The sequence below is a fragment of the Stegodyphus dumicola genome, chromosome 2 (genome assembly GCF_044657685.1).
Source record: "Stegodyphus dumicola isolate Sdum_Otavi_A_Nest chromosome 2, ASM4465768v1".
Taxonomy (NCBI): Eukaryota; Metazoa; Arthropoda; class Arachnida; order Araneae; family Eresidae; genus Stegodyphus; species Stegodyphus dumicola.
In genome coordinates this window covers 100,485,510-101,638,942 of record NC_140769.1, presented here as the reverse complement: position 1 = coordinate 101,638,942, position 1,153,433 = coordinate 100,485,510, and the positions used below count along the sequence as shown (strand labels likewise).

General features: G+C 33.0%; 8 protein-coding genes and 2 long non-coding RNA genes across 20 annotated transcripts; 7 read left to right on the top strand and 3 right to left on the bottom strand.

The window, feature by feature from the left end:
- Positions 1-12,641: 12,641 nt before the first annotated feature.
- Positions 12,642-14,760, top strand: LOC118198598 (uncharacterized). Its single transcript, XR_015039511.1, has 3 exons — positions 12,642-12,798; positions 12,957-13,040; positions 13,672-14,760. It is a non-coding gene; the product is annotated as an uncharacterized LOC118198598 (long non-coding RNA).
- A 2,208-nt stretch (positions 14,761-16,968) lies between these two features.
- On the top strand, positions 16,969-25,163 carry LOC118204127 (uncharacterized). Its single transcript, XM_085810207.1, has 8 exons — positions 16,969-17,758; positions 18,510-18,692; positions 19,413-19,475; positions 19,743-19,808; positions 20,309-20,377; positions 20,505-20,573; positions 23,350-24,348; positions 24,580-25,163. The coding sequence occupies exons 1-8, from the start codon at positions 17,606-17,608 to the stop codon at positions 24,946-24,948; spliced, it is 1,971 nt and encodes a 656-aa protein (XP_085666333.1). The 5' UTR covers positions 16,969-17,605; the 3' UTR covers positions 24,949-25,163.
- A 9,204-nt stretch (positions 25,164-34,367) lies between these two features.
- FucT6 (alpha-(1,6)-fucosyltransferase 8) lies at positions 34,368-109,713 on the top strand. Its single transcript, XM_035371504.2, has 10 exons — positions 34,368-34,650; positions 44,767-44,978; positions 56,142-56,245; positions 57,808-57,985; positions 67,850-67,964; positions 71,372-71,609; positions 74,695-74,932; positions 78,820-78,996; positions 87,604-87,754; positions 93,857-109,713. The coding sequence occupies exons 2-10, from the start codon at positions 44,779-44,781 to the stop codon at positions 94,175-94,177; spliced, it is 1,722 nt and encodes a 573-aa protein (XP_035227395.1). The 5' UTR covers positions 34,368-34,650; positions 44,767-44,778; the 3' UTR covers positions 94,178-109,713.
- Positions 109,714-150,431: 40,718 nt separating this feature from the next.
- Positions 150,432-151,037, bottom strand: LOC146998527 (uncharacterized protein F54H12.2-like). Its single transcript, XM_085810206.1, has one exon. The coding sequence runs from the start codon at positions 151,035-151,037 to the stop codon at positions 150,432-150,434; it is 606 nt and encodes a 201-aa protein (XP_085666332.1).
- An 18,304-nt stretch (positions 151,038-169,341) lies between these two features.
- RNaseX25 (Ribonuclease X25) lies at positions 169,342-296,271 on the bottom strand. The gene is made up of 9 exons (XM_085810967.1): positions 295,898-296,271; positions 276,188-276,281; positions 231,591-231,637; positions 229,486-229,555; positions 214,070-214,137; positions 205,157-205,270; positions 183,459-183,507; positions 174,993-175,064; positions 169,342-174,864 (listed from the first exon to the last, which is right to left on the bottom strand). Exons 1-9 carry the CDS (start codon positions 296,023-296,025, stop codon positions 174,724-174,726), a joined length of 783 nt encoding a protein of 260 aa, XP_085667093.1. The 5' UTR covers positions 296,026-296,271; the 3' UTR covers positions 169,342-174,723.
- Positions 275,824-282,619, top strand: LOC118187278 (uncharacterized). 2 transcript variants are annotated; one of them, XR_004757910.2, is made up of 3 exons: positions 275,824-276,158; positions 276,995-277,137; positions 282,134-282,619. It is a non-coding gene; the product is annotated as an uncharacterized LOC118187278 (long non-coding RNA). The 2 variants fall into 2 exon arrangements; XR_004757909.2 differs by lacking the exon at positions 282,134-282,619 and adding an exon at positions 279,341-280,895.
- Positions 296,272-296,615: 344 nt separating the features above from the next.
- On the top strand, positions 296,616-395,737 carry LOC118202583 (transmembrane protein 39A). The gene is made up of 8 exons (XM_085810966.1): positions 296,616-296,905; positions 319,880-320,075; positions 355,881-355,964; positions 362,293-362,447; positions 381,741-382,017; positions 388,699-388,883; positions 390,795-390,915; positions 395,429-395,737. Exons 1-8 carry the CDS (start codon positions 296,838-296,840, stop codon positions 395,660-395,662), a joined length of 1,320 nt encoding a protein of 439 aa, XP_085667092.1. The 5' UTR covers positions 296,616-296,837; the 3' UTR covers positions 395,663-395,737.
- A 78,151-nt stretch (positions 395,738-473,888) lies between these two features.
- LOC118203104 (uncharacterized) lies at positions 473,889-701,370 on the top strand. 7 transcript variants are annotated; one of them, XM_035375344.2, is made up of 15 exons: positions 473,889-473,978; positions 610,874-610,939; positions 621,824-621,898; positions 623,400-623,644; positions 628,561-628,825; positions 635,947-636,183; positions 639,049-639,648; positions 649,364-649,624; positions 653,304-653,476; positions 655,222-655,991; positions 669,746-669,926; positions 677,691-677,804; positions 688,324-688,835; positions 695,854-696,107; positions 700,432-701,370. In XM_035375344.2, the coding sequence occupies exons 1-15, from the start codon at positions 473,933-473,935 to the stop codon at positions 700,443-700,445; spliced, it is 3,813 nt and encodes a 1,270-aa protein (XP_035231235.1). In that variant the 5' UTR covers positions 473,889-473,932; the 3' UTR covers positions 700,446-701,370. The 7 variants fall into 7 exon arrangements, with proteins under 7 accessions (XP_035231235.1, XP_085667090.1, XP_085667087.1 ...); XM_085810964.1 differs by having other exon boundaries at positions 473,930-473,993; positions 639,049-639,174; XM_085810961.1 differs by having other exon boundaries at positions 473,930-473,993.
- A 12,266-nt stretch (positions 701,371-713,636) lies between these two features.
- On the bottom strand, positions 713,637-945,344 carry obe (activating signal cointegrator 1 complex subunit obelus). The gene is made up of 39 exons (XM_085810960.1): positions 945,192-945,344; positions 924,386-924,599; positions 922,932-923,041; positions 914,313-914,887; positions 902,973-903,131; positions 899,412-899,536; positions 893,908-894,055; positions 887,228-887,353; positions 880,654-880,854; positions 879,357-879,497; positions 861,776-861,940; positions 861,434-861,679; positions 853,182-853,319; positions 845,107-845,298; positions 833,839-834,063; positions 831,918-832,037; positions 814,790-815,056; positions 802,265-802,438; positions 798,606-798,837; positions 781,571-781,824; positions 774,706-774,877; positions 773,140-773,360; positions 767,795-767,880; positions 767,488-767,654; positions 767,006-767,151; positions 763,814-763,934; positions 763,231-763,373; positions 759,466-759,603; positions 759,180-759,300; positions 746,417-746,549; positions 746,207-746,332; positions 741,868-741,979; positions 739,636-739,826; positions 739,364-739,532; positions 726,300-726,451; positions 720,430-720,568; positions 720,233-720,344; positions 717,779-718,008; positions 713,637-713,884 (listed from the first exon to the last, which is right to left on the bottom strand). Exons 2-39 carry the CDS (start codon positions 924,526-924,528, stop codon positions 713,714-713,716), a joined length of 6,591 nt encoding a protein of 2,196 aa, XP_085667086.1. The 5' UTR covers positions 924,529-924,599; positions 945,192-945,344; the 3' UTR covers positions 713,637-713,713.
- A 261-nt stretch (positions 945,345-945,605) lies between these two features.
- On the top strand, positions 945,606-1,039,633 carry EndoB (SH3 domain containing GRB2 like, endophilin-B). 4 transcript variants are annotated; one of them, XM_085810956.1, is made up of 10 exons: positions 945,606-945,871; positions 957,342-957,483; positions 963,998-964,156; positions 973,294-973,427; positions 987,503-987,595; positions 988,975-989,010; positions 1,014,689-1,014,778; positions 1,015,383-1,015,483; positions 1,026,016-1,026,190; positions 1,031,092-1,039,633. In XM_085810956.1, exons 1-10 carry the CDS (start codon positions 945,800-945,802, stop codon positions 1,031,197-1,031,199), a joined length of 1,110 nt encoding a protein of 369 aa, XP_085667082.1. In that variant the 5' UTR covers positions 945,606-945,799; the 3' UTR covers positions 1,031,200-1,039,633. The 4 variants fall into 4 exon arrangements, with proteins under 4 accessions (XP_085667082.1, XP_085667084.1, XP_085667083.1 ...); XM_085810957.1 differs by having other exon boundaries at positions 945,609-945,871; positions 964,031-964,156; XM_085810958.1 differs by lacking the exon at positions 988,975-989,010 and having other exon boundaries at positions 945,607-945,871.
- The last annotated feature ends 113,800 nt before the right edge of the window (positions 1,039,634-1,153,433 follow it).

The following is a 1,153,433-nucleotide window of genomic DNA, read 5'->3' as shown; positions in this document are numbered from 1 at the left end:
GGTTCTTGCGTAGAGTTGGTGATCTTGAAGAATCATGTGCTTACATATTTAGGAAGATTTCGGGTCCGCTTAATTTTTGTTTCAGATCTAAAGGGTATTTCTTAAAATGATCGATCTGATAGTCGTTTTCGGGACTGTAAGTCTGAATCATGGTTTCCGAGATAGACATCGTGATTTTCGTATCTTCTCGTAAAATTTTCAGGGTATTAATTTCTATTTGTCTTCCATACTTTCTATCAATCGTGATGGGTTTGCGCTTAGAAAAAGCTCTTTTCAAGAGACCAAAGAGACAACAGTCCATAAGAGAAATGTCAGGAAACTTCTCAGGAATATGTTGAAAAGATATATATGCAATACCTGTATCAGTCACGTAAAACTTTTCTTGATATAGTTGATTTTAACATTTTTCCCACTCTTAAAATTTTTAATTTCTCATTGTAAGAGAAACCTAAGACAATCATAAACTTATTACTGAATCTTTATTCAGGAACCATTCTTCTTTTATTCATGAACCAGGTTTTTAAATTTAAATAAAAACGAGCGTGAACATTTCTTCGGAAAATCTAGAAATGGAGTTAATTATATTCAAAGATTTGAATATACAAAGTTTATTAACTTTTATTAGCATTTGTCAGAAGATAAACATCTTCAGTTACGAATTTTTACAATAAGAATACCCACTTTATTTTTGAGTACATTACAGTTTTATTTATTTGTTTATTTTTATTCACAGTTGTGAACAGTTTTTTTTTTCCCCTCCGTTGTTGAAAATTAATAAGTCTACGAAAAGAACCAGACTCCGATGATTACGTACAATTTGTAATTGTACTTTCTAACAATTTCCCTCCAAGATTACAAACTTCGTCAAAATCGAAACGACATGATGTGTTGTAACTGAAACGTGTAAATAACATAGGAACATAACAGAAACAAATATGTTTGCAATAATTTACACGCAAATATTTTTTTGGATTCGTCATGGAAAAAATCTAAGAAATTTTAAAAAGAGACTAGATTGCCGTTATTTATTCTCCAGTTTTCTCCCTCTTGAGAAGTTTTCGTATATTTATTTTTATTTAAAATTAAAAGTACGTTATTTATTAGTTATTTCAATATATTACAATTATCTGAATAAATGCTAATCTGAAAATTGTAATATTTAGCACTAAAATTTTAATATTTATATAAAATTTAATATTTAATATTTAGCACTAAAATAAACTAAAATTTTATTTGTTTGAATTACGAATTGTGAACAACAGAAATTTGTCGCATATATACCAACTTTTAAATTTATAGAAAAACATAAGTATAAATTTGGCATTTTTCTTTGCGTTATTTTTATTTGTATGTTTTGACAAATATCTAGTAACAAGTTTGAATTTAATTTTAAAAAAATTATTTTGGTAAAAAAAAAAATTCCTCTTGCCTCCCTTTTTTTTTTTTTTTTTTTTTTTTTTTTTTTTTAATTACTGCACATCAGCTACTTTCAGGTTGTGCATTGGCCCGTGTGCAGTGTAAGTTTAAGATCACTGTTGAAAAGTATCTTTTATGTAATAAATGTCATCTTGCACTGTAGCAAAGTGCTATAAAACTCATGGAAATGAGAAAGGCAGGATTGTATGTCAGGCTTTTCTAAAGGACAATTTACTTTTGGCAAAAAAAATGGATACATGAAGCCAGATTCTTAGTGAAGAACGCAAGAATTTTCAGCGAACATTATCTATGCAATGATTATGAAGATGACATGAAAATTCGCCAGTGCAGGATTTACGTATAATCTACATAAGCTACAGCTTAGGGCCCTTGCTTTGTTGGGATCCCCCCGAAAAAACCCTGTATGTGTTCGAAAATCCTATTTGACATTGACATATAATATCTGGACTTATAAAGGGCCTCATATCTCAAACAGCTTACGGCCTTTATCAAGTCTAAATCCGGCCCTGAAAATCGCTTACTTGGATTGCCGCAGAAGAAACTGTTAAAAGCCAGGTACTGCGCCGATAACAAAAATAATGCAGAGTGCTTTCGCAAGACTAAACGTAATTAATTTGAAGAAAATTCATTTTGAGGCCGATTACGAAAATGATGATAGGCATAATAAATCAAATATGAATGACATTAAAACAGAACTCAAGAAGTAAATTGCTTACTTGCTCTATCTGTAAAAAAAATCAAAGAAATGCATTGATAATTTGTTAAAAACAAAGCTAGCTCAGCATTTTAGGTAATTTAAATCGTATAAAACATCAAAGTTCTTTCGCATAAACAAAAGAATTTCCTCCTTTGCTCTCTTTTCAAAAATTAAGTAATTCTCTTTAGATACTGTGAGAAAAAGTTTTTTTGTCAAACTTCAGACAACCATCTTTTGTTTATTTAAATATAATGTATGTGTATAGATGTGAGTATAAGTTAGACAATTCTTTTAGGTATATCTGTTATTACATCAAAGCGGAAGAGAAACACGCCAATGTAAAATTTATAATTAGGCCAAAAGAAAAACTATTTTAATTAACTTTTGAATAAAACTACAGATTTCAAGGGCAATCAAATATTAATCTCGCTTCTCTAGTTGCAGGAAAAAAACAAACATATATATTCAAAACTACTCCAATCTAAGGTTGCTTTTTAGCCCAAAGGGCTTTGCCCCCCCCCGAGGAACTATTGTTTTCGTTTTGCAATTTTGCGTTGAATCACTCTAAATTTCCGTTTCACTTTTCAAACTGTTGCCACCAAATATTATCGCTCTGTATTATATTTGAAGAAATTAAATAATGAAGATTTTGCATAAATGTATGCCTTTTTCTCGCATTGTGATAAAACAACGGTACCTACAATCATCCGGCCCACCAGCGGCCGAGCGGTAAAGTCGCTGAACACTGGTAGTTCGGTCCGAGGTTCGAATCCCGCGAACGGGCTGGTTGCATGGGCGTTTTCGTGGTTTTTCCCCATGTGTAACGTGTATACGAGCCAGTTTCCCTTAGAAAGTCCTCCACGAAAGGCATCCCTCCCCTTAGGCAGATAGCCCTCGTGTGCTTTGCCATAATACACACACCTACAGTCATCCAGTTTTGAATGACATAATCCTATAGTGAATATGGGCATCTGAAAGCTCAAATTTGATTTATTATCGATTTCAGATTTTGTAAAACTTAACGAATTTTTGATTAACAAACTCAAGGATTTCAAAGCGAGCAATGGCGATATTGCTCTTGAACTGAATTTTACGGTTCAAGTGCGAAGAACATGATATTTAATAAATAAAGGTAACACACAAAATGTTAAAAAACGCCCCTTTGGACGTAATTTAAAATCTGAAAACTTTCACGTTTTCTTTGCTTTTTTTCCCTAACTTTAAAAAGTTGTTGTTATAGTTATCTTAAAAAGAGTAATATAATTTTTACACTTAATATGTAGATGAACAAATGATAATGAATGCCATATTTTTTCCCTTCATGTTTTAATAATACATGCATAGGGAAATGAACCTGCAATTCTTAAGAAAACGATACTGTAGCGTATTTTATCTATTATTTTAAAATTATTAAATAAGTATTATTAACTTTTAAAACGTTAGAAATATATTCTCTAATAACATTTTCTCTTCTAAATTATAGCTATTTTTTTTACTCACAGTTTTCCAAGGCTATTTTTTCGAATTTAAATCGTTAATTTCTTTGCTGCGAATTGCGTCGTTGCAGTCAGTGTGAACATGACTATGGCATCATTCCTCACTTCCTGTTACAGGAAGAAAAGTTCTGTAGATTAGCCCTTCGCTTTAAAGTCCTGTTATTCAGTCAAACAAATAAGCATGTAAACCACATCGAACTAAAGATTAATAATTTCTGCTATAAAGTACTTAATTGCCATAATAAAAACAGGATGCGCATTCTTTGGTTTATGCAGTTTTATAAAAAAAAAATCGGGTCATCCAAAAGTAAAAGAAAAAGTAAAATTTCAGTAAAACGAGAAATTATAGAATACATTGTGGTTTTTACATAAATGCACTGAAAGACATGGAATTTGTTTTAGTAACAAAAAATTGATAGCCTGAATATGATATTCTAGAGGAAATGCCCGAAGAAAATGATCTGCAGAAATGGCTTTCCTAGAGTCAGCTGTTTCGGTCCTAAAAAAAACGGCTTTTCGCGCGGGTCTCTGAGGAACATCCTCGAGTTGTGTTCTTTCAAAATTCAATATGCTGTAGGAAATTATAACAGCATAGTTGTAAGTGCTTGTTGGAAGTAAAGAAGTGTCCAAGGCTGAGCTTTTGACAGAAATTAATTATACATTCAAAGCTTTACAAAATTTGGAACGTAAGCAAAGGCAAACTATTCTCACTTAGATAAACTGAAAATTAAAATTGTTGCATTTCAGCATTTAATGTTCTCAGGCTTAAGTGTCCGCAATCTATCACAGGCTGCGAGTCATAAGCAGAAGCATGCTTCTACTGTTAATATATTAATGTGCAAACCTTAAGCAATTTTTCTAATTTTGGCCGTAATTCGTCAAAAACCAATCGGACGAAATGAAATTCATTCCATAGAGGCACAATTTTGTAGCTAAAGGATAAGGAAAGCACATTAGCAAAAAGTGAATTATGAATAATGAATAATGTACATTAGCAAAAACGACGCAAACAGTACGGAACAAATTGTAAAGAAGCTTTATTGTAAGAAAGACGTTGGTGCAAAAAATAAACTATCTGGCTAAGAGGGAGAACAATAGCCTTAGTAAGCGTATTATTACCTCTCCTGGATTGCGATGGTTGCCTTGCACCGGCTATCGGTACTCAGCACCAGATTATCTAACAATTCTTAGAGTAAGAGTTTCCATTCTTCAAGGAAAGTGCGTTTCAGTTTGGTATTCTCTGGAGGGTAAGATCGTGCCTCTAGGCGTCTTCCTAAAGTACCACACACATGTTCAATGGGATTTAAATCAGGGCAGCATGTTGGCCAATTCATTTTGTGGATATCTTCATTTTCTAAAAGCTCCTCAACAGCATGAGTCCTGTGGCGCCGTGCATTTTCATCCGTAAAATCAAAGTCGAGACCAACTGCATCCCAAAAAAGACACATGTGGTAGAGGATAACTTCATCACAATAAAGATCTGCGATCAGCAAACCTCTGCCGAAAATGTGGAGCTCCGTCCACCCGTTTATTATAATGCTTCCCCATATAAGCACGCCAGGACCGCCCGCCCCAACTGTCTCTTTCCCTGATGTAGTGGGACGAAAGCGTGTCTCTACCTCTTTCCATATCAACTGGCGCGATAATCGTTTGCCAGACTGAAACGACTGTCTGCGATAAAAAGGACGTTACTCCACTGATGAGGTGTCCAAGCTTTGTGTTCGCTACACCACTATAAACGGTGCCACCGATAGACTGCTAGCAATGGTATGCATCGTTCAGGGCGGAGAGCGAACCGGCCACCTTTATGAAGTTGTCTGACCCACGGAGGAAGGAACAGAAGGAGACGCCTTCCTTCCACCACGGCTCATGCAGTGCTGCCGAGCTTTGCTAGTTTAAAGAAGGTGGCACTTTTGTTTACATGTAGAGAACATTTCCTTGACAGTGGTTCCGCCCGCGACAGTTTCTCACCAATCGAAAAGCAGGCATGCTTTCGCAAAAAGAAAGATTCGTTGTTGAATGGGTTGTTGAATGGTCATTTTATATAATTTTGTGGCATTTCCTCACAAATAACGTCTTGGTTATCTTTCGATAACATGTAGCAGCGACTTCGTTTGACTAAGGTGGTTGCGATCATTTGGCGTTTTAACAACAACGTCTTAATCAGCCCAATTTCAACAGCAACTGCGATTATTAATTTGTTTATAAAATTCTAAGCTACTGAACTGCATAAATATAAGTTTTAGCAAAATGTTTATACCACTTGTAAAGAATGATAAATACTTTAAGGTATCATTGAAATGTTAAAATATCACAAAAACTTAACACTTTAGTTTCTATATAACTGGTATACTTTTTCGATGTTCTTGATAGTGCACTTACTACCTTTATTTTATGTTAAAAAATTTTTAAATATTTCAAATCAAATACATTTTCTATAATCCCCGCAGTACTGAAATATGCTCTGCGATCAGCATCATAGAAAAACAAATCGCTGTTTTTAGGGGGTTTTTTTTAGTAAAAAATAATATACAGTAAAAAATGACCTACGCTAAAAATAATAGAATTACAGTTTTTTAAATAAATTTTTTTTTAATTTTTGGATACTCCATAATCGGCTATTTTTCATGATATTCATTTTTGAAGCGATTTTTCTCTTCACTTCCTTGTACGAAGTAATGGAAGCATTGCAATTGCGGAAAATTTCGGGTATCATATTTCAACGGAAATATACATTTTTACTGTTCCTGAATCCACGTTGACTATGTTTTTGCGCAACATCTATACGTACGGACAGAATAAAGGATTCGTTATTCCAAAACGGACTGAAAATGGATTCAAAATGCTATTTTTCCTCACGTCTGTAAGTACGTATATTTCTCGCATAACTCGAAAACATTTTGACGTAGAACCTTGAAATTTTGTATAATACCTACTTTTTCACCTCCCTTTCTTATGGCAATCGGCACTACCAAAGGTATACACATATAAATATATACAAGGTGTCTCAATACCGCGTTCTAGAACTTCTAACAGCAGTAGGGTGCACCTTGGTGATTCGGAATCATATAGCAATGCAGAGTCGGAAATGCTTTTCTGGCGCTGATGTACACGTAAGCATCAGAAATTGAAAGGCGCCAGTTAAAATTAAACAAACAAAAAATGCTAACGTATTAGAAAAGTTAATATTCGTTTTAATGATTAATTTACATGAAGAAAAGTAACATGAGTCAAAGATAGTGTTCGAAGTTGCGGCCACCGACTTCAATGCACGCCTCACATCTACGGCACATGGAATTCCGAATATTCTGAAATATTCCAGGCAATCTCGAATTTTCTCGGCAGTTACTGCGATTCGTGCAAACAGCTCATTGACATTGTAAACGGGGGTCTCATAAGCCAATATCTTCATATGCCCCATAAAAGGAAATCAACACGCGGTAAGTCCGGTGAATGCGCCGGACCACCACGTCTGATCTACTGTTCGCCAAATCTGACGCTAATTGGGTACGAACGTTATGGCTGAAATTATGAGCAGCCCCATTGTGTTTTAACTACATTCTCTGCCGCATCGATGCAAAGGTTTTTTCGTCATCTAAATGTTGTGGCATGACTTGCTGCAGAAAGATCAAGTAGTTACAACCAGTTGGACAAAACGGCAGTAGGTAAGGTCCGATGAGGTGATCCCTCACAATGCCGACCCAAACATTAACCGAAAACCGATTCTGCGCAGCATGACGTCCTGTTATATGAGAGTTTTCTATCACCCAGAGATGGGTGTTATGGGCGTTGAATATTCCTTTCATTGTGAAGGATGCCTCATCGGTGAAAACACAATAGCAGAAAAACGGTGTAGCACACTTTTCAAGAAACCATTGTGCAAAAGCAATAAGATTTGCAAAAGAAATACGGTTGAAATGCTTGGATACGCTGCACGTGATACGAATTAATTTCGTTTTCTCTGAGTATCCTTCAAATGCTCGAACGTGGAACCCCGACAATCTTGCACTACACTTCGTTTAACTTGGAGTCCCCTGTACGTGACTTAGCACATTCTCTTCGATATCCGGAGTCCGAGATGGTCGTGCCCGATTCATGGCAGCTCTTTAAAAGGAACCTGTTTTAGTTAACCTCCGGTGCAGCCTTGCAAAGAAATTATGGCTGGGTGCAAGCCTCATAGGATATCGTTCCGCATACAGGCGCTGTGCGGCTGGCCCACTGCAGCTGCAGCCCCATATGCCTATCGGCTAACTCCGCGTTTGTACAATTATTTATCCTACTAACTTTGCGTTCTTGTGCGAAATGACGATTCCCTGGAAGAACTCTCAGAGCTTTCACGCAACGTCATCTATCGCGTCAGAAAACCATTTCAGACCCTGCATTGCTCTATGATTCCGAGTCGTTGGGGTTCACCCTTTGGTGTCACACGTTTCGTATCTTCCTTTTGAGGAACATTTTAACTGTATGCTTGTAAAAATTTCATATCATTTTTTACTGTTAGTTTAGAATACCTATTGGAGGCCACTCGGAAACCTCTTCGTGTTTTAATTTTATTGTAAACGTTGACCCAAGCATCAAAGTTCATTAGTTCCTCCCAGGTGGTCAGGCGATAACTTGCATTAAAACTTTACTATCTTCTCTCGTAAAGATGGTTGCTGAGAATGCTTTCTTGCGCCCCAGGTAAAACATGCTGCCCAAGATTTTTAAAGCTAGGAAGAGGTTTCCTCCGTAGTAGTGAGAGAGATGCTATAGAGAAAATTCAGAACCAGCCGAAAAAAAATGTCTCCAATAGTTCCGACCGATACAATGTAGAATGTAAGTTGAGCAGAAATACGGAAATAAATTCGAAACTTTATAAATTGATTGCTCCAGAGAAACTGTGAATGGAAATAATTTACATGTTAAGTTAAAGTCAGCGGCTGATCTAGAAACTACAGTTCGCGAACTTTAAAACAAAGGTATTCACATTATACCATGATTCTTCTTACATCTTATTACATCTAAACATGATATTCATGTTTAGCTGTAACAAGACTATTCAGATGTTTAAAGTAGTTTTAATGAAGTAATAGCATCATCAAAATAATTATTAGTAATATATCATGGAACGTCCTTATATTTGAAAATGAAGAAGCGTTCCAGGAATAAGCCAGAGTTTTTAAAGTTATGCAAAATGCCCAGAAAGAAAGATGACTAGCACATTAATCTACCGATCGTTTTTGTTGATTTATCGCGAGGTGAGTCAATAAAAGAATTTATAAGTAACAAGATTTCTCAGCCTCGTAATTTACATCAAATAATTCAAAAGAAAAGAACTTGGGTTTACTCAATACTGAAACGCGAAAACATCTTCGTCCAGGTTTGTTTACTGTATTGAAATAGTGCCTATCATGGTGGTTTGTTTTATTTGAGTATGGCAAACCACGCTAGACAACTATCTAACCAAGGCGAAGGATGCGTTCGTGGAGAGCTTTGTGAAGGAAACTGGTTCGTATCCACGACACAACCACTAAAACGACCATTCTGCCAGCCAGTTCACCTGAAATCGAGTCCAGGTCGAACTATTAGTTTTCAGCAACATTACGGCTCTAACCCTTTCTGTTAAAGCGCCTTTAATCGAATACAGCCTGCATAACTGCAGAAGGAAGCCCTGCTAATTGGTGAAGGAATATGGAGTTTTAGTAATGCAACGCTTTTTACTAAGTAGTTGCTCCTGACCTAAATGCTGGGACACGTAAAGAAAAATTCATTACTAAACTGAAACCCTGAACTGTAGGATAGACCTCCGACCTCCTTTTAAGTTATTTAACCTTCTACAAATAGCTATTTAAAAGGACATTTGTGAAGAAATAGGCAAAGAAAATATTCTTTGAAAGCATATCAAGTTTTTATCGTACTATCGATTTCTATATTTCGTTTTAGATTTCTCTCTAGCAGGCAAAAGCATTTATGTATGCCTCTACGCAACTTTTCACGTATGCGCTAGACGTAATGCATCGTATCACATACCATTTGCAACAAGGAGGTTAAAATAAACTCAAGGAGGCTATTCTAACCTCCTTGATTAGCAAGGAGAAAGATCAAAATTAAAAAGAGTATGGTACGCTTTCTTCTGGGCGTGCGAAGCTACTACATCATCGTAACTTTAAAAAATCGTCAAATTAAAAAAGGGATCTCAAATCTGTATAGCTATTTGTATATAAAATATTAGTTAGTTCCCTCTACTCCATTTAACATGAAATCTTTATTTGTATTAAATATCAGAAGAAATATATTACCAAACATAAACCAAATTTCGTACAATAATAACCAACTAAAAAAGTTACTTGCAAGCAGTATCTCTGGCTAGTTAGAAAAATTCCTTAAATATTTTATTTATCTTGATTTTTAAACAAAATATTCTGATTTCTCTTCACCTCTTTTGCGAAATTTTCTGCTACATGCATACAAAAAGTCACTTAATTAATTTTAAAAAAATCTATCCTAAATTACTACTGTAGTTCAATTTGAATTTTAATCACATCCTTCTAATTATATTCTTTAGACAGACAGACAGACAAAGTAGACAGATGTCTTTTGTTGCACCCGCTAAGTCTTTCTGCACCGATGGGCGAAAAATCAAGCATAGGTGCGAAGGAAAGGTATATAGAAAGGGGGGCAATTTCGTATTTCAGAGGAGAGTAAAAAGGAACTTCGTATATTTTATACGAGTTCGAAAGGCCAGGAAGAAAAGATGGGACAAAATAAAGTAAAAAATAAATGGCCCAAAAGTAATGGAGAGGAAAAAAAATTTATTTATAATTAAAAAAAAGGGCCTATAGAAAGAAAAGGAAAGGAAGTAAGAGAATTTTGTTTAAAAAAAAAAACACGATTGTGTTCATTAGTGTAGTCAAAGTTGTTATCATTTACATTAAATACAGTCTTCCAGGTGTGTGTAATGAGTGTGTTTTGTAAAGCTGAATAGAGGTAAAGATGGGGAAAATTAATAATAAAATAATAAATTTTGGGGATCCAGTCACATAACAGTATAAGTCAAGTTTAGAAGCTAACTTTTGCTATAACAAGGAAACTAAAATTTAAAATTTTTTAAATTTAAACTTTTATTTTTTTACATGGAAACCAATATTAGCCTCTACCTTGAGACACAGTAACAGAAGACACATAAGATCAAGATACATATAATATCATGCAAAGTTATACATTAAACTAAGTAACATCATCTATTGCGGTTTCCAACATATTTATATATTCAGAAAACACCATCAGATAAAATCATAAATCCAAAACAAGGCGAGAACATATCAGCAAAAATAAATAAGTAAATAAATTACGGAGTTTTTTTATTATTATTATTAATCAATTTTTTTTAAAAATAAGCATTTTATTTATTTATTAAGTTAATGGTCATAATTTATTATATGTGTACTATTTTATCAATTTGAGGCGCACTGTATTAATATATGCTTTTAATTTAAATAGATAGGAAATATAGATTAAAGGAGCAAAAACTACAACTCTGTACATTCATTGAGGCCCGAGATCGTGTTTTTAGCAAGGAGGTTAAAATAGAAGGAGGGAAGGTTCAACTCAAACGGTGAAGCTTGGCGGCCATGTTACTGTTATCACTCTGACTTGTGCAAGGAAGTCTGTAATTGTAACATTTTTTTTTTCCTTTCCTTTTTGAAGCATGTCTGCTTATATTGCATATGGATGCACAAATAGATTTTCGAAAAATATTCCTGGGATTACTGTTCACTCGTAAGTATTTTCTTTTTTTATGTAATTTCATAAATATGTTAAAAAAATGTCACAATGTCATGTTGTTTTCTTTCCAGATGTGACAAAAAAGACTTAATAATAATCGAAACATGTTAAATACAATACATTTTAATGCTTTTGCTTACAGCTGGTATCTTCGTTCCTTAACATACAATGATATATGCTAGGATTATATGCTTGCTGTATAATTTGAACGCTTAGATAATTCGTTTTATAATTTTCATGAAAAGTAAGAAATCAATTATTACTATTTTTATGAATTGTAAAGGTGTTAAATAAAGCAAAACTTTTCTTTATGTATTAATTATTATTCATTCTTAAGTTTTCTGAACTGTTACGAATATAATTTGTGCATTTGATCAAGATAAACTGTTCTGTTGTTAAAATGTTTTTGCATAAGCTTACAAATTTCTGGGCAGTATAGCGATAAACGTAAGTAAAATATTTACACAATTGAACATGTGAAAAGATATATCCAAAAATTTATATAGGTATATTTCTGTAATTCAGCTTAATTCAAGGTAATTTCTTTGAGATTCATAAATATGAAACGCGCATAAACTGAAATCATTGAATTCACATAAATCTGTTTTATTTTATTAATATTTATTTTCTTGTTGATATAAGGTTGTTGATTGTGAAAAGAATCTATTTAAAACTTTCATTTAAAAAAAAAAAAAGCAACATGTTACCATTTTTTTAGATAATTATCTGCTATTAATTTCAGGTAAAAATGATTCTTTAATAAATTATAATAATATTGCGAATAAATCAGAAATATCACTTCTTAAAGAAACAATTGGAAAGTATACCGGAGAAGTTGCTAATAAAACCTAAACAAATTCTTGAAATTATGCAGAAACCTAATTTGTAAAAGCTTTAATGTTATGCACATGCATTTAGATTTCGAAATATTTCCTAATGATTTTCTGTACTTAGTAAATTACAGATATCATCTTTATAACTTTAAAACAAAAAACTAACAATAGCGAAACATTTCATTATAAATTTAACATATTTTTACTGGAAAATTCATGCATAGAACAGCTTACAAACACGTACGTTTCACTACCGTATTGCAATGTTTTGAAGTAACAAACATGGACGCCGCTTGTTCCGTGGAGTTTCATTCCCCGATAGTGGAGGACAAGGAGGTTAGAATAGATGGAGTAAGCATGACGTCACAAAATTGAAGCCGAGGAAGGATCGACAGCGTGACGTCACGACTGATGAGCCAGCATGGCTGCCGTGTAGCGTACGGATAAGACGAAAGCTTTGTTTATGATTGTATTAAAACTGCTCAGCCAGATAAAATTGGTGAATGTAGTGAAGGATGTCAATCATTCCCGCTGCTACGCAGCTAATTTCATAAGTAAATGCCATAAACAGGTATTTTAGTATTTCTATTATTCTGACTTTATTGCTACTCGCTATTAGTTCAGCATTGCTTTGTTGATCGTTTCGACCTGATTTTGAGAAATATGGATAGATGTGCTGCACCAAATTGTCAAATCATTCTAGAAATAACTTTAGGATGTTTTGTTTAGCAAAAAATGAAAAAAGACGAAGAAGAAGTAATTCTTTCTGGTCGAGATCAATGGATTTCGGTCGCAGGAGCGTGTTTTTGTGAAGTAAGTGCAACTTCGTATTTTTTCATAGCATATGAGAAAAATTCCCTTATTATTTTTTTTCAAAATGTGTACTTTCATTTAGCTGTCACTTATTGACGCTGAAATGATTTTACAAATATAAAATCAATTGTGGAATGTGTGTGCATTTGTGCAGCAAAATATCGCCAATACTGTTTTTTACTGTTGCTAATAGTTTATACTGTTTGTAAAATTGTATTCTATATTTCATGTAAACTTTGTCTCGGTTGGGATTGTAATAGGCGTTTTTTTATTTAAATTTTACTGTACGAATAGTGTATTAAAGGTCTATGCTGTATTTTGATTCTGATGTATTGTCGCCAAATATATCAGTTGGCGCCAGTCTTAAAAATTGGTAAGTATAACATAAATTATAAATTGTTTAGGTTATTCTGTATAGTGAGGTAAATATATTCTGTGTCCTTCAGGAAGCTTCATAAACTTAATTATTTATTCTTAATTTTGTCCTATTTTCATACAAAAGTTAAAATTTTTCACAAAATTTCATTCTTAATAGTGTGATTAAATTCATTTAGTACATGCAACTGTAATTAAATACTAGTGTTTTTGATTTTAATGTTAAACTTCATACATGCTTTTGTTAAATTTGAAGGTGCATTTTGAAGAAAACTAGTTTGAATGTTCTAGGAAAGATGGGTTTAAAAAACTAAAGCCTTGTTTAATGTGCCTAATCCAACACAACTGTTGACCCCACAGCATGTAAAAGGCATTGGGTTTACCAAAGTACCATTCAATGATATCCAGTTTTTAAAATGTATGTTTTTTTAAGTTTTATAGTTTTCATAAAAAATGTTTCATATTAAAAATGGATTAATTTGTTTTATAAATAAATCAAAATATTGAAATTCAGGCATTATATGATTAAGCTTTAATTTCAGTGCTTAAGAATAGATTAAAAATTGAAATTTTTAATAGATAATAATTCATAATACTGTTTAAATTTTGCTGTTATATATATATATAATTAAATGTGTATTTTATTATAATAATCATATTTAAAATGAGGCATAAAAGCAACCTCAATTTGATATAGTTTTTGATTAAAATTACTGATTTCGAGGCCTATCAGACACAGGTCTCATTTCTTCAGATTTGCCCCTAAAAAAGAGAAACCTGTATTTGATTGCCTTCAAAGTCTACAGAGGTTTGTTCAAAATCAGGATTAAACTAAAATAACTTTTTTGCTTAATTTTAAATTTTACATATATATAGGAATATGCATTAAGTAAGCAAAAGAACAGTATTATTGAAAGTAATAATTTTGAGTAATATAATAATATGGTAATGTATGTTTTAATGTCCTATATGTCTTGTCTAAGTCCTCGCTTTCAGAAGTGGGGCTTCATTGTTTAAATAATGTAAAGTCCTTCACCTATTATAAATTTCAGATTTTACATAGAAATATCATACAAAGTAAATTTGCAGTACTCAATTACATTATTGTTTCCATCATTATTGGATTAATTTGAAGTTAGTCATTAAGGTTAAGTATTTATAAAATGTTTGTATTTTGTTCACAAAAACTTCCATCATGTAGCAGTTACTTTTATGTTATGGAAGATATCAAGCTCTGCTAAATCAAATTTACTTTTTTGTGACCTTAAATCTTAAGCACCAATCGTAAATTTGTTTTGGCATATTTTTAAGAATTTGAATGAAAAATTTATTGCTACTGTGAAAGAATGATCAACTGATGTTTACCTTACTAATCAATGTCTTACAGTGTTGTAATGATTCGCAGGATTTTAATTAATGTGATGTTGCATATATGTTTTGATCTTATCAAATAAATATAAAGAATGTATTCCTAATCAGATATTTCTTCTTACGTAAGATTATTATCTATCATGATGTGATGCTTAGGATTTGTTTTTAGAAGCCAAAACACTATTTTTTGAGATGCTAATAAAAGCAATGTATTTTATTTATTTACTTACTGCTTTAAAACAGGTTTTGAATTAAGGCTTTCCCCTTCCTTACAGTATGCACATAAAACTCACTTAAGCTATATTTTTAACATATTAATGAGATATATGTAAATAAAATATGTCTCTTAGGGTAGCTCCTTTAATAGGGGGGAAAACTGAACTAAAATGGTATACCTTAAAAACATTTTATTGTTTAAATTGTTATTAACAAAAATACTATCATAACAGTGTCGGCTAAGATTTATTCAGATGGTTTTTTTGCATTTATTCCGGCATTTCCCCATAAATTAATATAAATAAAATTTCAGGTAAAGTAGGTCTAGCATTATATCATTCTATACAAAGCTGTTGACTTTATGTATATTCTACATAAAGGTGTTGACTTTAATGGAAAAAATCCAGTTACTGTGTTTTAATAAAATTTGATTATAATGGAATGACTTGCACTGTGTTAGAAAAAAAGAGTGAAAAATAACAATTTTTGTTTTATTTTCACTATAAGTACAAGTATTTTGCATATGTTTGTTATCAAAAGATGTAGATTTAAAGCTAAATAATACTTTTGTTTTTACTTATGCAAATTAATTAATAAGGATATTAACTAATTATAGAATTATTGGTACTCTTCTGTTATCGGGACCGGATTCAGAAATCTCTATATGGATGTATATTGAATGTATGTATATATGAACCATGCATATGTATGTGTGTATACATACATTTTTGATTTCCATCCCGATAACAGAAGAGTACTGAATTATCATTAAATATTCAGATATGTGTAATAATATATTAACAACATTGTTTCACGAGAAAATAGTAAAATTTAATTAATTTTAATAATTTTCTTGTGCCATTGCTTCAAGGAATGAAATTTGAATTTAACAAATATTCACTATTTCTATAAAGCAAATATAAAATTCTCTACTCATATAAAGCAAATATAAAATTAAAATTTTAAATTTTATGTATGTTTTTTCCCTTGTTTAATTCATAAATTTACCAGTTTTTCTATGTACTGTATAAAGTATTTTCTCAATAGCAAATGTATCGGTAAATAGTGTCTAAATTTTGTGTGGAAAGGTATTCTTTTTATTTTTTATTTATTAATTTTTAAAATTTTCTTTTTAGCTAAATAAAGAACAAAAATAGTATTTTTGATATGGAATTTTTACATTACTAAATTTATATAAAAATATATTTTTAAAATATAGATTCCCACAGCCATTAGAGCATTGAAATAGTTTTTATAGCATTCTGCTAAAACATCAAAATTTAAAGGTGTATATCTCAAATCAGTATTTAAAATCATAAAACTTTTAGCTACCTTTTTCTGGATATGCACACAAAATAACATTTTTAACCAAATTGTTGCAATAATAAACATTCGATTCCATGTGAGCAAACTTTAAACTGCATATTAAAAATGATAAACAAGAAGTAGATTAAAAATGAAAAACAAGAATTATTATGCAGACAAGCTATTAAATTTTTCAGAAGTTTAAAATGCGAACTTGCTAGATATATTAAAGCATCAGCATGTATTTATCCACTTATCATATAAAATTTGCTTACAATTTTAGAAAAGTAACTTTTGATTCAGAAAAGCTTTAGAAACTTAAAAATTACTGAAGTTTTCTTCATACAAATTTGTAGCCACAGCTTTAATGTTCTCTAAATAATTTAACATGTAATGTAAATAAAAGTAATATGCTTAACTCCATCAGTACTGAAATGGTATAGTTAAGATATTAAGAATTATCATACAAATACTGTATTGAAAGGCTTATAATTTTTATATAATACATGAAACTACCTTGAATTATAAAAGAAAAGTAGTTACATAAATATGAAAACGTGATTTCAAACCCATTATAACCTCATGGAAATTAAGAATACAGCTGCGGGAAATCTCTTGTCAAAAAGTACCTTTTTAGTTGTCTAACATTATGCATGTATGTAAAAGTATAAACTGAAAATTCAGAAGTAAGTTGACAAAAAAGTTTTTGTAACTTATATATGAATTTGAAGTATATGTGAAAATGTTTTAAAAACGCATCATGAATCATATGAGAAATTCGTCATTTTAAAAAACTACGAGAGAGAAGTCACACATCTTTATATGAGTGCGAAAAATCGGAACTTAAGATTCTCTAAAAGGTCCTCTAAAATGTTAAATAATTAAAGTTTTAACTAATACGGCTAAAGAGCCAAAGATTGGCCCCCAACCGAAATTGCAACCCTAAAGGGTCGCAAAAACATGGCTGACGACTCACACATATCAGTCGTGACGTCACGCATCGTGACGTATCATGGCTTCATTTTCATTGCATGGGAACATACGGGGAAGGCTTACTCCATCTATTCTAACCTCCTTGGTGGAGGAAACTGCGAACCATCCCTCCTTGGTTTTTAGTTCTCGAGACATTCCTCAAAGGGGCCCCAATGGGTAGGGCTAACACTACTGATAAGTAAGGCTACTATAAAGGGGAGCTGAATCATCATCCATTTTGAAGCTAACTCGTTGGTATTCGCTATTGGATTTGCACTGATTTGTTGACATATTTGTGGATCGATTCCGACCTAATTTTCAGAAATATGGGTGGTTGTGCTGCACCAAATTGTTCGAATCAGTCTCAAAATAACTTTAGGATGTTTCGTTTCCCTAGAAATGAAGAAAGACGAAGAAAATGGATAGTTAATTCTCGTCGAGATCAATGGATCCCGGGCCCAGGAGCGTATCTTTGTGAGGTAAGTTCAGCTTCGTATTTTTCCATAAAATGTTAGAAAAATTACTCTTCTTGGTACTTTAAAATATGTATTTTCATTTAACTGTCACTTATTGACGATCAACTGATTTTATAAGTACAAAATCAACTGCGGAATGTGTATGTGTTTGTGCAGTAAAATATCGTTGTTTTTTTTGTTATCGTGAAAAGTTTATACCGTTTGTAAAATTTGTATCATACATTTCATGTAAACTTTGTGCTCAGTTAGAAATGTGATGTGCCTTTTTCTTTTCTTTAATTTTACTGTACAATTGGTTATTTAAAGTAGCGATCTATGTTTTGATTCTGATGTATTGTCGCCAAATATTAAAAACTGGATGGTATGATCCAAATAAATAAATGATTTTGTTTTTTCTTTATAGTAAGGTAAATATATTCTGTATTTTTAGACATTTTTAAGAAGTTAAATATTAATTTAAATATTCGATGAATCGTTTTGATCCCATTATTATCCTTTATTGTAGTAGTAAATCTTAATGTATTTTTAACTATAGGTCCTTTAAATTTATTTTTAGTGTGTGAGCAGGAAATATGTTTTAAGTAGTTTTACAAACATGATTACTTTTTAAAAATTTTGTTTTATTTTCACAAAAAAAATTTAATTTATCAGAAAATTACATTCTTAAATTAATATAATATATGTAACTGTAATTAAATACTAATGCTTTTGATTTTAATGTTAAATTTCATGCATGCTTGTGTTAAATATGCAGGTACATTTTGAAGAAAATCAATTTGAATGCTCTAGGCAAGATGGGCGTAAAAAACTCAAGCCCAATGCTGTGCCAACTCTTTTCAATGTGCCTAATCCCCCACAACTGTTGACCCCACAGCGTCTAAAAGGCATTGGTTTACCAAAGCACCGTTCAGTTACATCCAATTTTTGTAATATATGTGTTTTTTATTTTTATAGTTTTCATAAAAAAATATGTTTTTATTAAAAATGGACTAAGTTGCTTTATAAAAGAATCAAAATACTGAAATTAAGGCATTATGTGATAAAGCTGTAATTACAGTCCCTAAGATTAGATTAAAAAATTAAAATTTTGCTGTTGTTATATATATATAATTAAGTATGTACTTTGTTATTATAATCATATATTGAAAATTAGGCATAAAACCTCAATTTGATGTAGTTTTTGGATAAAGTTTTTGTAGTTTTTCAAGGACAGTCATACATGGGTCTGGTTTCTTCAAGTTTGCTCCTAAAAGAAAGAAACCTGTATCTGATTGCCTTCAAAGTCAAAAGAGTTTAAATCAAAATTTGTATTAAACTAAAGTTGCTTTTTTGCTTAATTTTAAATTCCAGATAAATAGAGAGAAATATGTATTCCAGATAAATAGAGAGAAATATGTATAAGTAAAAGAAATAATATTGAAATTAATAACTTTAATCTTGAGTAATACAATAGTATAGTTATAATACATTGATTTAAATGTATATTTTAATGTCTTATATGTCTTGTCTGAATGTTGTTATTTTTTGTTTAAAGATTTACAAAACTTATTAGGATTATTTATATTATTTATTATTAAAATTACATTAAGTATATTTTATTTATCAGCATTTTCAGGTATCCTTACTTATATGTGTGTCATAATTTTTGCATCTTCAGGGTGGCTTGCTGCACAGTTTACCTTTATTAACTGAAGCGATTTCTGTTGCTGAACCATCTGTTGTAAGTCTTCATTTGAACAGTTATTAAATATTTAGTATTATAAACTTTTTCTAAAAAGTATTAACGCTGTTTCTAAAATTTAAAAATATGTTAACGTAATATTTACTTATGTTTAAGAAGTATGAATGCTATGAACAGTCCAATGTATTTATGCTTTTTTATAAGTTACTTTTAAAATGGTAATGATTATTTGTATTTATTTTTATCCGATCAGAGTTTATAATTTCTTTCACTTCCACATATTTCATATATTATAATTTCTTTTAGATTCATTTGCAACAACCTTCAGCTTCATATTTTGGAGAAATAAATTTTGCTGCCGAAGTATTTGATGTAAATTGCCATTTTGCACTTCTAAAAAATTTTAATAGTTTTTTAACATCTATTCGTAAACTGTACTATGTTTCTTTAAATGTTTCCATCTTCGTAGCCATGCACTTTGTTTCATTTCACCAGTGGTTGCAAATGTGTACATTACAGTACATCTCAGGTGTGTTTGCAACAACATTTAGCATTACCTTCTGATTAAATAACAGCTGCTAGTAAAGAATCTATGCTATGTGATCATTTGAGCAGCTATTAAATGTCATATGTTTTACATATATTGATGAATTTTTATACGATTTCTGAAATATGAAATTGTTTGTCTTATGGTTCCTAAACAGCTGTACTATATCTGGCTGTTGTGCTATGGAATTATTTTTGAATTTTGAGTGTTAACAATTTATTATCTATTTATGAATTATAAAATGTTATGTAAAATAATTATTTCTTAAAATGAATGTAGTTTATATATTATCTGTATTTCTAAATTTCTTATATATATATTTCAGGTTTGTTTGCAAGAACAAGCTTCAACTTCATCTTGTGATAAAATGCCATCTATTTGTGAAGGATCTCATGTAAGTAGATAATTAGTGTATTATTAAATTGCTTGCTTATACAAAACGTTTCTATAAACTTTTTGGGGGGGTAAAAGGAATGTAATTAATTTCATCAGCATTTACAAATTCTTTGTGTACATTTCAGGTTTGTTTGCAAGAACAGCCTTTAGCCTCATTTTGCAATGAAATACCATCTATTTGTGAAAGCTCTGATGTAAGTTGATAACTAATGTATAATTAAATTGCTTCCTTATATACATTTAAAATGTTCTATAAAGTAATTTTTTGGTAAAAGGAATGTAATTAATTTCATCAATAGTTGCAAATTCTCTATGTAAATTTCAGTTTTGTTTGCAAAAACAACCTTTAGTCTCATCTTGCAACCAAATTGTAATTAATTTTAATTAATTTCATCAGCATTTGTGAAGGCTGTGATATAAGTTGATAATTTGTGTTATTAAATTGCTCATGATTATGGAGTGTAATGCTTCTTTGGCGAAATGAAGCAACTCCAATGATGGAACACAGCAATAACTTTTATTTAACACTAAAAAAAAAAAAAAAAAAAATGGCGACATACAAACAAGAAGAGAAAACATATTCTATAAACTTATTTAAAAAAAAAAAATAATTACATGCTTCGTGCGAGAAAATGCATGCAGCTCTCGAGCCTGCATTTCAATATTGCCAGTAATCTGTACATTATTTATTATTTATCTATTTCAAATGCACAAGAGATTAATAACGATATTAAAGCTGTTACAACCTCTCCCCCAACGGAGAGACTTTTTCCGAAGGGAAAAGTTCTGTAAAATTTGACAGTTTAATAAGCTCGGCTTGCTCAAATGCTTAAAGAGAAAAGGTAATTTCTCTTATAAATTTCCAAATTTAAGTTTTAAACAAATATTTTTACACCACATTTAAATAAGAAGAAAATGGACAGTGTTCAAATTAGTCTTCCTTTTTTTTCTTGACGGCGCCTAGATCTCTTCCATAGTAGACCAGTTCCTTGGCTATAATTCACAGCAAAGCCTTTCCTTAGTTCATCTGTGCCTTTCGAATAATATTCATTTGTCATTTGCTTTCGACAATTGTTTTCTTCGTGTGTTAGTATCGGCTTTGATATTAAATCAAAAGCCGAAAGATGATGATAACGCTGCATTGCAAAATGATTCTCAATATTAATTTCTTTATCGTTTTTCAAATTTTCATGAACATCTTCCACGTTTAATTCTGGTGATTTAACTTTTTTTTCAAATACATCTCTGGATGCTTTATTTTCTTCCTTCATCGGTTCCAAGATCTGCTCTTCAGCTATTTTTCTTTTCCTTTGAGCTCTAGTAGAAACGGCATTAAAATGGTATCACTAAGTTTACGTTCAAGTGATAAACGATTAAAATAAGGCAGTTCAGTGTTAACAGGAAGTAATAACCTGATATCACTAATTACGTTCAGTGATGAACTAATAAAATAAGGCAATTCAATATTAACAGGAAGTAATAACCTGATATCACTAATATTATGTTCAGTGATGAACTAATAAAATAAGACAATTCAATATCAACAGGAAGTTACGTTCAGTGATGAACTAATAAAATAAGGCAATTTAATATCAACAGGAAGTAATAATCTGGTATCACTAATATTACGTTCAGTGATGAACTAATAAAATAAGGCAATTCAATATCAACAGGAAGTAATAACCTGGTATCGCTAATATTGCGTTCAGTGATGAACTAATAAAATAAAGCAATTCAATATTAACAGGAAGTAATAATCTGGTATCACTAATATTATGTTCAGTGATGAACTAATGAAATAAAAATATGCACGATTATTCGATCTCGGTCGGTGCCTCCAAAATAATTAAGACTGTGATACTTCTTTGGCGAAATGAAGCAACTCCAATGATGGAACACAGCAATAACTTTTATTTAACACTAAAAAAAAATGGCGACATACAAACAAGAAGAGAAAACATTCTATAAACTTATTTAAAAAAAAAAAATTACATGCTTCGTGCGAGAAAATGCATGCAGCTCTTGAGCCTGCATTTCAATATTGCCAGTAATCTGTACATTATTTATTATTTATCTATTTCAAATGCACGAGAGATTAATAACGATATTAAAGCTGTTACAGGAGATAATCGATCCCTTGAAAAGCTGGAAATAAATTTTAAAAATCTATTTTTAAGTGAAATAAATTTTAAATATTAGAAAATAAAACAAAAATAATCTAGAAAATGCTGAAAACAATAGAGTCAAATTTAAAAACCCACCACAGTATAGGGAAAGAGACCTGGAAGTTTCATTTTTATTTTGTGGATTTATTATCTGTTTAAGTTTGGCATTTAATCCAAAGGGGCTTTGTCCCTGAAGGACTATTGTTTTCGTTTTGTATTGAAACACTATAAACGGTTGCATCACTTTTCAAATTGTTGCCACCAAATATTATCACCCTGTACTATATTTAAAGAAATTATATAGTGAAGAATCTGCATAAATGCATGTATGTTTTCGCATTCTGATAAAACAACGGTACCTAGAGCCATCAAATTTTGAATGACTTAATTCTACTGTGAATATGGACATCTGGAAGCCCGAATTTGAAATTCGGAATTTGTTTTAATACAGATTTTATATGTTGTAAAACTTTAACGAATTTTTGATTAACAAACTTGAGTATTTCAAAGCGAGCAATGGCAGTGTTGTACAGAAAAGACACTTTTATCTCCAGCGCGTGAGACAATGAATCGGGAATTCTGAAGATATGCTCATTTTAAAATTATCTTGCAATATTGCTGTTGAACTGAATTTTATAGTTTAAGTGCGAAAAACTTGATATTTAATAAATAAAGGTAAAACACAAAATGTTAAAAAAAGCCCCTTTGGGTGTAATTTAAAATCTGAAACCTTTCAGATCTTTTTTGTTTGTTGTGTTCCCCCCTTCTTTGATGATTATTCATATAGATTTTTTCTTTATTCCAGGATGTTCTTTTAAGGAATTTTATAAAACAGCAGACTGAATTGATCTCGCTTCTGCAATGCCAGAACAAAATATTACTGAAAGAACTTACAGCAACCAAAAAAAAAAAAAAAAAAAATGAAATTATTGTTTTAAAAAAATGGCGTAGCACTGAAATTCAACTTCATGACCTTCAAGTACAGCATGAGGAATTGCTGAAAGGAGTGAAAACATTTCATTCAGATGAACAAATAGCAATGTTGAAAATTCCTCGTAGAAGCATTGCAAAATGGTCTAACGAGGGAATAATAAAAGGCCTCAAAGTTAGATTTGCCTTGGGCAAGCATGGTTATAATTACTTGCACAGAATAGGTTTTCCTGTGCCTTCATACAGCACTTTAAATAAAAGACTTCAAGGTCTTGAAATGAATTTTGGAGTCATCAGTGACATGATTGAATTTTTGAAAATTAAAGGAGAAAAAATGAATGCTAGTGATAAAGACTGTATTTTATCATTGGATGAAATGGAGATTTCTGGCAATCCTGATTTTGATATTTCAAAACGTAAATTTATTGGTAAATGTACATTAGGAAATCAAAAGGATGCAGGAAATCACTATTTAGTTATTTTACTAAGAGGTCTGAAGCTGAAATGGAAGCAAGTGGTTGTCCATGAGATAACTGGACAGGTAACAGGATGCCAGCTGAAACAAATTGTTGTCAATGTTATCGAAGCTGTCATTTCTGTTGGATTTAATGTTGTTGGTATTGTTAGCGATATGGCAGCAGTAAATAGAAGCCTGTGGAATTCTTTGGGAATATCTGTTTCTCGAAACCAAAGAAATAATTTCACTACTGAAATTAAGGGCAAAATTATTTATGTATTTGCAGATGTGCCACATCTTTTAAAAAATCTCTGGTCTGCAACTCTTAATCATAGTATAAAACTGCCCAGTTATGTTTGCAGTAAAGAAAATTTCGTTACTTTGCATGTATCTGCAGGATTTATTAAAAGATATCTGGTTTACTGAAACAAACCAAAATTGTGGTTTGAGAACTATGCATCATCTCAGTAAAGAAGACCTCTTCCCCTCACATTTTGATAAAATGAATGTTGCTTCTGCTGTGAGTTTTTTTAAATTAAAACAGTTGTGGGATTGGAGAAGGCAGTAGCTTTAAAAGAGATAAGCCCTAATGCTCTTACAACAGCATGATGGATAAGATTTATATGTTAGTGGTTTCAAATGCTATCCTCTAGATGTAGAAAGAACTCAATTTCTGTGACAAATAAAAGCAAAAAAATTGAGTTACTTTTTGAATTTATTAATGTTATACAGCTTATAGAAATTGGTAAAGGGTGGAAACCATTACATACTGGTTTGATTCTCTCTACTTTATCAGCCATACAGTTAGCAGAGGCATGTTTTCTGAATGATTTTCAGTTTATTTTGACGAGCAGATTGACACAAGATGCTCTAGAAAATGTATTTTCTCACATACGCAGAAAAGCTGGTTTGAGGCCAAGTGCTTTGCAAGCTCTGAAAGCATTAAAGCTTATCTGTTTATCTCAGTTTGTAACAGACCTATTTAAATGTAATTCAACTATTTTATTCACGCCATGAACTCATGAACTGTAACCGAACTATTTTATTTAAACACCATCTCGTGGGGATATGAAAAAAAAGTCAGTCGACCTCCAGCCACCATGATGATAGCTTACTATGTTATGTTATTCTCAATGTTTGATGTTCCATTTCGTTTATGTTTCATTTTTATGTATATTTCTTTTGTTTGTAACCGTTCCTGTGTGCTCTGTTAATAAATCCTTTTAAAGCTAGCCGGCATTAGTGTCTATTGAGGAACGGCTACATCACATTGGCGCCCAACTAAATTTAAATCCAAAATGGCGCAACAAAATGTTTAGAATTTCTGTTTGGCTTTAACAAGCTCTTACTCCCGAATTTAACTTTTAGTTGCTGGAGATCGGCTCAGTTTCTTTTCAGGTGTGGACTACTGGTCAAATATTCTGGAAACGAATTCTGGAATTAAAATTGTCATACCGTGCTGCTAGCACATCAAATCATCAACTGGACAATTTCAACGGAAAAGATAAGTTTCGTTTACATTATCGTTTAATCTGAGTTTAAAGTTCTTCTAAACTGATTATTTATTATAAGCTGCTTCTTAAAACAAATATAAATTCTTTACTGAAATCTCATTTATTGAGACTACATAAGAGTACTAAACGAAAGCAAACGGCTTTCTGTTAACCAAACGTTATTTCTTGAATTGTAATTTGTTATTTTAAAATGTTAATGCGCATATTAAATTAATTTGTAGATAATATTGTTTCACTGAATACATGTTTTGATGTTAAAGTTTGAATATATTCATGGACGTTGTTCATTAGAATTTATTAGTTTCGATTCTGATTTACAGCAGCAGATGTTTTCCCCCCGCGGAAATGTTTAGACTAGCGATGATTTATGATGTGTTTACGTCAAATCTTTTATTATTTTTATTTCCTTTGAGTGCTGTTGTTCCTCATTAAATATTTTATTCTACATAAAATAAAATATTGTACTTGTTGATTTATCTTTCGACGAACATTTTGAGAAAATGATTATAATATACTACTTCAGGTAAATATAATTGTTTTCAATTTAATGAATGCATGTCTTAAAAATATTTCTTGAAGCGAAAGAGAATAATTATGAATAAAAATCGAATGACAATTTAAATAAAGTAAAAGAGTTACTAAGTGTGTGTTGCTTAATCAGCTTAATATTTTGTTAAGATTAAGATTTCGAAGAATTCAGCTTAAATATAAAAGCTTATGGTAAGACATTTATGTATGTTTTGTATGTTTTGCTAAGTAGTAAACAATTTTGGACAATTTATTATATGTTATTTTCTTGATACAAGTTGAATTTATGAGGGCATTTTATGATATTTTTACGACTTCGAAATAATAAACTTTGTGAGTATTATTGTTTACATTTATAAATACTGTTTAATAGTGGTATATAAATGTACGAGTAACATTGTTTACATTCATACATGCTGTTTAATAAGGGTATATACATTTTACTTAAAGGTATAATTATTAATTCTAAAATACTGTATTGTGAATAAAATCGAAATAACAACAAATTCAACTTCATCTTTTCCCTCCCCCCTGACCTCTCATATAATTATGGCTTACCTTGCCAAAGCACGAAAAGAGGATTTAAAAACTCTCGCTGCAGAACTGGGTTTCACTGTAAACGACACTATGCGAGTAATAGATCTTAAAGATCTTATTGTCAATTCTGACACTTATTATGAGGCTTTTACCAGGAATCTTCTGGAAACTTTAATCGAAACTAGACAACAAAAACGTGAAAGCAACGATCTGGAGACACGTCAAAGAAAAGAACAAGAACTTTTATTAGAATTGGAACGTTTAAAAATAAACCTGGCAGCTGCTCAAACCCTAACTATGCCGCCTTTGCTTCAAATGCAGCATCTGAAACAAATATTCAACACCTAATCCCTAAATTTGCAGGAACTTCTGACATTGCAACCTACCTGCAAATTTTTTAAAGACAATGTGAGAAAGTTAATATAAAACAAATAGATTACATCACTCATCTCCTACCTCTTCTGCCTATAGACATTTCGCAAATTATTTTAAGAGAACCAAAAGACAAATTAGAAGATTATTCTTACATCAAGAAGATTCTGCTACAAAAATTCAAATTAAATGCTGAATCATTTCGAATTAAACTTACTACACACCAAAAACACCCTGGGTCTTTATGGAAAGATTTTACTTACGAATTAAACAATTATCTCGAAGAGTGGCTCCATAGTCTCGATGTAACAGACTTTGAATCACTCAAAGACTTGGTCCTGACGGATCAGCTTAAAAGAAGAGTCAGTAGTGACGTTAAGGAGCATTTTATTGATACTTGGGGAAAAATAAAGAGTTCATCTGAATTAGTACAGAAATTGGATGATTATGAAGCTGTACGTGTTAAAAATACGAACTATAAAACTGAACTTCCTGGCAGGCGGAACTATTCTTACAAATCGACTAATCCATCCAAACACAAAGTGGAAAATCGAACAAGTGACATACAGGGAACTCATAAAACCTTTTTAAATCATAGTCAGCAACAAACAGAGGAAAAGCGACCTCCTTTAATATGCTATGGGTGCGGAAAAACTGGTTTTATCAAGTCTAAATGTCCAGACTGTAACCCCCCAAAGACTTCAAATTCATCAAATTTTGGCACTATCCAAATCCGATCCTGTTTATCTTCCACTCGGACTGCTGTATTTCCAATTAGTATTGGTGGTGTTTCCGGTACAGCTTTTGCCGACACTGGTGCTAGTCACTCAATTGCAAGTGAATCCCTCTATCATATTCTGCAGAAACAAGATGCAGTATTTGAAAAGACAACACTAGAGGTGTCTTTCGCTGATGGTTTGGTATCTGAAAAAGAGGTACTTCGCACCGAACAAATCATTCTTCTCGAAGGCAGAGAGTTCAAAACTCCGCTCCTTGTGTTGCCTGATGCCAAAAATAACTCGACTCTGTTAGGAACTGACTTTCTTCAAAAAGCTAAAATTGTTTTAAATCTTGCTGAAAATAAGTGGAACTTTTCTGATGAACCTCGAAGAAAATATAGCTTCGTGAAACCTCATCAATCCCAAGTACTGGAAGAAAACCCAGTTGTTGTAAACAACTGCCGACTACGAGAAAATGAAGGACAGCAATTAACTACAGCCCAACGGCTTGCAACTGATGCATTGCTTAACAAATATCACACTGTCTTCAAAGTAGGGGGAGAAGCCACTAATCAAAAGCCATCTGGTTTACTTCAAATTCCAGTCTATGCTCAACGTTTTGAAACCTTGTCAATTGATCTTTTCGGTCCCCTTCCTAAAACACCGTCTGGTGAAAAATGGATTTTTATTGTGCAGGACTGTGCTACGAAGTGGACAGAACTATTTGCTTTAAAGGAAGCCACGGCCAGAGAATGTGCCACTATTCTTTTGGAGGAAGTCGCCCTTCGATTTGGGTTACCCAGGAAAATAATAAGTGATAATGGTACCCAGTTTACTAGTGCTGTTATGCAACAACTATGCTATATCTTGAACATTGATCAAAGTCTTACTCCTGTCTATCACCCACAATCTAACCCAGTTGAAATGAAGAATAGAGATCTGAAACCACGTTTAGCAATACTTGTTGGTAACGACCATCAATCATGGAAGGATAAACTGCCATTAATAAGGTTTGCTTTGAATGCAGCCAAATGTGACTCAATTGGACATTCTGCTGCTTTTCTTCAATTTGCACGAGAGTTACGAACCTTAGATGATGTAAAGCATGATATAAAAGCCGTAATTGAGAACGATAATTTTGTTCCCGAAATTACTCCATATTTGAAACGTTTTGCAAGAAATGTACAACAGGTACGAGAAAGAGTCGAAATGCATCAAGATAAACAGAAACGTTATGCTGACAGAAAACGAAGAGAAACACCGAAATTCGTTCCTGGAGATAAAGTTTGGGTCACCCTCCACCCAATCAGCAAAGGTCCACTGAAGAAAACTGCTAAATTCATGCCCAAGAGAGATGGTCCTTTGATAGTGACTACAAGATCTCCAACCACTTATGATATTGCCGATCCTCATGAACCAGACAAAATTCTCGGCAAGTATCATGTTTCAGCCTTGAAACCATATCAAGATCGAAATAAGCAAAACTCAGCTCGTGTAATTCCAGTGGTTCCCTTAAAGAAAAGAGGACTCCCGAAACGTGTAATACCATCCGAATCTGCACCTGTTGCACAAGGTGCTGGTGACGCAAAATCTACTCCTCGTCAAACTGGAGCCCGTCCATCTGATTCTCCGCCCGCTGCACAAAGTAGACAAATGTCAGTTCCTGACTTCTTGCCGAGACGTCTACGAAGTCAGAGGGGGAGGATGTAACAGACCTATTTAAGTGTAATTGAACTATTTTATTCACGCCATGAACTCATGAACTGTAACCGAACTATTTTATTTAAATGCCATCTCGTGGCGATATGAAAAAAAAGTCAGTCGACCTCCAGCCGCCATGATGATAGCTTACTATGTTATGTTATTCTCAATGTTTGATGTTCCATTTCGTTTATGTTTCATTTTTATGTATATTTCTTTTGTTTGTAACCGTTCCTGTGTGCTCTGTTAATAAATCCTTTTAAAGCTAGCCGGCATTAGTGTCTATTGAGGAACGGCTACATCACAAGTTTATATCTGACATTAAGAACTCCAGTTATGCTGCTGATTCAGATATTTATTTATTAAACTATGCGAAAGGTGAATTTGAATTTCTGAAGGAGAAAAAAGCTTTAGAGCCTGTTACCATACCAGAAGTTTCTGATGCATCTCTACAGAATCTCACCCTTAGTGAGGAAAATCACGTCTGTTATATTGCAGGAGCTGCAATAAATTCTGTTTTGAAAAATGCTTGTAATTCATGCTCACAGTTTCTCTTAGTTTGTGAGCAAAATACTCCTTCCATTGATGAAAATAAGCAGTACATAATTAATTTTGCAAATTTAGGTGGGCTTAAATGTCCTTCTCCAGAAATTTTTAAATTGTGCCTTCTGTGTGAAAAAATAATTCAAAATTTTCGAGACGAAATAATACTTGGAAATGTAACTATGGATGTGGAATTTGTTAATATGATTTGTAAGAAAGCAGGCGAGGTAAATATTCCCTCCTGTTGCAATATCAAAACAAAGATAATAAAATATTATTTGACTGCCCGTGGAATTGGTCTCAAGAAGCTTCTTCAAAATAAAAGGCAGCAGCGGCAAAGTTTTGCATCTCCTGCTTTTAAAAGGAAGAAAGTAAATTAGAATCTAATCAAGAGTTTAAGAAGTTTTTGCTGTTCAGTTCTGTCTGTAAAAAAGTAGAGTAGTTGTCACTGAAAAATTGCTGCTTGTCTCTTCGAATAATAATTAGGCCCACCAACAGCTGAATGGTTAAAGTTACGTAATGCTGGGAGTTCCATCTTCTGTTCTATTTCCGAACAGGCTGGCTGCATGGTTGGTTTTTTTTTTGTGGTTTTTCCCCATGTGTAATGTGAATACAAGCCAGTTCTCCTTACAAAGTCCTCTACAATAGAAGATCTCATAGTCAGCTAAATCGGATTTACTTTTGTGTGACCTTAAATGAGGCATCAATTGTGAATCTGTTTTGGCATGTTATTAGGAATTTTGAATGAAACATTTATTGCTGTTGTGAAAGAATGATCAACTGATGTTTACCTTACTAATCAATGTCTTATAGTATTGTAATGGCTTGCAGGATTTTTCATAATGTGATGTTGCATATGTTTTACTCTTCTTTGTTACCAAATAAATAGAGTATGTTCCTAATCCGACATTTCTTCTTTTGTACCAGGGTTATGTAGTATGATGTGATAATTTGGATTTGTTTATAGAATACATAACAGTATTTTTTGATATTCTAATAGAACCAGTGTATTTTATTTATTTACTTATTGCTTTAAAACAGATTTTGAATCAAGGCTTACTTCCCACCCCCTTTGAGTATGCACATCAAACATGTTTAAGCTATATTTATAATATATCAATGAGATATATATAAATGAAATAAGTCTCTTAGGTTAGCTCCTTTAATGGAAAAAGAACAAAATAAAAATGATATACCTTGAAAACAAGAATACTATCTGAATAGTGTTGGCTAAGATTTATTCAGATGGTTTTTTGCGTTTATTCAGACATCTTGCATATAAATGACAATTAATTATATTATATTAGTTTTAAAAGTAAAACTAATATAATATCATTCTATATAAAGCTGTTTGATGTATAATGGAAAAAATTCAATTACTGCAGTATGTTTTAATAAAATTTGAATATAATAGACTGAATTGCACTACATTAGACAAAAAAGCAAAACATTTTTATTTATTTATCTTTATTTTCACTATATGTGTTTGTCATATGTTTGTTACTAGAGGACTTATTTTATAGATTTGAAGCTAAATAATATATTTATGTTTTTACTTATGCAAATTAATTAATAAAAAGAACTGTGATTTAAGTATTGTCTTTGCTGTGATATAGATTGAATCTTATTATGTTATGGAATTATCATTTAAATATTCAGATACGTGTAATATTAAGAGCATATGTATGTAAGTATAATTTTTCCAAGTGTAATAAAAAGTAACTATCAACAACAAATAAACTTATAAGTAAATAGTATCTGTAAATTCTGTATGTAAAGGTATTATTTTTATTTTTATTTATTTGTGTGTGTATTATTTTAATATTGTTTTTAACTAAATAAAGAAAAAAATATATATATTTAATGGAATTTTTTACTCTATTAAATCTATGAATCCCACAGTCATCTGAGCATTGAAGTAATTTTTATAGCATTCTGCACTTCATTCTAAAAGCATTATAATTTAAAGGTGTATATCCTGAATCAGTATTTAAAATCATAAAGTGTTTAGCAGCTTTTTCTGGAAACACACACAAAATAACATTTTTAACAAATTTGCTACAGTAATAGACGTTTGATTCCATGTGAGCAAAATTCAAATAACATATTAAAAATAAAAAACAAGAATTAAAGATTAAATCTTGTCCTAAATTAATGGAGGTTGAGGGATTTCCCTCAACCATATTAAGAATGTGGTTGAGGGAAAGCTCTTGTCAAAAAATACATTTTGAGATGAATAACATTATGCGTGTATTTAAAAGAAAAAATTGAAAATTCAATAAAGGAATTCAAAAAGAAAGTATTTTTAACTAAAAATACAAATTTGAAATATGATATGTGAAAATGTTTTAGAAACTTTTAAAATAACTTGAATCATACGAGAAATTTGGAAATTAAAAAAAAAAAAAAAAATACGAGAAAGAATCTGCACTTCAGACAAAAGAAGGGGAAAAAGCCAAAGCCACACATCTTTATAGGAGTGCAGAAAAAAGCTGAAATTCGGATTCTCTAGAATGTTAAATTTTAGCGGACAGCGCTAAAGAGCCAAAGTTGCCGCTCCACACCTAAATTGCAACCCTAAAGCTTAGATTCAAAATGGCTGACGAGTCAGCCTGTATCAAGGAGGTTAGAATACATGGAGATGCCCTGCGCGCAGTCCAAGTGAAGCCAAAAAGTGGGGTAAAGCATGCCCTTAGTAGTCGTGGCTTTAGAAAGATTGACGAGCTCTTCAGCCAATGAGGCAGAACCTAGCCACACCCAGTTTCGTAAATTAAAGACCGTGGATTCTTCGCGCGCTTTTTCCTTCACTTTTTCCCGCCATTTCATTTTATTTCTACATTTTCTATCATCTTGTAGACGGCTGCAATATTGTTCCGAGAAGCAATTTTTATTCCTGCCAAAATGGTAAATTCCTGCGTCGCTTTCGGCTGTACAAATAGAAGAATAGCAGGATCCGGTATTACATTTCACAGGTAAATATTCTTTCAACATATATACTATCATTTATTTAATTATACTTTGCTCAAAGTTAGATAAAAATTTGCTGTGCATGTTTAAAACATATCCAAGGAAACGGCTGCAAGTGCTGATAATTGTATCAATTCTAATGATTATCAGGATATGCAGAGGGAAAATATATGTACAAAGGGACTGATTCCATTAAAATGAGTTAAATGAGAAATGCATTATGTAATTACAGGCTGTCATTAATGAATGCTAGCAATAAAGGTATTGTGAAAATAAATAAATAAATACTCAAACCATTAATTGATTATATTTTAGTTATTCTAAATATATACAGGTATAATTCTCAATTTTCCATGTTAGAAATACTACTTACGTTTTGAAAAATATTAAATTGCATGAACAATGATAAAAAATAATATTTAAATCCTGCATTGTTATTTTTAAAACTCCCACAAATTTCACCCCAAATTAAATCCTGTTATTAAATATTTACTTGAACAGAAAATAAAATTAAATACATAAAATATGACTTGTAATGTAATATGATCACACCTTTAAAATAACGCGTTTTCTTTTCCACGATGAGCTGACCACTCCCCCTTCCCTTGTTTACTTACCGTTTTGCTTTTACAACTCAGTTAATTACGAGTATAATACTCAAACCATTAATTGAAGAAAAATCTGAGAATTATAGATGTTTCTTCGCGCACGTCACACCGAGAAAATACTCAAACTCTTTTCTGACGGCTTTTCAAACGCACATTTCAATTATTCTACTTATTTATGCATGTTAAAAAAAAAAACATTCTTTTATATGGAAATGAAATCCGAAATGTAGACATTATTTCAATGTAACCATTCAGTACCTTATAACCCTCTCACGTCTTCACATAAGAAATCAGAAAACACACTCAAAACTTCAAACAAGCTGACGTTTAACCTCACTTCACATAGTAAGGGAAGCGTTTTCTTGCCCTCACGAGGCGTGGCTTATTTGCTTCCCCCGGCTTCACTCTCCTCGTATTGCTACAGCAGAGACGCCATCTCCATGTATTCTAACCTCCTTGGCCTGTATCTCTAGTAGCTCTACTGATAAGGATAGCGTCCTTACGAGATGGTAACCAAAAAAGAACCACATGATTTAAAGCAATTACTAAGTATTTAATGCCAAAACATAATAAAATGAGCATAATAATAATAATGATCATAATAAATGAATGAATTTAAAGGTACTTTAGTGACAGATATTTGATTTAGCTTAGAGAAAAGAAGTTCTACTTATCTGAACGCTCCGTCTTAGTGCTGCAAAAGATTGCAAGGAAGACAAGACCCCCCAGGTACAGGAGAACTCCCAGCTTTGAGAAAGAGACAATGCAGAGGATATTTGCGAAAATTTTCTGAAATAAATGAAGATTTTCCGGAAAACACCTTTGAAAATTCAGGAGCTCTTCCAAGATCCTGCCTCCATCGTACGTGATCACAGCGCCCTCAATTATATTCTTTTGTAAGTGATCTCTACAATTTGTAATAAATAATAAACTCTAGTTCTCAAATATTAAGTATATATATGTGGCAATAGTAAGAAACGAAAACAAAGTTTGTAAATAATAATGCCAAATGCTCCAGCATGTGAATTAATTTACCTTGTGCTACGCTTTTTTATTGTAATATTATAAGAGATACCATTAGCTTGATTTAACTCCTTGTGTGAACCAACTACACCTGTTGCCTATTTATGCAAACACTTTTAACCTATCCGGAGACTGCAGGATCTCCATTTCTTAAAATAAAATTGTTTTTCCGATAATTATATTTACGCTTCTTGGTAAGAAAAAAAGGTATGTACATGTCTGTTACGTGGGCGATCCTCAAATACGAATAAATATTCTAGGCATTTTTGAGAATGCTGAAATGAATATATACACGTATTTCATTTTTATTATTATTTTCTGTATATTTTGGGTGTGATTTAATGTGTGGTGTTTCATCATGGCTATAAAGAGTATTATATTTAGAAAAAAAAAAGTTTTATCATTTTTTCTTGAATGATTATATGTAAGATGAAGCTTGGCGCTGTAATAAAGCAACGGCTAAAAATGCAATGTAACTATTGAGCAAATGAGTAAAATTAGCAGTGACTCCGCGGAACGCTGGAAACTTTGATCTCTTGTTGCTTCCATAAGTGTAGATCTTTTCTGATGCTTAATGCAAAGCTTAAAAAATGAACTAAAATGAGAAATTAGCACCGAATTATCTGACAGCATTGCAATTTTTTATTTTATTTCTTATTTATTTTTGGTTGTTTGTTTCACTATATATATAGAGAGAGATTGAGTTCAAAAGGATTAAAAATTTTGATTACCTATCTGAGGAAAAAGGTGTAGGTCAATAGGCTTTAAAACAAAAACTGAAGCAGCCGTCAGTCAGATATAAGTTCTTTAGCAGTAACCATAGAATTGTGCAGCGTACGATATCTCATTTCTGGAATAACAAAAAACACAAAAAAATGTTCTTTCCTGCATTTTTTTTTTTTTTTTTTTTTCAATTACAATGTTAGTAGTTGTACAAAAAGGACGTTTCCCTAAGCTAAAACTGACAGTTCTATTAGGTCACATTTACATCAAGGAAAGTTGAATTTCTTTTCTACTGTCAATAGAAAATGATTTTATTCGAAGATTACAACATATTACTATGAACAAATTTGCCTTTTGAAAAGCCTGTAAATTTCATTTTAATATGTTGCAAATCTCAAAAGTATTGGTACTCCTCTGGGTAAAAATATATTTCAGGGTGCCCCTTCGCAAAAATTGGCGATTTTTAATGCCACTCCTGTTTACATCCAAAGCCCTCCAAAGTAAAATGATGTCTAAAACATAATGCAATAAAAATTAAAACAAAATGCGATACAAAAACTTTTTTTGTATTGCAAATAATTGAATTTTGTGTTTTGTATTGAATTCAGTAATAAATTCTCTTTAAAATGATATATACAAGTTTGCATTTTGCAAAACATAACATTTTCTATAAGCGTACAAAGTTCAAAAACATAAAAATTTTCAAAAGTGTACACAATTTTGGCCACATCAAACTATTTTTACTTTAAAAAAATCATGGGAATGATGACATCATTTAAGGTTAAAACAAAGTTACTTATTGCCAAAATTGAACAAAATTTGTCACCAATTGAAGGGGCACCCAATTCTACACTAGAGCCAAACAAAACATTGCATTTTAAATTAAATAATGAAATAACATAAAAAAGGAAGTACATGTTTCCTCATGTATGCTCTACAAAAAGGAAATATCAATTTACCTTATTTAGAAATTTTCTACGTCTTCAGTCTGTGGCACACAAAATTTCTTAACAGCATCAAAAAACTTTCTAAAATTATCTGAACTAGAATATGCATACTGCCATCGCCACATAAATTCACAAAAATAAGAGTAAAAAATATCCTCCATAATGCTGAACTGTCAGTAGCATTTCTTCCAAAAATCCCTTTTTGTTACACTCCACATACCTTCTATAGTGTTGATATGAGCTCCGGTTTCTGGATCTTTAAACGTTACTGCGTGATTTACTGAGAAGTGAACGAAGCCATTATCAAAACGACGGTTATATGACTTCCAGCAGTTGCACATGATCGTTATTCCAGGTAAAATATTCTGTTGAATTACATCCAACAAAGTTTCTTTTTTTCTGTCCTCAACCACTTCTTCCACTCTCTCGTTCTGTATCACCAAATACCCAGTTTACCACTGGCAGCCATTTTACGATGTAAAGCACAAAATACACTACATATTTCCTAACCGACATCCAATGCAGAAAGGAGCTCTTACAAATATTTCCTCATCAGTCAAGTTCACAAGACAGTCGTACGACTTCCAGCAGTTGCATATGATAGTTATTCCAGGTAAAATATTCCTGGAATAACTATCATATGCAACTGCTGGAATTACATCTAACAAAGTTTCTTTTTTTCTGTCCTCAACCACTTCTTCCACTCTCTCGTTTTGTGTCACCAAACACCCAGTTTACCACCTACAACCATTTTACGATGTAAAGCACAAAATGCACAACATATTTCCTAACCAACATCCAATGCAGAAATATTACAAATATTTTCTCATCAGTCAAGTTCACCTCAGTCATGTCATAATAGGGTTTCCATAACATTCAACTACTCAGGTTACCATAAATGAAACAACAATTTGGCGATAAATGAAACAACAGCTTGGCGATAATCCAGTTGACACCCTTAAATATAGACTAACCCTCCACTGTTATCAGGACTGGATTTGGAAACGTATGTATGTGCATATGTGTGTACACACACATATACTGAAGAGCCAAAGCATTATGAGCACATACTCAATAACATGTGCGACCTCTGGCCTGCAAAATATCTGTAACTCGCCTTGGCATGGACCAAATGTCTAAGCAGCAGTCATACAGAGATATTCTGACTTGTTAATGTTTGAGCTCTGAGCTGCCGCTCCATGATATCCCAAATATGCTTTATCGGGATAAGATCCAGTGAGTTAGGTTGCCAGGACATTAATTGGAATTCTTCCTTATGCTCCTTAAAACACTCCAGCACAATTTGAGCTTTGTGACATGGGCATTGTCCTGCTGGAAGACTCCATTTCCAGTTGGGAAGACAGATGCCATGTAAGGTTCCAACTGATCCATAATTATGTTTAAATAATCTGCATCTTTCATGGTGTGTTTTACCACAAGTAAGAATTCCAGAGCTGCCCATGAGACACTCCCACAAAGCATAATACCGTCACCACCAGCCTGTGTGTGACTGCTATACAGAGGGGGAGCAACTGTTCACCTGGAAGACGGTGTACGCTGTGTGACCATTGATGTGATTGAATGAGAAATCATGATTCAGTCGACCAGGCTTTCTCGATGTTCCCAGACCCACTGTAAGTGCAGTTAACAGTGACACTTGGTCAACACAGGCACATGAATGGGACATCTTCTGTGCAGTCGCACATCCAACAATGTTCACTGAAATGTGTGTTCTGAAACACTTGCACCTCGACCTGTATCATATTGGGCTATTAGCTGAGCCAATGGCTGACACCAATTTTGCTGTACCAAGTAAGACCTTTTCTAACATATTTTCTCTTTGATGACATGTGGACGTTCAACATCATGGCATTTACAGTTCATAATTTTCATAATACAGTCATTCCGGTAGCGTTTAATTTTGTTCATATATTGAATCTCTTACTAGCTTTTCCATTAAATGCAAGTCCAAAAATCAGTCCTAATATTTATTCAATTTAAAATTGAATTTATTAATGTGAATGATTCTTAGAATTTAATATAACATGTATTTCATTGGTTCGCTATAAACGGCGTATCACTTTTCAAATTGTTGCCACCAAATAACCTCACCCTGTATTATTTTTAAAGAAATTAAATAAGGAAGAATCTGCATGTTTGAATGTATAGTTCTCACAATGTAAAAAATGATGGTACTTGCAGCCTGTGCAGTCGCACCAAGGAGCAAGATAAGGGACAGAAACATTTTGGATTTAGAAGCACGACTGACATTACAAAATGTCAAAAAGATAAAGACGGATCGATTTTTTTCCTCTGTTTTTTACATTAATGAGCTGGAGGGGAGAATCATTCGTAAATATCAATTGATAACTCCAGAATACATGCATTTCTTTCTTAAGGACACAAAATCATTAACGTAAGTTGAGCAGTTGTGGCATGAAAGGACTTTGCCCCACCCCCATGTCGAAATGCTGTTCTAAGGAAACGCTAAGAATTTATGACACCACATTTGGACAGGAGAGATTTCCCATCTGGCATAGGGATCTTTGAATGAATTCAAGGTCCAAAAAAAAGGGGGAAGTTTTACGACAGGCTATGAACACACAGATGCTCAAACATTAAGCGGCAAATATTTCATTTAATTTCCAGAATAAATTTAATGAAATTGTTTTCATTAAATTTATCAAAATTTATTACTTTTTCACTCGTGGGGGTAGGATATGGAAATGGATGAATATTTTTACTTGAAATAATGAGTAATTAAATATTTATCAAAATTTTCAAAATATTCGCACATTGCAGAGAAAATGCAGGTTAGGAATTCTTTCAAATCCCTAATTGAGAATTAAATCTGAAAGCACAGAACTCGTTTGAGGATTTACATGATTTGCTTTAGAAAAAAGAAGAGCTGTAGTGTTTTTTAACCTGTAAATTACCCATCTCTACCAAAAATTCACACTTATCCGTAAAAGATAATTCTGAAGACATTAAATTTGTTTTGAAAGTAATATATTAATCTCTCTTCATTTGAAACAAATATCATAAATTATAACTTTTTTTTAACAACGTGAAACATTTAAGCATATAATTAAGTAATGTGCAATACTTTGTACGTTATTTAAACAGAATTGAATTATTATATAATAATAAAGCACTCGAGGACTATTTGCCTAAGGGGAAAAACGCCTTCATGGAGTACTTTCTAATCATTATTTGAAATGAAATTTTACAATTTACTTTACTTTTGCTTTTAATTTACTTTCCACAGCTTTCAGTATGTGAAATCATCAATAATAATAAATTAATGAAAATAAAAATGGCATCACACAACTAAAAGTATATACTTCTTCGTAAATTTCGATAAATTAATTGCTGAAAATATTAAACATATCAATGTCAGCGTTGCCCTAATAGTTTTCAGTTGAATTTCAACATCTGAAAGAACGCGAATTATATTGCTATTTTCACTACACAAACGAATGGAATATTTCCGAGAAGAATGCTCCCCCGTTATTGCAATATTTCAATAATTTTTGCAAATTAAAAAATTTAATTAACACTTTTTAATAGTAAATGATGCGATTTTCACTCATAAAATCCCCTTGTACATTATTCTCTTTCATTTCGACATCACTGCATAACTTTTCTAAGACATAAATAGCTTCCGTTAATATATGTTCCCATACATTATATTTATTTTTTATATTTTTGTCATTAAAAAATTAATGATTAATATAAAAAAATTGATACTGCTTAATTTATAAGCAATGTAAGGACTGGGAATCTGAGGTCATTAATTTCTGAGACATAAATAGCTTTCTAAGACGCAAATAAAACATAACAATAATCATAAATATTAATACTTCTAAAATAAATCTGCTTTTCTTAACTGATTTTTCCTTTCTGATCCACCTGGGTACAAAAAACCTATTTTCATAAATGAAGTTTTGCGCATTTCTCTACAAGTACACAAAACCTGTTTCATACAATTTTATTTTTACTAATTATGAAGAAACTTTCTACTTGTTTCCTAAATAAATATTTATGTGTACTACTTTTAGAATCCATGCGACAGAGTGTGAGTACTCATCTTCAAATATACGTTAGTATCAATAAGCTTAACTCTAAATTATTAAACATTTCTGGGGCCTTGAAACTTGGAAGGGAATTGTCATATTTTGCTAGAGTGGGTATTTAAATTTAGATTAATTTTAAAATTTCCATTTTGTATTACACGATAATTTTCAAAGCTCTTTGGATACATATCAATAAAATTTGTTTCTACCTGTTTATGATTCCATAGTAAACTTGCGAAGAATTTCCTAAAAATATTCGAATATCCATGATTTTTACTGTTAAATATTTAATAATTATACATTAACTGAAATGCATTTATAGTACAGTGGAAATGTAGAAAGATATTGCAGGTGATGTATTATGTATCATTGGAATATGACAATAATAATAGTACAATTTGACTGAAGGAAAAAAGAAAAAAAGAACAGATATTTCAGTGTTTTAAAAGGGAAATGGACAATGGACATCTTTAGAGTATCTTGGATGAAAGTTTTACTGTGACTCAACTTGGGGAGACACTGGAAATTTATAGTGGAGGCGGGGTTCCTTTCTTCGTTAAACAGCTGCATTGAAGTGTGAAACGCTACCCCCTCAAGTATACTTGTAAATTGGCTGATGACTCAGAACAGTAAACTGAACTTAAACTTGCTCTTATTCTAATGCCACTTCTCTAGTCTATGGCAAGAACAAACAGAAGTTTTTCTTTAAAATTAAATTTCAAAGTGATTTCAAATATAATTCTTCATTATAAAGGTAAGTTATTGATTTGTAATATCTAAATTAATCATAAACTAAATTCTTATAATTTAAAACTTGCTAAAACTTCAATTCAGCTAAACTTTTAATACATCTATCTGAAAAATCCAAAATTATCACCATTAACAATGCAAATGTCTACTAATATTAATAACGTATTGTTATATTAACATGAAATATTTTTATGATAAATATGAAATATAAATATAATCTATGTTTCCTTACATTAAGAAACATCATAAAAGGCCAAAATTAAAACAAAAATTTTTAAACACGTCCTGCGCTATAGTGCAGGATCGATCAACCCATCACTCGGCTCGAAAATCAATCAACTTGAATGGAGCTCATCAACATCTAAAAAGCATTTCTATTAATATGCAAGTTATGAGAAACAAGTTTGAAGACATTATGAAAGAAGTTAAGTTTATTGCAAATAAATGGGGCATAGAAATTAAATTTGAAAAATAAAAGAGAAATAAGAAACCTAAAACACTGTCATTGTTAACAAATACGGAAATTATTAATAATGTTTCAAAAATACAGAAAACATATAAAGAAGACTTGCACTGGAAGTACAACTTTTATTATTTATAAATACTTTCAGAACAGAAATCCAAAATTTGAAATCCTTTAAAGATTTAGCTAAATTTGCAATGGTAAAATATTATGACATGACAAGCAGTTATTCGGGAGTGTGCAATTTACTTATATTGTATTTATCATTACCTGTAACCACAACCACGAGTGAGAGGTCATTGTCACTACTGAAACTAATAAAAACATATTTTAAAAACATATATAAGAAACAGCATGACACAAGATCGGTTGTCAAACCTTTCAGTATTGAGCGTAGACGCTGAGATGGCTGAGAAAATGGACGTCCAATTATTGATAAATAATTTTGCGGAAATGAAGGTTAGGAGACGCGAATTTTAAAAGAAGGATGTTTTTCTTTATGATGAATTTTGGCTACCAATGTTATCATTAGACCTTTTGAGGGAGGAAAAAATTAGAGAAGAAGAGCAGTACAGACTGAGGAAAATGAAAAGGAAGCAGTAAAAACTTTATTATTCTTTTAGCATTTTTTTATAAAAATCATGTATTCAAGTAGTTTAGTGTACCAAAAGGTTATTTAAAAAGACAGAAAAAAACTTTACCATACATCTTTTCTACAAAAATTGTATGTTCAAATAGTTTTCTTTATGAAGTTTATGATAAATATGTTTTATATTTAACAAATGTATCATTTACATTATAAAAGTTCTTATTTATTACTTGTATATTGTTGCATAAATCATGTTCGAAAGGTAGGGTACGAACTGCGCCAAATTTGATATCACAGAGTACTATACATTAATGTAATAGCCTTTCTGTACATTTATCAATTATCTTGTCTGTCAGTTTTTATAATATAACTAATTATTTTTAAGTTTGCTAACTTAAGCGAAAAAACTTAGATAGGTGCAAATTTTATATAAAATTTTAAAACATTAGTATGTAAAACTTCTTGGATTTTATATAGAAATCTCCGCAAATCTAGGCTTTCTTCCTTTTCTTAATTGCTATACGTCGACATGTTCCTTTTTTTATATAAACTTATTCGTTTATTATCAGTATGCATCTCAGTGAAAGGAGAGAAAAATCTGTCTCTCGCACTCACACAAAAAGTCTTAAGTAACAATTAAAATCATCTAACGTCAAATACCCAGACTAAAGCAAAATTTTCATTTCACCAGTTGCTCAAGGGAAATTATTTTCCTTTTTATTCTTTCTTCATGCTACGTACCTTTCAACTAGTTCCCTGAGAACGTGCTTTCATTTTTTAACAATTAATCCAGATGTGATAAAAATCATCATGCAAACATTGGCACCTGGAATCCTTGATTTTTTTTCTTGTTTGTTTTTTTAAGCTCATTAAATTTATTGGGAAAGGGGCCCATGAAAATGTTTTGCATAGGGGCCCAAGAGTTCTAGTTACGCCACTGCTTCTCACATATAATTTATAGCTGTTATATTTCCATGTGGTTTTTAATACAGCATCAATACTTCCATCATTCAGAAGTTGAATTTACAAATTTAAATTTGCTGCCTCTTCTTAGAAATACTGGCCATTTGGCAATGCTTTTTAATTTGTCATTTAAATAACTAGGGTTGCAATAATAAAGAAGCACTTAACTTCTGTCTTGCTATTTGCTTATCACATCTACTTGATTCTTATTGCTATTAAAAAATTGAAAGATAACTACTATACCTATTCTTGAACTTAATTCTGTAGAGAGTTTCATAGCTGGAAATACTCTTCAGTTTTTTTCAACTGGAATTTTGATGTCTCCAAGATGCTTAAAAAGATGGAATTTTATGTAATTTGCAATGACTGCTTTAGGAAGTTTGTCTCCTGCTTGTAACAATAGTCATTGCATGCAGATGAACTTACTTCTAAGATGTGTTACCTGGCAACAAAAATGGAAGGGAAAAAACAAATCTTATCTTCATTCAGAAGTGAAGTGTAATTCATTGTGGCCTGTCAGTTAGGAGACGATACTGCTTAATTAGGTGAGACATTGCTTGCTCTATACAACCATATTTTGTCCTTCAGTTTTGCAAAGGTTCATTTTTTTCAATCATTATTTTCTTTGGTGTTGTTCTTTCTTTTTTCTTTTTCTTTTTTTCCTGTGTGTGTGTGTGAATTATTTTTTGTTTCGATACTTATGTATTAATGCAACCACATTAATAGAAATTGCGAAATTTTCAGAATGTGCCAAATGTGTCAACCATATTCATAACTTCAGTCAAGCATTGCCACCATTTTTGTATGAATTCTTTATTGTTGTATTCCATGTTCCAATGGTTTTTATAAACAAATCATGATATTTTTTACCTTGAACTTCGTTTTAAAATAAGAGCTTTTGGAATTTGACAGCAATGGAAGCAACTGAAGTAAAATTTCTGCAGTATTAGGAAATTTTCTAAAAGGAACAATGAGAAAATGCATTTCCTACATAACCGCTGTACCCAAGGTTTGCAAGATAACTGCTGTACCCAAGCCAAGTCTCTGCAATTCTCTGATGCTTTTTAAAGTGAAAACAGATCAAAAGAATAGTTAAAAAAAAATTACAGAAAGTCTTGAGGAATATAAGTGTTTTACTTTTTTAATGTACTACGTAATCCTTATTTAATAATTAAAATTTGTATTTTAAATTGCTAAAGTATGTTTCCTTTTCATATGTTGATAATGTTTACCAACTTAACAATAAATATTGATGGTTTGAAAATCTTTCTAAAAAATGGATCAAAAACCACCAACTTGCACCTGGTAAGTAACTTTTACCATTTTATAAGAAACTGCCAGATTGCACCAAGGTAGTTGCATTAATACATAAGTACCTAGAAAAGTAATTTAAATCATTAAATTCCTTTGCCAAGTGGAAAGAATAGAATTATCAGTGATGGTAAAGGAATGACATGAGTGCTATTTAAGTTTAGAAGGAGGTATAATTTTCAGGAGACAAATTCTTTACTGTTGGGGAAAAATATATATATATATATAAATTTGATATTAAAAACATTCTTAGCAAAGTTTTCAAATTTTTTGAAAATTTTTGGACGGTTACATTCATTAGGTTAGGCTGTGCTATGTATCATTTGCTTTGAAATTTTCACCGAGCGAAATATCAGCTTTTTTATCTTAATATGTATGTATACTTTATATTTACATATATCTTTTTATAAAAAGAAATAAATGTGTCACTAATTCTCAGTTATGTTGTTCTTTTGCTGTTTTCTTTCATGGTTATAAAAAATATTATTTTTTTGTGTTTAGAAGACTCACATAATGATGGTATTCAGCATTGGAAGGCTAATTGTAGGTTTCTTGGCTGCATGGCTGATTGTTATAATATTATTGAGTGGTCCAATGTTCCATAGCAATGAACCAGATGAGCAAATACTTGTTCGTTTATCTCGTGCATTGGGTGAATTGGAAGCTTTAAAATTACAAAATGAAGAATTGAAAAGTTTATTAAATTCTTTAAAGTGAGTGCACATTTTTTTTAATATGAATTCTTAAATACTTCTCTGTAATATTATTTCAAAGTGTCATGATAATATGTAACATATGCAACATGTATATATGATTTTGCTAAAAAGGATTGTAAAATGGATTCGGAAGAGAATTTTTTTCTTGACAACGAAATTTTGTCTTGACATACGTATCTCTGATAACTCAAGAACGAGTACCCGTAGAAAGTTGGAATTTTGTATATGGGACTGCTATAACATATAATCATCCTCCTTTTTTTGTTGCAATCTGCTGCACCAATCATTATATATATATTTTTTTTCCATCCTACTACAAGCCAAGTGCCATTTTTGAGATCTTTACACGTTTTTCCGAGGTTTCCGGCCCCCTTCGATAATAGGAGACGAGTTACAGATAACGAAAATCTCTTCGTATTGGCTAAATGCCCACAGAACTTCGCTCCCCCCTACATACGTCATCCGAATGAAAGACACCGAAAGAATTGCAGCCATTTTTCAACAAGTTTTAAGAGGGACAGCTTTGCATCGCCACAGGTCAGTTTTTGTTTCTTTTGTTACAACTTTTTCTTGGTCTTAGCAAGACCCACTTAGTTTGTTCTCATCTTAATTTTTGTTTTATTTTATTTTAATTACAGGTTTTCATTACAGATTTCTAAAATCTATAATTTAAAAATTAAATTGTTAATCTTTAAGCTTGCAGGCCCAGCCCGTATGTTTTTGTATTTTTAGGACTAATAGCTCATCGCTATTTATTTTCGTTTTTATTTTGATTTTAATTTTGATTTTAGTCTAGATTTAGGAAGTTTAGGTATTGTTTAACATATTTTAACACCTTAATGTGTCATTCTGTGCGGACGTGTCGGGAAATTGGAACAGAGAATTGAGACTATTAAAATTTCCAAGATACTTTGTCTAAATTTAAAAAATTTTTTAGCAAAAAAGTTTCAAATGTCTGTTTCGGCGAAACGCGTAATGGGGTTAGTTTGATTTGACGTTCAAATAAATGAAATTTTCCTTGAAAAGCCAGTTTGGAAGTCGAATTGGGCTAATTTACCATTTTCCGCTTACTTTTTATCTGTTTCTGTTTTTTTAATGTTTTACATGTCTAATGGTTTGATTTTCATATGTATTAATTTTTTTAAAACATGTTGAACCTTTTGGAGCAGCAGCTCTTGGTAACTTTTAGGCGAGCTTACTACAATTTATATATATATATATATATATGATTCTGAAACATTTTTTTTAAAACAAAATATAAACATGCCTAGTATTTTTGCACATTAAGCTGCTGAAAAATTATCAGTAAAGACATAAAGTAAGAAATTTAGAACCAATTTTTCATAAAGACCAAAAATTGAACTTCATAATTAATAATTAATAGTTTTCAAATAATCCTATAAATGCAACAAAAAATTTCAAAAATGTAGAACCAGATTGGGTTTGAATTGGGGTATTTTTGAATATTTTTTAATTGGGATATTGCTTTCCAAACAAGCAATACCCCAATCCAAAAAGTTAATGAAATTTAAAGAAAAATGAACATAACAGAAGAGGAATTCAATCAACTTTAATGCCACTTCATCGGGGGGGGGAAAGAAAAATTGAAATCCATTGAAATCTCTCTTCTGCGAAAATCCTTGCTTTTCTGTATCCAGAATTAGCTAATGAACCATTTCAATGTATTTTAATTATAATAGTTCACCCAAAAATTCGGGCCTTTTCCCTAAGCAAGAAAAAAACAAAGTAAATTCTAATTAGAATCGTGTACTTTAAGTAAATAGAATTCTATTTTATTTAAAGAATTGAAAACATAAGTGAAATAATAAAATACTCCAGTGAAAAATTTAAATCAAAATTTTTACCTTTAAACATATAGCATATAATCCAAAGAATTTTAAATATTAGTAAAATAATGAACTTAGGTGAATTATGAATTTCAATTTATGGTCATTGTGAAAAATTAGTTCTAAATTTCTTTATTAGATTTGGGAGCAGGAATTTTGATGTAGTAGACGTGTTTTTTGTATAAATTTTTGATAACTTTCTAGCAAGAAAGCAGCAGCAGTGTAGGTAGGCCAAAGCGTGGAAAGAAATGTGGGTAATGTTCAGGATGAAATCTTAAGTCAAACTAAGTTAGTTTTGGTTCTCAAAGCATTTTGATTGGATAGTTAATATTGCTGTAAAATTATTATTGGCTGCTTTAGTTCTATTTACATCATCATAATTGCATAAAAATCATGTGACATAGAGTAGTCTCGAAATGACGCAGTGCAGAGAGGGATTACTCTTTTTAGAATAGAGATGGGAAATTTACGTTGCTAATTTAATCTTTTATATATTCTTTATTTTTCTTACATATCCCCCCTTCAAGAAGAAAAAGGCTTAATGACAGAGAAGCCTTTTTAAAGAGAAAGTGTTGAAGCTCTAACAAATGAAAAAAAAAGAAACATAAATCATAAAACTTTAATCCTGTAAAAGTACAATTTAAATATATCAATTTTCTGAAATAAATTTTAATTTTTAGAGTCCTGTTGAATTTTTCAGCATTTCAGTCCAAAAGTCTTTTTGTTTGAGAGTTCACATAAATCATAATTCTTCAGGGAAGGTTCTTGTTATCCTAGATATCACAAAATAAACTTTTGCATATTCATTACTTATAATTAAATGTAACAAACATAAATTTTGATGATACTAATTTCCATATTGATATAATTTATCACCACAAATAATAGGAGTAAGATTTTCAGAAATTATGGTTTCACCATTATCATCTTTCATTAATAATTCCTGATTTTACCAAACTGAAAGGCCTAACAATACTTCTGAACAAACATATCCATAACCAGTGTGTTCTCTGAACTGGTAGTCCAGGGTGCCTAGGCAGTTACTTGAAAAGGCCTCCGTTCCTTGCGTAACTGGCCTTTGAGAACTGCACTAGTAATACATTCCATAATTAAAAAAAGGTATAATAAAATTTTTAAAAAATTACATACACTCATAAAATGAGAGCCTCTAACATTATCTTACATGAAGAGGGTAAAAGGAACAACTGTACAGAGGTAATTACAGGCCTCTGTTTAGTAACCCAGTACTCCTTCAGCATACTCTACAACATACAATCACCCATAAATTTTAGCATGCATTTACCATAATTTCATATTACTTATTTGTACTAATTTCACTTACTTTTTATATCTACTTCACTTTTAGAATAATTATAAAATTTGTATTCAAACTTTTGAACAAAATTTCAAAAATATAAAAACTTATCTTAATAGCCTTCCCTAAAAATAATTAAAAATCTGAGAATTTTTTATGTACTTTACTAAATTATTAGAATTCAAATTTCTAATATCATTAAATTACATTTTTTATATCATAGTGTTACATTTTTAATGTCCAATTTATTAAGAAAAAATATCAGTTCCCAATGTAAATTCAATTACGCAAAAGCAGAAGTGAAAATAATTTTCTGCCACCTACTTTAAGTGTATATTTAATCCTATAACTGCAAAATATCCTAATTTATTCGCATGAGAGCCAGATCAAGATATGCAGTTTGATGACCTTGAAAGCACTGGAATGATTTGAAACATCAGCACTCGGAGAACATTCGTCATTTTACTATAGACAAACGCTGAATTAATTTTGAAAAGCTGGCACTAGATTTCATTTTTAAGCACTCGCAGAAAATCTGTTATTCGATTTTTTTTTTTCACATTTTTATATTGCTGTGGAATTACAACGCTGCACTTATGAAAAAACCGTATATGCTAGATTAAATTTCAAAGAATGAATTTTGACTTAAAACTTTTAACACGACTTGCTGATTCCAGGTTGCGCACATAAATTGACGGAGCCATAATTAACTAATTCTCTTTCACAGTCATAGCCACAATTTGGATGATAACACTTCTGTGAAGAACAGACACACTTTGGTGATTTAAAACACTTTTTTTCATCTAAACATTTAAGAGATTGCTGTACACTTTGTTTTCACTGGCATTAGCACTTTTGGACTTGCAGGTACTCGATATCAATTAAGAATTTCCGTTACACAAGGAAGTTTGAAGAGATGGTTGGTTATTGCAGACACATGACATTTCCTCTGGAATTCCAATGCACAGGACATGTATCCTATTGACTCATTTTAATATATTCAGGAGCAGGAATTTTGATGCCGTAGACGTGTTGATCCATAACAACAAGGAAATTGGAGGCGAAGGCAGATTAAATCTTCAGTTTTATTTTCAACAACATGTTGCGGCTACACACAAGTCGACACATTAAATGGGCCTGTTCCAAAATGCTTACATTTTTGATAACTTTGTAGCAAGAAAGCAGCAGCAGTGTAGCGTAGAAAAAGTGTAGAAAGCAAGTGTGTAATGTTCAGGATGAAATCTTAAGTCAAACTGAGTTAGTTTTGCCTCTCAAAGCATTTTGATTGGATAGTTAATAATGCTGTAGAATTATTATTGGCTGCTTGAGTTTTAGTTCCATTTATATCATCATAATTACGTAAGAATCATGTGACATAGAATAGGCTCGAAATGATGCAGTGCAGAGAGGAGTTACTCTTTTTAGAATAGAGACGGGAAATTTACCTTGCTAATTTAATCTTTTATATATTCTTTATTTTTCTTACGTATACATAATTAGAAAACTTTTTATATACCATCTCCCGGGATCAGAAATTCAATTGAAACCATGAATTATTAAATTTTTTATTTAGTATTTTAATAATAATTTAAATTAGTATTAACTAGACCTTATTTCTTTAAAAAATAAAAATTTTTAAAGAAAATTTCTTAAATGCAAGAATACCAAAATCAAAAGTAAAATTTTAAGTATTCAAAATGTAGCCATTGCTATTGATCGCAGATTAATTGACTTAATTGACAAGGAATAAACCAATTTACCATCAATTAACAACTAAATTAAGTGAGAGTGTTTTGGCTTTCTTCCAAGTAAGCATCAAATTATATTTCTGCAAGTGCCAAATAATAGATCATGAATAGTACTCAAATAATACATTAGTCCATTAAGTCAAAAGAATTTTCAAAAACAAAATTAGTGAATAATCATTTAAATTTAAGTTGTTCATTAAGACTGCTTACTTTAGAAGATGTATCCCCAACACTCTCATTTTCAAACTCAAATTTAAAGGGAAAAACGATAATATATAATAATGTTTCATTAAAAAATTTATGTTTTAATTGTTTGAAAACAAAATATAATCATGTTTAGTATTTTCACATATTAAACTTCTGAAAAATTATCAGTAAAGACATAAAGTAAGAAATTTAGAACCAGTTTTTCACAAAGACCAAAAATTGAAATTCATAAGTAACAAATGTAAAATAATCTTATAAATGCAAAAAAGAATTTAATAAATGTTAAAACCTAAACTCTTCAAACAAGCAGTACCCCATTTAAAAAGTCTATGAAATTAAAAGAAAAAAGAACATAATAGAAGGAGAATTCAATCAACTTCAGTGCTACTTCGTCAGGAGGAGGAGCATTGAAATTAATATAAATCTCTCTTCCACAAAAGTCATTGCTTTTCTGTATCCAGAGAAAGCCAATGGACCATTTCAAAGTATTTTAATTATAATACTTAACCTGAAAATTCTGGCGCCTCTCCAAAGCAAGGGAAAAAACAAAGTAAATTCTAAATAAAATTGTGTACCTTAAATAAAAAATCTATTCAAAGAATTAAAAATGAAAGTGAAATAATAAAACTTTAGTGAAAAATTCAAATCCAAATTTTACCTTTAAACAAAGAGCACATAATCCTAAGAATTGAAAATGTAAGTGAAATTATAAAACTTTACTGTAAAGAACTGTTGAAGTCTATTAAGTTAGTCTTTAGTATAAAGACTTAGTTAAAATACTTTACTGCAAAGACTTTTGATTACTTCTTCTTGTGAGTTATTATTTAAGTTTTTGCACTTATTTGGTGTTATTTTTTATTTATTTATTTATTTTTCAGTTAAGTGGTGTTTCACCAAATGCTGCATTTATAACTGGTTAATAACTTTTGAAATCAAAGCTACATGTTTGATGTAATTTGTTTACATCTTTTCTTGTTTTTGTATAGTGACTCTCTATTTGTATTTTAATGTGTTATCTAAATGTTAATACATTGTGTTTTAACAGAATAAAAGAAAATGCCACACATATTAAGATTTATATTACAGGCCGGAAATTTAGAAATTTAATGTGTTATCTAAATGTTAATACATTGTGTTTTAACAGAATAAAAGAAAATGCCACACATATTAAGATTTATATTACAGGCCAGAAATTTAGATAAAAGAAAAAGAACAACTTAAGTTATATTGCATAATTAATAGTTTAAACCTTAAAAAATTCAACATTTAAATGTGTATGTGTGTTCAAATCAAAATTTTACCTTTAAACAAAGAGCACATAATCCTAAGAATTGAAAACGTAAGCGAAATTATAAAACTTTACTGTAAAGACTTGGTTGAAGTCTATTTAGTTAGTCTTTAGTACAAAGACTTAATACTAAGGCATTAAGGTTTTAAACCATTTTTTAATATTTATATGTGTTTAATTTGTGCTTATAATATTAATTAGGTTAATTAGGCAAAAGTAAAATCAAAATCAAAATAACAAATTCCAAAAAAATAGGAGATGGGTGGGAGAAGAATGGATGTATGAAGATTTTATTTTGAATAAAATTTAAATAATAAATATATGAAATTTTTGCCATGACTAAAATTTTAGTCACAAAAATATGAAGATTTTACTTTGCTTTAAAAAAAAATAGTGTCATAGACTAGCCTATAGTGATACTAAATAGATTGTAAATTGATTTTTTGAAATCGAATCGTAATTAAATTGCATGATAGTAATTTTTGCGAATCCTAATAGCTAAATAACTATAAGAATGTTTGTAATATTTTAAGTTGTATCATTAAGTTTTTAAACTGAACAAAAATAAAAGCATATTTTATGTAATTGTGCATGTTTTGCATTACTTTGATTAACACAGTTAAACTAATTTTTGCAAAACATGATACGTAAATAAATTTGAAAATGTTAATCCAATTTTTATAAGTTGTGTCATTGCCTTTTAAAAATTAAATAAAAATAAAAGCATATCATATGCAATTAGTGCATGATCAGGATTATTTTAATCGGTATGTTTCTCTTATATGAGGTTCATGAAAAAATATTGCTTAAATGTGTGATAACATGCCAAAGGTAGCATCAACTAAGTGATCTGGGTTTTATGAATGAAATTGAGCCAAATATTCAAGTGTTATGGGTTGCAACCTTTTTTAAAACTGCATGAAACATGATATGAGAGATGACTTTCTTCATATCTATTATTTGACTAAAAGCACTTTTTTAATAAAAAACAAAGAAAAAAGAAAGTATATTTCACAATCTGTGGTTACCTAAAGAGGAGCAGGAAGCATTGAAGCTTCTACAGGAATTCTTCACAGACGAAAGTTTTGTAAAATTAATAGTGAAATGATGTTGTGTTTTACCAATTATGATATGTCAAAATGGTATTGCAACCTTAGATCTTGCCAAGAAAAAGCAGGTGCCATATCTCACACTTGGTTTGAAGGATCATGCCTAAATTTCCTTACAGCTGTAAAATTTTTGTATTCTTGGTGCCATGAATTGACATCATTTGAGTTTTGTAATATGCAATGAAAATAAGCTGCAATACTGTCATCATCTGGAACAGTTGTATAAGGGAGGTTTGGGGCCATGCCTTGTTATGTAGACTTGAAGTTAAAACTGGGTTGAAATGATAGAATAGTAGAAATTATGACAAAGGTCTGTATTTGAAAAGAAAGAGTTATGTTGGATGTGTTCTTCTTCAATGGTGGATTTTTAGAAGCCTTTGTAGAGAAACAAAATAAGGTTTTCTTGCAGCTGTTCTGAATTGCACAGCTAAAATTTTACTTGTTGTGACTGAAAAAAATGTCACACATGGTAGTAAAATTTTTTCTGATTGCTGGAAAGGGTATAAAACATAAGTTTTGACAGAAGCAGTATATGATCATCTTACAGTTCACCCACAGATACAGTTTTGTAGACCCAGCATTGGATGTCATACAAAAACAGTTGAAAGAATGTAAGGCAGTGCAAAATGCATAATAAATGATAGTGGGGCACCTCATGTGACTGTCTGAAGTTATACTTATTAGAGTTTATGTGACAATTATTACATTATAAAACTTATTAATATTGTCATAAAAAATCGTATATATTTATTTGTGACACATATATAGTGGAAATGTACCTTTGATTAGTAATGCTGTTAAATTAATCACAGACACTTTTTTTAAAATTATATAGAGGGGTTCAGAATGATTTATTTGATTTCAAATAACCATAATTCCATATCTAGTAGCCATGTATTAATTTAATATACTTCAAATGGAAAGTTAAAATCAGAGTTTGAGAATATCATCAATATGTTGGTCATTCAATTGCAGTAAACCTAATAACTTGATTTTACCAGCTAATCTGAATCATGTGTTTTGTTCCTTTGGATTTAAGATGCTGTGCAAACTTAGTTGCCAAAATATTGACAAAGCTATATGACCTCAGATCTCCTCCCACTGTGGACAACAACTCCTACAACAATCCTTGCTGGAGAGGGGACAGCAGAAAAAAATACATTATAATAAGTGTGTAAAGAATGTCTTTGTATGATTGGTATGATTAAAAGAAGTCATACAAAATGTCTCCAGTAAAACTTGGACAATTTTCTTTTATTTCATGTATTACTTGGTTGTAAATTGGGGAAAGAAAGTCAGTTGAAATCACTACAGACCTTTGAATCACTCTGTACTTATCAAAATTTGCTTTTTTTTTTTCTTTCAATTAAGTGATAAGGAATTAGCCCATTTGAATTTGTTATTAAATAAATGCATTATTTTTGCTACTAGTAATACTGATATTTTCTTGATTACTTTGAATATTTACCTTTTGTCATCACAACTAGGATTAAGAGTGATGTTACTGTGCAAAAGATAGATAGATAAATAAATAAATAAACTGTGTGGTTTGAATAACATGATGCTATGGATATTATAAATAACATATTCATGCTAAGTGAAAGAGTGTGATGAGGATGAGAATGTTCCAAAAGAGATTATATTAAAAGAGTTTCATGCATTGTTATCTGTCAAATAACAATTAATGAATATTGACTCATTCTTACAGAAACAGATGTATACATGCAACAATTATCAGTGATAAATTTCTTACCAAAGTGTGTATGCACTATTTGTGTTTGAATATTTTTCATTAATTTGTTATTGTTTTAGATCAGTTTCTTGTTAGAGAAAGTTTACAATGAATAAAACTAAAACTGTATATTAGCATAGCCAACTTTTTCAAATCTCGCTTTTATTGTAAATTTTCTTTATATGAGTATCATTAAATACTTAAACCAGTTATTTTAGAAAACTTATGTTGGCCTAGATCAGATATGTTTTTCCTCATAGACTAATTTATCTATAATCTGAAATAATGCTAGAAACCAAAGCAACTTTGATGTGATCTGAGTACTGATCGTTTTCATTGTTCTGGTGCTGTCTGTGGTTGTGGTCTAGTTGACTTGTTTCTTATTTGTGGTGGATCAAACCTATCACCTGTGGTATTGTTAATAATGCTGGTTACTTATATTGAGTTTCATAATGAAAAACTGAGCAATTATTAAACAGAAAAAGATTTTTTTTTTTTTATTTATTTTATTTTTTTATTTTCAGAATTTACACATGAGAATATAGAAGTTAAAAGAAAAGTGTCTCAATATGTTTGCCATTTAAGAAGACTGCAGAACGAAGTCTTAGCTCCAAAGTTCTTGATAACCTGCTTGAGTTTGGTCTATTGAAACCAACTGTATGACACTAAATATCATTGTTTTCAGCTCTTCTACGGTTTTTGGTCAATATTTCTAAACTTTAACCTAACCCAATAAGAAGACATTAAGTGACAGTAAGTTACGACTGTAGTGGGACCAAACACATTTTTCAAAGCAAGTCTAGGATGTCAACTGCTAAATGTGGATGAGCTCCATCCTGTTGAAAACATGCATCTTAGATCTAATGTCTATAGTAAAATCAATAACCTCATTCTCAAGAACTGGATGTAGCATTTTGAATTTACTTCCCGGTCAAAAACATATAAACAAAAGATCTTGTTAGCTTACAAATCATACCATATGGTGATTTTTTTGTGGCTAAAGAGGCTTGACAAATATTTCAAGGACAATGAAGATGCTTGACAACACCCAGGTTTCTTGCTGCCCTAAGTCTGATAATTTTCATAATTGACAGAGCCATTTACCAGAAATGTGTCTCATTGGAAAAAGTGGTATTACCAGGATTGAAACCAGCATTGATCATTTAGCATATGATATTAGCAAAAACCAATCTTTTTGCAACTACATCTGGCCCAAAATGTTGTTCTAGCTGGATTTTTTAATGGAAAATGTTAAGATCTTAGGCTGTTGATGATTATTTTCCATGCTGTGGATGGACTGATGCAAAGTTACTGAGCCAGATGTTGAGTTGGCATTCTCCATTATTGTTTTGGCAAATATGATAATTTTGATTATCTTTGCTGTCTTTTGTTTGGTCTGCATGCTATCTTTGTTTATCTTGCTCTGAACCTGTTTGTTCAAGCCTGTAATAATGCAAATAAAGTGCTTGATAAATTGGCCTATTTTTAAAGGTACTAGATTCTTTCTGGGTATTTTATCATATCTAAAGATAAAAAGTTGAGTACTGGTCTATTTTAGTCAGGCGAAAAATAATAATAATCAGGCCTCATAAATAAATTTCCTTTGGACCCCTGTGCAAGCATTCAAAATTTGCCAGTACTAGCTCAATCATTTAAAGAGTTATTTAAATAACAGTTTAACAAGGCCCATTGATGCACCCTGTATGTGTAGTATAAATTAAATTTCAAATACAGTTAAAAAAATTTTGCTTAGTAATTTATTATTATATTGCTTTGTATTTTATATTATTTATTATTGTTATTAATTGCATTTCATGAATTTTAAGTTTTTTCCCCCTTTGAAGTTTTTTTTTTTTAATTATAAAAAGAAAGCAGGCTGTTGTTAAAATATATTTTTGTTAATTTTTATTGAAGGTTATCACCATCCTCTGGAAAAAAAGAAAAATTAATATCTATTCCCGCGAAGGATCAAGAAATAAAAGTAGAGAAAATTAAAGGAGAATTGGAAGCAAACCAGGGTAAGGAAAATTTTCTATTAGGCCTTTTTTTATAAAATTTCAAAACTTACACTAACTTATTAATTTTTTTCTAAGTAAAATTTTATATGAGTATGTGATGTTTGAAATAAATGTGCATTGGGAAGAATATTTTTAAAGGTATTAGTGAGTTGTCTACTGCTGGGAGCTTATTGGGCTTAAAGTAACTTTGATGTTGATATCAAAATCTTTTATTGACAACTTGGGAGCCAGGAATTTTTATTTTCCCTTTCTTTCAATAATGCAATTTTTTATGATAATTTTTCCATTCTGTGACATTTTATCCAATATATGTAATTCTAGTTAAAATTTGACTGATGTTAACTCCTGTAGCAATTGTAAATAAATCATATGGCTGCTGTAAATTTGATTGGGATTCTTTTAAGTAAATTACCTACTTACATTCTAATCATCTTTCTGCACATTTTCTGAATTTCTTGATGATTAAAAAAGTTTTGTGGAGATAATTGCTCCATTCTTTGGAATTTTATATCCTATATACAGTAATTAGCACATCTTTTTTTAATGGCCCTTATTATTTAAATGGTGTCACGAGCTTTGTTATTAATGGAATCTGCAAAAGCAGCAACCCTTCTCATAAGTGATCTTGGTTAGGAGTACTGGTCATTTTGGCAATAGGTTGGCAAAAAACTAACAGGGAAGCATCTTGTCCTTCTAGGTAAAATTTGAATAATATTAAATCCTTGTAGTAACAGTCATATGGTTGTAGAGATATAAGGATTTTTGGAAGCAGGCAAGATGAAAAATTAGCAATCGTCTTCGCCGGGAATAGAACCACAGACCTCTGAAATACCGGCTCAGTGTACTGACCACTACACCACGAAGCCGGGAGAAATACCTTACATACTCCTCCTTTTAAAGGGCAACTGGGGTTTTAAGGGGACCCAATTGCCAAATCCTGGGTGAGGAGAATTATCATCTAGCACCCTTTTAGTTCAGGCGCCACTGTAGAGACATTAGGATTTTTGGAAGCAGGCAAGATGAAAAATTAGCAATTGCCTTCACTGGGAATCAAACCACGGACCTCTGAAATACTGGCTGAGCAGGCTGACCACTACACCACGAAGGCATGCTATGCTAGGAAGGCGGGAGAAATACCTTACATGGTAAATAAGTCATATAGCTGCTGTAAATGTAATCAGATTTCTTTCGAATAGATTTTCTTCTCATATTCTTACTACATTTATGCACTTCTTGAAACAATTTTTCTATTCTATTTTATTTTATCTATCATATAGTTTTCACCATCTGGTGTTTCCAGTGTTATACATGCACACTATGTTTCAGTGAGAACTTAATTTCTGTGAGAATTGAAACATTCTGTAATTCTCAGGAATATTCTATGATTCTGAAAAATGCTGATATTTGAGAAAACTGGAGAGTAAAACCTTCCATTAGTGCAGTGATGATACAATACTTAATAATATTGTGAATAAAAAATAAGTAAAGTTTCTGTTAATAAATTTCATAGTTAAGATATTTTTGTTTAATTATACTATCAATATATTTTACTTCATATGCAGAATTTAGAGAACCCAGCAAAGAATTTGAAGAAACAAGAAGAAGACTGGAAAATGGTGTTTTTGAAATGTGGTACTATTTAAACTCAGAGTTAAAGAAATTAAACAAAACTTTACCAACTGATGCAGCCACTAGACAAAAACTTTCTGTCATTCTTGAAGATGCAAATGACCATAAGAGGTGAGACTTGATATTATTATATGAAAAATTTTCTCATTTGTATCTTCTCTCACAACATCAAATTAAATTAAGAATGTGTGCTTCTGAATGATTGTGTTTAGAGACCTCAATCCCTTACATGCTAATGGAAACATATTGAAAGCATTCCAGACCTTCAAAGTCATAGATTGTATTCTTTGCATAGGAATATACTCAAATCAAGGAAAAGTTTATTTAATTTTTCTCTTTCTTTTTTTCTTTCTTCTTCTTTGTCATAATTGCTAGTTTCTTCTAGTGTTAACAATAAAGCTGTGGGAACTCTATAAGTCTTATTTATATTGAAAATTTACTTCATGATAAACTTAAGTCCCTCTTTCTGTGTGACTGTAAGACTTTTTTAGTTTTATGAAAAAAATGGGATATTGGTTAGTCATTTAAGGAATTGTATCGGAATTTGCTTTAAAGCTAAGAAATTAATATAAGTACATTAAAATTAAACTAAATTTTTTCGTGTAACAATTTGCATCCTACTATTCATAAATAGGGACATTATTAAAAAAATAAGTAAAGTGCAAAGTCTAATCCGGACTCGTCAGGACTTCGGCGATTCTGGATTAGGGGTTTTTCCGGATTATAGATCATCAATTTAAATGTGGCAAGATGGCATGCAGAAATTATAAAATTAAAAATATGAAACCATAATTTATGAAATAAAGAACAATTATGATCTATAGGGTATCAAAATTTACAAAAAAAAGCATAATATTTATCTGTTTACTTTATCAAACATTTCTTTCAACCTGCGCATGCATAAAGCACACATTATGCATAGTCGAAATTAGGAAATTGTAAGCGGAAAACTAGTTGATGTGTATTCATGATATTTATAATGACGAGGAATCTAATTAAAATCATATCAAAAATGGAGTACATCGAGATAAAATACTACATTTAGTAAAAAATTATAAGCCAAATAAAATAAAAACATCTGCTCTGAAGATGAGGATATTGCTGAGAGATCAACTTCCAGTTAATTGTGCGCCATGACGTCTTCCCCCCTAAGAGCAGCGTGAAATTGATAAACAGATTTCGGAATGGTTAGAGAAACAAAGGATATGCCTTTGTCCATTTCTTGCAGCAATTCCACTTTTTGTTTGATGGACATCGAAACATGCTTTCGCTTTGTAGATCTTTTGGCAGCTCCAGAATCAGAAACTCTTTTTGGTATAATTGAAAGTTCAAGCTTACTTTTTATAAAATTGCTCAAACAGTCTGCAAAAAATAATAAGCCGGATCCAATTAGAAGATTAAGGAACAACGCAATCTGCAACATTAACTGAAATAGATAGTTAGATAATTTTAGCCTAGCTTATACTGTCCGTTATACATTAAATGCGCATGTGTAAACTCATATGCGCATGCATAAAGGTATTATATTATGTGCATGAGTATGCGTTTACGCATGTGCAGAAAGTTTGTGGCTTTGAGGTCCGGATTATTGATGTCTGGATTAAAGACTTTATACTGTGTCTATTTAAATAAATCAGTAGTCCTCACACTTTTCTTACTGTCAACCTTTTTAAGAATTCCTCATTTCACTTTCTTTTCACATTTTTACACTTCCTTTACATAGATATGATGGGATAAAAAAGTACTAACGTAATTTTTAGATTGTGTATTTTACATTGTTTATAAGTTTTTAGATTACATGTAAAATCTAATATATTTATAATTGTAATGAGAGGAATTAAAGTAAGACTTATTAAGTTAGTAGCAATGACTGACTGTGTAAATACCTATTTGATTTTATATCTAAGTTATTTCTCTGTTTTGTTAATATGGAATTAATATGGCTAAAACAGCTGTTCTTTTTTATATGTGATAAATTATATTGTATATAAACATTATCAAGTTGTATGTATATATATATATATATATATATATATATATATACATGACAGCAGAGAGCAATGCGAAGATCACAGCAGTGAGCACTCTGCACAGTCCTTGTTCTCCGCTCTGAACTGAAGATATTTGAAGAACGTAGTTCCCCAGCTTTTCTTCCGACATATTTTTTGTCTTTTGAACTTGAAGCACATGACACTGTTTTCATAGATGTCCTTCTCTATTATAGTTCCAGTATTTTATCTTACTTTTATCGTTACTCGATTTCATCTCATATCCTTCCATGGACTCCATTCAAGGCCCATCAGCGACCGAGCGGTTAAATTGCTGAACACTGGTAGTTCCAAACTTTGTTCAAATCCAGGCAAACAGACTGGCTGCATGGGTATTCTCATGGGTTTCCCCGTGAGTAACATGTATATGAACCAGTTTCCCTTAGAAAGTCCTCCCTGAAGGCCTTGCTCCCCTTAGCAGGTAACCCTACTGTTCTTTGCCATAATAAAATAAACCAGTAAACCATTGCTTCCACTCTTTTTGTCAATTTTGTTCAACATTGTGTCTTATGTGCTTTGAACACCCTTTACAGGACAAATATTTCTTCTACTGGCCTTCTGGGCCACTTTGGCATAGGCAAGAGAGCTTTCCAGATCTTTTTTGTCTGCTGTTTGATCTCTGCTGAATTTCAGGGTTTCTGATAGCATCCACAAAATAGTAGGAACTCAATGTGTGTTTAATTTCATGTCTGCAATCCAGAAATGTGCAAACTTTTTAATGTCAATTGATTTTAATGTCAATGATGATTGATTTCAATTAAAAGAAAACTAAATTAATGAAATATTAAGTCTGTTTAGTTATTCCTCTTTTTCACTCAGTTATCTTCTATAGTGATTTTATTTTTAAATTATATTAATTTTTCCTGCCTTCCATACTACGATGGCAATCCCAAAAAAAAGGTCTCCTATTTTTTGGGGACATAGAGAAAGTTTTAATACGGTTGTTGGCAACACTGTTGTGAGTGGTGCCTTCTCCGCAACCACATAAGCATACAGCCACTTCGCTCGGATGCTCAGTCTTGGCTTGGCAGCTATTCAAAATGGAGCTCCCGGTAAACGTTACCACCAAGTGCGAAGTGCACGCAGTTATTCGATTTTTGAACGCAAAAGGCGTTAAACCGGTTGAAATTCACTGCCTATTGACAGAAGTATATGAACAGTCGTGCATGGATGTCAAAACGTTTGCAAGTGGTGTAGAGAGTTTACAGCCGGTCATACTGAAATTCATGACGAAGAAAGGAGCGGGAGGCCATCAATTGCCAACGAGACAATCGCGAAAGTTGAGGAACTCATGCATAAAGATTGGACGATCGCTCTGGATGCTCTCTACATTTTGGTTTCTGCGGTTTCCAGAAGCACCATCCACAGGATTTTAATGGAAAAGTTGCAATATCGGAAGGTGTGTGCAAGATGGGTGCCGCACATGCTGACAGAAGGTCACAAACGGCAACGGGTTGATTTTTCCCGCGAATGAAGGAACATTTGTCTGGACAGTGGTTCTGCTCCGATGATGAGGTGAAAGATGAGGTTCAACGCTTCCTGAAGGGCATGACGGCAAGCTGGTATGACATGGGCATTGTAAAACTGTCACAGCGTCTACAAAAATGCATCGACCGAAATGGCGATTATGTTGAAAAATAAAGCATTCTTCAATCTTTAAAGTGATGTAGCAATTATGTGGGGAAAGGCAACGACCATAGTTGATAACACACATTTATTACTATTTACAAATATAGATTACATTAGGATTACAATTAATGAAAATGGTATACGAGCGATCGAGCGACGTCTGCTCCGCTCGCCAGCTAATCCTCGTCTTCTTCCGAAGGCGGGAAACACATGCTGACGCAATGCATATGTCATACAGTAGGGGATTAGGGAATATCATGACATAACGTTTCCCACATTCGGCCATCATGACCGGACAGGCGACCTCGCCTGAAGCAACATAGTATATCATCAAATTAAAAAAAAAATATTATAATATAGTAACATAGGTATGGAAAAAATAATCTGTAGATACAAAGCTGAGGATACTTACACAAATGGAGCAAAAAAATAGTTTAAACACACCACAGCAGTTAACTAAAAATAAAAAGAACATTAGTATGACAAAATGAATTAAAAAGTTGATATGAGGAAAAAAATTATTAGAAAGTTCTCAGGTGTCATCTGTCCAAACACAGGAGGACCTATAATGCTGACAGTTGTATAAAAATAAAGTGATACGTTCAATATTGTTGGACCAGGGTTTCATGTATTCAGCACAAGTAGATGTTTTGGATGGTCCGTTGAAAAATGCACACTTTTCCACATCATATGTGTCATTTTGTTTGAGCCTGATGACTTTATAAGGTCCGAGAAATTTCTATTTGAGTTTTAGACCAGGGCCATACTGAGTTCGTTTGATAGCCACAAGGTCATGAAGTTGAAATTTTTGTGCCTGTTTTTGTCGCAAATTATAAGTACGGCGATTTTCGTCTTGCACTTTAGAGATTTGCTGTTTTGCGTCCTTACGGAGATCATCACGTTGCTGAATAAATGCAGATTTGATCTCCTCGTCGATTAGAGCAGCGGTGTTTATGTCGTTTTGCGATTTCATTTTAGTCCCAAAGAGAAGTTCAAAGGGAGTGGAATTGATGCTACGTTGAAAAGTTGAATTAATAATTTGTTGCACGGAGGGAACATAACGGTACCATTGCTCAGGGTTGGTTATGGAGAATTTAGAAAGGACAGCAATAATAATGGAGTTCAAACGCTCAACTTGACCGTTCGATCGTGGGAGGCCAGCTGTAATAAGAACATGCTTTATTCTTTGTGTGTCACAATAGTTTGCAAATGCAGTGGATTTGAATGCAGGGCCTCGATGGATGCCATCAATGGATGCGTCGGTATGAATTTCGATAGGACTCTTTTGATTAAAAATACTTAAAACTGGTTGGTGAGAAAGCAAATATTTTAATCTGTGAAATGCGGCTTTCTGATCAGCATGAAATTGAAAGGGGGTGTCCTTACGAAGGAGATCACTAAGGGGTTTTGCAATGCTAGAATATGAAGGGATGAATTTCCTAAAATATCCCGTGAGACCGAGAAAGCGTTGGACGTCTTTCGTACTCTTAGGTTCGGGGTAGTTAATTACAGATTTTGTTTTCGAAGGGGAAGGAAAAATTTTACCACCTTCAACGATATGTCCAAGAAATTCGATTTTTTTGTGAAGAAATTGACATTTACGAAAATTAACTTCTAGACCATATTCACTAGCAACTTTGAGTACTTGATTGAGACGATGAATGGCCTCATTTTCATTTTTGGCGGGAATAACTACATCGTCCATGTAGGGTAAAACATAACCTTTGAGAATTAAATCACGAAAAACATAATTTATAAAGCGCTGGAATACTGAAGGGCAATTTGAAAGACCAAATGGCATTCGAAGAAACTGGAATTGTCCATTGTGAGTTACAAAAGCTGTATATGGTTTAATTTCGTCCGCTACTGGCACATGAAAAAATCCGTTACGTAGGTCAAGAGTACTAAAAATTTGGGCGTCTTGCAGTTTATCCAAAATGTCATCAATAAGAGGAAGAGGAAAATGATCCTTAATTAAAAGTCGATTAAGTTTCCTATAATCGATGCAAACACGGGGTGTACCGTCTTTTTTACGCACCACGAGAACTTGACTGGCATATGGAGATGAACAAGGTTCAATAATTTTAAGTTTCAACCATTCATTTATTTGTTTGTCAACAATTTCCCGTTCAACAAAAGGAAGGCGTCTAGGAGGGTGAAAAATCGGTTTATCATCGGATAGAGTGATATTAAGTTTAATATCTGTCGTCTTTGTTTTATTTGGGACATAAGAATTCAGCAAACGTTCTGCCGCAGCACGAGTTTCTTTGGAAACATTTGAACCAATATCAAAAGCTGGAACATCGTCATTTATTGCAAAAATGAAAGATTCAGAAGCAGTTTCAAAGCATTGCTCGGGAGGCTTTGAAAAATATATACCGTCTGGTGTAATAGTTAATTTAGCATTTTTAATTACGTCACAGCCTACAATAAGAGAAAATTGCATAGAATGATTTGGAACAACTCTAATATTAGCCGGAAAGTCCTGATTATCAATGTTGATAATGGTTTGAAAATAGCCAATAAGAGGAATTTTCGAGAATCCGAGACCAGTTAACACTCCAGAATTATTTGAAAGTGGTGGGGAACCAAGTTGAATCCATGTGTTTTCGTTCAGTAATGTGACCTCACTTCCAGTGTCAATTAATCCAGAAACTGTGCTATTGAGTATAACGACAGTTTTACACATATTACCATGAGAGGTTTGTACTGTATTTACTTCGGCAGGTGGAGTGGAAGTCTCATTTGATGTAGTGGGGCGGCAATCCATAGATTTATGTCCAAAACGACAAGTTAGACACTTTGGGCCAAGAGAACGATTAGGACAGGACCGTGAGAGGTGTCCGACCTCATCGCAGTTAAAACAAGTTTGTGGTTTAGTTTTAGATGACCAGTATTATTAAATTTCGCGTCGTGTTGTTGGTCTGAATTTTTTCGTCCAGTACTACGTCTGGGGCCATTATTCGTATTTTTAAAATTTGATGGATGAGAGATATTTGTATGTCTAGTCGTAACTACAGATTCATAAGTGCGTAGCTTTTCCTTGAATTCAGAATATGATTTTGCACCGTAGAGAATAATTTTATCGGATGGGGTACCTAGTATTCCTTGAATGGTATACTGAATGACAGAAGCCTCGTCGACAACACCGTCACCACGATTCGCAATTTCGCGCATTGCGATAAAATATTGCAAAGAGCTTTCATTCGAGCGCATTTTTCTTCTTTCGAGTTGTTTATGAATTTCAATAGAAGTAATTTTATCGGAGAACTCATTAAGTAATACTGTTTTAAACATGTCGTATGAATTGAGATTCCGTTGTGAAAACAAAAAAGTTTTAGCAGTACCCACAACAAGTCTTTTTGCAAAAACTAATTTTTGCTGGTCGGTAAGATTTGGGAATAATTGGAAATTATCCTCTATATCGTTGAAAAAAGCGCGGACTGAATAGAAATCATTGCCTGAAAAGTTTCTGCAAGTGTTTGAAAGATCTCTCAAAATAAACCATAAATCATGACTCATCTCGCGAATCTCGGTGTTCGCCGTCATATAAACACCGGAGCGACTCGAATTCAAATTCATTACTTCCGCGTCAGAAGAAACAACGCGATTTGGGCTTGGCGCCGTGGAGGGAGGGGAAGAGGGAACAGAAGAACTTAGACCTACAGGCGTCGGTGCACTGTCGGTGTTTGAAATTGAATGATCATCATCGGATAAAAAACTAACGTCTAGGGAACTTTGAAAATCCGTCAGATTAGTGAGGGCATGAAAAATTTTTTCACATAAAACATCTTTATTAGTGGAAGCTTCCAAATGCAATAAATTCGCCACTGATATAAAATCTGATAAAGAAAAATCTTTTAATAGAAGTTCTTTATGTTTTGCCAAATCGAAACTGTCCGGGAACGCGGCAAAATTTCGCATTCTCTTTCGCGAAGAATGATCAAAATCGGAATATCCGAGCACGGTATTAAATAATTTAATAACTCGTGTTGTGCCATATTTAAGAGAATTCGCTATCAATGGGATATCACCTAATTTTAGGGCCATAGTTCGTTAAACAGTAAAATAGGACAATATGAATATGAAATAGGGTATGTATGAATGAGAATTAAACAGTATAAACACAGCTTAAAATCGTAATACTAATAAATTATGAATGAATCAGGGAAAAATGGGCCTACCTAACTTCGGGGCAGTCCTTATAATCCAATATTTATCTTGGCCAATCCAATGTAATCCAAAATCGAATTTCGATTTAACGCCCAAAATCAGAAGAACGGACAAGTAGCATGTAACATCATTCACATATGTCGTCCAGGTTGAAGAATATTAAATTGTCATAAAGGCACGTCTTCATTCACATACGTCGTCTGGCTTGAAGAAGAATATTAAATCGTCATAAAGGCACATCTTAATTCACATACGTCGTCTAGCTTGAAGAAGAATATTAAATCGTCATAAAGGCACGTCTTGCCTTTGTTAGCTTTCTGAACGTCTTTAGTGATTGCTGGTGTCTAGGGTTCGATTATAACGCATGCACAAAAAGCACGGTCGAGCCCCCAAAATGTGGGGAAAGGCAACGACCATAGTTGATAACACACATTTATTACTATTTACAAATATAGATTACATTAGGATTACAATTAATGAAAATGGTATACGAGCGATCGAGCGACGTCTGCTCCGCTCGCCAGCTAATCCTCGTCTTCTTCCGAAGGCGGGAAACACATGCTGATGCAATGCATACGTCATACAGTAGGGGATTAGGGAATATCATGACATAACGTTTCCCACAATTATAGAAAATAAACAGTTCTTTGTATATCTAAAAATAAAGGAGACCTTTTTTTGGGAGGATTGCCCTCGTACTATAGTATCATGCTTATTAGAAATAGAATGTAGTATAATTTATGCTAAATCTTTAAAATGTATTTAATTAATATTAAAAAAATTGAGAGGGAAAGTTAAGGGAAGCATTTAAGCATATATATTTTTAATCTATTAATGCATAATTAGTACTTAGTTTCTGCTCTAAAACTGCTATATATCAATAGAGAGAACATTTTCTTTTGATGGAAAAACTATTAAAAATGTAATCTTCTAGGTCAGTGATTCTCAGCCACTGTGCCGCCAAATATTAGGAATGTATATAATAAAAATTACAATGGGTTTAATCTTAGTATACGATACGCATGAGAAATGGCAAAATTCGGTTTTTAAGACATTAAGAAGCATGCCAATTTTGGTATCGAAGCCAATTTTAGTACCGAATACTTCTGTATTTGAATTAACTTTGAACGAAGAGGAAGAACTAATTTCGCTTTCTAATAATTGAGATTTAATTTTAAAATATTCAGAAGAATCAATTAATCTTTGAATTAACATTAGATGTGATTAACCCATGATAGCCAAAAATGCTTTAAAAATATTATTACAGCTTTCAACATCTTATTTGTGTTAATTTGGATTTTCAGTATTAACCAACATAAAAACGAAAAAAAGATTGAGACTTAGATGTAGAAGACAATATGAGAGTAGCATTGTCTTTTTTAAAAATAAATATAAATGAAATTATCAAATACATCAAGCTCAAATTTCTCATCAAAAGTATTCTTATTATTAACTTGTAATTAATGCCTTAATAAACATACTGCTGATTTTGTAGTACATATTATTTTATTTTACATTCAGAATCATCATCATAAACTATTTTACACAGTGTATTATAGGTAAGTAAACAACTTTTAAACTTACCTTTTTCTTTGTGTGCCGCCAAATTTTTAAATTGGTAAAAGTGTGCCGTGACAAAAAAGGTTGAGAATCACTGTTCTAGGTTGAACAAAATAAATTTGTTAGAAAAAAAATTTTTTTATTAAAATTTTGCTGATCAAACTTAAATATTTAGTAACTATTATATGGGAATTCTGTGTTAGAAATGAAAATAATTTGTGTGTGTGTCCATGATTTAAAAATTGTGTTTCCCCCAGTATTTAAATGAAGAAAAAAATTATTTTTTCTTTTTCTGAATATCTGAATGTGTTTGACCTAATGGAATATGTACAAAAGTTTGCTGTGTTGTCTCAGTAATGCATCTAAATATTTCTATGCTTGTTAAAATTGCATTAAATATTATTTAAAATTTAAAGGTTTAAAATGCTTTCAGTTGCATAAATGTTTTGTTTTGTGGTAAATGCAGTCTGTGGTTTATTCTTCCACTGTTTACTTTTGCCAGTACTTAGTGTATTCTTTAGTTTTATTCAGTTGGTATATATATTAATTTTTAAAAAACACATAGAGCTATTTTGTCTGACATGAAAAAATTAAAAGACATGGATGGTCTTGCTGAATGGCGCAGAAAAGAAGCTGAAGAGTTGAGCAACATTGTACAAAAGAGACTCTATCACCTTCAAGTAATGTATTTAAAATTTGTATAGTAAAATTATATCTGTCATTAATATTTTTCTATGTAAAATAAATTTTCACATAAATTTATGTCGGTTTTAATATTTTATATTTTTTATCATAAATTTATTCAGCACCATAACTGTTATTGATTATTTTAAAAACAAAATTAAGCAGAAATTAGCCTTGCATTTATGCTGATTTTACAGAATAGTGCTGTTGTGGCTATGTGTTTTTCTTATGAGATCAGGGTGGGAAAAGATTCTTGCTTGGGGAAAAAAAGCATAAGACCAGATTTATAAAAAAATACACTGGGCAAAATTTCATGGGAAGGCCCCTTCTGTAATTATTTCCTCTGATGCAAATTATATAAAGTACTTCCTGAAATAATCTAGTAATATGCTCTATTCTTTTGGTTTAGAGTTATTTAAACATAAAATACATTTCAACATTTATATTTATTTTCATTCTCATGGTTTCACCTTATTAAATACAAAATTTAGTTCAACATTTCTATGTATTTTCATTCTCATAGTTTCAGCTCATTAAATACAAACGTATACATTTAAACCAAAGTCTTATTTTTCTGGGGGAGAATGAAATAAAGAAAAGAATCTAGAATTTTTACTGATTGAATATGAACCATAATTACTTATATTGCAGAGAAAAGACCTTAATGTAATTAATTTGTTTTTCAGTTCATAATCAACTTGAATGAGCATGCCTTTGATGGTAAAAAAGTCTTCATGTGACATCATGAGCTTCAAATGTATTCACACACTAGTAGATATTGTTAGTGTACAAATTAAGGCTTCACTAAACAAAGTAAACGACCAGCATGAGTGCAAGACAGTAATGTAAGACCTGATTTTTGAAGACATAAAAATGCGAAAATATGATATTTAAAATTTTGTTTCCACTTTTAATTTTATATTCTTAAGACCTTATTATTTTTTAATTTTAATTCTTAAGACTTTATTTCTTTAATTTTATATTCTTAAGTTCAAATTCTATGTATTTTAAATATTGTAGAAAAATTTGGTGCCCTTCCTTGTCTATATCAGGCCCTGAAAAAATGTCTGAAAAGCACTGAAAAAAATGTCACCTCTTTCATTTGAAATGAAAGAAATTGATTTTATACTTATTTCATATTTATATTATTATATTTATATTTACATATATATATAGCATTATTAAATTATTAATTAGTTTAATAATTTTCATTTTATTTGTAATTTAATCTCACTTGTATACCTACAGTAACGTGTTTTTGTTTCTTTTGTTTATATACACCTTGTCCATAAAAGTTCTTACATGACCATTATTTTCACAACCATTGGTTGTAGACATATACTTTTAATTACAAAAGTATTTTAAATGATTAACATATTCATGTTTTGGGATTTTTAAATTTAAAAAAAAAAATCGCAAAAAGCACTGGTTTCCAGATCCCTGTATTTACGTTTAGGAAAATTTTATACTAGTTATAAAAATGAAATATGAGAATTGTGATTTCCAATGGAAAAAATTTGGCTGAGATATTTAATTTCAAAATCTGAGATCATGTTCAGGAGTTGTAGAAAAAATAAAAAGTAAACTTTGCATCTGCAATGAATAAAATTCCAAGTTATAAAATGTTTTTTAATGTTAGCGGATTAAGTGATGAGATTTTTTCTGTCAATTGCCTTAAAAATATTAATCAGTATTTTTTTTTTTTTTTAGCAGGTGTTTTCATGGTTTTCCTCATGTGTAACGTGTATACGAGCCAGTTTCCCTTAGAAAGTCCTTCACGAAGGCATACCTCCCCTTAGGCAGATAGCCCTAGTGAGCTTTGCCATAATTAAATACACCAACACCTTTTTCTTTTTTTTCAAAAAGGAGTTTTAATTATAGAATTCTTGTTCTTCATTAGCACTTCAATATTGGCTCATAGGCAACGCATAACCTTATTTGTACTAATTAAAAGGATCAGCTATTTATAGTTTAAGGAAATTCTTTACATGATTATTGAATTACGATTCTAAACCATGAGGTGTTTGCAGTGTTTGAAAAATTATACATTACTTGTGTGAAAATTCTTTCAGCATAACAATTGTAACAAAATTATAAACTAAATAATGTTACAGTCTAGTAAATTGATTAAAAGATTATCATTCAATACTAATTTTATTAAAAAAATCAACCTTAAAATATTTTTCGACCCTTCAGGGCAATTTGAAATTAGAATCAAAAATCCTAAATTTTGAACTTAAATATCTCAATTAATTTTTCTCATAAAAGAATCAAACTGTGTTTTATTTTTTCAGAACAATGTATAAGGGAATTTTATATTTATTATACTTACATAAAATTATGAGTATGAAATTTTCATAAATATGTGCATAGGGGGCAAAAGATTATAAAACAAAAGGTTAAATTTCATAATTTTCACAAAATTCAGTTTTTAATTGTAAAAATGTTAAAATTTGCATCATTTCAAAATTTTTTTTTAACTGCAAGTGTATGTCTATGACCAGTAGTTGCAAACATTAGTACCAAATAAGGTCTTCTGTGGGCATGATAAGATCGCTTTTAACATTTTCATGTGTGCTGTAAAGACTCTTTTTTTTTTTTTCCTTTTGAAGCTATTTAGTAATCTATTTAGTCACCAAGGAACAGTAAAACAAGTCAGCTGAGTCTCTCATTTCCTGCTCCGCATTAAGTAGCATATTTTCAATCCCCATAATAAACTTAAAAATTTTTTTAGCTTTATTCAATGTAGAGAATGTGTGAACATACACTGAAGAACCAAAACATTATTACCACCTACTCAACAGGGCCATTCCTAGGCCATTGGCTGCCTGCATACTTTCCTAAAATTGCCACCCCCAAATTTTAAAAAAACACGCATTCAGTGATTAATAAAATTTTTATTTCATGTTCACAAAGTACTTACATATGACAAATTGTATAAAATGTACTTATATTGGCCAACTAAAATAAATTCATTAAATTAATTTTAATTTAATGAATTTAAAATATTTAGGGGTAGTATCGCAAGAGTCTGGCCGCCTGCATACTTTTATATACTGCACCCTCGCTAGGAACGGCCCTGCTACTCAGTAATGCATTGTGCAACCTTTGGTCTGCAAAACAGCTGCAACTCACCTTGGCATGGATACCACAAGTTCTGGGTAGATGACTAGAGACAGTCAATAGTCACGCAAAGTCAAGATATTCTCACATGGTGATGTTTGAGCTCGGAGTTGCCGCTCCATGACATCCCAAATAGCACCTGTAGCAGCATTCATTTTCCTTTTTCTCCCTCTCCCTTTGGTTTTTTCCCACAGGTTTGGGAAAAAACTTAACTTTGTATAAAACTTGCACCATTTTTAATTAGCTATGTATTTATTGCCTACTATTTCCTTTTCTGAAGAATCCAAAAGATTGTCAGACTGCTAAGAAAATCCTGTGCAATTTGAATAAAGGCTGTGGTTATGGATGTCAAATTCATCATGCTGTATACTGCTTTATAGTTGCATATGGTACAAAAAGGACTCTCATCTTACGTTCCCATAACTGGCGTTATGCTCAAAAAGGATGGGAATCTGTATTCTTACCAATAAGTGAGACATGCAAAGATGACAGCGGTTCATCTAGAGGTCCTTGGCCTGGTATGTATTGAAGTTAACATTTAATAATATTATGAAACATTTTACATTTTCTTTTATGCATTATTTTAGTTTTGTAAAAAATATGTATGTGAGTAAAATTGTTTAAATTTAAACATAATAGACTTTATTACATCTATCAAACTTCTAAATTTGATAGATGTTATAATGTCTCATATGATTAAAATACAAATAAATATGAATTTATTAGCTGTGTCAGATTTATAAATTAATACAATTATCAAATTCATAAGTACAAAAATCAATAGACATTATTACATCATAATGTATGCAACTATTATTGTGATGTGATAAGGATTATATGTTTACATATAAACTTCCTTTTGGGGGGGGATTTACACTTCCACATTTAATTCCCCCCCCCATAATAAAATATGCGGAGAGTCCTGATTCTGAATTTCATTTCGCCACTAAATAAAATAGTTATTATTGAAGAAATAACCATTTCAGCATAAATTTGTGTTTATGAAATTTTAGAATTGCATATAAATTGGAAAATCTATTGTTTGTAGTAAAAAGAGAAATTTTCCATTTTTGTGAAAAGGGAAAATTTGTTGATTGTTGTCCTTTCTTTATTTTTGAAAATTAGATATGTTGTTGAATTATGAAGTTCTTTTTCAGTAAGAGAATTAGAGTACTTTTTTCATAAGATACTAAAATTATTGCTTACTTTAACAATTTTGGTAATAGTAAATTTTTTTTCAGTCACAGAAACTCTGAAATATTTCCTTCCAATTTTTAATTCCTTTAAATCCTTTAATTTCTACAATATTCTCTTTGCTCTGTTCTAATATTTCATTTTTCCATTCTTTAAAATGATGAGTAGGTAAAGTAGTAGAGAACTTGCTTCCAATATGAGCTATCTACGTCTATGAACTATCTATATCTACAAAAATACTTTTGAAACAATTTAACTGGACTAAATTTTCTACCTTTTTTCATAAGTTTCTTGATTTCTTAATCTTGTGCAATGCCTAGATTTCCTGTAATTACATGTTTTTGTTGTTCATCCACATATGGCCAAAAGTTTTTCCTTCTCTGAAATATCAAGTTGCAGAAGAATCTTCTTCATCAAGGTTGATAATATAACTACAGTACAAAGTCTGCAATTCGGACATCCATTATCCGGAATAATCTATAATCCGGACCTCAAAGCCACTAACTTTTTTTTGTATGCTTTATGCATGTGCGTAGTGCGTTTACGCATGCACATTTAGCACAAAAAACGAAGCAACTTAAAAACTTACATTGAAAAGAAATGTTTAATAAAGTAAACAAATAAATATTAAGCTTTTTTTTTTTTTTTTTTTTTTGTAAATTTTGATATCTTTTAGATCATAATTTCTCTTTATTTCATAAATTATGGTTTCATATTTTTAATTGTATAATTTCTGCATGCCATCTTACCAGATTTAAATTGATGATCTATGATCCGGAAAAACCCTTAATCCGGAATCATTGAAGTCCCGGCGAGTCCGGATTACAGAATTTGTACTGTACTCAACTTTTTGTTGTACTTGAAACAAACAATTATTGTAGACTCTATTGTAGGAAAGTTTTGTTGAGCTTGTTTATGTAGATTGATATCATCAAAACTTCTAGGACAAAAGTTGATAGTACAGAAAATTCTTTTATCCTGGGATGAATTACAGTACAGAAAATTCTTTTATCCTGGGATGAATTACAGTTAAATTAAAATTTTATAAAGTACTAAATCTTTGATGATGTTATTTCCTATAAACTTATTTTTGAAGAAAATTTGAATTATAAGTAGATGTCTGTGAGGAAGTGAGTAAAGGTAATCAAGAATATTTTTCTTAAAAGTGGGCATTTCAAACATTTGCTGCAATTTTAATTATAGTAAATTAGTATTTAGAGAAGTTTTAACTTTCATCTTTTGTCCTCTGGTACTTCTTTGTGTTTTATTTCTAAATAGACTGAAACTGTTGCATAAAAAAGTCAGATTTTTTATTGATTGAAGAGTTTTATCCATAGAGTGTTCCAAATTGTAATATATAGAGAGATTCCTTAAAAAGTATATTTTTAAGATTAGGAACAATATCTTTATTGCTGTATTGATGAAATCATGAAATTTAAAATGTTCTAGTTCCTTGGTAGTAGAATTTGTACCATTTTTATTGACTACAGACTTTTAATATGTGATCTATAGTTTTTGATTCTTATATTAAAATTACTTAAGTTTGCCATATGTAAACAAAACTGCAGGTATTACATTTTATAGAATAAATACAATTAAAGAATTTTAGCAAGTGGGTTTGGAGTTTTATTATGTCTACAGGATAATCAGTTGGAACCATGACATTGGTTTTAAATTTCTTTCATCTCTTTGTGGATTTGGTTCTAAAATTTCTTTCTTTTTGTCTATAATTGACTAATTAAGTATAATATACAATCATTGGATTTTTAATTTCTTTCTTTTATCTTTCACCCTTTGAAAAATTGAAGGGAGATACTCTTCTCTAACTTACTTTATTTTATGAATACTGCATGTAATAGTGTATGCAAAATATGTATTATGTGTATGTTATAAGTCAGTAGCAGCCCAGTTATGTTTCTGGGAATAAAAAAAAATTATTCATGGACTTAGTTGCACAGTCCCCCCTTCTGAAATATTTGCATAATTCAAAGGTCAAATTATAATTTGAAAAAATATTATTATTATTGTTTTTACCGTAAATGTAAATTCTGGGAATTAAATTTGGCTGAATATTGTTAAAGAGGTGATGTCTAAGCATAAATATAAAGTAAACTATGTAGGCAGTAAAGAGGATGCCTTTTCTAAACTATATTTAATCAAATTTGTGTTAAAAAATGGTATAAATTTAGGTTATGTTGGTAACATTTTATTTTTAACTAAATGAAGATTATTATATTATTTCATTTTATATATTTCAGTGCATTATAAATTAAATTAAATATGTATTTTGAAGGTTATAAACAAATTGCATACCTATTGTTCAACTGATGAAATAATGGAATATTTATTTTTATAGCATTTATATATTTCTGTCTTTGGCATAACTTTTTCTTATTAACGTTTTTCTAGCAACAGAAAATACTCAAGTCATAGATCTTCCAATTATTGATAATGTGAGACCTAGACCTCCGTACATACCTTTGGCTATACCAAAAGATTTAGCTGACAGAATAATCCGTTTGCATGGCAATCCTATTGTTTGGTGGATATCACAGTTTATTAAATACCTTCTTCGACCGCAAGATTCTATGAAAGTCCTTTTAGACAGGGTGGAAGAAAAAATGGATTTCAAACATCCTGTTGTGGGGTTTGTTCATATTTTTTAATAATTTAATAGTTAATTCATAATTATTTTATAATTGAGTGTGATAGATACTAAATGTTAAAATACAGTCAGATCTTTTATGTGTTACTTATATCATGTTTTTATTGCTTCAATGATATTGTAGTACATGTAGTTTAATTTTCAATTATAATACTGCATACCACTGATTTCAAATATCATAATTGATAAAAGAATGGAATTCAAGGGAGAATCATGAACTGTATAGTGTCAGGCATAGAAATCAGTAAAAGATAGGGAAACAGGTTAAGTTTTTGTGGTTTATGAAAAAAATGATATGCAACTGTTGAGAAATTGCCAAAAAGAGGTAATTCATCATCATTGCATTTCCATTTTCGTTTGAAGGACCTTAGAATTGTGTCTAATCTTTGCCGATGGATTCCAATAGACTTAATTGAAGAGAATGCATAAACATTTGCAAGGTTCTTCATTCAATGTGAATTTTTTCTTTTTTTAATTGCCTAGTGACTGGTAGTTTGAAGCTTTAAACATTTCATTGATGGAAAAGAATAAAATTCCCATGAGGTACTTGAAATGTACCTTCAAGACTCTTTCTGCAGTAAGCAGGCTGATTTCCGTAGTAATAGCATAAAGAAAAACCCTATGCTAGTATTTGGAAAATGTTATTGATTCAGATGGAGAAATGTATAGTTGATTAAATTAGTGTCTTTCTTATTTTTTTATTTCTTCAAAATATCAAGTTGACCAGTATATTTATAGGGAAATTCTGTTTGAAATATAAAAATTTATAACTCGGTCACTATCAAAATAACGGCCTTTGGAGAGCGGATGCTTAATATTTCTAATATTCCTGGAAGTGCTGGGAGAAGAAACTTCTTTTTAGCTTCAGTTGTTTGAAAATAATAACTCTATCTTTATAAGAGAGAACAATAAAATCAGAGAGTAAGAAATTGGCCAGTAAGCTGATAGTGACATGACAAGAATCTATTTCAGATCAAATTGTTATTTCTTCCCTAACTTCTGTCTTAAAAATATGAATTGTGATGAATGATCAAAAGTTGCTTTAAATTTGTTTGCACTACAATATAAACTGGGCTGTTGTGAATGATACCATTTCTCACATTTTTATAGAGAGCCTTCTATTGCTTTCTAACAAGTAAATTCAAATATTGCAAATTTCACACACATGACATGACTTCTCTGAACATGTTTTGAACAGAGATGTAAATCATTCTAATTATAGTGACATTAATTAGTTTGCTGTATATGTTGATGTGTGATGTCTGAAGGATGTAGTGCATTAAGTTCAGAGTTAACAAGTTCCTCCTCCCCCCATAGAAAAGAGCAGAAGAAATAGGTCTTTTCCATTAAAATACAAAAAATTGAAGAAATTAAGTTTTAAATTTATATTTAGTATATCTGTATTTTATTGTAGTTAGCAGTTAGCACTGTCATATTACTAATTTAAATATTTTTTTACCTGTTAAATTTAATTAGCTTGATTTTTCATGCTTTGTATAGCCTTTTATTGTGGGGGGCATTAATTATGGAGTTATCTCTTTTATTCATGGTACAGTGTAAAAAATTTACGCAATAAAGATTTAGTGAAAAATACTGTCTTTTCTGACACTGAAGTAAAAATTATGAGGTACTGATGTCAACAAGTGCTCAAAAAAAGAAAAGTAAACATATTATTTGTTAGCTAATTCTGTATCAGGATATATAAATGCAGATTCATATGGAGCTCCAGTAAACATTTTGTTAGAAAAGAGGGTTATATTTCCTTTGCTAAAAGTACCATTAAGGAAAAAAGAAGAAACTGCTGGATAAGAAAGAAGTAAAACAAGCTATAGCAGCATGTTTAAAATTTTGAAATATTTTTAAAAAAATATTTTATAAATGTAATTTTTTTTTAAATTTTACATATAAAATCTTAAATTGTAATGATTATTTTTTATTGGACAATATATTTAAGAGGAAAAATTTCACAAAATACATCAGTAAATGAACAAGAATTGTACCTTAATTTTGATTGTTTTTTTTTGGGGGGGGGAGGAGAAAATTATTAAGTTTAATTATTTTGCATTTTGTTATTTTGTAGCAGAAATAATAAAACATTTTTTTTCAAATAAATTAAACTTTTATTGATAATTGTATCCCCATTAGTATCCCCACAGATGCATCATTGTTCACTCCTTCTATTTTTTCCTTTCTCTATTCTGGAAGAACATATTTTTTCAGGAGGAAACCCAACCTTGATTAAGTCTATACATATGCAACTGAAATTCACAGAGGAAATATTTGTCATGCAATATTTTCCTTATTGATTAAGAGTTTTTACTCATAGGCATTTATGCACTTGGAATTTTTTTTTTTTTTTCCCCCAATGTATTTTGGTTGTAGAATAAGTTAGCAGTGTACTTACGGATATGTTGCACTTCTCTATGTTGAAAAACTCAGAAATGTTAAGAGAGTCTGTGCATGAATGGACATTAACATTATATGATCTTTATAATTATAAACTTACACACTTAACATTATATGATCTTTATAAGTTAAATTACATTGTTGAGATTTTAGATACGTAATTTTTTAATAAATATTCAAGAGCTGGTATTTGCTTTTCATAATTGTCATTTTTCCTGCTAAGCTTAAGTATATTAACATATGAATAACAAGGCTTGTATTTCATTTCCAGTTTTTCTTATCATTAAACATTGCTTTTCCATTTCTACAACATTTTCTATTTTGAAAACTTCAGGAATTAGTTATTTGTAACTGATGTAACCTCAGTTATTTGTAACTGATGTCTGAACACTCTTAAAATGATTGAATCAGTCCATAATCTGTGTAGCATGTAGTTTTATCCTAAAAGCTTGTCCAACCTTTGTAATGCTTTCTGATTATACTTAAGTTCTGAGGAAAGGTGAATAATTTCCGCCTAGAATAAAAGGCAGTATGTACAGGACTTATGCTTGCTATCACATACTAGAAGATTAATATATGCTAATTTTTCTGGTTAACTAGATCAAAGTTTTGCGACACTATGTTCTGTTGCAGAATGCTTTCCGATTTGTTAGGGAAAAAAGTAGGGCTGAATATTTTTTGTCAGACATAGTCAATTTTGTATTTTTGTTTTTGGGTTTCAGTCTTTTTAAGCGTAGTTTGAATAGTTTAATTAATGAGTCTTGCTTATCTACTTTATCCTGTTGTTAGCATTCCATATGACCAGATACTTTTAATTTAATGTATTCATTGATAATGGCCAACACCAACAATCATTTAACTATCTCATCACCAAGAACGTTTGCCCAGGTTTATCACAGTTATGACCAAATTACAACCAGGAGAAAGAGAAAGCTCTGTTCCAATTTTGATGGAAAGTAAGTAGGGTTCAGATGTGTGGGTCTACTTCCCATGTTTCCCTCTCATTGGTCTTTTAAGACCTTTGACTGGACAGTACCCTTGGCACAAAGATGTTATGTTCTTACAAACATCTATGCTTTCTAAGGATTTGAACACGGGCCCATTGCAGCTGCTTCCCTGCCACCTTGCAGATAGATGGCTCTTAATCTAGTGCTAATGATTTGTTCATTTTTTCAGTATCATTTACATGTGTTAACTTGCCAGTTGTATTTTGTATATTCATTGTAAGTTATGTACATTTTAATTCTCCATAATATAAAAGGAGACACAAAGGAATTGCTAGTGTATACAGACCATATGAAGAAGGCCCTTTCTAATCTGTTTTGGAAGTGAATTCTAGATACAATATATTTATTCATTTGTTTTTAATGATAATTACTTTTATAGTCAGTTAAAAGCTTGCTCTTGAATTTATAGGCATTATGTCATTTAGCTTATCATATTTCTCATTTATATTTGCTTAGCGTTCACGTTCGGAGGACAGACAAAATAGGCACAGAAGCACAGTTTCATTCCATAGAGGAATATATGGAACACGTAGAAGAATATTATGAGCAATTAAAATTTGATGGTTCTGTTAAAGAAAAAAGAGTTTATCTAGCTACTGATGATCCTAATCTTCTGACAGAATGCAAAAAAAAGTAAGTAGGATTATTTGTTCTCAGTGTTCTCTGTTGTTGTTAGCCCGAACGGACTATTAGTCTCAAAGCGAGATATTTTGTCCGCTTTAAACACTGTATCATTTTTCAAATTATTACCATGAAATATTATCACTCTGTATTATTTTTAAAGAAATTAAATGATGAAGAATCAGCTTTTATGTATGTGTGTTCCTCATATTGTGAAAAAATGACAGTACATGTGGCCATCACATTTTGAATAACGTAATCCTCCACTCAAACATGTGCACCTGGATGCCCAAATTTTCAATTTTATTTACATATTTTGTAAAACTTAAATCAGGTTTTTATTAACAAGTTCAGCGATTTAAAATCAAGCAGTGGCAATGCTGTATGGAATAAAACATTTTTCTCTCGAGCGTGCGAGACTGTATATCCGAAATTATAAAGATATGTGTTTAAATATTTTGTGATTTTTCTGTTGAGTTGAATTTTATGTGCATAAGTGTGAAGAATATAGTATTTAATAAATGAAGTTAACACAAAAACATAAAAAATGAAAAGACAAAGAAAATGTTTTGTGAGACATTTTTCTAAGAAAACAGAACAGTAATATGATGAACTGAGAAAAGACTAGAAAAATGTTTAACTTAACACTGTATTGGGAATTTTAGACATATGCTGCTTTTAAAATGTTGTTGAATTGTGTATGGCATAAGTGCAAAGAAATTATGCTTAATAATAAAGCTAACACAAAAAAAGGGCATAGCAAGAAAGAGTGCAACAGCATACTGGTATACTGTGATCTCAGCAAAAGCATTAAAAAAAAAAAAAAGAAAAGAAAAGAAAAGAAAAACTTAACAAACCCTTTTAGGTGAAAGTTAAAACCTGAACCATTTCAGATTTTTTTATATTATTATTATTGTTTCTAATACTCTTGATCTGAACCTTCTAGATCAAGTCCATCATGGTAAGAAAGTAGTGGTTGAGCCTTCTGTTAGTTTAGGCTTTGGTCACCTTATAGGTGACAGTATGAGTTTGTCCAATCTGTCCCAGTATTAATCAAGAATGCTCTGGAAGGTGGGTCAAAGTATCTCCTACCACCTCTTTTCCTACTACCAACCTCTCGAGAGAGTTTCAGCTCAATGGTATTTTAAGTGGCCCATGCCCTAGAGACTTACAGATATCTTATGCCTTCCCTAGAACTCAAACCCAGAATTATAGTAACTGGCTACCCTACAACCATACCAACAATGCAGTCTCAAAGTAAGAAGGGAAAATCCATAAAATATTAAAAGTCTTGAATTATAATTTTTGTTTTAGTATTGTGGAATTCACTTTTTTGAATTGTTGTTTAATATGTAATGTTAATTTTATTTATAAACAGTTACAGGTAGCTTTGATATAGCATAGCAGTAGTGCAGTAGATTTTTACTGTAACAAAGGTAAGGATTTGGGAAAACCTTGTGTAGCAGTTTTATGATATGTTTCAAGAATAGGGTTGCTAGATTGATATTTTAAGTCATTAGTGACAAGTCATTTTAATGATCAGTTTAAAAGTAATTTAATGTACAAAGATTGTAAAAGTGTTGTTTACCGTTTATATACCCACGTATAAGTCGATACCGCGTATAAGTCGACTCCCCACTTCGACATAAAAAATTCATAGAAAATAAGAAACCCACGTATAAGTCGACCCCCCACTTCCGAAATCAATCGAGAAACTTCGAAAAATTTTTTTTAAGTACTACATTTATTCAAAATCATCTGAGAAAAAAAAAGTAAATATACGATAAAAAATACTTTGGTAAATAAACAAAATCAAAATCCTTCAACGTCCGATTCATGGTCAGATTCACCAAACATTTCATAGAACTCTTCTGTCGTCATTGGCTCATCATCATACATATTTTCAGTCTCGAACTCTGTATTGTTACAATCACTACTACAGCCTTCGAAGTCATTTTCACTTTCAAAAACAGCATCATCTTCCGTGCCGTCTAGTTCGTTGCTAATATAACATTTTTTAAATGATTTTATAATCATTTCAGAGGGTATTTCGTTCCAAGCATCTTTAACCCACTGAGCAATTAATGTAATATCAGGCTTTTTATTGTTCGGAGGCCGAAAATTCTTTGGTTTAATCGAAACTTACTCTAGTTAAAGTATGAAACTCTCTGATTAGTTAGTTCGCCACATAATTTAAGTCATGAAATTACTTCAAGTAAGTGACTTATTTGATAAGTTGTCCAATTTGAGTGCGGGAAGAAAACAACTGCATTATATAAAGAAATTTTTTAACTTCCGATTCTTTTAATTTTTGATGGCCCCGCGTATAAGTCGACCCCCCACTTTGAAGTCTTTTTTTTGTCAAAAATATCTCGACTTATAACGTGGATATATTTTTTTTTCATGTAATAGTAAATAAAAACAAAAAGTTTCTATACAAAGTATGTAATGTGTTGCATTAGAAATATCTTTTACTCATTATAATAATGCTGCAAATTTTCATAAAAATTGCCAGTTGGATGATTGTTTTAATTTATTTAAATTAGATTTATTCTTAAAAATCAAATAAAGATTTAAATTATTAAGATATATATTTGTTGCTTGTAAATCACTCATTTTCTTAAACAATTAATGGCATTAAATTTGGAAGATAAATCAAAAGTTTTCATGTTTTGTTGCATAGTTTGCCATCAGTAATTTGGTTCTCCGACCATGGGCATATTGGTTTTGTCAACGGTATTGTGTCATTAAACATTTTCTAGATTTCATGGTTATTAAACAGCCTTTCTTTAGCTTAAAATTCAATGATGGCATATTATTTTTAATTTATCCATTATCTAATTGCAATCATAAAAAGGATTATTATGCACTTGGCAGAAGTCTTGTACAGAAGTGTGAAATTTGGATGATTTGTGTCAGTTAGCAGGAAAGGTAGGTCAACTGTTGCAATAATATTGGTACAGCAATCATAAATGCTCGGTTGCATAACATAACAGTCTGTAACTTTTGCAGGGAGGATTTTTGAATGTAAAGTTACCTTAATTACCAATGTTTTATTATTTAACTACTCATCTTTCACTTAAAATGAGTGCTATTCAAGAGATAATATTTAGAATGGAAGGGAAAATTGATTATAAGGAATATATAAAAACTATTGGTAACACATCAACTTCCGAAAAGATTTTATTATCACATGTACAAGCACATACAATCCGTCAGTGTAATGTAAAATTAGCAAAGCAACAACTTTGTGTTTGCCATAGATTTAGTAAAGATTTCAGTTAGAAATCTGGGCAGAAGGCAGTACCCATGGCAGGTAATTATTTTCAGGAACTGTGAGTGTTTGTAACCATGCTAATGAAGTCTTAGAGCTATCAATATATTACCACTGTGTTTTATCCAACCATTGAATTTTTGTATCATAAAATTTTAAAAAAAGTTGTCAAGAAAATTTAAAACAAACAAAATTAGTAAATTTTTGGAAAATAGAAATCAGCATTCTGTTAAACAAGATTAGAAGATTGGAATATTTTGCTGTGAAGAGAACACTTTTATTAATTACAATTAATATATAATATCATACTAAATGGCAATATTTTATTGAATATACAAGTACTTCAGATAGCTGTAAAAGAAAAATTTTGCCATATAGCATGGCATTGACCAAAATTTTTGGTGTAAGATTTCACTAAAAATTTTGCTCATTGGTGTAGCATAACTAGTAGATTTAAAATTCTATATAGTGAAAACTGTAGTAAATTTCTGTATAGAACATAAGAAGTTTTATAGAAAAAAAAAAATATGTGAATATAATAAAATATATTATTACTCAAAATAAGTAATCAACACATAATTTTTGTTTACTAGTGAGGAGTGATTATTATGTTTTCTTTCTAGTGGATGTACAGGATTAAAAAAAAAAAAAAAAAAAAGTATGCATAAAATTATTCATAGATAATGTACACTAAAAACTGTGATAAGAGATTAAAAATTTGGGGTATGAAGGAAAAAAGTATGTTTCAATAGCTATTTAAAATATATATTATCTGAATTTAGTTTGAAAAGAATTTATTCTGTATCTTTATATTATTTTAATGTATTAAAATTTTATTTATGACACAACTGTAAAATCATATTATTGTGTATAGCATGTTTTAGCAAAAATACAAAAGTGAGCTGAAAGTTTTCAAAAATCCTGATTAAAAACATTTTTAACATTTTGTGTACAAATAGCATCAGTTGAGTTAACTGGAAAATGGCATAATTTGTTTTCTGGAAGTTGAGCTATGGGCATTTTGGGATACATATATCCCACACTTTTTTTTTTTTTTTTTTTTTTTATATATCTCCTTTTTCAGGTCATTAGCTGTGCATTTTCTATCATCTGCATGTTAACAGGGTTCGTACGGTCCTTAAAAGTCCTTAATTTTTTCAAAAATTATTTTTGGTCCTTAAAAGTCCTTAATTTTGCTCATTTGACATTTCTTATCATTTCTAATGATTGCCATTCTAAGTGTGAATTACGATTTCTCATGAATATGGAATTAAAATTACACGGCTCTTAACCAATCTGTTGGCGGATTTGCGTTGCAAACAATTAAAAAAAACAATTAGCTACCCGAACGAAAGTATCGGTGTCTGATTGGCTATTCACGCAATCTTTCGAAACAGGTGTTATCCATAAATTTAGGCAGACTGTGACAAAAGCGTGAAGCCGGAAGTTCTTTAAGAGGAGAAAGTGATGATGAAGGTGCTCGAGAAAAAAAAAGGGGGGAGATTCTGAAAATATTTGCCAAAATTAGAGCAATCCCAACCTGGAAGGCCACAACCCTTCCGACGCCAATAAGAACGAGATGCCTGGAAAGGGCAGATTTCCGAGATGCCTGGAATGCATTTTCAATAAACTGTGGCTTCATCAAGCTGACTACAAAGACTGGATATTGATGGATGGCAATCCTTAAATGTGGTCTTTGTCTGAAACAAATTGAAATTTCTAGAATGGGAGAGTCAGCGCTGAAAGTTCACATGAAAATTAAGTTTCGTTTTATCATTTCAATTTGTTTTTACACGGTTTTGCTTAGCTTAATTTTTGTGTTTGTTTCAATCAAGCCATAAATTAATTTTTTATCACCTTCTACGGAGTTTATTCTCTTTTGCACATACTATATGTATGGGATATCGGGATTATGAGTTTATTTCTGCAGAGGGTCTGTTATCGATTTCGCGGGAAATCTGTTGGCTCCATTTCGATTTAGGTCGCCAAGGGCAAATTCGGTAACGCTAGCCGAGAAAAAGTGAAGTTCGGAAATACGTTTTGAAGCTTTAATAGACAATTAAGTATTTGGTTTAAACCTATGTTGTTGATAGTAATGCATAATTTTTGCTAATGGCGATACAATTATTAGTTGAAAATAACTAATTAAAAATTTTTTAATATTTTCAAAGCTGAAAACAACTAATTGAAACTAATTTTCCTGAATTAACTAGATGCAAAATTAACTTTCATGAATTACTAAAGTTATTGGGTAGAAGTTTAACTGAAAATATACATTCCGTATTATATATATATATATATATATTTATACAGTACAAAGTCCGAGGTCTGGACTCGTCGGGACTTCGGCGATCCCAGATTTGAGATTTTTCCGGATATTAGATCATTTTAAATCTACTAAGATGGCACGTAGAAATTATAAAATTGAAAATATGAAATCGTGATTTATAAAATAATGAAGCATTTATGATTTAAAGGGTATCAAAATTTACAAAAGAAAAGAGCTTAATATTTATATGTTTACTTTATTAAACATTTCTTTCAATGTGAGTTGTTTGATTTGTTTTCTCTGCTAATACTTTAGACTAATACTATAGACATATAATTTCTTGTTCAGTTATTAAGTTCCATTGTTCAAGTCCTGTAATTGCTGTGTCGAGAATTCGGAATAACTTGTCAATCAAAATTTTTTCTCGTTCAGTAACCTCTCTGTTACTTTCTTCACTATCGGTAGCTGTATTTTCTGGATTTAGAACCATACTACAGATTTCGCCCTCCGTTAATTGATTGATGATTGGGCATTGTCATCGCAATGAAAAACTTCGGTTTAACTTCGCTAAATTCTGCCGCCTGGTGCGGCCATGCGAGCTCTGGCGCTGGTTCTGGCTTTATGTGAATAACAAATCAGTTATTCTTAATTCAAATAGCACTAAATATAATCGTTTGTCCTATGAGTATCATTAACAAAATCTATTTTTAGCATAAGGAAAGAAATTTCTGCTAAATCTCCCCTTGTCAACATTTTAGCGCATTAAACTTAAATCTGTAATCGGATAATACTCTGTTATTTGGCGTCGCTGCATGATTCATCACTCAAGTTGTCATCCGTTGATAAACATGCGGTGATGAAAGCGAAATACAATAAATAATGATTCGCGATTTCGGCATCAAGGATAAATTAACAAATGTTTCGGTTTGAGATTATTCCAAGCAGATACGCAGCTATGGAGTCAAGTTACTAATCACACAAATTTATGCTAAAATAATTATTTCTTCAATAATGAGATATTTTATTTAGCGCCAAACTGAGATTAAGAATCGGGATTTCCGGCATGTTTTTTTATGATGAGGAAAAAAATCTACTGCGCAATTGGTTGGTTGTGGCTTTGAGATTCTAATTTTAGATCATTCCAGATATTAGATGTCCGGATCTACTGTATATATATATATATATATATATATATATACATCTTTCAAAATATAACTTACCAGTATGGATTCACTCTTTTAAAATAATTCTACTTTAATTAAACTTAGGAGATAATATAATCAATTAATCAATATTGTTTAGGAAATAAATTATATATATATATATATATAGTAAAAAATGTATATTTTCACTATTCAAGTATTCACTGTGACAAGTATTCTTATCTTGTCACATGAACAGGCCTCTGTGGAAAGGGGCTTCTCTGTAAATAAAGCAAATGAAATTGAAAATTTAAGTGACTCATCATACATTTTTCAACGCACAGTATTTGATTACATAAAATTTTCTGGAGGTGTTCTTAATATCGAAATTAATAAAGAAATGAGATCAGCAGTAGCAGCTTCTGCAAGAAGTGGAGTTCGTTATTTAAAAGTTCAGTATTTAGAAGAACAAAAATATTTTAACTAAATCTGAAAATTCAAAGAGGAAAAGAAATATTATTGAGGAAGAAATTGATTATATGAAGCAGAAGAAAAAATTTCTTCAAAGGGACATTAAAGATATTAATGAAGAAGTAGATGCTTTAGCAGATGAAGCTGAGACCAGCAGGAACATTGATTTGTTTATCAAAGCAAATGAACTTAGAAGAATAGTGAAAGAAAAGGAAGATTTCAGATTTAAAAAAAGCACAAATGTTTTGTATCTTTTATTGTACAGTTTATTATTCTAGTATCTTTCAAAAAACCAAGGAAATAAATTGTATGTTTACAAATCAGTTATTTTAATCTGCAAAATATTCTCACATTGTGATTATAATAGTAGTTGACTGTGTTTAAATAAATATCAAATAAGTTAAATAATAATCGTGTAAATCTCTAAAATAGTGACTGTTATTAGTGTAAAATACACTTATACATGTTTTTCAAGAAATTATGTTCCTAATTTAATGTTATCTACTTCATAACTTGTAGGGAGTTAGTTTAATTTTCAAAATTGTTTTATGGTAAGTATTAAATTGAATTTAATAATAGTGCATAATACACACTTCTGTTAGTTTTTTAAAGTGAAATCACAAGCATGAAGTCGGTTGTATGGATAATTGCTTTATTCTATTCATTTTTTTGTTTGCTGATAGGTTCTTAATTTTTTCTTTGATGGTCCTTAAAAGTCCTTAATTTTCATATAAGGAAATGTGTACGAACCCTGGTTAAGTTTCAAGGTCATTGTACAGTTTTTTTACATGCTCATTTTTCTGGAGAGGAGAGACACCAAATATGTAAATGAATTCCATATATTCTCACAATTTTCTAGTGTTGCTGCATATTTTAGAAAGCTTCTGAACAGTACTCTGATTTATTTTTAACCTTTTGTTTGTCATATTTTTTATCTGTTGCGTGCTTAGGGAAAAAAAGACCGACATTGTTTTCTTCACACACACAAACACACCCTTTTTTAGTAGATGTTTTTATGACTTTTTTAAATATAGTTTTCATTGGTGTAATCCCTTTTGTCTCCTGTAGCTTCTGTGCAGGCAAACTATTCATATTGAAATGTAATTATAACCATACTTATTTTTATTCTAAATCTAGTCTTCATTTTAGATGTATAAGAAATGTTGTTAATAAAAGTAAAGTATAATTATACTCTCCCCCCCCAATATAACGTGAAATTCGTAGAACAAAAGGAGATTAAATGCAAAAACTTTCTTCAACATAAAAAAATTGAAGTTTTGTAGACTTCAAAATTTTAATCCAAAATAATTACAGTCTTTTGTTTATAAGTTTTTCTGATTATCTGGGATGGATTTTTTTTGGGGGGAGGGGGGGAAGGAGGAGGTATATGTGCATGTGAAACATTTTTCTTATGTGTGTTATTCATTTCTAGTAGAGAGTATGATTTATGCATTTATTTATAGATTTCCTAATTACATATTCTATGGAGATCCTAATATAGCTAAGAGTGCATCTGTTGGTCAGCGTTACACTACAGAGTCACTGAAAGGTGTTATACTGGATATACATATGCTTTCTAAATGTGATTATTTAGTCTGCACATTTTCGTCTCAGGTAATTATTTTGAAAAGAAATTCTTCATTCAGTATCCTATTATATCTGGTTCTAATTAAAATTTTCCACCAAAAATCATTCTGAATAAAGTTAGAAAAAACATGAAAGCAGTACCTTTAGTGTATTTAGTGATGACCACCAAAATCAATGATTTTCTGCCAACATTTTGGTACGTTTTCAGAGCTTTCGGCTCAGAAATTTGGCCGTGAGTCCAAAAACAGGTCAACCTCATTTTGGACATCTTGTGTAGAATGGAAGATAGCACCAGCAAGATGTAGCTGCAGGTGTGAAAAAATGTAGAAGTTTGAAGGAGTGATGTCGGGGCTATAAGATGGGTGTGGCAAAATATCCCATTTGAGTCTGTATGGAGTCCAGCTGGTGAATGCAGACACATGTGGTCTTGCATTATCTTGATGGAATATTCCTTTTTTGCACCAGAACTCAGTTTAAAGTTTTTCTATGATAGTAACATCAGCAAGGACTAGCATCTCTTTGTACACCTTACTGTCAAAGGTTTTACCTTTTCCCAGATATACTTTGTGGATAATACTGCAACAATCCCACCAGATACAAAGCATAATCTTTTTGTTAATCATTTGGCACTTGGCAACGCTGCTGACAGACTGACTGGGTGCAGACTAGCCCCCTTTTCGGCCTGTGTTGTATAAGTAAATCCACTTTTCATCACATGTGGCATTCTGGTCCAGAATTTTAACCTTTCAGTGATATTTGAGCAGATTAGTGCAGGCCCAAGCATGTCTGTCCTTATCTGCTCGAGTCAGCTCATGTGGCACCGAGCAATTAAACTTGTACATCAAGTTTATGTGAAGCATAGTATGACTAATGAAGAAATGGCACTAACAATGTAACTCCTTAGCAAGCTGTCGAGTGGTTGCATATTGATCTTCTTCCACAAGTTCTCACAGGCAGACCTCATCAACATCAGTATGCCAGCCAGAGCACTTTGCTTCTTGAATGTCATAGTCCTTGTCTTTGAACTTTCGTTACCAAACCTTCACAGTGTCATATGATACAGTGTTAGTACCTAAAGCTGTAAACATTTGGTGACACTCTGTAGCTGACTTTTTTTCCCACAGAAGTGGATGTAAATGATGGTTCTAATCTGGTAGCATGATAGTTCCATTTCAGACATCTTAATAATAACAATACTTTTTTACAAATTTCACAACACAGTGTTCTTAAGCAAGTCTCTTTCTTTCAAATGCTAAAAATTGTTACACAAAATATGATTAAACAGGCCGACGCAAACTGTTAGTGCAGAGGATATTTGCGGTGGCGGGAAACTTAAGTTAAAACCTGATAGATTGCTTTTGTGATCATATTTTCATGCATTTTTGCACGAGTAATTTTATAACTTTTTCAGCAATATGTTAAATGTGTGTAAAATAATCTGCATATCAGCAATATTATTTTTATATAGATTTTTAAATGGATATATTATCAAAATATGTGATTATATTGCTAAACTTATGTCAGAATGCATGATGTAGCTAAAAATAATTGTGAAGTTTTTAATAAATCCTGTAGTATTAACATTACACAAATTGATCTTCGGGAGGTTAAATGTCTTTTACACTTGACACTTTGTAAGCTGTCCAAATGAAAATTTATTCAGATTAATGAAATTACAGCTCAGAAAAGATTTTTTCTATGTAGTTTTGGTTTTTACTGTTAAAGAGGAAATCTTGTAAATCTCTTTCATTTGCTTAAAATTTCACATGCACTTGTGATCAAGTGCACGTGAAATTTTACTGAATAATTTTTGGAAAGTTAAAAATTTTAGAAATCCCAGTTAAAGAATAAATATATCATGCTTGCCTGTAATCTATGGCAGATACATATCATTTGGAAGAAGTCCATCAAAAGTTTTGATGTAACTTTCACAGGGTAGATCTAGTAGATCAGACATCACATATGTATCTTCCAAGCAGAAGTATTGTTCATCTTATTTTCTGGAGGCATATTTCAATCGGAGAGAGTTTTTCTCAATACATCTTATATCCTATTTCTAACTGAGATCTGAGAAACCTCTTCTTCAATTGATACCATTAATATCTTATGTCATCAGTAGTTTCTGCACTGTTTCTGTAACATTCATTCATCCATAAAAAAATATTAAAAAAATATTACCTTATGGCTCTGCAAAACAATAAAAAGATCTTAGCACCTGCATAACTGATGAACTTGCAAGAAATTACACTTGCAAGTCACAGCCACTTTTATAGCAGCAGAAACTCACTGCTTTCATTCATCTTGATTCTACATCAAGTACCTAGTAATCTAGCAACATTCTTAACACTACTGAAAAACCTGCATGTATGTTTTAGTTAATAGAACACACTTTGGAAGACACTCTCTACAATGTGAAATGTGTTTTGCTGAGCCAGCAAACTGAGAATAACAAGCATCATGAGAAAACTTCTAGAAAGCCATTGACTTTTCATTGTTCATATCAAATTTAACTTAACAGAAAATTTTCTTACAGTATTAATTAAAAGATTTTTCATTTCATTAAGTTGGATGACTTTTAGTAACTAGAAGCAGTGGTATGCTGTAGGTGGTTCATGCAGGCTTTTTGTTAAATTTGTGTCTAATTAGCAAGCTCCGTATTCTTTTTGTTTGCTAGTTTATTTTTTCCAAGAATGCATATCTTGCATCTTGTAATCATACTTTAAAAATTTTAAACTTTATATTAAAACATGAAATAAAAATTAATTATTTTTGATATTTCATTGAGATGATTTTAACATCATTAAACTGCATGATGAAATTTATAATAGTATAAAAGAAAATTCAAGTTCATAAGACATAGCTGCTAAGCTCTTGTAGCTTACATGAAGACTCTGTGTTTTCAACACATTTTCTGGTGTCCCGTTAAATTACAGAATCTCCCAGTTTGTAACACTTAATGAGGAAAATGTTTCCCAGCAATAAATAAAATTTATTGAAATATTGAAATTTCAATTGTGCAAATTCCATTCCCCACCCTTGATGATTGTCAGCTTAGTTTCCATTATTAAATTTTAATCTGGTCTGAATTGTCTTAAATGAAGATTCAAATCATGTTTAAGCAGTTAACATTTGCATACATATATATATATTTTTCATTGCATTTAAAAGGTCTTCATTAAAAGAAAAGCTTTCAATATAAAAATGTAAGAAAATTACAAAATGAAAATAATCCAAAGACCATAAAATTTAGAATATTTTATTAAATAGAAATATGTTTTACATGAGAATCATATGATAAATATAATAACCTAAATTATAAATACAGGGTGTTTATAAAGTCCCAGACCCATTTTGATGTTTAATAACTCATAAAATAATAAAGATAGATTAAAAGTAAAGACGCAAATGATTAGATAGACTCAAAAAGTTTCATGAACCTTGTCAATGAAATTCCCATGTGCCCCCTTCGTCACACGGAGAATATCAAGTTAATACTCAATTTCACGCCAGGTACCGGCAAGCATATCGGTATCCACAGAGGCTATTGCTATTATTCTCCTTAATATCCGATCGAATAAAACATCACATACAAACGTACTAGAACAAACACATCAAAAGTAAGCATAACATTGCAATAGTTGCCAAAAACAAAAGAGAGAAAAATGCAATTAATAAGCAGACAGTATTTAGAAAAGTACAGATATTTAGACTGGAAAATGAAATTATCGGAAATTAACCACACGCGCAGATGATATTTACAAAAGTAAAGATGTTCAAACCTGAAAAGGAAAATATAGAAGTTATTCCATCAATAAATGCCATAAGTTTGTTTATATCTTCATTATTAAATGAGTTATTAAACATCAAAATGGGTCCGAGACTTTATAAACACCCTGTATATTAACCATATTATAAATATAATAACCTGAAATTTCAGTTTTTGCATGAAAACATACAGGTTTTTTATATTCCAAGTTTGGCAGCTATTGTATAGAAACATCACTTATTCTCTGCTGAAGCTAAATGAGCTTTCAGCTCAGTGAACAGTATTTTCACAAGAAGAAGAAAGATCAATGATAATTTTTGACAGTATATTTGAGATTTAATGAAATATTTCCTTAAATAGGAAAGTTAAAAGAAATTAATCCTAAAGCTTATGTAAAAACTTTTTTAAAAAATCTCTGCGTGGCCTGGGCTTAAAACCTCCCAAAGATCAGCTGAGGTAAAAGAGGAAGGGAATATGTGGTAGCTTCAGATATAAATTTTGCTGCAAAATTAAATTTACTAGTTATTTTATGTAATTTTTTTTTTTTTTTTTTTTTTTTTTTTTTAAGACTAAAAAAAAAAAAAAAATTTGTGCAGAGTTTGATATTTAGTTTTTACAAGATAAAATGCCTATCCTTATTAAAATTTCCAAAGCTCATTCTGTCTAGAAACAACCTCATACAACATACTTATATTACACTGAACAAATTTCAAGCTGTGTAGATGTAATTAATCAAATTCAGATTGTTTGTCATGCTATTAATGTCATCTGATTTGAAATTTGTTGGAATAGCTTCCTTACAGTACATTTGCAAAAATCCATGCCTTCTCTGTAGTTCAAACACAAGCCCTGTGATGTGACAGGTGGTCCCCATACTGAACAGGTGGCTTCAACCATACTGAACAGGTGGCTATATAAATTCTGAAGCATTTAAAAAGAGGAAATAAAAGCTATTTGTACATTAGCTCAAATAACCACCTTGCCATAGTTCAGAAATTTTTAAAGAAGAAAAAAGAATGATGACGCATAATTTATCTTAAAGAAAAACCTCTTTATTACAAATACACATCTTAATTATATACATATGTTGTATTTTAATTAGATAATCCCAAAAATTGATCAATAAACAAGTGACTTTTTGTTCTGGTAAGAATTTCATGCCAATTGCTTTGAAAAAAGGCTCCTACCAATTGTTATGCTTAATGATTTGTGGCAAAATTATGTATTCATGCATAAATATTGCCACAATTTGTTCTGTTGTAATCAAGTCCCATACATGCCCTTTCAAAATTGAATTTAAGAAAAAAAAAAATATATTCATGATTGTCTATACACTTGGAATTTAGAATACAACAAGGAGAATGCATGCAAAAATGGCAATGTTGCTAAACTGCAGAATTGTTATACACATAACTGACAGAGTTTCACACAATCTAGATATTGGGTGGGTACTAATAAGATAATTGCACTGATATATGTAAATACCAAAAAAAAAATTAGCAGTTTTCCTTTATAACAAGTATAGAACAGAAGCTTCTGCAATAAGTTTTTGTATGTATATAGTTTATGTAGTTATGATACTTTTATTCGAATGCATAAAGTATATAAAATATATGTATGGATACATAAAAACTATACATTAGTTTTTTATGCATTTATTTAAGGAATTTATGAAAAAAGAATATTAGTGTTAGATCACTATGTAGTTAAAATTGGTAGTCACAGAAAAATTTATTGCATTTCTTCAGTTTTAAAGTACACTTTCCCCCATACATATACTAGTATATATCACTAAAAACAAGATGCAACTTAGAATCGCAATTTTTTCAGTATTAATGTTAATTATTTAAAAGGAACTTTTTTATTAATAATTTGAATAGATGTAAAAAAATCATTCATTTTCTAAAAATTCAAGTTCATTTACTAAAAATATATAATAATTATATTTTAGCACTCTTCTGCAATTACTTTATTTGCTTTGAATCAGTTTCCCCGTCCCAGTCAATGAGGTTGAAATTAAGAGGTACAGCTTAAAATGGATGAAACAGTGCATTGCACTAAATGAGCATTAAAATTCTCTTCCTTATCCTTCTTCTTAATTAGATTAATGACTTGTAAATGTATTTAAAACAAATATTCTCTCAAAAATAATAAATTTGATTAAAAAAATTCTCTCTTGCGAATATTATTATTTTTATTAATGTTATTTTTTAATCCTTTTTTTAATGCAAAAAATTAATAAATTCAAATTTGTAATTAATAATTTATTGAATATCCTGATGATCCATCATAGTAATACGTTGTATAGTATGATCTTCATTTCTTTCATGCTAGTGATAATCTGATTAATAATTATTTTTCAGGTTTGTCGTCTGGCATATGAGATAATGCAAAATTACCATTCAGATCCTTCAACCTATTTCCGTTCTTTGGATGATATATTCTATTTTGGTGGTCAAAATGATCACAATCAAGTAGCATTTTATAATCACACTGCAAGAACTTCTCAAGAAATTTCACTAGTAAAAGGTGATATCGTAGGCATAGCTGGAAATCACTGGGATGGTTTTTCGAAAGGTATTAATCGTAGGACTAAAAAGAATGGTCTCTATCCATCCTACAAAACTATTGAAAAAATTGAATTGGTTGACTTTCCTACATATTCAGAAGTAGATGAACTATAGCCATAATTACAGTTTTAGAAATATAAGAATATAACTCTTCATTATTTATTTAAATAAAAGTTTGAATGAGCCTAATTTATACATATCCATTCGTAATAAATGCTCAACTTTGCATAGTTTCTGTTTTGAAAATTTTCAACAATAAAAAAGTGAGAATTGTTCCAAATTTCAGATGTTGAAAATAATGTAAATTATTCTTTATTCATGTTACTTTCGGCTCTTAATTTTTGAATGGCTCGTATAAGCTTGGCTCTTCGAATTAACTTTTGTAAAAAGAAAAAAAATAGAAAATTCATTTCCCTTTCTTAACTAAAGAGTGCATTTAAGAAGTATTTTGTATAAAGAATACTCATATTTTATTATTCTCTCTGATGGAACAATTCCCTTAAAAATGTTTTAGCTGTAATAATAGAAAATGTTTAAAGTGAAATGCTTTTCTTTTTCCTTTAATGCCACATGAGCAGTGATAAGAATTTTAAGTATTGTATTTATTTATAGTTCCTTTATTATGTTTTCTGGACTGTGAAATTTTTATAATTTGTTAATTATAAGTGATATCCATACTTGGGTATATTTTTAGGAGTACATAACCACCTCCAGTGACTGTGGGGTTTTTTCCCTCCCCCCCCCAATATTATATAAGTGTTAAATATTTTAAGCCTTTTTTTTTCTTTTGGTAGCAGAAAAGTTCTCAGATCTTTCAAATGGTAATAATAATAATATTTTTTAAATTGATATTAAAATTTTTAAAGCAAATATGAAATTTGCATTTAACAAAACAAAAGCAAAAAATTTTTTTTAAGAATGATGTTTTTAAGAATACACCTATGTTACTAAGAAAACACAGATGAAGTTTTTAAAAAGAAATACATAATAAAAGCTCTTGAATCGTAAGGTTGATTTTTCTAAACATTGTTAGACAAATGATTTTGATTAATAACTCAGATATGAACATCTGTGGTATATATTGTGAGTGATTCATGTAGTAGGTATGGAATCATTTAGATGCCTTAATATATATCCTAAACTTCTAGATCAGGGTTTTCCAACAGTTTTTCTTGCATCGACCACTTTTAAAACAATTGTTTTTTTCATTGCTTAACATTTTCTCTATTTTATATATTACATACAGCATAATCATAATACAAATAATTGCACATAAATAAATCAAAGATAATTAGACTAAGAATATGAATAAGTTCAATTTTAATTAATGTGATAGCTGGGCTTGGTGTATAGAAGCAACATTTTTAATAATTGGCATAAAATTGCTTAACTCTTAAATAACCTTGTTCAGTAATACTCAAAAATCTACTTTTTTTCTGTAGTAAGTAATTCATTTGATTTGATAAAGTTTGCTTCTACTAGGTATCAATAATTTTATTGTGAACAGTTTTTGCACTTACTGCATAAAAAATTTATGTATTTGAATAAGTATTATTATTTAAAAAATACATGAAATAATTTTTGTGTATTTTTACCTTATATGTATTTTATATAACTTTTTTACTACATGCTGTGACTTTATATAATATATATATATATATAATTTGTTAATGATAAGTGATATCCATACGCATGCATGTTTTTAGGAGTACATAACCCTCCGCCAGTAAAAGTTTGTTTTTTTTTTTTCCTCCATAATATATGAATGTTATATATATATTATACTGCCGACATCTTGGATCATCATTGAGCCTCTTTAAATTATCATCGAACCCTAGTCTGTCAGTACTGACCATGTTGGGAGCCCCTGCTGTAGAGATTTCATAAAACAATTTGAAGAACTTTTGAGAAAGCTCAGCTTGAAAGTTCCATCAGATTTTACTAGATAGCTTACTGAAACAGCATCTCAAGATCATATTGGTGTAAAATGTAAAAGTCAGCTCAGAATAATATTCATAAGCTATAAACATGATTGAAATTATAACATTTACATTTTCTCCCCTCTTCTTTTTAAATAAATTCTACTACTGAGTGTCAATAAGGGGGAGGGGTCTTAAAATAAAAGTGTAAGTTTTTGAGTAAAAGTAAATGGTAAATATGTTTAAGTTAGGATTCCTGTAATGAAAAATTCACAGATGTTCAAGCTTTCGAATCGCAAATAGTTTTCATTTCTTAAGATTTGAAAATTCAAGGATTCAAGTATCCTACCCCTAAATTGCATATTCAAGTGAGAATTTCAGAAATATGGAATGCTATATTTATGCACAGTTTTGTTGGATTATTTTATGCTCTTCCATTTAAAATCATTTTCACAATGTGTTTTTTTATATTTCCAGTATAATTTTGTCAATCAATTTTATTAACCACTTTTAATACTGGAAGCCTTAACTCTTGTAAAAGTTATAAAAGTTAAATTCATTTTAGGAATTTTGCTTAGTTATTGAATAAAAATTCATAATACAACTGCAATTTTTTAAATTCCCTTCCATTCAAATCTAAATAAATTTAAGATAAATGTTTGTAAAAATATTTTTTCAATATATTATAAATTCTCTAACACGGTATGATTTTGCTCTCATAAAAGAAAGGAAAATAAGGGCCACTAATTAAAATTGCTGAAGAGAATTCATCATTTATATAACTAACTGTACTCTTGGAATGGAAATTTAAGAGCAGTCTATACATTAAGTCAGAAATATAGCTATGTATTTGGTTTCATCATGTGATGATAGTATTGTGTCTAGGACAATGAAATAATGATATTGGACAGTGAAGTTTTCAGAACTCAAATACAATACATAATAGTACAAATCTAGATTCTTTTTATTACCAGTTTGCTTCCAGTTTTGGACGTTTCCGTATCTGATGTTACTGTATTCAATACTACTGTGAATTCCTTCAGAAGATTCCTTCTGCTCCCCCCCCCCTTGTACAATCCTTTCTGATTGTAAACTGTCATTTTCTGCACTTTCCCATGGTTGATAACAACAATAGTACATTAAAATAATATATGTTCATTCTTATGCCTTCTGACATGTAATCAGTCCCACTGCAGTTCATTGCTGCATTGGCGGATAGTATAAGTTCAAGCACTCTTATTTTTTATTGAAATAGTTAGTTTGTAGTATTTACTTTCAAAAAAATGGTAGAGCACATTTAAAGCATAATTACTGATTTATTTTTACTAATATTAAATAAATGAAATAGAAGATAAAGAGTTAATTGTTCAACTGGTAATCTCATGGTGAAAGCAAATCCAACAATCCGATCCTATAGGGATCATATAGCGATGGCTAATACACAGTCTTCGAAATTACATTCAAAGCCCCATCTGCCCTTTTGGATACTATGGACAAACATCTTGATGGATCTGTGGATTGTCTGTCCACTTCCATTCCATCTCAAAATATCCGTTTGTCTGGAATGCGTCTCGTCTCCAGCACTTCCAACGCTTGTCAGTCTCGATTGCTCCGCACTGTGCTAAGCAATGATTAAAATTTAATGTTTCATTCATCATTTCCTTTTACTAAATACAGTAATATACTACATTACTTCAAATGTGTAGTCATATTTCATATTCACCGTATCTTAAAATAATCCATTGTTTACTGCATCATTGATAACATTTTTGAAATTTCCAAATTTCTGATTCCGTTGTGCCTTAGAGATATGCAATTCATGATTAGTTAATTGATAGGGACAGCACAGATAAACTTTGGTTTCAAGTACAATTTATGTGGTACCCAAGAAAGTAGCATTATATAGTATTATTACGTTATTTTCTTCCTTCACGTTCGTATGGGGTTTGTAAATTTGGAGTGAATAATGCCGACACTTGATGAAGTATTGAAACACACTTTATTTACCAACCTTCTCAGGACAGCTCCAAAATCACTTTAGTCGTCGAACTGTTGTAAACACGCTGACACATTCAGCGACACAGCCTTCACACTGTCAGTCAATAATGGTGAAGACAACTTCCTGCAAAGCACCCGACTTTGCTTTCTGGAGTACAGCTCCCAACTCTGCTTGGTCGTTCTCGGAACTCCACGTATTCTCAAGACTCTCCACACTACAACTCGCGATGCACTCGACGACATGTGAGCACGGCTCCCGACTCTTCGGTTCAGTCGTTCCTGGACAGTGGCGGCTCGTAATAAGCACTGCGGAACTGCAGCACCCCCTATTTCCACTTATTATTATTTTTAATATTTAATATAGTGTGCCCTTTAGTCGAATTCTTTCTTTACAATACATAATCCTTAAACTTAATGTCAGTAGCCATCCCCCACTTTGTGAAAAAGGTACAAAAGTCTTTGTTTGGAACTGCGCGCTTCACAGTTCCAGCGACGTGGTGTTTGGAAGTTCTGCGCACGCGCACACAGAAAATAGCACGCGAGCCGGGTAGAGAGAAGAGTACTGTCGCTTTTGCAGTGCCGAAATTCTGGCATGTTGTTGAAAACATGATTTCTTTTTACTCCGCGCGTGTGGTATTAACAGAATTCATGAAAATTTGCAACTTTTAAAAAATTGCCTTACTGAAATTCACTCAACATTAAATGCAGATCAAACTATTGCAAAAGCAACAGGAATTTTAAAATATCTAAATGATGAAAATTTCAAGTTCTGGTTAGAGCTTTTTTATCAGATGCCTCATGTTGAAATAATATACAACTAAATGCAATCCAGAGAAATTAGTGAGTTTAAAGTTAATGAATATATAACAAATTTCAAAGCTGCTATTTGAGATATAAGAAACTGAAAGAACTGTGAGAATTTTTCAAAGACACTGATGGCAGAAGCTAAGGAAATATGTGACTTTATACTATGTATTGATATAATGCACATATATTCTTCCACTAAACACTTAGCAGCTGCTAAATTGTTTAACAAGAAATGCTTAGTTTTAGGAATGAATGTTCTACAGAAGAAATAGTACTGACCACTGAAGTATATCCAATGATTGGCAAAGAAAAGCTTGAAACTGAACTAAAAGTATTCTGTTATAGGTCTGATATCCATAAATACTAAAAATTAATTGAGCTACTGAAATGTATCTTTGAAAACAATCTATATGATGTTCTAAATGAAATTACGAAACTGATAAAAATTCTGTTGAGAGTTCCCATGACTACATCAGAGGCAGAACGCTGCTTTTCAACATTGAAAAGAATGAAAAATTTTCTAAGACGCACTATGAATTCGGAAAGACTAAATGCGCTTGCATGGCTTTCAATAAAGAAAAATTTCCTCGGTTTTCATCCAGAGATCAAGGAGAAAATTATTGATATTTTCGCACAAATTAAAACAAAAAGAATGGATTTCATTTTTAAATGAATAGGCAAAGATTGAACTGTAACAGTTTGGGTTAAAGTAATTAAGAAATGTTTTAATTTTTTCTTGTAAGATTTCATGAAGTTTCAAAATAAATTTTCTTTTTATATTTCTTTTACACAATTTAAAACAAAGGTTAAATTTTTCTGGAACAGCACCCCCACTAATTTTAGCCACGAGCCGCCACTGTTTCCGGAGCTCAATACGCTCTCTCAACAATGCACTAACTGCGATACACTAACAGACTCCTTCCGTGCACTCGACGACCCACTCGGGACTCGCTGCCCGGCTGTCAACTCGTTTGACTCGCTAGACGAGACACCAATTCGATACTAACTATCTCGCACTCTCACTCGCCCTCTCGACGAAGCATTTACTCCCAATACTAACTGACTGCGGACCAGCAGGGTTTATATAACTTTTGGCTTGTGTTCGAGAACATTCTGGGCTAAACCGGTAAGAATTCGTTCCAGAAGGTTCTCCACCAGTCCATGGAATACCGCCAAATGTGGCAACCTTGCCTTCCTTTGCCATTTTATGGCAACTCTAAAACTGCTTTGCGGGAAAGCCATCTTACTGTGCCTGTACATTTCTTAACAGTATGTTTTAAAAAAAATTCTTAACTAAATTTTTGTTTTTGAAAACTGTCATAAACCTGTTGTTCTAGTTTGAGAAATGATTGAAATAAGACTTCATAGTTTTAAAAATGTGATTATATAAATATTTTTAATAAAAATTAATTAAATTTTTATATGGGCCCATTACAAAAGAAAGTACCAACTAATAAGTTTTCCTTTTGTTTCATTAAATATTTTTTTCAAAGTTGACATATTATATGAATCTGACTTGAAATGACTTTGAAAATAGTCAAAATTTTAGACTTAAAAATTCATTTTCAGTCCATGGACCTGTATAAAGTTTAATTTCAGCAGATATTTTTGTTTTATTTTACTTATTTTCTAATATAATGTTTCTACAGATGAGAATTTCAGTTATTAATTGATTAAGGGAAAGCAACTGGAGGGCTATTTGTCAGTGAGAATGGATGCCTTTGTGAAGGACTTTCTAAGGGATGCCTTTGTGAAGGGTTTTCTAAGGCTCATATCCGGGGGGATGGGGGAATGGATTAGTCCTAGGTCAAAGTACCAGTGTTCAGGGGTCTTGCTGCTCAGTCACTGGTGAGCAATGAATATTTCAAACCCATACTTACTTCCTTAATATCTCTATTAATATTTGATATTATATTTGATATATCTTCTCTATTATCATAAAAGGCATCTTTTACAAATTTGCATTTAAAAAAGTAACATGCTTAGTTATTTTATAATTGTCCTCAGTCTTTCAGTACATTTGAAAATTTACATGCATAACCTGTCTTATAAAAATTTACATTCATAGCTGTCTTGGCAACATTTGTAAACTACCTCTAGTAAATTTAGTGAAAATGGTATCTTGGGTAATTATGTTAATATTACATTTGGAGTGTGTTTTATTCTGCTTATTCAATTGGCTATGGAAAGCACTTTTTTATTGAGTTTTTTTTCCATATAGGTAATGTAAAAACTCATAATAATAATATCCAGTCATGAGATTTTTTTGTCACTTGGTATATATATTAGCTTATAATGTAAAATATTTTGCTTTCTTACTTTCTTTAATAAAATACATATCATAATGACTGGAAGCTTATGAAAACAGAGGCTAAAGGGGAAAATTATTTGCAAGAACTTTATGCAAATATAGCTAATAAAAGCTGTTTAAATCCAGGTCTTCATGAGCAGATTACAAAAGCTGGACCATTCAGAGAGTTAATAATACTAGACATCAAAAGGAAATAGTAAAGTTTAGTGCATCAAATATTCTATGTTTACAGAATTGATAAATCAGCACTGTGCTGACTTACTGGTGTTGTAAACATGCTAAGGGTAATCATAAGTTTCTGGGGATATATGTTCTTAGATTTGTAACAGTTATAGAATTTGCTGTAAACTTCTTATGCAGGATGCCTTCATTACTGTACCCTGGCCACTATTCTAAATGGAAACTTCAGTACCTGCACCTTTTTATAAACCAGTTTCTAAGTTTTAAAAAGCAACTTTTGTGCCAGGCCTCTACTACTTTGCATGTGAAACATGTTTTGCTTGCTAATCAAAGCAGCAGATTAAAACCCTACTTGCATAATCATGCCTCAGCATAACGCTAACCCTACTGCTTTTTGCAAATTAGAAATGAATTTTCACAAGAATGTGGGCATATTTTATGTTAGGACTCTCTTACGAAGGTATCTTTTTGCGCAGTAACATGCATAATGGTGCTGACGCTTTTGTTACAACAAACTGTATGAAGCAGTCTTTGTGGAATATGGATTGCACACAGTGTCTCTGATAAATCTACTGTGGAAAAAAATCAAAAAAGGATCAGGTTATGAAACTTGGGAAGTTCAAAATGAAGCACACTGTCACCTTGAACACTCCAATTATTGATCTAGTGTTGATCAGCAATTACATTCAAATAATGTATTGAAAGTCATTGAAAACAACAACAACAAAAAAAAAAAAAAAAAAAAAACTTATGTTTTTCATCATTTCTCTTATCAGGCCCATCAGTGGCCAAGTGGAAAAAGTCGCTGAACTCTGGAAGCTCAGTTCAGGCTTCCAGAGTTAATCACAGTGAACAGATTGGCTGCATAGACATTTTTGGGGTTTTCCCCATGTCTAATTTGTATATGAGCCAATTTCTCTCAGAAATATCTTCACAAAGGCATCTGTCCTCTTAGTCAGATAGCCTTAGTGTGCTCTTTCGTAACCTAATTACTAAACCAAATCTTTTCTTTTATCAACTGATGTAAGACACATTTTGTTAATGCAATAAATAATAATTTGTAAATAATTAAAATTTGCTTGGCCTTTTTAAAACTTTCTGTCTTAGGTTAGTTCTGAAGTTAATATTGCGTAATCATGGAACCAATCATATGACTATGTTTTTGTAGATACCTTTCCTATTAAAGACGGATCAAATCAAAGCCTTTTAATTTAAAAAGCCCTGCAGTCATGGCAGCATCATTTTTCAGTTGAGGAAAAAATTCTTCTATGATAATAAAACAAGTAGCAATATAAATTTGAATGTAAAAATATCATTCTCATAATGCATCTAAAAGTTATATTATTTGAAATATAATTTTAGAAACTAGTAAAATTAAATTTGAATGGAAATTTTATAAGTATGTCAAATTAATTATTGTTTATTATACTATGAGGAACATGTGATTATTAAATCGTAATACCAACAAAAGACATTATAAGCTAATAAAGAAAAACACTAGAGTTAAAGACACTACAAACATCTTTTGAAGACTGTAGTCTCTAATTATTTTGAACTACACAAAATTCTGATTATCCATGCTGATTAAAGTATAGATATGCATGGATAACTGGATAATCTAAAAATAGTACTAAACTAAACTCAGTGGCACAACAGCCCTAGCGGACCATGGCCTGCAGTGCCCCGATATCTGCTTTCCTGACCATCGGTCCCGAGGTGCACAAGCATATGCCCTGTACAAATTAGTCAGCTTTCGCAGCCTGGTGTTTAGACCCCAAGTGAACTTGGTACTCATTCTATTGACCCATTCAAGGGATGAAAGGCTGAATCAACCTTGCCCACCCCGGGGATCGAACCCTGGAAAAAGTAGTATTACACGCTTGTAAAAAAATTGAATCTGTTAAATGAACAACATACAGTCTATTGTTTAAAAGAGGATTTAATTAAAATAATAATAATTTTTTTACAGATATTTTATTCTTCTACTGCAGAAATGTCTGTTATATCTTTTTCTTCTGCAGCCATACTGACATTCTATCAGATAGTAGGGCAAATGCTGCATAAAGTATGATATTTTAATTCAAATCCAATTTATTAAATTAATTAAATTCAAACAGCTTATCTATACATTCAGGTGCCCCACTATAAATGGCTTCTCTTTTCTGCTTCACTTTCGCTCAGCAATGCTTCTACCATCTTTTTTCTAAGTTAATGAATTAAGAATACCTTGGTCAGATGTGATCTTACAGTTTTTACTTAATGTTACGGACTTTTTTTTTTTTTTTTTTTTTTTTTTTATCACAAGGGACGTTAGCCCAGAGGGACTATTAGTCTCGAAACAGCATTTTGCATTTAATCATTAAAAGCGTTAAATCACTTTTCTAATTGTTACCACCAAATATTATCACCCTGTATTATATTTAAAGAAATTATATAATGAAGAATCTGCATGGATGTTTGTATGTCTCTTGCATTGTAAGAAAAAAAAGGTATCTAGAGCCATGAAATCTTTAATAATGTAATCACCCATCCAATATGGGCAGCTGAAAGGCCAAATTTTGAATTTCAAATTTGTTTTATCATCTATCAAATTTATAAAAATTTAATGATTTTTTTATTTAAAAACTCAATGATTTCAAAGCACACTGTATGGAATAAAAAATTTTACCTCTAGCACACAAGACTGTCTATCCAAAACTCTAAAGATATGCTGTTTTTAAATATTTTTAGTCCAAAAGGGTGTTAGCACAAATGCTGTCAAAACGTGTATGTGTGTGTAAATGAAAAAACACCCCTTTGGGCATAACATAAAATCTAGAAGCTTTCAGTTTTTTTTTTTTTTTTTTTTTGTTAATTTTTATTCTCATTTACTTCTGTGTATTCTACTGATTAAATTCTTGAATACCAGATATATTAAATTTCAACAAAGAAAAATGCTGTTATGTCTTCAGCAGTAAAACAAAACCTTCCCCCCCTAGCTGTGAATTGATCTTTATTCCAACTCTTAAGATTCAGCTTATCAGAAAACTGTCTATGTCTTCTCAAAATGTAAGTTTTTTGGGGGGGGCCTTCCCCATGTTCTAGTCCGAATATAGTTTCTAGGATGATATGGAGATGGATGAGAAGGGACAAATGGATAATCAGAAGTTAAATGTTAAGTTCAGCCTGAAAATGTCTGTTGGGCACAGATAATTCACTCGTGGATAAACAGGAGTTAAATGTAATATTTTTGAAAAAGAAAGTTTAAATGTGACTTAAACTTCATTAAAAATTATATAAATATATTGATTAATATCCCATACTTTTAGAAGGCAAGGATAGGTATATGGCATTTGGCAAAAGATTTATTCTAATTTTATATTAAAAAAAAAAATGCTCTTGGCATTCTAACCTGTCAAATCAGATTTCTGCAGCACTGAAATTTACCTCATTTTAAAGTTCATTTGTAATGCTTCTCATTCATCCATTAGAGATATGTACTACTGATATGAAATTAATAAACTCTAATTCACTAATTTAAGGATAATAAACTTAAATTCTTAAGTGGTGCCATAATATTTTCCATGCAAGTCAAACTTTATGATATATGATAATATAATTTTTAACAAAAAAAGAATCTAAATTTATATAATAAAATAAAATAAAAGTTATTTCTTAGTAAAAACAGAATACTTAAAAGTCATTTTAATATCTTATGGAACAATGTTAACGAAAGACGTTTTCAGCAAAATAAGGAATATAATGATAAAATGTTTTAATGTTTAAACACAATTTAATTTTACAAATTTTAACTTTAAAATAAAATTTTGAAATTATTAAAAGGTTTTTATTTTGTGTTGAAATTAATAAAAGGAGTAAAAGGAAATAGGTGATGTAGATTTTCTTGACTAACAAAAGAGTACAGTTTGTCTGTCGTAAACAAAACCCAACCGAAAAGTACGCTAATCTGATTTATGCTGATACAGTTAGAGACACTGTGTTTTTGTAGCAATGTTATATGTTATAATAAAAGCAGCGTTGCCCTAAAGTTTACGCTAATTTTTATTTGGGACACTCTGTAGTACCCTATTAGATTCTTGAAATATATATATTTTAAATCAACATTAGTATATGATTAAATTTTGGCTTATTGATTGATTGTTTATTGCAAATTATTTAAGAAAAAGGAATGCTTTCATGAAGAAAACTCATCATATTTGCATTATATACATAGGGAAATTTCATACTACCAGTTTATTTAGTCACCAAGAGCTAAACTCAAGACCAAGTAACAAGTGTTTTACAGTTTTATAGTCATTTAGCCAGTGATAAGCCTGAATTCAAAATTAAAGTTAATGCTTTAATGAATTTAGTAATTTTTCTCTGAGTTAAATGTGTTTTTATATATGTGATCTGGCCAGTCAATTTTGTTAAATAATGTATTGAATTCCATTTATTCCTGTCATGTAGATATTGTAAAATTGTATCTCTTTGTGTGTGTCGCATTATAACATTGCTGTTTTTACTGTGATGTACACTATATAGCATGTAATAATTGGATTCATTGCTACATTTTTATTGTATTGGTCTAGTCTGATGTGTTTTAGTAATGATAGATAAGACTTTATGTACATGGATGTGTTAATTAGGTATTTTAAAAGTTTGTATAATTGATCTACTTTAATTTTCTACATCACAAAAAAAATTACTATTAAAGATTTTTGTAAATAATTATCGAGAGAATAACTTCAGTATTCTGTTAAAAAATAAGGTCAGTATGTAACTGCCACAAGACAAGAAGCCTGAGCAAATTTACTTTTTTTAGATATGTGAAAGATGTTAAACAGTTTTTAATAAACCCACAAAAATGAAAAAATGAGTGTTAAAATTCAGTGCATAATTATTTCCATAATAATATACTTTTATAATTTGCCTGTTCCATTTTCAAAAGGGGGCAGAAAAAACAGATATGGGATAATGAAAAATTAATTTTAAAAATTATAAAAATAAATAATTATTATTATCATTAATTTATTCAGATGCACTCTGAAAACTATAGTTGTGTATAAAAAAGTTAACATGTATTAATTTTATTTTTTAAGTTTCCTTTTATTTATTGCGTTTGCAAGTAAAATTATTTTCAATGTGATTTAAATATTAAAATGGTAAAAGACTTTTTATTGATCTGAAATCTTTCTTATTATAAATGTTGAATCGGTACTTCATAGTAAATTAATTTCATTTGGTTGTTTATGACAAATGATGTGATGATTTATAATTATTTTCCCTTTTGAAAGAAAAATTCACTGTTTAAGTAGATCATAAACACACACATACATATGTGTAGCAGTATTGTATAAATCTTTGCTAAGTTGGAGGAAATAAGTGAAAATCTTCCAACAGAGAGGAAAAATTTTACGTTGGTAATCAAAATTAAAGGATAATGACAGAAATAAAAACCAGTTGATGCTTAATGTAAAATTATTAATAGAAATTAATACAAAAGCATTAGTTAACATAAATCACAATGTTTCACAGTTGATTATTTGCAAAATGTGGAAATTGGGAAATGATGGAAAAATTAAGTTACCTCTTCCGGAAAAAAAAATTTTTTTAATGTGGTGTATGGTCACTTCACAGATATGCATGCCTTAGATCTTGATTTCATAGACTTTACCAAAGTGTTGATCAAGTCTTGTGCAGTTGCACACTACTCTTCTAAAAATGTATTTTTCAGTTCTGGAGGTTCCAGGGAAGAAATTGGTGCTCTCAAATTCGGTGCCTTAATCCCACACATGCTGACATCCCACACATGCTGAATTGGAGTGAAGTCGGGTGATTAAGGTGGCTAATCCATTCGAGGAGTATCTTTTGTTTGCAAATATTCTAACACAACATATGCTGTATGAGACCAAGCATTGTCATCCATTAGCAAAACTCTGGGCCAACAGCACCCCTAAACAGTCTAATTTGGGGTTCCAATACCTCGTCTACATATCTCCGAGCTGTTACAGAATCTCCTTGAAAGATATGCAGCTCAGTGCAGTCATTTGTCATGATTTCCTTCCCAAACCATTAAACTTTGGTCGCGGAAACGGGAAATTTCACGGACAAGGAGAGGCAAGTTGTGTGTTTCTTCCTCTCTCCAGATCAAAACATGTCTAGAATCACTTCAAACTATATGTGGAATTTTTCAGTGCAGCAGTAGAATGGCTAATTCGAGCTCTGGCGGCAGCCAAAAGGTCTAAAACCAAATCTTTTGTAGTCGCTTTGCAGTTTCTTCGACCCGACAATGACAGAAAACTGTCTTCTGATGCATTTATTGCTCTTGGGTTGCCATTGACCAGGCTGTTTATCAACTGATCAAATGCTTAAAAAGCGGCTCTTGGTATGGCACTTTGAGGAATAATCAAATCTTGGGTGACCTCCATTTGTGTTTGACATCCCTCGATTCTATCAATTATTCACCACTTTTGACCTTTGCTTAAATGATGCTTTTGAGCCATAACTACTGAATACTGATCACGCTCAGAAACCACATTCACTTTAAATAACACTACAAACCTTTTCCAACATGCGTCCATTGTGCACCACATTGTCAGTCGCCGAATTTGCATATTTCCAGCGCTAATGTATGCGCAGAAGTGCAATTTTGTGTTCAGTTGTGTCGAATTAACATATATAATTACAGAATTGTGCATTGGTTGTAGCATTAACGTAGTGAATATTTTTTTCCCTCATTTTCCTTAATTTTGATAACCTGTGTAAATATTCTGAAAGGAAATTTATGCTTTAATGATTGTAATTTGTCTCTAAGTTAGAATTATTACTGTTTTTCTTAAATCCACAACCATCGTGAAATGATAAAAATTACAATATAATGAATACAGAAAAGTTTTAATAATCAGTTTTAAAACTGTGAATTTACATTAGCTCAAGTTAATGATTACACATTATATAAAAGGATAAAATGTTCCCCATTCAATGGCAAATTTTTTTCCTTAGCCTTCATTGCCATGAAATTTATTATAGAGAATTAGAAACATACTTTAGATTTAAGAAATACTTATAAAACATCTTAAACTAAACTATCATTTTGTCTTTTACTTTATGCATTTAGATTATTGTGAGAAAATTTCATAAATTGATTATAATTTGTAAAATGAATGAAATAATCTAAAGTGGGCATCAGAAATTGAATGCTTAAACGAAATATCTTAACATTTGCCCTAAAATTTTAAAATCTATCTTTATAAACGTCTTCATTTTTTATATTGTAGCAATAAATATTAACATCAGTTTAGACAATATTGAAAAAATTGGCAAAATTTGTATTTGTCTCATTACGTATTACTTTCAGTTAAAAAAAACATTAATAGTCATTTCTAAATATTTTTTTTTTCAAACTTGTTAGATATCAAACTGAATCCATCAATTAAAGTTTGAATTATTACAAAATTAATGCAGATAAAATGTACTTACATAAGTACAACAGCCATTTAATTATCCCAATTAATTCAAACCATATAATCTGAAAATCCGAATCTCCCCCCTGCGCCATTGTAAGATAATTATAAGTTTACAATAATAAAAATGATGACAGAATTTTATTTCATGAAAATTAACAGAATAATAAAATATCTTTTAAAGTTAAAATTCATCATTAAATTAAAATTATTGGTCTGAAATCTGTTACATTACGATTGTTGAATTGGGAAGTTAATTTCATTTGGCTGTTTATGACAAATGATTACTGCAAGCTGAATTTACTTAGTGTATGAAGACTTTCTGCAGGTAAAAACCAGTTGTTTTTCCCCGTTATTTTTTCTTTGGTGTGTTGGTACGTAATGCAGTATTAATTGAGTCTATTTATTCAGTGCTAGGGATTATACAAGTGCATTATTGCATTCCTTTTAAATATGTATAATGTGTACTTTCTCTGTATTCGAAGTTTTCAAATTATAATTAATGGACATAGAAAATATTATATGGAAAAATAAATTCTAGCATGTTTTTAATGAATTTAATTTTATATGTAATCTAATAAATGTACTAAATTATGTGTATATATTATAAAAGAGAAATGATTTCATCTTGCACAAAACGAAAAAATAGAATCCCACGTAAATGTTTTTCTTAATTTTCTTGTTTCTTTCCGATTTAGAATTTTTTAAAGCTCTTGGTGCTGAAAAATATATTAAGTAGTTTATGAGTAATTGATTTGAAAATTCCAGAAACATAAAAGTTTATAAATCGAAAAAAAAAAATTGTACTGCAAAATGATATCATATCAATAATGTTCAAACCTGCTCAAATACATGTCTATTCAAATTAATATTTTTTTTACGAATATTTGTTTGTAAACTTTGTGTTAAAAATTACAGTATTTAGCGCTGTATATATTTTTAAAATATGATCATACAGAAGATGTTAATAAAGAAGAGTAAAAACCTGTACTTTTTTTCATAAATTTGTTTTATTGGTTGGGGAGGAAAATTCGGTTATGTAACATAAAAAGTTTATTTTTATTTAATATTTATCATTTTGTAACATAAATACAGCATCTGTATATTTATATAAGCGGCTAAAGTGTGTGTCGCCGATAGTTTATTACTGCCACTCGGAAAAATGAGCGCAGAAAATAACGTTTCAGCAGTTTTAAATCAATATCTCGGCCAGTTTAAGTCGTACGAAGATGAGAACGGTATTAATGGATTCGGAGAATTTTTTGGAATCCGAGAATACGCGTCTCGAATTTCAACTCGGCGCCGTTCAGTAGATACTCGAGAAAAAACAATTTGTCACGTAGCCAAATCCCTCTAATAGGGAAAACCCAAGAAAGAAAGTGGAAAAAGCAGGGGAAACGTAGGGAAAATTTAGTTTTCAATTAATATCTCGGATAACTAAAGTCCCACGAAGACGTGAATGGTCAAAATGGCGTGCGACGGACCTGCGGAATCCAACGGTGTGCTTCGCTAAGCCCGGGAGCCAGCCGTTTTGGAAGAGATGACTTGGACAGATCTATATTACCGAGCTATTGCAGGCGCAACATTGCCGGTTCCTTAAATTAAGCCGAAGGGCACATGACATAATGAATTCAGGAAATGAAAGGCATCTCGGAAGACAAAACGGGGAAAGAAAAAATGAGATTGGTACTAAAAGGAACAAAGCCAAAAGCATCTGGCGGGTGAACGGAACTTGACAAGATGAAGAAAATCCGAATGGATCCATGACAATTCAGAGAAATGACAAAGGGGGATATGATATTACTTCACCCCATATATATATATATATGCTTAAGTGTCTGTTTGTCGCCGATAGTTTATTGGTTGCTTGCGCAAGTGTACTTAGCCAATGGGGTGAAGTTGCCACGGCACAAAGTTGCCGTTTTAGTTAAGACGTAAACAATTTCCTGTAAAACTTGCCATTGCTATGACCATCAATAAGTCTCAGGGCGAAACGCTTAAGCATGTTGGCATTTTTTTACCTGAGCCTGCATTTGGACACGGTCAACTTTATGTTTCCTGTTGAATTAAACTTTATGTTTCCTGTTGTTGTTATTCGTTGAAAGAACGGACGTAAAGTTAAAAATAATCGATGGTCCTCTGAAGGCCAACTTAAAAATGAGGGAAAGATCTACACAAGAAACGTTGTGTACAAAGAGATCTTTGACATGTGAAATAACATTTTATTATTTTGTAGGGTTTATATTTATTTTAACTAACATTTATTTTAAGCTATCTTTCCTGTCTAGCCTTTACTTTCCCCTAGAATTGTCAATGCCAGAGTATGTAAATTAGTAGAACGCGCAGAGTATTTAAATTTTAGCAGAAGTAAATTGAGTTAAATAGAAGGGAAACGAGATTGTAAGTGTGCTTCTTGAATCGCGAGCGTGAAGGTTGCTAGGTAGAAATTTTAAGAACCGCGCGTTTCGGCCTGTGTGCCTATTTCGGCAGTTCGTTGAATCCAGTGGCGTAACTAGAACTCTTGGGCCCCTATGCAAAAAAATTTCCTGGACCTCTTTCCCAATAAATTTAATGTGCTTAAAAATAAATAAAATAAAATAAAAAACTCGCGAAAAGTTTTAAAAAAATCAAGGATTCCAGAAGCCAATGTTTTCATGATGATTTTTATCACATCTGGATTAATTGTTAAAAAATAAAAGCACGTTCTTAGAAAACCAGTTGAAAGGTACGTAACATGAAGAAAGAATAAAAAGGAAAATAATTTCTTTTGACCAACTGGTGAAATGAAAATTTGCTTTAGTCTGGGTATTTGACGTCAGATGATTTTAATTCAGTTACTTAACACTTTTTGTGTGAGTGCGAGAGACAGGTTTTTCTCTCCTTTCACTGAGATGCATACTGATAATAAATGAATAAATCTATATAAAAAAAAGGAACATGTCGACGTATAGCAATTAAGAAAAGGAAGAAAGCCTAGATTTGCGGAGATTTTTATATAAAATCCAAGAAGTTTTACATACTAATGTTTTAAAATTTTATATAATATCTGCGCCTATCTAAGTTTTTTCGCTTAAGTTAGCAAACTTAAAAATAATTAGTTATATTATAAAAACTGACAGAAAAGATAATTGATAAACGTACAGAAAAGCTATTACATTAATGTATAGTACTCTGTGATTTACTCAGCTTACGAAAATGATTTATGCAATAATATACAAGTAATAAATAAGAACTTTTATAATGTAAATGATACATTTGTTAAATATAAAACATATTTATCATAAACTTCATAAAGAAAACTATTTGAACATACAATTTTTGTAGAAAAGATGTATGGTAAAGTTTTTTTCTGTCTTTTCAAAAAACCTTTTGGTACACTAAACTACTTGAATACATGGTGTTTTTATAAAAAATGCTAAAGTTTTTTACTGTTTCCTTTTAATTTTCCTCAGTCCGTACTGCTCTTCTCTAATTTTTTCCTCCCTCAATAAGTGTAATGATAACATTGGTGGCCAAAATTCATCATAAAGAAAAAAATCTTTTTAAAATTTGCGTCTCCTAACCTTCATTTCCGAAAAATTATTTATCAATACTTGGACGTCCGTTTTCTCAGCTTCAACGCTTAATAGTGAAAGGTTTGACAACCGATCTTGTGTCATGCTGTTTCTTATATATGTTTCTTAAATATGTTTTTATTAGTTTCAGTAGTGAAAATGACCTCTCACTGGTGGCTGTGGTTACAGGTAATGATAAATACAATATAAGTGAATTGCACACTCCCGAATAACTGCTTGTCATGCCATAATATTTTACCCTTGCTAATTTAGCTAAATCCTTAAAGGATTTCAAATTTTGGATTTCTGTTCTGAAAGTATTTATAACTAATAAAAGTTGTACTTCCAGTGCAAGTCTTCTTTATATGTTTTCTGTATTTTTTGGAACATTATTAATAATTCCGTATTTGTTAATAATGTTTTAGGTTCTTTATTTCTCTTTCATTTTTCAAATTTAGTTTCTACGCCCCATTTATTTGCAATAAACTCAGCTTCTTTCATAATGTCTTCAAACTTGTTTCTCATACCTTGCATATTAACAGAAATAATTTTTAGATATTGATGAACTCCATTCAAGTCGACTGATTTTCGATTGTCGAGCCGATTGATTGGTTGATCGATCCTGCACTCTAACGCAGGACGTGTTTAAAAAATTTTGTTTTTAATTTTGGCCTGTTATGATGTTTCTTAATGTATGGAAACATAAGATTATATTTATATTTCATATTTATCATAAAAATATTTCATGTTAATACGTTATTAATATTAGTAGACATTTGCATTGTTAATGGTGATAATTTTGGATTTTTCAGGTAAATGGATTAAAAGTTTAGCTGAATTGAATTTTTAGCAAGTTTTAAATTATAAGAATTTAGTTTATTAATTTAGATATTACCAATCGATAACTTACCTTTAAAATGAGAATTATATTTGAGATCACTTTGAAATTTAATTTTAAAGAAAAACTTCTGTTTGTTCTCGCCATAGACTAGAGAAATGGCATTAGAATAAGAGCAAGTTTAAGTTCCGTTTACTGTTTTGAGTCATCAGCCAATTTACAAGTATACTTGAGGGGTAGCATTTCACACTTCAGTGCAGCTGTTTAACGAAGAAAGGGACCCCGCCTCCACTATAAATTTCCAGTGTCTCCCCAAGTTGCGTCACAGTGAAACTTTCATCCAAGACTCTACTGTAAAGATTGTCCATTTCCCTTTTACGACGCTGAAACATCTGTTTTTTCTTTTTTCCCTTCAGTCAAATTGTACTATTATTATTGTCATATTCCAGTGATACATAATACATCACCTGCAATATCTTTCTACATTTCCTCTGTACTATAAATGCATTTCAATTAATGTATAGTTATTAAATATTTAACAGTAAAAATTATGGATATTCGAATATTTTTAGGAAATTCTTCACAAGTTTACGATGAAATCATAAACAGGTAGAAACAAATTTTATTGATATGTATCCAAAGAGCTTTGAAAATGACTGTAATACGAAATGGAATCTAAATTTAAATACCCACTGTAGCAAAATATGACAATTCCCTTCCAAGTTTGTTTAATAATTTAGGTCCCAGGAATGTTTAATAATTTAGAGTTAAGCTTATTGATATTAACGTATATTTGAAGATGAGTACTCACACTCTGTCGCGTGGATTCTAAAAGTAGTACACATAAATATTTGTTTAGGAAACAAGTAGAAAGTTTCTTCCTAATTAGTAAAAATAAAATTGTATGAAACAAGTTTTGCGTACTTCGTAGAGAAATGCGCAAAATATCATTTATGAAAATAGGCTTGTTGTACTCCAGGTGGATTATAAAGCAAAAATCAGTTAGGAAAAGCGGATATATTTTAGAAGCATTAATATTTATTTATGATTATTGTTATGTTTTATTTGCATCTTAGAAAGCTATTTATGTCTCAGAAATTGATGACCTCGGATTTCCAGTCTTTACATTGCTTATAAATTAAGCAGTCAATTTTTTTATCTTAATCATTAATTTATTAATGACAAAATATAAAAAATAAATATAATGTATGGGAACATATATTAACGGAAGCTATTTATGTCTTAGAAAAGTTATGCAGTGATGCCGAAATGAAAGAGAATAAAGTACAAAGGGATTTTATGAGTGAAAATCGCATCATTTACTATTAAAACGTGTTAATTAAATTTTTTAATTTGCAAAAATTATTGAAATATTGCAATAACGGGGGAGCATTCTTTTCTGAAATATTCCATTCGTTTGTGTAGGGAAAATAGCAATATAATTCGCGTTCTTTCAGATGTTGAAATGCAACTTAAAACTATTAGGGTAACGCTGCCATTGATATGTTTAATATTTTCAGCAATTAATTTATCGAAATTTACGAAGAAGTATATACCTTTAGTTGTGTGATGCCATTTTTATTTTCATTATTATCTTATTATTGATGATTTCACGTACTGAATGCTGTGGAAAGTAAATTAAAAGCAAAAGTAAAGTAAATTGTAAAATTTTATTTCAAATAACGATTAGAAGGTACTCCATGAAGGCGCTCTTCCCCTTAGGCAAATAGTCCTCGAATGCTTTATTATTATATAATAATTCAATCCAATTCCTTTAAATAACGTACAAATTATTGCGCATTACTGAATTATACGCTTAAATGTTTCACGTTGTTAAAAAATTGTAATTTATTATATTTTTTCAAACGAAGAGAGATTAATATATTACTTTATAAACAAATTTGATGTCTTCAGAATTATCTTTTACAGATAAGTGTGAGTTTTTGGTAGATGGGTAATTTACAGGTTAAGAAACACTACAGCTCTTTTCTTTTCTAAAGAAAGTCAAGTAAATCCTCAAACGAGTTCTGTGCTTTCAAATTTAATTCTCGATTAGGAATTTTAATAATTCCTAACCTGCATTTTATCTGCAATGTGCGAATATTTTGAAAATTTTGATATGAAAAATTGGATAAATATTTATTTACTCATTATTTCAAGTAAAAATATTTATCCATTCCCATTTCCTACCCCCATTGAGTGAAAAAGTAATGAATTTCGATAAATTTAATGAATAATATTTCATTAAATTTACGCCGGAAATTAACTGAAATATTTGGCCGCTTAATGTTTGAGCATCTGTGTGTTCGTAGCCTGTCGTAAAACTTCCCCTCTTTATTTCGAACATGGAGGTAGGAAGTAAGATGGAGTAACCCTAAACAAGTTTCTCCCGTATCCTGATCTGAAGCACCGGTGATCCCTACGTGGTGACCAAAACATTGGGTCATTTACCATTGAGTTCTATGGGATTTGACGCGTTCGGATGTAAATATTTTGTAATTACGTCGTAAATATACATATAAATGTATATATTTTCTTTTTCTACAACACTTCAGAGTCCTAAGTATGTGAAAACAACATATTTTTAAACAACATTTCATTCTGAACGGAATTAAATACTATATTTTTCACAGGACAGTTTTCTCAGAATGGTTTAATTTGAATGAAATATTTTCACAAGTTTTCGTTAATTACATTAGAAAAAAAAATTAAGGTAATTCGATTTTATTCGGTTAAGGTACAAAAATTAAGATCAAAGTTTATTGTATTATTAATATTAAAATTATGCATTATTTCTTTTCTATTTATAGAGCTTCTTCCTAAAATACTTTCTTAAATATGACATGATTTTTTGGCTTCTTTTAAATCGAAAAATGTAAGTCAATTTATAATTAATGCTCTATTCGGTTCATTTTAAATTAGAGAATTATTAGGAATTAGCGAAATACTTATTTAAAGTATTTCGCTAATTCCTAATAATTAAATAGGTATTAAATAGTATTTGACTTTCTCTGAACATTTCTGAAAGGGAATAAAATAAGTTTTTTTTTTTTTTTTTTTTTTTAATATTATTTAAAACTTGTAACTGAGTTATTATAAAATGTAAAGGGAATAATTCTTTTAATTATACTTATCAGATTTTTTTTTACCCTTCATTTCAACAATACATATTCCAAAACTCTTTATTACGTTCTTAAGTGCGCATCTCATAGCATTTGCTTTACAATACCTTTCAACAGATTGCTTTCCAATACGAACAATTCTTGCTTAAATAGTTTTATAACGTATTTGTCAACAGGATTTCAATTTATGTTTACAATTCAATATTAAGGTTATTATATATTTAGATAACATTTATAATCATTATAAATTAGATACATTTAATCATTAGATTTCTTCACAGTACTTTCACAGTTGTTTATAAGTGAATAAATTCTTCATTTCAAATACATTTATAAATAATTTAATGAATATTTAAGTATTTTGTCAAAGGCAGATACATGCTTTTTGAAAACACATGCATAAATACCCATACATATTTCCTATTTTTCATTTCCGGCATGTGCAAATCTTTAATTTCTGTGCATTCACTATATTTTTCGTGTAAAGTAATTTACACTAATTTAGCATACGCCCGAAAGTTTTACATAAAAAATATATATGAATATAATTTGAATGAAAATTATAAGTATTATTTTTAATACCCACTCAAAGGTCAGTTTTTCTTCAAAATTCCACCACGATGGCATCTCTTTCTTTAGGCAGATAGCCCTTGCATGCGTTACTCTATTTAATAAAAACTTAATCTGACCTATGTGCCTAATTACAAATATTTTAACATACATAATTTTATATTTATAAAACGTGTAAGCCCAAAGTGATTATTTTTCAGATATATAAAATTAAAACGATGGGTTTAAAGTGAGCAGCAGTAAAGCCTCTCCTCTAAAAAATTTTAAAAGGTACATGTTACGATAATATATGGATGTGAAAAAAAATTTGTTTTATTTAAAACATTTTGACTTTTGGAAAATAAAATAAAAGTAGCGAATACTCTATCAAGGGTATCGAAAGATGTATACAATTTTAAATGTACCGTAAGGTATTTTTCATTCTTTAAGCATAACATTTTTCTTAAAATCTATATTTTTGTAGTGCAACAACTTATAATTTTATAAAACAAATTCATAATCAAAATCGCTGTTGTTAGTTATCGAAAAATAACCAAGATGTGATTTTTGCGTAAATGTCACTAAACTATACAAATTGCTATTATCCATCACACTATGAATGTTTCTTTCATGCGAAAGTGTCCCTTTTTCGATTTCTATGGAACTGTGTGTCGAAATACTATCAGAATCTTGTCAAGCGAGCATCTGAATGTAAACAAAGAACACCCCATCCGGTGACCCAAGCTTCAAAGCAGTGCTTCACTTTTAGCGCGGGTTGGCCCCTCCTCCCTTTCCTACCTCCATGATTTCGGACCTTGAATTCATTCAAAGATCCCTAAGGCAAAGGGAAATCTCTCCTTTCCAAATGTGGTGTCATAAATTCTTAGCGTTTCCTTAGAACGGCATTTCGACATGGGGGTGGGGCAAAGTCCTTTCATGCCTCAACTGCTCAACTTACTTTAATGATTTTATGTCCTTAAGAAAGAAAAGTCTGTATTTTGGAGTTATCAATTGATACTTACGAATGATTCCCCCCTCCAGCTTATTAATGTAAAAAACAGAGGAAAAAAATCGATCCGCCTTTAACTTTGCCATTTTGTAATGTCAGTCGTGCTTCTAAATCCAAAATGTTTCTGTCCCTTACCTTGCCCCTTGGTGCGACTGCACAGGTTGCATGTACCATCGTTTTTTACATTATGAGAACTATACATTCAAACATGCAGATTCTTCCTTATTTAATATCTTTAAAAATAATACAGGGTGAGGTTATTTGGTGGCAACAATTTAAAAAGTTATACGCCGTTGATAGCGAAACAACGAAATACATGTTGTATTAAATTCTAAGCATCATTCCCATTAATAAATTCAATTTCAAATTGAATATTAGGACTGATTTTTGACTTGTGTTTAATGGAAAACCTAGTAAGAGATTCAATATATGAACAAAATTAAACGCTACCGGAATGACATATTATGAAAATTACGAGCTGCAGATAATATACCACGATTTCTCTTAACTTGCAAAGTTCATTCCAAAGTACCAGAATCCTGCCTAGTTACTTCTTTGATTTATACTTAGAAAATATGTCTACTGATTATTCGATCATAATGCGAATTATACAGAAACAAATTAATATATAAAATAAGTACTTTATAATAAATAATTACAATTAATTTCCACTTCCACCGCTTTTTGATTTGGGATTACAAAAGGAGAAACCTTTCCTTTAGGGGTCGCCTTTAATAACTTTCAGGTTTGAGACTTAGGAATACAAAGAAACTTTTCCTATTTTCTTCTCACTGCTGTCGCTAAACTGGAGTAGGTCATGAAGTTATTATTTCATAGACGAATGCTGGAATTTTAACTTTTGCAAACACTTGAATTTAGCTATTTCAGGTGCTTCCAAGGGCCTCCTATCTGCGTCATTCAGAGAATTGCGTTACTGCGCCATATAGGTAGGGGCCCTTAAGAACTTAAAAAAAAAAAAAAAAAAAAAACCGAATTCTATTATCTACATATACTTAAAGATTCTAAAGTTAAAAGTAAATTGGAGTCAAATCAAGGCTATTCCTCAACTATATTAACAATCGTGTAAAAGGGGTTTAACACAAAATCAAAACATATCAAAATTAAAATAAGAATTTATAGTAGTACAAATTCTAAAAATAAAAAGGAAAAGGAAAAAAAAAATACAAGATAAAAAGTATAAAAATAATAATTAATCTTCTTTTATTGAAATTCTAATTCCGAACTCATCAAGGGAAAATTAATTAAAGCTTCTTTATATATGTAATGCAATCCGTCTTTTAAGTTTAAACATGTAAATGTAGTTCAGCAGGACATTTAAGGGCCCCCTAAGCCTTCGGGCCCCTATGCGATGGCATTCCTTGCATACCTTTATTTACGCCACTGGTTGAATTTTTCAACTTCTTAATCAGTAAGTTTGCTGAATCTCAGCTGTATCTTAGAACGCGGTTAAGTTAGTTACGATTATAGAGCCTCGTAGATAGTGATTTCGTTGTTTATTCATCCTGTCATTTATTTTTTAGTTGTACTTTTCTATTTTGTTATACCGCCGGATCGGCGTAGTTTGTGAGCGTCAAGTGAACGCAACTGTGATTTCTAAAAGCCCCGTTCACAAGAACAGATTCGACTGGTGGCGAAAACTGGTTTTTCCAACGTGTCCCGTTCGCATGTTCCTAAAACGTACTCGCCGTACCCCCTGCTGTGACAATGCTGAACCACTATTGGCTGACCGACTTGCTACGTTAAAAACGTCACTTGTTTGGTCACGTGACAAGCCGATTGCATGGATTTTGAACTGTTGTGAAAGTGTAATTTGTAGTTTGCTGTATAAGACGTAATAAATTTTGTATGCATATACAATTCTGAATTAATAATAAACCGTTAAAAGGTACAGCTGGTAAAGAATATAGAACACAAACCTTTTCAGACATAACGCTTGAAGTATTTTATTTGGACGGCATAAGATATGTTTACTAGGAAGACAAATTTCGGCAAACAAAATATATAATTATGCAAAAAAAATTTCGTTACCGGAGCATAAAAGTATTTATTATTGTACTTTAGATTTTCAAATATCAGAGGTTGTGATATAATGTAAGAGAATTTTGATTTAACATTAGAGATTCAATTTTGAGGGAGTTGGAGCTTGGCATGAAGGGATTTTTTATTTATTTTTTAATAAAACAAGATTGGTTTTGTATTTTTGAAAATTTTTTACAGAAGAACAGTTTAATCTTTTAATATTTCATTGGTATGTTAATATTTTCTGGAACTAAAATTAAAAAATGGAGGACTGTTACTATTTGCAGTAATAACCGATATTCTGAAAAAGAATATTGTTTTCGATTATTTAAAAATATAGAGCAACTTCTGATGATGTCTGTCTTTTAAAAAGGTACAAAAAGGCAAACTAGAACACTACTTTGTCATTGTCACAAGTAATGTATCAAAAAACATTATTTCAGTTTTGGATGTGGGTATTCAGTTGCATACTAATTTATGTGAATCGCAGGAAAAAAATAAGCATTCAAAAACTTGGAAACGGTCATTATGGTATTTCTAGGCAAAGTTTGGCATGGTGCATTAATAATTTCAAAAAGTTGTGTAGTGGATTTGTCATTCGGAAAGCACTTTGCAAGGTTGGAATGTGCTGAGAATATCATGGTATGCCTTGAATAATAAGAAGAAATGCTTACCAGCAAGGGTCAGAATTCAATAGAGCCAGGATTGTTGCCTATAGAGTGTGTGGATTATCGTTCTGTGATATCGCCCGTTGCACTAGTCGACATCCAACCACTGTTAAGCGAATATGGCATGTATGGAATGCTGAGGATTATACTGAACGGCATGCAGGATCTCATTGCCATCCCATGATTAATATCCGAAAGGACAGGCATATTGTGAGGTCAGCCCTCCAAATTTACAACCACATCACAGACCATTAGTCAGAAAACGGGCATATTTGCAGCATGCCCAGTATCTGTTCGTACGGTATGTCAACGTTTGCATCAGCATGGACTATCAGCACAGTGTCCATTACTTTAGCTTTCCTTAACAATGCAGCACAGAGAAAGATGGCTACTGTGGTGTGTCCAACAACAAAGCTGGATATAGGAGGCGTACAATGTCGTCTTTTCAGACGAGTCCCGTTTCTGTGTGCATTATTCTGATGATCGTATAAGTGTCTAGAGGCTCCAAGGAGACCGCACATCGCCTGGTTGCATTCAGTATCAGCATAAGAACCCTAATGTGATGGTATAGGCAGCCACTGAGCACATGGCACACACATCTTTAGTTCGGATCGATGGTAATTTGAATGCCAGATCGGTACATTTGTGACATCTTACATCCAGGGGTTGTGCCCTATCTTTGAGGCCTGCCAAATGCAATCTTCCAACAGGATAATTCAAGACCACATGTTGCACATTGTGTTCTGACCTTCCTGGGTATGCAGTGCATTTGATTGCTGCCCTGGCCTGTACGGTCTCCAGATCTGTCACCCATTGAAAATACCTGCTCGTGGTTTGCTGAGGACTGGCCTAGCAACCCTCTCCATCTAATACGATTGTGGCATGGACTTGAATCAGAATGGAATGAGATGCCGATTTCTGTCATTCAAGTGAAATTCTACTCAGTGCCTAACTGGATAAGGGCCGTTTTTAGCTGCCAGGTGGAGCAGTTGTTTCGACTGATTTCGCACCCTTGTAAACCCCCAAGCTGCTTACAAATTCAATCATTTTATCTTCATGCCATACTATTTATGCACAACAAATATTTTTTTTATTTGCTTTCCTTCATGCTATAGCAATTTTAATGGCTATTAGTGTATTATTGATTAACAGTTATCTAAGAGACTTCAAGAGTAAGTACTTTACATAGTTTATAAAACTATTGCATATTTCTGTATAAAAAATTATTGATGCAGGATAGATAGCGCCTAAAGACTTCATGCAGCCATCAATGGAGTTGACAACACATTCATATTAGATGATTTTCTTTTATACTTTTCCCAACCACCAGTAGATTGCAAATAAAAAACAAAGTGACTTACAATTACAACATAGCCAAACTGTCCTGAAGTAAACATTAACAATATATACAAAGCCAAAATAATTATATTCGCATAATATGTGCATGACACTTTGTTACTAATAAATATCAGATTGTCTTGGATCAAATTAATATTTGAATATATATTAATTAGGGATATCTTTGAAGATATAATTAACAGCATCATTACAACAAGGTAAAGTATAGTAAAACCACCCACTACTAGACAGTTACAGGATTGCTATATATGTGTACAGTGGTTCTCTGCTTCGAAATCAGGAACTCTCTATGTAATGGGGTATATCTGATAATGTGAAGTGTGCATTGCTGGAGGCTCGACTTATATTATCATCATGTTGGGAAAATATTTTGCATCATGACATAATTTATGTGCATGATAAGATACATAAAACTGTTTTGAGTGATATCAGCTGTAAATTTAGAAAGACACTTGGTACACTCCCTTATTAAAGTGGCTTTTCCATAGGTCTTAGGCATTGTTTAAGATTACACAAAGCAGTCAAGTTGATTCATGATGAATTACTAACTCTATCTCAGATTTTATTATACTTATGAAAGCTACAGATCGTGTTTAATAAAAAACACCAGAAATAATCACTGTCTTATTGACTAGCCATTTAGTCGCTCTCATACCATTTGCCATTGTGGCATAATGGTATAAAACTAATGCCTTAGTAGCATTGCTCAGTCAACATCATGATATTCATGAAATTTTCTAAGGGATAAATCAAACAAAAATGTAAGCAAAAGTCTTCTAAAAGATTATCTTCCCTAGAAAATACCAGCCAGATTTAAGACAAAAATACAGCATGTCTTCTGAGAAGAAAATAATTACTTACGAAATCATGTTTCCAACACTAATAAAGCACCTAATTATATATTAAAATTTCAAAAGATCTACACAATTGATATTCAACTAAGTCTTGTATATCTATTATTTGGCTTCATAAAGTAATATGTTGTCTAAAATGAAGTAGTCATATAAAAACAATATATTTTTCTTAATGATGGTTATATAAAATTTCTTAATAGAATGGTTTTTCTGAGTAAATGAATTAGAGTTTAAAACAATAAATATAATAGTGCTATAATAAAGCTTCGTAGGACTAAGGCTGGATTTCCTGCTAATTTGTAATTTAGATTTTTTTTCTGCTTTGTGAAACTTTTCTCTTCTTCATAACATCATGCTTTTAATGTACCTTTAAAAGCTAATTAATTAATTTTGACAAGTATTTTGCTTGAGAGATGCTCTCATGGAAGCTACTAAATGATATTTGTCTCATACCTGCTTTTCTGAATAGAAAATACATGAAAGACCAAGCCAGCCATGACCTGCCTGAGATCAGTGTACAAATGTTTTGTGTCTTTAAAATATGAAGCTAGGTTAAGTGATGTATGTTTAGTAAAACTCTTAATCTTTATAATAAAATATATCATAAATATATTATACCTTATCAGGTTCAATGTTTCTTCTAACCTTCTTCGGAAACATACAAGGACCTGACTAGGAACAGAGAGCTTACTAAAGCTATGTTCACTAATTGTAGTAAGTAGACAGGATACAGACGAAGGGTATACAAAACCCTTTATTTTTCTTTATATACAATGACTTCCGTACTTCGGAATACAATGACCCTCCACTCGGGGTCTAACGTAAAAGATATCAAAATAAAACTAAACTCTAATTTAACTTTAGAATAAGATTGGCCTTATAATAACAGGAAGCGTATGTAGCACAGAGACTGTGAACACTACAATACGTTTAATTTATCAAAAGGATTAAAACCTCTGGCCTGGAAGGCGAACAGCAACTGCGTAACTTCTAAGGTAAGCGGCCTGCGTTGACTTACTGCTTCCTCTCTTCTGCTTGGCAAAAAGGCCACACTTAAATACTTGGCGTTCGCCAGACAAACTTTGCATAAAATCCTTAACGCTTATAATTCTGGCCGGAAGTAGAAAATAAGAAGTGATAGTAAAGATTTAAAATAAAATAAACGTTAGTAAAACTTAAGATCCTTACATACTTCCCGCCAGAGTTAATTAGTTTGAAACTGAGGTCTAAAACGACCTTGTTGAAAACTTTTAGCTCTAGAATATAACGCGAGGCCAACCTTTTACAATCATAACTTCGTTAGAAACTAGAAAATTTAAAAGAAAGAAATTTGTTACAATAGCAGCTCCCAGGATCTACAACAATCTTTTTTTTTCATCTGTACTGCATCTAAACAGGAGCTTTATTCAATTCTGGTTCCTTCCAGAGATCTGGAAGGAAAACTAGTTTAATGAAATGTTACACAATGACATTGCAAATAACATATAGAATATACTTCTCTTAACATTCTTATTTCATTCATGATTATTTTAATTATCTCTCCCCTTGCTCTCTGACATGTGTTGTAAAAGAACACCAAACACGAATGTGTTTATGTCTATGTGTTCAACACTTCCTCCTACAATCAAAACACTAACGTGTTAAAATTCAACATAACGAGACCTCTTAACACACCCTACTTTCAACTCTAAACCCTGAGGTACTATTCTAAAAGTGGCTAACTCTAAAGTGTAGCGTCAGAGAGCCTAACTACATCATTCAACCTTTAACATATATTCGCCATGATTTAGTCTTTACAGTCACACGAATAACAAATTTTTAACATTACTTTCACTTTTACCATATCACGGTATTTCTTAACATTTAAAATAACAGAACACATGTATATAAGAACATATCAACATGCCGTTAATTTTACACATTTGAAAACATACATTAGTAGTACATTGTTAACTTCTATTCTTTTCAAAGCAAGTGCCAATTCTTTCTACATTGAAATAATACTACATTTCAAAAAGTCTTTCAGACTAAAACTTCTTTCTTGCTAGAATGTTTTAAATAAAATTTATACAATAACTTTTTACAATATTTAAGTCTTTACACAACGCTATTATACATCAACTTTAGTTTTACGCGCGAGTAATTGAAAAACATAATAAGAAAATCGGTCACAACTCATTTCTCGCCCTTTTGGCGATAAAGGTAGACCTCGCATGAGGTAAAACTTCTTGAAATCTGCCACTTGCAGTAAGAATGAAAGATTAACTTAAGTTTGCAAAGTAACATAAAATTTTACTTATCTTTGTAATATTCGGACATCCTTTTCTGGGCCCAGTCTTTAAAGGTATAGCAGATAGTAGCTTGGTTGATCTTCCTTCTTGTACGGGCTCGCCCTTCAGTGCTTTCCTCTGGAAGCTTCCGTTTTTCACCAGTACGGCCACCCTTGAACACCTTCCTTTTGTCCTCTGCTTGTGGTCTTGGCCGTTTGAAGGCAGCTGGTCTTGGTGGAACCGGGAAACTTCTGTCGTGATCCTGCTTGGACCTCGTTGTTGGCCGTTCAAATTTTTCTTGTACTTTTTCCTCCGCCGCTGATGGCCCTTCCGCAGTTCGGCGACTTTTGCTGCGGAGAGTTCTGTCGGATGAGTCAATCTTCCGTTTTAAAGCCGGGTTATAGTTGCCGTCATTTCTCCTGGTCCTCTTCACATACGTCGTCCTTCTCTCTTCTTCATTCTGGGGGTGTTCGTGAACTCTGTTTCCTGGACGGTGGAACGGCTTCTTTTTCTTTTTACCTTCAATTTTTCCGCGGGGCAATTTTCTTTTCACTTGCTTCTGTCTCTCATTGGCTTGCCCTTGTACTTGTCGTTTTCCCACATCTGGAACTTGTACCTGCGGTGTCTGCCGTGCCGGATCCTGCAAAAGATCTGAAAAGATTTGCATTTTATTACGATCGAAATAGGGCTTAATTTGATCAATATTTGCGGAACAGATTTCACCATTTCTGGCCTTTAACACTACAACAGCGTGAGTTATTTTCTCTATAACATATGGTCCTTCAAATCGTGGAAAAAATTTGGCAGTTTTATCTTCTGGTGCTGAAGAAAGTGAATGCTTAATTTTTAGTACTTCATCCCCTACTTTATAAGTTACTCCCCGTCGTTTCAAGTCATAATACAATTTTTGTTTTCTCTGTGCTACTTCAGTATTCTTCTTTGCCTCCTTAATTAGTTTTTCTATATCACCCATTTTAAATTCTGGGGCTCTTTGTTGCACATAAAATAATTTATCTAACGGTGTTATAATCTTTCTGCCTAGAAATAACTCAGCAGGAGTTTTTCCCGTTGTATCATGTTTTGCGGTCCTAAGGGCGAAAGCAAATTCATTGACATAGTTATCCCAGCTTTTATGAAAATTTTTAACATAACTACGGATAATTTTCACTATATTTCTGTTGACCCGTTCCGCTATATTTGATTGCGGCCGATACGGGACCATTTTTAAATGACGTATGCCCAGTTTTTTGCACATGTCTTCAAATATATTACTTACAAATTGAGAACCATTATCCGATATAACTTTTAGGGGCGCCCCGTATTTTAAAATATATTTATTTAAAATAGAATCAGTAACTAATTTCGCGGAGGCTCGTTTTAAGGGAACAATTTCGGTCCATTTACTAAAATGATCAACCATAACAAGGAGATAGCGACTTTTATTTAACTGACTTTTTGGGAAAGGGCCCAATAAATCGATGCCGATTATTTCATTTGGAAATTCAGATTTAATACTATTTAGAAACCCGGCCGGGCGGAAATTAATATAATTAACGGCTTGACATGTTGGGCAGGACTGGACATACGCCCTTGTTAACTTTTGCAGTTCAGGAAAGTAGACTGCCTCGCGTACGCGTTGGATAGTTTTTCGAATACCAGCATGAGAAGCTAAAGGGCTGTCATGGAGCTCTTGCAGGATATTTAATCTAAGACTAGCTGGGATAACAGGTCGAAATTCGTTGTTGGAATTCGTAGTTTTTGTATAAAATAATAGACCATCTATTAGTTCGTAATGGGCCGCCCTATTTCTTATCGCCACAATATCTTGGTGGCTAAAATTTTTAGGATCCTTCAAATACTCATAAATACTTCCAAACTCAGGATCCTTACCCAGTTCGGTTATTACAGTTTCTCGGGAATTTATTGTACACGCTGTCAGCATTGCAACTTTTACGGTATTACCCTGTTCGTCTAATTTAATTCGTGATAGGGCATCTGCTACGATATTTTCCTTTCCGGGGGTATGCTTGATTACCAGATTATATTCTTGCAGCTTGAGTGCCCATCTTATTAACCTTGGGGATAAATTTTTCCCTGAGTACAATCTAGTTACCGCCGCATGATCAGAATATACTGTTATCGGCGCCTTTCCAAAATAGACTCGGAACTTTTGCACTGCTAACAGAACTGCAAGTGCCTCTCTCTCGGTCGCGGAATAGTTTCTTTGTGTTTGATTTAAAGATCGGCTAAAAAATGCCACGGGCTGCTGATTTTGCGAAAGTACCGCTCCTACCGCATAATCCGAAGCATCCGCTGAAATTTCTAAATTTTCATCCTTTTCAGGAAATTTCAACACAGGGGCTTGCGTTAATGCTTGTTTTAATTTTTCGAAAGCACTATTGGCTTCGGCCGTCCACGAGAATCTATGCCTTTTTCCTTTTTAATTTTAACAATGGCTCAGCGATAGCCGCAAAATCTTTTATAAAGGACCTATAATATGAACAAAGTCCTAGAAAAGAAGAGAGCTTCTTTGCCGTGTTTGGAGTCGGATACTTTTGTACAGCGATTATTTTTGATTCATCTGTCTCGATCCCTTTTTGCGATATTTTGTAACCTAAATATTTTAATTCAGGGGCTGCAAATTTGCACTTTTCGACATTAACTTTTAGACCGGCCTCATTTAATAAAGAAAACACCTGTCTTAAATCCTGTATATGTTGGTCGAGATTATCACTAATAATGATATCGTCTAAATAGATAAATGTGGACTTTCCAAGAACAGGTCTTAACACAATGTCCATGCATCGCTGAAATGTTGCTGGGGCCCCAGAAAGGCCAAACGGCATACGCAAAAATGCGTAAGTGCCAGACTTGGTTATAAAAGCAGTCTTAGGCACGTTCTCAGGCCTGACCCCTATTTGAAAATAACCATTCGTTAAGTCTAAAGTCGTCATAAATTTGGTTGATTTTATGTTCCTTAAAATTTCTTCTATGATCGGTAACGGATACACCGGATATTTCGTTATGGAATTTAATTTACGGTAATCAATAGCGAATCTCCACCTTTTTGGATGCTCCAAAGGATAATCATTATTTTTCTTACATAAAACCACCGGGCTAGCATAACTACTTGAGATGGGCGTTATGATCTTTTTACGTAGCATATCGGTAATATGCCATTCTATAATTTTTTCCTTATTCTTATCATACCGGTATGGTTTTTGACGAACCGGCAATGCATCTCCGGTGTCAATACTATGGTTAGTAACCTGAGTAAATCCTGGAATATCACTAAATAAGGAAGCAAATTCACTTACCACTTGTCGGATTCTATCTTGCTCGTCATTAGGCAGGTGGTCAAGATTTAACCTTGGCGGTTCAACCTTTTCTACACACACTGGTTTCATTGTCAGCCTAAGGGACGCTTCATTAAAATCCAGTGTAGCTTGTGCGTCTGAAAGAAAGTCTATTCCTAGGATTAAATGTGCTTGCAAATTCTTTACTATAAAAAACATCACCTTTACTTGTTCGTCCTTGATACGGATATATAAAGGTACTTTACCTACGCACTTACATTCTTCTCCTTGCGCCGCTAATACTGTCGTATTATCCGCATTATATATGCGGTATTTGCGAAAATACTTTCTAAAAAATACTTCTGCCACACAGGAACACTGCGCGCCGGTATCCAGGAGTGCGGTGGCCGGGATATTATTTACCAAGACTTCAATCTTCGGAAGAGTTAAATTTTTCACCATTACTGTATTTAACTTGTAGGAAGAGGGGTTTTCGTGGCCTTCGGATTTCCGCACCCTCTCGTCAGCAGAAATCCGTTTTAGTTTAAATTATTTTTCCTTTCCGTGCTTTCCTTCTTTTTCCCCTGGCCTTGAGACTTTTTTCCTGGGTTGCTATTGACCTGTCGACGTTCGCCGGCTGTTTTTGAATGCTCGGGTTTCCTTGCCCAGTGATTCGCTTTTTCTCCGTAGCCGTATGCTTGAGTTTGCTGTAGTCTTGGCGTATCAAATTGGTTTCGCTGTTGATATTGGCGTCTTCTTTCGACATCCGCCGTTCTTCTACTTTCAAACTGGATTGCTAGCTCAAATAACTTTTCCAGTGTAGTCGGATTTCTTAATTCAATAAAGTCTTGCACTTGGGGTAGTAACCTCGGCAAAATCACTTGAATTATTTCAGGATCCGGACGGTTTCCATACAAGAGCTTGAAAACGTGAATTTTTGTTAAAATAAAGCTCGAGAGGTTTTCCATTCTTTGTTGATATATACTGAAAAGTTCTGTTTCTAATTTCGCACGATCCCTTACAACAGGGAAGGCTTTTAGTAGGGCAGTCTTGAAATTTTCGTAAGTATAGGTGGGACTTCCTGCTTGACCCAAGAGACTTCTGCCGATACATTTGAACCAGTTAAGCGCTTGGCCCCTCAAAGCGCTGGTAGCTAAGGTAACTTTTTGAAACTCGTGCACGGGGTAGAGCATGAAGTGGTCATCCAATTTTTCCAAAAAACTGGTTACCGGTGAGTTTCCATTAAATGTTGCTTCTGGTTTCATCGAAGCGCGCATGGTCTGGACGATGTACCCAAATCCTTTCAGGGCGGCAGCTGGCATTTCTGGATTCTGAGCCGTTTCTGCAGGCAGCACAGGTTCTTCTTGAAACTCGGCCATGGTTATTCTTCTACGTTGGGCGCCACTATCAGGTTCAATGTTTCTTCTAACCTTCTTCGGAAACATACAAGGACCTGACTAGGAACAGAGAGCTTACTAAAGCTATGTTCACTAATTGTAGTAAGTAGACAGGATACAGACGAAGGGTATACAAAACCCTTTATTTTTCTTTATATACAATGACTTCCGTACTTCGGAATACAATGACCCTCCACTCGGGGTCTAACGTAAAAGATATCAAAATAAAACTAAACTCTAATTTAACTTTAGAATAAGATTGGCCTTATAATAACAGGAAGCGTATGTAGCACAGAGACTGTGAACACTACAATACGTTTAATTTATCAAAAGGATTAAAACCTCTGGCCTGGAAGGCGAACAGCAACTTCGTAACTTCTAAGGTAAGCGGCCTGCGTTGACTTACTGCTTCCTCTCTTCTGCTTGGCAAAAAGGCCACACTTAAATACTTGGCGTTCGCCAGACAAACTTTGCATAAAATCCTTAACGCTTATAATTCTGGCCGGAAGTAGAAAATAAGAAGTGATAGTAAAGATTTAAAATAAAATAAACGTTAGTAAAACTTAAGATCCTTACAACCTACATAAATATGTATCACAGAACATTTGCTTAGATACAGCTAGGATAATTTCTCTTGTTAAGGTTATTTTGCACAGATTTTTTAATCAAAATTGTCTCTAAAGTAACGTGCTATAGATTTGTTTTGAGATTTAGAATGATGTCAGACAAAACTGGACAAACTTTATATTTTCCTAGATCCAAATTTTCCAACTTAATGGAAATAATGCTTATACATCACATGAAGTAAAATTCTGAGAAGGAAAAAAATTTTATGAAAGCATTTTAATGAAAAATTAGTAACAAACAGCAATACCGGTTTCTAGGAAATGATGATTTAAGTGAAAGGAATATTAATTAGAAAATATGTAAACTGACGTTTAACATGTATGTTACAAAAGTGCATAAAAGATAAGTTAAGTAAAATGTATTTCATCAAAGAGTAAAATCTTCTATTAATGATTTACTATGAATAAATTATTAGTAGTTATGTGTACATTTGAGAAAGAGTATGAAAATCATCAGTACAGCGAATATGTTCTACTGATATTATCACTTAACGCAGTTACCATTTGACTGTTAATAGACAAAAATATAAAAATTTCCTCAATTTATTTGCAGAATGATTGTGGATGAATCTAAACAACATAGGAACATTTCTTTAGATCAGGGGTTTTCAACCATGGTATACAAAGAAGCAAAGTATTTTTAACTATTAAATTAAAAAAATAAAACCCAACATCCTGATTGAGTTTTTTTTCTAACACTCGTAAATTTATGTGATTTGAGCTTTGTTCAGGAGTGGTGGTGATATTAAAGGTTTTCAATTTTTGTTTAGATGGTACGCGTTAGTCAAAAGGTTGAGAACCGTTGCTTTAGATTAAATATTAGAAGAAAATGATAATTGCACTTTGTCTAATTTGTAGATTTCCACAATGATTTAATATTTTGGGGGGTTAACATTAATATAAATAACTGTTGTAATCTTAAAACACTGATGGCCCTTAAAAGCATAACATTATTGAAGACGGGAGATAAAGCCATATTTATTATACAAATAAATTTTAATACATGGTTTAACTATACATGTGTAAGCAAATCAGTTAGACTTAAAGTACATGGTTTAAAAAACAGTTAAACTTGGAGTATACCACCTCGTACACCCATTGCATGAAGATAAACAGATACTGGATGTGCACCTAGAATATGTGAGAAAAGTAGATTTCAGTTATTACCAGTTTTCAGCTGATGTAGCCATGGGTAGACTGTGGTACGTTAGTTTTTTTATAATCATAGACCTGATATATTCAGTGGATAACAGATCTGATGAAATCATAGATCAAGGGATTAATAGATCAATAAAAAAAAATGGTGGGAATTTAGGATTTGTTCTCTGTTATGTGCCATACATTCCTTGTTGATCACTAGTTCTAGACAACCTCTAAAGATAGACAGCAGTGAGCTTTGAAAACCTCAGAGTAATAATAAATGATTCATCAGATTTAAAAAACACTGCCTTTTCATAAATGGTATACATACAATAATCAATTTTTGGAAATGAACTAGAAACTAAAAAATTACCTCGCATGCTACATACATTTAATGAACATTGATCACATAGCACACTTCCAAATGGCTATTGATTTCACATTTTTTGTACGAGTTTCCATACTGCATCATCTATCACATTTGAAGTCTTCGATTGGGCAAACATTAAGGAGTGCATTTTTGTACATAATGTACTGTTAATATGTTATGTACAAAATGCACCTGGTGCTCACATTGTATTTTTGTACATAATGTAGATGGTGCTCACATAACATACACAGCAAAACATTTGTTGTACGTAAAGAAAATTTGGATAATTTCTCATTCTTTACTTGGATTCAATCATTATAATATGCATAATATTTTCGATATTAGAATTTTTAAATCTGATAAATCATTTACAGTAGCCCTAAACAATGGCGCCTGTTCAACTGCACATTAAACATGGAGGCTGTTTTTTTTGGGGGGGATGTTTAATTTATTTGATTACAGTATAGTAACTTGGCTAAGGGTAGAGGTACTTTCAAAGAGAAGTTAGCTTATACATATTTCATATATGCAGAAAACTATGAAAACACACGTGCAGCCAACCTGTTCGCTAGAATGTAAACCCAGGTCGAATTATCAGTATTCAACTACTTTACTGCTTGGCTGCTAGCGAAGCCAGAGCTAGATATTTTATCACCTAAATAGAATAACTGCTGCTTGCAAATTATGCCTTCCAGTTCCTGCCGAAATTCTAAAAATTTTGACGCTCCTATGTCTTGCTGCCCATTCCACTCATACAGGTTGCCCTGGCCACCGATGAGCATTAAACGTGAAGGCAACTGGAATGTAATGGACCATACGATTACACTTGGTTTCAGACCTGTATGGGGATGCATAATGCATTACATAATGCATTTAACGTGAAGCAACTGCAAGCATTAAACGTGAAGGTAACTGGAATGTAATGGACCATACGATTACACTTGGTTTCAGACCTGTATGGGGATGCATAATGCATGACATAACGTGGCATTTTTTTGATGCAGACCATGGATGTGATCCTTGATGGTGTTGATGTATTAAGATTCATCTGGAAAAAATTCATTTATATTATTTATCCTTCTATTTGCAAAGTTCTATGCACAACTATAGCTGTAGTCACTTATAATGTTCTAACGAGGGTTTGGTTAGGTTACTTGAACATGGCAAAGCATCTAAGGGCTGCTAATTTTTTCTACCAAAGTTAGCTGAAACAATGGTCACTTTAAAAAAAAAAACTACTTTAACTTTTTGCTATGTAGCACTTACTTAGTTCTGAACTGAAGAATAATATAACTGTAAAAGCCATACATACAGATTATGTTATCTTAATCAATGAGTCAAACTAGTGAGTTCATTCACCAGCTCAGGTAGGAAAACCAGATCAAGTAGGATAGTGCTTTTTTTTTAACATAATTAAATATAAAGTATAAAGCATATGTGCTTTAAAAATGATAATTCAAATTGTGACAAAGGTAACTATTTATTATTAATACATGTCAGATTTTTAGAGATAGTTATTTCCCAGCAATGATGTCTGTGCGTTTTCTTTGGTGGTAAAGTAAAAATCTCATAGATTGAAATAATAATCATTCCAAAAGCATATGCTTTAGTAAGTTGTAAGTGCTTTAGTAAGTGCTTTAGTTGCAATAGTAAAGTTCTGATATATGCAAATAAATCATTGTGGAAGAAAGAAAATTGGTTTGAGGGAAGCACAGCTTATTAATTTTTGTTCATCACAGTTCACAAAGTGTATAACTTACTCAAAATAATTCTAAAATGATGAATTTTGATACTTTCTAATTTTCTGAACCTCACCAGAATGCTGTGAAAATGTATTGATGGTCTAAACCATGATGCGAAGAAAAATTTATGTGGCTACACATGTCACTAAAAATCATCTATATCGCAACCCAAGTATACACATAGCATTCTCCCATACAGCACTTCTCCAGATATTTTCACCAGTGTGGTTGCAGATTATGATCCCTCCTATGGGAATTTCAGTACTTCAGCATTCGGGTGGACCACATACCGCAGTTTCTGTTGTCTCTGGTAAAATCTTTGGCGATGTTGCTTTCTGCATGCATACAACATAAAAGGCATCACATGCCTCTCTTTCCTTTCTCATTTTAGGATTCTGGTGCCAAAATTTTGCAATTTTCTGTTTTTTATTATTATTATTATTATTATTAAAAAGATTTATAGGGAAAACAACGGTGAAAAAAAGCCTAGAATTGTGCGTGTCTTGTATTGAAGAAGAAAAATGTAAAACAATAGGTGGTGGTGGATGCATCGTTGAAATAAATTTAAAGATATGGAAACAAACATCCCTCTCCTAACTCACCAACAAATTTGCAAATGCTCTTCAAAGTTGCCAATGAGTTCATGACTTACCACATCTGTGGTAAGAATGTAAATTCCATATATTTTATGGCTGTTGTTAAAGATGGAATTAAACACAGGAATTTTAATTTAAATATAGGAATTTTAATTTAATAACTTATATTATTATATTTGTTTCCCTTAATGGGAGAGCAAACATAAATATTGGTGCAAAATGTAGTTTAAAATATTAATGGTAAATTTAAAATACATTCAAAATGCAATTTGTCACACTAGATCATAAAAAAGGTAATGAAGTAGAAATAGATAATGGAAACGACACTGTGTATTTTAAAATATAAATGAAAATTTAGGATAATCCAAGCAATGTTTATGTGTCTAAAAAGTATATTCCTTACTACCTAATGCATACTAAAGGTTACTGATAGAATTAACTGACAATAGTTACTTTTAAAACAAGAATAATATTAAGAGCGATTCAAAGGTTACATTTAATTTAATGGACATTAGGCAATGTAGGCATTATTATTTTGCTGTAAATTGACTGGCAAATGTTATTCAGTAAAGGCAAAGATCCCACGTGTGCTTTCTCTATATAACTACTTTGATCTAGTCCATCATTAAAAATATTTTTCCTGGGATTCCATCTCAGAGTGAAAACTGAGATAAATTTAGGTGTATAATTGTAAACTTTCTAATCTTGTTCTTAAAAATGTGGTTGTATCACGATAAAAGATTAATAAACTATGTTAAATATTGTTTTTACAACATTTTATTAGCAAACTGCTATATGGATATAACCCTCTCAAGCAAATAACCCATTTTCCTTCCTTTGTAATGATCCGGTATTTCTCAAGTGTGTATTGCATAAAGTGAAAATATATATTAATATATGAATTAATTCAGTTGTACATAAAAATCACCTCTGACTTAACTGATTTTTTTAAAGGATTAAAACATAACCGCTCTAATCCGAACAAGTATGGCTGGAGTACGAGAAGCTTTACCACGTGACAAAACAAATGACGTCGAAAGCTCTATGTTACGTCTAAATTCTTCTAACCAATAGCAGCGAAGCAGCTCTCACAGCAGGAGGTACAGCGAGTACGTTTTAGGAACATGCGTCCCGTTCACACGGCAACAAGCGTTAACTGCTTCTCCGAATTGGAAGTAGAACATTCCTATCTCTCGGCAGCAGGGCAAATGTGGAGATATCCCATAATGCACTGCCTGATTGCGCGGTTCACTTAATGCAAAGAATATGCATTGTTAAGAAGGAAAGCTTCGCAGCAGCAGTAGTGGCTCCCTCCGAACGAAAAGGGACACAACTGCGCATGCGTGAAATATGTGTCGCCAAAAAGCGCCAAAGCTCGAAGCTGATGTCGAAGTTCAAACAGGTTCGACGGTCACATTTATCAAGATTTTAAAGCTGTGTGACTCCATTTTTTCCCCTACATATTGACAGATATAAAATCAGACATCAAACTGCGATATGGGTAATACAAGTTCAACTAGTAAAGCAAAAAAGCACGAAAATTCGAGTTTAAATTATCGCGAAAATCAGAGAACGATTCATTTCCTGTACACGTGACGGAGTTGGAAAATCTCGGTGCATCGCGAAGGGGGGGGGGAAATTCTCGCCAACAGGTTCCATCGCCAAATTCCTTGGCGAATTGTCCCTCTTCTTTCTAGCGGCGTAGAAGACAAACTGGTTTACATTACGTCTATGGAGCCTTTCCCTCTTTACATAGACTTTCTTTGCTTAATGACTGCTCGCTGGACTGTCAGCGAAACAATCGCGTTGGTAGATATCTGAGGACGCGTTATCATCCAAAAAAATTACATAGAACCTTACGAAATACGGAAATTTGTAAACAAGTACGGACAATGCTATCTGATGCTGGGTATTCCAGAAATACCGTTCAAATAAAACTAAAGACGCGCATATCGGCTTCAGTTTACTAGAGGACTTCATATATTTTGAATGATTTTTTTTTTTTTTTTTTTTTTTTTTTTTTTTTTTTTTTGTTTTTTTGTTTAAGAACTTTCATCTAGTTTTACGAATGTTATTAAATGGTTTTGTAAGACAAAATAATTTTAAGCTGAGAAAAAAAAAATTGCCAGTTTTTTTTTAATTAAAATTTTTGGGAGAAAAGTTTAACAATTAAAATATTATTCTTCTCTCACAATTTTGAATGATTTTCCACCAATTTTCTTATTCTATTTATTAGAAAGTTCTTAATAACTTTAAGGATAGATTTTGCAATTAATGAATTAGTTTCTGAGAAAAATAAAAACATATTTTTATGCAAAAACTTAAAAATGAAAAAAGGCGAACTGAGAAAACGCATTTTAAAGAATATAAGCTGTCTATATGTTCATTAAATCATTTAAAATTGCTTAAAAATTTTATTACTGAATTCCATTGCATAGATATAAAATAAAACCCAGTGCTATTCAATTGATTAATATAAACGTAAGTTACAAGCTTTTATTTAAAATCTTCATAAAACACGTTCAAAACAATTTTAACAGATGAATTAATTATAATATATTCTCTGAAACGTTTATAATCAATATTAACCCGTAACAGGGGACGTGCGGTCTGACGGACCGCGCCACATGTTCCTCCCATCAACCCTATTGCATGCTTTGTCCAAGTGAATGGATTCTTTCCCTAGCTTCACGTTTCGTGACCTTCTTTCTGACTCCTTCTTATCGGAATGCTTTGGCAAGTGTATCTGTTGAAATTCTTCTAGAGCGGTCTGTGAGACCTCACCTCCCTCTCAGTGTTACAATTTTCGGCAGTAGTGAACACATGGCTCTGAAGTTAGGTCCGCGGAGATTCATTTATCCTTCTGATCCACGTTATTCAGAAGAACTGAAAAAAAAATTCCAGACGAAGTTGGAAGTGATTTTAGTGACGAAGATGACTGTGAAGAAAATTTCTGCGAAAAAGGCGAGCAGTGGTTTTGATGTCATCATTGCATCATTCGGTAGAAACTGACTCGGAAACACAGAAACCTGAAATAATTGGTTTTTATAACAGAACCAAAGGTGGTGTTGATGCTTTAGATGAAAAATGTTCTGTCCATTCCTCTAGTAGGAGAACAACGCGTTGGCCTATGGCTCTTTTCTACCGGTTAGTAGATATGAGTACAGTAAACGCATACATTTTGCACCAAGGTTATAACCGAAACCCTGTTATGACCAGAGTGGTGTTTTCGAAAGAATTAGCGAGAGAATTAGTCCACCCACTACTACACACGAGAGGGAAAAATCCAAGAATAAATCGAGAATTGCGATTTATTCTTGGACGATAAAGCGGATTTTAGAAAAAGAAGCTGAGTCTAAGGATGTGGAGCAGTGCACAAGAGAAGCAAAATTAAAATCAAGGAAAACAACCGAGCAAGAAAAGAAAGACAGTATATTTATGTTTATCTTGCCAAGACCCTGTTTCTTTGGAATGCACGCAAAACTTATGCAATGAATATGATAAAGGAGACGAAAACTAATCTGTTTACTATCAGAAAATCAGTGAGATACTGATATTTTAGGTACTGTCAAAATTTTTCTGTATTGTGCTACATACAATTTTCTGCGGTTAAAATTTGCTTTGAATATTAACTAATATAGATAAAATAGTTAATTCAAAATAGATGCATTCTTATTCTTAGTTTTATAGAATTTAGTGCAGCATATGATTTTCATCGAAAAATTTGAGGCTGTGGGGAAATTTTCTGGGAAAACTTTAATTTCACTTTAAAGTGTAAAAACATATTTTCTTTTCAGAGTAAAATGTTCAAAGAACATCTAAGTGAAATATCATGATGATATTTTAATTAGACGATTTTTAAAAATTTATTATAATGCGCGGTCTTTGAGACCGCACGTCCCCTGTTATGTTCAACTTTTTCACCTCCCCTGTTACGGGTTAAAACATTTATAATTAATATTAATACCATTAATTTGACGTTTTATTCCTTTTTTCAAAAAGCAAAGTTTGAAATTTTAGCAGCCACAAAACATTTTAATTAAAACCGCTCAGTAGCATATGAGGTTTCTTTTCTTCTTTTAATCATTTATCCTCGTATATAAATTGCATTTTAAATGAATTTAGGTGTATTTTAATTAATTAAAAAGTTAAACTCCGATGGCGTTCTATAGCAATAGTAAACAATGTCAAAAAAAGATGTAAGTAAACGTTAGAAATCCGCCAAATCTGATTCGCGTTTGTGACATCATTCATTGCTCGCAGTGGCTTATGGGTTAAGGGCTAAAGACTATGTGCATCTGAACCGGTCCTGAAGGCGAAACTGCTTCATATCCCCGTTTCTCCCTAAAATAAACGGTGGCTGTGCGAAAGAGCGTTGCATGTGAAAGGGTCTTAAAGTGGAATAAAAAGGGATTTAAACCCTTCTTACGAGTTTGTGTACTTTACAATTCATAGCAGTCACTACTACTGTTGCTGACAAGTTGGGGCCACGCAACATCATATTGGCGCCCGAACACTTTACGAACTGAGATGGCCGAAAACTGGATGAAAGCTCCTGTACAACTCCAACGACAAGAAATGGCGAACCAGTTAGAAGGATTTGGATACCTGGTCCAAACGATGAGAGCATCGATCAAGCCAAACGTCAATTTCGACGGAAAAAATTCGGTGGCGATATTTTTAGAAGGCCTCGAAAATCACTTCCAGCTATACTCTGCCTGAAAGACAAAAAGTTGCCATTGCCACGTCTGCACTAAGAGAACAGGCCTCACTATGGTGAAAGAGTATAGGGAAATTTTTATTAGGAGAATTCGGAGGCCAAACATATACCTTTGAAAGTTTCAAAATATCATTATTAAAGGCCTTCCCCATAGTGAAAGACCGAGCAAAGCTAGTAGCCGAACTGTATAGTTTTTATCAACGTAATATAGAAGATTTGACGGACTTCATTCTGCGAAAAGTTAAGCTTATCAGGTTCAATGTTCCTTCCAACCTTCTTCGGGAACATGCAAGGACCTGACTAGGAACAGAGAGCTTACTAAAGCTATGTTCAAAACTGTGGGAAGTAAACAGGTAACACAAGAAGGGTATACAAAACCCTTTATTTTTCTCTATTTACAATGACTTCCGAACTTCGGAATACACCGACCCACTACTTGGGGTCAAAACGTAAAAGTATAAAAATAAAACTAAACTCTAATTTAACTTTAGAATAATAAACGTGGAAGATTGGCCTTATATTAACAGGAAGCGTATGTAGTACAGAGAACTGTGAACACTACAATACGTTTAAAATTTATCAAGAGGATTAAAACCTCTGGCCTGGAAGGCAACAAGCAACTGCGTAACTTCTAAGGTAAGCGGCCTGCTTCGACTCACTGCTTCCTCTCTCTCGCTTGGCAAAAAGCCACACTTAAATACTTGGCGTTCGCCAGACAAACTTTGCATAAATACCTTCACGCTTATAATTCTGGCCGGAAGTAGAAAATAAGAAGTGATAGTAAAGATTTAAAATAAAATAAACGTTAGTAAAACTTAAGATCCTTACAAGCTGACAAACATGCTGTATGGGAAGAAACCCGACGCGGAGATTATTGAAATAATATTACCAAGATTACCTGCTGTCCAAGATTACTTAGAAATCCGAAATCCAAGCACCTTGCAGGAACTCTTCGAGTTGGCGGTCAAGTTCCAAAACCGCAGAATAGCGGAAAAATCTAGAGAGGCATCGTATTCTCAAGGTCTCCGAAAGCAATCCTCAAATCAACGGACCAGAAACACAAATCGCTCTTATGGGGGAAAGAGCTATTAAGCTAACTCATCGAAGCTCAAAGGTCAAGGCCCAAAAAGGAAATTTGAAAACAACCGTCCGCGTACCCAGAAGACTGAAGTTGAAAGGAAAGCATTAAACGAGTAGAGGGGCCTGTAAACGCGAGGGTCCAGACCCCGGAAGTTTCGAAAAAACCCTCAAGAAGATACCTAAATACGGTCGTGGTAAAGAATTCACAATTACCGATTATACAAGTCCTGGTTGGCGATGTACCAGTAGAAGCCCTCATTGATACAGAGGCATTATGGTACAGAAGGTAATTTTATGAGTGATACATTTTTCAAGAAGAATTTTAGTAGGTTACGATTATTTAAAAATAAAAACGCAGAAATTATAGTGGCGCAAGGAAAAACCTGTCAATGTATTGGGAAATTATCGTTAGAAATACAGATAAAAGATGAAAGCCTTAAAGTATTAATTTTTGTGGTGAAAAATTTTCAGAGTCCAGTCATCTTAGGCACGGAGTTTTTAAAGGCCGCGAAAGCCAAGCTGGATTTTCAGGACAATTCGATCATGCTGGAAATGGACGGAGTAGTATTGGCTCCACTGCGGAAGCGGAAGTGACGTCAGAGGTCACGTGATCGGAAGTGCCACCATTTTGTTGAGTGGAGTTGAGTTGTTTCGAAGTGAAAGTAGAAGTGTTTGTTTTGAAAGTGGAAGTAGAAGTGCATGGAGATTTTTAGGATTTATGTATTTTGGATGGCAACGAGGATTTGAGGTGAAAGTTTCGTTTTGATTTTGTAGCAACGACGATTTTACCTTGAACCACGTGTTTGGGGAAATATCCCTGTTTAATTATTTAAATCTAACAATTGAATATTAATTTATTTTTAATCTAACGATTGAATATCTAACGATTGAATATTAATTTATTTTTAATGGTTTGATAATAGTTTAATTACCGTAATTGCTTAATTATAAAAATATGTTTTATCCAAGGAGGTTAGAATAGAAGGAGGGAAGGTTCAACTCAAACGGTGAAGCTTCGCGGCCATGTTCCTATTATCGCTGTCACTTGTGCAAGGAAGGAAGTCTGTAATTGCAATATTTTTTTCTTTTCTTTTTGAAGCATGTCAGCTTGTGTTGTATATGGATGCACAAATAGATTTTCGAAATGATTCCTGGGATTACTTATCACGCGTAAGTATTGATTTTCTTTTTTTGTGTGTAATTTGATAACTATGGTAAAAAATATCACAATGTCATGCTGTTTTCTTTTCAGATGTGAAAAAAAGGACTTAAAATAATCAAAATATGTTAAATAAATTTTAATGTTTCTGTTTATAGCTGGTATCTTTGTTCCTTAATATACAATGATGTATGCTAGGATTAAAACTGTATAATTTGAACGTTTTAGGTAATTCGTTTGATAATTTTCATGAAAAGTAGGACACCAATTGTTACTATTTTTATAAATTATAAAGGTGTTAAATAAAGTAATACTTTTCTTTATGTATTACTTAATATTCATTTTTAAGTTTTTTGAACTGTTAAGAATATAATTTGTGCATTTGATCAAGATAAACTAACTTTTCTGTTGTTCAAATTTTTTTGCATAAATTTACAAATTTGTGGGTAGTATAGCGATAAAAGTAAGTAAAATATTTACACAACTGAACATGTGGAAAGATGTGTCCAAAAATATAGGTATAGACATATTTCTGTAATTCAGCTTAATTCAAGGCAATTTCTTTGAGATTCATAAATATGAAACGCGCATAAGCTGAAATCACTGAATTCACATAAATCTGTTTTTATTTTATTAATATTTATATTCTTGTTGTTATAAGGTTGTTGGTTGTGAAAAGAATCTATTTAAAACTTTCATTTAAAAAAAATGCAACCTGTGACTAATTTTTTAGATAATTATCTGCTATTAATTTCAGGTTAAATATATTTTAAATGATTCTTTAATAAATTATAATATTGTGAATAAATCAGAAATATCACTTCTTAAAGGAAAAAACTGGAAAGTACACCCAACAGGTTGCTAATAAAACCTAAACAAATTCTTTAAATATGCAGAAACATTATTTTTAAAGGCTTTAATGTTATGCACATGCATTTTAGATTTCGAAATATTTCTTAATGATTTTCTGTATATAATAAATTACGGATATACATCTTTTAACTTTAAAACAAAAAACTAACAATAGCGAAATATTTCATTATAAAGTTTACATATTTTTAGTGGAAAATACATGCACGGAGCAGCTTAACGTATGTTTCACTGCCGTAATGCAATGTTTTGAAGTTACAAACATGGACGCCACTTGTTCCGTGGAGTTTCATTCCCCGATAGTGGAGGAAACTGCGAACTCTCTCTCCTTCTATTCTCCTTGGTTTTATCATTCTTCTATCTGCCGCCATTTTTTAATCACACGGTCTTTGTCCGCCATTTTGAATGATTCACTTCGTCTGCCATTTTGTTTTCTCCTCGTATTCCGTATTGTACAGTAACTCATGCTTGATTTTATTTTTAATGGAAGAATTATTTTTCATTTACGTTTAAAGGGGTAATTTTTAAAATCTATTTATTTCTTAAATATATGTTATGTACTACTGGCTCCATCTAGTGTACAAAATGTTTAATAAAAGTTAACATGATCTTAAAAAAATTAAGAGGTAATAAATTTTTTCTCAGATTCGAACTCGCTATCTTAAGGATTCATAAAAAAAAAGAGACTGAGGGGGACCGCATGAAAATTCTTTAAGCGATACCCCACAATCTCTTGGTTGAAAATTCTGTTAATTATGTCCATAAGGTTTTTACGTGTATCGCCATGATGATTTTCTGAATCCGCCATTTTGAAAAAAACACGACATCACACTCAAGAATGCAATTTTTAAGTTCTTTGTGACAGAATTCTTTCTTAGGGCTAACAATACATGCTGACCTTGGACATTTTGCTTTGACATAGTTTCGTCAAGGCCGTAAGCGACCAAGTTGAGGCTTGGAGAGATAGTTTTGTCCTTGTTGAAAAATATCGCTTTAAACTAACTGCTGGTGATTGGCAACAGTTGCAGTTCATTATTTAGGATCGAATAATGGCAACATGATGTTTTGCATATATAAATGCAGCAGAGACTGCAACAGCGTGTTCATAGATTTTTAGACTACTTTTTTTGCGTGAGTAGGTAATTTTGTACCAATAATGGCTAAACGATCGTTTGATGAAGTAAGTGGAATTTTTTGTGCACTTGTATTTTTAATTTATTAATCAATTTAATTCCTAATTAATAAACACAGTAATTCCTTTTTTGCGCAGTTTAAAAAAATCAAGATTCTATTGATTATGAAGATTACTTGAGCGATAGCGAGGTAAATTTAAAATAATATTTTATTTAAAAAAGTATTAAGTTAGAAATGCATATATGATGTTTTAAGTGAATACAATGATATTTCTGCATTTAGTTGTTGAGTGAAACGTCTCAGGAATTTATTGAAAATCCTCTTGATGGCATGGAAAACTGTTTGTCTGATTTAGAAAATGAGGTTAGTTTTATGATCATTAAAATGGTAGATAATGTACATTGTTTGGATAAAGATATTTTACAATCATGAGTATACTTTTTTTTTTTTTTTTTTTTTTTTTTGTAAGATACCATGCGTTTAACACGTGGTGTCCATACAAAAATCTGTTTAATTCATTTACGATACTGCGTGTTCAGCACGTGGGAGACATTAGAAAATATGTTTAAGTTATTAATTTACGATATTATGTATTCAGTACGAATTAAAATTTGTTTAATTAATATATAATTTGAATTTAGAGCTAAATCTAGTCAAAGTTTTTTCTTAAACCTTATTTATACTGTATGATGTGTTGTGGTTAATGAAAAGAATGTAATTTTTTCGTTTGATAATCTGGGATGCCTGTTTAACAATATGGTTAACAAATTTTTTTTTCATCATTTGCGTGCTTATTTTTTAGTTATGTAATAAGAAATGCCGGACTGATATGGATGTAGCAGGCCATCAGGCGTTAATGTTTTTCATGGAAAAGAAGATGAAATGATTGATTCACGTTTTTCCGATGACGAAATAGTAAGTTTACTCTTTAAAGCAAGAAAGGATTTCGTTAATATCCTTAAATTAGTTCAAATAATTTTGTTAAAGATTTCGTAATGAGTTCTAAGAATCTACTTGCTGATATTTTTTTTAGTTAGGTGAATCGACCCAGTTCTTTCTAGAAAATACATTAGCTCCCTATCCTAATCAAAGTGGATTGGGTTTGGAGGTAATTATCACCTTTTCTCAAGTAGTTAATTTTTTCCTAAAATATATTATAGAGATTTCGACACATGATACTTTTTTTTCAAACTTACTTTATTCAAATTAGGATATTTCAAATGATTTTGCTATAGAAGATACACTAAATGCAGGAAATAATATGGCTGAAGATTCTTCAAGGAACGCTTCAGTAAGTCTGTTCTCACTAACTTTTCTTCTAGTATGTCTAAATTCCATTGCAAATAATAAACCAATGAAATACTGCGGAAAATGCATACTGAATGTAAATTTTATCCTTAGTTAAACCAGCCGTATATTTTGACGGAAGCAAGAAGAAAAACGAATCGTCGCTTTAATGCTACAGAGGTCACTTACCAAGCTAGGATAAATCATTCAGAACTTCCAGAACCCTTAAACCACGGGTTGTTGAGAGAAGAAATGATTTTTTTTACCACATCTATTCAATATTCCTGAAAACGAATTTTATAGAGGTCCATTACCTGATGCCAAGTATTATAGCCCGGATACAATGACTGTTGAAGGCCGGCGGGAATTTCTGTTGGGGTACAAAAGCAGGAAAGAATACTTTTTCGACTTTCGGGAAGAAATTTACAAGTATTGCACGTAAGTAAACTTTACAGTGTATAATATTTTTATTTTATTTTTATTTATTTACTTATTTTTAGACTTCTTTATCTATTTCTACATTTTTAGAATATTCTTTTTTTATAGATCTGATGTAGACATTTTGAGACGGTGTTGTCTCAGTTTTAGAGAGGAATTTATTTCTGCAACGAAGATCGATCCCTTTCAGTACACTACAATAGCTTCAGCTTGTATGGCTACTTACAGATCACAATATATACCTCCACAGACAATTGGACTGGTGCCAGTTCATGGTTATGTAAATCGTACAAATCACAGCATATCAGGAATTCAGTGGATAGATTTTATTGCTTTAAAGGAAAAAATTCAGATCAGACATGCTCGAAATGGTTTTGGCGAGCAAAAGATTGCAAACATTTCTGTGGACGGCTTCTGTGAAACCAATAATACTGTCTATCAGTTTTACGGTAAATATCTTTAAAATGCTTTTCATTTTTTCAGTTATTTTCTAATTTTTAAGATACCTCGATTTAGACTGTAAAAAACTGATTTTATTTTAAGAATGTTATTGGCATGGATGTAAAAGCTGTTATCCTCAGCAAGATGCCAGAAATGCTGTAAAGGGGTGTTTCATGTGGGAACTTTCTCTCAGCACAAAGAGAACATCGAAAATCATTCAACGCATGGGATATAACTTGGTAACCATTTAGGAGCATGAATTTAATACCATGAAGAAAAATGATGAGGAGCTGAGGAATTTTTTGAAAGATCATAGTTTAGTAGAGAGGTTAAATCCAAGAGACTCATTTTTCGGAGGGAGAACGAATGCTGTAAAACTAATGCATGAAGGAAAAATTAAGTACATAGACCTCACAAGTTTATATCCGTGGGTTAACAAGTGTTGCAGGTATCTGTTTTCTTCCTTTAATTGTTAGAGCGATTCATGTAATTAAAACATTGATTTATTATAAAAGATGTGATTATGAATGCATGTATATATATGTACATAGTGTATTTATTAATCCTCAGGTATCCAATTAAACATCCTGATATCATAACGGAAAATTTTCAAGATGTATCAGAATATTTTGGTATAGTAAAATGCACAGTACAGCCTCCCAAAAAATTATATTTTCCTGTTTTACCTTATCGGTATGTATTGATCATTATCTTGCCTTTAATCAGAATTTCAAAACTGTATCCTTGTACGTGTGTTATAACACATTTACGTTTCTTTAAATTTAATTTACCTCTTTTATAGTGCTTGAAATAAACTGATGTTTCCGCTTTGTAAGTCTTGTGCAGAATCTTTGCAGCAAGAAAAGTGCATGCATACAGATGAAGAAAGAATGCTGACAGGAACATGGGTTTCCCTTGAAGTTCAGAAAGCCGTGGAAAAGGGATATAAAATTATTAAAATACATGAGGTGTGTATGTGGGGGTTTTGTTTTGCTGACTTGATGAGAGAATGATTTTTGACTGGGTTGTTTAAAATTTTTTTTGGTTTATTAACAGGTTTATCATTTTAAAGAGAGCATGACTGGATTATTTGCTCCGTATATTGACAGTTTTATGAAATTAAAACAAGAGTCAAGTGGTTGGCCAAAAGACTGTATAACTTCTGATGCTAAAAAGAGATATATTTCTCAATACTTGGAACATGAAGGTATTTTGCTGGATGAAAATTCTATTAGCTATAATCCAGGGCGATGACAAGTAGCAAAACTTTGTTTAAACAGGTAAAGCAAAAAAAGTACAAAGAATTTTTGTTGTTGTTATTCCTGTTGATACATAAACTGGATGTTTATAAAATGTTTTTTAAATTTTTAACAATTTATTTTAAGCTTCTGGGGAAGATGGGGTATGATGGAAAATAAAACTCAAATACGTTACGTGACAGATCTGGCAGATTTTAACAAACTCTTAACGGATAGTACTATAGAGGTACATTTTTTATTGAATTATATTATACTTTTAGTTTTTGAAAATGCATGATATTAAAAGGATAAAATATGCTATTCAATCTATGTTTTAGGTTAAGCATGTATATTTACCGACGGAAAAAGTGGCAGCAGTTCAGTATGCTTACAAATCTGAATTTGCTCCTCAGACGGATAAAACAAATATATTTATAGCTACATTGACTACAGCCCATGCACGTTTGAAGCTTTACTCAGAATTAGAAAAATTAGACAAAAATGTCTTGTACTTCGATACAGACAGGTATAATATTAGGGTTAAAATCTCTATTTCCTGTATTATTATTGTTATGCAAATATTTGTTTATATAGGATAAAAAAACGCTTATACTTTTTTTTTTTTTTTTTTTTTTTTTTTTTTTTATATTCCTTTCAGTATTATTTATGAATCCAATGGCAAGAATGACCCACCTTTAGGTCCCTATTCGGGAGATTTTACTGATGAATTAGACGGCAAATATATAACGTCTTTCATTTCTGGTTAGTATAAGTTCACTCTGGTTAATTCACTCTAAATTATCAATGTATACATTCGAGAAAATTGTAATGCATGCAACATTATTTTATTCACGGCTCTTACGGTTTTTCAGGTGGTGCAAAAAATTATGCTTATACATCTTCAGATGGTTTAACAGCTTGTAAAATTAGAGGATTTACTTTAAACTACAAAGCTTCAAGCAAATTGAATTACGAAGCGATGAAGGTTTTAATTTTGAACAAAGACTTCGATACATCCATCAAAGTTAAAGCGACAAATAAAATATGCCGAAATGCTAAGACGAGGAAGGTCTATAACAAGAAAGAAGAAAAAAATTATCGATACGATAAAAGTATATCGTATACGATATCGTATACGACGTATACGATAAAAGGGTGATATTACCAGATTTTACGACGCTACCGTTCGGCTACTGATGATTCTATCCAGTGAAGCATTCAAAAGTTAAATTTTATCGATGATGATATTTTACATTTACTTTGGGTAATGTAGTATTCTGAGATAAAATATAAATATATATAAAGTATTTTACAGATAAGGAAAATTCGACAACTTATAGTTAAATGAACATTTTTATTTAGTACTTTATCCATGGCTGTTTTCTTGCGTACATGCTTTGTTTGATTCTAGAAACAATTAAAGATTTCTTTTCTCTTAACAATTTTTCGTTATGTCCGAATGCGTCAGGCATTTCCTCCAAAACAGATCGAAATAAATTTCGTCCGATAGGCCCTTTTTCCTTATTCCGCAATAAATCGTTAATTAAATGAACAATATTGGATCTAGGAATTGTTTCCCCTTTATACAGAATTTCACCTTTAGAAGTCCACGACAAAATATTTTGTTTATTTTTTAAAAAGGAGTAAATGTCTTTGGCTATATGCTTCTTTTTCACTGGAACAACAGCTAGGATATTCTTTTCGATGACGTCTTCTTCTTTTTCTTTCTCTGCTTCGGTTTCAGGCTTAACAGAATTATCTGCTTCAATCATGTTTTCTGACTCTGGCATTGCCTTCACAGAAACATCTTTCTCCGGGTGAGGAACATGAAGAAATTTTTGAAGTGCTTGTGAATATAACATTGCTTTATCACTTTCGTTCAAATTCTTATTTCTTAATATAGAGTACATTTGTTTATCTATTTCTGATAAATACTCTTCTGTCATGTTTTCTAACCGATCTTCCGGTATAAGGCGATATTTTTTACTGTACTCCATTAATAATAGAACTGATCACAGATATAGCTGCAGGTAAGAGAAAACTCAGAAAAACATCACTTCGTTGAACGAGCAATTCTCGTTTTTTGTACAAAGGTATTTTACGGTTCGCTAACTTACGTATACTTCTCTTAAAAGGAGTGAGTTTACTTTTCAGAGTTTTAGATACTGGTATATTACCCCGAATTAAATTGAGTGCACACTCACACAAAAATTTGATGATACTATTTGGAACTTTTTGAAGTAGAAATCTTTTTGATTTACTCTTTGCTAATGTTTTCAGTTGCTTTATTAAATGCTGCTCGCATTCTGACATTTTTAGTATTCAATGAAGCTACGAAATGAATTTTGTAGTATTTATAGGATTCCAAATCCAATATTTTATCCTTTACTTCTTTTCAGATAAACGTGGAATAATAAGCGGATTTTTCATTTTATAATAAAGTAAGAAAAAAGATAATGCATTCTAAAATTTGAGTTTTGTATCAGATTTCCGCTAAGCGTCTTCTTATCGCGGTAAATACACGTAATGTTTGTCTTCCGAAAATATTCCTGTTCGTAAACGTAAACTCTCTTCTGTGTCAGGTTTCAAATCAATCAACAGATAGCTGTAAACTAGCATAGTTGCATCCTGAAACACTTCTTGAAAAAATTTATTTCTTGTTGGGTAAAGTTGTCTACCCAAGTGCATGATCTGAGACTTATCTCGCGGATTTTTAAATAAGACCATATAATGGCAATTAAGAGGAATTTCTCTCATTTCTTTACCTTTGTGTGTGTGTGTGTAATTATGGCAAAGCCTCGAGGGCTATCTGCCTAAGAGGAGGGATGCCTTCGTGGAGGACTTTCTAAGGGAAACTGGCTCGTATACACGTTACACATGGGGAAAACCACGAAAACGCCCATGCAGCCAGCCCGTTCGCGGGATTCGAACCTCGGACCGAACTACCAGTGTTCAGCGACTTTACCGCTCGGCCGCTGGTGGGCCTTTACCTTTGTGAAATAAGTTTTGAACGATGAAAATGATGCTTAAATTTTTATGGTGGCTTCCTTTGGTAAATAGTTTTGTTAATTTTGATTCATTGTCCAGTTCGGACATTAAATCATCGATCACGATTAAAGCATTTGTAATGTTATTCAAATGAGAAGGAAATCCTTCGTGAAACTGTACGTCGCGCATTTGGGTATACAATGGCTGATATGCTCCGTAGCACCACACTGTTTTAGTAGGAACAGGATCTATGCTTTTATGTTCAATCATTTTTTTAACAATTATTGTTTTTCCTGAAGATGTAGGACCTGCCACTATCATTGTAAAAGGATGTTTTAACTTAGGAAACTCCATCGTAAGTGAACTTTTCTGTATTTAAGTTATATATAGTTATTCCGTACCCCCTCCCTCCCTCAAAAATTACATACTTTAAAAAATGACCTAGATTAAAAAAATGAAGCATAATAAATTATTATTATTTGTTAATAACAAAATGAGTGGGAAAAAATGCAGACACAGTATTTCCAAATCAAAATCTAACCTTTATTTTTTAAATGTCATTCTAAGACCATATTTCTCTTTAACAAATTGTTATATTCTAAAATCATTGCTTTTGCACAAAGAAAGATTATATAAAATATCATACATAGATTTCCCTTGGCATCTTTTTAAGAAAAAATAAATGCAGTATTGTCCACATACATTAGATGTTAAACTTTGAAATCGAATTTTATTATAATGAGTTACGCGAAAATGTGACACAAAATTCTCGATGTTTTTTCCATAAAACTCCGGAGGCTCTCCGTAAGAATCGAAAAATTCCAAGGCTTTATCTTCTATAAACAGGGCAAGCCAATGCGTTCCATTTTCTGTAGAGGGTGATACATTTATTACCATAGCAGATCGTTTTCCAGGCATAGGTATCATGTCAGAAGGAAATACTCCTTGGAAGTACGGAGCAGTGTCCATGTCTTGAAACAATATGTGATGAAGCTGAAGGGCGTACATCTTAATTTGCAAAGTCGTAAATAACAGTTCTGGTTAATATAATTATTTTCATCAAAATTCGGCTCGAGAGGATTGTAAGGCACAGGCTGACCGTCCACATAGACTCCGATAAAATTTAAGTGATAATGATTAAATTCGAAAGGTGACTTCTTATAAGTTCCGTGAAAAGCATCATTATCTACGCATCCAACAATCACCCGTTTTGGCATCTGCCCGACGAAGACGTTATCTTGTACGATAAAGATGCTGCCTTGCGGTACAGAATATACTTTGCACAACACTCTGTTAATGGAGTATTTTGCTGTTGCTTTTTCTAAAGCTTTGGCATGTCCGAGAGTAATACCTGGACTGACGCGAACTTTTCGAACGAAAAGGGAAACATGATCCAATACCACTTTGTGTCCTTCGTTACCATGTAAACAAAATTCGGGTTTACTCCGTATAAGTTTTAGTTTCAAATCTACAAGGTTCAACATTAGTCTATCTTGATGAAACAAATCGCAGTGGATGCCCCCTATCATATCTATTGTATTATTTAATTAAAAAAATTCGGAACGCTTAATCCAACCTTCGTTATCTGTAAATATTTTACTAAATGTATCTTTGTAGAACATTTCGCATGTAAGTTGCGAAGTTTTACTCTCAAACCCATGATTTAATAGAGTTTCTATATAAGCTCTATATGGATACGTATTGCTCGAAGAAGAGATTAATCGATCGTTTAGAGTGACGTCCACTTGAGAAAACAGCGAGTGAAGGAAAAGATTGACGGGACCAATCTTTGAATCTGCTACTGTAGGTTTTCCATCCGTTTTTATTATTTTAGCTTTTACATAAAGAAGTGTTTGGGACAAGTCCATATACTCCTCTCCACTACCGGAAACAAGGAATTCAACAGGTCCTCCATCAAATATATTCGAAAGTGGATGAAACTGAATCCATTGCCCATTTTGAATGACAGTCTGAGTTCCAGGTATGTGAAAAAGTTCTAATTCTGATTTAGTACATTCGGGAGAATCTTTTAACATAAAAGCCATTTCCGTTTTTATTTTTTTTTAAATATGTTGTTTAGGTTAGTCAAAAATATCTCGTCGACGTAGCTTTTTGGCTTTCGAAGAACTAATACGTTGTCGAGTTTTACGCTTTCTTTTATACTTCCCTCTACCTAACATCGATTCTGCTTTCTTAACAGCTTTTCCAGCCAATAATTTTCCAGCTTCTCTTGATCTTTGTTGCGCGGCTATCTTTAAATTTTTCCCCTCCATGACATCAGAAGCTATACGTGTCCCTGTCAGCAAGGCTTCTTTTCCTACGGTTTTTGCCCCTTTCCAGAGAACAGGTAATGCCAATCGAAATATTTTCTTAAAAAATCCACCGATACCATAGCCTCTTTGATAAGCTATCTGTCCGCGATAAAATGGACGGCCAGATCCTAACTGGCCGACATAATGATCTTCAAACTTTTTTGTACAACACACATAAGGAACACGGCTCATACTGTATGTAACGTGTCAAATTTTCAAATGATGTGTTTCATGAAATGTATTATCCCTTTTACAGGACATGCCGCAATCGAAAATGCAGAATAATGATCACTTTTCCTCTTTCGAATGGAACAAATTCCCCAGAGTTTAATCTTATTTCCATTTCAATCGTTTGAAAATGATTTCGAATAACAGGAACATAGTGTGGTCTGTCATAATGAGTACTGATGACTTCTCAATTTATTTTTACAATACGCAATAAGGGAGCTTGAATGTTTCCTGCTATTTGTGGTTCTACGATATCTGTATAGATATAAAAAAATGGGAAGGAAGCACGTGGATCAGCGACGAAGGAACTTTCAGCGATATCTTCTATTACTTGCGGTTCAAATCCTAAGATTGCAAAGACCTTTCTCAAAAATTAGTTTTGCTCCTTTCTCGGTTTTAATATTCCCACGCTTTGTTACAGGACTGTATTTAAATGTAATTTTGTTTCTTAAAGGTGGAATATTCATTTCGTTCAAAATATTTTGTACACTTTCATAATATTCAGGTGGTAACCTTCTTCCCTGGAGTTCTCCATCTTTTAAAGCAAACCCGAGCAGATTATTTTCTTTATTTATATTACACCATTCGTGCAGTTAAATTATTTCGGTTAATCCAACTTCCCATAGACCGTTTAATTTAATTGGTATAGGTAGCTGTGTCACAAAATGCGAAAGTGTATTTTCTGAGAAATGTTCTTGACTACTATCAGAGGGCAGCGTCACGTAGAACAACATCTCTAACTGATGAAATTCAGAACAGAATGTTCTCTTTTTATAACATTTTTACATCGGATACCCAAGCATTAAATTTATCCGGGTATCCCTGAAATTTGACAAAATACTGCATTTTTCCAGCCACTTTTTTTTGTTTTAATATTTTTTCTACCGGATAAAATCCCGAATCAGATACTTTTTGTAGTTCATTTTCATAAAAACTACCTTCAATCACTTCTCCAGCTAAATCTCTTAATTTATAAACTACAGGGTTTCGGGGGATCATTCGATGAATTTTAAATATTTCTCGAGTCCAATTATTTTCGTAACCCTTCTCAAAAGGTCTTTTCAGTTTACTAATACGCACCGTATCGCCTGTTTTAAACTGGGGCTTCGTAACAGATTTTATCATATCATCATATAAATTCTTCCATACCACAGACTGATTATTTATATTCACTGATGAAGGTTCCATTTGAATACTGCGATGCCAACTGTGATTGTAACTATAGATTAATTTATTCAACACATCTATATAGTAATGTGTTACTTAAAATAGTTGAATAAATAATAATTAAACTCTCAAAAATATTTCCACATTTTTGTCTTTAGAGCCCTATTAAATCTTTCAATAATGCTCGCTTTTGTTTCGTTATTTGTTGTAAAATAATGAACGCCCTTTTCTTTAAATAAATTTTGCACTAATTTATTTTTAAATTCCGAGCCTTTATCTGTTTGTAATGAATCTGGTTTACGCTCTTTAAAAATGTTTTCAAATGCCCTTTTCACACTAGAGCCCTTCTTGTCTTTCAAAGGTATAGCCCAAGCATATTTCGAAAAAATATCTATGCATGTTAACAAATATTTATACCCTCTATTAAATCTGGCTAAATTTTGTAAATCTACTAAATCAGATTGAAATTGTTCGTCGATCCCCCCTACAATGACTCGGTTGCGTTGGAACTTGTGTCGCAAAGGCTTGTGAAGCGTATAAGAATCCCTCTTCTCTAACCATCTTTTGATCTCTTTGCTCTTTACTCCAGAAACACGACGTAAAGCATTGATACCACCGAAGCTTGCCAGTTGCGCTGGATTCCGATAAGTCAGATCCAGAATTTCTGACATTACAACATGAATTTTTATCAACGGAAAATGTGATGTTCATCCTCATACAACCGCTATCCAAATAAATGATAAATCAAATTTAAATTTATTTATACTTTTTATAAGCCCCTTACCTAATCTTCATAACAACCTGTTCAAACATTAGTTTTATAGTTTCATCAAAGTTAGAAAATTATTATTATCATTTCATTTCTTAAAATATAAAAGAATAAGAGACTAAATATTTCAATTGTAAACTCTTTTATATGCACAAAAAAGTATTTACAAACATTAACAAAATAACTTAATAGGCGATTATTCACACGCATATATATATATATATATATATATATATATATATATATACATATACATTTACAATAAATTTAAAAAAATGAACCAACTAACCTGAAACATATAAATCTTTAGCATTATTTAACAACATTTCATAATCAATATTTTTTAGAAATGACACTGTAATATAATTTGCAATATTCGAATTTTTACTCACAAATTCAGCATCAATCAATGTTCACAATATTTATTTTACACACAGCAAGATCTCCATATTTCCAAAGTTTATCCGAATTGGTCATTGTGACACGATCATGGCCAAGCTGATTGCCGTATTCCATAATGCATCTACTACACTCGAAAATGTCCGCTATGTTTGAACTTATAGTCTCTTTTAAGAGTTCGATAAGAGATGTCGAAAGACACATTTCTGCATCAACAGGAGCGATTTGGTTGTCCTGATGCGATGGCAGTTGCTTGAAAACTTCGTTCAAAACGTAGAACTGGAAAGTAGGCCCAAACATTAATGTAACCACCTCCATTGTTATTTGTTTTCTTATTCGTATGAATTGCTCCCATTCACATTTTGTAAGAACACATACACTTGGCAAAAATTCACAAGTCAAATCTTTGCGCACAAAATATCTGAAACGAAACACACGGGGAATTTTCAACTGTCACTGTTGAAAGAAACAAAGAGACTTGTATAACTGCAGACTGACCTTCTCGCAAAGAGGGACTTAGTATATCCTTATATTCCACTTTGTCCGAAAAGGCTTGCCACAGGTAAGGAGAGAGAGAGTGATTCCGCTTTTCGTCGGTATAAACTCGTTGTTTTCGAAGCGCACATATTTTCTTAAGTGTACACGTATTACACGAGCGAAATCTGTTATCACAACAAAATTTTCACCACAAAGATAAAAATGATGAGCAAGTAAGGAATACAACTTAAACGTTGTTATACTTGCATCGTTAATCATATTACTTTGCCTCGAAAATCTAACTCTCTTGTTCGAAGTCGTAGGTTTCTCTGTTGCAACAGCACGCTTCATTTTCAAAAAAATCACAAGACGATATTTCTTATAAACTACTTTCTTCGCAACAAACAAGAGGCAACTGAATTCTTTCCCAAGAAAAATGACTCTGTTGCTTTCGATGTGACGTCAAAACAAAATGGCTGGCTTAGAACCAATAGAAAAAGCTTGTTATCTTATAACACACCTCTTTCGTGACGTATTCCATTATACGTCAGACAACATGAACAAACACGAGATACTTTCATCGTTGCCGCAAAGAAAAATAAAATTTTGTTAAAAACATCGTTGCCACAAAATTAAAAAAATTATCTCTGACAATATTTCTCACATATTTTAGAAACAAACACTTCTAATTTCCCTTTCCAACAACTCCACTCGATTTCAAGATGGCGGATTAAAAAATGAACACGTGGAACAATCGTCGTTGCCATAAAATCAAAACGAAACTTTCCCCCCAAATCCTCGTTGCCATCCAAAATACCTAAATCCTAAAAATATCCATGTACTTCTACTTCCACTTTCAAAACAAACACTTCTACTTTCACTTCGAAACAACTCAACTCCACTTTACAAAATGGCAGCACTTCCGGTCACGTGACTTCTGACGTCACTTCCGCCACCGCAGTGGGGCCAATACTACTGACCGGAGGGTTGTGGAGGCAGTAAAACAACTGCAGGTAGATCTTAGCCATTTGAATGACCATGAAAGCCAAGCCATCCAGCAAGTGGTGAGTACTTTTTCAAACTTGTTTTCAGAACGGCCTGGTAATTGTCAAATTGTAACGCATGATATACAACTAACTGCCGATAAACCCTGTAGGACTAAACCCTACCGGTATGATAAACAGAAAGAGCAAATTATCGAAGAACACATTCAGGAAATGCTGCACAACCAGATAATAACGCCCATAAATAGTGAGTACGCGAGTCCAGTCGTACTATGTAGGAAAAAGAATGATTTCCCTCCTTCGGATAAAAGGGCTTGGAGGTTTGCTATCGATTACAGAAAGCTTAATAGTATTACTAAGTTCCCGGTTTACCCTTTGCCGGTAATAGAGGAAATTATTAAAAAGATTAAGTCTACGAGATACATGACTACGTTGGACTTAACGTCTGGCTACTATCAAATAGCTATGAGACCTGAAGACATACATAAAACCGCGTTTATCACAAAATCGGGCACTTATGCATTTTTACGCGTGCCCTTTGGGTTGTGTGGGCCCCGTCAACATTCCAGAGAGCTATGGACATTGTTCTAAAGCCTGTCCTAGGAAAATCGACTTTAATCTATCTAGATGATATAATTATAACGAGTAGTACGTTGGAACAACACATTAAAGACTTGGAAGAGGTTTTTAAATTATTAAAAGAGGCCGGTCTTACAATTAGCGCATCAAAATGCAAGTTCGCGACTAAAGAACTTAAATATCTGGGTTATAAAATTTCGCAAAAGGGTATAGAAACTCAGGATTCAAAAATAAAAGCCATCGAGAATTTCCCACCTCCCAATACCGCCAAAAAACTTTCTTCTTTCCTTTGGTTATGTTCTTATAATCGGTCGTTCATAAAAGATTTCGCGAACATTGTTGAACCGTTGCTAGTAATTAAAAGAAAGAAAAGTAAGTTTACGTGGACAGCAGAAGCTAATACAGCATTTGAAAGGTTAAAAGAAGCACTCATCAATGCCCCTGTTTTGAAATTCCCGGAAGGGGACGAAAACCTGGAAATTGCAGCAGATGCGTCGGACTATGCCGTAGGTGCGGTTCTCGTGCAGAATGACCATCCTTTGGCATTTTTTAGTAAAACTTTGAACCCTACGCAAAGGAATTATACAGCTACAGAGAGAGAAACATTAGCCGTATTAATGACTGTACACAAATTTCGAGTTTATTTCGGCACAGCGCCAGTAACAGTCTTTTCGGATCATGCGGCTGTTGGTAGACTTTACTCGGGGAAAAACCTAATGCCCAGGTTAATAAGATGGGCTTTAAAACTCCAAGAATATAATCTAATAATCAAATATAAACCGGGTAAGGAAAACAATGTAGCTGACGCACTTTCTCGTATAAAATTGGACGACGAAGGCAATGAACTTAAATGCGCTATGTTGACTTCAAAAAAATTAGGTTCTAGAGAAACAATTATTGCTGAATTGAAAGCTGATCCTGAATTTGGAAGTATCTATGCGTATTTGAAAAACCCCGAAAGCTTTGAACACACAGATATCGATGCGATAAGAAGTAGAGCAGAAAACTATGAAATAATAGATAATTTATTGTTTTCTACGAAAGCAACAAACGAAAATTTCGAATATAAACCAGCCATCCCAGCCTCGCTTCGATTAAGCATTTAGAAGGAATTACACGAAGCGAAAACAGCCGGTCATTTAGGGGTCAGAAAGACTATAAAACAGGTACGCGAGGCGGTATATTTCCCGCAATTATTCAAAATAGTAATACGTATGTCAGGTCCTGCAATCAATGTCAGTTAATAAATGATATTAATTACAGCCCGGCCGGGTACTTAAATAGCATTCGCGCTACATTTCCAAATGAAATTTTAGGCATAGATCTTCTTGGTCCTTGTCCCCAGAGTGAGTTAAATAAAAATCGTTTTCTTTTAGTAATTGTAGATCATTTTTCAAAATGGACAGAAATTGTTCCACTTAAACGCGCGTCAGCCAAAACAGTCGCAGATGCATTCTTACACAGGTACAGTTTAAAATACGGTGCACCGATAAAAGTCATTAGCGATAACGGTAAACAATTCGTTAGCCAAATATTTGAAAACATTTGCACTGGACTTGGCATACGCCATATCAAAATGGTTCCGTATAGACCACAGGCAAACATCGCAGAAAGAGTTAATAAAAATATTGTAAAAATAATTCGAACTTATGTTAGCACACATCACAAGCGCTGGGATGGCTACATAAATGAGTTAGCTTATGCTTTAAGAACAGCAAATCATGATACTACGGGAAAAAACTGCAGCAGAATTATTTTTAGGACGTAAGTTAATTACGCCACTAGATAAATTATTCTTTGTGCAACAAAGAGAAGAAGAATTCAAACAGAAAGATATACAGAAACTTATTGATCAGGTGGTTAAAAGTTCGGATACGGCAAGAAATAGACAGAAACTTTACTATGATAGAAAACGCCGTGAAGCAGATTTTAAAGTAGGGGATAAAGTTTTAAAGCGAAAATTTTCTTTATCAAGTGCCCCAGATAATTTCACTTAAAAATTGGCTCCAAAATTTGAAGGCGCCTATGTAATACAGGAAATCAAGGCAGTCGTATTGTACCTTAAGAACGAGAGAGGGGAAATCTGTAAAGACCAGGTGACCAGGTCCCGAACAGGTGAAAAAATATTATAATCAAAATGATTTTGAAATCCTTAAAAGTTTCTTGCAGGACTCAAGCGTAAAAGAAGTGGAAATTCCAGAATTAACGCCACCCGCTCCACCACCCAAGAAGCAGAGAACAGAAGAGGAACCTAACCCTTCTACAAGTTATTCTAGGGCCCCGAAAAGAAAGAAGGAAAACGGTCAGACTCCAGCATTCAAGAAGTGAAGAAATCAACGCCGCTGCGTAAAGAATCTTTGGTAAATAGGAAAAGACCAGATACAACTTTCCACAATAGAAATTCTGCGTCGAGGAAATCACTTCCAGAGCCAGATAGTCAGGAGCAAACAAGGCCGCCGTTCACGAGAAGAAAAAGACAGAAGGAGGAACGAAAAGATTGGCACCAACAGAAAAAATTCAAGCAAGAATCCAGACCGGAGGCCGCCAAGACCAGCCGTCCAGGAGCCAAACGGAAAAGACAGGAACCCGAAGACTACCACCCCAAGAGGCCGGTGTACAGAGGGCGAAAAATAAAAACTCAAAGATAAGTTAAAATCTTCTAGAAATTTTTTTCTTTGGTTCTGAAATGTTATGTGTAAATACGAAGTTCTATGTTTTGACGGAAGTCAATTTGTCTCGGTTGAGATTTAATTTTGTTTTACTTTATTTAGCTAAGGCAAAACCATTATTTTCTTTAAGTGTAAAATCTAAGAGATTTTAGATGCTAAAAGTAAATGCTCAGAAGAAACGAATTCAAATTTAAGTATTAAACTGTAGATAAAAACATGCTTTAGAGCGAAAGCCTGCATGTCTAAAGATGAATGAGGAGGAATTTAGAATGAATGTGTTTTGTAGGGTTCTCCACCTACACTTGAATTTTAAGAATATTAAACATAGCTCATCGAGTTTCAGTATGTCGGATTAAGGTGTGTCAGATTTGGTTGTTGGAATTCTAACAAATCATTGTGGTTAGGAGAAGTGTTGTAATACAAAAACACGAAGATTCCCGTTTGACACTACACATGGTGGAGAACCAGGGTAAAGTTAAATTCATGTTTGAATATTTGAATGATTGTGAATTAAGCAGTTAAATAAGGAAAAGAAAAGGATCGAAAACGAAAACTTATCCAGTGTTAAGAAAGTGTAAATCATAATGTATTTAGAATATACTGATACTTATTCCTTCCAGATGCTGGAAGGAAGAGAAAAGATTGATTGCTGAAAACCAGAAAGGATCCTGTAAGAAGATATGGTAATTTATTCATCTACAGAAATGATTGTAATTTTTGAGGAAACAGTTTGTTTTATGTAAACGGAGCTCTTGAGTTTTAGGTCAGAATATGGAAACTTTTTCAAAAGGTCGTTTCTAGGACCTGCTTCCAAGTTTACCAAATTCTGGCAGCGGCTAATGTAGGGTTTATATTTATTTTAACTAACATTTATTTTAAGCTATCTTTCCTATCAAGCCTTTACTTTCCCCTAGAATTGCCAATGCCAGAGTATGTAAATTAGTAGAACGCGCAGAGTATTCAAATTTTAGCAGAAGTAAATTGAGTTAAATATAAGGGAAACGAGATTGTAAGTGTGCTTCTTGAATCGCGAGCGTGAAGGTTGCTAGGTAGAAATTTTAAGAACCGCGCGTTTCGGCCTGTGTGCCTATTTCGGCAGTTTGTTGAATCTTTCAACTTCTTAATCAGTAAGTTTGCTGAATCTCAGCTGTATCTTAGAACGCGGTTAAGTTAGTTACGATTATAGAGCCTCGTAGATAGTGATTTCGTTATTTATTCATCCTGTCATTTATTTTTTAGTTGTACTTTTCTATTTTGTTATACCGCCGGGTCGCCGTAGTTTGTGAGCGTCAAGTGAACGCAACTGTGATTTCTAAAGCGGAATAAAAAGGGATTTAAACCCTTCTTACGAGTTTGTGTACTTTACAGTTCATAGCAGTCACTACTACTGTTGCTGACAAGTTGGGGCCACGCAACATCATAATTTAAATCACCTTGATTTATTGAGCTAGCGGTGGCTCTTAAGAAATGTACCGCCAGTGGTTTCCTTCATTGCACTCTACTCTAAGCAATTAAGCAAGTAGAAAGGGGAAACCCCGTGGGGCGGTAAGCAAAGAGGCGTCCTCGCCGCCTGCCCTGTGTAATTCAGTTTAAATTAGTAGACACCTTTGTATAAATAATTTTAATTACAATTTATAATATCTAGAACAGCGGTCATTTCGTATGACCGCCGGGCTTTCTACGTCAGAATATGGTTATGATTTTATATAAATTTTTGCGATCTACGGGCCGGCTGATATCTCTTGAAATAAGCATTCCAAAGAAGTAGGGAGAAATTGACAATTTACTATGAAAATAACGACACACAGCACAATAAATATTTGCAAATAGCTCAAGGAAAATGCGAGAGTTAAGCAATTTCTCCTTAGCGCATGAGAAACATCGTCATTCCAAAAACATTCTAAATTGCAATTCAGCTAATCAGTCTTCATTAAACCGCTAAATCTCATAGCTGATCAATAACTAACTTGTCCTAGCTCTCAAAGCCATATTTACATGGTGTTTGTTGTTCAGGTTTCTGGAAACTTAGGGGCGAATCAGTCGCAGGGCTTCGAAAATATTCTAGAATTCCCGAATCTAGAAAATCGCCAAGGCCCTTCAGGAGCGTATTTTTCCATATCACGCCTTCCGCTGGATATATTTCCCTCTGAGCAGCCAGGGTTTTCGCTAAGAAAGTACAAATTTCCCAAAACTACTATAAGAAAAAATTATTTTTTTTTTATCCTAATGTAAAAAACTCTCCTGGTTTTTCATACCTGGATTTGTTTTCTTTTGATATATTGCCTTAATTTCTTTGACATATTTTAATATGCACGCATGTATACGTTTTTACAGATATCATAAAAAATATTCTAGGCCGTATATATAAGGCCTTGCCACTTACAGGGTTAAAAGATCTATAATTCTGCATTAGAATTAAACACTTGTACAGGAAACATATTGCCACAAATTCAATAAATCATGAATTTATCACCCTCAAGGCAACAAATAAATAAATTATTAAGTAAAGCAATTCGCAGTATTACAATTATGCAATATAAAGAATTTAAATATTTAGAAAAATTTACAACAATGTATGTATGTCTGTTGTATGCAAAATGCTAATTTTAATCTAGAATGTAATGATGAAGTTGATGTATAGTAATATAGTTACAGTTCTAACTAGTGAAAACTTCTTTATTCTTAACAAGACATTCTTGAACAGTTGACGCAAAACTCGCGCCGATTCTTTAAACAGAGTTACCATATATATTTGAATTGTGGAAAGAAAAAAAAAAAAAAAAAGCGGATATGTTAGCAAGGTAAAGAAGAAGCTAAAATACAATACGGAGTTAATAAAGAATAGTTTCTTATTTTATTTCTATTGGTCAATTAAGTTTTGGTTTGTGAAATGTAACATTGTTCTTGGATAACAGGCTTTTCTTTTACGTTAAGTTCATGGATCATGAGTGCTACATCAGAATCATATGATTGGGGAATGATTTTGAAATGTCGGAGTTTAAAGGGCTTTCTTATAAACATGTTGAAAATGGAACTTAGGGCTATTACAAATTAAAGTTAGATTTTTTTTCATATTTTTTATCTTGCATACACACATTATATTTGTGTTCATGAAAATTGAAATACCTAAAAGAATTATCAAATCTCTACGAAATTGTTTCACATGCGGCAAGTAAAGGAAACAAAGAAGAGAATAATTTACAAATCAGTACAAGAATATCAATAATAGGTCATTAAAAGGTGAAGCCTCCATGCACTGCATTAAGAGCTCTTTGCAGCCTTAAATCAAACAGGTTTTTAATGTGTACTTGAGAAATAATATTCCACTTTATTATAGGGTTTCGTCAGGTGGGTTATCGAGGCACAATAATTAAATTTTAAATTGCCATACAGAACAGAATTCAATTGAGAAAGATTCTTTAAATAACGTATTCAAAATTACCGCACGATTTCAACGTCTACATACTTTTGTTATACCTTTTTTTTATTTCGTCGAAACTTTTGAATGCAGATGACGAATAACAAATTATGACGCCGTTGGTATTAATAAGGAAGAATTCCTTGTTAATAAAAGATGGTTTTGGTGTTTTATTTGGTAATCGATAGGGAAGTCGAAATGCGAAATGTCTTTTGAATTTTTGCAGTTTATTCTAAATTGCTAGTGTACCAGTCTTCCTTTCAATTGCTGTTACTAGTTGTGTGAAGCGTTTTCTAAATAAATTCATTTAAGAATTACACATGTATATTTTGCATTTAAGAATACTGTCTACATAACAGCAAGAAGAATGAAATAAGACCTCCACAATGTCATTAATGGTTTTACGGGAAGGGGGGACAAGTAAAATAAAAGTATAATTTTAAAATTTTGGAATTAAAGTTTTTCTCCGAAATTAAATGTTAAGTTTTGTTTTCTTATATGTCATTTTTGGTACTTATTTGTGTATCAAGAGGGGTAATTTCAGGCAGCGAACTCAGGGACCGCCCTGAGCGGCAAAAGTTTTAGCTACGCTACTGCATATTGCTTCTATAAAGCCGAGTTTGGTGATCCACATTTAAAATGTATTCAGAATCAGATTTGATTCGGGTAAATCTAGGTAGAATTTTTAATGGATTGTGGACGTGATTGTTCTGCATACTGTACACGTAAGCTTACTCTGAGTTATTCTCTCGTTTTTTATAGATATTTAGTTCGTTTGCTCAGTTTTTCTTTATGCACCATATCGATATCAGGTATTCCTGATCTGGTAAATCTCCCACAACTTAATAGGGATACATCTTCAACGTCTTCGGATACATAGTTAAGTGGCCTAGTATTAATCACTCTCTCACAGCCGCACAGTACTGTAAACAGTTCCTCTTAATCCAAGGCAGCACAACCTAGGACTTGTCTTTGAATCTGTTTCACCATTTGAACTAAACCTCCCACCAAGGTACTGAGGCAGGATTAAATTTCCACGGAATACTTTATTCAGCGGTTTTTGAATACAAATTTTCCTAATCTAGTGCATGCAGAAGGCTCTCCATCCCTTGCATTCGACCGATACTTTGTTATGCTGCTCCTGCTTGGAACACGGTCACTCAAACTCAACTGCATCAATTACAAGTAGTGCAAAACAAATTTCTGCGCATTATTACTGATTCTCACTATCTTATCCGCAATAAACTTTTACACAGAGACTTAAAACATGAGACGATTCCAGATTACATCAGAAGATCTAATGAAAAATTCTTCAACAAAGCTGTGCAATGTGACTTTGTTAATTACTGCCAAGTTTTTAATTATGAAATTCTCTTCGAAGATAGAAGCGTCAGACCACTTGCAGCCCACACCTTCATGGGAGGAGACGACAACTTTTTCACTTAGATCCTCAATTGTTAGCTATTTACACTTCCAATGCATCTGATTTTGATTGAAGTCTTCTGTTGCTTCGTTGAATAATTGTATTTAAATTGTGTTGTATAGTTGTTTTGTATTGTGTGATATTTAGCACTACTGATTGATGTTGTTTAATTATATTTGAATTTGTCATTGGAACTATTGCTGTAGTGCATCTTCTCGTATTGTTGTCATTGATTTCCATTGTCTTGGGTCCTCCTTGAAAGCTATGATCGCTCGTCACCTTTTGCGAACTTGTCCGATTGGATTGTCTTGCTCCGTTTGGTACTTCTCTTCTTCCCCTTATCTCCGTTTTCTCATCTGAGATTTTCTCCACGTCCTGATTTATTTATGTCAAGTGCCCTTGGGCTTTAATTCTGGAACCGGCAACATTGCTCTTCGCAATAGCTCGGTCAATTATAGAGTCTAAGTCTAAGTCTCCATCCCTTTAAAATTACTGCAATTGTCTAAGTATATTGTAGATGGTCTTCCGCGATGAGATATGAAACGTCTCAATGACAGGAAAGAAGCCTTAGTTTTCAAAGATGTTATGAAATCCACATGGCTATCCCTAATACAATATAAGCTTTTCGACCATCTCTAAGGTAAAGGGGTCCTGCAAGATCGACCTCCACGATTTCAAAAATATCGGCATGACGTATTCTATATTTTGGCAAAATTTCTTGAGTTGCATCAGAACTTTTGGATTTAAATCTGACATTTCACACACTTTCTAATGCAGTTTAGTATCGTATCATAAGCCTTGAGGATTCAATACTTTTTTCGTACGTGGGACATCATCATAGAAGTACCAGCATGCAGCAACTCATTATGTCCATTCACTATCAGTAACTTTACTACTGCATGATCAGATGGCAAAATAACAGGAAACTTAACGTCATCAATCAGTATTGTCCCAATAGGCAATGTTGATCTCAGCTCTAATCAGACCATCACTATCGACTATAAATCTGAGGTCTTGAATTTTATCTTCGTTCACACCCTTAAATGATTATTATTATTTTGAATTAATAACATAAGAGCAATCTCAGCTCTTTCAATTTCCGAAAGGGACAAAATTTTTTGACGTTTCGTTTGTGATTTTTTTGTAATTTAAAGCGAAAGCTAAGATTGCAACGAAACATGCGTACAATTTGTTTTACAGATGAAAAGTACTTATAATAAAAATTATCAGGTTTAGAATCTTTTTTAATAGTTGTCAATTACTGATTTACTCTTTTCTGAATCTATGACTTCTTCGTCCGACAAATCGGTGCTTTTTTGGTCATGAGGATTCTGATTCTAACAGCCATGCTGGGCTCTCCCACCATTTCGACTGCAAAAACTGTTTAACCGAACAGCATGTAGAAGGAAGACCAGCTGTATTTAACTCTGAAGCTATGTGCCGCCAATTCTCTATTTTTGAAAGTGTTCTGATTTCTTGGACACGATTCCAAACAGCATGTAGAAGGGAGACCGGCTGCATTGAACTCCGAAGGGATGTGTCGCCAATCTTTTATTTTGAAAGTGTTCTGATTTCTTGGACACGATTCCAAACTAAAGTTACCATCGTGCGTCTCGCTGAATCAAGGACAAAGCAGTTGTTGAATCGGTCCGAAAGAATGTTCTTAAATTTGTCATGTTCAAATCTGAAATTACCACACTTTCCAAACGTGCTCCGATTAAGCAGGACAATAATTCCAAACGAAGGATTCATGCATCCTTTAAAGACGCGACTCTAGTGCGTCTTGCACAAAATTTAGGTAAAGCTCATTTTCGGTCTTCCATCTTAAAAAAGTCCAGGTAGCATATTCATGCTTTCTGGTATCGCTGAAGATATGGAGATTAGTGATGGGCAACTTCGGTACATCCTTGTACCCGGTACGAGAGTAACGGGTACAGACAAGTACCCGGTACAAAATACCCGTTACTCAAGTAACCGTTACTTTGAAAAGTACCGAAAACCGATTTGGAGTACCGAAGTAACGGTTTGCTGTACCGGAGTACCCTAGTAACGGTTTACTATACCGGAGTACCCTAGTAACGATTTGGAGTACCGAAATACGCAGCTGACGATTTTGCGCACTGAAGGGACTCTGCCATGTCACAACGTGTTTCATTTTATCTGTACGGAGTAAGATTGTGAATATCAGAAAACATGTCAACTACGGAAGTGTCTGAGGAGCAGACCATTCATGGACACAAGGAGCGCATATCACAATTTCGCAAATACAGCCAGATACTACTGTCCTCGTACCAAAACCGAAGTGAGCTGAACCCTCATCGAACCTCCAGTAACGAAATACCTAGAAGAGACGCATATTTTCGTTACAAAGTAACGAATACCGAAAAGCACCCGTTTCGGTACAGAAGTAATGAATACCGAAAAGTACCCGTTTCGGTACAGAAGTAACGAATACCGAAAAGTATCCGTTTCGGTACAGAAGTAACGAATACCGAAAAGTACCGATTTCGGTACTGAAGTAACGGGTACTTGGATGTACCGATTTTCAGTACCCGTTACAAAATACCCGGTTCGGTAGTACCGACTCATCACTAATGGAGATTAACTTCCTCCTCAACCATCTTTCAATATTAAACCATCTAGGGACTTTGACATCAGACAGCAGCTCCAGTTTTTTTTATCCATTCATGGACTTCTTTTCTAAATATTCAGTTTTCTAAAAATAGTTGTCAATTACTGATTTATTCTTTTCTGAATCTATGACTTCTTCGTCCGACAAATCGGTGCTTTTTTGGTCATGACGATTCTGATTCTAACAGCCATGCTGGGCCCTCCCACCATTTCGACTGCAAAAACTGTTTAACCGAACAGCATGTAGAAGGAAGACCAGCTGTATTTAACTCCGAAGCTATGTGCCGCCAATTCTCTATTTTTGAAAGTGTTCTGATTTCTTGGACACGATTCCAAACAGCATGTAGAAGGGAGACCGGCTGCATTGAACTCCGAATGGATGTGTCGCCAATCTTCTATTTTGAAAGTGTTCTGATTTCTTGGACACGATTCCAAACTAAAGTTACCATCGTGCGTCTCGCTGAATCAAGGACAAAGCAGTTGTTGAATCGGTCCGAAAGAATGTTCTTAAATTTGTCATGTTCAAATCTGAAATTACCACACTTTCCAAGCGTGCTCCGATTAAGCAGGACGATAATTCCAAACGAAGGATTCATGCATCCTTTAAAGACGCAACTCTAGTGCGTCTTGCACAAAATTTAGGTAAAGCTCATTTTCGGTCTTCCATCTTAAAAAAGTACAGGTAGCATATTCATGCTTTCTGGTATCGCTGAAGATATGGAGATTAGTGATGGGCAACTTCGGTACATCCTTGTACCCGGTACAAAATACCCGTTACTTTGAAAAGTAACGAAATACCGGAGTACCCTAGTAACGGTTTACTATACCGGAGTACCCTAGTAACGATTTGGAGTACCGAAGTACCCTAGTAACGATTTGGAGTACCAAAGTACCCTAGTAACGATTTGGAGTACCGAAATACGCAGCTAACGATTTTGCGCACTGAAGGAACTCTGCCACGTCACCACGTGTTTGATTTTATCTGTACGGAGTAAGATTGTGAATATCAGAAAACATGTCAACTACGGAAGTGTCTGAGGAGCAGACCATTCATGGAAACTAGGAGCGCATATCACAATTTCGCAAATACAGCCAGATACTACTGTCCTCGTACCAAAACCGAAGTGAGCTGACTTGGATGTACCGATTTTCAGTACCCGTTACAAAATACCCGGTTCGGTAGTACCGACTCATCACTAATGGAGATTAACTTCCTCCTCAACCATCTTTCAATATTAAACCATCTAGGGACTTTGACATCAGACAGCAGCTCCAGTTCTTTTATCCATTCATGGACTTCTTTTCTAAATATTCAGGCAATTTTTTTATCCCAATTTAATCGTAATTTCCAGCACTCTTGCAATATCAATTTTGGGGATAGGGTAACGGGCTACTGGGTCAATTAATTTATGTGCGCAAGAAAGGAGTGTTCGTTTACTCGCGATAATCTCAGCTTTCTTTAGTAACTCAGTTTTACAGGAAAAACTACCCCTACAATTGAAAATGTAATGAAAAGATCAAACACTTCATCACAATTCTGCATGGTAAAATTCGTCATTTCAAAACTGCAGTACTACCTCAATTCGCTTTCCCATGAACAGATGCGGTACGTTTCACGAATCCATCTACTGAAATTATACTCCTTCATATTTATCACCTGTAGACTTCATTTTTCGTCATTTCTGACAAATAGAAATAGTGCACTTAAAGTTCCAGTTATCCAGAGTGGTTCTAAGTGATTCTGATTAAAACTACTAGCTCCTGAAATTTATTGAGCCAGGTGCTAGGAAAGAAGCGAATTTGTTAATTAATACCCTGAATTTAAATGGTGTTTGTTATTTTCACGAGAGGCGGAGGTAACTCTACTTCGAGCTGAAATCTACAGTAATTATTATTATTATTATTTTACTGTTATGTTACTTCAGCATTCTGAGATTGTAGCAAATATCCGGATGAATATTCATCTGTCAAGTTTAAAAGTTAGAGCAATTTTAGTGCAAGGAAAAAAGTACAGCCATTTGGTTTTATAATATTTTATTTTTATTCACAAAATATTTTAAAATCCTTTCAAATTTACAATTAAATTAATTACTAGAACTGTAACACATTTCTTTAGTACAAATAACAGAGATACAAATATAATTTTTAGAAGTCAAATTTTTTAAAAAATTTGAAATTTTACAATTTCATTAAATTAGATGAATTTACATCTGAATTCATTTTTTACAAATTTAATACATGGTTTTACTATAAATAAAAGATATAAAAACAAACAGAAATATTTTTAGATGAAATCTTTAAAAAAAAAAAGAAAAAGAAAAATATTAATTGTTGCGACAATTTAAAATCAGAATTTAATTCAATGGCAATAGGCATACAGAAACTGCTCTTTGTTCTTTGATATGAAGCAGTTATTAAAAAGGAAAAGAAAAATAAACTTTCAGTAAAATGCCATTTAATAAAAAGCTCTTAAATTATCACTACATTTAACTGATCCTTTGATAGTACGATAAAAATATATGTGCATACAAAACAAGGGATAAAGACAATACATATAACTTCAAAACTTTTTTTCCAACATACAATGCAAGCAGGGAGGAAAAAAATACACATTTGGATTTAAAATAACTTCACGTGCTAACTTTTACATGTTTTTTGGGAGTTAAAAAATTCAACGTTTTACTCTTTGAGTTTTACGATTTTACATGCTAAATTTATGCTTTAAATATTTCGCACTTTTTATAAAACTACCACAAATGGGCAATTTAGTTTGAATTTAAAGCAGGTATTACTGACAGGCATCCCAGTTACCGTTTGAATCAATTCTCTTTACTTCATCGATATCTTTCATTTTTTGGAGTATGAATTTTTTTGTTGTATGTCGTCAAGTTTAGAGATTTACCAACATTTTGGAGATTTTAAGACACATTCTAGTATAAAATTTTTTTTTGAAGATTCCTAAATTTTCGAATTTTTAAGAAGTGTAATAATGTTATAACTCTACGACTAAATTAACAATAGTGTGCAAACTTTTTTTTTAAAAATAATGTTGTATTAAAACCTTTTAATTTTCAGTTTCTGTTACATTTTAGAATATCTTCACCTTTCTTTACCTTCCATTTTGGCGATTTTTGAACACCTTCATTCTGAAATTTAAGCAATTTAATGAATGTTATAAAGTTAGAATGCTTCGAAACATTCTCTGTAAAATTCAGTCTAGCTTTTTTATGAAGTTGTTTATAAATCTTCTGATTTTCAATTTTTTTAAGTTTGCAAGTAATGTAAAACTATTGGTTGATTTGTAAACTTTCAAATGTACATTTAATGCACCGTTTTTTGATATTATTTACATATATGTTTTTGTACTCATAGTTATTCCCACAAATATGACTAATCTGTCAACACAAAAGCTAATATACTTTAATAAAACGAAAAATAAAAATTTTTTGAAGTATTGATTTCCATAAAAAACAACAAAAACGTCACATTTTTTAACAAAATTTATACAACTTTTAAGAAGAAAACTATGCTTTATTACTAAATGAGACAGAAAAATCATTTAACTCATTCATCTTTTCCACATAATCACCAGAAATACACCGGTTTATGCTGCCACATCTTGTACAGAATGGTAAAAGTTACACACTAATTTCATTTTAATGTTATCATGGACTAATAGAGAAAACATATTTACCTTTCAACATCATTATCAGTATCATGCAAAATAATAAGGATTTGCAGGTAGAGATTTTTTAAAAAATCATAATCTGCCCTGAAACATCCAGCATCTTGTCAGTAACATTGTAATAAAGCTCATGATATCATCTAATAGTCCAGTTTAATTTTACTGATTAAAATTTGCTCAAGACATACAAGATTCTTTGTGAATAATTTTCAAAAAAAAAAAAAAAAAAAAAAAAAATTCAAAACAACAACAAAAAAGGGGGGACAAGATTGCTAGCAGGACTATTTAAAACAATATTTTGATCTCATATTTTATTAGCAGGGATATTCTGTAGTTTTGACAATCAAAATTATTTTCACAGACCTCAAAAGATATTGATTATAACCAGCACTTTCACATTTAAGTATAGAAGATTTCCATTAAAAGCTACATACTGAAAAAGAGCAGAATAATAATAATAACAATTTTTTTTTTTTTTTTTTTTTTTTTTTTTTTTTTTTTTTAAGAACAACACTTTAAATTAAGAAATTTAGTATTTTCAATCATCAAAGTCATTTCACAGTCCTAATTTTTAATACTCTTTTGAAAATACTGAATGTTTTTGCATCTATATAGATAAAAAATTAAAGTGATATATTAAAGGAAAAAGTCAAACTTAAAATTACACATTTTCAACACACACTTATAACTTTTAAACCAAAAATATCACATTCATCAAAAAGAATAAAATAAAGCAATAATTATTATTATATAATAAATATTATAACATCTATGTACAGAGCTCAATAAAAGTGGTATTCTAAAGGAATAAATAAATAATAATAATAATCTTAAACACATAACACTTACTGCAGATTTAGAATCTTTAAATAAAAAATTTCTTATTTGGAAAATTCATTTTTTAAAATTCAAAATGGTTTTACTATCCTTAAAACAAACAGAATAAAAATATGTATTCTAAGATATACTTCTATGTACAAGAATTCTTTCACTAAAAGTGATACACACACAAATAAATTACTACTCATAATAAACTTAAAAGAATATATTTGTACTATATTCAAGACTTTTTAAACAAAAAATTTTCTTAACTAAAAATTCATTATTATTATTATTATTATTTTGTTCAAAACTGTTTTACAGTCATCAATTATGTATCATAACAAGTACTTTTACATTTATGTACAGACATCCTTTCATTAAAAGTTATATATTCAAAGTATAAATAATAATCTCAAAAATACACATTTCTAATCATTTTTAAAATAATAATTTTCTAAACTGGGATGTTAATATATTAAAAAAGCAAAATTCTTTTTAAATCCCTCAGAAAGAATACGACAAAGTACATAAAATATTTTTAGAGGAAAATAACTTTGTGCATTTAACAGTAAACAAATACAGAAGTTAAATGTAAAAATAAGCATAAATAAGCATTTATTTATCCCTGATTGCAATTTCATCGGAAATCAGGTCAACTGTTTAATTTATATTATAGCGAATGAGGTAGAAGTTGTAGTGCTATACAAGGAAGTCCTCTCCCTTCTTGGACAAACTGATTATAAAATAAGTTAACTAATTTTACATGTTCATGAAATTGTTTCCTGTTTCCTTATTATCATAAACTACCTCTGTTTATCTATATAAAATTTTCTGTCTTACACATTTGTTTATTTATGAACTGTTCATATTTTATGCAATTCATTTTTGCACCCTTCTTTCCCCTTTGATATAAGAACTTCACATTTATAATTTAAATTTATTAACAGTTAGCTTTAATTTCTTTCTTATGTTCTTTGTCTCATCATAATACTCACTCAGACCAAAGGTTTAAAGAAATGACATCCTAGTTTTAAATTATGCACAAGTGGCATAATTTAAAACTAAGATGTAAATTTAACTGTGAACTAATTGCAACTTGTAACATAATACTGCTGTATTGCTGTAGAAATTGTTCATGCTGTGCATACAGCTACTGGTAGTTTGGTGCAGTTAGATAAGTGTTAGAAAGTAATCTACTTTCAGGTTCTGACCTGATATAAATTGTACCTCTGTAGCGATTTTATTGTTATAGTCATGTTTTGATTTAAGCAGCTGTTACTGTAAACTGTCAAAAAGTCACACAGTTTAGTTTGTTTCTATTATCTTATTTCGATTATTCATAGATCATGGCTAAGAATATTTCATGTCTTTTACCTGAAGTCTTTTTTTTTTTTTTTTTTTTTTTCCTTTTTCTTTTTTTTCACAGTGGTACTAGTTAAACAGTACCAAGTGTAACTTTCCCTTATGAAGGTTATATATTTAATATTGTGAAATACATTGCTGTTTTTTGTGGGTATCCTTTTATCATCATTGGCATTGTATACAAGAAATTTTCCAAATTCCAATTCCTCTAACCTTTAGTCTTCAAACTAAGCACACTTCCAGTTTCTATTATTCATCTGCCATTCCCCTTCAAACTATGCTTTCACCATTCTCAAATGTTTCAAGCAGTATGTTGTTCAGTTTCCATTAAAACTGTCAATAAAATCAAATTCTCTTTAATACAAAATAAAACACCAGGCCTACATTCAAGAAACATTTATAAAAGTTATTTTGAATATAATTTTGTATATATGAGATAAATTCCCAGACCTTTAAAATTCTGGATGAGTGAACATATTTCTGAAGTTAGATAGAAAGAAGTAATAGAGTCCATCATAGCACTCCTCTATTGGAATAATAAACATAACTTTTCAATTTTCAGAGGCCCCTCAATTTGGCCCTGAATCAAATATACATAGCATACACATAATATATATATATATTATGTGTATGCATATATATCATGTGTATGCTAATTTGGTCTTGGAGCTGGATTTCTTTGAAACTTTCACAATTTTCTTGTGTATCAATTTTGCGAATGATGTAAATTTTAGTACATTTCTGTTGGAAGTTTAGAAAAAACAATTATTAACTTCCACATAGTACAACTTCAGCATAATACCAATACTTTGAAAGAGTTGAACTCATTCCAATGAAAGTGCAGTCAGCAATAATTTTATGTTTGTTTTTGTTAATTTTTATGCTGAACTTCCTCACTTGTTTACTTTATATACAAGGTATTTAAAAAAATGTGACCGTAGGAACTGTTTTCATAAAATACTAATACAAGACATATACTTCCTATAACACAACTACAATGAAACTTCCCAAAATGATCATTTCTCTAAACTGCCACACCTAAAAGTGACCAATATTTCTAAGAATATAATTAAACAATTGTACTGGACATATTGATAAACAATTGTACTGGACATATAAGTGACCATATCCACAGTTAATGACATTCATCTGGAATTTTGGGTCATCATCTTAGAAAAGTTTCACTGTACAAAGATTTTTTAAAATAAGATGCATATGTTTATGAAAACCATCTGTACAATAGGGGGAATGAATTTATAAATTAAAATCTTTTTTATGACATATACCCAGAGTCAAAATTCCAATTACTAAACTAATCTTCATGCTTGAATAAAATCAAAATACTTCTTGATATGCAAATTTTGGAAAAGTATTCGAGAAGAAATTCATTGACTGGAGTCATTTTTCTATGCTCATTACAAATTTAAAGTCTACACTTTTGAAAGCAAGTTCAAGAAGTTCTTACAAAAAACTGTTGCTGTATTTGATGATTAATAATAATAATAATTCCATCCTGAATATGGTTTCTTCATTAGATAAACAACATTCATCATTAAATTTGTTGCTATAGCTTCTAATATGGAATGAAAAGTTTGTTAACCATACTTCCGAGAAATTTTGCATATAAAAGTGTGCAACTTTCCCTATTTTGTTTTAATTATATTAAAGATTAAATTTATTTCTACAGAAGAGACTTTATCCACAGTGTTGATACTAGTTTCCTACAACTCTACATTTTGTTTAAAAACTTTGTCATTGGAAGTATGTCTGGGGGATCAATATTTAGGCAAAACATTAAAAAAAGGCTACACCCATTTTTTAAACCCTTGTATATTATAGCATATATATATATCCACATTTATATACAGAAATTCTTTCATTAAAACTGAAATCACATTTTTTTTTCTGCACATTTCTTTGATTCTAATGCATGCCTCCTTAATTTCAGTGCTACCAAAAGAAAACAGATTTTTGTTTTTAAGAAAATAAACTAAATGCAATAAATGCTAAAATATATTTAACAAATATGATTTAATAACTGGCTTCCATTCAATAGTAACAACAGTATTCCTACTTACATTAATAATTTAAAAAAAGATTCTTGAGGATATTCGGCAATTGAAAAATCTGAGATTCTAAGATACCATTGATTTTAAGGTGCACCTGATTCTGAGCATTACTTATGCAGGAAGATTAAGACACATGTTAGAATCAAAGAAATGAGGAATTAAAAAATACTTTTAAAAGCATTCAGTTGAAAACTTTATGACTTAAAACGTTTGATTTGAGAAAGGTAAATAATATACATATGCCTTGTCACAAGTTTTTTCAGTAATTTCATCACAGTCAATAGGATTTAATTTCTTATCTGTGCAGACATACATAGAAGTAAGTACAGGACTGGAATAACCCTAAAAGTAAAGAAAACAAGTATTTGGTAAAACTGTTAAAGAATAATTTTGAAAATTTTAAATACACACACACACACACACACACACAAAAAAAAAAAAAAAAAAAAAAAAAAAAAAAAAAAACATACCTTATGATTTTTGCAGAATAGTTTTACTGTTTTGTTGAGATGAAGAGTAATTGAATTTTCAATAAGTTTCAGCTATTAAAAAACATATATTGTCACACATTTTGTAAGAATATAATTATACAATATTTTTCAAAAATGCTTTTTGTTATACATATAAGTTCCAGGTTTTATAGAGAATTCATAATTGAAAGTTAGAAAATTTATTCTTTTTAAAATCAGAAGTTTTTAACAAAGATTTTAGGGCAAAATACATATTTTTTCTGCTTTAATGATGAAAAATGAGTTCAAAAAGAGAAACTACATACCTATTTATAGACTGCTTCCAGTAATTATTTATTAGTTGAATGTAAAATAATTTTGTGGTGTTTAAAAACAAAGAATCAATGTGAAACAAGAAAGTTGTCAAATATGGCTTCTCTTTAAATGCCATATTTGAGAACTTAATATGCTTAACATGCAACTTATTTATATAATTCAAATATGGCTTTTTCTTTACAGTTAAGAGCAGAATTTTATCTCGTAAAATGTTTACAAGTACATAGGAAAATTATTTCTTAAAGATATTTTCGTATCTAAAAACTAAATCAGTTAAGTTTTAATATCACACAATACTTGTTCACAATTAATACGTTTAAACTGCTAATTACACACAAAAAACTATTCCTCATTCATAAGTGAAATTTCTGTACACGCAGAGAATTCCTAATACAAAATATACTTCATACATTTTGTTATTCTTAAATAAATTCACTTACATTTTTATTCAAGCAATATTTTAAAATTATTGCTTAATTTTTATGTTAAACACTTAAAAATGTCTACAAAATTCACCCAGTATAAAAATTTATACAATTGTAAAAGTGAATTAAAATTAATATTCAATTTACATTTAAATTAATTTCTGCATCTCTAATGAACTGAATTTCTTTTCCTTTGCAGCATTTCCCAATTAGATAAAATTCACATCCTGTAAGCATTTTTTGCATTGTACAGTCAAAAGTCGTTAATCCGGACTCGTCGGGACTTCGGCGATTCCGGATTATAGATTATCAGTTTAAATCTCGTAAGATGGCATGCAGAAATTCTAAAATTAAAAATATGAAACTGTAATTTATGAAATAAAGAACAATTATGATCTAAAGGGTATCAAAATTTGCAAAAAGAAAAAGCTTAATATTTATTTGTTTACTTTATTAAACATTTCTTTCAATGTAAGTTGTTTAAGTTTTGCTTCGTTTCATGTGATAATATTTTCTCTTTAATTCTATTAAACAGACATAATTTCTTGTTCAGTTACAAAGTTCCGCTGTTCAAGTCCCATAATTGCAGTGTCGAGAACACCGACTAATTTGTCAATCGAAATTTTTTCGTTTTCAATAACCTCTGTTACTTTCTTCGCTATCGAAAGCGAATTATAATGATGAGGAACTTGTTTTAAATCATATCAAAGACGGAGCATATCGAGATGAAATACTACATTTGGTAAGGAATTATAAACCAAATAAAATAAAAACATCTGCGCTGAAAATAAGGATAGTGCTGACAGATCAACTTCCAATTCATTACGCGCCCGCCGTGGCGATCTCCCCGCCGAGCAGCGTGAAATTGATAAACAGATTTCGGATTTCAAAACATACTACTTTCGCTTTAGATCCTTTACATATTAACAAATATATATCGAAAATTCTATTTGATATAATCGAAAGTTTAAGCTTACTTTTATAAAATTGCTCTTACAGTCTGCAAAAAATAATAAGCCGGATTCAATTCGAAAATTAAGGAACAACGCAATCATCAACATTAACTGAAATAGATAATTAGATAATTTTAGCTTATATGTCCATTATACATAAAACGTGCACGCGAAAACGTATTCCGCACTTGCGCACACTCATATGCGCAGTCGTAAAAGGTCTTACGCGCACGCGTAAATGCCTATGCGCATGTGTCAACGCGGCGCATGCGCAGAAAGTTTTTAGTTTTGAGGTGCGGATTATAGATCATTCCGAATTATGGGTGTCCGAATTAACGACTTTTGACTGTATTTCACAGAAAGCAGAAGGTCTACCCATGCACTTCTGTCATTCAATTAGTTCTCAGAACCTGTTAAAGCACCTCATTTGATTTTTTATCTTAATTTTATGCTCCTGTGCTTATTTTGTATCTTTTTTTTTTTTTTTTTTTTTTTTTTTTTTTTTTTTTTTTTACATAATGACCGCTTAGTATATGTGCCTTAGGTTCTAAAAATTGAGTGAGAAAAATAAGAGTAAGAGAAAAGCTGTTAGCACTTCTTCTGAAGTTAAGAAAGATCTCGTTGCTAAGCATGAAAATGTTATATGTATATGACTGATGTCACCATTCTGTTCGTGATGTTTAAATTGACTATGTATGATTCTGAAAAACGAAAAAGATATCTAGGTAACTGGAGTGGCAAAAGGGATAGTGACACTGACCACTTGGAGATCAAAGACTATGGAAGAGATGGAAAAACTCTTCTTAGTTTGGATTAATGAAAAAAAGCTGACTGATTATGTAATTTCTATGATAATAATTTGTGAGAAACCAAGATTTTCTTCCAAGATTAAGTGAAAGGCATGCTTGATACTAGTGCTCAAAAGGAGGAGTTTGAAGCCAGGAGAATGTGGTTCAAGAACTTTAAGAAAAGGAATTTAATCCATATTGCTGTTATGCATGAATAGGATACTGGTTTTAATTCAGAAGCAGTATAAAAGTTTGTAAAAGAGTTTAAGGAATTAACAGACAAAACTATGTGTTGACCCATTGTTCAGTGGTGGTAAAATAGACTACTTTTGGAAAAAGATATTCAGGCGAATATACATCTCAAAGGAAGAAAAGTCATAAGCCATAAGTCAGTGAAATACCACTCTACTACAGGAATGTCAAACTAGCAGTTTGTAGGCTGCATGCAGTCCTTATTTTTCTGTTGCCATCTGTTCATCTCAATATATATATATATATATATAATTATGATATATAAATGAAAACTGGAATTTCATTGAACACTGAGGCATATAAAAACCTTGGTTGCTAAAAAGGACTCTCACGACAAACTTTCTACAAAAATACTTTCTCAAGAACGACTCTTGAGAAAAATTACAAAAATACTTTTTTAATGTTCACTTTGTAAGGATTATGTTAATTTTGTTAACAGTTAAAATTTTAAGTTAAAGTCCTTTTCTGTCAAATTCTTGCCTTCAACTTACTACTTCCGGCCAGAATGTAGTTTTTAAATCACGTCTGAATACTTAATGAGGAGAAGCAGTATTTAAACTGTGAAGTTCTTTGATCTGGGAGAGAGAGATTCCAGATTTCTAGATAGCACGCGTCTGCCTTTCTAGGCTACTCTCTCTTAAGCTATTATTTCGCCTGGTCGTACTTTAGGCCCTTAATAGCTCCGCAGGATATTAAACATTAAGGAGCCAACTCTGTTAGAATCTTGATAGCTTTGGCTATATCTCTTTAGTTTAGATTAGTTTGAGTTTAATTCTTAGTCTCTCTTAAGTTCAAGCCCAAGTGGCGGCTTTACTGCATTTCTCCAAGGCAGAGTTTGTTAAATCTTAGTTGAAATAATAAAGGGATAATTAACCCTTCGTATTTGTTGTTTCCTGTACACGAACTCAAGCGATTATTCGCTAACTAGTTCTTAGGATTCTTCATGTCAATGGGAACATATTATTAAAAAGTGAGAAACCCTACAACTTACATATGGAATTAACAGAATTTCATGCAACTTTACTCTAAAGCTGAAATTCATAAAGTGAGCTTCTCAATTTCACAAACACTTAATTGTATATTTCTCATAAGTTTGCATCATGCATGATTTCCATGTTCAGTAATGTATATCAGTATGAAAAACTTTTTTCTCTAAGGAAAAGGAATAAGTCCACAGGGATATCCAGCTTAATAGACAGTCATCTCACCTCTCTTCTGAAAATCACTAGTCTAAGACATGCCGCTCATGCTAGTGATCAGAAGGCTAGGCTCAGCAAAAAGATGCCACGTGTCAAGAAACAACATGCACTCATCATCTGCCATCTGGATTTCCTTACGCCTCTTCTATATTTTTTAAAAATATAATATTTTTATGTAGTTACTGAATTTTTCACTCACTAAATCATGAAAACGGCTCTTTTTTTTAAATATACCTCATACTGATGATTATTTGGCTCACATGAGATACTGAGTTCAACATGCCTGCCTAATTATTTTGCTGTATGCTAGAGAGGTATGCAGGATCAAAACTCTCCTTATGTACCGTTAGAATCTATGGGTCTTTAAGAAAACTACATGATTAAGAGCAAATTTAATACTAAGTGGAGATCAGATATGAAAACATGGACCACCATGCAGTTCTTTGCTGAAATGGATGTTTTCTCTTTCAGTAACGGATTAGCTGCAGTAGATAATTTTCTGATGAAGGCTCTTCTTGTCATGAACAAAGCTTTTGCACATCCTCCACGCTTAGAAGATGATTTCGTGGACAAATATAGTTCCAATGAGATAAAATATTTACCTCCCCCAATACCCCTCCACTTACCCAGCCTATGGGGCAGCAAGTAATTTCCATCTTCAAAAAATTATATCCCTGTGTTATACTGAAGGATGTTTGAAACTGCAAATGAAAATGGAGCTGGCTGTAAGGAAGGAAGGATCATTACTATATTTTCCATTATCTACAAATTATCAGGGAAGTATGGAAGTATCTTTGAGAACAAATGATTCTGAAAAACAGTCTTTGGCCTGAATTTGTTGCTGCAAGGGGGCTTCAAAGACTATGGAGAATCACCTGTTGCTTCTGGCAGGAAATCATAGAAATGGAGGTCAACGAGTGATCACAGGATTGAGCTGACAACAGAAGAGCTTTAGGTTTTCAACAAGTGATAGCAGAAAGAAGTCTCAGAGGAAACTTATTTCATGGGAAAAGGAGGAGATGCTGGAAACAATCCTGCTGCAGAAATCAAAGACCTTTTTACTATGTCATTAAAGACTTATGATAGCCACGGAGAAGTGACACTCTAATAGAGCTCTTGTTAATTTTAGAAAGCTCACAAATGTCAAACTATTTAGAATGTTGGTTCTCAAAAGGCACTATGACCAATGACTCCAAGCTCTCACTCTCTATACAAGTAGTACTTGGCAAAGGCATCAAAAGCCAAAGAATGCAGACACTAAATCCACCAGATGCAAGTTACCTGGTGTTATTAAGATGACTCATTTTTCAAGCAGAAATTCTCCTCTTCCTTCTGTTCTAGTTTTTACATATGCCAACATTCCTTTTTAAGGTAAATATAGGCTTTACTTTTTAACTTTATTAATTTACATTTTTATTTAATTATTATTATTTAAAATTTTTACTATAAAATCCAGGGTATTTATTATTAAAACTATTTTTAAATTACAATTCACAGGATCCAGGAATGGATTAATCCTATTTCTGTTATTTTAAAGGACTAAAATTACCTTGGAACTCAAGTGATTTGGAACTTGAATGGGGTTTTTGATGAATTAAGTTCAGATTCTGACTATCTCATTGTATTAACATCATCATTGGGCATGTTCATCAGTTAACCACCTTTAAAAAAAATCTGGAATGGTTGTTTAAGTACATGAAGTTCTACATTTCTGTGAAATACCATTAATATATACTTATTTCTGCATTAGCCACTGGTTTCTAAATACAAATAAACATGAAATCAGGTACAAATCATAAGCAATTAAAACTACTTATTAATCAAAAATATGAATTTAATATTGATTTACTACATTCAAGATAAGATCATTATGTCTTATGAGAAACATGAATTTAATACAGTCAAAAGTCGTTAATCCGGACTCGTCAGGACTACGGCGATTCCGGATTATAGATCATCAGTTTAAATCTGGTAAGATGGCATGCAGAAATTATAAAATTAAAATACCGTAATTTATGAAATAAACAACAATTATGATCTAAAGGGTATCAAAATTAAAAAAAAAAAAAAAAAAAAAAAAAAAAAAAAAAAAAAAAAAAGCTTAGTATTTATTTGTTTACTTTATTAAACATTTCTTTCAATGTAAGTTGTTTCAGTTGCTTCGTTTTTTATGTGATAATACATTCTCTTTAATTCTATAAACAGACATAATTTCTCGTTCAGTTACAAAGTTCCGCTGTTCAAGTCCTATAATTGCTGTGTCGAGAATACTGACTAATTTGTCAATCGAAAGTTTTTCGTTTTCAATAACCTCTGTCACTTTCTTCGCTATCGGAAGTGAATTATAATGACGAGGAATTTGATTTAAAACATATCAAAGACGGAGTACATTGAGATGAAATACTACATTTAGTAAGGAATTATAAGCCAAATAAAAACATCTGCTTTGAAGATAAGGATAGTGCTGACAGATCAACTTCCAATTCATTGCGTGCCGCGCCGTTAAAGATAAACAAATGTTAAAGTTTAGATAAACAAAGGATATGCCTTTATCCATTTTTTGCAGCAGTTCCAGTTTTTGTTTAATGGACTTCAAAACATACTTTCACTTTGTACATCCTTTACATATTAGTAAATGTATATTAGAAATTCTATTTGACATAATCGAAAGTTCAAGCTTACTTTTATAAAATTGCTCTAACAGTCTGCAAAAAATAATAAGCCGAATCCAATTCGAAGATTAAGGAACAACACAATCTGCAACATTACCTGAATTAGATAATTTTAGCTTAGCTTATACCGTCCGTTATACATTAAACACACATTCGTAAACGTATTTTGCGCACGCGCACACACGTATTCGCAGCTGTAAAGGTCTTACGCGCATGAGTAAACCCGACGCATGCGCAGAAAGTTTGTAGCTTTGAGGTCCGGATTATGGGTGTCCGAATTAACGACTTTTGACTGTATTAGTTCATTTCTTGGAGATAACAAATGTTTCTTTTTTTACGTACATAAAACAAAAACAGCACACATTTCATCACTTTCTACGCAAATACATATGAAGTGCTAACAAACAAACAGTCCTACAGTACAAGCCCACTTAATCACACTTTGCAATCAAACTTGAATATAATTTTAAACTAACTTTATTTTGAATAATCAAATATTTATAAAATAACTGGTTACATTTTAACATGCAATTAATTTATGATGGAATAACATCATAGTGAACTTTCTCCCTCCTTTAGGATTTGCCATTGCTTTATTGAGCAATGGTTTTAAATACCTGATTTTACTTATCTATAATTTCTGCAGTTATTCAAATACAACAAAACACTCAAAGGCTATTTGCCTAAAGAAAGGGGGATTTGTGGACGTTAGAGACAGAAATTCACATTTCTCCCATTCGCGACTGCGCTGAGCAGAAAAGACGAACTATACAGTTCTGCGGATGGTTTCTGCTGAGAAGGAGACGAACAGAAAAAGGGTTATATTTCCGATTCTGATAATGTTGAAGTCTAAGCCTCTCTGCTATGCCTATCTGATGATGTTTGCCGATGCGACCAACCGCTGTGATTCTCTCAAGCATTTTGCAGAAACGTGATGTAAGGAGCTCTACTAAGGAATAGTTCAGTGGAAACAAGAATCTACTCAAGCATTCTGGATTATCTATCTACATTGCCAGATACCTGCCTATATGAAAAGAACTCTTAAGGAGGATCAATTCACATTGTACCAATCTAGTACATTTCGTACATTATCTATCATATAAGTTCATTAATGTGTCAAAGTCTGACACGTATGTTAATCTATGTTATTAAATCTTAAGGATAGAAGACCCTGATTAAATTTTACATTTAATTTTTCAACTTGGTGCAGTTTTATACTTCTATAGCAGAAAACCTTAGCTCTACACCCACCACTACGCATAACTCTCAAGATTCTTCAAAGAACACCAAATCTTTAAATACAACAGTGGAGAACTTTTTAAGGGAAACTGGCTTGTATTTATGTTACACATTGGAGGGTGGGGGTACAATGCAGCCAGCCCATTCACTTAGGCGTGAAACACAAGCCAATCTACCAATACTCACTGGTTCTAATCACTACGAAAAAATTATAAAATTATAAATTAAACTTATAAAATTATATTTAAAATTTATATATTTTTTATATACAAGCATATTAGTATTTTTTATATACAAGCATATTAGTATTTTTTATATACAAGCTTGACCCATCAGTAAGTCATGCCGGTCTGCTGAACAATCAAGCATGACCCAACAATGGGTCATGCCGCCCCATGGAACAGACAAGTATGACCTACCGGTGGGTCAGGCCGCCCCACAGAACAGACAGGTATGACCCTCTGGTGGGTCAGGCCAGCGTAAACATGTTAAAGCAATTATAAAAATCTTTCAAATTCATTTCAGTGATCATTTCAGTTTTAAAAAATGAATGATAAATAATCGGGGAGAATTAAGACAGAAATAATTTAACTTTGTACAAAAATTTGCTTTTTGTCCCTTACCAGATGGGGTCTTTTTCCATCAGGGCTCAATCCAGCTCTCCGAATGTACCTAAGATCCATTAATTAAAAAAATTATTACATTGCAAAAATAAAGTAAAAATTAAAAGTTAATATATAAAACATAAAAATATCATGATGAGGTTATATGTTAAGTTTCATTTGATCATATTTTTTAATATAATTAAACTGTACTCTCATGCTACATGATGTCTATTTACTTTTTCACCTGCCTTGTGATGGCAACTATTCATTTATTTGTTCTTCCATTTCTGCACCACATTGTACTATTTTTATACTACTCAAAATTTATACAAAAATGCATGTCATCTGTATATAGTAAATAATTCATCAAAAATATGTATGTGTGTATTCAACAACTGAGTTTCTGTTGTGATATATATAGAGTTTACACCTGTATTGCATTTTAGAACAAAAGCTTACTATATTACTCTAGTGAAAATTATTTATTCAATATAAAAACTGATAAATACCTAATAATAAATCTAACAAATGATTTCTTGTTTTTTTATGCTTACATTTATTATTTTAATTAATCACTAAATATGTAAACTTCAAGTAACTGAAAGAAAAACTATATCAGGTAACTAAAGAAGTTTAAAAAAGACAGTAATTTAAACAGGGTTGCCACTCAAACAGGAGAATGAAATTCCCTGACTTTTTCAGGTTTTCCAGGTATGTTTCGAGAAAATTCCAGTCTATCCGCGTAATGTACGTTGGCTGTGCTAAGAGGTAAATTAAATATGGTATTACTTGTACTGTGTAGCAAATTCACTTAATTATTCAATAAATCCCAGAGGACATTTATTCTTAATTATTCTTGGTACACTTTGTTTGATAATTTTGTTTACTTTTCCACTTAAAAAACTTAATAAAATTTAAGATATATACATTGGATAACAACTGTACGTTTTATTTAATTATTACTCATGATCACCCCCAGTTCAACACGAGGCTAATCCGGTTCTTATAAATCACAACGCAAAGCTAAAAGTTAGGTTAGATTTTAGGTAAATTTAATTTGTGTGAGGTGTATTCTTAAAAGGCACCTTAACACTTGAAAACACAAATATAATTATAATAGGAGTTGTTTTCTCCACTGAAGATTGAGATTAGAATCTGCCCAATCTGGAATAAAATAAGGCTTTTTTTTGCAGACATTCTGCAGCTAAACGAAAGAAAGAAATCTATTTAATGATATTTTTTTACTAAATTGAGGTATTTTATATTTATTTCGCAGCATACATAAGGAAAAAATATGTGCATTAAATTTCGTGATGTCATCATACTGCTAGAATTAATTTCAGGATTCTGCCAGAGAAAATTTCCTGAAATTTGGAAATATTATTTACTAATGATACATAAATTTAGAGGGAAGAAGCAACATTAAATGATATGAATAACATAAAAATAAAGATAATTACTTAAAAATTTAATTAGAATAATCAACGATATTTTAGCGAATTAGTTATATTACATGGTTATCCTAGATGATTGATTACTATTTTTTTATTTTACTGCAAAATGACAAGGTATTTATTTAAAAAAAAAAAAAAAAAAAAAAGATTTTGCGGTAAAATCCTAGTATACGATACGGCCTTCGCATGATTTTGAAAATTGTCGCCAAAGAAACGTTCTTTGACAAAAAAGAAAACCGCGAAAATCCGTTTTTAAATTATTGTGAAAAATCCAAGAAGAAACGTTTTATCAAAGAACGTTTTTTCTTGGATTTTTCGCAATAATTTTAAAAACGGATTTTCGTAGATTCCCCCCCCCTCAAAATAACTAATCCATGAATTAATTTACTTGCGCCAAAAAATATTTTCTTTTCCTTGAGAGTTTAAAGACATTTTAAACGATATTCATTTTATGAACTCTTGATAACGTGACCTTCGAACTTCGACACCGGTTTCGAGCTTTGGCGACAGATATATCGCGCATGCACAGCTGTTTCCCGCTATGATGGAACCGAGCCACGTCTGTTGCAGAGAGGTTTTCCTTCTTTACAATACATATTTTTTTAATTCTAACCTTCATGGTATCGTATACTAGGATTAAACCCATTTTGTTTTATACGAGAACAGGTACTTTCATTAGTTCATGCACTGCACATGCGATTTTCGAGGTTACTTGAAACCAAAAGTTGCGGGAAACTTGCTTTGCCTTTCTAAAAAGACAATCAAATTGGAGCTGCAAAAATTGGCTCTATGCCAGCTGTCCGAATGATACTCACGTGATACACAATTCGCCAAAAAAGTGATCTCTTCCGACGTCGGCACAAAACTCGCCTAAAAAATTTTGATTATGAAAAAATGAAAATCCTGACTTTTCCAGATTTTGACTAAAACACTTAAATTCTCTGACTTTTCCCTGAATTTTTTGGTCAATTTCCGAATTCCCTGACTTTTTCCGGTTTTCCAGGTAGCGTGGCAACCCTGTTTAAACAATGCTGTTAACAAAATTTTAATATTTTTAATGATAAGAAATAGATTGTATATGAGAATAAACACTTTTACATCAACATTAGGTTATAAACTTACATATATTATTATAATATCTCTAAAATGGAAAAAAAAATAGCATTATTAATACTCAATAATTCTTTACTACATAGTTTGAAACTTGCCATCATTATCACCAAATCAATGTTTGATAGCAACCTATCTTACAGCATGCTGGAACTCTCTGGCTAAAATGATTCTGTACTGCAGTCAACTTCCAATTAATTAGGAGCAGATTAATCAAAATAAATTATATTTATTCTAGTGGTATGATGGGAATATTACCATCACAGACAACTGGCATAAGAGAAAACTATATATGGAAAATACGAGCACAAAAAGGGGGAAAAAAAAATTGCATGGGATGATGATGCAACCATTTATAAATTTCTTTATTCTAGTGATGTTTATAACAGTAATCTTTTCCACTGTGTTTTTTTACTATCTTCAGATTGTGATTTTAAATTATTAACTATTATTATCTCAGTATTATCCTGATAAACTGGAAACTGACTATATTATGTTTCAGACAGAAATTTTAATTTCTGCTGGGGCAATATCATAGCCTATGTTCAGATCAGCTTTTCTTTCATATTTGAGTAAATACATTACAGTATTGAAATACAAAATATATTTCACGAATATAAGCAAATATGAATTATGTATACTTCGTTAATATTCTTTAAATCTCTTTTGAATCTTTAAAATATATATATAAAAAGAATACAATTCTTTTAATTTTAAAGAATATATATTTTTAATACATCATTGTAGCAACCCTGGATGCCATTCTGGAGAGAATTTATTTTCATATTTAGCATCTATCCACTCTAGAAATGATCATCTTTCCTTTACACCTATTTAATTAAAAAAGATTTGGGGAAGATTCAAAAACTTGAACTCTTAATATGTATTTTTAGTCAAATTAAAAAGAATAAACAAATCTCAAGACTCAAGAGTAAATTCCATCTGTATTTTATTAATAATCCGGGCAGATTTTTAAACTATATTTTTAAATCATTTTTCTACAAACATAGGACCACCAGCAGCTGAGCAGAAAAACCACTCAACAATGGTTGTTTGACCTGAATTCAGATCTTATTGAATAGGTTGACAGAATGATAGTTTTCTAGGTTTTGCCATATGTGATGAGAATGAGAGCTAGTTTTCCTTAAAAAAGTCCTCCAGAAGAACATCTTTTCCCTTAGGCAGACAGACCTTGTGTTATGCTTATATGAAGTATTTAAGATAACTAAGATTTGAAAAATTTAGAATTTTCTCATCCCTAATTTTACTAAAAAAACACTTGCTTTGATGAAGGTTTGTAAACAATGTCTCCCCAGAAAAATCACAGAAAGCACCACCAAGAAATTTCAATTTAAAATAGGATGTACGGTCAAATAAAGGATTTAAAATTTAAATGACAGGATGACGAATTCTTTATCAGTAAGTATATTCAGCAAATTCAGCCATTGCATTACCTATTACATAGCCCTCTGTTCTGCATAGAAAATGCAGTTAAATTTAATACATTAAAAAAAGAATAGTTATTTTAAATCAACTTAAATGAGACGCATAAACTGTGGTTGTAAAACAAGTGAAATGATGGAAAGAATATAGTATATGCATTTACTTTATCCTCAGTATCATATTCTGGCAACGATCCATTTACTTTTTTTCTTTTATATATTTTAATTTAATATTTTATTTTGAAAATGTTTGCATTTAATCGAAGTTAATTAAGTTTTTTTTTAACTCATTTACTTTCTTTTCATTTTATACATTGAAATTCAAAAATTTATTTTAATAGTTTTCCATATTTACATTAATTATTATTACTTTGTATGTTTCATTGACCACTCTTTAATATATTCTTACAAAATGCCATCCATTAGAGCTGTGGTACATTTTATTTTAACGTACTAGCTGCAACAACAAATTTCAGGATTCTAATCTCAGAAGCCAATCTGATTTAACCATATATAGTGACAACTATGATTTCTTGTATTTGGTGCCCTGGAGAATGCAAACTACGAGTTTTCTCGAATCAAGAATCATAAAAAAAGCCCTACAATACATTAATAATATAAAGCTTAAGAGCTTAATATTTAAGTCTTCTAAATGTTATGAAGTACCTGCTTTTATAACAGTACATCAAGGCATCACTTCTTGCAAAGAGGAATAGGTCCAAAGGTATGTTACCCTTGTTTCTCAACCAGCAGCCTCTTGAGAGGACTTTTAGCTTGCTGGTACGTTAAGTGCTCCCATGCCACAAATACACTGAATGCTTACCTGTAGATCTATCTTTGCTGGTTATTCAAACCTGAGCTTAAGGCTACAGTAGACAGGTTACTTACCACCATTCAAACAAGCAGCATTATTATACAACATATAATTAATTTATGCTACCTTAGAAAATATAAAATTTCAGATTTCTCTCTGAAAACATGCCACAAAATTGCTATCAAGGACCACAGAGTTGAATTTTAATTATTTGTTTCAAAACTGTAATGATAAATTAATATTACATTATTAATTTACATATTGCTTTTATTACTTAAAATTGAATTGCTATTAGTGTAGTGATTTGCTAAGAGCTTTCGTTTTTTAAAAATACAAATCTATCCCCATTTTTTTTTTTAGTTTAAATTTTTAAGTACACATGATGTTTTGTTAGAGAATTTTATAATTTATAACATAAATGTAAGAAGTTACTTGCATAATAATTGGCTTCAAGTGTGTTTTAATAACTTAAAATTACAGCTCTCTTCTTCCTGATGTGCAGTTAACATACTCAACATTTATGGTAAATTATTTAATCATAAGCATTAAAAATTACAATGAAATTTCAAATATCCCGTGAGAAGCTATGAAAGAAAAAAAAAGAGGGAGCTTTGTTTTACAAATTAAAAAAGATATAAGCCAAAGATTCTCAGATCTTTTCAATTTTGTACTACATAAATAAGAATACAAAGTGTATGTGCCTTCTTAAAAGCATTTTCCAATTACAAGTTAATGCATCTCAAAATCTCAAATGGAATGTTTGTAATCAATCAAGGAATTAAAATGCACCTTCATATTTCCTAAAAGGAAGTAAACACAATAGTCTCTTTTTTTTTGGGGGGGGGGAGATTTTAAGAATTTAAGGTAAAACAATTATAAAGAAACACTATCTGGGTTAATATTTAGTATTATTCATATCAAATCGAAACCATTTATTTGTATCTCATTATCTCAAGCTATCACAGCTCCATTAGAACAAACGAGAACAACCACCATGGAGTCACTATAGCATAGCTTCAAATTTATTATTTTAAAAAACAACTTCAATCAAATAAACTAAAAAAATAACTATAATCTTTTTTTCATTTGCTTCAAAACATCCTTTGAATATTATAAAATGAAAAATTATAATAAAATTTGTGTTATTATATGAAAAAAAAATTATAATCTTATTATCTTCAAAATTACAATTGAAAAGTTGTTTTAGATTACATCTTAGAAATGTACAAATAATTTTCTAGATACCCAATTCTTCCAGATTTTCATGAATAATGATTCCAAGCTTTGTAGCACTCAGAAAAAAAGAGTTATCATCAAGTAAACAATGTACGGATTTTGTTTCAATCATTAATAAAAACTCGAACAACTGTTTTAACAAAAGCATTTTGAGCTACTGCAGTCAATTTTTGAAATGAAACAAATTTGCATGGTTACAGAATTTGTATAAGGTTATTCTCATGAAAATTAATCATTGCAGACACTTGAAAACATTGCTTGTGTCCAGGAGGAAATATTGTACGAGTGACAAAAGATTATAAATTAAAAAGGTAATAGTAAGACTGTATCTATCTAAAACAGGTGTTCTGCATATCTTCACATGAAAAAAGTCTCTCCAAAACTGGTACCCATACTCCTTTCAGCAATTCAAAAACTGCAATTTGGCTAGCTTCCTTTAACCACCCAGATTTAATTTTAAGTTGACTTCATGAAAAGAGATTTATATGATGATGATAATTTGAAAAGATCAGTTATTGAATATTTTGAGGATTAAACCTTAAGATTACTTTTTTAGAGGCCTTTTTTTATATATGAGTGCTCATTAATTGATCTGAAAAGTATATTGAGTTACAAGAACATCATATTGAAAAACAAAGTATTAAAATCCCCTCCCTTTTTAAGAAGTATATCAGACTGGAAACTTTTGATATATTTATGTTATTACCATAGAATATCAATCTTTGTATCACTTCATAAAGTAACTTTATTTTTCCAAACAAAGTTGTTTTGCACTTTCTAACATAATTTGCTAAATTTTGCTGGGTTTTGAAAAATAATGATTTTTTTAAAACTATCATGTAGCTGCTAACAATCAAGCAGCTTCATAATTTTAAATGATGACAGGATTGGATTTTTAAACCAATTTAAATTAACTGACACCACATATAATATATGGCTTCTGAGCGTTATGATCGGTTTAGGCTGTCAAGGTGACTTACATCAAAATCATTACGGATGTTTTTAGGTGGTCTTCAAAAGCGTTATTGATGGTTTTACACGGTCAGTGGCGACAATATCGAAAGCGTTACGAGTGCCTTAGAGCGGCCATGCAAATGTCTCAGTGCCCAATTTATTTCTGGAACCCTGGAGATCTCTAAATGACAACTCTCAGTAAGAGTCTCAGAGGGTTGCTCTTCTTCATTTTAGACCACTACATTTTATCGCCAAGAAAGTGTTTAGACATACGACAAACTGACATGAACATTCTTCGCTAAATATATAAACAACATGTACAAATTTTCCAATACTATCTTTGAACAGGTAACATTTTCATAAAATATCTTTTAGATTTCAAACTAAATGTTCAGAAATATGCAAGATGCTTATGAATACAATTAAAAAATAGCATTTGAAAATATTTACATTATTTAAATAAATTTACATATGATTATATATATGCATAAAACCGGCAAGTTAAAAACTTTTAATTAATTTGCACGAAACGAGTAGTACTGCATTCAAGTAGCCTGAATTACATGCAATTGCATATAAAGAATAACATTACTTAAGTAATAAGTCAGATAAAAATTAGAAAATCAATAGTCTATTTTAATAAGTTATAATGAGGGTATTCTTGATATGGGTTTACAAAACACAAACTGATTTAATAGTAAATATAATAATGGTGAATTAATTATTCTTTTTGGAACAAAACTTGTTGCTTATACTGGTTTGCTGAAGTTTTGTTCTATAGCATTTTAAATAATCTAATGCTTTTAATGTACATTGATTTGAATGCGATTTTCATTAGAAAAAATTTTAATAAGTTTTATTTTCTTGCATGCTCATGCTTTACATAATATATATTACTTTGCTCAATGCAATGTAACTGCAAGCAGCAACAAAGAGTTGAGTTAAAGTTTCCATATTTTTTACATAAATTATTAAAATAACCTACAGCGTAACATCTGAGTTTTCAAAATGTAACCTGCAACTTTTCTAGGAGTTACAAATTTCAATTAAAAAAAATAGTAGTAATTAAATAATAAAAAAAAATCCTAATAAGAAAAGAAGGACAGAAGTTTTTTTTTATGTTTGTTTAGTTTATTTTATTGTTTTGGGGTATATATTGTTGGCGAATGGTGCAGTTGTTGTTCGCAAATGACACATAATAAATAAGAATGATCTATATTATTTATTATTTAATAACATAGAAATTTCTTCTAAAATAGTATCAGTCTTAGACTGAATGTTGACTAGACAGTTGCAAAGATATTTTAAATTGATTAACATATCAAATACAGTTTCGTTTTAAATAATTTCGTCAGCAATCTGAAGAACTGTTTCGAATCACTACATGATTTTTAATAAAACTTGGATTTGTCCAATTTTTAAAATATTTAGAATTACCAAAATATTAAAAGCTAATCTTATTTTAATTTCTTTGTCAAAGTACTACATCTTTAGTCAGCAAAAACTGATCATAAAATCTGAGCATTATGCCCAAGATTCATAGGTCTAAGCAGTAAAAAAAGCTCGTCCCTCTGGAGAAAATCGTCACACAGGGTTTGTACACATTTCCTTACATGAAAATTAAGGACTTTTAAGGACCATCAAAGAAAAAATTAAGAACCTATCGGCAAACAAAAAAATGAATAGAATAAAGCAATTATCCATACAACCGACTTCATGCTTGTAATTTCACTTTAAGAAACTAACAGAAGTGTGTATTATGCACTATTATTAAATTCAATTTAATACTTACCATAAAACAATTTTGAAAATTTAACTCCCTACAAGTTATGAAGTAGATAACATTAAATTAGGGACATAATTTCTTGAAAAACATGTATATGTGTATTTTACACTAATAACAGTCACTATTTTAGAGATTTACATGATTATTATTTAACTTATTTGATATTTATTTAAATACAGTCAACTACTATTATAATCACAATGTAAGAATATTTTGCAGATTAAAATAACTGATTTGTAAACATACAACTTATTTCCTTGGTTTTTTTTAAAGATACTAGAATAATAAACTGTACAATAAAAGATACAAAACATTTGTGCTTTTTTTAAACCTGAAATCTTTTCAGCTATTTTAACATCTAATTTATTTATGTCTATTTCCTTTTCTTTAACTATTCTTTTAAGTTCATTTGCTTTGATAAACAAATCAATGTTCCTGCTGGTCTCAGCTTCATCTGCTAAAGCATCTACTTCTTCATTAACATCTTTAATGTCCCTTTGAAGAAATTTGTTCTTCTGCTTCATATAATCAATTTCTTCCTCAATAATATTTCTTTTCCTCTTTGAATTTTCAGATTTAGTTAAAGATTTTTGTTCTTCTAAATACTGAACTTCTAAATAACGAACTCCACTTCTTGCAGAAGCTGCTGCTGATCTCATTTCTTTATTAATTTCGATATTAAGAACACCTCCAGAAAATTTTATGTAATCAAATACTGTGCGTTGAAAAATGTATGATGAGTCACTTACATTTTCAATTTCAATTGCTTTATTCATAGAGAAGCCCCTTTCCACAGAGGCCTGTTCATGTGTCAAGATAAGATAAGATTACTTGTCACAGTGAATACTTGAATAGTGAAAATATACATTTTTTACTATATATATATAATTTATTTCCTAAGCAATATTGATTAATTGATTATATTATCTCTTAAGTTTAATTAAAGTAGAATTATTTTAAAAGAGTGAATCCATACTGGTAAGTTATATTTTAAAAGATGTATATATATATATATATATACAGTACAAAGTCCGAGATCTGGACATGCAATATCTGGAATGATCTAAAATCCGGACGTCAAAGCCACCACCAATCAATATTTTAGGGCTTTTTTGAAGGGAAGGGGTATGCTTTACGCACGCGCATTAGATTTTTTTCCTCATCATAACAAAACATGCCGGAAATCCCGATTCTTAATCTCAGTTTGGCGCTAAATAAAATATCTCATTATTGAAGAAATAATTATTTTAGTATAAATTTGTGTGATTAGTAACTTGACTCCATAGCTGCGTATCTGCTTGGCATAATCACAAACCGAAACATTTGTTAATTTTACACCAACTAATATTTTATATCCTTGATGCCGAAATCGCGAATCATTATTTATTGTATTTCGCTTTCATCACCGCATGTTTATCAACGGATGACAACTTGAGTGATGAATCATGCAGCGACGCCAAATAACAGAGTATTATCCGATTACAGATTTAAGTTTAATGCGCTAAAATGTTGACAAGGGGAGATTTAGCAGAAATTTCTTTCCTTATGCTAAAAATAGATTTTGTTAATGATACTCATAGGACAAACGATTATATTTAGTGCTATTTGAATTAAGAATAACTGATTTGTTATTCACATAAAGCCAGAACCAGCGCCAGAGCTCGCATGGCCGCACCAGGCGGCAGAATTTAGCGAAGTTAAACCGAAGTTTTTCATTGCGATGACAATGCCCAATCATCAATCAATTAACGGAGGGCGAAATCTGTAGTATGGTTCTAAATCCAGAAAATACAGCTACCGATAGTGAAGAAAGTAACAGAGAGGTTACTGAACGAGAAAAAATTTTGATTGACAAGTTATTCCGAATTCTCGACACAGCAATTACAGGACTTGAACAATGGAACTTAATAACTGAACAAGAAATTATATGTCTATAGTATTAGTCTAAAGTATTAGCAGAGAAAACAAATCAAACAACTCACATTGAAAGAAATGTTTAATAAAGTAAACATATAAATATTAAGCTCTTTTCTTTTGTAAATTTTGATACCCTTTAAATCATAAATGCTTCATTATTTTATAAATCACGATTTCATATTTTCAATTTTATAATTTCTACGTGCCATCTTAGTAGATTTAAAATGATCTAATATCCGGAAAAATCTCAAATCTGGGATCGCCGAAGTCCCGACGAGTCCAGACCTCGGACTTTGTACTGTATAAATATATATATATATATATATATATAATACGGAATGTATATTTTCAGTTAAACTTCTACCCAATAACTTTAGTAATTCATGAAAGTTAATTTTGCATCTAGTTAATTCAGGAAAATTAGTTTCAATTAGTTGTTTTCAGCTTTAAAAATATTAAAATTTTTAATTAGTTATTTTCAACTAATAATTGTATCGCCATTAGCAAAAATTATGCATTACTATCAACAACATAGGTTTAAACCAAATACTTAATTGTCTATTGAAGCTTCAAAACATATTTCCTAAATAGATATGGCCTAGCAAATGGTCGAGGGTAATATCGCTGAACACTAGTACTTTGGTCTGGACTCAAGTTCTGGCAAAGAGGTTGACTGCATGGATGCTTCGGTGGTTTTCCTTCTGTCTAACGTCAATACTAGCCAATTTCCCCTGAGAAGTTCTCCATGAAGACATACTTACATTAGTAATATAACACTTTCTTGCTTTGCCATAATCAAATAAACTAAACTAAACCTAAAACTGACATACGTTTTCCCACCTTTTTAAAGGAAGTTTCACATTCAACATCTCTCACAGTAATGAAATAATTTTACTTGTTCGCATATGTCATATTGATATATTTTACCCGTTTGAATATTTAAGAGCATAATTATAATGCTATTTTGTCTGATCCTAGATGACAGAAATGGATGTTTATGTAGATCTTGTACAGTTGTTATATTGTGTTAACTGACTGCTTATATATACATTTAGATAACATAACTTTAAGAATATCAAATTCATGTATAGAAATATTGCTTTAGATGAATTTTAAAATGAATATTACAAAAATATTTTTCAGAAAGACAATTTAAGGCAGAAATTATTGTGCGATATTCATTTTAAAACAATACCTACTTCCTTAAAATTATAAGGTATTTTCTCCCTCCTTTCTGCATGCCTTTATGATGTAATGTAGCACATTCGGCGTATATTCGAGTCCCAGCTAGGGCTTTGCACATTCGGAGTCTCCTCCACATATAACCTAATGTTCTACAGTGGCGCCCGAGCTAAAACAAAAGGGCATGAATGATGATTCTTCACCAGGATTTAATAATTGGGTCTCCTAATCTCCCGTCGGCTTTTAAAAGATATTTTCTAATTCTTCACTGCATCCTTCGTGGTGTTATGGTAGCACCCTCAGCACATATTTGAGAGGTCCACGCTTGAATCCCGGCGAGGGCATTACTCATTTTTCATATCCTTAGAATCAAAAAAACCTAATAACTCTAAAAATTGTCTTTCTGAAAACAATATCTGGTTTCATATATAATATTTTACAGAAGGGATTTAAAGAAAATTTAATCACTTATTCTTTAAATTTTGCTTTAAAAGAAACTGTAATGTGTTTCTCTTCAAAGTATGCTATTTAGATTACGTCTTATCAATCTTGTAAAATATTTACAAACAAATAAAGCTTATATATTTGAGATCGTTTGATATTCAAACCATATATTTATTTATTTTGAACATCTTAAAAAATCTGATAAAGAAACCACATGACTTCTTTATACACCAAATAAATTAAACACACTTTTTGCTAAACTTCATTTAAACCTATTTCGTTTGAATAGTATATGAAAATGAAATATGATCTTCCATTTCAAAATGCCTCTTTGGCACTGTCGATTGCAATGAAAAAGGAGAGGTGCACAATTAGATGTTATAGCAATCCCATACAGAAACTTTCAACATTCTACGGTTAATCGTTTTTGAGTTATGCGAAATACGTGCATACATATGTATGGTCACATGCCGCACTAAAACTAGTCATAAGTTCCAAAATTTCACCATTTTATGGTGCAACATATGTACTTGTAAACATCATAATGGAACTAATCAAAATAGAAATTTCCTTTGAAATATGAAAATCGAAAATTTTTGCAATTACAATACTTTATTTATTTCTCACAAGTCAAAACGATGTCATAAATAACTAACTAATAATAAATTTATGATGCAATCTAAAGAATTATTTAGATCTAATACTTTAATCTGGAATAAACTTAAAATATTTGAAAATTAAATATAAACATAATATTAAAAAATTCTCACAAATTCCCTTTGTATATTAAAAAGTATTTTCTCAGAAAATAACTGTAAAGAATGCAAGATTAATTTTTCCCCATTATCAAAGCAATTCCTTAAAGAAACTGGAAATTTAAAGCATTTTACGTAGTTCCTATTACTGATGCATATTGACTAACTTTCTGTATTCAGCACATATCTTGATTAAGGTACAAGTAATGTACAGCATATGTGTAAGTATGCAAACTATAGCCTAGCCAAATAGGAGATAAAATACCATTTTAGCAATCAATCCTGTACACAAAGATACTATTTGCGCCTGCGCATCTGTAATGTAATCCACGCATGCGCATCTGTAATGTGATGATCAGGCGAGTTTGAGAATCGCCATCGACGGTGTAAGATGGCTGGTCACAGCTGTGAGTTAATGAGTGATTGTAATTAATTGTGAGAATTAATAAAGAATCGAACCAGCGAATTTATTTAGTGTGTGTTATTTGGGACGAGACCCAAACATATCTGGTCGTAGTCGACCGGAGCGTGAGTAAATAGTGTTTCGTTTTTGAGAACACAGGAGTGTTTGTGTTTGCCAGTATTCCAAGCTTGTTCTTTTCAACGAATATCGCTGATTTTGGATACGGATATTCATCAAAAGTGAATCACTGTAGAGGTAAGTGATTCCTCTCTTGTTAATTCTGTACTTTCTGTGCTTGTTCTGTTATAAATAACAATGTTATTTAAGGGTGCTAAAAAAGAAGATTTAAGGCTTATTGCCTTAGAAATAAATCTAAATGTTGACGAAAAAATGACTATAGCAGATTTGACTGATATTATTGAGAATAGTGAAATTTTTAAAACTAAACAAGATTTAGTAAAAGAGATAGCAAACTCTATTATCGAAAATAGAAAACAGGAAGAGCTAAAACTTGTCGAGTTAGAAAAAATAAAACTTGAGAGATCAAAGAATGAGTTAGAGTTGGCTAAGCTTAAAGCAGAAACAAAACTTGGTGGTGTAAGCGAAACCGAAACAAAATCAGAGTCACTAGATCAATTAATAAAAAGTATCAGAACCTTAACTGTAAAAATTCCTATACGGCCTGAGAGTTGGGGATTTTTCTTTTCGTCATTAGAACGAGCGTTTATTACAAAAAATGTTTCGGAGGACTATAAAGCAGAAATTCTGTTAAATCTGTTAGGAGACAAAGCTTCGAATATAATAACCTATTTACATGATAAGGATATCGCGAATTATGAAAAAGTTAAAGAAGTAGTTCTGAAGGAGTTTCAGCCAACACCATATTCGTGTTTAGAAAACTTTAGAAAAATTGTTAAACAACCACATGAAACTCATGTGCAGTTTGCTTCTCGCTTAGTAACTACTTGGGATTATTATTTAAAATTAAGGAAGGTAACTGACTTCGAGACTCTCAAACAACTAATAGTTTCAGATAGGTTATACCAATCTTTAGATACGGGAACAGCTTCTCACATTGCTGTGAGGCAAGGTGATTCATGGTTTTCACCTAGTGAGTTAGGTAAAGAAATAGATTTATATTTCACGTCACGAGGAAAACCTCTTACTGAGAATTCTCATGTTAATCGTAAGTATAATAGCTCAAAAAGTGTAGCTAAAGTGTTTTTATCAGATGTTAAAACAGAGAACTGTATTTTATGCCACGAGAATCACGGATTGGGAAAATGCCCATCGTATTTAAAATTACCAGTACAAGAAAGAGTACAGGTTGTAAAATCTAATAAATTATGTTTTAACTGTCTACATATGCATTCAGTATCAAATTGCCCATCGAAATATTCTTGTTTTTGTCAAAAACGGCACCACAAAACTATTCACTTTCCGAAAGCAAATAATATCGTAAAGGTGAAAGAATGTTCATCGGAACAAAATAAAAACAAAACAAATGTATCTGACTGCAACGTTCCCAAACGAGATGACTCATCGACCTTGAATGTTAATGCACAGGAGTTCGTTCAAAAGGCATTTATTAGCAATTATTCGAATAAACAGAATACAGTTCTGCTTTCAACAGTCGTATGTTTTCTAATTGATAACGAGGGGAAAAAACACAGAGTGAAGTGTCTGCTGGACGGGGGCAGTATGTCGAACTTTTTGACACGGAATCTTATTGAGCATTTGCAGTTAGAGAAAGAAAAAACAAACATTTCCGTTTCGGGAATAAATGATGCTACTTTAACAATAAAGCATAAAATTAATGCTTCGATATGCAATAAAGAAGGAACTTTTATAAAGAATTTGGACTTTTTAGTAATTCCAAAAATAACTGCTGATTTAACACCTTCGCGCAAAATTAAAATTTCAGTGCAAGATCTTCCTAATTTAAAATTAGCAGATGAAGGATTTAATGTTCCAGAAAGGGTAGATATGTTGTTGGGAGCGGGAATTTTTTATGAACTTTTGAAACCGAGTCAAATTCGAATGAATAATCCTGATCTTATTTTTCAAGATACAGTTTTTGGTTTTATCGTGTCTAGAAGTATTCCAACAGAGACTGAAAACAGGGTTCATTGTGGGTTGATAAAGGAAGAAGATAACTTAGATAAAACTCTTAGAAAATTTTGGGAATTAGAAAATATTGAAACTGATAAACCCAAAAACAAAGAATTTTTAATTTGTGAGAAACACTTCGTAGAAAATTATACACGAGATAAAACCGGTAGGTACGTTGTTAAAATGCCATTAAAGAAGGATCCGGACACTTTAGGAACGAGTAATTGCAACGAATTGCAACGAGTAAATTAAATTCCTTATGGAAACGCTTAGTAAAGAATCCCGAATATTTAAAATTATATTCAGATTTTTTAAAAGAATATCAACAGTTAGGACATATGGTTGAGGTGAGTGAAAGCGAGGAGGAACGAGGTTCATATTACATTCCTCATATTGGAGTATATAGGGGAGAAGAGAAAAGTAAGTCGACTCCCTTGAGGGTAGTATTTAACGCTTCTTCTTTGACAACCAAAGGAAACTCTCTAAATTCTATACAGTATAATGGAGGTGTGATACAAGATGATTTATTCTCAATTATGCTGAGATTCAGGAAATATATTTTTGCTTTCACTGCTGATATACAAAAGATGTATCGAGCTATTTCTATCCATCCAGATCAGTGGAAGTTGCAAAGGATTTTATGGAAAGAAGGCATTGATAAGCCAGTTAAAAACTTTGAGCTAACCACCGTTACCTATGGAACTGTGAGTGCGCCATTTTTAGCAATGAGAACACTTGTACAGCTGTCAAAGGACGAAGGAGATAAATTTCCTTTAGCAACACCTGTACTGAGAGAAGACATGTACATGGACGATATTCTATCTGGAGCTGAGTCGCTAAGTTCTGCGTTAGAACTTCAAAATCAATTAATAGGCATTTTGAAGAGTGGAGGTATGTTACTCCATAAGTGGTGTAGTAATGCTACTGAACTGTGTCAAACAAACGACAAAACATATCCCTTTGGTAAATCAGAAGAATCTAAAGCATTAGGTATTTTATGGAAGTCAAAAGGAGATTGTTTGAGCTTCAACGTTAAAATCGAAGACAACGTAAAGGTTACGAAACGGCAAGTGTTATCCGTCATATCTCGCATCTTTGGCCCATTGGGTATAATTTCCCCAGTTATAATTGTAGCAAAAATATTTATGCAGAAATTATGGCTGTTAAAATTGAACTGGAATGATGTTTTGCCAGAAAAGGAAGCTAAAGAATGGAAAGAATTCTCCACTACCTTGCAGCTAATTAACAACATTGAAGTCCCTAGATGTATTTTATTACCGGATAGAATCAAGATTGAATTACATGGTTTCTGTGATGCCTCAGAGGCTGCCTATGGAGCAGTTATCTACTGTAAAGCAACATCAGCAACAAACCATACATCAATGAGGTTGGTGTGCAGTAAATCGCGTGTCTCCCCCCTAAAGAAGACTACAATCCCAAGACTTGAGCTTTGCGCAGCAGTGCTATTAGCTAAACTGATGCATCGAGTGAAATCATCATTAAAATTGGAGCTTACTGCTATTCACCTTTGGACCGATTCTATGATTGTGCTGTCATGGATCAACAAAGAGCCACACCTGCTCAAGACATTTGTTGCAAACCGGATTTCAAAGATACAGGATCTGACTGAAATAGCACAGTGGCATCATATCGCTTCTGAAGAAAACCCATCAGATCTCATATCTAGAGGTATGTCTGCCAAAAAACTGCAACTAAGTCAACTGTGGTGGAACGGGCCTGACTTCTTAATGAAGGATGAATACCCTATAAGAGTTATACCTGCAGCAATTACTGAAAGGGACAGTAATGAACTTAAAAACTTTGCTGATTCTGAACTATCTACATGTTTAAATCTGAATGTGAATAATTTCATTAATGATTTATTGAATTGCAGTAATAAGTATTTAAAATTAATTCGTATTATAAGTTTTTGTTTTAGGTTTTACAAGAATTGTAAGCAAGATCAAAAGCAGGTAGGTAATTTACAAGTGGGAGAATTGAGAGCAGCTGAAGAAACTTTAATAAAATTAGTACAGGGTGAGTATTTTATAAAAGAGATAAATGATCTTAAAAAATTAGGTATTGTTCCAAGAAATAGTTCTATAAAAAGTCTTAACCCTTTCATTGACAGTAATGGACTGTTGAGAGTTGGAGGTAGATTAAAAAATAGCAATTTAACTTATGAGAAAAAATTTCCTATTATTCTGCCTTCTAAACATAAATTAACAGAGTTAATAGTTAATTACTATCATTTAAAATATTTGCATGTGGGTCCTCAATCTTTGTTATATCATATAAGACAAAAATTTTGGATTGTAAGTGGTAGAAATGTTTGTAGAAAAATTGTAAAAAATTGTATAATATGTTTTAAAGCCAATCCCATTGTAGCTCAGCAAATCATGGGTGATTTACCCAAGGAAAGAATCACAGCTAATCTTACATTCAATTGTACTGGAGTTGACCTCTGTGGCCCATTCTTAATTAAGTACAAAAACCAGAGAAAAGGTACATATCAAAAAGTTTATGTGTGTATATTCATTTGTATGGTTACTAAGGCCATTCATTTAGAGCTGATAACAGACCTAACATCTGAAGCATTAATAGCTACCTTGAAACGTTTCTTTGCACGAAGAGGTAAAAGTTTAACACTTTTCAGTGATAACGCTACGAATTTTGTAGGTGCAAATGCAGAATTAAAGAGGTTAAACTAGTGAACGAACAGGATGAGCTTTTAGCTGGTTATTTGAGTTATGAGAATATCGAATGGAAATTTCTGCCTCCCAGAGCACCTAATTTTGGAGGCCTTTGGGAGGCTGGAGTTAAATCTTTTAAGTACCACTTCAAACGTGTCGTAGGTAATGCAAAATTGACATTTGAACAATTTTTAACAATTATGATTCAGATTGAAGGAATTTTAAATTCCCGACCATTGACACCCTTGTCTTCGGACATTGATGATTTAGAGGTTCTAACACCTGGGCATTTTTTAATTGGTAGAGCAATTAATTCGATCCCTGAGCCAGATATCACGGAAGTTAACATTAACAGGTTAAAATTGTGGCAACAGATCACAAGATTAGTACAAATTATCTGGAAAAAATGGAACTCCAATTATTTAAGTCATTTGCAAAATCGATCTAAATGGCAAAGTTCTAAAAACAATATACAAGTTGGAGACATGGTCTTAATTAAAGATAATTTGCCTTGTTGTAATTGGGCGGTTGGTCGTATAATAGAAGTATTTTATGGTAAAGATGGAAAGGTTCGCGTGTGTAATGTAAAAACTCAAACTGGAACTTTCAAACGACCAATTACCAAATTATGTGTCTTACCAATACAAAAATGAGTATTGTCTTTATAGTTATTGTACAGTATTGAATGTGTTTCACATAAAATGTCATTATGTAACTGAAATGTTATATTGTATTGCTTTGAGTTGTACGCTAATGTATATGGTAAATGTCTAATTATAAAAATGATTTTTATGTAATAGTACTTATTCAAAATTGTTTATGATATACTTGTTTAATTTTTTTATGCTATATCTTAATTACAATAGTTGAATGCTAAGCATTGCAACGCGGGGCGGCATGTTTGCGCCTGCGCATCTGTAATGTAATCCACGCATGCGCATCTGTAATGTGATGATCAGACGAGTTTGAGAATCGCCATCGACGGTGTAAGATGGTTGGTCACAGCTGTGAATTAATGAGTGATTGTAATTAATTGTGAGAATTAATAAAGAATCGAACCAGCGAATTTATTTAGTGCGTGTTATTTGGGACGAGACCCAAACAGATACCACAGGGAGAAAAACTAATTTCACTCGCTAAATTCAACGAAAAGGTAGAATTAGCTTAATTATATCCACATGGTAAGGGGGGGCCTGCTTTTGAAGTAGTATGAGTCAAAATACTTGCCGGTTTTGTGACCGACCAGATGATTACACACAATTATTTTCCATGCCATTTCCTGAAAAAGCCGAACTGCTCAGGGGGTTAAAAGAAATAATTTTTCTGTGTTCAGATATTTATTTTCTTTACTACTTATCTGCACTGTATAAATTTAAAGTATGAAATAAAACATGCAATTTTTGTTTAATTACATGGTTTTAGTCAACTGCAATAAAAATTAATTCTTTTAACTATCATAATATTCACTGTTATAAAAATAACTTCTAGCAGTGCCTATATATGAACTTTATTAGAACATTTACATAATTCAGTGGAATGATATACACAGGGGTGATTGGAAACCCATTTTAAAACTCCTCAAAACCACCTTGTAATAAAAATCCGACATGATTAACAATTTTATTAGTGAAGCAAATTTCTTAATATATTAAATGCTTTTTAATTTCTTAAATTATGCTTCTTAATTTATGTTTGACTATATTCTTTCACAAAGTTACTTAGCTTTCTAGTTTCTCTATAATTCTTAAAATAATTGCTAAATTTAGCTTGTCTTTTTTTTTTTTAAGAAGGGATTTAAGTTCCAAAAAGTGCTCCACTAATATTTTTGTTTGCCATCAATTTAAAAATTAGTTCATATCAGCAAGCCACTTTAATGCAAACAATGATTTTTCACTTAACCCTTCAAGTATCAAGATTAGAACCTGAAGTATGCATCTTAATAAGCGTTGGAACTATACTAATAAGTGAGGAACTGCTAGTAGGACAAGAATAATTTTTTAATGAAAATAATTTAGGCAAGATGTCCAGCTACTCAGTAATTATATCCAAAATCTTTGCCAATAGTTTCCAAAATGACAAAAATTCCACACATATTTTTGTTTAACAAGAATAAATAATATTTCTATCTTCACAGTACCTAGGCTGTCAATGATCACTGATGTTCTATATTCTGTCGTAACATCAATGTAAATAAATGTACTTTTAATAGGGGGTAAAAAAAATTAATTAAATATGTCACTACTGTTCTATTTTTGCTTATTTCTGTTTTTCATCTTCTTTCAGTATCAGCCTAAATGTTTACAGTAACAGTAACTCTTTTTTTGTTTTTGTTTTGTTTGCTGGTGTATAAGAGAAGTCACTATGTATTCAATAGTTTTGGACTTTTTGGTGACACAGAAATGTTTTCATCTACTGAAATCACCTTTGGCAGATCATGTGCTTATTTCTTCAAGGTAATGAATGTTGTTTCTCAATGCAGAATAGGATTCATAATATTGAATTTGATAAGACAGAGTTCTTGTATCATTTTTTTTTTTATATACAAGACTATAAATTATACTAAAAGTTATATTCAAGAAAATTATTCTTGTATAATTGAATTAATTTTTTTTCATATAATCAGAAAATTCTATATATGCCTCATTAAAAATACATTTAAACTCTATTTTTATAGATTAAACTTTCCAGAATTCCTAATAATTTTTATAAACTTCTGTACAAAAAAACAAAATTTATGAACACTAATCTTCAAGATTAATTTCCGTGAAGATTACCGTGCAATTCTGAAATCTGGAAATTCTGGATTTGAGAAAATAAAAAATTTGGAATTTTAACAATATTCGGACCACAATCACTCCTCTATACATAAGAATGATTACATTTAATTCATTTAAAACTACTATTTTTATAGATTAAACTTTCCAGAATTCCTAATAATTTTTATAAACTTCTGTACAAAAGAATAATTTATGAACATTAATCTTCAAGACTAATTTCCGTGAAGATTACCGTGCGATGCTGAAATCTGGATGGATTTGAGAAAATAAAAAATTTGGAATTTTAACAATATTCGGACCACAATCACTCCTCTATACATAAGAATGATTACATTTAATTCATTTAAATTTTACTTAGACAATTTTTATTCAAAATCTACCACTATAATAACAGCTACATAATTTTACTTTTAATCACACATGACAAAGAATATTACTAAAGGCGGGAAAATTTCACTTTTTTTGTGCATTTAATTAAAACTATTAAAATCATGAACTTTTTTTACATTCTATTTAATATGCAACATGTAAATGAAAATTTCTTTCAAATATTAAAATTTTTAATATTCAAGAAACAAAGAATACTACATATTTTTTTCATATTAAAGAATGAAACTAAAGTCTCACTGAAACTCACTCAAATATATTGTATCCATCATGAACTTTCAAAGCGTTCTTAAAATATTTAAGTTCGGAATCAAATTCTTCTACACTTGCTGCACATGTTCCGTGTTTTGTCCATTCATGCTTCCTTAATAGAAAAAACAAATAAAATTTAATAAAACGATAAAAAATATGAATACAACATATTATAATTTCATACTTTAGATCATTGAAAAGTTAAATATTTAGCAGTGATAATCAACAGTTTCAGCATTACTAGACACTAGAAATACAGAAAGTAGTTTATTTTCGCTTTAACATAATTAATTTATGATTTTACTGTGATAATAATATAAAAAGTTTTCTAATATATCACAAAACTGCACGATTTTTGTGCTATATGAATATATTAATCATAATACTCAGCAAAGCATAATATCTGTATGAACAATTGATGACAAAATGTACACTAAATATAAAGTAATTTATTAGTAATTATTATCAATCACAGTTATCAATGGTAACATCATAAAAGATATTGATGTAATTAATTGAAAATTATCTTTTATGTAATAAAATACATGCAATAAGACAAATGCAGGAAAATGATTAAGCCAGGAAACTATTACACTATGTAAATAAATAACATTTATTAACCTTAAGTACGAATATATGGTCTTAATTATTTTTTAATAAAAAAGTTATTTGCTATATCTTGGTTGAATGTTACTTCAACTGGAAATATGACTTTTCAAGATTCATAATATTTTTATTGCCCACATTACTTTTAATTTCTCATTAAAAAAAAAAAACTCTTCAATTTTTTAAAACTTCATCAGAGCCTGATTTACAGATCTTTCTATAATAATTAAGACACAATAACTTTCTATAATATTCAAAATTATACACTTAAGTGAAATTTTAATTAATTTTTCTCAATTCTAAGGTTTACAATTATAAAATTAGATATAGAAACATAATTTTGATTTTCTTTTCAGCCAGTGTCTGGTTTTTGATTATTAAAAAACCAGACACTGGACTAATGTCTTGCTCTCTAGTTAGCAAATGATACTGTTTAGCTAAATGTGTGAAAAATCAGATGCAGTGAACTTTATAGATATCTTCAGCTGAAACTTTCTTGTATTTTTCTAAATTTCTTTTCAAAATTTTTGGAAGTTTTACCTGAAAATTAATCATCTATGTTTAAGATGTTAATATCACATTCATAATTAATTGTAAGCCAGTGGTTACTGTTCCTTTATCTTCACATCCACATTTACTTGCATTCTAAACAAGAATTATTCAACCGGGATAGTGGTTAGTCTCTGACTGCCGTATCTAAATGTCTGGGGTTCAAATCCTAGAAGACATCGATCTTTGTAAATGTATACTGTCTGTGTGGCATAGAGGCACTCAAAATATGCAACATACCTGGTACAGGAAGAGGGGTGGGACACCCTCAGACCAGTCCCCCCTGGGCTGCTCTCCTTCAAAATTGGGGCAGAACTGAGCAAAGTCATAGTGTCACCTCTGTGGTGCTAAGCCTCTTGCCAATGACATGTGCAATCTTGCCTCCTTGCCACAATGAATTTTGTGGGCTTGTTCTGATGTCACACAAGTGAGATTGAGCAAAGTCATGGTGTCACCTCTGTGGTGCTAAGCCTCTTGCCAATGACACGTACAATCTTGCCTCCTTGCCACAATGAATTTTGTGGGCTTGTTCTGATGTCACACAAGCGAGATTAGTCACAACAACAACAACAAAATTATTCGAGGTGGGTGTAAGAGAACAAGATGGAGAACAAGGATGTACAATAAGCATCTAATTAGGATGCCATATGATGTCTGCACTATATCAAATTACTTCAAAGAGCTTTCTGATTCCAATCAAATTCTTTACCTGAGCTTTAGATAGAGCTTAAGGCTGATGATGTGATGATAATTTTGAAATTTTCACTGCTCAGTGAAAGAAGAAGCAGTGAGTAGATTCTGATGATTTTAGGCTATACAGGTCATTCATGTTTTAAGGAATAGGAATTTGCTTTTCATATTTTTTAGAAGGCAAAGCTTCACACATTCTTTTAACTCCATTCACTCTGTATTGGGAAAACATTTCAGTATCAAAAATCCATCCTTATGCTGAGCTGTAAATGTAAACCATTCTGCAAAGAAAATATAGCAAGTATTATTCAAAAATTACTAAATGAATGTAACCAAACTAATGTTTGCTAGGAATATAATTTAGCTAAATTTACAGTTGGTACCTAATGGAAAAATTGGATTTTAATTATTTCTACTTAAAAATTTAGGTATGAAGAAAAAGGCTAAGGTCAAGCATAAGGATGTTGCAGAAGAATTGCTGAAACAACACCATTAAAAAAAAAGCTGCCAATTTCTGGGAAAATGCTCCACACGAAAGCCAATAAATCTGCCAAACACTCTGGGTGACACTGCTTTTATGTGCTCAAATGGGAGGTTGGGTAGGTTTAAGAAGCAGATCAGCATTTCATTAGGAAAAGTTGTTGAAGAATCAGGATTAGTTTCTAAAAAAGGTGTTTGAAACTACGTCTCCTGACAGTGGGGGGGGGGGGGACATATTCAATGCCAATGTGCTATTTTTATTTTACAAGATAAGGTCAAATCAAACACTAAATATAAAGACCAATGATGGAAAACTATCAAATTGCAAATCCCAGTGTGCCAATATGAGCTGCCTTGAATATCATAGCATTTTGGAAATTGGAAAATCTCAAAAAGAATGTTTAAAAAATATTAAAATTCTTCCAGTTTTTTCCAAATATCCGATATCCCACATTGCTACATGCAAGAACTGAAGTGATAAAAAAATTAAAATACAAAATACTACTTGCATTAAAGATTCTTCTTCTGATGTAATGAAAATGTTAAAGAAATGCAGTATATGGAAAATGAATTTTTTTATCACAGGGGATGCCAAAGCTGTAATGCATGTCATTCATGTAATTTTTATTCATAAAAAGCACAGAACCAAAAATGAAAGAAGCTTACCAATTTTGGACAAAATACTAGTTTAGATAATATTTTCTTATAAACTGTATCATGCCCATGTAAATGATTATTTTTGAACTCAGTAGTTATGTCAAAGTTAAAGGTAAATTCGTGAATATTTTTTGCTACTCACATTTAGTGTTTTTTATTTTTTTATTTTAATGGATGAAATGATTATTCATAATTACAGATGTGTATTTTAGACAGAAATAAATAATCACAGGAAGAGATCTGAACCATGTTTTTTATGTCCCCCCCCACATAATTTATCATGTAAAATTTTTAGTATATGGTGAACTGAAAAATAACAAAAAAGAAATTTAGCATTGTTCATAACAATAGTTGCAATTAAACCTTAATATTATTTTTTTAAATCAGAATTATGATTTACTTTTAATAGAAGTCTTCTAATAGGAAATGCCACATCTTTAGCATTCTGTGTGGCATAGCATTATGAGATCTCCTAATAGATGTCACAATGCTAATCAGTTTTCTTGTGATTCACTGATCAATTTTTTTACACCATTTCACAAGGTGATAAGTTTTTTGTTATTGCATTGGATATAGTGAACCACAGGATACAGCAAACCAAGCTTTTGAAGTTCAAAAACAATACAAGCAGTAACTCTTTTGTAGGGTTTTCTCTTCAGTTCAGGGGAGGTATGATGATTTTGATTTAAAAAGGTATAAACTCATATTTTATACAATATGTAATTAACTGAAACTAGGGGAAAAAATATGGAAAATAGAAATGCATTTTTTGCTTAAATTCATTCAGAATTCAGTTGGAGTCAGTGAGAAACAGAAAATTAAATTAGGTCTAATCTATTTTTATGATTTAGCAATTAAGTTTTAATGGATGATTTAAACTGTTTATATATTCCAGATTATAAACATTAAATTATGTACTGCTGTGGATAAAACTAATTTCTAAATAATGTGACTTCATTTGCTATCATTGCTGTTCTCCCATGCATTTCCTTTTTTGTGTTTTCTGTAGAAGTTTGCTTTATTCCGATAGTAATTTTTTCATCATTCTAAAATAAACAAACTTAACTTTTTTAAGACAAAGCCTAGTTAATATCTAACCTGTTTAATTCACTCCCCCCAGTTAATTGGGAGTTGAATGTACAGTATTTTTTTATATAAATCAAAGATGCAGAACTATGAATTTGTAGCAAAAATTGCTCTTTTCGACCGAGCTCCTTATAGCCTAGCAGAGAAGATGCAGAACTCGAAACCCAAAGGTCCCGGTTTAGCTAAATTTCTCGGCAAGAAACCCATCAACGGCAAGATGCCTGATAATTTTGTTTTTATGTAAATTTCCTTCTTGTTAATGTTATCTTATTTATGTAAATTTCTTTCTCATTCTTCCAGAACATTTCAAGTCTGGAATGTTCCAGCATGTTCAACAGCTGTATATATAAGTAGTTCTTCATTCAGTTTGAGTTAATAATAAAGTCTTGAGTTTAGACTTTGAGTACTTGCCTGTTCATTTGTAGGATCCCTTCATCTATGCGACAATATTTTAAAGTTATCTTCAATAATCTCCAGTTCTATTGAATGAAGACAAATGGCATATTGTAAATTTACTCTAATGTTTGAGATTGAAAATGTATTTAAAATATAATTTGAAAATAAATATTATTGACAAAATACAACACTATCTTCGTCAGCCAGCAAACATAAATACACTCTGGCAATATCATGGATTGCCTATATTGGCAACATGGCATATTGCCTCATCAGTACTCTTCATGGGGGGTGCAAATAATAAAAAAGTACTGATGAATCATTACCAATTTTTCATCTTGATATTAGAGGAATAAAAAATAAAGCATCAAGGAATATCAGAAAAAATATCACTGAACCATTACTGTTTCTTATCCTAATATTTCTTTATAATTCAACTAAAGTGAAAAATTATCATGAAACTAAAAATAATAAATTAGGGATTTCTCATAATAATGTCTGAAGAACAGGAAAAGACAATATAAGAATAAATATCACTGAATCATTTGTCAATGTTTCTTGCTCTAATATTACTTTATATTCTCTTCACCCTGATCCAATTTTATTTTCCTCTAAATGCTTTTTACATTCATATGCATCCTTGAAAATGCAAAATGAAATCTTCATTAACTTATATACATTCTGTGTACTTTAAATATGTAAATAAGAAATTTATTGTTATTGGAATATTAACATCATTTGCAAGAAATTAAGTTCATACATACTTTTAAGTCAAATTAGTGATATAAATGCATACTCATGTATTAGCATGTTCACATGCAGACATATGACGTGGTGGTATCATCTAATAGCCAACCATACAGCAACATTTGGGGTATACATTTGCAAACTGTTTCTCCATTCAGCTTCTGGTGAAGTTTCAGATATTTGCCCTGACAGTGAATGTTTTAACACATTGAGGACAGCATGTACCACCGGTGGCTCACATGCAAATGGTTTATCTGGCGGCATGTACCACCGGTGGCCCACATGCGAATGGTTTATCTGGTGGCCACTAGTGGCTCACACACAAATGGTTTATCTGGTGCACGCAATTGGTTCAACTGGCAGCGTGTACTGCCGGTGGCTCATATCAGCTATAGTTTTATAATACAGTTTTATTTGATGAAAAAACCTTCACATGGTTAAAAAAAAAATAACTTTTTTATTGAAAAATTGAAAAGCTTATGTTTACAGGTAGACTATAGTAGACTTAATGTATTTACATATTTATTTGTTTTTGTGGGTTTTTTTAAAAACATTTTAGACATACTGGTGGTTCACCGCAAAATAGGCAAAACGTTGTAACCCTTTTCGATTTATTTGCAACAATATTTTTACCTCGTCGAGCAGATAAGTATTTATAACATTCACAGCATTGATGCCATGACTTTCTTGCAGTTCCAGAATACTTCCCAAGATAACGTGTAGTTCTTTTAGGTGTTTGTGGTTCTGTAGGCATTTCATTTAGGAGACGATCAATAATATTTTCTCTAAATTTTAAAATATTAAAGTGCTTAGTACTCCACTTCTTATGAATATACCATGCATTAATAACTGGTGTTGCGCAAATCAGTTCTATGATAAATTTTCTGTATCACTTAACGATTTTGTGTAAGGAATTGTAATATGATTGGATACATTGTTTTTTTCTGCATTATTGTAGTCAAAAATGGCATCAGGTTTTAGTTTACCACTTGTTCCTTCAATCATAGTGCAAGTATGATTGCTGCAAGTAGTTAACACGCAAACTGACCATTTATCTATTTAAAAAATTTAACTCCTTTAGGATTTTCAACATTCCCAATGTTACATAGTTTTTGTTTTAGTTTTGATTCTGCTGATAGAAATTTTCTATTTACTTTTACAGTACCACATAAATTTGTTTGATTTATCTAAAAGTTCTTCAGCTAAAGGCACAATAGTAACTATCTGTATACAAAGTGCGTCTCTCAAATAACAATCCATTCATTCATAAATCGCATTACAACGTCATGTGCATGTCCTTTTGTTGTGGAGTTTACATTCTTTCCAGCATAAATTTCAACATTATAGGCATAGACTCCAGTCAAACACAATTTGTATAATTTAACACCATATTTATGCCATTTCCCTGGAATGTATTGGCGAAACAGGAGTCGCCCTCGCAAACAAACCATGCTTTCATCTATTACAATGTTTTTTCCAGGTTTCACTGCATTTTTGAATAAATCAATGATTATTTTCACAATGATGTGAATTTTGTTCAACTGATCGTCAATTATAACTGTTTCATTATTAGAAATGTGTAAATATTTCAATATAGTCAAAAAATGATTATGTCTCATAACTTTTTTTTATATGCGCGTTTGAATACACTGTATTTTTCGACCAATATAACTTAATAATTTCTAGCAATCACACTAGACCCATAATAATAAGTATGGCAATAAACTTTTTTATTTCTTCTATCGTAACAAACATCCAGGATTATGGTGTTTTCTGGTGGTGGATAAAGAACTATTTTCCACACCAACATTGGATTGTTCAGCGTATCTATTTGTTTCATTCACTATTAATTCTAGAACCCTATCTGACAAAAATAACTGGTACAACAAAAAAGGATCCTCACAATTAACATTTTCGTGCAAAATTCCTCGTCTTCATATACTACATATCACACTGCTTATTACTGTGACCTGCTGCCATTCTGTCTCCTCATCACTTTCTTCCAAACCAGTTTCTAAAAACTCTAGCATCGTAGTATATTTATCAGATGTCTTAAACGAGGCACATTCCTCCAAATCATAAGTGTCATTGTTATTCTCCTCTGAAGAAGATGAAAGTATCATCTGCCTTGATCTTTGTCTGTGGAACACATTTGTAGACTCATCTGATGAGTCATCTATTAACATAAAATCCATTTCCTCTATTTTCTAGGGGTGAAAATTCTAATATATTACAAATTTTACTGACTGTGTCTTAACTGACTGACTGTTTACCAGAAGAAATTAACTTTTAATTTTGTTAAATTTCATATTCTTGAGTACAAAATGAAAAACAAAGTTGCATGCCAACAGCTGTTCACTATCTGTTAGTAATCCGTAACGAATGAAGAATTATTCATCAACACTCAACTTTATATTTACAGAACCAACTAAGTGCAAGTGCTTGACAAACAAAATAAGAGTAAAAAGAAACTCCTCTTGTAAAGAATACTCTAAACATATAGTAAAGGGAAACTACACTTATGTGTCTGAAGTTTTGCTACACAACATTGATGCATGGCGCCGCCAGGTAAAACATAGTAATATTTTTACTGTCATCCGGTGGCCCAATATAGCAAAATTTGTGCCGTCCTCAACGTGTTAAGCAATGTTAGGAACTTTGCTTAGTACCAAACGGTACCAACCAATACATATCTTTCTTCTTAGAACAACCACATCTTCAACTTCCAATGTATTGATTTAAACACTTGTTTAGTCTTGTTAAATAGTTTTAATATGTTCCATCCTTGGACATATTACTTCTTCTTCTTTTTTTGTTTTTGAGATTTGTCTTATAATGAAATTTAAGTTGACAGCTTTCTTCAGAATCATGCAATGTTATAAAGGAGTTCAGTATGCTCTTATTCTCATATAATGAAATTATACATCAATAAAGAAAATGTGTTATGAAAGAGTAACATCAAAATGAAAAGATATGTGATATAAATGAGAATAAGAAGTTGATTTGAAGGAAGCCGGGTCACATTTATAACACCCTATAATATTATTGTTCAAGAATTTAACAACAGTAGGATTTTGCAAATAAGAATATGTAACAGTCAATACTATCACACAACAGAAAAATTATTATGGAGAACCTCACATTACCTAAACAGAGGGAGATTTCATATCAAGCTATGCAAAATAGCAATTAAAATTACACTGATATCAAACCAAAGTTCCTTTACTGTTACTCAAATAGTTAGCACCAGTTAAATTTGGCCACGAAGAAGAGATGGCAGGTAAAACTGTTGTAGAATAGGATTATTATCTTTGAGAAGCTTAGCAAAGCAGATAGACAACTGAAATCCTGGCATGAAAAGCAACAACCAAAATCCTCAACCTGGATTGCAATCAAATTTACTTTAACAACACCTACAGTGCCAGGTTTCTCAAATGAGTTAATACCAGCTAAATTTTGGCAAAAAATAGAGACAGGTAAACTATGATAGAATGAAACAGTTGTCTTTGAGGATTTTGCATTACTTAAACATAGGGAGATCTGGTATTTTAGCATGCAAATCAGAAATTAAAGTCTCCAGTATCCAAACTGCACCCCAAATTACCAAGCTAAGTTTTCGTTAGTTGCTCAATACATTAGTGATTATAAATAATGTCATTCCATGAATAAGTAATTAAAATTTAAAATAAGAAATACTCACCAAAATGTATTTTCAGAAGCATCTGCATGTATGTTAGGCCATTTGACTTCTAGTGCTAGCAGTATAGGCTGTTAAAATTTCACATCTTTATTCAAAATCTTGTAAGATTGTATATTTTAACTATGGCAAAGAATAATTTATGAGCAATTTTTTAGAACTGATAACACATTTTTAGCATTAAACAGTACAAGTACAGGCAATAATAGAAAAAATTACACAGAACAAAAACAGAATATTACAGGCACCTTGACATATTGCAATCTCAGTTCAATCCAATTTCCAGTGTCTGTAAAATCAATGCTTATGCTGACTCATCAGCAGCTGAACAATAAAGTTGCAAAAACTGATAGTTCGGCTAGGGTTTGAATCTTGGCAAATGGGCTGGCCTGTATGGCCATTTACAAGGCACCCCTTCCCTTAGGCAAATAGCCCTCAAGTGCTTTGCCATAATTAAATAAACCAAATCAAACCTATGCTTATGCTACATAAACTTTAGTCTTTAAAGTTTTCCCACTTTCTTGTTCTTACTGGTACAACGTTTATAATCATCTTCAAAACTTTTCCTTTTTCTTAGCAAGACTAATTATTTGATGCAAAAAGTCTAGTTCTGACCCTAACAACAACTAAATACTTTCTTGGTAAGCTTTTTTTAAGTTTTGATGCATCATTTTTAGCTTTTGATTTAGAAAGAAAGATGGGTGGTTCTTCCTATCACCTGAACACTTGAAGGTTTGTAAGATTCCTAATTCTAAGTGATATCATTAAAATATTAGGGAAAAAGTTAAATTATTGTAATTTTTTTATTTTTGAATTTTTACTGCAAAAAATTAACAAATGATGTATTAAAAGTTTTAAAAAAATACCAAGAAAAATCTTTTGCCCAGGTCAGCATGACTGGAAGGCAAAGTACAAAACGGAAAAAAAGTTCAAATGGAATTGCAATAATGCAAAAAATAGAAATTTATATGAAAATATTTTAATAATATCTTAAAAGCTTTTAAGATCAATAATTAAAAACTAAAATTCATTCCAAAATCAAATATACTCTAGAGCAGTTTCAATATGTAATTACAGAAAATAGAGCAAAACCAGCAGTTATAAAAAAGGTACTTTGTGCTTTGCCTTCTAGGTATGCCAACCATAAAGAACAATAAAATTTTTTTACAATTTCCTCATAAATTCATATTACATGCACAGCAATTTCTGCACAAGTAATGACTTTATTTTTGATTTTTGAATTTTCCTTTCTGTTTTATGATATGTAGATATTGTAAGAATACTGCAATATTTTGAATACAATAGTAAGAGAAATTAATAAGGTATGTAACTTTAAAAATAGATAAAATTTATTAACAATCCTCTGATGACTTGAATAATAAATATGGCATTATTCATTAAATATTTAGTGACTATTATTCAGTTATCATACAATTTTGATATAATAATAACAATGAAAAAGGTCTGAAATACTGTGGGATTTAATAAAATGTAAGATAAAGATATAAAGAAAATAAATTTGCTTTGCAAATCAATAACAAGTGATTGACCTGATATAGGAATATCAAAATTTTTAATTTATAAAAAAGCACAGTATCTGAGAAATTCAATAAAATGAAATATGCCTGTATAACAAAAGAAAAAGCTTACATCTGGAAATTAAATATTATTAAATAATATACATTGTTGCAATAAATTTGTAAAATTTGACTTTTTAGTACTGATTTCTAGTATCCCTAAAATAATTTCATAGAAAATAAACATACTGAAATAAAATGATAATGCATACTAACATATTATTGCTACATTCATTGCAATAGCAAAATGTACTCAAATTACTTACAAAATACTTACTCAAATTGTTGGATGTATATTTAATATTTGCTTTTCGGCTTAATCCTAGTATACGGTGCACATGAGGGTTGGCGAAATTCGGGTTTAAGAGACTAATAAGCGCGCCAATTGTGGTAACCAAGCCGATTTTGGACGCTCTGGAGGAGAGTGCATTTGGGAGCATTTTCGCGCATGCTCATTCAATATTTTAAAATGAGAAATTTTGATTGGTGCAGATGGAAGAGAAGAATTATTTCAAACCACTGTTTGAAGTTCCGTTAATCTGTCTTCGGCTGAACTGAATGAGAAAGGATAACGCATGTTCAGGTAAAATTTATTTATCTTTTATTTTTTTGTATTTTTTAAACTAATAGTAGTGGTTCCGCCGAGTTTCTGATTGGTTAATATTTTTTAATTAATCGGTTTTTGGTCAGATACTGAATATGATTTTAGTTTGATAACGTCTTTTATTCTTCATTTCGAGTTGCTAACGTATTTTGTTCTAGAGTTGGATAACGTTACCTTTCGATTATGATGTGCAGTGCTATGAATTGCGAATATTTAAACACGAAATTTTTTTGGAAGTTAGAACTGAAAGGAAAGCTTGCTGTAATTCAATAGGCAGTAGATGCCGGATTGCTGCCGAATTTTAAAAATCGCGCCATGGGCGCACCGTATACTAGGATTTAGAAAGAACGTGGAGTGCTGTTAAGCGTGGGATGAAGGGAACGAAAAAGGTAAGCGACGTGGAATATATGTGGCGGCGCCTGAAAAATAATAAATCGTCATCTGAAAAAATGAAAGACTTTATATTTGCAATAAAAGCAATATATCCGCCACCCGAGTTTGAGGCCCATGGCATTTGAGTTATGACATAGACCCTAAAACATATGTGACACTGAGCCATGGTATTTAATTTATTATATTTGATATGTAAATGTTTTGTATTTGTTGCGATGCATTTTGAAAGTTATATTTTTATTTGTTATAAAGTCTGTTAAAAATTATTTTCAATTTCTAAATGCTTGCTTTTTTTCTTGTGTCTCACCGTATGCTTAGGATTTATTATCTTATGATTATCATTTTGTTTACTCTTTTTGCCAACTCAAACTTGTGGTGACGCTTTACTTTAAAAATTTGGCGACAAACGTAAACGCATCATTTTGGTGTTGGCGACAATTTTAAAAATCGCGCCAAGGCCGCACCGTATACTAGGATTTTACCCTATAAAATGATAATGCATACTAACATATTATTGCTACATTCATTGCAATAGCAAAATGTACTCAAATTACTTACAAAATACTTACTCAAATTGTTGGATGTATATTTAATATTTGCATTTCTTTTTTTCTTTGTATATTTTATTTTCTCACTGTTTATTTTATGTTATGATTTGCAATAATCTTGTTACTGGCAACATGCTTTATTTTGCTATTAAGTTTGCGTGAATGGCAACAGTTGTTCATGTTTATGTTTCAGTAGAATAGCGTTCTTAGCCGCACTGAGCTGCAAGCAATTTTTTCTCTTAAATATTTCATCTTTTAGAATAACAATAAAGTTTATTATACAAAGCTGATGCTTTTTAGTACAAGGCAACTAGGCACGTTTCAGATAACCGGACCTTGGCGATTTTTCGGCCGCCATCTTGGATTTCAAAAATGCGCTTTCCAGGATGGTGGCCAAAATTGTTATCCCTGTCCGAGAGAATTTGAAGAGGGAAAACAATTCTGAACTACCAAACATGCAACATGCAAAGAACAAGACAAAATTTAACTTACCCCAATTTATGCTGACATACTGACGATTATAATATTTTTTGCTGAGCACAAGTTTATGAGATATAAATTAAATTACTTAAATTGCATTCAATGCGATTAATTTAATGTGGATGATCAAAATAAACTAAACATTAAAAATTTAATATTCTTGTTTTTTCAATTATTTCTTCAATTCTTAATTGATCTACATGACTATAATATATGTAATATTTGCTTTAAAAAAATATTTTAAGCCTGAAATCACTTTAGACTTTAAGTTTCATTAAGTATAGTTCTTATGTTTAAATGTTAAGATCGAAATACAGAAAGTGCAAAAAATTAGAATTTTCTGCAAATCGCATATTTGAAAAACATTAAAAAATACAGTTTCATACATTAAAACTAAAAGAAATATGTCATAAAAACAATCAAGAACTGTACCCTTATATAAATAATAAATTTATAAACAATTTTGATAAATCTAGGAAAGCTGTGAGCTTTAAAACATACAGTAAAAGATTTTTAAAAAATTCTTTTAGTATCGTTAATAAAAGATTAAGTAAGGATGTTAAGTATTTACTTTATTCTGGTATCATCCTCCAACAATATACGGAATTAAAGTTAATTTATATTAGAATATAATTTAAAATAAAAACAATCAAGAACTGTACCCTTATATAAATAATAAATTTATAAACTATTTTTATAAATCTAGGAAAGCTGTAAGCTTTAAAACATACAGTAAAAGTTTTTTTTTAAATTCTTTTAGTATCGTTAATAAAAGATTAAGTAAGGATGTTAAGTATTTACTTTATTCTGGTATCATCCTCCAACAATATGCGGAATTAAAGTTAATTTATATTAGAATATAATTTAAATACATACAAATAAAATGTATTAAAATTAAGGCTTACTTTAGTTCACAGGCTCGCAGCAATTTTTTTCCACCACGAGGCATAGTTCGCGCAAATTTAGCGCCAAAAAGCAGGTAACGACTAGTTACGGTTGCAATGAACAATGAATTCAGATCGTTAAGTTAATAATTTTGGGCAACATTTATTTTTTAGTTTGCATAATTTTTCTGATATTCAGACGCTTTTGTTTATTCACAATCTACCTTTGTACTCATTCTAGAAACAAATATTTAAGGTCTTATCTGTACAGTTCATAATTAATAATACTGCTGTTTAATAACCCTTAAAAGGAAGCACTTCCGCAGAGAATCCGGTAAATGTAAACATCGCCAACTTTGGCGATAATAGTTCAAACCTGGTAACTCAGCGCATTTATCATATTCGCTTGTTCGAAGTTTGTAACCATTCCTCTTGGGTTCATTTTGTTGAATTATCACTGTCGTTGTTCGCATTTGCAGATTTATATTATTATTTATTCTGAATTTTTTAATAATGAATGGATAGAAATATTTTCGTAGATAGATGCCGGTTCTCGGTTCGGGATGAAAGGAAGAAAATACGGCGTGAGGGGTGAATGCTAATTTGTAACACGGCTGTTCACGTTGTGTTCTTAATTATTAACAGCTCTAAGAACCAGCAATTTAAATAACTAAGTAATGCTTTTATTTTTATTATTGGTTATTGTCATCTAAAATGAGAATAAATCAATTTTCTGGCTTAAATTTTAACAATAACCTTTCAGAGGATGGCTGGTGTGACATAAATAGATGATTAAATTGAAATAAAAAATATCATCGATTATCTAAGATGACAGAATAGTTTGATGCATCACCATGGTCATCAAAATTAGCAAACACTGCTGGTGTAAGAAATATATTGTTTTTTATATTAACTGGAATTTAAGACAAATTTTTTTCGTTTATCACGTTTAACCGGTTAATTTCAGTACATTAATACTAATTTATATTTTTCAAATGAATTTTTATTTCCGTTATAAATGTTTATATATTGTCTTATACTTAATATATTCTTTTCTGTGCTAACTTGAATTTAATACAAATTTATTTAGTATATCACGTTTAACCAGTTAGTTTTACATCTACATGCTTATTATCTGTGAATTTTTACTACCATATGCTTAATATATTGTTTTGTCTGCTAACTTGAATTTACATGCACTAAAAATCACGTTTACAAAATATCACGTTTGCTGCCGATGAAACGAGAGCTTGGCGAGTAAAAATGCAACGGCGCCAATTGGTTCTTTCCGAAGCGCCAACGGGTTCTCTGCGGATGAAAACCCTTAAAATAAAATAAATAAAAGTATTTCAAACAGAAGATACAGGTTATTTCGCTCCAAACAGTTATACTAATTAACCCTTTGCCATCCGGAACGTATTTGCGGTTCTACTTATGTGAAGTGCCCCAATAACATTAAATTATAAAGCAGGGCACTTCGTGTAATGCGCAGTTACCGCGACGATACTTTAAGTAGATACCTTTCGCAGTTGAGAATTTAGTGCCGATCAGTAATTAATCAACTATTTGCAATTTCAAATTACAATTTTGGAATAAAAAATTTTAATTTTAAACTTTAAAATCTTTTTTAAGGAAAACGTAATTTTTTTAAGTGCCATTCTAGCTAATAACCTTTTTTAACCATTCCAGCTCCGGTTTTTTTATTATATCTGTCTCATTTATCACAGTATAAATGGAGTCTTGGCCCAATCAAATAAATCTATAAGGTGATCAATTAAGAAAACCTATAGACATATATAATAGTAAGGTTGTTGTGTCCAGGTGGATTAACTTCCTTATCAGTTTCAACCCTTCTTCTGTGTACAGAAGAAGGGTTCAAACCCTTTATTAACTCTTTAAAATTTACAATGCGTGAGCATCAACTCGACGCTAACAAACTTCGCCTCTACTTGGGTGGTAATTGAAAGTCAGGTAATTGAAATTAAAATTTGAGATGTTTAACAAGTGATAACTAATTGAATAATTGAAATTAAAATTTGAGATGTTTAACAAGTTACTTATATGCATGCAGGGCCCAGTTTACTAGCTAATATTTTAAAGCAAAACTATTGGATTGTAAATGGTAAGAAACTTATTCAGTCTTTTATTCATAAATGTATTGTTTGTCACAGATATAAATTGTCATCTAATAATCAATTAATGGGAAACTTACCAAAACAAACAGTAACATTTGAGAGACCATTTTTTAGCACAGGTATTGATTATGTCGGTCCTGTAATTTTGAAATGTTACAAAGGTCATTGCTTTAAGACCACTAAAGGTTATATAGCTTTGTTTGTATATCTAGCTACCAAAGCTTACCATATAGCTTTATATATATAGTTAGCGACTTAACTGCAGATTCTTTCATTGCTGCTCTTAGGCGATTTGTATCAAAGCGTGGTACACCTCAATACTTATGTTCTGATAATAGTACGAACTTTGTTGGGGCAAAAAGGAAATTGTCCGAATTGCACACTCTGCTACTTTCACTTAACAGCAATGAATTGATTTTAAATTATTTGGCTGAAACTACTATGGAATGTAAAATGATTCCACCTGTAGCGAATAGTTTATCCAACAGATGGCAGTATCTGCCAAGCTCCTTTGGTAATTGTCAATGCGCAAGCAGAGTGTAAAAAGAAGTATGTTATTAGGAGAATGAGCTTTCATTAACAATGTTGCTGCGCGTTTTCGCTGTGTAAATAAAAGTATATTTTTATATCATAGATGTTCTTTACTCTCTAATGCGAAGCACTAGGTTAGTGCACGAATCTCTTCTGATTCAGAAACCATTTTCAAACCGTGGATCACCACAATAAAAAGTGGCGTCCGCGACAGGACGCATTAGTTAGGTAAAGGACACTTTTGATGGTTTAATAGCAGAAATGGAAGCCTTGAAAGTAAGAAGAATGCCACTGCGTGCAGCCTTCACGAAAGCATATAATAGCCTACATGGACATTTGAATGAGTCAGAATTGAACAGTGATGTTCTATTATCGTCCCTGGAAATTCTGGAAGATAAAGGAATTCGACTACAACAGTTGGATGAAGAAATATTGGATCTCCTATCAAAATTGAAAGAAGTCTCGCAAGAAGAATATACTAAAGAATTTGAGTCATGTGAGACTTACAAGGAGAAATTAATAGCAGCCAGGATGAAAGTGAAGCAAATCACTGTGAAACTAGAGAAAAATTTGCTGACTCATGCATCGGTAAATGAAACCAGAACTGTTGATTCAAGAACAACGGCAACGAATTTGAAGCTTCCGAAAATAAATTTGATTGAATTTACAGGTGATCCACGACAATGGTTGAATTTCTGGAATACCTTTAGTAAGATACACGAAGATCCAGTGCTAGATGATCATTTGAAATTCATATATCTGATCCAGGCTACTGCTGCCAAATCAAAAGCACGGGAAATAGTGCAGAGTTTCCCGACAACTAAAGAAAATTATCCGAAAGTCATCGAACATTTAAAGAATCGTTTTGGACGTGAAGATATTCTTATACCAGTGTACGTTCGGGATTTATTAAATCTTGTGTTGATAAATAATAATGCAACCAAAAAGGACTTTGCGCTATCATCGTTGTACGACAGTTTAGAAACAAAACTGCGTGCTCTGGAATCTCTCGGTGTGACTGAAGATAAATACGCTAGTGTTATTTTTCCGTTAGTTGAATCTTGCCTGCCCCCTGACATCTTACGCGTGTGGGAGAGCGAACGGGAGAGCTTGTCACAACAAGGTAAGAGCGATCTTGAATCTATTCTTCTGTTTTTGAAAAATGAAGTGATATCTGAAGAGAGAATTAAATTAGCGCTTTTTTCTTTTGATAAAAGTAGAAAATCTAAAAGTTACATTAATGATGAGTCTAATATTCCTACTTGTAATGATTTGTATACAGAAGACAAATTTAAAGAAAATGCTCCTATTAAGAAAGTTGAGGAATCGTGTTTATTTTGTGATAAGCCACATTTAACAGAAAAATGTTTTAAAGCTAGTACGCTTACATATCAGGATAAAAAAGATTTAATATTTAAGAAGGGTTTATGTCTATTATGCTTGAAGAAAAACCATATTTCTCGTAACTGTAAGTCCACAGTTAAGTGTTTAATTTGCCAGAAAAGGCATTTGGCAGTAATGTGTCAACAAGTTCCTTCTCAATTGAAAGAGACTAAACAAGTAGAGCCTGTGGTGAAAAATGAGGTCAATGTTTTGGCTAGCAGATCCGGAGCTGGGATGTGTTACTACAAACATTAATCGGATGTGTTACTACAAACATTAATCGTAAGGGTAAAAAATGGCAACAAGGAAAGGATAGTCAGAGGGATTATAGATACGGGTTGTGAGAGAAGTTATTTAACGAAAGATATTACAGATTCTTTGAAATCTAACAGTGTTGGTGAAGTGAAATTAGTTCATAAATTATTCGGAGGTGTAGAAACAAAAGAAAAATTGCATTCTAAATATATAGTTCATTTGAGTAGCCTTGATAATAAATATGTATGTAGTGTGCATTGTTTAAGTGAATCTGTTATCTGTTCTGATGTTAAGAAAATACCTAAAGGTCCTTGGTTGAAAGAACTTCGTAAATTAAATATTCAAGTGTCAGATGTAGAGGGTAATGCTCCCGAAAACGAAAGTGACATTAAATTGTTGATAGGTTCTGATATTGCTGGAAAATTATTCACCGGAAATATTAAATGTTTACAAAGTGGTCCGGTCGTGATGGAAACAAGTTTGGGATGGATTTTAATGGGTAAAATTCCAGCGAAGGAATCTTCGGGTATAAATGATTCTCTTGCATGTGTTTCTTTATTGCTAAACGAAAGATCAGCAGAAAACTTGTGGAAGTTAGACGTTATTGGTATAAATGACCCAGTTGAGTCTAAAAAGAAAGCTGAAATTCATGAGGAGACCATGCAGTATTTTGAGGAAAATTTGAATTTGGATTCAGACTGGAGATATGAAACTGCATTACCTTGGGTACTGGACCCCTCTTGCTTGTCTAATAATAAAACGTTGGCAGAAAAACGCCTGACTAATACGCGAAGGAAATTATTAGATTCGAATCAAATTAAAGTTTATCAGGAAGTATTTGATACTTGGTTGAAGGAACGAATTATTGAAGAGGTAAATGAAGGCGAAGTAGATAGAGAGCACTATTTGCCTCATAGGCCGGTTTTTAAAGAATCTAGCCAAACTACGCGAGTAAGGCCAGTTTTTGATGCTTCGGCACATGCCAAAGGAGAACTTTCCTTAAATGATTGTCTTGAGAAAGGTCCCAACCTAATAGAAATAATTCCAACATTGTTGAATCGTTTTCGGAAATACCCTCTTGCATTTTTTCATAATTTCAGACATTGAGAAAGCCTTCTTGCAGATTGGTATAAGAGAGAAGGATAGAGATTATTTGCGTTTCTTTTGGAAAGGTGCAGAAGAAGAGAATACTAAAATTTACAGACGTCGCGTGGTTTTTGGGCTTAACTATAGTCCATTTTTGTTAGCCGCTACGTTGAACTATCATTTAAATCGTGCCCCAGATCAGTTTGCAGTTACAGCCAACATTTTGAAGGAGTCCTTCTATGTTGATAATTGCCTGACTAGTTTTAAGAATGTTGAAGAATTGAATAGATTTGTACTAGAATCGAGAATGTTATTGTCACTGGGAAAGTTTAATCTTAGAGGATGGCAGTCGAATTGTGAAACTGAAATAATTCCCAACTCTAAATTAGATACATTCGTTTGCGTTTTAGGGTTAAACTGGGATTTGAAGGATGATACTCTTTCCTGTAAAATTGAGTCACTAAAGAAAGAGGAGATTGTCGCGAGTACACGAACACTCCTTTCTTGCGCGCATAAGTTATTTGACCCAGTAGGCTTCCTTTCTCCCGTTACCCTGTTCCCAAAGGTGATATTGCAAGAGTGTTGGAAATTACGATTAAATTGGGATCAAAAATTGCCAGAACATTTAGAAAAGAAGTCCATGCAATGGGTAAAGGAAATGAAACTGCTGTCTGATGTCAAAATTCCTAGATGGCTTAATATTGACAGATCGGTTAACGGAGATGTAAGTCTTCATGTTTTCAGCGATGCCAGCAAGTATGCCTATGCTACCTGTATTTTCTTAAGAGTGAAGACTGAAAATAAGGTTTATTTAAATTTTGTGCAAGCACACACTAGAGTTGCGCCTTTAAAGAGTATATCCATTCCTCGTTTGGAATTATTATCCTGCTTAATCGGAGCACGCTTGGGACGTATGGTCTTTTCAGATTTGAACATGCCAAATTTAAGAACATTCTTCTGGACTGACTCAACAACCGCTTTGTGCTGGATCCAGCGAGACGTACGGTGGGGAACTTTCGTTTGGAATCGTGTCCAAGAAATCAGAACACTTACAAAAATAGAAGATTGGCATTACATCCCTTTGGAGCTGAATGCCGCCGATCTCCCTTCTAGAGGCTGTTCAGTTAAACAGTTTTTGCTGTCGAAATGGTGGGAGGGCCCATCATGGCTGTTAGAACCAGAATCGTCATGGTCAAGAGGCACCGATTTGCTGGACGAAGAGATCATAAATTCAGAAAGGCGTAAATCAGTATTGACAACTCTTAACAAAGATTCTAAACCTGATAATTGGTATTACAGGTACTTTTCATCCATAAAGAAAATTGTACGCATGTTAGGTTGGATTCTTAGGTTTTACTTTAAATTACGAAGAATTACAAACGAAACCTCCAAAATTTTGTCAGTTTCGGAAATTGAAAGAGCTGAGATAACTCTTATGTTATTGGTTCAAAGAGAATCATTTAAGAGTGTGAACGATGATAAAATTAGACCTCAGACCTATAGTTGATTGTGATGGTTTGATCAGAGCTAAAACCAATATTTCTTATCGCGACGATACTGATGACTTTAAGTTTCCTGTCATTTTGCCATCTGATCATGCAGTAGTAAAATTACTAATAATGAATGCACATAATGAGCAGCTGCTTGCTGGTACTTCTATGGTGATGTCTCATTTGCGGGAAAAGTATTGGATCCTCAAAACTCGTAAGACAGTACGAAACTGCATTAGAAAATGTGTTAAATGTCAAAGATTTAAATCCAAAAGTTGTGATGTAACTCCAGGAATTTTGCCGAAAGATAGAGTACGTGATGCAAATGTTTTTGAGATAGTGGGTGTCGATCTGGCAGGACCCCTCTACCTTAAAGATGGTCGAAAAGCTTATATTGTTCTTTACACATGTGCGGTTTATAGGGCCATTCATCTGGAGTCAGTAACATTCTTGACAACTGAAGCTTTTTTCCAGTCATTGAGACGTTTCCTTTCTCGTCGCGGAAGACCATCTATAATATACTCAGACAATGGCAGTAATTTTAAAGGAGCGGAGAGCCTTCTGCATACAATTGATTGGGAGAGTCTGCGATCAAAGGCCGCTGAGCAAAGAATTCAGTGGAAATTTATTCCTCCCTCCGCACCTTGGTGGGGCGGTTGGTGGGAACGTATAGTTCAAATGGTGAAACAGATTCTGAGAAAAGTTCTAGGTCGTGCTGCCCTGGATTACGAGGAGTTGCTTTCAGTACTATGCGACTGTGAGAGAGTAATCAGTACTAGGCCACTTACCTACGTGTCGGAAGACGTTGAAGATTCATCCCCATTAACTCCAGAAATGTTCCTGCGGGAGATTTCCAAATCAGGAGTACCTGATATCGATACAGTTGATAAGGAAAAACTGAGTAAATGAGCTAAGTATCTACAAAAGGTGAGAGAACAACTTAGAGCAAGATTCCGTGTGGAATATCTAGGACAGTTACGTCAGCAGTCCATTAAAAACTCTATAGCTAAACCTCTCCAGGTGGGTGAAATTGTTCTACTTGAAGATAACAACAAAAAATGGGCTTTTTGGAACCTGGCGCGTGTCATAAAGCTGCTACCTGGTCGTGATGGACAAATAAGACTTGCTCTCATAAAAACAGAGACTTTTCAGTTTCTGAGACCAGTGCAAAGACTGTACAGACTTGAGCTGGATAACCCAGTCCAAAAGGATATGACTGAAAATATTCCTATGACTACCAGCAGTGGTAGAACTGTGAAACCAGTGATACGTCTGTGAAATGTTTTGTACTTGTTTGAATACTTTGTAATAATTTGATTTATTTTTATTTTTCTAGGTTTAGTATTATCTGTTAATATGTCTAGAAAATTATGGAATGCTGCATCTCCAGGTAAATTTGTATTTCAATTTAATTAGAACATCTTAATAGGCATAATTTTATACTTCAATATTGTATACTGTACTATTATGCATATATTATACTTAACAGATGTGTGAATTTACCTCCCAGTAAATTCAGGTGGGAGGAATATGTAGCGAATAGTTTATCCAACAGATGGCAGTATCTGCCAAGCTCCTTTGGTAATTGTCAATGCGCATGCGCAAGCGGAGTTCAAAAAGAAGTATGTTATTAGGAGAATGATCTTTCGTTAATAATGTTGGTGCGCGTTTTCGCTGTGTAAATAAAAGTATATTTTTATATCATAGATGTTCTTTACTCTCTAATGCGAAGCACTAGGTTAGTGCACGAATCTCTTCTGATTCAGAAACCATTTTCAAACCGTGGATCACCACACCACCTGCTTCTCCCCACTTTGGTGGTTTGTGGGAGTCAGGGATCAAGTCCATAAAATTTCATTTGAAAAGAATGATAGGAGAGACAAAGTTAACATTTGAAGAATTAACTACTTTACTAACTCAAATTGAAGCTGTGTTAAATTCCCGCCCCTTATCTAAAACTAATCACAATGATGTAGGTAATTTAGATGCTTTGACTCCATCACATTTTTTAACTGGGGATGTTATTACTAGCATCCCAGAACAGGATTTTTCTAATATTCCCAAACCCACTTTATTAAAACAATGGGAATTATTACAGCAAATGAAACAAGGCTTTTGGAAGAGATATTATAAGGAGTATTTAAATTCTTTACAACAAAGATACAAATGGAAGCAACAACTTCCAAATTTGTCTGTAGGTGATATTGTATTAATTAAGGAGGACAACATGCCTCCTGGTGTTTGGCCTTTAGGTCGCATTGTTGAAATCCATCCAGGAAAGGATGGCAATGTTAGAGTTGTTACAGTAAAAACTGTTAATGGTTATTTTAAAAGATCTGTAGTAAAACTTTTACCATTGCCATTGCATCGGAAATGATCTATTGTTAATGCAATGGCAAGGGTGGAAGCTAATGTTAGATGTATATTTAATATTTGCATTTCTTTTTTCTTTGTATATTTTATTTTCTCACTGTTTATTTTATGTTATGATTTGCAATAATCTTGTTACTGGCAACATGCTTTATTTTGCTATTAAGTTTGCATGAATAGCAACAGTTGTTCATGTTTATGTTTCAGTAGAATAGTGTTCTTAGCCGCACTGCGCTGCAGGCAATTTTTCTCTTAAATATTTCATCTTTTAGAATAGCAATAAAGTTTATTATACAAAGCTGATGCTTTTTAGTTCAAGGCAACTACAAATTGTAATCATTCCATTAAATTTCTAGACATATGATGATAATAAACTATTATTTCTAATAAAAAATTGTAAATAATTTTGGATACTTCCTTATTAAATCTATCATTTCGGACTGATGATAAAGTATAATGTCTGAGAAATTTCAGTAAGCAAATATGATTTATTATATTTAGTACAACTAATTGGAAAGTAAGCATAACCACTGCAAAATGCGATTAATTAACAACATATGAAAAAAAAAATTATATAACATATCAAGATATTATGCAAAAATTGACCATTATGTTTAATAATGTTAATCTCTTTTCCATAATGCTGGATTATTAACAAATGTAATGAGTCTGGACAAGGACTCAAGTACATCAAACATAAAACAGAAACCCATGGTCTTGAAATAATCTTGTACTGACAGAATTTCCAATATGTAAGGAATTACAATGCAAAAGTAATTATAATCTAAAAAGATGTACTCTAGGTTTGTGGTGTGTTGTTACATTTTGGTTATTTTCAGTATTTTCATATCATGTTTATAACTCATTGTCTGTTATTGTCTTATCAATAATATATCTATATATCTGTTATCTGACTATATATCTGTTATTGTCTTATCAAGGCACTCCTGACAATGAGGTCACATATCCATACACAATTTGAATTATTATATTAATTAAATAAGGTAGATAAACATGATTTCTGTAACACAGTCTTTTTCATGTCCCCCTTTTCTTTTTGCAACAATGTAGGCAATGATGAGAATAAAATAACAATTTATAATAACCTTGTAACTATTCTATAAACTTATAAAAGCACATTTTTCTACTTTACATACCTATTGAACAATTCTAAGCATTTCAAACATGTGCCAACAATGAATACACCTCTCAAGATTACAGAGTATTTGTGTCAATATAGCCTTTTTTAAGACTATTTAAAAAATCAGATTTTAAAATTATGCACAGATGTATATTTTAAAATTATGTAAGGATCTACATACACATGAATATAATAACACAAATTAAAATAATATATAATATAACAAAGGTTTAATTTCTAAAATTAGAAGTGTCAAAGCCCTACGGAATGCCCTCAGTAAAAATGAGCAATGGAATAAAATAATTAATAATTAAAAAAGTACAGAGACATATAAAAAATTCATTAAATTTAATCAATGATATTAGTTTAATAATATATTAAAACAGCAGACCTCATTATATTTTTAGCAAATTACAATTTTATCCCAAAACTAAGGAGTAAACTGTATGCCAGTGGACTCCAGTGTTCCAGTAACTGAATTTAAGCCCTAAATATAAGAATAATAATAATAAAAAAATTAATCTGAAAAATTAGAGGCCTACCTTTATAAGCTCTGGTTTAAAATGCCATGAACTATTACAAAAGCTTGGATATCCTTTTTTACTTGTAGGCCTGAAATACATTAAAATTAAACAATTTGTTAATTCGTACATGAAATTTTAGTGAAAAGTTTCTACCAATATTTAATTTTATGTTCCGTTACTAATAATTATATTGATGGATCAGATAATGAAGCTCTCATAATTTATAAATGAATTGCTCATATTTAGTTACAAATACATAAGCAATTAATAAATATACAACAGAAAATCATTCTTCAAGATAAAATCCCCAATTTAATTTTAAACATAAATTATTACCTATCATACAGGGTTAAGCCAAAAGAATCAGACACTTTAAATTTTTACAGAAATAATAGTTTTCATAGGATGGCTAAAACACAGTTGGAAGAATAGTTCCTGAAGTTTACATGGCAAAGTTACAAATATTCTAAAACTTAGTCCTTGATATATTTTCATACGGAGCAGTCACACAATATTGATTTCAGACTTCTTAGTGATCAACATGCCACAACACGTTCTGGTTTCCTAAATGGCTAATTTAATGCTGAAGCAGATTTTAGTTCATATCTTACTCTAAAATGACATGTTACAACAATAAGAAACCTAGCTTTTGCCCATTCAAATACATAAAAATCTTCTACCTAGCAGCCATCACTTGAATGATGTCAAAGGAGCTCATACGATGTTGGCATCACTAAAACAAATTAATGGAGGAGGTCGTACACTACAAAACTTCCTCCATAAAATGGCACTAAATGCTTCTTGAGAAAAAAAAAAAAAAAAAAAAAAAAAAAAAAAAAAATTAATTTATGAGTATTTAACCTATTACTTTTAGACTAACCCTGTTTAATAAACCTTTTTTTAGCATAATCAAGAGAGCAAGAGTTTTTTCAATACAACTTCTATACTAAAAAATTATTCTCGAATCTTGTACAAAAAGCAACAAATTATGAAATAAAAATATTTTTGGTTAGTCTATATTTTAAGGTGCCCTTTGGATTATCACTAAGTTGTTGTTTCATTTATTGCGAAATTGTTGTTTCATTTATGGTAACCTGAGTAGTTGAATGTTATGGAAACCCTATTATGATGTGATTGGTTGTGTGACTGCGATGAATTTGACGGATGGGAAAATATTTGTAAAGGCTAATTTCTGTGTTGGATGTCAGTTAGGAAGTTGCTTATTTTGTGCTGTATGCTGTAAAATGGTTGTATGTGATGAGATTAATCTGAAGTTTCTGTACAAAGTGGAACAAAAGCATTAATTGACTGGTGTGTAAATGAAGGTTTACATAGTAGTCATTATAAGTGTCCTGTTTGTATGAAGGGAATGCATATTGTTGAACTTAAAAATCATTCAGATGGGTTTGTTGCAAGAAAGGTTCATGCAAGAAATGCCACCAACAGTCCGGCACTATGGAGCATATTTTTGACTCTTTTTGTGAATTTATGTGGTGATGGCAGTATGCATATTCTAGTTCAGATAAATTTAGAAAGTTTTTGGACGCTGTTAAGGAATTTTTTGTGCCACAAACTGAAGACACAGAAATTTCTAAATATGGTACGTCGATATTTCCTTTTTGTAGTGTGTATATGCGATAACATGTATTTCCTTTTTTGTGTGATTTAAAATGCAGTTTATTGAGCTTAAATTGGCTACAAATTTTGTTCAGTTTTGGTGATGAGTAACGTTGTTTGAACATTATTTGACGTCATCATTCTTCAGGTTTTTTAAGTGAAAATAGATCAATGTGTACATGAACAAAATCATGGGCGTGTGCAATGCCGAGTTTGTGCAATTATTTGACTTATTATTGTGGTTTTGTGTAACGGCCACCTGGAAATTGTGCCTTGCTGGCCAATCACCAAAAATCAGCAATTTTCACCAAGGAGCACCATGAAATATATTTTTACCATATTGTGTGCTAATATATTTTCAATTGGAATAACTAGAATACCCATAAATAATATTTTAAAAGAAAGAATACAATGCAATTCAAATTTACTCATTATACATGCTGGAAAATACAAAGCTTCTATTTCTCAGTTATTAAAAGAAGAAAAAAACACATTGTTATACTTACCACAAGCCATGTATTGTCCATTCTGTAACTCCCTTAGGTATGAGGCACTGAAAAAAAAAATTCCTTGGATATCAAAAGTAAATATTTTATGAAATGAAATTGAAATACTGCACACTGCTGTTTTTTTCACAAAATCTGTTTTAATTTATTGTTTCATTCATAATGATATTAATGTAGCCCTATTTGTTTCCTCTAAAAAATTTTATCACAGTTTTATACTTTAAACCAGCGGTCGTCAACCCTTAGAACGTCACGAACCACTACATAAATAATATTTGGCGGACCACTTATATGAAAGGAACTTTACGAAAAGCAAGAATAAACTGGCAGATGCAAAGCAATATCAATAAACTTATAGAGTTATGCTGCAAATTTTTAATTACTGTACACATAATAATCATCGCTTACTACTCAGCAATGGTACCATCCATCAACAGTTAGACAAAACAAAAACGGAAACTTCCAGTGATGCAATTATAAACAAAAATGTGGATGAACCATCTGCATTCTTGTTTATAATTCCATCAAGTTCCATCCATAAAAATCAAGTTGCCTATTGACAAAGAGAAGAACTGTGTTATCAACGACTACAATATCATATGTTTGTAACTCGAAAGAGAATTCTAGTTCGTGCTAATATTGATAACAATAGCAGCATGTCCACGGATGCCAACTCTCACTTTCAAATGTATCTTAGATACGCCTGCAAAGGTAGCTAAAAAGTCGCTAAATTCAGAAGGAATTTTGCGAAAAGTAGTACAGTCAAAAGTCGTTAATCCGGACTCGTCGGGACTTCGGCGATTCCGGATTATCGATTTTTCCGAATTATAGATCATCGTTTTAATCTGGTAAGATGGCATGCAGAAATTACAAAATTAAAAATATGAAACCGTAATTTATGAAATAAAGAACAATTATGATATAAAGGGTATCAAAATTTACAAAAGAAAAAGCTTAATATTTATTTGTTTACTTTATTAAACATTTCTTTCAATGTAAGTTGTTACAAAGTTGCTTCGTTTTATGTGATAATACTTTCTCTTTAATTCTATAAACAGACATAATTTCTTGTTCAGTTACAAAGTTTCACTGTTCAAGTCCTGTAATTGCTGTGTCGAGAATACCGACTAACTTGTCAATTGAAATGTTTTCGTTTTCAATAACCTCTCTGTCACTTTCTTCACTATTGGAAGCAAATTATAATGACAAGGAACTTGATTTAAATCATATCAAAGACGGAGTACATCGAGATAAAATACTACATTTAGTAAAAAATTATAAGCCAAATAAAATAAAAACATCTGCCCTGAAGATAAGCATAGTGCTGACAGATCAACTTCCAATTCATTGCGCGCCACGGCGTTTCTCCCCCCCCTGCCGCAAAGCAGCGTGAAATTGATAAACAGATTTCGGATTTCAAAACATACTTTCGTTTTGTAGATCCTTTACACATTAGTAAATATATATCGGAAATTCTATATGACATAATCAAGTTCAAGCTTACTTTTATAAAATTGCTCTAACAGTCTGCAAAAAATAATAAGCCGGATCCAATTCGAAGATTAAGGAACAACGCAATCTGCAACATTAACTGAATTAGATAATTTTAGCTTAGCTTATACCGTTCGTTATACATTAAACGCGCAGGCGTAAACATATTATACACTTGCACACACGCATATTTGCAGCCGTAAAGGTCTTACGTGCACGCGTAAACGCCTATGCGCATGCGTCAACGCGACGAATGCGCAGAAAGTTTGTAGCTTTGAGGTCTGGACTATAGATCATTCCGGATTATGGGTGTCCGAATTAACGACTTTTGACTGTAGCTAAAATTAAAAAAAGTATAATCCATATTCCATTGTAGGTTTTGTTACCCATCATTTTTTAAACTGAATCTTCATAAAAATATAAATAATGTCCCAATTTTTCTGCAGATCAGCAAAACGTTATCATGGACCACCAGTTGGCAACCGCTGCTTATGAGTATTTTAATCATAATTTACAAAATAATTTACTTTTGTTTCATATACAAATTTATTACATACAGCAGAAATATAACTGTTAAAAAAGTCTGAAATTTGGAAATATTTAATCATAAGCAGAATACAGTTCAGCATAAATACTGCAAACTACCAAAAATGCTTATTTAAAATGAAAGAACTTGTGAACACATATCAAATTTCATAAAATATCAAATGCCAAGTGGAAAAATATTCAAAAATTTCAATTGCTGCTCCAAGCTTAAAATCAATGAAAGTTTTTGTGGTTTTCTACATAAATATGAAAAGAAGCCAGTTTTCCTTAAAAGTCTTCTAAGAAGGAATTTATTCTCTTAGGCCTAATCCAAGTAATCTTAATCCCAATTTCAATCTCTGCTTAAACGTGATGGAGCATTTGAGTAATACAATCTCAGTTCAAGTACATAATTTCTTTCTCTTCACATTTAAAAGTGTATCCAAAATAATTACATATACAGTTCAATATAGATTTCGCAAATCACTGATAAAACAAAGAATAATAAATCATCCAATATAAATTTGTAATGTATAAAAAATACAAAGTCTATGTGTACATTAAATAAAAAAACTGCAATTTTGTGTATATGATATATTTACTGTAAACATTTAAATAATTACAGGATACTTTTGTTCTTAATAGCACATGTCTAGTTACCAGTGTTTGGTAAGGGCAGAGAGGCCAATAAGTTCTTCCTTGTGTATGCACAATCATTCACATATTGTTATTTGAATTTTATCATTATCCCAAAATATCATTCCATTCAGAAGTGTACACAAGTCTCATTTCTGAAAATACACTGCACATATGCTTTGGTATCAGCCTCATACTGATGAAGAAGAGATAAACATCATTCATATCAAGTATCAAGCCTTTATGTACCCATCTTGCCTACAGTTTGTGGAATTACAACTTATTATAAATGATACAATAAGCTGAATTGACATTCTGTCTGTAATCCAAGATTAAGATGTGTTGGTTTCTTCCACATCACATTTTCCATAGCTGCAAGGTTAGCTTTTATGACAAGTGGACTTCAGCCAGGAGAATGCACCATAAGTGATATCAGTTTTGATCTTCTCAGTCCAGACGATTTTGTATAATACATTCCCTTGCAACATTACATATGACACATATGCCCGTTAAATTCTGATTTGATGATGAACCTGCAATAGGCCTGATGACAAACCTTCAAAATTTCACTAAACAAAAATCTCATAATACATACTTCCCTGTTCTTGTTTGATGCTCTGTCACAAAAGTATCACCGAATTCTTTTCCATGTTCTTTTGGCAGAATGTTCACTCACTGTCACTGCTTTGTGGTACCACCATCGTTTAGTAAGGAAGTGCTGTACTTGAGAGTGGTAAATGATCTTGGGAGTTGAACTGCTGTCTGTAGCATAAAAGTTAAACTTCATATCATCAGTGCAAAAGTGCACCTTTACATTCACTGTTTAATATTTGATTCTTCCTGCTACACAATCTGACTGCTCACTGAACTGAGTCTTCTAGTGGCATTTTAAATGTGACACTAAAGGATGCAATTAACTGTTCCGTTCACGTCCACAATTCAGGTTGACTACTAGCCTTGAGCACTGATGTGGTTGATTACTGCAAGGGTGGCTGTGGATACAATGCTGGGAATTCCTAACTGGAACCTTTGTTGCATTGCAGAGCATGATGTGTTTGAAGTTACTCATTATTTTGCTCCATGTATTTAGAGTTAGATGCCCTTATCATGTCAGTGGTCATTAATATGATGGCAAAGTAAGTACCATTGCCACGGTTCAACTTTACCAGTCTCGTGGTACCATCTATATTAGGAAATCAAAATAATTTATAGTTGCAGAAGCCCGCTTTGGATTTGTTAATGGTGATATCCACCAGTATATGGAACCACTGAAGACTGATGTTCAGTGCTACACAGCTAGGGTTTAAACCAAAACAGACTGTGGTATGACAACTCGAATAATCAAGGCAAAAGTATATTTGAACTTCAAGCATTAAGGAAGGCATGTTATTGTAGTTGCAAATAAAATTCCTCATTTCTATATCTGTTTTCTAACACCATCTATTAATAACTCATTGTATTGCATATCCAACACAACACATCAGCAATAAATACAATGTTTAACTTAACTTTTTTGAATGCCTGATGAAGAATACAAGCCCAAAAATAAAGATCTTAATGAAGAAAGTAAATGAACAATTCTTTAAAGTATGAATATGCTAATGCATACTACTTTATATTTTGAAAAGTAATGATGGATTTTTAAAGATTTATTTTGTACAATAAATTATTACTTAGGAAAGAAATACGATATTAAAGATCTATATTTGCTTCAAATATTTCACTCTTCAAATTTACACTTTTCTAATAATTATTACCTTTCATCTTCTATGTCATATTTCACTGAGTGCTTCCTCCCCCCAATCCCTAAACTGAAAAGAGAATTCAGCAATTCAATTTGTTTCACTTCCTCCCCTAGTTAACAATAGGCTCACTGCTTCTTTCAATGTCATCATATAGCACCCAGAAGATGCAAACACTCACTGAGATCTGAGAAATCTGCTTTTCTGAAAATAATTTCATTTCTATGTGACAATGAGTAAAATGTCTTTAGATTAATCACGAATTCTGCTTTTTTACAGTAGATTATTAGTGTTTAAAGTCACTTTATTCCACTTAAAAAATGCCAGGTCGAAGGACTTAAGTCTGAAAGAAAAGGATAAATTGTTGAAAGATTTTGATGTACTTGCTAACAGCATGAAGAGAAAAACTACACTTAAACTGAGAACTTTTCATAAAGCATTATGCAATTTACTTAGTAAATTATAATTAGTGAAGAACTAATAAAAAATATAAATATCCCAGTGAAGCTAAAAAAAAATAGAAAATCTCAAAAGAGATAGAACATTGAATCTGCTTTTCTAGCACGAATTCAAACTATATAACTAAAAAACTTTTTCTGTCTGAAGAGTTTTTCATTAATTCACTAAATACTAGGAGAGAATTTGTATCAAATGATGATGGCTCACAAGTTGGAGAAAGAGAAATCCATCAATGTTCATCAGAAACTGCACTGTGAGAAAAACAGGCAGATCATCATGCAGCTGATAACTGGATAAAGGGCATTTTACTTGGGCTGTTAAATGTATGCAAGTCATAGGAAATACAGTACAAAGTCCATAATCTGGACTCGTCAGGACTTCGACGATTCCGGATTAGGGGTTTTCAGGGTTCGTACACATTTCTGCACACGGAAAATGAGTACTTTTAAGGACTTTTAAAGACCATTAATGAAAAGAATTAAGAACCAATGAGCAAATGGGAACTGAATAAATTCAATTAAAAATATTATTCTAAGCTTGAATTTCACTTTTGTAATACCATCCTCAAAATAAAATAGATCCCTAAGTACTATCTGAAAGTAGTATGCATTATTACTAAATATGAATTAACTAACATAATTATTAATAAGTTTGAGAATAAAATAAACTTCATGCAGTTTATCAAGTAGCATTAAATATATTACACTTATAATAGTTGGACATATTTAAAAGAAGATAAGTGACATTTACGTTTTACTAATAATTAGCTTTATGTTTTTTCTTTTTCTTTTTTTTTTTTTTTTAATGTCTCATTTTGTCACATACTTGGTCAGTCTAGAGGTTTAGCAAATAGTAGGGAGATTTTATGTCAATTGGCATAGGTTAAAATGAGAAGTGAGATCATAATCAGCATGATTCATGACAAAAGACAGAATGTTGTCCCTCTGCTGCTTGTCAATAGAGAGACCTGGTGATTGGAACAAACCTGAAAGGCCTGATGTAGGCATGGTTGGCAAGTATTGAAAAGTTAGTCAAGCTCTGCTTAATGCAGTTAATGTCATAGCTTTGTATAGAGTCCCAGGGGTTGTAACCCAGTTAATAAACTTTAAGGTTCCAATAAGCCATTAAAGCACCAGAGATGATAAGTTGTTTTATATATAAGTCTCAGTAGATGCAAAGTATATTTACTTGATGGTGTTGATGATTACTTGATGGGTGTTGGATGATGGTTCGCCACACAAAGGATTTGGCGATTGGATTCCCTAAAAACCCCAATCGCCCTTTAAAAGGGGGGAATATATAAGGTTATTTCTCCCACCTTCATGGCAACCCTTCGTGGTGTAGTGGTTTGTACACTGGTAGCGATATTCCAGAGGTCCGCGGTTTGATTCCCGGCGAAGGCGTTGTTAATTTTTTATCGTTCCTGCTTTCAAAAATACCTAATGTCTCTACAAGCCTTCCCAAACATTTTGGCTAGTTTATATCGATTTCCTTCTCTTTAATTATCAATCTTTTCTGATAATAATTAGAAATTTGCCTCAATATGCAAACCAACGTTCTCGCCAGTTTCTGTGTGCTTTATCTCCTAACTTGTCAACCTCTCCACAATGTACCTATGAGGGTTTACTTGATCTGGCAAAAGTTAAGTAGTCCCCCCCCCCCCGATAGACGTGAAGCAAATTATCACTGTATCTGAAAGTAACTACAATATCAGACAAAGAACTTAGAACATAAAGGCATGTTCTGATGCTAACAAAGTCAGATACAGCTCACGGTGACATAATTAAACAAGAACAGTGAAATTCAAACTAAAAATGTGGACTAGTGGTCAAAGATAATACAATTTAATTTTAATTTAATCTGGCTCAGTAACTCTATCATATGAGGAAACAGAAATGGGAAGATATACTAAAGGCTGAAATGATAAACAATTGGGTAATTAACATAATAATAACTGCACATATCTTTGAAGAATAATTTTCTTTATGTATTCGGTTTCTTTCTTCAACGTGTTTCCTTTTAATTTTAGAATTTTTGGATTTAATTAAGGATTTCTGTTATTCTAAAAAACACTAAATGCATTTAGAATATACAGAAAAAGCGGCTAATTTTATTTCTTTAGTAATACGAACATTCAGAAGAAATATGAAATATATATGGTAAAGGCCAGTTACAGAGCAGGTGTGGCCGAATTTTTAGAATTTAGTGACACACAGAACAACAAAATCTAGAAATGGCAAAACTTTTAGAATTTAGAGCAGGCATTGGAAGCAGAATTCAGATAGGCACTATGCAGCAGAATTTAGGATACACAGAGATTGCATCAGGTGGGAAAATGCATAGCACCAGCTCTGTGTACGATGCATTTAGACATTAGATGAATCTTTTAAATTGTAAGTTTTCAATTTCTTTATTAATAAAAAATCTCTTTCTATAATGCCTGCCCAAGTGATAAGATTAGAAGCATTTTTGATATTTTCCATGTTTTGTCTACTGGAAAGTAGAGAAAATAAAGGGAAGATAAACATGTTAAGAAAACAGATTCTAGTATCAGGAGTAAAACATTCAAACATTATGTTTCCATTGTTCTTCCAGATGTTCTACAAAAAGTAAGAAATTCATCGCAAACTTTCTGTAAAATGCATCCATTACGTGTTGATATGTTGATACCATGGAGACATTTTACATTTTGTCACATATTTCTCGAATCTTCTAGAATTGTGGGTGTATAAATCTTGCCTTCAAATCCTTCTAAACTTTCCATGCTGCAATGTCGAAAATACTAAAGAAAAATTATCCCAACCAATTCTGTAACAGCAAAAAGCCAGAAATATTTTGAAGAAAAAAAGGAAGGGAAAATTGTAAAATTAATTTTATAGAGAAAACTGATGCATATTCTAATAATTTTGAACAATCTGAGACAATTACATGGGAAAAACGCTTACTATGAAAAAATTTTAAAAAAGATATTGTAATTAATTACACAGCTAATTTTGCTTTTACTAAGAGCTGTTTCGTAAATTATGCTTTATAGCTACATACCTTGTTTATTTTACAGATTTAAAATATTGTATAATAAGTTGCCAAAATCAAACTTTATAATATGACAGCGAAAAATAAAAATGTTTTATTTTAATGTTATTTTTTAAATATAGTTCTAATATATTATTATTTTAATGAAATTTATCAATGTTATCATGTTTTAAAAAAATCACTGAAAAATTCAGAAAATGCTTTATGCGCATGCATAAGCTTGTGTCTTTGAGGTCCGGATTATAGGTCATTCCGGATAATGGACGTCCGGATTACGGACTTTGTACTGTAGTAGTTTTACGAAACTGAGAATGCAATTAAAAAACTGCTATATGAAACAAGCAGACAGAATAATTGTTCTAAAGATAAAATTTTATCAGGAACATAATTATATTTTCATTAAAAAAAAAGCAAAAATTTAAAGGGTTTAGATTTTAATAGTCACTAAAAAGGTTTTTTAAGGTTTTTTTTTTTTACACTTTCGCTGAGTTTGCAGTCTACCTACTCTTGATAACCCAGCTTGTTTTTCTTTTCTACTTTATTATTAAGCGTCATTTTCTTCACACTTGCCATGTATAATTCAACAACAAAATTGCAAAAATTTTAAAAGCAGCATAGCAGCTTGTGTTTGAATTCCTGATGCAATGTTACGTATTGGCATACATTTTTCTATTTTTTTTTTCAGTCTTTTCATCATATCATTTATAAGTTATCAGTTTATCATATCAGCATTCAGTTTTCATAGTAAAAGATTGTCTGCAACACTCTTTTTGTCGTTTTATTATTAACATTTTGTGTCTTGAATTTATTAATTAAATATCACGTTCTTCGCACATAGCCCACATACAACTGAACTCAACAGCAAAATCATAAAATATTTAAAAACCACATACCTTTAGAAATTACAATAAACAGTCTTGCAAGCTGGAGGTAAAAATATTTTATTCCGTACAGTGTTGCCACTGGGTGCTTTCAAATCATTGAGTTTGTTATTCCAAAATTCATTAAAGTTTCACAAAATATGAAATTTAAAATTCATAACTTGGAATCCCAGGAGCACATGATTAGATGGAGGACTATGTTATTCAAAATCAGATGGCCCTAGGTACCAATTTTTTTGCACAGTACGAGGAACATACATACTTACATGCATATTTCACAACTTAATTTCTTAACCCTCCGAGTGTTACGAGTTTATCACTGAAATTTCAAAGTTTCTCAAAATGTCTTGAATAAGTGGTATTTTCTTGATTCTAATTAAAAAATGAATCTCTCATTTTGTAACTTGATTCCTTTTCTTCCAATATACATCCAAACCGAAATCAAATAAATTAAAAGCTAGCAGAAATTTTCATGCGTAATAAATATAGAAGGCAGCTTTCTATACAGAATTTTATGGCCGTTACACTAATAGGGTTAAAAAATATTATAGGGTGATAATATTTGGTGGCAACAGTTTGAACAGTGATTCAACATTTATAGTGCACAATGAAAAATTCCCGTTTCAAGACCAATTGCAAATTTGGGGTAACACATTTTTTGGCTAAAAATTTTTAAATAAATTTTTAAATTTCACAGTTAGATTTATCATCAATTTTTAATTATTATTTTATGAATAATTATTAAATTAATTATTAGCTATTATTCTTCAAGAAACACTTTAATCGGATATTATAATTTGCAATGCACAGGTCAATGTCTATTAAACTCAGCACTTAATAATTTCAAGTACATTTCAGAATTAAAGTTATTTTAATAAGCAGTAGCTACTGTGCTACATAATCGAATAGGCATTCTGACATTGGAAATTATTATGTTATCCAGCTTTCATAACACTGAGGTTATCATTTGAGGCACACAAAACTTGCCTATTAACTACAATATTTCATAAACCAATATTAGATTAATCCTAGAACAGGCATGTTAGTGCATATGCGTAATGTTTGGCATTTTTCACCCCAGATGGTGATACTAATTCATCTAGAATAGTTTATCACATATGAGAAGTTAACTTTTTTGTTACTACAAAACCTTTCAGTGACAAACAATTTGACTAATTTTACTTTATATTTTCCTAACAGAATTTAAATGGTACAAGCTAGTGATACACACATGTTATGTGTTGCGAGTTTGATTTCCCTTAATTTTTAATTTTCCATCTTTCATTTACCATTCTTGTTTTTTTGCCCCCTGATATTTTATAGCAACTTTATATCACTATTAGCAACATTTGTACCACATGCATAAATAATACACTAGAACACCCCACACATATTCACATTCTTCAATGCAGTTTACTTTTATAAAAAATAATGGTGTAGAACAGGCCTCGGCAACAGTACGAGGAACATACATACTACTTAATTTCTTAACCCTCCGAGCGTTACGAGTTTATCACTGAAATTTCAAAGTTTCTCAAAATGTCTTGAATAAGTGGTATTTTGATTTTAATTAAAAAATGAATCTCTCATTTTGTACCTCTCATTTTATTATGCGCAAGCGCATAATACGTTTACGCATGCGTGTTTAATGTATAAATGACAGTATAAGCTAAGCTGTTAATGTTGCAGATTGCATTGTTCCTTAATCTTCGAACTGGATCCAGCTTATTATTTTTTGCAGACTGTTATAGCAATTTTATAAAAGTAAGCTTGAACTTTCGATTATGTCAAATAGAATTTTCGATATATATTTACTAATATGTAAAGGATCTACAAAGCGAAAGTATGTTTTGAAATCTGTTTATCAATTTCAGGCTGCTCGGCAGGGAGGGGGGGAGAAACTCCGCGGCGCACAATGAATTGGAAGTTGATCTGTCAGCACTATCCTTATCTTCAGGACAGATGTTTTTATTTTATTTGGCTAATAATTGCTTAAATAAATTCCTTAATGGCTAATTAAATGCAGTATTTCATCTCAATGTACTCCGTCTTTGATATGATTTAAATAAAGTTCCTCGTCATTATAATTCGCTTCGGATAGTGAAGAAAGTGACCCAGAGGTTATTGAAAACGAAAACATTTTGATTGACAAATTAGTCGGTATTCTCAACACAGCAATTATAGGACTTGAACAGCGGAACTTTGTAACTAAACAAGAAATTATGTCTGTTTAATAGAATTAAAGAGAAAGTATTATCACATGAAACGAAGCAACTTACATTGAAAGAAATGCTTAATAAAGTAAACAAATAAATATTAAGCTTTTTCTTTTTGTAAATTTTGACACCCTTTAGATCATAATTGCTCTTTATTTCATAAATTACGGTTTCATATTTTTAATTTTGTAATTTCTGCATGCCATCTTATCAGATTTAAACTGATGATCTATAATCCGGAAAAATCGATAATCCGGAATCGCCGAAGTCCCAACGAGTCCGAATTAACGACTTTTGACTGTATATAAAATTAAATTATAAAACATAAATATGAAAGGAGCACTTTAAAACATACATTAAAAAATAAATCAAAAATGAAAACAATAATAATATTTTTGTTTCATTACAAGTTGCAGTAATGAACATACAATTTTATTTCTAAAAAATAAAAATAATAACATAATTTCAAAGAAAAAATTAATAAGTTTTGCAACGCTGACTCATAATCTATAATTAAAAAAAAAAAAAAAAAAAAAAAGCCTTCTCATTTTGTTTACATTCAATTCAACTTATAAATGGAACCAAAATATTTTCACACCTGAAATTTATTTTAAGAACAGGAGAAGCTTAACTACCAAAGATTCAGATGCTTGTATTCATCTTAAGATAACTAACTATAAGTCAGCATTGACTAAACTGATGTCACAAATACAGCATCATGGAAGCCACAGGGACATACTAGTAGCTAGAGGAGGGCAAAGGGGAACATCTGACCCCAAGCGAAGGATCCAGGAGCCACCGAAGTGATGTAAGGAATTTTTGTCTCCAGGTGTTGAAAACCAGCTACAGCTTTGGGAAGCCATTAATATCACAGAGAAAAATAAAGTTTATTCAGTTAGGTTTGTTTTTATAATAATTATAATTTTTACATTTAAAGTTTAAAATGCATTACAATTATTTTTTAAATAAAATTTATTACAAGAAAACCAAGGAAGACTATTCTAACATAAAAATACTGTTGACCCAGAATATCTTAATACACACATTTGGTTAATTTTTATCTGCAGCCAGAAAAGGTTATCTATGCCTGGTGTAGAGGCCTCAATGAAGAAAAAATGTTTCGGCTTTTCTAATTTAAAATTAAATAAATTCTCCAAATGGGTACAACAATGAATCTGAGCAAGATTTAACCCATTGCCGGTTTTCACTTTGACGGCAAAAACAGACCAAAATGTCTCACAAAAGTTTTCACTTTTGTCCTCAAAACGGGCTTGCCCCCAAGACTCAGGGTGTCTTAAAATGGTTTTGCCTAGAGCATACATTTCTTCCCATTATTCCTTTTCCGTCTGTTAAGCATTCAAGAAGAGAGAGTTGTAAAACTGAAGCGTACTCAAAGCTTAGATCCTCCTAATTTTCCCCTCGGGTTATTTGGGGCAGGGATGAACCATAAAGCCTTCAACTTGTGTTCTGTTATTAACAACTTTTAATAAGCAAGCAATCTTAATGCCATCGTTTAAATATTTCAGTGTCAGTTGCTGTATAAATTTGAATGAAATGATTTTCGAGTTTCTTTCCCTGCTACTGTAAGTTAATATACAACTTAATGTACATTATAAACGATATTTCTGTTTTAAAAATTAGTGACAGTAAACTTCTAGAAACTACAGACTATGTTTTAATGTTACATGCAGCCTTCTTTCCATCACATTCACGAAATATTAAATTTTAAACATTCCACAGAAAGTTAATATGAAACATTCTGCGCTTATAATAGAGAGAAGCTTATTGTCCGCGTCAAGTTGCGGCTCATGGATATGAAAACTCTCCAACACATAAATAAATAGTGGAAAAAATACGAATTCACGTAGATTTTATGTAAAGTAACATCGATTGATCGATGTGTATTTTTTGCATTGAAGAGGGGGGAAAAAAAAAAGAAAACTACAGTTTTTGACACCATTAGGAGTCATACATTAAAAAAAGAGATTCTTCTTTCTAGTAGAAAAGGTTATGCTATTAGAATATGACAGAGTAGATGAGGGCTATTTGCATAAGATGAGGAATGCTTTCGTGAAGGATTTTTGTAGGAAAACTGACTCGTATTCGCATTCCACAGGTGGAAAACCACGAAAACAAATCATGAGCTTAATATTTTCGCCTGGGATCGAATACCGGTTGAACTACCAGTATTCGGCTGCCACATGTAGGACCTTTACACTTACAAAGAGCCTTTCGCTTAAGAACTGTTTATCACCTCTTTCCTTCCCCGATGTTACGTTTTTGTCGGTATTAGGGGACGTTGCTTACTGTTGTTTGATTTCAATGAATAAAGGCAAATCAGAGAAAGCCTCTCAACCTGAAAGATAAAATGCCTTCAGGCAGGATTTATAGGAAACTGGTTTGCGTTCGTTTCATGCATCAGGGAATTGCATGCATCCGAATTTTGTTTACGTTTCTTTCATTTAGCTCAAAACATACGAGGACTCTCTGTTTTAAGAAAAGAATGTTTTGGGGGGTTACCCTTATAAATTTATAAGGGTAAATTACTTGTATTAATGTTACACATGGAGGGAAAATCACGAAAAGATCCGTACAGTTAGCTCGTTCATCAGTATTCGGAGCCATATTTAACTACTGTGGTCAATGACTTTAATCACTTGTGTTCTAATGGGCCTCATGAGCACTGCATTTTTGTTGATCAGGCTATTTTATGTCAAAATCGCACGGAATTTACCAAAATTTAAAAAACTGCTTTCTGACGAAATATTCCAGTAATTTTGATTTATCTTAAATTTCGAAATGTGTCAGGTTTCTGGAGTATGTGTACATGTGAGAATATAACATTTAAATTTAGTCATTTTAAAGATAAATCAGATAGCATATCTTTTATGTTACATTGAGTAATCTTCAGTGCTATGTAATTAATTCCCTAAATATGAAAGTATGTGAAACTTAAATTAACTATAGCAAATCATTCCATAGAAATATGCTACGCTTGTATTAGTCTAGAAAGGATCAATTATGCTTAAATATTGTATTATGCATGTCAAGTAACAATTTGTCAGCGGTATAGATATCATTAATTTAAAGGAGATAATTACAATATGTGTGGCTTTTGTTTTAGCACAGTTTTGCTCCCGTTACTTTTAAGCTAAACATATCACTTGAAATAAATTTCTTTCTAAATTCATAGGGATATTATTAACAATTCTTCTTTATAAATATAAATTTTATCCTTTATTATATAAATAATTGATATGATTAAATTTGACATTCTAATAAATATTTTATCTTAACTTATCAGGTTCAGTGTTTCTCCTTACTTGCTTGGGGAACATTGAGGAACCTGACTCGGAACAGGGAGCTTACTAAAGCTATGTTCAATAAATGTGGAAAGTAGACATGATACACAGGAAGGGTATACGAAACCCTTTATTTTTCATTCTTTACAATAATTTCCGTACTTCGGAATACAGAGACCAACTACTTGTGGTCTGAACGTAAGAATATAAAAATATTTAACTAAACTCTAACTTAACTTTGGAATAATAACCAAGGGCCTACGTGGAAGATTGGCCGTATATTAACAGGAAGCCGTATGTAGTACAGAGAACTGTTAACACTACAATATGTTTAAAATTATCACGAGGATTAAACCTCTGGCCTGGAAGGCAACCAGCAACCGAGTAAAACTGCTAAGGTAAGCAGCCTGCTTCGACTAACTAATTCCTCTCTCTCGCTTGGCAAAAAGCCACAACTTAAGTACTTGGCGTTCGCCAGACAAATTTGCATAAATAAGTTAAAGCTTTTAATTCTGGCCGGAAGTAGAAAATAAGAAGTGATAGTAAAGATTTAAAATAAAAATAAACGTTAGTAAAACTTAAGATCCTTACATACTTCCCGCCAGAGTTAATTAGTTTGAAACTGAGGTCTAAAACGACTTTGTTGAAAACTTTTAGCTCTAGAATCTAACGCGAGGCCAATCTTTTACAAACATTTCTCACTAGAAACTAGAAATTTAAAAAAAAAAATTGTTTTTACAATATCAGCTCCATTGACAACCAATTTTTCATTTGTACTGCATCTAAACAGGAGCTTTTATTCAAATCTGGTTCCTTCCAGAGATCTGGAAAGAAAACTAGTTTAATGAAATGTTACACAATGAAATGGCAAGTAACATGAATATTTATATTTCTCTTAACATTCTTATTTCATTCATGACTTTATTTTAATTATCTCTCCCCCTGCTCTCTGACATGTGTTGTAAAAGAAAACACCAAACACGGATGTGTTTATGTGTACGTGTTCAACACTGCCGCCTACAATCAAAACACTAACGTGTTAAAATTCAACATAACAAGACCTCGTAACACACCCTATCTTCAACTCTAAACCCTGAGGTACTATTCTGAAAGTGGCTAACTCTGAAGTGTAGCGTCAGAGAGCCTAACTACATTCATTCAACCTTTAACACATATTCACCATAATTTGGTCTTTTTACAGTCACACGAATAAGTTTAAAATTTTTTTTTTGCATTACTTTCACTTTTACCATATCACAGTATTTCTTAACATTTAAAATAACAGTTCACATTGTATATAAGAACATATTAACATGCCGTTAATTTTACGCATTTTAAAACATACATTAGTAGTACGTTGTTAACTTCTATTCTTTTCCAAGCAAGTGCCAATTCTTCTACATTGAAATACTACATTTCAAAAGTCTTTCAGACTAAAACTTCTTTCTTGCCAGAATGTTTTAAATAAAATTTATACAATAACTTCTACAATATTCAAGTATTTACACATTCCTATTATACATCAACTTTAGTTTTACTTGTGAGTAATTGAAAAACATAATACCAAAATCGGTAACAACTCATTTCTCGCCTTTTTGGCGATAAAGGTAGACCTCACATGAGGTAAAACTTCTTGAAATCTGCCACTTGCAGTAAGAATGAAAGATTAACTTAAGTTTGCAAAGTAACATAAAATTTTACTTATCTTTGTGATATTCGGACATTCTTTTCTCAGCCCAGTCCTGGAAGGTAGCGAAGATTCTAGTTTGATTTATCCTCCTTCTTGTGCGGGCTCGCCCTTCAGTTCCTTCCTCCATGTGCTTTCTTTTCCTTCCAGTTTGGTCACCCTTGAAGACCTTCTTTTTAGCCTCTGCTTGTGATCTCGGCCGTTTGATGGCAGCTGGTCTTGGCGGAACCGGGACACTTCTCTCTCGTTCCTGCTTGGACCTCATTGCTGGCCGTTCAAATTTTCCTTGTATCTTTTCCTCCGCCGCTAGTGGCCCTTCCGCAGTTCGGCGACATTTGCTACAGAGAGTCCTGTCCGATGAGTAGATCTTCCGTTTCGGAGCCGGGTTATAGTTGCCGTTATTTCTCCTGGCTCTCTTTGCATTCGTGGTACTTCTCCCTTCTTCATTCTGGGGGTGGTCGTACTCTTTCTTTTCTGGTCGGTGGAACGGCTTCTTTTTCTTGTTACCTTCAGTTTTCCATCGGGGAAACTTTCTTTTCAATTGCTCCTGCCTCCTAATGGCTTGCCCTTGTGATTGTCGTTGTTCCACCTCTGGAGCTTGTGCCTGCCGTGCCGGATCCTGCAAAAGATCTCGAAATATTGGCATTTTATTACGATTATAAAATGGTTTTATCTGGTCAACGTTTGCGGTGAATGTTTCACCATTCCTGGCTTTTAACACCACTACAGCCTGAGTTATTTTTTTCTATGACATATGGTCCTTCAAATCGTGGATAAAATTTGGCAGTTTTATCTTCTGGTGCTGAAGAAAGTGAATGCTTAATACTTCATGTCCTACTTTATAAGTTACTCCCCGTCGTTTCAAATCGTAATAAAGTTTTTGTTTTCTCTGTGCTACTTCAGTGTTCTTTTTTGCTTCTTTAATTAATTTTTCTATATCGCCCATTTTAAATTCTGGGGCTCTTTGTTGAACATAAAATAATTTATCTAACGGCGTTATAATCTTTCTGCCTAAAAATAACTCAGCAGGAGTTTTGCCCGTCGTATCATGTTTTGCGGTCCTAAGGGCGAAAGCTAATTCATTGACATAGTAATCCCAGCTTTTATGAAAATTTTTAACATAACTACGGATAATTTTCACTATATTTCTATTGACCCGTTCCGCTATATTTGATTGCGGCCGATACGGGACCATTTTTAAATGACGTATGCCCAGTTTTTTGCACATGTCTTCAAATATATTACTTACAAATTGAGGACCATTATCCGATATAACTTTTAGGGGCGCCCCGTATTTTAAAATATATTTATTTAAAATAGAATCATTAACTAATTTCGCGCAGGCTCGTTTTAAGGGAACAATTTCGGTCCACTTACTAAAATGATCAACCATAACAAGGAGATACCGACTTTTATTTAACTGACTTTTTGGGAAAGGGCCCAATAAATCGATGCCAATTATTTCATTTGGAAATTCGGATTTAATGCTATTTAGAAACCCGGCCGGGTGGAAATTAATATAATTAACTGCTTGACATGTTGGGCAGGACTGCACATACGCCCTTGTTAACTTTTGCAGTTCAGGAAAATAGACTGCCTCGCGTACGCGTTGGATAGTTTTTCGAATACCAGCATGAGAAGCTAATGGGGAGTCGTGTAACTCCTGCAGTATATTTAATCTAAGACTAGCTGGGATAACAGGTCGAAATTCGTTGTTGGAATTTGTAGTTTTTGTATAAAATAATAGACCATCTATTAGTTCGTAATGGGCCGCCCTATTTCTTATCGCCACAATATCTTGGTGGCTAAAATTTTCAGGAGCCTTTAAATACTCATAAATGCTTCCAAACTCAGGATCCTTACCCAGTTCGGTTATTACAGTTTCTCGGGAATTTATTGTACATGCTGTGAGCATTGCCACCTTTACAGTATTACCTTCTTCATCTATTTTTATTCTGGATAGGGCATCTGCTACGATATTTTCCTTTCCGGGGGTATGCTTGATTACCAGATTATATTCTTGTAGCTTGAGTGCCCATCTTATTAACCTTGGGGATAAGTGTTTCCCTGAGTACAATCTAGTTACCGCCGCATGATCAGAATACACTGTTATTGGCGCATTTCCAAAATAGACTCAGAACTTTTGCACTGCTAACAGAACTGCAAGTGCCTCTCTCTCAGTCGCGGAATAATTTCTTTGGTTTTGATTTAAAGTTCGACTAAAAAATGCCACGGGCGAATGATTTTGCGAAAGTACCGCTCCTACCGCATAATCCGAAGCATCCGCTGAAATTTCTAAATTCTCATCCTTTTCAGGAAATTTCAACACAGGGGCTTGCGTTAATGCTTGTTTTAATTTTTCGAAAGCACTATTGGCTTCAGCCGTCCACGAGAATCTTGCCTTTTTCCTTTTTAATTTTAACAATGGTTCAGCAATAGCTGCAAAATCTTTTATAAAGGACGTATAATATGAACAAAGTCCTAGAAAAGAAGAGAGCTTCTTCGCCGTGTTTGGTGGCGGATACTTTTGCACAGCGATTATTTTTGATTCGTCTGTCTCGATTCCTTTCTGAGATATTTTGTAACCTAAATATTTTAATTCAGGGGCTGCAAATTTGCACTTTTCGACATTAACTTTTAGATCGGCCTCATTTAATAAAGAAAACACCTGTCTTAAATCCTGTACATGTTGCGCCAGATTATCACTAGTAATAATGATATCGTCTAAATAGATAAATGTGGACTTTCCAAGAACAGGCCTTAGCACAATGTCCATACATCACTGAAATGTTGCCGGTGCCCCTGAAAGGCCAAACGGCATACGCAGGAATGCATAAGTGCCAGACTTGGTTATAAAAGCAGTCTTAGGCACATCTTCCGGTCTAACCCCTATTTGAAAATAACCAGTCGTTAAGTCTAAAGTAGTCATGTATTTGGTAGAAGTTATGTTCCTTAGAATTTCTTCGATAATAGGTAACGGATATACCGGATATTTAGTTATGGAGTTTAATTTACGATAGTCGATCGCGAAACGCCACCTTTTTGGGTGTGTTAATGGATAGTCATTATTTTTCTTACATAAAACCACCGGGCTAGCATAACTACTTGAGATGGGCGTTATGATCTTTTTACGTAGCATATCGCTGATGTGCCATTCTATAATTTTTTCTTTATTCTTATCATACCGGTATGCTTTGTGGCGAACTGGCATTGAATCTCCGGTGTCAATACTGTGGTTAGTAACTTGAGTAAATCCTGGAATATCACTAAATAACGAAGCAAATTCACTTACCACTTGTCGGATTCTTTGTTGCTCTTCATTAGGCAGGTGGTCAAGGTTTAACATCGGCGGCTCCGATTTTTCTTCTCGAACTGGTTTCATCGTCAGCTTAAGGGACGCTTCATTAAAATCCAGCTTTGCTTGTGCCTCTGAAAGAAAATCTATTCCTAAGATAATATGTGCTTGCAGATTCTTTACTATAAAAAACATAACCTTTACTTGTTCGTCCTTGATACGGACGTATAGCGGTAATTTACCTATGCACTTACATCTTTCTCCTTGCGCAGCTAACACTCGTATTATCCGAATTATATATGCGATATTTACGAAAATACTCCCTAAAAAAATCTTCTGCCACACAGGAACACTGCGCGCATGTATCCAGGAGTGCAGTGGCTGGGATATTATTCACCAACACTTCAATCTTCGGAAGAGTCAAATTTTTCACCATTACTGTATTTAACTTGAAGGAAGAGGGGTTTTCTTGGCCTTCGGATTTCCGCACCCTCCCGTCAGCAGAAATCCGTTTTAGTTTAAATCTTGTTTTTTCCTTTCCAAGCTTTCCTTCTTTTTCCACTGGCCTTCAGACTTTTTTCCTGGATTGCTATTGAACTGTCGACGTTCGCCGGCTGTTTTTGGATGCTTGGGTTTCCTTGCCCACTGATTCGCTTTGCTTCCGTAGCCGTGTGCTTGACTTTGCTGTGGTCTTGGCGCACCAAATTGGTTTCGTTGTTGATATTGGCGTCTTCTTTCAATGTCCGCCGTTCTTCTACTTTCAAACTGGATTGCTAGCTCAAATAATTTTTCCAGTGTAGTCGGATTCCTTAATTCAATAAAGTCTTGTACTTGGGGAAGTAACCTCGGCAAAATCACTTGAATTATCTCAGGATCCGGACGGTTTCCATACAAGAGTTTGAAGACATGAATTTTTCTTAAAATAAAGCTTGAGAGATTTTCGATTCTTTGCTGATATATGCTGAAAAGTTCCGTTTCTAATTTCGCACGATCCCTTACGACAGGGAAGGCTTTTACTAGGGCAGTCTTGAAATTTTCGTATGTATAGGTGGGACTTCCTGATTGACCCAAAAGACTTCTGCCTATACATTTGAACCAATTAAGCGCTTGGCCGCTCAAAGCGCTGGTAGCTAAGGTGACTTTCTGGAACTCATGTACTGGATACAGCATGAAGTGGTCATCCAATTTTTCCAAAAAACTGGTTACCGGTGAGTTTCCATTAAATGTTGCTTCTGGTTTCATCGAAGCGCGCATGGTCTGGACTATGCAACCAAATCCTTCCAGGGCGGCAGCTGGCATTCTGGATTCTGAGCCGCTTCTGCAGGCAGCACAGGTTCTTCTTGAAACTCGGCCATGGTTATTCTTCTTCGTTGGGCGCCACTATCAGGTTCAATGTTCCGTCTTACTTTCTTTGGGAACATGCAAGGACCTGACTCGGAACAGGGAGCTTACTAAAGCTATGTTCAATAAGTGTGGGAAGTAGACAAGATACACAGGAAGGGTATACAAAACCCTTTATTTTTCACTCTTTACAATAATTTCCGTACTTCGGAATACAGAGACCAACTACTTGTGGTCTGAACGTAAGAATATAAAAATATTTAACTAAACTCTAACTTAACTTTGGAATAATAACCAAGGGCCTACGTGGAAGATTGGCCGTATATTAACAGGAAGCCGTATGTAGTACAGAGAACTGTTAACACTACAATATGTTTAAAATTATCACGAGGATTAAACCTCTGGCCTGGAAGGCAACCAGCAACCGAGTAAAACTGCTAAGGTAAGCAGCCTGCTTCGACTAACTCCTTCCTCTCTCTCGCTTGGCAAAAAGCCACAACTTAAGTACTTGGCGTTCGCCAGAAAATTTGCATAAATAAGTTAAAGCTTTTAATTCTGGCCGGAAGTAGAAAATAAGAAGTGATAGTAAAGGTTTAAAATAAAAATAAACGTTAGTAAAACTTAAGATCCTTACAAACTTTCTGAAAAATTTAATTCCTTTTAAAATGTATAAAAATGAATTAAATCCTTAATTTTTTCCAGTCTTCCAGTTTGCATATCCGTATATATTATAAGAAAGTATCTCATTCTTTTTTGAGGGCTGTTGTGATGTAAATGATAGTAGATCAGACTAGCAGTCGGAAGGTCTGCGGTTCGTATCCGTGAGAGAGCATAGAAAATTTTTCGTATTTTCTCCTCAGAAAAACGGAATGTATGGAAACGTGATAGACAATAATTCGTGAACACATGAATTAGGCCAACAGAGTCTCGTGCTTCTTGTCTTTCGCCCTATAAGTGGGAAAAAATAAGGAATTATGCCATTCTACCTATCTTCCAATTAGAATTTGGAAGACTTTGGTGGTAGAAGAATAATGACAGCCCTGCTGAATTTTTGCATTTCTTGCTTCAAAAAAATCCAAGGTCCGCCTATTATTCCGCCTTTCGCAAATTTTTCAAATTTACTTTTTGTGGTATCGCTTTTCCATTACAGTATGTTGATAGGTGAAACAACCCCGTAAAACGCTTTTTTACATAAATTACATTCAAGTTACTTTGAAACACAATTTTCGGAATTAAACTTCCTACATACGGGTTCCCTCTTTTTGATACTTCTAGTAAATTTATATTAAGAGATAATATAATCAATATTTCTTTAGTAAATAAATTATTATTATCTTACTTTGCGCAAGTATTAGAAAAACTTGTTTTGAGCTAAGTGAATTTTAGATCATTCAACATTATACCTCAGAGAGTATATCTTTTCTAGTAGATTTTGTATTGCTTGAATTTTGAGGGAAAAGGAAAGTCCAGATTTCTACAAATTAAAAAAAAAAAAAAGAATATACTTTCCTCCGTTCAGTGCTGTATCTATTTACTGACAAATTAACACCAATAGATAGGCTGTTTTCTCTCGAAAGTTCAGCCTTTGTGTAAACGATTAGGGGAAACTGGAAAAGAAATAAAATAATTTTTCACTCATGAATCGGCATCTTCAAGAAGCATCGACTCCCAGTGAGTAAAAGCGACCATCTGGGAAGATGTATTTTAGCATAAAATGGTTTGGAAATCCAAATAACATTAATTTAGAGAACTTTTTATGGATGCAATATATAATTCTTAGATAAAAGTATAAAAGTAAGTAAAAGGGGGCGATGTAGGGTGTTTTTCGCTACTTTTAATTTTTAGAATAGGGCTCCAAACATATTACTGTCGACCCTGTATTTAGATTTGCTAACTTTCTCGATAACCTACCGAGTTCAAATTTTGTACTCGGTAGCACGCGATATCTATCTTCTAAGGTAGAAATAGTCCACTTCCGGTGAACTTTCTAAGGAAAGCTTACATGCATTTAGGTTTACATATAGACAAAGATCATGAAAATTCCATGCAGCTGATCTATTCCGTCGCTGAAAATAGAAGCCTACAAAAATTGATAGTGTTGTGTTGCTTCAGCGACTAGATTTCTCACTTTGATGTTGGAATTAGAAATATAATTACAAAGATTTCCACTAGAGAAGATCATAATTCATTATTTTTTTCACACATATAAAATCTGGTTAAATATGTTTCCTCGTTTATAAATTACAGAAGTTTTTTTTAAATAATTCCTGATATTTTAAGGGAAAATTTTCATGTATTTATTTCTTGTAGCAGGTTTAAATAATTGTTGATTGAAACCACACTAATTTTAACTAACAATCTGAAAATGACACAAATGGCGTGAACTCTTTCATAATCATATTACTTACTCATTAGCATTAAAAAAAACTTAACTTGGGTTGAAGATTACCTCAGAAGATTTTCTTTTTAATTTCTTAATTTAAATGCCATACAGTCTGGTAATACATAATAATAAGTCTGGTTATACTATAGCCATACTAATTCAGAAGTCAAACAACAAAAATCAGCCTTATACCTACAAAATTTTCACAGGACTAGTTTCGATGGTTTTACCAAACCATCATCTTCAGCTGCAAAACCGCAAATGAACAAGATAGGAAATAATGATTAGATAAGATAAGAAAGCCTGGACAAGAATAAGCAAGTGGCGCCATCTGTTGGCGAAACCAGAACTAAAACATAATTTCTGTAAAAGCCGAAGGCAAATTTGGATTGGAATTAGGATCGTTAACTAGAACAGAAAGATTTTTATGAATGTGAAATGCCTCTAGAAAATCCAGTTCTCCAATGGAAGATGTTTTTTGAATAATTTTGGCAGCAGAAAAATTGAAAGTGTGATTTTCGGACCAACAATGTTGAGCAACAGAAGACTTCTGTGTTTCCTTTTTTCTAACATATGCCTCATGTTCTTTGACGCGAAATTTTAAGGCTCTCCTAGTTTGGCCAATGTAAATTAAACCACACTGGCAAGGAATCCTATAAATACCCCAGGAATTCATATCCGGAATGGGGTCCTTGAGTATAGAAGTTGGAATTTTATTGATGGGAGAATAAACAACCCGAAAGTTAAACTTCTGCAAAATATGTGCAACTTTATAGCTAATTGATGGAAAGAAGGGAATGACAACAGAATTTTTATAATCTCCTAAAATAAGAGTGTGGCTTTTAGTGTGTTGAGATGAGAATTTTTTAACTGCTTGATTAATAATGTTGGGTGAAAAGCCCCTGTCAATAGCTATTGCTTTTAAATAATTTAGTTCTTCATCAAGGGCTAGTTTGGAGGAGCAAACTTGAAGAGCACAGAAAACATAGGAATAAAATGAAGCTAACTTTTGTTTAGTCGGATGACATGATTTAAAGTGTGGTGGAAGGCAAACCGATGAAGGTTTACGGTAAACTGTAGTACTGAAGTTGGATGTGTTACGTGTGACCAGAATGTCGAGAAACGGAAGAGAATTGCAAGTCTCAAGTTCAAAAGTGAACTGAATAGCAGGATCAATAGAATTCATTGTTGAAAGAACTTTATTTAAATCATCTTTATTACCTTCAAACAGGGTAAAAGTATCGTCTACGTAGCGGAACCATGCCGGGAAGTTTAAAGTTTCAAACAATTTTGATTCATAATAATGCATGTAGATATCAGCCAGGATGGGACTGAGGGGGCTTCCCATGGCTAATCCCTCAGTTTGCTTGTAATATTTATTTTGGAAAACAAAATGTGTTTGTTTCAAACAGAGTTGAGTGAGAGAAATTAGCTCATCAATTTCGATGCAAGAGAAATGAAATTCGCGAAGTCTGGTTTCTAGACATCTTAATGCACCCTCCACTGGGACATTGGTGAATAATGATTTTACATCAAAAGAACCATGAGTAAATTACTAGGAGAAATGTTTTTAACCTTTTTTACAAACTCTATTGAATTTTTTATGGTGTAAATGTTATTGTCTAAGAGAGTGGAAAATCTAGAAACTAAATATTTAGCTAAAGGATACGAGGCAGTACCTAAATTTGATACAATAGGGCGGAAAGGAATACTACTTTTATGAATTTTGGGAAGAGCATATAATCTGGCACAATTCGCAACAGATGGGATAAGCTAATGTTTTAAGCTGCTTGAAATGATTTGCGAAGATTTGATCGCAGTAATCATTATTCACCAATGTCAATTTTGATGTAAAATCATTATTCACCAATGTCCCAGTGGAGGGTGCATTAAGATGTCTAGAAACCAGACTTCGCGAATTTCATTTCTCTTGCATCGAAATTGATGAGCTAATTTCTCTCACTCAACTCTGTTTGAAACAAACACATTTTGTTTTCCAAAATAAATATTACAAGCAAACTGAGGGATTAGCCATGGGAAGCCCCCTCAGTCCCATTCTGGCTGATATCTACATGCATTATTATGAATCAAAATTGTTTGAAACTTTAAACTTCCCGGCATGGTTCCGCTACGTAGACGATACTTTTATCCTGTTTGAAGGTAATAAAGATGATTTAAATAAAGTTCTTTCAACAATGAATTCTATTGATCCTGCTATTCAGTTCACTTTTGAACTTGAGACTTGCAATTCTCTTCCGTTTCTCGACATTCTGGTCACACGTAACACATCCAACTTCAGTACTACAGTTTACCGTAAACCTTCATCGGTTTGCCTTCCACCACACTTTAAATCATGTCATCCGACTAAACAAAAGTTAGCTTCATTTTATTCCTATGTTTTCCGTGCTCTTCAAGTTTGCTCCTCCAAACTAGCCCTTGATGAAGAACTAAATTATTTAAAAGCAATAGCTATTGACAGGGGCTTTTCACCCAACATTATTAATCAAGCAGTTAAAAAATTCTCATCTCAACACACTAAAAGCCACACTCTTATTTTAGGAGATTATAAAAATTCTGTTGTCATTCCCTTCTTTCCATCAATTAGCTATAAAGTTGCACATATTTTGCAGAAGTTTAACTTTCGGGTTGTTTATTCTCCCATCAATAAAATTCCAACTTCTATACTCAAGGACCCCATTTCGGATATGAATTCCTGGGGTATTTATAGGATTCCTTGCCAGTGTGGTTTAATTTACATTGGCCAAACTAGGAGAGCCTTAAAATTTCGCATCAAAGAACATGAGGCATATGTTAGAAAAAAGGAAACACAGAAGTCTTCTGTTGCTCAACATTGTTGGTCCGAAAATCACACTTTCAATTTTTCTGCTGCCAAAATTATTCAAAAAACATCTTCCATTGGAGAACTGGATTTTCTAGAGGCATTTCACATTCATAAAAATCTTTCTGTTCTAGTTAACGATCCTAATTCCAATCCAAATTTGCCTTCGGCTTTTACAGAAATTATGTTTTAGTTCTGGTTTCGCCAACAGATGGCGCCACTTGCTTATTCTTGTCCAGGCTTTCTTATCTTATCTAATCATTATTTCCTATCTTGTTCATTTGCGGTTTTGCAGCTGAAGATGATGGTTCGGTAAAACCATCGAAACTAGTCCTGTGAAAATTTTGTAGGTATAACGCTGATTTTTGTTGTTTTACTTCTGAATTAGTATTTATTCGGCGTGTTATTGTGTCTTAATACTATAGCCATATCAGTGGCCGATAAGACCGCTAAATATTAGTTGTTCGATTTGGATTCAAACTCAGACGAATGAATGCGATGGCTGTAAGGTATTTTTCTATGTATAACATGAGTATGAGCTATTCGTTAGAAAGTCCTCTATGAAGGCATTTTTCTCCTTGAAAGCAAATAGTCCTCGTGTGTTTTGCTGTATTCAAATAATCCTAACCTTCAAACAACGGCACCTATCACTCTAAATCAAGATGAAAGCTTTCTAAACAAGATTTTTAAATCGGGCTGTGGGGGTTCCAGTGGCCAATCGCTAAACCCGCTGAATACTGGTAATTCGACAGGGGTTCAAATCCTGACGAACGCGCTTGTTCTATGAAAGTTTTCCGGGGTTTTTCTACGTTCAGTGTGGATGAGATCTAGTTCCTCTTAGAAATTCTCTCCATGATAGTTTCAGTCCTCTTGCGCAGATTCCAAATCCATTAAATTTTCTTTATTAAATACAATTATAATTCTTTCTTTTTAGAGAAATCGCAGGGAAAAAACTGTAAACATCAAGTCGAGTGTGATTACGAATATTTTAAAACAGTTAAAATTTTGAGCGGAAAAGTTTTTTTAATACGCTCATAAGCAACTGAAAATTAGGGAAAGAAAAAAATTTTAAATTGGTATAAAATTTTGTCGATTTCTACAACAACCTATATAAATGCGTTTTCAAAAACTTCTGCTGAAATATGAAGAGTTGTATTTGTAAAGCATTTATTAGTGAGATCTGTAATTATATCTCAGCTTTTAGTTTTCATAACTTCCATTCATCAGAATAAAGTCATTAAGCGTAAGAGGGGGGGCGAAAAAGGAATTTTAAAGAAAAGATTATTTTTTAAATGACTCAAAATTTTCTAAACTAGTATAAGTAATTATGTAACTCAAATAATTAAATATTTGCGAAAATTTTGTTGATTTCTCTCGCTCTTACCAATATTTCTGTATAGATATAAAACATAATTACATATCGATAATAAGTATCATAGACAGTGGAGGATGTAGAACATCACATTATATAATTGTGCTTGTCGCAAAAGCAGCCACTTTGATAAATGAACATAACTGTCGAGAATCGCATATGAATGTCACATACATGCTTTATAATACCAAGAATGTTATAAAAATGACGGTTATCTGATATCAACATTTACCGAACTTTCCAAAATGTTTAAAAATATAATATTTAAGAGTCGGCAAGTTTGTTTAAAAAATTGTATGCATTTCAATCACGGTGTTTGATGCTATAATCAGAAGCTCGTCATCGATATTTAGACTATTTCTCGATAACCTACCGAGTTCAAATTTTGTACTCACACCGTTTACAGATGGAAATACGTGTGGTAAACCGAGTAATAAAAATAGAGTTTTATAAAATTCGATTTAGAGGTCTTAAAATTTAATGTTGAAAAAAATTTTTGCGCATATTTCCATTTAAAGAATAAACTAAAAATCTCACAGATTTTAAGTTTGCATCACTTTACAGAGCGTAAAATAGTTTTTGAAATAAAATTTGCATAAAATCAATATAATTTCTGATTTTGGGCGAATTTTTCAAACTTTATACTTTTATGAGGTAAGAGGAATTTCGGAAGTGAAAAACTGTACCAAAAGGAGAAAAATAATTTGTCGTACAGATTAATGGGAATAAGAGCCCCTTTGAAAAATTCCTGTACAGTTTTATAAAAAGAATAATAGATTCTTAAATAACGAGATCAAATATCGAATCGCATTGTCAAAAGTATAAGATTTATAAATTTATCAAGAGAACCGCACGTTTGTTATTTGTGATATAAATTTGTCGAAATTTGTTTAAAGATAATTATTTAATCACGTGTTCCCAGTAAATTATATAATACATTATTTTTCTCATTTCAATTCATTAATAATTTTATGAGTCATAAATAAAAGTTTATTTTGTAAAAACTTCTTTATTATTCAATAATTGTTCTAAAACGAAAATTCTTAATTCCTTTTATATATAGATTCACTTTGTAACTGGTAATAAATTTGTTTCCTTAAAGTCAGTGTAAAGCCTTTATCTCAAAACATCAAGAGGTAGGGTACGAACTGCGCCAAATTTGATCAAAAATCCCCGTCCCCCACTTTTTTAATACACGAACTGCGCGACGTTTCCTGTCCCCCATTTCTTTCCAAGAAGACTAGGTGCTACAAAAAGTCGTTTATCGCCATTAATGGGACATTCTATTGAGACTGCAAGCCTTTATTTTCGTTTATCAATATTGTAAAAATTGTGCATGTAAAGCAAATATTAATAAGTCTGGCATGTGCTAAAAAATAAATTTCTTTTACACTCATTTTAAAGTTTTATGATGCTTAAAGGAATGATGAGCCAGATCTTTTTTATTCTCTGTAAGAATTAAAAACTTTCCAAATTGTAGATTTTAGTCGCTGATATATATATCAGTTTTGAATAGTAAAATTGATAGATTAATGACATACACAAAACTGATACATAATCAACGTATGAAATATCGGATTTGTAGCTTAAATAAGTTTCTTGTCTAGATAAATATTAACAAATCTTCTTAGATAGCAGAATGGTTTTTAACTTTCAAATTTACCATTTTAGGTAAACAGTTCTAATTTAATTATAAAATTATCTTTATTAAATCTAAAAATTGGACTTCTTAAGTCGTTCTAAATTCACACTAATATTATTGCAATATATTCCCGTATTAAGCTTTCCATTTTTAATCATTGAAGTTATTTTAAGGTTATTTAACTTTGTTACAAATTCCATATTTTAATACTAGAAACGTTTAAATATTTATTATGTTTTCCACCTGATGTACTTTGGCATACATTTAATTTCTAATACACATTTAATTAATAAATTGATAATTATGAGCGTCATCAGAATTTTTATAATTAACATAAAAATAAATAAATAAATAAAAAATAAATCTGAAAATTTTCAGATTTTAAATTACGTCCAAAGGGGTGTTTTTTAACATTTTGTGTGTTACCTTTCTTTATTAAATATCATGTTCCTCGCACTTAAACCACAAGATCCAGTGCAACAGCAATATCGTAAAATAGTTTTAAAACGAGCATATCTTTAGAATTTCCGATACAGAGACTCACGCGCTGGAGATAAAAATGTTTTTTCTGCACAACGTTGCCATTGCTCGCTTTGAAATCCTTGAGTTTGTTAATCAAAAATTCGTCAAAGTTTTAAAAAATAGGAAATCGATCATAAAACAAATTTCAAATTTCAAATTTGGTCTTCCACATGCTCATATTCGTTAGAGGATTACGTTATTCAAAATTCGATGACTCTATGTACCGTTATTTTATGACAATGTGAGAAATATACATACATTTACGCAGATTTTCATTATTTAATTTCTTCAAATATAATGCAGGACTCTAACATTTTATGGCAACAGTTTGAAAAGTGAACCGACATTTATCCGTCCGACGCAAAATGCCAAAACGAAACTAATAGTCCTTCGGGATTCAAATCCCTTTGGACTAAAAAAAAATTCAAACTCCCTTATATTCATATCCTGGGATTTTCAGTCTCCCTTTTAATCCATTCCTTTTTCACATATTGTTGCACTGTACTCAAGTTTTCATGTATGTAAAATTAATATAATTTGTATTGTATTTATGCCAATTTATATTTAAATGATAATTTTTACAAATTCTTGCTTCATAACTCTAGTTAACAGAAGATGTTTCTAACACCTTGGCAAAGCTTAATCTTCAGCATGTAGCTTATTTTCTAACCTAGTTTCAGGCTGAATTATTTGTAAAATTAGTTACTTGAAATTATTTGTTAACAAAGATGGTCGCTAAATCACGCTAATAATATTTCTAACTGTTGTAATTTACAATGCAACGAGTTCATACGATTTATAATATAATTCATTTATAAATTTTTCAGCAGTATTGAAATTAATAGCAGCTACTGATAATGTTATACATTTAGATTACAATGATTTAGATTGCCATTGCCTTCTTCACTCATGCTTTTATGCTACTTCCTAATATTTCATAATGGCATACAGGTAAGTTTAACTTATTCATTAAACATGTAAATCTCTAATTCAGCCCACTTTTGTTCTTACGTGTCCTGTATCTTCTATTTTCTTTAATATATTTTTCAGCCTAATTTCAAAAGGTCTTATGATCAAGCGGAAAAGTCACTAAACATTGGTAAGTTCGACCAGAGTTTCTAGTCCCAGTGATCCCCTAGCTCTTTCTTTTTTTGTACTTATTTACTGTGTAAAAATCTATAGTAAAAATTTCAGTTCATGAAGTAAAAATACTTTTAAAATTTATTCTTTAAAAATATTTCAAAATTTTTCACCTTAGCGTATCTTTTTACAAATCCTTCTAATAAGAAAAAGTAAGGAAAGAAATTAACTTGGTTTCGGTGATTGATACCTCAGTGCAAATTATGTGTAACTTTTTCCAAAAGCATAGAGTTTATATGGATATCAATAAATTATGGATTATTTCTCATCTAATTTTCTTTACATTATTCCAGAATTTTCCTTTCACACTGTAGTGTTTAACTTTATGGGTTTTCTATAATAATTTACATTTGTTCATAATTTTACGCGAATGAAAGTGATTATTTAATTGTATAAGCTTTGCTGAAAGATAAACGAGAAAACTAAATTCTATCACTTGCAGTCAAGATAGTGTTTGATGTAATAATTCTTATATATTTTCTTTGATAGTTTTTATTTAATTTCTTTCATTTATGCATTACTACATAGTTCTTTTCAGAAAATATTTTTCTGTGCCGCTATGTCCATATTTCAGTTTCAAGGAATGCGTGCTCTGTGTAGGGTATATAATGTTTAATAAACTTATGATATGAAAGAGATCTAAATTCTCTTCTCATTTCTACTGTATTTTTAAAATTTCAACCCCTAAGAAATTTACTCTAGAAATCGTTTTCATGATTTAATATTTTATACTTATTTATTTTATTCATACTTTAGCATTTATAAAAAAATATTTCTTTATTTTTATTTTCCTCTTGGCTACAGTTGGCTTCGAAAAATAAAATTGTAACCCTGTACGCAACAGGGGAAAGAAATTTTGATCGGCGCAGTTGGACTATAGCAGGACGAGGGGGGGATTTTCATCAGCGCAGTTGGAGTACACCCCATCAAGAAGACTTCTCCCGGCGATAATGACAGCCATTACCCATTGTTGTCAGGGGTGCGTGGACCCTTGTGCCCTTAGGCAATGGGGGTTGGAAGACGTACAAAAATATGGGATTCCGAGTATGGACGCGGACGAGGACGGTCGCCAGCCTTCATCCATGGAATTTTGTGATTCTTCGCAAACAAATGCTTTACCTTTGGATACTCCAAACGTGCAATCATGTACAGAGAGCAATCCATCTGATGATAATACCCAAGACGACCAATCTAATCTTATCACTGAATTTTACGGACTCAAAACTCAGTTCGAAGCCATTCAACAGCAGAAAATGTTCCTAAAACGAACTGGAGCCCCCCCTGGATACTTCTGGATACCAACAACTAGATCTAGCGGGTAAGACACTCCTTAATAAGATCAACGACATTGCAAACCGACTTAATGTACAGATATTCCAACTCCCTGCCACCTTACAAGAATTTCAGCAACTATTAGAAAACGAGAAAATTGGCAAAATGGCCGCCGAAAAAGAAGCTCTTCTCCGCAAGGAGAAACTCAAGGACAATTTGAAACCTGTTTCTCGCACGCATAGCGTAAAGAAGCAAGCAGATAGACCAGTTTCGACTCCCTCGGCTCAAGATACCATTACTGCCTCCAGCAGAAAAAGAAAGACTGCGAGCGTAGATTCGGAGCAAGGTTCTTTAATATACTAAGGTTAGGCCAGGAACGGAAAAAGCGTGCCATTGGTTGCTGGTAGTGACGTCACCCGGGAGACAGGACGCATCGGCCGACGCGTCTGCTACATGATTTTGGTAATGGAAAAAATGTAAACTAAAGCAAAATGATCATTTTATATGTGGTAGATACACCGGAAATACCGGGTATATACTTTCCGATTAAGTATTTTGTTAAAGAAAATGTTTATTTTATGCATAGAATTCGTACGAATGCTGAAAATAATTATAAACATTAAATTCTTTTCGTAAAGGGAAGCCTTAGAAAATGAAAAACGATATTTAAGTTAACTAAGGGAAATAAATATTGTAAAACAAGGTATTTTTCAATATTTTTCGTAGTATTGTTTGCACTAAATAAATTTTGTTGAACAGAACACATGACGGCATAACTGCTAAGACCATGGTAAAAACATAATAAAAAAGTAATGTTCTATTTATTTTCATTGCTCATGCACTTTTTTTAATACAAATGAACTTTGACATTCCATGAGAAAGATATGATCGTGATTTTCAGTTTAATTTACATATCTCAAGCAAAAATATATATAAAAAGATTTGACTTAACAAATTCATATTTAAGTACCATAAAATTCTACAAATTTCTTAATATCCGTCATTATACTTTTAAATAGTATACTTATCACATTCTTTTTAAAGTGAAAAGTCACTTCATACTGATTCACTTCAGATTTTAGCAGAAGTGCATATTTTTTCAGTATAATCTAAAAGTACTCTTATAACCCCTTACACTCCCAAGATTTCTATATAACATTTATCCTGACGTGATTATTTGCTATAGTAAATAATCTTCGATATCGGCATCCTATTCTTCCTTCCATACATTAAAAATGGAACAATTAAAATACATTTTCTTAGACATATACGCATAATAATAATAATAATAATAATAATAATAAACTTGCCATACATCTTAGTTTCAGCCCACCAGCAGCTGAGCGGTAAAGTCGCTGAACACTGGTAGTTCGGTCCGAATCCCGCGAACGGGCTGGCTGCATGGGCGTTTTCGTGGTTTTCCTCATGTGTAATGTGTATACGAGCCAGTTTACCTGAGAAAGTCCTCCAAGAAGGCATCACACCTATTACGCAGATAGCCCTAGTGTGCTTTGCCATAATTAAATACACCACCACATCTTAGTTTCAATTCAGCCTGTACACAAATTAAATATTTTTAATTACTAATGTATTTTTATCAGGTTGTTTCTTAAAATACTTTTGTTATACTCAAAATATGTGTTCAATATTAAATTATTTTTCTTTCTCTTATAATTAAAAACAAGTTATATGGAATCAAAATTAAAACATATGCAGCAGTTAAATAACACTGAAGAGTATCTACTTACTCTTTCGCTATTTGTATTCTAGCATTATACACAGATTTGTTTTCCTTCAGAGTCAGCTATGTGTAAGTTCATTTAGTTATATCAATTAAATTACATCAGACATATGCATCAGTTAAACAACATTGAAGGAAATATGTTGCTCGCTCATCGATGTTTGCATCATAGTGTGGTCGAGAAATTGTTCTTTCTTCTGAAGCATGTATCAGTTTACTTAGTTCTCAATGCTTAACCCAGACATTGCTTCAATACATAGAATTACTTTTGGGATGTAAAGAAAGTAACCAAAACATGTGAATTAACTTGGATAAGCGAATTTATCAACTAATCATTCAGGTAGTCACTATTGGTAAACACGACACTGAGATTAAATATCTCGCTATAAGTCTACTTCATAAAAGGAAAATTATGATAAAATGAATAGCACATATTCTGGCATTTTCGATGTTGAAATTATCTGCTCTTTTGCAGCGAATAGTCCATAACTTACGATCACTTGGAAAACGATGGTATGTGATGCCTTGACTTTTAGTTTTCCTTCTATAATTCTGACACAACGCTATAACACAACTTGCCATTTCCGACTAGGTATAAAAGCAAATTAACAACACAAATCAAATGTATCCCAGATCAAATGCAACGAATGTAAACAAACGCCGAGAACTAACGACTGTCACCCACATGACGTCATGCGCAGGTGGCATAATTTTCTCCCTGCACTACGCATCGCTCTTGGGCCCCCCCTGGATTCGGAGGGCTTTATTACCCCGCATCACGCAAACAGGGAAAACCTTCAGAAATAATTACAATTGATGATAGTAACCCCACTGAAGTAATTGCAAATTCAAAAAATATTGTTTCTAAAAACAAATATGAAAGAATTAAAGAAAGCCTCTTGGACAGCGGTCGCAGTCCTGCCAAGGGAAGCTCGATAATCACCCCCCCTGTTAACGGGGAAACTTCAGGAGAAGAAACTAGTACGGCGCAGTCACAGAGCGCCCCCCCCCCTCCACAGCAACCCTCCATTCCGGCTATTCACGTTAAGAGCAGCAAACAGTGGAGAACGCAGATGACTTTCCTGCGAGAAATTGCCCCTAATATCAAGTGCATTCTCACTGGACCTTTTTTAAAATTATTTGTTCAAACAGAACTAGAATTTAGGGAGGTTACACGATGGATGCGGCAGGCCGGCATCCAATTCAAGACTTTTGATCTAAAGCAGGACAGGCCTATCAAAATTGTTATCAGAGGCCTCCCTAAAGAAACTGAAATCGAGGACGTCAAAAATGAAGTGGAATCATGGGGTTTCCAAGTGCATAGGTGCGCCCGGTTGACTAAACCGCGCACTAGACACCCTATGCCACTTGTTTACATACAAGTCCGACCTCATCCCTTCATAGACCAACTGTACAGTGTCACCGATATGTGGGGCGCTGAGGTCAAATTTGAGGCTTACAGAGGCCGTAAAGGCCCTACTGATTTCTTTAGGTGCCAAGGATTTTTTCACTCCTCTGAAACTTGCACCCTTAACATTCGTTGTGTGAGATGCGCTGGCCCGCACTGGGCAAAAGATTGCACATTAAGTGACGATCAACCTGCTTGCTGCTGCAACTGTGGAGGTAGTCACCCAGCGTCCTTTAAATCTTATCCTCGTTACCCAGGTAATAACAAAAAGAGCTCAAAAAAGAATGCCCCTAGGGCAGCTGCTCCTGCAGCCCCCCCTCAGGGAACTACAAACACCCCAGCAAAAGCTGTACAACCAGCAACTGTGACTGCACCTAAAACCACAAGCTCGCTGTCTTATGCAGCGACCCTAGGTAAAGGACCTACAGAGCCCCGACCCAAAAATCAGGGTCCAAATCCGGCGGCTATGGCGAATGTGCCTCAAATAGCTTCCCCGGTTACCCAAGTAGAAAGTGGAGACTCAGAGGATGTTTTCTCCTCTACTTTAAAATGCCTAATTGAAATCTCCCGCGATCCTGCGGTAGATAGGCATATTCTACTACAAGCCTTCCAAAGGGCCCTGCCAAAGCTTAGGCAGGCAGACGCTCTTACGAGGGCCTTCCTAATTTATGAAAGCTATATTATGCTTTCAAATTAGGATTTCTCGGCTATTTTAGACCCGTGTCTTAAGTTTTTCAGAGCTGTAACCTTTTACCACGGCCTTAAATTCAACTGTTTAAGACAAAGTTCAGTTACCAACAGAGAACTTACCATGTGCACATGGAATGCAAACGGCCTCATCAATAAGATCGATGAAGTCAAAGATTTTATCGTAGTGCACGATCTTGACGTGTTATTAGTCCAAGAGACTCATCTTACCCCAGGGAGAACTCCCAAAATTGGGAATTATGACATGTACTCGACTGACAGGGTGTCATTAGCCAGGCGTGCAAGTGGTGGCACCTGTATCTACGTGCAGCGTTCGATTAAGCATCACATGATACCCCCTCCTGATTTAAGTATTTTGGAAGCGACAATTATCAAAATTTTCCTCCAAAATTCTCCCCCACTAACAGTCATCTCGGCGTACCTGCCTCTACTATCAACTGCACGTGGAAGAGGTACTTTTCCTGTCAGTGATTTTGATAAACTTTTATCATTATCAAATCACCTAATTATTGCTGGTGACCTAAATTCACGTCATACCGCATGGTTCTGCCCTAACAGGAACAGGTATAGCATTAGTCTAAATTCATGGTGCCAGAGAAACCATATACAGATCATAGCTCCTACCCTCCCGACTTACTACCCTGTTAGAGGGTCCCCTGCAGTTCTTGATCTGGCTGCCTTTTATAATGTCAATTTTAGACACGAAATAAAAGTGATTCAAGACCTTGACTCTGATCACTATCCAGTTTTGATCACCCTAGATATCCAAAATCGTTACTCAAAATTACAGGAGCAAGTCTCTACAAATTGGGACGATTTTAGATTTATCTACCCCCCTATCAAAATTACCAGCAATTCGGATTTTGACAGGTGTTTACTAAATTTGGAGTCCATTCTCAAAGAAGCGAGAGCTGCGGCTTTCTATCCGAAAACCAATTTTCTATCCGGGTGTCAGACTCCCACCTGAGACTAAATCCAAAATTAAGCAGCGGAACTTTTTGCGAAAACTTTGGCAAAGGTCGCGTGATCCCAATATCCGCGCCCAATTTCGCAAAATACAGAACGAGATAAGGACTGAAACCCGTCTCTTCAAACAGACGGAGTGGAAACACTACATTGAGTCCCTAACGACTGAAGAAAATTCGATTTGGCGGGCTGCCGCTCGAATACGCAAACAATCCAGACACATTCCGCCGCTCCAAACGGCCGATGACGCACGGATGGCTTACACAGACACTGAAAAGGCAGAAGTCTTAGCCGACAGCCTTGCTACTCAATTCGCTCCTAATAACGACGCCTACTGTAACCGCCCGGTTACTCAAGGGCGCATACATTCACGTGTTGAAGAGTTTTTAACACAACCTTTCACGCCTGAACTTAGGCCCACTGATCCTAAAGAGGTGATGGAATACATCAATAGACTGAAACCCAACAAGGCTCCAGGCATGGATTCTATCTCTAATCGCATGATTAAAAATTTCCCTGTAATGTTTATTGTTTGGATTACGGTCCTTATTAATTTTATGCTAAGGAGAAGCTACTTCCCCGACCGCTGGAAAATTGCAACGGTCGTCCCCATTCCCAAACCGGGGCAAAATCTAAACTTACCCGTCAACTACAGACCAATTAGTCTGCTTTCCTCACTCTCAAAAGTATATGAATATGTCTTACTTAATCGCCTGAATGAATTCTGTCGAGATCAAAACTTAATCATCCCGGAACAATTCGGCTTCCGACAGAACACTCCACGGTACACCAGTTACTACGTGTAGTGGAATTCATTCATGAAGGCTTTCGTAAGCGAGAGAATACTGGAATTGTCTATCTTGACATAGCTAAAGCCTTTGACAGGGTTTGGCATGACGGACTTATTTACAAGCTCATGCGACTTGGATTTCCGGCTCACATCATTAAAATTATTAGCTCGTACTTAGCCGGACGAAGCTTCCGCGTACGAGTTAACCACGAACTCTCCTCTCCCCGCCCGATCCATGCTGGATGTCCTCAGGGCAGTCTTGTCTCACCTCTGCTCTTCAATATCTATATCAACGACGTGCCTAAGGCACCTAGTATCGATTTAGCTTTATATGCAGACGATACGGCCATCCTAACTCAACATACCAACATCACCACAGTAATCTCTACATTACAGAGTTACCTTTCAGCCTTAGAACTCTGGCTCGGACTGTATAAAATCAAAATTAATGTCGCTAAATGTGCTGCCACTTTATTCATCCGAAGAAACATCCCTCGTTTAGATAATCTAATTTTCTTCGGTGAACCTATTCCCTGGGTTACTACTTACAAATACCTTGGTATTCTACTAGACTCAAAATTAACTTGGCAACATCACATTCAAAAAATTATTGCGAATGCGGAAGCTGTCAAAGCCAACCTGCGGCCCTTTTTCGCTAAAAATAGCGACCTGTCACTTGATAACAAGATCTTGCTTTATAAATCTATCATAAGGCCTATTCTCACTTACGCGAGTCCCATCTGGGGCTCAGCTGCTCTGACTAACCGTAAACACGTCCAAATTTTTCAATCAAAATTTTTACGGCAGATATTAAACGCTCCATGGTTCATAAGGAACGATGACATTCATAACGACCTCAAAATTATGCCCATTAATCGCTTTATACAGCGACTTTCGGAAAGATTTTTCAAAAACATCCATCTTGTTGGAAATCCAGTATTACATACCCTGCCGGTATATGATCCTGCGGTTGCCTCTTCTAAAAAGCGACCCAGAGCAATCTTACAACCTGATTATGCTCAACTACCTTTTAAACGGCGTCGGTATTGGAATACAGATGCCCAAGTGGATGCTTACCTCTTGTTCCTAAACCCCAACCGCCCCCGCGTTAACAATGCGTAAGGGCATTGACCGGAGGAATCCTGTTCTTTAACTCTTTAAGAAGAGCCTTCTAACGTTTCTTTAACAAGGGACAACCTATCTCCGCAGCCGCACGCGACTGCACTTAATTTCTCAATAGCTTCTTAAAAGCTTCTTCTCCACCCGCTAAACGGGTTGCTTTCGACCCCCTAAGGGGACCTTTTAACGTCGCACTAAATAGCGACCAATAATTTTCTTCTCCTCCTTCAGTGTATCACACTGAACTGCTACTAGAACCCGCCCAACGGGTTTCGCCCCCAGCCCTTTTTGCCCAACTCTCCGGATTGCTTGTCCTAAGGATTTTATTTTGCTGTTGATATCAAGAATCAAGGAAATGTATTGCACCTTTTTATTCTTTTCAAAACTTTTTGAATGTTGACTCCTCTCTCAAAATTTATTCCTGGCCCTTTTTAAACACAAAATTTAATTTAAAGAATTTCTAAGAGTTTTCCTTTTTTTCTCATGCGGAAGGCATTATCTGAAAAGCTTTTATTTTTATAATTAGGCTTCAAAATCTTCCCTTATTAGATGAACCCCTCTTTTGATGTAATTATTCTATCTCTGATGATGTGGAGTTAAAGGCCTAGCCTAGCGCACTCCGTAAATTAACTTCCTTGATCCTTGATCCAAAAATATGGGCTAGTCGTTTTTGGCGCATTTTTTCGCTTATACAAAAACACGGGACAATCCGTTTTCGAGGGTACATTTAAACTTACAATAATCCGTAACGAACCGTTAAGAGACCTGCATAAAAGAACGAGATAATCCGGGTCAAACCGTTAAAGGACCGTTAAATACTTACAAATACAAACCGTTAAATACTTACAAATAGAAAAAATTACTTATTGGCACCCAACATATAAAAGGTTATTATTAAAATATTGTTCTGAATTTTTTTAAGATATATAATTTTAGTGCAATTATATGTAAGCTGTATTTCTTTTGTATAATGTAACATGAAATACCTAAATACATAGACAAGCTATGCAGAAAAAGTAAGAATACAGGGGCATGTCTATTTAATGCTGAATAAATAATGGGCATCTCGGTAATTGGGCGAGATATCAGCAAGATGGCAACGATTTTGGCAACACATTTTTGTTGCCAAATTTGGCGAGAAATTGCCAAAAGTTGTTGAATTTGGCGACCTTTGGGTCCAGTTCCTATATCACTCACTATAATAGGTATTTTAATTGAATAAATGCAATTGTTCACTATATTAGCTGTAACCATAATTCAACCTCATATTGCCTTCCAGTAATTTCAAGAGGCAGAACGTATTAAAAATATCTCGGTGGGTGGGTGAAAACTATATAAGGCAGGAAAGAGCATCTGCTCTCAGTTGTTGTTTTAAGTTAGATTAGCATGAGTTCGGAGTACTGGGATATCTCCAGCTCTGCTTTTTCTTTAATGTATTTAATGTAATTGTATTTAATGTTCTTAGTAGTTTGAACTGCAACTACTGATTATACTCTGTGATACTGTGAACATCTGTACCAGTATTTATGTAGAAAATTCCAGAACTCTGAAATGTTTCTTTTGATAAAATACATTTTATCAACCTATCATCAGACCTGTTTGCATTCAGTCTTTTGCGAATCCATATGCACGCAACAATATATTAAAATTTATTACTGTACCATGTTAAATTTTTTTAATAAACATGATTTTAAAGAATTAAATATTTATGAAATTCTATTGCAATAACAAATATTATCTTAATGCATTTCTATCCGAAATTTTCAAATGCGCATTTTATGCATCGTGCCTGTTTAAGGGTAAAGCAAATCTGAAGTGTTATTGAGTAGCCTGTGCTCTTAATAAAATTTGTTAGAACAGGAATATTTATACTTATTTACACATCATTTAAAATATAATTGGTCCTTACACCCCAATGAAGCATACCTTACTTCATGAACGTGGCATACAATGAACACCACATTCATACAAAGGATACCACATGCTTGGATATGCAAATGATTAGCATTCCAGTACAAACACACAAAGCATATACGAGTAATGCCATTAAATTAATAAATGGGAAGAGAGCACAACAGGTTTCTCATTTGGAAATAGCAGTTGGTTGGTTGTGTAAAGATTCTGTTATGTTGCATGTAAGAGAGACAAATTTCTACTAGCAGAAGTTGGAATTCAACCATGGCAGGTTCATTACTTATCACGACTGTATTTTATCGTGTCACAACTTTGCTGCTCTTGTTGGTCAGGATCTCATGACTGTGACACAAATGTAGAATAAATGGGTCCAAAATGGCCATCCAAGATAACAGAGGCACTTGTCTTCATGGCCTTGCAAAATCGTAAAGCTACATCCCATATCCTCAGCCAGGAACTTAGCTCGAATACAGGCAAGAAGACAAGTGTATGTCTGCATGGACAGTGTGATGATGCCTGCTGTATTCTGGATTGTCAGCATAATGACCACTCTTGCAGCTTCCCTCAATGCTACAACAGAGATAAGCCCAACTACAGTAGTGTGATGAATAACAACAGTGGACACAGAAAGTGCCTTTTCAAATGAATCTTGGTTCTGCATACAGCATCATGATGGATGTATCCATGTGTAAAGGCACTACAAAAAATGAATGCTGACAGCTAGCATTCATAATTGCCCTATGGGTGCAGCACCTAACGTACTAGTATGGACTGCAATTGGGTACATATCTTGCTCTCCTCTTGTTCACACAGCCGGTAATGTGGACAACTAACATTACATTTCTGACATGTTAAAGCCTGCTATTGTTCCCTATCTTAGAGACCAGCATGATGCCATTTATCAACATGATAATGCACAACCACACACTGCCTGTGCTCTCTTGACCTTTCTTAATACAGAGGGTGTTCTATTGTTGCCCTAGTCAGCATATTCTCCAGATTTCTCCTCCGCTCAGAACATCTGATTGTGAGTTGCCAAAAGACAAGTATACTCCCACTTGCCAGCCACTACAACTGATGTACTCTGGCATAAAGCAGCATGAAGTGAAGCAACCATATTTCTCATCCAAGCTCAGTTCGAGTTGATGCACAGCAGAATTACAGACACTGATGCTGCTAGAGATGACAGCTTTGTAGACTGGATTCTGCATTATGTGTATTCCAAATGACTTACAAATTTAACCATGCCTCCCTCCCTAGCATACTGTATATATGTACAACAAATAAGATTCCGCTATTTGCTTTCCTTCCTACAGTAACAATTTTAATAGCCAGCAGTGTGATTAATGAAAGCTAAATTAAGTAAAATAATGTCTGCAAGTTGTACTGGCAAGAATATTTTTAATATTTCTAAATTTTTAATGATATCTCTTTCAGAAATAGGAACAAGTTTATAGCATTGCAAAATATTATAATGGAATAATTTTAGAGTATGAAGAGATAAATTGCCTATTTTGCAGTAAAGATAGTTATAAATATTATGGCAGCTGTGAGAACCCTAAGAAGTACAAATTAAAAAATTAATGCTCAATATAAGTTGGAATCACAAGAATTACATTGAATTATCTCGCTTCAAATTATCAAAATTATTCATTTGAAGGAAGCTTTTGACACATTTAAGGCTGTTAGAATAATCAGAATTATATAATTATTTATAATCATTATTCCAATAAATTATGTTAATCAACCATTACTGCAATTTAATACCTGGAAGAGATCAAAATAATATTGAATATAATAAATAAATTCAAAATTTAAAACAGTAAGAATATTGAGCAAAATGGCCTTGATACAAAAGCAGTTCAGTAATTTCAAACAACTTCAGCAGCAGTGAATAAGAACTGCTTTCCTAAGATCCACAGAAACTACTTTACAATCACAGTAAAATCAAAATTATTTATCAATGGTTGCACAAATAATTCTTTAATATTAAAAAAAAAAGGCTACAGAAATGATCACACAAACAAGCCTCCCTGAAGAACACCAAGGAGTAGAGTAACCAAGTAAGTAGAGTCATATCTTTGGGATGATGAGAAATATTAACAGAACAAGTTCTGTTTAATGAAGAAAAGAAGCTCAAGCTCTAATATGACTATGGTTCATTCAATGTCAACTACTAATTTTATAATAAACTATGTTTTGCCCGAGATAATAAATCACAAACAAAAAATTACATTAACATGGCACTAAAATGTATATGGAAATGTATTAATGTTACTCAATGTTACACAACAAACATTACCAGCATAAAAATAACTCTAAATAATAATTAATCTTAATAGAAAATGACAATACTGATCTAGAACAAGGAACTAAAGTAGACATCAAGGTAACTTCAGCAGCAGTCTCAGAATCAGTTACTGCACAACAGCTGGTATGACACCAGATTGAATGCCTCTCTATCACTGCATGACTGACATAGCAACTAAAAAACCAATTTTGATCTGATGTCATTTTCAATCCTATACAGGTACTCTAAAAATTAATAATTTAATAATTCTTACCCTTTTAGTTATACACCATTGTTAATTATAAACCATGCCTACATGTCAAATATTAATTGTTAGCCAATAATGATACAATGCAATATTTCCTCGAAGCTTCAATTTTAAGCTGATATTGATTCTACACAGTGTTTGTTGAATACTTGAGTCAAATCTATGTCATGCTGAATGCATGCTGGTGTTGACCCTAAGCAGTGATGCCTGGGGTCAACCAAATCTTTACCAAAATTTCTTTTTTATAACATGGATCACATGCAATAACTAGTTCTATACCAGTTAAATTTTATGCAATTTTGATTCTGTGAATATAGTACCTATAGCAACAGACTAGACAATTTCTTTTTTAACTCCAAATGGATGTTAGCTTAGATGGGCTATTATACTCAATGACATTTTACTTTGAATCATTTTAAATGTCCGAATCATTTTTCAAATTGCTGCCACTAAATATTATTGCCCTGCATTATATTTAACGAAACTAAACAATGAAGAAATGATGAATGTATGTATATTTTTTGCACTGTGAAAAAACAACGGTATCCAGAGTCATCAAATTTTCAATATGTAATCCTCCACAGGAATATGGGCACCTGGAAGCCCTTTATTGCCTATTTCAAGTTTCCTAAAACTTTATAACAGATTTTTTTATAAAAACACTCACCGATTTCAGAGCGAGTAGTGACAACACTGCAGAGAATAAAACATTTTTACCTCCAGTGCACGAGACTGTCTGTTGGAAATTCTAAAGCTATGCTGTTTTTAAATATTTTTAGCACAATGGGGCACTAACCCAAATGCTTTCAAAAGGTGTATATGTCTGTAAATGAAAGAAACACCCCTTTCAACATAACATAAAATCTGAAGGCTTTGAGATTTTTTTTAAAAATATATCTCCCCCTTTTTTCCTTTTTTAAATTATTGGTAATTAGTAATTGCCAGCAATATATACATATAATTTTTGAGAAGATTAAAAAAAAAATACTTGCAGCAAAATTAGATTTATCTCCTGTTGGGGTTTCAAAATTTTCATCTGTAGGGTTATAATTCTGTAGCTTACCTGCTGTACCATCAAGATGAGGTTTAAAAAAAAGGTCTTTCAAATGCTACAACAGGTTTTGGGCTTCCCCGTTCCGAGAACTAGCTCACTACAGGTCGACTCTGCCTTCGGGCACGTCGTGGAGGTTCAACCTCCACTATTACCCTCTAGCAGAGCCGCGCACCACCTGGATACGTCACCAGGCAGCACCGGTCGTCAATTGCTCCTGCCAGTCGCTCGGGCGAGCCCGTCGCGGCGGGACATTACCCAGCGACCCCGGGGGAAATCCCCACGGGTTACTAAATGCTGCAACAGGAAGGCAAATACAGCAGAATATTCCATTAATGGGCACTTTTAAAAATAATTCCTCAATTTCTTTCGAAGTAAAAGCCCAATATGGCCCAATTTAGCAGATACTGTCTAATTATAGACAAAAACTATAATTAAATTAGTGCCTGAAAACATGAGGTTCAACTCTATTTATTGGCACCTATCCTAGCTCTTGGTTCCAGATAATAGTAATGATAAGTATCAGTAGTAAATGGTAAGTACCAGTCTGTGTTATAATTTTACCTTTCCATGAGGAACTTCTAAACACGCAGCAGGAGGCCATTTTTGAGCAAAAACAAAATAGCTCCAGTCTTTTTTCTTAGTAGGCTGTGCAATTCTGAAATGATAAATAAAAGTGAAAATGTAAATAGATATTTCCATTTAATGTTTTTCTATCTGCACTCAGGCCTAGCTCTAATATTTTTGTACCCGAAGTATAATAGATATTTTCATTTAATGTTTTTATATCTGCACTCAGACCTAGCTCTAATATTTTCATACCCTAGGTACAACCGGCATCCCACAAAAATTAAAAAATATTAATAATTCAAAGCAAAATAAATGCTTTTATTTAGAAGTCACTTAAAAAAAAATTTAACTAGTGCCCTCCAAAAATCGGTGCCACAGCTGCCACTGTTATCTATGCTTAGAGTCGGCCTGCCTGAACTTCAAAAGCATTAAAATATCAGATAAAATTATTATTAAATACAAAATTGAAGAGATGTTTTCAGGGCTGAAAATACACACTATTTTCTAAGAACAAGAATTAGTCAATCAGTGCCACAGCTAGAAATTTTGGGCCTTTTGAAAAATCTTAAAATAAGTATATATATATATATATATATATATTGCAAAAAAAATAAAAACATAAACACGTAAATACATGCAATCTAACACATAAAAAAATATAAAAATTTTGAAACTATGCAAGCCAGGTTAAAAATTGTAGAATCAAAAATATATACAAACAAGCTTTGTTGCTGCCTTCTGCATGAAAATGTAGCAGGTTTTGAACTGCTTTTTACTTTGTATTTATTCAATTATATGCAGGATGCCTCAGTTCAACATTTCAGAACTTCTAGCAGGGGTAAGGTGCACCCCGATGATTCGGAATCATATAGCAATGCAGGGTTGGAATTGCTTTCCTGACGTGCTGGCACACATAGAAACATCAGATATTAAAAAAATGCCAGGTAAGTTCATATTTATTTTAATAATAAATTTACATGAACAAAAGTAAAATGAGTCAAAGATAGTATTTGAAGTTTTGTTCATTAACTTCATTGCATGCTTCACATCTACAGTGCATGGAATTCCAAATAATCCAAGCCTATCTCGAACTTCCACGGCAACTACAGCAATTCATGCAATAGCTTCTTTATCTTGTCAACAGGGTGTCATAAAACAATGTCTTCATATGCACCCATAAAAAGAAATCATGACTTATGGCATGACTTGTTGCAGAAAGATCAAGTAGTTACAACCAGTAGATGAAAAAGTAATAGGTAAAATATGATGAAGTGATCTCCACACAATGCCAGCTCAAACATTAACTGAAAACAAACTCTGCGCTGCAGGACGTCCTGCTGCATGAGAGTTCTCTACTGCCCAGAGATGAGCATTATGTGCATTGAATATTTCTTCCCTTGTGAACGATGCCTCATCGGTGAACAACACATTAACAGGGAAATGGCAGTACTTTTTTCAAGATACCATTGTACAAAAGCAATATGAGGTACATAATCACTGCACTTTGGTAGCTAAAGCAGATTGTTTGGTAAAACCAACGAAACTAGTCCTGTGAAAATTTGCATATATAAAGCTGAGTTTTTTTGTTTGACTTCTAAACTAATATTTGGTGGGTGTGTTATTTTACCTTAATTATGTTTTGCATGATTCTCATCAACTTATAACCACTGAATACTTGAATAGATGCTTTGTGCTTAGATATTTTAGTAATATTGTCTAGACGCATTAGAACCCCAAGAACTGATACTCTTGAGCAATAAAATTTAGCATTTGTAAATATTTCTATGAATAATTAAGTGAAAATTCGTTTTCCATAATAAATTTCTGTACTTTTCCATTTTGCCGGCGCAAACGATAAAGTTGCCAATAATGGCACAACTGATGCCAAATGGAATATCTTTGCTGGTAACCTTTTACTCTTCATTTTCAAAACAAGTCGCAGCCATTTATCAGATTGATTGTTTCTTTCAATACTGGTATACAATTACATAGAATTTTTACTAGTTAAATTTTATGCCCTAAGACCATTCGCGGTAAATAATTAGGATGCAATCATACCACTCACTTGAAGGCGAAAATATAGAAAAGGCAAAATCAAGGGTTAAATTCATCAAACCTAATGAGAATACACTAGCGAAGTAAAGCACTGCGGTTTTACATAATTTCTGAGTAAGCTATTCGTACATATTGAAATAATTCTTGCAATTAAACTTGTATTCCATAAGATTTAATTTAAGATTTAACTTGAAATTAATCTGTATTTATGTTTTAATCTAAATTAATCTGTATTTATGTAATCTGTTTTTATGTAGATAATTACTGAGAGAATCAGATTTTTGTGGCGTAGTTTACGTGAGAAAAGATCACTTGGTGTCACGTGATACGAACCGGCGAATCAGGATGTTAAACAATGAAAGCATAGTAAATTCTTAAATTAATGTCTTTTTACAAATTTATTGTCTTTATTTATTGGCTTTTTACAAAATTTTAAACCATATTAAAATGTTTATGCCTTCAAAATAAAAAATTCTTAGAACTTACATTTGTTAACATTTTTTATGTGTATACTGTATGCTGTCGGCAACAAAGTCTGCTTGGCGAGATTTGCGCCGGCGAAACGGAAAAGTACCTAAATTTCTGTCAAATTTTCAGCACATTCAGTTTATATAAATAAGAGTTTATGAAAAGAAAGTTTAGATTTGAGCTCAACAAGCAAATACAGAGGAGAGAGGTTCAGGTCTACTTCATACAGATATAGCCATAAGTTATTTTTCTTCATAAAAATGCATTGCTACCCATTAAAACCTAAACCTTTGCTACTAAATAAAATTTAAATTTCACCTAAAAAAGACTTACTTTATAAAACTTTACATTATAAAATTGGATATTTTATAATGTAAAGTTTTAGTATTCATTCTGCACGCCATTTTTTTTTCAAGCAGCAAACGGGAAAATTTAAAATAAAATTACTGTTCATAAAAAATCACTTTTTGAATGAAATTAAATATAACATGTCAATCTTATATAGGGTGGGCCATATTTATATTTTGAATACTGCGAAAATTAACAATCATGCAATTTTTCATATAGCTTAACAGGAAATGCAATGATAGGAATTACTGATACTTGTATCTTCCACCACTGCAGGGAATCAACATCATGTGAGTCGTGACTGAAACTTCGTACACTATGGAGGTAGCGGTCCAGTGCTTGCTAGGTCTTCAAACTCACCTTCTTTCCAAACTGACACTGTAGAGGCATTCTTCAGTATCGGAAACTCCATCATCACCGCGCAACAGCATTTCAAATACATTAGCAAACAGGTAGCACCATAAGATTATACCAAAAGATTATACCACCAAAGGATTATACTGCATGCTGTTCACAAGTTTCATGAGACTATAAATGCAGATGTGCATCTAATGTCAACGATCAAAGTCCAAAGGAATCAACCTGGCAATTGTGTCATCAAGTCCATATTCCATGTACCAATATGTGGAGAATCCTTAAAAATAACTTACAGCTGTATCTGTACATGCTACAGATGGTACATGAATTATTTGACTGAGATTCAACTAACCATATTCTGTGATTGGCTAATCAGCAAATGTGATGACTTTGTGCGACCCATTATCATAGCTGGCAAAGCTTAATTTCTGCCTTGGTGGTTATGTCAATAAACAAAACTATCAACTCTGGGCAGACAAAATCTGCATCTGTTGCATGAAACACCACTGTACAGTGCCAATGTTCATATGGTTTGCAGTGAGTCTTGCCTGTGTGATGGATTTCCTTTTTAAAAAAAAAGATGAACATAATGATATCATCACGTCACCACTGACTGGTACAGCACAATGTCATGAACATTTTTTGAATCGCAAAATGAGACAACTTGGCTTAATGAACATGTGGATGCAGCAGGATAGTGTCACCAGTCATACTGCAGTAGTGTCGATGACAACCTTCATCAGTACTTTTCGGGATGTCTCATCTCCAAATTCAGTGATATCTAATGGCCATTCACATCCTCCAGTCTAATTCCACTATTTCCTGCGGGGTTATCTAAAGCAGAAGCTGTACACCACAAAATCCACTGCCATCACCACCTTGCACCACTATAAAACTTTATTATTGTCATAAAATTTTAGTTTGGACATAGAAAATCATTTACAATGAAAAGCAGAACTAGAAACTTTGCAGCTGCATAAAAATTATCGGGTTGTCAGGAAAATAATGCAGGTTTTTGCAATTGTTTATCTTTGCTGTAAATTTTTAGCAACAAAAATATTTTGAATTACATTGGTTTATATATAATTTTGAAGCTTTATTTCTGCTCTACATTTATATAATAATCATTTTATTCTAAAATTATTTTAAATTTTTGGCAAATTTACTCTCATGAGTACAAAATAGGTCGCAGAGCAGCACAAACGGCTTGAAATGTCAACGAAGTATGGAGCAAGAAAAGTGTTAATGAATCTACAGCTCAACGGTGGTACCAAAAGTTTTGTCATGGAGAATTTGACCTGGGAGATCAAGAACATCGTGGACACTCTTCAGCTGTTGATGATGACGATTTGAAGACTTTAGTTGAAACAAACCCATGCACAACTGTTCAAGAGCTTGCGGAGAAGCTTGGCATAAGCAAAACAATGATTTCTGATCACTTGAATCGTATAAGAAAGTCAAAAGAAGCTCAATAAGTGGGTGCCTCACGAATTGAGCAAAAATAAAAAAAGTTGCCATTTTGAAGTGTCGTCTGGTCTTCTTCTCCTCAACAAAAACTTGCACTGTACTGAGTAATCTTGATCGAATTGTTACGTGCGATGAAAAGTGGATTCTCTCTAAAAACTGGCGACATTCGGCTCAGTGGTTGGACCGCGGTCAGACACCACAACATTTTCCATAGCCGAATTTACACCAAAAGAAAACTATGGTTACTGTTTGGTGGTCTGCGGCCGGTCTCATCCATCACAGCTTCCTAAATCTCTGTGAAATGATTACGGCAGATAAGTATTGTTAGCAAATCAATGAAATGCACCAAAAATTGCAATGCATGTGTTCAGCATTGGTCAACAGAAAGGGGCCAGTTCTTATCCATGACGATGCTCGGCCACATGTCGTGCAACTGACCTTACAGAAATTGAACGAATTGAGATACAAGACACTCCCTTTCCTCCCATATTCGCCTGACCTCTCACCAACCGATTACCACTTTTTCAAACACCTGGATAACATTCTGCAGAAGAAATGCTTCAGAAACTTAGACGCGGCCAAAAACGCCTTTACCAACTTTATCGCATCCAGAACTCCAGAACTTTATTTTATTAATATATAAGAACATTATTTTAGAATATATAATAGAAATTTATTATATAAATAAACTTTTATTTCGTTACCAAAAATGCATTGATTTGGCTGGTGCTTATTTTGATTAATAAAATTTTTGAGTTCAGTTATGATACTTTAAAGATATAGGTTAAAAACCTGCATTATCTTCCGAACAACCTAATACATGGTGTTTGAAATATATTTTATTTATTATACAAATGGTACAACAAAACATTTGTTGCAAAATATGATTGAAACATCCACATAAAATTACTTTGAATGGTTAATGCACAGTACTGAGTAATGCATGCTTACAATATTAATGAGGAATTTTAAGATCTTGTGCATAACCATGTCTATTTACTGTGCATACAACTATACTGAAATTGAGAACAGTAATGATTTGAACATAATTCAAGAAGGTGTTAGAAAAAAATTGCAATATGAAAATTTCAGATTACAGTAAAGCGACCGGACGTCCTGAATTGTATTAAACAGTTATCCATTTCAATGTAATGCCCATTTTGTAAATATAGTTCACATGAATTTCATAATTGTCCTTTTCCATTGATTATTAAGTTTTTTTTTTTTTTTTTTTCATTGGATCAGAAATACACTACCTGACATTGAAAATGCAACAGTGAGAAGGAGTGGCCAGAAAGTGATGAAACTCGGCAAACAGAGAAAGATAGCAACAAACAGTACGTGATCTGTATTTCAAAGTGATATGCATACAATACAGAGCCAGAAAAGCATCATCTCAGTAAGTTGTAGGACCACCTTGGACAGCGGTATACGAAGCAACACATCTAGGTACGGAGTCAATGAGACTATGGATGGTGTTCTGAGAAATGGCTCTCATTTCCCTATCAACCATTTGCCACAATTCGTCTTCTGAACGCAGCAATGGCAGGGTCTGCAAATGGTGTTCAATCACATCACAACTGTGTTCAATTGGTGAGAGATCAGAAGAGACCAGTGGCCAGGGAAAAATCTGTATACCTTGCACAGCACATTGGCTGACACAAATAATATGTGGTCGAGTGTGATCTGTTGAAAAGGGCATTGGGAACTCTCTGAAGGTAGGTATTGACCACAGCTCATTATCCATGCATCACTAGGCTGCCATAGTGCCCTGAACACCAACTGGTAACCTGAAATCATATGCAACTGCACCCTAAAACATGACGTGCTATCGCGTGGTGTGGCGTTCCACAGTTGCTGACGGATTGGAACTGTCTCCATATCGATGCCCCACTTAGTACGTAGCAATTATCCTTGGAGAAACAAAAGCATGGCTCATCTGAGAACACAACCCTGTGCCGTTCCGTCATCTACATCACTCGAGGCCGGCACTATTGCAGACATTGGCATCTATAATTTGGGGTCAAAGGACAGTCTCCTTAATGGACGCCATGTGTGGAGGCCACTAGCCGCCAATCAATAGCAAATGGTTATGGTAGATATGGGAACATCAATAGTGTCTTGAACATGCTGCAGAATGGAGGTAGAAGTGGCTTGCGGGTGCGCCATCGCTTGTCAACGGATGCATCAATCCCCGCATGCTGACGTCACTCTGGCTGCATGGCACTCCTCGAATTCACTACGTTTCCTTATTCCAACCATCAACACCACAGCCAGTGCACTGTAGACATGTCCAGATATGTGTCAGCTAAGATTTCCCGCATGGACGAACCTGCTCTCAGTCTGATCACCATGCCCCTCGTAAAATCATCTGTCTGCTGGAACTGCCTCTATTGATGACGGCCTGGCATTCTTTGCTATTACACACTGTAAGGATCCTAAGTTTTACTAACGTTTATTTTATTTTAAATCTTTACTATCACTTCTTATTTTCTACTTCCGGCCAGAATTAAAAGCTTTTAACTTATTTATGCAAATTTGTCTTGCTAACGTCAAGTACCTAAGTTGTGGCTTTTTGCCAAGCAAGAGAGAGGAAGGAGTTATTAGAAGCAGGCCGCTTGCCATAGCAGTTTTACTCGGTTGCTGGTTGCCTTCAAGGCCAGAGGTTTAATCCTCGTGATAATTTTAAACGTATCGTAGTTTTAGCAGCTCTCTGTACTACATACGGCTTTTTGTTAATTAACGGCCAATCTTGGAGTTAGGCACTTGTTTATTACTCCAAAGTTAGTTTAGTTAGAGTTTTAGTTAATATTTTTATATTCTTACGTTCAGACCACAAGTGGTTGGTCTCTGTATTCCGAAGTTCCGGAAATCGTTGTAAAGAGAGAAAAATAAAGGGTTTCGTATACCCTTCCTGTGTGAATTGTCTACTTCACAATTTATTGAACATAGCTTCAGTAAGCTCCCTGTTCCGAATCAGGACAGTTCATGTTCCCAAAGCAAGTAAAGACGAATACCAGTCCTGATAGTGGCGCCCAACGAAGAAGAATAACCATGGCCGAGTTTCAAGAAGAACCTGTGGTGCCTGCAGAAGCGGCTAAGAATCCAGAAATGCCAGCTGCTGCCCTGGAAGGATTTGGTTACATCGTACAGACCATGTGCACATCGATTAAACCAGAAGCAACATTTAATGGAAACTCACCGGTAACCAGTTTTTTGGAAAAATTGGATGACCACTTCATGCTCTACCCCGTGCACGAGTTCCAGAAAGTCACCTTAGCTACCAGCGCTTTGAGCGGCCAAGCGCTTAATTGGTTCAAATGTATAGGCAGAAGCCTCTTGGGTCAAGCGGGAAGTCCCACCTATACTTACGAAAATTTTAAGACTGCCTTAGTAAAAGCCTTCCCTGTCGTAAGAGATTGTGCAAGATTAGAAACGGAACTCTTCAGCATATATCAGCAACGAATCGAAAATCTTACCACCTTTATTTTAAGAAACATTCATGTCTTCAAACTCTTGTATGGAAACCGTCCGGATCCTGAGATAATTCAAGTGATTTTGCCGAGGTTACTTCCCCAAGTACAAGACTTTATTGAATTAAGGAATCTGACTACACTGGAAAAATTATTTGAGCTAGCAATCCAGTTTGAAAGTAGAAGAACGGCGGACATTGAAAGAAGACGCGAATATCAACAACGAAACCAATTTGGTGCGCCAAGACCACAGCAAAGTCAAGCACACGGCTACGGAAGCAAAGCGAATCAGTGGGCAAGGAAATCCGAGCATCCAAAGACAGCCGGCGAACTTCGACAGTTCAATAGCAATCCAGGAAAAAAGTCTGAAGGTCAGTGGAAAAAGAAGGAAAGCTTGGAAAGGAAAAAACAAGATTTAAACTAAAACGGATTTCTGCTGACGGGAGGGTGCGGAAATCCGAAGGCCAAGAAAACCCCTCTTCCTTCAAGTTAAATACAGTAATGGTGAAAAATTTGACTCTTCCGAAGACTGAAGTGTTGGTGAATAACATCCCAGCCACCGCACTCCTGGATACAGGCGCGCAGTGTTCCTGTGTGGCAGAAGATTTTTTTAGGAAGTATTTCCGTAGATACCGCATATATAATTCGGATAATATGACAGTGTTAGCTGCGCAGGAAGAAAGATGCAAGTGCATAGGTAAATTACCCTTATATATTCGTATCAAGGACAAGCTAGTAAAGATCATGTTTTTTATCGTAAAAAATTTACAAACACATATCATTTTAGGGATAGATTTTCTTTCAGAGGCGGAAGCAACGCTGGATTTTGATGAAGCGTCCCTTATGCTGACAATGAAACCAGTTAGAGAAGAAAAAACAGAACCACCGACGTTAAACCTCGACCACCTGCCTAAGGAAAAGCAACAAAAAATTCGACAAGTGGTAAGTGAATTTGCTTCGTTATTTAGTGATATTCCCGGATTTACTCAAGTTACTAACCATAGCATCGACACCGGAGATTCACAGCCAGTTCGCCACAAACCATATCGATATGATAAGAATAAAGAAAAAAATTATACAGTGGCACATTCGAGATATGTTACGTAAGACGATCATAACGCCCATCTCAAGTAGTTATGCTAGCCCGGTTGTGTTATGTAAGAAAAATAATGACTATCCGGTAACACATCCGAAAAGGTGGCGTTTTGCAATTGACTATCGTAAATTAAACTTGATGACTAAATATCCGGTATATCCGTTACCTATTATTGAAGAAATTCTAAGGAACATAACTTCTACCAAATATATGACTACGTTAGACTTAACGACTGGTTATTTTCAAATACGGATTAAACCGGAAGATGTGCCTAAGACTGCTTTTATAACCAAGTCTGGCACTTATGCATTCTTGCCTATGCCGTTTGGCCTTTCAGGGACACCGGCAACATTTCAGCGATGTATGGACATTGTGCTAAGGCCTGTTCTTGGAAAGACCACATTTATCTAGTATTTAGACGATATCATTATTACTAGTGATAATCTGGACCAACATGTACAAGATTTAAGACAGGTGTTTTCATTATTAAATGAGGCCGGTCTAAAAGTTAATGTCGAAAAACGCAAATTTGCAGCCCCTGAATTAAAATACTTAGGATACAAAATATCTCAGAAAGGAATTGAGACAGACGAATCAAAAATAATCGCTGTGCAAAAGTATCCGCCGCCAAATATGGCGAAGAAGCTCTCTTCTTTTCTAGGACTTTGTTCATATTATAGGTCCTTTATAAAAGATTTTGCAGCTATTGCTGAACCATTGTTAAAATTAAAAAGGAAAAAGGCAAGATTCTCGTTTGCGGCCGAAGCCAATAGTGCTTTCGAAAAATTAAAGCAAGCATTAACGCAAGCCCCCGTTTTGAAATTTCCTGAGAACGATGAGAATTTAGAAATTTCAGCGGATGCTTCGGATTATGCGGTGGGAGCGATACTTTCGCAAAATCAGCAGCCCGTGGCATTTTTTAGTAGAACTTTAAATCAAACCCAAAGAAATTATTCCGCGACTGAGAGAGAAGCACTTGCAGTTCTGTTAGCAGTGCAAAAGTTCTGAGTCTATTTTGGAAATGCGCCAATAACAGTGTATTCTGATCATGCGGCGGTAACTAGATTGTACTCAGGGGAAAACTTATCCCCAAGGTTAATAAGATGGGCACTCAAGCTACAAGAATATAATCTGGTAATCAAGCATACCCCCGAAAAGGAAAATATCGTAGCAGATGCCCTATCCAGAATAAAAATAGATGAAGAAGGTAATACTGTAAAGGTGGCAATGCTCACAGCATGTACAATAAATTCCCGAGAAACTGTAATAACCGAACTGGGTAAGGATCCTGAGTTTGGAAGCATTTATGAGTATTTAAAGGATCCTGAAAATTTTAGCCACCAAGATATTGTGGCGATAAGAAATAGGGCGGCCCATTACGAACTAATAGATGGTCTATTATTTTATACAAAAACTACGAATTCCAACAACGATTTTCGACCTGTTATCCCAGCTAGTCTTAGATTAAATATACTGCAGGAGTTACACGACTCCCCATTAGCTTCTCATGCTGGTATTCGAAAAACCATCCAACGCGTACGCGAAGTTTATTTTCCTGAGCTGCAAAAGTTAACAAGGGCGTATGTCCAGTCCTGCCCAACATGTCAAGCAGTTAATTATATTAATTTCCACCCGGCCGGGTTTCTAAATAGCATTAAATCCGAATTTCCAAATGAAATAATTGACATAGATTTATTGTGCCCTTTCCCAAAAAGTCAGTTAAATAAAAGTCGGTATCTCCTTGTTATGGTTGATCATTTTAGTAAATGGACCGAAATTGTTCCCTTAAAACGAGCCTGCGCGAAATTAGTTAATGATTCTATTTTAAATAAATATATTTTAAAATACGGGGCGCCCCTAAAAGTTATATCGGATAATGGTCCTCAATTTGTAAGTAATATATTTGAAGACATGTGCAAAAAACTGGGCATACGTCATTTAAAAATGGTCCCGTATCGGCCGCAATCAAATATAGCGGAACGGGTCAATAGAAATATAGTGAAAATTATCCGTAGTTATGTTAAAAATTTTCATAAAAGCTGGGATTACTATGTCAATGAATTAGCTTTCGCCCTTAGGACCGCAAAACATGATACGACGGGCAAAACTCCTGCTGAGTTATTTTTAGGCAGAAAGATTATAACGCCGTTAGATAAATTATTTTATGTTCAACAAAGAGCCCCAGAATTTAAAATGGGCGATATAGAAAAATTAATTAAAGAAGCAAAAAAGAACACTGAAGTAGCACAGAGAAAACAAAAACTTTATTACGATTTGAAACGACGGGGAGTAACTTATAAAGTAGGACATGAAGTATTAAGAATTAAGCATTCACTTTCTTCAGCACCAGAAGATAAAACTGCCAAATTTTATCCACGATTTGAAGGACCATATGTCATAGAAAAAAATAACTCAGGCTGTAGTGGTGTTAAAAGCCAGGAATGGTGAAACATTCACCGCAAACGTTGACCAGATAAAACCATTTTATAATCGTAATAAAATGCCAATATTTCGAGATCTTTTGCAGGATCCGGCACGGCAGGCACAAGCTCCAGAGGTGGAACAACGACAATCACAAGGGCAAGCCATTAGGAGGCAGGAGCAATTGAAAAGAAAGTTTCCCCGATGGAAAACTGAAGGTAACAAGAAAAAGAAGCCGTTCCACCGACCAGAAAAGAAAGAGTACGACCACCCCCAGAATGAAGAAGGGAGAAGTACCACGAATGCAAAGAGAGCCAGGAGAAATGACGGCAACTATAACCCGGCTCCAAAACGGAAGATCTACCCATCGGATAGGAGTCCACGCAGAAAATGTCGACGAATTGATGAAGGAACACCAGCTGCGGAGGCAAAGAAACAAGAAAAATTTGAACAGCCAGCAACGAGATCCAGGCAAGAACGAGAGACAGTTGTCCCGGTTCCGCCAAGACCAGCTGCCATCAAACGGCCGAGACCACAGGCAGAGGCTAAAAAGAAGGTCTTCAAGGGTGACCGAACTGGAAGGAAAAGAAAGCTCATGGAGGAAGGAACTGAAGGGCGAACCCGCACAAGACAGATGATCAACCAGACTGTAGTCTTCGCCACTTTCCAAGCCTGGGCAGAAAAAAGGATGTCTGAATATCACAAAGATAAGTAAAACTTTATGTTACTTTGAAACCTTAAGTTAATTTTTCATTCTTACTGCAAGTGGCAGAATTCAAGAAGTTTTACCTCATGTGAGGCCTACCTTTATCGCCAAAAAGGCGAGAAATGAGTTGTTACCTATTTTGATATTGTTTTTCAATTACTCGCGAGTAAAACTAAAATTAATGTATAATAAGAATGTGTAAATACTTGAATACTGTAAAAGCATTGATAATCTTTGAGAAAGGTACCTTAAGAAAATTGTAAAAAATTATTGTATAAAATTTTATTTAAAAGATTCTGGCAAGAAAGAAGTTTTAATCTGAAAGACTTTTGAAATGTAGTATTTCAATGTAGAAGAATTGGCACTTGCTTGGAAAAGAATAGAAGTTAACAATGTACTACTAATGTATGTTTTAAAATGCGTAAAATTAACGGCATGTTAATATGTTCTTATATACAATGTGAACTGTTATTTTAAATGTTAAGAAATACTGTGATATGGTAAAAGTGAAAGTAATGCAAAAAAAAATTTTTAAACTTATTCGTGTGACTGTAAAAAGACCAAATTATGGTGAATATGTGTTAAAGGTTGAATGAATGTAGTTAGGCTCTCTGACGCTACACTTCAGAGTTAGCCACTTTCAGAATAGTACCTCAGGGTTTAGAGTTGAAGATAGGGTGTGTTACGAGGTCTTGTTATGTTGAATTTTAACACGTTAGTGTTTTGATTGTAGGCGGCAGTGTTGAACACGTACACATAAACACATTCGTGTTTGGTGTTTTCTTTTACAACACATGTCAGAGAGCATGGGGAGATAATTAAATAACATCATGAATGAAATAAGAATGTTAAAAGAGAAATATAAGTATTCATGTTACTTGCCATTTAATTGTGTAACATTTCATTAAACTAGTTTTCCTTCCAGATCTCTGGAAGGGACCAGATTTCAACTAAGAAACTCCTGTTTAGATGCAGTACAGATGAAAAATCTTGTCCATGGAGTTGATAATATAAAAACGACTCTTTTAATTTCTAGTTTCTAGTGAGAAATGTTTGTAAAAGATTGGCCTCGCGTTAGATTCTAGAGCTAAAATTTTTCAACAAGGTTGTTTTAGACCTCAGTTTCAAACTAATTAACTCTGGCGGGAAGTATGTAAGGATCCTAAGTTTTACTAATGTTTATTTTATTTTAAATCTTTACTATCACTTCTTTTTTTCCACTTCCGGCCAGAATTAAAAGTTTTTAACTTATTTATGCAAATTTGTCTGGTGAACGCCAAGTACTTAAGTTGTGGCTTTTTGCCAAGCAAGAGAGAGGAAGGAGTTATTAGAAGCAGGCCGCTTGCCATAGTAGTTTTACTCGGTTGCTGGTTGCCTTCAAGGTTAGAGGTTTAATCCTCATGATAATTTTAAACGTATCGTAGTTTTAGCAGCTCTCTGTACTACATACGGCTTTTTGTTAATTAACGGCCAATCTTGGAGTCAGGCACTTGTTTATTAATCCAAAGTTAGTTTAGTTAGAGTTTTAGTTAATATTTTTATATTCTTACGTTCAGACCACAAGTGGTTGGTGTCTGTATTCCGAAGTTCCGGAAATCGTTGTAAAGAGAGAAAAATAAAGGGTTTCGTATACCCTTCCTGTGTGTATTGTTTACTTCACAATTTATTGAACATAGCTTCAGTAAGCTCCCTGTTCCGAATCAGGACAGTTCATGTTCCCAAAGCAAGTAAAGAGGAATACCAGTCCTGATAACTCATCCTCTGAGACAAGAACAAATTCTGGAGAGCTGTGCATTTCCCATCATTAGCATAACTCGGTGACATGTGTTTACCATGAAATTTGCATAATTTAAGGGCCACTCCTTTTTGGTGTTCCATTCTCAGTGTCGGGTAGTGTACAACTCGATAATCAAATAATCATGTTTTCTATGCATATATTTTAGTGTAAATATACAGCAATATTTGTAGTTTGCAAATATGTATATGTACAACATTTTCAATTTATTGTATACATATTAGTAAGGTGGTCAAACATATGGCTTTAGGGAGTTCTATACTCCCTAGTCAGTAAGCTGTATTCTTTTAAAACATTTTCGTAAGCTGTATTCTTTTAAAACCTGTACTCTCAAAATACTCTTTTTCATTATTTTCTACTCCTAAAAACATAACTAGAAAGATTTTTTTATGTAACCTTTCATACGATCATGTATATAAAATTGTTTATGACATGCATAAGCACATACATGACTGAATTCAAACAGTGAGTACAAGAGGTCACTACAGTCTTTCTAGTTTGGTCTGTGTATGTCCAGTATATGATTTCAGCACAGGTTCTATAGACAGGTATTTTCAAAAGACTATTGATTATTATTGTTAAACGAAATGTTGAGTTGCTTGTGTTAATTTTAATTTTAAATCATTAATGCTCCATCAAACTTATTTGACATTTATTCACTTACATTTAGCCTTTTATTAACCTACCGAGCGGCCAGGGTTTTCGCTAAGCACAAATTTCCCCATACTACTATGAGAACAAATTATTTTTTTTATCTTATGTAAAAAAACTCCTGGAATTTCATACCTGGATTTGTGTACTTTTGATATATTGCCTTAATTTCTTTGACATATTTTAATATGCATGTATGTATACGTTCTTACAGATATCACAAAAAATATTCTATGCTGTATATATATGGCCTTGCCACTTAGAGGGGGAAATAAATGTAATTTTAATTTTGCATATGTTTTTTTTAATACAATACGAGTGTTTCAAAGGTGCACAAAAATTTCCATTTATTATAAGCATTAAGAATAAAGAAAATGATGATTCTATGGTTAAATGTTATGATGTGCAATGAAGAACTTTCTACTACAATTGGTGGACGAAGTGCGATAACAAAACATACTGATTCTAATAAACATAAAACATATCTTATTGCAGCCGTTTTGATATCCTAAACAACTAATTTTTTTAAAACCAATACTTTTAGATAAAATAAAAAATTAGCAATTATTACTCTTACTTTCCATACAATTGTCCATGATCAAAGTTTTGGAAGTATGGACTTTACTTCCAAATTATTAAAGAAATTTCATAATGTAGAATTTTCTTGGGGAAGAACTAAATATGAGTCAATAATAATTGGAGTGTTTAATGAATACTGCAGGAAAATAATATTAGAAAATTTAAGGATCTGTATAATTTGTATCTGTTTTATCAAATGTGTCAAACCACAAAGAAATAAAATTATACCCAATTTTAATTAGACATTTTGATATTAAAAGTGGTATTCATCTCCAGATTTTAAATTTACAGTTTGTTGAAGCAGAAACTGTAAAAATGTTATCAAATTACTTATTTTGCATTATATTAGAAAACAACTTAAAATTTTAGCATAATCAGCAGGTAATACTAATATAAGTTTTGTGAATATAATCAAAGAGTACAATAATATAATAAATAATATAATTAATCAATAATGTACATGTGAAATTAAGTCATCTACTCAAGAGAAAAAATTTGGAATTTGGTGGTCGTGCATGTGACAATACAGCTTCTAATTTCCTGCCAATCTGATGTGGAAGTTACCATACATTTCCAAACATAAACCAATCTGTACATAAGCCTAGAGTGCACTTTTTATCACAAATTTACAAACAATTCAAATACCATATAAGCTAAAATGAAAAAAAAAAAAAATAATAATAATAATCCTGTAATATTCAGAAAAAATGTTGCCACACAGGTAAAAGAGCTGAAATATTACCCAATCAAATCCCTGTAAAGGAACAAATGTCAATGATGAAAGTTTTAACTCTAATAACCCTATCTGTTGCTGCTAGCATACTTTTCTCATTCATTTGTTGTCATGCATATGCTCTGTAGTATATGTGCCAGTCATTTTTTGTGTTTCTTTTTTTTCTTTTTTTAAATCTGAAGGATAAGTGGGAAGAGAAATTATTATATAGAAAATTTCAAAATACAAATGACTGCAGTAAATTCTAACAATATTATAGTTGCATGGCATTTCTCCTAAGTTTCAGAGTGCAAAATCTAAAAAGTTAGCATTTTATCTTTTTCCTTCAACTAAGAGCAAATTTCACAAACATCAGACTTGTTTTCACAATAGTGCAACAAAAAAGCAAGGTAAACAGTTTTGGAAACATGACAACTCATTTTCACAAAACGAATATCTCATTCTATTTAAAATGCATTTTTTTCATACACTTAAGAAATATAAACTAAAGAAATTAAAACTGCTATATTTAATGATTTATTCCTTGTGCCCGGCAAATGGAAAGGTACCTACTTTTTCAGCGAAATACGCAGATCCATACATAAGCTAATCCTTGTAATTTAGCTTTAGAAAAAATTACAAAAATTCTCAGCTTATAAATGGAAATACAGGGTATATTTATAGTTTAGTCACTTCCCGGTTCAAGTAGCAAGTCTTAAATAATTTTATGAAGGGGTTATTGTTCAATATAAAAAATGCTTCAGTCATTCAACAGTCATTCAAAATGTGTCTTGCTTTGAGCCCAGCAACAAAGTGCATTTTACAACTATATGATCTGCTCCAACCATATCTTTTAAGTTTGAAAAATGTCCCATACTTCTGAAAGTGTTCTTTGAAAATGATACATCAGAACTTATGCTGTATATCGTCCACAGCCACGCAGTGTTTTTCCATAAAACTATCCTAAGTTAAAGAAATTAGTGATATTTTAAAAGAATTTATGGCTGATCTTTGGAATATGGTAACTGGTAGTTTGGCGACATTTTGGAGGCAATAAAGGTTACTACCTAGGACTTTGGTAATAATGTGAGAAGTACTCAGTTCCGATTACGCATTATTTTGTGTGAGGGAAATGAGAGATCATGAGATATGTCATGTGACATTAATGGACGAATTACAGTTCTTTAATCGGAAAAGGGGGGGGAAATTTGGAAAACTGTAGTACTATATTATTTTGTATTAAGCTTCATTGTGTGTTGTGTGAAATAGTGGAAGTATGCGTGCCACGTAACGAAGATTCTGAAGATTAGGTAAGTTAGTATTTTTAATCATTTGAGGATATTATTTTTATGCATTGTTCTAAATGTAAGGAGTAAATAAATTAATATGATATTATTGGAAAATTGTTATTAGCAATGATTTAGTTTAAAGTAATTAGGATTGTAATCTAATTTTTATTAATTTAATGTATGTGCTTATTTATATTTTAAGTAGTGTTTTTTAATTTAATTATATTTTAATTTAATGATCGTGATTTTGTGAGCTACATGTTTGTAGTATTTTGGAATACGTTTGAGTAGAATACGTTGAATATTTTCATGCATTTTCGTGAAATTTTTCTAATTTATGAGAAAAAAGCAGTGTACATGGAACATAAAATTACATAAATAAAAGTTACATAAAATTTCTAGCATAAGTGTAATTCGGCTAGTAGATTGTTGGAAAAAGTGTTCAGTAAATAAAAAGAAAAGAAACATGTCTTTACTTCGTGAAGACAAAATGGTGGTGAAAAAAAAATAGAGTGTTGCTGTAGCAGAGTTGGTCGCCAAATTTTAGCCAAAAAATCGCCAAGTTACCATAATCCAAAGATCAACCGAATTTATTTTACAATGTACAATAAGATACTACAATAATGGATTTGTATGGCTAATGCTAAAGAATAAACTAACAATTTCAGGAAAATCCAATTTGGAAATTAAAACTACATAAAAAATTTTTAAAAATTATAAAATTTGTAATGAATATATTCAGGAATGATTGATCTATTTCACTGAACTAAAATGCTTTAAGTGGATTTTCAAAGGGCAAAACTGAATGTTAAGATGTCTTCAACAGTCATAGTCATGAAATGAAAGAAACAGATATTTATTTGAATATTGATATAGAAATGAAAGAAACTGATACTGATAATAATTTTCTGCATGAAGAAATTCAAGGAATAAACATATATTTAAATGAAGAAGGAAGAAATGGATAGATGAAAAGTGAGAGTGGATAGGAGATGGGAGAAATATTTTTGCATTTTAAACAAGAATGCATCTCCTACAAAAACTAAAATTATCTGGAAAAGATTACTTTTCATTTTTGTAAAAAAATTTAAGCCTATTGCAAATTGCATGACTATGCATAAGGGGAAAGTGCAGAATCACCCACTGCTTGGCTCATTTTCAAGAATTGCACATATTCGGTATCCATGTACACATCAACCTAGTTTCACTTAAAAAAGCATCCCAGAATTGCACAAAAATGGCATTGCACACTCCCCTGACTTTATCCATGAACACATCGACCTATTTTCACTTAAAAAGTCAAAGAAAATTGACAAAAATCCAATTCTTCTTACTCTTGTAAAATGCGCCAAATAAATGCCAAACACATAAGTGGGAGATTCTGCACTTTACCCCATAATGCTGCTGTAGAAAGGGTATTTTCACTAAGTAATGATTACTACTACAGTGAAAAATTTCAGCTGTTCATAAAGACACTAGCTGCAGTTTTAGCAGTTAAATTCAACATGGAAAATGCATGTTGTTCTGATGTGTGAGTGCTTTTGGAAGAAAATTGATCCCAAAAAAATCATATAACTTGAAAATATGATTTCAATAATAAAAAATTATATAAATTTAAAATATCAGAAATACATCAATTTTTACATTACTTCAAAAATACATAGTCGAATGGAGAAGACTCAGTTCCCCCCCCCAGCCTCAATCACTATGTCCAATGAAATTCCATCTGCACTCCTGAGACAAAAAGTAGTTGATCACCTTAATATTGCCATACATTTTACAAACAAAAAAGATAATTGACCTGAATTTCATTATTTGCTATGCATTAAAATACATAGAGTTATAAAGAGCTTAAAATTACAAAATATCTCTTTCCTTAAGTGTTGTTAAGTCTCTTTGTTAAGTTTATCTCTCTTTTAAGTGCATTTTCACATATATTTGAGCTTTGCTTATCAAGTAAAATTTATAATGCTCATGGCTTAAAATTATAAAAAAACTCACTATGCATGACTGGACAACTTAAAAATCGCAGTTAAAACGTTTCACATGAATTTTTTAAACCCAACATTCTATTTCTGCCCAATACCTTATGCAAAATACATCATTTATTTATGATAAAAGACTATATTAATTTCAAGACTTCTTCTCCAAAATCGTTTTACATGGAATAAATACAATTATATAAAATAATGAAAGTTCAATAGTTGCTTTGAAGAAATACAGACTTACAGAATCGTAAGTGTAAAAGAGCAAAAGGTAAAATTATAAAATGAGATGGTACTCTTACCCTAGTTGTAACAGCAGAAATATCGTATATAAACACAGCATACTTCGGACAATTTTCATACAGAAATGCATCAAAAAATAGTTTTTCATATATATGCTAAGAAGGAATTTTGCTTTCACTCTACACATTTCAAACTGATATAAAATACTTGGTATTGAGCAGTTTAATATACAGGAGAAAAATACTTTCAAAGAAACAACTACATATATAATCTGACGTCAGATTTTTCATAAGAGCCACGTGGAAAAAAAAAAAGAAAGAAATAAACTACTCTTAAGACACGGAAACGGAATTCATACTATTGTTTATTTACATCCGAGTTCAGATAACGATATTTCACATATCGTGTGACTGTTACGTGATTAATAAACTCCTACTCTCGAAAATTTTTACACGCCCTCAAAATGAGTAGAATCTAAAAATGGAACAATAAAAATAAATTTTAAACGTAATTTAAACATAAATTGGAAAGGAAGTAATAATTGCTGTCGTTTGCTGCAAAATGAAAATTATCGTTATCTATAACAACTGCAGACTTTTATCACTTAAAAATCATACGTTATGAATCATATTAGCATTTCTATTTTTGCGCTTAAAAATGAATTAAAATATGCTAAATTCTTTACAAGAGTTTATCTCTCTCTCTCCCTTTTTTTTTTTTTTTTTTTTTTTTTTTTTTATTCCCAATGCCAGGCTTCATAGAAGACTGTTAGCAAATCCCTTTGTCTAGGGATTAACGTGAATTGAAAGGATTTTCTGAGATCAGAGTTGGAAGCGGAAGCTGTTTGTTATTTTCCTCTTTTTCAAGTGAATCGTGAATATACCTGGTTGGATGTATAAGGTGGCGTAAGGATTGCAAGAAGAAAGAAAATATTACATTAATCAAATCTAAAAAACACTGTACTGTTGCAAGTAACTTCCATATCACATATTTATCATAATGCCTGCTGGTCGAAGAACTGCTAAATCTAGTTCTTTCAAACATCATGCACATGCTGCTGATGACAGGTATAACAAGTAATAATTTAAATTTATTGGAGGGAGAACATATTTAAATTTCTTGACATTTCTGGTATTATGGTGCGTTTTTTACAGGATTAAGAAAATTTCAGTTCCTGTATACTACGCTTGCATTTGTATGAAAAGTATAAAACAAAACAGTTTTATAAGTAACTATTTTCATACTATGTATACCTTTAAATGTAACAAGTGAAACTTTTTTTAAAAAATCGTTCTAAATATGGTTGTGAATGTCTTGCGGTTAACTGAAACTTCACAACTAAAGAGGTTTAATTTTTGTTACATTATATAATTTTATAAAATTCCTGAATAGTGCTATATGCTAATTCTAACGTATTTATACGAATGGAAATTAATGTATTAGGAAGATACACAGTCTCTAATACAAGTGATTAAGCATTAATGCCTTTTGTAAAGGTAAACCAAATTAGATTAGTATGGAGTGGGAAGGAGAGGATTTTTCTTTTTCTGATATTTAATTTTTATAAATACTTCAGGTTTTTATATAAATTTCGTGCATATATATAGCGAAGAGTAAAGTAAATATAATTAGTTTAATACATACTGAAATAAAAAGTAATGCTTAGTAAGGTACTTAAAAATTCCAGCAAATAAAGATGGAAGTTTTTTAAATTTCTTAGATTATTCTCTTTAAAATATTGTTTAAACTTTATGATGGAGCTCAAGTGGATTTTTTACAACTTTTGGCCCAGTTTTGCTTCACACTCATCTTAAATGACTAATCTGAACAGTTATTTTAAAGAAACATTTTTTGTGTGTGTTTCCTTTAAGCCGAATGTTTTGAATAAGATTTAAGTTAGGACAATAACAATGTGTTTTTATCATTTCAGGGTAATTAAGAAATAGCCAGTCACTCATTTATAGCAGTATGTTTAAAATTATTACTTAGTAGAATCTGGAATAATTTTATAGGTTAAGTGTTTATGCTGACAATTTCAGAATATCAGGACATTTATGTTAACCTATTACACACCACAAATAAGTTTAAAATTATGGTTTTAACAGTTGACACATGTTTGTAATTACTATGCAATACTGGAAAATAAGGTAAAAGTTTACAATTGGGTGCCCCTTGTTTTTTTGGCGATTTTTTTACGCCAAGGTCGACGCCAGGAAGGCATAATTTCAAGAAGGTCGCTACACAAAACCAAAATAAAAGTCAAAGAATTGCACAGACTCTGTCCACGTACACATCAATCTATTTTCACTTAAAAAAATCCTAGAATTGCACTAACTAGGCATTGTGCACTGCCTTAAATTTGTCCATGCACACATCAATCTATTTTCATTTAAATAAAATCAGGAAGCTAAAACAAAGTTAAAACTATCTTGGTGACCAGAAGTGAGGTTTCATCACCAAAATTTAAAAAAATTTTCGCTTATCGAAGGTGCACCCAATTCTACACTAAAGCAGAAAAGAATATGTAACAACATTTTCTAGATGGATTGATCTTTACATTATGGTAACTTGGCATTTTTTTGGCAAAAATTTGGCAACCAACTCTCCTACAGCAACCCTCTATTTTTTTTTCCCGCCGCCATTTTGTCTTCACGAAGTAAAGACATGTTTCTTTTCTTTTTATCTACTGAGTACTTCTTCCAACACTCTACTAGCCGAATTACACGTATGCTAGAAATTTTATCTAACAAAACTGCTTAATCATGACAAATATTCACTGCAAAATTGGGAAAAAGTGCACAATACCATACTCCTTACGCGTTTTTCAAAATAACACATACACATAAACCATGTACACGCCGACTTATTTTTACTTAAAAAAACACCCCAGAATTGCACAAAAATGGCATTGCGCACACTCTTCACTATATCCATGTACACAGCTTTTTTCTCATAAATTAGAAAAATTTCACGAAAATACATGACAATTTTCTCAATCTTTAAACCCGGTAAAAAGAACATATATGAAAATACCTGATCGCGAAAAAGTATTTACCCTTTCCAAATATGAACATTTCCACATATAAAATAAATAAAATATCCAAAAACTTTTACCTCTAAATCATCTATTACATTATACACGTCACCAACGAATTCATACCGCAACCATTACAAATACTTAGTGTCAGATATTTAAATTATTTCCATGCACGTTTACTTCAACTAAAATGTATAACAAATTCCTACAAATATAAAATTCACAAAATAACTATCATTTAATTAAAATATAATTAAATTCAAAAACACTACTTAAAATATAAATGAGCACATACATTAAATTAATACATACATAAATACCCATTTCGAATTCACTTTAGTTACGGCCATGGGATCCAAAAATTCACGAACACTGTTTCACACAACACAGAATAATGCCAAATACAAAATTTCCAGATTTTTTCCCGATTTCCCCCCTTTTCCGATTAAAGAACCGTAATTCGTCCATTAATATCACATGACATATCCCATGATCTCTCATTTCCCTCACACAAAATAATGCGTAATCGGAACTGAGTACTGCTCACATTATTACCAAAGTGCCAGGTAGTAACCTTTATCGCCTCCAAAATGTCGCCAAACTACCAGTTACCATATTGTAAAGATCAACCTCTAGATGTTCATTGAATCTACCCTTTATGACTTTTTCCAGTTACTGAGTATTGAGTATGAATACTGTCTTTCTGTCTTTTTAGTAGTACCAACCATAGAAGATCTTAAATTGCACTGGAACCTGGCTCTGGTACTTTTCAATTTTTTATATAAACCATCATTCTACCGGGCGTGCACCACCAAAGTCCGAAATAACACAGGCTTTGGCACTTTTTTTGTGTGTGAAACTGAATCACAATTTCAGCAGATAATTCTTTTGGTCCCATTAAACTTTATTTTAGTAATTTTTGTAAGTGAAAATAGGTCGACGTGTACATGGATACCGTGTATATGCAGTTCTTAAAAACACGGCAAGCAGTTTGCGATTCTGCACTGGGCAGCTAATCTTCGTCATGATTAAGCACTTTTGTTCCATAAAAGTTCTAGCATAATCGTAATTCGGCTAGCAGATTGTTGAGAAAAAGTGTTGAGTAAAAAAAAAAATAATAATAATGCCTTTACTTCGTTAAAACAAAATGGCATCCAAACAAAAACTAGCAGGTTGCTGTAGCAGGGTTGGTCGCCAAATTTTCACCAAAAAATCACCGAGTTACCATAATCCAAAGTTTAACCAAATCATATCAAAGACGGAGTACATTGAGATGAAATACAGTCAAAAGTCGTTAATTCGGACACCCATAATCCGAAATGATCTATAATCCGGACCTCAAAGCACAAACTTTCTGCGCATGCGTCACGTTGACGCATGCGCATAGGCACATACGCGTGCGTGTAAGACCTTTACAGCTGAGAATGTGCATGTGTGCAAGCACATAATACGTTTATGCATGTGCGTTTAGTGTATAACGGATGGTATAAGCTAAGCTGTTAATGTTGCAGATTGCGTTGTTACTTAATCTTTGAATTGGATCCGGCTTATTATTTTTTGCAGACTGTTATAGCAATTTTATAAAAGTAAGCTTGAACTTTCGATTATGTCAAATAGAATTTCCGATATATATTTACTAATATGTAAAGGATCTACAAAGCGAAAGTATGTTTTGAAATCTGTTTATCAATTTCACACTGTTCGGGCCCGGGGGGGAGACACGCCGCGACGCGCAATGAATTGGAAGTTGATCTGTCAGCACTATCCTTATCTTCAGGGCAGATGTTTTTATTTTATTTGGCTTATAATTCCTTACTAAATGTAGTATTTCATCTCAATGTACTCCGTCTTTGATATGATTTAAATCAAGTTCCTCGTCATTATAATTCGCTTCCGATAGTGAAGAAAATGACAGAGGGGTTATTGAAAACTAAAGCATTTCCATTGACATATTAGTCGGTATTCTAGATACAGCAATTATAGGACTTGAACAGCGGAACTTCGCGTATGCACATGCGTAATCCTGTAGCAAACTGACACTACTGACACAGTGTCAGTTTGCTATAACACGCGTATGCACATGCGTAAATGCCTGTGCACATGCGTGATCGCATTATTCATTGATGCATGAGCAGAAAGGTTGTAGCTTTGAGGTCCGGATTATGGGTTTCCGGATTAACGACTTTTGACTGTATTAAAAATGATTATGCAGTCTTATCACTGATCCTGTATTGATGGTTTGTTACTCAAATTAACAATAGATTGGGAAAGGGGGGAAAGTGTTTATGTTATAATTGTCTTAATGTAATGAAATACTGAGATAAACAGATCAAATACAATCAAAAGTCGTTAATTCGGACCTCAAAACTACAAACTTTCTGCGCATGCGTCGGAGTGACGCATGCACGTAAGACCTTTACTGCTGGGAATATACTTGCGCGCATGCGCAAAATACGTTTACGAGTGCGTGTTTAATGTATAACGGACGGTATAAGCTATGCTAAAATTATCTAATTATCTATTTCAGTTAATGTTGCAGGTTGCATTGTTCCTTAATCTTCGAATTGGATCCGGCTTATAATTTTTTGCAATATATTAAAGTAAATTAGATTTTTTGCAATTTATAAAAGTAAATAGAGCAATTTTATAAAAGTAAGCTTGAACTTTCGATTATGTCAAATAGAATTTCTGATATATATTTTGGTACTTTTCCGTTTCGCCGGCGCAAATCTCGCCAAGCAGACTTTATTGGCGACAACATGTAGTATACACATAAAAAATATTTAAAAAATTTTAGTTCCAAGAATTTTTTATTTTGAAGACATAAACATTTTAATATGGCTTGAAATTTTATAAAAAGCCAATAAATAAAGAAAATAAATTTGTAAAAAGACATTAATTTAAGAATTTACTATGCTTTCATGGTTCAACATCCTGATTCGCCAGTTCATATCACGTGACCCCAAGCGATCTCATCTCAAGCAAACTACTCTACAGAAATCTAATGCTCTCAGTAATTATCTACATTAATTTCAAGTTCAATCTTCATTTGGAATACAAGGTTAAATGCAAGAAATATTTCAATTCGTACGAATAGCTTACTCAGAAATTATGTAAAACCGCAGTGCTTTACTTCGCTAATGCATTCTCATTAGAATGGATGACTTTACCTTTTCTATATTTTCGGCTTTGGGTAAGTGCTGTGATTGCATCCTAATTGACTTAATTACCGAAAATGGCCTTAGACATAAAACTGTACTATCTGATAAAAATTCTATGTAATTATATGCCAGTACTGAAAGAAATAATCAATCTGATAAGAAAAAGCTGCGACTTCTTTTGAAAATGAGGCGTATAAGGTTACTAACGAGAATATTCCTTTTGGCATTGGTTTTACCATTATTGGCGACTTTATCGCTTGCGCCGGCAAAACGGAAAAGTACCTATATTTTTTCATATGTAAAGGATCTACAAAGCGAAAGTATATTTCACAGTTCATTAAACAAAAAGTGGAATTGCTGCAAAAAATCGATAAAGGCATATCCTTTGTTTATCTAAACTTTAACGTTTGTTTATCTAAACTTTGTTTATCTTTAACGCCGCGGCGGGCGTCGCGCAAAGTATTGGAAGTTGATCTGTCAGCACTATCCTTATCTTCAAGGCAGATGTTTTTGTTTTATTTGGCTTATAATTCCTTATTAAATGTAGTATTTCATCTCGATGTACTCCGTCTTTGATATAATTTAAATCAAATTCTTTGTCTTTATAATTCGCTTCCGATAGCGAAGAAAGTGACAGAGGTTATTGAAAACAAAAAAATTTCAATTGACAAATTAGTCGGTAGATACAGGAATTATAGGACTTGAACAGCGGAACTTTGTAACTGAACAAGAAATTATGTCTGTTTATAGAATTAAAGAGAATGTATTATCACAAACGAAGCAACTTAAACAACTTACATTGAAAGAAATGTTTAATAAAGTAAACAAATAAATATTAAGCTTTTTTTTTTTTTTTTTTTTTTTTTTTTTAATTTTGATACCCTTTAGACCATAATTGTTCTTTATTTCATAAATTACGGTTTCATATTTTTAGTTCTATAATTTCTGAATGCCATCTTACCAGATTTAAACTGATGATCTATAATCCGGAAAAATCGATAATCCGGAATCGCCGATTTCTCGACCGGAGTCTCGATGAGTCCGGATTAACGACTTTTGACTGTACAACCAATGCTAGTTACTCATATAGAAAAAAAACATGTGAGACTTTTTGGAATAATCTGACCAAATATGGAGGATGAAAAGGGTCGATTGTACGAAACTTAAATTTGTGTTCAGAATACATATAAACAACCTTTGTATTTTGGGAAAATTCCCTCCCCATCACATTCTGATTGACAGCTAAGATTATATGGTAGGGATTTGTGGTCAAAAAGTGTTGGATTCATCTGTTTATTTTTATACCTGCACTTCTGTTAAAATTTTCATCCATACTCTTATACTGCTTCTAGCATTCTCTCTATTCAGAGTTGAACATAATTCAATTACAGTGTAATTGATTAATATTTGATTTACAATGAAATTTCAAGTACAAGTAATTCAATTATAATGAAATTAAATGTTGTATACTTTTAAATTACAATGTAATTGTGACAGCAATTACAAGGTAAGTGCAGTTAAAGCAATTGCAACGTAATTGTAATTTGAAAGCCTTCATTTACAGTGTAATTATAAATCAAGCAACTGCAATTACAATTCAGTCCTAAAGAACTGTAATATAAATTGCACACTGTGCAAAAAAAGGGGGGAACAGTTCTGTATCTCCCATTCTACTGGGCTGATTGACGAAATTCAAATTGCGTTTTTTATGTCTCAAAAGCGTGACTTAGAATATATATTAGATTTATTTATAGCATTGTTCTAATATAGGTATTCTGACACAAAATCGGACTTTTTCTAAAATAACATACCAAATTTTTTCCATATTTCGATTCGACTCAAATTATGCCTAAATATTAAATTCTGTAAAACTTAACGTGAAATTTACGGAGAAATGCAAAATTTTATCTTGTTTTTTTTTTTTTTTTTTTTTTTTTTTTTGCCAAGAATAATTTACTTGGCTGTCTTCTTAATATATGGCAACCTATTTTCCTTTCCCTTAGGTTGTACAGGAGCGGAAAAAAAGTCACATCGCTCCTAGCTTTTTATATTGTGCATGAGCGGAAAAAAAGTCACATCGTTCCTACTTTAAAATAATTTTAACAAAGTGCCTAAACCACATGTGATGTTTTATCGTTTTTAACAAATATGCCAAATTTTAAAATGCACCAATATATAAATTCACTTATATTTTCGGAAATTTTGAATAAAGAAATCTAAATTTTTTGCAGGTATGCTTACAAATACATCTACTGTAAGATGATGGTAAAATTTTATAATTCAATTTTTTTTTTAAATTTATAAAAAAAATATTTAAAAATAAAACAAAAAAAGGACGAATTTTGTTTGGAATGAACCTAAATTTCAAAATGTGAAAGGAAAAATCAAATAAAAAAAAGAGAGAATAATAAATATATACCAAAATTCAATTAACATGGAGGAGCTAAAATTTTAAGAGCTTATTTTTTAAAAACTACTTATGCGATTTTTACAAAATTTACAAGTTTAGTATAATTTGAGTCATAGAATCGAAATATGGTGGAAAATGGCATGTCATTTCAGAAAAGGCCAAATTTTGTGTCCAAATACCTATATGAGAATAATGTTATATATACATCTATTACATATACTAAGTTGTGCTTTCGAGACATGATAAACACAAGTTGAATTTCTTCAATCGGCCCAGTAGAATGGGAGTTATAGAACTGTCCCCTGCCCCCCCTTTTTTTTTTTTTTTTTTGGTTGCAGCGTATAATAAAAAAAATAATTGTAATTGCAGGCAATTTAATACAATACAGTGTAATTGCAATACAGTACAAAGTCTTCAATCCGGACTCATCGGGACTGCGGCGATTCCGGATTATAGATCATCAATTTAAATCTGGTAAGATGGCATGCAGAAATTATAAAATTAAAAATACAAGGTTGTTCAATAAGTTCGCTGAGCGCCATCTATTCGTCAATATTAGACCTAAAACTTCGACGCCATTTTCATATTTGTTCTTTCTTAGGAACATGTCAAAAGTTTCATTTCGATCTCTTAATTTATTCATTGTTTAACCGCCCTTTATATCTAATGTGTTGTGCCTTTTTTCAGGTATGGATAAAATTGAGCAACGTGCAGTTATCAATTTTTTTGTAAAAAAAGGTTTAAAGGCAATGGAAATTCATACCGAAATGGTGAATGTGTTGGGTGAATCTGCTCCTTCAAAAACAATGGTTTGCAAGTGGGCTAGTTAATTCAAAAGTGGTTGTACCAGCCTTGAAGACGATCCGCGACAGGGACGTCCAAAAACTGCATCTACACCGGAAATCATCGGAAAAATACAAGATATGGTATTAGAAGACCGTCGATTGACTGAAAGAGATTTAACAGAGGCTTTAGGCATTTCATTGCCATAGTGAGCAATATTTTGAGTGTTAATTTGGGTTTCAAAAAACTCTGTTCAAAATGGGTGCCGCATTCTCTAACGATGGAGCAAAAACACATTCGGATGCAACTTTGCCAGCAACATTTGGAGCATTTTAAAAATAAAAGCAACTTTATCTGTCAATTTATCACAATGGATGAGACTAGGGTCTACCATTATGATCCTGAATCAAAACAGAAGGCTAAGGAATGGTGTGAACTCAACACTTCGGTGCGAAGCGAGTTCATGTGCAAAAATCAGCCATGAAGGTGTTAGCATCAGTTTTTTGGGATGTGAAAGAAATTTTGTTTATAGATTACCTTCAAACTGGCAAAACAATTAATTTGAATTATTACTGTAACCTTTTGAATCAATAAGATGAAAAAATTCGTGAAAGAAGACCCAGATTACAGAAGAAGAAAATCATTTTCCACCAAGATAATGCACCTGGGCACACAGCTCAAAAAAACATTGCTAAAATAACTGAATTGAAGTACGAATTGTTGCAAAATCCAGCCTATTCGCCAGATTTAGCTCCCTCCGACTTCTGGCTCTTCCCACACCTCAAACAATGGAAAACAATTTTCTTCAAACGAAGAGGTAATAGCTGCCATGGGGGTATATTTTGCAGAGCTGCCAAAAAACCAATACAGTCAAGGGATCCATAAATTAGAAGACGGTTGGAATAAATGTATTGAAGTCGAGGGAAACTTCGTTGAAAAATAAAGACATTTTTAGAAATAACAATTGGTTTCTTCATTTCCGTTCCGCAAATTTATTGAACAACCTGGTATGAAACCATAATTTATGAAATAAAGAGCAATTATGATCTAAAGGGTATCAAAATTTACAAAAAAAGCTTAATATTTATTTGTTTACTTTATTGAACATTTCTTTCAATGCACGCATGCGTAAAGCATACAATACGCATAGTCGAAATTAAAAAATTGCAACCAGAAAACTATTTGATGTGTATTCGTGATATTTATAATGACAAAGAATTTGATTTAAATTGTATCGAAGCCGGAGTACATCGAGATGAAATACTACATTTAGTAAGGAATTATAAGTCGAACAAAATAAAAACATCTGCCCTGAAGATAAGAATAGTGCTGACAGATCAACTTCCAGTTCATTGCGCGCTGCGATGTTCCCCCCTCCCCCGCAGAGCAGTGTGAAATTGATAAACAGATTTCAGAATGGTTAGAAAAAAAATTAAGGATATGCCTTTATTCATTTTTTGCAGCAATCCCGCTTTTTGTTTGATGGACATCGAAACATGCTTTTGCTTTGTAGATAGATCATTTGGCAGCTCCAGAATCGCAAACTCTTTTTGACATAATCGAAAATTCAAGCTTACTTTTTATAAAATTGCTCTAACAGTCTGCAAAAAGTAATAAGCCAGATCCAGTTAGAAGATCAAGGATCAATGCAATCTGCAACATTAACTGAAATAGATAATTTTAGCCTAGCTTATAGCGTCCGTTATACATTAAACACTCATGCGCAGAAAGTTTGTAGCTTTGAGGTCCGGATTATGGACTTCTAGATTAAAGACTTTGTACTGTACAATATAATACAACCATAATTGTATGGTTTCTAATTGTAATTACATTACAGTTAGAACTACAGTAAAATTGTACTGTATGTACACTGGTTATCATAAATTAAGAAAAAATCACGATTACTAAAAAAGTTACATGTAGAATTTAATGAAACTTACCCACAATATATAACACATAATAAGGTATCAAATAACATAATATCAGACAAATATGATAGTATAGAAATTAGCACATGTATAAAATGAACAAATTGAAGGTGTCAGTTTGCTATAGGAAAAATACCTTCAATATGGAATATGATCGCCTCTAGAAGCGCTACAGCACATACAGTGATGTGTGATGCTTTCAATTATGCGGCCTATCAGTTCCATAGGAAGCGAGAGCCATTGCTCTTGCAAAGCAGTTGCAAGCGCGACAAGGGTCTGAGGGGGCGGATTGAGAGCATCTAGACATCTCCCTAAAGCATCCCAAACGTGCTTGATAGGATTCAAGTCCGGGGATTGAGGTGGCCACTACATGCGCATAATTGTTTCCTGTTGAAGATAATCATCTACGAGCGAGCCCTATGGGGTCTTGCGTTGTTGTGTCCTGTAACAGGAAAGCATCACCTATTGCCCAGGCATATGGGCGCACATAAACATCAAGGATGTCATCTCTATAAATCTGAGCATTCACGGTTCTCCATGGAAAGACATGGAGGTCTGTGTGTCCACCCAAAGAGATGCCACCCCAAACACAGACACTGCCCCTTCCGTATGCATCTCTTTCACGGATGTTTGACGGGTTCTAGGTTCTCTCCATATCAAATAACACCTACTGTCACTTTCTAGATTAAGCTTGGACTCATCCGTAAAGAGAACTGCCCTCCATTGATCAGACGTACAGTGGACATGTTGTCGTGCCCACTGAAAACAGTCCCTTCTATGTCATGACATGAGCTGCACACAAATGGCTGGTTGCCTCACATACAGACCACCTTCGTGAAATGTCATATATCGGTCATCGGTGCTCGTCGTAGTACAGGGTTGCCACGCTACCTGGAAAACCGGGAGAACCGGGAAAAGTCAGGGAATTCGAAAATTGACCAAAATATTCAGGGAAAAGTCAGGGAATTTAAGTATTTTTGTCAAAATCTGGAAAAGTCAGGGAAGTTCATACAACGATCCCGCCAAAAAAAGCGATTTTTGCGTCGACGTCGGAAGAGATAACTTTTTTGGCGAATTATGTATCACGTGAGTGTCATTCGGGTAGCTGGCATAGAGCCAATTTTCGCAGCTCCAATTTGATTGTCTTTTAGAAAGGCAAAGCAATTTTCCCGCAACTTTTGGTTTCCAGTATTCTCGAGAATCGCATGTGCAGTGCATGAACTAAAGAAAGTACCTGTTCTCGTATAAAACAAAATGGGTTTAATTCTAGTATACGGTACCATGGAGGTTAGAATCAAAGAATATGTATTGTAAAAAAGGAAAACCTCTCTGCAACAGACGTGGCTCCGTTCCATCATAGAGGGAAACAGCTGTGCATGTCTGATATATCTGTTGCCAAAGCTCGAAAACGGTGTCGAAGCTCGAAGGTCACGTTATCAAGAGTTCATAAAATGAATATCGTTTAAAATTTCTTTAACGACTTGCGCTAAAAAGACGTACCACGCACGTCGAGATGCTTTTGTGTCAAACTGTGAGCGATGTGAACACCACGTCGATAAGCATTTATCGCAAAAATGAAAATAACGTGGTGCACACGTCGCCTAACAACGAGATTGTTTATTTCTCGAGTTACAGCTCTGGATTGCACTCGCAGATGCGGAGCGGCGTAAATGAGACACTTTACCGCTTGTTATATTGTAGCGCACGGCACCGCAACCGTGAAGTTTAGTCTTAGCGCAAGTGGTTAAACTCTAAAGGAAAAGAAAATATTTTTTGGCGCAAGTAAATTAATTCATGGATTAGTTATTTTCAGGGGGGAAAAAAACTACGAAAATCCGTTTTTAAAATTATTGCGTGGATTTTTCTCAATAATTTTAAAAACGGATTTTCATAGTTTTCTTTTTGTCAAAGAGCGTTTCTTCTTAACACGTGTTTCTCAATTTCCTGTACACATCGCGGAGAGGGAAATTCTGGCCGTCAGGTTCCGTCGCCAAATCCCTTGGCAAATTTTTCCTCCGCATTCTAACGGCGTAATAGCATTTTACTTGTATGGAACCTTTTCTTCTTTACATAGACGTTCTTTGGTTAGAATAATAATGAGATTTGGCGACATCATGATGCGCAGTAAACGGGTCATTTTGGTCTTGGCGACAATTTTCAAAATCGTGCAAAAGCCTTACCGTATACTAGAATTTTACCGCAAAATCTTTTTAAACCTTTTTTTTTTTTTTTTTCTTTTTAATAAATACCTTGCCATTTTGCAGTAAAATAAAAAAATAGTAATCAGTCATCTAGGCTAGCCATGTAATATAACTATATTCGTTAAAATATCGTTGATTATTCTAATTCAATTTTTAAGTAATTATTTTTATGTTATTCATATAATTTAATGTTGCTTCTTCCCTCTAAATTTATTTATTATTAGTAAATAATATTTCCAAATTTCAGGAAATTTTCTCTGGCATAATCCAGAAATTAATTATAGCAGTATGATGACATACCATCACGAAATTTAATGCACATATTTTTTCATTATGTATGCTGCGAAATAAATATAAAATACGAGGGCTATCCAGAAAGTAGATTACGTTTTGGAATAAAAAAATAAACAAAGTATAGGAAACAAATTTTATTATATACAGATGAAAGCCACACTCAAATACTACTTTTCTACATAGTCACCATACAAATTAAGGCATTTATCGTAGCGATGTACGAGCTTGGAAATTCCTTCGTCGAAAAATTCGGCCGCCTGCGCCTTCAAACACTTCGTTACCTCTTCTTGCTTTTCGCTGATGATTTCGTGCAACAAACTTCGCGAAATTTGTGGAAAACTCAAAGAAAGTTCCGTTATTGTGAAATTTCGATTTTCACGGACTTTAGCATCGACTTTTTCGAGAAGTTGGGCGGTCACTATGCTGGGTCTCCCACTTCGATCTTCGTCGTGAACATTGGTTCGGCCATTTTGAAATCTTATGACCCACTGACGCACTCCACCTTCAGTGATAATGTTGTCCCCATACACTTCACGAAGCTGCCGATAGATTTCTATCGGTTTACAGTTTTTTGCAGTCAGAAACCTTATTACTGAGCGCACCTCGCAGCTCGCGGGATTTTCAATTAACGCAGACATTTCAAACCGTCACAGTATCTGAACGGAGCACAGCACGAACCTCTCACTAGCACGGCTAGATGCAGACTGAGCTGCGCAACGCTCTGACCCCAAGATGGCCGCGCTAGCCCCGCCCCTAGCGGACACAGACGGAAACGTAATCTACTTCCTGGATGGCCCTCGTACCTCAATTTATTAAAATAGATTTCTTTCTTCCGTTTAGCTGCAGAATGTCTGCCAAAAAAAAAAAGCCTTATTTTGTTCCAGATTGGGAAGATTCTAATCTCAATCTTCAGTGGAGAAAACAACAACTATTATAATTATATTTGTGTTTTCAAGTGTTAAGGTGCCTTTTAAGAACATACCTCACGCAAATTAAATTTACCTAAAATCTAACCTAACTATTTAGCATTGCGTTGTGATTTATAAGGACCGGATTAGCCTCATGTTGAACTGGTGATGATCATGAGTAATAATTAAATAAAACATACATTTGTTATCCAATGTATATATCTTAAATTTTGTTAAGTGGAAAACTAAACAAAATTATCAAACAAAGTATACCAAGAATAATTAAGAATAAATGTCCTCTGGGATTTATTGAATAATTAAGTGAATTTGCTACACAATACAAGTAATACCATAATTAATTTACCTCTTAGCACAGCCAACGTACATTACGCGGATAGACTGGAATTTTCTTGAAACACACCTGGAAAACCTGGAAAAGTCAGGGAATTTCATTCTCCTGTTTGAGTGGCAACCCTGGTAGTAGTTGGCCGTCCTTGGCTGAACCTCCTAGATGCCGAATCTGTGGTTTGAAATTGCCTCCAAAGTCTATGAACCCCAGAAGAACTCACATTTAGCCATCTGGCCACTTCTGTTTCATTTTTTCCTGCCTCTAGTCTCCCAATGGCTCTCCATCGCAGTTCTGCAGGCAAATGATGCCTGGAGGTCATTGTTATGAATTGGCTATCTCAGATTTCTGATGTCACTGTCACAGTGAAATATGTGGGCTTGCTCTCAAACATGGACCTTTATGCTCCTCGTAGATGATGTATTCCGAAAGCAGCGCCACTAATTTGCATATCGCAGATTTACTCAGCTACTCTTACTTGGCAACATATTCAAATTTTACACGGTTTGGCCTATTTTTGAGGGATTTATCGCTACTTTTGTGATTTTTCCTTAATTTATGATAACCAGTGTATATTTACTAGAATTACAGTGTAATTATAATTAAATTTATTAGTACTAATGACTTATTACACCTTGAGAACGGTACACTATTTTTATATATGATATAAAACATTGTCATTTGAAAAAAAAGTTTGCAGATATGATCATGCCTCAGGAATTGATGGAATTGCAACAATCTAAAAGCAGCTTTGGGGAAGTGCTATCAGTACATGAAATATGAGATATTAATTAAGTTTTTGTATGTTCTTGCGTGTAGCAGTTTCTCAGTACATTATTCAACAAAGCATAATACGAGGGTTGGAACTTTAATAGTGGCAACGCAGCTGAAAAAACGCTACGCAACAAAACCAAAGAATATCACGTATACCACACGTAAACTACATACCTACCTTACCTCTCAGCAAAAAGACTCGTCCTGCCTATGTCATACGCATGCGGAATGACGCGAAGAAGGGATCCTTGTATTGGCTTGCGGTCTAAAGTAAGTGTTGTTAGGATGTTTTCAAAACAAGAACAACAATGTTGGATAAAAATTGAATGTGCCAGAGGTCGTACAGCATAACAGTGTCATCAAGGGCTTCAAGAGTCTTGCGGGGAATCTGCATTGCCTTACAGAATTATAGCAAGATGGGTGAAAGCATTCAATGAAGGACTGCGGCCAGGTCATCCGAGTGTCAGCGATGCAGATGTGCAAGCTGTTGCCGCACTAATGGACAGTGATTGCCGCCAAACGATTCGTCAGCTGGCCGGACAAACAGGATTAGCACATACGACTGTGCTGCACATTCTGAAGGAACGCCTGTCCATGAGAAAAATTGCTTCATGATGGGTTCCACATCAATTGACGGAAATGCAGAAATGGCTACGATACGATGCTGCCCGAACCCACCTGGAGTGCTATGAGTGCGAAGGAGATGCTTTTTTATGCCGTATCATTACACTGGATGAGACTTGGGCCCGATGCCATATCATTACACTGGATGAGACTTGTTCCCAATCGTACCAGCCAGAACTGAAATGCCAATCAAACAAATGGCGTCATCACGGGTCACCACGACGTTTGAAATTTTGTCAGAACCCCAGCAATGTGAAAGTTATGGTGATTCTCCTGTACGACTGTGATGGTGTCATCCTAATGCATACCGTTCCCCCACAGCAGACTGTCACTGCGCAGTATTACTGCTCATTTTTGGAGCACAATCTCAGATCAGCTTTGAGAAAAAAATGGCAACACTTTCTGCAGAGTGTTCCTCTCATTTTGCATGACAATGCTCGGCCGCATGCAGCGCAAGCTGTGACTGATTTGTTCAAGCGATGGGGCTGGGAAGTGCTTTACCATCCCTCATGCTCCCCAGATCTAAGCCCCTGTGACTATGACTTAATTCCTGAGATGAAGGAACCACTTCGTGGCACTCGCTTCCAAACTGTTCCTGAGATTCTTGTGGCAGTAGACTGGTCCATTCAAACTATCAACAAAACAGGCGCTGCTACAGGTATTCTGAGAGTTCCACATCGTTGGAAACGGGCTGTACACAATGCTGGCGACTATATTGAAGAACTGTAAAACATGGTGACATGAATCACTTTTGTATTCCTTGTAAATAAATACAGTCAAAAGTCGTTAATCCGGACTCGTCGGGACTTCGGCGATTCCGGATTATAGATCATCAGTTTAAATCTGGTAAGATGGCATGCAGAAATTACAAAATTAAAAATATGAAACCGTAATTTATGAAATAAAGAACAGTCATTATCTAAAGGGTATCTAAATTTACATAAAGAAAAAGCTTAATATTTATTTGTTTATTTTATTAAGCATTTCTTTCAATGTAAGTTGCTTCATTTCATGTGATAATACTTTCTCTTTAATTCTATTAAACAGACATAATTTCTTGTTTAGTTACAAAGTTCCGCTGTTCAAGTCCTATAATTGCTGTGTTGAGAATACCGACTAATTTGTCAATCGAAATGTTTTCGTTTTCAATAACCTCTGGGTTACTTTCTTCACTATCGGAAGCGAATTATAATGACGAGGAACTTGATTTAAATCATATCAAAGACGGAGTACATCGAGATGAAATACTACACTTAGTAAGGAATTATAAGCCAAATAAAATATAAAACATCTGCTCTGAAGATAAGGATAGTGCTGATAGATCAACTTCCAATCCACAGCGTGAAATTGATAAACAGATTTCGGATTTCAAAACATACTTTCGCTTTGTAGATACAAATTACATATTAGTAAATATATATCAGAAATTCTATTTGACATAATCAAAAGTTCAAGCTTACTTTTATGAAATTGCTCTAACAGTCTGCAAAAAATAATAAGCCGGATCCAATTCGAAGATTAAGGAACAACGCAATCTGCAACATTAACTGAATTTTTAGCTTAGCTTATACCTCTGTTACACATTAAACGCGCATGTGCACAAACATATTCACAGACGTAAAGGTCTTACGCACACTCTTAAACGCCTGTGAACATGCGTGAACGCGACGCATGCGCAGAAAGTTTGTAGCTTTGAGGTCCGGATTATGGGTGTCCGAATTAATGACTTTTGACTGTAGTTGCCACTATTAAAGTTCCAACCCTCGTATCTTTAATTTATCATCAAAATTTAAGCTATCTTTTATCCTGAACAAAGTTGCTAATTCATTGTAGTTGAAATTATAATTGCGTTAATAACCTAATGACATTTAGAATAATAGTGGTAGGATTTATTTAGTTTGAATTTTGGCAAACAATGTATTTAGATATCTTCTCAGTTGTCCTTCCATGAATACAAAACAGTTTCCCTTAGAAAGACCTTGCCAGAGGCCTACAAGTCCTTGGATGCATTGCAATGTTCAGTTAAAGAAAAAATCAGCTCCTATTTTTCCTTAACAAATGTACACATATTTATTTTTATCTGAAATGTTTCCTGCATAAGCAATTTACTTGCAGTAAAACTTATTTTAGCTATTTATTGCAAAGATGCAATGTATTTAATAAAGGTCTATTTAATATTTAATATCATTACTGCTAGTTGGACTTCACTCGATAATTATGCATGATGGTTTAGGATAGAAAACAATGCTCATTTTGTATTAACAAGAGCTCTTTTTGTGTTAGCTTCAGACAGTTCTTAGTAATATCATTCTTTTTTATTTCTACCTGAAGCTATGGAAAGTAGTTTGACAGGTACATTCAACTGTAAAAAAAAAAGTTTTGACTATTTAATAAAAAAATATAGGTTATACAAAGACCTGTTCCATAGTTAGCATCATTACTGCAAATTAGGTTTCACTCATTAATTTAATCAGGATGGTCTTGAATGGAATTTAAATCCTTTTTTTTTTTTTTTTTTTTTTGCATTCAACATCGACCAGTGGCCGAGCAGTAAGATAGCTAATGTTGTGTTCTTTGCTATAATCCATATAACCCAACAATCTGTCAGAACAGTCACCTATAGGCACTTATTCCCCCCACCTAACTTGAAACTGTGAAAAATAGATCGAGCATTACGAAAAGAAAACGACAACTGTATATCTTCCGTGGTACTAGGCCAGTTGACAAAATTCAAATTGCATTTTTCAAGTCTCGAAAGTGTGACTTAGGCTATATATTACGTTTATATATAGCATTGTATTAATATAGACATTTTGACACAAAATTGGATTTTTCTGAAATGACAATTTTTTTTCCATATTTCAATTCTCTGACTCAAATTGTGGGCTAATCTTTGGAATATGGTAACACGTAGTTTGGCGACATTTTGGTAAGGCGATAAAGGTTACTAGCTAGGACTTTAGCAGTGTACATGGATAAAGTCAAGAGTGTGCACAATGCCATTTTTGTGCAATTCTGGAATGTTTTTTTAAGTGAAAATAGGTCGACGTGTACATGGATGATACTGTGTATGTGCAATTCTTAGAAACGCGGCAAGCAGTAGGCGATTCTGCACTTTCTCCCAATTTCGCATCTAATCTTCATCATGATTAAGCACTTTTGTTCCATAAAAGTTCTAAGCATAAGTGTAATTCGGCTAGCAGATTGTTGGAAAAAAATGTTGATTAAAAAAAAAAAAAAGATGCCTTTTCTTCGTGAAAACAGAATGCCGTCCAAAAACAAACTAGCAGGTTGCTGTAGCAGGGCTGGTCGCCAAATTTTTGCCCAAAATCGCCAAGTTACCATAATCCAAAGATTAACCAAATTGTGCTTAAATATAAAATTTTGTGAAATTTGGCACGAAATTTAAGGAGAAATTCAAAAATTTATCTTGGCACATTTTTTTTCAGTTTGTGCAAAGAATAATTTACTTGACGTTCTTCTTAATTTATAGCAACCTATTTTCCTTTCCCTTTTTTCATTGTACACAAGCAGAAAAAAAGGACTTCGTTTATACTTTCAAGTAATTTTAACAAGTGTAAACCACATTTGGCATTATTTTTTCTTGTAACAAATATGCCAAATTTCAAAATGCGCATCTATGTAAATTCATGTATATCTTCGAAAAATTTTAATAAAAAAACTAATTTTTTGCAGATGTACCTAGAAATACATCTACTTTTAAGATGATGTTAAAAATTTTATCGGTTATAATACAAAAATTTTTTCTGAACATTTATAAAAAATATTTTAAAATAAATCATAAAAAATGTGCGAATTAAGTTTGGATTAAGCCTAAATTTCGAATTCTTGAAGAAGGAATCAAGTAAGTTTAATAAAAAATATATTAATAAATATATTCAATTATATTCAATTAACATTGAGGAGCTAAAATTTTGAGAGCTAATTTTTTAAAAACTACCAGTGTGATTTTTGCAAAACTAGGCAGTTTGGCATAATTTGAGTCGTAGAATCGAAATATGGAAAAAAATTGCCATTAATTTTAAAAAAGTCCGACTTTGTATAAAAATACCTATACTATGTTATATATAAATCTGATACATATCCTAAGTCGTACTTTTGAGGTATGAAAAACCCAAGTTGAATTTCGTCAATCGGCCTAGTAGAATGGGAGAAACAGAACTGTCCCCCTTTTTTTTTTGCACAATGTACAAGTGCATTCACTTGTAAGTAAATAGTATTTTTTAAATAATTATTGAATACATATGTATGTAAGTTAAAAAGCCCACAAATCAAAATATTTAATTTAAACTATCAATAGCCTCTTAATTTCCCCCTCTCCCCATTCTAAAAATAATAGTAATACTTTTTTTCTGCACTTCTTAATGTGCAACTAATGCAGAACTTAAACCAAAACTTTGAAGTAGCTACTTCAGAACTTGAACTCAAAATTTTTACCAAAACCTTTCTTCTGGTAAGCTTCCATGTTGGATTAATTATGCACCTCTATTTCTGCTCTTGTTATCGCTAAGATACTTCTGTGCTCTTTTCCTGTTGCAACAGTATAAAAAATGTAAATGTTCTTAAATAAGCACGATTAGAGTGCCAAGTCAATTGTGGCTGCAAATATCAATTGAAATTGCAGTTTTTTGCATTGCATTTTCATTAAATTTGGTTGTATGTGAGTACATCTTCATCGAATGTGAATTTTGCATTCTTTATTGTTGGCCATAATGTCACAGTGTTTCTTTTACATCAAACGGCAAACTCCCACCAAAAGAAAAAAAAAAAAAAAAAAAGACTCGATGCAAAAAAAAAAAAAAAAAAACCACTAATTAAAAAATTATGTCTGAATTTCAAAAGTGCAAATACACATATACATAAAATGGCATGTTTGCCGTATAAATGCTTTTTGGTGATATCATGGGTTGCCACATAAATATTTTGGTGTTGTACTATGTTACCTCATGATTACTTTTTTATAAGGGTGCAGACAATCGGATAAGTTACCAGAAGTAGATAAATTTTCACAAAGTGTATTATTATGATTTTTATGATTTCAGTTATTTTCCAAGCACAATTAACATATTCATATATTAGTAAAAATATATTTACGGGTACCCCTTGGCGATTCTTGGCGGTACATGGATACCAAGATTGTGCAATTCTTTGGCTTGTGTAGCAGCGATTTTTGCGCCAATAATTGCCGCTACACAAAACGAAAATAACAAGGCAAAGAATTGCACAAGCTCGGTATCTATGTACACATCGACCTATTTCCATTTTAAAAAAATCTCAGAATTGCACAAAAATGGGCATTGCGTACTCCCTTGACTTTATCTATGTACACATCGACCTATTTTCATTTAAAAAAAAAAACAGAGAATTGCACAAACTAGCCTTTGCGCACTCCCTTGACTCCAAGAACACATCAAACTATATTCTCTTAAAAAGCCAAAGGAGCAGGAAAAAAAAAAAAAAAAAAAAAAACTACATTTTAAACCAAACAATGTAATAACAAAAAAGGAAATTCATCTTTGCACTACACAAAGGAAATATCCACTTACCTTATTTATGAATTTAACACATCTTCAGTCAAACAAAATTCCTTAACAGCATCCAAAAACTTCCTAAAATTATCTGAACTAGAAACTGTATACTGGCGTCGCTACGCGCATTCACAAAATAAGAGTAAAAAATATCCTCCGTAACGATGTTCGACCATACGCATTTCTGACGTTCGACCATCCGCATTTTTTTCCTACAAACAGGACGCCTAGTAATGTAAGTAACCTTTAAGTAAACCTTCATTTACACACCGGTCAAGTAATGCTCTTTTCCCCTTTCTTTTCAAATTGTACAGAAACTTCAAGTTAATCTTATCACATTCAGCTGTTTTACCGTCTAAACCACAAAACAAGCAATATACTTCCTAACTAACACACACACATCACAAGCTCTTACAAATTTACCGCAATCATGCATCCGATCAGGTAATAATAGGGTTTCCATACCATTCAACTACTCGTGCTACCACAAATGAAACAACAACTTGAAGATAAATAAAACAACCTTACGATAATACAATGGGTACCCTTCTCTCTACTAACCCATATAAAAAACAAAGTCTTTAATCCGGACCTCAAAGCTACAAATTTTCTGCGCATGCATAAACGCATATACATTTATGCATGCACATAATACCTTTAAGCATGCACGTTTAATGTATAACGGACGGTATAAGGTAGGCTAAAATTATCTATTTCAGTTAATGTTGCAGATTGCATTGTTCCTTAATCTTCTAATTGGATCTGGCTTATTATTTTTTGCAAACTTAGAGCAATTTTATAAAAAGTAAGCTTGAAATTTCGATTATGTCAAAAAGAGTTTCCGATTCTGGAGCTGCCAAAGGGTCAACGAAGTGAAAGCATGTTTCGATGTACCTCTTCCGATAGTGAAGAAAGTGACAGAGAGGTTATTGAAAACGAAAAAATTTTGATTGACAAGTTAGTCAGTATTCTCAACACAGCAATTAAAGGACTTGAACAGTGGAACAGAACAAGAAATTATGTCTGTTTATAGAATTAAAGAGAAAGTATTAGCACAAAAAACAAAGCAACTTAAACAACTTACATTGAAAGAAATGTTTAATAAAGTAAACAAATAAATATTAAGCCTTTTTTTTTTAATTTTGATACCCTTTAGATCATAATTGCTCTTTATTTGATGAATTATGGTTTCATATTTTTAATTTTATAATTTCTGCATGCCATCTTACCAGATTTAAATTGATGATCTATAATGTGGAATCGCTGAAGTCCCAACAAGTCAGGATTAAAGACTTTGTACTGTATTTTATTTGAAGGATTTTCTCTGTATGCAACATATATATATGTCTGTGTATGTATGTTATTTATTTCCCTTTTGTTATTATAAATATGCAATATCTCTTGATAATGATGTAGTATGTGACCTACCAATTTGTAGGTTGTTTGAAGTTTATCAGTTCAGTTTGTTAAATCAAATACCAAGGGTCCTTCTATTCATTTGCTATGGTTTCTTTGGTTCATGATGCTTTCTGCATTAGAATCATCTGAAAATAAATCCTCACCTCATTGCTGTGCAGCATGCAACTCTTGTATTTTCGCTTTTCTCATAGAAGTGAATTGTCGATTTGCAATTGCATGGGGCCGTCGAATAATTTACAGTCATCATTTTCATGTGTACATCTTCACACAAATTGAACTTGCACAGTATGATTTGTTACACGCAGTACGCATAGTATGATGTGTACATGTCCTACACAGTACAATTTGTTTTTTCAGTAAAATCTGGATAGTCACTAAAGCAGTATTATAGCTCCCATAATGCACTATTTAATTTGATGGATGGTTACATTGATTAAAGAAATTTTCATTTATGTATTAATTTTATGCAGTTTTGTATTTTGAAAACAGCATTTTAGCGGCATTGTCTGAGAAATACCAAACTAAAAGCAAAAGATTACATACTATATCATTATCAATCATTTAAACGTAAATTTAAATAATTTTTCACAAATACATTCTTTTTTAGGCATGCTTGTGAGATGCCTACGCAGCCTCAAGTGGTTCCTCCCAAACATATACCTTTACCTGATTTGCCAACTTCAAGTGACCTGTATTTTGAGATAGATGCATTTACGTTTTGTCTTTTAGCTATGGCTGGCCAGTACATAAATTTATATCGAAGTGTATTTTGGTTACCATATTCACACACGGACTATGCTTTAGTAAGTTCATTGTTGGTAACTATAGATATGTTGTTTTCTATTAATTTATTTATAATATGACATGACGAGAAAATTTAATTTGAATTGTATTAAGAAAATAATATTTATCTTTATTATATTTGATAAATGTTTATACAGTGGCTCACATTTTTTTAAATACTTGAATTGCTGAATTTTACCTGCATTGATCTGGTACAGTCAAAAGTCGTTAATTCGGACACCCATAATCCGGAATGATCTATAATCCGAACCTCAAAGCTACAAACTTTCTGCACATGCGTTGCGTTGACGCATGCGTGTAAGACCTTTACGGCTGCGAATATGCTTGTGCGCATGTGCAAAATACGTTCACGAATGCGCGTCTAATGTATAACGGACGGTATAAGCTAAGCTAAAATTATCTAATTCAGTTAATGTTGCAGATTGCGCTGTTCTTTAATCTTCAAATTGGATTCGGCTTATTATTTTTTGCAGACTGTTAGAGCAATTTTATAAAAGTAAGCTTGAACTTTCAATTATGTCAAACAGAATTTCTGATATATATTTACTAATATGTAAAGGATCTACAAAGTGAAAGTATGTTTCGAAGTCCATTAAACAAGAAGTGGAATTGATGCAAAAAATGGATAAAGGCATATCCTTTGTTTATCTTTAATGCCGCAGCGCGCAATGAATTGGAAGTTGATCTGTCAGCACTATCCTTATCTTCAGGGCAGATGTTTTTATTTATTTGGCTTATAATTCCTTAGTAAATGTAGTATTTCATCTCGATGTACTCCGTCTTTGATATGATTTAAATCAAATTCCTTGTCATTATAATTCGCTTCCGATAGCGAAGAAAATAACAGAGGTTATTGAAAACGAAAAAATTTCGATTGACAAATTAGTCGGTATTCTCGACACAGCAATTATAGGACATGGACAGCGGAACTTTGTAACTGAACAAGAAATTATGTCTGTTTATAGAATTAAAGATAATGTATTATCACATAAAAAATGAAACAACTTACATTGAAAGAAATGTTTAATAAAGTAAACAAATAAATATTAAGTTTTTTTTTTTTTTTTTTTTTTTTTTTTTGTAAATTTTGATATGCTTTAGATCATAACTGTTGTTTATTTCATAAATTACGGTTTTATATTTTTAATTTTATAATTTCTGCATGCCGTCTTACCAGATTTAAACTGATGATCTATAATCCAGAAAAATCGATAATCCGGAATCGCCAAAGTCCCTACGAGTCCGGATTAACGACTTTTGGCTGTACTACTAAATATTGAAAAGTTGACTTCAATTTTTTTTGGAAATATTATTACTTTCCTTAATTATATTATAAATATTGTTATTTTTTCTCTCTAGATTAAACCTTGCATATTTCAAAATAAATATCATCAAAATTTCCTCATAATAAAATTTATTCGAAAAAGTATTAACATAAAAAAGTATTAACTAGTTAAGACACAATAACACGCCTATATCATTATCAATCATATCAAGAGATATTCAGCGTGTTATTGTGTCTTAATTATTAACTAGTAACTTGCATAATAATTCAGACACTCAAAGTTTTGTTCAGATGAACTATAAGTTCTAGTCCTCTTCGCTATCATGATGTTAACGTGATCTTGCTAGAAAACCAGCACAGAAGAAGTGTAACACAAACTCTCTTTTATTCGTCAGACTCTTAACATAAGTGCATGTACTTGTGCTTACAATAACATTATCTACTTGTGGTGGGAACTTAAGAAAAATTAAACAATAACATCAAAGATGAGTACTCATGCTGGACTAACAATTTATGTTAAGGCTAACTAGGTTGACACAAAAACCTATATGGCAATAGACGTATTAAATTACCACGAGACGTATCAGCAACTCAGTGTAACAACAGCAAGGACAAAATAGTAACGGGCACTGGCTAGCGAACATCCTGGTGAGGATATGTGAGGGGAAGTAGAGGAGTTTAAAAAAGCTAACAAAAATTTGAATAATTGGTTAATTGAACCCTACAACACTAGTCATCAAAATTAAAGGGTAATTGATTAAAAATATGCTCACAAAGTTGACATTGCAACCAATGTCCAGTGCTGTAATTATTTATCCAGTGCTCTAATTAAATACAATTGAATACAAAATTGCACTTCTGTGCGTATGTTAATGTCAGAAATATGCAAATTTGGTGATTGACAATGTTGTGCACAATGGACATATGTTGGAATTCTTGTCTGTAGTGTTGTTTAAAGTGAATGTGGTTTCTGAGAGTGATCAGTATTCAGTAGCTGTGACTGAAAAGCATCATTTAAGTGAAGGTCAAAAGTGGCGAATAATTGTTAGAGGGAAGTCTAACATAAATAGAGTTTGTCTAAGATTTGAATATCCCTCAAAGTGTCATATCAAGGGTTTGGAACTGCTTTTAAGCACTGGATCAGTTGACAAGCAGCCTGGTCAAGGGCAATCAAGAGCAACAATTGCATCAGAAGACCATTTGTCTCTCGTTCTCGACTCAAAGAACCTGCAAAGTGACTACATGAGATTTAGTTTTAGGCCTTCAAGCTGCTACAGGAACTCAAATTAGTTCTACTACTACATGAAGGCTAAACGAGATTGGACTGTATGCTGGAAAACCAGTGGTTTATGTCTCACTCACTTCAGATTCCTGAGGGGCTTTTAAACTGGTGCTGTCATCATGTTCAATGGAGCCAAGACAACTGGGTCCGAGTATTGTTTACTGAGGAGTCCAGGTGTAGTCTAAAAAGTGATTGTAGGCATGTTTTGTTGTGGAAAAAGGAAGGACTATGCAACATTCCTTTCCTTGTCCATGAAATTTTAAATCAATTACTCATAAAGTGCTTAATATATTTTTCAGTACCAGTATCTAAAAAATCTTAATTGGAAAGAAATAAGAAATATTCATACATGTTATCTACTTCTTTGTTTTCTGTAAGATTAAATAATTTCTCTTCTATAATATCTGCTGCATATTAAATTGAAGTCATTAAAACATGCTAGAATTTCTTTTTCTGTATAATATTTTCTATGTGTATTAGTTATAATTTGAAAATGTTTGAATATATAAAGCACACATTATATACATTTAAAAGGAATGCAATAATGCACTTGTATAACCTTTAGCATTGATTAAATAGACCCATAATGGTGGCGCTTCCTTCTTATTAAAAGAAGGAAAAAAATTTAGCCAATGTTGCTCGTTACTCTTCCGCCATTTGGACATTTAAAACAAAAATTTTAAATGGTTATTCCCGTGTAAGGTAGATAGTAAATAAGTATATAAGATTCCAAACTGCCACCAAATATATAATATTAGTAAAAGATCCCATCTCTAAATTCGGAGGGTCGGTAAAATTGTTAAAACATCCCAATTGGATGAAGAGTTGATTCAATCCCTCTCAAACCACCAAACGCCAATTTTTGACCAAACAAGGGTGCGATGGTGAGCCTGAAAAATAAATTAAATAAGGAGAGACAGAGGTACTTCCTTGAGCCAGGTGGTGTATATAGATTTGATATCTGTATTTATATTCCAAAACACAGCTGTGAGAGGGAAATCCCTGCATAGTTTCTTTTATCAAAAAAAAAAAAAAAAGACTCACAGGGCATCTCATTGCTTGTTTCTTGTGGTTTTAAATTCACCTTACCTGTAGGTATTTAGTGTACATTAGGAACCCTATTATGCCAGACGGCCCTTTGTATAGAAGGGCCTGATCGAAGCTGATGTAGGGAAACCCAAGGAATTTGTTTCTAGGAACAGAAAACACTGGATATCGTTGCAGGAAGTGAATAGGTGTTCTTCTCCTCTTCTTCTCCACAAGCCGGGCAGAGAGGAGATTCGGCAAGACCGCATTTGTTGAGATGCTTGGCCAGATAAGCATGTCCGGTAACAATTTGAATTGCCTGGCATAAGTTAGTTCTACTGAGGTGTATGAGTTTACCTGATAAGTTGAGTGTACTGAGCACCGATTTAGAATGAGTATAGTCTGGTGGTTTAGACCATATATCATCATGTTTGTTCTTTATTCAGTTTCTTACTTCTTTTTTAGCAGTTTGATATGAAACTGGGTAAAATGGTTCTGGGCTAGATATGGGTAGTTACGAAGCATCTTTAGTTACTTTATCGACTAGTTCATTTCCAGCAAAATCTCAATGACCTGGGACCCAAACTAAACTATTGGTGTTATGGGCCTGAGCCAGAGAATTGATATCTTGAGTACAGTTCAAAACACATTTTTCTAACTTGACATGATTATCCAGGACAAGGATGGCTGATTGGCTGTCAGAGAGAATATATATATTCTTGTCAACCATATTTTTTGCTAAGAGATCCCTGGTGACCATATTGATCGCCAGAACCTCGGCTTGGAAAACAGTTGTTAGTTTCTCCGAGTATAGATGAAATTTAATGAAATCTTCTCCAGATCCCTTGGTTCTTACAATAGCTCCAGCTCCAGTGAAGTTGGATTTTAATCCATCTGTGTAGCATTCAATTGATCTTGTTGGTATTAGGTCAATAAGAGATTCTATCTCATTCCTTTTTGGTATATAAGTTGAGAATAGTTTATCTGGAACTATTGTTTTTAGTAATTGCATCTTTGGACATATAGATTGTAGGGATCTCATTGCCCAAGTCCAGGCATATGTCAGTGTGGCTTTTCAGGTGGTTTTTATGACCGAAACCTGGCTTTTGGCACCATGTGCCATTTTTTATTCAACCTATACATGGCAACAGTTTCAAGGGTGGAATTTGCAGTAAAAATTCTAATGCGGCAGTTGGGCAAGCAAGTCTTTGCACCTTCTATAAAATGTTTACATGTGTGCTTTTGTTAATAGCATTGATCCAGACCATGCATCCGTAAGAAAGCATTGGCCGGACTATGGCAGTGTGATAAGGTCACATAAAAGAAGAAGAGACTGAAGATTTATATGGACAAGGATGTCTCGTGAGCATAAGCTGAAAATTATTATTTTTTAACTTACAAATGCGTTTTCAATAGTTGTTAAAATAGTCTTTATTAAAATAATTAAATTGTTGGTAATGTTAAAAACGCAAGCTCGAGAGCCACAAATTGCTCTCGCACGCAAAATGTATAGAATTTGATTTTAAGGAAAAGATTTAGGTTTTTCTCTTCTGAATTGTATGTAGCCATTTTTTTTGGGGGGGGGGCATTCAATAAAATTTTCATGTGGTGTTCCGTCATTAGCGTTTTCATTGGAGTTCAACATCACACCGTTGAAGCATTAACACTATACCACAGCAGTAAATATTAAAAATTGGTGGCAGCATTTAGGGATTGTTTCTGAGAGTAAATTTGGGAACGGACTTTTTCGCCTGTGAACTTGAGTTTTATGTGAACAGTAAAGACTTTCTTCTCTTCAAGAACGATTTAATTTTGCATGCAAGGACAGTGCGCATGGTGAAGCCTCTTCAGTGACAAGTGACAGTCTGTCAGAAGGGAACGCCGGAGGAAGTGTGATCTAGTGCCGCAAAATAGTGAAATTTCCCAGAAGAATATCCAAGTAGTGCCAGGAGAGTCAATCGAAGGCGTCTTCAAAATTGGTGAGTACCATTTTTGTGATTTTGGAGAAGTTATGCCAGTTATTTGAGACTAGGTTTATTTTGGATATAGTTCTGTTTTTGGGGATCAAAAGTTTTCTGGTGGTTATTGAAAGTTAAGCTTGTGGTTACTGTTGCTAATTGAAATTAAATTGTTTGTTCTATTGTTTTAGTAACTGTTTAAATTGCACGAAGTATTGTAACAGTATGCTTTAGAAAAATTTAGTTTTTAAATCAGTCCAGAGTTAGAGGACAATATTTATATAGTTGATATAGAGCAGGAAAAGGTTGCCTCTTAATTAGCATTTTTTTATATATGCTTTGTATGTAGGCATAGGTATTATCATTAAGTGTTGTAAGGCAATTTGTGTTCAGAATCTTAGGGAATTATTCAGTTTTGGAGAGATAGACCTGTTGTTGTTTTTGTGTTATTGTATTTTGGGGTAGGTTATTTTTCTTTAATTTTCCATAATGGGTGAGTTTATGAGGAAATTTACTAAAGCTCTGCTATTGGAGTTAGCGAAGGAGTTTGAAACAAATGCGTCTCAGGTAAATAGAGTAAGAGAAATTAGGCAGGCTATTCTAAATGCCGAGGACTATGAAGAAGAAGCTGCGAAAGAATACGCGGCAAGAATTTGGGCTGCGGCTGAGCAGAGAAAAGCAGAAGAAATAGCCGAACAAGAGAGAGCAGAACGGGAACAAGAGAGAGCAGAGCAGGAAAGTGAACAAGAGAGAGCAGAATGGGAACGTGAACAAGAGAGAGCAGAGCGGGAACTTGAACAAGAGAGAGCGGAGCGGGAGCGAGTTTTTGAATTGGAAAGGTTAAAACTGATGAATGTGGTTCAGACTAATAGCGTAGCTTCCACAGTTTCCAAAGTTGAACAATCTAGAGAAAAAAAGGTTAATTTGAAAGATCTAGTACCGCGTTTTGAACCGAGTAATATAGATATTTCATTATTCTTTATGCTATTTGAGAAACAAGCTCAAAAAGAGAACGTTAATGAGATTGATTGGGTCTCGCAATTAATTTCTTTATTACCTCACCATGTAGCCCAGTTAATAGTGAAAGAACCAGCGGATAAAGGGGATGATTATCAGCATATTAAGAAATTATTCATGCAGAGATTCAAGCTTAGTTCTTGGGCACTAAAAACAAAATTTGAAGAACATTCTAGAAAAAACGGAATGTTATGGGTGGATTTAGTGTATGAATTGAGAGTGTATTTAGAGAATTCATTGGATTCGGTAGAAGTTCAAGATTTTGAAAGTCTTAAGGAACTTATGCTCACTGAGCAAATTAGGCGGTGAGTCCCTCTAGAAATAAGAGAGCACTACTTAGACAGTTGGGAAGAATTTAAAACAGCTTCCATTTTAGCAGAGAAATGCGACAAGTATGAGGCTTTGCGAAGAGATACGAGGAAGTTAGAACAGAGAGCGGGGTTAAAGAAACCATTTGAGAAAGATAAAGAGCGGTATATAAATTCTAACTGTAGTTATAATCAGAAAAGTAGTGGCCATCAAAGAATTAAATCAAAGGAGCATAGAAAAGTGGAGGCTCCTAAAAAAAAGCAAGTTTTCAATGAAGCAGGTTTCGAGAAACAGCGGAAAATAAGGTGTTACCAATGTGGAAAGGACAGACATATCCGACCTAACTGTCCATCGCTGGAAAAGAATAAGGCTAATCTGGAGAATAATCTAGGAACGGAGAGTTTAGGAAAATGTTTTGAGCCGTATTTCAAGAAAGCAGTAATTAATGGGATAGAGAGAGAATATCTGAGAGATACTGGAGCTGGTATAGATCTGTGTAATAGATTATAGTATTCTGTGTAATGGATTAATACTAGTGACTTATTAGGGGAAACTGTATGGGTGAAACAGCCTTTGGACACAGAATGTAAATGTTTACCTTTGGCGAAAGTCACCATTGAAGGTGATTTTGGTGTGGTCACAGCAAAGACCGGTTACTCTACTGGTTACTACGGTAGAGTTAGATAAAGAGTACTATTTGTTAGGGAATAAAACTGCACAGTTGATTGAGGAAATTAGGGAACGACCAGTTCTCATGAATGTTGTGGAGACTCGTAGTCAGGCGCATGCGCGCAGGAGTTTAGAGAGAGAGACTGCAGAAGACTTAGATATGAGATCGGAAGAAGAGAAAGAGATAGAAATTGAAAGGGTCGTTACAAATGAGCATTCAGAAGAAAGGAGGTTAACCAGTAATACGGAGGAGGACATTAAAATTCCAGACATCAGTTTAGAAGAAAGGACTATCCTTGCAGATGTTTCGCCAGCAGAATTCTCGGAAGCACAAGCAACAGAAACTCATGATAATGTTCAACACCAAACAAAATTTATTATATCGCATACTGAAGGAACGCAAGATCTGCAGAATTCGATATTCGAAAAACCCACTTCTATCAAAATGTTTTCTTCTGAGAAATTGCTTCCAAATAACCTTGCTGTAAAAATGATGTTCAATTATAATGCTAAATCAAATGCATATGCTATATGGTGTGCAATGTATAAGGAGAAATTACAAGCCATTGGCGAGTTTTCTTTGGATGAACTGACAAAACATAAAGTCAGGAAAAAGAAATGGGACCTCATTCAAATATAGATCTAAATGTTGAAGAGTGTCCTATCTCAGTGATTGATTATTCAAGATCAGATCTACGGACAGCAGGAACTTTAGCATATGAAATATATGGAGGAGCCAATCCTTTTTGTTCTGTTGTTTGAAAAATGATTAGCATTTTGGAATTATATTTTTGTAGATTTAAATTTCTTTGCATCGTGTGTTTCATTTTCAAAATGGTTAGAATCAAATGTTTAAGTATTAGCATTTTGTAAACTGAAAAAGGTACTTTGTGCAGATTCAAAATTTTAATCTTTTTGTTGTATTTTTGCATTTATGTTACCTAGAAATAAGTGCAGGGTAATGTGACTGGCTTCTCTATTATCACTTAAATGGTTACCACTTGTGTTTTGAAAGCAGTGAAATGTATTTAGAATTTTTCCTTCCATAGTCAAGAAAAATTTCTTTATGAAGGGAGGAGTAGTTGTGATAAGGTCACATAAAAGAAGAAGAGACTGAAGATTTATATGGACAAGGATGTCTCGTGAGCATAAGCTGAAAATTATTATTTTTTAACTTACAAATACGTTTTCAATAGTTGTTAAAATATTCTTTATTAAAATAATTAAATCGTTTTAAAAACGCAAGCTCGAGAGCCACAAATTGCTCTCTCACGTAAAATGTATAGAATTTGGTTTTAAGGAAAAGATTTAGGTTTTTCTCTTCTGAATTGTATGTAGCAATTTTTTTGGGGCGTTCAATAAAATTTTCATGTGGTGTTCCGTCATTAGCGTTTTCATTGGAGTTCAACATCACACCGTTGAAGCATTAACACTACACACAGCAGTATAAATCCATAAAGTAGATTATGGGTTTGTTAATGATTTGCCTGCAATGATTTGTACATTTGTGGTGGTTTGTGCCTTTTCTTTTATATGGGTAATCCATATGAGTTTACTGTCCAAGTAACATCCTAGGTATTTAACACATTCCTTACATCTGATAATCTGGCTACCCAGATACAAATCTGCCAGTTTCCATTTCCTGTTCCAAATGAAAACTATGACCTCTGATTTTTCAGCAGAGAAAGATAGGCCATTTGTTTCACTCCAGTGGGATACTTTATTCGAGATTTGCTTAGCTTAATTGTATAAGGTTCCAATATCGATACCCTAAAGTAACACAATAAGGTCATCTGCATAACCCTGTGACAGGCCGGGCTCCTCCCGTAGAAGTACTAAGAGTGAGTTGAATACCAGGTAGAATACCACCCTGCAGACACCCTTTAGTAATATCTCTTTACTTCACAGTCAGTGAGACTAATGCAGATATTCCTGTTTTTATTCATAAAGATGACCCATTTATTTATCATAGGGTGACTATGACTTCCAATGAGAGCTTTATGTATTTCCTCGAAGCCGATGTTGTCAAAGGCTCCTACAATATCCAGTAGAATCCCAATGGCAAAGCGTCCGTCTATAATCGTTTTTTTTCTATTCTCCACACCAGTTTGTGTAATGCCGACTCGGTGGAGAAGCCAGGTCTAAAACCGCGTTGGTCTAAGCCAAAAATATGGTTCAGATTGTTATCTGACTGGAGGTATAGTTCGACCACCACATCCGTGACCATGAGCGCAAACACACATGCGCCATTTGGACTGAATTATTTTCAAAATAGGGTGGAAGGAGGGGAGACTTTCTTTCCTTCCAGCATAGCTCTTTCCGGAGAAGAGAAAATCTTTCACGTCGTAGCAAGTAATACCACCTCTTTTGGACGAGTCTATGTGTTTTGGCAGAATGCCAACCAGGGTTGCACTTCAGACAGTCGAACTATACCAGAAAATCAATCGCTTCAGCAGGTTAAACTGGAACATTCTAAATGAGTTTGGTTTCTCATATGTATCTTTCCCTGGTTTGGGAAGAAACACACCTCGTGAAATTTTCCATACCTTAGGAACATATCCTAAAACCAAGCTGGATTCGAATATGTCCACAAGAATGGGGCCAAAAATGTCCCAGCCTTTCTGGAGCAAAAATCGGTAAACGCCAAACGCCATCATTCCCTGGAGATTTAAAGGGAAGAAATATATCTATCACCGCTTTAGCCTTTTCGAAGTTCACTATTTATAACTGAGGGTTTATAGTATAACTGCCATCTGGTCGCTTAACCGATGAGAGTTGAGATTCCTGAGACCTCTTAAGAATCTTATGTACTCTGGCGGTCTTATGATAGGACTAAATATCTGTGCAGAAGGATCTCCACGAGTTGGATTTGGTTTTCCTGATTTCACTTTTAAATTTCCTTTGTAGGATATTAAAGTTAGACCAGTTAGCTTCAGATTTATTTCTGACTGCTTTCCTGTGAGCCCTCCGAACCTATAGGCGGAGGCTTTCAAGCTCATTGGTCTACCAAACTCTCTTCCTTCATTTGAGAGGGCATCGTGCATGATAGGATTCAATAATGATATTTGTCAGGTTGTTTGCTTGGATAATAAGCTCCTCGACTGAATTATTGTCTAAAGCCTGAAGGTTAAAGACATTAGAAACCAGGGAGTCTTTATAAAGGTCCCAATTTGTGTTTTTAATGTTTCTGAAAATTTCAGCTGGAATTTCATCCCTAATACAAAATTGTATGAGGCAATGGTCTGAAAAGGAGGGATTGTTACTTACATGCCAATTCTCAATAGGATTATAGATATCAGATGAAGTTAGTGTGAGGTCAATGACCTCTTCTCTTCTTTTGTTGACAGGTGGGGCGATTTTCCCTGTTAGCCCAAGTTAGGTTGGTGTTCATTATAAGTTCCATGAGTTTTTCTCCTCTAGGATTGGTATCAGAACTGCTCCATAATAGGTGGTGAGCGTTCACATCACCACCAATAATCATATAAATATTGTTGATTTCACAGAAACTCGCAAGATCTATAAATTCTTGTGGAATGTTGAGGTCATAAGCCATGTAAACCAAGCAGAAACAAATGTTTCCTCTTAGTGAACTGTTTATGTCCTCGGTTATAATAGCATTCACATCCTCTAATGCGAATTGAGATAATTCCATAGCCTTTATATTTTTAGAAATGTAAATGCTAGTTCTAGGTAATTTATTAGGTCCTTCTGACGAAAACAAGTGTGCGTTCATGGGCCTACCAAGGATAACACCCTTGTGGACCCAATGTTCTTGAATTAAGGCAACAAAAATGCTTTGTTTATCTAATTGAGGAGCTAAATTGTATGAAGCTGCTCTGCTATGTTGCAGGTTTAGTTGACTAACATTAACCATTAAGACAGGTTAAATGAGAGTTAAGAACTTACCCTGAAGTATTTTAGAAGAGACTTAGTTAAAAGCTGCCTCCTTAACCCACGACCTCCCTTGAAGTCGTGGCAGGGAAGACCTATTCAGAGGTCTTTCCCTGAGCCTCCAAAGAAAGCTGTGGTTCTGACTCCTTTTTGGTCTCCCCTTCTTCCATCAGCTGTTTCCTCGGAGGATCCTTGGATGGAGGAATTGACTTCCCCTGTTGCCTTGGCTCCTTCAGTTGTACAGAGCGGCAGGCACCACAGAAAAGCTTGAAGTTCTGCTCCTCCAGATAATCCATGAGCTCAGGATCCACTCCCAGGACCAGAGTGTTACCTCTCTTCAGTGATGACTGCTTTAATGGCGATCTTCTTAACATCCAGGCCCTTGTTGCAAGCTTCAAGGAATTTGGCGTTTTGGTGACCTGTTGCCAGGAAAACAAGCGAAAAACCTCTTCAGGGAGGGTCTGTCTCTGGGAGCCATGGTGGTTTTCTCCAGGGGCAGGTAGATCATTGATTAGGTCTTTAGGATGTCTACAGTCTCCTGGTCCTCACACGCAATGTTGAGTCCATTCGGCTGCAGGACTGTCTTGTGTGGACCCTACAGGTGGTAATGGAGCCGTTGATAATTCGGTCATCAATCACAGAAGTGATGAAGTTTGCATCCGCTGACGTTATGTCTCTGGAGTCATCCTTGCAGACGACCCGCAGAGTGATTACCTTCTTCGCAGCTTGATTATAAAGCTGTCATTTCTTGAGGGCTATTTACGAGGTGTCACCAGCAATGAGTCCTCTTATGAGAATCTTCATTGCTTGGATGACTTTCACCAGAGAAGTCTTTCACCTTTTTGAAGGTCACTCTAGAGGTCCCAGCTTTAGCTGTTTTCTCCATCACTCCTTTCTCTCCGGTGATCGAGATCCCTTCCAGAACCCTCTCCAGCCGTTTCTGCTTCTTCTGGCATTGTCTCTTTTCTCTTCTTTTATTTACAACCTCCATCATTGGTGACTGGTCGCCCGCTTGCACATCTGACGCAGCACTTCTGACAGAGGAGTTGGAATCCATCCCCACCGCATTCAAAGCGTCCACACCTGAAGGCACATTCACCCCTCAGCCAGCGGTTCTGGTTTCTGTAGTCCTAAAGATAAGAATGTTCGCACCCAAAGGCGCATTCATTGCCTCAGAAGGAGCTACAGTGGTTAAAGTGGGAATTTTAGAGAATCCTTGTTTGTCTGGTTCTTTATTTTAGACATCCATCTTGGTAGTTGATTGAAGAAAGGGGGAATTCCTTCTGATTTTCTAAGAGCCAGTTTGTTGGGGCTAGCCCTGGATTCAGCAACTAGCGGTGACCTCGGAAGAGCCCCGTTCTACCACGCAGGACACCACCCAGTCACCACCTAGAACTACAAGGCAGGCGAGATTATACACCAGCTGCTAGAGCAGCCAGGACATGCTGGTTAGTCTGCACCGAACTCCTGTACTATCTGGTTGTCTGAGACACAAAACTCAGTTGTTCTCCTGTATCCTCTACATGGCTGCTTCCTCCAAGACCCCTCCTCTCCAGACCAAAGGTCCTCGGAATTTCAAATCCTCCCTCCGAGCACCAGTTTTCCCAGGGAGGAGCGATCCGTTGGGTTGTCATATGTAATTCATCATCAGACTGAACCTCATCCCTCTAAATCCTGGTATGCCACAGGACTTTGTGGCAGTTACCCATTTAGCACATCCAGGGGGCACATGTGACTTAAGGATGATCACGGATGTGGGCAACATTACCCACCCCATTAAATAGACCCAATTACTATTGCATTATGTACCAACACACCTAAGAAAAAATAGGCTGTGTGGGTGTTTTTGTGGTTTTCCCCATGTGTAACGTGTATACGAGCCTGTTTTCCATAGAAAGTCCTCCACAGAGGCATCCCTCTCCTTAGGCAGATAGTCCTCAAGGCTTTGCCACAATAACATAAATCAAACCAAACCTAAGAGAAATAATAAGAAAAACCCTGGTTTTTATATCTACAGAATGACTTCATCTAAGTAAAACTCCATTTATCTGTACTGTTTGCTGTTCGTTTTAAAGGGCATAAACTAAGCAAAATTCAACTTTTTCTTAATTTAATCATAAATTATAACTTTTCAGCTCAAAAATAAAACAAAAAAAATATTTTATTAGTCTGTCAATTTTTGTAAAATAAAATTCTTTTCATCATTTTGATTGCTGTAAATATACAACTAGCTTACAATGGTAAGAAGGGTAAGAATCGAGATTTTCAGGTTATATGGTTTCAGTTTATATGGATAATTAAATGGCTGTTTACAGTAAAATTTATCTGCATTTATTTTGTAATAATTCAAACTTTAATTGATTGATTCAGTTTGTTATCTAACTGTTATGGTGTTTTTGAAATTTTACCTTTAAATTTTCCTAAGTTACCAAAAGGTACCCTACAAATTGACCATAACACCAGAATACTCTTACCACAGAAAAATACTAGTAACAATAAAGTGAAAATTTTTGCGTTGTGTTTATTCCGGATTAACCCTTAAAATCCATTTGAGTAAAGACTGGTAAAAATCATGAACACACAAAATAAATTTAACCATTGAATGATCTAGAAAAACTTATTTATTTAACTATTAAAGCAAATGACTGATATATCCATTAGCAGATTTGCCAACTCTCCCGATTTAGGCGGAGACTCCCGATTTTCGACCGCTCTCCCGCCAACCCGATTTACAACATATTTCTCCCGACTTTTTCTTATTCTTAAAATTTCTTACGATTTTTATGGAACTTGGCTTAATACTTTGTTATATGAACAAAAAAAAGTGATTTTGGACGTCCGAAGCAAATGAATTTTCTCTAGATTATATCTAAAACAAAACCTTGTGAATTAGATAACTTCTGCTTTGTGAGTGAGAGCATATACGTATCCAGAAACATCCTTCTCCAGTTCTCCAATGGGCATCGTGCTCCACTGCGTGTCATCTGGCATATATTAGCCAATTAGGACAAAACAAGCTGTTATTTGGATGTTCTTTTAGTTATTTCTGTCATTTTGTCCTGAGTTGTGTGAGTACGTGCCTTCGGGAAATAGTTTTAGAAATTATCATCTTTTGTTATGTCTGCGAGAAAGGTGAAATACTCGTGTATGTTTCAAAAATCATACACAGTTGACTTTCCTTCCATTGTTTCCTCAAGGAAATGTAATAAATTTGCTATGTGTACCGCCTGTCGTGGCGATTTTTCGATTTTGCATGGTGGAAGGGTGGATGTTCTCAAACATGTGCGTACACAAAAACACAAGGGCAACATGAGCTGTTTTGAAAAAAAAAAAAAAAACGAAAAATTAAATTTTTCTTCGAAAACAAAGAACCAAAAAGTTATTAATGCAGAATGTCTGTTCTCTGCCGTTTTACTGGAGCACAACCTGCCACTGAATGCATCGGATCACGCTGCAGCTTTATTTAGAAAAATGTTTCCCGATAGTGAAATCGCTAAGAAATACTTAAGTGCAAGAACCAAAAGCGGTGCAATTGTTAAAGAAATGAATTTGAAAATAAATCTTCAGTTATTGATCACATTAAAACAGCTCCGTTCTGCCTCTCTACGGATGGAAGCAATAATACCGATTCAAAACTGTATCCAATTGTTGTTTCTTTTTTTAATCCAGAGTCTTCAGAAATTGAGTTCAGTTTACTTTCTGTCCCCACTTTAGAAGGACATTTGACAGGCTTTAATATAGCACAGCTAATTATTAAAACTTTAAAAGAAAATGCAGTCCCTCTGGATAATTGCTTAGCACTTGGTGCCGATAATGCACCAGTATTGGTAGGCTTGAAGACTGGTGTTGCAGGCATCTTCAGAAAGGAAAATTCAGATTTGCAGATTATGAGGTGCACCTGTCATCTCTTAAATTTAGCAGCTGAAAAGAGTAGCTTCTTTACCAATAAATGTGGATGAACACATTGTTGATATTTATTATAATCTTGAAAGGAGTTCATAAAAGGAGGAAAAATTGAAACAGGTCCAACAGCTGCATAATAGCAGTTTACAATTAGAAAACTTGGATGAAGTTATAAAATCAGCTAGGATTGACACCCAGTGGAGTTTAATTGGAAAACTGAAAGATGCTGATGGAATTTTAAAATATAGAGAACTGTCTAGAATTATGTTGGCCATCTTGACAATTCCCCATAGTAATGCAGAGTGTGAGAGGATTTTCAGTGTTGTTGCGAAAACGAGGACTAAATTTAGATCTAATATTAGTGATGACACATTAGAAAACTTTTATTAGTGAAAGCAGGCCTACGTGGCAATTGCTATGAACAAAATTATGAAGTTTCTTTCTTAAAGAAAGCAAAATCTGCCACTGTTTATACCATTTGTACAAAAACTGATTAAAGCTGGTTTTTTTTTTTTTGTTTTGTTTTGTTTTGTTTTCTTAAACAATACAAGTAATAAAAATGTTTTTTATGTGTAAGGTACTTTTATGTTGCTTGCATTTAAGAATTAGTTACTATTTAAAGTTAATTCATTATTAAAAACTATATTTTCCTCATTTAAAATGTCTTTTTAACATTGTGAAAAATCTCCCGATTTCTCCTGATTTTTGAGTGTCATAGGTTGGCAAGTATGCATTAGTTAAAAAATTTAAATATATTCAACAGAAGTTGTACTATTGTGTTCACACATCCAACATTTCTGAGTAATTACTTTTTCCTTTTATGCATAACATCCTTGTAGTTATTATTAAATTTAATATTGCAACAACAGGTAAAACATACCAAAAGAAAAATTATACTATAAATTTAAGAACAGTACCCTCCCCGGGGAGCAAAAAAAAAAAAAAAAAATTTAACAAGTTACACTTTCCAAAAAAAAAAAATGAAACACTTCACACAGAATAATCAATTCAAAAATATATTGCATACTATTGCACTCAATCACATCAGTTATGATACTGCTATTGCACATAATAATTTTCTCTTTACTCCTTTTTTTTTTTTTTTTTTTCTTAAAGTATAGTTTAACCGGATAAATGTTAAGTATTTACGCTATTACGATCCTACCAACAAAGTTAATCCCTGAGAGTAGCAGAGAGGCTCAAACAAAGATATTACAAATCAATCCTCACCAGGCAGGCACTCCAAAGTGTAATTACATAATTTCATGAATAACTTATTTTTCCTTTACAATTCAGTTAAGTTACAATAATAAAAAAAAAATTACAATTTCCAATTAAACTCCACTGGGTGTCAATCCTAGCTGATTTTATAACTTCATCCAAGTTTTCTAATTGTAAACTGCTATTATACAGCTCTTGGACCTGTTTCAATTTTCCCTCCTTTTTAGAACTCCTTTCAAGATTATAATAAATATCAACAATGTGTTCATCCACATTTATTGGTAAAGAAGCTACTCTTTTCAGCTGCTAAATTTAATACTGTACTTAATCGACACACAAAAATGATTTCTATAGAGTTAGGTTAACTTGGTCAACTACAAAAAAAAATTTAATGCTCAACACATCAAATTAATTGAATCATTTAACTGCAGAATCCTATATCATTTATCTAACCGGGAAAGAAAACATAAAAAAAAAACTTATCTGGACAACAGGCAAGCAGTTTCTGAGTAGCAGGCAAAATCAAACCATATGAAGAAAAATTGTCCCTTGAAGCTCAGGAGTAAAGCCGGCAGCAAGTTGCAGGAAAGGTGTTCGTCGATTATATGGAGGTTATCACGGGAGCCAAGGAGGTTTTCTATTTGATACAGGATGAACAAGGAAGTTCCCATAATTGCAGGATGGTTGAAATACAGTCCAGGACTTGGAGACAACAGCTGTCAGCAAGGAGAAAAATTTCAGCTCAGGAATCTGTCGGTGGAAAAGGCGAGTCCGACTTCTAAGTTCATAGAAGCAGCGGGTGTTGACCAACCAAAAAAAAAAACTACTGTCGGAGAAAGCAAGAAGCTAATGAAGCATTTCTATGGTAGAGAACTACGTAGAGACATCGTTCTAGACGACAATTTTTAGCATTATATTTCTTGAGAACTGAAATGTAAATACACAAATGCATACACAAAAAAAAAAAAAAAACTGATGCAACGAAGAATTAGGTGGAGACAAAGATACCCGTAAACCAGGGCCCGCGCTCAAGGTGCAGAGGCACGAGGCCCGTAACTCTATCGGGTAAGAATATCATTTCCTCGGCAGAATCTGCTGCCGTCGCGTACAGCATCAGAAAGGAATTTAAAAAAAGCAGAAGACGTGTCAAAAAGTGTGCTCGTCCCCCAAAACAACCCATTAAAAGGGAGGATGCTGGACTGCCAAGTTGGCACAACCCACTCTTTGCCAAAAGTTAAAATAGTTGCAACAACAGCATTCCCTCATGTAAGCAAACTCGCCAAATCCACTACTTTGGAACCTCAATGGAAATTCTATGTCGCCAAACCCTCGCCAAAATAACCCCACCTTGTGGAAGGGGAAATAGGAATTTCAACAACCCTGTAAGCGGTCCCAACGAAAGAATGCTGAAACTCGCAAAAAGTGACTTTTCAACCGGAAAGAGGGCATTTCATCCCCCTTTAACGAAATCACAAGCAAACGAAGAAAAATCTACTAATTAAAGCTCATAACTGAAATGCAATTAAAGTTAGAAAAACGAAAGTTATGTCAAATTAAAGAGCTAATTTTCTGCAACTAATGATATTAAATACTAAGAAATCAAATTAATTTTTGACATGAAAATCTGAGTTTATTACGTGAAAAAAATTCACCTAAATCCATTGTTTGCTACAAGATTGAAGACGCAGTTCGCATAAACTCGGAAAGCCAAAATATATTACACTAGAATTAATAAGCCAAAAAGGAATATAACCAAACTTGTGTAGCTCAAATTTTGAATAATTACAAATTAAAATTTTGATTTTTATGAATCACTTAATTAAATTAAATTTGCTACACAACATCCCTCCTATGATCGGGAAAGGACCCACAGACATTGGAAAAGGTTTACATAAGTTACTAAATACGAAGAGAAAAAAAAATCAGAGTACATAATGGTACCACATGTTAATCACAAAGAAGGATACCTATACCTATTTACAATTAATCCTACCATGAGTCATGGTTAGCAAATATAAATCCTACCAAATCAATGCTTAGCAAATCCAAAGTCCTACCATAATTGGTTAGCAAAATCAAATCCTACCATAATTGTATGGTTAGCAAAAATCCATTAGTGAACCGAGTAAGAGGGTCAAGAAGTGTCCCTGGCACACAACAAGCATACATCAAAACAAAGTAAAAGTGTTGTCAAACAACACGTGACACGCCCTAAAATAAAATGTGTAAAGTAAAATGTAAAATCACGAAACCCCCCAAAGGCAAATCAAGTGAAAAGTGTGTAAAAAACAAAATATATGTAAATAAACAAACACCACTGAGTATAGAGTGTTCAAAGCAAAACAATTCAAGAGCTACTGGCGCTTGACACAAAAATGTAAACAAACTAGTTCTTGCAATCACTCATTGAAGTGAGAATATCAACTCAAAAGTACGCTTAAGGAAAAGTGTACCGTATAAATCCTAATTTTCCCTAACACACAGAATTTCACTTCCCTAAGAACTGACACCCCAGCAACACGAGAGGGCAAATGAGTAAACACTGTGACTGTACAGCGCAAACTAAACTAATACTAATAAATTCTTGGCATAAGAAAATTAAAACGAGTTGCACTAATATGAACAGAAGACAATCACCACGAAGTGTTGGCTGGAAAACTATCTAGTCAAAATTCTAACCGAAACAAATCCCGACTACCATGGCTATGGGATTTCAAGAGAGAGAGAAAAAAATTTTTTGAACTTAAGAAGAGGAGAAAAGCGGGGACCAGCCCAGCAAAACCTCCAAAAAAAAAAAAAACAAACCCAGGCTATTGAGACTAGAAAGTTCCAAGCCAAGACAACTTGATCACAACCTCACATGCCAAAACATGTAAAATGCAACACTCGACCAATGATAAACCAAGAAGACTACACAACTATACTAATTGATTATAAAATTTAGCTACAAGAATACAATTACCAGAAACAAATAATAATTTAACCAAAATTGTATACAAAACACACTATATTCTCAAAATATTTCATTTCACTTTTTCGACACAAAACCATGTGTATCTCTAGGCCTTAGATGGTAAGGTGAATCGTGTGACGAGTTCTTTACATCATCTGTCAAAATTGAGTCATCCTTTTGAAGTGTGGGAAAAGTAATTCTCTCTGGTACCTTCGTGAGTCTGTCCACGTGTATCGTCTGAATCCGATCAGGATTTGTAATTGAAGAGATTTTATAGTTGACTTTAGTCACTTTCTCAATAACTCTGAAAGGTCCCTGATTCAATTTAGAGAGTTTTCTAGCCATACCTAGCTGAACTACTGAAGTGTATAAATACACCAAATCTCCCACTTTTATGTCCTTATCATGAGAATTCTTTCCACGTAAATTTTCTTGCTTATCAGCAGCCTTCGTTAAATTCTGATTGACTAATTTAAAAGCCTTTTGTAATCTCAAAACCAAATCTTTAGAATAATTGTTTGTGTCATCATAAGTTCTAAAATTGGTTTGCAATAATAAATCAATTGGTAAGCACAAATCCCTGCCATATAAAATAAAAGCTGGACATTCCTGAAGTGCACTATGACGACCAGTTCTGTGTGCCAATAAGGCAAAAGGCAGATGTCTATCCCAATCCTCCTGAGTTTGAGAAACTAAGTGGCTAAGTGAATTAATTAAAGTGGCATTTAATCTTTCTACTACGCCATCAGACTGTGGATGATAACTCGTAGTAGTATGTTTAGTAATCCCCAATTTCTTATAAACTTCTATTATAGCTTGAGAAATAAAATTAGTACCTTTATCTGTAACAATGTGTTGAGGTATACCATGAGTTGAAATAAATTGTTCTAATTTCTCAATTATGGATATGGATGTGGTGTCCTGCAAAGGATAAGCTTCAGGCCATCGTGAAAAATAGTCAGTTACGACCAAAATATATCTGTTGCCAAAGTAACTGGAAGGGGACCCACTATATCCATCGCAATTCGCTCAATGGGACGGGTAGCCATAAGCATTCTCATAAGGGGAGCCTTATGAGCAGGTCTATGACCCCTCCTCTGGATACAGGAGTGACAGGACTTAATGTAATTGTGCACCTGTTTATGCATACCCTTCCAGAAAAAAGACTTTTGAACCCTATAAAGTGTTCTGTGATAGCCTGAGTGTGCAGCAGTAGGAGAATCATGATGCTCCTGCAAAATTCTTAATACTAGTGTTTTAGGAACAACTAGTCTATCTTGTGTCTGCCAACGTGACTTGGGTTTCTTGTATTTGCAATACAAAACATCTTCCTTTACAAAAAATATCTGAGAATTAGGTGTAGGAGACTTATTATTCGTAAGATCATTTACAATCTGTTGGCAAGAAGGATCAGAAGCTTGTTCTTTTTTGAATAATTCGAACAATTCAGGAGTAATGGAAGTTTGAATTAACTGTGTAACATTTACTGCTCTAGATAAATAGTCTGCTGTTAAATTTAATCTACCTGGTTTGTGAATAATCTTATAATCAAACTGGGATAAACCCATAATCCAATGTGCAATTCTAGAAGTGGGATCTTTAAGTTTTAAAACATGAGATAATGAAGCTTGATCAGAATATACTGTAAATGGTTTACCAAGAAGATATTGTCTAAAATGTGCTGTGGCCCAAACAACTGCCAAAATTTCCCTCTCTACAGTACTATAACGTGTTTCAGGACCTTTTAATTTTCTACTAGCATAACAAATTGGATGTTGGAAACCGTTAGAATCTTCTTGACACAAGACAGCACCCAGTGCATAATTAGAAGCATCTGTACACAAGGAAAAAGGTTTAAGAAAATTAGGTAAAGCCAAAATGGGTTCATTCAGAAGTTCAGCTTTTAGAATATCAAAGGCATGCTGAGCTTCATGTGACCAATAAAATGGAACTTTATCTTTAGTGAGCTGAGTTAAAGGGAAGTGCCTTTTGGGAAAAATTTGAAATGAACCTTCTGTAAAAGCCAATAAGGCCTAAAAATCGCCTAACTTCTTTCCTATTTTTAGGTGCAATAAAACTCTGAATGGTCTTTAAATTTTTATCATCAGGCTGTATAATACCCTTGGTAACTTTATATCCCAAATACGTAATTTGTTCTTTCAGGAAATGACATTTAGAAGGTTTAAGTTTTAAATTATGCTGTTTTAGTCTATCAAAAACTAACTTCAATTTTTCCAAATGTTCATCAAAAGTTTTAGAAGCAATGACAATATCATCAATGTAAATCCCTATTTTTAATGGTGAAAGATTGGCCAAAACTATAGACATCAACCTTTGAAAGGAACTAGGAGCATTTCGCATGCCAAAAGGTGTTCGTAACCACTCATAGTGCCCAGAAGGAGTCGAGAAACCACTTTTGAAGGTGTCATCAGGATGAATTTTCATCTGGAAAAACCCTGAAGTTAAATCAAGCGTGGAAAAATAATTCGAATCTCCTAACTGTTCTTTCAATTCAATCATGGAAGGCAGAGGAAAACTGTCTTCTATCGTTTTCTCATTCATCTTGTGGAAGTCAGTGACTAAACGGTAGGTGTTATCCGCTTTCTTAACAAATAAAACAGGAGAACTGTAAGGGCTGTCATTTTCTTGAATGATGTTGGCTTCAAGCATCTCTGCCACCTCTCTATCTAATTCATCCCTGAGATGGTAAGGTACTTTGTAAGTCTTTTGCCTAACAGGAATATTATCACGCAAGTTGATGTTGTGTAAGATGGTGTCACACCCTGTTAACTCAGTGACTGAGGCAGCAAAGATGTTACTATACTGATTGAGAAGGTGTGATAAATGTTGTTGTTGCTGCTCAGGTAAATGTGTAAGATCAAATTCACCACCCCAAGACTCAAAATCCTCACCTGTTTCTATGGTGGTATTGTTTACAAGTTCATAGTTATGTGTGATGACATTCACAGGTTGGGCACTGGCCAATTTCATTCCTTCATTGAGATGTAGTGTATTCGGTGAAAAATTTGCAATTTTGACATAAAATTCGGTAGATGAAGAAGTCTGATTAACTAACCTGGCTATGGAAAATTGACTTTGAGCATGTTCTCTTAAAGGTTCAATTAAGACAGTATCAGTAGTAAAATTTTCAGAAGGAGCAGTGAGCTTAATGATATTTTCAGAAAAAGGTGGTAATTTATGTTTGGTTACAGAGTAACAAAATGACTGAGAAACTGAAGTTGAGAAAACATTACTATTCATAGCACTAGGCTGACTTAGATTCCATTTAAGAATTACATTTGATCCTAAGAGTTGAGAAGTGGAGAAATCCAAATGCATATTGTTGTCTGCAAGAAATTTAGTCCCTAATAAAGCACCATACTGAGACGAAAGAGGTGTGTCAGTAATTAAAAATTCTGTTTCAAAATATTGTTGTTGAAATTCTATTGTTAAATTCATTTTCTTATTTATTTTTACTTTTTCTGCAGCAATACCCTTTAAATGTATGTTACATGAATCCAATGAGATTTTATTTCCAAAACATTTAATGTATTTAGCTTCTATGATGTTTACAGTTGCCCCTGAGTCCAATAAAAACTTTACTTTATTCCCCAAAATAGATCCCTCAACAATAGGCAAAGATGCCTCACTAGTGGATACTGTAAAAACCAATGGTACCTCCAAAAGGGTTTTAGGAGACGAAACGGAGACTGGTTTCTCCCCACCCTGAATTTAAATTAAAACTTGGTGCTTGGGGATTCAAAGCATTTGTAGCCACACTTGTGGTATTTGGAGTACCTGAAACAGCTGGTGTGGTGTTATTAGGATGTCTCCTGGCTGTTTGGTTATTTCTAAATCTCTGTTGACCCTGTCTAGAGTGCTGATTAGGCACAATATTCGCATAGCAGTCCCTGCTAACATGCCCTATTCTGTTGCATCTGTAACAACGAGGCTGTATGGGTCTTGAACGAGTACCTTGTGATATTAAACTCTGCACCTGCGTTTGGAGAGAGCCCATCATTTTTGTAAGCTGAGCTATATTTTCCTGCTGCATCTTAATACCTGTAGTGAGCTCTGAGTTGGTTACTGATGGTGCTGTAACTGACTTCTCGACTGCTGGCTTAGCAGCATTCACTGCTCTAACCTCAGCTGTTGCAAAATCACTACTAGCATGGCTCTTAGCCCACATGTCTTCCTCAATAATTGCATGCTGTTTAGCAGATGCAAAAGTTTTGTGATTCTGTGGCAGCAACAAGCGTCGCAAATGCAACTGCAATCCTTCGATAAACACTGACAGAAGTAAATCCTGCCTCTGTGCTTCTGCTGCAGGGTCACTGCTTCTTTCCACTGGTACAGTTTTGTACGAAAGAGCCTCTATACGTGCTGCAAATTGTCGCACTGACTCGTGTGGTTTCTGAAAAGCCTGAATAAGAGTACGGATGTTAGAGTGCAAATTGTGTACTGAAATGAACCTCTCTTTCAATGCTTTCACGACATAGTCAAGACTGGCTTCTTTCTTTAACCTAGGATTATTCCTAATTAATTCAGCAGCCTCACCTGCCACCTTGACTCTGATCACTGTTAACTTGTCGTCATCTGTCAAAACCCACGAGTGGCAATGAGATCAATCCTATCTAAGAAGTCATTCAGACTAATTCCCTTGTCTGCACCTGAGAACAGAGGAACAGAATCCAGAGGATCAGAACCAAAAACTGATAGAGCCATTACTTCTTGACTCTCCTCCCAGTCTATTGCACTATTACTAGCCGCTCTGGCTGCTCGTTATGACACTTTCTTTGGCATTTTAAACTGCAATCAGCAATTGCCAGCACAAAGAGTAGGGATATATCCCAATGTGTGATTAACACGCGTGCCTTTTAACCTTATGTTGCAAACATACAGTTGCAAAAATAGTGAAACACTAATCCTCAAAATCAATATGTAAAAATGCAATACAAAATTTTGCACAAAAAGAAAATACTTAAGTAAACAGGTACTGCGTGAAAATGTTTGTGTTTGGATAAAATAGTTTCAAAGTCCAAATGTGTATCAGTAGTACATATCTGGTATGCAACCTCAAACAATAAGTATAAAATAAGCACAGTAATACGACCACTGTATAGGCCTGTCACTGTAACTAACTAATGAGTAGGGTTTCAGTAAAAAGCCTAGACATGTGGAAGAAAACTTTCACATAAATATGCAATAGTACACATGACAATCACCAGTCTCAAGTCAAAATTAAGTTCAACTATAAGAGCAAGCCAAAAATGGTGCAAAAAACACAGCACAACAAAAATTGTAAAGTGCTAAGTTTGGTTCGAAGGGTCACGGCACCAAAAATGTTACGGTGTTTTTGAATTTACCCTTTAAATTTTCCTAAGTTACCAAAAGGTACCCTACTAATTGACCATAACACCAGAAATACTCTTACCACAGAAAAATACTAGTAACAATAAAGTTGAAAATATTTGCGTTGTGTTTATTCCGGATTAACCCTTAAAATCCATTTGAGTAAAAAGACTGGTAAAAATCATGAACACACAAAATAAATTTAACCATTGAATGATCTAGAAAAACTTATTTATTTAACTATTAAAGCAATTGACTGATATATCCATTAGTTAAAAAATTTAAATATATTCAACAGAAGTTGTACCATTGTTTCACACATCCAACATTTCTGAGTAATTACTTTTCTTTTTATGTATAACATCCTTGTAGTTATTATTAAATTTAATATTGCAACAATAGGTAAAACATACCAAAAGAAAAATTATACTATAAATTTAAGAACAATACCCTCCCCGGGGAGGGGGGGGAAAATTAAAAAAAAAATAATTTAACAAGTTACACTTTCCAAAAAAAAAAAAAAATTAAATACTTCACACAGAATAATCAATACAAAAATATATTGCGTACTACTGCACTCAATCACATCAGTTATGATACTGCTATTGCACATAATAATTTCCTATTTACTCCTTTTTTTTTTCTTAAAGTATAGTTTAATCGGATAAATGTTAAGTATTTACGCTATTACGATCCTACCAACAAAGTTAATCTCTGAGAGTAGCAGAGAGGCTCAAACAAAGATATTACACATCAATCCTCACCAAGCAGGCACTCCAAAGTTGAATTACATAATTTTATGAAGAACTTATTTTTCCTTTACAATTCAGTTAAGTTACAATAATAAAAAAAAATTAAATCCTTAGTCAATTTAATACTTTACTTAATCGACACACAAAAATGATTTCTATAGAGTTAGGTTAACTTGGTCAACTACAAAAAAAAAAATTTAATGCTCAACACATCAAATTAATTCAATCATTTAACTGCAGAATTCTATATCATTTATCTAACCGGGAAAAAAAACTTATCTGGACAACAGGCAAGCAGTTTCTGAGTAGCAGGCAAAATCGAACCATATGAAGAAAAATTGTCCCTTGAAGCTCAGGAGTAAAGCCGGCAGCAAGTTGCAGGAAAGGTGTTCGTCGATTATATGGAGGTTATCACGGGAGCCGAGAAGGTTTTCTATTTGATAGAGGATGAACAAGGAAGTTCCCATAATTGCAGGATGGTTGAAATACAGTCCAGGACTTGGAGACAACAGCTGTCAGCAAGGAGAAAAATTTCAGCTCAGGAATCTGTCGGTGGAAAAAGCGAGTCCGACTTCTAAGTTCATAGAAGCAGCGGGTGTTGACCAACCAAATAAAACAAAACTACTGTCGGAGGAAACAAGAAGCTAATGAAGCATTTCTATGGTAGAGAACTAGGTAGAGATATCTTTCTAGACGACAATTTTCAGCATTATATTTCTTGAGAACATAAATATAAATACACAAACGCATACACAAAAAAAAAAAAAAAAACTGATGCAACGAAGAATTAGGTGGAGACAAAGATACCCGTAAACCAGGGCCGGCGCAGAGGCCCGTAACTCTATCGGGTAAGAATATCATTTCCTCGGCATAATCTGCTGCCGTCGCGTACAGCATCAGAAAGGAATTAAAAAAAAGCAGAAGACTTGTCAAAAAGTGTGCTCGTCCCCCAAAACAACCTGTTAAAAGAGAGGACGCTGGACTGCCAAGTTGGCACAACCCACTCTTCGCCAAAAGTTAAAATAGTTCGAACAACAGCAAATAGTTGGAACAACAGCATTCCCTCATGTAAGCAAACTCGCCAAATCCGCTACTTTGAAACCTCAACGGAAATTCTATGTCGCCAAAATAACCCCACCTTGGGGAAGGGGAAATAGGAATTTCAACAACCCTGCAAGCGGTCCCAACGAAAGAATGCTGAAACTCGCAAAAAGTGACTTTTCAACCGGAAAGAGGGCATTTCATCCCCCTTTAACGAAATCATAAGCAAACGAAGAAAAATCTACTAATTAAAGCTCATAACTGAAATGCAATTAAAGTTAGAAAAACGAAAGTTATGTCAAATTAAGGAGCTAATTTTCTGCAACTAATGATATTAAATACTAAGAAATCAAATTAATTTTTGACATGAAAATCTGAGTTTATTACGTGAAAAAAATTCACCTAAATCCATTGTTTGCGTGTACAAGATTGAAGACGCAGTTCGCGTAAACTCGGAAAGCCAAAATATATTACACTAGAATTAATAAGCCAAAAAAGAATATAACCAAACTTGTGTAGCTCAAATTTTGAATAATTACAAATTAAAATTTTGATTTTTATGAATCACTTAATTAAATTAAATTCGCTACACAACATAACAAGTTTGTGAAAAATGTTTAGAAATGATAATGTATTAGGCATATAAGTATCTTACTAATGTAATAAATTACCATTTTTTTATACAAAGTAAAGGAAGCATTGTAATCACGAAAATTTCTGGGTATCACATTTCAATAAAAGTATCCATTTTGACCGCTATCGAATGTAATTTAATGATGTATCTGTGTGGCATCTCTACATAAGAACAGAATAAAGGACTCTTTTTCTCAAAATAGGTTGCAAAAAAAGATTTAAAATGAATTCAGAAGAGATTTTTTTCATGATGTCTGTATGTATCTCGCATAACTAAAAAATGAGTACCTTTGAACGTTGAAATTTTGTATATAGGAATGCTATAACATATAGTTGTGCACCTCTCTTTTTGGTTGCAATCAGCTGCATCAAAAGTATGTAAATACAGTAAAAGTCCAGAAATCCACAAAGCTTGGGACCAGAGGTTGTGCAGATTTTAGGATTTTGCGAATTTCAGGATAGAAAAGATAACTCATAATATTCAGACTAAAATTGCAAAATAAATAAGGCATATTAGATAAATTTATTAAATTGTTATATACATTATTGCAATAACATAATATATGCATTAAATTAATTTTACATATATAAATAGATTATATTGTATTATATATACACAGCATTGAGGTTTGCCGATTTCGCCCCATGCAAAGATTTCCGATTTTGGATTCTGGTGTTAGAATCACTGTTACTGTAAAATTTCAACAGCTTTTCTTTATTTTTACGTATATCATACACAATCGTATCGCAATTCCATATGATTCTGCTATAAACCGAGGAGTAGCACCTGTATACAGCTTTTGCAGAATTTGCACTTTTTGCATTACCCTTAATGCAACGTGTTTACGTTTTTCAGTGTTGCAAGCAGTATAATCATGAGTGCGTTTCTTATTTGTAAATGTATTAAAAAGGGCTGAAATTTAAAATAATCCTAATTTAACTAGAAAATATACGGATAAAAACAAAAAGGCAGCACTAAATAATCTCGTGAAATAACAAAGCTCGGAAAATATAACAATGTGAATCGTGAACTTGAAAGAAGAGTTGAGTTAATCGTCTGCTTTTTTACCTCGGTGCAGATTAGAGGGGAAAAAACTTTTATCATGATGTCAATAATTTGATATTTCTGTTATGACTCATTATTATTCAGTAATTATGACGTTGTTATTCGGTAAGTATTTTTGCTTCGATATTTCGTACTCAATGTTGTAGTTTCCGGAACCTATAAACTGAATGTTTATATTTTGAGACGCAACATGGATTTCAGGAGTTGGCAGATTTCAGGTCGGCATATTTTCGGTATTTGACTGTATATATATGTGTATATATATATATATGTTATATATATATGTGTGTATATACTCTCTTCTTCCCCCACTCTGCTACTTGGCTTCTTGAGGTCAAATTTTTTTTAGTCTTATATGTTGGTAAATTGTGCCCTTTTTGCTTTAAAAATGATTGAATTATGTTGTTCTTATCTTCCAGTTAAGGTTTTTATCCGTTATTTAATCTACATGCAATAGTTGTAGAATTATCAGCAATTTAAAGAGTCTTAAGTATGGCTAATCCTAATTTTTGTTTACCATAGCAACCATATTTGTGTACATTTGAAACTTAGCAGAATAGTGAATTAAGTCAGTTTCTATACCTTCTGTGTCTTTCTGCCGAATGGGACTAAAAGTAAACTTTCAGTTTTGTGCACCAAAAAAATGTGCCTTCTTGCCCACTGACCGAATTGTTTGTTTTTGCATAGAAACTTTTATTTGTTTTAACTGTATTTCATGTTTTATATTTTTCAATTTTTAATGAAGATATTTTATGTAGTTTTGCCTGGCCATGAATTAAGAGCTGAATTAATTGAATGAGATGTATATCACTAGAGTTTAAATGAAATGCCACAAAAAATTTGTATCATTTAATATTCCGTACAAGGAAGTCTTGTGGGTATGCATCAGATTTTTTTTAACTGAAACTAACATTAATGAGACAGATACAAATTTTACCAATTTTTGCAATATTTTTTAAATTTATGTTAATTTGCTGTTGCAATATAATGAACATTTATAACTTTTATAAAGATAGCTTTTAAAATTAAAAAAAAATAAGGTATTTTCTTTAAATATTCAATTTTTGATCCCATTTTAGATTGTTTCATGTGTATTACAAAATCTTATCAGTTTATAAAATGTTTTCACAATCATCTAAATACATAAAGTAAAAGGCAAAATGTTGGTTTAGTTTAAGGTGTTAATCTAAAATATGCTTTTAATTCTCCATCATAAATTTCATTCCAGTGAAGGCTAAGGAACAAAATTTTGCCATTAATTTAGTGGGGTGCATTATACTGCTTTTGTATAATCTGTGTTCATTAACTTGAGCTATATTTTAAAACTGTTTATTAAATCTTTCAAAACTTTCCTGTATTCATTATATTATAATTTTTATCTTTTCATCATGACTACGGCTAGTTCTAGCTTAAAGACAAATTACGATCATTAAAGCTTAAATTTCCTTTCAGAACATCTACATTGGTCATCAAAATTGAAGGATAATGAGAAAACAAATTGCTTAGTAAGTGTTAATCTTGCAACCAATGCCTAATATTGTAGTTATTTATGTTAACTAGCTACAATTGAATACAAAATTTCACTTCCGCGCATATGTTATGTTAGTGCTGGAAATATGCAAATTCAGTGATGGATAATGTGGTGTACAATGGACGCTTGTTAGAACTCCAGTCTGTAGTATTATTTAAAGTGAATGTGGTTTCTGAGAGTGATTAGTATTCTACAGGCATCATTTAAGTGAATATTTAATCTTAAAGGCATTTAATCGCAAAGGCATCATTTAAGTGAACATGAAAAGTGGTGCTCACCCAAGATTTGAATATCCCTCAAAGGTATTATATCAGGAGTTTGGAGTTGCTTTATAAGGATTGGAGTAGTTGATAGACAACCTTTCAATGGCAATCAAGAACAATAATTGCATCTGAAGACATTTCTGTCATTGTCGGCTCAGAGAAACCACAAAATGACTACAAAAAATGTGGTTTTAGACCTTTAAAGTTGCCACAGGAACTCAAATTAGCCATTCTATTGCTGTGTAAAGGTTTATTGAGGTGGAACGTATGCGAGAAAATAAGTGGTTTGTATCTCGCTCACTCCAGCTTCTAGACGGGTTTGTATAAACTGGTGCCGTCATCATGTTCAATGGAGCCCAAATAACTGGGCTTGAGTATTGTTTGCTGATGAGTTCATATATAGTTTGAACAGTGATTCTAGATGTGTTTTGACCTGGAGAGAGAAAGGAATGCACAACTTGCCTTGCCTGTGAAATATTCCATGAATGCAGTATAATTGTTTGGGAAGGAATCAAAATAAATGGATGCACTGAGCTGCATATCTTTGAAAGAGACTCTGTAACCATTCAGATATATGTAGAAAAGCTATTGGAACCTCAAGTTTATGGCTGCTATTGGCTCATAGCATTTGCTAATAGATGACAATGCTTGGACTCATCTAGCATATGTGGTGCCAGAACACTTGCAAACTGAAGATATAACTAAAATAAATTGACCACCTTCTCAGCCGACTTAAAAAAGAAACCGTGAACTTTTCTTTGTATTTTTGCCAAAGCTTATCATGTTGTTTGATTCAGGTTTGTGTGTACCGACTTTCAGGTGTCATTTTTCCCCCAGAGCCATTTTAAAATCCACAGCTAGATGAGGCCTTTAAAGCAAGATTTTTTGAAAACCTGTGTGAGGATATAGGAAACGAACACTCGTCTTTGTTGTACTACAGCAGTGCACGATGGCTTTCTTGTGGTAATGTTTTATGACGTACCTTTGAATTGCAGCGAGAAATTTTTTTTCCCTCAAAAAAGAAGTATACAAAGGTATAGAAGATTTTGCTGATGCTGATTTTTTAGTAAAACTGGGAAAAACATGCACCTTTTGAAATCAATGGGAAGAATATCAGCTTTTGTAAAATAAAACTCGAGTGAATTCATGGTGAAGAAAATTGAATAAGGATGCTGGCAAAGATTGTTTTTTTAATATTGTGGCTTTTTTTAAAATTAACTTGATCTTTTTCCAGATGTAAAAACATTGTTTGAAGGCCATTTATCACAGCTAATTATTCGATTTGATAAAAATTTTCAAAATGAAAATTTCGATTGGTTTGAATGGATTCAAGATCCATTTAATATTGGTGCTCCATCTGAATTTACTTCTGTGCAAGAAGAGAATCGAGTTATCTTGCGAGAACAGTTTGAAAGTAAAATCTGGCAGCATGGAATTGACAGAATTTTGAATTTCAATAAAAGATGAATATTTCCTTCTAAGTGATAAAGCTCAGTGGATTTTAATTCCATTTTCAATGTCATATTTATATGAATCTGGTTTTACAGCGGTTGCTGTAATAAAAAAGCAACTATAGAGCAAAAATCTGTGTGGAAAAGGAAATGGGGATGTCCATGTCCAGTCTAATTCCATGATTTGATAAAATGCACAGTGATAATTGGGAAGAAACAAACGCATTTTGTTTTCCAAAATAAGTATTGCAAGCAGACTGAAGGATTAGCCATGAGAAGCCTTCTTAGTCCCATCCTGGCTGATATCTACCTGCATTATTATGAATCAAAATTATGTGAAACTATGCATGCGCAGAAAGTTTGTAGCTTTGAGATCCGGATTATAGATCATTCAGGATTATGGATGTCCGGATTAAAGACTTTTGACTGTATTTTATATAGTTTTATTAATTGATGATATACAATAAATTGCCTAACTCTTAAAGTTATAATACATAACTTTAAGAGTTAGGCAATTAGTTGATAAAAACTGCCTAACTCTTAAAGAGTTTTTTTTTTAAAAGGGGTGGTGGTTATTTATTTAATTTGAAACAATACAAAATATGTTTACCATGCCTAAAATTTTTTCTTTTATGGAAAAAAGCTCGAATCAAACCAAATATAGTCAAGTTTCAGTAAGACAAAACTAAAAGGACACACCCCTCAAAAAAGAAATATTGAAAATTCAATTTTGAATACTATGTTTCGATATTCACTTTGGCTTACCTTCAAATTTCTAGTTTCAACAACCATTCCACCCTAAATTTCAAATTATTGAAGTTAATGTAGTCAAAGTGTATAACAAAAGATTGGAAACTTTATAGAGCAACTGATGCAACTTCCCAGTATGACAGGTATCAGATATTTTTATTTATTTCATATAATTTATAGCTTGCATTTTGCTAATGACTAAAAATTTCATCATCAGTAATGTATAATTCAGACTAAAGTATAATTGAAAAAAAGAGTTTTGATACAGTACTTAATCCACATTGGAACATACCACAGCTTTATGAGCTCTAAACCACTCAAGAACTGGAAACAGCCCTTGTTGAACTCTTGGCTGAACCATCTAAAGGTCATTTAATGAAAGTCCTGATGATGTTTTAGCCTGAAGCATCAAAAAGGACTTAAGACTTGATTCCTTCAACACGACTTGAAACCCTCACACACAGACTCAGTAAAAATCTCTTTCTCAGGCACTTTTTCCATATGTCTCCGCTCAAGGTATTCTTTTATGAAATCCGTATATTGTTCATGTATCTGAGGCCTTTTTAAATTGCATAATTAACTGCTTTAAATCTCCAAAATGGGAGGGTGAAGAATGAAAAGATAAACTTTACTGTATGTGCAGCACTTTTCTCTCTTGTAAATGTAGATTTGAAGTAATTTATTTGTTTGAATATTTGAATATATTAAGGCAAACTTGACACCCTTCAACAGTGGCTGTATTGTGATATATTTTTTCAAGCTTCAAACTAGTTTAAAATGTATAACTGTAATTTCTTGCTGAAGATGACTCATTTCAACAACTTCTTAAATGTGGCATATGATTTATTAATATTTTGCAAACTTCTTTGGATAATTATTTTTTCTGTATGATTTTGAATAGCTCTATATATTCATTTTAGTAATATCATCAAACAGATGAAAATAACAATTTTCATATTTGCAAGATTGATATCAGATTAGATAAGCATCAGATTTTAAAAAGCCACTGTATTGAGTGAGAAATAGAGTGGTTCTTCAGCATACACGTTTAATTAGTTCCATGCTCGAACATGTAAGCTGATTTACATCGTATCCTGAAACAGTTTTTCCCACTGAAATGCATTCAAAACCATTAATTTGTTCCAGCTCCCTAAGTAAGCACTTCAATGTATTTGATATTTTATTTTTAATTTACAATAATGCATTGTATTTTAAAGAAAACTAATCAAAACTTGGTGCTTACATCCTGTTGACTGTTACACTGTCACCAAGCAGCATGATTTAGTGCCAGTTATGGATAGCACACTAATAGCATTTGCACTTCCATTTGATGATGTAATCAATGATTCTCATTAAGCCACTTTTTGTTTTTATGAACAAGGATGTAAATTGACTGTTATTGATATTTTTTCCCTGCATTTTGAAAAAAAATATTAAAATTTGAGATCCGACTTCTACACAACAGAGGCAGTCGATTAGTTTCAAAGTTAACCTACCTTAACAAAAGTGTGTATTGATGAACACAATATAGTCAGCTGAATATGGCCTGCAAAACAGTAACATATTGGAACAATTACCTGCAGAAAGTTTGTACTGATAAGGTTCTAAGCTGTGTTTCCCAACGTATGTCCCTTGCCCCAAAGGGGGCAGTTTTATTGTTAAGGAGATTGTATACATATATGTTAAATAGAGGGCATCAGAAATTTAAGGTTTATTATGGGGGGGGGGAAGTTTGAAAAAGACTGTTCTAAAAATAACTTCTAATAAAATTGGAAGGCCTAGCAAAATAGTAGGAATCAACAAGACTTTTTAGGAAGCACAACTCCTAAAAAGGTTGCAAATTGAATACTGGTTTTTATTTAATAAAGTTACATTAATTCCTTTAAAATTCCTCCGGAATAATTGCCTCAACTTTGATGGGATTTCCGTCAACTTTCACAATTGACAGGATAATACGTAAGTACTGAATACTTTATGAAACAGAGTGAAAACATATAAAAGATAATGTAAAGAAATAAATACTGGGAATGTACCCTTCAGCTTCTATCAGTCCCGCAAATATTCTGAGGAAATTCTGTGCTGCCTTCCTATCTGAATTTGCTGCTTCACATGCCTGACAACAGAGTGAATTCCAGTTCAGCTTTTAAACTTTTCAAACCAGCCACAACTTGCCTGGAATGTCTCTTCAGATTCATTGTCTGAAGAACTTGGAGTCATCTCCAACAAATTAATGTATATAACTTATACCACTCTTCAGATGATTGCTTCATTCGCAGTATCTCCTTTGAGCTAATTTCTTTCAGCCACACAGTAAGTAGTTTCCCATCTTTTCATTTATTGAAACCCACTGTTTTGATATTAAAAACATGCCATCATTCTTTTTAATGCCTTTGATTGGTGCTTTTATCTCTTTTTTTTTTTTTTTTTTTTTTTTTTTTACTTCATACATATTATAGAAGTACTATGCTGTTACTGCTAAGTCAATTATATGCACACCTTGCTCATATTTATCAGTGATTCCATGCTTTAATTGTAGAGACTGATCAATTTCTTCATATTATTCACTTTATTAGGTTATAAATATTTCTTAATAATAATTAAAAATATATATTTATATTAGTTATAAATATGTTTGCACAATCAACATAAAAAATGCAAAGAAGCAGGCACTTTCATTTCATGTGTAATGATATAGTTTATAAAATTGTATACAGGTGCATTTTATATATTATTCAAAAGGTTTTAATGCAAGGAATTTCCTGAAATGTAAATGTCAACAAGCCATCTGTTTCCTTAAATGGCAAAAGTTTAGAAAGATGTTTTACCATAACTTCGCAAATTTTTTGCATGTGATTTGTTTTAATATGCTTACTAAATATGGAGTTTTAACTTAAAAATGAAATTGATTTTTTAAATGATATAAAGACAATATCCTGAAATTTTATCTTATAAATGGTCAACTTATTTGGAAATCTCTAAATAATTTCCCTTATATTATGAATACTATATTATATTGTTTAATTTTAATATTAGACTTTATTTCATTATTATATATTTTTATAATTATATTGTATTTCATCTTAGTTATGGATGCTTTTAGTTATTGATTTGAATTTGACTAAATAGTGCATATCATTTATGAATTTATTATTTTAGTAAATCAAGAAGATACAAACACCCTTTTTCTTTTAAAATTTAAGACAGCCAGAGGTATTCAGTAGGTAAACAAGATAGATATACGCCACTGATATTTTCAAGTTCAGATAATGCATTGTTTCATTTTTGTCTCCATTTCATGTGGGAGCAATGAATCCACATGCTTTTAAGGTATCTTGTGAAAAACAGCTGTTGAAATACAAGTTTCTTCATGTATATTATAAGAATTTTTTCCCTTCATGTTTAATAAATAATATGTTTGTTTTATTAAGTATTTTTTTTTTTTTCCTTTCAGAACTACTACCTTATTGATTATTACGTGTTGACTATTAATTTAATTATGACTGGAAGGAGACTGCCAGTTTGTCTTTTTAAACAAGTAAGTTTTATATCTGTGTTATTTCAAATAATTAATTGTATGTTCTTTTCTTTCATTAATGTAAGTTTGTAGTAATATAGCATATTTCATTATACTGTATTTCAATTTTTTAAATAGATTTTCAAGTTAATGAATTTGAAAACTTTTAATGTTTATTATATTAATGAAATAGCACCACTTAAATAATTTTTATGGGGAGATATTCGTAAGTTGGTAACTTCTAATTACATCATGTGTCATTAGCAGACATTTCAAGAAATGCAAATCTATGTTGTTGATTAATTTTAAAAGAAGCAGATAATAAAATTGTAGCATTTTTCCAGCCATTAAGCTTTATTTCTGAAAACCTGTTTTTGTTTAATTGCGGCTGATTACATTTGCAATCATGGGTCTGTCAAAATGTGCACCAGCTGTTGGTGATAAACTATGAGTACCATACTGGCAGTATGACTTCATTCACTTTCAGCCCAATTTTGATTAAAATTGTACTGAAATGGGAATGGAATCTGGGGGGGGGCTTTTACCCCTTTTTGTGTACCATTCTAGTAAATTTCTTCATCTGTGGCTTTAAGTGTCTTCATTCCACAAAAACATTACAGATGCAAACATTCATACCATTTCCAGCCTTTGGGCATGGTGGCCAATCTCTGTTAGTCTCTATATTGGCTGAGACAGCTTAAAGGATTGTTTTGTTCTTGCCAGATATTTTTAAATCTTGAAAATTTCTTATTAAATGCTTCAAATAATTTTAATGGATAATTTTGCTGATGGATTTGCTTGAAGAAATGTCAGACATAATTTGAAAGCTATAAATATCTTAGCTAAAACGGATTTTGGGTCTTGATGGATAAATAACTTTTTTGGTTGAGCTGTGTTGCATGCTTTTCAATATTATTTTCTGTCTTCGTGCAATAAGTTATTGCAAAATAGTATACAAGGTCAGTCTGAAGTTTTTGAGATATAGCTAAATGGTAAGTTAACTAAACCTGAAGTCTATTCAAAGTAATTTCCACCAACATCTATGTGTACTTTGTTTGGCAAATTTTCCAAAGATGATATGCTTCAGACTGTCCATTTTTGGGGACTGATGAAAGAGATGCTTTTTTAACTCATCAGTCACATCTTCAGATTGAAAAAGACAGGCACATAAATTTTGTTTCAGATTAAGAAATGGTCAAAGGCCACACAAAGCAAAATTAGGAAAATAAGATAAATATTTTGTCATGTTGACGTGCTTCTGTTTGAGAAATTTCACTGTCAATCTTTGCTGAATATGAGAGGAACATTATCATGGTGAAGCATGAGTCCCCTAATAATCACTTCTTGAAGAATTCGAAAAGATTTAGTTGCAACTGTCTTTTGTTCCTTTAACTTAATGGTTATGCCTAGTCCTGTACTTTTGTGGAAAATGCCATACATTACTTTTTTCATTGCCTCTACCTTTGTTCATAAGTGGTCATCTTCAAAGATCCATACTCTACTTTCTTGATGCATTGGAATGCAAAAAAAATGCATGTATGTTTCATTACCAGTTATTATTTTAGAAATAACGCAGTGTCCACCATCGTTAATTTCAGTCCCTTTACTAATTCTGACATTCTCCTTTTTTAATATCTTAATTTATAGGGAACTTAATAAGAAACTAATTTTTTCATATGCAATTTTTCATGACTAATATGATGTATAGCAATTTTTCATGACTAATCTTATGTATAGTACTTATCAAAGTTATTTGATAAGTACAACAATTATCATTTGTTAACATAGTATGGCCGATATGCTTTTGGCACTATTACTGACAAAAGACTTCTTGTATGTTCTTCATCCAAGAGAGAATTTTTATGTCTACAGAATTCTGTAAACCATCTGGATACAGTGGTATGAGACAGAGCTTTATTTCCATGTGCTAACTGTAGATGCTGAAGGCATTCTTCTTGATTTAGCTATGCTTTAAAATCCTAGAAAATTATTGTACAAAAATGTGCTCGCACCAGCTCCATTTCCTTTCTTTCAAAAGTTATTCTATGATAGATAAATTGCTGTTATTGCCACAAATTATCTTTTGCAGACATTAAAAAATTTAACTTTAATTATATAACAAATAATTGTTTTTAGCATATATTGTCTGTTTGTCTCAAAAATTTCAGAATTACCTCTGTATACGTAGGGTTACCAACTGTAACTGTGCTTATTATAAAAAGAGTAAGCATTGGCACACCAGCTCTGCTTATTATAAAAAGAGTAAGGATTCACACACTAACCATTTTATAAGAAAAATGTTTAGGTTATATCATAAACAAACAAATAAAAGATTTTAAATATTTCTTTCAAGAAATATTCAACCCACTTTAACCCCTTAACTGCTGTGAGCGTATGTATATGCCTTGCTCAACTGATGCGTTAACTGCCCCGGGCGTATATATATACACCCTTCCAAAATAAAATCATTTGCTTTGTGCTGGTACCCATAAAATTATTCGCAAAGCTTTGGAATGCAACACCACAATGACCTTGACAAAGTATGCGAAGGAGGATACTATTTCAGAGAAGTGTGGGGAGAAATTGGAGAGAGGGATGTGTCTAAAGCAGTGAAAGTAATGACTGTGTGGTATTGGCTGGTGTTGTTTGAGTAAAACGTATTTTTTATTATTCTGTGTCCTCCGTTTTTGTTTACTTTTTGTAGTAGGTTCCAGGAATAAAGAAAGATATAACGGATGTTTCAAACCCATTTATCTTTTGAATTATTTTTTGATGAACTGCTCGTGCTTCATATTGTTACTGAAACTAACCGTTTTGTAGATGAGTATAGGAACTAACACCTTGCAAACGAAAAATCAGGAACAAGATCGTGGCATTCAACCAGTTGAGAAGAAATATATGTTTTTTTAGGCGTACTGATTTCACAAGGTATAACATTGAAACCTGATATTACACTTTACTGGTCTAAAAATGAATTGATCGAAACTCCATTTTAGGGATCTTTTTTATTATAAAAGCATCATTTTTATTATACTTGCATCTTTTTATTATACTTTTACTCAAAACATTAAATTCTGTGCATTAATTTTTTTCTTTTATTCTTTATTTTGTGAAAGTAAACAGTTTTTAGAAAGTAAAACTTGCACTTATTTTCCCCCTAATGCTCGCATAATACGCGTGCCTGTGTGAAAAACCGTGGCACTGGGAAATGAATCGTTTACGTTTTCCGCAGCAGTTAAGGTGTTAAATCAATTGAAAGAGTTGAATATTCACCATTGTCTTCCATTTCTTGAATATTATTCAAATTTAGTGGCTGATCAAATAACAGAGAGTCATTAAGTTGCAGCCTTGTTTCATTTAAGTATGCAAAGCAGTGTTCAATATCCCTCCAAGAAGGTATCTTTTCCAGTAACATTCAATCATATTCAGTTATAAAATTCCCCATTCATAAATGTTTATAAAATGTTTCATAACTGAGCTTCTTGGATACTCTTCATTATTGTTATAAGGTATTTCTCTAACCTTCTTAGCAGGTCTTTGTGGTGTAATGGTCAGCACGCTCGGTGCATGTTCAAGAGGTCTGAGGTTCGAGTCCCAGCAAGGCCATTGCTCGTTTTTCACATCTCTAACTTTCAAAAATACCTAATGTCTCTGTAGTGGTGCCCGAACTAAAAAAAGTGGTGGATAATGATTCTCCACCACCAGGATTTGGTGACTAGGTCCCTTGATCCCCAGTCACCCTTTAAAAGGGGGAGTATATAAGGTATTTCTCCCACCTTCTTCACATGCCTTTGTGGCGTAATGGTCAGCACGCTCGGCATGTATTCAAGAGGTTCGAGTCCTGGCCAGGGCATTGCTAATTTTTCACATCTCTAACTTTCGAAAATTTAAACTTCAAAATAATTTCAAAAATTCTGTCTTGTTTTTAATTTTGTATTTTTGTTTCATAGTGCCTTCTGTTGATTATTCTATGCTTTTACATAGTTTCTACATTGTATAGAGAGCATTTATACAGTTTTAGAATGATTTCAGGGCCGTTTTATTAATGTTTAAAATGTAAAGAATATTTTTTTAATGTTTCATCTGATAGCCTCTTTTTGGAACTTTCTCTGGAAGTCTGCATTGTGATTTCCGTAGTAGAAGGGCTTTTCATAAATTTTCCTGTTGTATTGATTTCCATTCCTCTTCTACTATTTTCCAGAGTCATAGTGGGGTTGTGTTTGGAAAGAGCTCTTTCTAAAAAACCATCAGGGGACTTCACAAGAATATGTTGAAAAAGTGTATATACAATACCTGTATATTTCATTTTTTTTCCTAGGAATGCAGTGGTACTTTTCGAAGTATAACTTTTCGCTTTGTCTTTTCACTCTTTGAAAGTCATTGGAATAAGAAAGTGCAATTTTTTCTGTAAATATCCAACATAAAACTTTCTCTTGATAGTCCATTGAGTTGATTTTAGCATTTTGATTCCCCAATCTTCTTATTTTTACTTTCCCCATTTGTAAGAGAATCTTGCGACAGTCATAAACCCCTTTCTGAATATTTCTTTGCATTGATGGAACAAGCTCTGTATATAATTTTCTATAATAAACTGACTTTTTATTGTTGCAGTCATTTAGGTAAATCCATGTTTCACCAAGGGTTACAATGGTTCATCAAGGTCTCTGTTCATCTCCTTTTTAAATAGTTTTCATGCAGAGTTCTACAAACTGCTCTGCCTTGAGCCATATGTCTGAGCAAAAGTTGAACATTGATTTTTTAGCTTTTTTAAGTTGTAAACCTTTATGATTTTATATTTTATTTATTGTTGCTAGAGATATATTTAAAGACTTTGCAACTGATTTCTGCATTGATAAATTTTCTCTTGTTACTAATGATTTAACTTAAAATAAAATAATAAATATAAATTAAAAAGCATAATATTTCTGTTATTACTTCTACATAGAAAGAAGAATCTAAATGAATACCCAGAAGCATACCTTTTCTGGGTATTCATTTAGATTCTTCTTTCTATGTAGAAGTAATGACTGATGGTTTTTCCCCTTTCCAATTAATAATGAAACTTATTTTGCACATAGAAATTTTAACCCCATACATTTCACAATGTTTCTAAAGTATGAAATAAGAATATTTCTCTTTGGAAAGCATAAAAACATATCCAATTCACAGTTTGTTTACATGTGACGTTTTGAAAAAAAAATAAAGGGGAGAGGGGAGATGATATTTCTCAATTCAAATAATAAGCTGTTGCCAGAAATTTTTATTCCAAAACATTTTCTTTTCTGTCTTTTTTTATTATTATTATTTATTATTCTTTATTGAAATAGTTCTAAAATTATGTGAACACCGTCTGTATTTTTATGTTTTCTGTGCATAGATTGAGTTTCTCTTGAAATGCTTTCTAATTAGTTTATAAGATGTAGTGTATGTCTGCTTTCAGTTGTTTGGTAATCTTGTATTCAAGAGACTACAGCCCCCCCCCATCTATGTACCTTCAATTTTCCTCTCTGGAAATATTCACCTTCTTACGCTCTTTCAATCTAACTCATTTTCTAAATAACATATGGCCCTGCTGGGCCATATAAGTATATGGGTAATGTATGGATTTCATTGTGCTTTTGAAACTGATAAAATTTTATTCACAATTTATGCCAGTCTAAGGTAATTAAAAGGATTGAGCTTCTTTTAATTTTATGATAGTGTTTTGTGCTGCAAAACAAAATCATAAGTTAATTGTTGTGTTTAGTATCCGTAGTTAATTCAACTAAAAAAGTATCCACGGTTAATTCAAACCATTCATAAAGATAATTTTAACTCGGGGTACAATTTATTTGTTGAATGCAGAAGTTTGTTATGACATCAGCCACCTTTAGTTTTGTGACTCCTTCTTTTATAAAGGAACAGAATATGGTGAAATTTCTCATACAATAGCCAAATCATCTGTGTGTGGTCAGCGCCTGAATATATTTTATTTTCTGTTAAGTTTATAAACATTTAGCTTTTAATTTTATTTCTTATTGCTATATTTATGCCATATATTACTCAATATAAAATAATAATCTGAAAATATTTTGTTATCATTGTGAAGTATACTTCTAAAACTTCATACTAAGCATTTTATTCTGAGAAAAATCAAGTATCTTCTATTTTAATTAAATATGAATTAAAAAGTATTCTTATTCCCATTCATTTTAGTTTCTGTCTTAATACTGTAATTTCTTGATGCAATTTTTTTTTTTTTTTTTGTTTTGTTTTGTTTTGTTGTTGTTGTTGTTGTTGTAATTTGCAAGAAATGTTTTGCTTTATTCTTATAAAGTAAATTGATGAGTCATTTTAAATTTCATTTTAGATAGCCTTCTTGTTCTTACCTGCTTCATACCATGGTACTTGTGCTCTTTGTATAAGAGTTATAACTATCATACTTCTAAGTCCAGTTTTATCATTTTGTTTTTATCATGTGATAATTGAACATGGGATCTCGAGCATAATATTTCTGTTTTATCCGTAAGTAACTTATTTTACACACATTTATGTGATATTGTGAAGTAGAGTGTAAAATGTGTGTGTGCATGCAGAATTTTTTTTTTCCCCAATTTACTGACATAATAATATAGTTAATTTCCAATTTAGTAGGCTGTGCCTAAAAAAATTAACTTTGTTTATTGCATAAAGGTGGGAATGTTAACACAAGTATAAAATAAATTAGCACAAAAGCAAACTGGCTATGGAAAATGCGATAATAGCAGTATTAATAAATGATGTCTCAGTGTAATCAGCAATATATAAGCATCATCCATTAGAAGTAAACTGATCAGTCATAAAATTAAATCAAATGTACAGCCATTAGTCTTTTATTATGGTACTTATAACTGAGGTTCTTCATTTCTAGTCTTCCACTATTTAAACTAAACTCAGTGGTGCAACAGCTCTAGAGGGCCACGGCTTGCAGTGCCCCAAAATCCTCTTTACATGACCTTTTGCCCCAGAGTGCATTAGCATATGCCCTGGACAAGTGGTCAGCTTGTCACAGGACCCCTGGTGTTTAATCCCCAAGTGAACTTGGTACTCATTTTATTGACCCATTCAAGGGATGAAAGGCTGAGACACCCTTGCCCAGCCCAGGGATCGAAACCCAGACCTGTGGTGCAGCTGGGCAATGCGCCAGCCACTTCAACACCGGGCAGTCTCCAACTATTTTGAATTCTTAGAGGTACATCTTGCATGGCTTGTGTAATGCTACGACATAGTTATTTCGGAAACTAAACTCTGAGATCTGAAACTATTCTAACCTAAGCCAAAACCTTTTTTTAACAGACTGCCATATTGAATAAATGCATACTTTTAGCTTAAACTTCTGTGCTGCTTGGATGTTTCACTGCCCTTTCTTTCTATCGCCATATCAAAAATGTAATTGTTCTGGAAATAGGCACAAGTAATTGGCCAAGTTGTTTGTGGCTGCAACATAATTACTGAAAATAGCTGCCAGTTTCATATTCATTACAGATAAGCATTCTATGCAATCAGGAATTCTTCCTGTTCAGTAGGCCACCTACGTTCTACACAATCAACATTTGCTGCTACTTTCTCTTATTTAGCAATGAATTGACTAGACGTCATAAGTGTGAGTGTAAAATTTCCCCAATGGAAAATTTATTCAACTGCCTTTCATATATTTAGAAGTGATAGAAATTGCCATTGTTCTGCTGTGGTGTTTTACAAGTGCTTCAAAAAATATTTGCAGAATGAAGGTAATCTCCTGATAAATCCAAAAGGTCGAATGTGAAAAGGAATATTGAATTTGCTTCAGCCATCCCTACAATATTATAAACAATACAAAAAGAAAAAAAATCTTTATAAATCAGTAGTGATTTAATGCTTAAGAGATCCAGCATTACACCAGGTTTAAGGTTGTCGATCTGAATTTGTGCTTGCAAGCATGTGTGACAGAAAATTATTATTTGCGTTTCCAGTTTTCCTAACAACATTTCGTAATTCGAAAGCTCAAAATTGTTATCTTTGTGTGAACTAAGTTTAATTTTCCAATGAGCCAAAATTATTAAATGCGCTGCGGACTCCAAAGTTTGCTTAAAGTTTCTGCAATTTGATGGTGCTGTTTTGCAAAAGTATGAAATTATTGTTCATTAAATTTTTTATAATTGTGCATGATAAAATTATTAACGTAATTTGTGACATACAGACAAAGTAATGAATGAAGTACATACATAGACGAACATAACAAATTTTAAGATATTTAAAGTATTTTTAGGGAAGCATATTAAATAATACAATTTTTTGAATTTATGCTGAAAATTTTAGTTTGTTGATAAGAATTTTATGTGAATGGAATAATTTTAAAATATTAGTGTAGAATATGATAAACAAATAGTGTGTTTGATTATTACTATAGAAAATATATGTTTTGATATAAAATAGTATAATAACATATAAAAATATGAGTAATTTAAGAAACTGGTTAATTATCATAAGTAGTATGTGATCTTGAAGCACTCAAGAACTTTACAAATTTATCTTCAAACCTGAACTCTAAATTTAATTCACAGATTATGTAATATTTTAGATATTGTTTTTAATATGTTTTTAGATTTCTAAATTAATCTTGAAGCAAATCATTTGTTTAATCAATAGAATTGTGAATATTATACAAAATTTTTCTTCTCTGCTATCACTAATGCTTTTTCCTCAAAAGGCTTCTTTATCACTAAGCCTTTTTCTTCTTGAAGAAAGGCTATGTAAAATTTTAAAAAAATAATAAATAAATAAACTTAACTTTAGATGAATTTTACTTTAAATTAGATCTTAATTCTCTTAATTCCTTGTTTTTTAATTTGAGAAATTCATATCTGAAAATCAATTCTGTAACCATCTGCATTGCGCATAGTTCCTCGGCCAATCAGATTAAAGCAAAACTTCTAATATAAATAGCTACTAACTGCATAGTTTCTCTCTTTTTTCTTGTCATCGCTTTCCTACTGACAATGTGTCGCTTAACCTCTACTAGTTATTCTCCATTATTTGAGATGTAAAGGCTTGTCTAAAATTGTGGGGCGCATTTAGCATCCTTAGTCTTTTACCAGTTATTAAGATATGTGCTAAGCAATTCATCATCCAAAAATAAATTATGTTTAACTATCAAGCTGGTCTTCTAAAATTCCATCTGGTCATCTGCTACACCACAATTTCCAGTCACCTGTGCAGTAGTTTTTTTTTTTTTTTTTTTTCCATGACTAAAAGTGAATTCTTTTATAATCCACCGAAATAACAATATACATATATATATTTATATATATGTATGTAAGATAAAATTATATGAATCAGAATTATAATATAACTATAAACATTAATTCTTCCTCTTTATTCTAAAATCGTAATAACTTCTCTGCATTGCGTCATTTCTAGATCACTCTATGGCCCACGCAGCTCTGATGACATAATAATTGGGAACTGAAACCGCCATTGTAAACCAAAACTTTTCTCTTCGCGTGCTTCCATCTTTCATAACTACGCACTTCAGCTTTTGCTCTCTACTGTGCTAAGATGTAATTTCGCTGGCGTGCTTTCTATCTCAACAATATCAAAAATGTAAATCTTCTGTGGAAAGGCACGACTAGAGTGCGAAGTGATTGTGGCCACAAATATCAGTTGCAAATAAAAATGGAATTAAAACTGCCTCGACTGCCAAGTTTTATCAAAATTCGTCTTCAATATCTAATCACGCATCGACACTGCTCCGTCTTTTGATTTGCTCTTATTATGACAATTAGCCGGTAGGATAGTTTCCTACAGCCTGAAGCCTCAATGGAAAAATTCAGTTCTGCTCTTCAAATCATCGTTTTGTGATAAATCCAAGATAATGTGAAAGAAGTGAATCATCAAGTTTGTTTTTTCAGTGTTTAAAAAATAACAGATCATTCTTCTGCTGTGGTGTTTTGCAAGTGCTTCAAAAAAATAATCACGCGTAGTGTTTACAGATTGAAAGTAATCTCTCGATAAATTGAGAAGTTCGAATGCCTAGTGAAAAGGAATCATCAGTGAATTACCGTTTAGGAATTAAGCATTACAGCGGGTTCAAGGTCGATCTGAGTTAGTGTTTGCAAGTATGTGCGACAGAAAATTATTTGCACTTCCGCTTTTTCAACAGCTCAAAAATTATTACATTCATGTGAATCTAGCTCAGGAACTAAATTATTTAATGTGCTACGGATTCTATAGTTTTCATTTCAACTTTGGTTAAAATTTCTGCAATTTGTTTTGAAAAAATCTGAAATTCTTGTTCATTAATTTCTCTATTTTTTCATAATTATGTGTGAGCAAATTAAGTAACGAATTTTAAGCTATTTAAATTATTCATAGGGAAGGATATTAAGATAAGTTTTTATGTTTTTGAAATTTTGTTGAGAATTTTGAATGTGAATTTTATAATTATTCGAAAAATAAAGTAGATGTTAAAAATAAGTGAAATTAGTACAGATAAGTAATATGAAATTATGGTAAATGCATGTTAAGATTTATGGGTTATTGTGTGTTAAGTATAGTATGATGAGTGTGTACTGGTTCCTTCAACAGAGGCCTGTAATTACCTCTGTACAGTTGTTCCCTTCTCCCTCTTCAAGTAAGATAATGTTGGAGGCTCTCTTTTTATGAGTGTGTAATTTTTTATATTATTATTATTATTATATTTTTTTTATTATGGAATGCATTAGTGCAGTTCTCAAATGCCAGTTACCTTATGCAAGGAATGGAGGTATATGCAAGGAATGGAGGTGAATGCCTAGTACCTTTTCAAGTACTAGGCACCCTGGGCCACCAGTGCAGAGAACACACTGGTTAGCTCAAGAGGATAGCCCTATTGAAGGATACGTTTGTTTAAAAGCATTGCGAGGCCTTCCAAATTGTAAAATTAGAAATTGTAAATGAAAGATAATAATGGTGAAACCATCCTATTATTATATGGTAATAAAACATAATTTATCAATATGAAAATTAATATCATAAATATTTATGTGCATTTAATTATAAGTAATGATTATGTAAAAGTTTATTTTGTGATATTCTGTGATAACAAGAACCTTCCCTGAATAATTGGGATTATGTGAACTCTCAAACAAAAAGACTTTTGGACTGAAATGCTGAAAAATTCAATAGGACTCTAAAAATTAAAAATTTATTTAAATTTTTTTTTTTTTTTTTTACATTTGCTAGTGTTTTAACTCTTTCTCTTTAAAAAGGCTTCTCTGTCGCTACGCCTTTTTCTTTTTGAAGGGGGGGAATATGTAAGATAAAATTATATGAATCATAATTATAATATAAGTATAAACATTAATTCTTCCTCTTTATTCTAAAATCATAATAACTTCTCTGCATTGCATCATTTCTAGATCACTCTATGGCCCGCGCAGCTCTGATGACGTAATAATTGGGAATTGAAACCGCCATTGTAAACCAAAACTTTTCTCTTCGCGTGCTTCCATCTTTCATAACTACGCACTTCAGCTTTTGCTCTCTACTGTGCTAAGATGTAATTTCGCTGGCTTGCTTTCTATCTCAACAATATCAAAAATGTAAATCTTCTGTGGAAAGGCACGACTAAAGTGCGAAGTGATTGTGGCCACAAATATCAGTTGCAAATAAAAATGGAATTAAAACTGCCTCGACTGCCAAGTTTTATCGAAATTAGTCTTCAATGTGAAACTAATCACGAATCGACACTGCTCTGTCTTTTGATTTGCTCTAATTATGACATATATATATGTGTATTCATTGCATGCACACTTCAATTGTAATTTGGTATTTATCCCGAAAGCCTTTTTTTTTTTTATTACGAAGCTCTCATAATTTCAGTCTATGCATAATTTCAGTCAAAGTCAGCAAAAGGTCCTTAATTTTACTCATTGGACATTTCTGAGACATTTTTTGCCATTTTGAGTGTATGCAGAGTCGTTAGGTTTTTTTGAAGCAAAAAAAAAAGAAAAATGAGCAATGCTCTTGCTGGGACCTGGACCTCTCGAAAACACACCAATTGCGCTACTATTACACAATGAAGGCATGCTGGAAGGAGGAAGAAAATACCTGAAAGTGAATAACCATTTTGGAGAAATACTTTTTGGTGATTCATTGACAGTTACGAATTTTATGGGTTATTGTTTGAATTCATTCCTACTTATAATATAAATGGTGCAGTACTCAAGCTTCTGGACAAGAAGTGAAACAAGCATTTCAAAATTATTTTTTTTTTTTTTTTTTTTTTTTTTTTTTTTTCAAATGAAGAGTTTATAAAATAATGCATCTTTTAAACAACTTTTACTTCCCATTTTAGCAATTTGAAAATATTTTGAGTCTGAAAAATAAACAAGATAATAAATTCTTCAAAACACAGCTTCTAAAACACTTCTTAGCAAAAGCAAAAAAAGTACTGTAATTATTTTTAAATTAATATCGTTTGTCTTGCCATATATTTTTTCATTGTAAGAATTTTTTTCCCTATGGCTCAGAATATTCAAATTTGTATTAGTTTCCTTGTAAAATTCACTTTATACTTTTCTTCTCTGTGCCCCCTTTTTACTTCTTTGTACAAAGTAAAAAAGAAAATTGTAATCGCGAAAAGTTTCATGCAGCATATTTCAATGAAAATATCCATTTTGACCGCTATTGAATGCAATTTAATGATGTGTTTGCGTGACATTTGTACGTAAGGACAGAATAAAAGACTCTTTTCCTCAAAAAAAATTATAAAACTGCTTTAAAATGAATTCTGAAGAGAATTTTTCGTGGCATCTGTACATAAACTTAAAAACAAGTAGCTTCAGAATGTTGAAATTTTGTATATAGGACTGCTATAACATGTAGATGTGAATCTCGTATTTTGGTTGCAATCGGCCACACGTAATGTATGTAATATATATATCCGCTCTGCTACCCGGCTCAATCATCTCAATTTCTTTACTCTTATATGTTTGTAAATTGTGCATTTTTTGCTTTAAAAATGATTGAATTATGTTATTCTTATCATCCGGTTAAGATTTTAATGCCTTTAGTAAATCTGCATACAATATTTGTAGAATTATCAACAATTTAACCCATTCAGGACCAGCTCTGCATATACGCGACACAACGATTCCAATCCAGCCCAGTGTCCTGTATACGCGACGCAAGGATTCTACTCCTACTAGCACAGCGTCATGTATACGTGACATTAAAATGGACGGATTTATTTGAATTTTTTAAAGCCAGTAAATGGAGCTAAGTGGTAATTGTTTTCACATGGCTTGATTCATACGGCATTTGATCTTCATGTACTGGCAATTAGCTTCTGGTTTTGATTTATTGGAATAAACAAACTGGAAATCACTTCTCTTTATAAATGTGCCTGTGAATTAAAGGGTAACAGGCATTTTTGTTTATCTCGTTAGGATTTCCTTTTTTTTTTTTTTTTTTTTTTCCCTTTAATTAGTAGATTTGAAACTTAACATAAGCTTTCTTGGTTAATTAAAAAGTAACATTACAACATAATTACAGATGGGAAAAGGCTATCACCTTTCTTGACCATAATGCGTCTTGCTCGCATTTCTCGGGAAAGAGCCAGCGTTTTTGTTTTTCTTACTCGATTTTATAGGTCATTATATATAATGCCTTTACAGGTCATTATATATAATGACATAGGCATTATATTTTGGTATGTAATTTACAGTACAAAGTGTTGTGTAGCGAATTTAATTTAATTAAGTGATTCATAAAAATCAAAATTTTAATTTTTAATTATTCAAAATTTGAGCTACGCAAGTTTGGTTATATTCTTTCTTGGCTTATTAATTCTAGTGTAATATATTTTGGCTTTCCGAGTTTACGCGAACTGCGTCTTCAATCTTGTACACGCAAACAATGGATAGGTGAATTTTTTCACGTAATAAACTCAGTTTTTCATGTCAAAAATTAATTTGATTTCTTAGTATTTAATATCATTAGTTAAAAATTAGCTCTTTAATTTGACATAACTTTCGTTTTTCTAACTTTAATTGCATTTCAGTTATGAGCTTTAATTAGTAGATTTTTCTTCGTTTGCTTGTGATTTCGTTAAAGGGGGATGAAATGCCCTCTTTCCGGTTGAAAAGTCACTTTTTGTGAGTTTCAGCATTCTTTCGTTGGGACTGCTTGCAGGGTTGTTGAAAATCCTAATTTCCCCCTTCCACAGGTGGGGTTATTTTGGCGAGGGTTTGGCGACATAGAATTTCCATTAGGGTTTCAAAGTAATGGATTTGGCGAGTTTGCTAACATGAGGGAATGCTGTTGTTGCAACTATTTTAACTTTTGGCTAAGAGTGGGTTGTGCCAACTTGGCAGTCCAGCGTCCTCCCTTTTAACGGGTTGTTTTGGGGGACGAGCACACTTTTTGACACATCTTCTGCTTTTTTTTAATTCCTTTCTGATGCTGTACGCGACGGCAGCAGATTATTCCGAGGAAATGATATTCTTACCCGATAGAGTTACGGGCCTCGTGCCTCTGCGCCTTGAGCGCGGGCCCTGGTTTACGGGTATCTTTGTCTCCACCTAATTCTTCGTTGCATCATTTTTTTTTTTTTTTGGTGTATGTGTTGGTGTATTTACATTTATGTTCTCAAGAAATATAATGCTGAAAATCGTCGTCTAGAAAGATGTCTCTACCTAGTTCTCTACCATAGAAATGCTTCATTAGCTTCTTGCTTCCTCCGACAGTAAGTTTTTATTTGGTTGGTCAACACCCGCTGCTTCTATGAACTTAGAAGTCGGACTCACCATTTCCACCGACGGATTCCTGAGCTGAAATTTTTGTCCTTGCTGACAGCTGTCGTCTCCAAGTCCTGGACTGTATTTCAACCATCCTGCAATTATGGGAACTTCCTTGTTCATCCTGTATCAAATAGAAAACCTCCTCGGCTCCCGTGTTAACCTCCATATAATCGACGAACACCTTTCCTGCAACTTGCTGCCGCCTTTACTCCTGAGCTTCAAGGGACAATTTTTTTTTTTTTTTTCATATGGTTTGATTTTGCCTGCTACTCAGCAACTGCTTGCCGGTTGACCAGATAAGTTTTCTTTTTTATGTTTTCTTTCCCGGTTAGATAAATGATATAGAATTCTGCAGTTAAATGATTCAATTAATTGATGTGTTGAGCGTTAATTTTTTTTTTTTTTTTTTTTTTTTTTTTTGTAGTTGACCAAGTTAACCTAACTCTATAGAAATCATTTTGTGTGTCGATTAAGTAAAGTATTAAATTGGCTAAGGATTTAATTTTTTTTTATTATTGTAACTTAACTTAATTGTAAAAGAAAAATAAGTTCTTCATGAAATTATGTAATTCAACTTTGGAGTGCCTGCTTGGTGAGGATTAATGTGTAATATCTTTGTTTGAGCCTCTCTGCTACTCTCAGGGATTAACTGTTGGTAGCATCGTAATAGCGTAAATACTTAACATTTATCCGATTAAACTATACTTTAAGAAAAAAAAAAGGAGTAAATAGGAAATTATTATGTGCAATAGCAGTATCATAACTGATGTGATTGAGTGAAGTAGTACGCAATATATTTTTGTATTGATTATTCTGTGTGAAGTATTTAATTTTTTTTTTTTTTTTTTTTGGAAAGTGTAACTTGTTAAATTATTTTTTTTTAATTTTCCCCCCCCTCCCCGGGGAGGGTATTGTTCTTAAATTTATAGTATAATTTTTCTTTTGGTATGTTTTACCTGTTGTTGCAATATTAAATTTAATAATAACTACAAGGATGTTATACATAAAAAGAAAAGTAATTACTCAGAAATGTTGGATGTGTGAAACAATGGTACAACTTCTGTTGAATATATTTAAATTTTTTAACTAATGGATATATCAGTCAATTGCTTTAATAGTTAAATAAATAAGTTTTTCTAGATCATTCAATGGTTAAATTTATTTTGTGTGTTCATGATTTTTACCAGTCTTTTTACTCAAATGGATTTTAAGGGTTAATCCGGAATAAACACAACGCAAATATTTTCAACTTTATTGTTACTAGTATTTTTCTGTGGTAAGAGTATTTCTGGTGTTATGGTCAATTAGTAGGGTACCTTTTGGTAACTTAGGAAAATTTAAAGGGTAAATTCAAAAACACCGTAACATTTTTGGTGCCGTGACCCTTCGAACCAAACTTAGCACTTTACAATTTTTGTTGTGCTGTGTTTTTTGCACCATTTTTGGCTTGCTCTTATAGTTGAACTTAATTTTGACTTGAGACTGGTGATTGTCATGTGTACTATTGCATATTTATGTGAAAGTTTTCTTCCACATGTCTAGGCTTTTTACTGAAACCCTACTCATTAGTTAGTTACAGTGACAGGCCTATACAGTGGTCGTATTACTGTGCTTATTTTATACTTATTGTTTGAGGTTGCATACCAGATATGTACTACTGATACACATTTGGACTTTGAAACTATTTTATCCAAACACAAACATTTTCACGCAGTACCTGTTTACTTAAGTATTTTCTTTTTGTGCAAAATTTTGTATTGCATTTTTACATATTGATTTTGAGGATTAGTGTTTCACTATTTTTGCAACTGTATGTTTGCAACATAAGGTTAAAAGGCACGCGTGTTAATCACACATTGGGATATATCCCTACTCTTTGTGCTGGCAATTGCTGATTGCAGTTTAAAATGCCAAAGAAAGTGTCATAACGAGCAGCCAGAGCGGCTAGTAATAGTGCAATAGACTGGGAGGAGAGTCAAGAAGTAATGGCTCTATCAGTTTTTGGTTCTGATCCTCTGGATTCTGTTCCTCTGTTCTCAGGTGCAGACAAGGGAATTAGTCTGAATGACTTCTTAGATAGGATTGATCTCATTGCCACTCGTGGGTTTTGACAGATGACGACAAGTTAACAGTGATCAGAGTCAAGGTGGCAGGTGAGGCTGCTGAATTAATTAGGAATAATCCTAGGTTAAAGAAAGAAGCCAGTCTTGACTATGTCGTGAAAGCATTGAAAGAGAGGTTCATTTCAGTACACAATTTGCACTCTAACATCCGTACTCTTATTCAGGCTTTTCAGAAACCACACGAGTCAGTGCGACAATTTGCAGCACGTATAGAGGCTCTTTCGTACAAAACTGTACCAGTGGAAAGAAGCAGTGACCCTGCAGCAGAAGCACAGAGGCAGGATTTACTTCTGTCAGTGTTTATCGAAGGATTGCAGTTGCATTTGCGACGCTTGTTGCTGCCACAGAATCACAAAACTTTTGCATCTGCTAAACAGCATGCAATTATTGAGGAAGACATGTGGGCTAAGAGCCATGCTAGTAGTGATTTTGCAACAGCTGAGGTTAGAGCAGTGAATGCTGCTAAGCCAGCAGTCGAGAAGTCAGTTACAGCACCATCAGTAACCAACTCAGAGCTCACTACAGGTATTAAGATGCAGCAGGAAAATATAGCTCAGCTTACAAAAATGATGGGCTCTCTCCAAACGCAGGTGCAGAGTTTAATATCACAAGGTACTCGTTCAAGACCCATACAGCCTCGTTGTTACAGATGCAACAGAATAGGGCATGTTAGCAGGGACTGCTATGCGAATATTGTGCCTAATCAGCACTCTAGACAGGGTCAACAGAGATTTAGAAATAACCAAACAGCCAGGAGACATCCTAATAACACCACACCAGCTGTTTCAGGTACTCCAAATACCACAAGTGTGGCTACAAATGCTTTGAATCCCCAAGCACCAAGTTTTAATTTAAATTCAGGGTGGGGAGAAACCAGTCTCCGTTTCGACCCTTTTGGAGGTGCCATCGATTTTTACAGTATCCACTAGTGAGGCGTCTTTGCCTATTGTTGAGGGATCTATTTTGGGGAATAAAGTAAAGTTTTTATTGGACTCAGGGGCAACTGTAAGTTCGGGACTTCAGTGATTCCGGATTAGAGGTTTTTCCAGATTATCTGGATTTAAATCTGGTAAGATAGCATGCAGAAATTTTACAATTAAAAATATGAAACTGTAATTTATGATATAAAGAGCAATTATGATCTAAAATATATCAAATTTTACAAAAAAAAAGCTTAATATTTATTTGTTTACTTTATTAAACATTTCTTTCAACGCACACATGCATAAAATTTGGGGCTTTGAGGTCCGGATTATAGATCATTCCAGATAATGGACGTCCAGATTACAGACTTTTGTACTATATTTGTTTTACATATGTAATTATATATAATGTATATACTGACGTCATCAGTAACAGATATCCCGCCAGTGGGGCTCTTTCCTTGATCACTTTCCGGTCATCTTGGACGCTGTTTCTGATTTAGAAAAACAGGAAGTTTTCTTATATAAACCTGATGTCACACAGTGTTTGAGGATGAAATATTTATGTGTGTCTTTTGAAGAAGTTTTGGACATGTGTTGGGGTTATATTCAGTTTCATTCTGTTAGCCATGGCTAAGAGACCAACTTAAAAACTTAAAATTTTGTCCAAAATTACCAGGCACTCAACCTTTCCGTCTAACTGGAAGACAGTTTCCGAAAATTTACGTTGACAGAAAAGGTAATAAAGATAAGAGAAGATGTGTCGCGTGCTAAAACCAAGGAAAAGCGAAAGCAAACGATGTACAGTCAAAAGTCTTTAATCCGGACGTCCATAATCCAGAATGATCTATTATCCGGACCTCGAAGCTACAAACTTTCTGCGCATGCGTCAATGCATATGCAGAAAGCGTGTAATCCGGATGCGGATCTTTCAGGGCGTAATACCTTTATGCAAGCGCATATGCGTTTACGCATGCACATAATACGTTTACGCATGCGCGTTTAATGTATAACAGACGGTATAAGCTAAGCTAAAATTGTCTAATTATCTATTTCAGTTAATGTTGCAGATTGCGTTGTTCCTTAATCTTGGAATTGGATCCGTCTTATTATTTTTTGCAGACTGTTAGAGCAATTTTATAAAAGTAAGCTTGAACTTTCGATTATGTCAAAAAGAATTTCTGATTCTAGAGCTGCCAAAGGATCTACAAAGCGAAAGCATGTTTCGATGTCCATCAAACAAAAAGTGGAATTGCTGCAAAAAATGAATAAAGGCATATCCTTTATTTCTCTAACCATTCCGAAATTTGTTTCTCAATTTCCCGCTGCTCTGCCGGAGGGGGGGGGGGGATGTCGAGGTGCGCAATGAACTGGAAGTTGATCTGTTAGCACTATCCTTATCTTCAGGGTAGATGTTTTTATTTTATTTGGCTTATAATTCCTTTCTAAATGTAGTATTTCATCACGATGTACTCCGTCTTTGATATGATTTAAATCAAATTCCTCGTCATTATAAATATCACGAATACACATCAAATAGTTTTCTGGTTGCAATTTTCTAATTTCGACTATGCGTAATGTATGCTTTACGCATGCATGCGTTGAAAGAAATGTTTCATAAAGTAAACGAATAAATATCAAGCTTTTTTTTAAAATTTTGATACCCTTTAGATCATAATTGCTCATTATTTCATAAATTACGGTTTCATATTTTTAATTTTATAATTTCTGCATGCCATATTACCAGATTTAAACTGATGATCTATAATCTGGAAAAACCGATAATCTGGAATCGCCGAAGTGCCAACGAGTCCGGATTAAAGACTTCTGACTGTATTTTTGAATGCGAAATATGCAATGCAGGACTGTGTGTTGATCTGTATTTTGAATAATTTCACACACAGAAGAATTTTTAAATTAGTATTTGTAAATTTTTTCATGTTTATAGTATTTATTTCTGTGTGTATAGTTATGACTTAAGTATTTTGCCTGTTTATTTCTATTAATGTGATATTCTTTATATTAATACACATTAAAGACAAGTACATTAAATATGCAACTTCAAAAAGTGAAGTCATAATATCAAAATGCTGATTTTATACCTTTTTTTTTTTTTTTTTTTTTTTTTTTTTTTTTTTTTTTTTTTGTTAAATTAGTTTTAACTGCTGGAAATGCATGGGCCGGTGGCGACAGTCCATTTCAGTGGGTCCGGTCCCGTGACTGCGCTTCGTTCTCCCAGCACTGGTCCTTAAGACTGCGTTCAGACGGTGGCATAAAGGGCATAGAGGCATAGTCATAAGGGCATAAAATACGGGAATTCCTTTCACACTTGCGAGAACAGGGTGTAAGCCATGGACAATGACAGAAGCTAAATTTGCACATGCGTGGATGTGTTTACAACTTTACCGCGCTGTTCTTCTGCTCAATTGATTCCCCGTGTTCGCTCTACTTGTTTTGTAACAGCGCAATCTTCTGTAAAACACTGCTTCATTTTAGCTTTGCTCTGATTGGTCGACACTTATCCCAAACTCGGCGTAAAGTTGAAAACTTTGAATCCTATGCCACGAGCCTTCAACCAGATTTTGTGACATAGCATAGACTGGTTGCCTTGGCAACGTAGCTCATCTTTAACCACTAATGCCCTTTACGCCCCCATCTGAATGCAGCTTAAGTGGTTAAAAGCTGTTTAAGTGCATTTAAGCCTGATTTTTAAATAACATGGCAGACATGTTTGTTTACATTTAAAACAGCAGAATGGTAGATTTATTGCCAATCTAGAGAGACTAAATTTCGCAACAACAAAGATAACGCCTTCATTTATTATTGTGAATTAAATCATGCTTAATCTATGCTAATGCTGTTCTAGATTTAGTATTTGAATAGAAGATGTGGCAGTGATTAGATAATTCTTCAAATGATATAAATTTTAGGCATTCTGAGTTGTAATATGAACGAAATATAACGCTGTTAAGTGAACCCAGCGCCAGAATGTCTCTATAGTAAATAAATATAGTGAATTTTAAAGAGTGCATTTATTCTGTTGTAGTTTTTGCGCTATCGATGAGGTAGATTTAATTCAATCCAATAAGTTTAAATGAAATACAGTCAAAAGTCTTTAACTCAGACTCGTCGGGACTTCGACGACTCCGGATTATAGATCATCAGTTTAAATCTGGTAAGATGGCATGCAGAAATTATAAGATTAAAAATATGAAACCGTAATTTATGAAATAAAGAACAATTATGATCTAAAGAGTATCAAAATTTACAAAAAAAAAAAAAAGCTTGCTATTTATTTGCTTACTTTATTAAACATTTCTTTTACCATGTGCATGTATAAAGCATATGTTCCTCATAGTCGAAATTATAAAATTGCAACCCGAAAACTATTTGATGTGTATTCGGGATATTTATAATGACGAGGAATTTGATTTAAATCATATTGTTACATGTTTTTTTTTATTCTTCTGACACCAGTTTTTACGTTATTTTCTTCCTTTACGTTCATACGGGGTTCGTAGATTTGGAGTGAATAACGACGACACTTGATGAAGTATCGAAACACACTTTATTTAGCCAATATTATTCAGGACAGGTTCAATAACACTTTTTACAGTCATTGAAGACCTACTATAAACACACTGGAACAATCAGCGACACAGCCTTCACACTGTCAGGCAATAATGGTGGAGACAGCTTCACCAGAGTACAGCTTCCGACTCTGTTTGGTCGTTCTCGGAACTCCACGTACTCTCAAGACTCTCCACGTACTCTTGAGACTCTCCACGTGATGCATTCGACAATACACAAGAGTATAGCTCTTTACTCAGCACTGTCTAAGACAAAACTCGACGATGCACTAATTCACAATGCACTAAAAGACTCTCGATGCATTCGACGACCAACTCGGCGCTAGACTTCGAGACACTCGCTCAATTACTATCAGCTGGCTAGACAAGGCACACACACTCTCTCGATACTACTGACTGACTACAGACCAGCAGGGTTTATATAGCTTTCGGCTTGTGTTCGGGCTTTCTTTGCTAAACATTCTTTGCTAAACCGGTGAGAATTCGTTCCAGAAGGTTCTTCAACCATCCATGGTATATTGCCAAATGGGTGATTTCTCACCAAATATGGCAACTCCTTTGCCATTTTATCGCAACCCTAAAACTGCTTTGCGGGGAAGCCATCTTACTGCACCTTTACATTTCGTAACAATATCAAAGACAGAGTACATCGAGATGAAATACTACATTTAGTAAGGAATTATAAGCAGAATTAAATAAAAACATCTGCCCTGAAAATAAGGATAGTGCTAACAGATCAACTTCCAGTTCATTGCGCACCTCGACATCCCCCCCCCCTCCGGCAGAGCAGCGGGAAATTGATAAATATATTTCGGAATGGTTAGAGTATCAAAGTATATGCCTTTATCCATTTTTGGCAGCAATTCCACTTTTTTTTTTTTATGGGCATCGAAACATGCTTTCGCTTTGTAGGTCCTTTGGTAGCTCCAGAATCGGAAATTCTTTTTGACATAATCCAAAGTTCAAGCTTACTTTTATAAAATTGCTCTAACAGTCTGCAAAAAATAGTAATCCGGATTCAATTAGAAAACTAAGGAAGAACACAATCTGCAACATTAACTGAAAAAGATAATTAGATAACTTTAGCTTAGCTTATACCGTCTGTTATACATTAAACACGCATGCGTAATATATTATTTAAATATATTATGCGCATGCGTCAATGCATAATGTGTTAACGCATGCGCAGAAAGTTTGTAGCTTTGAGGTTCAGATTATAGATCTTTCTGGATTATGGACGTCCGTGTTGGAAAATATGACTTATTGTAACCCTTTTTCTGCATCATCTCTCTTCCTTGAAATATTTATTAGGCTTAGTTCTTATTTTAAAGGGATATAGTAGTTACTTCTACTTCTTTTTTTTTTTACTGCCACTGTTCGTGTTGAGAACGGACTGTTTCAGCCTAATTAAGATGCAAAAACGAAATGTGATGTTACGTCATCTGGAAAGCCGAGTCGTGCCGATAGCTGATTGTTTGCCGTGAGATGATGTCATGCCTACTTCTGGTATAAGTATGTCGCGTCGCTCTGGCTCATTCCTTCTAGTTCCTGCTTTCTTGGCTCTTGGGTGTGCGGTTTCCAGCCCCTATTGAAAGACATCTTGTGATGCATGCAGTCCGGGGATAAGTTCCGAGGTTCCTGTCTACAAGATGACTTTTCCCGAATAAGTTCCTTGGTTCCAGTTTACAAGATGACTTTTCCTGGATTCTCAAAAGAGGCTACAATGTGAGTGACTGCCGTGGGCGGCATCCATGTTCTTCATGAAGGCGGCATTTAACATAAGTTAGCGGTGATTTTTTTCTGAGCTGTGATTCCTCGTGTTCAACTACAGTGAGCGGAGTTAGGCCGGATTTAAGTGCTCTCAAGGACTTAATTTAATTTTCAGGTGCTTTCTTCATCATTAAGCATGGACCTATTGACAGTGTAGCTAATTTCATTTGAAACCGCATAATTTCTGTTTAGGATACTTTTTTTTTTGCGTATTGAATGCCAGTATTTTGGAGACCAGGTAAAATATTATTTGATATATGAGATTTTTGATAATGATGGTTATATTATAATTTCTAAGTTACTGATATTGTTTAAATTTATTCATTGTGTTTTTATTTTTTTATATATTGTTAATAAATTGGTTAAGTTTGAAACCTTTTATTGTCTTCAATATCTGCACAGCACATAGCCTCAGGGAGCTTCTATTGCTACTCATGTTAAATGTTTAATTTTATAAACTTTAAACTTTGCTTTTGCATCAGTCCGGATTAAAGACTTTTGACTGTACAAGAAAAAATGTGCATAATTTAATATTCTGTACAAGGAAGTCATGTATTGTACAAATCAGATTTTTTTTTTTTTTTTTTTTTTTTTTTTTTTCCCTAGCTTTTTGCTCTTGCAGAATTGATAGGGATAATTTTTCTTTTGGATTTCAGACCTAGCATCTTGGAAGGATTTGAAGGGAAGATTTATGGGCCTAAGATTCCAGAAAAATGACAAAATGAAAAATGTATTCATAGTATTAGCATGTAATGGACATATTTTACAAGACGTTTATGGTGAATTATTTATTTTTTGGGGAATTTTTGAATAAACAATGGAAACATAATTATTTGTATTTTCTACTTTTGATCCTAGAAGTCTTTCTTAAAAGTATTTATCTTCTCTTTATTTTCTCTTCTTTTCACTAAACACAAGCAGTAAAATTAACAAAAATTATTCTTATCTTGTCGCATGGACAGGCATCTGTGGAAAGGAATTTTTCTATTAATAAAGAAATTGAACAAAATGAAACAAGAAACTGAACAAGAAATTAAGTCTGCCTATAGAATTCAAGAGAAAGTATTAGCACAAAAATTAAAGCTACTTACATTGAAAGAAATGTTTAATAAAGTAAACAAACAAATATTGAGCCTTTTTGGGGTGGGGTAAATTTTAAAGTTCTTTAGATCGTAAAAGCTTCATTATTTCATAAAGCAAGATTTAATTTTTTAAATTTCTACTTACCATCTTAAGATTTAAACTGATGGTCTAATATCTGGAAAAATCCCAAATCTGGAATCACCGAAGTCCCGACGAGTCCGGATCTTGGACTTTCTACTGTTGAAGAAATTTCAATACACTTTCAAATAGTCTTATTTCTGCGTAAGAAAGCCTATGACTTGTAAGTTATATATCACTAGAAGGAAAGTATTAGTTGTATGAACTGAGAAACGATAATCCGAAAAAAAAGTTGATTAACAAAATGTAAAAACGTATATATTCTGCCATAAGTTCACTGTGAAGATATTGATGAAGCAATGGTATGTTCATGAAATTTTCTTCTCTGAGCCTAAAAAATAATTGATTTGGTTTGAAAATACCTGCATACTAGTAAAAACAACTCTGGGGTTTTGAGGGCTCTGACTTCTTTTCTTGTACAAATAATATCTTCTACTGTAACTTTCTAATCACTAATTTCAGTCCTGGACTTCTTTGTAATTATAGCCCCAGATGTACTTACAAATCTAGTATTGTCTCAGTTAATCCCAGATTTCTGATAATTTTGCATACATTTTATAAATTTGCATAAATATTTGAATATTATTTTATTGCATTTTGGTTTCGGTATATGTATTGTTATAATTTTTTTTATTTATTTGTTTGCTGCATTTTATGTAATAAGTTTTAGGTGTATTTTGTTTGATGGAATTTATTTCCACTTATTTCATATGTAAATGCTTATTTCATGTTTAGAGTTGTGGTTCTTATGATTTTGAATGCATTAACATTTAAGTTGGGAAAATAGCTTAACTAGAAGTTGAAATATAGACAGAAAATCTCCTGTTAGGGCTTGGCAACTATTTTAATTATCAACTTAATGACATTTGTCGATTTCATTATTTCTAGAAAACTGTGGAAAACACATATTTGAAGCCATAAGAGTTGTTTTTTCCAAAACCTTCTAGAAGCCCAAACAATCGTATTTAATTACAACTTTGAGAATTGGTGAATCAGTTACTTCAGAGTTAAGCATTAGTTAAGTGAATAATAAATTTTGTTTTTGAGTTTACTATGTGAGTGATATTGGTAATTTACAATATTTCCCATCTGTTAAATAGAATTTTTCTTATTTCTGCTTTCTCCTTGAGCTATTTGCAGCTGTTTATTTTGCTATGTACAGTTATAAACTGAAGGAAACTGTCAATTTCTTCCTGCTCATTTGGCAGAATTATTGGAGAATTCTCCACAAACCCTTATCTTGCCAATTGAATGTAGTAAATACTGCCCATATACTTAATCTTTAATAAGTGCTTGATTGCTGATTTTATTAACTCATAGTTAATTAATGTAATAACAGATTAATGTATAAGGCTGTTATAATAACAATATATTATGTATACCTTTTTAGATTTATTGTTAGTGCTATAGTGTTTGGACAGAAAGCTTATAAATTTTTGGAACTTAAATCATATTTACCTGAGCGTGCAACTGGTGCAAGAAGCAAAAGTGGAACAAATGGTAAAAACAGTTCTAATGTTGCCCATGTTTGCTCTATGTCTGCTGAAGCTATCAGAGAAGAGGTTGAAGTCCTAAAAAATGATTTTAATGACAGACTTACCCAAGTTCTTTTCAATTCTCTCCTTGTTGTATACCATGCAGCTTTTCTGCCATGCTATTTCGCTACGGTGAGAATAATTAAATCATATACAATTATTGAATATATATTAAGTGTTTGTTTTATCTAAATATGTATAATTGCCATGTTATATTGCCAAATAATTTTTTTTCCCATGTAAAAGTTCACAAAACAGGAGGTGCTGTAATTAGAATACAAAATAGTATCCAATTATTAACTTTCTGATAAAAAATTTTGAGATCAAATTAGTCCTGAAAATAAAAAGCTAATATGGAATTATCTGAAATCCATCTCCTTTGATAATATCCCTATAGTATAAAGAAATACGGTTGCATTCAAACATTTCAAGTTGATTGCTTGTTACATGAATGATATAAAATTCTTACTGTGTAAGTTCAGTGCTACATTTTAGTGCCTATGAGGTACCTAAGGTTGCAGTTTCAATTGTTTTTAACTTTAGAGTTTTATTTACACTGTATTTTAGGGGTTGGAATTTATTCTTGTTTTCAGAGGTTGAGTATTCATATCTTCATTCTCTTCTGCTTTTTTCCTTGCTTACTTCTGTATTCATATCTTTGTCTGCTTTTATCCTTGCTTACTTTCGTATTTCCATATTGTGCTTTAAATCTTTATAAAGTTCAAGTTTTTGTTACTAACAAAGTTGAAAGAAGACTAGAAAGCATAAAATACTTAAAGGTCTGACCTTTCTAAATCTAGCTTTTTATAAGCTGATGTTTTTGCAGTTTATAATGTGTGTACTTAACAATATAAGTGTAGGAAGTATAGTAAACTCTGTCTTAGTGACTGCCTCCTGTAGAAAACCACTAATGATCAATATTTCAGGAAACATAAAAGAACATTGATGATGCTAATTAAAATTGCATTGGTGCCGCTAACTGTTTTCTAACACTATGGACTGCACATATTTTGATTTAGTGAAATTTTCTGGGGAGATTTTTGACAGAGAAGCAAGAGGAATTTTATGATTTGGGAACTGCTAAATGATGAAGAATCTGTCATTATATTTGGTCAGGTACAGAATTATCTGTGAAGCTTCATTCACATGATGGTTTTATAATTGTAAGAAATTTAAGTCAACCTTCATTTCTAAGCAACCAGACTTTGATACGTCACAAAAATTGGTTTAAGGATTTTGCCTGAAAGTTCTAACTTTTTATTTTTATACCAACTTGATATACAAACTTGAAATCATAGCACAGCAAACATCAATCTGTGGTTTCGCTGAGTCAGCCATGCATTTTCACATGCATAACTTTTCCCTCCTTGATTGGCTACGACTTAAACCCTGTTAAATAGGTAAGAATGGACTTGACTTTTATGAACCACAAAGCTTTATGATGACAAAACCTAATCTGAACGAAACCTGATGAAAAACTTTGCTCATATAACCGTGGTTATATTCTTGAGCAGGGATGCATCTTGAATGTATTATTAGGCTTTTCATTTCTACAAGGCGAGACCAAAAAGTAAGGTGGCTGATGTCATAATAATAATTGTATTATACAAGTATATTTACATATAAATACATCACTGTCTTTCAAAGTAGTTCCTGCCATCTACAATACACTTCTGACAATGTCCATACTAGTTCTGGAAGCTTTTGAAAGAGTCCTTTGAGACTGTGTTAAGTTCCTTGGTAACAGCAGCTTGAAATTGGTGTTCTTTTAGTGGCAATTTCAGTCGGGAAAAGAGGAAAAAGCCTGCTAACGCAAGACCAAGGGAATAAGGAGGGTGAAATAACTCTGTAACCTTTTGCTGCACAAGGAACCATCTAACACACATTGCAGTATGAGGACATACATTATCATGCAACAGAAACCACTTGCCTGATGCAGCGAGATGGGGCTAAACACAACGAATGCGAACCAGGATTTGCTTCATAACATGGCAATAAAATTCACCATTAACTGTTTGACCTTCCGGTGCATATTCTTTATGGATAATTCCCTGTGCGTCAAAAAAGGTAATCAACATTGTCTTGACCTTTGATTTTTCAAAATGAAACTTTCTCGATTTTGCCGATGAGGGACCTCGCCACTCCATGATTTGGCATTTCGTTTGTGGATCATACGCAAAACACTACGTTTCATCTCCTCTGAAGATTGATTGTAAAAACATGCCATCTTTATCTGCTGCATTCATGAAGTCGCCACGGGAGTCCAATCACTGCTGCTTTTGTTCATCATTTAAGTAATGAGGGACAAACGTTGCACAAAGTTTCTGTTTACCCAAATCCTGCGTCAATATTGTTAGGACGATTTCACAAGAAAGATTCAGTTCATTCCTCATTGCTCAAATGGACAAACGGCAATCTTGCAGCAATAACTTCCTAACCCTTTCAACATTTGCCATCGTTCTGCTCATCAATGGTCTTCCACTGCGATGCTCATCCTCCACGCTTTCACGACCTTCATGGAAAAGTTTGAACCACTGAAATACTGTCTTGTGAGATAAAGATTCTTTGCCATACATACTTTGAAGCATTTTCAAGGTTTCCATAGCAATATTACCTATTTTAAAACAGAATTTCGGATTCATTTTCTGCTCTATTATACAATGCACTAATACCTTTCACATTTAAGCGACTGCACGAACAAACAAAAACTTTGCAAATGACCCTGAACTTTAACTTCAACATTGCATACCAAAGATCACAATGCACATGTGTCAGGTCATTGGGCTGTTCTCGTTTTTGAAAGGAGGGGTGAGTCACCTTACTTTTCAGCCTCACCTAGTATTTCAAGTCTTTTTTCACACAAAAATAATATTTAGTGATAAATGCTACTTTCCCCCCTTTTTTTTAACATTTTTTTCCTTTTCTTTTGAAAAATTCTACAATATTTTTCCCTCACTATCTTGATCATCAGTAAAACTGAAAAGTATAACTCCCCCCCTTTCTGAACTATTATCTTGGCCTAAATTAGGCTTTACAATTATTTTCAAAATTAATGTTATTGTTTTTGTATATCATAATATTACTGAAATTTTTTTTAAACTTAGCTTCTCAAAATGCCATTTTTTAGCTTTTTTATTATTATTATTATTATTATTATTATTATTACAAATAAATAAAATTTTGTTTCTGTTTTGAATGAAGTTCCAACAAATGCATATTTTTTTATTACAATTAATTTTTCCACTTTTATCCCATATTTTTGGGGGGAGTTGAGATGATTAACACTATTAAATTATTTAATTATTTAGTTAAGGGAATTCATAATTAAATTATAAAATATACTATCAGTTCAAAAACAAATATGTATATCAATTAAAAATAAATATACATAGTATGTTTGGCATGCTGTATACAAAAACAAGAATATAAGACACACAAATATGCATACATCAACTCAGAAAATTCATTTTTCATTCTATTCCAGGCGGAGGGGCAAATCCTCCATTTGCTTTACTGTCTCAACACCTAAGCCATGTCTCTGTTAATTTTAACAAAGGATTCAGAAGAACATCCCTTTATATAATAGTGTTAGCAGTGCTGCATTCATCACGCCTACATTCTGCAAACATTTCATATGAATATCTATGTGACATTACCGTGTTATCATGGTCTGATAGATCTGATTGTATCATGGTCTGATAGATCTGATTGGTTTGAAATTGGAAGGCATTAAAATCTTTTGCTAAAAAAGAAAAAGGCCATGCTGATCTTCTTTTCAGATCATACATTTATTATTTTCTTCTGGAAATATTATGTTTAATCAACTATAATATTAGTAAATTTTAAAAGAAAACTGCACTCTATATCCGTAACTACAGTTTCAGTTTTGCTCTTTATATGCAAAAGGTAAAGTAGTTTTTCACAATTTAAATTTGATTATGTAGCAATCCTAAAATGTTGTAGATCCACTGGGTATAGTAGTCAATATCACAGTTTCATACTAGTAGCATGATATATTTTAATGTGTGAAGAAATACAGCCATGTTATTTAATATTTATAGTCTGTAATGACTCAGCATATGCAATTTCATCTCTTTAAAGTTGGAATTTCTGTGCAAAGAAATCACAAACCAAATTCCATGAAGGATTACTACTGTAATTTAAAATTATATAATAAATTCAATGATTTTGGAACAATATTTGTCAACAATTCATGCATCCTGGAATGATCTCAAAAAGCATATGGTTATTGCTGTAAAGTCGGTAACAAAATGCCTGTAGGAGGCTGCATGGGATGTATTTGAATATTGAGCAAGCCTTGCTTGTATAACTGTAGGAAATAACTTAGATTGCTTAGAATATAAGACTTAAAATCTGGACATCTTTTGGAGATAGTTATGACTGATATAATATGTGTATAATTAACCTTAAAAATTTATGACGTGAAATCAAGTGAATCATTTGATTTACCAAGTTTTAAATTCTAATTATATTCAAATATGTTTACATATACAGGTTGTCTATAATTAATCCTATTTCAAAGCTGTCTATGAGTGAAAACAGTGATCAGAAAACTGCGAAATTTTGTGGGCGACTTAATGAAGGAATGAGAATGTGTTTCAGAGGGAAAAAATTAGTTACAAATAGCATCACCAGAGGCATTTTACTTTGAAAACCTGTAATGAAAATGTAAATCTTTGGCGGTGTCATAGAGCAGTTGCTATAAAACCTAGAAAAAATTGTGGAGACTTTGTTTTCAATGTGCTTGTTGTTCACAATGCCGATAAATTTGCAAGATCATGCTTTGTTAATAAAATTGTTATGCCAAAACAGCCGCACTTTCATAATGTGTGGCTTCCCCAATCCCCAGACCTCAAGCCATGTAATTTTTGGCTTTGGGGGCATTTGAAACAAGTGGTAAGTAGTGACAATCCAAGACCTTTACCTGATCTTAAAGCCAGTTTTTCATGCCACATGCTGAACATTTCCCACGTTGTTTGGTCAACTGTGAAACATGCCATCTTGCAATTTCAGATGGTAGCTCAAAATGATTGTCATCATTTGGAACATTTTTTTTTTTTTTTTTTTTTTTTTTTTTTGTGACAAAATTTTTGAAATTGTAAAACTATTGTAAAGGTGTGGCTTCTTGTGATGCTATTTGTAACAATTTTTTTAATTATATTCAAATATGTGTGTGTGTAATTAGAATCCGCACAAAAGTCTTGCAATTTCAGATGGTAGCTCAAAATGATTGTCATCATTTGGAACATGTTTTTTGTGACAAAATTTTTGAAATTGTAAAACTATTGTAAAGGTGTGGCTTCTTGTGATGCTATTTGTAACAATTTTTTTTTTTTTTTTTTTTTTTTTTTTTTCACTGAAAAACATTTTCATCCATTAATTAAGTCTGCCTCAAAATTTCACAATTTTCTGATCAGTAGTTTTGGTTGTAGGCAATTTTGAAATAGGGTTCTTTAATTATAGACACCCTATATATATATATATATATATATATATGGTTTTATTTATTTACTTTACCTCAAAGGAGTTTTTTTTTTTTTTTTTTTACTTAATATATAAAATCTTGTCATGATAAAATAAAAATCTGTACATGTGGTCATACCTTAGCACTTTAAAGGATGAGAAGACTGGAAGCATTAAAAAGCAGAAGCAGCCCTTTGCAAATGTTGCCACTGCAAGAAACATAAGATTTTTGATCTATCTTCTACAAGTTCTTCTATTAAATAACTTCTCAAAGTATCGCTGTTCATCAAAACATGCAATTCTCTTTAATTTCTGTGTTAATTTATCCAGTGTTAATTTTTAACCAATTGGTTAACAGTCTAAGAGATGAAAAATATATATATAGTTCTTAATAATTAAAATCTTCATTTTAATTTTTTAATAAGGATATATCCTGACTACTCTAAATCTAAGCTGTGGGTAACTGCTAGATTGCCTGACAGTACTCAACCTGTGTGTAATTAGAATCCGCACAAAAGTCTTAACAACAATCGTATAAATACAACTACAACATTTATTAATATTTCTACTTGAAGTTCCACAATTCAATCAATTAACAAAAAATTTACTTTCCTCTGCTTAACAGTTTAAAAATACTACAGCAATTTATTCATTTACAGATCAAATAGAAAAGATTAATGATCTGGCCCTGATTCTAACATGCCTTTTCTTGTATGAAAAATGAACGCTAACTCAACAACAATCAGTGCAGAATCAGAATTAAGCACTCATTCATCATAAGTTGCCAAGGCATACATTCTAAATTAATTGATTAGTTTATGTAATGTTTTTAATTTATAATATATCCAACTTATATATTTTTTAAACATTTACAGCATTGTTGAAATTGATAAAAAAAAAAGTGTTTCTAATACTGTATGTTGCATGACTGTTAGAGAATCACATGTAGTTAATTTTTAATTAATTACACATAATAGTATTGCAATAATTAATTTTTTATGTTTTACTTTTTTATTCCTTTAAATGTTTTTGAATTTTTAGGATGTTTTATTGTAAATTGATTTTTGTGGTATTAAATTGTTCCACAAAAGTATAATTTAACATGAAAAATTCTAGTTTTGAATGCTTGAGATTCTCCCCATCTCCCCCTCCCCTTTGTGTGTGTGTCTCTGATATTCCAGTAAATCATTCTGAATTGTCATGTGTATAATAATTCCATCATGTGTATTATGTATATAATAATTCAGTCGTGTGTATTATTAATGATTTTATTTATTTGAATTATCTTGAATGGTAATTTTTAAAAGTCATATTTTGAAATTATTTCAGAATGCATTATATTATGATGTGAACTGGGTCACACAACATGCTGTCTTTACTAGTATTAGCTGCTTCACTTTATATGCATCTCATTGTTTTCCACCCCGTTATTGTGACACACTGCACAGAGCAGCTCTGCATCTAGGCAGATGGCAAAAAGTGGAAATTAAAAATGTGCATGTGCCCTATAGCACGTAAGTAGTTTTCCCATCTGCATGTATGTTATATAAATAGATCTTAATGTTTTGAATATCATGTTTGCTTGAATAAGGAAATATTTCCCCTTTCAATGGTCTTCCAGAATCCATAATTCTTATTATATGCAATTAGCATATAAAAACTATAAGCATAATTTTTAAAATTAAAAAACATTTACTTAATTTTGCTTTAAAATATGATACATAGGCTGACCATATTTCTGTGTATCTGAAGACTGGATACTAGCAGCATATAAATGGGAGAAAGGTTAATCGTGACAAATATGACAGAAAATGTTGTATGATGTAAGCATGTTGAGTTTGCCATTATTCTTCAGTAACAGAAGCTACAAAAAAAATGGAACCTCATTTATTAGAGGTGAAAATTATTTTGCTGCAGTTATACTATGACTATGTCTCTGATGATTCTTACGTAGCACTTTGGTCATTCTACACATTCTGAGACACTGTTTTGTATTATAATGTATTATTTAACTCTCTCATTGCTTATTGTAGATTACTTCTTTGACCTCATATAGTTCGTTATAGAAAACATTCTTTTAGCATTTTAGAAATGTTTTATCGCTAATACTTTCATACATTCCAAAAAATTCTGTGCCTATCATACTGCATGCGTTACTCAGGGCCTGATGGAATATAAAAGTTTCCTGATAATATGAAGCCAACAGAGGTTGCTGTATTTCTGAAAATGAGTTAAATATTCTGCTATGTCTACTGCTTACTGTCTGATCTGCCTGCTTCCAGCTGTGAGAAAAGTTTTTGTGCCTCAACTATCACTTAAAATAGTCTGTTTTAATGTATCTTTTGTCTGTTTTAATGCACATTGCACCAGACATGCTTTAAATGTGCTAATGGAAAATATTGCCACATGGCAAAACCATCAACTGTCACTCAGAAAAAATAGCATTGTAATCATGCAGCATTTGATTCACTCTGTTGGCCAAACGTGATCAACAGCCCATGCCATCGCAGAATGCCTAATTCTATATTGTGTGCCTATATGAAGCAGCTAGCTAACGAGCCATGTGTATTATAATATTATCTCTGCAATGGCTACAAATTTTGAGAATTTGCCATACATATAGAACTATATCCATTGCAGCATAGCAGGTATTAGCAAGACAACCGCCACTGGACAGAAATTTCATGATCTCAGTTATGAGAGACATGTCGTAGTCACACACGGACACCTAACTATGATATGCACAAAAAGATTCATACCACTGGCTGCAATATGAGTCTAGATAACTTTTGCAAATATATGTATTGGTTCAAAACAGAACTGAAAATAGACTGCAGCTTTTGTCATCCAGAAATATCCAGCATCACCTTTGTATTGAAGCAAAGACACAAATAGCTCAATTTATCAAGCAGAATTATATGTGCCCTAATTACAACCATAAAATATGTTAAACATCCTACTCTGAACACTGCAATTTATACAAACTCTATTTTTAATGGCAGCACTAGCTGGCTGCAGAACAGAAGAAGAGGATTTAATAACACTTTTTTTTACATATTGGTTTGTGTAAAGCAGATGGATCTTTGATAATTCTTATTAAAAGTTTAGAGTAGTGTAATTCTATTTTATAAGTTTTATTGAATTGAGTTGCTCCTCTTAATTAATCAGTAATATGAAGATTAAACTAAATTCTTTTGAAGAGGAAGTCAGAACTATTTACAAAAGGAATAAATAAACTGAAGTCATGTATTCCTAGTCTTGGACAATTAGGATGTAATTTTTCATGTTTTTAAATTCTCAAGCAGTATAAATGCTTTGAATGTAAAATACCAATGTCCCCCTTATGTTTATCTACTTTCTTTAGAACATTAACTTTTTTTTTTTTTTTTTTTTTTTTTTTTTTTTTTTTTTTTTTTACATTATAGATGGTCAGAATCTACTATGTGGAATCAAGGTGCTTTAGTAAAGCATTCAAAGGAACTTTTTAAAGCTGAAGGTATATCAAATGCTGCAGAACCAGGACATGCTGCACACTCGAGATTTTATGTAAGTATGTCATTCAAATACTTACCATTGTGATAAAAATAATATTTAAAACTTTATATAATAATAATATTTTAATATGCAAAGTATAACAATAGCGTTTGATGAATAATGTCACAAGATACACATGAGCAGTCATGGATGAAAGATAACTGTGTAATGTCCTTATATCTTAGCATGGCACAGAAATAGGCATTACAGATTTCTTTTAATATCACTCTAGTGTGCGAAAGTGTAGAAGCAACTGTTAAAATGGAACAGCAAATGAATTCAAAGTTTTGTTTCAAGCTTGGTAAATCTGAAAAATTAAGTCATGACACTGAAGCAAGTTTCTGCTGATGAAGCTGTATTTTGAAAGTGTATTTCTGAATCATTTAGTTTTCAAGATGGACACGATTCTGTTGAAGATGCTATACAAAGTGGTGAGCCTATGACTTCTCGTAATGACAGAAACATTGAAAATATTAAGAAGATTTTAGCCATCAACATTGTAGAGATGGGGGAGGGTCATTACAATTTACTGGAATCCAGCTTAGACTCACATTTTTTTAAATAATATCTCAAGAAGCTTGACTTGGAAGCCAATTATTTTTTGTACATGAAATTCACAAATTAAAAACCTAGCAAGTAGAGTTAAATAATAAACTTGTAAAAGCCAAGTTAAAATAATTAACAAGTAGAAAAACTATCTGTATTAGAATTCAGTGCACAATAAAATTTTCTGTTTAAGATATTTCAGTGGTTTTATAATGAAATATCTCTAGCTGCAGGGCTTTTGACTGTCAGTTTTATTTATTTTTCTATTATTTGCTAAAATAGCACTTTTTAGTAAAGTAAATTATTTATCAAATTAATATTCTTATATAGTTACTTATGATTCGGATCATAATCACTGCTAAGACCCATATCATAATCCTAGACAAAGCCTGCAGATTCTGTCTATGGCATTGTTAGCCAGAAAGAGCAACAATAAATGCTGACATGTTCAAGTATATTCTAGTAAATTTACTGCAAAAGATCTCTCATGTATGTTCAGAGCATGCCAAAGCAGGCATTTAGTTCTTTCCTCCATGATAATTCCCTGCTGTATTTGACTCTCATCATGGAACAATTTACAGCCTGTCAAGGAGTTTTAGCCCTCGATTATCCACTATATTCATCTGTACTCTTACTCCAGAATTTTTTTTTTATTTTTTTGTTTGTGTGTGTGTGCGCGCGTGCGTGCGTGCGTGAGTGAGTGAGTGAGAGAGAGAGAGAATTTTTTCCGCAGTTTTTAAGAACTTTACAATCATTGTCAAAACTGTATTGCAAATGACAGACATTATTTCAAAGCACTATAATTTTTTTCCCCCTGATTTAGGTAAGAATTCTTTATTTATGAACACATTCCCCAAACTTTATTACTGTACATTGTATATACTTATAAATGCTGCTTTATGTAATGCACTGATAGCTAGATAGTACAGGTATAACAGAATGAAATAAATCATTGTAAATGTAAAAAACTTTTATATTAAACAATTATTGAATGTAGTAAAGCAAATATATTCATTTTAAAATGTTATAAAAAAATAAGAAAAAAGATCAGAAATGGCCTTTATATTATAGCATAATTTAAAGATATATTATCAATCAGAAATATATAAGAACATATAAAGTGCAAGAAAAATATAAAATGCATTAAAAATTTTAAATGGTCTTCTTTTATTATCTCCCCCCCTGGTGTCATCCTAATCAGTATAGCCCTTAGTGATACTGGCTACCTTATGTTTGGGTCTGAGTATATATTCCTGAGAAGGCTTGGACGTCTTAGTGTCTTTATGAGATAGGAGCACTGAAAATACACAGCAAGATGAAAATCTTGAGTAGTTTGGTGGTAGGGAATGGGAGAGAAAGTCTCTTTCAAAATTGGGACAGAGTTGGGCAAAGGCATACGTTCACCTATTGAGTAAATGAAACCCACTTTTAAATTTTAAATGGGTTTTTATGTTTGCAGTGTTTTTAAGGAATTAGGAAACAAATGTATAACTAAAGAAATCTGGCCTATGTGCAAAATGTGTCAGGCTGCACTTTGTAAAGACTGCTTTATGCTGTATCGTACTTAACTTGTACTGTAAGAATAAAATGTTTGGTACATTTCATTTAACTTTATAACTTATTCACATGCAGTGTAAGGTTGTTATCAGAATATCCTAGACAATTGGGACATATTGTCCCTGGAGAGTTCCAGGAAATGGGAAAAATTAAAACTTATATTACATTTCTTTTAGTATGTCAACATTAAATTAAACTACTTTTCATAGTTAAATTTTAATCATGCAAAAGTCAGGTGGAAAGGGTTAAATTGTCCATACTCCATTCTTCAATTTACTTTTAAGCATGCTATATTCTTGATATATTTTATTTGATCTGAATTATTTTAATCTATCATAGATATTTGTACAACTTTTTACAGATTCAAGCAGTTTTTAATTGGTTAATATTTAGTTTCATTGTACATTAATTATTAATTTTATTTTCATTGTGTTTAAAAGCACCTGAAAAATATTCAGGATTTTCTTATTATAAAAATTTGAGAAAGTTACGTAATGAAATTAGCCCAAGAATATAAAATTTAGATAGCTAATTTAATACAGTACAAAGTCTGAGATCCAGAATTGTTGGGACTTTGACGATTCCAAATGTTGCAAATTTCTGGGTTTTAGATCATCAGTTTAACTGTAGTAAAATGGCAAATAGAAATTATGAAATTATAAGTATTAAATAGTTGTTTATGAAATAATAAAGCATTTATGATCTAAAAAGAATTTTTTGGGAGGTAAGTTATCTAAGCTGCTTCATTTTTTCTACTTTCATACTTTCTTTTTAATTTTATAAACAGGTATAATTTCTTGTTCGCTTACACAATTCCATTCTTCAAGTCCTCTAATTGCCGTTTTGAGAATCCTTACTAAACTGTGAATCAAAATCAAATTATTTTCGAGAAACTGAATTAGTGATATTTTCTGATTTTAAAACTGTACTATAGATATCCCTGTATATTAATTGATTGCTAATTGGGGCATTACCATCTCAATTAAAAACTGTTACAACATCTTCATTTATTATCGCTTGTCCACAAATTACAATAAATGAAAAATTTCATCTTCTATAGCATTTAAAATATGTGCCAAAATAAGGTTATTATTTTGCCTACTTTTGAAATCATACCTTCTTAAGCCCAAATTGTGCTCATTATAGAAGGTAAGTAGCAAATATGTTTTCATTTTACATATCCTGTTACAGCTCCAGAATTAGAAACTCTTTTCAGTGCAGGCAAACTGTAATTTTGCTGAGATAGCTGTAATAGTAATAGCCTGAAAAATAAGCTGGATCAAATTGGAAAGTTTTAAATAATTTTTAGAAAAACGGCATACGTTTTAAGATCTAGCAATAATGCACTAATGCTGTTAGAGATTGCTAGAAATTAAATACATATTTTTCCTCTTTTTTACATTGTCCTTAAAATCAACTACAGTACAAAGTCCGTAATCCGGACTCGTCGAGACTTTGGCGATTCCGGATTAGGGGTTTTTCCGTATTATAGATCATCAATTTAAATCTGTAAGATTGCATGCAGAAATTATACAATTAAAAATATGAAACCGTAATTTATGAAATAAAGAGCAATTATGATCTGAAGAGTATCAAAATTAAAAAAAAAAAAAAAAAGCTTAATATTTATTTGTTTACTTTATTGAACATTTCTTTCAATGTAAGTTGTTTAAGTTGCTTTGTTTTTGTGCTAATACTTTCTCTTTAATTTTATAAACTGACATAATTTCTTGTTCGGTTACAAAGTTCCACTGTTCAAGTCCTGTAATTGCTGTGTCGAGAATACCGACTAACTTGTCAATTGAAATTTTTTCATTTTCAATAACCTCTGTCACTTTCTTCACTATCGGAAGTGTGCATGGGTACACGTTTTACACGAATGCGTAGCGGATGTGCACATTAAGCACGCATGCGTAAGTTTGTGGCTTTGAGGTCCGGATTATGGATCATTCCAGATAATGGACGTCCGGATTACGGACTTTGTACTGTATTTCATTTGCAACTTGTTCATACTTAACAGCAATGAACAACTTGTATTACATTCTAAACTCATAAGTAGTTTTAAACTTCATTAACATTTTTATTTACATTAATTTATAATTGTTATTAATAATATAATTTATAAATGTGTCTAAATGACCATGGTAAATTTAGAAGAAAATTATAAAAATTCTTGAATCTGAGATGCATTAAACAAAACAGAATTATAACACCTCTACAATTAATTAGCTTACAGAAACATGCATGATTATACTAGCTTCTTTTTATTATGTATAAGTATAGCTTTATTTTTTAAGCCTTTATAAAAAAATTTTAAAAAAAGAATATTTTGTTTTTACTCTTAAAAATTTTTGAGACATTATATTGCATTTGTAAATAATCATTTAATCTAACTTTCTGATTCGTATCTCTTTTATTGCAGATCATGTTCAAAAATCCAAGTTCACCAATAAAACTATTGTGGATTTTACAGCTTTTACTTATTGCAGTCCAGATGGTTGTCCTTTTTCAATCATATGCATGGAATGATTTAATATCTAACCAGTTACTTATATTAATGAACTGTAAAACCTTGTATGGAATAACTAAAGTTTACTTTGTTGTGAGGAAAATATATTATGAAGAAAAAGTACTGATATCTAAATTTAATAACTAAAATTTTTGTAAATAAATTATGTATTATATTGTTATGTATATATTGTAAATAAAACATGAAAATGTTTTACAAATATCTTATGTGTGATTTTCTTATCTGCATTATACCTTGTATGTATATAAAGATAGTTAAAATTTATGTCAGCTAAGTGGTATATAAATATTTAAAATTTTAACATTTTTAAAATCCTTAAAGATATTCAAATAATTAGTCAAAAATTGTCATATGATATTGTTATGTGCTGCAAGTTCATCAGCAGCTTATGTAACCAGGCTAAAGTGTACAAATGGCAAGACTGCTGAACACTTGTCACTTAACCCAGTTTCAAATTATGCTAAGTAAGACTGGCTGCATGGGCATTTTCTTTTTTTCCCTATGTCTGATACAAGGCAGGTTTTCTCAGAAAGTTCTTCAGGAAGGCATTCCCTGAGCTTGATAGTCCTAGTATGCTTTACCATAATCCAGTCTCATTCAAATAACCAGGCCAAATAAAGCTTTATTTTTAAGTTTACTCAAAATTTTATTTTAATCTGTGGCAGTAATAGTTTTTACAGATGAGAAGAACAAAAAAATAAACTGAAATTCTTAACAGAAGATGAACATCAAAATGAGCAATGCACTTAATAACACATTTGTACATCAGATTATTAAATAACTAGATGATTCTTCATACCTTTGCTCAATGGAAGCTTCTAGAAAAATTGCTTCTAAGTCTTATTAATACCACATTTACTGTCCTTGCATATACGTACCGGTTTTTTCAGCATATGATATGGAAACTTCTGATTTATCGTAACAATATAAAATGTGTGCACAAATAGGAAATTATTTTGGGTAAGAATTGTGTATAAAAAGAATATCATTGAAATTGATAAGTGCTTTGAAATGCATAATGTAATAATAGTAGTGTGTCTTTATGTGTACTTTTTAAATGTGCTGTGTTTATCATTTAAGCAATGTCTTTAAAAACTCCATGTATTTTTCTCTCCTGGTTTTTGAATGGTGAAATTAGTAGGAGAGAGGGGGGGATACATGACTAATATGATATATTATCTGGAAACAAACAAAAAAAATCATCAAGTGCCAAATGTTATTGTTTGGCATGCTGTCTTCAATCGGTATTTCCAGCTAGTGTCTTTAAGCTAATTCAGTTTATTATCAATGGACTGAATTAAAGCTTGACAAAATCATATGTGCAGAAATATGCATATTAACACAATAATTAGCTAAATCAAAGTTTTTCAAAATATATTTTAAATAAATAAAGTTACCTAAAAATGTACTACATAAACAAATAAAGAAAAAACAAAATATAAATATGTGCATAAAGTATACCATTGCAGATACGAACTGCAAACAAATTATTTAATTTTTTTTTTTTTTTATAATTTACATTGTTGTAGTCGGATACTTGTTTGTTACACAGGCATTCAGCCGCTGTTTCTTCACAGCTCTTTTCTGTTTCTAACAAAATTATCCCATATTGGGGCTTGATCTTGAGTGTTGATGGTGTTGAGCTCTAAGAAGTATCAAAAGTAAAAGAAAAAAAAAAAGGAGGCAGTTAACCTCGCAAACCCAAAATCATGAATTGAGAAGTAGAAAATGAAGCATCTGTCCTGATCACAAAGAAGTGTCAAGTCAGCATTATGAAGAGGAAATAGGTCTTTGCAAAAGGCTGTGCAGAGGAAAAGGTAGCTGTTATCGTAGACAATTCAACAAAGTCCATAAAATTCTTTAATTTTTAGCTGAAAAAACACTCAAAGTTCTTTTCTGATGGGGAGTACTTGTGATGCCATCTAATGGCAGTGAGTGAGACTCAGTAAAGCGCCAGGTAATTCTTACTGAGAAAGCAACTAGGCAAGAATCGCACCACGTGAGTACTGAGGCAGGAAGTACTGTTTCGCATGCAACAGGAAGAGGCTAACAGGGCATAATGATTCTGTGTAACCTTATAAAAATCATTTGCATGGATTTAATACAGAACTGATCTCTGCGGCCTTCCCGCCGCGATGTGCTCAGTGTCTGAGCTGTTATAACCACATTCCACAGTGTGCAAGTCCGTTTTGGAGGAAAGATGAAATTCTGATAGTTTGCTTGAGAAAATTTATTAAGTTGATAGTTTAATCCCTCGTGCCAGATGTGGTCGAAACCTTTGGCGACAGAAAACATAAGTTAGAAATAGTCAGTTTGTTGTGCAGTGCAGTGACAACAAACTTGCAGATCCTCACAAACTGTCTGATTGTCGATAATTCATTTCTGAAGCCGCATTAATCATCAGCCACGATTTCAAGACTTCCTTGAATTCAAATGAGTCATTCCATGAATTTTTCTAGCGTGGAAAACAGGCTGATAGGCCTGTAACACGTTATCAGCTGTGGGGATTTAGAGAGCTTAGAAAATAACTGCATTTTTTGGGGGGGGGAAGTAGTAATTTCACAAAAGAAATATTTAAGGTATTGCAGGTGTGCACGATGTATTTGTTTAGGATTTTTTTAACATACGGCTGATCACATGATCACTTCTTAATGCTTTTCTTGATTGGCGAAATTTAATGGTATTTCTGATTTCTATGGGAGAGCCAAAATTAATTGAAACTTTTACGAGCAGTTTGGTTGACCAACTAGATGAAGATTTTAAGTGAATCCTTTATATGCTCATCAGGGCTTGATCTATGGGAAATTCGTTGTTTTAAAATTCTGACTACAAATGTTTGGTGAACGCAATTGCTTATTCTTGATCAGCGTACGCTGCACTGTTTTCATTCCTAATTGGACGGGAGTTGTCTCTATGATTTTTCGGGTGTTTGAGAAATGTTCAAAAGTTTTTATTTTTTAAGAAGTCATCGATGATATTACTCCACTTTTCAGCTCTGTATGCCTGGCTGTTTTCTTTTATTTTCTTGATCAGCTGTTTTTTCTAGTAATTTTAGAATTTGAAATCCTGTTGAATATTTTACGGAGACGATTTTCGCTCTTAATGTTCTCTTTAGTGTAACCCACAAGCTGATTGTACCCAGAACTTTTGAGGGAAAGACTAGGTCGATTGCTTATGAATTTGATGAAGTTTATGTTAAATTTCTCAATTTCACCGATGATTCTGAGATTTCCTACTTGAAAATGTGATAATTGCAGCATTGTAAATTAGCCTCCAAATCGTGATCTTTTATGGCTGACAGACATGTGATAAAGGTAAAAACATTATCAACATGAATGTTTAGTAGGATGTTCACTGTGGTGATGAAGAAGTGGAGTATTATTTCATGTCTTCGATTTAAAATGGTTAGTCTGTATGTGATTTTCTCAAGTAGACTTGTAGACTGGACTAAAGCTCACGTAATTACGAATTAAGTGTCCATTGCTAATAGAATTTTTGAAACTCCAGTCCATATGCTTGAATTAAATTCCCATCTATGATGGTAGGGAAAAGGTCGCTTAGCAGGTTATGCATATCTTGCATTGTAGGGGGAGGACTGTTAAGTGAGCAGATGACAATTTTTCCATTGGTAAGCAGGGCAACTAAACTATGACCACTTCGTAACTTTGGTATTGTCAATGGTAAGGAGGCTAGAGTCAAGGGATCGTCATAGGTAAAGCGCGACACTACCTTCGCGATTCCTGAAAAGCTTGCATTTGTAGCTGGCAATCTTAATGTTGTGACACGGAGTAGCATGAGTTTCAGTGATCATATCAGCATTATCCATCTCTTATAAAATCATGAAATGAATGCTTTTTTTCTTATGTTGAAAGCATTGCATATCGTAAAAGAGTTTCAGAAACCTTATATAAGTCATGGTTGCACGATTATTCACGTTGTTGATTGATTTGTCGTTAGTCTTAGAGCATATGAAGAAGCTGGGCTAGTCCACAGTCGTTGAAAAAGAAAACAAGTGCTATTAGATCTAGAATTTTCTTGGCTTCACTGGCTATGACTGAAGTTTTGTATTCCTGGGAATACAACGTATGGAGGCTTTTTTTGACGATAACTCGATCAGCATAATTAATGCCAGCACTCTTGTTGGTCTGTTGTTTTGTGAGTAATACGCACATCCCTTGAAGCTCGCAGTATGAGGTTGTAAGCAGTTTGCACAGTGTGTGTGTGGAGGGGGGGGGGTCTTCCCTAAGTTTTTCACCAAAACAGTATTCATGGCCTTCGTGGCTTTGGATTCATTCCACATTAAACTTTGCAAGGTATTTTCTCCCTCTTCTCAGCGTGCTTTCGTGGTGTAACCACACTCAGCGCGTATTTCGAGAGGTCCAGGTTCGAAACCCTGCGAGGTTATTGCTCATTTTTAATGTACTTCTTCTTTAAAAAATCCTAATGATTGTACAACTTCATAATACGGAGGATTATCGGAAGACAAAGAGCTAAGAAATATCGGTATGCAGTTTTATACCTATATTAAGAAGTCCGAAAAGCCTAAAGACAGCAATCAACAAACTTGTTAGACGTTCTAATTTTTTATATTGAAGATGAGGTAAAAACTCTAAACATTCTCTATTACAAAGTAAACCAGTTAACAAAATACAAAAACGGCTGAGTGACCCACCCACTCACGTTTCTGGTGGAAACTCTCAGAACAGAGAAGGGCAAAAATATCTATAAACGCACTTATTTTCTATCGGTGAGAGTTGTAGTAGAAGTCTACCGTTGAAACCCTGATCCCGTACAATGTCATGGGTGCCAGCGTTACGAATACAACCAACAAATGTGCTTTAATAAAGACAGATGCATGAAATATCCTCAGTATCATCCAGCTTGGCATTATGGGAGCATGTTAAAGAAAAAGGCTCGGGTAAATGCATCCTGTATGGTGCGGACCATATCTCAGCATATAAAAGATGTTCAGCGCGTCTTAAATATAATTAACAAATAACAAGTTTATTCAAATACACTGCCACTTTTAAAAATAATGATAATGATTTTCCGAAACTTAATCCCCTACCAAGACTACAGAATTGGACCCAGAGTAGAAAAAAGCGAAAAGAAAAATCCCAAAACAAAGCCAAATGAGGAGAAAATTCTTACTTTTGGAGAAAACTCAACATTCTGGTTAATTAAGGCTATTAACAAAATATAAAGACTCTCATTCTATCATAGAGAAATTGCAGCTCAAAATTGAGATCACCGAAATTTTAAACATGTTCGAACATGGCTTGGGCAACTAATTCGAATCAGATACCCCTTTGCGGAGCACTATACGTTAACATCGGAATTTCAACAAAAAAAAAAAAAGTTTTTATGCAGTCTATTTAGTCCTAAAGGAGTGTACAGGTAAAATTTTGTAAAAATTGCACTTACCGTTTTAATTCTGTGGGTGTTCCATGAGGTGGAACACTGCGCCGCCAGAGCTTTTAAAAGTGCGACTAAGCGGTGAACTCGCCCATTTCGCCTTTAGCTCGAACGTAGGATGTACGAATCCTTGTATAGTAGTTTTCTGTTGTGTTATTCTGTTATGTTAGTTGTGTTAAAATATGGTGTGTGTGAATAAAGTTATGTTTAGCGAAGCGGAGTAATGTCTGTGAATGATATACACCGAGCCATAACCCTCACCCACCATAAATTGGCAACCCGGCTACTCGCATGAAGCTGCGTACTGGTTATTCATTCAGGAGTTTGGTTCCAGAACTTTCATGTTTTTCTCTTCAGCAACTGTCATGAAGGAGTCTGCAGCTATTAATATACCAATTTACAATCGACCCGGTCTTGTGGTTTGCTATGTGCGAATCAACTTTTGCTTTAGCCGCGCCTAAGTCTGTTACGGATCCAAAGACTAAATTCAACTACTGAGTCGCTCATTAGCAGCCAGAGATTGCTTCGTTGGTTCGAGATATCATACTCCAGGAACGCACAGATTCTTCTTATGAAGACCTCAAAGATGCCATTACTGAAAGATGTAGTAAAAGTAGTACCAATGGAATCCGGAAATTACTCGCCAGCGAGCAACTGGAGACAGGAAGCCATCAGAATCGCTTCGTGACAGGGCGTGCTGAAAAACACAGTGTGTCTCATTCATTGTTACTGTAGTTATTCATGCAGCAGATGCCGCCAAATGTCCAATCTATTCTAGCGTCGGTGGAGCCGCTTGATTCGTCGAAAGCTGCAGCATTGCTGATAGAATGTTGGAAGTTACACTGAAGGTGAGCGAAGATTCTTCACCTGTATCTGTCAATGTATCTAATACAGTGCAAAGTCCGAAATCCGGACGTCAATTATCCGGAATTATCTAAAATCCGGACCTCAGACCCACCAACAACGTTTTCTCGTAGGCTTCACGCATGCGCATTCCCCCCCCCCTCCGCGCATAATAAAACATCAGGAGAGTCCCGATTCTTATTTTCACTTCGACACTAAATAAAATACCTTGTTATTGAAGAAACACTCATTGTAGCTTAAATTTGTACGATCAGTAATTTGGCTCCGTTGCTGCATATCTGCTTGGCATACAACCCAAACCAAAACATTCCACACAGATACATCGTTGATCTGACGCCAACCTGGCGAATCATTATTTATTATACTTTCCTTTCATCACCGTATGTTTATCAAAACATGACAAAATGAGTAATGATTCATGTAGCGATGCCTAAACAAGTTTTTATGCTAGTAATTGAATAACAAAGGAGTATGGTAACCTTATATGTTAACATTACGCTTGACGATGATTACAGATTAAAGGTTAAATGTGCTAAAAATGTTGACAAGGAAAGATTTAACAAAAATTTCTTTCTATATGCTAAAAATAGATTTTATTGATGATACTCATAGACACAAAGATTACATTTAGGGCTATTTGAATTAAGAATAACTGATTTGTTATTCACATAAGCCCAGAATCAGCGCCAGGACTCGTATGGCCGCACTGGGCAGCAGAATTTAGGACACACAGAGACTGCATCAGGTGGTAAGATACAGTGGATGGACAAAAATATGGAAACACCTTGTGAAATGCATATTTGAAAAGAAAGATTGACTTTAATGAAATATGTAGGTGGCGCTGGCGTTTTTGACTACTGACGCCACCTATACAACTTCGTAAATGTGCTAAACAGTTCAGTTGTTGTCGGATTACTGTTATGTGAGGTTGTCATTGCATTATGTCAGATTTAACAGTCTTCGAACGTGGGCAAATTGTTGGAGCACGTATGGTAGGTGCTACCGTAAGCAAGGTAGCCGAGGTGTTTAGTGTTTCAAGAGGTACTGTATCGAAGATTTATTCCGCATATTTGAAAAGCGGAAAAACATAATCTGCTAAATCACAGCGCGGACGAAAGTGTGTCCTGAGTGATCGTGACAGACGATCAGTAAGGGCAATTGTGACGAAAAATAAGAAAACCACAGCTGCAAAAGTTACTGTTGAAATGAATGTTGTGTTACCGAACCCTGTGAGTACCAAAACAGTTAGAAGGGGGCTTCATAAACGGGGAATTGCTGGCCGTGCTGCAATTGAGAAGCCACTCATCAGTGATGCTAATGCCCGTAACAGGAAAAGGTGGTGTTTAAGTCATAAAGCCTGGACTATAGAGTAGTGGAAGCGAGTAATATGGTCTGACGAGTTTTCTTTCACATTGTTTCCCACTTCTGGCCGAGTTTACGTCTGGAGAACCCCATCTCAAGCCTATAATACAGACTGCTTGTTGCCAAGAGTGAAACATGGCGGGGTTCTGTTATGGTTTGGGCAGCCATATCGTGGTTCTCTGCTAGCCCCATGATAACTGTGTCAGGGCACATGACTGCCGAGACTTATGTGAACATTTTGGCCGATCAAGTTCATCCCATGGTACAAACTTTGTTCCCCGATGGTGATGGTGTCTTCCAAGACGACAAAGCCCCTGTTCACACAGCTCACATTGTCCAGGACTGGTTTTCTGAGCACGAGGATGAGTTGTCCCATCTCCCCTGGCCACCACAGTCACCAGACCTGAATATTATCGAACCTTTGTGGTCTACATTGGAACGGAAAGTGCGTTCTCGTTATCCATCGCCAACATCGTTATCTGAACTTGTCACCGTTTTGCAGGAAGAATGGTATAATATTCCCTTGGCAAACATACAGGAACTGTATTTATCCATTCCGAAAAGACTGCAAGCTGTTTTGGATGCCAATGGGTTTACTACACCATATTAAGCAAAGAAATATGTTTTTTTAAAGGTGTTAAAGAAAATACCGCTACCGGTGGTGAAGAAAGTGACAGAGAAGTTACTGAAAACCAGAAAATTTCGATTGACAAGTTATTCGCAATTCTCGAAGCAGCAGTTACAGGACTTCAACAATGTAACTAAACAAGAGATTATGTCTGTCTACAGAATTAAAGAGAAAGTATTAGCACAAAAAACGAAACAACTTAGCAACTTTACATTAAAAGAAATTTTTAATAAGGTAAACAAATAAATATTAAGCTTTTTTTTTATAAATTTTGATACCCTTTAGATCATATACTTTATTATTTCATAAATCACGATTTCATATTTTTAATTTTATATTTTCTACATGCCATCTTACTAGATTTAAGATGGCATTTTACTAGATTTAAACTGATGATCTGTTATCCGGAAAAATCCCAAAATCCAGAATCGTCAGGCATTCGCGCTCCCAAGTGGGAGATTTAATGGCGACTGTATAGTTACGGTGCAACAATTTTTTTTTTTTTTTTTTTTTTTTTTTTTGTGTGTGTGTGTGTGTGTGTAAAATGAGCGGATGTGCAGCTATTAATTGTTCAAATCATTCACGGAAAGGTCATACATTGGTAAAATTTCCTAAAAATGAAGAAAGAAGAAAAATATGGGTAAATAATTGCCGAAGAGACAATTGGAAACCTGGTCCAGGCGCTGAACTTTGCTTAGTAAGTATAATGTTAATTACGCCTTCATTTAGAGTTTATATCTTCTCTGATGTTTATAATGTGCAAGTAAAGTGAAATTCTTGTGTACAATAACCTGAGTATCTGCTAATTTCTGTAATAATAGCTACAAGCGTCTAGCCCCTCAGATACTAGTTTCCTCCCGATTCCTCCCTGATCATTTGCGCAGATTCACGCGCAGCGTGTTTACTCCAAGGAGCTCGGCGTGGTCAAAGCATGGAGGTAGGAAGTAAGATGGAGTCGCCCTAAACAAGTTTTCCGTACCCTGCTCTGAAGCACCGGCGATCCCTACGTGGTGAACAAAACATTGGGTCATTTACCATTGAGTTCTATGGGATTTGACGCGTTCGGGTGTAAATATTTTGTAATTACGTCGCAAATATACATATAAATGTATATATTTTCTTTTTCTACAACACTTCAGAGTCCTAAGTATGTGAAAACAACGTATTTTTAAACAACATTTCATTCTGAACGGAATTAAATGCTATACTTTTCACAGGACAGTTTTCTCAGAATGGTTTAATTTGAATGAAATATTTTCACAAGTTTTCGTTAATTACATTAGAAAAAAAAATTAAGGTAATTCGATTTTATTCGGTTAAGGTACAAAAATTAAGATCAAAGTTTATTGTATTATTAATATTAAAATTATGCATTATTTCTTTTCTATTTATAGAGCTTCTTCCTAAAATACTTTCTTAAATATGACATGATTTTTTGGCTTCTTTTAAATCGAAAAATGTAAGTCAATTTATAATTAATGCTCTATTCGGTTCATTTTAAATTAGAGAATTATTAGGAATTAGCGAAATACTTATTTAAAGTATTTCGCTAATTCCTAATAATTAAATAGGTATTAAATAGTATTTGACTTTCTCTGAACATTTCTGAAAGGGAATAAAATAAGTTTTTTTTTTTTTTTTTTAAATATTATTTAAAACTTGTAACTGAGTTATTATAAAATGTAAAGGGAATAATTCTTTTAATTATACTTATCAGATTTTTTTTTACCCTTCATTTCAACAATACATATTCCAAAACTCTTTATTACGTTCTTAAGTGCGCATCTCATAGCATTTGCTTTACAATACCTTTCAACAGATTGCTTTCCAATACGAACAATTCTTGCTTAAATAGTTTTATAACGTATTTGTCAACAGGATTTCAATTTATGTTTACAATTCAATATTAAGGTTATTATATATTTAGATAACATTTAAAATCATTATAAATTAGATACATTTAATCATTAGATTTCTTCACAGTACTTTCACAGTTGTTTATAAGTGAATAAATTCTTCATTTCAAATACATTTATAAATAATTTAATGAATATTTAAGTATTTTGTCAAAGGCAGATACATGCTTTTTGCAAGCACATGCATAAATACCCATACATATTTCCTATTTATCATTTCCGGCATGTGCAAATCTTTAATTTCTGTGCATTCACTATATTTTTCGTGTAAAGTAATTTACACTAATTTAGCATACACCCGAAAGTTTTACATAAAAAATATATATGAATATAATTTGAATGAAAATTTTAAGTATTATTTTTAATACCCACTCAAAGGTCAGTTTTTCTTCAAAATTCCTCCACGATGGCATCTCTCTCTTTAGGCAGATAGCCCTTGCATGCGTTACTCTATTTAATAAAAACTTAATCTGACCTATGTACCTAATTACAAATATTTTAACATACATAATTTTATATTTACATTTAGCCATCAAGTTTCAAACTTTTCAAATCTTCTAGAAAATAAATTTTGGCAGATCTCTTTTAGCAATTTTCTTAAAATCTATATTTTTGTAGTGCAACAGCTTAGAATTTTATAAAACAAATTCGTAATCAAAATCGCTGTTGTTAGTTATCGAAAAATAACCAAGATGTGATTTTTGCGTAAATGTCAGTAAACTATACAAATAGCTATTATCCACCACACTATGAATGTTTCTTTCATGCGAGAGTGTCCCTTTTTGGATTTCTATCGAACTGTCGTGTGTCGAAATACTATCAGAATCTTGTCAAGCGAGCTTCTGAATGTAAACAAAGAACACCCCCTCTGGTGACCCAAGCTTCAAAGCAGTGCTTCACTTCTAGCGCGGAATGGCCCCTCCTCCCTTTCCTACCTCCATGGGTCAAAGCCGATTTTCTTAAAATGGCGTGCTTTTAAAACGTTCTGAACTCGGTGCGCATTACTGAGTGTAAATTAATTTCTTTTGTTAGTTTTTCTGAAATAGTTTTCTTTTTAATTGGTATACATATTTATTTGTTCAGATGTTTTATTATAAATCTTTACTTAAAGAAAGAATTCATGAATTATTCATCTACAGATCATCGCCCAAAGCTATTAGAGATACAGATATCAAAACTTAAGAGCTTATTCCTTTTGTACCGAAGATGTCATTTAAGAAGCGATTTTTTAAGAGTCGGTGGCCAAAACGTGTTTTTATGCATTTTCATATAAGGAAGAAACAGTACATAAGGTTATTGCTTTAAAATGTATGGAATATGAATACCTAAAAACCAATTTCAAACGTTTTCAAAATTCGGCCCCGAAGGGGGGGGAAACGTGTACTTCACATATTCCTTCACACATCAGATATCCATAAGACAAACGTATGAATTATTGCTGTAAAATGTAAGGAATACGAATAAATGCTGACATCAACATGTGTGGGGAGGGGGACTGATTGGCATAAAATACAAGTTTATATAATGTACAAGTAAGCCTTATTAAAGGTACACACCAGGTATATAAAGCTAGTTAGTATAAAAAAAAACTTAAGGTTTCTATTATTTAATGTTATTAATAATTCAAACCCCAAAATAAAAATGTAGCAGCATGTGGCAATTCAAAAAACTTTGATGAGATTGTTACAATGTTCAGTTAATTTTAAACAATTCTACACATAATAAAATGGCCAGTGCACAAATGTACACAGGGTTGAATAATTAGAAAATAAAAAACTTGATAAATATTAAATAGTAGAAAATATTGCTTACTGTTCAAATTTGGGATTGACTCAGTTTCTCCAAAATATATTTATCTACATTAAAACGTTTGGTAATAATCTATTGACTGAATAGTATAAAAGTCAATGAATGATTGATTATATAAACAATATTTGGTATTGTTGAACTTGGGGGGGGGGAAAGAAGACAGTAATGCAAGGAGGATGAACAAAAATAGACTTACTCATTAATCACAGAATACATCAGCCTATCACGAGGACCTGAGATAAAGGTTCAAAACTCTGTTCTGACCTTCTACATCTGTTCCTGATCATTTTAAGGATCAGAATTGGAATTATCTTATTATTAAAGAGAAGTTCTGAAGAATGAGAGAGAGAAAGTATTGTATAAATAAGAAAAAAATATCATCTGACACATATAAAACACTTACAGGCATTCATTATTGGATGTTCAGATTTTGAGCGTGAAGGTGCATTTGCCCCTCACTCCCTATTTTAACTTCTCTAATTTTTCTTGTTCTTTATGCTTGATCAGATAGCCTGGCTCAGTAAAAGTAGGTGGCCAGTGCAACTCTGATTAAAAATCCAGTTATAACCACGTGCAGTGCTGATAAGGACCACGTGTTTCTGAGACTTCTCCTTTATTTTCTTCTTTCTAGGTATTTCTTTCTCCTGATCAGGAGGGACCTTTAGCTGCCCTCGAAATCGATTGAGTGTTTCATTATACTTGCGCTAAATACAAGGTTGTTTTTACGATTTTGATTCACTTACAGGCAGTTGAAAGAAGATATTTTAGATCATAAATATGGACAAAAGGAATTGTGAATAGGTACTAATGACTATTGTTAAAATACAGTAGCTCCCAAAAGTGTTAGTACACTTATGATTTTCATTGAAATAGGGCTCTATCCTTTAATCAAAAGTAAACTTTCTGAATGAGACTTTAATAATAAGATTTATAGTAACAAAATTACATGAAATATTTTTTTAATTTAGCAAAAATTTATTTTTAAGAAATTAATAATCTAAAAATAACAAACATTTTATCTCACAAGTCTTCGTTCACTTCAAAAAAAAAATCTTGACATATTAGTAAATATTTTCATTTTTTGTTAAATTAATATTAGTAGGATATCATCCACAACAGCTTTTAAGCGTCTGGGAATAGATTTTACTAGTTTTTTTTTTTTTTTTTTTTTGGTAATTTCTGTAATTTTTGGTAAATTGGTTCACCCATTCTTTCCATCATGGCTGTTTTGAGTTCGCTTTTCGTTTTGATGTCGTGATTTCGTACTCTAACCTCCAGCTCTTTCCAAATGTGTTCTATGGGGTTTAAATCTGGTGACTGAGGTGGTGTTTTCAAAACCTGTGGACAATTATAGAGACACTACTGGCAAACGTTGAGAGCCGTATACTTAGGATCGTTATCATGATTAAAAATAAAGTTGTTTCCAATACCCAAATTTTGGGCTGATAATTTTAAATTGTCTCTTAAATATTTAAATAAAAAGAATGATTCATTATGCCATCATTAAATACCAAATTACCTAGTCCTGATGCTGTCATGCCCCCCCCACAAGAATACCTCCACCGCCATGCTTAACTGTTCCAACTAAGTTCTTAGAATGAAGTTCCTCATTTTTTCTTCTCCATACAGTTATTCGACCATCGGAACCAAAAATGTTAAATTTGCTTTCGTCAGCAAATAGGACATTATTCCAGTACGTTTGGGTGTATTTATCATTGATTTTTGCGAATGAAAGCCTAAGCTTTCTGTTTTTCTCACTAATAAAATTATTTTTACGGGCAGAACGTCCATGTAATCCAGTTTCTCTGAGAACTCGTTGAACAGTTTCAGGTGAAATTGAAGTAGAAAACTTTGCATTAAATTCTGCAGAAACTTTTACAGAACTCAAACGTAGGTTTTTTACAAATTTTCTAAGAATAAATTTCTCATCACGTTTAGTTAAATTTCTCGGTCTACTTTTTCTTACCTTGTTTTCAATCCGATTTTCTTCTTTAAAGCATTTTATCACATACTGCACTGTAGAATGGGGTAAATTAACTAATTTATTGATATTGCAAATTTATTTACCACTACTATGGTGAAAAATGATCAATTGCTGTAATTTCTTTACGACTGTACTTCAAATGCTGTAATTTCTTTACGACTGCGACCCATTTTTTAATAATAAATAGAATATTATGAAGTAAACAGTAAACAATTAAAGCAAACGATTTTTTAAATGCCACCAGAATGTAAAAATTTAAAAAAGCGACAAATGATTATTCTAATTTTGATTTTATCGAAAAATATTTCAGTGTATGATGACTTTTGTGAGATAAAATGTTTATCATTTTTTTATTATTAATTTCTTAAAAATAAAGTTTCGCTATATTTTAAAAATATTTCATGTAATTTTGTTACGAATATATTATAGATCTTATTATTAAAATCTCATTCAGAAAGTTTACTTTAAATTAATGGATAGAACCCTATTTCAATGAAAATCATAAGTATACGGACACTTTTGGGAGCCACTGTATATATTTTTCACTAGATGTGTTAAGTTTCTTCAGTGAAATTATGTGTACAATTTTTGTGATCCAAAATAATTTTTAGAACTGTATTTTTGTCTTCATTCTGTGAAGTTACTGTAGAAGTTTTTGTCAGTTTCCTTTTCGTTTTGTATTTGAGAATCTTTTGGGTATTATATTTTTATTAGGTGAAATATCTTTATTAGCAGTTTGGGAAATGTATTTCTTGTGCATTTAACATATCAGCAGCTTCTAGTTGTAGTGGTGCTGATTTTAGAATCTTGTTTAACACATCACATTGTTTGTCAGATTTTAATGAATCTACTAATTCTAAGCATGTTTGTTATACAGTCAAAAGTCATTAATCCAGACTCGTTGGGACTTCGGCGATTCTGGATTAACGATTTTTCCGGATTATAAATCATCAGTTTAAATCTGATAAGATGGCATGCAGAAATTATAAAATTAAAAATATGAAACCGTAATTTATGAAATAAAGAACAATTATGATCTAAAGGGTATCAAAATTTGCAAAAAGAAAAAGCTTAATATTTATTTGTTTACTTTATTAAACGTTTCTTTCAATGTAAGTTGTTTAAGTTGCTTTGTTTTTTATGTGATAATACATTCTCTTTAATTCTATAAACAGACATAATTTCTTGTTCAGTTACAAAGTTCCGCTGTTCAAGTCCTATAATTGCTGTGTCGAGAATACTGACTAATTTGTCAATCGAAATTTTTTCGTTTTCAATAACCTCTGTCACTTTCTTCGCTATCGGAAGCGAATTATAATGACGAGGAACTTGATTTAAATCATATCAAAGACAGAGTACATCGAGATGAATTACTACATTTAGTAAGGAATTATAAGCCAAATAAAATAAAAGCATCTGCCCTGAAGATAAGGATAGTGCTGACAGATCAACTTCCAATTCATTGCGCGCCCGCCGCGGCGTTAAAGATAAAAAAAGTTTAGATAAACAAAGGATATGCCTTTATCCATTTTTTGCAGCAATTTCACTTTTTGTTTAATGGATTTTGAAACATGCTTTCGCTTTGTAGATGATTTACATATTAGTAAATATATATCAGAAATTCTATTTGGCATAATCAAAAGTTCAAGCTTACTTTTATAAAATTGCTCTAACAGCCTGAAAAAAATAATAAGCCGAATACAATTCGAAGATTAAGGAACAACGCAATCTGGAACATTAACTGAATTAGATAATTTTAGCTTAGCTTATACCGTCCATTATACATTAAACGCGCATTCGTAAACGTATTTTGCGCACATGCATATTTGCAGCTTTTACGGCTCGAAGTCTCGACGCATGCACAAAAAGTTTGTAGCTTTGAGGTCCGAATTAAGAACTTTTTACTGTAGTTCATTCGGCTAATCTTTGGAATATGGTAACAGGTAGTTTGGCAACATTTTGGTAAGGCGATGAAAGTTACTAGCTAGGACTTTAGCAGTGTACGTGGATAAAGTCAAGAGTGTGTGCAATGCCATTTTTGTGCAATTCTGGGATTTTTTTTTAAAGTGAAAATAGGTCAACGTGTACATGGATGATACCGTGTATGTGCAGTTCTTAAAAACGCGGCAAGCAGTGGGCGATTCTGCACTTTCTCTCAATTTCGCACCTAATCTTCGTCATGATTAAGCATTTTTGTTCCATAAAAGTTCTAGTATAAGCGTAATTCGGCTAGCAGATTGTTAGAAAAAATGTTGATTAAAAAAAAAATGCCTTTACTTTGTGAAAACAAAATGGCGTCCAAAACAAAACTAGCAGGTTGCTGTAGCAGGGTTGGTCGCTAAATTTTCGCCAAGTTACCATAATCCAAAGATTAATCGTTCATTCTTTCTGTGTTCCACATCACATTGTTTGTCAGATTTTAATGAATCTACTAATTCTAAACATGTTAGTTCATTCTTTCTGTGTTCCAGTGAGAGGGTCTGTGATTTTTTTTTTGGCTACTTAATTCAAAATTCATTTTCATCATCTATACTAAGTAGATAATTCATTATGCATTGTAGTTGTAGTATAAGTAGTACAGTCAAAAGTTGTTAATTCATACACCCATAATCCAGAATGATCTATAATCCGGACCTCATAGCTACAAACTTTCTGTGCATGCATCGCATTGACGCATGCGCATAGGCGTTTATGCATGCGCGTAAGACCTTTACGGCTGCGAATATGCGTGTGCGCAAGCGCATAATACGTTTACGCAAGCGCGTTTAATGTATAACGGACGGTATAAGCTAAGCTAAAATTATCTAATTCAGTTAATGTTGCAGATTGCATTGTTCCTTAATCTTCGAATTGCATCCGGTTTGTTATTTTTTGCAGACTTAAGAGTCCAGATTAACGACTTTTGACTGTAGTATTTCTAGTGTGCTGATGTAAGTAATGTATTTAATAAATAGCAGTATTTCTAGTGTGCTTGCACATACTCCACCTAACTTATAAGGTATTTCTCCCGCCTTCTTGATGTGGTGGTCTGCACACTGGGAGCATATTCCAAAAGTCTGTGGTTCAATTCCTAGTGAAGCCATTGCTAATTTTTCAATCTCTCTTGCTTCCAATGTAAAATTCTAATGTCTGTACAGTGGCGCTCGAACTAAAAGGGTGTTAGATGATTGTCCTCCACGCCCATGATTTGGTGATTAGGTCCCATAAAAACCTCAATCATCCTTTAAAAGGGGAAGATAAAGTATTTCTCCCACCTTCTTGGTGTGATGTGTATCCAGAGGTCCACGGTTTGATTCCCGGCGAAGGCGCTGAATATTTTTCATCTTGCTTGCTTCCACAAAAATACCTAATATCTCTACAAACTGATGAATCAATACAGCTGCATACATATCAATGAATGCATATATTACACTCGGTGCACTGTACGTGACATGTACAAGTTTTGTTACTTTCATGTATAGTGCATATTTCTGTATTATGTGTTTATAAAACAGACCACCCATTCTTATTCTGTATTACTTTTAAACATAGTGTTTCATTTGTTTTATGTCTGATTCTTAAATCCCAAATCTTACTTGTTAATTTACCTTTATTTGCTGTAATTAAGCGATTAATCATTTTATCTCTTACAAATCTCATAATACCATATATAGTGTTATCCAATCTCTTAAATTTTTTTCCATGAAGATAAATATATTTTAATGTTCGGTGCATTCATTCGATGTGCATGTTTGTGTTAACACCACTGTGAAGTCTATAACAGTATGCCCAGCTAGATGTATTTTGTAAATAATATGTTTCAAAGTAATTTGCAAATTCAATAGTGTCAGGATCTTAAGTAATTTTATTGCTGCTTCTGTCAGTATATGAAAAGTATGAATGTCTTGTTCTTCTAAGAGAGATCTAATAATTTTATATGTTTTTGCCTGTTTTTCAACACCATTGATTTTTTTAAAAATTGTTTCTCCAGGCTGTATCAATATGCCATGCACAAAAAAGACGTTTCTGTAGTAAACCCATTTCAGACTCCCAAACATTAAAAAAGATTCAGCCATATCAGACATAAATATTTGTGGTTGTATTTTCCCAACGTTTTCTTTAATACATGAAAAAAAAAAAAAAAATGATAGCACTGGCTGATCACATCGATTAGAAATTAAAAATGCACACAGGAATCTTTGGTGTAAATCATCTATTGTAAGTAAAGTTATGAAATCTGTATGCATTCACCCCATGTGTATCATCAATACATATACAAGTCAGAACAAAATTTTTTCAGTATCTCTCTTTGTGCTTCTGTCATCATTATCAAAACAAAATCATTTCCTTTTAGAAATGAATATTGTGTACAATATTCACTCATGCTATCTTGATCCCTGGGTTTTATAAAATGAAATGCATGGATGTTCAGGATTTTGCATTTGAGGTATCCACGTATCTACACAAACCTGATCATTTTCATGTTTAACAGAATTAGAAGACAAATTGAAAGATTAGCTTTAGTGTAGAATTGGGTGCTCCTTCGATTGGCGACATTTTAAAAAAAATTTTGGCGATGAAACCTCACTTCTGGTTACCATGATAGTTTTAACTTTGTTTTAGCTTCCCGATTATATTTAAATGAAAATAGATTGATGTGTACATGGACATATTTAAGGCAGTGCGCAATGCCTAGTTTGTGCAATTCTAGGATGTTTTTTTCAGTAAAAACAGATCGATGTGTACATGGACACAGATCTGATGCAATTCCTCGACTTCTTATTTTGGTTTTGTGTAGCGGCCATCTTTAAATTGTGACTTCCTCGCGCCGATCTTGGCGTCAAAAAAGAATCGCCAATAAACAAGGGGCACCCAATTGTAAACTTTTACCGAAAGATTTTTAATGTTATGTAAATCTTGTTTTGCAAGTAAATGAACCCTCTCAAGCCCAGCATCTAATTTCATCTAAAATATTATCCAGAGAAATTTTTGCTGCTATCTTTGATGCAATATTTTTTATTTCATTTGTTAAAAATAAGTGACCTAAATCATTCCAATGGCCAATATGTATTTTATGATATGACACTACACATTTGCCATCTGTATGTTCTGTTACTTTTAATGCAGCTGGGCAATATGCATTTATTTTATTGCTACCCAGGATTTTTAAGTGACGCAAACCTTTACTTTAATTATATTTAAATGAAAATAGATTGATGTGTACATGGACATATTTAAGGCAGTGCGCAATGCCTAGTTTGTGCAATTCTAGGATGTTTTTTTCAGTAAAAACAGATCGATGTGTACATGGACACAGATCTGATGCAATTCCTCGACTTCTTATTTTGGTTTTGTGTAGCGGCCATCTTTAAATTGTGACTTCCTCGCGCCGATCTTGGCGTCAAAAAAGAATCGCCAATAAACAAGGGGCACTCAATTGTAAACTTTTACCGAAAGATTTTTAATGTTATGTAAATCTTGTTTTGCAAGTAAATGAACCCTCTCAAGCCCAGCATCTAATTTCATCTAAAATATTATCCAGAGAAATTTTTGCTGCTATCTTTGATGCAATATTTTTTATTTCATTTGTTAAAAATAAGTGACCTAAATCATTCCAATGGCCAATATGTATTTTATGATATGACACTACACATTTGCCATCTGTATGTTCTGTTACTTTTAATGCAGCTGGGCAATATGCATTTATTTTATTGCTACCCAGGATTTTTAAGTGACGCAAACCTTTACTTTAATTATATTTAAATGAAAATAGATTGATGTGTACATGGACATATTTAAGGCAGTGCGCAATGCCTAGTTTGTGCAATTCTAGGATGTTTTTTTCAGTAAAAACAGATCGATGTGTACATGGACACAGATCTGATGCAATTCCTCGACTTCTTATTTTGGTTTTGTGTAGCGGCCATCTTTAAATTGTGACTTCCTCGCGCCGATCTTGGCGTCAAAAAAGAATCGCCAATAAACAAGGGGCACTCAATTGTAAACTTTTACCGAAAGATTTTTAATGTTATGTAAATCTTGTTTTGCAAGTAAATGAACCCTCTCAAGCCCAGCATCTAATTTCATCTAAAATATTATCCAGAGAAATTTTTGCTGCTATCTTTGATGCAATATTTTTTATTTCATTTGTTAAAAATAAGTGACCTAAATCATTCCAATGGCCAATATGTATTTTATGATATGACACTACACATTTGCCATCTGTATGTTCTGTTACTTTTAATGCAGCTGGGCAATATGCATTTATTTTATTGCTACCCAGGATTTTTAAGTGACGCAAACCTTTACTTTCTGATATAAAATTTCCTAAACAGTGGCATTACACCATGTATATTAAATATGCTTACTCCATAAGAAATTTTGTCTTCATATTATTTTCAATTTCTGCCTTCCATGCCAAAAAATCATTAAATGAATTAAATTCTAGCTCAGTATGATTCAAATCAACATCATGAACATTATTGAAATGAAATATTATTTCTTGCTTTTCAAAATTAGCATAACATACAGGACACACATAATTACCTGTTAGAAGTACGAATTTTATTTTGATGATATTTCCAATTTTTTATGTCACTAAATTTCAGATGGCAGTCCTCACATTTGTAGCTTGGTGATCCACAACTTTTTAAAGAATCATTAATGTAGTATTATTAGAGTGTAATGTGTTGGTATGCCGTTTCAAACTGCATTTATTTTGGTACGTTTTTAAGCAATCAGAGCATACAAAATTACTCTCAGCCACACTAAAATTATTTGCACAATCAACCATACTATTAGAACTCTTAGTTTTCAGAGACTCAATTAATGTAGTATTATTGTAATGAAATTTATATGCATCGCGTTTCAAATTGTATCTATAGTTGAAAGTTTTAAACAATCACGGCAAACAAAATCACTCTGAGCTATACTAAAATCATTTGCACAATAAACCATATCACTCACAACACAACCAGAATTATCGCTCACTATTACTCCTTCCTAATTTTGATTCGATTTAAAATCAAAAATACCTTCTGAGGAATCAGAAGTACTTGGCCCTGAAAGGGGCAGTTTTTATTGATTTTGTGCAGAAGATATAATAATCGAAGCAAAATAAAAAAAGAGAACTGTATCTGCAATCACTCGCTACAATACATAATCTTTGCTACTACAGCAGATCAAAGAGCAGAGTAAATAATAGTAAATACGAGCCGCCTTCAGGGAAATGACGACATGCGCAATAATCTGCGCAGATGTTCAGGGAAGAACCAGGAGGAAACTAGCGTCTGAGGGGCTAGACGCTTGTAGTAGCTATAATTAAATTAGTCTAGGGTTAATGTACCCGTCGCCAAACATCGCCAATGTAGATGTTTTGAATGTGGAAAGAAATTTCTTTTCTAATATAAAGCGCGGATTTTGTTTTTCTGTGCTAATTGTGGAATTTATACACAGTTAGCATGAAAATCATTAGCATATTGAAATTTATTAAAAAATAAATAATAATTTGGAAAGTCAAGATAAAATCTGAATGTTTGCTAAAGATATATGTAACATTATACTATAGTTGCAATATCGTTGGAATGATATATAATTTTTTTCTTTATTTTATAATCACTATTGTTAAAAAGTTAGATGAGTTGTTTATGCACGGTGCCCACTACTGTTTCTTGGTTAAAATAACTTCCAGAATTTTGACATTGACATCTGAAGTCAATAGAATAAATTGAATAGTGTGAGACAAAATATATATAATCTGACTTCAATAATTGCAAGGATTGTGCAAGTTTATTTATAATCACAGTATTATACAATTTGGCAATGGAGTAAAGATTTAGAAATGAATGCAGAACATTCAAATTAGTATTTTCTTGTTTCTAATATATAGAAATATAGTCTATTTTCCAGTATAAAAGTTTTACTTAAAAGTATGGAAAAGCAGATTTGTTTCATGCATGATCTTTATAATACTGGTATGAAATGAATGAATTTTAATCTGTAAACAATTTTTTGTTAATATTGAAATGCGTTTCTTTGGGTACATTTTTAGGCACTTGTGGATCATGTCAGACAACATGCAATAGAAAAAAGATGTCCGTGTGCATAAATTTTCCCATTGTGTTACTTTATTTTATGTAAATTTCAAGGATAATTCTTTTCATTTTTATATGGCATGTTATCAGTATAAAGGCTAGTGAAAATAAATTGGTATGTGTATCTGTTTTTGAAGTGTAATGCTTAAATAAAAAGATGGTGTGTGTTTCTTCATTTAAACAAAATTTCAAGGATAGTATTTTTCAGTGTTTGTTATTTCTCAATGTAAAGGGTAACAAGGGGAAAAAAAAACTGGTATGGTATATCTGTTTTTTAAGCATGATAATTTTATTTATTTCTTTAGTGATGCATATATATAGAGAGAAGGTGTTTGGTCCAACTGAATAAATATAAATCCAACTGAAAGTTATAATAAATCTAATTTTACTAGATCTCTCCCTCCCCTCAGGTGTAGAAAATTTTCAAGTGCAGAAAGTTTATTTGCAGAATTAATTCATTTCTGATAAACTTATTATCATTAATTTTTTATATAACATGTTATTAAGTTACACATTTGACTACTGTGTAATAAAATTGTATTTATGGCAAAAAATTAACTATAATTTTGCATCTGGTGACTAATATCATATGCTTCTAAGAATATTACTTTAACTTTTTCCATAATTTTTGTATTTCAGGAACATGAAACTGTTATTTTGATATACTTAAATAATAAAAGTGTGTATCTGAATCAATTAATGGATACAAATATTTTACAGTTATTTTTAGAAAATATTTGCCATATCGCTTCTAATAATTCATAAAGTATGTTAAAGTATAGGTAAATAATTTGGTGCAGAATTCAAATTTAGGGTTTAAAATATAGTGAATCATAAGACTAAATGATTTTTATTGTCATGATTTGCCTGGGCTTAAGAATGTACTTTTCGCCCTGTGGAAATTGTCATCAAACTGTCCTGAACAGGCTTTTTGTTGATAATAACTTCCAGGCTTATCAGTACCTCCTTTTGAGTGGAGGGTATGCAAATATAGTACCCAATTGAAATTACATTGTGATTGTAATAATATTGTGGTATTAAATAATTAATTATAATTACAATTTAGGTAATTGCATTGTAATTATATTACAGTGTATCTGTGAACTCTTAATTTCATTACTTTATGCAATTATGTTGTAAGTGCATAATCTAATTGCAATAATATAATCTATTCGCAATTACAAAATAATTATAAATGCAGTTACATCTTAAATAGAGGCCATTTTAATACTTTTAAATTTTAGCAAGATAACTTCCCATTAAGGTTCATTTGGAGGAAACTATGCAAATACTAAAAAAGAAGTTATGCAATTTACATATTTTGTACAGTACTTTCTTGTTATAATGCTGTTCAATATATCTTCAATACTTTTGTAAATTTAACAACATTCTTTGCAATCACTGTGGTGTTTTAAAAAGAAGTTTCTTAGTTATGCTTTCTGATAAGAATGGGTTTAAAATTAAGTATTATGTATAACTAGCAGTTAAAAAAACTTGACTGCATGAAAATGCTGTTGCAGTGTAAAATAAAAAATAAGCTTTCTTTTATGCTTTGAAATGAATTATTTATATTTATTAAACTATGAATTATTTTGTAACATAACTCAAATTACAAAATTCATTCTATATACGTTCAAAGTTATTATCTTTTATGGAATAACTGTTTTTTAATTAGGTAAAAATTGGATTTTTAGAAGTATTACAAATACAATGCAACACAAAGGTGATCTGACTGAAGAGGAAGGACTTTTTATTACGGTTTCTAGTTCGTATTTATATTACATTTGATGAAAAGCATCCAAAACACAGAATGCTGTACTTTCTTCTTCCATATATGTTATGAAATATTCACACATTTAAAAGAAAGTGTTTCTTCAGAATCTTGCACAATTATTTCCATATACCTCAGACTTAAATAACAACATATTCTTAAGTTATTTTTTTAGTATGAATTTACAGTGTTTTTATGGAAATTTTTGTTAAAATGCCATTAAGATAAATTTATTTGCACACTCTACGCTTTAACTATTTCTCCATTTGACACTATTGAAAGTTTTTATTCATATCTTATTTATTTTAGTCTGCTAACGAAACTGAAACATCTAAAGAATAAGTTATTTTGAATATGTTTACAAAATATACGCGAAATTTTTATTTAAGTGAAAACGTCTATATACTATTCGAGAATTAATAAATTATCCGAAAAGTTTATATGCGCTGAATGCCGCGCGTCTATAAAATAAATCTTTAAAAAACAGCAGACATTCAGCCAGCGTGTGCGATAAACGCGCCAAAATTGGCAGCGCGTTCACTCCCTCGCCAAGAGAGAAAAGTTGGTGATTCAGCCTGGTTTAGAGGAGCCTTAGGATTCCCTACTGGATGGCGTATTTCCAAACCCCATGGGTTAACCCACTTTTCGAATTTTTGACGTCATGGACAAATCGACTAGTTCAGTACCTCCTATATACGTTTATAGGAGGTACTGACTAGTTTCGCCTGGATGGTTATTCTTGAGCATGCGCTGAAGGGCGAGAAGTAACATAAACAGAACTTTGGCTTGCGCTTGTAAACAGTATTAAGTATATTGTCTGAAAGTGTATTCGTTTATGTAATTGCATAATTTTACTGTTTTTTTAATAAGAAAACTTCATTCAGATAAAATTTATTTTAATATTATTATTATCTGGTTATAGGATTATACGAAATGCTGAATACTCTAGGTACATCGTAATCTTCGCATAACCTTTCACATTGGATTTTGCCTTATCATTTTAAAATAAATTGTATTATAAAGATTAAATCAAAGCAAATTACTTTGTTAGAGATGTGAATGTTCTAACTGAATTTTCTTTTTATCACTTATTATTTATTTCCTCTTTGAAAACACATTCATATATGACAAATAATTATCTCCGCTGAAAATTTTTTGATTGTTTAAAAACTATATTTGTCAATAATGTAATAAAAACTCACTAATCTAGTGCTTCATAGATCAATATGACAACAAATTCAAAATGTTTTAAAAACAGTTCTTTAATCTTTATTTTGTAGTAGATGCAACTAATGTCACAGAGAAAAAATATTTCAATAAAAAAGTTCTCCATGTTAATTCAATAGCAAAATTATTTCTATTTCAGTGAGAAATCCACTTTCAATGCTTATATAACAGAAAAATGTAACATAAGCAGGTTTAATCGTATTATCCGGTGCACACGGGATTTGGCTACTTTTGGCGACTTTATGATGAGCAGTAAAAACGGGACATATACGATGAGTAGTTAACGGGTCATTCAAAGAAAATATACAGTTAAACATAGTATATACTATGTATATAGTATATATACTATGTGTGTATAGTATATATATATAGACGTTATTTGGATCATTTTTGGTGTTGGCGAAAATTTTCAAAGTTGCGCCAAGGCTGCAACGTATACTAGGATTTTACCCATAAGCATTTTAGAAGTTTTAAATATAAGCTTAAGGTACACTGCTCAAAAAAAAAAAAAAAAAAAAAAATGGGACAGTCCTATATCTTCCGATCTACTGGGCCGATTGACAAAATTCAAATTGCGTTCTTCATGTCTCGAAAGCGCGACTTAGGATATATATTAGATTTATATATAGCACTATTCTAACATAGGTATTTTGACACAAAATCGGACTTTTTCTAAAATAACATACCAATTTTTTTACATATTTCGATTCTACGACTCAAATTACGCCTAAATATGAAATTTTGTAAAATTTGGAATCAAATTTACGGAGAAATTCACAAATTTATGTTGGCACTTTTTTGTCAGTTTGCGCCAAGAATACTTTACTTGGCGAACTTCTTAATATATGGCAACCTAGTTTCCTTAGGAAAAAAAGTCACCAAAACTGCATACTATATTAAAGGAGAAAATACAGTAAAGCACAGTTTTACACGCCTTTCAATGTTCCATTCAGAAAAAATATATATAAATAAGAGAGATGTATAACCGATATTTTAACTTAGGATGACTTGCATACACTGCTTTAAACAGTTTTATCATTGTTCCCATTGCTTTACACAATTTTATCATTTGGTTTCTTAAAATGTTATTCATATTTTAGTCAAATATTTTATTTTTGAAATCGCAAGAATCAAATATCATAAGATTGAAAAGCTTTAAATTAAAAAAAAATACGAATACTAAATTTTACGAAAAAATTTATTTTTCTTCTCTGTTTCTTTAAGCATTCTGAAAGTATATTGAAAAGTATTCAACTTTTCGAAATATTTTGGTATTTCTGACAATCATTTTAAATAAAGTTATCGCCTTCCATTTCATAAAGGCCCACAAACGGCCGAGCGGTAAAGTTGCTGAACACTGGTAGTTCACTCCGGGGTTCGAACCCCGGTAAACGGGTTGGTTGCATGGGCGTTTTCGTGGATTTTCTCATGTGTACCACGTATGACAGCTGGTTTCCCTTAGAAAGTTCTTCACGAAGTATTTTGTCAGAGCCTTTATCAGTCTTTAGAGGCTAAACATTTTGAAACTATGAGATGAAAGGAACGACTGGTTTCATCAAAAGGTTTTGGTTTATTTTATTATGACAAAGCACACTACGGCTATCTGCCTAAGGGAAGGGATGCCTTCCTGGAGGACTTTCTAAGGGAAACTGGCTCGCATACACGTTACACATGGGGAAAACCACGAAAACGCCCATGCAGCCAGCCTGTTCGCGGGATTCGAACCTCGGACCGAACTACCAGTGTTCAGCGACTTTACCGCTCGGCCGCTAGTTCATCAGGAAGGGGAAAAAAACATCTTTAAGTGACATCCACATACATCACTGGATAAACTCCTGAATCTTCAAATAATTCGACTGAGGAAATCATGGAATTCACCATTTATGATACGATATGATGTTCTATAACGTAATTTACACAACCATATAGTTTAAAATCAGTCGCTCTTCACTTTAATCTACAATGATATCGTTTTGTCTTTTCTGTTAACACAAGCTCAATTGATGGTATTTGCTGGTGTACTCGTCCAAGTGTTTTCTCTTTGAACACCTAAATTCTTTGAAGTATCCTGAAAGTATATTCGAAAGCGTCCAACTTTTTGGAACATCTTGGTACGTCTGACAGCCAAATTTCCCTGCAAATTTTTGCTTACTTTTCTCCCTAATTTTCTTCTTTCCTTCTACAGTTATTTTCAGTGCTCACACAAGAAAATTAAGATTTTTCGACTGCTAGACTTCCATACATTTTGCATTCTTGTCAATTTTTTAAAATATCAATTATATGAATTGCGTTTCAGCTAAAGACAGCTTTTCATTTTCTAGTCATTTTAGCTATAAATAAAGTTTAAAGCTAAGTCCAAAGGATAAATAATTTAATTAAAAGATTTTTGCTAAATGACAAAGAAATAAAACAGTCCAGCAGGGTTTATTCTGTACCACAGAGTAACCCGATTCTTATATCGGCTGAAACAATCTAAATCATATTAAAGATCATGTTTTTTTATACAATCTATAATGCGAGAGAAAAAATTAGCTTCTTAAAACATGCTTTCTAAGAGAATTAATATAAAAATTTATATTTATGTATATATTTTTTAAAGTTGGGACTTGAACCAAACTGTCAGACTTCTAAAGCTTATTTTACATGGTGGTTATTATTAAAGTTCCACTTTGAAATGGTCATAAAAGGAAAACTACCGGACCAAATGTTATCAAACTTGGGAATCGTGTAAAGGAGGTTATGAGAATTTATTTTCGGCGGAAAAAAAAAAAAGAGTTCAAAAACTCACCATCAGGGGAAAAATGGCGCTGTATACAATATTGTTAAATGAAATAAGACACGAAAACATCTGTTTAAAATGTGTTTAATATTTTCCGAAACGTGTTACAAAGCATGTTCAATGTAGCGTCCAGCATTTTCCGAAAGCAAGTTAAATCATGTTACTGCATTCTCAACAGCAGCTCTTAAAGGATTACAGATTCTTTGTAGTTTTACCTGGCAAGACGCCTACCCCACTTTTGACTACTACGGCGCGCTTTCGAAAGAATTGTGCTGCTCAATAGTGTGTTTAGGTGCTAATTGTGAGATTTTTGCAATTTAAATTATTATGAGTGGGAATTTACGCAAAATCTTTAGTGAATGATTATTGTTTATCGCCGTAGTGTATTTGAGGAAACAGGAGAATAATTCGAAAAATCTGGAAGGTGATACTCGGCAATAAATGTGCTGCATTTCATCGCAAAAATTCGGCGACGCCAGAAAAACAAACGAAAGTGTTCGAAAAACTTATCCACATCTGAAGCTACTATATAAAAATTGTATGTATGCCAATACAGCAATTTAAATTAAAAAAAAAAAAAAAACAATTGCAGAAAACTTCAGATCAAGGAATAAGAAAGAATTGCAGTGCCTCTATGTGCTTAAGAACTAGGAAGCATTCTGCAGACTTTCGTGCCAAAATCAAGGTTGACAAATAGATTAATACATTTTATTGTTTCTTTTAGTGTATATATTTCAAAATTATTAAAATAACTTGAACACTTGTTTAATTGCTTAAAACAGCAATAAAGTTTATTTATAAAGATATACAAGAAACTTCATAATTCTTTGGTGAACAACTGAAATTTACTAAATTACCTGACTTTATAGCATTAAATATCTTCGTAACTGTGTTATTATGCTCTGTTTTATAAAAGCTTAACTACTTCTAAAAGCTAACTACTAACTAAAAGCTTAGCTACTTACTATTCATTTGTTGTATATTAAAATATTTTCTGATTTATTTACTAAATGCATAATCAATTATCAGGATTACTAAATGTATTAAAAATTTCCATACATGCTTGTGCAGTGTGAATGCATGTTTGTGTAATGAACTTTGATTTTCATGAACGAAAAAGAAATACAATCTCCGAATAAGTACTTTTTGTTTTCCAGTTCCTGTGTTTAGCTGTAAAAGTAAATTCACTTCAAGTATGTGTCTGTGCAATTTTGACGTAAAAACTCAACAAAAAAAGTATCCAGAAAGCTCTTGAAATTTTTAATAGCCGAGCATATAAAAAATGAAATATTGTAATAAGTGAATGGAAGAATAAACTACTAGTCTAAAATCATAAAAACAGTTCATCTTATTTGTATCAACTTGACTATCAAAAGCCAATATTTAATATTATGCACGATTTTGAAAAAAATGTATGCTGCTGATCTTAGGAATATGATAACAGGTGATTTTTACAATGGTTGTTATGTGGATTAAGACTGCAAGTTGAGACTTTAAATATGAACAATAGTAATCTGAAAATTTGAAGTAGTAATTTCATTTCCAACAATCTCTGCCAAATAACTTCCATGGGGTTTTCATCCGCAGAGAACCCGTTGGCACTTTGGGAAAGAACTCCTTGGCGCCGTTGCATTTTTACTCGCCAAGAGCCGAGCCGTTAACGTTATATTTTGTTAACGTGATTTTTAGTGCATGTAAATTCAAGTTAGTAGACAAAACAATATATTAAGCATATGGTAGTAAAAATTCACAGATAATAAGCATGTGGATTTAAAACTAACCGGTTAAACGTGATATACGAAAATAAATTTGTATTAAAGTTAGCACAGAAAACAATATATTAAACATAACGGAAATTAAAAATTCACTTAAAAAGTAAAAATTAGTATTCTTATACTTACATTTACATTATACTTATATGTATTTTCTCTAATTCATATAGAATACTTATATTTCTATTATAAGTGTCTTTCTTTCATTTTTAAGTACTTTGCTTGTTTACATTGCAACAAATACCTGTCTTTTTCATAATATATTTCACAATACAAATAACTTTCAACAGTAATCGAATTATCTTCAGTAGCATTGTTAATAAAACTAGAACTTTATACATTTTATTATTTTTCAAGAGTCATTTGAACTGTAATTCTTACACCAGCAGTGGTTTGCTAATTTTGATGACCATGGGGATGCATCAAACTATTCTGTTATCTTAGATAATCAATAATATTTTTTATTTCAATTTAATCAGCTATTTATGTCACACGTGCCATCCTCTGAAAGGTTATTGTTAGTAAAGCATTAACAATATAGTATCTTGTTAAAATTTAATTTATTCTCATAATTTTAGATGACAATAACCAATAATAAAAATGAAAGCATTACTTAATTATTTAAAATGCACATGCACATTTTTGCAGCCTACGAAAACGAATTATTTTAGGGGTTGGAAACCTCATTGTTCTGCATGCATACAGCTGTTAATAATTAAGAAAACAATGTGAACAGAAGTGTTACAAATTAGCATTCACCCCTCCCACCATATTTTCTTCCTTTCCGAGAACCGGCATCTATCGACAAAAACTTCTTCAATTATGCGAAAATATTTCTATCTTTTGGTTGTTAAAAAATTCAGAAAAAATAATAATAAATCTCCAAATGCGAACAACCACAGTGATAATTTAACAAAATGAATGCAAGAGGAAAGGTTGCAACCTTCGAACAAGCGAATAGGATCAATCCGCTAGGTTACCAGGTTTGAACTATTATCGCCAAAGTTGGCGATGTTTACATTTACCAGGTTGCATATAAGCAAAATGTACACTGCTAGAACAACGGCTTAAGTTTGGCCAATGACAAACCAGATAAGGTTCACCATTAACTCCGCCCACATGAGTGTGTCACATTTCTGACATTTGTTTACATTCTGTTATTCGGCGTTAGGAAGTGCGTTGATTGAATGAAAAACATTTTTACTTTGCAGCGTAAATCTGTTCTAGTGACACTATTTTTTAAATTTTCCTTTAAAGTATTATTTCCTTACTGTTCCAGAAGGAATATAAATTTATGTCTCAAACATTACAAAATTTGTCACTATATGCGTGAGTGTGTATACACACGCATGCTCACATACATATATTTTCAATATATAATTAATCATATGTGAATTATATCTATCAATATGTGTGTGTTTTATGCATAGAAATATGAGTGTGTGTGTATTCAGTTTTCAGAATGTCAGATTTCTAGCAAATAATCTACAAAGCTTTTTTCTCTTAATTTTTCCCATCTTCACATTCAGTTTTTTAAATAATTAAGATGAATATATTCATACTTAATATTTCTGCACAACTTGATTTATCACTTATAAATGCATTTATTTAATTTTGGATAACGTGGGATGTTAATTCCAGTAGTATATGGTTTTTAATAGTAGAATAATTTCTCTAAAGAAGCTTTTGTTTGTTTTTATTTTTTAATTCCTTTATAAGAAAATTCCATAATAATATTAGAAATAATTAATCTGTTACTCCTTACACATGTCTGAAATATGTTAACAGAAAATTTTCATTCAATAGCTTTATAAATTTATTTTAAGCAGTATTTTAATTTAATAAAGAACTAGTGTTGATAAGTGAATTTCCATTGCTTTCTTTATACATTTAGTTTAGAATTCAGTTTTCAGTGCATGTAATTATTCTCCTTCATGGTCCTTGAGCCCTCCAGCGGCCGAGCGGTAAAGTCGCTTAAAATTGGTAGTTCGGTTCGAGGTTCGAAGCCCGTGAATGGGCTGGCTGCATGAGTGTTTTCGTGGTTTTCTCCATGTGTAACATGTATACGAGCCAGTTTCCCTTAGAAAGTCCTCCACGAAGGCATCCCTCCCCTTAGGCAGATAGCCCTCGAGGCTTTGCCGTAATTAAATAACCTAACCTAGCCTTCATGGCCCTCCCCACACAGCCCAACAGCGGCTGAGTGGTAAAGTGACTGGAATGCTGATAGTTCGCTCTGAGTTTGATTTCAGTTAGACAGGCTGGCTGCATGAGCACTTACCTGGTTTTCCACATGCGTAACGTGGAGAGTTTTTCCCTTAGAAAATCCTCCACAAAGACATACCTCCCACATACACCTTGTATGCTTTCCATAATCAAACAAACCAAACCAACCCTCCAAGCAAAACAGCTCCTCAAAAGAAATTCTTCATATCTGTCAAGCAAATGACATTCGTTAATGTAACAAACTGTAATCATACATACTAAATCAAACTCAGAAGTTGTTATTAATTATGCTTACAGAAACAAAGTACAGATTTTGTTGATTAATTTGCATTTTTAGAAATAGTTGAATAAATTTCTGACCTTTATTAAATACAGTGAACTCTCTCTAAGATGACCACTAGCAGTTCTACATGATTTTAATTTTGTGTAAAGCTTGTCATTTCAAAAAGAAGATGTTTGATTTGGATTATGTGATTTATAGCAATTTATAGCTCGAGGGCTATCTGCCTAAGCAGAGGGATGCCTTTCTAAGGGAAACTGACTTGTATACATATTACGCATGGGAAAACCATGAAAACGTCCATGCAGCCAGCCTGTTCGAGGGATTCGAACCTCAGACCGAACTACCAGTGTTCAGCGAATTAACCGCTTGACGCTGGTGGGCTTTATCTAAATAGTCCATGTTAAGATTTAATCTAGGAAATGAATAATGTTGAAGCTGAAATTAAAATTACATAAATTTGAATATCATGTAATGTTAATCTCAAATTTCGTTTCCTGTGATGTGATTTTTTTTTAATGTAAAGACCAGACTCTGGTATATTGATATATATATATATAAACTTTAAATATAGTATGTATGAAGCCTTATATTTGAGTATAATACTGAAAAAGGTTCGACATATGAGAAAATAAATATATGTTTTCTTCACATGTTATGGAATATTCATCCTTGACTTAAGGGAACATGAAGTTACACAGTTTTAAATTTAAAGTTTACAGAAAAATGTATGATAGTCAAAAGTTTGACAAAAGATCCTTTGCTCAAGTGATAAAAGGCTTTGGAGGGAACATAGATTCTAATTAGAAATGTGTGCTAAATACGAGGCAATTGGCATCCAAAAAAATCCAGTGTATTAATTTTAATACTGTTTTAGGTTCTTACATATTATCCCTTTGACCGGCCAAGTAGCATGATCGGTTTGGTTTGGTTTGGTTTATTTAATTATGCAAAGCACTCGAGTGCTATCTGCTTAACAGGAGGGATGCTTTTATGGAAGACTTTCAAAGGGAAACTGGCTCTTAAACACATTACACTTGAGGAAAACCATGAAAGCGCCCATGCATTCGGCAAAATTGGAACCCTGGGCTAAATATCTAGTATCCAGTGACTTTACCACTCAGGTGCTGGTGGTCTGGCCCTCGATCCTATTAAACTAAAATTCATCTATATTTATAAATGGCTTATCAAAAAAATGCACACACTTTAATAATAAAAGAAAATTCGATTAATCTTCGGATTATGGTAACTTGTCAAAAATTTGGCGACCAACTCTGCTACAGCAACCTGCTAGTTTTTTTTTTTGTTTTTGTTTTTGTTTTTTTGTACGATATTATGGCATTGCGCACACTCTTGACTTTATCCATGTGCACTTATTACTCATACATATAATGTATAAAATCAGGCAGTAATTGTAAAAAAATACTTTTAATGAAATTGGAAATAAATGAAAATATAATAATCTGCACGTCATTACAATTTTTAAATGCACAAACTTCACAGTTAAAAATACATACTAATGTAAGAAAATCAATATTAAATGCTTTTTCTCAAAAGAAAAAAAAAAAAAAAAAAAAAAAAATTGCCTGTTCAAGACATATTTTATCAAGTGCAACCATCAGTGGAAACCCAGGTAATCAGTCTTTAATACGACAAAATGTAAAATTTGAAATACAACTTTAAGTTATTTTTTTTAATCCATTCAGTTTTGGCTTATGTAAGTTTCACTGTATTTAACTAGATGTAAAGAACTATAAACACACATTCACACAATTCACTTGAAGGTATGTTTCCAGGAAATAAAAGTATACTTATTGGATTCAATTCAACATTACACCTTAGAACACGTAATGATACCTCATTGTTAGACATTTCCGATAGTCTTGAAATAGCATAACTGGTAAAATATCTTTCTAAATTCAGTTCTTGTTAAATTATGTTCAGCATCATTTAGCATTTGCAGTTTTATAACTAAATTAGATTTCAGTAGGTCTATTAACTAAGCACTTACAGTTATTCACTATTATTTTCTTAACATTTCAACAAAACAATGAACTTCCTTTCTGAGAATGCATACTGAACAATGAAAATTCCAAATATTATATATGCTTTATCAGAACTATAATGTCAGTTAATAGTGGTTTTTTTAAATTGAATTTGATTAATTCAAGCAATTCACTTGAAGGTATGTTTCCTGGAAATAAAAGTATACTTATTCAATTCAGCGTTACACCTTAGAACAGGTAATGATACCTCATTGTTAGGCATTTTCAATAGTCTTGAAATATCATTACTGGTAACATATCTTACTAAATTCAGTTCAGCATCATTTAGCATTTGTAGTTTTATAGCTAAATTAGATTTCAGTAGGTCTATTACACTAAGCACTTACAGTTATTCAGTATTATTTTTTTTACATTTCAGAAAAACAATGAACTTCCTTTCTACGATTCCAAATATGATATATGCTTTACCAGAACCATAATTTGTCAGTTAATAGTGATTTAATCTTCATAGATTAGCATATCCAACAGTCTTGAAACAGCAGAGCTGGTAACATATCTTAAATATATTCAGTTCTTATTAAATAACATGTTCATCATTTAACTTCAGTAGTTTCACAGCTAAATTACATTCCAATATGTTCATTAGAGTGGACACACTTTTTCATCTTTTATACTCTTTACGTTCTAATAATGAAATGAGGTTTATTTCTAAGAAAGCATATTGAATCCTGTAAAGCATATTGATTTCTTAATCAAAGCACAATTAATGTTGTAAATATTCAGATAAATATAAATGAAATGTATTTTAAGGATTTCTTGACACACACTATGTCAATTCACTGCAATAGTTACTGGTGGCATTTTGATTCAAAATATTTACTGCATTAATTACTGACACAAAATAGCACTTGGATTCACTAACTTAATATTAACTTCACTTTGTTTAATTCCCGCAGGTACATTTTATATAGTAGATGATTTAAGTCATTATCACTTAAAAGTTTCTGATTATCAATATGCAGAATAATTTGTAAATCACACTTTACATATAGTATCTTCCAGCCATCAGTTACTTCTATCTGACTAGATCTAATTTTGTATTGGAACAGTAGAATAATCCTTAATATTCCGAAACAAACATTAAATCGTTATATACAGATATATACGCATATATATACACTTTTATTCCGAAAAACTAAATGTACATTCAAAAAACGCACTTCGTAACTTCCGAACAGTAGAATGTAAACAAACGTCAGAAATATGACGTCAGTCATGTGGGCGGAGTTAATGGGACCCTCATCTGGACTGTCATTGGCCAAATTCAAGCCGTTGTCCTAGCAGTGTACATTTTGCTTATATGCTACCGGGTTCTCTGTGGAACTGCTTCCCTTATATGTTTTAAGTAATTAAAAAATATATTTTTAACCATTTATTATTAATTTTATGAAGTACATTCTATAATTTAAATTTTATTTACTTTCATCTATTTTTAATGTTTGCTATTATAAATTTCATACTATGTACTTTTTTAAGATTTCATAGTTGCTAATTAAACTTCCTTTACAATTTATTTAGTTATTCTATACATACATTTATATTTTATGTAAGAAAGGGATTTATGTGCAACAGATATACATAGAAAATCATTTAACACAAAACTGAGGGGACTGAAATATTTTTTCGTATGAAAGAATATTGAAAGGAAAAAAAAAAAAAAAAAAAGCAGATATTCAACAAAATTAAGCTTATTAAAGTACATTTTATTTACATAGATATGTATATATGCATGTATTTAATAAAAATCAATGAAAGAAAAACATCCACAAGAACTTAATGGAATTTAATACAAAATTTTCAAGTTTTTGAAAAACAAAACATTTATTGAGTTTTGAGAAAATAATCTGATATTTTTCTTTGCATTGTCTTTTTTAGCATCAAATTGTTCAACGTCAAACATTTTGTTATTCATTTCACCATTGGAATGTGCGTCTAAATAACTGTCCATACTTATTATGATATTCCTCATTTCGGATGATGTGGGAACAGGAACTGCATTCATTTTATTTTCGTCATCAGAATCTGCATCAATGATATCTTTTTAGCTTTGAACAAATTCCAAAATAACTTTGTCTGCTATAATTGGGGCTGTACACACATTATCATAAACTACTGCAACAAATTCTTCCAATAGTACAGTAGGACAGTTCATTAATACAGAAACTCTCTCAAATATTTCATTAAGTGTCAGCTCAGTTTCAATATCCTACTTCTCCATTTCTTTCTTCATTCTTAGAACTTACATTTCTCCATTCTTAGAACTAACATTTGTTAACATTTTTTATGTGTATATTGTATGTTGTCGTCAACAAAGTCTGCTTGGCGAGATTTGCGCCAGTGAAACTGAAAAGTACCTCAGAAACTAAACATAAAGATTAAGTAAATAAATCTGACGAATTTTTTTAAGGAATCAGCTGAGAGCATGAAAAATTAAAATGTATTTTTGAAAAAATATACAACAGTTCCTGAGAATGATTTACAGGCATCCTTAAAAGTTTCATGTTCAATTGCAAAAAATTTAAAGCCTCATACAATTGGAGAATCGATCATTCTTCCTTCAGCAATTAAAATGACATCATTTATGCATGCAGAAAAATATAGTAACAATTTAAAAACAATAGCATTAAAAAAAGATACTGATTCTCACCAAATTTTTGTCATATCAAACACTATAGAATACAAAATCCAGTCTTTACTATAAAACTTGATGAAACTACAGACATTACTAAAATGTTTCAATTCATCGTTTATGTGAGATATGTTTTTGAAAACAACACAGTAGAATATTTTCTATGTTGTAATATTTGGGAAGGAAAAGCAACTGGAGAGAAAATATTTGAAATTATTAACAGACATTTTGAAACAAATAATCTTACCTAGACACACTGTGTCGCAGTTTGTACTAATGTAAGCTTTTAAAACTAAGCCAATACTTTGGCAAGGAGAATTGAACAAAACAAAACAAAAAAAAAAACAGAAACATGCTTTTTTTCACAATTTACTAAAGAAAATAATACAGATTTCTTGTTTAAAACAACATATGATAAAATTGACAGAAATGTTTTTGAAAAATTTCCAAATAAGGAATTAGGTTGGATCTGTGACCCATTTTGCCTTTGGTATTTTCAATTCCAATGTATCTCTAAATGAAAAAGAACAATTAATTCATATTTTAAGTGACGGAATACTGTGTGTTAAGTCTCTAATTTGCCAAAAATTTTAGTTGATTAGAAACTAATAAGTCGATTTAAAAGGAATGAAAGTAAACTATTACATTTCTTACATAAAATTGTACACTGCTCAAAAAAAAAAAAAAAAAAAAAAAAAAAAAAAAAAAGGGACAGTGCTATATCTCCCGTTCTACTGGGGCAATTGACAAAATTCAAACTACGTTTTTCATGTCAAGAAAGCGCGACTTAGGATATATATTAGATTTATATATAGTACGAGTACTATTCTAACATAGGTATTTTGACACAAAATCGGACTTTTTTCTGAAATAACATACCAATTTTTTTACATATTTTGATTCTACGACTCAAATTATGCCAGAATACCAAGTTTTGTAAAAATCGTACGATTAGTTTTTAAAATATTAGCTCTCAAAATTTTAGCTCCTCAATGTTAATTGAATTTGGCAAATATTTATTAATATCTCTTTTTTTATTAAACTTTTTTGATTTTTTCTCTCACATTTCGAAGTTTTGGTTCATTCCAAATAAAATTTACCCATTTTTTGCGTTTTATTTTTTAAATAATTTCTATAGATTTTTCGAAAAAAGTTTTGAATTATAACCTATAAAATTTTTACCATCATCTTAAAGTAGGTGTATTTTTAAGCATATCTGCAAAAAATTAGACTTTTTTACTCAAAATTTTCTAAGATATACACGAATTTACATAATTTCGCGTTTTGAAATTTGGCACCTTTTTTTTGAGCGATAATAACGCCAAATGTGGTCTATGGATTTTTGTTACACTGAATTGCCACAGCTATTTTTAACCTTAAACTTCAAGTAGAATTTTACGGCGAATTAATTATATGACATTTTTTCCCTCAATGATGCGTAATAAATATTTATTAATACTATATGAAAGGCTATTTTTTAAATTATAGATGATATTATTCAAATTTTTAACTATTTTTTTTTTAATTTCTCTCGTATCTTTTCTTTTTTTAAAAAAATTTAAGAGTAAGTTTTTGTAAGAGTAAATTTTTACCTTCGGCGTTTTATCGTCTGCTACTTTACTTCGTTTAAATCGAATTGTCTAAAACTGAGAATTTTCGTTTGATATTTATTTGAATTTTATGACATTAACTGCATAATTTATTTCTAAACAAACTGTTGCTTTTGAATTGGCTGAAAGAGCGGCTGATACTATTATCCATATTTTTAAAGCACAATATATTTTTATAGAAACATAATATTTAGAATAATCATTTTTTATAAAAGTCAAATTATGATATAAACATACATACAATCCTCTAGAGACTGAATTAATGGAAGTTCAGTGGTTATGTAGAAATGATCTGCAGCTACTTAATGGCTGGATAAGTCAGCAGATTCTGTGGACAAGTAAGAATAATTATATAAACGACACCAACATTCTGCATTCAATAAACAACGAGGATACGATGTTTACTAAATGAATTAAGAAATTTTAAAACATAAAAAATCAACTCATTTTTTTCCTAAAATGTATTTTTGTGCGTAGCGTATTTTCATTATATCCTTAAAATTCTAATTTAGAATGTAATTGTCAAGAACTGAATCCTAATCATCAGTAATATAATAAGTAATTATTGCTGTTATTAATAAATCCTTCTTATAAAGTAATTGCTAATATTTCAAAAAACTTTGTCTGAATGCAAACATTTTTCTATGCAAATATTTTTAATTTTTTATTAATCAAGATTGCACACCTTATTACTTATTTCCACTTCAATTCTTACCGTCAGTTCTAGTAGAATTTACAAATCAATTATATTTAATTAAGGATTGAATTGGATTATTTAATTATGGCAAAGCACACGAGGGCTATCCGCCTAAAGGGAGGGATGCCTTCGTGGAGGACTTTCTAAGGGAAACTGGCTCGTATACACGTTACACATGGGGAAAAACCACGAAACCGCCCATGCGGCCAGCCCGTTCGCGGGATTCGAAACTCGAACCGAACTACCAGTGTTCAGCGTCTTTACCGCTCGGCTGTTGGTGGGCTATTTAATTAAGGAATGACCATCTAAGTTAAGAAAAGGCGTACCGTAACAGCATTTCAATTATTGGTTCCGTATCTTTCATGTTACTCCCGATTGGCTAGCTACAGGATTTTTAATGAGTACTCGGATTTTACTAGTAACTTCACTTGGAAATCGCGCTTAAACTAGGTTAGTTGGTTATTTGAACATAGAAAGAACATGGGAGCTATTTGATTAAGATGCTTTCATAGAGAATCTTTGTAAAGAGAACCTAAAAAACTACGAAAACCAACCATGCAGCCTGGGTTAGACTGAGCAGCAAACAATTAGTATTTAACAATATTTTCTTTTTCAAATGCTAGGCAACTGATGAGGCTCCAATTAAATCTCCAATTTAATATTTTATTTGTAAATATTTAAAATATTTTTGTATTCTTTGACACAAAAAGCAGAATTTAAGTTTTTTTAACTCGTTAGTAAACTACCAAGCCGTAGTGCAAATGAATATTCAATTTCTTTGGCAATAATTGTATTCACTTAATATTCTTGGAATATGAGCTAAAGAAGGAACGTTCTCAGAAGATTAAAGAAGTGTTTAAATCCAGTGATATTAGGTTTGTCTTACAAGCTCAGGATCAAAACGATTCTGCAATTGCCCAAGTAGTTGACTTGTAAATGGATGTGAATTAAGCAGATGACTTTTAATCTTACGTTATTCAGCCAGAAAACGTATTCCAAATGTTTTGTATTGCATGACAATGCGTCTTTTCATTATTCAATAAGCAGTCGGACAACCGCTTGTGTTCGGAAAATAAGTATGTATATTCAATCGTCCTGCATGTTCTTCAAATTTGTCTTCTTGTGATTTTTTTTCTTTCTCAAAAACTAAAGTTGCCTCTCAAAGGAAAGTTTTTTGACATTGAAGAGACAAAATTAATATGACATCTACTTTTAGAGGCATGTGAAAAACAGATCTCTACAAACCTTCTCTTCCATTACATGTTGTGCAGTCAGACAAAAAGTTACATCAGCGTAAATTCTATAATCTATTTTTATTACACTCTGATTACTTTATTAACATATAGTGAATATATACTAAATCTTTAACTTTAGTTTAAGTAATTCGGAATTTTTGACGGAATTGTTGTCGGAACTAGGACTTAGAAGATAAGTCAAATTAAATATTTCGATAACCCAGTAAATTCAAGTTCGAAATTTCAATATTTTATTTTCGGAGGGAGGGGAAATGTTTTCAGTTTTGGTCCATTATACTAAGTATATTTGCTTCGATTTTTTATTTTTCCATAAAAGCGAAAATTTTACGCATGGTACACATATAACGCATAGCTTCAAATTAAAATTTAACAATATACAGAGTGGTTATAATTAAAGTTCCACATTGAAACGGTCATAAAAGGAAAACTACAGGATCAAATGTTATCAAACTTGGAAATCGTGTAAAGGAGGTCATGGGATTTTATTTTCGGTGAAAAAAAGGAAGTTCGAAACCTCACCACCAGGGAGGGAAATGGCGCTGTATGCAATATTGTTAAACGAAATATGGGTCGGAATCTAACTTAACCTTTTGTTAAACGGGTTTAATATGTTGTATACCCTTAAGAAACTTTGAAGTAGGCAAATTATTATTTAAAGACGTTAAATTCGATAAATGTCGATTGCGCCATCCCTGTAAGTGAGAATTTCGTCCGTGAAAACCACGAATTAGCGATTAGAAAATGTGAGATCGCAAATCACTCTCACAAGTGCGTACAATCTGGAAGTCGTTTTCTTACAGATCGCTAATTTGTAATTTTTTAAGCCTGAATTCGGCACTAAAACATGAAGATACTGATTCAAAACGCTTTTAATCGATTTGGGCCAAAGAAATCTCTCATGTTATCTATCTAGTTCCATTGCATTTTCCTACTGCATTCGATTGCATAACAGTCATTTCACACCGTTTACTGTTGAATGACAGCTAGTTTTATAACTAAACCATTTTTTTCTGAAGAGCAGTCGACAGCTGGGCCACTGCGATTGCAGTTCCTTAGAGCCAATATTAAAATGTTTCGTGATACATGAACTGCAGTAACGTGGCATTTTAGATACTACGATTTTTATGCAGGGCTGGGCACCACCTCAAGAGTGTCGCATAGTTACTTAGGCAACATTTCACAAATGAACGTCTTATAGGCCAACACTTCCCCTCTTCCCACCAGACCTCAACCTCTGTGACTTTTGTCTATGAGGTTATCTCAAAAGCATTGTTTATGGTGATAATCTAAACAATTTGGCAGAAATGAAAAATGTGATACACTGATAACATTCCTCCTGATATGTTATGTGTAACGTGTATACGAGCCAGTTTCCCTTAAAAAGTCCTCCACGAAGTCATCCCTCCCTTAAGGCAGATAGCCCTCGAGTGCTTTGCCGTAATCTAATAAACCAAACCAAAACCAAACCTGATATGCTAAGAGATTCTTTGAAAACTAGTCGATATTTCCGTGACGTCAAAAATTCGAAAAGTGGGGTAGGGTTTGGAAATACGCCTACTGGATGAGGTCTGCAAATTGCGTGGTGAGGTTTTATCTCTACGACGATCACGCAGTGTTTCCAAAAATCGCTATTACAGGAAGCGAAGCCTTCTTCGAATTGTTCCTATTACTAGTATCATCTCAAATTTAATGATAAATTGGTAATTCTAAATTGGACTCCCTACTGGATGAGGTCTTCAAATTGTGTGGTGAGGTTTTATCTCTACGACGATCACGCAGTTTTTCCAAAAATCGCTATAACAGGAAGCGAAGCCTGCTTCGTATTGTTCCTATTGCTAGTATCATCTCAAATTTAATGATAAAGCTAAAAAGTGTGTTCCACCATGTACGTTCCAGGGAAACGAACCAGGGAAAGTGTAATGGCGACTTGCGCTTTACTCTCTGAGTCTCGTCGCCTTTATATTAGAGACAGAAAATCAAGTAAAATATTTCTGCGCGACACTGACTCAGATGTCAGTCTCCTTTCAGCAACCAAAGATGAAGCGCGTCAAACACCTATCATGACGTTTTCTGCAGCGAAAAGTACTCCTATTCCGGTTTACGGACAAAAATCTCTATATATTGACCTTGGACTTTTAATTTTATTTTTTATGTGTGTAAAGTGTCGACAAATATTATTAGATCTGATTTTTTGCATTACTTTGATTTATTACCTGATTTAACAAACAAAAAGGCTTGTTGATTTAAAAATTAATTGCAGTGTAATTAACACACATTTGTGTTCTGTTAAAACAATTATTATAAATTGTGTTTATAGTAAATTACTGTCTAACTATCCTTCACTATCAAAGCTTCCTGATCTTAATGAGACTGTTAAACATAATACTATGCATTTCATTGAAACTTTTGTTCCTCCTGTTTCATATAAGCCTAGGATAGATTAAAAATTGCTAAGCGTGAAATTTAAAAAATGATCAATTTATGTCACATATGACTCTCTAAAAGTAATTACTCCTCTCTTCTTCACATGGTGTCGAAGAAAGGCACAACCTTCAGTGTTGTTCAGACAGTGAAGGATAAATATCCTATTCCCAACATTTGTGATTTTGCAGCAGAGTTGTATGGAGCAGGAACAGGAACAGTTGCATGGCTAGGTGGCGTGTAGCAGCCTCCGCTGCTTTAACCACCGCTTTTGAGTAAATGCCCTTAGGCGTTGGTATAATTATTATTAAATAAGGCGTATAACGCCATTATTGAGGCGGCGATGAACAGAACGCGGAAAACTACCCTTATTTTTGGTCACTCTACCCAAAAATGAGCAGAACAAGCGCATACACCAATTGAAATTTCTCATGAGGCTGCATATCAAAGTTGAGAGATATAAGGGATGTAGAGGCCCCACATACTGCTACAGATTTCAGCGATATCATCATGCACAAGCGGCACCCACCAAGCTGCTGCAAATGTGCGGGAGACCACGAAAGCCGAGATTGCCCCAAACCCAAGCACTCTGAACCCACGCGTGTTGTAACTGCCTTGGAAAACATACTAGCAACTGGAGAGGTTGTGATGCATTTCCAACACAGAAACCCAAAGCTGACACTATCCCTAAAAATGAGGAGAGATTTGTGGTAAACAAATCCTATGCTCAGGCTGCTTAGTTTGACATATTTGCTAAAAAAATTACTAAGGCAGTTTTAGAGGCCCAAAATGTTATGCAAAACTTACAGGACCTCATTTCCCTGTTACATAACTCTCAGCACATGATCGCTGAACCCAACTTAGTGAGGCCCCACTCTACCACTAGTTATGAACCTTAGGCCGCAATTAAAAATAAATTCAGTGACGGTCTTAACCTGGAATGCCCATAGCCTCACAAACAAACTGGTTGAACTACAAGATTTCCTTCATACACATAACATTGACATTGCCCTCATTACTGAAACACATACCACACACGCACACTCACTAAGCATCCCAAACTATCGCAGTTACAGGTTTGATAGAATTCGGCCCAGAGGAGGAGGCGCCCTTATTTACGTAAAGAGCAGTTTTATCTCAAGCTATCATTCTTCGGATAACAATAATGGATTTGAAGAAGTAAGGGCTACTGTCCACATTCCTAACTTGGGAGGAATCACAATATGCGCCCTTTACAACCCCCTCTCACTCAATCTCCAAGATTAACATCTTCTCAATCTTTTAAATAATCCATTTGCCACTTTATTAGGCGGTGACCTAAATGCCGAACACACCATCTGGGGATGCCGTAGGACCGACAAAAACGGCGAAATTCTTTATAATTTCCTTTTCAACAACCCATTTTACATTCATCCCCCAAATGAGTTCACCTTCCGACCGACTAATACCAGACAGTACCCAGATATTCTGGACTTATTTTTATCATCCACGAATTTTCCACAAGCCACGGAAGTGATAGACGATTTATCATCGGACCATGTTCCCGTATTAGCGCACTTGGGAATCTACAAGGAGCACATTTTTAAAAACACAGACCTTTGGTAATTTATTCAAAAATTTTGTAAACATTCAGATCCCAAGCACGTATCCACTAAGCACCACAGTGGATGTTGATAACGCCATACAAAATATTACTGAACATTTAAATGATGCCTTCAAGAATGCCACTGTGGAAATAAAAACAAATGAAGATTATTTAAAAATTCCCTCCAGCATGAAAATATGATCCGAGAAAGGAACAGACTTCGTTAGCTCTACATCTATTCACGTGACCCAGCTGTTAAGTCGCTGGTCAATAAAATGAACAGACAGATTAAAACTCTCATTGACGAGCACCAACCACACGATCGATAATCTTAACGTTGAAGATGGTGCATTCTGGAAATACATCAGAAGGCAAAAAGCAAGCAAAACTAAAAACATGCCACTGAAAAACAACACTGAGCACTTATATACGGATGAAGAAAAAGCAAATGCTTTCGTTGACCACTTCACAGAACAATTCAAGCCAAACACAAACCCTTCCGATCCTACTTTTATAGAACATGTAAATAACACTATCGAAAGATGGCTACTCCAACCTGCCGCTCGAAACATCTAAAATTTCACTGTCCTCACTGAAGTAAACACCATTATTTCAAAGTTGCATAATCGCAAAGCACTCAGCAAGGATAATATCTCAAATAGAATGATTAAAAATGTACCGAGTCGCTACACCCCCAAAACTATGTGGGATTTTTAACGCCTGCCTGTATTTGAGCTACTTCCCGACTGCATGGAAACATGCAGCGATTATTCTTATCCCTAAGCCCGGGAAAGATCTTACACGGGTTGAAAGCTACCGTCCGATTAGCCTTTACCAACACAAGGCAAAATTTTCGAAAGAATTATTTATAAACGTCTGGATTCTGCACTGAGCTCACTGCCTGATCAGTAGTTCGGATTTAGAAGAGGACTCTCCACCATCATGCAGCTGGTTAGGATAGTAGAGTTCATTAGTTCTGCAGTCCATAAACATCAGACGACGGCGTTTCTTAATGCTAGACGTGGCCAAAGCTTTTGACCGCGTCTGGCATAATGGGCTTATTTATAAAATGCTTCCTCTCAATGTCACCAGGGAGATGATTCTATTAATTTATTCTTTTATCACCAATCGCACATTTGCCATCAGATACGGTAATTTCTACTCCCCCGTCAGACAAATTCAGGCCGGCGTCGCCCAGGGCTCAAATTCAGGTCCTCTCTTCTACCTGATTTATGCAATGGATTTTCCGCTTTTTGACGATAACATTAAGCATCACAGCAACATCACAGCATGTTATGTTGATGATACAGCCATTCTGTCCTGTTCCTTAAATCCCGACCATGCAATTAAATGCATACAGGGCCACATGCGAGAAATTGAGAAATGGTGTCGTACCTGGAGAACCTGTATCAACGCCACCAAATCACAGATTTTGCTTATCGGGTGACATAGAAGGAAAAACGTACACACTGAACTCACACTATTTAATGATAAAATTCCGAAAGATAGCAAAGCAACCTATTTAAGTGTGCGATTTAATATATCGCTCACTTCGAACCCCCATATCTCAACTGCTGTCGGCAAAGTAACTGGTATTGCTCACAAACTCAAACCGATCATCAATGCATCCTCAAAACTTGATCTCGCACGGAAAAAGCGTATTTATACATAAATTCTTCGCCCTGTGCTCACGTATGCTTCACCGGCCTGGTGTACCGCATCTAAGACTGATTTCCCAAAACTCCAAACATTCCAAAATATCTTCCTTCGAAAAATCACGGGCGCGCCCTGGTTCATCCGTAACGAGGATTTACACAAAGATATAAAAATCGAAGATATCAAAACGCACATTGGACATATTAACTATAACTTTTTCAACAGATCGATCAGCAACGACACAGTTCATTTTGCCGATAACTTTAAGCATGAACTCTTAGAAGAGGATTTCAACCTCCGCCCATATGCCACCCATCTATTAACATTTGATATCTGATTTCTGTCCTTTGCACAGTCACTTTTTATTTCTCATCTTTTCATATTCACAAAGGCCCTAAGGGACAATGCTGGTTTCACGTAGTAATTTCACACACATGCATCATACATAGAACATATTATGACACCCTCACATCTCTGTGTTCTTGCAACACAATAATTGCAGGCAAGGGCCTATATTTTTTTTCCTCCACTTAGTTCACCCATTAGTGGCAATCAAAATAAGGTCTCGTACGCGTGGAATCCCTGTTAAGGGGCTCCTGACGTGCTGGTAAGAGCGCGATGAAGTTCGCGCTGAGACCAGCCTAAGTAACAGTATCACAGTGCCTACTAGGCGAAGCTGGAGCAAATACATTTAAGTATGTGGTGAAGTGGGGAAGCATTTGGAAGCCGTACAAGCTGTGACAAATTGTACCGAACAGACTGGTTGGCCGAGACCAATCACGTGGGTGGTCATCCACCCGCATACTGTCCCGGAGATATGCAGCTTAATTAGCGTGCATTGAAAAAATTTAAATATCTTAATTGGAAAATTTAGACAGAAGTTTTGAAACAAGTTCGTAATGGATCTTAAGGTACACTAGTTATTCTACTGATAAAGAGCGGCACGGTGAGGAACTCTCAGCTGAGTTACTAACTCTATTACACTAAATTACGGATGAGCATCACACTGATTGGACCGTGGCAGTCACGTGGGGAGTCATCCTTCCGTGAAATGACCACAGCCAATGCTGCTTGAAGAAATGAATTCTCAACTGAGAAGTGCTGGAAGTGTACACATTCGAAGGTAAACAGTTTTAAAGTAACACAAACAGTTCACACTAAATAAAGGCACAAAAGTAAGAGCGAAACACGCGATTTGTGAACACTTGCAATGTAAAACTAATCACACATCATGGCAGATGACACATTTGCGGTAAGGGAAGCGGAATGGTGAAAACACACACATAAATCATTATACACTTGAGTAACCGAAAGAGCTTTTCAAGTCCAACCAAAAGGTTCAATTTTACGCAAAGTCTCTTGTGAGGTAACACAAAACAAAATACTTGAAAAATAGTGAAAAATACTTGTAAAAATAATAAGGTAATAAATAATAAGAAGATAAACCACTTGAGTTTTTAAAATCCTAATCAACTATAAATACGCAAAGTCTCCAGTGGAGTACTATTTACAATATTTACACTATGTACATCGTTTTCACCATTCTGGATTATGAAAAATGCTCTTAGGACGTTTAACAGCATTCTCCAGTGTAGGATCGTAACTGGCCAGTTCTTTAATGTGATTATACTGGGACTGTTCAATTTTCCTGTAGAATTATGCTTGTTGTAATAATCTGGTCAGCAATCGGTCTAATTTTTATTTCTTTATGGATTTGCAAATTTCTAACGAACCAAGGAGAATTAACAATTTCTCGCAGAATCTTGTTTTTGAAAACTTGTAGTTTATGTCTGTAGGTTTTAAACACCGTAGCCCATATAGGGATAGCATAAAGCCGGATCGGTGTGATCAACATCGTATAAACTCTTTTCCTAGTTTAATATTTAGGTTAGAATCTCTTTTAATTAGTGGATATAAGGCCATTTTGCGGCAGTAGATACACGTAGGGCGTGAGTAGTCTGCTCTTTCAAGAGAAGTTGTGAATCGAAAGTAGCACCCAGGTACTTCGTACTACTAACAACCGGGAGTGGCTGATCATTTATCTTGATATTAACGTTAACTGGGGTGAATTTCCTATGTCTTCTGAAGAGCAGGACTTGGCATTTGGCGGAGTTAACTTTAAGTTTCCAGGAGTTATAGTTATCTGCAATGGTTTGGTTTGGTTTGGTTTACTTAATTATGGCAAAACACACTAGGGTTATCTGCCTAAAGGGAGGGATGCCTTCGTGAAGGACTTTCTAAGGGAAACTGGTTCGTATACACGTTAAACATGGGGAAAACCACGAAAACGTCCATGCAGCCAGCCCGTTCGCGGGATTCGAACCTCAGACCGAACTACCAGTGTTCAGCGACTTTACCGCTCGGCCGCTGGTGGGCTAGTTATCTGCAATGATATTAACTGCTTCTTCCAGCTTGTCCACGGCGAGCTGCGGCTTTAAGGATCTTGTAAGAATAGCCATGCCATCTGCATATTTCTCAATTTTTGTATTAAGAGGGATAGGCATATCATTGGTAAATATATTAAAAAGAAGCGAGCCTAGGACACTTCCCTGAGCAACGCCGCTTTTGATTCTTTTTCTGGAGGAGAGAGTATTATTAATCTTGACGTGAAAAGTGCGATTTTTTAAGTAACTCTGCATGAGTTTGACAAAGTTAATAGGCAAATGAGCAAGGTACAGCTTATAGAGGAGTCTTTCATGCCACATCTTGTCAAATGCCTTTTCTAAATCCAGGAAACAGCTTGCAATTATATTTTTCTTCGAAAAGGAATCAGCTATGAATTCAGTAACATTGAGAAGTTGATGCATTGCACTATGCCCTGGGCGAAAGCCGAACTGCTCATTTCGAATAATTTCTTTATCTTCCAGATGTTTTATCAGCCTTTTATGAAGAACACGTTCGAAGACTACTTAGGCGGGGAAGTAGGCTCCTTGGGCGATAGGAGTTAACATTTTTTGGGTCCTTTTCCGGTTTAACAAAAGTTATGATGTGTGCCGCCTTCCATTGCTGCAAGAAATAATTTAGCCTTATACAGGCGTTAATTATATTGGTAATCAGAACAATATAGCATCTGGGAGGATTTTGAGTACACTATTCGTGATCCCATCATAACCTGGGGCCTTTCTGTTCCTTAAGTTCTTGATAATATTTTTAACTTCTAAGGGAGAGGTGAAACCAACGTGTTGGGCATCAGTCCTGTTGTGTAGATGGGTAATGAAGTTATTTACCTCTTCATCAATGTCCTCATTCTGGGAGCTATTATTCGTAAAATAGCTTTCTAAATGCCCGGCGAGAGCATCAGCCATGTCATTTTCGGAATATGCTGTAATGTTGCGCGGCCCCAACCTGCACGCAACAATAGTGGTGTCTGCTATTAACTGGAAAGTACACAAAGTCTTGAGAAGGGTTTAAATCCCTTTTTATTCAACTTTAGAAATTACAGATGCGTGCTCTTGACGATCACAAACTACGCCGACCCGGCGGTAAAATAAAAATAAGAAACTAAAAATGAATAATAGCAAGTGACTACCTACGAGGCTCTCTAAACGTAATTAACCTAACCGCGTTCTAAGATACCGCTGATAATTCAGCAAACTTCTGAATATTACGTTGAAAGATTTAACTATCTGCTGAGGCAAGCACACAGGCCGAAACGCGTGGTTCTTCTATTCTAACTAGCCACCTCCACGCTCGTGAAGCAAGAAAACACACTTTCGAACTCGTTTCCCTTCTATTTAACTCAGATTACTTCCGCTGACAATTTTGAATACTTTGCGCGTTCTACTAAAATTTACATACTCTGGCATTGGCAATTCCAGGGGAAAGTAAGGCTTGACAGGAAAGATAGTTTAAACTTAAAATAAATGTTAGTTAAAATAAATATAAACCCTACATTTGCCGCTTCCAGAATTTGGAAAACTTGGAAGCAGGTCCTACAAACGAGCTGTTGTAAGTTTCTCTAATTCTGAACTAACTCTCGAGAACCTCGTTTACACAAAAAAAATCTTATGTAACAAATTGTATACTAAATTTCTGTGGATACTTATAACTCTCTCTTCTTACAGCAACCTTTCCTGGACTTCAGCAATGAATTTGTTCTCTTCCTTCCAGCATCTGGAAGGAATAAGTATCAGTATCTTTCTAAATACATTATAATTTACACTTTCTTGACACTGAATAAGTTTTAGTTTTTGAACGATTTATTTTCCTTAGTTACTGCTTAATTCACATTCATTCAAGTATTCAACCATGAATTTAACTTTACCCTGGCTCTCGACCATGTATGTTGTCAAACGGGAATATTCGTGTTTTAGTATTGCAACACTTTCCCTAACCACAATGATTTGTTAGAATTCAACGACCAAATAGACGCACCTTACTCGACATTCTACAACTCGATGAGCTACTTTAACATTCTTAAAATTCAAGTGTAGGTGGAGAACCCTACAAAACACATTCATTCTAACTTCCCCCTCATTCATCTTTAGACATGCAGGCTTTCGCTCTAAAGCATGATTTTATCTACAGTTAATACTTAAATTTGAATTCATTGCTTTTGAGCATTTACTTTTAGCATCTAAAATTTTATGCTTCTAGACTAAATTCTACTTTTACACAACTTTCAAGTATTTACGTATATTTACAAAATTCTAATACATATGATTTTTACAATTTACCATAAAATGAATAAGAGAAAAATAAATTTTTACTTTACGCATTCTTCGCCAAGCTGGCGGCACTGAAACTAAAGTTCTTATTAATACAAGAATACGAAGTTATTTTTATCTTCGGCCAAATTTTGGCTTTAACATAACAGAATTAGTCTTTCGACCAACAGAAACTGCTTGTTCTTAGATTTTATACTTAAAGAAAATAATACTTTTGCCTTAGCTAACTAAAGTAAAACAAAACTAAGTCTCAACTGAGACAAATTGACTTCCGTCAAAACATAGAACTTCGTATTTACGCATAACATGTCGGAAAAAAAGAAAAAAATTTTATAGAAGATTTTAACTTATCTTTGAGTTTTCCATGATTGGAACTCCGACATCCTCTTCTGGCAGAACTGCTCCCACGATATGGAATTCATCGACGTCAGTCGTCTCCTTTGTGTCCTTCGAGTGTCGTCCATGTTGATATTTCTTTTTTGCCCTCTGCATTCTGGCCTCTTGGAGTGGTAGTCGTCGGGTTGCTGTCTTTTCCGTTTTTCCCCTGCACGGCTGGAATCATGCTTGAATTTCTTCTGTTGGTGGTGGTCTTTTCGTTCCTCCTGCTGTCTTTTCGTTCTCGGGAACGGCGGCCTTGTTTGCACCTGACTCTCTGTCCCTGGAAGCGTTTTCCTCGATGCAGAATTTCTACTGCGATACGTTATAGTGGTCTTTTCCTCTTTACCAAAGCTTCTTTACGCGGCGGCGTTGCTTTCTTCTGTTTCTTAAATGCTGGAGTATGAGCGTTTTCATTTCTTCTTTTCGGTACCGTCGCATGACTTGTAGAAGCGCTAGGTTTCTCTTCAGTTCTCTGCTTCTTGGGTGGTGGAGCGGGTGACGTTACTTCTTGACCTTCCACTTCTTTTACGCTTGAGTCCTGCAAGAAACTTTTAAGGATTTCAAAATCATTTTGATTATAATATTTTTTCACCTGGTCGGGAGGACTTGCTTTACAGATTTCCCCTCTCTCGTTCTTAAGATACAATACGACTCCCTTTATTTCCTGAATTACATAGGGGCCTTCAAATTTTGGAGCTAACTTTGCAGTAAAATTGTCTGGGGCACTTGATAAAGAAAATTTCTGCTTCAACACTTTATCCCCAACTTTAAAATCTGCTTCACGGCGTTTTCTATCATAGTATTATTTTTGTCTATTTCTTGCAGTACCCGAGCTTTTAACAGCCTGGTCAATGATTTTTTGCACATCTTTTTTTTAAATTCTTGCTCTCTTTGTTGCACAAAGAATAACTTATCTAATGGCGTAATTAACTTCCGTCCTAAAAATAATTCTGCTGGAGTTTTTCCCGTAGTATCGTGATTTGCCGTTCTTAAAAAAGCATAAGCTAACTCATTTATGTAGCCATCCCAGCGCTTGTGATGTGTGCTAACATTACTTCGAATTATTTTGCAATATTTTTATTAACTCTTTCTGCGATGTTTGCCTGTGGTCTATACGGAACCATTTTGATATGGCGTATGCCAAGTCCAGTGCAAATGTTTTCAAATATTTGGCTAACGAATTGTTTACCGTTATCGCTAATGACTTTTATCGGTGCACCGTATTTTAAAATGTATCTGTGTAAGAATGCATCTGCGACTGTTTTGGCTGACGCACGCTTAAGTGGAACAATTTCTGCCCATTTTGAAAAATGATCTACAATTACTAAAAGAAAACGATTTTTATTTAACTCACTCTGGGGAAAGGACCAAGAAGATCTATGCCTAAAATTTCATTCGGAAATGTAGCGCGAATGCTATTTAAGTACCCGGCTGGGCTGTAATTAATATCATTTATTAACTGACATTGATTGCAGGACCTGACATGCGCAGTTACTATTTTGTATAATTGCGGGAAATATACCGCCTCGCGTACCCTTTTTAAAGTCTTTCTAACCCCTAAATGACCGGCTGTTTTCGCGTCGTGTAATTCCTTCAAAATGCTTAATCGAAGTGAAGCTGGGATGACTGGTTTGTACTCGAGATTTTCGTTTGTTGTTTTCGTATAAAATAATAAATTATCTATTATTTCATAGTTTTCTGCTCTATTTCTTATCGCATCGATATCTGTGTGCTCAAAGCTTTCGGGGTCTTTCAAATATGCATAGATACTTCCAAATTCAGGATCAGCTTTCAATTCACCAATAATTGTTTCTCTAGAATCTAAAATTTTTGAAGTCAACACAGCGCATTTGAGTTCATTGCCTTCATTGTCCAGTTTTATACGAGAAAGTGCGTCAGCTACATTGTTTTCCTTAACCGGTTTATATTTAATTATGAGATTATATTCTTGAAGTTTTAAAGCCCATCTTATTAACCTGTGCGTTAGGTTTTTCCGAGTAAAGTCTACCAACAGCCGCATGATCCGAAAAGACTGTTACTGGCGCTTTGCCGAAATAAACTCGAAATTTGTGTACAGCCATTAATACGGCTAATGTTTCTCTCTCTGTAGCTGTATAATTCCTTTGCGTAGGGTTCAACGTTTTACTAAAAAATGCCAAAGGATGGCCATTTTGCATGAGAACAGCACCTATAGCATAGTCCGACGCATCTGCTGCAATTTCCAAGTTTTCGTCCGCCTCCGGGAATTTCAAAACAGGGGCATTGATGAGCGATTCTTTTAACCTTTCAAATGCGGTATTTGTTTCTGCTGTCCACGTGAATTTACTTTTCTTTCTTTTAATTACTAACAGGGGTTCAACAATATTAGCGAAATCTTTTATGAATGACCGATAGTAAGAACATAACCCAAGGAAAGAAGAAAGTTTCTTGGCGGTGTTGGGAGGTGGGAAATTCTTGATGGCTTTTATTTTTGAATCTTGAGTTTCTATACCCTTTTGCGAAATTTTATAACCCAGATATTTAAGTTCTTTAGTTGCGAACTTGCATTTTGAGGCATTAATTGTAAGACCGGCCTCTTTTAATAATTTAAAAACTTCTTCTAGATCTTTAATATGTTGTTCCAACGTACTACTCGTTATAATTATATCATCTAGATAGATTAAAGTCGATTTTCCTAAGACAGGCTTTAGAGCAATGTCCATAGCTCTCTGGAATGTTGACGGGGCCCCACACAACCCAAAGGGCATGCGTAAAAATGCATAAGTGCCCGATTTTGTTATAAACGCGGTTTTATGTATGTCTTCGGGTCTCATAGCTATTTGATAGTAGCCAGACGTTAAGTCCAACGTAGTCATGTATCTCGTAGACTTAATCTTTCTAATAATTTCCTCTATAACCGGCAAAGGGTAAACTGGGAATTTAGTAACACTATTAAGTTTTCTGTAATCGATAGCAAACCTCCAAGCTCTTTTATCCGAAGGAGGAAACTCGTTCTTTTTCCTACATAGTACGACTGCACTTGCGTACTCACTATTTATGGGCGTTATTATCTGGTTCTTTAACATTTCCTGAATGTGTTCTTCGATGATTTGTTCTTTCTGTTTATCATAGCGGTAAGGTTTAGTCCTACAGGGTTTGTCGGCAGTTAACTGAATATCATGCGTAACAATTTGACAACTACCAGGCCGTTCTGAAAACAAGTTTGAAAAAGTACTCACCACTTGCTGGATGGCTTGGCTTTCATGGTCATTCAAATGGCTAAGGTCGACTTGCGGTTGCTCCACTGGCTCCACCACCCTCTGATCCATCTCCAACACAATAGAACTTTCCTGAAAATTCAGTTTGGCCTTCGCGGCTTTTAAAAACTCCATACCTAAAATAAGTGGACTTTTCAAGTTTTTTACTACAAAAATTAATACTTTAAGGCTTTCGTTTTGAACCTGTATTTTTAAAGATAATTTTCCAATACATTGAAAAGTTTTTCCTTGCGCTGCTATGATTTCTGGGTTTTTATTTTTAAATAATCGTAACCTATTAAAATTCTTCTTAAAAAAATATCACTCATAAAATTACCTTCTGCTGCTGTATCGATGAGGGTTTCTACTGGTACATCGCCAACCAGGACTTCTACAATCGGCAATTGTGAGTTTTTTACGATGACCGTATTTAAGTATCTTCTTGAGGGTTTTTTCGAAACTTCCGGGGTCTGAACCCTCGCTTTTACAGGCCCCTCTACTCGTTTAAAGCTTTCCTTTCAACTTCTGCCTTCTGGGTACACGGACGGTTGTTTTCAAATTTCCTTTTTGGGCCTTGACCTTCGAGCTTCGATGAGTTAGCTTGATAGCTCTTTCCCCCATAAGAGCGATTTGCGTTTCTGGTCTGCTCATTTGAAGATTGCCTTCGGATACTTTGAGAATACGATGGCCCTCTAGCTTTTTCCGCTATTCTGCGATTTTGGAACTTGACCGCCAATTCGAAGAGTTCCTGCAATGTGCTTGGGTTTCTAATTTCGAAGTAATCTTGAACAGCAGGTAGCAATCTTGGTAAGATTATTTCAATAATCTCCGCGTCGGGTTTCATCCCATACAGAATATCCGTCAGCTAAATTTTTCGCAGAATAAAGTCCGTCAACTCTTCTATATTCCGTTGATAAAAACTACATAGTTCGGCTTCTAACCTTGCTCGGTCTTTCACTATGGGGAAGGCCTTTAATAACGATTTTTTGAAATTTTCAAATATATATATTTGGCCTCCGAATTCCCCTAATAAAAATTTACCTATATTCTTCCACCATAGCGCAGCCTGTCCTCTTAGTGCAGATGTGGCAATGGCAACTTTTTGTCTTTCAGGCACAGGGTATAGCTGGAAATGGTTTTCGAGGCCTTCTAGAAATATCGCCACCGAATTTTTTCCGTCGAAATTGACGTTTGGCTTGATTGACGCTCTCATCGTCTGGACCAGGTATCCAAATCCTTCCAATTGGCTTGCCATTTCTTGTTGTTGGACTTTTCCCGAGGCTTCCATCCAGTTTTCGGCCACTTCAGTTCGACAAGTGTTCGGGCGCCAATGTAATGTTGCGCGGCCCCAACCTGCACGCAACAATAGTGGTGACTGCTATTAACTGGAAAGTACACAAAGTCTTGAGAAGGGTTTAAATCCCTTTTTATTCAACTTTAGAAATTACAGATGCGTGCTCTTGACGCTCACAAACTACGCCGACTCGGCGGTAAAATAAAAATAAGAAACTAAAAATGAATAATAACAAGTGACTACCTACGAGGCTCTCTAAACGTAACTAACCTAACCGCGTTCTAAGATACCGCTGATAATTCAGCAAACTTCTGAATATTAAGTTGAAAGATTCAACTGTCCGCCGAGGCAAGCACACAGGCCGAAACGCGTGGTTCTTCAATTTCTAGCCACCTCCACGCTCGTGAAGCAAGAAAACACACTTTCGAACTCGTTTCCCTTCTATTTAACTCAAATTACTTCCGCTGACAATTTGAATACTTTGCGCGTTTTACTAAAATTTACATACTCTGGCATTGGCAATTCCAGGGGAAAGTAAGGCTTGACAGGAAAGATAGTTTAAACTTAAAATAAATGTTAGTTAAAATAAATATAAACCCTACAATGCAATTCTTGCATCTGTGCGTAACAGACCGATGTTGTCACTATGGGTTTTTCTCAGCGCTTTGCCAATACTCCACACGGTGTTAGGGCTAAAGTCCATTGAGTCTAGAAGGTTATTCCAGCTATCCGATCTGTACTCTCTCAGAAGATTTTTGATATTTCTATTTTTCCTATTTAGATTTATTTTAACAACTGGATCAGTAGTTCTGCGCGTAATTTTTGCGGTGCGGCTCTTGTCTTTAATTTGGTCAATAATGTTGTCCGGTATTTTAGCTTTTTTGAATTCTTCGTATCTCGTATAGACTTGTCGAGGGCACTTTTAATACACCTGTTAATTTTGGTAATCTGGTATTCAATGTCGGAAATATCTGCGAGAGCCGGATGCGCGGGAGATTTTTCGATTTTTCCAAGGAAAGACTAAACCTGTGCCAGTTAATAATTTTTCTGAGAGGAAGATTTTTCTCAAAGCTGTAGTATGTAAACCTGACAAGCAGATGATCTGAAGTTAACTGATGAGAAACTTGTAAGAAGGGAGTCTGCACTATATTTTTGGTGATAACTATATCTAGAAAGTCAGCACTGCCAGTGTGGTGGTACCTGGTCGGATCCGCAGGGCCAAAGATATTTAAATCATTTGTGAGAGCGTAATTATGCAGGAAGTTTCCATTAACATTAGTACGGTGAGAGTTCCAAGAGTGATGCTTGGAGCTTAGATCACCAGCGATAATAATGGAAAGCGTAATGCCGCTAAAGATGCACATATCACTGCTGCTGATATTCCCCCTCGGGGGTTGACTCAGGCAACGCCTGGGAAGTACTGATTAGGATCTGTATCTAGGCATTCTCAACCACGGGTAAATAATTTGACTTCACAGGACTAGAGGCCGAGTATTGTACTCAGGTTGGTTCAGGCTTGGCAGGGACCGTACTGGTACTGTCGTGTCTGTTCCTCCGGCTGTGGTAGAGCTATATTGAAGATCGTCGACTAAGTCCCCGGGGCTTGACCCCACTCAGTTCTCGCGGCGGGGACTGACAGAGTGGACAGAGCACCGACTAACAATGAAATTTTGCCGAAGAAATGGTCCACGGAGGCAAGGTCACAGAGGTTTTGATTTTGCAACGCTTTAGTTCTGCCCAATGCTTTGTAAAAGCCGGGCGGGGACTGCGGGGGTTGCGCCTGCGAGGATGTCCTTTGTCTGGTGTGCCAGCTGCTGATATTACTACCCGGGGTGTTGTAGGCAGAAATAATCACAATTGGTTCGTTAATGCGAGAGTGGGCGATGATGGCGGTAGTTTCTATATTACTAGTACCTGTGAGATTAAAATAGGTAGCCTGCAAGTGCCTTCTGATGAGAATCAGAGTGCCGCCGCCCCTATTGTCTCCTCTGTCTTTCCTAAAAGTTCTGTACCCTTGGATGTTAAATTTGTCACTAGCACGAAGATGTATCTCGTTGACTAGGAAAACAGCTATATCATGATGATTAAGAAAGTTGATGATCTCTGTGTTCTTGCCACGAACTCCGTTGGCATTAGAAAAGGCGAAGTTTAAACTGCTAGAGGCAGTAATTTGAATTCTTGCATTATTATTTAAGGGATTAAAATCCATAATTTAAACTTGATAAGAGTTCGAAGGCTTCCCAGCCAATTTGGAGCTTTTCCATTATTGATTTAGCTTTAAAAAAGAGTTCAAAAAGCGCTTTGTGTTGGGTGAATAATTTTTTGATCCATTGCAGAAAATCCGGGACGGAGCCTATTTGCTTCTATGCGCTGCCTGCGTTCTGCAGGCAGCGCATAGAAGGTTGGCTGGCGCAATAGGGTTGGCTGGAGTGGGGCTAGCTTCATTAACATTTTCGTTAGTAGTTTGAGTATTACTTCTACTCGCTAAGGGAGGGAAATTCTTCAAGTTGACTTCGGGTGCGATATTTCTGGACTTTTTCCAAGCATCTCTTTGATTTTCCTTAGCGACAATTTTACGCTTAATATTATCTGGGTGCATTTCGCAACCCCTAAATGAGCTCACGTGGGGGCCTCCACAAAGGCAACACTTTCCTGGGAGATTTTTTGCCTTTTTTGCAGACGGTAGTAATACGATTTTCCCACATTTTAGGCATCTTGTCTTATAACTGCAGTGAGAGTGACTATGGCCATATCGTTCGCAGTTATGGCACTGTTTGTGGCCAGGGGGTGGTTTGAATGAGATAATTTTGACCGCAAGGTCCAAGATAGGAGTGACTTGATAAATCTTTTTTCCTTCTAGAGTCCGTGGAACTTCTAAGAGGAAAGTTGGCAATTTAACAATTTCGTTGTCTATCTTTTTGGTTATTTGACGAACAGATTTAACTGGTATTTTCATTTCCTGGAGTTCGTCTAAGATTTCTTTCGGTTTGGCGTGCACAGAGAGTTTCTTTATCACTATTCTCAGGGGCTTGTTCCTAGAAAGGGGAAATGTGTGGTATGGTATTTCCTTATTATCTAAAAATTTAGTGACTGAGCGATAGTCGTCGTCTGATTTAACTTTAATGCGAATATCTCCACCTTTTTGTACACATTCCATAGCAGTAGTAAATTTTTGATTTCATCTCTAAGGAGCTTCCACGAAGTAAATTCCGAAATAATGATCGGCGGAACACGGTTAGCAGTTTTGCGAAGAGTTATGAATTCTCCTTCTTCTGATTGGTCTATTTCCTGGGGGTTTGTGGTGGGAGTTTGATTGATTTCCATGCCATCGTCTAATCTAAGGTTTGAATATATAGTTTTTAACTGAAGTAGCATATGAGTTACTGATATCACTTAAAGTTCGCTTATGCGTCGGGCTTAATCCATGCTTCATCCTGATTAGGGAAGTTATTATCTTGAGTATTTACACTATCCATGTTTTGTTGGGTCAGAATATGACCTATTCCTAATCACTCATCAATTTCTTTTGAAGTGTTTATATCCTTTAACTGTATTGCATTGAAAAGTTTGGCTACCATTACATTGAATAGCTCAACAGCTTCTGGTTCCACTACTTTCTGACCATTGTCAATTAGATTTTTCTGAATATACAAATAGCTACTAATAGCGTCTAATTCCTCACTAGCCACTTTTAATAAGGTTCTCTAGGCACTTTTAATAAGGTTTTCAATTACATTCCTATCATTAATTATATTTAACGTGTGAATATACTCTAAATTTGGATTCATCTTTAAAGCCTAAAAAAAACCTATCGTTCCTACCGTCTAGTGAAGTCCACCAAGCAACCAGCTCAAAGCAACTCCAAAGCTCGAATGGATCGTGTATGGAGCAAAGGTATTTTCTCGATTAGACTTGGTTAAAGCCTATCATCAAATACCAATTAATCCCTCTGATATCCTTTCGGACATTTTGAGAGCACAAAAATGCAGCTTGGGCTATGCAACGCAGCTGCAACCTTTCAACGTTTTATTAATAAATAACTCGTGAGCTGCCAGAAGTATTTACTTTTGTCGATGATATATTGATTGCGTCAAAGGACGAAACTGAGCATTTGATAAACTTGAAAGCTCTTTTTGAAAGATTCAGTAAGTATGGGTTAAGAATTTATGTATCTAAAATGCAATTTTGGTTTAACATCTTTGGAGTTTTTGGGTTTTCATGTATCTGAACGGGGTTTAAAACCTTTACCGGATAGGGTAGAAGCCACACAAAAATTTCCTAAACCAAACACCTTAACTCAGTTACGGAAATTCCTTGGGATATTTAATTTTCACAGACGTTTTGCCCCAAGAGCTTCCCGTGTTTTAGCTCCCTTGAATTATTGAAAAGCCGCATTAATAAAAGGAAAACTTCACAACCAAGCAAAACAAAAGAATACCCTCTCGAATGAGACCACAAAGCATTCGAAAACGCAAAAAAGGCAGTTGCTGTGGCAACCCTTCTCAGACACCCAAGTTCTGGTGCAACCTTGAAACTTTGAACTGATGCGGTTGGTTGCTTATTAATGCAATTCAGTTTGGGAATCCATTGCTTTTCTATCCGTTAAACTCATCAAAAGTCAAAGGAAAGGGTCAACTATTGACCATTCATTTGTCTGTTAGGAAGTTTCGGCACATACTTGAAGGCTTTGGAGTTTCGGCACATACTTGAAGGGTTTTACAATTTACACTGACCAAAAGCCCTTAATATATAATTTTAAGCAGAAGCCCGAAAAGTGTTCTCCACGACAATTTCGCCATCTTGACTTTATAGACTAATTTTACACTGACATACGATACACCAAAAGTCGTCATAGTATCTTCGCTGATGCCTCATCTAGGGTAGAAATAGATGCAGCATCTGATAATCAACACATTGATTATAAAAAGTTATCCGAAGCACAAACTCAGGACTCTGAAATTCTGGACTCTTTATCTCAATCTTCACCAGTTTTTAAACTAGAGATACATTATTTCAGCTTTAGGAGATGGGACCGCCAGTGGCCGAGCGGTAAAGTCGCTGAACACTGGTAGTTTGGTCCGAGGTTCGAATCCTTCAAACGGGCTGGCTGCATGGGTGTTTTCGTGGCTTTTCCAATGTTTAACGTTTACAGGAGCCAGTTTCCCTTAGAAAGTCCTCCAAGAAGGCATCCTTCCCTTAGGCAGATAGCCCTTGAGGCTTTGCCGTAATTAAATAACATAACATCCTTTAGAAGATGTTACTCTTTACTGTATTATGGACACGGGTATACCTCGTTCGTTCATTCCTGAATCTTTTCGCTTTACAATTTTTCAGCAGATTCACTGTCTTTCTCAAGCCGGTATTTCAATTCAACAAAACTAATTACTAGGCGCTCTTTTTGGCCTAATACGAAGAAATTATTAAAACTGCAGTTCAATCATGTCTACAGTGACAACGTTCTAAAATTCATAGACATTTAAAATCACCGACAGGTACCTTTTCCTTGTCTGATGCAAGATTTGCACATATCAATATTGATTTCATAGGTCCTCTTCCACCGTCTGAAGGTAACCGTTATTGCATGACAATTATTGACAGGTTTACCAAATGGTCGGAAGTTATACCTACTGCCGACATGTCAGCTCAGACGACTTGTAAAGTATTAGTGCATAACTGGATAGCTAGATTTGGCTGCCGGGTATCTATAACAACTGATCAAGGCCGAAATTTTGAATTACGCTTATTTAAAGATTTACTGAAGATTTTGGGTACACATCGCATTAGAACTACTGTTTATCATCCTCAGTCCAATGGGCTCATTTTGAGGTTACACAGGCAACTTAAAAGTGCAATAATGGCTCATAACAATACAAAATGGACTGAAATTCTGCCTATAGTTCTGTTGGGCATCAGAGCTGCCATTAAGAAAGATATAAATGTTACTTCTGCGGAACTGGTCTACGGTACCACACTTATATTACCCTCAGATATGCTGAATGCTACTAATTTCGTATCTCTTCTGAATCTTATGTGTCGCAGCTTCGATCAGTCATGCATTTAGTTAAACCTATTCCAACCTCTAAACATATTCAACCATCAGTTTATGTACACCCGGCACTTCAAACCTCGTGTATTTCTGCGTATCGATTCTGTAAAACCTCCTCTAACTCCACCTTACAATGGTCCTCATGCCGTGATTAAACGCATGGACAAATATTTTATTATTGAGGTAAATAACAAAAAGATTACAGTTTCAATCGATTGTTTAAAACCAGCATATATGCTGTCAGAATGTATAGATTCACTTGTAATTCCTCAGTTTCCACAGGAAGTCTGCGAAAACTTAAATATTGCTCCAAAACAAGTAATTACCGGCAGTATCATTTAATTTGTTGTCAATAGAAAGAACGCTGTTCCGAGAAATTCAAGGGACGAGTGTACGTTTATGCACTCGGAACTTAGCAATAAGCTGTGTGATATGTGGTGTCCATGAGAGACAATGATCGAGAGTAATACCAAGATATCGGGCCTGCTCGGTCTATGGGATTGGGGTATTGAGCATGTTGACATGGATGCTGTAGTCGATATTCTTTTTCCTTGTGAAGAGTATCGCATCCGACTTCTCCACGTTGATCTTGACTTTCCACGCCAGAAATCAGGACTCTAGTGTGTGGATGTGATTCTGTAATGTTTGGATGACTGAGCCGTAAGATGCATTTTGTGATAGAATTGCTGTGTCATCAGCATACATAGCTTGGGTGGTATGTGGTGTTTGTGGGATGTCGTTCGTGTAAAGAGTGAAGTAATGGGGGCTCAAAAGGGACCCCTGTGGGACCCAGACCTAATGAGCCTAGGGGAGGAGACTGTGTTGTTGACACGAACGACAAATTGTCGATCCATAAGATAAGAATAGGTGATGCGTGTGATGTAGTCTGGGAAATCCAGGTTTATGATTTTGTACATGAGGCCCTCCAGCCAGACACGATCAAAGGCCTTTGCCACATCCAGGAAGATGGCACCAGACCAGTAATTGACTTGTCTTGTAAACCTTGGGAGATGAGCTCTGTTACACGGTATAACTGATGAACTGTTGAGTGTTTTTTTTCTCTGAACCCATGTTGTTCAGCTATTAGTAGGTTGTTTTCATTAACATATCTGAGTAGTCGCTGCTGTATTATATATTTAGCTACCTTGCTGGTTGAGGATAGCAGGCTAATCGGTTTGTAAGACACAGGATCTGATTGTGGTTTGCTAGGTTTCTGCGATGGAATCCAAACATAAAATGCTATAGAAACCACAATAATTTTCCCCAGAGCTTAATTTTTCGTCGATTACGGCGAGGCTTCGCGATTATGTATATATAAAGCAAACGGCCTAGACAATTTCAGTTAAAAACCAAACTAGTTGCATACGTGGAATACTGCAGTTCTGCTCGAGGTCATGTGCAGACGCTTGCTCCTTGTAACTTGTTTTTATTGAATATTAAAAGTTATTAACGCTGTGAAGGTCACTAGTAATTTGATGTTATTAAGCGAATTACTCTCTGTAATCAATTAATCTCTCGCAGTGTAACAATATATATTGTGATCGGTTACCTAGTTACTACAGTTGTGGCTCATAAGTGAATAATCGACCACGCTTTATTCACTAAGCATCCACATGTGAAAGAATGCAGAGAACATGTCCTCAGTTTTTTAATTACAAACGTAAATTCATCAACAGCGATACAGAGATGATAAAAGGCATATTTTCAAATATTTTTGTTATTTTGGTGTCTGCTCACCACATGAGTGTGTGCGGGCCGTGTTTGTGTCATAGTGTTTTAAATGCACATGTGGCGGGAGACTTGAGGGAATTTTTACAACGATGTCATGTACATGAGCTGTCTGAACATGTTTTTCTCACTTGTTATATACAGTAATCAGTTTTGTAAATTTTCATACATCTTTTCTGTATTTTTATTAATTATTAAATTAATTTATTTTGAATTATTTCAAGTGCCATACATTACAACTCCCTAGCTACAATGTCTCTATTACGGATGCTCTTGCTTCGTTCATTACATACTCGTGTTTAGGCCAGTATTGTTTATTATTTTTGATTAACCTTCCAGCGGGCGCGCGTATGTGTGACATACACTAGATTTTAATTTCGCATTTTTTTCGTAGACCAGAAGGCGCTATGACCGCGTGTGCTTGGCTATTCTCTCCTCTTCGTTCGCCCTTCTTTCAGTCGTCTGCTGGATTTCGAGGGGTTAATGCGAGTCTGCAGATTTACTATTTGTATTCCAGAAATACGCGCGACCGTTGAAGTAAGTTTTTGCTATATCTAATTTCCTTTTTTATTATAGAAAATCTTTATTCTTTTGCATCTAAATCTTATAATTTTGTATAATTTGTGTGCATAATTACTTTTAATGATAAAATAGAAGCACTGTATGCGTCACATACGCGCGACCATGTATGATATTTTTGTTCTTTTCTTTTCAGTTATGGCGAATAAAAGTAAAATACTCGACATGAATGATCCGAAGGATCTTGAGATTATAAGAAATATGCTTTTATGTGACAGTGATGACGATGAGGACATTATTTTAGATGAAAGCATTACAGATGAAGAAGAGCGAATTTCAGAAAAAGGTGATTCAGAATCGGAGATAAGTGCAGAGGGCAATTCTGAAGAGGGAAATAATGATGATAATTCTTCCGAAATGTATATAGTTCATAAAACAGGAAAGTCATCGATTCTTGGACATGGCATAAAAAGAAAACTAAACGAGCGCCTCGTAACATATGTGTTCATGTTTCTGGAGTCATTGGTGAAGCTAAATATCTAACAAATATTTTGGATATATGGAAATGCCTCTTTACTGATAGTTTGATAGAAATCATCGCTGAAGATATGAATAAGTTTATTTCTTCTGTGAAGTCTAATTATTCTCGTATAAGGGACAGCAGAGAAACGAATGGGCAGAAATAAGCTTTTTTGGGCTTACTTTACTTAGCTGGTATTTATCATGGTAACAGAGTTCTGGAATCTTGAGGAACTGTGGAGAATGGAGGAATTTAAAGTAGTAATGAACTTGAAGAGAGTTTTGTTTTTACTAAGAGCTTTACAGTTTGATGACATAAACACAAGAGCAGAACGAAGAGAAGTCGACCGCTTGGCTCCAATAAGAAACATTTTTGAAAAGTTTGTCTCTAATTGCCAGAAGTGCTATTCACTTGGAGAGAATGTCACAACCGATGAGAAATTAGAAGGATTTTGAGGAAGATGTGGTGTCATTCAATACATTCCCCCCAAAAAAAAACCGAACAAATATGACATAAAAATTTATGCCATGGTAGACGCTCGTATGTTTTACACATACAATATGGACATTTATGTTGGAGAGCAGCCAGATTGTCTTTTACATAAGCAACAAACCACAAGATGTTGTAAAAAGGTTGACAGAACCTATTGATAACACTGGAAGAAATGTAACCACAGACAACTGGTTTTCAAGTTTTGAATTAGTATGAGAAATAGATGAAAAAAATTGTCATTTGTAGGTACTTTGAAAAACAATAAACCTCAAATTCCGGATCAGTTCAAGCTGATGAAAACTCAGGAACCCAATATGAGTCTTTTTGGATTTAGAAAAAATATGACACTTCTCTCCTATGTACCCAAACGTTATAGAAACGTCATATTGATTTAAAATCTTCATGATGATGTAGCAATAGATGAAAATACCCAAGACCAAATAAATCCTGAGATTATCACATTTTACAATCGTACCAAAGGAGGTGTGGACTCTTGTAGTTTTGTTCTCTATGCTAAATATAGCAGCAATCAATAGCTACATAATTCATTCAACGAATAATAGTGAAAAATTACTTAGAAGATAATATCTGCGAAAGCTAGCAAATGCTCTTGTGAAGGAAAACGTTGAAAGATGAATCCCTAACTCTCTTCAAAGTGAGCTGAAATTTAAATTGTTGAAACGAAAAGCAGAATTAGCTGTTGTTGAAGAAATGACTTCAGGGAAAAAAAGATGCAAACCCTGCCAAAATGACAAGCATACTGGAATTACGAGGTTCATCTGTGAGATTTGTTTAAAATTCATTTGTCTAGAGCACTGTAAACATATTTGTTCAGACTGCACCGATGCAATGAAGTGACGATGAAATTGATTTGTTATGTAATATTTAATGTGTTTTTCACTTACTGATTAAAAATATAAAAGTTCAATTGAAATATTGGCAGTTTAATTTTGTTTTACTTTCAAGTTAGTTTGATAAGTCTTTAGTCCATTTTATATTGTTTTTTTTCTTTATACTTATTTTATTTTCCTTAATTTAAAGTTAATATTGTTTAATTCAATTGTACTTATTAACATTTAACTATTTACAAGCTAATTTTAATATTTTTGCTCTGGAAAATTTATTTTTTATAATAGCGTATCTAAGAAATACGCGCGACCTTTCTTGTTGGTGCAGAAGGCGCGCCCGCTGGAAGGTTAATTACTAGCTGTTACCCGGCATGCATTGCGATGCTACTTAAAAGAAAGAAAATGCTTGTGTTTTAATTCGGTAACGAAAACTTTTTACGCGCATTTTTCATGTTTTAATTGAATTGTTTCACCTGATACCAAGGTTGATAGTGGTTCACGTGATGAATTTGGAATGGAAATGAATCCATTATTGGAAATCATACTTGATTAATTTACTAGTATTTAGAAGGGAAAAACTGAAATAAATTTACGTATTTTTTAAAGTTATTTAAAAGGAAATTGAATTTAATTGCTTTTCAACATTCTGTTAATTTTCCTGTCTGCTAACCTCATTCTTTTCTTTTTTTAAGTACCTGAGCTACATGTATTCATGGCTGATGAGGGTACAAAGTAAATACAGCGGATTTCTTTTCTTTCTAATGACATCTTCATTCGAACTGTGGAAGGAGTTCTAAACGCAATCTGTTTCACTTAGAAGTGACTCTCAACTGTAGAAAGGATACTATCAAGTGTCACTTAGAAGTAGCAGTTGCATTTCCTTTCTGCAGTTGTATTGTTTACTGGCAAACTAGATTAAACAAAGCAATCAATCAAACGCTTGAAAACAGCAAACTGCTGCTGAAAACTGTTTGCTCCTGCTCTATGATTTCAAGATTACCAGATGCCAACTTCGATTTAAGGCTAAATAAATTGTTTTGATTATTTATTTATTATAAATCAATTTTTATAAATATATTATCTTAACATATAAGCGTTTTATGATATGAAAAAATTTTAAATTGCAAAAAGTAGAACAAGGAAATGAGGGAGTAGCAAAAATATCGCAAAATTGCGTACACATAAAGCATGAAGTTTAGTTGCCCAGGTTTTGTTAACAATAGCAAATTTGCGAAAAATCTCACCATCTGGTAACAATAACACCGATCATTAGGTCAACGAAATCATCAAGCGAAGTATCATGACCGGTTATTTAGTCACTACAAGTTCTTACTGTATATCACCAATTTACGTATAGAATGGTAAGCTCCTTATCACAGCTTTTAAATTCTTGTCTTCCGCAGAAAATAGGAATGGTGCGATATTTTTTTTCCTAAAAAGGCAGTCACTTTCCATTGGGTGTCACTATTTAAGACTTTGATTTCAAAGTCTAACTTCATTTCAGTTTTGCATTCCTTGAGATTGGAATCATTGAGGTTTCCAAGCTGTTTCCATGTCCTGAGTCTTTGACAATAATAATGAGAAACATCTTTGAACTTCTGAGATATCCAAAATCTTCCATGTCATCAATGGAATTAGTCTCTTGTTTCCGATTGGCTGAAGGAAAGCATACTATCGGCTTTTCGTTTTTGATTGCCTGTTCCTGGTCACATGGTTCAGGTGAGGGTTCGAGAACGACGTCATCTGCTGGAGTGCTCTCTAATTCAATTCGCTTAAATCACTCGCCTAACGAGTTCCCGCTTCTCCTCTCCTCCCAGACCCGAAGCACTTGCGACATGAAATTTTTCGCGAGTGTTTCCGCTCTCGTGTTGTTAACACCACATGACTATTGATCAAGGAAACGTCGATGCTTGTCAAAATTCATGACGTAACCCACTCAAAATTGATTCTGGCTCTTTTCCGACACAAAAAATTTAGTAATTTTACCTCTTTGCGGTACCCTCTTTTTGGCGATAAAAATAATTATTTGATGATGTGGGGATAAAGGCAATAAGCCTAAGTGCCTTGTAATAGAACCCTGGTCCTTGGTCTAATTAAATGGGGGTATGCACGGGTCAGTCACATGATTTGGAGTCTGCTCGGAATGTGCTACGATAAGGGAAATCTTCGTCAGTTTCAGCTGATTTCTTTTCTTTGAAGTTTTGGCCAGGGATTTGTTTCGGGAAAAAGAAGGGTTGTTCGGCTGTAGGATATCAGAGGGATTATAGTCACAGTTATTGTGCAGATTAGCGTACTTATTCAACATTTCAGATTCCTGTTTCTCTTTCCGCGAGAAGCACTAGCTACGGTACCAATTTCCATGGTTGCAGTGTCGGAAGTATCTGTATCACGGTTGAGGAATTGTGTTGAAGGCTTGATTCATCCGATGAAAGCAAATCTCTCAATTGTAAGAAATCTTTGAAGCTTGCTTCTTGTGGTCATGAAGTATGCAAGAAGCTTGCATACTTCATGACCACAAGAAGCAAGCTTCTTTGAGAAGACTTTCTAGTCGGCTGATTTCACACTCAGTTACCTTCAGTATCAAATTAAAAGCAGTACCCATAATTTCAAATTTCGAAATTCGACAAGTACAAACAATCAAAAATCACTGATCAAAGAATCAAAGAGCAATGAAATTTAAACTACATGCACGATATCTCAAACGAACTTAAATGTTATTAAGTGTTGTAAGAAATGGAGAAACCTATTTAACTTAATCCATGAATTACGCCTTAGGATGCGCATACGCGGTAGTGGGTGAACGATGAATCATAGAAAAGGTACTACATAACGTGTTTGTTTGAACCACAGTGTATAAGACCTCCACGAAGCATCCCTCCCTTTCCGTGTAGTACTTAAGGGCGAAGCACGTAATAAGCCAAAAAAAAAAAAAAAAAAAAAAAGAGGAACCACAGAGTATAAAGATGGTGAAACTCGTATTTCCATTTTTCCCGAAATGATGCTCATTTTGTCGCATTATTTAAAGAGGGCGCTGCAATCATGACCCGTTTACCTTACCGTAGTAGACGTTGTTGTTGCCTGTGCTCACTTGTCTGACGTAGTCAGCTAAACTCACGAAGTTCCTCGTGGCAAAGAACGTAAGATTATGCCTGTCTTTGGCAAACAGCCTTGAGCACCTAACAGGTGACAGTGCGATTTGGCTCATTTCTGCAATTTTGATGCAGAGCACCTTGGGGGAACGTGTCCGACGGTCTTCCCTTCCACTAAACCACCTGAGAGGACTTTCGGCTCGCCGCATATTTAGAGTGCCGCCATTTCGCACCGATACTAACCATTTACAAACGTCCATACCTTCTACGAGATTCGAACCCGGGCCCTTCGGCACAGCAGTCAGAGACGCTAACCACTATATCGGTTGAGCAACACCATAGTAGATATAAGCAAGAACGAAAATGCTGATTTAATATCTATGTATTTTCGTTTTGAATAAGGCATCTAATGGATCTTGTTCCGTCCTTGTATGCAGCAGTGGCTATAGAATTTTAAAACACAAGAATAAAAATTTGGGAATAAAGAATCCAAGCTTATTTAGAACTCAAAAGGTAAGCAACATTTAATCAAAACTAGACGAATTTATATAGCTTGTCAAAACGTCTGGATTCTAGTAAATAAAAAGGATATTTACTGTATGCTTATAAAAAGGTAGCAAATTTGAAAATAATTAAATATTGCACATAACTTATGTGAGCTAATGTGCATTTGAATTTCATGCATGAAAGTTGGCAATCTTTAGATCCTTATATGTTATATGTAATATGTAAAACTCTCCTCTCTATCATTTGATGCAAAAATCTTACATAAAGCTGTATATTTTTTACAAGCTTTCTTAAACAGCAAGAGCTATCCATAAATTGTATGCTGCCATCATGGTTCAAGCACATCGTCAATTATCAATGGTTCGGTACATACTTCTTTAACATAATTTAATTCTTGCTGATTTGGTGGATGATGAATAATTCAAAATGATTCCTTTCATTAATCTTCTAATTGTAATGTTGATTAAACACAATAAGTTGTGGCGTGCCAAATTAAACGATTAAAAAAAAAGTAGAAGTTTGATTGCAACTTCCGATTTTCTTTCTGACATTACATTTCAGAACAAATTGCAATTAAGTGATTTTCTAAATACTTTTCAGAAGATCCATGTGAGTTAGAATTCTTAATTATACAAGCATGTTTGCATTCCGCAGCACCACTTTCTAGTTGCAACGAATAGAGCAAGTGGTTTGGTTTATTTAAACACGGCAGATTGCTTTGCCTAAGGGGAGTAATACCTTCGTAGAGGACCTTTCTAAGGGAAACTGGATTGAATACACATGGAGAAAACCAAGAAAACTTCCATGCAATCGTCTTGTTAGCCGGGATTAGAAACGCGGACCGAACTCCCGGTGGTGGGCTTGCAAATTGAGCACAAATATAACAAAGGGGTCACTCTAAAGTCCTATAGCTCACCACTGTGTATAACAGTGTAAAACAAAGCTGTTAAGATTTTTTCAGGGTTATTTACGTAATTACTGTTATATTTTTAATACATTGTTACGAAATGTTCAGGCGCGGTAAGATGGCTTCCCCGCAAAGCAGTTTTAGGGTTGCCATAAAATGACAAAGGAAGGCAGGGTTGCCACATTCGGCGACAAAATTGGCGATATACCATGGACGGATGGAGAACCTTCTGGAACGAATTCTTACCGGTTTAGCTCAGAATGTTCTCGAACACAAGCCGAAATCTATATAAACCGTGCTGGTCCACAGCCAGTTAGTTTGTGTGTGCTTCGTCTAGAATGCGAGTTAGTTAGTATCGAATTGGTGTCTCATCTAGCGAGTCAATCCCTGCGGAGTCGATCGAGTTGACAGCCGGGCAGCGAGTGTCGAGTGGGTCGTCGAGTGCACCGAAGAAGTCTGTTAGTGTATCGCGGTTAGTGCATCGTCGAGAGAGCGTGTTGAGCTCCGGGAACGACTGAACCGAAGAGTCGGGAGCTGTGCTCGTGTGTCGTCGAGTGCATCGCGAGTTGTAGAGTGGAGAGTCTCGAGAGTACGTGGAGTTCCGAGAACGATCAAGCAGAGTTGGGAGCTGTACTCCAGAAAGCAGAGTCGGGTGCTTTGCAGGAAGCTGTCTCCACCGTGATGGCCTGATAACCTGAAGGCTGTGTCGCTGATTGTTCCAGCGTGTTTATAGTAGATCTTCGACGACTGTAAAAAGTGTTATTGGAGCTGTCCTGATTAATATTGGCTAAATAAAGTGTGTTTCGATACTTCATCAAGTGTCGTCGTTATTCACTCCAAATCCTCACGAACCCCGTACGAACGTGAAAAAAAGAAAATAATGTAACAACTGGTGACAGAGAAGAAAAACGCAACAATATTTTTGGAGGGAAAAAATTATTATTTAGTTAAACTTGTTTCTTTCATTGCAAGTCTTTAATGGTTGAAAAAGAGATATTAAACTGAGAATAAAAAAGTAAATAATTACTGAAAGAGAAAATGGACTTAGTTTTATATATGTAATGATATTTTTTAAATACAGCAGCAAGTATAAATTAGGTATTCTGATATTAAACTGGCAGTTTTGCTACTAATGCATTAGATACTAACAGTAAATAATTAATTCAATAAATGAAAGTTAAAAAAAATAGATCTTTTCCAGTAAAAGTTAACACACGCATAACCTTTTTTTCGAAAATGGTACATGTACCAATTTGAAACTTAATAGCAAGAAAATATCAGATTCAAATATGGTAAAATTTTTCTAAGCATAATACACTTTTTAGCTTATTGAATGGAATAGAAAAATTTACTTTGACAAAATACTGACTACGCTTAATTTGGGGAGGGGGAGAACATTGTTGTAGGTAACGAGAGTAATGCATAGTTTAATTGTGGCCAACAACTGCATACATATCTTTTGGAAAAAAAAGTTTGTCATATGCAGTTTTAAAACACGAAAGATGTACAGTATTTTTTAGTTGAAATGTTGCATTTGTTCGATAGGAGTTGATTTTAAATTTTATTCATAATTTGGGGTAATAAGTTAATTAATTTTAAGTTTTTCATAATTTTGTAATAAGAAATAGAAACATTTCCTTCGCAACATTTTATGCAATATATGAAGTTAAAAACAATAGCATGAGAGTATTATATGGTTACTTATTTTCTGAATCTCCTACATTGCAAATAAAGCTAAATAATTTTTATGTAACAGAAATTAAATTCCCATTTTTTTCTTATTTCAATGTATATTAAAATTTATTATTCGATTTTTTATGCATATTATGCTCAAGTAGATAAACTACCAGTAACATCAATTCACAAATTATATTAAAATATTCATTTATAAGTAGAATTTTAAGAAGTTAAATCTTGCAGATTATAATACAGGTTTACTGACACAGCTGTTTATGATCAGCTGTTTTAACACATTCAAATTTTCTTGATTATAAAATTTTTCAAGAAGTATTTTTAATCAATTAATTTTACGACGATTATGATTATTTAATGGACAATTTAACTTACATGATTACATGTTCTAATCTTGTGAATGAAAGTTATGAATAAACACATTTTTTTAAAATTAAAATATGTATACAAAATTCAGAATGTATATCACTATGTATATGATTTTTTAAAATTTCTTTTATGAAATTAAGCATTTTTGATTTCTCAAATCAAATTTTGAAAATTTCTGAAATATTTATTCAAAGTTTTAAGTACCTGAAAAATCTTATTTTTATTCAAAAACCAAGTTTTCAGTCCGAATTTTTTGCTATTCCAGTTTTTATGTATAAGTTGCATTGATTTCCTTATTTTTATTACTAACTACACATAGATAAAGGCAAAAACCATGTTTCTGTAAAATATAGTGATAGTGTTAAGTTTAAGTGCTAAATTTTGTAACATGACACCGAATTTCTAATATTTTAATGTGGATGTAATTTTCTTAAATATATATTTCATTAGATTTGGAAAGAAAACTATATGTCCAAACAATGAAGATATGATTGTCCTAAAACAGTGCTTTTTATTTGAGTGATGGTCTACTTTGATTCAAAACTTTCTACATCATCAATAAATGTTTTTGGAAGTACATATGTAGCAAATCTAAAACAGATTAGTATGTCAGATATTTAAAATCACAATAGCATGTTAAAAAATAGTGTAAAAGATAGAGATTCAAGAGATAATATTAACCAGAAATCTAAAACTTTACCTCAGCCATAAACTTTACATGCAGCAAATACTAATTTTCAGTTTGCAAATAAAATTAATATAAAATAAGTATATAAAAATCGCACCATCAAGGAGTGAGCACACTATCATAACGCATTGTAATATGTGTGGTTTAACCCGAAGATCGGGCGATATCTCGCTATTGACAAGAGCGAACGCAAAAAGGGTCACTCCTTTTTTTGTTTGTGAGAAGGGACCGCTTTTTAACTAGAGCGAAAAGTCGTTCCTTCGAGGTTCGCTCCTTCCCTCTAATGCCATTTTGGCATTGGAGAGAAGTGGAATGTCACTCCTTTGGAGTCGGATACGACTCTTTCGAACTTAGAGTGTAAATTAATAAAACTTATTTCATCAACAGACACACTTTAAAGTTCCGAAATTTTCCACAGGTGTTCACACTATTAGAGGGTACAATCAGTAGTTACGGTTCAAATTAAACACAATGCAATGCAAAGTGTATCTAAAGAGAAAGCCAATTTGGAAATTTCTCCAATTTTAAAGGAACTAACAACTCACAACAATAACAACTAACTAACTAACAGAGAGCAGATGCTCTCTCCGACCTTATATTGTTTTCAACCGGCCACCGAAATATGTCTACTACTTTCTGCTTCTCGAAATTAAAGACAGACAGACAGACAAAGTAGACCGATGTCTTGTTTTGCACCCGCTAAGTCTTTCTGCACCGATGGGCGAAAAATCAAGCATAGGTGCGAAGGAAAGGTATATAGAAAGAGGGGCAATTTCGTATTTGAGGAGAGTAAAAAGGAACTTCGTACATCTTGTACGAGTTCAAAAGGCCAGGAAGAAAAGATGGGACAAAATAAGATTTAAAAATAAATGGCCCAAAAATAATAGAGGGAAAAAAAGGGCCTATAGAAAGAAAAGGAAAAGAAGTAGAAAATATCCTAAAATACGATTGTGTCCATGAGTGTAGTTAAAATGAGAAGAAACTGTCTTCATTTACAATAAATAGTGTCTCACAGGTGTGTTTGTGTAGTGAGTGTGTTTGGTAATGGTGAATAGATGTGCTACTGGGGAAAAAACAAATATTGACGGTGTTAAAATTCTTCGTATCAAGGTATTTAGCACGGAATATAAAGTAATATGTACGCTTGCATCCTGAGATATCAACAAAGGTCATCAAACAAAAGTATATATTAATTTAACCAAAGTAACTTATGCTACTTTCATTCTCAACATTTTCATACATTTTTCAAAAAGCAGCAGCAGACTAACAACATAGAACCATATACAATACAAGACCACAACCGCATACACCCAAATAAATAAATAAATAAATAAAATAAATAAATAAATATATATATATATATTTATGTGTGTAAATTACTGAGTATATGTATTAAAAACACAAATTAAAGAGTATTTATTAATTTAACTATTATAATTTATTACAAGATTAATTATTTTACTATCATAATTTATTACTAGTTAAATAATGTTAATATAACACAATGAGGCACACTGTTATTTATATAAGCTCATAGTTCTAAAAACTCATTTAAGGCGGTGAAGAATAAACCATCCCTTACATATGGACATTTAACAGATAGCAAAGAACAGTATGAGAAAAAATCGGTGAGGTATAATATTATTTAAAGGCGAAACTATATTCAAGCGATCTAGAAAGAAAAGAGAATCCAGAAGATCCGAGAGGGAAATAGCGCGATGCCCAAATTATCCCTCTCATCCCCAAATTTTCCCTCTCTCGAGATTCCTTAAGGGCTTTGTAAGTGTTGACAGACGTGAACTGATAACCCTGGCGTCTGTTTCGAGTTGATACACAAAGGAAGCCACAAGCGATGGCAATTTCAAGTATATTTTAATGCTTCAAACTGATGAAAAATTAAGATTTATTGATTTAAAGGCACTTATTTATAGAAATTTGATTTAGTTTAGATGAAAGAAAGGTACTTATCTTAAAATTCCAGGCTTTTGGAGTATATCCTTACATTGTCCGCTGTTTTATTCTCGTCAACATCGGAGCCGAAATTCATTGGAATGATATAGGTTTTGTAGGGGAAAAATAAACATTTTTCAAAGAAATTTAATTGATAATCACCAAGAGGAAAGGAAAAATTTTCACTTTTTTACGGAGCGCAGCGATTGTGCTGCCGCTTGCCTCGGTGATCACACAGCCCTCTCTCGGATCTCTTGATCCGCTTCTCGAAATTACTGGAAAGCAATATGCGGGTGAAATTACGGATGCAGTTAATATAGTGGTCAGTTACATTTTTTTCAGTTACAGTACCTACTACGATGATACAGGGACCGTACAAAAATGTCGCTAAATTACCGAGATACCCATTTACTCAATGTTAAATGCACTTGCTCCTGTATTCTTATTTTTACGGAATAGCTTGTCTCTTTCAGATTTTTATGTTACACTATGCAGCAAAATACAAAAATTTCACAAGTGGTCGCACTAAAATCACCTTTCTATGTACAAAATTCGTAACAATATTCAAGAAGTTGTTTCAAATGCTTAGTTTTACAACTAAAAGAAATTTCCAGATTTAAAACAATAATGAATCGAATAAAACGACGTGGGACAGATATTCAAGCTGTACTGAAACTGTTATCCAAAATACTGAAGAGAGCACACTTTGAAGAGTTAAAAACCGTAGAACAGTCAGACTTTTAATAGCCATTGATAGCTTTTAATTACAGCTCTTCCAAATTCAACTAAAATATACCCTATATTATTTGCTGTTATATGCCTCAGCAACAGTTGTTAGCAATTGATTTTTCAGCGGTATTGTTAATGAAGTTCAAGGAGTAACGGACTTTGCCTGGCAAAACTTTCACTGTGGTCACCTTTTTAAGATGATTTTCTCTGACAGCAATCAAGTATTCTAGAATTTAACTAAATAAACTATTTAATAATAGTAGACATATTTTCTAAACTGGTCACTTTCACTGAAGCCCGAAATGTTCGGGAATCGAAAGAGGAAAATGTTTCGATATGCAATTTCTGAGACTGGGAAAAGGTAACGAGAAGAAAATGATTTGTTACTTCACAGCTAAAAAGATTGACGAATTTATTACTTAGTAACTTAATTGTAATAAATGTGATGTAGGATGTAATTTTTCGCAAGTGACAGCCCGCTGTCTGGGAGAACTATTAGGGGGGGGGAAACACGCGGAGGGCGCCATGACAAAGAAAAAGATAACTGACGAAAAGATAGTCTATGCAGTGTTCTAAAGATGAAAGGATATTTTTCTATTTTACTTAACTGTCCCAGTTTTCTTGTAAATATTCATGTTCCTGCCGTATAGTTTCAAATGTTCAGTTTAAAATATTAGTTGGATTAGTCGATTATGATTATTTCCCCCTAGACATGAAATTCTCCAACCATTTATGAAGTAAGTTTTCAGGAGTCAAGGCGAGAATAATAGGTATTTCACTGTAATATTTTCATCATCTTTCTTTAATTACAAAATCTTGAATCTTCAAGTGATTCTGTTGCTACGGGACCCTTTCGGAGCTCAGCACGCCTAGCATTCTCCAGATCTGCCATTCGCTTAATCCGCTTGACTTCTAATGAACATCTGGCTAGAGCTTTCTTTGCAAATTTACTAGAAAAGTACGTGACACTGAACATATGTGAATTTATCTTGAAATAACATTTCAAAAACATTTGTTCCTAAAGGTTTTAGAGGTTGTAACAACATCCGTTTTATATGGAAATCAATGGGTAGAATAAAAAGAAAAGAAATATACCATAATCTATTTGGCTCTATCGAGGAAAGTAGTAGCGAAATATGATTAAAACTTTGAAAGCTTACTTAGATTGGAATTAAAGTGATTTGCTAAGGAAGATAATATTATGTGAATGTGAAAGGCTTCATAAAAACCCAGTTCCCCATTTGACAAAGTTTGTTTTGATAGGTTTCTGAGAACCAAAGGAAAATTTCGATTAATTACTCAGCTATGATTAGATACGGAAAATTTGTTTATTTTTCATTTTCAAACATAAAGTCCCGGTTCTTGACTTAGAATTTTAACCTTCTTTTAATTAAAAAATTATATTAAAATTCATTGGCAAATATGCCATAAATTCTTGAAGAACCATAGCATTAAAATCAGTAATGAAGTTCATTAAGGATTTAAGAAATTTTACTGATAGGTGAGAAAATGTTTTAAAAGTTGAACTTGTGGAAAATCTGAACAATTATGTATCCGATAGAAGGATGAAAGGACATGACAACAGAGTTGTCATGCTTATTTCTAATAGCGGAATGTCTTATATAACGGCAAAAGGAAGATTGTCTTAAAGACTTTATCAATGAGTAAGGAAATTTTGAATCAATAAAAAATTGTTTCATATAATTGCGTTTCTGAGGAAGACAGGATTCTCAACAAACTTTGAATGCACAAAATACATGAGCGCAAAATGAACACATTTATGCAAGATCCCATGAATTCACATGGAGCAGCAAGTAAACAGAAATATGTTTCCAGTGAACAGTAGTGCTGAAATAAAATTCATTGTGGATAATTATCATATCAAGGAAAGAAATGGGGTAGTTAATTTAGTTTGAAAGGTAAACTGGATGTTTGAATCAACTTTAAAATTTATTAACTTTTCTAATTAAAATTCTACTATATCAGGGCTCTAGTGGTCCTGTAAGTTCGACCTGGGTTCGATTCCAGGATTAGCTATTTTATTAATTTTTCTATTCGTGTAACGTGAATATGACGCAGTTCCTCTTAGAAAGTCATTCCAGATGGCATCCCTCCATCTAGCAGGTAGCCTGCTTGCACTTTGCCATAATTAAACCAATCAACCAAATGTAAAGTTTCGGTTTCTTTTAAATAAACTCACTGAATTTGGGGATCTCATATCTTTGGGAAAGCTTGAAAGATATTACAGGAAGTAAGAAAATATTAAAAATCTTACTGGTCTTAACTAAAAATTTCATATTATTGAAAAGTTTTTTAAGTACAAGCTCCTTTTTAAATAGTTTAGTTTTTAGGGTACTTTTCTGTTACTGGGACGGGATTGAGAAACGTGCTCATGTATGTATGTATTATGTGTATGTATACGCTTATACATACACAAACACACACACAAACAAATATACATTCATAAATTTCTGAATCCGATCCCGATAACGGAAACGTACGGATTTTAGGCCTTACTTTTTGCTTTCATATTCTAAACGTTTTGCTATACTTCAACAGACTTTATAAAATATATACTTGAGAACTGTTATAATGCTGCCATTAATGCATTGCGCAAAACTTCCGCCAGATTTTTAAAACTGAATACTGTATATTATTATTCAGTAAGAATATGGCAGTAAATTTTAGCGCATGCGTTAATATGTATACATAGTGATGGCGAGTGTGCCAAGTTTTGTAACTACCAGTGAGGAAAAAAAAGGTAAGCGCGTAAAATGTATGCCACATTTATTAGAGTTATAGTTTTAGAAAAGTCAACAAGCTTTCAGCAAGTGATTTAAGATGAAGTATTTGTTATGTCACGAGAATAAAATAGTTAAAGCCATAATCACCGATTCCGTGTAGGGCAAATCCTCATATGCGTGCGCTCCTTTCTACTGCTGTCATAGAATAGTGATAAGTTTGTTTACCATGTTTGCGACAGGAGGGTGAACTCTGAATATTATATTCGTATGTCGGTAATATTGATTCAATATGCCTGAATTATGTAGCTGCCGAATCATATAGTTTGTTCAAGTGCTTTATATTTTGGAATAAATAATGTTTTTTCACACAACTTAAAGAATTTGTAGTTTTAAATTATTTTTGCTTAGCATTTATTCAAGAAATCTCATTGTGAAGGGAATTAAAGATTTGTAGTAATTTTTATCAATGATTTTTCATCATTTTTGAGTTCTGATAAATAATAGCTTTTAGCACATTTTGTAGCCAGAACTGTTATTTCCAGTGCTGTACCACATTGGAAAAATTTATTTTTTAAAGATTATACTTAATCATGTTTCTTTGTTTAATCTAAGTTAAACTTATTTAAACATTGTGTAAAGAGATTTATATTACTATTTTCTTTAATGACTGTAAATTTTCATAACTATAGTAATATTTTTAATTAAAGTGTAGTAGTATGTAAAAGAGAAGTAAATACCACAGTAACATTTGTTGTTTGTAAAAAAGATCAGAATGAGAAAAGAATGGAAGGTAGCAGATGTAAGATCTCTATTGGTAACTGTTTTAAAATATATAAATGAGAAATAAATAATTTAAATTCATAAATTAGAAAATAACTAACTATCAATATTTTTAGAATAACTGTTTTGTGTTTTCTGATTCAGAATTAAGGAACAAATAAAAATAAACTGTTATTCATATGATTCTATTTGTCATTGCTAAGGTAAAACTACCATATCTGATGTATTATTTTCCATGATCAGTCTAATTTAACATAATAAACTTTTTTTTTATTGATTATTATGTTTATTCTTTTTATTTAAAATTATTGAAAAAAGATTTTCGGATTTGAATATACAATCTAAATGCAGGGATTACATACTTATCTGAGCTTTCATATTTAGCAGAAATTGTTAATTGTCAGGTTACATTTTGCCTATTGTTAACTCTCTGGTGGTTTCAAAATTAAGCAATTCTTTCTTCCCATATATGCATGATATCTGTGTCAGTCTTAAATTTGTAATGCGAGCTGTGTGTGTTTGCACTGACTGTAGTGCATAATTGGAGTGTGAGCTGAGCTTGTTGATCATCAACAAAATGGTAATGCAATTTTTGTTTGCCTAAACAATAAGAGTTTTTTACACTATTTTGTTTTATGTAAATAATGATAAAATATTTATTTATAATTTTTTAGAATATTCATAGTTATGCTTTTAGTTATGTTTAAAAAAGGAAGATCTTTTTAAAAAGTTAATAAAAAAATTAATTAAATATTGGCTGATCTTTGGAATATGGTAACTGGTAGTTTGGCGACATTTTGGAGGCGATAAAGGTTACTACCTAGGACTTTGGTAATAATGTGAGAAGTACTCAGTTCCGATTATGCATTATTTTGTGTGAGGGAGGTGAGAGATCATGAGATATGTCATGTGACATTAGTGGACGAATTACAGTTCTTTAATCGGAAAAGGGGGGGAATTTGGAAAACTGTAGTACTATATGATTTTGTATTAAGCTTCATTGTGTGTTGTGTGAAATAGTGGAAGTGTGCGTGCCACGTAATGAAGATTCTGAAGATTAGGTAAGTTAGTATTTTTAATCATTTGAGGATATTATTTTTATGCATTGTTCTAAATGTAAGGAGTAAATAAATTAATATGGTATTATTGGAAAATTGTTATTAGCAATGATTTAGTTTAAAGTAATTAGGATTGTAATATAATTTTTATTAATTTAATGTATGTGCTTATTTATATTTTAAGTAGTGTTTTTTAATTTAATTATATTGTAATTTAATGATCGTGATTTTGTGAGTTATATGTTTGTAGTATTTTGGAATATGTTTGAGTAGTATACGTTGAGTATTTTCATGCATTTTCGTGAAATTTTTCTAATTTATGAGAGAAAAGCAGTTTACATGGATATAGTGAAGAGTGTGCGCAATGCCATTTTTGTGCAATTCTGGGATTTTTTTTTTTAAGTAAAAATAAGTTGACGTGTACATGGTTTAGTGATATTGTAATTAAATGATAGTTATTTTTTGAATTTTATGTTTATAGGAATTTGGTATACGTATCAGTTGTAGTAAACGTGCATGGAAGTAATTTAAATATTTGACACTAAGTATTTGTAACCATTTGTAATGTTTGCGGTATGAATTTGTTGGTGACGTTTATAATATAATAGATAATTTAGAGGTAAAAGTTTTTGGATATTTTATTTATTTTATACGTGGAAATGTTCATCTTTGGAGAGGGTATATACTTTTTGCGATCAGGTAATTTCATATATGTTCTTTTTACAGGATTTAAAGATTCACAAAATTTTCATGCATTTTCGTGAAATTTTTCTAATTTATGAGAAAAAAGCAGTGTACATGGATATAGTGAAGAGTGTGCACAATGCCATTTTTGTGCAATTCTGGGATGTTAAGTAAAAATATGTCAACATGTACATGGTTTAGTGATATTTTAATTAAATGATAGTTATTTTGTGAATTTTATGTTTGTAGGAATTTGGTATACGTTTCAGTTGAAGTAAACGTGTATGGAAATAATTTAAATATTTGACACTAAGTATTTGTAACCATTTGTAATGTTTGCGGTATGAATTCGTTGGTGACGTTTATAATATAATAGATAATTTAGAGGTAAAAGTTTTTGGATATTTTATTTATTTTATACGTGGAAATGTTCAACCTTGGAAAGGGTGTATACTTTTTCGCGATCAGGTAATTTCACATATGTGCTTTTTACTGAGTTTAAAGATTCACAGAATTTTTTTGCATTTTTGTGCAAATTTTTGTAATTTATGAAAAAATAGCAGTGTAGATGGATAAAGTTTGGAGTGTGTGCAATGCCATTTTTGTGCAATTCTGGGATGTTTTTTTAAGTAAAAATAAGTCGATGTGTAAATGGTTTATGTGTATGTGCTATTCTGAAAAACGTGCAAGGAGTTTGCGATTGTGCATTTTTTCCCAATTTTGCAGTTAATATTTGTCATGATTAAGCAGTTTTGTTACATAAAATTTCTAGCATAAGTGTAATTCGGCTAGTAGATTGTTGGAAAAAGTGTTCAGTAAATAAAAAGAAAAGAAACATGTCTTTACTTCGTGAAGACAAAATGGTGGCGAAAAAAAAATAGAGGGTTGCTGTAGCAGAGTTGGTCGCGAAATTTTCGCCAAAAAATCGCAAAGTTACCATAATCCAAAGATCAACCTAAATATCTATAGTTAATAAAAAAATTAACAAATTAAAATTAACCAGTTAACAAAAAAATGTTGGAAAATGTACTCAACAATATGATTAATTGTTAAATGTGAGCAAAACTCATTTTGGGAAAATAAATAGAAGTATGGGAAGTATTTATAGGGAATAGTTAAGTATATAAAAGGAATTATAAGCAATATTTAAAATATTTATAAAGAACAGTAAGTAGCTTAGAAAGCAGTATTGAAAGTATATGTGAAAATATACTGGTTTATGAATTTTGTTTTATTAGGAGCGAAAGAATAAATAGATTATAGTTTTTCCTTTAAAATAATAATGAAAAAAAAAATTTATTAGCTTCTATAATTTAACTGCACTCTTGTTTGGTCAAGAATTTGCGTTTGGTGGTTTGGGAGGGATTGAATCGGTTTTCCATCCAATAGGCAAGTTTTTACGATCCAGCCGACACCTTGAACTTAGAGATGGCATCTTTTGCTGATACTATAGATTTGGTGTCAGTTTGAGATCTTATCTATTTATTATTTACCTTTTACGGGAGTTACCATTTAAATCCCTTGATTTAAATGATCAAATGGCGGAAGAGTAATGGGCAATTTTGCCTAAACTCCTTTCCTTCTTTTCATAAGAAGGAAGCGCCCTATTGTTATTATTGTTATTATTATAATTTAACTGAATAAGCTTCCATTACCTTTCATCATGTTGGAAAGACAGCAGAAGTTGGATGATCTGGCATGCTCAGGACTTAAAAGCGCTGCCATATTAGATTAAAATTGTATATTGCTGCATAAATGTTTATTCAGTGCAATAAGAAAGGAAAAAATTATGTATAGTAAATTTTCAAACACGTGTAATGAGTAAAACTTACTAGTAATTGAATGTGTTCTTAGTTTAATTATATTTAATCCATCCTTGCTTTGAAATCATTGTTATTGCCCGTGCAGAAAGTCTTTCAAAATAAAGCTCAAATCTCCATGTCCTTAAAAAAAAATTTTTTTTTAAAGGTAACACTACAGAATATGAATATTTGTTATTTTTCCAGGATAATATTTTTAAAATCTTTTCTGACAAATTTCACAAATGTATTTGATATTTTAGCTGCCTAATTTGAAGTGATCTTCATTAAATTTTCTTTTTCATCACCCTATATTTTATTTGCTACCTGCAGATTCAATCATTTTGAATTATGAATTGTAAATTATAAATAACTCACTGTTGGTTCATTTCATATTCAAAAACAAATTATAATTAAAAATTACAATGGTTATTAATTATTTACCATTTTATTTTCAATAATTTATTTAACAAGGTATAATAAATTATTTTCAATAGTTTATGTTATGGGATGTATAGGAAAATAAATACAATTAAAATATTCAGAATTTTTTAATTTCAAAATTAATTGTATTTACGTGCCACCCAACTGCGATAGTGGTTAGTGACTTTGACTGCCATACCGAAGAGATCAGGTTCGAATCCCAGAGAAGGCATGGGTGTTTGTAAATGAACCCATGGGAGTACTTTAAATATGCAGTGAGCCAAAAGTCTTGAGAATTTGTAGGGAAAGAGGGATCGGAGACCCTTGGCTCCATCACCCTGCGGTTCTCTCCATCAAAATTGATGGTGAAACTGAGTCCTACTATGCTTGTATGGTGCTCAAGGCTCTTGCCAGGAACAGGTACGATCTTGCATTCCTTGCCGCGATGAAGTTTTTGGGTTTGTTTTGATTTTTCTCTCAGACAAGTGAGATAAGTCACAACAACCGAGTATTTAACATTTATAATTAAATATTAAATTACTTCATGTACATGAAATTTCGAATTTTTATGTTTTTTGAAAAAAAAAAAAAAAAAAAAAAAAAAAAAGACAAGCATATATATATTTATATAATTATGTAGTATTTTAAATTAAAACAAAGCAGGTAAAGTATGATAAAAGTTGAAAAAATTCAAATTATGAGTTAGTGGAAACTATTACATTAACTTTTGGATTCAGTTGGTAAAGTAATTCAGGAAAAAATAAAAGCAAGCAAGAAATATAAAAAACGAAAAGTAATAGTATCATTGTCAGATTCAAAACTTTATCAAGAGGAGGAAGAGTCGTTCAATGACATATTCCTTTTCTGGCAAAACAGTTACATTTCTCTCCATTTTAGATTAGATGAGGCACTGAAATTAATTATTTTAAATTATTTGTTTTGAAAATTAGAAATAGGTCCTCTAGTTAATATAATTAAATAAAATGAATTAAAACTCCCAGGATTATTATTATTATTTTTCAGAAATGTAAAAACTATTGTGGTACAGCAGTCAGAGTCACAACCACCTTCTCAGGTAGGCAGTTTTGTTCCCGAAACTTGGGTTACATATATTGTTGGTATTTATTTTTTGGGGGGAGAGAGGAAGATGCAAATGACATAGCTTAAAGAGTATTAAAACAGAACAATGTTTAAAAACTGTCTGGCTGTAAAGTTCTGGAATATGAAAATAGAAAAATAAGAGTAGACTATCTTCGCACTACCACTAGCTGCTGTATCGAGTTATTGAAAAGAAATGAGACTTCTTAGTCATAATAGAGAAGCTAGATAAATATATACAGAAATATAATTAAAAATATACATTTCTTTAACTTTTAAATTATTCATCTTATTCTTCTGGTGGTTTAAAATCGAGCAGTCATTATTTAACTGAAAATTACAGTTTTTAGCTTGTGCCAACTTGTTTTGAGAAACAACAGGTTACAAAAAACTGCTATGAATTGTAGAGTAATATTTTAGTACGTATATCCATGAAAATAATTTTTCGAAATATGTCAGTTGCACTAGAATTTGTGTATGTCATTGTCTACAGCATCAGCTGAATGCAGCTTTTCCAAGCTAATAGTAGTAAAAAGTTATTTATGGTTTTTAATGAATGAAGGATGATTAAGAGATATTTATATTAACAGAAGAAAGACAGTGCATCTTCACTGGACGTAGGCAAGTTAATTAAGGAATTTTGTGCTCAAAAAGCCATGATGAAGATTTTAGAAAGCAGTTTTTTCTTTTCCTTTGGATAAGAAACTTATCCAAAGGAAAAGAAAAAAAAATATTATATGATTTTATGTAACAATAAAAAAAAAAGGTATTTAAAAAACAAACTAGACTACTGACTTTTAAATAACTTCTTATGGCATAGTCTAAAACTTCGAAAAGTATGTTAATTTTTTCATAATTTTCAAATTCTACATGTTTAATTGTTGTTCGTTCATAGGAGGCAATGGTGGCCCACCTATTAGCTGTCTCCATAATAAAGTGAACGCTGCTTTCGGTCTTAGTAGCAGCCAATTCCTGTAATGGTTAGTGCTTGCCATTAGGGAAAAAAGGGAGAAAATGCTAAATATTATGCAATTTTGAATTTTATGAAACTGTGCAAGATTAAACTCAGATTTGTTTTATTGAAAATGTTGTGCACTTTAATTAACACTGTATAAGTATTGCAGCAGAGTCATAGCTAGGGCTTTCAGCACCTGTGGACAGTTGAAGATGTCGCATCCCCTCCTGTTTGCTAAGAATAGAAATAATTTAATTATAAAATTTCGTAATACCAGTTTGGCTTCCCCTGGGTGCTGCACCCAGGGACAGATGTCCTCCCCCTCTAGCTACACCCCTGTATTGCAGTGCTATTTTTTAATATTCTTGTAATCTGTTTGTTATAGAATAAAACATGGAAATTGTTAATGTGCTATATAGCACGCATATGCGTAATTTTAATTTTTGAAATAATATGATTAGTTATAAAATATTGTGTAATAATCCGAATCTTCTACAGAAAATACAATTTTAAAGCAGACCCCAATGGGGGCTCACATATCCCAGTTAGCAGAAAGGTCCCCAAAATTTTTAAAATTGTCTTTGTCCTGAAGCCCGAGAGCCTTAAAAGCTGTCCATGGACGACACAAAGCACACAGGTGTTATCTTGTTTAAGTTTCGTCATTGTTTTGTCTGAAAGCAGCACTGTAAATTCAACAGAATCCAGCTATGGTAGTTCTTTGTCTTTGAGTTTTATCATAGTTCCAGCTTCATTGGGGAGCTCCAGTGTTTTAATGTATTCTTTAACTATTTGTTATTCATTTAATTTATTAATTTTTTATTTATCATTTTACTTAATTTTATTATTCATTATTGTATTTATTTAATTTTGTTTGACTATTCTAATGGACTTCCATAGGACTATGATACTTCTAATTACAGAAATACAGGCCCTGTGGAGAAGGAATTCGTTATACCGACTTTTCCTTTTTAAAACTTTAATTAGTATTATTCTTTGCTTTGCTTATTTTCTGAACGAATAAGTTCAGTGGTCTGTGTATTTTCCTAAAAATGGCTGCAAAATTTTAATTCATGGAGAAAAATCATGGCAAAAATATGGCACATTTAAGTGAAAAAGGCTGGATATAAGACAGCATCTACTTTATGTAAAAATTCAGTTTATGTGGGAAAATTCTGAAGCTTTTTATTGTAGATCCTTTTGGAATAAAAAATTGAAAACGCGATTAGGTTGTTAGAATTTTGAAACTTTATCTGAACCTTTTTTTTTTTTTCTGTCAAACTTTGTTATGCTGTACAAACAGTAAACTGTAGGATCATCAGCATTGAACGTAATTTTAATACAGTTCTTAATGAATTGTACTATATTAGCAGTGCTGTACAGTTTATGGTTCTAAAAACTAGGTTTTATTTTTTTAGGAAGCAAATTTTAAAATGTAGCTCATTTGTTTGGTTTTCATAAAAAATTGGCCCAAAGAGATGGAAAGTATATATTAAATATAAGAAATTCAGGCTTAGTATTGTTAAAAATGTTAGTTTTTTTTTATTTCTGAATCTGGAATCCAGTTTTATTTAAAATGAAACGACATTTTTGTAAATTTTTTTGAACATGTATTGAAAAAGGGCTTTTCTAGAAACACTACAATTAATCAAATTACAATTTTTTTAAATTGCCTGATACATTTTGTGTATATTTGTATGTATACCGTAGCACAAACTATAATTTCATACATTTATATATAAACTTATTTTAAAGCCATTTAATTATTGGTAAAGAAAGAAGTTAAACAATGGTAGTTTTTTAATCCCCCCTCCGAAAAAAATGGTCTGTTTCCATTAAACTTTAGTTATCTGCATTATTCGCATGATTCCAATGAAAATTATTTGAACTACAAATGGAACTGAGATGATAGACAGAATTAATAAGAATTATTAATAACCATTCTTATAACACTTGTCTACTGATTATAAAATCTTGGTCTATTTAACAATTGAAGCAGTAGCTTTTTTTGGGAAGGATTTTATCTGATGCTGTTAAAATCTACGCGCAATCCGTTTGTTTGTTTGTAACATCATCTCCGTAACTCCCGGATTCCAAAAATTCGTTGGAAGCCATTTCGACCATTCTCAACTTCGTACGACTTTAATCAGCCGAGATATTAATTAAAAACTGAAAACGGTAATTTTCTCATCCAGCAAGTTGCTTTTTTCTCTGACCTTCATTGCTGCTCGGCGTGCTGCGTCGAAGGGCGTACGAGGTGGAATTTGAAAATTGCCATCCGTCGTTTCTAAAAGAGGTAGACTAAAATTTTTTATGGGATCATGCCGGCCCGTTTATTCCTCCGTCTCTCTTTTTTGATAGTTATGTTTTTTATGAAATTTTCTTAAAAATTATGGATTTTAAAAGTATTTTTCTGCTTTTCGTTTAAATATGAAACAGCTCCACAAATTTCATACATTTCTTTTTAAAAATCTTACGGAAGCTCTTTTAGACATTAAAAATGTAAAACTAAACATGCAAAATCACAACTTAAAAATTTCGCACGTTATGGTATAATTTTAAATCATTACATTTTCTTTTCAGGGGTACATAGAACTTATAAATTTTGCTTTGGCAGCAGCCCGCTAGTAAATAAATAAATTCTGATTTAAATTAATTCTAACTTTTTCTAATTTTATTGACTGAAATGTAATTACATCCTTTCTCACGTGGTGTAAATAAATCTCTTCTGAATTTAACAAAACCGTGAAGCTGCTGCAGCTGGTGTTCTCTTGGTGTAACGGAGTGGGCGGTCGATCGGCAGCGAAGCCGTTTTGATTGTTTTCCAGATGTTTTCACCTCATTTTCGATTTGTTTTCAATAGATTTCCTCAGGATTTCCGTTAGCGCAATTCTGTTCGGGAATTCTAGACAAGGTCTGCGTCAGCTTGTTTCGCTTTTTTAACGAAGGTCGGACTTTCTCTTATTTGCGGTTTCAGAATTTCTTTTTTTAGCATTTTGTTATAACATCACTGCAGTCGGTTACAATTAGAATTTTACAGTAACTGAATTTGGCAGATAAATTTTTTCTCGCCAAATTCAGTTGCAAGGAAGTCTTTCGAAAAAGTTTTGGACCGTTACATAACCCAGTCATATATAGATATCATATACTTACTGTCTTTCGCAGATATTACTACTACACGAAACGTAGTCTTTTAATTTCTTTTGCACGTGTACTACTGCATTCTCAATTCTCAGTGTGTTGCCATTCGGTCAAAAAATTTCTCGAATTTAATCCGTGTATAACCGCTTTAATAAATGAACGATTTAAAAGCAGTGCACTCATATCTCATAATTTAAAGCTGTATTTTATGTTTAAGGAATTTTAGCAATCTAAGCAGATGCAATTTTAAATGTATTTAACGGAATATATGCACAGTTAGTAGTTTTTATGAACATTTGCAACATTATTTTAGTTAATAAAGATGTTTCTAATGCCATATAACTAGTATAAAATTCTTTCATCAGTGCTATTAATCTCGAATTTCGCTTTCTTGCCAGTATTACTTTTCAAATGTATTGCCATTCGCAAAGCCTAAGATATTTGTCTTTCAAATATCTATTAGTAAATAATGAAGAATCTATTTATATGATGTATGTTCCTCGCACTGTGGAAAAACGACGGCATCGAAAACCACCATATTCAGATCACACATAGTCCTTCATTCGAACATGTGCCCCTCGAAGCCCGCATTTTTAATTTTTTAAAATTTATTTCTTGTTTTGTACGAATTTAACGAATTTTTGATTAACGGACTCAGCAATTAAAAAGCAATCAGGGGCAACACTGTTCGAAATAAAATTATTTTTTTATTTCCACCGCTCGACTGTTGTCATTTGGCAAAATATAATAAGATACCACAGCTTTATTCAAGAAATTGGGCTATTTAAAAGCAATTTGTGCTGCCACTGCCTAAAATAAAATATTTCTAACGTAACGCAATATATATGACTATCAAATTCATTCTTGAGTATTTTTTCTGCTTTTTAATCTAGGAATCTAGTAGAAGGAATTCTAAAGATGTGCTGTATTTAAAAATTTTATGATTTTGGTGTTGAATTTTGTGTGGTGTAAGGGCGAAGAAAATGATATTTAAGACCAAAAAAATGTTTTGTCAGCAGAAGTGAGTCCGCAGATTGCGGAAATCCAAGAGAGAATTGCGATCTCAGGGAGAAAAATCTTAAGAAACCCTATAATGCCAAGTTAAAATCTGAATCTTTTTAGATTTAAAAAAAAAAAAAAAAAAAAAAAAAAAAAAAATTCCATTACTATGTGTAGTTATCAAGGAAAAAAATTGGTTAGTCGTAATTATGAGCCAAAACGCCAGATGTGGTAAACTGTTCATTTATTTACTTCACATGTAACTATGTAAATGATAGCCTTAGGAATAAGCAAGGAAGAATAAGTATCGGTCTACTTTTCCGTTGATCTGCATTTTTTCGAGGTGATAGGGTGGGAATACCACCCTTTGGCAATAATTGGCAAGTTCCCCGAACAGTCGCAATTAAATACTTCCAGTGCAAAGGTAACTGAAAGATTTTGTTCGGAAAACCCTAAAATGAAATTTTATTTTGCTAGTAAGGAAGCATTGAATTATCGTTGCAACGAAAGATCTTGCCGCGAGAAGAAATAATTTACAGGGTGTATGCTAGTTCAAAAGTTCGCATATACCTTTTCAGACAGCAATTTGATTTACTTATCTTCTTGTGTCAGAAGATCACGTTGGGATACCCTCAGTAAGGAATGAATCACTGCCCTGTTGTCGATTAGAATAATTATATGCCTTCTGATGTTTGGTTTCGATATTTATCGTCTTTTTGTTTTGAATTTAATGAAATATGCTGTATATCATTAAAGTCGCCATGCACCAACAATTATATATGCGTTTTATTGGCATTTTGCAATTTGAAATATCATATAGCTTTGATTAGTCTTTCAATCGTGAACTCATTTTTACTCTTCGTTCGCAAATCAGATTTCTAGAATGTCATTACATAATTACATTTATGCAAAACGCTAAGAACATCTTCCGAGAAAACAAAGCGCTGAACGAAACAACATTAACGATCCACTTTATGCCCAATAAATAGGAATAAGGTGAGCAAGAATGTAGTTCATTCTTAAAGGCCTTTCGTTGTCCGAAATCTTCGTAAACCGAAACTACTTCCACATAGGAAATAAAAGAAAATGTGTTAACCATTTCCTGAACTATGAACGATTGCTTTTTTAAGCTTAACAACAGTACTTTGTACAAGTTCATAGTACAAAACTTAAATAAAGCATTAAATTTTGAGGGAAAAAAAAAATAGCAGAATATCACACGGATGAAGTAGACGAATATATAATTTTGCCATGCTTTTGGGAAGGAGAGTAGATGGCCTAAGTGAAAAATGACGAGGAAGCGAAAGATATGTTACTTATTTGGATGTGCCTTTCCTCAGGCATCTTCTTTTATCTTTTCTCCGTCTCTTAGCACCGCGGTTCATTGGGCTCCTGTTTCATTCGAAATCAATCTAATATGATTTGTTGTTGTCCGAGTTTTAAAATATTTCTAAAGCGAAACATGGTATTAGTATACCATAGAAAATATTTATGCTGTAATGGTTTGCTACTCCATTATCAGGGGGATATATCGTTACCTGAAAACTTTGCATTGTACCCCATTTTGTACAAGTTTCGCTAATCATAGAACTAAGGTAATCTTTTCTTCCTTCCTCTCTATCCGAGAGTATTTCATGCATAGTTACATTTCGTTGCTACAGTTCCTTTTTATTGAACTCATTTTTATGGTACTACAGCAATTCTTTCACATCTTCATTATTAATTTCTAAGTTCATGATTTGCCTAATGACAATATCGCTGATAACAACAACAACAAACAAACAACAAATGTTCTAAGTGTCAAACCCCTCAAAGTCTTTCTCTAGAACACAATCTGTCCATAATTTACTCCAGGCCAAATGCGTAGCCTGTAAGTTATTTGCTGCCTTTGTTAATGAGAGTTAAGCAATGGAAAATATTAAAATGAAGTTTCTAGAAGTCCGTAAGTCTTAATTATGTAGTATAAGTTACGTCAAAACAATCTTTAAAAATCATTAATCGCCGACTTGAGTGTTCATAACTCGAGATACCGTTTGTAATCCGAGGCATTTTTTTTTGTGTCAGAGTTCGTTTTCATTCATTTATTATTTGATTAGGGCAAAGCACTCGAGAGCTTGGTTTATGTGATCACGGGCTATTTGTGTAGGAGAGGGATAACTTTGTGAAGGATTTTCTCATAGATTATTGACTCGTATACACGTTACAGATGGGGAAAACCACGAAAACGCCCATGCACCCAGCTCGTTCGCGAGATTCAAACCTCGGACCGAACTACCGGTGACTTTACCGCTCGGTCGCTGGTGAGCTTTTTTCTTTTGCTTAGATAATTTGCTCGGGATCCGAGGTTGCACTGTATTGTTTGTGTTGTGTGTTTCATATTAGCTCGACTAGTTTTATACTTTTGTGTGGACGTTAGAAACGTTTTTAGCTCAGTCTTTCCAAGCTCCGTTACGTCATATTGCATCACGTTATTCGTCACCATTGGAAGAACTCTTTCGGTGGTGGGTGACGCTTTACTATGGCAGGTATTGCCACTATGAGGGGGGGACTTTAGTTTCTTGTGAAATGGCGATTCGCCAGTCTTCGAAATGCTGCCATTCATGTTTCATAAAATCTTTACATTTTTTTGACTTATTAGTAATGTATCTAACTGATATATTTCAAACATGTGGATTACTTTTATTGTAAAGCATTTTCTCCCTTCTTACCGCGTGCTTTCATTGTGTAATTGTGTACTTTCATAAGCACGTGTGATTGGTAGCAACTGAAACGCCCGGAAATCGAATCCCGGCGAAGATGTTGCACATTTTTCGCGTTTCCTACTTCAACAAACCTGATAAACTCTACAAGGTGGTGTCCGAGCTAAAATATGGTGGATAATAATTAGTCACCACCAGGATGTGGCGTAGATCCTTTCTTTCCCAGTCGCCTTTTAAGTGAAGGAGAGTGTATTTTTCCCTTCGTTACCGGTTAGCAGCCGGAAGATCTAGAATTCGAATCCCCAGCGAGAGCAGTGCACATTTTTCATATTTTCTTTCTCGAAAAACGTAATGACTTTCATTAGTATATTCAGTTATTAATTTTATGAACGCATGTAGCAGATTTGTAATTAATAAAATGCTTCTGACGCTATATGTTACATACCTAGTACATAGTTTTGTATATGGGAAAATTATTTGCTGACAGAAAATTCCATCAAATGTTATCGCCACCTGTTATTTTTAAAGAAATAATATAACGTGTTTAAAAAGTGTATGGCAACACTTAACAACTCTATCGGCAATTCTAGAGACATACTCCTTTAAATATTTTGTAATATTGCTGTTAAGTTTTATATGATGTGTGTGCGAAGAAAGTATGCTAAATAAATAAAATTCAAAAGTTAATAATAAAAAGACAAAGTTGCGTAAGTCATATTACTGAGAAAACACTGAAAAAAAAGGGGGGAAGATATGGCAAAACTTAACACAGTGTCAGAAATTCTAAAAAAATTGCTTTTAAAAATTTAAAAATTTTACTATTGAGTTTTATGTAGCGTAAGGGCGAAAAAAGGAATGTTTAATAAAAAAGTTAAAAAGGGGAAAAGGTGTTAGTAGGAATGAATCCTAGAGATTAGTAAACTGCGAGCTTAACGAGAACATAAAAAAAAAAAAAAAAAAACCTCTTTTACAAAACCTCTGATGTGACGTTAAAATTTGAACCCTTTCAGTTCCTTCCTCCCTGTTTACAGATTTAAGGCAAGTGTTTGCATGTTACCTTAAATTTGAAAAGTTGGAAAAATAAACAATTATTTTTTGAAAAATTCGGATTAGTATTCAATAATAATAAAATTAATTTTACGATGTTCTATAATATTTACGAGATTACATAAATGAATTTCCCGGGAAATTCGATATTAAAAAAAGAATAAATTCTTCCACCAGCGGCTGAGCTATAAAATCTCTGAGCATTGGTAGTTCCAGCGGTTCGGTTGAATTTCGGCGAAAGGGCTGTCTGTATGAGAGTTTTCTTGTTTTCTCTACGTGTAATGTGAATTATTTTCTCTTATAAAGTTCTAAACTAAGGTATTTCTCTCATTAGACAGATACCTTTGTGCTATAATTAAAATAACCCTAATAATAAATACATTGACATACTCTGACAACTCTGACGTTAAAATTCCAGTTAATGAGGAAGTTTTTGAGGCTAAGCAGTTATTAATTTTAAGGAACAGTTTATGTATTGGTTTCATCTGTTCATTTTTTAAACGGTATCTAGTAATAAAAATTTTCTGATAAAATTTCTTTGCGAAATATATGCCAACTAGCCAAAAAAATCATCCGTCACCTTGGATGTAAGATTTCTTCTAATTTCTAAAGAAATGCTTGACGAATTATTCTGTAAGTAATATGCTTGATTTTGCATTTCCAGGCAAAAAATTCAGTCACGAGGGCATTTAGGAGATGTGAACAGAATAATTAAGGGAGCAATTAATTTTAATTACCCTGTATCATATATTTTTGAATTCTAATTTTTTCGCATTCCCCCGCCCCCCCCCCCAAAAAAAAAAACACACAGGCAGAATTTTCAAATTTACAGAAACATTACAATTTCAAAAGAAACTTAAACCGAGATTTGAAATGAAAACTGCAAACATAAAGAACGCGTAGATTTGAACTCTGATTTAGTTTTTAAGCATTGTTATTTACTTTCCTCCTATCACGAGCTTTTGCTGTAGTGCAGTCTTCTCATACTCGTGACCCTCGAAGCGATTTTCTTGCGTCTGCGAATGTATTTCAATAATATATTTGTTGGAAATGTGATGCGTATAGATTTAGAGACATAAATATATATACTGAGCTCATGCGTGATTGCTATTGAAGGTAAAAAGATAAGAGTTTGAGGCTCTGTCATTATATGCTTGTACACTGAAAAGCCAATACATTATGATAACCTCCTCAATAACGCGTTGCACGACCTTTGGCCTTGCAAAACAGCTGCAACTCGGCTTGGCATGGATGTCACAAGTTATTGGTAGATGACTGCTGACAATTTGTACCAAACGTTGAAGCAGTGATCACGCATAGTTGATATATTTTGACATGTGGGTGTTTGAGCTTTATGTTTCTGCTCCATGATATCCCAAATGTGCTCTTTCGTGTTATCTGCCCGGTTAAGAACCGGCGAGTTAGGTGGTCAGAACATTAACTGGAATTCATCCTTATGCTTCTTGAACCACTACAACACAATTCGAGCCTTGTGGCATGGAGCGCTGTCAGATGGTATGTAAGGGTGCAATTGATCCGCAGTTATGTTCAGATAGCTCGCAGCTTTCATGGTCTGTTCTACCACACATAAAAGTCCCAGAGCAGCCATGAAAACGTACTCCAAAACATAATGCCGCCACCACCAACTAGTGTATGACCTGCTATAGGGAAGGGAGGGACAACTGTTTGCCAGGAAGACGGTGTAGGCTGACACGACCATCGACGTAATGAATGAGAAATCGTCATTCATCCGACCAGGCAAGTGCCTTCCACTTATCCATGGTCCAGTCTTGATATTCCCATGCCCACTGTAAGCGTAGTTAACAATGACGCTTGGTCAACAGTGGTACACGAGTGGGACTTTTACTGCGCAGTCCCCATATCCAACAGTGCCCTCTGAATTGTGCGTTCCGAAAGACTTTGTCCTGAATTGTATTGGGTCGTCAGCTGAGCCACTGTGTGGTGCCGATTTTCCTGTACCAAGCGGGACAGTCTCCGACGTCCCTTTTTCTTCAATAACGCGTGGACATCCATAACAATAACACGTGGACACCTATTTCTTTAATAACACGTGGACACCTTGGCGTCTACTGTTGGTTTCACCGTCATTTATCCGCTTTGCATAAACACTAACAACGTTAGATCGTGAACAACCTACCAGTCGCACAGTTTCGGAGATACTCGTTCCGAGTCTTTGGCCATTACAATCTGCCTGCCCTTTATCAAATTCGCTTAGATCAACAGCCTTTCCCATCACTCGCAAAAGTAAGTGCAAGAATGATTCCTTACCACAGATCACAGATAATCATTCATTGAAAAGGCGTACGGCCTGTGAAGGCCTTTACCAGTCTATATTACGTAGATTCTGGTGGCTTAGAAAGATGTGAGAAAATAAACCCGGACAAGCGGAAAGTCTTAAAGCTACTCTTGTAATATACTGGTTCAGAGCAGGAGATTTCCTTTGCTGCTGTTACCAGTTCCTTAAGAAGTTCCAAACGGAGGCCTGCCAGAGGTGAAAAGCATCAGCGACGTTTTTTCTAGGAGAGGCAGAAATAGATGGAGCAAAGAGTGTGAAGCACCTTTCTTCTTTTAAAGAAGATGCCTGACTGTCTATGTGTTGAAGTACTGAATGAATTCGTAGAATGAGTAGAAAATCAGAAAATGAAATCTACTATTGAGAGAAGTCAGTTCGTGAGTTTCGCTTTTTGGGTTACGAAGATCATAATACAAAGCATGGGCAGCGAACGGTCTGATTTTCTTATCTTCTTGTAAAATTTCGTAGACTGACTTAAATGAATCGAATACTATGAAGCTATGAAATCGAATCCAACCTTAATATTCCTAAATACCATTTCCACTTAATCACGTGTTCTCCACGTAATCGATACAAACTCATTGAAAAATGTGGGGCGGTCATAATGTTATGGCTTGTCAATGTATGCCATGCCACGTAACTAGGGAAAGGTTGGAGAATTTTCCACGTTGGTATATTTAATGTATTTAAGTTGCTAGCCGACAGTTGAGTAAGGATTCTGATATTTTCTTTTGAGGTTAAATAGTAAGTTACTTAGTAATTAATTCAGCACATTAGAATTACCTGAAATAAATTAGGACTCTTTTTCCCAAAACGGATTGTAAAATGTATTCAAAATAGACTTTTTTGTGACGTACGTATGTATCTCGCATTAAAATCTAAACCGATTAGCCGTAGCACGTTGAAATTTTGTATATGGGACTGCTGTAACGTCTAGTTGTATCGTTCGTCGTAGTCATATACTTCTGATTAGAAGTGTTTTAAATGACCGAAAAATATTCATGTTTTGGTAATGTCAGATATATATATATGAGGTGGAAAAAAAGACGGCGGCAAATAACGAAATTTAACGCGGTCTCCCGGTCCTTGTACTTACATTTGATGGATTTAAAACTATAAGAAGTTTGACTCCCATCCGCCAAAAGTTAAACGAAATATTTAATTTCAAAATTTGAAATTATTGGTGTTATTTTCAAGTTGCCTTGAGGGATCAATTAATTAAATTTGAATAATACGAGGAAGTAAGTTTGAATGAAGTGCAGTAAACAACGTTATAATTTAATAGGCCATACAAGGGAGTCGTGGTGTCCATATCAGACTTTTTCCTTTGTGTTAGTAGAGTTACTTTTTGTTTTGATAAATATTCATTAGGTGAAATTTAAAATTTAGTGTAATATATATATATATATATTTGTTAAAAATGTTTTTACGTTTTGTTAAAAAAAATTTCTGGCTCGTCAGCTGCTTTCAGATCATGCATTCCCCCACATGCTGTTTGGATTTGAGACCACTGGTGTAATGCACTTGTGCTAGATTAAAATAAAAATATGTAACTCTGTTCCTTGATTAGAAGGATTAGACTTTTGTTTATTCCTTGAAAGCTAGAGTGTAAACTTAACTGATGTAGGATATGTTGTTGCAAAATAACTATATCTCATTTATTGATGAAATTGATATAATGCTATTGTTGACTGGTGTTATAGTCGATTTAGATGGTATGACTGCTTTAGAAGCCGAGATCGGAGTCTATTTGGCCAGCGTAATATGGTTAATAACTTCTTTACATTAAACACATTTACATGCTTGAATGCTGAAATTGGAGACTGTAGGAAGTAAAGATCCAATGGCATTGAAAATAAAGGAAAACACAGAAGATGAAATACTGAAATTCTTTAAGGAAACTGTGAAGTTTAATGCAGAAGGAAGCTATGAAATCGGCTGCTTTTCAAGGACGGCCACCTTTAGTTAATGAGTAACATAAAATCACTGTGTAGTTAAAAGGAAACAATAAGTATGAAGAATACAATAAGATTTTCAAAAACTATTGAATATGACCATTAAGAAAAATACCTGAGAAGGAAATAAATGACTGTGGACAATACATTTACTATATCAGTGCTGTTATTAAAAATACTAGCTTGGCAATAAAGCTCAGACTTTTTTGATGCTTCAAGGAAAGATGAGCAGGGAAATTTCAAAATATCACATTTGATTCTGAAGATATCTCAAATCTGATGGAATTAAGAAAATCCGGCATTGGTGCTATATCTCATTTAAAGTAGGCTTTTATGTAATTTAAATTATCCGAGGAAGATTAAGATTATTTGCGATTTCTACGGTGGGAAAATGATAAGCTGATCAGCATGAGACACTACATCATCTAGCCTCTTCCTACTAGGAACGGACATACAGCATCTGTAGGATAACTTTCGTGGGATTGTTTAATCCCATAGGATGGACCAGCAGCTCTAAGTAATGTACTAAGAAAGGCCATGTTCTCTAGGCCATGTTCAAGTATTGGGTTTTCTGTGGGACGTTTCCTGTGCTGAAATGTTCTATAGTGTAAACTTCATTTTGTTGTTATCTAGTCCAGTAACTAAAAGATAGTTACTTTAATATTGCAAAAATATTTGATACTATTGGATTTACCTGCCCACGGACATTATTGCCGAAATTATTATTCGAAGAAATTTGGAAAGAAATGTATAAATGGGATGAAGATTTAACTATTTGGTTCGCAAATAAATTAAAAAATAGCCGCTAAAACAGATTTATTGGATGGGTACATGTCGCATGCCGAAAGTACTTACTCCTCATGAAAATCTCAGAACAGCTTGACTTGAATCTTTCTGCGACGCAAGCAAAAATGTATATGCCGTCTGTATATTTCTATTAGATAAAGAAAGATATTGAGGTTTATATTCAGCTGCTGCTGGCCAGTGCTAAAACTTCTCTAGTCAAGACTATAACTGTTTCAAGATTGGAATTTTTTAGCAGTTGTTATAATAACACAAATGTTTTGCTATTTAAAAGAAGCTATGGAACTTGGAGAATACAAATATGTTTTTGGAATGATTCCGCTGTTATATTAAATAAGATTTAACGCAAAACTGATTGGAGTATTTTTTTCAGTAATAGATGCAAAGAAATACTTCAATATTATAACCCTGATAATTAGTATAATTTACCAGAGGCTTTGAATCCACCTGAACTGCCGTTCCGTAGATTCAATCCCAAAACTTCTTTCTTCAGTAAATGGTAGAGACGTCCTCAGCGGCTCAAAAAAGAAGAACACAGGGGCTTCAAGACGACTGCAAAGTCTCAATACGAAGTCAACGTAGAGAAAAGGAATACTGTAGTTACAAATACAAATGTTGTTCATCATCATAAAATGTTCACAGCTAGATTGTTGTATTTCTCAAGATACTACCCACCCTAAAAAGTTCAGATCTTAACTATCGTCCAAAAGGATTTGTTAAGTTTTTTTTACATTGTCGCTAAGCTCGCAGTCTACCAGTCTGTTGCGCTGACTCCTGCTAGCTTTATTACTAAGCACCATTTTCTTCGCACTTACGCCATATACGATTGAACAACAAAATACACTACTGGCCATTAAAATTGCAACACCATGAAGGAAAGCAAAGCCAAAAAAGATATTTTTTGCAAGTATGGCATGAAGAGGAAATGATTAAATTTGTAAGCATTTTGGAGGTTTACAGGGGTGCGAAATTAGTAAAAACAGCTGCCACCCTTGGCATCTAAAACGGCCCTTACTTGGTTAGGCATGTGAATCGAACTGGGCTTGGATGACTGAACGGGCAACTCATTTCATACTGCAAATCAATGCCACACTTCATTAACCATATTAGCTGAAGAGGAGTGGCGGGCCAGTCTCTCAGCAACCCATGACCAGATGTTTTCAATGGGTGACAGATCTGGAGACCGTGCAGGCCAGGGCAGCAATCGAATACCCTGTGTATCGAGGAAGGTCAGAACACAACATGTAGCATGTGGTCTTGCATTATCTTGTTGGAATATGGCGTTTGGAGGCCTCGAAGATAGGGCACAACCAGTGGACGTAAGATATCAGAAACGTACCCATCTGGGTTCAAACTACCGTCGATCTGAATTAGAGATGCACGTGTCGTGTACCCAAAATCTGCCCAAACCATCACACCAGGTGCAGGACCCCTACGCCGATATCGATTGCAAGCAGGCGACGTGATGTCTCCTCGAAAGCTCCAGACAAGTATACGGCCATCAGAATAGAACCGGAACTGGTTTGAAAAGACGACATTGTGCCAGTCCTGTACCAAGCTTTGTCGTTTGGCGCACCAGAGTCGCCGTCTTTCTCTATGCTGAATTGTTGAGGGAAGCTGAAGTAATGGTCGTCCTGCTGACAGTCCACGCTGCTGTTAACGTTGACCCACCTTACGAGCTGATACTCGCCGTGCTGCAAATATACCCATTTCCTGACTAATGGTCCGTCATGTGGTCGCATGATTTTGCAGGGATGACCTCACATTATGTCTTTCTTCTATGGCGTAGTCATGGGAGGGCATTGAGATTCTGCATGCCGTTCAGTATGACCTTCAGCAATCCATTAATTCCATATTCGAATGATAGTGGTTGGATGTCGACCAATGCGATCGGCGATATCACGGAACGATAATCTACACTTTCGATAGGCAACGATCCTGCCTGTATCGAATTTCGAAACTTGCTGGTAAGTATTTCTTCTTATTCGATGCACAGCACGATGTTCTGAGCAAACTACAACCTTACAAAGTACTTTCCGAATGAGAAAGCCACTACGCAACTTTTCTTTTATGCAGATGTTGTTTCTCCCTCCTGCGTCGTCTACATGCGCCGAAATACTAATAATTTGCATATCGCAACTTCTTACTTTCACGTGATTTTGACGTTCATCAGATCTTTCCCATGGACCTTATAAGAGATAGACTAACCCAGTGGGCGGGGCGCGCGTAACCGACATGTCGGCAAGAAAGAGTAGGGACGATCTGGTTTACTTTAACGCTGAAACCTATGGCGTTTGTATCACATAACTCATTTTAATTATTAAATGTGATACGTTGTATAGTGATGAGATTATGAAAGCCACAGTTTTTTCCAAATAGGATTTAATATATCTCATTAAAGCACTTTTTACTGCATTTCGCGCATTTTTTTCACGCGTAATTCTTGTACAAACATCTTTACTTTGGTAAAACGATAAAAACTCTTAAGCACAAAATTTATGAACTTAATTTTGCGTAAAATTAAAGTAAAATTAAATAAGATTGATAGTACGCGATGCTTTGAAATAAATAAGGTAAAATTAAACAAGATCTGATTTTTTTTTTTTTTTTAAATTTAATGAACATTTTCAGGCAGTGATTTTCCAAACTATAATAACATTACAAAACGGTCATATTTATCTGATTATATGATCATTAAATTATTAACATTAAAATGGATTAGTTATTTTAATAATTCATAAAATTCGGAGCATAAAATTTTCTGAGCGTAATGAAGGAAAAAACAAAAAGATAAAATAAAATCTAGTAGCACTCAGATTTTATATTACGCCCAAAAGGAACCCTTTTTTAAACTTTTGTATGTTACCTATATTTATTGAATATCATGCTCTTCGCCCGTAAACCACATACATTTGAAAACAGCATATCTTTAGAATTTTCGCACTGAAGATAAAACTGTTAATTTACATGCAGTGCTTGCTCTGAACTCTTTGAGTTTGTTAATCAAAAATTCGTTAAAGTTTTACAAAATATGAAATAGATTAAAACAAATTCGAAATTCGGTCGTCCAGATGCCCTAGTTCGGGTGGAGGATTACATTATCCAAAATTTGATGGCTCTAGATACTGTCGTTTTTGTCACAGTGCGAGAAACATACATGTATTCATGCAGCTTCTTCATTATTTAATTTCTTTACATATAATACCGGGCGATAATATTTGGTAACAACAATTTGCAAGGAGACACGGATATTTATAGTAAAACAGCGCAAAATGCCGCTTCGAAATTAACAGCCTTTCTAGGCTACCGCCCCTTTGGGCTAATAAATTAAATTAACAGTAAATAAAAAAAAAATCTTATGCAGAACTAAAAATAAATTAAAAAAAATAATCACTATAAAATACAAGCAAAATTAATTATTATGGTTAAATACAATTTTAATATTAGAATTAAATGTATAAAAATTTTTAAGGAGTCAAAAGTGTTTATCACTATGATGTATTATGAAATATAATTGAAATAAAATTCCTTTATAGAAATTGTGCTATAATACTCATCTATAATTTTAAAAAAGCAGCACTATTTAGAATTTTAAACAAAACTTTCAAAAATTCGTTTTTAAATATTTTAGTATTTTTTACTTATTTACACCAATAAAAAGCATAAAAATTGCAAGAGAAAATTGCTTGTTTGAAATTTTCTATTAGTTCAGATTTAAAATATTATTTTCTAAAAGAAGTAGTTACAAATTTCCTTACAGCATAGGAAAAGCTAGAAAAATATCCAGCCCTGAAAGCATGCAATAGCTTCATAATTATTTGGAACGTTAATTATGCTTGATAAATATGCTAAATTTTTAAAAATCAATCTCAATTTCAAAAATAAAAATATGTAGAAATTCTAATTTGTGAAATGAGGCGCTACAATCAGCTTTTTCTTGAGAACTATACACGCTGCAATAGGCAACCAATGTTAAATTTCTGCAAGTCGTCCCTACCCCTCCGGATGTGATCAAGGTGACAGCCGGCAACGCCTCAGGCGAGGAAGAAAACTCGTTTGGGTTAGTCTATTATAAGGTCTATGATCTTACCTTCCTGGTGTTGCAATTTTAATGGCCAGCAGTGTATTTAAAAACAGGATAGAAGCATATGTTTAAAATTCCGATGCAATGTTAAGTAATGGCAGTATATTTTTCTTTTTTTTTTTTTCAGTCTTTTCTCTGCTCATCATATCAGTGTTCAGTTTGTTAGTAAGATGGCTTACAAATTTTCGTTTGTTCTTTTTATTATTAACGTTTTGTGTGTTTATTTGTTAGATATGACATTCTTCGCACTTACGTCACATAAGCTTCACTTCAACAGCAAATCTCAAAATATTTAAAAACAACATATCTTTAGAATTTCGGACATACAGTATCGCGCTTTGGTGATTTTAAAAAAAAAAAAAATCATACCGTGTTGCTACTGCCCGCTTTTAAATCGTTTTCAAAAATTCATTAAATATGTACAAAATAGGAAATGTAAAATTCGAAATTCAAAATTCGTGCTTTCAGATTCTCATGTTTGGGTGGAGGACAACGTTATTCAAAATTTAATGGCTTTAGATACCGTCGTTTTTTCACTATGCGAGGAACATACATGCATATTCTTCTTCTTCATTATTATTTAATTTCTTTAAAGATAATACAGCGCGATAGTATTTGGTGGGAACAATTTGAAAAGTGATTCCCCGTTTATAGTGGATGACGCAAAATCCCGTGTCGAGAGTAATAGCCCATTCGGGCTAATTCCCTTTTGGGCTAATAAGATAATTAGGATGATTGGGTGGATCTATAGGTTCTACAATAACTGTCAAGGGGGGGGGGAGGAAGAGGAAAAAAAGTTGTTTTGATATACAGTGACGTCTGAAAATTTTGGAGAAAATAAAACCTTTGCAAATATACAAGTATTTAAGGGATGGTCCAGACCAGACGTTTTCAATGCGATGGAAGTAAGGAATTGAAGCTCTGATTTTACTGCTATCTGGACATATTGTATGTTAAGTATAATAATCTGGATATATTGTATGCTAAGTATTGTATGTTAAGTATACTTTTTCAATGTTACGTATAAGAACTGCATTATTAATCCCTTCATGCACACTTATAAATTCTTGCTTCCAACACTAAGAAAAAAAATTACTGAATTACTAAAATTTGGAGCGGGGGGGGGGAAGAACAGGACTCTGTGATTTCTAGTTGTGTTGTATGCAAAAGATATAAAGTTACTTCTTCTGAAGTTATGTTTGCACTTCTGCTTAAAAATCGCATTAGTCATAAACAAGAATTTGAAGTTTGTGAGCTGGATTATTCAGGTCCACTTTACCTGAATTTGAGAGAAAAGGTGTGGATAGTGTTAATATGCTTGCATTCTTTGCCATGCAGTGCATTTAGAAGCCGTGAAATCCTTGACGAATGGTGCTTTATAATTTCAAAGAAGATTTATATCCAGAAAAGGAAGAGTATCTATTCTTTATTCAGGCTTCATAGACACAGATAATGCTCTGAGTGAACTGTATTTTTCTAAACCTTCGCAAATAACGTATAAATTTATCTCTCCCTTATGCGGCATGATGCGCGGCTGGCAGGAGCGGAAGATTAAGATGCTTAAAGAGCTATTGAAATGATTCCTCGGTTAGCTTCCATTAACTGTGGAGAACTGTGTACAGTACTTTACAACTGAAACCATTACTAATTCCAGACTTTTGATTTATGTATCTAATGATAAAAACGATTTAATTCTATTGTCGCTAGCAGTGTTTGCAGATGGTTCGTAGATGCCAACAATACATGCACTTTAATCCGACAGTTTAGATATTTACAAACATTACTTGAAAATTTAAGGCAAAAATTCAGAAATGAATATTTGACGTGTTTGATTTGTCCATTATGGCCAGAGAAAGAGTAATGATATTCGTTTCGGCAATGTAGTCTTAATGGGACGCAATTCTACATTCGATGAGCTATGAGCATTTAAAGAAAATTTTTACTTGCACGTGCACGAAATAATTTCTAGGTGAATATCGTGCCATTTCAGGAGGTTGTGTTATAAATACTCTGCAGACTTCTGGAAATAGCTGAATGATAAAAGGATTTAGCAGAAATTGCCGTTTTTTAAATTTATCAGAACCACTTTTCTGTAAGCAGACTAGTGTAATGCTATGCAAATAGCAAAAACACATGTTTGATGCTATAATGTAGAGTTATTAGGTTTATCAGACCTGGAACATAGCGGGACGTGCTTCTGTAAGCACCACGAAGGCATGCGGTAAGGAAAAAGAACACGCGTTACATGTTACAATATAAGGGATGAGAAAAAGTGCTTTAGCATAAAACATATATTTGACGTCAAAATGAACAAACGTGAAAACTCCAAAATCAATTTTTATGTTGAAGAAAATTTGAAGGGCTTTTGAACGTTCCGAGGAACTTGATTTGAATATTATTGGCCTAGCCAGTCTCTTAGCAATCCTTGTAAAATTACACAATTACATATAATTATACAATACATTATATAATTATACATATATAATTATAGAATATTTTATGCAGAGAATTATTAAATGATAGAGAATCTATGAAGGTAAAAAAGGTCTTCGTTTTCTCCTTCTCGTTTAAAAAAAAAAAAAAAAAAATAGCTCTTTGTGTCGCTAGTTGTCGAATCAGTGGCTGCGTTGGTTTTCCATTGTTTTTTCTTCTTGTGTCGTGAAAAGGGTCGAGAATATTATTCCGCTTCTTTCTCTGAAACAAATGCATCTTTTGAAAGATAATTACAACTGCAAAGAAGGGTTTTACCTTTAACCAAGCACTGTGTCGAGAAGATTAATCTAAAGTTATATAAACAATTTCGTATTTCAAAATTCTGTTTAGGATGTAGGAGCTAACATTGGGAGTTATTTTTATGCATCATTTCTGTCTTTTAAAGAAAAAATTTGAGAAGTATTTTTGATGGCATAAAATGTAACAATATCTGGAGAAGAAGTAACTCTGAACTTTATAAATCCTTTAAGGAAATAGATATAGTAAAATATATAAGGATTCAGAGAATTAAACGGGCAGGACACCTGTGCAGAATGGATGAAAATCGAGTAACTAAAAGTATCTTCTCAGCCATGCTATTCGGCACCCGAAAAAGAGGGAGACGTAAACTTAGGTGGCTCGACTGTTTGGAAACAGATTTAAGAATTTTAAAAATAACCAAGTGGATGTCCATGGCTAGGGATAGAAGAGCTTGGAATCGGGTTCTGAGGAAGGCAAGGGCCTATCCTGGGCTGTCTGGCCATTGAAGAAGAAGGAATATGAGACCATTCATTATCAGAATTGACTTTTGGGTAAAGTACTGAACATCCATAGATTCTTCTCATATTCGATTCCCTCGGATGGAGTGAATCGTCATTACGATGTCAATGGAGCTACAGTAGATAATATGTATGTCGCTGCAGAGGCATCTATAGATTCGAAAGGATTACATAATTTATTCCGTTTCCTTTTGCCGTAGTCATTGTCAGATGATAAACAAAAGAAAGTCACTAAAGTATGAGAGATCAACACCCCTTTAACCGTTGGCAACCACCCAAAAGGATTGTTTCGCCCTGCAAAAGAATAGGAAAAACTTTGCGGTAATATCGATTCTTGAAATTTTGTTCCATCGCATTTATGTCTAATCCTCAGTTACTGAAAATGAATTTTTAACGCGTTGCGTGCTGTGCAACATAACAAGTTCTTGCGTCTAGAACTGAATTATCGTTAAGAAGTTTTCCTTACTATTCAATTCTTCATTATTAATATTTATACATTACTTTACGTCCAATCTAATTTATTCAGACATTTTTATTATTTTGGAATTAGGTTTTAAATTCGACAGTTTTAATATGTTGCTATTTTTTAATTCATATCCTGTCGTCTAAATTAAGTCGAAATGGTGTTGTGGTGGTGTATTGGGAATACCGCAAAGCACACTAGGACTATCTGCCTAAGGGAAGGTGTGCCTTCGTGGAGGACTTTCTAAGGGAAACTGGCTCGTATACACGTTACACATGGGGAAAACCACGAAAACGCCCATGCAGCCAGCCCGTTCGCGGGATTCGAACCTCGGACCGAACTACCAGTGTTCAGCGATTTTACCGCTCGGCCGCTGGTGGGCCTAAGTCGAAATGAAAATTGTAAAAGTACATATCTGATCGATGTAACAGAACGAATTATTTAAAAACAGTATGTATTTCTTAATGATATTTTGTAAGTTTTATTTACATTTATACTACTGATATCACTAATAAAAAAACGTTTTTTACATCATATATTATGTGCAAATATGAAATTTCTCTTTTGCACAGTAAAACCTAATGATAATCATGATATTCTGTGATAACACGTAGTTTTCTTGCTGAATGTTACGAACGCTTGTACTTTTAGAATTAGGAAAAACTCTTGAGTTGAATTTGCTATTGAGGTACAGTAATGCTATTGAGGTATCTAGTAATGCAGCTGGTAGACTTAGACTTTATAATTGACCGAGCTATTGCGAGGAGCAATGTTGCCGGTTCCAGAATTAAAGCCCAAGGACACTTGACATAAATAAATCCGGACGTGGAGAAAATCTCAGATGAGAAAACGGAGATAAGGGGAAGAAGAGAAGTACCAAAAGGAGCAAGACAATCCAATCATACAAGTTCGCAAAACGTGACGAGCGATCATAGCTTTCAAGGAGGACCCAAGACAATGGAAATCAATGACAACAATACGAGAAGATACACTACAGCAATACTTCCAATGACAAATTCAAATACAATTAAACAACATCAATCAGTAGTGCTAAATACAACACAATACAAAACAACTATACAACACAATTTAAATACAACTATTCAACGAAACTACAGAAGAACTTCAATCAAAATCAGATGCATTAGAAGTATAAACAGCTAACAATTGAGGATCTAAGTGAAAAAGTTGTCATCTCCTCCCATGAAGGTGTGAGCTGCAAGTGGTCTGACGTTTCTATCTTCGAAAAGAATTTCATAATTAAAGACTTGGAAGTAATTAACAAAGTCACATTGCACAGCTTTGTTGAAGAATTTTTCATTAGATCTTCTGATGTAATCTGGAATTGTCTCAAGTTTTAAGTCTCTGTGTAAAAGTTTATTGCGGATAAGATAGTGTGAATCAGTAATAATGCGCAGAAATTTGTTTTGCACTACTTGTAATTGATGCAGTTGAGTTTGAGTGATCGTGTTCCAAGCAGGAGCAGCATAACAAAGTATTGGTCGAATGCAAGTAGTATATATATGTTTTTTGGTACGCAAGCTAAGATTTGAATATTTTCCAATGACCGGGAGATATCTGCATATTATGCCCATGGCTTTGCTCTTGACACTATTAATGTGATTAGACCATGTGAGCCTTTGGTTCAAAATAATTCCTAAATATTTGGCCTTTATGACCAGAGGAATAGCTTCCTGAAAAAGGTAGAGATCTTTAAAAGCAATGTTTTTCTTAGTTTTGCTAAGAATTAAAAGTTGTGACTTGCTAGCATTGATTTTTACGCGCCAATTTGTGCACCAGTTTTCTACGGCATAGAGGTAATTTTGCATTTTATCTATTGCATGATTAGCTTGGATGGATTTAATTGCAATCGCCGTATCGTCGGCATAACATGCTAACAGAGAGTAATTGTCCAAACCAGGGTGAGGAAAATCTGATATGTAGAAAAGATATAGTACTGGACCGAGAATACTTCCTTGTGGAACGCTGGATCTTATAGGTCTTGAATTGGATTTTTCATTTCCTTGAGCGACGAAGAAAGTGCGGTTCTGCAAAAAGAAGAAGATCAGAAGAATGAGTTCTCTAGAAAGTCCCAAGTTGATAAGCTTGAAGACGAGCCCCTCATGCCAGACGCTGTGTCAAAGGCTTTTGCCACGTCCAGCATAAGGAGCGCAACACTTTGCTTGTTATGGAATGCAGATCCCACAAATTCTACAATTCTTATTAGTTGTCGAGTAGTACTGAAGTTTTTTCTGAATCCGTACTGATCATTAGGTAGCAGGTGAAGAAAAGGTTCCAATCTAGTGAGAATAAGTCTTTCATAAATTTTACCAAGGCTGGATAACAAACTAATAGGACGATAGCCATCAGGCTTGGTCACATCTTTACCCGGTTTGGGAAGAAGGAAGATCTTGGCTTGCTTCCAAGGATCAGGGAAATAGTTGAGAGTAAGACAAGCGTTGAGAATACTAGCGAATTTACTGATAAGTTTTCTAGGTAAGTTACGAAGCATTTTATTAGTAATTTGATCACTTCCAGGAGCTTTTTTGATGTTGAGATATTTAATAATATTAGTAATTTCCATAGGAGAAGTAAGCCTTGGGATGTTATAAGCCGAAGAAGAATGAAGCCAGGAATACACATAGTTTTCGAGAACATTTTTAAAGGACTGATTCATGGGCTCCATATTAGGAGTAAATTGCTTTTCCAGGTATTCAGCGAAAATATCAACTTTATCTTTGAGTAGGCAATTTTAGTATCCGTATGAATAGGTCTATTATTAATACTACTTCTTTTAAGATTTTGAAGATACTTCCACAGAGAACCATCATTAATATTAAGTTTAGATATAAAATCTTCCCTTGTTTCCTTTTTAAAATCAGTGATAAGCTTCTTGATTCTTCTATTAAAAATATTGATTTCTCTTTTAAGGGCAGAATCCCAGTTACGGTGCCAAAGCTTCAGCAATCGGTTTCTTTCTTTGATAATGTCTTTGATACTGCGAGGGAGTCGAATATTATTGTTAGTTAATTGAATGGTAACTGTAGCATCTCTGAAAGCTTTCAGTGAACAGTCAGTGAAGATTTGAATGGCAAGATCGATATCCTGTTTGGTAGAAAGTGAAGTCAAAATAGGAGGATGTTTGATTAAGATATTATGAAAAGTAATCCAGTCAGTATTATTTCTGGTAATAGGAGGGTCTTCTTTAGAAACACCAAGAGAAGCAATGACAGGTACATAATCAGATGTAAGTTCTGCCTTTACTTCCAAGGAAATAGGGATAGAAGTATTTGTAAGGATAATATCCAAGATGTCCGAGAGATTTGGAGAGGCAGGACGATAAGTGGCTTCAGAAGGTACATGTAATGCGACAGGATGATTGCAGATAAAATTATGCATAATACGTCCATTGGTGTTAGAACGACGACATCCCCATTCGAGGTGCTTAGCATTCATGTCTCCGGCAATAATAACTTGCTGATCTTCAGGAAGTAAGTTTTTTAACATATTTTCAGAAAGTCGATTTCGTGGTGGATTATAAATAGCCGTAAAATGGATGGTACCAAATTGTGGGAGTATAACAGCAACAGTCACACTTTCGAATCCAGAAGCAGAGTTTGTCGAGACAAGACAGAATTGCAGAGAGTTTTTAACAAAAATTGCAGCTCCTCCTCTTCTTTGTGTCTATCACCTCTGTAGGTGCGATAGTTAACAATATACAGTCTATCGGCAGGAACAACATGTGTTTCAGAGATCATGCCAATATCTATGTTATATTCTATAAAAAAGTCCGAAAGTTCATCAATTTTGTTAACAATGCCAGCAGCATTCCAATAGCAAAGCGAATCTGACTTATTGAATATGCTGGTCAGAATTAGTTTCATCTGATACTGTATTAGTGGGATTTTGACGGATGTTTTGCGCAGCTGGTATCTCACCAGTGCGCTATTTATTGTACTAGAGCTCTTCGTGACGGAATATAAAAAAGGAATAGATTAAGTAAAAAAAATTCAATTTTAGTCCAGATATTTAATTGTAATTTTGGACAGTTAGAGATCTTTTACTTTACTCAACGACTGCCACCTTTTACGAATTATTATTTTTACGAAATTCCTTCAGTTTTACAATTGTCTGCAGGATTTATTTTATTTATTTATTTGTTTATTTATTATTATTATTATTTTGAGGAAGATAAAGATGCCATGAATCAAATCAATCTGACAATATATCGGAAGAAAATTGATTAAAAAAATGTATAGTGAAAGTAAAAGTAAAATTTAAAGCTGAATCAAAACTGCTAATATGTTACTCTTCCGGCTTTTGGTATGTGGGATTCTGTGCTTTTTCTTTCTTTTCCGTTTCATCTTTCTGTGCAAAATTCAAAACTGGAAGTTCTTTTAAGAAGGCGTTGTTTTGATGTTTATGAGTTTTCAACAAAGCGCACAAGGGCTATATGCATAAGGGAAAAAATGCCTTCGTGGAGGACTTTTGAAGGAAAACGTGCTCGTGTTCATGTAACACACGAGGAAAACCATTAAAATGACTACGTAGCCAAACCGTTGCGCGAATTTGAATCCGGTTCGAACTACCAAGTGTTCAGCCGTCTAAAACGTCTCGGCCGCTGGTGGGCTCTTTTAGATAATAGCAAAGCTTATGAGGGGTATCTACTTAAAAAGATGGATGTTTTTATAAAAGTTTTTTTTTTTTTTTTTTTTTTTTTTTTTTTTAAGGCAAACTGGCTGGTATTTATTTTACACATGCCGAAAATTCCCATGCAGCCGTTCAGTTACCTGGGATTTGAAACCCAGTTTGGGCTGAGAATAAGAGACTATTTATATGAAAAAGAGCAGAGAGCTTTTCAAAACTCTTTCTAAACCGGACAGTTTCAGTGGTAGTTAGGAAGATGATGTAAATGCTGATCACATCGATGCATATCGTCTTTGGTATTGGTATCAAATAAACTAAATTGCCTCATTTTACGCGAAAAAGATGACTTTATTTTAATGACTACAGGAAAAAATTCGATGTTACGTGATTTTTGAGAAATTTTCGCTATAACATTCTCCTTTAATTTGGGCTGTTGTCTGTTACCATTATAAATCTACCACGCAAACTGCGGTCAGGCTCTTGAATGATATTTTATTTAAGGTGAAGTAGTACTTACGTTGCTGAACTTATGATAGAAGTCTTTAATAGTAACAGGAGACTTCATTAAACTCTAGTTAAAGCAAATTCACTTTGCAGAGCCAAAACCTTGTAACGTTGTCGTCCCAGAACTGGTTGTTTACATATTCTGGAGAACGTAGGCCGGCTTTGAGAATATTCAAAATGGCTTGTAGGTGTTTTACACTGGTGGCCTCATCATTGAGCTCTTTGGCTTTTCGCAATAACCCAAGACCTGGAAAAAAATAGAGGTCATCCCGCCTGCGAAAACGACTCCTACATTTTGTAAGGTTCCCCCCCCCCCACTTTTCCTCGAATGCGAAGGACAGGTTCATCCTTAGGAAAGATGAGTCAAAAACACATAGCAGATTCACTCCCAACTTCATACGTCAGGTCCCTCTCTTGATTTATTTTTCTGCAAGATTTTTTAGGCATCCACCTTAGTTTATCTACAAATATTTGCAGATGAGTGAAGTGCTATATTTTAGGCTGGAGTGGAGTGCACTTAAGAGGAATAACACGGTTTTGACAACGAAAATTTACATTTACTTTATAAATAAGCTAACTATTTTCTTTATAAAATTTAATGCATAGTCAGGGCTGGGCGCTGTGCATTTTGCCCCCCTCCGGTTCAAACTCCGCGACTCCCAAACTCTGCCGTCCGTTTCTTTTCTAAATTCTAAAAATTTTGCCGCCCCTAGATTTATTGTGATTGCTTAAGGATTGCTTAAGGTGCCGCCGGTGTGCACCGGGCGGCACCTTAAGCATATTTAAAATATTTTATTTGTAAAAATTGCGCATATCTAATATTAATAATGATTAAAATAAAAATTTAATTTTTTATTTTCTCTAGTATATTTTTAGGATGAAACTTAAAAGGGCCTTGAAACGATAAAATTCAGTTACACGATAACTCATAGGTTAAAGATTTTCTTCGTAGAATCATTTTGAATTTACCATTCAGAATTAAGAAATTCAGGTGAGCTTAATTTTATTCTAACATGAAGAACATGTTTTTGCTAGCCTATGAAGGAAAGCCACTAAACAGAGTTGACCTGTGGATAGATGAATAAATTTTGCATCTGTAAAATTCTAAAATTAAAGATTAGGAACACAAAATAACTGGTTAATTAATAAATAAACCTTACAATTTTAAGAAAAATGCAAGCAAGTCGGGAAAATTTTTCAAAATTTTCAGTGCGATTTATTCAGAATCTACAGCAGTTCTGAAGCAAATATATCAAGAAGAATTTGAAATTTTTTTTTCTCGCAATTAGGTAAGCAAGCAAAGATGTTGTTTTAGTGCTATTAACTGAATCCACTGAATCCTATTTTCGAATGTCAATTTTTAATCAATTCTTGGATGGTGTGATTTTTTACTTAAAAGAATATTTGATTAAATAGGAAGAAATATCGAATTCTTTCAATATTTTAATTTATCAAAAGCATTAATCCCTACTCCATTCTGAATATGAAGGAAAACTCGGAATACTTTAAAATATATATTTTTCTGATTTGTGGGATTATAATTAATATTTTAAATGCTGAATGTCATCTCTGGCAACGATTTATTTGCAAGAGAAGATTGAAAGGCCTGCAATACAGAAGTTTTTCCTAATATTTGCCAATATTTTAATTATCTTAATAGTATTACGATTTATCACGTGGATAGTTGACAGGTCGTATCCTATGCTAAAATATCTGGAAAATTATGTGCAAAATAGTGGATGTGAAATATGTTTAAATAGGTATATTTATTGTTTATATACATAAAAATTTACTTGTAAAAAGAATCTTTTTTAAAAAATATTAATAATAATAATCTGAAAGCTTCCAGATTTTATATTACGCCCAAAGAGGCCTTCTTTTTTTTTTTTTTTTTTTTTTTTTTCCATTTACACACACATATACATTTCGAGAGCATTTGGTCTAATGACCCTTTGCGCTAAAAATATTTAAAAGCAGCATATCTTTAGAATTTCTTATAGACAGTCTGGTGCGCCGCTGTAAATAAAAATGTCATTGCTCGCTTTGAAATCGTTGAGTTTGTTAATAAAAAATTCGTTGAACGTTTACAAAATATGAAATAGACAATAAAGAAATTTGAAATTCTACATTCGGTCTTCCAAGTGCCCATATTTGGGTACAGGACTACTTTATTCAAAATTTGATGGCTCTAGGTACCGCTGTTTTTTCACACTGCGAGAAAAAAAGTCACATTCTTTCATATTCTTTATTATTTAATTTCTTTAAATATAATACTGGGCGATAATATTTCGTGGCAACAATTTGAAAAGTGAAACGAACATTTATAGTGAACCGACGCAAAATGTTGTTTTGAGACTAATAGCCCCTCTGGGCTAACGCCCGTTTGAGGTAAAGATCTGAATGAAAATTAACCTATAATTTGTTGTAAATCGAAAACCTGCTTTTAGGAATATCTTTGACCTGATAAAATAATGTAAATATTTTCTTATTGTTGATTGATGTTTTATTAAACTTTCGGAAGCTGTGTATAAAGAGATTAACTAAGATATGACTTAAAAACGTAATATTATATATATATTTGGAGAAGACATATTTGCCTTGTCTTTTGACTGGTGGCGTGCTAATGTAATCTTTTTATATTCATACCTTACAAATGATGATGCTGTCAAATAACGTTAAACTCCTGACAGTTTTTGTTGTAATAGCAGATGCATGTCAAATTCTTCCTTCTTCTACTTGTTCTGCAACAATAGCTTAAGCAATGTGTTCGGTTACATGTAAATATAATGTTATTTAACGTGCTCAAGAGAATGGGACATGAAAACAAACGTGTAATATTTCTTCTGCATTTTGTGAATTAATACTTGGATTGTAGAGTGCTTTCAAACCAATATCCCGAAAGTTTTAAAGGTGTGGGTCGTCATACAAGCCGGATCGGAATCTACATGATTATTAGCGCGTATTGCTCTTGGAGAAAGGATCCACGATTATAACCAAGAATAATCAAATCATGATTTTCGAAATGGAAAACGTTATTACAGCTGCTATGTGAGAACATTCCAGACAATTTCACTTATTGTTTTTAAAGGATGCTAGATTATAAAAAGATCACATGTTGAAAATGTAATTTTTATTTTATTTGTGATTTGAATTTTCATAGAGGAGAAAACTTCCAGGTGAATTGTTTTATTTAATGCCTGCATCATTCGCGTAGGTGCAAATGTCTGAAAAGCTGTTTTCATTAAAAAATACTTCATCTTTTTTAGTGATCCCATATTTGGCGCTAGCAAGACGTATTGGTTTTCAGTGCGTTTTTGCTTAAAACTTCTTTTAAAGTTAGATTATCTGAGCTTTAGTCGAGGTTCTGTTTCTTCGTTTGCTATAAAATAAGAATCTCCGCATTGTGTATCGTAAAGCTTATTCTATTATAGCAAGTCAACCACCCTGAAATCCAGATCTTAGTTTTCGACCTTCCTTGTTGACCTAAGCTTTGGTGAATGGCTTTGGAGATATGCGTGTTTGTTGGAAAGTATGTGAGTTGAATATCTGACTAGCTTTCTTTCCTTTGTTGTAGCCCCCTACGCTCTGGTCTAGTTATTAAGAGTTGACAATTAGGTGGTTGTTCGGAAGGCGCTGATTTACTTTTTGTAGGATTCATTTTAAATGAACATTGTCATGGCCATTGTAGTTCGCAAGACCGGCAGAAAATAGATTCAATCAAACATGCTGTAGAAAGGAAATGGATTTTCTTTCTGGTTGATAGACTTTCTGTAATTTTTTTTTTAAGTTTCAAGATTGCTGAAATAACCCCCAAAAGTGGTTTAGTTGGATCTGAAAAATAGAGTAAGGCAATGTGTGACCAGAAGGAGTTAATTTAAATTGTAGTATCATCATAAATTAGTGAAAAGTTTATTGGTCGGGTATATTGTAGATTCCAGCAGACTTGCCAACTCTCCCGATTTAGGCGGGAGACTCCCGATTTTCGACCGCTCTCCCGCCAACCCGATTTACAATATATTTCTCCCGACTTTTTCTTATTCTTAAAATTTCTCACGATTTTTATGGAACTTGGTTTAATACTTTGTTATATGAACAAAAAAAAGTGATTTTGGACGTCCGAAGCAAATGAATTTTCTCTAGATTATATCTAAAACAAAACCTTGCGAATTAGATAACTTCTGCTTTGTGAGTGAGAACATATACGTATCCAGAAACGTCCTTCTCCAGTTCTCCAATGGGCATCGTGCTCCACTGCGTGTCATCTGTCATATATTAGCCAATGAAGACAAAACAAGCTGTTATTTGGATGTTCTTTAGTTATTTCGGTCATTTTGTCCTGAGTTGTGTGAGTACACGTGCCTTTGGGAAATAGTTTTAGAAATTATCATCTTTTGTTATGTCTGCGAGAAAGGTGAAATACTCGTTTACGTTTCAAAAATCGTACACAGTTGACTTTCCTTCCATTATTTCCTCAAGGAAATGTAATAAATTTGCGATGTGTACCGCCTGTTGTTGCGATTTTTCGATTTCGCATGGTCTCAAACATGTGCGTACACAAAAACACAAGGGCAACATGAGCTGTTTTGAAAAAAAAAAAAAAAATTTTTTTTTTCGGAAACAAAAAACCAAAAAGTTTTTAATGCAGAATGTCTGTTCTCTGCCTTTTTACTGGAGCACAACCTGCCACTGAATGCATCGGATCACGCTGCAGCTTTATTTAGAAAAATGTTTCCCGATAGTGAAATCGCTAAGAAATACTTAAGTGCAAGAACCAAAAATGGTGCAATTGTTAAAGAAATGGATTTGAAAAATAAATCTTCAGTTATTGATCGCATTGAAACAGCTCCGTTCTGCCTCTCTACGGATAGAAGCAATAATACCGATTCAAAAGTGTATCCAATTGTTGTTTCTTTTTTTAATCCAGAATCTTCAGAAATTGAGTGCAGTTTACTTTCTGACCCCACTTCGGAAGGACATTTGACAGGCTTTAATATAGCACAGCTAATTATTAAAACTTTAAAAGAAAATGCAATCCCTCTGGATAATTGCTTAGCACTAGGTGCCGATAATGCACCAGTATTGGTAGGCTTGAAGACTGGTGTTGCAGGCATCTTCAGAAAGAAAAATTCAGATTTGCAGATTATAAGGTGCACCTGTCACCTCTTAAATTTAGCAGCTGAAAAAGGAGTAGCTTCTTTACCAATAAATGTGGATGTCACATTGTTGATATTTATTATAATCTTGAAAGGAGTTCTAAAACGGAGGAAAAATTGAAACAGGTCCAACAGCTGCATAATAGCAGTTTACAATTAGAAAACTTGGATGAAGTTATAAAATCAGCTAGGATTGACACCCAGTGGAGTTTAATTGGAAAACTGAAAGATGCTGATGGAATTTTAAAATATAGTGAACAGTCTAGAATTATGTTGGCCATCTTGACAGTTCCCCATAGTAATGCAGAGTGTGAGAGGATTTTCAGTGTTGTTGCGAAAACGAGGACTAAATTTAGATCTAATATTAGTGATGACACATTAGAAAACTTTTATTAGTGAAAGCAGGCCTACGTGGCAATTGCTATGAACAAAATTATGAAGTTTCTTTCTTAAAGAAAGCAAAATCTGCCACTGTTTATACCATTTGTACAAAAACTGATTAAAGGTGTTTTTTTTTTTTGTTTTGTTTTCGTAAACGATGCAAGTAATAAAAATGTTTTTTATGTGTAAGGTATTTTTGTGTTGCTTGCATTTAAGAATTAGTTACTATTTAAAGTTAATTCATTATTAAAAACTATATTTTCCTCATTTAAAAAGTCTTTTTAACATTGTGAAAAATCTCCCGATTTCTTAAAAAAATCTCCTGATTTTTGAGTGTCATAGGTTGGCAAGTATGTTCCAGTAAATTTTATTATCACAACATGCATGGTGTTCAAAAGAAACGCTTTTTCTTTTCTTAAATGTTGAGATCGATAAAGTTTTTTTAAATGTAGAACTTTATGCTAGTACACAAACATCAGTTGACAGGCCGACTGGAAGTATTGCACGTAGACTGATTTACTAGTTCATAATGGGTTGATTACTGTCAGTTAGGCATAATTTCAGTACCGCTTCTGAGAGATATCTGAAAAACTGTTTCAGCAATTTTACTTAAAACGTCCAAGAATATTTAATAAAAATAACAAAGCCCACTCGTTCTTTATTCACGTTTATTGCGATGCTTCGCTAATGTAAAATATGAGCAGTAGAAATAATATTCAGGTAATATCTTAATATCTCCTCGGCAGTGAATCTAAAATGTGCATTTTAAATTATTCTGTTGGTTAATCGTTAGGGGATAAAAGTAATTGAATAATAATAATAATAATTGAAATGAGTTAAAAATAAAAATAATCGAAATTTTGAGTAAAAATTATGGAAGCAGAAACTAGAATGCTTTAAGAAAATTTACTTTTTAAATTGTTCGGCATGCTTAATTTTTTATCATAGTCGTGAACCATGATCTCAAGAAAGCTTGCGCACGCAGCTAAAAATCTTCTTTTGTAACAATTGGCATCATTTTAAGGGAGGAGTTTGCTGTCTTTCACACACGCAATTTAAAGCTACTACTTATGATTAATCTTTCCAGGAATAGGAAAAAGATACAGCTTTAAGATTCAATAGATCAATGGTTGGTTTATTTCATTATAGCAAAGTACACAAAGACTATCTGCTTAAGGGTGCATGCCTTCGTGGACAACTTTTTAAGGAAGGCAAACTGGCTTGTGCGTACGTTACACGTGAAGAAAACCACGAAAACGCTCATCGGATCCAGAACGAACTACCAGTATTCAACGACTTTACCGCTGAATAGACCGATGAATAGCAGTTGCAAATGTAATGAAAGAGTTAAAAAAATACTGGTTTTGTTTTCGCATCTTGATGTTCGATGAATGGTTTTTCTGGGCGGATATGGATAACATAGCAAGAATGGAAATGGTTTCTGAATTACTTCAAATTCGAATCTTAAAAAGTTGTGGAATTTCTTAAATCTGCTTAATCTCGAATCTACTTTATATAGTAATAATAATAAAATTTTATTTAATATTAAAAGTTTTAAATGAAAGTGAAATTTTATATTTACATTTAGTGAAAAATAAATGTGAGAGCACAGTTTTTAAAGAATATTTATATTTATTAAAAAAATACAAATCGAATTTAGTAAGTATCATTAAAGCTCTTGTATCTTGACGTTCATTTTTCATTGTAATTGAACATAAAATATTTAACTAGCAGCTCAGTTTTTACCATTTTTCGAGTATCTTTTTTAAGAGGAGAAAGAATTTTTTCAAGCCTTAATATAAATATACACCAAGCACAAAAGCTCAATCTCTTCTGATAATTAAGAGTGTGGTACTCGGACCGACACGAGGAGATCCTGACGATCGAGGTCCCTCGGCATTGCAGCAGTCGTATTCTGTTCTTAATAAATACTTTTGTTGGATGTCAATAAAACTATTTTTAGCAGAATTTTACTCTAAAACAGAGCTTTTTTAAGTTAGGATAAAAAGAAATTTGAATAATGAAAAAAAGAGCGAAGCTTCGAGTTTTCGAATTTTGAATGTATTTCAGGATTCGTACGTTGGTGTGGTTAGAGCAAGGCACGCGAGGGCTATGAACCTAACTCGTGGAGGACTTCTTAAGAAAAACTGGCTCGTATCCACATTATTCATGAGGAAAACCATGAAAACTCCCGTGCAGCGACGCCCGTTGGCCTGAAATCAAACCCTGGTCGAATAGGTTTGATTCAATTATTTGTAAATCTTTCTGATGATTAAAGCCGACTTCAAAAGCAAAAAATATACTAAAAATGCTCCGCTCATACAAGAACATAGATGTTTTATATAGAACATAATTATTTAAAAAGAATTTTACGTTTTCTGCCATAAATACAATAAGTCTCAGAGAGGACGCAGATTGCCGATTTTGGGGAATCTTGCCCAACATCCATCCTTAGTTTCCAATTGTTAGTTCCTTGAATTTGGAAAAAGAAAGACGCTTCACTGGATTTCCCAAACACCCACCACTCCACCATCCACCGACCTAACAACAGAAAATCTGCTTGTTGTAATTGTGTAACGATGAGTTTCGATGCAACGCAATAGAACAGCGGTTGGTTAAACAAATGGAGCGAAAATCGCAGTTACTTTTTTGGCAACGAAATAAAGGAAGAAGTAGAAAGGGATGGCATTTTACATGAAGATCACCCTTTCGATAACCGACGGAATTAGTGATGCTCGGGGAAATTCTTAGAGCTGACGCTTCACTTGATGCAGATTCAAAATGATATTCTTTAACCACAGATCACATAAAAAAATGCGATAAACGAACAACGATTTCTGTGTAGACAATGTCAAAAAGCAGCAAACTCATTGTTTATGTGATTTGTATTGTGGTCCTCATATTTTAACGAACATTAGCTAGTCTCCGTTCAGCCTTAAACGGCGAAATGGATTTAAACCTTTTACTACCAGTTTATTTTTATACCTGATGACCAGTTTATACCTATTAATGAATGGATGACTTCACCACTATTTTACGATAAATTATTTGCTATTCCTCCTATTCGACTTGTGTCAATTAGGCAAATATGATTAACTATGAGCGGAAAAATCATAATGTAATTATATAAGCAAACATTTTCCCATTAGAATTTTTTAAATGTTGTTCGGAAAAGTACGAACCATTGATATGAAAGAGTTAATGAAAGTCAGTCATTTTTACTATCTTCATAGAGAAAAGTGTGGCATTCTCTTAGTTTCTTTTTGAAAAGATCATCAGTATAGCAAATTTTAGAGAAACATGGAAGATATATTTGAATTTCAAATTGAAGAGGACACACGAGGGTCGTCTTGAAAGTAGATGATATCTCTTCACTCTGACTTCGAATATGAAGGTCTCGAGGGAACACGCAAGGCGATGTACACTGCTCAAAAAAAAAAAAAAAAAAAAAAAAAAAAAATGGGACAGTGCTATATCTCCCGTTCTACTGGGCCGATTGACAAAATTCAAACTGCGTTTTTCATGTCTCGAAAGCGCGACTTAGGATATATATTAGATTTATATATAGCACTATTCTAACATAGGTATTTTGACACAAAATCGGACTTTTTCTGAAATAACATACCAATTTTTTTACATATTTCGATTCTACGACTCAAATTATGCCAGAATACCAAGTTTTGTAAAAATCGTACGAATAATTTTAAAAATATTAGCTCTCAAAATTTTAGCTCCTCAATGTTAATTGAATTTAGCAAATATTTATTAATATCTCTTTTTTTATTAAACTTTTTTGATTTTTTCTCTCACATTCGAAATTTTGGTTCATTCCAAATAAAATTTAGCCATTTTTTGCGTTTTATTTTTTAAATTTCTATTTTTAAATAATTTCTATAGATTTTTCGAAAAAAATTTTGAATTATAACCTATAAAATTTTTACCATCATCTTAAAGTAGGTGTATTTTTAAGCATATCTGCAAAAAATTAGACTTTTTTATTCAAAATTTTCTAAGATATACACGAATTTACATAATTTCGCGTTTTGAAATTTGGCACTTTTTTTTTGAGCGATAATAACGCCAAATGTGGTCTATGGATTTTTGTTACACTGAATTGCCACAGCTATTTTTAACCTTAAACTTCAAGTAAAATTTTACGGAGAATTAATTATATGACATTTTTTCCCTCAATGATGCGTAATAAATATTTATTAATACTATATGAAAGGCTATTTTTTAAATTATAGATGATATTATTCAAATTTTTAACTATTTTTTTTTTAATTTCTCTCGTATCTTTTCTTTTTTTAAAAAAATTTAAGAGTAAGTTTTTGTAAGAGTAAATTTTTACCTTCGGCGTTTTATCGTCTGCTACTTTACTTCGTTTAAATCGAATTGTCTAAAACTGAGAATTTTCGTTTGATATTTATTTGAATTTTATGACATTAACTGCATAATTTATTTCTAAACAAACTGTTGCTTTTGAAGTGGCTGAAAGAGCGGCTGATACTATTATCCATATTTTTAAAGCACAATATATTTTTATAGAAACATTATATTTAGAATAATCATTTTTTATAAAAGTCAAATTATGATATAAACATACAACCCTCTAGAGACTGAATTAATGGAAGTTCAATGGTTATGTAGAAATGATCTGCAGCTACTTAATGGCTGGATAAGTCAGCAGATTCTATGGACAAGTAAGAATAATTATATAAACGACACCAACATTCTGGATTCAATAAACAACGAGGATACGATGTTTACTAAATGAATTTAAGAAGTTTTAAAACATAAAAAAATCAACTCATTTTTTCCCTAAAATGTATTTTTGTGCGTAGCGTATTTTCATTATATCCTTAAAATTCTAATTTGGAATGTAATTGACAAGAACTGAATCCTAATCATCAGAAATATAATTAAGTAATTATTACGGTTATTACTAAATCCTTCTTATAAAGTAATTGCAAATATTTCAAAAAACTTTCTGTCTGAATGCAAACATTTTTCTATGCAAATATTTTTAATTTTATATTAATCAAGATTGCACACCATATTACTTATTTCCACTTCAATTCTTACCGTCAGTTCTAGTAGAATTTACAAATCAATTATATTTAATTAAGGATTGGATTGGATTATTTAATTACGGCAAAGCACACGAGGGCTATCTGCCTAAAGGGAGGGATGCCTTCGTGGAGGACTTTCTAAGGGAAACTGGCTCGTATACACGTTACACATGGGGAAAACCACGAAACCGCCCATGCGGCCAGCCCGTTCGCGGGATTCGAACCTCGGACTGAACTACCAGTGTTCAGCGTCTTTACCGCTCGGCCGTTGGTGGGCTATTTAATTAAGGAATGACCATCTAAGTTAAGAAACAGCATACCGTAACAACATTTCAATTATTGGCGCCGTATCTTTCATGTTACTCCCGATTGGCTAGCTACATGATTTTTAATGAGTATTCGGATTTTACTAGTAACTTCACTTGGAAATCGCGCTTAAACTAGGTTAGTTGGTTATTTGAACATAGAAAGAACATGGGAGCTATTTGATTAAGATGCTTTCATAGAGAATCTTTGTAAAGAGAACCTAAAAAACTACGAAAACCAACCATGCAGCCTGGGTTAGACTGAGCAGCAAACAATTAGTATTTAATAATCTTTTCTTTTTCAAATGCTAGGCAACTGATGAGGCTCCAATTTAATATTTTATTTGTAAATATTTAAAATATTGTTGTATTCTTTGACACAAAAAGCAGAATTTACGTTTTGTTAACTCGTTAGTAAACTACAAAGCCGTAGTGCAAATGAATATTCAATTTCTTTGGCAATAATTGTATTCACTTAATATTCTTGGAATATGAACTAAAGAAGGAACGTTCTCGGAAGATTAAAGAAGTGTTTAAATCCAGTGATATTAGGTTTGTCTTACAAGCTCAGGATCAAAACGATTCTGCAATTGCCCAAGTAGTTGACTTGTAAATGGATGTGAATTAAGCAGATGACTTTTAAAAAAATCAACTCATTTTTTCCCTAAAATGTATTTTTGTGCGTAGCGTATTTTCATTATATCCTTAAAATTCTAATTTGGAATGTAATTGACAAGAACTGAATCCTAATCATCAGAAATATAATTAAGTAATTATTACGGTTATTACTAAATCCTTCTTATAAAGTAATTGCAAATATTTCAAAAAACTTTCTGTCTGAATGCAAACATTTTTCTATGCAAATATTTTTAATTTTATATTAATCAAGATTGCACACCATATTACTTATTTCCACTTCAATTCTTACCGTCAGTTCTAGTAGAATTTACAAATCAATTATATTTAATTAAGGATTGGATTGGATTATTTAATTACGGCAAAGCACACGAGGGCTATCTGCCTAAAGGGAGGGATGCCTTCGTGGAGGACTTTCTAAGGGAAACTGGCTCGTATACACGTTACACATGGGGAAAACCACGAAACCGCCCATGCGGCCAGCCCGTTCGCGGGATTCGAACCTCGGACTGAACTACCAGTGTTCAGCGTCTTTACCGCTCGGCCGTTGGTGGGCTATTTAATTAAGGAATGACCATCTAAGTTAAGAAACAGCATACCGTAACAACATTTCAATTATTGGCGCCGTATCTTTCATGTTACTCCCGATTGGCTAGCTACATGATTTTTAATGAGTATTCGGATTTTACTAGTAACTTCACTTGGAAATCGCGCTTAAACTAGGTTAGTTGGTTATTTGAACATAGAAAGAACATGGGAGCTATTTGATTAAGATGCTTTCATAGAGAATCTTTGTAAAGAGAACCTAAAAAACTACGAAAACCAACCATGCAGCCTGGGTTAGACTGAGCAGCAAACAATTAGTATTTAATAATCTTTTCTTTTTCAAATGCTAGGCAACTGATGAGGCTCCAATTTAATATTTTATTTGTAAATATTTAAAATATTGTTGTATTCTTTGACACAAAAAGCAGAATTTACGTTTTGTTAACTCGTTAGTAAACTACAAAGCCGTAGTGCAAATGAATATTCAATTTCTTTGGCAATAATTGTATTCACTTAATATTCTTGGAATATGAACTAAAGAAGGAACGTTCTCGGAAGATTAAAGAAGTGTTTAAATCCAGTGATATTAGGTTTGTCTTACAAGCTCAGGATCGAAACGACTCTGCAATTGCCCGAGTAGTTGACTTGTAAATGGATGTGAATTAAGCAGATGACTTTTAATCTTACGTTATTCAGCCAGAAAACGTATTCCAAATGTTTTGTATTGCATGACAATGCATCTTTTCATTATTCAATAACCAGTCGGAGAATCGCTTGTGTTCGGAAAATAAGTATGTATATTCAATCGTCCTGCATGTTCTTCAAATTTGTCTTTTTGTGATTTTTTTTCTTTTTCAAAAACTAAAGTTGCCTCTCGAAGGAAAGTTTTTTGACATTGAAGAGACAAAATTAATATGATATCTACTTTTAGAGGCATGTGAAAAACAGATCTCTACAAACCTTCTCTTCCATTACATGTTGTGCAGTCAGACAAAAAGTTACATCAGGGTAAATTCTATAATCTATTTTTATTACACTCTGATTACTTTATAACCATTCAGTGAATATATACTAAATCTTTTACTTTAGCTTAAGTAATTCGAAATTTTTGACGGAATTGTTGTCGGAACTAGGACTTAGAAGATAAGTCAAATGAAATATTTCGATAACCCAGTAAATTCAAGTTCGAAATTTCAATATTTTATTTTCGGAGGGAGGGGAAATGTTTTCAGTTTTGGTCCATTATACTAAGTATATTTGCTTCGATTTTTTATTTTTCCATAAAAGCGAAAATTTTACGCATGGTATACATATAACGCATAGCTTCAAATTAAAATTTAACAATATACAGAGTGGTTATAATTAAAGTTCCACATTGAAACGGTCATAAAATGAAAACTGCTGGATCAAATGTTATCAAACTTGGAAATCGTGTAAAGGAGGTCATGGGAATTTATTTTCCGCGAAAAAAAGGAAGTTCGAAACCTCACCACCAGGGGGGGGGGGAAATGGCGCTGTATGCAATATTGTTAAACGAAATATGGGTCGGAATCTAACTTAACCTTTTGTTAAACGGGTTTAATATGTTGTATACCCTTAAGAAACTTTGAAGTAGGCAAATTACCATTTAAAGACGTTAAATTCGATAAATGTCGAGTGCGCCATCCCTGTAAGTGAGAATTTCGTCCGTGAAAACCACGAATTAGCGATTAGAAAATGTGAGATCGCAAATCACTGTCACAAGTGCGTACAATCTGGAAATAGTTTTCTTACAGATCGCTAATTTGTAATTTTTTAAGCCTGAATTCGGCACTAAAACATGAAGATACTGATTCAAAACGCTTTTAATCGATTTGGGCCAAAGAAATCGCTCATGTTATCTATCTAGTTCCATTGCATTTTCCTACTGCATTCGATTGCATAACAGTCATTTCACACCGTTTACTGTTGAATGACAGCTAGTTTTATAACTAAACCATTTTTTTCTGAAGAGCAGTCGACAGCTGGGCCACTGCGATTGCAGTTCCTTAGAGCCAATATTAAAATGTTTCGTGATACATGAACTGCAGTAACGTGGCATTTTAGATACTACGATTTTTATGCAGGGCTGGGCACCACCTCAAGAGTGTCGCATAGTTACTTAGGCAACATTTCACGAATGAACGTCTTATAGGCCAACACTTCCCCTCTTCCCACCAGACCTCAACCTCTGTGACTTTTGTCTATGAGGTTATCTCAAAAGCACTGTTTATGGTGATAATCTAAACAATTTGGCAGAAATGAAAAATGTGATACACTGATAACATTCCTCCTGATATGCTATGTGTAACGTGTATACGAGCCAGTTTCCTTAAAAAGTCCTCCACGAAGGCATCCCTCCCTTAAGGCAGATAGCCCTCGAGTGCTTTGCTGTAATCTAATAAGCCAAACCAAAACCAAACCTGATATGCTAAGAGCTGCTGTTGAGAATGCAGTAACATGATTTAACTTGCTTTCGGAAAATGCTGGACGCTACATTGAACATGCTTTGTAACACGTTTCGGAAAATATTAAACACATTTTAAACAGATGTTTTCGTGTCTTATTTCATTTAACAATATTGTATACAGCGCCATTTTTCCCCTGATGGTGAGTTTTTGAACTCTTTTTTTTTTTTCCGCCGAAAATAAATTCTCATAACCTCCTTTACACGATTCCCAAGTTTGATAACATTTGGTCCGGTAGTTTTCCTTTTATGACCATTTCAAAGTGGAACTTTAATAATAACCACCATGTAAAATAAGCTTTAAAAGTCTGACAGTTTGGTTCAAGTCCCAACTTTAAAAAATATGTATATAAATATAAATTTTTATATTAATTCTCTTAGAAAGCATGTTTTAAGAAGCTAATTTTTCTCTCGCGTTATAGATTGTATAAAAAAACATGATATTTAATATGATTTAGATTGTTTCAGCCGGTATAAAAATCGGGTTACTCTGTGGTACAGAATAAACCCTGCTGGACTGTTTTATTTCTTTGTCATTTAGCAAAAATCTTTTAATTAAATTATTTATCCTTTGGACTTAGCTTTAAACTTTATTTATAGCTAAAATGACTAGAAAATGAAAAGCTGTCTTTAGCTGAAACGCAATTCATATAATTGATATTTTAAAAAATTGACAAGAATGCAAAATGTATGGAAGTCTAGCAGTCGAAAAATCTTAATTTTCTTGTGTGAGCACTGAAAATAACTGTAGAAGGAAAGAAGAAAATTAGGGAGAAAAGTAAGCAAAAATTTGCAGGGAAATTTGGCTGTCAGACGTACCAAGATGTTCCAAAAAGTTGGACGCTTTCGAATATACTTTCAGGATACTTCAAAGAATTTAGGTGTTCAAAGAGAAAACAGTTGGACGTGTACACCAGCAAATACCATCAATTGAGCTTGTGTTAACAGAAAAGACAAAACGATATCATCGCAGATTAAAGTGAAGAGCGACTAGTTTTAAACTATATGGTTGTGTAAATTACGTTATAGAACATCATATCGTATCATAAATGGTGAATCCCATGATTTCCTCAGTCGAATTATTTGAAGATTCAGGAGTTTATTCAGTGATGTATGTGGATGTCACTTAAAGATGTTTTTTTCCCCTCCTGATGAAACAGCGGCCGAGCGGTAAAGTCGTTAAACACTGGTAGTTCGGTCCGAGGTTCGAATCCCGTGAACGGGCTGGCTGCATGGGCGTTTTCGTGGTTTCCCCATGTGTAACGTGTATACGAGCCAGTTTCCCTTAGAAAGTCCTCCACGAAGGCGACCTTCCCCTTAGGCAGATAGCTGTAGTGTGCTTTGTCATAATAAAATAAACCAAAACCTTTTGATGAAACCAGTCTTTCCTTTCATCTCATAGCTTCAAAATGTTTAGCCTCTAAAGACTGATAAAGGCTCTGACGAAATACTTCGTGAAGAACTTTCTAAGGGAAACCAGCTGTCATACGCGGTACACATGAGAAAATCCACGAAAACGCCCATGCAACCAGCCCGTTTACCGGGGTTCGAACCCCGGAGTGAACTACCAGTGTTCAGCAACTTTACCGCTCGGCCGTTTGTGGGCCTTTATGAAATGGAAGGCGATAACTTTATTTAAAATGATTGTCAGAAATACCAAAATGTTTCGAAAAGTTGGATACTTTTCAATATACTTTCAGAATGCTTAAAGAAACAGAGAAGAAAAATAAATTTTTTTCGTAAAATTTAGTATTCGTATTTTTTTAAATTTAAAACTTTTCAATCTTATGATATTTGATTCTTGCGATTTCAAAAATAAAATATTTGACTAAAATATGAATGACATTTTACGAAACCAAATGTAGGATAAAATTGTGTAAAGCAATGGGCACAATGATAAAACTGTTTAAATCAGTGTATGCAAGTCATCCTAAGTTAAAATATCGGTTATACATCTCTCTTATTTATATATATTTTTTCTGAACGGAACATTGAAAGGCGTGTAAAACTGTGCTTTACTGTATTTTCTCTTTTAATATAGTATGCAGTTTTCAAACGCATCGTAGTTTGGGTTACAAAGTATTCTTCCGAAAAAAACGCAGTTCAAATAAATAAAATCAAATTCTGGAAAATTGATATTAATAAATATATTTAAAATGCTCAGTTCGAAGGAATAAATAGAAAATTTTAAAACAATTATCTGAAGAGACAATGCAACACAAACAATTAAAATAAAAGTATAAAAATTTAAAAATGACCTAAAATAATAGCTATGACGAAAAATATATATAATGAAAACTATTTGAAAAAAAAAAAAAAAATAAATAAACGCTGCACCTTTATTTACGCAGTTCGAATAGGTAAATAGAAATTTTTAAAACAGTTATTCGAAAAAAAAAAAAAAAAAAAAAGTGCAACTTAAACAATTAAAATGAAATTCGAAAAGAAAAAATTACTTAAAATAATAAATTATAATTAAAAATATAATATAAAGAATATTATTTGGAAAAAAGGAACGATGGTGACTTTTTTCCTAAGGAAACTAGGTTGCCATATATTAAGAAGTTCGCCAAGTGAAGTATTCTTGGCGCAAACTGACAAAAAAGTGCCAACATAAATTTGTGAATTTCTCCGTAAATTTTGCTCCAAATTTTACAAAATTTCATATTTAGGCGTAATTTGAGTCGTAGAATCGAAATATGTAAAACAATTGGTATGTTATTTCAGAAAAAGTCCGATTTTGTGTCAAAATACCTATGTTAGAATAGTGCTATATATAAATCTAATATATATCCTAAGTCGCGCTTTCGAGACATGAAGAACGCAATTTGAATTTTGTCAATCGGCCCAGTAGATCGGGAGATATAGGACTGTCCCATTTTTTTTTTTGAGCAGTGTACAAGGTCTCACCGCATCTTAATACTTCGTAACTTAATATTATGTTTTTATTTCGCGTGTGCAAATAATTGCGTAACAGATAACTAATAAACGAACTTAGGGTATATAGGGAAAGTGGAAATGAATAATCCATTTTCAGTTTTTATGTATTTCATTATAAAAAAAATAATCTGTAAGGCCGAAGTACGACAGGTAAGATATAAAACTTTAATGTATATATGCACATATGTAGCTGAATAGAGATGTTAGACATAAAACTGCTTTTGCTAAATATGAAAAATCTACAAATTTCTGGACGCTACAGGAATGTACACCAAATCCTCGCTTAACACGTTAATTAAACTTAAAATACCGTTTTTATTGATACAGGGTCAATTTAATATAAAAATACATAAAATATCCTGCACTTCATCTAACTTTCGAATATACTTTCAGGATACTTCAAAGAATTTAGGTGTTCAAAGAGAAAACAGTTGGACGTGTACACCAGCAAATACCATCAATTGAGCTTGTGTTAACAGAAAAGACAAAACGATATCATCGCAGATTAAAGTGAAGAGCGACTAGTTTTAAACTATATGGTTGTGTAAATTACGTTATAGAACATCATATCGTATCATAAATGGTGAATCCCATGATTTCCTCAGTCGAATTATTTGAAGATTCAGGAGTTTATTCAGTGATGTATGTGGATGTCACTTAAAGATGTTTTTTTCCCCTCCTGATGAAACAGCGGCCGAGCGGTAAAGTCGTTAAACACTGGTAGTTCGGTCCGAGGTTCGAATCCCGTGAACGGGCTGGCTGCATGGGCGTTTTCGTGGTTTCCCCATGTGTAACGTGTATACGAGCCAGTTTCCCTTAGAAAGTCCTCCACGAAGGCGACCTTCCCCTTAGGCAGATAGCTGTAGTGTGCTTTGTCATAATAAAATAAACCAAAACCTTTTGATGAAACCAGTCTTTCCTTTCATCTCATAGCTTCAAAATGTTTAGCCTCTAAAGACTGATAAAGGCTCTGACGAAATACTTCGTGAAGAACTTTCTAAGGGAAACCAGCTGTCATACGCGGTACACATGAGAAAATCCACGAAAACGCCCATGCAACCAGCCCGTTTACCGGGGTTCGAACCCCGGAGTGAACTACCAGTGTTCAGCAACTTTACCGCTCGGCCGTTTGTGGGCCTTTATGAAATGGAAGGCGATAACTTTATTTAAAATGATTGTCAGAAATACCAAAATGTTTCGAAAAGTTGGATACTTTTCAATATACTTTCAGAATGCTTAAAGAAACAGAGAAGAAAAATAAATTTTTTTCGTAAAATTTAGTATTCGTATTTTTTTAAATTTAAAACTTTTCAATCTTATGATATTTGATTCTTGCGATTTCAAAAATAAAATATTTGACTAAAATATGAATGACATTTTACGAAACCAAATGTAGGATAAAATTGTGTAAAGCAATGGGCACAATGATAAAACTGTTTAAATCAGTGTATGCAAGTCATCCTAAGTTAAAATATCGGTTATACATCTCTCTTATTTATATATATTTTTTCTGAACGGAACATTGAAAGGCGTGTAAAACTGTGCTTTACTGTATTTTCTCTTTTAATATAGTATGCAGTTTTCAAACGCATCGTAGTTTGGGTTACAAAGTATTCTTCCGAAAAAAACGCAGTTCAAATAAATAAAATCAAATTCTGGAAAATTGATATTAATAAATATATTTAAAATGCTCAGTTCGAAGGAATAAATAGAAAATTTTAAAACAATTATCTGAAGAGACAATGCAACACAAACAATTAAAATAAAAGTATAAAAATTTAAAAATGACCTAAAATAATAGCTATGACGAAAAATATATATAATGAAAACTATTTGAAAAAAAAAAAAAAATAAATAAACGCTGCACCTTTATTTACGCAGTTCGAATAGGTAAATAGAAATTTTTAAAACAGTTATTCGAAAAAAAAAAAAAAAAAAAAGTGCAACTTAAACAATTAAAATGAAATTCGAAAAGAAAAAATTACTTAAAATAATAAATTATAATTAAAAATATAATATAAAGAATATTATTTGGAAAAAAGGAACGATGGTGACTTTTTTCCTAAGGAAACTAGGTTGCCATATATTAAGAAGTTCGCCAAGTGAAGTATTCTTGGCGCAAACTGACAAAAAAGTGCCAACATAAATTTGTGAATTTCTCCGTAAATTTTGCTCCAAATTTTACAAAATTTCATATTTAGGCGTAATTTGAGTCGTAGAATCGAAATATGTAAAACAATTGGTATGTTATTTCAGAAAAAGTCCGATTTTGTGTCAAAATACCTATGTTAGAATAGTGCTATATATAAATCTAATATATATCCTAAGTCGCGCTTTCGAGACATGAAGAACGCAATTTGAATTTTGTCAATCGGCCCAGTAGATCGGGAGATATAGGACTGTCCCATTTTTTTTTTTGAGCAGTGTACAAGGTCTCACCGCATCTTAATACTTCGTAACTTAATATTATGTTTTTATTTCGCGTGTGCAAATAATTGCGTAACAGATAACTAATAAACGAACTTAGGGTATATAGGGAAAGTGGAAATGAATAATCCATTTTCAGTTTTTATGTATTTCATTATAAAAAAAATAATCTGTAAGGCCGAAGTACGACAGGTAAGATATAAAACTTTAATGTATATATGCACATATGTAGCTGAATAGAGATGTTAGACATAAAACTGCTTTTGCTAAATATGAAAAATCTACAAATTTCTGGACGCTACAGGAATGTACACCAAATCCTCGCTTAACACGTTAATTAAACTTAAAATACCGTTTTTATTGATACAGGGTCAATTTAATATAAAAATACATAAAATATCCTGCACTTCATCTAACTACTTTTCAAAACTTCTATTTAGAATTTTTTAAAATTATTTATACGATATTTTTAATGTATACATAAATTTAATCTTTTTCTTAGAAAAAATAACATAGTTTTAACTTGCTCTTATAAATAAACAATTTCATTAATGCTTTGACTAAAAATATAAAATATGCACGATATTTTCCCAGGTTTATTAAAAAAAATCATTAAGTAAAACATGCTTGCTTTGGTCTGCCAGATCGATAGCATACAAATTAAAGATCACGAAATATGGATACTTTTTTGCCTCCATATTTTTTCAGGAAGCAGTGTAGCAAATTATGTCATTCATAGTATGCGTCCTTTAAGAGAAAGATCGAAGTCAAAAACTATCACTTCACTTCACTTCAAAAATTCGTTTAAATAAGCAAGTATTATCCCACTAAGGGGCAGGAAGCCTTCGTAGAGAACTTTCTCTGACATCTTGGTTCATATTTACGTTAAATATGGAGAAAGCCAAGAAAACAACCACTGAATTAATACATCTACAAGGATTCCAACTATTAGCGCTCGACAGGATTATAAAGTTGCTCATTAGTAAAAAGCCTGTTCAAAAGTTCGAATCATTTTCTGAAATTGTATTAAACTAATTGTTGGTCAATGTGAAAGAGTTCTTTATCCTCCAGTCTTCACAATATTGTTACAATTTTTTTATAATGTAATATGAACGGTCTCGAGAAATAGAAAATTTTGCTGAAAAAACAAGATTACAGAGGCAAGTCTATTTAACATCGGAGTAAATGGCTATCTCGCTTAATGGGCTAGATATTGCCAAGACGGCGATGATTTTGACAACTAATTTTTGTCTTCAAATTTGCTGAGAAATCTCAAAAACATTTGGTCCGGTATAACGGTAATTGATCCCTATATGTAACTGTAACCGTGTCCGGCTTTTATATGTCACTTTCACTGCATATGCCTTCCAGTAATTTCGAGAAATGGAAGATACTGTAAATTCCTCGGCGATCAGGAGAAAACAATATAAGCATGGAAAGAGCATCAATTCTCAGTTTTTAGTTCAGAGTCGACTTCGGAGTACTGAGAGATCTCCGTGTGAGCTTCCCTCTTTAGATGCGCTTTGTAATGCGTTGTGTTTAACGTTCTCAATAGTTTGAAGTGATAACTACTGACGTGCTCTGTCATATTGAGAAGAGTTGTACGAGTATTTTTAAAGAAAGTTTCAGAACTGTAAAGTGTTTGCTTTGTAAAAATAAATATTATCAAGCTATCATCGGTTCTGTGTGCATTTACTCCATTACGAATCCGTACGCACGCAATAATATCAACTCGATAACTCCTGCGCATTCGTGGATTCTTCTTCACTGAAGTCTAGTTTATGTTTTGGGAGATTAGTCACTTTCTTTAACAACTGTAACTATATTTAAGCTAAATTCAAAAAATTTACTCGCATATTTAGATAAAGTTCTTTCAATATTAAAATTTCATATAAAATTAATACGTCCATGTGCCTTATTTCACTGACCCCCTAGCACTCCAATTTTCTTGTTCGCTAATCTGTCCAAAACATAAGCCTTTTCTCAGCAAGTCAGAAACTCTGCAAACAACAGAGAAAGAGGCAACAAAGAATGAAGAAATTAGTATATACTGGTGTGTATAATTCTAGCTATGGACGAGACATTCGAATCCTACCCTGCTAATCTTGGTGCCTGCCAGGCACCGAACAGTAACGTCGCAAATACTGGTAGTTCGACCCAGGACTTAAAAGAGAAGGGCTAGCTCATAGAGCTTTTCCCCCTGAAACAGGCAGTGGGGAGTGATGACGTAGCCATGATGACACTGAGCGCGGAGATGCAATTGACAACATAGAAATTAGCGTTTTAAATCTGAAGAACCAGCGTTTAGAATGAGCTGTGTGTGAAAGATAGCTATAATTGAAAACATACAATGTTACAGTATGCATTTTACACTGAACATTAAAAAATTTAATATTACTTACTCAATTTTAAAATAACAGATAAAATGCGCTACTTTTAGCATAAAGTTCCTTTTTTTTTAATTTGCAGGGATTTTTTTTCTTTAAATGCTTGTTTCTTTCTAATCATTTCTTTTATCTGCATGTCAACTAAGAGAACTGTACTACTGCTTCTAAGATAACTATAATAACAGCTATTTAAAATTAATCAAATAACAACCTTAAATTGGCATAGTTTTCAAAATTTCTGTTAATCTAAGTTTGAGTTTCAGCCTAATTGTAAATTTTACATTGGCAAATTTTTCTCCCGATTCAATATATTTTATTTTTACATATTTTTTTAAATAATTTTATAACTTAGGCTTACATCAATATTACATTTAAATAAATGCATGTAAGATTGTTATCTTAATTTAGACAAAACAACTTTACTCACAGTACCTAAAAAAATTATTTAATTTTTCAAAAGTGGGGTTAAGGAGGCAGGTTTTCTTATGCCAATTACTTTAATGTTATACTATTATATTTTATATAGAATGCTAAGCTAGCACAAAATCGAATCAATAATAACACAGGATACAATAAAAATAACTTTAACAATAACTTAACAAAATTTGTTCTCATTTGAAATATGCTTTACGCTATTAACTTCTAAAATGTCATCTAGAAATATTTAAAATCGAAACATATTATACATTCTTACTTGTACAGTCGCAATGCAACTACAAGTCGTTGAAATATTATTTATTGGCTGCCATATTCGACGCAATCCAGTTTTTCTGTCTTTTGGGTTGCTTTTCTTTGGGAAAAAACATATGCATTGCTATTTAAGAAACGTATTCTTCAGAGCTCTTATGACAATGCAACGTGAAATATCTTCACTAGTCCACCTGATTTTTTCCTACTTTTCTAGGAATTCGTTAATCTGCGTATTTGTAAAAATATGCTTTAGACGTTTTTCCAAATTTCCGATCTGTGCTGTTTTTCTTAAATTTCTCTGTTTGGGATTTTAATTTCTGAATTTCCGTTACAAATTTCTTTCTAGATGTCGTCCACCTTCTTTGTCGCTGAGCAAACATTCTATAAAGTTTTTCTTTTCTCTATTTTTCAGTATTTTATTACAATTTTCTAAGGATATTATTTTGTTCTTCAAATTATCAATACATTCTTGTTTATCTTTACACTTAGGTCATTCAGGGATATTGTCACTTAGGGCATTGTCACTTGTGAATTTTATTTCAAAATCATTCAAATTTGATTTATTATTGTCAGCTTCAGTTTCGTTCTCGGCCTCAAAATAAATTTTCTTTGGGCTTAAATTCGTGTAGTCTTTCAAAAGCACTCTGCATTAGTTTTCTTTTCAAATGTCTCCGATTTCTTGGTGTTATTTCGTTTACTGCACACGATAAATTTACTTTCGGCACAGTATTGCATTTCAACAGTTTCTTTTGCGGCAATCCAAGCAAGCGATTTCTCATGTCATCATCATAATCACTGAAAAAAAAAATGTTCGCCGCAAATTCTTGCGTTTTTCACATTAATAGAATCATCTCTTCGACATTTATGTATCCATTCTTTCGACAAACGCAAATTGTCCTTTGGGAAAGCATGAAATACAATATCTCTTCCTTTCGTATTTCTATAAGTGTTGCGACACAAGAAGCCATATTACATAAAGGATACTTCAAATATAGAATTTAAAAGGAAAACTGACTAAAACTATATATATATATATATATACACAAATTATTAAATATTTGCATTATTAGAAAACAAATATGTATGATTAAAATTAATTTGGGATATGCGACCTCCAGAAAATCGTCTCGCAACTGAATGAAACTGTTTAAAACTGTTTTAAACGCGCGAAATCAGAGCAGGTGCTGCAACACAGACACGTCACAATACTTCCAGTTAACCCCCTCCATGAGGCTCGCGTCGGCGAGGAGTCGAACAAAGGAATGACCTAGCCCTTCTATTTATCCCTGGATCAAACTATTGATTTTATAGATTAAATAATTGGAAACACATATTTTTATTTAATTCTGCTATATATGCTAACTCAATTTTTCAATATCTGTATATAACTTGAATTGAAAGTCCACCAGCGGCCGAGCAAAAAAGCTGCTGAAAAAGCTGCTGAATACTGGTAGTTCGGTCTGTGGTTAGAGTCCCACCGAACGGGCTGGCTGCATGGGTATTTTCGTGGTTTTTCCCGTGTGTAACATGGTTTCAAGCCAATTTCCCTTAACAAGTCCTCCACAGGGCATCGCTTCTCTTTTGTATAGTGCCTAAAGACGGAGCACGTAATAATAAAGCTTAGCCTTGGAATTGTGTAGCAGTTCTGGGAAGTCTCTCTTTGCCAGATGTCATCTTCCATTTCATTATTAATATATAATTATAATGAAATGGAAGAAAATTAATATATAATTTTCGCAATTAATGTATAATGTAATCATGTAATAAATCGAGGTGAAACTGATATTGTGAGAATCGCAAAGGCATTTTGTATCAGATGGCTATGCTATGTGTTTAGATATTATGATGCATTTCCAGCCAGAAAGATAACCTTTTCGAGAATTTGAGGGAGTAAGACGAAAAGGACGCCCACCCACTAGGTAGATAGATGTCGAGGAAGATATAAGGCTGATTAAAGTTAACCGATCGAGGGTTACTGCTCCGAATGGGGTCAGGTGGAGTAATTTTGGAGAGACAGCCTTGGCCTGTACTTGACCCCATTCGGCTTTGGAGCTTATGAAGAAGAATATCGAGAATTAGAGAATATCATCTTCAAGTCCGTCCATAATTTTGCTCAGCAAAAGTGATTACTTTTAGCTTACAATTAGCAGAATACAGACTTTTTTTTGTCCGGGCATCTTTCTATAGACAACAGTAGTGAATAATTGCTTTTTACATGTAGTAGGAAGAGCGCAAATAAGGAGGAAAAAATTTTTGTGATTTCTTGAAAATGAGATAGGATATTGAGAACGAAAGTAAAATTCTCCATGGGTAGTATTTTAAAAGCGAGTATAATTTAACAGGAGAGGAAATATAGACAGTTTGAATCGCATGTCATCCTGTATCTATGACTTTGTGAAATACACAGTGAAAGTCTTTAGCACCATCCACACAATTCACCTGTTGTTTCTTGCTGCTGCATCGTTCTTTGTTCTGCTTATACATAGTTCCTTTCTCATGTAGCTTATTGTGTAGTTTCCTGATTACTGAACGTACATGTGGCGAGGTTGGTTTACGTTAGTTTGTATATTCTGTTTGGCATTGCCCCGTGAAACGGACAGCACCCAACGTCCGAGAGACACCGAGAGCATTAACAAACAGCCACATGTGGCGGGGTATCAAATTTTATCCTCTGTCAACTTTATTCTCAACTTTCCGATAACGGTTTGAAATTCACTCACATAGCTTGAAATTGAATATGCGCTCACTTCTTCTACACCGAATTAAGCAAGAAATTGAAAAACTGTTATAAAACGGCTAAAATTAGTTCGAAATTCTAGAAATTTGGGTACGTTACAAATAAAAGTAAGCTACATCGAGCAGTAGTATGTAAAAAATTAGCGCTGCCATCGCTTTACGTAACTACGATACAGTTTAAAACCTGCTGTTAAGGAGAGAATCTCTATTCAATGAATGATGGTATATTAAACAGTTTCGAGATAGCCAAAGTGTAAAAATGAATTCGAGGCTACATTTGTTGGAAGAATTGTGTTATAGAGCCATAAATCGATTAGAAGCAAGTCAAGGATAATCTAACGTTGCAACATGGCTAAATGTAGATGGTTCTGAAGTAAGCCGGTTGTGGATCTAATTTCTAACCCCCAGTTCAACCTCTCGAAGACTTGCCCCCCCCCAGGAAGATCAATAGTTACAACTTCTTCCAGATGACCAGTATTTGCAACTGAACTCCACCTCAGCTTATAGATCCGCGCTTACTTCTGCTACAGGAAGGACAATATCAGCCACACCAGTACGTAGAAGGCAGCATGAAAATGATCTCTGTATACTAGGCGACGGTATTGTGCGTCTCGCTTTCTTCCTGCCATCGGAGAGAGTGTTTGAATTGCGCACATAATCTTGTAAACTGAACTGAATATCAGTGAAGGTCTGTTCTATTTACTGATAAGTCCTCATTTGCTTTACAGAGGTATTCTCAGCGTATTTGTATATGGAGAGAATCAAACACTCTATGTCTTCCGTCTAACAGTAGTGAATAATTGGAAAAGGATAAGGGATACCAATAGATGTTCTTGTATGGGAAGGAGTATTTTGAAATGGGCGCACAGACCTGTGTCTGCTACCACATGGAATTTTTAATGCTCAAATGTACAGAAACTACATACTGGATCCTATTGGTCATCCGTGTGCGTCCGCAATTGGCGATAACTTCATTCTGCAGATAATGCATGCTGTCTCACTGCTCGTCTTGTGCACCTTTTTTAAGAAGAATTTATAGTACAAATGGAATGGCCAGCACTCTCCTCTGATCTTAATCCTACAGAGCAGCGGTTCTCAACCTTTTGATAACGCGTACCATCTAAAAAAAAAAAAAAAAAAAAAAAAAAAAAAAAAAAAAAATGAAAACCTTTAGTACCACCACTACAAATTACTAATGCCACCGCCACCACTCTTTTACAAAGGTCAGATCGCATAAATTTACGAGTGTTAGAGAAAAAACTCAATCAGGATGTTGGGATTTTTATTTTTATTTTTAATAGCTAAAAACACTTTGTTTCTTTGCATATCATCTATTGTTCTCTTGCGTACCACTGGTTGAGAAACCCTACTATAAAGTATGTGTGGATAGAGTATGTAGCTGTTATAGAGTATGTAGCTCTATTGTTTTTTTACTTCCTTGTACGAAGTAAAAAGAAAGTATTGTAATCGCGAAAAGCTTCAGGCAGCATATTTCAACGAAAATATCCACTTTGACCGCTTTCGAATGCAATTTAACGATGTTTTTGCGTGATATCTGTACGTAAGGACAGAATAAAAGACTCTTTTCCTCCAAAAAAACTAAAAAACTGCTTTAAAATTAATTCTGAAGAGAATTTTTCGTGGCGTCCGTACGAACGTATGTACGTACGTATCTCGCATAACTCAAAAACGAGTAGCCTGAGAACGTTGAAATTTTGTATATAAGACTACTATAACATGTAGATGTGCACCTCGTATTTTGGTTTCAATCGGCCGAGCCAAACGTATATAAATATATTTATAAATATATCCACTCTGTTACCCGGCTTAGTGATCTGTTTCTTTACTCTTATATGTTTGTAAATTGTACATTTTTTGCTTTAAAAATGATTGAATTATGTTGTTTTTATATTCCGGTTAAGAGTTTTATGCCTTTAGTAAATCTGTATGCAATATTTTTAGAATTATCAACAATTTTAAAATTGTTTAAGTGCCGCTAAGCCTAATTTGATGGCGGCCATTGATGTTTACATTTGAAACAGGAGACTAGTGGATTTGTTGCCAATCTAGAGAAACTTAGCTTCGCAACAACAAAGATAACGCTTTCATTTATTATTGTCAATTAAATCATGCTTAATCCTTTCTTGAATTATTTCGAGGAAATAAGCGTTTAAGATTTACTTCGTAATTTTTAATACAGATATTTTGAGTTTTTATGTATTTTTGCCTTGTCGCGAAGTGAGAACTGAATTAATTGAATGAGAAATACTCAATCGTCTGTGGAAAACTGTTTCTGTTTTGTTTTGTTTGCTTAATTTCTTTTATACATCATTCTAGCTTTATTATAGTATTTGAATAGAACATGTGGCAACGATTAGATAATTCTTTAAATGATATAAATTTTGTGCATTCAGAGTTATAATATGATCGACAATGAAGGAAGAAATAATTCAGGCAGATCTGGAGAGAAGGAAATTCCCGATAAGTAAAGTCAAGCAGTTTTTCAGACGAAGAGGAGACGCTATCGAGAAACTTCCGATTTTCCTGTTGGAGCTGCAGAAAACGAAGGAAGGACGTGCAATTCATGGACTCAACACTATGTTAAGTGTTAATGTCAAGATCGAGAAGTTTGCCCCGAAAAAACGCGTAATTCAATGCTATAGATGTCAAGAATATGGACATTCGCAACATCTTTGCTCAAATCCTGAGCGATGCTGCAAGTGTGGACAGCACCATAGAAGTAAAGAATGCCCTCTAAAGCCAGAAGAAAAACCTAAGTGCATCTTCTGCTCAGTTAATAATATTATTACATATCATATTTTGTTGTAAGGTGAAGTGGTCTGAAGAACAACTTTCGCAACAACTTTGAAGTGGTCTGAATCACAGCTTGTACGGCGGCCAGATGCTTGTACGGCGGCCGCATTAAGTTCATACAGGGGTTGCCCCGTGTACAAGAAGCGATATGAAGCAAAGAAGCAGCGGGCGAAACCAGCATCTAAGATCCCTACGCCGGCAGATTTTCCGAAATTCATCGAAACAGAGGAAGACAGCAGTAAAACCCAGATGAAACCTCTCTACAGTGATAGAGTAAAGAAAAAATTGGAAAACCCACCCACAGAGTACAAGGATATCATAAACTGGATCCAAGATCCTAAAATCAAAAAATTTCTGAACAGTATGGTTGAGCACGTTGAGAAGATCCGCGCTGCAAAAACCATGGCTGAGAAGTTTACTGCCGGGTTCAAAGCAGCCATGACACTGATGAGATTTGCTGAAAGTGAATAGTAATCACCAGCTTAGAAGCATTTGAGGGAATTTCACTATGTTTACGATTACTTTTTACTTTTTCAACACACAGGTTCCCCTGTTTACAGCAGCAGAGCTCGGGGTCAGTACTTGGATGGGTGACCACCCACGTGACTGGCCTCGACGTATCATCTTTCTTCAACTACTGAAGATACATCACAGCTTGTACGGCGGCCAGATGCTTGAACCCTCCTTCTCCAAAATCTACTTGACCAACTCACGTGCATTAGCACATGTTCCTGCTTCACCTTTGTCGGTGCGGTGTAAATCACCTTAATTTTTAATTCTTCCCAACGCCTTAGGGCATATCTCCAACAGAGACGGTTAAAGTAGCAGAGGCTACTAAATGCCGCGTGACCATTCACTCGATTTCGTTATAATATGAACTAAATATAATACTGTTAAGTAAACCTAGCACCAGAGTGTCGCTATGGTAAACAAAGTGAATTTTAAAGAATGCATTTATTCTATTGGGGTTTATGCGTTGTTGGCGAAGTAGGTTTAATTCAATCTAATAAGTTTAAATAAAATGCAAGAAAAAATGCGTATAATTTAATATTCCGTACAAGGAAGTCATGTGGTGTACACATCAGATTTTTCTTATATACCGTATGTACTTTTATGAATGCTTTAGATTAATATTTCGTATATTGTTCCATTTAAATTACGGTAACAAGTAGAATACATTAAATTATTATTGTGTTTTTAGTTGTTTCGTTGTGTTTTGTTGCAAACTTATTAGTTCAATCACTTGTGCTTAATTTGATATCTAGTTCACTATATATGTTCAAAGAAATTATTCGTCTTTGTCGCGGAAAATCAAGGAAAAGCAGAGTTCTGTCGAATTTTATACTTGACATTTTAATTCTTTTTGCATTCCAGACTCATATTTTTATTTCATGTCTGTCGAAATAATTAAGTTTATTGCCAAGAGTTTTGCGCCCACTAACTTGTTCCTAGCCAACTGGGAAATGGGCCCAGTGTTTGATAGTGAAGGGGGAATGTTGGCAAATTTAAGGAAGAGTTTTTCACGTTTGTGAGATCTACAGTGAGAAGTAAATCAAAAAGGCCGTAGATCTGCTACATTCTCAAAAACTGTCTGACTTATTATTAAAAGTTCATGTGAAAGATATATTAGATATGCAGCAAATCTGTTTTATCAGCAGAAGGATCTTATACATCGTCAAAAGTGTTCATGCAAAACAGATTAAAAAGTACAGCATCTAGTTAAAATATGTGTGGTATTTTTTATATTAAAAATCATATGTGGTAACAAGACTTCGTTGTACGGCTTATTAAATTATACACATTTTTTGCTGTACTTCAGTTAAACATATTTCCTCGAATTATCCTAACTTAATCGACCACTCAAGTTGAAACTGATATAAAAAATTGCAAATTTTAAAGTTAAGTGTCTAGGTAAATTTTTATTGTGTGGTTGTCAAACTTGTTATAATTTTAATTTTTTGTTGCGAGTGTAACCCAGATATAAGTAAAGGAACCAAGAGACCGCATTCAAAGTTAGATTTCGTTATTTGTTCAAAATTAATGTATTTTTAAATTTGAAATTGGCAAAACATGAATATTTTCGTAATTTGAAACACTTTTTTTTTTTTTTTTTTTTTTTTCATTAGAAGTATACGACTACGACCAACAATTGCGAGAACAAAAAGGCCTTGTAATGGAGTTATGTATTGAAATACTTTTGGTACTACCGATTGCAATAAAAATTTGAGTTGCACAACTAGCATTTCAATATTCTGCGGCTAATCGTTTTTGCTAGGTTATACTAGGTACATACCTACATACGTACGTACAGACGTGACGTTACGAAAAACTCCATTTTAAATCCATTTTACAATTTGGTTTGGAAAGAAGAGTCCTTTATTCTGTCCGTACGTACAGATGTCACAAGAAAAAAAAAATTAAAATAGTGAAAATGGATTCAGGAATGGTCAAAATGAGTATTTCCTTTGAAATATAATATCTGAAATTTTTTGCTATTACATTACTTCTTTTACTTCGTACAAGGAAGTGAAAATAGCTGAGAGATCTTTTCGAGTTAAATAATTTTGGTAAAAAATGTTTTTTTCTTTGATTTCATGTAATAATAATTATTTTATTAAAACAACTGAATATATTTTGAGAGAACTAATAATTTGCCTTATTCAGAGCAAGCGATTGAACCTAAATTCTTATTTGATGTTAACGCCGAGTAGGGGTTCCGACCTACCAAATTTCAAAAACCAACAGATTTTCCTAATAAAATTAGGAAAATTATTTCATTGACCAAAGTAATTTTTAAAGGATAAAAATATCCAATAAAATTTTAATTGTATCATGTTGCATTTAAAAAATTGCCTCATATTATACGAGGATATCTCTTTATCGAGTTCTGTTGTATTATTTTGGGGCTGGATGTGCCAAATACCTCCATTTTTGTTTTGGTCTGTTTGCTCATGGCTATGATACGCTTTCGGCTGACTGCAGACTGGCATAGGGTTGATATGTAAATAATGTTATATCTGTATTATTAATGTTTGAAATCCGTGCGGCAAACAGATTTGAGGTTTGGCTCGCAGTACTCTGTTGCTTAATTTATTATGCATGCTTTGGATGCGTCGAGGGCAATGGAATGGAATTCATCTTCTTTGGGATACTTTCCAAGTTAAATGGTTAAGGAATGCGCCATGTAGGTGAAGGATCTCCTAAACTGGTCGCCCACGTGGCTTCGTTTGGGTTTGAAGCATTCAGCTGTCTTGTTTGCGATTTCGTGAATTTTTCTTTGTTTGGGTTTCTCGTTTGTTTATTTTTTACGCGATTTAATTAAACGTGCGAAGTTTATTCATAATTTTTAAAATCACGCAAAATAGCAACCTTATTTTATCGTAAATTTTGAATAAAAAGTTAAAACTTCATCGATTTTGGAGAACAATCAGACGCACATCCTTCTCCTTCAGCAGTTTTTTTTTTTTTTTAAAATTTGATTTTAACGTGTATCTTTTCCATTTGATTTAATCTTACGTTTTATTAACAGTTAGATTTTGCGTTAACTGTTTCTTAGCTTTCTTGGTTTATGCACAATATTCTCCCAGACTGGAAAATTATGTAGATTTAATGACGCATTGTCTGGTTTAAAAGAAGGACATTTATTTTAACCGTAAGATTATTGAGTTTTCGCCACTTCACCGCTGTTTTTTACTGAGCTTGTGAGCAAATTGTTAGTGAATTGTTCAGTTAATTAATCTTTTAGTTAATTAGTTGTGCCGCGGATTTTACGGGATAGTTTAAAAGACCATGTGTAAATTTTAAGTTCGGATGTTGTAAATAATTTGTATCTTAGCGACTAGGCCAAGTAGCCTGATCTTGTTGATTTAATGCAGTGCTAAGTTAGCCGTTCTGCAGTGGTTGGATAAAAAGTGTTGGGGAAAGCGTCAGTAGTTTGCAATAGAAATTATTACCATAGATGCAAACACTTACAATCAATCCCTCAGGCTCTCACCTTTAGCCTTTCACCGGCTAAAGCTGACTTTTGGCCAAATTTGACACCACCAGCACGTCCTTCCACTTCTGTTGATGCTGTAGAGCGACTTCCCTAAAACACGGCGAATTTTCTCTGTACTGTAATGTTGTAATTGATCTCTCAATGGCTCTTTGATTTTGGTCACACCGATTAATGTCTATTAGTATGGCGGAAATTTCAAACCGCCCATCGCCACCGTCGCCGGAGATCCGTGACAGCGCTTACATTATGACACGCGCATTGTCATGAATGATGATGCAATTCGTCACCTGACGCATTATCTGCGTCCTGTACTCCGGAGAAGACGACACTTGCTGGTGACGAATCGCATCATCGTCTATGACAAAGCGCGGTTTCATAATGTGAACGCTGTCACGGATCTTTTGCGACCGTGGTAAAATTCTCGCCATACTTACCCGATACGAGTCCGCTTGACTATTATCTCTTCGCCAAAATGAACGAACCACAATGAGGGATCCAGTACTATTCTACAGTAGAGAAAGGAGGTTATTCGTGCTTTAAGGCGGTGGTTATTTGTTTACGCGTCAATTTAATTTTTATGCTACCAGCGTATCACGGACTTTAGAAATTAAGCATAAAGTATCATTTATGTTTGAAAAGTGGTTTGGATTTTAAATAAAACATCACTCATACGAACAAAAAACATTCTTTTAACCCTTTTAGTGCCGAACATCTTCGTTCGCAACGCTTACAAAAAGCGCGAAAGAATATATCGTTGCATATCCGATGACGCCGTACTATTCGCATTGCGAGAGAACTCTTTTTAAGATTAAGTTATAAAACTTGACAAATTTCATTGCAAAAGAATAATAATAAAAGTGTTTGGATTTTCATAATGTTTTATATTGATGCTATTCGTATGATTTCCAACAAATATTGAAATACAATTGCTTTATCCTTTCTTTATTTCGTAATAAAAAGTATAATCGTTCTTCATTACTTTATTCTTTCTTTATTTCGTAGTATGCTGCTTTTTGAATTTTCTAAATAAGATTCTTAGTTTGGTTTTTATGAGCTTTTACCCAAACCTTAGGAAACTCATTAAATTGGCCCGGTTTTCTTCCTATGCTTATTGTAGATACTTTCGCTCGGCACTAAAAGGGTTAATAAACCACACGTACATATTTTAAATCATTCAAAAAATGTTTTTCCACTTTCAAGAAACAAAACTAACAATACTTGTTAGTGGCCAAAAACATTTAAGAAATAAAATTAAGTGATAAAGCGCATATAATATACAAACTACACCTCACCTGAAATCCAATGATCGCTGTGGCCATGAGCAAAAGTAGACATAATATACTGATAGTGTACGATGCTTTACGTTAACTTGTCAGAAGATGTTAGACGTGGCTGACGATTCTATTGAGAGACTAAGTTATTTATGCATATGGTAATAAAGTCCTTTCAGAGTTAACGACATGTTTGTAATTTTTATCCAATCCTTGTAATTTTTAAACCAGCAGGAGTACATAAATAAATATCTATTTGATTTTAAATTGTTTTGGGTTTGTGCTGACAGTTAAGTAATTATAAGGATGATAACTCTCTAGCAAATTAAGATAACCCTGTAATTATCCATGAGGTTGAATACTCAATTTAGTATCGCCCAACAGAAGTTATAACTTTTTCTATGTTTATTTATTGATTTGTAGTTTGTTTTGGTCAAATCTTGAAGAAATAATATTTAACCTTCTTCTACTCACTTTTTTTTTTTTTTTTTTTAATGTTTCAGACGTTAATGTTTACTATGACAATGTAGTATTCATAGGAATTTTCTTCCAGTTCGATATAGGTCTGTTTTTATTCAGACTGAATTTTTCTCGCAAGCCGTGTTTAATTGTCAAAGTAGCAAGTAGAATTTTGAATTTTGGCTTATTTGGTTATGACAAAGCACTTGGGCTATCTGCGTAAGAGGAGGGAGGCCTTCGTGGAGGATTTTCTAAAGGAAACTCTGTCGTATACATGTTACACATGGGAAAAACCACGAAAACGTCGTACAGCAAGCCCGTTTGTTGGGATTCGAACCCCGGACCGACTTTCCGGTGTGCAGCGACTTTACTGCTTAGCCGCTGGTGGGCCTACCATCGAATAAATAAAGAAAAACTTCGAATTTAAGGTTCTTTAGGAATTTTTAAGGTATTCTATTTTAAATTTTGGCATCTTTTTCAGAGATTATTCGATCTTTTTAGTTATCCTACAACTCTTATCCAAAATCGAGTGATTTCCTCAATCATAAAATATATTTGAAGCTCCATAGGGGAAAAAAAAAAAAAAAAAAAATATTATTTTAAAAATTTTTTCGCAAATCGATCGATCCCTTTTTTTAGGCGACAGTGGTTAAAATATATCGTAGTCAATTTAGTACAACCACACACAAAAAAAAAAAAAAAAAAAAAAAAAACTGGTACGATTTAACAACGCTTGAGTAGTACATCCCTTCCTTTCAAAGATCACTTCACACTTGCTTGGAAACCTTTAAAACCTTTAAAAGATAGATTGTGCTGGTTAGAGAGAAAATTCTTCAAAGCAGAGCCTTAATCACCCAGGTCTACAAAAGCCAGATTTAAGCTAAGGTTCCGAAATCATCTTTAGTTTCTCATAATCCAATTTTTTTCGTACAAGGGAAGTGAACGTTGAAGAGCATTTGGGTTACAGTCTCTTGGCAAAACCGATCACTTGATTTATAGTCCAAGGGAAGAATGACATAATTTGTTACAAGTATGTGGTGTATAGGGCTACAATAATCATAAGACATGCGCAGAATGTAGTACATATAAACATGTATGAATTGATTTATTCCGTAACAAACTGACATTACCAGCATATTAGTGTTTGAGGTGTATTAGTTATATCAATAGAAAACCGAATTTTCGTATTCCGGTCACGTGAGAAATGACTGCTCTTAACGTAGCGTAGCTGGATAGTCAACACAACAGAATGGCCAATCGATTGAATATTTTTCATCTCCGGAAAAAAAAAAAAAAAAAAAAAAAAAGTTTATTAAACTAGTAAAATTTCGTAAATATTCGTGTTTTTTTTAAGAACATAGGAAATTTTTGGTGTCATGGAATTTGATTTCTTATAACCGACTTTTTACCTGCTGTAATTGATCAGCGCCTTGAAAAACCATAAATGGCGTTGGAACGATACAGGTATGACGAAAATTCCCGGCGTAAAACATTTGCAAAGAAGAGCATTGTAAAAGCCGAGTGACAACACATGAGACGAGAAGGGAAAAAAATTTACAAGTTTTCAAGAACGTGCCCTCCTTCGCAGACGATAACGCATTGCGTGCGGGGATATCGAACATAAACATCGCTGGAGGAATCTGTGTAACTTCACGTTTACGGCATCTTTAAATTCTGACAAATCTCATGGATTTGATGTGTACATCTTTGATTTCAAAGGTTTAGTAGGTTTTTAGAAATTCAAACTATCTATTTAACCATACATATATTTTTCTCGCCTTTACGAAATGGGATCAAGGATCGACGCACAAGCTCTGTTTCGCCTTCATTGACAAACCCAAATTCTTTCTTCTCTATTTCACTAAAGCGCATTTTTTTTTTTTTTTTTTTTTTTTTTCAAACATGACCTGCGATCCGTGAGATTGTTTATCTAACTACCTAAGTTTATGAAACCGTAATGATATGCTTACTTGAATGGTGAAGTAAAAAGTAGAGGAAGAGGGGGGGGGGAAGAATGGGACTATGTTGTTAAATGGGCAGTGAGTGTCGTAGAAAATTATCCGTTTGGGTGAGTTTTCATCTTAGATGCTTTAACATGATATATTAAAGAAGTGATATGTCAAAAGAATCATTTTCGGAAGTAGGTAATGTTATTGGAACAAAAACTGTACATGGAGATGATAAAAATTCGTGTCGTTGAGATTCTTAGCAGGACTGAATGCAGCGTTCTTAAATTATCTGATTTGGGACTCGTGTTTAAATTATGGTGTTGTTGAGATTCCTAAAACGGAGTATGAATTCTTAACCTAGGTCTACTCATTGGCGTTGCTAGAAAGGGACGGTCCGCCTCAAGCGGCACATTTTTCACGCGACACACAATTTTGTAAAGTATAAATCGTCGAAACAGAAAAAAAAAAAAAAAAAAAAAAAAAAAAAAAAAAAAACTGATAATAACTGAAGATGAGTAACGAGGTGACAGTTGTCTAACAAAATTAACTGATATGATAGTATTTCGAGTGAAAAATACGAATGCCAACTAAATTATGATCACGATGACATTAATAAGGAACAATTCCTTGTTAAGAGAAAATGCATCTTATTACTGCTTTTGCTAAAAAGGCAGAACAGAAGCATCGAGTTCATTTGAGCTTTTCCAATTTATTCTAACACTTAATTTTCTGACTACAGATAAAATTATTGTCATAATAGTCTAATTTTTCTCGTAATTGCTGGAAGTACGTATTATGAACTGTGAGGGGAGTTTTCCTGAATAAATGTTGATTATCTATGTTATTATTGATTATATATTTAAAAGTATCTAAGACCTACTTGAAATAGACTTTAACGAATTTTGCCCGCAGCATCTAAAGTGTGAAGTAAACTTTCCCCATGAAGATATTCGTTTATCTGGGCATATAGACTTTGTGTGCTTTGTTGTAATCCAAATAATCCTAATCTGTTCCAAAAATAAATAAAAGCTAAATCTAATTAAATAAACACATAACTGCATAAATTTGCAGTAGTAATTCGAAATTCAAAGCTGCATGCTGAACGAAATATTTCAAAAATCACCAGTGGCGGCGTGGTTAAGACCGCCGGCCAGTGAGAGTTCGACCTAAGATCGATCCCAGGCAAATGGGGCTAACTGCTATTTGATTTTATCCATGTGTAAATGTGAATACGAACCAGTTTCCTATGAAAAGTCCTTCACGAAGGTGTTCCTTCACATAGGCAGAGAGTTTTTGTGGGCTTTGCCATATTTCAGTAACCATAACTATTTTAAAGCAGTCTTTTATTCATATTAATTTGCATTCTGCTATAATAGAACATGAAACTAAGAGAGAGTTTTCTTGAAACTAATTTTTATGCAAGAGGACTTATTCTTTTAGCATACAAGTTCATGTTAAATCATAAATTACCTTTGTAGAATATCAATGAGAAAAAGGAACAACTGTGAAAAGTTTTTCTCTCGTTCTTTCGACACATGGAGGTAGGAAATGTTTCGACACTTTGGGGGGACACTTGGGGAAGCGGCGTGCTTTATATTCTACTTTCAAGGATTGTGCGAGTAGCTGGATAAAACTCTCACCCATGGAAGGTAAAATACGCGTTGAAAAGGCATCTGACGGATTGTGAGGTATGACGTGCGACTGGGAGAATCGAAGCAGGACCATCGCGCTGCTCTGTTGACTGATTATCTTGAGGTGAAGAAATTCAGCGAATGGAGTGCCAGCATAGTCCTCGAATTTAAATCCGATAGAATATGTGTGGGGAAGTGGAACGGTGTTTAAGAGACCCGGGGTATCTGGGGAATCCCTACCCCGAATCGAAAAAAATATAAAGCTGCGAAATAATATTTCAACCAACTTAAGATTGATTAAATTATATATACAGATAAATTTGTCTTTCTAATATAACAAGTATTAAAATTTGTACTCAAAAATCTATAAATGGGGAGAAGCATCAGAAAACCGTCGAGCAATGGTGGAAGTGCGAAAAGTCATACCAGCAGTGGAAAGGTAGAATAAAAATTACATATAACATAAGTAGGAAGAGAAATCAAAGTAATAATGCATTAATATTCCATAATTCTAAAAGATTGAGAATAGCCATAGGCCGTCTTATATTTTGCACATCATTATAATCGTAATTGTAAATTCTCAGTTCAGTGTTGTTACGATTTCTCATACTACAGCGAAAACATTTATCAAGTTGGTAGTAAAAGGTTCTGAGCTTGACAATGCCAAGCTCCTCATGAATAGCGTTATTACGAATGTACCATGGTGCGTCCGTAATCTGCATCAGAACACTGTTATGGGCATTTTGCATTTTTTTTCCTGTAAGATTTACATGAGTATGCCCAGACCGGACAAGCATATAACAGAACATGGGCCGCAAGATGGACTTATGAGTAGTTTGTTATCAATAGATAGAACGCTGTTTCGGGCAATTAGAGTCTAGCTTTACGCACCCGAAACTTCTGGATAGTAGAATGTATGTGTGGATACCATGTGAGAGAATTTGTGAGGATCGCGCCAAGGTAAGGGAATATGTATGGGGCGCGACGCCGACTAGCATCACTGCAGCCTCCGTCTAGCTCTCTCTAGGAGCATCAAAGGCGCTATTCTTCGTGAATAAAATTTGTTACGATAGGAACTCCTGGACAATCTATGCATTTCGATCAGGAGTGACCATATTAATTTTGTCTAATTAATCTTGTTAATTCCTACTCTATTTTATATCGCATTTACTATGTTCTTATTTAAAGGTAATTTTTCAGAATTTTTCTGAATTTCGACATATTGAAAATATATCGGGCATGGCAAAATAAAGATTTTGTGCAGGTTTCAATAGTTGCAAAATCATTGTTCCTTTGCTTTTTTTCCCGCTAGTGCATTTTTAAATAGGTTGGCATATAATACATGTATGTGCATGTTTTCAGCTGAGTATTGTAAGGAGTAAAAAAAGCGTTTTGTTATATTTGAGCCAGCAAAAAGGTTTTTTTTAGGGGGGAGGGGAGGTAAAAATCATTGAAAATCAACTGTACTTTCGTAAATATTAGCGAAATGTCACAAAAAGCTATAATGTTCTAATTGAATTGAGTAAGAAAAAATTTCATCATTAATTATTTTGGGATCAGATTTTGCGACATATTTTCTCAGTGTTGCTAATTTACCATCGCAAAAAATGACTGAGTTTTTTCTAGTTAGCTACACTAAAAATGATTTGGAAAATAAATATTTTCCTCAATAAAGAAAACGCATTTTCTTCTTCCTGTATAATAAAAATTTATTCAGATCACATTAACATTCAAATTTCCCCTCATTCCGAATAGAAAGTATGCTTTTCCTAAGGCTTTTCTGTACATGGCTGTCATTAATTACGTAAACTAACCTCATTCTAAACAAGATTCGGCCGTATAGTTTCAGTGTGCTATGTTCGATGCATTTTCATGCCACTTTTCTATCGATTCTTCATGTTTCATCGAAACCTTCACTTGTTTTTTAATTGCTATGGATTAGTGATAGGATTTATATTTTCGCCATCTGTTTTCAAATTCCCCATCAACAAAAACACGGTATTCAATTTGTAGCTTTTGCTTTCTCGTTTTCTTAATATATTTGGTCTACCGTTTTTATTATAAAATAATTCGTATCTTTAATTAAGTTACCGGTTTTTAGTTTATGAAAAAACTAAATATATCTTAAATTACCATTTTTTGTTATATGAAAAATATTGGTAGAAACGGATTGCGCTTTAGAATCTTAAATTTTACCGTGTAACAAATTTTGTCGAAATAATAAATTTCTCCGAATTACTAATATAAATAAATATACCAGTAATTTAAATACTCTACTCAATAAATCAAAGTCGATTTTATAAAAATATTTGCTCCATGTATTTTAATGCGCGGTTCCGTACATTTTATTTTCTTAGAAGCAAAGTTTTTTTTTTAAACGAATTCCAGCAAACCTTCCAAAGTATTTAATTACTATGGTATCTTAACTTGCTTTACTGATGGACTATATCATTGCTTTATAATCCGGTAAACATCTGCCAACATGCGTTCAAAAAAAGAGCAAAGAATAGCCATAAACTTGTATTATAGAGCAGGGTAATACGCGGATTGTTATAGTGTGAAAGACTAAGAATTAAGAATGCTGTTTTCTTCAGCTTTCGATTTTGTATGAAGGGAGTCATCAACCTGTATTATATTTGCATAATAAATATGAATCCTATTACTAATTCATAACAATTAAGAAACAAATGAAGGTTTCGGTGGAATATGATGAATCAACAGAAAAGTGACATGAAAATGCACTGAAACATTAGAACTTCGTAAACATATGCTGTATACCTCATTTCTGATCTTAAAATTGCAATCGAAAAATAAGATTGCAATTTCTTTTTTCTTTTCTTTTTTAATAAAGTATACAACCTTTACCGCAAAAAGAAATCTTTTTGTATAACGTTTAAAGATCAGACATAGATTGTGCATCCGCAGATCAATTAGCAAAGAAAAATTAAAATGCTTCTAAATAACTATTAAGAACTCATTGTTCGCCATGTTTCTTTGCTCGCACATATCTTCTTTTCTTCAGTTCCTGGTGGCAACATAGCAACGACCACAGACCGGATGCTGCAGCAAACACACATCACCGAGAAATGACAATAGTGATATAGTCGTGCTTATCTTGTACTACCTCCTAGTAGGTACCTCCACCTTAGAGGTTCTAGTTGCCGTAACATCATTCACAAAACGCCCAATGATTTATTATTGCAAGCAAAGTTAACAATGCACGCCTATCTGTAGCCGGAGGACATTGTACTTCTTCCGTTTGTTTTTGCTTTTGAAGAAGACTATATGTATTAGATATGTTTCATGTTTATTGGGTTGGGTATTTGAAACATTCATAGTTCTTATTTGCAGCGTTGCCAGATATTTTTATTATTTACAGCGTTGCCTTATTTTTTTACAAAAAATTTGAAAACTTTTTTTTTAAATGTGGTGATTGCCTGAGAATTCAGCTGGCGTTTTCTTGGCTTTTTTCACAGTGAAATCCTTTAAATTGGTGATCTTCAAACTTTGATTATTAAAGGAACCCATAATTTTTTTTTTTTCTTTTTCTTTCTGTGTATGTGGGCGGAACCACAGCCATCTCCAGAAAAGTAATTAAAAAAAAACATTGACATATCAGGGTTGTAATGTCTTTCTATGGAAAATGAAAAGAAAATTGTAATTTCATTGTACTTTTTTCAACTATTTGAAGTTTCATAAATGTAGTTATTAATTTAATAATCAATAAAATAATACTTGGTTAATACAACGAAAGTAAAAGCTATTATTTAATTCATTATTTTAGAAATGAAAATATTATTTAATTAATTATTTTAGATGTTCAGCTTTTGCGATCTACATAATATTAAAAACCCTTTCAGATTTTTACTGTGACTAGCAGAGCCCCTAAAGGAACTACGTTGAAGCCCAGAGTTTTGCATAGTATAGTTTGAAAACCACTAGCTTAAAGAAAAATCGCACAAGCAAAATTTTTTTTAAATCTTCCTATAACTTCTTTTTTAACACCTCTAAGAAAAATTTCAGTTTCGATAAAATCACGTCCGTGAGAAAATAGAAGTTTTCTCTCGTCATTATTGCCAACCGACGACAGAAAAGATTTTTCATTAATCTTAAATATCGTAAAAAAATATTAATGGATATAACGTATGTTAATCATTTAAAAACTTATTTTTTTCTGTATCTCCTGAGTACTTTTGATGTAAATGTTAATTTTATATCATGGGTGTTGTAAATAAAGCAAGTTTTAAACACAATATAATAGGTGTATTGCAAAATATTTAATTTGTGTACGCTTTATAAGGTATTTCTTCTGCATTCTTAGCATGCTTTTGTGGTGTAGTGGTCAGCACACTCGGCGCGTATCAGAGAGGTCTGTGGTTCGAGCCCTGGTGAGGGTATTGCTCATTTTTCATCCCTCCTGCTTAAAAAAAAAAAAAAAAAAAAAAAAAAAAAAAAAAAAAAAAACCACTAATATCTCTGTAGCGGTGCCCGAACTAAAAAAAGGCGAGTATTCGAGAGATCCGTGGTTCGAGTCCCAACGATGGCATTGCCCATTTTTCATGTCTCCTACTTCGAAATAACCTAATGTCTCAACAACGTTGTTGTTTGTATCTAGTGTAAAATCTAATGCTTGAGATGAAATTTTATAGTAATATATAAATAGTAAACTTCTATCTATATTACTTTTAAAATTTTATTCAAACAGTTTTTGTCACTCTTCATATGCTCTATTAATAGTGGTTCTTTTCTTATGGAAATAAAGCAATGGCTATCTTTATAAGCAGAGGGATGCCAACACTTCCTAAGGTAACTTTGTTACACTTGAGAAAAACACCTATGCAGCTAGCTTGTTCGTCGATATTTCAACCCGTATTGAACTATCAGTGTTCGGCGGTTTCCAGCTGGCTGACGAGCGTGAAGTTGTATATATTTCTAACGTCAAAAATCTTTGTTCCGTATTCCCCTCCTTTTAGTGGATGTTGTATAGACTAAAAGCATTTTTATAGTTCCTTTAGAGGCTTCCTGCAAGTCATAGTAAAAATTCGAAAGTTTTTAATATTAGGTAGATCTAAAATAATTAATTAAATAATATTTTTATTTCTGTTGTATTAATAAATTATTATAGTATTTTGTTAATTAAGTAATTTTACTTATTAATAAAATTGAATTAATTGAATTTTAAAATACATTAATATCTTTACTACGTAATCAGATATTTTTATTAATTAAATTTGTATATTATTTAATTAGTTTAATGCAATGATTGAAATATTTTTATCAATTAAATTTAATTATTGAATAAAAACTACTTACTTACTTAATTAAATTTGTCTGCCTAAGTGTTTTATATTTTTGATCGTCACTTCTGCTTTCGTGGGTTCCCAGTAAGGTACAGATTAGTTAATGTATTGGATTGGCAACTAAGTAATTGCGGATTTTTTTTAGAAAATCAAAGACAATTTTTTCATGGAACTAAATAACTTTATTCTGTAATGTATTGCCCATTTTGATCAATGACCTTTTGCCATCTTTCAGGCAGCATCATAATCCCACGTTCATAAAACTTCTGGTTTTTATTAGCAAAAAACTGAATCAGGTACGATTTGACATCATCATCATTATTGAAATTTTTACCATGCAAGGAGTTTTGTAAAGATCGAAACATAAAGTAATCAGATGGTGCAAGGTCAGGACTATATGGTGGATGTGGCAAAACACCCCAACCAAGCTCCAATAATTTTTGCCGAGTGACCTTTCATGTGATGAGTGACCAAGATGTGTGTAGCCTTGCATTGTCATGATGGAATACAACACCTTTTCGATTTGTCAATTCGGGCCGCTTTTCTTCAACTGCATTGTTTAATTTCGTTAGTTGTTCAATGTAGACATCAGAATTGATCGTTCGGTTGGGTGGTAAGAGTTCAAAGTACACAATTCCTTTGTAATTCCACCAAGCTGATAACAAAACCTTCTTTTGATGAATATCAGCTTTTGATGTTGTTTGAGTTGGTTCACCTGGCCTGCTCCACGATCTTTTCCGCTTGATATTGTTGTAAACAACCCATTTTTCATCGCCAGTTATCAGTCGTTTTAAAAATGGATCATTTTCATTACGTTTCTTTAGCAAATCGCAGCTTTTAATGCGTTTCTTTCAGTTCGTGAGGAACCCATGTATCGAGTTTTTGAACATAGCCAAGTTGTTTTAAGTGATTTTCAATGCATGTATGTGATACATGAAGCTTCTCTGCAATCTCACGTGTTGTACTGTGACGATCCGAATCGATTATTGCTTTGATTAGGTCGTCGTCAACTTCAACTGGACGACCAGAGCGTTTTTCATTTTTGAGTGAAAAATCACCAGAACGAAATTTAGCAAACCAATTTTGACACTGCCGTTCCACCATAAACAGCACATATCTTTTTATGAGCTTGCGATGCGTTTTTCCCTTTGCGGAAATAAAAAAGCGAAATATGACGAAAATGTTCCTTTTGATTTTCCAGTTTTCAACGAACGCCAAACGAAAACTACGCAACCGATCAAAAAACGTTTTTTTACTGATTGACAGCTGAATTGCCAACTATTAAATAACAAAATGTGTTTTACATTTGTACTACGTCTGCAACCCTAAAAAATCAACTGAAGCCATCGATGAGTGAAATCCGTAATTACTTAGTTGCCAACCCAATACAAAGTCCGAGATCTGGACTTATCGGGACTTCGACGATTCCGGATTTGGAAATTTTTCGGATCTTAGATCATGAGTTTAAATCTAGTAAGATGACATAGAAATTATAAAATTAAGGGGTTGCAACAAACTGTCTCACATTGGTGAAGGAACTTACATGTCTTCTTCAAGCCGAGTGAAAAAAAAATGCTAATAGCCGACTTACAGAAAGTATGCTGTAGAAGCATGTAATTGCCGCTTGTGGAGGCTCTAACATTTAATAATGAATTAATAATGAATATTTGACTCAGGTGTCCAAATACTTACTGGTAGACAGTGTATAAGAACAGAGTTCTTGAAATTATGAGAGAACTTCTGGCAGCGACCGCTGACCTTCATATTATTTCTCGCCCAGTTCTTTATATACCCAAACTGGCTCGCGTAATTAGAAGGCCTGTCGTTGCCGCGTAAATTGCAGACCTAAACTGTTCTTCTTTGGTAATTATGTTATATTTCGCTAGCAGAGGTGATTTTTTTTGTGACGCACAAGATGTGTAGTTGTTAAGTTGCAATAGAAAAGGTTTATTTGAAACTTTCTTCGGAGTTAATAGTTACAGTGGATAGACAAAAATATGGAAACACCTTGTGAAATGCATGTTTGAAAAGAAAGATTGATTTTAATGAAATATGTAGGTGGCGCTGGCGTTTTTGACTACTGACGCCACCTATACAACTTCGTAAATGTGCTAAACAGTTCAGTTGTTGTCGGAGTACTGTTATGTGAGGTTGTCATTGCATTATGTCAAAGTTAACAGACTTCGAACGTGCGCAAATTGTTGGAGCACGTATGGTAGGTGCTTCCGTAAGCAAGGTAGCGAGGTGTTTAGTGTTTCAAGAGGTACTGTATCGAAGATTTATTCCGCATATTTGAAAAGCGGAAAAACATTATCTGCTAAATCACAGCGCGGACGAAAGTGTGTCCTGAGTGATCGTGACAGACGATCATTAAGAGCAATTGTGACGAAAAATAAGAAGACCACAGCTGCAAAAGTTACTGCTGAAATGAATGTTGTGTTACCGAACCCTGTGAGTACCAAAACAATTAGAAGGGAGCTTCATAAACAGGGAATTGCTGGCCGTGCTGCAATTGAGAATCCACTCATCAGTGATGCTAATGCCCGTAACAGGAAAAGGTGGTGTTTAAGTCATAAAGCCTGGACTATAGAGCAGTGGAAGCGAGTAATATGGTCTGACGAGTCTTCTTTCACATTGTTTCCCACTTCTGGCCGAGTTTACGTCTGGAGAACGCCATCTCAAGCCTATAATACAGACTGTTTGTTGCCAAGAGTGAAACATGGCGGGGGTTCTGTTATGGTTTGGGCAGCCATATCGTGGTTCTCTGCTAGCCCCATGATAACTGTGTCAGGGCACATGACTGCCGAGACTTATGTGAACATTTTGGCCGATCAAGTTCATCCCATGGTACAAACTTTGTTCCCCGATGGTGATGGTGTCTTCCAAGACGACAAAGCCCCTGTTCAGACAGCTCACATTGTCCAGGACTGGTTTTCTGAGCACGAGGATGAGTTGTCCCATCTCCCCTGGCCACCACAGTCACCAGACCTGAATATTATCGAACCTTTGTGGTCTACATTGGAACGGAAAGTGCGTTCTCGTTATCCACCGCCAACATCGTTATCTGAACTTGCCACCGTTTTGCAGGAAGAATGGTATAATACTCCCTTGGCAAACATACAGGAACTGTATTTATTCATTCCGAGAAGACTGCAAGCTGTTTTGGATGCCAACGGGTTTCCTACACCATATTGAGCAAAGAAACATGTTTTTTTAAAGGTGTTTCCATATTTTTGTCCAACCCCTGTATTTCACTAGTAATCTAAGACTTTGCGAAATCGTCCTGACGATCTATGAAATTAGTAGGTTCCGTATACGCTCATGAAATAAAATTAACTCTTACTTCAAAATGTTGTAAAATATAAGCATTTTATAATATGCTGAGTTTCTGATAACATGAAGAACGTTGCTGAGTAGTGTCAGAATTGTACACTTTATAAACAATTCATAAACAGTGTGTAGGAGTTTAGTTTCTAGGAAACATATCTTATCGAAAACAAAGGATTATTATTATGTATCTTTTACGAAGGAAGAATTAGCGATAAGATTGCAGTTTCAGTCATATTTGCCTTTCTTATCTGCAAATCGTATAAAAGGGAAATCAGTGTAATTGTTAACAGTTTATTACTTACAAAATCTTAATAAAACCACCGTGAGCGTTCTAATAGGAAAAAGCACACAATCTGCACTAATTAAAGTTGATAGAGAACATGAAGAATTAAAAAAAAAGGGGGGGGGGAAGAAGGGAGCATTTATTACGATGACATTATCTATATATGTTAGTTACCAAAGTCATCAATTCTGTTATAAATAGTAAGAAGGCTCTTTGCTTGTTTTCTTGCACTGTTTTCTATCATCCTTACTCTTTGGTTGGTTGAATATTTATCGTTTACGAAAAATTAAATTGTAAATAATTCAGCTTACAGTTTTCTGAATGTTAAATCAACTCATCGGAATTTTTTCCTAAAGAGTTTTTGAGACACATTTAGAACTCGGTTGCTTTTTTTAACAACGCATTTGATGCTGATTCTTTAATTATTAAAAAACAAGTCTTCATACAAAAATTATTGGTCGTTGCATTATAGTAAGCCTCTTTCTCTCGCTCTCTCTTTTTTTAAGTGACTTATTGCAAAATTGCTCACTGAATCTTCATTTTTGAGAAAAGTATGCAGAGAAATATGATGAAAAACCCTCGAATGTCTAGCGAGAAATTTTTAAAACTTCATTGCTTTTAATGGCTATTTTTTAATGACTGAACTCATTATAGTCAACACAAAAGACATTATAATCTACATTACATTAAAAAATAGTATGTTGTCTTTTTGTGGAATTTTTTTTTTTTTTTTTTTCTAATAACGAAATGGAAGGTCATTTGAGTTTTCATTTCTGAAAAGGATTATGCAGAAAGGTATGAGGAAACTGTGATTGTCTGGTATATGGCAATTTGTTAGTGTGCGTAAGTTGTGCAGTATGTACGGGTGATGTGAAATTGATTGAAAGAAGAGATGGTGTTTTTCTTTGTGTGTGTTTCTTTTGTGTGTTTTTCTTTGTGTGTTCGTTATTTTTGTGTAAAGTTATTAAAAGAAATATGTTAATCCTTAAGTAAAGAAATGTGAATTCTTTATAAATTTGCTAAAAGAAATCTTTCAAGTTTTTATAACCTAGCCTCATGTGCAGCCAGCCGTCTAAAATAATTATTCCAAAAAAAAAAAAAAAAAAAAAAGTATACTTTAATGGTTTTAATAAATCCAACTAATGTAATTTCACCGGTCCAGCGAGTAATTAATAATAATTGAAATGAATGTGCATTTATTGCTTTGAGATCGTTTAGTTTGTAAATTAATAACCGGATAAATTTGAAAGAACAATATTATCTTAAGTTTTTCTGAACTGCATCACACTGCCGCTTGGAGGACAAAAATATTTTAATTAGGGATGTGGCAACACATTTCTTTTAAATTGCTGAGTTTCTTGATTAAATTCGAAAGAGAAATACATAGAATTTTGCAGGTTGGCAACACACCTTTTTTATCTCTTGTGTTATCAGATTTAAATTTTAATACTTACATTTTGCCGAGTGGCAACAGAAAGCTTTCATTTTTTAATCAAATTTTTAAAATTTGCATAAAGTATGAAATAAATGAAAAGCAATTTCGGAAAACAAAATTCGGTCTTTGAATTGCACATGCTCGTCTGGAAAACTTATGTGTATACAAAATTTGGTGGCTCAAGGCGGTGACTTTTTTTCTCACTGCGATTAAATTCGAAATAAAAATTTATTGCGTTTTGTCGTGGCGACACTTTTCTTTTATATCGTTGAATTTTTGATTAAATTTAAAGCATAAATAAATATTAAGCTTTGCGGCGTGACAACACAAAGCTGTTAAATCACCAAGTTTTTAATCAGAAGTTTATAAAATTCGCACGAAATAGAAAATACATTAAAAAATTTTCAAAATTCAAAATTTGGGTTTCGAGGTGCACATATACTGGTAAAAGACTACAAAATTTAGTGGCTCAAGGTGCCGCCGTTTTTCCGTAATGCGAGAAACCTACGTACACGCATGCGTGCTCATTTTTCAACATTTAATACTAGAGAAGAGATAAAGATATTTTTAGATATATTAACTTAAATTTTGTTGCGTGGGGCATACCAGCGTACGAACGGTTGAAGAACACTGGTATTGGGTCATATTTTCGGATATCGGCTGGCTGGCTGGCCGTTTTCGTAGTTTTCTCAATGTGTAACATGTATACGAGCCAGTTTTCCGTAGAAAGCCCTCTACGAAGGCATCTCTCCACTTGGACAGGTAGTCCTGCAGTGCTATGCCATAATGAACTAAATCAAGCCTAATTTTGTTGTGATGGCTGAGTAATTATTAAAATACAATTAAAAAACAAGGTTTTTGTACAGTAAGCTTTTTATCTAAAATCGGTATGATAATTAATGCACTAAAAGGAGAAAAATATTGTATAGTTTAATGGGAATAATAGATTAAATTATTCTGTTTACAGAATTAATCTATAATTTTATATCGCGAATAACAAAAGTCTGGAGCGCCGATGATAAATAAAAAAGATGATAGCTTATGCATTTGACAGTGCAGTTAGATAAATAAAAAAAACTGATGTGTGCATCACATGACTGCCTTGTACGGAATATTAAATTATACGCATTTTTTCCTGCCTTTCATTTAAACTTATTTCCTCGAATTTCGTTACAGATATATTTCTTATTCAATTAATTCAGTTCTCACTTTGCGACAAGGCAAAAATACATAAAAAGCTCAAAATATCTTTATTGAAAAATGAAGATATAGAAAAACAAAAAACACCAAATACACTTAAAACAATTTAAAAAAACAATGTTTACAATTAAAATTACAGTTTCTACGCAAAAACAAGCCATTCGGGCAGCGGGCAAGAAGGCAGATTTTTCAGTGCACAGAACTGAAAGTTTACTTTTGTTCTCACGCTGCAAAAAGACACTAAAGGCGTAGAAACTGATTTAATTTGTTGTGGATGCTATACTGAGTCAATATATGCGATAATTTAATAACTTAAATGATAATTCCAGAATGGATTAAGCATAATTTAATTCGCAATAATAAAAGAAGACGTTACTTTGTTGCTGCGAAGCTTATTTTCTCTAGATTGGTAGCAAATCCACTATTCTGTGAAGTTTCAAATGTAAACAAATGTGGCTGCTATGGTAAAAAAATTAGGCTTAGCCGCACTTAAACAATTTTTAAATTGTTGATAATTCTACAATTATAACATGCAGGTTAACTAAAGGCATAAAGGCCTTAACCGGAAAATAAGCACAATATAATTCAATCATTTTTAAAGCAAAAAATGCACAATTTACAAACATATAAGAATTAAGAAACTGAGTTCACTGAGCCGATTAAGTGTGGATATATATATGCATATATTTATGTACTTTTGGTGCGGCTGGTTGACAACCAAAATAAGAGATGCACATCTACATATTATTGCAGTCCTATTTAGTTTAATAACAAAATTCCAACGCTCTGAGACTACTCGTTTTTGAGTTATACGAGATACGTACGTACAGAGCCACGAAAAAAATCTCTTCTCAATTAATTTTAAATCAGTTTTATAGTTCGTTTAAGAGGGCTTTATTCTGTGCTTACTAGATGTCTTATTAGATGTCACGCAAAAACATCGTTAAATTGCATTCGAAGTCAAAATGGATATTTTCGTTGAATATGATACCCGAAATTTTTCGCGATTGCCGAACTTCCTTTTTATTTCATTCAAGGAAGTAAAAATTAAAAAAGATAATAACTGATACATTTCACAATGTAATTAACTTAATATATTTCGTTATTTAGGCGCTCCATTTTTATCACTCGTGATATAAAATTGTAGAATTCTGCAAATAGAATTATTTAATCTATTAGTCTCATTAAACTATATAATAAATTATTTTTCTCCTTTTAGTGCATTAATTATAATATCTGTTTAAACTAAAAACTTATTGTATAAAAATCATTTTTTTAATTCTGTTTTATACGCAACATAAATAATAAATAAGAAAATTATGAAATAAAGAAAAACAGCTGAACGTCCTTCAGAGAAAGATGTGTATTGGTGTATTGAGAATATAGCAAAGCACACTAGGGCTATCTGCCTAAGGGAGGGATGCCTTCGTGAAGGACTTTCTAAGGAAAACTGGCTCGTATACACGTTACACATGGGGAAAACCACGAAAACGCCCATGCAGCCAGCCCCGTTCGCGGGATTCGAACCTCGGACCAAACTACCAGTGTTCAGCGATTATACCGCTCGGCCGCTGGTGGGCTCCTTCAGAGAATCAAGAAATAGCTTTGAATATTCAGTTTGGGAAATCGTCTGTGATAATAACAATTTGACAAGCAGAATTTCTCTTGAAGCTAAAATGGCAAAAAAGAATATATCTAAATATTTGTGCTTATATGACGGTATTTTTAGTTTAGTATTTTTTATTGTATTATATATTGCTTTTAAAATTAGTATTTTTTATTGTATTATATATCTTTTCTTTATTTATTTGGTAAATTTTATTGCACATTCTTATTTAATGGGATTTGTGGCTGTTTTTTTATGTTTGTAAATTATTATTTCATGTGTTATGTGCTTGATTTTGTAATTCTTAATGGGTTGGCATTTAAATTATAATGCGGGCAGAAACTTTGCTGTTGGGTTTCAGTGATTGCTCTCCCGACCTACCGATTTCTAGCCAGCTTAGCGACACTTTGGAAGGCCCACCAGCGGCCGAGCCATAAGGCCACTGAACACTAGTACTTCTGTCCAGGGCTCCGAATCCCGGTGAACGGGCTGGCTGCATGGGCGTTTTCGTGGTTTTCCCCATATGTAACGTATATACGAGCCAATTTCCCTTAGGAAGACCTCCACGAAGACATCCCTTCCTGTAAGCAGATAGCCCTCAAGTGCGTTGCCATATTTAAATAAAGCCAAGGAAACTTTGGAAGTTTCCAGATAGCGCGTTTTCAAAGCACTAATAGTGATTATATTGAAGCTTTCAAGAAGTGCTAAGCAATGCCACCAAATATGCCTACATTTCAGACGTGGGATTTAGTTCAGAGGGTTCAATTGAAATTGTGGTATTTTGAGCTTCTACTTATTGTTACTGTTAAGGAGAATTCGCCTTATCTCTGTTATTCTTTCTTGAATTAATTATAGCTGTTTACGTTGTTGTTCGAACTATAATTTACTTCAGTAATGTGTAAATTTCTTCTTGTTAGGCTTGCGTAATTAGGAAAAGATCTAATAAACCTTAAGCTTGCAGCAATGTATATGTGATTTGGTAAAATATTGCCGATAAAAATATTTTACATTATGATGCATTTCTAGAAATATATATATATATATAAGGACACTGAAGCCCCACTGCAGCTGATGCATAAATTCTGCCGCGTGAATTTCCCATTTTTGTTCAAGGAATGTCCACGAAAGATGAAGAAAAGCCGCTGTATCTCATGTAATCAGATTATTTTCAACTCACGCATTTGTTACGTATGTGTATGTATACTGAAATCTGATACCATCTGAGATATCTTTTGTCCGGATGCTATCCTCTCCTCTTATCTCATCTGAATTTAAGAATTATGCAAAGCCGATTTATTCCGTGTTAGGGAAAATAAGTTCTTCTTTCCTTGAATACATTTTACCTTCTGTTTGAATATCCCACTGCTCTTCGCGGAAGAAGTTGCGTGACATGATTGTATGTTGTTATATGCATACAAAACTCCTTCTTTTGCTGTTTTATGTGCAGTGTTTATTGCAAATACACAGTAATGCCACTGTAGTTAGAAGTGTTATTTGCATCTTTCATTTAAAGCGTTAGTTAGGTGTTTCTAAAATTTATTTCTTTCCAAAATGTAGTATGTTTATTGAAATAGGTTTCTATTAAACTTCATTTCATTCAGAGATTGGATGTTCTTTAAAATAAAATGTGACATTGTACTTAACTGCTTTAAATATTACTATATTGGGTGGCAATAAATTAATTTTGGTTCGCACGAATGGGTAGTATTATGTTCGTTTTGTTATTCTTTTGTCAATCTTATAGTTTCTTTTTCTCTTGAGATATGGCAGCTAACACTTTTAGGCCTGCATAAACAAATTCTGTGTGTTTTTATTCGTAACTGTTAGTTTACGGTTAGTTTTAACATGGGGTGAAAAGATGAGCATTTCGACGTATATTGCTTTTTTTTTTTTATAAAGAAAGCGGCTGAGGCTCACAAAGAGATACATGAAGTTTATGGTGTTGATAGCTTAACAAAGTGCGTGTGTTAGATAGATTTGCTTTGACATATTCCGTTTCTGAGATTTTTCATTTAAAGATGACCAACGTTCTGGTGGAACTTGATGATGACAAAATTAAAGCCATGATTGAATCTAATCGTCATATAACTGTGCGATAGAATGCAAAAGAGTTAAATGTTTCACACACAACTGAAAATCACAGAAGGTCTTTTGGACTCGTTAAGAAGCTCGATATTTAGTTTCCTCATGAATTGAAAGAAATTAAGGATTAATTATTTGCGATACGCAATTCAGACGTAGCGCAACTGACCCTTTAAAAAAATAAAAAGAATTATCAATAGTGATGAAAAATGTAACGTCTGTAATACCATTTATCGAAAAAGATCATGGTCGAAGCATGAGGAATTATCACAAATCATATAGAAAGGTAAATTGCATTAGAAAAGAATCACGGTGTCAATTTGACGGGAGATTACAAGGTTGTTGCTTATTTTGAACTGCTTCCAAGTTACCAAAAGATGAACTCAGTTGTTTTCCTCCTGTAACTTATGAAACTGGAGAAAGCAATCAAAGATCAATGGCCAGAATTGGCAAATCGCAAAGGAATCCTGTTCCACGATGACTATGCGAAGCCTCACACATCTTTCGCTACACGTACGAAATGATTGCATCTAGGTTGGAAAGAGATGTTGCATCCCCCATATGGCCCCGACCTTACACCAATGGATTACCATTTATTTTGAAGTTTACAAAACTTCTTAAATGGTAAAAATTTCAGTATAAACGATGACTCCCCCCCAATCGCTCTTGTTTGAACTGATAAAAGTCCAGAATTTATCATGAAGTTACAAAACGGCAAAAGGTGGTCGAAGAGAATAGAAGATATTTGAGTAATTAAAGTTCATTTTTTGAATAGGAAAAAAAAAAAAAAAAAAAAAAAAAGTTTTATTTCACACTAAAAAACGAAATAACTTTATCCGTGCTAACCCGATATCTTTATCCGTGTAGTCAGTCCGACTTATCTCTCCGTCTTTAGTGATATGTTTCCTCATGTACACGGACTGGCGTTTAGGTGCCACGGACCCATCGGGATTGACTTGTTCGGTTGTGTGTTGCTTTATGTAGGCGGGATAGTCTTCCAGTTGAATAACACCAGCCAGCCACAGAGGAAAGTTAAAAACAATAATTATTATTAGATCTTCATTCTAACAGTTTACACAGCTCATGAAATGACAGGAGACCTCTGCTTGCGAGATTAGCAGAACTTAAAGTGAAACTTAAGTATTTAAGAAATGATATATACACAAGTTTGCGTCAATAAAGCGAAATATCTGGGCATAACTATCAATAATCGACTTACCTGGACTGCACATATTGAGAATGTTCGTAACCATGCACTAAGAGTCATGAAATGTCTCTACCCAATTATAGGAAAATTTTCAAAATTGGATCTGTATAAGAAAAGACTAATTTATCTTAGTACCATCAGACCAATTATGACATGTGCGGCGCCAGCCTGGTCTACCGCCACTGAAAAAGATATAGAGAAACTCCAGAAAGTGCAGAACAAGTTCCTTAGGATTATTAGCACAAATACCCACTATTATGTCAGAAACGAAGTATTGCATAGAGACATGAAAATTGAACCACTAAATCAATTTATTCGCAAGATTAATGCAAGTTTCTTCAATGGTGCGGTAAATTGTGAACATCTTATGAACTTTAACTTGTTTCACTACGAGATACTTGCCAAAGATAGGTTTCTCAGGCCTTATGCTGCTTACCTGATTAAGGAAAATCAAGACTTTCCCACTTAATTAGTGTCTATTAAATAATGATCACGATAGTATCTACTTTCAGTGACACCAAACTCAAGCAGCAAGCGTTTGAGCCAGAGTCGTAGCTAGGGTTTTCAGCGCCCAGGGACAACTGAAGATTTCGCGCCCCCTACTGCTTGGCCAAGGATGGAAAACATTTAATTCTAAAATGTCATAACATCAGTTTGGCTCCCATTGGGTTCTGCGCCCGGAGACAGATGTCCCCCCTTGCCCCCCTCTAGCTACGCCCCTGGTCTGAGCCTCATCTTAGTTTACCAGCTCTTCTTCCCGTGCCGTGTGTTTATCTCCTGACGTACTTGAACTAATATGCATATGTAAATAATTTAGAAGACTGATTTATATAATTAATTTTATTATTTCTACTTTCATATATGTTTTGTACTGTACTTAGTTGCAATTTTAGCGAGGTATTCCTCAGAAGACTCGCAACCAATGATAAGTCAGCTTGCAGCCCACGTGACAACTGGTCACGCCCCTTCGCCATTAGCTCCTGCCCTTCTGAACTCACACTTCGAACTTATTCTCTTTTCAGCGCCCAAAGAGCAAAACATCTGATGACAGCCGGAACGCATCAAGCAGAATGCTTGATAATCTCGGCATAAGTGTAACTTGGAACAAGTTTGCGTGGTTTATCAACTCACGCTAGCAAACATAGCTAACACAAGTCACAGCCGATTCAAAGAAATTTTTAAGTTGGACAGAAATGATACGAGATTATCAGCGATCGCCTCCAAATGCTGTCTCCTATATTCAAGAGCTCTGTTTTTATATTAACTAATGCGGTTAAAGCCGACAAAATAGAAGTGATAACGCTGCCAAAATAATAAGGTAATCGGTTTTTTAAACACAAAATCTTATTGTACATTTCCCTCATAGTTTATGATAATATATTGCTAGTTTGACTACCAACTCCGCGACATTTGTTTGCGTTTTATCAATCAGTTGCTTGTTTGATAATCGACAGTAGTAATCAGCATTCAATCGACATGGTAAAGAAATTTTGATAATGGTGTAGTATTAAATAAGAGTCTAATTCACATCTGTCATTTGAACAGAATCTTTATGGCAAATTCATAGGATCAACAATGTATATCATCAATACTAGCTTAGAATCGACATACGACAGACACAATTTGCAGCAGGCGATCGACACGATAAGAAATTTTAATAATGGTATAGTAATGAGTAAGAGAATTAATGGAAATTTTATCACCTGTTATCACAGGCATATCATATCCCTAGCCGACACTGCGTAGAATCGATACTGGCATAAATTCACAGACATATCGAAGAGTAGATCTGTAATTAGCAACAGTGTATACTCACAAGGGAAAATGTTTGGTTCCGTTATTATTTTCAGGGTACCTTTGTAGGATCGACACCGACTAGGATGGAGATCGACTTTTGAGTTCCTTTGTCGATTGTGTGCCAACAGACAATTTAAATTTTAAATTACTGAAAAATTTCAAAAGTCCTTCATAAGAAAAGTGTCTTTGTCATCTCGAGAAGAAACACTACTATTTTAATTACGTCATTAAAAAATATAAATTTTTATAACTTACAAAAATTCATAAATTTACAAAAATTCATAAATTTACTTATGTTTAGTACGCTTTAAATTTTATATTAAAAAAGCATTTGGGATATTAAATTATTGCATACTTAGTTTTTAGTCCTCTATGTATATTAAAATAGTCTAGAAATTTCCAAAATTCTCGAGATACGGGAAATTGAATGCATTATTTCCCCCATCCTCTCTCGAGAAATTCTTGAGAAGAAAGGTTACTTTTGATGATTCTTTTGATATCGTTTGAGAATGCGAAGACGGCTTTCTCAAAATCAGTACTCGGCAAGAGAGCCAATGCTTTGAAGAATGCATTTTCGAAATAATTTATTCTGAACATCTTCCTTAAGGGAGTTTTTTCAGTGCCTTTATATTTCTGACTTCATGGAAGAAAAGTTCACGAACCGTAATTTCTAATATGTAAGAATTTGTTCAACGATCATCTTTGATTACCTATGATACGGTGGATTGGACTTTAAATTGGAAATTTGGGAAGAATATTATGTGTACCCGATCTCAGTGTGTGAGAAATTTGCTACCTATGCATTTGCTATAGCTTGAGGAATGTTGAGATAGGTAACTTACTCAAGAAAATTCGCCTTAGAATGAAGGTACATTAAGAAGAATTAAAAGTGGGATAAAGAAAAATTTCTAGTTAATATTTAGGAAATGTTTGTGGAAGTATTTTAAATATGAATTTATTCGTAAATCGTAAACACTGTAAAAGCTTATTTCATTCGATGGTTAAAAAGTAATTATTATCTTTCAACTAGACGGTTGTCGTCTTACTACCACAAAGACCATTATCAATATCATCTGCGAGAGTATCTCGGTTAAAATTTCCTTTAAAGACCATTTGCGAAAGTATCTCAATAAAATTGTGCCACTGAAATGGATAAGACGCTCGGGACGAAGAGCTGGCACGCGTTGCGGCGGCTGTCCCAGTCTTGAGATTGAATTCTACACGACTTTTCCTGGCGTGGATTTATTTTTGTGCCTTCACTTCGCACTGATTTTCTAGAACATCTCACCTGTATTACCGATGGTGTGGTTATGATGGATCGTGATTACAGCGAAGGATGTGGGATGAAGGTATTTATCGCTAGATGCCCACAATCTCAATAAAGGTGGATATGCGAAGTTTCCATTTCAGTATCATCAGTTTCAAAATTTATTTGTTATGTTTTTTTCTGAGTATTTCATAGAACTATGAATTGCCATGTTTTCTAAGAACAAAATTTAGTGTATATGTTAGCAACAATTGATTAGCTATTGAGATATAGTAGGAGTTAAATGATAAGAAAGAAAGTTACAGTGTGGGATGGCACGTGATCCACATGACGTCTTAGACAGGTTCTGTTATAGAATTTAAAAAGTACATACTGTTTTCAAATGTATCACTTTATTGATGAGAAATGTAGTTTTATAATTTGAACGGTAAGGGAAAAATATTTTGCTGCATGGAATAGCAACAGCTTCATTTTGTCTTCGGACGTGATCTGATCTAAATGTAAATATTAGTGTAAAAAATTACACATGCAGTTCTTTAATGTATTTACGAGTACATTAAGAAAAATTCAAACCTCCATTCCATCATCTCTTATCTTTTATGCTAAAAATAATTATTTTCTGTTGGCATGGAGAAAAAGGGGTGTGTCTTTATCGGTGTTCTGCATCTTCACCTCATTCAAAGAGATTATGTTGTAAGCGACGGAGGAGTGATACTGTTAATGGTACTTTCGGCATAATTTTTAGCTGTCATAACATTTCTATATTTTCTGTTGTACAAAGGTATAAGAGATTTTCTGGTGAGCGACTGAAAGCCAAACGCTAGGCGGGAAGATCTTTAGCTTTCGTTCGGAGAGCCGTAACAATTTCATTGTTCTCGTAGAGTGTTCTAGACATACCGGCCACCGTAATGACCATTATTATTGCAGCCACTAAACCGTGACCAAAAAGCAGACGATGAGAGAGGCTAAGCCTTTCAAAAAGACGATTCGCATTAAAGCCATGGAAAAGAACAAGTCATCGCCATTTCGTCTTAATTAGTTCTTTGGTTTTTACTTGATATGTATCTTTCTCGCATCCTTATTCCACTATTAGAGCGCAACAAATATGTTTTTTATTATAAATATATGTAGTAATTCTCACCAACATGGAACCTGAAGAATGAGATCTGGATAGAAAAAGCATAGGTCTCATTTATTTGAAAATAATCAAATAAAATTCTTCATTCCCCTCGTCTCTTAAATTATCCTTTGGCAATGTGTTTGAGTGTTTTGATGTATTTTTAAATGTGAATGTTGAACTAGTCAACGACGTTGTTCTATTACCGTTTTCAAGTTCATGATTCTCGAACTCTTGGCCTAAAATATTTTTATTTTTATACCTATTTCTGGAAAGGAAACATTTCAGTCAATCCATCGATTAAATCCTATTCGTTGAGTATATCCTGGAAGCAGTATTCGCGGAGAAGACCAAATCAAATACAGAGTTTTTAACAATCCAAATATACAGAGTTAATAATCCAAATATTTTACAAGAATAATAGTTGTTATTAAACGCAATAATGTATATTAATCAGTGCATTAATGGATACTAGTTGTAATGAATTTTCTCCTTAATTACTGTGTGCCTTCTTGGTGTTGATAGCATGTCCGGCTGGAAATCAGAAGGTCCGGAGTTCGAATCCCAGCGAGGGCGTAGTTGCTTTGTCACGTTTCTCGCTCAAAAAATTTCTAAATTACTTTACAATGACTGAAATGTAGTGGGTCTGAAGTTCGAATGCCGGCGAGGGCGTCGCAATTTTTTCTATTCGTTACTTCGATAAATGTAATCATTGTACAACAGGGATGTCTAACTCGTGGTCCGCTGAACACATTCTCTTCTTTATTAATTTGTCTACGGCCCTCGATTCAACCTGAAAATTAGCAAAAAGCATGTAATTATAATATGACATATTTCAATTATTTATATTTCTTCGAGTTTGTGATGCGGAATTCCATGCTTATGAGGAACTTCTGAATATTGTGCCTTTTACATGACACTGCGATTGCAGAGAGTATACTTACAGCGGTTTTGGAACTCCTAGAAGACTTTCATTTACCTCTATACAGTTTTGCATAGTAACAAAAGAGCTTCTTCAGTGGCTGAGAAAAATTCAGAGACATCAGTAAATTTTGTGAAAGACCTATTTACATCAAGAGTTATGTGCACGAGCGATTAACATTGAAAATATTATGAAACCGGTAAGAAAAAGTAATCAGCTTCATAAGATATCATTGCTTATAGCGATAATTTATTGCTTTCATGAACGATTTAGAATTCGAATATTTCCTGTTACACAAAAGTGTACTAGCTATCCTGCTGCATGGTTTTCAAAATGTTCTGGAACATGAAAGGCGAATTTCTCTACTTTTTAGTAATCAAAGAACAAGACACCAACTTTCTGACTTATCCTTTATGGCCACGAGATCTTTCTTTTATGACTGATATTATCAAATATTTGCCAGATTTGAGTTTGAAACTCCAAGGAAAAGATGCCATTATTACGAACGGTGACCAGGTAAAAGCATTTGAACGAACTTACTGTTGTAAGAATTACTGTTGAAAACGAAGACTGGACACACTTCACAACTTGTACTATGTATAAAACAAGTTCAAAGGAGCCAGTTTTGTCCAAACCTACCTTGAAATGTTATAAGCCCTGAAGAGCAACATGAATTTAACTGACTGCTTATTTATTATTTCATATTTGCACATTTCATCCCCTAGAGTCTAACAACATGAAATAATAATGTGCCATCTACCGTTTTTAATCCTCACGCGACTTTTTGTATCTTCTAATACATTAAAAATACTTGTGTACCTTGAACCTGTTGAGGATTAAGCATAAATGCCAATATACACTGGTGTGCTAAACTTAAGCAATAGGTGTTCCTTTTGGCATAACTCCACGAGAAATCATCTGAGAGACTTGAAATTCAAAAATGAGAGACAGCATTATGTATTTAAACGATGACGAAATCATAGTTGCGCAAAAATGAATACAATGCACACATTACAGAATTAAACAAAAACAAAAACAAACAAAAAAAAAAAAAAAAAAAAAAAAAAAGCTTCCTTGAACTCATAGTATCGTTACACATGATTGTCTGTTCAAGTGGAAGAACAACAAACATATGTTCCTTAGTATGGAATATGCCCTTCTGTTATTGCAATGGTTGCTTCGCACCTTCTCTTCATACTCAGCACCAGATTGTCCAACAGATCTTGAGGTGCCCATTCCTCAATCAGCATCTGTTTAAGTTTTTAGGTGTTACCCGGAGGATGTAATCGGGAAGCTAGGCGTCTCCCGAAAACATCCCGCATATGCTCTATGGGATTTAAATCAGGGGAGTACGCTGGCCATTCCACTCGAGTGATATCTTCACTTTTCAGTAGCTTCTGAACAGCATGAGTCAGGTGTAGCCGCGCATTACTATCCATAAAAACGAAGTCTGCTCCAATATCACCTCGGACAGACGCACATGGGGAAGGATCACCTCCTGACAATAGCGATCTCCGGTTACAGAACCTCTGTCGAAAACATAGAGCTCTGTCTTTCCGTTCAGCATAATGCCTTTCCAGACGAGAACTCTAAAAACACTGTAACGGTCTCTTTCCGGGATGTTATTGGGATGAAACCGTGTTCTGACCTCTCTCCAAAGCAAATGGCGTTGAGAATCGCTTGTGCCACTAAAACGACTCTCATCCCTAAAGAGGACACCATTGATGAGTTGTCCAGTTTTTATGCTTTTTAGACCACTCTAAACGATGGCGCCGATGGCCAACTTTCAAAGATATGCAGCGTTCAGGACGGTGGGCGAATAGGCTACCTTTATGAAGGCGTCTGGACACAGTAAACAGCGACACTTGTCTCCCCATTGCTGTATACAGTAGCTGAGCTATTGCGCTTGCTGACTGGTTTCGAGCTCTTTTCGCCTGTAGGACGATGTATCGGTCATCCACTGCAGTTGTTTTCCTGGCACAGCCATCACCAACTTTTCTAAAAGCTGTAACCTTTGCTTTGGAAGGTTTTCCAAGCGCGCGAAACGACTTTTGTTGATTCCGAACTCTTCAGCTATACTGTTCACACTACGCCCCTCCTCCAGTTTTCCGATCATTCTTCCAGGTGATTTCATCTAGCCATATTTCAGGAAAGAACTCACCTACCGTTGCAGCGAATGTCTTTAATTGCGTCTCCGTCCTTCCTTTTATTGTAGTCTTGAGTTGAGTGCGTCGACCACACGCGTTTTGCGTACGCTCACGTCGCCTGTGACGTTTTGTTCCTGATATTTACATACGCACGACCTTGCTATTGAATTGGGTGTTCATTGTACTGATCGCAAGATCCTCTTTTCTGCAATTTCATAGCTATCTGATTAAAATTTACATTGTTGCTTAAGTTTTTTTACACCATTGTACGATAAATACATTGGAGCGACACAATAATTTCGCACAGGGCGCTGAATTCTCCTGAACCCGGCCCTGGATTTTAATCTATTACTCACATATTTTTTTTTTTTTTTTAAGAACTACAGTTTTAATAAGATTTTATATATTTTCTGAATGCATCATTAAGTATGAAAATGGCTTTCGTCTCTCCTTGTGACTTTCACGGTGATAACTCTATGGCCTGGTTGACACTGAGTGGAGTTTAGTTTGACATGCATGCTTTACAAATAGAACCAATGGAAATACACTAAAATTGAAAAATTGAGTAGGGTCTATCAGCTAGATGACATTCTAAGAGTACTGAGAACGAATATACATGCTATCTCTCGTCTGAAAGTCATTATGACGTCTGCATTAGAGCTGTGATTTTGATGCTTGGGAGACTTTTCTTTTTTCACGAAGTCATGAATTTTCATTGATGAAGAGCATTTTAAACTGGTGAATAGTGTAATGTACAAAGACATCATTGCACAGTTTATTGCACTTCTTAAAGTCGATCAACATAAGTGTCGGCAACAGTATTATTTGAAAAGCATTGCGGCCCCCATGCTTACCCACTATTATGACCCACAGATATTGCTCGCGTGTGTGGGTGGGAGTATTTTAAAAGAAGAGTTTCTACAACCTTGGAGGACTTTAAAAGAAATATTATGACGACGATTAACAGCGGCAGTGTACAGATGCTTTCGCAAAGTATCTTTAACTATAAAAAGTAGCATGTGTATGCATTACTGAGCTTGGCTGCGATTTCAAGTATATAAGGTGAATCTGAACAAGTGGGAAAACTTTTGGGGGTGGTAGAAGGCTGCTATACTAGCAATATTTGTCGTAGAATGTATGGTGGGAACGTAAACGGCGAGCCGCTAGGGGGCATTGTAAATGGTATAAAAAGGGTCGGTCTTCGCATCCAATGGCATTTCTAAGAACAATTGACGAGAGAATGGTGGTTATATGAACCACGAAATTTCCAGGGTGATGGATTAATCGAGGTCGTCCCATAAGCTTGACCACCAAGATCACCGGATCTCTCGTGTTTGGACTTTTTCCTGTGGGGCCATATGAAAAGCCTGATCTACGAGTGTCCCATTGAAATCCAAATGGATCTAGTCGCCAGAATCGCCCTTGTTACCGGCGATACTCGGCAAATGCCTGGTGTCTTCGCTAATGTGCGTCAGTCTCCTATCCCGCAGGTGTGATACCTGCATTACAACTGCCGGAAGGTCTTTTGAGCAATTTCTTTGAGAATGTACATCTGTGTTAATTCTTTAAATGTGACAGCGCCATTTAACTTCTCACCGCTTGCCTTCCGACCATGCATTCTATTACGAGTATTCCTTGTATAGCTGCCTCCTATCCCCCCCTAAAGTTTTGCCCACTTGTTCAGATTCATCCTGTATGTTTTTAAGACGTTGCATTTTGATATTGCATTTGTACGAAGAAATGTAATAAACACTAATAATGAGTATATTATATCTTGTAATTAGTGCATTAAACCGGCAAACTATACTTGCTTACTGTGATGTGCGGGACTATACAGCCATCCTGTAGGCTTAAAGTGAGACAGAATTCACACTTAAAGGAAGACAGAATCCTCAAAATTCCTCGCTAACGATAATAATAGGTTCCCTTAAAATGGCTTGGAATATTTTTGCTCTGGGAAACCTAGATGTATATTAAGTTTTCTTCAAAATGTGTAGAGCTTTTCTTTAAGACCATCAATTTAAATTAAATTGAATTTTAAGTTGATTCTATATAAGAATTGCCAATGAATGTTGTTTTGTATTTGAAATACATTTGCATGAATTATAAAAATTTCGCGCAAATTGTTTGTTCTAGCTTTCATTAACTTGAGATGTACCAGAGTATTGCAAAGATTATTTGTTTTCATTTTATTATAAATCATGAGTATGATTTTTATGTAAGAATTTTTTAGTTGGTATTTACTTTTCACCAACTGAAGAAGATTTATGGATGATTTTTTTAAATTTCAAATCCAAAGTTAAAGTTGGGATTAAGTGCCTAGCTGTGATTAGCTATCGAATATTTGTTTGTTTGTCCTTTTCAAACATAGAATTTGTATGCCTTGACTCGAAATTTGAAAGTTATTTTAGTTAAGCGAATAACGCTGACAAGATATGTTATTAGTTCTCAAAGAGTTAAAATCACAGACGGGATCTTAAAAAATCGAACGACAGATTTTAGGTGAGAAATGACCAAAAAATTGGACTAATGAAAAATCCCAACAATATTGCTAAGAGTAAAAGAATTAAAGTGATCTAAAAGTTGAACTTAGTGAGAATCCGAATAATTTTATAAGGGGTAAAAAAAAGAATTAAATGATCTAAAAGCTAAAACTTACGGAGAATCCGGGCAATTTTGTGAGGGGTAAAGTGATATGACGACAAGGTTGTTAGGATTATTTCTATTAGCGCAATGTGTTTTATGATGGCAGGAGGAAAATTTACAACTGCTTTGTCTATGACCGTAGAAGAAAATTCCTATCAGTAGCAAGCGATGTCATGTAAACGAGTTTTGGAGAAAGCCGATTCTAAGGACAGGAAATTCGAAGAGTGTTGCTCATCTAGTTTGATTTGAAAATGTCTTTAAGAGAGTTTTTAAAAACTTTTGAATAGTTTCGTTATGTTACACTATTATGGCGATATCATGAGCTCGCTTTACACAAAATGTTAAGTATTTATATTCCACGCATTCAGTGTTGCCATTCAACGCAACTTAAAATCTCTAATTTATCTTTCAAATTTAATATACTTTTATATAATTTAATCTCTCTCTAAATATATAATTTTTTTTGTGGTGAAAAATTACCATAGAGGTACTATTCGGTTTCGAGGGCCGTAAAAAAATTGCAGTGAAAATGTATGCGCAAAAGCGCCAAATCTAGCAAACGCGCTAAATCTAGCGTACGCGCTGATTTCAGATTGCGTAAGTTTATATTGTTCTATATTTCTTAAGACGCCATTGAAATACTAGTTTAATTTTTAAATTCTTTTTTGATTTTAAATCCTTTTTTGACATCCTATGAATTTAACAATTTGGGAATTGCCCATGACGAAAAGTCGGCAATAGAATTTTGGGTAAAGTGCAGAATCACCCACTGCTGGACGCGTTTTTAAGGAAATACTCCCATATGCGGTCAGGTCGTAAATTTGGAACCCCTTTTTTCACGGGGGTCGCTGAAAAGTAGGGGATAATCTTGCTCCTGCTCTTGACAAAATGTGGGGGTCGTTTAAACATCTAACTTCTCTACATTCAGTTTTATACAGAGGAAAATACAAATTGAATTCTTCGAATGAATGCAATTTTGTACAATGAAAATGTATTACTTAACGATAAACTGTAAGATAATAACATTTTTTTTTTAAAGCCACCGAAGTAGCTGAGTATGTGAGATAATAGTCATAACCGAAGGGCTTTCAACCTTTTCACGGCTAAGGACTGCTTCTCAATTACATTGTGGTCGCTGCTTTTTGGTTAATTTTCTAATGACATATAAAGAATAACTGTTTTTATTTGAGACTTATGAATAAAATAACGCAAACTAGACTGCAGAAAATTCTTAAGAATGAAGTTAAATAATACTGAAAAATACATTATTGATGCACTTTTGTGTTTTATATGTAGTAGTATTAACTACTACTATAATCCTTAAACGGAATCCTTAAATTATATATATCTATGTATAGGTATATAAATGGAACCAAATATAGAACAAGGTATAAAATATCTTTATTATACAATGTTCATTACCATACGTATATTTACGTAATATCAATATAAATAGTTAGTAAGGTTTCGTACATATATAATTTATTTTTATATTTTGTATTTTTTGTATTAGATTCAGTATTGTATACGTATCTGAAGTTTAATTTGTTCTCTTTTTGGGTTACGACTTGTAAGTGAGAAAGAATTGTTAGGGCCTTCATAGGGATTACATTATATACAATCAGTTAGGATCCGACTTTTCCTTTCTTTTAATCATTATATATATTGAAATACTACTTCATAAGTATACGTAAAATATAGCAGTTTTTTAAGCTACTTATTTATATATCTATTGTTTGGTCTGGTTTGTTTGATTATAGCAAAGCATTCGACGGTTATTTGCCTAAGGGTAAGTTGCCTACTTTCTAAGACAAACTGACTCTTATGCACGTTACACGTGGGGAAAACCTCGAAAACGCCAATACAGCCATCCCCGTCGATCCGGATTCGAACCCCGGATCGACCTGCCAGAGTTCAACGATTTTACAGCTCAGCTGCTAGTGAGCCACACACACACACACACACACATCCACACATATACATTAAATAGTATTTACATGTCGTTTATAAAGTATAATTGAGTGCAATTTAATCATAAAGAGAAAATATTCTACGGAATTACTTCACTTCGTAGACTTTTTGCTAAGCTTCACCATATTTCTTAAAGAGAATCGCAACGCTGATTCCATTTCCTAGCCCTTTATGTATCTTATTTTTTTCTACACTGAATTATATTTAGAAAATTATTTCACTTGGTTATAGCTCAAAATGCAGTTTTTTTATTGAAGAAGTTAAGGGTAAGAAAAGAATTATGCCCTTTTCTAATTAATTATTCTTGAAGCATTTATATTTTTTTAAAAAAAGCGCACATTAATACGGATCACTGAACTAAAGTGGTCGACACGGGACAGATGAAAAAAATAAAAGAATTACAAAATATTGCAGAAATTACATAAAATAGCGAATAAACTTATTCGGCAGAAGCTCGCTAATTGTAAAACAGATTGTACAGTCAGAAAGCTCGCCTTGTCACAGAAATATACTGTTCATCGGGTTTAAAGGTTATTCAGACTAACGTGCGAAGTTCAGTGAGTAACTTGTATTTTCCTTTGAATGTATAAATTAGCCAAAAAAATTGAGCACTTGACAATTAGATGCAAATTTAACAGATGGGAGCACTTGACAATTAGATGCAAATTTAACAGATGGATTGAAGGAACCCTACTGCAACGTACCACTTTGTGTAAGCATTTTCGTGGATTTCCTTAAGGTATGTAAATATGAGCCCATTTTCCTTAGAAAATTCTCCATGAAATCATGCCTAGCCAACCCTCATATGTTTTGCCATATTCAACACAAAATCATTCTTAAGATGATTAATTAATTAATTTTATGTTAGATGATACGAAGCTTTTCAAAAACTAGGATGCTTTCCGTAAACAATTAGTATTAATAAGCTCTGTTCATCTGGAATTGGGTTGGATTATTTGTTCATAGCAGTGCTTTTCAGCCGACTTACATGTACCTGTATGTATTGCCCAGAGGGTGGTGGAAGGAAATTCCTGAACGAAAACAATGTAATAATGAAATGTTAATAAACAAATAAATATAACTTTTCGTATCGTATGTAATTTGTCTCCATTCTGATACCATGTGCATCATTTATTTCTGATATACTGATACTGAATGAGACCTAAAAACACTTTTTTTTAAAATATATCTCCTCTTATGATCCCAGACACAGCCGTTTACTTTCCCCTTCCGTAATTAACGTCAGTCTCCTGCTGACCGCATTTGCAAGCCACCTCTTTAAGAATTGCACATACTCGGTATCCATGTGCACATCGACCTATTTTCACTTAAAAAAAAAAAAAAAAAAAAAAAAAAAAATCCTAGAATTGCACAAAAATGGCACTGCGCACACCCTTGACTTTATCTATGTACACATCGACCTATTTTCACTTAAAAAGTAAAAGAAAATTGACAAAAATCCAATTGTTTTTACTCTTGTAAAAAGCGGCAAACAAATAAGTGAGCGATTCTGCACTTTACCGATTATATTTTCAAAGAAAAGGCATAATTCATTATAGAAAATTACCTTTAAACAACCAACGAGATGAAATTATGCTTTAGCGATAAGTCGGTAGCGAAAGAGCGATGCAGGCATCCGTTCAGTTATGTTTAGCAATTTTTATATAAATTATAACAATGATCTGAAATAGTTATTTACTCTTATGCTTCCATTCAGTCATGTTTAGCCTTTTCATATAAATTATAATAATAAAAAAAGTATTATATGAAATTAACCTTTCATCTAAATTAAAACATCAATCTTAAATAGTTATTTACTATTATACTTCCTTTCTTGCCGCAATTATTAGGGTTGCCGCAATTATTTTTGGCAGCATTGGCATCAACAATAGTTTGGCGATTTTTTACGGCCCTCGAAACCGAATAGTACCAAAATAGAATACATCATTATTACAGTTTATATTATTATTTATAAATTAACTGTAGAACCGTTAAACCTTTATGTCTATACGGTAGATATCGCGTAGTGTGATGGCGGTTAATGATACTGTTATCGAATTAGTGAAGTCCCGCCAGTTTGTATACGCAGACATGGTAAATGCGTTGCTTATTGTAATCAACATTTCAGTTTAACATTATCAAACTATTATAAATACTTTTTCTCCTTCTTTCCGCATGGCTTTGTGGCGTTAATTGGGTGGGACTTTCGACACATAATCGGGAGGTCTGAAGTTCGAATCCCGGCAAGGAACATTTTTCTTATCTCCTGCATCGATTCCTCTACAAATATCAAAAGTGTTTTATCTTCCTGATCGCTTTTTGAGACACTGTATGTTTGCAAATTTTTGGTCCTAGAGTTCGAATTCTTCTTTATTTTACATATGGTACAAATGTACGAAAAAATGTCTATGTGTATATACAAAGTGTAAAAATTTAAGTGAACAAAGAACTTGAAGAAAATGATGTGCCTTCAGAGCAGTAGTATAGACATAAATTTCAATAAAAAAAAATTGCATGAGAATGTGAATGAATAATATTGTCAAAATTTTAGTGTAGCTGGAACAACAAATGCTGGTCGACTCTGTAACAACCGTTCGAATATGAAGCACGCGAGTAAAAGCAGTGATTTGCAAAGTGAAGAAATAATTAAAAGGAAAAAACCCTTTTGATAGTAGAAATTCCCTATCATATATTGTATCATTGGTGGAGGGTGGGGGCGTAGGGCAATGTTTATACTTCCGAGTGTACACCTTGAACCTGACGTAATTTAGAAGATAAGAGATTTAAACCAAAAAATCAATAATGCCAGTATAAGGTTAAGTTAGTAAAAGAACTTCACAATCCTATAATAATGTCACAGGTTCATTTTAAAAAAACAAAGAGTTAAAAAATAATATTCCTTATGAATACACACACAAAGAACAGGTTGGATATTATGAACTGGCATGTTTCGCACTGTCAGCATATCCCATTGACATTTTTAGTGTTAAATTGTCATCTGATTGCCATTTTGATTTTTGCAGTGAAAAACTGCTACATTTTTTTAAATCTGATTTTCATGAATGAACTTCATCACTTCCTAAAATAAAAGTGAAGGAAAAAAGTAAAATATCATAGTGGTAAAAGCGCAACCGGTTCCACGAACACCAACCATACTTTTTCTTTTGTATTTTTTATGGCTACGCTCAGCTGAACTTGCTCATTACTCCCGGATTCCACAGCTACCTGTCTGGGAGAGAAAAGAGTGAGATGCCTTTATTATTTATTATTCAGTCTCGTTATACATAGCATCCTTTTGTGGTATGGCGATCACTCTATGCTCTGTGTACGAGGTAACGCTCACTATCGTGGCTCTAGGAATCTCACGTAATCGCTACTAACGCCGTAGAACTCTTCGATTCTCTCGGTGATATCAAAAACAGCGCTGTGGTGTATGTATACTTTCCAACGAATTTTCACTTTTTGTTCGTCTCCGCCGATGCTTCTACTTCCCGCCCTTGTCACATGACGCTGGAACGACTTTTCCGAAAGGATATTTCGTAAGCAGGTAAGAGAATTTCTCGTTTTATTACGTCATCGTTCCTTGGAATATTGAGGTTAAATGCATGTTTACCGATGGTTTTTTGCTTTAATTATTATTTTAGGCATTTACCTGAGTGAAAGTGTGGCGCATTGAATATATATTTTTTGCCTCTAGGACCTTTTTTAAAAATAAGTTGTATAAACCTATTTAAAATAGATAATGTGTTGTACAGGTAGCACTGATCTTTAATTTTCTTTCAAATCTGCGTGCTGCAACAGAATCATTTACCTGTCAATGATTCCATCAAGGATTTATAAAAAGAAATCTGCCAAACAATTTGCGAAAGAATTATTTAAGTTAAATATTTTTTAGGATTTACATAATAACTGATTATTTTGATTATTGTTTGATTATAATTAGTTTTTAAAATACTACGTTATTATGCCGTGAATTTTAAAGAGTTCATCATTTGTAACTGAAAAAACTATACATATTATTTATTTAGTGCCGTATTGATTTTGGAAACTGTGTTTTGATTTAAAATCAGTGTTTTACTTAGAAAATATATAATCCTTATAAAATTTTATATTTTTTGCAGTCTTTCTAGAATAAACATGTTGAAAATTTCAAAATATGAAGAACGGTGATAATTTTGTAGGTTTTAGTTAGGCCAAAGTCAACTTTACGCTTATTTTTCTCAAATTCATGTTTTTGAAATTAGTGACCATGGTATCTCGGAAACTAAAGGAACGCGGTTTTTCAACTAAGATTCAGTGGATTCATAATCAGATTCTATATTAAACGGTTGAATAAAGTTAAGCCATTCATTCTCCCCCTTCTTTGTAGCCGATAAAAATTCTAAAAGTATTTTTTTCCGCAGCCATATTTTACGATATATATTTGCAGATCATACATTTACAGCCTAAACTTATGAGCTGTTTGCTTATTTAGTCAATAGATTTTTGGATCAGTTTATTTTAGTCAACTTTTCGGATGGTGTGTGGTGTGGTGTATTTAATTATGGCAAAGCACACTAGGGCTATCTGCCTAAGGGGAGGGATGCCTTCGTGGAGGACTTTCTAAGGGAAACTGACTCGTATACATGTTACACATGGGGAAAACCACGAAAACGCCCATTCAGCCAGCCCGTTCGCGGGATTCGAACCTCGGATCGAACTACCTGTGTTCAGCGACTTTACCGATCGGCCGCTGGTGGGCCCAACTTTTCGGATGAAAAAGAACGTTAGTTTTTCATGTGAAACGTGGTCCTACAATCGTGGTTATACTCATGTTGTACCCCAACTTTAGTTTGAAGAACAGTTTTGTATTTTTTGCACTCAGATATTAAAAAAAAATCGTTAAAAACTTCATAATGATGTAATGCAAATTAAAAAAATCTGATGTGTACACCACATGACTTCCTTGTATTGGAATATTAAATTATACGCATTTTTTCTTGCATTTCATTTAAACTTATTGGATTGAATTAAATCTACTTCGCCGACAGCGCATAAACCACAATAGGTTAGGTTAGGTTATTCAATTACGGCAAAGCCTCGAGGGCTATCTGCCTAAGGGGAGGGATGCCTTTCATGGAGGACTTTTTAAGGGAAACTGGCTCGTATACACGTTACACATGGGGAAATCCACGAAAACGCCCATGCAGCCAGCCCGTTCGCGGGAATAAACCACAATAGAATAAATGCATTCTTTAAAATTCAGTCTAGTATTTGTTTACCATAGCGACACTCTGGCGCTAGATTCACTTAACAGTATTAATAATTATATAACAGTTAACTTATATAATAATTATGTAACTGAAACTAAGTTAACTGTTATATAATCCAATAATTATATAACAGTTAACGTATATATTTCGTTCATATTAATAACTCATAATGCACAAAATTTATATCATTTAAAGAATAGAATTATCTAATCGTTGCCACATGTTCTATTCAAATACTATAATAAAGCTAGAATGATGTATAAAAGAAATTAAGCAAACAAAACAAAAAAGAAACAGTTTTTCACAGATGATTGAGTATTTCTCATTTAATTAATTCAGTTCTCACTTCGCGAGAAGGCAAAAATACATAAAAATTCAAAATATCTATATTAAAAATTACGAAGTAAAGCTCAAACACTTATTTCCTCGAAAAATTCCAGAAAGAATTAAGCATAATTTAATTGGCAATAATAAATTAATGCGTTATCTTTGTTCTTGGGAAGCTAAGTTTCTCTAGATTAGCAACAAATCCACTAGTCTCCTGTTTCAAATGTAAACATCAATGGCTGCCATTAAAAACAGGCTTAGCGGCAATTAAACAACTTTAAAATTGCTAATAATTCTAAAAATATTGCACACAGATTTACTAAAGGCATAAAATCCTTAACCGGAAGATAAAAACAACATAATTCAACCATTTTTAAAGCAAAAAATGTACAATTTACAAACATAGTAAAGAAACTGAGATTACTGAGCCGGGTAACAGAGTGGATATATTTATAAATATATTTATATACGTTTGGCGCGGCCGATTGAAACCAAAATACGTGGTGCACGTCTACATGTTATAGTAGTCTGATATACACAATTTCAACGTTCTTGAGGCTACTAGTTTTTGAGTTATGCGAGATACGTACGTACATTCGTACGCACGTACGTACATACATTCTTACATACGTTACGCCACGAAAAATTCTCTTCAGAATTAATTTTAAAGCAGTTTTATAATTTTTTTGAAGGAAAAGAGTATTTTATTCTGTCCTTACGTACAGATATCACACAAAAACATCGTTAAATTGCATTCGATAGCGGTCAAAATGGACATTTTCTTTGAAATATTCTGCCTGAAACTTTTCGCGATTACAATACTTCCTTTTTAATTCGTACAAGGAAGTAACAATTAAGAGAAAATTTCATTTTAAAAATTTCTGTTTGTTTCTGAAATTTCTTTTTGAACACAATATCGTATACATGGGTCACATTTGTTTTTGGCCACGCGTTCTTCAGTTTTTGTGCAATTATTTTAGTTTTGATCATCTTTATTAAAACTGCTTGTTTCGGGGGGTATATGTTCAAAACGTTTTCGTCAAATAGAATAATTTGTTCCGAAATTTCTGAAAATGAACTCATATAAGTATTCGGGCACTTCGAATAAACAGTTTTTACTTAACATGAAAATAACGGGACATCCAATATTTCGTTGGTCATTTCTCAGCTAAAATTGCACTCTTCGTACGCATTGGCATGGATTCATTTAATTCTTTTAAATTTTTCATTTTGTTCGATTCCGTCGTAAAAATTACTTTTAGTGTAACTTTCGAAGAAATATGTTTTCTTATTCTTTTCTCCAGCTCACTGCATACATTTTCGATAGGCTTAACAGGGCCAGCCCTATAGTTACTTGCGCCCCGGGCAAGTTAAACTTTGGGCCCTTATTAAGCATAATTATGAAAATTTTCACTAGGAAAAAAGGAAACTAAAAATATAGAAATGGGGGGTTTATTATGTTGGTTATGTATTGATCGTAATATAAACAATAAGGTTTTTCTCAGAAAAACTAGCTTAACCAAAACATTTTTTCTGGCCTATAGATCAGCAAATTTTTCATAGTACTTTCTGCATTTATTTTCTTTGGAATACCATTTTCTGCATACAAAACTGCCAAAGAATTCAATCTGTTTTGATACGTGGGTGACTGTAAATATGTTTTTATAAGCTTTAGTTTATTAAAGCTTCTCTCGGTAGCGGTCTTAGTAATAGGTATTTGAAGCATTATTCTTAAAACAACTCACAGACTTGGCATGACATCCTGTAACTTACTAGTGTTTATGAACCTAGCGGGCTTCTATTAGAAGACTAGGTCTTCAGAAAATAATTCTTTAGCTATATCTAGTTGAGTCAAGAGATAAATTCCATAATATCACTATTTTTTCGGTACCTTAACTCACACTCCAAACCCTGACACGCTACTTTGAGTTTATTTTTATATTGCAGATCATTTAAAAAATTCATGGCTTTAACTTTTTAACTGTTAAAATCTCTCTGATAAAGAGTTGAGCTCTATCCTGTATTACATTGAATACGAGATTTTTAAATCTTTTTCCTGGGTCATATGCACTCTCGTTCAAACTGAAGATTGTTGGTGCATTTACATTCTAGCATAGTTTCTGTACAGTTTTACTAACAACATTTACATTGCCAAAGATATTATACCAGGCATTCATTATCACAAAAAAAGGGGGGGGTCTGTTCTTGTTACAAAAGAATCTCTACTTCATGTCGCACTACAGGATCAGACTGATGCATTTAAATTCATAAAAAGTTTCGCGAATTCCCATGATTTCCTTTTTTATGGTTTTGATAACACATTCTGTTTCTCAGTCCCATCTAATCTCGCATAAAGGTTGCAGTGAGGCAAGTAGGATGCGTTTTCAGTGCATGCCATCGCTCAGGAGAGGCAAAAAAGAAAGCATAGATGTGCTGTATAGTACCAAAAGAATAAGTTGATTCCAGACAAATCTTGCACAAGAACCAACCATTAAGTTTAGGATAATGACATCCACATGGCATATAAGCCCATGAATTTTTTTCATGATCCTTGCCTGAACCCCTGTATTTTCTCGTTTCGTTCGTTTGCTCTCGTTCTTTTCTCATTTGTGACTTATGCTCCTTATCATTAATTTTATTAGTCTTTTCATACCCTTTGTTTTGACATTTCATGTGATGTACTGAATTTTCGTGTAACTGTATGTAAACATGAGATGACTGCCGGCCATTAATTCCAGAATTTCCTAATATAGACTTAACTGGGGAAGCCAGACATTCTGTAACAAAAGCAATAAACTTTTCCGGTGCTCTCTGAATACATAGGGCACCTTCTAAGACGATTCTCGCTATTGTTTATTTTCGCAACTACATTTATCCTCATCTTTTGGAAAACTGTGCAATTTATTAATATAATAAATAGGATGTGTCCTATTCATAATGATCTATCTAATCACTTTCATCTGTTGATAATTCATCTGGCCAGTATGCTTGATCATTTTAATTGTAATTTATTTTCATTGAGATTTCAAATTTTCTTTCAACATTCTCAGTCTTCTCCGGCTGTGAGTGTGATATTATTACCTAAGACTAAGCATTTAGCCTCATTACAGTTGGGATCTTTGATCTTTTAATTCATGCATGCAGCTGTTTTCTTCAGAAAATACAGCATTTTTAGTGGGTTTGACCTCACAATTATTAGATAACATATCTGCATATACACTATTTACCACTAAGTATTTGGACACCTGTGATGGAAAAGAAAAGAAAATTTGTTCATGTTCTATAGTTGATAGAGCTTGCACGAGGAGCAGCTACAGCCTCAATCTTCCGGGCATGCTTTGCACAGTTCGTTTGTATGACTGCTATTGGTATTTTTTTCTACTCGGCTTGGTGAAGACTTGGCTAAATTCCTTCACCGATGTTGGATGGATGTTGCACTCCTTAATTCGGCACTACAACTCGTCCCAATGGTTCTGGATAGAGTTCAGATCTGAGCTCTGGAAAGGCCAGTCCATTCGATTAACCCTATTTGTGACCCTACCGAAGATAGTGGACCTCTCCACAGGGCAGCTTGCATTGTCTTCTTGAAAGTAATATGGGCCCAACCCGTAAAACCATCAGAACGTAGATGCACACTGTAATCCAAAATAGTACAGTAGGCGCCAGCACTGAGCTTAATATGAATTTGGACTAAGGTTCCCAGTCCATACCATCAGAAAACATCCCCGTACCATAATTCCACATCCGCCGAAATTTATTGTGGGCCCAATACATTTTGGCAAGAGGCGTTCTCCAGACCCAGATCCTGCCATCCGGACGGTAGAAGGTGAACCCTTAATTCGCCGTTCCAGGGAACCCGTTTCTATTGATCTGCAGTCGACTGTCGACGTGCTTTGCGCCACATTAACCGAGCAGCGCGATTGAACTTTGTAATCAAAGGCTTATGGGCTGCAGAAGAAACCAAGCAAATGTGCTTCCTTATGAATGATTATTCATAGAAACTACACTCCCGGATGCCTGTTAAAACTTCTGGAGTATGTGAGCCATCGGTTGGGTGCGTTTCTTCCGAATTTCTCTGAGCAGCCCCTTCGTTCTCTAAATCCCAGTTTCGCGGTTCTGCCGACTCGTGGCAGACCTTCCACTTCTGAACCATATAGGCCACTGTCGATTTTGGATATATGCGCCTTAATGGTCGGCCATTTCTGTGAGATCTGACGATAACATCTTTATCGGTATCTGATAATGCACTTCGTAGCATGCGACTAATTCCAATGCTGTTTCATACACGATATTTAATGGTGGAGGGCATGCCTTATATCAGGACCGCAGATATCGACATTTACATAGGTGTTCAAATACTTTTTGGTAGATAGTTTATATGCAGCTGAGGAAGTTGAGCTTGTATTGCTCCCACTGTTTGACTTAAAAAAAGCTGATAGCTTGTGTTTCTTGACTGTTTCTGCTCATTGAAGTCATCCTTTTCTGTTTTCAAAGCCGGATAACTTTTTTGGAGGCAATTCTGAATTTTAGGAGTAGGAAAAATGACAAATTTTAACTACCTACCGAAAACAAATAAAAACATTACGGTGATTATAAATTGCGGAAAGCAAAAACCATAAGAAAAATATCAGAAACAATTAACAGAACTCTAATTTTAGCTCGAGATCAATTCGGTTAGTCTTCTCTATATTCTTTTCAAGTAAAAAGCATTATCAAAAGAAAGAAAAAAAAGAAAGTCAGAGGGTCAGAAGTTAAACCCCCCGAGTGACACTTAGAAAAAAAGTTAAAACGTCAGAAAACATTCTTAAGTCTCAGATTAAGGAAAAAAATTATTTATTATTGTACGAGGGCAATCCCTCCAAAAAAAAAAAAAAAAAAAAAAAAAAAAAAGGTCTCCTAGATTTTTAGATATACAAAGAACCGTTTATTTTCTATAATTGCTACATCACTTTAAAGATTGCAGAATGCTTTATTTTTCAACATAATCGCCATTTCGGTCGATGCATTTTTGTAGACGCTGTGGCAGTTTTACAATGCCTATGTCATACCAGCTTGCCGCCATGCCCTTCAGGAAGCGTTGAGGAGCTTCAGGAGCATCCAGATGATCCTCCGATCTTTACGCATTTTACGAACTCAACAATCGCGAAACTCAACGAATACGAACTCAACATGTCTCGTCGGCAATTGACGGCCTCCCGCTCCTTTCTTCGGCATGAATTTCAGTACGACCGGCTGTAAACTCTCTACACCACTTGCGAACGTTTTTGACATCCATGCACGTCTGTCCATACACTTCTGTCAATAGGCGGTGAATTTCAACCGGTTTAACGCCTTTTGCGTTCAAAAATTGAATAACTGCGCACTTCGCACTTTGCGGTAACGTTTATCGGGAGCTCCATTTCGAATAGCTGCTAAGCCAAGACTGAGCATCCGAACGAAGCGCCTGCGTACTTATGTGGTAGCGGAGACGGCACCACTCACAACAGTGTTGCCAACAACTGTATTAAAACTTTCTCTACGTCCCCAAAAAATAGACCTTTTTTTTTGGGATTGCCCTCGTAACTTTTTTTTTGGTGGAGAATTTTTTATAATGCCCCTGGCAACTGCCCGTTTTGCCGATACTGGGCTTTAAATCCGGAGAATATAGAGAAGGTTTGATGATTTCAAGATAGTTATATAGTAACCACAAGCGAATATTTAGGGCTATATGTGTAGGATCTTTATCTTGACAATACTTCAAAATCTATTTTTCATTCCAAGTTCTCTTGTAAATGCTTTCAGGTTTTCATTAAAAATAGTTATATGTATTACTTTCTGTAAGAACTAAATTTCTAAGCCCAGTGTTAACAAAATATTCCGAAAGTATTATGTATCCACCCCTTTGCTTAACAGCTGGCGATAAGTGTTTTGGATTCAATTGTTCATTCGGCTTTCGCCACACAGTAATTCGTCTATAGGACAAAATATATTCAATTTGGACTCGTCTGCATGTATGTCATTGCTCCAATATAATAGATCTTTCCTTATTGTGGATTTTGTAAATTCTAGACGTATTTTTCCTTGTTTTCTTCACGAAGAATTTCCTTTGATGATCGCCCATTATATCCGTATGCCTTAGTAACTATTATCACTGTTTCAAGGTTAATTGTTGTCGTGTAAACCATACTTTTTAAATCTGTTGCAAGTTTTACAGCGTTAATTTTTGGGTCTTGTTTGATTTTTAATGGGATGAATCTTCGAATCCTTGGTGTTTGGGACGTCGTCTAGACTTCAGTGTATTTTCAGCAGTTCCAAGTAAATTCCTATCGTTTTATAACACCACAGATTTTTTTTTGAAATTTTCGAATACTTTTACCATTTTTAAAATGATAAATAATTAAATTTCTAATATAACTTTTCGTTAGTTTATAGTGACTTGTCATGTTCCTATCAGATATGAAATCTTTAATGTATTTTGTAAAATAAATAATAATTTTCAAATGCAGACTATAATTCTTAGGATGCGCTTCCATTTAAAATAAAAAAAAATATGAAACGTTATGGGCCAAATATTTCAATAAAAATTTACAGTATCTGAATTATTATTGTGTTACTGATTAACACTTTTTGAATAAAAATTATATACGGAAAATACAAAAAGAAAATTGCATGGTGGGCTCGTCAATAGCTCAGTAAACTCATAATTAAATAAATCACTTTACACAAAAACTCAAAAATGGACTGTATACTAAAATTTATTAATTACTCAAAAAGCCGCATAGTTAGTTCACATCTCTCGGCGGCGTCTCAGAACACACTCAAAGCTCAATACAAGTGGCCGCAAGGTGGCGCTATAAAAAACATCAGCGTCATCGTTTTAGAACACAAATATTACATATTTTTCACAGATGGCGCCTCTGCCGGCAACACATGGGATGACAGCAGTGATGTTATAATCATTTAATAAACTTAGTTTGAATATTTTGCGTTTATTTTCCCGTTATTTACACTGTGTTCTTATTGTTTGGATTAGTGATTTAATTTTCGTAAGCAAATAACTGGATTTTTCAAATTAAACAGTTTGAGAATGCAGGTAAATTGTTAATAGTATATTTGTGCAAATTATAATATGGATTCTTTCTCTATTCCTTTTTCCCCCAGTGATTTTGAGTTAATTGTGGATATCGTCTCTGGTCTTAACTTTGGTTAAAAACGACTCCGCCTAATCCAGAATCGTCTGTGGAGGATAATGAATTGAGCAGGAAATTATAATAATAATGAAAAAAATTACGTAAATAACTGTGGCCAGGAGACGCATAAACTAACTGAATAATTAAATAGGATTATAGATTATATTTTGCGATGATCTTTATAGATTGCATGGGAATGTTTTTAAGAGTATTTTTAGACTTAGATGTTACTTCGGGCGTGGTATTGAATAATGAAGTTAGTGATGCGCCAACTTTATTTAAGATTTATTAATGTATTTGTTCTGGAACTTATCGGTAACATTTTGTTAGGGGATAATCTTTGGAATATGGTAACTTGGCGATTTTTGGCGAAAATCTGGCAACCAACTCTGCTACAGCAATATTCTACTTTTTATTTTCGTCGCCATTTTGTCTTCACGAAGTAAAGACAGATTTCTTCTCTTTTTACTTACTCAACATTTTTTCCAACAATCTGCTAGCCGAATTACGCTTATGCTAGGAATTTTATGGAATAAAAGTGCCTAATCATGACGAATATTAACTGCAAAATTGAGAGAAAGTGCAGAATCGCAAACTCCTTGCCGCGTTTTTCAGAATGACACATACACGGTAACCATGTGCACGTCGACCTTTTTTTACTTAAAAAAACATCCCAGAATTGCTCAAAAATGGCATTGCGCACACTCTTAACTTTATCCATGTACACTGCTTTTTTCTCATAAATTAGAAAAATTTGCACGAAAATGCAGGAAAATTTTGTGAATCTTTAAAGTGGGTTAAAATGACATATATGAAATTACCTGATCGCGAAAAAGTATATACTCTTTCTAAGGATGAACATTTGCACGTATAAAATAAATAAAATATCCAAAAACTTTTCCCTCTAAATTATCTATTATAAACGTCACCTGCGAATTTATAACGCAAACATTAAAAATGGTTGCAAATACTTAGTGTCAAATATTTAAATTATTTCCATGCACGTTTACTTCTACTGAAACATATTCCAAAATGCTACAAACATATAATTCACAAAATAACCATCATTTAATTAAAATATAAGTAAATTAAAAAACACTACTTAAAATATAAATAAACACATACATTAAATGAATAAAAATTAACTTAAAATCTTAATTACTTTAAACTAATTCATTGCTAATAAAAATTTTCCAATAATAACACATTAATTTATTTATTCCTTATATTTAGAACAATGCATAAAAATACTAACTTACCTAATCTTCTACAGAATCTTGAGTGCGTGGCGGATCACAAAATGTCCATTCTCACCAGATTTCTTGCACCACCATTCAAACTTATCTGTAATATCCTTCCTTTCACACAACCTCATTTCATTCCTACACAACACACAATGAAGCTAAATACAAAATGCTAAACGCAATAAAAATTTCGGATTCACTTTACATAAGGCCATGGGATCCAAAAATTAAGCAACGCTTTTTCACAAAACACACAATGAAGCTAAATACAAAATACTTAAAGTACTGCAGATATTTTTCCAAATTTCCCCCTTTTTCCGATTAAAGAACTGTGATTCGTCCATAAATGTGACATGACATATCTCATGATCTCTCATTTCTCTCACACAAAATAATGCGTAATTGGAACTGGGAACTTCTCACATTATTGCCAAAGTCCTAGGTAGTAACCTTTATCGCCTACCAAAATGTCGCCAAACTGCTTGTTACCATATTCCAAAGATTAGCCTTGTTTGGGATTCATTTCGTTCTGTAAAGTGTAGGGATATTTTTAATTTAAGAAAGCTTTATATGTAGTTTTAAAAAAGTAGAAGTTGGATGACGTATCTATTTTGTGTATTCATATTGTAAAGCAGTAGTCTCAAACTGGCGTCTCCCGAAGCAATTTTAGATGGCCTTCGAATACATTTCAATTATGTATTGGTTGTAAATATGGTGCTTATAGTAGTTTTAGATACAAAGAGATATGGGCTGAGAGTACGCGCGATTGCTGTTGAATGGAAAAGAGATAAAGGGGTAGGGTACGAACTGCGCCAAATTTGATCGAAAATCCCCGTCCCCCTCTTTTTTAATCCACGAACTGCGCGACGTTTCCTGTCCCCCATTTCTTTCCAAGAAGATTGGGTGCTACAAAAAGTCGTTTATCGCCATTAATGGGATATTCTATTGAGACTGCAAGCCTTTATTTTCGTTTATCAATATTGCAAAAATTGTGCATGTAAAACAAATATTAATTTAAAGTCTGGTGTGTGCTAAAAAATAAATTTCTTTTACACTCATTTTAAAGTTTTATGATGCTTAAAAGAATGATAAGCCAGATCTTTTTTATTCTCTGTAAGAATTAAAAACTTTCCAAATTGTAGATTTTAGTCGCTGATATATATATTAGTTTTGAATAGTAAAATTGATAGATTAATGACATACACAAAACTGATACATAATCAACGTATCAAATATCGGATTTGTAGCTCACCTTAAATAAGTTTCTTGTCTAGATAAATATTAACAAATCTTCTTAGATAGCAGAATAGTTTTAACTTTCAAATTTACCATTTTAGGTAAACAGTTTTAATTTAATTATAAAAATTATCTTTATTAAATCTAAAAATTTGACTTCTTAAGTCGTTCTAAATTCACACTAATATTATTGCAATATATTCCCGTATTAAGCTTTTCATTTTTAATCATTGAAGTTATTTTAAGGTTATTTAACTTTGTTACAAATTCCATATTTAATACTAGAAACGTTTAAATATTTATTCTGTTTTCCACCTGATGTACTTTGGCATGCATTTAATTTCTAATACACATTTAATTAATACATTGGTAATTATGAGCGTCATCAGAATTTTTATAATTAAAAAAAAAAAAAAAAATTCAAACTCCTTTATATTCATATCCTGGGATTTCCAGTCTCCCTTTTAATCCATTCCTTTTTCACATATTGTTGCACTGTACTCAAGTTTTCATGTATGTAAAATTTGTATAATTTGTATTGTATTTATGCCAATTTATAATTAAATGATAATTTTTACAAATTCTTGCTTCATAACTCTAGTTAACAGAAGATGTTTCTGACACCTTGGCAAAGCTTAATCTTCAGCATGTAGCTTATTTTCTAATCTAGTTTCAGGCTGAATTATTTGTAAAATTAGTTACTTTAAATTATTTGTTAACAAAGATGGTCGCTAAATCACGCTAATAATATTTCTAACTGTTGTAATTTATAATGCAACGAGTTGATACGATTTATAATATAATTCATTTATAATTTTTTCACCAGTATTGAAATTAATAGCAGATACTGATAATGTTATACATTTAGATTACAATGATTTAGATTGCCATTGCCTTCTTCACTCATGCTTTTATGCTACTTCCTAATGTTTCATAATGGCATACAGGTAAGTTTAACTTATTCATTAAACATGTAACTCTCTAATTCAGCCCCCTTTTGTTCTTACGTGTGCTGTATCTTCTATTTTCTTGAATATATTGTTCATTTGTATAATAATTTACATTTGTTTATAATTTTACGCGAATGAAAGTGATTATTTAATTGTATAAGCTTTGCTGAAAGATAAACGAGAAAACAAAATTCTATCACTTGCGATCAAGAGAGTATTTGAAATAATAATTCTTATATATTTTCTTTGATATTTTTTATTTAATTTCTTTCATTTATGCATTATTACATACAGTGGATGGACAAAAATATGGAAACACCTTGTGAAATGCATGTTTGAAAAGAAAGATTGATTTTAATGAAATATGTAGGTGGCGCTGGCGTTTTTGATTACTGACGCCACCTATACAACTTCGTAAATGTGCTAAACAGTTCAGTTGTTGTCGGAGTACTGTTATGTGAGGTTGTCATTGCATTATGTCAGAGTTAACAGACTTCGAACGTGGGCAAATTGTTGGAGCACGTATGGTAGGTGCTTCCGTAAGCAAGATAGCCGAGGTGTTTAGTGTTTCAAGAGGTATTGTATCGAAGATTTATTCCGCATATTTGAAAAGCGGAAAAACATCATCTGCTAAATCACAGCGCGGACGAAAGTGTGTCCTGAGTGATCGTGACAGACGATCATTAAGGGCAATTGTGACGAAAAATAAGAAGACCACAGCTGCAAAAGTTACTGCTGAAATGAATGTTGTGTTACCGAACCCTGTGAGTACCAAAACAATTAGAATGGAGCTTCATAAACAGGGAATTGCTGGCCGTGCTGCAATTGAGAAGCCACTCATCAGTGATGCTAATGCCCGTAACAGGAAAAGGTGGTGTTTAAGTCATAAAGCCTGGACGGTTATTCTACGCTACGAGAGTCGACAGCAAGTTGTGGGCCGCCAGATGTCGCTGCTAGTAAAAAACAGGTCTGCCCGACATCCTATATTCTCTGAGTACGGAAGTTGTCGAAAGCGCGTGAAAAAGTGTTGCCGCGCCGTCAATCAGGGTTGTGCAGTTGACGTACTAAGTAGACAATGGCTTTGTATGTGTTTTCGCTGCTGATTTTTTCATATTTAAACGAAGAATACGGTCGTAGATCTCTGAATCGGTGGCGAATTTATAGAAAATATATTGATGCTTTTGCTCTGCCAAAAGATGTTTTCATTGCGTATTTCAGATTGCCAAAATTTATAGTTATTTTAATTTGCGATGAACTGAGAGAGTATTTGGAGCCACATTCAGAAAACAAGAACGCAATTTCTACTGAAAGAAAAGTTATACTATTCCAGAAATTATAGATATAAATTGTAATTGTATGCTTTAAAAATGTAGAAGATGATAAGTTTATCAAGCACATAAACTTTCTTTATTTAATACAAATATAGACATCCGATAAGCTTCTACTCGATTTATGTACAGCAAGAATTACGTTTACTTTAAAATCTAACAGTTGAATACCTTACCAATAATACTGCGAACACAAAAAGGAATGTCGTTCATTATTACGCGAAATTCACACTACTGTAAAATAAAAATTAAAAAAAAAATTATAAAACTATAAAATAGCTTTATAATATCTTTTTCAGTAGCTGTACTACTGTAATGTGTAATGTGATACTTTCAAAAATAAGTTTTAGCTCAGAGGGGCTATTAATTATTAATTTCGTTTTGCCATTTTGTGGCGTTTCACTTTTCAAATCGTTGCCACCAAGTATTATCGCACTCTGTTATATTTAAAGAAATTAAATAATGAGGAATCTGCAGAATGTATGAATGTTTCTCGCACAGTGATAAAACAACGCTACCTAGAGCCATGAAATTCTGAATAACGTAATCCTCCATCCTAATATAGGCATCTGGAGGCCCAAATTTGGAACTGAGAATTTGTTTTATTATCTATTTCATATTTTGTAAAGCATTTATGAGTTTTTGACTAAGAAACCCAACGATTTCAAAGCGAGCAATAGCAACATTGTACAGAAAAAAACATTTTCATCTCTAGCGCGGGAGATTATGTATCGGAAATTCTAAAGATATGCTTTTTTTAAATTATATGATATTGCTGTTGAATTGAATTTTATGGTTTAAGTGCGGAAAACATGATATTTAATAAATAAAGATAACACGCAAAACGTTAAATAATGGCCCTTTGGAAGTAATATAAAATCTGAAGGCTTTCAGATTTATTTATTTATTTATTTATTTATTATTATTTTGTGTGTAATTTTATTACGTTTTAAAACTGGTTTCTAAGTGAGGACTTTCTAAGGGAAACTGGCTCGTATACAAGTTACACATGTGGAAAGCCACAAAAACGCCGGCTAGCTCGTTCCCGGGATTCAAACCTCGGACCAAACTACCTGCGTTCAGCGACTCTACCGCTCGGCAGCTGGTGGGCTTGTTAGTAGAATTATACTGCATTATTATTGTATTATGCTATAAAGTAACAATGCTATAAGACTGAGGGTTTATTCATGGAATAGTACTTTTGTAACCTATTATAGTATTAAAAAATTATTGTTTCTTTGCAAATTTAACAAAAAAAAAAAAAAAAACTGTTCATAGCATTCTTATTTTTATATTGTAAAAGAGATATTGATTATTATTAGTTTTCTATTTAAAATGTGTCGAAACGCTTGTTTGACAAGGACTTCAACTGCAAGAGACCTACACTGATTATTTTTACTTTAGTACTTACACTGTGAAAATATTACTATATTTTAAATATTTTCAAAGAATAAAATCTTTTGAGAAGGAAGAATATTTAAACTGAGCAGTTCTTATATATATAAAAAATTCAAGTAACAGCAATGTAATATTAAAAAAAAAAGGTGTTAGTAATTGTGTGACAAAAATTGCAAAACGAATTAATCACACATACAGGATAGATTAGTTTAATTTTGGTTATATATTTTATATTGAAAAAATATTTTCTTTCATGTTAATTATAGAATAAATTATTTAAAATAAAGCATTTTGATGCGTGTGTGATAGTTGAATGCAGCAGCAATCGGCCATACTGTAATAGCGAATGAATTTTATTTCTTTTCCTGAAAGAAATAATTTTCATAGTAAAAGAAAATAAAAAAAAGGGAAGAAATATTAAGAAAGAAATATTTTCTTTAGAAATATTTTTCCAATAGTAACTGTAAAATAAATTGCGGGAAAACAGTTTTAATGTAAGCATGGGAAAAAAAAAAAAAAAAAAAAAAAAAAAAAAAAAAAAAGAAAGAAAGAAAAAAAAAACTTAGTTTGCTATTAGATTGTAATGCAAATTAATCATATTATAAATTTAAATGATTAAAATTGTTTATTTCTAAAAGGATTTGAAGTAAGCTTAATTCATTTACTTTTATCCATTTACCATTGCTTTCGTGGTATCCCATATCACTCTTTATTTCTTAGCTCTAAATTCCTGAGTTAAGTTTCTCCTTAAAAAACGGAATTTTCCTTAACATAACACAGCAACATATTCCGCTGCGTGTTGGTCATAATACTGTTTTGTGCAATTTTTTTCGAACTACAAATGCAGCGTGTGAGTTAGTGAAATAATGGGAGGATATTCCTAGAACTTCAGCCAGCGCGCGCTATAAATTTTGTCACTCGTCTGTACTGCGATTGGTCTAAAGCTCCTTGAAGCCTTGTCCCGTTTCAGTAAAGTTAAATGGACCCACCCGCCCACCAACTGAGGACCACAGAATGGCTTTCTCCGATAAGTTGTTGATAGCTGTCCATACCGGTTTCTTTGAGTCAATATTGTTCGCTTAAGTTGTAGACAGATCCAGTGATCATAGAATAGGCGTCCTGGACTGTAGAGCAGTGGAAGCGAGTAATATGGTCTGACGAGTCTTCTTTCACATTGTTTCCAACTTCTGGCCGAGTTTACGTCTGGAGAACCCCATCTCAAGCCTATAATACAGACTGCTTGTTGCCAAGAGTGAAACATGGCGGGAGTTCTGTTATGGTTTGGGCAGCCATGTCGTGGTTCTCTGCTAGCTCCATGATAACTGTGTCAGGGCACATGACTGCCAAGACTTATGTGAACATTTTGGTCGTCAAGTTCATCCCATGGTACAAACTCTGTTCCCCGATGGTGATGGTGTCTTCCAAGACGACAAAGCCCCTGTTCACACAGCTCACATTGTCCAGGACTGGTTTTCTGAACACGAGGATGAGTTGTCCCATCTCCCCTGGCCACCACAGTCACCAGACCTGAATATTATCGAACCTTTGTGGTCTACATTGAAACGGAAAGTGCGTTCTCGTTATCCACAGCCAACATCGTTATCTGAACTTGCCACCGTTTTGCAGGAAGAATGGTATAATATTCCTTTGGCAAAGATACAGGAACTGTATTTATCCATTCCGAGAAGACTGCAAGCTGTTTTGGATGCCAACGGGATTCCTACACCATATTAAGCAAAGAAACATGTTTTTTTAAAGGTGTTTCCATATTTTTGCCCAACCCCTGTAGTTCTTTTCAAAAAATATTTTTCTGTGCCGCTATGTCCGTATTTCAGTTTCAATGAATGCGTGCTCCGTGTAGGGTATGTAATGCTTAATAAACTTATGATATGAAAGAGATCTAAATTCTCTTCTCATTTCTACTGTATTTTTTAAATTTCAACCCCTAAGACATTTACTCTAGAAATCGTTTTCATGATTTAATATTTTATACTTATTTATTTGTTTTATTCATACTTTAGCATTTTCTTTAAGTTTATCCTTTATCATGCTAACCTTTTTTAAATATTTTTCTCAGCAAATATATTTTTCACCAAGATAGTCAAAGAATCGTTCGGAACTGATTGAAAATTTAGCTATTTAAGTAATATGCACTGACTTCCCGTTGTAGGGGTGAAAAAGGTCAGAGCCAATAGTTGTGCTCATGAAGAATGCCTTGTAGCCCCACATGTTGTTACAAAGATGAATTTAATGCTTGCAAGAGTATTACGAAAGGCCTCTGAAAATTTCTTTTGTGTTACAGAGCAATTAACAAAAGTAAATCTAAAGCGATGTATAAAAGAAATTAAACAAACAAAAAAGAAACGATTTTTCACAGACAATTCAGTGTTTCTCATCAGTTAATTCAGTTCCTACTTCACGACAAGGCAAAAATACGTAAAAACTCAAAATATCTGTATTAAAAATTACGAAGTAAATCTTAAACATTTATTTCCTGGAATAAATTCCAGAGAGGATTAAGCATGACTTAATTCGCAATAATAATAAAAGAAGGCGTTATCTTTGTTGTTGCCGACGCTTAGTTTCTCTAGATTGGCAACAAATTCACTATTCATTTATAAAAAATATATTTCTTTATTTTTATTTTCCTCTTGGCTATAGTTGGCTTCGAAAAATAAAATTGTAACCCTGTAGGCAACGGGGGAAAGAAATTTTGATCGGCGCAGTTGGACTATAGCAGGACGAGGGGGGGGGATTTTCATCAGCGCAGTTGGAGTACACCCGATAAAGGAATAGGTAGTGGCTTTGTCCAAGAGTGATTGTGGTCCGGATATAACCGGAACTCCGGATTTTTTTCGTTCTCAAATCCACAGTTTCCGCATTGGTGAACTATAACTCTGTAATTCATAAATCTGTAAAATCAAAATTTTGTTTTAGAACAAATATATCATTCAGAGATTACATGAATTTAAAACTTTTAGACTATATAAAGCTCAGTGAGAGGCCAGTCTTTTTGTTAGAGCAAACTAAATTGATCTTATACAAAAAAAAAAAAAAAAAAAAAAAAAAAAAAACACCTGTGTAAAATTTTGGGTTAAAAAATTCCCAGCTTGATGGAAGATGGAAAACGGAAATACCCAACATTGACAAAACTGATTAAATCTCTACATGGAACCGTTATTGAAAGCTAATATGCCAGAATAAAGAACATCTCCTTAAACAGCAATAGTTAATGTGATGTACAGACTGAAATGCTATTTATTCTCAAACGCTCTCAGAATGCAAAAGAACATCTAAAGGTTTTGAGTCAAAAACTCCTTTTGATGACTATTGGTAAAATATTTAGGGCTAATTTATGGCATAACTGAGCCATCTTATTAAAACTCTTTATATTCCATGAATCATTCTTTTCTTTCTAGCATTTCCGTAACTTCATCACCTTAAAATGCGTACTGCAAGTTCTAATGTAATACTGAAAGAATTGGATGAAAAGCCATTGTCTACATAAAAATTCTTACTGATTGTATTGATTTTTTAATTATTAGCAAAGAAAAGGATAAATGCAGTAGTTCCCAAACGCCCCCTTTCGAAAAAAAAATAGTCAAAATGAATTCGATAACGATCGAAATGGATATTTCCATTGAAGTATGATACCCGAAAATTTTCCCTATAACAGTGTTTCGTACAAGACAGTAAAAACAATTTTTATTTTGTTAAGAAAAATTTTCATTTTTTAAAGGGAGAGAGAAAGATTCAATCCCGTCAGCTGCTTTTAACTCGCCTGCATGCAGTTTGAATTTTAAGAACTATTGTAAAAAAACACTTAGATTTGAAATCGAATTTAGCTTTTAGAAACTAGCAGCAGCTTGGTATGCACTGGCAACAGCTTTATATGAACTGGCGACATCTGCATGCATTTTGAATTTTAAGAACTGTTTTAAAGAACACTTAGATTTGAATTGCAGTTTAGCTTTAAGTACTGACAACACATTGTTGTTTTTTTTCTTTCCCCTTCTATCAAGAAGCTTGTAGTATCGTAATAATTGTATTCTTCGCATAGTAAGTCTTGTTACGTTTACTCAGTGTTCTGATTCATCGTATAGGAATTAAATGTGTTTAAACTTCTGTTTTACTACTCTAGCAAATTGTGACAGGATAATTTAAGTACTTTATTTATTTATTTTATAAACGAGTGATGCAACACTAAAAATAGAGGATTTTGCATAATTTGATGGCAAAATAAATTAACAATGAATTTTAAGTTTCTCTTTACTTTCTTTGTCTTCTTAAAAGTAACTCAAATTTGACATTGTAGCTGGGGCGTGACGGGAGGGGGTCATTTGTCTTTGATGATAAAATTTCCGAATCTTTGCGCATTAATTAATTTTTTAATTTAATTAATTTTAGATGTTTACTCATTCTTGAAATTTGTGTCAGTTGCCGAACATGCTGTACTTTCTTATGTAATCTGATTAAGAAAAGTATCTTCACAGTTTCTGTCTGCCCACCAGTGTCCGAGCGGTAAAATGGTGAGCACTGGTAGCTCCAAATTCCAAGTGTACTGGGCCTCGACTCCAGGCGAGTGTACTGGCTGCATGGGCGTTTTTGTGGCTTTCTACACGTGTAACGTGTACAAGAGCCAGTTTCTCTTAGAAAAGCATCCCTCCACTTATGCAGATAACCGTAGTGTGCTTTGCCATAATCAACTAAACCAAACCACAATTTTTGTCAAGCCTTTTTAAGAAAAATCTTTATTTAAAAGGCCCACAAGCAGTCGCGTGGTGAAGTCGCTAAACACTGGAAATTTCGTTCCGAAGGTCGAGCCCCACGAACGAGCTGGCTGCATGGGAGTTTTCGTGGTTTTTCCAATGTGTATCGTATATACAAGCTAGTTTCCCTTAGAAAGGCATCTCTCCCCTTAAGGCAGATTTGCCGTATTTATATAAACTAAACCAAATCTTTGGTAAAGGTTTGGTTTAGTTTATATAAATTTTACCAAAGTTACTTATTTATAGCAATATAATTTATATAATTAAAACTCAAATTGCCCCTTATAAGTAACTTTTCTTTAATTTGGCGATGTTAAAAATAAAAAAGTAAAATAAAATTAAAAAAAAAAAAAATCAAGCTATTGATATATATCGAAACTCGGCAAACATTATCAGCGATTCCTCGTATGCATTTAGTATAGAATTTCCTGAAACTAGGGTCTCTTATTTCTAAAATGTATTAGGTCCTTGAGGAAGCTCCTTGAGGTTTTGACGTGTAGTAACACCGCTCGGGGATTATCTGAGGTGCCGGAAAAAGCAAGATATATTTCTTGCTAATGCTTGGAAAACCCAAAGTATTATCAACAATAATATTCACGCATAGTTTTCATCTTCCTCTCAGGAAATTTCATTTTTTTACTGAACATTTAGTGTCCACAGAGGCTAATTTTTATTACGGACCTCAAAGCCAAATAAGTATATCTGTAACATATCAACAACATAATCAACATATCAAAAGGAAACAGTTAGAAATGCACATTATTACATTATACAGGGTGTTTATAAAGTTCCGGACCCATTTTGATGTTTAATAACTCATAAAATAATAAAGATAGATTAAAATTAATAACATAAATGGTTAGATAGACTCAAAAAGTTTCATGACCCTTGTCAATGAACTTCCACGTGTGCCCCTTCGTCGCACGGAGAATATCAAGTCGATATTCAATTTCACGCCAGGTACCGGCAAGCATGTCGGCATCCACAGAGGCTTTTGCGGTTGTAATTCTGGCTTTTAAGTCATCAATGTTCGACACTCTCCTCCTGTAAATGTTGTCCTTTACAAATTCCCAGAGGAAAAAGTCCAGCGGCGTTATATCAGGTGATCTGGATGGCCAAGGAATTGGACCTCCTCGCCCAATCCATCTTCCTGTAAAATGGTCAAAGAACTACGAACGATGGTACCGATGAGGTGGTGCACCATTTTGTTGCAAAAAGACATGTGGCTGAAGCTCTTCTAGTTGTGGAAATACGAAGTTTTCCAACATGTCTAAGTATACGACTGATGAGACCGTCTTTTCTGTAAAAAAGAAAGGCCCAATGACTCGGTCGTGCATTAGTCCACACCACACTTTGGGAAATCCCTTTGTGCCTCACGGTATTCATGGGGGTTTTCAGATCCCCCATATGCGCACGTTATGGCGATTAACATTGTCAGAAAGATGAAAGGATGCTTCGTCGGAGAACATTATGCGCTTCAGAAATTCAGCAGCATCTTCTATCCTCCTTAGCATATCTATTGAAAAGGCCATCCTCCTACGCCTATCGTCCGGTTCCAAAACTTGAACAATTTGATTTTTATAGGCATGCAGTCTTATTTTTTTCTTAATAACCTTGTAGACCATCGAAATTGGCATATCTCTTGCCGCTGATCTCACAGATCTTCTAGGATTGTGTAAAAATGTCTCTCTGACACGCTCAACATCAAAATCACGGTGCTACTTTGGTAGACGGTTGCACGGATTTTTGGCGATTTACGTTGGCGCGATTTTTACAAACGTCAGCCATCTTGAAAAACGCTGTTTTTACGCATAGTAAAGTATTCGAAACTTAAAAAAAAAAAAAAAAAAAAAAAAAAAAAAAAAAAAAAATATCGTTAGAAGTAATGGATTAATTTTTTGTTGAAAATGCCGTTTTTTAAGATGGCAGGCAAATGTAAATAAATACATTTGCTATGAGTATAAAATACTAAAGTAAGGTTATTATTACTTTCGGTTTTGGTTTGGTTATTACTTTCATATAGCGAAGAAGAGAATAAAAACACCGCTATAAAAAACATTGTGCCAACGTTTAATTAGATTAAAATATTACTGAAATTGAATATCGAATTAAAAACCATCATCCAACATTTAAAAGAAATTATTAAATTCAAATACTTTAAAATACGTTATATAGAATATAATTAACATAAAAACATATGTGACAATAATTATCTCAGCAATTTTTGAAAATAGTGTATTAATTTTTTTAACAAAAATTGAAGTATACAATTATAAAATAAAAGAAAAATATGTACTTACATTTTTTTTGAATAATTTAATCTGTCGTTTATTGATAAGTACCACAAAAAAATCGGAATCATAATTTAGATATCAATGAAAAAAATTTGAAAAATGTAATATCATCGACAGGAATAAAAAAAAAATTATAAATAGATAAAGCAATTTAGAGCCAAATTAATGGATCATGAAGATTAAGAATAATAATAATAATAAAAAAAAAAAAAAATCCAATAATATGTATTGTTTTTAAGATTTCGAAGATCCTTTAACCGCCCCTCCCTGAAGTACATGCCAATCATCCCAGTCTATGTCTCTAATAATTTCGAGAAATTTAACATATGGATGCTCATTCAATGCAGAGCAAAATTTCCTAAACAAATACCAGGCTATGTATCCTTCAAAATCTCCTCGACGATTGTAAACCGGCAAAGAATTTTTGAAGTCACGTCATTGTCTTTCAACTGTGTTAGTATGAGCTCCGGTTTCAGGATCTACGAAATGGAGCGAATGGTTAACTTGCAAGTGATTAAAACCTTCTTCGCTCAAACGGTCATAAGCTTTCCAGCAGTCCGAAATCTGGGTTCCCGGTTCGATCCAATCCTTAATTAAAGCGAGAAGAGTATCCGCTGTTCTGTCAGGCACAGCAACTAAAAAACAGCTACCTGACTCGCGCTCTATTCCCCCAAAAAACCCACTGCCCTTCAACAAATCGACCCTTGTTAAACTTTCGTTTCCCGATTTTAGACTCATCAATCTCCTCGATTTTCCCTGGCCCTCCGATCTTCTCCGTTTTAGTTTCTACAAAATTAATTAAAACGTCGGTTACATAACTGCGTCAGTCGGCTACAGCTTCTGAAAAAATACCGAGCTCACATTGAATTCTACCGTACGAAGAACCCATGAATATTTCGTACACTAGAGCTAAAATGACAGCAATTGGAAGTTTACTGCCGGTAAAAAAGGAGGAATGTCTAATACTTTTTTTTACCGTTACAGCGATTATTTCTTCCACCGTGACCACAATACCATATACGGCCATCCTCGGAATCGGCTCTTTTAACCGTCTTCATCTGTGATCCACATTTCTCGCACTTCATTGAAGAAGCAATTAGCGAGGTTTCTTCCAAAAATTTAAAATAAACTTCCTCTGACCCTTGTAACAATTTGTAAACAAATCTTTGATTAGGAAAGCCAGGCTGGCCCAAATAAGGTCTCAAAGGACAATTTTTGATTCCGATACCAATAATTCTTGGTACTTACCAATAACAACATTCATCTTAGAGAGAGACATCTTTGAAGGAATTCGAAGATATGAATTAAATTTTAAAATGGCGCGGAAATGCACAAATTTTCAGTAACCAATCAGGGAGCTGATTACAGCTCGTTAATGCACAAATATTCTATAACCAATCAGAGAGCTTATTACATCACGCCTAGAATTAAATTTATTTAAAAATTCATACATAATAAAATCATTTTAAAAAAAATGCAAAATTAAATTGTATTTTAATATTAAACAGCCATAAATAATGTTTAAAACATTAGATTAAATTTATACATATTAAAACCAATTACGTTTAAAGTAAGGTGACGTCATTGATTACATCATCCACAACATAAAATTTCATAGAATATGATTAAAAAAAATATATATATCAAATAAAAATGCAAAATTAAATTGATTTTTAATATTTAGAAGCCATAAATAATATTTAAAACACTTAATTTATGCATAATAAAACGCATTATTTTTTAAATAAAATGACAAGTATCGGCTACCATAAATAACATCCAGCAATGGGTTTACCATAAGTTGTATTACTCGCCAAAAGAAAAATCGCCAAAATCCGTGCAACCGTCTACCAAAGTAGCACCAAAATCACTTGTGCAGGGACGTCCGGAACATTTCTTATCTGCGATACTTCCAGTTTCTAGAAAATTATTTTTCCACCGCAAGATGCTGCTTTTGGATGGAGGATCTTTTTGGTAAATTCTTCTGCAATTTCTCTGTGTTTGCATTATGGATTTCGTTTCTATGAACCACCATAAAATCTGTGCTTTTTCTTGTGGTGTATGCATTCTCCTTAATATCCAGTCGAATAAAAAACATCACATACAAAAGTACTAGAACAAACACAACAAAAGTAAACATAACATTGCAATAGTTGCCAAAAACAAAAGAGAGAAAAATGCAATTAATAAGCAGACGACATTTAGAAAAGTACAGATATTTAGACTGAAAAATTAAATTATCTGAAATTAACCACACGCGCAGACGATGTTTACAAAAGTAAAGATGTTCAAACCTGAAAAGGAAAATATATAAGTTATTCCATCAATAAATGCCATAAGTTTGTTTATATCTTCATTATTTTACGAGTTATTAAACATCAAAATGGGTCCGGGACTTTATAAACATCCTGTATAATACATTACATTATTCTCTCCTTGTACATCATGATCTTTTTTTACTTTAAACGTGCAAAGAATTGTAAAAATTCGGCATCAGGCACCTGTAAGTTATATTATAAGATTAAAATTATTATATAACAACGAAATCACTAAATTTGGGTGATACTTCACTACTTTACTTTAGCCAAAGCGATGCATTTTTTTATTTCCCTCATTAAGGGAGATAAGATACATAATAATCTGTGTGTAGCTGATGTTTATGTTGTCCTTTCAGCCTTGCAGAACCATGTAATTTATTGCAGGTGACGTTGAAATATATATATATATATATAATATATATATATATATAGTGTTACGAATTTGGTATTTAAAAAAGCTAATGTTAGTTCAATTATAAATTAAATGGTTTTATTTCTCGCGCAGTGCAGCGCGTGACGAATATTAAAAGAAAGCTAAGCCGGAAAAATTAAAAATACAAGAGCGCGTGCGTTAAATAAATAAATCTCTCTTTTTGATTTCGAGAAAGTACTGGAAAATTCTAGCGCGTGATTTTAAAATCTTATAAAAGGAGGAAAACATCTCAGTTTGTAGTAGTTGCTTAGTTTGTTGTTGTTTAGAAAACTGCCGTTGTTGATTATAGCGAATTTGCGGATTAGCGTTCTTTAGCTGTTTTGAATTACGTTCTATTGTACATTTAAGTAGTTAAAAGATAACTACTGTGAGATATTGTGATACTGCATGATAATTTGAGAAATTTTAAGCATTTCTGTTGTGATAATAATAAATTTTTGTTCATTTTTCATCGGACTTGTGCATTCATTTCATAACGAACCCGTACGCACACAACAATATATTAATACTACTGATTGTGCAGTCAACTTTCGGTCTGGCATGCATTTGATCTCAGTCATGTATTTCGAAGGTGTTGGATTTCAATCATATATCCCGGAACTCTAAGGTGGTAAAATTCTGGCACGATATGTAAGACGATAAAAATATAGCATGCAGTATATCTAAATTAAATTCAGGCATGTAAAAAATGTGCAGCATTTTATCTTTGGAAGATAAAGCTTCCACTATGGTGATCTCAACAACAATCACCCCCCTCCCCCCAAAAAAATCAAGGGAAATTAACTTGAATTCCGATTACAATTTTCAAAAGTGGATTTTAAAAAGTTGGAAAGTCGCCAATAGACAGCCAATCTTGTTCTGGCTTCACAGCTTTTTAACTGCTTAACTACAGTATAGTTACCCTGATTATACATACAGTTAAATTTTCCTCGGTTATATATTTCTAAATGAACAGATTCACATATATAGAAAGTTCAAGGTTGGAAGATCTTGTTTGTGCAAGAATTACAGATGTCGACGGCTCGCTACAGCTGGTCTAATGGATATGGAATAGGTGTCGTTATGTGCGGCATTAACAAAAGTTTTTACAGATATAGATAGATCTTTATACAGCAAAATATCAGAATTATATTAAAAAAAATAAAATAGGAGAAACATTATCTGCTAGCTTTCAAGAATTTTTCATAATTTTCGAGAAAATGATTTTTTAGTTTAAAGATCTTATTTAGGCAAAAAATTGCATTTTTTTTTCAAAGTTTGCTATTTTTAGCAAAGGCCTCCAAAATTATGCCAGTTTGGCTGTCTGTCGTCAAATTTTTATTATTATTATTTAACTATTCTTGTAGACATTCATGTTAGAATCCATTATCTGTGGTTGTGACTTAGATCACTTGTCTGAGAGTAACATCAGACGAAATTCATCGTGGCCATGAATTCAAGATTGCGCTTGTCATTGGCAAGAGTCTTCAGCACCATGCAAGTGACAATACGACTTTGCTAAGTTCTGTCCTTAATTTTGATGGAGACCACTACGGGGAACCGACTACGAGCACTACGGGGAAAGGGACCGAGGGTCTCCCATCCCTCTTCCCTTACCTTCAACCTCTCGAGAGGACTTTCACTTCGCTTCAGATTTAGAGTGCCCCCATGCCGCACGGACACTATACATTTACAAACATCCATGCCTTCTCCGGGATCGATACCTGGGGCTTAGGAATTTGTTGTTTATTTTTCTAATTAACTAATTCAATTGCATTTCGAATTAGAATTATTGGTATTTTTCCGTTTTGCCGGCGCAAGCGATAAAGTCGCCTGTAAGGGTACAACCGATGCCAAACGAAATATCCTCTCTGGTAAACTTTTACTTTAACTTTTACATTTTCAAAACAAATCTCAGCCATTTCTTATCAGATTGATTGTTTCTTTAAATACTGGTATGCAATTACATAGAATTTTTACCAGATAGTTCAATTTTATACCCTATGGCCATTCGCGGGCGGTAATTAAGTCAATAAGGATGCAATCACACCGCTCACACGATGGCGAAAATATAGAAAAGGCAAAGTCAAGGGTTAAATTCATTAATTCTAATGAGAATGCACTAGTGAAGTAAAGCGCTGCGGTTTTACATAATTTCTGAGTAAGCTATTCGTACGAATTGAAATAATTCGTGCATTTAAACTTGTATTCCAAATTAAGATTTAACTTGAAATTAATGTAGATAATTACTGAGATAATTAGATTTTTATAGCTTAGTTTACGTGAAATGAGATCACTTGGGGGTCACGTGATATGAACCGGCGAATCAGGATGTTGTACCATGAAAGCATAGTACATTCTTAAATTGTACATAATAAGTACATAGTACATAATAAATTTTTACAAATTTATTATCTTTATTTATTGGCTTTTTTACAAAATTTTAAACGGCATTAAAATGTTTATACTTTCAAAATGAAAAATTCTTAGAACTAACATTTATCAACAATTTTTATGTGTATATTGTGTGTTTTCTCCAATAAAGTCTGTGTTTGGGTCTGATCCCAAATAACACACACTATAATAAATTCGCTGGTTCGGTTCTTTATTAATTCTCATAATTAATTACAATCACTCGTTATTAACTCATAGCTGTGACCATCCCTCGTACACCGTCGATGGCGATTCTCAAACTCGTTTAATCATAACATTACAGATGCGCATGCACGGATTACATAACAGGTGCGCAGGCGCGAACAGTCTGCTTGGCGAGATTTGCGCCGGCGAAACGGAAAAGTGCCGAATTATTTTTCCCGTTGTTAAATAGTAATATTAGAGTATCCTCTATAGTAAGTTGTTTATTCGCTGTTACATTCACATGCGTGTATTAAACAATGGAGATTGTTCTACAAATTCTACTGTACTAAATTTTTAATGAAGGTAGTGACATAAATCATGAATATTGGAGCACAACTTTATTCATGTGTGAATTAGAAGCGTTTTTTGTATGCATAATTATATCATATAGGTTCTTAAAGTAGGATACGCTAGGGGGAAAACTTGAAGTATTGAAAATAGGATTTAATTTTTAACTTGGGTGAATTCTTTTTTTTTTTTTTTTTTTTAATGTAAATAAGATCCGTTTCTTTCGGCGCTTCTATATTGTCAAGTAACTCAAGATTATTGATTAAATTTTTGACTAAGTTTTCAGGTTAGACTTATTAAAGCGAAGTATGTCTTTTTTGGCGCTTATCTTTTTTTTTTTTTTTTTTAAATAAAGGAAACGTTCAACGGAATTCCGCCTTATAAAACCTGGGTATAAATAGTTAATCTTTTGGAGGGATTAAGTATGTATAAAATCTGAACGTGTTCAGATTTTAATTCCTGCCCGAAAGGGCTTCTAGTTCTAAATATTCTTCTAATTCTTCTAAAAGTTTAATGTGGTTTATTAGTAGAGATTATCAATAGAGATGGCCTGGGTGGAATAGCGAAACATTTTATAAGATACTAACTAGATGAATATACATTAAAACTAACATGATAACGTTACATTTTTTTCTGTATATTTCAAAAGTGAAAAAGTGGATTAAAAATATTTAACATTTTTAATTACTAGATATATCATGAATTGGTACTTTTCTGTTATCGGAATCGAATTCATAAATGTGGGAATGGATGCATGTATACACACATTTCCGAATCCACCTCCCCCAATAACAGAGAAGTATCCATGAATTAGACGCATTTTTTTTTAAACCAATCAGATTAAAAAGTAAAAAAATAATATTCTTAAAACTACATCTATTGCTTGTAAATAACTGAGTTTGTTAATCAGTAGCAAACAGATTAAATCTGAAAGATCTTGCGTTTTGAAGAATTGCAACAGATTCGAATGAAAAGGGAAACAATGCAAAATCGTGTTTCGGAATAAATGGCCATTTTGGGGTAAAAGTATATTGTAAAAGTGAAAAATATATAGCATAGTTCTATAAAAATGTTTAACGTTTTTCATTAGGTACGTCATGAATTAAATGTATTTTTATTTAATTGATTCGGACTCAAAAGTAAAAAAAAAAAAGTACTGTTTTTAAGAACTGCATCTATTGCTTTTAAATAGCTTATTTTATGAACACGGAGTGTAATGACTACTCCTTGTTTATGAATAACAGACAGGTTAAATTCGAAAGGAAATCTTACAATTTGCCGAATGGCAACAGACTTCTATAAAAAATGAAATGAATCACATGTCGTCACGTTAAAGAGAAAACGCAAAATCGCATTTCGAAATTAAGTATTAAAGAGAACAATGCAAAATTGCGTTTTGAGACTAACAGCCCTTTTGTGTTAAAAGAAATCTGAAAGGTTTCATATTCTAACAGTCGTCCAAAAGGGCTGCTTTAAAGAATTATATGTTTTTTTTTTTTTTTTTTTTTTTTTTTTTTTTAAGGAGAAAGCGTTTTATAAGATACTAGATGAATATACATTTAGACTATAATCTGTTACTTTAAAGTAGGAACTTCAAGATTATTTTCCCTCAAATGAAAGCTACGTGAGTGAAGCTTGACTTGAATTATAGTCTCAAATAACGTGGAGAAAATAAATGCTGTGCGGAAATGATAACACGAGTTATGATAGCAAATGGTGTGTGTGTGTGGGGCAACGATCTTAAATTAAGTACTGAAGAACCCGACTTACTGGGCTTCAAGTGCCTATTTTAAAGGAACAAACTTTAACATGGTTATGTATCTTCTGTATATAAGAAAAGTGAAAAATTATGCAATGTAATTCTCAAAAAATATTTAATCTCTTTAGTGAGATATATCATGAATTAAATGCACTTTTATAAAAATCAATCAGATTGAAAAGTAAAAAATATTCTTAAGAACGAACTGCATCTATTCCTTTTAAATAGCTTAGTGTGTTAATCAATAACAAGCATATTAAATTTGAAAGATAAATATCTTAAATTTTTCTGAATGGCAACTGATTCCAATCAAATGTGAAACAATGCATTCAAAGTGAATCAATGCAAAACCATTTTTCGAGAATATCTGAAGGTTTGCAGATTTTATATTACACGCAAAGGGGCGGTTTTTTTTTAAAACATTTTGTGTGTTACCTTATTAAATTATTTGTGTTCTTCACACTTAAACGATAAAATTCAATTCAACAACAACATCGTAAAATAATTTTAAAATGAGTATATCTTTAGAATTTCCGTTTCGCGTGTTCTACACAGTTTCGCGTGCTGGAGATAATTTTTCCCCCCCCCGCCCCATACAGTGTTGCCATTTTTCGCTTTGAAATCGGTGAGTTTCTTAATCAAAAACTCATAAATGCTTTACAAAATATCCAATAGATAATAAAACAAATTCCAAATTCGGGATTCCTGATGCCCATATTCTGGTGGTAATATACGTTATTCAAAATTAGATGGCTCTAGGTACCATTGTTTTATCACAATGCGAAAAACGTTTATATATTTATGCAGATCCTTCATTATTTTATTTCTTTACAACACAGGGTGATAATATTTGGTGGCAACAATTTGAAAAGTGAAATGGACATTTAAAGTGTTCGACGAAAAATGCCAAAACAAAATTATTAGCCCTCCTGTGTTAACACCCTTTGGGCTTTAAAAAGAAAAGGTTTCAGATTTTAATGGTTTCCGAAAAGAGTTTGTTAAGGTTTTTTACACTCTCGCTGAGTTAGCTGTCTACTAATCTATTGCTGCACTCATTCCTGCGAACCCCCTTTTTAAAAAAAAAAAAAATCTTTTTAGCTTTATTATGAAACATGATTTCTTTGCACTTTTCTGCATACAGTTAGATAGAAAAGTTACAAAAAAATTAAAAGTAACATAGCAGCATATATTTAGAGTTCCCTGTGCAGTGTTAAGTGGGATATATTTTTCTATTTTTTCCAGTCTTTTCTCAGTTTAGCATATCAGTGTTCCGTTTTTAGTGAGATGGCTATACAAAATTTTTTCTTTGTCTTTTGATTATTAACACTTTGTGCAGTAACTTTATTTATTGAATATAATGTTCTTTGCAATCACGTTACATAAAATTCAATTTAACTAATTTAATTAAATTCAATTAATTCAATTGAAATATTTTAAAACAACATATCTTTATTAGAAATTTTGATAGAGGAGGATCCTGGAGATACAATGAATAACACCCTGTAGATAAAAATGTTTTATTCCATACTGTGTTGCCATTGCTCACTTTGAAATCGTTGATTTTTTGTCAGCCAGAAATTCATTAAAATTTTACTAAATGTAAAATAGATAATGAATTTGAAATTCAAGATTCAGGCTTTTGGATGCACATGAATTCAAAATTTAATGGCCTTAGGTACCATCGTTTTTTCACAATGCGAGAATATGCCCTTCATTATTTAATTTCTTTAAAAATAATACAGTGTGATAATATTTTGTGGCAACAATTTGGGGGAGGGTGGATAAAACACCACCTTTTTTAATGATTAAACGCAAAATCCCATTTCAAGAACTAATAGCCCATTTGTGCTAATGTCCCTTATGGACTAATAAATGTTTAGCCTGTAAGTAAATAAAATGCAGATCATAAAACAGTTTTAAGAAATTTTTCTGTATGAGAAGTTTTATCGCAAAGTTCCAGATATTTTCCTATTTTTACAATGCTCAATTTTATCTCGTAAAAACATTTTATTTTAAAAGATTTTCCTGCTTAAGAAGTTTACACTAATCTTTTGGGAAACTTTTCTATCCTCCAGAAAATAGATTTTTTCTTTATTTTTTTTTTGGGGGGGGGGGAAATATATATGATTGTAAGCTTTATTTCTTATTTTGAACTACAAACAGAACTCATGAATCTCCTTTTTTTAGAGGAAAAAAGGCATGTTTTTGGCTTTTTATCTATTATTTTCAGTGCTTCTCCCCCAACTGCCTTTATATTATTTACTATCATCATACTGGGTAGCAAGATCCCTGGGAGAACAACCCATTTAAGGTGGAAAGAAAAGCTTCTAAATTTTGGTTCATTTCTTTTTATTTTTCTTTTGCAATATGTAATATGAAAAGAGGACTTTTAAATACGAAAAAGATAATTAGTTTACCTTTTTAAAACTTTTTTAGATGGTATCATCCATTCCTGATGCATTAGATAATTCTTTAACATAATAGCAGCTCCATGGAAAACATTGTTTAAAACACAAGGTGTCTTAGAACTGATGGTATCTTAGAATTACTTTATTTTATTGTATTTTATTATAATCAATGACATCTTAAAATGGAAGGCATACCATAAATGATTAAAATTAACTTTAATTTCTAATTTTTTATCAGAGGCAAGTAACTTGCTTGCTACATTCTTCTCATTTCTATGCTTCTTTGTTATCAATAAAGCCTCCCAAACAGTGTATAATGGTTAGGGGAACTGACTGGAATGCCCGGACTTAAAAAAATTAAAAATAAAAAATAAATAAAAAAAATTATCTATAAAAGATCTATGAAAGTATTTTGAAGTTCATGAAGTAGAAAGGTAAGCATTATTAACTATGCAGAAGGTGGCATACTGTAGCATATAAATTTTTCATTAATTGATTATGGCAAACTATTTATGCGTTGGTACAGGTTCATAATACATTGAATGCACAAGTCTGATAATAGTCTGATAATAGGTTAATAAAAATAAGTTTTTATCAAAAGAAATATTTCAGAACTCTGGAATTTTTTTACAGGAATATCTGTACAAATGTTCACGTATCACACAGTATAATCAGTAGTTACACTTTAAACTATTAAAAACGTTAAACACAACATTATGCAAAGCGCATCTGAAGAGAAATCTAACTCGGATATCTCAGTTCACGCAGAACAAAACAACTCGCAACAACAATAACTAAGTAACTGAGAGCAGATGCTCTCTCTTTAGCCTTAAAATTCTCTTTGGCTTCTTTGGTCTTAAATAGTTTTCAACTGGCTGCGAGATATTTCTGGTACTTTCTGCTCCTTGAAATTACTGAAAAGCAGTACAAGGGGGGAATTATTGGTTACAGCTGACATAATGGTCAATTACATTTATTCATTTTCAATACATATTGTAGTGATACAGAGTCCGGACCAAATGCCACCAAACGGTCGCCAAATTTAGTTACTTTTGGCAATTTCTCGCCAAATTACTGAGAAACTCATTTACTCAATGTTAAATGCTCTTGCCCCTGTATTCTTACTTTTCCAGCATAGCTTTCTCTTAAAATTTGTCTTGTGCTTCATTACACAGAAAAATAAACTATTTTACTTACAATTATCCTAAAATTACCTATCTAAGTACAAAATACTAAGCAGTATTATTTATATATATTTCATTAATAAGTTCTACACTTGGGTCAGAAATAATTTGTTGAGGACTTTTTAAGGAAAATTGGCTGATATTTATGTTACAAATGTTGAAAAAACATACAAAGACTCATACAGTTAGCTCACTCTATTACCAAGAATTAAATCCAGTATGTTACTGGTATTTCATCAACTTACTGAATTCACGCATGGCAATGGTTTTCAAACTTTGTTGAATTGGCAAACTTGTTAAAGTAAACTTAATATGAAATGTAATTTTTTCGGTGAAAATCTTACTATCCTCTGAAAACAAGCAAACAATAACAAGAACAAACAAACAAACAAAAAACTTAATATGTATCTGTTACATTCTGTGTATTTAAATAAAAAGAAAATAATTACTTGTAAAAACAGATTAGCTTCATACTATTTTAGGTACTTTCTAATTATCCACATTTCTACTGAAAAGTTGCAAACTGCTTGTTGCCTTTTGAGAGGAAAAAATGTTTATATGAGTTCTTTATCTGTTTTAGTGATGCATTTAGAGTCACCTATTTTTCTTTTACATTTTTCTTTTCCCATTCAAAGCATGTACATTTCTTGGATTTTTGTGCTATTCTTCTTCTCTTTATGCAGCAGTCCGTTTTTTTTGGGGTGGGGAGCCCATGAAGAACTGCATGAACTTGCATGCTCACAATCTGAGCATGAAAGTCATAAAAGGAGAATTGCAGTTAATCAGAAAGTAACCTATTTTAGGTGATCATAACTGTAGGAATTAAAAATATGATTTAAGAAATTATTTTAGATGGTTAGTTTTGTGGTTAGTGCAGTATTAAAAATTCTACAAAATTATGATTTTAATTTGTGTAATCCATGGAGGTGCCTGTAACCTGAAAGTTCTACAGAAAACAGTTTGAAAACTATTGGCACATATCATGCTGCATGATTAGTTTTATATTATTTTATGTTCATTATATCTAATTTATATATTTTATTTTCAGTTGAGAATGAGAAACTGTCATCAATGTCTGTAGAAACAAGTGTGCTCAATAAAACTCCACCAAGAGGTATGTTTTATTCATTTCTTTAAAATATATTATTCATACATATCTGTTTATTTATCCCATATCTTTTACTTGTACACTTTGTATAGACACCACGAGGTGCAGAAATGTTTAAGAATTAAACAAAATCATTCTTTTTTCTAAGCATTTGAGTAATGGCAATGAATTAACTTTTCTTCAAAACCAATTTCTTCCTAATAGTTGCATTAGATATTAAAAAACATTTAATTTTTAATTGCATGAACTAAACCTTCAATTATTTTTTTGTGAAACTATCAGGTTCTATGTTCCTCCTTACTTGCTTAGGGAACATTTAACTGTCCTGACTTGGAACAGGGAGCTTACTAAAGCTATGTTAAATAAATTTGGGAAGTAGACAATACACACAGGAAGGGTATACGAAACCCTTTATTTTTCTCTCTTTACAATGATTTCCGGACTTCGGAATACAGAGACCAACCACTTGTGGTCTGAACGTAAGAATATAAAAAATATTAACTAAACTAACTTTGGATTAATCAAACAAGTGCCTAACTCCAAGATTGGCCGTAAATTAACAAGATGCCGTATGTAGTACAGAGAACTGCTAACACTACGATACGTTCAAAATTATCAAGAGGACTAAACCTCTGGCCTTGAAGGCAACCAGCAACCGAGTAAAACTACTATGACAAGCGGCCTGCTTCTAATAGCTCCTTCCTCTCTCTTGCTTGGCAAAAAACCACAACTTAAGTACTTGGCGTTCGCAAGACAGATTTGCGTAAATAAGTTAAAGCTTTTAATTCTGGCCGGAAGTAGAAAGTAAGAAGTGACAGTAAAGATTTAAAATAAAATAAACGTTAGTAAAACTTAGGATCCTTACATACTTCCCGCCAGAGTTAATTAGTTTGAAACTGAGGTCTAAGACGACCTTGTTGAAAACTTTTAGCTCTAGAATCTAATGCGAGGCCAATCTTTTACAAACATTTCTCACTAGAAACTAGAAATTAAAAAAAAAAGTCGTTTTTACATTATCAACTCCATGGACAATTACTTTTCATCTGTACTGCATCTAAACAGGAGTTCTTAGTTGAAATCTGGTTCCTTCCAGAGATCTGGAAGGAAAACTAGTTTAATGAAATGTTACACAATTAAATGGCAAGTAACATGAATACTTATATTTTTGTTTTAACATTCTTATTTCATTCATGACGTTATTTAATTATCTTCCCGTGCTCTCTGACATGTGTTGTAAAGGAAAACAACAAACACTACGTGTTATGTACAAGTGTTCAACACTACCGCCTGCAATCAAAACACTAACGTGTTAAAATTCAACATAGCAAGACCTCAGAACACACCTTATATTCATCTCTAAACCCTGAGGTACTATTCTGAAAAGTGGCTAACTCTGAAGTGTAGCGTCAGACAGCCTAACTACATTCATTCAACCTTTAACACATATTCACAATAATTTGCTCTTTTTACAGTCACACGAATAAGTTAAAATTTTTTGGCATTACTTTCACTTTTAACATATCACAGTATTTCTTAACGTTTAAAATAACAGTTCACATTGTATATAAGGACATATTAACATGCCATTAATTTTACGCATTTTAAAACATACATTAGTAGTACATTGTTAACTTCTATTCTTTTCCAAGCAAGTGTCAATTTTTCTACATTGAAATACTACATTTCAAAAGTCTTTCAGACTAAAACTTCTTTCTTGCCAGAATCTTTTAAATAAAATTTTATACAATAACTTTTACAATTTTCTTAAGGTACCTTTCTCAAAGATTATCAATGCTTTTACAATATTCAAGTATTTACACATTTCTATTATACATTAATTTTAGTTTTACTCGCGAGTAATTGAAAAACATAATACCAAAATAGGTAACAACTCATTTCTCGCCTTTTTGGCGATAAAGGTAGACCTCACGTGAGGTAAAACGTCTTGAATTCTGCCACTTGCAGTAAGAATGAAAGATTAACTTAAGGTTTCAAAGTAACATAAAGTTTTACTTATCTTTGCGATATTCGGACATCCTTTTTTCTGCCCAGTCCTAGAAGGTAGTGAAGATTACGGTTTGGTTTATCTTCCTTCTTGTGCGAGTTCGCCCTTCAGTTCCTTCCTCCATGAGCTTTCTTTTCCTTCCAGTTTGGTCACCCTTGAAGACCTTCTTTTTAGCCTCTGCTTGTGATCTCGGCCGTTTGATGGCAGCTGGTCTTGGCGGAACCGGGACAACTCTCTCTCGTTCCTGCTTGGATCTCATTGCTGGCTGTTCAAATTTTCCTTGTTTCTTTGCCTCCGCAGCTGGTTTTCCTTCATCAATTCGTCGACATTTGCTGCGTAGACTCCTGTCCGATGGGTAGATCTTCCGTTTTGGAGCCGGGTTATAGTTGCCGTCATTTCTCCTGGCTCTCTTTGCATTCGTCGTACTTCTCCCTTCTTCATTCTGGGGGTGGTCGTGCTCTCTCTTTTCTGGTCGGTGGAATGGCTTCTTTTTCTTGTTACCTTCAGTTTTCCAACGGGAAAACTTTCTTTTGAATTGCTCCTGCCTCCTAATGGCTTGCCCTTGTGATTGTCGTCGTTCCACCTCTGGAGCTTGTGCCTGCCGTGCCGGATCCTGCAAAACATCTCGAAATATTGGCATTTTATTACGATTATAAAATGGTTTTATCTGGTCAACGTTTGCGGTGAATGTTTCACCATTCCTGGCTTTTAACACCACTACAGCCTGAGTTATTTTTTTCTATGACATATGGTCCTTCAAATCGTGGATAAAATTTGGCAGTTTTATCTTCTGGTGCTGAAGAAAGTGAATGCTTAATTTTTAACACTTCATCTCCTACTTTATAAGTTAGTTACTCCCCGTCGTTTCATATCATAATAAAGCGTCTGTTTTCTCTATGCTACTTCAGTGTTCTTTTTTGCTTCTTTAATTAATTTTTCTATATCGCCCATTTTAAATTCTGGGGCTCTTTGTTGAACATAAAATAATTTATCTAACGGCGTTATAATCTTTATACCTAAAAAAACTCAGCAGGAGTTTTGCCCGTCGTATCATGTTTTGCGGTCCTAAGGGCGAAAGCTAATTCATCGACATAGTTATCCCAGCTTTTATGAAAATCTTTAACATAACTACGGATAATTTTCACTATATTTCTATTGACCCGTTCCGCTATATTTGATTGCGGCCGATACGGGACCATTTTTAAATGACGTATGCCCAGTTTTTGGCACATGTCTTCAAATATATTACTTACAAATTGAGGACCATTATCCGATATAACTTTTAGGGGCGCCCCGTATTTTGAAATATATTTATTTAAAATAGAATCAGTAACTAATTTCGCGGAGGCTCCTTTTAAGGGAAGAATTTCGGTCCACTTACTAAAATGATCAACCATAACAAGGAGATAGCGACTTTTATTTAATTGACTTTTTGGGAAAGGGCCCAATAAATCGATGCCAATTATTTCATTTGGAGATTCGGATTTAATGCTATTTAGAAACCCGGCCGGGCGGAAATTAATATAATTAACTGCTTGACATGTTGGGCAGGACTGGACATACGCCCTTGTTAACTTTTGCAGCTCAGGAAAATAAACTGCTTCGCGTACGCGTTGGATGGTTTTTCGAATACCAGCATGAGAAGCTAATGGGCAGTCGTGTAACTCCTGCAGTATATTTAATCTAAGACTAGCTGGGATAACAGGTCGAAATTCGTTGTTGGAATTCGTAGTTTTTGTATAAAATAATAGACCATCTATTATTTCGTAATAGGCCGCCCTATTTCTTATCGCTACAATATCTTGGTGGCTAAAATTTTCAGGATCCTTTAAATACTCATAAATGTTTTTAAATTTAGGATCCTTACCCAGTTCGGTTATTACAGTTTCTCGGGAATTTATCGTACATGCTGTGAGCATTGCCACCTTTACAGTATTATCTTCTTCATCTATTTTTATTCTGGATAGGGCATCTGCTACGATATTTTCCTTTCCGGGGGTGTGCTTGATTACCAGATTATACTCTTGTAACTTGAGTGCCCATCTTATTAACCTTGGGGATAAGTTTTTCCCTGAGTACAATCTAGTTACCGCCGCATGATCAGAATACACTGTTATTGGCGCCCTTCCAAAATATACTCGGAACTTTTGCACTGCTAACAGAACTGCAAGTGCCTCTCTCTCAGTCGCGGAATAATTCCTTTGTGTTTGATTTAAAGTTCGACTAAAAAATGCCACGGGCTGCTGATTTTGCGAAAGTACCGCTCCTACCGCATAATCCGAAGCATCCGCTGAAATTTCTAAATTCTCATCATTTTCAGGAAATTTCAAAACAGGGGCTTGCGTTAATGCTTGCTTTAATTTTTCGAAAGCACTATTGGCTTCGGCCATCCACAAGAATCTTGCCTTTTTCCTTTTTAATTTTAACAATGGTTGAGCAATAGCTGCAAAATCTTTTATAAAGGACCTATAATATGAACAAAGTCCTAGAAAAGAAGATAGCTTCTTTGCCGTATTTGGCGGCGGATACTTTTGCACAGCGATTATTTTTTATTCGTCGGTCTCGATTCCTTTCTGAGATATTTTGTAACCTAAGTATTTTAATTCAGGGGCTACAAATTTGCACTTTTCGACATTAACTTTTAGACCGGCCTCATTTAATAATGAAAACACCTGTCTTAAATCCTGTACATGTTGGTCCAGATTATCACTAGTAATAATGATATCGTCTAAATAGATAAATGTGGACTTTCCAAGAACAGGCCTTAGCACAATATCCATACATCGCTGAAATGTTGCCGGTGCCCCTGAAAGGCCAAACGGCATACGCAGGAATGCATAAGTGCCAGACTTGGTTATAAAAGCAGTCTTAGGCACATCTTCCGGTTTAATCCGTATTTGAAAATAACCAGTCGTTAAGTCTAACGTAGTCATATATTTGGTAGAAGTTATGTTCCTTAGAATTTCTTCAATAATAGGTAACGGATATACCGGATATTTAGTCATCAAGTTTAATTTACGATAGTCGATCGCGAAACGCCACCTTTTTGGGTGTGTTAATGGATAGTCATTATTTTTCTTACATAAAACCACCGGGCTAGCATAACTACTTGAGATGGGCGTTATGATCTTTTTATGTAGCATATCGCTGATGTGCCATTCTATAATTTTTTCTTTATTCTTATCATACCGGTATGCTTTGTGGCGAACTGGCATTGAATCTCCGGTGTCAATACTCCGGTGTCTTTGGAAGAGTCAAATTTTTCACCATCACTGTATTTAACTTGAAGGAAGAGGGGTTTTCTTGGCCTTCGGATTTCCGCACCCTCCCGTCAGCAGAAATCCGTTTTAGTTTAAATCTTGTTTCTTCCTTTCCATGCCTTCCTTCTTTTTCCACTGGCCTTCAGACTTTTTTTATGGCTTACTATTGAACTGTCGACGTTCGCCGGTTGTTTTTGGATACTCGGGTTTCCTTGCCCACTGATTCGCTTTGCTTCCGTAGCCGTGTTCTTGACTTTGCTGTGGTCTTGGCGCAGCAAATTGGCTTCGTTGCTCTTACTGGCGTCTTCTTTCAATGTCCGCCGTTCTTCTACTTTGAAACTGGATTGCTAGCTCAAATAACTTTTCCAGTGTAGTCGGATTCCTTAATTCAATAAAGTCTTGTACTTGGGGAAGTAACCTCGGCAAAATCACTTGAATTATCTCAGGATCCAGACAGTTTCCATACAAGAGTTTGAAGACGTGAATTTTTCTTAAAATAAAACTTGAGAGATTTTCAATTCGTTTCTGATATATGCTGAAGAGTTCCGTTTCTAATCTTGCACAATCTCTTACGACAGGGAAGGCTTTTACTAAGGCAGTCTTAAAATTTATTAAGTATAGGTGGGACTTCCCGCTTGACCCAAGAGGCTTCTGCCTGTACATTTGAACCAATTAAGCGCTTGGCTCCTCAAAGCGCTGGTAGCTAAGGTGACTTTCTGGAACTCATGCACTGGATACAGCATGAAGTGGTCATCCAATTTTTCGAAAAAACTGGTTACCGGTGAGTTTCCATTAAATGTTGCTTCTGGTTTCATCGATGCGCGCATGGTCTGGACGATGTAACCAAATCCTTCCAGGGCGGCAGCTGGCATTTCTGGATTCTGAGCCGCTTCTGCAGGCAGCAGAGGTTCTTCTTGAAACTCGGCCATGGTTATTCTTCTTCGTCGGGCGCCAGTATCAGGTTCTATGTTCCTCCTTACTTGCTTAGGGAACATTTAACTGTCCTGACTCGGAACAGGGAGCTTACTAAAGCTATGTTCAATAAATTTGGGAAGTAGACAATACACACAGGAAGGGTATACGAAACCCTTTATTTTTCTCTCTTTACAATGATTTCCGGACTTCGGAATACAGAGACCAACCACTTGTGGTCTGAACGTAATAATATAAAAAATATTAACTAAACTCTAACTAAACTAACTTTGGATTAATCAAACAAGTGCCTAACTCCAAGATTGGCCGTAAATTAACAAGAAGCCGTATGTAGTACAGAGAACTGCTAACACTACGATAGGTTTAAAATTATCAAGAGGATTAAACCTCTGGCCCTGAAGGCAACCAGCAACCGAGTAAAACTACTATGGCAAGCGGCCTGCTTCTAATAGCTCCTTCCTCTCTCTTGCTTGACAAAAAGCCACAACTTAAGTACTTGGCGTTCGCAAGACAAATTTGCATAAATAAGTTAAAGCTTTTAATTCTGCCCGGAAGTAGAAAATAAGAAGTAATAGTAAAGATTTAAAATAAAATAAACGTTAGTAAAACTTAGGATCGTTACAAAACATGCAATATATTTAACAGAAGAATAGAAAAGTCCTAACAGGGTAATTTTTTTTTCTTCTTATTAACAACTAAGAGACCTAGAGTTTACTTTAATGAACTTGAAAGTATTCAGCTACTCGAGACCAAGATTTAACCTGATAAATTTAGTAGTGTAGAGATATTCTTTTCTTTTTTGCAGAAGATACTAAGAGTTGTTTAGTAAACTTGATACTTGAGAGATACTTGATACTTTGAAAGCGAGAACAAGAACTACCTGATAAATGTAGAAGTGTAGAGATAGATATTCTTAACTTTGCAAAGAAGACCAAGAGTTACTTGATAAACTGAGAAGATATTCCTTGATTTGCAAAACTTTGTTTTACCTTAATTCATGTTTTGAAAGGCCTACATTAGTTTCATTATAGTTCTCTAAACCAATGTTTATAAATTAAATTTAATTACAGAACCCTTTTTATATACTGGAAAAACCTATAAACCATGATTAATTAATCAATCAATCTAATGCATACTAAGTGAAGAGTAATTACAGGTATAACTCATGGAATAAATCATGAATTAATTATTAAAAATAAAATGTGTAATGTTTTACTTTAAGCCTAAAGATTAAATTGTTAGTCTGGTACATTTATCTTTACCATGTTGACAACACCAAGTCTCTCCTCTGTGTGCGAGCTATGGATGCCATTGTAATGTTGTGCACATGTTGTTAAGTTTCAATAAAAAATGTGAAAAGATATGTTTCTTGTTTTTTGACTTGCTTCTTGATATGATATCGTTTTATTTAACATGGTAGCAGAGCGTGGTTTGTGAATATGAATGAAGAATTTAGTAGTTATAATTTGTTTTAAAACTTACCGGTACTAGCGTAAAAATGGCATGTACAAGAAGTAGGGATATCGGCATACCGCTATTTGATGGTTCGGACTATTTAATTGGAAAGTGCGTATGATGAAATTTCTTCAATTTAAAAAGTGTAAAGATGTGGTTCAGCGAAAAGTCAGTGAAAACGAAGACGTGGAAAAATGGGAAGAAAAAGATATCCAAGCTACAAATTACATTTACGGCACCATAACAAACAAGCAATTGGAATATATTCACAAGTATGAGACTGCATTTGATATAATTACGAAATTTCATGCAATGTATTTAAAAACTTCAACATCTCTAAAAATTGTTTGTCGAAATAACTTAGAATGTGTGAAACTGAAATTTATCCTGATGTAAATATATTTTTCAATGATTTTGAAAAGTATGGGAACAAACTGAAACATGCCGGCACCACCGTGACGGAACAAGAAAAATTGAACTATATGCTAACAGCATTACCTTCAAATTACAGTCACATTGGTGACTAAATAGATGTATTACCAGAGAAGGACTGAACAGTCAATTACCTAAAGAGCAAAATCAAATTAAAATTACTTGAAGAGAAAAATGATTATGAAGATTGCGCACCAGCAGAAAAATCAAATGTGTTCAAAATTGAAACAAGCAAATCAGGCCCACAAGGGAATGTCTGTTATAATTGTGGAAAACCTGGTCACATTAAAAAGAATTGTTGGCATGTCCATCAAAGGAACTATCGTGGTAATGGCTCCACTAATTATCGTGGTCAAAGTTCTTCAAACAATCGAGGACGTAGTCATGCTTTTAGTAGACATTGTGAACGTGGAGCATACTCTAAGCATAGAATAAACAGTCATCAAGGCAATAGTTTTCACACCATTGTTATCGAAAGTAACATGATAAGTTCCAGTGCAAATACTGTGACGAATAAAAATGAAATCAATTGGTTACTGGATAGCGGATGCACAGACCACATTATAACCAGTGATGAATATTTCAAAGAGCAAGTCACTTTGAAGGATCCTATTCAAGTGAAAGTCGGTGATGGAAGGATTTTGAAAGCTACAAAGGTTGGCAATATAATAGTTTCTTTTCCTGTATATAACTCTGAATCTATCGTAACATAAGAATGTATTTTGTGTAAAAGAAATGAAAGCAAATTTATTAAGTTATTCGAAGATTACTGATAATCATAAAATAGTTTCAAAAGAAAAGTTCTTTAAAATATATGATGTCAATGGTTCATGAGTAGCAATAGCAAAGAAAGAAGAAAGATTATATAAAGTAAAGAGTTATGTTAAAAATAGTAAAATATTTGCAAATTTAACCAACAGTAAGTTAACATTAAAAGAAAAATTGCACCTTTCATTTGGACATGTAAATTTTAAATATCTGGATATTATGTGCAAAGATCAGCTATTAGAAGGAATCCCTAAAGAAATAGAAACCGAATATATGAAGTGTGCCATATGTATTGAAAATAAAATGCACAATTTTCCATTCAAGAATAATAGAAGAAAAGCAGAAGATATTCTGGAGATTATACATACAGATGTAAATGGATCTCACAGAACAAGTGGATGTAATGGTGAGAAATACTTTGTGAGTTTTATTGATGATTATAGCAAGTTGGCAAAAATCTATTGTATCAAATCTAAGGATCAAGTCTCTGATTGCTTAATTGAATATGTAAATGAAATTCAAAATTTAACAGGGAAGACTATTAAAGAACTAAGATGTAATAATGGTAGTGAATATATGAATAGCAAGATATACAATTTGCAAGAGAAAAAGGTTTCATGCCCACCAAATGTACATGAATTAAATGGTACTTCTGAGTGTTGCAACAGAACTACATATTATGAATTGTTATATGTTATTATATTATGAATTGTTATGTTGATGCTGATTGGGCAGGTGATATTGTTGACAGAAAGTCAACTACTGGGTTTGTTATTGAATTATTTGGTAATCCAATTTACTGGAAATCCAAAAAGCAAAATTGTGTGACAAAATCTTCCACTTTTGCCAAATATATTGCTCTATCTGAGGCTGTGACAGAAATTAATTTCTTAAAAAATGTTGTGAATGATGTTTTTGCTGATGTAACTCATCCCATTAAAATTTATGAAGATAATTCAGGAGCTTTGGCCATTGCTAATTATGGGAACTTCACTAAAAATTCAAAACACATAGAAATTCAATATCATTATGTTAACGAAAGTGTTCAAAATGGAGTAATTGAAATTGTAAAGATTAATTCAGAATCAAATATTGCAGATATCTTTACTAAGTCTTTAGGAAAGATTAAATTTATGAAATTCAGAGAAGGTTTGAAATTGAAATAAATTTTGTATACTGTTTATTTAAGTGATGTTTACTTAAATATTTTTCCTTGAAATGAAATAGATTTTGGTAATGTCCTTATGTAAACTAAATTGTATTTAACTTTGATTTTAACATTTAAGTTAATGAAAGAAACCTTTTTTAAAATAATTTGTGTTAAGTGTTGAATGTTATTGTTTATATGTATGCTTAATTGTAAATGGTAAAGATGAAAAGGTTGTTTATATGTATGTTTATTTGTATAAATGTAAGGAGGCGTGTTAGTTTGGTACATTTATCTTTCCCATGTTGGCAACACCAAGTTTCTCCTCTGCGTGCGAGCTATGGATGCCGTTGTAATGTTGTTAAGTTTCAATAAAAAATGTGAAAAGATACGTTTCTTGTTTTTCAACTTACTTCTTGATATGATATCGGTTTATTTAACATAAATTGAGTTATTGTTTTACAAAAGTTGCTGAATAAAAAAAATCTAATTTCAAATTTGGGCACTGGAGAAAAGAAAGTAAAGGAGGATAATTTTTTCTACTGACGGCAGGTGATTTTAGTTTTTAAAACATAGATTTCTGTTCTTATTAAAATTCTTATTGAAAGTTATTATTCTTATTGAAAGCTGGGGGTAGGAAGGAATTTTACAGTTTTATTAATATTTGTCTCAATGTTAATAAGTTAACATAAATCTCTAAAACTAAACTGTCATTCTAATGATGAGTGTTTTAACAGTTTCTTAAAAAACTTCATTTGCCAATAATCTGCATTATTGCCTTTTAGATTTTTTTTACTTATTTTAATAGCACACTCACATAATAGATTATTATGCTTGTGTGAACTTAGTTGCTGTATAGAATGTAATATCATTGAAACATTTCTTTTTAGAATCCTACTGGTTTGCACATGGAGGAATTGAAGAAATATCGCCAGGAAATCTACAGAGTGGATCCAACTCTGCGGGTATGCTTTTTATAGCTGAAATTATGCTGAAGAATGCAGTCTTATAGATTAGTTATATTTATTTTGAAAAGTAATTTGTTTCTGAATGGTGGAAAGTTAAATAGAGAAGGGAGCTAGTTTTTATTTCTTTTTCATTTTGTTTATTTCCTTCCATTTTAGCTGTTCTTAATTATTTACAATGTATAGTTATTGGGAATGTCCAAATTCACTCTTACTTTAAAGCAGTAATTTAGCTTGCTGTAGTATGTTACTTTAAAAAAGGCATGCTATTCTCCCACATTCATGATCATAGCCTGTATTGCCATCATCACACAGCATTTATTTTCTCCACCTCATTTAAGACTGTATTTCAGATCATCTTTCATTATGTCTTTTTTATGAAGTAAAACATGCTAAATGGATATGGTGTGGGAGGAAAAAATATATGTCAACTTGTTTTCAGCAACTTATTGTTCCAATGGTTACAAGTCAAATTGGGTGGCAGGAAACAGCCTTTAAGTTGCTAATTTATTATTGGTTAATCATGCCTATGGACTGTACTCTGATTTTAGAAACAAAAGAGCAGTTTAAAGCCTTTACAGTTGTGCTGTTTCTCACCATAGTTTAGCTGCAACATCTGTTTCTGCTTGGCTTATTACCAATGAAAACAGAATGCAATGAATTGTTCAACTAGGCTTTGAAAATTATAATTCATTTTGCTTCTATGTATCTGTGTGAGAAAGGGTTTTCATCACCAACTTAAATAAAAACAAAGTCCTGAAATTGACTTGATGTATGTGCTGATCACAGACTTAAGCTTGCCAGCATTATACATCTAAACGTAGAAAAATTGTGCAAGAATCAGCATGCTTATCCATTTTGTTACTGTAAGTACCAACATTTGTTTAATTTTTTAGTTAATATCATAAGGATTATCAAACTCTGATATATTTAAGTTATAAAAAATGAGTATAGATCTTTTTCTATTAACTTAATTACTTTAATATTAATATAAAATTAAATGAATTGTAATTAATTGTATTTTAAAAATATAAATGTACCATTAGTAATATATACTAAAATAATTCCTTTTAAAGTGAACAAGAATAAGATGGTCCGCAGAACATTCTAATTTATAAAAGTAGTCTCCACTTGAAAAATGTTTTAAGAAACACTGTTTTAAGCCATTGACATGCATCATGATCCAGTAAAAAGTTTGTTTGCTCACAAGACATGTGTATACCAATTATTGTTTTGAACATGAATCTATGTCATGATCATTGGTGTGCACCAATTTGGTCATTCCATCCATTTGGCAAACATTGCCATTAATTTTTAACTGCATAAACTAAGGGACAGTTGATTCACAACACCAATTATTAGATAGAACTGCAGGTCTGGCAAGGTGTAAAGCTAACTTGTGGCAACAATACCAAGCAAACACATGCCTCAATACTATTAACATAAAAATTTGGGTTTGTGTAAGTGACTAGTGATTATTATATAGATGCATTATTTACAGGTGATGCTAAAGAAATTCAACTTCAGAAAGATAAAGAGGAAAGAATTAGGCATTTTAGGGAACAGCAAGAAGAAGAACGTTTAAGAAAGCTGAAGGACTTAGAGCAACAATTTCTTTTAGCTAAGAAGCATCGCGAACAGCAAGAAGAGGAGAGGAAGCGAAAGATAGAAGAAGCCCGCATTAGAGAAATGGAACGAAGGCAGCAAGTTGAAGAAAGGAAAAGGCAGATATGGGAAGCAGAGCAGGTATATTATTTTTTAATGTTCCTGAATGTAATTAAAAATTTGAGAATAGATAGATAGATTGTTAATCTACTTTCTCCTTATAAACCCTTTTCACTAAATAATGATATTTATTTAGTTAAATAATTTTATTACAGGTAATGAGACTTATAGGAAAAAAGAATCAAGGGAAAAAGGATGGGAAATCTTTAAACCAAAGAACTTAGAATCTTTAGAACTTTTTTTTATTTTCCCTGCCAGGGGGTGGGGAATCTTTACCTTTTGATTAGTCATGTATAATTAGTAATCAAAATATGCACTAGTTCTCTATTCACAATAAGAATTCACTTTTAACCTTTCTGCGATGGCACACCTTTGTTTAAGATGCTCATGCGGGACGGAAGGCAATCAAAGGCAGTCACCGTACAGGACAGGGGTTTTGCGTCGCTAAGCCTAATTTTATAAAAAAATGAGAACAAAAAAAGTTTCACTTCTAGCATTGTAATTTTTGGTATCATTTTAGATTTTTACTTTTTTCTTCATTTTACGTGAAAATATCTTTAAAAAATTGCTTATCTTGTAAAATAATTTTCGGAAGCACTATTCAAATTATTTCAAAGTTTTAATTGATAAAATCAATCAATAAAGTTTAATAAAGCAAAACAGTAAAAACTATTTACAGTAAGAAGTAACATAATTTAAAATGAAGACTGAGTGTGGTAAATCTCGAAGCATGGAGAAGTATCACTTTCTAACTCTTTAGAAAATGAATCATCACTCTCATTTGTGTTAGTAAATGGTTCATTAACCATACAAGTGTATTCTTCCTCTGAAAAATATCGCCTTCATGCCATAATAGACTGGAGGTGAGGCTTTCCAAATTAAAAAGAGAAGAATCCGAAATATGTCTGATGGCAATGCAAAACATAATAAAGCTCCACATGGTAACCCTAAAAGACCATACATGGTAGAGGAAAAATAGAATAAAAAAAAAGGAATTTGATATAAATCAGACATGCCAAGAATGTGTATATTAGCACATGACGATTTAAAGAGCCCACCTCTGTTTACAGTTCCCCCCACCTTCGCAACAGTTGACGAGTAAAATACCAAAGTCAGGCAGAATATATCAAACTCAAGGTCAGAAACCTAAAACTGTGTTCATTTCAAAAGTAATGGACATAGGATGCCATCTAGTGGTCTTCAGAAAAATGTTCCAGCTTAAAATGCATATATGCATCACCCATCCTCAGAATGCAATCTCTAGTGATGCGTGGATGGGACACCCAGCTGTAAAAGACGTTCTTAGGGAATGTGTATATGGGACACCCATCCTGAAAGGGTTAAAAATTCAATCCAAAAATATAATACCCTTCCACTTCTTGTCATGACAGGTGTTTAGTTCATAGGTGGGGTAGAGAGAGACTGATCAGGTAAGAAAATTTTACCTTCTTTGTTTGAATAAAAAATTGAATTAAAAAAAGAAGGGAAAGTATTTCCCTTCTTTGGAAATATCTGCATCTTTTCAGCTGATGTAGATATTTCCAAGGGGGGAATTTTCTGAATGGGTTGCACCATATCGCCATAAGCTGTTTGATGCTGAATCATTTGACCAAGATGCTCACTTGTGAATCTCTCTCTTAGAATTCCCCCCACCAAAACTTGTTGATGTCTTAACCTTTTGTTAAGGTTCATTTTATCGATTTGTTCTAAGTCAGGTAATCCAGCTTCCCTAGTTTCACCCAAAAACATTGTTGGAGCTAACGGGATAAGGTCCTAAGAATCATTGGAGACATACACGAGTAGTCTATAATTTGCTACAGTTTTATAATCATATAAAACGCTCATTGGTTCTGTGTATGTTGGAGATGGCGTCTCTAAAAATTAATGTAGAAGTTTTTTAATCATTTGAATCGTCCTGTCCCCAAACCCTCCCCACCAGCCAGCTACAAGGGGTTTAAAATTATGTTAGATTCTCTTTACCGAGACTTAAACGTCAATGACATCCTAGTTTATGAATTTGAAAAGATTGCTGGCTCCTGCAAAATTAATTCCATTTTTTCTGTAATTAACCCAGGATTTCCTATTCTTGCAATAAATCTGCACAATCCAAGTAAAGAGAGCTTACTAGGTCTTAGTGAATGACCCTGTACACAGCACAAATAAACAAAATAATCCAGGGCTTTTCCCATTTTTTTGAAAAGTAGAGGACTTGTTAAATCCACTCCACAAATCTCAAAAACAGCAGCGTCTTGAACTCAATTCTAAGCTAAAGATACTGGAATACTCTCCATTCTTTTAGCTTCATGTTTTCTACATCTGATGTATCGGGATGTAACTCTTTGAATTGTCTTCTTACTTTTAAGTATCGATTTTTTTTTTTTAAATTTTGACATTAAAACATGTAAGGCAAAGTTGTGTATCTTTAAGTGCATGTCTTAAAATGATATATTCAACAAGTTTATGATTACTTCGAGGCAGCATGGGGTTGTAACGTTTCCTTTCTCTGAAGAACACTTGATCACCCACCCTAAAGGAAGGGACAGAAAACCCTCTTCTCACCTCGGTTTGTTTAAATTAAATTTGCTGTTTCTTTTTTTTTTTCTTTATCTTTTATAAAAACATTCTTGTTTTCAAAATTTGAATCACCATTAAAATATTTTTTACAATGTGTCATTCTATTTTGTTTATTGAAAAAACTAATATAAGCAACAAATTTTTTACATTTAGAAAAATTTTACTGTTATCAAAAGGAGCTGCTGTTGAAGGTGCATTTTCTTGCTGGAAGCATCGAGTATGCGCATATATTTATTGAGAGAAAACGATTTGGTGTATATTGTTTATATGAAAAGATGTAGAGATTTTTCAATGGGGAAATAACATTATTAATTTTATTAAAATTTGTAGACTATTTGTATTCTGAGGTAAGAGACAAAACATCAGATATATAATGAATTTGAAATAAGGATATATATAAAAAGGATTTTGGCACTAGATATTCCTGGCGGAATATGGTAAAACTTTTTCTCTGCAGAGAATTAATGTAATGATTAGTATTTGAATTTACCAGTACTGTTACTCTTCAGTTTATTAGTGTAATTATGTATTGTATTAAGATTTATTTGTGACAGATAAGCATTTTATTTTGTTTTTATAAATCTGGTTCATTTATTAATATTATATTTATTAAATACTGTTTTTCATTGTTTCAAATTGTTAAAGCCCCACTAGTGGCCACCTGGCTAAAACCACTTATTACTACTGGTTCAACTTGTATTCGAACTCAGGTGATGAACTTGCTGCATGGTTGGGCTTGAGATGATTATTATTTTTAAATTTTTAAAAATTTGACTTTAAATTCAATATTTTAAAATTAATCTATTTGCAAGTGTGGTAATTTTTGCTGCATAATGCTTTTGTATAATTGTTTTTCAATCACTTTTCATTAAGTAACAGTTAAATTTTATTCATTAAGTAAAAATTAAGTCTGTATTCTTTAATTTGATGAGTAGTGTATTTGTGTGGGATATAAATAAATCTTTTATGAGATGCAGTAAAATTGGAAGCTAATATCTGAAAAGTTGTGGATAGCTGAATTGTGTACATATGTCAATCATATAAGCTCAAATTAATTTTGAAAGGCAACAGTATACAGTCAAAAGTCATTAATCCGGACTCGTCGGGACTTCGGCGATTCCAGATTATCGATTTTTCCGGATTATAGATCATCAGTTTAAATCTCGTAAGATGGCATGCAGAAATTCTAAAATTAAAAATATGAAACTGTAATTTATGAAATAAAGAACAATTATGATCTAAAGGGTATCAAAATTTACCAAAAAAAAAAAAAAAAAAAAAAAAAAAAAGCTTAATATTTATTTGTTTACTTTATTAAACATTTCTTTCAATGTAAGTTGTTTAAGTTGCTTCATTTCATGTGACAATACTTTCTCTTTAATTCTATTAAACAGACATAATTTCTTGTTCAGTTACAAAGTTCCGCTGTTCAAGTCCCGTAATTGCTGTGCCGAGAATACCAACTAACTTGTCAATCGAAATTTTTTCGTTTTCACTAACCTCTCTGTCACCTTCTTCATGTCTTTATCCATTTTTTGCAGCCATTCCACTTTTTGTTTGACGGACATCGAACATACTTTCGTTTTGTAGATCTTTTGGAAGCTTCAGCATCGAAAATTCTATTTGACATAATCGAAAGTTCAAGTTTACTTTTATAAAATTGTTCTTACAGTCTGCAAAAAATAATAAGCGCATCCAATTCGAAGATTAAGGAACAACGTAATAATCAACATTAACTGAAATAGATAATTAGATAATTTTAGCTTTAAACGCGCACGCGAAAACGTATTCTGCGCTTGTGCACACGCATATGCGCAGTCGTAAAGGTCTTATGCGCATGCGTAAACGCCTTTGCGCATGTGTCAACGCGACGCATGCGCAGAAAGTTTTTAGCTTTGAGGTCCGGATTATGGGTCCGAATTAACGACTTTTGACTGTATAACTTAAAAGTAACAATATATCTAAAATGAAAAATTTTTAGATCCTGTTGTATATTTAATTATAAATAGAAAAGCTAACATGTGCACAGAAAATGCTAAATAACTTCATTTAAAAACTCACTTCTTTAATCAAACTATTTCACAAATATTGTTTTGTTGAAAAAAGTTTATTTGCATAATTATATAAAAATAAAAAATTATAGTGTTGAATTTTCTAAAAAACAACATTTTGTATGTATAAACACCCACAATTTGAACATAATTCCAAAAATGAATGTGGATTACAGGTATTAACAGAATAAGGAGAAGTGAATTATCAAAATGTTGCTGTAGTAGGTTTGCTAAAAAAGTTAAATGAGAATACTAGGATGATTAAATCATTCCTTTTTTTTTATTACAGTATGATTTTTCTATTGTTTTTAGGAAAGAAAAGAAGCAATTCTTAGACGAAATATGGAAAGAGAAGCAAGGATAGAAGCTCGTCGCAATGCTCAGAGGAATTCTCAGTGTTTTGCTTTTGGTAGTTCAACACCTCGGACATTTGATCTTGATCTTGCAGCTATAGGAGTAGGCAGAAATGTGAACCAGGGTACTGTTTTGATGTCTTCAGTCAGTGGAAGGCGGTCAGAAGAGCGAGATTTAGGGCCACCTCGAGCAACTTCAGCCTGTAGTCTCGATCGAAAGTTTGGTTAGTTTTCTTCTTCTTTCTTTTTTCTTTCTTTCTTTTTTTTTCGGAAGTATTAAACCTTTGTAAGTTAGATATATCAAAAATCGGTAAAATTTGTGGTATTTTTGTGATTTTTTTTTTATTTATTTATATTTTTTTATAAACATTGAAGTGATAATATTCTGTTGTTATTTCAGAAACAGCACATAGTTATTTTGAGAAGAATATACATCCATGGGAGAAAAGTGCTGTCATTTATTATTTGTTGAAAATAGTTTGAGAATTTTTTTGCATTTATTTATAAAGTTTTTCACAGCTTTCATAGTGCCGTATAGAAATATATATAATATTCAGTTTAGGGCCTGATTTACCCATCGTGAAATGAAATGTGCACTTTGTTCTTCTACATCAGGGTTTTTTAAATTCATCTATCTATTTAAAATACGTGAAATTTTACAATCTTACATTTGTCAATACTAACCTTCTGTTCTGTGTCCTTTAGTAACAAAGTTATTTTCTGGAGGGTTTCTTTGGTGTCTGTGATGTAATAATTAACCCATCAAAATAGATGAAACTTTTGACCAACACTGGCAGTAGGATGATATCTATGTTCCCCTGAAAAGGGACTGAGCTATCACACAGCCCTAAAGGCAAACTCAAGAAGGTTCCAGATTTTTAAATAAACGGAATTTTGCCTATAATCTTTGGGCTTGCTGAAATCTGAAAATATTCTAAAGTTAGATCTACAGTTGTCATAAACTGCATACGTTTGGCCTTACTAGTAATCTCCTTGGTAATATGAGCAGTGAATAAACTTGTAATTTTGTTTAGTTTATGGTAGTTGACTGCATATGTGCACTATCGGTACTGCATTACTAAATGGCCATTTTTTTCCTTACCTAATACCAAAGAAAACTTATGTAGGCACTTGAATTCCATATTATAATCTTGTTTTTTGGCATTTCCTTAATGTATCTGTCAATTATTCCTTAACTGCATCATACTGGTAAGGCTTTGATCTACATGGCAGAATATACTCTGCTTGATTTCATGCTTTAGCTCCAACTTATCTCAAAATAAGTCTGCAGACTTCCGTATGAACTCTAGGATTTTTTCTTTTTCTTCATCTGGGACATATTCTAACTGAACTTTTGGCAAAAATGCAGTACTCCTTGTCAACCTCTTCTATCTCTAATATTATTGTGTTTTCTTTAAAATCTACTTGGGACCTGAATTTTCAGATCCCTCAAAATAACATTTATTTGCAGTCATTCTAAAAAACAAAAATAGTGTCTTGAGACTTATTCATGACCTTTATGTTTAACTTTATGTTCCCAGCAGTGTACATCATTGCTGTCCTGGAGTTGCTCCTACTTCCAACCCTTGTATTTTGAACAACCAGAACTTAAAATACCTGAGAAAAAGGTCTGGCAACAAAAAGCTTTGCATGTTGCCACTGTCTGATGTTGCCATCATTGTTATTTTATTTAACTACACCTGAAGGTGTGGCAGTTCTACATTTTTTATTGTGAAAGTATTGGGCAAAATTTGAAAGTGTTTCAGACTTGCTGCAATATTTGACCACCTTCTCAACGTCTCTTTTTAGTGAACATTTCCCCCATTTTCACCTCCCATGCACTTACTGATACTCCACTTCCATCCTTCTACTCTCATACTTCAACACCAACTGAAAAAACTCATTTAAGGATATGAGGTTTCTTAATTCTACATCTTGTATCTTAGGTAATAATTAAGGAACAACCACCATCCCCAACGTTTTACTTTCTTGGCGATCACCATACAACAATTTACAGATTTCCACTTTCCTTAACATGAACTTAGTTACTTCTAACAATTCTAAGCTGAAATCTGCAATACAACTCATTTTCTAGGTTGACCCTATTTTTCACTACCAGAAGTGCTTTAAATGTCTACTTAAATATGTTAAAGGTACAAATTGGTTATAGGACCTAACAATTCCTTGCTAATATACCATTTTAATGTCGGATCCTGTAAAACAAATGGCCCTAACATGTATTATAGCTGAAAACCTCCAAATTTTGAAATTACATGTGGCAGTGATGTATCACATTTTTCTCTCAAGACTGACATTTTTAAAAATTTGTTACCAGCTAGCAACAAAAACGAAATTTAAAGCACTTGATTGTGATGCTTCTCACCATTGTTTTTCTAAATATCTAGTGCAACCAAGCCCACTCAGTGGAAATGGAATATAGTGAATTGTACAATTATGTTTGAAAAATTATAATTCAGTTTGCTTTTACGTATCTCTGTGAGAAAGCATTTTTGTCATGAATTCAAATAAAAACAAAGCTCTTTATATATGCAGAAGATATCAGACTTAAGCTTAATTATACATCCTAACATAGAGTAGTTGTGTAAGAATTGGCATGCTGATCTATCTCATTTATATGAATACAAACATTTATTTAATTTTTAGTTATTAATATAAAAATCATCCAAACTCTAATAACTTTCAACTATAAGAAAGAATTAAAAATTTTCTTCTGTTAACTTAATTACTTAACATCAATATAAAATTAGGTGAATTTCAGTTCATTGTATTTTAAAAACATAAGTATACTGAAAGTGACATAAACTAAAAAAATTACTTTTGAAGAGGATATGAATAAGGTGGTCTGCAGAACATTCTGATTTATAAAAGTGCTCCTTACTTGAAAAAAAGTTAGAGAAATGCTGCTCTAATACATCAGAACCTCTCCTGGGATCGGGGCCAGCACATTCATTTTAACATTGCTTCGTCACTAGAACTTAACATCATCTCCATTATAGTTTTCACATAACCAGCTACACAAAAAATTTAGATTTTACACAACAAATTTCAACTTTCAATAATTTTCAAATAAGTACTCAACATTGGAGGCCACTATAATGATTGAGGTATGACTTACTTTGTAATTGATTTATTCCATCAACCACTCACCCCAGTATGTTATCTTTATTGTGTGTTGGAGTTACTTCCCTTTGCTTAACAGACTATGAAAAATAGATAACATGAAATGTAAAATTTAACTTTTAGTTCCTCACTGCTGGTAAATTGAACTTAATACAACCCAGAATTTAAAATCTCCTTGGGCATAACCAATAATGGAAACATTTACAACAAATTAACTGGCTACAACACCAATGATCCTTCATGCAGCTACTGTATCAATTGGGTCAGACAAACTAAACTGTTCTAATAGTTACCAAACCATGTCAAATGCCAGGCATTCACATTTATTTTGATTAGCAGCTTCTGTTGTAATTTGCAAATAGGTGGCAAAAGTCAAACCTCTGCTATCTAGTCATGTTATTCTGATTTTTTGTGCTCAATTTAAACAATGCCATTTGCCAGAGAATCTGCATAAATCCTTGGACTGACTGAGTATGCCATGAATTGTAGCATAAAGGAAAACATTAACTTAATCTTTAACTTTTAGTAAAACTTAAATGCATTACTGCAACTTGATAAAGTGGAATTATAAAAGCAAAACCTATAGAAAGGAGAAATGTGTTTTCTGTTTAAAGATTTCTAAATAAAAAATGGTAAATTATGAGATTATTTCACTAAATGATTTATATATACTTTTCAACAATGATATGGTTATATTGAAAGGAATTATAGGAAATGGACATTCTTTAGCACTAGGTGTATGGGCATTTTTGTATACCTGTGTTTGAACCACTTATTTTCTTAAAAAATGATTAATTTAATTTAGAAACATTTACAGTCTTAACTAGAACTACAGACAACCATCAATATGACAAATTTGTAATTTTTTTAATTGGTGTAAGAAAAGTTACAGTAATTTTAGTGTTTTACAGACTTTTACGAGAGCAGTCTTTCCTAGTACTATCTCTAGCAATTCAGTAACTCTTCGTGAATAACTCTTGATGATGAAAGAAGGGTATTTATTCAAAGTAAAATAAAAAGAGTACTTTCCTCTAATTGTATAATGCTATTGTTAATATTTTCTTTTCAATTATCTGTACGTGCAGTCACTGAAACTTTTCTAAAAAATCTTGACAGACTGACTGGACCTCAATGACTGATGATCATTACTTAGTTTTTAGCCTAATGCTTTATGTTTATATAATGATATTATGTTATGTAATCACACGTGACATATCCCTTGCTGTGGAGAGCCACGGTGCATTTATATTGTGTTCAAGGTTATTGAAAGATATTTCTGTTGAATTATGATTTTTTATTTAGTTTTACCTTCTAACTACTTTTACTTTTGTCACCAGAAAAGTAATTTCATAAAAAAAAAAAAGTTTTATAACAATTAACTATGAAACTAGCTTGCCTGTCATTTTGACGAGTATCTGTAGAGATAGGTATACATCATACAGAAAACTGAAACTGAAGGGCTGTAGGAGAAATAAATATTAGTATGTATTCATCTCATTACCCCAATAAATGTCGGTGTAAATTAGAAAACTATAAAAATAGTGTTTCTGTAATTTTGGTCATGAAGTCCAAAAAAATGACGAGTTCCATAAAAGTGTTAAGAGTCTCCTGACACTGACTGAAATATTCTGATGTTATTATACTCTTAAAAAAGTGAATGAATGCACAGAATTTATTTCTTCCATTCTGCTTAAGAGTGATTTCAGTATTGAGTCATCATTCAGAAGAGCCAGAATAAAATAGCAGCAACATGTATGTTTAAAAATATATATTCATAAAATTTTAATACCTGGCCATGAAAGGTTTCACCAACCTGGTTTGATGTGCATGCATATTCTGATTTCCACAAGTATTTTAATTATATGTGTAAAAACCAAAAGCATGTTTTCATAAGGGTTAAGTCAAGAATTAAATCTGTCCTTTAAGAAGTACATTACACTCATGTCCATTAATTAAGGATAGTGCAAAATCAGGCAAAGAAAGAGTTAGAAGCAAAACAAATTTGACTTATTTGTAAAGCTTGTTTATTAAACAAAAGGTAAAGAGCAAGAAAAGATGCTATATATTTGATATTATTAAAAAAATTAGCGATTTTTTCTCCCTGGAGCAAATTTAAAAAAAAAAAAAAAAAAAAAAAAAAAAACTATTTACAAAAAAACAATATTACATGGTTGATATGATTATTAATGCATTGTATGTCTCCCAGATGATGCAATACAGTCCGTACAATGCCTAGTCATGCTTAGTATCAAATTATCGATCTGATCTTGGGGGATATTGCACCACTCAAAAAGCAATGCTCTCCGAAGTTCCGGTAGACATGTAGGAGGAGGTTGACAGGCTGCAACTCATCCGTAAAGCATGTCCCACACGTGCTCTACTGGATTCAACTCTGGTGAGAATGCTGGCCAGTCCATACTGGTGATATCCTCCGATCGAAGGCATTCGCTTACGATGTTTACACAGTTGTCATCCATAAACACAAATTGTGCACCCATGGCGCCCCGAAACAAACGTACATGTTGTTCCAGAATGACATCCCGATAGATTCCAATTTGAACATGCAGGTCAGTTCTGGAACCCAGAATAATTCCACCCCAAACGAGCACTCCTGTGACACCGTAACGGTGTCGTTCAATGATGTTTTCTTGGTGGTTACAGGTACCTGGAGCTCTCCATATGAAAGTCCGGTGAGAATTAGACTGCAAGCTAAACCTGGACTCGTCGGAAAACATCACACAAGCCCACTGTTACGGTGACCACAATGCATGCTCTCTACTCCAGGCTAACCGCAGCGACAGTGAGTTGCAGTAAGTGGAACGCATCAGACAGGTCTACGAGCCTATAGACCAAGCTGCCGTAAGCATCTGTACATGGTCTGCCTTGAAATTATTGTACCAGTGGCTGAAGAGAGCTGACGAGACAGGTCTGAGGCTGTGCTCCGCCTATTTCTTTTGGCAGTAACTGCCAAATACCGGTCCACATTCGGCGTTGTAACTCTGGGGCGACCTGTACTGTAACGTCTACTCACATTACAATCATCTTGAAATCATTGCCAAAGCCTGGAGATGACACTCTGGGCAATTCCAAGTTTGTCTGATACTTCCAGTTGGGTACGCCCACATTCCAGACGACCGATAATTCTACCACGTAAAAAATCATCCAAATGCGTCCTTTGTGTCATAACTATTCGGTTATTGCACTGAAATGTTTATAAAGTGCCTGCGAACAATTTTACTTCTTTGCCTGTATTCCTTATATATCACTCTCTTACACTCTCATCATTGTGACGTACCATCGGCATCATCTGGTTACTTCCTGAAATTTGCATATGATTCTTGAAGACGTGTGTAGTGATTTTACAGGTGATATATTTATTTTAGAGTTCGATTTCCGCGTGACTCCGAATTATCCTTAATTTATGTACATGAGTGTATTTTTGTTGTAATGTATTCTGTAGTTACCCTAGTACATATGCTGGTAACATTCTAGTAATAATGTATAGACTAAGACAAGAGTTCTCAACTGAGGGGGGCAGGGGGAATGGAATCATTGTTTTGTTTAAATGTTAAATATTTAGTTTTAGATTATGAATATAAAAACTACTTTTATTCAAGTTTTGATATTTGTCAACATTTTCTATAATTTTTCTTGTTTAATTTACAAAGCACATGAAAAAAAAAGTATATGTCTTTTTTGGGTTTAGCATGCTCGTTTAGCAATGGTGAAAGGGGGTGTATGATGCAGGAAAGGTTATAATACTATCATTGTTAGAAGTCCCATGATTTTATTTTTACTTAGTTATAAACAAGTTATTTTTAACAAGGTTAATGCTAATGCCAAAAAGTAAATAACTTATAGTATGTAACTTATATTGTCTTTTATTTTGAAAGACTAAAATTTCATATTTCATTTTGAACTCCAGTTTTAACTTTTTTTTTTTTTTTTTTTTTTTTTTTTTTTTAATTTAGACGTATTTTATAATTTAAAGAGGGGAGAAAGTGAATGTTTTTATTTCAGTGTTATTGCAAAATGTTTAGTTCCTTTTATTTGTTGCTGATTTATTGTTTTAGGATTTCTTTTTTTCTTTTTTCTTTTTTTTTCCTTTTCTGCTTAATTTTACTTGATACCAAAACTGATATCAGCTTCAAGAATTGACTGACTTTTAGATTGTAATTACAGATCTAAAATTCCTATTTTCCAGAAAATGATATATCTGTTGATGACTTTTCTAAAGACTACAGAGAATTCTTTCGATCTTCAAGCCTCGAACCATTTGCCGGGAGAGTTAGTAATCTCTCTAAGCAAATTGCTATGCAACATAAAAGCTCTGACAACATGAAAGCATGTCTGTCGATGTGGGATGGTGATGTTAACAATCAACCAGATTTTTTTGATAGTGTGACATCTGGCTGGCTTGTGGGTTCTGGGGTATTAATTGGTGAGTAAGGGATAAGATGGACAATTTTAAGGAATGCTTGCAGACTGACCTCTTTCAGTAGCTACATTATGGAATGATATAGCTTTGCATGGTGTGAGGTCAAAAATGCTAACACTGGGAAATAATTTTGAAGTCCTAAATTATATTAGCAGTATAATATACTGATATGTTCATTATGTGGAAATGTTTTGCAGCATCATAATTGAAGAATTATTAAATGTAAAATTGTGTGTACTCTAATTGCTTGTAGCTTTTACATGAAAATGTGAAATATTTAATATTAGTCTCATTAAATGGATCAGAAACATTAAAAAAATTAGTGTAAACTTTTTAGTATGAGTAGGAATTAAATTCCAATCTAGAACTGCAGTTTTTTTATCCTGAGAGGCAAGATTTGTTTTTAAGATGAATGAAAATAAATAAATAAATAAGTAAATTAGAAAAAAATTGGATACAATATAACTAGTTTACAGTTGACGGCAAAACAAGTTTGTTGCTAATGTGCAAAGTTAAGGTGAAGAATTTGCTAGAACATTAAGATAATTTTTTAATTTTATTTGATGTTTTTTTATTTTGAAGAAATAAATTTTGACATTATTATTTTGAACAGATAATTTTCACAGATCCAGAAACTAAGAAAATATATTAAAATTTTTGTTAGAATAAAGAAATAGTTTGTAATTCATATGATTGTTAAAGGTATTCAGAACATGCTAAAAATAAGACAGAATCTCATTTAATTTATTAAAGAAACACTTTATTTTTTATTTTATTATTTATTTATTTATTTATTTTGTGTGTGTGTATTGCATCTTTGTTTCTCTCTTCATGTATGTTTTTAGATGATGCAATAAATTCACATAATGGATTAATTTTATTTGATTATGTAATAAATTCACATAATAGAATTAATGAATTATACATAACTAAACGTAACATATAATTTAACATATTACTGAAAGTTGGTTTAAAAATTCCCGTGTATATTACTTTTAAGCAACATTGCCCATAGAATTTTGAAACAAATTTTAAAGTGTTTTTATTATATATGGTTTCATTAACTGCAGATTGGGCTTCTGTGTAATTAAGGTTTAAACATTAAAAATGATCTTCCAAAAGCATTTAATTTAATAGGGCTAAAAATTTACTTTTTCGTAAGTGTAAATTAAAAGCTAATTAAATTAAAATTAATATTAGTAAATAAAATAAAAATGCATAAAAATAATTTTTATTAAACATTTGATTTTTTTGTTCTTAAAGGTATTTTCAGATAGATTTCTTGTATGCATGGGGGAGATCATTTAAAACTGTGGAAATTATCTGCAGAAACTAAAAAGAGAACATTGCACTACTAATTGCAGTAAAAGCACTTCCCTACCCATAATGCTAATAGCAGTTTGTTTTCTTGCTTCTGCATAGTAAAACATAATAATAGAAATGTTATTATTATTTTCATCATTTGCATGCAGTACTTTTAAATTTCTCAATTTAAAGAAGAATGCATAGTTTAGAAGCTTATGTACTTGTATTTAACATGCCAGTGTGATTATTTGCTCTGCTTTATAACAAATATACTTTTAAAACATTTTTATTTAATTGATTTGCTTTTCTTATTTTCTTATTGTCTGCATGTTAAATTTTAAGTTATGATTTGTTTTAGTTGCACAGTTTATGATACTATTTTGCCAATTTTTATGTGCTTAAATAAGTCATCCTTTGATGTATATAATTAGGTTTTTAAAAATATCTCATAAAAATAAAATTGAGGTAAATCAAGCTTATATTTATCACCCAGCAAATTGGGCTGCTGTTAGTGAAATAGATTTATGTCATGGTAAGTGCTTGCAGAGTTTCAATTCTTCTATAAAATAAAGTACTAGCAATGCAATTTTATAACCTATTATACTTTGCTGGTATTTACACCTTTAAATTGGACTTTTAAAATTGGCGTACAATTAAAAAAAAAAAAATGTTTTAAAGGTTTTTTTTTGTGTGGGGGAGGGAATACATTTTCAGATGATTAATGGCATACTGTGATTTTTGTTCAAAAAAGCATGTTAATAAACTGATTAACTTATTCTCTTTATGTTATCAGTTTGAGTTGAAGACTAATGTTTGAGTACATTGTTTACCAACATATGAAATGAAAATGACTAAAACTTAGTGCCACCATAAAAATATAAGGAAACAGGCCCCCCTTTTTTTTTCTTTTTCAATTGAAACATGATAAAGTATGCCTGCAAATACAGAATCAATAAATTTCTGAACAAAAGGTCATCAATAATCTTCATGGTATCATAAAAATGTCAACATTATTTTAGACCTGGACTGTCTCCTTTAAATTCACAAGTGGATCTTAGAAACTAAGTGAAAAAGAATTATCCCATTTACTGCCTGTTACCTTGTAATAATTTATTTCATGCTGTGGTCATTTTTTTGATGCAGTCTTTAAACCCATATGTATTTGTGCTTTGTTTTGAATTTACATTGCTTAGTAGGTATGTATAAAATATCAATACAATTAGAAGCTAATCAGATGTAAATGTGCAATGATTTTACTGCATTATACTAATAAAACCTCTTATTCATAAGCTTCCCATTTACAGAAATATTTGTATAATCACTGAGTCATATGTCTAGGATTCTTAAGACACAGAAGATACAGCAATAATTTTTTTCTGAAGATCACTGACAAGGTTTGTGGTAGGCTGTGTGTTAAAAATCTGTGAAAATTTGATTTTTGCAAGATGATTAGGAAAATAAAATTCATTGTATCAGAAACCAAATCATATTTTCATTTTTTGAAAATAATGGTATTTGTTTCATAACCAATAATTTAATTTCTTTCTTTTACTTTTTCTGCAGGAGATGATTGTATGTCCCGAAGTATGGTTTCCTTATCATCATCAGCTTTTCGGGGAAGAAAAAGGACCGACATAATGCCAACTCTGACGAGAGAGCGCAGCATCACACCACACATTACACCAAGAGGTAATCAGTCCATGAGGGCTGTCAGCATGACCCGACTTGATCAATTGGCACAGCCACGGCGAACCTACCGTGACCTCAGAAACCATGCGACAGGCACCACCACTATGAATGGAGGCCCAAGGACTGTTTCACCCAGTATGAGCAAAAGCATGTGCAATCTTGCTAATTCTGCAGCTGCTAGCAGGGGAGCACGTGCACCTGTTGCTCAACAGCATGGCAGTGGTAACATGTCCCAAAGCATGATGCATTTGGCTGATATATCTTCTCAAAAGGATAATCGTCGTTTGACACCTTCCCCAACTTTTCCTAAAAGTAGCATGCGATCAGCTCAGAGTATGATGCATTTAGCTGCTGCACCGAGACTTACTAGGGCTGCTCGTTTGAGAGCTCAAGCTCTGGCAGGAAATCGGGCAGCATCTGCATGGAATTTGAACAAACCAGACAGTTATGCACCTGGACATTATCTATCGCCAGGTATGCTTCTGCATGGCTCCGAATTCCAATTATTGTTATTATTTTCAAAGTACCCTCCCTCTTCATTAATACTGTTCATATTAACTTTAAATTTCTTCCCTTATTAGAAATTTAGGTATTAGAAAATTGGGAATAAATTGTTATATTAAATTATTGCCAAGAACATTTTATCATATTTGTGAATAATTTTAAGATTCTAATTCAGAAGTCAAACAACAAAAATCAGCGTTACATTTTGAAAATTTTCACAGGACTAGTTTCGGTGGTTTTACCAAACCACCATCCTCAGCTGCAAAACCGCAAATGAACAAGATAGGAAATAATGATTAGATAAGATAAGAAAGCATGGACAAGAATAAGCAAGTGGCGCCATCTGTTGGTAAAATCAGAACTAAAACATAATTTCTTTAAAAGCCGAAAGCAAATTTGGATTGGAATTAGGATCGTTAACTAGAACAGAAAGATTTTTATGAATGTGAAATGCCTCTAGAAAATCCAGTTCTCCAATGGAAGATGTTTTTTGAATAATTTTGGCAGCAGAAAAATTGAAAGTGTGATTTTCGGACCAACAATGTTAAGCAACAGAAGACTTCTGTGTTTCCATTTTTCTAACATATGCCTCATGTTCCTAGACGCGAAATTTTAAGGCTCTCTTAGTTTGGCCAATGTAAGTTAAACCACACTGGCAAGGAATCCTATAAATACCCCATGAATTCATATCCGGAATGGGGTCCTTGAGTATGGTACTCGGAATTTTATTGATGGGAGAATAAACAACCCGAAAGTTAAATTTCTGCAAAATATGTGCAACTTTATAGCTAATTGATGGAAAGAAGGGAATGACAACAGAATTTTTATAATCTCCTAAAACAAGAGTGTGCCTTTTAGTGTGTTGAGATGAGAATTTTTTAACTGCTTGATTAATAATGTTGAGTGAAAAGCCCCTGTCAATAGCTATTGCTTTTAAATAATTTAGTTCTTCATCAAGGGTTAGTTTGGAGGAGCAAACTTGAAGAGCACGGAAAACATAGGAATAAAATGAAGCTAACTTTTGTTTAGTCGGATGACGTGATTTAAAGTGTGGTGGAAGGCAAACTGATGAAGGTTTACGGTAAACCGTAGTACTGAAGTTGGATGTGTTACGTGTCACCAGAATGTCGAGAAACGGAAGAGAATTGCAAGTCTCAAGTTCAAAAGTGAACTGAATAGCAGGATCAATAGAATTCATTGTTGAAAGAACTTTATTTAAATCATTTTTGTTACTTTCAAACAGGATAAAAGTATCATCTACATAGCGGAACCATGCTCGGAAGTTTAAAGTTTCAAACAATTTTGATTCATAATAATGCATGTAGATATCAGCCAGGATGGGACTGAGGGGCCTTCCTATGGCTAATCCGTCAGTTTGCTTGTAATATTTTTTTTGGAAAACAAAATGTGTTTGTTTCAGACAGAGTTAAGTGAGAGAAATTAGCTCATCAATTTTGATGCAAGAGAAATGAAATGAATATTCTTGTCCAGGCTTTCTTATCTTATCTAATCATTATTTCCTATCTTGTTCATTTGCGGTTTTGCAGCTGAGGATGGTTGGTGGTTCGGTAAAACCACCGAAACTAGTCCTGTGAAAATTTTGAAAATATAACGCTGATTTTTGTTGTTTGACTTCTGAATTAGTATTTATTCGGCGTGTTATTGTGTCTTAATTTTAAGATTATTAAATGGCATTTTCATAGTGCTAGAACTTTTAATTATACAATTATTTAAAAAATTTAGCTAATTATAAAATTATTTTTTTATTATAAATTATAAAATTATTTTAAAAATTGGATAAGCAATTTTAGGAATTCATTATTATTTGTTATTAAGTATTTGAAAAAGTAAAAAACATTTATTATTAAATATTTAAAGACCTTTTAATGCATGTTTGTACAGTATTATGGTTCAGGGTTTCTCAATTCACATTGAAAATCATGGAAAGTCAGGGATATGAAAAATTATCTGAGACAATTAAGGAAAAATCCCGCTTTTAAAAAAAGTCTGAGAAGTAAAAAAATACAAATCAATGCTATAAAAAATTAAAAAGTTAATGTTTTTAATAGTAACCAATAAACAAAACCTGCTAAAATATGAAGAATAATTATAATCTCTATTTTTATTATGGGAAGTATTTCACTTGCTACAATTGTGCCAACTCGTAGCAAGTGAATTCCACCTGTAAGTGAGGATCATTACACCTTTGCATTAGAAATGTAACTGCAGTCAAAAGTCGTTAATCCGGATTCGTCGGGACTTTGGCGATTCTGGATTATCGATTTTTCCGGATTATAGATCATCAGTTTAAATCTGGTAAGATGGCATGCAGAAATTATAAAATTAAAAATATGAAACCGTAATTTATGAAATAAAGAACAATTATGATCTAAAGGGTATCAAAATTTACAAAAAAAAAAAAAAAAAAAAAAAAAAAAAAAAAAAGCTTAATATTTATTTGTTTACTTTACTTTCTTTGCTATCGGAAGCAAATTATCATGACGAGGAATTTGATTTAAATCATATCAAAGACGGAGTACATCGAGATGAAATACTACATTTTGTAAGGAATTATAAGCCGAATAAAATAAAAACATCTGCCCTGAAGATAAGGATAGTGCTGACAGATCAACTTCCAATTCATTGCGCTGCAACGTTAAAGATAAACAAAGTTTAGATAAACAAATGTTAAAGTTTAGATAAACAAAGGATATGCCTTTATCCATTTTTTGCAGCAATTGCACTGTTTGTTTAATGAATTTCGAAACATACTTTCGCTTTGTAGATCCTTTACATATTAATAAATATATATCAGAAATTCTATTTGACATAATCGAAAGTTCAAGCTTACTTTTATAAAATTGCTCTAACAGTCAGCAAAAAATAATAAGCCAGATCCAATTCGAAGATTAAGGAACAACGTAATCTGCAACATTAACAGAAATAGATAATTAGATAATTTTAGCTTAGCTTATACCGTCCGTTATACATTAAACGCGCACTCGTAAACGTATTTTGCACACGCGCACAAGCATATTCGCAGCCATAAAGGTCTTTCTGCACATGCGTCAATGTGACGCATGCGCAGAAAGTTGTAGCTTTGAGATCCGGATTATGGGTGTCCAAATTAACGGCTTTTGACTGTATTCTTTTATTTGCTTCAAAAGCATGAGGGAAAAAAAAAATTAGATTTTTGTAATGTCTATAGTTATTTCATTGTATTTTATAGAGAATGTGTAAAATTATTTAAGTATTAATTCTAAGTTTGTTAACTAGTTCATTATGTTTGATCAGAGAAGTGTTTTAGTTTGGCCACTGACAATCAAGGAAATTAAAAGCTGAAATTTTAAAATTTGTATTAATTTATATATATATTATTATTTTAATTAATCTGTTTTATCAATTTATTTTAATTTTAATGTGCTGTTTTATTATTTTATCTGAAATATTTAATTTATTATTTCATTTCTAAAAGTTCTAAATCTTGAAAGATTTTCCTTTGCTGTTTGAATTTTGCAATACAGTCAAAAGTCATTAATTTGGACTCGTCGGGACTTCGGCGATTCCGGATTATTGATTTTTCTGGATTATAGATCATCAGTTTAAATCTAGTAAGATGGCATGCAAAAATTATAAAATTAAAAATATGAAACCATAATTTATGAAATAAAGAACACTTATCTAAAGGGTATCAAAATTTACAAAAAAAAAAAAAAAAAAAAAAAAAAAAAATTGTTTACTTTATTAAACATTTCTCAATGTAAGTTGTTTAAATTGCTTCATTTTATGTGATAATACTTTCTCTTTAATTCTATAAACAGACATAATTTCTTGTTCAGTTACAAAGTTCCGCTGTTCAAGTCCTATAATTGCTGTGTCGAGAATACCGACTAATTTGTCAATCGAAATTTTTTCATTTTCCATAACCTCTGTGTCTTTTTCTTCACAATCGGAAGAGAATTATAATGACGAGGAATTTGATTTAAATCATATCAAAGACGGAGTACGTCAAGATGAAATGCTACATTTAGGAAGGAATTATAAGCGAAATAAAATAAAAACATCTGCCCTGAAGATAAGGATAGTGCTGACAGATCAACTTCCAATTAATTGCGCGCCACGACGTTTCCCCTCCCCCCGGCCGCAGAGCAGCGTGAAATTGATAAACAGATTTCAGGATGGTTAAGGAAACAGAGGATATGCCTTTATCCATTTTTTGCAGCAATTCCACTTTTTGTTTGATGGACATTGAAACATACTTTCGCTTTGTAGATCCTTTGGGAGCTCCAGCATCGGAAATTCTATTTAACATAATCGAAAACTTACTTTTATAAAATTGCTCTAACAGTCTGCAAAAAATAATAAGCCGGATCCAATTCAAAGATTAAGGAAGAACGCAATCTGCAACATTAACTGAAATAGATAATTTTAGCTTATACCGTCTGTTATACATTAAACGCGCATGCGTGAACGTATTATGCGCATGTGCACACGCATATGCGCAGCCGTAAATGTTGTTGGAAAATATAACTTATTGTAAACCTTTTACTGCATCATCTCTCCTCCTTGAAATGTTTATTTAGTTTAGTTCTTATTTTAATGTGTTATAGTAGTTACTTCTACTTCTTTTTCTTACTGCCACTGTTTGCATTGAGAACAGACTGTTTCAACCTAATTGAGATGCAGAAACGAAACGTGATGTTACGTCATCTGGAAAACCGATTCGTGCCGATAGCTGATTGGTTGCCGTGAGATGACGTCATGCCTACCTCTGCTATAAGTATCTCGCGTCGCTCTGGCTCAACTCTTCTTCTAGTTCCTGCTTTCCTGGCACTTGGGTGTGCGGTTTCCAGCCCCTTCAGAAGGATGCATGCAGTCCGGTGAATAAAGTTCCTTGGTTCCTGTTCACAAGATGATTGTTCCAGAATAAATTCCTTGGTTCCAGAGGCTACCATGTGAGTGACTGCCGTGTGCGGCATCCATGTTCTTCAATAAAGGCAGCATTTAAAATACGTGATCGGCGATTCCTCGTGCAAACGGAGTTAGGCCGGTTTTAAGTGTTTTCAAGAACTTGATTTAATTTTTAGGTGTTTTCTCAACCATTGATGGTGGACGTTTTGAATGTGTAGCCAACTTCATTTTTAGGCCGCATAATTAATGTTTAGGACATTTTTGTTTGTATTGAATGCCGGTGTTTTGGAGACCATGTAAAAATATTATTTGATGAATGATGGTTATATTATATTTTTCCTAAGACTGTGATATTGTTGAAATTTATTTTCTGTGTTTTTATTCTTTATTATATTGTTAATAAATTGGTTAAGTTCAAAACCTTTTATTATCTTCAATGTCTGCACAACACAGTATCTCAGGGAGCTTTTATTGCTACTACTGCTAAATGTTTAATTTTATAAACTTTAAACTTTGCTTTAGCATCAAAGGTCTTACGCGTAAGCGTAAACACCTATGCGCATGCGTCAATAAGACGCATGCGCAGAAAGTTTGTAGCTTTGAGGTCCGAATTATAGATCATTCCGGATTATGAGTGTCCAAATTAACGACTTTTGACTGTAATTGTTTTCTAATTTCCGTAATATTGTTATCAATTTTCATGTGGAATATTAAGATGTTTTAGATTATCTTTCCTATTAAAACAATTTTTTTTTAAAGAATTCTTTAGTTGGTCATTTTTTCTTCATTTATGCAGGTGATTTTTATTTGATTATGGTAAAATTAGTTTAAATACTATAATACAATATTAATTATGATTTTTGTAAATGAATAATTTCTGTATTATTTTGTGTATTAAATTTTTGATTGCGTAATATTTCTTTTTTATACTTGAATGTTTATTTATTTATTTTATTTTTCAAAATTAGCTTTCTAAATGAAAATAATAGGGATAACCACTACTACAAGCATAAAATTTAACTAATAATCCAATCCTGTGTCTAATGAAAAATTAAAGGGAAAAAAAAAAAAAAAAAAAAAAAAGTTGGTCGAGGGATTTTCAAATTTTAATTTTAGCTATAAAATTAAGTTTATTTGGGAGGAATAAATGAAATAAGGTGATTACTTCATAATAGGTGTTTTGACATTTAGGAAAATAATTATTAATACCATTTTTTATATGTGTATTTTTAAAGTGGGGTACATAATCTTAGTTTTTTCTCCTTTAAAATTTCTGTATTTTTTTTTTCAAAGTAACTGTCTCCTGCTGTGCTTTTTCTAGACTTTCCTTTTTGCTGTTTTTGTAAGTAGGATTCTAATTGCATGTGTAACATTTGTAACTTGTGTAGTTTGCATAAGTAAAGTCATTTGCCTTTCCTTTTGGTGGTGGTGTCCTTGGTGTGAATTTCCCCTTTCTATCATTTAGAGCTGGTTCTCTAAAGTTAATTATACAAGGTGATGGTTAGCAACCTTTAAGGTAGGTAGGCTTTTGTGGTTGTGCTTATTTATTATTTTGTTTCATTAACTATTCTCACTTCTTTTTCTTCATTCAATAGTATTTCAGTTTATTTATATGTTTATCATGGTTATGTTAATGATGATAGTGAAAGTAAAAACTGAATTAGCTTTTGCTTATTATGCCTAATAATTAAACATTGTTTATTCGCAATATTTTCCAATCTCACTGACCTAATAATTAACATCATCATGAAAAATTGCTCCAAGAAACATATAAACACTGCCATTGACATTCATGTGAATAAATGGTGTGCAAAGAAATGAAAACCCTGGTGGAGCATGTAGAAGGTCTTTTTAAATCATTTTCTCAGAAAAATAAACCTCCTTCATATTATCATGCAATCTAAATTCATCATCGGAAAATATGTAAAAATCCAGGTAGTCACTTCTGACAATATCTATCAGAATCCTGCATTTATATGAGCTGTAGTAATTAAAACTTAAATCTTAAGTATTTGCATTTAATAATAAATGAATAAAAATTCAGCAAAATATGTCTAAAAGAAACATTTTGAAAATATAGTATACAATATCCAAAAGAATAATTTATTTTGCAGCAGTTTACCAGAGGTGGAATCGAGATAGTTTATCAGTTGATTAATTCCATCTATGAACCATTGAATCATCTGTGAAAAAATAAATAAGTTTAAATTAAGCATGATAATAAAAAAATCTGAGATTTTGAAGTGAGAGCATGTATCACATATTGGGAAACTACGCTGTATAAAAATTTTATTGACTGGGCAAAACTGCTAAGTGGTTAAAGAAATGAAACTTATTCAAAGATACTTTTCTAGAATATTGTGATGTTTAATTAGACTAAGCAAAGTTTAGGTACATTTTATAAAACAGAAATGTTTTAACCATTAAAAAGGCATTACACAATTAAAAATAATTTTATTGATGATAAATATCGCATTTAATAAAAATGTTCAAAAATTAAATTTTAAAAATGGGAAAAATTTGAAAATGTTATTGATTGTGCTATTTTGTGTGTAGATATAATGAATTTAAATCATATGTAATTTAAATTAAAGTGTTTAAAAGTGCATGATTGTCTTATGAAATTATTTGATAGCAAAGAAACCCCAAGTTTTTCTTGTAAACAAATTTTAATTGTCACAGCTGCTGTTAAAGAAAGTACTTTTGGGGCTAGGAAATTTACAAAGATGGGAACTTTCTTCTTCCCTCCCCTGTTTTTGGTATTTAAATAAATTATAACTTTAAATATTTTTAATTTCTAAATATATATATATATATATATATTGCTGAATACCATGATTTAATGTATTGATTATAAGAACCAAAAGTTTTGTAACTGCAATCTTAAATGTCTGAGATGAGGCAGAGGCAGTGTTGCTACTTTTGACAAATCTCTGTGATGAAAATTTGCATGTGTGTGACTTTGCGAAATTTTTATTAGTCTATCGTTTCCTTGTGCTATTTTTTGCGACTGTAAAAATATTTAAAAGATCGTAAAATGCTTATATGTTAAAATAATATATCTCCTAAACTAAATTTAATAAATAAAATAAATAAATAAAATATAAGTTATTTAGGCTTAAATAAAAGTTGGCTTTTGGAAATCGTGAGATCATAGAAAACGTGCAGTTTTCAGCAACAGTGGCTGCTGTTTTCACGGCTTAATTGATTTATTAATTGATTAATCTTGAAAATTTGCTGAAATCTTGAAAAATTTAACAAATGCAGCTAGAAGAGTATTTTCAAGATCACATTGACTGAAAGCATTGTGTACTCAATTTGTTTGCCTGTTGTGTAAAGGGCAATTTAAAAATTTTTCTTTGAACTTATGGACCAAATAGTGTGTTATATTGATAGATAGAAAAATTCCATAAAGTAATAGTAATGAAAGGAAGAATATTGCAAAAAAGTATGAAAGAGTTATTTACCTTAATTGATCATTTTATTACTTTTCAAATATTGTTTTTAAGCCAGTTTTTATCCCAATTCTATGGTGATAACGAAGTGATTTGTAACTTGAGTGCTATAACATGTAGGGTACTCAAAGAGAAAGAAATGAAATTTATTCTCTTGTTTATAATATTATTCAGAACTAAACAATCGAGGTGACTTGAAAGTCGAAGTAAAATCAGTTTTCTAAATAAAAGCAAAAAGAAATTTTGCAATGAAAGAATGGAGATTTTATTAGTAATCGTAATCTGATAAAGTCAAGCAAGCAGAAAGGAAAATTCACTGTAAAGCATTAATAGTTAAATCAAAAAACAATAAATTAGGAAAATGAACTGCTAACTCAAATAAATTAATAATAACTGAGAGGAAGCACATAACAATGGATATGAACAAATTAATTTAAAAATAAAAGCCTGAATTAACTGATAATTAATTAAAAGAGAAAAATGAATGTTTAAACAATGGATAATTAGCAATATAGTTTTAAAATTTTCGTCAAAACTAAGATATGTATTACAGTCTGTAGCTTACGGAATCAGTGCAGACTGAATTTGTGATGACGTCAGAGGTCATGTGAACATGCGAAACTATGGCATCATGAAAATCACGTGATGTCATGTGCGACTTTTTGTGACATTTTGATTCTCCTCCTGCTATTTTAGTTGAAAAATAATTATATGTACTATATGTAATATTTGCTCTGTTTGGCCTGGAGATGTCTTAAAAAAGTTGCTAAAAAGTTGTCGAGTTATACGGAATATCGAGATATCAAGAATCGAGTTTGCGGGACTCTACTGTAGGTGTATGAATGAGGTCCTTTACACTGGGGTTCAAGCTGTTACACTGCATGCACCTTTTTGCCAGGTGTAGGCATATTTTGAGTGACAATATTTATGAAATAAACAATATAACTGACTAATGACATTAAAATAAATTATGTCTTCTTCATCAGGGCAAAATATTTATGTAGTTTATCTACATTATTCTTAAGTAATTTAGATTATTTTTAAAGAATAAATTTCAAGTTTTCAATCTCACTTTCAATATTATTCTCTTATTTAGCTTTTAAACATTTAGCCTTTTCTTTTCTTTATACAACTTGTCTGAAATGACACTAATGTTTTAATTAGATTAAAATTATATTTTTATTTTATTTCTAAATTATATATTATAGTTATCTCGTATAAGTAAATTATATATTATAGTTATCTCGCATATAGTTATCTCGTATAAGTAAGGTGTAACTGGATTACTTGTATAAATGCATATGTTGATGCATGTTTAGGCAAAGATGCATCACGTTCCCCCTCACGGCCTCAAAGCTCAATGTCTGGAGCCTCCGAAATTAGTGCAACTTCCAGTAGTGTCTCCACTGTGAATATGAGGCCTCGAGTGGCTCCAAGGCGCCCACGACCTTATAGCATAGCCGGTTCAACAGCTGATAGAACTTCTATGACTTCTACATCAATAAAAAAAGAGGTTGAAAGGCCACCTACAGCAACTAGAAAAGACCCTGAAAGGCCCTCAAGATCCATCGATAAAAATGGCAAGTATTAGATAAAATCATATATGCATAGCATTTGTCATTAAATCAGTTTGTATAACTATTCAAATGATGTGCTTTATAGAAGTTGGCTGATTGAAAAGTTTTAAGACTTTCTGATTAAAAATTAGATGATTTTATCAGTTCTGAATTTTTAATTTTTAAAAAGAATCAGTTACATTGATTTAGATTTTAAGCAACGTTTTATTTATGATTCAAAAACATTAAAATATACATTTTTAAACATCTATTTTAGCATGCAGATGTGATATTTTTCACTTTCTTATCTGGAAGAGATCTTTTTTCTGTACATTATCTTCTCATGATTGAGAATGCCAGAAAATCACTCAGCATTATAACTGGGCTATGTGGAAACAATTTGAATGTTGTCCCATTGATTTCAAGCAGTGCTGTCAGTGCATCTATAGCAACAAAATGTAACCAGTTATTTTCCTGGAGCAAAACTATTCTTTTTTTAGTAATGGCTCCATACTAGTAGGTTATTGAGAGGTTTGCATAATAGTTACTATGCATTATCTGCTGGTGGGTTAGTAATGCTGACATGCATAATCTCAGAGTGTTTTATCAATTTAGCAGATGGTCTTCCAAAATGTTTTTCATTGATAGCTATAATGTTACTCTTTTTTGAAGTGCACCACTGTTGAAATAAATATTTTGCCACCATATGGATGCTGTAACTATCATTCAGCACCATTTCAAATGTTTCAGTATTCCTTTTCACAAGTATAACAAACACAAAACAAAGTATAACACATCTGCCATATTTTCCCAGACATGCTTTGCTTATCTACAACAATGACAAAGCATTTTATAGGCTCTATCTCATTATAACTGAACTCCATCTCACTGAACAAATATTGAAAAGCATGTCTGTGATTTGGGCACATCGAGGTATAGCCTTAATGAAAATTAGAAAAGAAAAAAATAGGAGTAGTCTTAAAACTTTTCAGTCAGCATTTGTATGTATCTGCCTTGAGCACAACTGGTGTTGGGGATGATGGCTTACCTACAAGAAGTAATTGCATTTTATTTCCTGTAGTAATAGAAAATTATTTATTTGTACTATGTTTTGCATCTAATGGTTCTGTGAGTCTAAAGGTGCATCCAAGAGGTAACAAGAGGTTTTGTAAACAATAACAACATTTATTTACAAGTAAATATATAGAATTTTCAAACAGTTAGAGATATATTATTAGGCATCTCTGCCTTCCATGTCCTACACCTTTAGTATCCTGCCTGCCACTGACTATTGGGACAAACACAGTGCCCTCTAATCAGAATGACGCGGGAAATATGTAATACTCCCCACCTGAATACACTTGAGTTCACTTACAATTGAATTTTAACTAAATTTACATTCAGGAACCATTTAAAATTACAAGAATAAAAATATAAATAGCATATTATATCAAATACAAAGCTTCAAAATTATTGTCACTTGACATACAAAAACAAATTACGCTTTTAACTTCCAAAGAAAATTGTTCAAATATCAAGCCTTAAAATATAAGCACAATTAAACATAATTAAGGATTAATTTCCAAATTATATACAAGTTGTACTAAGCGTTTGATTTTTCCTTTAGGAGTTGGAATAAGAAGAGAATGAATTTTTCCGTCTCTTCCTGGATATAGCTCTAAAATTTTCCCTATCATCCACATATTTCTAGGATAACGCTCATCATTAATCAAAACAATATCATTCACTTTAAATGAAACTGTTTTACCTGGTTGTAGAGAACTATAAGCTGATCTCAGATTAAGTAAATATTTTTTTCTCCACCTGTTCCAGAAGTGATTCAAAAGTGTTTGCTGAAATTTATCTTTCTTTACCAAAGAATTTCTATTAACATTTAAATTTTAATTTTTATGTTTTATTACAGGTAGACACCAACCTTTTACCAATGAGAAAATGAGATGGGTTGAGTGGAGAGGGTTCTGAGGGTTTGTTGTACAGATAGGTGATAGGCCTGGAATTAACCAAAGTTAATTTCTGAAAAAACAGTTTCCAATTCCTTCAAAGAGAAAGAGGATCGTCCAACATTTTTCTTTAAGCAGGTTTTAACCGTTTGTATCTCTCTCTCCCAGAAACCTCCCCACCATGGACTTTTTTCAACTATAAAATTCCAAACTATACCTTTAGAAGCAAACAAATTTTTAACTTGATCATTATCTATCTGATTCCACCATTTTTCCAATTCACTATTTGCTTTTTTAAAAGCTTTGCCGTTATCAGAATATATAGTGGAACATAATCCTTGACGAGAAACAAGTCGTTGGAGTCCTAACAAAAAGAATCAGCACTTATGTTAAGAACTACTTCTAAGTGGATACCTCTTGTCACTGCACAGCTGAATAGAAGTAAATAACACTTTGAATTAAAATCACAAACAAAAATGGTTCGGCAAAATCCACACCACATATATCAAACGGTGCATGCTCTTGAATTCTGTGTATTTAGCATATTGCAAGTTTTCTTGTAACTGAGAGTTAACTGAATTTTAAAATTCTTATATACAGTACAAAGTCTGTAATCCGGACTCGTCGGGACTTCAGAGATTCCGGGTTAGGGGTTTTCCATATTATAGATCATCAATTTAAATCTGGTAAGATGGCTTGCAGAAATTATACAATTAAAAATATGAAATTGTACTTTATGAAATAAAGAGCAATTATGATCTAAAGGGTATCAAAATTTACAAAAAAAAAAAAAAAAAAAAAAAAAAAAAAGCTTAATATTTATTTACTTTATTAAATATTTCTTTCATTGCATGCATGTGTCAAGCATACATTACGCATAGTCGAAATTAGAAAATTGCAACCAGAAAACTATTTTATGTGTATTCGTGATATTTATAATGATGAGGAATTTGATTTAAATCATATCAAAGATGGAGTACATCGAGATGAAATACTACATTTAGTGAGGAATTATAAGCTGAATAAAATAAAAACATCTGCCCTGAAAATGAGGATAGTGCTGAACAATTATGATCTAAAGAGTATCAAAATTTACAAAAAAAAAAAAAAAAAAAAAAAAAAAAAAGCTTAATATTTATTTGTTTACTTTATTAAACATTTCTTTCAATATAAGTTGTTTAAGATGCTTCCACAAAAAATTCAAAAAGTTCCTTTTTCTTGTGTCATATATAGTGGACTTTCCAATGCCATACTTCTCGCATAATTTTGAGACAGATAGGCCTTTATCCATTTCTTGCAGCAATTCCACTTTTTGTTTAATGGACATTGAAACATGCTTTCGCTTTGTAGATCCTTTGGCAGCTCCAGAATTGGAAACTATTTTTGACGTAATCGAAAGTTCAAGCTTAATTTTTATAAAATTGTTCTAACAGTCTGCAAAAAATAATAAGCTGGATCCAATTAGAAGATTAAGGAATGGCGCAATCTGCAATTTTAACTGAAATGCCTTAGATAATTTTAGCCTAGCTTATGCCGTCCATTATACATTAAATGCGCAAGTGTAAACACGTTACGCGTTTACGCATACGCATAAAGTTTGTAGCTTTGAGGTCCGGATTATAGATCATTCCGGATTAGACTTTGTACTGTAGTATTTTTATGACTATTATAAAAGTGTATGTAATTTTTTTCATAGAAAATACAGCTTTTGTTTTAATACCTTTTGTTTCTGAATTTTATAGTGCTGAACACTGTTCAGAAACCCCAAAGGGCAAAAAGTGCAAGCAAGGAAAAAGATGAGGCCCAAAATACCAGGCCGTCGATGCCTAAAAAGCCAGTTCCACCACCTAAATCATTGGAAGTTCTAGCTAGAGCTAAATCACATCCAGTACCTATTAAAGATAACTTAAGAAAGGTATGAAATAAACAAAAAAGAATGTTTTACAATGAAAGATTCATTTTTGTAACATTCATATATATTGTATATTACCATTCAGTTATTGTGCAATAAAAAATCAAAATTTTAGTTGCTTTCTGCATTTGTATATATATGTGTTTGTATACAAATGCAGAAAGCATCTTCTGCAATTGTATGTGTGTACAGAATATAGGTTTTAAAAGATGTAGAATTTGATTTGGGCTATTCTGGCAACTTGTGTATACTGTTGAAAACTTTAAAATTAATACTGTATTGAAATTGATTTGCTACTGAAACATTTGTATTGAATTTCAGTAAAACATGCATATATCTTATACCAAGTCTTGAAACTACGGGTAGTGGCCACCTGTACGAGTAGTGCCTAAAGTGTTTTATATTTATAGTAAATACCTATGAAAATGTATTCAGTGATACTTTTTTTAAAAATTTTAATTGTTTTTTGCAGCTTGTAATTTGATTTTAAATTTTTAATTTGAAAACCTGTGTTACACTTTAATTAAACATTAAGCAACGATTAGATTACAAATAAATGTAATATCTAATTATGTAGGCAGTTTAAAATTTAGAAATATTCAAAATATAACTGTATTACCATGTAATATATAAAATTAATGTAATAAAAAATGTAAAAGTGAGAGCAAATAAAGATGAAAATATCCCTGACTACATTTTCGTTAGAACTAGTCTAACATTGTTTAAGCATTATTGTTATCATAAATGCAGCACGTTATAATGCTTCACATATAAATATGAATATTAGGTCAAGTCTTTCTAAACCCGTAATAGAAATGGAGTGAAAGCTACATCGTTAACCAGATTGTTGTATAGAAACATTTCCAAAACTTCTAGGAAATCTAGCCCACCAGCGGCCGAGCAGTAACGTCACTGAACACTGGTAGTTCGGCGAGGTTCGAATCCCGCAAACGGGCTGGCTGCATGGGTGTTTTCGTGGTTTTTACCCATGTGTAACGTGTATACGAGCCAGTTTCCCTTAGAAAGTCCTCCACGAAGGCATCCCTCCTCTTAGGCAGATAGCCCTAGTGTGCTTTGCCATAATTAAATACACCATCTAGGAAATCTAGATTTAAAGGGGAACAATGATTTTTGGCTTTTGATAATCAAAAACTGTGTCAACAGTGGAAAGCAGTTGAAAATCTTTTTACTTTCTTTTGTTTCACAGGAACATAACACTGTGTAACTTCTTTATTTATTGATATGGAAATTATGATCTGTCATTGACGCTGTGAAAGTGCAGTAGGGTTTTTAAGAAATGCAGATGAAAGTTGTTTAGATAGCGTTTCTGTTTGATACAGGCAATGCAAAAATTGAAGTTTTGAGTGACACCTGTAAGGAGGGACAACAAGTAGTTATGTAGAGCTTTTTCAGCATATAAAAAGGGATAAGATTTGAATTACAGTTCATCTGGAGATGAATAGTTATATAAACTTCTGGAATGTAGTTTGTGGAATCTGTTTATCAGTTAAGAAACCGTAAATAACTTAATTGCAAAATAAAATTATAAAAGTTAATAAAATGCCAGACTGTTTAACAAATAAGTATAATTGACAATATCTTTGTTTATGTTAATTTTTATGATGACTGAGCTTTTTTTTTTTTTTGTGTGTGTGTGTGTGTGTGTGTGTTTTAAATTGCACAAAGTTATTTTCATGAAGTATTTATTGTAAAATTAATGTATTCTTTTTTGTGTGTCTTTGCAATAGAATGTGAAACCTAATGCAGGTGTTAATAATCCTGCCCTTGGTGCCACAAAACCACATACAGATATGAAAGGTAAAAGTCCTGAAATTGAACATATCAAACCTTCTATAATGAAATCTGAATCTGAAACAAAATCTTTAGCTCCAGAAATGAAAAAGAACTCACCTGTTACTTCACCTACAACAGATTCAGAGATATGCATAAGTTCTGATGACTCAAAAGTAAGTGCTGTGACAGAATCTGAAGTGAACACAATGACTCAATCAGCGACTGATTCTGAATGGAGACTAGAGACTTCTGAAATTTCATCGTTATCTAAATCCTCAAGTATTCCTGTGGCAGATCAAAATAATCTTGCCAGTGAAGTAGATAAAAGTGACAGCATTCCAAACATTCCAAAAGAGCCTATTAAAGCTGAAAAAGAATCAAACATTGTAACTACAGAAAATTTAGAAACACATGTAGCTACAGAAGTGTCAGAGAAATATGCAACCACAGGAGAGTCAGAAAAATGTTTATCCACGAAAGAGCCAAGCAAGCATGAACACATGAAACAAACAAAAGTATCAGAGAAACGCGTATCTACAGAAGAGTCAGAGAGACGCGAGAATGTTGAAAATGAAAATGTTAATACCAAGGAATTTATACCATCAAAACCTAGAATAACATCGGAAGAAGAAGCAAAAGCAGCATTGGCTGAAAAACGTAGATTAGCTAGAGAACAAGCTGAGAGGGAAGCTGAGTTAGAGAGGCAGAGGCTTGAAGAAATAAGGTTTGTCTTTTTAATTTTTTAAAGTTTTTTTGACTCTTGTATATGTGTTTGTTTCCCAAATGCGATGTTTATGTGCTCTTGCATTCTTCCCCATTTTTTAAAAGTCTTCTCAGAGATTAATTGGGATTTATATCGAATGCTTATAGCTTGAAAATCAAAATAAATGCCTAAATAAACTGATTCATATGTTATAACTACATTAAGAATTGTTCTTTCATAAATTAGCTTATCCACATAATTTGCCTATTAATATGTTCGTAGTGACCATCTAGCAAGAATATTTAGTGGTAACTTATGCAAGAAAAAGGAAAATGGTACTAGGCCTGAAAAAGAATGGTCTACCATCAACTCCGATTAATTGGGCTTTGTCTAGAAAAAGATGCTCAATTTGGATATTGTGAAACCATAGAAATATTAGTATTACAAACTATCAGTATAAAATAAAATTAGCTTTAGAAAATACAGAAAGGAAAAGTACATAGGTTAACTGCAATATTAGTAAATGATATTGTAGCATTTAGGAGTTGTTTTTATCAATCACAGTATGGGATTTAATTATATGTAATCTGGACTATATCAGCATTTCATAGTAAGAAGCATAAAGCTCTGTCATTTTTACTAGATTTCAAACTCATTGACCATGTTCAAGTTCTGCTGTTAATATTGTTCTTTAATGCTATCATTTTTAAACGGTGGCATTTATGACTTTTTCTCTCTATGTTATTTACTATCTGTTCTTTTTTGTTTTGAATTGTGAATTAATTTACATGACAAAATAAATTTATTCTTTTGAATAAACTCTAAAAAAAAAAAAAAGATAAATTGCTTATGTCTTCTTTTTACTACAGTTAGTTCCTTAACCCCTTAAGCAGTTTGCCCGTACGGTGTACGTGCTACCCGAAATTGGCCTCAACCGGTTTGCCCGTACGGCGTACGGGCATAGATATTTTCTCCTTTCCTTTTCTGGTTTGCCCGTATTTTTCAATATTGCAAAGATACTATTTAGTATTAATATTTTTCGACAGATGGCGTGACTTGTCCATGTAACTGAAATGCTTTTCATCTGGGTTTTTCTTTGTAGCGGGAAAGGGGGGATTTTTCTTTGAAATTTTTGTTCTACTGTATTCAACGCTTGTGAATTTAAAACCTTGTCTTTTCTTATGGAAGTTATGGATGGAATAAACGACGAAAATACTTTCTTGTTAGATGATGAACTACATTCTGATACAGATACAGATATTTCATCTAATTATTTGGATTATTCCTCAGATGAATCATGCAGTGAGCTCAGCTCTGATGAAGATTTGTGTTCTGCAAGGATTTTTACCGAGGTTGATGTGAAAAATCCACCTGTTCCGTGTCCTCGATTTAAATTTACTGGTATTCCTTCTGTGCACGCACAATTTGACGACACTTCTGATGTTTTAGAATTTTATGAAACATTCATTGATTCTTCACTCATGAGTAAAATTGTGGAAGAGACAAATAAATATGCTAAACAGTGCATCCAATCGAGTGTTGCAAAACAATTCTCAAAGAGTAAATTTTGGGAAGAGACAAATGTGAATGAGTTGCATGTATTTTTCGCTCTGAATATGCTTCAAGGAATTGTAAAGAAACCTGGAATTGATCATTATTGGAGCAAAAGATATTCGACTAATACACCTTTTTTCTCTAAAATAATGTCTAATCGTCGATTCTGTCTTTTGCAATGTTACTTGCATTTTTCTGATAATGCAGCATTTGACAAAGAAAATCACGAATGCCCAAAATTAGTTAAAGTTTGGCCAGTTGTAAAACATCTCAATAAGAAATTTAGTGAAACGGTGACACCAGAGCGAGATATAACAATAGATGAGAGCCTTATGCTATTCAAAGGACGACTAGGATGGAAACAATTTATTCCACTCAAAAGAGCTAGATTTGGAGTAAAATGTTTTATGTTGTGCGAATCCAATTCTGGTTATGTCTGGTCAATAATAATATATACAGGTAAAGACACAATTCTGAAACCTGAATATTCTAAACTTTGCTTTTCATCACAAATTGTCCTGACAATGATGGAGCCTTTGCTTCATAAAGGATACTGTCTTACAATAGACAATTATTATTCTTTGCCAGAATTAGCAGACAAACTAGTTTCATGTCGAACGGACACATACGGCACACTAAACATCAAGAGAAAAGAAGTCCCAAAAGAAATGCAGAAAAGAAAATTGAAAAAAGGAGAGATTATAGGTTTTCAGAGAGGAAAAGTTACTGTGATGAAGTGGATGGATAAAAAAAAAGTTTCATTACTTTCCACAATTCACAATACTGAAATGGAACAAATTCAAGTCCGCTCTGATATGAAAGAAAAACCGAAAATTGTTATGGACTATAATAATACTATGGGAGGAGTAGACCGCATGGACCAAAATTTGAAGAGTTTTGAAATTATCAAGAAAAGGGGTAAAAAATGTTACAGAAAGATTTTTTTCCACATTTTTGATATTGCTATATGGAACCCGTATGTTGTCTACCGTAAAAACGGAGGAAAACGTACGCAACTGGAATTTAGACTTGATCTCGTTGACCGTATAATTGAAACATATCATTTGGGACAAAATTTCCGACGTGGATGACCAGGTTCGGAGCCTAATCCTCTGAGATTGACTGAGAGACATTTTTTGGAAATAATTGCTCCCACAGATAAGAAAATGAGACCTGCAAGACAATGCGCAGTGTGCTGTTCTAAAAGAAATGAGAATGGAAAAAGAATACGAAAAGAAACAAGGTATTTCTGCCCTGATTGCGACGTAGGACTCTGCATTACACCATGCTTCAAATTATACCATACACAAAAAGACTTCTGAACTGTTTGGAAAAATATAAACTTCAAAATTCACAGTAAGTATGAGAGAAATTTTTATAGAAATTGTAAACCATTCTTTCCTGCATGCAAAATGTGCTTGAAAAAAGCAAACATTTAGGGGTTTTTGCTTTCCAAAATTGTAAAATAAAAAATGTTGTAAAACCATTAAAAGTGAAAAAAAAAACATTAAAAACTCTTATTATTCTTATTCTATTAAGTATGGTACTTAATTATATGCAATAAAAAATATGCTTTTTTTGGGAGCAATTCTGGTAAAAAAATTGACCGCTTAAAGGGTTAATCTTCGAATTGGATCCGCCTTATTATTTTTTGCAGACTGTTAGAGCAATTTTATAAAACTAAGCTTGAACTTTCGATTATGTCAAATAGAATTTCCGATGCTGGAGCTCCCAAAGGATCTACAAAGCGAAAGTGTGTTTCGATGTCCATCAAACAAAAAGTGGAATTGCTGCAAAAAATAGATAAAGGCATACCCTTTGCTTCTCTAACCATTCCGAAACCTGTTTATCAATTTCACGCTGCTCTGCGGCCAGGGGGGGGCGGGAACGCCGCGGTGTGCAATGAATTGGAAGTTGATCTGTCAGTACTATTCTTATCTTCAGAGCAGATGTTTTTATTTTTTTTGGCTTATAATTCCTTACTAAATGTAGTATTTCATCTTGATGTACTCCGTCTTTGATATCATTTAAATCAAATTCCTCGTCATTATAATTTGCTTCTGATAGTGAAGGAAAGTGACACAGAGGTTATTGAAAACGAAAAAATTTCGATTGACAAATTAGTCAGTATTCTCGACACAGCAATTATAGGACTTGAACAGTGAAACTTTGTAACTGAACAAGAAATTATGTCTGTTTATAGAATTAAAGAGAAAGTATTATCACATAAAACGAAGCAACTTTGTAACAACTTACATTGAAAGAAATGTTTAATAAAGTAAACAAATAAATATTAAGCTTTTTTTTTTTTTTTTTTTTTGTAAATTTTGATACCCTTTAGATCAGTGGTGCGCAAACTTTTTTCGAATGCGACCGCTTTTGTAGAGAGAAAATTTTTGGTGACCCCCTAGAGATAAATGTTCACAAATACGATGTATATTTCGCGCATTTCTTTTGTTTCATTGAATAAAAACATCATCATATCTGACTCATATTAATTTTATTTATAATTTTAAGAACATACTTTTTGTATAACACAAAAATCAGTAAATTGCCCTTTAATGAGATGTATGTGGCAAGTTTCTAATTATCTCATCGATGTTTGGATGTATGTTGCTAATTGCAGTTCGCATATCATCTTCAGGGTTTAAACGTAAGTGGTATTTAGTTTTTATTGAAATGAGTTTGCTAAATCCAGTTTCACATAAATACATTGATGCAAATTGTATTAACACTCTGATGGCATTCTTGCATAAAACGGGATATTGTTTTTCCACTGACAGCCAAAATTTTTGGCAAGGCTGAGTCTTAAATTGATTTCAAAGAGTATAATCACTAATTAGATCTATCAATTGCTCTTTCTCACTAATTTGAAGAGTTGAACTGCATATGAAAGGAAAATGGATCACGAATCCAACCAAGATCGTTTTCAGGAAAATCCTCAAATCTTATCGAAAAATTTTCCTTTAACTTTTCAATGTGATTGGAAATGATGTTTTTAAATGTAAATATATATATATTATTTTCCTTGATAAAATCGTTAAAGCAAGGGAACATGTCGGTGTTGTTTTTATTCATTTCAGTTTGCCAGAGACTAAGCTTATTCTTAAAAGCTTAAATTTTACTGGCTGAAGTTATGATAGTTGAATTCTCACCCTGCAAGCTCAAATTTAAGTCGTTAAGTTTTTCGAAAATATCAACTAAATAGCTCAGCTTCCCTAGCCAAACTTCATTGATATAATAACTTGCCAATCTATGTTTCGTTTTGATTAAAAACATGTACACTTCATTTCTCATTGCAAAGTATTGAAAAGAGACGGCTGTTGTGGCTGTTGCATTTAATGTAGTTAATTGAACTAACAGCGTCTTGTAATATGTTGTGCAACTCTTCATCCATATCTTTTGCAACAAGAGCTTGCCGATGAATCATACAGTGATTAAATATCATATGAGGCACCACCTTCTGAATTAAGCCTCTGAGCCCTTTATTCGAACCTTTTAATGCTGCAGCACCATCAGTACAAACCGCAGCACAGTTTTCCCAGGTAAGGCACTTTGTTTCAGAATATTCATTTATTACTTCGAATATTTTTTCGCCAGTTGTTTTTCTTTCCAAACTTTTGCAACATAAAAACATTTCTGTTATATCTTCATTAAAAATAAACCTAACATAAATAATTAGTTGTGACATTTTAGTAATATCGGTAGTCTCGTCCAGTTGAAAAACAAATACAGATGAATTTTGTATGCGTTTTATGACTTCATATTTCGTGACATTTCGGAAATCCGCCGAGACACAGTATCTCTTGATAATGGTATTGTTTTTAGTTCATTTCCATATTTATCGACATGCATAATTGATGTCATCTTTAGTTGCTGCAAGAAGGATAAGGGATTCTCTAATTGCATGGGGTTTCATTGTTTTTCCTATTAGATGAGAAACTTCTAAAGAATCTCGTAATGCTTTCTGAGCTATTGTTGTAAATTTCTTTAAATGTGCACTTTGAATTTTCAGATTTTCAGCTTGTCTTTGAAAAAAATTGGCATGTTTATTTTGAAGTTCTTTATGTTTAGTTTCCAGGTGCCTTTTTAATTTAGCTGGTTTCATGCTCTCATTTGCTAATTTTTCGTTGCAAAAGACATATCAGGCGTTCTTCATCATCAACAACACAAAATGTAAAACCATACTTAATAAATTCCTCATTGTATTTTCTTATTTTTTTAGATCAGGCATTTAGTTCAGTATTTTGTGACTCCTCATCAGTATTTGTTCGTTTGTTAGCTGAAGATGTACCTGATGTACGTATTACCCATTTATCCATTATGAAAATGGGGGTTAAATTATTTAAACTAAAACAAATAATATATAAAATTTTATTATTTTTTTTGAGAAATTCAATAAAGTTAACAGAGATCTTTCTCTAATGGTAGTACATACCTGACAACAAAGAGTAGCAAAGCCCGATAAAAATATAAAAAATCATAATTACACAACGTCACATGATAAAACTCCAGGATAAACTGAAACAATTGCAGGCCAACTGCTACATGCTACAACTTCATGCGAACACTTCACGTCTTCACTCTGACTGCGTACCTCGCCATCTGATTGGCTGATCACGGAAGTGAATTTCCCCCTTTCCCTGCGTTTAACGTCTAGTCAAATAGGCGCTTTTCAGTAAAACTGGCGAATTACCGCGAAGAGGGCGCTATCTACCGGAGTGAAAAACTTGTGTCTTCACACTTTAGATACATTACGCATTACGGTCAAAGAAAGAGCGGACAGCATGAAATTGCAATTAAACAGTGAGTGACGGCGCTTCACTCTTTATATGTACACTGTATGGTATGCAACATGCAGGCATAATGCATTTCATAAAAATTTCGCAACCCCCAAAAAACTTCTAGCGACCCCCAGTTTGCGCACCACTGCTTTAGATCATAATTGTTCTTTATTTCATAAATTATGGTTTCATATTTTTAATTTTATAATTTCTGCATACCATCTTACCGGATTTAAACTGATGATCTAAATCCGGAAAAATTGATAATCCGGAATCGCTGAAATCCCGACGAGTCTGGATTAACGACTTTTGACTGTATAATCTCTTATTCCTCATTTGTGTTTTCAGTAGTTACCTTCAAATTAATATTAATTTTCATAGGTGAACAAAATTTCAAGCTTTTAAATTAACATATGAAAAATAAAATAGAAATATGGGAAGAAAAATGTTAAGAATGTCCTCGGTATAGTCATCTAACAAGTTTCTGCATTTAATAGACCACTAAATACTGGGAACTTGACCCCATATGAATGGGCTAGTTACATGTGTCTTTTGTAATAGGAATATGGGTCAGCTTCCATTAGAAAGTCCTCCACGAAGGCATCCCTGTACTTAATCATATAGTTCTTGTGTTGTGCTTTGCTGTATTCAAACAACCTAGCATTGACAGGTTAATTAAATGTGGAAATACTGATTCATTACTTTAGCAAATTTTGCCAAATTGATTGACTTAAGAAATGGAAAAATCGTTGGCAGATAAATATTTTAATTGTTCTTTTCCCTCTCCCCCCCCAAAAAAAAAGACGCTCCTCAAGAGAGTGATTTCTTAATGTATTATTATTGCTGCAATTGAGCCATTTTTTTTTTTGGACATTGTAAGTATACATACATGTAAAAAGCATTTTGTGTTACCTGATTTGCCATTTTTATCTTTATTATTCGTCTGCTTGTAAGCATATTTAAGTAGCATTTGTGATGTTCCTCCAAACATAATAGCTACAAACGAATGAATAAATGAAAAAAAAAAAATATGTTTTTGTACATATGATCTATCTCTGAAAACTGTGTGAGACTTTTTGAGGCATATAGATAGATGATACTCTCACCAGCTGAGCTATGTGGAGCTGGTTATCATGATTTAATTTGATTGAGTGATATGATTTATTTGATCAGCGAGCTTTTATTCTGTTGTATGATGGATATGATGTTGATAATTGTTTCAAATTGAAAGAGTCTGTAAAGGCTGTACCTTAATTAGGAACATCTGTAATGATTTGGGACATTTAATTTGGGATCTCCTCTCTATGTACCAGGTGGCTGTAACTAATCTATCTAGAGCAGAGGTCCTCAATGGGTGGTATGCAAGAGAAAAATAGGTGGTATGCAAAGGAACAAAGTTTTTTAACTATTAAATACAAAAATTAAATACCTCAACATTCTGAATCTAAGCATGCCAGTTTAAAAGGTAAACTTGAAAAATATTTTAAGAGGAATTTATCAGAGTCCAAAAACAGTAAACAAGTGAAAGGTTTTGTTACTTCAAGTGAAAAAGCTTTAGAAGCCTGGTAAGTCTAAGAATTGCCAAGACGGAGCAGGCTCACACTGTTGGAGAAAACTTTATATTACCAGCAGCTAAAGATACCATTTTGACTTTATTCGATGAAAGAGCAGATAATGAATCTCATAATATTCCATTATCAAATGATACAGTAAGTTGATGAATTCATGAAATGGCAAATTCCATAAAAGAGACACTTATTCCAAAAATTAAACAGAGTGAATATTTCGCATTACAATTGGATGAAAGTACTGATATAACGAACTTTGTTCAGTTATTAATTTACATACGCTTCGAAGAAGATAAACTAATGGTCGAAGAGTATTTGTTTTGTGAATCTCTTCAGGATAGAGCAGCTGCAAATAAAACTTTCAAAGTAACTGGTAATTTTATGTCTGAGAATGATATTACTTCGAATAAGTTCACTCTCGTATGCATTGACGGAGCTTGGGTTTTAACAAGGAAACATTTCACTGTTTTAATACAAATAGCCCATAGGTTGTGCAAATGACAATATATATATATTTAATATTTTTATTGAGAAATTGAAAATTAACTACTGTAGAATGGGGTGGTACTAAAGGTTTTCATTTTTTTTTAGATGGTATGCATTAGTTAAATGGTAGAGAACCACTGATCTAGTGTATTTAGCCAACTTTGAGTAATTCTACCTAACCATGAGACACCATAATTTAACCATGACTGATTAAGTTAATTACAATCTTAAAGTATTGTATGTAGATACATGTTTCTACATTTTAAGTACTTGGCAAAAGTACTTCATTTAGGAAAACAACAAATGCAGTGTAGTTTCTTCATTAGAGTGAAAATGCTCATGCGTAGTCGAACAAAAAAATGCATACCAGAGTAAGTACTTTGGCATATTCTTCCAACAATAACAGTAATAAACAGCATTGACAAGAATGTGCATATTGTAACAGAATTTAAATATTAAATACAGTGCAAAGTACGAGATCTATACTTATCAAGCAATTCTGAATTTGAAGTTTTTCTGGATATTGGATTATCAGCTTAAATGAAGCAAGGTGACATAGAGAAATTTTAAAATTAAAGATATGAAGCACTGATTTTTGAAATAATGAAACATTTGTGACCTTAAAAGAATAAAATTTTTCAAAAAAAAAAAAAAAAAAAAAAGGGGGTGGGTGATTTAATGTTAATTTATTTGTTATATTAAACATTTCTTGCAATATAAGTTATTTCATTTTTTGTGCTAATATTTTCTCTTTAATTCTATTGAGAGACATAATTTGTTCAATTACAAAGTTCCAGTAGCTCAAGTCCTGTATTGTTGTGTCATACATTCCTACAAAACTGTCAATCAAAATTTTTCATTCTTGTTAAGCTCCATGTTACTTTCTTCACTATTGTAGTGATATTTTCTGGATTTAGAACCAACCATACTACAGATTTTGCCATGCATTGACTGATGATTAGGGCATTGTTTGCTGCAGTAAAAACTTTTGTTAAATCGTCATTTATTACCACTTCACATTCCTTCACAAATTGCATTAATGGGAGTGTTTTATGCCTTCAGATTCACGGCTATCATCAGAAAGCTTAGCTATATGCTATATGCTATAGGTAAGTGTCATGAAACTGCCGATTTGTTGTTTCACTAAATTTTGTGTTGCTTCTGTTGCACAACGATTAAGTTCAGCCTGAATTACACAAGTTTAGTTATTTATTATGCTTATTTCCTGTACACACTTAAGGCTTATTTGAATCTTGAGTAAATTTCCATATATACTTAAGTCTTATCTAGGGCAGGCGCTAGACATTTTGCAGTCAGCATATTTCTGCAGATCTGAAATTCTACTGCCAAGCACCTTACTAAATTCTAAAAATTTTGCCAGGCCTAAATTTTACATTCCAATGCCTTTCTTAAATTCTTTAATTGTTGCTCGGTGCTTGTCTAAATTCTAAAAATTTGCCCTTGCCCTGATCTTATCTGAATAATAAACCAGTTATTCTCAATTCAAACAGCAGTAAATGTAATCTTTTGGCCTATGTCTATAATTTACAAAATCTGTAGTTTTTTTTTTTTAAAGTGCATTAACCTAGAAGGGTTATTAATTTCGTTGATTCACTATAAATGTCGGTTTACTTTTCAAATTGTTACCACCAAATATTAGAGCCCTGCATTATAAAGAAATTAAGTAATGAATGTATGTATGTTTCTCGCACTGCGAAAAAACAGCGGTACATAGAGACATCAAATTTTCAATAAGTTGCCCTTTAATCCCGAACTTGGAATCTTTAATCCCGAACTTGGAATTTGTTTTATCATCTATTTCGTATTTTGTAAAACTTTAACGAATTTTTCATTAAGAAACTAAACAATTTCTAAGCAAGCAGTGGCAACACTGTACCGGGGGGAATGCATTTTTATGTCCAGCACACAAGACTGTATATCGGAAATTCTAAAGATATGCTCATTTTAAAATTATTCTGTGATATTGCTGTTGAATTGAATTTTTTGTTTAAATGTGAAGAACATGATATTTAATAAATAAAGGTAACACACAAAACTTTAAAAAAAAGTGCCCCTTTGGATGTAATGTAAAATCTGATTTTGATTTTGATTTTTAGTCCAAAGGGACAATTTGCCCATAGGGACTATTAATTTCATTTTGGCATTTTGCGTTGAAAATGCGAATTCACTTTTCAAATTGTTACCACCAAATATTAGAGCACTGTGTCATATTTAAAGAAATTAAATAATGATTTAAAAATGGTAACACTGTACAGGGGAAAAAAAAACATTTTTATACCCAGCGCATGAAACTTTATATGGGAAATTTTAAAGGATATGCTCATTCTAAAATTATTTTGTGATACTGCTGTTGAACTGAATTTTATAGTTTAAGGGCAAAGAACATGATGTTTAATAAATAAAGGTAACACATAAAATGGGGGGGGGGAACCACCTTTGGGCTTATTGTGAAATCTGAAGGCCTTCGGGGTTTTTTTTTTTTTTTTTTTTTATTACTTTTTTTATACAGTCAAAAGTCATTAATCCGGACTCGTCGGGACTTCGGCGATTCCGGATTATCGATTTTTCCGGATTATAGATCATCAGTTTAAATCTGGTAAGATGGCATGCAGAAATTATAAAATTAAAAATATGAAACCATAATTTATGAAATAAAGAACAATTATGATCTAAAGGGTATCAAAATTTACAAAAAAAAAAAAAAAAAAAAAAAAAAAAAAAAAGCTTAATATTTATTTGTTTACTTTATTAAACATTTCTTTCAATGTAAGTTGTTTAAGTTGCTTCGTTTTTTTATGTGATAATACATTCTCTTTAATTCTTTAAACAGACATAATTTCTTGTTCAGTTACAAAGTTCCGCTGTTCAAGTCCTATAATTGCTGTGTCAAGAATACCGACTAATTTGTCAATTGAAATTTTTTCGTTTTCAATAACCTATGTTACTTTCTTCGCTATCAGAAGCGAATTATAATGATGAGGAATTTGATTTAAATCATATCAAAGATGGGGTACATCGAGATGAAATACTACATTTAATAAGGAATTATAAGCCAAATAAAATAAAAACATCTGCCCTGAAGATAAGGATAGTGCTGACAGATCAACTTCCTATTCATTGCGCGGCGCCGTGGCGTTAAAGATAAACAAACGTTAAAGTTTAGATAAACAAAGGATATGCCTTTATCCATTTTTTGTAGCAATTCCACTTTTTGTTTAATGAACTTCAAAACATACTTTCGCTTTGTAGATCATTTACATATTAATAAATATATATCAGAAATTCTATTTGACATAATCGAAAGTTCAAGCTTACTTTTATAAAATTGCTCTAACAGTCTGCAAAAAATAATAAGCTGGATCCAATTCAAAGATTAAGGAACAACGCAATCTGCAACATTAACTGAAATAGATAATTAAATAATTTTAGCTTAGCTTTTACCATCCGTTATATATTAAACGTGCACTCGTAAATGTATTTTGCACACGCGCACAAGCATATTCTCATCCGTAAAGGCCTTCTCAGCCGTCAATGCGACTCATGCGCAGAAAGTTTGAAGCTTTGAGGTCCGGATTATGGGTGTCCAAATTAACGACTTTTGACTGTATATAGAAAGAAATTTCTATTAAATAAGTCGTGGTCAACATCAGGTGGCAGTGGAATTAGCGGGAAACCTGTAATTATCATCAAGCATAATAGCAACATAGAAGTTTACCATGCTCTTTGGTATTCAGTGACTAATATTTTAAAACAAATTTAGACATTGTTGGGAGTCATTTCTCAAGCTGCCATGGGTTGATAGTCATGCAATGATACTAAAAGCAAAAAATGATAAATAATGATTTGTCAGCTTGGTGTTGGATATAAATCATTCGTAGAATAGTTGAGATGTATGCCAAGCAAAAATGTGGCTACAGAGCCATATTATTGGTATGTATATTTTACTAATAAATAATTGTTTCTTAAATCTTGAAGTATTTTATTTTGTGACGTGAAATTAAGAATCCGGACTCTCCAAGTTTTATTATGAAAAATATCTGTACAAGTGAGTGTAAAATAAGAGGGCCAATATATGCAAAAAGTAACTATGAAAGTATGAAAATAATAATAAATTCTTCTGCGTACAAAATTTTTTTCTTAAAAGTAAAAGTGTTGCTGATAATCTGGATTCTGGATTTTGGATCAATCTGGATATTGGGTATTCAAGTTTCAGGCTTTGTACTTTCTCAAAATGGTTATTATTTTTTTAATTGGAAATTTTAAATAATATTTTGGGTAAGATGAAATGTGAGAAATGACTAAAATGTTTGAGATAAACTTTATTTATCTTTACTGGTATTATGCATGACACCCTTGTACTTTGTTTTATGAAAGTTTTGCATTATAATGATTGAACCTGAGGTTGGACAGCCATAGTTTTCACTATTTGGACATGAAACCCTTAAAATGTTACGTTATGCATTAACTGATGAAATATTTAGTCGGTGCTTCGATATTTCAGTAGTAGATGCATTTCAGTGTGATGACGTGTGAATGATCGACAAAGCATGTTCCAGCAGATTGTGCTGTGTAATTATGCTTGCCAATATTGCATACCTATGTGTAAATAGTAAGCAATGACTATTATGTAAATACCTTGCAAACTATTTGTAAGGAGCCACAATAAAGAAAGGGACTGGATGTGGTCAAGAAATAATTGGTTTTGCGCTAGGAGACTTTTGATTGCTTGCTGCTACTGTTACATTAGTAATACTGTCTGAAATCAATCTATCAACCCTAGAATCTGAGGCATATAACCTAAACTTAGTGATATGATTTCTGTGTATTATCACTGGAAAGATAATTGAATAAGGAGAGATTCCTTTCAGGTGAGAGGTTGAAAAATGCAGTACCCACAGTGCTAAAGAGGATGTCACAAAACAATTTTCTTTGCTTATTTTGAGTCTTTGAATTGTATATAAAATACTGTGAGAAATGTAATTTGATGTAAAGGACTCAGGTATTTAAAAAAAAAGTGTTACTTGTACGGTCAATTCATGACTGAAAGAATCAGTCTAAATATTTATCTATCTGAAGAGAAAAGGAAGTTGAAATGTTTGAATACAAAATATTTTTGTTTATTAAACGTATAGTTTCTGTCTTTGTTATGCAATTTATTTCAACAAATAATTTATATCTTTGTAAATTGTTAAGCGGACTTTTTTTATTTAAAATTTCTAATGCAGAAAACTGGGGCAACAATTTCAATGTGTTGAAATATTATGATTTCCAAATAACTAGAATGAATGTGTATTGTGTTTCCAGATGGATTTTTTATTAAAACATTAAACTCTGTTCTTAACATTAAAATTTTATAATGTAGGAGAAAAGAGGAAGAACAAAGAAGACTTGAAGAACTAGAACAGAAGCGAATGGAAGAAGAACAGATACGATTGGCTGAATTACACAGACAGTTAGAAGAAGAAAAGCTTCGAAAGGCTATTGAAGAACAGAAACAGAGAGAAAGAGAGGAGCAAGAGAGAAAGGAAGAAGAAGCTCGACAGGTAGTTTGTCTTTTTTCATTAAATCATGATAATGCTCTCCTTGTAGTGTAAGTTATTTATTTATTTTTGTGATTTCTAGTCTCTTGTTTAGTTTGTATATAATTAAATTTCAATTAAAAAGTTTTTTAAAGGGACTTCTATTAATCTAATAATACAGTATCATGAACACGATCATCGGTAGTTCTGATAATTTATGCAGTTTCATTTTTACTTCCATATACAAAGTAAATTAAGTATTGTAAATGCAAATGATTTCAAACTTCAACAAAAATATCCATTTTGACCTTTGGGGGGCATGACATCTACAGAAAGAATATAAGGCTTTTTCTTCCTAACCAGATTGTAAAATGGATTAAAAATAGATTTTTTTTCAAGACATCTGTACATATGTATGTACCTATGTAGCTTGCATAGTTAAAAAATGATTATTAGCTGTAGAATGTTGAAATTTTGTATAACATCTAGCTGTGCACCTTTTTTTTGGGGGGGGGGCAGTCAGCACTACTAAAAGTATTATCTTCTTTACATGGCTAAAAATCCATATCTGGCCTTTATTTTGTTTTCATGATTGTTTGTTGTAGACATATGCTTCCAACTACAAAAGTATTTTAAATGACTGAAATATTCATTTTTTGGCAACGTCAGATTAAAAAAAATTAATTTCGGACAAATAATGAAATCTAACTTTTAATGTGGTCTCCTGGTTATATTTGGAAAAGTTTTATACTCATTATGAAAAAATGAAAATACAAGAAGTTTGACTTCCGTATGTCAAAAATTGACCATGAAATTTAATTTCAAACTTTGCAGTTTTTTATGTCATTTTTAACTTGCTTTGAGGGATCGGCTATTTAAGTTAGAATGATTCAAGGAAATAAGTTTAAATAAAATGCAGTAGAAAATTTGTGTAATTTAATATGCATGCAGGGAAGTCATATACAGTCAAAAGTCGTTAATCCGGACTCGTCGGGACTTCGGCGATTCCGGATTATAGATCATCAGTTTAAATCTCGTAAGATGGCATGCAGAAATTCTAAAATTAAAAATATGAAACCGTAATTTATGAAATAAATTATGATCCAAAGGATATAAAAATTTAAAAAAGAAAAAAAAGCTTAATATTTATTTGTTTACTTTATTAACCCGGGAGAAGTCGCGCGGGGCACAGAGTCACCCCACGCGTCAAAAATCAACAATCCTAACCGGAAATATTTCATTTTAATGAATCATCCTTTTAGTATCCTCTTGTTTGACACTCCCCTTGGAATGTGTATTGTTATTTTTGCTTGTTCTTTTCTGCAAGAGAAGCAATCGTTTCTTGGAATCCATGAGGGAATTTGATGACTTAGTCACCCCGTGAGACCATTACTGCTTCGAAATTTTTCATTAGTAGAAGTTTAGCTTCGTGCTCTCGAGTGTTGCTGTTGTGGTTCTGTTGGATTATTTGATAGATAATGGTTTACAAACGTAAATTTACTGAACATGAAAAAGAGATGGAAAGTTTGAGAACTGTATTAGATGAAGTTGAGTCTTCTGAAGGAGAAATTGATCAAGATAGTAAAAATGAATCTGATAAATATACAGTTCTCACAACAGCGAAAGAGAATTTGAGCAGAATGATGATGATGACGGAAATCCTGATTTAGTAAAAAGTATTTTTATTAGCAAAAATAAGAGTTTGGCGGAATGGAAAACCAAATCAAAAAGTGAAAAAGGTCTTCTCAAATTATAATAACTCATTTAGCAGAATTAAAAGAAACTGCATGCAATATAATGGAGCTTCTAGAAAGTTGAGAATTGTTTTTCAATGCTAAAATGATACAATCCATTGTAGAGTGTACAAATATTTATATTGAAAAAATATTACGAAAAATGATGTGGAGCACTTTTTGGGCTTTGACATCTGTACGGCTTGCATAAATCGTCACATAAAAATATGCAAGATTTGTGGGCTACGGAAAATTGAAATAGGCATTGCAATTTTACGGAACACAGTGCCATATAAAAGATTTAAATTTCTTCTCAGGTGTCTATGGTTAGACAATGTGACCAATCGTGAAGCTCGAAAAATTGGACAAACTGGCGGCTGCGAGAGAATTTTTTACCGATTTCAATGAAAATTGCCAAAAGATATACCTTATTGGTAAATATGTTACTATCAAAGAAAAATTAGAGAAATTCCGAGGGCGGTGTTCCTTTCGTCAATATATACCCAGCAACCCATCGAAGTATGGAATCAAAATATTTGCCTTAGTAGATTCAAGAACTTTCTGCAGCTATAACATGGAGATATACGCAAGACAACAGTCGGAAGGTCCCTTTAGATTTGAAAATTCTTCATTTGAAATTACAAAACGCCTGTGCACCCCTTTGTTTGGGCAGAAATATAACAGTGGATAATTGGTATACGAGTTATCCTCTAGCAAAAGAACTTTTGTCAAAGAAGTTAACTATTTTAGGAACCCTGAACAGAAACAAGGCTGAAATTCCCACCAAGTTCATCCAAACAAAAACTAGGAACGGTTATTTATCTATATTTGTGTTCTAAAAGAACGTGACAATAGTATTCGTATGTGCCTAAAAAATCAAAATGTGTAGTTTTGTTATCTACGATGCATTGCGATGATGCCATTGATAAAAGTGATGATACGAAGAAACCAGAAATAATTTACTTTCATAATGCAACAAAAGTGGTGTAGATAAAGTTGATGAAATGTTATTGTTATATTCGACATCTCAAAAAGCCAACATATGGTCGATGGTCGTCTTTTACTGTGTTGAACGTCACTGCAATAAATACCCGAGTTGCTTTATTCCCAACAAAGACCCCTCCCTTACAATATGGAAATAGCAGAAAATTCCTAAAAAATTTGGCTATGTCTCTTATACAGCGCCTTACATAGAGATTACAAAAAATATGTCAACATTTCCTAAAGTGGTTCGTGAAAGCATCGATAATGCGACTTCTAGTGTATCAGAAGAACGCCCATCAAAGAAACCAAAACTCGACAAAGGCCGATGTGCTATGTGTCCAAGATCCAAAGACAATAAAAACTACAATTTCTTGCAAAATATGTGATAAATTTTCATGTAAAATTCATTCTTCCTATGTTTGCCAGAAGAGTATGTTAGCTTCTGACTCCTGATTAGGTATATACTTATTTTGAATGGATTTTTTTCTTAAATATTGAAATAAGTTTTTTAAGTAAAGAAGTATAGTTTCTAAATGAAATATTGCAATTATTGTTTATAATCAAATGATTTCTATAAAATATATAACACATTTTCCTAATGAAACTGATTGGGGTGACGCTGTCACCCCGCGCGATCTCCAACGTCAGTGTTGGGTGTGCGCCTTCTGCCGGGTTAAACATTTCTTTCAACGCGCGCATACGTAAAGTGTACATTATGCATAGTCGAAATTAGAAAATTGCAACCAGAAAACTATTTGATGTGTATTCGTGATATTTATAATGATGAGGAATTTGATTTAAATCATATCAAGGACGGCGTACAACAATATGAAATACTACATTTAGTAAGGAATTATAAGCCAAATAAAATAAAAATATCTTCCCTGAAGATAAGGATAGTGCTGACAGATCAACTTCCAGTTCATTGCGCACTGCAACGTCCCTCCCTCTCCCCGCAGAGCAGCGTGAAATTGATAAACAGATTTCGGAATGATTAGAGAAACAAATCACCTCTCTGTCACTTTCTTCATACCTTTATCCTCTTTTTGCAGCAATTCCACTTTTTGTTTGATGGACATCGATGCATACTTTTGTTTTGTAGATCCTTTGGGAGCTCCAGCATCGGAAATTCTATTTGGCATAATCGAAAGTTCAAGCTTACTTTTATAAAATTGCTCTTACAGTCTGCAAAAAATAATAAGCCGGGTCCAATTCGAAGATTAAGGAACAACGCAATCATCAACATTAACTGAAATAGATAATTTTAGCTTATGCCGTCCGTTATACGCCGATGCGAAAACATATTCTGCGCTTGCGCACACGCATATGCACAGTCCTAAAGGTCTTACACGCATGCGTAAACGCCTATGCGCATGTGTCAACGCGGCGCACGCGCAGAAAGTTGTTTAGCTTTGAGATCCGGATTATAGATCATTCCGGATTATGGGTGTCCGAATTAACGACTTTTGACTGTATTATGTCCATATCAGATGTTTGAATTTTCAACATTACTTTTTATCATTTGCAGACTTTTTATTATAATTCTTATTGCAGTTTCAAAAGTCCAAAGATAATAATATATGTTAGGCAAAAATAAATAAATAAATAAATAAATAAACCTGTGAATAAAATAACTTTGTTATAAATTTGTGTAAGTATTTGTTAACACAGATAATCCCCATGCAATGTTATCATTAGGTTCCTGAAAAATGCCTTGGTTTAAGAAACTAGTATAAGAAATTCCAAGAATTTAATAAAAACTACATTATTTTTCATATATAAATATAAAATATTTGTTTATTAAAATATCAGCAACTAATGAAATATATTGTATAATAATTAACCCTATTTTTTGTGTTCTTTGTAATAATTCGCTGATTGTTTTTCATTCTTTATAATTACTAAAACAATTTAAATAATTAAATAAGATAATTTTATTTTTGTCCAGTTATTATCATATTATAAGCTTTTCTTGCAAATCTCAGTTTGATTATCTTTGATATGTTTTTAACAAAATAAAATATTTCTCTTATCATGTTATAGAATAGTGACTAACGTGATAAACTGTTATTCACTTAATGTTTTGCAATTTGATATATAAAAGCCCATTCCAGATGTCATCTTCTAGGGTGCCTGCAGTATTCCTTTCCAGGGTGATTTAATATATGAGAGCTGTTCATTTGAAAGGTACGAAACATGATAACTACCAAACTGGTTGAAATTTGTATATGCCATTTTGGGATAATGTAGTGAAACATTTAGGCATGCCAGTATAGTCTACGGCGGGTGCCTGCACATACCATAGGCGAGTAGGCAGTTGTATGTTCCGTCCAATTGACACAGCAGTGCATGTGAGGACATCATGCTGTTCACATTGCAAAATACAACGATTGAGGAGCAGTGATGGGTTATCAGATTTCAGACTGTGGAAAGGATTAAATTGGCCAATATTCATCACCAGATGATGGTCATATACAAAGTAAACTGTGTGTCGGACAAGTCAGTGAGAAAGTGTAGCGCCCGTTCGAATGATGACCCAAGACTAGGTCAGGCAAACACAGTAATCACAGCCGAACTCATCGACAAGGTGAATGACCTGGCGAGAAGTGATTGGCGTGTCACAATGTGAATGTTGGTTGGTTGGCAGTGATAGGGGGCCAGCACTGGAACAGTGTGGACAACTGTGCACAACTTGTTAACATGTTGGTGTATTGGAAGGTGTGAGAGCAGTGGGTTCTAAAGAAGTTCAGTGAACAGGAAAAGGAACTGCATAAGGGACTAGCTCTGTAACACATGTTCCAGAATCATGAAGACCTTGCTTTCCTAGAGCTGATCATTGCTGGTAGTGAGAGCTGGTTTTCATCACTTGGAGCCAGTGACAAAGCAAGACAGCATGCAATGGAAGCATGTGTCATCACCTTTCCCTAAAAAATTCAAAGCTGTGCACTCAGCAAACAAGGTGATGCTCACAATCTTTTTCAATGTCCGAAGTCCATCGAGTTTCAGGAGCACGGAAAAACCATTAACAGGGATGTATACTGTAAGTCACTCCATAGCTTACGCAAGTCCATCAAGAGCAAACAGCGTGGGCTGCTCATGAAGAGAATGAATCTGCTCCATGATAACGTGCGTCCATACTTCTCCAATGTCACACCATGTGTAATGGCCAAGTGGGAGCAGCTTGAGCCTACAACCCGAACATGTTGCCCTGTGACTTTCATGTGTTTGATCCACTGAAAGAAATCTCAAAGTGCTTCAACTCAGACGACGAACTGAAGGCTCCTGTCACAACCACAGGAATTCTGGGAGCAGGGAATCCTTTGGTTCGTGAAACAGTGGGATAGTTGGGCTCAGGCCTCTGGTGATTGTTTGTGAATAAAGACTTCAATTATACCCACAGCGTGGTTTTGTACCTTTTCATTTGAACACTCCTCATACATTGGTCAGACAAGAAAAGCCATGAAATTTTACACCAAAGAGCATGAGACTTATATTCAAGGAAAATAATTAAATAAACTCATAAATACTGCATTACCCATCACTGCTAGTTAAAAAAAAAAAAAAAAAATCACGTTTTCCATTCTCAAAATTATTCAAAAATCATCCTCTATTAGCAAATTAGATTTCTTGGAGGTATTCAATATTCACAAAAAAAAAAAAAAAAAAAAAAAAAAAAAACTCAGTTCCTGGTTTATGATTTTAGTCTTAATACTTCTTTGCTTTCAGTTTTTTAAGATATTTCCCAGTTGTTTTTGATTAATTTTTATCATTTGGTATCGCTGTGGCTAATCATTTAGTTAGAATTTTTTTTTGGATTTTGGATTTCTTTCTTTTTAACTCTTATGTAGGCCCTTGTTTCTTCTATTCCTTTTCATTCTCCCAGCTGAAAAACAAGATTCTGTTTAATCTTCAAAATTAAATCCCTGGGAATTTAGTTATATTAGGCCAATTTTTTTTTGCTGCTTTTGTTATGTTATTTGTTACTTCCATTTTGTGGAGATTAAATACAGAAATTTCTGGAAATTTCTTGTATGGATGCTTTCAAAACCACAGTCCTGCAGACTTGCTCATGTGTAGCCAATTCTTGTTGCTTATTATTTGTTGCTTTAATATTTAGCTTGGCATGTTGTTTTTGTTATTTTTATTATATCATATACTATGTCCATGATATAGAAATAAAGTACGGAGATTTCTGGAAATTTCATTCATATTTTTGCCCTGTATAATCTATGTATAAGGAGAGTCCTCATAATTTATGTTTAGTGAGGAATGTATTTGCACAGTTTTAGTGATACTTAAGTGGTTTAATGCTGACTTGATGTATATGCGTTTTTTATGCTTTTGAATTGGAATTCATTAGATTTTTGGAACGAAACAGGTTTTGTACCTGTTTTAGTTTTCCAGCAGTATTTTCAATAATACTGGGAAAATTTACAGCCACTGTGTACTAATTGTTTAACATATAGCCCTTTAAAACTTTATAAAATACTGGTTTTGTTACCTTCATACCTCTTATGCAGGAGGAACATGCATAATATATGTTCATACATGAACTATAAAAATACAAGAATGTAATGATATCATTCACACCAGACTAAAACTATGGATCTAAATAAATGAAGTTAAAAAAATCGTTTAAATATTTTTATGTATGTCTTATTTTGAGAGGATTTAAGTTATGACTTATATGTTTTCTCCCCTTCTAAAAACATTTTAAAACTTGAATCATCTTTTAATCACACATTCAGGTCTCTCTATCACATTCAGGAATTACATTAAAGTGAAAAAGCTAAAAGTATAAATTTGTGGTTTTGGCATGCTGCAAATGACATGCATGGATGTACATTGATAAAAAGTGTCAATTTTTTTGTTTGATGTATAAGGCGAAAACAAAATGTTTGATTCTAAAGGATATGATAAAGGTACATTGCCATGAGAGCTATTTTTTGTTATTATATGGACTTGTTAAAAATGTATAATAACATTTTATTATTTTGTATGAAAAGACATAATTAAAAATCCCTCATTTAAAAAGCTGATGATTAAAATTGCTTATGTGCTGTGTTTATAGAAAGCTGAAAAAGAAGAACAAGAAAGGAAAGCTCGAGAGGAAGCTGAAAGGCAAAGGATTGAACTGGAAGAAAGACTGAAAAAGGAAGAAGAAGAAAGAGCTGAAAGGAAAAGGGTAAAAATGCAAAATAAAAATTTTAATTATGTAGTAAATATTTTTATTATAATTGATTTACAAATGAAATATTTTCACATTAAAAAATATTTAAGCCAAAATTTCTACGAGTATTTGTAAAAAACAGGCTTTTATTACATATATGCAATAATTTGATTAATATAACTTTTCTTACATTGTTAGTGCATATCAACACTTAAAAAATACTTTTCATTTTGCTGTGAAAAATCCTGATGAAACACAAAATGAAGATGACGTGAATTTTTACTGCCTATGTTTTTCAGATTGTAACAGGATGTCACAAATGTCAAATCTAGTTATTTAAATGGAATCCAAGATTTTCTAACATTTACATTATAAGTATAATTTATAAGAAAGGAATTCATTTACATAATAATTAATAAGAAAGGTGTAAAACGCTCTATTATGCATTTCTAGCACAATTTTTCTGCAACTGCTTTTTCCAATATCTTTCATCTGTATTTTAAAACTTAACGATAATGATAAAATTTTGCAGTAGCATATGAGTTGTAATCAATCATCTGCATGTTTCTCTTTTTAAAATTTTATTTAAACATTAGCATAACTATTTAATAATGTTTTGATTTTTTTCCGTTTATTCTATTTTAGCTTACAAAATTTCGATTTGGGGATTTTCATAAAGAGTGTCTTAACAAATATATAAATGTTGTTGTGATAGCTATAAAAGATAATATTTATATTAAATTTCCCCCCTTTTTAAATAAATTGTTTTAAGTAAAATTTTTTATCCCCCCTTTTGGGGTCCTGGGAAAAAAAAAAAAAAAAAAAAGAGTTTATGTTTGATCATCCTCAAAATCAATAGTTTATATTCACAATCTGCACTAAACTAAGGTTGCTTTTTTGTGTAAGTTTAAAAGTATTAAATGTTTTTGTTAAATAAATTGATATCATATGAAGAAGCAAGTCGAAAAATAAGAAACTTATCTTTTCACATTTTTTATTGAAACTTAACAATATGTGCACAACATTACAACGGCATCCATATCTCGCACGCAGAGGAGAAACTTGGTGTTGCCAACATGGGAAAGATAAATGTACCAAATTAACACGCCTCCTTACATTTATACAAATAAACATACATATAAACAACCTTTTCATCTTTACCATTTACAATTAAGCATAGATATAAACAATAACATTCAACACTTAACACAAATTATTTTAAAAAAGGTTTCTTTCATTAACTTAAATGTTAAAATCAAAGTTAAATACAATTTAGTTTACATAAGGACATTACCAAAATCTATTTCATTTCAAGGAAAAATATTTAAGTAAACATCACTTAAATAAACAGTATACAAAATTTATTTCAATTTCAAACCTTCTCTGAATTTCATAAATTTAATCTTTCCTAAAGACTTAGTAAAGATATCTGCAATATTTGATTCTGAATTAATCTTTACAATTTCAATTACTCCATTTTGAACATTTTCGTTAACATAATGATATTGAACTTCTTTGAATTTTTAGTGAAGTTCCCATAATTAGCAATGGCCCAAGCTCCTGAATTATCTTTATAAATTTTAATGGGGTGAGTTATATCAGCAAAAACATCATTCACAACATTTTTTAAGAAATTAATTTCTGTCACAGCCTCAGATAGAGCATTTGGCAAAAGTGGAAGATTTTGTCACACAATTTTGCTTTTTGGATTTCCAGTAAATTAGATTACCAAATAATTCAATAACAAACCCAGTAGTTGACTTTCTGTCAGCAATATCACCTGCACAATCAGCATCAACATAAAAATTCATAATATCAATTTTAAGATTTTTACTATAGGTTAATTTTAGATGTTTTGTTAAATACTTTAAAACTCTCAAAGCATATTTGAAATGTGTCTCATCATAACAATTTTGAAATCTACTTAAATAATTTACGCTGAAAGATATGTCTGGTCTAGTACCATGACTAATATACAAGAGTGCTCCTATTAGATTTCTATATTTAACATTTTGATTTAAATTAAATTGGCTTAGTTTAAGATTAATCTCCATTGGTGTATCATAAAGCAAAATAAAAACTTGTCAAAAATAAAAACTGTGATCAAATCTTCGCAAATCATTTCAAGCAACTTAAAACATTTGCTTATCCCATCTGTTGCGAATTGTGCCAGATTATATGCTCTTCCCAAAATTCATAAAAGTGTTATTCCTTTCCACCCTATTGTATCAAATTTAGGTACTGCCTCGTATCCATTAGCTAAATATTTAGTTTCTAGATTTTCCACTCTCTTAGACAATAACATTTACACCATAAAAAATTCAATAGTGTTTGTAAAAAAGGTTAAAAACATTTCTCCTAGTAATTTACTCATGGTTTCTTTTGATGTAAAATCATTATTCACCAATGTCCCAGTGGAAGGTGCATTAAGATGTCTAGAAAACAGACTTCGCGAATTTCATTTCTCTTGCATCGAAATTGATGAGCTAATTTCTCTCACTCAACTCTGTTTGGAACAAATACATTTTGTTTTCCAAAATAAATATTACAAGCAAACTGAGGGATTAGCCATGGGAAGCCCCCTCAGTCACATCCTGGCTGATATCTACACGCATTATTATGAATCAAAATTGTTTGAAACTTTAAACTTCCCGGCATGGTTTGGCTACGTAGACGATGCTTTTACTCTGTTTGAAGGTAATAAAGATGATTTAAATAAAGTTCTTTCAACAATGAATTCTATTGATCCTGCTATTCAGTTCACTTTTGAACTTGAGACTTGCAATTCTCTTCTGTTTCTCGACATTCTGGTGACACCTAACACATCCAACTTCAGTACTATGGTTTACCGTAAACCTTCATCGGTTTGCCTTCCACCATACTTTAAATCATGTCATCCGACTAAACAAAAGTTAGCTTCATTTTATTCCTATGTTTTCCGTGCTCTTCAAGTTTGCTCCTCCAAACTAGCCCTTGATGAAGAACTAAATTATTTAAAAGCAATAGCTATTGACAGGGGCTTTTCACCCAACATTATTAATCAAGCAGTTAAAAAATTCTCATCTCAACACACTAAAAGGCACACTCTTGTTTTAGGAGATTATGAAAATTCTGTTGTCATTCCCTTCTTTCCATCAATTAGCTATAAAGTTGCACATATTTTGCAGAAATTTAACTTTTGGGTTGTTTATTCTCCCATCAATAAAATTCCGAGTTCCATACTCAAGGACCCCATTCCGGATATGAATTCCTGGGGTATTTATAGGATTCCGTGCCAGTGTGGTTTAATTTACATTGGCCAAACTAAGAGAGCCTTAAAATTTTGCGTCTAGGAACATGAGGCATATGTTAGAAAAAAGGAAACACAGAAATCTTCTGTTGCTTAACATTGTTGGTCCGAAAATCACACTTTCAATTTTTCTGCTGCCAAAATTATTCAAAAAACATCTTCCATTGGAGAACTGGATTTTCGAGAGGCATTTCACATTCATAAAAATCTTTCTGTTCTAGTTAACGATCCTAATTCCAATCCAAATTTGCTTTCGGCTTTTAAAGAAATTATGTTTTAGTTCTGGTTTCACCAGAACCACTTGCTTATTCTTGTTCACACTTTCTTATCTTATCTAATCATTATTTCCTATCATGTTCATTTGCGGTTTTGCAGCTGAGGATGGTGGTTCAGTAAAACCATCGAAACTAGTCCTGTGAAAATTTTTGTAAATATAACGCTGATTTTTGTTGTTTGACTTCTGAATTAACATTCTTCAATGTTACGATAGATTCAGAGTTATATACAGGAAAAGAAACTATTATATTGCCAACCTTTGTAGCTTTCAAAATCCTTCCGTCACCGACTTTCACTTGAATAGGATCCTTCAAAGTGACTTGCTGTTTAAAATATTCATCACTGGTTATAATGTGGTCTGTGCATCCGCTATCCAGTAACCAATTGATTTCATTTTTTTTTGTCACAGTGTTTGCACTGGAACTTATCATGTTACTTTCGATAACAATGGTGTGAAAACTATTGCTTTGATGACTGTTTATTCTATGGTTAGAGTATGCTCCACGTTCACATGTCCACTAAAAGCACTACTACGTCCTCGATTGTTTGAAGAACTTCGACCACGATAATTAGTGGAGCCATTACCACGATAGTTCCTTTGATGAACATGCCAACAATTCTTTTTAATGTGACCAGGTTTTCCACAATTATAACAGACATTCCCTTGTGGACCTGATTTGCTTGTTTTGATTTTGAACGCATTTAATTTTTCTGCTGGTGCACAATCTTCGTAATCATTTTTCTCTTCAAGTAATTTTGATTTGATTTTGCTCTTTATATAATCAACTGTTCTGTCCTTCTCTGGTAATACATCTATTAAGTCACTAATGTGACTGTAATTTGAAGGTATTGCTCTTAGCATATAGTTCAATTTTTCTTGTTCCGTCACAGTGGTGCCGGCATGTTTCAATTCACATACTTCTCAAAATCATCGAAAAATATATTTACATCAGAATAATTTTTCAGTTTCACACATTCTAAGTTATTTCGACAAACAATTTGTAGAGATGTTGAAGTTTTTAAATACATTGCATCAAATGCAGTCTCACAGTTGTAAATATATTCCAATTGCTTGTTTGTTATGGTGCTGTAAATGTAATTTGTAGCTTCGATATCCTTTTCTTCCCATTTTTCCACGTCATCGTTTTCACTGACTTGTCGCTGAACCACATCTTTACACTTTTTAAATTGAAGAAATTTCATCATACGCACTTTCCAATTAAAATAGTCCGAACCATCAAATAGTGGTATGCCGATATCACTGCTTCTTAAACATGCTATTTTTACGCTAGTAACGGTAACTTTTAAAACAAATTATAATTACTAAGTTCTTCATTCATATTCACAAACCACGAGAACTGCTACCATATTAAATAAATCAATATCATATGAAGAAGCAAGTCAAAAAATAAGAAACGTATCTTTTCACATTTTTTATTGAAACTTAACAACACGTGCACAACATTACAATGGCATCCATAGCTCGCACGCAGAGAGAGAGAGAACTTGGTGTTGCCAATATGGTAAATATAAATGTACCAAACTAACAGTTTTAAAGCAAAGTTTTCAAAGTCTATTTTAGCAAAGGCAAAAGTGGTTACAATGAATATGCTAAATTAATTTCTTGAACCTAATTTTAATTATGTTAGGTAATTTGAGTTGATTTATCCAATTCTCCTTCAGAACTGTTAGATTTGTATCAGTTTTTCTATAAAATTTATGCAATTTTTGAAGCTTCTTGTAATCTTCTGATTTTACTTTCATAAAATTATAATATTGTTTATTTGCATTCCCTAAATATTAAAGTGCTAAAATTTTCTATAAATGCTTAAGAGTTTTATGGGATCTAAAATGATAAATATTCAAAGAAAATAAAATCATATTTTGTAACATCTCTAATATTGGGTTCATCGAAAAGTCATGTCGTATTTTGTTAATAGATGTCATTAGTGCGTTTTTTGGAGTAGAAGCACCATACGCTCACACCTCACTGAAATACTATATAAGGAACCCATTAAATAAATAGAAAATTTTTTGTTTCAAATAAGTTGAATAGATTTTATATGGAGTTGAAAAGGGAGGGAAAAACCGTTGGTTTTCACTATATTTTGCTTTTTTATTTCCACAAAGGCAAGAAAGCAATGCAAACTTGTGAAAAGTTGCATAAAGTTTATGGGGACGATACTGTAACGTCATGTCAGTGCCAGCGCTGGTTTGTGAAATTCCGTTCTGGCAATTTGATGTAAATGATGCGACTCAGTCAGGAAGGCCATTGGAGGCTGACGGTGATGAAATAAAGGCAGTGGTTAAGTCTAACCCATGGTACACAACACAAGAGATAGCAGAGGCACTACACTTTGTCCAATCAACTGTTCATGACCATTTAAAGAAGTTCGGATTCATAAGCAAGCTTAAAGTTTGGGTTTTTCATGAACTGAAGGAAATCCATTTGGTGAAGCGTTTGAGCATCTGCCATTCCCTTCTTAAATGTAAAGAGAATGACCCTTTTCTTGGAAACAGTGCGATGAACCACCTCAATCCACATCCAAAGCGAACATTCACCAGGAAAAGGTCATGCTGACAGTGTGGTTGGATTTCAAAGCTGTTGTGCATTTCAAGCCCTTACCAAGGAATCAAACGATTAATTCAGCCGTGTATTGTCAGCAATTGGACAAATTGAACAATGCAATCAATCAAAAGCGGCTAGAACTTGTGAATCGTAAAGACGTTGTGTTTCACCAAGACAGCGTAAGGCCACACGTGAGTTTGGTTACCTGTTGCAACCAAACCAACAGCTACCAAAAGTTGTTGGAGCTTGGTTGGGATATGTTGCCCAACCATTGTACTGGCTTGATCTTGCACCTCCAGATTATCATTTGTTTTGCTCTTTGCAGAATTCCTGGAATCATAAAACATTCAATTCCTATGAGGCTATAAATTGGCACCTGGTACAGTTTTTCGCCTTTAAAGACAGGTCATTCTACCAGCGTGCAATTATGAACCTTGTTGAACAATGGAAAAACGTCATCGAGCAAAATGGCCAATACATTATTGATTGAATTCTAATTTTTATAGGAATCAGTCACCTTTGAAAAACAGTAAAAATACGACATGACTTTCCGATCAACCCGATATGTTTATTAAAGCTGCAAAACTTATTGTTTACTGAAAATTGTGTTTTATATTTGAAATTACCAACCAAACCAAAACCTTCTCTTGGTGAGCTTTCATACTGGATTAATTGTACACTTTCGCTTCTACTTCTGTGCTGCTGGAATGCTATATTTCTGTGCTCTCCTTCTATTGCAACAATATAAAAAACGTAAATGTTCTTGAATAGGCACAAGTAGAGTGCCAAGTATATTGTGACCACAAATGTCAGTTGAAATAAAAAATGAATATTTAATGTTAGTCAGCTGCCAAGTTTTTTAGTCGTTACAGATTCAACATCTTAGCATTCTACGTAATCAGAATTCTTCTTTACTATGGATCTACGTTCTACACTGTCAACATTGCTAGGTCTTTTTCTCTTTTTCATCACACAGACACACATACATATATAATGAGTAAATATAATTACATTAAATGTAATTTAGTCAAAAATAAAAAATATAATTAGTCATTAAATGAGTAATTATGTAACTAGAGTTTGCACATTGCTGTATCTGTAGCTAGAAAGTATGCGTAAATCTTTAAATATGTATCTGTTATGATAGCCTAAGAGTCAGCAATGATATTATTTAGCTCCATTCTCTTACCAATTCCATCAAGAACTAAAGACCAGCAGCATAAAAGTTATCATAGAGTTTTATCAATAGCTATGCTGAGACATAATGTATTCTGTTAGAGAAGAATACTAGGCAACAGTGAAAAACAAAACTACTAGAAATTGTGAAAAATAGTGGTAATGTTTTGATCATCGGACACATATTCTTTATGCCCATCTCTTTTATTATTATAGAAATAAGTGAACATCATATTGATTTTATTTGGCCGTCTACTGTTTCATTCCATGATTATACTGAAATATCTGTGTGTATAGCACTTTTGTGAAAGCATATAAAAACATAATTACTTGCTGTTTACTCAGTTCTTTGAAGTAGCGTAACACATGTGTACTTTGGTTTATTTTATGCTGTATCACAGCTGTCTAGAGGTATTGACTGAAGGTGTTTATGAAAAAAACTCTTGAGCAATATCACCGTTGATCTTGTGCAGTTAAATTGGTTTAGAAACTGCTGTATATTTATACGAAATTATATGAAAATACCTAATTAGAAACCTTATCAGTTGTAATATGATTTAGAACAGATTGAAATGTTTGCTTAAAGAATATAAGATGTCTGTTCAGAATCGTAACACTTCTCAGACAATTAGAATTGATTAAAATGATGATCAACTTTTATCTAGTGTCCTCTTAATGTTTGTGTAGTTTTAATATAATATTATACACTCATGTCCATAAATTAAGGATAATTCGGAGTCACGTGGAAATCGAACTCTAAAATAAATATATTACCTATAAAATCACTACACACATCTTCAAGAATCATATGCAAATTTCAGGAAGTAACCAGATGACACCGATGGTACGTCACAATGACGAGAGTGTAAGAGAGTGATATATGGAATGCAGTCAAAGAAGTAAAATTGTTCGCAGGCGCTTTATAAGCATTTCAGTGCAATAACCGAATAGTTATGACACAAAGGACGCATTTGGATGGTTTTTTTTTACGTGGTAGAATTATCGGTTGTCTGGAATGTTGGCGTACCCAACTGGAAGTATCAGACAAATTTGGAATTGCCCAGAGTGTCATCTCCAGGCTTTGGCAACGATTCCAAGATGGTGGTAATGTGAGTAGACATTACAGTACAGGTCGCCCCAGACTTACTAAGCCGAACGAGGACCAGTATTTGGCAGTCACTACCAAAAGAAACAGGCAGAGCACAGCCTCAGACCTGTTTCGTCAGCTCTCTTCAGCCACTGGTACGGCAATTTCAAGGCAGACCGTGTACAGACACTTAGGGCAGATTGGTCTATATGCTCGTAGACCTGTCAGATGTGTTCCACTTACTGCAGCTCACTGTCGCCTGCAGTTAGCCTGGAGTAGAGAGCATGCATTGTGGCACCGCAACAGTGGGCTTGTGTGATGTTTTCCAACAAGTCCAGGTTTAGCTAGCAGTCTGATTCTCGCTGGACTTTCATATGGAGAGCTCCAGGTACCCATTACCACCAAGAAAACATTGAATGACACCGTTACAGTGGTACAGGAGTGCTCGTTTGGGGTGGAATTATTCTGGGTTCCAGAACTGACCTGCATGTTCAAATTGGAACAATGACAAACCAAATCTATTGGAACGTCATTCTGGAACAACATGTACGTTTGTTTCGGGGCGCCATGGGCGCACAATTTGTGTTTATGGATTGACAACGCCCGTCCTCACCGTGCAAACATCGTAAGCGAATGCCTTCAATCGGAGGATATCACCTGTATGGACTGGCCAGCATTCTCACCGGACTTGAATCCAGTAGATCATGTGTGGGACATGCTTTTCGGATGAGTTGCAACCCATCAACCTTCTGCTACATGTCTACGAGAACTTCGGAGAGCATTGCTTTTTGAGTGGTGTAATATCCCCCAAGATCAGATCGATAATTTGATACTCAGCATGCCTAGGCGTTGTACGGACTGTATTGCATCGTCTGGGAGACATACAATGTATTAACAATCATACCAACCCTGTAATATTTGTTTTTTGTAAATAGGTTTTTTTTTTGTAATTTGCTCCAGGGAGAAAAAATCGCTAATTTTTTTTAATAATATCAAACTTATAGCATCTTTTTTTGCTCTTTACCTTTTGTTTAATAAATAAGCTTTACAAATAAGTCAAATTTATTTTGCTTCTAACTCTTCCTTTGACTGATTTTGCATTTTCCTTAATTTATGGACATGAGTGTATAAATATCTAATACATTTATTCAGTAGAAAGCTGACCAGCGACTCAGCAATAAAGTTGCAAAACTTTATTAGTTTGACCCAGGTTGAAATCCCAGTGAATGGGCACTTTCGTGGTTTTTTCCCCCCATGTGTTATGTAGATATGATCCAATATCCCATAGAAGTTCCTCCATGAAGACATCCCTCCTTTTAAGTAGATAACTGTCATGTGCTTTTCCAAAGTGGGGGGAAAAAGAAAACTCAGCCTATTCAGTAGAAGAATTACATGTTGCACATAATTTATTTAATAAAATTATTTTCTGGGAATTTGAAATTATGGAAGCATTTAAAGTTTAAAAAAATAAGCATTTTTAGCATGTGAGGAATAATTTTTAGTAAAATTCAACTTGTGTACATAAGTAAAATAAAATATAAATTCTAAACAAATACATATAAAAGTAAAAAAGTAGAAAAGCAAATTTAGTCCTTTATTTAGAATTTAAATTTGCTTTTCTACTTTTTTACTTTTATACGTATTTGTTTAGAATTTAAATTTGCTTAAATTTCATTCCTTGCAGCAATGGCACAAAGAATCTTTAATTAAATATGTAGTTAAATTTAATTTTTTTAATTAAACTCAATTTATTCTTATAAAATAAAAAATATATATATATTATATATATCACATTTACAGCTTTTACTTTTGCTTTTTTAATATTATAAATTTTCAAGTTCAGAGTCTATTTAATTATTACACGATTTATATTCATTTTCATTTCATGAACTTTTAATCTTATGGAAACATTCAGAATTCTTTCTTTCACATTGCATGTAGAATGTTAATTTTTTGTTGCATATTGCTATTGATTTATTATACATTTTTGATATTTATTTTTAAATGTACCAGAGTACCTTTTTCTGTTATTTGATGTAGTTTTTTTTTTTTTTTTTTTTTTCCTTGATGCTATTCAAAGCAATATTCAACTTGACGAAAATCCACAAAATGTATAATAATTTTTTTTTTCTTGCAGCGTGTTGAGCAAATAATGGCTCGCACAAGAGCAAAAGCTGCTGCATCTTCAAGTAACTCTCAAAATGAAAACATTGTGAAGTCTACAAAAGCTGCCGAAATGAGTAGTTCTGCCACTTCCATAGAGGCTTCTAAACAGAACATCTTGCCACAAGCAAATAACATAGTAAATATTTCCAATGGAGGTTTCGAAACGAAAGTGGAAAATAGTTCAGTCTCCTTCAGTGCCACAACAAATCACGTTTCCAATTCCAGTTCATGGCCATTTTCAGATGAGAACAGAATATCTCATAAAGAAGCACTTCCAGATTTACTTAATACAGAAAATATTAGTAACCATTCTAATAAAAGTAATGGCTTCTGTGTTGGACGTAGTGAACAGTTGGTATCAAATAGTAGTGTGTCAAATAGTTTTAAGATAACTTCAAACAGAACTTTGAGTGCCAATGAAGTTACATCTCCATCACAAACTAATGGCTATAGCAGCCATGAAGAAATGAGTTGTACCACTAGGTATGATTTTAAAAAAAATATTTTGTAGTAAATGCTTTTTATGCATGCTAAACATTTTGCATTCTCTCTAGAACAGGGTGCCTTTTGGTGGGTGACCGGAAAAATGCCCACAGGAAAAAAGCCCACAGGAAAAATGCTCACAGAATAATGCTCACATGTATAAATGCTCACAAGAAAAAAAGCCTACACAGAAATATGCCCACATAGAAAAAATCTCACATGGAAAAATGCTCATTTAGAAATATGCTCTCACGGAAAAAAGCTCACATAAAAATAAGCCCACTGATAAATAAAATACGTAGAAATATTTTTACATTAATCAATCAATAAATAATCGATTTGAACATCGTACACCTACTTGAATTTTTCAAAGAAAAATTATTTAAATTACCAAAACATCTATGGTATATAAAACTGTATAGCTTATGTGTAGATTTAGTTGCTATATAAGATTAACAAATGGGCCATTTTGAATTAGACGAAAAAGAGGAGGAAGGAAGAAAAATGAAACAGAATATACAGCGAAAAATTATTACAATTTTAATTGTTAAAAAAATAAAATAGCAAATATAAGTTACACATTTTATAATATAAACATTTAGAAGAATAAGCAAATAGAAATATGTTAAATACGTTGTTATATATAAATCATGTATATTTCACATAAACTTAAGGTACAGTCAAAAGTCGTTAATTCGGATACCCATAATTCGGAATGATCTATAATCCGGACATCAAAACTAAAAACTTTCTGTGCATGCGCCGCGTTGACACATGCGCAGAGGTGTTCACGCGTGTGCGTAAGACCTTTTACGACTGCGCATATGAGTGTGCGCAAGTGCAGAATACATTTTCGCATGCGCATTTTATGTATAATGGACGTATAAGCTAAAATTTTCTATTTCAGTTAATGTTGATGATTGCATTGTTCCTTAATTTTCGAATTGCATCCGGCTTATTATTTTTTGCAGACTGTAAGAGCAATTTTATAAAAGTAAGCTTAAACTTTCGATTATATCAAATAGAATTTCCGATATATATTTGTTAATATGTAAAGGATCTAAAGCTAAAGTATGTTTTGAAATCTGAAATCTGTTTATCAATTTCACGCTGCTCGGCGGCGGGCGCGTAATGAATTGGAAGTTGATTTGTTAGCACTATCCTTATCTTCAGCGCAGATGTTTTTATTTTATTTGGCTTATAATTCCTTACCAAATGTAGTATTTCATCTCGATATGCTCCGTCTTTGATATGATTTAAAACAAGTTCCTCGTCATTATAATTCGCTTCCGATAGCGAAGAAAAGTGACAGAGGTTATTGAAAACAAAAAAATTTCGATTGACAAATTAGTCGGTGTTCTTGACACAGCAATTATAGGACTTGAACGGCGGAACTTTGTAACTGAACAAGAAATTATGTCTGTTTAATAGAATTAAAGAGAAAGTATTATCACATGAAACGAAGCAAAACTTAAACAACTTACATTGAAAGAAATGTTTAATAAAGTAAACAAATAAATATTAAGCCTTTTCTTTTTGCAAATTTTGATACCCTTTAGATCATAATTGTTCTTTATTTCATAAATTACGGTTTCATATTTTTAATTTTAGAATTTCTGCATGCCATCTTATGAGATTTAAACTGATGATCTATAATCCGGAAAAATTGATAATCCGGAACCGCCGAAGTCCCGACGAGTCCGGATTAACGACTTTTGATTGTATTTCTCTCGCTTCTTAGTATGCCTTCATGGTGTGGTGGCGTTGACAGGCTAAGTCATTTTTCAGTCCATCAAACAAAAACCACATACTAGGATGGCTAGAGTTAAATAATGAATTTAGTATCTTATGAAAGCTTTCATAATAATATATTGTTTTAGGAGATTTTTCAAAGGCTGCTTCATAATGATTCCACACTTTGATTGGAAACTGTGGTCTTCTAGCACTTTTTTGGCTCCAAACTTAAATAACTACATTCAAACATCAATTTCTATAGATACACATCAAAAGCATGCAAAAATAGAGTAAATAAAAAACAATAATAAACTATTGGCAGTTGCAGGAAAAAGAATGTCTTACAGGGGGAAGTGGTATAAAATATTACAGTACATGCAAAATTTTACTATAGTTTTCATTCTTTTATATACCGCCCCTGAAAAGGATAATATGAGCATTTGTCCATTAATTTTTTTCAAATGATCAAATAATTTTTCTTTAAAAAATTCAAGTAGATGTATGATGTTCAAATCGATTAATTATTGATTGATTAATGTAAGGATATTTCTACATATTTTATTTATCAGTGAGCTTATTTTCATGTGAGCATATAGTTACGTGAGTATATTTCTAATTGAGCATTTTTCCATGTGAGTATTTTTCTGTGTGGGCTTTTTTCCTGTGAATATTTATACCTGTGAGCATTATTCCTGTGGGCTTTTTTCCTGTTGTTTTTTTCCTTAGAACCCTTTTGGTGACATTAAAAAATGCCACCAAGTTGATGTACCAGGGGCAAAGAGAATGTTCAAGATGGTGGCTTGCTAGTAATTTTGTGAAGGACTGACATAACAATAAAATTTAAAATACACAAAATATAAATTAAGATTAAAACGAATGTAAATTAAAACTTACATTTAGTTTATTTCCTGATCAGCTGTCCATGGTTTCTACACAGTATGCACGTTTGCATAAAGCTTTATCGTTTTCTGTATTTTCTGTGAACATAAACTCAATGAAGTAGAAGTCAAATAAATTTCTGACTTGCAGATGATAATGTTTTTATGCTCCAAACATTTTGTGTCATTCTTGGAAAGTGAACAATCATACTTTGAAGCAGGCAGTTTATTAAAAAAAAAAAAAAAAAAAAAAAAAAAAAAAAAAAAACTACTTATACTGAATTTTCAAATGCTAGTTCAAATGAATGTTATAACAAAGTGGAAGATTTCACTTTTATGACTGACCTATATTATGATCTTTTTTTCAGTTAAGAAATAAAGATGTAATGGATTATCTCTTTTATGCAGAAAGATGATTTGTTAAATAGTTGTAGAATCTGAAAAAAATAATAATATATTCAAAAATCATTATATGTTTGTTTCATTCAATGGAAGGGAGGAGATAATTTATAACTTGTTATGATGCATACTTACTTTACAAGTGTGATGCTGTATGAATTGAAGAAAAATATCAAATTCAGTTTGAAACTTATGCTCAATTTAAAAATGACAGTAGAAATTAATTCATCTTCCTCATAAGGTGGTGTAAGATAATGTTAAAATTAATGTAAAGATGAGCCTATTTCAAGGTTTGCCATAATAATGCACATTAGCAATAAATAAAAGCTAGGAATCTTTGGCATGTTATCTCTGTTTTGGTGTTTTTAATGGAATGAAGCACTCTATTCTATAATTAGACAAAAGTTTTTAATCTGAATGATCCAATGTTTCTCTTAATGAATCTCTTTGAAACAAGAATGTGTATAGTGTAGTTATTCATATACAGTACAAAGTCCGGGATCCGGACTCATTGGGACTTCGCTGATTCTGGATTTCAAAATTTTCTGAATATCAGTTTAAATCTAGTAAAGTAACATATATAAATTATGGAATTAAAAATACAAAATAGCTGCTGTTTATGAAATAATTAAGCATTTAAGTATTAATTTATAAGGGACATTAACAGGATCAAAATTTATAAAAAAGCTCAATGTTTATTTGCTTTATTAAAAATTTCTTTTAATGTAACTTGTTATAGCTTCATTTTTCAAAATAGCTTCATTTTTCGTGCTAAAATTTTTGCTTTAATTCTATAGACAGACATAATTTCTTGTTCAATTACAAAGTTTTATTGTTCAGTTTCTTTAATCCCTTAAGGACCAGCACGCAGAGAACAAAGCACAGTCACGGGACCAAACCCACTGAAATGGATCATCGCCATCAGCCCGCACATTTTCAGTAGTTAAGCCTAATTTTACAAAAAAAAAATATATATATATATATATATGAAATCAGCGTTTTGATATAATGACTTCAATTTTTGAAATTGCATATTTAATGTACTTGTTTTTATATGTATTAATATAAAGAACATCACATTAATAGAAATAAATTAAACAGGCAAAATACTAAAATCATAACTATAAAACAAAATTACAAATGCAAAATTAAAAAAAGAAAATAAGCAAGAATTACCTGTAGATAATTAAATTCCAATTTAAAAATTCTGCTGTGTCTGGAATAATTCAAAACAAGGATCGACACACACATTGCATATTTTGCATTCAAAATATGCTGTTTGCTTTCACTTTTCCTTGCTTTTAGCACACACAGCACATCTTCTCCTACCTTTATTACCTTTTCCGTCAATGTAAACATTTGGAAAATGTCTTCCAGTTAGACGGTATCTTGTTTTTTAGCCATTGCTAACGGAATGAAACTGAATATAACCCAACACATGTCCCAAAACTTCTTCAAAAAGACACCCGGAAATATTTCATTCTCAAATCCTGTGTGACATCATGTTTATATTAGAAAACTTCCTGTTTTTCTAGATCGAAAAACAGTGTCCGCCATGATGACCGGAAAGTGATCACAGAAACAGCCCCATTGGCGGGATGTCCATTACTGATCAAGCCAGTATATACATTATATGTAAAGTAAATACATTATATCATAATAAAATGCCTGGGTCATTATATATAATGACCATTCAAGGCAATATATATAAAGACCTATTAGATTGAGTAAGAAAAACAAAAATGCTGGCTCTTTCCTGAGGAATGCAAACGAGTAAGACGCATTACGCGTCGAGAAAGCTGATAATCTTCTGCAATAATGCTGTGATGTTACTTTTTAATTTACCAAGAAAGCTTATGTTAAGTTTCAAAATAAATAGAAAAAAAGACAACTGGTCTTGAGTTTTTCCATCACGGAAGTTCGGCGACATTACACCTACTAAAGTCAGCTGAATGCACTTTCCTAACAAAAAAAGCAAATAACATAAAACGAAAACAAGGAGCTGTATGCACTTGCCCACATTCTAATAATGAAAAAAGCAAAGAACAAAAGCTCTCTCCCCCCCCAAAAAAAACTAACGAAATAAACACCTGTGCCCCTTTAATTCACAGGTGCTTGTATAAAGAGCCGTGATACCCAGTTAGTTTATACCAATAAATCTATCAAAACCAGAAGCGCAGAACAGAAACTAATGCCAGTATATGAAGGTCAGATGCCATATGAATCAACCCATGTGAAAACAGTTACCTTTAGTTCCATCTACTGGCTTTTAAAAATTCAAATAAATCATTCCGTTTTAAAGTTACATATATGTGATGCTGGGCTGCAGAGATCGATTGGAGCTCTTCACGTATACGCAATGCTGGGCTGGTAGGAGTGAAATCGTTGCGTCGCGTACATACGATGCTGGTCCTGAATGGGATAATTACCATGTCGAGAAAAACCAAAATTTTTTCTTTCTCAACAACCTTTCCGTGTCTTTCTTCACTCTCAATGGCAATATTTTCTAGATTTAGACCCATACTACAGATTTCATAACCGTTAGTTAATTTGTGATTGTGGCATTGCCATCACAACGTAAAAGTTGTGTTATATCATCTTCATTTATTACCACTTCTTCACAAATTCTATTCATTAGAAGAAAATCTTCAGATTTGTGACTGTCATAATAAAACTTACCTATCACCCACTATAAAGTATTGCTGATGTATCACAAGATTGGTGACTAGAAATGTGTTGTGCTAAATTTTGTCTAGCTTGTATCATATGTTGAGGAAATTAAACTTGAATAACTGTCTTAGTTTAGTTATTTATTATAATGTCTTTTTTCCCCACATATACTTGAAGCTTATCTGATTCTTGAATAAATGAATTCCTATGTATACAAGGTTTATTTGGATTAGAAATTAGTTAATTCTTAATTCAAACAGCATTAAATTTTATCTTTTGTCCTATGAATATCATTTACAATATCTGTTTTTTTTTTTTTTTTTTTTTTTTTTTTTTTTTTGCGTATGGAATGAAATTAAATTAAATTTCTTCTCATCAACACACTCAACGCCTCACAGCGCAGTTGACTGAAGTCTCTAATAATTTCAAAATGTAACGACAACTTAAAAGGTTACCATGCTGTTTAGTGTTCAATTATTAATATATATCTATATATATATATATCTATATATATATATATATATAGATATAGATATATATATATATAAAGAAGAAGAAGAAGAAGAAAAAGTGTTTTTGACATCACTTTGTGAGTCATTTCTCTAGCTGCCATGAGTTGATAATCATGTGCTGATGAAAACAAAACATGATAAAAAATGATTCATCTGTTTAGCATCAAGAAAGTTATTCAGTAAATCAGTTTTGGGCTCTGATAGAGAGATAGTGTTATTTTTCAGGTAAACATTCAAAAACCTGTGTGGTTTAATTCTGCAAAGAATATGAGCTATTATTTCGGTATATGGCTGCTTCACAAAATACAGATTTTTGGCATTTAGAAATCTTGTATTGCTTTGTAATTTTTTTTTTATTTTTTTAATCACCTCAATTTGTATAGACACTGAATGTCATTCATTTCTGATGATTCCATCATGGTGCTGTGCTATTCAAAGACAGCAATGTATTTATATTCAGCTTACTGCACATATAAGAATTTAATTTTTTGGCTCAAAACTGTTTTTAAGCCATATAAAAACTAAACATTTATGTAAAGAGAAGCATTTGATTGTCATGAATAAACATATTTGAAAATATTGGATTAAAATGTTTAGCTTTGATTCACAGTTTTCATGATTGTCATATTTTTTTAATAAGCACATAATTATTTAGCATTGAAGTATGTCTAGCTAGTATTGTAGAATATGTAGTTACTATTGAAGCATTATCATTTAGTATTAAAGGAAATCTATTTAGTATAGAAAATGCTCCTAAGAGAAAATAATATTTTCAGTACTAAATAGGTATGACACTGACATTCTCTTAATTTTATTTCTCTTTAGTCCTGAAGAGATGTCAAATGCCGGCCTGTTAATCAGCATTGAAACCAGTCAATCTAAAAGTAATAAAGTCTCTCAAGACAGTACAGATTTCACAAAGCTGGTGGACATAGAACCTTCTTCCTTAGATAATAATGTTAATAACGAAAACTATCTGATTAATGTTGATGATGTCAATTCCAACCTTTTAAATTCAGAAAATCCATTTATGACTTTCGAAGATAGTTTATCAAAAAAGCAGGAATCACCATTCACAGGTAAATTGAATGTTTTATTCTTTATATTCTTAATTTTTTTAACCCTTTAATTCCACTTATGGTTTAAAGCAGTAACCTCTAATACAGATAACTAAGTGCACAATATGAAAACAGGTAACGGGCCAGACTTTTTTTTTAACAAAATGAAAAATATTTAAAAAAAAGTTTTCAATTTTGCTATGCTAACTAAATATTTATCAAAACATACATAAAGAGTAATAATATAACAAAAGAAAAAAAATCAAATTTATATTTATTTTTTCATTTGAAATCTCAAGCTTGATACCTGAAAGACATTCTTGTGGTTATGCTTTGTAACTGAAATAGAAAAAGCTAAATATTAAATTTTCAGAGTATTTCAAATAACTCTAATATGTTTAATTAATCATTAAATAACTTACTTTAAATTAAAAATAACCAAATCATGAAACTTTAGAGAAATTTTTCCAAATGGGATAACACTTGAGAATAAATGACTACCTAAACTTTTTCTCTTATTTATTAAAGTTTTCTTTCGTGCTTAAATAAAATAGACATGTTTGTATGTAAATACAGTCAAATACCAAAAATCTGCCAACTCCTAAAATCCTCGTTGCCTCTCAAAATATAAACGTTTAGTTTATATGTTCCGGAAACTGCAACATGGAGTACGAAATACCGAAGAAAAAATACTTACTGGATAATGACATAATAATTACCGAATATTAATGAGTCATAACGGAAATACCAAATTATTGACATCATGCTAAGAGTTTTTTCCCCTCTAATCTGCAACGAGGTAAAAAAGCAGATGATTAACTCAACTCTTCTTTCACGTTTATGCTTCACGTTATTGTACTTTCTAAGCTTTGTTATTTCCCGAGATCGTTTAGTGATTTTTTTTATCCGGATATTTTGTTGATATACTAAGAATATTTAAAATTTGAGCACTTTTTAATACATTGACAGATAAGAAACGCATTCGTGATTTTACTGCTTGCGACGTTGAAATACGTAAACACGTTGCATTGACGGTAATGAAAAAAGTGGAAATTCTGCTAAAGATGGAGACAGGTGCTACTGCTCAGTTTATAGCAGAATCGTATGGAATTGCTACACGGACTGTGTATGATATACGGAACAATAAAGAAAAGCTGTTGAAATTTTATAGCAACAGTGATTCTAATACCGGAAATCTTTACATGAGGCGAAATCGACAAACCTCGATGCTGTCTTGTACGAGTGGTTTCGGCAGCGGTGGAGTGATGGGGTACCTATTTTAGGACTACTGAGAGATTCATGCTGATTTAAAAATAGAGGAGCCTAATGTAAATGAACAATATAATATAATCAGTTTATATATGTAATAATAATTTAATGCATATAATTATTGTGTTAATGTATATAATAGTTTAATTAAATGTATTTAATACGCCTTATTTATTTTGCACTTTTAGTCTGAATATTATCTTTTCTGTCCTGAAATCCACAAAATCCTAAAATCCGCACAACCTCTGGTCCCAGTGTTGCGGATTTCTGGACTTTTACTGTAATTATATAAACTTCTTTATTTTTTACTACAGCATGATACTTGATGGCATTTTGATTTTAATAAAATTGAAAAGAAATAACTAAAGATTATTTTCATCAGAGATCGTAGGTGCTTCTCAGTCCATTGGATTCTTTTCCTATTAATTTGCAACAATGAAAAAAAGGTGTTCACATATATATGTGTTCCCACACAAAGAGTTAATGCATAATTCATAACATTCATTCAACTGATCTTATTTCATAATTGATGTTTTTTTTGATGAGTCTGAATGAAAGTTCATAAAATCTGTATCTTCAAATCTTTGAATAAGATGTATGTCACATTTTAAATTCCTTAGTTCCATTTCGTGATCTTCTGGAACGTTATTCATATTTATTTTTAATGATAATGAAAATAATGTAAACTTGGACTTTAAATAACTAAAGTCTGAAATTTTTGCTACACCACATCAGCAAAAAATACATTATTGAAATGTATTCGTGGTTTGTATAAAATTGCTTTTGGAGCCACCAGTTTGAAACCGTTGATTTAAAGTATACTATAGGTATCTGGCATTTCTAATGTTTTCATTTATTCTGGGTAGAAAGTAAGCAAAGTTAGAAGTAAATTAATCAAAAAAGAGTGAGTCTTTGACTCAGTATTATTAAAACCACAACTGATTGAGGAAGCCTATATTTTAATTAACTGCATTTTTGTAACTACCGTTTGAGTCCCAGGGGGTATTGAAAAAACTCTGTTGACGAATCCCAAACAACGCAACTGCACTTTCTAAATGAGTACGAAAAAGACCCAAGCAGCACGATAGCCCTTGTTTATTTTATAAAGAGAAATATCAAGAGGTGCAATAGCGCTTTGTTTATTTTATATTGAAGTGCTCTTGATTTAAATCAATCACCTACATTATCAATATCAAGTGCACCATCAGTTGTCCACAATGTTTGAAATGTACTGGGTTTTCTCGACATAAAATCTCAACAGTGCTATCGCACTGCTTGGGACTCAAATGGATAAAGATCCCATCTTTGATTTTAGTTCTTAAGGAGTTTATAGCGTATTTACATTATATGTAAGATTTATAATATATACAGATTTTGATATATATTGGCCGAACTGAGAAGATAAAATTTTGCATCAAAGAGAATGAAGCCGCAATCTGAAAAGAAGGAACATGGGAATTTTCAGCAGCTAATTGTAGTTAAGCACTTTGGTTCTGTGAAAACAATCCATAAAGCTTCTTCAGTTAGTGAATTGAGTTTCTTTGAAGTCTTTCACATTCATAAAAATGTATCTACTTTAGTTAATGAAATTACTTTCAATTTAGTTTTCTTAATATTTTAAAAGTTATATTTAGCTTTTTTTTTTACATTCATTACCATTTTCCTCAACAGATGGCATTATGTTAGTTTTCGTTTTACATCATTACCATCTGCACAAAATGATAGTTTTCTTCCCATCTTTGCAAAAGGTTTTTGCTTTTGAAGAAAAGGGATTTAAGCCATTGAAATCTTTTGAGTTTTATGCAAAATATTTGCCAACTTAAGACTGCTTTTCTGTCATAATTTTAAAAGCACATTTTAGCTAATTAATAGTTCTCGTTTTTCGACGAATATTTTTAAATTGTGTGTTTATTCCTAGTATCTCACATATACAAAAAGCAACAACATTTTATATATGTCCCATTCTGAATTATTTTATTCCTAAAATCTTAGCAGCTCAAAATTCTAAATTTCTGACGAGTGATGACGAATGCAAATAATTAATAATCAACAACGGTTTTACTACAGAAAAACATTTTAGTCATCCAGTCTTTAATGCTCATTAAAATATCTGTATAAAATACTTCCCTTTAGATACAAACTTTTCTTTAGTTACATTTTATATAACTAAGGAAAAGTTATATAACCATGCTTTCAGTTTTCTTCAGGCAAGCTGTGTTTTATTATTATTATTATGATTTTTACTAATTAGATAGCATATGTCAATGAGAAAAACAGAAAAATAGCATCAATGGGATGTCCAATTGAAGTGTGATGAAAAAAAAAAACTGACTTAATAAGCATTAAAGACTGGATGACTAAAATATTTTTCTGTATTAAAACCGTTGTTGATTATTAATTGATTTTAGGAATAAAATAATTGAGAATGGGACATGCAGGTTAAACAAGGTTCTTAAAAACATTTTATTGAGTCTTAATGTCACATTCTTTATAAGTGGAATGATAAGAGGTGAATATTGTATAGTGTAATTTATTCCTTCAGATTAATGTTCTAAAGTTATAAACTTCTTTAATAAATTTCAAAATAAAAGACTTACAATATATGATACAGTATGTTACTATGCATCGATTGTCCATGCGATTTGGGAAGTATTGTTATTGTGTACAACATAAAATGTTAAACTTATCTTCTATATGCCCTTGGAAGTAGCCAGTTGCTTGAGTGTTGCCATTCAATGAGCATTAATTATATGTGTCAAACATCATGTTGAAACATCATGTTTATAACTGCTTAACAAATTATGCAATTTAAAAGCAGTAAATGCATTTTTAAAAGTTTAAAACATTTTATTTACAAATACATCAAACTGATGACATTTGCAGCATCATTTTTAATTAATAAAATATATTTCTTATGCCATATATCACACCATGGAACAGAACTTTTATCCTTTCTAGACTGAAATGAAATATTTATTTCTGTCATAATTACTTCAACAATTGTATATTTAATGTTGTTGTAAATATGAGCAATTATTTTATTGTATTTAATGCAATTTATTTATTTATGTTTTAGATCTTCTTTCTTAACCTTGTGTGATTATTTGGAGACTTAAAAGGGTGAAAACTTTCGTGGGAAATTTTCAGCTTATCTCTTAGTAAAATTTAATTCTTGTGATGGAGCTTCATGGTGGATCTTCATTGCAGTAATTGTATAGATCTAATTTTCCTCATATTAATTTTATTCTCTGAACTTCTCATTCTTGAGTATCTTAGAAGTTCTGGTCATCAGTTAAGTGTTTCTTGATGCCAGATGAAAACTCTAAGAGCAAAATATATGCCATAAGAGTAAATACTAATACTGAGCATTTTATTTAAAATTGTGTAAGGTTTGTTGGAATAGTTAATAAGATTTATTGCAACTAAATATGTTTTTCATTTATTCAAACTAACGGTCACTATACGACAAAGACCAAAGACTGTGTCTTGATGGTCTGTATTAATTTATATTAATAACATGTACATAAGAATGTTGCTGTAGTTATAAAATGTCTGTGTAACTGATAATAATGCATTTTTTCATTACACAGGTTCACAGTTGCTGATATAAGCAAAATTATGTGATAAAATTTTTAATCATTAGCTATACTTAAAAAAATATAAATATTCAATATTTAATTTTTACTAGAATTAATTTATTTGAATTCTCCTTGACCTGTTAGAATATTCTTAAATTTTGATTCATATATATTAAAAATTTAAATATATATTATTTATTTTGTATAGAACTCATTTAGAAAATGTAGTTTGGAAGTACTTATTTGCCACTTGAAAATTTATCCATCCGTTTATTGTTTCATTTGTGATTTTTTTTATGTAATTAATTGAATTGCAAATTTGTTTTGAAACTTGTTACGACTGTCCATCTACATTACTCACTGTTGAAATGATTGAAAGACTAATTTGTGATGAATTACTATGAATATGTATAAAAAATTAAATAGTTTTAACTTTATTGTTGTCTTTTATCATTTCAAATAAACTATAAATGTATTTCTGAGTGATTAATCATTTTTACATGCAGAAGATGTTTATAACACTTAAATTTAAAATGTAAAGATTAAATCTAATTTAAATAAAATATAAGCTAATTCAGTACCTTTTGCTGTCAATCAAGAATGAGATGACAGAAACTTTTACATCTTGCATAATATACCAGAAAAACCCCTTTCCTCTGCTGCACATATTGCATGTTTTTAGTGTAACTTGGTATAGTACTGCACGTTACGAGTGTCATCAGTAATGATTTTCTGTAAATCTGTGGGACTATGGGAATCTATCTTTGACCTTGCTAGAGAATTTTCGCCTTTAAAACTAGTCATGAAAAGAAGTGGAAACTGTTTGGTCTGATGGTATTGCTATAGGATGTGGGGAATTGTACCACAGTATAACTACCAACATACCAAAACTCAGAAATCGGGAATTTTGTTTTTTCAGAAATTAAGAGAATTTCCTCAGTGATAAAAATAGTTTTTAAACAATAAAAGCATAGAGAAGAATATTATTTAAATAATTAAAGTAATTTTAAATAGTTAAAAATGCAATTCTTATATGCAAATTGTACAAAAATGATGACACATAAAAACATGTTTATTATATCTTTTTTATTCAAAAAATTATTATACAATAATAATTTCATCCACTTTTAAATACATTGAAAATTTACATTGTCTTATATTTTTGTGCATGTATAGATTTAAGAATTTAGGGCCTTTCATATGTGAAATCAGAAACATCTTATATTTTTGTGAGAAAAATATCTGATGTTGTACACCACATGACTTCCTTGTACGGAATATTAAATTATATGCATTTTTTCTTGCCTTTCATTTAAACTTATTGGATTGGATTAAATCTACTTTGTCAATAGCGCATACACCACAACAGAATAAATGCACTCTTTAAAATTCATTATATTTGTTTACTGTATCAACACTCTGGCGCTAGGTTCACTTAACCCATTAGCCGCTGGTGTTGCGTCGACGCAAGGGTCAAAAGAAATGCGTATATACATATAACTACCTAAGATATTTTATACCAGCAGATGATTTTGTGTAGGGAATATTACGAAGATTATTTGTGTAAAAAAATATTTGCCTTCAACAATCATTTTGCTTATAATAATTAATCTCATACTTTAAGCAAAATTTTCGACCGGGTATTTTTGCTGAAAATATTTAACGAAAGAATCGCTGTCTTTATGAGTGATCTGTCTTTAGTCAAGGTCACTGTTTATCAGAACATTACATCAGTCAGATGTTTATATTTGTGTTGGGAAGAAAGAAAAAACAGTTGTTGCGCTGACGCGACGTCAGCAAGAAACAAGTAGTCAGTCTCCTTTTTCACTCATTCCTTTCGATGTTCTGGTTGTTTAAAAATGCTTAGAATGAGGTATCTTACATTAAAAGAAGCCCTTCAAAGATTTTTTGATGAAAAAACAGATGATGATAATGTTAATAATGACCAGAATGAAACTGATGTTGTTGTTGTTCCCCCAGAAATTGCAGAGGCTAGTGACGAAGAAGAAAGGAATGGCAATGTTTTAAATAATGATAATGATATTTTACCAAATGATACTGCTGGGGAAGTTGAAATTCACGAAAGAAGTAAGTTTTAGCCTTCTAAAAGCAGTTATAGTCATACAAAAAAGTTAAAAAGCAGAAGACTGAAATCTTGAAGTGGATAAAAAAGGAACTGTTAGTTATGTCTCAGGAAGAACATGAAGAAAGAGATAGAAGAGAAATTATAAAATACAAAACACAAGGTAAAACTAGTTTTCTTTTTGGTTTAGACATTTACTCTCTTCTCGTTGAACAGACAAATATATAACACGCTAAGGGGGATAAAAAAAAAAAAAAAAAACAGAATTTATTGCATCTGAAGCCTATATGAGAAGATTTATTGGAATATTATTGCTTACAGGATATCATTTTTTACCTCAAGAAAAATGTATTGGTCTTTTGATAAGGACATTTCTGTTCCTGCTGTACGAGAACTGATATCACGTTTGCAGTACAGGAATATGAAGCAGTTGCATTTGACTGTAGTCAAATTGACAATACTGATAAATTATATAAGTTGAGACCGTATCTAAACTTACTAAATATCACCACTTTTTACTACTGCAAATATAAAGTCTCTTTTAGATTTCAGACGCGAGAATGCATTATTCCTTTTGCAAACTCCTATTGAGAGTGTAGAATTAGCCAGAAATAGATCAGAACAGGAAGACCTAGAAAATTCAGCATTCAAAAACCATTGCATGGAGATGGTAGCCATTTTATCGTAAAGTCCGTTGATAACAAAAGACTTTGTTGTAAAGAGTACCATAGCCAGACTGTTTATAGATGCAAAGTATGTAATGTAGCTTTACATCATGATTGTAATCAAGCTTTTCATACTTGAATCTTTCAAATGAAATAATCTGTATTTGTAAAAGAAATACAATGTATATTTTAATATTAAATTAATTACAAGTAAAGTGATTTGTAGATTTATAAAATGTTATACAGCTAAAAAGTAATACTGTGCTCCACTCAAAAGAACATCACACAAGTACAATTCTACTCACTAAACATTCGTAGTCTTATTCCGCTGGCATTGCGCGAACATAACACTCGCTTTTTCCACAGGTAAGAGCATCTTTTTAAAATTTTCAATATAAATTTATGTTATAAATGCTTAATTTAATATTTGTTATTATTTTCATGAGAAAAGAAACATTCCTTGTAGTTTTGGCGGTTAATGGGTTAACAGCATTGTATTTCGTTCATATTATAACTCAGAATTCACAAAATTTATATCATTTGAAGAATTATCCAATTGCTGCCACATGTTCTATTCAAATACTATAATAAATCTAGAACGATGTATAAAAGAAATTAAGCAAACAAAAAAGAAACAGTTTTTCAACGATGATTCAGTATTTCTCATTTAATTAATTTAGTTCTCACTTCACGACAAGGCAAAAATATATAAAAACTCAAAATATCGATATTAAAAATTATGAAGTAAATCTTAAATACTTATTTCCTCGAAAAAATTCCAGAAAAGATTAAGCATGATTTAATTTGCAATAATAAATGAAGGCATTATCTTTGTTATTGCGAAGCTTAGTCTCTCTAGATTGGCAACAAATCTACTATTCTGCTGTTTCAAATGTAAACAAACATGTCCGCCATGTTATTTAAAAATTAGGCTTAGCTGCACTTAAACAGCTTTTAAATTGTTGATAATTCTACAAATATTGCTTGCAGATTTCCTAAAGGCATAAAAACCTTAACCAGAAGATAAGAACAACATAATTCAATCATGTTTAAAGCAAAAAAATGCACAATTTACAAACATACAAGAGTAAAGAAACTGAGATCACTGAGCCGGGTAACAGAGTGGATATATTGGGTTAGTCCAGAAATTTGTGCTCATTTTTGGTAACTTTTTAAATAATACAGTACAAAGTCCATAATCCAGACTTGTCAGGACTTTGGCAATTCTGGATTAGGGGTTTTTCGGGATTATAGATCATCAATTTAAATCTGGTAAGATGGCATGCAGAAATTATACAGTTAAAAAATATGAAACCGTAATTTATGGAATAAAGAGCAATTATGATCTAAAGGGTATCAAATTTTACAAAAAGAGATTAATATTTATTTGTTTACTTTATTAAACATTTCTTTCAATGCACACATGCGTAATGTATGTGCATTCTTTACGCGCTTGCGTAAAGTTTGTGGCTTTGATGTCCGGATTATACATCATTCCAGATAATGGATGTCCGGATTACGGATTTCGTACTGTTGTATAAAAAAACACAATTTAACGTTTTAATCAATTATATATTTCCCTCCATTATCTACAATGTCTCACTATCTTAAAGGCACCTTTTTTTATGCCATTACTGTAAAAAGACTCTGGTTTTGATGCAAAAAAACTTGAAAGTTTATTGTGTACATCCTGTTTTTTCTCAGTAAAAAACTTTGTAAGACACAAAATAAGTGAAAATCACTTGGGGCAATATCGGGGAGTAAGCAGGATGTGGCAAAAGCTCCCAATTAAATTCACTAATTTTTTGCAGCATTGTTCGAACCGTATGCGGTCTAGCGTTATCATGATGAAACAACACTTTCTTGATATTCACCAGTCGTGGGTGTTTCTTGATCATTTCAGAGTTTAGACGGCAAAGTTGTTCACTATAAATTTCTGAATTAATCGTTTGATTTGGTTCCAACAGTTCAAAATGTCCTGAACGGGGTTCATCATCCATGCTGCTTTTTCCAAATTTTTTAAACCATTTCTGGGCAGTCCTTACACTAATAGTGTGTTCACCATGTACACTATTAATTTTTATTGCTGTAAACCTGGCAGATTCACCACACAAAAATAAAAAAATGTAGCACAGCACATTTGTACTGATTATCTATATTCATCTTCTATGGGTACTAAAATGCGTTCGATATTTACGTGTATTAAGTTGGTGATGATATCTTAGTTAAACGATGACAAGTTTCAACAGGTTCAAAATTGTATTGTTTTAGTAAATGCATCATAGTGAATTCCACGCATACTTGTAATGCACACGAACTTAAGGACTGACCCAATATATATAAATATATTTATATATGTTTGGTGCGGCCAACGGCAACCAAAATATGAAGTGCTACATGTTATAGCTCTTCTATATACAAAATTCTGAGGCTACTTGTTTTTGAGTTATGCGAGATACGTACATACAGACACCATGAAAAATTCTCTTCAGAATTCATTTTAAAGCAGTTTTATAATTTTTTTTTTTTGGAGGAAAAGAGTCTTTTATTCTGTCCTTATATAGAGATGTCACACAAAAACATCGTTAAATTGCATTCGATAGCGGTCAAAATGCATATTTTCGTTGAAATATGCTGCCTGAAGCTTTTTGCGATTACAACATGGAAAATCATCTGTATATTACTTTTGAAAACTGCACGAGTGATATTTTGCTGTCTTCGATGTAAATCTTAACTTCTTTAAGCATCGAAACCGTAATCCTTTCGTTTTTTCTTAATGAGTGCTAATCTATTAAGGAACTATAAACGTTTTTCAGCAATCTGTTAGGCATTGTGGTAGTGAAAAGTTTTAAGTGAAAAATGTTGTTGAAAAGCAAAAGTCAAAACTTCTGTGGAGCAAGACACTAAAATTTCAATACTTTTACCCATTGGGCTAATTTGCTGAGCATATGCAGAATCCAACAATATTCAGTGAAAGTTAAAAAATCAAATTTTACAATTAACATTGGGAAAATATTAGATTTTTTGTATTTGTAATACAATGTTGGATCATAATTTCTTAAGGAGCTAATTTTTTTATATGAAGAGATAGCCAATCTTTTTATAAAGTTAAACAAATTTGTAACTTCTCAGAGCACAGGAAACTTACACTCATTTAACAAAAAACAAAAATGCCAGTCTCAATCTTACTTCATACTCATTAACTGATGTGTACTAGGTGACTTGCAGCTGTGCTTGATGCTCATTGGAAAAGCTCTGTTCACTATGGCATTTTGTATTATCACAAACAGGGGCGATGCAGTGTGTCAGTATGCATGAAAAATATATGGAAGAAGATTTTAAAAAAGTCAGAATAGTTATAACAGATCAGTTTTTTGCTTAGAATTTTTGGTGAATTAATAATAATTGCTTTCATTTCATTTATGTATTATTTAAAATAATGCAAAACTACAAATAATAAAAATTGGCAGTGTATATATGTGTGCATGGCAATAATGTCCGTAAGAATATTATCTCTGAAAATGACCATTATTTCTCAAAGTAATTAAAAAGAATTTTAACTCACAATCTGAAAAGTGCAGATTGACAACTCAAAAGAGTTATTAATCTCTTACCATTAAAAATATTTTAAATTAAACTATAAGTTACAAAAATACATAATTATTTTTAAATAAAAATAATATCTAATGCTTTCCAAGTCATAAAGCTAAGTTTTTATTATTGTTGAATAAAATCAAAACTCAAGACAAAAGGAATTCAGTTTTAAATGCACTTGCTTCTTTTCTGAGCATAGGTGACCAGAATAACAGAATAATAGAAAAATTCATCTTGCCATTTGAATAAAATCAAAAGAAATATGCCAAAAACTGGCTTGCAATATACATGCTGTTGCTAATTTATTACATTTAGATTTAATTTCAGGTGAAAATTTAAGTATATAATAACAATTAAAAATTTTGCAACTGATAAAAAAACTTTTGCATAGAGCATGAGATTGCTTAAGAGATATATATTTCTTTTCTCATATTTATAGTATGACAGAATAACTTCCATAAAATTGTTTTCAGATTTACAGATTTTTTTAATGATTTGCTTTCTTACAGTGATGATCAATACAGTTTTAACAATCAATAACACTGAAATTAAGTCTGTGTTAGAAATTTGAGCACTCACCTGTGAATTAAAAAAAGGAGCCATTTATAATTTTTACTTTCTGTGTTATGTGAGATTTTGTGGGAATATTCAACCAATAAAATTATACTTTAAACAAACGTATCGCTTAAATATTTTATTTAATTTTTACATATAAAAAAACCACATAGAATTTTTATTAAGTAATCTTTTTAAATTTACAGGCTAATTTATAAATGATCATATGTATAAGTTGATTTTTGATTATGAATTTTAAATTCAAAATCTCAGCTAAATAGATTATGAAGTACAAATTCCGAAATGGTTATTCCCTGATAGCAGCATCAACATACAAAATTAAAAATACCTTGATCAGAATTAAACAAGTTATTATTATTAGGTATACTAATTCAGAAGTCAAACAACAAAAATCAGCGTTAATTTACAAAATTTTCACAGGACTAGTTTCGATGGTTTTACCGAACCATCATCTTCAGCTGCAAAACCGCAAATGAACAAGATAGGAAATAATGTTTAGATAAGATAAGAAAGCCTGGACAAGAATAAGCAAGTGGCGCCATCTGTTGGCGAAACCAGAACTAAAACATAATTTCTCTAAAAGCCGAAGGCAAATTTGGATTGGAATTAGGATCGTTAACTAGAACAGAAAGATTTTTATGAATGTGAAATGCCTCTAGAAAATCCAGTTCTCCAATGGAAGATGTTTTTTGAATAATTTTGGCAGCAGAAAAATTGAAAGTGTGATTTTCGGACCAACAATGTTGAGCAACAGAAGACTTCTGTGTTTCCTTTTTTCTAACATATGCCTCATGTTCTTTGACGCGAAATTTTAAGGCTCTCTTAGTTTGGCCAATGTAAATTAAAACGCACTGGCAAGGAATCCTATAAATACCCCAGGAATTCATATCCGGAATGGGGTCCTTGAGTATAGAAGTTGGAATTTTATTGATGGGAGAGTAAACAACCCGAAAGTTAAATTTCTGCAAAATATGTGCAACTTTATAGCTAATTGATGGAAAGAAGGGAATGACAACAGAATTTTTATAATCTCCTAAAATAAGAGTGTGGCTTTTAGTGTGTTGAGATGAGAATTTTTTAACTGCTTGATTAATAATGTTGGGTGAAAAGCCCCTGTCAATAGCTATTGCTTTTAAATAATTTAGTTCTTCATCAAGGGCTAGTTTGGAGGAGCAAACTTGAAGAGCACGGAAAACATAGGAATAAAATGAAGCTAACTTTTGTTTAGTCGGATGACATGATTTAAAGTGTGGTGGAAGCCAAACCGATGAAGGTTTACGGTAAACTGTAGTACTGAAGTTGGATGTGTTACGTGTGACCAGAATGTCGAGAAACGGAAGAGAATTGCAAGTCTCAAGTTCAAAAGTGAACTGAATAGCAGGATCAATAGAATTCATTGTTGAAAGAACTCTATTTAAATCATCTTTATTACCTTCAAACAGGGTAAAAGTATCGTCTACGTAGCGGAACCATGCCGGGAAGTTTAAAGTTTCAAACAATTTTGATTCATAATAATGCATGTAGATATCAGCCAGGATGGGACTGAGGGGGCTTCCCATGGCTAATCCCTCAGTTTGCTTGTAATATTTATTTTGGAAAACAAAATGTGTTTGTTTCAAACAGAGTTGAGTGAGAGAAATTAGCTCATCAATTTCGATGCAAGAGAAATGAAATTCGCGAAGTCTGGTTTCTAGACATCTTAATGCACCCTCCACTGGGACATTGGTGAATAATGATTTTACATCAAAAGAAACCATGAGTAAATTACGAGGAGAAATGTTTTTAACCTTTTTTACAAACTCTATTGAATTTTTTATGGTGTAAATGTTATTGTTTAATAGATTGGAAAATCTAGAAACTAAATATTTAGCTAATGGATACGAGGCAGTACCTAAATTTGATACAATAGGGCGGAAAGGAATACCACTTTTATGAATTTTGGGAAAAGCATATAATCTGGCACAATTCGCAACAGATGGGATAAGCGAATGTTTTAAGTTGCTTGAAATGATTTGTGAAGATTTGATCGCAGTTTTTATTTTGGATAAGTCCGAAGGTGAAGGATCTTTAGGGATCGGATTATATGGTCCTTCATTTAAGAGTTTAGTGACACCATCGATGTAAGTGTTCTTATCCATGACGACTATCTGGCCACCTTTGTCGGCCTTTGAAATGACAATATCCGGGTTAGAATGAATCTCGCACATTGTAGCTCTTTCTCTCGCAGTTAGATTTGGTTTCAAAGGTTTATTATTGAATTTCACATTATGAGCGATAAGATGCCTAATCATTTCTTTCTGTGAATGTTTCGACCATATAATCCGATCCCTAAAGATCCTTCACCTTCGGACTTATCCAAAATAAAAACTGCGATCAAATCTTCGCAAATCATTTCAAGCAACTTAAAACATTCGCTTATCCCATCTGTTGCGAATTGTGCCAGATTATATGCTCTTCCCAAAATTCATAAAAGTGGTATTCCTTTCCGCCCTATTGTATCAAATTTAGGTACTGCCTCGTATCCATTAGCTAAATATTTAGTTTCTAGATTTTCCAATCTATTAGACAATAACATTTACACCATAAAAATTTCAATAGAGTTTGTAAAAAAGGTTAAAAACATTTCTCCTCGTAATTTACTCATGGTTTCTTTTGATGTAAAATCATTATTCACCAATGTCCCAGTGGAGGGTGCATTAAGATGTCTAGAAACCAGACTTCGCGAATTTCATTTCTCTTGCATCGAAATTGATGAGCTAATTTCTCTCACTCAACTCTGTTTGAAACAAACACATTTTGTTTTCCAAAATAAATATTACAAGCAAACTGAGGGATTAGCCATGGGAAGCACCCTCAGTCCCATCCTGGCTGATATCTACATGCATTATTATGAATCAAAATTGTTTGAAACTTTAAACTTCCCGGCATGGTTCCGCTACGTAGACGATACTTTTACCCTGTTTGAAGGTAATAAAGATGATTTAAATAGAGTTCTTTCAACAATGAATTCTATTGATCCTGCTATTCAGTTCACTTTTGAACTTGAGACTTGCAATTCTCTTCCGTTTCTCGACATTCTGGTCACACATAACACATCCAACTTCAGTACTACAGTTTACCGTAAACCTTCATCGGTTTGCCTTCCACCACACTTTAAATCATGTCATCCGACTAAACAAAAGTTAGCTTCATTTTATTCCTATGTTTTCCGTGTTCTTCAAGTTTGCTCCTCCAAACTAGCCCTTGATGAAGAACGAAATTATTTAAAAGCAATAGCTATTGACAGGGGCTTTTCACCCAACATTATTAATCAAGCAGTTAAAAAATTCTCATCTCAACACACCAAAAGCCACACTCTTATTTTAGGAGATTATAAAAATTCTGTTGTCATTCCCTTCTTTCCATCAATTAGCTATAAAGTTGCACATATTTTGCAGAAATTTTAACTTTCGGGTTGTTTACTCTCCCATCAATAAAATTCCAACTTCTATACTCAAGGACCCCATTCCGGATATGAATTCCTGGGGTATTTATAGGATTCCTTGACAGTGCGGTTTAATTTACATTGGCCAAACTAAGAGAGCCTTAAAATTTCGCGTCAGAGAACATGAGGCATATGTTAGAAAAAAGGAAACACAGAAGTCTTCTGTTGCTCAACATTGTTGGTCCGAAAATCACACTTTCAATTTTTCTGCTGCCAAAATTATTCAAAAAACATCTTCCATTGGAGAACTGGATTTTCTAGAGGCATTTCACATTCATAAAAATCTTTCTGTTCTAGTTAACGATCCTAATTCCAATCCAAATTTGCCTTCGGCTTTTAGAGAAATTATGTTTTAGTTCTGGTTTCGCCAACAGATGGCGCCACTTGCTTATTCTTGTCCAGGCTTTCTTATCTTATCTAAACATTATTTCCTATCTTGTTCATTTGCGGTTTTGCAGCTGAAGATGATGGTTCGGTAAAACCATCGAAACTAGTCCTGTGAAAATTTTGTAAATTAACGCTGATTTTTGTTGTTTGACTTCTGAATTAGTATTTATTCGGCGTGTTATTGTGTCTTAATTATTAGGTATCTTTACATGAGTAATGTTTTTAACCTTATATACTAAGAGAAACTCAGTTTTATGCCTACCTTTTTTATTTGCATTTATGCTAGCTCTAGCTACTCTTTGGTCACATAACTTAGACCTTCAACACATATATTCGTCTACCAGAAAGTTCTGTCCGTTTTTGGAATAACACAAAATATAAATTTTTCTTACTGTCAATAAACTTTATTAAATAATTGCCATTATTATTAATAACTTCTTGCCAGCGTGAGGGCAATTTGTATATCCCATTTTTGAAAAATGTGTCTTTTGATGCGAAAAATTGAACCAGTGCTTTTTTGATATCTTCTTCATTTTTGAATGTTTTGCCCTTCAAAAAATTTTGTAAGGACAAAAAAGTGATTGTCGGAGAGTGCTAAGTCTGGAAAATATAGTGGATGCGACAGAATTTCCCAGCCTAGTTCTGCAATTTTTTATGAGTCCCCAAAGCAGCATGTGGCCTGACATTATCATGATGCAGCATAGTGTCCTTCCTATTGAACATTCCTGGCCTCTTTTCTTGGACTGCTGTCTTTAAATTATCGAGTTGCTGACAATACTTCTCTGAATTGAGCTTTTCGTTCAATTTTAAAAGCTCATAATGTATTGGTCATTCTCTTACTCAAAGTCAAATTTGGTTTAGAGATGGAAGGACTCGGTTTTTCGGGCTCACAATATGCCTTTCTCTTTACAATGTTTTTGTAGGTAATCCACTTTTCATCCCTAGCTATCATCCGGTTCAAGAAGGGCTCGATTTTGTTCCGATCAAGCAGAGATGTGCATATGACGACTCGATCATCCAAATTCTTCTGACTTAATTCATCTTGAATATTTTCACACCAATCCTGTCTTTTGAATATGGCCAGAAATGGTTTGCTGAGCTAAATCAAGCCTTTCTGCGATCTCTGATGTTGTCGGAAAAGGATCTCGCTCCAATATGGTCTCAACGGCGTTGATCAAAGACGGTCGCTTAGAACGTTGCTTATCAGAAAGGTTGAAATCGCCTCTTTCAAATTTTTTTAACAATCTTTTGCATATCCTATCAGAAACTGCACCTTCACCAAACACTTTCAATAAATTTCTACCTGCTTCTGTAGCATTTCTTCCTTGTTGAAACTCATATAAAATACAGTGGTGTAAATGAATTTTATTCAGTAGCCATGGGTACACTATCGCTTCACATTTAAGACTAACTTGAATCAACTTTTTTTTTTTTTAGTTAATTTGCTATGTCAGTATATATACATTAAGAGATAAAAATAGAGAGCCGAACACGTGCCAAATAAACATATTCTTACGTGTTGAAAATTATTGTCATAGAAACGGACAGATCTTTCCGGTAGACCAAATATGTATTTTCTATTACCACCATTCAAGTATAAAATTTTTTCCCTAAATCTTCATTACCTGTTAACAGATTATATGAGAAATAAAAATTATTACTGCCTAATTTTAATTATTTAAAGCATCCAAGTAACTACTGCATACATTATCCAAAACCATAGAGAACATGATTAAATTCTCTATTTGTGGTGATTCATTATAATGTTTGCATTGTCGTACTTTATGCTATAGTTGTTTGCCGACAATATTCATTCTGATAAAAACATGAAGCCAAGTTATCAAATGAAAAACACATTTAAAATTATGTTTTAAATTGATAGAAATATCAACAATGAGTTATTTAAAAGACACATTTGTAGTCAAAAATAGTTTTAATTTAATGTATTATATACATTTTCATAATATAAATTTACAATTTTAATTTTTCATTCAGTCATCACTATCACTATCAGAATCTGAACTTAGTTCTTCATTCTGAATTCTGCGTTCTGTAACATTTAAACACACATTATACTGCTGGTCCAGTCCAAGGTAACAGTCACTTATTAAATACAACTTGTATTCAACATTTCCAGTTTCTGCTGGAGTGTAAAACAGGAGCTAGAAGGACAAAATTTAAAATTAATGGGATTATAAGTAAATATTCCAAACATATGTAACAGCTTTGGAAAAGTGAATAAATTCATTTTGGAAATCTTGAATGTGATACTTGTTAATAAAAATATTAAATTCACTAGCAAAGGCTAAATTTGCTGGTAATACAGGTAGTTCCACTAACTTTTTTTTAAAAATTAACAGAAATTAAAATCAAGCACCGATATAAATAAAATAAAACCATCAGAACATAAGTTTGTTAAAAACCTTCCACAAATAATACCATAATTTAATCATGTCATGTGTATGTGGACAGAAAGATTCAATAAATGCTGAGATATCCAATTTGAGTATTTTAACAGTTTATTCTTTTATTTAAAAATATTCAATTTCACATTACATTTCTTCCTTAAGATTTAAAATTTGTGACTCAATTGGCTTTCCCCTTCCATTTTAGAAATATGGGGGGGGGGAATCTTGAGATATTTGAAGGTATTTTCTCTTGTTAAAATACCTAGACATCAGTATCATTGTACTATCTAGACATTTATATGTTTTATATGCTTTTCTACACACAGAAATATGACAAATAGCTAAACAACGGAATTTCACACTGAAACCCGCTACAGATACAAAATGAGTGTCAAACATATCCAAATGAACACAAAAAATTATTGGCACATAAAGCAGACATACCTATTAATTATAAAAGCCTCATTTTTTATAACTAAGGGTTATCTAAATGCTTGACAAACAGGACTTCAGAAAATACTTCCTTTTAAATTGTACAAGCTGAAGAATTTATAATATAAAGATACACAGTCTTTATTTAATACAAAAATATGTCAGTCTCCAAATACAGAAACTGGCAATTAATAGCTGTAAAATTATAAAAAAATATAATTTCCAATATAAAAGATATTAATAGTCTATGATGGCTTTTACTTCAGAGAAAAAAACTGTTTCAAGTGCAGTGAATAAAATTTTAAAAAATGTTATAACAATGAAGGTCTTTTAAAAGGAAAATAAAATACATCTAACAAAAAATGAAAGAAATGCAGTAATAAAAGTAGTCTTTAGAGTCGAAATTAAAAATTTCATTGGTCACTGTTTCAGATCTGATGATATATGGTACACAAGATATTTGAAGAAAATGTCTACAGACTTTAGTTCCTTAATAATCTGCAATTATAGAGTTTCTCAAAACAAAATTAAAAACAATATAAAATATTTTATGCTGACTCTAAAACCAAGCTTTAAAACATAAGTAAAATAAGAACTTTCACAGATAACCCATTTGTCTCTTCAACTGGAGCTTTAATGAATGGCTTCATCAAGTTCTTTTTTTTTTTTTTTAATTGATTTATGCAGGGTGGCTGTACTTCTCAGAACTAATGCTCAGATATACAGTAGGTTGAAAGGAAGGTCTTTGTTGCAACACGGTCTAGTGACAATTTCTAAAGCTTCTCCAATTGTAAGACAGCTCTTATATTAGGGTTTGTTTATGATTTTGCCTTTGTCCTATTCAGTTATTGAATCTGGATGCTCCAAGGTGTAATCAACCAAAAATGTTCTATTTTCTTTGATGTACTAGTTGCTATAGCATTTACAAATACCCTTCTTTATGCTCGACAATTCTTACTGATAATTTTGTAGATGTGCAATTCACATATTCAGTTTCTGTGTATTTCGTTGCAGATCAGGGCAGTATACATACCTTAAAGTATTTGTTGTGATGATGTTTGGTTTGTCTGTTCTTAAAATTTCCAAATGGATGCATCTGGGATTATGGCAAGTTTATTGCCAAGTCTTTTGAAAACAGAACTGATGCATGGTATAATAGGGAAATGTTCTAAAGAATTTACTTCTATTTGATTTTTTTCATACATAACTACAGAAGATTCTGCATTATTACTGAAGTCTACTGATTTTATTGATCAGTTTTTCAACAAAACTGGGTGGGTATTTACTGTTTTTTTGCAATTTATAGGATGTATTTTTATTTGCTTTTGTAAATTTCGAATGTAGAACAAAATTATTTAGCTCATTAAGTAAAAATAAATGCAGCTGTTTTATGAGGATGAACCATATGGGATAATTTCTGGATTACCAGTTGGTTTATGGTTGAGAGTAGTCTGAAGCATATTGTCAGTTCTTTAGATAAGGAGATAAAGTAATGAATATAAATACATCTAATAAATTGCAATAAACAATAAATATTCTTTGATTTTGTTGAAAAACTTATTAAGAAAATCAATAAATCAGCTTCAGTAGTTATTTGTATAAAAGTGAATTTGCTTTGATTGTAAGAATTAAACAGCTATAAATTCGATCATTCTGTACATCAGTTCTGTTTTCAAACGATTCAGCTATAAATTTGCTATACTCCAGCCCCATCCATCTGGGAATGGTTAAGAATAGACAGATTGGATGTTACCACAATAGACACTTCAGGTGTGTTTACTTACTTAAATCTGCAATGAGGATACTGGCATAAAAAAAGCCTTAAAATCAGAGAACTAAAAGTCACCACTAGACTGTGTTACAACAGAGACCTTCCTTTCAATCTATGAAATGAAGGTCAAGTTTTCCGACCAGTTAGAATTTACGTCCAGCTATGATACAGCTAGACGTAAATTCTGAGAAGTACAGCAACCTTGATAAAAGCAATAAAAGAGGAGGAACTTAATTAAGCCATTCATCCAGCTCCAGCTGATGAATCATCTGCGAAATCTCCACCTCCTATTATCTCCTAAATGTGGTTTTAGCATGTCAACCCAGAATATTTTATTTCCAAATAAACTTCATTTTAATCATGTCTGTTTTTTAATTCAATATGTTCTCAAAATAAGAGAATTTTATGAAAACAGTTTCAGCACAAACAGTGGAAAAGTTTTATATATAAAAAAAACTAATCTTTAATGTGGCTCTCTCTCTCTGTAAAGCTAAAAATTCCATTTAATAAAATGCTTATGGAAAATTTATGGAGATATCTGAGAACAAATTTTCTGACCTAGATCATTTTCCTGCAAGACCAGCTCAGTTTGCTCATTAGTGTCATAGTTTTGAGGCACCATCTTGTAATAAGGATAATAGTTGATGATGCAAAGTTGTTTGTTTGGCAGTCAAGTTTGCCAGGATAATGAAAGTCAGGGATAAATCGTTGCCCTGTAATTCATAGCTATAAAATTTAGGTCTTCTTGGTTTGTACACTCATGTCTTACCAATCAAGCAAACAGCCAGCTTCAAGGCCTGTTTATTAAGATATCAGTGTGACTCACAATAAATGAAGTTGTATTTGCTTTCCCACTGCACTTTTCAATGCCTATTACGGAACAATTTTTTTTTTTTTAGATAGATTTAAATAGCAATTATGAAACAAAAGTTGTTCATTTTGATGATTAACAGATCTGCACTGCGTGAAACAGTATTCATTGTGAAAGTTCTTGAGAGATTCTTAACACTATTAACTGAATATATTTTTGCAAATTTTGTAAATAAATATGTCAAATTATCTTTTATTTAAATTATTAAAACATTATGAATATTTTACTAATTCATGGGCATTCATTTGCTTCACGGGGACTATATAAAAAGTCTCATTTGTGTTTACCAAACCCTAATATTGGAAATTTTTTCATAAATTCTTCACCCTATTTTGAGAAAATATGTAATTGAAAGTATATGTCGTGAGTCAATATTTAAGGATATAAATACTACAGCCACTTTTCCCAACATTCCATACTTGACAAAAAAGATAAATTTTATATGGGTGCTAAAAACTGACAGATAAAATGCTTCTTATTAGAAACAGTTAAGTATAAAAACATTAAGAAACAATTAAATACCCAACAACTAAACAAACAAACAAAACAAAAAAAAAAAGAAGTTTTTACAAACCTGGTGTGTTGCTTTACGAGCTACATATGGTATCCTCTTCATGGCAATAAGTTCCTGTTTTTCAACACTTCCTAATACTAGAAACCAACCTTCATCTTTCTGTTTGGGAAATTTTGGAGCAATTGCTTTTGTTTCATGCCTGCATTTACTGATACGTCTCAGATTAACACTTAAAACATATTCTTGATCTGCATTTACTTTCAACCAGTAAGAATCTGGCCGAGGTCCAGCTATTTAAAAAAAAGTGGAGGGAGAAGAATGAAAATAAATTAGTCAAGTAGCTGCTCTTGAAATGAGGAATGCATGAGAAATACACTATCAAATTTACTTCTGGAATAAATTAAATAATATAAAATTCAGCTAAAAATGTATGATAATCTAAAATATTTCAGAATTAATATGCAATGCATACATCACATAATAAGTAAAATCTCCCATTTGCAAATATGTAGAACATCTATTAGGCACTATGTTTCAATCATATATATTATGGGTTTGTCAAGACCTTAAAAAATGGCACGTTGAAATGAAAATAACAATTTGAAATAAGAGTTTTTATACATGAAGAAAAACTCCTAAAATAGCTCAAAGTAAACAGACAGATAATGCCAAAATTCTTCTAATCATTGTTGACAGCAGATGAGGACATAAGTACTTTACCATGGGGTCAACATGTAATTTCAATTGCAGTTTTCTATTAAATTCATATTTCTTCACTTTCTTCAAATTCACCTTTTGGTTTGCAAATTTAATATCAATACTAATATTAAATTTTCAAACCAAACTTATTAAACAATATAAACTAAACAGAACCATAACTTTGTTGTAGACTAATTTCAATATTGTAATCTATGCATTCTAGTCAAGCTTCTCTCTGAAGTATTGTAATTTCAAAAGAATGTAATTTCAATTGCAGTTTTCTATTAAATTCATATTTCTTCACTTTCTTTAAATTCACCTTTTGGTTTGCAAATTTAATATCAATACTAATATTAAATTTTCAAACCAAACTTATTAAACGATATAAACTAAACAGAACCATAACATTGTTGTAGACTAATTTCAATATTGTAATCTATGCATTCTAGTCAAGCTTCTCTCTGAAGTATAATTTGCTGCTTTGCTTGTCATGGCTTGTAAAATTCTTTGAATATGTGAATAAAACTATGTCTGTAATATTTCAATCTACTAATCAAAAATCTGAAATTTGGCTTCAGTAAAGATGATCTGTGGAAATTTCATCATTTAACATCTGTATCACCAATCCATCAAATTTAATCATTTAGTGTACATCAGATGAAGATTTTGCTCCTTTTCCTATCCTGTTGCACGCAGCAGGTTTATACAAATCTTCTTAAATAACCATGCCAGACAAAATAGAAAAATTTGACACTTGAGAAAAAACAACTGTTGTAGGCAAGATAAACAGCTATAAATAATTCAAAGACAGATGTAAAAAAAACAGATGTAAGGAGAAATTTTCCTTAACACACATGAAGTACTACAGATGCAAACTTGATCACTTAGCAAAGTCTAAAGCAGTAGTTACTGAAGAGGAAGTTCAACAGTATAAAACAAACCAAATACCTCATAGTCATTTATTTATACAACTGCTCAAGAAGGAGCATAAAAACTTCATGAAAAATCACTCCTAAGGCTTTAAAAACGTATTTCCTGAAAACTTACAAAATATCACAAAGGCCAGGATTTGTGACTACTGCAAATATCACAAGGCAAACCAAATGTTGCTAACTTGGTTATAAAAATTGCAGCCAAGATCTAATAGGAGGATTTTTGCTCATACTTTCAATTTTATAATATGAATTTCTTACAATTCAAATGCTAATTAACTTAAGAGTGAAAAGATCTACAACATACTACATGAAAAAAAAAAAAAAAAAAACCCACGAAACACACACAATTCATAATTTAATTATGCAAAATATAAAATTGCTATATTCAATGCAGTAATTAACCCTTCAACTGTTGTGAAATCATGAAATTCTTTCTTCCCAAATACGTGCGATATTTCTCAGTCGTAAATTTGTAATGTGAGCTTTCTTATTTGACCCCCCCATGCAGTATGTAACTGGAGTGCAAGCTGAGCTCGTTCATGAACATAAAGAATTAAATACGTATATAAAAAGAAATTTATAACAATGGAAAAATACATAAAAACCATACTATACAAAAATGATCATAAATATTTACACAATTTACAATGTATACAAGTTGTTCCAAGTAAAAGTATATTCATAGTGGATTTTAAAGCATGCAAATTTGATTTGCATTGATACTATTCAGGGCATTCTGTTTCTTGTACTTGCACTATGCCCACAGTATGTTACAAGCACATCCATGTTACGGAAACACTAATCAAAGAAGTGTACTGAAATTTAAACTGAGTAAATTATTATTTGGGACACTTAGTATAACAAGGGAGACTGAACTTACACGTCCTTTTTATATTCAGCATTTTCATTTCTTCTTGTCTTGAATTATCCCATAGACCTTTAATTCCTGCTGTCACACTCAGAATTGGCAAAGATGTTAAAGTCTCATAAATCTATAAAATAATAATTAAGTCATTTGAAAAAAATTCAAAAACCAAATAGGACATTCTGCAACTTCAGAAAATCATAAATCAGTACTTCATTTATTTTGCCTTCTTCTAATTCTTCACGAAGAGCTGCAGCTAACACTTCATATCTGTCTGTTACTATGTGAATCAGCTGCGGTAGGCAGTCGATGATTTCTTGCATTGTATCATGGAAGGAATCAACATTAAATCTGCAATAGTAAGGAAATAAAAGAATTTCTAATAACAATTTATTCTTGGGAAGGCACAAAAGTCCACATAACTTCATAGAAGTAATATAAATACTCCTTCACTTATTTTTTGTAAACTTAGTTATTCAAAATTTTTCAATACTATATAACTGCTACCAAATTTGATACATTTCTTTAAAAGGGATCCACAGTGCATAACAGACATGACCAACATCTGACTATATAAGGTATTTCTCCCGTCTTCCTAGCGTGCCTTTGTGGTGTAGTGGTTCTGCATGCTGGGCCAGTATTCCAGAGGTCCGTGGTTTGATTCCCGGCAAAGCCGTTGTTAATTTTTCAATCTCTCTTGCTTCCAAAAAAATCCTACTGTCCCTACAGTGGTGCCCGAACTAAAAGGGTGTTGGATGATGATTCTCCTCACCCAGGATTTGGCAATTGAGTCCCCTGAAAACCCCAGTCGCCCTTTAAAAGGGGGAGTATATAAGGTATTTCTCCCACCTTCCTAGCATGCCTTCATGGTGTAGTGGTTCTGCACGCTGCGCCTGTATTCCAGAGGTCCGTGGTTTGATTCCAGGCAAATGCGTTGTTAATTTTTCAATCTCTCTTGCTTCAAAAAAAAAAAAAAAAAAATTCCTAATGTCTCTACAGCTTGATAGCCAGATGTAGCTTTTTGGCTTCTTAAATACAACATAAAAGCCTTTAAAAAAAAAAATCACTCCAGTTTGAAATAGAAATCACTTTACAATACACTTCTTTAAGAATAGTTTTTTAAAAAAATTATGCTACATGCACTGTAATTTTTTAACTATTTCACACTTTGCGCTGCATTTGTGGTTTACTGCCTTGACAATATGACAAGGTGGCCAATAAAGAGTAATACATTTCCAATACTGAAGCCACCCTCTTTGGAGAAAGTTGTAGCTTTTTGCTATCTATTGACAAACAAAGAAATCTTCCAGTTTTATTTTGTCTTCTCGTTCACTCTTCTGTGCACATTCCATCAGAGTGCCCATCTTGGCATATTATTGCTGGAAGTGGGCCTTCTTTGTGGGCCACCCTATACATTCACTTTTAGGGCAAGTAAAGGGCTAACAGCAGAAATGGTGACTACATGAGCATTAGTGATGTACATGAAATCTTACTAAATTACATCAATGTAACTTATTGTATTTTGACTGAAAAATAAATAAATAAATAAATAAAATGCATCTGATGATTCAATTTGCATTTAATGAAATAAATGATTTAGGGTTAGTTTTTATCCCTGTATGTTGTGCGTCCTCTATACTAAGTTGATAAGTTACTTTAAATTTTTTGTACATTGCACTGCAGGTTTTTTGCAGATGCTTCATTTCACTTGTTTTAGACTTAACAGTGAATAAAAATCTCTAATTCTGTTTTTTAAATTACTGTTATTCTGTACTTGGAAGAAAAGATTTTTATATTATTACAAAAACCATAAAGTATTCTTTTATTTTCAGGTTTATTACTTATAAAATCAAATGAAAATTATAATAAAAATTAAAAAAAAAGGGGTCTAATTTTTTTCTCTGAAAAAGAGCAGTTGGTTTTAAACTTTGTATGTCACAAGAATTCATTTTTCCGAATACAGAGGAAAAGCAACAAGTATTATTTATTTATATTTTTGTACTTATAACAGAATCTCAGTAAAAAGGCTTGACTTTTTACTGAGATTCAACTAATTTCTGGTAGTATTCAACTAATCAGAATTTTCAGAATTTTAGAAAGTCATTCCCTAAAAAAGTAAGCAAATAAGAGCCCCTGCAGCCAAACAATAAGATTTAGCACCAATAATGGATAAGAATGATATGACAACACAGTTATAAGATCTTTGTCTTGATTTTATGTAAACCAGCTTAGTTCTTGATAAATTGGTTTCTCTTTTGTAAACAATGGCAGTGGTCTCAAACTCAAATTGCTTACTGACTATTTATCAAAATATACATAAATAATAATAACACAAAGGAAAAAATTCTAATTTATATTTATTTTCTATCTGAAATCCAAGGAATTTCTATTGTTTACATTTTGTAACTCAATGCAGCGACATTAGTAGTGTTTAAACATTAAACTTTAGACTGATATTTTTTAAGGTATATTCTAATATGTTAAATTAACAACTTACTAACTTAACCTAAAAACTTGAAGTCCCAGAATACTGAAGCACTACAAGTGTGAAAACTAAATTTACTGACTCACCAGTGTGGGAAATTCTCCTATACCACCTTAAGGGTGAGAAACACTTACTGAGCTTTCATGTCTTTCCACAGTTGTGCAGATGCAATCGAATGGCTTCATCTAATACTCCAAACTCTTATGCAAGTTCCCTGCACATTTGATGTGGATTATACTCGATTCAGCAGAGCTTCATTGATAGTGGATGGACGCTCAATGTGAGGCTTATCCTGGAGGCTCTCATCTCTTGATACAAAGTGACTGAATCACTTTCATGCTTTGTGCTCACTTGCTGATGGCTCTACAGATGTATAGCATATTTTCCGACAAATTCTGCAGTACTGTTGACCACTTTGAACTCCTAAAGTAAGCACTGCTATAAATCATCTTTTGATACTGATATGTTCACTTTAGAACTGCTTTTGACATGACCAACATGCCTCACAACTGTGCACCGTTTAACAGATATGTTAATCCTGATCCCAATAGGGTATCTCTATCTGAATTTCATTTTTCACTTCAGCAGCACAAACTTTCTTTGGATATTTGGTTTCTTTTCTTCTGTTCCAGAAGTGTTTAACTGCTTTTAAAATTATATAAACATTTAACTGCTGCCCTTCAGCTTTCCTGAATCCTAAGGTGCGGCTCCTCCTGAGATAGAGTTTGATTATTACGGCTTTAAAATTTTTATGATCAGGCTATCTGCTAGACTACCACTATGGTTCAAACTCCAGCCTACTCTTCTGATTTAGGATCAGATGAACTTCAGGCTATTTCTGAAAACTGCAATTCACGCATGTCAAAATCTTTATAAGAATTACGATAATAATGTTATCAGAACAGGGCAGACAGTACAATAACTCAGGTAAAATGATTTTTGACAGTATTAAAAATAAAGGACCGAATCACCTGAAAAAATGCTTTGAGATTGTTAGTGTTTACAAATAAATGTTAAAGAATTGTGTTTCGAGGAAAAAAGTTTCCAAAACTATTTTTATGAAATTAGTAGTTTTGACTTTTTTATGCATTTCACAAATTTGCAGTTATATGAATTAAAAAGTTCAGAGTTAAATGCAAGAATAATAAATATACAGTCACACCCATAAAATATACTTCAGCCCCCTAAAATTTAAATGATTAAATTAGTATAGCTAATTTTATGTGGGGAAAAATTTATTTACAAATAAGCCAAAATGATAAAACACATATAAATTTCTACATAAATCATTTCAGATAACTATACTGTGAAATTCATTTCATACCAATTTAAATACCAAAAATAAAGTAGGTGACTAAATGTTTGCCTTTCAGTACACAGCCTGAATCTATAGGAATGCAGAAGAGGATTGACACCATAGTTTAAAACTTGGCTTTCTTTGGTCCTGTGTTAATGCCAATTTTATGCCAGTCTTGATCCTCTGCAAAAAATAATAATTTACTCACATTCTTTCTGTGTTATCAACTTCATCAGCTTGACTATGATATGCCAATGTACTTGGCCCATTTTCAAATTTTGCTTACACATGCTGTCCCAGAAGAAAAGAAAGAAACTTCAAGATAAATTATGTTTAATTTGAGCAATGAACTGCATAAAGATGACTATAAATATATTTCTAGAATTCAAAATATAAAAAAATCAATTGAAATTTTTTAGATATAAATCTTAAAACCTAGGATGTACTGATAATATACTCGTATTGGCCCATGTATTGATCATATGCCTATGACAGATGAGAAATGTGTATTAATATTCCTATTTAATATTACATCAATATATATATATATTTTAATGTTGCTAATCATATACTAGTGACTAGCATCATTTGTATGCTGGTGTCAATCCTATTAATGTAAGTCAAATCTAAAAGTTATAGATATACAGAAAAGCATACAGATGAGGCAAAATATAACAATTTTCAAAGAAGATTTCACATTAACTGAAGTAAGGCTGCACCAGTAAAAGCTTTTGAATTTATACAACAGCAGTGTGGTAATAATCGCATGATTAGAAGAACTATTTTGTTCTTTTTCTGAGTATGAACAACATATGGTAATAAAAGATACTATATGAAATGGCTCTTATATAAACAAACACATATGACCAACCTAGTGTCTATTCACAAAATAAAGCTCTCACAGAAAGCTGAATGAGACCATCATTGATAACTAGAATTTTAACAGGTTTCAAGAATAAAAAATGCCTTGATAGCATAATTAATATATATATATATATATATCACATATTATGACATATATATATATATATATATATGTCATAATAAAAGCAAAGGAAATGACGGAACACTGTAGATGCGTGATTAGACCCATATTGAAGAAGAATTTTGATTGCGAAGTATTTAAAGATTGGCAGTCGAGGCAGTTTTAATTCCATTTTTATTTCCAGTTGATATTTGTAGCCACAATCACTTGGCACTCTAGTCGTGCCTTTCCACAGAAGATTTTCATTTTTGATATTGTTGAGATAGAAAGCAAGCCAGCGAAATTACATCTTAGCAGAGTAGAGAGCAAAAGCTGAAGTGCGTAGTTATGAAAGATGGAAGCACACAAAGAGAAAAGTTTTGGTTTACAAGGACAGTTTCAGTTCCCAATGATTACGTCATCAGAGCTGCGCCGATCATAGAGTGATCTAGAAATGATGCAATGCAAAGAAGTTATTACGATTTTAGAATAGAGAGGAAGAATTAATGTTTATAGTTTAATCTATAATTTTGATTCATATATTTTTATCTTACATATTCCCCCCTTCAAAAAGGAAAAGGCGTAGCGACAGAGAAGCCTTTTTAAAGAAAAAGAGTTAAAGCACAAGCAAATTAAAAAAATATAAATAAATAATAAAATTTTGATCCTGTAAAGTATTATTTATAAATATCAATTTTTTTTTTTTTTTTTTTAAATAGAAAAAAGAAAGAGAGTAATTGAACTATTAGATACGACTGACTTTAAACTTTAATACATCGTAACATTCTAACAAAGAAAGAGGAGCATAGCGGAAGCGTTAGCATGACGAAGGCGAGAAGGCATCTGTCTAGGAGAACTTATGACGCAGCATTTATATGAGGAGGTTATGTAATAGAGTAGCTTCTAGAAAAATGTAGAAAAACTTATGACGCAGCATTTATATGAGGAGGTTATGTAATAGGTGCGAATGTTCTAGAAGGTACTGGGTTAGGGGACGATCCTGAATTGCAGAAAATTAATTAAAGGTTGCTGGTTCGCAAAGAGCAAAGCCATCGTATTTTTTTATATTTTACATATATATATATATATATATATAATATAATAATGATAAAAATGGAAAGACAAATGTTTCTAAAAGTTACAAATGTTTCTAAAATTAAAAATTTTGCCAGTTCCAATAATCTAATTTATATGGTAATATAAAATGAATATTTAATTAAATACTGTTCCTGAAATCACAAGCACAATTGCTGGTTGCAGTTTTTAAAAACTACATAGAGGTTAAACTAGTCACATTAACATTACACTTCAATCAATGCATTAAAATAGAAAATACCTCATGAGATTTAAGTGATAGCTTTCCAGGAATGGTAGTGTAAGTAAAGCATTATCATCATGCCACCGGCCTTGCAAAACCATTTGAAGCAAAGTCATAGACAATAATGTTGGAATAAGCCAACCTTTATCAGCTGAAACATCAATCATGGCCTGAAAAAAATATTCAGATATACTATGAAAACTACATGAATTTTAAAACTTTAAATTAATTAAAGGCAATTAATGGTCTCCTGATAAAAAAACAAAATGATAATGATGATGATAGTAATAATTACTTTTCAGTGTGAAAATTTTAGATTAAAACCTCAATGAAGTGTTCACCATTAGAAAATTTAGATAAAAAGAAAATTAATATATATTTTGCTTTTTCTTCTTAAACAAAACAATATCTAATGTTGCACACTCACAAAACTAAATGCTTTATTATACATGGTGTCTGTAAATAAAATCCCTTTATTCACAGCTGCAACAATGCATTAGAAAAGTGCAAAATTTCGCATGTGGTGCAAAAATGAAAGCAAAGCAAAAATCCATGTTATTTCTAAACACTGTCAATAAATGACATATTAATGTAATAGTAAACATGCAAATTTTTCAATAAAATGTAACAGCTGTGATAAAATCTGCAAGATAAAACCTAAAGAACATTTGTAGAGAACCTACTTTCATTGTGGTTGACAGTTACAATAACCCAAAGTTGATAAATTAGAGCTCTATTAGCAAAATTTCCTTCATCAAAATGTCAGTTATGCACCATCTGGTTTACAAACACTTCAGACTTTCAAGGAGCTTCAAATAGATCCAATGACTGTTAAAGGACAGAAGCAATAGGATCAAAAGCTGTTCATCCTGGAGCAGGAAGAAAAACCTGTTTCTGCAGAGGTAAGTATAGGTTGAAGTGAGTGGGACATCAGAAGTTTGCAACTCATCATACAGGTATAGTCTTGCCACATTAACTGTGCAGTTCCTCCTCACTTTTGAGGAAAAGCCCCCTTGAGTGGGGGGAAGGCAGTTACAGGATGTCCCATCTCTTTTCTCCTACCACCACCATCTCGACAGAACTTTAGAGTCACCATGTATTTTGAGATCCATTTACAGTTGCCACAAAGACACCATATGCTTAAAAGCATCCATGTCTTTCTTCTCCAGGATTCACTCACTGGCATGGTAATCAGTATTATTAACCATTGTAGTGCTGGGCAGCTATGGAGGTAGAACAGGAAGTTGCAGTTCAAGTGGAAGAGGATAGATTCAAACTTTAAGGGCAGCACTAGTATTCATTGTACAACAAAGGCATTATATAGGCCATGTTCAATTATCCATAAGATCATGCAGACATATTATCTCTACAAATTTTTGCTTGAATGGTAACTTTTCCCTCGTGATTTTGTGCACAATTTCGTTTTCTTAATCCCCATGAATTGAGTTTGGAATGGCCAAAGAATATCTTCTGGGCAGACAATGGACTTTTACATTTGGAAACTTCAGTGAATACTCACAGCATCCATATCTGAGATTCACAAAATCCAGGCCAATCCTAAATGCTTGTCTCATGATTGTATGGAGTGGATTTACTGTATCATTTATTTCCAGATCATACGTCTTTAAGGAGTTAACCTTAACAGATCCAGTCACATGCTCAGTCAGAGGGCTGTGATATGCAATTACTATTAGCGAATGAAATTGTTCCTGCTCTGCAAGCAGGTCAGTGCCCTGCATGCACAGTCTTTAAGCAAAAAGAAACTCCTTCACACATTATACGAGGGCCATCCAGGAAGTAGATTACGTTTCCGTCTGTGTCCGCTAGGGGCGGGGCTAGCGCGGCCATCTTGGGGTCAGAGCGTTGCGCAGCTCAGTCTGCATCTAGCCGTGCTAGTGAGAGGTTCGTGCTGTGCTCCGTTCAGATACTGTGACGGTTTGAAATGTCTGCGTTAATTGAAAATCCCGCGAGCTGCGAGGTGCGCTCAGTAATAAGGTTTCTGACTGCAAAAAACTGTAAACCGATAGAAATCTATCGGCAGCTTCGTGAAGTGTATGGGGACAACATTATCACTGAAGGTGGAGTGCGTCAGTGGGTCATAAGATTTCAAAATGGCCGAACCAATGTTCACGACGAAGATCGAAGTGGGAGACCCAGCATACGCCGAACTTCTCGAAAAAGTCGATGCTAAAGTCCGTGAAAATCGAAATTTCACAATAACGGAACTTTCTTTGAGTTTTCCACAAATTTCGCGAAGTTTGTTGCACGAAATCATCAGCGAAAAGCTTGGTTACCACAAGTTTTGTGCAAGATGGATTCCAAAAATCTTGACAGAGGACCACAAAAATCAGCGAATGGCTGCAGCGTTGAACTTTTTGGACGCTTACCATAAGGATGGTGACTCTTTACTCGATCGCATCGTTACTGGTGACGAAACATGGGTGAAACATGTGAACTGTGAAACGAAATTGCAATCAATGCAGTGGGGGCACACAGGTTCTCCCCCAAAACCCAAGAAATGCATGCAAACAATGTCGGCAAGGAAGATGATGGCGACTGTTTTTTGGGACAGAAAAGGTGTAATTTTGGTGGACTTCCTGGAAAGAGGCACTACAATAAACTCTCAAAGGTATTGCCAAACTCTCCAAAAACTCAGAAGAGCAATTCAAAACAAGCGCAGAGGAATGTTGAGCTCTAAGATCTTGTTGATTCACGACAACGCCCGGCCCCACACGGCAAATGTCACTCGTAAAGTTCTTGAATCTTTTAAGTGGGAGTTGTTTCCTCATCCGCCGTACAGTCCCGACCTGGCACCAAGCGACTTCCACCTATTCCCAGCAATGAAGAAGTGGCTGGCTATGCAGCGTTTTGATGACGACGCACAGCTGCAAGAAGAGGTAACGAAGTGGTTGAAGGCGCAGGCGGCCGAATTTTTCGACGAAGGAATTTCCAAGCTCGTACATCGCTACGATAAATGCCTTAATTTGTATGGTGACTATGTAGAAAAGTAGTATTTGAGTGTGGCTTTCATCTGTATATAATAAAATTTGTTTCCTATACTTTGTTTATTTTTTTATTCCAAAACGTAATCTACTTTCTGGATAGCCCTCGTATGTTGTGTTAAGGATGTTCTCAAAAAATGTTTTGCAGGAGAACAGATCACCCAACAGCACTTTCGTAATATAAGAGCTTTCAGACCAGAAGACTTGAATCCCTGTAATTTTTGGGTTTGCAGGAATTTGCACAATATTTCACATGTCCAAGCAAACACTTTGCTTGATAAAGGAATATGATATTTTGCAGTTTACATTTATGGCCATCATACAGAGCATGTTTTGCAGTAATCAAAATTGTATAAAAAAGTATCCAAATATGCAATTTATTTTTTACTTACTTGATTAATAAAATGCCCTCTAGTAATAATATTTGTAATTAGATTTTTTTCTTTGAATGTCTTTCTGATTCCTTTAATGAACAGTTACAGCTGCAGGCAGTTTTGAATAAGAAACTTTAACTATGGACACACTGTATACACATATTTATCCTTTATCATATGTTTTCATACTTGCAAAAATTTTCTTCTTTAATTAATAACATTAATATCGATTCAGTTCTTAAAAATGTTTTCAAAATTCTAATATTTTACTTCTTTTATGTTTCATTACTATTTTCCTTAATAGATGTTGCAGCACTTATTTTTGTTTTTCTTCACCCATAGACTTCTATATACAAAGACTGCTTTCTCCACTCTTTGCAAAAAAACTTTTTGCTGCCGAAAAATGGGGATCTATATTTGTTCATTTATGTCCTGTTATCTTAAACCTGACAACCCTTGAAATCAGTAAAGTTTTATTTAATGTATATGCTAATCTAAGCCTGCTATTTTGGCATAATTTTATATTTCACTTACACACATTTCACCTCTAGTTGAATTCTTTATTGTTGAAGAAAACTAAACTCCAATTCAAAATCAGCATTTAATAGCTCAAATGCATTTCGAATTCCTCATAAACTAGTTTGACCTCATAAAAGCCAGGAAAGTGGATACTGATGACCTTTGAAAGAGCCTTCTGTCTAGGACTCACAGTATCTATATCTGATTATACAGTCAAAAGTCTTTAATCCGGACATCCATAATCCGGAAAGATGTATAATCCGAACCTCATAGCTACAAACTTTCTGCGCATGCTCGTTTAATGTATAATAGACGGTATGAGCTAAGCTAAAATTATCTAATTATCTATTTCAGTTAATGTTGTAGATTGCATTGTTCCTTAATCTTCTAATTGGATCCACCTTATAATTTTTTGCAGACTGTTAAAGCAAGTTTATAAAAGTAAGCTTGAACTTTCGATTATATCAAAAAGAATTTCTGATTCTGGAACTGCCAAAGGATCTACAAAGCGAAAGCATGTTTTGACGTCCATCAAACAAAGAGTGGAATTGCTGCAAAAAATGGATAAAGGAATTTCCTTTGTTTTTCAAACCATTCTGAAATCTGTTTATCAATTTCACGCTGCTCTGCAGGGGGTCATGGCGCGCAATGAACTGGAAGTTGATCTGTCAGCACTATCCTTATCTTCAGGGCAGATGTTTTTATTTCATTCAGCTTATAATTCCTTACTAAATGTAGTATTTCATTTCGATGTACTCCGTCTTTGATATGATTTAAATCAAATTCTTCGTCATTATAAATATCATGAATACACATCAAATAGTCTTCTGGTTGCAATTTTCTAATTCCGACTATGCGTAATGTATGCTTTACGCCTACGCGCATTGAAAGAAATGTTTAATAAAGTAAGCAAATAAATATTAAGCTTTTTTTTGGTAAATTTTGATACCATTTAGATCATAATTGCTCTTTATTTCATAAATTACGGTTTCATATTTTTAATTTTATAATTTCTGCATGCCATCTTACCAGATTTAAACTAATGATCTATAATCCGGAAAAACCGATAATCCAAAATCGCCAAAGTCCCAACGAGTCCGGATTAAAGAATTTTGACTGTATACATATGGATGATGATTACATAGATTTATCCATATAGATTACATTAATTGGGCCTTGTATTAGCAGCTAGGAATAAATTCATCTGCATGTCTCTCATGCCAGCAATAATATGATCTTGAAATTTACTGAGATGATCACTGTGTGTGTGTGTGGGGGGGACGACTTAGGCATTTTCTTCTTAAAAATATGGTTAGCAGAGTAACAAAGAAACATTTAAAAATACTTCTACGATTTCTATGATACAAATTTCTTTTTAGATACCAATCCTCTGGATACTATATCATTCCATATGACTCCTTGGACTAACTATAATTTTACAAACAACTTTGATTAATTAGTAGATTATGATAAATTGACAGTACATTTGAGTCTAACAAAAATACTGCTATACAGAACCCAAAACTATGAAGATAAGCATCCTATTTAGTTTTCTTTTTTTCACTCTCTTAGCTCTATGTTACCTCCGTGTCATCACAGTCAAGCATTACATGCCATTATAGTTAAGATCACATGATAAACATTGCATCTGAGAATATAAATATTTTAAGAATTACATTTGAGAGGCTTCAATGTTAGCAATTTATCAAAAATACACTTTTTTTTTTTTTTTTTTTTTTTTTTTTGTGGAAGATTGCCAAGAGTTTCTGTCAGTGACATTTGACTAAATAAAGAAGGCACAAAAAATGAGATTATACTGGGTTATTCATAATTCCCTGGGGAGTTTCAAAATGCTACAGTAAAAAAACTAACATCAATGCAGCGAAAATAAACTTGTACTAAATACAGAAACTATTCAAGTTTCTCAGAATAGCAGCTGGCAGAAGATGGCAGTACACATACAACTGAAAGAAGAAGCAAGTGAATCGAAATGGTGTTATGGGCAAACAAAAAGCTTTTTGTGCGTCAGAATTTGCTAAATCGGAGGGGTATTGATGCAGTGGGCATTTCATGTAAAATATCGAACACAGGGACCCACTGACAACACAATTTATATGTGGTACAACAAGTTCAAAGAAAGTGGATGCATGTGTCCTAAGCAATGAAGTGGTCTGCCAAGTCCATTTGCAGAAACTGTAAGTGATGTATAGGAAATGTTTTTTGAGTAGTTCAGCAAAATCAACCGTTCATGCAAGCTGTGAAACGGGGATTTTGCAATCAACAGCATGGCGAATGGTATACAAAACTCTGCATATGAAGCTATACCGACTGCAAATGGTGCTAACTTTATGGGATTGCATTTCTTGTATGAACTTTCGCATCGATGTCCAAGCCAATGATTCAATACTGCAGAAAATGACTTTTAGTAATGAATCCATCTTTCACTTGTTCAGCAAGGTAAACCACTACAACTTACACATTTGGAACACTGAAAACCCTCATGCAGTAGCAGAATACTGTTGTTATTTCCCGGAACTTCGTGTATTTTGTGCTATCTCTTTCTCACATGCACAGGCCTTTTTTTTTTTTTTTTTTTTTTTTTTACAGAACAGATTGTTACTAGTGTAGTGTACATAAATATATTACAATTGTGGTTAATGCTGCAGTTATACAAACATGAGAATGATGACTTCATTTGTCAACAATATGGAGCTCCATCTCATTTCCTGTAAGATGTGGGTAAGCATCTAAACACACAATTACCTTATCATTGGATTCAGGAAGTTTCCGAAGATGATGTATATCTTTTTCCACAGCCCAAATGCTCACTGGATTTAACACTATGTGACTCTTTCTTGTGGGGTTATGTAAAGGACTTTGCTTTCTTAGTCCCTCTGCAATGTGATTTAGCAGAATGGTGTGAAAGGATCACATGTGCTGTCAATACGATTCACGATCCATGTTGAATAGAGTTTGGCAGGAACTGGACTATTGCATTGATGTATGCCATATGACCAAGGGCTGACATATAGAACACTTGTAAGGGCTGTAAATAAAACTTGAACTGTTTCTGTACTTAGTGCAATGTTTTTATTTGCTGTATTCATCTTAGTTTTTCTCTAGCCTTCTGAAACCTTGGAGGGAATTATGAATAACCTTGTGTTGGTATTTAACTATGATTTCAATGCACCATAATCCTTTCTGAAGTTGCTGAAGGTTTCATTCATGCACTGGCATACTCTGCAATGATGGCAAAAGTTTGACTTTATTCCAGGCTCACATTATACAGGATTAGACTAAAACAAAAAGGTTAATGCTTCTAAATTGAAAGGGTCTTGTTTTTAAGAGGAAGCACTTTAGCGCCAACTTCACCAAAGTTTTCTTGAAGACAATCAAGCAATACAGCCATAAATCAGATAAAAAAAGTTTTTATTTGTTTGACTACTGTGGGGGGGGAATACAACTATTGTACAACATTATTTTAGAATACTTTTAGTGAGACTTTTAAATGCAATTTCTAGACAAACTTTTAGAATACAGTTTGGGTAAAAATCAGTCTCAGTGACGCACTGACACTTCGGAAAACCAGAATATGGTTCTGGTGGCATATGGTTGGCCACCAAGGTCTAGATTTAACATCATGTGACTACCTGTGGGAATATATCAAGAGATGAATTTTGGTTACTCCCCTACATATAATTTTGGATATCTTAAACACATTACAGTAGTAACTATTAAAACACTTACTTCCATTAAACTCTGAAAATATCTATTTCTTTTAGGATAAACCTATACGTCCTGCACTGTTTATGAAAATATCTTATACTGCAGCACTTAATGACAGCTGATTCAAAGGATGCATGCATTTTGCTATTACCGATTTTCTGGTCAAAAGTTGAAATTATATTTTCGGCACAGATGTGCTAGATGCACCGGCTGCAAAATTTGGAGATATTTTGTCTTGTATGGTAACCATGAGATCTTGGCAAGATTTTGTTTCATATGACAAGCCTTTTAACTAATTTAGGCATTTCTGTATGTTTTGTATTAGCTGAGAAATAATGTTGGCTAATACAAAACACTGTACGTAAGCGATTTTTTATTTAGTTGCTTCTCTCATGCGGATTTTATGTGCTGAATCACACGTGGATGTTATCTGGATATATGGACCCATTTTGATTGCTTGTTTATTGCCTTATTTATTATGGCTGGAATGTCAATGAAAATCTGTTGCTTAGAGTAATGAGCCATGTACTTTGGATGACAATAGGTTTTGGTTTTCTACATAGATATTCTGTTGGTGTTAGTAATGATGCATATACGCATGGCTTTTACACGCAAACAGAAGTTTTTTTTTTTTTTTTTTTTTTTTTTTTGAATTTGCGTTGTTTTCTTTTGGTATGTTGATAATGTTTCTGACTTATTGATAGTTTAATGATCTTAACAGAGTTGCGAAAATTGCAAACTTGCATCCAATATGTAACTTTTGCATTATTATTTTAATACACAGTGTTTGCTATTGTAATCACACTTACTATATTTTCTATTTAAAAGATTGTGTATACTCCAAATTTATGGTTTTTATTGAAGATAAATTAGATATTTTCCAATTATTGATGTATGGAATACTAATATGTGCAAAGAAAGTATAACATCACTCAGGAATCTGAAGCTATGTATTATGTTCATTTGCTGTAAATTTTTTTTTAAAAATTAATACAGTCATTTTGTAAAATTCTTATAAAATAATGAAAATTGTCTACTTAATAGTAAATAAGGGATTAAAAAGTTCTGTAGCGATTCAATCATTTGTCAAAATGGTAGAATTAAAGGGCTCTGCAACACAAATTTAAATTAAAAAGAAATTTTTTTTATTTGTATTAATCCTTAAAAAAATCTTTTAAAATACTGGAGTTCTCTAAAATACAAGTATACAAGAAGGGATGTTGTTTACAATGTTTCAATAAATGGTGTTATTCTATAATGGCAATTTAAAATAAACAATTTATTATGCTTATTTTCAGTAAAACCAAAGCTTATTTATCAGGAATATAAATTTAAAATAAAGAACTTAAATTACAATAATAAACAAATTATTATTATCAGTAGAAATATTAAATGCATTATAAAACTTAAGAATACATTGCGACGTCATAAACTTAGTCCTGGCCATTATGATGTCATTAAGTGCTGCCTTCTCAATTTTGTTTACATTTGCACTTTAAGCCTAGCATGTTGTGAAAATGCAGTTTTCTCCCCCAAACATTTTGGTGATAATTTTTTGCCAACCCGGTGCATTTGGCACATTTGTTCTATAGTTTTTTTCTAAATGAAGAAAAAATGATTTAAATAAATGCCCGTTATTTTCTTTCTTTTTCCCCATTTATGAGCAACTTTGTTCTACACATGTGAACATAAATTTTAAACAATGCTAACAGATCTTACATCCATTTTATGAAAAAGTAGCCAACATACGACAATACTATACAGTTCTTAATTCAAAACCAAACTTGCTTAAGCAAAAAGTTTATACTTAAAATTTCATTTGGTTTATACTTTATATAACTTATACAAATGTTTCCAAAAATCCATGCCATATTAGGTGTTCCGTATACTTGCCATCACTGATATTTTAAAACACACAGATTCAGATGAAAGCCCGTAATGTTTACATTTTAAGGATTTATTTCTTCAAAAAGAAAAAGGGGGGACTTTAAATGAAGAAAACTTGAACCTTTATTACATCTCCAAGCAGTTATCCTTTCTAAAAATAATAATTATCAGCTCAGAGAGAAACAAGAGATAACATTAAAAGTTAATTAATTCTCAATGCAAGATGAATATTGCAATCACAAGACACCTCAGCAGAATGCAGCATGCTTAAGCAGATTAACTTTCAAATGATAAATGGCTTTTCATGCTCTAAAAGGTAGGTAGCACTATCAGAATCTCCAAGAAAAATCAATTCCAAAATTTTAAAAATGTAACTCCATAAACTTCAAAATACTGCCAAGTTAGCAAATAATTGCCAAATGTTTACAATACCTTGTTAGTACCAACAGTCTATGACTCTCTTTTAGTTCAGTGTCCACTTAAATAGAATTAAAAGTTCTAAAAAATAGCTAAGCAATTAAACACATAAGAATATAACCTACAGCTGGTTAGTACTGACAGTCTATGACTCTCTTTTATTTCAGTATCCATTTAAACATGATTAAAAGTTCAACAAAATAACTAAGTAATTAAACAAATGAGAATAGAACCTAGCAAAAATTAAAAACTACACAAAAAGATGCCAGAAATAACATAAAATTATGATAAAATAAGAATAAAACACAAAATAAAATTAAACATATATAAACCAATAATCAAAATACAATATTTGCATAAATTATAACAATGCACTTAGTGAACTCAGATCAGTTTGATGGCAAATGATACATCCTTTCTTCCAGGTTGCAGATTACATATATACCTAATTCGATCTGCAGAGCGTGGAGAACTGAAGACTGACACATCTAGTCTTCCATTTTCTTGGCACAAAACTTTGGAGCTTGCATGAATACCACAAACAAATTCTGCGATGCCACTCAGTGATATCTGAAATTTATCCAGTAATCAGCAAAATTATATCAAGGTACCTTGCAACTAGACTTAGCAACATCTTGTATTTAGAAAAAACTTCGAAAAATCACAATTATTTTTTTGTTATATCCTAGCATTTAAAGAGAATCAGCAGTTACCAGAATGGTCACAAACTTCTACATAACCATCTCCCACATGCTCCAACGGATATCTTGATAATGATGCCCCATTATAGAAGTGCTCATGGAAGCCAGCCTTAATTTAAAAATAAATATATCTTCATTAGGATGCACATACTCTTATGCAGATAAGGGGTACAACTTGAAAAAGCAATCTTATTAAAGGTGCAGGCATCTTAAAGCTGAGCCACCATTATGCAAGTGGTATTCCATAGCTGTCAACATTGAAGTCTTAAAAACTGAGAGATTTTTGTGAGGGGGCCAGGAGGTTTTTCACACTGCATGGTGACACCAATTTAAAGAACTCCAAACAGAGCTTAATTTGCATGGTTCAAGTTATTGAGATATCTGTAATTCAATTCTGGTGAAAATATAGTAGAATTTCATTGGATATTCTAAATTATATTCTTTGGCAAATTTCATTTTTATATTTTCCTTAACTTTTATGTTGAGAAAATCTCAGGTAGTGAAATAAAGCTTTCATTTAGAAAAGCACTTTTAATTACAATGGAAATAAAATTAATAATTAACGTACAATGTGCAAAAAAGGGGGGACAGTTCTATAAGTTCATTCTGCTGGGCCAATTAAAGAAATTCAACTTGCGTTTTACAAGTCTCGAAAGTGCGACTTAGGATACACATTAGATTTATATATAGCATTGTTCTAGTACAGGTATTTTGACACAAAATCTGACTTTTTCTGAAATAGCATGCCAATTTTTTCCAAACTTCAATTCTACGACTCAAATTATGCCAAACTGCCAAGCTTTGTAAAAATCGCATGAGTAGTTTTTAAAAAATTAGCTCTCAAAATTGTAACTCCTCAATGTTCATTGAATTTGATACATATTTATTAGTATCTCTTTTTTACATTAAATTTACTTGATTTCTTCTTCCAAGTCTTAATCCAAATATAAATTACCACATTTTTTCTGATTTATTTTTAAAATTTGTATTTTAAATATATTTTATAAACTTATCACAAAAACTTTTGGATTTATAACCTATAAAGTTTTTACCATCACCTTAAAGTAGATGTGTTTTTAAGCATACCTGCAAAAAATTAGAGTTTTTATTCAAAATTTGCTAAGATATACGTGAATTAACATATTGGTGTGTTTTGAAATTTGGCATATTTGTTATAAGCAATGATAACGCCAAATGTGATTTACTCTGTTAAAATTATTTGAAAGTATCAACGATGACCATTTTTCCGCTCATGTACGAAGAAAAAAAGGAATGGAAAATAGATTGCTGTAAATTAAGATGTTTGCCAAGTGAATTATTCTTGGTGCAAACTGAAAAAAAAAAAAAAAAAAATGTGCCACAGTTAAATTTTTAAATTTCTCACCAAAAATGAGAAAATTTTATATCTAGACATAATTTGAGTCGTAGGGTCGAAATATGGAAAAAGATGGTATGCTATTTCAGAAAAAGTCTGATTTTGTGTCAAAACACCTATGTTAGAACAATGCTATATATAAATCTAATAAATATCCTATGTCGTGCTTTCGAGACATGAAAAACACAATTTCAATTTTGTCAATTGGCGTAGTAAAATGGGAGATATAAAACTGTCCCCCTTTTTTTGCGCAGTGTACATAGTATTTGTGTGAATAAACTTACTAATGTACCATACACTGAAATAAACAGAATTAAATATAAAATGATTAAACATTGCTTGAATCTTTAAGTAACAATTTATAAATACTTACAGTAGATTAAAACAATTCAGATCAAATGAAATTTAATATGATCAATAACATGTAATCAGGGGGGGGGACAGTTCATATGAAATAAAGTTTAATAAGAAAAATTATTCTGAAAATCTTTAGAGGTGGAGGAACGGAATTTGTATAATTTAAGTTTCAAATTTAATTTATTGCTACGAAACATTTCAATTAATAAAGGCTAAACTTTAAAAACCAGAGATTTTGTTATCTACCAAAGACTGGGGATGTGGTGAAAAAAAGAGTTGCCAGTAATGTATTCTAATTTGTTTTTATTAATTACAGAGACAACTTAAATTTTATTTGAAAGGTGCAATGGTATAAAGAGGTCAGAACCTTTTATACCACTGCACTATGGTGAAAGTTTGTGTTTTCTCAAACAATGCTCGACTTGCACATTTGTGTTGAGAATTGTTATGAAATTGTTCTGGTTTCGGGGAATGGACATTCTATGAGACAGTCATCTCTGATATTTAAAAGGCTTTCCCAACAATAAACTTTTCAAAAGGAATACTAGACTAAGGACATATGTAAAAAACATACACAAATGTCATGCTTTAGACAGATTCAAACAAGGAACGCATCCACAAATGAATGTATGGACTATACGACTATTACATTTTGTTTAGACTCCTAAAATTACATCGCTATTATTTTAAATTAGCTTCCTAAGACTTCTCAACTATATCTTACCTGAATGATTCGAATGGCCTGATCCAAAACTGATTTCAAATCAGTATAATAATCAGTACATGGCAGTTGCAAGCGACTGAAGTGGGCTTGAAATAACAAATTAGCTTTGGTATGAGGGCTATCAAATGTATATGGCTCTACAGGAAGGGGGCAACGCTTTGATAGGTCTCTGTAAATAGAGATGTATAAAAAATTATTACGTATTACTTGACTCTTTTCTATACACTTTTCGAAAGCAACTAAATAAGGAAAAAAAAAAAAAATATGCTTACGAATTTATTTGATCTTCATTGTGACGCACTGGTAGTTCTTCATACTCATGTGTATCACAAAGCAATTGAAGTATCTCCTCCATTTTCATTTCTTTGCATAATTTTTGTGAAAATAAGAGAACTGTCTTATGATTTAAATAGTAGTATGATGTGATTTTTCCTAGCACAGTGGGTGCTATAGCTCTTTCATCCTAAATGGAAAAAATCAGAAAAAATGTTTGCACATGAAATGATCAGATATAACACAAGGAGCCAGCAAGAAGTTCCTGAAATTATTAAAAATTATAGACAAGCATGATATGTTACTGACTTTATTTCCTTCAAAGTAATTCCTTATTGCACAGATGCTTTGGTCTCAGTAAGACTTCAGTGCTTGCAGGCATCCAAAGAAGTCATTTCCTTCGGCAAATCCTGTTTACCTTTTTAATCTCATCTACCACCTCAAACCTTTTCTTTTTGAATTCCATTTTCATTTTTAGTAAAAAAAATATTTGCAAGAGGTTAAATCTGATAACTAAGGAAGATGGGGAAGAACAGTCTTCTTTATGGAAGTGCAAAATTAATTTACAACTACTGAAGAATGGGCCAATGCACAGATAAAATTAAACATCCAAGCTCGACTTTTCCACATTTAAAAATATTTCTGCCCAGTTCTTCGTAAGAATGTGGTTCTTAACACGTGGTCTGCATGGGACTACTGCTCAATTAAATAGTTCCGAAAAAAATCAAATACATAATTAAGAATTGTAACCAAAAAAAAATCAATACAATGTAAAGTAATTCTTGTATGGGATTGTAATCAACAAGCATGAATGACAGTTAAATTTTCCAGTAATACAGGGTGATTCACTTAAGCATATATAAACTTCAGGAAGGTGTAGGATGTTCAAAGATTATTCAGAACTGCATAGCAATTTAGGAATAGAAACACAATCTTCGTGTGCTAATTTACAGAGAAGGACACACAACAGATGACAGAGAGTGATGTGAATATTATTTTAATCGGGAACAGGTAGAAGTAGCTGTTTCACCATTGTTCATACAGGTATAGTCCAGCCACACTAACTCAAAATTGGTGTTTCGAACTAATTTTGAGAGTGAACATTCCATGAGAGGGAACAAGGGTATTCCACCCTCTTCTCTTACCACCAACCTCTTGAAAGGACTTTCAACTCACTGTATATCTTGAGTGCTCCCTTGCTGCAAAAACACTATATGCTTATAAATATCCATGCCTTCTCTGGGATTCAAACCTGGGCCTATCAGCATGGCAGTTGGTGTTTCTAATCACCATGAATATAGAAAATATACCTGGGTCGAGAGCCAGCTCAGCAGTTTATGTCACTAACAATTATACCGGTTGGACAACATTATATATTAATCAGCAAACAGTTACAAATGTAATATTCAGAAGACACAATAAGTGTTCAAAGTTACAAACATCAGCTATAACACAGGCATGACACCAGCTTTTAGATCACAAACTTTTTAAAATATACTAGAAGTCTCGTAGATGATCGCTCCACACTGGCCACACGTGTTTCATACACCAGGCCTTTCAGGTAACCCTACAGAAAGAAATTTAGACAGGACAGGTCTGATGAGCATGCTGGCCAATGAATAGGAGAACCACAACAAATCCATCTTTGATCAAATGTTGAATTCAAATATTGCTGAATAGAAAGAGTTAAATGGGTTGAAGCACAGAGTAGCATTATATATTATAGCAATATTTTAATAACATACAATTTCATAGACTCAGCAGAAAAAATTGCCTTTGCTGATGTTTGTTTCAAATTTATAATAATTAAGTGCACTAACTAAAGGGTTTACTATACAGCAAAAGTTTCAGCTAATTTTTATGTTATAAGGTAAACATAATGCTACATGAAAGATATTTAAAATTTTGCATTATTAAGTTTCCGTACAAAGAAATAAGTTACTTTTGATTTTAACAATGCTGAACTAGTAGTGAAATTTACAAGCAGTTCCAAAATTTCTTTAGGATTTATAAAGATATATATTGGTAATTAAATATTATATTGGTAATTAAATTACATCCATACACATGTTCATATTACAAAATAATTTCATGCAACAGGATAACTGCAATAAATTAATTATATTTTTATACAAAAAAAGGGGACTTTATAAAATTTAAACAATATGTGTGAATGAATCATAAGATTATATGTAGGGGTATGGGTACTAGGGAATTCAATTAATTCTTACATCACCCACAGCTACACAGCCAGCAGAAGATAACAAGCTAACACAACGATCAACAAGACCAGAGAGATAAGCATTCACATTTGAGGCTTCAGCATCTTCCAATCCATAATATCTATATAAACAAAGGTTTAGAAATTTCATAAATATAAATGATATATAAATAAACTATAAAATCAAAAATAATCCTAGTTTATAACTAATTTTTAAATACATATAGACATACACAAATTATTATAATAAAATATAATATAATTCAAAAATTGCGCTCATTCATTGCAATTACTTAAAAGGTAACAGAACATACACATTTAATAACTTTCATTTATTAAGCTTCCCAGAAGGTATAGTGATTAGGGGAGCCTGACTTCGATACCGAAGGGCTCAGGTTCGAATCCCAGAGAAGGCATGGATGTAATTGTCTGTCCCTTCATAGGAGGCAATGGTAGCCCACATATTAGGTGCCTCCATAATAAAGAGACTACCACATCTGGCCTTAGAAATGGCCGATGCTGGCGTAGGCAAGTGCTCGCCATTGGGAGGGGGAAGAAATATAATAATAAAAAATCTGAATGGTTTCAGATTTCAAATTACGTCCAAAGACGCATTTTTTTTAACATTTTGTGTGTTACCTTTATTTATTAAATATCATGTTCTTTGCATTAAACCATAAAATTCAGTTCAACAGCAATGTCGCAAAATAGTTTTAAAATGAGCATATCTTTAGAATTTCTGATACACAGCTACACAGGATGGAGATAAAAAGGTTTTATTTCCCTCTACAGTGTTACCATTGCTCCCTTTTAAATCATTGAGTTTGTTAATCAAAAATTCGTTAAAGTTTTACAAAATATGAAATCGATAATAAAACAAATTCCAAATTTCGAATTTGGGCTTTCAGATGCCAATATTCGCAGTAGGATTTCAACATTCAAAATTGGATGGCTCTAGGTATCCTTGTTCTATCACAATGCGAGAAACATGCATACATTTATGCAGATTCTTCATTATTTAATTTCTTCAAATATAATGCAGGACTCTAATATTTGGCAGCAATTATTTGAAAAGTGATACGCCATTTATAGTGATTCAACAAAAAAATCGTAAAATGAAAATAATAGTCCTTCAGGGACAGTGTCTCTTTGGATTAAAAAAAATTCCATTGATTAATACTTAAATACTACTATCCATATACAATATCGACATATAAATACTTTTGAGATAAAATTAATCATCATAGTGCATAGGTTCATTATGTATTTCAAAAGCATGAATTCTGCAAGTGCATTTATGTTAAAATTACATTGATATTATTATTTAATGTCAACATGTGAGGAGAACTAGATAAAGTAAGGTAACAATTAGATTATTTGATAAACTGACAAAGCACTTACTTTTAAAACTTAATTTGAAAACAATATATGTGACAGAAAAAAACATAGTAATACATTAATGAAATACATAATTTTACAGCAGTGGAGAATTCACTAAGAGTTTATTTAGAGATTTATAGGAAATATTTTCCACAAACAAAAAAGGTCTTCAAACTGTGCATTTCAAATTAGATTGAAAATCTTAACAGCTGATTTTATACATTTGAAAAGAAAGTTATCAGTTAAAAGTAGCTGACAGATAAATCCACACAAACAAGAGACATAAATATGAAGTCTGGAATTTCAGTAAGCCATAAAACAGCACTACACTCCTAAATGTTTACATATTTTTAGCTACCTATTTATGCCAATTCACCAGCTAAATTGTTTAACATTACTTCTTAATTCGCAGAACTGTTAGCAATGTCCTGTATATTACTTTATTTGCAATAATGCCACTAGCATTAATGAAAACTTTTTCTCAATGTTTCGTTGAATTTGCAATTTTGAAGTTAAAAGTCATCAAATTGTTTAAACACTTAAGTTAGAGATTTCTTATTAGTTACTTCAGTATGCTTGAATAAAAGCATTGTCATGAGAATTGCAGTTATTTACAGCTGGTACTGATACTTTTATTCAATTCAGTAAATACAGCTATCCTAAAATACACTATTGTGATACTATAAAATATACTACTTTGATAACTTCTTCACTAAACCAAATCAATCATACATTTAATTTACAGTCAGCATACTGACTGTTATATGAAGAGTTTTTTAATGGCACAAACATGATGCACCTTCCTACTGCCCAACGATTTTAGAATTACTTGATTTTAGACTGGATTTTTCAAGCATTATTTTTTTTACTGTTGTATGTAGCCTCATTTAGTTAATGCACATTAATAACAAAGATTGCATATCTTGATGCATAATTGATGTAAAAATGTAAGGAAGCATTACCTGAAAACAAAGTTTCCTATTCTAGACTTTTATTCCCAAAAATAAACTAAAGGCTTGAAATGCTTTGAAATTTTAGAAAATTTCAAAACAGCATTATATCACCAAATACTTTTATTATTTTTTTATCTGCATATCTCAGCATTTTAATATTTTTTTCCTTATTTTCATATACATGATGGTTCTTTCCATATAAATAAACCACAGAAACTCAGCAATTCAATAAATCAAAATAAAACTAAAAAAAAAAAAAAAAAAAAAAAAAAATTTCCCAAGATGTAAAAGAGTGCAAGTTATGTAATGATGTTACTGACAGTAATCAAGCTCACATGATTACAATTGTAGTTAATGAATTTTAAATAACAGCACCCACCTTTTTTGCCTCACAGTGTGATTGGAAAAGAAAAAAAAAAACATAAATGGTATTGGATTGCAGCTTGAAAAATTTGTTTACATGAACAGTAGCAAAAAAGAGAAGTGGGAACAATAACTGAAGAAAGAAAAGCAATAGAAAACAAAGCATTTTACCTCGATTACAAATGTTGTACAATACTACCTATGTTCGTGATGATTCATGCAGGATGTAACATTACTAATGCATGTAACACTGCATAAGAAAGCAGGAGACTGTCATATTAAATTAGGTCTTTCAAGTCAGATACACTTCTCTGAATCATCATTTACATTCTGGATTTCAAATACTAGAAATAAATGGAAAGCAACTGGTGTGAGGTTTGGGAAACACAATGGCTTCAGAAGGCCAAAATGGTGAAATATATAACTCTGTCATCAAAGTGCTGTTGTATTATACTTGACAAAAGTCATTTGGTTGTGCCATTTTGATCCAACCAAAGGTCATAGATAATTTCACTGCACCTCTGGAGAAGTGTAGCTTTAAATGTTTTTTTGCTGGATAGAGAGTATCTGTATCAATAAACATATATAACACTTCTGAATTATATCTTTGAAGAAAAAGAGGCCAAGGATGATGATACATGCAAATGCTGCATTATCCAGTTACTCTTGATTCTTGGAATGATAAACAACTACAGGCATTTTTGTTTGCCCGGTGTACACAGTTTTTTGAGTTCGCTACTACTAGTGAGACAAATTAATTTCTTTAACATGATTGTGCACTGCTTTTCTCTTTTTGTCTTTCTTTCTGAATCCTTTGTTAGTGCATTTTTGTATTGGAATTTTTCAAGCTATGGGCATTATCACAATCCATTTCTGGTTTTGCACTATGCCAATTACACCAATGCCAAAAAATGGGTGTTCCCATTTGACATTTTTTTGTTAATGTAATTGTGACAGTACTATCACTTTTGATATCATTTGCAAATTCATTTGCTCAAATGAGTTTACACACTTACATTTTTTCAGTTCCCCCCCCCCCTTTGTTGAATTGCGTGGTTCTTGTGCAAGTGTAAGCTATTTTATTACCACTTCATGAATTTAGATTAGCATCATATAAATATGTCTTTAAAAATACAGATATATTCTTTATTGTCAGAAGATACTGAAGTAAGATAATTTATTTTTTCAAAGCCATAAGAGTTACAAATAAATTCTAATTTTTGTTACAGCATGTGAACTATTACTTAGTAAGAAAATTCTTGCACCTGCTTTAAGTCCAAATAGTTTGCATCACAAAACTAATTTACATACTTTTAAAATTTTTTCAATTTCAAAATATTTTTAACACAATCTCGATTGGTCTTGGTACATTTTTTCAGACAACAAAAACTATGGTCAGAAGATTTTATTTTGAAAAATTTTAAAAAGAAATGGATCTATTAAATAGATCCATTGCTTTTTAAAACTCCCAAAAACTGACTTTCGGCAGTTATCCAGCATATCCTGACTGCTCTTGATTCTACTATTTCAACCTTTACAGCATTTTTATTTTCAGTGTAATAATATTAAAAAATGCAAGTGGAACATCTCATATTTTACATTAATTTACAACATTAAGTTAATAATTTTTATATTAATTTAAACTTTACATACGCTGGATTCTGTAAGAGTCTTCTGAAAAAATAAGTCCAAGTCAGATAATCCAGACACTGTTGCTTTGAACATATAGTACCAGCAACAATCTCAGCATTTAAATGCTCAGGCAAGACTCCAATCAAACTGAAACATTGAAGATAACTATATTACTTCACAAAAGTATAAATATTTCCACTTTTTTAAATTGTTAGATGAATGGCCATATACCTGGATTCAACTGGAAATGGTTCATGCAGGAATCTTTTGTAGAAATCTTTTTTAATATCATGCACTAAGACAACTGCAACACCTGTGGTATCAAACTGTGGACGACCAGCTCTACCCGCCATTTGCATCACATCTAAAATAATAATTTATACATTTATTTGAGGACTACAACAGGTTTAGTGAAAAGTTAAGAACAACATGAATATATAACAATATTAAAAACAGACTGTAGACACAAACATTCACCATCTTTGATATAACTGAACACACACATACAGTACAAAGTCTGAAATCTGGAAGTCCATTATCCGGAATAATCTAAAATCCAGACCTAAAAGCCACAAACATTTTTTTTTTATTAATTCTTTACCCATGCACATTTGATTTTTCCTTCCATAATAAAACATCTGGAGATTTTCACTTAAAAATTCCGATTCTTAATTTCACTTAGGCACCAAATAAAATACCTTGTTATGGAAAAACAATCATGTAAGCATAAATTTGTGAGATTAATAATTTGGCTCCCTAGCTGAGTATCTACTTGGCTTACATCTCAAACCGAAATATTCACCTATTTTATATTCCCGATCCCGAACTGGTGAGTTGCTTTCATCACTGCATGTTTATCAATACATGACAGCTTCAGTAATAACTCATGCTGTGATGTCTAAACTTTTTTTTTATATTAGTAATTGAATAACAAGAGTATGCCAACTTTTTATGCTAACATTATGCTTGGCGATGATTATAGATTTTTAAATGCTCTAAGAAATGTTGACGAGGAAAAATTCAACAAAAATTTCTTTTCATATGCTAAAAATAGATTTTGTTAATGAAACTAATAGGTCAAAAGATTACATTTAATGCTATTTTAATTAAGAATAACTGATATGTTATTCTCCATAAACGCAGAAGCGGAGGACGAATATGTCGGCACCAGATGACAGAATTTAGGGAAGACGAAATTTTTGGAATTTGGAGAAGCACCAAGCAGCAAAATTAAGGGATGAGAAGTTTTTATGCTTTAGGGAAAGCACTGGAATCCGAAGTTTAGGCATGTTGAAAATTTAGAACTTAGAAAAGCAGAATTTAGCATCCGTAGAGACTGCACCAGGCGGTATCGAGCGCCGGCCCTAGATAAAACCTTAAGTATATGAGGGAGTTTATCTATTCAAGACTCAAATTAGTTTGAAGCATGTGCAAAAAATTAATGTACGTAAAATAAATAACTAATACAATTCAGGCTTAATTCAGTGCACAATAGGAACAAGACAAAATTTAGCGAAAAAACTTAGCTTTCGTCGCCAATTTTGTGATACACAGCCAATAATGTATAATGGACGCTATTAAGCTAGGCTAAAATTATCTTCACTGATTCCAAGGCATTTCAGTTAATGTAGCAGCCTGCACTGCTCCCTGATCTTCTAATTTGATCCAGCTTATTATTTTTTGCAGATTCTTATTATTATGGCAATTTTATAAAAATTAAGCTTTCGATTATGTCAAAAAGAGTTTCCTATTCTGGAGTTGCCGAAGGATCTACAAAGCGAAACCATGTTTCGATGTCCATTAATCAAAAAGTGAAATTGCTGCAAAAAATGGATAAAGGCATATCCATTTCAAAATTATGCGAGGAGTATGGCATTGGAAACTCCACTGTAACTGACACAAGAAAAAAAAAAAGGAACTTTTTTGAATTTTTTTGTGGAAGCATCTTAAACAACTTACATTGAAAGAAATATTTAATAAAGAAACAAATAAATATCAAGCTTTTTTTTGTAAATTTTGATACCCTTTAGATCATAATTGTTCTTTATTTCAGAAATTATGATTTAATATTTTTAATTGTATAATTTCTGCATGCCACCTTACCAGATTTCAATTGATGATCTATTATCCGGAAAAATCCAAAATCCAGAATCGCCCAGTCCGGATTTCGGACTTTGTACTGTATTAGGTCACTACAGTAAAATATAAACAGATGTTCAGATCATATTTATATATTATTTTGGATGAAAATGTTTATATGTGATAAAGCCCTGTTTTTAAGTTATGAACATCAATTTTTGAGTCTGTTTTTTTCAAATGATGTACCTATAGTCACTAATAAACTTTGACCAGTCTGAAACATAAAATACTAAACAAATGAAACAGGATATTCTTTACATTACATTATCACAACATTAATCATCCACCAACCCGACAATTGCCAATAAATGGTTGCCTTAAAATCAACAACAGTTACTAATAAATTATTATTTCAAATCAATAGAACCGTTTCTGGGTAACTATTATCCTTATTTTTTAACCTATTGATGATTATCAAAGAGCTCAGCTTGCATTCCAGTTATGCATTGCAGCCGATGAAAATGAACATAGCTTGCATTACAAATTTACGATAGACAGATATTGGGCATATTTAGGAAGAAAGAATAGTATTGTTACGAACTTGGTATTTAAAAAAGCTAATGTTAGTTCAATTATAAATTAAATGGTTTTATTTCTCGCGCAGTGCAGCGCGTGACGAATATTAAAAGAAAGCTAAGCCGGAAAAATTAAAAATACAAGAGCGCGTGCGTTAAATAAATAAATATCTCTTTTTGATTTCGAGAAAGTACTGGAAAATTCTAGCGCGTGATTTTAAAATCTTATAAAAGGAGGAAAACATCTCAGTTTGTAGTAGTTGCTTAGTTTGTTGTTGTTTAGAAAACTGCCGTTGTTGATTATAGTGAATTCGCGGATTAGCGTTCTTTAGCTGTTTTGAATTACGTTCTATTGTACATTTAAGTAGTTAAAAGATAACTACTGTGAGATATTGTGATACTGCATGATAATTTGAGAAATTTTAAGCATTTCTGTTGTGATAATAATAAATTTTTGTTCATTTTTCATCGGACTTGTGCATTCATTTCATAACGAACCCGTACGCACACAACAATTTTTGGTGTCAGAAGTGGGATTTGAATGCCAATAACAAGAGCGATGGAAGAGCAATTAAGGCATTTAATATCAGCCTTTGCCTCATTTAAAGAAGAAATGAAATTGGGCCAGGAATCCCTCAAGGAAGAAATGAAAGCGGCACAGGAACAAATGAAGTTGGGCCAGGAATCCGTTAAGGAAGAGATGAAATCTCTTAAAAATGAGATGAAAGCAGGTCAGGACGAAATGAAAAGAGAAATTACCTGCGTAATAGAAAATAAATTTGAGGCTATGGAAGGCAGAATAGACGCGGTTGAAACTAAAGTTGGACAAATAGAAGAAAGAGTTTCTTCGGTAAAAGAACAAGTAGAAGAAAGAATTTCTTCTGTAAAAGAACATATAGAAGAGATAGTTTCTGCCATCGAACAACAAATTGATGATAGGGTTTCTGCTGCCGTCGCCAAAGAAGTTGACAGCCTAAAGAAGTGCATAGCGATGGTAGGAAACAATTCTGAAGGTTTCAAATTTTTATCGATGCCTGCTCGTTCCGTTCTGAAACTATCTACATATGATGGGAAGACCTCCTGGCAGGTGTATAGGACACAATTTTCTATCGTTGCGGATGCGAATGGATGGGATTCCCAAGCTAAGGCCTGTCATCTCGCCGCTTCTCTAAGAGCCGACGCAGCGGATATCCTTCAGACTCTTCCTGAAAACAAAAGGTTAGATTTCGAAGCTCTGTCCGGCGCCTTGGAGTTGCGCTTTGGGGAGAAGTGTTTAAAGGACTACAGCAGGCTTCAATTAAAATCCCGTCAACAGAAGCCCACCGAATCACTCCAGGAACTCGCCACGGATGTTGAAAGGCTGTCCCACCTCGCATTTACGGAGTGCCCGAGAGAAACGAGGGAAATTCTGTCGCTGCAATATTTCATCGATGGCATCCGGGACCCTGAAATACAGAAAGCACTGTGAATGGCAGATGTAAAGGATGTAAAAAGCGCTCTGTTGTACGCCGTGAAATTGGAGGCAGCCCAGCAAGCAACTCTTAGGGATCGCTACCCAGTCAGAGCTGTGCGAGTCCACGACCCAGGGGACCAATTGATGGCTCGTTTAGATGATTTATCCAGACAAGTCGATGCTTTGATACGGAGTAGCAGTGAGAACAAAGTGGCTGTAAGATGTTGGAGATGTGGTTCTGAAGGTCACCTACGACGGCATTGCAGAACACCCCAGGGCACGGATAATGAAACGGATGAGTTGACAAGACCAGTGAATGCTTTAAGACGGAATAGTGGTGAAACAAAACCGACCCTAAAGTGCTGGAATTGCGGTGTTGAAGGTCACCTACGAAGGAACTGCAGAACTCCCCAGAGCACGGAAAATAAGGCATACGATTTAAACAGACAATTAAATGCCACGGGAAGGAAAAGGACTGACAAGAAACCAAAGTGCTGGAACTGTGGAGCTGAAGGCCACGTACGAAAGAATTGCAGAACACCCCAGGGTACGAAAATTGAGACAATTTCTGAGCAACGACGCAGGAAACAAATTAATGACCATATCAAGGAACGGAGGTTGCCAGATAATGAAAAACCCTGTTTTAAAGCGCTTAAGATCTCTATAGTGAGTGGCAACAATAACGGACTGTCCATCAATGGGAATATCGATGGAGTTCCTTGCAATATGATCATTGACACGGGAGCTAATGTTACCATCATTAGGAAAGATTTAGCTGAACAGTTTAAAGATAAACTTATTTGGACGCCATCCTGTGTTACCCTTCAGACTGCGTCTGGTGACAAGATCGACATAATTGGGAAGTTAAACGTAAACATCACGTTTGGAAGTGCCGCCTACCATCACACGGCATATGTGGCGGATATTACAGATCCATGCATACTCGGATTGGACTTTTTAAGGAAATACAATTTTTCCTTAGATTTCAAAAACAATAAGCTGCTTTCAGCATCTGATGGCATGACTATCCATCCTCAAAAGGGATCCTCGCCTGGAAATGTCGACGCCTTGTCCGAAAGATCGAGCTCGGGAAGCTGCCGAAATTATACCAGGGTCGAAAAGAAACTCAAGACTACCAGCTATTCTCCATCCCAGAAGCTCTTCTGTCGAGACCTTCGTCTGCCTTGTGACCGCCTGTTTAGTCGCCCTACGGATGCGCTTTCATCGCCTGAGGAACACATCCAAGACGCCCAGGCCCGGTTTGAGGGGATGCACCGTTCTGCACGAAAGCGAGTCAACTTGGCGACGGAGAAAATGAAGACCAGATGCGACACAAGAGCTACTAGACAGAGATCCAACAAAGGAGACAAGGTGTGGTTGTGGAACCCGATTCAACGAAAAGGACTGAGTCCTAAATTACAGTCACCTTCGGATGGTCCATATACAGTGCTGAACACGAATGACGTCGTAGTTCGGATCCGTGAGTCTTCGAACTCTTACGACAGGTCAGCTCATTACTATGGCCATAGTACGTAATGTAAATAATTGTAAATAGTATCAGACCATGGTCCTTTTTGTTTATAAATGTGTATTTAGTATTTGATTTGTATTTAGTAATTGATTTGCATTTAGTATTTGATTTGTATTTAGTATTTGTTTTGTATTTAGTATTTGATAGCATTTGATTTGTTTAAGTTAGTTATTGCATTTATTGTTTATATTGTTTGATATTGTAATGTAATGTTTATGCCTCAGTTGCATTTATGCCACAGTTGTAAGTTTAGCTTCCTGTCCAGGGATTGTACTGCCCGGGACGTGCAGTCCTTGGGAAGGGGGCAGTGTTACGAATTTGGTATTTAAAAAAGCTAATGTTAGTTCAATTATAAATTAACTGGTTTTATTTCTCGCGCAGTGCAGCGCGTGACGAATATTAAAAGAAAGCTAAGCCGGAAAAATTAAAAATACAAGAGCGCGTGCGTTAAATAAATAAATCTCTCTTTTTGATTTCGAGAAAGTACTGGAAAATTCTAGCGCGTGATTTTAAAATCTTATAAAAGGAGGAAAACATCTCAGTTTGTAGTAGTTGCTTAGTTTGTTGTTGTTTAGAAAACTGCCGTTGTTGATTATAGCGAATTTGCGGATTAGCGTTCTTTAGCTGTTTTGAATTACGTTCTATTGTACATTTAAGTAGTTAAAAGATAACTACTGTGAGATATTGTGATACTGCATGATAATTTGAGAAATTTTAAGCATTTCTGTTGTGATAATAATAAATTTTTGTTCATTTTTCATCGGACTTGTGCATTCATTTCACAACGAACCCGTACGCACACAACAGTATGTATTATATTCTTGGCTGCAGAATGTTTTTAACATAGTTTAAATAGAAATATAATTAAATATGTGATTTTCAAAAAAGAAGGAAAAAATGCAAATAATTCCTTTAAAATAAAATAATTATCGTATTGATTTACAATTTATGCGGAAAGGATTTAGAATATTTTATGTTTGATTTACCTAAATAAATTAGAAAAAGGAAAAGGAAAATAAAAATAGGCAGAATTATAAATGCTTAGCATAAAATTGTTTCAATATTACAATAAAATCTGAATACCACTCAAAGATTGCACAACCTGCAAGTACTTATGCACTAAGCAATACCATTTTTATATGATTACCACTGAAATTCATCACATCACTGCTTTCTGATTTGCCTCTTGTTTTCACCCTATTAAACACCATGAGAACCGATTTTAGTATCAGGTCCTTTGCATTTTAGCAGTCTGTTCAGAATATTCATTGCATTAAAGACTCACATGAATTTTTTTTTTTTTTTTTTTGAAAAATAACAAGACTTTTTTTGATTTCTCTAGGCCATGATCATTGGAGAAAAATTTTGTATGAATTGACTAACAAACTTGTTTATTACAACTCGATCAGCGAAGTACCACATGATGCATTATTAACAACCATATCAAAAGTATCACATGGTGCATTATTCACAATAACCATATCAAAAGTATCACACATACATACATTTCAAAATTAGTTTTATGCAGTGAAATAAACATCCGTGATTTCAATAAATCACTACTACAGGATTCAGTAAGATATTTTATATAGAGCTTCATGAAATATGTACTTCACAATCATGAGTGATCAGCACAAAAACAACAGAACATGAATGGTAAAATGGCCTTCTTTTTTCTTATGCTTCCAACATTTCTCTGCACTGACAAACAACAATCAAAATTGAATTGCTTGTTGTTAGTTTTAAAGTTAGTATTAGTTTTTTTAAATTAAATTGTTTGTGACCTTGAAAATTTCGCAAGCAAAACTTCAGCCCCAAACCCCTTGTTTAAGCATTTGAAGTAGCAGTCAACCATAAATCATGCAATATAGAAATTTATTTTATATCCATATGTAGAAAGTATGGCACGAGTATAAAAATAGAACATAGCTTATTCCAAAAAAAATCATAAAACTAAATTATGGGACCTATTAAACCATATGTATTTCCAAGGCTATCACATTCCAATTGCCAGCTGCAATTTCTTACCAATGGTGAGCTGATGACAGCTATTTTGAACCCTGATAAAAATAATAATTAAGATATGATTTTATAGTAGCTTTTATTTATTGTTGCGTGCGTACGGGTTCGTTATGAAATGAATGCACAAGTCCGACGAAAAATGAACAAAAATTTATTATTATCACAACAAAAATGCTTAAATTTTCTCAAATTATCATGCAGTATTACAATATCTCACAGTAGTTATCTTTTAACTACTCAAATGTCCAATAGAACGTAATTGAAAACAGCTAAAGAACGCTAATCCGCGAATTCGCTACAATCAACAAGAGCAGTTTTCTAAACAACAACACACTAAGCAACTACTACGAACTGAGATGTTTTCCTCCTTTTATAAAATTTTAAAAATCACACGCTAGAATTTTCCAGTACTTTCTCGAAATCAAAAAGAGATACAGTCAAAAGTCGTTAATCCGGACTCGTCGGGACTTCGGCGATTCCGGATTATCGATTTTTCCGGATTATAGATCATCAGTTTAAATCTCGTAAGATGGCATGCAGAAATTCTAAAATTAAAAATAAGAAACCGTAATTTATGAAATAAAGAACAATTATGATCTAAAGGGTATCAAAATTTAGAAAAAAAGCTTAATATTTATTTGTTTACTTTATTAATAAACATTTCTTTTAATGTAAGTTGTTTAAGTTGCTTCGTTTTATGTGATAATATTTTCTCTTTAATTCTATAAACAGACATAATTTCTTGTTCAGTTACAAAGTTCCGCTGTTCAAGTCCCGTTAATTGCTGTGCCGAGAATACCGACTAACTTGTCGATCGAAATTTTTTCATTTTTACTAACCTCTCTGTCACATTCTTCATGTCTTTATCCATTTTTTTCAGCAATTCCACTTTTTATTTGTTGGACATCGAAACATACTTTCGTTTTGTAGATCCTTTGGAAGTTCCAGCATCGGAAATTCTATTTGACATAATCGAAAGTTCAAGTTTACTTTTATAAAATTGCTCCTACAGTCTGCAAAAAAAAATAAGCGGTATCCAATTCGAAGATTAAGGAACAACATAATCATTAACATTAATTGAAATAGACAATTAGATATTTTTAGCTTACACCGTCCGTTATACATTAAACGCGACAGCGAAAACGTATTCTGCACTTGCGCACACGCATATGCGCAGTAGTCAAGGTCCAACGCGGCGCATGCGCAGAAAGTTTTTAGCTTTGAGGTCCGGATTATGGGTGTCCGAATTAACGACTTTTGACGGTATTCATTTATTTAATGCACGCGCTCTTGTATTCTTGTATTTTCAATTTTCTGGCTTAGCTTTCTTTTAACACGCTGCACTGCGCGAGAAATAAAACCATTTAATTTATAATTGAACTAACATTAGCTTTTTAAATACCAAATTCGTAATACTGCCCCCTTCCCAAGGACTGCACGTCCCGGGCAGTACAATCCCTGGACACGAAGCCAAACTTACAACTGTGGCGTAAATGCATTAATAAGCATTACATTAGAATAATAAACAACATGAAAAATAAATGCAATAGATAACTTAAACAAATGCTATCAAATACAAATCAAATACTAAATGCAAATCAAACCAAATACACATTTAAAAACAAAAAGGACCATGGTCTTACACTATTTACAATTATTTACATTACGTACTATGGCCATAGTAATGAGCTAACCTGTCGTAATGAACGACTTTAGGTTTAGAGTTCGAAGATTTACGAATCCGAACCACGACGTCATTCAGCCTGTTTAGGACTGTGTACGGGCCATCCCAAGGTGACTGTAATTTCGGACAAAGTCCTTTCCGTCGAGTCGGATTCCACAACCACACCTTGTCTCCTTCGTGGAATTGATGTTCAGTAGCTCTTGTGTTGTATCGGGTCTTCATCTTCTCCGTCGCCAAGTTGACTCGCTCTCGTGCAAAGTTGTGCATTACTTCAAACCGGGCCTGGAGATCTTGAATATTTTCCTCAGACGATGAAGGAGCATCCGGAGGGCAGCCAAACAATAGATCACAAGGCAGACGAAGGTCACGACCGAAGAGCATTTGTGATGGAGAATAGCCGGTAGTCTCGTGGACAGCACTGCGGTAAGCCAGTAAAAAGTGGTAATTTCTTGTCCCAGTCCTGTTGGTTTCTGGAAACCACTAATGAGAGGTTATTAAGGATGGTTCGATTGAACCTCTCTACCATGCCGTCCAACTGGGGATGCAATGGCGTCGTTTGAGTTTTGTCAATGCCGAGTAGTTTGCATAGTTCTTTGATTACTGCCGAGGCAAAATTCCTTCCCTGATCGGAATGTAACTGAAGAGGCACTCCGAACCTGGAAATCCAGTGTATCATTACCTCAGCTACTGTGACAGCCTCTTGATCAGGAACAGGGTACGCTTCAGGCCACTTGGTGAAGTAATTAATGACAAGTATGTATTTGTTGCCATCAGCAGTTCGTAGCAGAGGTCCCAAGTTGTCAAAGGCGATACGTTCAAAAGGCACCCCTACGTTGTAACATTGCAGCTTGCCTCGGCTACGTTTTCTCAGTCCTTTTCTACCTGCACAGGCATCGCAAGATCGGCACCACTTTTGCACGTCATCCTTCGCATTATTCCAGTAAAAGCGCTCACGAACTCTCTGCAAGGTCTTCATTATTCCAAAGTGACCTCCTGTTGGGCTGTTATGTAGTTCTTTAAGGACATCAGGAATTCTGGATCTTGGAAGTATTAGCTGCCATCGAAACGTCTTCCCATCATCCGATTCAAATTTCCGGTATAAGACGCCGTTTCGAATGTGAAGTGAATCCCAGAGTGCCCAATATTGTTTGGTTGTAGGACTACAAATAGAAATGTCCTGCCAGGTAGGTTTTCTGTTTGACGACTCCATTAAATCAATTATGGGTTTAATGTCGCGGTCTTCCGGCTGGTCTTTCCTGACTTCATCATCACTCCACGGTTCTCGATCAGCCGATGTTGATGTTGTAATTTGTCTTGCGACCGGAGTCAGCAGCTCGTATTTCGCTTCCACCCTGGAACAATATCGGCAGCTTTCTTGGCAAGGTCTTCTAGACAGGGCGTCGGCGTTTTCGTGTGATGATCCCTTATGATGACGGATAGTGATGTCATATTCTTGGAGTCTGTGTATCCACCTGGCTATTTGACCCTCAGGATTCTTGAAATTTAAAAGCCAGGTCAATGATGCATGATCGGTGCGGAGCAGGAATTTTCTGCCATATAGATAGTGATGGAACTGTTCTACAGCTTTGACTATGGCGAGCAACTCTTTCCTGGTGACACAATAATTCCTCTCCGGTTTAGACAGGCACTTGCTCCGGTACGCCACTACACATTCTTGGCCATCTATTTCTTGGGACAAAACAGCACCGACACTTTCATTGCTCCCGTCGGTGTTGAGAATAAATGGTCGGTCGAGCTGAGGATACGTCAGGATTGGAGCAGATGTTAAAGCCTCCTTTAAGTTGTTAAATGCATCCTCGCATTCTTTTGGCCACAAGAATCTTTGCTTGCTCTCTGTCAGCTTGTGAAGGGGTCTTGCGATGGAAGAAAAGTCCTTCACGAATCTCCTATAGTAGGTGCAAAGCCCTAGGAAGCTTCTCAGCTGTTGGACATTTTCGGGACGTTTCCAGGATTTAACCGCTGATACCTTTTCAGGATCCTTGCGCACACCTTCTGCAGAGATGACATGTCCCAGGTAAGTCACTTCCTTTCGGAACAATTTGCATTTAGCGGGACTCAGCTTCAGATTGGCTTCTTTCAGTTTCTGAAGCACCTTCCTAAGATTTTCTAAATGTTCTTCAAAACTCTTTCCGACGATGATGATGTCGTCCAGGTATATCAGGCAGGCTTCGTAGGAAAGGCCTTTCAAAACAGTCTCCATAAGACGTTCGAATGTTGCCGGCGCATTACACAGTCCAAAGGGCATCACCTTGAATTGCCAAAGCCCTTGTCCCGTAGTAAATGCCGTCTTTTCTCGGTCTTCAGGCTGTATTTCTACCTGCCAATACCCACTCTTTAAATCAAGTGTTGAGAACCATTTGCTTCCAGAGAGAGTGTCTAGAATGTCGTCAATTCTAGGAAGAGGGTAACTGTCTTTCTTCGCAACCTCATTCAACCGGCGATAGTCGACGCAAAATCTTGTTGAGCCATCTTTCTTTCTGACTAGGATGATGGGAGATGCCCATGGACTTACTGAAGGCTCGATGACATCGCCTTCTTCCATATCGTCGGCTCTTAAAGAAGCGGCGAGATGACAGGCCTTAGCTTGGGAATCCCATCCATTCGCATCTGCCATGATAGAAAATTGTGTCTTATACACCTGCCAGGAGGTCTTCCCATCATATGTCGATAGCTTCAGAGAGGGACGAGCAGGCATGGGTAGAAATTTTAAACCATCCGAAGTGCTCCCTGCCATCGCTACGAATTTCTTTAAAGTGTCAACTTCTTTGGTGACGACAGCAGAAATTCTGTCTTCGATTTGTTGTTCAATATGTCCTTGGACGGCAAAAACTCTGTCTTCTATTTGTTGTTCAATATGTCCTTGGATGGCAGAAACTCTTTCTTCAATTTGTTGTTGGAAGGCCGAAACTCTTCCTTCGACTTGTCGCTCCACAGCCGACACTCTATCTTCTATTTCATCTTTGACAGAAGAAACCTTTTCTTCAATTTGCCCGAATTTATTTTCAACAGCTCCTATTCTGTCTTCCATAGCCTCAAATTTACTTTCTATTACGCAGGTTATTTCTCTTTTCATTTCGTCTTGACCTGCTTCAATCTTTTCTTGTACAGCTTTTATGTCTTCTTTAAAAGTTAAATGTAGCAAAGGCTGATATTAACTACCTTAATTGCTCTTCCATCGCTCTTGTTATTGGCATTCAAACCCCACTCCTGACACCAAAAATTGTTGCGTGCGTACGGGTTCGTTATGAAATGAATGCACAAGTCCGATGAAAAATGAACAAAAATTTATTATTATCACAACAAAAATGCTTAAATTTTCTCAAATTATCATGCAGTATTACAATATCTCACAGTAGTTATCTTTTAACTACTCAAATGTCCAATAGAACGTAATTCAAAACAGCTAAAGAACGCTAATCCGCGAATTCACTACAATCAACAAATCAACAAGAGCAGTTTTCTAAACAACAACAAACTAAGCAACTACTACGAACTGAGAAGAGATATTTATTTATTTAATGCATGCGCTCTTGTATTTTCAATTTTCCGGCTTAGCTTTCTTTTAATATTCGTCACATTAGCTTTTTAAATACCAAATTCGTAACATTATTAATAAAATAAATAAATACCTGTGATAGGAAAGTCAACATATCTTTGCACTTTGCCATCAAAATACTCTGTGCCTTTTATTACAACTAAATGAGCAGGTAAATTGATTCCCCATGCTAAAGTTGCTGTAGCAATCAAAACCTAGTTCACAATAACAAAAATTAAGTTCATTTAAGAGTTTCATAAAAAAAAAAAAGAATAAATACATTAGTATTTTTTTATATTAATCTAATTTTCATGGACTTTTTCCCTTTAAAATACTTGGAAGTTATACTGAAATTTTTTAACAGAATAACTTCTCCTTACTTGAATTTTTTGATGAAGAAAAAGTTCTTCTACCAACTTTCGATCACGCTCATGAAGACCAGCATGGTGGAGACCAATGCCAAACGCTATTGTAAGCTTCAGATTCTGATCTCGTATTAGAGAGATAACAGAATTAACCTGGGAAAAGCAACATTCAGAAAAATTGAATCAAAGTCAAACATATAGATTTGCATAGTTTTTCTAAAAGTTTTTTCATGTACATATAAAAACTGTTTTTGATAAGATAGAAACAGCATATAACATCTTTGAAAAATAAAACTTTCAACAGTAGTTAGTTAATTATGTTTTAAAAAACATACACTTTAAAAAAATTTACAGAAAGTATCTGCTTTTAAGTGCATATATATATATTAATTGATCAAAATAAATTGCTTAATACTTGTCCAAAAGCTGCAAAGTAATAAAATAATAATTTATTTACTAATGTAGTATTAAGTATATTATCTCCTTTGAGTTGAATGAAGTAACTTATAAGCCAGGTAACCCTCCTATAACATGGTAGACAAGTTCCTAAAAAATGTTACATTGTGCGAAAATGTGTTGTATAAGACCCAAAACTGGTACAAAAAAGGAGGGGTCATATTTTGAAAACTTCTTAAGAACAAGTTTTTTTTTTTTAAAAATTACATACACAATTTAATTTTTATTAAAAATATAAATGTATGTACAACACAAAACACAAAAAATATTATTTTTATTTCAACTCTTGTTTAATAAATTTCTTAGTCTTCACTACTCAGTATAATCAACCGGAAACGTTTTTTGGCAGAATGATATAGCCTTCACTTTCAGCAATTTTTTCCTTAATTAAAATTATTCCTTCTTAAAAAAATCTGTAATTTTACTTTGCTTTGTGGTTCTTATCGGGTCATTGTACATTTATCGGTATGGAGCTAAACAGCTCCCTTTTGAATTTTCAGCTTCTTTCAGCTTTGTCATGAAATTTCCACACTATGAGAGAGCACATATAAGATGTATTTACTAGTTAAATGAAAACAGCATGTGCATTTTTGAAGTTTTAAATAAATTTTAACACTATTTCCCCGATTTAATCTAAACTAACACTACAAAGATTTCTTGAATATATATATATAGAGAGAGAGAGAGAGAGAGAGAGAAAACTATATTAAAGTCTGATATTTTTAGTCTTTTTTTTTAGTATATGTTCATATAAAAAATGTGCAAAGTATAATTTTTACTTTCTGTACATGAAAATTTGAATTTTTACTTCAAAGCTGAAAAGTTATGCTTGTACCAAATGTATGCTATTATTGGTGCTACTCTGTTAGACTGTTGAATGGATTCTTGGTGATTTACTTTGGCGCAGTTTTTACAATCGTCAGCCAAAAATGCTGTTTTTACGTATTTTGCACATAGTAAAGTATTTGAAACTTTAAAAAAATAAATATCGTGAAAAATAATGGACTAATTTTTTTGTTGAAAACGTTTTTTAAGATGGCAGGCAAATGTAAATAAATACATTTACCATGAGTATAAAATACTAAAGTAAGGTTAAATTATTACTTTCATATAGAATAAAAACACCGCTATAAAAACATTGCGGCAACGTTTAACTGGAATAAAATATTACGCAAATTGATTATCGAATTAAAAACCATCATACCAACATTTAAAAGAATTAAAATATTACTTAAATTCAAATACTTTAAAATAAGTAAATAAGAACACTTCATGCAGTAGAGCTAAAATGACAGGAATTAGTTTATTGCCTGTAAAAAAAGGAGGAATGTCTAATACTTTTTTTACCATTACAGCAGTTATTTCTTCCACCATGATCACAATACAATACCATATATGGCCGTCCTCAGAATTGGCTTGTCTAACGGTCTTCATCTGTGATCCACATTTCTCGCACTTCATTGAAGAAGCAATTCGTGAGGTTTCCTCCAAAACTTTAAAATAAATTTCGTCTGACCCTCGTAGCAATTTATGAATAAATCTTTGATTAGGAAAGCCAGGTTGGACAAAATAAGGTCTCATAGGACAATTTTTGTATTCTGATACCAATAATTCTTAGTGCTTACCAATAACAACATTAATCTTTGAAAGGGACATATCTGTTACCTATGAAATCTAAGGAATTCGAAGAGATGAGTAATAAAATTTTAAAATGGCACGTTAATGCACAAATATTCAGTAACCAATCAGGGAGCTGATTACATCACGCCTAGAATTAAAATTATTTAAATAATCATACATAATAAAATCTTTTTTAAAAAAATGCAAAATTAAATTGTATTTTAATATTTAACACCCATAAATAATGTTTAAAAAATTAGATTAAATTTATAGATATTAAAACCAATTACTTTTAAAGCAAGGGGACGTCATTGATTACATCATCCACAACATAAATTATACAAATTATCATAAACAATAAAATTTTTATTTCAAATAAAAATACAAAATTAAATTGATTTTTAATATTTAGAAGCCATAAATAAGATTTAAAACACGGAATTTATGCATAATAAAATGCATTATTTTTTAAATAAAATGACAATAAAGTATCGGTTAATATAAACAACTTATCCAGCAATGAGTCAACCATAACTCATATCGCTCGCAAAAAAAAAAAAAAAAAGCCCAAATCTGTGCAACCATCTACCAAAGCAGCACCCTATTATTAGATCTTTTGAAATTAATTTGAATACAAATTGTTAAATTTGTAATTAGAAACAACTATTATATAATCTTAAATTCAGAAGTTCATCAGCATTAACCTTCCAGCATGCGTGCTATGCAAAAAATTTACGACAAATTCGGTTTTTAATGCACACTTTCACATATTGTAGCTGAGACTCTGAATGTCATTTCCATTCCTCCTCTCAACCATTCACCACATCATGGAATGGGACAAAAGGAAGTCATATGACCTTTTTTTGTTCTTTTTCACTGGGCTTTTGTGCTACGTGGCAGCTTCTTCGTAAAAGTTACGACTTGCACATGGTCATTGGAAGGGTGTATATTTTTTTCCCAAATATTTTGTGTTGTTAATTGACATGTATTAATTTAATTTGCATAAATTCGAGTCTATAATTTTTTATATCAGTTTTCATCGTAAAAAAATATGTGCAACCAGCTGATTTTGCTTGCATTCTTCAAGAATTATCTAATGAAGAAAAGAAGACATAGAAACTTTTGGATGTGAGAATAATAGCACTGTTACTGAGTGCAAATGATGGCCTAATTTGAATTGTTATATATGATAGTAATAAAAAAAAAGGACACCATGTAAATGTAAAAGAATTGTTCTCAAGTGGAATTGAAATAACAAGAGCTGTGATGATCTAAAAGATATTTTTATTTCTGACAAGTTATCTTCAATTCGATGATAAATCAACAGGACAGGACAGATGAATATTAAAATTAGCTTGGATTTTAAGATATAGTTATTAAATAATAAATTTGTAAAGTTTTATAATGAAATACATTATTGCTTTTCCATCTGACTGATTTGAACGTTTAAAAATAATTTATTATCATTTAAATATGACATTATTTGTTTTTTGCAGTAATAAAGTTGATATTTTATGTTTTAACAAACTTATTATCAATATTCACTCATTTTTTTGTGCCAAAAACGGTAAAATAACAGATGTCGTAAAAAATATGATGCAAGGCATGCTCATTTAAAATTCCCAAGCGCTCGTGCTGGAAGGTTAAGGAACCTGCTTGAAAATTTATAAAAATATAGCATAAGCAACATTATGACTAACTCACTTCCTGTTCCTTCATGTGTACCCACTGGCGAGGATCATCTTCTGCTACTAAATATGCAATTAAATCTAAGGCAGTCAAGCGAGTCTGTCGTCTTGAAGATACAAAAACCAAGGCAGGTTTATCAGGAGAATGAGTGCGTATAGCTGAAAAAGAAATGTTTAAAAAATTGAATCAAAGAATATTATTTGTTTTTGAAATTAAAAAACTAAAAGGAGGGCACATTAAAAATTTACTGTATTATAAAAAATAATGAGAACAGGGCAAGCTTTATTTAAATTTAAATGCCAGAGCAAAACCAACCACACTAATGAATGCCATTAAAATGTCTGATTGAAAAATATTGAGGATTAGTGGTAGGACAAAACAAGATTTAGAATTTTGTGGAAGAAATATGTATGACTTTCAAGGGAATTAAAATGGAAATCAGCTGTTAATTTTATGTGATTTAGTTTTTTTTAGCCTATTAATCTTTTATTTCCAATATTTAATTATCAGAACAGTTGCTTTAATGTATACTTGGCTAAAAGGGAACATGAAAATACATAAAACGATGTAAAAATATTTGTAAATTTAAATTATTCACCCTGATATGTAGGCTTATTCATTAAAGCCATACGAGGACAATAATGTTTCCCATGATAGCCTGAAACATGAACTTCAAGTTGAACAGGCCGCACTGAAGAACGGAAATTATATAGTCCAACCTAAGAATACAAAGCATAGTTATTTATTTTTTCCCATTTTACATTACAAAAGTTTATAAAAAAGAAAGTTAATGTTATTTTAATGTATAATTATTATTTACATTTTAGTACACAGAGATGAATTTAGCATACAGATTAAAGAAGAGAAATTAAGCAAATAATATTAGCACACTATGAAGCACAAAAATTAGACTACCATAATATGGTGTCAATATTTTGAAAAATAAAAATGAGAATATCATACATGCAAATTCACCTAATGAGCAACAGTCATGCAATTTCAAACAATTAAAATTAATGTTTAATATTATGAATATTTTGATACTTACTTCTTAAATTAATTATTACTAGACTGGAATAAATAAAAACAACAATGAATTTTGTCTAACTGAATTTCATTGTTTAATGTATAATTTTAATTTGTAGTCCAGTATAAGGTAACTTAATTTAAATATACCATAATTTTTTTTTCTTATTGATTTGATTTCCTAAGTACTAGGATCTTTTTTAATCATTCATGTTCCAACAGAGAGTAACGTAATTTAAAGAGCCTATGATCTATTTAAAATGTTGGGATCTTTTAGCAGATGTAAAGGGAATGCATGTTCCAATACAGCATAACTTGATTTGAAAAGCCCATAAATATTTCTCAGTTCATCTGTTTGCTTTAAAATATTGGGATCTTTCAGCAGATCTGCAGCGAATGTTATGCAATTGAAATGACAAAAGTTTGTACTTTGCTATAGTTTACACTTTCTCTGACTTCACATCAAGACCACTGATGAATAACTTTATTTCTGTCCCTAAGAAATTTTCAGATTTCAATTATTAGGAACAAAACAAATCCTGAAATGGCTCAATCCACATATCCAGATACTGCAAGAACAAATTAACATACTTTACATTTCAGAAATGTTTATTCTTTTTTTCAAAAATTTCATTCTGCCTCTCTTCAATTAGACCTTTAACATTAAACACTAAAAAGGTGTTCAAAAGCTAAGCATTTTTAAAAATTAAAACCTACAGATCAAATTTTCAGACATTCACACTGATCTTATGAAATATCTTCAGGAAGTTAATTTAATTCTTCAAAATAAGAATGCATGCCAATATTAAATTTGAAACAATATTAAAAAATTCACACTCTATGGATTTTAAAAAGAACTGAAATATTGTACCTACTTCGTCTAACATTACTTGTAGTACTTTTTTAACATCAACAACACTTTTAGCACATTATTTAACCAGTACTCTAATTTCTCACATTAAAGTGATGTTTCTGAAACCATTTTCATCTGGGATACTTTACATTAATGCATTCAAGATAAAGGTGCAGCAATTTATGACAGTTAACCATCACTGAGCAAGACAGAGACCTACAGATAGGTGCTGCAGCTAAAAGATGCCCTACCATAATTATTTTAATTTGAAGAAAGCAACTTTCATAGAGGTGTTGGTATTTTATGCTTGAATAAATGGTGCAATTTGGGCTTAACAACATGTGACTTCAAAATTAGGCAAAATAGCAACTTTATTTTGAATGCTTCAGAAGGTGAGATTTTCCAGTTAATCGAATTTATAAAGAAATGTGGAGAAATGATAAGAAACAGAATACAATACAAAGTCTTTAATCCGGACTCATTGGAACTTCGGCGATTCCGGATTAATGTTTTTTCCAGATTATAGATCATCAATTTAAATCTGGTAAGATGGCATGCAGAAATTATAAAATAAAAAATATGAAACCATTATAATTATTATTTATGATTTATGAAATAAAGAGCAATTATGATCTAAAGGGTATCAAAATTTACAAAAAAGAAAAAAAAGCATAATATTTATTTGTTTACTTTATTAAACATTTCTTTCAATGTAAGTTGTTTAATTTGTTTTGTTTTTTGTGTGAATACTTTCTCTTTAATTCTATAAACAAACATAATTTCTTGTTCAGTTCCACTGTTCAAGCCCTGTAATTGGTGTGTCGAGAATACCGTCTAACTTGTCAATCAAAATTTTTTCGTTTTCAATAATATCGAAATTTTTTCATTTTCAATCGAATTTTTTTCGTTTCGAATGTCTGACAATAACCTCTCTGTCACACGCTTCACTATTGGAAGCAGTACATCGAAACATCGAAACATGCTTTCGCTTTGTGATCCTTAAGCAGCTCCAGAATAGGAAACTATTTTTGACATAATCGAAAGTTTAAGCTTACTTTTTATAAAATTGCTCTAACAGTCTGCAAAAAATAATAAGCCGGATACAATTAGAAAATTAAGGAACAACACAATCTGCAACATTAACTGAAATAGATAATTAGATAATTTTAGCCTAGCTTATACCATCCGTTATACATTAAATGTGCATGTGTAAAGGTATTATGCGCAGAAGGATTATTCAATTATGGCAAAGCACATGAGGGCTATCTGCCTAAAGGGAGGGATGCCTTTGTGGAGGACTTTCTAACGCATGCGCAGAAAGTTTGTAGCTTTGAGGTCCGGATTATGGACATCTGGATTAAAGACTTTGTACTGTAATATACCACATTTTCAACTGCAATGACAATGTCCCAATCAGCAAGTAGATGCTGAAATCTGTAATTTGGTTATAATTCCAGAAAATATTGCTTCCATCAGTGGCAAAATTTTTGAGAATGAAAAGTTTTGATTGATAATTTAGCAAGAATTTTTTACATAGCAACCACAGGACTGAACAATGGAACTTACTAACTGAACAAAAAATTACGTCTGTCTTGAAAATTAAAGAGAAAGTAGCACATAAAATGAAACAGCTTAAACAACTTAAGAACTGTTTACTAAAACAAACAAAATATTGAACTTTTTTTTGTATATTTTGATTCTCTTAATATCATAAATGCTTCATTATTTCATAAACAACTATTTCATAGTTTTAATTTTATAATTTCCACATGTCATCTTATTACATTTAAAGTAATGAACTAAAGTCCCTAAATTTCTGAAATTCAGAAGTCCCTACAGTTCTGGATCTTGGACTTTGTACTTATGTCCTACAAACATCTACATAATCTTAAATTAGTTAAAAATAATTACCTCTTTTATTCCTAACCAATTAGCTATATCAATTGCATTAGCTAAAGCAGTAGACAATCCTATAACTCTCATTTTTCGCTCTGTATGAGAAGATATGAAATTTGTTCTGGAAACTATCACTTCTAATACAGGACCTCGATCTTCACCTATAATGTTGATAAAATTACATTACTTAAATTAAAATGCAGATAATTAAATAGACAACAGCTAATAATTGTGGATCTAGAATGCAAAAACTCTTAAAATATATTTACATATATAATTTTCTTACAATAAATAACTTTACACAGATTTATAGATTTAATTCATATATAATAATATACATATTTGGACACAAAAACAAAACAATAAAAAAGTCAAAGTTAATTTATAAAAAAAAAAAAAAAAAATAATTTGTTGAAATTTTCAGTATTTCAAAACAATATTTTTTTTCTATTTAGCTTAAAAATCTTAATATAAGGGGTAACAACAGCAAAACAAACCTAATAAGTGTATTTCATCAATGACGATAAGAGACACAGCTTTTACATAGTTCCTAGTTTGCCAACTTCTGCTAACACCATCCCATTTTTCTGGAGTAGTAACTATAATATCCGCTGCTGCAATAGCAGCAGCATCAGGAGTAACATCTCCAGTTAGTTCAACTATACTTTTAGGACGAAACAGAAAGAAGATTAATTAGGTGACAACAATAACATTACTTGGAATTTTTGGATGTGGAAAACTTTATATAACATCAAATGCACTTTATATAAATGTTCCATTTCAACAGAAAACATTCAAACTTACTTCTTTTTAAGTTTCTGTTGAAACCTTATTTTCCAGTCTTCAATTCTTTCTCGGACCAAAGCTTTCAAAGGTGCAATATATACAATCTGTAAAGGAAGGCAAAACACACAAAAGCAATGAAGATTTTCTCATAACAAAATTTATTTTCTACATATTTGTACATGCTGATTATGCTCACATAATATGTGCTCAGATTTCTTTCTTCTAAAATTCACAGTTTTTGAATTAACAACACTTGATAGTACATAAATGCTTTCTACAAGTGAATAAATACCTAAAGTTTAAATTATGAAAAAATAATTTCTTCCCTATTTATGACTAAAAAAATTAGCTCTACTTTCTTCCTTTCACTTTCAGTTAACTTCACACACATTTAAAAAAATAAATTAATGCTCCTAAAAAAAAAAAAAAAAAAAAAAAAAAAAAAAAAAAAAAAAAAAAAAAAGGAGGAAAAGAAAATGAGAGAGAATGTTTTTTTTTTAATTTTTTTATTTTAGATTTTAAATTACGTCCAAAGGGGTGCTTTTTTAACATTTTGTGTGTTACATTTATTTATTAAATATCATGTTCTTTACACTTAAATCGTAAAATTCAGTTCAACAGCATTATCACAAAATAGTTTTAAAATGAGCATATCTTTATAATTTCCGATACAGAGACTCATGCGCTGGAGATAAAATGTTTATTCCATGCGATGTTGCTATTGCTTGCTTTTGATTATAAAAAATTCGTTAAAGTTTTGCCAAATATGAAATTGATAATAAAACAATGTGAGAAATATACATACATTTATGCAGATTTTTCATTATTTAATTTCTTCAAATATAATGCAGGATAACATTTGGTGACAATAGTTTGAAAAGTGAAACAGACATTTATAGTGAACCAACGCAAAATTGCAAAACAAAAACAATAGTCATTTAGGGACAAAGTGACTTTGGACTTAAAAAAAACAGTAATAATATTTTTTTTAAATGAAGATACTTGTATTAATTAAAACCTAAATATTTCTTGATTGAGTATAAAAGTGTGAGCTTGACTTTCATGGGGGGGGGGAATTGTTTAACAATTTTATGAAAATATTTAGCATATACCTGAGTGACTCATATGGAATATTTCAGTAACACGAATTTTAAAATCACCCTAGTCATACTCAAGTGTGAGCAAATTTCTCAGTCATAGATGCTGGAGTGCCAACCACTAACAGAAAGAAAATCTCATTAGTCACATAAGCTCTTGTTGCCAGCATGAAAAAAACATAAAAATCTGAAAGCCGTCCTGCAAAATTGCCAGTATAAAAAATATAACTGAATTATTTTTTTAATGGTGGATATTTTGAAGTCAAAAGATGCTTTTATTTGTGACATTTAAAATCTATTCTAGTGCTTCAATATATCTTGCAGCAATGATATTTCAGAAAGAAACTAAAGTTGTTTTTTACAATACTATATAGAGACTTTTGAATGTAGGAAAAACATTTCAAGTTAAAAAGGATTTTTAAGAATTAAAATAATGAATTACATTACATATATAAAATTAAGATACTCAGAAACTTTAAAAAAATTTATACCTTTATATTTTTGAACATTTCCATACAGATTTCTTGAACAATACAGTCCACTTTAACTATGTTTTTTAGTATATTTAACCCATTCCCTGTCATGATCCCCATATGGGGATCGCCTACATTTGTATACATTGTGACTGCACCTGGGTGGTCCCTTACGGGTGGTCATACTTTCCTGAAAATTGCAACTAAGGGTAGAAATCTTAAACAAACACGTGGACTCAGTTAGTTGAACTCACGAGTTTATTTTTCTTGCTCTCTCGTTACTTTTCACGAGAAAAATAATACAGTTATTTTCAAAGCACAAAAAAGTTACTTAGGAACAATTATTTTTGTTGTACTGAATTTCCCTTGATCATTGGTAAGTAATTAATGTATTTATATATTATTTATCCTCATACTGTAATTTGGATGGGTACAGTGAACCTAGATATATCGATCCCCATTTGAGGATCATGGCTCATACTGACTAAAACTGTAAAAAAAAACTTCCCCCCCCCCAGGAAATGTCACGTAAAAGATATCTTTCTTTAAAAGAAATAGAAGAAATTGTAAATTCTGATGACTTTTTTTGCATCTGACGATGACAACGATAGATATTGTTGAAATTCCACCAGAGCGGGTTGATGAGATTTCAGATAATGAGGACATGGATGACAGCGTGATTGAAGATGAAGAACCACTTTATTTTCTCGGGTGAGTTGAAATTCACTGTGTGGCGACTTCCAATTGGAAAAGAAGCAACCTAAGTACTCGAAACTATATGAAAATTCTGACATTATAGAGACAAGGCGAAATGATGTCATTAGAAAACTCAGGGGGAAATCCCCGGTAGAGTGTTTTGAAATACTTTTTGGTAATGAAACTGTCACCTATATTGTCCAGTAGTCTGTAATATATGCCAGACAGAAAAACAATCATCAATTTCAGCTTTCTAATAATTGCCTAAAAACATTTATTGGAATACTTCTTTTCACTGGCTATCATTCACTTCCACAAGAACAATTATATTGGTGTGAAGATGAAGGCATGAACATTCTGTGTGTTAGAGCATGCATGAGTCGGAATAGGTATTTGGAAATTAAACGGTACCTACATATCAGTGAAAACTCCGATTTAGAAAGTATTCCACTAGGTGAATGTGATAACTTCTTCAAGATTCGCCTATTCATTGACAAGCTGAATGACAAATTTTAACAATTTGGGGGTGTTTTCTGAAAGTTTGAGCATTGACGAACAAATGGTTCTTTACTATGGACATCACTACATCAAACAATTTATACGTGGTAAGCCAGTGCGGTTTGGCATTAGCTTCAATGGGCTATTTGTTGTTCACAGACTGGATATTGTTATCAGACTCAAGTGTATGAAGGCAAATCAAAGAAATTAGGAAATGATGAAAGCATCAGTGGGCTTGGGACATATGTTGTCTTTCAGATGGTATCTATTCTTCAGACACCAAATGCTCATAAAGTTTACTTTGACAATTTTTTCACAGGATTTTCCCTGATAAAACATTTGCAGGACATTCACGTTAGGTCCCAATCACATTATGTTTCGGCTACGCGGGACTTGATGTTGAAAGAGACAATTCTCAGAACCCGCAAAATTCTGGGAAACACACGTAGCTAGGTTACCATTCTCACTTACTACAAAGACTTGAACGGCAAAGAGTAATCGATTATCGCTAAAATCGGGATCACGTGATCCTTCAGACCAGAATTTTCACCTGTTTGTCTCTACCCGGAACATTTTCGCTGAGGTTTGAAAAAATCTCACGTAGCCGGAACATTGCTTCCGTAGTTAGGTGGAACTTCGCTTCAGGCGGGGCTCTTTTTTCTAGGAATTCTACCGGAAAGGTTTCTAGGAAACCAGTGCTACCAGAATATTGTTTCTCAGAAAAGTCCCATCTAGCAGGCACTGTAGCCATGTGTGATAACCTCTTTAGAGCAACAGAATGAACAAATGCCCTATTGCAACAGACAAAGAAATAAGGAAAAAAGAACGCGGGGCACATGACTACAGATTTGATTTCCGTAATGAAATTTTAGCTGTCACGTGGAATAACAACAGTTGTGCAAGGCTTCTGTCTAATCATGAAACTATCGAACCAATATCAGAGGTGAAGCGATGGAGTAGAACAGAGAAGAAAGATTTTCAAGTACCACAAACCAAACTGATATCAGAATATAACAAATACATGGGTGGAGTAGACAAGATGGATTGGAATGTTCAAAAATACAGAATCAGAATAAGGGGGGGGGGAATGGTATTTTCCTTTGCATACTAATGCCATCGACGTAACACTGGTTAACGCCCAAGCACTGTATTGTATTTCAAATGATAAAATTCCATTCCTAGAGTTTAGGAGGATGGTTGCAAGAGGATATCTTGCTTTATCTACAGAACTCTCAGATGCAAAAAAGGGTGGAAGGAATTCTTTCACTAAAGCATCAATTAATCGTGTTCCTACTGTTATCAGAACATCTGGTAATCATTATATTGAACGGACCGAAAATAAGCAGTGTGCAAAACAAATGCAAGAAAACAATGTAGAAAATGTAATGTTGGATTACATGTAGACTGTTTTGAATGCTGGCATTAAAAGTAGATAGTATCAGCCATGATCCCCACTTGGGGATCGGACTTAAATTTAAATTTTCTGAAAAAAAAATTACGCATTTATGAGAAAAACATGTTTTTCTTATTATTTAGATGTAAAATAACAGAAATAAAATAACAATTTGGCAGTTAATGGGTTAAATATCTTATTTTTAACTGAATATTTGAAAGATATTTTATAAATCATAAAATACTTTCACATTTTATGTTGAACACATTCCAAATGGAATCACCAAATTATCAAGAGATACTTTATTTTTGATTTTTAAAATTAAAAATAAAAATTACTTTAAAAAGTATATCAGATAAAATGGAAACTTTGAAATAGCATGATGGAAAGCAAACCAATAATAACATTGAATTTACTTACATATAAATATTACATAAATCAAAAGCAATTATCATACATTTATTTTACTTGATACAACAAAAATCCCATCCATAAAACAGATGCAGTTCATTTACATAATAAAGTATTAATAAGTAAACTAAACTCAGTGGCGCAACAGCCCTAGTGGGCCAAGGCCAGTAGTGCCCGAAATCTGCTTTCTTGATCGTGTGCCCCGAGGTGCGTAAGCATATGCCCTGAACAAGTGGTCAGCTTGGTCGCAGGACCCCCGGTGTTTAGGCCCCAAGCAAACTTGGTACTCCGTTTATCGACCCAAGGGATGAAAGGCTGAGTTGACCTTGCCCAGCCCAGGGATCGAACCCTGGACCTGTGGTGCTGCTGTGCGATGCACTAGCCACTGCGCCTCATTAATAAGTAAATCACAGGAAAATAAAAAAGGAATTTTTGAGACGTCTAAGCATACAAAAAATGAAATAATTACAGGATTATTACACGGAATATTCAGAAAGATCAAAACTATAAATTTTTATTTATTTAATGAAAAAAGTCCTCATAAATCACATATAAAATGCAATTAGGTTATCTAATACATTTGCAAATATTTTATGTTTGCACTTTATACATATACAATTTATGTTATATATCATGCACTGTTTAATATCAGAAACAACAAACAAAATGATTTACAAGGTGCTATGGAATTACTTCAACATAAGATTCACAATATAAAAATACTTTTAAACACAAAAAAATTGACAAAAACAAAATAATTGAAATGGTTTCATGAATTTCTTCAGAAAAACATACCTTGGTCCCTTGATGAACATTAAACACTCTGAACATAGCTATTTCTGCTGCAATGGTCTTTCCAGAGCCAGTAGGTGCACCAAGTAGAACATTATGGTCCGTATGATACAATGTATGAAATATTTGAGTCTGAATAGGATTAAAATATTCAAATTTATACAACTCTTCAAATTCAGGATTTTTCAGGGCCGTGACTGGCAATGGAACCAAATTCAGAAGATCTAAAATTCAAACAAATATGTATATTAGGAATATGGAAAGAGTATTCTCTCCTCTCCAAAAATATTACATAGCTGAAATGTATATTGAGGAAAGGGTAAAGGGAGCATCAAAATGATTTTATGAGTAAATTTCTTTCAGATCATAATCATTTTTTTTAAATATTTTCTGGATAAAATACAGATATTTTAATTTTTACATTGGCTCCTATCTTACTAAAAGTCTTTTAAGTTTTCCACTTGGTAAAACTGGTGCAAATTTTTTTCCAAAATTATATGACTCAAACTATTTTTATCTGATGAAAAGAAATGGTGAAAACTCTCCGATTTTAGTTGTTGAACAAAATGTTAGTTTCTTTAAATAAAAATATTTTATACAAAAATGTTTACTTAGTTTTGTTTTTGTTCTTTTAAATTTAGATGCTGGAATACATTTTAGGCACAAGAAGAAATTTTTATTTTATACACCTTTTTTATTTTACAATTTTTTTTTAAAATTTCCATTTTATACAGAACCTATCCCCCTTGTGGGGGGAGACAAACCCTGAAAATTTCAAATTGCAGCTAAACATCTAACAATTTATAATAAGTTGCAAAATAACTTAACAAAATTAAAAAATATAAAAATCACAAGACAGAGAGACAAAGTGTAACATGATTTTGGTATGCAGTTTTTATTTTATCACTTCAAGCTAAGCAGTTACATAAGTTAACAATTTCAAGATAAGCAATTACAACAGGCAGAAAAATGAGAGGTTTGGTTAGGTTATCTGAGTATGGCAAAGCTTATGAAGGCCTACTATCTGAGCAAGAGGATGGATACCAGCATAGAAAACTTTCTAAGAGAAACTGGCTCATATTCATGTTACACATGGAGAAAACCATGAAAACCAGCCGTGCAGCTAGCTCGTTTGCCTGGGTTCGAACTACAGTATTCAGTGGTCTTAACTGTTTGCCCACTAGTTTGGCAGAAGAACTAGTTTTCCACATATTATAGATACAGAATATAAAATCTTACATTTAAATGACCTGTTCAAAGTGGTAAAGGCAAATCAAAGGGAAAAAAAAAAAAATTGCTACAACATTATCTCATCATAAATTAACACCACTTAAAGATCTGTGCACTTATTTAATGAAAGAGATTTTATTCTTCATAATACAGCTTTGCATTTATTTCATTAAATATTTATTTTAAGTGACAATATTTTTTATTTTGCTACAGTGCAAAATCTGTGAAAACAATAAATATTTCAAAGAGGTTTATTTCAATGTTTAAGAAAACTGATGAACTGGTAATAAAGAAAAATACTAGTAGAGAGAAAAGAACTGCATATTTATTTCTACTAACCTGTATGAGGCTGATGATGTTGAGGGAGAATAAGATCTTGAAATGACATCACAAATGATCGATCTGAGCCTAACCATCGATCTGAAACTGCTCTTATTAAGTACTGACTTGGTCTTGTGTCTCGAGGAAGTGGTATAGTAAATACAAGGGATTGTACTTCTTGATGTATAACCTGAGTAATAAACATTCCACATTAGTTTTACTTTTTTAAAGATAAGTAATCAAACCCACATATTAGAACAAAAAGCTGCAGTAGGTGGACAATTCTAAAATTTGGGTAAGACAAAGAAAGAAGCCACAATAAGAGCAAATGGGAACAGGCATGACATACTTTATTAACTGTAATAATTTAAAAAAATCAAACCATAAAGCTTAAAAAATTGTCTCAATCCACTATGATGACTGCTCAACATTGATAGTTTGACCAAAGTTCAGCTCTTGGCAAAAAGGCTGGCTGCAGAGGCACTTTTGTAGTTTCTCCACGTGTAATGCAAATATGAGATTTTCCTGATACTGCAAAGGCATCCACATACTTAGATGCAGATCCCTAAGAGGTAGTTCAAATAATCTACTCAAATTTAGTTCACAAATTTATCCTATTATGTAACTGAAAGATTTATATTATTTTTTCCTCAAGAGTTTCATATTAAAATGACTCAAGAACAAAATCATGACAAATTATGGAATTTTTTTAAGGACTGAATTGGATGAATTATTAAATTATGGTAAAGTACGCTTGAACTATTTGTCAAAGAGAATACGTGCCTCAGGACTTTCATACTTGAGAATACACGAGGGACTCTCCAAGTAAACTGATCTGCATTGATCTCACACATGAGAAAAATCATCTATTCAGTGATCATTCCAGTTCAGTCTGCTACATAATGAAGCTAGTTTGTTCAAAGCCAAATTTCCTTATGAAAGTTTCAGTGTTAGCCATTAAAAGTACAATTTCAGGCAAAAGACCAACTACATTAATGGCCAATTTGAAAAAAGAAGAATAATCATTCTTTTTATAACAAATTTTAAAGCAATAATGATTATTATTATTATAATTCACAGAGAATTCAAAAATTTGATAAAAATGATATGCCACATTCGGAACTGATACTATTTGCTTTAAAAATATATGCTTCTTGCAAGACTTTTCCATTGAATTCATGTAGTTCTCATTTCTGACTGCATGTGAAGAACATTGCAAAATACAATTTATCTTGCAACAATTTAATTTAAAGTAAATAATTAATTAAATGATCACAAATTAAATTTAAGACTTAAGTGACTCTGCCATACTTTTCACTTTTACAAATGGGCAAAAAGAAGTTCAGTTCATAAAGGAACTTTAATTTCTGACTGGTTCAGACATCCAAGTTTTTTTTACTGTTTCTATAAAATTTATTCTTTAATTTCTACAAAAAAATTCTTAATTATTTCTACAGTTATATTAATTTTAATAATACTAAGAGAGATAGATGATTGTTCAGAATGCAAAATATTGTGAACAATCATATATTTACCCTGATATAATGATGAACGATGTCCTTGAAAAGCTTCTTAAATAGTTTAAAAAAATACTTTATGATTATTTATCTTACTTATTCTGTACTTGATTTCTGAATAAAAGAATCATTCATGTTTGAAACCAACAGACCAGTGCTAGTTCTTCAAAAAGTGCTTTTGAGTTTTGAAATTTATTTTAAAAGAGTAGTCTGTTTTTTAAAACTACTGAAACTACTACTTTTTTACTGAAACTTTTAATCCAACTTACTAATTTCTGGTTGGAATTTAAAAAAAGTTCCAGGGTTAAAAAACATTTAAGAAGAACAAAAATTAGACACACAGAAATGCCATGAAAAAAATATGTGCATTTTTTTCTGAACATAAAGACACAGTCCACTCTAAAAATGTGACAATGTTGTCAAACAGCTGAAAATATTTCACTAAACATTGATTTGTCAATTAAAAATGATTATAAAAAGCAGAAACTGAAGTTTGCTTTCTCATATGCATTTATTTACATTTTAAAAGTATGGTTGTAAATGTGTTATGAGAGTTTGGTAACACATACTGTACTGATGAGTTGCTTCAAAGATGAAAATCAGGAAAGGAAATTCAAAATATGGTAATGAGAGTTTGGTAACACATACTGTACTGATGAGTTGCTTCAAAGATGAAAATCAGGAAAGGAAATTCAAAATATGGTAATCTTCAGTTAAGTGTGTGCCACTTGGCACCAAATGTAAGTATTGGTGAAAATCTAACCCAAACTAGAAATTACAGCCTAAGCAATATACAAGGTGCCCAATAAAGTCCAGTACCATCTGTTTAACTGCCGAACGGCTACAGCTATAGTCATAAAAGTAGTGTCTAGGTATAGCAAAATGGCCACGAGCTACTAGATGAGATAGCTTAGACTGCCACCTGTGGAAAATGGCAGAGTTACCGTCCCTACCTCGAAACGGTACGAGAAAGGGGGGAAAAAAAGTGAATTACAACGTTGTAGAGCATTGTTGATTTAGTACAGAAAGACATTTTGTGTTAAGGACAGAATGTTTTAAACGCACATTTATTTGTTTGCAATTTCCTACACTGTTACATGACGAAATGATCTTAGAAAGAAAATAACGACTATTCATCACAAGCTACCTTTATTTCCGATGTTCAAACTTCTCTACCCTGACGCGCATCTGGACCCTAGTTAGAACTTCAAGTTGTAGCATAGCGGGTGAAACGTTTGCACAAGCATCTGCAATATGTCATTGAAGGTCCTGCAATGTTTGTGGAGGGGTCGCACACACCTGCTATTTGATGCATCCCCAAAGGATAAAGTCCATTAATGAGTCAGGTCAGGTGATCGTGGAGGCCACTCTTAGAAACTACCATACCCAAATATTCGTTCTTCGAATTCCTCCATGAGGTACTGCTTTACTTATGGTGCCTTGTATGCACCATAAGTGCACTGTCATGTTGGATGTTTTGGTGTTGAAGCAATGGTAGGTTCTCAATAAAATTGGGTATTACATCTTGCAGAAGTTCTAAATATCATGCTGCCATTAACATACCCTAGTAAAATATTGGACTGATTAACCTGTTATTATAAATTCCACACCAAACATTAATCGGAAACTGTATTTGATGTCAAGTTTCGGCAGAACATGATGGATTTTCCACTGCCCAGTAATGGGTGCTCTGTTTATAGTACATTTCATTCCATAAAAAACATGCCTCATCTGTCCACACTGTATCTGCCAAGAATGTTGGATGGGCCTCTATTTGGTTCATGATGAAGTTGCACCATGCAAAACATCCTTGGGCATCCCTGTCCAGCAATGCCCGATTAGGTATCGGCTGGTATGGATGAATACTCAAATAATTTAGGATTTTCCAAACATGACTTTTTCAGAGGCCACAGTTTTCACTTATCTCTTTTCTGCTTCTGCTTGAATATGTGAGGGCGTATGATAAGATATCTTCCGGTTGTACTTTTGCCCAACCTTAGCTGGTCTGCCAGATCGAAATCAGCTAGTTCCGCAGCCAGTCTCCCTTAAATGTTTCACAACTTGTAGGATGGTTTTGTATGAAGGATGTGGGCCTGCAGGAAAAAATTGCGATAGAACCGCGCTACCAATCGTGCCTTGCAGCCACATTCACCATCACGAACCATCTCATAAAAATTATCTTTTCAAAATCGCTCCACGACCATGAGCTTCAACATACAAGCCTGGGGAGATAGCTCTTTTATAGTGGTCTTAGATGAACAGGTAGGATGGTTTATACACTATTTGCATAATGCACAAATTCACACACCAAGCTCAAGTTCCATTGAGTTGATGAATTTTGCGATACGATTGTGCTTGATCAGCATATTGTCTACTCTGTTTGTACAGACAATCAGTACAAAGATGCACCCTGTATGTTTAAACCACAGTCGTCTTGATTAAGAATTACAAGTGATACCACTGTGGTGCGAGGTGGGCTCGTTTTTCGTCTGAAAGATAATTGTTTCTCCTTTCGTTCAAGTTTCGGAAACACAAAAGTTTCAGAAATTGCGAAGAAACATGTGCGTTTTTAGTATTCTAATTTTAGCAATCATGTCCACAAGGTGGCTTTCGGTACGGGCGCGAAAGCGTCGAAGATGATCCACACACAGGTCGGCCGCAGTCCGTACGCATGCCGGAAGCAATTGAAAAAGTTCGCGATGTGGTGAAATGTGATCGTCGATTGACTATTCGAGTACTCGCCAATGAATTTAACATGGACAAAGAGACGGTTTGGCGAATTTTGACGCAAGACTTAGGCAAACGCAAGATTTGTTCCACATTTGTTCCTCACCATTTAAGGGACGAACAAAAGCAATTGAGACTGGATGCATGTGGCGAACTTATCGACAATGCTGATGCTGACCCTGCGTTCCTGTATAGGATAGTAATGGGAGACGAGTCTTGGTGTTATCAATATGACCCTGAAACCAAGCGTCAAAGCTCCGAATGGCAGTCTCCAAGTTCACCAAGGCAGAAAAATTTCGATTTGAAAAGTCCAAAATCAAGGTCATGTTAATCGCTTTCTTCGATTGCGATGGACTCATTCATCATGAATTTCTTCCTCCTAACATGACTATCAATGGACAGTTCTACACAGAAGTTCTTGAATGTCTTCGAAAATGAATTCGTAGAGTGAGGCCTCATTTTCAACAAAATGGGAGTCGGCTGCTGCTACATGACAATGCCCGCCCACACATTGCGTTGCCTGTGAGGTCATTCTTAGCCCAGCACGGTGTCATTGAAATGCAGCATTCACCATACTCTCTAGACCTAGCACCCGCAGACTTTTTCCTGTTTCCTAAGCTGAAAAATTTGCTAAAGGGAACAAGATTTCAGGATGTCGAAGCCATCAAGAAAACTTTCCGAAATTTGTACAGCCGAGCACAAATGTGCATTACGACTGATGGAGATTACTTTGAATCATATTAAATTGGCTATGTGTTTAACCTTTTTTTATTCTGAGTTATTCCATGAATCGTGGAAATTAATAGCCGGACCTTGTATTTATGTACTTGCTCTGGATCTATTTTCATATTTGCAAATTTATATAGAATCTGAAACTGAATTTCAGCTCATAGCAATAACAAAAATAGGAAAATAGCATAATTAATTGGAAGGAATAGAAGATAAAATTTTAGTTATAAAAAATTGCAGTTGTCTTCATCATAGTAAAAACTGAACATTTTTTACTGTTGCATGCAGAACCTTTTGTAATTTTGAATGAAAATTGAAAAGGAGAGAAAATTTTCTTTAATCCTGCTAAATCGATGATGCTCTATAACTCTGTAATTCACTTTTTCTTCGTATCTCGCACTGTTTTACCGTAACTCCGCCATTTTCCCCAGGTGGAAGTATAAGCTATCTCATCTAGTAGCTCATGGCCACTTTATTATACCTAGACACCACATTTATGACTATAGTGCAGTCATTCGGTAGTTAAACGGGTGGTGCCAGATTTAGAAAACACCCTGTACATACAGCTTCACAAAAATAATAGCTATTTTATTAAAACCAAAATAAATACAAAGAGAAATAAAGAAATTTATAAATACGAAAGCATTTATTTCAATCCATAGTTGTAATTGACAGAGTTCTATCAGCATGAGTTCTTGAATCCAGAAGTAAGCTAAGCAGCTATAAAAAAAGGAAAGCATAAACCTTTGAATTAATATCTGCTCATAAACCTTTCTTTTTACAACACAGTCTTTCTGTACGGTGCCATTTCATTGCTTCAGTAGTAGAAAAATACAGTTTCATTTTGTATTTTACAAATAGTAAGTATAGATGAACTTTTGTTTTGCAAGAATTTAAATCATGACTCTTTTGTCATACAATAGCTGTATTGTGTCAATGCAGTTTTCGCAGAAATGCATTGAGAAAATATATATATATATATATAAAATTACAAAACAATTCTTTTGAAAACAAAACACAAACATGCGTAGTTATTTTTTATCATTAAGCTGCAGTAAAGTTATCATGAAAGACATAAAGTAAGAAATTTAGAACTAATATTTCACAAAGACCAGAAATTGAAATTCAATATATATAAAAATATAAGACTTTTTTAATAATGAAATATTAACCCACCAATTCTTTCTTGTTTGGGGGGGGAGCATCTTAAAAAAAATTAAATGCCAACGAGAAAATTACTGGATTTGTGTTCATTTTCCCACTTGTTCATAATAATATTGCTGCATAGTTACCCATGATATTTATAAGATAAAATAAAGGGGTTACCATATTAGGTGCTTTGCAGGCACACAGATATTTTACAGATATTTTCATGCCTCCGATTAAGAGTGGAATAGCAAACTACATCATCAACTAGACTGAGGTGCAGAAAGCTTTTTGAAGCTCAGCCTTTCTTGCTTTGACCTAATATTCTAACATACATGTGAAACATTATGACTTTTACTGAATTTACCATAACAACAATGCTTCAACAGCAATGGACTAGCTCCGAAACTGCAGTAAGTGATATTTTTCATTTTTATTTGTTCTAATATTTATCTTGAACTATTTTTATTTTATTTTAAACTGTTCATTAATTATTTTAAACTGTATTTTTAACATTAGGTTAAAAAGTTACTTTTTAACCTAATGTTGTTAACCTAATGTTAGGGATAACCTAATGTTAGGGAAAGTAATTGATGGAAGTTTACAGATACATCTCACATAGTACCTATTAGCCATTTAAAACTGATCAGAAAATCATTCTCAGTGACAAATCATTCACAGATTATAGATTTATATACAAGAGAGGTAAAAAAAAATTATTTAAAATATATTAAATGGTAAGTTTTCAATTATTCTTGTTATACCTGTTTTCTAGGAAGAATAAAATATTCAAAATGGTAAATATAATCAGTATCAGGATCTTCAACCCATATCCAAAAAGCTTCTGATCCAGTTCCATGATGCTTATCAGACCACTTGAAGTCAGGTTTAATATTTAAAGTTATCCTAAGTATGCTGTCAGTTATTGGTTGTACAATTGGTTCAATGCCTAAATTAGGAATGTGCATCAAACATTTCTTGATAATTCCTCTCAGATTATAACAACGAAGTCTTGTTCCTTAAAAAATACAAAATAACAATAATATTAAGCACACATTCAGTAAAAGAATAAAGTAAATGCATTTAAGTAATAAAAAATATTTGAGTCATTAAAGTATAAAAATTTACCAGTTTTGAGGAATCTGCTCTTTCTACTCTTATGCTTTTGTTATACTGGTTGCGCATCTGACAGCCTTCAATTTGGCATGAGTAACTTACAAGTTAAGCATGCCAGAAGAAAGGGATAGGACAATAAAAGATACAGAGGTGAAACAAAGGTTTCCAAGATAGAATGTTTTAGCTTGATGCTACATATACATACAGACACACACATACCTAAATATATAAATACTAACTGGGGTACCTGGCTTCACACAAGGAGTTGATATGAGATTGTGTGGTAACTGGAATAAAAAGATAACTTTAAAATATAAGAGGTAATTTTTTTTTAAACATATTCTAACCGTTTACAATACTTTTTTTAAAAACAACATTTTCCTTTTGTTATTTGGGTTATATAAGTACAAATTTTACGAATTTCTTACTTGAGAGCAAGCTACATATACCTGGCCATGAGAAAAGCAGGAGTCATTGAGGACTATGCCACAATGTTTTAAAGTTTGTCCCTGCACTATGTTAATTGTAAAACTATAGACTAATTTGATTAAAAATTTCAGTCTTTTAAATTGGAATGGTAGTTCAGTAGATATCAGTGGTATTCTGCAGATAAATACTGTATGTCTTTGTCCTTTTCAGTCATAAGTTCGGCTTCGATGATGTTATTTGATAGCAGTTTGACAACGATCCTTGTTACATAGTTTTGGCGAGTTGAGATTTCTGAGTATCATCAGAGATCCAATTTTAAGTCAAAGGTAGTGTAATGGGATTCCTGATACTTGCAAAGAGTTTAAAAATTCTGTAGGGAAGTTAACACTTTCTTCAACGTCGACATTGTGTGTCAATCCATTTGTACATTCTCTCTTCACCAGGAATTTTCTTTTGAATATTAAAGTTGATATTGTCAAGAATGTTTTTAGTCAACAAACCCATGATGGATCTTGCTTTATATACCCCTACCAATGGGTAGCCCTATCCATAAAAAAAGGCTTCGAATGGCCCACTATGTTCCAGAATATTCCACAACATTTGGGTGTTCTGGAATGTTCCACAATGGTCTGGGATGTTTCAGAATGTTCCCGAACATTCTGGAAAGTTGTGGAATGTCTCAAATGCCCTGGAATGTTATAGAAATTTTTAGACAGCGAAACTTCCAGCCCTTATATCTTCAAAAGCATGCCTTTCAGGTAAAAACGGGCACCTTCTTCATCGATGGGGCCTAGAGGGCTACCAGACCATATAAATTCCTTGATCGTACCGGAACACCTTTCTGAATTTTAGAGGCACATACATTGTACACTTACATTTATAATATATATTGATTAATTACATAATCTTCAGTTTTAATCTATCCATGTATTGTTTTTACAATCATTAGTTTTTTATAATTCATAATTTAAAAATAATTTTTGTAATTTTTAACACCTTTGGGAGCTTTTTTCTAAAAATAATTAAAAGCTTAACTTTAAAAATAGAGAAATAAAATACTTTTTTCAAAAGCATTTAAAAATTTTTTGGAGTTGAAACAGCCTATAGTTTACAATGGTATACAATTTTAAATTGTTCTATATTAAAATACTAGGTCTGGGAGACAAAAAATTTTAGATTCATTAGGTTCACTCAAAATCTAAAATAAATAAATAAAATTTGAAATTCAAATTTGGGGTCTGAGGTGTAACAATTTGAGTGGAAGATTATAAATGATCAAAATTCAGTGGCTCTACGTGCCACCTTATTTCCACAGTGGAAAACCATTTCTATGCTTGTGATTTACTCAAAATATCATCTCTGAAGATTTGATAAACACATACTAACAATTTTAGCTGAAATTTTCCTAAAAGAAAACACTCACACATTTCTTTGTGGCTGTACAACACAAAAATTGCAAGGCTCTGTGAACAGGAAAAGCAAACAAAATAACAGCGAGGGCAAACCACACTACTTAGGAAAGACGAGCAGAAATCTGAAGTTACTAAGATATAGAGGCAAAATTTGTAATTATGAAGTGCTTGCTTTCCATCTTGGTCATTCTGGTTATTTTTGGGTATCCTTAGATACGCAAGTCAGAAATTTACAATTTACATCACCAGAACATTTCAGTCTTTAATGGACTTTAGCATAAACTATTAGTGCTCCAAATATGTCTTTTAAAAAAGCAAGTCTGATTTGCTGTCAACTACAGTATGAAGTCCCACATCCAGACTCATCGGGACTTCGATTCCGGTTATCAGATCATCAGTTTAAATCTAGTAAGGTGGCATATAGAAATAATAAAATTAAAAATATGAAATCATAATTTATGAAATAATGAAGCATTTATTATCTAAAGAGTATCAAAATTTACAAAACAACAACAACAAAAAGAAAAGCTTAATACTTATTTTTTTTACTTTATCAAGTATTTCTTTCAAGTTGTTTAAGTTTCTTCATTTTTTGTGCTAATACTTTCTCTTTAATTCTATAGACAGACATAATTTCTTATTCAGTTACAAAGCTCCATTGTTGAAGTCCTCCAACTGCTGTGTCTAGAATTTCGACTAACTTGTCAATATAAATTTTTCATCTCTCTATCTGTAGCGGTATTTTCCAGATTTAGAGTCATACTACAGATTTCGCCATCTGCTAACTGATTGATGATTGAGAAGCTTTGTCAACACAGTGAAAAACTTCTTTTATATCCTCTTCATTTATTACCGCTTCTCCACATTTCCTTACAAAATCCATTAATTGGAAAATTTCACCTTTGGTTTATGATATCTGAAAACCTACAGATTCACGGCTATCATCATAAAATTAGCTGTCGTTCACTATACATATCTGGCTATGTATTACGAGATTGGCCACTAATGACAAGTCGTTCTGCTAAATTTTATCTTGCTTCTATCGTGCACTGAGAGACAATTAAGCCTGAATTGTATTAGTTATTTATTATACTTAACGCCTATTTATTGCGCATGCTTAATGCTTATCTGAATCCCGAATAAGTAAATTTCCACACATTCTTCAGGCTTATTGACGGCTAGTACTAGATATCTTACCACCTGATGCAGTTTCTGGGGCTCCTAAATTCTGCCGCTGGGTGCGGCCATATGAACTCTGGCGCTGGTTCTGGATTTATGTGAATAACAAATCAATTATTTTAAATTCAAATAGCACTAAATGTAATATTTTGGCCTATGAGTATCATTAACAAAATCTACTTTTAGCATACGGAAAGAAATTTTCGTTAAATTTTCCTGTCAACATTTCTTAGTGGATTTAACTTAAATCTTTATGATAACATTTTATGTTGACATTACGCTTCACACTGCCAAGCGTAATGTCAACATAAAAGGTTACCATACTGTTTCTCAATAACTAAAAAAAAAAAAAAAAAATTTAGGCATACATATTTTTTATTATGCACGGGGAAAATCAAACGCACATGTGTAAAGCACGTCCAGATCTCGGACTTTGTACTGTATTTTGTTGGCTTCTTAATATTGTATGGTATTTTCCCATTATAGTCATATCACACATTTTTGGTGCTATATTGGAGCATTTGTGCTTATTTCTTTTCACATGGCTTTGGCTTGATATTACTAGATGAAATAGAATAAACAAGGGACAGCAATAAAAAAGCATCCTCTAATTTCATGACAAAATCCTCCAAAAGGTATCATCAGAGGGAAAGAGAACATGGCCGAAATTATTTTTTCTTTTTTGTAAATAAGCTTTTAACAGTTTCCACAGTTTTGTTGCATCCACTGATTAAGGAACTATCACATATTTCTCTCATTAACTATTCCAATCAATCTTTGTGTTGTGATTCGTTTTAATCAAGCTTTGGTTCACAAAACTCATTAGACATCAGCTCCTGACACCATAAGTAAACAAAAGGAATGAATGATACAACAAATACCATTTTGTTCAAAATACTTTTTCTCTCCCAGCATGATTGAAGGATGCACATCCATTTCAACTTGATATTATATTTTGCTATACAAAGACTATCTTTCTTTGTGAAGAATATATATTTCTTGAAGAAACAGGATTTCTACTTGTTCATCTCTTGGCAAATCCCAAGTTGTGAAATCCATTGCAGTTAAAGGGAAAAATAAAAAAGATTAAATGAAATATTGGTTGTGCGAGCAGCGGTTATAAAGGCAATTACAACCAGGAAGGAAGCCAAACCAAATTAGCCATACTTAGTACTAAAGAAATGCATCAAAAAAAAAAAGTACATACCATGCATAGTTTACAACATAATACACACACAATAGGCATACATATGTTTATGTATGTTTTACAGCAGAATACAAACAAACAGAATATATTACAAAAAATGAAATATTTCTTTAGATGCAAATAATAAGCAAAACATAAACAGATTATCTTAATGAATTTTCTTGGAATAAGAGTCACTGGAAATTAGTATTTACCTTTAAATTAGACATAGATTTTTAAGCAGCCAAGAGATGGCATTGTAGAAAAGCCACCGATAGAGAGCGCACGATTGTAATTGAGAGTCGGGAAGCGAGAGAATGTGAACGATGTGACCAATATTCCTACACTATATGTAAGTATTTAGTGTTGTAATAAAAGAATTTATAAAATGCAAGAGTCATCCTGCAGAGTGAAAGGAAATCCCAACTCAACACTATTCATCCTAACCAGATCATATACTATCTTAGAAGTGCGATGTTGTAATGTGGATTAATTTTCCCATCGAATGACTCACGTAATATGAGCGTAGAAGAACTGGTACGTTTTAATTAAAAAAATATGAATGCATGTGAATTGTAGAATTATTATATTGAAATACCTTTGATAATTCTAACAGAGTATACATTTAGAAGTATAAACTTATATTATTATTTAATATCATGGATGAGGATACTAAGAAAGCTTTAGATAAAGGGAAAATGAAATGCAAAACTCACGTAATTAACAGAATATCTGAATTATTGGAACAGGATATTATAGATACAAAATCACTAGAAGAATGTGAAATGAATCTACAAGAAAAAGCAGATCAGATATTTAAGTTAGATCTAGAAACTGCGGATTTATTTCTTAAGTACCTGATTTTGAAACAGAAGTTGAGAATAATCAGGAATATACAGAGCACATTACTTACGTGAAAGCGAAAGTCAAGAATTAGCTCCAGAATTCAAATAGAAGAAAGACAGATTTGTCATTGAAGAGTAATTCTTCACTTATTTTGAATAGTGAACCAGAGAAACCGAGAATAAATTTGCCGATACTTCATGTAGAACTCTTTGAGGGTAATTTAGAGAAGCTTCAGGAATTTTTGTCAAAGTTTGATATGAATCACAGTAACAAACGCTTATCTAAAGCATATAAATATAATTATCTAAAGCGTTTTTAAAAGGACCAGCCTTAATTAGTATTCAAGGACTATTGGTATCAGAAAATAATTATAATTTAGCAGTGGAATTGCTTAAAGAAAGGTACGAGACAAAAGAAATTATTCTAAGATCACATATTAACCATTTGTTAAATGCAAATGCAGTAAAATCGGCTTCGTATTTGAAACAGTTAAGGGAGTTATACGATAGGACAGAAATCAGAGTATGGAGTTTACAAACTCTTGGTGTCGAACTGAATTCATATGGAAGTTTGTTGTTTCCACTACTAAACAAACTTATTCGAGATTTTATTTTATTAGATTTTTATAGACGGCATGAAAAAGACGATTCTTGGACTGTAACAGAATTATTAAAATTTCTTAGAAGAGAAATAGAAACATGAGAACGAACATTTCGGTTTTGACAAACAGGGGACAATAATGAATCAGTTAAAAGTGCAGAATATAAACAGTAGGTTAATAAATTTTCGAAAAACAGGAATAGATTCCAGAACTTTAAAGGGAAGAAGCAAAATTTGATTCCTAACGCAACCACACTGAACGCATTTCAGAAAATGTGTCTTTTTTTCAATAATTCTGAGCACAGTTTGAAAATTGTGATAAGGAACTTTTTTTTTTTTTTTTTTTGGTTTTTTGGTTTTATTAGATTACGGCAAAGAACACGAGGGCTATCTGCCTTAAGAGAGGGATGCCTTTGTGGAGGACTTTCTAAGGGAAACTGGCTCATATACACGTTACACATGGGGAAAACCACGAAAACGCCCATGCAGCCAGCCCGTTCGCGGGATTCAAACCTCGGACTGAACTACCAGTGTTCAGCGACGTAACCGCTCGGCCGCTGGTGGGCCTGTGATAAGGAATGTGAACAGAAATTAGAAAGTTTAAAATGAAATGGAAGCTTTTTTCTAGCATATGGAAAGAAATTTTTTGTTAAATTTTCCTGTAAACATTTCTTAGTGGATTTAACTTAAATCTTTATGATAACCTTTTATGTTGACATTACACTTGACACTGCCAAGCGTAATGTCAACATAAAAGGTTACCATACTGTTTCTCAATTACTAATATATATATATAAAAAATTGTTTAGGTATAGCTCCATGAGTCATTACTCAAGTTGTCATGTGTTGATACACATGTGGTCATGAAAATAAAATATAATATATAATGACTTGTCAGGTTAGCATCAGGGATATAAAATATTAGTAGGTGTGAAATCAATGATGCATCTATAGAATGTTTCGATTTGAGATGTATGACAGGCAGATATGCAGATACGGAGCCAAATTACTAATCATACAAATTTATGCTAAAATAATTTGCTTCTTCAATAACAGGGTATTTTATTTAGTGCCGATATGAAATTAAGAATCTAGACTATCCATATTTTTTATTATGCGCGGGGAAAATCAAATGCACATGTGTAAAGCACACACACAAAATAATGAAATAAAATAAAAAATAGTTGGTAGTGGCCCTTGAGGTCCAGATTTTAGATCATTCCTGATAATGGACATCCAGATCTGAGTTGGCTTCTTAATATTGTATGGTATTTTCCCATTATAGTCATATCACACATTTTTGGCACTATATTGGAGCATTTGGGCTTATTTCTTTTCACATGGCTTTGGCTTGATACTACTAGATGAAATAGAATGAACAAGGGACAGCAATAAAAAAGCATCCTCTAATTTCATGACAAAATCCTCCAAAAGGTATCATGGGAGGAAAAGAGTACATGGCCTAAATTATTTTTTCTTTTTTGTAAATAAGCTTTTAACAGTTTCCACAGTTTTGTTGAATCCACTGATTAAGGAACTATCACATATTTCTCTCATTAACTATTCCAATCACTCTTTGTGTTGGGATTCGTTTTAATCAAAATTTGGTTTACAAAACTCATTAGACATCAGCTCCTGACACCATAAGTAAACAAAAGGAATGAATGATACAACAAATACCATTTTGTTCAAAATACTTTTTCTCTCCCAGCATGATTGAAGGATACACATCCATCATTGCAGTTAAAGGGAAAAATAAAAAAGATTAAATGAAATATTGGTTGTGTGAGCAGTGGTTATAAAGGCAATTACCACCAGGAAGGAAGCCAAACCAAATTAGCCATACTTAGTACTAAAGAAATGCATCAAAAGAAAAGTACATACCTGTGATGACTTCGTGGTTTAATCAGGCACCATTTAGCAAGGCGAAACAAACATTTATTAAATATATGATTCAAAGCATAATATAATAGTGACTCAGAGCAGTACGTCACTCCTACCGCATAATACAATCTACTACCTTCCTCTTCCGAGGCTAACATGCAACTCTCAATAAATACATTTACCCTTCTCGGAGAAGAGCTACCTGCGCCATGCACGCTCTTTTGATCGCGAAACAGTCGCCAGCTATGACACCCCCGTCGTAAGATTGTTGGTAATATTATTTACAAATCAATCAGCAATCTGGAAACTAAAATCTAGCAACTGTTTGCGATCAATGTGGAAAAGAAAAAAAAACTACATATACTTTTATACATTCTATCCTAATTTTCAAATCTCAATTACTATAGATATTTGCAATATAATACCTACAATTGCACCTCAATTTACTACATAAACATATATGAACATAAATAACACATTTTTATATATAAACATAGATAACTCATTTTTACCTTCACTTGTTCCAAACCTTATTATTATTGTAACAATTTATCAATTCTTAACCCAAAGAAACCAAGTTGATATTTTCTTTTACAAACATGTTAAAATATACCCAAGTATTATTCCAATGATGACAGTAAAATTATTAAGTTTCTTATATATATATATATATATATATAAAATTATATTCTTAACATTCTTTTTAATTAATGATGCTGCAGCATGATTTATATGCTTGGGAGACAAATATCTAAATTTACCACTTACCTCGAATATTTGTTATCCAATAATTTCTCTATCTATTTCAAATTACATAAACATCTTATTTGCACAAAATTGTAAAATGATTATGAAAAGCAAAGAAAAACTATCTAATCATTAACTATACAAAATGTTCGTGAAGATGAACAGTAAATTAATGTTCAAAGTTCACAGGTGGGAAGTCTGGATAATGCATCCGCGTTTGACAGTTTTTTTCCAGGGCAATGTTCTATTTCGAGATTATATTTCTGCAAAGCTATGGCCCATCGTTGTAATTTGGACGATTGCGGAGTATTTCTCACTATAAAGGCCAGAGGATTATGATAAGTCACAATTTTCACCGATGAACCGAATATCCAAGGTTCAAACTTCTTCAATGCCCATACTATAGCATAAGCTTCACGCTCTATAGTCGGCCAGCTCTGTTGAGGTTTCGAAAATTTCTTGCTCGCGTAGCAGATGGGAAATTGCTTCTCTCCCCTTTGCTGTGATAAACATGCACCTATTCCAATTTGGGATGCATCAGAATGAATGACAAACGGATCCTGCAGTGTTGGGGTGATCAACTCCGTTGACATCGCTAATCGTTCCTTCAGTTGTTGAAATGTTGACTCATGAATTTCTTTCCATTCGAGTATTTCCGGTTGTTTATTTTTCGCGAGTTCTGTGAGTGGGTAGGCGATCTGTGTGTACCCTGGGATATAATCGCAATAATAATTACATAATCCTAACAGACTTTTAAGATCTCTTTTCGTTTTCGGCGTTTCCAGCTTCTTGATTGCCTCTATTTTCTCGGGATCTGGTTGATGTTTTCCTGATCCAATAATGTGCCCTAAATATTTAATTTGAGGTTTTGCAAACGAACATTTCTTCGAATTGATAGCAAATCCAAGTGACTCTAGTTTGGTGAAAACTTTATCCAGATGTTGGAGATGAGTGTCGAAATCCGTGGAAAACATAGCTATGTTGTCAATATAGGCTCTTGAAAATTGTTGAAATTTTCTTATTCATTACTCTCTGAAAAGTTGCTGCTGCATTCCTTAATCCAAAGGGTAGCACTTTAAACTGATATTAACCTCGATGAGTTTTGAAGGATGTGTACTCTTTACTTTGTTCCTCCATGGGAATTGCCCAATATCCTTTCAGTAAATCTAAAGTTGTTATGACGTTGGCTCTTCCTAATACTGTACATTAAATCAATGGCGTTTTGCATAGGAAAGTCATCTGACTTCGTCACTGCATTCAAAGCTCGATAATCTAAGCAATCTGATATCTCCATCTTTTTTGCTTACACAAACTACTGGATGAGCTATTTCTGCATTACTTTCTTCTATTAGTCCCGATTTCAATAATTCTTCTACTTCTTCATCGGCCTTGGGTTTCAATGCTTCAGGAATCCTATAAATGTAAGGTTTCTTTCTCTCCATATTGGGTATTAATCTAATTTTATGAGCTTCAACTTTAGCTATTTTCAGCTTTCCGGTGAATAGTGCTCGGTGTTTGTTGATAAGAGCTATCAATTTTCTTCTCTGCTGCGGATTCAAATTTTCTAAATTCAGATTTGCATCTATTTTAAAATCTTCCAGGGGGGTCGAGAGATCTTTTCCTGGTAAAGTTATAATTTCTCCAAATTCTTCTTCATTTTCAAATATCACTCCAACTGCATTGACACTAGCTTGCAATTTTCTAATTTTATTTGCATGAACATGTTTGATCTTTCCGTCAGGTAGTTTTACTTTATAGGAATGAGGTGGGCAATGATTCATGATTTCTCCTGGACCAGTCCATCGTGCATAGAGTTTGTTATTTGAATCTGGTATGAGTAAATAAACTTGTTCTCCGATTTTGAAATTTTTTGGTATTGATCTCCGATTAAAGTACTCAGCATATTTTTGTTGTTTATCACTTGCAATTAAATTGGCTTGTTCGGCTGCTTGTTGTAACCTTATTTTTAAAAGCTGTAAGTAATCCACTGCCGATTCACTTAGATTAGGTGGTATAGGTATTTCTCCTGACCATGAAGACTTCAGTACTGCTAAAGGACCTCTTGGTTGTCTTCCATACATCAGCTGAAATGGTGAGACACCCATGGTGCAGTTTGGTACTTCTCTGTATGCAAAGAGCAGGTATGGGATGTGCTTATCCCAATTCGAAGGATCAGTCCTGATGACATGATGTAACATTTGAAGGACTTGTTCCATCTTTCTACTAATCCATTTGAAGCACTGTAAGCAGGTGTAGAGAACCTTGGGTGAGAACCTAGTCTTTTCTGGAATTCTTTAGTTAATTTTGAAACAAAGTTACTTCCGTTGTCACTAGCTATTGTATTAGGGATTCCTGTTCTCATGAAAATCTCCAAAAGCCCGTCGCAAGTGGCTTTTGCTGTCAAACTTCTTAGTGGAATGGCTTCTGGCCATCGGGAATGTTGATCTACCAGACATAACACATATTTATGTTTCCTAGCAGAGGGAGGTTCAATAGGTCCAATAACGCCGATGTTAACTGTTTCGAAAGGTAATCCTGGCCTTCTGACCAGTGTGATGGGAATCTTGTCAGATCGCTTTTCTGGACTTTTCAACTGACAATCTTTGCACGTTTTACAAAAGGTTTCGACATCTTGTGCTAATCCAGGCCAATAAAATGAATATCGTATTCGCTCCTTTGTTTTCCTTATTCCAAGATGTGCACCGAAAATGGAACTATGTGCTAATTTCAACACTTGTGCTCTTCTACTAAGCGGAAGCACTAACTGAAAAACAGTCTGTCCTAGTATTTTTTCTTGGTGATGTAAAAGATGATCAATAAATAAATAATTTCCTTTTTTTTCTATTGCTAGCTTCCATGCTTTTCTCAGCGAGGGACAGTTAACTTGCTCTTCGCGTAGGCGTTCAGCAGACGACAAGTCTGAGTTTACATAAACACTCGCCTTTTCCCCTTCCTCCTCTTCGTTTTTCTCCTCCATAAACATTAGCGGGAGGGGGGGAATCGACGCTGTCGTTTGACTGTGCATTGGCGAATAAACTTCGAGCGTTTTCGCTTCCGTAATTATTTCTTTCTGCGTTTGGTTCTTCTACCGGAGGATTAATCAACAGTTCGTATATTTCTGGAGTTATTAGGCAAGGCACATTTAGCTTATCAGTCACTGCAATTAATGTATCTACAAAATTAAATATATTGCTTCCATGATCTTTATGGTAAATAGGTACACAGCAAACGTTTGCTTCAATTGGTTGTCCGAAAGCAGGTGTTAGCAATATTTTACCTCATTCTCTCTCCTCTAAATTTGGAATGAGCGATGAATGTACGATCGTTATCTGCGTTCCAGAGTCTACGATAGCTTCGATTTTCTCAGAGTTAATAAAAATATCTACTTTTTGCAGTGGTTGAACGATGCATTCTGCGAATTCGGATCGTAGATGGGATGAGTCTACTTTAGCTACGATGGCTTCTTCTTTTGATGTTCTGTTTGAATTTTTTTGAGTTTTGGAATCATCCTTTCCCTTCTTATTTACTGCAGTTTTGTTCTTTGTTCTTTTGTCTGGACAATCTTTTGCGATGTGTTTATAATTTCCACAAATATAACATTCTTTTCTTCTCGCGTGAGATCTTTCGTGTTTTGGATATTCTTTCCTCATGGGTGGCGAAATATATTTGTCTTGTGCACATGTTGTATCCAGGAATCTCGGTGATCACTTAATTCCATTTCGAAAGATTTTCCTTTGGCCGTGAAATAAATATCACATTCTGTAGCTAATTCTTGAGGCTTCAGCCATTTATTTCCTTGGCATATTGTGACATGTGCAGCTGTTTCTTCATCTAAAGCTTGGAATAATTTATCCAAAATAATTAACTCCTTGACTGTTTCAAAATCTTTTACTTCTCTAGACTTGCAGTAATAGGCCCATGTAGCTGTTAGTCTTGAAGTGAACTGGATATGCGTTTCGCCAGAATAACGTTTAGTTCTTCAGAAGTTTTCTAAACAGGTTTGAGGAGTAGGTTGATATTCCTTCAGAACAAGAGTTTTCACTTTTTCGTAATTTTGAAGATCTTCCTCCTTTATATAAACAAGAACATTTGAAGCTTTTTCTCCAATTAATTTCAATAATATTTCTGATTTGTATTCTTCAGGAACCTTCTTGTGCTTAAATGCTCTTTCGATAGAATCGAAAAATATATTCCATTCTTCTGCTCTCTTCGGTACTGGTATAGTCAGTGTTTCTACTCCTTTGATCAACTTGTCCAGGGAAATTTCGGTTTCTCGTTCTGTGTTTTGGAATAAAGGTGTTGGACTTCGACTTCCTTCATTTTGAGCTGCTCGAATCTTCGCTAATTCTATTTCATGTTCTCTTTCTGTTCTTATTCTTTCTTCTTCCATTTGCATTCTTTCCATTTCTTCTTTTCTTTTTCTATTCTCCACTGTAGTAATCAGAATTTCTTTCACGAAATCAGCATCTTCGATGTATTCCTTGCTATTCTGGAGTTTGTGTTTCAGTTCTACCAGCTTCAAATCTGGGGATGCTTCTTCGCCAATTTCCAATAGGACTGTTACTAAATCCTCTTTCTTTGTGTTTTTGAACATTTTCTTCTATTTTCCTTTCAAACTCTTGATTAAATAATTCTCACGTTTTTACTCTCTTTTGCAAATGAACACTTCTTTCGTTAGTTAGGCTTAACTTTACGCCTCTTCTGTTTTCAATGATCTAAGCTTCTAACCTCTCTGGTTTTCTCGTAAGAGAGCGTGTTGTGATGACTTCGTGGTTTAATAAGGCACCATTTAGCAAGACGAAACAAACATTTATTAAATATATGATTCAAAGCATAATATAATAGTGACTCAGAGCAGTACGCCGTTCCTACCGCATAGTACAATCTACTACCTTCCTCTTCCGAGGCTAACATGCAACTCTCAATAAATAGATTTACCCTTCTTGGAGAAGAGCTACCTGCGCCAAGCACGCTCTGTTGATCGCCAAACAGTCGCCAGATATCACAATATTATGCATAGTTTACAACATAATACACACACAATAGGCATACATATGTTTATGTATGTTTTACAGCAGAATACAAACAAACAGAATACATTACAAAAAATGAAATATTTCTTTAGATGCAAATAATAAGTAAAACATAAACAGATTATCTTAATGAATATTCTTGGAATAAGAGCCACTGGAAATTAGTATTTACCTTTAAATTAGACATAGATTTTTAAGCAGCCGATAGATGGCATTGTAGAACAGCCACCGATAGAGAGCGCACAACTGTAATTGAGAATCGGGAATAAAAAATAACATGATAAACTTTGTGCATTCTGTAACCCCAGATATAAATAATGGACTTAATTTTATTTAAAAACAAGCATGGAAGTGCAGATTCAGTAATGGAAGTTACTGATGCTAGGGAAATATCCTGCTGGTGCGGTTTAGTTCAAGAATATGATTTTGCGATAAAACATAGGAAAAAGACTGTCCCATGTATAAGCTTTGAGTAGAGGTCCTATATCGGATGCTGATGACATGATGGCAAAAATAGCTGAAAATTTTGAAGTTTGCCAGTCTCTAACTGAAGAAGAGCAAATACTAATGTTACAACATGCTGACCAAGAACTGAAAAGAATTATCGACATTTAAGAAGAAACAAGAAAAACGAACTGCTGAGGAAAAACAAATAATTAGGAATTACGTGTTTAAAAAGAATAGACCGTTCTGGAAAAGCATAGTGGTCGGGAAAGAGATACTATTCTATGTGATTCCTAAAAGCATGAAAAGAGACATCGTACACTAATATTTGAACAAGGAGAAATTCTTATGATGAGATATTGGCTACAGGTCAACCTACCAAAACACAGCTGAAAAATCGAGGACCATTTAAGATATCAAAAGTATTACCTGGTGATACTTGCAGAATAGCACAACTAAAAGCAAAGAATCGAGGTCGCTACTTCACCATCACTGCTGATGTGAGCCAACTGAAACCATGGAGATGTGATCCCCGCTCTGACAATGATGACGACGATCAAGATACTGACCAGTTTTCAAGCTCGATTCCTTGACAGAACACGCAAAGATCTGTTCGCACAGACTAATGGAGGTACTCTTCACTGTGATTAAGGTGAGATCTTTCCTTTTTTTTATGTATGTATGCTTGCTGACAAAGACTCTGAACGTTTGAGAACTTTTGAACATTAGATCCAAAAACTTAGTGCAGTTTTGAACTTATCATTTTAGGACTGATAATTAATCAGCATTATTTCAGATATATCATGATTTTAGTAATAATTTATAGAAAATTTATTATTATAGTAATGTATTTGAAAAAAAATATGTGAATTTAAGTAAGTTTATTAACATATAAAATTTTAGTATAATGTGTATTCTTTTTAGTATATCAGTAATATGTATGTTAAATAATGTGTAGACGAGTAAAAGAAGAAAAAAAATTTATTAATTAGAAAATTAATTTGTACTCACAACAATTGGGACAATTGTCAGGTTAGAATGACCGAATGTAAGCAGCCGATAGATGGCATTGTAGAAAAGCTGCTGATAAGAGTGCACAATCGTAATTGAGAATCGGGAAGTAAGAGAATGTGAGCGATGTGGCCAATATTCCTTAACTATATGTAAATATTTAGTGTAATAATAATAATAAAAAAAAATTATAAAATGCAAGTGTCATCTTGCAGAATGAAAGGAAATCATAACTTACCACTAACCATCCTGACCAGATTTTATAACAGACTTATTAGTTGAATCATACAGAAAAGGTAACAAAAAACTATGCTTTAAACAGAAGTTGTTTTAGCAGTGTTCTGAAGAAATACGATTTCCTTAATACTATTAATTATTATTCTAATGTTTTACAACATATTTCAGTATTACAACAGAATGAAAAAAAATTATTTGTTTGGCTTATGAGAGACGTTCTGAAAACAAGTTTTGTCATATATATTCACACAAACGTAATACAAAGTGAGAAAACACATTGCTATATGAACAAAATCTGTCTCAAGTTTACAATTGCTGAGGAGCAATAATGCATGTACAAAGTGCTGAAGAAGAGAAAGCACAGCCCATTGCAAATCAGTAAGGTAGAAAGATGCATGCTCAAAATGTGGTCACAAATGGAAGTGTGCGCTGTGATATGCTATGAGTGGGCACATAGGACTAGAGTTTGAGATATCTGTCAACACTTACAAAGCATTATGGAGATGACGTCATGCGTCATCAAATGGTTTGATGCCAGCATTCAGTATTGAGAGAAAAAAGGCAGATTATGAAAAATTGATCTGGGTGTCTCTCCATATCCATGGTTCCAACAAAGATCAACAGAGTACAGGAAATGTTGTTAATAAACAGACATGTAACTGTGCCTGATATCGCATACATACTGAGTATTGAATACGCCTATAATCCATGATTTGTTGGGTTGTCGGGAGGTGTCGGCAAGATGGGTGCCAAAACACCTCATCCTTGATCCCAAGACTACAAGAATGGCAATAAACTTTGAACACTTGATGTAATATGAGTGAGAGGGAAATGACTTTCTTTTCAGGATCAACACAAGATATGAAACATGAGTGCACAACTTTATCGCAGAAACCAAGCCTATATCAATGATGTGGAAGCATCCCAGCTCATCTGTAATGAAAAAATTCAATGTGTCACAGTGCGCAGAAAAGGTTATGCCAACAGTGTTCAGAGATGGGAAGGCTATTATTTTGATTGATTTTCTAACTTCAGGTATCATCAGTGCAGCAAGCTATTCCCACACCCTTACCAGACTGAGTCCACCATTTAATTTAAGAGATGAGGGTTTTGCTTCTTTTGTTTTGACAACAATGCAAAACCCCACACAGCAAGGAACATAAAACAACATATTCATCGCCTGGATAGGAGAATCGGATCACCTGGCTTACAGCCCCAATCTTACCCAATAGACTTAACATCTTTTTCCTGCACTGAACTCAGAACTATCAGGAGATAATTTCTGAAGCAATGAAGAGGTTCAGCATGTTGTGAAGATTTTCCTTAAATCATTGGAATAAATTTTTACAAAGATAGTTCCTTGATTTTATGGTACAACAAATGTATCAATGTCAGTGGTGACTATGTGGAAAAATAGCCAGAAATTTATATTTGGTTATGCATTTCAGTTTTTCTGTTTGCAACAACGTTTCCTTATGGAAAAGCCCGATGAAATTTACTTTCAGAATGTATCTTGTAAGTGGTGGTGATGACATAATTTTGACTTTCAACATTTATAAATGATATGGTCACTAAAAAGTTTTCAAAGTGCTGATATTAACAAATAGCAAATTTTCTCTAAATCTATTTTTAGGATAACGTTTACAAAGAGATTTTTATGAGAAGGGGTACTTACCAATTTCATCTTCATCCATGTCTTGAAGATGCTCTACAGAATACTGGTTATGTAATTTGTCAATTTTGTTTAGAGCATCACGATTGATTTCTGGAAACTGGTGAAGTGGTGACTGAAAGTCCCATATCTGTTTTTCCAACATTTTACATATTCTCAACAAAGAAGAAGTCAACAATGCCCATTTCTTGCGCAAAGAAACTTCAAACAATGATCTTACAATGCGAGTTGCATTCTGAAATAAAAATAAAAGCAGTTTTTTAGCACAATTAATGGAAATAAAATTCAATCACGTATATATTTAATATATATATATAAAAAAAAAGATTAAGTGTTTGGTATTATTTGGAAAGACATGATAACTGGAAGGAATGGAAGAGTTTAACAAAAACTATCCTCCTGTTAACAAACAAAAGAAAATTAATTTCTACAATAATTAGCAAAAAAAATTGTTACAGTGACTTTTTTGGGGGTCAGGAAATCATAACCTCTATTTATGAACTCTAAAATGATGCATTATTTATTACGCTTAAACTGATATTTTTTAATGGACAAAATGTACGAAATAATATTCACCATGTTGCATTTATAAATTTAACCAGGTTAATCTGATAATACAGTCAAAAGTCGTTAATTCGGACACCCATAATCCAGAATGATCTATAATCCTGACTTCAAAGCTACAAACTTTCTGCGCATGCATAGCACTGACGCATGTGCATAGGCATTTATGCATGCGCGTAAGACCTTAATGGCTGCCCATATGCATGTGCGCATGCGCATAATACGTTTACGCATGCGTGTTTAACGTATAACGGATGGTATAAGCTAAAATTATCTAATTATCTATTTCAGTTAATGTTGCAGATTGCATCGTTCCTTAATCTTCAAATTGGATTCAACTTATTATTTTTTGCAGACTGTTAGAGCAATTTTATAAAAGTAAGCTTGAACTTTCGATTATGTCAAATAGAATTTCTGATGCCTGGAGTTCCCAAAGGATCTACAAAGCGAAAGTATGTTTTGATGTCCACCAAACAAAAAGTGGAATTGCTGCAAAAAATGGATAAAGGCATATCCTTTGTTTCTCTAACCATTCTGAAATCTGTTTATCAATTTCACGCTGCTCTGCGGGGGAGGGGGGAACATCGCATCGCGCAATGAACTGGTAGTTGATCTGTCAGCACTATTCTTATCTTCAGGGCAGATGTTTTTATTTTATTTGGCTTGTAATTCCTTACTAAATGTAGTATTTCATCTCTATATAATCCATCTTTGTTATGATTTAAATCAAATTCCTCATCATTATAATTCGCTTCCGATAGTGAAGGAAGTGACACAGAGGTTATTGAAAACGAAAAAATTTAAGATTGACAAATTATTCGGTATTCTCGACACAGCAATTATAGGACTTGAACAGCGGAACTTTGTAACTGAACAAGAAATTATGTCTGTTTATAGAATTAAAGAGAAAGTATTATCACATAAAACGAAGCAACTTAAACAACTTACATTGAAAGAAATGTTTAATAAAGTAAAAAAATAAATATTAAGCGTTTTTTTTTTTTTTTTTTTTGTAAATTTTGATGCCCTTTAGATCATAATTGTTCTTTATTTCATAAATTACGGTTTCATATTTTTAATTTTATAATTTCTGCATGCCATCTTACCAGATTTAAACTGATGATCTATAATCCAGAATCGCGCGTCCCAACGAGTCTGGATTAACGACTTTTGACTGTACTTTGATATAAAATAATCATATATCTAAACCAATCACATAAGTTAGTTTATTTCTGTCTCTTGATAAGCCTGGCTAAAATTTCAGTTTGTAAAGACACATGAATTAATACAATTTATTTTCATTTACTCATAAAGATGTGACTGATATATAAAGAAATTCAATTCCCCATAAAAACTGGATGATTGGAGGGGGAGCTTAATTTTTCCCCACTGATTAAAAAATATGATGCAATACAAAGCACAATTTTTAGTCTGAAAGAAAAAATAAATAAATGAAACTTGGTGTCAGAATCCTGGAATAAAAATACATTTTTTTAGCATTTCAGCCCATTTTAAAATTTAAAAGCCAAATCCATCATGCACCACTTTAAGGACATTTTTATATGGAACTCCAAACCATTTATAGATTTTAAATCACCAAATTTACATAAAAAAAGTACGGAAAAAAGTTATTCTTAAGATACACATGTGGTACATCAAGGCATCTACATCTAGCCAATGAATAAAATTTCTGCTCTGATCACTTTTATACAGAATATTCATTTTTTATTTATTAACATAAAATGTCTATCCAATTATAAACAATCATAGGAAATATAACCATAGGAATTAAATTTATACCAGCAATCTATATAACAATATTTTCAAAACAGTTACCAAATTTTAATCGGCAACTAGTGCTTCAAACATACACAACAATAACAAAAGTTTGGCTGAATTTTCAACCTATACTTGATTTCTCAATTTGTTATACATAATTTCAGAAACAGAAAACATTCTTAAAAATCTCTGCTGATAAAGCTATAATTTCAATGATATCTATTATGATTCAATATGATTTCATAAAAAGATGGTTTCCTACACTAAGAAATGATGCATTTGTAGCATACAAGAATTTACCTACTTGACTACATCATAAGTACACTTTTGAGAATAGTGTTTTTACATTATAATTACTTAGATAACACACCATCTGCTTTGAATTACTGCACACATTATCAGATTTAAGAATAAGATATGGGACACTATTGCATTGTATTAACATGACTTGTTAAAATTACTTTAAACAATTTTATTTCTCTAAAAAGCTTCTATATTTTACACTTAAAATCTCTTAAAAATTATTTTAATCTTTGATTTTTAACAGTTTTTCCATCATTAAAAAAAAGGGAAAACATCTGATATCAATACATGTAATATACTGTATACATTTCCTTTTTCTAAATTTATTGATAAGATTCAGAATTTTGTTCATCTGAAGAAAAGAATCATAGTTACAACTGCAAGTATAGCAAGTTTAATATCATATATTGCTTTTAAGCAGAATGAAAAAGATTATTATTTTCATGAACTTATTATTAATATATCAATGTTGGAAAGCACTTAGAATGTTTTGCAAAAGCAAAGGATAGGCTTTCTCTTAATTTACCTAGAAGTAGTGGTGTGTTTCTTTATTTTTATAAGGAATGATAATTTTGAACAGCTTTTACAACATGTTCAGTTTGTAAGATTGATTTTATGACTATCCAGCACCTTACTAGATGCTCTGAAAGGCATTCAAGTAAAATGAATGTCTTTTTTGATTCATTGTCTCATAACAACTCTCCTAATGTATCTATCTTATTTGCATTGTACAATAAGCCATCACACTGCTAAAAAGCTGAATTTTTTTCTTTTTAAAAATCTTTTCAATGATGCTTACAAAAAAAAAAAAAAAAACATGTGTAATATTTTCTAATATCCATGCCAGTTAATTGCCAGAATAAAAATATTTCACATCTTAGCCTACAATTACAAACATTAAATCTCATTATTATTCCCCTAATACACTATTAGATAAGGACTGCAAAATTTTACAAGTGACATAATGAAATTGATGCAAATTATTACTTTTGCAAGATTAACAAATTAATGCTTACTTGTGCTACATAAGCTTGATCTGAAATGAGGGAAAACCCTTCAATATGCAATCTAGAAAGATAAGCTTGCAATAATATGTTCACTTTTCCTTCTGTGTTCTCAGCTCCTTGGTTAACTTCAAGCCAACATTCATGAAGAAAGTGATCCAGCTCATTTAGTTCATCGTCCCTAACCTAAAAAGTAGACAGACAGACTTTACATCTAATATTACTAATTTTTCTAAAGTACTATAAGCTTTATGCAGCCTATAATGACAAAATAAGTAATATATTTTCTGTGTGTATTGCCCCAGAAGTCACAAAGTTACGAAATTTGGTACACAGATTCTTGAGGGGCAAAGGATCCTTAGCACTATGCAGTGATTTTTTAAAAATTGCATTTTTTAAAGTTTAATATTGAAGGAAATTTTTATGAATTTTTTGTAGACTCCAACCTACAGCAAAACTTATCAGCAGAGGAAATTATGCAAAGGAAATTCTTAAAACTTTGAAAATGTGCATATACAGTAGAAGTCCAGAAATCCGCAAAGCTTGGGACCAGAGGTTGTGCGAATTTTAGGATTTTGTGGATTTCAGGGCAGAAAAGATAAATCATAATATTCAGACTAAAAGTGCAAAATAAATAAGGAGTATTAGATACATTTAATTACATTATTATATACATTCTTGCATTAACTTATTATATGCATTAAATTATTATTACATATATAAATTGATTATATTATTCATTGTATTATATATACACAACACCGAGGTTTGCCAATTTCCCCTTATGCAAAGATTTCCGGTTTTGGATTCCGGTGTTAGAATCACTATTGCTGTAAAATTTCAACAGCTTTCTTTATTTTTCCTTATATCATACACAATCGTATCGCAATTCCATACGATTCTGCTATAAAATGCACCTATCTCCATCTTTTGCAGAATTTGCACTTTTTGCGTTACCGTCAATGCAACGTGTTTATGTTTTTCAACATTGCAAGCAGTATGAGTGTGTTTCCTATCTGTAATTGTATTAAAAAGGGCTGACATTTAAAATATTTTTCATTTATCCACAAAATATCTGGATAAAAAAAAGGCAGCACTAAATAATCTCGTGAAATAACAAAGCTCAGAAAATACAACAAAGTGAATCGTGAACTTGAGAGAAGAGTTGAGTGAATTGTCTGCTTTCTTACCTCGATGCAGATTAGAGAAAAACTTTTATCATGATGTCAATAATTTCGTATTTCCGTTACGACTCATTATTATTCAGTAATTATGATGTCATTATTTGGTAAGTATTTTTTCTTCAACATTTCGTACTCAATGTAGCGGTTTCCGGAACCTATAAACTGAATGTTTATATTTTGAGAGGCAACGCGAATTTCAGGTCGGCGGATTTTTGGTATTTCACTGTATTATGCATATTTTTTTAATTAACTGTTTAATTACATTTAATTTAAAATCGAAAAATATAAAAAATAATAATAATTAAAAACCACATTTGATGTGAAATTTTCTTCAAAAAGAAATGCCACTAAATCTAATATTACATGAATGAAGCAAATATTTTAAACCACATATAATAATCATAGATGAAATAAGAATATATTTCTGTATTCTAAACTCTACACAGAGGGAGGAGGATCAAATTCTAGATAGAAACAAGAAATATATATATAATCATAAAAAATACTTATAATTAGTTTATAAATTATGAATGGAAAGCTTTATAAGTACAGTACAAAGTCCGTAATCCGGACCTCAAAGCCACAAACTTTACGCATGCACATAAAGAATGCGCGTAATGTATGCTTTACGGATGCGGGCGTTGAAAGAAGCGTTTAATAAAGTAAACAAATAAATATTAAGCTTCTTTTTTTTTTAAATTTGATACCCTTTAGATCATAATTGCTCTTTATTTCATAAATTATGGTTTCATATTTTTAAATGTATAATTTCTGCATGCCATCTTACCAGATTTAAATTGAAGATCTATAATCCGGAATCGCCGAAGTCCCGACGAGTCCGGATTACGGACTTTGTACTGTAGTATGCTTTGCAATATTTAGTTCTGAATTAGATAATCTTTCCTATAACAGGGTTCATTTCTCTGCATGTTTACTTTTTCAATGAGAACATCCTAAAGAGCTGCCATTCAAATCCAGCCAATCTACAGCCCCCTTTTTATAATAACATTTGAGTTGCTATACAATTGAATGAGAATTTTTTTTTTTTTTTTTTGCTATGCTAGAGTTAGGAAATATTGTACTTAAAAGCTGTTTTAAATGGTTCAAAAATGAAACTGGGAAGTTGTGTTCAATTAAAAATTTAATTAAATAGCATTTGGCTTTTATAACATCTCTTTCAGCATCTTTTATAAAGAAATTAATTACCTCTGTTGAATTTATAACCCTAATTTTTTTTATGCCTTTGAGAAAATGCATGCCGCTTACAATCACCTTACCTGAGTGCAACTTAAGTTTTTGTTGCTAGTGCAAAGTAACCTGCAGAAACTTTAGATGTAAACATGGGAAACATGAGAATTTTGTAGAATGCAAGTCTTTAAATTTCTGGCTTGATAATTTTAATCTCTTATTCTAAGGTGGCATAACTCACAAATTTAAAATCTTCTAGTTCAATAACAACTCACATGAAATATGCTACGTTCTCTCACCATAATATAATCAAATGGGACCTACAGGGTAAACAACCCCTTCACTGCAGGGTGCTTTACTGGAAAGACAGAGGATGGAATTTGCTAGAAATTGATTGGTTACTCTTCAAAATTAGCAAGATCATCAACTTAACACGATTCATGAGCAACTTACCAGTCATCAGGGGAATAAGTTGGTTCCATTTTGCATACAATTTTGCTTGCCCCTCCTTTCAGCAAAATCCACAGTTTTTTCAGTACTTTTTACAAAGTGTAGTTTTTAAAGAATTCTGTAGAAATTACGGAGAATCTGTAGTACTTGAAGTCTATGAATTTTTCATGCATATTTTCATTTGCTAATCATGCTAATCACTGTAGAATTTTAACCTTTGCACAACTAGAGAGATAATGAAATAAACTTTCAAATGAAGTTCACTTAAAATCTCCAGTTATTAAGTTTTGGCTGTTTGTCTAGATGCAATTGAATTTTCACTATCTAAAATTTATATAATGGACCTAACTAAGGACTTAATTAAGTCCTCAGTTAGGTAGAGGTATACGTAAGAAATTAAAGGCATTTCTTTCTGTATGTTCCTGTGATATACTGATCAACTCAGCAAACTAGGTCATCTAGAAAGTTCTGAGGTTTTTCAAATTGAAGGGCATTTTTCTCTAATTATTTTGTTACTGCTGAAAAGGATTGAGGAAGATGTTTAAGTATTATGTTTCCTGCTCATATTGTAGCTAAACTCAAAGCTCATATTGTAGCTTCAATTCTAACATGTGCTGTAGTATAATTTTTATTTTAGAGCAGTGCTAAGAATGGCAAACCCATAGTTCATTTTCATTATACTATGCTCTTTTACTATAAAGAAGAAAAAAAAAGTGACAGATAATTTCTGCTGTATATAGACAAAGTACTGTTTCTGATGGCACAGTTAGAAGGTAGATTGAGAAGCTTATGCACAAGCCTGCAACAATATATGGATACTTCATAATTTAACAAAGTAGAACATGCTTGCTTAAATTTCGGCATACGATTATTTGATGAAATGAAATAAAAAGCTCTTCTTTTAAAATAGCTCATTACTGGAGATACTATACAATGGATACTATACAATGTGGATAAGTGGATACTATACAATGTTACATGAAAGCAAATCATGCAGTTAGACTGATAAGCCTCCTTTAATAACATTGAGAGCTGGGCAGCATCCCCAAAAGTAATGCTTTATATATGGTGAGACTACTAAGGAACCAGATTATGAATTGTTACCACTAAATCAGACAATAAATTCATAAAAATATTATTCCTAAATGGTAGCTTTATACACAGATATCAAAGAAAAGTGCCCAGAACAAGCCAACTGTCAAGGTATTGCCTTCCATCATAACAATACTGATCATATTTTGATGAATATCAGACAGACTTATTGAATATGCCTGAGAAGTTTGGTATCACTCACCATACTCCCCAGACCTTGTCACTTCATCTCTTCAGTTTATAAGGATTTTAATAAGGATTTTAAGTTTTACTAACGTTTATTTTATTTTAAAACTTTACTGTTCTCTCTTATTTTCCACTTCCGGCCAGAATAAATGCGTTAGTTTTATTATGAAAATTGTGCTTGCAAACTTTTAAGGATTTAAGTTGTGGCTTTTAGCCAAGAAGCGAGAGAGCGAGGCTTCTCGCCACCTTATATCATGCACACTTTTTCAGTCAGTTGCTGTCCGCCTTTAAGGCCAGAAATTTAGTCCTCTTGAAGGCATATTGTAGTTTTCCTGCATTTTACTTACTACATACATAAAAATTTAAAAGGCCAATCTTAGTGTTATTAGTTTGTGTAGAGTATTTGAGTTTAGCTGTTATTTAAATTTAGTTAGTTTGTAGTTCTTATTTTCTTACATTCAGACCACAAGTGCTGATCTTTGTATCCCAAAGTGCAGGAGCACATGTAAATTGCGGAGAATAAAGGATAATTAAACCCTTCTCATCTTTGTCATATCTTCTACAGTAGTTTAGGACATTGTTTTAAGTAAACTCACTGTTCTACTCAGGACACCTACATGTTTGCTAAACAGATAAGGAGAAATAGTAGTCCTGATAGTAGCGCTTGATGAAGAAGACCCATGGCCTAGTTTCAAGAAGAATTGGATATATCTACAGCATCGGTTCAGAATCCCAAACTGCCAGCCGCCAGCCTAGAAGGATTCGGGTATATCGCCCAGACCATGCAGGCAGCAATGAAGCAAGCGGTAAGCTTCGATGAAAATTCTCAGGTGAACAACTTTTGGGAGAAATTAGATGCCCATTTTATGTTGTATCCAGTTCACAAATTTCAGAAAGTCACCCTGGCTGCCAATGCTTTGAGGGACCTAGCGCTTAATTGGTTCAAGTGCATCGGAAAAGATCTCTTGAGTCAACTGGGAAGTCTCACATATACTTATGAAAATTTCAAGGCCAATTTTGTGAAGGCCTTCCTAGTAGTCAGAAATCGAGCAAATTTGGCAGAACTCTTTAGAAAAAGCAAAGAATTGAGGAGTGTCTAGTTTTATTTTGAAGAAAATACAAGTATTCAAACTCCTGTATAGAAACGGGCCGGATCCTGAAATAATCCATGTGATTTTGCCTAGATTACTTCCTCAGGTACAAGATTTTATTGAATAAAGGAACCCTACGACACTTAAAAGTTATTCAAACTCACAATGCAGTTTAAAAGCAGAAGAACGGCGGATAATGAAAGCAGAAGAGCGGCGGACAATGAAAGAAGACGCCAGCATGAACCTATCATGTGGGCTGGCCAGATCTCACCCTCTGTTGACGCAGCATCGCAAACCTAGTGCAAGACTGGACTGTGGTCGATGATGAGAGCTGCTCCGATCACAAATACCTTCACTTTCTCATAAACTGTGACATGAAAATCACAGTCCTACGTAGGTACAGGCTTCCAGGCAACAAGATCCACCCCCTCAGTCGCTCTTTCACACGCATCTTAAGTAATGAGGAAAACAACCTTGCGCTTCACAACAGCCCAGAAGGCATGGAGATTTTCACAGACCGACTACTTGAAAACCTTAAAGCAGCCTGTAGTGAACTACTCCCCACACGCACAGCGAAGAAAATACAAGGAGTTAAGTGGTGGACGAAAGAGCTCAGACAACAACGGCAAAAATGCAGAGCTATCAGACGCCGCATACATTCCACCACCAATGAAGACAGGAAAATCCAACTATTGGCGACATTCTGCAAAGATTTGCTCTTTACAAAAACAACATACTAGTGGCCAAAATTACCAGTTGGAGGAAATTTTGCACCGAAAACAGCAATCCGTATGGAATCCTCCACAAGCTAGCCTCAAGTAAAATATATCAGTCAGCTCAAATCTTCATGCAGCCACCAAATACAAGCAATGACAATCCAGTACAAAATACAGCCACCACAATCCTCAACGAAGTCTTCTCCACAGACAACGCGGAGGAAGATACGCCAGCACAGAAAATTGTTCGCATGAATACCACCATCCCACCGACTCCACATGATATACCATTTAGTGACAAGGAAGTCAAGCAAATTTTCTGATACCTACCCCTGAAAAAGGCCCCCGGTCCGGACGGCTTGGACTATAGCATCATCAAAGTTGCCTACAAAGCGTGCCCCTCCTTCTTCTACAAATTCTTTAACCAACTGTTTGACAACCAAATATTCCCGCAGGCATTCAAAAAAGGACAAGTTGTCCTATTCCTGAAAAAGAATAAAAGCCGCAAGACCCGCGCTCTTTTCGCCCGATATGCCTTTTGCCAACCCTGGGCAAAATTTATGAGAAATTAATTGTTAACAGACTAAAATATCATCTCCATAGCAACAATCATCTCAGCCCCAGGCAGTATGGCTTTCGCACTGGTCTGTCCACTACGCATGCCCTCTGCAAAATTCGTGAAACAATTCAATGCAATAGCACCACAGGTTTCCATACAGCTTTCATATCCATTGACCTCCAGAGTGCATTTGACACACTCTGGTGGCCAGCGATAAGACAGGCCCTCCGAGACGCACAGTGTCCATCCAACCTCTTCAGCATTTTTAGTAGTTATCTAGAGAATCATAGTCTTCTCATAGCCATCAACAACGACACTACCTTCAAAGTGCAAGAAAGAGGATGTCCCCAAGTCTCTTGTGCTGGACCGATTCTCTGGAATTTAACATTCAATACTGTACTGGATGCAAACTGGCCACGACATACAAGTGTCATCGCCTACGCAGCTCTTCTTGTCAAAGGTCGCACTCGTGCAGAGCTCGAGAAAAACGGCACCGAAGTCTGCTCCCTCCTCGCCAATATCTGCAGCAATTTAAAGCTTACAATCTCTACCGCAAAGTCATCAGCAATAATAATACCCAAAGCAGGCACGAATCCAACGCGCCGCCCCTGCATCAAACTACAAGGAGCCAACATAAAGATTGTCCAAATGCTAAAATACCTAGGTGTAATCTGGGATAAAAAACTAACCTGGATCCCTCACATCCAAGAACTAAAGAACAAAACATCAGCTATAGCCAGAAAGGCGCGCGCCTTCCAAGGTAAAAACTGGGGTCAGAATCATCATATTCAGAACATCCTCTACCATGTGATAGCTGAAAAAATAGTCTTGTATGCTGCTGCCGTATGGGCCCAACCGATGGGAGGACGAAAGATCAAACATCTTACATCTCTTCAACGACCATTCGCCCTGAATCTCTGTAAAGCGTACCGCACCACAGCCACCAGCTCAGCGACAGTCCTTGCAGGGCTCATTCCACTCCACATACGGGCAGAACAAGAGGCAGTCTACACCACCCTCATATACCTCCGCAAAGATGCAACATTTGGCAACATAACATACAGCCCTCTGCAATTTCAAAGCCCAGGTAACATTCTTCACACTCATCCTGCACGTAAAGGCACAGGAATAAAAATTAACATCTCACGGATACAGCCACTGTCAATGACGCGAGTTTCAAGGGATACGCAAATATACACTGACGGCTCTAAGCAGGAAGACGGAGTAGGCAGCGCCTTTGCACACTATGACAAAGGAAGAATCATCCATGTATGGAAAGGACGCCTTGACTTAAACAACAGTGTGTTCCAGGTGGAGGTGCAAGCAATTATAACTGCGGTAGATTAAATTTTCAATAATAATATAGAACGGGCGAAAATTTTCACTGACAGTATGTCAACGCTTCTAGCACTAGATAATCACAACCACACCTCGCCCTTGATCATCAAATTACAACAACTTTTACAGCGCAACCCACAGAAACATCTCTCCTTAACATGGATCAAGGCACATGCAGAAAATGAGGGGAATGAAGCAGCTGATAGCCTGGCCAAGCAAGCAGCCACTGATCCAGAAGCTGAAAAAATCACAATCCCAGCCCCTCCTTCCTACCTGAAAGGGCTATTATGGTGTCAAGGCCTAAATCTTTGGCAGGAAGACTGGACGCACTGCACAACTGGAAGACGTACATACAGCTACCTCCCGAAAGTCAGCACTGAACGCAACATTGCAATAGCTCCTCTTATGGCTTATATTACGGGACACGGCCCATTCCCGACCTACTTCAATAGACATGGCATAATAACCACGGACATATGCGCCTGCGAAGCGGAAGGCTCTCCAGACCACTATGTTTTTGAATGCCATCTGACAGCAGGAAATCACCTCCCTCTTCCCATCAACAATAGTGAAGCTCATCACCGCTTCCTTACAAAGCACAAACCGGCAGTAAATACAATTTGCAAAGTCGTTAACAAGCTCAAAAGAATGGGCCAAGATTTGTGCTCTCCTCATTAACCAAAACTCTCAAGGCATGATACACTAACTAAGTCAGCATGCAGTTCCACATTCTCAGACACATAAGTCTACTCCTAAAACTTACATAAGTCCCTATTACAGACACCTTTCAAATAATGTACAATCAAATGTATTTAACATTTCCTCTTCTGTATATGCATAATACTTAATTTTTTATTTTTATTTATTTATTTTATTTTATTTTATTTTTATTTTTTTTTCCCTATGAGCCTGTATTTTGATCCTATTATTTTGTAACTGTATTTTTGTATCTGTATATTTAATTTGTATTTTTATTTGAATTTTATTGTGAATGTGCAAAATTACCATAGCAAATTGCAACAACAAATGTCAAAACGGTAAAACGAATGCAATCTGCCCTTGTATGGCTATGTAAATGCTCTTGTTAACATCCTAAAAAGCTCCCGAGGTGGCCTCTTGAGGCCCCAGGGAGTTGTTCCTGGTTAGTGGAGGGCACGGGACACATGCCTGTTTACCTCTGTTAGACATCAGGCGTCCCTGTCCTCCGTTACCAACCAACCAACCCAGCTACCACCCTCTTGGATACAGGAGCTCAGTGTAGCTTCGTGATAGAAGACTTTAAAAAAAAATATTTTTGTAGATATAAGATCTACAGTATGAATGATACGACGGTGATAGCCACCCAGAGGGAAAGATGTTGTATAGGCAAAGTGTCATTATATATTTGGAATAGGACAAGCACATAAAAATTATGCTTCTTATTGTAAGACATCTTCAAGCATGCATCATTTTGGGGATAGATTTTTTCTTTTAACATCTGAAGCACAACTGGATTTTCTTCAGTCATCTCTTACGTTATCCATGAAGCCAGTCCCAGAAGTGAAGGCGAAGCCCCGCACAATAAATCTTTAACACCTGCCAGCCGAAGAACAAGGAAAGATGTGCCAACTGGTAAGTGAATTTTCTACCTTGTTTAGTGATATTCCCGGTATTACACAAGTGACTCACCATGAAATAGACACTGGAGGTTCACAACCAGTTATGCATAAGTCATATCGGTATGATAAATCTAAACAGAAAATTATCGAATGGCACATTAAAGATATGTCAGATAAAAAGATAATCATGGCAATTTCCAGTAGTTATGCCAGTCCAGTGGTTCTTTATAAAAAGTACAACAAATACCCAACTACGCACCCGAAAAGGTGGCGTTTTGCAATAGACTATCACAAACTAAATAATGTTACAAAATATCCGGTGTACCCATTACCCATTACTGAAGAAATCTTGAGAAATATAACTTCCACAAGATATATGACTACATTAGATTTAACATCTGTGTATTTTTAAATAGGCGTAAAGCCTGAAGATGTACCCAAACCAGCTTTCATAATTAAGTCTGGCACTTATGCATTTTTGCGTATGCTCTTTGGCCTATCCAGGGCATCAGCAACATTTCAACGTTGTATGGACATTGTTTTAAGACTTGTCCTAGGGAAGAGCACCTTTATATATTTAGATGACATTATTATCACCAGTGATAATTTGGATCAACATATAAAAGATTTAAGAAAGGTGTTTTTGTTATTAAATGAGGCCAGTCTAAAAGTTAATGTTGATAAATGCAAATTTGCAGCTACAGAATTACGTTTTTTGGGGTATAAAATTTTTCAGAAAGGAATTGAAACAGATAAATCAAAAATAATTGTCATTCAAAACTACCTGCCACCAAATACTTCAAAAAGATTATCTTCTTATCTAGGCATGTGTTCATACTACAGGTCCTTTATAAATGACTTTGCCACTATTGCTGAACCGCTATTAAAATTAAAATGAAAGGAAGCAAGATTCCTCTCGACGGCTAAAGCTAACACTGCTTTTGAAAAATTAAAACAAGCATTAACACAAGCCCGTTATGAAATTTCTCGAAAATGATGAAAATTTAGAGATTGCGGCTGATGCGTTGGATTACGCTTAGGGGCGGTGCTTTCCCAAAAATTACAGCCCATGGCATATTTTAGCCGTACTTTAATTGATAATTAAAGGAACTATTCCACCACTGAAAGAGAGATACTTGTAGTTCTGTTAGCAGTATGGAAGTTCCGAGTCTATTTTGGGAGTTCTCCAGTAACCAGTATTCCGATCATGCAGTGGTCACTATATTATATTCGGGGAAGAACTTCTTCCCAAGGCTATTAAGATGGGCACTTAAACTACAAGAATATAACTTAATAATTAAACACACGCCGGGAAAAGAAAATGTTGCAGCAGTTGCCTTGTCAAGAATTAAAACAGATGAAAATGGGAACCCAGTTAAAGTGGCAATGCTCACATCACAAATAATAGACTCTCGTGAAATCGTAATAGCCGAACAGAGCAAAGATCCTGAATTTAAAATTATATATGATTATTTAAGAGATCCCAAAAACTTTAGTGACCAAGATATTGTGGCGATAACACATAGGGCAGCTCACAACGAACCGATAGATGGATTGTTATTTTATACAAAAACTTCGAATAATAACCATGAATTTCGACCTGTCATCCCAGCTAGTCTTAGATTAAATATACTGCATGATTCACCCCTAGCAGCTCATGGTGGCATTCAGAAAACCATCCAACGCGTATGCAAAGCAGTTTATTTTCCTGAACTGCAAAAGTTAACAAGGCATATGCCCTGGTCCTGCCCGACATGCCAGGTAGATAATTATGTTAATTTCCGCCCGGCCAGGTTTCTAAATAGTATTAAATTAGAATTTTAGAATGAAATAATAGGCGTCAATTTATTGGGCCCTTTCCCCAAAAGTCAGTTAAATAAAAGTCAGTATCCTTTCGTTATGGTTGACCATTTTAGTAAGTGGACGGAAACTGTTACCCTAAAACGAGCCTCTGCAAAATTAATTACTGATTCTATTTTAAATAAATATATTTTAAAGTAAGGAGCATCCTAATTTTGTGTTACCCTAACTTCCAATCTCACTTTATCTCCAAAAGTGTATGAATAACCCACAGGGTTGAAAAGATGTTCCTTCAGGAAACTCAGAAGCACTTTATTTGTGAAATATACTCACGTATGCAAGTCTAGTTACTGTAGCTTCCAAGAAACATGTTACGCTTATATATCCTAGGGCTGCTTTTAACAATGGCCCATACTTTCCACCACAAGAAATAAAACAGATAGTTCCCATATAACACACCACTTTCACAATATGACTGTGCTCAAGCATGGTTTGATACCTAGGAAAACCCCTAACAATACAACATTCCTACAAAATTGTTTTTGTTCTAATATGGTTGAACCGAGGAAATTGCCATGTCTTACTACCTTTGGTAAAACTCCCGATACCTTGACATTCTGGTATGTTAAAATACAACATAATTAAAAGAAACCATCATGAGGACAAAATTAAAAATATCAGAAAACAAAAGAAGAGATATTTCATTGTGCTCCCCTTAGTTGAACAACTGGAGTTATAAAACCTTCTTACTGAAAAAAAGGTGCAAATTTTAACACAAAACTTCACAAATGCTTACCTTCATACAGTGAAATTTATACAGACCCTTCAATTTAAAGTAAACGACTGAAAGTGGCAATTTTTTTTTTTTTTAAATGTAGAGCACAGAATTTAAGACATGCTGAAAAGAGTACACAAGATTAACATAATAACTCTATTTAATGAACAACAGTAGCAATAATGAAAACATTACATAGCATTAAAACCTAATAATTTTAATCAGTTATGTTTTAATACGCATTCCTTTTAGTTACAAATTCAAATTGTATAAATCTTCAATTTGTCGAGTGCAGCTTTATATTCTGTACTATTTCTTTAGAAGTTCATACAAGAATTTACGCAATATTTTTTAGGAACACCTGAATTACATGCAAGTTACTTGTATTTTGTGAATTCCTTTTATTCCCACAATAAAGCAAAACAACCCATTAAATGAACACAAAGAGGGAAAAAAAATTACTTGCTGGCAAATAAACATAACGATACATTAATATACACACAAAAACTTTTCAAAGACCAAATTTAATGTTACTCTGAAATTTATCAAAATATACAAACCTTCAACTGATCAAATTCTTGAGCTTGTGATATGATTTTAAAAATTTCACTATCAGTTAAATAAGAACTTCTATCATTGAAGCAGAGCTTCTGGTTGAAACGAAGAATTGTCTCAGTGCTGATATAATAATGGCTAGCTGTTCGTCCCATGTCAGTGATATTTAAAAATCCATTGGCCACATCATATCGAATCATTTGAGCTCTGTACAGTTTCTTTGCTGCATCAATTATTAATTCTTTTCTGTAGTGTTGAAGCCTATGATCTTCCTATTAAAATTAAAATTATTTTATTTATCAAAGAAATTTTACAAAATTACCAACACAAACTATGTTCATAGGCTTCAAATTGAAAAGTAAAGCCAATACAGTAAGCAAATCATTATTCTCATTTCTAAAATAATATTTATATTTTATAATATCAAATCTGCATGCAGACTTCTAAACAAGCAAAAAGAAAATGCAATTCCAAATAAAGTACATATATTTACAGCAAATAGCTTACACATTTCTTATATTATAAGACAGCTTTGGAAAGTTCCCCGGAATTTGTTTATTTTAAAAAGTCAGTTAATTACTACATGTTTCCTTTGAAATATCATATCAGTTGACCACACACTTTTGACAGCATTCACCAAACTGTTGGGAACAGTTCTGGAGTCTATTCTTTAACAAATCAATAAGCTAATTCACTTTCCCAGAGAGCTTATAATCTTTTAATTACTGTTCTGTTAATTCAGTTTTCAAGTGAAGTAATGAGTCCAACAATATTACATAAACAATACAGAACAAAACAGTTCTTGTTGCTGTTACTGAAAAAAATGGCAGGCAAAGAAATAAACAGGATTCTAACAGTATTATATAAACATCATAGAACCAAACAGCTACTGCTACTATTGTGAAAGAAAATGGCATTTTTATTTGTAACAGCAACAGCTGTTTGGATTCTTTAATGCTCATGTGTCTTTGATGCTTTGATTCTTATATTCTCGCTTGAAATCAAAATTGACAGTACAATGATTTCTGTGATGCAGCATCACCATCAAGATTATTCTTTCTATCCCAATTTGATATGTTACTTTCTTCAGTCTCTGCCATCTACTTGCTGCTGATCAGTGCTCTTTTTTTTTTTTTTTTTTTTTTTTTTTAACTTTTCCTGACCATACCATCTAACTTCTTTTCTCTAATCTTTTATGACTTTCTTTTAGCTCAGTTTCATTTCTACCTCTTAAGCACCTTTAAGTCAGGGGTCCATGTACTGATGCATTTGATTTTTCTGACAGTTACACAGTGCAAAAATATAAATGTGTGAAACATTATTTAGACCATGAATGTTTTTAATGTGTATCTAGCAGACAATTGCAAGAGAAATAATATTGCTGGGCAACTTCCCAAAAAATTAAGAGTACAATTTATAGAAAACATTAGATTTATCATTGGTATTTGTGGATGTTCCTCAAATGGCATTCTTTATATTAAATCTAAATCCATTATTAACTTCTTTCTTTTATTATACATTTTGTCTTTGTTTCTGCCAATAATTTTCTATTAAAATAGTCTGCACTCTCCTAAAAAATGTATTCCTTTGTTATTAAGCAGAAAGGGATGCAGTCAACGTTAAAATAGGCAATACCTTACCAAAAGCATAAACATTTATATTATGGTCTCAAGCCTACTGAATATTTTGTTTCATCTAATTCTGTGAGTTACAAACTTTGGTATTTCAATCTTTTATTTTCGTGATGAGTTAGTGAAATCTGATAAAAAAATGAAATGATATTTGTTAACATTTTGGAGAATTCAGGAATTAAAACTTTGGTCATTGTTGTTACCTATAAAGAACAGTAATGGCTGTTACTATGTCATCAAAGTTACACTGGTGAATATCTCATCTCTGTCTGCCAGCTAACAAATAAGTAAAAAAAAAAAAAAAAAAAAAAAAAAAAAAAAAAAAATCTTTTGAAGTTGAGGTGACGATTTGCTTACAAGTACTTTAATAATTTTTTTAAAATACAGATATTTTAACTGTAAAGTAATATGGGTACTTCCAAATTTTGTTATGATTCAACTGCTGATGGCCCTCGACTTTTGCACATTCTAATTCCATACAACTCACTGTTTCACACATTTAAAAATATTTTTTTATCACAAAAATTATTTGCTTTCATGCAGTCACTTCTATGGAGTATGAGAGCCTGAAATTGTCTCCTAGAGTAGTGGACTTCTCAGAATCATTGTGATCTCCCTAGAATTTGGTCAAATGTATATAATGTATTAAACAGATTTAGCCTTCCATTAGAACCTGTATCGATAGGTTGGGTATTTTGCCAACTTGTTTGTTTATATTTAAATATTTCACCCTTATAAATTTATAAACATAAATGATAAATGGAGAAACAGCAGTTCTGATATAAGAAATAAAGGACCCATAAACTATGATCAAGACAAAGACAGAAATAATTAGATATTCTGAAAGCAGCAAATATTTTGCTTCAATCAGCCATTGTATGATACGTTCAATATTGAAAATTAAGGAATAAGTCCAAAATTGTGGAAATATATCTCCAAATATTGTTTCCAAATGAAACAGTATAGGGATGGATGAAATGAAAAGATCTTTGTCATCATGGATTGTTGAGCAACCTCAAAACATTGTCACACTAAGTTTTTCAGTTATTTAAACTAAGACTCTTAGTTTGCATGAAGATTGGAAGACTAGATTAAAGGATCTAACTTGGCTTTTAGAGCAAGTAATGTTTGGTTTGATAACTTTAAAATGCAATATTCTTTACATAATATTAAATTGACTGGAAAATCAGCTAATGCAGATAACAAGAGCTATAAAAAATTTATTTTATTATTGTAGAATTTTTTTTTTTTTTTTTTGGTTGAAAAAATGCCTAACCATACATTTTTATTGAAAGGAAGAATCAGTTGCCCTTGGACGTTAGCCTTCTAAAAACTGACCGACACTGCTTCTTGATAAAAACTCAGCTGATGATTTAAAATTGAAGGCAATGCTAGTTTATCGCTAACCAGTGACAAAGTAGTAAAAGCTGCTGCATGCTGGTATGCTGGTAGTTCATTTTGGGTTTTGTGTCTTGGCTAATGGGCTGGCTGCATGAACATTTCTTTGGTTTCCTTCCATGTGTAATTTGGATATGAGCCAATTTCCCTTCAGAAATCCTTCAAGGTACATCCCTCCCTTTCCACGTAGTGCCTAATGGCAGAGCACATAACAAAATAAAATAAAAAAGCATTCATTTATCTAGAAGAAAATCCACAAGCACTGAAAGGGAAAGATAAAGAATTGCTTCTAATCATTTGTAAATCAAATAAAAAATTTTGGGTTACTGCACTGATATTTAACGTTTCATTTAATAGTCGCCAGCAATTAAGCAATATTTTCAAAATAAAAATTTACAACTTAAATCATTATTAATTGTAGACATTGCTCCAGGTCAAAAGAATTTATACCCGAAAATCAATATTGTGTTTCATCCTCTCAATGCTACCTGCCTCACGCAGTAATTTATTCAGTGCAGCAATAACAAATAAATGATATTATATGAAGACAGTAACGAAACCAGCTGTCACGGCAACTGGCAGGAGATTTTTGGAAGAATTATAATACATGAAGTATAATAAACAATGTTGAAGACTCATGGGCTGAAATAAATGAACCCATGATGAGTGATTTTATAAATTCTGAAGAAAATTTGGATACTACTACAAATGAAACAGCCTAATGGATGAAATAAATTTGGAGATCAACAATGAAGATATTAATGAATTGATTGAATCTCATTCCGTGCCTCTGCAAAATGAATACTTAATTGAGCACCAATGCTGAATGAAATACACAATGAAGGAGAGGAAGAAGAAACTCATAAAATTATCAAAACTTTCACAATCCAAAAATATGAATGAAGCCTTCATGCATGTTGACAAATGTTTGACTATCATGGAAGAATGTGATCCTAATTAAAAACATATAACTCAAGTAGATAAGGCAATTGAGAAAGATAGTCTGCTTTGAAACTCTTTATCAGAGGGGAAAAAAATGTGGTATTCAGCTAACTCCTAACAAATAAAAAAAAAAAAAAAATTAAAAGTGCTTAAACTGCCTTATTAACTTAATCATGTGTACTGATAAAAAAGTATTTTAAAATATAGTTTCTAACATTTTTACATCACTCTACTTTCAAACATTTGTTCCCATTTTCAGATATCAATTATATGCAAAAGTTGAGTATTCCCAATGTTTCACACACAGAAAACAATTACCCCCCCCCAAAAAAAACTTTGAATTTACAGTCCCAGTTGCCCACCACGTCCATAAAATTCTTCATGTGACCTTTATTTTTTGGCAATCATTGGTTAGTGACATATACTTCCATTTACAAAAGTGCTTTAAATAAGAAAAATATTCACGTAATGGCATTTTTAAATTCAAAAAGTCAATTTGATAAAAATGACAAATTTTTAGTTTTTATATGGTCTCTATTTATAAAAGTTTGACCAGCATATTTTAAAGTTTGAGATCATTTTCAAGGATTGTACACAAATTGAAGAAATAAATATACAAATTTGTATGAAATAAAAAATTAAACATCAGTTTAGAAAAAGATTACTGATGTCTTCAAATTAAGTGATAAGACAGACTGTCATCAAACATTTTGAACAAATTATTTAAAAAGGGACATCTTATTAATCTTAGAATATTATAGGCTTTATGTTTCAGAGAACATTGCAGGCTTCAACATTGGTGCATAACGAAATCAGAACATTATTTAGATAAATTAAAAGTAAAAAATACTTCTGGTTCAATGAATTTTGTATGATTAATAAATTACGATTCTAAAGTAATGGAAATGCATGAGAATATTAATAACATACTTTTGGCAATTCAAAAACTATAAATCATTTGTATAAAATGGGGGGGGGGCGCAATGATTTGGAAGTTGATCTGTCAGCACTATCCTTATCTTCAGGGCAGATGTTTTTATTTTACTTGGCTTGTAATTCCTTACTAAATGTAGTATTTCATCTCGATGTACTCCGTCTTTGATATGATTTAAATCATATTCCTGGTCATTATAATTCGCTTCAGATAGTGAAGAAAGTGACACAGAGGTTATTGAAAACGAAAAAATTGTGATTGACAAATTAGTCGGTATTCTCGACACAGGAATTATAGGACTTGAACAGCGGAACTTTGTAACTGAACAAGAAATTATGTCTGTCTATAGAATTAAAGAGAAAGTATTATCACATAAAATGAAGCAAATTAAACAACTTACATTGAAAGAAATGTTTAATAAAGTAAACAAATAAATAATAAGCTTTTTTTTTTTTTTTATATATATATATATATATTTTTTGATACCTTTTAGAACAGGGATGTCAAACTCATAGGTACACTTGGGCCAAACAAACAAGGTTTAACTTTAGGCGGGCCGCAAAAAAAAAAAAAAAAAAAGAAAAAAAGAAAAGAAAAAAAGAAAAAAAGAAAGAAAGAAAAAAAAATCAATATTCATAGAAACGTAGATTTATTTCGAATAATACAATAATAAACATATATATATATATTTATATAGAAAAGAACAAGAAAAATTTAATGTTTACGTCCTGATACTTGACATCTCTTCTCTGCTATTATCTTTCCTATTTCGGGAGAAATTTTGTTTGCAGTGATAACTTTCAACGCTGACCCAAGGTGAGCATCATTAATACGGTTTCTAATAGGAGACTTATTACCTTTCATGACTGAAAATAACTGCTTGCACCGATAAGTGCTACCAAACGTGGAAATAATTTCATATGTGAATTTTCGAGTATTTTCACACCTGGCTGGTAAGTATTTGTAAAATTCAGGCACGCCCACTTCAATGAATTTTGCTTTCAAATTTGAGTTGCATTGAATCTCGATCACCTCCGTTTGTATATGGCTGGGTACTGAGTCAACACTTATTGAGAAAATCGAAGAAAACAAACAAACAAACAAAAAATTGTTTTCGAGGGAACTAAAATCATTAAACCTCGTTTCAAATTCAGTTGTTAAATTTGCAATTTTTTCTGCGTATTTTTGATACGAACAAGTATCATCTAAACTTGATTTGTTCATGCTGCACGTCGGGAAGTGCGTCAAATCTTCATTTTTAAGTTGTTTTTCCCAAAGAACTAGTTGACATTTGAATGCTTTAATTATGTCAAACATGTTCGTAATGATATGATCTTTTCCTTGTAACGATAAATTTAACTCGGTTAAGTGTTTGGTTATATCAACCAAGAAAGATAAATCTTGTATCCATATTGGATCATAAAACAAACTTACGTCTTGATTTTTCGTTTTTAAAAACTGACATATTTCTTCTTTCAAATCCCAGAATTGTTTGAGAATCTTGGAGCAAGATAACCAACATACCTCGGTATAGTAGGACAAACCCGAATATTCACTATCTAACTCACTTAAGAAAGCAGTGAATTGACGCTGATTTAAACCTCGAGATCTTATAAAATTTATAACTTTTTTTATATATGACAAAACATTCTCCATATTTATTACTTTCGTGCATAGAACTTCTTGATGTATAATACAATGCATATGATGAATGTTTGAACCGTGAATTTCACTAAGTTTTCTTCTTAGTAATGCTACGAAGCCCTTGTTTTTCCCGGTCATTGATGGAGCGCCATCTGTAGCTACAGAATTTAATTTTGCCAAAGGTAGATTGTATTTCTGCAGAAGTCCAAAAACACAAGTAAATATATCTTCTCCTGTGGTAGTACCAGGCATCGGTATTAGTTCCAGTAATTCCTCAAAAATGTTAAAATTCTTGTCACAAGAACGAAGAAACACTGCTAATTGAGCTTTGCCACTAAATGTCCGTGCTCTCGTCACAGGCAATGGAGAAACTTTCAAAACTAGATGATTTTGCTTTGATCTGATCACTTAAATTCGCGGCTAAATCAGTAACTCTTTCTGCAACTGTATTTCAAGACAATGAAATTGATTGAAAAGCCCTCACATTTCCATGACAAACAATTTCTCCAGCTTTCATTAGGCATTTCTTGATGAAATCACCATCAGTAAAAGGCTTCGAATGTTTAGCTATCAATTCGGACAAGACGTAGCTTGCATGTACCGCCGCTTCACTTTCTTGCAATACTTTACTAAACATGGACTGTTGCTTTTTCACTCCTAACTTGAGCTCTTTCAACTTTTCTTCTCTCATTAATCCTTCGTAATTGTTATATTTCGATTTGTGTTGTTCGTAATGACGTTTAATATTATATAACTTTGGTACATTAATAGTATTATTACATATCAAGCAGATTATTTTATTTTTTATTTCACAGCAAAAATATTCTAATTCCCCTTTTACTTGAAATATTCTATGTTCGTCAGCGATTTTTCGTTTAATTTTACTACCACTTGGTTTTGATATAGACATATTGAATACAAAGGGCTGGAATAAACACGGTTAACATTAAAAAGTTAACAAAAATTTATTCTTTCCATAAGAGATAAATCAAAATGCTGAAATATTTCTTCAAAAATATTCTAACAATATCACAAAATGTCAAACGTTTAGCAAAAATCAATTCAAAACAGAGAAACTAATTCTATCTCACAGCGAAATCGCTACAAATCAATCACAGCATTAAGTAAACAAACAGTTCGCTAGAATTACAGCTACTACTGAGATGAGTTGTTTGTTTTTGGCTTTTATAAGCTTTATAATTAATTTCTCGAATATACTGGAAACATCTATAAATATCTGGATTTTTGTGGATGGCAACAGCAATTACAAGATATTTATTTATTAGGTATTAAATGCAGGCACTGTTCTATTTTTAACCTTCCAACGCAGCTGTCTTTTCAAAAATCGTCTGCATTGCTAAGGCAACATGAAGCAAATCTAATTACAATTCTAAATAAAAAAAAAAAAAATAAATAAATAACTATGAAATCCGTAACAATATGAATTAAGTAATAATTAATAATAAAGCAAAGTGCATGCACATGCATGCACCAATATATTGTACAAAACTATGATTGGAAAACTGAGACCATGAGTTCGGCCACATTCGGCTATCGAGGGATGCGTACAAGTTCTGAGTGCACTTGTCCCCCAAAAGCCGAAGGTAGCTGAACGCAAGCTACTCACACGCATTTGTAATTTAAGTAGTGTGTGTGTCAGCTCGCTGTGAGTAATCTAACAACACAATAAATTATCGTTAATTACTTAGCAGTAAACACTTCATTTTTTTCTTCGTCGATATGTTATTTTATTATTATACGTAGGCCATCCAGGAAGTAGATTACGTTTCCGTCTGTGTCCGCTAGGGGCGGGGCTAGCACGGCCATCTTGGGGTCAGAGCGTTGCGCAGCTCAGTCTGCATCTAGCCGTGCTAGTGAGAGGTTCGTGCTGTGCTCCGTTCAGATACTGTGACGGTTTGAAATGTCTGCGTTAATTGAAAATCCCGCGAGCTGCGAGGTGCGCTCAGTAATAAGGTTTCTGACTGCAAAAAACTGTAAACCGATAGAAATCTATCGGCAGCTTCGTGAAGTGTATGGGGACAACATTATCACTGAAGGTGGAGTGTGTCAGTGGGTCATAAGATTTCAAAATGGCCGAACCAATGTTCACGACGAAGATCGAAGTGGGAGACCCAGCATAGTGACCACCGAACTTCTCGAAAAAGTCGATGCTAAAGTCCGTGAAAATCGAAATTTCACAATAACGGAACTTTCTTTGAGTTTTCCACAAATTTCGCGAAGTTTGTTGCACGAAATCATCAGCGAAAAGCTTGGTTACCACAAGTTTTGTGCAAGATGGATTCCAAAAATCTTGACAGAGGACCACAAAAATCAGCGAATGGCTGCAGCGTTGAACTTTTTGGACGCTTACCATAAGGATGGTGACTCTTTACTCGATCGCATCGTTACTGGTGACGAAACATGGGTGAAACATGTGAACTGTGAAACGAAATTGCAATCAATGCAGTGGGGGCACACAAGTTCTCCCCAAAAACCCAAGAAATGCATGCAAACAATGTCGGCAAGGAAGATGATTGCGACTGTTTTTTGGGACAGAAAAGGTGTAATTTTGGTGGACTTCCTGGAAAGAGGCACTACAATAAACTCTCAAAGGTATTGCCAAACTCTCCAAAAACTCAGAAGAGCAATTCAAAACAAGCGCAGAGGAATGTTGAGCTCTAAGATCTTGTTGATTCACGACAACGCCCGGCCCCACACGGCAAATGTCACTCGTAAAGTTCTTGAATCTTTTAAGTAGGAGTTGTTTCCTCATCCGCCGTACAGTCCCGACCTGGCACCGAGCGACTTCCACCTATTCCCAGCAATGAAGAAGTGGCTGGCTATGCAGCATTTTGATGATGACGCACAGCTGCGAGAAGAGGTAACGAAGTGGTTGAAGGCGCAGGCGGCTGAATTTTTCGACGAAGGAATTTCCAAGCTCGTACATCGCTACGATAAATGCGTTAATTTGTATGGTGACTATGTAGAAAAGTAGTATTTGAGTGTGGCTTTCATCTGTATATAATAAAATTTGTTTCCTATACTTTGTTTATTTTTTTATTCCAAAACGTAATCTACTTTCTGGATAGCCCTCGTATATTATTATTTGCCGATATATTGGCCGGGCCGCGAGTTTAGCATTCTTCCTTTAGAACATAATTGTTCTTTATATTATAAATTATGGTTTCATATTTTTAATTTTGGTACAACTCTGATAAACGCCTTAATTTCACCAAATGTGACGATATGTGTTTTGCGCTGGTTTTTGGCGTGATTGCGTGTTGTGTGGCAACCATGTCGACATTGAAAAGTCTTTTGGTGGAGTAGTTTAAATTGTTAGTTGGTTTGTGTCGCATGTGTTCTTGAAATGGCCTATGTTGCGATGAAAGACGTGGTGGGAAGGTTTCAGCCGCGTATTTTAGACTGTGTGCAGAGTAAATTTAGTATGAAAAGGTACGATGTTGGAGTTGTTAACGAGTCTTTTGTTCATGGATGTATTTATGGGGATCGTAGTGTATTTCTGGAATTTCTGTGGGAGTCGGAACTTTTAAAACGGAGTTTGACGTGTCCGAAATGCGGAGCTGATATGGGAACTCGGACGAAAAATGGTGTTTCTGATAGACTGTTGTGTGGGTTTGCAGTAAAATTGTTGCTAATAAAGTATGTGGGTGTCAGCGGAGTTTAAGGTTTGGATCTTGGTTTTCGTGTAGCAAGTTAACGTTGGAGGAAGTTTTTATTGTTACTTTCGAAATTTGGATCGTAGGAAGGCATGTGATATAGCAAAATCGTGGAAGTTTTCTTCACAGACTGTGAAGTTGTGTGACTGGCGAAATTTTATTAACGAATGTATTTTGGACTTTCTATGCTCTATATCTGAGAAGACGGGGGGGGGGGGGGAAGATGTTTCTGCTTTTAAAAGAAGCTTTCATTATGGTAAGTGCATTTTATTTTATTGTTTTTATTTTGTAGAATGTTATATTCATTGTTTTTGGTATGAATTTCCTTTTTTATTGTTGTTTTTTTCAATTGTCTGAAATTTATTTTAGTTTATATTCTTGATTTGTTTTTAGTGTAGATTGTGCAATTCATAGATGTTTTTTAAAGTTGAAACAGAACTCTGTGTACATGGTATTCTTTGAAATTTCTTGTTGTTATGTTAATTTATTAAAGTGAGGTGTGCGTAGTTCGTAGATTCGTTCGTTGCCTACAGTGTGCCATTCGTAGATGTTTTTTTAAGTTAAAACATGTCGCTATGTACATGGATTCTTGTCAAATATTTTTGGTTAGAAACTTTACGTTTTTGCTATCTAAATTTTTTGTTTTTGTTTCGGATTTTTAGCTTATATCGTGTGTTCAAAACGTAGTTTTTGCATGTGCGAAAACCGTGTTTTTGGAGACATTTTAGGCTTAAAGTTCGAAATGTAGACAAAAAATTTAGATAGTAATATGGCAACAATTAGATAGTAATATGGCCAAAAATATTTGGCAAGAAATTTGGCTACTTGAGGGCGCATATCAGAGTAGTTCCTTAATTTTATAATTTCTGCATGCCATCTTACCAGATTTAAACTGATGATCTATAATCCGGAATCGCCGAAGGTCCAAAGAGTCCGGATTAATGACTTTTGACTGTATAACTGAATAACATTAAAGGGAAAAAGATAAATCTCAAATTATTTCAATTTATTTTTTAACTGAACCCTCAATCCTAATTTTAAAATTAAATACTTGAAGGCTAATTATTACATTTTTTGTTTTATTTTTTAATGAGTATAAACTTTTATCAAATATCACTACATAAACGAAAGAGACTATGTAGAAAATTAAATTTTCTAACTTTTAGAAAATTAAAAATAAAGTCCAAACTTGAATGTTTGCATAATTCAAAATACGACCAACAGTCATGATAATAAAGTTAAGACTTATATGAACATAGTGTTTACAGAAGGTAAAACTATAAGAATAATACCTGAACATAAAATGTAAGACTTGATGAAAAAAGAATTACAGTACAAAGTCCGAGATCCGGATTCCTTGGAACTGTGACGATTCCGTATTTGGGATTTTTCCGGATATTAGATCATCATTTTAAACTTGTAAGATGGCATGTAAAAATTATAAAATTAAAAATAATAAATCATGATTTCTGAAATAAGGAAGCATTTATGATCTAAAGGGTAACAAAATTTACAGGAAAAAAAAAAAAAAAAAAAGCTTAACTATTGTTTACTTTATTAAACATTTCGTTCAATGTAAGTTTAAATTGCTTTTTTTGTGCTAATATTTTCTCTTTAATTCTTTAGACAGACATAATTTCTTATTCAGTTACAAAGTTCTAATGTTCAAGTCTTGTAATTGCTGTGTCGAGAATTCCGACTAATTTGTCAATTGAAATTTTTCATTTTCAATAACCTCTCTGTCACTTTTTTTATTACCGGTAGTGGTATTTTATGGATCTAGAGCCATATTACAGATTTTGCCATTCGTTAATCGATTGATGATTGGGACATTGTCATCACAATGAAAAACTTCTGTTATGTCTTCTTCATTTATTACCACTTCTCCACATTTCTTTAAAAAATCCATTAATTGGAAAATTTAACCTTTGGTTTGCAATATTCGAAAACATTCACACATTCACATTTGCAGCTATCATACTCATCAACCTCAACCGTGAAATATGCTAGCTAGCCATAAATTATGTCAAACATTTATTAAAGCATCTGGAGACACATTCTCCCATGATCTTGCAATGCTCTGCAAAGCATGTTTTACGCTAAAATATTAAAAAAATTCTTGAATAGTCTAACCATTATTCAAGAAATTTAACATGGATTTTAAAATTTCTACTTTATATTTGCATTTCAGCACACACACTATTCTGATATTCATAGGCTAAATGACTGACATAAAATTTGGTGGAAGAAATAATATGAATATATTATCTTTCACTAAAACATTAGGTGCAGTATGAGCCGAACAGATGTCTGCAATCAAGACAATTTCTGCGTTATCAGGCAAACCAACCGAATTCTGCCGAGCCTTGGGTATAAAATGATTTTTCAAACCAGTCATTCACTAACACTTGTGTCATCCATGTTCTTTTATTTAGGTTGTACAGAAATGAATGACGCACATGCTGCCACACAGCGGAATACAATTTATTAACAAAAAAACTGATAGTACATCAGTTAGAAATAATCCCTACCCACGTCAATACACTTCTGCTATCTGGCTGGGAGGTCTCAAAGGGCTTTAGTAAACCAGTGTGTGGGGTGTTGGTGCACCACCTATGGACAATTGCATGCAATTTGGCAAAACATTCGACATGTGGGCCCTTGACTGCAGTCTTCATGATGTCAAGCAAGGCATAGTCCACAGTCTTGCTTCGAGATCCACCCACTTTACACACACATTCGTCATCTTCAAATCACCATGCATAACCACCTGCAATGTTCCTTGTGCAAGCTCTGTCTTTTCCTGCATCTTGTAGAATGTTATGCATCTGTTTGTCATGATCAAATCCAACATGGCTGCCACATTTGCTGCTGTATGCGATGTTGCTAGTAGTCTTGTGCTGACACCTTTGGCTGCGGTCTCCACTCCACTCCTGAACTTGGCCAATCAATGGGATAAGGTATGCCTTGGGGGTGCTTTATTTCCGCACACTGACACCATGTAACAATGGATCTCACTACCCTGTATATCTTCCTTCCACAGGAACCTTATACCGTTCAGCTTGTGGCCAGCTCCACCTATGCATTCTGAGTAGTTCATTCTTGTGTCTATTTCACTTGTTTTCCCTTCGCATAGTGTAATACTTTTGTTGTAAGAGCCATTGAGCCAATCATTTCTGAACGATCCAAGTATTTGCACAATATATACGGGAAACTTTTTACTCCTTTTTGTTTGAGGTCGTGTACTTTTTCCAATTACGAAAAGTTTACATTTGTGTGTTCCTGCGGCATTTGCGCATGCTAAAACTGCTAGTCTTGCTTTGGAATTTTTGACACGAGTTAGAGCTTTTTCTATAGAGGTTGCCAAGGTGTCATATTGACAGAAAAAAACAGTTTCATGAGCATTGTAAATTTGTTCTGGAGATAACTTTTAACTGAAGTTCAATGAATTCATCTGCAAATAGTTCAGCATTTTCAGTATCAGCTGAAGCTTTTTTACCTGAAATTCTCAACTGCATTATACCGGGGAATTTTAAAATTTGTTTAACCAGTCTGTTGAATTTATGCTCTCAGTTTTTAAGTGCCATTCTTCACATATGTTGGCTTGAGCTATTAGCATTGGACCAGTCAACAGCACATACTCACTGCGACGCTTTCTGACCCATTCAGCCCACTTTTTGTTTAATGAACATCGAAGTGTGCTTTTGCTTTAGCTCCTATTGCAGCTCCAGAATTAGGAACTCTTTTCGACATGATCGAAAGTTGTAACCTTAATTTTCATAAAATTGCTGTAATAAAAACAGCCTGCAAAAAATAATTAAGCTGGACCAAATCAGAAAGTCAAGGAATAGCAAAATCTGCTATATTGGCTGAAATTTCTTGGAATCAGTCAAGTATTAATTTTAGCCTAGCTTAATACCGTCTGCTATACATTGTTGGCTATGTATCATGAGATTGGCAATGAAAGGCAAGTTGTTCGGTTAAATTTTGTCTTACTTTTATCGTGCACTGAAACAATTAAGCCTGATTGCATTAGATAAGTTAGTTATTATACTTATGTTTATTTCTTGCACATGCTTAAGGCTTATCTGAATCCTGAATAAATAAATTCCCACATATACTTCACACTTATTGAGGGCAGGCGCTAGCTATCTTACTGCTTGATGCAGTCTTTGTGGGTCTCTTAAGTTCTAAATTTTTGCCACCCCTATATTTTGGATTCCAGTGCTTTCCCGAAATTCTAAAAATATTTTCATCCTTTAATTTTGTTGGTGAATAAATAACAAATCAGTTATTCTTAATTCAAATAGCACTAAATGTAATCTTTTGGCCTATGAGTATCATTAACAAAATCTATTTTTAGAATATGGATAGAAATTTTTGTTAAATTTTTCCTTGTCAATACTTTAGCACATTTAATTTAAATCTGCAATCATTGCCAAGCATAATAATGTCAACATAAAAGATTACTATACTCTTTGTGCTAATATGAAAAATTATTTTCATCCTTTAATTTTGTTGGTGAATAAATAACAAATCAGTTATTCTTAATTCAAATAGCACTAAATGTAATCTTTTGGCCTATGAGTATCATTAACAAAATCTATTTTTAGAATATGGATAGAAATTTTTGTTAAATTTTTCCTTGTCAATACTTTAGCACATTTAATTTAAATCTGCAATCATTGCCAAGCATAATAATGTCATCATAAAAGATTACTATACTCTTTGTGCTAATATGAAAAATTATTTGGGCATCACTGCATAAGTCATTACTCAAGTTGTAATGTGTTGATAAACATGCGGTGATGAAAGCAAGATATAATAAATAGTGATTCGCCAGGTTGACATCAGGGATATAAAATAATAGTACATGTAAAATCCATGATGTTACTATGTAAATTGGTTTGAGATGTATGCCAAGCAGATAAGCAGCTTAGGACCGAACCATTGATCACAGAAATGTATGCTAAATTATTGTTTCTTCAATAATGAAGTATATATTTAGTGCCGAAGGGATATTAAGAATCGGGACTCTCTGCATGTTTTATCTATGGGGTAAAAAATCAACTGTGCATGTGTAAAGCATTTAAAAAAAAAAGTTGTTGCCGGTTTTGAGGCTCGGATATTGAACGTCCGGATCTGAGACTTTGTACTGTGTTAATCATATGCTTTAAGGGAAAAAAAAAAAATCTATATCTATTGTAACTGTATAGGTCTAAATTTAAATTAAAGCTAACTTACCTTTAATTTAGAAGGTTTTAAACCATAAAAGTGTGGATTTCTAAGCATCCTAACATACAAATATGTATAACTAAGCCATTCTGCTCCTTCATCAATGTTTGCAACAGTACCAAGAGCAATCTAAATCAGTTATTCTTAATTCAAATAGCACTAAATGTAATCTTTTGGCCTATGAGTATCATTAACAAAATCTATTTTTAGAATATGGATAGAAATTTTTGTTAAATTTTTCCTTGTCAATACTTTAGCACATTTAATTTAAATCTGCAATCATTGCCAAGCATAATAATGTCAACATAAAAGATTACTATACTCTTTGTGCTAATATGAAAAATTATTTGGGCATCACTGCATAAGTCATTACTCAAGTTGTAATGTGTTGATAAACATGCGGTGATGAAAGCAAGATATAATAAATAGTGATTCGCCAGGTTGACATCAGGGATATAAAATAATAGTACATGTAAAATCCATGATGTTACTATGTAAATTGGTTTGAGATGTATGCCAAGCAGATAAGCAGCTTAGGACCGAACCATTGATCACAGAAATGTATGCTAAATTATTGTTTCTTCAATAATGAAGTATATATTTAGTGCCGAAGGGATATTAAGAATCGGGACTCTCTGCATGTTTTATCTATGGGGTAAAAAATCAACTGTGCATGTGTAAAGCATTTAAAAAAAAAAGTTGTTGCCGGTTTTGAGGCTCGGATATTGAACGTCCGGATCTGAGACTTTGTACTGTGTTAATCATATGCTTTAAGGGAAAAAAAAAAAATCTATATCTATTGTAACTGTATAGGTCTAAATTTAAATTAAAGCTAACTTACCTTTAATTTAGAAGGTTTTAAACCATAAAAGTGTGGATTTCTAAGCATCCTAACATACAAATATGTATAACTAAGCCATTCTGCTCCTTCATCAATGTTTGCAACAGTACCAAGAGCAATCTAAATCAGTTATTCTTAATTCAAATAGCACTAAATGTAATCTTTTGGCCTATGAGTATCATTAACAAAATCTATTTTTAGAATATGGATAGAAATTTTTGTTAAATTTTTCCTTGTCAATACTTTAGCACATTTAATTTAAATCTGCAATCATTGCCAAGCATAATAATGTCAACATAAAAGATTACTATACTCTTTGTGCTAATATGAAAAATTATTTGGGCATCACTGCATAAGTCATTACTCAAGTTGTAATGTGTTGATAAACATGCGGTGATGAAAGCAAGATATAATAAATAGTGATTCGCCAGGTTGACATCAGGGATATAAAATAATAGTACATGTAAAATCCATGATGTTACTATGTAAATTGGTTTGAGATGTATGCCAAGCAGATAAGCAGCTTAGGACCGAACCATTGATCACAGAAATGTATGCTAAATTATTGTTTCTTCAATAATGAAGTATATATTTAGTGCCGAAGGGATATTAAGAATCGGGACTCTCTGCATGTTTTATCTATGGGGTAAAAAATCAACTGTGCATGTGTAAAGCATTTAAAAAAAAAAGTTGTTGCCGGTTTTGAGGCTCGGATATTGAACGTCCGGATCTGAGACTTTGTACTGTGTTAATCATATGCTTTAAGGGGAAAAAAAAAAAATCTATATCTATTGTAACTGTATAGGTCTAAATTTAAATTAACTAACTTACCTTTAATTTAGAAGGTTTTAAACCATAAAAGTGTGGATTTCTAAGCATCCTAACATACAAATATGTATAACTAAGCCATTCTGCTCCTTCATCAATGTTTGCAACAGTACCAAGAGCAATCTAAAAGGTAAATAACAGTAAAACTGATTACAGAACAGTAATATAAAATTTATTATTTTCCTGATAAATATTTCTGTATTTACAGACTGAAAATTTTGCATACAGAAAATGTTATAACTAAATTATATTTGAATATGAAAAAAAATGTGATTCTTTCTATAATAAGATGAATTCATATAAAAACAAAAACATTTTAAGTATTCCGTTTTTAATTTTCTTTTTAACCTTCAACGGAAAAAATATGAAATATTACTGCTTTCAGTTTGTGAGTTTCTCATTCTCATAAAACAGAGCATATTTACTTCTGTAAAATACTTTTACAAGCCTGGTACACAGCAAAATAAATGCAGTTATGTTTGGAATGCCAACAACTTTTCTTAACTAAGTAAGTGCACATTTCCATATGAAGTTAATTTACAATGAAATAAATTCACAGCAATTTTCTTTCTTACTTTTGCCATTTTGAATATTTGATTTTAAATATAAGACTTATGTTGTATAATTTTCATTTCTAAGGGAATAATTCTTAAATCAGTTAAGTAAGCCTATTTATAACTGCTTAACTTAAATTTACATCGGTATTAAGTTGAAATCTACTACATACCAATATCAAATTGGAATTTCTTTTTAATCTCATTAACTTTTATATTTTAAAAACTCCCTGAATCTCTAATGATAAACTTTTTGAGGTGTTAGATTGCAAATTGAAGTTTCGTGGCACATACAGGATGACCTTTATAGGATCCCATTTCACAGACAATCATTTAAATCCAAAGCAAAACAAGCAGTTAGTAATTATACATGGAGGTATTAAAGATTAGTAGATTAAGTATGCAGATTGTCTTCTAACTATAATTTCAAAAATAACTTCAGATGAACATGATTCACTTATTTTTATAATTTGAAATGACAATTTAAAGTATTTTGAATTTTTTTATAGTAAACACATAATTATTATATGTGTGACTATAATATAATTATCCTTTTTGTATCTTTCTATTCTTGCATTTTAGATGCAATGTCCTTGTTGGATCCTTTTAAAAAAGGAAAGTAGAGGTAAGTTTTTCTTTTTATTTTAATTATGCAGATAAGTTCGTATTCTGCATTTATTATTCAGTTGTAATAAATATCTGTTGGACTGCAGCACTTTAAAAAAACTAGAAGTAGGCCATGGAAAAACAGAAGTAGAACTAGCAGAAGCAGCCATGAAGAAAGACAAGTAGCCTTGGAAAAGACTGCCCAGCCCTGAATTCTAGGACAATTTTACATTTGTTATGGTTGCTAATTACATATTTTATGCAAATTTAATGACAAAAATTCATTTTAACACAGTTACTTTCATACATTTTTACCATTTCTTATTAATTTACATATAAAATACAGAAAGCTGTATGAAGACTTTTATCGTTTACATACTCATAGTGGACTTAATTAATAGAACAAATGATAAAATTAAGATAAACAGATTTTTTCATCTTTTAGATTTACTTTTATAGTTAATCTTACAAGACTACTATCTATGAGACTTGTAAGATTTTTATATTTTTTTTTATTATATATAAACTTAAAAAACATTTGAACCTTTTAAAATATTAAAAAACAGTCACAATTCTCAATTTATATTATAATACACTTCGAACAGTGTTTTTATGCTGGCATACCAGCACAATTAAAATAAGCTTCATTTTTATTATCAAGTTATAAAACCCATTTTGTGTACTTAAATTTAAAACAGAGATGTCACAATAATCTAAACCTAATTTTCATATTATACATACATAATTTTTCAATTTGCACTTACTTCTGCATTAAGATTGTCAGCAATTTTGTCTATAAATTTGCTTTCGATCTGATGCTGTCTAGTTAACAATGATGAATAGTGATATAGTTTATCATGAGTTGTAATTATAATGCCTTCTCCTTTTTTATCAAATTGAGGCCTTCCAGCTCTACCAAAGATCTGCATTACATCCAGAACACTCAAATCAACAAAACTGCCTTGTTTTGCATCATAAATTTCTGTACCCTATATGCAGGAAAATCAAAGAATGAGCAAAAATTTAAAATATACCTTAAAAATATGTTTATATCTAAATTACATCAACAACAATACATTATAACTTAAGTTTATAATTGCAACTATTTGTGAAAGGAAAACCAAACCATCAAACTTATTACATAAGAGAAAAGATATACATTGGAGGTAAATATCCTCCTATGCTTCTTCCTTGTTGCATATTGATCAGCACATTCAGCTGGTAATTAACAGACCTTAATTTTGGTATTCAGAACCTTCTTGAATTCCAGGAAGTCCTATGCATATATAATACAGAGTAGCGGTCCAAGGATAGATCCTTGGATAGATTCAGGGTTCGTACACATTTCTGCACATGGAAATTAAGTACTTATAAGGACTTTTAAGGACCATTAATGAAAAAAAAAAAAAAAATAAGAACCTATGAGCAAATGAGAACTGAATAAATTCAATTAAAAATATTATTCTATGCCTGAATTTCACTTTTGTAATACCATCCTAAAAATAAAACAGATCCCTAAGTAATATGCATTATTACTAAACATGAATTAACTAACATAATTATTAATAAGTTTGAGAATAAAATAAACTTCATGCATTTTATCAAGTAGCATTAAATATTTTACACTTACAATAGTTGGATATATTTGAAAGAAGATAAGTGACATTTACGTTTTACTAATAGTTAGCTTTATGTTGATTTTTTTTTATGTCTCATTTTGTCACATACTTGGTCAGTCTAGAGGTTTAGTAAATAGCAGGGAGATTTTATGTCAAATGGCATGAGTTAAAATGAGAAGTAAGATCATAATCAGCATGATTCATGACAACTGACTGAATGTTGTCCCTCTGCTGCTTCAAACCTGAAAAGCCTGATGTAGGCATGGTTGGCAAGTGTTGAAAGTTAGTCAAGCTCTGCCTAATGCAGTTAATGTCATAGCTTTATGTAGAGTTCCAGGGGTTGTAACTCAGTTAATATACTTTAAGGTTCTAATAAGCCATTAAAGCACCAGAGATGATAAGTTGTTTTGTATATATTATTTTAAGTCTCAGTAGATGCAAAGAATAAGTTTTACTTGAATTTTTACAATTTCATGTTTTATCTTGTGACCACAGAGATATTAATGAAAGAAAATAACTCTTTTTAATATGAAGAGATAATTTTTAAGGGTAAGTAGTTAGTTATAAATAATTAAATTAGGTAATTAGATAACCTTAGTCATTACAGATTTACATGGCCACTATTAAATTTTACTTTTTAACAATATTTGTTAAAAAAAGCCCTATTAAAATCCAAATCTAATAAAATTTCGCAGTTTAAAATACATGCAATTTTTATGACATTGATTCTTAAATGATGTTAGGATAAATTACACATTAAAAGCTAGAAAACATTTATGTTTTGTAAGAACAACACTGAACAAAATATTTATCCATCATTTTAATTTGAAGCCTATAAGGCATTTCTCCCACGTTCTTGGCGAGCCTTCATGTAGTGGTTTGCACATTGAGCTGGTATTCCAGAGGTCAGCAGTTCGATTCCCAGCGAAGGTGTTGTTAATTTTTCATCTTTCCCGAACTGAAAGGGTGTTGGATGATGGTTCTCCACACCCAGAATTTAAGAATTGGGTCCCCTAAAAAATCCAGTCGCCCTTTAAAAGGGGCAGTATATAAGGTATTTTACCCACCTTCTTGGTGAGCCTTCGTGGTGCAGTGGTTTGCACACTGGGCCAGTATTCCTGGGGTCGCGGTTCGATTCCCAGCAAAGGCGTTGTTAATTTTTTTATCTTTCCTGCTTTCAAAAATATCTAATGTCTCTACAAGCCTTCACAAACATTTTGGCTAGTTTATATCGATTTCCTTCTCTTTAAGCATCTTTTCCAACAAATTAGAGATTTTTCTCAATATGCAAACCAATGCTCTTGCTAGTCTTTGAGTGCTTTAATTCCTAACTTGTAAACCTCTCCACAAAGTACCTATGAGAGTTTACTTGATCTGGTAAAAGTTAAATAGTCCCCCTCCCCCACACCGAGAGACGTGAAGCAAATTATCACTGTGTCTGAAAGTAACTACAATATCAGACAAAGGTTTAAATAAGCCTCTTATTTAAAACAACTTAGAACATAAAGGCATGTTCCGATGCTAACAAAGTCAATTACAGCTCACGGTGGCATAATTAAACAAGAACAGTCAAATTCAAACTAAAAGTGTGTACTAGTGTAAAAGATTATACAATTTAATTTTAATTTAATCTGGCTCAGTAACTCTATCATATGAAGAAACAGAAATGGGAAGTTATAGTAAAGTCTGAAATCATAAACAATTGGGTAATTTACATAATAATAATTGCACATATCTCTGAAGAATAATTTTCTTTATGTGTTCAGTTTCTTTCTTCAACATGTTTCCTTTTAATTTTAGAATTTTTGGATTTAATTAAGGATTTCTGTTATTCTAAAAAACACTAAATGCCTTTAGAATGTACAGAAAAAGTGGTTAATTTTATTTCTTTAGTAATATGAACATTCAGAAGAAATATGAAATATATATGTTATATGCCGGTTACAGAGCTGGTGTGGCAGAATTTTTAGAATTTAGTGATGCAAAACAACAAATCTAGAAATGGCAAAACTTTTAGAATTTAGAGCAGGCATTGGAAGCAGAATTTAGAAAAGCACTAGGTAGCAGAATTTAGGATCCACGGAGTGGGAAAATGCCTAGCACCAGCTCTGCGTACGATGCATTTAGACATATTAGATGATTTTTTTAAATTGTAAGTTTTCAATTTCTTTATTAATAAAAAACCTTTTTCTGTGATGCCTGCCCAAGTGATAAGATTAGAAGCATTTTTGATATTTTCCATGCTTGTGTCTAGTGAAAAGTAGAGAAAATAAAGGGAAGATAAACATGTTAAGAAAAAAACATTCTAGTATCAGGAGTAAAACATTCAAATATGTTTCCATTGTTCTTCCAGACGTTCTCCAAAAAGTAAGAAATTCATCGCAAACTTTCTGTAAAATACATCCATTACGTGTTGATACCATGGAGACATTTTTCATTTTGTCACATATTTCTTGAATCTTCTAGAATCGTGGGTCTATAAATCTTGCCTTCAAATTCTTCTAAACTTTTCATGCTGCAATGTCTAAAATACTAAAGAAAAAATTATTCCAACCAATTCTGTAACAGCAAAAAGCCAGAAATGTTTTGGAAAAAAAAAAAAAAAAAAAAAGGAAAAAGTGTAAAATTAATTTTATAGAGAAAACTGATGCATATTCTGAGAATTTCGAATAATATGAGAGAATTACATGGGAAAAACGCTTACTATGAAAAAATTAAAAAGAGGACATTTTTAATTAATTACATAACTAATTTTGCTTTTACTAAGGGCTGTTTTATAAATTATGCTTTGTAGCATTATACCTTGTTTATTTTTCCGATTCAAAATATTGTATAATAAGTTATCAAAATGAAACTTTATAATACGACAGCGAAAAATAAAAATTTTTTAATATTATTTCTTAAATATAATTCTAATACAGTACCATTATTTTAATGAAATTTATCAATGTTATGATGTTTTAAAAAAATTTCCGAAAAATTCTCAGCTCTCAGAATTAAAAATTTTCTATAGAAACTGATCTTAAAATCGCCAAAATGTTGAACAAGTCATCAAATTTAGAATCGTTTAATAAAAGAATTCACAACCCCAAATGCAAAAAGTTGTTTATTAGAAAAAATGAATTTCGAAATGCTTATGTTTCTCTTCTTGCTTAGAAACTCGAATATTCCATCATTTATATTAGAAATAGAAATAAATTATAACCCATGAACCTATTCAAAAGATAACCATATACGTCAGTGAATCGCCAAAAATATTCCTCCAAAATGCTAATCCACACCCAAAACGGCAGTCGTAAAAACAGAGAGAAATTTCAGATGATTAAAATTAAGGACCTTCTACTGATTTTAGCCAAAATTAAGGACTTTTAAGGATCAAAAATCGATTAAAAAATTTAAGGACTTTTAAGGACCAAACGAACCCTGTAGATTACATCCTTGGCAGACGCCCACAAGGATTGGATAAGGATTTTGAGATATAGATGCCTGCCGAATTAAGGAAGTTTGGCTATCAAGGAACGAAGCTAAGATCTGAATGATTTCTCTTGAGAAACTTATCTTTACAAGTTTATAAATTAGTTCTTTATGCTAGACACAGTCAAAAGCTTTAGTCATGTCTAGCATAAGGATGAATGCATTGGATTTATTGTGGAGAGCTGCACCGATGAACTCTCAGTAATTCTGATGAGCTGGTGGATAGTAGATAGGCTTTACCAGAAACTGTACTCATCAGCTAACGTATGTTTTCAGTTTGTTGTAAAGGATACACTAAAAAATTTTCCAGTATCAACAGACAACTTATTGGCCTATAACTTGCCAGGTTTTGACATTAAAAATATGCTCTTATGCTTCCAAGGTCTTGGAAAATAAGATCTGGTGAGACATGCAATGTAAAAACTTATTAATTTTGTAACAAGGCTGCGTGAGAAGTTCTTCATCATTCTGTTAATAATTGCATCATTTCCGGGCACCTTTATGGAATTGATTTCTTGAGTGAAGTGAAATGAATTTCACGACTTCATGAGGATTCGTGAATTTGATCAAATTATTAGATGAGTATATATCAAATCATTCTTGGATCGAGTCTTTGATGTTTTTGATCATTGTTTCAAATTCATCGAAGTCATCATTGTTTGGGAAGAAATTCAGCCTAAATTGATCACTCAAGTGTTTTGCAAAAATATCCGATTTCTCCCTGTCAGAATACCCAAAGATGTCCAACATTTTGATTGGTCAGGAGTTGTGGAAGTCTCATTTCAGATTTCTTGCAAAACTCCAAAAAGAACCATCATCCAGATTGAGGTTATCAATTTTTGTGCTGTATAACTTACTCCTGTGTAAACTGATAAGTAATTTAATTAGTCTTATGAGTCTGTCTATACTTGGCTTAATGACAGAGTTCTAATTTTTACTATATTGCTTTCTGGGCTTGTTCACTATGTTATTACATCTTTGATGCTTAACCTCTTCATCGTCCGTAAAGTGTCTAGCGTGTTCAAGTGAAACTTCCGCAGGGCAGCCGTAACGCATTTCAAGAGTTTTTCTACATTTTAACTTTTAAATATTTAAAACGCTTTCTAAATGTTTACTTGTTTGAGTTTTTATTTTTGTTATTACATCTTTGATGCTTAACCTCTTCATCGTCCGTAAAGTGTCTAGCGTGTTCAAGTGAAACTTCCGCAGGGCAGCCGTAACGCATTTCAAGAGTTTTTCTACATTTTAACTTTTAAATATTTAAAACGCTTTCTAAATGTTTACTTGTTTGAGTTTTTATTTTTGTTTGTTCTAATACCTCCTAGAGCGTAGCACTAATCAGGCATTCTATTCCTTATTGAATTTGCCCCGGGTTTTATGAATATTCGCGCTGTTTTACACAAGATACAAGACAGTGAGAAATGGCTTCAATGTCTACTTAGCAGAAAAAGAGAAAAAATGAGGCTGTGAATTGGAAAGACAAGAAGGATATGCATTTGATGAGTACAGTTCATAATAACTTGATGACTGATGTTGGAACACGGAAAAGAACTGTAAAAAAACCAATAATTACAAAAAATTACAACAACAAAATGGGAGGAGTGGACTGCCTGGATCAGATGTTACCAAATTATCCTGCTGTTAGAAATAAGCAGAGATATTATTATTTTTTCATTATGCTTTATTTCCTTATAATTTTAATTAATATTCATTGACATTCATTCACTATGAAAGTCATGTATGGATAGTTATGATGTACAGAGAAAACAACATTACACGAAAAACAGACGGCAGCTAGGAAGGGGGAATTTTCGTAGACAGGAGAGGATAGCGAAAGGGTTAAAGGTAGATTACCATCCTAGTAATCGTTGTTAGTGATGAATGTAACTTTCTGCTGGAAATCCTGGAGTTCTACAGCAAAATTTTGAACTGTGGCATCAATGTCATTTTCAGTCTTCAAAATATCCACATCAAATGAGGGAAGTCAGGGCTGTATTATGAAAAAGTTTCCAGTCTACGGTTTGTTTTCAGCACTGGAATTTTCTGAGGGCTTTGCTTAATCTGGAAGTCTTTGGAATGTGATCTGTGGATAAATATGAGATCATCTTGAGTGACACTGAGACATTTTCAGATGAAAGAAAAAAGTCCGTTATGTAATGCCGTCTGCATAGGATGCTAAGGTGTAGCTTCCTCAGCGATGAACAAAGAGACAGGATTGTTTTCCACATAATTGTGATTCTTCTTTTTCTGTTGATAGCTGATAACCATACATCAGACTGATAGCCAGTCAACATTCTTAGCATTCCAATCCTTTCCTATGATACAGTGTTCCTAGCTTCGTAACAGTTTGTCAAGTTCAATGTTAGTCAAAAGATTGTTTGGTGGTAGCACAAGGAATAAAAATTAATTTTCCCTAGCTTGGGAAGCTTCTTTACAATTTCAGAGGCTTTGATGTTGTCCAAATTTATCTAACATGCTTCATAAAAGCACTTCACATAGATGAAAACACAACCGCCTCTATGGCACCATCTGTCACACCAAAATAACTATAGTTCACTATTCTAAGACTTTTGCTCTGAACCATGTGTGTTTTTGTGATTAAACAAATGTTCACATGCTCTGTTCTGAAGAAATCATGCAGTTCGTGAACTTTTGAAATGGCTTGACAAAGCTTGGTTATTTATTATAGCACATTATTTTTAACTGCCTTTTTACAAATGATATCTCATGGAGTATTTTACAAAGGAGATAGTTTGTATTCACATTATATATGGGGAAAATTATAAAAACTTAATACAACTAGGTCATTTGACCTCTGAGAATCAAACCTCAGATGATCTACCAGCTTCCAATGGCCTTGCCCAGTACAGGCAAAATATGTGTCTAATTAAACCACATTAAATTTTTTATTTCCCTTTATCCAAATCTGCAGCATATTTTTACAGTCAGAATTAACAATAGAAACATGTATATTAAATCTATTAGTCACATTGCTTTGGCTAACCATTCAATGTATTTTATTATGGAGATCATTAAAGAGCAAAGGGAAATGAAAACTGCATAACTACCGCATTTCATGGTGCACTGCAAATTCTTTTTTTTTCTTTCTTTCAAAATCAAATATCCATCTCTCTTTAGTGCTGGCAAGTTAAGTTGCAGCAAGTTAACTCAGATTTGTGTTATGTTCAAGAACAAATATATATATACATACAAGAAAAATTACGAATATGTAAAAGATTAAATTAGCACCATAAATTTCCCTTCTCGATTCTAAAAATAATAACCTCTCTTTGCACTGCATCATTTCTAGTTTAATCCAGGTCATATGATTCTTACATAATTCTGATGATGTAAATGGAACTAAAGCTACCAATAGTAATTTTACAGCAATATAAAGTATTCAATCAAAATGCACTGAGAACCAAAACTAACTCAGTCTGAACATAACACACTTGCTTTCAATGCTTTGGCCTAACTGGACTGCTGTCTGTCTGCTGCTTCCTTCTTGCTGCAAAGTTACCAAAAATGTAAACCTCTTGGAATAGGCACAATTGATGTGCCAACTTGATTGTGGCTGCAACATATTTGCTGAAATAAAAATTGAATTAAATATACCTTGACTGGCAAATTCCTTACTCATAGTTTCAGCATTCTACAATATCAAAATTCTGGCTGTTCATTATGGATTCAATCGCTTGTGTTTTACTACAGAATGTATATATATATATTTGAAAAATTAAACAACATTAATTATAAACTTCAGAGCATGGAACACAGCAAGGGTGGCCAAACATCATATCAGTAAGAGCCCCATGTTGAAATTCAGCATAGTCACTAGGTGATAACTGTTTGCTAACATAGATAACATTCATAGAACATTCACAAGCAAATCTAACATTTAAAGATATTTTTTTTATATAAAACTGTTGATAGAATCACTACAATATTTTTTGTATGTTTTTGAACAACATTATTAAGTTTCTTAACTAACAAGAAATGGAATTAAATACTAATGTTTGGACATTGATTCATTTAAATTTACCGATAAATTTATAATAAGAAAAGAAATAATTACTTTCTTTTGGTTACTGGGTAGTTTCAGTTTATCATATTTCACAAATATCCTATAGTGTGCAAGTTAATTGGGACAAAGCAATTTTTTTGATAATTTACATACATACCTTCATCTAGAGTGATAATAAAGATATTAACAGGAAATATGCCCTCCTTTAGCAGAAATGGTCTCTAGAATACACTTAGGGATTAACTATACAGTCCTGTGCATCTACGTTTTACTTCATCATGCAACTATACTTTTATAGCATTCTTAATCATACGCTCTTTTGTTAAACAATTAATTTTGCTATGATGAATTGTATGACAATGATATTGTTTCTTGAGAATGTGCAGCAAGTTTTCGATTGGATTTAAATCTGGTGAATTTACAGACCAATTTAACACAATAATTTTAATTTTTAACATGAACCTTCAGAGCGATTTGGAAATGTGGCATGGAGCGTATTAATGTTGAAATGTCCCTGCAGAGCTCTTCAAGAATGGCACAATTTTATATCTAAAAATTTCTATATAATTCAATGAATTTATTATTCTTTAATAGGAACCAGACTTCTAGTGTCATCTGCAATGAAAAGACCCCTAAACATTTGTTTTTGAGGTTATTTTATGCTTTGTTGGACATGTTGAGGTCTTACTGAATCACCCTTGCTTTGTCCTGACAATGTTAGATGCGTAACCATGAAAAAAAAAAAAAAAAAAAAAAAGAGCTTTGTTCCTAAAAACAACCTTTTCCATGTCATTATGATCCAAGATTCATATTTTTTGGAGCACAATAAACATTTTGGCTTCATTTGATGCACCAAAAGTTGTTTTTTAATCGGCTATCTTGCCTTCTGACCAGCAGTGAGAAGTCTACACCATCATTTGAAGGATGATATACCAATAGACAAGAGATCTCTTTTAAGGTCTATGCTAGTTTTTGTTGGATTAACAATGTTATTTCAGAGAGAGAATCAACCAGATTTTGGAACTGGCTCAAAATCCTTTTCATTCTACATTTGCCCTTCTTTCTGTAGAAAATGATCCAGTTTCATTGTGTCTGCTCAGAATCCGAGAAACACTTGATTTTTGAAAACCAGTTGGGGAAGCAATACTGCTTAAAGTTATGGATGTGAGACTGTTAAATGCAATACTCTTTGCTCTCTTTCTAGGCATTATAAAAGTACACCAATAGAAACAAATGCAGAGTATTTAAAAAGTAAAATTAACATCCTCTTCTCACAAAAACAAGCTTAAAAATGGTGCAGTAAATGGATTTAATAACGGGAACGGGAACACATTATTTACTTTCTAAACGAATTTTTTTTTTTTTTTTTTTTTTTTTTTTTGCCTAGATGTTTTTAAAAACACCTCTGCATAACCAGTGCTAAACCGTGGAAATTTTAAAATAGGGCTCACCTTTCTTGTTATTTTAAAAAATATAAAAAGAAAAGAATATAATATATAGAAAACACAAATATTTTGCACGAACACACTTTTTTTTTTAAATTAAAAGGTATTAAAAGACGTTAAATATCACAAATAATATAAAATAACGGATTGGATTGGATTATTTAGTTATCGCAAAGCACATGAGGGCTATCTGCCTGAAGGAAGGGATGCCTTCGTGGAGGACTTTCTAAGGGAACTGGCTCGTATACATGTTACACATGGGGAAAAACATGAAAATGCCCATGCAGCCAGCCCGTTCGCAGGATTCGAATCTCAGACCGAACTACCAGTGTTCAGCATCTTTACCACTCAGCCATGGTGGGCCTATAAATCAATGAAATAAGTTTAATTATATGGGACACTTTATGTCAGATACTGCCTACATTATTTCCTTCTTTTACGACACACGATTTGTCAGTAGATTCTATGATCATGCAATCATATTTCAAAAGTGCTTTCACATAAGGTTTAGGATTAAATTCTCTCTGAAATTTCTCATTTAAGGGAATTGTGATAAAATTTGAAATATGTTATACAGTCAAAACAGTTCTTATTGTGGAAATATAGTTTACCAACCTGAAAGCTTGTTCTGTTTTAGTTCTACTACATGCATACAGACTATAAAGAGTCCAGCTTCTTTTTACACTATTAGGAATTTCATTAGGCAATTTTTATGTTAAATTTATTTCAACAAAATCCCAAAGATTCTCATTTCATATTTTAATATGATATTAAATTATGCCTTATTTTATCTTCTTCTGGCCATAGGCATTTTTCTTCTTTCATATCCCATGTCTATGTATAGCCAACATTAAAAATCACTTTTAATTCATCATCACTGAATTCTTCCCAATCAAAATTTTTTTATTTTATAATTATTTACTGCAATAACCTATCTTGTAAAGCAGCTAAGTAATTTTTCTCATGCCAATCTGTAAAATTTATTCATGTATTCAATCATTAATCCTTCAAATTCCTTTGCTTTTAACATATAATTCATCTGCTTTAAGCAAATACGAAGGCAACTGGTTAGCAAATTAGAAACAAATTTAGCAAAGGGTTCATCCCAGCCTCTGTGAATCCCCTATAGTTCACTAGAAAATAATATATTAATACTGTTAAATACATTTATGTGAATTTCTGCTTACCTGTTAATGATCAAACTAAATCAGATCTATTTCCATAAATTGAACAATTACCATTAACTTCAGAAAGACTTTGACAAAAGCCAAATGAATTTATCCTATAAAACTCCGCTATTATCGCAGACCATATTTTAAATTATGAGGCTAAGGTACATAAGTCATACTTCATTTCTAAATTTACACTGAAAACACATTTCCTATCGTACAGCATACAGAAATATAAGCTTCAGTACTTCTCTGCATATAAAAATTTTTAGATCATACAAATATTAAAACTAAAACCTACTTTTATAATAACAGCTCTCGCAGGTAAGTTCACACCCCAGGCTAATGTAGATGTGCACACCAAAACTTTTATGCAACCTTCCCTAAAATACTTTTCCACCAAATTTCGATCAGATCTCAGCATGCCAGCATGATGAATAGCAAATCCACATTCAAAGAGTTGTCGAAGTTCCTTGTTTCTCGATTTTAGTACCTAAATGGATATATTAACTTTAACTTACAAAGCATATATTATTAAATTCAGCATGACTTAAAATTCTTATTTTGCAAATTTTTTTTTGCAAATTTTTATTAATTCACATCTATTCATATAAAAACCTGACATGATTAATCCACTTAAAACCAATTCAAATTTAATACTGTTTTTACTTTTCATACAAATGACTTTGCTATTTCCAGAATACTGATGTTCGAACTTTTCCTAGTATAGAGGGCGCTGGGACGCTGAAAGAATTCTTCTGTGTTTTTACATTATGTAACTGTAGTTCGCCCTTGCGATGTGTCTGTATTACTGTGATATATTTTGGTGTTTTCATTAAATATAAATGAAAGTTATCGGCATGTATTTTTGTATACCAAATCAAGATCAAATTTAGACAAATGCAAACTCGTCGAAACAAAAATAGCGTTCGAACAAGAATCGTCAAGTGTTATTACTCGCCTTTCGAATTTCGCATACGTATCGTTAATCGCTTCATAATATGTGGTGCTGTCGGTCAGGAAATATCGCAATGGTGCGGTGAGTAAATAGTTTAGTTGAAAATTTGTTTGAATAGAATATTTTATAATTGTTGAAGTAGTAAAGTTGTTTGATGTCGTTGATCTTGTTTGGTAAAAATTTACAACTTTCGGTTTCGCATTTACTGAATGTTTGCATTGATATTTGGAAGTTTGAATGTATTTGCAAGTAAGAAAATGTGTTTTCTTAGAATTAGAATTTATTGTTAATGCTTTGAAGTGTGATGTGTTGTTGAATATTACAATTTGTTTTCTTAGAATTCTAGAATTAGAATTTATTGTTAAAGTATTTGAGGGGTAAAATTTGTTGCTAGAAACTGTGAAAATAGCTAAATTGTTAAAGCTTCGAACTAAATGTGACACACATCATGAACAAACTTTAAAGTTAGTAGAAAAGATAAACAGATATTTGAATGAATCAGATATTGACATAGATGTATGTGATTCATATTTAGAACAGTTGAATAGTAAAATTGAAATTATTAACATACTAAATAGTGACATTGATGAATTGTTGAAAGAAGAACAAGAAATTAAGGATGAAATTAACACAGTAGATGAATATAACGAAAAAATAATACCAGTTAAAGTAAAGTTGCAAAACAAAATTAAATCAATTGGAAAAGTTCAATATCAGTCAGGTGAACAAACAGTAAATCCAGAAAATGTTCACGTAGAAACTAAAAATTTGCATTTAGAAAACAGAACTAAACTTCCTAAACTTTCACTTCGATTCTATGGTGAGCCTTCAGAATATTTAGATTTTTGGAATCAGTTTGAGAATTCTGTGCATAATAATTCTAATTTAACTGAGGTTGACAAATTTTACTATTTAAAGTCATTATTAGGTGGTAAAGCCCTAGCTAGCATTAAAGGATTCTCAATTACTCCAGAGAATTATAAACAGGCTGTTAAATTAATTTCTGAAACATTTGGCCAAAGAAACATTTTAATAAATGCTCACTTGTCAAATTTATTAACTCTGTAAAAAATGTTTCCAACATCCAGGCTCTTCGTAACCTTTATTTTCAAGCCCAAACTCAAATTAGATGTTTAGAGGAATTAAATGTCAAATCGGAAACATATAACAATACTGACTAACATAATACTAAAAAATCTGCCAGTAGAATTGACTCTTGAATTTTCAAAGCAAAATATAAATAATTGTCATGATTTACAGGAATTGATGAAGTTTTTACATAATGCTATTAGTGCAAAAGAAAAGGCATTCCGTATTAATTCTAATAATGTATCATCATATAATAATTTTCATTCTAACCAACACAAACAAAACAATTTTCGAAATCAGAAACGAAACTTCCCTCCAGAGTTATAATAATCAACACGCGCCGGTAACGGAATTTATGGCGAAAACTTCCCAAGTTTGTTTATTCTGTGGTCAAGGTCATTGTAAGACTGAATGTGAAAACATGACTGTACAGCAAAAAAGGGATAAATTAATTAAGGAAAGGAACTGTTTTGTGAAAAAATGTAATGCTAAACAGTGTTCATTCTGCTTTGGTAGACATGCCAAAGCTATTTGTTTTAAATTTGAAAATTCTAGCAAGTGTAAATCTTATTCAAAACCGGAAGAAGAAAAACCAAAGGAAATGGAAATTCAGCCTACTATTTCAAAATCAGTTGTAAATGATAGGAATATGATTTTATTGCAGTGTGTTAGGACAGAAATTGTTGGTCGTAAATCGTCAGGTATAGTTATTGCAATGTTTGATAACGGTAGTGAGAAAAGTTTCATTAAAAGAAATGTATCTATGAAGTTGGGATTAAAATGTCTAGGGTCAAAAACATTAAAGATTTATTCATTTGGAGCAAAGGATCCTTGGTTGCAAACATGTCGCAGAGTTGAAATAAGATTGCGACATATTTTAGATGGAAAAGAAGTCGTAATACAGGTGTTGGAAACAGATGAAATTTCGAGGGCTGCGATTAATTTGCCGAATGAGAGTACAAGAGCTGAAATGGAAGCCAAGGGATTAACTTTAATGTGGGGATATAATCAAGCGTCAGACGATAATGAAATTTCCTTGTTAATAGGTATAGATTTTTATTGGAATTTGACAAAAGGTTTTGAAAGGTTAAATATGTCTTTGGTAGCTGTAAACACAGAACTTGGATGGTCCTTGCAGGGAAATTGTGGTGATCTGAGTAAAATGGCTGCTGTAAACTTAGTTTTGGGTGATCAAAGCACTGTGTCAACTGAACTCAGGTATTTCTGGAAACTGGAAAGTTTAGGTATTGAAAACAAGGAAGCAGAGTGTTTGACTTTAGTGGAACAGGAGATACTTGATGAATTTAATAATTCTGTTGGGTTCGTAGATGGAAGGTATTGTGTAAAGTTGCCGTGGAAACCAGGTATGCAGGAGAAATTAGCAAATAATAGAGAAGTGGCTCGGAAACGTTTTGATGGTCTGATTAGGAGATTTAGAAATGATACAGCTTTTTATGAGGATTATAAAAGGCTAATTGATGATTATCGTAAGGACGGTATCATTGAGAATTCGTCGTCAGATATTAAAGTGTCATATTCTGAGCAATCATTCTACTTACCCCACCATGCGGTCATTCGCGAGGACAAATCTACTAGTCGACTTCGAATCGTGTTTGATGGTTCTTCTCATCAAGGAGACCAACTTTCAATTAATGACTGTTTATTTAAAGGACTAAACTTGTATCCAAATCTTTTTGAAATGATTTTAAATTTTCGACAAAATACAATCGCCTTTACAGCGGATATAAAGCAAGTGTATCTACAAATTATGATCGATCCTAGTGATAGAAAATTTACTAGATTCTTCTGGACTGATGATATCGGTTCTAATTCATATCAAGAAATGAACTTTAGTAGAGTTTTATTTGGACTAAAACCAAGCTCATATTTATTAGCTGTAACTCTGAAATATCATTTTGATAAATGTAAACAAGAATTTCTTGATACTTGCAAATTACTATCAGAATGTTTTTATGTCGAAGATTTAATTGGAGGCGAAGAAAACTTGCAAGCTGCTTTGAAAATTACAACTGAGAGTGCAGAAATTCTCAAAAGATGTGGCATGATATTACGAAAATGGAAAACCAATTCCATGGAACTGCGTAAGCTGTGGAAAGATGCTGAGTTCGACATCGATGAGGAAAAGAGCTCAAGTACGGGACTTGGCTCACCATCCAAGGTGTTGGGTCTAGTTTGGGATCCAGATGCGGACAGTATATCTTTCAACGTAAAAGAATTATCAAAGTTTGTCAAGAACGGAACTGCTTCAAAAAGCTTTATTCTTCGATTAGTGGGTCGTATTTATGATCCTATCAGATTTCTTGGACCTTTCATTATAAAGTTGAAGTGCATTCTACAAGAACTGTGGAATCATGACATGGACTGGTATGACAAACTTCCATCGTCACTGGATCACAAGTGGCAGTTGTGGTGCAGTGAAGTCGAACACTTAGAAGATCTCCAGATTCCTAGATGTTGTTTTTCAAATTTGAACTGTAAATTTATTTCATTTGAAATTCATTCTTTTTCAGATTCATCTCTTTTATCCTATGGAACTATGTTGTATTTAAGAGCTATATCTGAAGATGGAAGGATAAGTATTACTTTTATATGTTCTAAAAGTCGTGTAGCTCCTCTGAAAGGTCTTATATTACCAAGACTGGAATTAATGGGAGCTTTATTGTTCGCAAGATTAATCCATCAAGTAAATAAATGTCTTAAATTTAATACTTCTAGTTATTTTTGGACTGACTCAATGATTATGTTATGTTGGATTAAGGGACAATCTAGTAAATACAAAACTTTCGTAAAAAATAGAATACAAGAAATTCAATCTTTATCAGATACCAATAATTGGGCTCATTGCCCTGGTCAGGATAACCCTGCAGATATCTTGTCCAGAGGAATTTCTGCAGCAAATTTAGCTACAAACCAGCTTTGGTGGCACGGTCCACCATGGCTAAGCCAATCACCTGAATACTGGCCTACTGAGAGAGACAGAACTTAAAATCTATAGACGAAGACTTAGAGCTGAAAAAAGAATTTGAAAGTACAGTGCAAAATAACTGTTTGGTAGAAAATTTGAAATTTATTTTAGATTTAAGGAAATATAGTTGTTTGTTAAAAGTACTAAGAGTAACTGCACTAGTTAAACGGTTTGTTAATAAACTTCAAAAATGACAAACGATTGCAGGTCCCCTCACAGCAGAAGAACTTAAAAATGCTGAAATAGACTGGATAAAACATGAGCAAAACATTGAGTTCAACTTAGAATTACAAAATCTTAAAAAAGGTAAGTCGATTGCTAAAAACTCTCCACTTTCAAATTTAGCCCCATTTCTCAACAGTTGTGGTGTATTGCGCATATAAGGAAGATTAGAAGAAGGAGCATTTACAAAGGATGAAGCTCATCCTATGCTTCTTCCTAAGTAGTCTAAATCTACAGAGTTAATTATTATTTGAGAGCATAATAAAATTTTTCATGGTGGAGTTACATTTACGCTAGCCAAAATTAGGTCTAGATTTTGGATTCCACGAGGTAGACAAATTGTAAAAAGAGTATTAGGTAACTGTCTAACTTGTCGAAAGTATAAGTTGAAACCAGCTAAACAAATAACTAGTCAACTACCTAAAAGTAGAATTACTGAAAACCCACCTTTTACTGTAACTGGCATAGATTTCACTAGCCCAGTTTTAATAAAATCAGGAAAGGATACGCCTCAAAAGGCTTATATAACATTATTTACATGTAGTGTTAGTAGAGCTGTGCACATGGAATTAATCACAAATATGTCAACAAAAAATTTTATTTTGTCATTAAGGAGATTTTTAGCTAGGAGAGGAAATTGTAAAGTTGTCATTTCCAACAATGCTAAGATCTTTAGAGCAACTAATGAAATTCTTAAAGAATTTTAAAAAATTATAATAGATTCAAAATTGAAAGATTTCATATCAATAAATAGCATAACTTGGCAATATATTGCGCCTCACGTGCCTTGGTGGGGTGGTTTTTATGAAAGTTTTATGAAAATATCAAAGATCCTTTGAGAAAGATTCTCGGAAGGGCTCTTCTTAACTTTGAGGAAATGATGACTATTCTATCAGAAATTGAGTTAGTCCTAAATCATAGACCACTTACTTATGTCCACAACGAAATAAAAGAGCCAGAAGCTCTTACACCTGCCCATTTCTTGTTTCCAGAGCAAGAAAATATTTCTTATCCTGTACATTTAGCCGACCTTTTCAGGAATAAACCATTGAACAGGCAGACTTTGACTAGAAGAAAACTGTATCAAACTAATCTTTTGAAACAAATTTGGAAAAAGTGGAAGGAGAATTATCTCCTCAAATTATGGTCTGCGCATACTTTTCTCAATCCATCTCATGAAAGGAATCTTAAAAAGGGTGAGGTTGTATTGCTGGAGGTCAAATCAAAATTTTTATGGCCTATTGGAATTATAGAAGAAGTTTATAAAGATAGGGATGGATATGTGCGTTCATGTTTGATTCGTACTTCTCAAGGACTTTACCGAAGACCCGTCCAATTGATCTATCCTTTTGAAGTTTAAAGTTATACATATATATATGTTTGTGTCATGTATTGTATTAATTTGCAATGTAGTTTTCAGTATTGATTTGTGATTATATCTACATATATTATTGATGTGTAAATTTAGTGTGCTCTTAACAGAGCACAGGTGGGGTGTGTTCGAACTTTTCATAGTATAGAGGGCGCTGTTGCGCTGAAAGAATTCTTCTGTGTTTTTACATTATGTAACCGTGGTTCGCCGTTGCGATGTATGTGTATTACTGTGATATATTTTGGTGTTTTCATTAAATATAAATGAAAGATATCATCATGTATTTTTGTACACCAAATCAAGATCAAATTTAGACTAATGCAAACTCGTCGAAACAAAAATAGCGTTCGAACAAGAATCGTGAAGTGTTACTACTCGCCTTTCGAATTTTGCATATGAATCGTTAATCGCTTTGTAACAACTGATAACACTACACAATAATTAATTTAACGAAACAATTTTTTTATTTTAAGTAAACATACATTAGCCATTTCCTGTTCCATTAAATACAAAGTAAATTTTTACTAACCCTTTTTGATCCAATTACTTAGAAAATTAGTCAATTACATGAAATAAGATATATTTCATTTGTATTTGTCTGTTCTGTGGTAGCCAGTATATTGGCCACTATAGCAAAACTGTTCTCCAAATGTACTAATATGAGGTACTTTTCAATAACAACAATAAAAAGAATTAATGTAATATTTGAAATTAATTTCTAATTAATAGCATCAATGTGTAAAATAAGTTATAATTTCATATTTATAACAATTATAATTACTGTTCCTCAGATGACTCTTTTTTTTTTTTCTTTCTGGGTAACTTTTTCAAAAGTAATGTGCAACAAGTAATTTTATTGGAAATTATGATATGCAATAACTGTAGCAAAAAAAAAAAAAAAAAAAAAAAAAAAAAAAAAAACAGAATAAAATACTCTGCAAAAGAGCAGAAAGTGGTATTCTGACACATTTTAGTCTTTTATTTATAAACACAGTTCAAAATGAAAAAAAAAAAAAAAAAGTTGACATTAATTGAAAGTTACACAGTACAAGGTCCAAATGATAAATACATACACACTTTTTAATATTTAAAGCAGTAACAATACAAAAATTAATACACACAATAAGAAATTAACAGCTTAAAAATACATCTCTTTCTACTAATATCCTAAAGCAATAATTTTGATGAATATTTATCTAAAATTTTACTTAAATAAATCGGATCACTCTTTCTTGGCCGGGGTTTTTGCTCATCATTTTCCTTAAGATAGTTAATCCAATTGTTTTCATTATTGTTTATCGTAAATGCAATTCATTTAAATTTTAATAGGAATAGTCAAGCATGTTATTTATACTAACTAAAATCTAATGACACAATGGATTAAAATACAGTTTGTAATTTGTGCTAACCAAAATTCATGTTAAGCAATAAAACTTTCTATAAAATCATTACATCACTGCCGGGAATAGAATTTTTTTATGCTAACAGAGTGTTTGCCTTAAGTGAGTGCATGTTAAGGAGGATTTACTTTAACAGTTTACAACTAATGTTTTATCATGATATTTCAACAGTGAATGGCTGCTTCTGCACTCATTTAAGCACTTGCTGGTTTACCAGTAACCAAGAACCAAGGGGGAAATGGTGGAAAATTTAGGCACTATTGAAAAAAAAAAAAAAAAAGAAAAAAAAAAAAAAAAAATCAAAATTTTCAATATCAACAATAATTATTGTAAAAAGATAAAATCTTACACATTTCTGTGCAGCACCAAATTCAGATGAATTTTTCTGCTCAATGAATAAATGAGTCTGGTTATATTTGATGGCTAAATCTTTAAGAACTGTAGCTGTTTTCACAGTTGCATTTCTTGCATGGACAAAAACCATAACCTAAATAAAGATTAAAAAAATATATTTTTCCACAAAACACAAACACTCATAATTTAATTTTTAATTTAAGATACAGCTACACAATTAGAACAGTACATTCTGACCCAAGTGTCAGCCAAACAAGGTGAGCACCAACTCCATAGGTAAACATTAAGCAAATATAATTTTTCTTTCACCTTGGAAATAGTATCAAGTGCATCTTTTTGCTTGTGCAAACAATCAGAAACAGTTTAGATTATTAATAAGTGTCTGAAGAGTATTTACTTCTATCATAACATAGCTGCAGTAGCTTTCAGGCACTAAACTATACTGCTACTGCTATTTGTAATATAAATTATAGGTAATGAGAAACAAACAAACAAACAAAAAAACAAACAAAAAAACCAAAAAAACATGCTGTGTTTTATAAAATTTTTAATTCAGCACAGTTTCTTAAAATATGATATAAGCACCACTAATAGTATATTACATTAATTTTGGTGATAAATTTTTATACAAAAGGTTTAAATGAATGTAAAATGATCCCCCTTTTGACAAATATATTTGCACATGATGGTACATATATTTTTTATTCTTATTCATGCGGTGCAAAATTAGAAAAAGTCTGAGAACCTTCAAAACAGATGGTGTTCCAACTTAACTGTTGGCTTTTCCCACAACACAGGAAAATATAATTAGAACAGAACAATGTAATAAAAGAATGTATAGATTGATCCAGCACTGTGCCACATAGGATATTACCATTTGTTTTAAACATGCTTCTTATTGTTTATAATGACTAATTAAAAAGGCACCTTGCATGAAATAAATGATACAATATCTCAAAAATGAAGACACAACAGAGAGAAAAGGGGAAGGAACACAGAAATGATCTAATAAAAATCTGATATTCCTTTCTGCTCCACTGTTTTGAGTCTAGCCACTATGTTTCACCAATTAATAAAAATATTTGTCAAAGGGCCATCATTAGTTTATCATTTAGTTTCAACATTTTCTTCTTTGGTCAACAACACTTAACATCACAAAACATTCTCCTAAAAAGCACCATAAGAGCAAGTAAACTTAAGTATCATGGCTTCGATTAAAATAAATTCTTTATTCCTCAATATTCCAGTAGAAGATGAGCTTAAATGATTAGAAAGAAAGACTCGGCAATTTCATTTCTCAGATATGAAAACTAATAATATTTTCCATTAAACATTGTCTTAATAAAACATATTTTATTTCTAAATATAATTATTATTATCAAACTGAAGAATTACCTATGAAGAGTTCCTTCAGTTCTATTCCCTCTTTTATTACAAATCCAAATTATTTAAGAAAACATAAATGATGATGTAAATTTTTGTAAATATATGTTTCTTTTTACTAGCTTATGTTTTATATATTCTTGTAATGTTACTAGTGTTTTTAACTTATTTATTTCAAGCTTTTTATATAATAATTTTAAATATTTTTGCTTAATCAAATACGTGCCCAGCTACTGAATTTGTAAGTACTTATTCTGAGTATTATGCTGTAGGTCTTTTAATTCTGAACTGATTGATATTCGACTTGCAAAACTAGCTTGATTAGAATCAAAATATAGGTATAAGCCCTTCTATTGCTTTCTGACGATAATTTTTATTGCTATGTCGAACACATCTGATGATTTCTCATCAAGAGGGTGACAATTTGGAAATTCCAAAAATCCATTTTTTAGGCCCTCATTTTTTTTAAAGCTATGCTTGCCCTCCTGTGAGGGTAAGCATAGCTTTCAGACTATACGCATAGCTTAATACAAGTGCTTATCCTCCTGTGAGAGCATGTATTCTAACTTGGACTTCAATGGATTTCAATGTTCAACGAAAGAGCTGAAAGCAGGTAAATAAATTCTCACTCAGTCGGTTTCCCCCCTTTTGTTAGACAGACATGAGATGGGACTTTGGCCTCATTCTCACTGCATTGGACATCTCACTAATTGTCGTGGTGTTTTACTTCTAAAAGTAAAAGAAAATAACACTGTAAGAGCAAGTAAACTTAAGTATGTGATTTTGTTTTGTGAATAACTTTTTCATTCACGTAATTGGAATGGTGTAACATTTGGTGGAAGCAAGTAAAAAAATAATCTTGCCATTTTTCTGTTGCCTTGTGTTGTCATCTATCAAGAATCACCATGACAATTTTGTGACTTTGACATACTTCATAAGCTTAGGTAATCCTTAGAATGTGAGCCTGTGATTGTGTTCTTTGATTAATTTTTCATTCAAGAAAATGTGCAGTGCCATTTTGGTAACCTTTGCCTTGTGTTGTCATCATTGCTTCAGTATGAAAGTATTGTGTCTTTTTCATATTTACCAAACATAACCAGCATTTAAGCATAATTGTGTCATCACAACAGATGCTGTCTACATTATTATTTGATGAACAAGTTATTCGTATGGATGGTTAAAGATTTTTGAATGCAGTCATGAGTGTCTGTTGGAGATAATGAATTCTTGTAATAATGGTGAAATGTATTTACCTTGTTAAATTCTTTTATATAATCTAGAATATTTCAGTAGCTAGTAGAAAAATAAAATAATCACATGTGAAAATGGTAGTTTTTCTTTTATTGTGGCATTATGCAAAACTAAGAAAGAGTAAGTACAATTTTCTTTCCATTTTATAGTAGTAAGTCTTAAGAAGGATTCATTAGACTTTAAAATTGGGTTATATGATAGACACTTCGCATGTATTTATTTCTATTTGAGGAACATTTGTTTACTGGGCACACTCTGGAATTTGATACTTATGGCTATTTCCATATCTTAATGCATACTTAACATCAATATAACATTTTCGGTGCCATGACAAAAAAGAAATGGATACCTTAACATTTTTGGGGCTGTTTCCTCCCAAAAAAATTTTAAGTATTAATTCAGGTTCAGAACCTATAAGATATGTGCCTAATAATCTAAATGGTTTCATATATGATTCCAGTAACTGAATGTATGTGATTATTAAAATATTAATGAGAATGTAAATTTAATTTTTTTTTGTATGGTCATGTTTGGTGTAAATCATCAAAAATTCTTAAGTATGAAAAGTATATAATTGTATAACAATATTTAGAATTGAAATAGTAATATGATAAGACACAGTTATAATGATAAAAATATCAATCTATGGATGAAAGTAATAAGAGTACATAATGAAATATTGACTGATAGCTTAAATATTGCATATAGGTATATAATAATAAATATGTAACAATGGATGCATAATAATTGATGTCAAAGCATTTGAAGTATATTGATAAAATATATATCTGAATAATTGTGAATGAACAACTTATTTAGTATGTGCATTAGTAACAGTATTCAGTAATGTATGTGAATCAGTAATAGTATGTGTATTTGTAATCTATAATAGTTTAATAATACGTTGACATGTTAAAAAAGATAGGTCACTTAATGATTTAACAAAACTACTGAATACCAAGTTTGCAAAATCATAGTCCTTTGAGATGCTTCAGAATAATTTTACATCAATTAAGCTCAGAATCAGTCAATCAAGCAGTTAACTGATAAGGTGAATGCATATGCTGTTAAATATTTTTTATGTTATCCCAATTCAAGTGAGGAGGCACTTAACCTCACTCAAAAAACTATGCTTTCAAAATTCATTGAAGCACTCCAACCAGATTTAAGACTGGAGGGAAAAAAAACTTGGCCCTGCTGATTTTGCCACTGCTGTCAGATAAGCAAAAAATATTGGAAAAGCATTGGAAGATTCGGGTTCACAAACACTATATTACTCTCCTGATATAAATACTTTAATAATGCAACAAATGCAAAATTATAAAGCTATTGAGGAATGGTAAAAAAAGTTTTTTGGTGAATTTGTACTTAATGGTAATGTAAATAATTTAACTAAACTAGAAAATATTCTCAGAGCAGTGATAACAGAGAGTCTCCTCACATTTTTCAACAAAATCAATGGACTGAGTGCCCTTATTTTCCTTCAAACAATAGTTATTGACCATATAGACAGGCTAGAGGAAACTATAGGAAAAATTTTCTATACAGGCAGTTTTATCAGTAGAAGAAATATATACAATAATCAGTGCACTTATACTAGAGAAATATATTCCAAAATAATAGAAAGTTTATCTCAAGCAAAAGAAGATATAATACTCATAGGAACAATTAAACTCTTAAGGGGTGCTTATTCTCACAGATATACTGAGTTTTACTCAAATACTGAGAGAGAAAATAGAAAGAAAATGCACAAAAATAAGAGACACAACAAACCAAAACTAAAATATTCAGGAATAATGTTGAGGAAAACAGTGAAAAGAAATTAGTAGCTTTATGCCAAACTAACAATATTACCCAATTACCAATAATAAATATTAAATTTGGTGACATTTTTTTTGGTAGCATCATTGCTTGATTACAGGTGCAAATTTAAGCTTGATACAGCCAGACAATACAAAAGTTCCAAATTATACAAAAGTTAGTACATATGCAGGTCTGTAAGAATACATACACTGAATAATATCAACAGCCCATACATATCTGCTGTAAATTTAAAATTTCATACAGGAAATAAATGGCTTTCCAACCAGTTTTTTGTTACAGCATAACTGGAATGCAAAGTATCAAATAATATTAAGGTATGATTTTATACTGAAAAATAAGATACTAAGTAATACAAACAAAACTCAATTAATTATTGACAACACCCACTTTGATTTCATAGACAAGAAAAAATACGACTGACAATAAATTGGAAGTGAACAATGATATCAATAAAGATGATTCAGATATTGTAAGAGTAGTATGAAATACTAGAATTCTGCCCAACACTGCAGAGTTAGCAAAACTAAGCATTTCAGCTAATATGCAGCAAAACCAGCAAGTATTATTTTCCCCAGATTAAAAAAAAAAATTAGAAAAAATGGGCCTGACTAAACCAATACATGAGATAAGTGAGGAATAATATATTTTTACCATAAGTGAAAACAATTCTATTTCAAAAATTATTTTAAGGAAGGGTGAAAAAATTGGTAAGATATATAAAATAGAGGAAAATCAATTTGAGAAGCCTATAGAACAACAAAATTTACAAATTAACCAATATAACACTAAAATAAATTAGAAAATTACAAAAGGAGAAATTAGTCCCTGATGACTTTGATTTAAGCCACTTAGAAACTTAACAAAAGAACAGAATGATTGAAATGCTCACGAAAAGCCCAGTGGTATTTTTGAAATCATATTCCACTCTGAGAGAGACGAATGCTATGGTGCCGCAATTTAATCTACTACATAAGTTCCCAATTCAGACCAAACCATATACTATTCCTTATATTGCAAAGAAATATGCACAAGAGGAGATGATACTCTTGCTTAATATGACAGTAAAAAAGACAAGAATGTTTCCTAGAAGAAACTAATGTTTTCTTATTTATGAATCCAGTACTTCTTGCTGTTCAGCTCAATTCTGAACTTAACACATTCTAATTCTCTCCCATTTCTCATTACTTTAGTCACACTTATAAATCTAATTTTATTTGAACTAGCAAACTTTTCTCATCTTGATTTGCAGGATACTTCAAATAATGTCATTTTGTTAAACAAAAGTTGGCTTCATTTTATTCTTTCATTTTGAATGCCTCAGTCATTCAAGCAAAACCTTAATTAAATTATATAAGAATTATTGCAAGTGACAGAGCTTTTTCATTCCATATTATTGACTAAGAGGTTTGTTCATTTCATCACAAGCAAAAATAGCTTTCTACTCCCACTGATCAGAATGAAATATAGCACTTATTACATTCTCTCATTTAATTAGTTATAATGTTTCCCCTGTACAAAATGACTGGTGAGAAAACAATACCAGTTCTCTGCGGCTAAAATTACTAAAAAAAATAAATAAATAAAAAAGAGCCTACAAATTTTGAAATGGCTTTTTTGGAAACTTATGTTCTAATTAACTATAACAGAAAAAGTTTTATGTTTTATCTTCCTATTACAATTAATAATCTAGTTTCTGTTATAGTTATTGACTAGAAAAGGAAGATTACAAAACCTTTTTTGTATTATTTAATGATCTAAATTCTAATAACCACTCACCATTAGTCTTTACAGAATTTGATTCTTATTTGCTTCTAATTCATTGTTCTGTCAATATGTTAAATTAGGTTAGTTTATTCGAATATGACAAAAAAGACCAATGCTATCTGCTTAAGAGAAAATGTATGCCTTAATGCAAGACTTTCTAAGAGAAACTGTCTCGTATTTACATTAAACATGGGAAAACCAATTATTAATCCTGCTTCTTCGTCAGGTTGAACTCGCAGCATTCAGCAGTTTTAATCATCGTATTCACACATTCACTAAATAAAGAAATAATAGCACATGTTATGCTAATTCTTATAGATGATTTTTGGTTTATTATCATTTAGTTCACTTGGCCCATTCTTCTGCATACCTACCAAACTTGTAAGGATAGAAATTAAAAAAAAAAAAAAAAATTGTGGAAAAAAAAAATCAGAGTTCAGAACAAGACATCTGAAATTTAAAAAAAAGTTTGTCTATATCTGGAACATAAGTGTGGAGGAGAAAGGTATTAAAAAAATGCAAAATTATTTCTAACACACTAGCTGATTTTGCTTTTGTTACAAAGAATCAGAAAATTCAGCTTCATAACACTTAATATCTTTTTTTATTTGACAACTAAGATAGTTTTGCACGGTTTGAACAGAGTTTGCAGTCACAGAGAAGCAAAATTGAGTCTTACCTTTTTGATAATGCGAAAAATGCACTCACATTCTACACTGTCGTAAGGTATGTTAATAGGGCTTTCACAATTTTCGTAATCCTGTCATATTTAGGAATTTCATCTATTATCTTCACCTTTACTATGAGACCAATCAATACATCCGTATTCACATGTTAATTCAATACCTTAAATTCTTCATACTGGAATGTTGTAAATTATTTTTGGAATTTATTCATTCTTTATCATATTTCTGTGTATCCAGTGTTGAAGTATGATTTCTGTGCATCTGGTATTGGTATATCCAGTAGTATTCTACCATGGAGTAGAAACGATAGTTTATTCACAAAATTATTAGACTGCAAGAAATAATATTTCACTTTTTAGTGCCTAATTTTTTATTATGCAATTATGTGCAATTTCAATGCACAGATGCAAAAATTTCTCTTTTCTCATTATGTTTAAAATATTTTTTATAATTCTCAAGTACAGTTTCTGATAACCAAATCTTCCTCTTTTTTTCCTGATGATTTAACTGATGGTAAGGATTTTAATATTTTTTTTATTATTGAAGGCTTCATAAATTTAATAATAAATCCTTGGAACAATATCTCAAGCGTTTTCTTCAGAACACAAACCTCTTTTTTTTTTTTTTTTTTTTTTTTTGCAGACCATAATTGTATATTTAATTATTCAAAATCAAAAATGCATGATAATAAAAAATGAGAAAATGTTTTATTTAAGCCAGATAATGGAAATATTAAAAAAAACCATGCAGAAAAGATTGAAGAAATATATATTTTTGTAAAACAGTTTTTTTAAAAAATATTTTATATATTTTTTTAAATACTTTTTATTATGTTAACCATATGCTTTTGTCAAATGTAAACTTAGGGGCAGCATCTTATCCAAGAAGATGGCTACAAAAGATAGTTAATGAAAACTAGGGCATTGGTTACACAGGCAAAGAGAGAGAAAGAGTTATCAGAAATGTAAATACTTTCAAATTATTATATATAGTGCTAATAAAGTTTTGTTACTTTAAATGTGATGTTTTAATTCTATGCTTCCTGATATGTTTCAAAATTGTTTAAAAACGTAACGTAATTATGAAGAAATTATGAAGTAAACGTTCATAATTTCTTTTAAACTTTCTGTAGCTTATTTATGCTCCTCCTAATTTTGCACCGAGGCAAGTGCACTTGCCTCAAACTTGTTGTGATTGTTCTCGGGAATATTTTTGTTTTCTTTTTAGAAATAAATGCTTACATGAAGGCCGATATGTATTAGGTTGGTGTACTAATCTTATTAATATAGTTTTATAATGATGTTTAATTAACTGGAAATTTTAATCAAGAAATAATTACCTGATGCTTTTCAACCAAATGTGCAACTTTTCTATAACATATTTCATCCATATCTCTCAGTTGCTGAAGTGGATTGTTAGCTTTTACTCCAATAAATGTAGCACTCAGGGGAACAGGCCGGAACCGATCATCAAAGAAGAACAAGCCAATCATGGGATTAACTCTTAAGAAACTTGCTACATCAATATAATTTGGTAATGTTGCTGAGAGACCAACAATTCTGATCATGGACTGTGATGTCTCAATCTATAAAATTTTAAATACATATAACCGAAGATAAAAAAAATGAAAGTTAAAAATTTATATTAGTATGCTTGGCAAAGAATTTACTTATTATCTTACCTGTCTTAATGTTCTTGCTACGAGAGCTTCCAAAACAGGGCCCCTATCACCATCTAATAAATGAACTTCATCTAAAATAAGGAGTTTTACTAGTTGTGACAATGCAACATCTCCAGTTGATTTCCGAGTGACGACGTCCCATTTTTCTGGTGTTGTAACTAACATCTAACAAATAATAAAGAGATATTTTACCCCACAAAAAGTATTTTTATTTGTTAAATATTAATACAATATTTCTTCAAGTTTTTTTAAAAATATACTCTTAATATATTTAGTAAAGTGAAACTCACAACTTTCAGTTCAAAATACTTTCACCACTTTAGAATAAAATAAAATTATACTGATATTAACCACAGAAATAATTTGTCATGATTTTTATTATTTGTTCAAAGATATTTAACACAGCATTTAAATGTATGGTAAAATAAACAATGCCATTCTATGATATATCAGATCTTTATTTATCTTCACATATTTATTTCTTTGTATGCTGAATTAACTAACTGAAACTTTTAAAAGCACAGCACATATTTCTTAATATTTCATATCACTGTTTTATTCCTTACATTATCTCTATTAAAGTTTGCATAATGTACCTAATCCATGTGATTTATAACATACCTACATGATGATTTAAAAACAACTGAATTATTGTTATTAATAAATATGTCTATAACATATATTTTGTACTCTGTACAGAATAATCATTTACATGCCACCTAACATTGAACTTTATAGCAATTCTTAATATTCTTTTTTTTTTTTAATTTGAAAAGGGGTGCAATTTAAAAAAAAAATTAAGGCTAATAAATAAAATCGAAAAATTGTTGATCCTGTGAAATTTAGCATGTTCTGTTATCTCCCCCCTTTTCTCTTCTGGGCTCGCTAGCTATGAAGAAAAAAAATTCTAGTACATTCCCGTTATTGTGGTTTAGGCGAAAAACAGGAATTAGTGCACTTCTGTTTTGGTGAGAAACACATCATTATTGATACAATCAAGCAATTCATTTAATGTCTACAGGGCACAGTGTTTTTATTATATAAATATAGAAACAATTTAATATAAATTTTTAATTATTATTTTATTTAACAAAATTACATAAGCATTTCATTAAAAATAAACAACATATGGAAACAACCAAAATTCATTTTAAACATACACTTTCTTATGGCCATAATTATTCAGCAACTGCTCTTAATACTGTGCAAAACAAATTATCTTGACTAATGTGGTGCCTGAACACGCTAAGTAGGATTTCAGGTGATGATAAGCCATAGACCTGTGCTTACTGTTGCAATATTTTGCTGATCCTCGATAGCATATGTGTACAGATCAGCTATTTCTTGCCACGGTGGAAATGAACTAATTTCTGTTTCTAACCAAGACTGCTATAACAGGAATTTTTTTTACATTTTTATTTCCCCTCCCACATGCACACATTATTTCTGGCAATACTTAATACATAATTAACAGAACTTTTATTTTTTGCAATCTCCATCTCCTTTGTTTCTACTTAATACCTACATACACATGCAATAGCTAAAAGGCTCAAACTACATTTTCTGTCTCAAGCTCTAAAACATAATAACACTGTTTCCATCACACATGCAACTAATGTTTATTAGTCTTACAAAAACAATTTTAAAAAAAAAAGTTATGCAGGGTGATGTACACACATGAAAATAAATCCACATCTTAAATTGCAACTCTTTAATTAACTATACATAAGCCATAACACATAATGCCATCTATTATATCATCTACAATATTCCTGCAACCAACTGCTGCTAGCTTAACTCTTACATAACTGAAACTTTTCCTACGATGAACTTAGTACTATTACAGTGCTCTCTAAATGAGATATCAACATATTCTCCATAAATGGCTGTTCAGGACATTAGTAAATTTTTATAATATTAAATTATCATAAATAATTACTTCTAAATAATACATAATATTACACTTAAAACTATTACATGAACTAACAAACAGAATTATTATAGATTATGCATTAATTTATCATTGCAATGAGTATCAGCTAATATTATTCTTTATAAATACATAATTTTTATAACAATTATATAGGGTTTTATAATTATTAGTTCATGCATTTAAAAGAGTGATACCAAGTTTTTCAAATGAATATAAGATTATAGTAAAATGTGCACTTGTTCACAATATTTAACTTTTCACAGGTATCAACTGCAGCTTATTAATGAGTCTCTTCAGCAAACCAACTATAGCTTTAATTTCACAATATTAATTTTGTTATCAGTATTACAGTACACTTTTATAATGCGACCCAGTTTTCAGTTTCAAAGGTGCTAAATTGTCTCTCTTAATTATCACCAGATCATTTAATTTAATAATTTGTTGAAGCATGATGCCATTTCATGCATATTTGAAGTTGATTTAGATAATTTCCCACATGATTTCTTAATAAAGGACCAAGATGTTTGCTGGACAAGTTTCCAGTGGTTATGAAGAGGTAATTTATCATTGCAACTATTTGGTTCTGAAATACCTTTAATGATGTTTCTATCAGAAAATTGCAAAGTGTAATTACACACATACACAAAAAAAAAAATCTGGATCACTTGAAGTTACTACTAATGGTCTCGATTTCAGACACACTCCAATTTCTGATAGTAGTAGAAAATTATTCAAAAGTTAGAACTTCTCATGTGGCGTTTCACAGCTTTCACGATAACTTGCCACAGTTCAAGTGCAGCATAGAAGGCAGATTAAAATTCCACTTAATTTTCCCTATATCAGATATCTATCTACTTTCTGGTCATAATACCTTCAACTCTCTATTTGCTTCTATAAAATTAGTACTGTAATCACTGTACATTTTCTCCAGTCTATCTCATCCAGCAATGAATCATTTTAAAGTTGCTATGAAGGAATCCGATATCATGTCTGCAACCTATTAGAAATGAATTTCCTGGGTAATGAAACACACCAAAACATAAACAGATCTTCACTGCTTGAACACTGCACCCCTTCTTGAGTTTAACTTGAAAAGGACCATAAAAATTGATTTCAAATTTTGAAAAAGCTATTCTGAGTTTCACTCTAGATGGTGGAAGATGCCCCATTACTCGGTATGACACTTCTATTTTCGAACAACTGCTCGTGCATTAACAATCCAAAATTTTTGTTTGATTTCTAATTGCAGCAATCTGTGTTTCTCCATGTAGATATTTATAGTAATAATGTTGTTTTATTAGTTCTGTAATATAGGGTGATTAAGGCAAAATGACTGGATATTTTACATTCTGTGCTATACTAGCATTGCTTAGGCTTCCTCTCATTCTAAGAGCACTTTCATAATCTACGCATGAATGCAACATACTGAGTCTATGGTGAGGGCTGAATGCTTTTTCCTTTTTCAAATGATCCATCTCTTAATTGAATTCCTGCATTTTTACAGACTTAATCATCAGAGAATAAGCTAGAGCTAGCTCTCTAATTTGATTCTGTCCCTCTCAAAATATTATTTGAGATGGTCAATAAATCTTTTATGAATCACCAAGCTGTAACTTGTATGAAGGAGTTCCTCATTCATGTAATTCTTAATCACAGCACAATGCACTACAGTATCTTTTAATTTTTATTTCTTCTGATAGTATAATCTTCATTAAATGTTCAGGCTATATTTTTTATTTTTCTCTCCCACCCAGTGAGATCCAAAAAAGAAAAAAAAAAATCAACATTCATCTTCTAATAAACACTGACTTGGCACTTCTCTACCAACTAAATCAGCAGGATTATCTTTTACACTCAAACTTTTCAATAAGATTCTTAAAAACTTCTCCAAGATACTATTTTGGCTCCTGTGGCCACTGCCATTATTTCCAATCATGATAACATTAATTTTTCAAAGGAGCTCCTCTATTTTTTGACATAACTTCACCAAAATGCCATCTTTATATTTTAAATAAAGTATGCAACAGCACCATAAGTGAGAAGACAGCATTGCAAAACATGGGTATTTCCTTTTTTAAACTAAATTCTTACAATACATTAATAAATTTCTCTGATTAAAAATATCCTTTATGTATTTAATCTCGAACACCAGTCAATCCATTTGATCTTAAGATCATATGGCAATTCATCATTTCAAATGATACAGCACATTCAAGTTTCCTGATGCAACCACTTAACCTTTTAACTGTCATGCCCGAGATACTGGTGTTCGAAAATGTCACGCCCGAGCATTACTCGGGGTAATTTTTTTTTGAGTGCATCATATTGTTATACACGAATATATATCGGGAGACGTTTATTTCGGCTTCATCTCTTTGTCAAACCCGACTGAATCTCTGGAAAAGTTAATGTGCGCTCAGTTCAATAGATGACAGCACTTTACTGAAGATTTCAAAGGTTAGAGGTTATAAGTTCTTTGGTTCAAAGTGCATGGGATCTTTTTGTTGTAAAATGGCATCCAGTTCTTTGAAACGTTATATAGATGATTTAGATTCTTCAACCGAAGATGAAGGATGTGTGTTTGATGAGCAGTATTCATGATACTTCCATGGTCAGCCTCAAAAATAAAAAAATGGAGATATACTCAGTCGAAGATTGTTTCTAATTACAGTCTAACTATGGGTGGTGTAGATCGCTGTGATTAAGAAATATCATTTCATCCAACAATCCGAAAACGTCAGAAAAAATATTATAAAAAGAGATTTTTACATTTACTAGACAAGGTACTCTGGAACTCATATTTGCTCTATAAAAATGTAGTTGGAAAACGTATTACATTTTTAGAATTTCAAATCCAAGTTGAAGAAGAGCTTTTACATAAATATGATGATGCAGCTTCTGGACAAAAGAATGTTGGCAGACCACCTACAATAGATAACCCTGCCCGACTTCCTGAACGACATTTTATATCCCATATTCCTCCTACTCCTGCGAAACGTGAGCCTAGACAGTGCAAAGTGTGTTGTTCGAAAAAGGATAAAAATGGGGAAAAGATAAGGAAGGAATCACGATTCTGGCGTAGTGATTGTGGAGTTGGTTTGTGCTTGGAAAAGTGTTTCCAGTTGTACCACACATGACTGAATTACTAATAGGTATTCACTTATATTTATTTATTTTTTAGAAAATAATTAATTTTTTTCATTTTTAGAAAATAGTGCTCCACTAGAAGCGAACTTTACAACTGCCATGTTGAATGGCAGCCGCCTCAAGCATATACGCAGTGGCTACAAAACTTTTAAAAGTTTACCCATGTACTTCAAAATATCAATTTTTAACTACTTAAGAATGTTTTATTTTGTACTAAACATTTGATTTTTGCAATAAAAAAATTTGACAATATGTGTACCCAAATCATCAAAATAACTTGACAGTTAAAGGGTTAATCCTAACTTCATATGAACTACAAAGCCAACTGGATGATAAACCATTTCTGCAATATGCAATACATAATGCATTCTTCTCTTCAGATTCTATAAAACCTCCATTAACCCTATTAATGCTCCATTAATTCAAAGAAAACTTATTACTCACTGAATTCTATTTCAATGCTAAGACTTTCAACTTACAATGAGAAATGCTATTATCTTTGCTAAGCAGTTTGTGCACTGACAATGATCTCAATTTCTCAGAATTAGTTTTTAGCCTCTGCAAATTCATACCTGCAGCTTTTAAAATCAACACAGCTTCTGAAAACAGCTTGAAAACTTGTCCAATGCTATTTCCAACAAAATAAAAACATTTTAATACAGTGACAAGTTCAACATTTCAACAGATTTGGGTTTATTTTTTCTATGATGCTGTTTTGTATTAGCTGAGAAATGCTTGGCGCCAGAGCAGAATGTTGGCTAATGGCGCATGCACCGCCGGAATTGGCGTTGAAATGTATTCTGTGAGAAACTTGATTTATGGTACATTCGAAGTTGCGATTCATATGTTACGCTGGAAGGCGGAACCTAGCGCCTGAGTGTCACTGTGGAAAATAAATGTATTTAAACTGTGGAATGTGTGTGGAGTTATTTTATTACGATATACAGCTATCGACGGGAAATAGAATTAAGTCATTTCAAGTTTTGTGGCCGATCAGAGCCGGAAGAGCTAATAAAGTTTATGAGAGTGCGAATTTACTTTCGGTTTGTGAAATGAAGAATTATATAGGATACTTCAAGATTGAAGTTCTGTAGAAACAAAAGGGTAAGTACCCTCCTCCTTTTTGAAGCTCATTGTACCATTTTGAAGCTCTTTATTTGTTTATTGACTTTTGCTAATTAAAATGTCACTAAAGGAGATATTAGCGAAAAAACGTACATTAAAAACACAGTTAACAAAGTTAAAACAAAAGGTTGCGGACGAAAATGTCCAAGGAAGTGACTTGGAAGTACTAAAGAATAAATTTAAAGTGTTTGAGACAGAAATAAATTCTAATTTCGATTCTTTGTTCAGGTTATGTACGGAAGAAAGTATTGATGCTTATGTAAAAAAGAAAGAAGAGATTGACGATATTCTCTTAGATGCAGAAGTCGAATTAAATCGTAAATTAGCTAAACTTTCCAAAGAAATTAAATCGGAGCTTTTGGTTTGCACGAATACTGAGAACAATGTTAAATTACACAAAATTAATTTGCCAACGTTTTCGGGTAACCTACATGAGTGGCTTTCATTTAAAGATATCTTTTTAGCCAGTGTTGATTCAAATCCTAATTTAACATATGCAGTCAAATTACAGTACTTAAAATCTGCGCTAAAAGGTGATGCTTATCATATTGTGCAATCAATATCCATAGTTGACTCTAATTATAAATTAGCCTTTTCATTACTAGAAGAAAGGTTCTCTAATCACCGTGAACAAGTGTATGCTCATCTGAGACGATTTATGAATATGCATCCTATGCAAAATGAGTCTGCGTCAGCAATATTAAACTTAATTGACATTACAAATGAATGCGTGAGATCACTAGAAGTTTTAAATCAGAGTGTTAACGGGTTTTCTTTCAATGTGTTTGCATACATTTTAGGGCAAAAATTAGATCCCAACACCAAAATATGGTGGGAAAGAAAATTAGAGAAAGAGAATTTGCCTAATTTAACAGATCTTATAGAATTTCTTAAAGATCATGCAAGAACTCTCAACGCTTCAAATAGTGTGACTAACACAAAAAAAGTTACACATAGAGTTACCGCTGTCGTTTCTAACGCAAATGAAAAACATATGCAGAATTCGTGTAGGTTATGTAATTTGAGTAATCACAAGTTTTTTAATTGTCCTAAATTTCAGAAATTAAGTGTAAAAGAAAGGGTAGAATTTGTGAAAAAAACAGAATTTATGTTTTTGTTGTTTTAATTTGCACAGTGTGAGAAATTGCCGTTCTAATTACTTGTGCAAGAAGTGTAAGAAAAAACATAACTTTCTCTTGTGTTATCAAAATGAAAATAATTCCGTTGGAACCACAGTAGAAAGAGCAGACACTTTAGATCAGGAGTTGGGTGATCAAAACAGCAATGCGTTAAATGTACACGCACCTGCATTTCAAGCTAAAACTCAAAACGAAACCTTTACAGCCACTACGGGTACTAACAGTGGGAAAAACGTGATTTTATCTACTGCCTTTGTATTCATTGAGACTAAAGATGGAACTTTAATTAAGGTGAAAGTGTTACGTGATAGTGGAAGTGTTTTTTGTTTTTGTACCACTGAATTAGCGGATATACTTAATTTAAAATGGGAAAAGACAAATATTTCGGTTTGCAGTATATCAGGTATTTCAACTACGATAAAAAGAAAAGCAGTTACCCTTATCTGTAATCAGGAACAAACGTATAAAAGAATACTAGAGGTTTTGGTAATTCCAAAAATAGCAGGTTTAACTCCCACAAAGTTTATCGATGTTAGTAACCTTGTGATTCCTGAGAAGGTGAATTTAGAGGATCCAGAATTTTATAAACCAGAGAAAGTAAACCTGTTGCTCGGCGCGGAAGTTTTTTATGATATGTTACGAGCTGGTAAAATCTATGTTCCTAACACAGGCTTGATATTACAAAATAGTGTGTTTGGATATATAGTTAGTGGAAATGTAAATGATTCACAGAGAAATAATTTATCATATTGTGGGTTAATAAATGATAATTCAGAGAGTGAATTGAAAATGTTTTTCGACCTAGAATCATTAGGCATTAAAGATGATCCTTATTGTCATGAGGAAGACAAAGCATTGGAAATATTTAATAAGACAGTTTGTTTTAAAGCTGGTTGCTACGAAGTTACTTTACCTTACTGGAGGGAATTAGCCGATAATTACCGAGTAGCGGAAAATAGATTAAGAACTCTTGCAAAGTGAATGAATTATGACAAAACACTGTTTTCTACATATAGTGAAATATTAGATGATTATCTCAAGCAAGGTATCATTGAAAGAGTGTCAGATGGAAATATACCTATCAGTAAACCAGTGTTTTACCTACCACACCAACCGGTATTTAGAGAAACCAGTGCTTCAACGAAGACTAGAATAGTGTTTGATGGCAGCTCACATGAGTTCGGGCAGCTATCACTGAACGATTGTCTATGGACAGGGACAAATTTAAATCCTAATATGTTCCATCTGCTAATTAATTTCTGATTAAATAAAGTTGCAATTTCAGCGGATGTAGAAAAAGCATTTTTGCAGATTGCTTTGGCAGAAAAGGATCAAGACGCAGTGCGATTCCTGTTTGTGGAAAATACACAATTAAATGATCTAAAACTAGCGACATATAGATTCAAGCGCGTAAATTTTGGGATTAAGTCAAGTCTGTTTTTGTTGGCTGCAACAATTAAAGAACACATTAGAAAATATCAAGATGAGCAGCCAGATGTATTTGAAATATTGAATTCTTGTGTTTATGTTGATGATTTTATTACTGGACAGGACAGTGTAGATGAGGCTCTAAGCTTATCGCGAAAAGCTAAACAAATTATGAGTGCAGCAAATATGAACTTGCGTAAATGGGTATCCAATGATCCTGAGCTGATGAGAAAATGGGAAAAGGAAGATTTCGAGATCCATCCACATAAAATCAGTGACTCAAATGAGACACTTAAGATCTTGGGAATATCTTGGGATACTAATGAAGACAGTCTGAGCATAGACACACACAGTTTGATGGAATTCCTTAAGAATAAGCATAATACGAAACGGTTCATCTTGAAAACTGCCGGGAAGATTTTTGATCCCTTTGGGTTAATAACTCCATTTACTGTTAGACTTAAATTCTTGCTACAAAAACTTTGGGTTTGAAAACTGACATGGGATGATGAACTACCTACAGATATCTGTCAAGAGTGGGCAAAGTGGTGCTGTGAGTGTCATCATCTAAGTAAAATTGCAATTCCAAGATTCATTTTGAATCCCGAAGCCGATTCCATAGAGATCCATTGCTTTTCAGATGCCAGTCACAGGGTGTACGGTACTGTTGTCTACGTAAAACTGCGTAAGCAAGAAGAAATTTCTGTGAGTTTCGTCGCATCAAAATGTCGTGTTGCACCTGTGAAAAGAATTACGTTACCTCGTCTTGAATTACTTGGTGCATTACTAGCAGCCTGTTTAGGTTCTAGAGTGAAAAAATTGCTCGATCAAAAGAAATCCTCGAGAATATTTTATTGGACTGATGCCAAAATAGTGTTATGCTGGATTAAAGGTACCAGTACCAAATGGATATCTTTCATCGCCAACAGAGTTAACGAGATTAGGAAGTTAACACAGCCGACAGAGTGGTTCTATTGTCCAACAAAAGAGAACCCAGCAGATGTTATGACGCGTGGTGTTCAAATTGACTTTCTTGTGAACTGTTCCAAATGGTGGTCATGCTGTGACTTTTTAACATGCTCAGAGATTCCTCATCACGACTTATCATTTGAGGTAGTTGAAGAAGTGTTTCCAAATGAACTTAAAGGGGACAATGAACTGCATAACGATTCTAACTTAGTTTTAATTGCATGTAATGAAGCAAACCTCTTTAATGATATTCTTAATTTGTCTTCTAATTATACTAAACTTATTTGTATTGTAAGTTTCATTTTCAGGTTTATCCATAATCTTAAGAACCCTCAGGTAAGGAGATATGGAGTACTTACTTTAGAAGAGATAAAGGATGCTGAGGTGTATATTTTATTAGAGGCCCAAAAAAGTGAGTTTAAAGACGAAATAAATCAATTAAAAAGAGGTAAGTGTGTAAACCTCAAAAGTAAATTAGCATCACTGAATGTGTTTCTTGATAACATGGGGCTAATTAGAGTGGGCGGATGATTGTCCTATTCGGATCTAACTGCTAATAGTAAACACCCTATAGTTTTATTTAGTAAACATCGTTTAACTACTATTATTTTAGAGCATTTTCATTTGAAGTACTTTCATTTAGGATCACAATCACTGTTACATCAGGTAAGACAAAGGTTCTGGCCACTCAATGGCAGAAATAATTGTAGAAAGATCATCTACAGATGTGTGACATGTTTTAAGAACAAACCCATCACAGTTCAACAAATAATGGCTGAGTTGCCCAAAGAGCGTGTCACATCATCATACCCATTTAACATAACTGGTGTTGATTTCTGCGGCCCGTTTGCAATAAAGTTTAAGAATCAATGTAAGGGAGTTTTGAACAAAATTTATGTCGTAGTATATGTATGTATGAGTACAAAAGCCATACACTTAGACTTTGTGACAGACCAAACTAGCCAATCTTTTATTTCGAGCTTAAAATGTTTTTTCTCTAGAAGGGGAAAATGTACTAGAATAATGAGTGATAATTCTAAAACCTTTATTGGTACTAGTGAAGAACTAAAAAAATTGCAAAAATTGGTTGCGTGTCCAGATGAGAATTTAGCGAGTTTTTATACCACTGAAGGTATAGAGTGGAAATTTATTCCTCCAAAGTCGCCAAATTTCGGCGGAATTTGGGAGGCCGGGGTTAAATCATTTAAGAGTCATTTGAAGAGAGTTATTGGTAATCAGTGTTTAACTTTAAAGTAGGATTTCCTACTGCAAATCCAAAGAAGAATTTTTAACTGTTTTAACTGAAATTGAAGGAGTATTGAACTCAAGACCTCTTACTCCAATTGCAGCTGATTACAATAATTTTGAAACTTTGACCCCAGGTCACTTTTTGGTTGGTAGACCTGTCACAACTCTAGCTGAGCCATATTTATCTAACATAAATGAGAACAGACTTTCTAAATGGCAAAGAATCACTAAGTATACACAAAAAATTTGGAAATTATGGAAATGTGATTATCTGAATAATTTACAAGAACATCACAAGTGGAAAATTTTAAAGGATGACGTTCAGTTGTGAACTGTTGTATTAATAAAAGATGAAAATTTGCCTTCAACAAAATGGTTAGTGGGGAGAATAGCTGAGGTTTTTCATGGTAGGGATAACAAAATAAGAGTAGTAACTGTAAGATTGCCTAATCAGCATTTGCTGAAACGAAATGTTCGAGATATATGTATACTTCCTGTAGAATGATGGTTTATTTTTATTATAAACTGGCATTTGTTGTAATAATTTGAATGTATATTTTTCAATATTGTGATTTGTTATTGTGAAGTAATTTATTGTAGTGCCTTTATATTTACATTTATTTACAAAATAGTTTTGAAATTCTAATTCAGAAGTCAAACAACAAAAATCAGCGTTATATTTACAAAATTTTCACAGGACTAGTTTCGATGGTTTTACCGAACCACCATCTTCAGCTGCAAAACCGCAAATGAACCAGATAGAAAATAATGATTAGATAAGATAAGAAAGCCTGGACAAGAATAAGCAAGTGGCGCCATCTGTTGGTGAAACCAGAACTAAAACATAATTTCTTTAAAGGCCGAAGGCAAACTTGGATTGGAATTAGGATCGTTAACTAGAACAGAAAGATTTTTATGAATGTGAAATGCCTCTAGAAAATCCAGTTCTCCAATGGAAGATGTTTTTTGAATAATTTTGGCAGCAGAAAAACTGAAAGTGTGGTTTTCGGACCAACAATGTTGAGCAACAGAAGACTTCTGTGTTTCCTTTTTTCTAACATATGCCTCATGTTCCTTGATGCAAAATTTTAAGGCTCTCTTAGTTTGGCCAATGTAAATTAAACCACACTGGCACGGAATCCTATAAATACCCCAGGAATTCATATCCGGAATGGGGTCCTTGAGTATGGAACTCGGAATTTTATTGATGGGAGAATAAACAACCCAAAAGTTAAATTTCTGCAAAATATGTGCAACTTTATAGCTAATTGATGGAAAGAAGGGAATGACAACAGAATTTTTATAGTCTCCTAAAACAAGAGTGTGCCTTTTAGTGTGTTGAGATGAGAATTTTTTAACTGCTTGATTAATAATGTTGGGTGGAAAGCCCCTGTCAATAGCTACTGCTTTTAAATAATTTAGTTCTTCATCAAGGGCTAGTTTGGAGGAGCAAACTTGAAGAGCATGGAAAACATAGGAATAAAATGAAGCTAACTTTTGTTTAGTCGGATGACATGATTTAAAGTATGGTGGAAGGCAAACCGATGAAAAATTACGGTAAACTGTAGTACTGAAGTTGGATGTGTTACGTGTGACCAGAATGTCGAGAAACGGAAGAGAATTGCAAGTCTCAAGTTCAAAAGTGAACTGAATAGCAGGATCAATAGAATTCATTGTTGAAAGAACTTTATTTAAATCATCTTTATTACCTTCAAACAGAGTAAAAGTATCGTCTACGTAGCGGAACCATGCCGGGAAGTTTAAAGTTTCAAACAATTTTGATTCATAATAAGGCATGTAGATATCAGCCAGGATGGGACTGAGGGGGCTTCCCATGGCTAATCCCTCAGTTTGCTTGTAATATTTATTTTGGAAAACAAAATGTGTTTGTTTCAAACAGAGTTGAGTGAGAGAAATTAGCTCATCAATTTCGATGCAAGAGAAATGAAATTCGCGCAGTCTGGTTTCTAGACATCTTAATGCAGCCTCAACTGGGACATTGGTGAATAATGATTTTACATCAAAAGAAACCATGAGTAAATTACTAGGAGAAATGTTTGACTTGTTTGTTTGTTTATATTTTGTATATTTGGATATTGTGTTTTGCTTGTCTGATTTCATGCATTTTGCTTACAAACGTTTTGTTTTCTATTAATTTCAGTGAGGGTTTTTTTCTGCTGTTTTGTGTGTGCTTTATTATTGTTTAGTTAATTTAGTTTGATTTTCTGTATTGTTTATCATGCCTTCATCCGTTAATCGTTTCACTAAATTACGCCTGAAACGGCAAAAATTCCTGAATCATCTTGACTTTTTACTGAAATGTAAATGTAAAAAATTGATCCCCAATTTTATTCAAATCAAATCTAATCAAAAACCTTCGAGTCGCGTTTCAAGAATTCTGTTAAATTGCAAGCTTGCCTTACTTCGGTCCGTCATAAGGGATACACGTCAGCAATTGTCCAAAATTGAACGTGAACTCTATAAGCTTCATCTGGAACTCGCTAAATCATATCCAAAATTCACTGCCCTTGAACAAAAGTCTTGGTCTAGAACGGAGAATGCAGTTAACCGTCATAAAAACACCCTTGCAGTTAAATTCGAAAAACTTCTTTTACAATCTTCCAGTTCAAGTAGTTCAAAAAATCTTCCCATTGTAAACATCAAGCCAATAGTTAATATTTCTAATGTTAGTCTTTCAGAAGAACAAGAGAGAGTTCTAAAATATAATTTTAACTTCTCACAAACCTGTAAACCCTCGATTTCAAAGGTTTTGGCTCCTATCGAAAAAGCTTTCAAGTTCAGTAAAGTTTCAGATTCACAGAAAGAAATGATTAGGCATCTTATCGCTCATAATGTGAAATTCAATAATAAACCTTTGAAACCAAATCTAACTGCGAGAGAAAGAGCTACATTGCGTGAAATTCATTCTAACCCGGATATTATCATTTCAAAGGCCGACAAAGGTGGCCAGATAGTCATCATGAATAGGAATACTTACATCAATGGTGTCACTAAACTCTTAAACGAAGGACCATATAATCCGATCCCTAAAGATCCTTCACCTTCGGACTTGTCAAAAATAAAAACTGCGATCAAATCTTCGCAAATCATTTCAGGCAACTTAAAACATTCACTTATCCCATCTGTTGCGAATTGTGCCAGATTATATGCTCTTCCTAAAATTCATAAAAGTGGTATTCCTTTCCGCCCTATTGTATCAAATTTAGGTACTGCCTCGTATCCATTAGCTAAATATTTAGTTTCTAGATTTTCAACTCTATTAGACAATAACATTTACACCATAAAAAATTCAATAGAGTTTGTAAAAAAAGTTAAAAACATTTCTCCTAGTAATTTACTCATGGTTTCTTTTGATGTAAAATCATTATTCACCAATGTCCCAGTGGAGGGTGCATTAAGATGTCTAGAAACCAGACTTCGCGAATTTCATTTCTCTTGCATCGAAATTGATGAGCTAATTTCTCTCACTCAACTCTGTTTGAAACAAACACATTTTGTTTTCCAAAATAAATATTACAAGCAAACTGAGGGATTAGCCATGGGAAGCCCCCTCAGTCCCATCCTGGCTGATATCTACATGCATTATTATGAATCAAAATTGTTTGAAACTTTAAACTTCCTGGCATGGTTCCGCTACGTAGACGATACTTTTACCCTGTTTGAAGGTAATAAAGATGATTTAAATAGAGTTCTTTCAACAATAAATTCTATTGATCCTGCTATTCAGTTCACTTTTGAACTTGAGACTTGCAATTCTCTTCCGTTTCTCAACATTCTGGTCACACGTAACACATCCAACTTCACTACTACGGTTTACCGTAAACCTTCATCGGTTTGCCTTCCACCACACTTTAAATCATGTTATCCGACTAAACAAAAGTTAGCTTCATTTTATTCCTATGTTTTCCGTGCTCTTCAAGTTTGCTCCTCCAAACTAGCCCTTGATGAAGAACTAAATTATTTAAAAGCAGTAGCTATTGACAGAGGCTTTCCAACCAACATTATTAATCAAGCAGTTAAAAAATTCTCATCTCAACACACTAAAAGGCACACTCTTGTTTTAGGAGATTATAAAAATTCTGTTGTCATTCCCTTCTTTCCATCAATTAGCTATAAAGTTGCACATATTTTGCAGAAATTTAACTTTTGGGTTGTTTATTCTCCCATCAATAAAATTCCGAGTTCCATACTCAAGGACCCCATTCCGGATATGAATTCCTGGGGTATTTATAGGATTCCGTGCCAGTGTGGTTTAATTTACATTGGCCAAACTAAGAGAGCCTTAAAATTTTGCATCAAGGAACATGAGGCATATGTTAGAAAAAAGGAAACACAGAAGTCTTCTGTTGCTCAACATTGTTGGTCCGAAAACCACACTTTCAGTTTTTCTGCTGCCAAAATTATTCAAAAAACATCTTCCATTGGAGAACTGGATTTTCTAGAGGCATTTCACATTCATAAAAATCTTTCTGTTCTAGTTAACGATCCTAATTCCAATCCAAATTTGCCTTCGGCCTTTAAAGAAATTATGTTTTAGTTCTGGTTTCACCAACAGATGGCGCCACTTGCTTATTCTTGTCCAGGCTTTCTTATCTTATCTAATCATTATTTTCTATCTGGTTCATTGGCGGTTTTGCAGCTGAATATGGTGGTTCGGTAAAACCATCGAAACTAGTCCTGTGAAAATTTTGTAAATATAACGCTGATTTTTGTTGTTTGACTTCTGAATTAGTATTTATTCGGCGTGTTATTGTGTCTTAGTTTTGAAATTGTTAATTTCAACGCCGGGAGTGTTTTGTATTAGCTGAGAAATGCTTGGCGCCAGAGCGGAATGCTGGCTAATGGTGCATGTGCCGCCGGAATTGACGTTGAAATGTATTCTGTGAGAAACTTGATTTATGGTACATTGGAAGTTGCGATTCATATGTTACGCTGGAAGGTGGAACCTAGCGCCTGAGTGTCGCTATGGAAAATAAATGTATTTAAACTGTGGAATGTGTGTGGAGTTATTTTATTATGATATACAGCTATCGGCGGGAAATAGAATTAAGTCATTTCAGATGCTTTAAGTGATTTTTTAATGTTGCACTTAAAATAATAGCGATGATTTTAACCAAATGGCAATCATTACATATGCATTATTTTGTAGTCTTCATTCACATTATCTGATAGCCACAAAAACTTTAAAACTTTCCTCTCCTTTTTAGCAATTCCAATCATCAAACATGTTTTCTCACTATCAGCACAAAAAGCAATTTCGAATTTTCTGACATTTAAAATGACCAGTACACTCGAATTTAAACTTAAACCTGTCTCTAAACAATCATTCAAAGAAAGATACAGTATTTTTTTTGAACTATAACTGAAACCCACGAGAACTTTTAATATTTTTATCAGTTCTCGCAACTGCTTTGTGTGGCATAAAATACACTTTAGCATAAAAACCCTACAGCATTATTTAACAATTCTTTTACTCTGTTGATCTTTAGATACTTATGTTTATTTGTCTATCCTTTCATTTATTTGACAACCATTCATTAATTTTGAAATTAATTTTTAAATCCTCAAGCATTTATTTAGCCTAGCAAATGTTGTGCAGCAAATCTGTTTGCCTGGTTCCCTATAGCAAACAAACTTCATAAATTATAGCTATAAACCTCACATTGTTGTATTAAATTCTCCTCTGCAATTGCTTATTAACTTAGAAAAATCTGTAATTTCATAAAATTTGCATATCAGGGCTAATGCAAAAATTTGTTTCAGGAATATTGCAAGTGAAGTATAATGCTGTTGTTGTGGCTACTCCTACTTGTCTGGTCTAATCAGAACAAGCCTATGCTTGTTATCATGACAAGGCATGTAAGATTACATCTGTCACTGGCATGAGCCCCATATAGGTGACAGAGTGACTTCACCTAGTTTCACCTCAATGTTGAAGGACAACCCAGAAGATGGATGCATGGGGTGTCCATCCACCTCTCCTTTCCTACCATCAAACCACTTGAGAGGAATTTTGGCTCGCCGTATATTTAGAAAGAGCCCCATGCCATATACACACTACATATACAAATATCCATGCCTTTTCTAGGATTCGAACCTGGGCCCATCAATGCATCACTAACTACTATATCATCTGGGTGCCCCAGATAGTACTACACTGTCTAGGACATTACAATAGATGGTACTATAATTTGCATATAGTTAATTAAAGTGTTACAGTTGAGGATTTGGAAATGTTTTTATGAATGCACTTCCCACTTTCTTTGGGATCATCAGTGAGGTCTCCAAAATATGCAAAATGCACTAAAAAACTCTACATCTTAAGCTGTAATACTTTAGCTATATATGTAAATGTAATATACAGCACCATATGTTATAACTCACTTACAATATTCCTGCAACCACTCACTCAAACTCTTACATGAGTGAAACTTTTAAAATACTCATCTTGGAGATATTACAATGCCCACTATGGATGATCTCAACACACAGGAAAGAAAAAACTTGCAAAGCTAATCACGTTTAGCTTCACTGATATTTAGGATTAGAAAAGTATAACACTGCATAATACCTGAGTCTGGACAATTTCATTTTTTGTCAACTGCATATCCCCAGTAAGTTCTTTAACTTGAATACCCAAAGGATTTAGCTTGCTACTGAAATTTCTCACCATTTCTGCTGCCAAAGCTTTCATGGGTGCTACATAGACTATCTAGAAATAATTTTTATAAATAAATTATTTTACAAACAAACACTAAATTACTTTCAATAAAAGGGACAACTAATTCTTTCTTCTTAAGCAAAAGAAAAATTGTATAAATGAATAAGTACTGATATTAACACATAAGAGTTTTATAAAGAGCATAAATGAAATTGTTACTTGTGGGCTATTTGGAACCAGGTGCTGTGATGGGCAAAAAAGTAACTTAGTCATGAATCTTACTATCAGTTACAATGAAGTATGTGATGTAATAACAAAAGTAGTCTAGCTGAGTTTTAGTTACTTATTTTTTAATGGATACTGTACATCATACGCAATATATATTCTGTATTCTGAACTCATTACCTGTAATGCTCCAGATTTTATTCATTCTGCTCTTAAGATTTCGGAGAAAACAACAAACATCTTCTTTCAGTACAATACGCCGAAGATTAAAGCCAAAGCTATGACAAAGACAGTATTTATTGACAAGTTACGGCCATTCTTGGCATTTACTGTGGTTCTCTGTTCCAGATAATCCCCAAAAATTAAAATTTTACATTATCATGTAAAGATCTGATAAATAGTTATACATTTGTAATAAAAATTAATTTTAAATACAAATCTAAATTTATTAAATTTACAAGAACTTTTTATTCTCAACTGCTAATTACAGCTTACAATTCCATTCACTATATATGATATTAAAAACACAATGAGAGTACTAAATGCAACGCATTTGATGAATAATATAAATATAAAAAAATTTGGCATTAAAAATTGTTTAAACTAAAATCTTTTAGCAAGTTTTTCATTATTTATTACAAAATTTATATGCTGAAAATTTATTATGAAATGTCATTATTTATTCTAAAATTTATGAACATCTTGCTCTTAAAGAAGTGTGGCCATGTCTGATTGCTTGACACTGAGAGAATTTTATTCAATATCTATGCCAACCTAAAATTGCTTTTTTGGCCTCACTTTGAAATTTTCCTTCAGCATGTTTTAATTCTAATCTGAATAACAAGGTATTAATGAAAAAAGTAAGATCAATAGTTCAATAAAAAAAGATAAATGAAAAGGCTATCATTAAAAAGAGTACAAAAATATTTAAAAATTCACAGAGGGAAAACTTTTCATGTAACTGCTATACATGCACACTTACTTTAAATTTATTTTTTTGTATAACTCCATTCTCTATATTATTCTTAATTTCATGAACTATAGTCAATAGAGCCACATTTGTTTTACCAGCACCAGTGGGGGCACAAACAAGCATATTTTCCTGTGTATGATATGCAATGTTGAAAACCATGGATTGAATACGATTGAGGCTTTTAGTTCCTTTAAAAACCTGCTGACCAATCTAAAATATGGAAGTACAGTTTTTAATATTACCTATAATACATTTCTTATAACCATGATTACTAAAAAATATCAATAAATAATTAACATAAAAATAAATACAACATATCATAAGATATGTACACAGTAAAACAAGATTATCACAAAGCTACAGAAATGCCAAATGCCAGATACGTGAAAATTCTGGATAACTTGCATTTTGTGGTAGAAAAGCTAAAAAACCAAATGAATAGAAAAAATTTCCAGTCTAAAATATAAAAACAATCAACTTATTTGTTATCGATTTCAATATCAAAAGCCTAAATTTATATTATGCAAGATTAAGAAGAAAATTAAAAATTCAGACGTAAAAACCGATGTATTTATATGGGAATAAACATTTTATCCAATTATGATATCCAGCCAGATTTGCACCAATCATTCCAGCTGAAGTTTACAGGTACTAATTGCTTTTATTTAATTAGATAGTGATATAGATAAAATGAATAAAAAATTTAAACTGCATGTCATTTCTTATGTTGCATCAACAGTGTTCACTTTTTTCAAATACCAGTTCATAAAAATTAAATGTTTTTTAATGCCAGGATCCCATAATTTTGTAAAAATTTTATTGTGTGCTGCTCTGTTGTAAACGTTAAAGTTTAATAATTTTTCTAAAATGCAACAGAAAAACAGATAGCTTAAGTTCAGTTAACTTATACAGTATAAAGCTCGAAATCAGGACTCGTCGGGACTTCGGCGATTTCAAATTTGGGATTTTTCCGGATATTAGATCATCAGTTTAAATCCAGTAACATGACATGTAGAAATTATAAAATTAAAAATATGAAATCGTGATTTATGAAATAATGAAGTATTTATGATTTAAAGGGTATCAAAATTTACCAAAAAAAAAAAAAAAAAAAAAAGCTTAATATTTATTTGTTTACCTTATTAAACATTTCTTTCAATGTAAGTTGTTTAAGTTGCTTCACTTTTTGTGCTAATACTTTCTCTTTAATTCTGTAGACAAATATAATCTCTTGTTTAGTTACATTGTTGAAGTCCTGCAACTGCTGTTTCGAGAATTCTGACTAACTTGTCAATTGAAATTTTCTCGTTTTCAGTAACTTCTCTGTCACTTTCTTCACTATCGGTAGCGGTATTTTCTGGATCTAGAACCTTACTACAGATTTCGCCATTCATTAATTGATCGATCATTGAGAAGCATTGTCATCACAATGAAAAACTTCTTTTATATCATCTTCGTTTATTACTGCTTCTCCACATTTCTTTACAAAATCCGTTAACTGGAAAATTTCACCTTTGTTTTGCGATATCTGAAAACCTTTAAAATTAGCGGCCATCATCATAATATTTAGCTATCCTTCACTATACATATTTGGCTATGCATCATGAGCTTGACGATTAACGAGAAGTTGTCCGTTAAATTTTATCTTACTTCTATCATGCACTGAGACAATTAAGCCTAGTTTAAGCTTATTATTAGTTTAGTTATTTATTATACTTATGTCTATTTCTTGCACATGCTTAAGGCTTATCAGAGTTCTGAATAAATAAATTCCCACCTATACCGAAGCCTTTTTGAGTGCCGGCGCTAAATATCTTACCACCTGATGCAATCTCTGTGGGTCCTAAATTCTGCGACTTGGTGCGGCCATACAAGCCCTTGCTCTGGTTCTGGGTTTACGTGAATAACAAGTCAATTATTCTTAACTCAAATAGCCCTAAATGTAATCTTTGGGTCTATGAGTATCATCAACAAAATCTATTTTTAGCATATGGAAAAAAATTGTGGGTAAATTTTTCATGTACATTCTTTAGCACATTTAACTTAAATCTGTAATTATCGCCAAGTGTAATGTCAACATAAAAGGTTACCATACTCCCTTTATTATTCAATTACTAACATAAAAAATTTTTTTAGGCATCACTACATGAATCATTACTCAAGTTGTCATGTTTTGATAAACATGCAATGATAAAAGGAAAGTATAATAAATAATCATTCCCCAGGTTGGCATCATATCAACGATGTATCTATGCGGAATGTTTCCGTTTGAGATGTGTGCCAAGCAGATATACAGCAACAGAGGCAAATTACTGATTGTACAAATTTATGCTAAAATGATTGTTTCTTCAATAACAAAGTATTTTATTTAATGTTGAAGTGAAATTAAGAATCAGACTCTCCAGATGTTTTATTATGTGCAGAGGGGGGAATCAAATGCACATGCGTAAAGCCTATGAGAAAAACATTTTTGGTGGTTTTGAGATCATTCCGGATAGTGGAATGATCTAAAACCCGGACCTCAAAACTTTGGACTTGTTTATAAAAATTAAATGGGTTTATCACGAGTTAATAAAGGGTTGATGCAAAATGAAGGTAAAGATCTTATGATTGCATTGTGACATCCTGCTTATCCATTACTGCCACTATATTGCACTGTATGATGACCGCTTTTGTTTGTTGAAATCAGGTAATGGTAAAGTCATAAATGACCAATGCTAAACATATACTGGTGACAGCAATTTTATAATAAACTCAATGCATGTTGTGACCATCTGAATTTCTCATATGTAACACTTCTCTTTCTATCAGCTTGAAGGATAAATTCTTGGAACAGTACAATGGATGCAATAATGGTTGAAGGGGACAACTAATATTAGAAAGAAAATCCTCAACATATTCATATTTTAGTTGACACAAGCAGGATACTAAGTGCTAATCCTATATGTGCTCTACAGTTGCTTTATAAGACTCTCATTTCTTGAATTTTTCATAAAAAGTTTCTAAAATTTCAAAATATTCTAATTATATAACCTTTTCTAGGCAGCAGAATGCCAGTTAGCCAAGCTCTTATTATACATAAATATATATATATTCTTTTCGCTAAGGTTTTACAATTTTACTTATGTTTTTAAATTCTTTGGATTATGTGCTCTTTGTTTAAAGGTAAAATTTTGATTTGAATTTTTCATTAAAGTATTTTATTAATTTAACTTACATTTTAAATTCTTTGAATAGAATTTTCTTTATTCAAGATTTTAATTTTAATTTACTTTATTGTTTCCTTGCTTTGGGAAGGGGCCAGAATTTTTGGTTGAACTATTATAATTAAAATACATTGGAATGGTTCATTCGCTAATTCTGGATACAGAAAAGCAAGGATTTTTGTGGCAGAGAGATTTCGATTTCATTATTCCTTCTCCTGGAGGAAGTGGCATTGAGGTTGATTAAATTCCTTTTCTATTGTGCTCTTTTTCCTTTAAATATCATTGATTTTTTTCAATTGGGGTATTGCTTGTTTGAAGAGTTTTGGTTTTAACATTTATTAAATTCCTTATTGCATTTATAGGACTACTTGAAATTTTCTAATTTTCTTACTTTATGCCTTTACTGATAATTTTTCAGCAGCTTAATGTGCAAAAATTCGAGACATGATTATATTTTATAATTATATACATACATATATATATATATATATATATCAGTGGCTGCCAGATTTCATGTCAATAAGAGCTATATGCTGGAATTCAGGGATGTTTGAGAGCTGTAACAAGATTTTCCAAAAGCCCCAAGCCACATTTACTTCATTCTAAAACTAATGAAACAGGTTACAAATGGAAATGTCTGATAACTTTGTAAAAAGAAATGAAATAATTGGATTACTTTCTTTTAGGCAATGAGTAGTTTGCTTTTCCATATTTCATACATACATTTTATCAGATGATCTTCACTGACTGTGAAAGAATTAGAAACAATTCTCATCAAAATTCAGTAAGTCATAAAAAAATTGATCCTTAAGATATACCTATTCAAAGTGAGAAGAATTATTTCCCTTACCTGCACATTTAATATTGGAGAAACAATTTTGAATTTATTTTACACAAAAACTGAATAATTCAGACTTTTCAACCAAGGATATTTTATTAAAACAATTTAATTATAGAGAAAACTTTCTAAATTTATTCTGAAATGGATAGAAATTTGAATATCTTATGAACCTATGACTAGCACACATGGTGCAGAAATCAAAATTCAAAAATTCAAAATTAATGACTTGATATTCGTAGGCGACAAACATTTGCTAAAAAACACTTGGAAAATGAGTAAGATCGATGCTTTTCCTAGCCATGATGGACTGGTAGGAGCTTATAGCATTAAAACTACAGATAGAAAATTCAAAGACCAGTTCAACTCCTGTATCTATTTGAAATACAGGGCTAAAATGCTTTATGACTGACTGTAACAAATAAAGTTTACATATTTTATTGAATATCTGAGTAATTTTCTTTTATAAGTGTAATATAGAATTTCTACATTTATAATATTATTAAGTATAGTTGTAACTGAAAATGTTTAACAAAGATTTGTATAATTTTGACATTCATTTGATTAAGCCTTAAAATTTATTAGATTTACGTAATACAGTAGAAGTCCAGAAATCCGCAAAGCTTGGGACAAGAGGTTGTGCGGATTTTAGGATTTTGCAGATTTCAGGACAGAAAAGATAAATCATAATATTCAGACTAAAAGTGCAAAATAAATAAGGTGCATTAGATACATTTATTTAAATTATTATATACATTATTGCAATAACTTAATGTATGGATTAAATTATTATTACATATATAAATTGATTATATTATTCATTGTATTTTATATGTACACAGCATCGAGGTTTGCTGATTTCGCCTCATGCAAAGATTTCCAGTTTTGGATTCCAGTGTTAGAACCACTGTTGCTGTAAAATTTCAACAGCTTTTCTTTATTTTTCCGTATATCATACACAATCGTGTCGCAATTCCATACGATTCTGCTATAAACTGAGGAGTAGCACCTGCCTCCATCTTTTGCAGAATTTGCACTTTTTGTATTACCGTCAATGCAACGTGTTTACATTTTTCAACGTTGCAAGCGGTAAAATCAAGTTGCATTTCTTATCTGTAATTAGGGCTGAAATTTGAAGTATTCTTAATTAATCCACAAAATATCAGAATTTAAAAAAAAAAGGCCGCACTAAATAATCTCGTGATATAACATAGCTCAGAAAATATAACAATGTGAATCATGAACTTAAAAGAAGAGTTGAGTGAATCGTCTGCTTTTTTACCTCAATGCAGATTAGAAAGGGAAAAACTTTTATCATAATGTCAATAATTTGGTAGTTCCGTTATGACTTATTATTATTTGGTAATTATGATGTAATTATTTGGTAAGTATTTTTTCTTCGATATTCGATACTCAACGTTGCGGTTTCCGCAACCTATAAACTGAATGTTTATATTTTGAGAGGCAATGCAGATTTCAGGAGTTTGCGGATTTTCGGTATTTGACTGTAATTAGAACATTATAGATTTAATATTGGTGTTTTATCAGAATGTGAGTTATGATTAACCTAGTTCATCTTAGAGGGGAAGAGGAATGGCATAGAGAATTTGCACAGATGGCTTAACGTGCCGGCAGTGTTTTATTACTGTTTTGATCAGTTCAGCGTGAAAGAAACTCTGGCCTGTAATGATGAGAGCAAAAATGCTTGTTTTTTTATAAAGACCTTGAAATAATTCATCACATTATAAGCATAGTACTATAAGATAATTGGACAAGAAATAAAATAAATGAAATTAGTAAAATAAGGAAACTATTAAGATAACGTTAGGCTAGACTATTATGAAATATGCTCAGGAAGGAATGCCTTCATGTAAGACTTACAAGTAATATGAGAAAATAGCTTATACAGGTATTACACACTGAGAAAACCACAAAAACTTCATACAATAAGTGTATTCCGTGGCTAGAAATTTAACCTTGGACAAAATACTGGTGTTTGATATTCTTGCCCAATATAGGATTTTAAATTCCATAAGAAAACAGTTTTAAGATAAGTGACTGTGAAATAGAAAAAAGGAACTGAAAAACATTTTGAAGAATAAAAATAAAGCCTGCTTGATGAAGAGAGACTTCATTACACTGTTTCTTGAAATGTAGAACATTTTCTTTTAAAATCAACACTAAGCTAAAGACTATGTATTGGATTATTTAACTAAGGTAAAGCATATGAGAGCTGTCTGCCTAAGATCTATCTCAATTTATGAACCTCTTAAGTCTATTACAACCACACTGTTTAACAGTAAAGAAAGTGTGGAAATATATTAAACAAAACACACCATTCTTGTTAGACCCCATTTAAGAATTAGTGAAAATGTAATGCATATAAAGTGGATATAAATAAAAATTGCTATGCATATAAATATAACATTAAAATGTTACTTGATCAGTAAACTCAAAATGGTAAATTTAGAAAAGGTTATCATTGTCAAATATACAGCCATGAAATAATTTATGGAAACATATAAAAACTTTGAATTACCTCATCTAAAGAAGAGATTTGAACCAGATCTCCCCCAATATTTGGAGAAATGGGTTCAGATGGGGGAATGTGCAGTTCCTCAAAAACATAATTGTTAATTCGCTTGGCATTTTCAGGCAGAGCAAGCTGGAAAGAAACACAACTCAACTTGGTTACAGTGGTTGCTAATAATGAAAGAATATTAATACTGTAGCAATTTTCCGTAAATTTCAGTTTATTTGATTACAGCTTGGTTTCTGTAATATCATGTATCACTTTGTATTATTTATTTGGTACATTTTACGTAATAATTTTAATGCACATTTTTGTTTAATTGAATGCTGGTTACATATTTTATTTAAAATATTTATTTAGCATTTAAATTTGTAAAGCTTGTAATTCTGAATTGACTGATGTTAAGATAATGATTTAAATTTGGACTATAACAAAAGTCTGACTAATTAAGTTTCACATTACCTGAGGTGCAATTATAAGTGTAATATACAGCTTTCCTTTCATTTTATTGAAGTTTTGCCAAGAATATCTCTCTTATCTCAAAGAAAATTAATATAAGATTTTTCAATATCTTAAAAGTTACTAAAATAATAACCTTTACATATTATACAAAAGCAATACATCTGCTAACATTCTAGTTGCAGAGAAGAAATAAAAAATTACAACAAAAAAAAATGAGAGATATCTTAAAAAACATTTCAAATGATATGCATTATGAAGCAATTTTTTTCTAGTTGCTTTTAACCATTTTACTTTTAACTTGAATATAAGATATGTCATTCACATTAAAATGCAGTAACAAACATGTTTTTATTCTTTTAACTACTTCATACATATACTTACAAAATAAATTAGCAGTCTATTCATTCTTCACACAGGCAAAAAGAAATTTATTTTAAGACATGTAAGTATTTGAAACATTCATTTGACAAAAAATAAATAATTGTGTGTTGTCACTTATTTCACTTGTGTGACAGTAGTATCAAAGGATTATGCCAGTTGTTGGCTTAACCTTTGCACACCTTACAGGTGATTGTCCAACTTTGTCCCAACATGCATCCCAACAAGACAATTCCCATGAGATGGATCTGATATTCTTCCACCCCTCTTCCCCTGCCATTAATCTTTGGAGAGGACATTTGGCTCAATAATATTTATAATATTTTACGTGCTTCCACACTACACTTCATGCTACACTGCCTTCATGATTCAAATTTGGGCCTAAGGCTATGACAGCTGGTTTCCCTACCACTATGACATTAGGGCAGGAGGAAATCATCATCAGAATATAATTCAGCAAAATAATGAAGTAGGTTATGTCATGCTGTTCCCAAACCAAATCATATAACTTTTAATGGAAAGAAATCCCCTTACTGCAGTGCTCAAAATCATAACATGGTTATATTTTTTTTTATAAAATTGCCTAATATATTATGATTACCTACAGTTTAAAAAGATCTGTGGATTATTCAATTTAGGCAAAGCATATAAGGGCTGCCTGTCAATATTCCATTCCAATTTTTATGAAGAGCCTCCCTCCTCATGATGTGGAATCCAAAGTTCTCATACTTCTCTGCCACTAGCTGCTCAAAAAGACTAAAATTATAAATGTCATTATGCTGGAAAAGTATTACAGATAAAAATGTCCACAAAGACACAGAAGAACTGAACAGGGACTTAATGACATGGGAATCTATCAATATGTGTTAACCACTATACTATCTAAAAAGACCGCAAAATATCATTTTATAATTTATGAAATTATGAAGACATTATAAGCCCCAGATCTTTTTAGTATTACAATTTTAAATACCCCTCCCCCCCCAAAAAAAATACTTTTCTTGAAGATGTAACCCTCTCAGAAATATACCCCTCCCCAATAAAACCCACTTTTCTTGATATTACTAACAACTGGTAACATAAGTTAAAGGTCAAAACTCAGTTTGGGAGATTATTTTTCAATTTAGCTAACACTGGGTGCCAAAATCCTAGCATGATTGTTTTGATAATTTAGAGATAATATGTACAAAAATATATAAAAAGGCATTTCAGCATTAAACTTTAAAAATGCCTAATTAAATTTTAGAAAATATTACTAAGAGATGTACACTGGAGAATGCCCACTAATCCCACCACTGGAGACTCTGGACTATGTATTTTGTTAGGTATTTCCATTTCTGTCCTGTAGCCCAAGCAAAAACTTTTTTATTTACATTTTAAATAAATTTTAAACTATCCAGAGTAGCATTACTACTCCATTCCCTCAGACAATTGGGATTCTACTGTATACAAAATACTGATTTTTGCAAGAATTACCCGGAAAGAAAAATTTGGAAAAATGCATAAACCAACACTGTTTTCAGATTTACGAGAAACTTGATGGAGGGGGGGGGGAATCATTAAAAGAAGTGAGGAATTTAAAATATAAACCAAGTCTACACTAGTTCTTTAATTAAAAAAAAAAATTACCACTAACTGAAGAAGAGGAAAAGAATTAAAAGGAATATTAATTTTAATTTTCGAAACCTTATTCTCTCTTCATAAAATTTTGAACAGACTAGAATCAGAGTTTAGTGACTGGTAAAAGTTTCTTTGCAGCTAAAAATGAATGAAAAAAATGCTACTTTTTAATTTAAAAAAACTTACAAAATCAGAAACAATATACACAGAAAATCTGAGTACAAGATTACCTTATTTCAGTTTTTTTTTATTATTTTTTAAAAATTTCATACATTCTATAGCTCTCGCTCTTTTCAAACTAAAAATATTAGATTTTCGCTCATTTTTCCATTTCAATATTATCATTCAGTTATGTCATGTTTTTCTTTCTTGGATAAAAATTAAGTTTTTGGAAGAAACAGTTATAAAATTTACTCTAACTGCTCAAAATTATTCTCATTTTTTAAATTCATATTTCTTTTCTGTTCATTAAAGTACCAGAAATATAATCTTCTGGTATTTGAACAAATACCAAACTACTGATCAATCATAACCCTTTTCCATAAATTTTATGTAATTCCCTATTTAATAGCATTTTTCTTTTATAAGATTATTTTATTCTGGTTTACGATATAAACCTGAATCAGATAGATCATAAAATAACAAAAGATCTTTGCAGTTTTATGGTTTTCCCCATGTTTTTGTTCTTATTTTTTATTAGCATGAGCTAATTAATTATTACAATTTTGGTTAGCATAAATACATAGAATAATCATTAAATCAAGGACCTTGCCCCATATTTTACTTCGAAAAAGTAAACAGCAGTTTCCCAAAATGATTAGTAGACATTTGTGTGCAGGACATCATTGAAGAATGCTACTCAGCTGAAACATAACTGAAATCTTCTTCTACCTCATGGGCTCAGTTATGGGTTATTAAATTTTCCATAACAAATGAGCTTTAGCTTTACAAATGCTGAAAGTTATTCTCTAACATTAGCCACTCCCATCTTTTCATGTTATAATAAAAACTAAGACATTTCCATGCTCGTATTAAACATACAGATGTCAAGATTTAAGGAAGATTAGTATTAATATTTAACTAAATACATCAGACTACAGGAAAGGATTCCACATCATAAAATGGATATTAGACAATTTTGTAAGAAACAAAGATTAAAGAGAATGGAAAACTGAGATGCATTTTTCCATGTTATTCTCCCTGAAATATGAAGTTCAGTTCAGAATATATCAGTTCAGGCAGACATAGATATTTGTTGCATGTTTCACTGCAACCAACTCTTCACAGCAATGCATTCAGTGTGGCTGTGCATAAAATGGATCTCAACTGAATTTGATTCTTTCATAGAAATCTGAAGTCTGTGCATTACTGCGAGGTTCTATTAAAAGAGTCAACGTTACGTTGCTAAATTTTCCATATCTTTGCAGACTTTCCTTTTGTGATTTTGAAATATTGCACCACACTAAATTGACTTGAAGAGCAGCAAGAACTTCATAAAAAAAATTAGTAAATTGGTAAGTTTCATATTCAGTTTCCCATTGGTGAACATCAATAGGCAGGATTTTGAAAAATTGAACAAAAGAAAATGAAACCTTTCTTCTTTTAAAAAAAAAAAAAAAAAAAAAAAAAAAAAAAAAACTTAACTTCTGCATGCTTCAGATACTTACTGTTGATGGGCATTTTCTTGCTGATGTAATAACAGTGCACTTTGTAAAATTCTCTAAACTGGAATCAAACTGACTATCTGTGAAGCTGTAATTCTCCCCTCCCAAATGTCTTAGCACCAGTTACCAGGTCAGGATTATACATTTTAAAAGGTTTTTTCAGTTCTATTAAAATTAACATTGAAAACTGATGCATCAAAACCTTACTATTAGATCTCTTACATAAGTTAAAAGTTTTCTCAAAATTACATGCATTTTGGGAATTTGTTTTAGAAGAGACACATTAGTGGACACAAAAAGTGAAAGGGTGTTTACTGAAGGAAAAAAAAAGGTAAAGTTAACATACAGAATTTTCTGCATCTTAGAGTTAAGAAACCATCAATTGCAAAAAGTTAGCATTTTCATTAGAAAAGAAATGTTCTAAAACTTCAAACTATTCAATTATCATATTAACATAATAAAAGGCATTACCAGTGAGTACTCACGTTTCAAAATTTTAGTGAGGTTTAGATCCACATGCAGAGTAAGTTGTGCAAACAGTGGAATTCAAATGTTCTATCATAAAAATTTAGATTAAAAAACGTTTTCTCTTATTTTTAATGTCAAAACTTTAAATATTCGAAAATACTGAAATTGTGTGAGATATAAATATGCAAGACTCTTTACCACTTTAACGGATGGCAAAATTATGGTGTTGAATTCTGTTAATTTAAAATAAATTATTGATTATGTTAATTTTCAGTAAACCAAAGTTTAAATTATCATTTTCAGTAAAAAATAGTAAATTTCATGCACTATAATATGATGTAAAATACTGTGATGCTTGCTCAGGCTGATGCACCTTTCCATCACTAAGTCCCACTCTTGCAGCATTTTCTATGTAGCTTATTGTTAAAATTTACCCAATTTTAGAAAATTCATATTGAAATATGAACTACCATTAACAACTAATGCAATAATAACAATAATATTGCCACATTTTTAAATAAAAATACATGTGATAATCATATACATTTGTTTACAGTTTCAGCAAGTGATGTACACTGTGCAAAAGAAAAAAAGGACAGTTCTATATCTCCTGTTTTACTGGGCCGACTGAAGAAATTTCATGTCTCAAAAGGACGACTTAGGATATATGTTAGATTTATACACAGCACTGTTCTAATATATTTATTTTGAAACAAAATCGGACTTTTCTGTAATAACATGCCAAGTTTTTTCATATTTCGATTCTACGATTCAGATTATGCCTAAATATTATTTGGAGCAACCTATTTTCCTTTCCTTTTTTTCATTGTAAACAAGAGGAAAAAAGTCACTGTTCACTATTTCAAATAATTTTAACATAGTGCATACACCACATTTGGCATTATTATTGCTTGTAACAAATATGCCAAATTTCAAAACACACGACTATGTAAATTCACGTATATCTTAAGAAATTTTGATTAAAAAATTGTAATTTTTTGCAAGTGTTCTCAGAAATACATCTGGCAAAAATTTTAGAGGTTATAATTAAAAAATATTATAAAAATTATTTAAACATAAATCATAAAATATGGGCGAATTGTATCTGGAATGAACCTAAATTTCAAATTCTAGAAGAAGAAATCAAGTAAGTTTAATAAAAATATATATATATTAATAAATATAATAATGTTAATTGAATTTGAATAAAAATTCAATAACATTGAGGACATAATTTTTTAAGAACTACTTGTGCAATTTTTACAAAACTTGGCAGATTGGTATAATTTGTGTCATAGAATTGAAATATGGAAAAAAAATTGGCATGTTATTTCAGAAAAAGTCCGATTTTGAGTCAAAATACCTATATTAGAACTATGCTATATATAAATCTAATAACAATGCTATATATAAATCTAATAACAATGCTATATATAAATCTAACAACAATGCTATATATAAATCCAATACATATCCTAAATCGCGCTTTCGAGACATGAAAAATACAAGTTGAATTTTGTTAATCGGCCTATTAGAACTGGAGATGGAGACCTGTCCCTCCCTCCTTTTTTTTTTTTGCATAATGAACTAAAACATGACATGGCTCATGTAATATATGCATATGATGCCAGCACAACAACTTGAGTTGATATGACATACTGAGTGATGATTTAAGACAGAAAACAGATCATTTAAGATGATAAGATTATGACACCATAAATGTAAGCTTTGACCTTCCACTTTTGTTCACTCGCATAGAGCAGTCAAGTGATTCAAACTTGGTATCTTCCATAGCAATTTTTTATCACATCTCTATTTCTAAAATGGTGGATCAATATCAGCAACTACAGAAAATCTCTAACAGTTGGCATATTTCTAAACAGTTAAAAGAAGTCATAATGAGGCTTAAAATATAAAATTTGATACAATTACAATAATTAATTTCAATCATTTCAGAAACTGCATATATTTTTCAAAGATATTTTTAAGTTTAATATATTATAAATTTATATATAAAACCAAAATAAGATATATTATAATTTAAATATGTATTTTAACATTATTCTTGAAAATATTAGGAAAAAATCTACTTACTTTCCGCCCACTTATAAAAGATGCTGTCATTTTAGTTTTAGCATTCATATCATATACATTAGGATAAGTAGCAGTTTCATACACTGTAGATGATGCAGATGCATGATGAAACAAAGGAGTGTTATGAGCAGTGATTAAGGCTTCTTCTCTATGTAAAAGAAGGCAACAGAAAATGTACATATGTTTCACACATGCTAAAAAAGTTTAAGTTTTAAAAGGTTTTTTTTTTTTTTTTTAAGAAATCGTAATTTTTTTTCTGACAAAAGTCATTTTTAAACATTAAAAATATACAAATACGAATTTCTTTTCTTAAATAAGAAATTATAAATACTATCTAAAAACAATCTTCAAGTTTTATATGCAATTAATACAAAAATACACAAGTATCAAACATATTTTTACTATTTGAAACATTTTACAGAAAATATTTTAATCCAATACAGAAAATAATATTTTAATTTATTGTTAACAACAGTGGCAGATTTTGCTTCATTTGAGAAAGAAGTATCACAATTTTTTTCTCAGCAATTGCCACCACTATTTTTGTTAATACAAGTTAAAACACAAGCTAAAGATGATCAATGCATACATACATATTTAAGAACTTTTCTTAGTTCAGTACTACACAGCTGTTGATGTTGTTTACATTTTTCTTCCCTTTCAGAACTTTTTATTCTTCTTCTGTGTAGAATTCTTTACCAATAAATGTAGATGAATTGACTGCTGATGTTGATAAACATCAACAATGAATTCATCTACATTTAATGGTAAAAGCTGCACCTATTCTCAGCTGCTAAATTTAAAAGTAGACAGATACACTCCATAATCTGCAAATTTGAGTTCCTCCCCCCCCCCAGATTTCTGTAATACCAGTCTTCAAGCCTACCATTAGTGATGCATTGTCTATACAAAGAGTTAAACAGATAGCCAAAGAAATTCTATTTGTCTTGAAAGTTTTAATAATTAGCTTTGCTATGTGAAAGTCTGTAGAATCTTTTTCAAAGTAAGGACACAAGCTGTACTCTATTTCTGAAGCTGCAAGCAACAATGACAAGAGTCATGTACAGTTTTAAATCGGTATTATCACTTACATTCCAGAAAGGCAGAAATGAGCTATTTGAATGCAAGTAATAACTGAAGATTTATCTTTCACACTCATTTCTTTAACAGTTGAAGTTTTTTTTCTTACACAAGAATGTATAGGGTATTTTCTTCATCCTTTCTGCATGTTTTCGTGGTGTAACGGTTAGCACACTCGGTGCATATTCAAGAGGTCCAGGTTTGAGCCCCGGTGAGGGCATTGTGGATGTCTTCAGTTTCCACACATCGAAAAATTCTGTCTCTACAGTGGTGCCTGAACTATAAAAGGTGATGGATAATGATTCTTCTCCACCAGGATTTGGCGACTGGATCCCTTAATCCCCAGTTGCCCTTTAAAAAGGGCTGCCCTTTCTGCATGCCTTCATGGTGTAATGGTTAGCACACTCCGTGTATTTGAAAGGTTCAGGATGCCTATTCTACACTCCAAGAGTCGGCAGCAGTTTGTAGGCCACCAGATGTCGCTGCTAAAAAAAACAGGTCTGTGCACATCCCATATTCTGTGAGTGCGGAAGTCGTCAGAAGCACGGGGAAAAGTGTTGCCCCATCATCAATCAGGCTTGTGCAGTTGACGTTCTAAATAGACAATGGCTTTGCATGTGTTTTCATCACTAATTTTTTCATATTTAAACAAAGAATATGATCATAGATCTCTGAATTGGAAGCGAATTTATAGAAAATATGTTGATGCCTTTGCTGTGCCAGAAGATGTTTTCATTGCATATTTCAGATTGCCAAAATTTATAGTTATTTTGGTTATTTATACTTTTTCTGAAATTATAAATATAAATATTGTAATTATACAGTTTAAAAATGTAGAAGATATTAAGTATTTATCTAGCACATAATTCTTCTTCAGTTAATAATAATATAGACATCCAAGAAGCGTCTACTTGATTTATGTACAGCAAGAAGAAAGTTTACTTTAAAATATAACAGTGGAATACCTTACGAATAATATTGTGAACACAATAAGGAATATTGTTCATTATTACGCGAAATTCTCACTACTGTCAAATAAAAATGAAAAAAAAAAAAAGTATAAAGTAGTTTTATAATATTTTTTCAGTAGTAGTATTACCATTAGTGTGATACTTTTAAAAATAAATTTTAGCCCAAAGGGCCTTAGCCCAGAAGGGCTATTAATTTCGTTTTGTCATTTTGTGGCATTTCACTATAAATTGCATTTCACTTTTCAAATTGTTGCCTTCAATTATTATCGCAATGTACTATATTTAAAGAAATTAAATAATGAAGAATCTGCATAAATGTATGAATGTTTCTCGCATAACTGACCTAGAGCCATCAAATTTTGAATAACGTAATCCTCACCCGAATATAGGCATCTGGAAGCCCAATTTTGAAACTGGGTATTTGTTTTAATATCTATTTTATATTTTGTAAAACATTTATGAGTTTTTGATTAAGAAGCTCAATGATTTCAAAGCGAGCAATGGCAACACTGAACGAAAAAAAAAAAAAAAAAGGAAAAAAAAAAGGGAGGAAAAATCAATCTAAAAAATTTTTATCTCTAGCGCTTGAGACTGTGTATCGGAAATTCTAAAGATATGCTGTTTTTAAATTATATAAGATATTACTGTTGAATTGAATTTTATGGTTTAAGTGAGAGAACAAGATATTTAATAAATAAAGGTAACACGCGAAATGTTAAAAAAATGCCCCTTTGGGCGTAATATAAAATCTTATGTAATTTTATTATGATTTGAAACTGGTCTGTAAGGGAAGACTATCTGAAGGAAACTGGCTCACATACATGTTACAGATGGGGAAAGCCATGAAAACGCTGATGCAACCAACCTGTTCGCGGGATTCAAACCTCGGAACGAACTACCGGCGTTCAGCGACTCCACTGGTTGGCTTATTAGCAGAATTATACTGCATTATTATTATATTATGTTATAAAGTAACAATGCTATAAGACTGAGGGTTTCTTCATGAAATAGTACTTTTGTAATCTATTAGTATTAAAAAATAATTGTTTGTTTGCAAATTAAAAAAAAAATAATAAATAGGAATTAAATGCTCATAGTAGAGTTCTCATTTTTATATTGTAAAAGATATTGATTATTATTGCAGTTTTCTATTCAATGTGTCAAAGTGTTAAAATGCTGGTTCGACAAGGACTTATTCAACTGCAGGAGACTTACATTGGTTATTTTTACTTTAGTACTTCCATTGTGAAAATAATATTACCATCTTTTAATTATTTTCATAGAATAAAATCTTTTGAGAAGGAAGAATATTTAAATATATTTTATATTGAAAAATTATTTTCTATCATGTTAATTATAGGATAAATTATTTAAAAAAAAACATTTTGCTGCATGTGTGATAACTGAACGCAACAGCAATCAGCCATACTGTAATGAATATATGAATTTTATGCTTAATTTTATTGCTTTTCCTGAATGAAATAATTTTCATAGAAAGAGAAAATAAAAGAAAGGAAGAAAAATTAAATATTTCGAATTCCTTACTAAAAGAAATATTTTCTAATATTAACTGTAAAATAAATTGCATGAAAACACAGTTTTAATGTAAGAATGAAAAACATTTTAAAATAAAAAAAAACTTAGTTTGCAATTACATTGCAATGTAAATTAATCATATTATAAATTTAAATAATTAAAATTGCTTATTTCTAAAAAGTTTTAAGTAAGCTTAATTTGTTTACTCTTATCTATTTACCGTTGCTTTCATGGTATCCCACATCTCTCTTAATTTCTTAGCCCTAAATTCCTGCGTTAACTTTCTCCTTAAAAAACAGGATTTTCCTCCACATAACACAGCAGCATATTCTGCTGTGTTTTGGTCATAATATTGTTTTTGCCATTTTTGCGAACTACAATGCAGCGTGTGAGTTTGTGCAATAATGGGAGAATATTCCTAGAACTTCAGCCAGTGCGCGCTATAAATTTCGTCACTCATCTGTACTGTGATTGGTCTAAAGCTCCTTGAAGCCTTGTTCCCTTTCAATAAAATCAAATAGACCCACCCATCAACTGAGGACCACAGAATAGCCTTTCTCCGTTAAGTTGAAGACGTTTTTTTTTGAGTCAATATTGTTCGCTCAAGTAGTAGACGGACCCAGTGATCATAGAATAGGCGTCCAGGCGAGTCCCGGCGAGAGCATTGCACATTTTTCATGTTGTCCCGCTTCAAAAATACCCAATGACTACAAGTGTTTCAAAGGGCCGTTATGATCTTCCTTTGTGCTCACTGGCTAACATGCAGCAGATGATCTGCAGCTGCACTTGATGCCAAGAAGTAGATCATGTCATTTTTAGACATATCTACTCCTACATACATAGTGGTAGCAGTTGACATTTTTTCTTTTCTTTTCGCTCTCTCTCTCTCTCTCTCTCTCTTTTTTTATTTTTTTTTTTTTTTTTTTTTTTTTAGGGGTCATTCAAACTGAGCTAATGAAAGTCATGAGAAATTTAAGGAATAAGAGAATGGAAAAATATGCTGCAAATTGTGTTGGCAGAATTGCGGTCCACAATTAACAGCTTGCTGCCTAAGTCGTGAGAGCTGGTAGGTCTGATATTTGAGTATTATAAATATACAAGTGAAATACAAAAATAAGATAGGAATATGTATTTAATACTGCTCCATGTTTTTTCTGGCAGAGACTTTTTATGGCAATAATAACAACGAAAGTAGAATATTTTTAACAAAAATGAAATTATCATTTAACATTTTCTTATAAAACCTACAATAATTATTACTCTCAAACATTTTCTTGCTGACAATGCATTCAATACAATGCTAAGTAAAATCCAAGAAATTATGATGAAACACAATCATAATTTAAGGAGGTACAGAAACACAGCTATTTAAAAGCATATTTTCTACACTAATATAAGTGAAAACATACAGTTGAAAACTAGATTTTGGAGTGTAAAAATAAGTTGTTGTTTTTTTAGGGAGGAGGGGGAGGCTATATAACAATAAAATATAATTCATTAATACTTCCTTTCTTTGGGATTTTTGGCAAAACTTAAATCATTTCACTCGTTTTGAAAATTTGTTTCTTCATTATTCTTTTAACAAACTAAAAATTAAACCCATTCTTCCACTTTTTTATTATTCACTTTTTATTCTATGTTTACAAGAAAAAATGATTTTCAACATGTAAATTTAATTCTTCAGGGAATCGTGCATCAAATTTAACACAAGTAACAATCATCAATATCTTTCCAATGATTTTTCTGATGAAAGAATGAAAAAGCACTTATTTTTACTTAAGTCTTAACATTTCTTTTAATATAAAATTAATGGAATACTTTCATTCAAAGGGATTAATTTACATTAATGAAATTAATCAAATTATGAATAAGGAAAACTATGATTTCCAATGGCTACAACAGAAATGTTGAAAATACCTTAACTGCTTTAGGCGCTGAGGATTTAAAATTCCTGGATTCTCTTCTATACCTCTGTTCTGATCACGCTGTATGCGTTTTTCATCTTTCCGTATTTGCTTAGAAAGCAGTTTCTCAGTTTCAGACTATGAAGGAAAGACTTACATTTCAGATATAAAAATGAAATAAAATATATCAAGAAACATAATGATGAACATAAAAATTTTTTATAACTGAAGATACTGTTCAATGTAAAAAAATTCTAATTTATCTTTACCAATGCTCTCAAATGAATATACTGAAAGAAATACTTCATATTTTCAAATGTGCAAGTATACATTCAGGTAAAAATATACTTCCAAGAAAAACTAATCCACTTATATGCTGGGTATAGAAATTAGTAATGACTTCTTTTTATATTTACTAATGATTATTATATTTAATAAAAACAATTATACATATTTATTATTCTAAGTAAAATATTAAATACAAATTTTATAAAGGAAAAAAATAATGGTTGTTATCTATGTTATTTAAATATGTTAAAAAATAAATTTCTGTGGGTAAAACTTAATTTTCTCATTCACTTTCCTTTAAATCATAGGCACAAATTGAAATTCATTTATTTTTCTTTGAAACAGAATGCTTCCTTTTTATCTTCTACTGCTGTTACTATACCATTGTACACATCCTATTCAATATCTGAATGGGATTTTTAAATTGAATACAAATTAATTTTCTCTCAGTTTTCTGAAAACTGATACTGATCCTCTACATTAAAAAATAAATAAATAAATGCCTAATTTTTTTAAGTGTGTTTACAACAGTTTCAGCTTTTCTGCTAGCAAAGATCAAAAACTTAAATCACCTATTAATAATTAAGAGGGTCAACTTATAGGGCAAATATATCTAAAATTACTGAATATTTAGATGACATCTTACAGGGTGGAAAATATGGTATATTTGAATTATTTTAACATATGATTAACATTAATTAGGATAATACTGCAGACAATGCCCAGAGACCCCCAAATCACCTTTAATCCAAGAACAATTAAAAAACACAGGAAAAGGAGATAACTCATATTATAATTAACTAGAAAATACTATTAACAATTTACTTCTATTTTTAAGCCATTTAATCTGGAGATTTTTGTCATTTACTTACATGTATATTAAATGAACACAAAGACCTCCCTTTTATAATGATAGTTCATGATAGTAATTGTTCTATCATTTCACAATCAAAAAATTTTTTTTGTTCTTTTTTTTTTTCTTTTCTTAATAGGTGAAGCCAAGTTAATCAGCAAGACAAAATTCTATCCCTAGTTAATCAGGAGTAGACTACAACATTATATTTACCATATTCTATAGTTTCAATCACCATTTAAGTGGCACTAATAATTTTTTTAATAATTTTTAATAAATATGCAAAAAATATAATACATTATTTACTTTTTAGGGTGAATTAAGTTTTATTTTTTTTAAGTTCTGATTTTTGTTAAGCATTTTGACGTAGAACTACTAAACAATTTGAACTAAATATTTAACATAAAATTACTCTGATTAGTCAGTGACACTGAAGAGACTGGATTTATGAACATGCATTTAAAATTTATTTATTATTGAAAGAATAAATATATGTGAGCTTGTTAAAGCCAATATACAGGGTGATCTTTTTTAAAGTGACAGTGTGTGGAGTGCAATCTAATAGCCGAAATGGCACCAAACTTGGTCTTTAGATTAATCAAAACATGGGACATCAAGACATACAATCGTACAATTAAATTATTGATGTTTATTTACTACATTAACTTCCCTGGTGAAGAATTAGACCACATTCAATAAGAGCACCGTTCTCAGAAATAACACAGTGCATTCTGTGCACAAGGTTTTCCACAGCCATATGCAACATATCATGAGGAATATTCCGCACTGTTTTTGTTATGTTGTCTTTAGAATAGACAAATTTGATACTCCACCAACATAAACTTGAGATTTTAAATAACCTCAGAGCCAAAAAATCGCATGGCGTGAGGTCAGAGGAACGATGCAGCCATGCAACTGGAAAACTGTGAATTATGACTCTATCATCAGTGAAGTTTTGGCGCAACAGCTGCTTTACCTTATTACTAATGTGTGGCAGAGCACCATCCTTCATAAACATTGTCTGTTGGAGACGGTTTCTTTGCTCGAGTTGTGGAATAACAAACGTTCGTAGCATTTCGTGGTATCTTTCTGCATTTATGGTGCACGTTTGGGGTCTTGTTGGAGTGATGGTCTCAAAAAAGAATGGCCCAATTACGAATTTGGCTGTGAAACCACACCAAACAGTGACTTTTCGGGAATTTAATGGGATTTCATGCACGGTGTGGGGCTACTCAGAAGCCAAAATTCGGCTATTTTGTGTGTTTACGGACCCATTGAGATAAAAATAGCACTCATCTCCCCATAGGATGTGCCATGGGTAAGCATCATCAATTTCTACCCTGGCAAGAAATGATAGAGCGAATGGCACTCGCTTATCATAATCACTTGGTTACAGTTTGTGCAAGCGGCTGATTTTGTAGGGCTAAAATCCAAAAATGCGCAGCAAAACTCTTCAAACTGCTCAATGGAATAATTCATGTCCAATTGTCGAGCTACACCCCGGGCGCTGCTAGTACCAGCAATGGTTCCCTGCGATCCTTCGACAATTGCAGTAGCCACATCAGTTATTACATCTTCTGATACTGGTTTACGTCCTCTCCCAGTGCGAATGGTCAGTGACCCCGTATCCTCGAACTTCTTAATCATTTTCTTAAGACCATTCAGCGATAAAGGCTCCTTTCATAATTTTTTTCTGGTTCGAAATTCCCGAAGAGCTGCAGATACATTCCATTGATTCATGTAATACAGCTTCACCAGTAACTCATGTTCCGGTAACGTGAGAGGCATGTCCACTGGAGCTCGTTTACTTCAGCTGAGATTATTTGTCAGAGCTGTCTACTACTTGCTTTTATAGCCCCTATTACTGGCGTAGTCATCGCACAACATTTGCATTTTTCTTTGATACCCGTGTTTTATGCTAATTCTCATTATTGTAAGCTACAGCAGCAACACAAAATGCCCTAGTGGCGATTTTTGGAACTAAATATTTTTTTAATGGAATCCTTTTTCCCATGTCTTGAATAGTCTAAATATATCAAGTTTGATGCCATTTCGGCTATTAGATCGCGCAACAGGGCGCTCCAAACACTGGCACTTTAAAAAAGATCACCCTGTCCATGAGCTCCAAAGAAAATCTGCCTTTCCCCCCCAAAAAAAAACTATACACATTTCCACTTCTTCTATAACAATCATATTAATCATTTAATTGAGTGGTAACAGGATAAAAAAAAATGAAAACAACCAATTATGTTTTTCACTTAATTCAAAGGTAATAAAAAATGCAACTCCCATTTTTCTAAAAAGTACAGTCATCAAAATAATATCATTTGACAAATGCAAGTTTGTTATAAATTACCAAAAGTAATAATAATAAGTCAAAAAGGGGAGCAAATAAAGATATGTATTAAGAATAAAACTATCAAAAATGAATACCTGAATTACAACTTGAGTCATATACGATGGACGTTTTTCAATAACTGATGGTTCTTTTATGTTGTTAGCTTCAATAACTTTTGAGAATATTATCTCATTTCTGTGTTTCAAAATATCTTGTATAAGTTCAAATCTTTCATATCCAAGGAGATCAAACAGCTTAAAAAAGGTAACATTTAATTTTAAACTTTGGTATGAAAGCAATATTATATAAAAGTTAAAAATAACAGCAAAAACAAAAAAAGGAATAACATTTTTTTCAAAAATGTAATATAACTTATATCTACTGGTTATACTATATAAGATTAATATGGATATTTTAAGAAAAAATTTAGGTTGTATTTTTGTGCAATTGAATTTGTGACCACATATTTTGTACAACTTTGTTTATTTCTTATATAGCAGAGGAGGCCAAACTTCATGAGAGTAGGGGCCATATTTCAGGATTTGGGAGATAAATTTCCCAAGTGGTAAAATGTTACAAATGAGAACTTTTACTTCTTCTGCTCAGAAAAACAGAAGAAAGAAACTTTCTGTTCAGAAAAGTTTTTTCCAGTGATATACCGATTTGAAACTACTGCAAGATTCAACTGAAAATTCCTTTTACAGACATGAAACCTCACAACTCTATCTATCCAGTATAAAAATCCATCCTCCCAACAAACCCCAAAATTTCAACACTTACAATCATCGAGAAAGTAACTTATGATCTCTCTAAGATAGCTAAAAATAACAGTTTCATGTAAAAATGTGGTTGCAGCATATTATTGTGAACAGTTGCCAAACTTATGCCAAATGATGCTTAAAAACTCACCAACTTGCTTAGTGATGTTTGGAATGGGCACTTTGAATGTTAACGTACATCGTGATAGATTTGTTGACCGAGTAGGAGTGAGAAGATTTATCTCAACCACCATTAAATCTGTATGTGGTTCTCCTCAGATCTCAAATACTTCTCAAATTTGAAGGAGCCTCAGCATGAATTGTGTCTTTTCTAGCTTACACAGGCCCACCCATTTGAAGACTTAAAGGAAAGTGCAGCTACAAAGAACAGCAAATCTTCAAGCCAGAGGAAACCATAGAAGGACTCTAAGGAGAAATGAAGCGAAATACAGTAGAACCTTGGATTACAAACAACTCACTTATAAGCAATTTGATTTGTGAACAAATTATCTGAACAAGAAATGATCGGACAATGAAGATGTCTCAAATTATGAATGCAAAAGTTGGCAACATAATTTTTAAAGGTATTTTGAGACCAAATACAATACAGAATTAACATTCTGGACTTTCTGGAAACATCATTTTAATATTCTGAGTTGCTTAACTTTCATTAAGAAGTACGTTAGCAACAAACTTCCTGGATCATCAGCCTGGAGGAAATTATCTCCAGACTGAGTTGAAAGCGCAGACTTTCAGACTTCGGATTTTTTTTGTTTTAGCTACTTGTGATATACTATCTCTAGCCAATACCACAGGCTGGAATGTTAATAATGAAGATGCAAAGTTACTAGAGGAACATAAAAATGAGCTCAACAAGAAAAAATTACAGTAACTTCAAAAGCAACAACAAAAGGTGATTGGGGAAGAAATGTCTTCAGAAGAAGAGAATGAAAGAAAATTTACCCTAATTCTCTAATACATGAAATTTGTATAAAAAAGATGCAAAATTTTCACATGATGATATCACCATGATATAGTACCAAGCTATTCAATGACAATGCCATATCTCACTTTATAAACATTTCAAAATAGAGGCAATAAAAAAATCGCACAATAAAATTTGAGTGAAATAGAAGTTCAATGTGTTTCAAGCAGTGCTAAGTTGCATTTAGAGACAAAGAGTAAGTAAAAGCAGATGCCTTTTAAAGACAATTAAAAAAACCCAGTATTATTATGGAAATTTAGCATGTGAGCAATAATACATTTCCTGTCATTTTCCATTTATGTTGTCTCCTTTGTAGAGGTAATTATTAAATTCACTTTTAGTTTACTTTATCTGTTTATTATTGTGTTTCTTTTCTTATAGTTCATGATTTCAATTTGTTTTGGGTTATGAACTTGTGCACAAAGTATTACCTTAAATAAGCAGTCTCCTCTAGTCCAAGAACAAATTAACTCATCTTGCATTAATTCCTGTTTCAGTTTACAAGCAAGTGTATTTATGAATGACTTTCAGAAAAGAAATTTATAAATCAAGGCTTCACTATAAAGCCAAAGAACGAGGGATTAAACAGCATTATTTTTTAAATGACCTTTGCATTGCAGAAACAGAATTACAGTCAAACCCTCATATAATGAATTTCAAGGGACAGAAAGTGATGGTTTTGTAGTTAAACCATCAAAACTAGTCCTGCGAAAATTTACTAATATAATAGTGATTTTTGTTGTTTGACTTCTCCAATAACCATTATTCGGCATGTTATTTTAACCTAAATTACAGCAAGCTTGTAGCTATCTAGTAGTTTGTTATATCTGCGTAACAAAAATCAGTTCTCACATAAAAAAGTGTACACATTGACTGATGAATTATAGAAAAAATAAATCTGATTAGCATTGCCACATTTATCAAAAGAAGTGAGTATAAACTTTAAATTCTTTAAAGAGATTATATTAAAGGATAATTTCAATTAACATAGCACAGAATTATTAAATTTAGTTTTTGTTCTTTTTTTCAGCCTCTACACCATCTGTTAGTATTTTATATGACAAATATCTTAGTATAAAAGTCATAAATCAGACTTTTTCCTCACTTTAAAATATGTAGACTGCTGGCCATTAAAAATTGCAACACCAGGAATGATCTGATGAACGTCAAAATCACATGAGAGGAAGAAGAGGTTGGAATATGCAAATAATTAGTATTTCAGCCGATTTAGACAACGCAGGAGGGAGAAGCAACATCAGAAGCATTGCATAAAAGAAAGGCTGTATAATGGATTTCTCATTCGGAAAGCACTTTGTGGGGTCGAAGTTTGCTCAGAATATCATGGTCTTAAATAATAAGAAGAAATGCTTACCAGCAAGTGTCAGAATGCTATAGAGCTAGGATTATTGCCTATTCAGAGTGTGGATTATCGTTCCATGATATTGCCCCTTGCACTGGTCAACATCCAACCACTGTCATGCGAATATGGAATCCATGGGTTGCTGAGGGTCATATTGAATGGCATGCAGGATCTTAATGCCCTCCTATGACTAATGCCTGAGAGGACAGACATATTGTGAGATCAGCCATGCAAAACTGTACAACCATATCATGGACCATTAGACAGGAAATTTAAAATGGGCATATTTCCAGCATGCCAAGTATCCACTCATATGGTGCATCAACGTTTGCAGCCACATGGACTTAACATGATAGCCATTACTTAGGCTTCCCTTGACAATGCAGCACAGAGAGAGATGGCGACTCTGGTGCACCAAACAACAAAGCTGGATACAGGAGTGGCACAACGTCGTCTTTTCAGACGATCTTCGTGCAGTATTCTGACAGTGGCGTACTGAGGGGGTGTATGATGCCCCGGGTGCCAAATGGTCTCCAAACAAGATTATCCTTAAAATTTCAGTTTCTATTTTGATTGATTTCTGGAAAATATATTTAAAATTAATAATCACTGTAATATAATTATTTATTTATTTTCTTGATTTGTCTGAGAAAATGTGTAATAAAATGTTTGCAGTACATCAACCAAATATCTCCCCATACAAAACATTCTTTCTGAGCACTTTATTTTTCTAAAATAGAGATATTTAATTTTTTTTAAAACAAAATGCACATATAGCTTCCACTTTTTATTTTAAAATGATAACACAACCTTGTTCCAAATTTCTCAAACATATTCAATTTCCAAAAAAGTATTCCAAGCCGCCCAGATGGTATAGTGGTTACGGAAGCCTGACTGCGATACCAAAGGGCCTGGGTTCGAATCCCAGAGAAGGCATGTGTGTAAATTGTCCGTTCCTTCATAGGAGTTAACAGTGGCCACCTATTAGGTGCCAGCACAATAAAATGGCTACCACTTCTGGCCTTGTGATACTGTGACTTAGGCTTGTCTCAGCGCAAACTTCATCGTGCTCTTACCAGCACCTTAGGTGCCCCTTAATGGGGATTCCACACATATGAGACCTTATTTGAATTGCTACTAATGGGTGAACTAGATGGGGGAGAAAAATATAGCCCCTTGCCTGTATTACTGTGTTGCAAGAATATGGGGATGTGGGGGTGTCATAATATGTCCTGTGTAAGATATTTGTGGGCAATATCTGTACATGAAACAGAAAATGCCCCTTAGGCCTTTATGATTATGAAAATATGTGAAATAAGAAGTGATTGTGCAAACGAAAGGAATCAGATGTCAAATGTGAACAGATGGGTAGCATATGGGCGGAGGCTGAAATCATCTTCTAAGAGTTCATACGTAAAGTTATCGGCAAATAGAACTGTGTCGTCGCTTTGTTGAAAAAGTTATTGTTAATCTTTCCAATGCGAGTTTTTATAGCTTTGATTTTAAGATCTTTGAGTAAATCCTCGTTACAGATGAACCAGGATGCTCCCATGATTTTTCGAAGGAAGGTATTTTGGAATGTTTGGAGTTTTTTGAAATCAGACTTAGATGCGGTACACCAGGCCGGTGAAGCATACGTGAGTACAGGGCGAAGAATTGATGTATAAATATGCTTTTTCCATGCGAGATCAAGCTTTGAGGATGCATTGATGATTGGATAGAGTTTGCGAGTAATATCAGTTGCTTTGCCGACAGCAGATGATATATGGGGGTTCCAGGTGAGTGTTGTATTAAATTGCACACCCAAATAAGTTGCTTTGCTAACTTTCAGAATTTTACCATTAATTATTGCGAGTTCAGTGTGTACGTTTTTCCTTCTATGTTGTACAATAAGCAAAAGCTGTGATTTGGTAGCATTGATACAGGTTCTCCAGGTATGACACCATTTCTCAATTTCTTGCATATGCTCCTGTATGCATTTAATTGCATTGTCAGGATTTAAGGAACAGGACAGAATGGCTGTTTCATCAGCATAAAATGCTGTGATGAAGTTAATGTTATCATCAAAAAGCGAGAACTCCATTGCATAAATCAGGTACAAGAGAGGACCTAAATTTGAGCCCTGGGCGATGCTGGCCTGTATTACTTCTGGCCTTAGTAGTGGCCAATGTCGTTATAGGCAAGTGCCTGCCATATGTAAAAAAAAAAACCTATTCCATAGTCTGGAAATGACATTTTAGGAAACTTCTAACACTTCCGCTACAATAGATTGCGTTTGACTCTCCTGTAAACGACCGATTCAACTAAGTCATCTTGCTAAGACATCGTATACTTCACTGCTACAAAGCATACAATGCGTGTCAATTGTTTTTAATCTCCTCCTACAAAAGAAATGCTGCAGGTCATTCTTTACTCCTTATCTAAAAAACGTATAGTTTTCGACGTCACAGACTAAATTTGCATATTCCCAACTTAGTAAACGTTATAATTTTCCTTTATAATCTCTTCTATTTCCTTTTGTTAAAAAGGTTGTCGATTATATGGTTATTTCATACCGAACTCACAATATCCCCTAAATGTTTTGAGCAATGAATTTGACTGCAAGATGTTACTCCGCAGTAGAAAAGAAACTAAAAACTCCATTACAGATCTATGGAGGAAATGTTTTTCCAAACCTAAGAGTAACACTTCAAGTACTCCTTACTATTTCATTATCAAATGCTTAGCTATGAACGTTCGTTCAGCAAATTAAAATAAATTTTCACATATTTACAATCAATAGAATATAATGGGATCAAGATCCCCTAAGTTATCTAGCAGTTTTAAATGTGGAATGAGAAAAATTTGAAATGATCGACTTTCATGAAGTCACTGATAAATTTGCTTCATCTAAGACAAGAAAAATGTATACATACTATGTATTAATGTATTATAATATTATTAATAAATATACCTACTTATCTATAATATAATATTAAACTTTTACTTGTTTAAAAATTATACTTTTTTTAAAAACTATTATATAAATACGTAAAATAAATAATATCTTTTTAACTAATTCTAGATCATCGTATATCTGATTTTTCACACTGAAACAGATTATTTCCGAATCCAATGCTAGTGTAGGCAGTGACTATTCTTAATGTATTTTAGAGTTTTTGTGGCAGATTCAGTATTTTATTATTATTTGCTTTACTTTCTTATTATGAATATATTTTATACATTATATTACTGTGTTTTTTTAGGGGGTGCCAAAAAGGTATTTTGCTCCGGATGGCAGTTATGCTTGTTACCCCACTGTATTCTAATGGGCATATATGTGTCTGAAGGCTCAGAGGAGACTGCACATCACCTGCTTGCATTCAATTGATATTGAATAGCATAGGGGCCCTGCACCTGGAGTAATGGTTTGGGCAGCCATTGGGTGCACGCCATGCACATCTCTAGTTCAGATCGACGGTAATTTAAATGCAGATCGGTACATTTCTGACATCTTATGTCCAGTGGTTGTGCTCTATCTTCGAGGCCAGCCAAAAGCCTTCTTCCAAAAAGATAATGCAAAACCACACACTGCACGTGGTGATCTGATTTTCCTCAATACACAGGGTATTCGACTGCTGACCTGGCCTGCACAGTTTCCAGATCTGTCACCCATTGAAAACATCTGGTCATGGGTTGCTGAGACTGTTCCGCCACCCGTCTCCAGCTAATAAGGTTGATAAAGTGTGGCAAAGACTTAAAGCAGCATGGAATAAGTTGCCTGTTTCTGTCATTTAAGTCTAGTTCGACTCCATGCTTAACCAGGTAAGGGCTGTTTTAGATGCCAAGGGTGGCAGCTGTTTCTACTAATTTCACACCACAGTAAACCCCCAAACCGCTTACAAATTTAATCATTTTATCTTCCTGCCATACTGTTTACTTTCAACAAATACTTTTTTTTTATTTGCTTTCCTTCATGGTGTTGCAATTTTAGTGATTTAGTATTTGTAATTATGAATGATTATTTTTTTTTTTTTTTGATACAATAAGATCTCCAAGGGCAGCAAACTCAAACTGAAACTGTGTGCAGGCTATATGCATTATCTGAAAGCACTCTAGAGGTGGAATAAACATTTTTTTTTTTTTTTGACAATATTAGAAGGTTTTTCTTAACAGAACAAAGTGTTTTTAACTAAATTTGAAGTTTTACTTACTAAATACTTTTTAAAACATACACAGAATGTAATAATAATCATTGAACAAAATTAAAATTCATACTTATTTTTGGTTTGAAATCAAAAGTTTGGGATCTGTAAGAAGTTTCTGTTAGTTAAAATTTTTAATTAAAATATACTGACAACTAAACATTAAATTTTCAGACTGTCATTTATTTTAATATTAAAATTAACCAAACTTCTTTATTTCTTAATACTACTAACTACAACAACTCATGGGGTTTTAATTTTAATAAAGTTCGTAATCTTGGAGAAAAATTATTAGAAACTATCTCATGAATTGCAGATGCTCGCTGGTGAATTTGATTCTTTTCTTACACTTTTTTTCAAATTCAGGAAAAACATTTTCTCATATAAAAGCACTCTAAACAAAGCAATTATTCTTATCACAAAAATTCATAACTGACAATATTTATCTTTCAACAAGTGCCAATAAAAGTGAACAAAATCTTTAATAAGATTTAAATCTTTTAATAAGATTTACATCACAGAGTAAATTAATTGCCTCTAATTGTAGATTTTCTGGGGCATTCCTCACCTTCATTTCATTGATAATGAAAATAATATAAAATTGGCTCCAAGTTATTAAAATATCAAACTTTTCCTTCAAATTGTTCTCATACTAATGCTAATTAATTTACAGGAAATGTGTTCACAGGCTGTGTAATATTCCTTTGGGGAAAAGGGGACATGCAGCCAGCCTGCAAAACTGCTGTCTTAAGGTATAACTATTGTGTTCCCAAATTTTTTAAGAATTGGAGATATTTACGCTTTAGTGCAACCACCTTAGTAGAATTTGACAAATTTTCAGAATGTGCCAAACTCTGGCATCCATGCACATAGCTATTCTTCCAGCAAATACCCTCATAACAATCTTTCAGTTTAAAAAAAATGCCATTTTGTAATTTTTTTTTATGCATTCCAAGTCCAAAAGGTTTCTATAATTTTTATAATGTGATATTTTTTGTCTTAACTTTAAAATATGAGCTTGTGGAATTTGCAAGCAATGGAAGAAACTGTTATGAAATTTCTACAAGAATACAGAATTTTGCTGAAAATTTTCTAACAGGAAAATTGGGAAATGCATTTCCTCAATTGCTATTGCTGCCAAGGTTTCAATAAGCCAAATCACTGCAATTCTCTAACGTCTCTAATGTTTTTCTAACCAAAAACAGATTGCTGTGTAAATATTCTGTTTTTTTAATACATCACATAATCCTTATTTAATAATACAAATTTGTATTTCTAAATGCTAAAGTATGTTTTTTTTTTTTTTTTTTTCCCCATATCAATAAAAATAGACAGTTTGGAAATCTTAAACCACCCACTTGCATCCCCTATGTAACTTTTATCTTTTAATCAGTAAAAAATCACCAAATTGCACCAAAGTAATTGTGGTAGTATGTAAGTACTGAATTAGATATTACATCTGTAACAAATAGCTTTTATTTAGACTATGAAGAAAGCTAAGGATGAGGCTACAAAGACAGCAATGTAAAGCTGTTTTAAACTGTCTTAATAGGCTAAACATGAATGATTTTAAGGATAAGTAATTTTCTACTTCCAGAAATTCTGGAAAATACAAAAAAGTTTTAATTGAAGATAGATATAAGTCCATTATATCAGGTTTTCATACTTTTAGAGGTTCACTATAAACATATAAAATAACATTATAGGAAGTTGGATAAAACTAAAATATTCATGCTGTTACATGCAAAGGTTCGCTATAAACTGGGTGTTTTAAAGTAAGGTTTAACCCTATTTGTATTTTTTTAAACTGCTCTGAAGTGGGCATTTAAATAATTCATTAAATTATTATGCACATGTAATTTAAAAAGTTAAATTAGAAAAGAAATACATCAGAAGTAAACTGTATTTCATAAATAAAACTATCGTTTAATGCAAGTAAGTCGCACTTAAGCAAAAAAGACTCATATGCTCAAAAGCTGCAGTTAAGGGGGGGAAACTGCAGTTTGACTATGCCTGTTATATAGAAGTACAGATTTTGTTCTTTTGTTTCCAAAAGCTGAAATTATGAAAATACTCAAGTAGAACTTTAGATATAGGCAGAAATTCTTCTGATGTGCCTTAATAGACACTTTAGTCACCAGGCTGGAAATCTTTTTGAAGTTTTGGGAAGATGCATTTTTGAAACTAGAAGTGATATTTCCTGATTCCAAGAAGCTAGACAAAACCATTTAAAGATAATTCCGATAACTTGCAGTCAGTCAGTAGTTCGTCAGATCTGTGTGAATTCAGACAGACTATAGTTTAAACAGTATTAACCAGACTGTGTTTTTGAAATCACTTGATATATCAGTTTACTCTGTGAGCAATAATGGTAATCTATGATGTTTCTCAGAGTTAAGAGGTCATTGTATTCTAATCATTGTTCTTGAGTTCTTTACAGCTGTTATTAGCCCTAAAGGAACATTAGTCCAGAATGGAATATTAATCTTGAAATGACTTTTTGCGTTGAGTTACTATAAACGATGTATCACTTTTCAAATTGTTGCCACCGAATATTATTGCCCTATATTATATTTAAAGAAATTAAATAATGAAGAATCTGCATGAACGTATGAATGTTTCTTGCACTATGGAAAAAAACTATTACCTAGAGGCATCCAGTTCTGAATAACATAGTCCTCTATCTGAACATGGTCACCTGAAAGCCCAAATTTTGAATTTGTTTTATTATCTATTTCATACTTTGAAAAACTTAAAAGTGATTAACACACTCAAAAATTCCAAAACAAGCAATGGCAACACTGTATGGAATAAAAACTTTTATCTCTAGCAAATCTGTTCTATCGGAAATTGTAAACATATGCTATTTTTAAATATTTTGTGATCTTGCTGCTGAAATGAATGTAAGAGCTAAGAATGTGATATTTAATAAATAAAGTAAACACAAAAAATGCTAATAATAAAAAGATAAAGTTTTGCAAAGCCATCTTAGTAAGAAAACAGAACATTGATATGATAAACTGAGATAAGATGGGGGGTAAAAAAGTGTGCATGAAAACTTCCGCAGACGAACAGGGAGGCATTCAACAGATTTATGGTCAAGCAGCGACACCAGACCAACAAAATTACTCATATAATTGATAAGCTAATGGACATGGGTCCAGACTTATGCCATGTGTAAATATAACTGGTCAGTATGTCAGCAAATTTCAATGTAAATCAGTATCATTCAAGCATAAGTACTCTAGGTATGTCTGCGATGTGTATATATAGTGTGGGCAAGCGTGTCCTAATGTATGTTATTATTATTATTATTATTATTTTTATCTTTATTGTGCTAGGTGTATATACTAGCTCTGTCTTATTATTCCAAAGCAAATTAAGGAAATGTCATGTAGGTATTTAGAAAGTATATGTATGTAACAGTGCTGGATTGCATGTCAGCAAATATGTATTAACAGAAGCATGTAAATAACTACTAATGTATATCTGCCCTAGTTTAGCCATGTACAATGCTATTCTTGAAGATTCAAAATCACTGGACCCAGGCACTTTGGACGGGTGTCTACCCGGTGGCATTTGGTTCGCGGAACTGCCAACCGGATGGTCCAGGCGTTGGGTTTGGGCGCCTTGTGCAAGCCTCCCATGTGGCCTCTCTGGCTTTACTCTGTATAAGGACAGACGTGGCCCTATATGCTAATTAACTTAATAGTAAAGGGGTGGTGGCCACGTCCTCCGTCACTATCACTATCACTACATCAGGGATTCTAAATGCATACGTCTATGCTGCTTTTAATTTTTTTTAATTTTGCTGTGGAATTGCATATGGCATAAGTGCAAAGAAAATTATGTTTAATAATAAAGCTAAAAAGACAAAAAAAAAAGGGAGGTCAGTAGGCATGAGTGTAAAGCAGACTGGTAGACTGACTGCAAGCTCTGCGACAGTATAAAAAAAATTTAACACACCCTTTTGGCAACTGGGTGTGTACTTTTGTTAATTATAATAAATTTTACATTTCTTGCTACTCATTCAGAGTTGTCATTTGAGAAGATCTCAATGAACCTGTAACATGTAACAGCACTGTAATATGTCAGTTTAATAGGTTTCTGATATTAATTTTGTCAGCACAGAAAGCAAACTCACTCACTTCATTTTGTAACTCTTCATTGGATTTATCAGATTTTAAGAGCTGTGAAACAGATAAAGCTAGCTCAGCTGAAGACAAATTTTCACTTGCTGAATCTTTTAATGATATTTCTAACCACTGTTGGTCATATTTCTTGCATGGAACAACAGAAGTTTTTACTGGTGCAGACTCCTTCCTAATAACATTTGATGTACCTTCAAATTTAAAGCTAAATTTTTTAAAAGCATCCTCTTTCTCTTCATCTTCAATGTCCATCAAAGGAACACGGAAATAACTTTCATCAAGTGGCTGAAGATCAACAAATTTAATCTTGGAACCAAATTCTTCAGATAACAAACCTTCATCATTTTTAGGAAAACCACTGTAGATGAAGGTTTCTTGTATATCATCTTTTAAACTTTCAATGAGTTTCTTAGAAATAGAAAATGCTTTGGAAATAGATTCTTTCGGGCAAACTCCAAATGTACGACGAAGTTCAAGTGATTGCTTCTGGCCTATCATGTTACAGTCTCGAAATAATTCGATAAGGTATACAACAGTACCTTCTATAATTTGAGATGTTGAATCTGAACCAGCTGAAAATAAGAAAAAGTAAATAAATAAATATTATTAATGAAATAAACCTATTTTTTAAAGAAAATTTTAAAATAAAGTTGCACATATATTTAATATTTGCAAAAAAACTAAATCATTAGATTAGAATTATTAAGCACAATTTAATTAATTTTTATATGCAACAAAATAACTTTTGAGTCAACATATCATTTGCTAGCTAAAAATGAGTTAGGCTAAAAAATTTAATTCATGGATAATTTTCTCAATAATAATAATTTAAAAATGTGCAAAAGTTGCTAATCTTATTTATTTATATTTTTTATTTATTTATTTTTTTTTTATATAATTTGAATATTGAGAGAAACTCCAGAAGACTTTATGAAAAGGTATATAATAAGTATTCAGATACATAAGATGAATCTTTTAAGGTCTCAGTTTTTAGTATCTTTATTAACAGAGAAATTCCTTTTTACAGATCCTGTCCAAATAACAAAAACAGAATCATTTTTGCAATTTTTCATACTTTTCAGTAGCGAAAATCACAAAAATAGAAGAAGGGAAAATCAAAGGAAACAGAAAAAAAAATAAGATCAAGAGAAAGACAATTGGGATCAAAAATAGAAAGAGGCCCTTTCTATTTATGGCACCATAAACAATGTCAAGAATCCTCCCATGAAAGAAGTGCTCCAAAGCAGCAAAACTACTTAATGCTCTTTGTGAACCCCAAAGGGCCAGCAGTCCTAACCAAAATCATTCGAAGAAGAGCTCTGAATAGGATTGCAGCAATTGTACTGTAACATATGTCTGTTCTGCATCAATACTATTAATATGTTTTTCAACTTGACATGGCTTTTTCTGAAATTTTAGTCTAAAAAATACCTGTTAACTTTGTGAGAACAAAAATTAGAAGATTTTTAAAAAAGATTTAGAAGGTAAAATAAATTTTTCATGAAAGTTAGCAGACATGCATTAATCAAGAGTCTAAATCTTGCTAGAACTTAAAAGCCTAACAGAAAAATTGCCTCAACAGCAAATAATTGTCATGAACCTTAAAACAGCATTGTTATTTTTTCCCTGGTCGTTGCTTTTTCAAAAGGATTTTTTAGATGGTTCCCCCTGTTTCTAGTGGTGCTGAAGCAAGAAGAAGAAATCTCTGCAGAAATACACGACCCTTCCCAAATGGAGCATTTAGATAAAAATACACTGCTGGCCACCCGAATTGCAACACCAAAAAAGACAAGAGATATCACAACAATTTATTTAGTAGCTAACATGTTGACCAAGTATCAAATGATTAAATTTATAGACTTCTGTGAAGTGTGGTTTCTTCCAGAATCAGTAGCCAGAGTAGCCGCCATTGTTGGAGATCGCTGCTGCCACACGCCTTGGCATTGATTCAGAGACTTTGGATGTGTTCTTAGGGTACAGCAGACCAAGCAGCTTCCACATGTTGCCAAAGTTGATCTGGTGTGGCAGCTTGGGATGTAATCTGGGTCAATTGTTCAGCAACCATGGACCACATGTTTTCTATCGGCAAAAGATCCGAAGAGCGAGCGAGCCGGCCAGGGAAGCAATTCAATCTGGCGATTGACGAAGAACCCTTGAACAATGCGTGCCATGTGTGGTCGCGCATTATCCTGTTGAAATATGGCTGTGGGCAAGCCCTGAAGGTAAGGAAGGACAACTGTCTCTAACACCTTGGAGATGTAGCGCTGGCTGTTTAAAGTACCGGCAATGCATATTAGAGGAGTGCGAGAGTGATATCCAATACCGCCCCATACCAAAATACCCGATGCAGGACCAGTACAGCGGTGCATAATGCAGCTGTTCAGCATCCTCTCTCCACGGTGTCTCCAGACTCGAATCCAACCATCGTGGTGTTGCAGACAGAAGTGTGACTCACCAGTAAAGACAATTCCATTCCATTCTGCCATCCACATCCTTCTTTCATCGCACCATTGGCGGCGGAGACTTCTGTGGCTCTGCATCAAGGGTAGACGAAGCAATGGACGTCTTGCGGACAGACCACTCTGCTGTAAACGGTGTTGAATGGTACACGCAGACACTGGATGATGCGTTACAGACTGAATGTGCTGTGCTATGGTTCATGATGTGACTGAGTGATCCGTCACTGCCATGCGAACAATGTTCCTGTCATCACCTAAAGTGGTACACTGAGGTGGATGCGATCGAATACGTTGGTCCGTCGTACTCGCCTGCATTCAATGGTCACATATCAGCATTACAGTTGTTTGGTTTCATACAACACGACTACTGATTTCCCTGAAAGATAATCCACACTCTTGGTAGGCCACTATCCTTCCTCTGTCGAACTCAGATACTTGATCAAATGATGATCGCTGTTTACTATGAGGCATAATTGATCGTATTTTTGGAAAAAAAAAACCACAAGAAAAACACAATTGCCGAACTTGAAATCGGCAAAAACTCCAAGCGCACTTTGAAGTGGCGCCACAGGCGCGCGTGATGTGCATCTGTGTTGAAATTCTAATCATTTGCATATCTCACCTCCGCTAATGCATGTAAAAAAATTCATGTTATTTGCATGCTTCCTTCAGGGTGTTGCATTTACGGTGGCCACCAGTGTATATCATGCATTTTTAGCATCATATTACTGCATTTTAGCTTCTTTCTTACCCAATTCCTTTGGCTTGACACTAAACTGTTTTTCTTAAGTTTCTTTTTTTTTTTTTTTTTCGGGAGGGGGTACATTTTTCAAACTTTCTGTTTCTTTGACTAAATCTGTTTTGATAATTCTCCCTTGATTTCAGTTAATTTCATACTTGAAACTCCCTTGCAACAAAGGACAGATGAAATAAAATTGAAATCCAAGAAAAAAAAAATATTATAGTTTTCACACCAGAAATGACTGAATAATTTTTTTTTTTAATATGTAGTACTAAAATAGAAAATAACAGTAAGTATTAAAAGTTGCACTAAAAAAAGAAATACATGATTGATCAAACCATGTCTGTCCTCCAACTTCCTTTTCTTTCTGCTATGAAGCCATTTATTTTGGCTTTGTAGACTTTAATTTTGTAAAGTGGTTATTTGAAAAGCACTCAAAAAACATAATTGTGAGGACAATGTTTATAAGGACAATCATCACTCGAAAAGAGGCCAAATGAAACTGCCCCAGATTTAGACTTCAAATATTAGCAAATTTTTTTCAGAAAATGTTCCTTCTTTTAAAAAATCATATCTTTTGTCCATATCCTCAAAGAATTTCTGGATTTGCCAATAATGTGAGTGGGAATGAGATCTTCAACTTTTTTGAAGGCACAGTAATTTCTTTGTCACAGTAGGTTGAAGCACGACTGTAAGGTAAAGGTCAAAATCCAAGAAACTTTTTTTAATACAGAGAGTATTCTTGTTAATAACATCTGCTTTGAAAAACTGGGTGAACAACAAATAGAAAACACTGAAAGTTTTGTTCTGAGCTGCTGCCTGATCTTGGACATCATTGTTTGCAACAACAGTTTGCAATGGCTTCAGTACAAGCTGCGTAGTTTTAATTCTACAGTCACATAAAATATTAGTTCACACTCAGAATGGCAATCACAAAAAAGGAATGGAAATGTCAGATGAGCAAAATTAATGACCACTTGCAAATTTTAGCCAAAATTATATGTTTTCAAGAATTAAAACTGTTTTCAAAAAACATACAGACTATTAAGAATTTTTTAGGATGGAATAAGCCCTGTATAAATTATAATTTTACCTTGGTTTAGTTTTAGCATTATTATTTGTTATATATACTAAACAAAAATAGAGCAAAAAAATATAATTTAATGCAGCAGTATTTAACATTCAAGTTACACTGTTAGTACTGCCACATTAAATTCAGGGTTGATACACATTTCTATACACAGAAATTAAGTACTTTTAAGGACCATTAGTGAAAAAAATTAAGGACCTATGAGCAAATGGGAACTGAATAAATTCAATTGAAAATATTATCTATGCCTGAATTTCACATTTGTAATACCATCCTAAAAATAAAATAGATCCCTAAGTAGTATACATTATTACTAAACATGAATTAATTATCATAACTGTTAATGAGTTTGAGAATAAAATAAACTTTATGCAATTTTTCAAATAGCATTAAATATTTGACACTTATAATAGTTGGTAATATTTGAAAGAAGATAAGTGACATTTACATTTTACTAACAGTTAGCTTTATGTTAATTTTTTTTATTGTCTCATTTTGTCACATACTTGGTCAGTCTAGAGGTTTAGTAAATAGCAGGCAGATTTTATGTCAAACGGCATACATTAAAATGAGAAATAAGATCATAATCAGCATCATTCATAACAAAAGACTGAATGTTGTCACCGCTGCTGCTTGTCTAGAGAGAGACCTGCTGATTAGAACAAACCTGAAAGGCCTGATGTAGGCATGGTTGGTGTAATAATAAATGGGTGTCAAATGTGATGATAGAAGTGTGTGGTCTAAAAGAAATATGGAATTAAAGTAACTTACTCCCAAAGAATGACACTTCAAATAATGTGAATTACGAGAAATTTATTATATCCTGACATCGTGAAATTTTCAATTAATACTAGTATAAATCAGGAAAACATATCCAGACAGAAGACAATAGATGGCAAACTACTGCAGCAGTAAGAATCAATCCAACCATTTTGAGTCCTAGCCTTTCGTGCTGAAAATGCGTAAAGTTCCAATCTAAAAAATCTCAGTTCATTTTCGTTACACAATGTTACATGATAACAAAATTCAATTTTTATAGCAAAGGACTTTGACTTGAATTATTATTCCAGTATATTTTTGTGGAAACAAAAGGCCAATTCTAGCATTAAGACGCAACATGTGCACGGGAATTCCTTTCGAGAGTGTCTCAAGTCATAAAACATTATTCATTTACCGCAGAAGTCAGCATCTAGATCAATTTTAGTTGAATCTTCATATCACTTACTATTATTTTTTTGACAAAATGCATTCTCTTGAAACTATATTGAGATGGTCATCAGAAAGGCACAAAAAAGAACAAAATTGCAGGCACGCATCATCGGCGGTGAGGACGGACAGAAGCACACCCTACACCTTCGGAGTCTAGCAGCACAAGAGACAGAAAACCGGTTGTAGTGGTCAATCTTGCTCTGTCATTGAGTTGTCGCAGTGAACAGACTTGATGTTGAATAAATGTGGAGGCTTGCCTGCACAGTTGGCAAGTGTTGGAAGTTATTTAGGCTCTGTTTGATGCAATTAGTGTCATAGCTTCGTGTACAGTTCCGGGGGGTTGTAACCCAGTTAATATACTTTAAGGTTCCAATAAGCCATTAAAGCACCAGAGGTGATAAGTTGTTTTGTATTATTTTAAGTCTCAGTAGATACAAAGAATAAGTTTAACTTGAATTTTTACATTTTTATATTTTATCTTGTGACCACAGTGAGTATTAATGAAAGGCAATAAGACTGAATCTCTTATTGCCTTTCATTAATACTCATATGTAGAGTTAATACTCTAATACGTAGAGATAATTTTTAAGGGTGAGCAGTTAGTTATAAATAATTACATTAGGTAGTTTGATAACCTTAGTCATTATGGATATACATGATCACTATGAAATTTTATTTTTTAACAATATTTGTTAAAAAACCCTATTAAAATCTAATAAAATTTCACAGTTTAAAATATATGTAATTTATGACACAGATTCTTAAACGACATTTTGGCTAGTTTATATTGATTTCCTTCTCTTTAAACATCTTTTCTAACAATTAGAGATTTGTCTTAATATGCAAACCAATGCTCTCGCTAGTTTCTGCGTGCTTTATCTCCTAACTTGTCAACCTCTCCACAATGTACCTATGACGGTTTAATTGATCTGGTAAAATTTAAATTGTTCAAAACCCCCAACAGACATGAAGCTCATTATCGCTATGTCTAAAATTAACTACAATATCAGACAAAGGTTTAAATCAGCCTCTTATTTAAAAAAAACTTAGAACATAAAGGTATGTTCTGATGCTAACAAAATCAATTACAGCTCACGGTGACATATTTAAACAAGAACAGTCAAATTCAAACTAATAATGTGGACTAGTGGTCAAAGATTATACAAATTTAATTTTAATTTAATCTGGCTCAGTAACTCTATCCTATGAGGAAATAGAAATGGAAAATTATAGTAAAGGCTTAAATCATAAATAATTGGGTAATTTACATAATAATAGCTGCACATATCTTTGAAGAATAATTTTCTTTATTTATTCAGTTTCTTCAACACGTTTCCTTTTCATTTTAGAATTTTTGGATTTAATTAAAGATTTCTGTTATTCTAAAAAACACTAAATGCATTTAGAATGTACAGAAAAAGCGGCTAATTTTATTTTAGTAATATGAATATTCAGAAGAAATATATATGGTAAAGGCCAGTTACAGAGCTGATGTGGTAGAATTTTTAGAATTAAATGACACATTAAAAAACAAAATATAAAAATGGCAAAACTTTTAGAATTTAGAGCTGGCATTGGAAGCATTTAGAAAGGCACTAGGCAACAGAATTTAGGATCCACAGAGATTGCATCAAGTGGGAAAATGCCTAGTGCCAGCTATGTGTATGATACATTAAGACATATTAGATGAAACTTTTAAATTGTAAGCTTTTGATTTCTTTATTAATAAAAAAATCCCTTTCTATAATGGCTGCCCATGTGATAAGATTAGAAGCATTTTTGATTTTTGATATTTTCCATGTTGTGTCTAGTGAAAAGTAGAGAAAATAAAGGGAAGATAAACATGTTAAGATTTTAGTATCAGAAGTAAAACATTCAAAAACTTCATTCATTACTTCTCCAAAAAGTAAGAAATTCATTGCAAACTTTCTGTAAAATACATCCATTATGTGTTGATACCATGGAGACATTTTTCCTTTTGTCACATATTTCTCGAATCTTTTAGATTCGTGGGTCTATAAATCTTACCTTGAAATCCTTCTAAACTTTCCAAGCTGCAATGTCTAAAATGTTAAAGAAAAATTATCCCTACCATTTCTGTAACAGCAAAAAGTCAGAAATAATTTTCGAAAAAAAAAAAGAGGAAAAAAAGTATAAAATTCATTTTATAGAGAAAACTGATGCACATTCTGAGAATTTTGAATATTTTAGACAATTACATGGGAAAAACTCTTACTAAGAAAAAATTAAAAACAAGACATTTTTAACTAATTACATAGCTAATTTTGCTTTTGCTAAGAGCTGTTTTGTAAATTGTGCTTTATAGCATTATACCTTGCTTATTTTTCAGATTCAAAATATTGTATACTAAGTTGCCAAAACGAAACTTTATAATATGACAACCGAAAAATAAAAGTTTTATTTTAATGTTTTTTTTTAATATAATTTCAATATATTACCATTATTTTAATGAAGTTTATCAATGTTACGATGTTTTAACAAAAAAATTATCGAAAAATCCTCAGATCTCGGAATTAAAAAGTTTCTATAGAAACTAAGCTTAAAATCGCCAAAACGTTGAAAAGTCGCCAAATTTAGAACCGTTTAATAAAAGAATTCACATCCCCAAAAGCAAAAAGTTGTTTAAGAGCTCTTTATTAGAAAAAATAAATTTTGAAATGCTTATATTTCACTTCTTGCTTAGAAACTCGAGTATCCCATCATTTACATTAGAAATGGAAACAAATTATAACTCATGAACCCATTCAAAAGATAACGATATATACGGCAGTCAATCGCCAAAAATATTCCTCCAAAATGCTAATTTACACTCAATGATAGTCGTAAAAACAGACAGAAATTTCAGATGATTAAAATTAAGGACCTTCTGCTGATTTTGGCCAAAATTAAGGACTTTTAACGACCAAAAATCGATTCCAAAAAATGTAAGGACTTTTAAGGACTCTTAAGGACCGTACGGACCCTGTAAATTACAACTTTTTTACTTTGTTTTTTGCTTAGTACATCACTTTTAACATAATTAAACACATATTAAAAAACAGAATGACTATAATAAAGACTTTAGTGAGAGATCATAAATAAAAAAAACTATTTACCAATTTCTTTAGCTAAAATCATTAGTTCTGTTAGCAGATCATTAACTTCAGCTGGAGGTAAAGATGAACTTTCAATGAGGAATTTTTTTATTGTTGCTAGATTATGCAATCTGAAAGAGAAAAGTATGATGTATAAGAAGCATAAAAACAAGACTTATTTTTTCATTGTCATCTTCTCTTTATTAATTTAGAAATACAGTTGAACCTCAGTATTTCAAAACCGTCAAAAATGGAAAAAAAAAAAAAATATTCCGACAGTTTTAGCACTAATGCTTTTAATCATAACAATCTCAAAGCTTTTTTTTTTTTTTTTTTTTTTAATTTTTGCTGTCACCAGTGCCTGATAACTATGTCAAAAACATGAATAAACAATTGAATTTCTATCTCTTTTCCCTGGAAACATTGAATAGTACCCAGATGTGTGATTTTTTTTTTTTTTTTTTTTTTGTTTGTTTGTTTCTTTGTTTATTTAAGTGTGTTCTAAAAGGTAATAGAAACCTGTAAAAATGCACAACATGGAGAATCATCTGTGACCTATAATCTTCAATACAATGATGACTAATCAGTGATTTCATGCCTGTTCTTTTTTTTTTTTTTTTTTTCCCAATGGAAATAAAACTTTCTTAGAAACTTGAATTTTCATTTCTCAAACATTTCAACTGGAAAACTTCTGAATTTAATACCTAATCTAAAAAAAAAAAAAAAAAAAAAAAAAAAAATTAAAATTAAATAAAGGTAGACAGCAGATAAAAAAAATTTCTATCAGAAAAAATATTCTGAAAGAATTCTTTAACTAACAGAAATTCTATCTCATGATTATAATGAAACAGAATTACTAGAAGCTTATTAAAATCTGATGATAGAAAGCTGTGACCATATTGTGCACTTTTTCAAAAAGGTTTGAAAAACAATGATCCTCATTTCTACTTCATAAAATATTGTCCAGTCCTGCAAAAACTTAGGCACTACCCTTTATTGAAGGATTATTTTTTTGCTAAGGTATATTGTAACTTATTAAACTTTTATCAACTTTGTACTTTTAATTTTAAAACTAAACATTGATAATATTTCATGTTTTTGTTAATGTATATTTCATGTTATCTTCATATGAATTGTTATTTTTAAATTTACCAGAAATTAAAACCTTATCACTCATTTTTTTTTCCTCTTCCAATAACATAAGAGACAAAGTCTGACTATTTATATCAACACTAATTCGAACAACCCAAATGCTTTTACACAATCATAATATTTGTTTCCATTCAGCATACATTACTGTGCTTTATCTGACTAAGATCCTGTTCTTTTGCTTTCTACAATGATTTGAAAAACAATCTAAAATCTTAGGAATTTATGAAAGAAACACTGTAGAAAAATTCCTAAAAAATGTAAGTGTGCAGCACTTCCCAAGCAAGTATAAAAAGCTCCGGAAACCATCCAAAAATTAAATTTACCTCGCATTCCTTTCATTTTTTTCTTTTCTTTTCTGAATTAGCGCTTCACAGTCATCATATGGATCACCTGACCATGGTGCAGCTACATTACTAAATGCTCGAAGAAAACTGGTCAAACGAGGCTGCTGGTTTTGATTGTACATGGTGAAATATATTCACAGTTTAGATCACTAAAAGGGGAATTTGCTTCCAGTTTCCATATCATTAAACAAACCTAAATAAAGAAAAGTAAAAACACAATTATTAAGGAAATTAAATTTTGGTACTTATAACTTATAGTGATATATGTAAAAGAAAATTGCCAAGAAACATAAATTGTGCTATGTTTAGGGGAGGGGGAATACAACAGGAAAATGCATAGACGATAAAAATATTACATTTCCATTTATCTTTTGCATAACATTTCTGGTAGATATATATCTACAATTGGTGTTAATATTGCTTTGAATAAGTTTTAATTTCTTATGCACTAGTGCCAGATAAATTCTGCTGGATACTATTGAAGGTAATAATACGTTATACACAATCTTCTTGCAAGAAAAAGGCACTTTATTTTATAACAGAATATGCAAAAATCATGAAGAAAGGCAACTTTTTATATCAATGATGAAAGCATTTAGAGATACAATGTTAAAAGTTAGAGGAATAAAAAAGCCATTAATGTTAGAAACTGGTTTCTTAGTTTTCAGCTACCATTTCTAAAAGCATTGCCTACTATTGTCAAAGCATAATCTAGTTGAATAATTGTATAGTTTTTTTTATCCAGTTTATTTGATTTATTCTGTAGTTAGTTTTCATTTGATGGTCAAATTTAATATTAACCATGGAGCTGCCAATTTTCTTTAGCAATAGTTATTATAACATATAAGTACCAAAAGTTTTAGACAGTACAACAGAATAAGGTATGTAATAGGTTTCAGGAAAATTCTATGGTTAAGTTTAATGATTAAATGTACATTCATACTTTGCATTTAAGAAGTGATTTTACCCTCTAAGTCTAGAATATTTTTTGTGATGTCTGTAAGAACATATATATACGTGCATATTAAAATGTCAAAGAAATTAAAGCAATATATCAAAAGAAAAAAAATCCAGGTATGAAATACCAGGAGAGTTTTTACATTAAAATAAAAAAAATTTTTAAAAAAATTTGTTCTCATAGTAGTTTGGGGAAATTTGCACGTTCTTAGAGAAATCCTGGCCGCTCAGAGGGTTAAAGAGTTTCTGATATATAATATTCAAAAATTTAAACATTTTATACACTGAGGAAGAGACAGATTAAAAACAACTAATAATTGTTTAAAAAGATGAAGAAACTGGAAAAAATGAAAAATCATGTACCATAAGAGAATGTAATTAAAAAAAAGTAACTTATTTGAAAAAAAAAAAAATATATATATATATATATATATATATATATATATATACATATATCTTATTTCTACAATAAAATGCAAAATAATTTCTCTCATAGAAATCTATGAAAAGTATGGTAGAATTCTTATTTGTGTATTGTTATGATATTTCACTGAATTTTTTCTTTTCAAACATGTTGGCCAAGAAAATAATTATTATACTTAAAGATTTCATAAATGAATTTTTTAATTTTTAAATTTATATTATAGTTTTGGCAAATATTTCAATATTTTTATGGTAGTTCTTGGCAAAAGAAGTTATAGCTGACATGAATGCAGATTTCATTGCACATATAAAAAATATAGACAAAGACCGTTAAAAGAAAAGACACAACAACTGTTGGTCATGCTTTATTCCTCATTATGCAAACTTTCAACCACTGTTCTCTTCAAAGTACACCCTTCTAGTGTCAATACAGCATTGGCATCATTTCTTCCATTTTTGAAATACCCGCTGGAAATCACTTTTTTCAACTGAATGTAGTACTCTTATCACATTTTCCTGAATTTCCTCTATGGGCAGGAAATCACATGTTTTCAAAATGGTTTCCTAAATTTTCCCAATATTTTTTAATTTGGAGGAAGAGAAAAAAGTAAACTGGAGCCAAGTCTAGAGAATAGGGTGAGTGGTGCCAAATGAAAGTAGAGTTTTTCATCAGATAATTGGTAATAAGATGCGATATGTGAACTGGAGCACTGCCATGATGCAACATGCTTAACTGATTTCCCCACAGTTCACCTCTCAATCATACCAGAATTCTCTAGTGGACTTCCTTGCTGATTGTCTTATTATGCGATACAAATGCATAGTGTATAATTTTCTTCTAATCAGAAAATGTAACCCAAATCACCTTGATGTCTGAGCAAATTGTCAGTATTTTCTTTGGTCAGGGAGACCCTTTCTCTACCCATTGCAATGACTGCCTCTTTGTTTCTACATCCCATCCGTACACCCACATCTAATCTCCTGTTTCAATGTTGTTGAGGAAGTTGTCATCTGCATTTGCATATGCAAGCAGTTCCTGACAGATTTCATTCAATTCTGCTTCAAGTCATCTCTCAGCAACTGCAGCACAATTTTTGCATTGATGCAAGGAACTGCTAATTTTTCCAGTCAGGATTTGATGGCCAGATTGTGCCAACTTCAACATTTTGCTCTCCTTAAAATGCTATAACAAATCATAGCACTGTGTTTGTCCCATCCGGTTATCTTTGCATGCTTAATTAAGCATATGGAATGTTTCCATGAAAGTTTTCTCCAGTTTTACATAAAATTTCACATAGGCATGTTGTCCTTCCAACTCCTTCATTTTTGTCTTTTCACTTTTCCAACAAGCAGTTTATGCACATTCATTAAACTGTTAGTTGCTCAACAAATAATGCACGTATCAAAACTCAGTAAAAATTGATTAGTTACTAAGATAGGCTGTTAGATGCACAAGGTGACTAGAAAATGGCATCTGCAGCTGTTGGCACACAATTTAAAAAGTTTGTTCTTTTTTTAATGTTTTTTTTAAGAAACCTGACATATATTACCAAAGAATGTTATTGCAGCATATCAATAAGACTAAATATGTCATATAATGAAAATACTTAAAGCATTTTGTAATTAGTTCTGTTACACATGGACAAAATATAATCACATTAATATAAAATAAGTAAAAAATAAATTTCGGTACTATTCCGTTTTGAGGACCGTAGAAAAAAAAAAGAAAAAAAAAAAAAAATGCCAAACTGTTGTTGATGCCAGTGCTACCAAAAATAATCGCGGCAACCCAAACACAAGAAAGGAAGTACGTAGCGTATTCGGAAACTAAGTACCGTTTCATTCTAGCACCGTCGCAGCGCTGTGGTAGGCGTCCCGCACATGCACACTAGTCTTTCTTGTTCACTGACTTTCAATTGTCGCCATTTTGAGTGCTCTATGTTGTGTTTTCAGTTTGCTGTGCACATTCAAAATGTTTAAGATAATTAGTTCTCCCGCTGACTGTGAGATTCGTGCCGTGATTAAATTTTTGAACGCGAGGAATATTAAACCGGCCGAAATTTATCGTAAAGTGACAGAAGTTTACGGTGAATACGCGATAAGTGATGGAATGGTAAGATAGTGGGTAAGAATGTTTAATGCAGGTCGAACAAATGTCCACGCCGAGGCTCGGAGTGGTCGGCCTTCTGTTGTCACCGATGATTTGGTAAGGAAAGTTGATGAAGCAATTCATGAGAACAGACGCTTCACAATGACAACTCTTTCAGAGGCATTTCCACAAATTTTTTGTTCGAAATTGTGTCTGACCGCTTGAATTATCGCAAACTGTGTTCCCAATAGGTTCCAAAAATGCTCACTGATGTATGCGGTACAGTGATGAGAGAGAAAACATTTTAAACCAAATTGTGACAGGTGATGAAACTTGGGTGTGTCATTTCACACCAGAATCGAAACAACAATCGATGGAGTGGAGACACACTCATTCCCCAAAAAAACAAAAGTTCAAAATGACAATGTTATCACAAAAAATCATGTGCACTGTCTTCTGGGATAGGAAATACGTTTTGCTTACTGAATTTCTTCCCAGAGGTGAAACCATTAATGCGGCACGATATTGTGAGACTTTAACAAAACTAAGGCGTGCCATTCAAAACAAACGAAGAGGCATGCTCAGTAAAGGAATTGTGTTGCTCCATGACAATGCTTGACCCCATACTGCTGGTGTCACTCAATCGTTAATTCGACAGTTTCATTGGGAGCAGTTTGATCACCCGCCATACAGCCTGGACTTGGCTCCGTGCGACTATCACTTGTTCCTGCACATGAAGCACGAGCTTAGTGGCAAGCACTTCGGATCTGATGATGACATGAAAAATGCTGTGGAGTCGTGGTTATCGAAACTGGCGGGAAGTTTCTTTGATGATGGTATACAAAACTGGTCACCCGCTATGACAAGTGTTTGATCATTGGTGGAAACTATGTTGAAAAATAGTTTAAGACAAGATTTTCATGTAAAAATAAAATTGGATTCAAAAAAATTGTTTTACTATTTTTTTTTTTTTTTTTCCTTCAAAACGGTACTTAGTTTCCGAATACGCCTCGTATACACTCAAAAGTCGTTAATCCGGACTCGTCGGGACTTTGGCGATTCCAGATTATAGATCATTAGTTTAAATCTGGTAAGATGGCATGCAGAAATTATAAAATTAAAAATATGAAACCGTCATTTATGAAATAAAGAACAATTATGATCTAAAGGGTATCAAAATTTACAAAAAAAGCTTAATATTTATTTGTTTACTTATTAACCATTTCTTTCAATGTAAGTTGTTTAAATTGCTTCCTTTCATGTGCTAATACTTTCTCTTTAATTCTATTAAACAGACATAATTTCTTGCTTAGTTACAAAGTTCCATTGTTCAAGTCCTATAATTGCTGTGTCGAGAATACCGACTAATTTTTCAATCGAAATTTTTTCGTTTTCAATAACCTCTGTGACTTTCTTCACTATCGGAAAGAATTATAATGACGAGGAACTAGATTTAAATCATATCAAAGACGGAGTACATCGAGATGAAATACTACATTTAGTAAGGAATTATAAGCCAAATAAAATAAAAACATCTGCCCTTAAGATAAGGATAGTGCTGACAGATCAACTTCCAATTCATTGCACGCCGCATCGTTTCCCTCCCCCCGCAGAGCAGCGTGAAATTGATAAACATATTTTGGAATGATTAGATAATCCAGCCTTTATCCATTTTTTGCAGTAATTCCACTTTCTGTTTAATGGACTTTGAAACCTACTTTCGATTTGTAGATCCTTTACATATTAGTAAATATATGTCGGAATTCTATTTGACATAATCGAAAGTTCAAGCTTCCTTTTGTAAAATTGCTCTAACATTCTGCAAAAAATAATAAGCCAGATCCAGTTTGAAGATTAAGGAACAACGCAACCTGCAACATTAACTGAATTAGGTAATTTTAGCTTAGCTTATGCCGTCTGTTATACATTAAACACGCATGCGTAAACGTATTATGCGCATGCGCACACGCATATTCGCCACCATAAAGGTCTTACGCACATGCGTTAATGCGACGCATGCGCAGAAAGGCTGTAGCTTTGAGGTCCGGATTATAGATCATTCCGGATTATGGGTGTCCAAATTAATGACTTTTGACTGTAATGTTTTATTATTATAATTTATATAAAAAAGGCTAAACATAACTGAATGGAAACATAAGAGTAAATAACTTATTCAGATCATTATTATCTCTACATATAATAAAAGAAAGAGTCTGTTTGTTTGTGTGTGTGCGTGTGTCTTTCGTTTCCACTGCGTATAAGCTAATAGACCCACAGCTACGAAATTTGGTACATAGGTGCATCTAGACAAGAGCTAGTGTACCTCGAAGCGATTTTTTCGAAATTCGAATTCGAATTTTTTTTATTCTATGTTTTGTTACGAAATCGCGTCATTTTGAGACAAAATGGGCTATAGGAAAGCGTGATTTTACTCTACCCACTCCATTTTCACATTGTCATGAAACTTACGCACTTAGCTATTTCACAAACGTAAAATAAATTTGGTGTTTCAATAAATCGATTAAATATGAATTTATTTAACAAAGTGAGCTTAACACCTTTTCAACGGGTTTTTTCTAAAAAAGTTTATTTTTAAAAATGTACAGTTTATCTTTCTTTTATTTTTGGACACGTTAAATTTTCATCCTTGCGACTGCTTTTACAAAAAGAATTTTGGAAAAATGATAATATTTTGTATTTTGAAAAAATTTTTTAAATGAAGCTTCCGAGTACACTTCTCACATGTCACATCTTTAAAAATGTGATTTTGGCAACAATTTTTCTGTCTTATTGTTGTTGATAGATTTTTGCTGAAATCGCATCATTTTGAATAGTTTCATTCTTTTAGAAATATGGATTTGGCAACAATTTTTCATCGTATTTCTTATGTCACTGTTTTTAAGAGATTGGCATATTTCATTTTCATTTATATATATATATACTATAATACGTTTTTTTTTTTTTTTTTTTTTTTTTTTTTTTTTGATAAAGTTGTTCTGTAGAGTAAAATTCTGTGCAGAATTTTATGTTTTTTGAGTTGCTTTCATGTTATGTTTTGCTTATTTCACTGTTTGTAAGATATTGAAAAGTTTTGCATGACTTTTTTTCTTCAACGAAAAGTTGGTTAATTTCTTTATTAAGATAATTAATATTTGCATTAAGGGATATAGCTTATTTCATTGTAATTTTTTTTCTCTTGAAAATATAAGATAAAATACCATTAATTATACTTTGCTTTTCAGAATTTTTTGTTTTTTGTATTCTTTTATGTTATTTGAGCAGTGAAATGAGCAATACATAATATATGCAATACATTATATTATGTATTGCTCATTTCACTGTTTTTAAGATATTGAAAAGTTTTGAGTGTTTTTTTTTTTTTTTTAGGAAACAAAGTTTTAACCTCCTTTATACCATTTGAGTTCTTAAGATTTTACAAAGGGAAGTTGGTTAATTTATTTATTAGGATAATTAATATTTGTATTAAGGGATATTGCTTATTTCATTGTAATTTTGTTATACGTAATAACTTTTTATTTATGAAGTTGTTTTGCAGAGTAAAATTCTACGCAGTTTTTAAATTTAACTTTTGGTGTTCCCTTCAGCCATTTTCCGGTACATTTAAAAGCCAGACGAAGGCTGTCAGCAAAGCTGCTAGTAATTTATATAAACAAGGCTAAACAGAACTGAATGGATTCCTGCATCGTTATTTCGCTACCGAGTTATCCCTAAAGCATAATTTCATCTCATTAGTTGTTCAAAACATAATTTTCTATAATGAATGATGCCTTTTCTTTGCAAAAAATTCTATTGCAAACTTTTCATCATGGGCAATTCCCAAATTGTTAAATCCATAGAATATAAAAAAAGGATTTAAAAATTAAACTAGTATTTCAATGGTGTCTTAAGAAACTATCTAAACTTACATAATCTGAAATCAGCATGTACGCTAGATTTGGCAAGCTGTTAAATGGGAGAGTTTGCTAGATTTGGCACTTTTGCACATACATTTTCGCTGCAATTTTTTTACGGTCCTCAAAACAGAATAGTACCTAAATTTTTTCTGGCTGATTTTCTCCACCATGGAAGAACCTGGCTAAGAAAACAACACTTCCAAAATCTTACTTTACCCTGCTGCCATTTGCAATACATTATATTGTGTACAGCAAAAAAGGAAATGTCATTTCAAAATTTCACAAGAAAAATGTAATACAGTAAGGACTAAATTCAACAGAATTTCTCCTCTTCTGAATTTATCAATTCAAAATTTAAAAAAAAAAAGTTATTCCATACAATAGCAAAAAATATTCCATTTTGTAACTCTGTTTTTACGACGAAATGGAATCAGTTCCATATTTTAAATTTCTTTTTTTTTTTTTAAATTCAATTCTGTTGCTTTTCTTTCTAAATAATAATTTATGTTACTGATATGTACACTGTAGAAAAAAAAAAGGGGAGGAACAGTTCTATATCTCCCAATCTACTGGGCTGACTCACAAAATTCAAATTGCGTTTTTTATGTTTCGAAAGTGTGACTTAGGACACGTATTAGATTTATATACAGTCAAAAGTCGTTAATTCGGACACCCATAATCCGGAATGATCTATAATCCGGACCTCAAAGCTACAAACTTTCTGCGCATAAGACCTCTACGGCATAAGCTAAAATTATCTAATTATCTATTTCAGTTAACGTTGCAGATTGCGTTGTTCCTTTATCTTCGAATTGGATCTGGCTTATTATTTTTTGCAGACTGTTAGAGCAATTTTATAAAAGTAAGCTTGAACTTTCGATTATGTCAAATAGAATTTCTGATATATAATTATTAATATGTAAAGGATCTACAAAGCGAAAGTATGTTTCAAAGTTCATTAAACAAAAAGTGGAATTGCTGCAAAAAATGGATAAAGGCATATACTTTGTTTATCTAAACTTTAGCGTTTGTTTACCTAAACTCTGTTTATCTTTAACGCCGCGGTGCGCAATGAATTGGAAGTTGATCTGTCAGCCCTATCCTTATCTTCAGGGCAGATATTTTTACTTTATTTGGCTTATAATTCCTTACTAAATGTAGTATTTCATCTCGATGTACTCCGTCTTTGATATGATTTAAATCAAATTCCTCATCATTATAATTTGCTTCCGATAGCGAAGAAAGTGACAGAGGTTATTGAAAACAAAAAAATTTCGATTGACAAATTAGTCGGTAGACACAGCAATTATAGGACTTGAACAGCGGAACTTTGTAACTGAACAAGAAATTATGTCTGTTTATAGTATTAATAATAATGTATTATCACATAAAAAATGAAGCAACTTAAACAACTTACATTGAAAGAAATGTTTAATAAAGTAAACAAATAAATATTAAGCTTTTTTTTTTTTTTTTTGTAAATTTTGATACCCTTTAGATCATAATTGTTCTTTATTTCATAAATTATGGTTTCATATTTTTAATTTTATAATTTCTGCATGCCATCTTACCAGATTTAAACTGATGATCTATAATCCGGAATCGCTGAAGTCCCGACGAGTCCGGATTAACGACTTTCGACTGTATAGCATTGTTCTAATATAGGCATTTTGACATAAAATCAGACTTTTTCTGAAATGATAAATGATTTTTTCCCCAAATTTCGATTCTACGACTCAAATTATGCCAAACTGCCAAGTTCTGTAAAAATCACACAACTAGTTTTTAAAAAAATAATTCTGAAACTTTCAGCTCCTCAGTGTTAATAAATTTGATGCATATTTATTAATATCCCTTTTTTTTATTAAACTTACTTGATTCTTTCTTCCAAAATTGGAAATTTAGGCATAATCCAAATATAACTCACACATTTTTTTATGATTAATTTTTAAATATTGTTATGTTATTTTCTTCCTTCACGTTCGTACGGGGTTTGTGAGGATTTGGAGTGAATAATGACAATACTACTTGATGACGTATCGAAACACACTTTAATGGCCAGTATTGTCAGGACAGCTCCAAAACACGTTTTTACAGTCGTCGATGAACTACTATAAACACACTGTGGTGTAGTGGCCGAAACCGCTATGCTAACCCTGGGTTGTGACATCAGGTTCAAAACAAAACACAGCATAAAAATTTTATTTAACGCAAAAAAAAAAAAAAATATTTATTGAATGCTAAAAAAAATGGCTAGAGAGAAACCTAAATCTGAAGAGAGAAACCTAAATCTAACTCAAAAATCAAATTCTATACATTTTACATGCGAGAGCAATTCGTGGCTCTCGAGCTTGCGTTTTTAACATTGCCAACGATTTAATTATTTTAATAAAGACTATTTTAACAATCATTGAAAACATGTTTGTAAGTTAAAAAAAATAATAATTTTCAGCTTATTCTCACAAGACATCCTTGTCCATTTTAATCTTCAGTCTCTTCTTCTTTTATGTGACCTTATCACAACTCCTCCCCTCATAAAGAAATTTTTCCTGACTATGGAAGGAAAAATTCTAAATACATTTCACTGCTTTCAAAACACAAGTGGTAACCATTTAAGTGATAATAGAGAAGCCAGTTACATTACCCTGCACTTATTTTTAGATAACATAACAGCACAAATACATCAAAATAATTTAAACTACTCCTAATGTGTGCCTTATAAAAAGCATATTCCTCAAATTTTACACAATGCTAATACTTAAGATCAAACATTTAATTCTAACAATTTTTTTTTTTGAAAATGAAACACACAATGCAAACAATTTTGAATATACACAAATATAATTCCAAAACTCTACAAAAATCATTTTCACCCATTTTCATTACTTTTTACCTTACTTTATAACCACTAGTGATATTCAGTCACTGGACTAGGTCACGACTCAAGCCATCTGCATTACCGTGTAATTTGCCTGGCCTATGAACAATTTCAAAGTTATACTGTTGGAGACACAATGCCCAGCGAGTCAAACGAGAATTTGATCCCATCATTTTGTTTAAAAAAGTCAACGGATTATGATCCGTCTGGATCTTGAATTTTTGTCCGTCTAAGTAATGACTTGTTTCTACAATCCATAAATAATGGCCGCTAGTTCTCTTTCAATGGTGCTATAATTTCACTCCGCTTTAGTAAACTTTTTGCTAAGATACAGTATAGGGTGTTCCTCCCCATCCTGAATTTGAGACAACACAATACCTGCACCATATAAGCTGGCATCTGTCTGCACAATAAATTCTTTAGAATAATCTGGTGCAAATAAAACCGGACTTTTTACTAGTTTGGTCTTCAGTTTATTGAAAGCCTCGTCGCACTCTTTTGTCCAAATCTCTTTTTCTTTTTTGTTTTTCCCCTTCAAAGCATCTGTCAAAGGTGCCGCAATACCGGCGTAGTCTTTTATGTACCTTGCATAGTAGCCCACAGTACCAAGGTAGCTACGTATCTGTGTTTTAGTAGTGGGGATCGGAATATCTCTGATTGCTTGAATCTTGGCCTCACTAGGCGACCTTTTCCCAGATCCTACTTCATGACCCAGAAATTTCACATGGTCTTGTGCGAATTTGCATTTCGAGGGCTTAACAGTCAATTTAGCCTCCTGAAGGCAACCTAAAACCACATCCAAATCCTTCATATGCCTGTCCCAAGTCGGCGAAAAGACTGCGATGTCGTCAAAATATGGTAGAACAAAATTGTCCAGCCCTCCTAAAACTTGAGCGATCAATTTACAAAAATAGAAAGGCGCATTTAAAAGCCTAAACATCCTTTTCTTCGGGATGAAAGATCCAAAAGGTGTCACAAATGCAGCATACCTCCGTGCACGCTCTGTGAGTGGTATCTGGAAGTATCCTTTGGTTAGATCCATGATTGTGATAAATGGAGCTGCGCTGACTTTTTCTACCACTTCTTCAATATTGGGAAGAGGGAAAAATTCGTCATAGTTTTTGAATTTAATTTTCTGTAGTCTATACAAGGACGAGGATCTTTACCTGGGATCTCTACTAAGATCATAGGCGAAGCATAATCAGATTGCCCAACTTCTATGACTCCTAACTCAAGCAACCGCCTAATTTCCTCTTTTAGGATGTCGGTTTGTCTCGCCGACATTTGGTAAGGCCTGACTCTAACCGGAGTCTCATCCAACAATTTAATATCCATTTCAACGAAACGTACAGCCGGGGTCGGACGAAAACACCGCTCCATACTTCCTTATAACTTCTTGGAATTTTCCTATTTCCTCTGCCGAAGCTCTTTCTTCTAGCTTACTATCTCCAACTATTTTCCAAAAATCTACCTCAGTTGGATCAGCCAAGGGATAAGGAATATCCACTTCTCCCTCAATATCTTCCATGACCTCCTCCAACACAATGTTCACAAACTCGGGGCGCTGATAATAAGGTTTCATCAAATTTACGTGATAAATGGTGTCACTGCTACGCTTACCCGGAATCTCTACCGTATAATTGGTTTCGGAAATCACACTAGTTACTTTACCTGGCCCTATCCAGTTCAGAGCCATTTTGTGTGATTTAGACGTGGCTAAAACAAGCACGAGATCTCCGACCTTAAACCTTCTCGTAACAGCATTGCGATCATACCAGAGTTTCCTTTTACTCTGACACTCTTTCATCCTCTCTACAGCCAGCTCCTGACACTTCTTTAATCTGTTTATTAAGTCTAGAACATACTCGATCACAGTGGGGTCTGAACTTTCTTCCTCTAGCCAGTTTTCATACACAATCGTTTGAGGCATTCTCAAATTTTTTCCATGTACTAACTCGCAGGGACTAAAACCTGTGCTCTCATGGCTAACAGTTCTGAGGGCGAACAGAGCACATGGCAAACATTCTTCCCAGTCCTTCCCGCTTTCCAAGCACAAAGCCTTCAATACCCTTTTCAAGGTGGAATGCAACCTTTCAACAGAATTGCTTTGAGGGTGACACACAGAAGAATGATACACCTTAATTCCGAACTTACTAAAAAACTCAGATGTAAGTTCGCTGGTAAACGATCTACCCAAATCACACTGAATTTCCTTAGGGTAACCTGATCTAGAAAAGATTTGTATCAAGGCTTGAATCACACATTTAGAGTTTAAATTCTGTACAGGAATGGCATCTGGATATTTGGAAGCAACACAAATAGACGTAATTAAGCATTTATTTTCATGCGAACTAGGGATCAGAGGTCCTACTGCATCAATATTTAATCTGCTAAACACTTCTGATATAACAGGCACAATCTTCATAGGGGCTTTCTTTTTATCCTTATTGTGACCTACACGCTGACAAATATCGCACGTCCTCACAAATTCTTCAATTTCCTGGTAGCAATTAGGCCAGAAATAGTGTGTCAAAACTCTATCCTTGGTTTTTGTTACCCCTAAATGAGCAGAGATTTCCTTGTGGCATAACTTCAAGATCCCTTTCCTAAAAATGAGAGGCACACACAGCTGACGCTTATCTTCCCCTTTTTTAGAACTTGCCACTCTGAATAGTCTTTCCTTGACTATTATAAACTCTTTTTCATTTTCACTTTCCCTTTTCTTCCACGGGGTCGCTAAACTAGCGCAAGTTTTTTGTGCTTCCAAGAATTCTGCTGGTGAAACATCCGCAAGGATAGACCTTTCTTCTAAACTGATGTCTGCAATTTTAATTGCCTCCTCCGTATTACTGGTTAAATTCCTTTCTTCCGAATGCTCATTATTGACGGCCCTTTCATTTTCTATCTCTTTCTTTTCTTCCGATCTGGAATCTAAGTCTTTTGCACTCGCTCTCTCTAAACTCTTGCGCGCATGCGCCTGACTACGAGTCTCCACAGCATTCAAAAGAACCGGTCGTTCCCTAATTTTCTCAATCAACTGTGCAGTTTTATTCTCTAACAAATAGTACTCTTTATCTAACTCTACCGGAGTAACCGCTGCCTTTGTGGTGACCACACCAAAATCACCTTCAATGGTGACTTTCGCCAAAGGTAAACATTTACATTCTGTGTCCAAAGGCTGTTTCACCCATACAGTTTCCCCTAATAAGTCATTAGTATTAATCCAAGTACTATTACACAGATCTACACCAGCTCCAGTATCTCTCAGATATCCTCTTTCTATCCCATTAATTACTGCTTTCTTGAAATATGGCTCAAAACATTTTCCTAAACTCTCCGTTCCTAGATTATTCACCAGATTAGCCTTGTTCTTTTCCAGTGAAGGACAGTTAGGTCGGATATGTCCATCCTTTCCACATTGGTAACACCTTATTTTCCGCTGTTTCTCGAAACCTGCTTCATTAAAAACTTGCTTTTTTTTAGGAGCCTCCACTTTTCTATGCTCCTCTGATTTAATTCTTTGATGACCACTACTTTTCTGATTATAACTAGAGTTAGAATTTACATACCGCTCTCTAGCTTTCTCAAATGGTTTCTTTAACCCCACTCTCTGTTCTAACTTCCTCGTATCCCTTCGCAAAGCCTCATACTTGTTGCATTTCTCTGCTAAAATGGAAGCTGTTTTAAATTCTTCCCAATTGTCTAAGTAGTGCTCTCTTATTTCTAGAGGGACTCGCCGCTTAATTAAGTTCCTTAAGACTTTCAAAATCTTGAACTTCTACTGAATCCAACCAATTCTCTAAATACACTCTCAATTCATACACTAAATCCACCCATAACATTCTGTTTTTTCTAGAATGTTCTTCAAATTTTGTTTTCAGTGCCCAAGAACTAAGCTTGAATCTCTGCATGAGTAATTTCTTAACATGCTGATAATCATCCCCTTTATCCGCTGGTTCTTTCACTATTAACTGGGCTACATGGTGAGGTAATAAAGAAATTAATTGCGAGATCCAATCAATCTCATTAACATTCTCTTTTTGAGCTTGTTTCTCAAATAGCATAAAGAATAATGAAATATCTATACTATTACTTGGTTCAAAACACGGTACTAGATCTTTCAAATTAACCTTTTTTTCTCTAGATTGTTCAACTTTCGAAACCGTGGAAGCTAGGCTATTAGTCTGAACCACATTCATCAGTTTTAACCTTTCCAATTCAAAAACTCGCTCCCACTCCCGTTCCCGTTCCGCTCTCTCTTGTTCACGTTCCCGCTCTGCTCTCTCTTGTTTGGCTATTTCTTCTGCTTTTCTCTGCTCAGCCGCAGCCCAAATTCTTGCCGCGTATTTTTTCGCAGCTTCTTCTTCATAGTCCTCGGCATTTAGTATAGCCTGCCTAATTTCTCTTACTCTATTTGCCTGAGACACATTTGTTTCAAACTCCTCCGCTAACTCGAATAGCAGAGCTTTAGTAAATTTCCTCATAAACTCACCCATTATGGAAAATTTAAAGAAAAATAACCTACCCCGAAAAACAATAATACAAAAACAACAACAGGTCTATCTCTCCAAAACTGAATAATTCCCTAACAATTCTGAACACAAATTGCCTTACAACACTTAATGATAATACCTATGCCTACAAACAAGGCGTATATAAAAAAATGCTAATTAAGAGGCAACCTTTTCCTGCTCTATATCCAAAATAAGCCTAGTCTCGAATAACTGGCATAACCTCTCCAAAATCACAAAAATGATACTCGCCAATTTTGAAGACGCCTTCGATTGACTCTCCTGGCACTACTTGGATATTCTTCCGGGAAATTTCACTATTTTGCGGCACTAGATCACGCTTCCTCCGATGTTCCCTTCTGACACACTGTCACTTGTCACTGAAGAGGCTTCACCACGCGAACAGTCCTTGCACGCAAAATTAGATCGCTCTTGAAGAAAAGAAAGTCTTGACTGTTTACATATAACTCAAGTTCAGAGGCAAAAAAGTCCGTGCCTAAATTTACTCTCAGGAACAATCCCTAAAAGCTGCCACCAACTTTTAATATTTACTGCTGTGGTGTAGTGGCCGAAACCGCTATGCTAACCTTAGATTGTAACATCAGGTTCAAAACAAAACACAGCATAAAAATTTTATTTAACGCAAAAAAAAAAAAAAAAAATAAAAAATATTTATTGAATGCTAAAAAAAAAATGGCTACATACAATTCTGAAGAGAGAAACCTAAATCTAACTCAAAAATCAAATTCTATACATTTTACGTGCAAGAGCAATTCGTGGCTCTCGAGCTTGCGTTTTTAACATTGCCAACGATTTAATTATTTTAATAAAGACTATTTTAACAACCATTGAAAATGTGTTTGTAAGTTTAAAAAAATAATAATTTTCAGCTTATTCTCACGAGACATCCTTGTCCATTTTAATCTTCAGTCTCTTCTTCTTTTATGTGACCTTATCACAACACCGACACCATCAGCGACACAGCCTTCACACTGTCAGGCAATAACGGTGGAGACACCTTCACTGCAAAGCTCTCGACTCTGCTTGGTCATTCTCGGAACTCCACGTACTCTCGAGACTCTTCACGTGATGCACTCGACGATACACAAAAGTATAGGTCTCAACTCAGCACAGTCCAAGACAAAACTCGACGATGCACTAAAAGACTCTCTCGATGCACTTGACGACCAACTCGGCACTAGACTTCGAGACACTCGCTCAATGACTGACTATCAGCTCGCTAGACAAGGCACACACACTAACTGACTGCGGACCAGCAGGGTTTATATAGCTTTCAGCTTGTGTTCGAGAACATTCTAGGCTAAATTGGTAAAAATTAATTTCTACCAGAAGGTTTTCCATCCATCCATGGTATATCATCAATGTTGTCGCCAAATGTCGCAACCCTACCTTCCCTTGCAATTTTATGGCAACCCTAAAACTGCTTTGTGGGGAAGCCATCTCACCGTGCCTGTACATTTTGTAACAATATTTTTCATGAATTTTTCGAAAAAATTTTTCCATTGTAATAACCTATAAAGTTCTTGACATCATGATAAAGTAAACATCTAAGCACATCTGCAAAACGTTAAGAGTTTTTTTATTCAAAACTTCCAAAGATATATGTGAATTTACGTATCGGCACATTTTTTAAATATGGCATATTCGTTACAAGCGATAATAACGTCAAATGTGATTCACACACTTTGTTAAAATTATTTAAAAATAATGAACATGACCTTTTATCTGTTCGTGTACAATGAAAAAAAAGGAAAGGAAAATAGGGTGCTATAAATTAAGAAGTTCGCTAAGAGAATCATTCATGGCGCAAAATGAAAAAATAAAGCAAGAAAAATTTTTAAATTTCTCCGAAAATTTCGCACCAAATTTTACGAAACTGAATATATAGGCAAAATTAGAATTCATAGAATTGAAATATGGAAAAAAATTGCCTTCCGCAGTATACAAAAATTTGGTTTCAGAATCTGTCCAAATTCACAAATATGAAAGTAGATCTCAGAGAAAATAAACAAAAATAGATACTTACATGCACATATTACGAAAAAAATTTTAAGTATTTATGTATTAACGTAACCACTTCGATTCAGTGTTTTAGAGATGAAAAGGTCAAATTTACTTATTGGGTGCAACTTAGTGGTTTTCATTCCTTTTTTAGAAAGATTTCCAAACTATCAATATTTGTTTTTAAGTAGATATTATCAACATATGAAAAGAAAACATACTTCAGGAATTTAAAATGCAAATTTGAATTATTAAATAAAGATTATGTGGTACATTAAAAATTATAACACTTACATTCAAATCTTTCAATAAATTTTTTGCACTATTCTTCTCCAGAAGTACATCACTCAAAAAATCATCAGATAACGATAAAGATTTGGCTTTGTGCAACCTTCAGCAATAGCAGATATTAAAGAAATGCATTTTTTTGTTTCCTCTACAAAATTTTCAGCAAAATTCTATATTCTTGCAGAAATTTTACTGCAGTTTCTTCCACTGCTGGCAAATTAAAGAAGCTCATAGTTTAAAACTAAGTTTAAGATTAAAAAGTAACAATTTTTTTATAAAAACTGTTGATTTGGAATAAAACAAAAAAGAATGCAAATGAAATTGGCAATATTGCTTGATCGAGGTATTGTTATCAGCACGGTTGCTGGAAAAATAGTTACGAGCATGGTTTTCAAAATTTGGCAACTTTTTTAAGGCAGTTGCGTTAATTGTAAGTAAGAAATGTTATTAGAAGCATAAAAATAAGGTTAATTAAATTATATACAAAATGAAAATATTTAAGTTAGTAACATAACAATACTACATATGAATAAAATAAAAATGTAGTAATATAAATAAGTTAAAAAATTAGTTTCTTCCACTTTAGTAGTTAAAAAACTATTTCTTCCAAGTAGTTTTTTTCCATTGTGAAGGAAATTTTCCAACCCTGATTTTAATCCTTCGACAGTTAAGAGAGTAAGCAAGTCTTTCTTCCCAAATATGTGTGATATCCATCAGTCATAAATAATGTAAACTGTGTTCATTTGTACCCACTTTGGTGCATACCTGAAATGCAAGCTGAGCTCGTTGATGACTCACATCACACATTTTGGTCACATCAGAATATTGATGAAATATTTTGGCTCACAACCTGTAAACTTTAATGAATTCTATTCAAAATAACACTGAATTTATTTTATTTATTTTTTGTAGCATTCTATAATCATTCAAAACAAATTTGTTACAATTACTAAATCACTGATAATTTCATTAACTAATTTTTAAACCATTTTATAAATATGAATTTTCATAACTGATCTGAATTAGCATGCCTCAAAATTCCAATAATTTTGTCCGAGTAATATAAAAACTTAATCTAGTGCAAAACCATTAGCAATATTCCTGCTTGTTAATTAGCTTCAGGTTAATTTTATACCTATTAATCCTGATAAAACTAATCATGAACTTAAGGGTGAAGTGCAGAATCGCCCACTTATTTGGCATATTATGTTTGGCGCTTTTTGCAAGAGTAAGAAGAATTGGATTTTTGTCATTTTCCTTTGACTTTTTAAGTTAAAATACATTGATGTGTACATGGATACAGAGTTTGTGCAATTCTTAAAAACGTGCCTAGCAGTGGGTGATTCTGCACTTTCCACAAATTTTCAACACGCAGTGTGACTGATGGTCAATATTTTTATCAGGGTCTTCTTACTTCATTATCTTCTTTCTTGCAGCATTCAGTTTATCTTGAAAATTGCATTCTTTTTTCCTTTACAAACTAACACTGATTTAGGAAATTATAGATTTACATAGTTAAATGTTACACAGACATATAACATACATTCTACAATACAGTCTGGAAACCTACGCAAAATACTTTTTCATAATCCCGAACGCCTGTACTATCCTATTCTGCACGAGAGGGGGGAAATGTATATATTTTATTGACAATAGCACTTTTATGCATATAAAAAGCAACATTGTCATAGCATCCTATTTTATGCATAGATCATAATCATAATGAAAATAGGATGCAACATAGCATCCTTTTTTCATTATGATTAAAAATACGACTAATCTTTATTCTACGGTATCACTTCATTTTTTTTCTGAAAAAAATCATCAAGGGGTATTGGTTGTTCACCAAATCTGAAAGCCCGCCACGAGAAGTAGGTTTCTTGGGAACCCTATTGTTGATATTGTTAGCAAAACTACTGGCTACCATGATGGTTTTAACTTTGGTTTAGCTTCCTGATTTTTAAGTGAAAATAAATTGATGTGTACACTGACAAAGTTAAGGCAGTGCACAATGTCCAGTTTGTGCAATATTCTGATTTTTTTTTTTTTTTTTTTTTTTTTTTTTCAGTGAAAATAGATAGTTGTGTTTATGGACACTCAGTTTGTGTCAACTTCTTATTTTGGTTTTGTGTAACAGCCATCTTGAAATTGTACATGGATTCTGTGTTAAAAATAAAGCGATTCACCAAGGGGTACCGTACAATAAAAGTTTTACCAAAAATATAATACATTACTGCAAGTGATTAAACTTTAATAATTTCTATTTTTATTTCGAAATTTTTACTTTTGTATTCATAAAGAAAATTATATATACATATATGAATCTTAATTTGACAAATTTTAGAAGTGTGTTTATTAGATTGAGATTTTATATACTCATAATCTGAAAATTCAAAGATGGGGTGAATCTTTGGATTATGGTAACTTTGTGATTTTTTTGCAAAAATTTGGCAACCAACCCTGCTACAGCAACCTGCTAGTTTTTTTTGGGAGGGGTGCCATTTTGTTTTCATGTTTTATAAAGTAAATATTTTTTATAAATAAAGGCTTTTTTTTTTTTTTACTCAACGTTTTTTCCAACAATCTGCTATGCAAATTATGCTTATGCTAGAACTTTTATGGAACAAAAGTGCTTAATCATGACGAAGATTAGGTGCAAAATTGTTTCTAAGTGCTTATTAGCTAAAATCACGATTGGAATTTTCCGGAAAATGTCACATGACATGTCTCATGATCTCTCATTTCTCTGAGACAAAATAATCTGTGATTGGAACTGTGTACTTCTCAGATTATTGCTAAAGTCCTAGCTAGTAACCTTTATCCCCTTACCAAAATGTCGCCAAACTACCTGTTACCATATTCCAAAGATGGTTTATGCTGGTTAAGTATCATTATTTCGTACAACTTGAATCTATTATTATAAAATTTTAAACACCTTGTCAGAATTTTAAAAATTATGTAAGATTTTTTACAATTTTTCTTTTCTTATATAGATTTTAATTAATAACTTCAACATTAAATGTTTATGACACTGCTGAAATTAAACTATTGTATTTTACTGCTAAATTAGATCTTTTTGCTCATGTAGACCTAGACAACAATCAGAACTTGGTAACACATAGCTTACGGTTGAACCTTATAAAAACCTACAGACTGCATAATTCAATTTTCACTAGAGGAAATATTTTCAACAAATACAAAAATTCTTTTCGCGAAAAGTTTTTCTTCAATTATTAAATATATTTTTCGGCAATGATAAAAAAAATCCCTGTTCATTTAAAAAAAAAAAAAAAAAGAAAGAAAGAAAGAAAGAAAAAGAAAAAAGAAGATCAGAAATATACATATTAAAATCCTAAAACCGATGAAACAACTTTTCCCCCGCCTATAGTTGACAGGGCTTAATGGCATGTGCGATATATTATACAACGTATAAAATATTAAATATCGAGAAGATATTTAATATATTATACAACGTATAAAATATTAAATATCGAGAAGATATTTATTTTCGCATGCACTTTAAATACTAAATGCCATATTTTAAAAGCTTTAAGGTTTTTAAAAATATCCTTCCGAATAACACATGAATATGTGATAAGGGGACTTTCCCTTTTATTAAGTAACATGAAGTTACGAATACTCAGACATGGTAATACACATTTGAAAATTCTAATGTTTTAATTAGTACCACTAGGAAATTTACCTTTACATACTCTTACAATCAAGCTAATTTATTTAAATAAATCGGATAGTCAGTTTCAGAATATATATAACTCACTATAATCGGAAGAATTCTTCCAAAATTAAACTCTCCGAAACTGAAAGTGTTTACTGCCAACTGAACAATGTTTATCTTTTCGATACCACGTTGTTTTTGAATCTTCAAATCACTTCAATTCTTCATTATTGCCTTGCTTTATGTAAAACATCAAAGAATTTAATAAGCTACTCCCGTTTTTGACTACTCAAATGTTAAAAATAAAAAGTACAAACAATTATGCATTCCATTCCGAAAATTTTTCAGGTTTTTTAAATGTGTGTCAGCTGTCTCTTCTTCTCTCCCTCTCCCTTTCATTTCTTTTTTGACAAGTATTAACTGTGAAATCCCGGTTAACTGCAAAAAATTTAGGGCTTGCAATAATACGAGCGGTTGAGGACTGTAGTGCATAGATGTAGTGTTATCTGTTTACACTTAATTTTTTTAAATCCCGCACATCACCCACTGTTATCGTTAAAAGAATCCCAGTAAAGTGTCTAATTTCCGCTTCTACCTTTTATCCTTAAATTAGGTACGCGGGTGCTGAATTTAATATGGAATTCAGCATGAAGTCAATCAAAGGATTTGCAGCTGAAGCAGCTACTGCATTTAGTCGTGCAGTCCAAGTTCGTACTGTTCTTTTTTTTTTAATTTGTGTTGTGTAATTTTATGTGATCAAGGTATTATAATTTTAGTAATAGCTAGTGATTTTTCGTAGCTTTGTGGTGTACAATGATAAATTTCCTTTTAAGCATATCTGGCATATTTGAAATTATAAGAAAGTTTTAATGACTTGTGCTTCATAGAACTTAATAGTATCTTTCACCAAAATTGAAGTTTTTATGCAGCGCTTAGAAAGTTCTAATCTGATTATAGTCATGATATATATTTGATAAGTTCAAGTTATATATTTGATAAGTATAAAAAGTAGTATAGAAATTCAGGGTTATATAGTAGTGTTTATTAAAAAGTAAACTCTTTAGACGATGCTGCTTTTATTTAAAAGTATTAATTTGAAATCTGAAGAATGTTTCAGCTCAATTTAGTGCAAACCTCCAACTGCATAAATGAGTGTGATATTGAGAAACTTGGTTGCCTAACAAAGGATCATACCTTCTGTAAGTGAAACAAGTGTTAATGGGCGCTTCTCTTGCGCTTCACGAAAAACCAATGAGCAAGATTTGTCAGTCTATGACGTGAGGAAAAACATAGCATGAAGACAGCAAAAGTTGAATAACAGATGATTAACACTTGATTGGTATGTTAGCAGGTACTTGATGACAGTTATTTTGGTAAAAGTATATTTATGGGTACCCCTTGGCGAAAACTGGCGATTTTTGGCGGTACATGGATACTGAGTTTGTGCAACTCTGACTTTTTATTTTGTCTTTGTGTACACATTGACCTATTTTCACTTAAAAACAAATCACAGAATTGATCAAACTAGGCATTGCTCATTTCCTTGACTTTATCCATGTACACGTTGACCTATTTTCACTTAAAAAAGATATCAGAAAATTGCACGAACTTGGCATTGCACACTCCCTTGACTTGGTGATAAATGAATCAACAACTTTACAATAATACAAGGGTTACCCTTCAGTCTACTGTAACCCTATCTCATAATACATTGTATAAAACCTGTCTAGAACACTGTTAAATTCCTATATCTATTCTAGTCTTGGACAACTATTTTCTGTGCCGGGATTCCATGCATCACATCACACAGAAGAGAACAGTGCTACTGGCCACATCAGTAATAAATTATGACACACACCCTGAATAGGCACGTCAGGTGGACATACAGTCTTCATCAATTTTTTGGCTTCTATCATGTGACTATATAGCACTGAATGTATAACAGATGGTATAAGCTAAGCTAAAATTATCTAATTCAGTTAATGTTGCAGATTACGTTGTTCCTTAATCTTCGAATTGGATTCGTCTTATTATTTTTGCAGACTGTGAGAGCAATTTTATAAAAGTGAGCTTGAACTTTCGATTATATCAAATAGAATTTCTGATATATATTTACTAATATGTAAAGGATCTACAAAGCGAAAGTATGTTGCGAAGTCCATTAAACAAAAAGTGGAATTGCTGCAAAAAATGGATAAAGGCATATCCTTTGTTTATCTTAAACACCGCAGCGCGCAATGAATTGGAAGTTGATCTGTCAGCACTATCCTTATCTTCAGGGCAGAAGTTTTTATTTTATTTGGCTTATAATTCCTTACTAAATGTAGTATTTCATCACGATGTACTCCGTCTTTGATATGATTTAAATCAAATTCCTTTTCATTATAATTTGCTTCCAATAGCGAAGAAAGTGACAGAGGTTATTGAAAACGAAAAAATTTCAATTGACAAATTAGTCAGTATTCTCGTCACAGCAATTATAGAACTTGAAGAGCTGAACTTTGTAACTGAACAAGAAATTATGTCTGTTTATAGAATTAAAGAGAATGTATTATCACATAAAAAACGAAGCAACTTAAACAACTTACATTGAAAGTAATGTTTAATAAAGTAAACAAATAAACATTAAGCTTTTTTTTTTGTAAATTTTGATACCCTTTAGATCATAATTCTTTATTTCATAAATTACGGTTTCATATTTTTAATTTTAGTGTCAGGTGCTGTGGAACAACTAAGTAAATCAAGGATTGATGCTTATTTTTGTCAACACTTTCATTTTCTTTGGTGACGTTAGATGATTTCATAGTTTAATGTTAGCATCTAACAGTTTTGATAAACAGTTTTTGTGTACATTTAACAGTTTTTGTGTACATTTTTGCATGCCATACTTAACCAAGAGTTCTTTTATGCACTGAATTTGGCTAAGTGATATATTTTCATTTTTTCAGTGTTAATGCCAAAACACTTTATTTTACCCCTGTCCCTCATTTCAAAAGTTTTACTGAGATTTTTCTTGATGTGTATCTTAGAAGATTCTTTTTTTGTTAGACTTCTAGATCATCTACATAAATAGCAGTTATGATGCAGTTATTAATTGCTTTCTGAACAAAGATACAATTATCTGATGTTAATTTTTCAAATTTGAGTTTCATTTCATCTAATTTTAGATTCTACATTCATCCAGCTTGCTTGTATCCATGAGTTGGCTTTTTCAATTTACAGATTTTAACCTTCAGAAGTACGAAACCCTCTGGTTGAGACATGAAGATCTCTTCATCAATTTTCCTGTTCAGATAAACTGATAAAACATTCATTTGATGTATTTTCAGATCATGTTCAGTATCTGCCATGTTCATATAGTCTTGTCCATATTTTTGCAAGCATTATTTAACAACGAATCTTTGTACTGATCAACAGTACCATCCGCCTTTTGCTTTATTCCAAATAGCCATTTGCATCCGATGCTTTTCTATTCTATCTGGTTAATTTCCATGTATTGTTTCTCATTAAGAAATTGTATTATTCTTGCATAGCTGCTCTTGCTGGATAAAACTTCTACAGTTTCTGCACCTGCAAAAACTCAAGTTAGCATATTTTTGCTAATAGAATTTTCTTGGTCTGCCTCATTTTCCTGTTTTTAAAAATCTAGACCTTCAGAAATTTTACCTTGGATTCTTGAGCATTTGGCACTTTGGAATTTTTTTTTTTTGCTTCTGAATTTTCTCCAGTAGGAACAAATTCAGTGAATTCCTGTTTGTCAACATTAAAGTTTGTTTTATCTTGCTTCAGTTTTCTGCAGTTTCAAAAATCTAATATCATGTATTATATTCAAAAATCTAATATCATTGTATTATTTCACAAGTTTCAGGTTTTCATAAATAATATGTTTTTGCTTCCTCAGATTATCCAATAAGAAAGTATTCTTCACTTTACGAATAAATTTATTCGAATTCATTAATGCAAAAAAGCTTAGCGTCTTATGATTCTGAAATGTGATATTGTAAGCTTTCTTTTAAACCATATTTCCTCGGGTGTTTTTTATCTGTTTTTAGTAGGACATGAATGAATGAGGTTATGAATGTTAAGTTGCTATTCATACCATTTATGCTCTGTGGGGTAACTTTGATTTGAACATCTTGGTGGGATGTCTGGTCTTGATTTTTGACAATTTGTCCCGCGACGTTTTAAAAAAGTCCCGATAAGCTAGGGAATGGCGTTAGAATACAGTTTTGGCGGCCATGTGGCTACTTCGCCAGGATATGTGTCTTATATTCTTTTTGTTAATTTTACAATGTTAAATGTTAATACAGTCAAAAGTTGTTAATCAGTTATTATCCGGATTATAAATCATCAGTTTAAATCTGGTAAGATGGCATGCAGAAATTGTAAAATTAAAAATATGAAACCGTAATTTATGAAATAAAGAACAATTATGATGTAAAGGGTATCAAAATTTACCAAAAAAAAGCTTAATATTTATTTGTTTTATTAAACATTTCTTTCAATGTAAGTTGTTTAAGTTGCTTCATTTTTTATGTGATAATACTTTCTCTTTAAAGAACAATTATGATGTAAAGGGTATCAAAATTTACCAAAAAAAAGCTTAATATTTATTTGTTTTATTAAACATTTCTTTCAATGTAAGTTGTTTAAGTTGCTTCATTTTTTATGTGATAATACTTTCTCTTTAATTCTATAAACAGACATAATTTCTTGTTCAGTTACAAAGTTCCGCTGTTCAAGTCCTATAATTGCTGTGTCAAGAATACCGACTAATTTGTGAATCGAAATTTTTTCATTTTCAATAACCTCTGTGTCACTTTCTTCGCTATCGGAAGCGAATTATAATGACGAGGAATTTGATTTAAATCATATCAAAGACGGAGTACATCGTGATGAAATACTACATTTAGTAAGGAATTATAAGCCAAATAAAATAAAAATATCTGCCCTGAAGATAAGGATAGTGCTGACAGATCAACTTCCAATTCATTGTGCGGTGCGGCGTCCCCCCCCCCCCAGAGCAGCGTGAAATTGATAAACAGATTTCGGAATGGTTAGATAAACAAAGGATATGCCTTTATCCATTTTTTGCAGCAATTCCACTTTTTGTTTAATGGACTTCGCAACATACTTTCGCTTTGTAGATCCTTTACATATTAGTAAATATATATCAGAAATTCTATTTGACATAATCGAAAGTTTAAGCTTACTTTTATAAAATTGCTCTAAGAGTCTGCAAAAAATAATAAGCCGGATCCAATTCAAAGATCAAGGAACAACGCAATCTGCAACATTAACTGAATTAGATCATTTCAGCTTAGCTTATACAGTCCGTTATACATTAATCGTGCATTTGTAAATGTATTTTGCGCATGCGCACATGCATATTCGCAGCCATAAAGGTCTTACGTGCATGCGTCATTGCGACGCATGTTCAGAAAGTTTATAGCTTTGAGGTCCGGATTATAGATCATTAAGGATTATGGGTGTCCGAATTAACAACTTTTGACTGCAATAACAAATAATTGTTGATGACTGATTATCGAGAACTGCTTATCAAAGTTCGCATTGTTGATCAGTTGTTAGAATTCGACCACCGTTGTTTGGACTTAATGGCATTTTTTGGCATTGGCATTGACAAAAACATTTTGTAACTGTCTCTCAGACGCTACACATTGTATTGCGTGCTAGTGGTAGTTAAACAAGTGATGTCAACAAATCAGGTATTCAGATAATTTAGGTAAATAATTTATTTATTTATTTTATAAGCACATAAATTTTCTTGAATTTAGCAGACAGTATTTATATTTTATAGTGGCGGCAAAAGGTCTACCGTCGGTCTTGAAAGTAACGCTTTTGACTTACGTTATGGCAAATTCAGAGGAAAGATAATACAAGTTAATACTGTTATTATTTAGGAAGAATTATAGGATTAAAATTTAAATAAGTTCTAAAATATACTTTATAACAAACAAATTAATTTAATTTTTAAACTAACAATAAAATATGTTCATGTAATTATGTACCTACTTGCTGTGTTTTTAAGCAATATATATAGATAAAAGTTTATAATATAATTTATAAATTTATAATAAATTACTTTTTTAGATTTTTAACATAGTAAGTAAGAACAAAAGATGCAAATTCAAAGATGATCTAAGAAGTGAATTTACTTTTGTTAAAAAAAAAAAACAAAAGCGATCATATGGTAAAATGTGAGAAATGTAATAGTGAATTTTCTATTTCGCCTGGTTGGAAGAATGATATTTCAAAGCACTCGGGGACACAGAAACATAAAAAATATTTAAATACTACTGCATCTTCCTCCAAAATGCAGGAATTCTTTTGGAAAACAATTTATGGAGACGAAGAAAAGAAATTAGCATTAGCAGAAGGCCTTATGTCTTTTCATGCTAATAATAACAATCATTCCTTCAGAACTTGTACATCTCAAATTGTCCAAAAGTTATTCAAAAAAAAAAAAAAAAAAGACAGCAATCTACTAAAAGAATTCACTCAAAAGAGAAATATGCAAAAGAATAAAATAATACTATACATAATTTTTTAATGTATTATATTTGTAGATTGTACTTATGTTGAAATTAAAAAAAATATATACAGTCAAAAAGTCTTTAATCCGGACTCGTCGGGACTTCGGCGATTCCGGATTATCGATTTTTCCGGATTATAGATCATCAGTTTAAATCTGGTAAGATGGCATGCAGAAATTATAAAATTAAAAATATGAAACCGTAATTTATAAAATAATGAGCAATTATGATCTAAAGGGTATCAAAATTTACCAAAAAAGAAGCCTAATATTTATTTGTTTACTTTATTAAACATTTCTTTCAACGCGCGTAAAGCATACCTTACCCATAGCCGAAATTAGAAAATTGCAACCAGAAAACTATTTGATTTGTATTCGTGATATTTATAATGACGAGGAATTTGATTTAAATCATATCAAAGACAGAGTACACCGAAATTAAATACTACATTTAGTAAGGAATTATAAGCCGAATAAAATAAAAACATCTGCCCTGAAGATAGATAGTGTTGACAAATCAACTTCCAGTTCATTGCCCCCCCTTCCCCCGCGCAGAGCAGCGTGAAATTGATAAACATATTTAGGAACGGTTAGATAAACAAAGAATATGCCTTTATCCATTTTTTGTAGCAATTCGTTTTTTGTTTGATGGACATCGAAACATACTTTCGTTTTCTAGATCCTTTGGGAGCTCCAGCATCAGAAATTCTATTTGACATAATCGAAAGTTCAAGCTTACTTTTAGAAAATGGCTCTTACAGTCTGCAAAAAATAATAAGCCGGATCCAATTCGAAGATTAAAGAACAACGCAATCATCAACATTAACTGAAATAGATAATTATATAATTTTAGCTTATACCGTCCGTTATATATTAAACGCGCACGCGAAAATGTATTCTGCACTTGCGCAGACACATATGCGCAGTGGTAACTGTCTTGCGTGCACGAGTAAAACGCCTATGCGCATGCGTCAATGCGGCGCATGCGCAGAAAGATTTTAGCTTTGAGGTCCGGATTATAGATCATTCCGGATTATGGGTGTCCGAATTAACGACTTTTGACTGTATTACAATACTATTTTTGCATTTTATGAAAATTTGTGTTGCTCCATATAGACCAAATTTTTAATCAAGAATTCCCCCCCCCCCCCGGTCAATGGTGTCCCGCTTTACCAATGTTAAAATCTGGTCACCTTATCTATGCTCGACTGAAAACTGTCATTTAATGCCTTCATTTTCTAAGAATTGATCAAATTCGAGACTTTTGAATTCTTTTGCATTATTGCTGCAGAGTATTTTCAGCTGATTTCCCATCCGCTTTTCACCCTAAAATTTGTATTTTTGAAATGCTTCAGTGACTTTGGACCTTTATTTTAATTTTTCACAATATTTGTTGATGAGTGAAGTATTTTGCACCATTTAAATTCCTATTCCTGTAAGTTTATGCACAATTTTGAAAAAAAAAAAGGTAAAAAAAATCTGAAAGGTTTGAGATTTGAAATTACGTCCGAAAGGGCATTCATTTTTTTTAACATTTTGTGTGTTACCTTTATTTTTTAAATATCATCTTCTTTGCTCTTAAACCATAAAATTCAATTCAATTCAACAGCAATGTTGCAAAATAATTTTAAAATAAGCATATCTTTAGAATTTCCGATACGCAGTTCTGAATGCTGGAGATAATTTTTTTTTTTTTTTTCTCCTGTAGAGTGTTGCTATTGCTTTTAAATTGTTCACTTTGTTAATAAAAAATTCACTAAAGTTTTATAAAATATGAAATCGATGATAAAACAAAATTTCAAATTTGGACTTTCAGATGCCCATATTTGCTGTAGGATTACATCATTCAGAATTGGCTAGGTACCATTGTTTTATCACAGTGAGAAACATGCATAATTTATGTAGATTCTTCATTATTTAATTTCTTCAAATATACTACAGGTCAATAGTATTTGGTGGCAATGATTTGAAAAAGTGATACAGCCTTTTAAAATTTTCAACTCAAACTCGCAAAACGAAAACAATAATCCTTCAGGAACAAAGCCCCTTTGGACTAAAAGAAAGAAAAGATAAATAATCGTGCATTTTTTTTGTGTACTACCTTGGATGTTTTTATGCACAGAACAAAGCTGTTTGATCTCTTGCTATTCATTTGCCCAGTTCAGCTTGGTTAGTTTCATAAGTTTCTGGCTTGACTGACTGGCCACTTGGAACTTACCAAACTTCTGGATTAAAACCATTTTCACTGGGAAAGCCATATTTCAGAATTATTGTTATCCTTTTTTAAATTTGAATATTCATGTTCATCATTTTCGTCAGTTACATACAGTTTGATTAAAGAAAGAAGTAATTTTACTTATGTTATTTTCCTTGAAAAGCACAGAAGTTTTACATGCTGCTTAAATGTACATCTCTAGTGGACTACTTGGGAACCTTAGCTTACTAGGCCCATAAACTGTTGAATTTTAAATTTTTGTGTAGAGAATAAAACTTGGTTACCAACCAAAGCAGCATACTTATTGTAATGTGCTTAACAAAACCGATGAATAGGATATGTCAACCTATGACATATGAAGAAAACATAACATGAAGAAGATGAAGGATGAATAACAGATGATTAAGAGTTGACTGGTATATCAATAGGTACATGACTATAACAATGCCATACAATACGTTATATAAAAGCTGTTCGGGATACTTTGCTAGGTTCTTATTCGCATTCTAGTCATTGACAGCTATTTTCCATGTTGAGATTCCATACATCATGTTGTCGCACCAGGCTACTACTGGCCAAGTTGATAATCAGGTTCGACATGCACCCTGGATAAACACATCAGAATCATACACAGTCTTTACTGCATTCTTGGCTTCTTTTGGGGGACTATATTGCATTGAACTTCTTGCCTCTTCAGCATTTTATAGCTGCAAGGGTGAGTACAAATTTTCCAACACAGTTAATTTGAAATTGAAAATTATTAATGATCTATATATATCTAAAGGGCATAACCATTTATAAAATAAACTTTAAATGATGTGTTATTAGTAAATATAAGTTATATGAATTCATGTACTGTAAACTGTAATTAGTCAGATTTACTTGCTATGAATTCTAAGACAAATATAATCTTTTTTTTTTACTTAAGACAAAATTCAACTTCAGTTTGGCATTTCTTATATAAGAAGAGCCATTATGAAGAGAAAATATGTCTTCTAAAACTGGTATCACATTTACAAGCTATACTCAACAGCACATCAACAGAAAACTTTACAGAATTTTTCTTTTCTGTATATCTGATTGGTTGACCCATGCGAAAACCAGCTCTTTGGAGGAATCCTACGAGGACAGTGCTTCAAATGAAATGTTTTTAGTTTAGTTTAAAGAATAAGATCTAGTTCTCTTTTTTGAAATAATAAATCAGATGATATTTTTGGAATTCTGTAGATTTAGCCATCCTTGGTGTCTCATTTTTTTTTAATTGAAAAATTATTATAAAAAAACTATAAAAATAGTTTTGATACTACAAATTGACAAATATTGGGGAGAATTTTTTCTAATTTTTTAAGTTGTGAAACCTATAAGAAAGAGATGTTTCAGATAATTCTTTAAGCCTTTATATTTATTTTCGTGGAAAGCTCTGTTTGGTGGGCTGAGGGGTACTGTATTGGAAAGCATATCTGTGTTTTGATTTGAGTTACTTTAAGATTATGATTTTGATGTTAGAAATTAAGAATAGCTGGTGTCTTGTAAAAAATTCCACTTAAGAAGTTTTATGCATTACTAGATGAAGATTCATATTTGAGTGCTAAAAAATTTGCTAGACATCAGGAGTAAAGTAACAAACCATTTATAGTCATTTACATGCAATGAGAAAGGAAAAGAAATATCCTAGACAGAATGAGAGGAACTGTAATGAATCTCATGAAGTGCTTCAACAAACAGCACAAAAAGTTTTTCTGTAGGAAAATCACATCAGGTGATTAAAAAAAGCTGATAAGGTTACATTTATCTCTTAATTCCAACAACATTATATAGATTTTCGTGAAGCAACGATATTGACAGTAAAACACAATATTGTTTCCAAGAAGGTTCTGCTGATGGAAATTTGTTTTGTAAGAAAAATTTTGTTTATTAACATTTTGCAGGCAGACATGATTTTTGACACTTATGAGTAACTGCCAAATCCAGTTATTTCACGTGTTAATCAACTTAATAACTTACAAATGTTAATGATTTAACTATGTTGGAAGTATTTGTGAGACTATGATAATGCAGCTTCCAGTTTTACATCTACTTCACCTAAAAATATTTTAAAATTAGGGTTTTCATGAGTTTCTGTCCAAACCAATTTGTTTTCAGTTACAAATCATTTTCATCAGCTTTTAAATCGCTGCTAGAAAAATAGTACACATGATGAAATTTTTTTCATTGAAAAAATGTATTACTTTCCTCTGAGTAATTACTGTCATTATCTAAATATTCACAGTTACTATAAAAATTATCTAATAACCAGGCATTTCTTTCTCATTGCTAAAAAAAATCATGCAAAGCCACTTTCAGATTAAGTAAAACTGCAAAACAAAACAACAGCTTTTGAAATCTCAGAGCAGTGTGTTTCACTGCTGTCTATATACATTGCGATTACAGTTTCTTGCTTTCTATATTTGATCAGATCTGTATTATGATCAGTCTTCCACTTGTATTTGAGATAACATTCTCCTACATTCAAAGTTTGTCATTTTTTTGGACTTTGATCACAATATCCTGCCTGCAAACTGCTAAGAGCATTTGAAACTAGGTCAATCTATCCAAGGATTAGTGCATGAGGGAAAAAGTCAAGCAGTATGATTTATTTAAGTTCACCTCCATATTATTAGTATCACACCAAACTTCCAAAGCATTCAAGGCAGCAGAGAGTTTAGTCTCTATGTTTCTCGCTGCACTTTCTTAAGCGAAGTTCAAAGCCGGAAAAATTAAGTCCAAATGAGGTGAATGCAGGAATTTGTATTTATTTTGAACTATTTGTCATTATTGTATATTTATTAATTTTTATCTGTTTGATTTTATTTGTTTATTATTTAATGTACTTTTCATGATGGTCTTTCGTAGGATTGTGGCACTTGTAATTTAAAAATTATCGTATTTTTATGATAATTTAACCCCTTAACTGCCGCGGGCGTATATATACGCCTTGCTCAGCCGATGCGTTAACTGCCCCAAGCGTATATATACGTCCTTCCAAACTGCTATCATTTACTTTGCGCTGCTACACCTAAAATTATTCGCAAAGTTAACGCATCGGCTGCGCATCTGGGGCAGTTAACGCATCGGCTGAGCAAGGCATATATATACGCCCGCGGCAGTTAAGGGGTTAAGATATTTTTTCTTTCAGAGCTAAAAATACTTATTTGTTCGCCTACTATAATATATAAAAAAAATTTGTTCAATATTTCCAATAGTAAATCTTGAGAATGTCCTGAAAATTTCTGAACTTTTGAAAAATAAACTTTATTTTTATGGAAAGTGTGTAAAGTATGCAATATATTGAAAAGAAAATAATAATAAATATTTACCTTCTCACAAGTGTTCTACAAAGTAACAAGCTGGTGCATTTCTTTCATTAAAGTACACTGAAGAAAAGCTTGGAACATCTGAGAAAACAGAACTTGATGCCCATTTTGATGGGTTGGCATCGCGTTCTGACAGGACTAAGCATTGGACAGAAAGACTTGTTTCTAGAACTGATGCAGTTCTTCAACCAAATCCCAGTGAGTAATTTACTTCTGAACACTCGATAAAATCATTACAGTTTGTTTATTTATTGACTTATTATTTTCATTTTGTAAATTATTAACAGTAATTTGTGTGTCCTGGAATTTGAAGTTATATTTATGTCCTTTTTTGTTTAAATGTCACCAAGAACCTCTTATTTAAGGGTTGCACAAAAGCAGCAGCCTTGCTTAACCCTTTGACGCGCGCTATATTATTTAAAAAATTTTTTAAACTAAAAACACTAGAAATCGAATATTATGATCCTAGAGACAAATAATATACGAATTTAAAAAAATCTACTCCTGTCCATTAATCTGTGGGTGGTGGTTTCGCTGTGAAACCAGCGCGTGTCTAGGACTTTGAAACTTACTGAGTTAGTAGGAAAAAACAACTTACCTTTTTCCGTATGCATTTCCAATGAATTACGAAATTTGCGAATAAAAAAAAACTGCATTTAAAAATTGCATCAAATATAAATTTTTTACTTTATTTTACAAAGTATATCATCGGAAAAAAAAATTATAATTTATGTAATTTTTCTGCAGCAGTGAAAACATAAGAACGTACAGAATAAGGAAATAGAGATAAATAGATGGATAAAAGCCATAAATATATCCATGGGTTTTGCATCTTCCATAGAGGTAATTTCGTCAGCTGGGCCATAATCCTCAGAAAATTCGGGAATGGATTTCACTACATTCTGCATTTTATTCCATGTTACATCTGCAATTCTGGAAGGACCTGGTAAATTTATATCATCATTTTCTGACTGATCATCACTTTCATCTTCTATATTTCCATAAGCAGGAGGGAGGGGATAAAGGAGTATTTCCTTCTCCTTCACTTTCATCCTCAGAGACCACTGATTCTGGATCTGAAGGTAATTCTTCAAGTAACGCTAATGCATCAGCTATTTCTAACCCTTTGCGAGGCATTTTGAATCTCAACAGTAAAAAATAAAATATTGGCAAAATATTTTTAATTTAATTAAATTTTTGCACGATTTCTATTTTTAATTATTCAAAAATATATTTGCAATTTTTTGGAACCACACAAAATAATTTAGAAAATCACAGTACTAGCCTAGAGAGCAAGCATGTTGAAAGCAGAGAAAAATCTCTAAAATGAAAAATATTTTATGGGGGCAGGTGCATGTATTGTTTGGTAATGCAATAACTCTGTGATTTCAAAACCCCTTATCTATATCCGGGTGAAAATAAACACTTTTATTTCAAAGCAGCAAACATTACTATAAAGAGCAGTGGTTTCAGGGTGCGACCACCGAGCCTCTAGGGGAATGTGAGCATTGTAACGCAATGCTCTAGTGGGCCAGTGGTCATGCCCTGAAACCACAAAGGAAATACCATAAATATACACAGGTTGTTTATATATGCAGTTTAATTATTGCTGTATTTTTATTGTTAATGATAGAATTAATGATGTGCGATAAAAAAAAATTTAATTTTAAGTTATTAATATAAATAAAAGGAAGTTATTTTGTCTCACTTAAAATGAATTTTAAAAGGCATCCGATTTAAAATACTAAGACCTAAAAAATGTATAGTTCTGCAGTAATTTTGCATTATTTAGAGGTAAAAGATAAGTAATCAATCGGTTTTCACTTAAACAGTTTGGAAACAAGAGCGGAAAAAATTTCGAAAATTTTTGGTTTCAGGGCGCGACCACCGCCCCTCAAAGGGTTGAAAGTTCATTGCAAATCATCACCAGATGGCTAGCAGTCCTAACTACATTCGCTTAGCTTTTATCGGATGATATAGCTGTCACAGTTGATATAGCTATCATAGCCATTTTAAGCATAAAAGCCATTGGCTTCATTCATAGTTGGGAAACTGGGTCTAAGCCACAGCAAGTCAAAAAAGGTACATTTGTGCTTGCTTGGATGTGTCATTGACATAGTGTAATCGTTGACAGATGTCAGTTCATGTTTGCTTTGCTGTAAATGAACAGTTCTTATACTGGCTTGGCATGATTTAAACAGCATATTGTTAAAAATTAGACAATATTTTTATACCAGTATCTGGGATGCAACAAGGTCTCCTTGCCTATAATCTGAGGTACTTATGAAAAATCCCGTCAACCACTTTTCCTTATTAAAAGAAAAGAGGGCAAACTATGCAATTTTTTGCCAAATATGGAAAAGTCTTCTTCAAACAGGCTGGGTTTGATGTAAACTTGATTACACATGTTAGCTAGGAGAGTGAAGACTCCTTTTTTTCCCCTCTATCACACATATATATATTTTTTTTTTTTTTTTTTTTTTTTAATTTGGGACCTGCTTACTACAGAAGAGCATGCTGTTGAATATTTCCAAATTTATGGTATCTTACCGGCCTAAAAAAATGTGTTAATGGCTGCAAAATGGTGCTTTGTTAAAACAGAAGCAATAATAAATAAAAAATAATGGAAATTTTTAATGAAAAATTAAATGTAAATAAATGATAATATAATAAATTTCAAAGAAAAATAAGAATAGAACGTTTTTTCTTGTATTTAGTAAATGCTTTTTTTTGGGGGGGGGCACGATTGGTGCCGTCTCTTGCGGTCAACGTGATTGTCCGTAAGTATCTAATCTGATACTTTAGGATTGATATTTCAAGGCCATTTCTTCTCCTAAACCATGATTCATAATCCTGACAATGACTGCAGCAGAAAAAGTAGGTTTAGTTTTCTAATTTGCTTAAATCCCCTAATTTCTTCTGTGATGATGATGATGCCGGTTTTACGGTCTTAAATGAGGGGAGGCTTGCTATGATGTTGGAGTCCTATTTTAAAGTAGTAGACTCTAGCAATGGAAGTTCAACTTATACCAGTTGTAATTATAAAACCCTTGTTCGAATGCTGTCATTTAAGTCTACCCATCGTAAGAAGAGCTGTGAGAAGGATTGTTGCTTTGGTGCAATTAATTAACAAGTAGGCTGTTGGTGCCATTTTAATAGTAATGCCACTTTAAAAAGAACTCAATTAAATTTATCTTTTAATTTTTTATTATTTTGTTATATTTATTTGCTTGTGATCTAATTTTTTGACATTTTTATCATGGAGCAATAATGTTAACACTTTACTGACCGATTGCCTATTAGTCGACTTTTTCTCGCCAACGCCTACCGACCAATAGCCTATTAATCGGCTTTTTTCGCCAACACCTACCGACCGATAGCCAATTAATCTCTTTTTTCTCAGGCTACCTAAAAATAGCCTATCAATTGGTAGCCATGGCGATAAACAATTGCCATTTGCTATATCATCTGCATTTTATTAGTAGTATTGAGGTACATTGCTCACTTGCATTAAGTGTGTTGTTTCATAAACTCCCACATTTTCACACCGGTTTTAAAAAATTTACCATTCACAATGAGCGAAAAAATGGTACTGGAGAGTTTTATATAGACAATTTATCAGATTGCCCTGACAGTTGTTCAGAACAGGGAGAATCTGTGGCTGGGTGGCCGTTCAGACGTATGTATGCTGTTGAACCGCTAGCGGTCGGCAAAGTGTTAATGAGAAAAAGGACAGAAGTTAGCAATAAGAATGTAGAACACATATGTTTTGAAGATTTTGATCATACTTTCTTCAGTCAAAACTTTCAAACATGCACTCCCAGTTTTACGAACACAGGGCTGCCACAGCCAGTGCAACTAATGTGGTTATATCAGGTGATAGAGTTAAGACAAATAAATACCTTACAGCAGAATTTAGAAGCAGCAGAAATTGTATCGAACCTGTATATATATATATTAAACCAGTTTGTGTTGGTAACTTTTGTTCTTTCCCAAATTATTTTAATTTGACATTTCTTTTTCAAGCATCAAAACTTTGAAATATGCCGTTTTATTTTTATATATACATTGGAACAATTTTCATCACTAACCTTTAGAATAATAAATGTAATGCAAAATATGTATTTACAGTTTCTTCAAGAAGTATCAAAGATTTTTAATAAAAACTATGTAGCTCCAATATTTTAAAAATCAGTGTGAAGAAAATAATGTGTGATGCATATTCTTTGAATATATGATTTACTAATGAAGGAAATTACAGAAAATATTATTTTAATTTTGTTGCTTACCATAGTGCAAAACATAGCATAGCACCTTTTTGTTATGTACCTCCCATGCTGTTTGGTGCATGTGAAAGAGAAGAATCATTTAAGGTTATGTGCTCCGCCGCAAACTTTAACTGCACTACTTTTACCGGCTCCACTACTAAAATCCTCAGTATTAGGCGGGAAGCAGAAGGAAAGTGAAAAGATCTCTGCTTAATTAAATACTCCACTTTAAATGACTAATTCTCCATTTACTGCCGCCCGTCCCCACACTTACAGGCAATAGACTCTTGTTGTAACATGCCTAACTGGTCTGACCATGCTTACAGGGTCACCACTCCCGTTTCTCGGTCTCCTGGAAGGATGTGGAGATAAGTTTTCACTTGACAATTTGACTGGTTGTTTGCATGCTACCCACCAGTATTACACAGGCTAGGACCCTGACCCTGTGGACCAACCGCACCAGATGGAGTACAAAGTTATTACCTCTCTCCTCACCAGAGTGGCCCCCACTCTCTGATGGACCAATCGCCTGGTGGAGTACAGAGTTATTACCTCTCTCCTCACAGGGCAGAGCCTTCACTGTCTCCGAGTCCAGCCGTATAAACGACCTTTCTTTGGGGATATGGAAACGCCAAGCTCGGGATTTTATACCCCCATGGCCAAGACTGCCTAGGTACAGTTCCTAGTCGGTAGCTTCGCAGAGTTCTCTACGCCAACTCTCAACTCCAGGGGGGAGGCGGAAATGTAAAAGAGATGCCAAACCTGCTAAAATCCAATGATAATACCATCTGGGAAACAAACCACTTGTGTGCGCGCTTAATTTAACTCATTTAATTACGTGTATACACTTAAAAAAACCACCAAAAAACGTGGCAGGTGCATATTGGAAAAGTACACATAAATATATATGTATCGCATTTATTTTAGTTCCTGTTTGGTATTTTATGTTGTAGTCTTATTCTTTACATTATCCTCATTTAACCCTTTGCGGCTCAGTGTTCCACTACATGGAACACCCAAATTAAATCGCTTCTGAAACCTTTAAATTCCACTGTAAATAGATAAAAATGCCTTTATAATATACTTTGAACTTTTCTTTTTAAACAGTAGATAGCAGCATATCACAAGGAGACACAGAATTTTCATATATTATGTGTTATTAAAAGCCACTTTTTTTCAAGTAATTTTCTCTATTTTTTTAATGATATAAAAAATTTTATTTGGAAAAAATTAGGCATAGTTTTGCTGGCTGTACTCCAAATTATTTGTTCTATATTTTTTTTAATCTTTCATACAAAAATATACACATAATCAATGAATGAAACCAGGTGTTCCATTAGTGGAAACACTGCGCCTTTAGCGATCTCCTGGCTGTTACGAATCAGAACATCTGTGCTTAGGAGAGAAAGTCCGTTGTTTACGTTTTCTGTTTCCGTTGTTTTTTGGGGGAATGAATTCAAACAAAGCAGTATTGAGGGGTGAGGTGTGTTTTGTGTTATGAAAGCCCTAATATTGGCATCTCAAACTTTTTGTGATTAGTTTTTAGGCAGGAATTTTATTAGTAGCTTGATTCATCTTTACTTAGACCTGCGCGAATTTTTTGCTGTCGCATTTTAGTCTCCTTCCTGTTTGTTTTCAATAATTGTGTGCATATTTTTCGTGTATGTATATATTATAGGCTTATTTTTCTTTATTGTTAATATTAATCGTAGTTAATTTTTTTATTATTAATTTTCCATAAATGGCACGAAGAGGTCTAACCCTTTCCGAAAATTTGTAAATATTTTTGTATATAGGACTTGTGTATATAGATATTTATCTCATTTATCCGTATATATTCAAGAGTATTGTGTATATCCAGGAAACCATGTATACAGCCATAATACAGAGTTTTTTTCATTCCTATACAAACGCTTCTACTAATTTTCGTGCTTCACTGCAATGCTCGCTTAGTCACACTTTTAAAAGCTATGGCGGCGCAGTGTTCCACTTCATGGAACACCCACAGAATTAAAGTAAGTAAATTAAAGTAGTCGGTAAGTGCAATTTTTACAAAAATTTACCTGTATACTCCTTTATTACTAAATAGACTGCATACAACTTTTTTTGTTGAAATTTCGACGTTAACGTAGTGTTTCGACGTTAACGTAGTTTTCGACGTTAACGTAACGTAAATTTCGACGTTAGTGCGCCACAAAGGCTTAAAAGAACACTTCAACTATTTCATAATGTTTCCTTTTTTTGTTTCAGTATATTTATTTATGTATTTAATCATTTGTTTATATTTGCCTCTTTAAACAATTATGAATTGCAATACAATTTAATCCGTTGCTAAAATAACAAAGTGGGTTTTGAAAAAATATAGGATATATATGCCAAAATCTGTATCCTTTGAAGCAACAGCTATATTACATACTTTGAATAATATATGTTTACGATATTAGATAGCCAGAAGACTTCTGTTTTTAAATTCTCAGATACAAGGGTTGAAGATTATTTATTTGAGAAACTTGATAAGAAGCGAGAACATCCATCCAATTTAGATTTGCTTGGACAAGATATGATTGAAGCTGGTGCTGATTTGGGCTCGGGAACACCATATGGTATGTATAGAAATCATCTCGTAATAATAATAATAATTTTAATAAATTGTTTTTTGCTGTTAGATGTACAAAGGGTCATGAATTTATATCTCTAAAACTTTTTTAATACTGAAAATAATTTAAGGCAACCAATGCTTTGATGCTGCAAATTTTCCATTTTTGTCACATGATATAAAACAGTTAACATTTGTAGTTTGCTGCAAATATAAATTATCGCCCAAAATATAAGTTGAACTGTTAGATTACCATCTGTATTATTTAAATAATGAAGAATCTGTATGTATGTAGGCATGTTCCTCGAATTGTGGGAAAACAGTAATCCCTAGAGCCACTAAATTTTTTTTTTTATTTATTTATCAAATTTTGGGTGAAATTAATGCAATTTTAATTAAAAAATTTGGCAGTTTAAAAGCAGACTGTTGCCACTTAGCTTAGTATACAATATTTATGTTTTAAATTTACTCAGAAAGTTGAGTGATGTGTATGCATTGCCCCCTGGCAAAGCATAATATATTTCTTTTAAATTTAATTAGTAAACTTAGCAATTTTAAAAGAATGTATTTCCACTGCCTGAAATAAAATATTCCTATCTTTAGCACACCAGTGCATTGTCCTTCAGCAAAGTGCAAGATATTTAATTTTTCTTTCAAATGTAATTTATGTAATATATACTTAACAAATTGAGCTATTAAAAGCAGTGTGTAATTCTTCATCTGTATTGTTATTAATTACTGGTGGGATCTGAGAAATTATTTAAGGTAGTAATTTTATTTTGTGCAATTCTTTGTTTTGTTATTTTGATTTTGTGTAGTGGCGATTTTTGCACCAAAAATGGCTGCTACACAAATCCAAAATAGCAAGTCAAAGAACTGCACAAACTCTGTATCCAAGTACACATCAACCTATTTTCACTTAAAAAAATCATCAGAGAATTGCGCAAACTAGGCATTGCGCACTGACTTTGTCCATATACAGTGCGCAAAACAAAAAATTGGGACAGTTCTGTATCTCCCGTTCTACTGGGTCGATTGACGAAATTCAAGTTGTGTTTTTCATGTTTCGAAAGTGCAACTTAGGATATGTGTTAGATTTATATATAGGTAATATACGTATTTTGACACAAAATCGGACATTTTCTGAAACATGCCATTTTTTCCCATATTTCGATTCTACGACTCAAATTATGCCAAACTGCGAAATTTTGTAAAAATTGCACGAGTAGTTTTTTAAATTTGGCACAAAATCGGACATTTTCTGAAATGACATGCCATTTTTTTTCTATATTTTGATTCTACGACTTATGCTAAACAAATTTTGTAAAAATTGCACGAGTAGTTTTTTAAAAATCAGTTCTCAAAATTTTAGCTCCTCAATAATAATTGAATTTGGTATATATATTTATTATTCTCTCTTTTTTTTATTAAATTTATTTGATTCATATCTCACATTTCCAAATTTAGGTTCATTCCAAATAAAATTCGCCCATTTTTTATGATTTATTTAAAAAATTTGTATTTTTAAATCATTTGTATAAATTTTTCTAAAAAATGTTGAACTATAAAATTTTTACCATCATCTTAAAGTAGATGTATTTCTAAGCACACCTGCAAAAAAATTGGAGGTTCTTTCCTTCAAAATTTCTGAAGATGTATGTGAATTTATGTATTGGCACGTTTTTAAATTTAACATATTTGTTGAAATAAATACCTGTGTTAGAACAATGCTATATATAAATCTAATATATATCCTAAGTCGCACTTTCGAGACATGAAAAACGCAATTTGAATTTCGTCCATTTGGCCCAGTAGAACGAAAGATACAGAACTGTCTTTTTCTTTTTTCTTTTTCTTTTTTTTTTTTTTTTTTTCTTTTTTTCTTTTTTTTTTAGTGCTGTGTACACATTGATCTCTATTCACTTAAAAAGTCAAAGGAGCGGCCAACAAAAAATATATAATCTCAATAACTAAATTTTAAATCGAACAATAAAATAACATTTATTGAAATTATTGTATATTTCATTAATATTTAATTATCTAACTAGAATCTAAATTTAATCCCTAAAATTATCTTAACTAGAATCTCTGTACTGGTATCGCCACATAAATTCACAAAAATAAGAGTAAAACATATCCTCTGTAGTGCAGGTATCCTCCGACATTCTTCCATATGCATTTCCTTCCTACAAATAGGACTCTTGTAATGGCAACTAAGTAAACCTTCATTTACACACAGCAGTCAATTAATGCTTTTTTCCCTTTTGTTCCAAATCATACAGAAACTTCAAATTAATCTTACAACATTCAGCCATTTTACCATGTAAACCACAACATAACAACGCACTTCTTATCCAAAATCCGTTCCATCATTCAAATTCACCACAATCACAAAACCAATTACATCATAATAGGGTTTCCATAGCATTCAACAACTCAGATTACCATAAATGAAAATCTTGGTGATAAATGAAATAATTTAGCGATAATCTAAGGGCCATCCTTCAATCTACTCTAACCAAATTTCAATTTGACGGCTATGGTCTTGATGCACATACCTGATATTTCGAAAAATATGCAGCCTACGTCTTTTTCTAAACAAGGGGGGGGGGTACATGTTAGATGAAGATGCATGCATGTCTTTCTTTTAATAGTAAGTTTGATTTAAAAAAATGTTGCTGTAAATGGTTGGTTTTCTGAAAATAGTTGCTTATAAGATAAACTCTTTCAAGAAATGATGTCTTCATAATTTTCTAAAAGTGGTCACCAGCTTATGTTCTCTTAAGTTGTTTCATGGAGATAAATTTCCTTCTAAAATAAATAAACATTTATTTTAACAATATTTCTGAAGCTATTATTCTGATCTATGATTGTTCTTTCCTTCCTGATGTATACAATGTATTTAGCTAAAGGTACATTACATATTCATGTCATGAAAATGTTATTAAACTTCAGTATTTTTTTAGTAATTTTGTTTGAACACAAAAATTTGCATAGTTTTTGTGATCATTGCAAAGCTGAATAATCCATGTAAAGTTCAGTAAAAAAAATAGAAGATCTGGGAATATTTGTTATCTTACATTTAAATCATGAATAAAAGTTTGAAAAATGAAAACAATGAGTAATGCTTTACATACTAATAGTCTGTTAATCAACTTCTACTAAAAGCCTATTAAGTAGCTTTTTACTTTCTTGAATGAAGTAAAGGAAGTATTGTAATCGCAAAAAATGTCGGGTTTCACATTTCAACTAAAATATCCATTCTGACTGCTCTTGAATCCATTTGAAGGGCATTTTTCGACAAGATCTATATATACAAACAGAATAAAGGACCTTCTCCCTTCCCCAAAAGAGATTTTTAAACTAGATTCAGAAGAGATTTTTTCATGATGTCTGTACTACCTAGATACATACATGTCTCGCATAACTCAAAAACTAGTAGCCTTAGAGCTTTGAAATTTTGCATATGAGACTGCTACAACATTTGGTTGTGCTCCTTCCACTTTTGTTGCAATCAGATGGAACCAAATTACATCTATATATATATATATATTTCCACTGTTACCCAGCTTGGTGAGCTCAGTTGTTTTATTCTTATATGTTGGTAAATTGTACTTTTTTTGCTTTAAAAGTGATTGAATTATGTGTTCTTATCGTCTGATTAAGGTTTTCATGACTATAGTTAATCTCCATGCAATAGTTATAGAATTATCAGCTGTTGAAAAGTTTAAATGGCACTAGGCCTAAAACGGCCACCATTTTTTTACATTTGTAGCTCTTAGTAGAATAGTGAATTAAGTCAGTTTCAGCATCAACCTTAGTGTCTCTTTTCCCAGTGTGCCACTGGGAAAATTTGGTCTTCTTGCCCATTGGGCGAATTGCTTGTTTTGGCGTAGAAACGCTAATTTTAATTGTAAAAATTATTTTTTTAACTGTTTTTAATGGTATTTGATATTTTAGAAATTTTAATGAAGATGTTTTGTGTTTTAATGTATTTTTTTAGATTTTTATGTATTTTGCCTTACTGCAAAGTAAAAATTGAATTGATTGAATGAGAAATATATGTCTAATGAAATTCGAGGAAGTAAGTTTAAATGAAATGCAGCAAAAAATTTTTATAATTTAACAGGCTGTACAAGGAAGCTGTGGTTTTCGCACCAATAACCCTTTTTTCTCCATATGTAAAAAATAAGATGATCATTTTCAGAAAATTTCCCACAAAAGCATCAGCCCCATGTAATCATATCTCATGTGCTTCTTCTGTGAAGTATACTGGTGGACTTGATAGAATTTGTTTTAATTATATATATATAAAGACATAATTATAAATGTCCATGCATCAGGCAAGATGAACATAGATATTGTCTCTCTAAACGTCATATTTCTAGTTAGACAAAAGAACTTTAAATATATTGTACAGCACATATAGACTTTTTTACAAAATGGTTCATATTTAAGTACGATCACAATATATTTACTATCTTTCATCTTATACATGGTTCTTATAATTAAATTATGAGACTGATTTTATTACATGATGATAAAAGCTTAGTTGGTAGAGCTGTGTTTATCATCCAAATGGGCCAACCGTCATCTAAAATTAGTAACATTCTCCAAGCATGATGCAGAGTTGCCAACTCTCCCGATTTTCGACCGGTCTCCCACTAACACGATTTACATTATATTTCTCCGACTTTTTCCTATTCTTAAAATTTCTCACGATTTTTATGGAACTTGGCTTAATACTTTGTTATATGAACAAAAAAAAAAAAAAAAGTGATTTTGGACGTCTGAAAGCAATTGAATTTTCTCTAGATTATATCTACACTCACGTCCATAAATTAAGGATAATTCGGAGTCACGAGGAAATCGAACTTTAAAATGAATATATCACCTGTAAAATCACTACACACCTTTTCAAGAATCATAAGCAAATTTCAGGAAGTAACCAGATGACACCGATGGTACGTCACAATGACGAGAGTGTTATATAAGGAATACAGGCAAAGAAGTAAAATTGTTCGCTGACGCTTTATAAGCATTTCAGTGCAATAACCGAATAGTTATGACACAAAGGACGCATTTGGATGATTTTTTACGTGGTAGAATTATCGGCCGTCTGGAATGTGGGCATACCCAACTGAAAGTATCAGACGAACTTGGAATTGCCCAGAGCGTCACCTCCAGGCTTTGGCAACGATTCCAAGATGATGGTAATGTGAGTAGACGTTACAGCACAGGTCGCCCCAGAGTTACAATGCCGAATGAGGACCGGTATTTGTCAGTTACTGCCAAAAGAAACAGGCGGAGCACAGCCTCAGACCTGTCTCGTCAGCTCTCTTCAGCCACTGGTACGACAATTTCAAGGCAGACCGTGTACAGATGCTTAGGGCAGTTTGGTCTATATGCTCGTAGACCTGTCAGATGCATTCCACTTACTGCAACTCACTGTCGCCTGCGGTTAGCCTGGAGTAGAGAGCATGCATTGTGGACACCGCAACAGTGGGTTTGTGTGATGTTTTCCAACGAGTCCAGGTTTAGCTCGCAGTCTGATTCTCGCCAGACTTTCATATGGAGAGCTCCAGGTACCCGTTACCACCAAGGAGTGGTGCAGGAGTGCTCGTTTGGGATGGAATTATTCTGGGTTCCAGAACTGACCTGCTTGTTCAAATCCATGACAAGCCAAATCTATTGTGACGTCATTCTGGAACAACATGTACGTTTGTTTTAGGGCGCCATGGGCGCACAATTTGTGTTTGTGGATGACAATGCCCGTCCTCATCGTGCAAACATCGTAAGTGAATGCCTTCAGTCGGAGGATATCACCCATATGGACTGGCCAGCAATCTCACCGGACTTGAATCCAGTAGAGCACGTTTGGGACATGCTTGCCCGACAAGTTGCAGCCCGTCAACCTCCTCTTACATGTCTACCGGAACTTCGGAGAGCATTGCTTTTTGAGTGGTGTAATATCCCACAAGATCAGATCGATAATTTGATACTCAGCATGCCTAGGCGTTGTACGGACTGTATTGCATCGTCTGGGAGACATGCAATGTATTAACAATCATACCAACCATGTAATATTGGTTTTTTGTAAATAGGTTTTTTTTTTTTTTTTTTGTTATTTGCTCCAGGGAGAAAAAATCACTAATTTTTTTAATAATAGCATATAGCATCGTTTTTTGCTCTTTACCTTTTGTTTAATAAATAAGCTTTACAAATAAGTCAAATTTGGTTTGCTTCTAACTCTTCCTTTGCCTGATTTTGCATTATCCTTAATTTATGGGCATGAGTGTAAAACAAAACCTTTCGAATAAGATGAAAATTTCTGCTTTGTGAGTCAGAACATGGACCTTATAAGAAATAGACCAACCCAAATGGGTTTTCTCCCTTGCCCTGGCGCATTCCCAGCTGTCACCTTGACCACATCCGGAGGAGTAGGGATGACTTGCAGAAACTTGACAATAGTTGTCTATTGCAGCGCGTATAATTTTCAAGAAAAATTTTCAAGAAAAAGCTGGTGATAGCGCCTCATTTCACAAATTAGAATTTTTAGATATTTTTATTTTTGAAACTAAGATTAATTTTTAAAAATTTAGCATATTTATCAAGCGTAATTAATATTCTAAAGAATTATAAAGCTGTTGCATGCTTTCAGGTCTGGATATTTCTTGCTGATGTTTCTGCTCTAGCAAATGCATCTTTTTCTGATATAAGGTACTTTTTGAACAGATTTCCTGTGTTACTTCATTTAGTCATGAAATATGATGATATTGCCACTGATATCTTGCAATTGCAATTTTGAAATTTACAATTAGAAAACTTGGATAAAGTTATAAAATCAGCGAGAATTGACACCTAGTGGAGTTTACTTGGAAAACTGAAAAGTGCTGATGGAATTTTAAAATATAGTGAACGGTCCAGAAATATGTTGGCCTTCTTGACAGTTCTCCATAGTATTGCAGAGTATAAGAGGATTTTCAGTGTTGTTGCAAAAACGAGGACTAAATTTAGATCTAATATTAGTGATGACACATTAGAAAAATTTTTATTAGCGAAAGCAGGCCTACGTGGCAATTGCTAAGAACAAAATTATGAAGTTTCTTTCTTAACGAAAGCAAAATCTACCACTGTTCATAACATTTGTACGAAAACTGATTAAAGTGTCTTTTTTTTCCCCCTATAAATGATGCAAGTAACAAAAATGTGTTTCATGTGTAAGGTATTTTTGTGTTGCTTGCATTTAAGAGTTAGTAACTGTTTAAAGTTAATTCATTATTAAAAACTATATTTTTATCATTTAAAAAGTCTTTAACATTGTGAAAAATCTCCTGATTTTTGAGTGTCATAGGTTGGCAAGTATGATGATGTAAAGTATTAAGTGAGAAAGTAATATTATATGAGCAGCATAAAGCAAGAGCAAATATTAAATTTTGTTTTAAACTTGGAATGCTATTAAGTCAGGTAATTTTGGAAACAAATACATATATGGGAATAATTCTGGATCTAGTGTATAGATATTCAGGCATTGTGCATAATTCTAAATTGGTGCTGAAATAGCCAAATCTAACCTAGCCTAGATCTCGAAGAACTGTTTATACCAAGGAACTCATTGCAAAAGATAGAATTGTTACAGGAAGATTGATTATAATGATGTAGTAAATGTATTTGGCATAATTCATAAAATTTTTATGAAAAGCTCTGAGCAAGGGAAAAACGTTCTCTTCCCAGTTTGTGTGTCTTTGATCATGTTTACTATTCAAACTGAATCCTTCAAACTTGTCAGAGAAATAATTTTAAGAAATTTTTTTTTCAGTGATGAAACATTGTGTTTTCACTTCTTTCTGACAATTAAATCCTGAAATTAAGCTCTGAGTGATAGTTACCATCACCTGCAACAGGGGAAAAATTTGTTATCAGATGTGAAGATAGTACTGATATGTTTCTATGACAGCAAAGGAATTATTCTTCATGAATATGTTTCTGAAGGGCTGACTATGCATCTTTTTTTATTTAAGTATTTTGAAACAGATGTGTAGAAGTGTTTTCTGAGCTTAACCTGAATGTTCAACACACTTGGTTTTGTTTTCATAATAATGCACCAACTCACATAGCAGTAGTTGTGCAGAAATTTTGGCCTGAAAATAAGTGTATGCTTAGTTATCTAATAAACTCAATAGATTTCTGAGATTATTTTCTGTTCTCAAAGTCAAAACTGGCATTGAAGACATCTAAAGGATGGATATGACATTTCGCCTAGCCTAAGCATCTGAAGCATGAAGGCATCAAAAGAAATGTTTTTTGAAAAAAAAAAAAAATAATAATGTTCTTCATCTTTTGGTTGTTTTTCCTTTTATAAACTTGCTCTCATTACTGAATTTTCAGGCTGTATGTGCAAATTCTTTTCCCTTAGAATATGTATATAATAAAACTTGGGTTATAAGTTACTGTCATGTCTGATTAAAAAGCAGCATATTAAAGGGAAGCCGAGTTAAAATATTTGATGTTTGCATATATATATAAAACCAAGCCTGTTTTAAAAAGATCTGATTTGCTATATTTCAGTTAAAGCAGCAGGAAATATAATAATCTAGATGCTAATTAATTACTTCTAAGAAGAGGTAACACACTTAGAGAAAAGGAATTAGATTTTATTCTTTAAAAATGCAACTTCCTAGTGTGTATAGGATACCCTGAGCTGAGAAAGAACGAAATTCAAGTTCTAATGTAATTTTGTCAGCTTCTTAAAATGTGTTGGATAAATAGATAGATATTGGGAATGGAATGGCTTTTTTTAAAAGAAAATAATAATAGAATGAAAATGCGATTTTTGACATGACATTGACAGAGTTCCTTTTCAAAACAGTAAAATAGATAATGGCACATAAATAAGAAATTGCAGTAATTTAAGTCCCCAGAAAAGGTCATGTGATAAGCAGAGTATGATTGATGGCTTCATGAACATACCTACGTATGATCTTAAGCAGATTTTAATTTCATTGTAACAGTACTGTGCTATTTTTATAAACTTCTGCTTTCCGAAAAATTAACAAAACATTTATCACGTTAGTTGTAGTAAAAAGAAGTCTAAATAAAGCAATACATATAGTGCCCAACTTACTGTATTTTTTTCTTTGTTAGGTAGTGCTTTGATAAAAATTGGACAAACACAGCAACGTCTAGGTGCAGCTGAAAGGGAATTTGTCCGAGCTGCTATGACCACATTTGTCAGTCCTTTGAAGCGTTTTTTAGATGGTGACATGAAAACAATAATGGTAAGGTTGAAAAAAAAAAAAGCATAACTGTCGAATTTGTGTGAACTTTTTTAATGCTTTTAATTATTTTAGATATCTGTTATCTAAAATAATTTGATGTTGTCTAATTAAGGAAGACATTCAAAATGATAACTACCAATTGTAGTTAATTATGTGAGTTAGTTACTAATTTTTATTATCAATCTGATCAAATCATATTACTGAACATAAAAGTTTGATTAACTCAAAAAGAGTTCTTTATAAGTATAAACAAATTTATTCTAGAGTTTAAAAATTTAATTGATGGTAAATATGAAAGAATACTATACTAAAAAAGGTTTTTGTGGGGTTTCGATAAGCTACATTTTTTGTAAAGAAACTGAAATGGATTAATTCTGGGACTTTTGTGCTTGGCATTTATTTTTCAGTCTTAATTATGCTTAAAGTATTCAGAAATTTAAATTTCCTTAGGCAGTAAAGCAGATTTTAAATTTTAACTTTCTGATAATATTTTTTTTATTAAATGGATTTTTAAGCAAAGTGAGTTGGACAGAATGTGGGTGTATTTAAATTATTCCATTGTTCATCTGGTGCTTAAAATCTTTAAAAAGAAAGTTTTTTCATTAAATTATGTTTTTAGAGTCCTTTAAAAAGTCTTGTGAAAGTCTTTACTTTATCATTATCTTTTGGGCAAAATTGAAATTTTTAGGAACTCTGCTGAAGTTAAAACTTTTGTATTGTTACGTTATTTTCTTCCTTCATGTTCGTTTGGGGTTCATAGATTTGGAGTGAATAACGGCGACACTTGATGAAGTATCGAAATGCACTTTACCGATATTAATCAGATAGCTCTAAAATCACTTTTACAGTCACCAAACAGTTAAAAACATGCTGACGCGTTCAGCGACTGTCAGGCAGTAACGGTGGAGACAGCTTCACTGCAAAGCACCAGAGTACAGCTTCCGACTCTGTTTGGTCATTCTCGAAACTCCACGTACTCTTGAGACTCTCCACGCAATGCACTTGACAATACACAAGAGTATAGTTCTCGACTCAGCACAGTCTAAGATGAAATTCGACGATGCACTAAAAGACTCTCTCGATGCACTCGGCGCTAGACTTCTAGACACTCGCTAGAATGACTGGCTATCAGCTCGCTATACGAGGCACACACACTCGTCCTCTAGGCGAGGTAACTCTCAGTGAGAGACACGCACTAACTGACTGCGGACCAGCAGGGTTTGTATAGCTTTTGGCTTGTGTTCGAGAACATTCTGGGCTAAACTGTTAAGAATTCGTTCCAGAAGGTTCTCCATCCGTCTATGGTATATTGCCAATATTTTCGCCAAATGGGCGATTTCTCACCAAGTGTGGCAACCCTGACTTCCTTTGCTGTTTTTCTGGCAACTCTAAAACTGCTATGCGGGGAAGCTATCTCATCACACCTGTGCATTTCGTAACACTGCCCCCTCCCAAGGATTACACGTCCCGGGCAGTACAACCCTTGGTCAGAAGCCTAATTTGATACAAACAAAACATAATAAAACAAACAAGAAACATAACTAAAGAAACAAATATTTACACTATATACAAGTTATATACACAAATTGAACACATAATAATTTTAAATTATATACATTAAAGTTCTGAATGAATTTCAATCTCAGTGTATTCACTAAAATATACCCGTGTCAAATACTTTTCCACTGCAGTTCTCAGATATATTTATGTTTTGCATATCACAGTCTAAATGATTCAGTCCTTTCAGACATTTCATCCACCGGAAGATGTGAAACAGTTTGTTCACCACTCTGTAGTTCATTCGCAGCATACATACAGTTCACCTTGGTATATTTAGCAGGTGGTACATACTCGTTTTCCCCCGTTTTCTGGGAACCAGCTTCAAATTCTGCATCAGAGTCATGAACGGAACCCGATTCTTTACAAACAGAAGCATCCTGGTTTAGAATCGAGTCCTTGTCTGCAAAATGTGCACTATGAGATGCTCACATAATTTGCGAGCTGGGTGAATTTTTTTGCAGTACTGGAGCGTACTGCTTAAGCTGCACATGAGTTTCTCCCATCTCAGCATCACATGCACTTTCAGATGGTTCACCTGCTGCCTGCAACTTCGTAACTTCACTATCAGTTTTGACAAACTTAACAGTCGCATTTTCATTTTCTTCTATCTCTACTTCAGGCACGTGAGAATCAAAAATCTTCCTTCCCGTCTTTTATTTCTTCATATTTTCGTTCTGTTTCTTTAATCCCGTTAGATATTTCATCGATCATTTCTGGATCTTTCTCAGGCAGTTCGTTAGCTACTTCCTTCATTTCTTCATCCTTGGATTGTCCAGATGCCACTACTGTCATTTTCACATCTTCTTTTATTACTCCAGTTTTTTCTGTAAACTCCACTTTCAGCTGTTGGAGTTGCTCTCGCACATTTTCATGGCTGCCATTTATCTCTTCTCGTCGGCCTTCCATCTCTTCTAGCCTGGCTTTGATCTCAGCTGTCATCTCTTTATATCCAGCTTTTATCTCTTTCTATCCAGCTTTTATCTCATCATATCCGGCTTTTATCTTGGCACATCCGGCTTTTATCTTGGCACATCCGGCTTTTATCTCAGCATGTCCAGCTTCCATCTTTTCTTGGAATCCAGCAAAGGCAGTCACAAGCTGTCTTAATAGATCTTCCATTACTCTTGTCACTGGCATTCACCCTCAAATCCCACTTCTGACAACAGTTGTTACGTTAGTTTCTTCCTTCACGTTCATATGGGGTTTGTGGATTTGGAGTGAATAACGACGACACTTGATGAAGTATCGAAACACACTTTATTTACCAATATTAATCAGATAGCTCTAAAATCACTTTTACAGTTGTCGAACTGTTAAAAACACGCTGTCAAGTTCAGCGACACAGCCTTCACACTGTCAGACAATAACGGTGGAGACAACTTCACTGCAAAGCACCAGAGTACAGCTTCCGATTCCGTTTGGTCGTTCTCGGAACTCCACGTACTCTCAAGACTCTCCATGCAATGCACTCGATGATACACAAGAGTATAGCTCTCAATTCAGCACAGTCGAAGACAAAACTCGACGACCAACTCGGCGCTAGACTTCGAGACACTCGCTCAATGATTGACTATCAGCTCGCTAGACAAAGCACACACACTTGCCCTCTCAACGAAATAAACTTGATGAGAGACACACACTAACTGACTGCGGACCAGCAGCGTTTATATAGCTTTCGGTTTGTGTTCGAGAATATTCTGGGCTGAACCAGTAAAAATTCGTTCCAGAAGGTTCTCTCTCCGTTCATGGTATATCGCCAATTTTGTCGCCAAATGTGGCAACCCTGCCTTCCCTTGCCGTTTTATGGCAACCCTAAAACTGCTTTGCGGGGAAGCTATATCACCGCGCCTGTACATTTCGTAACAGTATTGTATTTTTTAGAATGAGCATAAATTTCTCCATAATATATATAAGGACTGGAACACCATACAAAAAGTTAGATTTTATACTTTCTGCAAAATTTATTTTTTTTAATTGTGACATGAATATGTTGGTCATTTAAAACATTTTTGTGACTGAAAGTATATATGTATCTATAAACAGTGGTTGCAAAAATTAACCCTTTGACGTGCGGTGGTCGCGCCTTGAAACCACCAATTTTCGAATTTTTTTCTCCTCTTCCTTCCGAAATTTTTGAGTGAAAATCAATTGATTACTGATCTCTTACCTCTAAATAACACACAATGACTACAGAATCATACAGGTTTTTAGGTCTTAGTACTTCAAATCGAATGCCTTTTAAAATTAGTTTTCAATGAGACAAAATAACTTCCTTTTATTAATATAAACAACTTTAAATTTCAAAAGTTATTCATCTCACATCGTGATTTCTGTCATAAACAATAAAAAATACCTCCACTTGGTCAACTTCTTAATATGTGGCAACCTATTTTCATTTCCATTTTTACATAGTGTGTGAGAGGAAAAAAAGACTCAATCGTTCCTTCTTTCAAATAATGTTCTTTATATTATATTTTTAAATTAAATTGTTATTAATTTTAAGCAATTTTTTTAAATTTCATTTTAATTGTTTACGTTGCATAGTTTCTTTCGAATAACTGCTTTAAAAATTTCTATTTACTTATTCGAATTGCGTAGTTTAAATCAAAGGTGCATCATTTATTTTTTTTCCAAATATTTTCTTTATACTATATTTTTAGTCATAGTTACTACTTAAGGTAATTTTTAAAATTTTAGACTTTTATTTTAATTGTTAGTGATGCATTGTCTCTTCAAGTAATTATTTTGAAACTTTCTATTTATTCATTCAAACTGAGCAATTTAAATATATTTATAAATGTAAATTTTCAAGAATTTGGATTTTATTTATTTGAATTGGGTTCCTTTCGGAAGAATACTTTGTGACCCAGACTACGAAGCGTTTAGAAACTGCATATATTAAAAGAGAAAATACAGTAAGGCACAGTTAACACGCCTTTTAGCGTTCCGTTCAGAAAAGATATATAAATAAGAGAGAAGTATAACCGACATTTTAACTTAGGATGACTTGCATACGCTGCTTTAAACAGTTTTTCTTCTGCCATTCTGCTTAATTCTTGCTCATTTTCTTCAGGCATTCTGCAAGTATATTAAATAGCATCCAACTTTTTTAAACATCTTGGTATTTCTGACAATAATTTTAAATAAAATTATTGCCTTTCATTTCATAAAGGTCCACAAACGGCCGAGCGGTAAAGCCGCTGAACACTGGTAGTTCACTCCGGGGTTCGAATGCCTGTAAACGGGCTGGTTGTATGGGTGTTTTCGTGGATTTTTCTCATGTGTAATGTGTATGCCATCTGGTTTCCCTTAGAAAGTTCTTCACGAAGGCATCCTTCCTTTCAGGCAGATAGCCCTGCTTTGCCTTAACTTAGTAATCCAATTCAATCCATTTCATCAGTATTTAAGCCAGAGCCTTTATCAATCTTTAGAGGTTAGCATTTTGAAGGTATGAGATGAAAGGAAAGACTGGTTTCATCAAGAGGTTTTGGTTTATTTAATTATGGCAACACGCACTAGGACTATCTGCCTAAGGGGATGGATGCCTTCGTGGAGGACTTTCTAAGGGAAACTGGTTCATATACACGTTACACATGGGGAAAACCACTAAAAGGCCCATGCAGCCAGCCCGTTCGTGGGATTCAAAAATCGGACCAAACTACCAATCTAAAACTGAACCATGTATTGCAAAACCAGTCGCTCTTCCCTTTAATCTGCAATGATACCGTTTTTGGATTTTCTGTTAACACAAGCTGAATTGATGGTATATGCTGGCATACATGTCCAAGTGTTTTCTCTTTGAACACCTAAATTCTTTAAAGTATCCTGAAAGTATATTCAAAAGCGTCCAACTTTTTTAAACATCTTGGTATATCTGACAGCCAAATTTCCCTTCAAATTTTTGCTTATTTTTCTCCCTAATTTTCTTCTTTCCTTCTACAATTATTTTCAGTGCTCAAACAAAAAAATTAAGCTTTTTTGATTGCTAGACTTCCATAAATTTTGCATTCTTGTCAATTTTTTTTAAATATCAATTGCATAACTGTGTTTTTCAGTTGAAGACAGCTTTTTATTTTCTAGACATTTTAACTATAAACAAAGTATAGAACAAAGTCCAAAGGATAAATATTTTAATTAAAAGATTTTTTGCTAAATGTCAAAAAAATAAAACAGTCCAACAGTGTTTATTCTGTACCACCGAGTGACCCGATTCTTGTATCGGCTGAAACAATCTAAATCATATTAAAGATCATGTTTTTTTATACAATCTATAATGCGAGAGAAAAATTAGCTTCTTAAAACATTCTTTCTAAGAGGATTAATATAAAAATTTATATTTATATATATATATTTTTTTTTAAAAGCTGGGACTTGAACCAAACTTACAGTTTAATTTACATGGTGGTTATATTACAGTTAATGACATGGTGGTTATTATTAAAGTTCCACTTTGAAATGGTCATAAAAGGAAAACTACCAGACCAAATGTTATCAAACTTGAGAATCATGTAAAGGAGGTTTTGGGAATTTATTTTCTGCGGGGGAAAAAGAAAAGAAAAAAAAAAAGAGTTCAAAAACTCACCACCAGGGAAAAGATGGCACTGTATACGATATTGTTAAATGAAATAAGACATGAAAACATCAGTTTAAAATGTGTTTAATCGTTTCCGAAACGTGTTACAAAGCATATTCCTTGTAGCATCCAGCATTTTCCGAAAGCAAGTTAAATCCTGTTACTGCATTCTCAACAGCAGCTCTTAGCATATCAGGAGTAATGTTACGGACATATCGGTGTATCACATTTTTCATTTTTGCCAAATTGTTTAGATTATCACCATAAATTGTGCTTTTGAGATAACCCCATAGCCAAAAGTCACAGAGGTTGAGGTCTGGTGGGAAGTGGGGGAAGTATCGGCCTATAACACGTTCATTCATGAAATGTTGCCTAAGTAACTGTGCGACACAAGTGAGGTGGGGCCCAGCCCTGGATAAAAATCCTAGTATCTAAAATGCCACGTTACTGCAGTTCATGTATCACGAAACATTTTAACATTGACTTTAAGCAAGCTGCAATCACAGTGGTCCAGCTGTCGACTGCTCTTCAGAGAAAAGTGGTTCAGTTAAACTAGCTGTCATTCCACCCCAAATGGTGTGGAATGACTGCTATGCAATGGAATGCAGTAGGAGAATGCAATGGAACTAGGTAGATAACATGAAGGGTTTCTTTGGCCCAAATCGATTAAAAGCGTTTTGAATCAGTATCTTCATGTTTTAGGGCCGAATTCAGGCTTCAAAAATTACAAATTGGCTATCTGTAAGAAAACGATTTGCAGATTGTAGGCACTTTTGTGAGTGGTTTGCGATCTCAAATTTTCTGATCCCTAATTCATGGCTTTCATAGACGGATTTCTCCTTTACACGGATGGCGCACTCGACTTTTATCGAATTTAACGCCTTTAAATGATAATTTGCTTACTTCAAAGTTTCTTAAGGGTATACAACATATTAAACCCATGTAACAAAAGGTTAAGTTAGAATCCGACCCATGTTTCGTTTAACAATATTGCAGTGCCATTTTCCCCTTGATGGTGAGGTTACGAGCTTTCTTTTTTCCACGGAAAATAAATTACAAAGTTTGATAAAATTTGATCCAGTAGTTTTCCTTTTATGTCTGTTTCAAAGCGGAACTTTTATTATAACCACCTTGCATATTATTAAATTTTAATTTGAAGCTATGCATTATATGTGTACCATGCGTAAAATTTTCGCTTTTATGGAAAAATCAAGAATCGAAGTGAATATACTTAGGATAATGGACCAAAACTGAAAAAATTTCTCTTCCCTTGCTCCGAAAATAAAATATTTGAAACTTCGACCTTACATTTATTGGATTATCGAAATATTCAATTTGACTTATCTTCTAAGTCCTAATTCCGACAAAAGTTCCGAATTACTGAAGCTGAAGTAAAAGGTTTAGTATATATTCACTGTATGTTAATGAAGTAATCAGAGTGTAATAAAAATAGATTTTAGAATTTACACTAATGCAACTTTTTGTTTGAATGCACAGCATGTAATGGAAGAGAAGGCTTGTAGAGATCTGTTTTTGACATGCCTCTAAAAGTAGATGTCATACTCTTTTTGTCTCTTCAATGTCAAAAAACTTTCCTTTGAGAGGCAACTTTAGTTTTTGGGAAAGAAAAAAATCACAAGAAGAATTTGAAGAACATGCAGGACGATTGAATACACATACTTATTTTCGAAACACAAGCGGTTCTCCGATTGGTTATTGAACAATGAAAAGATGCATTGTCATGCAATACAAAACATTTGGAATACGTTTTCTGACTGAATAATGTAAGATTAAAAGTCATCTGCTTAATTCACAGCCATTTACAAGTCAACTACTTGGGCAATTGCAGAATCGTTTTGATACCTGAGCTTGTAAGACAAACCTAATATCACTGGATTTAAACACTTCTTTAATGTTCCGAGAACATTCGTTTTTTAACTCGTATTTCAAGAATATTAAGTGAATACAATTATTGTAAAAGAAATTGAATATTCATTTGCACTATGGCTTGGTAGTTTACGAATGAGTTAACAAAACTTAAATTCTGCTTTTTGTGTCTAAGAATACAACAATATTTTAAATATTTACAAATAAAATATTAAATTGGAGATTTAATTGGAGCCTTACCAGTTGCCTAGCATTTGAAGATTGTTAAATATTAATTGTTTGGTAAACAGTAATTGTCTAACCCAGGCTGCATGGTTGGTTTTCGTAGTTTTCTAGGTTCTTTTTACAAAGTTCCTCTATGAAAGCATCTTAACCAAATAGTTCCCATGTTCTTTCTATGTTCAAATAACCAACTAACCTAGTTTAAGCACGATTTCCAAGTGAAGTTACTAGGAAAACCCGAATACTCATATTAAAAATCATGTAGCTTGCCAGTTGGGAGTAACATGAAAAATATGGCGTCAATAATTGAATTGCTGTTATGGTATACTGTTTCTAAACTTAGATGGTCATTCCTTAATTAAATAGAATTGATTTGTAACTTTTACTAGAGCTGACGGTAAGAATTAAAGTGTGGATAAATAATATCTTGTGCAATCTTGATTAATATAAAATTAGAAATATTTGCTTAGAAAAATATTTGTATTTAGACAGAAAGTTTTTGAAATATTTGCAATTACTTTATAAGAAGGATTTATTAATAACCAAAATAATTACTTATTGTATTGCTGATGATTAGAATTCAGTTCTTGACAATTACATTCTAAATTAGAATTTTAAGGATATAATGAAAATACACTAAGCAGAAAAATACATTTTAGGATAAATTAGTCAATTTTTTATGTTTAAAAACTTTCTAAATTCATTTAATAAACATGGTACCCTTGTTGGTAATTGAATCCAGAATGTTGGGTGTCGTTTATATAATTATTCTTGCTTGTCCACAGAATCTGCTGACTTATCGAGCTATTAAGTAACTGCAGATCATTTCTACATAACCATTGAACTTCCATTAATTCAGTATCTAGAGGGTTGTATGTTTATATCATAATTTGACTTTTATAAGAATAATTATTCTAAATCTTATGTTTCTATTGTGCTTTAAAAATATGGATGATAGTATCAGCCGCTCTTTCAGTCACTTCATAAGCAACAGCCTGTTTAGAAATAAATTATGCAGTTAATGTCATAAAATATTTTCATAAAATTCAAATAAACATCAAATGAAAGTTCTCAGTTTTAGACAATTCGATTTAAACGAAGTTAAAGTAAAGTAGCAGACGATAAAACGCCGAAAATAAAAATTTACTCTAACAAATATTTTTTTAAAAAAAGGAAGAAAGCAAGAAATTTTTTTAAAAAAGTTAAAAATTTGAATAATATCATCTATAATTTAAAAAACAATAATTTTTCGCATAGTATTCATAAATATTTATTATGTATTATTGAGGGGAAAAAATTTCATATAATTAATTCTCCGTAATTTTTTTTTTTTTTTTAATTTAAGGTAAAAAATAGCTGTGGCAATTCACTGTAACAATGTATGACTGTAATCCACAACCTACTTTAATAAACCACATTTGACGTTATTATCGCTCCAAAAAAAAGATGCCAAATTTCAAAATGTGAAAATATGTTAATTCGTGTATATCTTAGAAAATTTTGAATAAAAAAGTCTAATTTTTTTGCAGGTATACTTAGAAATACGCCTACTTTAAGATGACGGTAAAAATTTTATAAGTTATAATTCAAAATTGTTTTAAAAAAATTTATAAAAATTATTTAAGAATAGAAATTTAAAAAATAAAACACAAAAGTGGGTAAATTTTATTTGGAATGAACTTAAATTTCGAAATGTAAAAGGAAAAATAAAAAAAAGTTTAATATAAAAGGAGATATTAATAAATATTTGTCAAATTCAGTTAACATTGAGGAGCTTAAATTTTGAGAGCTAATATTTTAAAAACTACTTGTATGGTTTTTACAAAACGTTGCATTCTGGCATAATTTGAGACGTAGAATCGAAATATAAAAAAAAATCGGTATGTTATTTCAGAAAAAGTCCGATTTTGTGTCAAAATACCTGTGATAGAATAGTGCTATATATAAATCTAATATATATCCTAAGTCACGCTTTTGAGACATAAAAAATGCAATTTGAATTTTGTCAATCGGCCCAGTAGAATGGGAGATATAAACTGTCCCATTTTTTTTTTAGCAGTGTACATATGTAATGTCTCTAAATGTTCTTTTCTGTTTTTAACATTTTATTGCTGAGCAGCATATGTAGTGTGATTTATAAAACATATGCTAAAAGGAAAGAACTCAGCTGTAATGCACAAAAAGCAAAGTGTATTGTGTTAAAAATCTATTAAGTTCCTCTCATGATGATTCACAGGGCCTAACAGATGGAATATCACCTGTTTAACAAAGATAAATTTGTCCATAAAATGTTGAAAACTACTTTATAAAATGTTGAAATCAGAAAGAATATTGGGGACCATTTGTGTTGTGAATGAAATTTGGATTGTTGTGAATGAAATGGCAATTGAATAATGTCAGATTTCTACTGTTTACTGACAGCAAGCATTTAGGTTTGTGTGAAATTTTTGTCATGAGACAATATCACACAGTGATGCAATTATAATAATTGTTGTTTTTTTCAACAAACATTTAGCATTGAATAATATTGACATCAAGTCGGTCATGGAACCTAGTTAATTAAGATTGTTATATTTTATACGTTCTAATTGAAAATTTTTAAATGACTGCTGTAAAAAAACATCAGTCATACATTGCAAAAGAACAGTTATTGAGAAGTTCACTCACAATTGATGTGTAAAATTTCACTCGGAAATTTGAAGCTCTAAAAAATACACCCAGTGGCCAGTATGTCTCCTTCAATGATTCAGACAAATTAAAAATTAAAAAAAAATTAATCATATTAAATCCACAACAAACTACATGAGAGGTCACCCAAACACCAGACATATAATTTTCAACTGTTTTCCTGCAGTTGGCAATAACAGAAAAGCAAGGATGCTTAAGAAGCGAACTCATGAACTTGGTGATAAAATAAAGCACAGCATTTGGAAGTATGCTGTTGTCATCTATGAAGTGATAAAGAAGGATTTTTATGGAAAACGTTTCTATAGTGAATTGTGTCTGTTGATAAAAAGTAGGTATTCTCTGACATCATAATATCATAAAATTCATCACTATGGTCCGGAGTGAAAGACATCTAGAATTTCTCTATTTCATTTAGAACTTCTTGGTCTTCAAAGGAAAAAGGTTTGCAAAAGTTTTCAAAGCATATGCAAACTTCTTCAAAGATAACAAGATGTTTCTATATGGTGGTCATCTGCAGGTACTATTTGCTATTCATTCCTTCCAGAAGAGGGAAACAATAAATTCAACTCAATAATGTAAGTAATGTAGGGAAATTTGTCACTTCAGAATCATACAATTGATTTTGCCACATATTGATAAAATTTATATTGATGGTACTGGAGTCTAGTAATTATATAGACTACTATTAATAGAGGATTAAACAGTTACTCTTCTTTTTATTCTCATTTGCAACAACCCAATACATATATAAATGTAAAAAGATAAAAGTTACATTAGAAAAAAATTGTTTGTATAAGGGAAGGGTGATTAAGAAAAGTTTGGAAAACATTAATAACATGTTTATAAATTGCCCATAATTTATAAAGCCATTTTATAGCCATTGCTATCAAGGTAATTTATTATATTTATGTAAGAGAAAAGAAAAGAAAATATAATTATTAGAGAAAATAATTAAATAAATTAAAGAAGTATAATAAATAAATACAAAGTTATATAACATATCAAAATTATTTGTGTAAAAAACATGGCCATATTTTCTGTTATGTTTCTTGTAGAAGAATCTAAGCACAGTGCAGTATGATAGTAGTTGTATTCTGATTCTTAGTTATGCGAGTTCATGTGCAGACATTGGAATAAACACGAAAACCCATTTGAGCAGATCTTAGTAAACGTTATTGTTTATTCCCAACTTTAAAATTAAATATGTCTTTTTCATAACAGTGTTCATGTTTTCTAAGTAAATGTTGTCAATAAAATATTGTTTTAAATGTGCCATTCTGTTTCAGTTCTTTGTCTGTTGAAATAAGTTACTTAAGAAATATATTTCTTATGAAATTTGAAGAGAGTATCGAATCAAATGTAAAATTTAAAATTAAGTAAAAAAACATCCTTAGTTTGACCTAGATTTTGACGTAGGTACTTCTTCTTTGGGAGCATTTGCTTCTGGTTAAAAGGAATCCCCTCTTTGCCAGTCTTAAATTATATGTGTCTATGCTTATACATCTTGCGCTTAAAAAATTTTACCATATAACCACTCCACTTCTTATAATGGAAAAGGGCTAAATATGCCAGTGCTTTATAATTCCATTGTATCAAAACTGATGTCAATTATACAGTTATTTTTTATGACTGTATGATTAGTTTCTTTTCATTTGATTCAGAATTTGAAACGCGTTCCGATTCAAAATTTGCTATGTGTAATTTTTATCATTTTGATTATTTGACAACTAGAGACAAGCTACAGAGTTCAGTAAAATCTTTTAGATAGTATTCGGTGTACAGGACTAGTTAATTTCTAGTTAAAATAATATTTTTAGTATAGTTTAATTTTAAAAATATTTTTATTCATAAAATTATTTTCTTTTGTTTGAAATTTTTATTTGGGTTACATTACGATATGTAGAGAATTAAGTTTATATAAAAAATATTAAATGAGCAGTTATGCAAAAGTGCTTCTTTGTTATAGATCCTCGGGGTGTGATTTTTATTCCCCCCCCCTTTTTAAATTAAAGGTGCACCTTTTTGCTCAATTTATTAAAATGGGATGTGCTTTGGAATTGGGGCATCTTAGAATCATCGATTTTTTTCTAATTACTAATTATTCTGCAATAATAAATTTCTAATTTAGAAATTAATTGTTAATGAATCAAAAGCAGTTATTATACAAATTTTTGCTAGCCATATTTTAATTGGTTTTGTTTTCTTAAAATAAATATCTTTTTCTGTGGTGGTGGATTGAAGTTGAAATGTGCATCTTAGAATTAGCAATGTTTTAGATTTAAAGAAATAAAGTAGTTTTCTGTTTCATTGGCTAGATTTTTGGAAAAATTTTGGTTGTATTGCCAATGGTACTTCTTTGTTATCTGACATTTGCTGATATGTCGCCAAACTATTCACCTATGATTTTGATTGTTTTGTGTGTTCGCTGGCCTAGAAGTAAAATGTTCTGGATTCTTCTATAAAGTTGAGAGATTTGATTCTTTTTTTTTGTCATGGTAATCCTGTTTTGGGGGTGACTGGGTGCGGGTGGCTTCTTTTTGTATATCAATATTAACTTTGATTTGAAGAGAGGTGCAAGCAAACAAAGGAATGCTGGTGCGGATCAGCAAAATGGAGAAATAAACAGCAACAGAGCACAACTTATCATTATGTGTCTTTTTACTTATTAGAACTTATATCAAAGCTGAAATAAGCTACAGAGAATAGCAAGCTTTTTGATGCCATTTTGAATGAAATTACCAAACTGCATCTGCTGGAAATTAAAGAAACCAGATTTCATTGCCAGTAGAATGCTTGTAGTATTCCAGTTATATTGGTGAATATCGGATAACCAACAAATACCTTATCAGTATCCAGTTATGTCTAATTTCTTAATTGTAGTATATCTTTTAGAGCTACCATAATTATTAGATGTCTTACATGTAATATCTGTGTTGTGCTAACATTTTCATTTGCAGATATCTGTTTTATTAGTAAAGTAGCAATTTAACTTTAGGTTATTTTACTGAATAAAACAGGTTAAAAAAAAGGTGAAGAAATAATTCTGTGAGTAGATTTAACTGCTGCTGAGATATTTAAAATGTTTTCTTAAATATGTATCTTAGCCTTTTTTTTTTTTTTTTTTTTTTTTTTTTTTTTTTGACAGAAAGAAAGAAAAATCCTTGAAAATAAGAGACTTGATCTAGATGCTTGTAAAGGCAGGCTGAGAAAAGCGAGATCTATGGAGAGCCAAGCAAATGTAAGTTATTCTGTAGGTTGTAAACAATTAATTTTCATCACACAACAATCGGGTGTCTTTATAGGCCATATTTCAAATTTTCGCAAGTTCTGTATTAAAAAAAATTGCTAAGTAAACTAATAAGGGTCATTTCAAAGCTGGAATATGAGGATTTAGGTTCTTCAAAATGCAGGATGCTGCAGTGCTCTCAATCCAGTTATATTCATAAGTGCTAAAAATCTAATGGTTATTATTTTCAGCTTTATTATGAATTTTTTGTAAATTTTGATAAGAAGGTTACTAATTTTTACAACACATAAATTCTGATATTATACCAAATACACCTACTATTAATTATCTTCTGAGTTGTGGTATTCTGTAGAACTTCCAGTTTATTTATCATTGATCTAACTGCGAGTATCCATATGGGACAGGAAAAGATACTTATGGGTTATTGAAATTTTATTAGCAGCTGTACCTATGCAAAGAATTGAGTTTCATGCAGCTAAAAGGAGTCATATTCTTTTAATAACAGTATTTTTTTCAATGGAGCTGCTTTCTGCTTTTAGTTTAGGGGTTATTACTTTCGGCTAAAACAGTCTGAAACAAGCAAATTGTTGTAACATTCTTACATTTTTTTTTCTTTCATTTCCAAATATGAACATTTTGTGTTAAAGCATTTATTACTAAGAAATATGATACATTTAGTTGCACTTTTAGTTTCATTAAATTGAGAAGCCATATGACTGAGCTGCACTTATCTAAAGGCTAAAATACTAGTTTGATCTTTTTTTATAAATAATATTACAGTAAGTGTGCAGATGAATATCTGTATAAAACCACATTAAGGAAAATAAGTATTTATTCTTAAAGAAAATAAGTATGTCATTTCATTCTAAATATATTCAGTGATAGCATTTTTATTTATTTTACTCTGTATTGCATGAAATGAAATTTTCTATGAAAGTAAGTTATTCAAAATGTTAAATGCTTCAATTTATTAATTTGTGAATTGAGTGTTTACCTTATTTCTTGCAGCTGAAAAGTATAAAATTAGATTTCACATTGTTTTTTTAAATAGAATTCTTTTTTTACATTTTAAAAATTTTTATGTATTAGATGCAATTTTAGTTATTTGATGTGATTATATGGATGAGAATTCAAAGCTTTACACTCTTCCTCACAACAGTATTCAGAATTACATTGTAAGAAATTTGTTAAATTTTTTTTCAGCCTTTCAAATAATTTTTTAAAACATTAATTTTTACTTGTTTTTATTCAAAGTATGTTTCTTTATGTATTAATATGAGAACTAAAAAAATTGCTCAAGTATAAATGTTTAATAACATGTTAAATGTTTTCATATTGAATAATTCTAATAAGATTGATTTGTTGTTAAGCTTAAACCTGACGTAGTGCAGAGGGAGATACAGCAGGTAATGTTATGTGTGAATAAAAGAATTACAATTATGTGCATTTAAATTATAATTTTTAATGTTATACTTTTTTTAAATATGTTTCGCATTGTTGTTTAATATTTAAGTGCTTTTAATTATTTTGCTTGATATATATGCTTTTAGGTTTTTTTTTTTTTTTTTGTATTCTTTGATTATGTTCTTTAATGTTCTGATAGAAAATTTAATCTGTGCTTTTGGAAAATAAATTTGTACCTTGAAAAATTAAGATGTAAATACAAATCTATTAGATTTTTCAGTCACAGCAGTGTAATGCCCGAGTTTTGAAAAGCTAGGTTATAAATTCAAAACCTTATGTCTTTAATTTATTTTACTGTAATACTTGGATATGTAATATGGAAAATATAAGTTTTATCTGATTTGCAGTAAAATATTGGAAATCGTTATGTTTTCTGTGCATTTTACAATGCATTTGTTTTTTCAGTAATCTGTTGGCCAAAGGATGCAGCAGATTTTCCATGTTATTGATTGTGCAGTGTAAAATATATATTTTGCCATCAATTTGAATAAAGTAGAAAATTATAACACTATTTAGTTACATTACTTGTTTCCCCGTAAGAGAAATTGAAATAATTTTTTTCAAATGAATTCATGTTGATTATTAGGTGAAGTGAATAAATGTACTGCTATCATTACAGTATCTTATTATTATTATGATTATCATTTAAATGTTTTTTCATTGGGCATAAGATTGTTAAAAAATAATAAAAATTAAGCAGCCAACATTAAGGCTGTTTCAGAAAGAAAAAACTTGATTTGTATTTATGACCATGTATATTTTTAAAAAATCAAAATCAAATAAACTATCTGTAACTATTATTTAAAAAATATTATATAAAATTTTAAATTTAATTATATAAATTTAAAATTTTTATGTTTAAAACAGGTATTGGTATTAACAACATTTCAAATAAGCTTAAGTTTTTTAAATGTTCTATTTATGTAATTTATCTCTGAAATATACCGATTTCCAAAAAAAGTTAAGCATCCAACGGAAAACTGGTGATAACTCAAAACGTAGTCCAAGAAATTGGACAAAACTTGGTGATATTTATTATACCTCTTGTAACTTAAAAACACAACAAGATATATAGAATATTTGCATTTTGTGATATCAACAAAAGCATAAAATCTTCTAAATTTGGATACTTAAAATTAAATACAAAAAAATTTCTCAATAATGAGCGTATAATCTCTGTTGAGAATAGAAGTACAATGTGTTCCTTCGCCACTTCGCGCTTCATGTTTTGCGGCTTCAGTGTTTCACAGGTTTTTCCAAAATATTCATCAAAAAATAGTAAATAAAAAAAATACAACCATGTCAGCAGCCACATTGTGGAAAGAGCATTGTTTCATGTTGATGCACGAGAGAGAAGGATCCCTGCATGTCAAACAAGGAGATGAGTTGACTCAGAGTACATACCACAGGCTCTCATAAAGGCGCGTGATTGGTTTCCGTTGCGACATCGACCAATGAGAGTACGAGTGGATTTATCCCTGTGAGTTGATTGTCTGCCAATCATCGCAGCCTCACCTAGCATATTCTCTTGTTGTATCTGGCTAGTCTTGTCCATGATGTTGACTGTCTCGCATACTGTATTTTAGTGTTGTGTTGGCGATAACTTTTTTTGTTTAAGCAATAACTTTTTTTATTAATTAAGCTGCCTAATGCCACCTAAGCGCTGTGACCCTGCAATAGCTTCCTCCGGGGCACACTAGAGGAAGAAGATGATGACCATCAGAGAAAAAGTGAAACTTTTAGATGTGATCAAAGAGGGCAGAAGTTATGCATGTGTGGCACGCCATTATAGGGTGAATGAATCTACAGCATGGTACATCGAGAAAGAGGAAGCAAAGATCTGCAAAACTGCTTCAATAACCTTCAATAAAGAAGTGAAATGTGTGGTAACTCCACGTAATAACAGAATTGTGAAAATGGAAGTTGCACTGGCATTGTGGATTGCAGGAAAAAGACAGTGAGTTTGGACACTAATATGATCAGGACAAAGGCCAAAGCTTTCTACGTTTTGAAAATATGACCTATTGTAACACCTTTTCTGCATCATCTCTCCTCCGTGAAATAATTCTGATTTTTACGTGAGGTTTAGTTTTTATTTTAAAGGGATATAGCAATTATTTCTACTTTGTTTTACACTGCCACTGTTTGTATTAAGAGCGGACTGTTCAAGCCTAATGAAGATGCAAAAACGAAACTCGAACTTACGTCATCTGGATAGTTGGGTCATGCCGACAGCTGATTGGCTGCCGTGAGATGACGTCATGTCTACTTCGTGTATAAATATCTCGCATCGCTCTGGCTTAGTCCTTCTTGTTCCTGTTTCATTGCTCCTGGTGTGCTGTTCCAGTGCTCATTCAAAGACGTTCTTGCGATGCGTGTCGTCCAGCGATAAGGTTCTGGGCTGTGTTGGCTTTTCCAAGGTTAAGCGCTGTTGAATCCCAAGTTGTGGTTCCGGTGATCAACTGCCGTGGGCGGCATCCTGTTTTCAAGGTTAAGCACTGACGAATCTCAAGTTGTGATTTCCGGTGAGCAACTGCAGTGGGCGGCATCTTGTTCCCTGGTTAAGCGGCGATAAATCTCAAGTTGTGGTTTCGAGTGAGCAACTGCTGAAGGCGGCATTATTAGCACCAGTGTTTTTCACGTCTAGCGGTGATGTTTTTCCAAGCTGTGTTTTCCCGTGAGCAACTGCAGTGAGCGGTATTTTACAAATTCAAGTACATTCAAGGTTTAATTTAATTTTTCATTTGCCTTCTTGACCAAAAGCGTAGACCTTTTTAGTCAAGTGAAATTCAAATTAATTGCGTAGTTTTGTTCTGTGGTATGTTTTTCACAAGTCATTGAATGCCAGTATTCATAGAAGAGGTAATATATATTTACTGTTAATAGTGTAATATTCTTTAAAGGAAAAACCCTTGGGGTTAATGAATAGTTAACTAAGTGTAATTTTTGACAATGATTATGTTACACTCTTTAAGTTTCTGGTATTGATCAAATTTATTTACTGTATTTTTATTTCCATATATATTGTTAATAAATTGGTTGAGTTTAAAACTTTTGTCATCTATGTCTGCACAGCACATAATCTTAGAGTGCTTCTATTGCGTTAATTATTTCTGCTAAATGTTTTCTATAACTGTAAACTTTGTTTTTGCATCACTACGATCAAATCTTGCCCGATGACGACAATGAAGAGGCTGAAGAAGGTGCTGACGAACCTCAAGCCAGTAATAGTGCTGCCAGGAGTGATTCCCCTCCTTGCGTCACCATCAAGATAGATAAGGCCTGCGCTCTGAATCGAAACTGGCTTGTGACATCACGGTTAAAGGACCCTCAGCAATAACTCGCCTAATGATACTTCCCGAAACTTTCTCCGTATTCTTTGTCCATCTGCCTCTTAACAAGACATACTTAACTGTTACTGTTAGACATACTTCACATGCTCTTGTTAGATGCTTAGATTTTATTAGTTTTAATAACATTTGTGCATTATTCATTCCTTTTTCAAGTTGATTGCTTTAAATATGCATTTTTGTTTCTGAATATTTTCATGCGAAATTGTGTTAGCAGCATTATATCTTCACGTTGTATTGTTCCTGGATGCAAAGGAAATTATGATAATGGTCCTCGTGTGAGAATCAACAGTTTTCCATCTAATGAAATTTTAAAAAAGAATAACTCAGAGCAATTTTAAATTAACAAAAGCTTCAAAAGTTTGCGAACTTCATTTCAAAGATGAAGATATTGAGATGGAGACAAGTGCATATGATCCATCCTCTGGAAAAAATATTTATCCTATCAGAAACAGATTCAAGAATCTCCGTACGATAAAAAAGTACGATTACAAAATCAGCAACTGCATTTGGCTCTACAGGAAAGCATGAAAACAAAATCAGAAGAAGAAGCATAATACATGTTTTCAACATATGCAAACTTTTTAAAGTGCTTAGAGACTCTGCAAATCCCGCTATTTTGGTCTATAATCAGAAAGGAAGATGAGACATTATTTATTCACATCAATACTCAAGCAGCACCAGTTATTGAAGCCTCTGTTGTTCTTAAATATGATTTAAGTGTCTCAGCATTTATTGGTAATGCTGCAATAAAATCATGCAAAGAACATAACTTTCCTGTGAAAGTTGGAGATATCAGACACCTCCAAGAAATACTAGATGCTGTACAGTTTCTGTTAATACCTGTAGCTCAAAGTGATATTCAGTCAATTTTGGATACAATTTTGGAATTATTGGGCGTTCTTAAACTGGATGATGAAGTCGAAGAAACTGTTATTAATTTTTTGGCCAAACAAGTTTCACTTTTCTTGGTCAATAAAGTTAAATGGGGATACTCACCAGAAATGTTAATATTTTCAACTTTATTGCATTCCATATCTCCACACGCATATAAGTTTTTACGACATTCGGGAAATATTCAGTTATTCATCCAGCAACAGTTAGAAAAATGTGTACTCAATTTAATGCTTTGAAGTAAACTTCCTTCATTATGCGAGAGAGAAATTTGTGTGAACTTCAACCTCATGAAAGAATTGTTTCTGTAATCATGGATGAAATTCATATTAAACCATATTTAGATTTCAGAGGAGGTAATATTGTTGGCTCTTTTAACACTAAGGATGCAGCAACAAGTGCTTATGTTTTTATGATCCAGAGCTTACTCTCCCAGTATAAAGATGTTGTGCATATTTTTTACCTGTGAAAACCATAACAGCAGATATATTGCACTTTATACTTAAAAAGATTGTATAAAGATTAGAGAATATAGGATTTTTCGTGCTTTGTGTAGTAAGTGACAATAATTCACTCAATCGTAAAGCTATGTGTTATTTCTCAAATCTGCCAAAACTGAGTATTGTTTATCCTCATCCAGTGAAAACAGACAGACCCTTATTTTATGTAATTGATGCAGTACATATATGTGGGGTTTTTCTTTCGAAGCAGAGAGCACGAGTGTTGCATTTTAAATGCTTTTATTTATATAATAAGAAATAGGTAAAAGTAATAAAAGTTAAGTAAAAATGTTATTAAAATAATTCATGTTTGGTGGTGCATTATATATGTAAAAAGTAACCATAAAGGAATACTACTAAGAAATGAAAGTATGAATTCATTAACTAATTTGCCTGACGATGAAAACGTGAAGTTCTTAAGTAAATTTTTGAATTGGCTGGATGTTTGGAAAAGCGTGGGATGCACTACAGGGAATTTTACGAAAGAAACTCATCATGCTCTTACTCACACAACACATGCTTTGTTGGAAATGAAGGAGTATTGTATCAAAGAGCTGAAAATGAAATATTTTCTCTGTGGAAAAATACAAACTGATTCTTTAGAAGAGAGTTTCGGAAAGTATAGATTTTTAGCCGGATCGCAATATCATGTATCAGTGAAGCAAATATTTGAATGTGAGTCTAAGCTCAGATTACAAAACACTTTTTCATTGAGATCTGCAACTTTTGGTCAAATTACTGTGGATGAATTTAATGCTGTGTCTTCATGTGAAAAGGAAGATGAAGTAATTAATTACTTGAATATTGATGTAACTAATGAAGATATTTTAGGCATCGAAAGTGTAATACCAGTTTTGACATACCTTGCAGGATATTGTGTTTATGCCATATGCAAAAAAACAGAAGTGTTCATCCTGTATGTCACAGTTTTCAATTGATAAAGAACTGATGTGCGAAGATTCATATCGCTTAATTTCAAGTATGGATAGAGGATGTTTAAAGTATCCTCACCCAGACATTGTGAATATTATTGTGCATTGCTATATAGTAGTTCAAAAACTTTTTCTGAGAAATATGAAAGTGAATTTTTAAAAGTTCAAAATCAACAAAATTTTGCAGTGACTCTTGCATTTGCTATTATAAATAGGCTAGAATTATTTAATTGAATTGACATATGTGAGTTAGGTCATACCGCTGAATATTGTGTGAAACAAATTTTGTGGGTGTGCGTAAACATTTTACTTAAGAATTACTGTTGTAAAAAAAATGATAACTATAGAAAACCCTGTTTAAAAAGAAAACTACCAACACTACAGAAAGCAAATATCTAAAATAAGGTATTTATATTTTAAAAAACATTCCATTGCATTTAAAAAATATCAGTTATTTTATTGTATATTTATTTGTAAAAATTTTGTTGGCTTTTATAAGTTTTAATTTTTTATTCATTATGATTTAAGGGATGAATTTGTGTTTACTTTTGACATCTGAAGCATCATCCTTTGTAATAATTACTAAGACTAGTAATACAAAAATTGTCATCAAAATTTATGATAATTTATTTTAATTGGAAACTAATTTTATATGAAATAACTGTCCTAAGGGGTTAAAAGCACAACACATATTTCATAACATAATATTTAGAATATCAAATGCTGAGTAAATTTGATTCTTGACAGAGAGTACTGTGTTCTTAAATTTAAATATCAATGCTTTTTGCAAATCATTAAATATCGCATTATCATGATGAAACTTAAATGCATATGTTTAGCTAATAACGTGGCACTAGCAAAAAGCTATGAAGGTAAGTTTAAAATAACTGCTTACATTACACAAAAAAGTTTTGAACATGATGTTAGGATTTATATTTTCTTTTCATGTGGATATTAATAGAAAAGATATTTTCAGAACAGAGGTAATGCTTATAGTTAAATAGGTATAATGTAAATATTTGCAAGAAATTTCAGTTTCTAAAAAATTTTTAAGTATTTCATATATTTTTAAAATATTTTCAAAAAAATTGTGTATAAGTTTATTTAAAAAACTTTTTTCCTGCCTTATTTGGAATTTTAATATTGATAGTCTTCAGAGTTATGTAATAAACATGATTTCAATTTAACTACAGTTTCTGTCGAATAATTATGTAGCATTAAGAGGAAAACATTAACTGTAATACAGATTAACATACAATATGTAAGTAAGAAATAATTTAAAAAATAGACTATATATTATATTATATATTCAGAAAAATATATTATTATATTCAGAAAAATTTTCTGACTGATATAAGGCATTTAACCCCTTCACGCTGACTGTCACGTCTACGTGCCAGCAACGAACACACTCACTTCCCGGCCGACACGCAGGCGTGCCAGAGCATTTTCCCGTTCACTACCGACTGTCACGTATTTGTGCCAGTGTCCTGGAACATTTTAAAAACTATAATTTCTGCCACAAGATTGCACTGTATGTCCATATGTTTTCAGATACATGCACATTAGACCTTCTACTCGAAATGAGAGAAGCATGACTCACGTACACGTGTTTTTGATTATATAAACAAAAGGACAAATAAATGTTTCCGAATGGCGTGATTTATGACGTCTCTTTAAATCGCACTTTATTCGCACATGGTAGTTGTTAATTATAAGTAGAGAAGTTTTATTTGCGCTAAAGCATTGGGTATTTCGTTTTGCAGTTCAGTTTTTAGAAAATAATTAGATCTTGTTAGACGTGAATTCTTTCTGTTTTTACCGTTGCAATGTCGAAGCGTCAAAAATGTTTAACAGAGCATGAAATAGCAGAAATAATGCAAAATATTTCAGACATTGATTCTGATATTCTGATATTGATTCTGAAAGATTAACTGAAAGACATTTTCCAAAACTTTGTTCAGAAGAGACTGATAAGAAAATGAGACGACGATGCTTCGTTTGTTCACATTTCCGGAAAAATCCCCCAGAACGGCAAATGAGTTATTACGAGTGCAAGGAATGTAACATAGGACTGTGTGTAGATCCCTGTTTTCAAATTTTTCATACGAAAAGAGAATTTTAAGTAATATATTTAGTTTTCAGATGTATAATGTTAAAAGTCATAAAATGGTGAGTAATGAAAATAAAATGTGTAAAATATGCCTTTAAACAAGAAATAAGGTAATTAAAGTATATAGTATAAAAATATCTATAAAGCATAAGCTGTTTAAATATTCTATAGAGCATTATTAAACAATGCGTTGATACTTCAGAAATTTCATGGATTTAGGCTTAGTAGCAAAAAAGCCTCCGGCCCTGGACAGACGCTCGCGTAAGACACTGCCGGCCTCCACGATAAGCGCGTGTTTGTGCTACCCGGCTCGAAGGGGTTAAATGTTAGTCTAAATATTAAGTAGTCTCTTGCATTCGTTTGATGTTTTAGAATCCTGCTACATTAGTATGATACGTAGATTGGGGAAAAAGTCATGGCAACTATTTTTTTTTATTGAAGATACCAGTCCGGTTGAAAAATGTGACATATACAGATGAAAGGATAAGGTCTTAACTACATGTGTGGACAATGAATAGCACTGAAATATCATAACACACGAATTTATTACGGTAGTATACAGGGCAGTATGGCCTTCACTGTGCAAAAGAATGGTAACACAATACACATAAAGTTGACATGACAAACCTAGGCCTAAAGACCCTCAATGTAGTCACCTGCTACTGTTGCCACACGCTGCCAATGATGTGGGAGACACTGAATACCATCAGCCTCAGCATTGGCCACACCATGTGTGAATCGGGTCATCTGTTGGCTGCTAGTGCTGCAAACCACTTACCACGTATTGGTTCCTTAATCTTGGAAATGAGATCAAAATCACAGGGTGAAAGGTCAAGAGAATACGGTGGGTGCTCCAGTTTTTCCTATCCCCAACATCGGAGTATCTGCCGTATGCACTCTGCTTTATGTGGTCTTGCATTGTCGTGCAGAATTATTGCACTGTTCACAAGATATGGACGTTTATCCTGAACGCCACGTCGTATCTGTCGCACCAGGAAGTCCCTGTAGTGTGTGTGGTCACTGTTCTGCCATGAGGAACAAAGTGACAAACAATGACACCCCTGACGTCATACGCGACAATCACTATCAATTTAACTGGGAAAGGATTCTGATGTACCTTCTGCTGCCTTGGCGATCCGGGATGTCGCCATTCCGCGGACTGACATTTCAGTTCTGGTTTGTATGCCCTGGCCCAAAATTTATCGATGGCGATTATTCGTGAAAAGAATTGATTGCCGTCCTGTTGCCAGCGTGCAAAGTGGTCGGAGCCTATTGCATAGCACACCCACCTTTGAACTTCCATCAGTGCAGGTGATACCCACCGCGAAGCAATTTGGCGTAGCTGTAGTTCATTATCCAATATCCTGTGGACGGTGCATTTCTCGATGTCACTTGCCTTCTCTAACTCCAGTAACATCCATCGTCTGTCATCATCCATGAGGTGCTCGATGACGGCACACTCGCCGGTCGTCCCGAACGTTGTTCATCACTGGTTGACACACATCCTTGCTGAAACATTCTTACCCTCCGTGCTACTTTACGATATTGTAGAGCATTTATTCCCAAGGGCTTCTACTAATTCACTGTGACATTCCATCGCATTTCTCCCTAGGAGAATGACTATTTTGATGTAAGAGTGCTGCTCAACACTGGTTACTTCCATCTCGCACAACACTCACCAACTGACTGATTTCAGAGCTCTCGCTATCACAGAGCCATCTGTTGTTCTGCATACACACTATGCCTGCAGAACTTCCACATAACACATATAGTTTTATGATCCGTTCGCATATTCCCCCCAACCCTCGTAGATATAAATAAAAATATGCAATAATTATAAAATGAAAGATAATATGTGTTCCCACTGGCAAACATTTTGTTAAAGTAGTGGGTGAAACAAAAAATTTGATGCAGTGGTGAAAATCAACGAGAGACACAAAGACAGTACAGAAAAATCAAAGTAAAAATTTTTGCTACTTGAATTTTAAAACCAAACCTTCAAATAAATTATTTGCTTTTAAAAGCACCACATCATTCTCAAATAATTTTGTTTTGAAAATAAATACCAACAAATGAAAATAAAATTATTTCATATTCGTATAAGCTTTGTAAAACATTATATTGCTGCTTGTACTTTTGTTTTAGACTGATTTTATAGTATGAGATACAAGTTTCATAGAATAGGTTTAGAAAAACGAATGTTTAACAAGGAAGCTAAACTGCATGAAGGCCGGTCCCCTAGCAGTGACGTAGTAACTCAGCGCGCAAGCCTTACCTATCTCGATAGTGACGCTCCTTGAGGATGTGGCTTTTCAACCAGCAAAGGCTTATTCGAAAAATTTCAAAAAAGATATGGCCTCAGAAACGTGTTTCTGTGAGGCTTCCTCTGCTGAAAATGATGCTGCTTGTCGTTACGTGGAGGAAGAGTTTCCTAACCTCATCAGTAAGGGAGGCTACTTCCCTGAACAAGTTTTCAACATGGATGAAACATGCCTTTTTTGGAAGAGGATGCCTTCGCATACATTTCTCTTCAAGGACTGTTACATTTTATGTAGCTGGCCACGAGAGGGCGCAACGTTTTTTACTTTTAGCTTGTTATATTTTTCTTACCGCATTGTGAACTTTTGAGATAGATGTAGTTGCAACCAAAAAAACATGATGAAGTTCTAATGTAAGCATACAATTCTTGTACATAACTGTAAATAAAGCTTCTGTGTGATAAAATTGAAAAGGAATTCCAAGCATAGAATCGGATTATATTAAATTTGATTTATTAGAAGATGATTTATCCATCTTAAATGAAAATGAAAACGATATACTAATATTGAACACTGAAATCGAATCTATCCTAACAGATGAAAAAGAGTACGAAACTGAAATACAGGATAGCTTGGAATATAAAAATAAAATTACCTTGTGTAAATCGAAGATCAGTAGAATATTTAGAAATAGAAAATGTGTTAAATTAAATGAGTTGCCATCTAACTCTGCTACTATAGATACGATAGAGAACACAAATACAAATGGCGCTAAACTTCCGAAACTAACCATAAATAAATTTAAAGGCGAAATATGTGAATTTCAAAGTTTTTGGGCTTAATACGAATCTGCTATACATAATAACTCTGCTTTAAAGGATGTAGACAAATTTAATTACCTCACATCTTTACTAATGGACACAGCTTTAATGTCAATAAAGGGATTACCGTTAGTTCCCGAAAATTATGCTAAGGCAATAAATATTCTGAAAGAAAGGTTTGGTAGAAAGGACATTTTAGTAAATGCACATATGAATTGTCTGCTGAATTTAAAGCCAGTTAAAAAAATGGATGATATTAAAACATTATGTAACTTATATGATAGCTTAGAAATTGAAATTAGAAGCCTTGATTCCCTTAACGTTACTTCGAATTCTTACAGCTATTTGTTATGCCCACTGTTAATGAGGATACTTCCTAGCGAATTGGTTTTAGAGTTTAATCGATCTTTAACCCCTGACACAGAAACCACAGTGACTAACATTTTGGAATTTCTGAAGAAGGAAGTTAAAAGCAGAGAGCGTACGTTTTTCCAAACATCGCCAAACTATTCCGAGTTTAACGTTAGAACCGAACAACATAAACATCAATCGGGAGACCTTATTAAAAGTGAGAAATATCATACTGCCTTCAAAAACAAACATTTTGTTCCAGCAGTTGCGTCGTTGAATACGAATACATCAACAGCCGATTGTATATTTTGTGGGAAGATAGAAAATGAATCTTTGAAACATTCTACTTCAAACTGCACAATTCCAATTGAGGAAAAAAGAAAAAAAAATTAAAAATGGCTAACAGATGCTATTTATGTTTTCGTAAGTCTCGTACGTCTGCCCGTTGCTCGGATATACGCTGTGATTTACGTTTATTAAGGCATAGTACTATTTTACATGATAATAAATTTGAAAATAAACGGGAAAATAAATGTGAGCTTAAAACAGATACAGTAGTGGCGTCAATTTCGGAAAGAGATAACAAAAATAGGGTTTATTTACAAACTGCAAATGCAATAGCTTTAGGTCAGAAAAGAAGAAAAAATGTAAGACTCATTTTCGATTCTGCCTCTCATAAATCTTTCATCCTGACAGAAGTATCAAAATAATTAAAATTAAGTGTTGTGGGGGAAGAAGAACTTCAGATTTACACCTTCGGCTCTACTGAGCCTACAGTTAAAAGGCTGAAAAAGGTTAAGGTTTTTCTTAAAGATATATGTGGACCTGGGAAAATAATAATTGAAGCTCTTGAAACTCCAGAAATTAATCAAGCTGTTATTGGTATGCCAGGAAAGGAAATACTTAATTATTGTAAGGAAAATTCGATAAGACTTGCTGATGCTACAGGTATAGGTGTTAATAACTCTCAAATATCAGTATTAATTGGTAATGATTATTACTGGAAAATAGTCACTGGGAAGGTTAAAAGATTATCAAAGGGGCTTGTTGCCTCTGAAACCTTATTTGGTTACACTATAAGTGGAACTGAAGCATTAAGCAATGTTTCTACACTTCATTCCGGAATTACGGTAATGAATGTTGTTGAGAATATTTCACACGCACATGATTTGGAAATTAGTGCAGCTCTAAAAAGGCAATGGGATTTAGATGCAATTGGAATACATGACTATTCAACAAATGAAAATGACACTGAAGTTAGGCGGAGATTAGAAGAAACTATTGAATATAAAACCAATTGTTATGAAGTTTCATTACCTTGGAAGGACAATATGAACAAAGTGGGTAGTAATAATAGCATCGCCTTAAACAGATGGAGCAGTTTACTTAGAAGGTTTAAGAAAAATCCTGAAATTTATGACAAGTATTCAAGGGTAATTGAAGATTATCTAAATAAAGGAATAGCTGAAAAGGCTCCGAAGAATTCTGAAGAAAACATTTATTATTTGCCACACCATTGTGTAATCAGAGAAGATCACGATTCTACGAAATTAAGGGACGTATTTGATGCTTTCTCGCATATTTATGACAGTCTACCTTTAAATGATTGCCTACATTCAGGACCAAATTTAAACCCTGAATTATTAGATTTGCTAATTAAATTTCGTCAACACAAAATAGCATTTGCTGCAGATATCGAAGCTGCTTTTCTACAAATTCTGTTGAAGCCTGACAACAGAAATGCGGTAAAATTTCTTTGGACTTCAAAGGAAAAGGAGCAACCGACGATTTTAAGAATGACGCGTGTAAAATTCGGAGCAGCCTGTAGCCCCTTTTTACTAGCAGCAACTATGAAGCATCATGCAAGAAAGTTGAAAGCATAATATTCGAAGATCTGTCAGCTTCTTGAAGAAAATTTTTACGTAGATGATTTGATTCATGGTACAGATGATGAAGAAGAAGCTGCAGAAATTTATGAAGATGTGAAACGGATTATGATGCTTGCTAGTTCCAATATGAGAAAGTGGAGGAGCAATAACGCCCAATTACATGCGATTTGGAATGCAGCTGAAAATACAAAGTTTAATGGAGACGGAATGAATAGCACTTTGTTAGGATATATTTGGAATCATGAAGCAGATAAACTGAAATTTCGAATCAAAGATGAATTACTCAAGGATCCGGCTGAGGAAATAACAAAACGGAAGATTCTTCAAGTTGCAGGCGAACTATACGATCCTATCGGTTTCATATCTCCCTTTGTTTGTGGCTGCTAAAATGATGATGCAAGAATGTTGGCAAAGAGGTTACCAATGGGATGCACCACTTGATCAGGAATTGCAGAAACGATTTAAAACCTGGTATAATGAAATTCCTAAATTAAAAAAGTTTGAAATTCCAAGACATTATTTCAACAATCTGTCAAAAGGAAATCTTTCGAATATTCAATTGCACTGTTTTACAGATAGTAGCCAAGAGGGATATGGTGCCGTTGTATATTTGAGATACAATGAAAATGAGTTAAATAAAACATCATTTGTTATATACAAAGCAAGAGTTGCTCCCATAAAAAGGGTTACGTTACCTCGACTGGAGCTTTTAGGAGCAGTCATAGGAGCTCGACTCATCACATACATCCGACATTCGTTGAAAAACATAGAAATGAAGATTTATATGTGGACAAATTCAGAAATTGTACTACATTGGGTCAAGGCTGATCCGACAAAATGGAAACCATTTGTACGAAATAGGTGTCTAGAAATCCAAGAGAAAACTGATCCAGATTGGTGGAATTATTGTCCCAGCCATGAGAATCCTTCGGACGTATTGACGAGAGGACGGAAGGTAGAAACCCTTTCAAAAAATGAACTGTGGTGGTATGGCCCACCTTGGCTTATCAAAGATAACAAGGTTTGGCACAGATCTTCGAGAAATTTTAATGAAGATGATAAAATAACAAATTCTGAGAAACGAAAAGGAAAGAAGCAAGAAATCTTAACAGCACACTGTATTGTTGAAAACAGCGAACCTAGCATTCCTATCGAGAACATCAGTGACATAAAGAAAGTATACAGAATAACATCATATGTTTTCAGATTTAATCAATAATGTGAAAAACCCAAAACTAAGAATTGGACCTGTTAAGGCTGAAGAGATGAATGAAGCAGAGAATTTCTGGATCAAGAAAACAAGACGAAAATTTTAGAGAAGAAATAAGGAAATTAAAGGTGAAACAAAGCATACATAGTTTGAAAATATTTACATTAAATCCATTTGTAGACTCAAATGGAATACTCAGAGTAGGAGGAAGGCTTCAAAATGCTGGGTTAAGCTATAATCAAACATACCCAGCAATACTACCTGAGAAGTCTCATTTCACAGATCATATCATTAAAGATTGTCACGAAATGCAAGCACACGCTGGTGTAGCTGAAACTTTAACTCAAATTGGGGGAAAATTTTGGGTACTTAAGGGTCGATAGCGTGTAAAGAGTAATATTAACAAGTGTGTGATTTGCTACAGATTTAAAGCTAAGCCATTAAGTCAGGATATCGCTCCTTTACCAATTGAAAGAATAACAGAGGCAAATCCCTTCGAAGTTGTAGGACTTGATTTTGCTGTTCCTATGAGTACAAAGGATGAAACTGGGAAAGCTTATATTGCCCTGTATACATGCGCTGTAACCAGAGCAGTGCATCTGGAACTTGCGTCTAGCCAAACAGCAAATAATTTTCTTCTGTCCTTTAGAAGATTTATTTCAAGAAGAGGAGTATATCGAATAATATATTCAGACAATGCAAAAACCTTCAAAAGAGCAGACAAGGATTTACAAAAACTATGGAATACCATCAAGGACACAGAAGTTCAAAATTATTTTGGTAATAAAGGTATTGAGTGGAAATTCAATGTGGAAAAGGCATCTTGGTGGGGCAGTTTCTGGGAAAGGCTTGTTAGATCTATCAAGTCATGTTTGAAGAAAATACTCATGAAGGCTTCACTTAAATTTGAAGAGCTGGAAACAGTTTTAATTCGCGTCCACTGACGTATGTTTATAGTGAAGTTGGAGAACCAGAACCGCTGACGCCAGCTCATTTTCTAGTTGGACGAAGACTGACATCCTTACCATCTGGCAAAATTCTTGAACCTGATTCAACTAAAGAAAATTTAACAAGGCGATATAAATACCAGCTAAGGATATTAGAAGAGTTTTGTAAAAGATGGAAAAGAGAATACTTACTTGAAATTAGAAACTTAAAACAAATTCAGAGAGGTAATGCTGTAACATATCTTTTGAAAGACTCTTAGTTCTAGTACATGAAGAAAAATTACCAAGATTATTATGGAAGATGGGAGTTGTACAGGAGTGTCATCCAGGACGAGATGGGAAAATAAGGGCTTGCACTGTCCGTTTAGCTAATGGAACTCATCTTCGTTGTCCTGTGCAGTTATTGTACCCATTAGAAATGATTTGAACTCTTTGACCTGAATACAATGAACTTAAATTGCGAACACTGCATCTATGAACATTTAAACTTGTAGAACATTAAAAACATTTAGTGTTTAAGATAACTTCAGAATCCAATCCTTTGATGAACCAAGATTTCATCGAGGGGGAGGATGTTACAGTTTATGTAGCTGGCCACGAGCGTTTTTTACTTTTAGCTTGTTATATTTTTCTTACTGCATTGCGGACTTTTCAGATAGATGTAATGGCAACCAAAAAAACATGATGAATGTTCTAATGTAAGCATACAATTCTTGTACATAGCTGTAAATAAAGCTTCTGTGTGATAATATTGAAAAGGAATTCCAAGCGTTACTGTGGATATTCATTAAGAAAGGTAAGCAAAATTTCACTTATTGATGTTGTTAAATGTAAATAATAAGAATAAGAAAAAAGATCATAAGTGCAAACAAGGACGAAGTGAAGAGGCCATGCTTCAAGTCTCACAAAGAACGTGTGACTGTCATCATGGCTGGCAATGCTGCAGGTTTTATGCTTAAGCCAGGCCTTATTTATAAAACCAAAATTCCACGGGCATAAAAAACAAAAATATGGCTCTGTTGGCCGTGTTCTGGAGCAAAACTCCAAGGCCTGGTTAATAAAAGCTCTGACTCTTGAATTGTTCCTCCATTGCTTCATTCTCCAGGTGAAGCTGTATCTGGCTGAAAAGGGCCTTCCCTTTAATGTCCTCCAGATGGACTGTGCAGGAAGCTATGCAACGGATCTGCAATATGACGGTGTGCAGGTAGAGTTTCTGCCCTCGAATACTACATCTGTAATTTAGCCGATGGATCAAGGTGTCATTCGTGCCTTAAGACACTCTATACTCGCTCCACGATGGAGGGCATCATCTCGGCAGTTGACGATGCCAATGACGAATTTACTTTGAAAGCATACTGGGGCTGTTGCAACATTGCCTCATGTTTGTCTAATATTCAACGAGCATTAAAGGGCATGAAGAGTGAGACCATAAATTCTAGCTGGAAGAAATTATGGCCGAACGTGGTGCACAACTATCCAGGCTTCACTCCTGAAGAAGTTTATCACTCAGCGGTGGAGAAGGCAGCGAGGCTGGCTTGCATCATAAGGAATGAAGGATTTGTCGACATGACAAAAGAAGACATCAGCGCCCTTATCGATTGCCACTTGGACCCACTGACCTATGAAGACCTCCTTGAGATGACAAAGTCTGTAAGTGAGGAAGAAAACGAAGAAGAAACTGAAAAGTGTGTCCTTACCCTGGAGAATCTGCAACAATTGTGCAACATGGCAAGAGCAATGCGATAATTTGCCCAAGCCATTGACGACAATATGGTTCAAGCTGTCGAGTTCAGCAATTGCGTTGATGGGGTTATGTCCTTGTACAGGGGAATTTTGAAGGAAAAGAAAAAACAAAGACAACAACTACCCATCACCATGTTTCTCTCCTAGGTAAAGCCTCAGGCTGTACCGTCAACGCGTCCAGCAGAGGAGCCTCTCCTCCATCACCAACACAAGACTCTTTGCCCCTTTCAGAAAGCAATGTTGATTAATATTTATTACTGTCTAAGGTTTTGTAATTAACCTTTTTAATTAGCACTGACATGTTTAAGTAAATACGTATACTGTTGTAATTTTTATCTTAGATGTGTAAAGTGTAAATACTGTTTACATATTTAAAACATTCTTGTACCCGCATACACGGAAATTCCTAGGGGCAAATCCTACTTCGCGGTTTTTCAGCTTTCATAGAAGGTTCTGGTCTCCATTAACTGCGAAAAACGAGGGATCAATGTAATAACCTTGAACAGCAATGTCTCATGTTGCTGATGATGTTATCAATGACCTGCATAGGTAGCAAGCAATGATCATTGATCATGTAAAGCAATTCTAAGTGTATTTTGAGCTTGGGGAGGAGGTTGGAGGCCCGCAACAAACCTCCTGAGAGTATCGCACACATGCTTTATGGGATTATGATTGAGAGAGCAAGCAGGCCATTCTATTTTGACTATAGTTTGTTTTTTAAAATTTAGTGAGCAGTGTGAGAGTGAGCATTATCTGCTTGCAAAATGAAGGTATCAGCAATTGGAGCTGCATACAGGCAAACAATAGGATCCAAATGTTGTGCCTGTACCTCTGAGCATTGAGAATTCCATGTGGCTTCACATACAGGTCTATGCATCTACCTAAATATACTCCACCTCATATAAGAACACTGTCTCTTGCATAGATATCCCCTACCCATATGTTATGTAAGATATCAGGTGTTTGATTCTCTCCATATGTAACCATGTCGAGAATCAGTCTGTAAAGCAAACATTGACTCATCAACAAGTAGAGCAGATATCCACTAATTTTCAGTCCAGTTTAATGATTACATGCCCAATTCGAACTCTCTGTCTGGTGGCAAGAAGCATGATGCACAATGCTGGTTACCTAGCATACAGATCTCTTTCATGCAGTCTTCTGCATACTGTCCTTCCTTATAGCAGAAATAAATTAAATGTGAATCTAAGCTGAAATGGAGTTGCTATCCTATTGTGACATGCACTAAGTAACCAGTAATTAGAAACTGGTTACATAACCAATTTACAATGGAATCGTCAACATTTAGATTGACATATTGAGATGTCAGGCTGGCATTGACCTGTTTCAAATTAGCCTACGTCTGTATAACACATTTTTTCCAGCAAATAGAACCTTGAACTCATTTTTACACTTTGGGTATCCCAAACTTGTTTAATATACCATATAATTCGTTGAATAGTGATTCTCATCTGAATGGCTGGTTTTAAGCTGTATCATATTTACAAAAAGTAATGGCAGCACCACTCTTTCGCATAATGTTACTCAATGCAGCTTGCTTTTATATGTAACATATCCAAATTTCAAGAATTTTGAACTCTTTTTAGCCGATATGTTGCTTAACTTTTGGAAAGTAGTGTATTTATTGGCTGCATTAATAGATAGATATATTTTAATTAGAACTGAAAATTATTGAGAATTATATTGAATAGCAAAGTAACCACAAAAAACTATTGCATATAGAATTAATATAGTTATACTATTTGCCTAAAGCAATCTAGAGTTGAATATAATGCTTTTTTAGTTTTGTGATTTATTATGTATACTTTTTTTTTTTTTTTTTTTTTTTTTTTTTTTTTAGTGAATAGAAAATGCTGTATCATGTTGCAGAGAAAATCAAATAGAACAAATGCAAAGTGTTAAAATGCTTAACTAACTTTAGTTAAGCATTTTAACCATTTGCTAGTTATGATTAGTACTAGTACTGTAAAGGGATTGTTTTAGATAAGATCATAGAAGAGTCCGGTATAGTGTAACAAATATTTATTAACAGGTTTAAGTTACACACGGACATTACATTTAACTTTAAGAAAAATTACAGAGCAACAGTCTGGTACAACCTATCAAGTGGGAGCCTTGGCTTTTACTGAAGTGCTTCTCTGGCTACTCGCCAGAGGGCAGCCTTGTTGTCACAGTTAGTCCAACAGTTTATGTTAAGGGATTGGTTACAAACTCCCCCTCTGGCTTCGCCGACGTCCCGGCAAGGAGACAGAACTGGAGGATTTGGGAGCTCTTGTAACATTGTCTCTAGTCTCAGTTTTTTGTTTTGTTTTGTTTTATTTTGTTTCCTGGGCAAGGAGACCTCTCTTTGGAGCACCGTCCAGAAACACTAGTTCTTGATTATTTCGGAAATGAGAAGTAACTTTTGGCGGTCTACCTCTCTTCCTGAGCGGAAGAATGGGAGAAGTGGCCGAGTCTTTGAAAGGTGTTAGTGCAAATGTATGGTACGTTCCTAAGGGTTCTGATGGTTTATGAAGGCTTGAAATAACATAGGAAGTAGGTGATTTCTGTGTCATTACCAGGTATGGACCGTCATGCTTTGGTATGAAGTTTGAAGTCTTTTTGTTTTTTGCATTGCTAACGGGATGTAAATTGACCCATACCTTATCACCTGGTGAATAAAACACTTGTCGCCTTCCTTTATCATATTGCTTTTTACATTGATCTTGCTTTATTTCGATACGCTCTCGTATGTCCTTTGTAATAGTTGCTAATTGTTTAAGATAAGGGGTGATTTCAGGAACAAAGTTATCATTTTCAACCACAGCTTTGAAATCGCGAACAACGTCGTTGACAGTCCTCAGCTCTTTTCCAAACATTAGGAATGCTGGTGTATGGCCTGTAATGTCACAGACGGCCATATTCATAGCGAAGCGAATAACTGGAAGTTTGGAATGCCAGTTGTCATGCACATCTCCTACTAGGATTGCAAGATGAGGTTTTAAATCTCTATTTTTTCGTTTGACAGGATTTGACTGAGGAAAGTAAACTGGTATCAAGTTTTGATTGATATTTAATGTGCAGCAAGACTGCACTGATAAACTGGGTGCCGTTATCGCTGATGATTCTTCGTGGTATATCATGCCGCATGAATACTTCTTTGATGAGGGTTATAGCGCAGTCGCGTGCTGTAGCTTGAGCAAGAGGAAATAATTCAATTCATCGTGTAGCACAGTCTTCGACAGTGAAGATCCATTGTTTTCCAGTGTCAGTTTTTGGCAGTGGTCCAAAGAAATCAATAGATATGATCTCAAAACGTTAAGAATAGACAAGAGTTCTTAGCAGTCCAGCTGGCTTTTGGTTGGTAGCCTTGTAGCGGTTGCATTCAGGACAGCGTTTCACATAGTCGGATATGTACTTTTTCATACCAGTCCAATAATAGCGTCTGGCAATTCATTGGAATGTTCCTTCCTCTCCATAATGTCCAGCCATTGGGTCATCATGGTGCTTTCACATGATTGATTCACGCTCGGCAGCTGGAATTACTAACTGGGCCTCTTCTGAATCAGAGTCAGGGACATATCGGTAGAGAACACCTTGATTCATTAAGAATCCCCGTTCAGTCCAGTTGGCACATTCTTCAGTTCTCTGAGTGGATTCGAAATTTTCTATAATCTTTTTTAAGTTTTTATCTTTAAGTTGAGATTCAGCATGTCTTTTGGACTTCTTGTGGGCATGTCCACCATAGATATATTTGAAATCTCATAAGGTGAAACTTCATGTTTGGCGCTTAGACGGGACAGCATGTCAGCAATGACGTTTGCCTTTCCAGGAATGTATTGTACTTTCAGGTTAAAAGACTGAATTTTAAGCGCCCATCTTCTGGTTGGAGACTTGAGGTTCAAAAGCCATTTTAAAGGTTGATAATCTGATGCTATAGTTACATCTGATCCTTCGACATAACCACGGAATTGTTTCAGAGCCCAGACTACAGCGAGGGCTTCTCTTTCAGTCGTTGAATTGTTTCGCTCAGCCGGAGAAAGCAGTCAGCTGGCATATTCGATAGGGTGCTCTTTAGACCCTTTCCCTTAAAGTAAAACGGCTCCAAGAGCATAATTGCTTGCTTCTGTTTGAAGGAATATACGGTTGAGTTCCATTTGCTTGCTTCAACACAGGAAGTGTTATGAGACAGTTTTTTAGAATTTCAAACGCTTTTTGCTATTCGAAACCCCATTCCAATTGGACTTTCTTCTTCGTCAAATCACTAAGAGGTCGTGATATTTCCACGAAGTTTTGTATATATCGTCTAAACCAAGAACACGTTCGAAGGAAGGATTGGAGTTCCTTGACGTTTTTTTGAGGTGGAATTCTCAGGATAGAGGAAACTTTTTCTGGATCAACTTCGATTCCTTTTTGTGTGATCCAAAATCCCAAATATTTCACATGAGAAGAAGCGAAGTGGCATTTCTCTCTGTTTGTGTGCAGTTTGAAGAGCAAAAGCCGTTCGAAAAGAGCTTTGAGATCGGAAAGGTGTTTCTCGAATAATTCTGACAAGACAATTATGTCGTCCAGACAGGTGAGGGTTAGGATGTTCTCAAGTCCATTGCGAAAATGGTCTATCAATCTCTGGAATGTTGCTGGGGCATTCCGAAGACCAAAGGGCATTCGTAAGAAACAATATGTTCCGAAGGGACACACAAATGCTGTCTTGTCTTGATCATCAGTATGAACCTTCACTTGGTGATAACCTGCATGGAGATCAAGGGTCGACATGAAAGGAGTAGGTTGTGCCTCATGTAACAGGAGGAATCTGGAACTGTAATCGCGTTCAATTTCCAGTAATCTATGCAGAGGCATACTGTTCCATTAGGTTTCGGTATTAAAACAACTGGGGATGCATAAGGGGATTCGCTTTCTTCAATTATTCCTTTGGATAAGAGCTTGTCAATTTCTTCCTTTAAGATTTGTTTCTTAGCAGGGTTCATTCTGTATGGTGGTAGAGCTACTGGAGGATGGTTTCCAGTTTTAATTCGATGTTCTATGAAAGGTGTTCCTTCTCCCGCTGGTTGGAAGATAGTTGAGTATTGACTCAATAGTTCATTTAATTGTGATCTTTGATGAGCCGATAGATGTTGTCCTTCACATTCTCTTAACAATACAGTGTCAACTTCCGATGTACATTCGGTTTAGAATCATCATCAATAAACTTGAACTTTTATTGCATATTATTGTGGTAAAACCACCAATGATTTCGTAGATCTAAAACAATTCCAGTGCTTCTAAGAAAATCCGATCCTAAAAGTGTCCTGTTACCCTTTGCTGACGGAAGCACAAATAAAGTTATGCGGAATGATCTTCCTTCAATGTGAATGTCTACCTGGGTCATGTGGACCTCTTCATTCCTTTGAATACCGTCCGCAAGAGTGACCTTCATAGTAGTTTTCTTAAATTCTGATACTTGTTCTTTCAAGAGATTATATAATGTTTCTCCCGCTATAGTGTGAGTAGCGCCACTATCAACACAGACAATTTCCGTAAATCCGTTGATTTTTTACTCTTAAAAGAGTCGTATGAGGTGTCTCTACAGACACTGTATGTTTATTGCTTTGAAGTCAGCTGATTCTTTACTTAAAGAAGGAGAGCAGGTTGGACACTTAGCCTTAATGACGCCTGATTTTCCACAACCATAACAACTAACAGTTGGTCGATCTTCTCTCATGCCAGAATTCCTTGTCGCTGAGTTTTTAACAAGTTGAGGGTTATTTTTATAATTTTTAGGACCACTACATTGAGACGGCATTGGAGTGTTATTATTGACATTTCTACTCCTGATGTTTTTAGTTTCTTCATATAAATCTAATTTATCAGCCAGTTGAAGCGGATCAGTCGACTTGGACCAATGATCCACAAAATGTTCTCTATACTCAGAAGGGGACCGTCTTTTAATTTGGTCTGATATCATCAAATCCTTTAACTTCTCAAAAGTATTGACTTTTAATTCGCCAATCCAGCCATCAAAGAAATTTCTTAAGTCGAAGTAAAAATCTCGCCATGTACTCTCCGGACTTTTGCGATGTTGCGAAAATAACTGTCGAAACTTTTCAGCACTCAATTTTAAATTCTTTAAGAGAATTTGTTTAATGTTGTCATAATCTTGTGCATCACCAGCAGATTCCTTTGCAATCAATTTTGCAACGTTATTAGGTAACAAACTAAGAGATACACTACCCATTTCCCTTAAGGTATGTTCAAAATTGTTAGTTGCCTTTCACATAGAGTGAGAAAAAGGCTCATATCATCACTTTTTGGATTAAAGTGAGGAATTAAAGTTTGTAATTGTAACTTAGGAATATCCGTGTCAGTGAGTTTCAAAGCAGGTATGGAATCATGACTAGCACCTGAACTAGCTACTTGTATTTTCAGTTTCTCAAGCTCGTGCTTGCAACTTCTATCTCTTTCCTTTCGTTATATTCGCGTTCCTCACGCTGTTTTTTCTTTCGTTAAATTCACATTCCTCTATTTCTTTTCTTTCCACAATAATGCTAAAATATAGATCTTTAGTGAACTTTTCATTATATCCCTTACTCGTTAAAATGGCATCCTTAATATCAACTGTTGTCATTTGTTCCGTAACATTTACCCCCAAGTTCTTTTGCTAGAACACACATATCTTATTTACGTCCTTTAGCAAAAAACAACATGATGACGTGTTTTACTTAAATTCTTCGATGAAAAAAAAAAACTTTATTGTGGCACTGACTAGAAGGTTGTAATGAGGGCACCTTACCCAGAAATGACTTTTAGTAATTGTACCATAGAATAGCACTATACTAAAGTTCGTTATATCAAAAGTAACACAGTGTCAAAATAATATATATTAAAAAAAAAAACTCTCTTACTTAAAATAAAACATTTTACAGGTCTTAGAAATAGCACAGTTTAAATAACATCAATAAAACCCTTTTCAGTTAATTACTTCTATTCTCAAAAGACAGAATAAAACATTCATAGATAGCAATACACTTATGAAACTAAAAGAATTACGCACATCTGAAAAGTATAATATCAATAAATAAAACCGTTATGGAGGCAACAGGGTAACAAACATGTCACTGGTTCGTCAAGTTGAGCTCAAATTGAAGCTACGTTTATAAGATTGAATACATTCAGCATATTATTACAACAATTTCTAATACAGAAGTTTACTCTTAAATTGCCTTGCTTTGAATATATTATACCTTTTCATGTTTTACCACATTTACTATTTCGAAACAAAACTGAATATTATGATTATGCAGTTCTAGAGCACTCAGGTGTAAACAAAATGAAAGGATTTCTTAATCACTTCAAAATGATACAATATTCATAAAAGATATACATATATATTTTAAGAACACAGTAAAGTATTTTTACGTTTTCATATTTAAGTATTTGCATGTTTTCAACATTAAGGGTTAACACATTATAGAACATTAGTGTTTAAATGCAAAACAAATAATATCATTAACAACAACTATTTGTTGCTGATAGACCATCAGAGTGGAACACGCAAAAAAAAAAAAACTCATACCTGACGGGCGAGGTATCTCCTTTCCTAAAGTTTTAGGAGTTAGATCCAGCGGGTGTGGCTGCAAGGACTGTTTCTGAAAAAGAAAATTAGCAAAAGCCAAGGAAAATTCTTAAAGCTAAATATTAACGTTGGGTGTCACTTTGTAAAGGGGTCATTTTAGATAGGGTCATAGAAGAGTCCGGTATAGTGTAACAAATATTTATTAACAGGTTTAAGTTACACACAGACATTACATTTAACTTTAAGAAAAACTACAGAGCAACAGTCTGGTACAACCTATCAAGTGGGAGCCTTGGCGTTTACTGAAGTACTTCTCTGGCTACTCACCAGAGGGCAGCCTTGTTGTCACAGTTAGTCCAACAGTTTATTGTTAAGAGATTGGCTACAGTACTAATTATAGCTAGTAAATGGATTTGCTAATACTATTATAATTATGCTTAACTATTATAAAATTCTGAATTTGAAGAGAGAAGAAAATTATTAATTCTTTATATATATATCATTGTTAATCATTCTGCTTCAAATGGTGCTCGGATCTATCTCTTCACATTAGCTGTTTCTTTTCAGTGTAATAGCTAATGGTCTTGAACTTTTTAAATGTTTATTAAGATGGCTTAAGTTAGGAGATTATTTTATGGAAATGAGATAATTTTATAAAAGGACTGAATCTGATTATTTACAGCTTTTTACCTTTAAATTATCTTGTGAAGATGTTAATATAGGGGAAGATGATGAATATTTTAAAATTAAGGGGTAAATTTATTCCAGTGCCTAAAAACATATAAGACCTATTACAGACGCTAATAATCCCACTTAAACTTGAAATTCTACTATGTCTGTACAGTATCATCTCTGGAGTTCTTCACACATTGACAAATTAGTGGGAGCAGGTGAATGCAATCATCTTACCTACATAAACAATAAAATATAGTTTTTAACTATATTTTTTTATATTTCTTTTTATTATATTATATAAATCTTTTTTTATATTTATTATTCTAATATGATTTGGTTATTAAATTTTGTCGTGGTTGATTTTTAGGCTGAAACAGAACTCAGAATTTCTCAGGCTGAATTTGATAGGCAAGCAGAGATCACTAGGCTCTTACTTGAAGGGATTAGTAGTGCTCATGTAAGTTACAATACAAAGTTTTTAAAAAGAAATGTGTGTGATGAGAAATTCATTTTGTTTTAGGACAGTGAATTAAAGGAAATATCATTTGGTAATTATGGTGTAACTTTTAAATTACATGATAATGTTTATAAAATACTAAAAAGTGTAGAACTAAACTCTGAGTAGAGTATGATGAGTTTTGTATGCCATTAAATTCATATTGATATGATAAAGTGAGTTGAAGGCTTAGTTAGTTGGTTGTTATGTGTATATTTTGATTTACATTTGTAATACGTAGGAAAAGTTATGAAACAAGGTCTAAACACTGAGCTTAGTCACACTTAATGATAATCAGTTTTATATGACATTAAATTTATATTGTTCTAATGAAGTGAATTGAAGAGAAAATTACTTTTTCATACCATGTTATTTTTAATTTGCATTTATGATGATAAAAAGAAATTATAAGGTTAGGTCCAAAGCTTAAACTAATTATAAAAAATATTATTCTGCTTCAAATTTTAAAGCATGTTATTTAGAAGCATCATAGTTTCATATATTCAAAATATTTTTAAATGGTTTCCTTAGAATTAGTATTATTCATGAGATTTTATACTTATAGGCAAATCACTTGCGCTGTCTTAATGATTTTGTTGAAGCTCAGGCAGCTTATTACAACCAGTGCCAACAGTGTATGGTCGATCTGCAAAAAGAACTTGCAAGGTATTTGAAATAATTTCTTTCCCATTTAAACATTAATTATTCTCTGTTGCTCACAGAAACATTGAACATATGTTGAGTAAATTTTGATATCAAAGTAATTTTTTTTAGCCCAAATGGGCTATTAGTCTAGAAACAAGATTTTGCAATCAATTCCTTTAAAAGGCTGTATTGCTCTTCAAATTGTTGCTGCCAAATATTATCACCCTCTATTATTTTTAAAGGAATTAAATAAGGAAGAATCTGCTATCCTTATCTTCATTTCAGATGTTTTTATTTTATTTGGCTTATAATTCCTTACTAAATGTAGTATTTCATCTCGATGTATTCCGTCTTTGATATGATTTAAATCAAATTCCTCGTCATTATAATTTGCTTCCGATAGTGAAGAAAGTAACACAGAGGTTATTGAAAACGAAAAAATTTTTATTGACAAATTAGTCGGTATTCTCGACACAGCAATTATAGGACTTGAACAGCGGAACTCAAGAAATTATGTCTGTGTATAGAATTAAAGAGAAAGCATTATCACATAAAACGAAGCAACTTAAACAACTTACATTGAAAGAAATGTTTAATAAAGTAAACAAATAAATATTAAGCTTTTTTTTTTTTTTTTTTTTTTTTTTTTTTTTTTTTTTTTTGTAAATTTTGATACCCTTTAGATCATAATTGTTCTTTATTTCATAAATTATGGTTTCATATTTTTAATTTTATAATTTCTGCATGCCATCTTACCAGAATTAAACTGATGATCTATAATCCGGAATCACCGAAGTCCCGACGAGCCCAGATTAGTGACTCTTGACTGTAATACTAATGCAAGCTGACTTTTGTTGCATGAATCGTTCACTAAATTTAAATAGTTTTCAAAGATAATATTAAAAAAATGCACAAAAGGCATTCATGTGATTAAATAAACTTTAGAATTGTTTTTGAAACACACTCATATAATTAAAATAGCTATTAAAATGCAGCTTTCATTACCAATAAAACAAAATCATAGGTTTAATAGTTTTATATATTCAAGAACAAATTTATTAAAATTTATGAAGTGGTTGAAAATGTTTCAGCTATTGCATTATTATTTTAGTTTAAATAAATGAAAATATTAAAATAATATTTAATGTCATGAAATTCATGTGCATTTCCCAATAATTTGGAATATTTGACATGTATTGTGATACTCTCAATGAAATGGAAGTGTACTGAACTTTGTACATTAAATACTGCATTCTCAAATTTGGAGAATGTAATATGCACTTTTAACAGGTAGCACAGCGAAGCAAAGAGAAATTTTTATTTCAGGAATAAAAAATTTACTTTTATCTAGAAACAAATTTGATAGGAAATTAATAGACTGTTAATAACACACCAGGGGGAAAAGGGAACATTTAAACAATAATAAAATAGATCAGCGGCTCTCAACCTTTTGACTTAACGCATACCACCTAAAAAAAATTGAAAAACTTTAGTACCATCACTACATTTTACAATTATTATTTTTCAGTTTATGACTAGAAATATTAAAAAACATATTTTACCATTTGCACAACCTATTGGCTATTTATATTAAATATGCACACATAAAAAGTATTAGATTAAAAATTGATTACCATTTTAATTATCAAAATTTAAGTTTATAATACTTTTAATTCTAAAATTTGCTGTAAAATCTGGGCCTGTTTAAGAGAGATCAATTTGTTTATGTGTGGTCTTATTTCGCTTAGTTTTAAATGTAAATTAGAATCCACTTTTAATTTTATTCTGTATTTATTTTTCAAATATAACATGGAAGAAAATCCTTGTTCATGTAAATAGGTTGTGCAAAATGGTAATAAAAATGTAAAAGCTTTATTTGAAATGCATTTAAATTATTTTTTTCTGTTCAGCCAAAAGTCAACAAGTGTGTTATTATTTTAAATCTTCAGTTAGAGTTCACTCACAGGAAATTTCTATTAATTGTTCTTTCTTTTTATGAGATTCTTGAATTTAATAGCTAAAAATACTTTGTTTCTCTTGTGTATCACCAGTTGAGAATCGCTGAAATAGACTATGTACAAGAGGTTATGGAGAAAGCATTGTATTCACCATTATTTTTGAAAAGAGGTGTAAATAGTTTAATATTTAACATTGATGACAGTGACATTAACAGCAAACTGCATCCATGAAGTCAGAAAGATGGTTTGGTTATTTGAATATGGCAAAACACATGAGGACTATCTGCCTAAAGGGAGAAATGGCTTCATAGAAGACTGTCTAATGGAAACTGGTATGTATTCATGTAACACATATCGAAAACCACGAAAGTGAACCATGCAGCTAACCCAGTAGCTTGTGTTCGAACGGAAGACAAGCTATCAGTATTCAGCAGAAAGTATTTTACTGGGAAAATGTACTGAATAAACAGAAAATAAAGATTGTTTGTGCCAAGAAAAGGAAACATTGTATACAGTACCCCCACTTACTAAAACACTTTATTCCAAATGTGTTTGCGTTAGAGTTTTATAGACACCAATTTATGCATTGTGAACTATGATATCATTTTTAAACATTTCAAGTAAAATAATAATTTTTTTCATTCATTAATCCTAAAATAATAATTAAAAATTAGTACTAAAATTAAACCATTCATGTAGTTTTGAAATTAATTTGCCCAGAAGGGCTATTAGTCTCAAAACGTCATATTGTGGCATTTCACTATGAATGACGAATCACTTTTCAAATTGTTGCCACCAAATATTATTATTTTGTATTATATTTAAAGAAATTAAATAATGAAAATTCTGCAGGAATGTATTTATGTTTCTTGCATTGTGAAAAAACGACAGTACTTAGAGACATCAGATATTGAGTGACCTCCTTCACCTGAATATGGGCACCTGGAAGTTCGAATTTCTTTTATTATCCATTTCATATTCTGTAAAACTTTAATGAATTTTTGATTAACAAATGTGAATTTTAAATCAAACAATTGCAACAGTGTATGGGGGGGAGAATTTTTATCTCCAGTACGTGAGACTGTATCGGAAATTCTAAAGATGTGCTGTTTTTAAATATTTTGTGATACTGCTGTTGAATTGAATTTTATGTGGTTTAAGTGTGAAGAACACAATATTTAATAAAAAAAAAGTCCATTCAGGCGTAATATAAGATCTCAAAGCTTTTGAAGAAATTTTATCTTATTTAATTTTACAAATCTGTCTCTTTTTGTTACATAGTGTTCAACAACAATTTTTTAGTTGTATCTCAATTTCGTGAAACTTCTAATAGTTTTTTTTTTTGTTAGTACCTTTTGATTCAAGAATTTTTCTTAGATTTCACTGGGCTTTTCTAGATTCGATTGGTGATGGCACATTTTTCCTGCATCACTTTTGCTGTTAGATTTTGCAGTTCTTTTAAGGCTTTCATAGTCACCATATATACTTTGTTTCAATAATGTTGTGAATTGACATGTATTCTAAAACTGAATCTTCATAACTTCCATTTCTGATATCTGAAACTTCAGCTGTTTTCAATTCCTCTGAGGCTCTTTCTACATAAAAGCCACATTTTCAAAAACAGTTTTAACTGATTTTAAAGAATTAACACCCCTGCATTGATTATAGTATGCATGGCCCCTAGCAGAGACATTGACTTATTTGTCCGTTTTAAAGTGTTCGCATTTTTACAAAATTAAATTCTGTTCATCATTTACTAAATGTCTTTTCTGTAATAACATTCGAAAGCTTTTATTTATAGTACTGTAAAATTAAAGATTGAATGGTAGAAGTTATATTTGCAGGAAAAAGCACTAATGTTTTTCATTAGAATGCTTTTATGATACTCTAAAATTAAAGATAAAATTATAGAAGTTATATTTGCAGAAGAGATACTAATGTTTTTCAGAAAGAGATCAGAGATGTTTGCAGTACCCAGTTGTTTAATTAGTGAAACTGAATTGTCATTTTTTAATTTTTTCTTCAGTAGGTTCACATCTATGTTAAAAATATACAGCAAAATTGATTCCATGATCAGAAAGTTAGAGATTTTGAGGAATCATGCTTTGGAAGGAGGAAGTAGATGAAAATATTTGAGAAACTTCATAACTTTTTAGTAGAAAATGAGCTTTAAGTCAAGGAAAATGAGCCAAAGTAGTCCTCTTAAAAAAAGCTTTAATTGTCATTCAGACATTGCTTTCCCAAATGAAGTGAGGAGATTAAATGGATTACGGATCCTTTCAATGTAGATTTCTTTTAAGCAGCCTTCAAATTACCATTAACTGATAAAGATTAACTTATTGTGACATTATTCGTTACAGTTTATTAATTTTAGGCTATTAAAATAATATAATAATAAGATATGTTATGGGAATATAGGAGAGAGGTGAGAAGGTTGTAGATGCTGGAAGAGAAAGGAACACTATTATTACGAAGTCTTATTAGGGGATATTGAAAGAAAAAAGGTTGGGATCCACTGTTCTGCAAAATGGAAGTAAGATCATTAAGCAGTCTTGATACTGATGCATATGAAAAGTTCTCAGTTCTCATGTCAAATGGATATTCCTCGTATTGTTCTGTATCTGAAGAAAATAGATATTTCATATTTAGAGAAAAATCAGCACCTACACAATTCTTTTGTATTCTGTTGCAAATAAAGGACCATCTGATGATCATAAATGTAACTAACAAATTCATATTGAAAAAAACTGCTCATCTTCCTTCATCATAATTTAATACATTTTTCTGTTGTGTTAACTAAGTTGTCAGTTGAGTTGATGAGTTTAATGAGAGTAAATTGAAAGCAAAAGAGGACAGTTATCTTTAGAGTACTGCAGGAGCTTTCCATTTAAATGAGGTATAGTGTAGTAATTTGGAAAATAGAACTATTAATTTTTTTAGCAATTTCAAAGCATCTGCGAGAATTGGCATAGTTTCCTCAGTTAAGAGAATCTTCATGTTCGTCAAGGCCTATAAATGAAAGTTCTTGTCTTTCCATCAAACTACATTCATCAATTAATTGCTTCAGATTTTTCTCTATTTGAATGAACTTTGGTATTATCCTTCAAAACATCCATTTTCCATTGTTTGCTTATTTGATAGTCAATCCTTGTTCTTCAAAATATATAGGCAAGTCAAAAATTATCTCCACTTTTGTCATAACTTTTCTTACATTTTGTTGTACTGTTCTGGTAATGCTGTGAAAGTTTGATCTTAATTCCTTTATTTTTCTTCCTTCTGTTGCAGATATATCATGGATGCTCCAATAGAAGTTTGCACCAAAGAGGAACAACAAGCAGTGATCTGATTTGTCTGGTTGGAGGGTGTTAAAGGGTCAGACATGAATAGGCGAATCACTATTGATGAGGTAGCATTTGCTTTGAACATCAGTTATGGCTCTGCCCATCAAATCATCCACGGTGAGCTCGGTTTTCATAAAGTCTGTGCATGGTGGGTACCAAGAAAGCTTACTGCAGAACACAAGCTCACTCATGTTAGGGTTGTCAATGCTTTGTCAAAACACAGTTTTACGTAATAGTGCACTTCTCCCATATTGCAACGAATATCTGACTTTTTGACACCCTCCGACCAGAGAAATCAGATGACTGCTCATTGTTCATCTTTGGTTCAAACTTCTAATGGAGCAGCCATGATATATCTGCAACAGAAGGAAGAAAAAGAGAGGAATTAAGATCAAACTTTCACATCATTATCACAATAGTATAATAACAAAATATGCGAGGAACAGAAGACAAAGTGCACAATGTAAGAAAAGTTATGACAAAAGTGTAGATAATTTTTGCCATCGTATTGACAATTATATTATTGCAGATAAATGCATGGAGAAAGAAAGACAAAGAGTAAGGAATTTAAAACTCATTCTACACAAAGATCCAAAAAGAGTAAAGTTCAATACAAATAAAGTTTTAAAAAATCCGATAAATACAAAATGAGAATTAAAGAAATATGAAATTAAACCTTAAAAAAAAATAAATACTTCAAAAAATATACCAAAACCAGAAAAAAAAAATAAAGAAGAGGAATTTGGTTAGATCTGATGTAACATTATCAAGAGACATCAGACCCAATTACAGTCCTCTTCCCTATTGAAAACCTTTACATTTCTGTATTATAATCATGTTTTTAATGAAAAAAAGAACTTTTTGTGATTTATATATACATGGTGTATCTTAGCTTTATGAAAATTTCTAATATTAGAGAAACCAACATTATTCCACACTCCTTTGTCTATCTCAGCAAGAATATAATGTCGACAAAATAATCTATTTCTCTTTTTACATGCAACTATGAATTTGAGTAATATTTTGCTTTTAAGTGTTGATTGTAATGCTTCATGTTTTTGCCCATAGAAATATCTAGGCCAATGTTTAGATATAAGTTTTTATTTTTCTTGAAAGCTTAATGTCCCATTAGATAAGGCACATAAACTATCAAGAATGCAACATCATGAACCAACAGCTGTCACTTATCGCTTTGACTGCGTTCACATGCTCCATAATGATATCTTCTAAAGCGTAGGTACTCAACAGGGGTGGTACTACACTGCATTGGGCACTGGTGCCTTCCAAGGAAGTGGTAGTGGTCCAGAGGCAAATGGAGATGTTACGACAGTCAAAAGAAGAGGCTTTGGCATACCTACCTGTTTAGAAAATTAATGTAATAAAGTACTTTGGAAAAGGCAGAGCTCTAGGAATGCCTTATTATTTTTGAGTGCTTCACCAACAATCCATGTTCATCAATGAAAATGATAAAAGTCATTGCAGCAATTATTTTTAAAGACTGTCTATAAATCTGTGTGAAAGTTATTTAAACTGTGGCAAAATTTGTATTTCAAAATATGTGAATCTAGAAGAAATACTGGCAGTACAGTATTGAGTATTTGAAATATGGATTTATGCTATCTCCTACAAACCAATAATAACTTGTGGGTTTAATTTGCCAAAATTTTTTTCAAATGAAGTCTTCTAGGCTACAAGAGCATTTGAATAAAATGCATGCTGATTTAAAAAAAAAAAAAAAAAAACTTATTCTATTTTCAAGGAGTTTAAAAGAAATATTTAAAGCGGCTAACAATATCAAACCTTTTTGTGTTGTCTTCTAAACAAGATCTTAACAAAAATGGGAAAACTACATATAATTGATCTTGCTGGCGATCAAAGAAGTAATAGAAACTGTTTTTATCTTAAAACACCATCAGAAAAATTCCACCGAGTAATAATTCATTGTAAAGAAGAATAGATGAAACAGCTAAAGACTTTGAAATATCATTTTGTGATTACTTAAAGGACCTGCAAATTTTCCATTCGACTCCATGAATCAACTCTAGCAAATCATAAAACACTACTCTTATCATCCGCTCAGTTCATAAAAGAAGAAAAAATGTGTTGAGAGTTATTATTTACTAAAAATTACTAAGGAAATTGCTATTTAATACCATGAACAAGTGTCTTTAAGAGAATGAAATTCCATAGTATTGATAGAAAAGAGAAAGAAATTCCATTTGTTTTTAGAAAAACTATTTTGTCAGATGCTACTAGTTGTGCTCCAGTAATGACGAGACATCATAAGGGTTTCATAGCACGTTCAAAACAAGCAATACAAGTACATGCTGCATAATGTGTTGCAAAAAATGTGAATGACAATCTGCATATGTCACTTTATTATGTTATTTGAGCAGACAGTAAGATTAGAAGCAGTTCACTGCAAGGCAAGGCAGATTATTTGGCCAACTTTGTAGTGAAAGTAATGAAAAGTGCATTTTTTTTTTTTTTTTTTTTTTTTTTTTTTTTTTTTTCTTTGCTATACACAGAAGTTTGTTGGTTTCAAAAAGTATTTTTCTGAATCATTTTTCAATTTATTAGACTCAGTATTGGATTTCCTTGAAAACAGAGAGTGTGCATAAACCTGATTCCATTCAAAAGTGACGTTGCTTGTTTGACAGACCTGTTTAAATTATTTAATGAAGTCAATTTGCAATCGCAAGAATGTTGAATGAATGTTGAATTTAATTAAAACAAAAAATTTTATATCTACTTTTAAAGGAAAATTTTTGTTCAAACAACGTCTATGTAGAGGTGAACACAGCTACTTTCTCACATTCTCAGCAAAAGAAGATTTACTTACTGCCAACATCTGGACATTCTTCACGTTGATTTTACAAAGAAATTCTATGCTATTGTGTACATGAATATACCGACCTGTTTCAGAACCTATCACAAATGCAGAAACATCAAATTTAGAAAAGGAATTTGTAGAGCCAAAAGTAAAATCCAGAAATGAATATCAAGAATTCTTGCTTCAAAAACCAATACCACCACTCTACCCTAGATTGTTGGCGAGAGTACATAAATTTTGAATTGGTTTTTCTTCGTTGTATTTGGCTGAGCATGAGTTGAGTGCAGTAGCTAATTTACAGTCTAAAAAAGAAGAAAAAAATATATATATACTGCACATCATTGAATGTGGCAATTTGCGACTGATGTTAATAAAATCAGAACCCAACATTAATAAATTGTTAAAATTTCACCAGCCTCAACTATTCCATTGTTGTTGTTTTTTCCCCCTTATTGATTTTTTGTTTATTTTTAAATTTTTAATAAGCTGTGTTTTACTATGTTTGATGGTCAGTTTAGTTAATTTCTCTTTTGCAACTCTTAATAGATAGATACGCAAATAAACTAGGTGTAGATAATATGCAGCAATATTTTAATATGTGCTAAAATTAACTATTATAGAAAAGGGGGCAATGATTATTATTTTATTTATTTATTTATTTATTTATTTTAAAGGAGGGGTTAGTCTGAAAAGGTTGGGAACCTTTGTTCTAAAGGAGAAGTTTTTTTTTATCAAGTTCTTCTCCATATTTTAAATACAGAATTAAAATGGTAGTATGCTTCATTTCAAAACCCCTTTGACCCCTCTCAAAAGTGCTTTAATGAAAACACTGTTATAACTTCTGAGAAAACTGAAATTCCTTAGGACCACAGGCCACTAGTTAGCAATAAGCTAATGCTAGAGAAACTACTGAGAGCTACCTGGTCCCTATCTTGAATAAATCCTAGGAGCAAGTGAAAACTGGTTATCACCTACTTTAGCAACCTGCGGCTTACTAGTCCTGCTGAAGTAACACAGTCATCCAGGATGAATGAACAGCTGATGTAGTCAGGGAAAAATAACTTTCCTTGTAGAATTTCTAAATGCTAAATAAAATTGTGTTGGGAAATATGATTGCTAAAATTGGCTGGGAGTAGCCTAGTTCTTCTGATGGCACACCTTGGTTTCCCTCCCTAAGTCCACATTATCAAATGTTATATGGCAGCAAAATATCATTCGTAGCCCACCATGTCATATTGATACGTTGAAATGGAACGTTTTATTTCAAATTTTAAATCCACATAAATTATATCAGAGGCCCGGTGGTGCAATGACTAGTGTGTTGCACAGCAGCACCACAAATCCAAGGTTCAATCCTCATGCTGGGTAAGGTTGATTCAGCCTTTCATTCCTTGAGTTGGTCAATGAAATGAGTACCAAGTTTGCTTCAGGACTAAATACCGGGAGGGGGGGGGTCATGCGACAAGCTGACCACTTGTCCAGAGCATATGCTCAGGCACCCTGTGGCCCACGGTCAGGAAAGCAGATATCGAAGCACTGCAGGCCACTAGGGCTGTTGCATCACTGAATTTAGTTTTTAAAATTATATCAGAATGCTGCAAAAAACATATTGAATGGAATCTTTTGAATGTTGTTGTGATTATTTTTTTTTTTTTTTTTTTTTTTCCATTCTGTGAATGTAAAACTCATGATGATTATTGTAATGCGAGTTCAGAATTTATAAATATTTTATGCTATGCAAGCAGCTTAAAATTTTGTATATAAATATGGCAGGAAGATGTAATAGACACTGATATTCAGGGGCAGATTTACGTATAAACTACACTAGCTATAGCTTAGGGCCCCACTTTCTTGGGGGGCCCCAAAAAATTTAAATATAGTATTAAAACATATTATAACAGACTTATAAAGGGTCCCATATCTCAAATAGCTTAGGGCCTTATCAAGTCTAAATCTGTCTCTACTCATATTTAAAGTCTTTTTAAATAAGTCTACTTCATAAGTTTTTACTTCATTATTGCAAGAAATAATTTAAATGTATAAATATAATCATTATTACTAATATTTTATATTAACTTATTATGAATGTTTATTTTAATTACAAGCACTTTCTGTTTACATTATAACAAATAATATTTAAACAGCATGTGCAAGAATTCCTGCATTTCGATTCATAAAAAAAGGCTTATAGGAATTATTTTTGCACATTAGGCATAAGTGCAAGATGCTCAGGTACATAGTGATGTACAGTACTTTAAAGTTACATGCTGTTGGGGGAATTTTATTTTCTTGAGATTGGGAGCAAAGAAATTGAAATAAAATTTTTATTCAAACAGTTTATTTATTGTATTTAATCACCCTTCATTTTATTTTTTCTGTTTTTGTTTTAGCTCATTTTAATGCATCCATATTATTTTGCAGCTCTGTGAATGTTGCATCTGGTACAAAAACTGGATCCTACCAAGGGTTGTATCCTTCATCCCCGAGTCCATCCGATATGCCTTTGAACTCCCTTCCTGAAGATAAGAAGCGAGCCAGAGTGTTGTACAATTATGAAGCATATGATAATACTGAATTATCTTTAACTGCTGATGAGGTAACTTGTCTGATTTTAGGTTTCTCCCCCCCCTTTTTTTTTCCCTGAATAGACCAGGAATTTTTTTAAGAAAAAAGTGTGGGAGCAAAATAGATTTTAGATGCTTTTCAACTAAAACATTTTAAGTCATGTTTGTTGCAAAATCACCAAATGTGATAATCACTTTTTTTTACCTCATGAAAATTTTTAATTTTCATTTTATAATTTTTTACCTAAGAAAAAAATTGTCTTTGCAAAGAATAAGAGGGAAGAGAGAACATTGTTGTAAAAATTTTCTCTTTCATGTCCAAGATCTTTTGTTGTTTTTAACTGGCATGCCAATTTGAGATTGAAGGATCAATGTGGACTATTTTACTTATGCCAAGTTAAAAAAGTATTGTAATTTAAATAGACAAAAGTATTAGTACTGAAATATTCTTTTCAGGAAACTATAAAATAAAACTGTATTTTACCTACTACCCAAGCCTCGAATGACACTGCAACCAATGATCGCCACTCAAAAAGACAGATATACAGAGCAGATGCTGAGTCCTACAAAACTAAATAAATTTTTTTAAATTTTTAAAATTTTTTTAAAACTAAATAAAATAATTAAAATTTTTTTAGAGTGCTTTTCAAATGTGCTGTCATTTATACATAGAAAAATGAGTTTTATTTTAAAATACTGTGTACTTAATATTTTCTATGAGAATGAGAAAGGCACATGTGATTCTCCCCTCCTGAGGCTTATAAAAAAAGTTATTAACTCTACCAAATTTTAAAGAATTGTGGGAATTATATTCTTTGTCTCAAGAGGAACAATCGGATTTCTAGATTGTTTTTATGTGCTGTTAGAGAATATTATTATTATTGATAGAATAAATGAAAATGTTATAAGGAAATAAGTACTAATAACAGTAATATTAAATATATTATTAATAAATTATTAAAAAGTAAGAGCTAGAAGAAGGGTAATGTTTTATCCTATTTGTTAGAAATTAAAACTTGGAAAGTGGAAGTTTGGTGTTTACAATAGATGTGAACAAACCCACTCTTTTATTGTATCAGATCAGAACTGTTCACTAGCTGAACTTAATATATTCCTTTTTATGACTTACTACTTACTAAGAAAACCTTAATCAATAAGATCAGCCAAGGAGAGTGAATCAAGAACAGTCTATGAGGGTGGAATGAAGAGTGGAAAAACTGAAACGAGCTGTGGGATCAGGCAAATTAATTCAATCAAACCGCTAACTCCCTGGCTTGATTTCATTCAAAAGTAGTTTTGAGATTCCCTAAAATCACCTTTCTGCTTAGGATTAATAATAAAAAATGTTCAGAAAGTTGGAAGTGATAAAAATTAAATTCACTTTTAACATGGAACAGAAAAATTTTCCTTTCTCCTCCAAAATAGAACTTTCCTGGCATGCTGCAAATAAGAGCTCTTAAAGGAGCTACCATTCCATTTTGTTTAATCAGTTATTCGTTTCCTTAGTGAAATCATTTGAATCAGTTGAAGATCTGATTGCCCTGCACAGTCAAACACACAATGGTCTACTTCACCAGCTGTCCCATGTTCCACATCCAGCTATCCACTGGCTGTATTTGTGATGTCCAACTCTGTGGAGAATGTAAGGAAGGGCTGCTGCCCTTTTAGGAACTAAGTGAATTAGGGAAAGCCATTTAAAAGCTGACCTACTTTTGGAAAGAACTAGATGACTCTTTTTACCAGAAATTTTCATACCTCAAAGGTCCTGTCCTTTTCTGAGTAAATTTTTTTAGCCTTGCTTTAAAAGCTTGGAAATAGCACATTAGTGGGCTTGGTAGCCATCTTAGCTGCTGCACCCACGGTTTCGTTGCCCAAGATTCTTCTACTATGGCAAGAGTCCGCTGAAATATAGGCCTGTGATCAACTGGAATTGCGAGAACCATTTTTTTTGTTTGGCCCTGATGAGTGATATTCTGCAAATTAAAGCAATTCTTACACGTGTGCATGCAAGTTGGCATATTAGGTATTGCTATGCTTTGCTAAATGCTAAGTTTCCATCCCAAATGGAATTCCAAGGGAGGACATCCCAAGGTGTGGTCTGAGGGTCTCCTACCAGCAACTTCTCTAGTGGATTTCAGCTCACTATGCATTTTGTCTGGCCCCTTGCCACACAAACACTATATGCTTAAACACAATCATGCCTTCTCTGGGATTTGAACCTGAGCCCTTAGGTAAAGTTAGTCAGCTTCACTAACCACTATCCAATCTAGGCGGCAATAAATGTCTACAATAGATTAGGTTAGGTTAGGTTTAGTTATTCAATTACAGCAAAGCCTCGAGGGCTATCTGCCTAAGAGGAGGGATGCCTTCGTGAAGGACTTTCTAAAGGAAACTGGCTCATATACACGTTGCACATGAGGAAAACCATGAAAAAACCAATGCAGCCAGCCTGTTCGTGGGATTTGAACCTCACACTCGGACCGAAATACCAGTGTTCAGCGACTTTACCGCTCAGCCACTGGTGGGCCTATTTCTACGATAGGAATCTCAAACTGCTGGAGGCTAAGTCTGAATAAATAATAGTGAGGAAAAGCATTAGTCAAAGCATGAGAAAGTGTGGCCTTGAATGCATTAACTCAGATTGAAATGCTGGGTTATTTCTCTCCCAGGTCATTGCAACTTGGACAAAATGAAAATTGAAAGAATAAATATATGTTTAGAAAGAGTAACATCTCAACTCTTGTTAAAGCTAGTTTAAACTGGCTATTTTGTCATATCAAATTTTGCGTAACAACACACCATAGTTATTATTATTTACTGAAGACATTATACAAAAAAATTGCTTCAATATGGAATAGCATTATAATATTAAATTTTGTTACAATTTACGTAAATCTGCTACTGAAATGTTAGAGATAAAATGAATAGTATATGGTGACACATTATTATCAAGAACACAAGTGTATGAGTGGTACAACCTCTTTAAATGTGGGTGCAAAAATTTTAAAGATGAACCTAAGATAGAGCCCTTTCAAATTTAAATGTTATGCATATTTTGTGAACAGTTAGTTCCAGTCCTTTATAAACATTTTCGATGACCTAGAGAAACATTAAAGAATTGTATAGATTCCCCTGGCAATAAATTTGTTTGGAGCTTAGTAATCTTTTTCTTATTTATAAGAAATTATCTTGGTTCTTTATGGGCACACCTTGTAAATAGCAATAGCATTCAGTACAGCTGGTGCATTACAAATGGCAAAAATTTTAGTCTGCAACATAGCAGAGGGGCTCAGAAGTGTTTCCTTCTTAGTCCATCTAATCATAAGGCTTGTCCCATATGTTAGTACAGTCAAAAGTCTTTAATCCGGACTCGTCGGGACTTCGGCAATTTCGGATTATAGATCATCGATTTAAATCTGGTAAGATGGCATGCAGAAATTATAAAATTAAAAATATGAACCATTTATGAAATAAAGAGCAATTAGATCTAAATTTACAAAAAAAAAAAAAAAGCTTAATATTTATTTGTTTACTTTATTAAACATTTCTTTCAACGCACGCATGCGTAAAGTATACATTACGCATAGTCGAAATTAGAAAATTGCGACCAGAAAACTATTTGATGTGTATTCGTGATATTTATAATGATGAGGAATTTGATTTAAATGATATCAAAGACAGAGTACATCAAGATTAAATACTACATTTAGCCGAATAAAATAAAAATATTTGATTATAAGCCGAATAAAATAAAAATATCTGCCCTGAAGGTAAGGATAGTGCTGACAGATCAACTTCCAGTTCATTGCACGCCGCGACCCCCCCCCCCCCCCCCGAGCAGCGGGAAATTGATAAACAGATTTCGGAATGGTTAGAGAAACAAAGGATACGGCCTTTATCCATTTTTTGCACCAATTCCACTTTTTGTTTGATGGACATCGAAACATGCTTTCGCTTTGTAGATTCTTTGGCAGAATCGGAAATTCTTTTTGACATAATTGAAAGCTTAAGCTTACTTTTATAAAATTGCTCTAACAGTCTTCAAAAAATAATAAGCCTGATCCAATTCGAAGATTAAGGAATAACGCAATCTGCAACATTAACTGAAATAGATAATTAGATAATTTTAGCTTAGCTTATACCGTCCATTATACATTAAATGCGCATGCATGAATGTATTATGTGCATGCGTAAAGGTATTATGCGCATGCGTAGACGCATATGCGCTTTGTGCTCATGCGTAAACACATAATGAGTTTACACATGAGCAGAAAGTTTGTAGCTTTGAGGTCCGAATTATAGATCATTCCGGATTAAAGACTTTTGACTGTAGTCTCTTTCATTCTTAGTGCATATCAGCAGGTCCCGTATCTCATTTAGATAGGTTTTTGTATTAGTGGCATCTTAAATCTAAACATTGAAGTCAGTCTTTTCTTTATGGTTGTTTTATTGTGTGGTCTTATATAACCTCAGAACCAGAAATGCTGATTGCACACCTGTAGTACTAAAGAGGAAATGATGGTATGAAATACTGAAAATTACTGATCTAAAGTGCAAAACATATGACTGGTTCTTATGCCAAAATTCTCCATTTTTCAACAAAAGTAGTGTATACTTGCAAGATATATACACTGCAAAAAGTAAAATATCCAAAAATATGTTATATTGTTTGGTTTGTTTTCTGATAATAAAAATAATTATTTTGTGAAGAAGTTGTGACCTGGCCCTGATAATGAGTTTTTTAATTCCCATGAAAGATTAAATCTTTAACTTGGTCAACCTTTTTTTGAGGGGCTTACTGATAATTCTGATTGTAAAGAAGGAAACATATTCCATTTTATGTATCTTATTCAGTTACTATTATCAGATAGTGATGAAACACATATAAAATAAGAGTAATTTTACATGAATTATCATTTTATACTTTTTGTAGGTAATTGTTGTTAGTCCCTTACCAGTTCCTGATGCTGATTGGTTGATGGGGGAGCGTGGCACTCAGAAAGGAAAGGTTCCGGTGGCTTATCTTGAAATATTGAATTAGTTCAGTACTCTTTGATCTCGAATTGCTAGTACATGCAATATGTAAACTTAGCCATAAGAAAGTGATAATCAGTTTCAGATGTTAGCCTTATTGTCACAAGCTGACAGTGTCTGTGACTGTGGATGTTAAGTCTATATGGTCTTGTATTTTTAGTAATTTATAATTTAAACTTTTTTAGTACAATTTGGATGTAAAATAACATTCTTTTTGACATCCAGCATGCAAGTTGTAAATATATACATTATTTTTTATTTGAGATTGTAATCTGATGTTTCTTCTATGTGAATACTGAAAATATGAAGTAAAATTTTTGTTTTTCCTCTTTAAATATGATGAGTTAATTTTTAATATTTATGATGTCTCTTTTTACATGTATTTATTTTTTTATTAAAATTTATTTTCAGATATATATTAATGGAAATATACTCAGTAAAATCTTAATGGAATATTAAAAAAAAATGTGTTTTTGGTAATTTCTTAATTTGTAGTTATGTAAATGAATGCTGCCAGACATTTAGCAAGATGTTTAGCTTTGTAATACTGCCAGATCTTATAAAACCAGCGATAGACTGATTTAAGCCTTTTTCTGTCAATAATTTTATGAGTAATAATTTATAAACCAAATTTCTGAATGTTACATTTCCTTTCCATGTAAGTCATATTATTATCTTGTATGGTTGAATGAGATCAATTGTGATTTTTCTTTTTGGTTGGTAATTTATATATTTTTGATTCAGTTTGATGTGACTGGATGTAGTAAGCCTTTGTGTTTTTGATTTCATTTGACAGGATTGGATTCTGCTAGCTTTTGTGTTTTTTGATTTGACTGGATTTTACTCGCATTTGTGCTTTTGATTCAGTATAATTTGACTGGATTCTGTTTTGTAATATGTACTTTATATTTTCACTACACATTTGCAAGTCATATTTTCGCAATATTAAATTATACCAAAATTTTATGTTAAAAAACTGATTTAGTGCATTAAATTTTGCCGTCTGACTCTTTGGGTGTAACATTCTGAATTGTGCTTAAGTTTTGTGTAAATTAACTATGTTGCTGATGTGTTTTATCTTTTCAGTCTTTTAAATATGTGATATTGTTATTAAATCATCAAAATTAGTTCATGATGTATGAAATTACCTGTAAATTAAAAAATCTACAAAATGTTTATTGTTCTTCATAAAAAGATATTTTTTCAGTATTTTTGTCGTAGTTTTTCTTCTTTACAACTTGAATCTAAGAAGACTAAACTATGACGTTCCCTTAAATTTGAAGTATTATGTTCATCAAGGTCTGCACTTGTTGTTATATTCGATATATAAATTGTATTTACAATTTAGTTATCAAACTTTGCACTGAAATTGATTTGACGACTGATGTTTAATTGATTCTGGCTGATGTTTCATTAATGATCATTTGGTTGACTGATGTTTCATTAAAAGCAATATATTTATGATATTTAGTTAGGTATCTTAATAGAGAAATCAAAATGACATGCTTTAATAATTAGACAAATTTTTTTCCGCATCTCTTGGAGAATGTAAATAAATTCTTCATCTAGTTTATAACAATTCTTTCTCTTTTTTTTTAATAATTCATGAAAACAAGATAAATATTTGTAGTTTTTAGAAATTTCACTTTTGTAAATCATCATGGCATTGATATTTTCAGAAACATTTTAAACCAAAATATGAAGAAAATGCATTATTAGAATTTTGAATATTGTGTTAAATTTATTTTAACAATATTTACTATGAATTATGATCTCTTACTGTTCAATTGAATTATCAAGATATTCAAAATATGTTATTTTAAAATTTTGAGTATATTTCTTCCTTAATTTTATTTACATTTGGGGGAGGGGTTTGTTGCTGTAAGCTTGAATTTTTTTAAATCAGAATAAAATGGAGTTTTGTTTATGGCAAATAAATTTATTAAATTTTCTGTTTTAATTTGATAAGTAACTCATTGAACATTTATTACACACTATCAGAAGCAAAATATTCCTAAAATACTGCTAGTTAGTTATATGACATTTCTGTCCAGTAAAATTGGAGTATATTGTGTTAGCCTTCAAAACCATTTTCTTCTGTTCTAATAAAATATGAAATTAATTTTATGTGCTTACAGTTTATAAAACAATTAAAATACATATGTGTGTATTTGTTATAAGTGTATTTCAAGTGCATTATAAATCTACATTAGAAATACAAGGGACAGTTTGTAGCTGGGGAAAAAAACGTGTTCATCATGGAACGTGATAAAGCAGTATTTAATGTAAAATCATAAACATTTTTTAGTGTTGTAGATTATTTTGTTATATTTTCCTGTTGCTTTAATGTATTCTAAATTTTTTTTTTTCATTTATTTAAGATTCTGCTTAGAAGCTATTGGTAATTTTCATTACTTTTGAAAACATAATGTATTTTACTTTTTGTATCATTTTTGTAAATGGATTGCTCAGAATTTATTTTACATGTTGTCTTTGTCTTTTTTTGAATTTTAAAAATCTGTGTATGTGAGAGAATTTTTTAATCATTTGTTCATGTATTGTTTCAAGTGTGTAACATAATTACATTGGCATTGATTGTGTTTGTTTTTATGATTTATTATGATAGGTGCTATTTTGTGTGTTTCAACAATGTACAGAATTCCCTCTACCCAGAATGTTTCCATACATTATTTATTAACTTATATGCAGCTATTTAGCAAAGTAATTGTTTATCTTATTATGGGGGGGGGAAACTCCTTTCATATATTCTTGGTCCTAGTGATAACCTTGTGATAACCTCTTGCCAGACATTTAGCAAGATGTTTAGCTTTGTAATACTGCCAGATCTTATAAAACCAGCGATAGACTGATTTAAGCCTTTTTCTGTCAATAATTTTATGAGTAATAATTTATAAACCAAATTTCTGAATGTTACATTTCCTTTCCATGTAAGTCATATTATTATCTTGTATGGTTGAATGAGATCAATTGTGATTTTTCTTTTTGGTTGGTAATTTATATATTTTTGATTCAGTTTGATGTGACTGGATGTAGTAAGCCTTTGTGTTTTTGATTTCATTTGACAGGATTGGATTCTGCTAGCTTTTGTGTTTTTTGATTTGACTGGATTTTACTCGCATTTGTGCTTTTGATTCAGTATAATTTGACTGGATTCTGTTTTGTAATATGTACTTTATATTTTCACTACACATTTGCAAGTCATATTTTCGCAATATTAAATTATACCAAAATTTTATGTTAAAAAACTGATTTAGTGCATTAAATTTTGCCGTCTGACTCTTTGGGTGTAACATTCTGAATTGTGCTTAAGTTTTGTGTAAATTAACTATGTTGCTGATGTGTTTTATCTTTTCAGTCTTTTAAATATGTGATATTGTTATTAAATCATCAAAATTAGTTCATGATGTATGAAATTACCTGTAAATTAAAAAATCTACAAAATGTTTATTGTTCTTCATAAAAAGATATTTTTTCAGTATTTTTGTCGTAGTTTTTCTTCTTTACAACTTGAATCTAAGAAGACTAAACTATGACGTTCCCTTAAATTTGAAGTATTATGTTCATCAAGGTCTGCACTTGTTGTTATATTCGATATATAAATTGTATTTACAATTTAGTTATCAAACTTTGCACTGAAATTGATTTGACGACTGATGTTTAATTGATTCTGGCTGATGTTTCATTAATGATCATTTGGTTGACTGATGTTTCATTAAAAGCAATATATTTATGATATTTAGTTAGGTATCTTAATAGAGAAATCAAAATGACATGCTTTAATAATTAGACAAATTTTTTTCCGCATCTCTTGGAGAATGTAAATAAATTCTTCATCTAGTTTATAACAATTCTTTCTCTTTTTTTTTAATAATTCATGAAAACAAGATAAATATTTGTAGTTTTTAGAAATTTCACTTTTGTAAATCATCATGGCATTGATATTTTCAGAAACATTTTAAACCAAAATATGAAGAAAATGCATTATTAGAATTTTGAATATTGTGTTAAATTTATTTTAACAATATTTACTATGAATTATGATCTCTTACTGTTCAATTGAATTATCAAGATATTCAAAATATGTTATTTTAAAATTTTGAGTATATTTCTTCCTTAATTTTATTTACATTTGGGGGAGGGGTTTGTTGCTGTAAGCTTGAATTTTTTTAAATCAGAATAAAATGGAGTTTTGTTTATGGCAAATAAATTTATTAAATTTTCTGTTTTAATTTGATAAGTAACTCATTGAACATTTATTACACACTATCAGAAGCAAAATATTCCTAAAATACTGCTAGTTAGTTATATGACATTTCTGTCCAGTAAAATTGGAGTATATTGTGTTAGCCTTCAAAACCATTTTCTTCTGTTCTAATAAAATATGAAATTAATTTTATGTGCTTACAGTTTATAAAACAATTAAAATACATATGTGTGTATTTGTTATAAGTGTATTTCAAGTGCATTATAAATCTACATTAGAAATACAAGGGACAGTTTGTAGCTGGGGAAAAAAACGTGTTCATCATGGAACGTGATAAAGCAGTATTTAATGTAAAATCATAAACATTTTTTAGTGTTGTAGATTATTTTGTTATATTTTCCTGTTGCTTTAATGTATTCTAAATTTTTTTTTTTCATTTATTTAAGATTCTGCTTAGAAGCTATTGGTAATTTTCATTACTTTTGAAAACATAATGTATTTTACTTTTTGTATCATTTTTGTAAATGGATTGCTCAGAATTTATTTTACATGTTGTCTTTGTCTTTTTTTGAATTTTAAAAATCTGTGTATGTGAGAGAATTTTTTAATCATTTGTTCATGTATTGTTTCAAGTGTGTAACATAATTACATTGGCATTGATTGTGTTTGTTTTTATGATTTATTATGATAGGTGCTATTTTGTGTGTTTCAACAATGTACAGAATTCCCTCTACCCAGAATGTTTCCATACATTATTTATTAACTTATATGCAGCTATTTAGCAAAGTAATTGTTTATCTTATTATGGGGGGGGGAAACTCCTTTCATATATTCTTGGTCCTAGTGATAAATTTTGAGATCAAATCAAAAGATTACTTTGTTATGGCTAAATTCAATTTTACCTCCTCTTTGAAGAAAGAGTTTCTTAAAATAATAAATTATGTGTCATTTAATGCTGCATACCCAAATTCAATATATGGAAGAACTAGCATGTATGTATGTATATAATATATATATCAATCTGTTCTAACAAATATCTGTATATATATTCTGTATAGATTTTATGATATTTTGTGCATGAGTTTAAACATATTGCTTTGTTAACTGCATAAAATATACTTAGCTGTCGGAAAAGGTTATATTTTTATGACTAATGTTTATTCTATTGAAATGTGCATAAAAATGAAATTTTGTATACCTGATAAAATGTTCTCTGAATGAATTTTTGGCATAAAAGTATTGTTTATGTAGTTTTAGAAAACTGTTATTTATATAGGAATATTTTTTCTTTTTTAATTTTGTTATGTAGGAAAAACAAATTAAGTCCCGATACAGGTCCAGATATCCTTCTTATCAAAAGTTCTTATATTTTTTAATTGTAACTTAGCTTAATTGAATAATATTTGAAAGTTTATGTTAATATAGCACATAAGTTTCTAAATAATTTATTGAGCTTTTTAATATTTGGCAATATAAGAAGGCAGAGGTTTTCTCAGATTTCTATAGGTGAAATAATAAGAAAATTTGTCTAACGTAGTACTTGAAAAATTATTTGTTAGAAAATAGTTCTTTCTGAAGTAAAATTTTCAGAATTATTAAAAAAATATTTATATGGGAATTTTGCATTCAAGTGAATTGAAAGGTTAAAAACATTTTTGATAACTTGCAGTTTTTTAATGAATACTTGCGATTACAAACTGATTTTTATTTTTAAACTTATTTAAAAAATATTATGCAGCTCTGGTTTTTATCTTTTTTATATGTGTGTAAAATATTTGACAGTTTTGAGACTTTTCAAATTTTTATTAATTTAAAAATGAATAAATAACTAAAATCACTTTACAGCATGAGGTCACATTCATATAACTTAAGGTCTGATACTGTGAAGAAGAATTTTTTGTTTTGAAAAGAGCTTTGAAAACATTTCATGTGTTTAACCTTATTTATTAATATAGAAGCAAAAAAAGCTGTTAGATAATGAAGCTTTTTTAAAGTAGTTTTTACATACTTATGAGTTTTACTTCTACATTTTTGGTAATAGTGTATTGACTAAAAATTCTTTTCTCAGTAGTTTTACGTTCAAAACAGCTTGCATTTTTAAGCCATTAAACTAAAAATAGAATCACTCTATTTAACTCTAGCACTGTGATCTGAAACTTTTCTAGGGTAAATTCACTTTTTCACTTTCATGGCCTTAAGATATATCTTCCTCTTTCTTCTCTATGAAACATTTAACTATTTTATTAATAACTGCAACTTCTTTTTTTTTTTATTACCAGTCTTTATTTTTAACCCTTTACGGATGAGAAAGGAATTTTGCTTACATAACTGTGGACTTGATGCAGCTGATTTTGCTTTGAAAGATGGCAGAACTTTGTCTCCTGACCTAGTTTGGGAAATCATTTTAAAAAAAAAATTAAGGTTTTGAAACATTGAATAATTGTGTTTTTTTTTTCCCCTCCCCCTTTAGAGCTTAGTTTCTTATTTGATTGATCTAAACATATATACATTTTCATACTCCTATTGTTAAAGTTGGAAGAAATAAGAAAAATGATATTGTTTTTAAGAACTTGGCTATATTTAGTCAGTTATACTGTATTGTATATTTTCCTGTAAAATATGAAAATCCTAACTGAAGTGATATATATTTATTATTCTAATGCATAAATTCTTATATCTAGCACTGTACATCGGAAGAGAGCAAACATTCCTTCCAAAGCAAGAAACATGAAATAAAATTTAAAAAATAATATCAATAATAAAATAACTTCAGAAAAATAATACCTGTGTCATACCAGATGTCTACTCCATAGCTTGTTTGAGAGGAAAGGTTATTTTTGTTTACTTTCAAAAACATATGCTCTTACTTCTCATCAAAAAGAAAAAGAGCTAAAACAGTCCTTCCAAATTCACAAAAGTTTTATAATTTTTACAAAAACTGTTCAAGCTTTATGATCTAAAGATGCAAAATTATTTTTTCCCCCCTGAATTTTCCAATTTTTGTGAAGATGCAAAAATTTTGGCACTTTGTCGCTAAGTCTGCCTTTAAAGTCTGTACTTTTGCGTTGTTATTCAGTTTCTTTTGGCATATGAGTTTTTTCTAAAGTGTCCCAAGTTTAGTTTTTTATTAACATTTTGGTGATTTTAAAATCAATTAGTCTACAAAAATTTTGCATCATTTTTGCAAATTTCATAACATTTTTTAAACAAACATAATAGCATCAATATGATACAGTAAAGCTAAAATATTATAATTACATTTTTAAAAAAATAACATTAAAAACATTTTCCATCCCTCTGTTGGGTATAAAGTGTATTTTGTCTATTTTTGAATACCTTGATTCTGATGTTTTAGCAGGATATTTAAGTGTTACAAAGCATAGTTTGAAAATAACTTTTAAGCAAAAGGAGGAAAAAAGAAATTACTGTAATTGCATTAAAATTAATTTTATGTGTAATTTTTAAAATTGTGTTTGGGTGAAAAATTGTTTTAAAATATTTATATGTTTTTTACATCTGTAAAATTAACTTCATGCTGAATATTTTTCAAAAATCTGGTTTTTACTGTTGTGAAGTTGTCAGGTATGCTAAAATAAATTTAAAATAATAATAATAAAGTAAAAATTTGTATTCGTAAATCAAGAAATCAAAATAAATAAAATAAAAATTAAAACATTATATCAAGTCCATTGTGCCAGCAATGCTAATTGTCACTGATATACAGATATTATATACAGAAACAGGCTTATGCGGCACAAATCTTCTTAATGCATCCGCAGAGGGTTAAAAGTGTATTAAATGATATAATTACAGAAAGTTTTCACAGTGGGCATTTAGTTATTTTTTTCATGCAATGATGTAACTGTAACAATTGTTTTAGTGGTCCTTTTAAGTTACAGTAATAAATTATCTATTGTATATAAAATGGACTTTTGAAAATAGCTACATAGGTTTCTTAGAATTTAATGATGTAATCGGTGGATGATAAATGTTGATTATTTTAAAATATATGTAATATGAATAATATGAAAGAAATGCATTGCATTACATATTAGTTCTGTGCATTTCATGTAAGTTTGTTTTATGACTAACAAATTTTCTGTTATAAGAAAATTATTAACTGTATAAAAATGTGATATTTCATTACTTGTTAGTTGCCTTAATTTTTCTATTAGTCTGGTTTATGCAAATAAACATTGACCTTTTTTTCCCCTTCCTTAAACTGTTTTGTCTTAAATAATATAAATAGATCACACAGACATTTTCTAAGATAAGACTCCATAATTAATTCATATCTGATCAGTATGTTAATGTAAACAGTTAATTATCATATATGAATTTGTCATGAAGACAAATTTTTTGCTAATCATAAGCTCTGATTATAATAGCTTATTTTATTATTTTCTGATATTGTTTCAATTATTGTTATTAACACTGTTGGGAGCTAAGGTTTCATAGGAATAGATATCTTCAATAACTACACCAGATGAGGAAAAAGAAAATGGCAATTTATTGCAATAAAAAACAATATACAGCAAAATAAACAATTTATATTGTGTGCTTCGCTCATGCTTTGTATATTCAGATGCTTACATTTTATTTTCGTTAGGGTGTCCTGAAAAACTGCTTTTCAGTTTGCCATCTTAATGCACTTAATGACTTTCTCTTTACCACCGTCAACATCCGCCGGAAACAAAATAACATTAAAAAATTCACTTGGCACCCCTACCAGCCCTACCTAGTGCTAGACATAAGGGTGCAGGCAATTCTCAATTCTTGTGGTAGACAGACCGTAACATTGTGATTGTTTTCAATTGGACGTGCACGTAAGCAGGTGATGAGAGTGCAAATTCTGTGTAGAAAACTGAGTGTTAAATTTATGCATGCGTAATTGTTGTCAGTATAACTTCACGTGCTTATTGTTAGTAACTTTGTAATTCTGAGTCTGGCAACTGAAAACAGTATTCTAATGTTTTGAATTCAATGAGAATTGTCTTCATATTCGTAGTTAGATGTTTTCAAGTATAAATATTGTAATTATGAATGTTGAAAAGAATAAAGAATGCTGTGTTAATACTATGTACATACTTTGATTTTGAGTTCTAGAAATATCGATTTATAGCTGAGTTTTGAAATTGGTGTCCTATAACTGGCGTCTTTGGACGGGATATCTACTGTGATTTTGAGTGAGTTAATTATTGATCTAATTATATTTATGATGGAAAAATCAAAACTTTCTTTAAAACAGTATAGAAGACTGTTTACAATGACTTTCATAAACGTAAAACCGAGTTATCTGCGGAAGATAATATTTCGAAACTAAAAGTTATTGAAGAGAAAGCGAAATTAATGGTGACGCGCAAATATTAATTTAAGAGACCGTTTGTTTAAGTTCCCAAGAGAAGGAGGAAGATATCGATGTATCAGGGAGCTATATTGACAAGTGGAGAGTTTTAGAGAACAAATTAAAGGATCTTATTAATGAAAAAAGTCAGCATTCTGCTGTTCCTGTAGTTGGAAGTACGGTACCTAATAATTTATTACATTACCCTAAAATTTATTTATCTACTTTTGATGGGAATATCAAGAATTGGCTGTGCTTTGGAAGACAATTTCAGAAAATTGATAAAATTCAGATCTTGATAATCATGATAAATATGCATATTTAGCTCAAAGTATGGAAAAGGATTCATCTGTCGTTTCCTTCTGGTGAAAGAAACTATGAAAAGGCTGTGAAACAGTTTGCAGTTATGCTATGGCAAGGAGGAGTTACTCATCAAAGTTTACGTTCGAGATATGTTATCCATTGTACTGTTAAAACATAAGTCACAAAAGTCTTCACTTTGAAAATTGTATGATCAATTGGAAATGAAACTAAGAGCTTAGAGATTTTGTAAAGTCTCTAAGCTCTTAGTTTAAGGGAGTAAGTCAAATATGCTGCATTGCTTTACCCTCTTGTTGAGTCAGCTCTGATGAATGAAACTTAAAAAGCATGGGAACGGTTTAGAATCGACAATTGAAGGAAGAATCCTCCAAAGTAATGTCCTCTTTGATTAAAGATAATGCCTACTAATGATCTAGACTGCCTTCTTGGTTTTCTTCAAGATGAAGTGGAGGGGGAGGAGAGAATTTTGATTGCCACTCACCAGTGTAAAAAAACAAACTATTTTAATAACCATCAAGAAATTATTGAAAGGAAAATTCAACCCAGCATATCATCAGCAACAGAACTTTTGACATCGAATCTAAATAGTAAACTTTGCATATTTTGTTCTGAGGAACATAAATCATGAAACTGTAAAAGAGCTCTTAACATTACAAGAAAAACAAAGAGCTGTTGAAAAGGCCCATTGTTGTTTCCTGTATTTAAAAGATGGATATGGGGTGAAAACACGCCACTCGAAAATGAATTGCCAATTGTGTGGAAAAACCACCATTTATTTTTGCGCAGAACTTTGTCACAAAAACATAATTCTTCTGTGATTAATAAAAATGATGAACTGTGCAAACCAATGATAAAGCATGATGAAGCCTTAGCCAACTTGTCTAAATTTTTCAGTGTTTTTTACAGAAACTGCTAGTAAGGAGGAAAATATTAAATGTAAAGCTCGAGCAGTAATAGATTCTGGATCTCAGCGATCATATATTCTCAAGACAACGGCGGAAGAAATGAAGTACGGTTCCGAATGAAAAGAGTATCTACAGTATGTCTTGTTCGATGGCTCCAATACGTCGACCTGCCAGCATGATGTGTTCACAATATACTTGTCAAGCTTAACAGAGGACTATAGTTGCCATTTTGAAGAACTTAGACAAGCAGTGATTTGGTGGCACAATATTAGCAAACAAGCGAGGGCCACACTTTAAAGAACTTGGACACTCTGTCATTCATCTAACAGAAGATTTAGATGGTCAGATTGAAGTTCTCATCAGAGCAGATATTGTGGGGAAGTTAATCACAGGAAACCATCTGCAACTAAATAGCGGACTTACTGCAATTGAAACAAAGTTGGGTTGGACAGTCATTGGTTGCACAAATAATGAGAGTTCAGGTTTATTAATTACTTCAATGCTCACAACTAGTACTTGCATTTCAGAATTGTGGACTTTAGACTCTCTGGGTATCACTGACCCATCTGAAAAGAAAACAGCGATTGAATTACAAGAAGCAGCAAAACAACATTTCTTGGACACAGTTAAGATAGAAAATGAAAGGTTTTTAGTGAATTTACCTTGGATTGAAGGTCATCTCCCACTTCCTGATAACCTTGGGCTTTCTGAGAAAAGACTACACAAGGTTGGTTGTAAAGAGTCTTGAAACAGAAGGACTGTTTGAATCATACGGAAAGATGTTTGAAGAGTGGTTAGAGAAAAATATTATAGAGGAAGTGTCCAAAGGTGAATTGCGAGTCCTCCACATTATTTATCTCACTGTCTTTGTCATATTCTTGCCACTAGATGGCGGGCATCTCTTCCTTTACTTTTTCTGTAATTCAGTTCCGAGAATGAGAGGAGATTTAATAGCCAAGAATAATTCACTTGGCGAACTTCTTAATATATGGCAACCTATTTTTCTTTCCCTTCCATTGGGCGGGAGCGGAAAAAAAAAGCACATCGTTTTTACTTTCAAATAATTTTAACAAAGTGCCTAAACTACATTTGATGTTATCGCGTTCAACAAATATGCCAAATTTCAAAACGCGCCGATATATAAACTCACGTATATCTTCGGAAATTTTGAATAAAAATCTAATTTTTTGCAAGTAGGATTACATTTAATTTAAGAGGATGGTGAAATTTTATAGATTATAATTAAAAGAATGTTTTCGAAAAATTTATAAAAATTATTTTAAAATACAAATTTTAAAAATAAATCATGAAAAATAGGCGAATTTTATTTAGAATGAACCTAAATTTTGAAATATCAAAGGAAGAATCAAATAAGTTTAATAAAAAAGACATATTAATAAATATACATCAAATTCAATTAACATTGAGCAGCTAAAATTTTGAGAGCTAATTTTTTAAAAACTACTCATGCGATACTAATTCAGAAGTCAAACAACAAAAATCAGCGTTAATTTGCAAAATTTTCACAGGACTAGTTTCGATGGTTTCACCGAACATTATTAATCAAGCAGTTAAAAAATTCTCATCTCAACACACCAAAAGCCACACTCTTATTTTAGGAGATTATAAAAATTCTGTTGTCATTCCCTTCTTTCCATCAATTAGCTATAAAGTTGCACATATTTTGCAGAAATTTAACTTTCGGGTTGTTTACTCTCCCATCAATAAAATTCCAACTTCTATACTCAAGGACCCCATTCCGGATATGAATTCCTGGGGTATTTATAGGATTCCTTGCCAGTGCGGTTTAATTTACATTGGCCAAACTAAGAGAGCCTTAAAATTTCGTGTCAAAGAACATGAAGCATATGTTAGAAAAAAGGAAACACAGAAGTCTTCTGTTGCTCAACATTGTTGGTCCGAAAATCACACTTTCAATTTTTCTGCTGCCAAAATTATTCAAAAAACATCTTCCATTGGAGAACTGGATTTTCTAGAGGCATTTCACATTCATAAAAATCTTTCTGTTCTAGTTAACGATCCTAATTCCAATCCAAATTTGCCTTCGGCTTTGAGAGAAATTATGTTTTAGTTCTGGTTTCGCCAACAGATGGCGCCACTTGCTTATTCTTGTCCAGGCTTTCTTATCTTATCTAAGCATTATTTCCTATCTTGTTCATTTGCGGTTTTGCAGCTGAAGATGATGGTTCGGTAAAACCATCGAAACTAGTCCTGTGAAAATTTTGCAAATTAACGCTGATTTTTGTTGTTTGACTTCTGAATTAGTATTTATTCGGCGTGTTATTGTGTCTTAATTATAGAAGCCCCAAACAGGCTTACATTTTGCTTTCTTTTTTGCACGTGGTGTGGCCGCCATTTTGTGATTGTAGGAGTTTCGGTGAGTACATTTTTGCAATTTTCAAGTTATGTTTATGTTTTGTACATTTGGATATTGTGCTTTGGTTGTCTGATTTCATGCATTTTGCTTACAAACATTTTGTTTTCTATTCATTTCAGTGAGGGATTTTTCTGCTATTTTGTGTGTACTTTATTATTGCTCAGATAATTTAGTTTGATTTTCTGCATTGTTTATCATGCCTTCATCCGTTAATCGTTTCACTAAATTACGCCTGAAACGGCAAAAATTCCTGAATCATCTTGACTTTTTACTTAAATGTAAATGTAAAAAATTGATCCCCAATTTTATTCAAATCAAATCTAATCAAAAACCTTCGAGTCGCGTTTCAAGAATTCTGTTAAATTGCAAACTTGCCTTACTTCGGTCCGTGATAAGGGATACACGTCAACAATTGTCCAAAATTGAACATGAACTCTATAAGCTTCATCTGGAACTCGCTAAAACATATCCAAAATTCACTGCCCTTGAACAAAAGTCTTGGTCTAGAACGGAGAATGCAGTTAACCGTCATAAAAACACCCTTGCAGTTAAATTCGAAAAACTTCTTTTACAGTCTTCCAGTTCAAGTAGTTCAAAAAATCTTCCCATTGTAAACATCAAGCCAATAGTTAATATTTCTAATGTTAGTCTTTCAGAAGAACAAGAGAGAATTCTAAAATATAATTTTAACTTCTCACAAACCTGTAAACCCTCGATTCCAAAGATTTTGGCTCCTATCGAAAAAGCTTTCAAGTTCAGTAAAGTTTCAGATTCACAGAAAGAAATGATTAGGCATCTTATCGCTCATAATGTGAAATTCAATAATAAACCTTTGAAACCAAATCTAACTGCGAGAGAAAGAGCTACAATGCGCGAGATTCATTCTAACCCGGATATTGTCATTTCAAAGGCCGACAAAGGTGGCCAGATAGTCGTCATGGATAAGAACACTTACATCGATGGTGTCACTAAACTCTTAAACGAAGGACCATATAATCCGATCCCTAAAGATCCTTCACCTTCGGACTTATCCAAAATAAAAACTGCGATCAAATCTTCGCAAATCATTTCAAGCAACTTAAAACATTCGCTTATCCCATCTGTTGCGAATTGTGCCAGATTATATGCTCTTCCCAAAATTCATAAAAGTGGTATTCCTTTCCGCCCTATTGTATCAAATTTAGGTACTGCCTCGTATCCATTAGCTAAATATTTAGTTTCTAGATTTTCCACTCTATTAGACAATAACATTTACACCATAAAAAATTCAATAGAGTTTGTAAAAAAGGTTAAAAACATTTCTCCTCGTAATTTACTCATGGTTTCTTTTGATGTAAAATCATTATTCACCAATGTCCCAGTGGAGGGTGCATTAAGATGTCTAGAAACCAGACTTCGCGAATTTCATTTCTCTTGCATCGAAATTGATGAGCTAATTTCTCTCACTCAACTCTGTTTGAAACAAACACATTTTGTTTTCCAAAATAAATATTACAAGCAAACTGAGGGATTAGCCATGGGAAGCCCCCTCAGTCCCATCCTGGCTGATATCTACATGCATTATTATGAATCAAAATTGTTTGAAACTTTAAACTTCCCGGCATGGTTCCGCTACGTAGACGATACTTTTACCCTGTTTGAAGGTAATAAAGATGATTTAAATAGAGTTCTTTCAACAATGAATTCTATTGATTCTGCTATTCAGTTCACTTTTGAACTTGAGACTTGCAATTCTCTTCCGTTTCTCGACATTCTGGTCACACGTAACACATCCAACTTCAGTACTACAGTTTACCGTAAACCTTCATCGGTTTGCCTTCCACCACACTTTAAATCATGTCATCCGACTAAACAAAAGTTAGCTTCATTTTATTCCTATGTTTTCCGTGCTCTTCAAGTTTGCTCCTCCAAACTGGCCCTTGATGAAGAACTAAATTATTTAAAAGCAATAGCTATTGACAGGGGCTTTTCACCGAACATTATTAATCAAGCAGTTAAAAAATTCTCATCTCAACACACCAAAAGCCACACTCTTATTTTAGGAGATTATAAAAATTCTGTTGTCATTCCCTTCTTTCCATCAATTAGCTATAAAGTTGCACATATTTTGCAGAAATTTAACTTTCGGGTTGTTTACTCTCCCATCAATAAAATTCCAACTTCTATACTCAAGGACCCCATTCCGGATATGAATTCCTGGGGTATTTATAGGATTCCTTGCCAGTGCGGTTTAATTTACATTGGCCAAACTAAGAGAGCCTTAAAATTTCGTGTCAAAGAACATGAAGCATATGTTAGAAAAAAGGAAACACAGAAGTCTTCTGTTGCTCAACATTGTTGGTCCGAAAATCACACTTTCAATTTTTCTGCTGCCAAAATTATTCAAAAAACATCTTCCATTGGAGAACTGGATTTTCTAGAGGCATTTCACATTCATAAAAATCTTTCTGTTCTAGTTAACGATCCTAATTCCAATCCAAATTTGCCTTCGGCTTTGAGAGAAATTATGTTTTAGTTCTGGTTTCGCCAACAGATGGCGCCACTTGCTTATTCTTGTCCAGGCTTTCTTATCTTATCTAAGCATTATTTCCTATCTTGTTCATTTGCGGTTTTGCAGCTGAAGATGATGGTTCGGTAAAACCATCGAAACTAGTCCTGTGAAAATTTTGCAAATTAACGCTGATTTTTGTTGTTTGACTTCTGAATTAGTATTTATTCGGCGTGTTATTGTGTCTTAATTATAGAAGCCCCAAACAGGCTTACATTTTGCTTTCTTTTTTGCACGTGGTGTGGCCGCCATTTTGTGATTGTAGGAGTTTCGGTGAGTACATTTTTGCAATTTTCAAGTTATGTTTATGTTTTGTACATTTGGATATTGTGCTTTGGTTGTCTGATTTCATGCATTTTGCTTACAAACATTTTGTTTTCTATTCATTTCAGTGAGGGATTTTTCTGCTATTTTGTGTGTACTTTATTATTGCTCAGATAATTTAGTTTGATTTTCTGCATTGTTTATCATGCCTTCATCCGTTAATCGTTTCACTAAATTACGCCTGAAACGGCAAAAATTCCTGAATCATCTTGACTTTTTACTTAAATGTAAATGTAAAAAATTGATCCCCAATTTTATTCAAATCAAATCTAATCAAAAACCTTCGAGTCGCGTTTCAAGAATTCTGTTAAATTGCAAACTTGCCTTACTTCGGTCCGTGATAAGGGATACACGTCAACAATTGTCCAAAATTGAACATGAACTCTATAAGCTTCATCTGGAACTCGCTAAAACATATCCAAAATTCACTGCCCTTGAACAAAAGTCTTGGTCTAGAACGGAGAATGCAGTTAACCGTCATAAAAACACCCTTGCAGTTAAATTCGAAAAACTTCTTTTACAGTCTTCCAGTTCAAGTAGTTCAAAAAATCTTCCCATTGTAAACATCAAGCCAATAGTTAATATTTCTAATGTTAGTCTTTCAGAAGAACAAGAGAGAATTCTAAAATATAATTTTAACTTCTCACAAACCTGTAAACCCTCGATTCCAAAGATTTTGGCTCCTATCGAAAAAGCTTTCAAGTTCAGTAAAGTTTCAGATTCACAGAAAGAAATGATTAGGCATCTTATCGCTCATAATGTGAAATTCAATAATAAACCTTTGAAACCAAATCTAACTGCGAGAGAAAGAGCTACAATGCGCGAGATTCATTCTAACCCGGATATTGTCATTTCAAAGGCCGACAAAGGTGGCCAGATAGTCGTCATGGATAAGAACACTTACATCGATGGTGTCACTAAACTCTTAAACGAAGGACCATATAATCCGATCCCTAAAGATCCTTCACCTTCGGACTTATCCAAAATAAAAACTGCGATCAAATCTTCGCAAATCATTTCAAGCAACTTAAAACATTCGCTTATCCCATCTGTTGCGAATTGTGCCAGATTATATGCTCTTCCCAAAATTCATAAAAGTGGTATTCCTTTCCGCCCTATTGTATCAAATTTAGGTACTGCCTCGTATCCATTAGCTAAATATTTAGTTTCTAGATTTTCCACTCTATTAGACAATAACATTTACACCATAAAAAATTCAATAGAGTTTGTAAAAAAGGTTAAAAACATTTCTCCTCGTAATTTACTCATGGTTTCTTTTGATGTAAAATCATTATTCACCAATGTCCCAGTGGAGGGTGCATTAAGATGTCTAGAAACCAGACTTCGCGAATTTCATTTCTCTTGCATCGAAATTGATGAGCTAATTTCTCTCACTCAACTCTGTTTGAAACAAACACATTTTGTTTTCCAAAATAAATATTACAAGCAAACTGAGGGATTAGCCATGGGAAGCCCCCTCAGTCCCATCCTGGCTGATATCTACATGCATTATTATGAATCAAAATTGTTTGAAACTTTAAACTTCCCGGCATGGTTCCGCTACGTAGACGATACTTTTACCCTGTTTGAAGGTAATAAAGATGATTTAAATAGAGTTCTTTCAACAATGAATTCTATTGATTCTGCTATTCAGTTCACTTTTGAACTTGAGACTTGCAATTCTCTTCCGTTTCTCGACATTCTGGTCACACGTAACACATCCAACTTCAGTACTACAGTTTACCGTAAACCTTCATCGGTTTGCCTTCCACCACACTTTAAATCATGTCATCCGACTAAACAAAAGTTAGCTTCATTTTATTCCTATGTTTTCCGTGCTCTTCAAGTTTGCTCCTCCAAACTGGCCCTTGATGAAGAACTAAATTATTTAAAAGCAATAGCTATTGACAGGGGCTTTTCACCGAACATTATTAATCAAGCAGTTAAAAAATTCTCATCTCAACACACCAAAAGCCACACTCTTATTTTAGGAGATTATAAAAATTCTGTTGTCATTCCCTTCTTTCCATCAATTAGCTATAAAGTTGCACATATTTTGCAGAAATTTAACTTTCGGGTTGTTTACTCTCCCATCAATAAAATTCCAACTTCTATACTCAAGGACCCCATTCCGGATATGAATTCCTGGGGTATTTATAGGATTCCTTGCCAGTGCGGTTTAATTTACATTGGCCAAACTAAGAGAGCCTTAAAATTTCGTGTCAAAGAACATGAAGCATATGTTAGAAAAAAGGAAACACAGAAGTCTTCTGTTGCTCAACATTGTTGGTCCGAAAATCACACTTTCAATTTTTCTGCTGCCAAAATTATTCAAAAAACATCTTCCATTGGAGAACTGGATTTTCTAGAGGCATTTCACATTCATAAAAATCTTTCTGTTCTAGTTAACGATCCTAATTCCAATCCAAATTTGCCTTCGGCTTTGAGAGAAATTATGTTTTAGTTCTGGTTTCGCCAACAGATGGCGCCACTTGCTTATTCTTGTCCAGGCTTTCTTATCTTATCTAAGCATTATTTCCTATCTTGTTCATTTGCGGTTTTGCAGCTGAAGATGATGGTTCGGTAAAACCATCGAAACTAGTCCTGTGAAAATTTTGCAAATTAACGCTGATTTTTGTTGTTTGACTTCTGAATTAGTATTTATTCGGCGTGTTATTGTGTCTTACTCATGCGATTTTTACAAAACACCGCAATTTGCCATAATTCGAGTCGTAGAATGGAAATATTGTAAAATGTTGGCATGTTAGTTCAGAAAAAGTCCGATTTTGTGTCAAAATACCTATAATAGAACAATGCTATATTTAAATATAATACATATCCTAAGTCGCACTTTTGAGACATGAAAAACGCAATTTGAATCTCGTCTTATCGGCCCAGTAGAACTTTTTTTTTTCGTAGTGTACAGTTGTTAAGTGCTAAATCCAGAATTTCCCCAAACTTGAAAGAAAAAAAAAAAAAAAAAAAAACTTCTCTAGACTAGAGTTGCTAGCAGTCACAATTGCTTCTGACCTTGTTTCTATAATTGTGTGAATTACATGAAGAAGTTTATTTTTGGACGGACTCCACTACTGTTATTACTTGGATTAAAAGAGAAGAAGCGTGGGGAACCTTTGTTCAAAATCGAATATCTGAAATCAGGACGCTGACTACCAAAGAGCAATGGAGACATGTGCCAGGAACTTAAAGCCACTTGATCTTCCAAGCAGAGGATATTCTGCGAAGAAAATGATACAGTCAAAATGCTGGGAGGGCCCTGATTGGTTATATTTATCTACTGAGAAATGGCCTTCTTCAGAATTTGTTGTGAAGGAAAGTTCTTAAGGAACGGAAGAAAACTGTTGTTTCATCTTCAACCAGCTGCTTGACTATTCAGATAACAAATATAGATATTGATTGCTACTATCGCTACTTTTCACAGTATGAAAAAATTATACGCCAACATCTTGCCAACCAAATATTACTGTTATTTTATTAATAATATTTTATAATAATGTAATTACTCTAGTTCATGATTATAAAAGTACTCTAGTTCATTATTATGAAATTATAATAACGAACTAATTACTCTAGTTCATTATTATAAATGCAATTACTCTAGAGTAATTGCATTTCTAACTCTAGTTCATATTATTGATTCTGAAATACACATATTTTTTGTAGGCACCCTCAAAGCATTTGTGGACCCCCGAGGATCCATGGAGGCCCCTGTTGAGAAACGCTGCTATAACCGAAGGGACAAATGATACATATGGTTCAAAGTTGGGAAAATCGAGAAACTTTTGGGGCTAAAAATGCCTGTTCCTTCTACAGTGCTGTTTCTCGTATTTATGGAATGGAAACTGAGAGTGTATTGGCTTTTATCTTATAGCTAACTTAGACAATTGGTTATTCACATGTTTGGCCATTTATACAGTGGTGGCCAAAATTGTGGACACTTTTGGAAATTTTTATGTTTTTGAACTATGTATGCTTATAGAAAATGTTACGTTTTGCAAAATGCAAATTTGTATATATCATTTTAAAGAGAATTTACTACTGAATTCAATACAAAACACAAAATTCAATTATTTGCAATACAAAAAAGTTATATGTACTTTAATATAAATAAAAAAACACAGTTATGAAGTGGTTTGTAATGTGTAGCTTTCCTGGCCAATCACTCTTCTTGTTCTGAGAACCAATCAAATGTTAGTAACTGCCAGTAGAAGCTGACATCATGTTTACACTTGAAACAATTCATTATTTTGCTTTGTTCTGTAGAAGGAGGACCTGTTTCTTATACACTGCAATTACAGGTAGAAATTTTTGTAAAAATTTTTAATATTTAGTCAAGAAGCAATGACATCAAATAAAAGAGTAGATTGGACACCTAGAAAGAGATGTAATATTATTGTGTTACGAGAAAGTGGTCTTTCCTATGCTGAAATTGCAAGACAGGTGGGTGGTTCAGTGACTACATCTGGAGTCCGAAAGTTTAGTTTACGATATCAGGAGACAAATTTAAAAAAAAAAAAAAAAAAAAAAAAGAAGGAAAAGCCCGAAAAAGGTGCACCACATCTATTGATGACAGAAGAATAAAAATACTATGTCTCCAAGATAGAAAAATGGCATCAGCGGCCATCAGAAGTGATCTGAATGAGGCTGGTGTTTCTGTCAGTTCTAGAACAATCAGGAGAAGATTAACAGATGTTGGACTGAGAGGTAGAATTCTACGAAAAAAGCCTTATCTTAATTTTCAGCAACGAAAAAAAAAAAAAAAAAAAAAAAAAGACTACAGTGGACAAAGGAACACATTAATTGGACAGATGATCAGTGCTCACAAGTTATATGGAGTGATGAAACTAAGATATCGTTATTCGGTAGTGATGGGCGAATATATGTAAGACGTAGAATAGGAGAAGAGCTACATCCTGACTGCATTCAAGCACCTGTAAAGAACCCACTTAGTGTTATGATTTGGTCATGCATGTCAGCAGATGGTATTGGTCGTCTTCATGTCATCGATGGGACACTGAATGCCAGAAAATACATTGACAATATTCTAGAACCAAAACTTCTACCTTCCATCAGAGATCTCATTTCCAACAATGCTTCGTTTATTTTTCAGCAGGATTCTGCTCCTTGCCACACGGCCAAACTATCGAATGAGTGGTTTCGTACAAAGAGCATTAAATTGTTGTCATGGCCAGGAAACAGTCCTGACCTCAATCCTATCGAAAATTTGTGGCACCGTTTGAAAACTCTTGTGCGAATGAGGCGCCCATCAAATAAAAGGGAATTAATTGAGGCTATAATTGTTTCCTGGCATCATGTAATAACGAAAGAAGAGCTTAAAACTCTTGTCAGCTCAATAAAACGTCGATGTGAAGCTGTAATCAAAAATAAAGGGTACCCTACTAAGTACTGATAACTCACTGCAATCATCACTATCTAATGTATATCGATAACTATTATTGTTTAACTTTTTTGTATTGCAAATAATTGAATTTTGTGTTTTTTATTGAATTCAGTAATAAATTCTCTTTAAAATGATATATACAAGTTTGCATTTTGTGAAACGTAACGTTTTCTATAAGCATACAAAGTTCAAAAACATAAAAATTTTCCAAAGTGTCCACAATTTTGGCCACTACTGTAAAGCTATATTTATACAGTGATTTTAAATTCGACTTTCAAGCGTTGGCAGCAGTAGCTGAATTTCGAAGGCAAAGTCATAGAAAATACACGGTATATGAATAATATTTAAATGAAAATTTTAATTTTATATGAATATTAATTACATGATAAAATCTTAGGTTTGTCCTATTCTTTTAAGCGATGCTTTGTTTGTTTTAAAACGAAAATGCGACCGCTCTTTACACTTCAGCAAGAGTACAAAGTTTGAATGTAAATTCGATCATTCGTAACGTTCAAGTCAGCTTACATACCTTATCCTCCTGCACGCAGGTAATGCGCAGAGGAATAGGATGAATAATTAGATGAGTAGCGGCTTTGAACCGCGGTGAGGAGTACTGTCAGAATGTCATCGTGGGAGTTGAGGCACTTCAGAAATGCTGCATTTCGACGCAATGAATGATGTACCCACTCAGCTTGGCTAAATTACAACTATTACGTCGGATAACTAGGGACATTCAACGCACTTCACGCATCCATCGAGGAGGTGGAGGATTGTTGGGTGACATACCTCGACATAGGAGTTACTAATACATTCTCAAAGCATAACGCTGCATAAATAAAATAGCTGAGTATCGCTGTTGCTAGTAATATGAATTATTACACATGTTTCAAGAATGTAATGGTTTTAAAGAAATGTGGCACAGGTTTCAAGAATGCAAAGCTTTGTATAAATAAAGCGTTGCAAAGTGAGGATAATTTTATTCAGGTACGAAGGTAATAATAGGTAGGCCTCCTATAACGCGGTAGATATGTTCCTCAAAAATACCGCGTCGTGATGGAGATACCAACTTATTATTAAAACTGGGATTTGTTTCTAAAAAGAAAAAAATGCCTTTTGTGGTAAAATATTTTCATGATTTTTTGTTTGTGACTTATCTCACTTATTTGACAATAGCATCAGAATATGCCCACGTCAGAAATACCTCGTGGCAAGGAGCGCATCTTATAGGTGATAGTACGAACATCCCGGGGAGACGGGTCCGAGAGTCTCCCACCAATCCACACGATAGGACTTTCGGCTCGCCACATATTTAGAGTGCAATGCCGCACCGACACTATACATTTATCCATGTCTTCTCTGGGATTCGAGCCCGGGCCCTTCGGTACGGCAGTCAGCGAATGCTAATCATTATACCTGTTGACGGCTCATAAGTTTTTAAATTTATATTCATAAAAGAAGTTTAAATAAAATTCAAAAATATATAAAACTAAAAAGATTATGGTTTCAAGTCAAAATAAAAAAAAAAATAATAATAATAAAAAAAACTATTTGGTTCCCCAGGTGAGGCATTTAATGCTATTTAATGTGTTATTATTATATGCTTTAGAACTGTGTTTAACGAACTTTTGAGTACTGGTACTGCGAATCGTCTGCGTGACGTCAGAAAGATAAGCGAAAATATTTTTTTGCTGGTATCTTGTTGAAGTTATTTGTGATTATTAATCATTATTCATGGTAATAATGACAGAATTAAGTGAATCTGATCTTAAAAGATTAAGAGGACGAACGAAATCTACCCTAACGCGGCTTCACAATAGTTTCAGTAATCAGTTAAGTTTAACGGAATTAAAAGCACGATTAGAAAGAATTGAACAAATATTTAAAGAATTTGATCAATATGATGCTGCTTTACCCGAAGAAGCTTCTGAAATTGCTGAATTCGAAGCTAAATATTTTGAAACGAAAGTAATGTATCAATCCGCCATTGAATCCGTAACGGCCAGAAATGTTTTGATTTCAAATCCCACTGCAGTTGAGGCTAGCTTTAAACTTCCGCGTTTAAACATTCCGAGTTTCAATGGTAAATATACCGATTGGCTTAATTTTAAAGATCTGTACATGGCGACAGTTCATACCAATCAGTCATTAGCGAAAATTCAGAAATTCCAATATTTGATAGGACTTTAAAAAGACGAACCAGCTGCTATTATTAAGCACATTCCGATTTCCGAAACTACATACGATGAGGCTTAGGACAAATTGATGAATCGTTATGATAGAAAAAATCAAATTGTAATGTCGCTTGTCAGAACATTTCTTGAGCAACCCAAAATTACTAGCGCTGATTCTGTTAATCTAAGAAAACTATCTGATACATCTGATGAAGTTATCCGTGGATTAAAATCTCTTGGCGAAAAGGCTTCGTCTAGAGATGTTTGGCTAATTTATTTTTTGTTAGAAAAAGTCGATCCGGAAACGCGCCATTTATGGTCACAAAAAAATGGTGAAGAAGCATTTCCTACCTTAGAATGTTTTTTGGAATTCTTAAACTCAAGGTGTGTTTCACTTGAAATGTTAAACACTCATAATAATGAAAAGCGAGTATCGCATAAAAATCAGTGCTCTGTTTCGAAGAATGTTTCACATAATAATAAAAATTCTGTTCTAAAATGTCAGCATTGCAATGGTTGTCATTTTTTATCAAAGTGTTATAAATTTAAAGGTGCAGATATTACGACTAGGAAAAATATCATTCGCAAGAATTTATTATGCTTCAATTGTTTCGGAAATCATCAATTAAAATTTTGTTAATCGCAGAATGTGTGTTCTATTTGCAAAGCAAAACACCATACTTTACTGCATGAAGATATTAAAAGTAATAACGTAGTTGTGTCAAATTCATCTCCATCTGATGAACAAATTTCTAATTCAGACGAACAAAATAATATTTCGAGTTTTTCTATTCAGGGTCAGAGTACTTCATTTTTACCAACGGCGGCAGTAATAATTTACGATTCTGCTGGTCAAGGTCACGAATGTATCATTCTTATTGACAGTGGAAGTGAAGCTTCTTTCATCAGTGAATCATTTATTCGACAATTAAATATACGCAGACAAAATGCCCGTATTTGCGTAAAGGGACTTGGTGATTCTGAAGCAGCTTTGACTCGTGGTTATGTAAATGTAAAATTGTTTCCGAAATCTGAGTTGAAAAAAAAATGGTGTTTTAATACAAGCATATATTCTTAAAAAATTAACTTCGCATTTTCCTTCAGTAAAGATTGATAGCAAGGACCTTGATTATTTGAATTCAATTAATCTTGCAGATCCGAATTTCAGTACGCCCAAACAAATAGACATGATAATTGGAGCTGACTATTTCTTTTCTCTGCTTCAGCCAGGGCAGATTGTTGGCTATAAAAATGTAATTGCGCAAAATACTATTTTTGGTTGGGTTGTATCAGGCAGAATTAAAACAGAAGGCAATACTCCGCATCCCATTAGTGTTAATCGCATTAGTTTACATATTGAGGATAACGTCGATGCAACACTTAAGCGTTTTTGGGAGTTGGAAGAATTAATGTTCCAAAATCAGAAATCAACGATTGAAGAAGAGTTTTGTGAGAAGCATTTTAAAGAAAATTATCGAGTAAACGGAAATGGCAGATTTGTTGTCCGACTGCCCATTTTCAGTAATGCTGAAGAGTTAGGCGACTCCAAACCTTTGGCTATTTCTCGTCTTCTATCCATGGAAAGAAAATTTGATTTAGATAAAGAACTTGGTAGGCAATACAAGGAGTTCATTCAAGAATACGAAACTTTAAATCATATGGTTCCAGTTGTTGAGAATGAAGAAAATAAGCAAGTATATTATCTACCGCATCATGCTGTTGTTAAACCGAGTAGCTCTACCACTAAACTTCGTGTAGTATTTGACGGTTCATGTAAACCTAAAAATTCAGTTTCTTTGAACTCTGTTTTAGGGGTAGGTGCAACACTACAACGAGATATATTTTCAATATTGTTCAACTTTCGTATACATAAAACAGCTTTTTCTGCTGACATCGAAAAAATGTACCGCCAGATTTAATAGATAATGAGGATCAACATTTACAAAAAATTGTTTGGAGAGAATCTGTTAATTCAAAAATGCAGACATATAAATTATGTACAGTTACTTATGGCACTGCATCTGCACCATTTTTAGCAACACGCTGTTTGTGGCAAATTGCTTTGGATGCAGAACAGGATCATCCTCATGTATCTTCCGTTCTTAAAAATGATTTCTATGTAGATGATTGTTTATCTGGAGCAAACAATTTAGAGGAAGCAGTTGACCTATGTTCTAAGCTTTCACAGCTATTAGAGAAACGTGGATTTAATTTAAGGAAATGGAGATCAAACTGCTCAAAGCTTCTCGAAAATTTATCCATTGATAATCATGAAGAAGATGACCTGGAAGTTCACTCAGATGAATGTGCCAAGACTTTAGGGCTGTTTTGGAACTCTACAGAAGACGTATTTTTATTTAACATTTCTATGGATTTTGGGACTGAAATTACTAAAAGAAGGTTCATTTCTCAATCTTCTAAAATCTTTGATCCTCTTGGCTTGCTATCACCATGTACAGTCAAGTTGAAAATGTTTTATCAGCAATTGTGGTTTTTAAAACTTGACTGGGATGCCCCACTGCCTAAAGAATGGGAAGAGAAGTTGCAGCGACTTCAAGAAGATCTTAAGGCTCTCAAAAATGTTAAAATTTCAAGGTGGCTTCAAACTACGTCTAACCACATCTATCTGCATGGTTTTTGTGACGCGTCAGAATCTGCTTACGCTGCTGTTATCTACTGTGTTCAACCAACATCTCACGACAGAAATGAAGTCAATTTGGTGGTTGCTAAAACCAAAGTTGCTCCCATTAAACAAGTGTCCATACCTAGACTGGAACTCCTAGGTGCATTGCTCCTTGCCAGATTAATCAAAGCTGTCCGTAAAGCCTTCTCCAGTACTGAAATTTCCTTTCACGCTTGGACTGACTCTAAGGTTAGCGAAGTTAAAATATTTAACCGAAGTTAAAATATTTAACTTCGCTAATATTTCTTTATGCTTGATCAGACAGCCTGGCTCAGTAAAAGTAGGCGGCCAGTGCACTCTGATTAAAAATCTAGTTATAACAACGTGCAGTGCTGATAAGCACCACGTGTTTCTGTGATTCCTATTTTCTTCTTTCTATGTATTTCTTTCTCCTGATGAGGAGGGACCTTTAGCTGCCCTCGAAATCGATTGAGTGTTTCATTATACCTACGCTAAATATAAGGTTGTTTTTCACGGTTTTGATTGTCACATTAGCGTGTTTCTCTTCTAGTCTAGTGGAGCTATATTTCGTCGAAACAGAATCCTGCCGATCTTCCTTCTAGAGGAATCGATCCTAAAGTTCTACCGAACATATCCCTATGGTGGCATGGGCCATCATTCTTAGCGTTCGACAGTTCAAAGTGGCCTCTACAATGTTCTGTCAGTAATGAGACTAACAGTGATGCAACTGTCTTAACTGAACAAAGGACAAAATCAATTTTTTGTACAACAGCTTATTTGACTAATGACACTCTGGACAATTTATTTCAGAACTGTTCTTCTTTATCTAAAATAGTTAATGTAATTTCCTTTTGTTTAAGATTTATTTCTAGGTGCAAAGAACGGGTCTTTGGTTCTGAAGATAATAGGTTAAAAAGTCCTGCAGTAGTACCTTCATCTAATGAAAGGCAAGCAGCTATGAAGTTGATCATTAAATGGATCCAGTTTGTGCACTTCCATAAAGATATAAAGGATCTCAAAAATAATTCATCTTTAAGTCCTAAAAGTGTTTTAAGCTCACTTTTTCCTTTTCTAGATGATGATGGTGTTTTACGGGTGGGAGGTAGGCTGCAAAATTCTGACTTGTCATTCAATGCTAAGCATCCCATAATTATACCAGGTCAACACAGGATTGCTTTGTTGCTTGTTAAACAATATCATGTAACTTATATGCATGCAGGGCCCAGTTTACTAGCTAACATTTTAAAGCAAAGCTATTGGATTGTAAATGGTAAGAAACTTATTCAGTCTTTTATCCATAAATGTATTGTTTGTCACAGATATAAATTGTCGTCTAATAATAAGTTAATGGGAAACTTGCCAAAACAAAGAGTAACACTTGAGAGACCATTTTTTAGCACAGGTATTGATTATGCCGGTCCTGTAATTTTGAAATGTTACAAAGGTCGTTGCTTTAAGACCACTAAAGGTTATATAGCTTTGTTTGTATGTCTAGCTACCAAAGCTTACCATATTGAGGTAGTTAGCGACTTAACTGCAGATTCTTTCATTGCTGCTCTTAGGCGATTTGTATCGAGGCGTGGTACACCTCGATACTTATTTTCGGATAATGGTACGAACTTTGTTGGCGCAAAAAGAAAATTGTCCGAATTGCAAACTCTGCTACTTTCACTTAACAGCAATGAATTGATTTTAAATTATTTGGCTGAAAATACTATGGAATGGAAAATGATTCCACCTGCTTCTCCCCACTTTGGTGGTTTGTGGGAATCAGGGATCAAGTCCATAAAATTTCATTTGAAAAGAATGATAGGAGAGACAAAGTTAACATTTGAAGAATTAACTACTTTACTAACTCAAATTGAAGCTGTGTTAAATTCACGCCCCTTATCTAAAACTAATCACAATGATGTAGGTAATTTAGATGCTTTGACTCCATCACATTTTTTAACTGGGGATGTTATTACTAGCATCCCAGAGCAGGATTTTTCTAATATTCCCAAACCCACTTTATTAAAACGATGGGAATTATTACAGCAAATGAAACAAGGCTTTTGGAGGAGATATTATAAGGAGTATTTAAATTCCTTACAACAAAGATACAAATGGAAGCAACAACTTCCAAATTTGTCTGTAGGTGATATTGTATTAATTAAGGAGGACAACATGCCTCCTGGTGTTTGGCCTTTAGGTCGAATTGTTGAAATCCATCCAGGAAAGGATGGCAATGTTAGAGTTGTTACAGTAAAAACTGTTAATGGTTATTTTAAAAGACCTATAGTAAAACTTTTACCATTGCCATTGCATCGGGAATGATCTATTGTTAATGCAATGGCAAGGGTGGGAGTTAATGTTGGATGCATATTTAATATTTGCATTTCTTTTTTTCTTTGTATATTTTATTTCCTCACTGCTTAATTTTATGTTATGATTTTTGCAATAATCTTGTTACTGGCAACGTGCTTTATTTACTATTAAGTTTGTGTGAGTGGCAACAGTTGTTCATGTTTATGTTTCAGTAGAATAGCGTTCTTAGCCGCACTGCGCTGCAGGCAATTTTTCTCTTAAATATTTCATCTTTTAAAATAACAATAAAGTTTATTATACAAAGCTGATGCTTTTTAGTTCAAGGCAACTAGAGCGCATCTTATAGGTGATAGTACGAACATCCCGGGGAGACGGGTCCGAGAGTCTCCCACCAATCCACACGATAGGACTTTCGGCTCGCCACATATTTAGAGTGCAATGCCGCACCGACACTATACATTTATCCATGTCTTCTGTGGGATTCGAGCCCGGGCCCTTCGGTACGGCAGTCAGCGAATGCTAATCATTATACCTGTTGACGGCTCATAAGTTTTTAAATTTATATTCATAAAAGAAGTTTAAATAAAATTCAAAAATATATAAAACTAAAAAGATTATGGTTTCAAGTCAAAATAAAAAAAAAAAAAAAAAAACCCTAATGTTATGCTCACAAATTTATTCCTCATCATCACTTTATAGTTATTCGAGAACGTCTGACTGGTCTTATTTCAAGATCTGAGCTTGTCTCATCGAAAAGTTCCACTGTCCCTCCGGTAGGTTTAGGTAAAAAAAAAAAAAAAAAAAAAAAAAAAAAAAAAAAAAAAACTGCCATTAGAGCTTGCTTTTGCTTCGCAAATCTTCATACATTTTTTGATAGGCGATTCATTAAAAGTAAGATTCCATCTGTTTCGCCATATCTAGACATTTTTCTATACTTTAAAGTGTTTGGTTTCTTCATTGTAAAAGATCTTCAGAATTATCTTCAATTGGTAATATTTCGGATATAACTGTCATCAAATAGGCTTTGTTTATTTTATTTTCCATAACTAATTCTAGAATCTGATATCATGAGCTGTTATTATCCATCGCTTCCTACTTCGTGTGCAAGGTTTATTATGTTATTGCATTCACCCTGAATTGGCTCAACAACAGTTTCCTTTGACTGACCATTTCCGGTAATAAAGCTTTCCAGGAAGCATTTAGAGTCGATTGACGCATTTGTTTTGGGGAAGAGCCGATAATTTCTGCACAGTTTAAAATTAAAAATTGTTTCCAAACTTCACTGACTGTAATATGTGTAGAATCTATATTTCCAAAATTAATGTAAATTCGCTACAGTTGTAATAACTTACTTACATCTTCTATTATCGGTGGTTCTTGTGTTCTATTGGCCAAACAAAGACATTTTCCTTTAACTAAATCTATTTAATGAAGAGAAGACTATGTACAAATATTATATACAGATTACAGGATAACTGGTTTATACTTCTCTCAACCACTCTCATCTACCTCTCAACCCTCTCTGCTGAAAACTCTTAATTAGCTAAACATACGGGCGGCGCAGCGCCCTCTATCTCTTTTTTCTACATCACTCCCCACCTGTACTCTTTAATAAGAGTATACAAACTTACTTACATAACAACATCAACATTAATTAATAATGGATTAATACTAAATGGTACGACATATATAAATGAATAATATAAAAGAATAATCTATACTAGTATATATCAATGCCACAAATGAACATAATAATTAATAATATAATAAACTCAATAATATCAAAAGTTCTAAATTAAATCTCGAGAGGAACATCTGGATCGATCTTCTGAATTGTTCTTTGGGCGTGCGAACGAGGCACGCTCGAACATGTCCATCTCTTCCCATAATCACGTTTTCAATTACACCCACGTCCCAAAGTAATTTGGATTGTTTTGGTCCTTCTACGAACACAACGTCTCCAGTCTTAATGTTCCGCTCAGTTTTAGGATTAGCAAAGTTATGCGCATTTCTAAGATGGAGTAAATATTGTTCTTTCCACTTGATCCATGTTAATTTTAAGAGCTTAGATTGGTAAAGCTTCCTCCTAGTTAAAGTCTCTTTGTCGGATACCTTATTAAAGATTTCCAAGAAATGCTCGGGAAAGTTAAATGTACCACGTCCTGGCAATGAAAACTGTGAAGGTGTGAGCGGGCGAGGTTCACCCAGCTCGTTGCTCTCGTATGTTATAGGTCTATTATTTAGCACACACTCGAGTTCAGTTAATATTGTAGAGAGCTCTTCGAAAGTCAGTAATGCTCTCTCTAAGATTTTCTTCAGAGGTTCCTTGATGCTTCTCATCAAACGTTCCCCAAACCCTCCCAACCATGGGGAACGCTCAGGTATGAATTTCCATGCGACCTCTTTGGATGTCAAGAAATCTCTCACACTTGGCTCTACTTTGATTCTTTTAACATCTTTAATTATTTCACATGTGCTGAAGAAATTCTTGGCATTATCTGAATAAATCACTTTGCAGCTACCTCTTCTTGCTAAAAAACGTCGTAATGAAAAACTGAAACTTTTTGCTGACGTATCTGAAACCACTTCAATGTGTACAGACGAGTGACGGCGCATGTAAATAAGGCTATGTACACCTTTTTGTGGTTATCCGCTTTTTCTCTAATAGTAACTGCTCCCGTTAAGTCGATGCCTATCCCATAATCACGTTTTCAATTACACCCACGTCCCAAAGTAATTTGGATTGTTTTGGTCCTTCTACGAACACAACGTCTCCAGTCTTAATGTTCCGCTCAGTTTTAGGATTAGCAAAGTTATGCGCATTTCTAAGATGGAGTAAATATTGTTCTTTCCACTTGATCCATGTTAATTTTAAGAGCTTAGATTGGTAAAGCTTCCTCCTAGTTAAAGTCTCTTTGTCGGATACCTTATTAAAGATTTCCAAGAAATGCTCGGGAAAGTTAAATGTACCACGTCCTGGCAATGAAAACTGTGAAGGTGTGAGCGGGCGAGGTTCACCCAGCTCGTTGCTCTCGTATGTTATAGGTCTATTATTTAGCACACACTCGAGTTCAGTTAATATTGTAGAGAGCTCTTCGAAAGTCAGTAATGCTCTCTCTAAGATTTTCTTCAGAGGTTCCTTGATGCTTCTCATCAAACGTTCCCCAAACCCTCCCAACCATGGGGAACGCTCAGGTATGAATTTCCATGCGACCTCTTTGGATGTCAAGAAATCTCTCACACTTGGCTCTACTTTGATTCTTTTAACACCTTTAATTATTTCACATGTGCTGAAGAAATTCTTGGCATTATCTGAATAAATCACTTTGCAGCTACCTCTTCTTGCTAAAAAACGTCGTAATGAAAAACTGAAACTTTTTGCTGACGTATCTGAAACCACTTCAATGTGTACAGACGAGTGACGGCGCATGTAAATAAGGCTATGTACACCTTTTTGTGGTTATCCGCTTTTTCTCTAATAGTAACTGCTCCCGTTAAGTCGATGCCTATCCCATAATCACGTTTTCAATTACACCCACGTCCCAAAGTAATTTGGATTGTTTTGGTCCTTCTACGAACACAACGTCTCCAGTCTTAATGTTCCGCTCAGTTTTAGGATTAGCAAAGTTATGCGCATTTCTAAGATGGAGTAAATATTGTTCTTTCCACTTGATCCATGTTAATTTTAAGAGCTTAGATTGGTAAAGCTTCCTCCTAGTTAAAGTCTCTTTGTCGGATACCTTATTAAAGATTTCCAAGAAATGCTCGGGAAAGTTAAATGTACCACGTCCTGGCAATGAAAACTGTGAAGGTGTGAGCGGGCGAGGTTCACCCAGCTCGTTGCTCTCGTATGTTATAGGTCTATTATTTAGCACACACTCGAGTTCAGTTAATATTGTAGAGAGCTCTTCGAAAGTCAGTAATGCTCTCTCTAAGATTTTCTTCAGAGGTTCCTTGATGCTTCTCATCAAACGTTCCCCAAACCCTCCCAACCATGGGGAACGCTCAGGTATGAATTTCCATGCGACCTCTTTGGATGTCAAGAAATCTCTCACACTTGGCTCTACTTTGATTCTTTTAACATCTTTAATTATTTCACATGTGCTGAAGAAATTCTTGGCATTATCTGAATAAATCACTTTGCAGCTACCTCTTCTTGCTAAAAAACGTCGTAATGAAAAACTGAAACTTTTTGCTGACGTATCTGAAACCACTTCAATGTGTACAGACGAGTGACGGCGCATGTAAATAAGGCTATGTACACCTTTTTGTGGTTATCCGCTTTTTCTCTAATAGTAACTGCTCCCGTTAAGTCGATGCCTACAACTGTGAAAGGATTACTTTGGACTACACGATCTCTGGGTAACTGACCCGTTAACTGTTTGGCGGGCTTCACTGCGAACTTTTTACACACCAGGCAAGCGTTAATAACTTTCTTTACTACTTGTCTTCCTTTAGGTATCCAAAATTTATTCCTGACTTTGGACAACGTTGCCATGACTCCTTAATTGAATAATTTTATGTGTTCACTAAATATCACTAGTTCGGTGAACTTCGTTTTGGGAAGAATAATGGGATGTTTTTCGTCATCTATTAATTCTGCTTGTTCCAAACGACCTCTGACACGCAAAATATCTCTGCTGTCCAGATATGGTGCTAAACTGTAAAGCTTAGAATCTGGTGTTATTAAATTATTCCTCTCTAGTTGTTGAATATCCGAAAAGTAATTCGCTCTCTGTACTTGTTTTATCCAGTACTCTTCAGCTTCTTGGATCTCCAATACAGTAAGAGGACCTTCTTCACAGGCACGTTTTTTTAGCTTGGTGACAAAACGCTTTACTCAAGCTGTAACTCTCAACAATTTTTCGAGACTGCTGAATTTGGTAATGTCTAACGCATTTTCTTCTTCTGGAATAGTCACTTGAACATAAGTGCTTAAATGTTCCAAATTTTGAGTATCAGTTTCTACTTTAAACTTCTGCTCAGGCCATTGATCTTTAGAATCTTTCAACCATGATGGACCATGCCACCAGTTATAATCTTTCACCAATACATTTGCTGTTTCACCACGAGTTAATTTATCTACTGGGTTTTCCGACCCTGGATAATATTTCCACTTATCAGGCGAGGTACAGTCTTGTATTTCTGCAACTCCATTCGACATGAACTGCTTCCACTCACGCGCTGACCCCTTTATCCACCACAAGCAAATTTCGAAGTCCGTCCACAGAACTAACCTACCTACCAAATCCTGAAACATTTTCAATAAATATTTCCCTAACCTAGCTGCAACTACAGCCCCCATCAAATCCAACCTAGGGAGGGACAACTTTTTTAACGGAGCTATCCTACTCTTCGACATTATAAACGACGTACATACCTCTTCTCTCTACTATATGCTACTACTCTACTATATGCTCTACTACTACTTCTACCATATGCCCCTACTGACGCATCACTGAAAATATAAATTTCAACCGACTGACCTTTACTTAGAACTTCTGGAAAGTAGTACCTCTCTATTTTCAACTCGTTTAATTCCTCAATTTCAGCGCACCACTTTATCCATTTGCACCGTAACTCCTTTGGCAACTCTGCATCCCACTCCAAACCTCTCTCCCATATTTCCTGCATCAGTCTCTTAACTCGCACACTAAATGGAGAAATAAATCCGACTGGGTCAAACACCTTAACTGCTGAGCTTAAGACTGATCTTTTGCTATTTCTCAACGATTCTAAACTACTCAACAATGATGTAACGTCTACTCTCAAACCATCCTCTTCTAAGTTCCACACCAAGCCTAACACTTTCAACTTACTATCTCTCTCAGACCTACTTACTTCACACAACCCTTTCTGAACCCACAAGTCATACAGCTCTTTAGAATTAGTGTTTAGCTTTCTCAAATTAAAACTCGCGTCTCTCAAGATAGATACCGTCTCTGATGAAAGACTGAAAGCTGATTCTACACTTTCCCCTTCATAACACAAATCGTCTGCATACTGTGAGCTATTTAACATCTCGACACAGTTTTTGTTTGTTTCCGCATATTTCTTTAAATGATGTTTGATCGTTGCACTCAATAAAAACGGTGAACAATTACATCCAAATAAGACTCTGTTCATTTGCATAATTTTAAAGTCCTCACTGTCATTATTAGGATGCCAGAGAAATTTTAAATATTGCCTATCTTCCCTTGCTATCCCAATCATCAAAAACGCCTTTTCTATTTCACCGCAGAATCCAATTTTAAATTTTCGAAAGGAAATCAGTTGGGCATGGATGTTCATATCCTTAAATTGGCAGTGATTGTACAGAGTAATGCCATCAGGGTTATTGTTTCTGAAACTCCAAACTGTATTTTTGCAGTTAAAGTCCCCCGCTATAAGAGTGGGGAATCTTAAATTTACTATGGCGTCCAGGTCTTGGGTATTCAGATGAGATCGTGAAGGTTTATAAATGGATACTATTAAATAATTGGTATTATTGCAGGGTAAAATGCAAGCGCAAGCCTCTATGCTATTAAAAGCAGGGAGAGAGTACGCGTAGCTTTTAAGATAAATTTTTATGGTAATTGGGGTTCCACCTCCTCTATTATGAAGCCGACCAGTTCTGTAAATGTCTATGTTACTTAATTCCATTACAATTGAAGAACATGAATTTTGCGTAACAGATCAGTTTTAAATTTTTGGTAGAATTATTTCTGTTGTAATACTAATTGATCTTGGATCTTATCTTTACAGCTGGCATTAACTACAAAGAGTTCTAACCAGTATCCTGAAAATTATAACCCTTAAACAAGCTTATAAACAAGCTCAAGAAGATAGTTTTCTTGAAGTTATAGAGTTCCCAAGAGAAAACAAACGCATTCCAAAGGATTCAAAATTTTTCGAATGAAATCCCATTTTATCAGATGAAGGTCTACTTTTGGTACGAGGTCGGTTACAAAAGTCAAACCTACTATTTAACAACAAACATCCAATAGCAATCCCTTCAAAACATAAATTAAGTGAATTAGTAGTACGAGACGCCCCTGAAAACGTATATCATGTGTGAAAACCTGATACTCTAGTGCATATACGTGAAAAATTCTGGCTCTTAAGAGGAAAACAATATGTCAAATCAATCCTGAGTAAATGCATAATATGGAAAAAAATATAATGTACGTCCTGGACAACAAGTCACTGCACCTCTTCCAGCGGATAGAGTTAATGAATCTCCGCCTTTCGCAATTTGTGGACTCGATTTTGCAGGTCCCTTGTATGTAAAAGAAAATGTAACAAATACTACATTTTATTGTTTACTTGCTCCACTGCAAGAGCTATTAACCTGGAGCTCGTAAAAGGCATGAGCACTGAAAAATTTTTACTTGTGTTTCGCAGGTTCGTATCCCGAAGAGGTTTGTGTTCCACTGTGTACTCGGACAATGTTAATCTGCCATTCACCCTGAAAAATTCACTCGCAGGTTCGTATCCCGAAGAGGTTTGTGTTCCACTGTGTACTCGGATTTAAAAGAGCCGAACTTGAATTAAAGCAAATGTGGAAAGTGATTAACCACCCTGAAGTTAAAAAATTTTATGCTTCGCATGGAAATACATTGTGAAACGTGCTGCCTGGTGGGGCGATTTTTATGAACGTTTAATTCGCAGTTTAAGAAAGAACTAGTTTAAGAAAGAACATTGGAAAATCATCTTTGACTCAAAGTGAATTAGAAACGACTTTGCTTGAAATAGAAGCGATGATAAAACTAGCGCCCATTAACATACGCCTTTTCTGATCTTGAAGAGCCCTCCGCACTTACTCCAGCCCACCGGTTTTTATTGGTAAACGACTGTTGAGTTTTCCAGCTGTAAGCAGGAATGACTTGAATTTACCATATTCCAGAGAAGAAATGTTAAAACGTTTCCGTGCACGAGAAAATCTAATAAATCACTTTTGGAACAGATGGAAAAAAGAATATCTCCTGTGCTTGAGATCTGCTCATTATACTGGACAGAAGAAACCATCTGCATTCAAGATAAATGATATAGTGCTTGTTCATGATGAAAACTTACCTAGAGACTGGTGGAAATTAGGAAGAATAACCAAAACTTTTATTGATAGAGATGGAATGATCAGATCATGTGAAGAGAAAACTGTTAAGTAATATTGTAATGGTTAGTTAAATTTGTGATGAGCCTATTGTTCATCGGGTGGGGGGGCGTTTGTTTAAATTATTTCTTTTTCTCTCCGATGGAGCCAATTTTTCTTTTATTATTTGTCGTCTGTCGCCGACTAGGTCACGTGACCGGCGGCAGAGAAAGAATGTAATAACTCTTTTAGTCTAGCTTGAGTTTGACGCTTGAAATGATCTGTTCTTGGCCGCATAGCGGTAATGAACAATTATAATAATTGTTCTTGATAAAACTAATCTTGGCCCTATGATGGGCCAACATTTGAATTTTGAATTTCAAATTTGTTTTATTATCTCTTTCATATCTGTAAAACTTTAACAAATTTTTTATTAACAAACTCAACGATTTCAAAGCGGGCAATGGCAGTACTGTACGGAAAAAACATTTTTATCTCCAGTACGCAAGACTTCCTACCGAAAATTCAAAAGATACTATTTTCTTAAATATTTTATAATAACGCTTTTGAATTGAATTTTATGTGCTTTAAATGCGAAGAGTATGCTATTTAATAGATAAAAGTAACCCACAAAACGTTAAAAAAATCTCTTTGGGATTAGTATAAAATCTGATTATTCAAGTATCAAAGTATTAAGATTTTTTATTTCTCTGTTTTGTGTCTTTTTGTGTGTGTGTGTGAAAGCATTGACAAACACTATAGAGGTGCATTCTTCCAGTGGTTGTTATATTGATACTAGGGAAAGATATCCGCTGACCAATGTCTTATTTTTCAAGTTAAGCGCAGAAGAAGAATTTAAGAAGTGTTGAGCGTAATTGAACTGCATTAAATATTGATATTTCCATTCAGATCATATTGGCTTGAAAACACTTAACTGATACAATTTCCGTCTCGTCAGAGTCTTTCGGTCCAGCGCTATGTGAAAACTTCTGTAAAATGCAAAGGAAAATTGCTATCATCATATCCTGGAAGTAAGAAGTGCAATGGTGCAAGACAGAGAGATTCGCCGAACTAATTAGACTCATGAGATAAGGATATCCTATTTAAGAAGCTCCCACCAGCGGCCGAGCGGTAAAGCCGACGCTCGAATTCCGCGAACGGGCTGGCTGCATGGGTGTTTTCCCCATGTGTAACGTGCATACGAGCCAGTTTCCCTTAGAAAGTCCTCCACAAAGGCATCCCTCCCCTCGAGGCTTTGCCGTAATTAAATAACCTAATCTAACCTATTTAAGAAGCACTGTGTTTCACTTATTGCCGTTGTTAACTCCTCGAATGTCTAAAAGCTCTTCCCTAACCTTTTCTTCAGAGATTCTTCGATACTTTTCACCAAACTTTCCTTAGTGAAAATCCTCCCTATGAATAGCTTCCATTTTACGGCTTGTAAAATTTATAAATTCTCTCAATTTTGAATCTATGATAATTTTTCTGAACTCTTTGAGTATTTTAGAGAAGCTTCGGAAAGATTTTGAGGTTATCTGGGTAGGTTCCTTTGCAGCTTCCTATCCTAGATAAGAAACCTTGAAGAGGTAGAATAAAACTAATATATTGTTACGGACTTTGTATTTTGCAATTAAAATTGTTTTATATTCCCTAGCTACGCAACACGAGACTTATTTGAAGAGAAAGCTACGCTGGAAAAATTAAAATACAGGAGCACGCGCATTTAAGATTTTAATAAATATATATCTCGTAATTGCACTCTTTTGCTATCCAGAAAAATCGAGGAAAAACCAGAATATCCTCATTCATGAATTAAAAGCTTATAAAAGCTGGAGGAAAACATCTCAGTTCAGTTGTTTAGAGACTTGTTGTTTACTGTAGCGAATTCGCGGCGAGATCGGATTAGCTTTTTCTACGTTTCTTTGCTTTGAATTGAATTGTATTCAATGTTTTAGTAGTTTAGAATATAAATACTGCGAGATATTGCAATATTGTACAAATATCTCTGAAGATATTTCAGTATTTTGTTTTATTTGTTGTGATAAGAATAAATTTTATTCACTTTTCATTGGACTTGTGCATTCAATTTATTAGAAACCCGTACGCACGCAACAATATGAACCAGAAAAGACTTCGATTAAATAAAATAAAAATTAAGTAAGGAAAACGTCGCAAAATTGTATAGAAGCTTTCATGAATATATTTCAAAGCGAACTATTCAAATATTGCCTTAGTTGATATATTTTAGTTTTGTTCAGCCTGTCGATTTGTATAAATGTTCTTTATATGCTGAAAAATGCAGGAACGTACGCAGGTAATTCAGATTTCTTAAAGTGTCGAGAGTAAAATGCTCTTTGCAATATTCACATAAATTACGATATAAAATCTTAAAATATTTTAAAACAGAATTTCTTGTAAGTAAATTAGATGTACAAATGCATGCGAATCGAAGTTTTTTCTTTTATGCATTTTGGCTAAAGTTTGGCTTCGGTAAGTAGAATTTAGCAGCAATTCCTCAATGGTTTAAAAAGAGGAAATTTTGTTGTCTTATTCGGAGAAAGTGAAGATTCAGTGGTGTCTGAGGGGAACAGAAAAACATTTTCGTACAACTGCTTTTAAGGATTCTTAAAGTCGCTCGTTAGTTGGAATAATTTTCCCCCCTTTTTTCGTGCAGTTGAAAAAAGCCTAGAAAACGATAGTGTCACATTCAAAACGTTTAGCCTGTGCATATAGCTTGGGGGACATTATGTTTTTAATAAGCTGTTATTAATCAGGTTGAATATTTATTTTGAATTTAAGTTCCACAACTAAAAATGTCCTATTCAAACATTGCATAAGCTAGAGGAAACAATTCAGAGAATACTGGCGATGACTCTGTGTCTTTAAAAGTAACCTGTGAGTGAGAATCCCCCCCCCCCCAATTGTTCTTGAAATTTCAAATTGGTTCCATGGCCAAGCACTTTTTGATGGTCTGCATCCATCAAAATGTTCGCGAACGTCAATCGTTGTGTTCTGGGCTCCGTTACCTTGGCAACCAGAAGAGAGGGATTTTCCCGCGAGGGAGAGGGAGAAGGATATGATTAACACCAGGAGCCCCATGTCCAGTCCCCAACCCCAGATGTTACGCAGTATTCCATCAATAATCTACCACTTCTATGTTCATACTCTAAAGCTGCTGTCATTTATTTAAAAGTACAAAACTGTCATAACACAGAGCAAGCAATTTCGGATGAGTTTGCCAGACCACTCGGAGGTGTTGCACCTTCCTTTTATTTTATTTTTGATTTGTTTTTCCATTGCGTTGATGGCATCGGTTACTTTCTTTCTGATTATTCTGTGAAATTGGACGTCTGAATGATATGCGGTAAGTAGCAAAACGGTGGAGGGAACTATTTTGTAAGGATATTCTTTTTTTGATCCGCCAAGGGACGTAGAGATTTCGTCTAGTTGAAAAACGTGATTAGTTGGTTTGCTTTGCTGAACAATAGTGCTGGCTCACATGTGGTTTAAGGTTACATTTGTCTTGTCTTTTTACCGTATTCATATCGTATATTTATTTTGCATGTATTTTTGTTCAGTCAATTTATAAAACATCTGGAAAAATAAAACAATTCTTTTTCCACAAATTTATTTTTAGCATACATTAAAAAAAAAAAAAAAAAAAAAAATGGGGAGAGAGAGAGAGACAGCACACAATTTCTATTTTTGCTTTAAGGGCGCTTGGTACATTTCGACTGATTAAATTCAACTAATTTAATATTAAATTTGTAACCATATATTTTACTTCAGAACAAAGCTATGATTAAGATATTAAGTACCTTGAAACAATGCACATTTTAATTTCTGCACAGGGTTGATGGTTACAGTTTTAAGGCGTGATAGAACATGGCAAAAGAATCAATTCTCATAATACAGTGCGTAGTATAATGTGAAGTATGAACGAACAATAAGTGAGAAGAACATAAAAAATAAAGAATCGTTTCAATGGCAGATGTTTGTAAAAAACAGTGTTTGATATTTAACAGATTATTGGAGAAGTCAAACAACAAGAATCAGCGTAATATTTGTAAATTTTGTAGGATTAATTTCGATGATTTAACTACAAAGCCATCGAAACTAGTCCTACAAAAATTTACGTATATTTCGCTGATCCTTGTTGTTTGATTTCTCCAATAATCATTATTCGGCGTGTTATTTTAACCTAAATTTAACAGGTTGGTTAAAATGAGCGACTAACAACAGCAAAACGTGAATCACAACGATGACAAATCTCGTATACGAGACGCAGATTGACTCTCCTGAAGACTTTGACACCACAATTAGCGTCGCTGTTGAAGAAATGCCGAGCATCTTCCATAATCTTCGACAAGTGTATGCCTGTCCCTTAATCGTCATTGTAATGCACGTATTGCAGTTGGTGATCGTTCATTTAAATAATTCTTGCAAATGCATGTGATTGAAACAAATTTCCATTTGCCATGTTCTTCGCACTTAGTGTGTTTTCTTGTATTTTAGATTTCACATTTCACCACATACTGTGTCGCAAAAACTGCTACATTTGCCATACTCTATAAACCTTAAAATTGTAACCACCAGTTTTATTATACCATGTAAAATGTTTGTAATAATATAAGTATTAATTCCATTACCTAATTTACCAGAGCTGGTTAATTTTTGCTTCTATTTTGTAAAAGCAAACAAACAAACAAAAGATAAAGTGTTCTTTCGACACATTTTTCCCGAGTTCTTTAAAAATTTTCAAAAGATTATTTTCTTAATGTATTCAATAAAGAAAAGAGCGAAATTCAGCGATGATAAATATGACGGCCTAAAAAGGAATTAGCGTGAAAATTCAATATTAACTTTACGACAATATGTGCGTACATATATGCAATGTTATTTTTAATGTGGTGATGTAGAACAGGATAATGGAACTGAGGCATCAAGACGTAGATGCAGTCAATGGCTAATTGAACACTTCTTCATTCATGACGTAGAATTCCTAGAGAACATATACACAGCAAAATTGATGCAAGACCGCGTGCATATTTTTTCAATAATTACATGAGCATTTTTAACATATTCATAAAAATATATTTGAAATAAGAAAGAAAAGCGGCGGTCTAAATGTTAGCAACATAGGTGAAAAAGTTATTGTTCCACTTTATTTCCATTGGTTAGTTAATTTAATAGTGAGTAAAAGATCTTTTACCGTTATCTAAGGTACGTATGAGGGTTATATAAGAATAACATGACAGGTATTGATTTTGAAATGGCCTATATAAAAGGAGTCTGGTACATTGGAAACTTATTTTGCTTATTCTTTATCTCACAAATAGACAAAAATGTATGTATATCGAATTTTGAAAAATTTAGTCTGTAATATAGTGTAATCATAATCACATAAACGTGCAAAAAAATCGGACAGGTTGTAGATAGAGGGGAAAATTAATTTCAGTATTTAGCTACATAGCCATATAATATAAATACATAGCGATAATATAAATACATAGTGATACCACTACATTTATTACTACATTACCGCGAAACATTTATCACGAAACATTATTACTAGCCACCACGCGGCCAGCCTTCGTCTGGCTTTTAAATGTACCGGGAAAATATCTAAAGGGAACACAAAACATTAAATTTAAAAATTGCACAGAATGTTACTCTGCAGAACAACTTTATTAAAAAAGAACAAATTTTAATAAAAATGTATTACATATAAAAAATTACCATGAAATAAGCAATATCCCTTAATACAAGTATTAATTATCCTAATAAATAAATTAACCAACTTTTCGTTGCCTTCTCTCGACAAACGTCCAGTACCCAAAAGAAATATTAAATTTAAAAACCGCGCAGAATTATCGCCTATATTTTTTCGAACGGCAACAGTGCTGATATCAGCAACAATCAGCAACAATCAGCAACAATATCAGCAACAAAAGTCATATATCAATGGCTGCGTGCCACTGTTGCTGATATAATGAGAGAGAATTATCGATTTGATGTGATTTTATCAAAAAACATAAAATAAAAAAAATTAAAAAAATTATTCGAATTTTGAAAAAAATCGCTTCGAAGAGCACTGGCTTTTGTCGCACCAAATTTTGTAGCCCTGGGTCTATTAGCTTATACACAGCACCGAAAGAAAGACAGACTCTTCCTTTTATATATTTAGATACACAGAGAAACCCCTTTAAATAAAATAGTGCAAAAAGTCGAGTTTACAGCCTTGCTTATACAGTTTTTCGGACATCCCTTGAATATAGCCTTTGCATTTGATGGCCCACTGTTTACCCCCCATGCAAAATGTCGAATCGACGTGTCTTCTTACAGTGGATTGCGTAAAGTAAATTCACCTTGTGCCTAAGAACCAAGATGAAGAAATTCAATCTACAGAAGGGTTACCTCGTTCACAAAGGAAGGAATAGAAGGAAATGCCTTTCTTTCAATAGTCAAGTTTGGTAGTCTAAGGGAGTATGGTGCTTTTATTTACATCCAGAGCACATTACCTTGACAGCAGTTTAGTGATATATCAACTCGTGACAATTCCACACAAATCGAAAAGCAGAGACGTTTCTGCGCAAAGGCACATGCATTGCTGGATGAGTAATAATAATTTATATAACAGCATTCCGCACAACTCCCGGTAAAAGCGCAGAATAGGCTGCATCAACAAAGTTCAGTATGAGGAGCCGCGTGACGTCATTAAATGGGTGGGACTAAGCTTATGACGTCACAATGTAGTCTCGCATTTACACTACGTGTACTTTCTATTTTCTCTTAAAAATAACAATAATAAATTGTTTATTATTGTAAATTAATATCAAATTCCTTACTTTTAATTTACATTTATAACATTTAAGTTTAGGCGTTACTGATAATAAGTATAATAAATCGTTTATAAAATTACCATGATACAGTGAGCGAATTCTACCAATTATTAAAACGATAAACAACGTCGCAGTCTCTAATAGTTGTAGAGCTTCAATATTAAATTATTATTTTTTTTATTAATACAAATAAACTATTTTTTTTAATTTAAATTCATATTGTGGAACATTTCAATTTTATCATTTTTACAAATTACCTTCTTGCTACGTAACGACATAATTCCTTACATACCAATAATTAGACAATTTTCATTATTTCTAAAAATTTTAAACTTTACGTTAATAAAAAAAGAATATTTTTTATTGCATATGAACATCATTACACAGCTTTCATATCAGTTTCTAAAATTCCTAAATCACGCTATATTCTGTGCAGGCATGCTAGAATTCTACGCATTAATAAATAAAAAAATCTAATTTCTCAGAATGAAAGAAAATAATATAATAAAATAAATACTACAAACTTGGAACACTAAGCAATGCTTCACATACGCACACACACACATATTATTTGCAATTACGATACCAAACACTACGTATTAAAATATGAGGTAAACGTTACTTCAAGCGTTAAAGTTTACAGTTTTGCTACTGTTGAGTCGATCGTCAGACTATCCATATATATCGTAAATCGGAAAGCGTTATAAACATATCAAAAAACAAAAAATTAAAAATACAATTTAAATGAAAAATTATGTCTTAAATATAATTCACAATTAAAACAACAATACAAATTTAAAATACACAAACGATATGTTAAACATTGCACATAAATAAAGTCACATTACTCCTCGACATCACGCACAACCTCGTTTCCCCTTTTACACAACGATCAGTATTCGCTCGAAAAACATTCAAGAATTCCACAAACTCGGTGTCCTTGTGCTCATTTATCTATTTTCACTTAAAGAAAAATCAGACAATTGCTCAAACTCGGCATTGCGCACCACATTGGCTTTGCCCATGTGCACATCGATCTATTTTCACTTAAAAAAACATTCCAGAGTTGCACAAACTCGGCATTGCGCACCACATTGGATTTGCCCATGTGCACATCGACCTATTTTCACTTAAAAAAACATCCCAGAATTGCACAAACTCGGCATTGCGCACCACATTGGCTTTTCCCATGTGCACATCGATCTATTCTCACTTAAAAAAACATCCCAGAGTTGCACAAACTCGGCATTGCGCATCACATTTGTTCTGCCCATGTGCACATCGACCTATTTTCACTTAAAAAAACATCCCAGAATTGCACAAACTCGGCATTGCGCACCACATTGGCTTTTCCCATGTGCACATCGATCTATTTTCACTTAAAAAACATCCCAGAGTTGCACAAACTCGGCATTGCGCACCACATTGGCTTTTCCCATGTGCACATCGATCTATTTTCACTTAAAAAAACATCCCAGAGTTGCACAAACTCGGCATTGCGCACCACATTGGCTTTTCCCATGTGCACATCGATCTATTTTCACTTAAAAAACATCCCAGAGTTGCACAAACTCGGCATTGTGCACCACATTGGATTTGCCCATGTGCACATCGACCTATTTTCACTTAAAAAAACATCCCAGAATTGCACAAACTCGGCATCGCGCACCACATTGGCTTTACCCATGTGCACATTCATCTATTTTCACTTAAAAAAACATCCCAGAATTGCACAAACTCGGCATCGCGCACAAACTCGGCATTGCGCACCACATTGGCTTTTCCCATGTGCACATCGATCTATTTTCACTTAAAAAAACATCCCAGAGTTGCACAAACTCGGCATTGCGCACCACATTGGATTTGCCCATGTGCACATCGACCTATTTTCACTTAAAAAAAAATCCCAGAATTGCACAAACTCGGCATCGCGCACCACATTGGCTTTGCCCATGTGCACATCGATCTATTTTCACTTAAAAAAACATCCCAGAATTGCACAAACTCGGCATCGCGCACAAACTCGGCATTGCGCACCACATTGGCTTTTCCCATGTGCACATCGATTTATTTTCACTTAAAAAACATCCCAGAGTTGCACAAACTCGGCATTGCGCACCACATTGGATTTGCTCATGTGCACATCGACCTATTTTCACTTAAAAAACATCCCAGAATTGCACAAACTCGGCATTGCGCACCACATTGGCTTTGCCCATGTGCACATCGATCTATTTTCACTTAAAAAAACATCCCAGAGTTGCACAAACTCTGCATTGCGCACCACATGGCTTTGCACATGTGCACATCGATCTATTTTCACTTAAAAAACATCCCAGAATTGCACAAATTTGGCATAGCGCACCACATTGGCTTTGCCCATGTGCACATCAACCTATTTTCACTTAAAAAAACATCCCAGAATTGCACAAACTCGGCATTGCGCACCACATTTCTGGATCTTTAAAACTCAAGCTATGATTGACTTTCAGGTGCGCATACCCTTCGAACTCGAGACAGTCGTATGCTTTCCAACAATCGGATATAATAATCGATCCTGGTAGAACATTCTCTTTAATGATTTCTAGCAATGTTTCGGCACCTCTGTTTTCAACAACTCTAAAGACGCATTTATCTGTTCCTCTCTCAACCAAACCAAAAACCCATTTTCCTTCGACTCTTTTACCTCTATGATACTTTTGCTTGCCAAACTTGCTTTCGTCGATTTCGACAATGACACCTTCCCCACCCAACTTAACATTCTCCTTCAAACATAACTCCATGCATACTTCTCTACAAAAACTTTTCCAATCTGTCACCGTATTTTTAGCAATACGTAATTCCGTTCGTATAAAATCATTCCCGCACTTACCCAACCACATATAGGTAACTCGCAAAACATCACACATGCTCAATTTACTCTTCGCAAACCAGGAGTTCTTTCGAATTGATCTTGAAATTCGATGCCTACATTCGCCTCCAGTAACTCTGCACATCCACTCAAAACCGTCTATACGGTTTTTTCGCTCTACTAGTTTCATATTTGTTCCACAAATCGGGCACTTATACGATATTGCAATCAAACCTTTCTCCATACACCACTCAATAACACATTTTTTATCTCTTCGCTCCAACTGATAAAAGAAATCGAGATTCAAATACTCATCCATTCTGCAGTAAGCACCGAATTAAACACACGCATGAATAATCAAAACATTCTTTAAGCAAAAGAATTCTTTTCTGTATTTTCAGAAGTTACGGTTATAATTTTTAATTCATGCATTCAATATTTTCAATCGTTTGCTAATGATCGTTTTCAATCGTTTGGTATCTTAATAATACATTTGTGAGAGATAATTCGTTGCGCTAAATGCTAACAATACCACACAACACACAAAAGTAGATTTACAATTTAAAAAATCTCGCACAGAACATTATAAACCTACTATTTCAACTCAGTTAAAATATAATATAAGTTTTCTTTAAATACAAAGCTATAGCATACTTATAACTTGTTTTGAAGAAGAGGCGTAACCAATATTACGTCATAAAAAGGCGTGTCCAAACATAAGAGAAGTAAACACAGCATCGACTGATGCAGCCTATTCTGCGATTTAGCCCAACTCCCATCTTGGTTATTGTTAAATGTTCATATAAAGTGTCTTTCACTCGCTAGATGGCACTAGAGGCTCCATTAGTGAGAGAAATTAAAACCTTGTTTTTTTTTTTTTTTTTTTCGTAAACAGTAGATAGTTCGGTTTCGAATCCGTGTGAAGGACGGATAAATTGTTTCGTACAGCCATAAGAGAAAAAGAGAGGCTGTACAAGAAAATGTATTTAAATATTAATTTTTTAACTTTTAAATGTTTTATGTAAATAAAATGTGATGTCAAATTCAATTGTGGTTTTTCTGTAAAGAAGACTGTCAGCTGAAACATCACGTCATTCAACAATGCATCAGACCAGGTAAATGAATTTTCTTCTTGTTTTCTAAATCAATATAAATAGAACCTGCATACGTCAGTGGATTCTGACAACTTCGATCAACAGTAGTTGATTAATTACGTAATATAATAAAGTTTTTGGCGTCCGCCATCAGGACGTGTTGTCCTAAAGAACTAGTTATTTGTGCTTTCGAAAACGAAAGTACTTGAAATATTTTTACTTTCTGAAGATGCATTTTGTTGAATGAAAGCATGTTTATATTTAAGTTGAATAGATATAGATATTTAGTATTTTCAGCTTAAAATATATATTATAAGTTTTATGTTTTTTAATAAAAGTAATTTCAACGTAAAACAAATTTATCTATAAGATTCCAATAAAGGATTGAGGAAATAAGATGAAGTTAAAAGAATTAATTTAAAATTTAAGATAAAATATTTGAGTGGAGTGTAAAGTAAAAGCGAATGTTGATATGATAAAGAAAAAACGAGCGACGGCACGCAGTGCTTTCACTAGAACGGTTAAGTTTCTAAAGAACGAAATTAGTAAAAATGCTCAAGCAGATATAGCTGTATTAAAAGATAAAATTGTGAAGTTACAAACCATAACTGCTGAGCTAAAATCTTATGATTCAGAGGTACTAGATTTATTAATTAAGGGCAGTGCCACTGAAGATGACCTAGAAACCGAAGTTATAAGCTGTGAGGAATATTCTGATGAATTCATCACAATTGAAAGAAAAGTTAGTGAATTACTAAATGTAAACAAAGTTCCAAATGACGCAGTTTTTAGTAATTCTGATGTCAGTAGTAACTCTAAAGTCAAACGGTATAAATTACCTAATTTGAATATAAAACTTTTTGATTCTCAGTTAATTAATTATTTGCCATTTTGGACACAGTTTAAGAAGATACATGAAGATAAAGAATTAGATGATTGTGATAAATTCCAATATTTGCTACAAGCTGTAGAACCTGGAACTCGTGCTAGGCATTTATTAGAAAGTTACCCGATAACTTTAGAAAATTATTCAAAAGCTTTGAGAGCTTTTCAAGACCGTTATGGGGACAAAGAAATTCTTATCGAAGTGTATGTCAGGGAATTTTTGAGATTAATTAGGGCGAATATTCAAGCTAGGGGTAAAGACAGATTACCATTGTGTGACTTATTTACCAAGGTAGAAGCACATTTAAGGTCTTTAGAATCCATGGGGCTTGATATAGAAAGTAATTCAGCCTGGCTATACCCCATGATAGAATCCTGCTTACCTGATGATATTTTAAGAGCATGGCAGAGATGCAATATTAGGGGAAAGGAAGATTCTGATAGTGAAGTGAGTTTTCCGAAGTCGAGTTTAACGTTGTTAATGAACTTTTTGAAGAGGGAGGTAGCGGGTGAAGAAAGATTACAGTTAGCCAGGTCAGGCTTTGAAAGTATTATCCCAAAAGAGAGAGTAAAAGAGAAAATACGGAAAAGGGATAACAAGTACCCTACTGCAGCTGGTTTATTCGCTGCTAAAGAAGTGTCGTATTTGTTCTGTGGTGAGTCGCATGAAAGTAAGGACTGCGTAGTCGCCAGATCGTTCTCTCTGGAAGAAAAAATAAAGAAAGTCAGGGAAAAGAACTGTTGTCTGAAATGTTTACGCTTTGGCCACCATGCCAAAATGTGTAAAGTTTTTGTACGCTGTCATGTCTGCTCAAAACCTCATACAGAGCTTTTCTCAGATATCTTCAGTACTTACTTTTTATGGTAGCTCATATCTGAAAATATTAAAGTAACCTTGTACCACACGCAAGTCATGTTATAAGAATCGAAATCTTACTCTATGGATTACCTATTCTGCATATGAAAGTTTAATTGCTATGCTTACACTGGATTTCGTCTTGTATATGTTGGCTGTAAATATTAAGTAATAATATTTTCAAATTTTTGTTGTTGTTTCACAGTGCCTATTGATCAGAGAACTTTCTTACAAGTTATAGGTACGTGTTTTCATCCGTTTTCGAGTTTCATATTGAAAGTGTGTTTACGATTAAATTCTAATTGCTACATAATATATTTTGTAAACATTATTTTAGATACTTTTCTAATATCTTTGAACACAAATATTATGTACGTTACAGGTTAACTCAGAAAATCTTTTACGAAGACATTTATCCTATGAACAGATGGGCATGATGTGCCTTATATGGCATTCGAACTTGAGCCCTTCTGTACGGCAATCGGTCAATATAATCACTTACCCGTCTCTGAGGCACTAATCAGAAATATCAAGTTATAAAAGTATTCTATTAAATTCATCGATAGTTCTTATCATAGAAATAACTATACTTTGAAACTGCATAAGAAAAAAAAAAATACTTTTTGATCTGTTACACTATTATATTAGTAAGTGCTGTGCAGTAATAAGTAACAATATTTTTTTTTTTTTTTTTTAACAAACGAAATTTTAGTTTACAGACGCAGTTAAAAACTAGTCTGTACGAGGTTTAACTTGCTTTAATTTGAATTTATAAACAGAAGAATAATTTTATTGGGCTAAAAAATTCATTGCAGTTTCTTCGTTCATTTCCTGGTAAGTTCTTTAATAATGAGAATTAGTTTTTCAAAGCGACTGAGGCAAGAAGTAACTTATTTTTTACCTCTCTGTAATAGGAAAATAAGGTTTGAGAATGGGAAGAACTAACATTAAGTTCTTACTCTCCTCAAATCTCACTTTGCTACCTCTTTAACCATACAAATACTTGGTCTTTGCTAAACAAAGCGCGAAAAAAATATATCAAGCGCTCTGCAGTCTTATACGTTATGCTGACAATGCTACATGACTCCTCATAATTTAACAATAATTGCTGCTTTATTAATTTATTTGTAACATCCAGAAAATGCAGTAAACACGTTTCTTCAAGGTATATAACACAAAGTTAAATGTTGTTATGAAAACTCAAAATTAGATAACGGATTAAATAGATGTTCAAACTTTAAATTAAAATGATTTAATTTTTAAATTAAACGCGTTCTTTAAACTCAGCAGTTTTATTACTTTATTTTATACTATAAATAACAATTGAAGTTGAAAATCTTAAAGTTTTGATCATCATTATCATTGGTCGTAAAACTGCTTCTCAAATTTTCTTTGCTTTTGAGAAACCGAGCTCCGCTCAGAATGTAACACCTCTGAGCACTTTTTCTGTAGCCGATGCCCCAAGAAGATTTCTCTTTTGTTAACGTGGCAGATTTATGTGTCAGACCTTCCCTTCTTTTGTATCCCCCTACAAGGGAAACATCCCTTCACATCCCTTCCCCCTTCACAACAACATGGAGACTTCCTACCTCCATGCACAACAAAGTCGCAAAACGCCCCCAATGGTTTTAATTGCTCCGTAATAGTGATATCCTTGAAGAACCCCACAAAGTGGAAAGTACACGTACTTACTTTCTGATTTCCAGAATTCAGCTATTCTGCTAAACGTTAATAGCCGTCGTTCCAAATTCTCTTTCAGTTACGAACTGACTTGCTGACGCTTGCAAGCGTTACATGGACAGAGTGTGAAAAGTAAGTTTCTAAATGTTTCCTTTATTCTACAAAAATGATCAGAACTAAAAAAAAAATTATCTCAGATATCTAGAAGACGGATTTACAGAAGAATAAATCAACGTATATTATCGGATTCGTCAGAAGATGAAGTAGTATTTAATTATGAAAAAGGACTGTGTCGAATTTTCGCTCTAGCGAATATTCTTTAAATTCCATTTCAAACTGTGATTCGGAATATGAACTTTTATGTCTCAAGAAGAACTGACTGATGACGATTACCAAAACGATTATCCCATTTTAAGGAATATTCCAAATATAGGACTAATAAATATTCCGTTAGACTTTATGTCCCTTGTGTGCTTAGGAGTAGTACAAAAAATGATTACTATTAGGATAGGCGGAGGCACCTTACAAGCACGATTACCATATAAAAATGTTGAACTAATTTTTTTTTTTTTTTTTTTTTTTTAAATGACCAGTTTTTAAAGCCTTATGTACCAATTGAATTAGCAAGAAAACCAAGGAACCAACTGTAAAAGAATTGAAACACTGGAAAGTTACAAAATACGGTCAATTTTTACTGCACACTAGCCCACTTATTTTTATTTTTATTTATTTATTTATTTTTTATTTAACAAAAAGCTACATGATCATTTTTACTACTTCATATTTCGATTAGACTCTTATGTAAAATACAGAATCAGACGGCAATTGATGAATACGCACAGTCTCTATTAAAACTCTTCGTAGTAAATTTTGGGCTTTATTATGAAAAACAGTATATTGCTCTTAATGTTCACGGCCTACTACATATTTGCGAAGATGTAAAAATGTTTGGGCCATTAGATAATTACAGTGCATTTAAATTTGAAAGCTATATATCTTCTATTAAAAAATTGATTAGAAAATCTTCCGCTCCATTACAGCAAATAGCAAGACGAACTCATGAACTGTTTAATCATATTGTAGCCATGAATAATAATTCAATCAACATAACCGGAGTTCAGAATTTCAAAATTTACACACATCTGGTCCACTACTTAAAGGTTATTAAATGCTTAATTTTATTATTGAATTTTGAATACAAATTAACTGAAGTCAGAACTGAATTTGTAGAATAATTTAATTATGAATATATCGAAGAATTCAGTTTTGGGCTATTGAATGGTTAAAAATGATCGAAATATTTTTAGTACTTTAAAGCAAAATTTTCTCTTATAATATTTTGTATTAATAATTCATTTCAAGTCTCTTGCTCAGTTTTAGATATATTTACAAATTATTAAATAAATTGAAATTCAAATTAGAAAATAAATTGTATAAATATTCTTAACATTTCTTATTTTTCCATAGTAACCACAGATGGAGGACCTGAGACTGTCTGTGGAAAATAAGCAAGTTTCAGGTTATCACAACACCTTCACACACTTTCACTGGAATATAAAGAAGATTTCTGGGGATATACTGGGATGTAACATTAAGCAGTTGAGAGTATGTATTTAAGAGGTTAAAGGGATATTGTAACTAGTATTTCAAATCCTGATAACATCCCATACGCTGTCGGTGGGATCTAGATAGGATGTCCTAAGGATATACTGGGATGTGACATTAAGCACTAGGGAGGATGAGTTTAGGAGGAAACTGGGTTATTACGGGATGTCCTGAGGATGTAGTAAGTAGGACTTTAAATCCTAATAACATCCCATACGCTGTCGATGGGACATAGATAGGATGTTTTTAGGATATAATGGGATGTGTTTAGGAGGTTAGTGGGATATCCCGGGATGTCCTGAGGATGTAGTAAGTAGGAGTTCATATCCTAATAACATCCCACACGCTGTCAATGGGACTTAGTTAGGATGTCCTGAGGATATCCCGGGATGTGACATTAAGCATTCGGGAGGAGGTGTTTAGGAGGTTCACGGGATATTCCGGGATGTCCTGAGGATGTGCGCATATCCCGCGAGCAACATCCTCGGGATATCTCAAGGATGTTTTTGTGCTATGTGGGTAAGTAAATTTGAAGATTATGACCTAATCATTAATGAATGGCAAAAAGATAATGTCATACAGGAAGTCTCAAAAAAGGAACTAGAAGAAGTAGGAGGCTGTTACTTGGGTAACCATCCAGTTATTAAGCCAGAGAGAGCTACTACGTCCATCAGACCAGTTTTTGATGTCTCGTGCAAAGTTGGAAGAGCACCATCCCTAAATGATTGTCTCTTCAAAGGACCAAACTTGATAGAAGAAATTCCCGCTATATTATTGAGATTCCGAGAAAAGGCTATTGCTTTTGTATCCGATATCAGAAGAGCCTTCCTCCAAATTGATGTTAAGGAAGAAGATCACCGATTTTTGCGATTTTTATGGTGGGAGAAAGCAAATAAAATTAAAGTCTATCAACATAACAGTGTATTATTTGGAGCTACTTGTAGCCCTTTTTTACTCAGCGCGGTTATAAGATACCATTTGAACAAGTATCCAAAACCACTCAAAACAGTTACTGACAAACTCTTGAAGTCCTTCTATATTGACAACTGCGTAACCTCCGTAGTGCATCCGAATTAGAAGAATTTATCTCAAAATCACTGAAATTATGGCTGAAGCTAAGATGGATTTGAGATTATGGCAATTCGGTCCGGTAGAAGAAATAGAAAAGTTGTCAACTGAGAACAGAAGTTTGTTTAAAGAAGATCTTACAACTCTAGTTTCGGTTTTGCGGATTAAATGGGATAGAAAGGAGGATTGTTTAATGATCTGCAATGAATTTGACGCTGAAACAGAAAATCCTACTAAACGGAAGATCTTGTCTATAACACAAGGTATTTACGATCCCATCGGTTTTCTCATCCCAGCATTGTCACCAGCCAAGCTAATGATTCAGGAAGCCTGGTCAGCTAAGTCAGAATGGGATTCCCCGCTTCCAGAGAAGATTCAAAAGGACTTTAAGAAATGGTATAGTGAATTGAAAAAATTATCTAACTTGAAGGTAAACAGACGCATAGATTACGGAAATAAAGAAAAATGGTCTATACATGTTTTTGCGAAGCGAGTCAGAATGCATATGCAACAGTAATTTTCCTGCGCTGTGAAGATAATAATAGGATTTCGGTACAGCTTCTAGGAGCAAAATCTCGACTTGCGCCAAAAAAGACTTTGACAATCCCGCGTCTAGAATATCTTGCTTGTGTTTTGGGAGCCAGATTAGCAAACTATATTCGTGAGGCTCTGGATGTCCTTACAATACCAGTTTATTACTGGACGGATTCTTCATCAGTTATAGCATGGATACGAAGAAATAACCAATGGGGTACTTTTGTGGGTAACAAAATCAGGGAAATATGCAAACTCACAGAATCATACCAAGGGTATCTTGTCCCACGTAATCTAAATCCGGTGTACCTGCCATCTTGTGGTTGTAGTCCAAGACATCTTATCGAGACGAGATGGTGGGAGGGACCAAAATGGTTAAAAGACGAAGAAAATAATTGACCCAAATCGGAACAGGTTCCTAATGAAGATTTAGTTGTGTCAGAAAGAAAGAAAACTGCTATATCCTTATTTACCCGTGCAAAAGTAGATAAATTCATGAATTATGAGAGAATTTCGAAATTTCGCAGATTTGTAAATATTATTTGTTGGATGAAAAGATTCATATCCAAATGAAGAAATGGAAATTATTTTTTCCCATCTGAGCTCTCGATCGAAGAAAAGAAAGAGGCAGAGAAGTTCCTTTGGTCAAGAATTCAGTTAGAAAATTTTGGTGATGTCTCAGGTACTGTCAAAGGTCTTGTTGTTGTGGAAGATCAAAATAACATAATACGAGTGAAAACCAAGTTGTTAGAACGTGATGACGAATTTTCGTTCAAATATCCAATTTTGTAGCCATCAAAACATCACTTAGTAAATTGTTTAATACGAAACTGCCATTTAAAGAACTACTATGCTGGTCTCCGGACTGTTAGTTCCATCCTGCGAGAAAATTTTTGGATTATTTCTGCTAAGCGTAACATCCGAAGGGAATTATCAAAATGCATGAAATGCAAAATATTTACTTCAAAACCGTTTGTAACTCCACCGATTCATCTTCCATTTGACCGAGTCAGAGACTCGAAAGTTTTTGAAGTCGTGGGCATCGATTTATGTGGCCCTCTCTTTCTAAAGAACAAAACCAAGATATGGATTGTCATTTTCACATGCACTGTGTATCGCGCCGTACACTTGGAATTAGTGACTAATTTGTCAACAGAAGGTTTCATCTATGCCCTCAGGAGATTCATAGCGAGAAGAGAAAGAATCTCAACAATCTACAGCGACAAAGGAACTAACTTCAGGGGTACCAACAACCTTTTGAAATCTTTAAATTGGAGTCAAATAGAAAATTCTGAAGACCTAACTCCCAGTAAATGGAAGTTCATTCCTCCAACAGATGCGTAGTGGGGTGGATGGTGGGAACAGCTCATTCGCAGTGTAAAAAATCTTCTTCTAAGAAGACTTGGTAGATCATCACTCAATTTTGAAGATCTTTCAACGATATTATGTGAAGTTGAAGCTGTAATGAATAATCGACCTCTTACATATATTTCAGAAGAATCTGATAAATTTATTCCTTTGACTCCATCATCTTTTGTTCAAGACATCCAAGAAATTGGGATACCTGATCTAGAGAAAATTAATTTCCAGAAACTCCGAAAAAGATACCGGAAATGCCAAAATATAAAAGATCAATTGAGAAATAGATTTCGAAAAGAATATTTGGCAAATCTCGTTCAAAAATCAAGAGAAAAGGCTCAAGTGATCCAGACGGGTGATGTAGATCTAATTGAACTAGACAACCGAAAGAGACTTAACTGGCCAATAGGGAAAGTCACAAAACTGTTTCCAAGTAGAGGTGGTTGTACACGTGTGGCAGAGGTAAAAACTTCTTCAGGAACTTTTGTACGACCGATTCGTAAACTTTGCCATTTGGAGATATCTAAGAACGATGACCCAGTTATCCAACTCATGAACTGTATGAACACTTTTCACAACTCAATTTTAGAACTTTAACTTTTTTTGGGCTTGAAATTTTCATAGATATTGGTTTTATTTCATTCTATTAATTTTTGAGTAACGATGTAAATTTAATTTTAATGTTTAATTTCTGGCTTCCACCATAAATTAAAGGTGGGAGTATGCTAAATGTTCATATAAAGTGTCTTTCCCTCGCTAGATGGCGCTAAAGGCTTCATTAGTGAGAGAAATTAAAACCTTGTTTTTTTTATTTTTATTTTTTTTTTTTTTTTTTTTTTTGTAAACAGTAGATAGTTCGGTTTCGAATCCGTGTGAAGGACGGATAAATTGTTTCGTACAGCCATAAGAGAAAAAGGGAGGCTGTACATTAAAATTTATTTAAATATTAATTTTTTACTTTTAAATGTTTTATGTAAATAAAATGTGATGTCAAAAAATTCAATTGTGGTTTTTCTGTAAAGAAGATTGTCAGCTGAAACATCACGTCAGATTCAACAATGCATCAGACCAGGTAAATGAATTTTCTTCTTGTTTTCTAGATCAATATAAATAGAACCTGCATACGTCAGTGGATTCTGACAACTTCGATCAACAATAGTTGATTAATTACGTAATAGTTATCTTTTGAGAACTTCTAATGGTGACTTTAATTATTAACTTGTTTACTGGACTGCACAAATATACATTTTAGAGAAATATTTATGCTGTGTGTAAAGAATAATAAATATTTTAGGGTGTAGAAAAATTAGGTTTTTTTTTTTTTTTTTTTGGAAGCTAGAGATGTGAAAAGTGAGCACTCCGGGACTCGAACCTGGGCCTCTCGCATACGCGCCGAGTGTACTAACCGTTACACCACTAACGCATGCTGAAAGGAGGGAGAAAATGCCTTATATACTCCTTCTTTTAAAGGGCTACTGAGGATTAGACGTTCCAGTCGCCAAATCCTGGTGGTGAAGAATCATCACCCCCCACCTTTTAGTTAGAGAGCGCCAGTGCAGAATAATAAGGTTTTATTGAATCAGGAGACATGACAAATGAGCAATGCTCTCGCCAGGACTCGAACCCTGGACCTCTTGAATACGCGCCGAGTGTGCTAACCGTTACACCACGAAGGCATGTAGAAAGGAGGGAGAAAATACCTCATAACCATTCCTGCAATTTAGAAAGCTTGAATTTCCGTGCGCTAGTACTCAATTCGAGATATTTTTAATTTTTCGCGTACAAAGATTTTTAATTTGCAGGCACTAAATGAGTTGAATTTAAAGCATGAAAATAGAAAATAATCTTAATTTGCATAACACTAAACAAGTGGTATTTAGTAACTGAATCACATATATCCAGGAGAAGTTTTGTTGTTACCTGTTATTTAAGATTCGTTATACAATTGACTCGTGTTATAACGACTTTCTAGGGATCAAAGAAAAAAGATCTTGTATCAAATGGTCACTGTATCGAATAGAAAATACTAATTCTTTTGAAATTCGTAAGATATACCGATCGGGATTTCCTTAAGATGAATAGATTCTAGACAGATCGTTACATCGTAGGTCATTCGATTTTTTAACGTTCAGCACTCAAAAAATTTTTAAAGACATCCTGGTTTTGCAACATTGCTCTCACCTAAAATTGTAAAATCTAACTACCTATTGTAAAATCTAACTGAAATCTACTGACATAAGGAAAGGGCTCTAAAGACATCAGAAGTGTTTTATCTGATATCTTTGATAAAGGTATCTGATGATGTCTGAAGAATACTTCAAATACACCAGAACACAAAGTTCTCTTATGCAAATTAGCATCAATGAAGTGAAAATACATAATTAAGAGAGTTGACGAATACAACCGCGGATTGGGAATCCCCTTATTTTGTTTCCCATATGTTTTTTCAGGGAGATTTCGAGCAAAGTTTTAAACTCATTAGTAATCATTGGCTTTTCAAGCAGCCCGCTAACTTGGAACAGGTGAACGCCAAGGTATGTAACATACTTTTTGGAATTTTGGAAAAAGTACCAGCTTTGAAACTAATTCCTAACTACTAAGTTGTTCTTAGGTCATATCAAGTGCGCCTAAAGAGAGGGAAAAAATAGGCCCACCGTTTTCTAGCCATGATCGCCCTTTGCAAAAGAATAAAGCATGCTACTTACTTGCAATGGGAGCTTCGCACGACAACTCAGGTTGCGGAGAAGTGTGGTGGAGTTGGTGGATGAACACCGAAGTTAGAATAGTATAGAATGTCAACTGATTCTGTCCACAACTGAGTCAAGATTCTGTCTGGAGCCAGGTGATTGTTTTATCTACGACAAGTGTAATTAATCTTCGACAAGTATATGCCTGTCCCTTAATCGTCATTGTAATGCACGTATTGCAGTTGGTGATCGTTCATTTAAATAATTCTTGCAAATGCATGTGATTGAAACAAATTACGGAAAGAAACGTTACACAACAGCTAGTTTAATTTTGTTCGAGAAAGGTCGTAAAACCTAGGCAGGAAACTGAAGGTTTGCAGAAGAATAAGCAGCAGACGGACCCACGGACTTGTACGACATCTAGATGGGTAGAGGACATAGGACTCCAGCTCTTTCCAGTAAATTTAATATTCCGTACAAGGAAGTCGTGGTGTTCACGTCAGATATATATATTTTTAAGATTACATTAATTTAATTTTCAACATTTTAATGTTCTCATAAGTTCCCTTAAAGCCTTTCTATTTTCATATCTATCTTAAATATTAGATCAAAGAAATGCCCCCGTTTAAAAATGGAATAGCGACAGCGGCGAATCCTAAACGAAAAATAATGGTCATTATCCTGAAACATTTCAGTTCATTAAAACCGTAGCATTTGAAGTGAATTTTGCGGTAATGAGCCGGCCGTGTGGATCTTGATTAGTTTGCTTGTATCAGATATCCCTGAGATAGAGAACGTCACATCCACCACGTAAATGGAATGAATCAGATGCTTATTTTCGTAACTCATTCTAGCAACAGATGGCGCCAGCAGTCACAACAAAATGCTCTTAAATCGGTTACTTTAGAAAATTAAATAACGCTGAAATATTGAGAGAGATCTGCTCAGTTTCGTGATTATGGTTCACAGAAGGGCTTTAAGTAATTCCCAACCGTTTTTTACTCCAGGCACCCCTTTCACCACTGTTAGAAAATATTTCCCTACTTAGTTTCACAAACTTGAAAAATACACATACATTTATTTCGATTTAGATTACTTTTAAACACGTTTTTACAAATTAAAAGCAAAAAGGTATATAAAAAATGTTGATAAAATACCTAAAATTGAGTATAAGTGGTTTTTAAGGTTTATAAACTAAACTAAACCCTTCACAGTTAAATAAAAAGCTGACCGAATTCCCCTTCCCACTGAAAGTATGAAATATTTTTTATCTTACATATATGTAAGATATAATAAAATACGATTGCAATTGGCAAACTTAAAATTGACTACTGTAAATTTGATATTCTGTCCCTAAGTTCATCTGTTCTCCAAAATTAAATAAAAATAAAAGAGGTAATAGCCAATTAAAATTAGAAGTTTGCTTTCATATTTTTTATCTAACATATTCAATCCGCTCCGTCGCATTGCCGCTATCCACGCAGAGTTTACTTTTCCAGTTTTGGTCAATTGTTTAAGAAATGTAAGCTATATCTTTTTAGTTAAGTTTTAATTCTTAGTTTCCTAAGTTCAAGCCCGAGTGTCGGCTTTATTGTAAAACTCCAAAAACGGAGTTCTGTTAAACTTTAGTTGGAATAACAAAGGGTTATTTCACCCTTCTCACCTGTTTTTTCTACCTCACGAACTCAAGCGATTATTCGATTACTAGTTCTTAAGATTCTTCACATTGAACTGTAACTTAGAATTACACAGTGGAGAATCCTACAACGTAATCAACAGTATTCCGTAACCCTAGGTGGCAACCAGGCTCAACCGAGGCACTGCACTTGAGCAAAAAGAACAGCAGTATTCTGCATTGTGTCTCTGAAAGAGACTGGAAGCATCGCCAGTGAAAAGAGGTGAAGATTTTGTCTGCAGAGGATAGGTGTGACGAATGCCATTACGGCACGTTTTCATCGTCTCTGAATGTGTCACTAACAGGAAATTTATTGATATTCTTAAATGTATGTAAATTGAAATTTATGTTTGTGTCTATTCGATGTGATAGGGATGTGAATTAAAGACTGATACATCACTTCCTCTATCTTCCTTGTGTCTTCGATGTTCACGACTTTAAAATGTGCAGTGAAGGCCGTCGTTTAATTTTGTAAGGTTTATTTTAGTTGTAAGATTCTCACTAGTGTAATTCTCAGTTACTGTAGAAAGTGACGAATCTTAAGAACTAGTTAGCGAATAATCGCTTAAGTTCGTATAACAAGAAACAAAAAGATGGAAGGGTAACTAACCCTTTATTATTCCAATAAGGTTTACAAAACTCCGTCTTGGAGTGTACAATCAAAGCCGACACTTGGGCTTGAACTTAAGAGACTAAAAATTAAACTAAGATTAACTAAAGAAATACAACCGAAGCTATCAAGATACCAATCGAGTTGTCCCCTTAACTCTATTTGACTACGAAGCTTATCAAGGGCCTGAGTACGGCCGAGCCTAATAACAGCTTTGAGAGAGAGAGTAGCCAAAAGGCAGACGCACGCAAATTAGAAACTCTGAATCTCTCTAACTCTGCAAGAAGACTTCGCGATTTAAATACCGCTCCTTCTCATTACGTATTCAGAATGATTCCAAAACTACTTTCTGGCTGGAAGTAGTAAGTTGAAGTTAAGAATTTGATAGGAAAGGAAGTTTAACTTAAAATTTAACATAACCCTTACAGAGTTAACTTGTTTTTGCTTATTTTAAAATGTGTCCTATACTCTTATTGTTTTGTCTACTTTACCAGAATATATAAATGACAGGAATTTTAAACAGGAGTAAGAATTTGAGTTTAAGCGACTTCAGACGCCCGTAAGTTGGCAACTTCAGACGACCTTAAAGCAACTTTTCTCTTTATGTTTGACGTGAACACTATTTCTACCAGATGTTAAGTCTCCATTTCGCTACTGAATATTAAGTAAGTGGTAAGTGAAATCATACTGAATGAGGAGACAGTATAGAATATAAACTTGTGACCTGTAAAACGTTAAATTCATCGTCGTGTGTTATTTCCGCGAGAAGCGGAAGTTGACTTGTGTTCGTTAATTTTTGTTCCTTATTTCAGGCTGAAGGTACAATAAATTTATTATTATTTTTTGTAATTAAAAGTTATTTTTATTATTTTGTATTCCTTTAGCGTTTTGACGTAGTAGTAAATGCCGGAACGAAAATTCGTCTAGTTTTATATTAAGCAAAACTGAGTTTCAGTTTTATTTTAAAAGTTTATACAAATTCACTCTACCGGTTTTGATGCAAATTTTAATTGACAATTTTAAATTTTGAATGTACGGAAAGAACCTGTTTTTCCCAATGAAGCGCAGGATTTCAGTTTAGAAGATTTTCCTTTTTGCTTAAAATGAATTCGAAAATTAGCCAACTTATCACGCTAAATGAAAATTAAGGCTAAAGAATAATATTAAGAACTAAAATTTCCATTTAAATCGCTTCAAAACATAAAGTTTTGAACTGGAGCAGAAATCTTGTAATCAGGCATTAAATATTTCTCGATAAAACAGGTTACGGAACATTTAAACCAGCTATTGCATTAACAAAAGAAATGTGAGGGACACTGAAATATAAACATGAATGTTCATGCTTTGTAAAGAGTTCAATGCAACTATTACTCATTAGGTAAGCATATGCATGTTTGGCATTGTCAATAACAGTTTGTTTTTCCCTCACTTTTCCCTCATCCGTTTGTGATCAACATGATGGAGCAAAAGGACTGGAGCTAAAAGACTTATTTTTCTGGAATTAAAAAACTTGTTGAGATCTGGAACGAGTTTATTGCAATGGTGAGTAACTACGTAGAACTACTGTAGTTTTACTGTATTCAGTGAATAAAGATTAGCTGATAAATTCCTGTTTACGTTTAAACGTCCCTCATACGACGTATGCATTAAATTTTGAATATGTTTTCCTATCTTTAATACTAGAAGTTCAGTAGTATGAGATTATCTCAACTGTATCACGTAACAAATTGAGAAGAACTCAGCATAAAATGAATAAGTTTCACATTAAGCACGATTTATCAATATAACGACTTGCCCGTAATAATAATCACCTGTCTATTAAGAACACCCTTCTTTTTAATCCCCCTTCCGTACTCTTTTTCGTTCGTGAAATTTATTACCCATATATGGCTTTCCCGTTTTCATTACATCGCCGTAGCTATTGGCATTTTTATTTTTACCGAAGCAAAACAGAAAAGATATTTGTAATCAACTTTTCCTTCTTTACCCCAAAGCGAGATTGTTTTTTTATCAGTCGTTGGGGATCTTTATAGGGAAAATCTGTCTAAAATCCCCGCTCAGTCGTTAACGTGTTTGTTTAATAGAAGTATCATCATTAGGGTTTGATTTCGGAAGAAATTAAGTAACTTCGTTTAAAGCATATACATGAGCGTCAAATTTTGCCGCCATTTTTAAGCAGTAGGAATATTAAGTGCAAGTAAAAGCGATTCAGTAATTAGGCTGCAGTTAAAAAATAAGAGGATATATATTTATTAGAGATGGGAGGAATTCTAAATTTTCCCGAATCCTAGTTTTTATAGGTTGCATACAGAATCCTTCGTACAAGAAAACCGTTAATTTCCCCAAAGCCGATCCATGTGGAAGCCGAGAAATAAATATTTGCTAAAAAAAGAAAAAGAAAAGAAAACCATGCAAAATTAATTTATAGTAGGCCTCATCATAAAGACAGCTATATATACTATCCAAAGCTCAAATAAAAATTGCCTAACATAAAATAGGCCCAGAAGAGGTGAGTGTATATTCAACTTCTATTTAACAAACAGGGATTAGAGCACTGTATAGAAAAAAATACCACTTATTTTTTAATTTTATCAACGTGCAACATATTACACTAATTTGTACTACTCCCCCCTACTTATGCTTAATAATTAAGCTTTTGAACTTAATTATTAAGCATAATTTTCTTCCCACTTACGCCATATACAATTCTACAGCAAAATTACAGCATACGTTTAGAATTTCCGATGAGCTTTAAGTGTTAGCATACGTTTTTCTGTTTTGTTTTCAGTCTTTTTCTCAGTTCGTGACATCAATGTTCATTTTTCTTACTAAGATCGCTTTACAAAATTTTTTTTTTTTTTTTCCTTTTCAATATTAATGTTTTGCGAATTTGCTTAACTTATTTAATACTGTAGTTTTACTGTATTTAGTGAATAAAACTTAGCTGACAAATTTCTGTTTAGATTTAAACGTCTCTCATACGCCATATGCATTAAATTTTAATTTTTATACATGTTTTCCTATCTTTATCCCTAGGAAACTCAGCAGTATGAGATTATCTCAGCCTTATCACATAACGAATTTGGGAGGAAATTGAGTAAACTTGATTGAAATCACAAGTTCTTGCGCTTAAGCCTTTCGATTCAACAGCAAAATCGAAAGATATTTAAAAACAGCATATCTTTAGAATTTCCGATATATAGTTTCACGAGCTGGAGATAAAAATGTTTTATTCCGTACAGGGTTGTCACTGCTCCTTTGAAATTAATGTTGCTAATCTAAAATTCGTTAGAGTTTTATAAAATGAGAAACAGTTAATAAAACAAATTTGAAATTCAGAATTCGGGCTACTAGGTGCCCATGTCCGGGTGCAGGACTACGCTATTCAAAATTTGATGGCTCTAGGTACCGTTGCTTTTTCACATTGTGAAAAACATTCATACATTCACGCAGATTATTCATTTTTTAATTTTTTAAATATAATACAGTGCTATAATATTTGGTGGCAACAATTAGAAAATGATACGCCGTTTATAGTGATTGAACGCAAAATGCCGTTTCAAGATTAATAGCCCATTCAGAACTAACCTCCTTCGGGGCTTTAAATAGGTTTTATGAAATAAAAATTTGTTTAAAACTCATAAAATAATTAATGAATTAAAAGAAGAAAAATTATTTGCTATATTTTGTTATCAGGGATCAGCAAATACTTTTGCAATCGACCCCCTTCGAGAATTTCTCAACTTTTTATAGTTACCTTTATTTATATAACTGTGGGCTAATTAACTATTGGACTAATTGACTTTACCAGATCAAGTGTTAAAGATTTACCTCTCTCTTTATCTCTTAGCGAGATTTTGCCTACTTGTACTGGAGTAACGATTGCAGTGCCACGCAAAGTCAGTGGTGAGAACACAGTACTAAGCTGTTGTTAGTGTTCCTTCACGGTTAGAATATTTTCCCTACTTGTACTAGAGTAACGATTGCAGTGCCACGCAAAGTCAATGGTGAGAACACAGTACTAAGCTGTTGTTAGTGTTCCTTCACGGTTAGAATATTTTGCCTACTTGTTCTGGAGTAACGATTGCAGCGCCACGCAAAGTCAGTGGTGAGAACACAGTACTAACTAGTAAGCGACGCAAAGTGACTCGGTCCACACAGAGTCACTTTTCCTCTCCTCATTCAAAGCGGCAGCCAATTGTTATAAAATAAATTGTAATCCTTACTCATTCTTTTGCTCGTTTAAGCGGCATTATTATGCGCTAAAGATTTTTTTTTTTTTTAACTTTTGAGAAAAATCATGTACCGTTCACGCAGGCTATCAACAGCTAGCTAAGATTTATAGTCTTCGGATTTGCATTATAATTTCGGATATATTGGATCCCCACGCCGGTTAAACTTGTGAGCCAACACCGCGTTAAACCGATATGTGCAGGCTTTGGCTACTAGCTTATTTAAATTAAAATTTTACGTTTGAACTTATTATTATTTTAAGTTATCTCGATATACGTGCTGGCTTAGCTTCTAAGCACTAAGTTCTTCCTTTGTTTAAAATAAAGAGTCTTTTACAACCTTCTAGAGGCTCAGTTTTATTTTAGACTTAGCAATAATTCGTTGCTATTTTATCTAAAACTTGCTTACTATTTATGATACCTAAGAAGATTATTATACTTAGTTAAGTGAAACCCAATGAAAGGTTGTTGCTGGGTAACTAAAGATCATCATGTAGTCTAATAAACCGCAAATTCCATTCTTTTGGCATATGTAGAAAGGAATGCAAGAAGATGCCTTAAATTCTGATTTATAGGATCGTACGAGTAGCTGGATAAAATATTTGCATGTGGAAGGTGAAGCATGTGATGTACTGTGAGAAATAACATGTGACTGGAAATGGAAGGAGAACAGGAACTAACACAGGTTTGGAAAACCCGAAAAATACCAGTATTCTTATGATCAACTTCTGTCAGGAATCCGAAAAATGTTTAAAACACTGATGATGCATGGAGACAACTAGGTTGTGATCGAAAAGTGCCAAAACAGACTCTCAGGGCTGTTTTTGACAAGGGCTGCTAAAATAGATAACTGGAGTCAGCCCTTATTGCAAAGGAGTTTGCTACAGCTACAAGAGTTCGATTATCCAGTTATAATGTGAGTGACAGGCTGCACTGAAAATGGCAAAAGGGCTTTATGCGTGGGAATCCATGATTTGTGTCTTACTAAATTGGCCGCGAAATGCTGGATGTTGCGTTGATGCAGTGATCATCATGATTAGAATACCATGAACTAGAGGTCGAGTTCTCTTTATAGATGTGTCTCGATTTTGTTTGAAAAATGATTTCAAACATGTTCTAATCTGAAGGGAGCAAAACATATGCAATAGGCCTGAAAACATTACTGAAATGCATCGGTATAAAAAGTGGTGAAATTAGGATGTGGGCCAACATCATTTAGAGTCGCTGCATTGATCTGCGCTTTTTTACCACTGAGGTGAAGCTCTTGATTTTTCTGCAAGTTATTTAGGGATCATCTTCCTCCAGATGAGGGTAATGATCGTTCCCACTCCGCTGCACGAGTGAGTGATTGATTACCTTGTAGGCGAAAGAACCCAGTGGAAGTCAGTGGCAGATTTAAATCTGATAGGAAATGTTAGTACTCATTTAAACGCCGACTTGCATCACTGCATCCTCCATTTAGAACTCTCAGGGAGTTCCAAGACTGTGTTCATTATATATATACTTTGTTTCCAAACATACTCGTGAAAAATATAATATACGGCATGCAAAATCGCTGCGAAGCTTGTATTTCATTCAACAGTGACCACATATTTAATTAATCATTTCTATGTATTTGTAGAAATTCAAAACTGCAATTTTTATATTCTGCACTTTAATATCACATATCCTATGCTCTAATCTAAATTTATACTTTACTGAAACAGCTGTACTTTAAGCTATGTCAGGTACTATAAAAAATAAAAATATCTCGCAAATTCCATGATTTCAGACCCAACATCTTCCAAATTACATGAGTTTCTATAGCTATTTATTTAATTTTTCCTTCCCGTGTCTTAGGCAGGATTGATTGGTTTATATATTTTTTTAACTTCTCTGATATTTTGAGAAAGTTCTGATGTTTACCTGACCATTTGAAATTGTTTAATGTCTTCCGTGACATTTTGGCCTCTTGTTATTTCTTTAACCTCCCAGAACTTTTAATGGGAGCCTTGTACTTAAAGACCTTTAACTGAGACATAACATACCACAGTATGTTTCACAAAATGTAATATGTATGGGATACAACTTGTACCATACTGCGTTATTAGGCATGGAAGACTATAGATTACACATTATTGAATTACAACCAAAAGGCTCATGCTAGATTCTTGTAAGTATAATTCTCCTAAAATCTGGCTCTACGGATCTAGGTAAAACTAGAAAACCTTTATTTCTATCGCAAAACAACCATTCTTCATCTGTCTTTTGTTTGGAGGTATCGATTACACGTACTTTTAAAGCTCACAAAATGCTTATTTTTTTATGCAAATTAGATTCGTCATTTTTATAAATGCTCTGTTACAACCTAGAAGAGAAATATATCAATGTCAATCTTTTTTTTTTTTTTTTTTTTTTTTTTTTTTTTAGGCAGATTTCGAATAAATGTCTATCGATTTAGAGAATCAAAAACGGATCCCTCGTCTTTCAAGGAAAAACAAATGCCTAATTTTATTTTCTGCCATGGCTTTACCATAGCTAAAATCAAACATAATTCAGAGACAACTGAGAATTCTATTTGAAAAATTTAAATTATGTTCGACAAACATATTTCTGAAATTATTGTTTAAGCCTTGACTTATTGAAACTTTCGAAGGTTGGTTTTTCCGCATTTTGATTACCTTAGTAACGAAACGTCATTGCCAGTGCTTTGTAATTTAATATAAATCGTTGATCCTCTAAAAGACACAAGTTTAAGTTATACGTCGGCATTTACTTGAATATTTTTCAATAAATATTAGCAGAAAAAAATTCTTTTTTCTAATCAAATTCTATTTATCTAATAATGTGTCGAAAACAAAATCTTTTTTTTTCACACAATAATAACGTATCAAACGCAAAATCTTTTTATCTAATAATGTATTGGCAACAAAATATTTTAACCTAATAAAGAGCGGAAAATAAAATGTTTGAATCTTTCGAACGGTAAGTAACAAAATTCTTGTTCATTTTTTGATTTCGTCATCTATTATTCGAACGGAAATTCTGATTAAACTTGATGTATTTCTTGCCAGTGCTTAGTAATGCACAGAAAAATCCAGAATGGAGATAAATGAATCAAGCACAATCATAATTTAACGTTGCATCTTTATTTACAAACTAAACAAGCACACAATATTTGCGGGAAATATGTTTACAAATAAGACATTTATAACATTGGAATCATTTTAATCGGAGTATGCCTCTTCTCAGAATCAAAAATAAACGATCCGCCCTCAAACAAAAGTTTCTGGTCTTGAAAAAACATGACCGTACCTTGTTTGTCTCAAATCTGAAGGTGTCAACTACAGTAAACTCCAATTATCCGAATCGCTTTCAGAATTTAAGAGAAAGAGAGAGGGAAGAGACGGGAAAAGATGAAGATGACGTTTCACTTGAGGAATTAAGAAACAGTCTTTTGAAAATACCTGGATATTAAAAAGTTAGCACTGAGGATACAGCAGAATAGATGGCGTGTGATTTGTCAGACCCTGGGTTTCAAATTCTAAATGATGTCGAAGTTATTGAAAGTGTGAGAGAAGAAAGTATCGAGGAAAAAGATGACCTTAATGTCGAAGTTGGAGGAGACACAGAACCATCAGCTAGTGAAGCGTTTGCTGGCCTTAAAACTGCGTTGAAGTGGATGGAGCGTCAGCCCGAGTATAAACCACGTGCAACTTCTCATTATCAAGTGGATGTGCGACTTGGCTGCCCGAAAACGGATGACAGTCAAACAGCCCACTTTGACCGAGATGTTCAGAAAGCAATAACTTTCAGCACTAAAGTACTGTATAGTACGCTAATAGAATATACGTAAAAGTGATGCGTTTTCATTTTATAAAATTAAAACCTCTTTTTTCCTTAAAATTAGTTTTTTTCTCATATTTTCAACATACAGTTAACGTATACGTAGACCTTTTCTTCGGGAAAAATCCAATTATCCGAATTTTTGATTATCCAAATGGGGTACGCTCCCAACTGATTCGGATAATTGAAGTTCTACGGTACTTGAAAACGGTATGTGTCATAGTCTAAAAATAATCCAAGCAATTCGAAATATTTTTATCTGGAAAACGAAATATAATTTTTCACAGCTGAAATTGAATGCTGAAAATGGTATATTTAACTACTGAAAATATCTAGGGTGTCCCAAAACCTCGATTTTTATTCCTTGAATAGGATAGTACACATATAATATAAATTACAAAGTTACGTAAAAAAGGTACAGCATTTTATGAAATCACTTAAAAATTTCAGGGAATGAAATTTAAATAAATACAAAATTTACATTTTTATATGGCCCTGTACAAAAAATTTCTCAGTTAGCAAAATGTGCCTATGCATCGTCGATAAGGTCATGTACTACAAAATATCAGCATTTTATCACAAAATTTCGCAGAGATATGTTTAAACAAAGTTGGTGTGGGGTTGATCATAAATTAAAACGTAAATGCTTCCAGACAGATTGCAGATGACGGGACGCAGAAATGTATCATAATCATGTAAAATATGGTTCTTATCTTTAATTTTATTTACAAATTTACAAAACTATGCTTTTCAAACTCATATCCAGCCATAGAAAAGTGGTTTAAATCAGTATTTATATAATTTCATATCTGTGCTGCTTTTTGTGATAAAATGCTGAAAATTTAATAAATGTCTTTATTAGTGTATGGCTACATTTTGCTAATTGAGAATTTTTCTGTACGGGGACCATATAAAATATAGATTTTGTGTTTCTTTAAATTTAATTCTTAGAAAATTTTAATTGATTTAATAAAATTCTGTATCTTATTTTCCATGACGCTTGTACGTATCTCGCATAACTCAAAAACGAGTAGTCTCAGAACGTTGAAATTTTATACATGGGGTCTGATATAACATGTAGTTTTGCATTTCCCTTTTGCTTTACAATCGGCAGCAGCAGACATATATAAATATATGCCTACATATATTGCCCTTCTGTTACCTAGCTCGGTGAACTCAGTTTCTTTATTCTTATATATGGGTAAATTTTGCATTTTTTTGCTTTAAAAGTGGTTGAATTATGTTGTTCCTATGTTACGGTTAAGGTTTTTGTGTCCCGTGTGTGTTTTTGTGTTAGATAATCTGCAGTAGTTGTGCAAATATCAACAATTTAAAAGTTTATACGGTATTTCTCCCCCCCTCTCTAGCATGTCTTCGTGGTGTAGTAGTCCGCACACTGGCCGATACTCCAGAGGTCCGTGGTTCGATTCCCGGCGAAGGAGAATGCTGATTTTTCATCTCTCTGGCTTCTAAAAAATCTTAATGTCTCTACAGTGGCGCCCGAACTAAAAGGGTGTTGGATGATGATTCTCCTCACCCAGGATTTGGCGATTGGGTCTCCTAAAATAACCCCATTGGCCCTTTAAAAAGGGGGTATACAAGGTATTTTTGTCACCTTTCTAGCGTGCCTTGGTGGTGTAGTTGTCAGCACACTGGGCCGGTATTCCAGAGGTCCATGGTTTGATTCCCGGCGAAGGCGATTGCTAAATTTTCATGTCTCTGGCTTCTAAAAATTCTTAATGTCTCTACAAGTTTAAGAGCCTAATGAGGCTGCAGTTTGTTTACATTTGAAACATCATCTTAGTGCAATAGTGAATTAAGTCAGCGGTGCACGAACTTCGTTATCTTTTTTCGGAGTGGAATCAAAAGCTAACTTTCAATTTAGTGCTCCGAAAATGTTGTCTTCTTGCACGCTGGCATAATTGTTTGTGTGGAAATTCTAATTTTAACTGATTTTTTTTTCTTTTTTTTTTCTAAACTGCTTTTTGACTTTGTTTGTTGTTTTAGGTTATTCTGTATTTTACAATTTTGAATGAAGATTGAGTTTTTACGTATTTTTGTCTTGCTGTGAAATGAAAACTGAATTGATTGAAGACATATATATTTAGACATATATCCCCAGTGAAATTCAAGGAAATAAATTTAAATGAAGTGCAGCAAAAAATGTGTAAAATTTAATGGGCCGAACAAAGAAGCCATGGTGTTCACATCAGACATTTTTTTTCCCCTTTCCTTTTCCTTTTAACACCGCCAGTTTCTACTTCAGAAACGGTGGGCGTTCTTCCCATTAAAAGTTTCGCAGTATGCTTTATTTCTGTGTATGTGTTAAAGTGTTTGTATGTCGTTCTTCTGAAGACATTTCCTTCATGGCATTAAGGACTCCTTAGTATCGTTTGTTTCCGGCTTACTTGTTCGTATACCAATATATCGTTCGTCGGCCAAGACTTTTTTTGTTTGGAAATTTTTTTCGTAAACAACGTGTTCGAGATCTGTTGTATTTTAATTGCAGAGTTTTAACGCTACTAGCATAGTATTGTTTTCGCAGACATTTAATTGTATCAACATGTTTTTAGTTTGCTTAGAAACTATCTATATTGTAGAAAAGTTCAAATATTCCATTCATAAAATCATAAGCATTCAAATTCTATGTAATATAACATGCAAATTAGAACAATAATGCTTTTATTTCTGTTGTACATCTATACGTAACACTTTTCCGAAAAGCCTTTTAACTTAAACGCTAATTTTAATTTTTCTTAAAACGCAATTTGATTTTGTCTCTTAAGCGTAAAAACAGTAAGACAAAAGACAGTTGAGTTAAAATGTGTTTACTAATTGGTATACGAAGGAGATTAACAGTAAACATGTCTGGTCAGCAGACACCATTGCCTCCTTCTTTGAATTCCTGTTCAGTGTGAGCCTTTTCTTTCTTATCCTCACCTCTCATACCTTCTACGTGCAACTTCAAAATACTAAGGAAAGAAAGAAATTAGGAAGCCATTATTTGAAGTTATAAAAATAAACTTCGAGAAATAAGCCGGAGAAAACATAATGTACAACATAAATTATGATTCATATAAATGAAATATTTTGAAATTAACATAAACAGATATGAGTCAGGTTAGAGACGGAACTATGTATAAAAGATCTATAAATGAAAAATACATAAATAGTTCAGATGTGCATTGAGAATCGCGATTTCGTTTTGATTACCAAAATCATTTCGTTTGAGAGATTTAGTAATTTTTCCCAGGAAAATAATTACTTGTCAGAGAACAGTTCCATTAGGAATTTACGTATTTTTCAGAGTAATATTTTACTGTTAATATTTCTAAAAAAATTTCAGCTGAAATTACGCAAGCCTCCTGTTAATATATAATAGCAGAATTACGTCGTAATAAAACGAGCGAATAGGAAATTAATTTTTCCGGTGGAAGGAGAGCTGAATTAGCGTTCCGTAATTGATAAAGATATTTTTCTAACTTCGTAATTAAAGTCAGGAATTGGATTCAGTAAGAACCTGTTTATTTAAACCACTTGATATTTGTTTGATGAAATGATGAAACTCATTAATAGGATTCAAGATTTAAAAAAACTTGTTTGAAAAGAACCGTGCGTACGGAAGAAAAGACAAAATTACTCTTAGCAAATTAAGTCATTGCATGTTTATTAGTTAATGTGTTTAAATTCAACAGAATTTATGCATGTGAATCCTTTTGGCAAAATTTTGTCATTAAGAGCTAAAATAGTGGTACCTGGGTTAACTGTCGCTGTTAGAATGAGTGAATTTTTCGCATTCTTTATTTTATTGTCCTGCGATGGCAACAGAGTTTAAAATTGAAATGATTTTGTAATTCTTTGTTTCATTGCCCAGCAGTGGCTGCAATAATTCAAAAGATTTTACAATCCTTTATTTCATTGCTATAAAATGGCAACAATTGTTAAGTTTTAAAAAGAAAATTTAAAATTCATTTAATTGCTCCATCCTCGCATACTGAATCCCATCGAATATATTTTATAATCGGACATTATCTGCACGGGAAGTTTATCGGCTGCTGTTATAGTTTTCTCGTTTTGTGAACTTTTTACTTTAAAATGTATTTCTTCTTTTTTATAACCCTAGTTCAAATTATTTTCACATGATGGAACAGCAAAAAGTATGCAGTCAAGTATCATAAAACCCAACCTACCTCTGAGATAGAAATTCTCAAGCTAAAAAAAATAATATTTAAGTAATCACTGTTCATAAGACGATAAATAGGAAGATTTGCGTGTTTTACAAGGCATGAAACTGAAATGTACCAATGGATTTGAGGAGAAAAAGTCACAATCAGATTCAGAAAATTTCAGAAAAGCAAGATATCAATTTCAGAAAAGCAAGATAAATTTTTAGATATTTACGTACGTAACTCACATTTAGCTCATCATCTGAAATCCATAATAAGCTCTTGTAAAAGTTATAAAAACTCTATCCATATAAAGAATTTAGTTAAAAAAATTAGAATAATCCTGAATCTCGGAATATAGTGTCTTTTTCTCAATGTAATATCCTTGAAACGAAAGGATGTGCTCTATTGCAAACTTGCTCAGTTATCATCTAGTCCAAAAATAAATCGATGTTAACTAGAGTTTTTAGTGATTTGAGAAGCGAAAGAAGTCTCATTATGAGAGATTGTAAAAACCTTTTTCTACTAATCAATTATTTTTATTTTACGAAACTTTTCTTTCCCTTCGGATTTCAGTTTGCCAGAATGCAAATTTAAATGACGTATATGCAAAATATCAATGAGTTCGGAAACAGTATTTAAGTAGTTTAGATTAAGAAAAGTATATACAATTTACCCAAACTTAAATATTATTACAACTATAACTGGAAAATGAAACGAGTGATAATTGAAAAGATTTCTGCTACCTAATAAGTAGGTACACTGCGAAAAAAAAGGGAGGGGGACAGTTCTTATCTTCCATTTTTGTTGGCCCATTGACGAAATTCAGCGTGCGGTTTTCATGTCTCGAAAGCGAGACTTAGGATATGTATTAGATTTAAATATAGCATTGTTCTAATAAAGGTATTTTAACACAAAATGACTTTTTTAAATGACTTGCCATTTTGTTTCTATATTTTGATTTTATGATTCAAACTATGCCAAACTGCCCAGTTTTGTAAAAATCGCACGATTAGTTTTTAAAAAATTACCTCTCAAAACTTTACCTCCTCAATGTTAATTAAATTTGATATATATTTATTAATATCTCTTTTTTAATTAACTTTACTTGATTCTTCCTTTCATATTCCCAAATTTAGGTTCATTCCAAATAAAATTCGTCTATTTTTTACGAGTTTTTTAAATTTGTATTTTTAAATAGTTTTTATAAATTTTTCGAAAACAATTTTGAATTGTAACCTATAAAAATTTTGCCTTCATCTTAAAGTAGATGTATTTCTCAACATACCTGCAAAACATAAGAGCTTTTTATTCAAAATTTCCCAAGATATACGTGAATTTACATGTTGGCGCATTCTGAAATTTGGCGTATTACTATAAGTTATAATAACGAGAATGTGGTTTACGCACTATGTTAAAATTATTTAAAAATATTAACGATGACTTTCTTTTCCGCTCGTGGACAGTGAAGAAAAAGGAAAGGGAAATAGGTTGCTATAAACTAAGGAGTGCGCCAAGTGAATTATTCTTGGCGCAAACTGAAAAACATTCGCCAAGATAAATTTTTAAATTTCTCACCAAAAATTACAAAAATATCTAGGCATAATTTGAGTCGTAGAATCGAAATATGGAAAGCAATTGGCGTGTTATTTATTATTGGTATGTAAGTCCAATTTTGTGTCAAAGTACCTATGTTAGAACAAAGCTATATATAATAGTTTATCTAATACATATCCTAAGTAGCGCTGTAGAGATATGGAAAACGCAATTTGAATTTCGTCAATCTGCCCAGTAGAACGGGAGATATAGAACTATCCCTTTTTTTTTTCATTGTACATAATATAATTATTTTTTAAACAGCTGGTGATTTTTGCTTGCGACAATGCCTGATCCAACTCATTAAACCTTTCTCAGCAATAAGTGCCAAGAATTTCAATACCTCTCATAAGGTATCTTCTTTGTTCTTCAGTTTGGGTCAATCTCTATTACACAAAATCAAACAGATCCTGTGCCTTTTTGGCAATTCATTAAACTTCTTATAAGGGCTTCTTATACTTGTTAAAAGGCTCTTTATCTTCTTCACTTCCATCATTTTAAATCGATGGAAAGTCTTTAAAATTGTTGACAACTTCCGGTCAGTGTTGATGTCAGCAAGCATTCATTCTTGATGAATTCACTTGTTCCAATGAGAGTTTATTCATTTCTATGAGGTATGTTGAACTGCTCCCAAAAGGTCATTAGCGTGTTGTGCTTTATTTTATCTAATACTTTATTTACAGAGATGCAAACGTGTCTGATATAATAGTTTTGAATGTTTTTATAATTACTTGATTAATTGGTCGGTAGGTTGCTTTTCCCTTGAAATATCTCGTCTTCAGGTGATAGTGTTTTTTCTCTTCATTTTCTACTCCTGTGAAAGACGTAGGGTTCACCTCTGATAAGTTAATGTTCGTAGATAAAAACAAAATACAAGATTCAAAAGTTTTTTAAATGCTCTTACTGAACTTTTTTTTAAATCGTCAAATATTTTGATGACAAACTTTAATGCTCCTAACAATCATAAAAGCCTTCTAACTTACGTATGTGTATATTTTCAACAATAATATAAGATAATGCAGTAATTAAAAATACTATTATTGTTTTGCTATGCAGTTGCGACTTTGGGTTCAAAATACATGCAAAAACAGAGCTTTTGGATTTACTCCTTTACCCGAAGCGTTCGTTAACCAGCTTTTTAAAAAAATCAGGTAATAAGTGGAGACAATAAACAGATCATGATATGGCAGCAGATGTAACATAGCGAATGCATTGTAAAATGAAACTTTCAAAAAATGGAAAGAAGGTAAGCAGATTATCTTACCTTAACTTTTCGGGCCTAGACGCCAGGCTACCTAAATATAATTAATAGCTTACTTACTAATATAGTGTATATATTAAATTCAATTAACATTGAGGAGGTAAAGATTTGAGAGCTAATTTTACAAAAACTACTCGTGCGATTTTTACAAAACTGGGCAGTTTGGCATAGTTTGACAGGTAGAATCGAAATATGGAAAAAAATTGGCAAGTGATTTAAAATAAATATAATACATATCCTATGTTGCGCTTTCGAGACATGAAAAATGCAAGCTGAATTTCGTCAATGGGCCAACTAGAACGAGAGATATAGAATGATCCCCTCCCCCTTTTTTTTATCGAAGAAGGAAAAGACATTTGTCACATTCTTGCCACTAGATGGCAGGCATCTCTTCCTTTTACCTTTTCTGTAATTGAGTTCTGGGAACGAGACTAGATTGGAACCGCTCTGAGTAGCGTAAAGACGGAACTTCAGAGAAAAACAATTAAAATGTACAGTCTTAAAATAATTCTACCTTGTAATTAGTGTATATTAGTGTCTTATTTCAATAAATAAGTAAAAGACAAGATGGCCTGTTAATTCTAATAGAAACTCTTACTAGAAACGTGATTATTAGAAGCCTGGCGTCGAGAACACTGAAGATGCAGCAGGTAAGGAATTTTACATTAATTTTATTGTAAATAGAAGAACCTGATGCAACATTTTTATGGCGCCCGAACAGGGACGCCAGGTTGTTTTGAAAAGTTCTAATAAAGTGAATTCAAAAGCTGAATATTAAAATTGAAGATTTTAATACTTGTTCTTGAAGTATTCAGAAGAAGAATAATTTTGTTTTCTGAGTAAGAGTTAAATATTTCTTTTTCATGAGACGTATATTTTTTGGGTAAGTGTTTGAATCTAAGAAAGATAATGGCAGAAGTAGATAAATTAAAAAAGAAAAGGAGTATCTTAAGAACTGCCGTTACAAAACTATTTAAGAAAATCGAAGGTGAATTAAATAAATCTGAAGGTAGTATTAATGAGCTCGAAGAATTGTTAGAACAGCTTAATGCCAAAGCCGAAACACTATCTAATGCCGATGTAGAAGTTGAACCAATTCTGAGTGTAGATAAATTCGAAAATGAATTCGAAATTACAGAACAATATCGCGAGAAGATGACGTTATGGAAATTCAGGCTTAAGAAACGGATTAAGGAACTAGATCATGACTTAAATGCACCGAACACTCAGCAAAATATAAAAGACACACCTAATGTTAAATTACCAAAACTTTCGATTCCCGTATTTTATGGGAACAGTAGTCAATGGCTTACTTTTTGGAATAGTTTTGAGTCCTCAATACATAATAACGAATCATTGAACAAAGTAGACAAATTTAATTACCTGAAAGCATATTTAGGAGGAACAGCTGCTAGTTGCGTTCAAGGACTTCCGTTATCGCCAGAACATTACGATTCAGCAATTCAAATCTTACACGACCGTTTTGGAAGGAGAGACATTCTTATTAATGCTCACATGAATAATTTGCTGAATGTTGAATCATTAAAAAATGCGAATGACATAAAAACATTTCGTAATTTGTATGATAAAGTACAAACACAGATTAGATATCTCGAAGCGTTAGATGTTGTATCGGAATCTTACAGCGCTTTGCTGTTTCCGATGATTTTGAAGTTATTGCCTTCAGAATTAACGTTTGAATTTCATAAAACACAAAATGTTGGCACCGATTATAACATAAAAGATTTAATGTCATTTTTACACGCAGAACTTTCATCCCGCGAACGCACAAGGTCAACGGTTTCGCAACAGCAAAAAGTATCCGATCGGCGACAGTCTTCTTCCCCCCTGCAACGAAAAGCTCATATGGTCTCTCAAACCGACATAATAAACCAAAGATTCCGACTGCTACAGATTTGTTTACAAAATCCGAATGCAGGGAGGAAAATATGAACTGTAAAGATTCAACCACAAAGATTTAGCTTTGAAACGTCTACAATCTACCACCCAGAAACTTCTATCTCAAAATTTATTTTCTTCATACAATGCAGTTTTTAATGACTGGTGTAACTTAGGAGTGATCGAAGAAGTTAAAGAAAATATAGCGGTTGACTATGGACATTATTTACTGCATAGACAGGTGATCAAAGAAAATAGCTCAACATTAATTCGACCGGTGTTTGATGCGTCTGCGAGGAAACAATCGTCTCCTCTAAATCAGTGTTTGGAGTGTGGACCAAATTTGATAGAACTAATTCCTTCTCTTTTGTTGAGATTTCGGGAAGGCAAGTTTGCTGCTTTTACAGACATTGAGAAGGCTTTCTTACAGATCAGTGTAAAGCCTCAAGATAGAGACTGGCTTCGGTTTTTCTGGTGGAATGATGTGGAAGAAAAGAAAGCGAAAATATTTCGTCATACTAGAGTACTATTTGGGGTTAAGAGTAGTCCTTTCCTTTTGGCAACTGTTATAGAATTCCATCTACAAAAGTAGTTTCGTTTCCGGCTTATCATTACAAGAAAAAAAGGGACATTTTAAAAAGGAAATGTGCTTGCTATAAATGCCTAAAACCACACCATTTGGTGCGAAACTGCAGAACAAAAATAACTTTTTCTGTTTGTAAAAAACAACATACAACTATTATGTGTAATAAACAAAATCCTTCTGTCGAGGTTTCGGAAATTAAAAAAGACGAAGAGATAGAAAATAAAGTACTTTCAAATCAAGCAGGATGTTCAGAAGTATATTTGCAAACTTTAGTTGTTCGCATATATGGAAGAGGAAATGACCAATTTGTTCGAGCGATAATTGACACCGGAAGTCAAAACTCATACATAAGCAGGTATGCAGCAGAAAGGTTACAATTAAGAAGCTTAGGTAAACAAAGTGTAACCCACGGACTTTTCGGTGGCATAGAAGTTTCGGAAAAAACATAAACGTTACAGAATAAAATTGGGTAGCGTAGATAAACGGTATAATTGCGAAATGAATGTATTGGATGAAAGAAAAATATGTTCTTCGGTGCCTAAAATCAAAAATATACACTGGATTAGGGAACTTAGAAGAAGAGGAATTTACGTCAGTGATGTTTTTGAAAATGGAAATTGCAGGTTATTCCAGGAGAACCCCCAAGAGATTCATTTGTTGTTAGCGACAGATGTTGCTGCAAATTTATTTACAGGTAAAATCGAAGCTCTTCCTTGGGGAAGATTAGTTGCTGTAAGTACAGGACTTAGGTGGGCAGTCATGGGGAAAGCGAACATTGACAATTATGAAATAGAAAATTCCTTTTCCACGCTTTCGTTATCTTTACATATTTCTGAAGCTACGCTGTCAGAAATGTGGAGGCTTAAAGTTATCGGAATAACAGATCCAGTTACAAAGAAGGCTAGAGAGGAAAGGGATTTCCAAGCAAAATTGCAGTTCCAAAATTCTGTATCTCTAAAGGAAGAAGGGCGTTATGAAGTCGCACTCCCGTGGGCGGAGGATCATGTACCACTCTTCAACCACAAAGATTTAGCTTTGAAACGTCTACAATCTACCACTCAGAAACTTCTATCTCAAAATTTATTTTCTTCATACAATGCAGTTTTTAATGACTGGTTTAACTTAGGAGTGATCGAAGAAGTTAAAGAAAATATAGCGGTTGACTATGGACATTATTTACTGCATAGACCGGTGATCAAAGAAAATAGCTCAACACTAATTCGACCGGTGTTTGATGCGTCTGCGAGGAAACAATCGTCTCCTTCTCTAAATCAGTGTTTGGAGTGTGGACCAAATTTGATAGAACTAATTCCTTCTCTTTTGTTGAGATTTCGGGAAGGCAAGTTTGCTGCTATAGCAGACATTGAGAAGGCTTTCTTACAGATCAGTGTAAAACCTCAAGATAGAGACTGGCTTCGGTTTTTCTGGTGGAATGATGTGGAAGAAAAGAAAACGAAAATATTTCGTCATACTAGAGTAGTATTTGGGGTTAAGAGTAGTCCTTTCCTTTTGGCAGCTGTTATAGAATTCCATCTACAAAAGTACATGAAAAATTCTTGATATGATACGGAGATGATAGCTAAACTGTTGCATAGCTTCTACGTAGATAACGTTGTTGCCAGTTTTGACAAAGAATCCGATATGATCCAGTTCATTGAAAAATCTCGAGAAATAATAGGAAACTATTTCACCCGTATTGGGTCTGTTATGGAACTCTCAGAAAGATAATTTAACTTTGAATCTGAATTGGCTAGAAGATTTTGAAATGAGTATAATAACGAAGAGAACAATTCTCGCTGTAACACACAAAATATTTGATCCTATTGGAATTGTGAGTCCTGTTCTCTTGTATCATAAAATATTGTTGCAGAACCTATGGAAAACAGGAATTTCTTGGGATACTGAAGTGGACAAGAGTACAAAACAAAATTTTGTGAATTGGTATAAAAGCCTTTTTTCTCTTAAAAGAAATATCCCTCCTACGTTGGATACATTCCAGCAAGGACAAAAGGAAGTTCTGCAGCATTCACACATTCTGTGATGCCAGTAGTAATGCGTATGCTGCTGCAGTTTTTTTGAGAACTGTGACGAATTCTGGAGTTGAAGTTCATCTGTTGGCATCGAAGTCTAGGGTAGCTCCCGTGAAATCTATTACGATCCCTCGTCTGGAATTGATAGGTGCCACGATAGGTGCCAGACTATGTTCTTCTGATTTAAATGGCTTACAATGGCAAAATGTGGAAACGCATTTTTGGACGGATTCTACAACAGTTTTGACGTGGATTCAAAGGGAAGAGATTGTCTGGGCTGTCTTTGTGGAAAAAAGAGTCAGGGAGATTAGGAAACTGACGGATCCAAAAACGTGGAAACATATTGCTGGAACAAAAAATCCAGCTGACCTCCCATCAAGAGGTTGTACTGCCAAACAACTTTTAGTAGTTAGATTGTGGGAGGGCCCCGACTGGCTGAAGAAAAATCAGGAAGAATGGCCTAGACAAAGGGAAATACCGGACATGGAAATAGTGAATTCAGAAAAAAAGGAATCAATCATTTCTGCACTAAATACGCAAAGTGTAGAACATTTTTTTGAGAAATATTCATCTTACCATAAAATGTTAAGAATAACTGCTTGGATATGCAGATTTATCAACAACTGCAGAAGACCAGATTCTAAACAATCAGGAGAACTCACGGTCCCTGAAATAGAAACTGTAGAAAAGAAAATATGCAAGATAATACAGATAGAAGCATTTGGCAAAGAACTTAAAGTTAGAAACCTTTGTACCTTTTTTGACTCAGATGGCCTTATTCGGTTAAAGACCAAGATTACTAGAATAGAGGAAGAAGAAAATTTTCTCTGTCCAGTTGTATTACCCTCAAATCATGATTTAGTTCATAGGTTAATTTTAGATTACCATTTGCGACTACCCCACGCTGGTGTGCAATTCGTACTAGCCAATATTTGACAGAAATTCTGGGTACTGAGAGTAAGAAAAACAGTACGTAAAGTTCTTATGAAGTGTGTTCGCTGTAGAAGATATAGCGCAAAGAATATAGAGACTGTTCCAGCACCTCTTCCTGAAGATCGAGTTCGAGATGCTCTGGTGTTTGAAGTGACCGGAGTCGATGTAGCCGGTCCTCTTTATTTAAAGAAAGAAAAAAAGGCATGGATTTTGCTCTTTACTTGCGCAGTCTATCGCGCGATACATCTTCAGCTGATAGAAAGTTTATCAACAAATGCGTTCATCTTGGGATTAAGGAGATTTATTGCCAGAAGAGGTCATCCAAGTATTATTTACAGCGACAATGGCACTAATTTCGTTGGAACTGAAAATCTGCTAAAATCGATAGATTGGAAAGAAATAGAATGTCATTCAACTAGTGTGAGAATACAGTGAAAGTTTAATTCCCCAACTGCTTCATGGTGGGGCGGTTGGGGGGAGAGGTTGGTACAAACACTCAAGAAGGTGTTGAGAAATGTTCTGGGAAAGTCCTGTGTCTCTTACAAGGAAATGTTGACTATACTTTGTGATATCGAATCAGTGATTAACTCAAGACCCCTTACGTACCTTTCAGAAGATCCAAATGATCTTACGGCACTAACTCCTTCAATGTTTCTACAAGATGTGCACGACGTCGGAGTGCCTGACTTAGACTACCTGGATACCATCAGTCTGACAAAAAGATACAAGTTCTTGCAGAACTTAAGAGAACATTTTCGCAAAATATTTAGCTATCCTAGTGCAAAAACCATCTAAACGATCTACTCGGACTATCAACAAAAATGACTTGGTGTTTGTCGGCAGCAACAACAAGAAGAGAATAGATTGGCCAATAGGTCGTGTTGTAGAGCTATATCCTGGGAAAGACAACGAAGTACGTGTTGTGAAAACTGCAACGGGTGAACTCCTAAAACCTGTGAAACGTATTTATCCTCTCGAACGTGATAGACCTAACTTGTTTAGTGATTTCACCATGAACAGAAAAAACTCTGCCGATAAGTGTGACAGTGATATGAACTATCAAACTAGATATGGACGTAAAACTGTAAAACCTGTTACATATTTTTAAATTGCTATACTAATTTTTGTTTCTTTTCAGTATTTTAGAAATTTAATTGTCCTAACAGTAGTCAATTGGAACATATTATCTGGATATGATATGAATGCAATGCAGAAAATGTTTAGATGTGTAATCCTTCTTTGTAAGTATTAATTTTAGAGCATTAGTTACTTTAATATTTGTGAAAGTTGTACTTGAATTTTTGTTTGATTATTGATAAATTTTGTTTTGATTTTCCCATCTTATCGAGGTAAAATCAAAAGGTGGGAGGATGTCACATTCTTGCCACTAGATGGCAGGCATCTCTTCCTTTTACCTTTTCTGTAATTGAGTTCCGGGAACGAGACTAGATTGGAACCGCTCTGAGGAGCGTAAAGACGGAACAATTAAAATGTACTGTCTTAAAATAATTCTACCTTGTAAATAGTGTATGTTAGTGTCTTATTTCAATAAATAAGTAAAAGACAAGATGGCCTGTTAATTCTAATAGAAACACTTACTGGAAACGTGATTATTAGAATCCTGGCGTCGAGAACACTGAAGATGCAGCAAGTAAGGAACTTTACATTAATTTTATTGTACATAGAAGAACCTGATGCAACAACATTCATACGTTATTCTAATATTTAATAGCTCAAAATATTTATTAATTTATAAATGGAAGAAACAGAGTCGCATGACATAAGCGATTGTATCATCTTAAATTTTGTTTTCCCATGACTTTAGCATGTAATTTTCTGAGACAGTGCTCAAATCACTCTAGTTCATAATTTAAAGTCTGAGATTGAGATAGCTGATACAGGTGTGATCGACATATTGTTGCAAAAATAGGCCGAACGTATACTGGAATATTGCCATACAAACCCCAATTTTTTTACGCCCACCGTCAATTATGCAGAGTTCTTTGACATCATTTGAAGTTTTAATCGCTCTTTCAGATTACTCCAGTATCTAGTGGGTGACGATACTGCCCATTTTTGAAAAATATTTTTCTAGATTCATGAATTTCAAAGATTTATCTCATTAACTTAATTTCATTTGTGTGTTCTTAATAAATATAAACGTATTTCTGAAACCTATTCTTAAATAGATTTCTAACTAATCGCAGATTTGAAATTTTGCCTTGAGTGAACTATTTTAATGCTAAGTAAGCATTTTTTCTGTTTGTACTTATTCTCACATGAAGGATTTGAAAGATTCGTAAATCTTTAAAATTTTGATCCCAGAAGCAGCATGCATCCCACCTTTAAACTTTTCTTTTCCTTAATGGCGGGCACTAGTCATCATAGGCACTAGCCGCTACTAAAGCCAGAAGCTGTGGTCAGTTTATTATTGAAGCAACCTATAGGTAGACCACCTTTGCCTCCTATTAAGGGGATGCATAGTTACAACCATGCATTCTCCGGGATACTAAACGGGGCCCCTACTGTATCGCTGGCCTCAGGTTCAAATCCCAGTGATGACATGGATATTTGTGATCGTATATAGTGTCTGTCCTGCAAGAGGGAACACAAAATACATTGGGAGCCGAAAGTCTCTCGAGTGGTTGTTGGTAAGTCAAGAGTAGTGAGAAACCCTCGGACGGCCTCCTTGGATGTTCTTTGTCAAACTGGGATGAGCTTAATAGCTAGTATGATGGGACTACAGCTACCAATGGTGAATAACTGATATCCGTCCTACTTACATATGTACCTATCGGAATTACACAGCATCGATCGTATACTTGCGAGGAACCTGTGTAGGTGACAAATATGCATTAACTCCTTCTTCAATATTACATAATTATCAAAATTTCTTTTTAATCGTGCTTATCATATGACACTTATTCTCGGCTGCAGGCTGGAGTCGATCCTATGCTGGTGTCAGTTCTACTTAGAGACGGGATGCCGATCCTTCGTAGTGACGCTTTTGTGCAATACAGAGTCTACACAGCGTAAGACGTAAAAATTACATTTTCAAAGAATGTAGAAAAGAAAAAAATGAAAAGATACATGTTTATTGCTCCTCATTCTTCGCCATGTTTTACTAAAACGTCTTCCTCCCGCACCTCCATACACTCATCAATCCAGTTAGAGCCAGTGCCAGACTTTAATCCCTGTGAGAGAACACGCGGGGATTTGAAGAGACAATCTCTTCCTCAGTCTAATTCATTAGCAGAATATTGGTAGCACGGGCGACGAAAAAAAAAAAAATAAGAAAGAAAAAATTTTTGTACTCTTTTGTTATTGTCGTTTCTTTTGGGAGAACTCAAGGCACAGTAAAGGGAAAGACAAGAGGAAACGGAAGATGAAGATTGGTGGAGGAGCACCAAATAAATGAAACCGGATTTTGTCGGATTTTGAGTCGCTTCCTGCCGTCTTTGATTCTTGGTCTCTTTCTGAAGGACTTCAGTAAGGCAGGGACCGGAATGGATTAGACGTGTTCAAGAATGCCTGATATAGTACGTAACACGGTCCATCTGCAGTTCCTGCATTATATTGTTGAGAGGCTTTTCTGCGTAATTCATGCATGACCGTAACAAATAAAAAATAATTCAATTCATGAGAAATGCTTCCTAGGCAATACAACAAGGGTGATAAATAGAAGCAGGATATCATCTACGAAAGTGCAAATGAGGCATATACCTCGGGCCTCTATTTTCTATGGATCTTACCAATTTAAAACACATGGAAATTTTAACATATTTCTGAATTCTCACTTTTTAAAATACAAATTAGAAGTAGGACTGAAATTTTTAATTTTGTAGTTTATTTTTTTTCTGTCACTAGACCGCTATCTTGAACTTTTCATGCTAATTGATACTTTTCAGCTAAACCTGCATCTGTAAATTTACTCTAACTTGCATAGTCAATCTCTGCTCTTCTGGGATCACCGTAATTGAAACTCAGGATGTCACGTGGATATGACAGATTTTGACTGTTCTATTCGTAATTGTGTACTTGAGTATTAAGTTAGTGAGTAAACTAACTGCATCAATTTGGCCTCATGTCCTAATTTAATTAATAATGAGTTGTAATAAAATCAGTTAATATTCTTTAGGTTCTTCTCTTTATTTAATTCTTTTCTCAGAAACGAAAATCTAGGCTCCAAAACTTTTTCTTTTTTAGCACCTTTCTACAAGGTCTGTTACTATTTTAAAAAACTAGAAAGCTTATTCTTCTCACTAGTTAAATGTACCTCAGTCTACTATCATCCAGTAAATACAAAATGATGCGTGTATAGATCCATTCTGTTATTGTATTCCAAATCGATATTTAGAAATTTTACTGAAAGAGCAATTTTACGCTATTTGCAGCCGAATCGCGATAGTTGACTCATACATTAATGTCTTTCATTTTTTTTTCTTTTTACAAAAACTTAGTCTTTGTAAACCATTTCATCTGAGTATTTTTGCGCGTTCCAACAAACGTGAAAAAGCATTCACATGAAACGTTTCTGGCAACATAAAAAGGCATTCTAATAAGTGTTTTTCACTTCCTGGTACGAAATAAAGGAAGTATTATAATTGCGAATAATTTCGAGTTATCATATTTCAACGCAAATATTCCTTTTGACTGTTCCCGAACATATTTTGACTATTTGTTTCATGTGATATCTGTATGGACGGACAGAATGAGGAACTCCTTTTTCTAAGATGGATTGTAAAATGAATTTAAAATGGATTCGAAAGGGGTAATTAGAATCATAAACTAAAACCTTATTTGCACAGCGGTACTTCAAGGTTATGGTTCGCGCACCTTAATAAAGACTGCATTTTATAATATAGAAACTTATCTACATAATAATCTTGACACCTTTACAAAAACTTTTATCTTTTCGAGGAGTAGCCAATAAAAGTGCAGTGCCTTTAGGGCAGGGTGAGTAGCATTATGAAGCGGTTTCGGATAAGCTATGGTCTTGTGGGGACTGGATAAATTTCATAGATGCTCTCTTCGTAGGAAAATATGTTAAAAGACATTATTCGGAAAAGTGATCGAAAAAAAATTGTTGTTGTACAGGTAAGGTAAAATGATGTGTATGCATGCGTATTTGCGTTATTGAAAACACTGAAATCTAATTTAGACAATGCGTTCAAAGGCAACTGTTATTACAGCTGCTCAATGCATGAGCTTCTTGCCTATTTTGAAGGCAACGCCTAAAAGCTGCATATGAATGCCTGTCTTGTTTTTCAAGAATTATAGACTTATCATGGAAGAGTAAGTCAACTTTGAAACTGAATGATCCATAGAATGTGAACAAATGGATATTTATTTAGAAAGATTTTGATAAAAAATGAAGATATTATGTAGATAATGCTATTAAACCGGAGGCTGTTACCTACGTTGCAGATTAACCGGGACCTATTTAAAAACTTTTTCATTAGATTTTTGCAAAACGATGAAAAAATTAACATTACAAACGACCAGCGTAAAATAAAATTGCTTACAAAAGATACAAAACGGTAAAGGAAAGTGTGTGGGATAATATTGGTAACAGCAAGTGATATTTGTCAGATATCATCTGCCCCCCAGCCCCCCAAAAACGAAGATAAAACTAACTTTTATTTATGCCAGCTTGAAGTCAGCTAATGAAATTGCTCATTCTCTTTCTTTTGTAAATAGAGTTTTTTTCTTCTTTCTTTTGTAAATAGAGTTTAATGTCCTTTATAAATTAATTTATTCCTTTTATTCTTCCATTATTTACAGTCTGTTTTTTTATCGTTTTGAATACTTATTTAATTAAAGTTGTAGAGACATTAGGTTAGTTCGAGGCCGGAGAGATGAAAAATGAGCAACGCCTTCGCCAGGAATCGAACCACGGACTTTTGGAATACACGCCCAGCGTGCAGACCACCACACCACGAAGGCATGGCAAGAAGGCTGGATAAATACCTTATATACTTCCCCTTTTAAAGCGCGACTGGGGTTTTTAGGGGACCCAATCACCAAATCCTGGATGGGGAGAATCATCATCCACCATCCGTTTAGTTCGGGCGCCACTGTAGAGACATTAGGTATTTTGGAAGCAGGAAAGATGAAAAATGAACAACGCCTTTGCCGAAATCAAACCACGCACCTCTGGAATACGCTCCCAGCATGTAGACCACTACACCACGAAGGCACGCTAAGAAGGCCGAAGAAATACCTTATAAAGGCTTATTCTCCTAGTTAAACATGTTGGAAATGTTGGTAAATTGTTAATAGCATTTTTTATTAATTACAATTCCTGTTTATTGTTTCTTTAATTCGAATAAACCACGATCTTGAGTTAACTGTGGATGCCATCTGTGGTATTAGCCCGGCTAACTGAGATTTGTATATTTATATAAATTCTATGGACACTTTATGTTGAAAAATGGAAAGAAAATCATTACTTCATTTTGTTGTAAAAGCTGAGCACATTATTTAAGGTAACAATGAAAAGAAAATATCTGATGGGGACACCACATGACTTTCTTGTACGGCCTATGAAATTACACACATTTTTTTTGCTGCACTTCATTTAAGCATATTTCCTCGAATTTCATTAGAGATAGGCAAAAATACATAAAAACTCAAAACACCTCCATTAAAAATTACAAAATATAGAAACACCTAAATCATCAAATACAGATAAAAGCGGTTAATTTTTTTTTTCTTTTTTACAATTAAAATTGGAGTTTCTAGACAAAAACTAGCAATTCGGCCAGAGAGCAGGAAGAAACAAAACAGAAAGGTAACTTTTGGTTGCACTGGGCAAAAAGACATTTAAGTTGGTGCACACACGAATGCGCTGTTCCACTAAGAGTTTCAAATGTAAACAAATGGCGGCTTCGTTAGAATTAGCGTCTCTTAAACTTTAAATTGTTGATAATTCTACACTACTGCATGCAGGTTAACTAAAGGTATAAAAACCTTAATGAGAACGTAAGAACAACATAATTCAATAGCTTTTAAACAAACAAATGCACACTTTACCAACATATAAAAATAAAGAAACTGCACTTATCCAGCCAGGTAATAGAGTGGCGATATATATATATATATATATATATATATATATATATATATATATATATATATACTTTTGGTGCTGCCAATTGCGAGAAAAAGGGCGTTGCCCAACTAACAAATTTACGTTCTATATAAAATTTTAACGTTCTACGGCTACTAGTTTTTGAATTTGTTAGATACATACATAAGTGCGTACGTACAGACGTATTAAAAAAGTCTTTTCTGAATCCATTTTAAATCCATTTTACAATCGGTTTTGAAATAAAGTATCCTTTTTACGTCGTGCAAGGAAATAAAAAAAGAGAGAGAGAAAAGACAAGCGGACTGACAGACATCAAGATTGCATTTGCTTTTTAACGTGATTAATACAACTTCTCTATGAATCTGATAACTAAACGAAACGAATACACTGCATCTCAACAACAGTTAACTCTAACAACTTTACAATTTATGAATCGAAGAGATACTTTTGTATTGCAGCAAGATAGTGAAAATTTCTTGCGTAATTATTCCACGGCAAAACAAAATACATCCACGTCAAATAGATTTTGCACATCTTATCACTGTTCAGAAAGTCTAAATAAATAACTGCGAGCCCAAACTTTTACTGAATAAAGCAAATATAACATTTCACCACTGATAAAAATTCCATCATAATGACAGAAACTAAACGCATTTGAGACTGCAGCTTGGACAACAAATCACACACTTTTCTCTGAAACTTTCTTATTCCCATCACAAGTTCAATAACATCTCTCCTGGAAAGGAAAATTTATGAAGGGAGAAAGGAAATAAAAAATAAATAAATCTTTGGAGTCTTCGTCTCCTTTTCCTGGTTAATGAGACGCGACACTCATAGATTTCTTAACTGAGACCACCCTCCCGACCACCCTCGTCCGGGTAGGAGTTTTAATTAACTCCAGAAATTCTGCAATTAATGAACATTAACAGAAGTCATAAACAGAGACCCCCTGCTCAAATATTTCTCGACCCGGTGTTTACATTTACGTCGCTATCTCTGTCGTTCCTCCAATCTGTTTTGCCATCTTCCGCCATTTTCTAATTTGGAAACCTGGAAGGGGGAGGAGATCTTTGACAGGGGGGTAAGGAAGAAATTGAAAGCTGTTCTAATGCCAAAGGCGCAACAAATTGAAAATCGTCGTTGCGAAGATAAAATATTTATAAAGCATGAAATATAAGATCAGAAAAGACATTTCAAGGATAGGCTTTAATTGTACGCTGCATCCTGCAGTGCCTTCGCAATTGCTTAATTGAAAAATCGGATAAAATACATATATTTCAAAGCGAAATTTACAGAATTTTTCAGTGCAGAGATACGTGTCTAATGTACATAGAATACATCGAATACATACTAAAACCAATAGATATCCAAGTGACTGCAACTGTTAATAAAGACTCATTTCAAACGTATAGCGAGATGATAAATCAAGTCAGTTCTGTTTCATTTCGTTAAAGAATTCATTTCACCGTAACAGAACGTGGGCTGAAATATTTAATAAACTATTTCTGGCGGTATTGACAACGAGAATTACAACCGAAATGTATCAGAATATCTGAAACAACTCGGTCTAAACTCACTGGACTAAGAACATCACGAATGATGGATTTTAATATCTTCAACCGTTGATTTATACATAAAATTTTAATGAACTATTAATGTCAGTGTTGTAATTAGAGATTTGTAATCATTAATATTGGGTTGTTATAACTATTATTGATTATCAATGTCATTATTGATTATCAGCTTTTAAGTGGGGGAGAATACGAAGATTTTCTGGTTTCATTAGATTGCGGCATAGGATACTAGGGCAATTTGCCTAAAAGAAGGAATCTCTTTTTAGATAAATTCCTTAGAGAAACTCGCTCGTGTTCACATTACATAGAGGGAAGCATGAAAATACCATACAATCAGCATGTTCATCAGGATATGAACCCGAGTTGAAAGATTAGTTTCAGTTGTCTTATCTGCTGAGACAATGGCCAGCCAGGAGAATGTATAATTCTTGCCAGAAGATATCAATGCGCAAATTAATAAGAAATTTTTCCATAAAACATGATCCTGCCAGAAACACAAAGGAATATCTTCAATCGTTGATTGACTCTGTAAGAATTATGTTAATTTTATTAACAGTTAAATTTTAAGTTAAAGTTCCTTTCCTGTCAAATTCTTAACTTCAACTTACTACTTCCGGCCAGAATGTACTTTTGGAATTTGCTGAATATTTGATGAGAAGGAGCGGTATTTAAACCACAAAGTTACTTACTGAGACAAAATCAGAGTTTCTGAACTACGCGCGTCTGCCTTTTTGGCCGCTCTCTCTCTCAAAGATGTTTTTTTACGCTCGGCCCTACTCAGGCCCTTGCTAAGCTTCGTAGTAAAATAAGTTAAGGGGCCAACTCTAATTGAACCTTGATAGCTTTGGCTATATTTATTTAGTTAATCTCAGTTTTAGTTTAATTCTTAGTCTTTTAAGTTCAAGTCCAAAGTGCGGGCTTTACTTGTACACTCCCAGGTGGAGTTTTTGTTAAATCTTATCGAAATAATAAATGGTTAGTTACTCTTCTCTCTTGTTTCCTGTCATCGAACTCTAGCGATTATTCGCTTATCAGTTCTTAGGTTCCTCACTTCCAACATTAACTTCCCCTCAGGGGCTCACTCTTGTGAGTACGGGTGTGGCAATCCCGAGGTACCCTAGCCCTTCAAGGGATCATCTTCTTGGTGAGACGGGTGTCACGATCCTGGAGCCCCAGTGATCTATCCTCTTTTCTGTTTCCTCTCCTCTTCTCTGCTACCTTTTTCCTTTTCCTTCTCCCTTGTGGTTTTTCCACCTACGCGTTTGCCGTGCGTTGTGACCCGTAAGGCTGGAAAGGAGGGTCCTGGTAGTTGAGGGGCGAGGTACTGTTCCCAACACACTGCTTTGGCCTCTGCTTCAGATTGAAACAGGAGGCATTTAGTTGTCCCCACTAGTGTCAATCGGCTGGTCACTCGTCCTTAGGGTCAGTGGCTTGGGGATAAGCTTTCGGGAGTTCCTGCTTTCGGGAGAGCTGACTGTGGGGGCTTCAGATTGCGTATAGACCCGGTTAACCCTGGCGCAGATCTCTGCGTCCCCTTGTTGGGCTCCGTGGTGGGTGGGGCTGCCGGGTCCGAATCTTATTTTATCTCACTATGAACTCCTTAAGTGAACCCTGTGTACCAGAACAAAATGCAAATTCTACAAAAAAAATGAAAACATGTGCAAATGCTAATGAGGATGAAAGAAAATTGATACTTCGATTTCTTGTTATAAATAACACAACAGATGAAATTAAAAAAATGTCACCTTTTTTAATACAAAAACTTATCAAGTCATGTGCCGGAGAACCTAAAAATATCAAAAGACTTCGCTCAGGTGATCTTCTAGTCGAAACTTTATCTTCCAGCCAATCTGCAACCCTTCTCAGTTTAAACAAATTAGGAAATGTAAGTGTAACAGTATCACCTCACAAATCTTTAAATTATAGCCGTGGAGTAATATCAGAATTCGATCTTCTCTGCGTTTCAGAAGAAGAATTCGTGAGTGAACTCTCCCCTCAAAATGTCTGTGCTGCAAGGCGAATCAAGGTGCGCAGAGAGGGTAAGTTGATAGATACTAAAAACGTTATCCTAACCTTCAACACACCTGAGTTGCCAAAAAGTGTAAGGGCCGGGTATCTTCATTGCCCAGTAAGACCCTACATCCCAAACCCCATGCGATGTTTCCAGTGTCAGCGCTTTGGCCACTCAAAAATGTCTTGTCGAGGCAAACCCACGTGTGCTCGCTGCTCGGTGGAGGGCCATGACAGTGATAGTTGTAAAGCTGTGCCACTGTGTGTCAATTGTAAGGGGGAGCACACAGCATTCTCTCGCTCATGTCCTAAATGGAAAGCTGAGAAGGAAGTACAGTCCTTGAAAGTGACTAAAAACTTAACATATGCAGAAGCTAGAAAAATAATAGCTAGTACACATCCACGTTTAAATGTTTCATATGCTGAGGCTGCAAAGAAATTCAAAACAGTAGGAATACAAACTAATCTAAGCAATCTATCTCAAAAGATAAATAACCAACGGGAAAATACCTCTAAAATAACAGTAATAGAGTATAATGCAGGAAATAAACTAACAAAAACTAGCGCCTCTCAAAACAAAGTAACAGAAACAATAAACACCAAGGATAAGCCTTTAGAAAACAATTCCGCATCATCAAGTAAACAAAATCTCCTGAAACAATCCGAAACTCCTATTCTTAAGCATAGGAGTCGAACTGACAGTTCACTCGACAGTTTGAGCTCTGACTTTGATGATATGGAAGTTGAAGCCGGACTTGAATTTCCGAGAAATCTGCTTCCTCGTCTGACAAAGAAGCAGCATCGGGGAAATAAAATCTCATAATGGCTACCCTTATCTCCTGGAACTGTCGTGGTTTCTATCAGAGTCTCTATAATGTTAAGAACATGATTGATGAACATCGGCCAGTTTGCTTCGCTTTACAGGAGACACATCTCAAAGCTAATAGCAAAGCCAAACTTAGGAGATTTTCATTTACGAGAAAGGACAATGTTGTTAGTGAACGCATCTGTGGGGGTGTAGGCCTTCTCACCTCTCATGACTATCCATCAACTGTCCTTCCGTTAGCAACATCCCTTCAAGCGGTAGCTATACAAGCTAATATTAAAGGATTAGTCTCTGGCATTTCCATATATCTACCTCCTAATCAAGCTATCGATCAGAGACAGCTAAATGAGTTGATAGAACAGCTGCCAGAGCCGTTTATTATCATGGGGAATTTTAACGGACATAGTCAGTTATGGGGAAGTAGAGATACAAATCCTCGAGGTAGACAAATTGAGCAGATGATAGAAGATCATTGCCTTTGTCTTCTCAATAATGGTCGGGATACCTACTTCCATGCGCCAACAAGGACATTTCACGCTCTTGATCTTGCCATCTGTTCACCTTCTCTTTTGCCCTTCTGTACTTTTAGTGTTGGAGATGATCTTCACAACAGTGACCACTTCCCGATATTTGTTACTTTTGCTAGGGCAGGAATGAGTCCTGTCATAAGGCCCCCAAACTTTATATTTGAAAGGGCAGACTGGGAGCTTTTCTCCTCTCTTGCAGAGCTCACGGATGAAGTAGTGAACGATGTGCCGGTCGACGATGCAATGAAAGCCATAACTGACATTATAATCCAAGCGGTTACAGCCTCTATACTTCTGACCTCAGCAAAACCTCCAAAATACTCGAAACCTTGGTGGAATCAAGAATGCCAGAAAACTCTAAGACAGCAGAGAAAAGCCTGGGGACACTTTCGAAGATATCCCACACTTCAAAATCTTATTGCTTTCAAAAAAGCTAAAGCAAAAGCACGGAAAGTACGACGGGAGAGTAAGCGGAATTCCTGGATATCTTATGCGTCTGGGATAACAACCTCAACATCCAGTAAGCGAGTTAGAAAAGCTTGTGGAATATACCGAGACCACTCACTTTCCATCCTGGAAAAAGACGGCCGAACGATCAGCACAGCGGAAGAAATTGCAAACACCCTTGGTGAAAACTTTGCAGCCATCTCTAATGGCTGCAGTTATCCCCCAACATTTCTGTCTGCTAAGCTACAAGCTGAAAATATTCCTATTAAGTTCAACTCTGCCAATCTGAGCCTTACAATTGCGAATTTTCCCATTTTGAATTAAGAAGAGCTTTATTACAGACACATAAGTCTTGCCCTGGTCCAGATGGCATTAGTTACGAAATGCTGAAGCATCTTTCCTGTAAGTCACTGAATGCCCTTCTCACTTTGTATAATCGGGTGTGGAAGGAGCATAACTTTCCCAATGCATGGAAGATAGCAGTAGTCATTCCGATACCTAAGCCAGGGAAAGATCCAAAGAATCCCACCAACTACAGGCCCATCGCCCTTACCAGTTGCATTTGCAAGCTTTTCGAAAAAATGGTAAACTGCCGCTTGGTCTATTATTTAGAAAAGAACAATATAATATCCAAATATCAAAGTGGTTTTCGTAAAGGCAGAACGACTGTTGATAATATGCTCCTTTTGGAAACCTCAATTCGTAAAGCCTTTGTCAATAGAAACCACCTAGTCTCTGTGTTTTTTGACATAGAAAAGGCGTACGACAAAGCATGGAGGCATAGGATTTTGCTTGATCTTCACACCGCTGGATTACGCGGCAACCTGCCAATATTTCTGCAAAACTTTTTGAAGGGTAGAACGTTTCAAGTTAGGATTGGTTCTGCTGTATCAGATGTATTCTCTCAACAAGAGGGTGTGCCTCAAGGCTGTGTACTAAGCGTTACTTTGTTCATCTTAAAAATCAACTCTGTTCTAAAAGAACTTCCTCCTACGGTTGTAGGTTCCTTATATGTTAACGATCTTCACATTTGCTGTCAAGGTGCAGACATGAGATATATAGAGAGGCAATTGCAAATCGCTCTTAATAAGATCCAGGAATGGTCAAAGAAAGAAGGTTTTAGTTTTTCTAAACAGAAGACAGTATGCATACACTTTTGCAGGAAGCGCAACCTCCATCCTGAGCCTGAGCTGTTTCTTGAAGGATCACAAATTCCAGTGGAACCTGAAGTAAAATTTTTAGGAGTGATGTTCGACCGGAAATTAACTTTCCTTCCACACATCCTGTATCTAAGGAAGAAATGTTTTAGGAGACTGAACCTTTTGAAAGTCCTAGCGAACACTTCCTGGGGTGCAGACCGTACTTCGTTACTCCGGATTTATAGAGCACTTATACGCTCCAAACTAGATTACGGCTCAGTTGTCTATGGGTCTGCAAGGCCTTCCATTTTAGTAAAATTAAATCCTGTTCATCATCAGGCCCTGCGTATTTCTTCTGGTGCATTTAGAACATCTCCTGTCCAAAGTCTTTATGTTGACTGCCACGAACCGTCGCTGCATTTAAGGCGTGAGCAATTGTCACTCTGCTATCATTTCAATGTGTTGTCACTTCCTGATCACCCAAACAATGTTTCTAACATTGATGACAGTTACAAGTTCTTGTTTCAGGCCAGACCATCCCATGTGCCTTACTTCTCACTTAGGGTTAACTCACTACTCGAGAAATACCACATGAGAGATCTCACTACTCAGCCAGCAAAGTATTTTGAAATCCCACCTTGGGAGGACGTTCAGATTCGGTTTCTAGATATTTTCCAACATTTAGGCAAGAAAGACACTAATGAGTTTGTGTACAAACAACTTTTTCTGACCACAGGCACAAATACTCTAGTTACATTCCTGTATACACGGATGGGTCAAAATCAGTAGAACATGTTGGTGCCTCCTTTGTTACTGAAGACCACATGGAGGGTAGAAGACTTCATGATGCCGGCTCCGTTTTTACCTCAGAATTAAATGCTGTTTATTATGCGCTTTCTTTTATTTCAAAGCTACATCAAAGAAATTTCATTATATATACAGACTCACTTAGTGTTTTGAAATCCTTAAATTTATATTACAATACTCAGAACGTCATCGTGGTTGACATTTTAATCCTTAATCTTAAATTAAAAAACCGTGGGTACTGCATCCTGTACTGTTGGATTCCAGGACACGTAGGTATAAAAGGGAATGAGCTGGCAGACGCTACAGCTAAATCTGCAATTCATCTGACACATCGCCTCGTCCCCTTTAGTGACATCCATAAAGTCATCAAAGACGGATTATTGAAAAAGTGACAGCAACTCTGGGATGTCCAGCCGGAAAATAAACTGAGAAGGGTCAAACCAAAAATTGAATGTTGGGAGCCCACTAGGAACCGGAAGGAGGAAGTTTTATTGACCCGTTTGAGAATTGGTCACTCGTATATTACACACAGTTATCTATTAAAAGCTGAGAGTGAACCGGTGTGCTCAAACTGTTATTCTATAATGTCAGTTAGCCATTTTTTAATAGAGTGTCCGTACCTTAAAAATCTTCGTTTAAAACATTTTAAGAAAGGTGACTTGCCTCTTGATCATATAATTGGGAAAGAGGTCAACTCAAATTTGTTCCTTTACTTGAAAGAAACAGGTATTTATTATTTAATTTAATTTGAGTCTGTTGTCCTGTCTTATTGTTTTTAATAGTATGCATTTTAATATGTGCTATGTTTGATGGCTTAGTGTTTTGTACTTGTGATAATTATATGAGATGTATGTATTTGTTTTTTTTAAGCATTGTATCTTTCCATATCATTTTCATCATTGTTTTTTAATGCTAGTATGTTTTTATCTTGTCCATTTGTTTTTATATGTCTTTGTATTTAAGAATATTTGACATGAATTTCGGCGCATATAATCATTAAGGTTTTGCGCCAGGAAACCTACTACTACTACTACTACTCCAACATTAACTTAGAATTCCAAAGTGAGGTACCTTACAATTTCTGGCCGGAAGTAGTAAGTTGAAGTTAAGAATTTGACAGGAAAGGAACTTTAACTTAAAATTTAACTGTTAATAAAACTAACATAATCCTTACAACTCTTATCCTTTCACGTCTCCTGCTTTTCGAAAAAATAACTAATGACTCTTCATTGGTGCCCGAGCGGTTCATTGGTGGTGGATGATGATTCTCCTCTACCAGGATTTGGCGATTGGGTTCCCTAATATCCAGTCGCCTTTTAAAATGGGGGTATATAAGGTATTTCTCCCGCTTTCCTAGCATGATGTAGTGGTCAGCACTCTCGACGCGTATTCGAGAGGTCCTTGGTTCGAGTGCAGGCGAGGACATTGCTAATTTTTTCATCTTTCCTGCTTTCAAAAAATACCTAATGTCGTTACAAGTTAATGTATTTAATTCCAATCCACTTTTTCCTAACGCTCTTAAAATGACAGTAACTTAATTTTTCATGTTTCGTTACATTTCTGACGATAGGTGGTGCTACCCCTTCCCCATTTTATATTTTGGCTTTTGGTATAAATGCAACGTTTTTCTTTGCAGAATTTCGTGTCGCCTGATGATGAGGGATATGCACCTGTTTCCTTCGAAATACATACAGCCTATATTAAAGTATACGCCAAACAGAAGGTTGTTGTTTTGACTAATTTTATTGTTTCATATCTGTCAACGATTATGACTCTTACTTATTATCTCCCAGAGACTGTTTTTGTAAGCGTGCAAACATACTATATCAAAGGTTAATTGCTAAGATGTACAAGTAATAAACTTTTGAGAAGGGGGAATAGAAATTGCAAGCCAGCTGGGATATTAATGTTAAGTGTTCAATAAACACTATTAATAGCTTTACTATGTGCATACCAGTTAATCATTATAGTTGAATTGTGATCCAATGCTACCGAATTTTAGTCAGAGACACTGTGTTGAGTATTTGCGTTCCGACGAGATTATTTTTGTTTTTGACATTTGCATTCAGTATCCATATTTGCTGCACTGTATCCGTGCGCACTCGTTGTAGTGCGAGTGTAAAGACTAGAAACGTTAGCCGAGAGACACATTCTGATCAAAACAACAGCTATTATTGTTGTACCTTACTTCAACCCATATTATTTCTCTCAACGCATTTTCATTTTTCTAGTATTAGCGCTCTTAAACTTGGCAAATAATTTTCAAGTCTTCAACACAAGAATATAATTTCTTGATATATAATTTACTTCATCTATGTTTACTAAGTTTCAACTTTATTATGCATTTACCATATTGCAAATAACATTTTCATGTTTGTTTTACTTAGATACTAATCGCCCACCAGCGGCCGAGCGGTAAAGTCGCTGAACACTGGTAGTTCGGTCCGAGGTTCGAATCCCGCGAACGGGCTGGCTGCATTGATGTTTTCGTGGTTTTCCCCATGTGTAACTTGTATACGAGCCAGTTTTCCTTAGAAAGTCCTCCACGAAGGCATCTCTTCCTTTAGGCAGATAGCCCTAGTGTGCTTTGCCATAATTAAATACACCACACACCTTAGATACTAATCTAAGTCGGGCAAAAGCGCTTATTCTTCTATTTCAGCCAAAGGCCGCAGAGCACAGTGCCAACTAGAGATCAAAACTTCTAGCGGTTGATGAGGCCCACCAGCGGCCGAGCGGTAAAGACGCTGAACACTGGTAGTTCGGTCTGAGGTTCGAATCCCGCGAACGGGCTGGCTGCATGGGCGTTTTCGTGGTTTTCCCCATGTGTAACGTGTATACGAGCCAGTTTCCCTTAGAAAGTCCTCCACGAAAGGCATCCCTTCCTTTAAGCAGATAGCCCTCGTGTGCTTTGCCATAATTAAATACACACACACTAGCGGTTGATGCCTCAAAAACCATCAGTGATGTCCGATTTTCCGAGAGACACACTTCGCACTTGTACTTCACTGTTCCTGATTGCTTATTGTCGACATTTGGCGCCGGCTTATCATCATGTATTTAGTTTTGTGTTTTACCTTTTAATTTTATATAAAGCTAATTTTAGGGTTTACTAAAGTCTTGGGCTCTCCTTTGGATGAACCTTCTGACAAGTTCGGAGTATCGTGGTGCTAAACCATCGCGGCATTTGGGGACCAAAATGAACACTGGAATTATGCGTGGCCAGACTGAAGTGTTCGAAGTTCTCAGGGAAGCTGAATATTGAGATTCCATGGCAGCAGTATCTGTGGAAACAATTCTCTTGTGGAGCTACAAATAAGGACTATTTCAGTGAAAGTACGTATTGCTTAGTAAGTCAGTGTTGATACTGAATAATTTTTTTCTCAGGTTATCGTGCTTTTTAGAATCAGGTTATCGTGATATTTCTTACAGTATTCTTTTATATAGTACATATTTTATATTTTTGTTTTATATGCATTTTTATTTTAGTGTCTCTTATAGGTTTGCTATCCTTTCACTTTAGCATTTGTATTAATATTTGTAATACCTAGTTATTGGAAGTATGCTGCGTAATGAAAATTCCGCTGATGACACTACAGCTGAAAGTGCAGCGGCCTTTTGGAAAACAAACACTGCCCTATGATTTGTCAGTTTGGAATCGCAGCTTTCCCTTTCCAACATAACATCGGATTTAACAAAATTTAACCATTTTGTTGATGTTGTAGATTTTGAAATATTTAATTCTGTTGGCGATAACATTTTAAAACTCCCGCTGCTGGAAAATATGATGTTCTAAAACAAAGACTGATTTTAATGCATTCCGAGAGCGAAGTATCGAAACTTCGTATTCTGTTAACAAGATATAGGTGACCGAAGCTGGTATAACAGAATGTATACCAGGCGTCTGTCTGTTAACAAGATATTGGTGACCGACGCCTTCATCAGTTATTAACTCAATTGTGCGCTTTTCAGGTGGTACCGTAGGTAAAACCTTGCTAAGATCTTTGTGTCTTGCAAGGCTTTTTAATAGTACACAATCCATTTTAGCTGCTTTTGGCGATGATTTGGGTAAATTGGCTATGATTGCTCATAAGGCTACTGACCCTGCATCTCATTCTTATGTAAATACCGCTATTGTGCAGTGAACACTGAGCCAAGCGAATTTGCTACTGCTCGTCTAGAACTCCAAGTAGTAGAGCTGACTAAACAAGTTGGTGAGTTAACCTCTACCTTGAGCCGTAATTCTCACAGCCCTAAGCGTAATTTTCGGTATTCGCACCGCGCAGCAGGTCACGAGAACGTATAAATCGTTATAAAGAGCGAATAAACGAGCTTTGCATTTATCATGTAAGCTTTGGGAACAAGCGAGGAAATGTCAGTCTTCTTGTAACTTTCGCCAAAAGAGAAACTAATAAAACGATCGTTTTCTGGCCAAAATAACTACCTTCAAGTAAATTGCATACTCGTGGCCGACCCCTCTTCAAAAATAAAGCATGTAATCGATAGTGGTACGGATGTTTCTGTATGATCAAAAACGTATGCTCTGTGTTCTAGGCCTTTCCAGAAATTGGTTCTATTTTCCGCCAATGGAACTAAAATTCCTACAATTGGCACTGAACGCCTTACTTCTAATTTAAATTTGCGTTATACCTTTACTTCAGCGGTTCTCAACCTTTTGACTAATGCGTACCATCTAAACAAAAACTGAAAAATCTTTAGTACCACCACTACAAAGTACTACTATCACCACCACTTTTGAACAAAACACTTTTGATCGCATAAATTTACAAGTGTTAGAGAAAGAACTCAATCAGGATGTTGGAGTTTTAATTTTTGAATTTAATAGTTAAAAATACTTTGTTTCTTTGCGTGTTACACCCTTGCTTTACTTTGTTATTTGTCGTTGCAGATGTAAATAAGCCAATTATAGATTGTAATAAGCCAATGTAGATTTCCTCAAGAAATATGGATTACTTGTTGATGTTGCTAATAATCGCCTGGAAAATTGTTTAGGAATTCTTTTGATTTAGGCATATCGGTAAATCTTGGCGATTCTAAATTTTATAGATTACTAGATGAGTATCCCGAACTCGCTAATCCTTCATATGTAGCCAATAACAATCAGAATTCAACAATTTTCCATTCTAATTGAGACTAAAAGTCGTCCTGTGTTCTCTAAACCTCCTCGTTTGTCGCCGGATTTATTCCGAGTGGCAAGGCAAGAGTTTGAGTTCCTTATGTCACAGAGAAACATTTTGGCCATCCAAAAGCCTTTGAGCTCGTTAGATGGTACGTAACGCTAATGGCTATTGGCGCCCTTGCTGTGATTATCGCCGCATGAATGCTATGACTATTCCTGACCGTTAACCTGTACCGCATATTCAAGATTATACACAGATATTTTTCGGAAACAAATATTTTCTCAACACTCGATTTACCTAGGGCGTATCAACGAATTCCTGTTAATCCAGAGGATAGCTGTGGCCACCCCATTTGGATTATTTGAGTTCCTTAAAATGCCGTTTGTCTTACGAAGCTCAGGTCAAACATTTCAAAGGTTTATTCATAGAGTATTTTCTGGTTTAGATTTTTGTAGTCTGTACGTCGATGATCTACTTGTGGCTTCAGCCGGTGAAAACGAGCATGGAAACCATCTTCGTTTAATTTTTGACAGACTGAAGAAATATGGTTTAAAACTGAATCTGCTAAATGTGTTCTTCTTGGAAAGTCGTCGGTGTCATTTCTTGGTTGTTTAATTACCTATTCTGGTTTTCGACCTCTTCCTGAAAAAAAATTGCAATAATTTCTAACTTACCTAAACCTGTAACAATGTCCGAACTACTAAAAAGAGTTCTGTCAATGTTGAATTTTTGTCGGGGATTTTTGTCTAGGGCAGCAATTACCCAAGCACCGCTTCATTTTCTTTTGAAAGATTCTAAGATAAACGATAAACGTCCTATTCTCTGGACAGCGTAAAGAACTACGGCTTTTGAAAAATGCAATTATTATCTAGTTATATAGCTAATGCAGTGACACTTGGCTACCATGCCCGTGGTCAGCGGTTGTCATTAATGGTTGACGCCTCAGATGTGGATATTGGAGCTGTTTAGCACTTACTGTGTGATAAACATCTTCAAATACTAATTTTTTCACCCAAAAACTAACGCTAGATAAAACTAAGTATAACACGTATGATAGAGGATTACTCACTTATCTTTTGCGCTGTAAAACATTTTCAACATAATCTCGAGGGACAACATTTTACAATATACACAGATCATCGCTCTCTGATATTTTTATTTAGGAAAAAACTAGATTCTACCACCTCCAGGCAGATAAGTCATATGAATTATGTTGCCCAATTCAGTACTGACAGATAAGACATTCCTGGCTCGGAAAATATTGTGGCAGATGCATTGTTACGAATTGCTGCTATCAGTAAGCTGGATATAACAAGCCTTGCACAGATTGCTGAGTTTCAAGAGAATGATGCTAAATTGAGCCAATTACTGTCTAAAAGTAGCTGATTAAAACTATAAAAGATAGAACTTTCCCCTTTATTTAAATGTATACTGTGACGTAAATGGTGACAACATCCGTCCTTTTGTACTTAAACCAATTGCTAAAGGTAATGTTAAATTCTCTCCATGGATTTTTCTCATCCAGTTATATGATCAACAAAAAGACTTGTTCTCTCTCGTTTTGTCTCAAAATACTGTGTTGCTTGGACTCGTGCTTGTATCGTCTGTCAGAGGTTCAGAATCATACGACATGCTCGCAGTCCGTAGCAGTCCTTCGCTGTACCCTGTCAGCGTTTTTAACATGGGCATCTGGATATAGTTAGGCTCTCGCCAGCTTCGGAAGGATACTCCTACCTTTTAACCTCATCGACCTATTCTCCCGATGGCCAGAAGCTATATAAGTGAAGACTATTTCTGCGGAAACTATCGCTCAAGCTTTTTTTACGCATTGGATTGCTAGGTTTGGAGTTCCATCTGAAGTTCAACCCTAAGTATCGATTAAGGCCGACAATTTGAGTTACGAATGTTCACTGCTCTTAATAAAATTCTTTTTATTTACCGAATTCGGACTTCTCCATACCATCCTGCAGCTAATGGATTACTTGAGAGATTCCATTAATCACTCTAGGTGCACAAAATACTTACTATTAACATTGGCTGATGTAGATACCGGTACTATCTTTCTCTCTGCCTCATAAAACTTCTGTAAGAATGAAATTAGATCAGAAGAATTAGAAATTTTGGTGGGTTGCAAACCTTCTGCAGTGAGACGAATAGTCCTTCTATTAGAAGGATTATTCATCTCACTCATCGTTCTCTCAACTTTTTACGGGCAAGTTCACCCCAGATCATCTTTATATGTTACTTGAAACCCGAGGAGTACAGTTGGAAGGCTCTTTGTCCATTGGACATTATTATAGCATATTAACGCTTGTTTTTGTGATCAACTTTCTGTATGTTAGGTTTTCACCTTAGTATTCAGTTTTGTACTTATGTATGTATTATCCTGTCTGCAAGTACTGCGAAAGAAAATGTAGATGCATGGTTTAATTTATAAAACAACTCCAGTTTAAGTTTGCGCAAAGGACTAAATTATGAAGGAATTTGTTATCTTAGTGATAACAGGTACACAATCTTTTAAATGTTATTACATAAAAGTCAGGCATATGGAAAGTAATCTGCGTTAAGTTACGTTTGGGGGCTAGGATTTTTTTAAAAGTTAAATGTGTGTAATAATTTAATAGGTGACGTCTTTCCTTCATGCCAGACCAACAATTTTACAAAAGCCCCATAAATATATGACATTTGTGTCAGGATTAGCATCCGCATGTAGACATATGGCAAGTCCAGAAAATCCACGGCAGTTAATTTTTCAGGCAGAGTCCTCCTTTCTTTACTTTATCTAACACAAGTTTCTGTCTATTCTAACAGCGATTCTTAACAGTCTTTTGATTGCTTCTTTGCTTAATTTTAAGTAGTTCTTAACAGGATACTCTTTCCCCGAACAACAACATCCAAGCTTACATGTAGATTTTATGAGGCTCTCAGACGTCTATTCGGCTGCGTTCCTGGAGCAGGGTGGAGCAAAGAAGAGATGGTTTCTGCCAGGAAGATAACACACTGTGAGGCTAAGGCCAGGTCAGTGGTCTTCCTTGGTGGCGCTCACTCACTCACTCACTGATGCCCCATCAGTAATTATGGCCGACAGCTGTAGCAGAGGCATATTTATCGACTTTGCATATACCATAAACATGTTGTGGACATCCTTGCCTCTTGTTGGTCCTTTCATGGTTAATATTTTTAGTAGGTTCTTCGTTTAAAATAAAATTCACTAAATATCTTACAGTTCTCACCATTTACTGCTAACTGTTCAGTGTCTGATATATTGGTAGACTTGTCAAATTATAGTGAAAAACCAGTCGTGTATTTCCAAATCATGTTTCAACTCAGTGCGTATGTCTTTTAAAATGGCATGCATTCTGCTTTGAAAATGCTATCTGACAACTCTAAGTCTTATACTTTTCACATAATCTTGTTTTACTAGAAAATTTTCTTTAAGTATGAAAGGCACCAATTAAAATGCTTATTTTGATAACTGACAATCCCGTAAAGGCTTTTTTCTTGCTTGTACGCCTAGAAGAAATTTTGAAAGAAGCAATAGGGACATTTTTATATTTTACCGCAGGCTTAGTGGAAACTGACTGTTGAAAAAACAGGTTTGATTTTAGCTGATTTATTTTTTTTTTCCATTCTTACTTCAGATTTAAATGAAGAGGTCTTAGTGAAAATGGCATGAATTATACGGAAATGATATGTCTAACATTATGTGTTTTTCGACACTGCAACGCTGTTGCCACAGAAGAAACAAATACGAATTTGCTTGCTCTAAACAAATTTGACAAAACAACGTGAAGAAAAAAAGTATTGACAAATAATATCATTGTTTCCAGTCAGTTTTAAAATTATAGGTTCTTTACCTTTTACCCAAGTGCCTCAGGCTGGAATTAAATTAGCAAAGTGTAAAAAATCAAAGAGATATTGACACCGACAATTAAGTAAGAGACACATGTACTAAAATATGAGCATATAATAAGACATTTAGGATAATACCCATTAAATGGATATTTCCTTTCATATATGGCACTACAGTGTTGACAAAAAAATTACACCCTGAGTATGACCGCATCTAACAACATTGGTATGCAGTACAGTAGTACAGAGAGGCATTAAAAGTACTTTTAATGCACGCATATTTGACATTAAAAAATTAACTACAAATAATAGGGACAAAATGACAAACTGGAAAAAACTCGGTCAAATTGGAACACCTGTAAGCCCATTTAAAATTATAAGCATAATGACAAAAAGCAGACGTCGCAAAGTGCCAAAACGAAATTAATAGTTCTTCTGGCCAAGTTATCCCTTTGGGCTAATATATAATTACGTTAAAAAATACGTTTATATATCTCTAATTAATTACTAACTATAAAAAATTAAATAACATGTTATTGAAACCTTAAATATTTTTTTATCGTTGTCGCAGATCATCGGGCAACCAAAAGTGGGCGCAGTGGTACTCGCGGGTGTAGGGCTAAAGGACTTCTGAAATAGAGCATTTCTTCTCGGTGTGTGCTCTTATGATATAGTGTTTAACACTTTCAGCCAGCAGTGAAAGTTTCGCTGCTCGAAAGGGGAAAAGGTGAATTTTCATATTTCCAGCTTCAGAAAATATACATTATACTTTACACAAAGTTTATTTGCGAGAAATCAAAGAATCTAAACCTGCAAATAGAATTTCGACTACACTCCGAGTCAGTTATGTCATCAATGCTAACACATATAGCTATAAAGCTTAGATAAAACGCTAGACCTTGGCCATTTTGGGTTAAACATTATGTGTCTAAAAATCACAGATGAAGCATTTGATCCCTGGGCTTATAATACTGAAAAAATTTCGACATTTGAAAACTTGAATCTGCGATCTGCGGTTTTTTGTTATTCGAATTTTTCGAGCCTTAATCTAAATGCACCTGAAATACTTTAATTCAAAATTTAGGAAATATAAATTTTATTAATATGCAGTGTTCTAGCTAAAATAAAGTTATTGGACTACTAGAATCTAGTAGAACTATTCGTTAAGTTCCTGTTTGATTAAGTAACAACTCAGAAGAAAGGTTAAAATACTCTTTTATTTTAACTCAAAGATATTTTACAAACGGCTCTACTTGGGCGTATAGGAAGGCAGCATTTATGGCTTGAACTTAAAAATAAAAAACATAAAACTAACTAAAATAGAATAATCAACCTAAGCTGCACAGAGTTGTTAAAGAGTAGTTGGCTTCTAGCTAAAATTACCGGCCATAAAATAGCGAGCTTGTGACAACAACATGGACGAAAGGAAGAACAACCTCTAACTCAAGTACCTCAGATCTCAGCTAATTTCTACCTTATTTTACATAAAGCATAAAACCGAAAACTCATTCCTCATTCTGGCAAGAAAACTTAGGTAGGAAAATGAGGAAGTAAAGGAATATTTCCAACTAAAAATTAACTGTTTGAAAAAAGACCCTACAAATATTAAAAGTGTCATTAAAAATGCGATTTCTGCATTTTCAGAAGTCTGCGATTGTTGCAGCTTCAGTAGCTTGCATTGTTAGTATCACCTCATCGTGTTCTAAAAGCTTTCAGTATTTAGAGATTTTAAAAATAAGAAAAGTTTTTATTTTTCTTAATTTTCTGACTTGAATATTATGTTTCGTGTTTAATTGCCATATATGTTAAATCATCTTTATACTCGCATAAAAATGTAAAATGCCTGAATTCTTACTATAATATTAAAAAAAAAAAGCTATATTTTTAGAAAAATAACTTCAAGATTCCAGAGTTTTAATTTTACACTTCCTTTACTAAATTTCATTTATATTTTCTTTACAAATACATGAAAACATTTTTATTTAAAATTAAGCAAAAGAGCAATCTCAGTATCGCCCTTGTTATCAGTACAGTTTTATTTAAAATCTAAGACAAACTAAGGCGTTTTTTGGGGGGTGTGGGGTATCTAACTTTAAATTTATTTTCTTTCACTTTCACTGGTTAACCGTTATTGCTATTTCGCTGCTATTGTGCTGTTAACCACGTCTTTATCTATTTTGATTCATCCTTCTGTTCTTCAAACATTGGTATTTCATAGACTTGAAGGGGTTGGAATAATCTAATGAACAACATTTTACGGCAGAGTCCCGCGAACTCGACTTTCCATTACTTGATATTCCGTATGACTTGAAGATCACGTTTTTATCAATCGCTCAGTGATTTTGTTAGTCAAGCAGAAGATTATTTTAAAAATAACAAGGTAGTTATTATTAGCTACATTGTAATAACTATCATCGCCTATACAAAGCGAACAGTATAAGTACATTTTAATTACTGCATTATTTATTGTAATTATGTTACACATTTATGTCTATTAATGGTCCTATGTCTTTCCTGTTTTTTTATTTTATTTATTTGATTACTTATTTATTTTTTGTGGTATTCTAACTTTGCAAATTTTGCCTCTTTTCCTTTGCGATATTATTTCTTGGAACAAAAACGTACAATTAATTTTCTTATCTGTCTCATACCTCCTCGTAGTAACAAAGTGATTGAAGAGAGTCAGGTAGGCCCTGACGGTTACCACTTCCATTACTTTTTGCTGTTGAGTCCACTAGTGGTCAAGGGATAATACTGCTAAACTCTGGTAGTTCGACTCGGGCTCGAGTTTTGGGAAAGCGTGCTGGCTGCCTGGGAGTTTTTCTGGTTTTTACTTCCTTGTACGAAGTAAAGGAAAAACGAAGTAAAGTACGAAGTAAAGTAGTAATTGCGAAATTTTTCAGGTATTATATTTCAACGAAAATATCTATTTTGGCCGCTATCGAATGCAATTTAACGATGTTTCTGCGTGACACCTGCACCTAAGGAAGGGTTCGTTTTCCCCAAGTAGGTTGCAAAATGTATATAAAATGGATTCAGAAGAGATTTTTTTTCATGACATCTGTACGTACATGCGTACAGACGTACGTATGAATTTATCTTCCATAACTCAAAAACGAGTAGCCTCAGAGCATTGAAATTTTGTATATATTAGGCTTACTATCACATGTAGTTGTCTACCTCCCGTTTTGGTTGCAGTCGGCCTCACAAAAGTACATGCATATCTATCTACCTATCTATCTCTATATATTTACCTACTCTGTTACTCGACTCCATGAGCTCATTTTTTCCTTTATTCTTATATGTTGGTAACTTGTGCATTTTTTTTTTTTTTGCTTTAAGAATGATTGCATTATGTTGTTCTTATCATCTGGCTAAGATGCCTTTAATTAATCTGCATGCAATAATTGTAGAATTATCAACAGTTTTAAAGTTAATTTTAAATTTGAAATATAATGTGAGAATTTGCAAATCTAACACTAATTTTTGTTGTTTAACTTCTAAATTAATATTTGTTCGGCGTGTTATTTTAACCTAAAGTTTAAAAGTTGTTTAAGTGCGGCTAAGCCTAATTTTTTTACAATAGAACCCATACTTCTTTACGTTTGAAACTTAGTAGAGTATCTGCACCTTCAGTGTCTTTTTGCCGAGTGGAACCAAAGTAAACTTTCGGTTTTGTGCACCGAAAAATTTGCCCGCTGGCCGAATTGCTTGTTTTTGCGTAGAAACTCTAATTTTAACTGTAAAAATTGTTTTTTAATTGTTTTAACAATGTTTGGTGTTTTATATTTTTTAATAAAAATATTTTGAGGTTTTATGTATTTTTCCCTTGTCACGAAGTGAGAACTGAATTAATTGAATGAGAAAGATATATCTAATGAAATTCGAGGAAATAAGTTGAAATGAAATGCAAGTAAAAATGCGGATAACTTAATAATCTGTATATCATGACGTGATGACCACGCATGCGCAGTTTAGCCGAACGGCCTGCAACGCCTCTCTCTCATGTGACTTACTAGAGAAGAGTAGTTAGTTAGTAGTTAGGAGCGCAGTAACGAAGGTAACGTGCTGTGTGTCAGCGTGGATGCAAAATACGCAGTTATACTTGTGTGTTAACCGTTTGTACTTATTATTTTATTTGTGTGTTAATAAATATTTTATAAATTGTTATTGTGTGTTAATAAATATTTGTGTGTTATTATTAATTTGTGTGTTGTGCCGTTAAAATGGCTGGTTTATGCAATGCCCACATTACGATACATCTACGGTAGGAATTAAATACATATCCAGAACCTACATGCCCAAGAAGAAGGATATGACAGTGGTGTCAGAACAGGAGAATATGTCATTCTGCAAAGTTCACGGATAAACGCGTAAGTGAGTCTTCAGAAAGGTAAGAAATTTGTTAAAATGGCTTTGTGCCGTTAAAATGTCTGGTTTATGCAATGCCCACATTACGATACATCTACGATAGGAATTAAATACATATCCAGAACCTACATGCCCAAGAAGAAGGATATGACAGTGGTGTCAGAACAGGAGAATATGTCATTCTGCAAAGTTCACGGATAAACGCGTAAGTGAGTCTTCAGAAAGGTAAGAAATTTGTTCAATTTATTTTGTGGTAAAGTGAAATTCAAGGTTACAAAAATGGCTGAAGAGCTAACAAAATCTAAGAAAGAACGGAAAGTTATTCTTTCAGCCATTACTAAAGTAACAAATTCTATTGAATCATTAATTGCAGCCGGTAACCTTAAAGACCTTGAAGAATCACTGGGAATTTTAAAAGTAAAAGCTATTTCTTTGAGAGCGTTAGATGAAAAAATTAAAACTTTGACTGATGTTAATGACATTGAAACCGAAATCGAAAGTGCCTTGGAATACGAAGAAAAGATTGCGAAATGGAGCTTTAGAGGCACAAAATTATTGAAAGAAAAAAGAAAGAGCAATAATTCGCTAGTTTCTAATGGTTCTTCTAATGATAGTAACAATTTATCTATTTCTGGTGTCGATAAAAGTTCTGATTATAATGTTAAATTGCCAAAGATTATGATTGATAAATTTTATGGAAATGCTGAAGTGTGGCAAACATTTTACAATTCTTTTGACACGACAATAAATCAAAACGAAAAACTATCTAAAGTGGATAATTACTTGCTTAGCCTGTTAGGCGGTGCAGCTTTAAAAACAACAGCAGGCTTTTCTTTATCTCCAGAAAACTACGACGAAGCTTTTAAAATTCTCAAAGAGAGATATGGTCTAAAAGATCTCCTTATTAATTCTTACATGCATAAACTTTTAAATTTAAGTCCTGTCCGAAGTTCTAATGACATTAATTCTTTGAGGGAATTGTATGACACCTGCAAAGTACAAGTAAGGTCACTAAATTCGATAGGGGTCAAGACCGAATCGTATGGAAATTTACTATACCCTTTGTTAATGAAATGCATACCTCAGGATATAACGCTTGATTTTGCTCTTCAAAACGCAGATGAGGAAACTTTTAATGTCGACAACCTCATGAAATTTCTAAAACGGGAAATTGAAAGTCGCGAACGAACTTCATTAAATTTATTTTATTCTAAAAGTCACGCTAATTCTCTTGGAAGGCATTCTCAACCCAATGAAAAGCGAAACAACTTCCACACTCGGAATGCATTCAACGCCAACAAATTAATTTGGCGACAAATTTGGCGCCAGCTATTCCCCTCATCTAAGCAAAATTGCAGTTGTTCGAACTTTCCCTTGCTTATTTTGTGAAAGCGAAAATCATGCTTCGGAAAAATGCGTTATGTTTCCGGAAGAAAGGAAAAAGAGTTTAAAGGCTTCTAATCGGTGCTTTCTTTGTTTCGAAAGGAACTGTAGAACAAAAAATTGTCCTTCTCAATTAAAATGTTCAAAATGTAATTCTAAGTATCATAATATATTGTTGCATGAAGATAAGGAAAGGGTTGCTAAGGAAGAAATTAAGAATAATTCTAACGCCGTAACTGCAAAGATTTCTTCTAAATATTTTACTGCGAATCAAGAAGTTAAGGAATGAATAGATGACTTGCCAACCGTTAAACTTATATGTGATGGTTTATTAATTAATGCAGTAGCAGATACAGGCACGCAATTAACCGTTGTCAAGGCCGACATTGTACCAGAAAAATACCGTACGCCATATGGAAGTGTTATCCTTACGTCAGCTTTCGGGCAAGCTTTAAAAGCTCCTCTCATTAACCTGCCTTTAGTAATGTATTCTGAAAATTATAAATTTATGTCACCTATTTTTATAACATGTGCAATAGTGGATAAGTTATGTAATGATTTACTCTTGTTAAGTGCTTTTAATGAGTTAAGGGGAGATGATAAAAGAAAGTTTAATTTTGAATGTAGAAATGTAAACATTACTACTGATAGTTTCGGTGAAATGCCTTTTCATGAAACTGAAAATTTTGACGAAATACTTAACCATGATAGGGAAAACCTAATTAATGAAAAATGTAATGAAACTGTTAAGAAGATAATAGAATGTTGTGCTCTTGTATATGAAGATGCAGGTAAGGATGATTCCAAAGGTAGCACGAGACACGATCAATGTGCATCGGATTCAGAACTGTTTCGAGTGCAACAAATGAATGACCCATCTTTAAAAACATGCTGACAAAATGCTAAGAACGGAAGTAATAACTTTATTGTTATTGATAACTTTTTGTATCATAAAGTTTTAGGAGAAAGAGTTTACCAGTTAGTCGTTCCTAAAGAAAGAAGAAAACAAATTTTGGACTTAGCTCATTCTAACTTATGGGGAAGTCACCTGCGAACCAAGAAGACAGCCGAACGTTTGAGATATTCGTTCTATTGGCCTGAAATCAAGAAAGATGTAAATGAATGTTGCAATACTTGAACTTCTTGTCAACTTCAAGCGAAAAAGCGTCCCTTTGATGAAGTTCCGATTACGCCAGTAACACGTCCTAAAGAACCATTCCAGGTAATTAATGTGGATATCCTTGGACCTATAGAGCCAAGCTGTAGAGGTTACAAATATGTTCTGTGTGCTGTTGATCAATGTACAAGGTGGCCCGAAGCGGTGCAATTGAAGGATTTGAATGCCAAAGCAACATGTGATGCATTGTTGCAAATCTTTTCACGCACAGGAATTCCTCAGATTGTTGCTTCAGATCAAGGAACTAATTTTACTGCTTCGTTGACTCAAGAGTTTTTGAAAAGAATCGGATCGTCCCCAAGGTTCTCGACTCCTTATCATCCAAGTTCAAATGTCCTGGTAGAAAGATTTAATGCTGTTTTAAATGGAATCATACATCATACCATTAGAGAACATTCCAAAGATTGGGAGAAACAGCTACCGTACTTACTTTTTCGGGCTTATCAAGAAGTTCCTAATGCTACGACTGGTGTTACTCCTTTCCAAATGCTTTATGGAAGACGTCCTAATGGCCCTTTGTCTATTTTGAAAACGTTATGGACTGATGAAACTCCTGTTCCTCATGGACAGTTAAGTCCAGTTACCGATTATCTGAATGATATGAAGATGAAATTGGAAAAAGCTGCTGAATACGCAGGACTTACAGATGTTGGAAAGGAACAAGCTTATGCATTCTACCGTAACCGAAAGACTCGTCATAAAGAATTCAAGGAAGGTGACAGGGTTATAGTTTTAATCCCTGAAACAAAGTTTATGCCAGATGGACGGGACCTGCTACGATCATCAAAAAGCATACTGAGTATAGTTACATAGTACAAATGCCTGACAATTCCTCGAAGCACGTTCACGCAAACAAGATACGAGAGTCCAATACCGCTGTGATATATGATACAGATATTGATTTCGGCGAAGTTGAAAACGTTCCAAGAATTGTTCCACGGAAAGCAAAAGAACACTATTCTACTGAAGAATGTGATTTTACGCACCTTGAACAGCATAAGAAGAAAGAACTTATGGAAATTTTAAGAAGGCGTAAGAACCGGTATTCCGAAAATCGTCAATGTGAGAGAACACAGCATCAAACTGAAACCTGGAAGTATGCCAAAAAAGCAGAAACCGTATCGAATACCTGAAGTTCTAAGAAATGAAGTTGATCGTCAAATAGATAAGCTATTACAGCTAAAGCTAATCGTTGAATCAAAAAGTAAATATGTGCATCCAGTAGTATGTGTGTCAACAAAAGAGAACGGTAACATTATGTGTAGACTAAAAGACTATGCTGAGTTTATTGATGACATGATTATATTTTCCAGTGAGTGAAGCATGACTGACGTTATGAACTATGAACTATAAGACATTTTGACTGTTTAGTTTGAACATTTTTTTTGAGCTAAAATGCTATTTTTTTTCTAACGTTATGTAATATGTTTAAAGATTTAGCCAGGGTTTGCTAAAGTATTATGTTTAATTTTAAATAATTGATTTGTATTGTCTCGTGTATATGATAACTGCTTATATGATTATGATTATGTGAAGGATTTAAGTTTGAAAATTTAATTGAATGTTACATCTTTTAAATGAATAGGATTACTGAATTTATGTTGATGTAATTTTAATTTAAAATAGTAAGAATTGGTTAATTAAGTTCGAAAATTTCATGAATGTTACTTTATTTGGTTTCAAGAAATGTTTATATGTGTGAATTTGACAGGTCATTGAAAGACGCAATCAAATCTTTTAGAGGGGAGGTGTCATGACGTGATGACCACGCATGCGCAGTTTAGCCGAACGGCCTGCAACGCCTCTCTCTCATGTGACTTACCAGAGAAGAGTAGTTAGTTAGTAGTTAGTAGCGCAGTAACAAAGGTAACGTGCTGTATGTCAGCGTGGATGCAAAATACGCAGTTATACTTGTGTGTTAATCGTTTGTACTTATTATTTTATTTGTGTGATAGTAAAGTTTTGTGCCATTAAAATGGTTGGTTTATGCAATGCCCACATTACGATACATCTACGGTAGGAATTAAATACATATCCAGAACCTACACGCCCAAGAAGAAGGATATGACACTGTACAAGGACGTCATGTGGTGTAGACGTCATATTTTTTCAATATGCACTAAAGGCGCTTTGCCTTAATTAATTAACCTGACCAAAATTTTCTGTTGCTAGCAAATAACAGGCTTACCTGAAGGTTTATGGTAAGTTAAACTTTAATTCATTTTAAGTAGAGTCCCTCAGTTAAAATCAGGGATCACAAAAGTTGTGTTGTCTGTGCAAGTGAAAACATGGAACGAAAAGAAAGAAAAGCAAATCTTGAGTACATGATATGACAATCGACGCCATTTTAGTTTCATTCCATTGTAGTAACACCTAAGATTCTCTACAAAGTTAACTATTCAAGAAATGAATGTTTATTCATGTTTTTGGACATCAATAGGATATCTGCAAAACTGTAGCACCAGCAAAACCTAATATGTGCAGTCTCTATAGTGTAACTATTCGATAAATAAATATCCTTATTAGACTTGTATACATTGATAAGAGTTACAAGATTATCTTTGCACAAAGTATCTCATTGAGAACTTGAAATATGAAATATGCTAAGAATGCACATGTTGTACTTTGTAAGATGTTTGGTATATTTATAATGACGATGAAATTCTGTAGAGCAAGTAAAACTGAAGATAGGATTCTTCTGCTCCCAACACCTTAGAAATTACTTTTTTCAGTGTAATATATCCATTTTGTTGTAATATAACATAAATAAATGAAAGTTTACTTTATACTTATGGGAAGACTTTGGAAGATAGCTATTTTCATTTCCTGAGAAACGAAACATTAGCAGATAATATAATAAGAATGTGATTGAATATACAAAATCAAATGAAACACCATTTTGTTTGTCTGATGATATAAATTAATTTATATCTTATGAAATACTACGAGCATTTTGACTTATCGAATTTTAACAACGCAATCATTCAAATTATCAGTTAATTTATAATATAAATTTATGAAGGACGAATAGCTTTCGGAAGCTTATTTTGAAAATTAATTATGATAAAAAGTGTATGCTTTATTTTAGAAATTAAACATGTTTTATGATTTATTTGAATAATTTTCAGCCTTCCAGAATATTGATACCGCTTTAACCTGTCTTGTAGGAAAAGAGATAAAATTCAACTTATTCTGTGAATCATTGCCAAACTCTTTCCGGAAGGCAAATAGCTCTAAAAACCACCCAGTACCAGAATCTGAATTCTAATTCTATAAAGTGGAGCTGTGGGCCATCTTGAAATACTCATTTTACCACTAGTTCTTGGAGTTTTCAATGCCCGCAATCTGCCTGCCTATCTGCTGTTAAGCCTTAAGGGAGAGATAGGTAAAAGATTGAGAAATCCAAATACTTCAGAAAGGATCTGCCAAATCCCCTTTTAGAGATGCGTCATCAACCGTGATGTTTGACAAATGAATGCGGAGGAACTCTTTGACAAATTACAGGGATTTTCAACATTGAAAAAGGGATCGCAGGTCGAACAAAGGATATTGTTAAAAATCCTCCCCCTCTTGGTGTTGGTATTCAAGCGATTACAATGTGTCGTCGATTGTCCACAGGGATGGGGGATTACGCTCATGGTCACTTTTAAAAATAGAATTCGGAAATGAAGTTAGAAAATAGGCAGGGAGTACAGGATCGTCGTTTGGTTTAAAATGCTGTTCCAAACAGAGGCGCGTAGGGATTTAGATATACCATGCTATATATATATAATTTTGTTTTCATTTTTGTTACTACTACACCAAATCCTACAATTATTTACATTATACGTTTTGGATTTTGTGAAAACGGAGAGTATACATTCGAAACTTCGAATTCTCCAAATCGACGAATCTTGAAAAAGATTCGAGATCTAAAAGCTCAAATCTTTTCGTCCCTTTTTTTTTTTTTTTTTTTTTTTTTTTTTTTTGGTCATTCAAATCATTTGAATCTTATCTTAAAAATGCGTTAAGCATTTTACTTCAAAACTTGGGAAATAATAGTGTTATTGACGGCTAGTAGAAGTTTTCCAGATGCTTTTAATTTTGCTAAAAGAGAGTCTATGCACAATTCTGGATAAAATTAAATTCCGGATATTAACTCTAGAGAAAGGGAAAACGCAGCCAATATCCATTTCTGTGATTTAACTCCACATGCAATATCAGTGTCCATTTATTGGTAATTACTGGTCAAAATAGAACGAATGTGCACTTCCGTATATTAATTCTTAACAATATATTGAGCGAATGCCCATTTCTGGAATATAGCTCTAAGCAAGAACGGAATTCCAAAACGTCAGTCTCTCAGTTTCCCTTTCAATATGAAGAACGATAACCATGAGATTATGCCAGGAACTGTGTAGTTGTAGTTGCAGAAGGGAAAAAAAACAAAACTTCTTGGTAGTTCGATAAAAATTTAAGACATCTATTAAAATCTCTCAAAAAACTTCGCAACTGATTCCAACATTGTTTATGTTACAACATGGATTGGTGTGTGTTGTCAAACATGGATTATTAGGCAGAAGTATTCCATAAAGAGTTTTCGAAAATTTTAACATTTCTTGCCATTTTGCTCATATTTGGTAGCCATGAATGAGCTTTCATCATCTTCAAATCAAATTTGACTCGTCGTGAATTGTCGATCCTATTGATCTTTTCCTCATGACTGTGAGCAGATTTGCATTAATCTTTTTACTCATTGTTATATCTTTCATATTTTGTCCACTTCCACCTTTTCGTCCGTTTTTTTTCTGTAGAGTGTACCGCTCGTCTCTATCCTATGTATGCGGGTGCCACTTCCTTAAAGTGTTCTTCCGGTCTGTCCTACACTCGTGCACTCGTATTGATGTTTGCCGTTGTCGACCTCATGTAGATAGTTAGTAAACAGAAATACCTGGATCATCTATTGATAAATACCTAGTGTCCACCCTATTTATACCTGTAACTGTCGATTTTATGTAATGTTTGAAATTTTTCGTATGACTGTCAGCAGATGTGCATTAATCTTTTTATTTATTGCTATATCCTTATTAAAATTCCCTTCTTCAGGTTTATTGAATAATTCAATATGGAAAAGCATCCAGGTGATATCTGTCTAAGAGGAAGAATGCATTCGTGACAGATTTTATAAGGAAAACTAGCTTGTAACCACTTTACACATGGGGAAAACCAATCATGCAGTCAACCCAAACCCGGATTGAACTCCCAGCATTCAGCAGTCTTAACCACTTAGCCAGTGGTAGGGCTGTCCTGTCGAACACATGTCAGTACCTGCCGTATGCAGTTGTTCTATTACGTGCCGTGTAGAACCTGTGTAATACTGATTCCACAGAATGTCAATCCTCTGAATTTAGACAATGAATTAGTATTACACCAGCAAGAACGGAAAAGTGATAGAAACAGCTGTGCGTCACATGTTGTTGCGGCAAAGCCAGCGAACTATTAAAAATAACATTACTCTTTTTGTGAATGGCATCACTTACGTTTTTGTATTTATGTCTTTTTGCTTGTTCTATACTTCATGTTTATGTTAGGAAATAAATAAGTATAAAATACTATCTCCTAATATCTGGTGCCGAAAAAACCATTTACAAAACAGGACCTTGAACTTATACTTCCTACTGTTGGATTATTCTTGCTGAATTATTTTACTTCCGACATTAAAACTTAGTTTTGTTTTTGTTCTTTTCTACTATTCGGGCAATGGCGCCGACCCGTGAAGCTGTAGACAAAATGACGCAACTGAAACGAAAGCGGAAAGCCGTGCGAAGTAATGTTTCTCGCTTTTCTACTGAAATTGATACTTTGAACGATGATCTCTCAATTGAGAAGGTTGAATATATTTGTAATCGCTTAACAACTGCTTTAAATGATATGAAACTAATAGATAACGAAATTCACAACTTTCTTTCTGACGATGAATATGAAAGTGATAATTTGCAGTGTGAAAACTGCATAGATATGGTGAATTCAAAGCACGAAAAATTATTCAAAATAAATTATCGCCAACTGCAAATAATGTTACTGCTTCGAATATGGATATCAATGATTTAGCGATGACATTTGGCGACCCTCCTATTACAGTGCCTATGACTCAACCATATACAGTTAAATTGCCAACAGTTAAACTACAGTCATTTACAGGAGAAATTGAACAGTGGCAATGTTTTTGGGAACAGTTTAAATCTTCTATAGATGCCAATCCACATCTTTCTGTTATTGATAAACATGTTTCCCTCAGAGATTATTTAGATGGTGAAGCTAAACGCCTTGTTGATGGAATTAGTGTAATAGGAGACACCTATGAAACAACAAAAAAATTGTTGGAGGAAACATATGGAAATAAAGATCGAATTATCCAATTACACTTAGATTACTTAGAACATTTAAATGTTATTCAAGACCCATCTCCTACGCATCTAAATGATCTTTACGTAGAATGTAACAGAAGAATTCAAGCTTTAACTGCTCTGGCTGAAAATATTGAAGCATACGGTAGAATCCTAGTGCCAAAAATTATTCGTGCATTCCCCAATGATATTTGTTGCCGCTGGATTATCTATGCCAAACGTGAAAAACTAAACGAAGGTAATATTACTAGATTGATGCAGTTCTCGACAGAAGAAGTGGAAGGTGTAGTTGCAGCACAAAGAGTTAAAGGTACGTCTTTTTCTGATCACAACGTAAAGTGCACTGTAGAAACTTTTAATATCAATTCCAAAACAGTAAAAAAACGTAAGAAAATTTCACCATTTGTTCATTTTGTGATACTACAGGACATTGGCCTCAATATTGTGAAACTGTTACAGACTATGATACTCGTGTTCAGAAACTTAAAACTTCAAATCGCTGCTTTCTGTGTACTAACCGTGGTCATAGAGATTCAAAGAAAAGAAAAATACTGCATGGTGCACTAAATGTAAGAAAAGGCATCATGCTTCTATTTGTCCTCCTGTTGAAAACAATCAACTGCGGATAACTAACAGTGCTGTAAATCACATAACCTTTCCTAAAACAATTTTCACACATTTGCAAACTGCTCGTGTGTATGTTACTGGCCCCACAGGCATTACTAAATTAACACGCTGCATTTTAGATGGTGGTAGCCAAGCAAGTTTTGTTCACACAAACCTCATTGAAAAACTGAAGCTTAAAGTTGTCAGTTCTGCCTCATTTTCAGTTCACGCAGCATTTGAATCTTTTACTTCACAAGAACAACGTAGATGTGTTCAACTGTCACTTTCAAGTTTGTGGAGCAACCAAGCATTTTTGATCTCCGCATTTGAAAGCTCCAATTCCTATACTACACATCCTACTGCTCCACTATAAATAGTTTGCTCAGAAGAAAAGATTGAGAATTGCTGATCCTCCGGATGATGCTTCACTGCCCATAGAAATACTTATTGGTGGTGATCATTATTGGCAAATTGTTTCCGCAGAAGCTCCAATCAAGCTTTCAGAATCTTTTGTTATGGTACCGTCAGTGTTTGGATGGGTTCTTAGTGGAACAAGAACACATACTACAATCGCTGAGAAGATTTCTGTCCATCAAGTTTGTGTGCAAGTTAAAACTGATTGTTTAAATGATAGGGTACGTCGCTTCTGGGAATTAGACTCCATAGGGATACAAGATGCGCAGAAACGAAAAATGACTACTCGAGATGAAGAAATTTTATCAGAATTTCAGAAAACTTACAACACTGCAGGCAATCGAAGAATTGTGTCTCTGCCTAGAAAACCATTGGTCACACCTTTGCCTACAAACAAAATTATAGCGGAAAACAGATTTCATTCTCTTCAAAAGGACTTGCATCTAGTGATGTGTTAAAGACACAATATGACAAATGCATGCTGAATTACATTGAACAAAAGCATGTTGAAGTTTGTTCCATAGATGAATCCAGTAAGAAGCCAGTATATTACCTTCCTCATCATGCTGTACGGAAAAAAAAACACAATCTGAAACCAAGTGGAGAATTGTGTTTGATGCTTCCTCGCACGCTCCAGGAATGATTCCACTGAACGATACCTTGGAAGCTGGCCCGAATCTTCTTCCTGAATCTATTGGTTGTCTACTAAGATTTCGATTGCATGAATTCGCTGTTACATGTGATGGTAGCAAGCTTTTTTACAGTTGTCACTACATAAAGAAGATACGGACGTCACAAAATTTTTCTGGTACAAATTAAAATCTGATTCATCTCAACCTACTACTTTTACAGATAAAATAACTGTTTACAGATTTACTCGTGTACCATTTGACCTTACTTGCAGTCCGTTTTTACTCTGTGTTGCGACACGAGAATTGGCTGCAAAACATATCGCAGAATTTCCAATTGCTGCACCAATGATAGATAAACATCTCTATATGGATGACTTTCTTGCTAGTATGGAAACTGAATCACGCATTATAATGCTATATCACGAGATAAAGAATTTAATGGCTCTATTGAAATTGCCTATGGAAAAATGGGCTACAAACTCCTTGAAACTCAACGATGTACTACAAACACATAAAGAATCTCACAAAATGGAAACAACTGTCTTAGGTATTGGCTCGAATACAACTTCGGATACTTTGAAGTATGCATTCAAAACTTCCCTCTGTGTTTCTACAGACAAACCACTTACAAAGAGATGGTTATTCCGCTGCATTGCTAGTTTTTATGATCCCTTAGGCCTTTTTTCACCGTTTACTATTCTTGGGAAAATCTTATTCCAAGATACATAGATACTTGGAATCAAGTGGAATGAATTACTACCTGCTAATTTATCAACTTTATGGTATGCAGCTGTGAAAAACTTGATGACATTTGCTCCCTTCAAATTCCTCGATGCATAGGCATTTCATCACATGTTCCTTTTGCTATTCATGTGTTTTGTGACGCAGCTGAACGTGGCTATGGTTCAGTTCTGTACATTGTTACCTTTAAAGGTGACCAATCGAATGTGAATTTAGTGTGTAGTCGCAACAAACTAGCTCCTATAAAGACAGTTACCTTACCTCATTTGGAGCTCTTGGCGGCCCTGATGGGAGCACGATTGTTGCAATATTTCTGCGCTGCGGACAAAGAGCTGAAGTTATTGTGGGATACTATATCCTCTGCCAAGGCACAGCAGTTTTATGCCCACCACAACATCAAATGAAAATTCATCGCCCCCCCGATCGGCTAGGTGGGGAGGATGGTGGGAAAGAATGATAGGCTCAATTAAGCGATGCCTTCGGAAAACATGAGGTAAGGCTCTTTTGGATGACGCTGGTTTGATCACTGTATTATGTGATATTGAAGCCGCTCTTAACAGTAGACCGATTGTCCACGAATATGGAATAAAAGATGACCCTGAGGAAGCTTTAACACCCTCGCACTTCCTCATAGGAAAGAAATTAACCACTATTCCTTCCAGCCCCACAAATCCTGAAACAAATTTAAATCATATGTGGAAAAATCGTCAACATTTGATGGACTCCTTTTGGAAAAGATGGCAAAAGGAATATTTGATGGACTTGCGTACATTTCATAAAGTGCGGAATCCATCTGAAACAAATAAAATACGGAAAAGGGACATTGTCCTACTACAAGAAGATGTTAGACCTCGCCATACCTGGAAAAAGGCCCGTGTTGAGGAGCTAATCCTTGGCCACGACAAGAAAGTCCGTACTTGTGTTCTGCGCACCAATGGACAGAAATCTATGGGCTGCACCATAAAATAGCGACTGGGAAGGTCTTCAAGCCATCTCAGCTACAAATTCTGCACTCACAATGCAGCAATGAAGACTACACGGCCGATACCTTAAATGCAGTTTTAAACACCGTATTCAGTCAAGATGATGCAGCTCAGGATACTGTACAATAAGCCATTCTCCGTGCAGAGATAAATACCTTGGACACAGAAGCAGACCCAGACTTTACGCTCCAAGAACTTCAAAGAGTTCTGGTAAGTCTGCCACGCAAGAAGGCTCCCGGCCCAGACGGGATGGACTATGCCATAGTAAAAGCCACGATAAAGGCCCACCCAACTTTCTTTGTCAGTTACTTCAATAAACTACTGTCACAGGGACTATTTCCCACGCCCTACAAAATAGGGCAGGTGATTCTCTTTCTGAAGAAAAATAGAAACCCGGCAGAAGCCTCCTCCTTCAGATCTATCTGCCTACTATCGGCAATGGGGAAAGTTCTAGAGAAACTAGTCATGAACAGACTACGCCATCATTTGCACATCCACAAATACCTAAGCCCCAGCCACTACCGTTTTAGAACGGGCTCCTCCACAGTGCATGCCCTATATGACATCAAGGAGGCGATACTGGCAAATCGATATATCGGCTACCACACAGCAATGGTCAGCATAGACCTAAAGAATGCATTTGATACGCTGTGGTGGCCAGCCATCAGGCAGGCTCTACGTAAAACAAAACGCCCAAGCAATATATATAACATCATCTGCAACTATCTGCAGGACAGGAAGCTCTTGGCTGTGCACAATGCAGATATCATAGAGAAAGTGCAAACCAGAGGATGCCCACAAGGATCGTGCGCCGGGCCACACCTCTGGAACTTGACGTTCAATGAAGTTCTGACAGCGACGTGGCCGGCGCACACTAAGATCTTTGCATATGCAGACGACGCGGCACTGATTGTAAGGGGAAACACACGGGACGAATTACAGCGTAACTGCAACGGAGTGTGTGAAATATTCCATGAACACTGTCAAAAACTGAAACTAACAATAGCTGAGCATAAGTCCAAAGTCTTACTAATTCCGAAAAAGGGAGGCTCACTAGTAAGACGCCGCACCATCAAAATTAATAACCAACGTCTGAAGATAGTAAATCAGCTAAAGTACCTAGGAGTTACGTTCGATCATAAAATGACATGGATCCCCCACATTCAGAATGTAAAAATACG

What these genes read in the sequence shown, in the direction of transcription:
- LOC118204127 (XM_085810207.1), top strand. Translation starts at nt 17,606, where the DNA reads ATGGGTGGTTGTGCTGCACCAAATTGTTCGAATCAGTCTCAAAATAAC. An exon ending in TTGCTGCCGAAGTATTTGAT is followed by an intron (nt 19,809 to 20,308) that starts GTAAATTGCCAT and finishes TATATATTTCAG; the next exon opens with GTTTGTTTGCAAGAACAAGC. An exon ending in CTATTTGTGAAGGATCTCAT is followed by an intron (nt 20,378 to 20,504) that starts GTAAGTAGATAA and finishes TGTACATTTCAG; the next exon opens with GTTTGTTTGCAAGAACAGCC.
- FucT6 (XM_035371504.2), top strand. Translation starts at nt 44,779, where the DNA reads ATGATGGTATTCAGCATTGGAAGGCTAATTGTAGGTTTCTTGGCTGCA. An exon ending in GATGCAAATGACCATAAGAG is followed by an intron (nt 57,986 to 67,849) that starts GTGAGACTTGAT and finishes AAAAACACATAG; the next exon opens with AGCTATTTTGTCTGACATGA. An exon ending in TCTGCACATTTTCGTCTCAG is followed by an intron (nt 87,755 to 93,856) that starts GTAATTATTTTG and finishes ATTATTTTTCAG; the next exon opens with GTTTGTCGTCTGGCATATGA.
- LOC146998527 (XM_085810206.1), bottom strand. Translation starts at nt 151,037, where the DNA reads ATGATAGGGGGCATCCACTGCGATTTGTTTCATCAAGATAGACTAATG.
- RNaseX25 (XM_085810967.1), bottom strand. Translation starts at nt 296,025, where the DNA reads ATGTGTAGAGTGAAAGCAAAATTCCTTCTTAGCATATATATGAAAAAC. An exon ending in GATGGATACAATATATTTGA is followed by an intron (nt 183,508 to 205,156) that starts GTGAGTTTCAGT and finishes AATGGATCTTAG; the next exon opens with GTACATTCGGAGAGCTGGAT. An exon ending in ATGGAAAAAGACCCCATCTG is followed by an intron (nt 175,065 to 183,458) that starts GTAAGGGACAAA and finishes GTTTTTTAATAG; the next exon opens with CTGAAACTTATTGAAAATTC.
- LOC118202583 (XM_085810966.1), top strand. Translation starts at nt 296,838, where the DNA reads ATGCCTGCTGGTCGAAGAACTGCTAAATCTAGTTCTTTCAAACATCAT. An exon ending in GCACATGCTGCTGATGACAG is followed by an intron (nt 296,906 to 319,879) that starts GTATAACAAGTA and finishes ATTCTTTTTTAG; the next exon opens with GCATGCTTGTGAGATGCCTA. An exon ending in ATAATATTTCTGTTTTATCC is followed by an intron (nt 362,448 to 381,740) that starts GTAAGTAACTTA and finishes ATACCTTTTTAG; the next exon opens with ATTTATTGTTAGTGCTATAG.
- LOC118203104 (XM_085810961.1), top strand. Translation starts at nt 473,933, where the DNA reads ATGGCGAGTGTGCCAAGTTTTGTAACTACCAGTGAGGAAAAAAAAGGT. An exon ending in GAGTGGATCCAACTCTGCGG is followed by an intron (nt 621,899 to 623,399) that starts GTATGCTTTTTA and finishes CATTATTTACAG; the next exon opens with GTGATGCTAAAGAAATTCAA. An exon ending in TGGACATTATCTATCGCCAG is followed by an intron (nt 639,649 to 649,363) that starts GTATGCTTCTGC and finishes ATGCATGTTTAG; the next exon opens with GCAAAGATGCATCACGTTCC.
- obe (XM_085810960.1), bottom strand. Translation starts at nt 924,528, where the DNA reads ATGTACAATCAAAACCAGCAGCCTCGTTTGACCAGTTTTCTTCGAGCA. An exon ending in AAAAATGAAAGGAATGCGAG is followed by an intron (nt 923,042 to 924,385) that starts GTAAATTTAATT and finishes TTTCTCTTTCAG; the next exon opens with ATTGCATAATCTAGCAACAA. An exon ending in AAGAATTTGATCAGTTGAAG is followed by an intron (nt 802,439 to 814,789) that starts GTTTGTATATTT and finishes TCTACTTTTTAG; the next exon opens with GTTAGGGACGATGAACTAAA.
- EndoB (XM_085810956.1), top strand. Translation starts at nt 945,800, where the DNA reads ATGGAATTCAGCATGAAGTCAATCAAAGGATTTGCAGCTGAAGCAGCT. An exon ending in GTGACATGAAAACAATAATG is followed by an intron (nt 973,428 to 987,502) that starts GTAAGGTTGAAA and finishes TTTTTTTGACAG; the next exon opens with AAAGAAAGAAAAATCCTTGA. An exon ending in CTGCAAAAAGAACTTGCAAG is followed by an intron (nt 1,015,484 to 1,026,015) that starts GTATTTGAAATA and finishes ATTATTTTGCAG; the next exon opens with CTCTGTGAATGTTGCATCTG.